General features: G+C 37.5%; 1 protein-coding gene across 1 annotated transcript; it reads left to right on the plus strand.

Annotated features, from left to right (window-relative positions):
* The first annotated feature begins 79,240 nt into the window (after positions 1–79,240).
* On the plus strand, positions 79,241–785,807 carry PCDH9 (protocadherin 9). The gene is made up of 3 exons (XM_075727636.1): positions 79,241–82,276; positions 532,693–532,894; positions 785,434–785,807. Exons 1-3 carry the CDS (start codon positions 79,241–79,243, stop codon positions 785,805–785,807), a joined length of 3,612 nt encoding a protein of 1,203 aa, XP_075583751.1.
* Positions 785,808–930,939: the final 145,132 nt, after the last annotated feature.

Consider the following 930,939-nt stretch of genomic DNA (forward strand, 5'->3'; position numbering starts at 1 on the left):
TACTTCTTTGACAGCTAGTGATACTACATGCTGTCTTTTGCTGCTGTCCCGGTTTTGGCTGGGATAGAGTTAATTTTCTTCCTAGCATAGCGCTGTGCTTTGGATTTAGTATGAGAAGAATGCTGATAACACACTGATGTTTTAGTTGTTGCTAGGTAGTGCTTACACTAGTCAAGGACTTTGCAGCTTCCCATGCTCTGCCAGGTGCATAAGAAGCTGGGAGGGGGCACAGCCAGGACAGCTGACCCCAACTGGCCAAAGGGCTATTCCATACCATATGACGTCATGCTCAGTATAGAAACTGGGGTTGGTCAGGGGCAGTGACTGCTGCTCAGGGACTGGCTGAGCATCAGTCAGTGGGTGGTGAGCAATTTCATTGTGCATCACTTGTTTTGTATGTTCTTGTATCATTATTACTATTATTATTATTTTCCCTTCCTTTTCTGTCCTATTAAACTGTTTTTATCTCAACCCATGAATTTTACTCTCCCCCCCCCCCCCCCCCCCCCCCCCCCCCCCGATTCTCTCCCCCACTGCTAATTATCCAGCATAATTTTCCTGGTACTTTAAGAGTATTTACAACTTCCTATTGAATCCCTGTTTCCAGCTACTTTTTTGTTATTTTGGGGTGCTGCATAGCAGTAAAAACATCCAAAATGTTTACATACAGCAAACTTTATGGGTGATTATCTGAAAGGCTGTGTTCCTATCACAAAAGTGCTGATTGCTGCTGTGCTGTACCTTGACTGTACTGTGGCTTGACTCTGAGGGCCACCACTAAGCTGCAGCTGGCACAGCTGGCAGCAGCACACCTGCTAAGCAGAGCAGGCTAATGAGAATATCTCACACCAGCATGCTTTTCTTTGTGGTGGATAATATTTCTCTTCAGCAGAGGAAAAGTCCTTGTCCCTGTCTGCAAAGTCCAAACTCTGTGTGGGTCTGCCACAAGCCTGTTCACTGCTTGCCCTGAAATGACAGCTGCAGTTAGCATGCAGCATTACATAGTGAAACCCTGTATTTATTTATTTGCCTTCCAAAACTTCTTCTTCAATCCTTTGTACACTTTTTAATAGAATTTTAAAATACAGGTGTACAAAACAAAGATAAAACTTTATGTCTCTCACTACTTTACCTTCATATGTACAAAATGTTATGAATATTCCCCTCAGGTAGCAAGTATATAGCTGGTCACCACGGATTATGAAAATGATCAGTAAATATTTGCTCACCTTCATGTGAGGAACAGTAGAATGGTTGAAAATTAGATGATGCCAGGACACTTTTCCATGTCAGTTTTTGATCAGCTCTAAGGAGCCATACATTGGCAAAGTCATACCATGTAAAGTGTCAGCCTTTGAAGAAACTGTGTTTTTACAAAGAACCTGTATATTATGTATGCATATATTTTACAAAACAAACACTTTATTAAATATGTGTTCAATAAAATGTATACATATTTTTCATTTTCTAACAAAAACCTACTGGTAGCATTTTATTCTCACAAGAAAATAGACTATGAACCTCTAAAATTTCAGTTAACAAATGCTTGGGGTGTGACTAGGTGATTAAAAAAAAAAACCCTTTTCCAGTGATTTTTTCATATTAGGACACCCTAGGTATTATCTGTTTACATGTTTTGTGTATGTTCCTTACTGTACATAATGATTTCTTACCATTAGTCCTGCATCTAGACAGTTATCAACTAACAAACCCTCCTCATATTGTGACTGATAATTATCTAGCAGAACAATCTATAATCTTTATGAAAAATGAGACATTAGTACTTATGTGTAGAAACTTTGAATTATAGCTCTAGAAAAAGGGTAAATATAATGACTGTGTAAATAGAACTATCCAACATTTCCTTTTACATGATTCACCCTATTTAAACAGGCTTTCAGTGTTAATTGCCTTATATTTCACTTACAGATTGATCAGGACACTGTTTTCATGAACATTCTGGAATTTTGCCCATATCAGCTTCAGATTTTTGTCTTTCTTTTATACTTTTTCAGCATTAGAAAACTCTGCAGAGACAAAAATGGCCACCTTATTGACAGAAGTCAAAGTTTCATAACCTCCAGACTACATTTTTTTCCCAGATACTCTGTAAAGACGTAGGGGAAAAGTACAGATTTTAGAAGTTCTTATTAACATACATTAGCTAGCAATTATTGAGCTCAGAATGTAATTTTCTAAAGTGATACTCTGAAATAACTTTGATGCCCTTCAACTTCTTAAATTGTTTAAAATCTGTACAAGTGCTATAAAGCTGATTATTAGTTATTCAATAAATTAGATATGTATTTGAAAATAATACTTTTCTTTCCACAACTCTTTGAACTCTAACAGACCTCATTTGAAATTTAAAAAAAAAAAAAAATTTGTCAGGTTTTTACTCTACAAAATAATTTCAGTTTTAGTATTAAAGAAGCTAGAAATCACATGACTTGTAAATAGTTACTCCAAACCTCTATTGAAAGAAAAAAATCTATTTTGTGTACATTGGAGTTCATGGAGTTCTCTGTTGCCTTAGACATTCTTCTCCCTAACCTTTTAAAATATTTAAATACTAATAGTTCTGTATCATGTTTCAGGATATTTCTTGTAAAGATAAGAACCTGGATTGAAGAAAACATAGTTCTTGTATGTTTAGTGTTCCTAAAGTTGTTTTGCACCATTGGGAAAATATTACTGTGGCTGGAATGTAACTGTTACTACACTTGCTTGTATTTAGCAATTTTAAGACCTGCCTTCACCAACATGCAGATTGTGTCTCACTGCATTTGACTAAACAGAAAAATTATCATAGCATTTTGTAAGTGTCGCCTTGAAAAAGTAATGAGCAAAACAGTAATGCAGCAATGATGGTGTAATTTGATAACCAGACATCAAAGACCCAGGCTGGATACAGATTTTTGAAGCTGCTGAGTTAGATCAGTTATTTCAGCTACTTAATCATTTCAGTTGAACTACCCAAGTAGCTAGTTAGAAAAATAATATTTAAATGATGCTTCAATCAAAATATTTACACATTTTTTAATATATGGCACAGAACTGTCATTCCCTGCCAAAGCTCTCTACTAGCATATAAAGTTTATTAGTTTATTGAAACAGCATTAATGGCTGTCTTAAGTGAGGGGCTTGGGAGAACCCCTCTGAACCAATGCATCTTTGCACATACCCAGAGGCGGTCAAGATTTTATGAATTCCTCTGTTCTTCGTTCTCCTCTTTCTCGTTCTGTAGATTGCATCAGAGGAGGCTCAGGCACATAGAGGGAACAAAGTAGCCTTGATCAGGTCCAGCCAGACAGTTAGGGAAGAACTTTAGGGCATGCCTCACATCGCAACAGTACCTCCACATGAGTTCAGTCAGCATAATATAGTGAAAAAAAAAGCAGAGAAAAAGAGTCATAACACAGTGATTCCTATTTCGTCAAAAAGATGAAATTAGGAATGGAAACCTGCCAGCACTTTGAGATTACCCAAAGACTTCCACTAAAGTGAAATATTTGTGGAGATGCTTTCCAAACTAGAAACAAACTTTGATCCTGAAGGCTTTGGTGAAATTCATGACGTTTCATTTGTAACTCAAGTTTCCCACCTCTCTGTAAGACAATCTAAAAGGTTTGTTCATACCTGAAATGGGACTTTTAAAAGGTGTTTATGCTATGGTTAATTGAAGCTAAAAATAAGTATCTATTTCTTTTGTGAACAAGAGTTGGCCTTGCCCTGGGTGAACCAAAGATTATTGAAAATGAAAATGAGTAATTAACAATGTCTTCTCCCTTACCCCATTATAGAAAACCTTGTATTTCCCAAAGAGGAGAGCATAAACTGCATTAAACAAAACAGAGCGTAGCTGCAGTAATTTGAATTGTAGGCTATGGACAATTGAAGCTGGAACTAGTTCTGCTTACATTCATTCTCTAAGTGTGGGATGCAAGCTAAGAAAACAAAAGATTTTAAAGTGCTCCGCCCAGGGTTGCAAGGGAATAATAACAAAGCCACAAGTAAGGCTGTTCAGGATACTGCTTTATAGTACGTGATACAAAAAACGTACATGAAGAGAGAAGCGTAGTGTTTCAAAAGCCGAGGCTGGCACAAGGTATGCAGTTTTCCACAGCTGTTTCAGAGAGGCTGTTTCACTGGGAACACGCCTGTCCCAATGTGGCGGTAACTCCAGATTGCTCCTGCTCGTGAGTTTGAAAGCACGCAGCAAGCATTGTTGAATAGTGATAGTCAGTGGGAGAAAATGAAAATCTAAACGTTATTTTGCTGCATCTTAGCACATTCAGTAGGTGCACATAAAGCGCCTGTGTCTGGGCTTTGTACTGCTTTAACTGCACTCCAGGCTGCTTCCCACTCACCTATGCTCTCTTCAGTGACAAGAGTGCAGCTTTGCTTACCCTGGTGATGACAGTACACATCCCTCCTGCTATGCAAGAGCCTGTTAGCACAGGTACTTAGCAAATGGTGTCAGGAAAAACCTGGGCTGTATGGAAATCAATAACAAAGCTTTTCATTGATTGTAATGAAGCTGGATTTCACCTTGCAAACCAGAATTCTTACACTTTAACTTATTGCATTTCTTTTCATCGGCATTCGGGAGCTGAAAGGATTGATCTCATGACACCTTTTATTTTTAATTTACTTATGATGGAAAATTCTTTAATTAAAAGCCCTTGTTTGGCAAAGAGAGAATTGTGGGAACTTACTTATGAAATGAAATCTCCGTGTTTACTATTCCTATACACCCTAGCTTACTGGAAAAGCAGTTAGGACTTTTCTGAATGTATTAGTATATGTTCAATAAATTTCAAATCAGGCTGAGGACACGCAGCTACAAATACTCTCTTGTTCTTGCTTGCTGTGAACATGTGGAAGGGATATACGGTAAAGGCACAAAATTACAACCACCACTGAAATAGATATCTACCTTTTATTTAGTGTCCTAAATAACGTTTAATGCTTAGTGCCGCAAACACTGCTTCACTCTTGACAATAAAAGTCACAAATGTTCACATTTATTGTTTAATTGATGGTGTTAATTTCAACACACAAAAAAAATTCTATTTAAATGCATTTTAAATAAGTCATCTGATCTGTTTGATAAATAAACAGTAGAATACTACTGGAAAACTAGTATTTAAAGCTGTTTAGAAGCCAATTTGTTTGTTTATTTCTTAGCATATTCTAATATTTTACTGAAGATAAAAGAGGTAATCCTTGATTTAAATATAAATAGAGACTTTGGAAATTAACAGTCAAAAGAAGAGTCCAAATACATTCACTATAGATTATCAAAATAATATGTTTCAAGTAATTTGATTTTTTTACTTTGTTATTATTTTATGCATTCATTAATGTACATATCAATAAATATTCTTACTAAAAGTATAAAAATTCACATTAACATACAGTCTACTCTGAGATCACTGGTTTTGCTCCTCTATTGCTAGTGATAATCCATTATGAAATATTTTATATTCAAAAACGCATTTAAACTTAAGACTGTTCAATTTAAAATATTTGAGCCAGATCTTTTTTAAAATTATTAGATAGAATAATGAAAGGAGCTAGTCTTTATTTTGGGCCTGATCCAAGACCAGTATATTTCCACTGATTCAGTGGCGGGTGCCATCATACACTGGGATGTCTTCTCAACTGATTCTGTTACCTACAATTTCGATACCTGGTTTGAGTTAGCTACTCCAGACTCCCTTCGTAGTCAACAGAAAGAAAAATGAAAATTTTAGGGTGCAAATCATATGACCACAGGTGATGTGATTTCTGCCTAAGGACTCAAACTATAAATTTCTTTGTCCACTGATATTTCAGATGTAGATGTGCAGATTTTAAAGATGAACTCTATTGGGTCAGATGAATCCTAGCCTCAGTACACCTTCCTTTATTCAAGCTATCAAAATGAATAATGTTGTGCAAACGCCATAGGCCTTCATTCCCTCATCAGAAAGGGCAACAGCCTTCACGCCAATGACCCACATGTGAAGGCATCGAGGGATGCAGCATGGCAGTGAATACCTTGCAGTGAATACAGCAAAGTTCCAAAGACAGATAGATTTCTATTTTCTAAAATACTGAAGTGAGGATAGACTCCCAGGTTCTTAGAGCATTGGCTACAGACACATCACGCACTAAAGTGCAGAGCTGTATAACTGCTGCAGAAAGTATGTTGTTTATACAGTGCTTCCCTCTGCTTCAAGGTGCACCAGGACAGAAAGGTCTAGCTCGTAGAGCACCATGGAATGAGTACAGATCCTCAAAGGAGGAGACCCTCATTTGCAAACAGCTTGGCTCATGTTTAAGGTAATTTCTTGCTCACTGCTAGGAAGTCAGTAAAGGGATGAGATTTATTTAGACTTTTCTCTTTTTCTTTTTTTTCTTTTCTTCTTTTTGGGGGGGACCCATAGTACTTAGACCTGGTTGAAAATGAGATTGTCTTCAATGTATTAATAATAAACTAGGAAATTTGGGGGGACAGTAAAAAAAAGACCGACACATATTTCCAGCAAAATAGGTGCAAAGATCTTAAATAGATCTTCTAATCTAACTGAAGATTTTATTTTAGCTTTCCACATTTACAGTAACAGGCACCTTTCACTCAAAGCCTAAGTAATCTTGGACCTTAATAGCTTTTCACTGCAACATGAATCATACTTTCCTTTACTCATCCCCAGCAATGGAAATGTGAATTTGAATTATTGGAATAAGAAAATTATAGGTAATTTATGTTTGTTGTAGTCTTGTTTCTATGATTTTGCGAAAAGGTGGCCATAATTTGTAGCCCTGGTAACAGGGACTGCACATCCATTTGTTAAAGCTGACCCAACAAACCACTTGTCCCTCTGGATTTTAGCTGGATGGGGAAAAAAAGAAAGAAAAGAAGAAAATGAGATTAACTTGTCCTTTGGGAATCTTCTTCTTGTTGTTATTGTTTAATTATTCAAGTAGTATTAGAGAATGAAATATGAAAGGATTTCATTAATAACTGTTTCTGATGGAGCTATTTTTAATTGTCCCAATCTTCAAGGAAAAAAAAAAAAAATTCCTTTAAATAATGTTTCTGGAATATTCAGACAATAACACCAAAAAATCATCGTCTATTTAAGAACACACTTGATTGCACCATATACCTAATATCACCTATTCAGACTGTTGCCTAAGAGCTGGTTAGACATTTACTTATAGTTGTGGCAAATCCAGACCAAAGAGTGAGAGTAACTGCATATGACCTGAAAAAAATCCTACAAAGACCCCAATATTTTGTGAAAGATGTGGATCCTAACTCTCTGTTCACACTGTAGTAAATAGAAATCAAAGTTCTTTACTTCTAGCATCTTGTCCTTGATTAGCATCAGTTTACAGCTGAAACATTGGTCTGTTAATTTAAATTGATTTGATGTGATGGAGCAGACTGTGTTCTAAATGCTTTTTCCTAAATCACACTCAATTAAATAAAAAGCTTGCTATGTGTTGACGTGATATCAATGCCCACATGCTGTAGGTTTGTCTGTATTATATAAATGCTTCTTTTTAAAAACAAAATGTCAATCCCTGTACTTGTCTATGATGTCCTTTGAATACCACTGTAGAAAACATATCTATGCCCTGAAATATCCCTATTCTAATGACCACATTCCATTATCCACCTTTTTTCAACCATGTTGTTCTGTCTGTGAATCTAGTGTACCTTTTACCCATTACCTCCCTGCATACATCCAATTTCTCAGCCATTTTGCACAGTGGTGAATGTCATCCTTAAGGTCCATTTACCACGTATTTCTTCCGCTCTTAAATAAAACATTCAGTTACCTAAGCAACTGTCACACCACTGAATTTTGCTAGCCAGAAGAAAATGCATGCACCTATGCACAACACCCTACACTTTTTTTTTTTTTTAAATATGTAAACAAAAAAAACCAGCCCCCCTCTACTGATACACAGATTTGCCAAGACTATTTATTGTCATAGAATCATAGAATGCTTTGGGTTGGAAGGGACCTTGAGAGATCATCGAGCCCAATCACTCTCTGTGTCAGGTCTGGATTGAATCACTGGATCCCATACGTTTCTACATTTCCTAATGTAGAAGCCTAGTTAACGGCTGATCATAAATTCCAGAAAACTTTCTTGGACAAACTTCTTAGTCCAAAATCAAGTTAGATCCTCGTTATGTGAAGGAACACCATATGGAGCTGCTGCTAACACTGCAAAACCTGTGTTTCAGCCTCCTTGAGACACAGCTGTCTACAAAAATTTGACTTGGAAATTTTTTACAAAAATTTCTGTGCTGTGGTGTAGTCCGATTTCACGATGGCAACATTCAGGGACAATGCACAGGAAAAGGAAAAAACCCTGGCTCGGCTATGCAATTTCTCAAATATGCACACACACTTCCATATTTAAAAAATAAAGCACGAATCTATCTAAAACTAAACATCCCAGAAAGCATTTACCATTCCTGTTCCTTTAGCAACAGAGTGGATTCGGGATTGAGGTTATGCCTTCGAGTCAAACAACCCTCTGGCCTTGTTGAACTGCTCACCTGGCTACTGAAGAAGAAACTTCCCTGTTTACACAGAGAACTTTCCCCTTTTAAAACAGCCTGTGACTCCTTTTAACCCCCTGCGCTTATGCTGCAAATTTTCCAGCTCTGACATGAACATGTACCCTTTCAGCTTCTGGGCAGAGAGTTGTTCAAAGTCAATGGCCCTGCTGCTAGCAAGCCCATTGATCCACTGGTGTAGAGCCATTAAGTGTTGATGGCCCTTGATTGCTCTATCAAAGCTTCCCAGCTATAGTCTCTTCACTATGTGTCAACCTCCTGTTTTAAAATGAATGCTCTAAGCTGCACTTAATGTTACCTTCAAAACGAAGTGTAAAACACAACGGGGTATTCACAAAACACAAATGGGAATTATACATTGACAGCAACGTAACCCCAAACCCTCACCACTTTTCTTGCGAATTGAAAGAATGTCAATTACTCTTTTTGTCAATTAAAAGACTTTAAAATCTAACAAAGAAAAAGTGAAGAGCAGAGTTTGAAAGACTACTGCAAGTGTGAGAATGGAACAGAGAAGTGCATCTCTGAGCAAATGGATGGATAATAGTGCTCTGACTTCATAGCAAAAAGGACAATCTGTTACTAAGGCTGAGCTAAATGAAGGGCTATAAGAATCTTAAGTATTGTCAATCATGTGACCGAACTATCCGAAGGAGTCGAATTTTATATAAGACTTTTTAATGAGCTCAGCTCGACTCACTCTTTGGCACAATGCATATGATTACTGATAATTTGCACACTAAATCGATGAGTAAATTCTCATAATAAATTATTGATTTATTTCATCCCATTTCACCCAGTCAGGCATATAATTACTCACAGTTCTGCAAAAACACGGACTTGTTAAAATCCAAATGTGTATGTAATCACCAGTGCTTCTCAGATTAGTTTTAATCTGTTAACTAATAACATGCAGATTGATATTCCAACTCAAACAACCCTCTCTTCATTGAAAGTACAAATGTATATCAAAACAGCAAATGGATTTTATATTTTATCCTTTAAATAGATGCCAGATGCTCAGCTGGTGTCACCTGGTATAGCTCTATTAAAGGCAATGTCAATTTATACCAGCTGGTCCATGTGACTACATGTCTAGGTGAAAGTGAAATTTTGTTATTTGTATACAGAGTTCTTTGTTCCACTTACTTGATTCTTCTTTAATGATAGAAAATTAGAGTCAGCTGCATATGTTGTTTTGGTCTAAAAATAAAATGTACAGCCTAATGTTGCATTTGTATTTGTCAAAAGAGCTACATTTCCAAACAATACCCAGAAAGGGACAGTTATTCCCCCATGAGAAGGAGGAGCAGTTTTCAACTGAGATAAAAAGGCAAGTGAAAAGAAAAGAAAAGAAAAGAAAAAAAAATGGTTGTGGGGGAGAGCACAGGAAACTCTAGAAGGACTAAAACTCAAGACTGGAAAAATTCATGCAAAAAGAATTTCAGTAATGAGCAATTGCAGTTACAATGAGCTGCAATCTCGGATGTTTCCATACACTATTTTTTTTCCTCTGTGTTTTCAAGAATGATATGAATATATACAATAGACCAGTCTATCCCAGTCTTATATATGAGTTTTGGTAGGCAGCTTCTTGTTACTGCTTTGCAGTTGTTGTTTTCAAGCTGCTTTTATGTCTCATTTTGATATGCAAATAACAGAAGCTCAAATGTTAAATCACCTACCAAATAATATGACAATCTTATTTCATTCTACCTTTCAAAACATTCTTTTCTGGTTTTGCTTTTTTAAAAGAAAAAAAAGCTCTTCCATTCAGATGAGAAATAGAGCTCCAAACTAGGCTATGTAAACTAATGGGATGATTCTGAGATTAAACCAAGTCAAGAATTTAAACACTTTTTTTTTTTTTAAATAATATTTTGATAAACAGGAAGGTTTTCACAAAGACATAATTATAAAGAGAAAATATATATATATACACACAACCAAGTGATCTACACAGTGTAAGATTGCACTGAGACCAAGCCTTCCTTGGAGTCTAAAAGAGCTAAGTCTCCTCAGTAGAATTTTTCTTTCCCTTGCTTTTAAGATACTATTTACATATATATGCAGAGATTTATGATAATGCATTTGCAAGTGTTGTGGCCAGCCAGGAAGAGTAAAGTAAATGCATCTGTTACCTACTCATACGAAGAAATGCCATAGGAGTGAATGCCTGATAAGCAGAGAATCCCTATACCACAGTGTGAGAAACTACCCCTGAAATAAAGACTGAGTGCAAGCAAAAAAGCTTTTACAGCACAAGTATTAGCTGAAGTTGTGCTGCTGGGAGAAACTCTTGAAAAACACTCTCAATATCATTCTCAATGAATAGTTCCACTAATGGAGGTAACAGAAGTCACCAAGAACTTGTGGCACAGTCATAGGCCAACGTGCCTGTGACTGTAACTATTCCATATATATTTTTATTTTTCCTGTGACTATATATATATTCCACCCCAGAAATTCCACAACAGTATATGCCAAAAAAGAATGTTCTCACAGCTGTTTTATATTGCCCTTTCTTTTTGAAATGAGCACTGGACAACACATTCTGCCCAAAAGAACTTCCGTTTGAGTAACTACGCAACAGAGGCAGACTAGTTATCAATTATGTCACAATTTGCCAGTAATCAGCACCGATGACATCAAGGTTTTCTTCTTGTCCTTGAGTAGTTCACATACCACAGCATGCTAATAACTGGCAAATACTAAGGGCTTTCCTTTATAAATAGGTAAATAACTGCAGTGGCTCAAAGAAAGTCAGAGGCAATATTAAATAGGAAATAATTAGGCACAGTAAAGCAATATTTACATAAATATATCAAAACAAGCAAGGTCCAGCCACTTCTGAAAAGGATCCTGGGACGTACTTGAAAGCACTCCAGCAAAACAGCTGTCTGGACAGAAAAGGAAGACTAATACTTTATTCAGTTAAAATTAGCAGATGAACTTCAGGGGGCAGAAAGCAATTATTTGATTTGGAATTTGGCTCAGCCACACCCCTGTTATGTGACAGTAGCATAGATCTTCTGTGGCCACAAACAGGCAAACTTAGTCTTATGATTCACAGAGCTGTACTGGGATTACGATATCTGCTTATAATTTTTGTAGGTACTTTATAGACTATCCCAATGCTGAAATTGCAAAGCAACTTGAAGATCAGTACATTAAAATTTTATGAAAGTGGATCAAAAAGATTATTTTAAAAGTTCTTCTGGGAAATGTTTATTTGTACATTCAACATTACAATATAAATTACTGTAAGTGAGTTAAAGATTCTAAACAAAGAGCATACAAAATGCTCAAAAATAATTCATTTTCCTATATCATCACCTGTTCAAGAGGCATCTCTCCCTTGAGTTTAAGCATAGTTGACAACTAGTGAAATATTGCATAACAGAAGCCCACTTGTGTTCTGCCAAAAATAATTACTGACTTCAACTGAGCTTGCCACATTTAGATCACCAGTGTCCAGAGTAGAAACTGGACCTCAGATATCATAAAATTTCTTAGAATTATTTAAAAAAAATAGTACTTTTTGGCAATTGCAACTCAGAAGATTTGCAGACTTTCCAGCGGAGGAACTAAAAAAGAAAAAACTGCCGCTGGACCACAACTCTGACAGCTACATACAAGATGTTTTTCTGTTACTGTGTTATTATGTCTACTATGCATTGGACAATATAATGTAGTCCATTGTGCCTGTAGCTTTCCTCAGCTTGAAGTTTATAATGTTCTCTGTGGTACTCATTATACAGCCAGCAGCCACTAACAGTTGCTGAACATGTTTTTGAAGTTCCGTATTTGAGATTTTCTTGCTCTCTGACAGACATTGAAAATGCTGTCTGTGGAGTCAGCTCATTTAGTTAGAAGAAGATGTAGATACGCCTAGTGGTACATATGTAGGTTTTCTTGAGGTTTTCTTAGAAACAGTGTATCTTTATGTCAGAAGAAACTATATGAACTTCTCAGCTGGAGGGACAGCATGGATCAAGCTTGGGGGATAATGAAGTGTTGGCAGAAGAGAGGCAGCGAGATTTGTTTTACAGAGAGTTTGTTTTACAAAGTTTAACTGGGGGAAGTATCTAACCCGACATTGTGAAGTTTTGAAATGGGAGCATGTAATTAGGAAAATGATTCTATGATTCTATGACTCTATGAAATGTAATTAGACCTGTCTGATGTGAAAACTGGATGAGTCACCATTTTCTGTAAGCAAATAATTAGTGCACATGTATTTCAAATATAAAGCCTAAGGAGTGCATATACTGCCTGCAATATACATTAATGACTATAATCTTCTAAATGGGTGTCCAGATATTACTGGGGGAGTAAATAAAACTAACAGGGAGTTGTCATTTTTCACAGCATTCTAGTTAGGGAGTGCAAATGTGGTATGATGACTGAGGAGCTGTCACTCATGGGAGTGTTTTTTTTTAAATGTTATACTGTACTAGGATGCTTTTATTTTCTACTGCTTCACTGGAGTGAGGTGAAAAATGATATATAGCTTTGAGGGATGGAGCCTATTTGTAACTGAGTGTACAAACGTTAAGGAAATCAGAATAAAAATAAAACACTTAATGATGTATTTGTATGAGAACAGTTAGGCCTGCACAGCAATATTTTTGCTAGCATTTATAGGTCAACATTAATGATATGTCCTCTGCTCCAGAATTAAGTTCTCTGCTGTGGGAATATATGCTCCTCTGTGATAATGTTTTTTTATTCCTTGAGTATAGATTGTGTTCTTTCTTCAATGCAAAGTAAATGGCTTTTGTCACTATAAATATTATATGCCTGCTTTAAGACATGCATAATAATGAGTGAGTTTTCTAACTGTGTATATATTTTTAAAGAGGTATATAATAAAAAGAACGATCACTAATCATGTCTCCAGATGCAGAAATCAAGATAAGGGTAATTCATTTTCTAGCTCCCGCTTTTTTGTAAAATATTGTGTTTCTTTCTTAAGCTCTTTTATATGCTTCAGAAAACTTAGAATAGGTTTATTGGTAGAATTGTGCCTTTTAAGTTATGAACAGCAACATTTACTCTGAAGATTCCACATTCGTATGAACTATGCTATATGTATACTTTTGATGTAACTGCATGGGATTGAGTTTTCAGCTATACATCCTATTTATATAGAAATATTTGTAAATGTATTGAGAGAGAAATTCTGAATCTCTAAAAGCAAATAGATGACAAAATAAATGACCTACAAGTACCAGCCACTGAGTTGGTAATCAAATCTATGTCTTGAAAGAGAACCACAGGATTGCATATTAAATATTATTTTCTTTGCTCCCAGAGAGAATATGACTTTCCTGTGCAAAACATTCAGACTGTAGTTTGTGTCCTGTGCTCTCAGCCCTTCAAATTGTTTAAGACTTTAAAATTTAATCAAGGGATTTCTTAATAGAGGCGAAGGAAGAGTAACGTCAGAAATACATTTGACAAAAGGGTAACAAATTTCTACTTAATTATTTACAATGGCCCTATACTGCTACTTAGAGACACAAAGTAGTCAGACTCCTGAGCATCAGATTCAACAGTCTGGAAGGACAAGGGCATCAATTCGTCCTCACATCATGCAAACAGTTTTCAAGATTGCATCTTGTTGATCTTGATGAAATTACAAGTCTAGGATCTGATGCAGCATGCCAGTAATTTATGATCACAGGTCACTCCAAGCTGAATGTTTTCAGGGCACATCAAGCCTACTTGTCATTTGCATGCAATTCATTTTATAACCTAAGAGATGTTTTTCATCAGGCCACTGGGCAGACATTTGCAGTTCTGGAAGGCCTGCATTTGAAAAAAAATGACCTCTTTTCATCCATCACAACATTAAAACAAACATCAATGCAAAATGTAATATTAAAGCAATTAACCTATTATCTTCAGGTCAGGTGTTTGTTATTTTGCCATTTACAGAATGACAAACTCTCCCACTTGGCTGCTGATGTTTGGACTGGGCCAGCTGTCTGTTCTTTCTAAATGCTGTTTCAGTTGATTACATGACTATGAAGTGCCCTTCTTCCTGCCATTTGGGATTACTCCTAGATAACTCTATAGCTGAACAATTTTCCCTATATTGCCTATTCAAGGTAAAAAAAAAAAAAAAAGCAGATTCTACAGCTATTATGTTATATTGTTCTCACTCTGCAACCTTTTGGACAGGTTTTATTTTCCAGAGGAATCTATCTCACTCCTAATGTACTACGTGGAAAAAAAATTAAGTTCTTTGATATCGTTATTTCTAATGTCATACCACTCACAGGTATCACAGGGTTCCTATAAGAATAATAATGACTTAGAAAAGGAAAGCAACATTTCTCAAGACATTTCAAAATTAAAGGCTAAATGATAGAAGTATGCCAAGCTCCATATAGACTTCACAGAGGAAGTTTAAATATTGCAATAATTCTGATTATGGGGGGTGGAGAGGAGTTTGCAACAGGAATAGAATTTATTTGCACTAGCTTAGGCATCTTCAGTCTATGTCAGTGCTAATCATCCTAGGTTCCTTTGCAAACAGCTCCAAAAGGGAATTCATCCCACCCAATGACAGGCATCTAAGACAAATCAGAAGAAAAGCCTCCTGAGGGTTCCCATTTCTGTCTAATGACTATGGGGGGCGATAGGATGATTCACACAGACTTAGATATAGAATTGATAGTTCTCTGATATTATGTGGGATAAATCCTACATCAGGCATATTTCTACTCTAGATGCAGACTAACAAGTGGGTCAAATCATTGCTGTGGCATACTTAGTGCACAGGTTCTGTATATCATAATGCGCTCTAGTTAGCTACCATGCTGCAGATGTCTTGCTTCTAGTCTAGGGAATAACAATAGGAACTGTTTACATGGTTCACATAAAAGCATTCTAACACAAGTAAGAAAGGATTATGCCTGTACTGCCCTCACAGTAGTTTAAAACAGACTAGGTTCGAAGTGTCTAACTTGAAACTGTCTCTACTAATGATACCCACAACCGGCGAACTGTTGCAGACTATCTTGCGTCCTTGATCCATTTAGAGACTACACTATACCAGCCCAGTACAGTTTCGACCTTAGTAGTCAATCTGGAGATCAAACCCAAGTCAGGTACATCAATAGCAAATTTATTTGAATCACTGTTGTGACTGCACTAGCGTATTTAGAGTCTCTGATCTCACTCTCCCCGAGACCTTGAAACAGAATAGTCCAAAAGTGCATGTGAAAACATGTTTACTGAACAATCTGAGTAAAGTTGCAACCTGATCCTGTTCAGACCCATTTATATACACTTTCATGCAGTTTCTTTGGGTAATTGAATGTGGTGTGTAGCTTGGACTGTAAAGTAAGTGATATGGATGTAGCATTTTAAAATCAGCTCTCTTTTTCCTTCTTTGCTGGTATAACATGTTCTACATTGCACAACCTGTTGCCCTTATGCTTTGTCTGTTTTACCTCATCAGCTTTCATGTTTCAGCTACTACAATTAGACAAATCTCTGTCTCTCTCCACTTTTTGCTATTCCACTTAATAAGGCAAACAGCTCAACCAAACTTTGTCACATCATCCTGTCATCAACTCAAACACAACAGAAGAAAAAAAATCACTTCACCTTCTGTAGCGCTACCGAAACTGTCATACAGACTTATAACCCAGGTCATATAATTTCCTCCAGCACATTTTCTGCAACGTTCATGGGAGAGGGAGGTGCAAAGAGCATCCAAGGGTGTACTGTCATCTATAGGAGGAATCTGAATTAGTCTTTCAAAAGCGCAAGGTTTATTCCTAGTTCATACATTTTCTGAGTGAAAGACCAAGTATGCTTGGACAAAGAAGTTACTCCTAACCTCCAACAAATGCAAATAGATATTACAAGAAAAATAAAACATTTTCTCTGTGTTCTGTTTTCCTAAAATATATGCCTATCAAGCTCTGAGCAACAGTACCAATTAAACTAACCATAAAAGCTTGACATTTAATGTTGAAACAGATAATAAGGGAACACAAGTGAAACCTTTCAGGGGAGTGAGGAAACTGAAGGTGAGTCATAGCACCTGGAAACATCCGTTGATTCTGTATGAGACTTAAAGGACAGATTACATGCAGATTATAAAAATACAATTTTATAATGGATACAGCAACTTAGGTGCTGCAGTGCCATACATCTGTTTTATAGACTGCTGAATAATTTAGTAATGAATTTTAAAATTAGAATACGTTATGAAGGGCTATTAATATTGCATGAAGCATTGTTGAATTACATGGTATCGAAATTACATCTGTTATAGGGTGTTTCTTCCAGTAATGGTCAACTATGTTTATACATAGTCACTGTTTTTCTTAATTGTAAGTATTTTAGTGATGTTCTGGAGAGTGAAATCAACAGATGTTACATAGTATATAGCTCTTCCAGATGGCAAACACTCCTGCTTTAATAGCTTAAATCAGCCATTTTTTTTATCATCAATACCTAAACCATCACTACAAAACTCTGGGTTTTTTTCTTGCAACTATTAAGTTGGAAAAAACTTGTCATAAATTTTTCAGTGTGCCTTCAGAAAAATGACAAACACTGAAGCCTTAATCCTGTAAATTTCTCCTTGATTATGGTACACATCTAACTTTCTCTGAGGTTCCCCGGGGAAAGGTTTGGAAAGTGTGAAAACTACTGCTGTTGAAGAGAAATAGGCCCTATTTCTTTCTGTATCTGACCAAGTGTCACCATCTTTAGCTTTTAAGCTGCCATGCTTCTATGTTCTCATCAGATAAAAACACAAGGCTTTCTGAAACAGTGAGTGGAGAATAAAACTTCATCTTTATTGTTAGAATATAGAAGAAGGATGTCTTATACAGTAAATTACTTCCTACTAATATGATACACACTATTATCCTATAAGGATGATATCGGCCGGTCTTTATTGCTACTACTTATATTGATTAAAAAATCTTTTCTCATGTTCTTTTAGTGAATGCCATCTTCATAATATGACATAATTACTGAAACTATTTCAAGATGCTGATAGACTCTTTAATTAGCATTTTGAAAGTAATAAAAGTGATTGCATCTGACCCTTTTGGTTCAGAAAGGCACAACCCTTGGCACAGCACTGTTGCAAGCAGCCACCACTAACTACTTTCCTTATTGAAGCCTAATTACAGAGATTTAAGTATCTGCCTTCCCAAATACAAACCTATATTCATTTTGCTGCAATATTACTATCAATCTCAGCACAGCTGTGAAATATAACAACCCAGCTTGCTGTACTAATGAAGCAAAGAGCTTTACATTTAAAAAAATGGTAAAAATTACATTCCAGCACAGATTTTTTTGGTTGCTATTAAGGTAACTTCTGTGTTTAGCCACCAGGTAACTACTTGGACCACCTCCTGCTTCTCCAAAGCTCACTGAATCAAATTGACTTTGCAGGCTTCCAGCGAGGTACTTAGCATGGATGCACACTGTTTTTTTCTCCCACTCCTGCCTCAAAACACAAGGTCATATCTCCACTCTTCCATCCCTTGATGGGTACTCTCCAGCTGAAATCTGTTATGCAGCCATCTGTTTATTAACTACCAGCATTCTGCAAAATGCATCTGTAAAAGAATCTAGATTTTTTTAGAGATACCAACTAGCACTTCAGAAAAACAATTTCCATTTGCTGCACCCCAGTCTTGACAGTGAATTCCCTCTACCTTCTGCCTATTTTGACCTTCCTTATTGAGCAAACATTGATCTTTTCTTTTGTGCTTCTTGAGTGAATAGTGAATGTTCCTCTGTTTCATGTATTTTTGTCTGCGCTCCAAAGTTCTTGCTGATACAATTATTCTGGTAATGTATCCAAGACTTTCTAAAAGCTGTTTTCTTTCTCCTGTCTGTGACTGAGTGCATACTGAGTATAAATCATTAAAGAATTGCAGTGCTAACAGAGGTCCAAATTTTGGAAGCTGAACTGCCATCTTTAGGGTATTGCAAAGGTTCTTCACTGATATAAGAAGGGTAGAAGGAAAAAACAGAACCACTTTTCTTTCTTTGTGATACTAAAATTTCTGAGATAGAATTTGTCTCCATTATTGAAATTGTAAGAGCTCCTTAGTCCACTTGTTCTTGGTCTTATATATATGTGTGTGTATAAATATATACTCACGCAGAGAATAGGTGATTGCAGGCAACAAACACAGAGTACGTGTTCAGAGTTCAAATTCCTTGGCAGGTTCCTTCAGGTGTTACTGCCTGTCATTCTGCAGTTTGCAGTATGTTGTTTCACAGGTGCTGCTCAGTTACTGTCTTTGTCTGGAAATAGATATACACTATACATTTTGGCAGCGCAACAAGTTGGAAGAAGAAAGATGGTGGTCTTTTAGAGGGAAGTAGTGGAAACTCTCCAGGCTTGATTCTGGTGCAGACATGAGTTTTAGCAGTAATTTACAAGACTGTCCGTAAAAAACAGATGAAGAATAGAAATGTATTAGCACTGCTACCCAGTATATTATGCCTTTTTGTTTATTTTTTTAAAACATATCATTAAGAGTGACTGCATCCTACTACAACCTGAAAGTCTCAGATTTTAAGCCAGTGAGAGGGGGACTAATTTAAAAGATGTATTATTAATATTATAACCAGGTGTCTGGCTGATAGAGAGAAATAGACATCTGTTATATGACAGGTGTTTAAGATCAGCAGTATTGCTAACTTCAGGGGTCAGACCATAAAAATAGCTGACTGTGGAAGAGTTAAATAGACAATGAGCTACAGTGAATACACTATGAGCCATATTTATAGCTAACACAGCAAATTAATTACCATGGCAGGTAAATTACTGACAATCCCATGTCTTACATAAGTGTGTCAGGGTGTAGGTAAATTATCTGAATCGGCTATTGAGCTATTCTATGAGTCATTCTAGTTAAGCCCTGCTGAAGGAGACAGAAGGTGGATGGTGCATGCTACAGATACTGACAAAACCCATTCTTACATCCTTCCTTATTTCAGGACCCTTGTAGCTAATCCACAATTCAGTGACATCCTGAGTGTGAATACTTCCTATACTGCCGCTTAAATTATCATGTAGTCACGTAAACATATCATATAGCTATGTATCATATAGATTAAACAATAATAATTAAATTGCATTAAAAGCACCACAATATGATCAAGAATTCAACATTTTTGCAACCCATACCAACATTCAGTGGTTCTAAATTGTAAGCCTCAGGAACAAAATAAGATTTTCACACCGACTATTCACATAGCCAAGGCCTGACATTCTCAAAGGCACCACTTGAGGACAGGATTCTATGTAGTACAGAATATAACTGAAATAAAATATATGAGAGCACCAGGGAGAAATAAAGATGTCTTAAAATGTCTCTAGGCACAGATATTTTTTATATGCAAAGAATACAGTACAGCTCTATTGAACACTGCCTAAAATGGCCTTAATTTTAACTCTTTTATGTTGAATTCTAAATGGAAAAGACATTAGTAGAGTGTGTACTGTTGTTTATTTAGTACAGGTCCATAGCCTTCATTATATTTCAAAGCATTATTTGCTGCTTTCTAGATTTGAATTAGTCTTTCAATCTTCCTCCAACAGAAATCTACCAGCTGTGACCATCAGTAATTCCTCTTTTTTGTCATAACAAAACATGTAGTGCCATATCCAGAGATAAATGAGTCTGGTGGGTTCAGAGATGGGAGTCAGCAAAATTAAAGAAGGAATGAATTACCTAAGAGCAGAACAACGAGGCTGAGAACAGACCCACGCTGAGAATGTCACGGCATGGAGAGATGTACAATGTAATCAGCATAACAAAAATAAATGCTGTACTTCCAGCTGAAGAGACTCCAGAATTTCCATCCAGACAATATAAATGAAAACTGTTTCTTCTTAAAATTTCTGGACTTTTTGTATTTTCTGACAAGTTAAAGTACCAGTTATTATTAAAATTATCTCACATTTTAGCAGGCAGTTCATTCTTTTTGTTTCCATTAACCACAATAGCTATGTGTTTTGTATCCCTATAAGAGATATCCAGTTAAAAAAAATAAATGTGCTATATTTAAGAGAAAACATATTTTACACATCTGTCTGTCACCACTTCAAATTCAATGCAGCTTCGGAGATATTGTATGTATGGACAGAACTTACCTCAAAAATTATTTCCATGACATAAAGCTCTATAGTGACTTACACTAACTGGGAATCTACTCTGTTTTCTAATGGAAGGATCCCTCTTGGCACTGAAGAGAACAGAAGGATCTGCAACCTTATAGACAGAAAGTTGATGTGTCAATGCCATTGAAGGGGAGAAAATAAGATGAAAAAACTCATGAGTCGAGATAAAGATGGAGACCCCTTACCAAATACCACCACAGGCAAAACAGACTTGACTTGAGGAAAATTAATTTAATTTATTGCCAACTAAAATAGAACTGGCTGGTGACAAAGACAGACAAAAAAAAAATTAAAGGAACACCTTCCCCTTTTTCCCAGGCTCAGCTTCACTCCTTCATTCCTGATGTGAGGATAAACCCGCTCTGGTGTGGCCTTCACCGCAGGCTGCAGGGGGGTCGCTGCTCCAGTGCCTCGAGTACCTCTTCCCCTCCTTCTTCTCTCACCTTGGTGTCTGCAGGGCTGTTTCTCTCATATTTTTTCCTCACTCTTCCCTGCCACACAGTATTTTTTGCCCTTTCTTAAACGTTTTTTCCCCGAGATGCCGCCATCTTGGCTGCTGGGCTGGGCCGTGCCCCGCGGGGGTCGGTTGGAGCCGGCTGGAACCGGCTGTGTCCGGCCCGGGGCAGCGCCGGCCGCTCCTCACAGGGGCCGCCCCGCAGCCCCCGCTGCCGCCGCCTGGTACACAGACATAGGCTGCAAACAGGAAAAAAGGATTGGCACAATCTGAACTCTACCAGATGCCTATCAGCGACCCTTTGTCGTTATATATACACGCACAAAAAAATGTAGCACTGCTAAAGGAGACAAAGCAATTGGGTTAGTTCATAACCGGGCTTCGGCAAACTAGTGCTTGGTACCTCAGCGCAGTTAGGGCCTCAGAGAGAAACAGCCTTTCAAAATGGCGCTTGCCTGAACGTGTGTCAAAAGTTGCCTTCAGCCTCTGCCTGACGCTGACTCTGCAGCGCAGCGCGCACATCTCGCCCGCAAGGAAAGGGAGGGCAGAGCAAAACCTCTCACGGGGCCTCTGAACCAAAAGTTGTTTCTCAGTAAGGATGTGATCCCGCCTCTGCCAGTTTTGTAGCTCTACAGGACAGGTATCTACACCTTAGCTGAACACATTTGTCACCCTTTACAGTCAATGAGAGAAACAGGCACTCTTCAAGGCACGATTCATCTTACTGTTGAATAGACCCACTGGTTGGTATTACTGTGAAAAACATGCTCTACTTACCCGTAGCTGATTTGGATTTAGCCTAAAACAAAAGCAAGTACAGAAATATAAACCAGAAAATTAATGAAATCCAAGAAACGCGAAATCTGTACTACTGTGTTATAGGAAGAGTGTAGTGCCTGAATAAAACTGAGTAAATAGCTAACTGAAAGTCTCATTTTCCTCAGTTGTTCACAAGCTACAAGCAGTACATTGAACCCACGAGAAATGTTCAGCTACAACAGAGAGACCATCACAGTCACCACTGTGTAGATTAAACAGTAAATCACTTGGCCTCCATCATATGCAACCCAGAAGTTCCTAAACTTCCACAGGCTGTACCCTTCCTCAGTTCCATTTGTCTTTAAAATAAGGAAGAATAAACAGACAAAGAAAGAAAGAAAGAAAAAAAATTGCACTAAAAACATACTAAACATTCAATTGAAAACTGAGAAAAAAGCAGTGTGTCCATAGGTCAGTAACACTGAAAGACACTGTGAGAAAGAGATGCTTTGACACACCACCCATGCTCCTCACCTCGTTCAGTGGGACAGTAGATTTCTGCTGGTCTAATCCAGCAGCAAACAGCAATTCCCGTTACAAGATAGAGCTGTCCTGGACACTGCCTTGAGGCGTGGAGTCAACACTCCTATTTCTTCCTATTCACGCCTCACCTGACTTGGGAGGACTAGGCACAGTGAATAACATTTATCCCAGCTAGTTTTAGGTACCTGACTGAGCACCGTTCCCATCAGCATCTCACACAGTCAGTGGAGATCTGAATCCCCTATGGCAGCTCTGTCGCAATTTAGCCACTTAGGTTAGGTGTCTAAATTTAAGTTAAATTAATGAAGGCCCGATTACTTGCATAAAAATGGTCTCCCAAGGCCAAACTTCAGGCATAAAGGTGTAGGAGGGAAGCTATTTACTCCCATGGGCAAAGTTTTTGTCCAAGATATTCAGATGTGTTACAAAACAAATGTGCATGCGTGTGTATAAATACGGAGCTGGCCCAGCTAAGAAAAGGTGGTGCCTTAGCTGAAAGCTGAAAAATAACTGGTTTTATAGGTGAATTAAGGACAGATTCTTATCGTATTTTGTCATGTGTTATATAATTGAAAACACAGACTAACTCAGCTGGCTTTAGTAAACACAGCCCCCAAAGTACTTGGCTTTCATAGATTTTCAACACAAATGTGGGCAACGTTTAGTTAGTCAACATAATAGTGTTTTTTCTTTATATACAATAAGTGGCAATATCAGCATAGTGATAAACACAGACCTGTCTTGGCTAGTATTTTTGCCCCCCATTTCTGAATACTCTGTCAGGCAGTCTGTCTAAAGCTTTCTGATTTTCTGAAATAGACTGTATTATGGACCTGTGGTAGTCATTCCATGGCTAAGGTTGTAAGTACCTTCCATTATAAGCTCAATTAGGCCCTTCGATCTAATTTTAACATCTGACTGTTCTATTAGAAATTTCTCTTGTGTGGTGTTCTGAAAGAAGATTATTTTTTTTTCCCCTAGAAAGTTTGAGGGTAATTGGACAAGGCATTTTTGAGATTTGAGAGGCTGTAAAATCAGTGGTAATTTGCATTTGTTACATTATCCTAATGTATTTCAGAACAGCATATCCCCAAAACAGCATGTTGTAGAAATGGCAAATGTGGTTTATTCTCCTGTCTTCACTGAGGAGTGAGAAGTTTATGAGCTTTACAGGACTAGACAGAACTACCAGGGCTAGGGAAGAAGCAAAGCTTAAAAGGTTCTCAGGAGCTGGGCTGCTGTCAGGGCTTTTGTTTAGCAGGTACTCAGCAAAAGCAGGCTTTTGGAGTACCTTTCTGCCTAAGAATACTTTAAAAGAAGAATTAGGAATAAATAGAAATACTAGATTAAGTTTTCTCTTACTAAAAATAACCAAATACCCTTAAAAATCATTGACACTAATTTTCAGATATGTCCCTCCATTAGTTTAGAAAAAAAAACTTTATTAGAACATTCTGCAAGAAATAAGAAATTTGAAAGCCAGGAAACTGTAGTATTCTAGAGGAAGAGTAATAAAACCTAAAAATCTGAAACTTTAACATTCCAATGTAAAGTACCAACACCTCACTTATTTCTTTCTCCTGCTCCTGTTCACCATCATGTAGCTTTCAGGTATAGCTCAAATACCGTGCATTGACCTGGACTTTTAGTTCACAATCATCTACTAAGTAATAACACAAGTGAAAAAAACATAATTTTAAAATATTGGTGCTATAAAGTACTAAATTCTCTGTAAAGTGCTTAGAATACATATATAATGAATTACATAGGCTTATGTTTATTATCACACGTAACTGATATACATTCTAATGTAAATCTCATTCTTTCATTTTTCACACTTTACTTTGAGGAAGCTAAGAAACATAGATTTAGAGAAAATGCCATATTATAAGCCTGTAAGCTGGGCAACAAAACACAGCCATTACGAGTTGAAGACCAAAATCGCCCTCCAACTTGCATACAGATCAAAGGTTACAATATTATACACACTATTCTTCATATTAATATTTTATATACCTTACAGTAGGTTTTAATGTACTGTATTTCATATACTTTTCAGTATTATTTATAGAACATATAACTGTGTCACAGAACAGAGACTGATTATTAATCCAGCTAGTATGGAAGGCATGGAAAAGAAATTATTTCACCTGACTTCAGTCACCTAAAATTTAGTCACCATGTACAAAGTAGTTGTCCCAAACTCTATTTATCCCATGGAAAAAGAGAACACCTCCAGAAGGTAATTCATCTCCAGTGAAGATTCAAAGATGCGGTTCAGTTGCCTCAAAATAAGAATTCTGCTGTTTCAAGTGTTCTAGAATACCTGAGACATCAAGATGGGGTTAGCAAACATGACAACAAGAGACCTCTTTGGAGAGTCCTTTGGAGCTGTTGCTGAAAGTGACACAAGGCATACCAAGATATTTAAAATGTCACTAGATTAAATGATTTGGGAACTGAATTCCACCTAGCTGTCAAGCTTAAACTAAATACACAACTTCCTTGGTGACTTATATTAGGTAAGAGTATTGCCACCCACAGTCACAGACATAAACATAAGCCTAATGGGTGGGTTTGCTAGTCATGTGATGACTTTTTTTTTAAAATTGCATTAACTGGAGAACAGTTAGTACAGGTCTGCCAATCTGTGTTGCAGCTGCAGTACAGTTACACTGTCACAGAGAAATAATAAAGGTATAATGACTGACTTTTACACCAAGCAAGCAAGCACAGACAGTTATCTGAGTCGTTAGCTTGTGAAAATATCACTGTTGAGCAAAATAATTAACCACGTTCTAAAAACACGTTTTTCAGTCTCATCAACTTTAAGTATATGCTTAAACTCGGCAATTGCCAAGCTTTTTCTGAATGAGAGCTTAAAAGATGAAGGATAAACACAAGAGGGAGAAAAAGAGATCACTGGAAAAAAATTGAAGAAAGCTAAAAATATTTTCTTCTCTCTGGAGTAATACATTTTCTTGGAAATACATAATGATCTAACTGCAGTGATGCTCCTCTTACAATGAAAATTTATTCTTAAATGATTTAGCAATGGCAGTGTATGATGAATAAATTATACATGAAGATTAAGTAAGGCAGCATTAGAGTGTCAATTGCAACTTTTTTTTTAAAAAGAATTAAGTCAAGGATACTTTAATGAGGGTTCTAACATTTGAAAAAGCCATGAACAATCTAATAGCTCTAATGCATGAATCCAGTTTTAGACAGATAATTTTGCATTTCTCCCCTGTATTTATAGTTATGTTCTAACCAGAACTGATATTATTTTACACATCATATGGTAGGACTCCTTAAAAGAATTTAAGATGTTATTTTTCTTGTGAAGATACAAATCTTGAGGCCTAGAGAGGCTCCTGTAATTGCAGATTTTTGGAAAGTCTGAGGTGCTTTGGGAAAATTCTACCAACCTACTCTTCTTCTTCCTGTGCAAACGATGCCATATCAATATTTGAATATAGTTATAAGTGTCTACACTCAATGGACTACTGGAGCAATCAGTACTAACCAGCTGATTTAGTCTACAAGTTCCTTGTACCATGAAAGAACTTTGTGCAGAGATTTGATGTCATGTTTACAATTATGCTTCTAATTCAATAAACCATTCAACTCCTGTAGCTTAGTCATTTAAACACCAAGTGAGTGATATGTAAGCTTCCTCGGTAACCAGCTGACGGCAATCATATTTTCAGTTAAGGGTATGCCCTTGCATACAAGTGTGAAAAATAGAAAAAAAAATGCTTCTGTGCTTTTTAATGGTTTCCTAAATCAATATGGCATATTTCGTTCCATAGTATCACTCATCTTTCTTCAAACAATTCTAATTACTATCTCCTAACAAAAGACTAACAAAGAGAACCCATGTCAGATCAATTTTTAATGACAGATCTTTTTAATGATTGCTATCCACAGCACACAGATTTTATTTGTTAAGCTGACACAGAAAATTAGCTCTACTTTTCCTTTAAAATCCTCTCCAGCAAACAAATCAACTGGCACTGAATATCAGATAGGAGGACAGTAAAGATAGCCCAGGAAACTGGAATTCTTTAAAATAGCATATATTTGATAGACACTAAAAAGATTATTAAATCTCTCTCCTTTTGCTATTTGGCATGAGAAGCCTAATACATTACATTTTAGTCTACTTTTTTTTTTTTTTTTTTTTTTTTGTCTGTACATTAAATGAAACTGAAGAAATGCAGGGCAGACAACTCTTCATTCAGAGAACTAATAATCTCACGAAGGCATAAGCCCTGCCTCAAATGAGCTATTGTTTTTCACTTTGCTTACACATCTGGGAGGCATTAAGCAATTTTTCCTATGAAGGGGACTTCTTTCCCTATCCAAAAGAAGCACTTTCATTGTATAGCGTCTAAATAATAAGCCACTTTAAGAAAAGTGTAAGCTGAAGAGCTTGTGTAATGGAAGTGCTACCTGTGGGCTGTATGTGGGTAAAAGCCCATGGTGAAAATTTTGCCTCTCAAATTTCTTCTGACTGCAGGAATCTTGGACATGGATAGAGATTCTGCTTTCTTTCTGAAGTACTGTATGGTTGAGAGTTTTGATCTTTTACCATAAATCTTCACTTTGTAACAGGATGCTAGAAAGTGCTGTGTGGTCTGTGATATACAAGGTCATACAAAGTAGATATTCTGTAGACCCTGTACAGGACACTTACGTGCAATTCATAGGGCTTGAACTGGGTTATTTCCAGGTCTTTTTCCATCCTATGACCCTGCTACATGACCTCCAGATGATAGCATGTAAGATCAGTTCTAAAGGTTATACATTTCATGTCTAATACCCAGAAAATAGCTTTGTCCAAGTTTTCAGTCCTATCATTGCACCTGCACCATGCTTCTGAAGAAAACTGTAAATTCAAAGGGTTGAAGCTTTGATGAAGTGCTTGAACTAGAGCTGAATTTGAGGAGAGAATCTGGCACTGATACTGATGAATGGGAAACTCCTTGTCTGAAGAAGGACGAGGAGATAGCTGGCTACCGGTGCTGATTAAAAAGCATTTTTACAATCATGACACAGAACTGTGCTGCTCTACATTTCGTTGCTGAAGTCTGAACATGCACATGGTTAAATAAAAAATAACATTCCAGTGATTGTCAGACTAAGCTCCTGAGAGGACACTTCTCATACTCTTTAAATACAGGGCAAACCTTCTCAGCAGCACACATTTCCACTTACAGTTTTCAGAAGACATTATGTCTTACAGAAATTACAAATGAAATTTGTTTCTAGTTTGCTGTCTCCTGATACAGTTTAGTCTCAGAAATTATAATTGAGCCACATATAGCAGAGAGTGGGTGAAAAGGAAGTGCCACAGCAACAATACAAAGGCTACCTGATACATGATACCTTTCTCTCTGTCAAGGCATTTCTCATGAAATACTGACTGGTACCTTAAGGAAATTAGTGTGAATTATAGTCATGGGGAGCAGAGGGAAAGAAAGACGTTACACTTGTCTTTCTTGCTTTAAAGGTTATTTCTCATTTTTCATTTAATCTCCTTAATGAGATACCTGTTGTTACCCTAGACATACTTGCCTACTTCAACAGGTGACAGACTGAACCCCAGACTTCAAATATTAGAACATAATAGCTAGTTACAGATTTTTTTATAAGAATCATAAAGAAAAAAACCCATCTACAAGTGTTCAGAGAATTCAGAATGTTCAGGAATGACCCATTCCTGAGTTTTAAATGTTAATTTTATACAGCTGATTTTCAAAATAAAAGCATATATGATCCAACATAAAGCATTACATGCATATTAAATAGCTTTACCAGTGAATACATAAGGATGTTAAGAAGTCAGTCCATTTACAGTTTATGGGCTGTGTTTCATATTCAGTGCTAGAACATAGTGCTTGTACTAAGTGTCAGGTTGCAAACACCACTTTGAACCTGGGCCCTGGGCCTTGTACATCTTTTCTGCTGACTTTCAGCTCAGCATTGAGCTAAATCCCACAGGTGGTGTTATGAGAAATCCTTGCTTTTATCACAGAGCAGACAACAAGAGTCATTAAACTTTGATGACTTAAATGGGATAACGTTCAACAAAGAGATGCATGCAACCCAGAATATTTTTCTTTTAAGTTTGAGTGTGAGAGATATCATTACTGATTACCCTGTAAAGGCTTCGGTAACTTGTCTGAGAATTATCTGAAAAAGTCAGTTGACAATTATAATAGAACAGTTTGCTGAGACTCTTCTCTCCAGGATGCGTGCACTCCATAATAAACCTCATAGTCCTTGTCCACCAGTTATCCATAGAGGGGGACCTGATGAAGAGCACAGGAGCATTCTCTAGCTATCAACTCAACTTTCATCCACAACAATCGATGCACCTGTGATACAAGGGCATGCAGGTCTCTTTCTGTTATGTACATGAGGATTTCTCCTGAGTTAGTCAGGTCACATACAGTCTTGTATGACTGGAGTGAGAGAGACTGAAAAGAGAAAGTCAGCTGCAGAAATGCAAAGATATTTCATGGCCTGGAGGAAATACTGTATGCCAGAAGAAACGTGAAGAAGGGTCTTTAGCTCTTTTACAAGCTTTTTCCCAAAACCTAAGGATGTTCACTGGTCATGATAAAACTGAGACAGAGAAGCGTGTGCAGGTATTTATTGTTTTACGTGATCTGGTATTCCATTAGCAAAGCATGACATATTTATATGTGTCTCTGAAGACTGACCGTAAACCCAGAATGTACTCTTACGTTTTTGTGGGAAAAGGTGTTTAAATGACAGCAGAGGCTGAGCAGGAGCAATGACACAAAGCAATGTTGCATCCTGCTTATGAGAAGCAGCAACAGAGAGAGAGAGACCTGTGCCCTGAAAGGATGCCAGAGGTTCTATCTACACTGCTGAAGGCACCCGTCCCAGGGAGTGCTCCCTGCTGCAGACCAAGAGTAGAGGATAGTGCTCCACACTGCTGAGCACTAGGTCACTAAAGCAGACTGGCTATGCCCACAATACATAGAAATCAGTGCTGGATCTTTTCTGAGACTCATGGTCTGAGGCAAGGTGTAATGATCTTTTTTTTTTTTTTTTTCCTTTCTCCCCAGAACAAAGTGAATAATGTGAGGGCTCTGCTGAGGCTCACCAAAACGATCTTTTCACAGCACGAAAGTGAGGCCATGTATTACATGCCCAGGGGTGTGTAGTTAGGGCATGTATGAGGTCAGGATAATTATTGAAGGGAAGAAACAAACCTGCTTCATTCTTGTCTACCACACCTTTTAAAAAAATTTTCTGGATATGTTTGGAGGTTAGCTGCTTGATGCATTGTGAGCTTCAGCATGAATTACCATTCATGCAATCTGGAGCCACAGGGGACCTGCACACCGGAGGGAATTTGGAACTGAAACTGATTAACACCAGAGATGTACTCACAGCAGGCAGTGAGGAAACATATTCAAGCTAAGAGAAGTTTAGGAGTACATATTCCCCTGTGTATCTGGGGAAAATGTACCTGGGATAGGTAATAGCTAATTATCCATTCAACATGTATCCTTTTCTTTTTAATTCAGTCTTACTTAATACTAAGTGATCTTTCTTCCATGGTGATGTGAGGCAAAGTTTAATCCCACCAGAGCAGGTACCGAGCTTTAGAGGGGAATAGGAATTCAAGGAAATAGTGATTATTATCACTTATAATGTTTTATACCAATGTACAAGAGCTTTCTGGATTTTTTTTTAACCTTGTAAAGTTTCATGCCATAGTAACTACACTTTCTCTCCCTGTCTTGCCACCATATATTCAAACCTACTCTCTCCATCCATCCATTAAGCATTTAGGTAGAAGATGACCTTCACAATTAAAAAGTCTTTTGCTCTTTTTTTTAAATGAATTACAGCCTTTACATATTAGTGCTAAATAGAGATAGCCTCTCTTCACTGACAGTGCCCTGAGCAATACAAAATTCCTGTTTGTCAGTAGACATCCCTGCTATGTCAATGCTTATCACTAAAATGAGAAAATAATAATAAAAAACCTTCTTTTTTAAGGATGACACACTCCTCTGGCACTGTAGTCTCTGTTGGCACCATATGATCAGATCAAAATAAGAGTGACTTGGGGGAGTGTGGCAGAGCAAATGATTCACAGTGAATAATTTAATAACATTTAGCCTCTTTTCCGTGTGTCAAGTGCCCACAAGTAGATTAATACTTTCTCAAATATATTCATTACCTGCAACTATTCACCACATATTTTCTCTCAATACAATGGATCTTGAATTGTTCATTTGAACTGTTTATTCAAATGCAATATTATTTTTCTTGACATACAAATTTTGTTCAATGAATGGATAAATGCAAATGAAGTCAGGTATCTGGTGGAAATATCTTAGATTAAAAATTCATAATTTACTCTCTCAAATATTTGCTATGTGAGCAGTAAACATATTTCTAGCAGCACGTTTTCACTAGAATGCCTGAAAAAATTGTGAGTACAACTAGAAGACATTTAATAGCTATATTGAATTTGTTAAGGTAGTCTCCTAGAATGGGAAACCAAATCAACAAAAAAGATTAACCCAGTTCCTCCCACCCCCAAAAAACCCATCATAAAACAAAATCAAGCCAATATTAAAAGAAACAGGTCTGGTATTAATTTCTTTCTTAAACCAGTTTCTTCTGGGTAGTCTTTAAAGTTTTGGGATAAGTTCTGATGTCTCTTTGTTTTTCCTCTCCTTCTCTAAAGCATTCAGATATACACTGAGCAACATTATCTGTGAAAAGTTATCTATAGCAGCACAGCGGTCAGCCTCACCGCTTGGCCAGGAGTCCTTGGAACAGTAGTTTTAGAATTGTAATCTGCCTTTTTTTTACTAGCAAATGTGACAGCCCTTTGGCAGACCTCTCATAAACTCTCCCAACTCTCATTTCCAAGTGCTTTACTACATGTTGCATATTCTTTCTCTAAAAGCTAGTTCAGCAGGAATGATCAAAACAGATATTAAAGCCGTTTACCTGTTCTGTGCTCCTTGCAATATTTCATGATGGTAACGAGGCTCTCCAGAGAAGACTATTGAGATGTTACAGTGTTTACTAGTACCTACTGCTTTTCAATCCCATTACTCTTTTGCAGCATGCTGCATTGATCATTCATTTGTATTGCACATGGACTCATTCAAGCATACACAAGGTTGAATTCCTCCAGCTGTTACTATTGTGCTTGACCATAAAGGAGAAATAGTTCATGCATGACCCCCCTTTTTGTAACTCTGATACCTGTGGCATTATTTTTCTTTATCATCTGTAAAGAGGACCCAAAATTTGTTTTACCCAAAATGCCAGATTCACTGTAAAGCTAGATATGGATTTCTGCAACTGATGGACACAAGGTTAGTAAAAGGGCGAGGGGTTGAGATAGGTCATTCATTGACAGCCATTGTACAGACAGAAGGCACCTACTGCTGCTGCCACCTGATATGCTGACAAAGGCTCTAACTGTTGCTCAGTTTCCTTTTTGTAGCTATATTCACAACTTTTAAGTTGCTGAGACTTGGTTCCCCTTTCCTTTCATGCCTTTTATTTTATCCTTATCACTTCAATATCTTTTCTTGAGAGATTTGCAGGCAGGTTATCACTGCAGCAGAAGTCTCAGCATCTTTTAGTTCATACCATACCCATACATACTCTCCAAAATTGGAAATGCCTGGTTTTAGACCAGCAGAACAGGTCTGGTAGTGGTAACCAGGATCAGCCAAGAGTCCAGATCCCCAGACAAGTCTGTAGGGATGGGGAACATCCAAGGTCAGGCTGGGAAGTCATCCGCAAGCCAGGGTCAGGATCAGGTCTGGAGACAGCAAGCAGGGTCAGACATAGCTCAGCAATTTCTGGGCAGGTCTACAGTGATGAAGCAGACTGAGATCAAGCCAGAAAGTCAAGTCTGCAGTATGCTGTATTTACCCTTGTTTCACTAAACCTTTTGTTCATTTGAGATTTACTCAAATTACAATCATCAGCACCTATACTGATCAAGTGGGGAATCCAAACACATAGTTGGACCTGATAAATCATCTCTTTTTTTCTTACCATATACCTAGCCATACCCTGTGGTAGCTACAATGAGAAAGAAAAGTGTGAACTTTCTCTAGAACCCATCTTTTTCATAACATATTCTTAATCACAAGGCAAACACTGCAGGTCCATTTCCCTGCTAGCAGCATGGTACTGCATTTCCTTTGGGTCTGTGTTTTGCCTGATTCATAGCCATATTCTGTACTCTTTTCCCTAAATATCTTCAGTATTATCCTGTTGAATACCTATTCTGAAGCAAGGTCCCATCTTCAACTAACCATAGTGAGGTGATATTACTCTGCTTCTAATGCTGTCCCCAAAGTCATTCTCTATTGCTGTTACTGTGTTTTATAAACAACAGATGCTCTGTACCCCTTGTCCATCTTAAACAATTGCTTGTTTAGATGTAGCATCAGAAAAGGCCACCTTGGCAACAAACAAACATAGAATCCCCCATTCCAAAGTCTGGACTATAGGTCATGCTTTTCCTGTGCTAACTGCTCTGGGTGGAGATGTGAAGATGATTCCAGCTCTTCTGTCTTTTCTCTGGGTTTAAAGAAATAGAGTTCCCAGAACACTTGTAATTCTGGCAAAAGAATTCATTTAATGAATTTTGCTCCAACTAAACACAGTCATACATGTGGTCAGTGGGTAAGACTCATACCCATACCAATGCAAAAGAACAGTAGAAAGCAAAGTACAACCTTTTACTACTGAGCTAACTTTCCTCCTTTCATTCATGCCAGAATTGTTTTGGCCATGAACTGAAAAAAAAGGAAAAATCCTCCTGCATAAGAATAGCTAGTTTTCATCTTTCACCAGAGAAATTCAAGAGGCTGTATTTGGTAATTATAGGTCAAACTTTAAAAAGGCGTGTGAAGATACATCAAATCCTCTTACGTCTAGTCTTACTGACTTGTCCTTAGGTTCTGCTGGTACTGTGGATATCAGTACTATTTTAATTATTAATTTTTCCCAGGCTTTATGTTCAATGCTTTCTTTTCTCAGTGGAAATCTTAAAATATAGTTGTACATTTTTGTCTTAAAATCTATGTTCCAGTTATGTACTTTTCAGCACATAGTTTACAGACACTTGCAAATTCAGGAAAGCTAGCTAAGGGAAGAAAGCTGTATTGTCAGAGAGTTTAATTATGAAAGTATGCAAGGGGCTGAAAATCATAAAAAACTACTCTCATTTTATTCCTTCAGTTATATCTATTATACCTGAACAAAAATTAGTTCAGAGAGTCCCATGGCCTGTGTTAAGTCTGACAAGATGATTAAGATGATCTTTTCTGGCCTTAGAATTTATGAACCTATGAAATGACTTATACGTGATATGTTGAAAAGTTATGCCAGTTTAAGCCTTGTGCCAACAAACTGAGTTTATTTTACATAAGAGTATCTTTTTGTACAGATACACCTTTTGTACAGATACAGTTGTGAATTTCCTTTAAAGTGGACAGGAGGAAGCTGATTTGCATGAGTTTGCGCACCAAGGATCCTGAAGACAATACAGGTCAAATAGGCTCCCAACTTACTTTTAACTTACATCTTCTTCTTGCGTCCTGCATAATGATTGCACCAATTTACAGTCCTTTATACATCAGCAGAATGAAAGCAAGTAAAAAAGATTCCAAGTGAGTTTAATGGGCAGTGCTCTAATTTAGACGACCTTATGAATAATTTTTGGACTTTCCCCATAGAAATTAATGGTGTGGAATGTCCATTAATTCACCTATTCCATCCCCTACAGTACAATAAATCTACCCTGGCCTTATGTGGGTCTACCTTAGATGAGAAAGTAATGAGAAGCTGTCTTAGAAAGCACCTGTTTGGCCAATGATTTGGGAGAAATTTCTGACCACGTAGGAGGGGAAATATATAACAGATCGATTTAGACATATGACTCAGAAGTAATTTGCCATTCAGGAATAAAATATACGTAGCAATAGAAACCCTTCTAATCTGTCTAATTTTGCTATACCATTCATAACAGAGATTGCACAGAAAATTCAGCCATTTCCACCCATTTCTAATTTTCTAACAACCAGGTGCCACAGTGATTTAATTTACAGAATATTACTAAGATCTTTTTACTTTTACAGTATTTTAGAACATGTTACTTTATAAAGCAAGATATGGCCACTGTGATGATCTGTCCTCTGAAATGTGGATACGAGGAAGAGACTGCATTGTACTAGGTACTCCACCATTGCTGAATGTGGAGTACAGTCCCAATTCAGTATTGCCCTGTTTGTATATGCAATATTGACATCAGTTCTTTTGGTTCAAGTATCTTAATAGGAGTTTACATACAGCTGATGAACCCTTTAATAACTGAACTTATTTTTCCCCAGTCATGTAGCCCTGGAATAGAATTTCTTATCTTCCAGTTTATTCAGTGTGACCACATGTTTGGACATACTAAAACACAAGCTTGTTTGCTTGTTTCTAGTTTAGAAGCATCCATATAACTTTCTAGTAACATATCATTCTTTCCATTATTTAATATTTCCAGTCTTTATTAGTCATATTTTATTCCATTATTGTAACAGTAATGTGAAATAGATGGGTGCAAAAATCCAAGACCTTATCTACACATAAGGTGGCCAAGGGCAGATCTCTGTTCCCCAAGCCAAGTTTTATGGGCTGACTAATGCCAAGATTGTTTAAATCTAGCCCTTTGTACAGCACATTGGCTACATTCACAGTCTGACCCCAAGGCATAACCACCATAGGGCTTCATCATGTGTAGTGGCTACTTGGGAAGAGAAATGCCACAACTCTGAATGTCCCCCGCTTCCTCCTTCTTCCCTCAGCTTTATATGCTGAGCATGACATCATATGGTATGGGATATCCCTTTGGTCAGTTGTGCTCAACTGTCCCAGCTGTGCCCCCTCCCAGCTTCTTGTGCAGCCCCAGCCTACTCGCTGGTGGGGTGGGGTGAGAAACAGAAAAGGCCTTGACTCTGTGTAAGCACTGCTCAGCAATAGCTAAAACATCCCCATGTTATCAACACTGTTTTGGTCACAAATCCAAAACACAGCACCATAATTGAGGAAAATTAACTCCATTGCAGCCAAAACCAGTACAATTACCCTTTCTAATCTCTTAACTAAAAGACCCCATGTGCTAACAAGACAAATACTTCAAAAAATCCCTAAACAAATTACGTAACACTCTTACCTTTATCAACTGAACATCCAGAATCACCAAATGCAGGTTAACAGGCCAGTTTGGCAGACTATAAACTCTAAATCTATGTTGAATGGTGTTAATGACATCACTGTATTTAGAGTTGGGTGGTGGGGTTTTTTTTTGTTTGGTTGGGTGGGTTTTTTTAAAAAATATTTGCATCCCATATTAGCAGTTCAGCAATTATTTTTCTCAGGATAAATGTCAGGCCAGCAGACCTATAGTTTTGTAGATCATTATGGCTTTTAAACATTGGCACTGTGTCTTTGAAGTACTACCATGAATAACTAAAACTAAGCTACAACTGTCAAATATAAAATCACAGTTTATTTATGATGTCTTATTTTTGCCAACATTTTATTTTGTATCTTTGTTTACTTCATCTAAAATTCCACCTTATTTATTCATTTATCACTTAGCAGAATTCTTGTTTACTTTTGTTTCTGTGTGTAAAGAAAAATTATAAAAAATGTGCTGATGCTCCTGTTCATACTTTCATTGATCTCTTTGCCAAATGCTCAGGTTAAACCACTCACCAGATTTGAGCACAAATTTCCCTTAGTTTGGGCTGTCAGTGCCAACAAGTGATTTCTCTGAGTTCCCCTGAAACAAGAGGTGTGGTCCAATTCACAAAATAAACTGGGCATTTACTTAAATTCTTGAAAGTTGCAGAGACTTAAGACACAGATGTTTTTGATCTTTTCTTCTTTTCTTTAATTGTACATAGCAGCTTTTGGTTTTATATACTTTAGCTATTACACCAGCTCAAAAGTTTTGTTGAGCATTTTTTTGTCTCATGGTGTATAGAGTAGATTGTCAGTGTAGCCCTTCTGGACTAAAGAAACATTGCACTGTTGCTTGAGAAGGGCAACAGCCTAGTCAACAGCCATACCCAGCTTGGTAGTCACCACTGTCCTTCCAAACATATTAGTAATTACTGGGCACTGTACTTTAATAATATATGGTGAAAAAGAAGCAAAATCTACATTAGTTATGGTACATCGTCCAAGAAAAATACTTCTATTTGCTGTGTAAGTAGCCTGGCACCTTCTTTTCAAAGAATATCTATTAAGATCAAGATTATCATTACATATATTTTAACTGTGGCATCATCAGCAACTGTATCCATATGTTACTTCTAATTCCAGTCTACAGCTACTGCTTTTTAGCAAGGAGATTTAAAAAACATTGACAATGTCTTTCAATGCTAAAAATTTACTGGAAGCTTTTAAAACTGTCAGGTTCTTTGCAGCAAATGAAGTGTACTGCTTAGAGAAAAGCAAACAAAGCTAAACATGTACTTGATATTGATTCAGTCTACACAACAGATGGCAACATGGATGCAAATAAAGTGCTTGTCCTTTTATTATTGTTAGTTAATATTTACATCACTGGAATGCCCAGAGGCCTCCGTCAGGAGCAGAGGCCCATTATGCTAGACACTACACAAATATGCACCGGAACATTTTGTTCCCGTATCATCTTTCTCCTGCTGCACACTAAACTCATTGATGACTCATTTGTATTGCCCAGAGAGTCGTTCAAGCATACAGAGGGTTGATTTCCTCCAGCTGCTCTGAAAAGTTTATAACCTAAGCAGCAAAGGAAGGAAGGAAGGAAGGAAGGGAAGAAAGCAAGCTTCTGAAATGTAAAATTTCACTTTGAAGGTTTTGCCTTGCATTTCTTATAGCACAGATGTGTTAGAATACCCCTTCACTGTCTTGTTTCTCAGGTTCCCTTCTTAGTTTCCCACTGCTCCACTGTTCCACTCATTTTCTTAATCCTGGCTCTTTCCCTTTGCTGCATTCTCCTTGCTTTTTCTCCACTGCTTTCATGGCCTATGCTTTTACCAGAACATCACCCCACATCCTCCAAGTCTGGTAAGACACTAGATGCTATATAGGAGTTACAAAGCATACAATATTCATTGGCCAACAAAGACATCTGTAAAAATTAAATAAAATAGTGCATTCAATTTTCAAATTCAAAATGTTCCACTGTTTTCATCCAGAATGTGATGTATTTTAATTATGACAATTAATGTGTTGCTGTATTATGTATAATCAGTTCTACAATGCAACTGAGTATTGTATATAATCAGTTCTCCACAGTGAAGCCTCTTTGGGAGTAAGTTTTTGTCTAAGGACTGTTTCTACCAGGTAGCAGGAGCAAGCCCCTCCAAATTAATCCTTGCCCTCAGCAGGTGCATCGTTCTGTCTCTCACAATTAAATCCTAGGGGAGTTTGAAATGAGATTTCAATCAGCTGCTCTCTGATCCTGTGAATGGGTCTCAACTACATTGGTATACAAAGTTTTTTCTCTTCTCTTTTGCTGCTTTCTCACCTCTTAGAAAGAAAAATTGAAAGACTTTTTTTAGAAGTCTCCTAAGTGTTTTGATGCTTAGGATTGAAACAGGAATTCACTATTCAGCTCATTTCAAATATGGTAGAAATCCAACTACCTAAAAAGAAGAACAGTTTTTATGATTTTAAAATTCAAGAGATGGAAAAATCAGGGTTTGTATGGAAATTTTGTTGCGGCATAAACTAGAAAGTACTGTAGTATTAGCCTTACAAAAACAAAAAAACCCAACCCCCCCAAAAAAACCCCGAAACAAACCCAAAACTTAAATGTAAAAGAAATTATTCCTTTGCAAAATAAAAACATTCAATTAGTATTAAAGAAATATTATCAATGTCATTATGGTATCTTATAAGAAAATTATATAAACATGGAAAAAATTTAAGAGAAGTATTGCTTAGACTTAGTACTACAACTCTGTACTACCCATAGTAACGAAGGGTTCCTGATAAAATTTAAAAGAACAAAATCCTTTATATTTGCAGTCAGTCATCATTAGGGTTCAGAGTTAATACCCATACTGCTACCTTATACCTCTTCAAAAATGTCACAGATAGTGATTTGTGCATACAGTGTCACACAGCATTTATTTGACGAAATGTTAAATAGCATTAATGTTAAATAATGTTATTGCTAGTAGTATCTTTCTTCAGTAACACTTGGGGCTAAAAGAAATATATCTGCAGAGACTGCTGACCGGTACAGCTTACTCTAAACTTACACTTCAAGAATCACTAAAACCAGATGGTAAGTATATTCACACTAAGTTTCTTTGGGAACTATTGGCTAACATCAGGGAGCACTGAGGTCCACTAACAGTCATTACTGAAGTATTGACTCATATTTTTGTAGAGAAGAAAAAAACTTGTTAATAATATCAAAATAAAAGGATAACGGATTATGTATAATCTTCATGCAGCTACTCCTATGCAAGACTGGTAATACTGTCCCAGTTACTATTACTGTGCTGCACTATTACAGGAAATGAGAAGCACTGCAATATTCCCACAAAGAAAACAAGATTATGCTGTTCCATACAGATACCTCCCTTTTACTGATACTACCTTTTGTCAGGGGCTGTTTCTTGTAAAATAGTTCTGGTAGGATTATGTAGTTAGCAGTATTTGCTGTAAATCAAACAGAAACACTAGGTCAAGGTCTCACCTGGAAAACTGGGGAAAAATTATATTAACTGCCTATGTTTGATAAGTAATAATTCCTGATTCTTTAGTAATAATTCTGGCTTTAAAAAGAACAGGTAATAGTGAATGCAAAAATTAACCTAGAAGTTAAGATAATGGGAGGGGAAGGTTGATCCATAATGGACTGGCAAATAATAGAACAATGTTATTTGTGAAAGCTCCCACCTCAGGATGTTTTGACAACAGATACTGTCTCATGATCATGAAAAGCTGTTGTTATTCAACCATTATCCATCAACTATCCCTTCTTGCATCTCCCGCAGCTTATTGTCCAGTAGGGAACTGGAATTGTTTAGCCTAGAGAAGAGGAGGCTGAGGGGAGACCTTATTGCTCTCTACAACTACCTGAAAGGAGGTTGTAGTGAGGTGGGTGTTGGTCTCTTCTCCCACGTAGTTAGCGATAGGACGAGAGGAAATGGGCTCAAGCTGTGCCAGGGGAGGTTTAGGTTGGAAATTAGGAAAAATTTCTTTACGGAAAGGGTAGTCAAGCATTGGAAGAGGCTGCCCAGAGAGGTGGTGGAGTCACCATCGCTGGAAGTGTTAAAAATTGGGTAGATGTGGCGCTTCGGGACATGGTTTAGTCTAGTCTACCCTTGATTGGCTTAGAGTAGACTTGGTAGTGTAGGTTAATGGTTGGACTGGATGATCTTAAAGGTCTTTTCCAACCTAAATGATTCTATGATTCTATGATTGATAATCCACATTTTGGACAAGACCACCTCTTGTCCTTCTGACACATGCAGTTCCAGAGGATCAAGCAAAATGATTGCTCTCTATTTGGCAAGGTTGCCTACAGACAGTTTTCTGGCTTCAAATGAAGCACTCCCAGCTTATCTGAATATTGCCTTATAATACTGCCATCTTACTCAGGTCTAAAGCCATTACTATAATATCGAGTGGGAGACTGTAAATAGACACGCATGAGCCATGCATGCTCCTAACTAATGAGATGAACATTTTCCATTCCTTCTGGAATAAAGCTTTGGATCAAATCCTATCAACTAGCTCTAGTGGTATCAGTTACATGACTAGATTCTATTGCCCAGCTCTTTGATTTATCTTCCAGTTTGATGCAAGAAACAGTTCTGGAATTCATTTCCAAACCTTGATTTTTGTAATTAAATGCGAATGTAGTGGCCTGAATCTGCACCAAAAATGCCTTAGAACATGCACTGTGAGCTGTACATGTTCTCCATAAGTCCCTAACATTTGGGACATTTTGGTAGCACAATATGAGTGTTACAGCAATCACAAGTCTACAGTCAGGAGCTTGTTATCTATTTCAGAGCAGTAATCTGAACTCTGTTCAGCTGGCATTTTTGGCAGTGGCACACATCTAATCAGAAGTTCTTGCTCCCCAGCTCATGCCAACTATGGTAATGGCATAACCCCTCACTGACAGCCTTGATGACCTTCCTTTATAAGCAGTCCAATTGCACAAGGTAAAAAACAGGAATGACAAGAACAATGTGTAAGGTCACAAATTCAGATACTAGCAGTAAATCATAGGCTTCAAATGCCAATAAAGCTAGAAATAATGAATGCCACTGATAGCAGCTTTCAATATGAAAAAGTTATTTTTAATGTTTTTTAAAACAACACAAGTATGGCTTTAAAAGTCATACAAGCTTATTCTGGTGATGCAGATAGTAGCAGCCTCTGCAGCAAGGAGGTCAGATTCTATTCTGGTTTATGTCAAGGACTCAAAATAATATTCCAGGTTGACATTGGGGACAAGGAAGGAAGAATCTGACCCTTAAAAGCTTGTATTAAAGACAGGACAACAAGTTTCTTGTCAAAGACACTTGGTTTCAATTTGTGTGTAGTTTAGCCTATATTCTTATCATAGTTCCGGAGGGTAGACATAAAAATATCACTCTTATGAACCCCAATATGACTTACTTGAGCTTTATTACAAACCATGTGTAATGGGTTTTTTTCAGTATGGAAAAAATCACCCAAATAGATTTCTGATGTATCTATTCTGTATTGGGCTTGATCCCTATCACTGCTCTGTTTTTTTATTGACACAATTCAACCATAAACTGATGAGTCACTCTTACTTTAGCCTAGCATATATGAAAGAAGAAAGGTTCAAACAGTATGAAAAAGCTAATGTAAGGCAGACTTATGTTGCTAGTACGGGTTAGAGGAATTTTCTTAACTTCTTTTTGCCAAAAAAAATTTAATGTTTTGCTGCTGAAAAGAAGAAGACAGGCTATAGATTGTTTTCTGTTACAGTACTTTATGAGCCATATAATTTGCTATGTGTCACATATGTCAAATAATGCTTATTAATAAAGTTAATCTTGAGCTATTGGCTAATTCATCTGAAAATTCCTTAGCACCCACACATGATATAACCTTTTTGTACATGTGAGTCATTCACTTAAACTAAGGAAATGTTTGTGGCAGTGTAAGACATTAATTAGTTATCAGTCTAAGAAGATTCCAGGAATGAATGTTCAAACTCCTTGTATTTTAACAGATGGCAAAGAGATTAAGTCAAATAATTGACCTTCGTATGACAAAAAAATGTCATAGAGGAGAACAAGTCCTTAGTGTATCTGTTAAACACAGAGAAAGAGCATGCAAAAGCAAGCAAAAATCTAATCAGCAAAAAGGGACACAGTTATTTCTACACAGAAATATATTATACATTGGATGTCATTCAGGGTACTTGTAGCCTTCAGTCTATGATTCACATTGCTTGGGCAGCATGTGCCAGTGCCACAGCAAATCCATTCCTTAGTTTATAATCTGAAATAAAACAAATTTTAAATTATGATCATAGTTTACTAACCCATATTAAATAATATGATGCAGTGACTCTGCATTGCCTTCCATTTTGGGAACTGGCTTGTCCTTGGTTAAATAATGCCCTTGTAAAATTGCAAGGCAATAATAAACTGTTTTCCTCTTAACTAAACAGAGATAGCCCTGTGATGTGAAATTACTGAAAAGATGTGATTTGGGGAAATTACAGTTCCTTGCTTAGTATGTATTGTGCATGCCCTACAGCCTTCCCTAACCAGTAGCTCCCAATTTCATTTAAATTGTAATGATTTCCTTTAAGGACAATTACGTTGCCTAAGAGCAATGCATGCATAATAATGCTGCTTTGGCATGGTTCAGTATAGGACGAGAGTAATAACTGTTTATTAATATGATAATTAACTGTTAATGTTTAGCAACCTAATTATATCTGTTAAATAACTTAGATTTTTGAGCCAAATTCTAGCAAAAAGAATTCTATTAAAAATAATAAAAAACTATGAATATTATAGTAAAGGCACAGTTACAGTTTAAAGTGCTAGACTTTGACTTTACTTACATGAAACAGATTCTGGATTTCTGCATACTGTGAACAAAAGTGGCTGTAAGGCCTTCCTTGTTCTAATAAGAAATGGCTCAATGTTAGAATTTGGGGCCTATTTCAGGAAATGCACCAATGAACTATGAATACCATAAAATACGAAGAAATGAATAAAACTATGTGTACTCTATAGAGTTATTAGAAAGAGTGTAGAAGGAGAAAAACTCTTTCAGCAAAAGTTGCACAAGTTTCACCAATGGTGATCTTATTAAAATGTATTAGTATGTTTCCCTTCTTTGGTCTAGCAACAAGAACATCCTTGATAGTGAATAAACACATGGACAAATATAGCCCTGGCAAGGTCTTGGCTAGGAGCAATAAAATTTCAATGCCGTATCTCAAAAAGGTGGACTAATTAGTGATAGTCTGAAAGAGAAAAATAAGAATGATCAAATGCCTAAACGGTATAAAAAAACTGAGGAGGAACATGACAGTCTTCAAGTCAGAAGTCAAGTAGAACTAAGGAAGAATTGAACTTAGTAGAGTTAGTGAACTGAACATGAAGAATCATCTTTAACTGAAGAAAGAAATGTTGAGGTGAGGCATTAGAATGTATTTCTAATTATAAACATAGCAAACCCATGCAATAGTTTTTCTGGGAAGACTGTAAAGTCTCCATTTTTGCAGGCCTTGAAGCTTGTTAAGCAGCTGTCAGGAATTACACAGGCTGAGCTGAGTCTGAAGCAACAGGATGGCTCAGTCAACTCCTGGAGACTCTCCCAGCCCTGGGACTCTTTGGTAGTCTTTTCTCCAAATCAGCATAATAAGACTGACTATTATTTCAAATATTCAGAATTTTAAGTAGTGGCCTATGAATGGATGGTTTGCTTTAATTTGGCCAATTGTTCTCTGAAGTACTATCACTGAACTTAAGATATCTGTGCCATTTGATTCTCTCTTTTACTATTCTCTGGACCTACAACCTGTGCAGCAAAGGCTGCATTTTCACCTCTGTGGCTGCTAACTTTTTATGGTGTTCTCATTTCTTGACCATATAATGCTTAAAAACATTGTGATTGCAATTTCCATTATCCCTGCTCTATAGACCTTGGAACAAAAGCTCAGGAAATAACTCACCTCGGAATATCTAGAAGCACAGATAAGAATGAATCTAGATATGCCAAAGACAATGCCAGATCATTGGACTGTTCTTTAGGTAACCCTTTCTGAAGCATTTGTTTAAGAAAGGAAACATTTGTTCTGAAACATTTGTTTAAGAAGTGGAAATTTTCCACCTTACTTTATTTCCTACAGCATCTTCTTTTGTACCATAATTTTGATGACTATTATTTTTCACGTTTGGTCTCACGCTAAGCCTCAGTCCAGAATTTTATATCATAATAAAGTATTTTTGAAACCTTGACAACCCCTAATAAAACCCAGTAAGAATCTTCAGGGTTTTCCTTCCCCCAGCACTTTCCTCTGCTCATCACTATTAAATTAAATAAAAATATAATATAGAATAATTCTACGCAATCCTTTTGATCTCCTTTGGATAGCTCTGAAACTGGTTTTATAACCTACCTCCTATCAGCTTCATTATCATCGTCTATAATTCCATTCTTCAGGATAAAGAATACAACTGGATTCAGCATCTCAAGTAAGTTTTCCCTGTCATCCAAATATGTCATTGAAGGTTTTAATAATCAGCAACAAGAATTTAAATTTAATTTTGTTCCAGAATTAAGACCAACCGTCATTTGCAGACTACAGTGTCATATTAGCCAATGTCACTTAGTTGGCAGACAGATGCTTATTGAACTAGTACTCTTTTTCCCTAGGAATTCATTGGCATGCCAAGGTCAACATACAAGGGGTATGTTGAAGAAGATTAAAGATGATAGGTAATACAGGGATTGATTCAGAATCCACTGTAGTGATCCAGAAGTTTTATATTAGCTCACTAGACACTAGATTGGATTTTAAAATATAGACATTACAAATGCCAAAAATTAAAATATATCTTAATAATGGTAATTTGTATCACAAAGACAATGGTAGGAGAACTGACTGACACAAAGTGTACTCTCAGATGTCTTATTAGCTCTACTCTAGAGAGTTTCATTTGTAAGAATTGAAGGAAGCAAAAAAAGGAACACTGAAATTTGTGATCTTTCATCACAACTGGAATAAATCAACTCTAAAATAAAAGGGCATAACACTAGCACTCTGCATTCTCCACATTGAGGAACCTCATCTATCTCTTAGAAGAGAAATGGATTCTTGGCAAACTGAGCTGGCTGACAGTGTTCTGACTTGTTTGAGCCAGCTATTTCAGGGTGATTCATTAAGATCTATTAACACAAAATTTAAGATCCCTGACTTTTCACTTTTTATTTCAGAATTAGAAATTCTGCTGCAGCAAGGTCAATTAAACCCTGTATTATTACCAAGCTGATAAAGTAAAAGAGACTTTTATTTTCCTTTAACTCATTTATGGATGGTGCAGGCAGATTATACTGAGTTCTAGAACTGTACTGCAATAAGAATTGGGAGAGTCAGGAATCACTGGACTTATGTCCATAGCTCTATGAAACATACATATACACAAATACATATATACATTAAATAATTATGATTAGCATGAATCACAGTATGATTTGCATGTTTACCCCCTTCAGGGGAATTGTACTTGTATCCCTTCAGTTCTCTGTGATGCAAAGAGAGAAAGAAGATTACAGTTGTTTAGAGGAATCGAAAGCACGCACTTAGAAATGCAGTGCTGGTTAGTGCCTACACAATATGATGACCTGTTGGTCTCACCTCATCCCAGATACAGGCACCTGGCCCTAACAGAGTGGCTCACAGATTCTGACTTAAGCATCCTCACAGACTGTTTTGCAATGATTAGAGACAGCCTGAGAAAGATGATCTGCAGAACCATTCTGCATTTGTTGAGGAGTTGTGTAAAGCTAGTGAATAGAAAGCACTCCATACATATTTCTGGATGCAGACCTTCCTTGTCAGAGACAATATGCCTCTATCAATCTAGGATCAGAGGCTAGGCCCATTCCTGAAAGCCTGGAGGCCTAACTGAGCAGGCTTATATTCATTAAAGAGTAGATGTCAGTGGTGGTCTCCATATACTCTACCCTAGCAGTTAAGTGCAGCCCCCCGAGCAGTGAGGGACCTCTGTCAAGTTTGCAACTCACCCTGAGGAAATTCACATCCGCGTTTTAGTCTGGGTGAATACAACATTTGGCTTTCAAGTGTAGCTGGATGACTGTATGAAAAGGAACGCAAGACTTGCGGTGGCAGGTGGAGAACAGGAGAGAAGGATAACTCAGCAGTCCTGTTTTGAGAGCCCGCTGCTTGGATGTGGAGGAAATTTGGTTCTGGACATTGTCAGTCTGCTTCTGATTTTCTAATCCAGTTCCATGCAGGGTAAAAATACATAAACATTGCATGGCATTAGGATTCAAGTGCAAGTCTCTTTTTATCAGCAGCATGTCCCATCCACTCATCTGCAAAGCCCAGTGTCCTAAATTCTCTTCATCTGGTCCCAGGAATCTCACTTGTCCTTTTGCACATTGATGCAGGTGCAGCAGTGGGAAACACCCATGACAAGTCAAGCTGCCACAGCTTTTCTCTCACCTCAAAATTAGAGAAGCCTCTCAGGAGGAAGGTGTGGGTTTAAATACTAAGCAGAGAAAAAAACTGGCACTAGGTTTCTCATTTCCTCCTTAAACTGCAAGTTGTTTGAACTGGGAGCTACCTGGCTGGGTACTGCTGAAGGGACACCTTTCTTCTGGCCCTGCATTTTAGTGGAAGTGTCCGCAGCTGCTACTCTCCAGAGAAGGCCCATACCCTGGCTGTGCTTCAGGAATGCTGTGAGCATGGCTGTGGGGCTGGGCTCGCCCGAGGTGCCTGCCCATCTGCCACCAGCCCAGGTCACGATGGAGCACAGGTGAGTGCTGGTCACCTCATTCCCCAGAGGTCAGTTCTGGGCACATGTGGGCACCTATGAAACTTTACAACTCAAAATTATGGCCTCAAACTAGAGGAAACAAGTGATGAATTGTGTGCTTTTGGGATACATTTCCACATATGGGGGTGGTTTTTTTGGTGTTTATTCTTCCTGGTTTGCACCACATCAGTAGTTTCTTAATCTCTAGGCATAAAAAAAAAAAACCAAAAATCCAAACGGATAAAAAATGGCTCTCCCATCCTTCAGTCTCATTCTACCCAGTGGCCTAACATTCTTCCTAGCAAAAATAGGAAAAGATTTGTGTGTATTATCCACAGATTACTGGTCATGTAATTTTTTGTAACTTGTCTGTAAAGCACCAGTGGAGCAATATAAATAACAAGGAGAAAGTAAACATGAAAATCACTCTGGTTGATATAATTCTCTCCACATTGTTTTGTATCATTGAAAATCTTTTCTTGTTTCTCAGCATTTTTTTTTCCTAAAAATTAAAGTAGAGAAAGGTTGGGCTGTCATATGTCAGCCTCTCCAACAGACTCTTGCTCACTTTCATTTAGTGAATGACATTGGACCTCACAAGTGATCTCAGACCATATTCTCTCTTAGTGTCACTTTATTGTTATTTATTGTGTCGCTAGAGCCTGTACACAGCAATTTGTTGAGTATGAAAGGCAAGGCTGCTTGGCACTCCTCAGTTTAGCGAAACAAAATAATATCGTATTCATAAATTAATACTAAAACACAAAAAATATACGTAAGTCCTAGTGTAAAAAGGAGAAATAAAATCATTGCTTTATTTATTTATTTTTTTTAATAATATATTTTCAGTTTTTCTGTCCTGGCAGAGTTTTCTTAGCACACATATAAATATAGACATGATTAAAATTGTTGATGACTAAAAAAGTGTAGGAATAAAGGTGTTGTGAAGGAGAAGACTGTAAGGTGACCTGAAGAGCCTAGGCAATTGGTTGTGGAAAAGGTATACAAAAGTAAAAGCAAAGCTATCTGGAAATGGAAGGTAAAATTAATTAAAGGCTTACAAAGCAATATCCTTGTGAGAGATAAGAAAAGAAAACATTTTTTTAATAAATATATTTATATAACTACATGAGCTCCATGTAAACAACAAAAATTAGTACTATGCTAATGTTCTCATCCATTTCAGGCTGTTGAAGGATTTTAGAACAATAAAAGCAATATGTTCCTCAAATTTAGGAAGAAGAAATATAACAACCCAGACAGAATAAGGAGAAGCACATAGCACTGGAAAAAAAAAAAAAAAAAAAAAAAAAAAGCCTTCATAGAGGAAGTATTTCCAGTCTGCAAAATGACAGAACAGACTGTAAAAAATGTAAAAATCAGTTTATAAATAAAAGTATTCATGATGATGTGTAGTTATATTCAAAATCTTGAGATGTTAACAAAATGTTCTCAGTATCTCGTTAATTTTCTACCATCGTTGTAAATTAGTTCTAAGCTCTTTTTTAAAAAAATGATATCATAGGTAACAGTGTGTAGAATAATTGTCCCTACACAGCTGAAACTGACTTTATCATCAATCAGTGTCACATTTGAGCCATAAATATTTGTACGATGTCATAGCTGGTAAATGATGTCACAGCAACACATCAGCATTATGCAACACTGAAGAGCTGAGGGTCACCAAACAGTTTTGAGACATTACATTTACAATTTTTTGGCCAACTGGAGCCATTTTATACTATTTTCTCCTCCTGATCCACACATGAATAATAGAGAAATATATTTGGTACCTGCACGTGAGTTAATCACACTCCTTAGTCTTGCTTTAAAATCAGTGGAGAAAACCAGAAACTTTGGGACCATTGTTCATCTCATTTAAGGTGTCTAAAATAGGTCAGAAGTATTGCACCTTGGAAGGCCTTTTTTTCTGTCTTTTGATTAGCAAAGGAGCATACAAAGGCTACATCAGATGTAGATGTCTCCACTGTAGATTTCTAAAGTTAAGTGAGATGAATCCCACTAATACATTTTAAATCTTTATTTTTCTATATAAGATCCTGGTTAGATGTGTCCAAAAGTACAGGTAATGCTCCTGTGAGCAGCAGTGCTCACTCTGCTTGCTTCATCAAATCTCCCAAGATTCTGCCATAGCAGCATATAATATTCCAAATATATGTACACTGAACTGTCTTTAACATTTTGGGTCTCAGTCAAAACACTATTGTCTTCATGGTAATATTTTCTGAAGGGAATTAATTATTCATATCCTCAGAAAATGTTATGATAAGGAAGAAAAGCTTATGTCACCTAACTTCAGACATCTAAAAGTTACAGATATAAGACTGAGACAGTCACCCCAAGTTCCCTTGATAGTCACTGGAAAGAAACTGGCACCTCCAAAGAGCAATCCATCTGACCTATCCTAGATACCAATCTTAGGATGAGATGAATCATTCCCTTGAGGTGCCCATTTCTCTTTGTTGACTATAAAGAAAGAATAGTGTGAGTTAGGCAGAGAAATTTATATTTTTTAAGCCTAAACTAGGGCATATTAATCTTACCCTAGGAGGAAAAACGTTAGGCTACTTTGTATGGAAAGCTCATAAGAATAAAACAGGGGCCAAATTGAACTCTGTTCAGAATGGCAACAGCACGGAATTTGGTGAATTTATTAACATATAATAGGCTGAATATATACTCAGAATAATTGGACACTCAAGAAAACTCAGGAAGGCTGTAAACAAGAAGGGCTTTCTGATCAAACACAGACAGAAAGTATCTGTCCCAAAGCAGCCACATATTTAATATTTAATGCTAAGAATAATTTTAGTTCAGACTTAAAAAAAAAAAGATAGACTAAATTTACCTGCACTTTTAGAGCAATAAATTAACCCTTCTGATACTGGCATAACAGAAAAGATTAAAGTCAACACTCTCCCTATATGTAGGAGATTTTCAGTAAAGAGGCACAGGCTTAAAGGCCAATGCGGAACCTGACCTACAGTTTGGAATGTTTGGAAGCTAGTCAGGGTTGTATAGAGGCAAATGGTGGTTTGGAAGAAACCAAGTGGAATATAAGAGGAATAACAATTTCTTGCTTAATTCATTTACAAGAACTAACCTATATCAATTAAATGTATGTTTAAAACTTGTAGTTGAAATTGTTCCTAAAATATGGAAAATTGCTTGTAAAGTAGGGAAATTTATTTTGTCCTATCCTGAGTTTCCAATGCTCTAACATGCCAAATTGGGAATGAAATGATTTAAAGCTTTTTGCCAGTGTTTTGTGGTTGGGGTTTTTTGGTAATATTAGCTTAAAATTTAAACATCACACCTTCATACAAAGTGCAAACAAAAAAAAGCATTCTAAACCTTTTTTTTTAACCATAAAAGGAAATAAAAACCTCCTTATGTGATAATATCTAAAAATCTATAATAAAGGATAATGTATGGAGGAAAAAGAAGGAATTTTCCTTATATTCTTCAGCTAGGAATTGCATAGGTAAGTATTTTCATAAATGTGTGTGACTTTCTGTAGAGCAAACATGTAGAATAGTTGTCCTGAAGTCAGTAGGAACATTTCCAAAAAATTGGATAGGGTCAGGCTTTCAAATGGTTCTGGGTGTATTACCCAGGCTATTGCACTATAGGTGCTCTCTTCCCTCACTCATTCTATTCATTATACTGACTCTTCTTTGCACAATGCAAATAGCATATCTGATATTTTACTGAAAAGAGACTGGACTTGCATTGGGCAGGTGTGGGGCATCGGGCAGGAAAGAAAGGACACAGGCATGAGCACTAGGGAGTGGGAGAGCATCAAGGTAAAGACAAAGACAGACCAGGCTGTGCCAAATAACACCAACTGAAGTACAAGACTAGTATCATGACTACCTCAACATCTCAAGATCTTCAATATCATTTGGTTTTAAAGTACATTTGACTACGTTTAGAATCATGATATAAATGCAGTATCAACAACATATAATGAAAAAAGATTTTTTTTTTAGTCTGTTTGATTTTACAAACACATTTCGCTGGTGAGAAGTTAATACTCAAGTTCTTGGAAATCTCATTAAATCATCTTTTTTAAACTGTATTAGATAGGAACGACATCTACACAATTTTCCCCCAGCAAAGTCAAGTTATCTAAAAATTTGTTTTTAAACCCTGGTGAACATAACTATGCTTGCAGAATGTTACCCAGAGTACACGGACTGATGTATTGACAAAGAACAGAAGGAAAAGACTTTATCAAAACCTTGACTATATAGACTAAAGGAAAGACAGCATTATACTATGAATCTGTGTTTGAGAGCACCACAGGGACACTGGACCTATGTACGATATGAAAGACATGATGCAGATTCTATTTCTTTACTCTGGAGTTTATCAAAAGTTATATCAATGCTAACTAAATGAGACTAGGAGTAAAATTTTCCATAGCGATAATCTTGTTTCATAATGGTTCTTTTTAAGTGTTCACAGGGGAGACTACAAGGAGCACGCCAGGTCAGATAAGCCACAAGTCGGATACAGTATAGTGATTTCAATGGTGCAATAAGGAAGACAGACATATGATCCAAAAGGTAGGAACTGAGTATAGAATTCCCCCAGTCCAGACTGGTGGAGGAGCTGAACAGAGTAAGATGGAGAAACCTGAAAGGAAAGAAGATAAAGGATATATTTGGAAAACACATCAACAGTAGATAGCTTAGCATTTAACTTTCAACATAGCACAGATAGAGGCAAGTTCAGTCAGGAATATTTACCTAACTAAAAACATGCACTTGTATGTAAAATGTGCTTTTTTTCTTACACCAGACTTAATAAAAGAGTTCAAAACCAACATAACATTTCCATTTTACAGATATCATGGCTTTCGTGAATCTTTCTTTTACTTTTTACATACACACTGTATTCAACAGAATGTTCCATGGTCTTTCATACTGGATAAGCACACAAAGGTTATAGTCTCAGACTCTGCACCTGGCTGAACTACTCGGCAGAAATGCAGCTGGACTGTGGAAACCAGTTCTGTTAAATTCAGCAGGTGTCCCCCAAAGTAGCTAGGAACTACTTACTTCACTCAGACCAGTTTATTTAATTTCATCCTTCCCGTGCACCACTGATTCCAACAGGCCTCACAAACAACCTCCTATAATGGAGAATACTTAATGAGAAAATGAAGCCAATGTTCTGGATTAATGCCTTCCAAAGTCACAGGCTGTTAAGTAGGTGCCCAGAACAATTTTCAGACACGTTCTCTAATCATCAAAAGGTCCTTAGTATCTAAGCAATGACCTCAAGCATGATTTTATTAATGCTTATCATTAATTTATTGCTACTGCATTCAGATTTTGAACAGAAAGTTGCTGCCAATCAGCCTTAAAATAAGATCAAAAATCTTACTACTTGTATGAATGTCAGTTAAACTGCTTAGAATATTTGACGACAGGTTTTGACTATGAAATTAGAAAAACATTGGATGATGATGTACTAGTAAGCACAGGACACAATGATAATGACAGTATTCGTTACCATAAATGCTACGGTATACTATCAAACACAAAAATTCAGGACGAGAGCTTAAGAAGGAAAGATTTAATGTACATTCTTTTCTTAAATAATGTACTTTCTTAGATGTTATACACGATTCTTACGATCACTGTAGAGGAAGTTATTCTGTAAAGGAATTTGAATACGTAGGAGCTGGTGGTTAAAGCCTTGCTGACACTGGAGAAAATTTGAACATGAGGATCGCGTGGAAAAAGAGTAAGGAGAATTGGGTATGAAGGTTAGAGCAGAAAATTGGGGGCAATTAGTCTGGAACACTGCAGAGAGGCCATTGTTCCTGGCTAGGATGTTTGCTGAGACTGCAAATCACATATTTATTTATTTCTGCTGAACTAGCCTTCTAAGTAATAAAGTGCTGCAAGGGCACAGACCAAGAACAGTAACATAATTCATTCGAAATTAAGTCACAGCAGCCAGCTTATAGATAAATGGATAAAGAGCTACATATTCTCCTGGCATAAATTAGGTGTAACGTCATCGGAGTCAATGGAATTGTGTCATTTTACATCAGGAGAGAATCTGTTCTACAACACAAGCAATAGTTTTGGCAGTTATGTCCTATTTGCAGTAACACCAAAGCTGCAGAAAAATCCCATTTGCAGCTTCTTGTTGATCTGTCTAGTAGTTCTGTCTAACGGCTGGAAGGGTCCCCCAAGAATTAAAAAAAAAGAACTCAATTTCCCTGCTGGTGACATCCAAAGACAAAGGTATGGAATGAAATTCTGACACTATTTACACCTGGAAGTTTCACTGAGCTCAACAGCACCATTTTATGACACATAAATTTGGTACATTGTTTCCTATAGCTCTTTGCCATTTAAATGCCTGAATATTTGTGTAGTATTAAATACAACATCTGCATAAATGTAGATTCTTTGACACCTTCAGCACTGACATTTCCTCCATATAGAGCTTGATCAATAATGGAATGAGCTAGGACAACTTGTCCAGACTGAATATTTAAACAGTTTTACTCCTTAATGAAATTTCCATATTTTTTTTTTCCTTTAGGCATTTAGAAATTATGTTGCAATTTACAGCAATGATAATTCTTTATTTCACAAATTGCAGAATTTTACAGGGATCCCAAAACACTTCAAAAATTAATTGAAATATTTGTCTCTGCAGAGGCATTGCGATTATTTCCTGCTCATATTTTGTTATGTATTTGTTTCTTTCTTGTTATCATTTTTTTGTTGGTTTTCATTCTGATATTTTTCAGGTGAACAAAGAAACTAAATCTCTTTGAGAAGACAGATGGATCTAAGAGCAGCATAAGTCTTACTAAGAATACGCCTTTTATTCTAAAATATTTCTATTTTTTTAATTCATGTTTCTGACAGCTCATGGAATCCAATAGGAAAACAGAAATGGCTTTTGCCAAAAGGGAAAGCTTTCTTCCAGAAGATATTAGTCATTTCCTAAATATTGCTACATATCTCTTCATGGTCTTTCAACAAGCTACCTGGACTTCTGAGAGTCTCGTACACTTTTTAAATTTCTTCTTTGGTCTGCTTAAAAGCAGATAAAATAGGAAGAGAATAAGAAATTGTTATTTGCAGTGCTGCTTGGATCACAGTCAGCTACTTACAGCTATGACAAGCACCTTTTCATCTTTTCAGTAAACAAGAAGTCTTAAACTGAGGCTGTCCATGCCCTGATGTGTAACGTTAATGACTGGACAACAGCTTACACTGGTGGCTTGTGGAATCTGGAAATTTTAAGAAAAACTGTTGCCTGCAGTGCTGAAGAATTCACAACAAATTTAGACTGTATGCTAATGGCTATGGCTATGTGATCTGCCATAAACATATTTTGGTGCTTCAAGTACTGTGACTGTGTTACTGTCATACTAGGCTATACATCTAGAAAGGGACTTGCACACTGAGCACCGCCGTTATGGCTTTGCTACATTGCTCAGAAACCTTGCTGGACTGCCACCTACATCTATAGGCAACTGAAGACCCTTTATTCCCTGTCCAGTGATCTCCATAATAGAGGTCCTGATGCTACCACACTGCTTTGTGCCTATGGCCTGGTAAGGCTGTTAAATGGCTGGTCTCACCAGGGACTTCCAGTATGGTCAACTCTCTTATATGTTTGAACAGTATCACACAAAATGCTTTTATCCAGTGTCTTAGCAGTCTCCTAGGACAGAGACTCTGAGAACATAATCCTCACCTTTAACCTTGGCTTCCTTTGAGATGAGTTCTCTGTTACTATATTGAGGGTGGCTGGGACTTTCCTGTAGGCTTTCTTGTTGTTCAGTTTTTATTTGTCAGGTTTTGGGTAGCAGTGTGTAAAAGAGGTGTCTCAGGCTCTTGTGTAAAAGAATTCTTGTGTCAGAAATAATTACATCTTCTTGAGGAAGAGGTTGAGGTCCTACCCTCTCTATCCTCAGTATTTTTCAAAGAGCTTGACTATTTCATGTGAATCCCTGTTCAGCTTGCAAGCTTCTGTGACGCTTCACTTTCCCCATGCATTGAAAAAGGAGAAAATATAGTTTGTCTGCAGAGCTCTCCAAAGTTAGGTATTGCACTACTTAAATTCTTCTCTGGATCCCTATCAATCTCCCTCATGACCTGGGAAAGAAGGAAATCCTGCTGCATTTGTATCCAGCACAGCATCAGAATTCAACATATTACTATACTATAATTGCAGCTAGGTACCTAGAGATGCAGATTCAAGGTATCCATTTCTGATGGCCTCACATCCACATGGGGAGGTAACTGAAATGTCGTAGCTGTGCAGAATATGCTTCCTCTTTATCGGTGACCAATACACAGTATTTGTAAATATTAAAACATTTTATTTCCAGTCCTTCTCTAGGTAATAATGGTTTTCAAAGTATTAGATTAAATTCACCCTGTTGAAATGTGATAAAACCCATGGAGTTTCACCAGGAATGTATTTAACTTGGTAACAACAGCAACAACAACTTTTATCTATGTTTTGATCGTATCAAAGAATCCAAACTCGGTTATAAACAAAGGAATGAGTTCAGATACTAATGAAATGCGATCACCCATAGGTGAAACGCAGCAGATTTCCTCTTTTTTTTAAAAAAAAAAAACATAGCTGTTCAGCACTGTTAGTGGAAAAGAATCTCTGAGATGAGAGAAATTGTCTGCAACTGATTTTTTTTTTTACACTCCCCTGAACACAGCTAAACACGTTAAGTTTCAGGGTGAACTACAGCCACAGTTTTAGAAAAGAGGAAGGCTAAATTAGGCCCTTGACACATAAACAAATGTATGAGAAAAATGACTTACAAAACCACTGATCACTGTCACAGCTAGGCTGAGAGCTGCTTGATGAGCCACTTATTTGGGTAGGGCCATGAGGCTGTTATTAACAGAGGTATATGCAAGAAAAGAAAAGGCAGTCTCCCAATGATAGGGTTAAGACGTCAATAAAGCACATGTTTACAGCAGTAACATTAAGCAGTTAACTGTGATTCACGGTTTTAAAAGCAGAAGTCATTTAGCTTGCTAATTACAATAACAGCTGCAAAATTGAAGAATTCTTCAACTATTTATGAGGTATGAAGACAAAGCGTGGAGACAAAGCATTAGAACATTTGAGATCTGGGCATTAAAGGTTTCTTATTAAAACAGTCTCATCTGAGTCCAGCAGAGTCCCACCAAAGGGACTTTAGAAACATCCTCAGCCTTTCCTGCTCAGTCCCTGTCTTGCCTTATAGTTTTAGGTGCTGCTGGTCCTTCGGCTGATTGTTTTAGCACACTGGCCAGGTGTTTGGCGTGTGAGAGGCCTCAAGTGGATATTGTGAATTGAATTCTTATATGCCTGCAGAAAGTTTGATTCAATGAAATAGCAAATCCTTTCACAGGATGACCAGGCCACAAACCACAGATGTCTAAAACAATTCATGTGAGTTGTGGCTTCTGACTCCCTCTTTTCTGCGGATACCGCGACCATGAGAAAGTGGGCTGTGACCTATGCGACAGTTCCTGGTGGTCCATACCCAGGTCTATTTCCTCCTACTTTCTCTTCTGAAATTCACTGTTTCTATTCCATTTCCTCTACAGATGTGAATCTGTTTTCAATCAGAATATATTATACTATATAACCTAGCTGATAAACAGCTGGCTCTGCAGTGGGATATATACATCTGGTCACGCCCCTACAAATATGCCAGGGATGCTCTGCTTGTCAGATCATGTTTATGCTTAACAGAACTTTAAAAATTTCCCTGTATCTTTTGGCAGCAAGGGGGTTAGTTTTCTTTCTGAGGAAACTATAAAAGGGCCATTACTCTGTTTTTTGAGGCACATCTAGATAGAAAAATCTAGGAAAGTTACCCTCTGCATCAGGAAGTAACAGTTAAATACACAGTGAAGGAACTTGAAGATGCTTTTACATAAAGCTGATCTGAGTCTATCTCACAGGATTACAAGTTACATTATAAAGCAGTGCAGGGAAATGAAAGCCAAAGCACAATATCCATCAAAGTAGTGTAGCAAAGTATATAAACAGCCCTTTGATAGCTATCAGGCATTGCATGACACTGCAACAGCACTGGCACTAAATACAATAAAATCCTGTAGTGGTCATCCACTGTCATAGGCTGGGCACTCTCATACTAAGTGGTACTGTACATGCTATGCTATCCTTAGGGGAATACAGTTAAATTCCTCTCTAGAGCCTTGTTCTTCTTATTTCCCCTATGAAAAAGATTTCCAGGGGGAAGCACATGACAGAAGCCGCTCCTACAACTGTCTGGACAATACCTAGGAGTTGCTTTTCTATGGAGTAAGTAAGGGAAAGGAAAGAGGTAGCTGGCAGATGCTCCCTCTGTGCCTGGGCAAGAGCACCTGGAAATCAGGTTTCACTCCATACATCGCCTGTTGCCTATCTGCCATCTTAGCATGTTTTTCTTAACAGCGATTAACTCTTGTTCCTCAAGAATAAAGACTGTAATGAAATCCACCATAGGAAACAGTCCTTGTTTAAATAGTTGTTAAACATTTTGGGTAGGAAAGGCCCCTCTGTTGGACTGCTTTTTCTGTCCTCTGTCCATCTCCTTTTTGCCCACCTGCCAGCCTATCTACATGAATAAAATCCACATTAAATACGCAATGGTTAGAAGAGATGTAGTGGAGAACTTGCCACTAAATAATGTCATTTAGCTAATTAAGTTAGACTGCTAATAAAGCTAATGATAGAAACAATAGTTTTGGCAACAAGAGACGGGAACTGTGGAGGAGAATGTGATTGCTGCTTGGATCATATTCACCTTTTAAAGTGCCATTTTGACGTTCATAAAGCAAGCAGTACTTGGTGGAAAAAGAGAGTGCTTTCAGAGCTGCATAGATCAGTAATAACTACAGAATCAGGGAATAAAAAAGGCTGTTTAAGATTCTGGGTGTCTCTCATGCCAAACTCTATGTTCTCCAGAGAGTTCAGAAGCTCGCAGCCAGCATCTTCTGGAAACGTGTCACCTTCAGTTGCTATTGATCAGTAGCTACCTACTGTTGTGCTGGAGATTCAGCTCACCAGCAACAAAGTATTGTCAGCACCAAGGGTGTTGCACAGCAGTGCACAGAGCTTTTTGATGACTAAAATAAAGAAAGAGATATCTTTGAATAAGGTCAGAAATTACTCAGTGATAACATGTTTTCATGTTATCTGTGAAAGCATCACCATGGCTCAGTTGACAGAGGTGAGAGACTTCTCCAAAACACTGAGAAACAATCACATAGGATATCTTGGGGTTTTTAATACTGAAGAAAAGAGCTTCTTTCTCTTGTTTTTATCTTCATTTTTATTGAACTGAACATGCACTATTTTACTTAAGTATTATGTAATAATACTTTGTGAAAAGCGATTTATTTTTAATGTATCAGCAAAATATTTCCAAAAGGTTGTCTTTTTAAAGTACAAAAAAAAATGTGTATAATAATTTCTGTAAAAAAATGAAAATTGTCTGAGATAACTATACGTTAAAAAAGTTAAACCTGTGCAAAAAAGAACTAAAGTTATGACAAATGGGATGCACACAAGTCACCAAAGTACATACACGCACATCAATTCAGTTTACAGTCTAGTCAACCTATGGACTTTCTGCCTAACTCCTTTCCTGGAAACCTGTGGGCTCTAAGACTTTGCAGTATGTTCCCTCTTTAACTCCAGGTCCAAAACTTGGCTACAAGAAACTGGTATTTTTTGGTATACTCAGTGGAGGGAAAAGCCTGTGCAGGTTGCAGGACGGAAGCTGATTAAGGTAGCTGAGCAGTGCTAGCTGAAGCCTGTTCGAAATACCTTGCTCACCATTTCAGAAGCTGCACCTGCCACCTATCTGTTCTTCTCTGCAGCCTCTGAGATCATGGCAAGGATCTATTCAATCCTCTGGCAAGCAGCAGAAACGTCTTTTTTGAGACCATCACCTATCGTACTCAAGCGGATGAAATCCTTCATGCTTTGAGTAATCATCTGACTTGTTTCCTTGAGGAATCCCTTAGAAACCCACACATCTCCACAAAAAGAGTGGTAAAGAGGGGGCTGTAGAAAAAAAATGTTGAAGTCAGGAGAGAAGACACCATTACTAGATATACACAGTAAGATGATGCATAGCTCCTTTATCTCAGGCCAGAATTGCAATGGAATAGATGATCTTAGCGATCTATTGTGGACTTTTCAGAAGACCGTATCACCACGGACCTGATTCTCTTTTGTCTAAGTGTCTGCAGTTATTTCCCATGAGGTTTCCTCCAACATTTACAAAAATCACATTCAAATGAGAATAATGTTAGCATAGTCATTATCTAACTGGTTATACTTAACTCTGGGAGGGGCAAAGTTACTGAAAGTCAGTATTTTTCTTTCCTATCAGACTCACTTTTGTGACCAGCAACTGACTGACTTCCTTTTGCTTTTACAAGGGTATTCGCCCTTTTATTCATGTTTCTAAATTTCCAACAGCAATTAGGAATTGTTGGATAAAATTTATGTCAGTGCCAGGCTATTAGTGTATAATAAGTAAAGGTGTTTGTGCTTGAGAGAATACATCTGTGGGAAACCAGGGAATGAGGGGTAAGGTTCTTAAAGTCTAAGGCCTAGTCTTAAACATATGCTGTATATTTACTGTAATGGGAGAAACGCTGAGTTATTTACAAAATCTGGAAAGTTCTGCAGCCTGATATTACAGGAGGAACACTGATTTATTTACAAAACCTGGAAAGTTCTGCAGCCTGCTATTACAGGAGGCAATGTTCAGCAGGCTTAATAAAAAGATGTGCCCTTCGGACTGCTCTCAGTTTGTCCTATCATGTCTTTTTCCATCTTCTGCCTTATAACATTTTCTATGCCTTGTAAACCGATAGGAATTCATTCCTCAATGGTCATACACAGAGGTTAATAAGCTCCCAGCAGCAGCTGACTTGGCACTAGGGAAGAAATACTCTCCCCTCCATCCAGTTCAGAAATGTTACCTTCACATCCCCTTCCCTGTTTTGGGAAACCGTACTGACACTACTAAGTCTTTTTCCACCTCAGTTCTTCTGGATGTAGACTGGCGATGCAGTTAAGTTTTTCCTCTTGTCCTGTAGCTGAGAGGCTATTTGTTGTGCAAATTGCTGGCCAGCGTGATGTGACACTGAGTCAGCCAGAGCCATGAGGTAGGTGTACCGACATTATTCCTTACGTCAAACCACAAAATAGGGCTTTGACTGTTAAAAATAATGGTTCATTAGGTCACAGGGTAGGACAAGGTAACTATTACAATAGAGAAAAATAAGATTTTGTGGGGGAAGCAGCTTAAACCATTTGAAAACAAATCTCTCCCCTATCCACTGTGTCCGTCCTTCCTTCTGACCTTGTTCTGCATCCAGCAGTTTTCACCGTGGATTGCAGCAGACTCCCTCTGTCTCAGAAAGTTTCCGTCACCTCTGTGTCTGTGCTCCCTGCTTTCTCGCTGGCTTGCACGCCAGCTGCAGGCTCCCTGCCTGCTCCACCCTGCACTTGCCTAAGGTTTTCCAGCAAAGCCTCCAAGTTCGCTCTCAGAGAAACCACCACCTCCCTCTCCCTTCAGAAGCTGCAAAATGCAGGACAAAACCCAGCAGCAGCTTTTGACCTTGCTGTCCGGCGCAGCCTTTCAACAAAACACACCGCACAGAAACTGTGAACAAACAAATAACTCAGGCTGTTTAACGTGTCATAGTGACAGGGTGGTGAATGGTAGGAAAGGCTAAAAGAATTTTAAGAGATGATTGGAGGACAAGCAACTAATCCTATGTGTATTTCTCCCACATTTCTTACATCGTAAAATGTCATTCACTTGTGTAGCCAGGAAGCAGAGAACTTGCTTGTTTAAGAAGAACAGATCAGGAAGGTAGTGAGGATTTTTATTACTCAGAAGGATTCCTTCTAAGGTGATAAAAGAACATAGTTATCTATACTGGCACAAACAGCAAGGTGTCTCTGCCTTGTAATATTAGAGCCAAAATATGACACTTTCTGTGCCTTAAATTCCATTTTTTTTAATCCTTGGAAGACGTGTATGAATTCCACTATAAAATAAACAGAGTTTTGCACTGAGTGTTGAGAATCTTAGAGGTTAAAAATATTCTCTACCTCCTGCCTCCTCCGTGCCCTGCCATCTCTATATATTTTCATACATATGCAAGTTTATGCTGTAAAATGTTCCTAGCAAGAGTTTGCTGTTAAAAATGCTATGCATTATACCTGATAAAATGCTGAGATAAAATGGAATTACAAAAAGCTGTGAAATACACCTCGGACAGCGTACGATGCTGTGCTAGGAAATGCACCTCGCAGGAAACGACGAAACCTGTAACCTAAAGCATGGCACCAATCAATCTATGAGGAAAACTAATATACATGATGTCTGGGTTTCGTGTACTCAGTGAGCATATTCACATGATAAGGCTTTTTATCATTTGAATGTGCTGCACCAGAAGGGAAAGGATAACAAGTGCACTGTCACCAATTTGGAATGAGGTCTGTAGCAGTCTGCTGGAAAGGAAGCGGACTATAAATGGGAGAAAGGGAGATGTCTAAGTAAGCAAGGCTTTCTAAAAAAAAAAAAAAAACACCTGGAAGAATGAAGACAATTGCTGTAGGTTTTTTTGCTACAGATTTTTTCAGTTATAATCCTCAAAAGATTTGGAGACAGAAATTAATGTAAATGTTGAAATGTCCTCAGTTTACCTTCTTTTATTTTCTTACTCCTTGCAATTTAATACAATAATATGAGCAATATTGAAGGATTTTTTTCCACCTTTTCCATTCTTCCAGACCCTCAGTTCCTTAAACAGTCATGAAAGTACCAAAAGAAATATTAAGCCCTGTACTCTTCTAGTCTGCCACTCTTCCAACACTCAATTTCTTAAAGTTACAGGATTCCTGCTTTCACCATTCTGAGGCTTTCATAGGTGCAAGTTTACTTATATAAAAATAAACCCTAACAGAACTATTATGCAGTGCATTGAACCAAATGGCAAAAATAGGGTAGGAAGAGAAAGGATGAGTAAGGGGGAAAACCAAACCAAAACAAAACGAACTTTTTCCACATTAGCTGCTGTTAAAAATACAGGTATATATGTCATTTTTCCTCCTGTCTTTTCTTCTAGTTTGATCTTTGCATCACTGAAAAACCCTGCAATATACCATTTATTTATGTTTTTGGCTTTGCACAACTGATTCTCTGCTTTTCAGTAAGCTCTACTCATAACATGTAAATATCTGTGGCAAAGACCATCCCTCTGGAGTGATACAGGATGCATTGCTAAGCAACATTTTTTGAGTTTGCTTTGGTTTTGTTCTTTTGTTCTCTCTTGGAGTTCTTGTTGTTGTTTGCTTTCTTACCTTATGAACACACAGGGAAGTTCCATGAGGGCCTCTGTCTGAAAATAATATGCACGCAGCTAGGTAAAGACTTCAGATTTTAGACAGCCCATGCAGAAGATCATGACATTTATTAAATAACTTTGAATCTGATGTTCAGAAGCAGAATCCCACTGGAATATGGGAACACAAATCAGAAGTATTTCCACTCTAGATTACTGTAACTCTCTGGGTGCATGGGTCTGCTGCAGGGTCAACTCCACAGCGGAAAATGATGAACTTTTCCACTTTTTTTCCTTCCTCTGTACTTTGGGTTTTTTTGTAAAAAGAAATCTGAGCACATAGACTAGATGGGAGCCACAGAGTACTCCAGCAAGTTCCCTTAACTAGGTGATCAGAGGTGAGGACTTGAAGACATGCTGGAGTATGCAGTCTTTGACCAACTGTTGACATAGCGTCAGTTTGTCTGTCTCATATAACTAAAGGCAGAACACACATACAACAGAGCTCCTCATATCATTCAAAAGCAAGAATAAGTCTGAAAGTCTGAATGTGTATCTCTGTACTTAAAATGTTTGAAAATTGTTAATGGAGATACGTGCTCTAAAATTGCCAACCCAAACAGCAGAAATGCAAGCACCCTTATGCTCATAGATTTGTGGCTGTGCAAAGTGTTCCCAGTACAGAAGACTCTGCAAAAGCTAAAAACACAAAGTCAAACTTTTTGGTGTTTTCCAAGAAAGAAAGAAAGAAAGAGAGAAAGAAAGAGACAAAGAAAGAAAGAAAGAAAGAGAGAAAGAGAGAAAGAAAGAGAGAAAGAAAGAAAGAAAGAAACAAAGAAAGAAATAAAGAAAGAAAGAAAAGGAAGGAAGAAAGTTAAAAAAAAGGTACAATCTGCTTCTGAAGCTGCCATTTGAGAATATGAAGCTTTTCAGCTCCTTGAATCATAACATGTCTTCCTGCCTTGCTCTTCTATTGAGACCTGCATTTTTGTTGATGCCAGTACTAGGTATGACACAGCAGTAGTTTCAAATGGGTTTACAACTGACCAGTAGCAGTCAGAAATGGTAAGTTTTCAGATATTTATGACAAAATGCATCTCTACAGACAAGGAAATCTTATATTGGTAAGATACTGGCAGCTCCGAGGCAACTTTGACATAAATTTTCAGCAAACATATCCCTGCCATTGCTGGCTGTGCTATCCTATCAATTCAGTGTGATTATCTAGTCCAATACCAGGAATCCACATTTAATAGATGGTTCCAGCAGCAATCCTCTGACACCATCAGCTAAAGCTTGTTCTCGCTATCTTCTTTACCCTCATCTTTATTGCTGTCTGCAAGAGAGCTTCCCAGTTCCATAAACTGGTATGTAAGGGCAGGTATTTGCTTCATAAACTCCTGCTGTTTCTCAACTGTTGGTGCAATGGAGGATTTTCAATACGGCATGTAATTAACTATTACTGAGCGAGTAAAAACAGGAGGGAGAAGTGTTTGTTGTTGAAGTGCAGCAGAGAAAATTGTGATTTGTCAGGGTTGTTCCTTCCTACAGTTTTTAAATTGCACCATGTCTCTCCCAAAAATGAATTCATGAAAGACTATGGTATTTTTACCAGTGATCTCTGCTTGTAGAAGTGGAAATGCCTGGCTGCCCTCCAGAAAAATAAACTCTCTAGGAACAGAAACAATCCCTCAACATTGCATATAACAGGGCAGCAGTGCAGATGATTATAGGACACTTAGGCATGGTGATAATTCATGGACATCCCTACCCATTTTGATACAAATATTTATTTGTAATGAGCTAACAAAACTCACTTTGTGCAAAAGTTACTTTTTGGGAAGTAGTTACACCAAGAATTTTACTTTGAGGTTTCATACTTGGGGCAATTGTATTTGTGTGATCTTTTTTGTGTGATCCACTGAGCACAGAAAACATTTTTGCAAGCACTGAAACTATTTGGTGGGGACAGTCTGAGACACTCTGGCAGTGCCTTTAACACTGAACTATATTGTCCTCTAAGGACACCGGAGGTCAAGGCAGTAGGCCACTGAGAGCTTGACGATTGTACAACTTCACTGTGATACTGTCAAATATCAGCATGTATTAAATGTAAATATTCATATCGAACTAGAAATTAAGCTTGAACGTATGGTTGTATAACAACCAATCAAAAATCTTGTTTTAATTGTACCGAACTTACATAGATGCTGCTCTCTTTCTCTTTTTGTTTCCTAATTTATATCGTCTCTCTTGGTGTTGCCTTTTGTTTCTGCTTCATTCTTGGCCTTCCTGACTATAGCTCGCTCTTGTCAGAATACTCCCACGTCTTTTGCTACCTAGTGCTTCCTAAATGTCTATCATCTCTACAGCTAAATTGCATAAAGCATTACTTAGCTACCAAAAAAACCCCAAACCCAACCCTACTGTGAGGGATCGTATTTTCCTATTTGGTGCTCCTATGGACTGTTTTCATTTCCCCAGCTATCTTGAGATAGGAAGGCCAGCTGTTTGCTTTTTTCACTTCTTTCATTAGAGTTCACACTTTACCTCCAGATACCCTGCTACAGCAACTGTCTTCCTACAGCAAAACCCTCTGGAGATGTAGAAACATTAGTGTTCATGTTAGAAGTACTAATGTGCAGAAACTTATCCTGTGTTGCGTATGCTGCCTCTCGAGTTCTGCACAGGGAGTAGTCAGTCTCACAGTGCTCTTCCATCTAAAAATAAAAGAGAGTGGATGAAATAAGAAAGGTTCTGTGCAACAGTGGGAACACGTTTGTTTTCTCCTTATAAACGCGTTTACCAGGCAAATACCCAACTCTAGCAGAGTTCTGCCTGACGAAGCACGTGTCCCTGCGGGGCTGTCTCTTCAGGACACCGTGCACTTCTACCGTCCTCTGCTCCTTCGTCCCTCTTAACTGGGTATGCAGTCAGCTCTGCGGTCTCTTCCTTACCTGAGAAAGCACAGTCTTTTGATTACACAAATTGGTTTGAAATAGCATTTTCTATTATTTTACTATTCTATTATGTTACTACTGTTACTCAATCACAAAGAGGATTATGGTCCTATCATCCTTGTGGCCAAACTTTATGAGAGAGTCACTAGAATAGGAAAAGCATCATCTGACTGGCATCCTCTTTCCTTTAGCTTCATTCCTGCAAGTGTTTGCAACTTTTCTCGTCAGGCAATAATGCACCGGATGCAGTAGCGTTTTTAATTACTTCAGTCACCATTCTAATACTACCATTACTTCCATAATATGTGCCCATATAAATGTAAGCTTATTGTTGAATGCAAGTGATGTCAACCTTCAGAATGGATGGTCAGTTTAATTATAACAGAATTATAAAAGGAAAATTGCTTTTTAGCCAGTATTACCCTGTAGAAGATTTTATCTGTAACTACTTAACTTGACAGCTTTACTGAAACATTGTTATAATTAAATTCCTGTATCATGTAACTGTCTTGTTTGATTTTATTTCATATTACAGTTTTTAATTCATTTAATTAACATTATAGCCTCATTAAGCAATGGTATGTTTTTAATGCAGCTCATTTGTAAAACAGATATTAAGTTACATCCTAATGGACCCATTGCACTCAAGTTCTATACTGATTGCACTCTCGCTTGACCCATGACTGAAATTAGACACAGCCTTAGATATTTAAATTCTTGCAAAATAATATGAAACTGTGACAAGCAGGAGTGGGATACCACATGAAATGTATAAGTCCTTCTTTGGCAAAGCAGGGATAGCAGAGAGTTGCAGGATGTGAAGAAGTTTGTGGCCTACACAGAAGAAAATGCAGCTTCAGTTAAAGCAAACAATAACACTTTTTGTAGCAATTTGATACTTAACATATAGTTTTTTTGGTTGGTTGGTTAGCATTTTTTTTCTTTTTTTTAAAAAAAGAAGTCTGATAAAGATTTTAGCCCAGAAAACGGCAGAACTGAATTATAAAGAAAGGGGGACTCATCCCCTGTTGATGAAAAGAGTGTTTTTTAATTGTTGCCACTTGCTGCATCTACAGTTGGAAATAGAAACCTCTTAGTAATGTCAAGTTGTCAGTGTAAGGTAACATTCAAAACGTGCCTCTCTTTTAAGTCCTTTCAAAGACATCATTTCCTACCACAGGTCCCATACTATTGTTTGATGAGTTAACAATTATTATTTGCTGGTTTTAGTTAGGTTTTAAAAATATTTTTTATAAATTTCGTAGTGCAATTTGAATTACATTACATTAAGCACAAATACCTAAAGGCAATTATTTAAATATGCACTGGTCAAAACTATATCATATTAAAAATTATTCCTTTATTTTCTATTATGGCAATTTTATATAATAGTTTGTCACCTTAATTGAACTAAACCAAAGATTCACAGTAATAGTGGATGTTAGCTTAATTTCTTTAAATGCCTGTGATTAAATTAACAGCCTTGAGGCATCCGAGTATTTTGTTGTGACGGTGTATTAGGCATTCTGGTGTCCCGAAAGCAGACTGTATTCAATAATACTTTTTTTTTTTTTAAATAAAGGATAATTACTATGGCAACTGTCTAGCATGATGCTTTCACTTTGCTTGTCAAAATCTTTGTAAAAGAGATGTTGTAGATGACATGCAGTACCTAAAAATATCCTCTAGATGACACTGTTTACTGCATTTAGAAGATGTGCAGGCGTTTATGAGAAATAGCTGTAAATTGAACGAAATACATTTGACAAGTATTGTTTGAGCCTAAGCCTGTTCTCTTGACGTCAGTGGCCAAGATTTCAGCAGTTTCAGTGAAAACAAGAAGAGCTTCTATATTTATCTATAAAACTAAACAAAAATCTTGTACTTTTCTTCCACAGAAAGGACCACTCTTTAAAATATAATTAAAATAGTTTTCATTGCATCCTGAGCTATAGAATCTACCATAGGAATGCTTCCTAATTACTGAAACTCCTTCTTACATACACACACATACTTAATTATTCTGGATGGCTTTGTTTAAAAATGACACTGTATAAATATTAATCTTTTTTTTCCAACTATTCTTTGTTCCATGATCTACATTCATTGTAGCACAGTGAATTTGAGTTCATTAGATCAGTTACTGCTATTTAGATGTAAATGTCTTCAAGGAGGATTAATTACTCTCTAATTCTGATTTTTTTTTTTAAGTCAGGATAATGAAGATATTCTCTGACATTTCTCTGATAAAAAAAAAAAAAACAACAGAAACTCCCCTTGTGCCTCCGTATAAGACAGTTCACAGTAGATATAATTTTGGAAAGTGTCTGGGTAATTTTTATGGGACTTGAGCTAGTAAATTAGGTTAAGTTGAGCTCCAGGAAGCCATTTAGTGGCTGAAATATCCATGCTCAAGTTGTCTGTCCCCCACAGCAGCACTTTGGTTGCCTCTAGAACACATGGCAAGAGTGAAAAATTCCAGAGTGCTCTCCTTCAAAAATGAATGAGAGGCCACTCTTTACTTGAAACCAGTCAGAGAAGCAGGAACTGCGACTACCATGGTGATTTATCCACAAGCACATGTAAAGCATGTAGCAGCACACGTTGCAGCAATATTTTGAACAACTTTTCAGTTTGCACGTCCCTACAGATTCTCTTAAAGAATGAGAGTGCCCTGTTTAGGAAACTGAAGGTAACTTAGTAGGAATGTTTTCAAATTACCTGTTACAGACCTCTTAGAAGTGGTAAATGAACCACCAAGAGCGTTTGAATCACAGGCTGGAAATTCCTGACAGTTCTCCAAGGAAGCGGGAGAACCAAGGATTTTCTTCCTTCTGTCTTGTGTGATTCGAGCACGCACCACCCTTCCGTTAGCAGAGTATCTTAACCTGCAACTTGTTGGTTACTCATGGATGGCCAGCCTTCTGACACTACACGGGATTTTCTTCAATGGCTGTTTCATGCAAGGGACATACACAGTTCACGGAGTAGGGAATGTAAGCCAAGAAACTCCCTCCAGTCTTATCCACTATGTTTGGGAGTCAGCACGCGCCCACGCACACACAGACAAAAAAACCCCTGTCCCAGCAGGACTTTGACCATATTATCAAAGTGAACAACATCATCAGGAGACACAGTTAAGATGTTCTTCCAGAAATTAGGAGTTGTGATTTTGAGTCTATAAAGACAAAAACTGAGTAAGTGCCTTCTGGGCTAAAGGAATATTAAAACCATTTAAACACAAATTTCATGGTTGTGCTTAAAAATAAGGTAACACAAAACACTATGTTTTACACAAAGCTTGATTTTGTAGGCATGCACTGTTTTATCCAGTAAGAAGAGGAAAAGCATCACATTTGTAGATCGTGATAGAGCTTGAGATATGCATTGCTCAGACAGGCCAAGACTAAGAAGCTTTTGAACAGCCACAGAAGTACAAGTTCAGCTTCTCAGAAATTTTAACTATGTAAATTGAAGCAAGCTGTGGAGAAACTTCCTCCAATTTAATGACATTTAAGGTCAGGCTTTCAGGACTGCATTACGAGGCAGATGCCTGTATTCTGTTCCTATCTTACTTTAGACAACTCAGATCTTTTTAGATCTGTGTTTTGAAGCTTTTTTTTTTTTTAACCATGTATCTTCTCAGTGGTCTTATGGTATTATTCACATCAGAACAAGCAGTATCAGTGTTAATGAGAACAGAGTTTGTGACAGTATAATTTAAATCAGAGCTGCCTTAGACTATGTGGGAACACTGACATAATAATTTGTAATGCTAACTTCATACAATTAAAGAAAGAATTATGAAAATGAGCCTCATGTCTGTATTTTGTGGGGACAAACTGGGTTTTCAACATTACTTCCTCTTAATACTTACTAAGACATGGCAGCCTCTGATCTTGAAGTGAGTTCCAAGTATCTTAAAGCCCATGTTCAGGCAGAGCATATTTCAGATTCAAGACCAATTTACTTTTTTCCCCCATTTTTAGGAAAACTGAAACATATGAGCTTCTGAAAGAGAACCAAATAGGTTCAACTTTTACAGCCCAATTGGAAGCTTACATGCATTTAATAAAAAAAAAAAAAAAAAAAAAAGAGAGAGAGAGAAATTACTGTTCAGCCATAGATGTGTCACTGCCAAAGAATGCCAAAATGGCAAAAGCTTTGGCTTTTACATTATGACATTTTAGATTAAATGTTTCCAAGTGACAGATGGGGCTAGCTGAGGAATACCTGGGGAGTTGTTCCATAGAGAAAGTATAGGGCACTGACCCATCACAGGCCAAAGTGGAGATAACAAACACTTTTATGAACAGAATTCAGATCTTCACTCCTGTTCAAAGACTTAGATTCCAGCCCAAATACTTAATGGGGAAGAAAAATTGAAGGCTTACAACTCCACTGGTTCTCTCATAGTAGCATAGGTATGTGTACAAAGATTCTTGCTATACCATCTGTAAAAAACATGTATCTCTAGGGCTAGCAGAGACAGTCTCTTCATTCACTTAAATGAAATCATGTTAATAAGAATGTCAGTTTCCAGATTAAAAGAATTCTTATTTCTGTCAATAATGAACAGCATATTATTGTACTGAATATAACTTGCTACTCTCATCATATATCCTGAAGTCCTCTGGCACTCACGTTGTAAGAAAAAAATCCTCTTCGGTAAGATTCCCTGCATTTCTCATTTGAGAATCAGCTGAACAGTAATGTAAGCCAAGCAATACCTGAAGTTCACCTTTGAAATTACTGGTGTCCAGTACATGAAGTTTACTAAATTGCGCAGTTGTTTTGGGGAATTGACAGCAGTGCAGCAGTGGGAAAAAAAAGGCTTTGTAATTACTACTCCTCACTGGTATGATAATAGCATAAAGGCAGGGTGGATCTGGTTTTACAGTGACTGACATACTTTGTAATGCCTGAAAGTAAAAGACCTCCCAGTTACAGAAATGAGATACTTACCATTTTTGTATTACGCCTTCATGTGTCTTCTCCTAGCATCACATTCATTTCACCTGAGCTTTCAGTTCAAGCAGATCTGTAGGTTTCTTTTTTTGTTGCACAAATGTATTGTCTTCAGTGACAAACAGTTGCATAGATACATACTAGATAGAAAAAGAATGCCTAAACAAGGGTCTGAATAAACTTGAGTTACTGTTTTCCAAAATGTTGTATCTTGGAAACGCGTATCCTCTCCTTATTGCAGGCCTGAGGTTTGCAAGCATGGATATAAGCTAATGAGCCAGAAGGCCTTCAGTCTATCCAAGCTTTAAAAAGATAAAGGGGAAAGACAGAGATATGAAAGGGAATGTAAGCACTGATCCCTGTAAATACATCTGAAAATAACAACATTCTGGCATATGTCTGAACAAACTTTGCCAGGAAAAAAAACTATGATGCTTCCAAGTGATTCCTAGTATTGCTTTTTTCCTGATTCTAAGGTGTTCTCCCCGGGAGGGAGGATTTTCCTTGCTCACACAACCTGAGTCTGCCCAAGCCCAGACGCCGGGCAGAGGGGGACCAGTGCTCTGTTAGGCTTTGCTGTGGACCGCCGCGGCACCCTCCTGCCCCTGTTAGGACTAAAAGCAATCTAATCTACCTGTCTAGACAAGGCTTTGCTCTGGTCTGATCCCTTTCTTTGGTGTTGCTTGTGACATCCCGAAATTTGACAAGGAAAGCAATTATTGATCAGTCTGAGGTGTGTTTTGCTGTGATAATTGTCTAAGCATGACTGAGTGATGCCCCTATAGATAGGTGCTTACTTATTTCCTGAGGCATGTCGTCCTCAGAGCGACAGAAACGTTGATAAGGAAGAGGACAAAATGACTAACTTTGATGGAGTTTGTGTTGAAACATCTGCTGCTTGTCAACATGGGAGGCAGAAGCAGTGATTTATTAGTAGTAAAAAAGGAAAACAAATGAAACTCTGTCTTATTCTTCCCCTGAACTATTTTCTGACTATGAACACCCAGTAAGTTCCCATGAAGAGAAAGTACTACCCCATTATCTCTGTATTTTTACTTTGCTTACATTACAACTTACCACATACATGACAACACATTATTTACTTTAAGACTTTGAGTAACTTCTGCCTATTAAGGAACCTGGCCGATAAGTCACTGAATGGAACAGTGAAAATCTATGGAGAAATCAAATTGTAGATCTAGGGTCTTTCAGATTTTTTTTCTCTTGTCCAGAATCTAAATATTTGTAGGATACTGAACAGAATGTAAATGAATACGAAGATATTTGGTGACATTTCCTATTCCCTGAATGCATACAGACCTGTAATTTCCCCCCATTGTTTTAATGAGCGTAATTTCATTTGGATTAATCCTTTCTTTTGGGCTCAGCTCTGCATGGGCACTCTGCAGAATTCTGGCTTCCACATCAAGAGGAGCTTTGAGTCGGTGTACTGCCTCCCACAGAAGGAAGACACACACCTTCTCTTTTTCATCTCTCAAGCCCTGAAGAACAAAGGTTCTTTGAGAGTCACAGCCATTGCACTGGGGCACAGGAAAGGGATGCGGTTCAGGAATCAGCACTCTTCCCTTCAGTGCATATGCATGGTAAATAGATGGGCATAATCCACTCAATGAAAGAGTGTAGCTGTTGCAATATTTCTACCATCATACTGCAAAACATACCACCCCCAAAACACAAAACGTCGAAACCTTAGATCCCTTGTTTTAACTGGAATGTTAAGAAAAGCAAAAACGTTGGAAATAAGAAGCGATCATAACAGCACAATGCTTTTAAACAGAAATTAGTCATCTGTCCTCCTTTCTGTCTGTAATTTAAAGAATGAAGCTATGTCTATGTCAAACGAGTATTTTTTTTCCCAGCGGACATAGAGTTTAATCAAGCTTCACTAGCTTAGTAACCTTTTGTAAATGGTGAGGCATGACTGACATCAGAGTAGGACTGAGAAAACAGAAGATATTTAGGTTCAAATCTGCATGTAAAGATGTCAATCTCACTAATGCAAGTTAGTGTGAGTATATATATTGATTTAAATTGAGCATTTCCTATTTCCTGTGCAAGCAAGGAGCAGGTCAGAAGTTGAAAACAGAAAAATAAAGTACGCCTGAAGGAGGTCTCGTTCCATGCTTTGGGTCTCATTCTGATCCTCAACACCGCATCAGCATAACTCCATCAATCAGATTTAGATTACCGTTTTGATGAAAATCAAAATGCTTTAGTAAAGCTTTCTTCAGATATTGTTTTGTCTGAAAACCTTTAGACTCCCTTTCTTTTCTGTCTTTTTCCTTCTCCCATTTTTAAACAATAAAGCATCAATAAGACATCAGGTTATTTGCAGGTCTTGGAATATTTTCACCTTACACAAAAGCACACTGGTTGGAATCTGCTTCTGTATTCTGATTCATCAGCTACTTCCATCGTAATAAATAACATGAGGGTAGCAAAGAATAAAACATTTTTTTTCTTTTTGTGCCACATGCAATTACATCTCTTTTAAGTGGTCCAATAATTGCATTTTAAACGGCACTTGTTTATTATTCTCTTTTTGCCATATCCAAATTGATTTTTATTGTTTTACTAAATAGTTACTAAAACCTTGGGGGGGGGGGGGAACCCAACACTTTCAAGAAAACAATTCAAGTCTGTATGTTAATCTGTACCTTTAAATAAACAGCAATAATTAATGGGAGTTTGGCACCTTGCTGTATTGTACAGTGACAGGGATTAAACACTGGCACTGCAAAATGCCAGTTTTCAGCTTGTGCATTTGTACACCCTTCAGAGCCACGAACTGACATTTGCAATCTTTGTCAGTCAAAAAAAATGGCAAATTCAGTTAAATTTAGTTCTGCCATTCAAATGAAATCAAGGTCGTCACCTGCCCCTTTTGTGATTTGATTATCCAGGGACTGAGTTTATTCTCCTGAAGAAAAACATATTAAAAGGGCCCAATTCTGCAACTATTGCCCCATCTCAGCAACTTGATTGGCTTAAATTATTCATCATTAACTGACTTAGCTATTGCTGTTTAAGAGTACAGATTAATATATAGTCCTGAAGTGTTTGCTTAAGTGTTTTTCCTTGCCTAGAGCTCTCACAACCAGTCTGAAAAAGTTAAATACATTTTGAAATTATAAAAAAGAGTATATTAAATAAATACAGTTTATAATTCAATTACCTGGCTTTTTGAAATGCTGTTGTTATGTATGGTTTACATTACACAAAATATTTTTATTGACTTCATTTGAACTATTCATGTAAATAAAGACTCCAGGTTCAATCCCTACACCCATGAAGAGGAGAAAACTCTGAAGCAAGCTCCTGAAATCCAAACCGTTAGGTATATAAAGTCTGGACAAAAGCAGCATGCTTGTGAGCAGAAACATGCTTGTAAGGATATGCAGAAGACAGGGGCTCCGCAATCCTCTCCGTATGCTGTTCCCACCTTTGCGGCGTTCTGCTCTCTCATCTTCAGACTCCCTGAAGTTTTGGGGGTTAGGAGCACAGCAGATGATAAGCATCACTTTTTGGCCCAGCACCTCTTGTTAAGAACCGGATTTCCTGAGGTTACCGTGAGACCGAATTGTGGCAGAAGCCCGAGTCAAGGACAGAGCAATGCCAGCGCTATTTTGAGCAGAGCAAATGTCTGCCCCGTGGAGGCGGACTACTTCATGGATTAAACACTATCAGTAACAGGAGGGGTCCTCACTTCTTAGCTGCCACGCTGAACCCCAAACCTCTTCTCTTTCCAGGGACAACAACATCAGGAACACCCTGAAAGATCTCGGCAGAACCGGCAGTTTGGCCTGGAATATTTCCTACTGGAGATAGGATTGAGGCTGTATTTGCTAATGATTTAAGCAGTATTTAAGAAACAAGGCCTCCAGGGATAATATTAAGGATTGCTAAATAGCTAGCACATAACCCGCTATTTGAACGCACAAGTGAGTATTTATAACACATTTCTTTGCTACGCTGGACTGAAGGGGACATGCTATAGGTGCACCATAGGTCAGGTTCCAGTGTGGCGGTGCGATGGCATGAAGTAAAAGAGCTCCTTCATTAGCATATGAATCAGCTCTCCATAGAAAGTGGTAGAACTGCAGGAGAGGAAAAGCCATTTTGCTTTAATAATAACAGCCTGTAAGAGGCAATCCCACGTACAAAATGATCAAGTGACCAGAGCCAGTTCAGTGAAGAATGATAACATTTTATGCTCGACACTTCAAGATTAAAGTCTTTAGTTAGTTAAGCATAATGCGAATCACTTTCATGTATAATGTATTGTGTGAGCCTGTAGCCAGTATGACACAATGTAAGCAATTCCATTTAGTGCAATTTGACTATAGCTAGTACAGAATAATTGGAGTCAGTTTCTAGCATGCTAGAATTTGAGTCAAATATGATATGGAAAAGAATTTGATACATAACAGTATGTAGGCAAAGATAACAAGCAATGATGTGGATGAATAGTTAATATGCTATAACACAGAAGTCATTTTAATAGGTTATGATGCGATTAGGAGTCCAGTGTTCTTATATGCGGACAAAAGCCTAATACATCACAGTAAAGAAAGAAGACTATTAAGGAACAGTATAAATAATAGTACATAGCTGCATTTGAGGAGAGCATAACATGAAATACTGTAGTTTTCTCAAATATAAGAGCACGCGAGTAAACATTTACTGGAGGATAAAACATGTCTACTCAAGTGAACATGGGAAATGTTTCAAAGCAGTTCCTCACATTTCAGAGGCTGCATAATGCTACACTGGGTGATTCCGACTCCTGCGCACGAACTCAGCCCTTTCTATTCATTTTCTCCCATTATTAGAAGCAGTTGTGACAGTTCTAGCCCCTTTGGTACTCTGGGCTTCAATTTTACAATCTGTTGTGCAAACACTACAGTCTGAAGACCTGCCTTTTCCATGAGGTTAATAATGTATGATTAGTTAAAGAACTACAGCATTTTAAAGTGAGCACGTAAACATTAACATGACAGAACCCATCTTCGGCTTTCTAATATAACTTCAGAAAACAGCAAAAATATTCTGTTACTGTGACTTGTGACTGTGTTGGGTTTAATTCCAGCAGCCACTAGTTCATTGAAATTTGACTTTTTTTTTGTCTTCCTAACTTTTCATGAGGTTAACCCTGTGTACATGAGAAGAGCTCATTTACGAGCATGTGCTAATCAGTTCTGACTACAAGTTAAAGTCATCCCTGAGCAAACAGAAAACTATTCAGCTTAGCAATAAAGTTAAATAATTATTACCAGGCTATGTGATGTGACTACAATGTGACATTGAAATGACTATGGTGTGATTAGAATAAGAATGTTATACGTCTGTGATGTTACTAGAATGAGGCTATAAAACGTCTGTGATGCCATACTGCTGTGATATGAGTAGTGTCAGGAAAAATGTGTGCATTATTAACGCATACATAAACACGCCGTATTTCAGAAGCAGACTGCATTACACAGAATGCTAGTAGTTCTAATTATCTTCTTTATTAATGGCTGTTCTGCTTTGTATTTTAAAAGACGAAAGAACTGCGTACTTAATTCATTCACAGAATTCTTTTTCTAAGTGGTCTGGCAATAAGGGTGCTCCTTCATGTGACTTGCTTGACTTTCAATGCTAGCCATCCTTCCTGTATTACATAATGAACATTTTTCTTAAACTATTATTAGATTCAGTTCCGTTTGCTACCATTACTTGATGTCATCAAAACCAGGATCAATTTTTTTCTGTGTGTGTCTGTAACCGGAGTCTTTTGGACACAAATACACAGCACAGCAAAACTAACTGTTTAACCTTACACATCACGGGACTGCAAGATGTGCAATGTTCACATACACGATGTCTGCATCTGTATGACTAGCAAGGATATGTACATTTATCAGTACGTACCGATACAAAACCCAGCCATGCAAATTACTGACCTCTGACAGATACAAGCGGTTTCCACCGTTAGTTAACGGTGCACACACATATGGGAGTCTAAAGGTAGGAGCCTGCATCTGAAAATGTAAAATCTTCAAGGTAGGAACTCGGATCTTCAGCTGGCCAACGCTATCTACTGAAAATGTAGAAATTATCTAGATACGGTACAGCGTACAGAAAAAGTCAAATGCTGATGTTATCTTTGGTTTTTGTATGCATATGTATTTGAAAGGCTTAACCAGAAACAGCAGCCAGCGCGGCCACGTACCCAGGCGTACTACATTGGATAGGTACTGTGTCATACCGCTTGCAAGTTCAAGCTGAGAAAAGCTAGCAATAAAAGCACAGTCAAATGAAGGTTCATTCACGCTTCAGAAAATGTTGAAAAAGGCACTACATATAATGCACTATATATAATCCACTATAATCATCTTCTTGTCAGACTTTTGAGGTCACTCCTATCGTAATACATTGGCATTTTATTACACTGTCTTCCAGGCATGTGACGCTTCTTTGTGGCTAGCTGGGTAATTTACCTGTGTCATTTCCAGGGGAGGCGAAATGATTGCTTTGATTATTTATCAAACCACAGAGAGGACTGGCTTCCAGTCCAGCGTTTCAGCAGGCAAAAACCCAAAGCAGCGGAGCAGCTCCCTCCTTCCTTCGGCAAGCACCGCGGCCGACCCTTCGGGAAGGGGAAGGAGAAAGGTGTGCAGGCGCAAATGGGAGCCGAGACGGGGCTGGAGTCAGAGCAGCCTGAATTATAGATGAAAAGGCATGTATTAAAGATCGAGCCGGAGGAGGGCCGGGGCAGGGTGTTTGCTGGGGCGCTGCGCGGCGGCGGGCGGGGGCAAGGGGGACCGAGCGCCATCTGACGCGCCCCCCCGCCCAAATTTAAAAAAAAAAAAAAAAAAAAATCAAAACCCCCACCAACAGCCCAAACGCACATCAAATCCTTAATTTTTCCCGGTTACCCTGGGGCTACGCGCAAGCCCGAGGAGCCTCTCCGCCCTCCTCCGCGCCTCCCGGGCGCCCGCCCGCCGGGTCGCCGCGCCCCCCGCTCCGCGCCCCCGTCCCCGCTGCCCCCGCGGCGGCTCGGCGCCCCCCGCCGGGCCCTTGCGCAGGGCGCGGAGCCTCCGCGCCGCCCCCGCCGGCCCGCGGAGCGACGTGCCCGGCCGCCAATGCGGGGCCGCGCTCCGCCATCCGCCGCCCCCGCCGGCGCCGGCCAATGCGGTGCGGCGGGGGGGGGCTTAGCGCCGCTCGCACCCTCCCTCTGGGCTCGCCGAGAGTTATATCAAGAATTTCGGCTCAGAGAGAGAGACGGAGCGGGCGTGTGTGAGGGAGAGAGGCTGCGAGGGAGGAGGGAAAGAAGCGCCGTCGCTTCCTCCCGTCACTAAAGCAATAACCTATTAGGATTTTTTTTTTTTTTTTAAATTTTAATTTTTTTTTTTTGGTGGGCAACTATCACCCCAGAGATAAAGAGAGAAGCACCGCCAGAGCAACTCTTGTCATTTCCACTAAGAAGTTGCAGACTTCATGTAGCTGTCTCTGCTCTGCTGAGAGAGGGAGGGATGGAAATCGCGTGCGGTGCAGAGCAGAAAATACCCCCGGTCTAAAGGAGCGCACCGGCTTTTTGCTTGCTGTTTGTTTGGGTTGTTGCGTGCGCGTTAAACACCCGAAGGATCGCCGCTTAATAGAAATGAAAGGCGGAGAGGATGACTAACGACAGAACTGTGAATTTCTTCCCTGGAGTTGCTAATTTGCCAGCCCGAAGCAACACATATCTCGAGGAGGAAGCCTTCGGCTGCTGCTGATTTCTTCAAAACTGGTGGTTTACCAGATGCATTGTGCTGTATCTGCCGGAATAGATCATTGCTTAGCTGCAGCAGATCGTCAAAGGTAGACAACCAACGTAAGTGCAAAGTTACCCATACACTGTGATGCATTTCATTTAAAGGGGGGGGGGGGGGGGGGGGGGGGGAAGCCAACAGGCAGCATATTTATCTAGGGAAAGAATCAGTGTTTGGGATTCAGTTGATGTTGGTGGCAAAGGCTCACCTACTCGCTGTCTCTGCATCCCTACCTGCATCACTCTGCTGGAAGTAATCACGGGCATCAGCTACCGTGCAGCTTAATGCAGATAAGATGAGTGCTTAGGGTCTGCCTGGTTCCGCCAAACTGTAGGTGCTGGCAGCCTTGCAGCCGGATAATTCGCGGTTAGCAGAGCATGCAAACAGAAGTCTGTCTGTCGCTTTCTTTTTTTTTTTTTTTTTTTTTATTTTTTTTCACCTGCATTATTAGTCTGCAGTATTTATGTCTGGCAGCTGCTAATAACATCCTGAAGGGAGATCAGTGTCAATGGGGCTGCACCTTTTTTCCTTCTCTCGTCATGAGAAAATACATTTGCTCCCCCCACCCCCCCCCCCCCCAATCTGTAAACATGCTGGCTGCTCCTAAGTTGCATTTGGAATCTCCAGCCTCCTGATCTGTATTGTGTTTAAAGCCAAGCAAATAAAGTTTAAGGTTATTAAACAGAAGGAGAAGTATCCAACATCTGGAGAGGAAACATTGAGCTGAGAGTGTAAGAAACTGTAAGTCCTGTTATTGTCTCATCAGTTAATAGGGATGTGAAGTAGCCGGTGACGACTGCTGCAGCAGCAGCATGTCCGGGTGGTTATTTCCCAGTACGATAGCTATAGAGGGGGATGCAAGGCACAAGGAGCAGAGAAAAATCCGGTTTGCAAGAGCTAAAAAATATGTATGGAAGCAAACAACAAATTACATTTGGCAGCTGACATAGCAGTTAGAATCCAGAAGTAGTGCGGGAAAATTTTTTACTTGCACCAAATCACTGGGCGGAGGAGGGTAGAGGGGGAATGCACGTTACGGATTACACAGCGTACCAAGAAATTATTCAGAAAGTACGTGTCGAAACTGTAGCTACCCTTAATCCTGCAAGTAGTTATTTCCATTCTCGCTGTGTGCAAATGCAGCCAACGGGATATTGGTACATTTGTCCGGAAGGATTGCTTGTAAAAGGGAGCAGTAGGAGAATGTACTGCTGCAAGTGTGCATTGCAAAAACAAGTACTAGTTGGAGATTGTGGATTTGTCATGCCTAAAAAACCAATAATGTTGTTTGTGTGGTTGTGTTGACAGTGCTGTCTCCAAATAAGAAATGAGATGTAATGCATCCTGCAGTCCATGCACGCCTCCTCTTGCAAATCGCGCATCATCCCTCTCTGGAAACCTTTAAGTCCTAAAATCTGGGAAAAGAGAACAAAAACATTATCATGGACCTGAGGGATTTTTACCTGTTGGCCGCTTTGATTGCCTGTTTAAGACTGGATTCTGCTATAGCTCAAGAACTTATTTACACTATTAGAGAAGAGCTGCCTGAAAACGTACCCATTGGGAACATACCAAAGGACCTGAACATTTCTCACATCAATGCTGCCACGGGGACCAGTGCCAGCCTTGTCTACAGACTGGTGTCTAAAGCAGGGGATGCCCCTCTGGTCAAAGTGTCCAGTACCACTGGGGAGATCTTTACGACGTCTAACAGAATAGACAGAGAAAAACTCTGTGCTGGAGCTTCCTATGCAGAAGAAAACGAGTGTTTCTTTGAACTTGAAGTGGTGATTCTACCCAATGACTTTTTTAGGCTGATCAAAATAAAAATCATTGTGAAGGATACTAATGACAATGCACCTATGTTTCCATCCCCTGTCATCAATATCTCCATCCCAGAAAACACTCTGATCAACAGTCGCTTTCCAATCCCATCAGCGACGGATCCCGACACAGGTTTCAACGGGGTGCAGCACTACGAATTGTTAAATGGGCAGAGTGTCTTTGGACTGGATATTGTAGAAACTCCGGAAGGAGAGAAGTGGCCTCAGCTGATCGTCCAGCAGAACTTGGACAGAGAGCAAAAGGACACCTACGTGATGAAAATCAAAGTGGAGGATGGAGGTACCCCCCAGAAATCTAGCACAGCCATCCTGCAAGTCACAGTAAGTGATGTCAATGATAACAGGCCAGTGTTTAAAGAGAGTCAAGTAGAGGTTCATATACCGGAGAATGCCCCTGTAGGCACTTCTGTAATTCAGCTTCATGCTACAGATGCAGATATAGGAAGCAATGCAGAAATCAGATACATTTTTGGTGCCCAAGTTGCCCCTGCAACCAAAAGGTTTTTTGCTTTAAACAACACCACGGGGCTGATTACAGTTCAGAGATCCTTAGATCGAGAAGAGACTGCTATTCACAAAGTGACAGTGCTGGCTAGTGATGGTAGCTCTACACCGGCTCGGGCAACCGTTACCATCAATGTCACTGACGTGAATGATAACCCTCCTAACATAGACCTCAGGTACATAATAAGTCCCATCAATGGCACAGTGTACTTATCTGAGAAAGATCCCATCAATACAAAGATTGCCCTAATTACGGTTTCAGATAAGGATACTGATGTGAACGGCAAAGTGATCTGTTTCATTGAGAGAGAGGTCCCCTTCCACTTGAAGGCGGTTTACGACAACCAGTATTTGCTAGAGACCTCTTCCTTGTTGGACTATGAGGGCACCAAAGAATTCAGCTTTAAAATCGTCGCTTCTGATTCGGGCAAGCCCAGTTTGAACCAGACTGCCCTGGTAAGAGTTAAACTGGAGGATGAAAATGACAACCCTCCGATTTTCAGCCAGCCTGTAATTGAGCTGTCAGTTTCTGAAAACAACCGGCGTGGTCTATACTTAACAACTATTAGTGCCACAGATGAAGACAGTGGGAAAAATGCAGACATTGTTTATCAGCTTGGCCCTAATGCCTCCTTTTTTGATCTGGATCGAAAGACAGGAGTTTTGACAGCCTCGAGAGTTTTTGACAGAGAAGAGCAGGAACGTTTCATTTTCACTGTTACAGCCCGAGACAATGGCACCCCTCCTTTGCAGAGTCAAGCAGCTGTAATTGTTACTGTGTTGGACGAAAATGACAACAGCCCCAAATTTACTCATAATCACTTCCAGTTTTTTGTATCGGAGAACTTACCAAAGTATAGCACGGTGGGGGTGATCACGGTGACCGATGCGGATGCCGGGGAAAATAAAGCGGTGACCCTTTCCATCCTGAATGACAATGAAAACTTTGTGCTGGATCCGTACTCTGGAGTTATAAAGTCCAACGTTTCTTTCGATCGAGAACAGCAGAGCTCCTACACCTTTGATGTTAAGGCAGTGGATGGAGGGCAACCTCCTCGCTCTTCCACAGCGAAAGTAACCATAAACGTCATGGATGTTAACGATAACAGCCCCGTTGTCATCTACCCACCTTCCAATACGTCTTTTAAGCTAGTGCCGCTCTCAGCAATTCCAGGATCGGTGGTAGCTGAAGTCTTTGCTGTGGATATAGACACTGGAATGAATGCCGAGCTTAAGTACACAATTGTAAGCGGAAATAACAAGGGTTTGTTTCGGATTGATCCCGTGACAGGTAATATCACTCTGGAAGAAAAACCAACTCCTAATGATGTGGGGCTGCATCGCCTGGTTGTCAACATAAGCGATTTGGGTTATCCCAAATCCCTGCATACTCTTGTGCTTGTGTTTTTGTATGTAAATGATACTGCTGGAAATGCCTCTTATATTTATGACTTGATACGCAGGACTATGGAAACACCTTTGGACCGGAACATAGGGGACAGTAGCCAACCCTACCAAAACGAGGACTATCTCACGATCATGATCGCTATTGTGGCAGGTGCCATGGTTGTCATAGTGGTGATATTTGTCACGGTTCTCGTTCGCTGTCGACATGCATCCAGATTCAAAGCTGCCCAGAGGAGCAAGCAAGGTGCTGAGTGGATGTCTCCCAATCAGGAGAACAAGCAAAACAAGAAAAAGAAAAGGAAGAAAAGGAAATCTCCGAAGAGCTCTCTTTTGAACTTTGTGACCATTGAGGAGTCCAAACCTGATGATGCAGTTCATGAACCTATCAACGGGACAATAAGCCTTCCAGCGGAGCTGGAGGAGCAAAGTATAGGAAGATTTGATTGGGGCACAGCACCACCAACAACCTTTAAGCCTAACAGTCCTGATCTTGCCAAGCATTACAAATCTGCCTCTCCACAGTCTGCTTTTCATCTCAAACCTGACACTCCAGTTTCAATGAAAAAGCACCACGTGATTCAGGAACTCCCGTTGGACAACACCTTTGTTGGTGGTTGTGACACCCTTTCCAAACGCTCTTCCACTAGTTCAGATCACTTCAGTGCCTCAGAGTGCAGTTCCCAAGGAGGCTTCAAGACAAAGGGCCCCTTACACACCAGACAGGTAAACGAGCACTTTTACTGGTCTATAAGTACTGCATACAAGTGCCCGATCAACCAGTATTAAAAGTGCCACTATGTTGTGGGTTTTTTTGTTTCAGTCTAATTTAATTTAGTTATATTACGGGGGGAACAAAAAAAAAAACAAAACAAAAAAAACCCAAACCAAAACCAAAAAAAACTTGACCCCTTTATCATTTACCTGGGGCCTAACCATGCATTTGAGAAATGCCTCTGATACTTTGGGTTCTGAAGTACACTGATTGTTAAAGGACTGTTATGCATCCGTGCATGTGCACGTACATATGCATAAACAAAACTGAAAGAAAAAAGTTTTTTTTTTTCTCCCCAGTATTTGACTGTCCAAATGTAAAAGTTATTGAAGAAGAAAAACTGTTTCCTTATATGCCAAATTTCAGTCAGAAAATTTGACTGTTTTAAGATTGAAGGGATATGTACATTCAGTTTCAAATTTTGAAGTGAGTCGGCTTGAGTTTCTTCTATAGTTCCAGCTGATTTGAAATCTTGTTAAGTTAGTGTCACTGAAGGGGTTAATTTTTTTCCCTAACAAAGACGGCTGAATTTCCAAGCTACTTCATCTGTGAAGCACGTGGTTTGTTGGTAGGATATAACTAAGCCATACGGAAGTCTTCCTCTGAGTTCAAAATTATTTTGTTGTAATAGATTAAAGTTGGTATCGCATAGACAGTGTGTTGCATATTTTAAAGAAATGGCCAAAGCATACTTTTGAAAGGAATGCGTTCTCTGAATACACGTGAATTATGCAGGAAAAAAAGTCAGCCTATTGTAAATATTTTCTCATCTTAGTAATGCATAAGTGATCTGTCATAACTCATTTTAAACTGTGAAATATGCCATATGAAGAGGGATTAGGAGGCTGAGAAACTCATATTTCAACCAAATCCAGCATTAGTTTTTCTTAGGTCTAATAATTCCTTGCTAATAAAGATTTAAATGCGGCGCTGTCTAATTTATTTTATTGGTGCTTGTCTGTTGCCACTAAATTAGCACGTCCGTGTAGCCTGTAGATGGCACTGGGGTACCACGTCGCTCACGCTGGCCCGGTGCCAGCCCTGCAGTAGCTAGGAAAAGGGGGGGCGAGGTGGGGGGGCGGGGGGTAAGGACCAAGCTGATATTACAGCCAAAGAACCTTTTATTTAATGATAGTCGCACCGGAGCGGTCAGTAGTTAAGTTCGCGTGTTTGCCAGGCAGCTTCCGTAGCGCTTCGCTTTCGCTCCGCCGGCTTCGTAGGTGTTAGGAGTCGCGCTCGTATCCCTGCTGGTGCTGTACCCTCCAAGTTAGGGTGATTTGTCTGCATTTCTGACAGATATGAATCTTGGAGAACCGAGTGAGACACATTTAGGCTTGTCTTTGCAAAAAGATTTTGACAGTAGCCAAGTTTAGGATAAAGTCATCCTCTTGCTGTTGCATTAGCCTTATCTGAGATGAATGTGACGTTCCCAGAACTGTGTCTTGACTTTGGGTGTCTGTAAGGTGTCACGCTAACAAGATGCTAAGAATAAAACAAGCACTTTTGAGGCAGTTCTGCTAAAGTAACTGCTCTAAAACAACTTGTACTTACGACGAGACACTGAAAACATCACAGAAGGTTGTCACAAAACCTTAACCTTTCTAAGGACTTTAAAGAAGGGTATGCTCCCGGAGCTGTTGTCAGGCTGTTACACAGCACCATATACATACTGTCAACGTAAATTAAAAAAAAAGAACCAATTTAAAAAAAAAAACCAACAAATTTATAGAAGAGCTCTGAATAATCTGCGGTTACTCTGCTGAAGTTTTCTCCCCACTTTTAGTTACAAAATGTAACACCCTCAACCCACACATTCCTTTTCGGTTCTGAGATGTTGTTAATTTAGCTTAAATTAGCTTTCCAAACTCCATTAGGAAACTGAGACTTAATTCCCCCACAGCATTTAGAGGCAGTTAAGACCCAAAAAATTATTTACCTGACAGAATGTATAAGCTCTGCACAGTGAAATTGAATATGAGGAAAAAAATAGACCCCTCCAAACAAAAACTACTGGCAGTATTTTCAGAGTTACCCATCTTCATTACATTAAATGTACTGGTTTCAGTTTAATAATAATATCAGTCATTATACCTGTATATGGACCTGATTCAAATTCCACTAAAGTCTTACTGGATCCTTTTTGAAGTCAGCAGATACTCGTATCATATGATTTGGATTGCTCCCTGCAAAAGCTGTAATATTAGATGTAGCTGAAAATATAACTCTTTCTTAGGTAGACAGTTATCTAAACTGAGCTTGTGTGTTTTTATTCTGTGGGGAAGGAGACAGTGTCTTTTTTTTCTCCCCAATGATGAGTGTTACAGGACGTAACCCTTTTATGCCCCCTTGTCACTTTTGGCTGGAGGAGTATAGCCAGCAATGGTAGTAACCATTAGCAGCCTTCCTGTTGTTCTGCCTGTAATTCCTGAAATCAGGATGCGTTTTAGCTAATATTCATTGGCACAGGAGTTAAATACACTTTCATAGGTCTTTTTTTAGATTTGTGATGAGTATGGCCCTTAAGCAAAGTATTCAGACTTGAAAAGCTTACTGAATAGTAGTGTGTACTAATGCCACAGTATCTGAAAAACTTTTTTAAAAATTCCTTTAGGAAGAGATACTTAGTTCTGTGCCACTGTACCGTCTTCTTGAGGTTTAACATAATTAATTTTGCTGTATCTAATGGTAGAAGTTGTATTAAGTTACCTATATATTCGTCAAGTTTTCTTTATGTGGTTTGCAAAGGGTGCGGGAATTGTTGTGGAGGATGTTAAGATAGGGAAAGAAGAAATATAGGATTAGTATATACCTAAGAAATATCAGCATCCTCCATTTTTACTTACAGTTTCTTTCAGTCCAAGGTAAATACGCATGCAATGTATCTTGGAGATACATTAATATTAATAGAGAGCTGAGACTGAAGTCCACACTTGGACTTCATTCAAGCAAAATCCCATTACTCTTAATGGGAGCTTGGCCCTAGAAATCTGTTAGAACTGAGTCCTAAGTCAGAAAGGTTTTAATGTTCAAAAATAGATTGTTCAGTACAAATTTCTTAGTATTTTTTTGCTGGGCAATTTCTGTGCAATCGTCAGTAAATTTAGTGGAAGTTCTGTGGTTAAATCTTCACGTGTCACTTTGAATTGCACAGGCTGATGTTTCAGAAGTACCCAGTATAAAAACCAAAGCCTTCTTCAAGTGCCTATCTTGCAGTAAACCTGGTGGATGCTCTGAAAAGAGCATTTTTGAATACTTGAACTTGGGATTGTTATAAATGCTAATTCACATAATTAGGAGTATGGAAAGGATGTTGCACACCACCAGCTTATATAGCTAAGCTTCCAAAATCAGTGTTATGACTCATAAAGAATACTGAAATCTATGCAGGCTTCTCAATCAGTGTTCTTTTCAGTATTTGATTGAACTTTAAAATGCACTTCAAATTAGTAAGTCACTACACCAAACAGCTACATAGAAATACAGTAGAAGACGACATGTTGTATTCTTCTGTGTGAAAGGCCTCTTATAAAAAGCAAATAAACAGACAAAAAACTCCTACTCAGTGTCATTAGATTAACAATAGATTAAATAATAAAAGAAATTAGGGCCAATTTACCATGGTTATCCCAGTTTTAAATGATAGCAACTTCATTTAATCAGATTTGAAGTACAGCGGTGACAAATAACACAGGTTTAAAAATATGTATCAGTATGGGTTTTGAGCAAAACCTTCAGTCTTCATTCCTGATCAAATAGCATTTAGGCATGTGCTTATTTTTCATTTAAAGTGGTGGGACTGAAGCAGATCCTTAAAGTCCAAACGACTTCAGATGTTGTCTTCAAGAAAGACAGCCGTAAGCACACTCTAAGCACTTTTCTGAATCAAGATGATAATTTATAAATTTTGGAAATGTGCACAGTTCTAGTAAATTCAGGAAAGCTAAATATATTTTAACACTGTCCTTTTATTTCTGTGCTCCGATGGCAGAAATTAAGGATTTGGGGCTTGAATGACACATTAAACGCATTCCATACTAAGGTGTATTTTTAATCATATAGTCAATAACATAAGCTCTATGGAGCTTGCTTTACTCCTTTTTCAGTCAATGGACTTTTTGCCTGATCAAGGAATGAGTAGCCAGGCTCCCGCTGATCAATGCACATCACTTAAGCTTTCTGTGGCAAATGTAATTGATGCTATCTTACTCTGGATTGTTTAAATTTGTAACTTCAGGGTTTATGTAAGAGAAAAGAAAAGCTGAAAACATTAATGACCTTTAATTTGATATGCTGAGAGTGGCAATTTCAAGGTGCATAAGTTGATGGAAATCTGCATTGGAACAGCAGTGCAGAGTCTACGTCACCTGCAAATATTAAAATTCTGTAACCATAGCATTACATAATTCTGTGCGCGGTATTATTTTTAGTGGCCTTGTTTTACCGCTCAGTATAAAAACAATACAACTCCATTGTTTCTTTTTTATGCTTAATTTCTTTTATGTGTTATCATGGATATTAGTCTTGGGTGAGGACTACTCACCTGGAAAAAAGTCTGCATGTAAAATTCAATTGTTTTTTAGTTCATATATTTATATATCTATATCTATACTAAAATATTAGAAATGGTTAAAATGTACAGTGTATTTTTTCTATCCTTGTATAACTGAAAATAGGTTAACGGATTTTGCTCAACTGTCTAAAGAAATTCATCTTTGAGCTGAGACCAAGCATGGAAAATTTCAGCTGAAAAGAAGAATTTTTCAGAAAGTTAAGAGCATGTGAAAACTGGGGGTTATAATGGAAATCTGAACATAACCTTAAGCTATAATACCATTTTCAATAGTGACAGTAGAAATGCTAAACTAGAGTAGGGAGCATTTTGTGTATACAGATACAGACAGTAAAAGCTTAGCAAGCTTCATTTCTCTTTAAACCTTTCCCATGCAAAAGATTTTTATCAGCATCACTGAGGTCTCATCTGTCCTGAATGTGCAAAGCCAAAGTTTCACAAACGCTAATAAATGTGTGCCACACACTGGACTGAGAACCGGATCCTGAGAGTTTAATGCTATGGGAATTTTGTGATAATGTTCTTTTGTATATAGGAACAAGGAGGGATCTTTTTAGTTTCCATTTCAGATTTTCACTTCCAAAGTATCTATTCTTCTAGCACAGCAAAACCATATCGGCCACACTTTATTGACAGCAATTTTATTGTAGCTAGAGGCTTACAGTAAGCTGTTTATTGCTGTTCCCTAACTCGGTTGACAGCAATTGGGGAATTAATTTTCTTGCCCCTGATGTGCTTTCTTGGGTATAAACAACAGATGTTAAAGATATGAAAACTGTGACCCAGTTTACATTCAGCAACTCTTTACGGGCACAGTCTACCTGTCTGAAGTGCAGGTTTCAAGTCCTAAGTAAGACTGCTTCATCAGTTCTAGGATTCTTATTTTTGCAGTAGAACTGTTCATCTATACGTATTATACACAAGGGCAGATACATAATACCTAATGGACCAATCCTCAGCTAGGCAAATTCAGTTCAAGAACAGCTGAGTCCAAGTTTCCTTTATTTCAGGAGTTGCTGTATCTTCTTACTTTAGCATTTAATTGCACCAACATACAGGATATAACTGACAAAATGGACATACCATGTTCTGAAAGATCTAACAGGGATTACAGGTGATACCTGAATTTTTGGTATCACTTCTCCCACATGGTGGTCTGTAAAATCTATACTCAGAAGTTTCCTCAGTTGCTACTCAAGTACAGCCATCTCACATACAATCTGTAATGCCCATGCCTTTGCTGAAGGAAAAAGAAACGCTCACAAAATCATATATTATTTTCTTCTTCTTTTTTACTGCTTTGACTTTCCAGCCGGTGGTGGAATGTATGTAAAATGATTTACCCCAGTAGGCTGACATGGGCATTTAATCAGTTAATTTCTAGTTTACATGAGATAACATTCCATTGAGTGGAAAAAGATTTCCCTGGCTCTAGATAAGAAATGAATGGATGCTATCATATTTTACTGAAGTACGGAGGGAGGGGGGCATCTTTTGTTCATTTCCACTGGTGTCTTTTAGCAAGACATTTGCAACATAAGAAGCATCTTCCCTAACTGAGTTTTTAAGTACTTGTCTAGACGCAAAATGCAAATCATCTTCACTGCTCCTTTGTAATTAAAATATCGTATAAAAGAGTTCCTTCTAATATAGTTGCAATAATTTTGTTGTAATGGATTGTGTTCTAGTGAGCTATAAACTCTCTCTGGAAACAGAAGTAGCCGTTACTGACAGAAGACACCTTAAATGTATTACTGCACTATTACCTTGGTCGAGCGATTATGAAAACTACAAATAAATAAATAAATGAAATTGTTTTGTATAGCAACATTGTTGTAGCCATACAAAACCATGTGTAGATTGTTCCTAGGCTCTAAGGATTCAGGGAAGCATTGGGACCACTATAGTTTTGATGTTAAATTCATATTGATCTTACTAAAAATACCTGGAATTTCAAATCTTGGAAGGATTTGGCCTGTGTTCCCAATTTAGTTTTCAGTTTTCTGAGTACCATGAATTATGTGTGATAATACAGAGGGAGGTGGTTAAAAATCTGATTTGTGTCCAAATTGTACCAGTCTCAAAAGTTGCCCATTCTTTGTTTCTTCTCATTGTTTATTTTGTAGCTGGTGAGTTGTGGGGGAGATTTGTTTTAAAGTCTTGGCATGGGTTGTCCTGCATCTTCTGTTGCACAGAGGGAAGAGTGAGTAATTCAGCATTTGTCAGGATTTGTTGGTGTGTAGTGTCTTTAGCTTCCTATGAGCTGATGTTGTAGTTTTGCCATTTATTTTGTGAAATGCCACACTGAATTTTTTGTGCACAAATATTAATATTATTACGTGAAAGTTGTTCTGGAATATGCACACTTCTTGCTACAAGAGGAATATAAGGAGCTCTTTCTTAGAGTAACAGTTCAACATTTGAAGCTAAATCCAAACTGTGGTAAATCTGCTGATTTACACCATTTGCAGCTTTTCCTGATGTTAACTTCTTTATAAAATCAATACGATGATGTTGAGATAATATTTCCAAAATCTAAAAAACATGTAAAATTAATTGGGAGTCAAGTGAATTAAAAATAATTTTATTTTGAGCTGAATTTGATAAAATGTGGAGGATCAGCTGTCAGATTTTTCTTCCTTCCTTTGTTTCCTCCCCCACGTTTGCAGAAACAAGATCTAGGTAGCATTTTAAAATAGCAACCTCTCCTCACTCCGAAAAATTAAATTGGATATTCTCACTGGCTGATAGCTGAAAGAGGATAGCTATTGATATTGATTTGTAAAACACTTAGTAGCCTCAAACTGGTATTCGTCCATTCTCCCTCATTCCTTCCAGCCAAATTAAGTGTTAGATACAACTACTTTTATTTGTAACTTTGCAGGCTATTCTGAGTAACCCCTAGGCTTTCATGTGTTACTAGTAAGAAAATTCTGTGATTGGTTTTCTTAATTGTTATAAATTGTTAAATATCTGCCTGTACAATATTTTCGATTGAATGAGCTACTTTAGCCTATGCCTTATATGGTCATATAGCCTTTAAAACACCAAAAAAGTAAGATGAAGACCATGTGTTCAGTTGTGAATGGTATTTGCCATTCTTACAGCCTCTTGTTGATTGGTGGCTAGCAGTAATATCTCTTAAATAGCTAAACCTGATAGATGGAAATTTCTGTCTCATAATCTGTGCTCCTTCAAAACACAAAAGGTTATGGAGGCAATTGTGTTTCTGAGGTAAAGGCGTCTGTAGGATACATATGTTTCTATATATGACCTATATATCAGGTTATCATAGGGAGTGATCACTCAGAATCCGTAAAAGAAATGAAGGATTTGCTACTGAACTTCATGGTGGAATACTTTCACGACAGGTTAATGTGAGTCTCTTATCTTCTCCTACCAGTATTTTTTGGAAGAAAGTTTTAACAAAAGTTTGGTTTTAAAGGAAAGGGGTCCAGGTGCTCCAGAAAAGGGTGCAGACTCATGAATTTTGATTTAAGAGAACACATCCTTCCTGTATAGAATAAGATGCAGAGCCTGAAAGAGAGTGATATTTAACCCCTGGTTTTAGTAGCTTTCCATTCAGTGGGATAGGTTTTGGGAATACCGTTGTTACGCCAGTCCCTCTCCTTGCAGCATGTAATGAATATATCTGAACATTAGTGTTGCTTCAGATGCCCAACTTCTGATTGTGGGTCTAGCCTAATTTCTGTAAATGATGTTCGCAAAAAGTATAATTTGTATAATTTTCAACAGTACACTTAGCTGGTAGCGCCTGTGCACACAGTACCTGATTTTGCTTAACTTCTAATTGTATGTCAGATCTAATCTGCTTCACTGCGTTCATGATTTACTCCACCCTAAAGAAAATATGCTGGTTTAAACTAGTTGCCGAAGCTCATGGATACAGTTGGGTGAGATGCATCCCACACCAGAGAAGAGTACGATCCAGTGTGATCCCTACTCTTCACTTCACCAGGGAAGAGCATGATCCAGTCCGGTTTTCTCACTGAAGTCGAGAGAAAGGTTTTAAGGGTATATATTTCTTTAAGAAAAGGTATTATTTGCATAGTGTCTACACACACAAAAATGTATAATGTGCACAGATGCCTTTGGGAAAGTCTTCTTTAGATTATCGCTTGAATTCAAAGGCTCCTGAAGCAACAGAAAGACTCTTACTGACTTTTTATTAAATTGTTACCTGGCCATTGCTACAGCTGTCTATTTTAGAAAGACAGTGCAATGACACACCAGTTATTTTGTTTTGGTGTTGTGCCAAGTATTTCTGTTTTTCCTCAGCGTTGCATGTTCCTTGATACCTCATGCTGTGAATGTGAGTAGAGAAAAAGAAAGTTGTAAACTTCTGATCTCTACCCTCGGTCTTACCTGGCCATTGGCATTATAGTGTAAAAATGCTTCTTTTACCTCTCTGGTTTAGGTATGTGTCTGGAGCAGTATGAATTTTCAGTCACTTGTCAGATTGTTTCACTTTTACTATTTCAGAGATACAGGTCAAAATACCAGTGAAGTGCTAGTGTTACCAGTAAGAGAATTTGAAATTGCCTTCAGTTTGTGACAACAGTACCCTGAAACATAGATCACGGTGAAGTCTGTGGCATCCGGAGCAGCAGGAGGTAGACTATGCACCAATAGCAAAGCCCTAGTCATCTCTCACATTTTTAACAACTGCCAGATAAATAAAAAAAGAAATGAAATCTGCATGTGTCTGAGGACAGTAAACCTTGCCAGTTGAAATTTAATCTCTCCCCTGTACAGGAGATGGACTCTCCTGTTTGAGATTTCATCAGTTTCATTTCAGAAAGCTGTTACATCTGTCAAACATTTCAGTTTGAAACGAACGCCTGATTTTTTTTGCCTTTGTATGCTACAAGAGCACCAGGTTGTCAATCAGCAGAAATACAAAATGAGACAAGATAGGTGATCCCGCTACTGTGATTGGCATTTTATTTTTATTTTACAACCCCTTTTTTCTTCCTCAAACTGCAATGACTTAATGGCAGTGCTGGTCTATACTGTGGAAACAGATGAGAAACATGGATATAGTGAAGGGAAGCCACCCTTGGTTCACCCCAGTCCTGTTGGTCTCGACTGCTGATGGCCATCCTTTTGAGGGTACTGGTACAGTCCCAAGTGGGCAATGAAGCTGGAGGTGAACATTGCTATGAATTTTGTGAATGTCCGTCTTGTGTGAGTGAGATGAAAATATACTGTATGAATGAGATTTAAATGCACTTACTTTTGTTTTTCTTCATTTTTGCTATAGAATTAATACATTGCAACAAACCTTATGCAGTCCATAATATTTAACTGGTAGAGCAGGACCACTTCTGGGTGGGCTGTGTAGGCTTTCAAAGTGCCTCCAGGCAAAGGGGTGGTCCAGAACCTTCAGCAAGTAATTTGAATCTCATAACATTTTGGGGTTTTAATCTGCTTCCCTGATTACTAATCAGAACTTTTGTTTCTTAATGTGATTTTTCAAATTCTGGACTAAGATGTTGTCAAAATGGTAGGTGCTTTTCAAGAGATTTGAGAAACTGATGCACTTCTGTGGTTCTGTCATATCTATTGATAGCATCCCTGCTGAACATCCCTGGATTTCACTGTTACTCAGTGTTGCTCAAATCTAGGCTTTGGCCTTCTTCTGTGCTTTAGCAGTTGATTAAGAAATATTCTAATCCGTCACAGAGTACCAAGAAGCTAATGGCTTGCAGAGTATTTTAGCCTCCAAGCTTCCACTATAAATGATATGAAAAATAGTGTAATTTGGCTGATGCTTAAATACATCTTTTTCTTTTATGAATATTGCCACTGTCCTTTCTTGTTTCTCTTTTTAATCTCCTCTTCCATTCTCTGAGCACACTTATTTTCATAAAAAATATGTATGCACATATTAGAAATCTGAGATTGCCCCTCAGATGAATAGTATCACAGTAGAGAAGTGGCACCTTTTATGCACGATCTGTTGTAGCACACCCAACTCGTAAGCACACATTGCTGTAGGTGAGGCCTTTTAATGAACCAGTTTGCTTCATTAAGGTTCAAAGATTTGAAGCATTTGGAAGCATATCTGGATAGAAGCATAGTATGGGAAGTAAAACACTTTCCAAACTAGATAGATACTTGCTTTGACTTGTTCCAGTCAAATTAGGATGAATTATAGTTAAATACAAATCTGAGAAGAAAATCCATTCCTGCAATATGTATCACACATTTTCCCTCCGTAGCTCAGTGGCATGCTACATTTGGATTGCAAAACTGAGCTAAAGGTTTGGCAAAGGAGAAGCTAGGGGCCTAACTTCATAACCATGGATTTGCAGAGGTGTTAGCTGGGACAGCTCTTTCTGGTTATAACTGTAACTGAGGGAGCAGATGTATCTGGCCCTAAGTTGCATGTGAAAATCCAAAGTACATTTAATTTAGTGGACTTGTAAGTACTAAAAGCAGGTATAGAATGAACAGAGATGTCTTGTTTTGTGGTGTTATGCACCTGCATTTTAATACTGACCAAATCTGATTCACTTGTAATTGATATTACATAGGCATCCTAGATGTGCATTACGGAAGAGTGAAACTAGTTTCGTATGGTATAATGGCTTGTATGAATCATTTTCCTTCAGAGGAGTTAACATCTGCATTATAGACATACAGAACCAAAATGCGCTGTATCCATCTTCACCTACAGCTGCTGGAGTATTGTGCAATACTGTAGTACCAGCTAGCCCGCTGGATTTCACCAGCTACTTTTGTAGCCATCCTATACCTGTCACAGTTAAAACAAGCAGACAAAATAATTCTTTAATATATGTTTTGCTTGCTTGCTTTTTTTTTTTTTATAAGATTGTTCATACTTTTCTCACAGATGGCATAATGCATTCACAATTTGTAATAGGTGTGGTATCTCACGGAGACTTGTGATAGAAAATTGATTCTGAAAACAACAGCAAAAAATGTAAATCACAAAGCAGAACACTGGAGATTGCAACTCAGTAACTGGATAGTGCTTCTTGAATTCAGCAATTTGAAAGGGAGATTCGCATGAGAGATGAAAATATTTATGTGTCTTTACATTTCAAAATGGTTAAAAGCTCAGTGTGTGTGTCTGGACTTGTAGGAAAACTTAGTCTTTTAATAAGAAAGCTGGCAGTGCTGCTGTGATATACCGAATGTCAGTGATCCTTGAGTCTGCTGGTTTAAAGCAGCATGCTGAGCACTTTTCAGCAGAGCGGTTTCATGCAATGCCTACTAAGACGCTTTATAGATGGTGCAGATCAGCTCCAGACAAAGTGCTTCTTGTTGCCATTTATGATTTTTATCTGTCATAAATATGTCACAGAAGTAATTCCTGATTTCAGAACTTTCATTCTTTGGATCAGTGGTGACCACATTAAAAAACATTCTGCATTCACTATCTCACACTTGGTATTTTTTAACATTTTCATGTCCTAGTGCTAAATAGAAGCCTAGCTTGCATTCAGTATTGTTGAAGCTCATTTCAGGAAGCCTCTAGCTACTGAAGAGTGTTATATCCTACTTCTTGCTGTCCTCAGTAAAGATAGCTGGGGGTCAGGAGAGCCCTCTGCACTGTGTGCTGCTGCTTGCTGCTGCCCATGACATTTGGAGTCTGATAGGGATGGTGTGATACCACCTTCAATTAAAAGCCATAGGCAACAAGCACATAACAAAGAGGAGCCTTAAGACTGCTTAACATTATGGCATTGCCTCGACGAGAATAAAACCAGCATGAGAATAAATTGGCTATGTTAGCTTAATTGTGATCTTCACCTAAGCGCTGCCCGTGAGACCTTAGACCTAGCAGAAAACCCTAGCTGAAATATCGAGGGGATTTTCTTGCGATTGCTTAAATTTATCATATTTCCGTTAGAAAACACTGACATGGTTCTATTCCAGTTTTAAAGCCTTAAGCTTTTGCTGCCTGTTTTGGGTGTTCATTACTTTTACATGTATACAGTTACACAGCTAATGAGAAACCCGCAAAACCTGCATCTCACTGCATGTAACATCGCTCTGCAACTATTTACCACCTCATTAGTTTTTTCAATAGCAAAGATAAGTTAGCATTCTGTCATGAAATTTGAACTGCCACCACATCCAGCTGAAGCTTATAAGCCACGGCGTAATAACTTTCACGAAGTGCATTAACTCTTGCACCAGAAGATGCAATCTTGTAAACACGAAAAATTCATATGACTTTTTATAACTGTGAAGCCAATTTGTGCGACATCTTCTCCTGTAAATTTTGCTGCTCTCAGAAGTCTTTTAAAATACAAAGGGAGAAATTTAGGTTTTGTGTTATTCTGCACAACTCAGTTGACTGAGACAGACTTGATCTCGTTTACATTTGGACTGTGCTGTACACTCATTACTCTTTAAACATGGTGTGCCTTTTTCTCGTTTTTGTTAAGGCTTTATCTTCACTGAAAAAAAAGGTGTATTTTACCTCAAGATTGCTATTGTGAGGTATCTGTCTAAATGTAAAATCTTTGTGGAGACAAGAAGCAGGTATTTCACACCTTGATGTAGCTGGTCGAGGTCAGCCCTGAACAATACACGTGGGGCTGATCTCAACTGCCTACGTGAACTAGGTGAAACGTGCCTAGGTGAAACTACAATACCTTATCATTAGTAGGATTTTATGCTGCATTACCTACTTCAGTATAAAATCATGTAACACTGTCTTGCAATGTGAAGGTGCCTTTGAGGATACGAATTACATGTGTACTTATTCTAGGTCCTTTACACTTCTGAAGTGATGCAAAGTGGATGTCTACCTTACTGCCTGTCAAAACCATATGGTTTAGTCCTGTGGCTGAAGTAAAGTCCTTGTTGGACTTTCACATTTATCCCCGGTGATACTAGCAGCAACACTCCTAAAACTTCCTGACAGGCTTGCATTACCATCTGGTATAATTCCAACGCATTTTCACACCTTCTGCAACGTTGGTACTACCGTTGTGCAAACTATGCAGGATTGCGTCAATGATTGCAGCTGCATGCAATGGTTATAACTTAGTCATCCCCCCGAAGTGGAGTCATACGAAGTAACAAAATCAAACATTAATTTAACACAGGCCATTAAGTTGTGATGGTGATGGTATAGATGTGCCTGTATTCAATTCTTACTTCAGTAAAACACAATGCTTTACCGGAAGCACGGTCAGAATAAAACGTTTCATCCACGGTCTGCTCCATCTTGACAATAAATGAGTAGAATAGGAACAAATGCCAGTTCCTTTGCAAGCGAGGGAAGCAGTCCTGAGCATGAGTTGCCTTCTCCAATTTTTTTGTGCTGTAGTTTGAATCTGCCTGCTCCTACGAATACAATTCTCAGTGTATGTCTCCCACTCTTGTTAAAGCATCTCCTGAAATTGTCCATAGGTTTGGATTGCTGTCAACTGAAGGGTTACCATTCCTTTAAAACCACCTTTAAGGTTTGCTGTTTATTTTAGGTAAGCAATGTGGATAAACAGTTGTTTTATACCTCTTAAAATGTTCCTTTTCTGTTGTCTCCTCTCTTCATTTTTGGTCTAAACTCAATGACTTTTTTTTGTACTTTTTATTCCTGAACTTTCTAGGTAATTTGCTTGCCTCGTATCTTGCACAGATGCTCCACGCATCTAAGGATCCTCTCCTTTTCAATATACTTTTTTTTTTTCTTCTTCCCCCCCCCGCCCCAAACTTACCTACAAGACCACGTATTTGGTTCACAGTCAGTACTTACTCAGTGGGAGACATTTCCCATTCACATGTGATTTCTGCTGGCTGCTGCTTCCAATTACACCATATGCTGGAAAGCCGAGCTGTTGAAGTATTGGAGTCAATGTTGTAATCAAACTAGTTAAGAAGGTAGCAGTGTGTCTCAGAAAGGGTTCTGGACATTGTCTGATTTCTGCCGTAAGCAAAATACTGACAAGTCCTGCTTTGTTTTGCTGCTTTTTCAGGTGGCAAAAAGCTAGACATACATTCATTATATTGTAAAATCACAACCTTCGAGATCTTGCTGAATCTGCCCTACAGCTATTTATCACATGATTGCAGGGAATGAAAATAATATTTTTCCTTCTACTAGGAATATGTTGCTAACCTTGAGGCAAGATAGTGCATGATTTTATGTGTGCCTAGTCTTGCTGTTATATATAGACTGTTTTGAGATGAATCAGTGTTATCATTTCCCAGAATTTAGCACTAGTGTTTTAGCAGAGCCAAGGAGATTTCATATACTTAGGCTCTTGGCTGCGACAGTGACCAGGGATCCCAAGTCTGAGTCACATTTACACTAATGCCATTTTGTAGTCATGGAAAAAGGCCAAGAAAGTGCTAATATCATTTACTCCCAAGTTAAGGTTCTTTTTTTGTTGAGGTTAGAGCTGCATGTAGTAATCTCTGTGTAAAGGCTATCTGAGCCCAATTCTGACTTCACATCCATTAATTTTATATTTGTGAAATTACAGCTATTTCACTGATGATTTTGCTTGTAATCAAGAGCTGAATCTGTCTCCTCATGTCTGTGTGATAATCCCTCTTTCTTCCTCCCACAACCAACAGTCTGCAGGAGACTCAGAGATCTCTAAGACTCTTTTTTTCTTTCCTGCGGCACCCATCCTTCTCTTGCAGCTTCTTAAGTAATCTCCGGTTTTTAATATGAAGCATTAATTCACTTCAAATAGCAAGAATTAGAGAAACTGGGGCTCAGTCCCTCTCCACAATTATGAGTTTAAGCATCAAGTTGCCTATCTGATGCTTTTATAAACGTAGCTCTACTGTAGCTGTGTACTTAATATGTAGCTCTGACTTCTTGGTTTCGTTTGTTCACAGGGTGACCTGCAGTGAGTAGTTTTCAGCACATTGAAATGATTGCTGATACTACATGGACACTTTCTGTCATGGCCCACTTAATGCATATAGACAGCATTTTTTAGGTGTTGTCTAAAGATAAACATTTCCAGAATGCAATTTCCAAGCTACATAAATTGAGTTTCAGTTTTTAATATTTGTGATACTTTTAACTTCTTAAGAACATCAGGAAAGCATGAAATTTATAGAAAAAAAATTGAGGAGTATACTGATGAAAACAGTTGAATATGCAAATCAGGCTACATCCACTGTTTTAAGGAATAAAGTACTTCTGAGTGTAGAGTTGTTAGGATCATCTGTGCTCTTAACAGGAAATTGTACAGTAATAAAATAGATATTATTTTCTAAGCACAGGGGACCAAAAAAAATCACATTTTTAGTCCATGGATCGGTGGTATTTTAAGGTAGTTTAACACAATGGTGAGATGCATTATACTTAACCCAAACCCACTGGAGCTTCAGATTATGCTGTTCCAACTTGCTGTGTGAATTTCTTAGGGGATTCCTAGTTGATTAAAGTTTGATAAAAACAAACATCAGAAAGGGAGAAGTTTGGTTTTACTCCCTTCTGGATTCGGCTAGCTGTCCCAAAATACAGGTATGAAAGCAGCAGTCCACTTTTGCAGACTTAGCTGAGGCAAAAATATTGTGATAAATTCTGCAGAACATACTTGGGCAAAATGCCCATTTGTTTTATTGAGAATTTTGCCTGATTAAGACCTCTTTTCCCCTTATCTCTGAGTTTCTTGGACAAGCTGTGTTGACTCTGATCCAGTAAAGTAGAGGAAGCTTCTTAATCTGGCACATTAAATAGAAGCTCAGCTGGGAAAGGAATACAGTATTTTGTCTTTGCATTTCAATTGAGTTGAAAGTTCTTATTTTAAGATTAGGCTGTGAGAATCATCTCCAAGCAGTGTAACATCATTTACAAAGTCAGGTGATAGACGCTTGGACGGAATACAAGTGTATGATGGGACACATCTTCCCTGTTAATAAAACCAATAATAAATAAATGCAACGTTTAGACTTCCTTATTCAGTTCTTTCAAGCAACTCCTTTCTGACTTGCAGCACTCCTGCTGTTTCGAGTCGTGGACCTTTTTTTTAACACAGACAGCGTATTATGCTAATCTGCATGCTGGGCAAAAGCCCAGCTGGGAGTAGCTGAAAGCCTAAAAGAAGTTTCACTTTTGACCACATCCCTGGTTTGAACCAAGACTGCTAATGTAGAAAGGCTTGCTACCTCTAGAGGTGTGGAGACGGTCTTGCACCTCTTCCTTAAAACCCTGGCATCCTTTTTTCCTCTCAGTTTGCTTCCTTTTCTCCGAGGAAATTACTCATACTTTTACCAGTGTAATAACCAAAAGAGTTGCACTTTTTATTTCAAAAACAAACGAGCATTTTTTTTTTCCTCTTGTACTCAGACTTCGTTCTCTGCCAAAAATCTGAAAAGAAATCAACAACTGTTCTGTAACTCTTCAAGCAATTACCATCGAATATACTCACTATGGTTCAAAATGCAATAAATACAAAAAGCTTCAGCAAGAAAAATCTAGCACAAATCATAAACAACTGATGCGTGTTGTAACATACATATTTTTAATGTTAATACGTATAAATTATGAAATATAAGTACATTGTCAGTAATCCCATGAATGATTTAGTGTATCGTCTTACCACATGGTGGTGAATGAGGTGAGGCTTCATGTACGCAGAATGCTTCTAACCTAATTAATGTTCTAGGAATATTGAAAATACTCAGTTTAATATACAGAAGTATTTGTTAAGAAGCTTACCAAAACAATATGGTGGGCTTAGACTAAGACCATACCAGAAGGTCCATCCTTCAGTTCTCTGAATCATAAGAAGAAACAGATTGTGTCAAATGGAAAGTGAGAAATAATGTAATCTAACCAATCTGCACTTTGGCAGAGTCGTCGTAGGCTGGCTGAGGTTTCTTGCCTGTTCTCAGTTAATGTAGGTATTTGACACAACACTGCTGAGCTGACCATTTTAATTGTGAATATGTTTTCCTGGAAAGCAAAAGTCTTGGTAGTCGCAGAGGAGTCGTCATCGATGGACTCGTCACACAGTGCTCCTCAGGGTCAACCAGCAGGGTCAACCAGTTGGTTGCATCAGTACTTGCACCAACCCTCATCTGGGAACTGCAGTATTTAAGAGAGCCCAGGAAAAAATAGCTACTTGCTTCCTTCACAGTTTTTATTGCTTCCCCCGAAGCCTTCTGTCCATGATTCTTGTTGGTCTTTGAAGTCCACACAGGTTTTTTTTTTCTGGGCTTGGGAACTGTCACTTTTTAGACATCTACTGATGAAAGTTTTGTGACTCCTGCTCTTTTTGCTGAGGTTGCAGACTTAGTTTTTACATCTCTTTAAGGTGCTTTGGCTTCTCTTCCTATTGTCTAACCAAAGGTAGCAAGAGTATTCTTACCGTTTTCCTCTCTCTTGCCCTGACTGCAGGCTTACTGTTTTTCACCTTTGCCGTATTTCACAGGAGAATGAGCAAATACTCCCACGGAGTAACCATTATTTGTTATAAAGTGAATCATACATCTGTTGCATGTTACTGGCTTGTGCTGTTTTAGCAACAGTGAGTATTAACTATGTAGGCTTAATTAGCATATTTGGTTTTGGAATCTTAAAACTATAAAGCTTTCCTGTTTCCTAAAACAATTCATTTAGTTCTACATAAATGAGAGCTATTTCAAACAGAACAGGCAAAAATACTTACATGGGATATAATGTTGCATAGCTCCTCAATTTTTTTTTTTTTAAAGACAAGTTTGTTTATATAATTTGTATAAATTTTAAAGTGTTTTACAAACCAGGAATATCATTGCTGCTGTTTCAGTGAAGGGTAGACTGAGGTATAGAGAAACAATATCTTAAAGGTGACACTTATTTTCAAAGCCAAGACTAGAACGTGGATTAAAGACTACATACATTAGATGCAGTAGCCCTTATGTAGAATAGTTATTGAACTAGATACAAAGCTTTGATGTTTTCATGGAGGAAAATGTAACAGTTTTATAAAGCTGAGAATGCCAGCACAACATCAGCGGTTATTTGCACAGCATTGTCAGGGACAAATATTCTGGAGACAATTCAGTGAATCAGAGCTGTTTGATTAATCAAATCAAGTCTCTGTTGTAGCAATGCAAAGAGGTTATGTCTGCTGGCAATCTGATTTGAAATCAAATGTTTATGGATTAATGAATACAAGACAATTGCTTCTAAGCCTCTTTTCAAGCAAAATCTTAGGTCTTTAGAAATGTGGATAAGTAGGGAATGATTAGCCAGGTCTGACAGCACAAGTGAGATTTTATCCCCTCAAACATACACTCTTTACAATTAAAGAAAATCCAAGCAATTAAAAGAAGCCAAAATAAAGAAAAGAACAAAATTTACAAGTTGTGTTTGTTATTTTATTAACATATGGTAATGTAAGCAAATTGTAATTGTAGTTACATTACATTCTAATTGAACAATAAACTTAACAGAGCTATGTCATTTCATATCAACTGAGGATCTATCTCAAAATCTGCTTTTTAAAAAGCAGTCCAGGCCCCATCTTCAAATGACCCTTGCACTTTAATGTATTGAAAAAAATCATTCTTTATTTCTTAGCAGTTGTTGTTCGTTACATTATCTTTAAAAACTGTGAACGATGTGCATATTATAAAGGGAAATGTGTAATCCATTTGAGTATAAAAGAAAGTTCTTCTGCTTTTGTAGGAATTGACTCAGAAATAATTCAGGTACAATTTTGTGTTCCCTTTGGTCTCTTTCTTCTCTGAGAAGGCTCTGCTTTGGTTTGATACTAAATTAGTTATATCTAAATGCTACCTTCTTTTCTGCCCCCACTGAGCTTAACAGTTAATTTTCCAGGCTAGAATAAAGAAATCCTTGCTTTCATTTTTTTATCCCATCCCTATGGTGCAGTAGACCAATAAGAAGCATATAGTTCTTACCGAGTTAAGAGAATAGGAGTACTTCTCTGAAGAAAATTGGCTGGCTTTCACTCACTACGTAAAAAATCATCAATTAAAATTGGAAACAGCTGGAAATGAATATCTTCCCCTTGTCGAAGGTGACTATTAAACTGTTCCCTGATTTGACTTTCCCTTTATGTGTTTTAAGATGGTCATCATCATTTTGCAATGGCTCTCGTATTTGCTAAGGTAACAGCAATAGCATTACCTGCTTGGGCTTGTTTTTGGAAAACTGACTACGCGTAGCATTTGAACTACAAGTAGCTGCACTGGCTTCTGTGCACAAGGTAGCTGAATCCGAAGTTCATAGAGGGATGCAATTTTTATGAGAACAGTTTAGGGTTAGCAAAAAAGTTCCATTAAAATCTGTGGGAATTTTACAATTGATAATAAGTGCTTTTAAAAAGCCTGCCCTTTTGCCTCATGTTAGACTCATGAGAATCACAGAACTAAATCCTAAGGGTGTTGTCTGCTACTTCACCTGAAGGCTAATCTAAGTTGGAGGTTAGAATATTTTAAATGGAAACATTAATGATGACAGTAGTTAATCTGAAAAAAAATTAGCAAGACAGCCATACTGTCTTAACACTATAACAGGTAGGTGCTGTTTTGTGCAAGGAGAAACTCTCCATGAAATGGCTACTTTGATGAAGTTTCATACTACATTGTCATCTCAAAGTTGTGATTCTTTTAGTATGGAATAGTGACTGTACCTCACATTTTTTATCTCCTTACTTTAGTTCTATTAATTTTATTTTTTTAGCTTTTAGTTATTTTAGCTATATTAGTTTAGTTAGGCATAAAAATAAACCAAGCAACAAGAATATGATATCAGTCATCATGTCACCTTGTCACTATGCATGTGTACAGATATATACATGAGCACATATGTACAGGATTATATATACTTATTGAAGTATACTGAGGATTCTACCTAAAGAAAAGACACGATGCTGGCCAAAGGTACATAATTCATGTTGCCTAAAGAACATGCACTGGTATATAGTTAATAGATAACGAGTCATAGGAAGGAAGTTCAAAGTAATTTTCAACACTTTCAGAAAGACCAACATTACTTCTGACTAACCCAAAACTGCTTTACATTTTCAAGTTGAGAAGTGAACCGAGTCCTCAGGTAGTGCTCGTTGTTTATGAAAACACTTGAGGATCTCATTTAATAACATTTGAAGATTTATTTTACAGGGTAAAAGCAGATGCCAGACACTCCAATGGACCGTCCGAAGATCTAGTGCAATTGCAGTCCTAATCAATGTGAAGCTTATCCCTCAGAGACCTATAGCATATATACATCAGAGGTGAATATATGCTGTAGGAATGCCTCTAGACAAAAGCACTGATTAAAGGCAGAAGGGGTGAAGAGTTTGTAACTGCTAGGCTCCTTAGCAGGCAGTTCCCTGACTGTATCCCTGCTGCTTACAGTGTAAATGAGAATTAAAACAACTAGGGGTGTCATTAAGGCATCAGCTAGCATGTGAAGGGAGAGAGTTTCTAAGTGGAAGAGATCTCGAGGTACCTCCACACGAATATTTCTTATTCCGTTTGGGTTTACTTGCATTTTAGTGTTTGTTTCTTGATGGGAAAGTCTTCAGGATTGGGACCACATGAATCTCTGCTCGTGTAGGAGCTGGGCAGATAATTCTCTTCAAACTTTCAGTCAGGGAAACACCGTGCTGGTACCGAGAGTGAGCTGTCAGGTACCACGACTTCCATGTATAGGGGTGTAGCACTATTGCACTGTGTGTGGTTATGTCACCGAATACAGACCTTAGTACAACTAATAAGGAAACAAGCTTTTCTGTAAAGGCTTCACTACATAATCAATCACAAATCCTGGCTAGGAGCTTGTAGTTGTTACTGTTCCCTGTCAGTAGTGTTAAACCAAGGTTTACAGGCTTAAATTAATCAAGCTGATGAAAGGCCGGTTTTTTGTTTGTTTGTTTGTTTGTTTGTTTGTGTTTTCCTAAAAAACAGATGAATTTGACTTCTGTCTATATGGCAAAAAAAGATAGGGATACACATTGATTTGGGATAGAAACCCTATGGCTTTGTGCGTGTGCGTGTGTGTGCAAGTGTGTATGAGAGAGAGAGAAGATCCAGACAGATTACTTTGCAGTGTAAAAATGTTGAACTAAAAAGAGAAACGCTGGTGTTTATAGAGAATCTCGTATTTAATGAGAGCAGCCGTGGAAAGGAATGCTCCCAGTAATCTCTCTTTAACAGACTCAAGTGGAAGAAAGCCAAGTTGTTCAGTTGCACAATAGGTTGCAATCATGTGGGAGAGTTCTCAGTTGGGAGTTGAAAACTGAAAACCTGACATGCATAAGTGAATGAAGCTACCCTACGTGATGTGTTGATTTAAGATTTCCACCCCCCCCTCCTTAAAAATACAGCTGGGCTTCCGCTTTTGTCTGGGTACTGAAGAGGCGACACTTTGCGAGACACAAAATTATTTTAAAATTGACATTTTGGATGTTGGTGGTAATTTGTCCTGACGTTATGGCTATTGGTTGCGATTGTGACAGGGGGGCTTGATCCAAGCGGGGGCTGTAAGAGCCAAATTTAATAGACGACCATTGTAATTTTCTGCCTTGCGGACAGCAGAGACTTTCCAATGTTCCTTCACCACAACAATCCGGGATTACTAAATAACAAGTCCACAGGATTGGGGGAGGATTGAACGGATTAATGGAGTATGACAAAATTGCACCTGAGGGGGAAAATCTGTAGCAGTTTTTTGTATGGTGATGTGGTAGATCAGGCAAATTGGCAATTGTTACTGATCTTTACACATGCGTGTCTTTATTTAAAGGGTGTGAAAGTCAAGCGGATGCGACTATGTGGCTAAGGCTGTCATAAAAATCTATGTCATCGATCACAGAAATCACTTAATACTATCGTTTTAAGTATTTTGATGATCAACTATATTAAGCATCAGTGGATTGTAGGCACTGTACTGAATTTTTTTACTCTGCTATAACCTCTTATCCTGCTAAACTAAATCCTAAAAAAGATTAAAAATGTAGGGTTAGTCCAACCCTTCTCTTCAACGATAATTAAGGAATACAGTTCTTGTTTAGGAAGAGCATTTCCAGCTTTAGAACTTAAAAATACGTATATGTATAAATTGGTTTGCAGTCTGCATTCATGTGCTGACCTGATGTTAAATAAACCCCCTCTATCCCTTGATAAATATCCATTTCAAAACAACAATAATAATCTTAGCCCCAAGTTCTTATGTGGTATTAATGTATTTTTAATAAACTGTTCAGCACTATGAAACATCAGAAGTTTGTTATCAGATACTTGGTTTCTTTTCACACTGGTTTAAACCAAGAATTCCACCACTGATGGCAGTGGATTTACATGAAATAGAAACAAGGAGAAGCAAGAAGAGAGCTATTTAGTTTTGTTTTTAAAACTAACTTTTCTTTGGAAAGGTACTTATCTATGAAACATTGTTTATTACCTGTCTAAGAAAAATCTAAACGTGGGAGTATTTTTTTTACTTGAGTGGAAGTTTTACATTTATGTTGTGTTCATGATAGCTGGACTTAGCCTTTAGAGCAAGATACTTTTCCTTTTTCCCCAGTTTGGTATAAACACTTAGTCATTAGGGAAAATAGCAACTGGTGCAAATGGTTAAACTTTTATCTACACAAAAGAGAGAAAACTAAAGAAGAAAAATCACCAACACATTTATAAGTTGCTGTCTGAGGTAATCTCTTACGTATTGTGAGTTGTTTAAGGAAATGCTTCGGCAGCGTTGACTGAAGGTCATGTTGTTATTTAGACTTTTTACTGGTGGAACAGCAAACGATTCATTAATTCCATTAGCCATCCTTTCTGTGCACTGGGAAAAGCAAATGTAATTGTCAACTATTCCTACTGTATACTTAAGCTGTCAAGGTTCCTGGAAGGCTTCAGTTATCCTCTTTGAAGATATCAAAGGAAGGGGTGGGCTATTTTGTGCCTGTGAAACAGAAATAGGGAAAAAATGTGCCACATAATGTAAGCTAAAAGATTTCTTTTTAACCTGAAGTGACACTCTAATACAGAAACACTGGGCAGGTTTCTGACTGGTAAAGCTTCTGGTTACTATTATTATTTTTAAAAAAAGAGGAGTCTTAAAGTACAGCCTGTCAGCGTGCCATTAGTGTTTTCTCTAAACCTGTCTTGTCTCCAGGAGCCATGCCAGGGACTTCTCGTTTCCCTTCCCCTTGGGTTCCCGAGGCAATCCATAGGTCTCACCCTGCTGCTGCGTGTGGTGGGCAGGCAGGCGACTGTAGCACGACTGAAGTTGGTGGGCATGCTGCACTCTTCTTGCATGTATATGAGGCAAAATCAGCATGCGGATTTTTGTAGCTTGTCGCCGAGAAGTTTCTGGTGGGTTAGCGGACAGCAAAAGTGAAAAACATCAGGTGGATCTGCAAAATGATTAGCATTTCTTCCTGCTGTTAACAGGGATGACAGATGACAGCCTAGTCTACCGCATTTAGCATGAAAAAGCAAAGGAGGTCCCAGGATGAGTAGCCTGGCCAGAAGGGGATTGCATCGAAGTTGGAGTGTCTGCCCTCTAAGTGATCACTGCTGTTAGGTAGTGTTTTGCAGAGAGAGAGGGTAAACTTTTTCTCCACGGAAGAGACAGTTACATTGAAAAGACAGTGAGGCTCTTTGGTGCAAGACGCTTCAATTTAACTATGGTGAAGAAGTCCAGGAAAAGTAGGTAAGCAAATCCACAAACCCTATGTGGACTTGTGTGCTCAAAAGCAATAGCGAGCTCTCTTCTGCAGATCTTAAATGGCCCAGACATCCTTGGTGGTAGTTAAAAATCCACTGTCCATTATTACAGATTTTAGCACGTCCCTTTTATTTTAGCAATAATGAATGCAAAGCTTGTCTTGTCCTTTGCAATGCTTTAAGCTGCTCAGATAACACATTGCAGAGTGGTTGGACACAAATCACATAACCCTACTGTGCTCCGTTTGAAAGGAAGGTACAACTTTTAGTTCATTATTGGCTAACTAATTTTCTGGTATGCTTTTCCCACAGTTTTGAGTGACAGTCCTACACCCCCAATACATGGTTTGTTTAATTGTGGTGCCGAAAACTTGACTTACTCTTTAAAGGTGTAATTTTACATCCCGATTGTAAATTAATTAATAGTTTGCTGCTCACTCTTCGATCCTGAAAAAGGAAACACATTTTGCAATACTTCTCAAGACACAACTTTGTCACTGTGTGATGATTTTTCTCTAAAACGTGAAAAACTGTGGAAAAAGAGGTCCATCTGTTGGGAAAGTTTTGCTCTGTATGTGATATAATGTAATGAGTAATCATAAATGTAAAACACTTGATGTGACGATTTCCTATATAAAGATTATGCAGTAGTTAGTAGCCACAGTATACTATATTACTCCTGTTATGTATTTTGGAGGTGGATGCTATGGATTCATCATATGGTTTAACTTGTATAAGTAGTATCAGTCTATCTGAGGGATACTCTTCCCCCAGTTTGAGCATTATGAATTTACAGTGTTGATTTTTTGAATCCTATGAGCCACTACAGAGTGGAAAATATTTAAGGATAGCAGTGTATGTACTTCTATACGTTACTGAGTGTTAAAATAAGCAATCAATTGATTGTTAAAGAAACTAATATATATAATGCATTATACTTATGCAAAGAATAGCTGCAAAAATCAGGTGAAGTGTTTCACTTTTATTGTAGTAATAGGCACCATTGCTATGTATTTATCTATGCATAGTTTAGGAAAGAAGAAGATGCTGTCAATGATTCTGTAATATTTTCTTCATTGTAGTGGCCATTGAGTTGAATAAGAATTCACTGATATGTATAGTAATGAATCTTTAAAACTATCATTTCTAATCGGTGTTGGACAGTGCAAACAAACAGGTCTCCTTTAAAAAATGGACCTTTGTACACTTTGAGTAAAGAACTACCTAAAAAGGATATAAAGTAGTTGTGCTTTCAAAATGTATTAAATTCAATTTTTCCTTTGCTATATTTTGTAAAACATTTTCATTGTAAACCGTATGCCTCTCACACATGTCAAATCAAAACTCTTTATTTTAAAAATATATACCTAATGTAATTGGAAGCTTATTGCACTCTCATGCAATGTATATATTGTGACTTCAGAAAGTCTGTACTGAACTTTGCTTAAACTACTAGTATGTGGATTTCTTTCAAATTTATTTTTAATTAATGATATTGAGGATAAGATCCTTTCTAAATGTACTTTAAAATTCACAATAAAGTTTCAGAAGTTGTTTTGTACAATGTTGAGGCTTTGTGTTGAATTTTCTTCTTGAAATTTTTTTTAAACCGGTACTTTGATTAATTTCCACATTCCTCGAGTGTGTGTAAATCTATGTTCAACATCATCATCATTTAAATCAGGTGTGCCATATCACCAAAATACAGTATCTCCATTTACTTAAAAGCTGTCTTCATTAAATTAGGGATTACTGCTCTGTTGAGCACAGCATCTCCTGGCACTTCTGTCATTTCTGCTGGAGATTCAGTCTGTGTTCATGATACTCTCTGTATTGGACTTGAAGGGTGAGATAAAATGTATACTGTATTTTGTGTATCAGCGCAATCCAGGAGACAATATGGAATGAGTTGGATGACACTGTGGGGTAAACAGAGAGAAAAAACGTGTTTATTTTAGAATATCTAAAAATCTGGTTTATAGCTCCCAATGGAAACAAAAAAGTAAATATACAATATTGGAGAAAGATGCAATGGTAGGGTATAAAGTCAATTCTATTGCAAGCTTTCATTTTTATTCTCTCTGTCTTTTGTTTTTAATGCTATTTTGTTATTAGATGATTCAGTAGTTATCGAGGTAAAAATGTTAGTGGCCTCAATGGGGAATTTGCCTGAGTAAAGAGGTAATTAAGCTCTGTAGCACTTGGAATAACAATTATTCTTCATTTCTGTCCTTCCCCATCTGGAAAGAAAGTGACAATTGTTTTGCTCAGAAATAGAGGTTTCTATTTAGCTCTATGTTTAGCAGTGACTGAAAAGGTTAAGCAAGAGGATGGTATAATTTCTCTTTTGAGGATAAAATAGTCTATTCCCCATGAAATTTACTACTATTTAGCTGTTTACTTAACCAGGAGAGGATTAGGCTTTTAATTTTATGGATGAAATTTTAAAAAACGTTTAGCAGTTTCCCATTGATGTCACTACGAAAACTGCTAGTGGCACAGTTTCAGGTCATTGGTGTACATGTTTGACAACCCCATGTGGCGTACCTGTATTAGCATGAGATTGTAATTTTTCAAGACGCTTTCACTGGCACTGTAGCTCTGCATATCTGAAAACATATATAGCTTGATAGTTCCCATTCAAAAATCCCAGTATAGCTCCTTAACCATGGTTAGCTAGATTTTTGCACATTAAAAATGTAATTCTGATGTCAAGTAAATCTGAGTTGAGCATGAGGAAGAAATCTATATGTCTTTCAAAATCCCCTATTTAACTTGTCTCTTTAAATAGGTAAAACTCTTGTAGAAATTATTTCCCACTGCAAAGCTTCAACTAAGGTCCAAGGCAAAATTAGACCTAATTATCTTAATGGCAGATAATACTCAGCTGAATACTTTACTTATGAAATGCCTTAAATTTAATGGTGCTATTCCTACAGAAAATCAGATCTTTCTTTTCAAGTGACTCCTTCATAAAAGGCTGAAGAATAGTTTTGAGTTGTCTTTGAAAAAGAACCTGAAATTCAGCCTCTAAAGAGAGCCCTCAGATCTCTAAAGAAATAACTAGTTTCACCATGCTCAGCTGTTTTTTTTTCAGTCTTTAATCACATTTATCTCATTAAAGATCTGCTATAGGGTTAACTCAACACTCAATTACGGTGAAGCACTGATACTCCAAATGAGAGAACCATTTTCACTTTTAATTCTGGAAATGGGAATGGATGCTCAAGTATTCTCATGTGAGGAAACACTGATGACCAAAAGGAGGTAGGATCATGTACTTTCTTGCAAATATAGCCAGAGACCAGAAAAAGCACACCAGCATTATTGTACAAACGAGGAAACAAAACACTCGGTGTCATCGGGAATGAAAGTGAGAGCATTATCTGTTGCCTGGTTTGACGCTAGTCATCGCCTGCTCGGCTTGCTGGTATTTGAGGCTCATAATTGGCTCTTGATGTGTGACTTCGTGTCTTTTTGCTGAGGTTCACATCTTCACCTTCTCCATTATGAATCGTTTTATTGCAAGACTACTGCCAAAGTTAAGTGATTAGCCTAATTTAGAACCTGATTGTGTAACCTGGGCTCACGTTAGCTGGCAGCTAAATCTGTGAGGGGGCCCCCTTACTTTCCGTATCGCACTTGGAAGTGTTCACTGATGTGCCAGGGGCTGTGCGGTCCAGTGCTGAATAGGTTGATCCTCCTGTGCAGAATCTCCATTTAGCCAAGGTCGAAGGCCCCTGCGTTCATTTTTAAACAATTTGATCTCAATGACAGAAAAATGATCACTGCTGTCCAAAAGCGGAAGTCCCATCCTGAGTTTCATTTTATGAAATTTCAGAATACAGCAGTATCTTGCTAAAATGGTGGTAAAAACAAATTTGTAGTTGAATGAGTGTATGGTAACTTTCCTCAAGTAGGACAGACTTCTTGTATCGGGGTTTTTTTTAATAGCTACACATGAGACTGATGAGCACCAGTTTCTGTGCCATTTATTCATACTGAATACCATACACCAACATAAACCTTGTCTAGCTTAATAAGAACCAGATTCTGGGGGGGGGGAGAAGAAAAAAAAAAATAAAAAAGAGAGATTGGAGCCAGCTGTAGCAGGTGGTGATGTAGGATGAACTAAAAGCTCTTCACTGATAGCCATTATCAAAGGAAAAAAGAAAAACATAGTTTATTATGAACCCAGTGGAACAATTTAATTTAATTTTTGAACATGGATAAACTCAAAAACAGTACCCTACAGAAAGAGCTCTAAATTATATCTGATTTTCATCTTATGAACGTTACCTTTTTTCAGTTGTTGCAGGTTTTTGTATATCAAGTGATACAATCAATCCATGAAGTTAGATGTTAAAAAGCATTTAACAGTCAGACGTGGGCTGTTATTTCTATATGCATGTGTTTATTTCTATTTTATTTTCTTAATAAAAGAAATTATTTTGCTGATGAAGTCTCAGGAAGTGCTCCAGCATCTTGTCTTTGCAGCTTTCTTGAAGGAAGAGGGAGTTTTCCAACAGCCAGTGTCTAAATACCTGATAAGAACGTGCTTCATAAGAAATGGAGAAAAACATTTTTCCCTTTGAAAAAGGCTTCCCCTAGATTTTTGATGGGGAACAGATTTGCTGGAGGAACTTGTTCAATTTCATTCTTGCATATTCACTTTGCATTTAATACAAAATGTTTTCTTGCTTGCAACATGAAGCAGGATCTTGTCACAGCGCTGCAAAAGGAAAACACATAGTGGGGTTGGCATTCCCTGACAATGTGCTTTCATTAAAACTTTAAAATGTAAATGTATGGAGAAGCGCATGTCATATCCCATCACAGGGCTTCACAGCTATTGCATTCATTGCCACTAGTATGTGGCAGAGTTGTTCGTTCTTTTTATAGCTTGTTTCCCTTGTAAATGTAACTATATACAGAGAGTTATTTTTTGGAGTGAATGTTTTGCCACCCTTAGCTAATCAATAGGAGTCTTAGCTCCAGCTCTGTTAGATCATTAACAGTTTAAATTAGTAACCGATGGTTAACAGATTTTTAACACTGCAATTTTTCTCCCCCCAAGTTCTGCCTCAGACTACTTTGCAGCACTATTTTCAGGTCACTACTCAATGTCTTATCAAAAGGAGTGGGTGGATTAGGATTCAGATACATGAGAAATGTTAAATGGAAATTGCTCAGTACTGCTTTGACTATGACCAGAAATATGTTAATTAAAAACAGGGGAGAACAGAATCCTTTCCTGATTCCAAATGGCTATGACAGTTTGTACAGTTGGGAGGCACGGGTCTTTCTTTAACCAGTAACAAAGCTATTTAGATGGATCAGAAAATACGGTGTAGAAAGATTATACCAGTGAATCCAATTCCAGAAGTGTCACATCATCCCTCCTTTTGATTTTAGTTTCTTATTTTAATGTTAAATACTTGAAACACAATCTATCATTTGGAACATATGTTAATAGCAAAATAACATAAGAGCTCATTTTGCTGTCAGAGGCATTACTTTTTTGGTCTGATAGTACACAGCAATATGCCTGACAATAGCGTTATCAGTGGTTTGGAAAGCTTTTTTTGCTCCAGCTTCTTCAAACTAGCCTTTGCAAAGGCATGTTCAGAGATCACAGAGAGGAGTCTCATTTCACGCCAGAAAAATCATACGTTCCTTAGTAAGAGAGGGTGACCACAGAGGCCGGCTGCAGAACCTATCCCAGGATATTTTTAATTTGCAAACAAGAATGTCACTGCTCTGTCCTTCATGGGAGGTAGCGGTGGAAGGAGCTGGAGTTTTGTGCGCTTCAATGACAGGACTAGGAGATACCAGTTTACAACCAGTACACTAGGTATTTATCTCCATGTGTACTTTTAAACAATGGTTGTAAAACAATTATTTTTGCAACTGATATGCTTCTTTTTATAGAGGTGTCTGATAGGAGACTTATGTCTCTGTGGTGACATACCTGCATGTCACAGGGGTACAATAAGAAAGCTTCAACAGTATTAAGCCTCCATGCTGCTTTGTGATTTTATGCTTTATTTAAAACAGTATTTTGACATGGCTTTTTTGTGGGTTTGTTTTGTTGTTGGTTTTTTTTTTTTTTCTTTTCTTATGCTGGTCCAGTCTTTCCAGGCTTGCAAAAATATTGATTTTTTTAATTTTTTTTTTTTTTTTGCTAATTAATATTCTTTCTTAGATAGTCTCTTGCTGATATAGGTCTTTTTCAGGATGACACAGTATTATCTTGTTGGAGGCAAATGATGACATCACCTAGAGTTATACCTTTAAAAATGGAAATACTATATTACTGTTCTGATCCAAATCACTGTACAAATACCATTGTAAACATCTTTGCTATAGACCATGACAAGAAATTAGGTAGTCTGTCTTTGTAAGTCTGACAAGATTGTCAAGCCACAGTAGAAATAAATGGGAAATCAGCATTATTTAAGGGAAAAAATAATTCATTCTTATATCCAAAAATAGCTGGTTGCCAAAAGCAAATATTTCACTTAAGTAAAGGCTTTGAGCCTCCTTTAAACAGACCTATTTTAAGGATTTTAAGCCTCCTCCCCAAGATTTAAAATAATAACCATTTAAAAAATTTAGAATTACCAATGAAAAGACAAACTTCATTAAGAAGAATCAGTTTTAAAACCCTCTTGAATATTTTCTCTAAAAAACTGGTGACACAAAATGCTGTGTAAGCAGATTAGTTTCTGAGACGTAAATGCTGTCCTCTAGTATTATTAATTGCCTGCTTCTACAATTATCTTGGATTAAATTCATCTGACTGAATGATTTAATCACCTAGTTATAGTTAGTGGAGAGAAATAAACAATTTGGGGGTTTGATTTAGCTCACTTCATCCTAAAGTAGGTGCCCAAAATCAGTCTTGTGAATTTAACCCTAAAGGTTAAATAGCTCATGTGTAGACATGAGCTGTGACATCCCTCTAGGGGTTTAAAGCTAGATGAGGTCAATTTTTTCAGAACTCCTATTTTTTTGAGCATTCTGTCTAAGTATTTACAGCCTCAGTATTTCTCTGTCCAAGGCTGCGAGCTCAATATGTAGAATAAAATACATTACTTGCAACGCGCTTCATTCAGAAATGTGTATTATGGGGACGAATGTTTTCAGTGATGGCAGGCTGAAGCCTTGATCATCATTGTGATTGCAATGCTGTAACAAAAAGCCTAAGTGATCCTAGCATTTCAGTTATTCTTTAACAGTAATGTAAAGTGATATATGTGTTTTTATACCAGTTGACCACATAATGGCAAGTGATTTATATGTTGGTCATTATGTCCTTTGAAGCAGGTGAAGGAGTTAATTCTTAGGACATTTTTAAGATCAAGCCCTCTAACCGCCAACTACTTTGACCTATTTTGTAGTTTAAAAAAAAAGCATTAAAATTAAATTTTATGCTGAGAAGTGGCTCTTTTACCTTTGTCGCCTGCAATCATTGTCTTGCAGCCACCTGTGTCTGACTCGTGTCTAGCTTACTCTATAAATTGGTATTTTTCTAATGGCTAGCCCAGAAAACTCAAATCTGAATGACAGGCTAGAATTCCTTCTTTCTTAGACATCATCACCAATTATATATGAGTCAGGCTAAATTGCTCAATCAGGTTTATGAGAATCTATCTTAGTGTTTTTCTCTTTCTCTGAGGAATTTGTGCCTCTGTAAGGGTTTCCTCACAGATTTCTTTCATTTATTTTTTCTGAATGGGTGGGATTGGCTTCATTATTAGACCCTCGATATTGTGACTGGGATGGAAGAAGGTTTATTGAAATATTTCTGGAATTTTCTTCCAAATTTCACCTTACTGGAACATCCAGAGGGTATGGATTTTTATCTGTGAATCTCAGTGGCAGCGCAGTCCTGTCCAAGCCCCATCTCCATAACACCTTAAGGCACTTAACACCTTAGGTCTAGCTGGGTTTCTTTAGGTGTCAAGGATGCTGGGGACAGGGCTACCTCGGTTGCTCTGTTGCTCTCAGTATTACAGCTTCAAATCCACTGCTTCCATTCTTTTTGTCTCCAGGGTGAAGAAGAGGACTTTAGCTTTCGATGACAGCAACAATAACCATAATGATAAAAAAGTGAAAAAGGGAAGAGAAAAACTATTTCAAGCATAAATTCTGAAAGAGAGATCAACAAGCCTATGGATATGTAATTTCAAAGACCTATAGATTTTCTATAAATGCATTAGCAAAATATTTATTTCACAGTGGGATATGATCAACAGCCTGGAATTTATAAAAGGCTCTGAGCTCTCAATCCATTCTTTTTTTCCAGCTGTTCTGCCTTTGGGAGCAGTGGAGCAGTCTGGAAAAGACTGCAGCAGATGAATCCAGACACTCCTTTAGGAACATAGCAATGAGCAAAATATATCAGCATTTCTCTACTGACAATATGCAGTAGGTGATCTTTTTCAAAACTCTGTTACTCACATAGTATTAAAAAGACATACAAAAGCTTCGTGTGCCCAGGGGGCTTGGGAGTCAGATTATTTCTCTCAGTGAGTTCGCATCCGTAACTTAAGGACTGTATTCTGGATGTTAGCTTTGTTGGTATAATAAAGTCTCATGAAAGAGAAATATATAAAACTAGATCCATTACCATGGAAATAGTGAAAGGTCATTTCCATGGAAACCATGGGAAGCTCTCATACTATAATTTTGAAGAAACCTGTCTTTGAAGCTGCAATGCGTTTATAAAATGAGCCTTGTTTTAAATTAAATTAAATCTATACATGTAAAGTGATAGACATTTTGAAAATTCTAGCTTAGTACAGCAATTTGCTGGAAAGGGAATGAATATGAAAGCCAGATGTGTCATTCATTCGGGCTATGGGGAAGCTGTTTGGTATCTTTTTGTGCCTCGTGTTGTAAATAGCTGAGCTTTTTTACTGAGAACAGTAACCTTTTAGGATTCGGGACTGAGGTTTCTGTTTTCCATGGCTTCCTTTCCTGTCTAAGCCTGGTGCCAGAACTTCAGCCTCAGGAGAATGCTTTCTAGTAAATATATGTATTTGTAACTTGAGAGCTCATTCAGGCACAGTGATGAGACAATTTGCAGGGATCTGCCTTTATGAAGGAATTCTGTAAAATTAGGACAAAGAGCAGGGCTCTGTAGAAATGTCTGTGAAGTCCTGTGCAAGCTAATTTACCCTACTTTTTTGTTCCTTATCATCCATCACCACGATCTTCTTAGATTTTTCTTTAGACAGTCCTGTATGTAGTCCTTTTTAGAGACTTTTGAATAACATTTCATAACAACTAGACAATCAGCCTATAGGTGTTGTAAAAAACATCTGAGTAAGTAATTCTCCAGTGTGATTTTTTTCATAATGAGAGAGAATTTACTGTTTCTATAATGCAGGTGTGGATGGGTAGATGGAAAAAGAAGAACACTAAGAGATATTTAAAGGTGTTTTTCATGATACTGGAACACCCATACACCTGTCTTCAGTGTGGATTTCCAAGCAGATATGAAGTTTGCTTGTGAAATCTTTGAAAGTTTGCTAAAAACTTTAAAAAGTAATTCAGCTTCAGGATCCTTGAGCACTGGAGGGTAAGAATCCTTACTTAAAATAATTTACATAAAATCATAATGAAGGTTGGAGCCAGACTACTTTCTTTTTCTCTTATCTCATCAGAATCACTGAAGCAAAAGTCAAGGCATCTACTTTTACATACCTGCTTTAGATTTGAAACAGCAGTAAGCTTTCAGACATCCTACTCCCCAGGGTTGCCTATGAAGTCAATGGGAAGAGTTAGTGGTATCTCAGGTTAGGCAGACTCTGCACTACGGGTCCTGCCCACAGAAGTATTTAGGAGTCTATGCCCCATTAAAATCATTGGAGTGGAGTCACTTAGATGTCTTCCCGAGTCTGACTATGCAGTTACTTGATTACAGAGGAAGCCCAGTGTTGCAGCCTGGGAGGGCCACCTGAATCACCCTTTATCTTAGAAATAACGGTAGTTATAGGGCTGTGGCTGCACTTTTCTAGAAGAGGCTCTGGATACTGTCCATATGTGCCTTCCTGTCAGGATTTCAAAATGCTTTCCATATGTTAAACCTTTTATCATTCTGTGTTTGAGGAAGCTGAGGATCAAAAGTGTTAAGGCCAGCATTTCTAAGTTTCCACTAATTCGATGAAGGTTTATCAGTACTCATTTTGCAAAAGCTTGGGGCTGGCTTCAGTCTAAGAGTCTAGGAGTCTAGGACATGGAGGTCTTGCTGAAAATAGTATCTGCTGGCATCTGCACATTAACTGAAAATCAATTTAAGTTGTTTATCAGAAGTTTTTTACAATTTACAAGGGGGAAGGAAGAAGTGATGTACTGATCTGATGCATGGGTCACTATGAATAAGGTTTTCCTGGTTTGACTTCCAGACTTTCAAGGTGCAGTTAAACCGAAAGAGATAAATGAAAACATTGTGAGTTTTCTGCATTATTTGTCATGTCAAGGGGACAGCCTTGGTTGGAGTCGTCATACAGTTTGTCACAAACTATAGTGCAGCTCTGCACTTCAGACTTTGAAATTGGAGATTTTTCAATCAAAACATTTGCATTTTTTTGAAGTAATATTCAGTGAGGCAATTGCAATGCAAGGTCTTGCCAAGAACCAGCTGGTGTCATTAAATACTCTAAATGCATAGAACACTGTTACATTTTTTTCTGTCATTGTATGCACATATGTAATTCTCTCCATCTGGGAGAGCAAATACTTGAACTCACTCAGAGCAGGTATTTAATTTATATTAATTTAGTTCAGTAATACTCTCCAGGATATCTCATTTTTTTGTCCAGTCCCAGATTGGCCAGATGAAAAGGTGTGGATGCTGTTATGTAGAAAGTCCACTTTGCTCCTTGATTGACTGAAGGAGGTTGCTAAGCATTGGAACAGTGGGGTTTTTTATCATTCCTCACTGCTGCTAATCCCCTCTGCTGAGCAAAGATACAAATCTTGATAGCAGAAGACTTTTTTGACATGAGACCACCACAATCTCTCTGCTGAGTGACATTTAGGTTGGGATCTTTTAAAAAGTTCTACTCACATCCCATCTTTATTCACTTGTCTTAGTTTCATGTATGATACAGAAGTCTCCTTTCATTTTTTTAACTATTTGAGGTGTCACTACAATCTTATGGCATGAGTCAGAAAGTGTCCTGCTCTACAGATTTTTCTGGAAATAAAACTAAAATACTTTAAGAATTAAGTCAACAGCAAATAAAAATCAGTCTATCTTTCTATCCCATGTATTTTGTCTTAAGTCTCGCTTCTCCAGTCTTCCCTGTGGGGAAGTGATGTACAAAGCTACAATTTTTTTGGCAGGAAAGTTCTGAACTACATTCAACAGAAAGTGCATCTATACTTTTTAATTTATTCATTTTATTTAACATCTACTGTTGGCAAGGAACTCTAGTTATCTAGTATGGGGTTTTTTTCACATTTGGCCAGATCCAGAGCAAAGTCAAGGGAACATTCAGAGAAGTTTCAGTGGGCTTTGGAAGAAACTCATTTCATTTGTATACAGCTAGAAATATCAGAGAGTAGTATTTGTAAGGGTTTCCAATGGCATGAATCAATCCTAAGGCAAGTATTGCCATTACAGAATTTCAGTTCATAGGTGCTGCATATCAAAACCAGCTTTGAAGTCAATTGGAATGGGGGAGATGGGAAGAGACACACTAATGAACATTTGTATAGGATTCCCTTTGTGTCCTCCTGTGAGCCAGCTTTTAAATATGTAGATGAATTTCTTATTTTGTGTAAATTATGACTATTTCTAAATCACAATTTGGCTACTTTCAACCTTCACTGCTCTTCCTCCCCCCCCCCCCCTTTTTTTTTTTTTTCCAGCTAGATTTTTAGAGGACTAAATTTAGTACAGCGATTCACCAGCAATGGTCAGTGGGCCCCCTGACTTTTACCATTTTCACTGGTGTAAAGGTAGTGCTCTAAGCAGCATTCTTCCATATTTTCCAGCCATTAAAATAAGGAATGAAGCAGGAACAGACCCATTCGGTCTAACCTTATGGACCCAGTCCAAATCTTCTGCAGATCTTCTTAGTGACAATACTGATACCGCGATGTACTTTTCACCTTTTGTATTTGGAAGTACTAGATCTGTTCCTTTGTTTATTCATTTTTTAAAGGATATGATTAATAAATGCATAACAATGGGCCTGCATTTCTAAACTAATAATTTTCATCAAAGAAAGTAGGATATGTCATTTGATATCATTATAACTGACAGTCTTTAATTGACATTTTTGAGATTAAAAGAAAAGAAAAATAGTTTTAGATTATTAAAATGGGTCAAATGGTAATTTGGTGTTTTGAGCTCAAGAACAAGAACCATAACAGTATTTCTTTGTATATTTCCTGCTCTTGATGATTTGAAAGTGGGAAATTGGAAAATATAAGTTTGATTTCTTTAGAGGATATTTATCTGCTGAAAGGTCAAACAAAAGGTTATCTTGAGATGACATTTTTGAGTATTATATGAAAAGAGGGATGATAAAGACTGTAGAAAGAGATGCAAGGAGTGAAGAAGCTTTATAAAAAGCATCAAAAGAGAAATTATCCATCATTTCAAATTTTCAGGAGAATATATGCTAAAATGTCAGAAGAATAATATTCATTTTAATTATCAATTTATCAGTAAAAGAGATGAAATACACAATCACCCATTATTGTTATTGTCTGATTTAATATTTTGATTACAGACACTGTTTATATAGACAATGACTTCAAGAGCATCCTGTCACAGCCAGATCCCATGTGCCTTGCTCTCTGCATTTGCAGAACATCTTACAGCACTGGTGCCAATTCTACAGGCAATCACTTTTAGCAAATTAAAGAAAGTTGTGTGTATATGTGTTTCAATATCAAGTCCCCAGTTGAGAAGTAACTCAGGAAACCAGAGACAGATCTTTGAGTATGTCAGGCAGTAAACAAAACTGTAGGAAGATGCAGCTGGCAGAGAATTTTAAACTAAAAGCTGTCCCCAGTCTGTATTGTATCATATGAATGTCAAAAGTGCTATAATTGAAGTGGCGATCAGAGAAGACTGGGTTTGAGACACAGAAGTTTATCGATATTTTTGAGTGGAACGCATAACAAGATTAAAAAAAAAAAGTGATGGTCATGCCAACTGAAATAAAATCTAGCCTCACCCACTCTAATTTAATGTAGTTTATCAACTGGTGGTAAAATCTTTTTCTTATAGTAATAATAAATATACATAGGGTGCATCTAAACATTAACAGGTGTGATAACTGATATGCTATTCACAAAGAGCCAAAGAATCTTGGGCCATTCCCTCCAACTCAAAATGTGACACCGGTCTCCTTGGGGGTATGCTAGAGAAGGGCAGAAGTGGGAGCAACCAACAGTAGAGGCAGCCATTCATCCTGGGCTCATGAAAAGCCTCTGTCAGTGACACAAATTCAAGCTGCCTGGTAAACACTGGGTAGGGAGGGGGCTGAGGTGGAGAAAGGAGCAGGAACTTGTTTCTCATCACCTCCTGTATCCTCCCAGGACATAGGGAAGGATCGAAGCCAAAGTGATTGTTATTAGTGCATGCAGTTACCGACACTATACAGACCAACATTTATCCTTACCCGATTCTCCTCTGATATATTGTACTGTCCAAAGGTCTGACTCAAGTATAAACATGTATGCAAACTAAAAATCTACCAACATTTCAAAGTTACCCGTTAGCAGACAGTCATAGCATTGTCTGTGAAGATACCGTTCTTGCTTGTCTACAACATTAACCACACTGCTAGTGCTAAAGGAAGTGAAGTATAAGACCGTAATATAATCAATAATAATGCAAGATATAAGGCCCACTTCTTCCATCACTGAAAAATCTGCTGAAATTAATAAAACTGTACCAAGGTAAATTTGGCTTTTCTTGTCCTTTCACAATATATAAACATAGGATACACAGTGAGTTGTTACAGGATCCCGAGGATAAAATTGTGCCAAAAATACTTTCAGGTCTTTTATAAATCACTAGCATTGCTGTGCATGAACTATATAGCACAGGATTTCTTTTATTCAATGTTTGGTATAGTTTAATTCTTCCTTTAATAAACAGAGTAAGAACTATTCAGAAGTTTGTTCTGTGGGGTATCCCCTAATCTTAGTCTTTATATCTATTTCCACTTTGAGAGTTTTTTGGAAAGTCTTTTTATCCTTTATATTCTTGTAATAATCCATGTATTTACAAGGTTTTACAGTTATGGCATTAATGGCAAAGTGACTGAGCATGTAGGAAATTAGTAATCCCTATTTTATCTTTATATTACGTATCCTTATGCATAATAAACTTGACCCTTGTAAAATCTGTGTGGGTGTGTGTGCATGTATCTTACAATTTAAGTAAGATAATATATTTGGTGTGGCTTACACTTTCCCTGTTCAGGTAAGTAATTTACCTACCTTTTTGTTTTAGAAAATTTTTACGTAGTTTTGTGTGACTTCCTCCCATAAGGTTCCAACTCATCTCAATGACATTGCAGGTTTTGTTGTGCAGGCATTATCTCGGTCATATAAATACTGAAGACTTTCAAAACACTTTTTTGTTGTTGTTTTTATTTTCAAAATGAAGCAACAACTATCATATTCCCATTGGTAATAATAGAGATTTTGTGAATGATTGCTGTGGGAGCTGGCATACGGGCGTAACACATTTATCTAGATTATCCAAACGGCATTCAGAATCCTCCCAGAGTTTGTTGGATCCATGTGCAATCAGATATAACTAACTACTGGAATCACTAACTTTGTGGAGCATTGAGCTGATAAGTGTACAAAGAGCTAACATAGCTTTGTAAGTAAGCATTAGAATTACTTTGTTGGGGATATTTTACATCCTTCTTGATACTAGTTTTCATTTCCATCACTCCAAGTTGCACGCAAATATTTTAGAGAGATAAGATTGCTGGAAATATGATCAGAAAAATTACTCTGAAAAGCCTCTAAAGTTCTGTACTTGTTCTCATGACTTCCCTGTCAGTGTAGGTAGGAAGTCAAAGATGGCTTTTCTAACTGCCAGCTCTGTGAATACAATATCTGAAAATCCATATTTCTGACTTTCACATTTAGCTTACTAATAAAAATTCTGCAGTTGAGATTTAGATAAATCATTTTGCTGGTAATGCATAAGCTAGAACAGAAATGCAGCTCACTTTTAAATGATGTGTAATTCTAACAGTAGTAAAAACTTGGTATTTGTTGTTAAAAGAGACTTGCATGATTTTTAGAATGGCTGGGCAGATAGATCTTTATGAGGGGGAGGGCAAGAATTAGTCAAACAGTGACTTACCTGAGTTTACTTTCAAGTGCTGAATGTAAAAGACTTGACCTTAAGTCTACTGAAAAGAAGACCATAGAATCATAGAATTGTTTAGGTTGGAAAAGACCTTTAAGATTATCCAGTCCAACCATTAAGCTAACATTACCAAGTCCACGTTAAACCAATTAAATGTCTAATTTCAGCAGGCTTTGAATGTTGGGCTGATTACAGATTATAAAGCATGCACTTCTCGGTTCTTGTAAGTACATTTATGAGAGTTTGTAAAGTTCTGCATGTACAATACGTATCGTGATAATACCCTGCTGAGACCAGAGACTTCAAACCTGTCCTCCGTTGTACTTAGAATCATAGAATCGTTTAGGTTGGAAAAGACCTTTAAGATCATCCAGTCCAACCATTAACCTACACTACCAAGTCCACACTAAACCAGTCAAGGGTAGACTAGACTAAACCATGTCCCAAAGTGCCACATCTACCCGTTTTTTGAACATCTCTAGGGATGGTGACTCCACCACCTCTCTGGGAAGCCTCTTCCAATGCTTGACTACCCTTCCTGTGAAGAAATTTTTCCTAATATCCAACCTAAACCTCCACTGGTGCAGCTTGAGCCCATTTCCTCTCATCCTATCGCTAACTACGTGGGAGAAGAGACCAACACCCACCTCACTACAACCTCCTTATTCTGACTATGCCGATGTGAGGTCCAGTTACCACCTGGTCTTGCCTTTTTCAACTTTAGAAACATCTTCATCATATTTTCAACTTAGTATATTCCAATTTCATTATCCTGTGAGAAAATACTTCTTGAAACCTAAATTTGCTAATTAACGCACAAGTTTTTTTCATGCCCTTAAGGAGAGGGACTTTGAATTGAGTGTACAAGAGAGGTATGAAAGGCAAAAAGTCCTTGTAAATAAACCTTTATGCTTTAAAAATAGTTTGATGGAATCAAACACTTCTTTGAAATAAAGCTCAAATATGCATTTGATACAACGTTTTTTAATGGATAGAGTCCGTGGGTGTCATGAGACATCCCATTTTGCATTTCTTGGCAGTTTATAACAACTGATGCCATGTAAGTCAAATCCGTCAGAGGACACCTTTCTGCAAATTTCTACGCTCCGCCATTGAGAGCTCCCTACGGGCTCTGGAGAGACATGAGGAGAGATGTTTATTATGGGCTTCATTTATTGAAGAAAACAGCTCTCGCATTTAGTGGGAGGATCACAGAGGCGCAGTGAAACTCAGAGAAGTCCCTCAGCTCTAGATTTTAAATCTCCCAAGCTTGCTTGTTCTTTTATTTGTCTGTCATTGTGCACAGAACAGCATGACCACTGTTTGCCTCCCGGGCCACAGCTGCCGGCGGGGGATAAGCGAGAGGCCCAGCGCAGCAGAGGGGAGGGGAGGATGTTTGCAGAGACCCAGCCTGCTTGAAGTTTATGCAGGAGGAACTGCTGTTAGAGATGTATAAAAATGTTAAAACGGAGGGTTACTTGTCATCTAATGGGGAACTTTCTTAACCTCCACCTCGCTTTCTGCCTCGCAGAGCGAGGGATTCTCCACCTCCCTCTGGCTCCGCTGAATTTTCTTTAGCTGAAGCCGAGCTGATCAGGTGGCCGGCCCTGGGGAATCTGGTTAAGTGTTAAAGCAGGACAGGTCTGTTGGCCCAGTGAGCAGCTGATGAGCTTTCTGCTCAGCGTGGGCAGTGGGGGCTCATTGCTGTTCGGTTGCAGTCACGCCCCCCCTTCAGTAGTGTCGCCTCAGAGTTGTTTCTCCATCGGCGTTCAGGCTGCTCTGAAAATGCAAAAAAAAAAAAAAAAAAATGTCCCCGAGCACTTCTGGAGCTCCCCTTCCTTCATGCCCGACGGTTGCTACAGATTTTGCAGCGATTGCTGGCATGCAGCCTTCGGACCGCGCACTTTGGTTTCTTGGGAGTGGCACACCTTCGAATACACATCCCAGGAGGCTGGGTGTCACTCTTCAGGGAGGTATAATTCACTTCTCCTTAGTCACTCAGCAACTGCAGTGGGCTCTTATCATCCCTCCTGGACACCCGACAGTGTAAATAGACAGCAATCTCTTTGCTCCCCTGCAATACCCTGATTATTGCAGTGTCTGCGCAAGGAGGGGAAAACCCTGCGTGTGATCTCATGGACACTTCAACTGCAACTTGGCCTTTTGCTTCTTTGGATTACCAAACATTATGGATTACCAAACATATATTTGTGTTTTTCTCTAATATGCTACTTTATGTAAGCATGTGAACGTTCTACTCAAGAGATTGTATCCCCTGAAAGACAAGAACCATGTTCAGTGGGGTTCATCTCACTTAACTCTAATTGTCTACAACTTAGATATTACACCTGAGCTCCACATATAGTTGTAAAGAAACAAGAAATATGGTGTCACAAGCTATTTGGCATTTTTAACAGCACAAGATGACCTACAATTCCTTATTTTGCTCCATTGACTAAGCATACTAATGCTGTAGCATACTAATATTTCTTGCAGGATCAGATTATTTGGATTTGATATGTTTGCTCAGAGAAGGAGCTGGTTCAGTATAACACATGTATGTCATAACACATTCCCCCAGGGAATGTTAATTGCTTTTATAGAAAAAAAAAAAGTTTAAAGTTTTTTTTAAAAAGGTGTCTGTAATCTAGAGCAGCTATGTTATATAGATACATTTTCCTTTATAGCATGCATGATATTTAAAACTATGCTACTACAGTATTTTTATAACCAAGCACAAGGTTTTCCTCAAATTGAATCACTTTTTTGTGTCTCTGTATTTATTTCTTTCAAGCACATTTGTCTCTTTCATATCTGACTGTGTATTTTATTTGCCCATGTTTTCTTTCTTTCTATTTTATCTGCCAGTCTAATCTGTCTTACCTATTTTAGGCTTTTATATCAGGCTTATCACTACAGTATCTAGGCATTAAATGCTTCAATGCATTTCTGAAGGCTTTCATTTTACTTAAATGCCTTTGAACGCACTTAGGAAGTGTTATTAATTAGAATCAGCAGCCCAGTACAACTTCAGGTACTAATTAGACATTGCCCTTCCATAAATTCTTTATAACTTTCCCACACACAGAACATTATAGCTAACCCAATAATTTGGAGATGGAGAAAACCATTGTATGTGCTTTTGTCAATCTTTACTGCGTACACATTAGATACGACTTGGTTAGATTATGCTTTTTTTGTAGAAAGCAAACATAAATCTTAAAAATAAAGTTCTGTGTTGCCAATTATGTATACTTATGTAAGTTCTACCTGTGGACCCCTTCATGGGGAATTTACTGAAGACAGTGAACTTTGAAAACAGTCATCCAATGACAGTTTAATTTAACATTTTCTTTCCTTTCATGTTTGGTATAGTTTAAAGGATGTGTTTGTTTGTTTGTTTATTTCATCTCATTTACCTCATAGAAATAACTTGTCCAGAATATTTTAAACAACATTGCCTTCTTCAAAACAGCATGACTGTACTTATACAAGCCCTGTACTTTTCAAGCTGAAAACTCAATAATGGAATGGTAAATATAATGTCCAACCTTTTATGTGAGTATGACAAATAGTTTCATGCATCTGGTATTGTATCAGTGTTCCTAGCACAAAGCCCAGTGAGCAAGCATTTAAATACTTTAAACATCTCAGAAAATATCTTACTGTTTATTGAAAGCTCGACTATCACTGGGAACTAACAGAAGCTGTCCTTACTTCACTGGAAAGCAAAACTTCCTTTGCACTGCTACAGCAGTTGGAGCTACAGAGCTTGGATGCACCTTTTGCCGCCCAGGGCCTGTATGAATCATAGAATCATAGAATAGTTTAGGTTGGAAAAGACCTTTAAGATCATCCAGTCCAACCATTAACCTAACACTACCAAGTCCACACTAAACCAATCAAGGGTAGACTAGACTAAACCATGTCCCAAAGTGCCACATCTACCCCTTTTTTGAACACTTCCAGGGATGGTGACTCCACCACCATGAGTTACGGGCAGCGTCATGCTGTTGGGCAAGGCTGCCTTACCCTTGAACTCACCACTCGAGCTACAGCTGCATGTGCATCGTTTCCCCGGAGGTTCAGTGTCAGGGTTGTTACTAGCAAGCCACCAGCTGTAATCGCAACTTTGCTGGCCTTCTCACAAGATAAGGAATAGAAAATGCTTTCTCCTCATAGTTGTTTGGATACAAAAAAGAAGTCAAATATGAGAGACTTCAGTTACATACATAAATGCTTTCCTTGGCATTTTTTTAATGTGGTGGAAGTGCTTGCAGGACACTTCAACAGATCATGTGCACTTAAGAAAATAAATTGACCTAATGTTATAAACTCAGTGGGGAAAAATACAATAGTGCTAAATGTGAGCTGCTTTAAGTCTGATTCCACACTAATGGGTTTGAAGAATAACTCCTCTGTCTTTTCTGCTGTAAATTTTGAACTGCATTTTTTAACTTTGAAATTGTTATGGTGGGAATGAAAATTGAATGTTAGATAGAGTAAATGTGAGGCTATTTATGAGATGAGGCTAAGGTAGATTTGCTTAACTAAAACAATATCTTTTATTTGCACTGCATTAATCTTTACACCAGAACTCTATTTCTGCCTTGCAAATTTCTTTTCTGCATTGTTTCCTTCAAATAATTCTGTGAAAACCTGAGCCAGCTTGCTACATTTGGACAACATTCAGTTTCTTATGACCCATTTTTATGACCTTTTTCTTTCAAATAGGCCCTATACTTCATGTACCTCATAAAGTCAGACAAATGTGAGTATATTCTGTGATTAAAATTGCAGCTAGTATAGTTTAGCCTCTTGACACAAGTTTAAAATGAACAAGTTTTTCAAATTACTTTACTTTCTGTTACTTAAGGTATTGAAAAAGAACTAGTAGATGTGCTCAGTTTATTCTTTTGCATGAATCAACATTACAGTGAGCGATATACCCAGCGTTTAAACTGAAGCAAAAAGATCCTAACAGTAGCACTTATTGGTCTTGAAAATCATAGGAGATTCTTCCCACTATGTTTGCTATGATGAGATCAAGGAAGGAGCTTACAAGACATTTAAACCTTGCTTAGATTTTGGCTAGAAATTCAGCACCAGCATTGTCAAGAATGGACCCACAGTGTTTGCAGACACGAGATCAAATGATGGTCATTGTTAAACCCATTTTTAAAATTGCATCTGTATAATACCTGAAATTAATTTATGAATCTCTAAGGAAAGTGATAGTGTACTTGATGAACACAACTCCAGAGCAACATGCCAGTTCTAAAGATGACTATCTCCAGAAAGGTTTATCTCAGCAGGCTGACTTCTCTACCTGAAAATAAAAGTATCATAGAAAGTTATCGCAGTGATTTATGAAATGTAACAGGAACTGAATCTCAGATCTCAAAAATCTCCACGTAACCTCTGCATGTCTACAGCTATCCCTGAAGTCATGATGCTGAATCCTAAAGAGCTAGGAAAGAAAGCAAGCTTTTGTCAGAAGTAGAGCCTTTGCAGTTCTTCAGGAAGGAAGCTTTTGTTCAGCTCAGAGCAGTGAGTTGCAGCTCAGCAGAACTTTTTGTACTTTTTTTTTGGCTGACATTGGACTGCAGCTTTGATACAGATACCTTTTCAATGGATCTTTGCTGAACAAAATGAAAGGTTGAGACAGGGCAAATATTTTTATGAGGTCCTCAGGGGAAGTAGGATCCCTGGAGCAAAAGAAGTGATGATCATAAATTCACACAGTAATCTGACATTCAGAGTTCACCTGAAATCTGAACTTTAAACTAAAGGACATATAGGTCACATTTAGTACATGAAGTGTCACAACCACAGCATCTCTCTTCTTTCCTCATTACTTCCAGTACAGTGTACCATGTACACAGCAATCTAAGTGAATCATAGCCCCTTGGAGAGTTAGATCCGTATGAAATAGCTGCTCTTCTCTTAAATCATATTAGAATAAGTTCTTCTGCCAGCAGACCACCAACTCTACGCTGTCATTCATACACAGAGACTTATATGAAGGAGTGATCTGGAAGTCTGAACTGGGTATGTATCAGCCACAGTACAACGCACTGTGTGTGCTTCCAGTCATTTGACACCGGAGCATCTGTTACTTCTTCTGATGCTCAGAATACATACTAAAGCACAAAGAAATGCTATTTGTGTCAATGTGTACTTTTAATGTATATTTGTATGTATACATACCTTTCTGATAAAATTCAACATTGTAGCTACACTTTAAGAATTAATGAACTTAGCTATGTGAAATGAAAAAAATCATCACATTATATAACCTGTAAACTTAGAAATACCTGACATTTTCAGAAGAATACAGTTGTAGGCACATTTTAAACATGTGGAAAGTTCTCTTACTTGGCTGAAAAGTGGTGTTGGCTGACGACAGGCATGCAATACAGTTTGGGGCAAATTAATTCTCTGGGGGTGAAAATTATCTGTCTAATTGGTAAGAAAGTTTTCTTTCTTAAAACTGATTCCTTTATTATTCAGTTTAGCAGAGCAAGTCTTTATTGTGCAAATTGCATGCAAGTTGTTTGTTCTGCCCTTTTTTATTCCACAAAGATTTCTCTTGTTTTTTTACCAGAAAAGACGTTTTCTAAAGAAAAAACCAACACCATCAAAAAACCAAGAAAAGTAATTCTCCATTTAATCTGTTCTACCATAGTAGAGTAGTTTCTGTTGAGTTGAACTTTTAGTTCAGGTTGAAAGAGTAAACCTTCTTTAAAACATATAATGTGAAAATAGTTCTACAGCTCGATCCACATCCATCTAAGCATTGCAGGGTTGCTTTCCTTCAAGTGTGGATGGAATTCCTTATATTTTAATGGCAAATATGTTAGAAATATATGGGTTTCATAGAATCATAGAATCACAGAATGCTTTGGGTTGGAAGGGACCTTTAGAGGTCATCCAGCCCAACCCCCCTGCAGTGAGCAGGGACAGCTTTAACCAGATCAGGTTGCTCAGAGCCCCATCCAACCTCACCTTGAATGTTGCCAGGGATGGGGCCACTACCACCTCTCTGGGCAACATGTTCCAGTGCCTCACCACCCTCACGGCAAAAAATATCTTCCTTATATCCAGTCTAAATCTATCCTCCTTTAGTTTAAAACCCCGTGCTTTGTCCAGGGCAAGTGACTTACACAAATCTTTTTTCCAGATGTCTCCTGGGATCCGTAAGTGAGAAGGATGACAGGGCTAAGCATGCTATCTGAAACACAACTTGTTAGCCTCTCCATTCTGACTACTTTGCTTCTGGGCATCGTAGTCCTTGTAAACAGATGTTTACAAACTTTGAGATGAACATGACTGAAAAATATTCCCTTTCTTCTCTGTGTAATAAATACCAGAAATTCCTACTAACAGGATGTTTTCTCTCTCTGTAGGCCTAGCTGACCACTGGTGCAAGAGATGCTTGATTACTTATGCAAAAAGAAACTTTCATCCTCCTTGTTTTTTTCTTTAAAAATTGTTTAAAAGACAGGTTTTTGGTTTGTAATGATAGGAAGAATATACGATATTTTTCAAAGGAGTCTCACTGGAACGCTAAAACTTTCTGATGACAATTGACTTAAAAAACTCCAGCTAGTTCTCTGTTTATCTTGTACAACATATAGAATAAACAGCTTATAGCGTCATTCCTACTGTCATACCTGCGTCCAGCCCACCATCCATATAACTTTGTAGTATGAGAATTTAATGGCCAGAACTCTTGGATGAAAAGCAGTAGCTCTTCCACTTCTGCTGTCTCTCTCAGACATTCTCCAGATAATGTAGTATCTCTTAGTTGACATCATCCTAAAAATGTACCTTGGATGGACTTTTTTTTTTTTTTTTTTTTAAAGTGATAGTTTCCTGTAAAGTCTGCTCCATCCTGGATCCAGTTCAGAACGGAGGAAGGTAATTTATCATTCTGTAGACTGATTTCATAAGATGGCATGGGTTGGCTCCTGCGAAGTCAAAACTACTGCAGTGTCTGCAAATACTAACACCTGGGAGTGATGGCCTTGCAGTTATCTCATGCCTAGTGAATTAGGATTTTTCCATTCTAGAACTCTCCAAAGCACACTCATCTCCCAGTCCTCTCCCCCAAAACCCAAAGACAGTACCCTGCCACCGAGACAATAGCTGTGTTTCTAAAACAGACCCAGTGGCATCATGGCATTGCATCTCAGTGTATAAATGGTCACATCTACTGCTGCGGACCGTCACTGTGAGGTCTCCACTTCCTAAGAGGGAAAGACTGTCCTACAAAATGCCGAGGTTCTCTCTGTTCCCTGTTCAGCCTAGAAAGGAGGGAGCGTGACAGCAACAAAGCTGACTCTCTTAAAGTCTGACGAGATCTGTCATCCTCACTGTTTGGTAAAGGGAAGAGAATACATGGTTGTGTGACTAATGGTGGTTATGAAAGGTCTAAAAGATCCTTCTCCACCAATTTTCCTGCTATCCAGTGGGAATTAGAAATGGTTGCTCGCAGTGCTTTTCCTTATACGGCAGCAAAGCCATCACACATTTTGTTTCCCAACAATTTTGGCTTGTATCAAATGTGAAGCTGGCTCAGAAACAGCTTGTAAAAGAGAGAAAAGTAAGACTCTTAGCTCCAGTAAGTGCCTGAACACTCTTTCTCATTAACTTGGCATGAGTATGATGGTATTTCAACTTCACATTGACATGAACATTTCAATGGCTGGACAGTAAGCTCCCTGATAAAGCCATTGTCTGACTAGGAAACAAGGCTCTTTTACAGGGCAGCCTCTTTATAGCAATTATAGTAAAAATTAACCTTTCAGAAGTTAAGTTTCTGTGTGAGGGGCCAAAACAAGGAGTGAAAGCAAGGATTAATTTCCCAGCAACAATCTAAGCACTTTCTTTTTCAAATGAAAATAAAACTCAGACAGGATTTTATGAGGGGTATTTAGATGCACATGAAAATACCTGTCTTTTAGTTTTCCTAATTAAGCTCTACTTCCAGATATGAACACAAAGAAAGAGTCTTATATGTGGAAACAACCCTTTCCCAAACTTTGGAAAATTCAAAACAAAATAAAGAAGAAACCCACACAGAAAAATAATATTTTTTAGAATATGACAAGCTTGTATTTTTAGGAATAGACTTTGACAAGAGTTGCCTCATTATGCTTGGTATTTTTTGGCATGCAGTTTGAATATAGTACTCTTTCTGAGTACACTGCATAAAAACATAGCTTTGATATGGCTTAGGATGTCTGTTCTGTGGTTCTCTGTGTATTTCTTAGTTTTGCATTAGTTGCCATTGTGTGTTTTTCCAAAACGTACATGCAACTCTTTTCAACTGTCTGTGCTTCCTCCTGTTCTTTGTTTCCTTCCCTTTGGTCATAAGCATTTTATATCAGCCTTCTGAATCTATGTTACTATACTAGAGCAGTGCCATAAAGTGATATCATCTGGAAGTTAAGTAGACGCATTATGTATTGAAATGATTACTAAATCATATATTCCATGTTCAGAAGAATCTGGGGGAATAAAATTTCTGTCATGGCGTGTAACTAATGTGCGAAAGACTTGCCCAGTACTGTCAGACAGTAAGTGATATCCACAGTGAGAGTCCATCATATTTAGTTTATCAGTTTGCAGTCCTTTCAGCTATATTTTTTCATTTAAAGGTTTGTTTTCAGTTGCTGTACATTCATCCACTTATTTAGGTTTTAGTCATCTTCTCTCTGGATGTATGATCTTAAACCATTTATTAATCTGAAGATTAATCTGCTTTTAAAGAGTACTTTTCCCCCTGATTAGCATCAAGAAAGCCTTATTCCTTAGCGTTTTAGATGAATGCAAATTGTTTTGGTTCATATGTGATGGCAAACGAGGACTTCTGCCAGTTCCCTTGATTGTTTTAGAGCAATTCCAGACAGCTAGAAAGTAGTAGCTCCTTAATGCATGTTTAGTATTGTAAATCTCCTATTGAATGTGCATTAATAGCTGTCATCAGAAGTATCATATAAAAATGTTGGTGTCAGCAGTGCTATGCCTAATGGCAGTCTCCTTGTGAGCAGCCTACAGAGAGAGGTGAAAAAGGATAGATGATTGGTTTAGACCCTTGTCCTTTATTTAGAGCAAAAGAGGGGTGAGACTGTCACTTTAAATAATAGTTTTCTACTTCAGGAGATAGTTTGTTGGTTATTCTCTCTTCATGTTATGCCAAAGTTGATTTTTGTGTACTGGAGACAATAAATGTAATGCGTGAGCCTGATATATATTCATAATTTTGCTCTAAGGCTAAAGTGCTTTCCTTGTAAATTCATCTAGCTACAGATATTGTGAGCACCAAAAGCAATTACTTCACCCCATCAGTTTGGTCTAAAAAAGAATACCATTAAACTCCTTGTTCTATATTTATTGTTCTAACAGGGAACAAGAAGAACATTCTGCTGAGACACCAGTGCAAGAACCAAAATTAGGATGCTTTTATTCAATTATATTTGACAAAGCTGGACACCTTTTTTCAATCTGTAATGTAGTAAATTCATGTACCTATCAAAAACAATTCATAGAGCTCTCCAGTGTTAAATTGTGGTAAAAAGTGAAGGCTAGGCAAATTCAGAAAAAGAAGAGTATGCTTTCCATTTGCAAAGGAAGACATGAGACTCAGGAAGGAATGCTAATTTTTCAAGTTGGTGTTTCTATTGTCTGTTTTTTTCACTATATAACACCTAGAAACAAGAAACCATTGACGGGGTTCTATACAGAGATTAAAAAGATGTGTGCCGCCCCCAACACTTACATATAACCCAGAATTAAAATCTGTGTAAAATCAAAGTGACAGTGGAAAACAGAAAAATGAGGAGTTATTTTATGGTAAAGGACAATTATAAGTAAAAATTTAAGAAAGAAGAATGGACTAGCTTTCTAAGTGGGTAGCTCGGAGTCATTTCACCAAGCTTGATGCACATATAGAGAGGTATTTGTTTGAAAGCGAATAGAAGACAGGAGTTGGGCTCATGGGCTCATCAGAGGCAGAGGTCAAACACCCAGTATGGAAGAAAAATTGACAGAAAGGTGGAATGTCAGCTTTCAAAGTTCTTGAACATTAAAAAACCAATAATTTCTATGACAAAGTAAATAATACAGATGAGACAACCTTTAAAAGGAGCATAAAGCAAGGAATATGATGAAATCATCAGACCAAGTCAATTACCTGTTTCATCAGACCAAGTCAATTATCTTTTGCGTAAGTGTAAGTATTTTGTCTGACTGCTAGTGTGTCAACATCACAGTTGTTGAGGCAAGGAGGGACTGTGAAGATCTGAGATGGGGAGAAGCTATATGAATTTTTTGCCTATGTGCTTCGGGAGATACGATGTACTGATGCTGGCCTGGAACTACCCCAATTCATGGAGCTGCCTACATTAATAACATAGCGGTCACTCACTATGCAGTCAATGGACAGAGCCACCTCCAAAGCACCATCCTTCCTAAACCAGGCAGGCAAAGTAGAGGAGATGAATCATGTTTCAAGGATTCCTGTTTTTTTTGCTATACAAGACAGTTTAGTGACTACCCCAACTTATAACATAAACATCTTGTCATAACATTATGCAAGATGAATCTTACCAATAGTTGGATGGTGAATGTAGATTTTTACTCCAGTACTGCCAAAAAGGCTCCACACTATGTTAAAATCTTATTGTGCAGGTGCTGTAAAATACAGCCCTTTATACAAAGTGTCATGTATCTTTCTGTGCATGCATCATGCATCTTGGAGACTTCTGAAACAGGAGTTGTGGGGACCAGAGGCAGAAGCTTTATGAAGTGAATGACAAAGAGCTTTTGAAATGCTTCTAAGTGGGCTGAATTGTGTCCAAAGGTGTTCATAGACCTTGTTTCTTCTCCATTTAATGGTATAAATTTCAGGAACTGTTTTTCTGTTTGGGAATGTAGGTAATGTGAACTGCTGCAAAACAAATTGCATTGAATATATTCGTATACCATATCAGATGAAATGCACAATTAAAATGACAGATTTACCATGAAAAAATGATAGTGAGAAAGAAAATTATTTTTAAAACTAATTTAACTGATTTCTTTTTTAATGAGCACTGCCAGTTTAGAACTGGTGTATACGCACTTAATATCTACAGCTGTCTTTTTTTTAAATGTGCTCTAAACAGTCTGCGAGTGTATATAAGTACTTGTAGCTAAAGAAGAATTTAATACATGTGGAAAGAACATATTTCAAAGTATATACAATGACAAACACCTCTTTTTACACAGATTTTCAGATTTTATTCTTTCCTGCCTCAAGACAAAAAGATTTGCTGAGGAAAATTAGAATTTTCATATTTAATGGTTTTATTTTTTTTTTTTTTTAAATTAAGCTCAGGACAAAGTCATTTCCTATGCAGCACTAGACTTCTGGGTTCACTTACAACTGTGTATGAAAGAGACTGTATCACCTAGATCTGTAACCCAAAAAAGGACTCTCCAGAGGCTGAGCTACTACACGATGGTGAGGAATGGATGCGTCATCTTGGCGGCATCAGAAATGTGGTTAGAAGCTGTGGTTGCCCTTACCACTGTACTATCACAGCATGACAGTTTGAATTTAGCTATTGTCGCTGTCTTCTGTGAAATAGGAAGTTGTTGTCCTTTCCTCTGAGCTGGCAAACATGCTGGATTAAGTGATTTGGCCAAGATGACATAAGAAATTTGTAGCTATAGTAGAAAATGAACACATGCCTCCTTAAGCCTGTTCAGTTACTTATCAAATAAGATCATTTAACACCCCCCCACTCCCCCCTTTTTATTTGTTTTTCATTAGGACAGGTGTCTCAGTAGTGTGCATAGAGAAAAGCTTTGAACTCTGCTGAAGTTGGGGTTATATGTGACATAATTCCTAGAATCCAGTAGCAAAGATATATATTTTATGAAATTATGAAATGTTTCTACTTCGTGTGATACCTGTGAAAAGGAAGTCTTGCCTAACTGCCAAGGAACTGGAAAGAAGAGCATGAAGTACAGGGCCTCCACACTGGAAACCCTTATGGTTAATCTACGAGGGAGCTGACATCTTCATCTTTTTGTCATGGTTTTTGTATTTTGCTTTTTAAAGCTCTCAGCTGTTTTTTTGTGTCAGTTTTAAAAACATGATTTCAAATCCTGGATGGCTTCTCTGTTCCTAACAAAGCTTCCTGCCCAACACCTTACCATGTCAACATGCTCTCTGTCTGAACGCCCATTACAAGGTCTCCTTCACATGGTAGGACGCGTCGCAAATGATCTGTTCCCCCATCTGTCCAATTACGCAAGGGCTTTTTTTTCTCCAAATGCTTTTTGTTTTTTAAGCAAATTCTTGTCAGTGACACAGGATCTGCCTGTGTCAAGGTGAGAATGAGAACTAGATTTGACTCTGGATGTCCATCTGAAGTAGGTAATTTGATGTTTGGCTTCTGTTCATGAGCAGTACTGGCCATCCATTAGTATTCAGGAAATATTTTGGACATTAACCTCTGTTGCTTTAGTTACATCTGTACAAATGAAAATTCCTGTAAAAGCTTCACAGCAAAAACTTATCACTGGTAAATTTGAGACAGAGAAGCTTTCAATTCAGTGCTTCTAATAAATTCAATAACATAAGAAATTAAAAGAAATTAGGTCTTTTCTGTGAAGATGCTGCAGTGCAAATAGGATAGTTACAATGAGCTATTGCAGCCATTGTCAAAAGCCCTTTAAAATAAAATTAGATCTTTTCATTGTTGTACCATTTGCAGTTGGCAAATTGTAACTTTGTTTTATGAGGCCTATTTAATACACAAATTTCACTGGAACTTGAAGGAGTGAAGTAATAGCTGTGATGATTTAAGATTAGAAGAGTTTGGATAAACACAGATGATAGTTGTAAAGGATCTGAATTGTCACCTGAGATTATATAACCTGATTTATCATTTCACTGAAGAATTGCAGATAACAGTTTACAATATATTTTCATCTGTGGTCTTGTCATTGTTTCCCTTAGTAAATTATATTCTACATAACAGAAACAAGAGTTTTATTTTGTCCGGAGGACATGTAAGATTTATGGGAAATAGTTATTTTCTAGGTAGAAGAACTGGTATTATTTGCTCATTCACTTTGAAACAGGGAGGGACAGTTACGATCTTCATGTACTTATTTATATTTAATGCATTTTGTTTCTCCTTCATGTTCTGGAGTTGCTAGAGCAACTGCATTTGTGAAAACTTGCAGTTAATTTAATTTCCATTTGCCAAAGTTAATAAAACCACTCTAAGAAAATTGCTTCTTTGTCAACGTATTCTGATGATTACGGTGACTAGACAGGTCATGTGTTTCAGCTTCTGGAAGCAGAGGGAGGCAAGAAAGGATTCTGGTAGGAAAGTATAGTTTCTGTATAAGTGGTTTTGCCTAAGTATTTTTACATAGATTTCCCAGCCAACTTTGCCAAAATTTGCTGTTGAAATTTAATGGCTTGTTTAACAAAGATTTTCTGTTTCAGTGGTCATGAGTCAGATAGCTGTTTTCTCTGCTCCAAGCAGAAGTTTGTTCGACATTGGGGATCTTTTTTCTGAACACACGATCACAGAGAGTGCCGCAGACAAATGGACGCACAGTCACTCTCCATCCTCCTGCCGTGCAGAGAGCGGCGCAAAGGCAAGGGTGCACCTTATTTTCCTCAGCCACTCAGGCCTGTAGCCTTTTCGTCAAGGGCACTCAAGTACGTCCGGTTTTTATTTTCCGAGGCAGTCTCCCGGTGACTGAAATCTAGGTCGAAACCTTGTGGCTTTCCTCCACGTGCGTTCTTCCTGCTCCTCGGCAGCAGCGCTGTTTGACGGCCGCGCTGCGCGCTCACCGATCGGCTGCCGGGAGGCGCGCGGCACCGACCAGCTTTGGCTGCACGTGAAGGCGTTGTTGCAAACCTTTCTTATGCGAGAGCTCGAGAGTTACTGCGCTTCCTGCTTAAAACCATCGCGTTCCTCCAAGAATGCTGAGGTATTTCAGTAGTGGCCCAGCAGTGTCTCCCAAAAGAGGAAAATAGCTTTCTGGGGTCACAGCAAACGTCCTGCTTCCGGCAGTGGACAGCAGCGAGTGTCGAGGGAATGGCATGGCGGCGGGGAGATCACAGAGGTGACCTCCTGAGGTGCGGGGTTCGTTCTTCCTTGCTGTTCTATTCAAAGCAGCTAGCAGTTAGTCCAGGTAAGAATCGGACTTCCTTCATTTGATGGCAGGGGCAGGGGGAGTTAACGCAAAGTAATGGGAAGTAGGACATGAATCAAGCAGGAGAAATATAGCTTGAGCGTCAGAGAAACTACTTAGTGGTAAACTAAACAGAATCAGGCAGCTTCCCAAGGAGAGATGACGGATTTACATTGTTGTGGCATTTAAAAGTGAGCCGCGCACAGCGCGTGAAATACGTTGAGAGGTATCTCACCATGTCTAGCAGAATGACAGATTAGATGAACACCTCTAGATACAAATGTGTCACTACCCAGAAAAATATTTAAATAATTTCCAGAATAGCTTAAATAAACACAACAGAAACAAGATGCATTAAGTTTTCTTTGAGACTGTAAAAAAGAAAGTTTCAACTTTTTTTCCTGTTCGTCTTGCAGAAATTACCTTCCTTCTGTGAACCATAGTTTTGCATGTATAGCTTAACTTTTATAACACTTGTTCAGTGTTATAAAGGTCATATAACAATCTGTATTCAATTACGTGCTGCAAGACGCATACTTAAAATATATATGCATTTTTAGAGCACTAGATGGCTGGAAATATCTTGCATCATTTTATTTTACAAAACTAAATTAGTAGGTACTGTATTCTAGCTAATGCCAAACAGTATCTTACATCAACTCTAGCTCCATGAGAGTAGCATACTATTCAATTTAAATAAGCATTTCATGACCTGGGCTTTCATTTTGACCAGTTGAATGCATCTGCCTTGTGTTTTTTAATGAATACTTTGTCCAGAATGTCATACACCCTCTAGTGAATTAAATTCTCCATAGTCTGAAGCATTTAATTTTAAATATATTTAATATGCAGCTGCCTGCTAACATACATAGCAAATCTCCATGTGAAGCTATCAAGTAGAAATAAGGTACTTAAAAACTTCGAGACATCACACAATTTTGCCATCGAAGACTGTTTAAAGCTTTAGGCACTTAGGTAACTTAATTTTTATATGAGGGAAGAAAGAGATTCAGGTATTCAGAAGAAGATGAAGTCAGAGCGTGCTGTGCCAGGTGTTTCAGCTGTAGGAAAGCTTAAAGCATGGAAGGAGCAATGTAGCAGCAAAGCAGACCTGCTGAATAATTCATCACTGTCTTAACACACTTCTGCTGCTGTACCCTTATTTAGGAAAGAATATTACATTGTTATTGATTACAGCACTTGCTGACATATTTCATTTGCTGGGAGGGGCGTGTGCACGCTTTGTATTTCCGACACTGACGCCGTCACCAGAGAAACTTGTGTATGAGCTCGAGTAAAATTTAAGAGACTGGATGTTATACGCACACACACGCACACACACACTTAGCATTTATCCCTAACACTCCCAGTTTGGGGAGGGAGAGCTTGCTTCGTGTGTCGGAGGAACAATCTTCCCACAGATCGTGTTTTCGACGTGATGAAAAACATTTCTTCAGGGAGTACAAGCGGCTTTGCCTTTACCATAGCTCCGCTGGGAAAGCAACTCCTCCGTCAGACTGACCTGCGACCGCGCAGCACCGCGGGAGCGCGCGGGAAAGGACCCAGAAGCATCCTCTGCCGTGGCCACAGGCAGCCCCCACTACACAAGCCAGCCCCCAAGGCTGCCCTTCACTTCGGCTGCTGCGGTTGCTGATACAAATAAACTTTTTGCCTGTAGTTGACTAAAGGCCAGCGCAACTTGATGGCTGTTACAGCTAGTATATGTTATTTGAACAATGAAATGGAATCCTGTTCCTTGCATGCTTGAAAACAAATAGAGAGAGAGAGATATGCATGCATATCTATATAGAGAGAATTGAATATCTACATAGAATATAGATAACAATGTATACAAATATAGATATATGCCATTATTTATGCTTTCAGAATTATAGTGGAGCGTTGTGAGATGTTTCATTTTTAGACTTCTGAAACAGCGAAGGATATTTTCCTCAGTGAGGGAGAGGGGAAGGGAAGAAACAAGCCGGAAATATTTTTCTGATTTTTTTTATTGTTGTTGTCTAAGGGAAATCTTTTATAGATGAAAAAGGCGTTGTGACAAAATCTTGATTGTCTAGACAGTATTGAGAAGATCCCAAGTGGCTGTGGTGAGCTTTCTTTCAAATGTTGAGCTTGTAGGGGATCCTGTGCCAAATTCTGAACAGCACTGGAGGCTGGCAGAGAATAAATTGCTTGTGTCCTGGAGAAGACCCTTCCCTTACCTCTCTTTGCATGTCCAAATCCATAAATAGCAAAAAAAGGACTATAAGCAGAACACAAGGGACCCAAATGCTTTACTAAAAGAATAATCAGGTTTCTTTCCCCATTTTGAAAATCAACTTGGTGGAAATAAAATTCATTTTATACCAGGATTAATCCACAGTAAGATACTTATCTGTTGAAGCAAATGGCTGCCCTCTCAATGATTTCAAAAGAGTCAGGGCTCACTCCTAATGGCCAGTTTCCCCAGGTGGCAAACAGTGATTAAATTCATAAATATTTGTTCCATAAATATTTGCTTCTGTTCAGATTTTGGAAGAACCAGTTCACATTTACCGGGTCCAGAAGTTTAGCAGATTACACAATCCCCCAACGCATCAGTCATACATACACAGCATATCCCTGTTGGATGTATGCAAACTGATTTTGCATAGCTTGGATGTTTTTAACTCTCTAAATACTAAATGAGGACTGCTCAGTAGAATATTCAGTAATATGACTAGCATGTGTTACTTGTATGTTTGTTGTTGTTCTCTTTCTCCTCTTTCCTTCTTTTCCAGGAGGAGAATTAGATGGACAGTTAATATTTGGTTTTGTAGACTTCTTATTTTACTGCTTAAAATTGACATGGCAATGGTATCAGTAAAGCAGACAGCAGCAACACTGAAGGAAAGCGGTGTGCTTGGAAGAGAAGATCTTAAATAGATTTCTTGTGGTTTGTGTTTGTAGTGACCCTGTATGGATATTGGATCAATATCTGAATAGAAATTTGTGAATATAATTTTACAAAACCGTTCTTCAAAATGCTTGGCCTTTACTATGGCAAAAATGGATGAATGCTGCCTTTTTAGAAATAGGTGCTTCAAGGCTTTGATGCTTTTGCATCAAAGACATCTCTTGCTTCCGCTATTTAGTTATTGTGATTTACCTAGAAGGAATCCATACATAGATTTAGTCAGTGTTTTGATTCTTGGCAGATTTAGTCAGTGTTTTGATTCTTGGTAACTAGTTAAAATGAAAAGCAATAAATCTCTGAAACTTATCAAGAATGTTAAAAGGTACAACTTAATCGTTATTTATTGTCTAGAGCTTTGGGTATGTCTGATTCATTTTCAAAACAAGTGCCAAAAAAAAGGAATGCAATGTATCTTTTACAAAATGCTCAGCAAAACTCACAATAATATGGTAGTGATTAGAGCAGAGCAATGCTTACAGCAATCATATAGTGCCAGTGATTATACTTCAGATCCACTATAAAAACAAGCTGTTCCTGATGTGCTCCTCAAAAGTAGGACAAAATGTTCTCCATTAGTCTGTTGCTACTTAACATCTTTCTCTACGTCACGTCTTAATTTTTCTCTCATGCCATCTGCAGAAAAACATGTCTCTCAACCTTCTAGATCTTGAGATGGCAATATTCAGAGCAGTAAGAGGAATTAGGCCATGTGAGAAGAGAATCTTGTCGTGGTGGTTTTGTAGAGGCTTTTAAAAATATACAGATAAGGAACAAAGTTGCCAGCACTGATTTTTATCTTCAGTAAAAGTAATTATATCATTATTCACATATAAAGTCAAATATAAATTCACATATAAAATTAAAATATAAATCATATTCTGTGATTTTAATCTATTTTTGCTGCCAAACTATATGAATGTTTACACCTTTAATCTTGGCCTTGGTCATTAAGTTTTAGAGCAATGTAAGAACAGAACGCATTTTGGGGTCAGCTGAATGTATATTTTCTTTCTCTAACAATGAAAATATTCCATAAATAATTACACATGAAAACATACTCGTTGTGAAGCGCAGTCTTATACGTGTATATATCTTGTATTCCACAAAGAGGGCTCCCACTAGGTACAGAGCACTGTGGACCAGTCTGACAATCTGCGTATGCCCCCTTGCCAGCACGTCCTCTGCAGCAGAATGCTGATGAGTTGAGCCGGGACCCAGGTGTCCTGTTGGACTGACACGGAGGCGCTGAGCGTCTCCAGGGCCCTTCTTGTACATTTTCAGCTCCTTTTATAACAGGTGAAAAAAGAGCAGGAGTGTGTTTCTGCTGCGGGGCAGCGCTGGGACCTCTCAGGACTGGCTGGTGATGAACATGGAGCAGGAGCAATGCGGGAAGGACTTGAGTAATACCCCTAAATTCATTGGGCTTTTCAGAAAGAGGAGCACTTGTGACGTAGTGACACGGTGAATGGTGGCATTGTTCTATAACATACCTCGCTTCCTGACATGATAATGCCATCTGTGCCCTAAAGACTAATGCTGCTCAGCTACGCTGAACAACTTGGCTCAAGAAGCTCAAGGTATTATTCTACCTATGAGAAACAGGCTGGTTTGGAAAGATTAGAGGCCTTAGTGGGGCTCAAAAACTGTACTCTGTAATACACTGACAAACTTGAAGCTTCGCAGTGAATTAGAACTGTCATGATTGTAAGGAAGCACCTATGGACAAAGAGGCGTCAGCTGGAAAACTTTGAATGTCTTTGCTGAGTTGAGAGAGGGCAAAAAATAATGGGAGATGCAACTCAGGATCTTACGACAGGCTGAGACGTGGTATGATGTGAAGTTTTGTTGAAGTCAGTGAAAACTGGTGGAACTGAGCATTAAAGGAACATCTCACTCACCACGCGTCCATGTGTCATGTGGCAAATCCCTGAGACTTTTCGCATGTACAGTGTTCTTCTCCTTTGGCTCTTTTTCCTATTTCAAACATGCTCCCTTTCTCTCTCCCATGTGCCTTCAGTTTTTACAGTGAGTTTCTTCTTTTGCTTAACAGTGAATATTTGATTAGCAGCTACTCAAGTACTATCCAACTTCCACTCCAGGTAGCAACATTCTTTTTTCCTTTTTTTTTGCATCTTTCACACTGCCTTTTTATCCCGGGAGTTTTTCTCAACGCTGCATTTTTGCACCTCTCACTGGCATCACCATTTTCTTTTTTCCTATTCCATTTTCCTTTCCATTCTGTATTTCATTCAGTACTGAGAAGGGAGATTGGCAGGTATTTTATGCCAAAAATTAAAGGGTTGGAAACAAAGGGTTTTACAGAAGCGGATAGAATTATTTATTGTTGAAAAAATCTCAGTGATCTTTTAAAATTAATTGAAATACCTTCAGTACTGGAAGCCCAAATATCACAAGGTTGCGAAAGAGCTTAGCCTAAAGCAGACTGATGCCAATAGAAGGATCACAAGTGACTTATAGTCAATTGGTATTAGAGCTGATTGGAATCTGTGACACTTCTGTGAAAAATATGTCCCTCTCTCTGGGATTAACTAGCCTTAATTTATATTTACAGTGTGAATATAGCTGTTGTTGCCATAGGATATGATTGCCTTTCATATTCTGCAATGTAGTATGTCATATACTATACTGTATTATGTAGCATGGTGTTAAAGATTTTTCTGTTTTCCATTTTACAGTTAAGAACTGAGGCATGCACTGCTTCTATGGCTTGCTCAGGGTAACGTGGAATTCTGTTTCAGAGCAAGGACTTGAATTTCAATCTTATGAGTCAGTGCTTTAGCACTCAAACAGTTGCTACTCTCTGACACCTCTCTAGTAATCAAAGACCAAAAAGTGAAGAAGGGTAAAATGCCTATGGTATAGCAATCTTTATGTTGAACAAGAAACAGAGGGAAAGAAATAACCTAAAAAAAAAAAACCAAACCCAACCCCAAACCCCTCTAAAATGTTCTTATTCTATTGAAACTGGGCCACTTGTGCACCCAGGGATTCAAGATTCATGGATTTAGGACAGCAAACACGAAGGTTCTTGGTTGTATATCCTAGTGGCTGAACAACTCCCCAGGGATACAGGAGTCTTAGAGATCTGCTCATTGCACTGTTCAGGCATTTTATATTAGAAAGCTGTTAGGTAAAGAAAAAGAAAGGAAGAATAATGGCAATTAATTCTACCACCCCACCCCCCAATATATGCTCAAGTCAAATTTTAAAGATAAATGTAACATTTATTCTGCATTATTTCTGAGGAAAGTAGACATCTAAGACTGCTTAAATGAGAGGTTGCAGGCATGCTCAGAACAAATACCTAGAACATGGTGTGGTATGCACTCACAGTACAAATAAACCTGATCAATTCCGGCATTTTTCATCCTTTATGCAAATATTTTATTTTACATTTGTTTTAAAGAATGTTATTTGTGCTTGCTGTGCATAAAAGAGGTACAATTATGTGTATCTGAGTGACAGCTCTCTGCAGTTTACCATGTTACTGTGCCTCTGAACTTGATGGATAATGGGTACTGAGAGAAAATGTGGTCGGCAATAATGTTGTCTCTTTAATTAATTTCACATCAGTACAAGTATGCATGGACATGTGTCTTCATGGACATGATTCCCACATAAGAACTGTAGAGCTATAGAGGAAAAATGTTATAGCTTTGAATTCCACTGTCTTATAATAAAGTAGACATGAAAACGGGGAGCCCTAACAAATGTGTGCACCAGCCTTATTTAAGGACTTGGTGCTGTTACAGAAAACAGAGTTTCAAGTTATGAGATGGTATGTTTAGGAAAGCTTTTTGTGAGACACTGGTGTTTTGAGAACAACTATCTGGAAACGTATGTGTCAGGAAGCTGAGACACAAACATATATAAACTTTACTGAGAAGACAGTCCTTTGTTTATTTTCTGATTAAAATACGTGGTAATGGCTTTTGGGGAATTTTTTTTTCTCCTTTCCCCTGTGAATTGTGGCATTGTTGGAATATTTCTACAATAAAATTGAATTGGTTGATTGCTCCTTCCTTTCACTTCCTTTCCCTTCCCTTTCCTTCCGCCACTATTTTGTATGTCCATGTATATCTGTAAGGTGCTTTTTCCTGGTTTATTGTGGTTACTCCTTTAGCAAATTTCAGCAGATATATACCTTTGGCAGTATTCTTGACAAGTTTTATTGCTATACCTCAACCTCTTCCTCCACTTAGGGGTAGAATAATATCAGTCATCTTGCTCTCAAAAATAAATACATTAAATACCATTTCTCATTCTTCCTTTGGCAATATGCGTTTCTCTGTTTTCACTGTGAAAAAACGCTACTTTTTGGAGAATGGCCCTGTTTAGGAAGATTTCATAAAGAATATAGTATCATGAATTTTATAGATTTGGACAAGGGACAGCATCATCTTGAGTGACACAGTAAGGATTTAAGCAATGACTTGAGTAGATGTGCCTATGTTTACATGCATCTGTAATTTTAAAGAGCCACACAGGATGCAAAAAATTGCTCAATGTCTGTTTCAAGACTAGTAAATAGAATCATAGAATCGTTTAGGTTGGAAAAGACCTTTAAGATCATCGAGTCCAACTGTAAACCTAACACTGCCAAGTCCACCACTAAACCATGTCCCTAAGTGCCATGTCTACACGTCTTTTAAATACCTCCAGGGATGGGGACTCAACCACTCCCTGGGCAGCCTGTTCCAATGCTTGACAAACCTTTCAGTGAGGAAATTTTTCTAATATCCAATCTGAACCTCCCCTGGCACAACTTGAGGACATTTCCTCTTGTCCTATCGCTTGTTACTTGGGAAATGAGACTGACACCCACCTCACTACAACCTCCTTTCAGGTAGTTGTAGAGAGCAATAAAATAAAAATAAATAAAATAAAAATAAAAGAAGAGCTAAATCTTGTTCTTTAGCTCTGAGGACAAGCAGTATGTCACAGCTCACATCCATGCAGCTAGACGGTCTTCCCAAAATCAAGGTGACCACAGTCCTGCAGTTTGGGAACTGTCCCCATTCCAAGGTAACCTCTGAACTATGCCATGGTGTTGTCTATGACAGCAATAGTTGCCTTAAAACTGACCAGGACTGTGCCGCTAAACAGACTGGATGTGCCCTGCTCCTGTTCAGTTTATGAAGCTGGATGAACCTTTCATTTTGTATGGTCCAACAACAGTATGAGAAGGCACACTGCATACTGAGAAATGAGCTACATGTATTATTACAGTTTTCTACCACAACAGTATGAGAAGGCACACTGCATACTGAGAAATGAGCTACATGTATTATTACAGTTTTCTACCTGCTACACTGAATCTCCTACTTCCACAGTGGTTGATACTTGGGGATTATAAACCCAGAGGATGATAAACCCCAGGGATTATAATCCCAGGGGATGATGAACCCTTGGGATTAATCATGGATATCCAGAACTCAAAGTCTGTGGATGCTAACTCAACTAGGGACAAGTCCCAAAAGGGACGCTTGGTTACAGGGTAAAACAAGCATGACTGACTCTAGGACATCATGGGCGTTTGAAAAGTTGTTATGAGAAAAAGTGGTCATACCTGAAGAATTAAAGCTAATGTGCTTAATATGCACTGTCTGATCATTCTGCATGTTTTGATAGGTCTAATTACAATAGTCACTGTTAAAAACCAGCTTTTTTTCTTTAGCCACATGTGCATGCAACCTCGGTGCATTAACTTGGTAGGGAGGCTTCAATAAGTGAAAAATAGTGAATAGCAATCAGATAGCTATCTATCTTCTGTATCTACTATTTTAGTTTTGAAAGGGGAAAGTATTATTCAGTTTCAGACATTGAGATATTTTCTCTAATCTAATTGTATTCTTTTGTGGAGTGCTATTTCTTTTTTAGAGGTATCCCCTATTCCTCAGTTTTCCTATCTTATATTATAAAAGACACAGCTATTAGCAACATATATTGCTGAATATCCCTATGTACTCATGGCTGCTTCTAAGATATTAATGTCTATTAAAGTCCTTATTAAAAAAGTTATTTTTTGTGCATAAGTGCACATGCATGTTGATATAGAAACACACCATATATCTTTCTCCTTCCTTCCCTCCTTCCTTCCTGCCTGCTTTTCTTCCTTTCTTCCTTTAGACATAACTGCTTGCAGATTACTGTCCTGTCTTGCCATTCAGGAGGGGCATCAATCATTTTGAAGCTGAAGATATTTTCAGGAAAATGTTCAGGTCTTTTCATATTGAAAGAAGCTTGATTTAATCAGAGATTTGAAAACTTCTTTTACCTGTCCGTGGAGTCTATGAATTTGACTCTCCTTATGTGGTCACTGTAAAACAAAAGCAAAAATATGTATGTTTGTGAAAAAGACATTCCTTCAGTTTTGCTTTTTAATGATAAAGAAGCTTGAATGGCACAGCATGGCTTCAGATACTGGGGATACATAGCTGTGAGAAGTATATTGTTAGTTTTATCACCTCAGAGAGAACCAGGCCTGGAATTCATTATTCCATTTTGGTACTGGAGCAGAAAATTCGAGTGGGGCTGGCCTCTGCGTCTTCTTGGAGCCCCCCGAAAACGCTCAGGACTTCATCTCTGAAGCTAGCTGAGGGATGATACTCTCAGCCCAAAGGAAGCAGAGTGTGTTTATTCCTTTTGTGTATTTGGCGTGCTCGCTTTTCTTCTGAATGTGATTGATAGAGTCAAATGAGGCAGGCTCAGGAGCTCTATAAGCTCTGTGACATGGTGTGGCTCTTAAGTTTATCTAAGATCATATTTACATAAGCACACTTGATTTTATCCAGCAAATATTTTACATTCATATCCTGGTTGAAAAGGCAGAGGGTCTAACTGCTTCTGCAGAGGTGACATGATACTCTGGCTGTATCATAAGTCACCTAACTCAATCCTAATGTGTAATTCCTAGAAATACCTCCATTACATGCCTTTCTTCTTTTCTGACTGAACTCTTCCTGAAGTGAGATACTTTTCCAAACTAGCATGAAGTCCCTCAGAAAAATACTTACAGAACATTTAAAATGAAGTCAAAACAGGAACCTGTGCAACTAAGTAGTGTTTCCCCCACTGCTATTGTACATTATTGCCTTCTTGTTCTGCCCCTGTTGTGTTTCCAGACTAGAAACTCCTGGGGTGAAAAAGCTGGTTTTGTTGTTGCTGTTGCTCTCTGTTAAAAAAAAAAAAAAAAAAAAAAAAAAAAAAAAGTGGCTTATGGTGAGCAATGATAAGTAATAATATCCACTGATTTGGAAAAAAATCCCCGCTGTGATTCCAGATTTGGGCAGACTGGTATTACGCTAGAATGAAATCCTTCCAATCATTTAATTTGTGGGATAACACAAGATTTAATAAAAGTCTTATCCTTACTGCATTGAAGCCAGTTCACACTCTCAGTGAATCCTGTGTGAACAGGATCAGCTTTTACACATGCAATAAGGTACAACACCTACAGTACTTTTTAAAAAAAATATTTACCTCTCTGATAAAAACAAAATTGAATTAATTCTCCTGGTTCTTTTCTGAGACGGTAGTGGCAATAAGTCATGACTGTTACTGAAAGTCTATTTAAAAGCCAATGACTACCAGAGCTTTATTACCTCAGTTATCACAGAATTTCTAGGTTCATAAAGAAGCAAAGGCTACATGCTGCTCTCCTTGAGTCAATGAGAATTTTGCATTGATTTTGAGGGAAGCAAGATGAAGGCCCAAGTGCGATATCATGGATTGTACATCCTGGTTATCAATGATAAATATTGACTTCTTTCATGGCAGGTACTAAAGATTATTTTCCCCATTTTACAAATGACAAAAATCAAAGCTGAGAGGTTAAATGCCTTGTGTTCAGCCACAGGTAAAGAACATGGAAGAAGTAAGAGGCTCAGGGGGCTCTTGACAGTCAACTCTGAACTGAATCTTCCAGAAATTTGGCAGATACAGCAGGCAGCAGATGAGAAAGGAGGCATATACTGACTGAAGGGCCAGGGAAATGCACAGAGATTCTTAGTGGATCAAGTGAAGCATGGGCTAAGAAAAGCCCCCCAAAAATTTCCATGCATTGAAACTCTGGTATATGCTGTTCCTAATGGAGGCGTGGAGGAGCCTCTTCAAAGTCAGGACTTTGAGGGTATGGGACCCCTGCCTGGGGATCCTGATCTCCACGTTCACCACTTGATGAGGTTTGACAAGGTCACGCATTGCTTCACTGGCACAGTGGGAAGTAAAATTGCACTGTGCAGTTACAGAAGCACCAAGTTAGCCTGCCTGTCTGGTATACTGCGTTTAGGGAGCCTGGGACTGATTGAGCTAGATTTCTCTAGATGACGAAGTAAGAGAAGGAGCTGAATGAGCAGGCTAGTGGCCTTTTTAACCTTAGAACATGAACCCTTTTGCACTGATCAGCTTTTCCAGAAGGCCTCTCAATGAAAAAGAAGATTTTGTTAGTATTAAGTGATGTAACCAGCACGATGCACAGCACAAGGAAGAGGATTTTGTTAGCCTTTTGCCTAGAAGAGTTTTGCTGTCTGGAGCTTCTGCAGAAGGGAAAAGAGGAAGAAAATAACAGCTATGGGAGATACAAGTTGCACAGGCTAAATTGATATGTTATGTTTCAGATTTCTGCTTTTCTTTCACGAGGGTTCTAGTTTACTTACAGTAAAAATTATCTATCACATTAAAATAAGGAGTAAGGGTTACTTATACAGAGCTAGAAAGAACATGGTGGTTTTGCCTCATATTCCCTACCACACGTGTAGTATCCCTGTTACCTAGGAGAGGAAGGCATGTATGTTAGGTACAGAAATGAGAAGGAGATGGGAAATGTCTATAATTGGTCCCTAACTGTATGTGAAAAGAAGTGTTTCAAACAAGAAAAATGATCTTGTTAGGCAGTGGTTTTGCATCTTCATTAATAGAGAAAAGGAGAAAGAAACCAACAGAAATTACAATTCTTTTGCAAAAAAAAAGGAGTCTGAATGTACATTCATGACCCATAAAGAAGTGTGATACGCATTTCATATATATATACAGCTGTATCCATGCATAACTATTTATAAATTCTCTGTAACACTGAGAGCTACTGGGCTGCGGAGGACTTATGTTAAAAAGATAGACTTGCATTTAAATGCTGATCTCAACTTTCCACTAGGGACCACTAAAAAGTCTTTCAGTAGAAAAGGCTGGGATCAGCAAAACATGAAATCATTATAGCTGCAGACTTTCTAGACCTGCTTTGTATTAAGCTTTTGAAAGGGACATTTGTTTAAGGATAAGATAGTTTTATCCTGCCTTGAATGCTTAATCTTCTGCTGTGGTAGAACCCCCGTGTTCTCACAGCAAGGACACTGAACAAGGACTGAGGCACATACCTGTCCACCCCCTCCAAACTGACAACTGACACATCGTGCTGCAATCTGACTCTTAAAGAATGCCCACACTAGGAAACCTTGAAGTCTTTGTCTTGATTCCATCATTGTTTACATCATCATTTATCAAAACAGACCTGTCTTAAGATGTAACATTGATTTAACACAGGTGAGGGGGCACCCAGGTGAGAATTTACCTGGGTGAGTGCCTGAGGAGATATGCCACCTTTTTCCTTCTTCACTTACTTTACTACAAGCAAAGTGAAGGTAATAATTCCAGTGTCATGGAGTGAGTAGGACTTTTACAGCTTGTTAGGTTGGTTTTGCATTCCATCATAAATTTGGTTACACAATGATGTCGTCATTTCCCTGTGGCAGCTGAGTGAGGGGCTAGCATGAAGTGACCTGCAGCACCAGGTGACCTGCTATTAAATATCTGAATACGTAGCTCCAGAGAGGAAGGAACATGTGCCTACCCTGGATTCGGTTATAGGCAAAAATAAAGTACCCATGTTTATGGTAGATATTTTTTTATTTGCATGATCTGAAGCGCCACTGAGGAATTACATGGGAACACAAAAGGGATCCCATACCAATGTAATCCTGTGGAAATTTGGATGAAGAATTGTGTATCATCTGGTCTTTACCTGTGAGTTGATTTATCCTCCAGCTGCACTCAGGTCACTGGGATGATTTGCAGACCTGGGTGGTCCCTATAGTCTGCAACCTACAGAAGACAGAGACAATGCTATGAAGAGGCAGTTGGTAAGGTGATTTGCATTAGGATTTGTAGAGATAAAAAACATTCAGAAAAGCTATACCGTGAAAATCAACACTGTTTAGAGTAACCCTTTTTTTCCCCCCCCAGCATGTATTTTTGGAGTTAAAAACGCGTTTGTCCTGACTTCTTGCTGCACATCCCTTTCACCTGGCAAGAGATAACTCCTCGGTTCTTTTCTCACTTCTTCATGATTCTTGAAGTAGCACATTCCAAGGCACTTTTTTTATACATGCCTTCTGCATCTTTTTATTCTACTATTTGCCTTAGGTATTAAGTTCTTTAAACCAGGGATTTTCTCTGGGTAGCTTACCAAATTTACCTATCCAATACTCAAAAAAACTTAAGTAAAAACCATAGCAATCACTGTGACTTCATAAGAAAGCTGATTCTTGCTCCCTTCTTGTTTAGCCTAGAGAAGAGGAGGCTGAGGGGAGACCTAATTGCTCTCTACAATTACCTGAAAGGAGGTTGTAGTGAGGTGGGTGTTGGTCTCTTCTCCCAAGTAGTTAGCGATAGGACGAGAGGAAATGGGCTCAAGCTGCGCCAGGGGAGGTTTAGGCTGGATATTAGGAAAAATTTCTTCACGGAAAGGGTGGTCAAGCATTGGAAGAGGCTTCCCAGAGAGGTGGTGGAGTCCCCATCCCTGGAAGTGTTCAAAAAATGGGTAGATGTGGCACTTCGGGACATAGTTTAGTCTAGTCTACCCTTGATTGGTTTAGAGTGGACTTGGTAGTGTTAGGTTAATGGTTGGACTGGATGATCTTAAAGGTCTATTCCAACCTAAACAATTCTATGATTCTATGATTCTTCTGAAGTAAGAGCAGATGGACTTCTTCTGAAGGAAAAACTGTGAATAAGAATGACAGATACACTAAAGGGGGTGCTAAAAAATGGTTGCATGTATGTGGTAAGCACAGACCTCAAAGAAAGAATCAGTTATCTCCTAATAGCCATACACAAGGTCTTTGCTTTGTTCATTGTCGTGGCTTAGCCCCAGCCAGCAACTAAGCACCATGCAGCCACTCGCTCACTCTCCCTACCCTGATGGGATGGGGGAGAGAATCAGAGGAGTAAGAGTGAGAAACACTCCTGGGTTGAGGTAAGAACAGTTTAATAATTGAAATAAAGTAATATAGTAATGATAATAATAACAATACAATAATGATAATAACAACAATAATATACAAAGCAAGTGATGCACAATGCAATTGCTCACCACTCGCCGACCGATACCCAGACAGTTCCCGAGCAGCGATCGCCGCTCCCCGGCCAACCCCCCCAGTTTCTATACTGAGCATGATGTCACATGGTATGGAATAGCCCTTTGGTCAGTTTGGATCAACTATTCTGGCTGTGCCCCCTCCCAGTTCCTTGTGCACCTGGCAGAGCATGGGGAGCTGAAAAGTCCTTGACTAGCATAAGCAGTACTCAGCAACAACTAAACCATCAGTGTGTTATCAGCATTCTTCTCATCCTAAATCCAAAACACAGCACTGTGCCTGCTACTAGGAAGAAAATTAACTCGTATACAAAACCAGACTAGGAATCCAACATGTTGAGGGGGTCAGAGCTGAACTTAAGTTCAGTTGCTTGTTTAACATCTGCATGTATTAAAAATAGCAGCATAGAATTTGATTGTTTAAGCTACTCATTGATGCATGCCATGTATCTGAGTCTGTAATTTGGCATCTGGGATATAGAAACTGTTCTCACTAGAAGATTTGCTTATAATCCGATGATAAATGGCATAAGAAGTGGCTTTTCCTAGAAATGAAGGGTGGTCAAAGAAATCAGCTTTGAAATCCTTTTTCTCTTCCCCTTTTTACAATAACTATGAGACTGCTGAAGTATTCAAATACCTGATGGATGCTGAACAGGAACGTTGTGACAAGAAGTGCACTGCTTAGTAATCCAAGTGCATAGAGGTAGATCACATCTCCTGAGCTGCTGAAGTTTAGCTATGTGCAGGTGGAATGTCCACATAGTTTGTGCACTAGTGTATAATTAGCCAAGTACTTAAGCTTTCCTTTTATTTTTTATCTTTACCTGTCATAGGTAATGTTCTGTACATAAAAATGACACAAAGTGCTTTCTACAATTCTTTCAGAGTATTTCCATTTATAGAGATGTCAGAGAGCTTTTTTGTTGTAATTCTGAGGAACATGAATGTCTGAGCCTCTGAACTGATTAACATCGCGTGCATGCAAATCTAACACAGAAGAATCTATTTACAGCTTGACTTCACAGCAGATTGCTACCATATTAGCAAACACCTTTAAGTAGTTTGAAAAAGTGATGATTCGTTATTTCCTTTGGGCTGTGTATCTCTCACTTGTATATGGCTGTTTTTTTCTCTCTTTTAATGATCTCCCCATCACCACCACCACCACCAAAAAAATGCAAGAAAAGCCTTTAATAGTTGTTCACCATGCTGATGGGGAGCACAAAATATACACAAAAATCATTTAAAGTGTGGCATGGAAACCAACTGCTTCAGTTTATCTGTGGTTGTCTTCTCTAAGTTTTTACAGATGGCTGGAAGACAACCCATAGAATCTTAATTCAAATTAGAATTTCAATGTGAATATGACTGAGTATGAATAGAGTGTGTAAACAAATACATCAGAATAAATTAGTAAAGAAAACTGTTTTGAAAAGATTTTAAAAACAAATTTCTGTTTAGCTACCTCTGCTATACATGTATTATCAATTTAATGTTGGATCAATTCAATTTCTGCTGTATAGGTAAAAATTTATGTGCATTAATTAGCTTACAGACAACAATAAAAGGAAAGCTGAATGAGCATTGAGACTGTTTTACAATCTCATGCCTAGGAGTGGTTATTTTGGGTCAAGGATATTGTGAAGGAGAGAGCAAGCAAGGACAAACAAGAAAGCTTGCTCATTGCTCCTATGTTATGCCTGTTCTAAATTTGGCTGTTTTCAGGGAATTCAATCCTAGCACGTTCAAAAGCAGTGCTGAATGAACAAAAGCATGTCTGGGAAAAAGGGATCAGATTCTTAGCTGATGTTAGTTATCATGGCTGCACTAACATCAGTTAAGCTACTGGCTGCAAAATAGAATGTTCTAGAAAACACACACGCACATGTACATTATATATACGTATATCTTTATGCTAAGATATTTATATTAATGGAGGGGAAGCGGAAGAGGGAATCAGATAAATGTTTGCATTTATAATAGGCATGGAGAGGAAACCTACTCAAAAGCAACACAAAAATATTTTATGGTTAAATATAGCCTTAGAAATGGGAAAATATAGACTGCTAAATGTTTTGTAATAAATTTGTAACTTAGTAGAAATTTCACAGTGAAATAGGAGGAAGATTATATTTAGGATTCCACTCATAACTTGTGTGAGCTGCTTCCAAGCTGTCCAGAACAATATATTGTGAGGAATTCTTTGGTGTAAGTGTACCTTAGCTAAAACTAACGCCTCTCATTGAAGAGTTTGCTTACTCTTACTGATATAACAATGACACTACAAAGAAAAAGTAAAAAAATGCAAGAAAAATACGTATCATCAAATACATAGCATCATCATCCTTCAGATGATCATCATCCTTCAGATGATGATGATGAGTATTTCCTTATGTACCACCATTACACCACTGACACAGCTGTGGTTTGATGGTTGATATTGAGAGTGCCCAAATGACAAAATAACACGTTTGCAATACCGTAGTGTTATAATGCTGTGAGCATGACATGATGCATGGCTGAAATAAATTTATACAGCAGAAGTGCTGTAAATTTGAAGTTCTAGGACTGATTCCTAGCCTAAGTAAGTTGGAATACATTGCCGTTGCAGTGGTTGGATATTTAACATTGTTTTATTGGTCTGCCATACCATTTAGGAGCCTTAGTCTTGGGGATGGATTCTGTTGCATTAAATGTTATGCAAGCACTGTTAAGGCCACACTGTTAAGGCCACTCCGAAGTACTGTATCCAGTTCCAGGCTCCCCAGTACAAAAGAGGCATGGACATAGAGTCCAGTGAAGGGCCACTAAGATTATGAAGGGACCTGAGCATCTCTCCTATGAGGAAAGGCAGAGAGAGCTGGAACTGTTCATCCTGGAGAAAGGAAGGCTCAGGGGGGATCATACTAATGTGTATAAATACCTGAAGGAAGGGTGCAAAGAGGAGGGAGCCAGGCACTTTCCAGTGGTGCCCAGTGACAGGACCAGAGGCAATGGGCACAAACTGAAACACAGGAGATTCTGTCTGAACATCAGGAAACACTTTTTTAATGTGGGTGTGTCTGAGCACTGGAACAGGTTGCCCAGAGAGGTTGTGGAGTCTCCCTCATTGGAGATATTCAAAAGCCATCTGGACACGGTCCTGGGCAACTGGCTCTAGGTGTCCGTGCTTCAGCAGGGGGGTTGGACCAGATGACCTCTAGAGGTCCCTTCCAACCTCAAACATTCTGTGATTCTGTGAAACAGGGCTGCTAACTGGTGAATTTTTGAAGGTTGAGAGCTTGCTTCATGGTGCCAGACTCCTGCAACAGTATGAAACGTGAGGGCTGTGTTAGGTATCCATCTGAATTTATCTACTAGAAGACTTTTTCAAACTCAAAGAAAATAAATTATTGCCTTATGCTAATGTCAGAATCTTAACCCTTTATGCGCAGTGGAAATTATACTTGTGCAAATAAAAATGTAAAGGATATAGCCGTGCTAGCTAACATGCTAATGCCTCTTATGGTAGAAGAAACAAACAGTGAAAATGAAAGCTAAAATTAGAGACTTCACATAAATGAAAAACATTGCAAGACTGGGGGGAGCCAGCATTTCTATGAAGGTTGTGAAATAGACAGATCTGAAACTGAAGCTAGCCTTTGCTTGAATTTGAACCTTATCATTCCTCTTTAATTAAGAGGTCTATTTCCAGTAGATGCCATTGAGACCATTCTGTGGTAATAAGAAGATAAAACAACATTGTGTCCTAGGAAATATCGGTCATATGTGTGAGATTCCCCACCCCCCCAATACTTTTACCCATGAAGTACCTTAAATTACAAAGTATTAAGAGTAGGATAGAAGGAGCAATCGGAAAGAGAAAAGCTTGTATGAGAGGCTGACATCACAGCTTTTTCAGGTATCTCTTGAAGAGACTGAATATGGAAGGGAAGAGCAGGTGTTCATCTGAAATAAGGTCACCACCGAATAGAATACCAGACAGTTTTACTAAAATCGGGTCTGACTCATTTTGGAACAGTATGAAACATTTTTTTCTCAAAAGGACCAGTCCTCAAAAGGATTTTTCTCCGAAGAGCTGGTTGGTCAGTCTGCTTTTAGAACATCATATGAAGGGACGAGGTGTTGAGAAGTGCTGTCATTAAGCCATTCAAGTTTTCGTTATAAAACCTTTGCTCTTCCTGTTTTCGTGAGAGTAGTGAAGGTTTGCTAGCATGATAAAATGATGCTCAAGTATTTTGTCTTTTCAGTTCTATTACATTCTGTTCTGCCATGCTTTAATCTATTGTATGCCTACAGAGCATTATAAATGTATCAGAATATAGTTTGCAGTTTACCATTGTCAAAATATAATGCAGCTGTGGTTAGTACAATAAATGTTGAAAGCACTAAAACCCAGTAAATAATACTAAATCTTTAACAAAATTACAAATTAAGAATTTCTAGTTGTTTACGTAATGTAACCCTGTGTTTATTGTCGTACATGAGCACGATGCTAAACAATTTTTAACACGAACAGACCTTAATCAACCTTGATCAGAGATTTAACAAAGAAGGATATATTACGCTGCCTTTTAAAAGATAATTTCTTCTCTGTGCCTGTCTGAAAAGTATGGCTATTAATCAGTTAGACATTGTGAGTAACCTAAACATTGAGTTAAGTCAGGGAACAGAGAAAATACACTAGAGTATGGGAGGTAAAGGAGTTTGGACACCTTGTGGTGCAGAAAAAATTTACTAGGAGGGTTTGAGGGTTCCAACTAAGCAAACAAGTTTCCTGTGTGGTCCTCTTTCTGAATTCTTATCACTCATATCTGCTGACGTCCTTTGCCAGCCTCTCACTCTTAATCCTTGCTCTCAGTGAAGTCCTTCAAGATGCTTAGATAAGTTTTCTTGGTTTATTCTAGCCTGGTTAAGCTCAAATAGCTGTTTCTCATGTGGACCTGCCTCCTTATGTAGCTCTTGCGCTCACAGTTTTAATTTTTTAGATTTTTCTTCTCTTTCAGAAGAATTGACTAGCACTTTTTTTAGCAGAGCAGGAGCTAATGGAGCATCTCAAAGCAAGGTAGATGATAGCCTTTTTTTGCTCCATCTTGGCGATATCAGATAATGTGTTAAACAGCTCTAAAAATCTGGCAATGTGGCTGATATCACCTTTACTGAAACTACTTCTAGCTACTCTTGTTTTCTTACTTGTTTCAAAATGGAAGAAGACCTCCTATGAAGAACTTAAAAAAAAACAACCAAAAAACCCACAGCAGAGATGGAAGGGGACCCATGTCTGCATTATTCTGCAAATCCTAATAAAAGTGAAATACTAAGTCCTTTGAAATCTTGAAGAATTTTATGTTGAGACAATTTTTACATTTCAATTTTACATTAATTTACATTTCACCCTCAGTTTTGATGTTTTTAAAAGCATGTAAATTAGCTACGAATACAGTTAGGCTATATCTGTGCATATTTTCAGTTCTGTTGCTGCATGTTCAGTTACTGATAAATTACAGAGGATATCATCCCAAGTATGAAGTCATTTACTTCTGATTAGAAAATGCAGCTGTATGGTTCACACTTAGATAAGATTAATATCTGTATACTGTGCTAGGGAATTTTCTTGCTAGCATGTTTTAGAAACCTGTTGGGTTTATGTTAAAGCCATTCATAAGGTTGATGATGAGATTCCTGACGTTACCCATATATAAGATTAATTTGCATTACAAAATACCAGGGACTGTTCTTACTGAGGATGTCAGTCCATTTCTAGCTACTAAAATACCTAAAATGTTCTGTCTTAATTAAAATTCTTAAACTATTACTACTTTAACTGATAATTAGTAAAATCTTTTATCAGCTCCATTTTCTGTGTGAACCAACAAATGACAAACCAACAGTTCATGACTTGTCTTTTAAAACACAAAAACGGGAAAAGTGGGATGATACAACATTTGACTCTTATTTGCATTTGTCTTTGAGAAGGTAGACTCAGAAGATGAAACTTGTCAAAAATCTTTTTTTCTCTCATGGAATTCACTTAGAGCATAAAAATAATTTAACTTGAAGCAAGGGTAAAATCCTAATCCATTGCAATAAATTATAAGGCTGCTTTGGCTTTAGATGTGACCACTAATTTATCCTGGTTGCCTACAGAAAGGATTTCTGAGAACCATGAATGTAAATGCTTCTAATTCATTTCCATTATGGTGACAACCTTATCTGAAGTAATCTTGTAGTCCATATTATTTTCTTCACATACATATTTTGTATTTTGACATTTCCCTTAAATCTCTTTGTTTTTAGGAGTGGATCTTTGTGGCTTGAGATATTTCCCTAACAATCTCAAGGAGTTTTATTATGAACTGGCTGTGAAATTGCAACTATGATTTAGCTTCTTTAATTATTCTATTTATCTTTGCCTGTGTATTTCAGTCAGTCATGTCCTCGGACTGGATTCTCAGTCAAGTCTGTGGACTTTGGTTTCTCTGTTGGAGCTATGAACAGGAGATGTGGTCTGTTTAGTTAGCAAAAGCAGTCAGCTGTATGCCAAAAGCAGCGTTTATTATTTAGAATTAACAATGTTGGAAATGCAGTGCTTGGTTTTTCAGTACTTATTTTGGTTCTATTTGAAGGCACTGGGCCAAAATCAGGAACAATATGAAAAGCTATAATTCTGTTGATGTTGGTATATTCAATCCTCTAACTCTGAGGCTAAATTGGCCCGTTGCCTATGCGTTTTAACTTTCAGAGGATCTGATCCCAGAGCAATGGACATAGAAAGCATTTGCCTGTCAGTGTTTTTCAATTACTTGAGAATCAGTATGGTATATTCCTCTATAGCTGTAATTATAGTTCTCAAGGGATAGTCAAGACACAGAGCTTTCCTTTCAGACAATGCTTGTTGCCTCAGGGGGGAACAATAAACATGCAGATATTCTTAGACAGCCACTGCCACTCATAATAGCTGTTCCTAGATGTATAGGATCATAATGCCAAGGAATTGTATGGTTTGTTGTAAGGATTTTTTTTTATATAGTTGCCAGCAGCCTCAAACTGCAAACTAGTCCAAAGACTGTATTCATTTACTAAACTTCATCTAAGCTAGTATCAATAGCCCATTGAAATGGTAAAGAGAGTCACATAATAACTTCACAAATATGCATACATAGCACAGTTAATTTCAAAGTTGGTTTTATCTGCCTGGCATTTCTCTTCAGATAAATACTTTTAGATTGGTAGGTCTAAATTGAAGGTGAGAGATGGAGTCTGCTGAGGGTTGCCTTCTCCTGGGTCAGAACTTGCCCATGCACTGGGAAGAGCATAGGCAAAGCCACCCAAATGCTGATGGTACTCCAGTGCCTTTCTACATTCTCCTTGAGGATCAGCCAAATTTGCTCATAATTGACTAGAAGCAAATGCTGGAACATCTTAGCACAAAGAATCATGGGCTCTGTCTGCATCGAATATAGCTGAGCGTGGAAACAAAAGACTCTGCTATTAATGAAATCGCTTTTCTATAGGATGCTCTCATGCAGGCACCGTGGACCTGGATGCTCAGTCTCAGATGCCAGTCCGTCAGCTCACTGGCTAGTGCAGATAAGACCTTGGTGCCAAAATGAGCTGCCCTCTCCCTGGCTACAGGAATCAGAGACAGAAATGGAAATGGTCTGTCATTCCTTGTCATAGGCAACTGCTGTTCAGAAGAGAGAAAAAAGGGTTCTAAAGTGGAGGCAAAAGTGCATTCCTATTATAAATGTCATTTATTTAAATACCAGGATCACTGAAAGGGTATTTTATTCATTTTCTTGCTTTTGAAAAATTAAAAGAATATGTCTGAGCGTTTCACCTCAATGATCGCAGTACAGAAAGCGAGGAAACAGGTCAGCTGTTAGTTGTCGGTTTTCCCATGACATTATACATCGCAGAATGAATCTCTCTGAGATTTACCATTTTTGTTGGTTATTGCTTTCATCCAGTTTTGGAAAATCCATTTTTTAAAAATTAGTCTTAAAACCCCAGAATCCTTAATTCTGTCAGAATGTAAGTAAATTAACAGAGTTCATAATGAAATTGTTATGACTCCTGTTTCTGAAGGTACCTTGAGTACTGTCGCTAAGCCATTCTTTCAGGCAGTACAGTAGCAATTGGTGCAATAGATTCTTTATCCAGTACATTCTGTTTAAGGTCTTAGTTCTTTTAATAAAGATAAGAATCTGAGGGGCTGATCGCTTTAATTGTCTTAGGTGGAAATTACTAAATGGATGACAAAATTTTTCAGAGTTGTGTGTGAGCAAGTTCGGACTCCTTTCACAGGAGTCTACACCTTTTCCATTCACAGAATTCCCACAGAAGCAGTGATCCTAGCAACTTTATCTCCTTAAAAATACTTGAATGGCTCAGTTTTCAGCTTTGCCCTAAGTTTTTACTATGATTAGCCAAGTCTCTGTGTGAGTAGAGTGAAGGAAGAGTGAAAGGTCTCTTGCATCTTTTCTTCGAAGCAGTACAAATTCCTCTTCATGCGACTTTACGCGTATGGCTTTGTGTGCAGGGCAGAAACGGTTTGAGAACAAACGCATGCTGGCAAAGGAAAGAGGGATTGTCTGGAGGCCCCATGTGGCCTACATTTATAAAAATTATGACAAAAATGAGGACAGATGTGAAAAAAGGTGCAGGTATTTTTAGGGCCATATAATTGCTCCACTCCTTCTGTGGGTATCTGTGAATGAAAAGGTGGAGGATTAGGTTTTGAATATTCAGTATTGCAATTCTTCCACTGTACACTCTCATCTGTGGGTTGTCCACTGTTCTTCTGCTGAGACAAAAGAGGAAAGGGAAGGAGAATAAGTTAGAGGTCTGCTGTGAAAAAATAATGAGCATCATGTAGTTCTCCTAAACCAAGATATTTAGTGCTGCATTAAACATACCTGTTTGAAAGATGAACTTCGGAACAGGTGAGGTTATTGTGGTCCACAGCTGAAAGGTAAGGGACATCAAATTAGGGGCTCCGAAAAGAAATATAAATATCTGTCATCAAAGTTCATCTGCCTTGTCTAAGCCCAGACGATAAAATTAACTCAGTTGCCTGTCGGAAACGTAGTGGATGGATTTATGGTTAATAATTCTTAATTTGTGACATATTTTTAACTGCTGAAGACAGGATTTTAGTTAATAACAGCATAATAACTTTGCTTCCCAAGATCTCATCTCCACATCAGGTAAGTCAGTAGAGGATAGGTGTATGTGCTGTGGGAAAGAAACTAGACTTATGTCTTGGTTTCAGCTGGGATAGAGTTAATTTTCTTCCTAGTAGCTGGCATAGTGCTGTGTTTTGGATTTAGTAGGAGAAGAATGTTGATAACACACTGATGGTTTAGTTGTTGCTGAGTACTGCTTATGCTAGTCAAGGACTTTGCAGCTTCCCATGCTCTGCCAGGTGCACAAGAAGCTGGGAGGGGGCACAGCCAAGACAGATTGACCCCAACTGACCAGAGAGATGTTCCATGCCATAGTACATCATGCTCAGGATATAAAGTGGGGGGGGCTGGCCGGGGGGCAGCGATCACTGCTTGGGGACTGGCCGGGTGTCAGTGAGCGGGTGGTGAGCAATTGCATTGTGCATCACTTGTTTTGTATATTCTCTTATCATTATTATTAATATTATTATTTTCTCTTCCTCTGCAGTCCTATTAAACTGCCTTTATCTCAAGCCATGGGTTTTACTTTTTTTTTCTTCTGATTCTCTCCCCCATCCCACTGGGGGAGGAAGGAGGGTGAGTGAGCGGCTGTGTGGAGCTTAGTTGCCGACTGGGGTTAAAGCACGACAGCTTATTACACTCGTTGTTTATGAATTGGTCAGAGTAACCAGATGACCATCTCATGCTCTTCAAATGAAGGAGACTGACAGCTGGTATTTTTATTTAACTGTATGTGCCTGCAAGATTTGGGAGCCTTAGTGATCGTACATAGTTTAAGTCCCACTTCAGAAGTTAAATCCTTAAAATCATTTCACTTCTTTTTTATCAGGGGCAGATGAGTGCTGGCTGACAGTGAAATTGAGAGACAAAGACAGAATTTTCTTAGAGTTACTTTGGAAAGTATTTATGAACTCCCATGGTACTAAAATGCATAGAACTTGCACTAAGTGGATCCTTTATTTTTGAATACCAATTTAAACTATCTGGTAAGAAAAATAAATAAAAAAAATCTTTTCACAACAACAGAATTTTTAAATTTTGGTAGATGTGAGTTTTGATTATGAGGTTCTTCAACTGTTTCTAATAATTTTGAATATTAAAATTAAATCTTGAAATTATATTGTGAACGCATATAACTTAGATAACACCAGAGCTAAAAGTAGTTGGCCAGTCCCTTGGCTTTATACGGAAGTTTGGTTTTGTTGCATTCGTTTGCACCTGTGCTTCATGGATTACTGAATGTTTCAGTGCTGTAAAGCTGTATTTTTTCCCACCTCTCTCTGCTCTAAACTGTGCTCTTGGGCCGGTTTTAGTAAGTGTGCATAACTAAGTACCTTCACTTCAGTACAAATAAACTAAACTGCTGGAGCCTTTCTTCCCCAAGTTGATAGCTGCATAACTGCATGCCTTCTCCTCACATTTATCTGATTGCACATATTGCTCTACCCAGAATATACCTGCTTTATGTGCCTATGTTCTCAAATATATTTTTGTTTTGTCTTCCTGATTCTTAAGCCATATATATTTTTTTCTTTCTCAGAAACCATCTTCCAGAAAGAACTAGTTTCTTTAAGGGTTGCCCCTTTCAAGGTGACCCACTGCAGACAGACTGAGCGACTTTTTAATTTGTCTTTACCTTCCTCGGGCAAAGAAGAGATCACAATTCAGTAGTCTGCTGGCAAGAAGAACACACAGTGACAACCTCAAGCACTCCAGACTTCTCAGAGAGCATTCAGTGTATAAAAATAACCAAGTTCATATTTATTTTGTTTGCCATTTGGTTTTAGAACATTTTGAGTCCACCTGGGTGATATTTTCAAACTCTTCACTGCAACTAGGGAGCTGCATATATATTTTATTTACAAGCCACATGGCCTTCTTCCCTCAAAATTGCTCATGCATTCTTATGACTAAGAGCCAAAAAGCACAAAAGAGGCTACAAAATATATGATAAATCCTGAAAGCTGATCCAAAGCAAATTTGAAATGTGCAATTTCCCTTGGCCTGACTATTCCTTCCCTTTCTTGAGGGGGGAGAATAAAAGACGGGGGCATATTTGCAGTCCGTTACTCAGTCATTTTATTCTCACTTCTGCTCCAGCAAAGGTGAGACAAAGGGCAGTTTATCATAACAAATAATCTGTTGCAGCTTATCATAACAAATGATCTGTTGCTACAACAGGAAGCTTCACTTAGTTCAATCAGGCTCATATACAAAAGAGAAATTGAAGTTCCCCTGTGCAGATACTGTTTATCCTCATTGTACGAGTCTCTTTTTTTCCCTTCTGAGACTTCAGAATTGAGCCTGAAATAAAGTCAAGTGTGAGTGAGGATAGTGTTATATAGAGGACCACAATGTGCTTATTTTAAATGGAAGAAAATTCTAGAAAAATCCTGTTTACTGTCCCATTGCAGGTACAACAGAAGCTGAGAGAGTTGCAGTAATGTTCCTTCTGCCGTTGCAGAATAGGAGCGGGAGGGGGGTGACACTACAGAAAAGCAAAATGTGAAATCTCTTTAGACAGCAGAGACTGTGAAAGCCAGCTTGCGTAACAGGATGGAACTGTACAGACATTTCAAGGTGTGCAGCCCTCTAGTGTTTTAAGATGAAATACTGTGAATAGTGGCACCCGACAGCTTTTCTCCAGCTAAGGGAGCTTTCTGCTGTGCCAAACAACTTTTTGCATTTTCATTATTAGCTGAAGCGTGGCGATGAAGAGACCTGATTTAAGTAAAATACTCACACATCAGCTGCTTGCATGTATGTTACTTATACTGAACAAGTTACAAGTTCCAGCAGCTTTTATAATCAGTGCAGCAGCTCACTGAAGAAGACCATACTTTGTGCAGGCAGATTTTGTCATTTATTCTGTCAGTTCCATAGTTGCCACATATGGTATATCACATAAGATCTCTTTATATTCTGGTGTTTAAGATCTCTTTATATTGTGGTGCTTTGCTATAATCCTGAATTTCATTGAATTTCATTGAAAATAATAGAATTGGGCTCTTTTACTTTCAATATGAATTTGACCCATTGATCTAATTTGGTCCATTCTATTTCATCAGCCACTTCATGTACCAACTTTCTGAGGCAAAATGTTTCCACAGAGATGCCTGCGCGCACATTATGGAAACTTAACACAAAAAAACCCCTCGCCACAAACCCCACACAATACAGAATTTTACCTATGTAAAAAACACAAGATGAAAACAGTAAAACAGTTATGGAGACTGACATAACACATTTTCTTCTTTGCTTCAGAGTGGAAAGGACACATTCTCAGGGCAAAGCCTGTGGCTCTGAATGCAGTATTTAAAGCATTGTATACAGTTAGGGTATTACGTGCTTTAAATAAACCTGAACTGAAAAATAAACAAAAGCGTATTTATAGGTATTAAATTAGAGAATTATAATTTAATGCAAATTTACAAGTAATGAAAAATAAGGGTAATTACCTAAATACACACACAGAGATAATAATCTCCTGTGTTTAAAAAATTTCTTTGGAAGCTTTGGCTTTTGAGTTCCTAATTTTGAAAGTTTTTTTTACTTATAGTAGCAAAGTGGTGCATCCATAGCACTGTGTTAGTCTCATATGACACAGTAACAGGAGATTCTATATATAAGGAGGTATGTATGAAAAAGATTTGATGAACTAATACACTAAGACTGCTTTGTTTCCAACATTTTTTTGTAAATCTGTGGCTGAAAAACATTTTATACATCATATTACTGTGAGCGAAAAAGAGATGCTGAAGGTTCCAGGAAAAGAAAAATAAAGCAGCTTTGGTATTTCTCTTAAGTTGAGTTAAGAAACCAGAACCCTCTCAAGTTCCCGAGTCTGTCTGTGTGTGTTGGCTCTGTGTGGGGGGTGTTTTATTCGTGATGTTGGTAACCTAATGGCAAACATCATAAAAGCTGTACCAAAAAAAAAAAAAAAAAATTGTTGGCAGAGCATATGCAGTCACCCAGAGCAACAGAGGGGATTGTTCTAGGAGAAGTGACAAAGTTTCTCCTGGTATATACTGATTTGTCACTTCCCTTGGGAAATAAATACGTCAATGCATTTGCCGCCTTATGTGTAATAAAATACCCTTCCAGCCAAAGAAACAAACAAATGCTCCCCTCCTCCTTTCCTCTCCAGATAATAAGCAAAACTGAAGTCAAACTCACTTTTCGTCTCCCAGCAATCCCTCAATAAGAAGCAGTGTCCTGTAATTTGATTCAGTCAAAAACTACCCTCCATTCCTTTACTCGGGAATGTAAAATCTCAGCTTACGGGAGAAGGATTTTGAGCGAGGGTGGGTTTTTTGCGTGGGTGCAGTTTATTTTGATTTTACATACAAAGTAATGAAAAATGAGGCACAGCAAATCTGAAGTCAGTGTGTGACCTGCATGTGTGGGTTTGCTCCTCTGCACGGTGCGCGCAGCCCGTGCAACAGGGTGCAGTCAGGTAGCAAACAGGGTGCTCATGGACTACTCACTGCAGGGACTACTCACTGCAGAGAGCGCTCCTCGAGTGTCCAGCAGACACAAATCCAGCTTTATACTCCAATGTGATCCTCTGTAGTGGACGCTACTGTAGAGCCGGGCTGACAGCACCCTTTGCTTGGTCTAGGCCATCTGTCTCTTGGACTTTATTATTCCTGGCATGGAGGAATTTAAGCAAAGATGGTTTGTGACTTTCTCAGTGTTGCCACATTGAGATTCCATCTGTTTTATTCCTGTACAAGAACGCATATTAGTGCTACCCCGATGAATATACGTAGCTGTGAGTTCAGCCTGGTTCTTCAGGTGTGTGCTTTATGGGAAGTGTCCAGCTGTGCTGGAGAGCTTCAGGTTATGTCAGTTAGATCATTTCCATATTGCTCTGTTTAAGAAAACTTTTGGTGGAATTTGGGGCATGCAAGTTAAGTAAAACACAGTTTGTTTCCTTGTTTGGTTGTTTTTGTTTTTTTTTTTTTTTTTAATTTCTTGGGGGGTTTCCAGTCGTTGGCAGTGCTAAAAGAAGTTTGTAATAAAAATTGGTCTCAAAAATTGTATTCTGTATAAAACATTTGTTATGAAGGATCAATCTGAACTTCAAAAGCTTCAAAAGCATTTTTTTAAAGACAATTCTGTATTCTCTTGATCAGAAAAATGTAACTAGCAGCCATTTTGTTGTATGCTTAGATTAAAAAAAAAAAGACTAGAAGGGGAGAGAACTGTTCTGTTTAGTGTCAATCATTTATTCTTCTGTTTCCTTTTTGTTATTCTTTTTTTCTCAGTTACTTCTGTTCCTTTTTGGAAATTTAATTTGTGAAAGTAAAGATTGGGAAAAAATAATTATAAATATCTGTTATATTTGGGAGATAAATTTTGCCTTTCCAGTTATGACTTGTTATTTGACAGTGTCTTAGTTTAGAATGTCGCATCTTGAAAGCTCTACAGTCATTCTAGACCTTTGAAATCTCTTCATGAATACTTAATTCTGCATTTGTTGGAGAAGAGTCTGTGCTGGAGAGATCTGTAGTACTGTTCAATCTGTTGCCACTAGCTCTCAGTGCAGATTGCGCAAGGCTGCAGAATAAATTAGTATTATTTGGAAACGCTGTTTGTCCACTGGAATGTCACCCCTTCAGATCCTCGCATGGAGCATACAAAATAGCAGCAGATGCAGACAGTGATGTATGTTCCAGTGTGGTCCTCCCAATTATCGTCATGAAGCTCTCTCGCCTGCATTGATGCTTTGTGGGAAGAACAGAGAACAGAGCTGGTTCCTGAATGTATGTGTGTGATGGATGGCATTTATTTTCATTTCTTTGTTCCTCTAGGAAGGGAGTGACGGGGTAGGAGGGAGGTAGCTTTAATTTCTTGCGTCCGGGAGATCCCAGAGCAGAAGGTAGAGAGCACGTGGCAGCTAAGCAGGAGCCTGTAGCATGGGCAGAGGGCAGGGAGCTGGCGAGAAGTACAGGGAGCAGATGTGCTGCAGAAGTGTGGAGATGATGGAAAGAAAACTTTTGAGGGATCTAGAGGGTACTGCACAGAGTGTGCTGCAACCCAGATCGAGTCATTTGGTCCGAAACCAAGCCTAGAGAGCAGGAATTGCTTTCAAATATATGATTTGGGGTACACTGAAGGGAACATTGTTTATAATCCTGTTTTATTTCTATTGTTTTACTTAGTTGATTCTGAGTTTTCTCTGTTAAAACATATTTGGTCTAGTGTTAGTTTGAATACAACCTTGCTTTAATGATTAAGAACCTGTTGGAGTTTTTCAGGTACTCCTTCTACTGAAAGGGACTGCCATTTCAATATAAGTAAGGGGAGTGCTTCAAAGGTCTGGCTGCCCTTGGCTCCTGTCACAACAGATTGAATTTTTCAGATCAGAAACGCATATTTATTTTTTTAAACAACCTCCCTGAATTACTTGCTCTAAAAATGGATTCTGTAATCATTGAGCTATCAGGGTTGGGCAGATGTAAATCAAGAATGGTATAACCTCTGCCCTAGATATTTTTTTCCTTCCCCCTCCTTTGGCTTTTAACTATTTAGACTTTTTCCAAAAGGAAAAAAAAAAAAAACCAACCACAAAAACCAACCCAAAACCTAGTTAGCATGCAAGGTATTGCTCTTTATGACTGTTAGAAGTAGTGTCTCGAAGACCCTAATCTGCTTCTGGAACCTGTAAAACTAAGCAGTAAGAAGAAAAAAAAAAGTATTAAATTATTTTCTCTTTTTCATAACTTCCAACAGAATTAACTTGTTTGAGCTACCCATGTATGGCATCCTTAATGTACTGAATGCCATCTTGTTTAGACAAACCAGAACCCATAATAAAACCAATTCAATTAGACAAGACACTTAACCACTTTACCCTTAAGTGTAAATTGATATGTGAACTGAACTAAGCGGAATTTTCCCACTGAGCTCAGTTGTGCTGGAATACAAAAAATGTTACTGGTTTGTGTACGCGTCTTAAAAGTGAGGGGGTTTGACACATGCTTCAGCAATTCTGGCAAACGTTCCCTCTCACCCTCTTTTTTACTTTTGAATTTCCTGAGGGTCCTAATTAATAAAGTTAGTAAGAAAAGCCGTCACAGTCTATTGGCATCCCTAATGGACTTTCGTTAGAAGGGAGGCCAACTTCTTGCCTGTTTCTGATCCTCGGTTTATTGGCTGCAATATCTGGTTTGGATCTGAAACCTTTATTTTCTTTCAAGATTTCCATAATAATAAATTCCTTGCCAGACAGCTCCATTTTCTAAATTTCATACCAAGTTAGCCTCTCTACAATGATGTTCTTTTTTTTAGGGAAAAGTTAGGGGGCTTTGTGGTCACAAATCTTCTCTTGGATCCCAACCAAATATCTAGTTTCTTAGCCAGTACACCTGAGAGACACAGAAACCAATATATTTGCACAAAGTACTGGCTACACATACCTATAAAATAGCAGTTAATCAGCAGAGCTCTACTATAACCTTGGGGCTGGCTCTGTAAGAATGGCTTGTTTAAAACCTCTCAGTGATTAAAAAATAGTAAATACCTAGTTCTTACTTTGGCATTTGTTTGAGTAGATTTAAAAGCTTTTTAGAGGACATAACCTTGACTAACTATGTTTTACAGATGAGAGGAGAAGGACACAGCTCTCAACTTTGCTGAACAAACCAATAGCAAAGTTACAATTAGAAATTCAGACCTCCAGGATGCCTGTCAGGGCCACCTATGCTAGATCCCACTTACAGGCAATAATATAAAACGAAAGTTGTCTCAGTGCCTATTCTGGATGGACTACTACTAATGTCATGTATTTCCAGAGGTTTGTGTCCTTTGACATTTACACACAGGTGCCACGGTTCGTAACAGGTACATAATCTAATACCAGCAACACTAAACCAAATGCAAAGTGGCTAGAAATTAATGGGTTTTATGGCAAAGACACTTGGGTGGCAGACTTTGGCTCTTGTTTTTGCTTCGTTAACCATTGGAAGAGGGAAAAAAACCCAACAGGGAAGAAGGCAGAAAATTGGCAGTAATCGATAAGGATAAAGAGCAATCGCCAGAAATTCTGGAGGAGTGTGAGTAGACCTCTGGAGTGTGAGGGGAGAAGTCCACAGTTTAAGTGGTTGCAGGGAGAGGGGAAGTACATTGGCACTGCAGCATTATTTGGGTAACAAGAGGGAGGAGGACAGAAAGGAGCAGTGACAAGGACACTCTGGTTTAGATGAAACAGAGAAATGAAAAGCTAAGTGCAGCAACTAATATTTTCCTAATAAGGCTACGTGGCATTCCTGACTAACTTTAATGTGAACCAGAGTAGATCCTATGGTCAAGGTTTTCCATGCAAATTTTAAACTAAATCAGTGTTAAATTTAAATTCAGTTTTGATAATTTTTCTGTACAGAGCAAGAAGAATGCACAGCAGGACATTCCCACCCCAAGAGCAGGTGGTGAAGAAGTGACCGCTAGGAGCTGGGACAAGGCAGTGGATTTTAATCTTGTAGTCCGACTGGGCTCTGAATGTGAATCGAACAAGCCAGATTCGGCGTATCGGGTGCAACACAGCACGCAGCCAATTGCTGGCAGCCCGCTGGGCTGCATCTCTCAAGAGGAAGATCAAGCACTCAGCAGTGGAAGGGAGAGATGATTTACTATGGGAGGCTTAAAACTGTTCAATTCAGGCTCCGTTTATCCTCCAGGACCTTTATAAAGACAGGAGACGCAGAAAGTAGGAGAGGAGTGAACAAAGAGAGATGGGAAAGGCAGGATAGCTGAGTCAAAAGTGGACACAAGAGAAAATGACTAGGGCATGAGAGAGGATGAGGTGGAGGAAGGATGGCACAAGAGGAAGGGGACCATCTCGAGCTAGGGGAGAAATGTGGAAGAAGTTTCCTTTTAGAAGTTTTCCACCCAGCAGTATCTAAGGCCCGCAATAAAGATGTCATTATTCGTACTACTTTTAGTAGTGGAACATACGTATTATACACTTATTATATTTATTATTTATATTTATTATTTATTCATATGTAATATAAATAAATACAAATATAAATAAATATATAAATACAAATATTTATTATTATTTATATATTTAGTATTTATGTATTTTATTATTTATCATACACTTATTTATTATTATACACTTATTATTTATTTATTATTATTATACACTTATTTATTATTATACACTTATTTAGTGGTACTAAACCATACATACTTTTAGCATCTGGGCTTGAGCTTGCCTTGCTGCACAGCGTGCATGCAGTGAGTAGGGGCGTGAAGGTGGGTGCCCCTCAGCACCTCATCTCTTCCCAGTGCAGGGTGGTTTGCCCCGGGCTGCAGGCACAGGGTGAGGGGGATGCGGCCAGGGACGGCGCAGGGCTGCGACCCGCACAGGGGCTGGGGCTCAGGGTGGGCTCTGTGCTGGAGCAGCAGCGAGTCGGGGCTCTCGTGGCGGTGGGACACTAGGGCACTTCTCAGAGGTACCATTCAGAAGTGGAAAGGCAGCAGAAATGGCTGCTAGGTGAGTGACACCCTTTCTCCCAGCTCAGGAGCTGTCATATTTTTAACCAACTTCATTATTGTGTTGCTTTCCTCTGGATGGATCTTTCTTTTTTTTTTTTTTTTTCCCCAAATTCTGCTTTTTGAGACAAGGCAAGAACATAGACTATTTAAGGTCACTGTTTTTAAAGGCTTTATTTCCATTATTGTTCTCTCTTTTAGTACTCTGAATTCTTCAGGCCTTAATAATGATATTGTTGGGCTTTTTGACTACTGTTGTACGTGGAACAAATGGTTTTATTGAACTGTCCAAAATACTTTCCACATCTTTTTCTCCGAATAGGTGCACTTAATTTAGAACCCATTTGTACATAGGGACAATTCACATTATTTCATCCAGTGTGTATTGCCTCTTGACTGCACTGAATTTTATCTGTTGAGTTTCTTAAATGCATAACTTTGTTCAGCTTTTCTGAAGTTCTCCCTGGCCGCCTCTAATCTTGAGTAACCTGCGTCACTTTGAATGTGAATTTTAAAGGTTCCATTAATACTTTAAATGGTTTTTAATTTTTTGTTTTGTTTTGGGATTGGCAAAGCAGTATCAGAGGTACATTGAGAATACCTTTGTTCAGCAGAGCTGCAGTAATTGCTTCTGTCTCTTGTAGTTTGAAGAAAGTGAAATAAAGTGAAAATACCCATTCATAACAAGAAAATGTAAAGTCAAATAGGCACAAAGTTTTTAATATTTAATTTTCCACATTATAAAGCAGACTCTTCTTCTCCGCCTTCCCATAAATGCAGAAATGGATAGGATTAATTAAACATTAAACCATTATTCTTCCTAAAAGAAAAGTCCTTGCTGGTCATGTTTGATATAATATACTCCCAAGGTGATCTTTCCCCCATCTGAAGTTTCCCCATCATTGGTTTAACAAATAATTAATAATAAAGAAATAAATATTTTGTTATCATATCGCTCTTTTTACTGGAGAAGAAAGGGGCATTATTTGGTAAATCTTCCTTTAATTAAATAATTGACTGGAGGACTGATTCCATAATGGAAACGTTGTGTGACATTCAGTGCAGGCAGTGGTTTAGAAATGAGACAGTGAGTCTGTGGAAGGAAAAAGGTTTCTAGGTCCTTAGGCTCTAGGGAAGAAGCATATTTACTTTCTAGACTGTTTGCCTTCTAGAAAAGGAGGAGCAGGGAATGAAACCAACAGAATAGGGCCACTAGCATTTTTAGCTAATGACGTGCAGTGTCAAGAAGGTGCTATTTGTATCTGTGAGATATTGCTATGGGCTGACAGAATAAGAAAACAAGAAACATATGAAGTAAACTCAAGAAAGCAAAAAATATGCCATCCAGGAAGAAAATAAACCAGAGAATTCCTTTTTTTTTTTTTTGTATAAAAGTAAGTCATGCTTGCTTAAATTACTTAAGGATTGCATTTTGTAACTATGAGCATATGACATAACTATTGCATTGGCTGTATCCCGTATTCTTTAATTTATCTCTATTACTAGCTTTGTTACTTTGCAGAGTGTGCTTAGGCTAAATGGGTATTCTAGTCTACATTTTAACCATAGTAGCACTGAATAAAAATTATAGTTACTGACATATTTACACACATTAATGGGAAAAAATAAATTGTCTTTATAGACCTACAAAATTAGGGGGTGGGTGCAGTGGTGAAAGAAGGAGATATGTCCATGTACTATATTTCCTGATGTGATACTGGTAAATAACGAATGGTCAGGAACTCTCCAGACTTAGGGAGTCTGGAAACTTTAAGAAACAGTCTGAGCATTTACCTGCTCCCTTTATTGCTCCATGGAAGCTCAGAGGACTTCTACTGATTCTTTAACTCAGACTTTACCTACTCTCTTTTGAGCAATAACTCTACAATTTGTAGCACTTTCTTTTAATCTCCCAATGGTATATTTGCTATCTTAGATCATATGTTAACAGCACAGTGAGTCCCAGAGGAGGAAAAGGGACACCTATCATTACTCAGATGTATAAAACCTTCTCTCAGGTGACATCCACCAGTGTCTTTCTAAAATGAAACCAAAAGAACAGTGGACAAATGATACAAACTTGGGGTGCAAATGTCAGTGGGAGAGGAAGTGGAAAGGAGATAGTGGCCCAATCACTGCTGTGACTACAAGAATTCAATCTAGGGTAGGTTCTTTCTAGTTCCCAACTGCCATAACTTTGATTAACCTTGCAGTGTTTCAGCACAGGGTCATGCTATCCCGTTGACACATTTCTTTTGAGATGTCAGTCACATTTCAATAACTTTCCAGTGTGGGCTTGTAAGTCCTGTCTCTTCATTGACTTTGAATGAGGCAGGTTGCTTATGAATGCAGCTTGAAGTGTCACTCAGATATTCTTGCATTGTGTTATCTTTGATTGACATGTCTGGAGTGGTGGAAAATTCAGGGTATCTAACTGCCCCTGTTTTGACAGTGAGAACCCTCCATTTTTTTTATTTTTATTTTTAATTCCTGAGACTTTCTTGGCCTTCTGATGATAATGAGATTTGGTACTGCTTTTTTCTTTACACTATTAGCAAGCACAAGAGAGTCCTATCCTACAGATGTAGCATCTTAGCATTTCTATCTGGAGTTTAGGTTCTCACAGAATGAAAAGCATAAGCTCCACTAATGGAAGATAATACGTTAATGATAGCAGAGAAAGCACCGGTTCAGGAAAGGGCATAAAAGAAATTCCTATCAGTTTAGCCTTCAAGATAGCTTTTAGTTTATGACTGGCTTGTGTAATTCCTAAGGGTTAGGCCCGAAGCCATTTAAAAAGGGCCAGCAAGAATGAAGGAAAAGCATTTCTAGTTTTTCAATGATTATTATTAGAAACATAGATTGTAGCTGTTTTTGTGGAAGTTTCACTATGTAGTAGAAGGCGGTGTCCCAGAACAGTGATTGTTCCAAGGCTGTGTTATTCAATCAGCTGATTTATAACATATGACTCCAGTTATAATCCAAGAGTTGCTCCATTTATTTTAAACAAAATAAATATTTCTCTGCTGTAGCCACTTGAGGTTTATAATCTTGTTTTCAGGAGTACCCTGGCTCACATAAACAGACTTACCCCCCCTTCCAGTGCTAACAGAAAATGCAGGGTCCCTGGTGGAGGAGGGGAAAATTCTGTAATATAAAATAGTTCCTATCTGTTTCATAGTGTTTCATAAATCTGGGTTCCAGGCAGTGGAGAAAAATGAATAAGAAGCGGTTTTGTTTTTTTCAACCTACTACTGTAGCATTTTTGCTCAGCTGAATGGAAAGAAGTGTATAAAACCATCTAGTGCTGGAAACTAGATGTAAAACAATAGCAAACAAAAAACACTTTAACAAGCATAATCTGTTGTCAGTGAAAGGCAAAGGCATCATTAAATTCACAACAGTGCTTATTTTTCTAATGTAAGTCATGGAGGAAGCAGTCATGCTGAGATGTGAAAAAGGAAGCAAGGGCTGTATCCTGAGCATTGACATGCCAAACTCTTGCATGCGTGTCCATCCATCTCTGAGGATGAACCTTGGCAAGATCTGTAGCCACCCATGTAGTGCACAGGGAGAGTGCCACGTCTGGGGTGGAATCCACAAAATTTACTGCAATGAGGAGAGAGCGATTTAAGCAAGCTAATAGCAGGGAGAAGGGGGTGTCTTATGGATCATCATGTATGGTTTCAGCAGCAGAAATGAAAAATACCCCATCATAGCTCATAGTCTGATGGCTGTGGCACTTTGCTTGGCAGTAGGAGTTGGAATACTCTTGAAAGACAATTGAACTGTACCCTCTCACATGTTACATCAGTGCTTGAACTACTGGATAATTGGGACCAATGGTTCTTCCTGCAGCCAGATTTTATTTTTTAAGTGATACTTACAGTGTCACTCTGTATAGACATCGATCTGCTACAGGTGCTTGAGAGCGCCTGTCAGATCAAGCCCTCAGAAAAAGGAGGCAGAAGAACATCTAACTTATTGATCCTGATGGGGCTTAAGTCTGCTCTGGGTGTGAAACTGTTGAGCTCTGTTGAAACTAAGACTCTTCCCTGGGTCTTCAGAAGTAGGACCTTAAATGTGTGAAAATCTTTACTGTATGAAGCGTGGTGGGTTGATCTTGGCCAGATGCCAGACACCCACCCAGTGGTGCTCTCATTCCCCCTCTTCAGCAGGACAGAGGGAAGATAAGATGAAAAAGCTCATGGGTCAAGGTAAAGACAGGGAGATCGCTTACCAATTACCCTCATGGGCAAAACAGACTTGACTGTGAGAAAATAAATTTGATTTATTGCCAGTTAAGATAGAGTTGGATGGTGAAAAACAGAGACAAATTGAAACAACACCTTCCCCCCACCACTGAGCGGTGCAGGAGGGTGGGGAATGGGGGGTTGGGGTCAGTACATAACAGCTCTTCTCTGCTGCTCCATCCTCGTCACATTTTTCCCCTGCTCCAGTGTGGGTCCATCCCATGGGCTGCAGTCCTTCAGGATAAACTTGCTCTGGCATGGGGTCCTTCACAGGCTGCAGTGTGGATATCTGCTCACATGTGGTCTCCTCCATGGGCTGCAAGGGAATCTCTCCTCTGGTGCCCGGAGCACTTTCTCCCCCTTCTTCTTCTCTCACCTTGGTGTCTGCAGGGCTGTTTCTCTCTTTTTTCCCCTCACTTCTCACTGCCTGTGCAGCGTTTGCCCTTTCTGAAACCCTTTTTCCCTGAGGTGCCCCCCATCTTGGCGGAGGGGCTCAGCCATGCCCTGTAACGAGTCCTCTGGAGCCGGCATGGGGCAGCCCCGGTCCCTCCTCACAGAGGACACCCCTGCAGCCCTCCAGTATCAAAGCCTGGCCATGGATACCCAATACAGCAAGATGCAACACCTGAGAAAGGTAGACGGGTTCACAGATACTGCAGAAACTGGGTTTTCAGGATTGTTATTTTGTCTTAACTACCTATGAAAAATTGTCCAAGTTCTGTCTTGGGAGCAGGAGAATCCAGCCTGAATGTGTAAGAAATACGGAGACACTCTTTTAATTAACTGGCATTTAACTTACCGTAAGGTGTTGGACTAATCATTCAACAATTCTACTCAAAAGTTCCTCTTCCCTTTCTCTCTATATTTTCTCTAATACTTATCACCAAAAGTTTATGAATCTTAATTAATGTTTGCAGAAGCTTTGAGAACTTTGGCAGAACCAGTAAGTTCAAGTTTGTCCAAAAACTAGTGCTTTGATTGAAAATTCCACCTTCTTCTTCTAATACACATTGCAAGCAGATGTTGTGTTTTATTATGTGTCACTTAATGGTACCGAGATTAACCTCAGTGTGCTTTCGTTATGGCTTACACACACAGAAAAGGAAAACCGATCTATGAAAACGTAACAGGTACATACAGACATTAGTCCATCGGCTGGCTTGGAATCATGATTTTTAAATGAAAAGCAGATACATGCATTCACAAGTACCTAGATGCCCTTGCTATTAATTATTTTTTATGATGATTTCATTTCCATGAGTAGTTACATGTGATTCTGGATACTCTGATACCTCTTTAAATGTTTTGGGAAATAATGTTAGCATGTTTTCCTTGCAAGTAGTTTCTTTTAATTTTTATTAATTTATTTTTATATAGCATATGGCACATAATATTAGTGCAAAAAATGTGTATGTATGCATATGTGTATATTTGATGTGTGTAGTATAATATGAGTAATACAATGAAAGCGTTCTTTCAGCAGCAATGTTACGGCCACCGCAGTGATAGGAGCTAATATGCTCAAGAAGAGACGTTTCTAAAACACACTGAACCGCCATGTGATACTGACTTCATTCTTCATTCACCTGTCTTGAAATACAGCAGAGCAATAAGAAAAAGAAGAAAAAAACTCGTATTTCCCAGTGGACAGCCATGAGCAAAAAGACAGAAAGCTGTGACATGACTTCAGATATCACATTGGGGGTCTTTTTCTAACTGCTGAGGTCTGTGTATTATCACAATAAATGTGGAAAGTCTTTTAGTTATCTTTCTGAAAGACGTGTTCAGGCTCAATTTTCTAATGTCACCATCTAATTTGTGCTTTAAAATTCGATGCCTACTGAACTATTTCTCCTGACCTAAGTGCCTGTATTTTTATGCAGTTACTGAAGAGATTTAAGGTGTGTAAGCAGGTAGGATCTCTCTGTAAGCCTGTGAAGGTGCATAACTTCTCTTCATTGCTAAGTTAAGTTGCTCGTAAAAGCAACTTAAGATACTTTAGAAGTTGGATTTGCGAGATACTCATGATGTAGGTGTAAATTAGTTAGGCTGAGAACTAAGGATCACATTTAACTAGCATAGTCAAATATGTAGTGAATACTAAGTAGAGAAAAAATGAAAGGAGGGGCTAGATTTTTGTATTAATCTTTGCATTTTTATTTATTAGCCAGAATTTTCTAGGACTCCAGCTTTTTAGAATCATACAAGATTTAGCTTAGTTCAGGATGAACAGAAGAAAGATGTTATAAGGCATCTGTCTCTGTATCCAGTATCATAGAAGCATAGAATCATTTAGGTTAGAAAAGACCTTTAAGATCATCCAGTCCAACCATTCACCTAACATTACCAAGTCCACCACTAAACCAATTAAGGGCAGAGTAATAATTTCATGTTTCCTGCCTTGGTGGCTGGATTATTTTTTAATGAAAGTAAAAACTAGGAATCATTAAGATTGGAGAGGATCTCTAAGATCATCAGTCCAACCATCAACCCAACACCACCATGCCTACTAAACCATGTCCCAGAGTGCCATGTCTACCCGTTTTTTGAACAGCTCCAGGGATGGTGACTCCACCACCTCTCTGGGCAGCCTGTTCCAATGCTTGGCTACCCTTTCCGTGAAGAAACTTTTCCTAATATCCAATCTAAATCTCCCCTGGCGCTGCTTGCTCTTTGCAGCTCTCTACTTTCTAGCAGTCTGACTGAATCTATCGCATATGTGCTAAGTGTCTGGGTTGAGCCATTCTTATTGGGAGATCATCTTCAAGTCTGGCAGACTTGGTATCATTAGGAAGTCTTCCCTGATATTTTGCCAGCAGGGCTCTACTGAGGCTTGCAGGGTAGTGCTGTAGCTACAGGGCTGCAGGACTGTACCACACACAAGCAGCGGCAAGGTGGTATGCATTTCTGGGATAATGACAACAAATACTTCCGAATTACACTGGAAATGAATGAACAATTTTTTTTTTTTTTTTTTTTTTTTTTAAATTTTTGGTTTAGTGATTCCACCTGACTGTATGCGGATGCTCTTTGACCACTGGCTCTCATTTCTGAGTTGATGACTCTGGAGCATTAGTCTACTTTTCCAACCACCTCTCATTTCTCCTTCTCTTCTGAATGCAGTAATGATGCAGTAGAGAAATGCTACTATTAGGATAAGCTTTTTTTGGTTTAATTCCACTTTATTTCACTGTATAGGTCATGTAACTTGTGCATGAGTATCTGCCTGGGAGAGTGGGAAATACTCTTTGATTCCCATCAAGAAAAATGGCTTCGGCCCAGTTCAGAATATGTGCCCTAACCTGTTAGGTGAAACAGCAACAACTATGTGTGCACAGCGCCAGATTTGTTAGGTGTGATCTAGGAATGCATACTACCAAAACTGATCTTGCAAGCCTCCTTCATGGATTTGGATGCACTAGAGAAGGAGGCACTCCGTCCTGAGAAGGCAAGGGAATGGGTTACATGCCCAGATCAGACATTTGGCTGAGTTACAGAAGCTTCATGGTCACTGCACATCCACTGAGCTTCAATAGCAGACTGGGTGAGTACTCTTAGCCAATGTTAACTGAAGTGTAATTAGACATGGTCCGTTGATGTAGCTCAGCTCATGTGTGGCATGTCTCTATACTAAGCTCACTTGAGAGTGTGAGTAAGCCAACTTAGATAAGCAAAAAATGCTGATTTGAAAAAGAAGGAAGTTTTTTTTTAGGTTAGATGTTTAGAAAAGCTTTTCAGTGGCAAAGATGGTTAAGCAGCAGAACTGTTTTGTAATATTGCTGTCACTGCAGATCTGGAAGACTTAAACATGTTAAACATAGTAAGAATTGTTTTCTTATGAGTAGAGGTGGCTTCCTCTAGGACTGAAAGGCCCACAAGAGAATTTGCTTGCCCTAAGCCATTTAGCAGAAGCTATATGGTAAGCCTATGGTGGGAGAGGGAACCTAATTGTGGTTTCCCAAACCCTGCCCCTTCATTTGAACAGAATCTTTGGTCCACAGCTTTTGTTTGCAATCTTTTAGATATTTTTTCAGTCTGTCTGACAGTGTTCTTATTTCTATCCCATATACACATACTTCTTTCAGACTCCTGACTTCTATTTGTTACTTAGAGGTTTTCCATCCAAATTCTGAGCTAGGATGGTTTTGCTAAGATTGTGGTTGCTGGAAGAACTCTGAGGAGAAGACACAAAATACATTGTTTGAGTTCCTTCATTTAATCTTGAGGGGAAATAAAATTATTTGCCTTTGATATTTAAAAAATGTTCAATATTTTAAGCAGCAACTATCATTCCAGCCCCTGTATGCACATGTGCCTCTGGAGAGAATAGCTGTGAGGAGTACCCTTTTCTGGAAGTCCCAGGGTTGATTCTGGCTGGAGTTTCAGTGCCATAGTCACTCCTGGCTTGATTCCCACCATGCATTTACCCTGGGGCAAATAAAGTTTTAATTTCAATAGCATTTGCTTTTTATTAATTTGACTTCATTGTATATTTTCACTTTAATTTCATTTGGGCTTTCTTTTCCTACAGAAAAGTTGTGTAGAAACTAGAAAATAAATTAAAAAGAATCACTGACACACTAGGAGACACACAGCTCAATAACTCATTAAGGTTTAGAGATGTTTATTACATATATTCTCAATTTTCATTCACAACATGCGAAGTGCAAACTCCATCTCTCTTTTGACTGTGCACTGTTGGTAAAATGGATTACATTTTTTCCTTGCGCAGGATATATTGTGTGTTGAGATCCATGAAAATAAACACAATAAAAATTCCAATGAAATGTTATTGTATAGAATAAGTGGTTGCTTATTATGTTTCAGCTGCATTAATTGTACAAGCTACAGAGTTTAATATTTTTTGAGGAAAAAAATTAGGAACTTGTTTGAATTATTCATGTTTTGAAAATGGTCTGTATGACAGCTATTTTCATAACTCATTTTTACTGCAAGTTTAGCACATACCAAAACTCCCACCAAATTGAGAAATTAGGATAGTTATGATTTTACCTAAAGTATTTTCATGCTTTCTTTTAAAGAAATAGCTTTCTTACTGTTAGTATGCTACACATTGTCATGAATGGGGAACTACAGACCTATGAGATCATATAATGCTTTACTTCAATTTATCGGGCTATGTGATTTTGTCCTTCTTAGCATTAACAGGATAGCTTTCTAATTAAAAGATTTTTAATGTCCCTTTCTCTCCAGTGCAGGGAAAACCTGAGCCTCCATGTAAATGGTAGTTTCATAGTACACAATGAGGAAACTAGTAGCAAAAAGAACAATATTAAACCTGAGACTTTTTCTGGTTTTGGTCTGCAGAAGGAGAGAGCCAGAAACTGAAAGCTGGCTCACACTCCTGTCTTTGTTCTCCCTCCTTGGACCACATGGAAATAATTGGATAAAGGGTCTTGAGCACCTTGGGTGCAAAGAGGGAGTAAGAACTGAGGGGTGGGATTTTTCTTTTCAGGGACCCAAGTTGCCTGATGCATGCAGATTAGCCCAGTTCTTGGTTCATGCTTCACACAGCCTGAATCCAAACACTTAAAGTTAGCAGCTTGAACCCTAATATCCTCCATGGAAGAATGACACTAGATCCATATTTATTCAGCACCTTTTTAGGAATCTCATTTATGCAATCTAAAAGGATACTTTACTTCCAGCTTGCCCCTCCTCTTATTGCGGCAGCAGTTTTTGGCCCTGAGTACAGCCAAATTAATAATTTCTTGATATATGCCAGGTTATATTGCTCTTTCCTGACCAAATAAACTAATTTAAATATGTTGCTTGTACTACACTTGGATGCTGACCCTAGTAAATTGTGGTGACATCCAGAAAATTACTCATTAGAAAGAGGTATTTAGAATAAATGAGCTGTAGATTGAAGCAGCAAATGTGCTATAAATCTCATTTTTTAATGTGTTTGATTTAATTTACAGGCCTGGTTCTGGTCCATCTTCATCTGGATATTGCTTTCTTCTTAAAAGGATTTTGAACAAAATATACACCCACCTAGCAGGATATTTTGAATATGTGCTTACATTTGACTAACCCTTGGGCTTTAAAGTAAAGTAAAAAAAGTATGCTTGCCCTAATAAATGGATTTTTAAAACAAAAGAAAAACACTATTTCTAATGAAAAACTGCTAAACATTAAAAGAAAAAAAAAAAAAAAGAAAATCGTGCCATATGGCAATTATACCAAAAGATTGAATTTATTACCAAATAAAACTGTTGGGTTGTGCATTTCACAGTTTCCTCCATTCACAACCAGTGTGTTTTTAGAGGTTTTCTGTAGGGTTAGTTGCCCAGACTTCTGCAAAAACAAGTTTGTCCTTATTGCAGGAGGTGTTAGGAAATCAAATCCAACTGGAACACCGAATGAAATTACAGGCTGGTTTTGTCCCAGCTGCATGACACATGCCAAGAGCTGATTTTTCAGTGTAGACATTTAAAGAAATGAATACAGAATTCTATTTGTTCTCCTACTGAATGAATTATCCTTATTGTGTTTTTCATACTTCAGTGTGCTATTTAATATTTCAGCACTGTTCGCTTTCACTTCAGTGAAAATGTTTTTATATGTCATGTTTTCTTTTAATAAGTAATCTTTTATCGAAAAAAAGTAACAACCTATGTAAAACCTGAGTTTGATTACTAAATAATGTTTATATGTGATAGACTTACTGTATCAGTGATAGCCAGATGATAGCCATAATGCCTTAGAACCGTTTCAGATGTGACATGTTTCATTGTTGCTGTTGTTTTATTGAATGACATTTTTTCTGAAAAAAAAAGATGGGATTTCAGAGAGATTCAGTCACTGGCATTACAGAAAATTCCTGTGAAATTTTTTCTAATGTTTCCTGGTCTCACAAAGCCTGCTAATGAACACTCACATCCCAACATGATTTTGAATCTTTAAAAATATGTGTTTAATATCTGAACTTTTGTGCCATCAATTTCCTTTAGAATCTACAGATGTAATTAGGTCACATTATGGAAAGTATTTCCCTCCTTCCTCCCCTTCCCACCTACTGCAGCCATTCGTCTATGAAAGTGGACATTTACATTACCACCTCAGATCCGATTTGTACTCTGTAGTTGTGAGGATGAGGTGCAGTTAGCATGCATTTAGCATGCATATTTAGAGGACATGTGTACAGACCTTTCAACGTAGCTTGCATCCAAATTGTAAAATGACCTTTTTATTTTTGTGCAGGCACCTACTGAATTAAACTTTCTTGGTCTGTTCAGCAGTGCTTACTGCATTCAAATTCTGTTGCCAAAAAGAGGGTGAAGGGATAAATTTGAAGACGTGAGATCCCCTCACTTCCACTTGGGCACGCAGTGTGACTCTCACAACTAAGTTGGCAGAGATCCTTGAGACATGAAAGGAAATCCTTCAGCGAGGACAATGGTGTTTTTATTTGGCGGTAGGAAAAGATGCAAGGGAACACAATTAAGCTCCATACTCTTGTGCTGAATGGCTTAATTCAGCTATGTTCGTTCACCGATATTTCACTGCTGTTCCTGTGATTGGCATGGAGAGGAATACAGGAAAACGAGCCCACAGAAGCTCTCTTCACAAGGACAACTTACTTATCTATAACCTGTCAAATTTGCCAACGGCTAGTGTCAGTGTATTAAACTCTTTCTGAACGTACTTGCACAGTTTGTTCATCAGATCGGTTCTGTGAACAGAACTCATCCTTGAATCTCTCCCCTCTCTCAGGCCTCTCCTAATTTTCCATCTTTGGCATTTAATGTCAAGGAAATAGTATAATGTGAATTTGTGAAAAATATTTTCAGCAAGTTCATGCTGATATAGAATTTCCCTGAGAGGCAACATTAATAATGGGTTGGCACAACACATTTGCTGGAGTAGGTTTGATGCCTTGATTGAGTTTCCGTGGTGCGTTTGTTGTTGCTTTGGGGAACGTGCGGATATTGGGTTCAACAGACCATAGAATTTTGAATTAACCTCTCTTTTTCTCTTCATGACTATAATGGCGTCGCAATCTGTTCTTGCTTTGGCCTTTTATTTAAGGGAAGAAGAGAAGCTTTGATTTAAAAAAAAAAAAAAAATCTGCCATTTTTGAGAGCATTGTGAGGAAAAATAAATATACATAAGGAAACATTGATTCATAACAATCTCTGAGGCTACTTTCCCTCAGGAGTTTCCTACACTGATTCTCTATAAAATATTCAGTCTAGCCCTAAAGTGCAAAAGATGAAAAACCATTAGCACTGAGTTCAGATATGGCAGCTCCAGTTACACCCTTTGTTTAGTAGAAGCCTATGAAGATTTTCAAGAGTCTTGTTAAACCCTGTTAGGGGTCTCATTTTAGATAAATTTCTCTTTTCCTGGGAGTTGTAATCAAATAATGTAATTTTACAAAATGAAGACTGAAAAAAAAAAATACAGATTTTTTTTTTTTTTCTTTTTTTAATTCCCTGCTGCTGTGTTCAGAGTATGTTCTGGTTGTCTTTTCAGTGAAGCAATTTGCTTTGAGGGTCTCAAAACACCAGAGTAACAGTCTGATCTTTGCATTATTTCCAAAGCCTAGGAAGTTTCTTGTTTTTTTTTTTTGTTTTGTTTTTGTTTTTGTTTTTGTGTGTGTGTGTGTGTGTGTGTACACACACACACACACACACACACACTGGATGGGGGAGAGGATAGCTGCTAACAGGAGGTAGTAGTTAGAGGCTGTATCTGTACTGCAAGGTGAAAAATGCGCTCAGGGTTAACTTAAGGGAAAGTAAGTATAATACCTACTTATATGGAGATTTGTAAACTGAGGCACAGAGTACGAAATTTGTGTTATTTAAAATGCTGTAACTGGCAAAGTACATAACCTTCTTTCCATATTGTTTTTACTCCTTAGACTGTTGTATTACAAAGAAGGTAGACATTAAATTTACTCTTTATCGTCAATATTTCACCATGTGTTTACTCTTTAAGCCCTGTTTACTTATCAAGACACATGTTCAAGTTATTGGAATTTACTAGCTGCCTCGTTTAGCTCAAACTCACAGTATTATGCTTGTTCCTCTCACAAGGAAATGTTTATATCTAAGCTTTTAATTAAAAATATAGAAAATAGCCTGGGATAACATTATTATTTAAGTTTTTGGTTTTATTTTAAAGAAAACCTGTTATGAAAAGTTTTTCAAGTTTACTAGTTTAACTCTACCTTAACAGCAAGCCATTGGCATATTCCTGAATGTTTTCTGCCTAAGTGCTGGCCGTGGTTACAAAGAATTTATAAAGCCCTTTCATACTTTAGCGATTTGTTTCCCGAGATCTTCATTCAAAGATATGTGGGTTTTAGAGAGCAAGTTAAATTGAGGAAAATTAAATTAACCTTTGGGACAGTCTGTCTGTATTCCAGACTTGCAGTAAATAATTTGGGTGAAATTTATTTGCTCTAGGAATTAGCTGAAATGATGCTGACTGTAGTTTAGCTCTTAAGAAAACGGTGGGTTTACATGCTTTTCTTTTTTTTTCCTGACAGGCCCAAAAGTGGCAGTTTCCTCCCTTTTTTTATAAATCACTACAGCAAGGATAAAAAGGCTTTTCATTGGTTATTGTGTGCACCAGGGTTTTTTCCAAATTCTCTTGTTCTCACTATTTTAGCTCCATTTTTGGTAACAGTGAGGAAAGAAAGAAACAGATAGATATGTCTTTGCGGCAAGACAAGCTTAAAGTAGTGTAAGCATAGGGTGAAGCTGCAGGAATAGGGGGCACTGTTTTTTTATTATCCACTGGCTTAACATTCTTGTTCTTTTTGCTCTTGCCTTTGCCCCTACCAGCTCTACAGGCAAGAGTCAGAACTGGTTGTTGAATGGACCTGATTTTCTGAAGGGTCAGCACCTGTTACTCTAAGTAGGGTACAGAGAACTGAGAATCCCAGCAGTGCTGTAAAAAGATAAGAAACATTTCTTTAATACTGTCTTTTCCACTCTTTTTATCTACTGGGCTCAACTGTAATAGTGACAAAGGAAAATTTTAGCAAAAGTTGTCATGAAGTTGCCAAGCCCACACAACCGCACTTGATTTGGTAATCCAACTTCTTGCGTGACACAAAATGTGGGCAGTTTTGGTATCAGAAGATCACGCTGCTTTTTTACACGCGAATAGAAGGCATTTAGCTTGTCACCATATGGAACAAAAGTAATTACTGAGGATGAAAGGCAAAGCAAGACAATTAGCACGCTTGTTGTTTGTCAAGAAGCAACCTTCTATATCTCAGAATGCTGTAATTCAGGTTTCATGATGAGGGGTTTTGGGAATGCACCAGAAGTAGTGATTTGAAAGATTTATTCATTTATTGCAGTGACAAATGCAATGGAAACCTGTTCAGAGGCTTGCTTTATACTCAATTGCTTCTTGTAACTGATTCATTTATCAGGTATTTGACTAGGAGGCACTCAGTATAACATTATATTGGTGTAGATCAGTGCAGAACAGAATATGTTGAATTTCATAGGCTTGCCTATACAGCAGAGCTGATTATCACTGTCTCTTAAATATCAGGTATTTTCTCGGGTAGCATTTGCCACCTGTTAGACAGAATCTTTCTGTAATAATCTGATGGCATGGTAATTTATTATGATAAATATAAGGAAATTGTAGATCTATAGAAACAGTGTAAAGATTTTGCTCATAATTTCCTGTCTTCGCTCATGTGATTTCAGTCAGGGATACAAGAGGTGCTATCCCTTTTTCTGTGGCAGAATATTGAAAAGTGAACGTGTTTTAGAGCATATTTTCACATGTTCTGTGATCTAGATTCAGCAAGACCAGTTCATCTCCATAGAATAATTCACTTTTACAGTTACATTTTTCCTTCACTCGTTTTCTTCTTCAACAAAGCTTCAGCTCTTAAAATCAAAGAACAAAAGTCTCAACAAAAGTCCCAAGCAGAAGCATTTGTAACTGGCCGCACAGAGAGAATAGGTTGGCAGTCCGGCAGTCCTCATGGTCCATATCAGGTGCTTTGATGCAACACTCGGAGAATGAGGGATGCTGTTTGCTACCAGAGGTTCTTCAGCCCTGAGTGAAAAAATCCTTAATATGAAATGAAACTCTCTTTTATCTGGGTTGCAGTCTATCCCTTTTCCCCTTCTCAGGAAGTGCCCCGGCATTTTCTCCACCCATTGTGGTACATTGCTTCCTCTTCATAGTCAATATATTGGATAGGAAATCTAGGGAGAATGAAAAATCTAGAATCCAGTGTACATCCTTACCTATTTCAGAAGTCTCCACGTCACATTCATAGGACTTATAGTTATTTTTTCTGAAGAACCCTTTCTAATTTTGGTATAATTAATATTCAAGCCATGTGTTTAGACATGACTATGCTATTTCACTCTCTTTCCCTTTTCTTGCCACAAAATTTTTTCTTAAGTGTAAGGTTTGCATGATATTCCCCTGTGAATGTTTCATATATGTACAAATAAGAAGATGGAAAATTACGAAATAGAAATTGACTTTTTTTTGAGCCTTTCTTAGCCAGGAGAACATTTTAATAAATTTTGTCGAGCATGTTCATAAAATATTGTCCGCTAATTGTGAAATGATTGAAATATTCTGAAAATAGATACTATGCACTTAAGTAAAAAAATAAGAATGTGTTGATAATCTTTAATAAAAAACACCAAACTTGATTAAAAAAAAATAAAAAAGATATTTTGTTGTATGCAATTAATGTTCTGAAATGGTGTGCTGTACCATCACGTATCAGTCTGCTTCAAGTCATTTGTATGCCTGCATATGTATATATCTATTACTTAGGCTTTTAGTATAATACTGGAGTTATGATGAGAAAGTGAAGCCAGAGAGGATAGGTTGCACACGCACACAAAAAAAAGTGTTATTTTGTAGTTGGCCTGGGTGATGTAACTGTTGACTTACTAGTTGCCAACAGAGCTACAGTACCTTTTTTGGTTGTCTTGCATGAGAATAACAGCAACTTGGGTTGTGTTTTTGTTTTCCTTTGTATTTCAAAGGCAACAGCCTTAATAAAGATTTGTATGATGACTTTAGCTGAATTTTTCTTCATTTAGTGAAAGCCTTTAAATTTCTTAATAGTATAGTATGCTAATTTGAGTTAATTTTACTGCACTAGATGATACACTGGTTTAGAAATGCATGTAATAGCCCAATTTTGAGTGGAAAAAGACCGTTTCTTGGTTTATTCTTGTAGGCACGTATTGTCTGCTCCGACCTGCTATTCATGTAATAAATCATTTTTAATGCTGGCACAGGTGTCCTTTTGAGTTTAAGTATGCTTTCCATTCATAGTCTGCTATAATTTTTTTTCTGATGTATGGCTCATTATCACATCATTCTGTGTGTGCAAGTATTTTTATAGCATCAGCTTTTGCAGCCGTTTCTAGTTTCATAGCTGAATTTCCTATACTCATTTTTGAGTTTTGTATTCAAACTGTATGCATGAGCTTTAAAATACCATATTCGAATCACTCTTGCAATTTTTCAGTGAAATTTAAATCTGTCTGAACCTGATTTATTCTCCAGTCTGAAAACAAATGGTCTGATCAAGTAATGGTTGAGAAAGTAGCAAAGAATTCCGGAGTTCTCTATAATTTCAGATATAGATAGTTACCTATGGCATTACAGCAGTGAGGGCTTGACTCTGCAGAAATGATTTATAGTAGTTCTTAAACATACAGGTAGTATTTCTGGCAGGCTGTGTGTATAAAGGACTACAGGACTTTCTCTAAAAAAAGCAATTTTTTTTTCTCCAGTTTAAACTGAAAAAAATCAGGAAAAATAATACGGTTGATGATCCAGTCCCTTCCAAAGCAACATCAACTATACCTAGGTCATTCCTGACAGATGTTTGTTTCTTAAAGACACCCAACTGTGGGAACTCCAAAGCTCGCTTAGCAATCTGTTTTAGTGGTTCAGTAACCTTCATTACTGTTAGAAAGGTTTTCAGCATCGTGCTACAATTTAATTTCACTAATTCTTTATCATGGACAAGACATTCCTCTGTAGAGCTACCTTTTATACATTGAAAGATTGCGATCATCTTTATCTTCAGCCTCCTCTTCTTTAGCTTTAACAATCTCAGGTTGTTAAATCTCAGATATTTTCTTTTTGGTCGGACTCATGATAGTTCTCCCTCAAACTTTTTCCTGCTAGTTCGTATCTCTTTGAGCTGCCCAAAACTGGACAGAAGGAATCCTCAGGTTTTCCCCAAACTGGAGAAAAGCAGAGGATTTATCTTTTGTATCCTGCAGGTAGTTTTCAGTTTTACTTATCCAATGATATGTTTCTTGCAACAGAAAGACACTTTCGATTTATTTCCAGATTGGATCTCCAGAGCCTTCCCTGAAAAACCTCTACTCACCTAATTGCTCTGTATCTCACACTTGTATATATTTACCTGCCTTTTAGAATTTTGCATTCTACCTGACCTTCCAACATACTGGCAGGCCCAGTTATGTATCTTCTTTAAATGCAGTAAGCACTCTCTCCATCACATTGTTATTAAAACTTTAAACAGGCCTGCTAGAAAAAAAAAGAGGTAAAAGAAATAAGTTTTTAGCAATAGCTTAGTCATGATTACACTGTACGTACAGTTATCTAATCAGTTTTGCACCCACGCTATATTAGTACCACTTAGACAAGATTTCTTTTTTTCTCTTTTTATATGTTTGAGAATTTTCTGTGAGGAAGGAGCTACATAAATGACCTTGCTTGCAACTCACCTCTCCGCAAGGTCTGTTACTATTTTGTGGAGAGACTTAATTCTGTTGACATGATTTGTTCTTAAAGGATTGACTAATTATTAACTAACTGATTTTGCCTGTTCCTTACCTCCTTTTCATATTTCCAGCTACTTACAAATCACATTGTTCATTTGTTCCAGAACTTTTCTGAGACTGACAGACAGATTTGTTATTCCTAAGCTCCTGCTTCCTTACTTTTTTAAAGATGAATATTGCATTTTCATTTTTTCCATTTTATTGATACTTCGTATGTCCTTCACAGGCTGCTTTTCTGATAGCAACGTGGTTCTGAGGTGGCTTTACCAATTCTCTAAATACCCTAGGAGGAATTTCATCAGGCACATCTGTTCTGAAAACTAATTTACTTAAGTACTCTCTAACCGTTTTGGTCTGTATTTTGAATTGAAATCATTCCTGTGTTGTTTATATTAATTATGCTAGTCACCTCCTCATTGTTGACCTTTTTAATTAAAATGAATGCAAAAAAGACATTAAACGCTTTGGCCTTCACAGTGTCATCTGTCAGTAACTTTTTTTTCTCTATTGGATAACAGAACAACACTTTGCTTTGTCCTCCTCTTAATCAGTTTAAATAGAATCAGTTTGATTAGTGCAGGATGTGGATATTTTAATTATGTTTTATCCTCCTGGTAGGTCAGTTTACATTTCCACAGAAGCGATTTTTTTTTCATTGACCTTCATCTTCATGTTCATGTTCATGCCAAAAGTCAAATTGCTGGTATTCCTGGAAAGTTTTATACAAGTAAATATACATTATTTAAAAAAAAAAAAAAAACAAACAAAACAAAAACAACAAAAAAAACCCCATTCAAGGCAAAATCAGGAAAAGTTGAAGTCCAGAGACTTGATAGTTTTGTTTCCTGAGTGACACATTCAGCTCCTCATTATTCACAGACAATGAAAGTGAACATTTCAGCAATTGGAAATCACTTTGGCATGGTCAGTCAGTCAGAGGATTTGATGGTGTGAACATTCCTGATTCTCCAGTCTACTGCTGAGGACCTTTTATATGCTGGAATGGTTTTTAGCACATCTAGCAGTTTTCAGTCATAACTGTTCTACCATGAGAGATGAGAGATGAGAGATGAAATGTTATGAAACATGATATTAACATGAAAGTGTTAAAAAGAAACAAACAAGAATAAAAATAACATCACAATCTTATCTCTTTCAGAATTAACTTGAACTGGTTCTCCTTCACTTGTTTAAATTTCATAATTTGTTAATATCATCCCTTTAGATTTACTCCTGATATTGTTTTAAAGATTTAAATAGTTAGCAGATACTCTCCCTGGTATCCAGTGATAGGATGTGTGGGAAACTGCATCAGGGGAGGTTTAGATTGGACATTAGGAAGCAGTTTTTTACCAAGAGGGTGGTCAAATACTGGAACAGGCTTCCTAGAGAGGTGGTCAATGCCCCAGGACTATAAGTGTTTAAGAGGCATTTGGACAATGCCCTTAATAACCTGCTTTAACTTTTGGTCAGCCCTGAAGTGGTCAGGCAGTTGGACTAGATGATCATTGTGGGTCCCTTCCAGCTGAGCTACTCTATTCTATTCTGTTCTGTTCTATTCTACTCTACTCTACTCTACTCTACTCTGTTCTTTCCTCTTAGCATAGATACTGGACACGACGAAGGCTTTCTACAATTGAATTAATACAGGTCTTACTAAGCAATACATTACTGCAAATATGTTTCTCTTTCTGACGTTGGCACTCAAGCAGCATGATGTCAGAATGATTTTTACATTAAAATCTCACTAGTAGAATTAAAAATAAACAAAAAATTTAAAATTGGGTTTGGTAATATCTGTGACAACACTTTCCATAACACTTCAGTAGCATCTGTTTGACCTTCTAGAAATAACTCTCCCTTATGGCACAGTAACATCACTACAAGATGGCTGAAGATGGTTTAAAGCAGTTAAGTGGGGACACTTAGGGAATTTTCATGAAGCGAGGTCTTCAAAAATTTCTGTACCACCTGAAGCAAAATGAGGTTTTACCATCGTATGTGCAATTTGCAGGCTGCCTATGAGCTGAAGAATGGGAAAGTTGACAATCACGAGAATATACTCCTGGATCTTTTTGTCTTCAGATGGGACAAGAGTGTTAAACATGACAATATGGACTCTGTAACTATTTATATATTTACTATTAGTCACTGGAAGAGGAGCTTCCTGGCTAGAGGACACTGAGATTTACAGTGCTGAAAATGTATTAAAACTGCCCTGGGGAACTTAAAGGAAGACTCCACAGCTAGAGGAAGAGATTTGTCTTTTGGTGTGTGTACAGGAGGGAAATGACTGTGGAAAAATGTACTTAAGAGTTAACTTGAATCTTTCAAGTTACAATATATGTTCTTCAGGATGAATATATCAAAAGGCTTTTATTGGCTATATAAGTAAGAGCACATAGAGCATTAGATACCCATGCAAAATACTCTGCTATCAGGTCATAGGAGATTTCAGGATGTTTTGTTGTAACTAGACAACTTGGAAGAAAAACTTGCCCTTTTTTATATTACAGGTTGTGAATGATGCCAGGACTGCTAATGTACCATAAGCACTTACAGGCAATTTACTAAAGCTGTGATAACTAAATTTCATGCCAAAAATGTCTAAATTATTTGTGAGATTTTAACAGCCTAAAATGTAGCTACAATATTTTCTAAGGAATAGAAAACATAAGGTTGTGTTTTACAGTGACAGTAAATTTAGTCTAAGAGGGGAAAAAAAAAAATTAATTCAGCAATATTTAGATAGCATACTGTTGTTGCCACCAGGGTGGGGCTTTTTTTAATTTTATTTTGTTGGTTGAATCTCATGAACTGCTTGCTGTTGCTTGGTTAGGTATGTCAGATGCTAACTTGCTGTAGGCAGCACAGCGAGTGAAGCGAGTGAAACGAGTGAAATGCTGTTACAGCCTTGGGCACCTAACATCCATGCTGTTTGTTAGCATCATCAGACAGGTAATTCTGAGTGTAGATGATACTAACTTATCACAGCCCCATGTAACACAAGGATGAAATCAGTCTCCCCAAGCTAATCCTGAAAGAGTTGACAACGTATGCTAGAGCATATACGTTGTAGCTTTCATCATTCTGCTCATCAAACACCATTTTCAATAGTTTACAATTACAGGCAAACAAAGCAAACAAAAAACAACCAACCAATAACAAAATAAACACCAGTTTATTTCACTTTATGGCTTTGTATTTCAGAAAACAGATTGTGATAATCCCTCCGTTGTTGTCATATTTACAACATTCTTTCACCATCTTCCAGAAAATTTATAACCTTTCCACTAAATCTAGGAACTGAGTGGAGGCAACAGTCCCGTCAGCCTGATGATAACTGAAAATAACCTACCCTACCTAAACAAGGTCTCAGATTTCGTTGTTTATTTGGGGCAGTGTGGCATGAGAAGACTTTTCAGAAATCCTCCATTCTTCTTAAACCTTGCTTGTGTCTTTATTAGGCTGTGTTTCATTACCAATAAAACGTTTTTTGCATTTATCTTTTGATTAAACTGCAGGTTTGTGCAAATGCTAAGTAAAGTTTAGCTAATGCTGAAACCTGCTGCAGATAGTGTGCGTTGGGGTCAGTGTAAGTCCTGCAATAGAACTTGATGCTAAAATTACTTGGCAATCAAAATAAAATCTAAGATTTTCAAGGGGTAAGTAACTATCTAGTATGCACCACAGTGTGTGTGTAAACATTGTCCTTTGGCTCAGATACACATTAATTTTAAAAAACAATTTCCCTCCGTAATAATATTATCCTTTTTGTTTTATTGTATCTATTCAGTTTATCAACCTTAAGCTCTAGGTATTATTATTATTAATAATAATTTTGTATGCACAAATATATCGAATGACCTCAAAACCAGATAAAATTTTGAATTTTTCACTTTGAACAAGGAAGTGGTTGATGATAAGATGAAAAAAAAAAAAACAACCAAACCCCACAAAACTCCTATTTGGCTTTACGCATCAATTTGTTCTTGCTAATGCAGTGTCAAGGACAATTGTTATGACCAGATTATTACAAAGAAGATGAAATAAATGCCACCGTTCTTTGGTCTTTTTTGGTCAGGTTAAGAGAGAGGTAGCTTAGTGGTTTAGCAGGGGTCTGGAAATTAGGAATTCATCTAGGCCATAGTATCAGGTCCATAACATTTGTTCAGTATTTTTGAAAAGGACTGAAATGGTTGCATCCTTCTCCACCTACACCCTCAGGTTCTGTTCACCTAACACCCATCCCCACAGCAGTTATGCTAGAATAGAATTTTTTAAATTTAACACAGATTGCTCCCTTTGCTTCTGGAGGCTTTTGCATTTCTTTAGTCTCAGTTCGATTTTGTAACTTTCCAAGGTAATTCTGAGTAAAAAATAGAATAAACCAAACCATATGTACAATTACAGTAGATATTGAAGATGCTATGTGTGGAATTATCAGTGCATAGGTCATTATCTTAAGAAGATTTTATTGTCATGGGCTAGAATTTAGTGAAGTAAACTTCAACACTTTGAGTGGTGAAGCATTAAGACCTGCTGCTCATATTGAGAAATCCTTCCTCTTATCGATTTTATTTCTGTTGGAGAAAAATAGTAATAAAAATGGATTCTAAAATAAATTTAATTTGCAGTTTTTTTCTCTACTGCATAAAAGCATCCATTTTTAACTGTTAAAAAGCTGGTCTTCTCATCCATATTACCAAAACAGAATACTGTGCTGTTAAATTGCTGTAAAATCTCTGGCATAACTGTATTTTTACGGAAGTAAAAAGACAGCTAGCTGAATTGGATATGAAAGAATATTTCTTTCTTTCTGTGTTGATACAGAGGACTCATTAAATCTTATGTCAGGCTTGCAGGCACTGCAGAAGGACAGACATTTCAGAGATCTTCAACCTCTTAGGAACTTTGGAAGTTAATGAGCCATCCTGTAGTTATTATTTTGTGTTTTATCAGGGGTTTGCTCTGGGCTTTTATTTGATTTTCAGATTGTAGTATGATCTCCTGTGTGTGAGTGCTGGATGACATCAGCTCTAGAAATGCTGTGTTTTCCAGTAATGATGGGCTATACCAAAATTTTCTAATGCTATTTCAGTCTTTTTTGAGCCTCCAAGTATCCCAACACCATTCAACATTTCAAACAAGAGTCAATAGAGCTTCATGGAGTTCTTCAGAGACCCAAGGACACTTTGGCCATGGTGAAGTCTGTAGCACTGGGACCTCCAAATATCCCGGTATCTAGCCATAGCATAAATAATGTTTCATCTCCTTCAGAGCCCCCAGGCTACTTTTGGTCCCATGCTTGTCTCAGGAGTGCCCTGTTTGAGGCGTTTTGATGTCAAGGATGAAGGGCAACCAGTTAATATGGGGAGGAGGGCATAGCTGCCTCCACTTCCTCCCCCTTGTGCCTGGCAGCCTTGGAGAGGCCAGCAGGGGAGCACTACTTCAAATCTATGGAAACAAATGGAGAACCGGAAGAAAGGGAAGAAAAAGGCACCAAAAAAAAAAAAAAAAAAAAATTATTATATTACTGAAGGGTCAGAGTTGAATAATTTTTGTGTTGTTTGGGGTCATTCACTGATGCTACTTTCCTGTTTGTTTCTCCCTCTGAGACAGGCTGAGTCAGAAATGCTTAGAAGAAAAAAAAAAAAAAAAAAAGGCTTCTTTTCTACCGAACGTTATAAGGCTATCAGAATATTGTTCTAACAAATCTTCCAGAAAAGAAGTGTATCAGAAGATATTTAAACATCTGGCAAACATGAATCCACCCCCTTTAAGGCTAACTAAGAGCACCACTACAGTCACTGGTGTTACACCATTAGTGTAGCTTGATTTATCCAACCTGTTCATGTAGACCTGTAAAGCACAGCAGTAGCATCACCCTTAGAAATGATGATTTGCCTTGCCCATGGTATGTGTTTGAACTAGCAGGCCTATGTCAGAGGAAACTGAAGTTCATTCCTGGATTAAACCAGGTCCTTTAGACATAACACTTAGAAGTCAGTGGCAATCTTTCCATCTTCTTCTCTGAGCTTTTGATCAGAAACTCAAGGTCGATTTTCTTCAGCTAGAAGCATCCTTTTGGAGAATTTCAAACAAAACTCAAAACTATTCCTCTCTCCTACCCTGCAAAAGTCTGTCCTTTATTCAGAGACTTGTATTCAGGTTTGTCATCTTACTGGTTTTGATTACTTAAATAAAACCAGAAAAACAAAATAACCATGCTTTTTCTGAAAATATATTTATCTCTTGAGGTAAAATGAGTACTGGAGATCATTATCTTTTGAACCTAAGTAAGCAGTTAAAGAATGAGAGTCAGTTAACTGAACATTTTTTTCGTGTGGGGGAGGGGGTTAAGGAGGTGAGGAACTAAGAAGATATTTATTTTATACCAATCAGGCCTTCTCGTGCTGACATGCAGTGTTTTTCCACTCCAGTTGACATGGTTAGACATCCTTTGACACCCTGGGGGATGTAAATCAGAGACTGAGAATTTCAGACCTTTTCCTCTCTGGAGAAATGTACCCAGTATTTTAATGATTATTTATCTTTCCCAACTGTACATTTCTTAGATACATGCAGGTTTAAATACAGATAAATATATATCCCCTCTCAAATCTTCGGAAGACAAAAAGACTTTAATCTGTATGGCTTGTTATCATTTTCCTATACATTTTCCAGAGGTGTACTAGGAACAGCCTGCTGTACAGCTGTTCTGCTCCAGCTGAACAGGTTCGTAGGGAATGAAGAGCTTAGAGCAATTTGTAGGCAACGAAGCAAAAAGACAAATCCACAAAGAATCAGCTGATGTTAGCAGCTTTTAAAGAGACTGAAAGAAAAGGGAAAGAATAGGGAGTCGAATGTAGAACAGCGAGAGAGACCATGATGTTGGAAGAAATCTGAATTACTATTTTTCAAACCCAAGGAGAAGCTACAGTGCTTACCTTATAAGCCATACTTTATCCTTTCTTGCTTTTTACTGCTTGCTGAACAATACCTATGCTTAGAATACGCAGATATTAAGCCAACTCTTTACCTTCGTTGCACAAACGTCTAGGAGCTTGAGACTGGCAGCCAAAGTCTTGTGTTACAGCTTTGTCACTGACACACACCTAGGCCTCCGTCAGGAAAGTGTTTAGGATGTGTCAAATTTTGAGCACGTGGTTAAATCCCACTACTTGCAGTAATACCTTTCTGGAATGAAGCCTGCATGTTAAACTCTGCAAATCAATCTTGCAGTGCCTGTTTTCCTATTTGTAAGCTGGGAATAATAATACCTAGTTTCTATGTATGTTTTGAAGCTTAATTCAGGGCATTTAGACACCACTCTAAGCAAAATTCCTGACATGACAGAATTGTGATTTATTACGATATCTCATTAGCATTAATAGGAATTGTTATGTGTGTGTAGTTCAAAGAGATAAGCATCTAAATTTTCATGGCATTACACAGTATTGAGGATTTTAAAGGGAAGACTGTCAGTATTAATTGTCATTAAATCAATATCACAGTCAAGTTCAGCTCCTTAGCTCACATCAAATCACATGGGGATTACTTCAAGAGATCCTTTAACGCTTCTTTTGTTTTTGCTTTAGTTATTTACTCTCATATAAAGTGAGTGTGAGATATTAACAATCAAAATTATATATCAATATACAGTTTACTTTCCAGACAGGCTTATGAACTAAGGAAAGTGGGGATGTGGTGAGAAAACCTATGAACAAGGTGTAAAAGCAGCTGTGAGAATAACAGATATTTTTATTTAGATGTTTTCAAATAGACATTGTTTAGAAAGAAAATAAACACTTCATGATGTACAGATAATCTGATAAATCATTAAAGAACAAAAAAAACTGCAAGAGGAAGAATGAAGAAAAACACTTAAAAACGTTGTGGCTGCTGCATTTTTTGAAACACACGTTAGTGATTTTGAATTCCCCGTAAGAGTATGTTTGATATTCCTGAGGTATGTAATAGATGTGATGCAGTGTCATGGTGCAGAGGGACCCATTATTATATTTCATTGGTTCTTTTATTACCTGAGGGTGAGCAGAGGCAATAGAACAAGGTGTCAAACTTACTTTTAACCTTTGGTCTTAGAAGAAGCTAGATGAAGGGTTTAAGTGTATTTTAAGTTATTATCCTTAGAATCTTCTCTCTCCCTCTCTGTTTGCAACTGGTGAACATGAATGTTATCCAGTTTGCGGTGTCAGCCCCTTATATTGCATTCCACTTAGACCCGTTGTTTTCACCACAGGTACCTTCGTGCTTTTTCCTCTGCTTTGTGTGACAAGCTATAGGTTGTGTCAGATAACTTCAACATGATTCCTGCTTAAGGTAAAAAAATGTAAAAAAAAAGAGAAATGTTTCAGTTTTGAGTGATGGTAAAAAAGCACAAGACTGGCATATTTTTTTGAAACATACACAGGTCATAGATCAGACAGAGGAGTGTGGCACCCATGCTTAGAAAGAGCAATAGACTGTTCTTAAATACTGGAGGATAAAAACCTAAAGAAAAAGGCAGAATATTCTTCTACTGCAGAAATATTATGGGTGCATGTTAGTATTTGCAATGCTGCTAAAGCTTGTTCCTAACTAAGCTTCAGATATAAACTGTTTGTGGAGGTCAGACAAGGGTAAACCAGGCTAAATTGTGCCTCTGCTCTAGAGAAGGCACATGGACTGTGGGCCAGGAGAACAGAGAAATTAATTTTACTATAAATTTGGAATAGAATCAGAACTACGTATTTTCTCCCACTTCCCTGTCTGCATCCCCTGCCACTCGCAGTCTCCAATCATCAAATAATGTCAAAAGTAATGATGGAGGCTGACGGAGCAGGGACCAGAGTGCTGATCGCCTTCCCTCTCTTCCCTGAGAAATTCGTGTTTCACAGGAACATATTAATGTGAGAATGTTAGTGTCTCTTAAAAAAAATAAAATTAAGACAGAATAATGTGGAAAACATTTGTTTAGCAGCTTTAAAGTTTAAGGAAGCAGCTCCAAAAGTCCACTATTATAAGCCAAGGAGACCTCTTCTGTGTTGGGTAAAAAAAAATAAGATCCTCTTACGACTTTGACATTAGAAAGCATTGAAGATGCTCATAGCACTAAGCAAAGTGATAATAAATATTTTACTACTGCTAACTGCTCAATTTAAATTCATATTCTAGTATTCAGATTAATTATTGTATTTTCCTTGCCTGGCAGTTGTTTTGGAGTGGTGAAGGATGGAAAGTGCTGAACTCTCTCCTCACTGAAGCTGATGTCATTAAGTGTCCTAGCCTTTACCCCATACACATAATTCTGCCTGTACTTTTGTTTGAGTAAAGCCAGCTCAGCAACAAAGACAATTATTTTGAGAGAACTTTTATGTTACAGCCCTTTATTTTACTACTGAGGGTTCTCTGTGTTTAGTGACTCCATCTTGGGAATCCACCTCATTTCTTGGCTGCAATGACCTTTGCGTTTATAATGTTTCATCAGTTTCCAAGCAGTCAGTTGGAGGTGAATGCTGTAGTATTAATATATTTATCATCAGTTCATGTGACCTGAACGTAATTCCTTACCCGCTTTCCCTTTTAAGTTCTGCTGCAATGCATTTTGTTGAAATCTGGGGGAAGTGTTAGGTTCATTGCTTTTCAGACAGATAAGAGGTTTTATGATTTTAGGTTTCTATTGTAAATATATGAGTTTGCACTTTCTATCGCTGTGCACTATTTTTTTCCCAGCTAGTAGTTTGAACACATCTAATATCTGTTGATTATATCATTGTGTCAGTATTTCATCCTTAACACTAATATACTAACACAGTAGTATTCTTCTTTTCTTAATGTTTTTCAACTGTAGATCTGAGTACTTTACAAAGGAGTTCAGTGTTGTTAGCCACAGTTTACGTATTGGGAAAGTGAGGTACAGGAAGGGAAATGACTTGCCCCAAATTAAACTAAGCAAGCTAAGATAGAACAGGGGATAGAGGCCACATTTCCTAAGACTCATGACCCTCTTCTGCTTCCAGAACATTGAGGTTATTATGTTCCCATGCATAAATTAATTCAAATTAAATCTTTATGTTCAAAATACCTCTACTGGAGAATAACCAGCTTTTTAACTTTGTTTTCCATTTGGGTCTGGCTTTTTGCTACTTTAACGGGGTAAAGATGAACTGGAATAAGGCATTTGCTATGCATGACTATCTGAGAGTGTTTCTTGTGTATTGTCTAAATAGCATTTTACAGCACAAAAATGAAAAAGGAGGACATTTTAAAATCACCTGCAAAAACATACACACCTCTTTTGGATGTGGCAGTGCCTCTAAAACATTATTTTAAATAACTAATCCTTTAAAAACAAGACCATTTCATTTAAAAAAAAGCCAGTCAGTTTACCAGTGACATGTAAATGGATTAGTGCAGTGTTGTCTCTGTAATGTATTCTGGTAGTCAAAGTTTAACAAGAAAATACATACCAAAACAAAATCCTTGTTTGAAACAGAATGAGTTTTTGGTAATAATTTACTGAAACTAAATTTAGTTCACTAAAAGCTTATTTATATGGAGACTTTCAGGAAAATTAATCTGTAAAAACGAATTTAAAGTGGATTAGCTAAACCTAATTAAGTCCCTGTATAGATGTTCATTCAGAATAAAAATTGCCTTGATTTGGTTTAACTTAACTCCCTTCCAAATGAATTACGACTACCAGAGATTTAATGTAGTTTAAATAATCTACTTTAAAAATTAAATGCAGAATAATTTTGCTGCATGTCTGTGTATAGACAAGGTCTCTGGGAGAAATATGTCTGACCCTTTCCCAGATGTTAACATAGGTGTAGACATTAACTAAATTTCAAAGGTAGTCCGAAGTCTTGCAAAAGGGATTAAATCACTCTGAATTTGGAAATTATCTTTTAGGAAAGGACAGTATACAGACAAATAAGCTATTCTACAGGTATGAACGTATGATAGGAGAGAAGGAATGAATATCTTCTGATGGTACCTGCTTCCAGTAACTGTGGGGAAAGTCTTGACTTCAGCTTTCAGGCTAAGTTTTGGTGAAGTGAACATGACACCCTCCCCCGAGAAGGAATAAATTGGATAGGTTCACCCTCTATAGGGTGATGGGAAGTTGGAACTTGGCTGGTAATTATAATTATCTGTCGTGTCTTTAGAACATGATAGCTTCTTTTTTCTGGTATTCCTGTCTGGATACATCCTGGTAATAATTCTAAATTACCAATAAAGTATTTATATGGTTCTTTGCGTGTTTTTTAAATGGCTGGCATTTCTTTCAAAATTTCAGAGTATCACTGCATACTGCAGTTTCTGAGTGACAAATGACTTAAACAGACATAAGGCCAGACAGATTCCTAAAGAAAAATAACACCCATTTCTGCCATAGATGTGCTGTGCTTGAATGAACATGGAAGCTTGGAGGAACATAGAGGCATGGTCAAAATGAATTTTGAAAAGACATCTCCCATGAATGAGCTTCTTGGTGTTTAAAAATGAAGTCTCTTATGGTCAGGAGAGACTTACATTGCAAATGACAGTAGCATTTGCGCAGATTATTTCATTGACTCTTTTGGAGCATTGTAGGTAACTTCTTCTTGTCTTAATTTTTCTCTGCCAGTTATGCAAGATGTTGCATGATTCTAATACCTTCCCTTCAGTTGTAGCGGATTATATTTTTTTCACAAGGGACTTAGGAACCAGCATAATTTGGGGCTAAAATGTTTTGATCAGTGGTAGATTATCTCCCCTTACTTAAAGCAACAGAAAGAAGGATGCTTCTGTAAGACCTCAACTTGATACATTTCCCAGAACATTGAGGATGTTATCAGAACCACTGTGAGTTAAAAATATGGGAGGGTGTGTGTGGCGAAACATTGAAACTTGAGAGAAAGACTGATAGTTCTGTGTTTACAATAAGCACACAATGATTCCAGATATAGGTGATTTAATTTTCAAAACATCAGCAGTATTATTGTTTTCTTCAATTGATTTTTACATGGCAGAGTTTAAAAGCTGGGTTTGTTTCTCTTCACTCGCTTAGTAACAAACATCAGTGGAGAGCAAACTTCCAATCACTATAATGAGAAGTGTCACAGAAATGCTCATTTCAACACTACTAACTTTACACACTGATTGTACTATTGGATTTTGAAAGAAGAGGAAGGAAAAACAAAATATGGAATAGTAATAGAACTGAGAACTACCTGGTAATAACCTTCACATTTCACCTTTGTGTGAAATAAACCACAGAACTGTAATGAAAGCTATTGCTGGTGCATAAATGTACTTCTCCACACATATGACTCAACTCTGGAGTAACTGAAAAAAAAATTACAACTGTGAAAAACAAAGTTAAACTGTGCAACTTCAGAACTGCAAACATACACTTGGCCCTTTCAGAAAAGGATCCTCTCTGCTGAGGGTCCCCGACAGTATGAACCAGGAAAATCTGCCTCCTCCCTTGCCCCCAGGTGCAAGTCCCCATCCTCTTCTCTGTCTGACCTCTGTGAGCTGGTGCTGCTTGCCATGTCCACAGAACACAAACCATATGAAACAAAGTAAGTAATTTTATTTTGGCCGAGCGAGCTAAATATGCTTCCTGGGGGGTCAGATGAACACTGGTACCTACAGGCAAGGAGGGGTGGGAAAATGTGCCCTGAGCGAAGGGGGAAAGGGCAAAGGGCAGTTTAAACCACTTTTGAGTACACCTGAACATTGAATTCAGCTACAAATATGACAATGCTTGTTGTCTGTATAGGTACATATTTTTATTGTTCTTACACAATCATGCGATACATCTGAAGTGACATATCTGTTTACTTCACACTCATAACTTTGGAGTTGAAAACACTTCTTCCCTTCTTTTTTGTGTTTTGGTTTTTTTTATTTTTAGTTCAGCATCTATGGTAAATATTGCTTTGTTAATTTTTTTTCTGAAACTTCTGAATTATTAAGCATAAATTAGGCGACTTAAGAGCAGAACATTGTTTATAAAAGTGCACTTGTCAGTGTTGGGGAGGTAAAAAGAAATAATCCTACCATGACAGTATTCCCCCGGGAAGACCTTACCTTCCTGATACCATCCATGTTTCTTGTGGTTCAGAACACTTGTTAAGCTGAAAGGGGGGAAGAGAAGTGCATGACATTTAGACTTGTTGTAACATAAACCATTTCTTATCTCTTCCCTCAGTCCCTCTCCTCTGCCTCCCTTCTGTCTCCATTTATAACTTCACTATCCCTCCGGCCTCCTGGGACCGTAACCTTAGTGTAATCTTTGTTACTTTTGCTTCCCCCTGCATATCTAAGACAAACTGTTTCTTTTTTTTTTTTTTTAAGTCTCAAAAAAATGCACATTTCTCTCAATGTTTGTGCTGCCAGAAGCCCTGTTCCGTCTCTTTTTCAGACTAAATCTTCTGCTACCTCATCTCTCTGCCTCACAATTCCCATAACAGCCAGCCCATGGGGCTAAAATCCCAGGTGACACTACCAATTCTACCTGCTGGTTCTAGGGGTTTTTTTTGTCATAAAGTGGGCATTGTCCCATTGGGTTGTAGAACTGAACTCCTTTATTTCTTTTCTTTTTCCCAAAAGACAACCTGAGAGAGATTTAATTATGCCAGAATGCACTGTTCTTCCAACCTGGATTGGTTTTCAGTAAGTCTGGAAAGCATCTCTATACCATTATCAACTTCTCAAATATTCACCAGCCATTTTACTCACACTTGTTAGCATATGCCATGATTTTCATGTTAATTAGCTATCTGATGGTATAGGTTTTCGCTTTTCAAATTCCCAAGTGAGCCAAAAGTTCTTTGTCAGGGTTTCCCCAGAAGCGTTGCTGTCTTGGAAGAGCAGTCCAACTTGCACTTTACCCTATGTAGATTTACAAAGTAAGAATCCCTGTGCCTAAATCCCACGGGGATCTGATCTGGATAGGTGCTCTGCAAGGGAGCTTAACACACACAGACAGACAGCAGTGAGTTTAGCTGCAAGTAGTCATGACCAGAGCCACTTTCATTCAAAACATGTTTAGAATATAAAGTGGTGCTGTCTTTCTTTTGGAGCATTTGCCCAGGAAGTGACAGACTTGGGAAGACCTGAATGATGCAAAGTTCCTTTATGGGTTTCACCCTAAATTCTGTTGCTTCATTTCTTCAGAAGAATAGGACCAACCGTATTTCCATATTTTGCAGTGTTTTGAGATCTCCTGTTGAAGACAACTGTTTAAAAAGACATATGGATCTTAAAAGAAGCTTTGAAGCGTTCATAGTTTTGCATTAATAATTCTGCATTAATAGTTTTGAGGTTAAAATTAATGCTGTTATAAATGGCACCACTTAGATATGCCTTGTATGTTCCTAACTATGCAATCACCAGGCAAATGCAATAGTTAGATATCTTATGGCAATTCTATGTGGGAGAACAACTAAAAGTATGAAGTTAATGCAGCTCAATTAAGGACCATTAAGCCCTTGTATGAAAACTCTTATTGAGAAGTAGAGTGCTTAAGGGAGGATTAAACTACAAAAAATAAAGGCATTTTAATTCAGAATGAGAGCATCTACATAGAGTTTAATGTGGTTTAATTTCTCTGCATTAACTTCATAGTTTTATTTGATTCATTTTAACCTTCCCAACTGCAGGCAGTCCCAAGTGATACTACTTTTTCACAAAAGTATAACTTTGGAAGCCTTCTCTTTAAAATTTTATGTCCTTCTGTCCCACTCCTTGCAAGTAACCCAAGAAAATGATTGTTTAAAAAAATAAAAAAAAGGAAGAATAGTGATATGCATTCTGTGGTCAGCTGATTATGGCAGCAGACATGACCATCTGAGTGAGAAACTACCATATTAAAAGAAATATATAAGCTAAAAGTAAATTAATATTTTACAAGTAGAGGTTAACAGCTTAAGGGGAATTCAAAAGTTCATGAATGGTGGACACAAGGGGATATCACAGAGAGCAGCAAAAGAAAGAGCAAGATAGTAAAAGGTATCAAATACCTGCCCACTGAAACTGAATGGCTGAGTTCAAACCTGATGATTATGGCTGAAGTAAAAAACACAGATGTTTGTGTGTTTGGCACAGCCCATAGTAAAGGAGCACATGAAGCTGTGCTATGCCAAAGCTGGGATGCATCCTGTTACTCCATGCAACTTATTCCCAAAAGAATATTTCTCTTCTTTATTTCTATGGTGTCTCCTCAAGCTTTACTAACTTTGGAGGGATTCAGTTTGGCTACTTGGTTGTCATTATATCATCCCTTAACCAGAAATACCAACTCTATGCAAAGGAATATATAAAACTGCCAGATAAACCATCCCACATCTTATACCTTATAGTCAATAAAACTTTCTTGTCAGTCATTAACATAGGAATTCTGCAACCTTTTCAGCACTGATAAGGCTGCATCATGGACATGAGCACCAATACTTCTGTTCACGGGAATCAACAGTGTTTGGGTTAGAATTTAAATAATTAGGTTTTGGTCCTATTTTTGGCACTTATGACAGACTGACTAAAATGGCTTCCAAATATTAGATTTCCTTTTTTTTTTTTTTTTTTTTCACCTGGCATTATTTATAAAAGTTTATGGAAATTAACAGAACTGTGTCCATGTCCACTGGCAGGGTAGTTGGTTCCAGTTGCATTCTTCACTGATGTTCATGTTATGCTGATTATAACACTTAAGTAAATGGAAAAACAGCCATAATGATCATAGAATACAGTAAGAAACAGAGGCACCAATATCTCACAAAGAAAGCAAGCAGAGTATTTTCTAATTCTAAGAGTTATCACATCTGTGAAGGACAAAGGTCGTGCTGGTTGTTATTGCTGGTTTTAGATTTTAAAGGACCTTGCTATGATCACTTTAATGTATTAGAATGCTATTGATTTTTTTTAAATAATAGCCTACACAATTAAGAAGATTAGAAAATTTATATCTTCTGTAGTTACTAGAAATGTTTCTTATCATGAAGTATTGATACAGTTGATGCTAAGTAGATTTTTTTTTTTTCAGGTAACGGTCATTATTATTTTTTAAATAATTAGATATTAACAGTAGACAGTAGGGAGTAATATTTGAAAGCAGTGCAGCATTTCAGTTTAGGGTCATATAACTAAATTTCAGTGCAGATTTCACAAAGGTGTCCTGCTACAAGGGGAGAAGCACAACAGTCTTCATAGATACATGCCAAATCTCATGCATTTATTTTATCACGAGTTACAGTGGACTGCCAGTCCTGGGGCTAGTGCTTTTTCTTGTTCACTCGTGCATTTTGTTGTTAGAGTGTGTAGGCTTGCATTCTCCATTTAGAGAAATCAATGCTTCCTTCCCTCCTCCCCTTTTTTCCCACTGCCGACCATTTTTCTTGTCAGTTTGCTTTCCCCATTGCTGGGTGAGCAGCTTATGAGAAATAAACCACCGAGGCACATCAAACCTTATAAGAAGGCCAGGGCAGTAATTCAGTGGCTGAGTTTTTTCAATCCATTCTCTTTCAAGTGGCTGGTTTAGAAACAAACAACAGAAATAAAACCTTACTGTGTCTCTTGTTGATATTTAACAAAACTATAGAAAGACCTTTTGCCTTAATAATGCCAGTGACATGCATTTTGTTTATCTTTCTAATTATTTATTTAGAGTTGACATGAAAATGCTTCCCACTAGATATCACTGACTGCACAAAACCCAGTTGTGTATTGCTTTTGTGAGACTTTCGTTATTATAACATGATTAAAATAGTACATTAATTATGCATCCTGCTATAAAACTGGATACAGCAGAGGAAATAAATACATATTAATAATACATTAGTTATTAATCTGTATACTTGTCATTTGAATAAGTTGCAAACTACCACATCTTTAGTTCATGAAGACCACCACTTGTCTGCTTTTTAAGTCCACTTACATCTCACTACCATGGAAGGACAAGCTTTTGTTAAAGGTTACCTTGTGTTACAAATGAGTAGTCCCAAGATTAAGTAGCCAAAACAAAGCTAAAATTTTGCCTGACTGTGAGATATAGTGGTAGCATAGTAAAGCAAATTGACCACTAGGCTGGGCCACGTGCAATCAACTTTTAATCATTAAAAGTGGTAGAGTTTATGGTCATTACAAGGGAGACACCTTCCAGAAGCAACAAAGAGTGATTCTGACCTTTTATTTGTGAGTTTCCTTGTACCACTGGAAAAAAAACCCTTTTATACTAAAGGGAAGCCAGCTTCAGTTTGCTGAATTGATGAAAAATATTATAGACATGGGTATTTAAAAAACAGTAGATTTGTAAAGAACATCATGTGATTGGATTGCCTTAATGGAAGATTGTAAGGCTGTGTGTGGATAGCTAAAATGTGAGGAAGTTATACTTATTTAGTAGTGACACAAGGGGTTCCTAAACCTTTGTACATCAAGCTGTCATTTAGTTAAAGGACAGAGCCAATAGATTAAGAAGTAAAATTGCAGCCAATTAGCTGCAGCAAACTTTTATTAAAAGAAACCATTCGCTTTCTTTTTGGCTCAAGCTAGAATAAAAATTAGTTTATTTAATGTAAGAGCTGCTTGGCAGGATTTGCACTAGGAAATTAAATGTGCCTGGGACTGTTGATGCCAATGAGGTCAACTGTCATGGAGTGACCCACGTCCATATTATTAAAATTTGCCAGTCTACAAAACAAGGTGAGTACAGGCAAATTGTCTGTGGAGAATGCTGTTAACTCCTAAAGTTTGTCTAAAATATAGTTTGGGAGAGGCCTAGCTGACCAGGAATAAAACGATGTCAGGCAGTATTTGTGTAATTTAGCAGGTGGTTGAGTTTCAGTCCCTTGGTACATTTGCTAGCACTGATTATTTTCCTGGTAGTGGTAGTGTTGTTGAGTGAATGCCCAGAAGACAGAGTTGTCCAAATATATATTTTCATTCAAGATTTTAGTTCCATCATTAAATGGCATCATTACATGGTATATCTATGACTTCTGTATTGCTTAGATTTTTTAGATATATTTTAATTATAGAGCCAATGCATGTGAAGGGGAAGTTAGATACTTCTGCTGAGGCTAAGTTAAAAACAGACATAAAATCCTTAAACTGTTAGCTACGTTATGGTTATGCTTTCACATTGTCTTAATATTGAACAATGACAAATAGAAACCTTCATGGGTATGCAGTTTTAAAAGTTGTTTGATTAGCTTGATTTAAAAGTTGTGTCAGCCAAGACAGGTTAAAATAATTAATATTAATATTAATATTAGTAATAGCAATACTACAACAACAACAACAATAAAAATATGTAGCTCTGACTTGAGATTCGCACCAATAGATCCAGAAGCACATGAACAAGAAAGTAAATATTATTTTATGGACTGTGAAAGTGAGACAGAGTCAAGTGGAGTGTCATGACCAGAATCACCTTTTAGGTCCCAGGTAGTATCAGGAGTAGGATGTAGCTCTCTTGAATCCCACACTAAAGCTCTGTTCACTGTTACAGCACCCGTGGTTTGGCACATAGGTTTAAATTTTTCCCAGATAAATTCTGAAGAAGGTTCTGAGTCATGTAACATGCATAAGCCATCTTTAAGGGTAGTGATTCTAAACAATATGTGAAAGTTTATTAAGCTAAAGTGGCTTTCTCTCTTCCTGTCTCTCCTTTCTTGTATTATCATATCTTCTTAGTTTTCTCTGACAGAAGACAGAGAAGATCACCCAGTCAAGAAAGCTGTCTGCCAAAAGACAGATTCACCTGTCTGTAAACCCTTTCTGATAAATATTTTATACACATTTTTAAAAAATCTGCCAGTGGTAGAAAATAGCAGTCTCTTTTTATGTAATCTTTTCAGTCCGTCATTATCCTTACTCTTGGAAAGTTTTTTTTTTCTTAGTGTCTAACCTACATTTCCTTTGCTTTGTGTCCATAGTGTCCTCTTCACAGCTGGCTCTCTCTTCTTTCCAAATCCATTGCCTTCCCTTTTATAGCAACTGTTGATATATTTGAAAATTGTTAACGATCTTAAGTATGGAAAAACTTGACTCTCAGGCATACCAAAGAGTGGATCTATTTCTTCCTTCACCACTGTTTACAAACCTTTCCGTCACTTTCATTAGAACACTCAGGAAGCATCTTAGCATTTTTCCTTGAAAATGTGATTATCTTCTTCCCTTCTAAAAATGCTCTGTTCATAGTGTAGAGCCCTCTAGTAAGAGAGATGAAAACACATGAATACTGGTGAATACCAGCTCGCAAACAAGAAAAAAGCAAGCTGAAAAAAACAACACATTGATGTTGAAACCATTCAGCTGTTGTACTGTTGAATTTCCTTAATTTTAAAACAATGTTGCACAGTTATATATTCACTGTTTGCTTTGTTTTGTAAAAACCCTGGAGTGATTTCTGTGGGAGGAAATGAAATGATCTGGCTGTTTGCTGAATGCTTTGGCTGCTTTAGGGCACTTCGGTAGAAGTGGTTTTGCATTAGCTGTTTGGATTTTTTTTTTCCCCCTTCTTAATTCTCTTCCTTTCATTTTTTTTTGGAAGGGCAAGTCACAAATAATTATACTCCAAAAACATGGTAGTGTAGCATTTCTATAAGAATCATGTCCTGCTGTTTGCTAAGCTTATATAGCAACAGTGTGTTCATTCAATTAGTTTACTGGGATGCTTTGGCAGTCCTGTATTTTCATAAATGCATGCAAATCCTTCTGTTTAAAGCACTAGGTTTTCTTAACTTCTCCAAATACGCTAATGGTGGTGTAGCTGACAGAGCACAAAATATCAAACAATATCAGAAGAGCTATCCCTTAATTCCCACACAGCTACATAGATGCTTTCCTTGTTTAAACTAACTCTTGTGCTTACTTCGGTAATGTTTATATTTGTAACTAAAGCCCCTCCCAATTTTTCTGTAAGTTGTTGATTATGCTGCACTCATCCATCAAGGTTGGTGAGCAGTAGAGAAAAAAACCCTGACACTCCTAGGGGATTTATTGGTGGGGGAGAGGAAGTTGGAGCCATTTCCCTGGGGCTTTATAACACTCCTTTAATTCCAGGAATCTGTAAATTTCCTTCAATTAGACCATTTCTCTGGAGCTATCACCAAGAACTGCTCTCTATATGTACAGGCATTTTAAGGTGTGGGGAAATGAGCAATGGAAAACGATATATGTCTCAAGCAAACTTGAAACCTCTCTGTAATTCCAAATAGAAAATGTTCCAGTTTTGTCTCAAGACAGCACAACTTTGATAAATCTTTTCAAAATCCACTTTGAGAGGAAGTTCAATGACATTTCTTTAAAATTTGGTCAGATGACTATGCTGAAAGGAAGAGTATGCAAAATAATCTGTAGGGTCTGGGTAGACTAAAAATTCTTTGTGAAGCTAGAGAAAGGTGAACTGGAGTTTGACAGGCTTCCTACTTTATGCACTGGTCTGAATTATATGATACATGTTTTATAATATAGAGCAGCAGCATAAGCTTCAGGAGCTAAGGGTTAGGTGGTGGTCATATATGGGATATGAATTTAAGGAATATGGTTTCCTGAGGATTTGGGGTGGTTCTTGCCTTCCCTCGCTGCCTTTGCAGATGCTAGTTATCTGTCTTTCTCAGTAACATCTGTGGCTTCTAGGCTTTATGTGGCTGGTAGGGTCACAGATATTTTTGGCTGGGCATCATCATCACCTGCACACACAGGCACACACACATGCATACACACTCTCTCTCTCTGCCTAGCAACCATAGAAGAAATGTCCAGTTGGTGTAATGATAAAATAAAAATGCTATACAAGTGAAGCTACTGCTTTGTGGTTTCTTCATACTAATGCTTTGACTGTATGCCAAGGCATTGCAACTCAGGCCCGAGATACAAACGAACTCTGGAGTGAAAAAGGAAGGGGAAAAAAACCCCAGCGTAACACTGAAGTGAACTGAATGTTATTCTGAGAGGTGCTAGCAGCTGAGAAGGGAAACAATAGTGTAATATTCCTCTTTCATTTTCCGTTCTTGCTTGTTATCTTTCATGTTTGCTTGGAACCCATTTTTATGAGTGAGACATGCTCTGATAAAGGAAGCGACGATACATGAAGTAGCACTAGTGACAAAGCACAAAGTGATCATTGCCCTCACTTATCCTCACTGCACTTTCACACCATTAACGGTGTAACTAATAAGACTTACACTTAGGATCTCACCTTTGTGCTTTCTGCAGTAGTGCCATACCTGAAGAGCGATGGCCCCTGCTAAAGTACCACAAAATATTAGGTAATTCTCATAACAGCACTCTAAACAGGCACATCTTATTATTTCCCATTGTGTAGGGAGGTTAAGTGACTTGTTTCAGTTCAAACAAGAAGTCAGTTATTGCGATTGGGAATTCATATAGTTTTTTGGCACTTAGTTTACTTGAAATAACATTAACAAACATGAAAAATAACTGTGCATATTTGGCAATTGAGGCAAATTTCCAGGCTGTGATAAGTAATTTTAGAATTATTTACATAAGCAATTCACTTATCTGTATAAAAGTTTTAATTCTCTTTCTGCTAATATTAAGATTCCTTTTTCTGGTTCCTTCTCTTCATCCCCTTTGGTCTGGTTTTTTTTTTCCTCTCAAAGTTCTTTCATCCCTTTAGCCAGGATCTGCTTCTAAATGCATTGCTTTCAACAAGACTGTCTTTTTGTAGCAGACACCAGTTCCAGTCGGTGGGATTGTAAACAGAAAGTACCCATGACAACTGATTCATCCCCCACCGAGACCACACATCGTACCTAGGAAATGTCTGCACTTAGATAGAGTGGATCCTGTTCCCAGTTCAGGTTTGCAACACAAAGTGCCAGAACAGGTTCCAGGAGAATTTGTTTTGGCGTGAACTTTATTCATAAACTTAATGTATGATGAGGAATGCAGTCTCCATTGACGTTGCTGCCTGCATTCTTGCTATTTAAAGAACAGAGGAGCAAGCTTCAGTCCACAACGTGTGATCATTTCCCCCAATACCTGATTTAATGGGAGTAATTTCTACTTACACCGTGTCTTCCTTTTGAGAAGCTCACACTCTACAAACATAAATTAATTAAGCTTTATACTTCCTCTGTGCAGCGTAGGTAGACTCAGGAATAGAGTGGTTTAACATTATACTAGTGTGCCAGTTGGGAAATAGCAGAAATCTAGTTTTCTTACTTTCCGTGTGCCCTGGGGCAGATTCAATGCATGCCTTAAATGCAAGGACTGAAAAAGACCATGAGGAATGTGGTATTGATAGTGCCACTAGGCTTACAGTTTGAGACAAGGAGCCCTGCTTGGAAGAGCAGGAGTGCATGTGGCAGTGAAGGCTGATTCCTTGTGAAAAGGTGTGTGCTAGAGCCTGCTGAGGTACACAGCCTTTCCAGTGGTCCTTGAAGAGACTGTCTGTCACAGCGGCCTGTGCAGTTCTGCCTTGTTGCCTTCTCTCAACTCAAACCAAGTAAATTAGAGATACATCTTCCTTATAAAGCTTTCCCTAAAATCAAGGTGGTGGCTGTGTGCAGGTATGGATTTCCCGGTGGGGCTGAAAGGGTAAGAGCATTTCCATTTGGCGTCATCTGCTATGGCATATACTACTGAGGTATGTAACAGCCATAAAAGCTCTGGCCAGTCAGACTGGTGCTATGTGTACCCCCTGGTATGGGACAGGGAACAGCCATTTGAGCTTAGGAATCCTGTCTCCCAGTTTTATTGCTATTAAAAATTGTCTAGTAAATACTTTTAATTTTTTTTTTCCCCCTCTTTGAAGCCCTATTTTTTTATGTGCCATAACTTCTGGTTTTGTTTTCCAGAGTAGCAGCTCTGCACTGTATGAATTATTACCTCAGGCACTAGGACACTGTTGCTAAGAAAGAGAAAAGAGAGACTGTAAATGGGTGTGAGAAGGGGTTTCTGCATTTTAAGAGTAATGGCTAGAAGACAATTAAGGCCGAGCTTTTAAATCATAGGCAAATGTATATTGGGCCTGCAAATTGGAAATTTTGCAGTATTTTTAAATGGCTGAATACCTGGTGCAGCATCCATAGCAATTGTTACTTCTCTAAAGCTGCATAACTTACTGCAGTGAAAAAAAGGAATGAAATTTAATCTACCTAAAGAGAATATATCTTGACATTTACCCGTCATTAAGTATACATTCTAATCCCATGCTATCCATACACTTTGGTTTACAAACAAATGACTCAATTAATGTCTCTTAAAGCCTTCTGGGAGGGAGAGTGGAGGACATGCACTGCTTGAGCAATGGTTGCTGAAGGCATTTTGATTACTTAAGCTTGGAATAGGCATAATATCCCAGCGTGGGGGTCCCTATGCCCTGGCAGCTCTTTCTCTTCTCCTTCTGGAAAGTGTTTGCATGCTCCTGCAGTAACTCAGGCTGTTTGCTAATCCCCAGGGGGAGGCTGGGGCAATGCTGCCACCCAAGGAGATACGAGCTCCTCGGGTCACTCAATACCTAGGGAAACATGAGGTGCCCTCCTTCTTCCTTTTGTGCTTGCCCAATAACCCTGTACAAATATCTCTTTCCTCTAGAGCATAAAGGGGCAATGGAAGACTATTTTTTTTTAACAAAAAATGGATAAAATCAAGTTGTTTGATGTTTTTAGCCGTTAAAAGTCATCAGGGATTTAATTCCTGAGACAACCATTGATCCACAGCTGGTGTTTCAGAGCCCTGCAAGCCACTGATTTCTGAACCACAGAAACGGGTTCCAACCCTACCTTCTCTCACTTCTCCCAGGTGAAGCTGATCCTCTGCTTTCATGGGGCTTTTTTATTTTTCTATGTCTGTCAAACAGCAGCGTGCTGTTCATTATTGTTTTCAGAAGTGTCACCTCTCCAGGTGGCCAGTTTGATGGTCCAGTTGGCCAGTTATATGTTGTTAGGCTGTGTCTGTCCTTTTACTACCTTCAGCTAGCAGAAGGAACATCCAAAGATGTGAAACCTCTCTTAAACGCCCTGGTGTGCACCTAGCACAGAGTTATCCAGGATTAGCAGAGTCCCATTAGTCAGCCTGAGTCAGGTTATGTCTAAATTCTGTTTGCCATTCGGGGTCTAGCCAGAACTTCATGACAGACTTAAGGAGGGAAAAAATGGAGTCATTCTACCATCAGAGTCAGTTTACCCCTCCAACATTACCATAAAAGCAGTTTGCTTTGTAGGGGTTCTGCTACAAGCATGTACCAGCTTGTCCTAAATGGAGACCACTGGTCTAAATCAGGGTATGCCAGGTTTTAGTATTAACTATTACTTCTGTCACAGAATGAATCCTCAAGGGAAGTAGAACTCAGAAGGGAAAGAAATACCTTTGAAGTCCTCTATCTGTACATGTGATCACTGGTGAACAACTTGAGTAACACAACAGGAATCTTTCCAGAACCTTTTGCAAACTGTAGTTGTGGTTTTACTAAAACTATTTCTTCACACTTCCAGAGCTTCTTGAGCAAGGGATTCCTTGTAATACACACCAGATTGCTTTTTAGTTTATGCAAATTCACTGGCATAGATTGTTCATGGCTGAAAAGGAAAAAAAGGAATGCCTTTTATTTCCTCAAGTTACTTCTGAGTTCAAGTTGCTACAGTCTGGGCATCTCTGCTCAGTTTTGTTTCCTGTTTTGGTAGGCAATAGTGTTAGGAGGAGATGCTTGCATTTGTCAGAAAGTAAGTTTAGAGTTGTAATTGTGCCATGCTGAGATGGACCGAAGCAGTACAAAACAAAAGAGAGAAAACAGAAAAACAAGAGGTTATGAGGTCAAATTCCCCAACTGGTTTTGTATTAGAAGCAGAAATATGCTTTGCTTTATAATTGTGATTCAGTTCCACCACCCTAGTCCCCACCCCAAAGAAAACCATATTCATTCTGCTGAAATATGGAAAACTGAAAATTCATTTTGATATTGTAAGAGGAAATAAAAAGGACTGAAAGATTAGTAATAGAATTTCAATGTATACATGTAATCCAGGCTTGAACCTGAGGGCAGTCCTTTCAAGGAGTTGAATGACATCTGTGTGTAATTTTATAAATGACTGTTGTAATGCAAGTGGAGAAGCTCTCAAACACATTGTTTTTGTGTTGATTGCTCAGTTCAATTACTGTAAACAAATAATGTAATGCTATAATAGTCACTGAAATAAATCTAGCCTAAAAGGGTTGGAAAAAGGTTGGAAATATCAAAGCCACATTTATCCATAATTCAATGATTTGATGCCAGACTCACCTAAAAATAATAGGCCATCCTTGTATGAGTGTATCAGTAGCAAGGTTACCAATTTCAAGAGCTTAATAACAACTTTCAGCTGGTGGTTAAAATAGATATTTTTTTTCCAGCATAAATGTTCATGAGTTACTGTACACACTGAAACACTTAGCAACAGGTAGAGGTTAAATATATTAATTAGTAGGCTTTTATTTCTATTTACAGACACTCCTATAAAGAACTGGATTTACAAAGAAAAGACAGATGAACTAAACTGTAATTTAAAATAAAGCATATTTTTTTTGCCATTTGAAATAACCAGGTGGTTCTTTAGATAAAAAACCAAGTTCCTCTGGAAAGTCCAATTTCGAGACTTAACATGGTGCTTTAAAATAATTTTTTTTCCCATTCTGCTTTCGCTATGGACTATAGCTGCTTTCTTGTATTAAAAAGGTTTTTTTGCTCAGTAGGAATTTTCATGCCCTTTCACCCCAGGTTTTTCCTAAACCTCTTGTGTAATTTGGTTACTTCATATCCCCAGCTTTTTCAGCAGCAGCAGCCTTCCCTCCTTCCCACAAGCTAGCCCTACCCAGAGCAATGCGCTAAGACTGAGAGGACAGGATGCAGCTGCCTCTAAAAGCCTGTCAATGATGCTTCTTTTTAAGCCACTGAGAACTGCTTGCACAGCTGCACAGTGAGGTGGATTTACACTTCATACTTTTTTTTTCCATATGAGGAATTTCTCAGAAGCTGTATAGAATAATGAGTTAACTGCTGATGCATGAAGGCAAATGAAGACACTGCCTTATGCTTAATGGCATCCTATGGACAGCCCTGTATTTTAGAGCCAGTTTTTCTGGGGTCAGATGCTGGGGTTATCCTTTACAGGGAATTTGAGGAGATTCTTAACTTCAGATGTGACAGTCCTAGAGCAGGAACAAATTTGACTTAGCATTAAATCTACAGCTTGTATCTTATTTCCTTTGAGCACATAATTGCTTCACTCTTGACGGCTCACACAGTACCAGTAGACTGCAGCAAAGCAGTTAATTTTGGGCTCTAATTTATGAGTTATGATGCATTTTAACATCAGTGCAGAACTTTTTTATGCAGAGCAGTAGCTGGTGGCCTTCGTGATGCAGTATGCCCCCCTTTCCCAGCACTCCTCTTTTCCCTGCAGGCTCCATTAGTTACTGGCTTCATCCAGTCTGAGAAAAGCAAAAGGCAAGGCAGCAAGCCTGGCAAGGCTGCAAGCTGATGTTTCTTTGCCTGCTTGCTTCCACTTTCCCTTTTTCTGTTTATTAAAGTTGTAGCTGTCATCCACATGGCAGCTGTGCCTGGTTGGAGGAGGGCAGTGAGGGCAGAGGAAGACCCAGGCAGTAACAGCAGCGAGGGTGGATGCTGCTGGATGTTCGTTGCTGTGGTTAAAAATGCCAAGTTAAAAACGCATCCTAACATTGCAAATGAAAACAAGTCATCGTGGCCTTTCTGTAATTTCCAGCTAGGCTGGTTACAAAAGAATCAAACGTACATTTGATGCGACAAAGAACCTCTGTCCAAAGGACAGTCAGGAAGAGCGGGTGTATGGTTCGGTAAGGACTGACCTAATGACTCGGGCATTACCTAACACTGATATATGGGAAGAGATTTGATTTGCCCCTGCCCACATTCCTTCAAAACTGAAGCCAGATCTTCAAAAATGAACTCTCATCTTGGAAAAACAACAAATCATGGGCATATAATTGAGTTTTGCAAGGAATTGCAAACAAAGGATTGTGTTAAATTCTCTTAATTCCACAACATTATTACTGTAAGAGAATCTATTTGGATTTCTGTTTATAAATTTATGTTTAATACATTTATGTTTTTCCATATGCATCACGTTAAATTTTTTGTGATTTGTGTTCTTGTGCTACTGCTTATGACAGAGGAAGTCACCACCTTTAAATGGGATAACGATTTCATTAAAAAATCTCCTATTGAAGAGATCAAACCCTTTGCCTTGTAAACAGGCTGGAGAAAACATTCTCAAAATGATTAAAAGGTCTTTGAAAATGTAATTCTAACAATCAAAAACAAATTAACTACCAGTTAACATGATTATGTGCATTAAAAAGTGAGTATAAAGTGTGAAACCAGCAGCTTCGTAAGATGTAAGTTCATAAAAAGGAGACATCAAAGAAACACACAACTATAAAATGTTAACAAAATATTTGGAAAATTAACTGAAGGTTGTACTGTAGGTGATTAGAATTCATTGAAAATTCTTTAAAAGAGGTGCTCTGACTTGATTTTAATGAACACACTTGCTTTGGTGACTTTAATAAATTGGGATTAGTTGGTAAGAAAACATGAAATGTCAGATGCTCTGACATGATAGAAAATATCACCTTTCAAACACCCAGCGGAATTTCAGAGTAGCTACTAATCTGTTACTTTGCCAGTGCTGGGAAGTGATTCCTGAATTTCCAAATGTCATCAGAGTAGTTTGAGTCATGCCATACGCAAGTGAATTTCTGAATATTCTTATGAGCTTTTCCAAACAACTGAATTAATCTGGCTTTGGCAATTCTCTAAGCCATAGTTTAAATACCCCCACAAACACATCGAGCATTTTGGGCTAAAGGACTTTAATCACTTAAATCACAGATTATGTGAGTATGTTCAGCACTTAGATGGGAATGAAATCCTGAAAACTCTTGATAGCTACCATTGTGTTGAAGTCCTCGAGTGCCAAAATATCTGCTGATAAACCTCCAACACTGCTGCATCAATATATGCATACAGCTGTTCATGTGCTGAAGCTTCTGGCTTCCTATAAGCCCTGCCTTTTGCATGTGGTATTTTCACAGCAAGTATTCTTCCTCCTGGGCCGCCTTCCTGTCAGCTTTCTCGGGATAAGAAGGTAGACTAAGCCTCTACTCACCTGTCCAGAGACCCTGTCAACACTTCAGGACATGGTATGCGTGCTGGCATGGAGAGGGAGAAGTAGGAAGCAGAGATGACATTCCCCATTCCTTAGTTTTGCTTAAGAATTAAAGACATGACATGACTCCTACTCGTTTTGGAGCGCTTGCCTCCAGAAGGGGGAGGAATGTGCTAGGAGGCACTACAACCTGACGTTAGGAGACGTACTATCTGAGAGGTGGGATTTACGCATCCCCTTCTCGTCTCCTTCCTTCTGATTACTTTCTGCATCTCCTTGTTCGGGCTGCTGGCTTTCGCAAAGCGATTCTCAAGCACTTAAAGTGCACGGAGAACCTGACAACGTAACATAGATCTACCCAGTGCCGCAACTGGGTGCTAGACAGATATGTCACCACTGAGTATGCAAAAGCTTAGTCCTTCTTTCTTTTATCCTGAGCTAATTAGCACTATGATTAGAAGAGCGGCTGCGGGCCATGACTTGCACTGCTGTTACCAGTGGTGGAGTTAGACCAAAGTAACAAGAGAAAGTATGTCCTTCACCATTAAGTCTCCTGTGAAAAAGGCAGCTCTTACTGGCAGGTGATAAAAAAACAGTGTCCCTTTTCATGGAACAGCATTGCGTGTTGTTCTGGCAATGTTAGATCAGATGGTGAACCTGCTGAGAAAGCACTGAACGGGATTTGTTGGGACAGCTGCCTTATACAACTACCCAGGTATAAAAGAAATGGTTAAAGCTTTCAAGTTTGGTACACAGGATTCCCAGAAGCAGAAAGCACTAGGAAAAAGGCTGAAGTTTCATATACAGCAATATTACTTTTGGATTGCTCTTTTTATTAATAAATTAGGTGCTCAACAGGGTGAAGGTTTTTCTTTCAAGGAGTTGGCGTGTACTTTTGTTTGGAACAGATTACAAATGTGCTTTCACAGAGGAAATGTAATCTCATCTTAAATATTTACAGAATGCTAATTTTATGTCTATGCATTGGCAGAAAAACAATAGCGTTAATTAGTCTGAAAAATTTTCTAACAGAAACGTGTTCTCTTCCTTTGGCTAGGACTATGTTAGTAAAAAAAAACATTCAGGCCCGTTCTTTGGCCCTCAGATAATGCAACACAGTTTGCATCCATATGGCTGAATTCTCCCCTGTTCTTCAACCCTCCTCCAAAAGAAGATGGCCTGCTTTGTACTGACAGGTGGAAGTTGCTACTGGTTCCTCCTATTTCACATGTAATACTTAGGCACTACCTGGGAGATGCCATTTGGCATGACTAAAGGAGTGAGTATTGATAATTGTGTACCAGTGCTTGACCCCGTGTGTTTTATATTTTAACTATAGAGAGAGCCTGTGGCAGATGCCATGCGACCACCACACAGGGCTACTACTGAAGGAACAGCCAAGTACTTGTGCTGAACACCGAACTTAATTCACTGTTTGCCTACATAGATGTTAGATGAAATAGAGTGTTATACCGTACTTTTAAGTAAAAAGACTCTCCAAGCATTGAGATGGGTTATGCAGGAGGCTGTGAAATGCCTGTTTCTGCAAGTTATAGGCTAGGCAGGTATCTGCTAGGCCTACTTAATCCTGCCTCACATTAGGGAGATGGACAAGCCGGTGTCCTGAGGTTCTATCAGCGGTGGCTTTCTGTAATGCTGTGATGTTATGATGCTTCTTTGCTGCAGTTATGGCATGTATAGAAAAAAATTTGCAAGTCTTTCTTGTACTGAGCAAACAGTTCCTAGGTTTTTTGTGCTCACTGGCGTGGGCTTCCAAAATAGTCAATTTTTTTTTTTTCCCCACCTTAGAAATACTGATGTTACAAGAGATTCCTTTGGGTATTTTGATAGAGACTTGCTCTGTATCTAGAAACTGATCCATAGCCATGGATGCAGATTAATTTTTAAATAGCAAAAAAGAAATTTAGTAATACATGCGCGCATTTTTCTTTGATGGCTTAAGACTGCCCAAAGGAATATTTCCTATTCACATAAAATCCTTAAAAAGATAAAATGGTCAATGGATTCTTTACAAGAAAAAGCCGTATAAACATTTGAGTCCATACGTATTCAATATAACTGTTTCTGATCCATAAATTGAAATCTCTTAATGTTAACCTCTATCTCCTCTTCCTGCTTCCCCCACTCCACACACATACAGGCTTTCACATAGGATTGTCTCAGCATACACAATGCTAGGAATTAAAACAGTGTTGCTCTCCCCTGTAAAATTGTCAGTGTTTTGGGATATGACTAATATGAAATAAGTTACACTTTTTGGTTAACCATCACGATTTATGTTTTCCTGTTTTACAGAAAGATTGCTTGAAAACTCAGTTGTAGATTTCATGAAATTTGGGTCCTTGGAATCCTACGCACCAAAATCTTATCCAAAATCAGCATTAAAAATGAACTTTAATTTTTGTGTTAGTTAAACATCTGACACATTCTATTGTAGTTTTTCTTTTGTGAGCATAAAAAGTTAGAAGCTTCTCAGATGGTGTTTAGTGTTTATAACACATTTGTCTGGGCAGATGTGCTTGTAAAATTACCAAACCATTCAGAGTTATAAACGCAGTTCAAATGAAGCTTGTTTCCTCTGTGTGAAGGAGACTGATTCCTTCCTCTCCAGACTTCCCAGAACACAAACATTATTACTGCAGTTTAATGGATGCCACTGTTGTATGTGGATTGTGACTGCTGGTTCTCCCTGCTTTTTTTTGTTCCTTGGTATGTTTATTTATAGGGGAGTTATGAGACTGTGATTGAAGTTGGAAAAGACGGTCCCCTTGGGCTTGAAAAGTGACTGACCCCAATCAGCAGGGCTTGTTGTCAGTGATGCTGGAATCTCTTCATGAGTGAGTGGAAAGTAGTTTCCTGTCATGTTTAGTTAGGATTGGGGTTTTTTCTTTTCTTTCTTTTTTTTCTCTCCAGCATAGACAATCTTTGTTTTTATGTACAGTGTGATTCCTGTGCTGCCTTAAAGATACAAAGAAAGCCTGTGTTTGAAATAGAGACACTATTACAGCTAAATTTTGGTTCAATGGAGTTGTCACGTAAGAGCTTTCTATGCATCGAGAGATAGATTTCTCCATCAGCGAGTCCTGTCAGGCACCCTTAAAAAGTATAGACTTATGATTGAGTTTCCCATCACAGTCCAGTCTCCTTTATCTTATGCCTCTGCAGTTTGAAACTAACCTTGATTGTGTCTTTGCACCGTATGTTGTACAGGTGATGTGTGAGGCTACACAGGTAGAGGGTAGAGATGTGTCTGATGATGCTGCGGTTGCATGAAGGAGTACAGACCATGTCTTTGAGGAAGGACATTTTCTTCATTCTCCAGTGAAGCAGCTGAAAGGGGAAAAAAAAGAACCTAAACGAAAAACCCCTTCAGTTTTGCACACTGGACAATTAATAAATGTGAGTTGAGCGTTGTGGGTTTGGGTTTTTTTTATTTGCTGAATAAGTTTACAAAAAAATGTACTTTAGTTGAGGGGATTGGATCCATGTTTGACAAGACATTATCACCCCTTTCTGAGAGTGACTTCTAATTTCCTTTTGACATTCCTTCTGTAAAAAATCCATTTTCCTTTGCAATATTTTTCTCAGTATGGTGGCCTGGCATTGACCCTTTACATTCGGCAGAACCAAGCAGATACAGTTCTCAAGTAGCCATTTTATTTCTGGATGTTGCTGGCTATTGTTCCTTTTATTGTTCCAGTGGTGAATGACTTTTAACTCCTGTCATTTTCCCCCTCTAACTTCTGCTTTAGGAGAAAAAAAAAAAAAAAGAAAAGAGAGAAGGAAATTACTGAAGGAGAATGACATTTTTCACACTTACTTTTGATGGTCAGAGAATTTATTAAAGTGCTGTTCTTGACAGGACGGTTTCAATTGCAATTCAAGCCTAGCATCAAATCTGAGTCATAGCCTGGATCTGACTAGGACAAGAGGGGGTTTTGCCTAAAACCTTCTCACAGTTCCAACTATATCAGCTACAATCGCAGTTTCCTGTTTTTGAAGATTGTTGTCACACTTGGTTATTAGGTTAAAGTGCTCCGAGACAAATGGTGCTCTGTCATAGAAGTGCCAAGTGTTATTAATTATTAGTAAAGTATTTAATTAGATACCACCTTGCTGGTAGTGATCATCTGCAAATCCAAAGGGGCGAGTTCTGAGATGACTGGTATGAAAGTGATTTAAAGCTTTTTTCCAGGATTTTGGCCCATTGACACCAGGAATTGTGCTGCCTTATGCAAAAGCCAAAATGCTACAGTATGTCAGAGGATTGCTTTTGTTTCCTACACGTCTTGAAGCAACTGCTTCCCTCTCCCTTTGTTTGCTACCTTTTGACACGCTTGCAGAGAGGAATGATTGAATATCTGATTAACATCACGTAAGAAGCGTTTTTGCCCAGTTTTCTGACGAGATGCCGAACCAGTCCAAATCCCTTGAGTCTTATGCGGAAGGTAATCCCACGATCCAATGTCAGCATAATCCCCCCAAGACAGCTTAAATATTTGTAGTTCTTTCTTAAATCAAGAAATCCCTTGAGGTTTATACCAATCCCAATTTAAAAAAATGACTTGACCTGAAAACCCTGGAGGAATGTTTGAATGAGGTTGTCTTGCCTCTGGCTTCTTGGCCAACTTGCTCTAATAAGATATGAATAAGATATACAAGGTCATAATTTATAATATGATATGAAAATTATGCATCCAGTGAAAGGCTAGGGGGAAAAATAAGGGATGGCAATGGTGGTAGACACAGCATTTATTGTGATTACTAGAAGGGGGCCTTAGTGGGCTGGGATTATTGTACTTTAAGTGAAATTGATTTTGTTCATGATTTGATTTTAATCTAGTTTAGATGAATCAAATTCTACAAGGAGCAGATATTTAATTTAGTACATTAGGATGAAAAGGACATCAGTTCAGAGAAGTTTAATGCATGTGATGTGATAAAAGCAGTATCTGATTATGAGAGGGTTTTTTATAGTAATTCCTTGTTATTTCATTACTTCTTGGATATTTTTTTTCTCTCCACATAATATTTTTATTAAATCCAGCCAAGATTCTAGTCTCCTTAATGATATTTAGGCTGATTGCCTGAGCAAAGATAATAATAACACTAAAAATTGGAGGAGGATAGGGAGGAAGACAGAATTCCAGACTTATCACACTGATTTTTGCTACAGAGCTACTATTGGAACAAACAGAAGATCCTCGCTTGCCTCTGGGGCACTTGCTGCAGGCGAGCTCCTTTGCAGAACGAGTCATAGCTGTCTTGTTACAGACTGCAGTTGTAAACAGAGAGTCTGTAGAAACCAATCTCCTGCAATTTTCCAGTCTGCTGTTTTCTAATCTAGGGGAGCTGGAATGCTTTGCAATTTGGAAGAAGTTGGTTGCTGTTGAAGAGAGGTCTCCTACACTTTAGCAGTCAGGACGAGATGGATCTGTTTTCTTAGGTTAACACCAGAGTTGGGAAAAGTCATCCATGCTGAGAACGCAAACAAAGTTCAGCTGATGTGTGTGTGTGTAAACAGAGGTTTCTTTTTCTTATAGGATAAATTATGTGAAAATATTCCTATTTCTTTCTTCCCTGACATCTGATTACTAGTGGCCTCTTGTTGGAAGAAGGAAATACTGTTGATTCACTGGCTTCCTTGCACCTTTTCAGCATTGTTCTTTGGGTTGTTATAGATAAATCAGAGAACTAGTTTCCTCACTGAGGAATGTTTTCTGTTTGGATGTTTAATGAACAAGCCTTTTATATGCTTAAGGAAAAGATTTGTTGTGATGGAAGGGACTTTCTATTACCATCTACATTCACAAAGATCGGCCTGGGTCATGGTGATCTGCATGGCAAAATAATAAAAAGGAATAGTGAAAGAGAATTCTTACATCATAGATGCAGGGCAGGAGTTGGCAGAAAAGCATCTTAATACATCAGTGTGGGAATGCTTGATTGTATGTCATCTTGCTGTGCTTGCTTGTGTTAAAACAAATTATGAGTGCTTTTGCCCTCTTTGTAAAAAAATATAATTAAGATTTTTCATTTGCTGAAATGCTTTTCAGCAAAAGGCAAAAAAAGAAGGAGGGGAGGGAGAAAAAAAAAAAAGTGGCTGTATGGGTCTGACAGCCTGTGTCCAGAGGATGGGACCTTCCATTTCAATGCTTAAATCTAATCATGTGTCTCAGGCAAAACTACATCCCCCTTCAACTCCCCCTTCTGTATAACAAGTTGTTCCAATTTAAAACCAATTTAGTTAAACTGGGACACTGGTGGATAATTGTCAGATGCCTCCTATTTGGAGGCAGAATTCTCTCTAGAGAAATCTCTGGAGACAGGTTTACATTGACGTAAATGAAATTAAGATTTTAAAAGAGTGCACACTATCTGTAGAGAATGCATTGGGTTTCCCCCTTATTATACTGTTCTAAAGGTAATATCTATCACCTATTGCCCTGGTCCAAGAGCTGTGGTCATTGTGGTTCTCCATCAGAGGCTGAGAGCCACCGTAGGAGCCATTTGAAGGACACATTGAGAATGTGGTCTGGCATGACAGAGAGACACTGTTTCCCTTTCTGGTTTGGAGGCTTGGCTCCTTTTTGGAATATCCAGTAAATAACACTCCCTGAGAGCCTGATGAATCATCAAAAGTAGATGTTTTATTTTTTAGTATCTTATACAGCCACTGTGCCAACAATTAGATGTATTGTTTCTTTCTGTCTTTAAATACTTGTGTGTTGTAGGCAACAACTGCAATTTTAGCTTGTTGTTTTTAAGTATAATGCCTTTATTCATCTACATTGGGTTTTTTTTCTGTCATTAACTAATTGGCGTTGGCAAATAAGGCTGTATTGTTTTGGATCACATGAAGTTCACTTGAGGTTTGAATGAAGCAGTGTTAGACATGGTAATGGATAGAGCGTTGAGTTTGGTCCGTGCCTTATCAATAATCTTGGATTTCTACCACCAGCAACAACTATAGTTTCATTCCGTCTCTTGCTTTTTCCTTGAGATGCTGGAAGTAATGAGAATTTTGTTGTCATTGCTGACTATAAGTCCTGTACTGAGATTGCATCAGTTCATTTAGCAAGAGCTTTTCAGGGACCTACTGGCAGGAATTGATTTCCTTATTTTGGTCCTTCCATTTTGTGGATTCAGCCCAAAAAGCAGTCTTCAGTGAAAGAGATTCTACTCTTACATCTGTTTTAAAAATTACCAGAACATGTTATGCTAGGGATTTTCTTTATATGTAAGTGTATTTTAAATTTGCTGAATGCTTTAAAACATTTTATTTCACATTGTAATGCTAACTAGTATGTCTTTAGGAAGAGAAGAGTAGAAAGGAGCAAAGTAAACATGCAAATCTGGACATTGTGTTGATGAGATAAACTAATCTGGTGTAATTAAAAGCTTGAGTATATTCTTATTTTTATAGTAGCGTATTTCCTAGCTCTTACTAGGCTTTAAACTGCCTGAAACCATGAAAGGCTATATTCAATGTCACAGATGTGTGCGGGAGAATGCAAACGGGTTGACATGTACTTGTCAGTGTCAGCTGAGAAAAGAGCTGGCATGGATTGTTCGGTGGAACAATAAAGGAGGTGGTGTCTCTGGGACAATAGCATTAGCTGGGGGAACAGATGGACTGCTAGCTTGAGAGGTCTAACTAATCCTCTATGAGAACAATGAACAAGAGTTTACGCTTTACTTGGCTAAACTCCACTAAAGTGAAACAGAAATGTGGATGTATCAGGAATCCTGAGTTAGGGCCATCAAGTGCAATATTTTTTCCTGTAAAGGCTGTTTGAAATGTTCCAGAATGAGTGAGTGTATCAGCACAGGGATTCATTACTGTTAAGCAAATCCAGAAAATTTGCCCACATGAGCAAACACTTGTAGGTGAAGTGGTAACATAATTTCTTGAATAAAGAATCTTTCACTAGGAGACTGTCTTCAGTTCCTTATAACTTTGCCAAAATTAAGTTATCTGACATTTTCCTTTGCCAAGATCTGCCTAGGCTAAGATTTTGAAAATGTCTAGAGAACTATGAGATAAAGACAAAATATGTTATTAAAATAAACATTTAAAAACCCCCAAACAATGCTCTTGTAACTGTTTACTAGAGGAAACGTAGTCCCTCTGTGCTTTGGAAAATGAACCTGGAATTAGTAAGAATGTATCTTTTGCTCTTTCTCGGGGAAAACCACCCACATTTAGTCCACTCATAAGCACTGAAAAATACCTCGGTTTGCCCTGGCTCAGTAGCAACATTAGCATTTGGCAGCTAATGCCTGTGATTTGTGTCTGAATTGAGCTTGTTTTATGTCTCAGAAATCACTGGTGTGACCTGACTGCACATGAACCATCCCTAAATAGCTGTATCCATGTATATCAGGATGAGCAGCTCTTTTCTTCCAATATGGTCCTTGCAGAGGGCTCTTGGTCCCAGCGGGGAGATTCTCTTCTGTGTTTTCAGTATTTGTCCACTCGATGTCCAAACAGAACGGACAGTTGCAGTCTGGCTTGGTTGCGGTGAGGTGAGGAACAGGTGTGGAGCAGGACATGGGGGAGTTGGAAGGAAGAGACGCCTCCGTCAGCAGGAGGAAGAGACGGCAGGAGCCACCTGAGAGGCGTAGGGTGGCCCATGGGTGGTGCCGACTGCAGCTGCAGTTAGGCAGGAATGTGAAAACTGGAGATAAGAGCAAAGGTGACAAATGGCATCGGCAAGGTAAACAGGGCTTATGAATCTGGAAGAGCAGTAGCAGAGACAGAACAGGAACAGTCACTGAGGAAAATGTAGGTAGACAGGTTGATGAGTAGCTCGGACTTGGGAAAGAACTATGAAATAGAAGCTCAGAGTTAGAAAATATCTATGAGGGCTAATTGGAAGGCTAGAAGCTTGCTTCTGTAGGATCGCTCTGATTTCAGTGGTGCGAAGGCCAGATCAGCTGCCTGTGCCAGATATGCTAAGTTGCCCTCTTCATTGGCTGGAAAGAGAATTTAGCAGAGAGAGCTTTTTTATGCCTGAAGTTAGCCTGGTGACAAGTGACTTAAATGAAGCTTTCATTTCAGCAAAGGCTTGCTTGCCGCGTGTTTCTTGTTGTCTGCGCAGCAGCCTGCGATGCACCGACTCCGACGTGCAGAATGCCTTGCATTTGCCCCAGCGGCAGAGACCGCTGGGGTATCTGTTCGGAGTCTGTGGGAGGCTGCGCAGTGCCAACTGCTGGAAAATGCAAGACCCTGGAGCTCCGAAGTTTATTTCACACCTCTCTATTTTTGGTTTCAGCAGATGCACAGCAGCTTTCCTTTGTGAAATATGCCCAGCAATGCTACTTCAGACTGCACTGTGGTGGTGTGTGGATAAATCTGTTAATATTTAGAAAGAACTTAAAAGCTATAGTGGGAGAATCAAGCACCCTTGAGGAAGTTAATATTTTGGTATCAAGTCATGATTTGAACAGCATGTTAGAAAGGGTGTATGGTGTATTCGCTGAATAGTGAGGATAAAGTAAGCACAAAATAGCTGCTATTTAACAGGCAATGCCTGATCTGTGCACTCAGTGAGAAGAAATAGCTGACGTCATTTACAGTGTTTATGTACAGAGAGGGGAAAAGAAAACAAAGCAATTGTTATTCTGGCATTCCCCAATTTATGGTTACCTGATTTTGTGGTGTCAACAGTCTGCTGTATTATTTCAGCAGTGCAGCTTTTACTACTGTTCAGGCTAGGCCTACCTACTCAACTTCCTTACTTCAGTAGGCTTTCATAAAAAAAAAAAAAAAACAACCTACCACAAAAATCCATGCTTGCTGGGAAGGGGTTAAATAACACAAGACTTTTTTTCTGTCTACTTTGCTAATCTGGACACCGTGTTAGATTCACAATTGCCTATGAGGTTATCTACCCTGTTAAAGCTCAGAAGAATTTTCACTGATGCTCATTTGTAGTAATACCTGTTGGGGGAAAGAAAGAGCTTGTGCAATTACAACTTCTCTTATAGCCATTGCTTATCTGAGTCTGCCTCTGAGTCAGGAAGCCTTTTCTGGCTTGAGCAGTGCAGTGAAGAATGACTCTGCTGCCAACAGAATGGAAACTCAAAACGAGATTGAGTTTAAATCCACAGCTGGGACTTGAACACTTGGCACCAGGGATCACAAGGTCATTGCAGTAAGACAGGGAACGTTCATGTGTAGTGTGTAAGAAACGCATCGGCTTGCCAGTCTTCACTGCAGATTTTCACTATTGGGTATATGTGTGCTGTACAACAGATGCCCATCTTTTCAACCTGCAAAAAAACCCCAAGTCTGTATGATTTTTTTCTTTTTTATGGTTAGACAAAAATATTTACCTGCAGTAAATATTTATTTATTAGAGTTGTCACTTCCAACACAGTGGAAAATGGATTTTCATATCCTTTTTGACAAATAAAAGATATAAAATGTCCTATGAAATATGATTACATTGCTCAGGATATCAAAACTCACATAACTGAAGGCAATTGTTCTTTCTTTCTTTTTTTTAATTTTTGTAAAACATCATTTGGGATTCATGTATATCTTTTAATGCCTTGCACATTCAAGATTATATGGCCACTAAAGTTGTTAATAATATTAAATTTAGAAAAAACTATAAACAAGGATTGTTTGCAAAGGTAAAGCTATAATAATAGATAGCTGCAGTCTTACGGATTTTCTTTTTGCTGTTTATTCCAGGTTAGGTGTATTACCTTGCATAATACTTGATAAATTCAAATGACCAACAGACAAACTGCTTCTTTTTAAAGAGCCAGTGTGATCTCTGAAACTAGAGGTGCATATTAATCTTACAGCCCATAATCCTGCCTGAAAAATACATAAAATGCATTTTAATAGAATCAGAGGTAGTTGTTTCTTGCTGTGAAGGAAAGGTGAAAGCTTCACTGAGACAGAAAGCAGAAACCAGTCTGGCTTCAAGGACTTGTAAAACTTGGTACTGTACAGGGAAACAGGCATGGGAACAGATTTGAGAATCTGCAGAGGACTGAATTTGCAGGAATGGAGTTTATCGTAAGAATTTATTAATGAGAAAAAACATCTAGTTGACATTATTTATAAGCTCTTTGTAACTTTTGTAATTACTAATGCACTAATCTTCTAGACATTTAACATGTTTTGTCTGTCTTTGGATAAATATGACAAATTTGTCAGAGATTAGATGTATGTATTTTATACAGTATATAAACTACACTTTTAGACATCCAAGTCCTCACAAGAGAGAGCTGTTGAACTAAGCTTTGAAAAGCAGAGCTTGCATGGGATAACCGAAATGCCAGACATAAAGCCATATTAAACCGGGCTTCATCAGTTAAGCCTCACAGAGCTGCATGTGCTGTATAAAAACCAGCAAACCAACCAAATTGTATTCTAACTTTTGCTTTCGAATGACATGATTGATTACTTTTTTATAGTAAATGGGGAATAACTAGGAGCTAATAATGCAAATAATGCACACCAAGGATGGACTAAATGTATGAAGAAAACCATAAGAACTATAAAAGGTAGAGCTGAAACCTCTATTGTTTGATTTAAACAGCCTGTAACACTGGAGACTATTAGAGAAAGTAATCCACATTTGGGAATCTTACGGTTTGAGAAAAAGTTCAGTCTGAACTGGATGAAAAATAAATCCTTTTGCAATTTGCTGAATAAAAAATTAAAAAAAAAAAAAAAAGAAGTTTCAAGAGTGCTGGCACATAGTATTTTGAATTTAAATAGGCTCCCTGCAGTTGCTCAGTGAAGCTGGCACTCTTGACAGACCAGCAACTTCAGTTTAGTGATCAGCTACTTTGGGTTTTAGGATCTGTGGCTCTGATAGGAAATGGGATTCTTGAGGCTGTCCCTGCTTGCAGAATGGGAGATAAATACAGCAAGAATCGGACCTCTCAGCACTTTCAGTCTCCAGGGTCCTTCACAGAGCACCCCTGGCATGACTAACTGCCCTGATGGGAGCCCTTAAAACTCTCTTTTGGATTCATCAGCAGTTCATCTATTGCAGCAAGCATGGACCCAAATATTTTTTGGGGTCAATGAATACACAGTCAGAAGAACTCCTCAGGGAAGCTGAATAGAACTTGCAGTAATAAGGAAAATGTCACTTTTCAGTGACTTCTCTGTCATTTTTCTCTGTTTTACAGTACTGTCTTCTTAACATCTCTTGACAAAGCTTCCAATCTAGTCCAAGACTATTCAAACTTTAATTTACACTGAAACCTTTTTGACTGCCAAATCCAGAGTTTATTCAGTAAAACAAAATTTTTCTGGCCATGATATGTTGTCTCTTCTTCTTCCTTCCTCCCCCCCTCCCCCCCTTCTTTTTTTTCCAGCCTCTTGGCAGGACAGCTTTTCTGGCTGCAACTTTTCATGCTTCTCAAAACGGTGATTAAAGACTCACAACTCAGATACTGATTTACTGCTGAAAGGTCATACTCACCCCCTCCCTTCAATTAAGTGGTTTATCCATTCCTTATCACAAGATGTGATCATGTCTATGTAACAGTTTCCCACCCCACTTAGATCTGTGTTGCATCATTCGCTGACAGCCAAGAACCCTCTAAATAAATAACTCAGTTTAACCTTCATTTTACACAATGTTCCTACAAAACGTGTTTTGTTATTTTAAGGATTGTTCTGTCAAGTGAATAACACCCAACATTTTCATAAGTAAGTATTAAGGCTAGAGATATGGACCTGCATTTACTTGGCACTACATTTACCTTGGCAAAATGAAGATCAGGTTCTTAAAATATGATAGGACAATAACCATTAAGCTCCCACCTCTTAACCTTTCATTCTGGCTTTCCATCTTTATGTATTAACCACAGTGCTTTCTTTCATTCTGATTTATTTTTATTGTACTTTCCCAGCAGGCTTGCAGTAATGATGCTTTCTGTGGCTTCTGTGTGCAAAACACACATGCTTACAGTAATCCAAATTTTGTTTATTCCATTTCAGGGGCAAGCAGATTTGAAGAGAAGTACCATGATGGCTAATTCTCTTCATAGTTTCTCTTACAGCAGGTTGCATACTATCTTCGACCGCTATTGTAGGCAGAAGTATACTATAATGACAAAAGAGTATTGATATATGAAGGAATCCATTAACTGTTTGTGGTTGTGAATTTTCTCACCTATGTTGTGCACGTTTCAATATATATTCTGCTGAAAAAAAACATAGCTCATACAAAACAGTTTCAGATGGTTTCACTCATGCAGAATACTTTTGTCTGCTAAAACTATTGTGCAATTATGCTGCTGACATTTCAGCCACTGAAAGTGGCCTTTCTTTGCTCTAATTAGGCAGCTGAGACTGTCAGCTTTTTCTATGGAGTGAATTTTTTATGAGATTTATGGTGGCTTCTTCTTCAAGAGGAATTAGCTGTGAAAGACACATCTGAGTAGAAAAACTTGCTGCTGTGCAAGCAGCTCAGGTTTTGTGTGAGAGTGTGAGGACTGCTGTTAAAGACATACTGGAACAGGATGGACGGTTGGTGTTGCTCTGCCCAGCCAGTAAAGGCAGGGTAGTTTCACAAAGTCTTCTTCAAAAATTAATTGCATATATCCCAGGCTTGTCCTGTGAGTACAACAGTCAGGGCTACCTTTGGTGACACTGCAGAGACTTTCATGATCGTTGACAGGGTACACTATAGTCTGGAGTTAGTCATTGATTGGAGTAAGCTTCTTTTTGGTGCTTTTCTGAGGTTTGAGGGAAAAGGCTCCTCACAGCCCCCGCCTTCTCCAAAGCAGTGCGCCTGTACACCACATGGCGGGATTTGCTAGCTCTCAGGCTCCTGGGTACTGTGAAGATGCTGGACTGTCTGAAGAAGGAAGGACAGTGTTACACTGCTGAATTCCCCCAAATACCTCGTCTACTATTTTCGCTTTGAGTTAAGTTTTTACAACTCTTGAAAGAACAAAGCCTGGCAAAGTTTTCAATTAAAATAGACAGGAGGGTGCTATACTAGCAGGAGCTGTTATTTTGTTACTGAGGAAAATAAATGCAAAAGTGATGTATATGAAAATCAGAGCTCAGACTGTACAGTGTATGTAGTGCTGCAAGACCTACCATACAAGGTACATCTCTGCTTGTCAGTGAAACTGGATTTTTAGGAGCAGATGAGTTGATATTTAAAACAAGACAACTTGCCAAAGTCATTGCTTTAGTACCTTCCAGTAGATACATTCCCTGTTCAAATCAATAAAATACCCATCCTCAGCTTTCATTAAACATGAGCCAAATGTCACCATCTCCTAGAAGTGTGCTGTAAGATTACAATGTGTAGCTGCCTTCTGCTTATACATGAGTAAGCTTGTGATAAGTTCACTTTAAACCAGATTTTCTTCCTCTTCCTTACTTCCTCACCCTCCTTTCTTTCTTCCCCCTTGCTCATAAGGGTTTAATTTTCATTAGCTCGCCAAAAGCATAATTATACTTGCTGCATATAAATACCCAGTGGAGATCAGAAGAGAAGACAGAGAAAGTCATTTTTAGAATTCTAAAAAAATTGCAAATGTAAACTGAAAGTGCCGACAGGATTGGAAGTGTGTGGGCTGGAGCACTAATTTCCACTAGGGCAGGCTTCATTCAGGGGGAAAATATGGTTAAATTAGACATACTTAGGTAATGAATTACTTGCATATCTCTAATGAGCACTTCAGATTACCTGCTATTAGAACTCTAGTACACCCAACCTAAATTTGGATGGGATACTGCCTACACAACTCTCAATTTCAGAAAAAAAGAGTTACATTTACTTTTTAGTATACGGGCATTTCATTGGACTGTAAGTTGTTGTGTGTCTTAATCAAAAATACTATCAGTTTATGTAGGATTTAACTATACATATACACAGAAAATACAGGTTGGATTATGCGGAGAGTCCTTGTTCTTCGTGTTAAATCGTGATTCACTGAATTCCAGTGAGGCAAATTTAGCAGATTGAAATAGCAACATCCCCAGCAACTTTTAGCAAGCCCTGCTTGCTGATCTGTGTTTCAAAAAGAACAGAGTAGTTCTGTAAGTTAGTACATACTAATTTTAAAGTTGTCAGGGCATTCACTTATCACTTTGTGTAACCTTTGATGGAAGGTATGGACTGTAGGTTGGACAATGAAATCACAGATACACATTTACATTATTTAGAGTTATGATGATAATTTGACACAGGCTGTATGCCTGTTAGCACGGCTTAAAGAAAAAGAAAATGTCTTCAGATCATCAAGGTGAAATTCATATGTTCCGATCAGAAATCCCCTGTAGTCAACAAAAAGACTCCTGTTAATGCAAACAGACTTTATATTAGACTGAAAACCTTCTCCTTCAAAGCTCTTCCCAGCTCTGCAGTCACTTATTTTTACAGATTGCTTTTTCTCTAATTCTCTTTGCTACAAAGTGTCTCTTACTGATCTCTTGTTCTCTATTTTGTCCTAATACCTTTCTCCTTCTGGGCTTTTATTCTGGATCTCACTATTAGCTTTTGTAGACTTCTACTCATGAATTAAATCACTGTCTTTTGTCTTCATTCAAATAACTCTTCAAAACTCATCCCTTTTATGGAGCCTTTAGGGAGAAGCCATTGACTTAAAGAAATCTGAAATGCAAATACTATACTTGGCAAATACACAATATAGTTAATCACTTTCACTGGAAAACTGTGGTTTTCCAGCATAGTTGGGAATACTCTTATTTCCCTTGTGGTTTTTCCATATGCCCTTTTTTTTGCATTCCCCACTAGTTTTTTGTTCATTGTCATTAAAGAACTTCTGCCTTTGGTTTATTATCACTAGCATTTTAAAACTTTTACACAAGGTTCCTGATCTTATTTCCCTATAATGGTGTGGTACACACATGGGGTTAATATATCTGTGTATATAGAAACCCATTAGATCTTATGCTTAAAAATACTTTGCTGATGATGTACGATCACACTCCACTTCTATCAAGCAGTCATATTTTAAAAATACATATACAAATTTATATGAATATCTGACCAAGGTCAGAAGTAAAATACATGTTAACGTTGCAAACACTAATAAATTTTCCTGTAATCTTTTCTGATTTTTGAACATTCATTTTATGTTGCTCCGTGCAAGTATAATGAACCTTTCCATTACCTTCTTCGGATATTGCCAGAGAATTAGAAGAACACTGACAGGTGGATAGGAATGCATTTTAAACCTCTCTGAATATACAAAAGATGAATAAACTAGTTGAAAGTAAAATATTGCTCTAGCCTTTCTGTATGCTTTAAAATGTCTGTCAACCATTCCCTGTCTGTGTCAGGTCATGAGTGACATTTGAACAGCAATTTTGTTCACATGTGGCATAGCTAGGCTGTCTCTGGATTTCTGTTTAAAAAAAAGAACCACCTCTTCCCCCCCCCCAAACCTCCAATCCCCAAACAGTTCCATAATTATGCCATTTCCAAAGCCCTTTGTGTTCCCACTAGAAGCAAATATACAAGTCATTCTTGTGTTATATAGAATCAATATTGTGTCTTATTTGCGATAATTTTGCATACATATACAGATTATTTTGTTAGAATCAAAGACTACTAGCATGCTTTTAATGGTAGAATGTTTCAAATACCATTTGCGTATTATCACCAGAATAATATCATCAAAGCTGTTCAGTTTTTAACAAATCCAGTTAGATGTTAGATGTTGGTTTATACCTGTGATACCATCACAAGAAGGGAAAAACTCTACTAATTTGCACTAAGATCCTTTTCTGCATATAACTCTTAAATGTTAAATAACTTCTTTCTACTGATATTTTGCAACCAAAGTTAAAATTAATACATACAGAAAGCAAATTAAATCTAGAAATATTTTAAATTACAGGCTCAGATTTTCCTCAGCTGAGCTAGAGCTCAGAGTTAAATACAAAAGGGTTATTATGAATCTGCTTACTAATAATTGTGATTATCACAAATGAAAAGAATAATTGTTATATTTACTGTGCACATGGGTCCACACAAAACAGTATGTTATCTCAGGACCCATGTGCAAAGCAAATATAACAGGGTAGTTATTCTAATAAGACTTACTGAACATCTACTCCACCAACTTTCTTTTTTGTCAAATGTGTGAAACCAAACACTTATCTATGAAGAAAATATAATGAGCAGAAAAAGTAGGGCTGCTTGGCATAAGATAATATTAAATGCAAGACACTTGTATGATGTTCTCTTCAAGATCAGAAACTTGTTGGTTATCATTGGGTACATTTCAACAGGAGGTCTGTTTTTTATTTTTGTCTTGAGAGATGTTTCTCTTTACAGTTGACATCAAGCTTTCACATCAAACCTTCACATGTATAAACAAGATCAAAAGTTTTGAAAAACTTTAAATTCCTCAGTCAGCATCTCTTTTTATGAGCTCAGTCATAATGTTACTTTACACAGTGTGGTATGGCTGTTTTCCCTGATTCCTTTTAGTTATTTTTCGTAACCGTGTGCAAGAATTAGTGGTGTTATACCCTGAGAAATGGAACAGCATCAGACAATGGGATAAAAGAACAGTCTGGATCAAAAGGTCTGGATGTAAAGGTATAGCTTTCATGGACTGATAAGGAATAGACAAAATGATTGGGATTGCCATACTCTGTTGCTTTTCCCTTCTCAAACTGCTGGTTTTAAGTCAAAGAACAGTGGATCTTCATGCGTAAACCTGCATCTTGGATAATCTATGCAAAATCAAAGCTAGAGGCAGGGGGATCAGCAGCAGGGGTGCTCCTGGGAGGCAAAGGAAGTGGGCTGTAAGGGATTGACAGGAAAGATACTAAGGAAGGGGAGTCTGTGTTAAATTCTCCTTGCACAATCACACACAGGTACTTTGCAGAACCCTTTGTTTCATTTTGTTTGACTTTTTTTATAGATAACCACAGGATCAGAAAATGAAAAATCAGTAAACCCTTACAAATTATATGATGTTTTCTGGATACCCTATAGTCTCTTCTGTCATCGAAGGGCCAGACTTTTTGCTGGTGTGAGCCAGCATGGTTCCATCAACCTTATGCAGTAACTGGTAGCATTGGCAACCATGAGATACCAGGGATTTACATCAATTAAACCTGGATCTCAGGATGAATTCCTTAGTTTTGTTTTATTTTATTTTGCCTTAATCTGTACAGAGACTGTTTTAAGTACCAATGCATATTTCTTCCCATGACTGTCATATTTGTCTGACCTTAAAAAAGTTAAAGTTGACACCCAGATAGGATTTTCTTAGTGCACAAAGCATTGTGATATGCATGTAGGTGTTGTCTGTTTCTGTTTGACTAACTTGCTGTATAGTTCATCTAACTTCTCTGTATTGAGCTGAAAGCCTTGTATCGGGAACTGTAGCTATCAGTGGAAGTAAATGAGTTGCCACTAGTTACAACACTTTTTTTTTGCCCCTTAAGCAGCAGTAGTCAGGAAGCCTGGGACAGGATAAAAAAAATCAAAATAATTGGATGTAAGAAATCTGAAGGTACAGCTGAGACGTCATTTTTTTTTTTACAGGTAACTGTAGAATTTGAATAATTTAACCTTTAAAATGTTGTTTATTCTGTTGTGATCAAGAGGAAAAAATGTCACTCCTTTCTTTTGCTGATGCCATTTACAGGGTATGATTACAGATGCATGGTGTAGGTGCTTGTGTACAAGGAGCCTTCATCTCAGTGAGGAGCCTTGCTGCGCGAAACAAATCAACCAGAACAATTAAAAAAGGAAAAAAAGAAAATCACGCTCGGATTTACCTAGTGCTGCTCAGGGCATTTACAACTAGATAGGAAAAATCTGGCATAAACTAAGAGGAGCTTTTGGGTTTATCACCAAATCATGAGCATTTCTTTGCTTTGTTCAATAGGTATTTGCGGTCACCCCATCCCTTGTACTCTGGGACTGGTTACTGCCTGGGCACTCTGTGGGACGGTGGCTCCCTGCGGGCTGGGGCTGGCAGCTGGGGGTGTCCCCATGGGGGTGGCAGAGCAGGGCCCCACTGCGCCAGCCAGAAGCAGGGCAGGACAGGGGGGCAGCGGGGGCGGCCCCGGTCCTGGGCATTGGGCACCTGCCTGGGGACTGGCTGAGGCTGCGCTGGGCGTCAGGACAAGGGCTGGACCAGCAGGAGAGCTGCTGATGCAAGTGGTGATGACGGGTGTTAATACCTGCTCTTTACAACGCGTTGTGTTCCGCTTGTGCACCCTTTCCGGTGTGCACAGTGGGGCGCTCCGTTGAAATTGCAGTTGTAGGTGTGCTGTAAAATGGCCTGGTTTACATTTTGCAACCTCCTGAAGTTGGAAAGTCAGTATTCTCTTGCCTTTGCTTGGAGAAATGCAGTTCAGACTATTGTTCTCTGTCACACTGCATATTAGCAGCGCTATGCGCTGCCTGGTACTGGTTATTGTGGAGCTGAGAAGTTCTTTGCTACAAAGAATGAGGATTCATAGTGTCATACCCGTATGTGCTTTGCCGGCACTACTTCACCACTGGTCGGAAGATGCTGGTGCGCTGGCTGTCTTTAATATTCCTATTCTAGGAAAGCCAACAGAAATGTGTTCATGGAAAAATGAGAATAAATCAAGAAACAGATCTCTTACCCACAACTTTGTAGCAGAACCTTGTGTGCTTTAAAACGTGACTGATACAATCCAAAAAATGACCTCACAATGTGTTATCCTTGTGCCCTCCAGAAAAAATGTTGTATTTTCTGGAATGTATTGCTTCATCAGGTCTAGAATATATTCTGTTATATGCAGTGCTACTGCAGATAGTCCACTGAAAATACTTTGCTTGCTTTATGAAGCATGGCCTGTAGCATGCCTTAGGGCACGGCACTTGTGGGGCTCAAGTGATAGCTGAGTTACTGTATGTGCACTGTGTAGTTGCTTATACTTACTTCAACATAAAACAGCACATTTACACATTAGACAAGCACAAAATGGTCCATGTGGAACTACTTTCACTTGAGGCAAAGTGTCCTTGTAGAGGTCTGAAGTGTGAAGTGAATTTTATCATTTTAAATTGTACAAATAAGCAGAAAAGAAAGTTAATTTGTATTTTTTTTTTCCTGTTTCAGGGCAGTCAGGGGGAAGGTTTTCCCTTTTTCTCTTCTTTTTTTTTTTCAATTTTTTTTTGGAGGGGTAGGAGGGCTAAGACAAATTCTCTTTTTCTTAAGGGTACAAGCCAATTTCCAAAGGAATATAAAATATAATAAAGAATGTGGGAGAGTGAGTCTCTCAAAGCTGACTTGACATGTATGATGAGTAAATTTATTTTGTGTTTTATTATATGGTGCTTTTTGTTGAGATGGGTGGTAAGTGAAAAGGAAATAATTGCGTTGTGTTCATGGTCTGGGGTGAAAAAAAGACTATCGGAAATAGTGCTATGCATTTCTCTTTCCCCGGGAAAGCCCTAGCCTTTGGACATACCAGTTGCATATCTGAATATATTCCAGAATGAATCTTACAGGTTGTATCACTTGCATCCTACTTGAAACACAGGAATATGCAGAGGCGTAGTTCAGCGTGGAATTTATCCCTTTACCTTACAGGTTTTCGGGCAGGTTTGCTGTTCCTGGGAGTTTTTAAAAACTTTTTCACAGCTTACAATCTAGTTCTTTCCATTCAAAATCGTATTTTTCCCTGAGGAGCTTTCTGAAAGATTCTCACCAAAACACAGTAAACAATTTTAATTACTTGAATTTAGTGATTCAGGTGGAAGTATCACCAGTGTCCAGTGTCAGATCTGAGAAGACTCTGATTCATGAACAGCAGCAGTGATTCAGACGCCAAAATCTGGTCCTTTGAGTTTGCAACGCACTATGACTTGCAGAGGAGTAAAACTGAAGTCTCTCTGTGGAAGGCATTGGAACTACATCTGAGAACAAAGCCACTATGTCCCAGGCACCATATTACAATAGTATGCTTCAAGTAAAACGCCTGCTGAAACAGCTGAGGATTCCTTTTTTTGCCGGGACTATGCAAGCTTTGGCAGTTGCCTTTTCAAACCTAGAATGTCTGAGTTTCACGGAGAGCTCAGAACCACTTAGCAAGGGGTGGTGTCTACAGCTGCCTGGGCCTCAATAGACAGGGCAATCTGGAAATCAGCCTCTCTAGCATGTAGTTCACTATGTGTTAAGCCGCCGTTTTAATTTACAGTCCATAATATAGTTTCTTTGGCAGGGATTCATAAATCTCCATTTCATCCGTACGGCTGCTGCATGATAATGGAAGTTTCTCTCGTGCTGCCTCTATCTCCACGAAGTCTGCCTCTTAGGACACGCAGAATTCAGCGGTAGGGATATCACTCGATGCCAGTCCTCGCAGACGCCTAGCGTTATTGAAAATGTGCTGGTACCTCACATTGCTATGCTGGTCCATGGTCATTAAAATTTTATCATATAAACCCTGCTGTCTGCACCGAAGAGGAATTGAGAGCCTTGGCAGAGGATGATCACGTATTTTATCAGAACCTTCTGAAAGGGAAAAACCAGCAGGTTCACAGCAAGAAGGAATCAGAATAGCATTCCCTTTAATTTAAATATAATATAATGTCAAAACCCCTGTAATTGACATTTATCTACTGTAGTTCATTTTAACTTTTTCCCCAGAGTGGCTCAGTGTCCCATTGTTTCACAACAGTTCAAACCAGTTGCACATGATATAATTTTCATATGTTTTTCCTGCAAGGCAGATATTCATCAAAGCATGTCACACACAGCTAAAGCAAAAGGCAGCAAGCTACAGATTATAACATTGATTTGTCAGGGGTCAGACTTCAGATTAGTGGGTTTAGAGGCTAGGCCATTTGTGCTTTCTAGCACCGATGCATATAGAAACTGGCAGGCAGATAATTAAGCAGAGTATTCTGCAGGTGAGAGAATGAAGAAGTTTCAATTAAAAAAAAAAAAAAATAGCTAAGCCATTTATTGGCCAAACTCTTTTGGTTTGTTATTAGCAAAGGATCAAATGACAGGAGTTTGACCTGATTATGGTTTTACTGGAATGAGTTTTTATTCTTAATATTTTGCTTGTGTATGTATGGTTTCCTTTTCAGTTACAATTAAAAAGATATTAAAGAAAGAACATTACAACATTAATCCCTTTTTAAATATATAGGAAATATTTAGGAAATGCTTTTTCTGGATTAACTAGAAAATATATGAAAAAGGTGAATTTGAGCTAAGTTTTCCAAAGTGATAACCCCTTCTTTTTTCCTCTATTATCTGAATACGTATCTTGAGATAACTGGTATACAGAAATTACACTTAGCTCCCACTGAAGACAAAGAGAGTCTTTCTGAGTTTCTCACAACCTCTTATATTAGGGTCTAGTTCCCATAGAAGGAGTATTCAAAATATAATGCTTTGAATCCACAGCCTGTTGGCAAACTTCAGATTCACTGGTTTGCCCCTAAAGAGAGTAAAGGTCCATAAGCAAATGTTTCTGGCCCATAACCTTTATTTAGATAAATAAAACATACTTGTTCATTAAGTGAATAAAGATAAAGACAAAACCAGATCTACTGCAGGTAGAAAGTATTTCCATTCTCATATTTCATGCATACACAAACTATTTCAGTGTTAGGTGGACTTCAATGATTAATGAATTCAGGAAAGGCAAACCCCAATTTTCCTGTGGGTAGAAGACGACGACTGGTATCTAGCTGTTCTTGCTTTAAAAGCTAAAAAGGAGACTTTTTTCTGTAAAGCATTAGGACTAGTGCCAAACACTTCAAAGGTACTTAAAAGAAGCACAAGTGTTTTTATTATTTAATGAAATTAAGGAGCAAAAAAAATTGTATTTTCTCATTAAGAAGTAATGTTTATCCCTAGAATTAACAACAATGGGTATTGCATGAATGTTCCTTCTGGATTTCTTCTTACTCTTTAATGTAAGATTTGCTTTAGATCAGATGGCTAACTAGCAAGTTCTTTCCTTACCTTTGTAAGTGTACATATTATCACAGTGATTTTATTTTACTTATGAGTTAAGCACACTTTTTTTTTTTCCCCCAGCTCTTGGCTTATCTTCTCTCTTTTTTTATAGATGAGTGAACCTTTGTTTATTTCTATGTCAGGCTAGCTTTGTCTAAATAGAAGTACTTTGTTAGGTTGGCTTGCCCCAAGTTTTTTATAACTTAAGCAATAATTTACATCAGGGAGGGTCTGGCACTACAGTGAGAAAATGTTGGGAAACTACAGACAAGCAAAGATACGTTGATGTTCAAAAAACTACGCATCCTTTCAGAACAACTTTATGTTCTGAGCTACGGGGGTTTTTTCCTTTCCGAATTTTTTATAAGTGAGCTATTCTACATGTGCAAGAGCTACTCACACTTTTATGATTGGAAGCTCTGGAAAGAGGATGTGAATAGCAAAAGGACTGTGGCACGATCATCTGCAGAAGGAGGAATTGCCTCTTCCAGTGTGAAATTCTCCATAGCTTCACCTTAGTCCACCTTCTCCTTCTACAACCCAGGCCCTCTGAGAAAGGAGGGTGGCAGGTAGACCACAGGGCTTGAAAAGCTTTGGAGGAACCAGTAGGCTTCCACAGGGGCCTGCTTCTGGTATCATTCTTGCAGACCACTGAATTTATTCCTGTGGGTTCAAATGCATTAGAAATAAATGAACAAGGGATTTTGCATGAGAGATTTCTGTTTACATTTCATCTTTTACTGTACTTTGGATGATCTAGCTGTTTACAGGGATAGTAATCATCTAGGTGAGTATTATGAATCACTTGCTGAAAAATAACAGGGTTCTCTTATCTGTTAAAAAAAAAAAATCTGTTATCCTTTCTGAATATGAAGAAACTACAAGAAATTCTACCATATGCCTTCTTTCTATAAAAATCAGCTACATAATGATACTTCTGATCTCTGATTAGTATTTGTTGACAGGGTTGTTATCAAGTGTTTTAAATCTAAAATTCAAAAATATTTTGGCACTGCCAAGGTTACTTTCCAAATATTTAGAACATTATTTTTCTTGCTTGTGCTTGTAGGAATATTTTATATACTCGTAGCTGAAGTCTGCTTCCTTACCAAAAAAGATATGCCCTATTTTTTGAATGCATATAACCTTTTGAAACTTGTAACTCGATGAAATCTATTTGGACTTGTTTTCATGGATCTAGCAAAAGAGAGCTCTGTGATCTCAGTACTCTTTCTTTGCCTTAGTATAAGATTGTAGCTCAAAGCCTTCATAAAGCTCTTCAAAGAAAGTACTAGAAGAATTCCCATTATGAGTATTACCTAAATGACTTGGTTCTAATTTTTTCATTTTCAAAACCAATAAAAAACTATTTCACTGAATTATTTGGTAAAATCAAGTCAACACAAAACATCAGTTAATAAAAGCCCTGAGCCAATCTGATTCAGTTGACAAGCATAATTGTGGTTTCATGCGGTAAAAGTTGCACCAAAGTGTAAGTAAATGAGCACACAGCTTTCCCTACATTCTAGGAAACTTGGCAGCCTTCACTAGGGGCATTTCTACCAGCTATAATCATCATATTATTATTATTTCTTGCATTCCCTTAGCTGTGGGAAACATGATGAGTAAGAGCAGTCTCATAATGTATATTGATCACCCAAGTATTAATCTACTCAAACAATATTTACCACTCGCTTAGCACTTTTCATCTCTTTAAACATGAAAGCACTTTTAAAAGGCTGAGTAGGTCTGTATTTTTCCATTTTACTTATGGAGAAAACGAAGCAGAGCACGGCTAAGTGACTTTTCTGAGTCACGACCTCAGAAGGGCAAGCGAAGTGACTCGGGCCCTCATGCTCCCAGGGCTGGACGGGGAGACAATCTTGGCTAATTTGTCCAACTGTGGTTGTTCCTGCTATTTCTGTAAAAGCACATTTTTGTGTAAATTCCTCCCTAGATATTTATTCTCTGAAAATAACAGCTTCTTCCATGCTTGCTCTATCTCACAGCTTTTTGGTCTCTACCCATCTTCGTGCCATTTCTAGGCTTAAAAAACGCACGCACACAAATCAGCCATTGAAGATTTCTAGGGCTGAATACGAGGTTTTGTTGTTCATCCTCTTGATCGTGGCATACAGTCAATCTTAGGAAAAGGTGCTTGTAGGGAAGTCCAGTTCAGCACTTCAGCTTTACCAGACGTAGTACTTCATTTTTATCTCTTTCTGCCAGTACGCCAGCAGGAGTTTTCCAGGGGGCTGGGATGATGTTTTGTGAGAGATAAGATAATATAGTGCCCACACACTGATTCCTAAAAAGTGTGCTTTCTAGCATACTATGTTGATAGTACAGCAAATAAACAACAATTGCTACCTCTCTGGCGTACACATCCATAGCTATCGCTAAGGGACACTGCCATCCGAAACCTTTTCTTCCATGCAGTGCAGCACAGCTGGGCATGGGCACTGTGATTTATGGTCCACTGACTGCAGTTCCAGCTAGCCTCCTTTTAACCAAATTTTGCTTTTAAAGCAACCAGTCTCTGCATTGTTCTTTGTCTGAAAAAAAAAAAAATCAACCGAGTTTTCCACCAAATTTGTAAAGTTCCAAATCCTTTTGTTTCAGTGACAAATACTTCTTCCATTGAGCCCTTTTACATGACAGGGTGGAACCATCCCCAGGCTGATTTAAAGGCAAAAGACAGAAATGGGCCACTGCAGGCTTCCTGTAAACAGTTTAGATGAGAACAATGTGCTAACAGTTCCATGCAGTTTTCAGAGGCAGCTGAATTTGCCGGATTGCTGAGTCACTGACAAGCTGTCGCGTGAACGAGACAATAATTTCTTTCAATTAGAAACTCATACAGGCAGGAATATCCTTCAAGTATCATGGAGGTAAAATGGAAATTCAGCTCCATTTCAGTGACAGATTCCTCTGCTGCCATAGAGCAAGTGGCAGATGATGGAACTGTGCATCTACTTACAGACATCAAACTTCTTTCCTTCTTGTCTTTTTCTTCTTCCTTTCAGTACTTCCTAACTATCTTTTCTAAATTCATTTTACTGTTGGCTGACTGTCACCAGTTGCCATAGCAACAACCTTTGGTAGCAGCAAGTCTGGGATGCCCGATGTGAGCATCTTCACATTTGAGCCTTGCCAAGGCTAGCTATTAATCCAGGGTTATATATTGGCTCAACACTGTAAGATTGCTCTATTTTTTCCCCCTTTAGCTGGCTGCCAGTCTGCTTCTCTTGGGTTGGTTACTTCTCTTTCCTCACATATCTACTGGGCAATCTGGTGTTAATGTTCATTCTTTGATCTTTTCTTGTTGGTTATTTCAGAGGACTAGTTAGCTGAAGTATCTGTTAACAAAATAACATACAACACGATTGCATTAAAGAACCTCTGTTTCAGTATGGTTGTTAATGATAAAGAAGGATTTGAGGTAATCTTGGTTTTTGAACAAATTTCATTTGCAAGTTGTTTAAATGCTTTGCGTGGTGTAACAACGGTAATTTTTTTATTAGGGTAAGGGGGAGAGAAATAACTTTAATGTTAGCGTGATTGGAGACAAGCAACTAGTATGGAACAGATGCAAATGATACAGCACCTAATGGCAGCAGTGGAAGGGTATAACACCCTTTAAAATTTTTTAAACCCCCATACCCTTACCATAAACCAACGCCTAATAGCAGTTGAAACCTTGCTGTAAAGCAGAAGTAGCAAAGTGGTTAAGAGTAGTTGGTTGGGAAATGAGAGCTGAAAGAGAAAACTGCAGTGCAGTGATTGGTTTGATTTGCTGAATAAATTGCTATGTTCAGATTCAATTTGTATCAATAGGCAAAGCACTGTACACCTGCAGAGCCTGTCACACTTGGTATCCAAAACTCTGACACAGCTAGTCTTAAACAATCTTTTTACTGTTGTCAATAATTAAAGCCAAAAAACCCAAACCACCCCACCAAAGAAATAACCACTAAACCTACAGTATTTGCGTTTTTATTCCAGACACGTGAAAAAAAGAAAGTAATGTTTCTTTGGGGTATTTCCTTAAAGAAACACAATACTTTTTATAAATATATGGAAAATTGTAGTATATTCAATAGATTATTTTAAAAGTAGCCAAGGGGTAGTGTTCATTCAGTAGAAGGATTTCTCTTTATTAAATGTGAATAAAAAGTAGAAGCATAACGTGCTGTCCCTTAATACAGTGGAAATTGCACTTTGATAATTTACAGCTATGATGTAAAATGGGTAAATGTGAAGGCTTTTACATTTGCACCCAGGCAATTGATGTTTTTCCTTGTCTGCAATCCCTGTAGCTTTTCAAGATTGAGCTGGTTTCTAGGGAGTGCTTCTCCTGGTTTTTGTTTTGTTTTGTTTCATTTTTTTTGTCTCAAACTTCTTTGGTTATGTTTTGCAATAAGCAATTCATCCAAAATCTGAACTCTTAATTTTGTTTTTGTTTTTGTTTTGGGTTTTTTTTTTTTAGTTTGGAAAAATCCCTGCAGGTTTGTTTGGATGTTTGAGTTCAAAGCGCTGTGATGGGAGTTTTCAGGAGAAACAGGACTGAACTCTTATTAATGATTAATGTAGAATAATATTTCTGGAGAAAGAGGAAGGATGAATCTTGAGAGGAGGTATAATGGCTCCAAGGTGTAGAAGCTTGTTTGGACAAATCCTAGTAGATTTTAGGGGAATTCCTCAGGTACTTAGAAAGTTGCAGACCTGACAGGGAGGCCTATCAGCTTAATATTTCCTATTAGGGAATTCTATTTATTTCTAGGAGAATAGAGTGTAAATTAATTATTTGTTTGAGTAAGTAGGGTGAGTCAATGGTGAGTACCTTTTGTCCTGACTCTTTGAGCTGCTACCCTTATGCCTGGTTTTAGTCAGAATCCTGCAGATTCTGTTTCCTATGGTAAGCATGCAACCTTTTACACAGCCCAGCACTAAGTACATACTCTGAAATGTTGCTTATTAATTTCAGTTGATATTTGTAAGTTTGGGGTCAGGCTGTTTTTTTGAAAAAAATGCCTATGTGGCAAATTTCAAACAACATTTTTGGCTGTTGCAACTCAAAAGACCCATGGAAAGTTCTATAAACTCATTTTCACCCTTCCTTAATATTAGTTTAACACTCTAATGTTTAATCAAAGTATTTGATATTTAAATATTAAACATTGCCATTTTCCTCTGGACACTTAAACCAATATTAAAACAGAGTGAACATGAGCATCTTGTTTAGTTATTGTTAATGGTCCAGGCAAATTCCAAGACTGAAATATCAGCAGTTATTACACATCTCAAGGAAATGCAATTCTATTTATTGTTGGTGACAGGTATTTTCACCATGTGAACTTAAAATATTTGGAGCTGCTGTAGCCTTCTTCAGTAGATAATTCCTTTACACTGGAGAGAAGTTCGGTCTCAGGGTGAAAATGATGCTCAGTTTTTGATGACTGACAGAAAGAAGGTCCTCCTAATGTAGATAGGAGTGACAGTCGGTGGTCAGAACTATATTATCATTTTGGAATTTATATCACTGAATCTTCTGGGCTAAATTTTTAAAGACATGTAGTTTTGCCCTGCATCTAGTGTGAGACCTTCACATTGTAGTTTAAGTCTCAAAAATACCCAAAATATTGTGGAAAATTAGTCTTAGAAATTTGTACTTCCATGTAAAACTGTATATTTTAAAGGCTAGATGTAACTACTTGGATTTACTGGTTCTTCTGCATTTGTGGGGGGAGGAAAAAAACAAACAAACAAAAAAGCAAACAAAACAAGAAAAAACAGGGGAAAAAAAAAAATCCAGAAGGCAGTCCAAAAAAAAATAAAGGGGGTGGTTGGGTAGGGAAAAGACCTTTCACAGTGCATCTGACCAGTCTGGTAAACCTGGTTAAATTAAGTTCTTTAACCTTGATCTCTAACTTTGTTCACAGACCTAGTTAAATTGGTGGGTAGGCTGGCTCACCATACTTCCTTCAGGCTATACAGAAGGAACAATTAAACACTCTTTTATGTAGTCACTGCTGGAAACAGTAGAAGCTGTGCCACAGTGTTTGGCTACATAGCAGAACTTGTACCTACCCACCTGAAGAAATAAAAGGTATTTCTGAAATAGGAGTTCAGAGGCCAGTGGATTTATTGGCTGCAGCTGTGAAGGTGAGTGGCTAAAAGCAGAAGTAGTCATGGCCATTCAGCTGTGAAGATGCCAAGAAAAAAAAAAAAAAGCTCTTTCTGTGTTCTAGAGATTTTTTTTTTTTTGCTGATAATGGTTATTTCTGAGCATGAAAGCTGTATTTTGTTTCCAGTTTTTAGACAAAGTCAGGTGTCCTGACATTTACTGTAAGTAAACAGGATTGTGTGAAGGAAATTTTTTGATGACTGCTTTGTTTCTCCTAACAGAAACAGCAAGCAAGTTCTCCAGTAATGGCAAAACATTCAAGATAAAATAGGCACGACAGCATTAATTATTGCAGTATATTAAAAACTAGATGGATTGTTGTACTTGTGTCATGCCTCAAAAGCATAATCTTTCCTTACATAATTTTTACTACATCATTTTGCTAGAAATGCCATGGATATGCAGCACTTGCTATACACAGAGAGGTTTGCCTGAGTTCCTGTTAAATCTCTGTTCATTTATAGAAATCTTTAAGGCACTCTAGCCGAAAGGGATTTGGTCCTGTGGTGCCAGAGTGCGCTGCCAGCTTTTATTGTTTTACTACACCTATGTTCTTGGTGGACGGGCTGTTCCCTGTCTTCCTCTAATTTTAGGGAACTTTGCTCCTTTCTACTGTGTTGTTAATGAAAGTGAGGAATGTCTTCCTACACATCTTTATTGACTGTCAAGCTTTTGAGTGGAATTTTGATTTCTTGTTGCTTTTAGAACAAGCAGACAAGAAGCATTGACTTATTGAACAAAAGAGATCAGACTTGGATGATGATGCAAATGATGATTCAGAAGAGGTTTTTAAATGAAATGCCAATAAATATGATCACAGGTTATACCTACTCAGCTATTTCTTGATCCGTTGGCACAGCTCTGGATGTGTTTGCTACCCAAAGTCATTAAGCAATTTGTTTGTGATGAAGACAGTTAAACTGTAAAAGCCAAATGCCCGAAACAAAATTATTATGCTAGTCATGCAAATATTCGTCAGTATACAGAGACAGACAGCTTCCTGAAGCTGTGGCTTCTTGATAGGTAGGTGAAGACCCACAAGTCAGGAAGAAATTGAGAGGATATTCAAGGATCTTTCTGTTTTTCTTGGTTGTAAGGGAAAGGATAAATAACGAATAACAGCAAAACAAGTCTAGCAGTAAGAGGCGAGCAGCTTTTTCTGCCATGTGATGAACATTTGCTTCATTCATGCATCATAAGTCTGCAGCTTGTTGTCAGTGTTTTCCTTAGTCTTCCAGTACGGAGCCCTGGAGCATACCCACACTACTTGTTCTTGGAAGTATATTGAAATAATGACTGTGTTTCAGGCTGAGGTGAATGGAAAAGGGAGGGACTTCTAATCTGTAGTGACTAGATAAGTACTGTTCATGAGCTTGCATTTACTTGCTCTTTGCAAAGATTTTTTTTTTTTTTCCCCCACGGTGTTACCCTGCATGTGCTGTTTTTTACTTTAAACCAGATAGAGCCATTTACATGACAGGGAGTTTAAGAGGAACAACTCTTGAGGCCTGATTCGCTGCTGGCTTTCTTTAACACAGAGTAATACTAAAATGCTAACAGATCAAAATGGTAGTATTTACATCACCGAAGTGTAAAAAATAGATGCAAACCAATAATTTATTAGGAGTTTGCTCGTTAACGCCCCTGAACAATAAAAGCTGCGTCAGTGCTTGCAGAGCGCTGGGATGTGTGATGCTTCAGGGAGTTTACCAAAGGAATAATGTGTCAGCATGCCTGGCAGGTGAATTCATGAACCTTCTGAGGTGGATAGCTTACACCTGTGAGAGGGATGTGTTTGCTTTCTCCCATTTTTTGGATTTGGGAATGGTTGCAGCTGTTAGCCTTCCTCGAAATTCTTCCCCCCTTAGACAGCTAGTATTATTACTGTGCAAAACTCCAGTTGCACTTTCTTTGTCACAGGCATTTTGAGAGGGAGTCACCTGGTAATTCTCATTGACTTGCCCGAGAACTCATTTGCAACACAGAGTCATTTTAGGTGCTTGACAATGATTTGGCTGGTTATTATTTTGTTTCAATCAGATCACATATTGCATGTCACAGCAAATTGAAAAGATTTCATAAACACCTGTTCCAAATTGTGGTTTTATGAGTCAAATTTAGATCTAAAATATTTTTAAACATGTTTTTTTGTTATCTGTTGTTATTTGGTTTTCTTCTTGTTGTTTCTTAATGGGACTTTTTTTTTTTTTTAATTTGCTTTGTTGGGATCTTTCTCAATTCCTATTAAATGCATAGGATTTAAATACAAATTGAGAAATAGAGATGAGCTACTTGTTTATGAATGTTAGGGATCTTAGGTGATGGCCACCTGATTTTTTTTTTTAATGTTACATTATTTTTATTTTGTTTTACTCTATTATCTTCAATTGCCAGGTAACATTATTTGCAATGTTAACTGATGAAGGCAGTGGGTCCCACTAGTGGCAATTACCTGCAACTTGTGCCCAGTTTGCATTCTAATCCGTTACTAGCCAAGTGATGCTTTAGGTTCATTTATATAAAAATGTCATTGTATTTTAAAATTTGTAGTCCACCAAGATATGCTACTTTAGAGAACGTATAGATTTACAAAATCTTATGCTTTAAAAATAAAGGAAGAAGTTTTCCAAGTTTCTTTTCAAGCAACTCTTTGCAGAATGAAAGCAAGCTACTTACACATCAAGAAAGTGGCGTATGATAGACATCAAGAAAAACCTGGAACATTTCTCTTTTTCTTCATCAGATAATTTGAAAATGTCAAATAAGGCTATGTTGTTCTTTTTATTTTAACTAGAAAATTCTCAGCAATACGTAAGTAGCAGGAAGAATATATTCATGGATTGTTACGTTATAGTCACAGTTTCTCTCATTTCCCAAAATGCACAGCTGCCTGTGCCATTTTAAGATGCAGAAGTTACTGCATTTATGTTTTAAGGATCAATGGCAGCTGTTGATCTGAGTCATTAATGAGATTTTGACTGCATGTGCATTTAAACCTTGTATATTCTGCAAGAGACAGAGTATGCTTGGAAAATGAGATTTGTGTCATGGTAGTAATAAAGAGTTTTACATGCTCAAGCTGAGAGGATTCACGAGAGTGAATCCTCTGTTCTACCCTGTGGAAGGTTACACAGTGCAAACTTTCTCTTAAATGAGAAGGGGCAGAGGGAGAACTCTTGCTGCTATTTCAAATAGAGCCCTTTGGTCTATGAGCACATAGAAAATGGCCCCTAGGTGAAGGTACCTGTCACTTCTATGTTGAGAAGAAAGTAGTAGGAAAGTCTCTTCAAAGTGAAATGTGATTTTGTAGCTCACTCATTTATTAAAATGCTATCTATTACTTCCTTTGAGGGCAGCGGAGTACCTTGAGAATGACAGATTGAGTGCATATAGTGTCACCTGGGGGATGTTTAATATAAGGTCATAGGTATTTGGGTATAGTTAAACTGCTCTTAAAAATGGCAAATAATGACCTCACCAAACAACATCCAAATTGCAATTCTGTTCCATAAAATCTCTCCTTATAACTAAGTGTTCTTTCTATTATTATTTTTTTAAGGTTGTAAGTATCAGTGGGTTTCTGTATCAGTAATAACTTGCTTACAGGTTAGTAGAGAAAAATAGAAATATTTTTCAAGCTGCAGAGTGAATTTCTAACAGGGTTTGCCTTCTTGCACACTGCCTTCTATGATGTATGTATTTCATTAGCCTTTCTATCCTTTCACTCAGAGACTTGTTCTGTCTACTTCAGATCCTTGGAAGATTGCTCTGGTTAATTTCTCCTTACCAATAGTCTAAATTAAATTCCCAATATAACAAAAAGACAGAATTTTCCAAATTAGAAGTTGGTGAATCTGCAAAAACCAAGAGTGAACCATGATGAAGTTTTCTTATAGAAGTGCTATAATGTTGTATTTAGTCCTATTGGACAAGGAGTAGTTATAGGCACCTCACTGGGTCCTTAGTAAAGCTGTATCTTTTTCAGGCAATTGCTAATTATAGTCTAAACAGGGTAACTACTGTTGCAAAGGCTAAAGTATTGCCCATTAGGACATGTGACGAGTAGCTTGGGAGAGCTATAGGAGGATGATGACATGTAATGGTTTGCAGAAAGTTGGGGCCAACATACTATTTCAAATATCTCACTTTCGTAAAGACTAAATCTGTAAATTGCCCAAGACATTAGCTAGAGAAGTAGCGCGCAACAAAGTAACAAACCAACTAAATACTAGCTTTCTTTCAGACACTATACACCTGCTACTGATTTCTGGTAAGGCAAAGAGTCACAATCACAACCACTGCTTTAGAAAAAATGTAGTAAAATATCTGAAGTCATGAATAATAGTTGCTTTATAGGTTATCCATTATTTGGAGTTAATTGTGTCGGAATTTGATTGGCATGGACAGTTTAGGAACAGATACCACTTCTAATTTGGCCAGAGAAATTAAGGACAATGAGAGATAATGTTAAGGTTGACAAGAACAATAACAGCTTTTTGTTATCTCTCTCAAAAATTATTCAATGCTGAATAAAATTATTTCTTCATCCCATTTGTCCTATACATATCTTCAGTTTGGCCAAATGCCTGCTTTCAGTTCTTCAGCATCATCGTCTCATTTACAGTGGAGAGTTTATCCTTTGACTTTTCACATACTATGTTGCAATTGCAGCCTGTGTTAGTGCTAAATCTTGCCACTTGGGCTTTGCGGAACTTAACTAGTGAGAATTAAATAATTTCAGACAAGTAACTACAATTGTAGAGGATTCATTCCCTTGGAGAATTTATGACTATTTGATTGTGAGTGTCAGCTCTTTATGAGCTTGGGTAGAGAACAAAATATCCATAGCCCAAATGTACCTTACCTCATCATCCAGATGTTGAAAAACTCATTGTAACATGCTTAGGACTTTCCCCGTCTCTACTCCTTCGTCCCATGCCAGGAGTTGCTCTGGGAAGTTACAGAAGCCTCATGTGATAATGGTGTCCGCTTCCATCTTCTGGTGAGATAACTCTTTGCTTCCTACTTTGAGACTTTTTGGAAGAAACGAGTGAGCTAAAAAACCTGTTCTTGTGTCTGAACACTGACAGTTTTGGAGATTAGGAGAAGCAAAATGAAGCATATTCAAGAGACAGCTCTGGTTTCCACGAACTACAAGCCCAATGGATTTCATAAACTAAGGAAAAGAATGATCCAGAATGTCTGTCTCTGCAGTGGTTTGACAAAGTCTTATCACCCTAGAAATTGCTTTGCTTTTTCATAATTCCTCTTACTAGCAATGATAATATCAGGGTAAACAATCAAAGAAACAAAAATTCCGTGTAGCAATTGTCCACTGCAAAGCATGAGATGACCACTCTATAATGCCTCTTATAAACTTAGAACTTGGAAAACTGACTTTCCTGGTTAAATAACTACTGTCTAAGAGCAAAATCATGATTTCAGACCTCATCCTACAAACACCGTACACATGTAAGTAGTGAATATCATGGGATTAATTATATGGATAAGGGTTGCACATCTGGGCCCTTGGACACTTTGGAGTCCTGAGTAGAGGCTGATTTTGAGATGTGAGTTGTTTTGTGGAAACCGTTACAAACATGATATTAGCTGCATTTTAGTTTGGGAAAATTTTAATGTTTGTTGCATATCAGACAGTAGATGTGGATAAAGGAAAAAGTAACAGATCACATTCTATGCAGTAATACCCAGAGTTAAGTGTATGCTGGGACAGTAGCAGCAGAGAATTTGTTATTATCTTTGTTATTGCTGGACCCTATGGTTTATTTTAGGATTAAAAAAAAGAAGGCATATATGCATAAAGCATATATTTATATTAAATATGTTACATTTATAAGTGTACTTAAGTATTAGTTATGTTTAAACTTACATTAAGTATGGTTAAGCTTTTCCAACTGCTTAACCATTTGCATGGAAATGTGGCTTATGTTCTGATGAAAACTACAAAATAAAAAAAAGCTGTCCTTTACCATTGGTGTCTTCCAATCACACCATTCCTGATTGAAATCTCTGAGAAAAAGGAGCTTTTCAGCCTTAGGAAAACTAATTCGGAACCATTAAGCACAGTTCAATCTCCTGTACTTTGGGGGGGGGGTGGAAATCACTTTTGGATTGAGGATAAAGCACACTGTATGCCAAATCCCAACTAATGTGTAGAGAAAGCTACGAGCAAATGAGAGAGTTCTGCATAGAATCGAATACAACTGTGTATATTATATAGATAAAGTTGTAATAGACTGGAGAGCATAAAAACTCAGCAGACCTTTTTTTCAGTACACTCAAGACCATCCCTATGTTTCACTTTTGGTACTGAACCCTGACTTGTAATTGGGTAAGTGACGTTTCCAGGTTTGGAACGTTCACTTTTTAGAAGTGCTGAGTGGGGTCTTGTAACATTCTGCACATTCACTTTTTTTTATCATTTAAAATAGGCGTGAATTCTCTTTTCTGTTTTGAAAAGACATTTGCCATAATGGAAGCAGATGTGATATACTCTCATTGGTACTTCTTCCAAAACTCATTTTCAAGTACACAGTGACACCAAACAAAACACTGTGCCCTTTCTTCAGCTGAGACGCTAAAATCTGTCCCATCCATATTTCATTCCATGCACATTTCTACCTAATCTAATTGGTTCTGAACTTCTAACATGAGAAGATTGTTTTAATGGTAAGAGGAGTGTATTTATTTGTACATACCAAGCACAGTGTATAACAAAATAACACATACCAAATATGAGGTACAGGAAAAAAAGCACAATATGTGGTTTAGATTGAATATGCAAAACAAGAAGATAGCATGCATTTGTGTAACATGAATGAGGTAATATTATGGGAAACCTGATTTTGCATAACTGTAATGAAATATTTTATCTTTTATTTTAATAGTTGGCTGACATTTATGCTTCTTTGTTAAGAAATGGAAAGTAAATTAGTTGGAATAGTTTTCAGTAATTGTGTAGATTTTTCATTTGAAAATAGTATTTGACTTCAGGCCATGCTTTTTAACAGATGACAGAATTTAGAACAGAGGACTTGACTTGAAAAGGTAGGCTAGCAGATTTGAAAAGGTAGCATGGGCATCTAGGTGAAGACTTTTTGTTGCAAGTGATCATTTAGCTAAATCTGCTCTTCCTGATAAGATATTCTGCTACTTCTCTCACAATATGAAATATCGCAAAAGAAGCTAACTTAAAACTAAGTGGTTGTTAGTAAAAATAAAATGGCCAAAATATAGCTGGAAATATGGTATTTATGCACCATTAGGGTATACTTTTTGCATTCAGATAGTATTTAATAAGAAAAAATACAATACACTCTTTTCCCAGTAGGTGGCTTTCAAATTAAAGCTATTTCATTATTTCATGATTGTGGAATTATTATCAATGAGAATTAAGACTTAATAAAAATTTAAAAGGTGAAGAGCAATACACATACCAATTATTTTGAGCTCATGTTTGTAAATACTTATAGGCTGGAAACACCTCTCATATTCCTGTGGCACCAGCAGTATTCATACTTTTTATTATCCATGTTATATAAGATCCATTTATTCTAGGGTTCTAAAATTAAATTCCTTGTTGTTGCTAACCAACTCCTCCTCTTTTGCTATTGAACATTGTACTACAGTAGCATATTTATGCCAGAGTGTGTTCAGTGCATGTCCTGTGGACTGGATTCAGCCTAAAACCAGTCTTGCAGACTAACTGTAAACCCTCAGACATATCTAAACCATATGGTGAGTGCAATGTGGACGTCTCAAAAGACAGCACTGACACAAATATGTAATGCACATAGTACTTTGTACCTTTGTGCAGGATATACCAGCTCAAGATGGTAAAAATAGAACATAAACTTTTTATACTAATTTAATATTTTTTGCCGGAAAAAAGGAGAAAATAATCATAGGACCATGTCTGATTAGTGAGGCATGCATCTGGAAGTTGAGAAAAACGAACAGTACCAAAGCAGAGGCAATTCATAGAATCATAGAACAGCCCAGGTTGGTAGGTACCTCAAAAGATCATCTGGTCCAACCTTTTATGGGAAAGGAAGGGAGTCTCGATGAGATTGTCTAGCATCCTGTCCAGTTGCATCCTGAAAATCTCCAGTGATGGAGGTTGTTGGGGAAGGAGAGAAGACAAAGCACACCACATCTTCCTTTGTAGTAGCTAGTCACATCTCAGAGAAGATGGGCAGCCCCAGTTGAGCTCAAGTATTATCCCTGGGTCAGGTATCTTCACAGTATCTCTGCAGTGTCCATTTGTTGCGCACTGTCTGAATTCAGCTTCTCTTCAAGGCAGTTACATCCCTCCAGCATTTTGTTCACCCAGCCAGCCCTACAAATGCAGCTGTTCTATGTGCCCCCACCCCAAAATCTTCACTTACTTTCTAGCTACCCTCAAACCCCTACAGAACTTACCAGGTTTTGTGCTGGGTAAGTGTCAGATGAAAGCAACAGCAGCAGGTAATTGAACCTCTATAAAGATACCAGTATGGTTTATCTCCCTGTTATCTAGTCTGATGCCTTCTGTTGAATGAGACGTGGTAAGTCGGTTGAATCTGAATCTTTAAAAATTGTAGGTGGTTTTAATGCTATATAATTAAATTGGCTTTTAGTATAATACCATTAATAATAAATAGACTACTACCATTTTCCTCCAAAACCTCTAACAGATACTTACAATACTTAAAGGTTTTCTCCCCCCCACCGGCTTTGAGAATGTAATGAAATTAATAACAGTGGAAGGAAGAATTATTTGAGAAGGCTGTTCAAAATCAATGATCCTGCTTCTACCAAGTATCTTTCACACTCTCTTTTTTATTCAGTTTTCAGTTAACAGATCTGATTTGAGGAAAAGCTCTTTTATGCTTATGCCTATCATTATTTACTTGCACTGAAAGTCTTCATATAGGAAAGAACGAGGGAAAGAAAAGCTAATGAATTAGAAAAGAAATAGTTTAAGAACAAAAGGAGGAAGAATACCTTATCTCTCTGAGCAGGAAGACAGGCAGACAGGAGAAAAAATATTGTAAGGAAACTGTGGAGAATAGGAAGCACAAGAAGCAAAGTGTCTCTTGTTTGGAGACATTGCATATGTCTTCCAGCTGCAGGATGTGAAACAAGATGTCAATAGCATAGCTGGAGGTTAAGGTAGGGCTTGAAGACAATTGGAACACATGGAATCAATTGTATAGCTGTCACAGCAAAAATGTATTTTGTTCTGCATCTAGAAATTTCACAGTTGCTCCAAACATATGTGCAGTGCTATATAGGTTATGGCAGTGGTTATACTAACTGACAACAGGTGACAAATCCCGTCACCTAACTGGAATGGAGTGGAATACAATAGAGCATAGGACAATTACTCTGCAAAAGGGAAGACCAAAGTCCTAATATTAGGATCTCATGGGAGATGCTAAGATACTAGGGTAGTGCTAGGATTATAGTAAATGGATCAGAATAGTGATTCATTATTACACAGTCTTCCTTCAAGACTGCCCAGATGTCTCAAGAGAAAATGCAAACAAAAGAAGCAAAGCAAAGAACAAAGTAATCAAATAGCCAGAGATGGGAAAAGCCACTTCCAGGGAACTTTTCTTCAAATTCTTTTTAAAAGTATTGTCTTTTGAATCATGAAACATGGCACATAACCTCTCTTTCAAAACTTTTTAACAGTTAGGCTGCGTAAGATTCCCAAGAATATCAAGAGTTGTAAGTGCTGAGTCCTTCTTTGAATCTTGGTAAGGTCTTGACATAAGTGACATCCTGTGGCATTGAGTTCCATAATCTAATTATGTGCTGCATTAAAAAGTATGTCCTTTTATCAGATTTGGAGCTGCTGCTTTTCACTTTCACTTAGTGTCCTTTTGTTCTTGAATGATGAGATGCAGGACTACAGAAGCTCCTGATCTATTTTCTCTTTGCCACTTACCATTTTTATACTTTCATCATATCCCTCCTTATTCATCTTTTTTTCTAAGGTTAACAATTCCAATTTTTTTCAGTCTTTTCATATGAAGGCTTCTCTATATGCCTAATTATCACAATCACTCTTCTCTGAATACCTTCTAATTCAGTAATATCTTTTTTGTGATGGGGTGACCAGTACTTCACACTATTCCAGAGGAGGGAAAATTATTGATTCATATAATGACATTATATTTTCTTTCTTATTCCCTAGCTCATTTCTTATGCATCTTAACATTTTACTTGCTTTTTTGACTGCAGCTGCACATTGAGCAGGGCTCTTCATTGAGCTGTCTGCAGTGAGGCCCAGGTGTTTTTCCTAAGTTGGCGCTCTTAATTGAGATCTCTGGTAAAGCGAATGATTTGTTACTGGTGGTTTTGTATTGGTTTGGTTTGGTTTTTTACCAATATGCATTACTTTGCATTTAAATAAATGTTTTTCACCTCTTTTAAGATGGCCCATCCATCTAGCTTGGTCAGTTACCTCTGAAGTTTCCTGTCTTCTTCAGACTTGGTTAACAGAATTTTTTTGTGTTATCTGCAAATTTTGCCACATTGCTATTCACTCATTTTTTTCACATTAATTAAAATATTTTGAACACCTGGTCCTCGTATGGTGCCCTGAAGCACCCTGCTGTTAACTTTTTGCTATAATGAAAATTGACAATATATATGAATTTTTTTATCTTTGAGAAAAGTTTTTCTTCATTTTGCATCCTATCCCAAAATGACTTAGTCTCTGACTGAGATGAAGACTGAGTTAGTCTCTTCAGAGGAGCATTGTTCTTGCCACATTTATTAAGTGACTCTAACAAGGTTAAGGGCCAGATACCTTCACAATTAAAGCTAAATGTTTGAGAGGCAACTATGCTCTTTGTGACCACAAGTATGGAAATTAAGGACAGAGGATGGAAAAGTAGTTAATTCATTCAGTATGTTTGGCAGACACATTCAAAATTAAGATGGAAGCAAGCTTTTAACATAGCAGTTCTTAAGACTGTCTTGGTGATAATCCTAGAAAACAGGAATATAATCAGTCTAGACCAGCAGAGGTATAAGAGTCTACTTCCTACACCCAAGACTTTGTGTGAAAATAAGGAAAAAAAGGAAACTAGTGGTAAGGTCTAGGCAGCTGTTAATTTTCCATACTTTCATTCAAAATCTGATATGAAGCAAGATATTTTAAGATTTGGAATCCCCATAGTTCTTGTGGAAAAGGGGAAAGGCAAACCTATTTTGAGGCTTTGTATGTCCTGACATCCCCTAGGCCTGCTTATTTCCTGGTATCTCTCTCTCTTTCTCTCAAGTGTTCCCCATCCTCTCCCTGAGAGAGTCTATGTCTGCTTCATCAACCCTGACTGCCTACAGTATGCAACAGACTCCACCACCTTTCCTCACGAAGAAGATTGCTTGCACAGAGGAAGGCTCCTCAGACTGCTTGGGACACCTTGCACAGATGCATGCCACTGCCTTGAATTCAGAACGGACACTAAAAGAGATCCTGAACATTTTGGTGGAAATGTCATCAGCCACCTGCAACTCAGATCCTACCTGTTTGGTAAAAGAACTATAAGGACCACTAGAACTTCTCATGATATTGCCAAAGTTTTATCTGAAGGAAATACAGTGTTTTCCATACCATTGTCCACCCAACCCTAAACCAAACTATTTTGGGTGGAATGGGGGTTGACAACAGGTATCAAGTCTCTCTTTTCTGAGCAAGCCTATTAAAATGCTAGTAAACTCTCTACAACTAGTACCGGAGCCTAATAACATTTGAGGGCAGAACATGGAATGTAATTTATGGCTACCTGTGGACCAATTATGCATACAGATACACACAAACACACACATACACACATATATATGTGTGTGTGTGTATATGAGTATATATAGTATATATATTCTTTTTCCTAGAGCTATTTTGATATAGTCAAGTATAGGATGCTGAATTATAAGAGAGTAACAGTAAAACTTGCCATCATGACCTTTTTTTCGTGCACAGCAACACAAAAATTATCAGTATAATATAGCACAATCAAAAATAAAGAGTTTCTTATTTGAAGGAAGAATAGGAAGAAAACTTGGTGCTCTTCTCTTAATTTTGGAAGGTTCTAAAACACCATAGTGCTGTGCAGCATAAGGAAGTGACAGGGATAGAACATAAATTGTACAGTCACACCTATTGATGAACATAATGTTATATTAATGATGCTTTTGTATCAAATATAAGAGCAGAAACTGTATTGTGTGTCATTTAATTAATCTAGAAGAAAAAAAAGGTATACCAAAAATATGAGCTCACTGCAGTGAATAATTCAAAGCTGAATGCTTTTCACAGTGTATTTGCAAAATAAGCAGCAACCTAATAAAAAGTTATGTAAGCCTTTACAGTTTGCCAGCCAAACCTAAGAAAATGACTTCATGTTAAGTGATTGAAGGCTGAGTTTTGCAGAAACAATGCATATGGAAAACAGTGAGAATACTGTGCCTGCTGCTGGCTTCATACTGAAAATATCCATGCTTTGCATTTTCTGTGGGTTAATAATAGCTCTTGAAATGTGTGTGTATTCAGATAGTATTAAAAGATAAATATATGCCTTTTAATGCTGCATTGCCATTTGAGAGAATGTCCAGAATACTTTTCAACATTTCTAGGAGGCTGTCACTCATTAAAGCCTGTAGCCCACTATTTTTCATGTAAACCCACATGATAAAATGTATCAATAAATAAGCATTAAAACGCTGTCTGAAATAAATCTGTATCCTGATAATATTCCAGTGCAGAATCGGCAGATTTTTTCACAGGACTTTTTTTTTTCTTTTTCTCTAGAATCTATATAAAAATTAATGTGAACAAAGAAAAGTTTTATCAGTGCTTTTCAGGCAGGCTTCTTGGTTCTCTCTTTTTCTTAAAAGGCTGTGCATCCACCTGTGTATGATATCAGAACCCATGAGAGATGCTGCATTTTTCAAATTAAATGTTTTAATACCTTTCCTCCCTCCATCTTGTTAGTCCCTGGTAATTACTTCTTCTTGGGGAGTAGTATCAATGGTTATAATTTTAATGTACAAGATAATAAGCGAAGCATTGCAGCGGGAATAACATGTGAAGGATTATATTGGCTAGCATACCTGTTTGTTTGGATGGTCCCGTTTCATATCCTCAAATCTGTGCAAAGAAACCCATCAGCTTCAGGTCATGGGAGTTTCTGTAACTATCAGGAGCATGCTTGGGTGGCGTTTTTAGTACCTCTGCATTTCAAGTTCATGTAAACCCTAAAATTATTATGATTTTTTTTTTTTTTTCTTTAGGCTAAGCAAACTAATAGAATTATGAGGCACAAAAGGCAACCATTCTGAATTTTAGCTCCGCCCCCCCCCCCACCCCCCCCCCGATATTCACAGCTATAAAAAAGTTTCTGTGTAAGATCCTTACTCAGCTATCCTACACTTAATCAAGAACTGGGCCAATGTCTTATTGCTGCCCCTACTGGGGATTTTCCAGGTATATACAATCATAGAGACACAAACATATGTAATTGTTCTATTCAGTTCTTACAAATTCACTTAAAGGTAAAAATTGTATTAGTAAAAATCAATAGGAATTTTGTTTTCTACTTGAGTCAAACTCAGATTTCATCGAAATGTGACAAAGATATAGTTGAAAAGATGTTTTTTACGAAGACTCTCAAATCACTTGTGATTTCACTTTTTTTTTTGTGTGATGGCACTCTATTTTTCAAAGACATTGATTTTTTACTGACACTTTTAATTATACTTGTCTATGTAAGACAAACTGTGATCCTCAAACCATCCAGTCAAAACTCTCAGAGCAGAATTATATATGGTTCCCAGAAGGAAACAGCTGAAAACACTAAAGCTAGATGGACAGATACATTAATTATTACATTAACTTCAAATATTTTTTTTCTATACCGATTCCACTTTGAGAAATGGAGAATCTATCAAATCAAGTATTTGACAGGTAGTGTACAAAATACCATGCCATTTATCTGTTAGTGTCATGGTTTAACCCCAGCCGGCAACTAAGCACCATACAGCCTCTCGCTCACTCTCCCCCGGTGGGATAGGGGTAATTGATCGGAAGAGTAAAAGTGAGAAAACTTGTGGGTTGAGATAAAGACAGTTTAATAGGTAAAGCAAAAGCCACACACACAAGCAAAGCAAACCAAGGAATTGATTCACTCCTTCCCATTGGCAGGCAGGTGCTCAGCCATCTCCAGGAAAGCAGGGCTCCATCATGCATAACGGTTACTTGGGAAGACAAACGTCATCACTCCAAACGTATCCCACCCTTCCTTGTTCTTCCCCCAGCTTTATATGCTGAGCATGACATCATATGGTACAGAATATCCCTTTGGTCAGTTGGGGTCAGCTGTCCCAGCTGTGTCCCCTCCCAGCTTCTTGTGCACCCCCAGCCTACTCGCTGGTGGGGTGGGGTGAGAAGCAGAAAAGGCCTTGACCCTGTGTAAGCACTGCTCAGCAGCAACTAAAACATCCCTGTGTTATCGACACTGTTTTCAGCATAACTCCAAAACATAGACCCATACTAGCTACTATGAAGAAAATTAACTCTACCCCAGCCAAAACCAGCACAGTTAGAGAAGAAAATACTCTCCTAGCTGAATCTTACTAAAAGAAACTCCTATGTCTTCATACCAACAAATACAGATTTCACAAGATACTTAGGTCTTGCCTATGCACAAGATGTGCATATCCTGTTCATCCATATTAAGGATTATTTTAAATATAGAATCATAGGATCGTTTAGGTTGGAAAAGACCTTTAAGATCATCCAGTCCAACCATTAACCTAACACTACCAAGTCCACACTAAACCAATCAAGGGTAGGCTAGACTAAACCATGTCCCAAAGTGCCACATCTATCCGTTTTCTGAACACCTCCAGGGATGGTGACTCCACCACCTCTCTGGGCAGCCTGTTCCAATGCTTGACCACCCTTTCTGTAAAGAAATTTTTCCTAATTTCCAACCTAAACCTCCCCTGGCGCAGCTTAAGCCCATTTCCTCTCATCCTATCGCTAACTACTTGGGAGAAGAGCCCAACACCCACCTCACTACAACCTCCTTTCAGGGAGTTGTAGAGAGCAATAAGGTCTCCCCTCAGCCTCCTCTTCTCCAGACTAAACACCCCCAGTTCCCTCAGCCGCTCCTCACAAGGCCTGTGCTCCAGACCCTTCACCAGCCTTGTTGCCCTTCTCTGAACACGCTCCAGCACCTCAATGTCTTTCTTGTAGTGAGGGGCCCAAAACTGGACACAGTATTCCAGGTGCGGCCTCACCAGCGCTCAGTACAGGGGAACAATCACCCTGCTCCTGCTGGCCACACTATTCCTGATACATTAGTGTATTCCTGATATATTAGTGTATCGTTAGCAACATGTGAACATCAGCAGGTGTGAATGTTGTGCATCCATAGAGTGGATTGCCTTTTGAAAACATAACTGTAAGAGTGCTTCCTTTGGATTTTCCTAATTGATATGGAAACCAGGGCTGAATCAGTAGAAATATTGAATCGTTTCCTATAAAAATTAAATATACTATTGCAAAATCTTGTGATATATTCCCAAGCACTTACTGACCATTCATTTTAAAAGCATATCAAACAACAGCATCATTATAATTCAAGATGTTGTAGTCTGAAGATTTAAATGTATTAATCTTTGTAGTTTTGTGAAAAGGATACTGCCCTATGAATAATATCTTTATTTTAAAGGCGAGTCTTTAGTGTGTAACTTAATAGAAGTTAACTGCCTTGTCATTTAATGGCAATGATAACTGTCATAGCTTCACTCTCTAATTTGTTTTTCATTGTTCACCTGTTTTTTGTTTAATTTCAGATCTCACTGATTTTGAACAGTGAAATCAGATTGACCTTTAACTTTTAGGTTCCATTTCATATTCCATTGAGCAGGTACAACACAGTGCCACTCATGCAATAGTAAGTTCGGGCTACAGGAGGGGGGAAAAAAAAGAACAACCCAAAATAGCAAAGTAATAAAGTTTGTACCATCTTTTCTCTTAAAATGTAAAAATATATCAATTCAAATTAACTTCTTTTTATAACTTCAAAAGTATGTGTATATTCAAGGTACTGGAATTTTTTGTCCCAGACTTATTTTAGGAAAGCAATTTAAAGATTTAGAGTACAGCCAGAAGTGTTGAAAATAGTGTCAATGTTACATCATAGCTTGCTATTGTACAGTATATTTGTTCTCACCAAAAGAAAAAAAAAAAAAGCCATAGTACTTAATTTACAAAGGAGACGACTGATAAACATTTTAGTTCTGTGCCTAACTGTAAAAGAAGAATTTTAACGAAGCAGTAGTTAGTTTGCATGCAAACATCTCTGAACTGCCTTGTAAGTTTTAGCCAAATGTTTGAAAGTTGTCCATAAGATTAACTGAGAAATGTGAGGTTTAAAATAGCATATGTTATATAAGTTCTTCCCACCTCCCAGTAATTGGTAAATCCAAGTAAGTAGCCCTATCATGACTGTCAGTCTGTATGTCTTTATACAGATTCAATTTAGAATACTTCTTGTACTTAAAATCTGCTTTGGACAGATCTTGCATCTTTCCATATCCTTGTGGTTCTCCCTAGATGGTCAATTCCTAGTAATTACTGTGGTAGAAAGCAAATCTGATTAGGAAGGAAAAACAAAGTTGTATTGAGTAAAACTAATTCCACTCATTTTAATTAAACTTTCGATAAACAGGAATTAATAGTAATTGCTAGATGTACATTTTGTTGTAAATTTAAAGAACTGTGGATAGAAATGCCTTATTTCTTTCAAAATCATTTTTTGTATGCCTATGTCAGGTAAACATTTTCCTGTACACTTAAAATAGATTTGTGGTCTTTATATTATATTGCCTATGAGATCTCCAACATGTCTCCTATTAATGGAACTCCAAGATAAAGCTTAATGTTATAATATAATCCCATAGATTTTTCCCTACCATTAGTACACAGAATGCTGCTTTCTTATGCTGTGGACAGTCCATATTCAACTATACATTGTTTTCATCTTGCTTTTATAAGTTTTGTCTAAATTACATGCATTCATTTTGCAACAGACAGAAAAAAATATTTTCTTCTTTTTCTGTCTCTCATCACTTTATCACATTTAACATTCTTTAACTAAATAAATTGATAGTGGATACATATGTTGATCAAGCCTTTTCTTCTGGCTTGGTTGAAGGGGAAGCTTTCAGAAGCTGATCTTGAATACCTGGCTTGTATCTCTCAGTATGTTGAGTTAGGACGATAATTTATGGCTGACATAATTAGTTGTGATATGTGGAAACATATAGTTTTAACATTAAATCTGGATACAAAAGGAAGCTAGTAAATTCTTAGATCACTTAATTTGTGTGAGAGAGATGAAAAACTAAAAAAAAATCATCGATGTACCAGGAAATCATTCAGACATTTATAGTATAAGCTTTTCTGTGTCCCAAGAGATCAAAAGAAAAGTATGCTAGTGGTGCACTTACCTGCTTCTCATCTTGAGACTCACCAAAGCAGTTGTCAGTGGAAGATCTGTGTTGAGCCAATCAGGAATCCAGTGTTAAGCAAAATGTATGATCTTTGTCCCCTTGTAACAGTTGTGTTTAGCACAACACAAAATGTGTTGCTCTAATCATTGCTCTAATTGGCACCTTTGTTGACAGTCTCAGAAGAAAGGTCAAGACGTGGTTAGGCATGGGACTGAAGTACTGTCTTACCCACTGCCGCAGCCTGCTTGGCTAAATGCTGCAATTTATTGAGCAGCCATGTGCTTTTTAAATTATACTAATGTTTTAGCAAATTCCATGGGTGGTAAATACTATATGCATTTAATCTTTTTATTTTCTTTTTTTCTTTTATGCTTTCCTACAGATAGTGTGCTTACTCTGTTAAATCTAGGTGAGAGAAAATGAAAGTGAGGTGCTAAGCTAGTGAAAAAATATCTGCAACCCAAACACTTCATAAATTCGCTTACTGTTGACAGGCAGTGTTTTATACAGTGGAATATTAACACCACCTAGGCCAAGTTACTTTGACTATTTGAAGAAAGAACATATTAGAACACCTAAGTTTAAAAATTACTATTCCATATATAGTCATATTCTATGAGGTAGGCACTCCTAGAGGGTGATTCAGAGCCCTAAATTAGTTGACTAAAGTTAGACAGTGTGAATACCTCCCACAGTAGCAATATGTTGCAGAGGGACAGAAAGGAGACAAGTGAAGGGAGAAAGGGAGGAACAGAGTGATAAGGACTATAAATGAAGTAAGTTTATAGTGAACTTTGGAAACTGTTAGAAATGAGTAGAAGTTTTTTGACAAAAGGGAGATCAGTTTGCTTGGTATAGCGCATACTCCAAATTGAGTAGCATCTTCATAGGTAACCGTAACAATAGTGTAGGTATGACACCTTCAACTGAATATCTGTACATACATTTATTATATCTGTATTGCAATTGTTGCTGGAGTCCCCAGTCAATACTGGAGGACTGAAGTGCCTATATAAATAATTTCTGCTTCAAAGAGCTTACAAGAAAAATACCATTCTTAGGAGAAGAATAGGAAGGCAAAGGAGGGAAAGAAGAACAAAATTACCTGCCCAAAGTCGCCAAGGGTAATAATTCTTTCTTACTATAACATGGACTATAATCTATAATCCCCACAATTTCCATGTGTGAAAGCATTTATAATACACACAACTCTGGGGAATTCATTTGTTTAAAAAATACTTGCCTTTAGTAAAAGAGCAAGTATTTATACTCACAAGTAATGGTACAACAGTAAACGGTCGCATTTATGTTCGTAAGGGTTAGGTAGAGCTCCTGAAAATGTAGTCCTTTCACACTATTTATGGCTCTTCTGTTTTTGATTAAAATAATTCATTTGGGTTGTAGGCACCTCTTTAAAGAGAAATCAAGAATTCTGCATTCATCTGTCTGTAAATTTATTAGCTCATTAGTCACTGTACAAGTGGATGGCAAATCTCAATTTTTCATCCTCAAAACCAAAGGTTACTAAAGGACAAACATCCTACATGTCACAGACTTCCGATTTTTTAATTTGTATTTAACATCCATTTAGAAGTCTTTTGGGCATTTAATGGGATTGCCAAGGAGCTTTCTAGTCATGCATGGACATACATGCAAATACATACTAATGCTTTGTATCTATCCATTTACCTATCTACCTATCCGTTACCTTATGTTGTGTAGGACAAAAACATTTGACATGTAATCATCTATTGAGATCCATATATCTCTGAGAAATTTTCTGTTAAGTGCTGTCATTATTGTGCACATTCTAAAAAAGTATTATGGTTTGGGGAGAAATGGGAAGCAAATTCTTCTGTTAAAATTGGTAGAGCCATTATTTCACTTGCTGTTCTCTTTGATGGACTTTCACTTTGCTGACTCAGTATAAATTGGCTCTGTTGATGATAAAGTTTTGAAAATTCATATCCTTAGTTTTGGTAAAGCTAATATGTGAGTCATAGGTTGTAGATTCAGGGTTTCGCATTTGTAAGTACTGATAGTACAGGCAGCCTGATATCAATCTGTATCTAGTGGCTACTTTTACAGAAGTACACAGTATTGCAGTAGAGCAATACATTCTTGACAGTACGTGGATTTCCTAAATTGTGTCATATTTTAGATTTGGGTTTAGATTTGGCCTGGGCCAGCTGTTGTAGACATAATGGTACTGTGTATAGAATCATAGAATCATAGAATGCTTTGGGTTGGAAGGGACCCTTAGAGATCATAGAATCATAGAATCACAGAATGCCCTGGGTTGGAAGGGACCTTTAGAGATCATCCAGCCCAACCCCCCTGCAGTAAGCAGGGACATCTCCAACTAGACCAGGCTGCTCAAAGCCCCATCCAACCTGACCTTGAATGTTGCCAGGGATGGGGCCTCCACTGCCTCTCTGGACAACCCCTTCCAGTGCTTCACCACCCTCATTGTAAAAAAAATCTTGCTTATATCCAGTCTAAATCTATTCTCTTTTAGTTTAAAACCATTACTCCTTGTCCTGTCACAACAGACATTGATAAAAAGATTGTCCCCATCCTTCCTGTAGGCCCCCTTTAAGTACCAAAAGGCCGCAATAAGGTCTTCTCGCAGCCTTCTCTTCTCCAGGCTGAACAACCCCAACTCCATCAGCCTGGCCTCATAGGAGAGGTGCTCCAGCCCTCGGATCATTTTGGTGGCCCTCCTCTGGACCCGCTCCACCAGGTCTATGTCATTCTTGTGCTGAGGGCCCCAGAGCTGGACGCAGTACTCCAGGTGAGGTCTCACCAGAGCAGAGTAGAGGGGTAGAATCACCTCCGTTGACCTGCTGGCTATGCTTCTTTTGATGTAGCCCAGGATGCAGTTGGCTTTCTGGGCTGCAAGCGCACTTTGTTAACTCATGTCCAGCTTTTCATCCACCAGTACCCCCAAGTCCTTCTCCGCAGGGCTGCTCTCAATCCCTTCATCCACCAGCCTGTATTGATGTTGGGGGTTGCCCTGACCCAGGTGCAGGACCTTGCACTTGGCCTTGTTGAACCTCATGAGGTTCACAGAGGATCAACTCTCCAGCTGGAGAGTGGCTTGGCAACTACATCAGCCAGTTCCCTCAGGACTCTGGGATGCTTCTCATCAGGTCCCATAGACTTATGTATTTTCAGGTTCCTCAGGTGGTCTCGAACCTGATCTTCCCTTACAGTGGGAGGTGCTTTACCCCCCTGCTCCCCATATTGCTGTTCATTGACTCAGGAGGGGCGAGGAGAGAGGTTGCTGGTGAAGACTGAGGCAAAAATGTTGTTCGGTACCTCAGCCTTCTCCTCGTCTGTTGATACTAGGTGAGCATTCTTGTTCAGCGGGGGGTACACTTTCTTTAACCTCCCTTTTCTGGTTGACATACTTGTAGAAGCCCTTCTTGTTATTCTTGACATCCCTTGCCAAATTCAGTTCCAGCTGCGCCTTGGCCTTCCTGACCTCCTCCCTACACAACTGGGCCGTTTCCCTGTATTCCCCCAGGACACCTGTCCCTGCTTCCACTGCCTGTGCAGTTCCCTCTTACTCTTTAGTTTGACCAGCAGGTCTCGACTCAGCCATGCTGGTCTCTTCCCTCCCTTGCCTGATTTCTTGCACTTGGGGACTGAGAGCTCTTGTGCTCTATGGAAGGTGTCCTTAAAGATCTGCCAACTCTGTTCCGTTCCCCTGTCCCTGAGGACCGTCTCCCAGGGGGTCCTTCTGCCTATCTCCTTGAAGAGCTGGAAGTTTGCTTTTCTAAAATTTAGGGTCCTGACTGTACTCCTTGCTTTTCCCATGTCCCTCAGGAGTGTGAACTCCACCAATGCGTGATCACTGCAGCCCAAGCTGCCTCCAGTCTTGACACCACCGATGAGCTCAGTTGCATTGGTGACCATCAGATCCAGTATCGCGTCCCCTTGGGTAGGTGTGTCTATTACCTGGCTTAGGAAGTTGTCATCTATGCATTCCAGGAATCTCCTGGATTGCCTACAGCTCGCTGTGTTACTTTTCCAGCAAATGTCGGGCTGGTTGAAGTCCCCCAGGAGGATGAGAGTCTGCAAGCGCGAAGCCTCCCAGAGCTGGAAGAAGAAGGCTTCGTCAGCAGGCTCCCCTTGATCAGGCGGCCTGTAGTAGACACCAACCACAAGGTTCCCTTTGTTGCCTCTGTCTCTGACTCTTACCCATAATATATATCTGTTACATAACATATATATTATGTTGTGGATGAAATTGAGCATCCTATGCCAGTTATTATAAGTCTATTTGATCTTACTGGACAGAAGGCTTCAGTGGGATACCTGTTTACTAGCAGAGAAGTGCGAATTTCACCTTGCATTCTTTTATTTGGTAACAGGCAAGATAAATATTTAGGCAAGTTATCTTCTGCCTGAAAATATTGAAATAAATTTATATGGCCATTTATCCTATTCAACAAGGATATGTGATCTTTTGGTAGACTACAGAAAAGGCACAGGCTGTATTTGATATCTGATGGCTATAGTTTTCGTTGGACAGGCTCATAAATTCTGCCTCTTAATAGAAAGAAAGTGAACTAACACATGTAATGTCACATATTTAGCAATGTGAGCTTTATAACTACTGAATATCGAGATTTTTACAGTTCTAGAAAAAGTGCTAAATGTTAAAGCACTAGAAAAAGGTTAAGATTTACTTATTATTGTAACCATCACTGTATAGTCCTTCCCCTGCCTAACTTCCCGTATGTTTTTGTCATTTTAATAGAGAGAATATTCTGATATAGTGGATTGACAGTGTATCCTTGGGTAACAAATGCTGCAATCAGCCACTATTTTCTTTGTTCTGGAGTAAAGAGATAATCCCTTTCATTCCACCACTACCAAATTTCTCTTCATTCTAGAGCAGAAGCTAGACGCTATGAATATATCTGTAGCACTGGACATATCAGCCCTGCAGATGTCCAAGTCAGGGAGCATGTTCCCAACAGGATGCAAATTTTGTATTCTGGCAACAGAAGGACATCTGCCATATCCCTCTTGTCAGTGTCCTGATAATCCTGGAAAGGAAATCAGGGCACATGGCCTGGGCAGAAGATGGAGTCATGTTCCAAGAGGGTAAGTTTAGATGCAGCTGGAACATTTTGAGCTACTTATGCTGTGCTTGATTTTCTCCTCTCTTATAACATGTGTACTAAACATATTTATTTGCTTGCTTATGTACACATTTACTCTTGCTTAAAAGTGTCAACATTTTTATATACCTGATTTACAAAGCAGTGTACCTCAAAAATGCAGTCAAAATGCAGCAGTTTCTTAGGAAGTACTAAAGTAACTGGTTTCGGTTAGTAGCTGCAACTGTGTCTAAAAGATGTTCTGCTGAAAGAACTTCCTTTAAAACTGAGTCTATGTTCCTTCCCACCACCAAAGAAAGGTGATTCGGTAATAAAGTATAAAGAAGAAAACCCCTTGTGAAATGAAAGTAGCCATTGTAAAAAAAAAAAAAAAAAAGAAAAAAACACATTAAAAACTGGTTGTGGTTTAACCCCGGCAGGCAGCTCAGTGCCACACGGCCACTTGCTCACTCCCCCACAGTGGGATGGGGAAGTGAATAGGAAGGGTTAAACTGCAAAAACTCGTGGGTTGAGATAAAGGCAGTTTAACAGGTAAAGCAAAAGCCACCCACGAAAGCAAAACAAAGTAAGGAATTCATTCAGTACTTCCCTTCAGCAGGCAGATGTTTAGCCATCTCCAGGAAAACAGGGCTCCATCACACGTAATGGTGATTTGGGAAGAGAAATACCATAACTCCAAGTGTCCCCCCCTTCCTGCTTCTTCCCCCAGCTTATATTGCTGAGCACAATGTCATATGGTATGGAATATCCCTTTGGTCAGTTGGGGTCAGCTGTCCCAGCTGTGTCCCCTCCCAACTTCTTGTGCACCCCCAGCCTACTCGCTGGTGGGGTGGTGTGAGAAGCAGAAAAGGCCTTGACTCTGTGTAAGCACTGCTCAGCAGTAACTAAAACATCTGGGTGTTATCAATGCTGTTTTGGTCACAACTCCAAAACATAGCCCCATACTAGCTACTATGAAGAAAATTAACTCTATCCCAGCCAAAACCAGTACAAAACTAAACTTCAAGATATTATTAATCTCATTTATTTGTTGAACCCTATGTATTCCTCATATAAATATATACTGCATCATAGTTTCAAAACCGGCTGTGTTCTTGGATCTAGTGCTGTACACTTCAGGAAAGCCCACTAATGTCTAGGTTATTATCCTTACAGAAGGAAAGAGGAAAAAGACATTTTTGTTTCATACCTTTTCCTTCACATTTTGAATATAAAGATAAAATTTCTGTGTAAATATGCAGTTTCTGTTATAAACTGTGACTACTCATCTGAGGTTATAATGTATTTCCTTGGGTCAGATAAAGACAGATAGCATTAAATATAGTGTAGCTCAGCTTTGGGTTTTTGTCATCTTTAGTGCCAGCAAGTTCATCTCACTGCTTATGTTTCCATGTGACCCTATGTCTATGTGAAGTCACATTTCATTTTTTGATGAATAAAGTCCTAATTTCCTCTCACATCAGCTGCAGGACTCATAAGTGGGGTGGCAAGTGTCATGTAGTTAGAGCAAGAATATCGTGTATTTAGAACTCATAAGCAAAATCGTGCACTTTGTTTTGTTATTAACTTTCCTTTATATTGTTTATATGCTGGGACTTTGCTTCCTGACTTTCTGGAAAAATGCCAGGCTCAGAGGAAGTTTCGGGGTCCTCTTCCTTTTTGCCTTCTCGTGCAAATGCTCTTGTGCATTCAGCAGGACGATGCCAGCTGCATGAATTCAAGAAACACAGACTGCAGGAGAAGACATTTTTAGCGTAACTCGCTTCTCTCTGTGGTTTTGCGTGTTGCTTATTGGAACCCGTTTTTCTGATGCTGGCTAACAGTGTAACACGTAGCAATGTGAGTTGGATAGCTATTGAACACCAACATTTTAGAGTTCTGGGAAAAAAGCATGCTAAATTTTTTTTGTGTTCAACAGTGGGGGGGAAGGGGACTTTCCTGGCAGTTTTAACAGCCATTTACAATCATTTAGTTTAGCGTCTGTGGAAATATATAGTACAGCTCAATTATGCTGTGAAAACCTTGCATTGTTTGAGTGGTAGTGTTGAGCTGTCCTGCCTTATGTAAGCCAAATGTTTCCAAAATGGAGCCGCTTGCAGAAATCTTAGGATGTCTTTGGAGGGATGTGCCAGGGCAGGGGCATATTGGTTTTGACTAAGGAACTTGTAACCATTTTTCCTAGCCAAATTGTGTATTACTAATGACAACAGTTCTACAGGGAAACCCAAGTGAACGTACTGTAGATAACTGCAGAGGAGGGAGAGAATATATCATCTCCCTGCCTTTTGTTTTCAAAGTCTAGCCTTAGAAAATTAAAGGACAGGAGAAAAATAAATTATTAATAGTGCTCATGAAATTTTAAACATACAAACGTATTCTGAAATGTAGTAGCAGGAGGGTGATAAACCCACACCCTTTCTACTTTTTTTCAGTAGTGGACACGTTCGTGCAACAGCACTCAAGCACAGCTTCTTACTGCAGGTGCTTTTCCCATTTTGGGAGTTCACTGCCCTTGTTTTGTTAGCCTCAGCATTTTGAAAGTGTTGGCTCACCCGCAGTGCTTGCAAATATATCACTGTCCATGCTGCCTTTGCTATTTGTATTTACTGGTGTCTTATGCTTCAGGGTTTCTGATGCCCTTGAGAAGCTGTGACCATTATTTTACATGTGAAAGAGTGCCAATTCATTTATTAAGACAGAGTCTATGAGGCCTGGATAAATTTATTCTATCTAACATTTAATAAAACATTAAATTAAAAATGTGACTTATGTTGTGACATACTCAGCATTAGCTTTCCAAGGTTTATATTTGAACGTTGTAGGGCCCCACTCTCCAGAAGGTAACATGCTATCAATCTAGCTCTGAGTGACAAGGCCGCTGATGTTTTCCTGTGGTGGTTGTTTAATAATTAATTTTTTATTGATGGTGTGTTCAATAAATAGATTGCAACATTTAAGACCAGTTTAATATGTTTATAGGTTCCTTATAAATTCCAATAATGATAATAGTTATTAAGAGAATAATGAATTTACGCTCAAAGATCTCAAGATCAAGCAAGCAAATTAAATCTGGCCTACGCCTAAGCTGTGGCTGCTGGGGTGGGGTTTTTTTGTTTGTTTTGGGTTTTTTTTACTATAAAATGTACCCTGTGTGGATAAGCCTATCTGGTGATTTGTTGAATTTCTTAGCGTTTCACTTGTCATATTAATTTAAATCTTTAATCTGAGGACGTGGCAGGCATATGAAGTGGTGCATTAAATCAATATTATGTTGCAGACGATGTCTCTGAAGAGGTTGCCATTGTGTAGGAGAATGCAATAATAGGAATAATAAAAAGAAATTGCATTTTGATCTTTCCACATACGTTATTACAATGCTGTTCACCCATTTTGAAAAACATACAGCTCTGCTTGTAAAGGCAATCCCTTGCACAGTGCTCTGTCACATATTCAAAATGCAAAGTAAAAAAAAAAAAAAAAAAGAGTCCAGATGGGGAAGTCTTGTCAGTTACTATTAGGATTCGAGAGCATCAGCCCTGCGAAGAGGGAGTCTGTTGCTTAACAGGCGTTTGCTTGGCATTTAAAATAGATGGTTGTTGGTCTCATTAGAGTTCCTGATAGTCAGAGATAACCTCATTAAGAAAGTTAATAAAGGAGGAAGGTACATTTGGTTTATCTATTTGCTTTATGTCTCATCCAGGGCCTGATTTTCCACTTCTTTTCAAACTTTTCTATGTAATCAGTTGAACTGGGGTGATTCTGTTGTTTCACAGCCATCTCCACAGCTCTTTATTATTGCACACACAGTACACTAGAAAGGGATTCAAAGCACTGTTATTCACTCCTGGCTCTGAAGCTGTCTTACTGAGCATCCATTCACTTCATTATCCATTTTCTACATCTGTAAAATACGAATCGAGCCAATGACCTCTGTTAGATGTTTGGATTAAAAATGCTGGATAGGAGCATATTATGTGAGATGCAAAACAGTGGGAAAATGGGGCATTCGTTTTTCCAGAACTTTAAGATCTGACTTAAGAACTTTTTTTACCAGTTCTTTTTTTAAAGGAAGTCTGCTTAGACAGGACCTTGCCAAAAATCTGTGATATAACCTGAAAAGCAAGGGAGAAAAAAAAACCAAAACCAAAACCAAAAACCCCACAACAACCACATCTATTATTATCTAGATTCTAAAGAAATCAACCTTAGGAAAGACTACATATCTAAACCAACCCCTGGCACCCAATGCTTCATGTGACACATCAAGGCATTTCTTCAGCCTTCCCTGTTCTTGCCATAGACCAAGGCTACCACCTCTCAAGCTGGCAGACAAGGAAAAGACAGTGAGGTAGGAAGTAATCATTGCCTCGGCAGCAGTTAGCTGTGGCTGCTGCTCTAGTTTATCTGCTGAACAACTTTTAAAGAGATCATAGTCTGGGTACCCATATGTAGGTGGAGAAAAGAAGAAGAGGGCTTGGGAAATGTAGCTATTATTGCAGATAAAAAGATATGCAGCTGGAAAATTATGTTGGACTACTAAAGAGTAGGAATAGGGTGGGAGGATATTGTAGCAAAATGTAAGAGAAAAACTCGGGCATAAGATGATAAAAAGAGGTGAAGAGGTGGTAAAGCTCCATTGCTATAAAAAAGTTAATTATTTAGCCATGGTTAGTGGGGAGTCCATGTATTTAGAACACAGGTACTACTTGTCATTATCTGGTGCTAGCCTGTTTCTGATTTTGGCTGTAGCTGATTAATACTATCAGTGGTGATGTCTAGCCTGAGAAAAGTAGACATTTCACTACTGTAAGCTGATCAGGTGCTGCAAACTGGATTTGCCATGCTGCAACCCACCAGTGCCACCTGCCATTATTGCAGTATTTGCCACTTTCAAATTTGGACACACAGGTACTGCTTATCCTGTGGTAAGAGATCATTGCTGACCCATTTCTGCATACAGCAGTTGCCAGCTAGGTGGCTGGCAGTGACCTTTTTCTCCCAGTGGTGAACAGTCATCCCTGAGAAGCGATTGGCACTGACCAGTGAATGCAAATTGCACTTACTGCATAGCAGCTCACTGGGTATATTCTGTGTGGGCTCTTATTTTGGGGCAAGGAGCTGCAGAAAGCAGTTAGTGCTTCCTGCCAGCTATAGGTCCCTAATCAGCTTCTGCAGTGACTTTGTGATTCACAGTGAGCGATGAGCAGTGATAGTTTACTAGTGGAGTATGTAGCGACTTCAGCTAAGAAGCATGGGGCTGAGGAGACAGGAAATGTAGTAGGAAAATGGGATTATTGCAGCTAGAAGGGAATCAGGTAGCAATATCTTTTTTTGTAAGACTGAAGATGTAACAAACAAGCTAGTTAAGATTTGAAATAGGAGAAGAAAGGAGGCAGGAAGAGGGATTACAGTGTGGAAATCTTAGGCTGAAATTTTAAGTGGCTCACCCATTCATTTGCCTCGTGAACTCTCATTTAGGCTAACAAATGTCTTGATATAGCTGTGACTGAAATCCACTTGATATTTATGCTCTGAAGACCCATGTAATTTCAATGAAGTCATTCCTGAAACACAGTGGGAGATTCAAACTCAATGCGTGTGTGTATACAGAACAGTCACTAAATCCCAAGAAATGCTATTTTCTGAAGGATGGAAGGAGTGATCGTGGGTGGCTTGACTGATGATAAGCATTCGGAATAGACATGATAACAAGATTTCTCCTTGATGTACAATAAGTGCATAGAAAGAATAGCAACAGCAAGCTTATAAAGTTGGAAGTATTTAGGGGAAAATCAGAACATTTAGAAATTATTCTTTCTCCCAGGAACTGTAGGAAAAATTATTAAAAGTAGTACCTTGCTGATGGCTCCATATAGGCAAATGGGAGAGCACAGTAATTTGTTTAGTATTTCTTTTTTGCCTTCAGTTTATGAGGTTAGCATAACACTGCAGTGATGCAGAATTATATGTGCAAATGTTTGCATGAATTGCTGTCCCTTTAAAATTTATCCTGATCCTGCAGAAGGCAGGCAGGCATTTATTACAGTATTCCTTATTATTGAAGATAAGATAATTTTACTTGATGAGTAAGATATCCTTTTGTAGCCCAAAATAAATTTTGAAGAGGGGATGACTAAGAAGTTGTATTTCCTTACCTGTTAGAACTGGGATGAAATAATTCTTAAGAAATCAGCAAGGTGTGAGTTTTATTTAAATTGTATACTCGGTTGATTTCCATTCCCTAGGTATGTAATTCATATGTACAATTAAAATTAGCTCAATTACAGTATGGTCACCTTTAATTCTCCTACTCTTAGAGTTAGTTATTTTGGTGAATCTGGGAGTGACAAATCCCATTCCTTGCACTCTACCCAACACTTAGGTCTGTGCGGGAAAACTTTGCTGCTACCAAGTGAGTCCTTCTTTAGCCTATCCAAAGCACATTTTTTTCTTTCCCTTAGCGCTCTCAGCCTGATATAATTGTAACCTTCTCCAAGTCGATGTTAATATTCATTCATTTAGGATATGGAATCTTATGTCCCTCCTTAAATATCTCCTATGGTTGGCCATGCTATTTAAAAGCCTGGGCTTGTTAATAAAAGTATGGTATGTGAGGTCTCAGTTCATTCTATTTTAAGTTTATGAAAAATACTATTTCAGATCTACAGTATTGTAACATTTGAAAAATGCTGACTTGTTAAAGATAACCATTGCATGTTTCTGCAGAGAATGCTCTGAGGACATTTGCTTTTAGAAAAACATCAGATTTTAGGCAGAAGATATGGTTCTTCTAACTCCATCTAAATTATTTCTTCCATGTTAGTGATACTTTTAAAGGACTCTGGAGGTATTTAAATGCCCACATAATAGATTTGATGTGGGTTATTGGTGCCTCACTTTAAGCTTGGGATCAACACAACACTTGATTTTTCAAAAATAAATTTACAAATAAAATGTAGCAGTCAGTTAGGTTTTCAGTCACTGACTGGATTCCTTGATTTTCGGGCCGTGCCATGGAGGGTCAGAGTGGTATTCCCTCAGGGTCTTTTTTTAACAGTAGACAGCATCAGAAGGAAATTAAGGGAACTACGGAAAGCTCCAAAAGGGAAATGTAGCAACATTTCCACAGGACCTGTTTCTATCCCACATTTCTAGCAACAGGGTTATGCACTGAAATATGAGAGTTTATTTTCTTACAGAAAAGAATGTATACTGGCCAGCGTAGCAGTTGATGGTGGTGTTATCCATATAAATATCTAAACCTCCTTTGAATCCTGCTGGGCTCTTAGCTTCAGTGGTGTCTTGAAGGAATATGATAAAACATGCTTCTGGACATGAACTTTCTCTTCCCTTGGGAATGAGGTACTCATTATTATGAGAAGGTATTCACCATGGTCTTCTGGCTCTGACAGACCTGATCAAATACCTTCCTACCAGAAGTAGCCAGCCTCTTATTCCCTGGGATTGGAAAAATATGCTTCTCCCTCTCCACTCTATTAATAGTGTTTAGATACTAATGGATTGGTCTTGCAAAATTGAATTCATACCTGCTGACAGCTACCAGCTCAGGCTTGATTCAGTCAGCCATATAGATCATTTATGGACCATGGACAGATTCAGGGCAACACTTCTGCAAAAATAAGTAAGAAAGTATGGTATGAACTCTGTATAAATCCACATCAGGCTTATAACAGGTGGGTTAAAGTAAAAGTAATTTAGAAAAAAGATGGGTGTGCATTGCAGGAATATGCAGATTAATGAAGTAATAAGGAGAGAGGGCCAGATCCTCAGGGCATTGTAAATCACCATCACTTAGCTGAAGTAACTGAAGCTGTGCTGATTTACAACACCTACAGAATTGATCCAGTGGCAAATCCTTAGTGATAATGTTGGTGTTTTCTCCTGGTAACTGAGCTGCAAGCATCAGGGATGACAGTTGGTTCGTGGGGCAAGTTTAAAATTGAATATAGAGAAAAGACAACATGCATATTTACAGCATGTGGGGAACTTAAGGCTGGAGAAGACCTTCTGGAGTTTCTGTGTTCAGTTCCTTTTTACTGCTGCAAGCAATGACATCTTATCATCCCATTCAATTTTTTTCTTAGAAAGGAAGTGGTTAGTCAAGGGAGAATGGTATTTTAAGCACAGCTTTACTCTGAAAAACAGACTGAATGGAACTTTTATCACATGCTGCCCTCTGGTTTCTTTTATGATCACTTCTGCATCTTTCATTTGAAGAAAGAAAATTGCATATTAAAAGTGGGGTTTTTTTTTTTGTTTGTTTGGGGTTTTTTTTTTATTCTTTGCTGTTGTGGTTTTGTGGGGGTTTTTTGGTTGGGTTTTGTTGTTTTTTTCTCCTCCTCCCCAATGCTATTGTTAACCCTGTAAAGCTGGGGAACTTGTGGAAGAACTAAGTGGATGGTCTTCTAGTTCATTCATCTTTCAGGATGTTAATAACGTTCGCTTTTCAGAGCAAATTTTTGTAAAGGCTGCGGGACCTATATATACTGCTTATGTAGCTAGAACTGGTAGCATCGAGGAACAGGATATGGATGCACTACAGCTAGTAAATTGGCTTGGTGCTGCATTGTACTGCAACATGGAGCTGCACTTAACTTACCATCTGAAGTATCTGGGAATGTCCAGCACACCCCAGTCTGCTGTGCTGTGTCTACTGAGAGAGGAATTTTGTCTGCCAAAACTTTAGTGCTGGCAGCAATATACAAAGCCAGAAGGACAACAGTTTGGCTTACAAGTAGCATGCTGAGTCTGCAAGGACCAGATAGATTGAAAGACTGTCTGTTGACTTGTAAATTCAGAAAATTTGATAGTGAATCCTGTGGCATACTGAAAATGCAAAAGTGTTCGATGCTGTTTATGAATGTAATTTACAGATTAGGATTACACTTTAGGTGAACATCAGCTTTTTATGCAGAAGTTCCACATTAACTGAAAATTTTTGGTTAGTAATGAAGTGTAACTTCAGCTCCAAAAATATTTGAAATTGTATGTTGCTGCTTTTAACTAGAGATTTTTACTTGCTTCAAACAGTTACTAGAGGAGTGCATATGTGACGATGTTGTGTGTGTGTGTGTGAGATGTGAGAGAAGGAGAGAAAGGAGGGCTGTTTTAATCTTCCAAAATGCAGTTCCTGATAACTGATAGAGATGGATAAGCATTTGGTGTTCATTCCCTAAGCTCAATCTGTTTTATTTGAATTTATCAAAGTTTCCCTATCTTCAGAGATGAATGAAAATGAACATTTTGCTGAGAAATGTTTTATGATATTTCTAGATTTTTTTTTTTTCCTCCTGGCTAGCTTTGAGAGCCTCTGGGGTCTCTTTTTCTGATGTTTATCAAATTTTGTTAAGGTACCATCAAACCTTTGCAAGGCAACATATACAGGAATTGACTGTTATGAGAGACTAATAAAAGTTATCAAGCTTCTTGTCTTTCCAGAACCCTGTGTTTTTATTTTCCTGATCAAATACAGCATATTGTGAATGAGAGCTGCTTTATTTATTCAACCAAATTGTTTTGAAACAACAACAATAACAAAAATTTTCTGTGAGGTGTTTTGCTGGAAAACTATATTTACTCCTTCTAGGAAAACATTGAGTCTCCTGCAGAGGAATAGTTGTTAGCTGTTTGAAGTTTGGAGCTAAAGTGTACTGACATTAAAACCAGAATCCCTATGGTAAACAGGTCAAAATATCTTCATATTTAACTGGTGAGTTTTGGGTGGGTTTTTTTCTGGGGGGGAGGTTTGGTTTGGTTTGGTTTGGTTTGGTTTTAATACCAGGTCATGAAGAAGTTCATAGCAGTAACTGGTGAATCAAGAGTTTGAGACAGGACACTGTCACATGCAGGTATAACATAAATTCAGACAATATTTTAAGTATCTGTAGTAGTGCACATGTTCACTGGCTCCATACTCCTGAGGAGGGTACACCAGAGCAGATAAACTCATCTAAGTATTTAGGAAAGAGGCAGTGTGAAGGAGCTTCAGAGGGATATGGGCTATTTTTATAAAGCCCTACTTCCATTATCAGGTAGTTGCATTCATTAGTAGAAAAAAAATTCGTTGGGGAATGAATTGCATAGTTTCTTAAAGAGCTCACACATATAGAATCATAGAATTGTTTAGGTTGGAAGACCTTTAAGATCATCCAGTCCAACCATCAACCCAACACCACCATGCCTACTAAACTGTGTCCCGAATTGCCACGTCTACACAAAAATACAATATATGAAAATACAATTTGGATAATGAAATCTAAATTTTGGAATAAGTTTGCTAGTTATAGTGTTTAACTAATGGAAAATGCTATATGATAAATCAGCAGCAACAGCAACACCCAACAGTTATTTTAGGATATCACCCAATAAAGGGCATGTTTTTGACTTGTACTATACAATTAAAGTGGTTAATTGAACTGAATTGACTACACCCAGGAAAGTGAGATTAAATTGGTAAACTTGACTATTACATAGATATTTTAATATAGTTGTTATTATAGACTGAAACTCCCTTTTCTTAATACGTTGCAGTAATGTGAAGTTGTCCTGGTCTGCAGCGTGATGTACAAACTGTCTTCAATTCCCCTGGCTAGTACCCAGCACTGAGAGTCTGTGTGTGGATGTATTTCTGTCTGTGGTTTATACTGTACAAGACAACAGCTGAAATGGGTCTGCTGTACTTTGTGTATGGTACAGAGTTTTCATACCGTAGATACCAACAATTCATTTGGAACAGCACAATTCGCATATGTATGGAAAGTCTTAGACGCTTGGTCCAATTGCTTTGTGATTATGTGATTATCTTGATTAAAAAAATATTTAATTAGGCAGCACAAAACTGGTGCTACAAATGCACTTAAGGACGTCTGAGAAAAACAGGCAAACAAGTCAAAACTCCCAAAGAATTAAATTAGGCTAACAAAAAAAAAAAAAAAAATTTCATTGACTCCACAACTTAATAGAATGTAATCTTGTAGATCCATGAATTTAATATCATATTTAGTGGGAGATTTAGAACAAGTTATATGATGGAGTCACTATAGGATGTATATCATATATCACTATAGGTGATGTAAAAAGCACTGTAAAGAAAAATAAAAATCTGGAAGAGTCCTTACACAGACTAAGTTTCCATTTAAAGGTCCTTAGAATATTTCTATTTTGTTTATTTGTTGCAATTCATCATAGTATGTTCCTTTAAAAAGACAGCAACTGGCTACTTGAGAAAAAGACTTGTTTTGCATTGATCTGGCCTCTGCACTTTGGCTCAGGTGAGTATCTGTGAAGAGAAAGTGTTTACCCCTTTGCTGGGAGCAGCTGGACATTGTGTAGGAGGAGAGAGGGAAGAGGAAAGTGAAGACAAACGATGGGACTTGTCACGCAGTAGAGAGCTGGAGTTTGCTGGGCAGAGCAGGGAACAGAGGTGCAGTCAAGCTGTAGCAGGGATGGAGGGAAAGGTTGCTCTGGGTTTTTTTCTGTTTGTCTTCTTCCCTAAGGGACAGTCACTTCTACGGAGTTTTTTGCAATATGGCAAGCTACTGAAAGATAGCTGATCGGAGAGGAAAGCATGAGGAAAAGACACAGCAGGCAGGAGAGAGATTTGTTTAACATGTTTTCTTATTTCTGTTAAAATCTGAGCTTTTTCCATGTTAATGTATCTGGTTTTCCATCTTATTTTCTAATATAGCTTGCTCTAGAGAAAAAAAAAAAAAAGGGAAAAAGAGAGAAAAGCCTTTTTCTGCATTGCTCATAGAGCTCACCTGAAGGAAAAGGAGCAGCCAAGCTTACTTCCACGCTGTTGCTGAGTGAAGTCTAGTCATAGTAAAAAAAAAAAAAAAAGAAAATAACTTGTTAGAGATGCTATGCAAAAAATTCCAGATGGCGAAGCCTTAGGAACTTTTAGCCTGATTACAAGCAGTATGGATAACTGACTCTGATAGTTAGTTACCAAGACACCAGCCATCCCATCTGGTGACTTTCTTTCTTCCTTACCATCAAATGGGTTTGTTGTAGGCATAGGTGGAGAATGGGGCCAGACTTACTGCCAGTGCCAGTGTTTTGGAGGATTGCATATTTCCCCCAGGGAACTGACCACTGAAGGATTTTTTTCTTTCATAAATAGATTTGCACCTGACACTTCGGGATGGTGGGTTGGGATGGTGTCAGGGTATTAGCTAGGCATTTATCCTCAAAAATCCAAACCCTGTGTTAGCCAGTTTGGTGCTAGGTACGGTGCATGAGTTAATCAGGAGCAACCAGCCATGTCTGACAACAACAATAACAAGCATGATAACTTGGAAGGTGTTTTCAGCATGTGGCATTCAGGTTTTTTGACAGCATGCATGCAACAGTTTTAACGGAACTTATAATGTCATGCACTTTGGGAACAGTGACTGTATAGTCACTCAATAAGGGAATATTTAGAGTAATGACAGCTACAGGTGAGTTACTGGGTCCAAAAGTACTTCTAAAGAAACCTTAACATATTGCAGTGTACGGGTAGATGAATATTCTAAGAATAGGACTGTAGAGTCAGCATGCATGTGGATGTCTGTCTTTCTCCCTTTCCATAAATGCTGGATTTAGGGAAATTTTCTCAGAGTTATTCTCTCGCTGGAACTGACCTTTTTAAGGTTGAAACAGAACAGAAAATACCAAATTCTTTCTGCCTCCCTGTGCACTCCAGTGAGTTCATAAGGGCAGGCTACTCTTTGAGAGGTATTTGAAGTAGCAGGTTTATTTACTTTATGAATTTACATGATTTCTAAAGCACTAAGTTAAGAGTGGATTTTATGTATTTTATTGCAAAAGTAATTATATCTTCATTTAGATATAGACTGGCAATTAATAGGAATAAAAATGCAGGGTGATTTTGTATAATTTGCAGCTAGACAATTCAGGAGTTGGGTAGGCGATAATAACATGTTCTCCAGTTTTTGTGCATAGTGTATTAAGTCCAGAATGGGTTTGTGGCTTAAAGCCTTTTCCAGCCATCTACGAACAGCAATTTTCATTTGCTATGATTAGGACTGAGTTTGATATGAGGTCAGCAGCTGATTCACTAAGTTGCTTGACCTCCTTTCAGCGTCTTATTTCGATACTGAATCCCATCCTTTTTATCTTTTGCACCATCAGCTGAGTTCACATCTCTTTGTTATGCTTCGAGGTTTTTCTACCACTTTGTGGGGTTTTTTTTGTTCAACAGTACTCCCTTTTATATATACACGTCTATAAATACATGTGTCTATTTACAAATATCAAGTTACTTCTCTTGTGACATAATACTTTGTATATTAACTGACATTTTGTCTCTGGAGGGTAAAGATAGTGCTTCCCATGGAAGAGCCAAGCTCAGGCCACACAGATGTCTCCTATGGTGTGCGTATACCTATGTTAAATTGTGTGATGCTTACAAGGGATCCAGGACCTTTCTTGCAATCTCTGTGCAGCCTCAACTCTATAACAGAATTGTGACACACCTGAAATTTATGTTTTACAGAGAATTTGTCAGATTGACTTTCTATTTGAATTCCCAACTGGATAGGTAAGACAGAACATTTTAATTTTTTTCTGGAATTTATATTTTCAAAATATTTTTGGAAGATTAGAATGAAATGTTTATAAGGTTGACAGCATCAGGGCAATCTGGCATGACATTATTTTACGATACTTTATCAGTCAGCCTAAATTTCGTACTTTTTTGTTTTCCTGGAGGTCATAACATTTTTCACCATAGCTACATGTGAATAAGCATTTCAGGCCTTGTTCTTCCAGTTCACTTTTATTATAGTTCGTGATGCTTGGAAGTCTGACATTGTGCATATATGGATTTCATTTTTGGATATTTGAAGTCTTGGTTGTCTGGGCAGTTTTTTTCTCTGTAAAATCAGTCTTACTGAAGTCAATAGGACTACTTGTGTGAAGATAACAGTTGTGTTCTTTTTCTTTTTTATTACATATATCTATTATATTATTAATTAATATAATTTAAGTTATTGAACCTGGTAATTCTTTTGGTTAGTTCACAACAAAGGCACATTGGGCTAAATGAAAAGTTGTAAAACTTTCAAGTAGTCAATAAACCAATTAATGTATTGAAAGTATATACTATTAAGGCAGCAGTGCAGTAATACTGATCATACAGCACAGTCTTTAAGGTTTAATCTGGAAGAGGAATAAGATATTACTGTTCTTTTTTATTTCTGCTGCTAATTTAAAAAAAAATTATGTGAGAGTAGTGGAAGGGAAGAGCAAGTTTCTTCAAATTTTTCTTTTCTAATAAATCACTTTTGAATAGGTCCTAGCTTAAAAAAAAACAACAACAAATATAAACAATGAAAATAGTGTAATTTAAAAAATTGCTCCAGCTTCTTAAAACACAATTTGTTTAGGAAATTAAATGCCTATTATAATATTCTGAGTGCTATCAATGGAATTAAGTGAGGTTTTTATTTTCAGTAAATGACAAGCTGTGTAGCAGACTATGCCACACCCTGCAGTTTCTCTCCCCCTCCATTTTAAGATTAAGAGCCTCAAGTATCATTAACAATCAAGGCAGGCTTTCCTACAGGAACAGTATCATTACAAATAAGTAGCTTAACACTCTGTGCACGTTAATGCACAGAACAAATCCTAGCACCGATTTGCTAGCACTGAAACCCATTAGAACACTGGCCCCAAAAGGGGCAAATCATTGAAAATGCACTAATTATCAGTCAGGCTCTTCGGAAAGATTTTGGGTCAATGCCAGGCATTATTAAGATTTTCAGTAAGTTTAGACTGAAGTTTTCTGTTCGGTTCTCTGAAAGAAACTTGTAGGTAGAGAATTTTGTTTTATGCATGTGTAAACTGAAACCTAATGGACTTACGGAATTTTTTGTGTTAAAAAGAAAATCCGTATTTAGTGAGTTCCAGTGTACTACTGGGATAGGAAGTGCTAGTACAGTGTGCCATCTCTGCAACCTATATTCAGCTTGCACTTGGGTCTTGAACCTGGCCCAGGTTATATCACCAATGTTACTTGTCTGTCCTTTGTCAGGAAGATGAAAAGCAGTCAGCATAAAATAATAAATGAGTGAATGTTTACGTCGATGTCATGGCTGGTGCACTGCAGACTGTCTGGGGCGGGGAGCTTGTCTGTGAAAAATGGACAATGTGTGAATTTATGGCTCTATCAGGTCATTTTCATGGCTAAGGGAATGGGTATAGTGGTTATCGACCAGCAGAGAATTTATATCTAGGATTGACTATTGTTGTTCAGTACAATGGATTGTTTCTCACACATCTCATAAATAATGTGCAGCTTTTCATTCAAACTGATGAGTATACCAAAAAGTTGTACTTTCTGCTTTCCCTCTGCATGGTGTTAAAACAGTGATGACATCTTGCCACTTTCTTCTGCTGCTTTTACATCTATGAGGCTTCAGAGAGAAAAGAAGATAATCAGCTATGGAAGTGCCTACTTGTTTATTTTTTTTAAGCAGTCAGAAGCCATCTGTTACAGGATGTGTACCAACACTGTCTCTTGTCCCCGGCTGAGTCGGTGGGACTGGGTTCTCCACACTTTGGCCTCTCAGGATGAAAATGTTCCAGGAAGGTGGTAGAAACTGAAGTTTCTGCTAAGTAAGTGGGATGTTCATTGGCTTCAGTGAAACTTAACTCATTGTTACAGTGCTGGATAGCCTGGCAGGGTCTTTAAACCACATATTCCTTCAAATAAGCAGAGAAAAATCACCCTGTAGCTGTTTAGTCATGTATGGATTGATAAAAGCAACCACTCATGGTCAGGTAAGATTGTGCTGCCTAACTTAAAGAATCCATAATTTACTCTTTTGGCGAGAGGACTGTAGTCCTCCTTTCCTGTTCCTTTCAGCTGTGTTCATGACAGAAGGTGAGAGTGGGAGGAGAGAGGGGATGCTTCAAATAGTCGTGGAAATTCAGTGTAGGTTTTTCCAGCCTACATTCTTGAGTTGTGAGCAGCTTCCGCACAGGTAGTGGCAGAAAATGTTGACTGCAAAACTTGGGGCTTTCAGGGATTATCAGGGAAATCAGATGTCAGTGTTAAGTATCTGGAGCTTCTTCTGGTGTGACTGTCCCCGTGTCCTCTTCAGAGCCAAGGTAGTATGCACTCCTTTTCTCTGCTAACCGGGTCAGCTCCCAGGTCTGCCTGTCCACTTAGTGCTTGTCTAGCAACTGCGTACTGTGGCGGGCCACCTCTGTGGTGATTCTGCAGCTTAAGTAGACATTCCCAATTAGCTTGACGTGAGCCAGCTTTGCTTTTGCCAGCAATGTAGCCACAGGCAGTACGTGGGAGCTATTTGCTGAAGTGCTTACTCAGCATCTGCTAGATGGGGCAGTCCTTAATGGACTGATATAATGGATACACTATTATGTAAAAATGTGAGCAGTAGCAACTGTGGTATAGTTTACACCAGGGTGGTAATATGTCTCCTGGGGATTTGCACCTCAAAACGCACTGAGCACTGTGCAGGGTTTGCGGGGGCGGGGGGGGGTTGGGGCTTTGTTACGTTTTGTTTTTCCATTCAGCTTCATTCTCCCTCAGAATAAAGACATACCCATTCTTAAGATGTAAAGCTGTATCCTATTGTGTTCCTCTCAGGAACCTCTACAGTTCCTCTACTGATTTCTAATGCTTTACCTGTGCTATTGTACCAATGAAAAGTACTGCATGGATTTATGTTAGAAGACATTCTTCTTCACAGTAAATTTGATTTAAAAAGGCCTGAAGTGGATAAGCAAATAGTTTTTTTTTCCCAGTGCTTTATTTTAATTTAATTTAGTAGTCTTCAGGTGTGTTTTAACTGCTGTATTAATGGAATTTTTTTTCTACATCTTTGTGAAGGCAGTTTGTTGTTGCAGTTGCAGTAGATCACCAATCAACATTAAAATGTTTTGCCTGGGTTTTGAACTCTTAATTTTGGTGTTAAAGAATATTTGAATTTGCTTTGGTTCGAATTATCACTTCTTGCTGTTTGAGGAAAATACAGTTAAAGGCTGAAGGAAGATCTTTTTTGCTTAATAAAGGGAGAACAGTGTGTTCGATAAGTGTGTCTTTATTCTCAGAGTCTCAGAAGTTAATTCATTAAAAGGGAAACTAAACTAGTGATTCAGTGATAAAGCAGCATCCTTCCATGTGGAAGATTTAAGTTCAAATTTACAGATTTTTCTTCATGTTTTGGAGTAGCTGTTATTAAGCAGACATTCTATAATTTCTTAACCGTTTTCCCCTTGTCATACACTGACTTCCTGTAACCAAAAATGGGTACAGAACCTCAATTCAAAGGATGAAACCTATCCAGGAGTTCCTGCACCAAGCATCTGCTGTTCTATGACAAGGGATCATGCTAATAGAAATGTTGCAGAAGTGCAGGATGAACTATTTTGAATGCAGGTCCAATGTTAGCTGTGTGAGACATTTTTATGTGTGGATTTGGGGTTTGTTTTTATTGTATTTTTCACTTGAAAAGAGAACTTAACTGTAGCTGAACCATAATACTTTACCAGGCTTTGCTTGCCATAACCTGCTAGACATGATTCCCTCAGGAACAGCAAACTGCCCTCAGATGCTTCTGAACAGCCAAGATTTCTTTTCCCTGACTTATGGATTTGATCCCAGTCGACAGGGATCCCAGAGTGCAACTGATACTCTCGCCCTTGATCCATCTGGAAGCAAATCCTGCTGCTTGTATTGGGTTTGCGTGGCAAGGGTTTGGTAGTGGCAGGGCTACAGGGGTGGCTTCTGTGAGAAGCTGCTAGAAGCTTCCCCTGTGTCTGATAGAGCCAATGCCAGATGGCTCCAGGACAGACCCGCCGCTGGCCAAGGCCAAGCCAATCAACGACAGTGGTAGAACCTCTGTGATAGCATATTTCAGAAGGGGAAAAAAACCCCAAACCCCACAGGGACACACACTGCAGCTGGAGTGAGGAGTGAGAATACGTGAGAGGAATGACTCTGCAGACACCAAGGTCAGTGAAGAAGGAGGGGGAGGAGGTACTCCAGGCACCGGAGCAGAGATTCCCCTGCAGCCTGTGATGAAGACCATGGTGAGGCAGGCTGTGCCCCTGCAGCCCATGGAGGTCCATGGTGGAGCAGATATCCACCTGCAGCCCATGGAAGACCCCACGCCAGAGCAGGTGGATGCACCCAAAGGAGGCTGTGACCCTGTGGGAAGCCCACGCTGGAGCAGGCTCCTGGCAGGACCTGTGGCCCCGTGGAGAGAGAGGAGCCCACGCTGGAGCAGGTTTGCTGGCAGGACTTGTGAGTCCATGGGGGACCCATGCTGGAGCAGTCTGCTCCTGAAGGACTGCACCCCGTGGAAGGGACCCACGCTGGAGCAGTTCATGAAGAACTGTAGCCCGTGGGAAGGACCCATGTTGGAGAAGTTTGTGGAGGACTGTCTGCCATGGGAGGGACCCGACGCTGGAGCAGGGGAAGAGTGTGAGGAGTCCTCTCCTGAGGAGGAAGGAGCAGCAGAGACAACGTGTGATGAACTGACTGCAACCCCCATTCCCCATCCCCCTGTGCTGCTCGGGGGGAGGAAGTAGAGAAAATTGGGAGTGAAGTTGAGCCCGGGAAGAAGGGAGGGGTGGGGGGAAGGTGTTTTAAGATTTAGTTTTTATTTCTCATTATCCTACTCTGATTTGACTGGTAATAAATTAAACTGATTTTCTCCAAGTTGAGTCTTTTTTGTCTGTGACGGTAATTGCTGAGTGATCTCCCAGTCCTTATCTCGACCCACGAGCTTTTTCATTCTTTTTTCTCTCCCGTGTCCAGTTGAGAAGGGGAGTGACAGAGCAGCTTTGGTGGGCACTTGGCATCCAGCCAGGGTGAACCCACCACACCGCTATGCAGCTGGTGGGCTTAAGTCAATGTATACACATAGAAAGGTTCAAATAGAAGTCACCACTGACCTTGTTTGCTCATTTTAGCTTGATCTTTTGTTAGCCATTATGAAACTGAGATGAAATGCGCGGTAGTGCTGAAAACAAAAGGCCTGTCATGGACAACCAAGGGGATGTGTGTCCAGTGGTGAGGATCAGCAGAAGAGTTAAATATGCCTCAAGCTCCCGTATATTTGAGTGACAAAGAGGCCTTACCATCCTTTATGAGTCTCATCCTTTATGAACTGGTATACTTTTGCCCAGTATAGTACTTCCTTGCTGTATCACCAACGCCAGCGTAAGTTTTGTGTTTAATCCCCCGGATTCTATCCGTGTGTCTAAAATGCATCCTATAAGCTCTGTGAGAGCTTACATCCAGTATTTCGAATAAGCAAGCAGGATTTCCTGAATAGCACTTCATTTGTAAGAATGTCCATGCATGTTTCTGTGGTCAAAATTGTGTTGATAGCATACAAATTTCTGAAGAGAAGAAAGATTAAGTGTTCAGGATTTATAAAGAAAAATGATTCTTCTTTCTCATGATATTTACTTGTGGGTTGTTTATTTGTTTTGTTTGTTTCCCAATAGAACAGGTTGTGTATTTAGAGAAGGCTGTAAATATGCATATTTTTAATGGTGTAATAGATCTGACGTTGTGCAACTCAAAAATGATACGCTGATAAAACACTGGGCTGAGATCTGGTGTTCAGCCTCTAACTTCTTTAAAGATTTTGAATAACCGTTGGTAACTCACTTATCTCTGTAATTAATTTCACATCTGCAAAGTAAAAGACATTCTTACTCTTTCTCTTCCTTATATATTTCAGTATTAAGATTTATGAGAGAAAGATTTTTTTTTTTTAAGCATGTTTCTATTGAACAAATTGAACCAGCTGTATCTTATCTGGGTTTTTCAGATAATCCTCTAATTTAGTCAAATGAGAATATTAAAAATAAGAATTAGTCCTTTTTTACTGTTGTGAAACAGAAAGGAGAAATATAGTCTTTTTAAGTATAATACAAATAGGAATAATTATTATGGTTTTGTTTTTTTTTTAAATAGAGAGCTTTATTCTTGCATCAGAATGAGGACAAATCTTACTTTCTTTTTTTACTTACTATCTTTTTCCAAAGTTAAAAACACTTTTCTGTTTGTATCCTATTGATCCGTTTGGGTTTTACACATAAAAGGATAGTGCTTGCTAAGATTAATGTGTATTTGCATTATATAGAACAACATATACATTTTTAATGCTTTGCATTCAAATTCTAGCTTAGACAATTTTTATAGCTCTCCTTACTATGAAACTCATGTGCCATTTCATCCAGTGAGTGATTCAATCTCTAAAGGCTGGTGAAGAAAATAAACATCTAACAGCACAATCAACAACAATGTTATACCTTTCAGAGGAGCAGTATTGTCCTTAAATCTCAAGTTTGTCTTCACAGGACTTGATATAAAATAGTGCATTGTATTTCAGTCTCAGTGCATGTTGTTACTAAAGTGAGTATTCAGGGAACTTAGTAATGAGGAAGAGAAAAGCAAAGTTCTGGTATGTTGTCCCAAAACCTAGCAAGTAAGTCCCTAAATAATCAAATATTGGGGTAAGTTCTGGAAATAACTAATGATCTCTAAAATGAAGGTTCTGCCACAGCTATGTAACGTGGACACTTGCAGGGTTTGACAGTATGTGGGAAGGCATTTTTAAAATTGCAGTTTTGTAGCAAGACACCTACCTTTTACCATAAAAATGTATTTTCTTTACCTATTTATGTACAAAAACCACTTCAGCTTCCAGCATAGCCTGCAAATAAACATTTTATTTCCAACGTACATTTACTTTTGCCTTTGAATATGCAGTGTGTCTGAACACAAGTGCTGTCAGTGACTTTAACCATTGGAAGTACCCAAAAGCGGGATTTAGATTATTATATAATTTCTGGATATTAGTCTGAGAACCAAGTAAAAATGCCAGAACTAAACTTTCTAAGATCTTTCATCCTATTTGACAATAGTGTATATATATCCTTCAATTTCTAAATCTTGATGCATGAAAAACTGGCGTTTGATAATCTTGTATGCCAAGCACCTATTCTGTATGCTCAGTGATCAACATTATTACTGCTGTGTCTGCAATAATGATTATTAATGCTACAATTATTTTGAAATAAACATTATAGAATCAAATAGTTCAATTGGAAGGGACCCACAACAATCATCTATTACAAATGCCTGTTGGACTTAGCTCGCTGATATAACTCAGGCTGATGCTGAGAGAACTGGATAAATACGTAAAATAGGTAAAATCTTTATTACAAAGTAAATATTCATAAAATGATAGAGATCATACATATACAGATAGTATTTGCAAGTGTTAAATTTCATACTAAGTCAAAATTCAGGACATCTCCAGTAGCTACCTGTTGGCAAGGCCAAATTGCACAAACAACTTCAAGCTAATTGGAAAAGGGGAACAAATCTGACAGCAAACTGTTTACCTTGCACAGAGCACTTAGTTACTCAGCTAAAGGCAGTGAAATACTTTTTGGTGCATGCTGATATAACGATTCCCTAAAGTTAGACAGGGGTTTGAAACCTAGAGCTAGATTTGTCATTTTGAATTTTTGGTGAGTTTTAATTGCATAAATGCCAGCTTCTCAAAATTCCTATTTGCTATAGAAGATCAATCCTCATCTTGTATTAGAGTAACTATTTCGATTTTCATGCGTGTTGCAGCCTTCCAAATCATTGGTGCAGTGAAAGCAACTTTCGTCTTCTCTCTCCTCTCTCTCCCTCTTTTAAAAAATATTTTTTTTTTGTCTTTGTTACCATGCACATGTTGAGAGTTGCTGCTTTCACCTACAGGAATTTCTGTGATTCTTGGTGCTGCAATACACAGCCAGCCAGCTTAATTTAAAAGACCAGAGGAGGTGTTTTGGAAGGTTTTCTACTTAAATTGATTAAGGGGTATTCAGACAATTCCTTCTGCTCGCACTTCTGTGGAACGCTGACATCTTAAACCATTGAAGCTGTTACTAAAGTGCTTGTGACTATACCTTTGCAATGCAAAAAGCTTAAAATATAAGAAAACAAATAATCACGTGAGTCTTTTTTAAGGTATTGTTGCAATTTGTAAAGATTATTTTAATTTCCCTTTTACTGATTTTATATTACTTTATTGGATAAGTTTTTGCTTGTAACTGATTTTAGGGTCTACTTCAGTGGTATATATTTTTAATGTAAAAAAAGAATCACTAAAATTTCAAATTTGGAAAATCTACATTTCATATGATGATATTTGAATAGTTGCTACTAAAATATGGGGTTTGGTTTTTTTCTTTTGTCTTCTGGAAAAGACAGAAAAGAAAGGCTAGCTTTGGAGTCAGCTAAATCTTATTGTGAACGTTTTTTTTATGGTGAGTAAAAATAGAAGGAGTATCTTAGTAATTTTTCTTGTTCTGTTTGGGCAAACATTTTGGAATGGAATAAGAGATTTAAGGAGCTGCTTAGAAAACAAGTATCAATGTAGTCAACAGATTTTACAGCAAACTGTTTGCTTGTAGAGCCTTTCACGACCATACGCCAAGACAGTACGGATAGTCAGCATCTAGCCTGACTAGCAGCTTGCCTGGAGTAAATCATCTGAGTCTTTTTTCAACCATTTTTCTTAGCGATGTTTATGGAATTTTTTGTTGTGCAGGTAGAGACATAGCATGTCTTCGTTGCTTTAAGGGAAGCTGAAGGCAGTTATGTTGAATTAGATTTGGGAAAAACAATTGTATATGAGTCCAGTATCACCTACAGCCAAAGTCAGAGTCCTTTTAACTTTCAAGTTCTCTCTTTTATAGTAACTGCTATGTATTTAAGCACTGTCTTTTATCTCTGGCAATGTTTGAGATAGCATAACATTGTATCAAAAGCAAGTGGGGAAATTTTGGAATGTGCCTCCAAGTTCTGGTCCGACAAGTGCATAAGTGAGTATCTGTCCACAGTACGGACAACTGGAGAACGGAGTTGTGGGCATGGAGGAGAGATGGGTTGGTGTATACTGAGAAGCTATACAAGCGTAGAAGTTATAGTCCCTGGTCCCTAGCCAAGATGAGAAGTGACATTGCTTTATAACTGTACAGTTGCACTTTTTGTTTTGTGTTACTTTTCAATCTGTTTTGAGAATTAACTCGACAAATATTTCAGTGATGTGATTTTTTTCCAGCATCAGTGATCTCCCACACATGGCCAACCTTAAAATAGCTATTATGTTGGTTTGATGGACAGGAACATGATAGGAAAACTTAGGTTAGCTTGGAATTTGCAATTAAATAGTACGAGAGCTAACTTTAAGGCCAGTGACATTAACCCGATGCTGTATTAGGAGTGACTTCAAAGAATATGTGACATCTTATTTCAAATCATTTCCTCAGTGTTCAAGAAGATCATCTTCTCTGTGTTTGCATATGTTGAGTAAAATTTGAGTCCCCAGAGAGTTTGTCATTATTCATTCTCATGGAAACTATTGAAACTGCTGTTCCTCTTCAAATTGGGCACAATCTCTTGCACAATTTAGTAGTGCTCTGTTTTCATTGCTATGTTTTTGTTTACTGATACACTTTTATTCATGTTCTTCAGCTACACTATAAATGATGGATTTCAGAAAGTTTTTGAAAAATGAAAACTTAAAACTGTTCTTTGGAGGATTAAGTAATGGTTCTGTCCCTGAGTCCTCTCTACCATGCATAGTCTGAGATTTATTTTTGAAATGCAGCACTTGAAAGTGTTGCTGTGGGGCTTATACCATGCTGCCTGTTCCTCCTCCCTCCGTGGGAAGTCCTGGTTAGGCCTCGGGCATCTCTCACACATGCACCAAATTATCATTCAGAACAAGAACACAATGAGTTGCTATTGCTCAGAGTGCTAACTTACATTTTAGCATCCTTCAGTTGGAGGTGCTTTAATTCCCACTAACTTGGTGGGCATTTTTGGTAGAATCATAGAAATTAGCATTCGTAAAAGCCTACCGGTTTGTGTAGCATTAGCCTCTGCTATAACAGGAATTTTCTGGACAGATTTGAAATAGTGAGAACTCAAAATCATGCAGCTTTTGCCTTTCACCTCACTAGACCATGGCTTTTTGTGTGGGAAATCTGGGTCATTTTTTTTTAACCTGTTTCTTTGCTTTTGTCGATTCTTATGTTTAGCCTTCAGACAGCTGTTGTTAGGTAACTGAACTTTTTCTTGGGGTTTTAAGCCCTTATTTAGAGGTTGATATTGCAAAGCAACATATTAACAAGAGCTGAAAACATTATTAAATATCGGAACTCTTAGAACAGTCGTGAGATACAATTTTCCTGACTTCAGGGGAACTTATGCATGTGTATGTTAGTACATAAAAAAGTTTTATTTAAAACAAATTTGTGCTTTCACAATATATTAAGTAATATGTAAAGCTATCAGCTGTTAGTGGGTATTTTAAAGTTGTCATATATTTTGAATTTTCTAGTGCTGATGAAATGAGATAATTGATGAGGCAATTTGTGGTACAGCATAAATATGTAGCATTCATCAGATAAAAATAGTTGCTGAGGAATTATACCATATTTAGTAGCATTAACTTTTTTGCCCTTTATATAATGGCATAAAAATGCTTCTGGAATGAAAATGAGTCTTTCCTTGAAATATATCCTCCATTAATATCGCCTGTAATTTCTATTATGTATCACCAATTATATCTTGGCACTTTGCCTATCATAGTGGATATGCTGTTACAGTTGCAAAACCATTTCATCTAGAAGACCTGATGGCCTGGAACAGTGCATTACGTTTACAGCAGAGAGAGAGAATTTAGGGAGAAATGAAATTTTCCAGAAACTCTTGCTAATGGAGGTTGGATGCCTACCAGAAATGATGTTAAGAAGATCTGAGGTACGAGAGAGACAGCGAGAGAGACCTTCTGCTCAGTTGCCATTCAAGCTGTAACCTGCTATGACAGTTGTCAACATTGCCCTTTCTGATTTCTCCCAGTTGTATTCCATTTATTATAAGCACTTCAAAGAGATGCCTGCTGGGGAATCCAGAGGAGAGTCACTGCAGGAGTCTGGCTAACAGATTTAGTCAAAAGTATCCTTGCCCCCTGCTATGAGCAATAATTTAATGAGCACTTCATGACAATAATATCAAAATAGGCATGCCCCTTGCTTTCAGTGGAGGGAACAGGTGAGAAGAGCGGGCTTCCAAAATGCATCCTGTGTTTTTGCAGCTGGGATCTGGGCTCCTATCTTTTCGCCTTCTTACCGTGAGCAGAGAGCAGAAGTAAGTTAAAAGCTTGACCTGTTATACAGGATGCATAATGTTTGAAAGCAGACAAATGCTGTAAGGTTTTCTTACTAGCTCCCCAAAGATCTGGGTTTTTTTCCTCTTTGAAAATGAGAGAGATGTGAGAAAGACTGTATCTAAGCAGTTTTGTGTAATTTTGAAGGGAAGATGCACATTACTAAAGCAGTAAGCAAAGGGGAATGTACAAATCTCAAAACTGTTTTGTGGAATGTCAGGTAAAAATGAGTGGAGGAAACCAATACAAAGCCTGCAGAGTGTGGGAGAGACCTTTATTTAAAGTTACTAGTTCTACTTATGGGATAGTTGAGTGGCTTACTCCTGGTTTAGAAAGAGGATCCTTGTGCCCTCTACCAGTACAACCTCTTGCAACTCTATTTTGCCAGAGTGGAAAAAAATACATAGCCAAAGAGTCATGAAACATTCTTTAGAAAAAAACAATTTCCTGTCTGAGAGCAGCTGAGCATGACTGTCTGTGGTACTTGTTTGGGGGAGCAAGGTTGGCCCTTCATTTAAAAAGACACTTTTGAAAAGTACATTTTAACCTCAGTTGAAGCAGTGGTGCTTCATGATGCAGTAATTTTCCAGATATTGTGCAGTAGTTGTTCAATGGTATGTCCTCCAAACTCAGGTAAAACAACTAAACGACTACTGAAACAAATGCACAAAATGCACATGTGCACAGCAGAATCATCCACTGGAGTACCAAGGAAATAGCATTACCTGGTGAAGGGTTATGTAGTTTTGCAAAGAGAAGGTATTTGCATGAAGAACTCTTTATTTACACATCTAATTCTAGTTATCTGTTAAAATATAGACACATGTTAATACCTGGCACACGTTTCACAGGCACAGACTTGATTATTTAACTTTTGAGCCACAAAATTATCCTCATATTAATGTCCTATATATTCGTTATAGATCAGTGCCTGTCTTTTAGATTATTCACTAGAGTTTACAAAATCTGTTGTTCTATGATCCTAATTTAGTTTCTTTTCAAAGAGAAGCTGTAGGAAGCCATCACCAGTACACTAATATGGGGCAAGCTGTTACTAATATCAAATCAGAACTCATTAAACCACAATGTTGGAGATACCAGTCCATTATTAAAGTCAGGTTATGCCAGTGCATTTCTGTCAATGAAGAAGGTGAATAGTTCACTCAGGATTACTAGTGTAGTTGCTCATAATTAGCCTACAGAATGTTGAATGTCAGTTCGTTACATCTTTAGACTATTTATGCCCCGGGGGCTTGAAAATTCCGTTTCATATAATGGACCTTCCCATTATATCCTGCCTTGTTTGTTTTCTGTTTTTTTGTTTTTTGTTTTTTTTCTTTTTCTTCCAGTGCAGAAGGAAATCTCTTCTTTAGTTACTTACCAAAAGGCCTCTTTTTATGCAAAACAGCATTATTGAAATGAACTTGATCAATCTCATTTTCTCACTTTTTCTGGGTCCTGCTATGACTTTTCATCTTCACAGAGAACAGACAGCTTGCTCTGTAGCTTGTAGGAGTGTGGATATCACTGAGGTCTAGATAACATTAATGTGACTGGGAGTTAATTTGCTTGTCTACGTGCTCTGCATTGTGGGGTGCATCTTTAGGTTTAACAGTTGCGCTGGAAAAGCAGTCTGCCTTCGGAGCTGGGTAGTATGAATAAGAGGAGATAAGAGGATTCACAGCCAGAGTAATTTCTAACTGATGCTGTTAAACCTTGATTTAGGATATTTCTGCACAGCTTGGCCCATGCTCACAAAATGAAACTGGTGGACTGTGCTGAGATCATAGGCAGTGATTAAACATTTATAGTTAACCGTAGTATACTATGGTATTGCTGCTGCCCAGAGGCAAAGCATTGTAATGCAGATTCAGTATAGCTGCTGCAAGAACTCTAAAACAAAAGGGGACATGGAGTCTTTTCTGCAGTACTGACTCCTAGCTGTTCTCAAAACTACGTGCATTTCTCTTCTATTCTTCTGTATTTTGGTAGGGGGTCAGGGGGAAAAGTGCGTGCTTCAAAAACTGCAGCTTCCATTTTTTGTCCATCCTTCGCATCTGTCCTCTGCTTGAAGTTTACTCTTGTGTACGTTAGGTTACTCTGCTTTTGTAAACTGGTTTACGCAATTAAATGCTGTAACCCTAGTGCAAATATGTAGCTGTGCTGGTGGTCATGGCTCAGTTGCAAGACAGATAGATTAATTACAATGTCTGCTTGTAGAGGGCCACCATTTGTTAAATGGGTGTAGACATTTTGATTTTAAATGCATGTCTGTCATATCTGTGATCCCTTGTATATATGACAATCATGTTTAAAACAGCAGGGGTCTTGTTTGGTTTTAGGTGATTATAAGAAATGATTTCTTGACTGCGAGCAGAAGCTGATATTATTCAAGAGTTCTGTGTTTTGCTTTGTTTGTATTTATTTGCATACCGGAGACTACTCTCTGCATAATAAGACCACTTTTAGTTTAAGTTCTTGTATGCCTGATTGCACATGCATTGCAATGTGGTAGGTTTTTTATGCTATGCTGAGATCCAGTTCAGCTTTCTGTCTCGCAAAGTGTTGACTTGTAAATGTTCACTGTATCTGAAGAAAATAGTAGGGTCATAGCAACATGCTTTTGATGCTAAGTGTCATAATTGTTATGCTGTGAATTTCCTGATACTGGCAGGTTGGTGGAAGAAGGGGAGAGAGAGGGACTTAAAGGACATAGATAATCATGTCTTTGTTGGGCACACGTAGCAGTTCAGATAAACAAGTGCTAGTTTACTGCAACAAATGGCATTGAGGAAAGAAAAATGGTTGTCTGCTAAATTCCCTTAGAGGAGCAGATTCTAAGATGAGTTTCTGTGGGACATACAGAAAATACTTAAACCTGGTTTAGTCTGCATTTACTGCTACTACATTGGAATTACACTTTTAAAATCACTTGTAAGCATGTATGCGATGTTCTTAGACAGGAATTTTACGATGAAATTATATGACCTGTGATAGGATTAGCTACTGCCACACTTGGCCCTAATAATTAGTGTGAGTTAAAAAGAAGTACCTGCTGGGAAGGCACCTACTGGAGGGGTAATTATGCATTGGTAAATTCTTAATTCACATGCAGATGAATATAAGCATGTCTGAAAACTGAGACTGACCTTTTCTCTGAAAAGGATTGGGTTTTTCAGCTGGTTTCTTTGAGGAGAACATGGTCCGATTGGCCTCTGTATCAGATAAATGGCACCATCTCATAAAAGAAGTGCTGCTGCTGTCCTTACCAGTATTTGTATATTCTATGGAATTTAGCTGCCCTAAGAATTCCTTGAGTAGCACCATGTTTCACAAGCACTTGACTCACGTTAGCATTTGAAAAAGGGAAGTAGTACGCAGTTGTTTGCCAAAAAAAAGCAATTAAAGTCAACATATTGTTTTAATGCAGCGTTTTGAAAACAGGGATGACCTTTGAAAGTTGTATTGTCTTTTTGTTAGCTTATGACAGAATCTATACAAGCCTGATTTGTCACAGTGCAGCGTCATCTGTTGAGGAGAATTGTGGAACCACTTGCTGTTGCTTATCTTCCTCTTTTTCATCTTTCTTGTTTCTTTCTGCTTTTGTGTTTACTCTTTCGTTCAACATAAAGACATCTTAAGCTTTACCTGCTGGGAGGAAAAGCAAAGAAGAGGTGCAAAACCACATCTATATGAACATCAGTATGTCAGAAAAACAGACGTTTGTATCAGAGGAGGATTAATGCCTCTTTTCTAGGGCCTGGGGAAAAGGAAAAGGAGAGATGGAGCAACTGCAATACGTAGAAAATGAAATGAGGGCCTTTACTGATAATGCTATTACAAAGGGCAGGTGTGGCTTAAGGGTTAGGGTAGGGGACTGGGAATTAGGTCTCCTGGAGACATATGAGTTTCTTCAACTGACTTATCCTTGACCTTAGGTAACTTTTTTTGTGGCTCGATTTGCTTGCCTATATAGTAATATGGGTTTTTTTTTTGTTTTGTGTGGATGTGGAAGTCATTGATTGTTTGCAAAATGCTTTGAAATTCTCAGATGGAGCCAAGTGACTCTTACTGGAGGCAGCTGGCAACGTTTTTATACTTGTGTTCTGCTGAGAAATGGCAAAGGACAGGTAAAAAGTAACGCCTTTCAGACCTGACTTTCACTGCCTTGCAATGTGTGTAATTGTTTACCGTGGTGTAAAGTGAGTGTAAAAATGCTGCTGAACTAGAAGAAAACAGCATTTTATGCTCATTTTATCCAGGTACAGATCACTACACAATGATCAAGACAGTAGCAAATCAGGCTTTTGTGCTAGATATAGGATACCCATGCTGGACAGGGTATGCTGCTATGCTCACAAATTCCCCTGAGAAATCCTCTTTCTCCTTGAAGAAGACTTTTCTTGTGGGAAGTTTGTAAGCAATCAGACAACTTTTCTCTTTCTGTACAGTCTGCCTCAGTGATGGCTTGAGACCTCGTCTTGAAGGTGGAGCAGGGGAATATGGCATAACTTTTGAGCTAATTGTGCCTGAATTAGCATTGGTTGTGAATCTAATTTATTGACTCCTCCGAGGTGTCGGCTGTACCTGGTGGAGATAAGGGCTAGATTAGGGTCTGTGCACTGTCTTGCACTGAACAATAAACCCATGCTTTCCATTGCTGCAGAGCTCAAGATCATTTTTTCTAGGTGAAAACACTCTGAAAGTGGGGCCTGACAGAAGAGGCAGTGCTTTCATGCATCCCCTTCATTGCGTACCACATTGCATAATGATGTGGTATTAAACTAATTGCACTCTTGTCAGCTAGAATCCTTAAATCAGCTTGGACTCCATGTAACATGGCTGCAGACAGGCCTAGAGAGCCGGAAGGCTACAGAGTTAGCAGAGTCTAGAAAGTAAACCAGTTTTCCCAAATATTAGTCCCACATGGGTTTTTTTGGTTGGGTTTTCTTTTTTTTTGGTTGTTTTGTTGTTTGGGAGGGGACTTGGTTGTTTTTGTTTTGTTTGGCTTTTTTTTTTTCTGATTATAACATATTGTTAAATGCATCACAAATCACTATATGCAGTGATTTTTGTCTATAAACTGTGAAGAGATGGCTTCAGATATGTGGAAAATAGCCTATGACATGAAGTTTTAACTCTTCAGTAACATTATCAAAAGAATCTGTGACTTTAAAAATTAAGATGGGCTAATTATCTGCTGGAGGGTAGGATGGCCCTGCAGAGGGACCTGGACAGGCTGGATCGACGGGCTGAGGCCAACTGTATGAGGTTCAACAAGGCTAAGTGCCAGGTCCTGCACTTGGGTCACAACAACCCCATGCAACGCTACAGGCTTGGGGAAGAGTGGCTGGAAAGGTGCCTGGCCGAAAAGTACCTGGGGGTGCTGGTCGACAGCCGGCTGAACATGAGCCAGCAGTGTGCCCAGGTGGCCAAGAAGGCCAACAGCATCCTGCCTTGTATCAGGAATAGTGTGGCCAGCAGGAGCAGGGAGGTGATTGTCCCCCTGTACTTGGCACTTCTGAGGCTGCACCTGGAATCCTGTGTCCAGTTTTGGGCCCCTCACTACAAGACAGACATGGAGGTGCTGGAGCATGTCCAGAGAAGGGCAACAAAGCTGGTGAAGGGTCTGGAGCACAGGTCTTATGAGGAGTGGCTGAGGGAACTGGGGTGGTTTAGACTGTAGAAGAGGAGGCTGAGGGGAGACCTTATCGCTCTCTACAACTCCCTGAAAGGAGGTTGTAGTGAGGTGGGTGTTGGTCTCTTCTCCCACATAGTTAGTGATAGGACAAGAGGAAATGGGCTCAAGCTGCACCAGGGGAGGTTTAGATTGGATATTAGGAGAAATTTCTTCACAGAAAGGGTAGCCAAGCATTGGAACAGGCTGCCCAGAGAGGTGGTGGAGTCACCATCCCTGGAGGTGTTCAAAAAACAGGTAGACATGGCACTTTGTGACATGGTTTAGTAGGCATGGTGGTGTTGGGTTGATGATTGGACTGATGATCTTAGAGGTCCTTTCCAATCTTAATGGTTCCTTGTTTTTACTGTCATTAAAAAATAATCCATCCACCAAGGCAGGTAACATGAAATTATTACTCTATCCTTAATTGGTTTAGTGGTGGACTTGGTAGTGTAGGTTAATGGTTGGACTGGATGATCTTAAAGGTCTTTTCCAACCGAAATGACTCTATGATTCTGTGATTCTATGATGATTTTTATGATTCTATAATTCCCATTAAGTTCCTTTAGTATAAGAGGTTGTTAAAGACAAACTGTGTCTCAACGTGAAGTTGTAGTCCATTCTTCAGGGAATGCAAATTTCAAAAGCTTGCCAGGTATATTTCAACTCAATAGTCAATATTTAGAGCAGATGTCTATTCTATAATTGATTGATTTTTTTTTTTTTTTTTAATGACAAATAGTAGAACTGTGTTGGGAGAAAGACAGGTGATGGACACTGTTGATCAAAGCACTGATATTTACATACGTCTTCTCTGTAAAGGATCCTTTGAAGTTAGTCTCCTTGCTAATTCATTCACTCCTTTCCTTAGAAGGCAGCTTTGAAAGTGGCAGTGTTTAATTTGTGAGTGAACAATATTTTTTTTGGTTATGACTGGGTCTCAAACATGATGGGATCCCAGCCCTGGATGTCAGATTTCTTTGGCCGATAGCTGACTCTGGTTGACTGCTTTCTGCTGTGATTCTGTGAACCATATCAGTATCGATCAGAATAAAACTGCTTTCATGTCTGTGATCTCTGACTGTGCTGTAGAATAACTTTTATTTTAGCCAAATTTTGCTTGGGTGGTTTGCCGAAAAAGTTTTTCTGTTTTTTTGAAATCTTCCTTTTGTATGATGTCTGGCAATATAGCCTATCAGTTAGGCTATGGGCATAAATGGGCAGTCTTAGTTTTATCAAGCTCTCTTAGGTAGTGTAGTAAGAAATTCACCTTTTCCTCAGGAGTAGTCAGTGTTCAGTTGTCCATACTCTGTAAGGATGTTTGGGAAAAATCCTGTTGAAAGAAAGAGGTTGCACTTGCAGGCATGTTTTTTAGTGTCTTTGGAGAGCTACCTGTGCCAAAATGACCTGTAGCGAATGTTGGCATGGAGAGAAAGGAAAACAGGTTTGCTATAGAGCGCAAATCCCCACAGTGCAATGCTTAGAGGGGTACAATGCAATGTTTAAGATGTTTCATGGATCACCTCACTCTCTGGGATAGCAGGTTAACCAGTGAAAGTCAGAGTCAGATTTTGAGGTGATCAGTGAAGCTTTCTGCCTGTGTATGAGAGGAGAGTGTGGCTTCATATTTTCACTTACCTGTGCACTAGTATTACTACCTGGGTTGGAAATGCACGGTTCTTTAGTGGCAGACAGAGAGATGGCAAGTTTAAATAGGGATGTGAGGTTTGATTATGAAAATGTGCTCCTGAGGAAATTGAAAATTGCAATAGTGAGAAGTCCTCAGATGGCAAATGGTTGTCAGTAGCTACAGGGTTGTTTAGAAATCACCTGTGCCATGTTTAATGAATCTCTCTGAGCTCTCTGGCTGAGAAAATCAGACCTAAAAAAAGAGAATTACTCAAAATAAGAAGCAGAAGAGACAGGGCAAACCTACTCTAGTTGTTCAGATAAAGCTTTGTGACTAATTTATTTCTTTTCTTCAACAGCTGTAAAGGAACAGTTTGGGAATCTACTGGACGAATTAAGATGCATGTGTGTACACATTCAGTCTGTATTCTAATGGTGTATGGTTAGCTGTATTATATTGATATATAAGCAAATTCTTTTTCTTTGATTTCTTTTTCTTTTTAAGAAAGTCTAACACATATGACCCAAATGAGTTTTACTTGTTTATTTTAAAAAAATAAGAAATTGAAAAGATACATATTTAAAACAAGCAGCATGTCTATATAAAAATATAACCAACTTAAAAGAAGAAATGGGGTCAGTTATTTAAAGGTGAGATGATCTAGAAATACATACAGGACTTGCTCTTAAAATAGCAAAGCTAAACAAAACATTGTCCTTACTCAAGCATCGGCAATCTCTAAACAAATTGTAATTTTCTCTTGGTTCCCTATCAAAATGCATAGTTCTTTTCTAAGCAGTGTGCTATGTGGTTTACAGCTCACAGGTAATAGCAGCAACCTTGCTGTAGAGCAGAAATCTGATTTTTGCAGCCCTAAGGAAAGCAAATGGCAACTATAGACAGCAGTAAAACAAGCGAGGGTGGTCATTTTTTCCAACAAGGATGACATTTTAACATTATACTGACAAAAGTACACTTTCATATAATACTAATGCTGGAAGGTTTTTTTGGCCCATAGGTGGAAGTTGATTATAAATTAATGTCAGCCAAACTATTTCAGGTGATCATTAACATCTCCATGACAAAGTATGTATTAGTGTAACTGTACTGTATATACGCTGGATTTTTTTCAAAAGCTTCTTTGGCTTTGAAGAAGTGTAATGGTCTGTGCATGCTGCTAGTGGAGAATCTTATCCTTAGGTATGCAGTTCATTTAACAAGAAGTGATGTAGTCAGTTATGTACGTGGTGTGACATACGTATGTATCCTTTTTATATATGGAGTCCTCTAATGAGACATACAACATTTCACCATTTTATTCTGTTCTGCTTTAAAAGTGATTGTGAGGGGATCTTGCCTTCCCGTGTTTCTTCACTATTTATTTTATTGTTTTCTTCTAAGCGTAGTAAGCTAGGAGATGCATACTGCGTATCATGCTACGTTTTCAGTTGTCATTTTGAGATGATCTCCAGACAGTAAGGTCAGACAAAAAGTATATGCCAAATGGGCCAGACAGAAAGAAGCTGGTCAAATGAATTAAAAATAGAATAAATAGATAAATATTCCAGACTTGTAAAGCAATTGGCTTTAATCTTTCAAACTTCCTTATTGCTTTTCTTCTCCTCACATACAGAGTTCCTTTTGAACTAGCAGGTGTAATGCACAGTATAAGAACTTTTCATTAAGGCATTGTTAAGATTTATTCCTAAATCTCAAAAATATCACTATATTCATAACTTTATTATCTTGGACACTAAAGATGATTTTTCATCAGATTTTGTCTCTGAAATATATCTACATAGTTTTGTATTCAATGAGCATCTCAAATATTTTTTGAATTTTAGCAAAAACCAGTATTTCACTTGTGCTTTGCATCTCTTGAGTAAAAGATGTGCTCAAACATTTCTTAATTAGTTAATCTGAAAATCTCACACTTTTTCAGTGAGGAATAAGTGTTCCTATCTAAACATTTCAGCTACCTTATAAGGAATAGCTATTTCTGTCTAAACGTTTCAGCTGCCTCATGCTAGGAAAATGTGTTGTACGTAAACAAACAAAAAAAAGATTTTTCTCTAACTCTGCATATCTAGGAAGCATGCATAGCAAACAGTGTTTACATGAAACTTAAATTTGAAATATAGCCACCCACCTATATATCTTTTCCTTGTTTGTTTTTTTTTTTTTTTTTTTTTCTCTGTGGCTATGATACCAAAGCAGCTTCAGCTGTTACTGAATTTACAGAATTACAGAAGCTGATAGCTGTCACTCAAGCCTCACTGTGAGTGCCACCTTATATGGTAGTGTGAGAGTTTTACTGCACAAAGAGCATCCCTGGTCATTCTCCCATGTTATATATCTGAACATGTTGACAGAATGTCTGCCCAAGGAGTTAAATTGAGTATCTGGATTCTGAAAGTATACAGTGATCAGCATCCCATCAGAGAAAATAGCCTAATCATGATATTTTCATATGGTCTGCATAAATGAAGCATCCACAGCAGTATAAAGTCACAATCTGCAGTAGCTAAGGGTTAAACACATATCCAGATGAGAAGGTTAACCCAGAATGCTCTTTTTGCAAGTAGTCTCCTGCCTCTGATCCTCCACAGTCTGCTCCCTCTACTGCAATGACACCTTTTGCTATGATTGATTTTTTTTTTTTAATAAGTGCTGGTTGTAAGGAAAATTGTATATTTTTAAGATAAGGTGTTCATAAACTGTAAAATACTGCATAGTTCAAGCAGGGGTGATTTTTCTGGGTGGGTTTTTTTTTCCCCTTTAAATATACATGAACTTATTTCTCAGAGGATAAATTAAATTCTCTACTATGGAAGTGCAGAAGAAAACATGAGATATATGTTGTTTACAACCCTTACAAGTGTGTTGCCTCTATCTTGACAAAGAGCAACTTTCTTTAAAAAAGAGGATGCTGTTCCTACTCCTTTCTTTACTAAATTCCGGTTTGACATGTTTGTTCTCCCTTCTGGATCAGAGTTAGATTTTACATAAAATGAAACAGATTTATATTTATAGGTTAAATGAAGATAGACCAATCTGGAGTTTCAACTTTTAAGACTAGTCAGGATGAATATCGAGCAGAACCTGCTTCTCTTGTATTCTAGCAGTGCTACAAAAGAGAGAAACAATTCATTTTGAAACTGAAGCACTAAAGTATCTTTAGAACTTTAGTAGAATCTTTAAAGATTTGTATTTTATTTGATTTGACAAAGGTAGAAGACTGCTTTGCTTGCAAGGTTATGTCAGCTTCTGTTTTCTCTTACAGAGTGGAAACCAAAGTGTTTAAAAACCACCAGTTGCCGGAGTTTATTGGTTTTTTATGAACAATAAGATCTATAGCACTGAACAGTGGAATGAAATTCTCTCTCCTGCCTTAAATGTAGGACACTAAGACTCTATGCTGTAAATCTTAGACCAACAGCATTCAAACATACTGTTATAAACTGACTCATATAGTCATTAGATGATGAGTCTACCATAAGATTTATTATGACAGAGGAGTATGGCAGAAGTCCTAAACTGCTCAGTTTCCTTAGGTGAGTGGAGGATGCATTTCAAGCAGGCTCTCATCTCCCCACCAAATAATGGCATTTATTTTGGATTCTGCTGATACAATAATTCATTCCTTTGTCATTATAATGTAGTCACTTCTACAGATAATAATTTTACCTGAAGAGGTTAGCATTCAGGTAACTTTCCTGATTTCTTAAATTTTTTTAGAGATGGATGTTCCACTATGGAATAAAATGTGAAGAGAATTGAGAAGTGTTTGCTTGTTTTTAATGGAATCCACCATTTCGTGCAAAATCCATCCATCATGCTATTCCAGAGTTATGTAAGCATGAGTGCCCAGCATGTGGTCTGGGGACTTCCTGGAGTGTAGTAAAAATTATTTTCTCTCTGATCATGCTTGCCTCAGTTTGACCTTTGATGTTTCAGCAAGTTTCTGAAATCTTAGAAACCTAGTCTGAGGAAGAAGGAAAAGAGAAAAAAATATTTAGTAAGATAGGAGATAGAGAAGCCACAGGAAATAGAACTAATAAAACTTATTAAGTATTTTAATAGGAATATTTTAATTGTTATACACTCACTCTTTTACAGGCTTTCCTGTAAGCAGCTCTAGATGTGTAAAAACTTGGGAATGTGTGTTCATTAACTTGCTCGTGTTCATAATGGGACACAGATGCAGTTTCTCAGAGACAAGTCATGAAGGTTTGAATGCTTTTCCACTGTGGCTGGTAACAGAAACTCCAGCGAGGTAGAAGACAGGAGTTATGACTGTTGCTATCTAACTACCACAAATGCACCAGTACGACAAGGCGCTTACACTTGAAATATATACTTGTATTTCTTCTTGATCGATTTATCTCTTCTTTACAGCGCAATCACTTTTTAAACTTTTCTCAGTTATTAACTTGATTCATTAACTACTTTAAGTACATTTCACAACACTGCTTTGAAGATAGAGATGTTTTAGTTGCCCGTGGAAGTCAGAAGCTGAGGAAGTACTGAATGTTAAATATTGAATGTAGTGTTGTTCTGGCATGCTGGAGAGAGAAATCTTACTCTTGTCTTCCTCATGAAAGGTTAGTAATCTACAATTAGTACATTAGTAATCTACCGCATTTTTGTCACCTCCTACCTTTTAAGTAAGGTCAGAACTGGTCTGTGTGGGGATATAATTTATTCAGTGGAAGGTTCATGTATGAGTAATGTGAACCTTAGAAACGGAAGTTTAAATGGAACAGTTTAAAAACAGGAATATGTATTAAGCTAATAGCCCAGTCTAGCAGACAGAGTTGTTTTGTGAATTGGGGCTGGTGCTTTCAGATGGATTGTTAATTCATTTTTAGCAGGTAACGGCCCATTCAGTATTGTGGATAAAGTTCACAAAATGAACCTTGCACTGCCCAAGTTCCTTTTAAAGTGACAGTTGGTATTTCATTTACGGTGATTTAAAAACAAACAAACAAAAATTTAAAAAAGCAACCCTCCCAACTTTTTTCCTTGTCTGGAATCCTGTTCCTGATGTAAGAATCCAGATAATTAAAGGTGATAGTCAATATTCATACAAACAGTTTCACAGGGGAAAGACTAGTATGAATACTTGGGAAAAGAGGAGTCGTCCAAGCAACAGTGCATAAAAAAGCCATAAATTCTATGAAGGAAAAGTGACAAACGCTTTTATATTGCTGTGCTACCTCATCTGTTACTCTCCACCCTTTTTAGGGCAGGATGTCGGAACAATTTGTTCCTAGAAATTTATGGTTAGTAGATTGAGATGCTTCAAGATAAAGATAGATTCTTTTTGGAACAGATATACTTAAAACTTAAACCAAAGTCTTGTAATCAAATTCACATAGATAGGAGCGGGAGGAAATATCTTTTGAAGAGTTTTTTTTCAGATAGTGGAATGGGGTCACTGTTTATAAAAAAAAAAAAAAAAAATCAGGATTGTTAACCTGTTCCTTAAAGAAAACCGCATGCTTTTGTTCAGGAGCTGCAAACAGTCACCTCGATTCCTTGCAGAGCACAAAGTTAAGTATGTGACTGAGCTATTGCTGGGGTAGCATCTTAGCTCCAACTGCTTCTGGAGATGAACTGTATGTTCTTATGAATTTTTATCTAAAATATCTTTTTCCCTCTTTAGCTGTTAGCTGCTTTCCAAGAAATTCATCTGCTTTTTTATCAGACTGAAAGCTTGTGAGGCTTCATTTTGTGTTAACCAGTAAGATCTCTTACACAAACAAACAATTTTTTTATTGCAGTAAATTCTATGAAAATAATTATTTTCTTTCTGGAAGGGGTAACAGCATCTTCTGTATCATCTCTGTATGTTAGTTTCAATGAAGAAACTGTTATGCATTAGAAATTCATGACTCCAAGACTTTTCCACTTTTTTCTGCTGAAGATAATTAGAATTCATGTAACCAGACCTACTGTGAAAACAGTGTAAAGTCTGAATAACACAAATCTGCTTTTACAATAACAACAACATTGTTGCATGTATAAAAACTGAGGTATTCATTTTAGTATTAAAAAGCAGAAAATAACCACCAGGTATTAATGTTCCCAAAGGGCTGTCAGTCATGGTTTCTAATAAAGCAAATGACTGTGTGTATAAACCCATACTTTCCTTTTGCACATTAGGCAGTGAATGGGAAGTGTTCGCTTGGAAGGATTTCTTGCTCAGCAGTTCACATGGTAAACAGAGGTAAAGATTTGATTAAACAGCTTAAGACAATGTTTCCTAAAGCTAGTAACTTCCTTAGCTCTTCTGCATGGTTTTCTGGAAGGCTATGCATTATAGTTGCAAAAAGATTGCTTCTGACAGCAACGTTCTTCATATTAGAGTATTGTCAAAACAAGTATATACATAAGGACAAGAAACAGCTGAAATACATCGCTTGCTGAACATATTGCTGGGCATGCTCAATCTGGCTATGCAACTCCATAGCAAAGCTCAAGGCAGTTACACAACAGATGTAGTGACTTTGGGCAGTGAATCTATACTGTTGCAATTTATTTTTTTTAATAACTTTTATTGAGGCTTGAAATATGTTGTTCATACTTTGAGTAAGAAGGAGAAATTCATCTTCTTCACATGGATTCACATTCAACTTCTGTATTTTGACCAACATTATTGCTCATATGTTATTGTACGTACTAAGTGATGGTGGAAGGTATAAAATAAAAAAAAGCTAACCTGTCTTACATTCAATTTCTGATTTGATTTCATAACTTGCCCTTGTAGTTATTGAGTCACATATTTACAGCATGGCTGCTTGAGGAGTTGCATACATTATCATGCTGATTAGACAACAAAGAGACAGGACTGAGTTAGCATAATTGTCATACCATCCAGGTATTTATTCTTCCTTACTGAAGTGAGGATGGAAATCTGTTTTTCATCAATAATAGAAGAGGGAGTTTTTTCAGATCTCTCTGAAACATTTCTGACTGTTCGCACTCAACTGGGAATCTGGACCTTGTGTACCCTCATTCTCTTTGTCTCACAAAACTTGACCTTGTCACTTGAGTGTGTTGTCTTTAACTTCTGCTCCAGGAAAAACATCTTAACATTTTTATAGTCAGGTTTAATAGCCAGCAGAGAGATAAAATTCTAAGACTAACTCATCTTGACAGAAACTTTTGAACATTCGCTAGACATGTTTGGATTAAGAGGCCAGTTCTTTTCTCTCTAGGAGGGTAATAATAATTAACAACTTATGTAAACATGAAATGGCCTTTGGGACTGTAGGCTTGTGCAGTGTCTCCTATCCCAATTTAAAAGATGTCTAGTTTGGAAATACTTTATTTTGCACCTGAGAAAGCCTAAGAAGCGTGGATTCTTATCAGAGGCACATGTGTGAACATTAAGTGTTTGGACCTCTGAATGCCCAAAACAGTCTTCAAATCTGTGCCTTGGTCTTTTTGTGACCTAGTTTACAGGTCTGTAGTATTAGTAACAGTAACAACTCTGTGTTATTTTGAAGCATAGTTAAGGGACAGATTCTCTGAGGGAGGCAGAGAAAGTATAGATTACTCATTACTAGACAGGATCTGTGTGCGCTACTTAACATGTAAAGAAACAACCTGTGTTATTCCTTGGATCTGACTGACTTTGGAACTGCAACAGCAAAACCAGACACCCTGCCTTAAGTGATGCTTGGCATCACCCTACCTCTCCAGTGCAGGCCTTTCTTTATTGCTGGCCCCCATTCCCATTTCCCTTCTCACCTCCATTATATCCAGGTGAAAATAGTTGAGCCACCTGGTGCAGCATATCTGCAGGAATCAATTTTCATTTCCCACCAGCACGCGAGCATCCACTCGCAAGGTGAGTCAGTGGAAGCTGGCTGCTCCTCTGTTAGAAGCAGTGCATGAATTACAAAGCATTACTGCTGCGTTGTGGAGTGGGGGAAGGGGGATCGTATAAGTGTAAAAACGTCTGGTTTACAAGCGGTGTTCCTGTAGTTAGCAAAAAGTCACACCGGAGTGCAAAAGAGGGATTTGTATCACTGACTTTCCAGCCTGTGGAGTGCATTGTGCTTTACTCTGTAGGAATGGAAGGTATGGCACAGCCACCTGTCAGCAGCCTGCTACTCCACGCAAGAGTAGCTGGTAGAGTCAGTATTCATCTGTGAAAACATCTGTGTAATTAAGCTGAATGCCGAAGAATATGAGAGTGCAGATGATAGTAGAAAGCTTCAAATATACCCTTAGATAGATAGAGAGATTTGATTATCACATGGTTTTCCCAGGCTTGGCTACGTAACTCAATAGGCATTGATCAATTGATAGGTGTGTATGCCAAATGCATTAAGAACTGTTATACTGAAGTTAGGATGGAAAAAGAAAGAAGTAGTCTCTTTAACAGCTACTTTCTTGTAAAACCACATCATCCTCACCTTCTGTTCAAATGGGAGTTACATGGCTTTTTACTATCTGTTCCCAGCTGCAATTAAAAAAAAAAAAAAAGTATATGATTTGTGGTATAAAATAAGGATTTAGTTAAAATAATCCTGTTTCTTCTTACAAATAAAAGTGTATTCTAATTGCATTAATAACTTGTAGGTGGTGCATACTTTCATTATATCAGTATTAGATGAAGTATTGGTATGGTGTGCATAGGATAAGAACACCAATGTGTATGATGTGTGATTGCAAAATGTTGTTTTTTGCAGAATGTAATTTTCTATAAAATGCCTACAGATGTTTTAAAACCAAACATGATTCTCAGAACACATGCTTTTCTGAAGATTAAAAGTGCATACAGCTGTTGGGGCTTGTTTGAGGGTTTTTTTCCTTTTAAATCACATTTTTATTTTTAAGGGATTGTGAAAGTCTTACATTAAGGATTAAATTGTGCCTTAATATTAACTGAGAGTTTTTGTTTTCTTTTTTTAAAAAAGGAAAACCCGATTTTCTCTAAAATCATGAATTCTAACTTTCTCTTACAATGTTTCAGATTCAGCTGGGAAGCTAGTGAATATGAGCAGCTGTGAGATAAGTTTTGTGCTAGTCTGAAGTTTTGTTGGGAACTTTCAATAGGAACCCATTTAGGAGAAAGGCTACATGATTATTCATTTATTGCCTTTTTTCTATCATATTGCAATGATACTATTCATGTCACAAAATTCAATTTCTACTATTTACATTTTAACCTCTGAATGTAGTCAATTTTGCTATTGAAGAACGAACTGCGTAGTGTTCCAGTAGCTCGTCTGCTAACAGAGTCGCTTGGTTTTGATGAATGGACTCAGTCTAAAGGATTCTCTACTATGATGTGTGATACCTCAAACAAATAGAAGTATGATTTTCATCAACACATTGGAAGGAATCATTTATATTGTCACATATGAATGACTTATTCTGAATGTTGTGTTTCCTCTGTCATACTGAGCTGCTCTTTTAAAGTGTGCAGGGAGAACTTACTGGATAAAAACTGTTGTTCAGCTGAATAATGATATTCCCAAATATTTAAAGGAAATCAATCCGGTGTGACTTTGTGATTTGTTGTGTTTGGGTTTTTTGTTTTTTTTTTTTAATAGAAATGACATTTCAGTTTTTACCAGCATTCTAAGCAGTGTTGAAAACTAAGAACAGTGGCCAGTCTTTTAAGGTTAAATGTTAAATCAGTATTAAAACTTAGATACTTTGACATGAACAATAGGCAAAAACCTGTGGTTTCTAGCTTAAATATCTGAACATCACTCAGAAATGTTTATTAATTAGCAATGTTGAGGATTAAGGTTTTTTGGTTGTTTTTTTTTTTTTCTTTATAAAGACTTAACTTGACCTAGGAAGTGCATTTGCAATGTAAAAATGCTTGTGTCTGTATTTTTTTTGTCAGTGGAAGAAAAGCATAATGTATGCACACAGTATTTCTTGTGCAATTAATTAATTTCCTATTCTTTGTGTGGGGTAGAATTTCTTAAAAACACACACACACACTCGTCTGATTTGCCTCTCATTTTAATATTTGCATAAAGATTCTCTAGGCTTTCTGATCTTCTCTTTTACATATTTCATTTTCCTCTGATTCTGAGAAGGCATTGTATTGAAGGAGTCAACTGGTACAATGCCAGCAATTAATGATAAGCCTTCCCTTGTCATTCTTTCTCTGTATCATTGTAGGCATTTATGAGTAAAGTAAAAGAACATAGTTTATCTGTGCTTTTGAATGCAAAATCTGTCACTTCACCTTTTCTTCCAGGGGGAAGATGTATGTAGTCAAAGGGACAGACCAGAACAACTGATGTCACTAAGAAATGCATAGAAAGCTTGCTTCTTTCTTTTTCTTTCTCATGTTTATTTGTTTTTTCAGGGGGGGATGATGACTTGAACTATAATATTTGCTCACAGTTAGAAAAAGCCTTTATAACACCTTTGTAATATTGTAGTTTTAGTCCACTTACGGAATTTTTTTTGAATGGGACTGTGTGAATGAGCCTTCACAGGCATTTAGGCACTACATACAAGGTATCACAGTAGATTTGGCTTAATAATGCTTCATGCAGGATCATAATGTTTGGACAAGTTGTTAAATGTTTGCTTAAGATCCTGTACAGCAAGGTGGTGTATTTCCTCAATTTCTTCTCCTATAAACATGAAGAAAATTTTTAAGGATTGATCTGATTGATCTTAGTGTGGTGTGTACCTGTTCTGTGCTACACAGAAAAGCTCTGAATGACCCCTGTGCAGAGAAAGGTTTTGAATAATACAATGTTTAGGGCTTTATGTGATGCCGCTTCCCTTGGTCATGTTGTCTTGTACCAGTCTTCAAGGTCCAGATTCAAAATCCAGTGAAGTCAGTAAAAAACTTTCTTCTTGGTTCAGGAGATTTTTTTAATTGGTACGCTCTGATTTTAATGCTGCTTCTAGGGTTAAAATTTAAGCCTCTACACCCAGACGTCAAAAATATCTAGAGAGCCTTTAAGGTGACAAGAGATTTCTTGCATTCTAGCAGCTATCAGAGCTTACAGTTAATTAGCACTGGCTTTCAGATTTTCAGAGAAGAGAAAAAAATAAAATGAAGTACCTGGGCGTGTTATACAGGCTGTGAGACAAAAAGAATATGACAAAAGTATGCCCATAAGAAAATGACACTACTATGTCTTATCTTCTCTGGAAAAAATGACATTGTTTTGCAAAATATATGTTGCAACATACACAGTGGGTAGCTTTCACAGATAACCATCACATGTTCAATATAAACAGAGGACAAGGTGATATTAGTTGATGATTCAGTCTTCACATTGTGACAGTTTGGGATGGCCTTCCAAAATAAAACTCCATGGAGTTACTAGGCTGTAACATTTTTAAATAACTTGTTTCTAAACATATTATAAAAACTAGAGTATTATGAGCCACATTCAGACTGCCTACTATAGACGTCTAAATTTTTATATTTGTTGAATACATATGTAGGGACAGTCATGGATAATAATTTCAGTGACTTGCTTTGTTGAACTTAATATCTGCTAGTGGAAATAATACCTGAGTACCATACTTAGCACTTTCAGTGTATTGTCTTGCCATATAATCCTGTTAGAAAATTAAGTAGGTAGATTTAAAAGATGCCCATACACCATGGTGGTTTTGTGCATTTTTAGAAAAACTTCTGTAGAACTCTATTCTTATCTGTATTAAATTCTGTTGTATTTTTCCACTGGAGCATTGTTTGCCAGTTGGTTACTACCACAGATTTGATAGAACTATCAGTCAGAAACATTGTAAAAAGGGAAAATAAAAAGCAAACAAAGCAACACAGCAGAACTGGCTGTGAACAAAACCTATGGCCTTTTTTGTACTGTGGAAAGGACACCTATCAGAATGCCCTCATTTGTTTGGATGCAACTGAGCTTCAAAAGGGCAAGGCAGGTGTGCCGTTTCCAGGAATGTGAATTTATTACGTGACACAGTTCATAAACCAGTGGCTAAATGTGAGAACAGAATGCATTTGGGGGCCAGCTCAGTGTATCTTTACTTTCTCTGGAAACGAAAATATTTCATAATTTTTTCATACTATTAACCTTCCACACTTGAGACGCTGTGGCATCACAGCAGAGTGGAGAGCCTTCTCTGACACATGTGCCAGGATGCTGTCTGCTTGGCGGGATAGCTCAGCACTTCAAAAACCTGGACAGATGGGATGCCATCTCATGAGAGGTAGCATTCTGCCAGGCTTCAAAGGAGCTAAGAGCTGAAGGTGGGGCACTGTATCCAGTTGACATACCAGTTCTGCTGCTAGCTTGTGTTACAGCAAATGAGAAGATGATGGCACACACACAAAAAAAAAGGCTAGGGTGCAAAGTTATACCCAACAGAGCCTAACTGAAAAAAAAAAAAAAAAAAGAAGATAAGTATGCCTGTTGTGTTCTGTCTCTCACATCTTTATGCTGACACTTTTTAGAGGTAGGAAAAGTCTTTGAATAGACCTTTACTACTTTCATTGTCCTGCTCTCTCTCTCTCTGGTCCTACACTTGCTGGGTGTAAATGTCCAAACCAGTACAGAAATAACATTCTCAATCCTCTGAATATCTGAGAATCTCTTCCATTTGTGTGTTTTTGTTACTATTCCTATTAAAATCCTCATATACTTTCCTGTCCTGTAGCCTTTATTGAAACATGAGCTGTTCTTCCTACACTTAGTTCTTTCTTTCTGTACTATTCACCAGCACAGCTCTTTTTCCTCTTTTTAAAGCATTTGTATAGAAACAAATCAGCTGCATACAAATGGATCTGCAGTGACATACCTTCTGCTTGCAAACAGCATAAGGCAGCCAAATATCTACAAGAGATCAAAGAGTTAGGTTACGTGGGTAAAGGTGTGTGCTGGAGACAGAGCAGCTGCTCCAGAGTCTTTTGAAATTTCATTTACCATCTCCCCCTTCAGCAGCACGGTATCATGGAAGCAGTTTTTCACAGCCATCAGAGACTGCATTCCTTGCCGACCTGTTACCAGATCTCTGCTATAAGACCTCTGGCATATGCTTGTGCTGTCTAATTGCAGTTGAGCACGGTTAGGGCTTCTGCAGGTTAAAGTACTGCATGTGGAGGACTGAGTTTAGCACTTACCAGCTGAAGTCACTGAAAGTGGGTAGCATTCCTGTATGTGGGGAGGGCTCACTCTCCATTTGCTTAGCTAAAAAGCAATCACTTCTTCCCATTGCGTGCTGGTATAATAGTTCTGAGTTGTCCAAAGGAAGTGATATTAAAAAATACCACTGTGTATTTTCAGAAGTTATTTAATTTTCTTGCCCTAGTTGCAATTTGGAAAAAAACCTGGAAGGCTATTTGCTGAGCGACTTGCACCTCCAGCACACTCCAGTGGCCCTACGCTGACGTGGGGCTGTGCGCACAGCTGATTGTGACTGGAAATGAAGATGACTCTTTGTCTCTTCTGTCATGTTGAATTCTAGGACTGGCATTTAAGAAGCCCTTTTGAATGAGTAGCTTCAAATTGATCCAGTTTGTTGAAAAGCTTGAGGCCCACTGAATTGAAAAATAGCATTTGGATTGGAAAAAAATGATAGATTTCAAGTCACTATGCAAGCTTTGTGAGACTGGATTTTGCATTGCAGCAGTCATTTAGAGTGTGCAACTGCTTGTTTCAGCATTCTTTTAATTTAGTGACTTTTCCCCCACTAAACTTAGAACAGAAAAGTATTTCTGAATGTGTGTGTATAGACGTCTCTGTATGCGTATGTACGTATTAGGAACAGCTATATATAAGAAATAATTATTTGAAATACCTCCTAATGTTTAAAAGGGGTTAGAAGCTACTTCAATGTATTTTCTGAGCATGTTGCAGTTGTGAATACCATGTGTAATGTATGGCTTTACGCAGATCTGTAGAAGTTGCAATATGTGGTTGAAACCCATGGTTATAAACCTAAAAGCTGAATTATAAGATTTGTGGATAATCAATTACTGTGGATTAAAAATTTATTAAGACATGATTAATTTATCAGCTATTAATAAATACATGAATTGTTAATGGTGTCATGTGAACACACAATATCATAATTTAATTTCTAAGCTTTAATATTTTTCCTTTCAGGAGATCTTATGACTAGAATCTTGTAGATTTTTTTCTGATAGTAACAGAATGAATCAGCAATTAGCCTTCTGTTTGCAAAAAAACCTTCAAGCTGTGCACTTCAGAATTAGAAGTGGAAGTTTTTTAGTAAGTTTGCATGATGCATTTATTCTCTTTTTTTGAAAACTATCTAGGTATGATGAGGACAGTTAAGGCTTACTGCTTAAACATTGATTTAAAGCCCATATTTCCATGTGTTGTCCATTTCTCTAGAATTTGTTGGTTTTGCTTAGAGGTTAACAAAAGAATTTGGAAAATTCCATTCTTCAAATGTCACAGCACTGATCACAGCCATATGCCTAAACGTTTATTGCCCACCTTCCCTGTCTGTTTGTTCTACCTCCCCAAAAAAGGTTGCCTCGTGGGAGAGCAGTCTCAGGCCACACTGACAGCTTGAACCATGTTAAGGGATTGTAAGAAATTTTCACAGTCCAACCAGTGGGCAGTTTACAGGCTAGTGAACAATTTGACGATGTAGATACATATGTGCCAGAGTTCAAGGCTGTGACCTGCTGCTGTTCAGATTACTAGGACAAACGTTGCCATTGGGACCAGGATTAGCAATTTAATTAGAACACCATGTAAAATTCATACACTATTTCATTTGCTGAACAGGACCTATATCATTATACATCTATTATATCACCGTTAAAAGAAAGGGAAAGTCAAGTAGTATTTATGTAAACAGTATAATTAGAATTCTGTAGTTTTTGGAGTGTCACATCATAATCTTCAGGCTTTATAATTTGCATGAGTTACCTATGTTTAATCACAGTAACACGCTCCCGGGTGAAATGGTCTCATGGAAAACGGTAACAATTTTGCACTGTCATGTATTACAGTTTGACATGGTAAAAAACATAAACTCCTAGAAAGTTTGCAGACATTTAAGTGAAGAGCAAGGGTATCAATCATTACGATAAGTAATGCTAGCAAGAATAATATTGGGGATAAAATTCCCCATTTAAAGGTTTAAACTAATTCCTCTCTATTAAAAATTAGGATGAAAATGTGATGGGAATGAGATGACCTCAAAGGTGCCTAACTGGTACAGTGGGTTTATTCTGCATGATACTGGTAACAGCTGGAAACAAGCTGCTGGATTTCCAGGGTGGGCCAGTAAGTTTTATAGCCTACAGACTGATGTCCTAGGTGACTCTGTTGAATACCAAGGCCATTCAGACTTCCAGCTGCTAATAGCCAGTGAAGTTTTTGTCTGTCCTCAAACAGTACAGTGACACTTCGTCCAGAGTGATGCTTGTACAGAAGGGAGACACATAGTAGGACCATGGGGAAGAAAACAGAAGAGTTGCATCACAGTGGTAGTTTACTTTGGCTGCAGAAGGCATATTCTTACAAAGACTGTAACTGTAGTTGCTTACACTTTTTGCATTTATAGGTGCAATATGCCTGAGAAGCTGATCAAGGCAATGACTTGCAATCTTGTGCTTAGTTTATGGGAAAACTGAGAGTTGACATTTGGTGGCTACACATAAATAGAATAATTTGCTCCTAAGAAAAAGTGTCATTCTTAAAATTTGATATTTTTCTTTTCTAAATGAAAGAAGCCTTTGGCATAAAATTTATTCAGGGTCACATTTCACTCATAACCTGGTTTTTTTTCCTTTTTCAAAACTGTACCTAGTTACACTTTAATATTTGCAGTCTCTCTAGATTGTCAACATCATTGTATAATAACCAACTTATTACAGAAAGCAGCAAATGCCATGCTGCCAATCACTTGTCCATCACACTAACAGGTGCACTGCCATTGTCAGTGTCAGGCTGAATACTGGGGATCAGTTAGACAGGTGGAGTAATTTACTCATCTTGTAGTGGCAGAAGGGGACACCTTATCAAGGAAAAAAGAGAAGTGGCTTCCCTTGGTGCATTTGGTATGTGGCTATATAACTTGGATTTATAGTCTCTGTGTAGAAAGTGATGTGCAGACTAAATTTTACTCTGAAGGGGGGTGGGTGGGAGAAGTTATTTTAGGTATTATGCAAGAATATTTGCTTTTCCTTTGCTTTTCCTTTCTTTTCACCTTATCCACTGTCATTCTGATCCCCGCCCCCCCGCCATCCTGGACCTTTTACTATTGTCAGCTTAACAGACTGCTAGATGCTAAATATCTGAAAGATCTGTCAGTCTATTGGAGTAAAAATAAAAGGACAAACTTCAGTGAGAACTAGCAATTCTGTGCATTAAAATATTTCTCGCTGCCATTTTTTTTTTTTTGGCAGTTTGGAGGAGATGTGGCCAGAGCATGCTTTACCATTTCATCTGAAGGAGAATAAATGTAGGAGTTATTATAGCAATACCAATTCCAGTCTTCACCTGTCCTAATCTCTGTAGCCATGACAGCTGCTGGTTAATACCCAGAATTAGGTTCTGGGGGCAACAGAGAAAGAAGTTGCTTTATTTACCTGTCTTTCTCTGTTACTATCAGTGTGCTGGACAAATTTTCCAGTATCATTTGTGACCTCCTGACTGGAGCTTTAAACAGGAGAGCTAAGCCTGGTGTGTTTGTACTTGTAGCTTCTGACTAAAACTGTCTGTGGTCAGGTACAACCAGTAATTGCCTGGGCCAGCAAAGAGATCTATAACTTATAACAGGAATCGTTGAGTCTTCAAAGTCAGACCGGTAGAGGCAGCCTCAGACTAAACAGCGGGAAGGAAGAATTCATGGTAATGGTTTTAAAACCTCACTTTTATTGTAGTACAGAGAGCAAGTGTCTGGTTGGCAGATGAGATGCACTGGAGGTTAATTCTAATTTATTCACAGAAGCATTGCTAGGAGTACGTGTACCCTCACACCAGAAAATTTGGGGTTTAAACAAACTTTAGCTTGCTGAAGTGTCAATTTTCTTTAGGATACTGCTAATAATAGGCTTGACCTGTGGGTTGACAGGGGGATTTGTGGTGCATTGACTGTTTTGTTTAGCAAATGGCTCCCGTAATCTCCAATTCCATCATCTAGATATGTAGTTCAGCAATTCTTGTAAACAGCAGAGCTGTCCCTTCTTTTCTTCTCTGTCTACCAAAATGTAATGGACAGTGCTAAAACTTCAGACGACCTTGGGCATAGTATCGTATTATACCTAATCTGATGTAATTACAGGCTGCTGCCAACAAGGATGCTCCCAGGCCTTATGCTCTTGTGCTTCCTATTGCTTATCTTGTATCCCCTAAAAGGAAAAAAAAATGTTCTTTTCCACTAATCAGTAAGAACCAACTATCTCCTAGCTGCAGGAGTGCTGGGAGATGAAGGAGACTAGGACTATCTTTTTCAGTAGCAGGCAGCAATTAGGTGGAGGGTGAAACTGCACCTGTGCAGTCCTTTCCTGTTCTGCATGTGACCCTCCTGGATAGGCACCTTATCCTCCCCTCTGTTTAATTTGCTATTATTCCCCATAAAGTGATACAAGCCCATTACCATCATGCGTTAACTCCTATGATGAGATTTTTTGACAGCACTGTAATGTTACTGTGTTTAACGAGTATGATGTTTACTGGTATTAAAAAGCATTACCCCACCTGAACATTCTGTTTACCAGAACAGAATGCAACCCCAAAGCCTGTGATTGTAAAAGAGATTTTTTTTCTTTTTCTTTTTAATTTTTCATGTCATTTATAAAGTTCAGAACCATTGACAAGTTTGAAGTATTTGATCCAGAGCATTTTCTTTTAGGTTACTATTTTGAAATCCAAGTTGCTAAACAAGAAAAACAGGAGAGTATTTTGCATAGATGGAAAAATGAAACAAAAGCCCAACAATGCTGAAAATAGCTCTTTATACTGGACACTTAAAGAAAACATTTTGTTTTCTCTCAAATGTATTTTGTATTTTAAGTTGTCATCCTTGAACCGTATTAGAAAACTGGGCTTAGAAACCACAGATCAAGGTCAGGTCCTGGAAATGAGCCTGAGGCTTTAGCTACAGAAAGCCCCAGGGCTGGGCGCACATATCAGCTGGTCACATTCTGACTTTGCAACTAATGCAAGATCTTCGTATTCCAGGCTTTCCCCTTTCTAACCGCTTTCTTCCTAGAGAAAGGAATTGTGGGTACACACCCTGACCAGATGCTAATCTGTATGATAATTTGGTAAATCAGGCCCCTAAGGCATGCTTAAATGCATGCAGCCACAAAATTTCCATCAGCATAGGGACTTTTGTCTCTGCATCAAGAAAACCAGAAGCCAGGTGATCCCCAGATCCAGGTGGTTTGGACAACAGGACTGCCAATATGGAACTGAAGTTCAGTAGAATGCAAGGCTTAGAAACAGGAGAAACTTGGGTTTTGGTTAAATGCCATTTTGGAAAATACATGTTTTAGCAAATGCCACGGCCTCTTCTTTTTGAGAAAGTATTTGACATCTGTGAACTGAAACACTGAAACACTAAGAACACCCTCTAAAGGTATAGATCAGGAAATACATTTATTACTATTTATTCATAAGAAAATGTTCAACAGCAAAATGACTGCAAATATTTAAATTAGATAAGAAACCACTGCAATGACATAGACTGAAGATTTAGATTTGGAGTCCCCTATACATATTTTTCTCTCTCACTTGAATGGAGATTGCAAAGATAGTTCAGTTATCACAGCTGTATTGACTTTCTTTTCATTTTCAGAGGTACTTTTAAAGGTAAATTATGCTATTCACTGACAATAAGCATGCTAGTGTTCATTGCTGCTTGCAGTTCTCTCTGTAAATGAAAACTGTCTCTAATGCTGGCAGTCCAGCTCTTTGCATGACAGCTAAATTTCCCTTTTCTCTCTCACTCTTATAGTTGAGTTTCTCAAAAAAACCCACACCACACCACCTCTCTTTCAATGTCTTTTAAATATTTCTTCTATTTCTGCTATGTAGTACAATTTAAAAGGAATGTGGTCTTTCACCAGTTCTGATATTATGGTTTCCCACCCAGTGATACAATTTTGTCTGAACTATAACCAATGCTTTCAGATCTGGTGTGTAAAGCTAAGTGTCTGCACCCATAGTGAATTGAATAAAAATTGCCGTTAAATATACCCCATATGGATTCAGGAGCTGAGCCGTTAAGTGTCAGATCTGAAAATGTTGGTCTGTGTGTTCTGTAGCAATGAAGGGGAAAAGGAAAAGGAAAAGGTAACATTAAGGAAAAATAGTGAGGACTTTTTTTTTTTTTCTTTTTTTTTTTATTAGAATACATTTATGATGCTGTCATCAAAGTGTGTATGTGGAAGCATCTCTTTAGAAAAACTGAATTCTTTAACTACATGCTGCTGCTTCAGTAGCAAATCTGCACTGTAAAGTGCTAGGAAGTTCTTCCTTCATCACTGGATTGCTTTTATGTGTTCATAAAAGCTCTAATAATAACTTCATTTTTTGAGCTCTGTACACATTGCAGGATTCAGGTAGTGCTTACCACAGTTCAGAGGAGCTATACAGTGTGATTGTGTTCAGGCACTGTTTTGTGTGTGGTTTTTGTTTTCTTTGTTTGACAGAGCAGTGAATAGAGACACCAAGTTTCAAAGGGTTTCTGGTTTAAAGAGTGAATACCTTTTTCTGCCTGGAAATTTATACTCATAAATCTCGTTGGCATGATAGGGAAAGTAAAACACTTAGGATATGTAACTGTCCTGATGAAGATACACAGATGCCCTAAAAACAATCTGGTGCTTAGAGTACAGAAAGCTGAAATTTTGCTTATATAGCTAAAATTGTTACAAGATTGAAACCCCAGAGGCCAGCTCCAGAGAGGAACTGTGTGCTCAGCTCATGTATGTGTAGTGGTTCATTTTTCAACAAATTTTTCGACAACTTGCCGTTTAAATGTTATCACATAAAGGGGCAGGGGATTTCTCATCTGCTGTTGTTAACTTGAGGCGCCATACTGGCAACTGCATGTAGAAAAGTACTTTTTTCTACCTTTTTTTTTTTTTAAGAGCTCAGCTCCCTGTTCTTAGAGTATATTTTAAAAGAGATGTCTCAGTTGCAGTTTTTTGGGGGAATGCTTGTATTGCTGCCAGCTTACATCTCCCACTGGGAGCCACTGTGGAGCAGGGATTACCTCGAATAGGTTTTAGCAGATTAAACAAGCCACCAAGAAAAGCTTGTCTTTGTTTTTTCTTCCTCTCTCTACAAATAACACGGTAGACAGAAGGGGATGAATTACAGTTTAGTATGTCAACTATAACTAGCCTGTGTCTCAGGAGGCTTTTTCCAACTTTACTAACATATGAGTAAGGTATCATCTGAAAACTCCTAAAGATAATAGCAAATATGTATATGATATCAAACTTGTAGGAACATATAGCTTTTGCTAAGTTTCTGCACTGTTGCTACGGCTACACTGTAATTTTACATTTTTGTTCTCAGTCAAATGTTCTCTTTTATGTGTCCTCTCTGGGACTGAAAGGCATTTAAATTTTGAAGCAGTGTATATTGATACAAACCAGTTACACTAAACAAGATTTTTGTTAAACAACAAATTTTGCTTGTTTTTACACTGATGGAAAGATCTATAGTCTCTCATGGTGTATGACCACAGACCACTGCTGAGTTTCTGTCCGTAAATGTTACTCTGTGTGAATAAAGAAATAGCAGAGCATCTTTGAAATTCTACTTGGAGAGGAAAAGTAAAATTTTATTTGAAAGATAGACCACGTGCAAAAGATTTTATCTTGTTAAATTGTTGCCTCATGTCCTATCTGTATGTAACTGCAGGCATTTTTCCACATCATAATACTACCTTCCCTGTTCTAGCTGATTCCCTGTTAGAATCTCTAATCAGTTGCACATTTGTCTCCAACCAAAACCTCTTCTTCAGTAACTTCAGCCATTAAAGGTGAAGTGGTGCAGCTTGCTTCACTGTGTGATTACATATTAATTATACAATACAAGTTCATATTGTTGAAGACACTTTATAGGATTGCTTGTGTTTTTCCCCTAAGTTGATCAAGGATGGGTGTATCTTTTGTTTCTTCTATGAGCCTGATGAACAAATTACTCAAAAAATAATTCCTAAGCCCTTCAGAAAACAATTGCATGTCATTCAACTAATAAAAATGTTTCCTGTTTCTAAAGAAGTAAAATGTTTAAACTGTATGCTTAAGGTCTAGTTGTAGATTCTCACAAATTCTTTTTCAAGGGAAAAGCGATCACTTAATGCTTTCCAGTCCTGAGTTACTGTAACAAGTGCCCAGCAAACAACATCAGTTCCTCTCAACCTTTGTATTTGTGCACTCCACATATTTTATAAGATCATTCTCTATGCTGTTGTTGGTGATATTTTATACTGTATGTAAGAACAAGTGTAAAGCATGATTGCTAGTATTGGTGAAAAGGAGAAAAACAGTTAATTTTCCCCAAAACATGGCCTAAGCTTCTGAAAAGTTTGCTTTTAAAAAAGTTCCTTCCTATTTTTTGGAAACTAAATTAACCTCTACAGCAGTACAATTTATTGTGGATGAACGATAATGGGATTAATGTTCATACACAGAAAGCATGACACTGTAAATCATGTCATTCTTGAAATGCAGTTCCAGTCAAAAAGGTAACTATGTGAAAATGAATGCACGGAGTTCCATATTTATTCTTTCTCAATGATTTCCCTATTACATGTGTTTAGCTTGCAAGTCAAAAAAATCATTTTTCTAACTGCCAGCTGTTCAAACTGAACTTGAGATCTTAAATCTGTCTCTCATCTCCTACCCACAGAATAGAGTTTACATATTGAACCTTAGATGCCAGTGAGGCAGAATAAGACCTGACTCATTCTTCCATGTGGTAGCTGGAGTGACATTACAAGTGCATTACAGTGCAACTAATTATGAAAACTTTGCTAGATGGGGAAACAGGTGCAACTCTGTAAATCGAAGCTGTTATGTGGACTGGAAATATGTCATTTTTACATCTTGCATTTTGTCTGTGCATACCAAAGCAAGTTAAAGCAAATGCAGGTATCACTATCTTTCCTTTATATGGAGAGAAAATACAGCTGAGAGGTTGGAAGCTGGGTTATCCAAAGCCACAAAGTCTTTTCATAGTCTAATGTGTATCACTTGAAGCCTGATTTGCTTATCTCTATGGCTAGCAATAATAAAATATTTTAACTTCCTGAGTAGTTGCCTTACAAGATAGTGCAGCTGTAAATTGAAGGGTTATCAAATGGTACTTTCTTGTCTGGGAAGTGTATCTTTAAACACATTTTTACATGCGCTGGGGTCTTTTCTATCACTTTGCCTTTCCATTCCTTGTTAGTTTTCCCCCAAAACAGAAACCATGAACATCTCGATCTCTTTCACCTCTCTCCCCTAGAGAAGCCAAAGCCTCCAGGTCTAGGTATGACCGGCATCATGGAACTGTGTCATCTTAACCAGCTGGTACGGTGTCCATCATGTTTGTAAGCTCCTTTTCTCCCTGTCACCTATCTTTTTTTTTTTTCATGTAGCAAATTGGGCCAGTATTTGATTCAGTAAAACATAAAGATTTAAACCAAAACTTTCAGTCCACACTCTTGCTAAATATTTTGCTTGGCAGAAGCTTCATTACACAATAAATGAGTCTTTTGGAAACAGCCAACTGCTTCATATAAAACGAGCTCCTGTTCCTTTATTGCTTTTGGGGAAGAACAATGAAAATTCACTGTTACTGGCCACATCAACCTGAATGAAAGCCAAATAGGAAAATTGAAAATGATTGTCAAGTTCATCATATCTAATACAATAGAGGCAAATTAGAGTTATCTGCAGCAGCAGAAGTACCAGCAGATTGCATTATAAATCATCATATCATTGACAGTCAATTACATTCAAAACTTTTCAAGCATGAGGCAGCGGCAGTGTTTATCTACTAACAAACTTATTCAAGCCAGAAAACACAGTGTGGGTGCATGAGGAGAATTTCTTTGGGGTCTGAAGGGTTTGCATTAAAAAACAGAATTTCAGCAAAAACATATTCCATGAAGGATAGAAAGGATGAAGCCTGGTTTGTTGCAAAATTATATCTTTAAACCTATTCTGCCTTTCTTCTTCCACATTTGCTTGTTGTCTGGGAGAGCCCTCCAGTAATGCCAACTTCTCTCCACTCTTCTCTGCTTCATTACCACTTCTGCTTTCACAATATTTCTAGCTCCCTTCTGAGTTCCCAGAATTTGCCCCCTTCCCTTATTCTTCTGTTTGTTTGTTTGCCTGTTTTCAATTTTAAGTACATTTTTAGTTTGTCTCCTTCAGGAATGAAAAGCTTTCTGTAAGTTATTAAAAGTAAGTAAACTTGCATTTTGGGGAATCAGTGACTCACATAATGGATAGTGTGGTTTTAATTAAATAAATTCTAATCAAATAGATTGTATAAAAAAATAATATAAATTGAGAGAAAAGTCTTGACAATATTCTACCAGTCATTTTATTGTACAAGCTCTGAGAATTGGACTGAAGCCTCAGAATTAAATGCAATTCTTTCTCTACTGGAACTTACAATGGTTGTACTTTCTGGCTGTTCCCGTGGGCACCAGGAAGAGCATGGAGCAGGAGCAAAAATTTCAGGCCCTGAGAGGAAGGTTTGTGATTTTCCTGTAGTGCAAAAGAAAGGGAGAGTGCTCCATATGATGGTCCATTCACTTTTTCAATAAGCGTAGAAAGCCCTGAAGCAGTAAAGGAGTGTAATGCAGGGTTAGTATTGATCTTATATCCACATGCCTGCATGGAGTGGGAGAGATTGTTGGGTTTTGGGGAGAAGGTGTTAAGTTTATGTTTATTTTTTTCTAATCAAATCTGGGTAAATCTCCAGAGAGTCTCTTTTAGGATCAGGTGTCTTCATATTTTCAGAATGGCTTGAGAAAACTATCATGCAATAGAGAAATGAATTGCTCTAACATTAAATTGGGTAAGAGTTAAGGTTGTGAGCTGTGCTGCTGTTTTGCAGAATAAATGATTGATTTTTAATAAGAAATAAGAGACTTGAGGTCTGTGGTCTTCCTCCTGCAGGAGCTCTCCTTTGTGCTCTGAGTGCCACTGTCTCCATCCCATCCCAGTCAGCTGACTCCAATCACACTGCGTAGAGACATGCCCGTGATTCGTTCTCAATTCCAGTCCTAAACCACCAAGTAATTTTTTTCATTAGCCACCTAGCCCTTGGTGTATCTGAGATGAGAGGAGCATGAAGGTGAAGAGCCAGCTTGTTACTGTTGCCACACATCTCTGTTGAATTTTAGTTGAATTTTGCCACACCTGAGAAATGATCTGTGGGTCTGTCTAAAATTAAGTAGCCAGGTGAAGTGTTAAACTTAGCACTTCTTGGATAGTTAAAAGGAAAATAGAGGTAACTGCAGAAGGTGGTTCAGATATTAGGTGGGTTAAATCATGCTGAGAATCTAGAACAAAATCTGAGTTAATGTAGGTACCATAGTTAGTTGCCTGAAGATAGGTAGGATGAGCCTATTAAGGCTACAATCAGAATGAACACAAACAGAAATTGTTACACTGGCATTATTTTAAAGCGCTAATAAATTAGCTGAACTGGTAGAAAGGAAAGGCTTGTGCATAATGGTGAAATAATATGTGTGCAATTTGACATATCTGGAAACAATAAAAAAGTCTCTTAGCTAAAGTCTGTATCAGGGAAGTAAGGAATAAAAATGTGGATACTCTGGGTGGAATTCAGATGCCTGGACATAGTTGTTCCATGCAGTTTGGGATGTCCTGGCATACCCCAAGTATGCTGCTCTTCTAGAAGGGTGTGGTTGACCTAATAGTCCTATGTTCTATCTACCCTATGAGACAGCAGATACGTTGTAATCTGTCATGTGAGGGAGTGCCTGCGTCATTTTAAATGGCATTAGACATCTCTGTTTAGATAACTGAATCTCATCCAGTCTTTGGACCGTTGTCACATTATGAAATGCCAGCTACAAAATGCCAGAAAAAAATTATGCAGTCAGTGCAGTTGTTTGCTTTTGTTTTAGTAGATGTTTCATTGAGTCTGGGCTGAAACTTGGATTTCTGTGGTTAGCTGAAGTTTAGCATATTTTCAAAGATTTTCGGTTTTACTAAGTCCTTCATACAGTTCTGACTGTAAATCATATCTTTACTTATCCATCTCCTCTGCCTCTTTGAGCTTTTTATGAAGCACTCTTGCACCCACTACTGAAATAGTGAATACTAAATTTAGTATGTAAGTAGTTTTGTAGAGGATTATGTTCCATATCCTTACCATATTAAGAAACTGTGGTGTTTAGCTTGCTTGTTTGCTTTTAAAGCTTCTTGACAGCTGGGGCATGACAAAAAAGCTTTTCTGTATGCTTGTTCTGAAATTTTTTGGACTTACATTATCCAGTAGCCATAAATAAGCCCTATTGACCCAGGTTATTTTACATTTGCTTTCACATATTCCACATGGTTAGTTCTGTTGTGTGCCTTATTCCAAAGGAATAGGTCAGCGTTAGTAACTCTGTGGGTAATATTCTGAGAATGAGTTAAGCCAGAAGGACTTGATTTTGTTTACAAACATATATTTCAGTAACCATCATGAATAAAATACTAGATCTCAAATTATGGTTTTGATTACTTGAAGGTGAAAGTTATTACCATTGTGTTATCATAAATACAAAAGCAAACTTGTGATAGGAACATTAGTTAAGATCCAGAGTAGTGATTTGATCTCAATAGCATAAAAGACTATTCAAATCACAGTTTGTGTTTTTTTTCTTTTAAATCCATTATTCAACTTCATTAATCTTTTGGGACAGTTTTTCAGTGGTTTTCTTCTTAGCTATGCTCATAAAAAATAAATAATATCTTCATTTTTTCATCTATACTGAGCTACATGATCCTGCTAGTATTGACTGAAATTAGTAGGATACCTATCTTGCTTAATGCTGTGCATGATCCTTTTTTTTAAATACTGGAATTGGTTTTGGAAACCCAATTTTCTGCTTACTAGCTTTAAATGTTTGGTTTGATGTAGTGTTCTGAGCAGCCATGGACAAAGCTTTTACAAAGCAGTTCTGACATGTTAAGTAGTATTTAGATTGTAGGAACTCATTTGATACGTTGTTCTTGCTCTCTTATTGAAGTGTATGTATTACCAACTAATACTGGGGATTATGTTCGAACTCTTGAACATATCAAACCCTCAAAACTGTCCCATTTCATATTAATGCATTTCTGAATTTCAGCCTCATCATAAATCACATGTAAAGTGATGCCATCTTTGTGGGTTTATTTTGGATTTCTTAGTGGATTGGGGTCATGGTGGGGTGGGGACAACTGTCTGTCTATATTTTTAACCGCTTCCCTGTGGGAAACATCTTATCTGTAAAAAGTCCAATTAGAAGCTACGGAAATGCATATGTTCTCAGAATTCTGAAGTGTATAGACAACATGCATAATTTATGTAACACATTTGGGATTTGCACTTTCTTTCTATTATTTCATAGGAAGGAAAATGATGGATTGTCAAATCATGCTACATGTTTTAATTTTTGATAGAAAGAGCGAATATGTTTATACAAGGTCAGTCAACTCCTGTAAGAAAGGTTATTAATGTGAGAAATTATTTGCTAAGGTAAACCACCTCTGTTAGACAGCAAAATTCATCACCTTAGTCTTGTTTAGGCATGTACAAAATACACAGTAAATGTTAAAAATTCAAGGGAATTAATGTTGTAGCCAAAATATTTTCAGGCTATCCTAACAGTAACGCTAGGGATCAATGAGAACTGGTTTTGATGATGTCAACACAAATGGTTTCTCTGACGCGATCCAAGGTTTAGGTTGCTGAATGTCAGCTACAGCATGCTGACACGTGGTTGAGTGTGCAGTGACCCCACAGAATGTGTTTACCCTCCTCCTGTTTGCAAAGGAGTAAGACCAGGCTTGCAGGTAGTTATTGTGAGGTAACTAACAAGATGTAAATTGTGGCAAAGTTAAATTGCACCTTACCAGATAAATTACATACCTTCTACTAATACAAGATTTATTTTATACTTAACATTATTTTGCTGTTTTTCTTTAAATAAGTTTGCCTTTCATGTTGTGGCTGCATTTTAAAACACTTCATGATTTATCTGGCATCCAAGTCAATCTTCTGGAGTCCCACTATATTAGTATTTATCTTGTTCCATATATCTATTCTCTTTAAGGAAAATAATGTTGGGTATTTTTTTCAGTTGCTAGCAAGTATTAAAAACTGTGTTTCCCAGGACTCCTGAATTCAAACTGCAAGTGAAGCTTCTTCAAGATGGTGATCACAGAGCAGAATGCTAACTGTGTCTGCTTATCAAACGTTTTTCCCTCTAGATAATACAGTAGGAGAGTATTCATGAACTTTTACTTTTATTCAGGAATTTATTTTTTAAGGTCCTTTTTTAGGTAGCCATACTTCAGCATGTACCCCATCATACCATGATATATGATGGGGTACATGCTGAAGTACCTCATGTACATGAAATACCTCAGCAGAGGTACTTCAGAGCTTTCTCTGAATCTTACATTTTGAGAACTCATGGAGGTTGAGGGAGTCCTTGGGGATTAGAAGAATGTAAATATATTACTGGGCTTCAAAATAATAATAAAAAAAGATAACCAGGGTGTCGTAGCCAGTCTGACCTGAATCCTTGGAAATAATCTAGAGCAAGCTATTAATATCTGCAAGAAGTGAATTTAACTCTAAAATGGCAACAGATCTGTAGAAATCTGTAGATGTAACACACCTGTAGATGTAACGCACCTTGAGTTTAGTACACTCTTTCATCCTGTCCTGCGTGACATTCCTGTAGGCAAACTTGGACTACGTTTAATCATTGATTATACATCATGTGATGTATAAGAATCAGTCAGTTACTGTTAGTCTCCCTTCAAATTATGAAGGCATGTCAACAGAGTCCTACATTCATCTGTCCAGAACAGAGTGTTCTTTTCAGTGTTTTCATTAATAATTTTGATGATAGACTAATGTATGCTTCTAAAACTTGCAGATAAAATCAAGGTCTTAACAAAGTTCACATGTGTGAACTTGGGGAGGCTCGTTGGGGTTTGGCATTCAAAATTTTGGAAAACACCTTTAAAGTGACAAGTTGATATTCATTCAAGTTTTGTGGGAAATGTTACACTCAGAAAGGAGAAATTAAATTCACCAAGCTGAAAATATCTCAGGTAATAGTCGGTCACAAATGAAACATGAATTAACAATGTGATCCTGTAAAATATATGAACAGGATTACTGTGTGCAAGATGTGGAAAATAATTATTCAAGTCAGTGCTTCTGAGGCCATATCTAGTATGTTGTTTAGTTTTGGTCATCATGGTTTAAGGAAGAGTTGAACAAGCTAGAGAAAGTCCAAAAGAGGAGTAAGAATGATGAGGGGTTTTGAAGACATGACCTATGAAGAAATGTTGATAGAATTTTTTTTTATTTAATCTAGACAAAAGAAGACTCAGAGAAAATATGAGGTCTCTGTTATGCAAAAATTTGTTGCAAACAGGACAATGATCAATTGTTTTTCTTGGCCACCGAATGAAAGAGAAGAATAAATTGGGTTAATCTACAAATTAAGGTTAGGGTAAAAGATGTAAAAGCTTATCAGGCAGTAAACCACTGGAATAGATTACCTGCAGGTATTTTCTTTCCTGGAGTTTTCCTCAAGTTTGCCAAACATCTGACAAATGAGTCAAGTATAATTGCTTTTCTTCGTTTTATGTAGTTGAAGTAGGTGTTCTATGAGATCTCATTTCCCATTCAGTAATATGAACCCACAAATTTTTTGTTTATTGTACCAGGTTTCCTTTGCATTTTTCTGCCTCAGTTTCTTAGCCTTAAAATACAATAATAATTTTTCTACATTTGGTAGTCGTGGTAGGAGTATATGTACGTGAAATATTGAGATTGCGTGGATACTGTGACAATGGAAGCTGTATACATTTACACTGTAGGGTGATAGACAGCTACTCTATGAAGTCATTGTGAAAATGAAATCTTTTTGTCTTGAATTCTTGCTGTCTATTTCTGGGAGATCGGAAGATACAGTGGCTTCACAGAGCTGTAAAGGAAGTATCTAATCTCAGTTGTGCCTCTTGGGACCCCTTGGACAATTTTTGGAGAAGTGTTATCTGCATATCTCCAATCAACGCTTTGGCAAGTATGGGAAAAGTTCCCAGCTGCCAGTTTTGACAGCCACAATTCTGGCAGCTGTTAGTCTTGAAAGGGAAAGAGGGAAAAAGTAAAAAGTAATAGCAATGGTATTTTTGTAGCGCTTGGGTGACATTTAATATTACCTGCTGAAAATAATAAAAATAAAAAGGTACGAATGAGAAGGAAAGAAAAGGGTTCCAACTCATGGAGCAGATAATAGTAATTTAGTATTTTAAAGCAACTCCATGACTATTTCATCTCTGAACAGTTCCACTTTCAGCTTTTTAAATTGAGAGTGGAAATAAGAAATTACAGGCTGAAGGAATGGGGTTAAAAATAAATCCTCAAGCAGGACAGCAAACTGCAACTTATTGGGGAAAAGTAGTTTAGCTAATGTCAGTTTTCTGTTGTAATTTTCAAAAGAAAAGGTCTGGTACTGCTATGTATTTCTCAAAAGGGAGGTTTCTTTAATATAAAGGTAAAAATACATAATAATGATTATATAGAATAAATAATTTTTTAGGTGTTTGAAGACAAAGAGACAAAACTTTATGAAAGGGAGTGATGCTGTTTTATATATTTTATTTGTACTTGCAATATTTTGATTGTACTTCTCAACAATAAAACAGACTAACTTCCATTAACTGTGTGCTAATTTTAAGGAGAGATCACAATGTGGCTTGGCACTGGTTGCTGGTCAATTTAGTGGGATTTGTATTGTCATTCACTAGGAGACTACAGTCTTCTGAATGCAAAACTGATGTTATAAGAAATTTTGCTTGAGTAAGAACCACATAATTTGACCTGGAGGTCACATTAGATTTTCTCTTGTATTGAAGTATCATGAATAGTATTAATCTGCATTTGTCTTTTGTTTTCTGCTATATGTTATCATGATGCATTGCCATTACAATAACAAATAGCCTGTCAACATATTTACTGGACCGCAACCCTCTTGGGGTAATCACTGAATTTTCATCAAGACTGCAATGATTAGTGTTTCTGATTATGATAATCAAATAACTAATTAGCTATCATGTTTCAGAAAAGACATAAAATTAAAAATGTTTTCAGAATACGTTAAGACTGAAGTTTTTAGCTACTTCCACTTCATCCCCACCCCCACCCCCTCCCCCCGCCAGAAAGCTTAGAGCATGTAGGAAGAAATGGAAGTTGCTAATCTTTATTAAAAAAGAAGCTGAGTTGTTTCTCACTCTGTCCTGCTATGTAAAGACCTGTAGTTATGTTCCTTCTCTGTATTTTTGAGCAGATCTGATTAAAGAATATGGTGAAATTACTACTGGACTGCGTAACACAAGATAACACATTTTGTTTCTGGGGTTTGTATGTTTCTTTTCCCTTCCCTTTATATTTTGTGCCTTTTTTTTGTGAATTTTCAGAAGTGTTAAAGTCTGATTAGATGTCGGTGTAGATGCAGAGAGAGATCTCATCTTCACAGATTGCCTCACAGCAGTGCTGCATTGTGGTGCTGAGATGGTGTTCTTCTCACCTTTATGTGTATTTTCTTTTTTTGTATTTGTACGTGATGAAAGCTTATGGTGTTGTTTCATTCAGGTTTCCTGCCTTCAGAAGTGAGTGTCTGACTGGAATCTCTGGTTTGGTGGTTTTTTTTGTTTTTTTTTTTTTCCTGTTTTGTTTTGTTTAATGGTAATGACAGAGAAAGAAGGCAACACAAGGAACGCTGAAGTTTGTTAAAAGATTCATTACATGCAGTTCCAGTTCCTTGCTCATTCCCAGAACTATTGTTGGATCCAGATACTTGTAATTGTGTTGTTTTCCATGCTGTCCTTCATCTGTGCTCATTTTAAATGTCACAGAGAGAGGTGGTGACATTATGCTAATTTGTAATGGATTCCAGTGTTACATTGCCCCATTTCTTTGACCTCAGCAAAGAGCACTTGCTGAGAAGAACAGAGGATGATTACCTCCCCTCTGAGCATGAACTAGCTGCTATGGCTACATGACCTTGGATTTAAAGAATAAACTCTAAAATTGCTGTGCAGAGGTTGTACAGGTTTTACGCCTAAAACAAAGAAAGGATTTCAAAGAGAATTTTTTTTCCCCTCTGTGGCTGAGTTTATAGATTCTTCCTCATACAATCTCTCTCTCATTCAGAAAGTCCCCCGTCTAAGCCTGTGAGATCAGTTTTCAGTGAATGTGAAATGCGGTTCACATATATTTAGGATATGCTCTTTAAGAGGTATCAAGCTTTTATAGGAGAATTAGGTGAAAGACTAAGTATTGCAGTTTATTATGAGTTCGTGGCTGGAGTTAGACTGTACCTGTATCAAGACGAGGATCTTGCCTGAAAGATTGCTATGGTTTGATCCTCCTGCAGCCTAAATGCAGAAATTATTGAGCTTCCAACTACAAAAAGACTCTCAAAGCAGCCCCTGAAACTATATCAATTCTATACTGCTAGAATATAAAAAAATGGTGGCAGGATCAAAGGCATAGTTCAGCCATTACTGCTCCTTTTAAAAGAGAACTGAACAGGGTCATGTGGGAGGACCCTATGAATGGTGGAATTGAAGGAAGATTTCAATCTCCCTTTGAAAACACACTGGCATTAATATGATTTTGAAGAGCATGAATAAGAAACTCTACAGTCAAAGCACTGCTGCAGGAGCAGGTTTTTGGCCTTTTTTATGTCAGTTACAATTACACTGGAGCTCCAAATAAGAGGTGAGTAAAGCCTGAGGACATGATTCTGCATTCATTCCTCACCCAAAACTCCCCCTCACGCTCGGTGGGAGCATAAGGGGGAGTTTTGTGTTATGCGACACTACTTCAGTACTTGATTTTGGTTCACAGTGAAAGGTAAATCCATTGTACAACTTCCTTATTTCTCCTGAATCAAACAAATCAAAACCAAAGAGAAAAACTCCGTAAGAAGATTGTAATTCCTTTTGGGAAAAATAATCTGGTTTCCTCCAGGTGTGTTCTGGTACTTTGATTTTAAAAGATTAGGTGCTTCACACTTGGTGAAAGTCAGAGGCTATTGAGCTCTGTCCAAGGAATAACTGATATTTTCATGTAATACCTTTGATTTTGGGTCTTGACACTAACTATTGTATCTTCTCTTGATGGTTATCAGATTGTTAATGGTACTGAACTAAAATCTCTAAGACTATCAACAACTTTATGGATTTGATTTTTTTCTGTGAGCAGAATAGGAACAGTAAAATTGTGTCCTGAACAAATGCAGAATGAATGTCAATTGTAGGTTACTGTAGCATTTTTCCCTCCATCTTAAAGATAGATTTTATTTGGTCTTGAAGGAACAGACCTTAGCTTTGGTACCCCTTTGGGCTTCATAGATTTTAAAATTTCAGAGCAAGCAAGACTGTTTTGTGGATTGAAAATGAGGGAGAAGCCAGTGATCTTAGTAAAAAAACCCAAGCTTTTCAGTCATACTGTCTTCCTGTCATCATATTTAGTATCTTTTCCCCCTTAAAGCTTGCTTGTAATTGTTCTGCAAAGGTGGCAGAGAAGCTTAAGACAATATAGAAAGATGATTTTAATGTTCATTATATTGTTGTTATATTATAGCCCAGGTTCATGAATCAACTTATTTCAAAATGTCATCTTTATCCTGATCTTATCACAATCACTGTCCTAAGGTCCAAATAAAGAATACGTTCTCTATGTAAAATCTAAAATGAACACTCGTGTGGACGTGTACACGTATTTGTGCAGGCAATGAACGGGGCAGGGGGGTTGTGTGGTCAGAATGTCCCTAATTTTAAGACCCCAATACATTATTAAAATCTTCTAAAATAAATTGTATTTCTGTTAGCTTTCTAGTCCCATAAATTTCTATACATATTTGAAGTAAAATCTTAATTTGAACTGTTTGCTTACATGTCCAAGCACATCTTTAACAGCTGCTGAAATGCACCTGCTTTTGGGTCGATTGTGACAGGTGCTTGGAAAGGTATCTTCCATTAAAATTGTATTACAGTCTTGATAAGGAGAGGTAAATTTGAACCCTGAGCTAAAATACAGCTAGTTTCCATATTTAGGCAGGCAATCACTTATTTTAATCAGATACCAGTATTACAGTGTTGTACTTCACCTGTTTCAGAAATAAATTTCTGTTGAAATATACTGCACAGGAGGTTGGGGTTTTTTTTAGCACTGCAGTGAGGTCATATTTCATATTAAATATGTAAAAGGAGTTAATTCTGTGGTGTAAAGATAAATTTGTAAAATTGTACAATACGAATAGTATGTTCGCTATACTCACAACGCTTCAGTTCTTTAGTAGAGTCAGTCTACTTAGGAGCAAATGGAATTAATTCCTTTAGCTATTAATGAAAATATCTGATGTATTCATCCTAGTGCAGTCTTTGGACTGCATTTTGGCATTCGTATTCATCTGGTTGTAAAGTTACAAAAGCCTACATTTCTTGTCTCAATTTATTTAAAGCATAATGTTAAGGAAATCACAGTGGCCTGTAATGCAGATCTGTAGAGCCAGTCCAGCATGTTATCCTACTGCAATTTGAAACCTTTAATTGCATTTTTCCTTCTATGAAATAAATTTTTGGCGAGACAATAACTGTATATGAGGAAGTATCAAGGCAGATCCCATTATTGTTCCAAGTATGTTTTGATGAGAATTTTTTTTTAAATGCATACCCATGCCAACTTGGTCAAAATAGGGGTATAAAATTAAAATATAATGGTTATGAGCCATTTAAACCTGAGAAACAGGTGCAGAACATCTGAAAATTGTGATCCATACCAAAGTGTTTCTGCATTCCTTCTGCTTTGTGAGTAAGGACTTGAACTTGCATCTGGTTTGGATATAGTAAGATGGAGAGATGGACAGTAATTGAATGTGAATGATCTTTGCAGTTGGACTTTGAAATACAAGATTGGCTTTCCTAAGTGCAAGGTTTTGCTTACCATTCTCCAATCACTTGTTTCTCTGCATTTTTTTCCTTGGCATACTTAATGCTTTGTTGGATTTCAGCTGAACTAGTCTGGCTTGTATATTACAGATCATTTACTAGGAACCTGCTGGGTTACTTTCAAAAAGGGTGCTGTTCTTCAGTCTTAATTAAATCACCAACAATTCCATTGTAATCGTACATTTAGCATGTTATTTGCAAACCTTTGCTGGATTATTTTCAATGGGTAACTGAAATAGTGGCTTATTTTGTATTTCTCCAGTATGATGGCTGTTACATGTGCAACAAATACACTGTTAAACTTGAGTCAGTTCTAATTTAAGTATTATCGAGTAATACTAGTTTATTTTTTCTCTTTTCTTATTCACTTTTAAAACAAGACATTCAAAAATAGATCTGGTTTAAGAATAATTTTCTCTGATATTTTTAGGTGCGTTTAATTATGAACATATGCCACGGAGCTGAGCGTTCTAAACGTATTCTAATTGGAATATGAAATGCAGTGGAAAAAACGTTATCAGTATGTGGTATCTTTTTGTCTCAATTCAGTTTTACTATCACAGTTTCAGAGTTAAAGGAATGGAATTATTTTCATCATGACATATATCCCTGGCTGGGTCCTCGTCCACTGCTGGTTGTTGCTTTCCACTTTGAACGCTGTCCCTCTTCCCAGGGGCCTGGGAGCCCTTGCTGGTGAAGACTGGGGCAAAGCAAGCATTGAGTACCTCAGCCTTGCTTGTGTCGCTGTCTTGTGCTGCTGCCGCTAAAATGCCTGCACTCTTCGGTAACAGTCCCGCATTTTCCTTGTTCACCCTTTCGCTGTCAGCATCGTAGTAGAAATCCGTGTTGCCCTTGATGTCTGTTGCAAGTGTCAGCTTTAGGTGGGCTTTTGCTCTCCTAACTCCAGCCCTTTGTGCCCTGGAAGTGTTTCTAAATTGCTCCTTTTATAACTTGTCCCTGCTTCCATCTCTTGTAAATTGCCTTTTTTACATCAGAGCAATACACTATTGTACAGCTGTATAAAGATGTGCAATATTTCATAATACAAGTTTATGATAACAGTTGTATTTATTTGGGATGGGATTCTGCTGGTAAAGTTGCTTCAGTCCTAAAGGAAAAAATGAACTTTGACTGACATTTGGTTGTTTGGCTTCACTTCACTTTGGTGCTAAATGCTTTCAAATCCTTTTCCAAACAGATACACTACTTACCTTTAAAGCCCTGTTTTGATCTCTAATTTTGAAGAAATTTCACACTTTGTTTTATAAGGAACTTGGAGTATGGTCCTTACCTATTCCCTCCACTCCATGTTCTTTAAACTGTGTTTCCTCACCAAAGGCAGTGAAGTAATACGTTTCCTGCAGGGCTTTTAAATTTAGAGCATGGGGTTCTTAATGAGGGAGTAGAAATTGGTGGTACTTGAAGCAAATAAATAAATAAAACATAGTTTAATGAGGAATATCTGGTGTAGCTGAGAGAGTGCTAACTCAGTCCTGACGTCTGTTGGTATTTTAATGCATCCTGCAGCATAAATATGACTCCTGCCTCCTTAATTATAGCGAACACATTTTATAATGGTTCTATTGATCTTTTGTGAACAATGTTGGTCTTGTAGGAAGGGTAGGTGGAGCAACTAAATAACAGCATACGCTGCTATTGCTTTCCAGCAGGGTAGTGGCACTGAAGTGCTTCTTAAACAAAAATATTCAATTATTTGTGTAATTGATGTAGCATATATTTTCAATATTCTAAAAAGTAAGTGAATATCGTTCTCAATTTCATGGCTTGGACTGTTATCAGCTTCTGTCATTCACAGGAAATTACATCCTAAAATCTCAATAGATAACATGTAGCTGCTGTGAAAGCTAGTGAGATGAGGTAATGCTATGTAGGCAGTACAGACTGTCCCTGATTGAATACAGATTGAATACAGCATTTGGAAGAACTTATGCCAATCACTGAAAATAGTTATTACATAATTAAAATGAAAGAAATGCCTTCCTGGATTGAATGACTTTTTTTTTTTTTTTTATGAGGAAACTAATTAGTGATCTTAAAATAACAATATTTCAAAGTTGGATAAACCCTTGCAGAAAAGTGGTAACAAGGATCATAAAGTACAATCAAATTCAAGTTATTCTACTTTTCTTTCAATCACTATCAGCACCCTTTTTCCCCACAAGTGCTTAGTTCTGGTGCTGACAAGGAAACCTCTGAACTTGGTTAGAGAAACTGTTCTTTGTATTAAGCTATTTTTAATTACTGATTAGATATAATAGCTAATCCTGAGATACAAAACATAGAGCTCTGTATTTTTTTCCTGGTTTTGCAGTGGTTTTGAATCTAATATTTTCTTATTTAAGTAGAATTTGGAAACACAAGCTGACTGCATTAACTGTGTCAAATATCTCATTCCAAGAGATGGAAAAAAATCCTTCTGACGTTACTCACAAGGGGTGGTTTTGCATAATTCAATGGAATTGGAAAGAGTATTTGATAATAAGAATAAAGGTCAGAAGCATGGGAGGAAAAAATGTCTTCCTTTTGCAAACAAAAAGCATAAGTACATTATGTGCCAAATATCATGCATCATTGGATGGGGGAATGAATTGTGTGGGATCTGACAAGTTCCCAGCACTATCTAATGGTATTTTAACAACCTATGTTTTATTGTGACTTTTCAGAAATACTGTTTGTTACAATTTAGCAGATCCTTCAGACAAATTGCATGCTTTTCAGGAAAATAGGCAGTCATAACAGGCAAGCGTACTTGCTTGTACAATTGAGGCCTCTGAATTCATTCTGTCTCTCTCACAAGATAGAAAAGCAGCAGCATTTCAAAAGAAAACATCTAGAGTTTTACAATACTGCTGTAAAAGTACGCTGTTTGCTGGTGAGAAAGTAGAACTTAAAGGTCCTCTTCAGTGACCTTTAATGCAAAGCAGTACCCTACTGAAGTTGGTAAATCATTTTTGAGCATATTTATCATTATGGAGTATTCTTAGCTTATGTATCCATCATTAAATATCCCCTATCACAAGAAAAAATGCTGCAAAACCCATAAAGACTTCTAACAAGTAGGTAGACTGGATCAAGATACTATTTTAGGAAAAGTTCTGTCTGGGTCTGGCAAGGACTCATTCATTCTGAATGAGTAAGGATTTTTATGGTGTCCTTTCTTTCGGTCTCCCAAGTCCTTGTTGCAGTTGTTAGCTGAGAATAAGAATTGCTTGTAAATTTGTCACAAACTAGCGGGGAGGATATAAGTCCTCACTCTGTTCTCTTTAATGCTGAGTCACACTTCTGTTGCGTGCTGGGCTCTGAACTGCCAATAATTTGGCCCACCGGAGGGTCAAAACTGCAGCTTTCATCTTGGCCTTGTGTCCTGCCTGTTGTGACAGCCCATGACCCAGCTACGTATTATCTCTCACCTTTTTGAGATTCATATTATTTGCAGGTTTAAAGACTGCTGCCATCTGAATAGGGGTCAGTAACTGATGTAAATAGGTCATGGTATGTAGATAACCTTTGGATAGGGAACGAGGCCTTGGCTTTCCAGCAACATAGAAATAGGAAGGAACAGAATATGTGAGATGCTTGGGTTTATGTATTCACTTATTCTCCTGGGATTTGGGCAGTCATGTTTTGTATTAGCTTAAGAATTGTAACATATAGCAATGTGTATGGTAAATAACTAATCTAGTTGGACTGTTTTAAGGGCACATCATTTCTTAGACAGCTGGCAGTGAAGACGTTGTATATACTCAGTGTATAGTAATGTAGGACTAGGCAGAACTCAGAGATACATAGTCTGGAGCTGAGTTTCCCTTGTAAAATTGTAGGACTTTCTGGCTTACAGATATTTTCAGTGATTTCTGTGGCTTGCTTTGTCTGGAGCATTTGATGTTATTTTTTCTGGACTGTAGCTCGTTATTGGTAATCACCTTGAGCTGAGTAGCTGACTAGTTTTTCACAATCATTTGGCAGTCAATTTTGGTGCAACTCAGCCTAGCAAAGTTGACAGTATTCTCACAACTGTGCACGAAATCCCTATGTGATAATTTCTCATTTGCAGAAGACTGGAAAAAGACATGAAGTATGTTTCTAGGGAGTCTTCATGTTTGTGTCACTGACTTTCTCCTTGATCACTTAGAGGGTTCTCTTTTATGTTGCTGTTTTCTCATTAAGTTTGTTACCATTTTCAACCATCTGTTTTTTGTGGGGTTTTTGGTGTTTTTTTTTTTTTTTTAATGATGTCTTCTATACACTATTAATTTATTAATACCGGTTATATAAAACTAAACAAGGGAAAAGTATTTTACATTAATGCCATGAGGTAAAATGGTCCTAAAAATACGCTGCAGAAATACTGCTTTTCAGTCAAGCAGTTCAAAGTACTGATTAAACTTGGCAACTCTTATTAGATTCCGTAGTCAGAAATTTCTTGCAGAGGTAGCTTAGTGCTTTTCTATTTTATTTCTATTTTATTCATTTTTTGTTTTTTGCTTTTCTATTTAGCTCAGTAATCTAATTTCCAGAATTCTCTAACAAACAACCACTGAGCATGCCCAAGTCAGCTCCACATTACATGATCTACAATGCATCGCGGGCACATTGGGCTCATGGTACCTGTCGTTGGAGGGATAGGATAGTCTTCATTTACACAATAAGTTGAAATGTTTACTTAGAGTATGCAGTTTCTGGGCACGTGCAACATAGGTCTTTCATAAGACCTACCAACATTAGCAGATTTGCTAGTAGTATCAAACTCAGGCATCTCATGAAATATTGTCATTACTTCTTTTTGGTGTTCTCATCTCATTTGATTGAAGACTTATCCTTGAATTCTTAGTGCTTCCCAACTCTCAGTCAGAGCTTGCTTACTTAACACAGGATGGAGGTATCTCCATTTAGCTTTTTTTTCTTATGAGGGATAATACGTATGGAATGGGTTACTTAATCTGTAAGGGTGACACAGCCAGGTCATTCTTATCTATTATTTCCACAGCTTTAAAATTGTTGTGACAAACCTCTAAGTTTCAAATTTAACGTGGCAATAATGTAAGTGTAAAACACCATCGTCCAACTATGAGGAGAATCTGTTTCAGCAGGTATGGAATTTCAGAAGATACCTAGATATGGATGAATTTAAATTCTCATTTTTTCACTTCCTTTAACTGAGTAGTTCAACCTTAGTTTATCATTTTGCATGATATTATTTTTTATGCTCATAACTGTGTCTTACCATGAAAGATTTTTTGTTTGTTTCTTTTATGCAGCTCTTTCGGTCCACAAAAGACATTCAGACATGAAAGGCTGGAAACCTGCAGATGTAAAATTCCAGCACCAACCTGAAAGCTGGAATATGTCTTCTGAATCCCCTGGACTAACTTGAGCTGCTAGAGTTCATCCACCCATACATGTCCAAAAATAGTTTATCTCTGGGACTAGGATTCTCTAGGAATGCTTAACTGGGCACTATACAGACTATACAGATCTTCATGGTGATCTCAGCAATGGCAGCAAAGGAGTAGGATGAAAAATGCATTACTTCAGAGTGGTCTGAGTGGAGAAGCTCCTAGAGCATAGATTAATTTGGGGATTGGGCTTGTCTGTTATCCTTGCAGTTATAGGAGTATGAGGGGCACAAACTAGAGATAGACTAGCCTTTTTTCTTTTCTCCCCCGTGTTGGAGAATGAATAAACAAACAGCCCAAACACTCTTAGTGTTATCTCAGGTTGATCTTATGCTGCAGTCCAACAATATGGTTGTAGCATATATATGCATGCCTGATCAAGTAGCTACCAATTTAGCTATGGCAATGTTGTGTTCAGTGCGGGCTGAAATATTCTCACCTCTCATCCTTTGGGAGCCTGGGTAGACTGGTGCTGAGTGTCCTCAGCTCATTCCACTACCATCATTCCCCAAGCTGCTTAGGTTATATTAGGGGTCCGATTGCAGTCGCACCTGGGACTTCAGCGCAGGCATATGCTCAGAAACAGTGGGAATATAAATTGTTAAATTTGGAAGAGAAATGTGTTTAAACTTCTGGTAAGGAAAGTATAGATTTCTGTTTCAGTGTTGGGTTTAGTTTTGGTTTTTGTTGGGTGGGGTTTTTTTGTTGTTGGGTTATTTTCCTTTTTTTTTTTTTTCCCCCTAGAACAAACAAAACAGGAAGGAGGTAGTTGAATGTTTTTTTGGCTCATCCAGTTGTGTTTATAAGACTATGATCTGTATTTCTCTGGATTCCTTTATCCCTACAGACCCCTTTGGGTATCCAAAGGTGCATTTGTCTAAGACAGGAAGGGAGAAATTTAGGAAGTTAAAATAAAATATCAATAATTGAAAAGAAACACAAAAGTGTTCCTTTTGTGTGTGTTTTGTGTTTGATTAGTATAAGTGACTGTGTTAAATGCTCAGTGGTTTACAATTTCAAGAAAAAATTAAAATCTCTGTTTCTGTGTACTCACAAACCTGAAGCGCTTTCTATGAAATACAGATCATGAGGCATACGTGCCCATGCACTCACTTCCTCTGAAAATTTAGAAAATTCCTCTTCCCCTCAAAAGTTAGTCTTTTGCATTTTCTCACTTTTGTACAGCGTGACATTAGTGCAGTTCTCTTAACCCCCATTTTTATTACATTACTAAATGTTCTTCTCAGCAAACCTTGTTTGGCAACAGCTTTTACTGCATGCTCAAATAAAAATCTGTATGGAACAGCACACAAACACTGTAATATCAAAAAGTGTGAATTAGGATCCTTCAAACTGAGTTTGCTGCCTTGCCATTCATGGAAATGTACACAGAGACCCTATTTTAATCAATGACAGTGTTTGCTTCTCTTACGTACTTGTTTGTACAGTGAATAAAGGATAAAAAATGGATTTCTAAGGGAATCTGTCTTACCTGTAATAGAAAGTAAGGTTTTGTAATAATGAGCAGTAAAAATACATATTTCATTTTTCATTTTCTTTCCAACTCAAAGTTATACAGGTCTTCTATTTAATATACTTTTTGATCTTTTCTTGAGAAATAAAACTGTTACAGGATATTTGCCGTTTGCTGGTATGGTGTCTAGGCAATAATAATTACAGATTAAACATTTCACTTTTTTTAATACTGAGTTTCTCATTACTTTGCAGTCGGGTATGTATCATTAAACACCAGGCCTCAGAATAAAGTGTGAATGGTTATTATTGTTGTTTTATTTTAAAGTAATTACTTCCACGAAGGGTTTTCTTTTTTATTTTTTTAAAGAAAGCATTGCATTGATCTTATGTTTTGTAAAAACTTTTAAGAAATGAATTTTGTAATAAAAAGAAACTTTAATTATTACTTATCTCAACCAGATAAACAAGCAGTCCACTGATCATGATTAATTATCACCTGTCTGAGTTAAGAATTCCTTTTGAATTCCATCTCCTTGAATTGCTATTCAGAAACATGACTTAGAGATTTTCTCTGAAAAAAAAAAAAAAATCACCCTATCAGTATTGCCAGTGAAGTAAATGACTGTGTCTAAATTGGTATACGTGGGATACTTCCAGCCGGGGTGAACATTTTGCCATATCTCATTTCTCTCAAAGGACGGGACCTCGATAGCTGCACATGTGGTTTTCTGGGAGACCAGCACAAATTTTACTCAGTCTCAACACAGACAGTGAATCTTTCTGTGAGTGAGGATTTCTTCTGTGGTTGAAGGTGACTGTATCAATTCCTTACAACTGGAAGAAATAGGAGACACAATTCAGAAGAAAGGAAACCAGAGTATTATAAACAGAGAGGGAACTCTATGTAAGGTTAAGAACATATGTAAGTGTTTGTCATAATGGGGCATAATCAGGCAAGTCAAACAAAGTGTGGAGACCATAAAATTAAAAATCCAACATCAAAAGGGTTCAGAATTCATCTTGTGAACTCCAGAAGTGCTTTAAATCTTTTTGTAATGTCAGGTGGTCTGCTCTTTATCTAAGAATGTATTTTTAATTAGGGGTCACATCACTGCAGTAACTGGATGAATCACAAGCATTAGAAAATAGAAATCCTTGCAGATTTATAGAATAATGCTTATTTTCAGGAAGCTTAATGGTACATGAAAGCAGGAAGAAAATTAATGTAGCTCATTTTACATCTGGGAACAAATGGAATTTGAGTGCAATGTAGAACTGGCTGGAAAATGGAGAAAAAAATACTATTCCATTCCCCTCACACCCTTCAAGTGGGATTCTTTTTTTTTCTTTAATGGGTGTTTCTAAAGCTTCTCTTTCTTCCCCTGTTCCCTTCACAGAGGACATTATATATTTATTCTTTCTCATTCCTCTTTTTGTCAAAACAATTGCATTTTTGGTTTTCCAGTAATTGTCTCTTGGTTCAGCCTGTGTCCTCTGACAGTTGCCACAACAATCGGTGTATTTTCAGACGTTTCAAATACACGGTTGTGGTGCTCCTTCCATAGCTGCTACCTCATTCTGCTGAATTTAAAAATGGAACTTTAGAAATACAATGAGTAAAGGTTTTACTTTTTCCCTTCACAACAAGTTTTTTTCACTGAAGGTAAGAATGAATGGGTGAAAATTTATGTTAACTAGAAGAATTTAATTAATCACAGTATCCATCTTTTTTGATTAATCAATTAGCATTCATAAGAATGGTCCTACTGCACCTTGGCCAAGAGTTGACCTAGCCTATTATGTGGCCTTCAATAATAGGAAAAAATCACCCCTAGAAGATCAGGACAAAGATACTGTGTATGTATCACCTATTTTTGTTTGTGTGGGGATTTTTGTTTCACTGTTTGTTTTTTAACCTTTGTAACCCATGGTTTGAGTGCCTGCTGGATCAGGGACTCTGTTTTGCCTTTGTATTCTGTGGATCTTGATGGACTTCCATTCTGCAGTTATATGTGGAAAAAGACTTCTTTTGTTTTTTTCTGTGCATTTAGACATACCAGATCTTATTTTACATTTCACTGAATTCAGCTGACAGCTGAAGTAAGGTAGTTGTTGTTTCTGTAGTTTTGAATTGTTAATTTTCATCTGGGAGGTAAAATGCATGCACTTCATTTGTTTTCTGAGGTACTTTTATGAAGTAACAACTGTGCAGTGTGTATAACTGATCACATAGTAAGGTTTTTGACAAAGCTTTTAAATTAGGCTGTTTGATAACTGTTTCAAAATAGAAGACAAAATATAGAATAATTTTATATTGTCCATTTTAGGCAAACATTTTGAACTCAAAGAGTGAAAACAACCATTCGGTAAAGTACTCCACTTTTCCCGAACACTGTGATTTTAATTAAAATCCCACTGGAAGTCACTTTAGGCTGTGTTTCAATGCAAGTAGCTGTTCCCTGTCACTGTCTTTGATGCTTCAGCTGAAGTAGTTTTACCAAGTCATCCGGTGCGCAGTGTATGAGTGTCTCTGATAAGACTTCTTCCTTGTAGGGATGAAATCCAAAAATCAATGTCAGATGGAAATCAAAGTTCTCAAAGTTTGAAGGACTGATGGAAAGAGATTTTAATGAGTGCGGATTTCAAGCTTTACCTTCATAAATTTGGCAGAAAGGGCAAGCATGAAATTCCTGGGTGCAGATGTCTGGGAGAGATGTTTGAAAATAAGGAGGTTAAAAAAAGTTTAAATGAAAATCAGGAGTAACATTTTGATGGAAAGAAAGAAATATTTTTTCCATATTTTACCTGGAAATGTAACTCAGATTTTGAGGAAATTAAGTATATGCCTGTACCTTTGTGAAACTGGATGATAACCACATTCCAATTACCTCTCAGTAATAAGAAGCATAAAACTTAATTGCTTCTATTCAAGTAGCTATTTCTTCTAATTTAAAATAAATAAAAAATCCCACCACCCAGAAACAGGGTTACTGAAGATACCGCCAAGCTGACTGATTAACGTAGAAGACCCAAACAAGGGATAATATTTCTGGGAGATGAGGGAATTTAGCCTACTTTTAAAATTATTATTATTATTATTTATTTCAGCATAGCATCTCGCAAAATATTCTGTAAGCTAAGGTTAATTTTGTCAGTGATCAATTATATAATTTGATATATATATATATATCAAATAAAACCATTTTAATTGGTAGTACTGCTGCATCCATATTTTTTAATATAAACCCCAATTTTTCCTAATAGTTCTATTCCAATTTTTTTCCTGTTCAACCCAGTCAAGTTTTTCTTTGCTGAAATTGTGTGCTTGTGCCATACATTGGATGTTGGCACTTAAGAAGCTAATTTTAAACTATGATGGGCAAATCATTCAAGTGAAAATAAAGGTAGTTGCTTTTTATTCATGTAGCAGTATCACGTAACAGTGCTTTTCATGTAACAGTGAGTAATAAAAACAAAGGAGAGAAGGAAATTGGAAGCTTATTCATCACTACAGTTGGATTCCATGGCTACTAATTCTAAACCTGAGATCTGGCTTTTTTAAGTGTTTACTCTGAAATAAAAATGCAATTAAGAAACAAATGGGAGAAAATAGTTTTAAAAAATACTGCAATGAGAAAACCTTTTTGGAGCAGGTTATATGCTTTACTGAAGTAGGACCTTGGTCCTTTTGCTATTCTGTTTGTTTTGGTTTTTTTTTTTTTTTAATAGATATTCCATTGAAAACGCATAGCCTTATGATATTTTTCAGAGGTCTGGGATAAAGACGTCCCTTTCTTACATAAACCTGGGCAACAGCCATGCCTGTGTTTTGTGAAGTACAAAGACTTCACAGGTAGGGAGAGTTTGAAAGAACTCTACGTGCCACAGGCATAGTCTTTTCCCAGGTGTGATTTGAGAGAAGAGCCACTTTGTACTCAGCTGCATGAAGCTAAAACTGGCAATGGAGAATCTCCATCCTTGGAGATTCCCAAAACTTGACTAGACAAAGCCCTGAGCAACCTGGCCTTGCTTTGAAGTTAGCCTCTCCTTTGAGCAGTTAGACTAGATGATTTCCCGAGTTCCCTTCCAACTTAAATTATTTTACACTTCTACACTGCACTATATTTTAAATTTGGCATAATGGCTGTGCTCAGACTGCGTCTTCCTGATGTGACAGCACCATAACCACACTAATGGCAATAACTAAATATTGTGCTTTAGCTCTGACAGCTCAGATGACTAAAAACCATTGAAATTAAATATGGCAGCTCCCCACGGGCATCCCAGAACCTTTTGCTCTATAGTGACCTAATCAGAGATTTACTTTCCTTTCTTGTTCCCTTCTATGTTTTCATCTTCTTGAAAAAATGCTCGTGCAGTCCAAAGGTTGTCATTTTGACTGGAGTTTGGCTTCAGCTAATTACATGTGCTTGTAGGGCTCAGTGTATACATAGTAAGCTTTGCTCTGGAAGGAAAAAAATCACAAGAAATTGTATGTTCTTAGTTGTTATTTATTAGAAGTAAGATTTTTTTGGGAGACGATTACTTTTAGAGGATAGTTTCCAAAACTTGCAATCTCAAATACAATGCCAGTTACTGGTGTATTAGCCTCTATTTCTACAAAAAAAAAAAAAAAAAAAAAAAATTAGTCTATCTCGCCTTTGCATTTTATGTCTTGTTTTGCTGTCATAATTGTGAGTTGTTAGTAGAGGAGCTAACTGGAAGAGACAAAACATATGCATAGAAAGAGCTTTAGTAGGTATGAAACACTTCTTACCAAGCACTGACAGAGCCTGACCCTCCACTTTCTCTCTACTATGCATACTCCACCACTTTTCCTTAGCCATAAAAAGAGGCTTTGCCAGTCCCCCTAAATGAGGAGCCAAACGTGACAGCTCAGCTGATGGCGTTGACATTGGCAGCAGATTTGACGGATGGCACCAAACCTTGCTGTGGCCTATTTCCTACTAATCAGCTGTTGGAAGGAACTCTGTGTGCCACAGGCACAGTCTTATCAGAAAAGGACATCTTTGCTGTTCACCCTGACAGCTGTGATGCAGCTGTTCATGGAGCGAATTGAGCATGGAGGGGGAAGGTGGGAGGCGGAGGAGGAGGATTTAGAACAAGTGACAGCTCCGGTGTCTTGCACTGAAGCCATCCTGAGCTATAATAAACAACTGGAATGGAGAAGAGAGAAAATGGGAATCGGAATTTATAAAACGGGAACATAGGTTGGGCATGAAACAAGAGGAGGGAACAGGACTGTCCCATGAGGGCTCTGTAAGGCTACTGGAACTGTATGCTCTTGTGATTAATGCAGGCTGAGGGATTTAGTGTTCGTGATTTTCTATAGGTTGTGCACATGTCCGTGGATATTAACGGCGATGCGTGCCAGGAAGTCCCACAACTGAGCAAGATGTGGAGCAGCGTGCGCCTGAATAATTTATTGAGGTGCCATAGATCTGATGGCTTTGGAGACAGGCTGAGGGAAGGAGTTTAAAAAGAAAGAAAAAAAGAAAAGGAAAAAGTGCTTGCTACTTGCTCTGACTGATTATGGGTGGGGAACGAGAGAGTTTGAGAAAGTGCTCCTGCTGCTTTTCAAAGCACATACTCTTGCTGATGCAGAAACCCTAAGTGGTAAAATACATTGTTATAACTTTCTTATTCAAGTTGTAATGTGTATTCTATTGACACTTTTAAAGACAGATGTCTAACATAGTTGAATGTTAACTAGATGGTACAGAAGTAAAGGTGTGGAGTTGAGGATGTGGAAAATTCAGTTGAACCAGTGATGTTTTCACTGGTATATTTTTGTTAGTTCCCATTAATTTTTATTTTCTAGTGGTTTGGTTTTTAAAGCAGAGAGTGAGACCAGACTTTGGACCTTTTGTGATGATAAACTATCAGTTTTAAACTTACTAAAAATTTTATAATGTAACTAGGGAGGGGCAATAGAATGCAAAATCCCACAAATAATTTTTAAGATTAAAGTCAGTTTGCAATTTTTCAAAAAGTTGATCTCATTTAGAAGATGAAAAACCAGTTTAGATTAAATAAGTGAAATAAGGATGACAGCAACTTGCCCTTCCCCAGAACTCAGACTAAACACTTTTTTAATGCTGAGTGTAAAAAAAAAAAAAAGTTATTACAATATTAATTGATTTTCCTCTGTGTTTTCTAGAAGCAGAAAAATTAAGACAAATATTTTGCTTGCAATTTATCTGTGCTAGGCAAAGGTAAGGAGTCTTAGATTGCCTGGGAAAGCATGCTTGTAAAAAGCTTCCGGAATAATTTTACAACTGAGTGGATTAGTTTGTGATAGCACTGAGATTTGGGATGTTCCTGCAAACTAATTCTTTTTAAGGTTTTTCTCTTTTTATTGCTGATTACCTATGGGTTTTATTACATGAAACTTCTCTATTCTCTACTGGCATATAGACAAAATAGCTAACAGTATGCTGCAGTCAGTAGCCAAAAATGTCCCAAAGCAGATGTTTCTATTGTTATAGCAAAGAAACCACACATATGCTTATACACATCACCAATGCTTTGTTTTTACATTTACTACCATGCTTGCTAACACGTCTTATCCTGCACTGAAGAAATCATCTTGAGTTGCCCCAAAAAAATAACATACAGGCTTAGAATATATATCAAAGGTGATTTTCCTTATTTATGTGTATATAAAAAAACCCAAAACAAAACACTCAGAAAAGATGAACTTATACTCCAGGGACTTTCTCAATCAAAAAATACAGATCCATGCTCTACTTTATAGCAGGACTGCTCCTGTAATTTTTATTTGTGTGTCTATAATGTATCCTGTACTATATTTACAGAGACATGCAATGCCTTATGGTGACATTTTGTTTATTTTCATTCCTGACTTGCGAGGTAATCCTAATTATTGTACTGAAAACTTTAGATGTTATTCATAAATATTCAATGTGCCCACATAACCTGAGGTTTATCTTCCAGATTTTATACAAGTCTAATGACAAATGTGAAATAAATTTTAGTGAAAGTGATTTTTCTCAGTAAAAAAAAGTAGTTCAAGTGTTCAATCTGAACGGTTTCTCCATTATTTCTAACCTTTTGTTATGTTGTTTAATTTTTAAAAAATTCAGCACACCATTTGCAAATGAGTGGCTGTTTATATTTCTCCTGCCAGTACTTTTCAAAATTGTACAAGATTAGTGTTTTTGAGTGTTTAGGTTTTGACATCTGTTCTGTTTAACTGACTCAGCTTAATAATTTTAATAGTAAATCTTATATCAATACTTGTTTGTAACTGATTTAAGTGTTCATTGTGCAACTTGAGATTTGGAAAATGCTTACTTTTATGTATTTTCCATCTTTAGTAGTAAGAAAGCTTAAGAGGTTTGCATGTACTATCATACTACTACTATTCCTGTGTTCTGGATTGTGTTAGTTTGCCATTGCACAGAAAATTGGTATTTTCATAAACAGGATTTTTTTGTAACTTTGTATTACTGGTCTAGTTCACTAAAAGTGTACTAATTTTTCATCTAATTATTTTTGCAATAGCTATATTTTTGTCAGTAGGAAAATTGTTCTGTATTCATCTATTTTTCAGTTGGTGTTATTATGCAATTTTGTGTGGCTTGTGCATGGATGGCCACAGCTGAACCTTTGCGCACTATGCTGTATTAACAACATAAAATTAGGCTTACTGTTCTTAATGGGTAATTCTTGTACAGGAGATGCTGATATCTTTCACATCTATTTAGGTTATGCAGAAGCCAAGACAACATTGTTAGGTTCTTAAGAGGTATACCTTCACGTACCCTGCCAATGTTTTTGGTATTGAACAAACTTAGAAGCTGGGGTTGTTAACTAACTTTAAAAAAAACCAAGCTAGCCTTAAAGTTTAGGCAGAGTTGTGCCCAGAAGATGGATGCAACTTGCCAGTCACGAAGAGATGAATTAGAAAGGCCTTTAAGGGTTAATGTGTTGAATGGTCCTCCTGCCTGAGAGTATGAGCAGGGTGGCAGAAAGAGGAGGGTGGGAATTTTTAACCTTGTTATACTGTGTAAGTGACAAATCAGCGAGGTGAAAGAATGACTGTTTCTTTCATTCTGTTTGCACCACCAATATCTGTTGCTTTTTTACTGCTGATATGACTGAAGGGCAGCAGCAGAACACCCCTCTAGATACTGACTATTAGACATACTTATGAAGAACAAATACATCAGTAAGAAATCTGATTTTTTATTTAGCATTTCTATGGTAGTGAATTTTAGTTTGATCTGGGATCTTTTTATTGGAGATACTGTGATAATGCACAAGCCACTGATGCCTACTGCAGTCATAATCTTTCAGATTTCTTCTCTCTCTGAAATTAAAATGGTGCCTCTGGATGCTGCAGATACAATCTGTTTGATGGCATGTCTATGTGTTTATGAGTTTCTAAGAGATGAACAGGAAGGAGTTGTTCACAGAAGCACAGCTTTTCATCTAATATATCAGATATAGCCAGTGTCCATTTCAAAATCATAAGTATATGTATTTTCAATATAGCTAATAGGTATATATTAGGAATGTAGCTACCAGAAGCATTAAAATGCTTTTTTTTTTCTGAATAATGTTGTAAGTAGTAATAAGCCATCGGGGGAAGTTTCCTGTCTTTTTTTCAGGAAGGTAGTTTCCATGTTTGGTTCCTCCTCATTTATTTTCCTTTGTTTTCCTTGCACTCTGTCTCACTTTCTTTCACATGTTCCTCTGCACTATTCCTGTCACACCTTGTCCTGGTTTCAGCTGGGATAGAGTTAATTTTCTTCCTAGCAGCAGGCACAGTGCTGTGTTTTGGATTTAGGATGAGAATAATGTTGATAACACGCTGATGTTTTAGTTGTTGCTAAGTACTGCTTATGCCAGTCAAGGACTTTTCAGCTTCCCATGCTCTGCCAGGTGCACAAGAAGCTGGGAGGGGGCACAGCCAGAATAGTTGATCCAAACTGACCAAAGGGCTATTCCATACCATATGACATCATGCTCAGTATAGAAACTGGGGGGGGGTTGGCCGGGGAGCAGCGATCGCGGCTCGGGAGCTGTCTGGGTATCGGTCGGTGGGTAGTGAGCAATTGCATTGTGCATCACTTGCTTTGTATGTTGTTATTATTATTATCATTATTATATTGTTATTATTATCATTATTATTTTACTTTATTTCAATTATTAAACTGTTCTTACCTCAACCCAGGAGTGTTTCTCACTCTTACTCCTCCGATTCTCTCCCCCATCCCATCGGGGTAGGGGGAGTGAGCGAGCGGCTGCGTGGTGCTGAGTTGCTGGCTGGGGCTAAACCACGACACCCCTGTTGCGCGCAATGTTGCACTCTCTTTCTCACATGCACACTCTCTCACGCTTTCTCAAGCACACTGTCTCTTCCATGTGCTTTCTTGCGTGTGTTCTTACTCAGTGTCTTGCTTGCTCATTCTTGCACACTCACTTTCTTGCTCACTTGCTTTCTCTTGCTTTCTTCTCATTCTCTCGCACGTGCTCTTTCTTGTGCTCTCTTGCTCTCTTTCTCTTGTGCAGTCTTTCTCTAACTCCCTTTCTCAGTCATGCTCTTGCACTCTCATTCTCTTTCTTGCTCCTGTGTGCTGCATGTCTCTGTCTCTCTCTGTCTCTTTTGTTCTCCCATTCCTCTCAAACTTACTGTATCTCCCCCACCCCCCCCGGGAAAATATGTCCTTCTTGTTACCCAGCAAGTGGTCAGGGATTAGTGATGCAAGATAGTTTGATCACCAGGGATAATATTGCTTTATGAACCTTCTTAACTGGATTCACGAGCGAGATTCTTTTTTTCCTTTAAGGTGTCCCTCCTTCTTCCTTCCACCCCCTCCCCTGCTTCAATCACATCATTGCTTGGAGGCAAGAGAGTATGGGGAGAGGGCAGAGAAGCTCATTTAGCAGCCCTGGTAGACATAGGCATCACAGCACCAATCAATCAACACACATGCTTTCCCACTGAGGCTCCCCTGTGACCTTGAGGAGTGTGACAAATGACTTAGAGGACGGAACAGACAGAAGGTTTGTTGTAAACCAAAAAATTATGTTCTTCTGGTTGATGAAGAAAAATAAAAATGAAGAGTGAGAGTAGATGTATATTTGGTTTGAACGAGACTCAATAAATTCTGTAACTACCTTTCGCTGTACTGGCTGTGGTTAGCGGAGTTTACTGTCATGGTAATCAAGACTTCTTCAGTAAACCTCACTGCCGTGTTTACAGTATTTTTTTGTGCGGTACTGCAGTACTTTATGGCTCTAAGCCCTCAACAGTGGCCTGAGGTTATAGTGGTTATTGATAAAGATTCCAGAGGCAACATATCTCATCAAATTCATGTTGAGGGAAAATAATCAGCAGAGTGAATCACTTAACCTGGATTGACTTGACTCATTCTGAAATCTGCAGCACGTTAACTCAGTCATGAGAAGATTATTATTAATCATAAATGTTTGATACATTAATAAGTGCAGCAACTTACAGTCTGGCTGTAGATACACTTCAGTGGATTTTTTAAAATTATTTTTATATACATTATATATTTTTTATTTTTCATAGAGTAGTTGGAGTCAGCAATCTTTATGTATCTCTTATGTATCTATGTATCTAGTGCACTATGGGAGAAGGGGTGCGTTTTCTTGTACCCATCAATGTGTGTCTAGTCTTAGCAGAAATCTATGTCTGTTAGGAGAAATATATCTTTTGCCACTTTATTAATTCTTTGTGTTTCCTTCAGAATGCAGATTGGCATTTTCATTACTGATTCCTACCCATTCCATTTTTCTCTAGTTCCTCTGATCCTTATCAACATGACTATCTGCATTCATCCTGTGTTAAGTCCCTAGTAACAGCAATCACTATTACATATTTCAGCCAGCCAAACCACTGATACTCCTGGTTCTATACTTAGATTCCTCTTCTTTGTAGCTCAATAAAAATAGTAGTGACCTTCTTGTTGACATATAGACTGCCAAATAGGCATCAGAGGTTAGTAATTCTTGTTCTCCACAATTGTCATTGCATTCAAATCCATACAGGTCATGAAACCTAATTTCTAATCTCATTGCCAGAATTTAGAAAATTATTTCCATTCCAACTTTCTTTCTTGTTCTGGGAAAAAGAGGTCTATTGTAAACAAATTTGGAGACTATATTTTTTCTAATAACAGGTTACACTTTGCAGTGCAGGAAAAGGTGTTTTGGTTCATTAAGCTCCGTAGCAATGCTAGTAAACCAAAGGCTAAATGAAAGGAGGTGTCATGTGTTTGGGGAAGCAGGCAATAAAGTGTCATCATCCTTCTAATGATATTGAAGCTGGTTAGATTTACTGGTAAAATGCCCAGATCTCCCTTGTAGCAGCCATAATCTGGTATATGTCTGATGGTTTAGAGTGCCAGAATTGCAAATCAGAAAAAAAAAAAACCCAACCAAACATTACCTTGTGGAGAGCTGAAATACTTTAGAGAAATATAATCCAGTTTAAGAAGAAGTGAATGACAATCACTATAAGGTTCTAGAAAATGACAGGAGAAGGCAGTCTGTTACCGTTTCAAAAGATTTGTGTTAAATTTATCAACAAGGGATGTGCTGTCAGAAGGCAGCAGATACATATCAGGAAAAAAATCAGAAAGTTGATTATTCCTGGGGCTTTTAATGAGGTCAGTAACCCAGTCCTGTAGAACAATTAATTTCTTCAGCACCTTGCGGAATGTAATTCTGTTTCGAAAGTGTTAGGCTCTTCTCCGTCAACAGATTTAGCTGCATATTTCATTCAGATAAAGCCAAATTGGCACTGTGTAACTTTGCTGCCCACTCATCCCCTCATTTGCTCTAATGAGGGCCTTCAGAGTGGGCCTGACAATGGAAAATGACAGACAAGTGGGATTATAGATTAGTCTGAGGTTAAAAAAAAAGAAAAAAAGTAAAAGATGGTATAGGTTGTAAGCCATTAAATATGAATTTACTAGATGCTATGCTCTATTAATATGAGTAACTATTCAGAAGTGTAGCAAGCAAGACTTTGTAACCAACAGATGGTTTGAATTCAAGATATTTTACCTGACAATACCAGAAAGCTATTAAATGGTTTTCAAGAGGTTCAGCTTTTCTAAGGAAACTGGGTTTTTTTACACTGGATATCATGTTGAAATGTTGTCCACTTGGAATTAATTTATTTTAGTTGGATCAAGTCTGTGTCTACCAAAAGTAGTTAACTTAAAAAAACCTGTTGAAAGCATCTTCAAGGACAGGGAATCATTAGTATCTGGGTATTTCTATTAGTTTGGGAACACAAGTCATGTAGCTTTGTGTCTCAAAGAGATAAGGAAAATAGAACAGAGACTTGAACCCGGGTCATTAAAGCCCTAAGATAACACTTTAATCACTGTACCATCCATCTTTTGGAAGAAGATTATTAATGCAACTATTTTCATCTTCTGCTTTTAAAAGTCAGTTTTCTCATAAAATAGCAATACACCTCAGTGGAGAGTTTCTGCAGCTGCTGCCTGGATTTAATACAAATTAAATAATAGGTTCTTTGTGTTATCAATGCCAAAAGCTTTCAGACTGACTTCTGGTTTTGTTTATCCCAAAAAAGAAAGGTTAGCACATTTGAGAATAGAACACATATCTCTTTATAAAATTTGTCTTTATATGGCAGAAATATGGATCCATTTGGCTCATTCAATTTACTGTTGAAGGCATGAAATACTGGAGGCCAAATTCTGAGACAACTATATAGTCTATTTAATGGAAGCACACAGTTTTGTAGGGTGAATACAAGGTCTGAATTTAGCTTTAAAACTAACAGTAACTCTAGGAAGTGTTAAGTATGCTTTTAATGCAAAAATAAACACCATTTTATTTTGGGGGGGAATAAAATAAAAGTTTTAAGGGGAGACCACAGTAAAACTGGAGCTTAACAGACTAATCCTGTTCTTAATGCTGTTGAACAAAACTGTATGCATGTCAGTTTACACAGATAAACTTTGCTGTAGCAAGATTTAGTTCGTAGGAACATTATGAATCATAGTGATGTAATGTTAGAAGGTGGTATTTTAGGTATAGCCTAATTTTGTCAGTTATGCTTCTCCATAGATTTATAACTGTGGAAAACCTGCTATATGTGGCAATATAAAACCAAAGCAAACAAAAACGTTCTTGTTTTGTGGTATCAGAAATCAGATCGTAGGTCTTTCTTTTTTTCCCCCAGTGAAGAGGTCCAGTGACAATGGATCTTGGTTGGTGTTTCGTAACCTTTAAATGATTATTAAGCTAGAATCACTATGGCTGGGTAAGGGTAAATGAGTAAATAAGGAGGAACTGAGGAAGAAGCAGCCAATATATTACTCAGTCAATGATGACATTGATTCTGAATAGAATTTCTTAAAATAGGTGCTCAGAAGTCATGAGGCGATAGCTGGGGTTAAGGGAAGGATGTACTGGAGTCACTGCCAGTAAGTTTAAATTTAAGATATTGGTTATCCTTTTAGTAACAGATAAAAAACATAGTTTGGTGGTTTTTTTTTTTTTTTAAAAAAAAGGAAGAATCCCATAAAGGTTTGTCATCTGTATGTTTCTGAGTCCAGCCTTTAAGAAAGAAAAGGAAAAGAAAACCTTTTGAACTGTAATGAAATTAATTTTATTTTTCAGGCACTGGGCCCATGCCATTTCATTTCATTACCAGGATACACTGAGCGGGCTGGAATCAGCAAGAACTACGGGCAATGCAAGCTGATGATAAGCATTTCATCATGGCCCTAAACATATTAAATTTTTAGCTATAAATTTTATCAACAGCATCTACATGGCTGGATAGCATTTCTCCCCCTTCTTTCTTCATCACTTCCCCACCCCATTCTCTTTTGCTCTGCAAATACAACTTGTACTTGACTGTTCTGAAAATTAATTTTAAAAAATCAGTAAGTAAATATACATCTACAGTTTAGCTAGTCCAGTAATTATCATTCAGGCTATCTTCTGTACTTACTGAAACTAGGAAAACAAAGTTACAGCATGAGCAAGGGTAACAACAGACAAACCTCATTAGCTTTTGTGACAGTCTCCAGAAGTTTTCCTTCTAAAACTAGTAGCATATCCCAGGGGAATATTTTTCAGTTGCAGACCTCATTTCCATGACATTTGGTCTTTATAGAATACTGACAGAGAAATAAAAGGTATAAATCTAAAAGAAAAGGTTGTAGGTTTGATATTTCTAATAACATTGTCAATAAATTTGCACCAATTTCAGATGTCTGTAATGGTTAAAAGGCCAAAACTGGAAGTGTACTGGAGTCTACAATGACATTTTTAATTAAAAGCTCCTGAGGATCAGGACCAGGAGAAAACTTAATCCTTTGCGTTATCAGGTGATATCCCAGTAATCAATGACAGACAAAAAGGGAGCACAGAGCTGTGAAACAGAGGGAACAGGTGATCATTTTGGAAAAGGGCTGGTCTTTCTGAGCAGTACGCTGGGTAACTGTAGTAGCATCTTTAATGATGAGAGAAAGAAAGGTGCATATCTGAGAACTCTCAAGGCATAACAACCCTGGGGCTGGTTAGAGGCTAATTAGTTTCCGAAGCGAAGACTCTAGAGCAGCTGAGGGAAGGCCTAATTGTGTTAATAATGAATTCTGTTCTTACATAGTGCTATAGTACAGTTCATCATTGGAAATGTGATTTTAAACAAATATGTTCTTTAAGTTTTGCCTGATAGTTAATCCTGTCTGAGTGATCTGCTGGGGAAGAAGACCACACTCACAGATATGTTGACTGCTAAAGCCAGCATGTCCAATATCCTGATGTGACTTGGGAAAACCTAAGAACTCATACATTGCTTCTCCACTAAGCTGTATAAGCTTGTTTTGAAGCTTGTAGTGCAAGAATCTAGGGGGCAAGAAACATGTAGTGATGATAATTATACAAGCAACTTACTGGTCATGTAGCCCTACAGGGAGTTAGTAGGGAGAATGCTTCAAGATCCTAAAGAAGTTTCTAACAAGTGTATACAGCTTCTCCTTTTTCTCATCCTTTGTAAGGAAATTCATCCTGTTGCTGTATCTGGTGTTTCTGGTTTTTATTCTTACTGTTGAAAATAAAATGTGTTTGCCTGTGAGGGAGTAAGGCCTGATAAGCACTGATGATTGGAAAATCAGTAGGCATACCTGGATTCTGTTTGAAAAAAATTTTTTTAGAAAAACTAATTGTTATGTGAGGCCTGGAAATACAGCTAGGACAGGCTTTTCTGATGGCACCTGCACCATATTAATGTCATCATTGCTTACACTCAAGAGTGAAAAACATGCATTGCTAAAGGAAAAATTACAGAAAAGTGCTTCTGTCTGAATAGTTATGCAGACTATTCATCTTTTTCTTTAAATAACATTTTTAGTATTATTTTGACCTCAGGTTTTATTATATAGTATAGCTTTTTGACTAGATTTTTTTGGTACAGATCATCCTGTGCATATTGCAAAGCCTGGTGTAGGTGATATTTCTACAGGTTTATTTGGGAAGACTTCAGGAAATAGCAGTTGCCATTGAAATTAAGTGGAACAAATTATTCTTGTAAGAAAGTAGGGAACCTAGCTAACTTCTAATATGGTTTTCATCACTGCAGTATCTGAGAGTTTCATACAAGAAAAGACAGCAATAAAGGTTTATCTCCTTCTTCCTTTCCTGCTGGGAAAAATGCAGCAATGGCTCTATGGACATCTGGCACAACATATAATAAATGATTAGAACAATGTCTATGCACTGAATTTATCAGACATTGGACCAGGTCCTATGTGGCTACATCACATTTGTCTCTATGCAAGAAGTTTAGCATGTAAAAGGCTACTGTAAATGGGGCAGGAATAATCTGTTCTCTGTGGTGTGTCCGTGCTCCATGTCCATGCTGCTTTAACTGCAGCACTGAAAACCCAGGTTAAAACTTTCTTCCTATAATAGTAGTAAAGCATCATCATCTGAAAATAGATTACCCGGAGAGACAGAAGACTTGTCATCAATGGGGGTTTATTAAGGGCAGAGTCAATGAATATCAGTTAAGAAAACCATTGACAGAGTTTGTTGTGTCCTAGAGTAGGAAACAAGGGAAAGATATCCTGCAATTCGTTCTAGCCTTTTAATTTCAGGACTCAAAGCAAACACTAACGGTGTTTCTTTCTTTAGATATGCGGTTAGAATTTCAGTTATAGGCATTTGTATACTTCTGCAAACAGCAGTCTCACTGATTTCTAACTCCTTCTCAACTGTATGGCAAATTCAAAGCTTATTCTTTTTTTTTTTTTCTTCCTGCTAGCTATTCAATCAATCAATTCAAGAGTAGTAACCATCAGGTTGCTCAGAAATACTACCCCTCCGCATCCTAGCTCACTAACAGATTTCAGCTTCATGGCCAAACCACCTCAAAAGAAGGAGCAGTAAAGTTTTCTGTTTCTTTCATAGAAATGTTTTGGTTTTTCCTTTCACCTATGGCATATTAATTAATACTTGAGCTGTATCTTTTGCCTACTCTATCAAGCATCAACAAGGAAAAATTCCTTCCAGTAGAACCCAAGACAAGAATGATTTATGAAAAAGTAGGTGAAAGTTTCAGGCAAATAGAAGGTGACTAAATTTAGAGAGTGGCAAGGGCAAAATGAAAAATTGTGTAACCCTATCTAATAATTTATTTGTTAGTCTTGCTTCAGAGCCAGATAAGATCTTTATTCCATATGTCCGTTGATTTTACTGGAATTATTTTCAATTAAAGTACAGATGAAGACTTGTGCGTTCACCATCTTGTGTTGAACTTTTGACATATATAAAGCTACTCGTAGAAATATAGAAAAAACAAAAAATAAGTACTGTTTTTTAAATGAGAACATTCTTAAGAAACTGAAAACAATTATTTGGTTCAAGAATATTTAAGCAAATAAACTTTACACGAGAAAATCGTTTCACATTCTAAGATGTGAAACCCTAAGTTTGCCTTAGACTAACATGATCTTTATTATTCATTCAACCTCTTCCTAAACTCTCCTGCCCTCATTTCTTTCTTTTTGTTTTATTAATATACTGGCCTAGCATTCATTTCTCCTTTCTGTTATTTCTGTAACTTTCACAAAGGCCAATTGAATCTGTTGCGTGACAGCATTATGCAACAGTTTAGTAGTTTCACAATTCCTACAAATATTGCAAGTCTATTGCTGTCATAACTGATGGTCTTCTGTGTGACTTTCAGAGAGCAACAGCCTTTTATAGGCAGCTGTGCTAGTTGTCCCATTCTCAACTCTTCAAGTGAGCACAGTGGAAGAATTCTTTCTGGTATGCCAAAACTCCCTGATAAATCATCTCATGCCCATCATGGATTGTACACCTCCTGATGTTGTGCAATCCAAAGAATCTTTTCAATTTCCACATGCCTCTGCTGTGCCTTTGGTGTCAGAACTTGTTGGGTTTTATTTGCACTGAACGGTCTTCAAACCAAGGCATCTAAATGTATTTGCAATTGCATGAATTTCTTACAATTATCTTACGTTTCCTTCTGTTTTCTTAGCAACATCTTTTGTTCTGCGTTACTGATGTTACCATTCTCATAAGTATACATTTTTAAATAAACAACTATAATTAGATTTTTGAGGACAATTTCAGTTTCCCCTATTTGTATTGCTTTGTAGTGATATCATTTTCCATATGCTGTCTTTAAATATTTAAAGCTACCTGGCAAATATCATTGCTAATTTGTCCTTCTGCTCATTGCTACTCTCATCAATGTAATTTGATGAGTTATAAAGAAGTATTATTTCATGGAACGATACAACGTTAGACAAATTAAGCTATTTTGCTACTCCCCAATGCTGGTTTTGTTCACTTCCAATAAAAGCGCTTTGAGTTGTGAAAAAGAAATATGAAGTTATGGAAACAAAGTACAATGGGTGGTAGCAAACCAAATCATCATCTTGCAGGCTGTCAACCATCCATGTTTTATCTGAAAATTTGGAAAATGTTGGCCTCTCTCTCTCTCTGCAAAACTCATTTCTAGATTAAACTAACTATTTTTAGGTCATAAGTCCCGAACAGTTGTTGTCAGTCTTCATCGATTTATTAATAATTTTGCTCCCCTTCTGCACCCCCTTGCCTTCAGTCTCCCCTACCCAAAAAATCCTGTGGAGATGCAAATTATGGTATATAAACTACAAGCCTCTTGTCAGTATGGTTATGTGGTATTTTCAGTTACCATCTATCTATCCTTATGCATCCATGGCCTGGAGTTTCTAAAATAGCAGTGCAAAATACTGGTAGTGTTAGATGGTGGGAGCGGCCATATAGACACAACAAATGTGTTCCTTGGCCCTGGAACATGACTCAAAATATGGCTACCATCCGTCACACAGCATTGATTGAAGATCAGTATCTATTTCTACCCTTTCTAAAAAATCACCTTGTAAAAAATTGTAGTAAGAATATAATATTTAAATGTATAGTATAGTAATAATAATACACTAGTCTTGATATTACCTGCTGCAATCTCTTGAGTTTTTCAATATCCCTCCCGATGCATTCTCAACAATACTGAGTAAAGTGGGATAGTAACTTGTAGCTACAGTGCTCCTAATGTATGCAGCTTGCCTTATTTGCAATGAGATACACATTCCACCTGACATCAGCCATAAACTTCAGACCCGTTTTAGCAAGGCTGTTATTCAGCCAACCACTTTCCAGTCCGCATGGTGTTATTTCTTAGAGCTTCACATTTTTCCCTGTTGAGTCTCATAAGTTTTCTGTTGGTCCAGTCCTCAAGTTTATCCAGGTTCTTCTGGATCGAGTCTCTTCCATTTGTTGTGTCAAGCACTTGCTCAGCTTCAAACTTGTTGAGGGTGTAGTCTGTGTCACAGTCCAGTCTGTAAATTAAGCTATTGAACAATATGGGACCCCATATCAACCACTGGGGTACTCTGCTTGTTACCTTCTGTTAGCCAGATGTCCAGCCTTTGGCTTCATGGCAATGCAACCAACTTTCATCCCACCTAACAATCCTTTTCTGTAGCCCATACCTCTTCAGCCTTCCTATGAAGAAAATGTGGGATGTAACATCTACCGTCTTACTAAAGTCAAGATAGGCTACATCCATTGCTCTTTGCAGACAGTCATGTCATCATAGGTATCAGGTTGGTCAAGCATGACTTACTATTGGTAAATCCATGTTGCACATTCCCGATTACTTTCTTGTCCTCGTGTACTTGAAAAAGGATTCCAGAGAGACATAGCCCATGATATTTCTATAGTCAGGGACCCATCTGAGGCTCGTATCATTATTCTCTGGGTCATTTTTCCTGCCTTTTCAAGGATGAATGTAATGATAGCCTTCTTATAGCCATCAGGGACCTCAACTAATTGCCATGCAAGTTATAGACAGTGGACTACAGTCACATCAGCCAGCCCTTACAGCATTCTCAGGAGAATCCTGTCAGGTCTTATGGATTTGGATACATCCAACTTGTCAATATTGTCCATAAGCTTTTGTAAGTTTTTATTTTGGTGTGAGTAATACGTCATTTCTTGCCCATTAATTATGTCACAACTTTGCTTTCTTTTGGATTTTTCATGCATTTAGGTAACTTGATCTTAGCAATCTATTTTTCAAAATAAAATGGTTATCTTGAATGATATTTTGGCTAATGTTCTGGATTCAGGAAACTGGCTTTACAACATAGTTTTGCATGTAAAAATCATGTAATTCATGTGATTTCTTCATGCATAGATTCTCCTTCTGTTATACTACTTTTCTTTCTTTCCCTTCCCTCCCCGCCTTGCCTCCCCGCCAAGTCTGCTGTCTGTTGTCACCCTGCTTGTAGCATTGGAACTTCAGTCTAGTCTGAGACCTTGAGGTTCTGCAGTAACCCAAACACTGTTAATAGATCAAATGGCTTGGACTATTAGGTCATTGTTCTCAAATCATATATACTTCCTGAAAACTCAATTTTTATACTCTCCTATTTTTTTCTTATTATTTTCTGAGTCAGTCAAATGACAGGCAGAGTTGGTTAGTCCGAAGTAGTCTGCAGTGTACTCTTTCCCCTACCCCATTACAATCAATAATTTGCTAGCACACATATGCCACAAATTACGTCTTTTGCCTCACAGATATGCAAACATATGGCAGTACATTTAAAAAATACACTTCTAATTCTGAACATTTCTCAGAAAAATCTGATTTAAGACACTTTCACATCTAAACTTTGAGATCTTTCAATGATGTTGCCCAAAGTGTAGATTACCAAGCATTGCATTATTATACATAAAATTTGATTAACACAGTTGTAGTTTCTGGTAAGGTGTCTCTTTTCATTGGCTTTGCAAAGTTTGTTATGGTTTGCAATGAGGAATTTTGTAAATGCTCTCAAACCTGGGGTTTTTTTTGCCTCTCACTTTTCTGTTGAACTACAGACATCTGCATTTATAGTTAGAGGGAAATAAAAGGACTTCTACCGTAAGGACTTTTACCATCTCATCTATGGTAGGTGCTTGCTTCTCTTTAACTGACAATATAGACAGATTACAGGACTCCTCTGGTTGCAAATGGCCCACAATATAGGTATGGCCAGAAACCAGATGAATACCATCCATACACATTTAATTAAATGGTCACAGATGTTAATATCTTCTTAAATTCTTTTTGTCAGTTGTTAAAGTTCAATAAACCAGTGTGCACAGATCAAACTCAAGGTGCTGATTTTGGATTAGATGCTACTCACTCTAGGTTGCTGTTCTCACTGCTAGCAAAATACAGTCGATTGATTTGCAAGGTAGTAAGAGTTCATGTGTATGGCATAGGTGCAATAAGCAAATTTCCAAGATGTCTGAAGAGACAGAACATAGTATGAAGGGAAACTAAAAACTGAAAAATAGGTTAAGTTTTCTGGGACAAGAAGGGAATTTATATACTGGGGGCACTGGAAAGGTTAGAACCCAAAACTATTAGAAGAAATTTAGTGCATAATACTATCAATAAAAAAAATCACCCTGAAAATCTCATAGTTTCATCCTTTCTTTGCCACACCCCCCCAGCCCCAATATCCTTTATAGGAACCCTTGCCAGTCATGGCAAAACTTTCATTCTGGCCAACGCTTGGGACATTTTCAGTGTATTTCAGCATTGCTGGCATCTTTCCTAAAAGTGAAAACTGACACTTTTATAACAAGACAAAAATAAAAGAGGAAAAAAGTGTCCTATTCACCCACTTCTGTGTGGAGGTTTCACATTTGTGGTTTTAATGCAATTAATAAAAGACTAAATGCATTTGTATTCTCTGAACAGTTCGGGAATACTTTCATATTTTCTCAGTGTAGCAGTGTGAAATGGTGCAGGATGCCAACGGATAATAGTTCTGGGAAAGATATCTTTCATGCTAGGACAGTTCTTATGGGTTTTGTTTTAGATGATGGATTGCAAGTTCTCAGTCATTTGCAAGCCACAGGCTTTACATGTGTTCTCTACATTATCAAATTTCTCACTCGGTTTGAAAACCACAGCGTTTTAATTTAAAGGAGTGCTAGACTTTCTTGCCATATCAATGTGGGAAGGTTGTTAGACCTTCCCATTTTAGAAAAATTAACAAATACTGTACAAATGTTTTTACCTTAGTAACCAATGGGGCTGAAAGGTAAGTTGGCACACGTTCAAGTGCAAAATATCAAACAGTGAACCCTGTGCTACAAGGAACTGTTTTTAAATTCACTGACTTGGAAGAGATTGAATATCTGAGGGCTTAGTAATGTCTAACAATGCTGTCAGTCTCCCTAGAACTGCCATAGAATATACTTTCCTCTTCGAGGCTAGTTTCAGTGTACGACAGAGATTACTGGATCTGTTTCAGTAAGAGAAGGGATCAGAGCAAGGGAATTGGGCATTTGTACAGCAGAAGCTCTAAGATCAGATCGGTGCAGCTCGTCAAGTGGTGGAGTTTAATTTAGCTCAGATCTCACACAGTAGAACAAACCTCAGTAAGGAGTGAATGCTTTAGGGCCTTAACACTGTGAAATGTCTTAAGATAAGCAGTATGTCGGATTTAAAAATAAAATAGGGGCTCTATTTATATCCAAAATGCCTTTTCCAGTGGTTGAAAATACTGCCTTTTCCGGTGGTTGGAAAGTTACTTTTAGAATGTCAACGTATACATAGTTTACACAATGTTTAGGCATAACTGCTGATGTACGAGTTTTGTAGGTAATGAATTTAACTTCACAGGCTGCTCCTGATGTTCTGGCTCCCCTCTTCTAATCCCTGTTCTGAGGACCTACCTTTGACATGTTATCTTCACAGCTGCTTTTGAAAACGCCAAAAACTTATTTTAGTTGAGCTAATCGGTGCAGATTTCTAGAAACATGAAAACATTCTTTAAATGCATTATTTTTCAGATACATTTATTGTTTTGAGTATACATTAATGTTTCTAGGGTATATTCAATGTTTGTCATTATGGCATTTTTGAAAACAACAGCTTAATAAGTATGTGTAGATAATGAGGCTGACACTGAATTAGGGAGAATGGTTAACAATGAGATCGAAACACATCTGGAAAAGTATCAGTTTTTGCATCTTCACCTTAAAAGATCCCTAGTATTGTACAATCTGAGCTTTTCATTAAAAAAAAAAAAAGAAAAAGATTTAAAAGAAAGGTCTAAATCAGAAGTTTTGAATGCTGTTCAGGTGCAAGTTTTAAAAGACTTACAGAAGTGTACTTACCCTGAAGGTTCAGTTGTAAAATTGTTTTGTTGCAAATTACTCTTTCTGGAAAGAAAGACCACAGTATGTCTCCAAGTCCAGGCACGTCTTTGAAGAAGTGGTTACTGTTACTGTTCAGTAAATATTCAAGGCAAACAGTTCAAATCTTCAGTGTTTCAGTTAAGTAAATTTTCTACAAGTACAGTTCCAATAATTGTCAGGGGTGGACCACTGACAGGAAAAATTATTGCCTTTTATTCATGAAGGTTCTTTGCCACGTTTTGTTTGAATCAGGATTAGTATTAAATGGTGAGATATATTTTCATTTTATTTTTTATGATTTCTCTCTCATTAATGTGAAGTTAGAAGTCATCTGGCAGACCTGAAGAGCAAGCAGTTATAGTTTACTATGAGCACTTTGTTTTGGCTCTCTTTCCTTCTTTAAATGCAATATAGGTACCTTTAATGGGCTATATTGTGGTAGACGTCTGATGAACCTTTTCTCTAATAGGTCCCAAGGGAACAGCAGAGTGACTACTTTGTCAGGTGCTCCTGACCAAATCCTCTGGTTCTGTGGCTATTTGTTCTTTTAAAGAACATGTTTTCCTAAGTTTTAAAAAGTCAAGATCCTGCTCAGTGTGCCCCATGTGGAATGATAGCCTAGCTTGCAATACCATAAATCATCAGATCATTTTTCCAGATAGTGAAAAAATACTGGTGTTAGCTGGCTGTATAATAAAGCTAGTTCTAATGGGAATTCATGTTCATCTCATGCTCTTCCAGTTCAGAAGAAGAATACAGAATGATATACAGCTCCTGTCATATAATATTCTAGCTTTCTCTTTGATCTCTCAGCATCAGTTTTGACCACACCACTGCCAAAAAGGCAAGTCGTGCTCTTTTCCCTGCCTCCAGCTGTCTGTTCCTGCCACCTCTCTTGTGTCACCACTAGTGATTGTTCAGCTGTTCTGGGAAAAATAATAATTTGGGGAGGCAGGTCTAGTTTTTAGTCTGTTCAAGGAACTGACATAGCTGGTGAGCTACGTGATTTAAGTATTGACATAGCAAAGGATGTGCCCAGCAAAAGAGAAGAAAGTGAGGGCTGTCTTTCTGATGGCAGCACAGTCTGAGATCACATAAACCTCGATGAAAGTTTACAGAGTGAAAAAATTCTCTTAAAAAAGCTTTGGCCAAGGTTTGTGAATGTTTGCTAAACTCTGGAGTTTAGCAAATGGCAACTGCTTAATTTCATTGGTATCTGCCACTGCACCCTGCTCTGTTACTTACATTTTTTATTTTAGTGATAGCTGAAGATTTCTACTAAACAAGTGAATTAGGTAGTCAGGTTTGGTTTTCTTTATATTTACCAATCTATGCTGATGCAATCTTCAATTCATATCTGTGTAGGAGTTTTCAGGAGAAAACTAAGTAAGATTTTGCTTTTAGTTCTGAAAGTGCTGAAGCTCAATTTTTCTGGTGAAGTCAACAGAAGGAAGAATGGAAATTCTTTCTACTGCTCTTGACACCGCCTGGTGGTACAGTCTGTTTTCAGAGGAGTCTGGTTGTCATGGGAGACACAGTGGGAAATGTAGTGTTTTGAGCTAAAGACATTCTGTAGCATCTTTCTGTTGAACTCTGTAATAGTGAGAATATCAGTGCATGGACAGAATACTAAATTAATATGTTGCTACTATTTGTATCAGCTGGACTTCTTAAAATTGTGGTTTGTTTGGGTTTTTTTCCTGTTACTAGATGCTTAAAGAGTAGTACTGGGTAGTCCAAAATATGTGAAGTCTGAGTCACTAAGTAGTAGCCATTATTAAAGACAGAATTAGAAACAGAGACATCAAAAACACACCCTAAAGCCTCACACTTGCCTTCATAGGCCAGGTCAGCTTTAGCTTCTTTCTTTCTACTTGTGTGATCACTTTTATCAGTTGTTGAAGAAATTATCCTGAATAAATATGAAATATTGAGAAATGTTGTAGGTTTCTAAATAGCTATCAGACTTACTTTCAAATAATCAGAAGCTGGGAGAAAACTTGAGGGATGCTTGCTTATTTCATGTTTTCCTAGGGCCAGCATGAATTGTTTGTTGTCAGTTTTGGTTTCCGTCTGTTTTCTGAAATAAAGTAAGTTATGAAATAAAGTCTGTTCTTTTTTTCTCTGGAAGAATGACCAATGCTGCATAATATATGCACACAAGAAACTGCACATTTATTTTAGACCTGTGAAGGAATAAATCCACTGTAGATCCAGATTACTGAGTGTTCTTGAGTTTGTGCTGCAGTCATTTCACAAAAGTTGTCAAGATGGTTGGAGGCAGGATACTGAGCCAGGCAGGTCCTTGCCCTGAACCAGTATGGCTGTACCTGTGAAGGCCATCGGATCCAACAACTCACTGTCTGTCACGGGGCACATTCAAATATTTATGGCTGTTCGGGTTTTTGGTTTTTTGGTTTCGGGGTTTGGGTTTTTTTTTTTTTTTTCACCCTTCTAGTTGGGGTTACTGTCTGTCAGGCAGATATGTGATGAGATGGGGTTGTTTTAGTTGTGTCACCCAGTTTACGTCCCTTGACCTGGAAGTTAGACAGTTCTCCTAATTTCTGCAATTCTGAAAAAGTCTGACTATGTCTGTTGTAATTAGGATCTTAGTACTTCCTATAGATTATGTAATTTAATTCTGAAGTAGTAAATAAGTGATGTTGGCTTGAAAACCACACTAGAGAATTTTAAAGGTGAGAAGATCTTCCTCTTTAACACCTAATCTTCATGGAGGATTTTAAAGTCTCAGGCAGCTTAATGTGGATCTTTAGCTCAAATTTAAAGTCTTTTGCTTTCACCTATTGAGGTTTTCCTCCAGTCCCTAATCAAATGGAGGCCAGGAATTTGATTTCTTTCTCCTACTTATCCAAATACAAATAAATAATACATGTATACAAAAGACAGAGAACATAGGATGACCTGCTTTATATAATACTTCAAATAAAAGCTCTGTGGGGAAAAAAGATTTGTGTTACACTTGGTGATTAGAACTTGTTTGGGGAGTAAAACCATTACTTGAATGATCCATATAATTCATTTCAAGAACTTTGTGCAATGCTACTGCAGCAAATGCTGTTTAGTAAAACATACTAGACAAAATTTATGCAATCAAAAAAGTTATTCTATACATTTCCCTTCCCTGTTTTCCTAAATTCAGAATTTAGAAGATTCTGTGTAATTAAACATAGGAGCTGTAACTCGAACACTAACTGCAATCTACCTTTGCAAAATCTGGCATAAGTAATTATCATGGTAAAATTGATTCTAAATGCATTGGTTCACTGATATTTTCTTAAGATAATAGTGCATTTTATGAAAATAATGAAAAAGGTTTTTTTGGATTTCAAAGTTAATAAAAACTTCAAATATGTTGCTGTGTTATCAGCTGCTATATTACATCAGAGGATTATGTACCGCATCAGAGAATATTGGGTCTGCAATAGGACACTAAGTATCAATGTAATATGAAACCTGCACATTTTTTATTTTAGTGATAGCTGAAGATTTCTACTAGAACAAGTGAATTAGGTAGTCAGGTTTGGTTTTCTTTATATTTACCAATTGCACAAACTGATACTTTTAAAAGTTGTTAATATAATAGACTAATCAAGTGCATGCTTTTTATATTTTGTCAGTACCTTAATGATGAGACTCATCTTGGCTGCTTAAACTGAGACTGAGTCACAGAACTGTATCATCCCGGTCAGTCCTAGTTCAATCTGATTGTCTTAGGCAAAGGGAGGGAAAGGAGGAGTCATATCTTGTTTCTCTGTATTTTCATGCCAGCTGGCATAGAAATGAAAGCTCTGATAGAACTCTCATTTTCACAGTCTAAGCAATCCTTAGATGGTGGGGACCTTGAAGGATTTTTTCCTCTTCTCTAAGTGGAATACCTCACTACAGGAAGGATAGCTTTATGATGACCCTGAATTCAATGATTAAAATTGTTGCTTATTTTAGCATAGTATTATTAATTGTTAAACATCAGCCACTTGAATTGTAAAGATGTTAAATTAGATCAAAATGGGGCAAGCAGCAGTAAAATTTCAACTCAGACCCAGAAGTAGATGACTGGTGCATCTATGTAAGGGCAAGAGAGCGTTATCTGAGGATCAAGGGAACGATTCTGTTTAGGGTGGCTCACCCATTTTTTTCATTTTCTTGGTTTCCCAAGCAAGATGTAAAATTTAAAAGTCAGAAGTGGTTAGTTTTGTTATTCAAGGTTATGATTTCAGTAAAATGATTGTGAAGATATTGATGAGTGTCATGTAACATGAAATTTCCTTCAGAGAAACTGTAAGAATACCTGTGAATGTAAATTTCCACCAATAATAGCCATAGTTAAAATTGCATGTGCTTTAAAAACAAACAAACAAACAAACAAAAAAAAACAGAAACCACCACAACAACAGTAACTACCCAACACCCCCCAAAAATCCCTCAAACTCACACTTCCATTATATCTTTGCTTGCAGTAACCTGTCCTGGTTTAAGCCCAGCTGGCAACTAAGCACCACACAGCTGCTCATTCACCCTCTGCTCCCCGCCCGGTGGGATGGGGGAGGGAATCGGAAGGGCAAGAGTAAGAAAACTCGTGGGTTGAGATAAGAACAGTTTCATAACTGAAATAAAATAAAATAAAAATCAATAATAATACTAAAATGGTGAAAAGGAAAACAACAAGAGGAACAAACCCCAGGAAAAACAAGTGATGCAACCATGCACCAACCAGCTCCAAGCCAGTCCCAAGTGGTGATCGCTGCTCCCTGGCCAACCCCTCCCAGTTTCTATACTGAGCATGACGTCATATGGTATGGAATAGCCCTTTGGTCAGTTTGGATCAACTGTCTTGGCTGTGCCCCCTCCCAGCTTCTTGTGCACCTGGCAGGGCATGGGAAGCTGAAAAGTCCTTGACTAGTGTAAGCAGTACTCAGCAATAACTAAAACATCAGTGTGTTATCAGCATTATTCTCATGCTAAATCCAAAACACAGCACTATGCCAGATACTAGGAAGAAAATTAACTCTATCCCAGTTGAAACCAGGACATAACCAAACTGTAAAAATTTGGACTGAAATATTCCATGTAAGATACTGACTACAGACATAAAAACTTTTAAAGAACACTGAGTTAAAATCGTTCCAGTGTTTCTAAAAAAATGAGATTAGAGAAAAATCTGGTTTCCATCTCTATATAATTAATTTAACTTCACAAAACAGCTTTTTCTCTGACCTCATATGCATCATATCACAATGTTAAGGATACCTGTTGGCATTCTCAATGTCTTATTAGGCTAATAGTTCTGTACAAAATGGCAGGTGAATCAAATCAGCCAACTGTCCGATGGTATGGAAAATATCTTTGAATAATGATGATAAGATTCCTCTTGCTGAACTTTTTGACAGCAAAATGATAGACACTGAAGTTCAAACACCTACGCTAGGCTCCATATGTAGTAAAAGAAGTGGCACTTCCAGAGGACAGATCAGCATAATGCAAGTTGGAAAACTGGGTTACAGACTGCGTTTGTACCTTTGCCAATAATGTAGCATTTGACTGTAGGGAGCTGGGCACCCTCAAATTATGGTAGGATAAGCAGCAAAAATACATTAAGTTCATTTGGGGTTTGATTTTGGTGTTTTTTTTTTTCTTGGGGGGGGGTGTGTGTGCTCTTTTTTTAATGGTTTCAGGAAGGTGATTAGTTTAGAACACCATCCAAATTCTGGTAGACTTCAGAGACTTTGGATCAGACCTAAGATGTCTGCCCAACATATCTGTTAATCTACTCTGTTTTCATTCCAACAGTCCCCGTTGAAATACTGTCAAAATGAGGTTTTTCTCTGTTCAAAGGGTTCCCCCTTTGAAAATGAAAAGCATTCGCTGCACTGCTAGGCATCTTTTAAAGAAGAAATACATCTGATGCCGTGGTACCTACAACCCTATCCCAGCCAGCAGTAAATACAGACTATTGAACATATGCTTTCCTGGCTAGCAGTCAGACTTGAGCAGAGATTCTTTTATGCATACACTCCCTTTTGAGCTATTGCAATAGCGACAACATGTTTTCTAAAGAAAATCTGTGTATGAGAAAATTGCTTAGACATGCATAATCTTTTTTCAAGAAGCTGTCAAGGATTTGTATTGACGCTTGATGGTATGTTATTAACATGCTTACAAAACTAATTTAAAGGCAGTAGAGCAGGGCTGTTTATACTATTTGTGGTAATATTACCATTACTAATTACATTATATTGTAATACTCACTGATACAAATCAACTGCTGGCAATGTCAGGATTAGTGTGGGCTGGTATAACAAGCCAAGATTTTAGACCTTTGAGTTCAGTTTGGCATTATCTTGTTGGAAAATGGTTTTTATCTTGTTCTTTAACATGAGTAGAACATGCTTGCTATCCAAATTACTGCAAAGACAGCATTTATTTATGGACTTCTGTTTTCACGTTAAGCTTCACTTTTGTAGAATTAGAAAAATTTTAAAGAGATTGAAGACTATATTGTTTATTTAAAAAGGTAGTCATATTTATGAAGAAGCACAATAGGGAAGGTATAATTTCTTTTTTTCTTAATATGGTGATAATGGATGACACTGGGATCAATACAGATTAGTTAAGATATCTTAGGGCATGAATCAGCCTTTGACGGATTAGGCATGCATCTGTGTTAATTATATTACTAAGTATGTAATGGGTTAAACATCAGCGCAACCCCTTCCTCTCCTTCTAATATTAACATCTATGTAAGAACTGGGATAAAATTTGTGAAATTCAGACAGAAGAGAAAATAAGATTAGACTTACTAGAAACAAGGTGTATGAATAATTGAATAGGAGTGTCTCTAACAATGTAGGTTCTTTATGTAAATCTTGACAAAATACTTTTTTCGGTTTGTGAAAGGGAAAAGTTACTAACAGTGGGCTCAGTCAATCATAGCCTAGGCATTGTAATCAACGTAACTTCTGAAGATTCTTTCAAGCTTTGCTTTGTTTCTTTGATATCCTGACGGTCTTCATTAGGATTACTCTAACACTATTCTTTATAGTGAGAAAAATAAACTGATCACAATAAACTCCTTATGATTTTCTGACTATTGTTAGAAGTTTACACTTATTTTCTTTGAATGGCAACAATAATTAACTGTACCCTTCCTCCTCAACCAGAACGCTCCTGCTCCCTTCATAGTTTGTTCACTTCATAACAGAGAATTGCCATGCTACTTGTGTAAATCATTACCAGAAAATCTCAGTATATATGTTTATCCCAGCATAGATTCGAGCTTACAGAATTCACAGGTTTGGAGTCAAAGCATTAAATTGGGAAAAAATAAGTACATTGAATCGTAATGCCAATTTCAAAGCTGAATCGCATCTACCTTTGGGATTTTAGTAAAATGTAGCTTTGCAAGACTAAGAGTCTTCCCACCAGACTAGAGTCCACTTCTGAGGCGTAAAGGATTGTCCTTTGTGACATAATATGCTGCCTCTGAGAGAAAGAGAAAATGAAGAGAGATTTTATTGCTTTTGAAGAGAGATTTTATTTCACTTCTTTTCTCCTTTTTTTTTTTTTTAGCACACTGTCACTTAGCATTTAGAAATATCTGAGGATTGCAAAAGTGTGTTCTTTTGTCTTTTTCCCATTGAATATAGTTTGCTAACTTAGTGCTGCAGCTACTGAAACAGTCTGTCCCCTGGATGTTGCTGTGTTTTCATATAATTGACTCTTCTGTAGTTTTACCTGAAGAGAGTTTCCCAGTCATGAGAGGTGGTATATAGATCTTTATCATCCACTTTTGTCACAGCGTATCCACAGAATAGGTGCAGTGCAATGAACAGCAGTTTAAAGAGCCAGTCACTGTTGGCCAGGTAGTGGTTTGAATCTTTGACCTTTTTGACCTTATGGTTACCAATAAGTAGTTCCCTTGTGGTTTTTCATAGATAAATCACATCTACTTTGAGCTAAATTGAAACCACCAATTTATTTCCTGTAGGAGTAATCCACAAAAGCCTAAGTAGCAGTTGTCTGTTTCTCAAGAACCACACATTATTCTTTGTCTTATATGACCCTTTCTTTCCTTTGCCTTTGGGATTAGGATGGAAGACTTCACAGATAGTAATTTTAGGCAACACTGAAGAAGCAAAAAAACACATTAATTTGATATTTGCGGGATGATTATATAATCTTTTGTGGCTGAAGCCAGTTATAAACTGTCATCATTAACAGTCAGTCCAGATCCATTTCAGCCATAAAGAATTGCACTGTACTAGAAATACCAAGAGGTTTTTGGTTAATAATTGGATTACGTTGTCCTTATGTGTGGATTGCATCTAGATGTCTGTGGTTCAAAATAAGCAAAATCTTCTGCTGAAATTATATATCCAGTTCCTTACATGTGGTAAAGTTTTATACCTGTCAAATGGTCTCACATCAAGATATCCATGTTAATCAGACATTACGTAGACAATAAATAGATGAGAGCAATGAATTGAGTGTAGAATATGAAAAGTGAACTTACTGTTATGTTTACACTGTCTTTGCAGTGTTAATTCCTCTTTACATCTCATTTTAAGAGTTATTAGACAAGTACCAGAGACTTATTTAACAAAGGACTCTGGGACAAAGGCAGTGAATATTGGCCAATTATATCATAGAATCACAGAATCATAGACTGCTTTGGGTTGGAAGGCACCTTTAGAGGCCATCTAGCCCAACCCCCCTGCAGTGAGCAGGGACAGCTTTAACCAGATCAGGTTGCTCAGAGCCCCAGCCAACCTGACCTTGAATGTTGCCAGGGATGGGGCCTCCACCACCTCTCTGGGCAACCCCTTCCAGTGCTTGACCACCCTCATTGTAAAAAATTTCTTCCTTATGTCCAGTCTAAATCTATTCTTCTTTAGTTTAAATCCGTTATTCCTTGTCCTGTCACAACAGGCCTTGCTAAAAAAGATTCTCCCCATCTTTCCTGTAGGCCCCCTTTAAGTACCAAAAGGCTGCAATAAGGTCTCCTCGCAGCCTTCTCTTCTCCAGGCTGAACAATCCCAACTCTCTCAGCCTGGCCTCATAGCAGAGGTGCTCCAGCCCTCGGATCATTTTGGTGGCCCTCTTCTGGACCCGCTCCAGCAGGTCCATGTCCTTCTTGTGCTGAGGGCCTCAGAGCTGGATGCAGTACTCCAGGTGAGGTCTCACCAGAGCAGAGCAGAGGGGCAGAATCACCTCCCTTGACCTGCTGGCCACGCTTCTTTTGATGCAGCCCAGGATACGGTTGGCTTTCTGGGCTGCAAGTGCACATTGCCGGTTCATGTCCAGGTTTTCATCTACCAGTACCCCCAAGTCCTTCTCCGCAGGGCTGCTCTCAATCCCTTCATCCCCCAGCCTGTATTGATATCGGGGTTTGCCCCGTCCCAGGTGCAGGACCTTGCACTTGGCCTTGTTGAACCTCATGAGGTTCACAGAGGCGACCTCTCCAGCTTGTCCAGGTCCCTCTGGATGACATCTCATCCTTCTGGTGTGTCAACCGCACCACTCAGCTTGGTGTCATCTGCAAACTTGTGAGGGTGCACTCGATCCCACTGTCACAGGCAATGGTGACTAAGAGACGTGACTCTAACAGTACAATTTTGATAGCATGGAGTATTATGTTGCAAGTACAGGGGTTGCATGGGGGAATGCACATGCTTTGGGAATTGAAATTCAATTATGAAGTCTCTTTTTGCTTTCTTCTGATGGGGTAGAATTTCTCTGTGATCTCCAAGACTTTTCTCTTACTAGATTTTCTGTGTTCTGTATTTACTGCTAACACCAGTACAAGTAGATTCTAGAGCAGGTTTTAAAAAGAAAAAAAAAAAAAAAAAGCAGAGAAAAATGTACTTGGTTTCTTTATCTAACAAAATGTTCATTTGTCTTTCTAAAAACGTACTTAATTTCTCACATAGGAAAATAATTGCATGTCTTGTGAACCTTTCAGTTCTAACACTGACATTATATTCTTAGTTTAATTCTTTTTAATAAATTGCCACTTGTCTTTTAAGGTTTTACTTCATGCTTTAGAAAATGACTGTGCCTGTGTGGGTTTTTTGGTTGGTTTTGTTTTTGAAAACAGGCAGAATTGCTTATCTCTGTAACTAATGTAGTTGCTCCTTTTACTTTCTGGTGTTTTTTTTCCTCTTCCATGATGAGCAACCAACACCAGTATGTATTACTTATTTAATATTTTTCTGTGTGTTTTCAAGTCCTGTAAATTACAGCATTTAAAAATAAAGGCAAGCTGTAGGCAAAAGAATACCAAAGTCAATTTAAACTGTGCCAGCTGGCAAAGAAGAGAACCCAGTGAGCTGGCAAGGATTTACCTGGTGCTGCTTCTTCAACTGAGTGTTTATCGTGGAGGTATTTTGTGTGTGTGTGTATTAATGTGTCAAAGTGCAAATCAGCCCATCGTCCTAATTTCTCCTTCTTTCTGTCATCTGCTGGATCTTTTATTTCTTCACTGTAATTAAAAGATCAGTAGTTCATTATGCTTGAATTCTTCATAAATGAAGGCAATGTTACAGAATCTTCACAGATAGTACAGCATCTTCACAGGAAGGTATAACCTTATGTAAGAACCCATGCAGAACTGTATCATTTCTAGCTGTATGCCGGTGCAGTACAGCCTCTCACAGGCTCTCTAAATGAACAATTAAATGCTGTGCTCTCCTGTCAGTTCTCTCATATATACACTACTGTGCTGTTGAAGTGTAAAAATGAACAAAGGAAATTATCCTTGCTAAGGCCTATTAATGATCACCCATAAACAAGTCTTATAGTTTTTCTTAGGACACTGTTGTTAGTACTACCTGATTTGACAGGTTACGGTGTATTTTATTTTTATTTCTGTGCAAGAGCCTCCTATACTATTTCAGTGGGAGAAAACTGAGAATTATGGTGGGGTAATGACGCTACTGTATTACAGACAAAAAGACAATAAATTCTTTTGAATACTGAAATTTCTTGCTAGGTTTTGGTGTGTTGTTTTGTTCTTTTTTTAAAAACTATGTAAGAATTGTCATTTTCCTGAAATGAGTGACCAACAGTCTGCAAATTGAAGTGATCTATTGAGGCATACAAATAAGGATTTTTTTTTTTTTTTTTTCCTTTTAGGCACTGAAATGTCAGACATACATTGCAGGTTGTGTGAGGCTAGATGGGAGAAATGAGCATTGAACCTCAGTCCCTTAACTCCTTATTTGCTGGAAGTGAGAGATGAGGCTATTCAGAGGCCCCTATAGCCCATTTGTTTCAGAGAGGTTTGCCTGATTAGAAAGTTTAGGTACACACATTTCAGTTCTGGAATTCAGACAGGTTAACTTCCACAGGCACTGTGTAAAAATATCTGTACAAACTGTTTGAAGAGGCCAAAATTAAGTGTTTGGTGCCCAGGTAACCAAGCTTCCTCACAATCAGGGTTTTACTTGTGAAACAGGTAAACTTTTGAGGACAACAAAGTACAGTAGGCTTTCTTCCTCAGACAAGGTTATGATTTCTGGTGTCTGTATTTTTTAATATATGATCCTAGCAGAAAAGAAGAGGAAAAAACTAAGAGGTTTGATTAATGGAAGAAGCTTAGAAAGAGCTAAGTTTGAGGACTGATCTCAGAGCTCTTACGCTGGAAAAAACGTCCCATTAATTTTAGTGGGAGTTTTGACTGCACAAGGACTTTCAAGATCAAGCACTTTCTTGTTCATTAAAGGATAGACGGTAATTAGAAATAAAGCACAGAAAAGATTTTATATAGTATTGCTTTTGTCAGCTGAAAAAATCCATATTATTGTAGGAGTTTTAGGCTAATCTTCTCTCTCCCTTTCTTGCATAAAATGATGACACAGTAGGTTGTTTTCATTACTCTTAGAGGTCTGTGGTTCTATCTGTTCATTTTATTGGAAAAAAGCAATTGGCAAGTTTTTTCTGTGTTATCTTCCTTGCTGTTGGATTGCAATCTCATCTACGATGCTGACTTTGTCATTTCCCTCCTCCATCCAAACTTTTTAGCTCAAGATATGCGTACAACATTTTTTGTTTGTAAATGTTGGATGATAAATGAAATAAAAAGCCAGTGTGCATTTGGTTGAAGGATTTTGCTGATGTCAGCTCATGAAATAGAGGAACAGTTGGAAAGAAAAAGAGAAAACTACTAAGTCTTACAGAAACAAATATTTCATATTTTATGATACCTTAAATTATGTTGATTTTTGAACACCTTGTAGGGAAGAAGCTATATATACTTAAGAGCTTTTGAATCCAGCCCTGAATTTGAAATGTATGGCTGTCATGAGCCATTTCAGGAATAATGAATTTAGGTCATCAACTGATGGGAGTACTTTCTACACTGACCTCAGGGACACGGGACTCATCTCCAGTTAGAACTTCAAACCATTCTTTATAATATTTAAAAATACGTTTCATGTTACTATTTCCATACAGCTACTTTTTTTCTTCTCCACCCCTCCCTTCTTTTCTAGCTGTAATTTATTTCAGTGAAGAGTGTGGTCCAATTTTAATTCTGGTTGGAGTTGCCACTGGTTGTAAGACTGAGAGCAGGAGCCACTTTCTTTACAGCTTTCTACCATGTGCTGGTGGGCACAGGGAAGCTGTAGAAGGATGGGGAGCCAGAGAAGCTGTTGTGAAGCTGTTGCTTCCTTGGTTCTCTTTGCTGGCCCTGCAATATATAATCATCTTATCCATTCCCAAAAGCAAGGAAAAGTGAGAGAGACATATTTCACTTTGGATGTAGCACTAGTCTGCTTTTTGAGAAAGTAGCTATGTAGAAAAAAGGCATCCTATTTAATGATGCCATGCATTTGTCTCTTCAATCTACAATTGTTATATGAATGAGAATTTATTCCTGCTCATTCCTGTTTTATTTTGCTGGTCTTCCTAAGCTTTCAACTAGCAAAGGGGATGGGGGAAGCATTCATTATTTGTTGTTATTGAAATTTCTCTTGTGATTCCTTTCCAATTATTTTCAGAAAACAATACTTATTATTTCTACAAAAGTGACTTATTTCTGTAAAGGTGACTTTCTAACAAGTAAGAAGGCATTTGCTGGTACGGCACACAGTCTGGCTTCAGAAACTCATCACTTTATCAAAGTGGATAAAACTGTGCAATATACATTCTAAAAAGAGTGCTTGATCCACAGGGACTCCCTCTCTGCTTTTTTACCAGTTTAATTCTGTTGCCTTCAGGTGAATTGCACTTCGTTTGTACTCATGTAAATGAGGGAAACAATCAAATGTAAAATATCAGAGGAGGTACATGCAGATTTTAAACTGAGGCATTCTCAGTGGCTTTTACCTTTCTGTTAGGCTATACTTATTATTTTCCACGGATTTTGTAAGTGCCTTTTGATTCAGGGTGTAAGACCAAATAGCATTTCTTCTCGTGTAAAACATTTTGGGTTTGTTTTTTTTTCAAATGAAATTTTAGATGATAAAGAAGGGAATACCTGAAGTTAGTTGGAAATGTGACTTCAGATATCAGAGGAGAATATTTTTAGTAGATAAAAATACTTAAGATGACTTTCTGCTTTCAAGGGGATTTCTTGAAAAAGCTTTCAGAACTGTGATATAATTCTCCAAGAACACAGAACTTGTGTGAGATATCTGAGGTACCTGTTGGGAGTACTTTGGAAGAGACATGTGTTTTCCATTGTGAGTAAAAGTACTTTTTGATGTAAAGTTTTCTGAGGATTTTGCTCACTATATGATGGTAAAGGAACAGATAAACCATTCTGTACAGAATACTAATGTCCTTTCTGAATATGGTGCACAGAATGTTTGTTTGCAATTTGGGCATATTACTCTACAGAGAATGGATTTGAAATTGTTCGACTTTACAGAAACATTACTCTTAATGTAATGTTCTCTCTCTGGGAAGCTTTCTTTTCTCAAATAAAATAGAACGGTATAAAGGCCTGGTGCTGGGCTGATACCTGGGTTTCTGACTGCCTTTCCAAATGCATATATTGTTCTGGCTTAGGCTGTTCAGATTTATTGTGGTACTATTCTGCTGTCGGGTTGAATAATCAATCCAGTTCCTGTAGGAATATGCGGTTTGAAGGTTCTGCAAACTTGGTAGCCTACTGAACTTTCCCTCCACAGTTCTCTTACAGTCACATACACACAGAGTCCTTATGACTTAAGAACTCAGAGACATGATATTTTGGGGTGTCTGAGTATTATACTAAGGAGAGAACCTGAAGTACATAGCGCTATTTATATTCAGCATTTAGTAACAGAGCATGAACATCCATTAATGCTCCCACATTAAACACAGCTTTAATTGCAGTTTTAAAGATCTGCTGGTTTTGCTTTTTAGAGTCTCAGGGTTGATTAATAATAACTTAATAAAATTCTTAATAGTGCATTAAATTAAAAAAAAAAAGTTTCTTCTTATGAGACAGTGATTTCAGTTGGTAGTTCACTAAACAGAACAATAAAAACCCATCTGAAAATCTGTCGCCTGGCTGCAGCAAAATATTGTACAATCAGACTTCAGAAACCAGACTGACGTTTGATGTAGCATTTTAAATGTTACCACACATATGTTTGGTAACACTAGGCTATGGCCTCTGAAGTTTGTGAACCCTCATAAAAGTTATTTATTTATCTTCAGTAGAAATTTGCTCACATTTTGCTTTCTATATTACCAATATTGGGCCACTGGGGAGGTGGGTGATCTTAAGAACTGTAGTAAGAATGACACATCTTTTTTATTTAAATATTATTGCTTTTTAGGCACTGAATTTTGGAGATATGCCGAAGTACTTGTGGGAGATTTGGGTACCTGACAAACCATGGGTGGTAAGATATCAGATCCACTGAAATAAATATTTAATCTTATGATAGGTATTTTGGGCCCTGCTGTCATTGAATTCAATGGGCAAAACTCCTGCAGGGCTCGTAAGTGCATTACTGCAAATTTATGCAAGTGTGTTTCCATTCTTTTCAATATTGCCACACTGGTGTAAAGTTGAAGTAATGCCTGTAGTGAACTAGAACTGTGAGGTAGCATCTAAGCGGGAGAAGAGAGCATTGCTCAGCTGAAGGTTAAAATAAGACCTTTTCTCTTATCTTCACTCAGACAAACAAGCAGTTAGCTATTGCCCATCAGAACAATTCATGGTTCACAGCTGGCCCGACTGAACAGTACCTTTCTCCAGGCATCCTCTTGTTAGTCTTGTTTAACACTTGCTCTGGACTCCAGCCCAGTAAGGCAAGGAAAATAACAATCTCCTTTTGAGCACCAAGTGAACTTCTCAGAAAATGAGTCTGGCAGATGCTGTCCGTCCTCCACTTTCAGAGGCAGTAATCAGAGAAGAACCAGGGTTCAATGCTTTGGTTTCTAAAGATCTGCACTAAGGAGGATCCATAGCCTATTTAGATACGTAGTTTCTTCTCTGTACAGAACTCCAGTCTAGTCCATTGTTTCCATGCTGGGGTTTCTTGTGTGAAATAAAGGATTGTAGTATCTGTCCACTATCTGTGCTTTTTAAAGAGAGTGACTCTAAAATTAATGCCAGAAAAATCCATGTAGAAGTTCAGAACTTCCAATTGTTTTAAAGGTTAAGAATAATAAATGCAATTTAAATTTAGTTGCATCTTATGATACATTTAATTATGTTTGTTCAACTATTGAAACTACAAGATTACAGTAAAAAGTTGTTTCCTTTATAATATAGGCCTCTTTCCCCAAAACTAAGTACTCTGTGACACTTGCTTTAAGCTACATCTGAAGAAGAAAATTTCCTGGAAACCAGAGTTTCCAGTATCAGACATTAAATTTCAAACAATATTTTCTAACTAGCTACCGGGTATTTGACTTTTTAGCCTCAATAGTAGGCTATTTTAGCCTCAATATAGGCATTTCAGAGATAAGGGAATTGCTTTCTTATTTTAGTGTGAAATATTCTGAATAAACTTTGTTGAATCTCAGTGTACTATAAAACTGATATAGATACTTAAATCTAGATATCTATCTTATCTATCTCCTTTCTAATGATAGAGAATGCTGTGGTTACATATTAATTCAGTAACACAAGAATTTTGAAGGAAATTTTGAATGAAAAAAGCCGTCATACACAGTTATGACAAAGTAATTTAAAGTGAACACAAAGATAAGCGGGATTCACGTCTGGACTAGATGGTCATTGTAAGTCCCTTCCAACTGAAATATCCTATCCTATCCTATCCTATCCTATCCTATCCTATCCTATCCTATCCTATCCTATCCTATCCTATCCTATCTTATCCAGCTCCAGATACTAGAAATCTAGGTGCCTGTAGCTATATATAAATTCTTATTAAGGCAATGGAGAACGGTTAGACCACACTGAGGGAGACTGAGGCAGTGAAGTACCATATGAGACTAAACATGCACTTAAGCTCTTAGGTCAGTTTTGGGATGTCTTTTTTCGTATCAATACTAGAGTGCAATATTTTAGCCGAAGCTGCCACTTGTAATATTTTAATTCATTGGATATTAATTAGTTCTGATGTACTGTTTTATTTAAAGGTCTAAAACCAATATATATGCAATGCATCATGGTCAAGTCCACTTTTTTGAGGGAAAGTACATTATTCTATACATTACATTGTAAAAGCTGGTCTTTCAAGAGTTACAGGTGTTAGGAAATCTTTTTCACAGAAGTTGGATGTTAATTACTAGAAAGTAAGTTCTAAAGTAACTAAACAGGAAGAGAGTTCTAAGCTTTTAACCTAATTTCTGGAAGATTTTATGGAACTCTCGCAGCTTTGCCTGAGAATTGTTGCTCTTTGTCAGACAAATACTTTCAGCTAGGTTCAATACTTCAAGAGAGTTAAACAAATGGGTAAACTATTTCCCATGCCTGTTCTAGGTTTTTAAAAAATGTGAAAATTTATTCTCTTTTCTATACCAGCTCATACTGGGCATGGAAAACTTTGGGCTTTTTTTTCTAGCTGACAACAGCAACCTGGCTAATCAGTTTAATTAAAGCTTCTTTTCCACCCATGTGAATGTTAGGCTTTGAAAAAATCCTCCAACCCTTTGCTTATGGAAAGCTTTTTAAGTATTTTAATTTATTTTTATCATTTTAATATTGATAGATCTTCACAGTCTGAGCAATAACTAAGTAATGTTGATGGTCTGTAGAGTGAATGAAGACTGCTCATTTTGTGATGCATTATTGAGTATGAATAAAGATGTATTGTATTCTTGCTTTTTAAAAAACAGTTGAATTACCTGCGAGTATTTTGCTTATCTAAATAGCAATTACACAGTCTCTTTCTAAAGGATTCTTGGCAAAGCAAATCTCCATTAACATTGTATGTAATAGAATTTAAAAAACCCTCTTAAAAAAAGTTTCAGACCTAATGGATTTTCTATTTCTTGAGGTTAAATTTTAGTAATTGACTTTAATGTTGGTGGTAGCTGGACCTAAAGGTTAGACGTAGAAGTTCTTAAGTAAGTATCTGATGTACCTGATTAAGTAGCAGTTCAGACAGCATGATTTTGGGGGGGAACTGGGCTGCAGCGGGATGGGGACAAGAATGGAAACAAAAAACTTGGTGATGAATAATCTAAAATGTATTTAACATGTGGGAGGGATGGTAGTGCGTGGATTGCAATTTGTCTTTTAAGAAAACTATTCTACAGTACACACGCACACACGCATGCACGCACACACACATAGGCACCAGTCAAAGCTACATTTCCTCCAGAAAATTGGAGGAAAAAAATTTCCTCTGCTGTTCAGAGCAGCATGCAGGGGTACAGAACGCTCACTCCAACAGGGCAACATGTCTGGGTCCTGGCTGTCAGCCAGACCCCTGTGTGCACCGTGCAGGCTCAGCCTTCTATGTGATGCTGGATGCCCATGGATGTGTCCACTCATGAGGAGTTATTGTCTTAACTGTTTATTGCTCTATAAATCATGTTGTTGGCGTAAGCCACTACAGGCCAAGCTAGTGAGCCATGTGGCCTCACTAGTCATGTAGCCTCAGGCCAATCTCATTGATACCATCCATATGTAAGGCCAACTAGCAGTTGTCACTGAGGTTTCTATCACTCTTGGGTGATTTGGGTCTCCCAACCCAAATGTGTTACAGAAGTGTGAAGTCAGCAACATTATATGATGGAGTTCAGCTAGCGCCGCTTTGCTTTCTATCTCATACCAGGTTAATTTTGTTATTTGCAGATGGGCGGATGTAGTCATGGTCCCATTTGTCTGAGCAATGCTTTTGGGTAGACTCTAGCTTGTGGTGTGTGATCAGAATGATCCCTTCTAGGAATATAATGATACTTTGGTATTGATAACATTAACAGCTGTTCCTTTGGGGTGGAAAGAGTCCCTCCCACCCAACACATGAACAAACAAATCTGGGAGTTTGCATGTATTAAGAGGGAGAAGAACTGCATGGAATAATCAAAAGCAGGAGGCAGATTTGTGAAAGACATATTAGGAGCATGAGGCTTATGACTGAGCTTGTTCTAAAGTAACAGAATCTTTCTTCGAGACAGGAAAGAGACACAAATCTGTAGGAAATGGGCTAAGGTTAAAGGAAAGAATCTGAGACTAATCATATATCTTATTCGAGTATGTTCATATAAATGACTTGGTTTCCAAACAGCCGATCATGCAGGGATACTTTTTTTCCTGTAAAAAGAGTAAAAAAAAAAAGACGTAGCTTTTTCTCTGCTGTTCAAGCTAGATAATAAAAATTGCTTGAGTCAGAATTCTGAGAAGAGAAATGCTCTGTACATTTTTTTTTTTGAGTCTGCATATACAGATATTGTTACTATTTTTGTGAAGTTTTCACAATTTGTTTTTTGTTCTGATCATAAATCTCTGGGCCTATTAGCTGGTAAAAGACAACTCTTAACTTGGATGTAATACAGGGATGTTGGACAAACGCTGGTCTTTGTAATTAGATTTTATTATGACTTTGTTTCTAAAAGTAAGCTACTTTTTTCTTTAGAACTGTCATTAAAATTACTTGTGAAACAGCTCTTTCAAATGAATCAAAATAGATGCTGATCAATGAGGTACTCCTGTCTCAAATGTGGTTGCAGTTAAACTGAGCAATTTCAGGTTTGTATAAAAATAAATGTTTACATATATATCTTGACTTCATTTTTCTCCCTAATTAGTAGCATGCAATGTACCATTCTGATTTTTGATTCACCCTCTTGGTGCCGGCACCTCCCCTTAGGGATCCCAGCTGTTTTCCTCTCCTGCTGTAATTGAAATCAAACTTGTTCCAGCCTGTAATTGATAGTGAATCTAACCATCTAATGTTTTCTATGAGACAGATGCACAGCAGAAGCACATGAAACAGCATATGGAAAACCAAGTGCCCTACTGGGCTGAAGATAGATCCATACTTGTTTTGTTATACAATATTCCAATACTATCAACTAGTTCACCTACATTTTAGTAAGTTGAGAGTGTGATATGTGTAGAAAATCTGGAGTATATGTGATGTATTAATTGAAATAGTTAGGCCAAGTCTCTCTGTCCTCATGAAGAACTGTGCCTCCAGGCTGCACTTATTTGTTATCTTCTTTGCCTAGTCTTTTCTCTTGCGATGTTAAAGAAAAGTATTCTCGTGTCTGTCTGAGCATTGTTATGACAGGTCTAATGGTTCATATGGGAATGTAAATCTGGGCGTTCTCTCTCACCCTTGTTTTGGCATCTAGTGCAAATCATAATCTTGTATAAAGAGTGCATCTTTTTGTCTCTGGGTGAAGACATTTGCTAGGAATCTGCCATTGGAAACAGGATGCTGCTGTCTGTCAGTACTTCAATATATTCCTGGTTTTCTTTCTCTTTTAAACTAAAAATGCTTCCATTCTTAGTGAATAAAACAATAAGACATTCCTTTATCCTATAGCTCTCTCTCTCTCTGTATATAGCATATAAAAGAGTGTCAGTCATGAATTTTTATATTTAAGTAATATTTTAATATTTTAAAACAAGTGGGTTTTGGTGGTTTTTCTCTCTCTGTTGGGGATCTACTCTAGTTCCTACATGAGAAAGTTTATATAGTTTTAATAGAATTCTGCTACCTTTAGCTTCTCCTCATGATACAATATACAGTAATTAAACGTAGAACTAAAGAGAAGTTGTAGGTTGATAATAACTTTTTTTGGCTGCTCGATTTCTTGAGATATTTTTGAAGCATATTTTCTTAGTAGAAATGAAGTAATAGTCCCCTGTGTGGATTTCCTAATACCTGGTTTTGAAAGGATCCTCATGTGTTCCTTCCAGTGCTACTGATAACGAGATGTTATCAGCACATCTGAGTCAGGCAGACTACAGCTTTGAGTGATTGCATCTGTAACTAAGACTGAAGACCTAGTTTAAGTCAAAAATTGCACTTATTCTCTACTGTTCCTGACTCTAAGTATGGTTGCCCTGTGTAAAGTTCAGCATGATTTCTCCTGGGGTAGCAAAGTTCCTTGAGGTATTTCTAAATAAATATTAGCTTTCTGGTGAATACTTATAAAGAGATTTGGAGGAAAGCTAGTTATTCTGTAACTCCTCAGATTATACCTGGTTTCTCAGGGATCTGAGGAAAAATAGAGGTGAAATTAACTTCTTTACGCTGTTCACAATCACAGGAGAGATTGTTCTCATTAAATATTTATCCATCATGGAGGAAGAAAAGAATTGAGTAATCAAACAGTTGGTGTTAATTTAAATGTCATAACGACAATTAGAAAAAACATCCTTGCAATCAGATTTTATTGTGGTTTCCCAATCTGTGTTCTGAAAATATCCTTCACTCAAGGAGTTCCACACTGCAGGAAGAGAGTACAATATGGGTTTGACTCAAGTTTCCTAACCTTTTCCTCTTTCTCAAAATTCCTTGAACTTTCTGTAACTCAGTGATCGCCTTATAAGATATACTAGGTTAATTTGGGGTTGTCAGTTTTCCTGCAAATAGATTTGCATCCAACTTGATCACTTCCTGTCTGAAGCCACTAGCTGTACTTTCTGTGTGACCTTAATGAAACCAAAACAAGTGACAGCAGAGGGAGAAGTTGGTGCATTTTTTGATTGGTTGTGGTTGTTGTTTGGGTTTTTTTTTAACATCTATTTGTTTGCATGTTTGTTTTTGTGGAGCTGAAGCTTATATACAAAGTAGTGCAGTTTTTTTATGTTATTACAACATCAACTCATTTCATACTGTCTCAGATTATTTATCTGATAATAACAGCATCATCAAAACACTTTAAGTAGTTAAAAATAGTTCTAATATTAAAATGTGTAATGTTTAAACAGATTAGCTTTTATGTATGATTAACTTTTCTGTGTATTACACAGAAAAAATGATTTATTATCCATTGAAATATTATATAAAAATGAAAATACTAAATATATTAAGGCTAGGCATGTGATTATTCTTAATAGTCTTGCTATATGCATGGAGTACTGTTCTATTATCATGGAGTAATCTAAGTTGGAGGGGACCTTCAGATGTCATTTAATACAATGTCCTACCCAAAGAGGGATAATTTAGATCAGGTTGTTCAGGGCTTTGCCCAATCAAGTTTTTTAATATCTCCAAGGCTATCTCCCAGGATTGCCACAGCCTCACTGGGCAGCCTGTTTGAGGGTTTGATCATCCTTTTGAAAATTTTTTCCTTTATATCAAATCAGAATTTTCCTTCTTGCAACTTGTCTCTGTTGCTTCTCATCCTGTCACTGTGCAAAAAGAGTCTGGTTCCATATTCTCCAGGCCCCCCCATAAGTGGCTAAAATGGCAATAGCTTTTGCATCTTAAGGGTGACCACATGCAGCTCTCACAGGCCTTCTTTATTCTCTTCACCCTCCTGACCAACTTGGTGACCCTTTGTTGGGTTTACTCCAGTGTTTTTCCTGTACTGGAGAGCTCAAAACTGGACACATCATTGCACATGCTGTTCCATACATGCTGAAGAGAAACGAAGAATTGCCTCCCTGAGCTTTCTGGCTACATTTTTACTGATGTAGTTTGTCCTTTGTTTGACACACTGCTGATTCATGCTGAAATGATTGTCCACCAGGACCAACAGGTCTTTTGCTGCAAAGCTGTTTTCCATCCAGCTGGTCCCCAGCCTGCATTGTTGGATGGGGTTATTCCCTCCAGGGGCAGGACTCCACGTTTGCCATTGCTGCACTTGTTGAGGTACCTGTTGCCCATTTATCCAGCCTGTCGAGCTCCCTCTGAATCGGAGCCCAGCCTTTTGGCATGCAGAGCACTTGCCCCGAGCTTGGTGTCATCTGCACGCTTGCAGAGGATGCACTCTGCCTCATGATCCAGGTAATTAGTCAAGACATCAGATGCAAAGGCAGCGTTGGCCCCATTGTCCACCCCTATTAACCAGCTGCCCATTAGACTGTGCACCTCTGATCACAACCCTTTGAACCAGGCAGTCCAAGCAATTTTCCAGCCACCTGGTAGTCCATCCATCCAAACCATATTTCATCAAGTTGTTAATATAGACAAAAAAAAAGAGTTGCTAACATCAAGGTACCCTTTGTTTCACCAAGGCAGCCATTTCATCACAGAAGCCAATCAAGCACAATTTTCCATTGGTAAACGCACGTAGGCTGTTTCAAGTCTCCTCCTCCTTTATGTGCCTGGATGTGGCTTCCAGGAGGATTTTTTGAGTAGTGAGGCTAGGCTGACTGGTCTGCAGTTCCCCTGATGATCCTCCTCCTTCTCTTCAAAAATGGGCAATTTTTCCAGTCATCAGGAACCTCCCCAATCACCCAGGCCTTTGTAAGACTATAGACAGTGGCCTTGCAATTACTTTGTCTAGCTTCCTCAGCACTGTTGGAGGCATCCCATTTTGTCCTATCTCCAATTTACTTAATTGTTTTCGACCTTGATCTTCTACTGAGCTGCCTGGCCGAAAAGGACCTGGGGGTGTTGGTAGACAGCCGGCTGAACATGAGCCAGCAGTGTGCCCAGGTGGCTAAGGCGGCCAACAGCATCCTGGCTTGTGTCAGGAATAGTGTGGCCAGCAGGAGCAGGGAGGTGATTGTTCCCCTGTACTCGGCGCCGGTGAGGCCGCACCTGGAATGCTGTGTCCAGTTTTGGGCCCCTCACTACAAGAAAGACATTGAGGTGCTGGAGCATGTTCAGAGAAGGGCAACAAAGCTGGTGAAGGGTCTGGAGCACAGGCCTTCTGAGGAGGTGCTGAGGGAACTGGGGTTGTTTAGCCTGGAGAAGAGGAGGCTGAGGGGAGACCTTATCGCTCTCTACAACTCCCTGAAAGGAGGTTGTAGTGAGGTGGGTGTTGGGCTCTTCTCCCACATAGTTAGTGATAGGACGAGAGGAAATGGGCTCAAGCTGTGCCAGGGGAGGTTTAGATTGGATATTAGGAAAAATTTCTTCACAGAAAGGGTAGTCAAGCATTGGAAGAGGCTGCCCAGAGAGGTGGTGGAGTCACCATCCCTGGAAGTGTTCAAAAAACGGGTAGATGTGGCACTTGGGACATGGTTTAGTCTAGTCTACCCTTGATTGGTTTAGTGTGGACTTGGTAGTGTAGGTTAATGGTTGGACTGGATGATCTTAAGGGTCTTTTCCAACCTAAATGATTCTATGATTCTATGATTCTAATTCTTCAGTCTCCTAGATCCTGGCACAGGCTCAGAGGACCTGAGAGGCTTGAGGCAGTCCTTAGCAATAGAAACTGAGGCAAAGAAGGCATCTAATACCTTAGCTTTATCTGTGTCCTTTGACGCTAAGTTCCCTACTCCTTTTGAGTAGCGGCCCCACATTTTCCTTTGTCTTCCTTTTGCTTATAGTATAACTTACTTTTTTACGCTTCACAGTCCTCACTAGTATCAACTCCAAGAGCGTATTGGCTTTTGTAATTCAGCTGAGCTCAGTCAGGATTTCCCCATTATACACGCTGACCTTATACTGTGCTTGTAAGAGTTCCTGGGCATCACACTGGTCTTTTCCTGTGCTTTGAGGAAGTTGTCATTGATGATCAATCAGCTCTCCTGAGCTCCTTTACCCTCCAGGGCAGTCTCCCATTAGCCCCCACCAAGCGGATCCCTGAACAAGTTTAAATCTGCTTTTCTAAATCTGCTTTTCTAAAATCTAGGTTTGTAATTTTTTTCTTTTTTTTTTGAATAATAAGTCCAACTGAGTGTGTCCCTGGCCAGTTTGTCAGCCACCTGTACACCTGTATCAATCAAACAGTTCTTGATGCTTACCAGAAATCTCTTGAAATTTTTGTGCTCCACCATTGTGCCTTTTCAGAAGATGTTGAGGTGGTTCGTATCTCCCCTGAGAACCACCCTTGTGATTGTGAGGCCTCCCCCAGTTTTCTAAAGGAGGCTTCATTTCCTCTTCTTGATCAATTAGTCTTTATCAGACACTCATCACTGCACCGACCCTGATCTTGACCAGCTCTGGACTGGTTGGTCACCTGCTCCAGTGCAAAGCTCCATGAGTTCAAACTGCCCTTTTCCATGGAGTGCAACCTCTCCTCCTCACCTGTGCTGAGGAACCCGTAAGGGGTCCCTGCAATTTGTTTTCCACTCTGCATGTGTTTGTGTACGGGCACGTAAGGCGAGCACCCCCAGCTGCTCTGTGTTCGCAGGGGATGTTCCTCATGTGTCATGCTTTCTCTTGAGCGCTTTCTCGCTTTCTCCTATCCCTCCTCTAAGTCTCAGATCTTCTGTCCACCATCTCCAGGTGTTTAAAGCCCCTTTCACTAGATTAGCAAGCCTCTCTGCAAGGCTGGGTCTTGCCCCACTTTATTAAATATACCATGACATAGAAATATTTTGATATATATGTTTAACATATACATAAAAAATAGCTATGAATATATTTAGTGTCTGCCCATGCTTAAATACGGTATGCAAGTCTATAAAGAGAGCAGACACTTTGTAAATATTGTTATGCATTTGTGCACAGCAAGAGAATGTAAAAAACTTCTTAAAGTACTGAATCTTTTTCTTTGGGATTATTGTCTTCAGCTTTTTATCTCCTACATGCTTTATTGGCATTCTTATCTTTCAGTCTGATTTTTCAAATGGTACAATGTGGTTTTGGTTTAGTTTTTTTGAACATCATTGAAGTGTGAAAGAGAAAGCAGTCATACATATGCTTGGCCAATTTGATGTTGATGGCTTATTCTTTGTAAAGAAGGTGTTGAAATATTTTGGAAAGGCTGGTACTGTATAGGGATTCAAAACACAGGAGTTAAAGAGATAAAACTTCCATGTTCTTTTCTTCTCGAATGATAACCATACATAAAATAAATCTAAAAAATCATCATCATATAGTATTATAAAAGCATTTGAACTGTAGTACTGAATTGTACTGTCAAAAAACCCCATTTTTTAAATAGTCCCACAGATTTATTTTTTTATTTATTGTGTTTAAAAGCTGTTTTTCTTTGGGGGAAAAAAAATCATTTTCATGTATTTGAATATTTTAAGGAAGATATATCTATTATTTAATGTTGCTAAGATGCCAATCTTTTTTGGGAAGGAGGATGCCACAGAGGTTATCCAAGTGGTTTTGTTTGATAGTATATTCATATGAGAAGTCTCTTGGACATTCCTGTTTGTATACCATTGTTTATGCTATTTTCTTTTCTTAAACCAGTAATTGTCACTGTAGGTGGGAGGGGTGAGGAAGTATGCATGAGAACAGTTCTTCACAAGTTTTCTTTTAATAGGGACAGGACAGATGAAGAAATTTACTTCCCATACTGAAGGAAATGCTTTCAGTTGCATTTTCCCTTGGAGGAGGAGATAATTAAAAAGAATGTTATGTTCCATGATTCAAAAGTTTTATGATCTAGTGTTAAATGCAAAGGTGGAGCAGGATAAAAAAAGGCTACAAGTGTGATTCACAATAATATCAATTTTACTCTGGTTTGGGGGGTGTGCATTTCCTTTGTTTGAAGATTATAGTGTAAAAAAAGAAGACTTTTTTTTCTGTTGATATTTACCTGAGATGCTGTTTATTAGGTATCCTGTTTTATATGCTTCTAAATGGGTATTTGACTGTATTAGAGAGCATGCAGCATACTTTTTATTATCTTAAATGTTTGCAGACCCCATGTTTAGACAACTGAATGAAGTCTTAGTACTTCATTGCCTGTAACTGGAGCTTAAACACCTATATTGTGGATGCCTAACTTTGGGTGTCTGAGCCTAGAGTTGAAACACAGCCTTCAAGTCCATCCTGTTTGGTTTTTTTTTGTTTTGGTATGGTTTATTTTTTTGTTTGTCTGGGTCTTTTTTGTTGTTGTTTTTTCAAAATCTTATCCAGTGAATTTGTTAAAGAAACTTGAGAAAACTCTGCATACAGAGATTGAAGTGGTGTATGGATGCCTAACATTTTTGTGCCATGTGACATCAGATTATGTCCTCAGCAAGATCTGTAAAAAAACAACTCACATGGTTGTCACTGAAGGCAGAATTTGATAAGCTTTCAAATGCAGAAATTGAATAAGGACATGAAATGTCAGTATAGGCTAGCAAGAGTGTCTTGTGGGGATAAACAGAAGTGATACATAAAATGTAATTCAGCACCATCTTTGTCAATGACTCAAGAAGCATAGATAAGGATACCTTTATCCTGATTAAAGTCAGCAGACATTTGCCATTGACCTTCATAATGCTTCTGGATTTTACCCACTCTATTTGACTGAACTGGAAGTTGGCCAAGTATGTGCCAGTGATTCCTCTCATCTGTAGAAATTTAGTCTATTCTGGGTAAAAGCTTTGTTACTATTCCCTTTGTCAGGGCGAGATAGGCAGACATTACTTAATAGCTTTAAAAAGTTTTCTTCATTTGTGATGATTCACCTGATTTGAGCAGAGCAGGATTAAACATTTGTAGCAAATTTAGTAGCCTCTGAGGATTCAAAATATGAGTGAGAAAGAGGCTTCAATTTTTTGCATGCATGATGTATCAGATTAATTGTTTCTGGTTTAGGATTAATGGGGCTTCGTGGATGGGGATAGAGTGGATAAGCAGTCAGTGATCTTTGTAGGAAAGGAATGGAAAGTATTTTATTCTGAAATGTTTCAACTGTACTGATTCTTTTAAATCAATTTTCTAGGTTTAATACAGTGCTGGTTTGAACTGTCATATTTCTTACATATTGCAGCACTGTAAACTCTCACTGCCTGGGCCTTCCTTTGGAAGACTGCGTATATACGCTTGGGTACCTCAATGTAGCAATCAGGAAATATCACAAAGTGAAATAGCTGTTTCTGCATGTTCTTCAGCATGCCAATGTACTGCAGATCACAGGGATTTATTACAAGAGGGGTTTTTTTTAGGTTTTTTTTTCTTTTGTTTTCTTTTCTTCTCCAGATAATGTCCACTGTGCTTTTTTTTCATTATACCATTCCATTGCCAGAAACAGTAAATCCATTAATAACTACCCTTCACTCACCAAATACTTCCTTAACATAGAGTAAAATAAATCATTACATTTTGCTTCATACTCTTTCTGTTTCCCCTCCTCCCAACAACCAACCTGACCACTACCAACTTTTGTTATGTTCAAAACCAGAGGCTTTACGAAGATGAAAGCTGCCAAGCGTATTTGCTAGCAATTCATTTGTACACTTTTCAATTTACAGAACCGGCCCTCAGTCTCAGTTTTTAATTTGGTGCTTTAGATGAAATCCTATTTGGGGAAATCAATGAGAGGTTAACCAAAGCCTAGGCAGCAGCAGTGGTTAGAAGTCAACAGCTTTGATTGCATGCCAAACTGACATCTAGGTTCAGTTTTTCTGTTTTACTTATTCCTCATTCTCCAGCCTTATGCCATATCACATGACATTATTCTATCAAGCTTTGATACTGGGAGGGTAGAATTAGTATGCTTAACAGAGCATGGCTTGTTTCCTTATACTATAATTTTACAAAGTTGGAAATATCAAATGAAAAAAATATATACAGCAGAAATAGATATTTAACATGGAATTTCTGACAAGGTTCCAGCTGCTATGCCTGTTGCTCTGACACCCTTCACTGCCACTGATTTAAATCAGGCTGGTGATTAAATCATATCATTTGTGGAAGGTAAAAGGCCAAAGATGAATTTATACAACACAAAATGATAGATACAAAAAAATACATTATTCATACTCACTGCATACAAAATTAATGTGGGCCAGTTCATATTTTCCACAAAAATTCTTTACCTTTTTTGTGTTAAAAAAAAAAAAAAGTTCTTGATGAATTAATATGGCAGTTAAACTGAATGTTAACAATGCAATTGAGAAGTTAATGTAACATGATGTAAATTTCCCTCTCCCATCTTAATAATGTGAATGAAGGAAAAAACCCATAAAACAAATCAAGACAGTTCTCAGCTGTAATGCTACCTACATGTAGCCACGTGTATATGTTATTATTATATATACTATTACTCATGTAAAAGCTGGTATGCAGAGATCAGTTAAGAAAGTGAGCAAAGCATCACAGGAAGTCACCAACAGTCCTGATAACAGCATCCAGATTTTCTGTGAGCCTTATAGTTTCCATATCCATTTTACCATCAAAATCCACCCTCTGGATGACCATGGTCCCAACAACCAGGCACAGTAAAAAAATGTATAACAGAATAGCTTTTGACAGTAGTAGAGTGACAAAAAACAAAGACTAGAGGGACAAAAATTAGAGACCTTGCAGCTGAGAGAAGGTGGTAGTGATGGGTGCCTGCTTGTAGCAAAGATCCTTCACTACTTGCATGAAGGCCCCTGACAGATGTGCTGCACAATAGTCATTGCAGCCATGGGTTATGAAATGTTGCTTTGTATTGAAGGCAAACACCTTTTGACAACACTGTTCAATTACAGGTACGACTAACATAGAAGGCTCTTTTGGGGAACCTCTTATGTCATGCTTTTATTTTATTCCAGTTGTCTGAATCTTTTCTGCTGGAAGTAGGTCTGAAAGAAGAGTAGGTGTTTGATCTTGCTCTGATTAAAGTCAATGCAAAATTGGTTTTGAGTTTAATGGCACGAGTTCAGTCTATAGAGAGAAACAATGTAAGCCCTTCCAGCATGTTTAGAATATTTCCAATGTGAAATGGGAACTCAGAAAGTGAAAGCTTACAGTTTTTTACCTAAACTTCCTTTTTGCTGGGCATTCATTAAGCAACTGAAGATTGCTTTGACATGCTATTATTCACTGTAAGTTTGGAGTTTAATGGAATGAAAAGCCAGTAGCAGTAAATTAGATCATCTTTCTGTATTTCTTACTGTACTTTAAATACTACCTCAATATTAATCCCAGGACATAAGGCCATAGTGTGGTTTTCAAATGGTGGCTTATAAACTGCTAGTGATCCACTGTTTCAAAAAAAATATGCAAAAGATAATTAAGAAAACCCTAAGAGGTTAAGTTCATTATATTAATATTGAAATTATTCATTGTTGTCTGCGATTACAGCTGGCCATGTCTTTTCCATACTCTTGTCAAAGGAGGTAACAACTGAAATTAAGTACAGTATCAGCAAGAAGTGTTTCTTTGGTTTTTGAGGTTGGGGTTTGGGTTTTTTCCATGAACATAAAAAAATCTCCAATTGACCTATGGGATTTCTTCCCTAAATTTCCTTTGGGGTGTCTTCTTCAGCTAGCTGGGGTAATTTCTTTTTTTAAAATTACCTAATAATTTTAACTTATGTTCTGCCATTTTTTATTTTTTTATGACAACAGAATGTACATTCATGTGAGCAGTGAACTTTTTATATTTATCAAAGTAATAAGTGCTTGGCATGAGAATTTGGCTTTTATCTAAGGTTGGAAGTACAACTAAAAATTGGAAAGGCTATAGAAAAAGTGAGAGAGCAAATTCTGAGATGTAGATTAGTGTTTAAAGAGGTTAGCATCTAAGAAGTAGAAGGCAATTCAAAGAAAAAACAAAACAAATTATGTTATAGCTTCAATGCTGGAGAGTCTGTAAGTACCTAAGGTTTTTCAGGTAAAGTTTATATACGTAAAAAACTGCTAGTGTGGATGCACAGAGGCAACACCCAAATTGGCTGAACTAAATATTTTGTTGCCAGACCTATGAATTCCAAATATGTTTAGGCACAAAGTGGTCACTCCTGTGAATGATTCCTCTGAGAGGACATATCATCCAGCAAGTGGATTTTAGGAATGCACAGCATGTGTTGACGGGCCTGAGTACAGTGTGAAGCACCAGCCATCACTATTTTTGCTTGGAGATGGACAAAAGCAGAGATGACCTGCATTACAGGACTCCAGCACAGTGGTGTGCAGCATTCTGTTGGGACAGAGTAGAGCACTCTCCAGGAAGGAGCGTGTCATGACCTGTCACGTAATGATCACAGTGCACATCCTTTTACTTTGCATGTGCAGAATTAAAGTTTTGAACCTATTGTATTCATTCAGTGAAATTGTATTGGGCAATGAATCTGGCATCGCAGACACAGTGATTAGACACTTTCCTTGAAGTTAGTGCTGTTTCAGTATGGCAGGGAACCCAAGATTTGTGGTGTAGGAAAAGAGAGAACACTCAAACAAAAGGAATCATGGCTTAGTAGCATATTTTCAGTCATTCTGGCACATGCGTGCTCTTCATTTTCTGGGTTAAGTTCCAATACTGTTATTTGCCCAAAATTTTTTAATGCAAATGCAGTTTTAAAAGAAAGGTATAGAATCCAGGGCATTCACCTCCTATATTAAAAAAAAAAAAAAAAAAAAAAAAAGGACTTTGTTTTTGTGAACAAATGCATAGAACTAAAAGGAGAAGTGAATTAAGCTTTAAATTGTAGTCTCACAGAGATGTTTAGCTAAAGATTGCAGGTATGATCAACTCCAGGAGAAAAAGATGCATCTATTGGGTGTTTCATATTGATCAGCATAGCTCTTCTCCTCCATGACTAGCACTATCTGCCTGTCCCAGCACACAGTTACAAATTCCATTCCAAGCAGCTCAATATATTACAGAATTTAGGTGTGCAGCTTCTTCATGAAGTCTGCCTTGAGAGTAGGTACCTAGACACCTAATGTCCTTTACTGGTCTTTACAGAGATCTATGGCATATTTAGAAACAAATTTCTCATTTGTCAGGTTACAAATCTCTTTTGTAATGCTACTTAAAGATGCAGAAACATGGCATTAGGAAGCTTTTGAACAAAACAAAACAAAAAGATGAGAGAGGAACACATGTATTGGTTTTGTATTATTAAAGAGCCTAAAATCTCTGCAATGAACATAGTCCCCTCCAAGCATTTAATTTTTATGTAATAAGTAATACCGATTTTGAAATAAATTTGACAAGTTGAAATAAAGAACTAATCTTTCTAAAGATTGTTTTACACTTTATTGCAGTGACTAGATTGAAACTTATGACTGATTGAAAATTAAAAAGTACATGATCCTGCCCCAAATCTTTATACTAATACTGCAGCATTCAGAGGGCCTGAAGTCACTGTCTTCAGATTATGTGCAACTTCCATTAGGTCAATGGCAATTTTTCACATCTTGTGTAATGACACTTAGGGTGCACAGCTTCAATTCTGCATATATTTTTTTATATTGTGTTATCATGTGATACTTCATGATTCATTCCCTTGGAACCAGCTGCTTCCTTATTCTATTTATACAGGTCATGCTGTGTAATCTGCAAAGATTCTGTTGTCTTTGCTTCTGTGAGGAAAATATAAATTAGCTTATTGTGAAACCAAAATACAGCTCAGCACCCCACATAAGATGCAGTCTGAATTGCAAACATTAACACTGTTAGGTTTACAAACACTGGCAGGATATGTCAAAAGATGGTCTGCTGCCTGGGCTCCCTGAAACAAGTTATCGAACCCCAGAATGGTAGCATGAAATCCATGGAAGCTTTACCATGATTTTTGTAAAATGTCAAATTATGCCTGAAGAAAGATGGACAGCTGTAACTCATAAGCACTGTAGGAACAGATGAATTGCAAGGTCAAATTTCATTCTGGAGTACAGCGCTAAGACTGATTTTTATTTCATTTTTAACTCCACCTGAAGATTAAAAAATAATGAAATTATGTTTTCAAGCTTATGCGTGAGTGCCCACAGAGTGGAAGAGCCTTCTCAGAAGTCTCTCTTTTTTTCTCATGATTTGTACGTATAGATTTTCTGTGGCTATGTCAATGAAGATGACTTAGGAGAGTAAAACTTCTGGGAACAGTGAACATCTGTAATTTTGAAGGAAAGGAATTCATGACCAATTTTCATGCAAGTTTTCATGTGCAAAATTTAAACTCATACATCAGTTGTACCAAATAAATTTACAACAGCTCTATCAACCTGCGCTCTCTTGAAAAACAAAATGTGTAAAGATTATATGAGCTGCATAGGGGGTGTCACAGCAAAAAAATACATTATATTTAATCCCTTGATATGAGGGTAGGTAATGAACTAAGTAATCACCATCTGATACTTCTGGAAGCTTAGATTAAATGAGCTGACCTCCTCTTAGGTCCCAGAAAATGAGATATTCTTACTGCCCTTTTGTTTGGTTTTTGGCAACCTCTGCCAGGCCAAATGAATAAAGCCAGGGACTCAAATATTCCTTCATCCTTCAGATCCCATTTCAGGAATGCTGAATCTGATGCTTGATCCATCTGTTTGGGGATTGGCACAGGATCTAGATAAGGAGTTAGATTCAAGGACAGCTTTTCAATTCACTTGATCTATAAGCTTATCTTGAACCAAAAGCAATCGGAGGAATTGCTTTGCAGTTGGGAAATGTCTGAGCATGGAAGGAGATTGCTTGTCATTTCAGGTTTTATATAGTTCTGTGGGGCTAATTTCTAATCCACTACCTTTTGGAAATTAAGGATGGGCTTCCTCTTTCCTACCTTTGTCTACCTAAAAGGCATTTGTATATTCTAAGCTAGTTATCACAGGCTTGCTCTATAGTAGGTGCAAATTTTCAGAGAATATTTATTTTCTTCTTCAATAAGTTCTCAAAGATAACTTAAGTGAGGTGCTCCAGGAGTGTACTCATTTCCAGCACAAAGTCCAGCTTTCGAATGTCTAAGATCAGCTGAATCTCAGTCTGAAAAATGAACTCAAAACCATAAACAGCAAAGTCAGTGTAGCTGATTTTAATCCAGAGTTGCTGTCTTTGTTGCTAACAAGTGAGAGCTAGGTATGGAAGTACCAGAAAAACAGAACCATGTCAAATACTAGCCTCTAAGCTTATTTTAAAAATAAAACAAACATATGGTTTGGCAAGATGTACTCTTAAAGATTATATGATAGAATTTCTGGTGTCATGGATGTTATTTATTGAAGTTTCTAATTTGTCAATCATAGAATCATAGAGTGCTTTGGGTTGGAAGGGATCTTTAAAAGTCATCTAGTCCAACCCCCCTGAAATGAGTAGGGACATCTTCAACTAGATCAGGTTGCTCAAAGCCCCATCCAACCTGACCTTGAATACTTCCAGGGATGGGGCATCTACCACCTCTCTGGGCAACCTATTCCAGTGTTTCACCACACTCAGTGTAAAAAAAAGTTTTCCTTATATCTAGTCTCAATCTACCCTCTTTTAGTATAAAACCATTACCCCTTGTCCTATTGCAACAGACCTTGCTAAAAAGATTGTCCGCATGTTTCCTGTAGGCCCCCTTTAAGTACCAAAAGGCCGCAATAAGGTCTCCTTGCAGCCTTCTCTTCTCCAGGCTGAACAACCCCAACTCTCTCAGCCTGGCCTCATAGGAGAGGTGTTCCAGCCCTCAGATCATTTTGGTGGCCCTCTTCTGGACCCGCTCCAGCAGGTCCATGTCCTTCTTGTGCTGAGGGCCCCAGAGCTGGATGCAGTACTCCAGGTGAGGTCTCACCAGAGCAGAGTAGAGGGGCAGAATCACCTCCCTTGACCTGCTGGCCACGCTTCTTTTGATGCAGCCCAGGATACGGTTGGCTTTCTGGGCTGCAAGCGCACATTGCTGGCTCATGTCCAGCTTTTCACCCACCAGTACCCCCAAGTCCTTCTCCACAGGGCTGCTCTCCATCCCTTCATCCCCCAGCCTGTATTGATACCTGGGGTTGCCCCATCCCAGGTGCAGGACCTTGCACTTGGCCTTGTTGAACCTCATGAGGTTCACACAGGCCCATCTCTCCAGCTTGTCCAGGTCCCTTTGGATGACATCTCGTCCTCCTGGTGTGTCATCTGCACCACTCAGCTTGGCGTCATCTGCAAACTTGCTGAGGGTGCACTCAATCCCACTGTCTATGTCATTGATGAAGATGATAAACAACACCGGTCCCAGTATGGACCCCTGAGGGACACCACTTGTCACCAGTCTCCATTTGGACATCGAGCCGTTGACCACTACCCACTAGATGTGACCATCCAACCAATTCCTCATCCACCGAACAGTTCATGCATCAAAACCATATATCCCCAATTTAGAGAGAAGGATGTTGTGTGAGACCATGTCAAAGGCCTTACAGAAGTCCAGATAGATGACATCCGTAGCTCTTCCCTTGTCCACTGATGTAGTCACTCCATCATAGAAGGCCACTAGGATGGTCAGGCAGGACTTGTCCTTGCTGAAGCCATGCTGGCTGTTTTGAATCACCTCCCTGTCCTCCATGTACTTTAGCATAGCTTCTAGAAGGATCATGTTCCATGATCTTCCCAGGCACAGATGTGAGGCTGACAGGTAGGTAGTTCCCAGGGCCCTCCTTTCTACCCTTTTTAAAAATGGGTGCAATGTCTTCCTTCCTCCAGTTACCAGGGACTTCACCTGACTGCCATGACTTTTCAAATATCATGGAGAGTGGCTTGGCAACTACATCAGCCAATTCCCTCAGGACTCTGGGATGCATCTCATCAGGTCCCATAGACTTATGTATGTTCAGGTTCCTCAGGTTGTCACAGACCTGATCTTCCCTTACAGTGGGAGGGATTTTTCTCCTCTAGTCCCTGTCTTGAGGTCCATCCACTCAAGAGGTGTGGGAAGACATGTTGCCAGTGAAGACTGAGGCAAAAATGTTGTGAGTACCTCAACCTTCTTCTCCTCTGTTGTTACCAGTTTGCCAGTCTTGCTCCTCATGGGGATATGCTTTCTTTGACCTTCCTTTTCTGGCTGACATACCTGTAGAAGCCCTTATTATTATTCTTTGTATCCCTTGCTAAATTAAGCTCCACCTGTACCTTGGCCTTCCTGGTCCCATCCCTACAAAACCGACCAATCTCCCTATACTCTTCCCAGAATACCTGGCCCCGCTTACAGTGCTTGTGCATTTCCTTCTTGCCCTTTAGTTTGACCAGCAGGTTGTGACTCACCCATGCCAATCTCTTGCCTTCCTTTCCTGATTTCTTACACCTGGGTATCAAGAGCTCTTGCACTCATGGCTCACTGCTTCTAAAATGTATTCATCCACAGGATTTGTGAAGTCTTCTCCCAGTCTAGATTCTTCAGTATCAGAAAGATATTGATATATTGGATATGTTGAGGAAAGTGGAAAAAAAAAGGGCCTGGCATTAAACTAAACTTCAATATAAAGAAGTATATATAGCTTGTGCTAAATGGATATACAAAATATACCCCCTAAAAAGGCTTTTTTGGACATCTTTGGAAGGTAGAATTATTTAACATTTTAGAAAGAGACGTTTACTCAGTAATTTATACATAGAATGGTTTTTAAATTAATTTAACTGAAAATATCAGTACAATGAGTGTTGATATTTTTAAATTGGCTTATGTAAATGCTGCAGAAAACAACAATGAAAGTATCAGTTCTTCAGATACTAGAAAGATACTAGATTAGACAAAGTTCTCAAGAATGTCTTGTGGGAAATAATGTCCTCTAGAAGAAGATGACCTATATGGCTATATTTATTTGTTTATTATTCTGTGGTGTTCAAAATCCAAAATCTATATCTTATAGTTGAATCTCAGCCAAGAAGTGAAACTGCTGTCAGAACTAAAAACCACATCACATTTCATTCCAGCACAGAATATTAACTGTCCCTTAAATAGCAAGATAGGGTCTTTACTCAGTTCATTTTTGATTGTTCTTTTGATATGATACTTGCTGAAGCACTGTATATTGCATTCTCCAGACATTAAATGTCTGCATAGAAAAAAAAGCAGAATTTCTGTAATTTATTGAATGGCAATTTGTTGAATGTCTCTTGTTTTTTCACATTGGTAAATGTCACCATGTATGTCCTTTTCTTTCAGGTCTGTTGGCCTAAATGTAGCATACATTCACATGTCTGTAAGGCAAATCCATGTCTTACATTGTATCTAAATATTTTTTCTCACTGTAATTTTTGGAGTAATATTTGGACTAAGATTCAGAGAAGTAGTAGCTACACTTCTGAAACTGTTGTCATGGTGTTACTCTTTATATGAGAAAACAAACTTTCTGAAGTTCCAAATAGTTAGCTCTGTGGAGTCTTTATATATTCTGGCTTTTCCGGCTGTGAATCAAGAGCCCCTTAACAAGATTTCTTCTGATCTCCATTACTACATCTGGCAGAAATAAAGAGGTACCTTCTAAGGAATCTAGGACCTAAGCTTTAAAGATCCTCAAAGATTAAAAATAACAACTTAAATTACTCTTCATACTGATCCAGAGTTAAGTGTAGTTTAATCCTTGTAACGACCTCCCCTTAACAAGTGAGTCACAGATTTTGTATCATATGAAAGCTATGAGTATTCTTAAGTGTAGCCTGAGACTGTAGCCATTATAAGAATCTAGTCCAGCTGGACAACAGTATGACTAATTTTTTACTCGAATTAGTGCACAATATTTTGCATGATTTCAGGAAAAAAAAAAACATTTTGTTTAGTAAAAACAAAATTAAATTATTTGGTTTGGTTTTCCTTCAGTTTAGAAGTATTTTTTAAACATATTGACCATGCCTGTAATGTTATTTGAAAGAGTATACCATGGTCAGCTGTCTGGCTCTGACGCTAAGTGTTTCATGTCAACAGCACTTAGGCCTAAAGCCTTCTGTAGATATGCTTGTAGAGAGATTGCTGAAACTCTCTAGAACAGACCCAAAAGGTAATATAGCAAGGTCACGGCTGTAGTATTGGAGGCTAATTTTATTTAGCAAAATGGTTTACCTAGTGATGTAAAATACATTGTTATGCAACATTATAAATGGTTATAAATTCTTGAGTAACAACTATATCGAACTACAGTTCGACAATTAAAAAGTAATTGCAAAATTAATCATAGGTTAAGCCTTTGATAATTTGCATTTGGCAGTTCTTTTTTTTTTGTTTTACCTTGTTGTCTCAGGTATTAATATAGTTCCCATCAGTGGCAGGGAAGAATGCTGAATGGAATGGGAAAACTCACCTGATTAACAAGAGGCTGAGAGGCTGGTGCCATCTGTGGAATTTTGGTTTTTTTGTACATGGGGAGGCTTACATGGCACCAGGCCTGCTGGCAGCAGATGGAGATCAGCTGTCTCTAAAGGGGAAAAGGATTCTCACTTGTGAGTTGGCAGGACTCATCGAGAGGGCTTTAAACTAGGTTCGAAGGGGGAAGGGGATATAACAAAGCTCACTAGAGAGGAACCCGAGGGTGGCATGACAACTTTGGGGGTGAAATCAATAGCCCACCTCAAGTGCATCTACACCAATGCACACAGCATGGGCAACAAACAGAAGGAACTGGAAGCTCTTGTGCAGAAGGACAGCTACGACTTAGTCGCCGTCACAGAAATATGGTGGGATGACTCTCATGACTGGAGTGCTGTACTGGATGGCTATAAGCTCTTCAAAAGGGATAGGCAAGGAAGGAGAGGCGGTGGGGTGGCTCTGTATGTTAGGGAGTGTTTTGATTGTATAGAGCTCAACGACTGTGATGATAATGTCCAGTGCTTATGGGTAAGGATGAGGGAGAAGGCCAACAAGGCAGACGTCCTGCTGGGAGTCTGTTATAGACCACCCAACCAGGATGAAGAGATAGATGAAGCATTCTATAAGCAGCTGGCAGAAGTCTCACTATTGCTAGCCCTTGTTCTTGTGGGGGACTTCAACTTGCTGGACATCTGCTGGAAATACAACACAGCAGAGAGGAAACAGTCTTGGAGGTTCCTGGCGTGTGTGGAAGATAAATTTCTGACGCAGCTGGTAAGCGAGCCTACCAGGGGAGGTGCCTCACTTGATCTGCTGTTTACAAACAGAGAAGGACTGGTGGGAGATGTCATGGTCGGAGGCCGTCTTGGGCTTAGCAGCCGTGATATGACAGAGTTTTCAATTCTTGGTGACGTAAGGAGGAGAGACAGCAAAACTGTTACCATGGACTTCCAGAGGGCAGACTTTGGCTTGTTCAGGACGCTGGTTGGGAAAGTCCCTTGGGAGGCAGTCTTGAAGGGCAAAGGGGTCCAGGAAGGCTGGGCCTTCTTCAAGAAGGAAGTCTTAAGGGCGCAGGAGCGGGCTGTCCCCATGTGCCGTAAGACGGACCGGCGGGGAAGATGACCGGCCTGGCTGAACAAGGAGCTTTTGCGGGGACTCAGGGAAAAAATGGAGAGTCTACCGCCATTGCAAGAAGGGGCAGGCAACTCAGGAAGAGTACAGAGATCTTGTTAGGTCCTGCAGGGAGGAAATCAGAAAAGCAAAAGCCCAGCAAGAACTCAATCTGGCCACTGTTGTAAAAGGTAATAAAAAATGGTTTTATAAGTACATCAACAATAAAATGAGAGCCAAGGAGAATCTCCATCCTTTGCTGGAGGTGGGGGGGAACATTGTCACTGAGGACAAGGAAAAGGCTGAGGTACTTAACGCCTTCTTTGCCTCTGTCTTTAATAGCCAGACCAGTTATCCCCAGGGTACTCAGCCCTCTGAACTGGAAGACAGGGATGGGGACCAGAATGGAGCCCTCATAGTCCAGGAGGAAGCAGTTAATGACCTGCTATGCCACCTGGATGCTCACAAGTCTATGGGGCCAGATGGGATCCACCCGAGAGTACTGAGGGAGCTGGCAGCAGAGCTTGCCAAGCCACTTTCCATCATCTATCAACAGTCCTGGTTAACAGGGGAGGTCCCTGATGACTGGAGGCTTGCCAATGTGACGCCCATCTACAAGAAGGGCCGGAAGGAGGATCTGGGGAACTACAGGCCTGTCAGCCTGACCTCGGTGCCAAGGAAGATTATGCAGGGGTTCATCTTGAGTGCACTCAACAGGCAAGTGCAGGTCAACCAGGGGATCAGGCCCAGCCAACATGGGTTCATGAAAGGCAGACCTGCTTGACCAACCTGATCTCCTTTTATGACCTGGTGACCTGCCTGGTGGATGAGGGAAAGGCTGTGGATGTCACCTACCTGGACTTCAGTAAAGCCTTTGACACCATCTCCCATAGCATTCTCCTAAAGAAGCTGGTGGCTCATGGCTTGGATGGGCGTACTCTTTGCTGGGTAAAAAACTGGCTGGGTGGACTAGCCCAGAGAGTTGTGGTGAATGGAGTTAAATCCAGTTGGTGACTGGTCACAAGCAGTATTCCTCAGGGCTCTGTTTTGGGGCCAGCCTTGTTTAATATCTTTATCAATGATCTGGATGAGGGGATTGAGTCCACCCTCAGTAAGTCTGCAGGTGACATGAAACTGGGTGGGAGTGTCGATCTGCTCAAGGGTAGGAAGGCCCTGCAGAGGGATCTGGATAGGCTGGACCGATGGGCCGAGGCCAACTGTATGAGGTTTAACAAGGCCAAGTGCCAGGTCCTGCACTTGGGTCACAACAACCCCATGCAACGCTACAGGCTTGGGGAAGTGGCTGGAAAGGTGCCTGGCTGAAAAGGACCTGGGGGTGCTGGTTGACAGCCAGCTGAATATGAGCCAGCAGTGTGCCCAGGTGGCCAAGAAGGCCAACAGCATCCTGGCTTGTATCAGGAATAGTGTGGCTACCAGGATCAGGGAGGTGATTGTCCTCCTGTACTTGGTACTGGTGAGGCCGCACCTGGAATACTGTGTCCAGTTTTGGGCCCCTCACTACAAGAAAGACATTGAGGTGCTGGAGCATGTCCAGAGAAGGGCAATGAAGTTGGTGAAGGGTCTGGAGCACAGGCCTTATGAGGAGGTGCTGAGTGAACTGGGGTTGTTTAGCCTGGAGAAGAGGAGGCTGAGGGGAGACCTTATCGCTCTCTACAGCTACCTGAAAGGAGGTTGTAGCAGGGTTGGTGTCGGTCTCTTCTCCCAAGTAACAAATGATAGGACGAGAGGAAATGGGCTCAAGCTGCACCAGGGGAGTTTTAGATTGGATATTAGGAAAAATTTCTTCATGGAAAGGGTAGTCAAGCATTGGAAGAGGCTGCCCAGAGAGGTGGTGGAGTCACCATCCCTGGAAGTGTTCAAAAAATGGGTAGATGTGGCACTTTGTGACATGGTTTAGTGGGCATGTTGGTGTTGGGTTGATGATTGGACTGATGATATTAGAGGTCCTTTCCCACCTTAATGAATCCTAGTTTTTACTTTCATTAAAAAATAATCCAGCCCCCAATCCAGGAAACATGAAATTGCCACTCTACCCTTAATTGGTTTAGTGGTGGACTTGGTAGTGTTAGGTTAATGGTTGGACTGGATGATCTTAAAGGTCTTTCCCAACCTAAATCATTCTATGATTTTATTTACTCCATGTACATTTAATTTCCTTTACTAGTTCAGCCTTCCAGAGGTACTTATGCCTGGCCATTTACTTAGGCAATTAGTCTTCTGCCTTAAGTAAAAAGACTGAATACAGAAACTAGTATTTTTGTTTTATTCCCTTTCAGAGTGTTCTCTCATAATCTGGACCATTCTGTTATACAGAGAACTGTAACTCATTTCCTTGACAATACAGAGAATGTAATTTTTGCAGAAGCTAGAAGTGGGATGACTCCCATGCATAATGTGTTCAGCACCTTATAAGAAAACTTCATTCCAAGCACACTAATTACCAACCAGATCATGTAAATATATTTGCCTGATTCTCTCACTGTAGCTGCAAACTGTAGTACCCTAGCTAAGCAGTTAGTGCTGGCCTAATGCATTGGCAAATGGCATGCTGGTCCTTTTCCAGTAGTTTGCAGGCTCACATGGATACCACCCATTCCCTTCCTCTTTCCCCCACCTTACACCTCCTGTATCTTTTTAGTACCCTTGCATCTCACCAGAGCTCTTGGAAGGTGGTATATTTAAAGAAAGGACAATTTCATGTTCCAGGATATTTTAAAACTGTAGCCAACTATGGCTTAGCTGGCATGCTGAAGTTTGCAAGAGCATCTGTCTATAAAATATTCTGACTCTACTTCTTACTGATCTCTGTTGGAGGCTTTGAGGGGAAGCTTGCAGTTCTTGTTCTACAAACTAAAAAGGAAAGAAAAAAAAAAAACCTTTACAAAAAAATCCTTAAAGTATTTAAAACTTGATAGAAAATATATTTTGCTGGTACCAAAAAAGACAGACAAGGCTACTACTCTATCTTCTCTCTCCTGCTCACCATAATTCATTCTAAGAACTTGTGCCCTCAACAGAAAATTTGGAACAGACTATTTTCAGGATGAAGACTCTGGAAATAAAGACTGTTTAATAACTGAAGTAAGAGTAACACTTTTAGTGTCCAAAAGTGAATTATAAAATCTGAAAGTTGAAGTAATGAGCATCACCAAAAAAAAAAAAAAAAAAAAAAAAGAAAAAGAAAAGTTCAGCTGTGTGGGTGTTAGAGAGATTTTCTTATTAATTAATACTCTTATATAACATTATAGAAAAGTCTATAATTCTAAGAAAGGTCAGATTCCCCATAGTGAATGCTTGGCTATGGCTCAAAGGCTGTATACCATGTACAAAGAAAATATGAGCAAATAATGGGTGTCAGGAAGTTTTGTTATTCTCAGTTTAAAACCATAAAATAATTTTAAATTTAGTCTTTATTTTTAAGAGAATTTACCAGCTATTAAAAAAACCTTTTGGGCATCTCTATCAAATGTAATGACACAATTTTTATGGGCAGAATAGGTTTGGTGCTCTTACATTTCAGCTTATGGTACACCTAAGCTTCATCCACTATTTGCATGAAAAATGTATCATTACATGAAGGTAATTAGCTATCTGTCATTGCCAGATGCTGTTCCCTTTTAAAGATGGTGACATTTCAGCATTGAATTATGACTGGATTTGAATAAGGAGTTACAACAGACCTTCTCTACACTACTGCCTTATCATAAAGCACACTGTACCTAAGTAATTGTAGTTTTCTTCATGGCATTTGCAAGGAATGTTGTTTAGGGTGGAAAACAGGACTCAGAATTTGTGAGGAAACCTGGCATTTTAAAGCTGGCACAAATTAAAGCTGCAGTTATGACTGAAAGTTGGCAGAGGTGGACTATGGAGTAGTTTGCTCCAGCATGTCTATCCCTGCATGACTGGCCAGCAAGCGAAGGAATGAATGCAAAGAAGTAGTAATCAGATCAATAATCTTATCCTTTACTTGGAAGTTTTCAGTGAATAAAACCAAGGAATCATATGAAAAATATCTGATGGTCACTACTTTGGTGAATTCCCATGTTCAAATGCAGGTTGCCTGACCAGGTGGGGTTTTTCATAGGGAAGAGCTTCTGACTTACTCTTTTGCACTTCAATGAAACCCAAGATCTTGTAAGCTTGTTGTATTTTCTGTGTCTATGGAAGCAGAGATCAAAGAAATATTCTCCATCACCTCTGTGCTCCATTTCAAATGTTGATGAGCTATAAAATATCTTTTTGCTTTGGTTGGTCTCCACAGCACTTCGTTATCTGGGTGTTTGCTTCATGTGGCATTAACAATTCCTATAGGCAATGTTCTAAATCCCAGAGACTTTCTTTGAAATAAGATACCCAAAATGCAGGGATCCTGATTTTTTTCTGGATACAAGGGGTGTTTTTTGTTAGTGTTTTTTGGTTTGGTTTTTCTTTTTTTTTTGCTACATGTAACTGAATAAAATGTGGCAGACAGAAGACCGGAATGAGTCAATCTATTGACTTGGCATTTCCAGTTTTCATATATCAAATCCAAAAGATGCTTTGTTCTGCTTATGTTATGTCAACTTATTATGATATGTCTCTCAGTCATCTTCCGACAATTTCCACTGTTGTCATAAAATTTTTAGTGATGTGTAGGGTTGATACAGTAATATTTTCAGAAATAATTAATGGCTTTGATTTTACTTGTTGATTTTTGCTTTTTAAGCCTGTTTCTTTTTTTGAGTGACTGTGTACTATATTTTCACAGGTACACAGATGTAATGGCTCTTTCTGGTTCTCAGAAGCATCAGGCCATATTTATCCTATCTAGCTTTATGTAACTCTTCTTTATGTAACTCTTCTTACAGCGTGTATGAGAGTGAATTGCTATACTAGGCAGAAATGATAATTTACATAAATGACAATGATTAAAAACTAAATTACACTGGGCCCAGAATAATTAAGCATAGCATTTACAGCACAACAGATAAATCAGCAGTCAGTAAAATAGTAAAGGTAATACCTAGAGGGAAAAGTCCTATAAACTGTGAGCAGTTGCCTGCACACTGCATCCTCTCATCTTGTGGTCACTGCTAGATCTTTGGGTTTCTGACCACTGCCTGAACAGCTTTGTTTCTTCATGATGCAGGTGAAATTCAGGCCTTCATCCTGACTCCAGACTGTGTCTTTTTTTAGGCTAGATATTGAATTTGGGAGAGGTTTCCTGCATATCACTGCAGTTCTGAGTTATGGTACCCCAGTAATAGATTTTCGGGTATTGCCAAAAAAGAAGTTAATGCATGAATTTGTTTTTAGCTCTGTCTCTCTTAACACAACAACCACAGAAAGTGTAGTGAGTGCAGTAATACACACTTACAAGACACAGTTTCACCAGATCCGTCACAGGATGTTAAGCAAGTTTATTGTTTGACGTGTCTTTATTAAAATGCAAATTCTGGCATTTTCCCAAGCTGGCAAATCCTTTCCACTCAGCAGTGTGAAGCAATAAAACCCACACAACTGTATTCAGAGAGAATGTAATATTGCCAGGGCAATTTGCTAAAAACAGTAAAAATTTCAAACTTGGATAAAGAAAAATTATCAGAAGATTCTAAAAGGAAAGAAATAAAATCATAATCTGGCTTTCAGTGCTGTCACTCTCCTACCTTTCTTACTTATCAACTAGTATTTTCTTAATATTTTTACTCTTGAGTACTGACCTGCATGTTTTGCAATCATACGTTAGAACAAAATGACTCAAATAGTGTCCTAAACATTTTTGACAACAGCTTATCAGTATAAGCATTCTAGCTCATATATATTTGAATATGATTTACATAAATTGCAGAAATTGCACTGTTACATTGTGAACTAAATGAAGGAAAAAGGGGAAACATTTCAGTAAAAAGGAACTGCTTGACTAATGGAGTGGGCACTAAGGTATTCAGCATACTATGAAAAACACAACTTGAAAGACTTTGCAGTCAAGGTGTGGATTAGTCTGGCCATGAGTGATCTGGGTTTTACTGGACCGGTCCAACGTTTGATTGAAATGTGGGAAACACAGTGCCCTCACAGTTACCCATGGCAAAGGGACAGGAGTTGTTGCAGAGGGAGACGTATGGCAGGAGGTGCAACTTGGCCATCCATCAGCTCTAGGGCTAGGAGAAAGCTGATGACACTGGATGCTCTGCAGACTAAGGAAAATTAAGTTAAGTCATCTTGTTACATGTGCAATGACTTCCTCAGCTCTGGTGTAGTGTACTGAATTACAATCCCTTTGATCAATTAATATCTCTGTTAGCAAAACCTTTTTTTTTTTTTTTTAAATCCAACTGACAGAATTGGTTTAATAACATATAACAAGCAGTTTAATATTCAAAGAAACTTACTATCATTAAATAACTACACAAGTCAGACTGTGACACCACTGTAAAGAGTGATACAAGTTAGAGAACATCTAACAAGTCTCAGAGAAATGAGATTGTATTTAGCATAAATAGAGACACAGGAATAGTTACTGGTCAGAAGGTCTCTATTTCATAGAAGGGGTGAAAAAGATCTAGAGGGAAGTACTTAATGCTTCTTAGCCTGTGTGTGCGGGTGTACAGTGATGCAAATGAAGAGGAAATTAGTCCTCAGTTCTGGGATTATGTGCTATGTTAAGATATAAAGTAGCGCTAATTAATTATAGGTAAGACTGGGCTAAATTGGTTGGTACGCACTGCTGCAATTCATACAGAGAAGTCAAAATATTAGTGTAATGCTAGAATCAACCAAAGCCATTAAAATCTTGTTTAACAACAGAACAGAAACATGAGAGCTCTTTTGTAGGATGCATTCATTACAAGGCATGCTGGATTGTTTAAAAAAGATTATAGACCCACCCTGGCTTTGTTTTGATTTATTTTAGAACCAGACAGTTGTGGGATTTACAGTTGCCAACGTGGGAACTGTTGGACTCTCAGCAAACTGTCCTGAAAATGGAGGCTGAACGGAAGGACTACTTTTTTCTTATTAAGACCAAAAGGATGAAATGAGTAGAGTCTTGGCTGTGTCTCTCTTGGCAAAAAGCCAAACAGGATTCTGAAAGAATTTGGATGACGCATGATAAAAAAGAAGTAATGTTTTAACTAAACATGTAATATGCGAAAAGGATTACCCTATATCTCCAGCGACTGCTTTTACATTTTCACAGCCAGAGAAGACAGACGGAGAAAGAGGCTGATTTAAGGATTTAGATCTTTATTTCATCCAGAACAAATAGGACTTTCGCTTTAGTGGAAGGGCTAAACTTTCATAAGCAACAGCTTAATATTGAGGGTGAAATAAATCACTGCAATTTTAATAATCGGAAGCTGGCAGATGAAAAGAACTGTTGCAGGCTTCTCCTAATAAAGAAAAGAATACCCTAATCATATCCCCATAGAGTCCCACATATTTAACAGACATTAAAAGTCTCAACTCATTAGATTCTTTTAAATTGGGTTGTATGAGTACGAAAGACTATATTTCATGCTCATTCCCACCTTCAGGAAAATATAACACATACCCTTGAATAAATGTGCTGTTAAAACCTTAGAAAGCGGAATAATTCAGCACTAAGCTGGTTTGGTAAAGCAGTCTGATGGCTTGATAATGGAATTTAATTTCCATTTGCAAGACAGTGGTTGTCAATATAGTCTACAAATAAATATATTTTTAAAGCATAAAGTAATCTTTGATGAGGTAGGCTCAATGTTTGAAGATCTCAAATACAAATTATATACAGAAATCTAAGACATTTGTATTGTGAGACAAAGCCAAGTGGTATTAGTGGCAGGTTAATCTTCCTTGCCACGGAAGATTACACTTGGCATACGTAATGACAGGATTTCTATAACCAGAACAAAAAAATATCTGAATACCCACGTGTGTAAAATGTAAAGTCTAATCATCACATGATAAATCTGCAAAACACAGTGACTAATCAGGTATACAAAGTTATTTTGTTAAGAAAAGAAATAAGTTATTGCCTAGAGAATGGGTGAGAGAACCAAAGGAAGACAAAGCCAAGACATTTAATGTCCAATCAGCATTACTGATGTCAGATCCTAAGAAATTTTTAAGATATTTAAAGTAGAAATATAAACCCACTAACTATAATTTCAAGTCTTGCTCTACTTGAAGATAAAACTGAGAGTTCATTCTCTCTCACTTTTATCAAGGCTGCAGACTTCTCATTCCAAGCTGCATGTTTCTAAAATACACGCATCTTTCAAAAGTTGACAGAACAACAGAATTAATCAAGACCGATGTGTCCTCATTTCAGCTAGTTCCTTGTAATCCATCAAAAATATTTCTGTAAAGATTGAATTAGCCTAGAGAGCATTCTAAAAAGTTACAATTGATAATGACTATGTGCTTGAACTCCCAACATTTAAAAAATCATGCATATATATATGTGTGTATATATATAAACCCAAGCGCACATACAATTTTTTTTTTTAAATTCCACTTTTTGGAGACATTATGATACTTCTGGTAATTTTATTAAATCTGTTATAATTTTATTAATCTGTTATATTTTTTAAGGTTATTACAAAGTAGTGGTCCTTCATATTTATTGTTTTATGACACGAACAAAACAAACTTCAGGTTTGAGTGTTGTAGCTCTTTTCTGAACTCCACACCCATGTTCCTTATTTGGTCCCTTAGTTCCAGTTTTCTCTTTACCACCATTTTAGATTTCAACACAAGAAAAGAAGTTGCTCCTTAATATTACAGTTTTAAGGACATACAAAAATAAGATACACGTTCCTGAAGAACCTTGTATTTTTTGCAGAATGTGTTAACTTGAGCACAAGTACTAATCACACTTCTTCTTAACAGCCATATATGCAGTAATTTTATTTTGTTTATATCTATTTTTCAAGTATACTGTACAGAATGATGGCAGTAGGAGATTCCATTATCAGTTTCTGTCATCATTCATGTTTGGAAATCAGGTGTTTTTCTTCTTCCTCCTCTGTAGACATCCAAATAGCTGCTGCCTATTCCTATGACTCCTTTTTCTTTTTTATTTTTTTTCCTTATAATTTTTCCTTCTTAGTTACATTTTTATTCGATTTTACTTTATTTTTATTCTTTTAAATTCCCATTTCCTTTTTCTTTTTACTTTGTTCATCTCAGAGATATTAGGACTTGGGTCATGAATATATCTTCCACAAGAAGAGAAAAAGTTTTATTATTTTCCATTCAACTCATTGCTTTGCATTTATAAGGATATTTGCAGGTATTTTTCATGCCTCCCTTTCTATCAACAAGCAGAAAGTTTGTGGCTTGTTATCATAAAGTATATATTAGTCTCAAGAGAAGTCAGTAGGAAGCATGGAACATTTTAATGTTTTAGTTTGGAACATTTTAGCTGTACAGGAAGGCAATGAGCATTATTATGAAGGTTAAACAAGAATAAAGCCTTAAAAAGAAACCCTCTCTTAATCAGTATTTTTCTAGATGATAAAAAGAAAGCCAAAGAGATGAAATTGACAAATGTAGCATATAATGGTCCTTCTTGGAGCAGTACTACAGGGGCCTCATTAGTAGACATTTTAGTACAATCATTTTTACCCCTGTGGCTGTCACTTCAGACTACTCAGAAAAGGTGGCTGTAGGAGCTAATCACAGCGATGCCTTTCTCAATTTTATTTTCCTTGTAAAAATGAGGCACAAGAGAGCTAGTAAGTTCTAATTGAAATCAGAATTATCATTGCCATGGATGCATGCTGCGTCTGTAGGGTATGTTTGTGCCAGTGGAAAATTTCCTTTTCCCCATAATAAGTTTGGGGGCTTTAGACTTAAATGTAAAGTTGTGTTGAAGTCAGTATTAGCACACATTTTATTCTGCTATTTTGAATAGCATTTCCATCTTGCTGAACAGAAGTACAGTTGTCCACTTATGTCTAACATGACTAACTGGTTGATAAGGGGAGGGGCAGACTTCAAGGAGATGTGCCATTTACATTGCACTTGAAAGTTTAAATGGGCTCTGTCTTGCATGTAATTCCTTTTCCTTTAAAATTCCTCTATTTCTCTTACAAAAATAATTATAAATACCATTTCCTGCTTGCAGTTTAATTGCCACCTTGAGAGACACTGCAAGATCTCCATTGCTCAAAAAATTGTGTAAGACCAAAGTGAAGCATTGTAACAATATTTTAAAGTGGAGGAAAATCTCCGCCTCTAATGGTCCGACATGCAGATACCAGAATAAACAAACAAACAAACAAACAAAAAGATATTCCTGAAATTCCATTTCTCCCACCATTGAGTTTATATCATAGTGATAGAGTAATAATCACTTGCTGTAGCAAGGATTCAGAAATATCTCACCTCTTCTTCTCTTGGAAAATAAGAATTTGTTAGAAAGCAAAACATAGAAAGAAAAAAAAATATTTAGGAAGTTTTGAGCTCCTTTGAAGATGTCTTTTAATGTCTGTTCATGTCCTAGAACTTTCTAGTTTTGGACAACTTTCTGGTTTTGAAGGACTGACACATCTACATCCTAAATGGTAAAAGGAAGAATCCCATCTTACTGTATGAGTAACTGTTGAAATCTGAAAAAGCCTTGAAGAGTTTCTCTCTGAAAGGAGACGATACCACAGAGAAAAAGAGCTGAGTCTCTGTGAAAACTTAGGTTAGATAAATTGAACCTTGCTTTAGTTTTAGTACAGTCTTTTGATAATTGAGAAAATGGAGGCTATATGTCAAATACCTTTCCACCCAACATTTTTTGTATGTGTGTTTAATCCAGTTTTACCTGTCTTCTAATGTCTGAAAATGCTATTTAGAAGTTACAAAGCTTTTATACCATGTTGTTATTCTTTCTGGAATGAATTGTTAAATGTTGCCATAACTAAAAATCTAAAAGTAAACAGAAACCACATGATTTTTCTTTAAGTCTGAGAAACCAGAAAACCTTTCAGTAAGTTAATGAAGTGTGATTTTCAGATATAAGGGTAAAGAACCCACTAAGTCACAGCAGTTAAGTGTCATTGCTATCAAGCAAATGCATACTTAAAAAATGCAAAAACTTAAGAACAGAAATTCTGACAGTATGCCATCAGCATAATGGATACTCACTGTATGTAATTCTTGCTAAGGCTGACAGTTGAAGAGAAAGGGTGAAGCTGTTCATTGATAAAAGTTCCTATCAGAATTGTAACTAAACATAGACTTTTTAGACATCACCTATAACATAGCTACTTTATCCATGATTTCCCCATCCTTGGCCAAGGAAACAAAATTGTGTTATGGAGTAATAACTGGGATAGAGCAGAGGGGTTTTCTGAGTGCTTGTAGTTATCCAGAGTGCTACTGAGGCAACAATAAGCAGGGAGTGTGAAAACAGGCAGCTATAATGGAAACTATTTTTCAACTTTAACTGAAGTTGGTGCTGTCACATACTTTTTGTGATACTGACCTCTGTGGAGGTGAGCATCAGGAGTTATTAACCCAAGAGGTTATACTGACTGAGGTGAAATTAAGGTCAACAGAAGTACAATAAATCTTTGTTTCATGAACGTCAAAGTCCGAGAACAGATATTCTGAATGGTTTTATTTGTCACCACTAGACCTATCTTTTTGGGGGGAGAAACAGTATTGTGGTAATGATTTCCTAATATTTTACAGGTTTTGGGGAGCTGAGAGAAGCAATTATAAAGCTGATGTCTATACGGACAAACACACCTTCCAGAACAACTGCTGTAATTGAGACATAATTGTTTGTGTGTCTAATCTAACTGGACAAAACATCTCAGTTAACTGATGGGAAATCACATAGATTAAATTTATTTATGAATTGTGGACTTCTTCACCAATCTGATGCATAATTTTATAACTGCTATATATTTAGAAGTAGAAACATTCTGTCATAAAAACACTTGTATGAGTGTCTAACTTGAACTATGACTGAAGATCTCTCAAAAAGTATAAAGACAGAACTGTTTACTTAAAAAAACGGTGTAAAGGGCTATGCATGGTGTCAACTGTATATCACTGTATTTTATTAACAGAGCATTAAGAACTGAAAATTCAGTTTTAAGGCATGGGAGAAACAAGAGGAAGTGCTTCTGTCGCTATTAAACTTTGATGATTTTAATAATTTTAAGCAAGATTTAAGTCAGAGATAGAAATAGGAAAAGATACTGTAAGCAAGAGATAAGTTAGTACTTCAGAAGTTAGAAATGGGAGGCAGAAAGAATCCTTGATCTCTTTTCACATCACTATGAGACAAGTAGCGGAAAATGATCCAAAAGGTGTAGGAATAGTCTGTGGGCTGAGGAAGCTGTGGAGGTCATAGAAGGAGCTGGAGTGAAGAAATCAACACAGAAGCCTGCTAATACTGTTTCACTTTTATTGATAGTATGGATGATAATGTCAGTGCTGAACTGACTTTCTAGTCAGTTGTCTGGGTTTTGTGTCTGAAGAACTATATAGCCTTCAGACTAATTTGGTTCATTTATCTGGCTAATCAATTGTCTGGTTCCTTCACTCAGTGCAAGGAAAGTAGCTTCTGTGGTTTTTTCCATTTGAAATCTAAGCCTTGTGTCATGGAACACTCATTATCCTTTCATCCTCTGTTCTTCTATGAAGGTGGACATAGTGAGAGAGGTATTTGAAGCAGTTCTGTACAGATAATACCTTTCCCACTGCCTCCTTCCCCCAAATCTTGTTGTCCATGTGCTATCCTGAAAGCATGAATAATTAAGAAGGCAAATACTGAAACACTGGTGTCGTGGCTTAGCCCCAGCCAGCAACTAAGCGCCACGCAGCCGCTTGCTCACTCCCCCTACCCCAATGGGATGGGGGAGAGAATCGGAGGAGTAAGAGTGAGAAACACTCCTGGGTTGAGATGAGAACAGTTTAATAATTGAAATAAAGTAAAGTAAAATAAAGTAATAATAATAACAATATAATAATAACAACAGTAATAATAATATACAAAGCAAGTGATGCACAATGCAATTGCTCACCACCCGCCGACCGATACCCAGACAGTTCCCGAGCAGCGATCGCTGCTCCCTGGCCACACCCCACCCAGTTTATATACTGAGCATGACGTCATATGGTATGGAATAGCCCTTTGGGCAGTTTGGATCAACTATTCTGGCTGTGCCCCCTCCCAGTTTCTTGTGCCCCTGGCAGAGCATGGGAAGCTGAAAAAGTCCTTGACTAGCATAAGCAGTACTCAGCAACAACTAAACCATCAGTGTGTTATCAGCATTCTTCTCCTACTAAATCCAAAACACAGCACTATGCCTGCTACTAGGAAACCAGGACAACTGGTAAGAATTGATTAAAAAAATATTTTAGAAAATTTTAGAAATTACACCATTTACAGATGTAAATCTTCAAAACCAAAATGTCTTTCTCTTGACTTTCCTTTTAGTTTTTGTATTAAACTGTTCTTCTTTACAGAATAACAGAAAATGCTGAAATGTCATCAGCATTATGTTTCTCTACAGAATTTTTTTACAAAAATTTCATGTTGTCATAAGAAGTTATATTTGCATATAGCAGTGTCATGTTAAAGATATGGGGCACAGATACCATGAGCATTGCATTGGAGGAGCCATAGATTCTTGCCACATTCTTGTTTCCAAGTTGCATTCAGTGTCTCCTTGTGTGCTTGATTTTTGCATGCTTAAATACTTTTGTAAGTAAGTAGGACAGACCTCAATGTGGGCTTACATACAAGATGTTAATGATTTTTTCCCCTCTCATAATAATTTCTCACTATAAGATTGCTCACTGAGCAGTTTGGGAATATTCTTTAACTAGAAGAATAGATATTTCCTTCCTTTCTATTTTCTAGTTTTAAGGCAAATAATGTTCATAAATTATGCTTGTATCACACACCCATGAATATCACGAAGGGCTCTGTAGTTCATAGCAATTCCAATTTGTTTCAGAGACTAAGTAAGTTTCAAGAGTCTTTCTCCAACCTTTGGATAAACAACTTTCTGTTATAAACCACAGTGTGTAATGTGTATTGTTAATGATGCTCTCTTAGCGCTGTCTCTCTCTCTCAAAAAAAGAAAATTCTCAATTGTCAGAATCATATTCAGAGTGAAGGAAGGGAGGGCAGTAAAGGACAAAGAACCAGACTCCACACTACAACTCTATATTCTGTTAATACAGATGTTGTAATTCGTCTTTCAAGTCAATTACCCTGCTGGTGGCTTATGGGGAGAGCACAGACATTAATATTTCCAATAAACCTGATTGTAGTCAGATGAAATTTCAAACAGTTTTCAAGCGGGAAAGGAAATTAGGTCAGGAGAAATAGCCACTACAAATTAATGAGCCCACTGATAGCCTCGGCATTAACATCACTATTTCCATAAACTATTCCGATGATGCAGAATTAAATATCAGACACTATTTCACTGAATAAGGAGAAAATATAATAATTATCTCTATTTTTTTCCCTTTCTTTTAACACACTGAAAAGTTTTCTGCTGGAGCAAGTGGATTATAGATTTTAAAAATCATTAAATGTGGGGGATTTGGCGCAGTTCCTTTTTCTTCCATGCTTTTCTATATGCTAAAGCATTTATTCTGTAGAGAATTAATTGCAGGTCTCTGTGTGATATCAGAGATATCCAGAAAGAAGAGACAACTGGGGGGGGAGAGGAGCTTTAACTATGTACATATAAATCAACCTGTTCTGTAAAATGATCACCTAATAATGATTTTGTTTTAGAATGTAAGAGACATGAAAGAACCATATTCTTCTTCTCTCTCTATTATTGAAAAGCATCTATGTATCTACAAAATATATAATAATATCTGCGTGTGTGTGTGTGTGTATACACACATGCAGTGACTTCAGGATGCCACAAGTGATTGTTCATTCACTGAGAAGTCATCTCAGGCTTAGATATAGAAATGGATCCTAATATTCCCTGTATCTGATGTATATACATATACACACATGTGTACACATATGTAGTAGACTCATACAGGCCAGAACTATAGGCAGTATTATCTTTGCTTTTCATGTCTTGCCAAGGTGATTACCTTAGAATCATTTTGTACAGAAAGCAGATTAAAAACACTACAAAACCATGGAACTTCCTAAACACTACATTGCCCTGTAAGAAAATAAAATGGGTGGAAAAGCTCTGCAAGTTTCACATTGCTCCTTGTTTTACCGTGATGAATCTTTAAGCATTTAGAAAATTTTGTAAAAGTCCTGTGAAAATTTAGAATGTAAACATAACATTGCAACTGAATATAGGCAAATCTCTAGGATAACTAGGAAGTAAAGAGAACAGTGTGATGGGAATGTGATGGGACAAGACTCTAAAATCAGCCAGCTTTAACATTAAAAATGACTCTTGACTGGATTGACTGGATTCATTAACAATACACATTGCCAGTGGTTAGTACTTAATCACTATCAATCATCCATAACAAGCTTATCTTAAATTAGTTGCAAGTGTACAATGCCACTGAAGTGATGCCATTTTAGTTCATACTGATAGCTATAATCCATCAGTCCAGAGAACAATTTGAGAGGGAAAGCCAGAACAGTCTGCCGCCGCCTTTCCTCCCCATCCTTCTCCATAAAAGACCACTGATGTTCTGTGCTCCTCTGCCTCCTCCCCAAAAGAAAATTGAGTGATATCAGCTTCTCTTGACATTTATTTCTGGGATGAGGGCTTGTTCTGCTTTTGCATATTCTGCAGGATTATTCTGGTTCAATCAGACACCCTGCCTGCCTGCTCTGCAGGATTATTTTGTTTTTGCCAGACATCATCCTTGCCTACTCTGCATCCTGAGTTTTATCTTGTGGAGTTTAATACTTACACATTTTTTATGCACCCTGTTTGTGCCCCTATATCACAACCCCATCTGCTCCTTTGCAGTTGAGGCTATTATTTTTATATTAAAGCTGAGTTGCATTGCAAGCTGTTATTAATGTTTTTACAATGTTAAAATATGCTTATATACTGTACCTGGTTATGCTATTTTAGTGTGCTTATGTCTGTGTTCCAAGCAAGTAAATACTAATTTTGTTGCATAGTAGGCATCTAATTAATGCATGCAGCAGGCCTCCTTTCTGCCTACAGTAAAACCAAATCATAGTTTGGAGACAAGAATATTTTAATATAGGTTGAAACTCAGTCCCATACATGCGTCAAATAAAGGTTAAATCCCTAGTAAAGTTCTAATTAAACTCAACTTATATTAAAAAGAAGTGTCCCATTATAACTCGCTCAAGTTCAAATAGGACCTAGGTGTTATACTTAAGAGACACAGACTGAACTGCTCTTACAGAAGAATACACAGATATAAATGTTCTGAAAACTTAGGCAGGTATGGACTTTCTTCATTATGTTTGAGCATGAAGTCTAGATTGCAATTGCTGAGTTTAAAACGGGACACTTTTTCTCTGAGCAACAATTCAAAATCATGAGAGTCTGCCTTAATCACAAATACAAAGTAGTAGGAATTTTGACAATCACAAAGCTATTTGGAACACATCTATGAAGACTGAGTTAACACTTTTTTTTCTGTATTTTTTGCTTAATAACTATTCATCTAAAGGAGTAATCTTCAATTTTCCACATATAATTTACTTGAGAAATTGAAGGAGATATTTGGAAAAAATATTGTCATTGGAAGAAATGGGGAAACTGTTGCTAACAGGAAACACCTTGTGATATCGAAAAATGCTGAATGTCCTGTAGCATTTTGGAAAACCTTACAAAAATTGTGTGCATAAGTTAACTGTGTGAGCTTAGGAGACAACTTTACTTAATATTACTTAAGGCAGATAAGCAGCAGATCCCCTTTGGCTGTTACTGTGTTTGGCTATATTAGCATGTCATATCTGCACACAGATATTCAAGCAGATTTCTTTTTTTTTACAGTTTAGCACTGGGTACATGGAGGCTTTCTTTCTCATTTCCCTTCCCTCCCTTCCTTCCTCTTTCTTCTTCCTTATTCTAGTATGGCAGATATGTAGAGTTATATCTTTTCACTTTTTTATTAGGATAGGGTGGGTAACTTGTCAGGGCTCTCACAGGAACTAAGGTCAAAGTGAGGAGCTAACAGTGCTGTACATCCTGATTCAGAAGAGAAAATTAAATTGTTGGTTTCAAATTATGCAAATTGAAATTTGGAAGTCAGCTGCAAATCAGGTTAGAAAAGCTAAAGGTATTTTAGAAAAGTGTTCAAGGTTTCTCTGAATGTTTTGCATCCAAAGCAGAGCCTGTTCAATATACAATGAATGCTTGAATTGCCAACCACCTCCTGGTTTATAATATTCTGATGCTCATTGTAAGGAAACATACTTTACTTACAGCATAACTTCTGAGGGGCAGCCCAGTCCAAGATACTTACATTCTTAGAGGTGGCTTTTATACCCAACTAAAGTGACAGAAACACTTGGAGAATTTTGGCGCTGTTTTTTTTTTTACTGTCTCAGGCTATAAATCATTAAACATCTTTGAACCTCGGTTTGCAGATATGTAAAATAAAAGCTTAGAATCATAATTATTTTCATTGTTAACACTGAGATGTCCATATGGAAGAGTATTGGAAAATTTTGGAAAACAAGTGTGTCAATCAGGTCTTGGAATCATGTGTTTTTTCATAATATTCCCAAGGTTAATTGGGAAGGAAAAGGATATTGGCCTTCCCAATATGCCAAGTGGCATGGAGAACATGAACGAACTATGTGCTTGACCAGCAAACTACATGAAACTTACAGTTTCATACTGAGTAAACTCAAAAATATTTATAATTATTCTTATAGCACATTTATACCATAGGGAAATATAATATCCTTGTATTATAGAGGTCTGTCACGTGTTGCAGAACTGGCTTCATTGGAGTAAAGACCAAAAATTCTATCATCAACTTCAGTGGAACCAAGAATTCATGAAAGATTATCAGTCCCATGACGTATGTGAAATTTCAAGGAAAAAGAAATTTTTGCTCTGATCAGATGTTTTCTCCTTTTCTTAGACCAACTTACTGGTATCATACGTGTTTTGGGCAAATGTCCATGCTCTGCAAGATATAAAGTGAAAAGTGGAAAGACACAAGAAATAATAATAACAGAATAAGAAACATATAACTTGTGGCATTTTTCTAGCTTTAGTGGCATAGATCTTTAGAAAAGACATATCGTTCTTCTCCAGAAGTAATTCAAATTTTAGGGAGAGCAAAGTTGATTATTCTTACTGTGCCGTGAGTCTACCCATAAAACATATTTTGTCTTGTTACCTAAAAAGTGTTTGCATGAGTAAAAAGTACAGAGGAGGTGAGGACAATATTTTGAACATTGGTGTTAGAAGATGTTTTCCAGCTTCCTTTCACTGGCAATAAATTATTTCAACTAAGTTCAAGATTGTGTATAATTACTTGTGTGAGATGTGGCTTTTTGTGGTAGGTTGTCCTAGGAAAATAGAGTGGTGTCAGGTAGGAAAGCCAGGAGAAATTACTGGAAAATCTTTCCAGTTCAAAGAGCTCACATTTGAGGAATCACGCTCTGTATACTCTGGTTTAGGAAAATAATTTGATATCTGCATTGAAATGCATTTAGAGTTAATCTTTGTCTGGAGCCAGTGGAGTGCTGCGAATGTTGAACGTTCTTTGGCTAAAACACTGAGCACACACCACAGCCATCCCTGCTGTGTTGAAGACCAGCTGAGAAAAAGATACATACTCTGAAGTTAAAATAGTCAGAACAGGTCCCCTACTTGATAACAGCTGAGCGCTGTAGTGAAATACAGCTATTGCAGCGGGATTCTATTGATTTATACTGGACAAAACTGGTGCTTTTATCAAACAGTTTTGTGGCTACTCAGCAGCCTGTGTCAAGCCATAGGCAAAGATTTTCAGGAAGTTCTTGGCATCCAGTGAGACAGAGAAAACTGGTTATTATACCAGGCAAATCGCTCAAATCACTTAACAGCATGCCTGCCTCAGTCAGATGGAAAGCACATTCACATTATTCGGATTATACTGCAAGCCAGCACAGCAGAAAGATTAGGCCTCACAATTTTCCAGGTAGTGTTTAAAATCTGTTCCCCAGCTAAAGGATATAGCTGACAGTTCACACTCCAGAGTCAAGTTAATCTGTAACATTATCCGCCCATTTTGCACTGAGCAGTCCCCAAAGCAGTTTGTAATATGCATATGAACTGAACCATTGTTGTGATCAAATTTTAAATACCCTTGTGAAATGGGAAAAAAGGAAAGACAAAATAAAACCCTGCTGCTCTGGTGCTGAAGATTGACGGCAAAAGGAAAAGTGTTGCTTCATTGAGTGCATGGCTCCGGCTACAGTGGCTGCATTAAGTTGCTGGTGGGACTTCCAGTCCCTCCTCTAATGCATGGCTAATAGCTCAGCATTGACTCTGTAGAGTTGGGAGATGAAGCTTTCATATTTCAGAATATTATGAAATTGCAGTGGTGTGAAATTAGAGCGATAGTTATCGTCAATTTCTTTCGGACATGGATACTTGGTTAATACAGCTCATGAATGTAGTTTTGCCTGCTAGGTGTTTCACAGCAGCTCACCACTGCAGCAGCAACAGTGCAAAGTGGTAGCAATATATATTACATTTTCTGAATTGGATGGCTTTTAAAATTATTTCTTGTGCTGGGGATCACACATGAGTTTGAAAGTCAGAGGAGAAGTGGAGCGCAAGGAAACAATTGCCATTATGGTAAAAGGTAGAAAACAATACATCCTTGTTAGGTCTTCTGCTGGCATGATGCCCTCTCCTAGAGTGGTTGACACCATAATTAATTATACCCATTTGTTTCATAGTAGTGAAATTCACTCCTGACTTTACTGTGTACTCAGAATTGATCCCATTTGTAAAATTATATAATTCACTTTAATAACCTCAACATCATCGGTATGCTATGAGATTAGTAAAAGCTTCTGTACTTTATGACTATCCTGTTAAATTAAAGAGCTCTCTGTTAGTTTAGTCTCTACAATACAGGATAAATAAATAAATAAAAAAAAATCTATGGAATTTGTATAATCGCTACTGATATTTTAGTTCCTTTTTTTCTGACTTCTTAGCTATTTGCTTTTTTTTTTTTTTTTAATCATTGCCTCTGGTATGACTTATTATTGCAAAAAGGAAGTTAAAAAAAAAAAATTTTTTTTTGCTGTCTTTACCTCACATGGGCTTGGCAAAACACAAGTATTTAATCCAAGTTTCCTCACAGAGAAACAGAAAAACCTGAGACATATTTCCCCCCACCTTTCATAAACTATATTTAAAGTATTATTATGAAAAATTACACCTCTGTTATTTGACAGACCATGTTTTAGAAGCATGTTGAAACAATCTTGCAATTCAAGCAAAGAGAACTGATATGACTTCCATAGAACCAATACTTGTTATTCAGTACTGAGATGATTTTACAGCAGTTTCCTTTCTCCCAAGGCTGCATTAGGACATTCAGCTTTTCACCCTGCAAGCTACTTTATAAACATGACATAAACAATTAAAAAAAGCTGATCATTACAGGGAAAAGAATGTGAGTAGTGATGTAGCTTCCACCTACTATGACACAACCTTAGGTTTGGTGATATAAAATACATGATGAAGCCAACAAAAATGTACAGTATGAGTTCGCTTTCAACTGACAAGTTAGAATGGTGTACGATGCAACTAATATGAATTGTGTTTGATTCTAAACCAAATCCATCCACGTGCAGGTTTATAGAGATAAAATTCTAGGATACTACTAAACTTTCATAATCATTAGAAATTAGTATGAAAAAATAGTGTTACCTAGCTGTGCAAAATCAGCAACAGAACCATAAGTTTAGTAACACTGGCAAGTGTCTTAACTGATTTACTCATTTTCTTGTGGAAGGTTTTTTTATGTTAATATTAATGTATTTTATCTTGAAATGTATGTAATTATAAATTCTGACACGAGTGTTATTTGCATAGCAATTGGTCACAAAGAGTAATCCATTAATATTCAATGAAGTGTTAATTTGTGCAGAACCTAGAGTGATTGTAAACTCCATTTTGCCTTTAGATGGAAATTTGTTGCAGTGCAAATATAACTGTATATAATTGTATTAATCCATCCCAAAGAGTATTTGCGGTTGAAACATATAGTGCTCTTTTATTTTTGACCTACAGTGGTGCAATATGAAATAGTTATCATGACAGAGAATGGGTTTTCTTATATTCTTAACATCCTGCTCTACAAATACAGTTAGAGGCAACTGGGTTATTTTATGAATATTTTGTTATCTTTGTTATTTGTTACCTGAGTTATGAATTGAGAAGGATTTTTCCTTCTACTTTCTTAGGAATTTGGGAAAAGGGAGAGGGAGAAGGGCATAAAGAAGTTACTTTTGAGAGTGACATTTTCAAAGCAACATTTGCTCACTCTGATTTTTGGGGGTCTTTATAGGACCTACTGAATATAGAACCTATTTATTTTGGTTTTAAACAGATTGGCTAATTGTTTTGTATGCACCTATACAGCTGAAAATGAATGGAATTGCAGTTGGCAGCTGGGAACATCTACTTATATTAGGCTTGAATTAATGCACTTTCTAAGTGGAAGCAGGCAAGTGAATCCCTGAGCCTTGTGATAATATGGATTTCTTGACTTTTCATAGGTAGGAGTTCAGTGGGAGATAGGCAATGTGAAGGAACAGTAAGCAACATAAATCAAACATGATACCCAAAAGGGTTCTTCTTTGAACAAGCTAATAATGACCTGTATTATATGATTATAAAATGTGCAAAAATAATGCTGAACATGCTGCTTGAAGGTGCATAGAACTTTGCCACTGCAGCTAATATTGACCTTTCTCTCAGACCTTACAATCTTCTTGTGCAATATTGTTTCTGGATTGTCAGGAGAAAACAGAAAATTAAGAGAGTGCAAAAGGTACATATACTGCAGAAATGCCCGTATCACCAAAACCAATTTGGGAGATCAGCAAGTAGGGATAACTGCAGTTCTCAGCAGCTCTTTCTGGAAGATTACTACCTGCTAAGAAGAAGAAAAAAAAAAAAAAGCTTGTATCACTGTAGGAGGACATCATGGAAGTAGGTCAAATGCCCACAGGTGACTGACCAATAAGGATATGTTAATACATGGATCTTCGTCATACACTTTCTTTCTGCTTGTTAGGGGATTGGGTTTTTTTCTTTCTTTCTTTCTTTTTTTTTTTTTTTTTAAGTGTCTTAATAGTGGGCTCCTTACAGCTTGCCAGCCATCTGTCATTTAGCAGAAGGCTTTTGATAGCAGACTACTTGCAGTATGTTGATCCCTGCTTGTTATTCAATCCAAGTGCTCTATTACCTGACCTTTAGTAGTAAAAACTGCATACAGTATTTTCACATGAAAGGCTAACCTAAAGAAGTCTTGTTTGAAAATGATATTTCATGTTAGAGCAGTTAACTGGATTGCCAGACTTGGCAAACTAGGATTATTGGTTTTGAAGCCATAAAGAAATGCAATGATAGGTTCAAAGTTTATTTTTACGATGTGAAGACATCTTGCAAAGGTAATCTAATACATTGAACTGTTACAAAATGTAGTTCCTTGATTGCTTGTATAAATTTCAGCACTCCAATTATGATTAAGAGGAGTAGCTCATTTAGAGAGAACCGATCAAAAGAATGTAGGATTTTTGACAGATTGAACAATGGAAGCAGTGATGGAGTTTGTGTACACTCAGGTGTTTAACAGCCATGAGCTTTTGGTTTCATGTGGTAAAACAAAACAGTAAAATAATTACAGCACAAATACAGATAAAAATCATGTTTTCAGAGCCAAAGTATACAGACTACAATAAGCTTTCACTGTTATCTGGCTTGAAGCTTTTTGATTTTGTATTCGAGATCATAGAACTGCAGTTCTGACCATTATTTTGAACACTCTAAAGTTTAGTGGTTTTTAAACCTAAAATCTCATGTTGATTTAACACATAGGAAAACTTTGATCTTGTCTGATCATATCTCAGCACCAGCTGTTTAGGGGATCTCTTGTACAGATATAACACCCAAATCTCTTTTTCTATCAATAAATGAGATTCCATTTAACATCAGTTAAGCTGTGCCCATTTATTTTGGTAGACTATTTGCTTCACAGGATTTATCAGAGGAACTTCAGTTTTGCATTTCCTTTATCACTCAAGCTAGAGAATCCTCTTTTCTGCCGATTTGAGTTGGATATTACCTGCAAAAGACAGAACTGGTTTTTACAGCTGACCTTTCAAATCTATTCTGATATGTCCAGTTGACAAAAGGCAGTTCTCATAACAATATTCCTTAATTCAAACCTGTCACATTGTACATAACTCCTCCCACACCCCTGAGCACAAACCAACCAACCAGAAAAAGGAGTAAGATGAAACAAGAGGAACTCTATGAAGTGGCACTCCAGAAGTTGTATCATATTAACGCTGTCATCTGTGTAACATGAAGATCTCCTTAATCTTTTCCAGTGCCGTTTGCTTACCTGTAAATTAACTGCATAATATTTTCAAACAAATCTGTGCCCTCACCCTCTTCTCCTTTTCCCAGCCAAAGAGCGTGGCAGATGAACAGTAGGTTTCCCCAGTTTACTTTCCAAATGGGAGACAAGTTTGACTTGGCAATGCTGCCAACAGCTAGGGCAGGCTGAGGGCACAGCCTAACTGACTGTTGCTAATTGAAGGGAGAAGACTAATGGCTACATGTAATATTTCCACTGTAATGAGAGCCCTGCACTGACACTGCTGTGCTGCTCTGTGAGAGACTAAAATGTTTTACAGGGATGGCAAGGCAGTACCACTCTCAACCCCCACCACCCACACAGCCTAAATGTCATAGTGTAGTGAACAAGCTGACTTGGCTGAGGAATTTCAGGCTGCTTCTTTTCCAATTCAAAATGGGAAGAAAATTGGGCCTAGTGGAAAAACACTGGCCAGCTACAACTCAATGCCAGGAGCACTGCTCAACCGACATATAATGACAACCAAAAAAATGTCCCCATGCAGACCATGGTATTACAGAGTCCTAGTGATGCCACATTAACATGATTGCTTCAGTTACTTTTGAAGGTATGCTACATTGGTGACAGAGACAACGTTTCACCAATATATAACTAATACATCAAATTTAGTGTGAAGAGGAAGAGAGGAAGAACCCACCCCAATGGGTTCAGTGTACAAGGGAAAGGCTGGACAGCATCCACCATCCCCCATCGGAGAAATGAACAGGTTTCTTTCAGGAAGCTGAAACAAATCACTGCCAGATAACAGGGGGGAGAGAGCAGAATTATCTCTTTAGACTCTCCAAGAAGTGCTGTTTGATAGCTCCAGTCTACACTCAGTTTTAGTATGAAATAATTTTTCTCAATTGTACAGTATACTCTGGCTTAGAAATTCATTTTGTCAACATGAGCATGTTTACCGTTGCTTTCAAACTCTCTAACTGGCTTGGCAGACAGGCAGCTCAGCTACGGAGAAATGTGGGACAGCAGCTGCATCTGTCTGCCTGCTTTATAAAAGCAAAGGAGGAGACTTCATCTGAAGCTTTATAGCCGCTCAGGGCAGTCTCACTGATCATTGTACACCCTTACACGTCCTATTCTAAGGAAAGTAATGAAGAGGATAATAAGGTGTGAATGGTATATTATGATGCATGAGATAGAAAAAAAGAGGAGGCTGTGTTATTCCAGGTAATTTGGACAAGGTTATACATTTAGATATCTATCAGGAAGGTATTCAGCTAGCAGAAAATTTACCTTTATAATCTGTTCTCATTGTGTTCCTTTAGACCTGAGGACATCAAGCTTTTAACAACCAAAACATTACCATTAGAAAGCTCTTGCTGGGTTTTTAACACAGAAATGTATTTGTAACATTCATTTGGCCCTCCCTGGTTATAGAACTGATGAAGTGCTACTTCCAGGCCAAGGACAAGTCACATGTGACATAAATGCTTCTTAATTAATACCTTAATAGCAGAGAAAGTATAAAACAATGTTTATGTGCCAAAGAATTGTCAAGGTCATATTGTTTCTGGAAGAACATAGGCATCAGATCACACAAGGGTACTTGCTTGATATTATCTCTTCCATTTGGTCCTACTGCAAGACTTGAACCTGTCTCATACTTTAGGATTATATAGGTCCCTAACTGAGGCAAACATTTGAACATGCTTTAAATGCTATTCTTAAAGAAAACTTTTTTCTCTCTGCTACTCCAACTTAAAGGCCACTAGCTTATACATCTTTTCACAGCAGTATTGAAATGTCACACCTACATCAAAATCGTAGCTGCACTGGTACATAAAAGGCATGTAATGTGGTCTGTGTCACTATTTATATATTTATTTATTTTAATGAGAAGTAAGGATTAATAAATGTACTTTCTGGGGAAAAAAAAAAAACAACCTCTTTAAAGTAAACCCCTTTTTGTTCATTAATAGATAAATTAAGCCTGGATTTTCATACTATGTGTATTTATTATTCATCCATTTGCCAAATTATATGATTATCAATTTTATCAATGAAATGTAATTTAGGATTAATGATGATGTTACTTGTAATCTTGAGATGAGAAGCTGCCTGTGGTGTAGGTTTGGACATGGTGCGAGGGCTGGTGTATATATGCATGCAGTTTTCTCTGAGTGTACAACGTGCAGACATTTGTTTGACAATTATTTGCTGCAACACTTTAAATAAGTGGTCGAATCCTATGGACAAAAAATTTTGCATGAGGGATAGTTACTGAATTCATGTAGGATGAGGAGTTCACAGAGTTAAGGTTAAAGGACACATAGAATGAGCTGGAAGTGGTGGGATACCCCTTGCTGTTCTTCAGTGTAGTTCTCAACCTTAATCCATAAAGATTGTTAGAGCCTCTGGAGGGGCTGGGTGATAGTGGTGACTGTTATCCTAAAAAACAGATGGTAAAGTGAGTGACACCTATAAATGTGCAGGCTGTGTCACTTCACTGACAAGATGCTAAGCCCTTCTGGCACCAAAGTAAAAAGACAGGTGTTTTTGACACAAAAAAGTGGTATTGAAACTATGCCTCAAGCTATGTGGAGAATCGGAGCCGATTTTTCAAGTAGAAGTAACTAAAAATCTAAATTGGGGCATACATGTAAAAGCACGACAGCTTCAGACCTTTCCCATCGATAAATTTTTGACGAGTTCTAGTGCCTTTCTCATGACTCTAGAATTAGCCGATTGCCTTCAAATAAAACTTTAATTTTCAAGGCTTGAATAGGTGGTAGCTTTGCTCTGGAAATCTTGTACAGCTCATTTCCAAGTGAATGAAATGGCAAGCAGTATTTTTGGCTTCTGTGATAACACCCTTTAAGTTTGGTGGTAGAATTCTTCAATTACCTTTATGTCTGCCTTAAATACATTATGAAGTTAATCAAGTGTTCACATACTACATATTATATTTGTAATTAACAATGTCAGGTTTAGAGATTCATGTGGCCAACAGGGAAACCACAATGGTGTAAAAAATGATGTAATGAATATACTTACTTTAAAATCCATTATCACTTCAACAGATTACTTTGTTTAAAAAGGTATTAAAGTTAATAGCATTTAATCTATTTGCTTGAATGTAGTGGTATTTTTCAAAACCCAATGAAAATAAAGCTTCAATAATCGAGCACTACTAGATGGTAAAATCTCCAGTGCAATTTTTTTCTCAGAGAAATTAGGTTTCTATCTTTTTTTTCTAATTTCAAATTTAAAACACCTATTTATGTTTATGGATGAAAGGAGGCTGTTAAGGAATAAAAACTGACTCAGGTATTCACTAAAATAAAATCCAGTGGAACCCACTTAAAAAAAAGAGAAAAAGAGAAAAAAAATGCATAAAAAATAAAGGGAAATGTGCCTTCTGTTTGTTGCCATGAAGTGAAATGAATTACCTCCACTAGTTAAAATCTTTCTTTGCATTTGTATGATAAGGCTTTTATGTATTCAGTAGTCTGCTTCTTGTTTTCAACAAGTACAATGTCCATTAGAGTATACTAAAATAATCAGTGCCAGAATATCCTGTTCTATTTCCCTCTTGTCTGTTTCCTTCATTTAGTCAGTGTACTTGTCTTCTTGGCAAATAGTCTCCTTGCACATTTAGGTTTGTTTCGGCTGGAAAAGTTATTATCACAGTTCTGGTGAAAACCGTGTATCCAGCCACTATGTGTTACTGATAGCAGGGACACTTTAGCAATGTATTGTATTATGCTAAGAGAATTAAACAAAATTGTGATTAGAGGGTATAGCTATTTCAGTGGCAGGTGCAGAACAACATATGCAGTGAATGATATCCTGGTGACCATTTGCACATTAAAATAAATCATAAGACAATTTTTTGTATTGTTTCTTGTGTTCTCATCCAATGTCAATATGATAAAAAAGTGACATTTAACACAAAAAACATTTATGGATCCAAAAGAAGACAGCACAGGAGAAAGTATGGCTCCATTGTCTTCTGCTGGGATTACTAACCTAGGAAGGGGAAATCTATTCAAGACTTTTTTTTTTTTTTACTTTTTTTTTTTATTTATTTTTCCATTTGAACAGCATTGGATAAAATCCTTGGGAGTAGGGACTGGAGCCAGGGACTTCCCTCTCCTCAGTCTGTGCTTGTACTGTTAGGCTGCCTCATTTGCTTTACTTTCATCACTAAAAATTCTGCAGTCTTGATTTTACAAGATATTTCTATAGGAAGAGTAAAGAATACTTATATTCTAGCTTGGTGATCAGGACATCCTCCAGGGCTTCAGTATAGCCTAGGAGGACCAGGTTTCCTGTTTCTTGAGTAACAGTCATAACCACATAATTACTGTGCTAGAGCTAGCCATCATAAGCACCTCAATTTCTGATAGCCACGTTTAAAAAAAAAAAAAAGGTTGAATTTTGCTAGGGATGACTGTAATTTACTGCTTCTCATCTACTGAAATTCAAGTGAGTGTGTATTCCAAGAAAAAGTTTTATTTTCACAGCCAGAAGTTTGGATATGGTGAAACTAATCTGCTTTTACTGCCATTACTAATACCAATAAGTCTCTTTCCTGATTTTTTTTTTTTTTACACCTTTTCTTTACTATTTATGCACTTCTGTTACCCACAATAATTTTTTTGTTGTGTGTTTGAGGTACCATGTATTACCCAAGCTCATCACAGAATGTATCTTTTAGTTTGGACTTGTTTGTTTTGTTTGCTTCTTCAAGGGGTGCATAATATATTGATATGTTTGATAAATCACTATCCTTCTTCTAACCCTCAGATAGTTTATTTATTACTAACAGTTCCCCAGCCAATAAGTATAAAAAATGTAGTATTGCTCATGAAAAAGTAATCTCCATTTCATGTCTTATAATTTTTGCTAACAACAACATGGAACAAGAGACTTGTTTCTCAGCCATCATCTCTTGTAAGACTGAGATGTGCATATGGATGTCTTTTGGATTAATGTCAAATTTGAAGTATTCTGTGATGCTAGTTCTTTTTCAGTAGTTGCAGACTTTCATCCATATTATCATTCATGGTATTCCAAGACTAACTAGAGGGAAATTCAGCTTTTCAAAATGTGAGTTTTTAATTTGATCTGAAAGAACACTGGAATTCTTCTTCATCTGTCTTCTGTACTTCATCCAGTTTGGCTTGGCAGACCCAGCTCTCAGTGAATGTACTTGTTACCTGTATGTCAAGACTTCAGGTGAAATCAAGTCCTTCACTCTGTGAAAAGTCACGTTCTCTATAGGACAACCATTTTCTAAGATTTCAACCAAGTGTGTAAGCTTTAGAGTATAAAATTCTCTCTGACATGTATCCTTAATGGATCTGGCAGAGATATGCATAAGCAGCAATCATAAAATCATAAAATATTTTAGGTTGGAAGGGATCTCTGGAGGTCCAAAGCCCAGCTCAAAACAGAAAGCCCAAAACTGGATGCATTCCAGATACAGCCTCAGAAGTGCTGAAAAGAAGGAAAGAATCCTTACCCTCTTCAAGCTGATTACATTTTTGCTAATACAGCCCAGTATATAGTTGGTCTTCCATGTTGCAAGGCCACACTGCTGAGTGTTCATAAATTCGACAAGTTTTCCATTAACTTCCCTCAGCCCTTTTTTAGCCAAGCTGTTTTCCATCCAGCTGGTCCCCAGCCTGCATTGTTGGATGGGGTTATTCCCTCCAGGGGCAGGACTCCACGTTTGCCATTGCTGCACTTGTTGAGGTACCTGTTGCCCATTTATCCAGCCTGTCGAGCTCCCTCTGAATCGGAGCCCAGCTTTCCGGCATGCAGAGCACTCGCCCCCAGCTTGGTGTCATCTGCACGCTTGCAGAGGATGCACTCTGCCTCATGATCCAGGTAATTAGTCAAGACATCAGATGCAAAGGCAGCGTTGGCCCCATTGTCCACCCCTATTAACCAGCTGCCCATTAGACTGTGCACCTCTGATCACAACCCTTGGAACCTGGCAGTCCGAGCAATTTTTTGTAGGCACTTGTCAAAAGCCTTGCTAGCATCACTGTACCCCTTTTTCACCAAGGCAGCCATCTCATCACAGAAGACAATCAAGTTGGTCAAGCACATTTTGCCATTGGTAAATGCATGTAGGCTGCTTCCAGTCTCCTCCATCTACTGTATGTGCCTGGATGTGGCTTCCAGGAGGGTTTTTTGAGTATTGAAGCTAGGCTGACTGGCCTGCAGTTCCTCTAATGATCCTCTTCCTTCTCCTTGAAAATGGGCAGGAGATACGCCTTTTTTTAACCATCAAGAACTCTGTCATGAGTGGATTTCATAAACTTACAAAGGATTCTTGTTTCTTGGAAAGGTGTGTATGTTAAACCTGAAACCACAGTTGACTCCTATGCATGGCATTTTTTTAATTGACTAGTCTTAAAAAAAAAAAAAAAAAAAGCTAATTAATATGTAATTCTCTTTGTCTAGAAAAGAAAAGCGCCCACTTTTGGTCTGAAACTCAGGCTTGAATTATCTTTTTGTGAAATTGGAGAACAGAGGCTTGGATTCCTCTCACATACAGTCATTTAAGCTTCCTCTGTAGTTACGGTAGTGATGCAAGTGGATCTAAGGATACATTCTAACAGCTTAGGTGGTGGTTTACTTCTGGAACTCTGTGTTTTTTCTCCAAAGTCTAGCCACGGAGATTATCTAAGTAGTCTATATTAGGTGACTTAAGTTGTGACATCTAATATTAGACTGAATAAAGATTATGTTTGAAGTGTATTTCATTTGACTGACTTCTGTCCTTCTATATTCTAAAGACATTAAACTGCATTTTCTAATGTTTCTGTAGGAAGAAACAATGCTTCGTTAAGGGTGGGAAGTTTATAGAAGTTATAATTAATATTATTAGTTTTTAAAAGTAATTCCCAGTTACTATAGCAATGGGCAGTCTATAGGGTAATTGATTTTCCTGTCAGAAAAATGCAAGTTTAGGGATGTCTGAGTTGGGCAAAATGTAATTACTCAAAACAAAGTTTGCAAAGGTCACCAGATCTAACACTAATAGTATTTTGTGTATGGGGAAATATTGCGTAAGATTTTAAGCAATCCCCAGTGATCTGGATCTTGTTTTTCTTTCTTATTTGAGAGATGGCACATTGGCATTACACTTCACTGTCTATCACCATTCCTTACCAAGCACATCATCACCTTGAAATTTTCTTGTAAACAAGGAGGTAGATACTGATGAAATATAACATAACCTCCCAGATTGCTGATATTTCCACTGACAGTCTTCCATCCTACTATTTGCTGATCTGTATGGTGTGTAATTTAACATCTGATTCCCTGCGTGGAAAAAATATTTTGTCTTTAAATGTTGTATTTTGAATCTGTTGGTAATAAGACAAATCTACCATTTGTACTCCTTAATGATGAAGTCAAGCATTTTTATAAATTTATTTAATAATTTCATAACTTTACACACTATAAATTATTTACAAATACGTTTATGCTGAAATCAACCTCAGAAACAAATGTTAATTGCATTTCATTAGATTACTCTGTAGAGTAGTATGAAGCCATTACATATGTTGAATAAAATATTAACTTCCATTTATTTGAACAAAAGAATAACACCTATGTCTCAATATTACCTCTTAAGGAATGTAGAGCCTGCCATGTGCGTGGACATTATGTAGGCTTTATCTAGTTCAATATTTCACCAAATAAATTTACTAATTGGTGACATGTAGGTGACATTATTTTGTATCGTTTCTTGTTTATAAAGACAGGAGGGGCCATGTGATAGTCTAACATGCAATTCTTTTTTAGAAAGGCTACAGGGTTTCCTCTTATTGGTTGTTTCTTTAATTTGAATCTGTCTTTTAGCAGAAAATAGTTTTGCTTTAAAAGTATTCAATGACAGTGGATGTCCCAGAACTTTTTTAAATAATGTTTTTTTTTAAATAATTAAAATTATTGTTAAATTAATGTATATGGCTTTTATTCTGAGCATGTTGAATTTTAGTTTTTAGTCATTTAATCTTGCTGTACTTGTGTCTGCCAGACTAAAGAATCTCCTATCAGAGAGATTCTTAATACAACTAAAGGTTATTATTTGGTTTGCTGAGATTCTCACAGGTACAGTTTTGACCCTTGAAACTGTCTTCTATAGTTCTCTGAACTCCCTCACTCTATTACTTTTCTTCCTGAACTAAAGATGAACACCATATTCTAGTAATGGTTGCCCCTGCATGAAATAAAAAAAAAAGCCTGGTGCATTGGTCATATTTTAATATGAAAATCTGCAATAACTATATGAGTCTTTTGAATATAAAGTATGTAAGAACCATGTTAGTCTTCTTGTTTGCTGACTTGTATTTGGAGCTTATGTTCAGCTGATTGTCTGCAACAGCCCTCAAATCCTGTTGGATGTAATTACTTCCCCAGCTGCGTAAACATGGTCAGCAAGGTTTTCTGTTTGTTCATTGCCCTCCACCACTCCCATCCCACATTTATATTTTTTACATCTGGTCATGTTAAAATACATAGTTTGCTTGGTCCCAGATTCCAATGAGATCCAAAATTCATCCTAATCAGTCACTTGTTTTATTTATTCACTTTCCCCTAATACTTATATCATCTGCAAACTTCATCCCTAATTTCTTTGTTTCATCCATTCATGAAAATCTTAAATCACAGTGCCAAGATTTGGGACCTGAAGGATACCAGTAGAAATTAACCTGCTTGACAATGATTCTACGTTTACCTTTACATTTTAACACTTACTAATTAGCCATTTTTATTTATTTATTTAATATGTAAAGACTTGATTTTAGTGTTTAGTTTCACTAGTAAAATGTCTTGGAGAGACAATTTTTTTTATTTTTTAAATAGAAACTGATGTCAATAACTATTATTATTATTTTTGTCATACAGAAATTAGTCTTGTCAAAAAAATTGTATTAGTTTGGCTGCATTTGTTCTTCATGAACCTATGTTATCTTATTTCCTTCCTACTCATGTCTGCCTTATTTTTTGTATCTAAATCCCTACAGATATGTATTACTTTGGTTAGAATCAGGGTGAAGTTGTCTTCTACAACCTTTTATATCTTTTTGCTTTTTTCTATGAAAAAACTCAAACTATTTATGGAATATTTTTGCCTTTGTGTCATCTTTGACTATTCCACCATGCCAGTCATACCATGATTCTTTTTAATTTAGTGTCCACTTCTTAAAGATGTTTTCCCTTCTCTTCTAAGCTGCATTTTAAAATTAGTACTACTGTCTTTCTTGATCATTATATCTTTTGAGATCTAGTAAACATTTTTCCCTTATCTGTATCTGATCCATTTAAAGTTATCTACTGTCTATATGGTGTCACATATGCATGTTCATGTACTATGCTCATCGCAGAACTGAGTCTTTAGCATGGAAGACAAACTAGAGTTTTGGACAATAAACATCTCTTATTCATAGTACTGAAAGATCAGAGATCTTCACAAGAGTGTATTATGAGTAAAATATTCAGCACAAAGTCCTGCATAAAATTACAGTGCAGCTTCCAGTTCATTAGGACAGTCTGTTCCTGATTCACCCATACACAACTGTCCCCAACTCAGTATATATGAAAAGATTGCAGAGGCACTTATGATACCTTGTTTCTTCCTTGAATGGCCCAACACTTATCACATTAAAGATGGAGAAAAGGTTAGTGCTCTTAGCATAAAGATAGCATTGTCTCGGCAGCCCTCCGCTCTTGCAAAGAAGAGCACAGGAATCTGTAATGATAGCAGTTATTCATGACCTCTTTTATTATTGTGTTATTTCCAAAGCACAGTTTAGAACATTTGGCATCATGATAATAAATTGGCATAGTATTCCATGAGGTGATGAATGCTGTAACCTGTCCAGTCAATTATGATAATTCAGTTAACTTTTTTAGGCATAAATCTGTGAGTTTATAATAAAACTGCTCAAAAGCATAATACCATTAAGCATGTACAAAGCTATTTTTCTCCCCTGATATCTGCAGGATTTTTTTTAACTGCTGCTCAGTATGCCACTGAGCACAGACTACTGTTCCATTTGTTCTGCCTTTGGATGGTCAAAAATATTATGTCATGCTTTTACCTGGTTTCAATGAGTATTGTATCAGATATAACAGTTGAGTTAGATACTTGTAAGATTGTGTGTATTCTTAGGGGATAGAAAACAGTTATAGCTAATCTGATATGTGTTCCCTTCTGCAAACTGTTTTACACACACCAAGGACAAAATCTAAGTTCTGAACTAATAAGCCCTTAAGAGATAGAGTCCCTACTAATTATAATTTCCAGTGCTGCTTTTTTATTCCTTTGTAATCTCAGTAACCATTTTAACACCTTGTCAGGCATTCAGAAACTTCCATCTGTGCAGCCTAGTGCATTTGCGAAATAAACCCATCTGTACAGCTGATTAAAAGCTGGATATAGTCCATGTTTGGTCTTTATCCTGAAAGAAACAGTATTGCTGCAGCAGTTGTTGATGTAGGGCCTGAATACAGAGTGGAATGCACAAGGCTAATGGAGCAAAATAGCTTTTAGTGTTTTCATTTGTATTTAATAATTGTTTAAAATAAAATCAGAACAAATTAAGTGTGACAAGCAAGACCAATTAGAAAGGCTGCAGAGTTCAAGTCTGCAGTTAGATGCAGCAAGCAACTCTAGAATTACTGTCATTTCAAGTATGTGTTAAACAGCAAGGTGAATCCAAGTGGATAGCAACTTCATGTACTCTTCTTACTTTTCTACAAACATACTTACATTTATTCTGAGAGTGCATGTGTGTTTTTCATTGGTGTGGTAGGCAGTTTTCCCCTGCATGTTTTTAGAAAGGAAGAAGAACAGATGTACAATTCCTTACCTACAAACTAGGTCAGTAGAATAACTGCATCTGACTACTTGATTTGCATCCATATTTGGTAGTCAGAGGTACCATCTCTCCTATTTCTGTTCATAATCTCACTGCCACTGCTAAAAGTTTTATGGATGCAAAGCTGTACCTTCAAAAGGTTGTAAGGAACATCCCATTTTTAGAAAAACAAAAAGAAACAAAACCCCACCCAGCCAAGTACATTACTAAACATTTCAGATGAGAAGACATGGATAGGGAGTGAATTATCCTCTCATCATTCTCATGGGCATATGGAAAAGAAAAAGGAAGAGAAAGAGAAGGGGAAGGGAGTTTAAAAGACAGAATGAGAATCTTTGTCTGTGGTTCTTTAGTATCCTCAGGACAATTGTTATCACATGTCTTTTTCCTCTAGCATAGAAATGCACACCTACTTTTGGATATGAAGAGAGGTATAACAGAAAGATTTAATTCCACACTGAACTGGATAAAAGTAATATAATGACATAGATACTGATATATGGATCTGTGAGCTAATGTTAATGCAAGCAAATATTCTGCATCAGATAACGCATCACCAATACTAGGTTGCATTTTACTGGTGCAAGGCCAAGGACCTCTTTCCTCAGCATTGCATAAATGTGTCTATGTTGCTGATTATTCCAAAGGTAGTTCATACAGTGCTTGCTCAAGGATATATGTCATGTGTTCGCTTGTGTTGTATGGGCATGCTCATCAATGCTCCCTAAATGACAGGAGGTATAATATAGTGATAAAATAGTATTCATCACTGGATGCTCAATGTATTGCAAGACCCTTTAATCCTATTACACCAAGAAAGAATATCACGTGGTCTCATATATGAAATCACATCTAAACTTCCTGAGCTGAGTTAGGTCTATTGCCCTTTATTCCAACATAAGTATAGGACTCATATCCATTCTAACTGTCTGCAAGGGCTTCCAAAATCTGTAAACTGAGAGAATTTTTCTGAAGTTACACAAGTGCAACTGAAAATGGAACACAACCTTAGGTTTCTAGGTGAGAAATATGGAAGATTTTAGCCAGCTAAAAATGCCAACAATACTGCATAAAATGCCATGACTCATGAACTGGAGCAACACAGTCTTTTATACTGATAAAAAAAGAGATTAATAGATTTTTTTTTGCTTCCTTCAAGGCATTTGCAGTAACCACCACAGAAACAAGACCTTAATTATAACGTAGATGCAGTTGCTAATTATATTTGGTATCAGTGTCATACATTCAAAAAACAAAACAAAAGAAAACCCAAACATCAGAACCCAGAGTAATGCTAGAAAGGAAGGAAAATCCAGATGTTCCAATGAAAGAACAGTATAAGTGGGATTTATTCAGAGAATGAAGATAAAGAATTGTTTAAATATTAAAACTAATCTTCTTAGGTGTTTCGAGGGGTGGAGAAAGGTGGGTTTGGTTTTTTGTTGTTGTTGTTGAAGTTGCAAAGTGAAAACACATTTAATCCTGGGATGGGAAACAGCAGCTATAATTATACACTGCAGAATTGCTGCCCACTGAGTACCGTTTTGTTGAATATGGTTCACTTTTGGTGATAATAACAATACGTCATTTGGTGAATTGTGAATTCCCTCAAGGAATTTATGATACAACCCTGGAGCTGAAGAAATCCCAAGTGCTGGTGTCTGACTTAAACTAGATAAATGCAGCTGCTTCCTATATAGGACAAATGTCACTAAAATATTTTTAAAATACTGTGTTTGGAATTTCAGGTTCAGGTTGTCTAGTTAAATTGGCTTGAATGCACTTTAACTTTTTAAAATTTTTTGTATTTTCCCCCAAGGCCACAGTTTAGTAATGTGTAGGTGAAAAGATGATAGACATGGTTTCTCCCTCCCTTTTCAAACACATTGTTTGGTCTACACAGTGCTGAGCCACCGGCTTCAGGTGTATTATCTTTACCTTCTCCCAGGTGCAGAGGGCAATTCATTTGGGTATAATCTAATCATTACCATTATTTGAGGAGGTTTTCCTTAAAGTCAAGGTACACGACTGGTGACTCATATTCTGGTTCCTTTAATAGACTAATATACAGAAAGCTTTCTCATTCCATGTGGATTGAATGACTTAAAGGTGCTCCAGGGAAGTGCTGTACTGAAGACAACAGAAAGAATTAATTTAAGCAATGTCATATGTAAATCCCTGTTGCCTTTTCACACCAGAATGTTAATTCTAGGGATATGTGACCCCACTGGAGTTTGTGTCAGTCTCAGACAGGATAATATAGAGGTATAGCTCAGCTGAGGGAATAACTTTTAGATTTGAATAATGCTGACTTCAATATGATAGTGACAAATTCACCAGTGGTTTACACTGGTGTAACATAGGATGTCATTTGGGTTATGAATTGTATAATAAAGATAAGAACTTGTCCCAGTGTTTTTGCATGAAAGATAAACAAGGCAGTTTTATATACGATCTAATTTATTCGGTGCAGTGTCAAATCAAGCTGAATGTAAAAAACGTTTTCGGGCATCATGTTTGCAATCAAGTAAATTTAAGGGACTAAAATTTAACATTTATGTTCACCTCCCCCAGTGTATTTCCTGAGCAGACATCTTTTTCAGTCAAACTGTGTGAGCAGCTGATCCAAACTCATTAATGTAACAGTATTTCAACAAAAGTCATGCTGATAGCTATTGGTTCATTAGTGCCTGAATCCAGAAGGAATGTAGAAATAGTTAGAATCAACTGACAATCTTGGCTTCGAACGTGATGCACTTATAGTTTAACAATGTTTTTTGAGATTTTTGTCTGTGTTTTGAGAGGTCAAGATTATATGGTGTTTGATAAGATTGCTAATAGATCTACTTTATTATTGTATGTTTGTTTTTCACACCCAGTTACAAATCAGATGCAATTTATTAATGATGTGTTTATTGTTGTCTTACTAAATCCTGGTGTTATACCAGATTTATCACACTATTTCATTGACTAAAACTGACACCTGTAGTTATGTTAATTAATGTATCACTCCATGGTATAGATCTAATAAGATGAAGCTAGACACCTTTTTGATCTAGAAAAAATAATGAACAAGAAAAGTTGCAAAGTGCACCAGTCCGAAGAGCAAAGTGTGAACATGGTCAGAAGCCAGAAGAATCATTAGAGAACTGGGGGAACCAAGAAATCTGCCAGTCTGTAGGGCATGATGATGGGATGCCATTGGTCTGAACAATTTCTTCTACCCCTGCTTCATCATCATCCTAGATTTTTGTTATTAGGTGGATTAAAATGCAGAAAAGGGAGGATCCTGAGCTGTAGCAGCAGGAGAGAGGAGGTAGGGTAAAATAGACAAGAACCAAGGCACACCTCAAAGAGCAGTGGGTGAAATTCCCTAAGTTACCTGTTAGCTGAGGTAACCATATCAGGCTTTGTTGTGGTTTAACCCAGCAGGCAGCAAAACACCACACAGTCATTTGCTCACACTCGCCCTCCCCAGTGGGATGGGGGAGGGAATTGCGAAAAAAAAAGTAAAATTCTTGGGTTGAGATAAAGACACTTTAATAGGACAGAAAAGGAAGGGATAATAATAGTAATATACAAAATAAGTGATGCACAATGCAATTGCTCACTACCCACTGACCGATACCCAGCCAGTCCCTGAGCGGTGATTGCAGCCTCCCGGCCAACCCCCCCCAGTTTCTATACTGAGCATGACATCATATGGTATGGAATAGCCCTTTGGTCAGTTTGGATCAACTCTTCTGGCTGTGCCCCCTCCCAGCTTCTTGTGCACCTGGCAGAGCATGGGAAGCTGAAAAGTCCTTGACTGGCATAAGCAGTACTTAGCAACAACTAAACCATCAGTGTGTTATCAACATTCTTCTCCTACTAAATCCAAAACACAGCACTGTGCCTGCTACTAGGAAGAAAATTAACTCTATCCCAGCTGAAACCAGGACAGGCTTGTAGGGTGGTTCTTAGTCTTCAAGAAACTCATCATGCCTAAATGGATAACTACAGATTAATTATGCAGGTAGAGCCTGACAGCTGGAGTTTGACAACTTGACAAAGACTGGGACAAAATTAAATGAATGTGAAGCAATTGCAAGAAAGGAATCTTAGACACTTTTTTTTTTTTCCTATTTTAATCAAGAATGACTTGAGACGTCCTGAAAATATTTTAGTAAATTGAACAAATAGCCATGGGCCATATCATGCATATTCAGAGAAACACCTTGTAACATGTTTACGACCCACTGAAATACACATCTCAGAAACATTCTTCAAACTTTTATAGATTAGATTTTTAGGTGTGATTAATTACACTGATAAGTCCCTGGATTCCTGTGGACCACATAACTTGTTTTACACCAAAATTTTATCACAGTATATCCAATCCCATGTACACTCCATGGTATTTTAAAGCATTTACAGAATTTAACCTTCTTATCTGCTGCATATAATCTCAGAAATAAAGATGGTGCCTTAGTATTCAAATAGGTTATTTTACATGCAAATAAAACATGTAATTGAAAAGAAATTTTCTTTATCTTGAATGTTATCATTTAGGAAAGAACATACGGTGCTTTTAGAAAATATGTAATTTCTTTCTTCTGCAGGTGTTTTCCTACCACTAAAGGGGGATTAAAGCAGGAACTCTCACCACCTTTTTTGTTGTATTAGTAAAGCTTGCCTACTGTGCTTTCCAAGTTGTCTAATGGACACACAATTCATCAGCTGGATGCCAAAGTTTCCATGACACTTGTATTATGGTATTAAATTGTTTCTGTTTCAAACAGTTTAACTAAAATTAGTCCTTGGAGCAATTCTAAGAAGCAGTTATTCTTTGCAGCAGTTTGCCAGGTCTTTCGATTCTTCTTTCCTTTTTTCTTTCTTTTTTTTTTTTTTTTTTTAATTTTGCTTTCTCAGGGTAGATTTCTTTTGAAAGACATGGTTTGACTGCAGAAACTATCATGGTATATATATGTGTTAAAATAACAGTTCATTTAAAGTATAATCACAGAAGGTGAAACTGTATTTGAACTACTAATGTACAGAGTAGCTACATGTGGTTTATAGGTCAAAGTATAATAGTGTGAGCATTTTTTGATTGGTACAAATTGTAACCACGGTTGTCAACTTGGCTCCAAGAATCCCACGCACTTGGGAAAAAATAATAATGTGGTTTTTAACGATGCCAAAGTACTTCAGGATATTGCTTCACCAAATATTAATTCTTCTGTGCAAGTTCCACTTTCCTCTTAGTGCTGCCCCCAATTAAAGCTCTAAGCACTTAACCTGTAGTTCTGAAAAAAGCAGTTTATGATGGGTGTAATCTTACTCCCAGAGGTCTAATTATCTCAGTTGGTTCTCAATTAATCCATGAAGTTGTTAGGTCTTCCTTTTAATTAGATCTGTTCTTCTTGAAGAACAGTTTTATTTTTCATATTTCACTTTATTATTTCCTTCACTGGAACCCTGCAGGGTGGGAATTCTACTTTGAAATGTTCTTATTTGTTTGATGGCTGGTTGATGCTTAATGAAGGTGATGTTCTTTACCCACAGCTTGCATTAAAGTTCAGTTTGGAGATTAGAATGCAAGTCCTTTAAGCATGAAAATAAAATGTAAATATGTACCAAGTGAGAGAGTCAACATTTTCTTTGTTCTAAAGCCATTATTTAAAGGTTTTTTTATTTTGTTAAGGGACAATTATCCTTGGTCCAATCTCACAAAATTGAAATTGAGATAATCCTAAACATATTCTGAATTAGCATTTTACTAGGTTTTTGTGGGTATTTTATTTTAATTTAATTAATGCACATATTTAAGAGGATGCATATATGAAGAAATTGTATATAAAGTCATATTTTCCTTCTCACTTTCACCTGTGAAAAATCTTTTTATATAACAGGGATCTGCAGGCAGGAATAGAAGCTTCATTAAGTAGTCACAAAAACATCCAGTAAGTGGAATATTATCTGAAGACTGTTGGGAATTTCACTTACCCCTCCACTCCTGTGTCAGCTCTGCATGATAGAAAGCTATATTGGTTTATCTGGTTTATCTTTCCTCTGTTGTGTCTCAGTGATATTCCTTTGCTGTATTCCTTCAAAATAATCAAGCAGTTTACCCACTGGAACTGTGACTCACTGCTAGGAAAAAAGTGATCATTTGTAGTCTTCTTAACTGTGGAATTTAGCCAGCCAATGAAACTCTGTTTGATATATGTGTTATACAGTTTCCCTGACTGAAATATTTTCTTCCTGTGATGCACAAGTTCTGTTTTCAAACCTGCATCAGTTTGATAACTGTTTATTTTTTATTACTTTTACAGATAGTGAAATAACTGTCCATTCAGAATTTACTATACCATTTAAGGATTACTCAACAATTATTATTCTTTATGCATAAATAGTAAAGTTCATGGATGAAAGCAATATTCAGTAAGACAAGAATGAAAATAATAACCAAAATACAATCATAATTATTGTTCCTAGATTACACTCATCTCCACAAACTTGCATTCTAATGAAATTACGTAAGCTACATAAATGAGAATGAGAAATAATTGTTACAGAGAGAAGAGGCTCTGATATATTTTCTACAGTAATTGGTGGTAGTGTAGTGTAGTAGTCATCATTTTGTGTTTTTAGAAGGAAAAGTATATAAAAATTCTGGGTTCTCTTGTGCCTGGCTGTTAAGACACCTTTTTCTTCTATTAGAAATTAAGAACTCTGAAAATCATGTATAACTCTCTCAGATTTCATTGGATCCCTTTTATACCTCAAACTTTGCAGATACCCTTTGTCAGGTGGTGTCCATATAGAGAAGGTGGTGGTATTTAAGTGACTAAAGAGAACAGCAAGGAAGAGCCAAGAAGTGTACATTGCCCTCTTCCTGACCCCTGAATATTAGTTAAAGAGTGGAAGCCTGAAGGTTTGGTTTTGCTTTTTAGGTTTTGGGTAGGGCTATGCCAAGGTTTTTCTGTACTGGTACCCTTCAACTTTTTTGCTAGAGAACAACATGGGCAGAAAAAACTTGGAATTCACAGTCTAAGAACTTCTCTCACTGGTGTTTTTTTCTTTTTTTTGCAAGGATCAATGTGATGGGATGACAAGAGACACATGTGGCTGGTCTTCTTAAGGGGCAATGTAAAAAAATATTATGAGATTTTCTGTGAATATTCCTTCCCTAAGATGAAATAATTAGAAATGTGCATGTAGGTATGCTGTATCTTTGAAGAAACTTTCTTACTTAAAATAATCATATGGATTTTGTTTTGAAATTTTTCAAATTTCAGTTTGAGTTTCTTCTCTGTTCTCTTACCTTCATGTTCTTGTAACAGCTTGTAATTCTGTGACTTCCATAGAGATGGCAGTTATTCTAGCAATGTCTAGCTAAGTCTGTAAAAGAGAAAGTGACTTTAATACTGGTTTGATCACCATAAAATACTATTTAAAAAAAAAAAAAGTCTACTGGCTGCACTTAGCATAGGTAATTTTCTGCTGGTGTGATGTGCCTTTCCACTCTGTGGAAAAATTGTTTTATTCTTAAAAACAAAACAAACAAACAATCAAATAAACAAAAATGCCAACAACTCCTCCTAAGCCCTGCTCACCTTCCTTATTTTTTTTTTTTTCCTACAAGCAAGGAGTTCAAGTTTGCTGTTTTACTCTTTCCCTGAGTATGTAGACTACATCTGTTATGATCAAGTAGGGTGACACAATAGACCATCTTAGAGTGAAGCAACTGATGCTGAGGTCTTGACATCTATACTCTATGAATTTTTAGGATTTTGCTAGGTCTGGCTCTTGTCTGGTCCTGTGCTGGATGCCTTGCAATTCAGGAGCTCATCTTACTCTTCAGCTGAATTCACCAGAAAGCCAGTTTGTCCAATTCCAAACTGCTCCACACTGTAAACTAAGGCTCAGTGAGTGAACACAAGCTGTATGTTCATTTCTAAAACTCACTCTTGATTCAAACCAAAATGCTCACGTAGGTGAACCCCTAGATACATGCAGGTTTTAACTGATCTGAATATAAAGTGGATTTCTGGTAGTCCAAAAACATTTAGTATGGTTGAACTATTGGTACCACATTGTTGATTTTATTGAAAGCTGTATGTTACCTGATTTTCCTGCTAATGCGTAATTAGTTGCACACTCTGCAACTAAAATAACTTTTTAGTTTCTAAGAGCAATTTAAAAAAAAAAAAAGAAGAAGAAAAAAAAGGTTTATGGCCAGGTGTAACAGTGGCAGGAAATTGAATGTTGTTGTAGCTTCATTTTTAGGAATAAAAGTGTGATATCACACTGCATTGCTGTGAAATTGCATCTAAATGTTTAAGTGGAAATGGTAGTGAAATGCCCCAACATTTTTTCTTGTTGAACTTCACATATTCTGGTGGCTGAACATTTAAATGTGCAACCATACTAACTATTGTAACATCAGGTGTTGTTTTAATTATAGCTAATGTGTGCAACATAGGTGTATGAGTATTCTGCGAAACTCCCCAACTGCCAAACCTAATGTAACATGAGGAGAATGAAGGGAGCAGACAGGCGGTGTTAGAATGGAGATTGCTGATATTGGACCTTGCTCCTGTGGAATCCACAGTCTTTTGACATTATGGGGCGCCTTCCATCCTTTTCATCTACCGTAATCTTAAACTTTCACCACGTTATCATGATCTCAGGTCTTCAGGATAGCAGTGATGCAAATGTATTTTAGCTAGTGCCATTGATGCACAAAGCAGGTGGCACAGGGGATGAAATAGTACCAGCTGCTACACTTTCTGTCTGTCTCCGTTAGAAATAATATCTTTACTGATAGCTATGCAATTGGATATATTGGAAAAAATAGAATTTACTTTGAAAAATCATTGGAGTTTTCTAAGACAAGTGATTGGATTCTGCTCCATACAAACCTAGATGTAAAATTTGCCAGTAGGTGGCATGACCCTGCCCCTCAGTTATCAGTGCTCCCTAAAGTAAATGAAAACAGAAATCAAGTTCAGCCCCAGAGCAGTGATCCATGAAAGTTAAGTACACTTCAGGGACAATGTTATGAAGTTGAGGTTGTGGCTGTTGGCAGGTAGATTAAAAGGGAATGAAGAAAATAGTAATTTTGTGTAACTAGAAGAGTTTATACAAATATTTTTAAAAAACCCAGATATTTTAAAAAAAAACCTATTTTGTAGTATAGGTTATTTCTATTAAGTGTGTGAAATTTTTAGGTTGATTTTTATTAAGATGGGGTTCCTAATTGTGAAGTCTAACCTCTGAAATTGCTCTGACAGACCTTTGTTCATTATGCAGTAATTAGAAAGGCACCATTAGCATCTATCCTGTGAACTTTTCAGTGTAGTTCAGGACACATGGTAGTATAGCCAATTAAAACAAAAACATTTAAGTGGGTAAGAAAACTATTAAAGCCAATTCATTAGACCTGCATATTTTGGGGTCAGTGGTACAGAACATGCACATCAAAGCAGAAAAAGCTTGAGTTGCTAATATGCCCCAAAGCACTGAAGTGAGTAGCATTGCAGATTGTGAATTTGAGAGGTAGGGCAGCCTTAGGGTACTGATTACATTGATGAGGATATGGTAATGACTTAAGCAGCTGTCAAGAGTTACAGAGACCAAAATCCACAAGGATATGTGGTTAAGTAGCAGATGCCTTTAAAACTGTCTGTTTTGTTACTGTTCAGTAACTTACAGCAAAACTTTAATGATGTGACCTCCACACCTTTTTGTACGTAGATTAGGTTTTTTTCAGTTTTCAGGAGCCTGTTTTTTACAGCAGTGGATGAGCTCAGATAGGTCTGATTTTGAGAGCTACCAACACATGTGTCAGATTAGAGAGCAGAAACAGGAGAAGAAGGTGATTTGGAAGAATGCTGAATAGTAAGTTAATTTAATCAACACAGGGCCTTTTCAGTGCCTTATACAAACCTAGCTGAGAGCAGATACCAGTGATCCTTGCAGGTCTCTTTAAGGCCAACACTACACTGGACAAATGCAGCCAGGTTGTTCTAATGTCCGGTCTTATTGCAAATACTTCTGACAATCTGACCAAAGCCTGCAGACTGAGAATCAGCAATAGAAATAGATTGGTCAACAACTTGAAAGAATCTAGTGACTGAAATCATAATTTATTTTCAGAGAAATTTGTTTTCTCTCACAAAAGTTAGCCATCTAAAAGTTAGGTGCTAGGTCAAAATTAGTCGTCCCAAGTCTATCTGTTGTCGGTGTAGAAAAACAAGCATCTCAAGGGAGTGAATGATGCTGCCTGGGGCATCTAATTTCTGATGTTTGAATTATTCTCTGGAGGATCTTTCTCTTTTGTCTATAGAGGTGCACTGGATGAGTAATTTAGATTGGGTGCCTAACTTGTGGAAGGCTAAAATAACAGACAGTGGAAAAGGGGTTAAATAATAATGTGCCTGTGACAAATTATCCAGTTAGTACAACTGTGTAAGTATCTGCCCACATCCTATCCATTTTTCTATATTCATATATTCCAGTACTTGCAAACCACTTCTTAAGTATATACAGTCAACTGTCTTTTTTCCCCATGCTTTGTTTCCTACAGTGTTCCACCAAAAAAACTGAATTGTGCTACTTGGACAGTATTGTCAGTAGCGGGGTGCAAAGTGGCCTCAGGAGAGGTGTGGGGAATCACTGACACCTGACCTCAGTTAAGCTTATATAAAGTGCTGAAAAGGCCTCATACTGATTATAATAATTCTTCAGGGATCACCAGCCTTCCTTCCTTCCTGCAGCTCATATGCAGCCCTTTTAATGAGCAGCTCAGTGATCTTGTCCGCAGCGAGCATAAAAGTGAAGATAGTTGAAAACCAATCAGCAATGTGATTAATCACTGTTAACATAAGAGCAGGGTACTGCTGACTGTTGGTATGCACTGTTTGATTTGAATGTGTTTATCTGGGGAGGTGGAAGTCTCTCTTTAGTCTAACTGAAGCAACCCCACTGCTTCCAACAGCTGCTGAAATCAGGCATGGTTCCTTGCTATTAATTCAATGCAAGAAATCATTATCATTGTGCTGAGGTGCTGGACAGCTGTCATGCTTTCTTGTCTGAATTCTATAAAGTCAAATTAAGATGACTCATATGCTCCCAGGCAACTCAACTCTTACTAGGTAAATGGTTTTGTGCTGGTCAGAGTTCAGTGCTGTCGTTTTACGTTGCAAAATGGTGCAGGAGGTATTCAAACAAGTAAGACTCAAGAGTAAATTAAAAAGTGACTAGTTCTCCTTCATACCACATGTGAATAGCTCTCTAGGCTTATACTCTGTGTGATAAAAATCAAGGATTTGCGTATCATTCTTCCATCTCAAAATTGCCCTGCCCTTTCCCTGCTGTTTTTTTCAGAACATTATTAAGATTTTTTTTCTTGCTTTGGCTCCCCATTGAAGATGATGGATGGTTACTTCCTTTTGCTGTCAGCTAGCCAGTGAATAACCAACTGAGAGTAGGAGAATACAGGACCAAGCCCCCTTCCATTTCACAAAGTCTTAGACTTCTAACTGGGAAGGCAACCATTAAATCTACCCTAACCTATTTACTGTAGGCTGCCGTCCATCACCCTGGTATATGAGCCTTCTAAATGAAATAAATGGCAGTAGAGAGTCCGTAGGTGAACGATAGCACTCTCCTTGTTTGAGATAATTAAAAACCCCACCATGCTTACTAAAAGTTTTTATGGTTTGTGGAATAATTTTCTTTCCCCTCCTCATCCCAGATTATTAAGGTTATCCCAGATTTTCAGTGTTAAGTCCCATTTGTATAGTGAAAGGGTTTCTTTGGACAATAATTTTGTAGAACATTATTTTGTAGAATTCGTAGAACTTTATGAAATAAAGATCCTCAAGCTTCATATTTCTGAGGTCTTCTGAGAACCTCTTTTGTAGCCACCCAGTTTCCAAGTGATATTTTGGACTCATACCTACCATTATATTCTGAGTGTACCTCTTACAAAGAAGGCATTATGATGACATTAATGTGGTTTTGTTTTATTGTATTTTTTTTTCTGTCGTCATGAAACAATGAATTAAAGTAATAGAGTTTTATGATAATTTATGCAAATATTACTTTAGATCAAAGAGGATAGTTCTCTAAATTGTGGACTTTTTATTGCTGTTTTGACATGATTTTGTATAGCTTGGAAGCTTATGCTTTTTTTTTTATGAATAATTAGAAGCTATAAGATAGTTGTAGGTTTTATTATTACTATTATTATTATTATTGTAGTTTTCCTTCTTTAAAATAGATGCTGTTAATTTAAGTTATCATATAGGTGGCATCTGTACTCAGCTGACTAGAGGATATTGCTGATGTGACTGCTTTGCATATTATCAGGCTACATGCAAAGAATTTTTCTGGCTTCTGCTTTTGATAGGATGTAGCAAATGGGAATATTTGGTTTATGCAGATATTTATGTTTTTATTTAACATTTCAATTCATGAATTCTTGAATTCTTGTCTTTAAACTTTCTCTTCATGTGGTGTTAGCAATCTGATCAGTACAGAATCCACAAAATTTTTACTGTTTCAAGTGGATGGTGTCTGTTTAACCAGTTACCTGTAGGCTGACTGAAAGGGGGTTTTTACAATTTTATTTTTCCTCCTCTTTAATAAAGAGTGATAGTGAGAAATCTATGCAGAAAAGTAGGATATAGAAAACATTATATAAATTTAAATATAGTTTTTTACATTCTTAAAAGAGAAAATTAAGAAACCTGGCTATCCTGAATACCATAAACAGCAAAGTGAATATAAATGTTTACCAAAATGTATCTGAAGTGTTATGTATATATGTTTTGCCTCCAATATTTACTTGCCTGCAACACTTATTCATTGCTACTATTTCTTGCATATCCCATGTCCATTTTCTACTGGGTCTATAGCCATTTAAAGTGTTTTGTTTGTTGCTCTGGTAGTTTAAGAACAGTAAGTAATATGAAATGTTAGTGAAGCACTTAGTAACCATAATAGAATACCTGCTTGTACTTTGATTGACAGATCATTATATGAAATAAAAAAGTCTCAATCAATAAATTCCCTGCCATTTGTCTATCATAAGTAAAGACAGATTATTAATGCTTCCAATATTTCTTAGAATACCAGCCAGATGGAGACTAGTAAGTACCTTGTAAACAAAAATAAGACATATAATGGAATGTTGTCCTGTTGGCATGAAAATTTGAGCATGCTCCATTTATGCACTGCTGAAATAATCTGATTCAGAAAATGAAGATCATAAATAGCAAGTATTTTGGGGATTACTGGCAGTTTCCAGAGCATCAGCAACTGATACCAAGAATGGACCATTAAAAGAAAGTTTCTTCATATCGTAAGCAGTCTGTGTCACATGAGATAACAAAGCTTTTTTTCATAAAACTTATCCTGTAATGTGTATATTGTAATTCTGCTTAGAAAAGGCGCTTAATTTAGATAGCTAAGCCAAAATTACATGCCCAGGGTAGCATTTTCATAATTAAGAAGTTAGATTTCATTCCTAAAGATAAACTTGGAGCCTTGGTCTCTTTCTTAATTCTGTCAGAGTGTATGATTGAGTTCACAATCTCAATGAATCTCCCTGTTCCTGATCTTCCTTGAAGAGTCTGCTGACTTGATCATAGTCAAGCCATATTACAGAACAGTATGTGGCACTTTGGACAGCTGATGACCTTTGGCTGAAGAATGAATTGAGTCCTCATCTAAGATTACATAACAAGAATAATGTTTAATGTATGGTGAAAATTAGATTCCCAAATTTGAGTTTAGTTTTCAAATCGTTTAATTTTACCAGCTTTTGAAAATGTGTTTCTTGTGGCTTAACTTTCAAAATTATGCTCAAATAGGAGCTATATCTTTTAAACCAGGTGTTTCATATAATCATTTAAATCTGAATTTAGACACTATTGAAAATGCTTGCTACCTGATCTTGAAAATGTTGTCCTATCTTTTAATTTTATTTTGCAAATTACAGATGATCATCATAGAATCATCGAATGCTTTTGGTTGGAAGGGACCTTTAGAGGTCATCTAGCCCAACCCCCCTGCAGTGAGCAGGGACAGCTTTAACCACATCAGGTTGCTCAGAGCCCCATCCAACCTCACCTGGAATGTTGCCAGGGATGGGGCCTCCACCACCTCTCTGGGCAACCCCTTACAGTGCTTGACCGCCCTCATTGTAAGAAATTTCTTCCTTATATCTAGTCTAAATCTATTCTTCTTTAGTTTAAATCTGTTATTCCTTGTCCTGTCACAACAGGCCTTGCTAAAAAGATTCTCCCCATCTTTCCTGTAGGCCCCCTTTAAGCACTGGAAGGTCGCAATAAGGTCTCCTCGCAGCCTTCTCTTCTCCAGGCTGAACAACCCCAACTCTCTCAGCCTGGCCTCATAGGAGAGGTGCTCCAGCCCTTGGATCATTTTTGTGGCCCTCTTCTGGACCCGCTCCAGCAGGTCCATATCCTTCTTGTGCTGAGGGCCCCAGAGCTGGATGCAGTACTCCAGGTGAGGTCTTAACAGAGCAGAGTAGAGGGGCAGAATCACCTCCCTCGACCTGCTGGCCACGCTGCTTTTGATGCAGCCCAGGATATGGTTGGCTTTCTGGTCAGCAAGTGCACATTGCCGGCTCATGTCCAGCTTTTCATCCACCAGTACCCCCAAGTCCTTCTCGGCAGGGCTGCTGCTCTCAATAAGAATAACTTGTTTCTACTTGAGTATATATCTTCTGAAAGAATCTTATAAACAGTTATTAGAGAAGGATTAGTATTTATTTTTCATTTTTGCTTATTTGTTATCTAGGAAGTCTTTTGAAAGCAGTAACCTTAGTTATATGAGTTTTCCTAATTTTTTTGCGGGGAGTCTTCCTTATGATTTGCGATAGCTATATGGTGACTCCCAAATTACTTGTATGCCTGAAGTCAACCCAACCATTTCTCATGATTTGTATTTAGCTTTGATTTGACAAATATTACCTCTTGACACCTTGAAGTTTTTTAGTAACTCTTTGCATGCTGGAATTTGCAACATGCTTAAGAACTGCAACTATTTAATGATGCTTCATTAATTTCAGTGGAATGCTGGGAGGCATATTTTCAAAATGACATACTGATATCACTGTTCTGGGAATACATCATGTTTTGCAACAATTACAACATCCATAGGGCAATAAATCAGTTAATGATATTCCTCTAGGCCCAGAAAATGAGCTAAATTGCTGCTTCAGAAACAACTTTTCCCAAGCTCATTTGAAAATGAGAAGGGTTGGAAAGGAAACATTAGTATAGGACTAAATTGAAAGGCCAAGTGAGGTAGATATAAGTACAATAGAAGGGCATCATGGGGACTGTAAGCAGGATTCTTACTGTCACAGTATACAGCTAGAGATAATGAGAATGACAAAAATGTGCTGTAAATAACCTATAGCTATGGAGAAAACTGAAATAAGAAAAAAAAAAAAGGTACTTATGTTCTCTGCATTTTAAACAAGATGATGGCTCTGCAGTTTTCTTCCAGCTGTGGGAGCAGGGGAAAAAAAAAAAAAAAGAATAAAACTCTTTAACCAATAATTCTTCTAACTCCTGATGCACCTCTGTACATAATGATATTCTAAGTTTGTATCCATTTAAAGGTTTTGGTCTCTGTGAAATACTGTAATGTTCGGGGGTGGGGGTGGGGAAATCATTGAGTACCAAGGAATACCCCATTCATGAATTATTCCTTGATTATTCATACAAACACACACACATACTTATTATTCACGTATGTGTTAATAATAACACGTAATAACACGTATAATAATAATAATACTAACACGTATGTGTTAATAATTTTATAGGGTTTGTTTGCTATTTTCCCCCCAACTTTCATTTAACTTTGCTTAACGTAAAATGACACAGCAGAATTATCAGGTAGTCAAAAAAAAAGAAAAATAAGTCACTTAAATAGGAAACATTATAACTTCATAACGTTTAGTGTGGGATATGCTATAAAGTATCATAATAATGTGCTACTTGTGAATTGCTGGTCTTTTATTCATTGTGGGATATGTGTGTGCACATATATAGCTATATATATACATATCAGTAGAAGTGAATGGATATATATACACACACACATATATAGCTATCTATCTATATATATATCTCTTCCTCAAATTCATTAAGGCTGCCATCTTCTTCAGAAAGTCATGCATTAAACACATTTGTGCACCCACACACAAATACAGAAAAATTCTAACTTTTTATTAAACCAATGATAGGGAGACTTGTTAAGTAATTTAGTATCTTGAAGGCAAGAAAATTATATATAATATGCAAAAAATATGTCAGGGACCTGCTTCACCTTTTATTGTTATGTAAACAAAGAGTTTTTAAGTTAAAGAAGTTTCATAGTTGTAAAACTGAGATATATGTAGAATTGTCCACTATATTTAAAATACAGGAAAATACTGGGGCATAAGAAACTGCAAATCATATAAATAAAATGCATACTACCAGTGCAGTGGGCTGACTGTGGACATTGGGAAATGTATGTGCAAAAATAATGACAATTTGCTGCAGTTCTGGAGACTGGGTAAACTGCAAACATTTCTTCTAGAATAAGACACAGAAACAGATTTGGGATGAACAACAATGTCAACATTTCATTGTTTAGTTCCACTGAAGGAAACTGTGAACATGACAGAATTTTCAAAGTACCTGTGTTTCAAATTTAGTGCATTTACTGACACAGTGAGAAATCCATTTTGTCTGTAGCTAATTTAACTCTTGGGAAGAACTGATTAATATATTTCAATTTGTCCTTTTCATATGTGAAGATACACCTCCCAGCATTCATAACTAGTCCCTAGAGTTATTCGTCCTTTCGTGGGTATGTCAGAATGCAGTCAAAGGGATGACTCCTGTAGACATACTCAACCAAACTTTCAATTCGTTCACTCAGTACTGGGTGTGATAAGTCCTACATAATCTTGCAAAATACTTGTTTATGCTAGATTCCCTGTTACCACAGTATGTGAGTCTGCTAGACATAATTAGCAAAGTACAGCTGTGCAAACTGCAGTGCATATGCAATCCTATGCATATAGCACATACAAACTCCAATAAAACCTTTAGTTGAAGAATACACATACACATCTCCCCAAAATTGCATGTATGTAATACATGTAAACAGGTATACATTAAAACGATGCCATAAAGCATTACAGATTTTTTTTCTCTTTTCCTATAAATTCTGCCCTTTTCTTCATGTGAAATTGGTTCATAATCTTAAATTAGCCCACCTGGCAAACATTATTGAAATTAAATATATATATAAAAGTACCTGTGCTCCAGGATTCCCTATCAGTTAATCTCAAAAAACATAAAACATTTTCTTGTTTGCATATATTGGAACCTCTTACTGATTGTCACACTTCAGTAATTAAAAGTTACTGCTATACCATACTTAGTCCCTGTAGGTTGTCCTTTGTGTCAATCTGCAATAATAACACAGACTGTGGTACATGTAGAAGTGCATTTCCTTTTTCTAATCTAACCTTGAAGAGATTTTCTGGCTGTTATAGGTTTTCTGTAAAAAGATTGGGTTGACAGAGAATACCTTTGATTTCTGATATTAGATAATTGAAAGGATGAGGCTCAATTGGTGACAATCCAGAGTAGAAAGTTGAAAAGAGTTCACTACAGGCAAGCTATGAGAATGATCAGATGTCTAAAGAAAATATAATCCATGAGGAAAGTTATAAAGAATGGTGGTTTTTCAATCCAGACAGTACCAAACTTGTGTGGGCATAACAAATAAAGACTAAAATCAGCACGGGAGATTTAGATCAGACATTAGGAAATATCTTGTAACAGTAAGGATGCTTAAGCACTAGGTTAGATGTGTGAGGAAGGTTTTAAGAACTTCACCGATGAGTTTTTGAAATTAGGCTGACATCAGCTAGGATAGAAACAAGTGTAGTTGTTTCTATAGAGGGGAAAAGGGATAGAAAATGTGATCTTTTGAACTCTGTAATAGCCTTTTTCTTCCATGATTACATATTCCGAGTCTCCTCAGGATTGCTTTCAGTATTCTGAATTAAGTAAACTATATAGGCATTTCTTTGTTAGAGGGAGAGAAATGTTTTCTTTGCTGTTTTTACAAGAAATAAATTTTCTATAATACATGTATCTATTATCACCTCATGTCATTTGCAAATGGGAGACCAGTCAAAACTGTTACTCTTAAAAATTATTTTGGAGAAGTGTATAAAATAAGTTATGGTTTTCTGTCCTAATGAAATCTGCATTTTTAAAAAATTCCCATAAGCAGGTAGCTGTATTCTACCTTCCATTGTCTTTTCCTTGCTGCTTTAACTTATAGTTTGAAGAAGAGACATGTTTTGATCCGGTTTCTTGTATTTTTATTTTTTCCTCTGGGTACATGATACTGAAGTGTACATGAAAATAAATGTTTGGGCATTTGAAATGATTAGCCTTGAAAACAATTTGAAGATGCAACTGAAATTTTGTTGGTACTTTGAAAAACAAAACATGGAAATAATTATGTTTTGCAGCCGAATTCTGTAGAAATACCTCATGGACAGAGCTGACTTAACAGTGTGGGCAGTTCAGTTGGATCTAACTGTTGAATGATATGATACCTCTAGGACGAGAAACAGGAACCAGCAGCAGGATAGCTGCTTTTCTCTTTCCCATCCTCAAAATGATTCCTAGCCAAAATGCTGTGGGAAGAAGTATTGTTTATATGTAGTGGGTATTAGAACCAGCCTACAGCTGAATCAGAAAGAGTTGATTTAAACAGGAATGCTAGGAGGGAGTTCTTAGGACCTGAGTTGGATATTGAGAGGTTAAAGGGCTAGAAATGGAAGGAAAGACTGTAAATATTGGTTTGACAATGGATTGACAGTGGTCTGCAAGTTACAAATTTTGGAACTAATAACTTACTGATTTTTTAATGGGATTTTATGTTATGCAGACATCCTTTTACTGATGTCTGCATTTTTCCTAGTTAAATAATATTCTGCATTAATGTGGCATGTCTGTTTTGATTTGGTTTTAAGACAGCTGTTCTAGGGATTTAAACCAAGAAGTGAAATTGCTCCTGCGCTGTATGCAAGTTTGTAAGTGACTAGTAAAGAATATAAAGACTTATTTCATTCATTTAATTGACACAGGTATAAAGTTGTACAATTGCAGAGACAGGAAAAAAACCTCAAGCAATCCAAATGTAGCAGATAATTATTTTTCCAGAGAGGTAGATTGTGTCTGAACAGCAAGAAAGTAGATGGAGGAGACTTGTCAAGACACAGAGGGAAAACTGCCCCAAGTGTCTGAGCGATCACAGAAAACAAACTCTCTACAGAAATAATGAGGTTGTGTGAAAGGATGGAGATGCACCTCAGTTGGTGGAAAGATGATAGATAATCAGAAAATATAATTTGGACCAGCTGGTAACTAAGCACCACACAGCCGTTTTCTCACTCCCCCCTGATCGGATAGGGGAGAGAATCAGAAGGGTAAAAGTGAGGAAACTCATGGGTTGAGATAAAGACAGTTTCATAGGTAAAGCAAAAGCTGTGCACACAAGCAAAGCAAAACAAGGAATTCAGTCACTACTTCCCATCGGCAGGCAGGTGCTCAGCCATCTCCAGGGAAGCAAGGCTCCATCATATGTAATGGTTACTTGGGAAGACAAACACCATCACTCCAAACTTCCCCCCCCTTTCTTCTCCTTCCCCCAGCTTTATATGCTGAGCATGAAGTCATATGGTATGGAATATCCCTTTGGTCAGTTGGGGTCAGCTGTCCCAGCTGTGTCCCCTCCCAACTTCTTGTGCACCCCCAGCCTACTCGCTGGTGGGGTGGGGTGAGAAGCAGAAAAGGCCTTGACTCTGTGTAAGCACTGCTCAGCAATAACTGAAACATCTCTGTATTATCCACACTGTTTTCAGCACAACTCCAAAACATAGCCCCATACAGGCTACTATGAAGAAAATTAACTCTATCCCAGCCAAAACCAGCACAACTGATTTTAAGGAGTTCTGTTTTAACTTAAGCCTTTCTTCCTTACAAATGAGTAAGACTGATTCCTCTAATGCTTTTATAGTGTGCAAAGTTTTAACCTCCGAATTTAATAATCTTGCAGCTTATGTAGATTAAACTGTATTTCTCCATCTCACAGAAAGATTGGCCTATTAATAGTGTCCTTTTCAACATATGGTATTATATTCTGTCAGTACTTAAACAGGACATGGTTCTTTTTTTATCCTGAATCCCACTTGTACTTCTAAACTGATGATGCAGAGTTATCAGCATTAATTTTGTTACAGAAATCTTGCCAGATCTTTCTCATTGCCTAATGATTATCTGTGTTGTAGCTTGTTCTATCAGTTTCCCAGAATTCAGTGTTCTTTTAACCTTATTGAGTGATTTATTTTTGCACTCAGCAGGCTCTGAATATTCATTTTTATATTGCAGAATTGGATTTTTACATGCATCCGTTTTTGCCATTTTTAAAGGAGTAGAAAATGTGCAACCTCTTTTAAACTGTTTGTGGTCTTTTTGCAGAAATCCTCTACATCCTCTCTGATTCTATCATAGGAAAGATGGAAAGTGTCTCTAACCAACTTGCAATCCATGATTTTTACATTTACCTGGCTTCTATAAATAAAAATATAAAAATAAGAATTTATAAAATAAAAACACAAACAAAAATAAATCTTCCTTCTCTCTTGAGCTAATGGTATCTTTACAACATCAAGGAAATTATGCTTCCTTAGAAACACTCATCCCATTTCTGCATCATCCCCACCTCGCTAGTATTGACAGTCAGGCCAATAAAGCATTAAGTTAAAGGCCTATGGTTAACTCTTGTATAATTCTGTTGAACGTTTATATAAGATGTGTAAGCATGTTGATGGAAAGAATCATATAGCCTTGACAAGCAAATGCTAATAAATTAATATTGAGGTAATTAAGGCATATATGGTAGTGCCTGTCCTATATGTCATGGGATAAAGACTGAATACAAATTAATTCATTTACTAGTCTATAGGGAAATAGAAGAGCCTAGGTATGATTTTTCCTTTTTTTTAATCTGTAAATGGGATCAAAAAACTTTTCTGCAGATGATCAAGAACTCAGGCAGAGGACTTCTTAAAATATTTGAGATAATAGGAGAAAAGAATCTTAGGATCTTCCATTATTTTTAAAGAAACAAATTGATGAGATCAAATAAAAGTTCAGTGTTGGCAGAATTTGAGTACTTGGTAACAGAACATTAAGAGTTTTGCTGGGAAAAGAAAACCCATAAAAGAAGCCTGAAATTGTAAGAGATGATATGATAATGTCATTTCTTATAATTCATTTGCCAGATATAATTTTCTTCATGTTTTTCCATCAAGAGAGGTGCTGTCCAGAGCAGGAAGACTAACTGAAGTAAACTTTTAACATTCTTATTCTGTTATAGACATTTAATGCAGTTATGAATAGCTAACATTAATCAACCTTGTGTGCCTAGTAAAAGCTGAGGGAATTAAAACAAAAGTCATGCCTTTGATACAGTATTGTTATGACAAGTTCACCAATACAAGGTTAGCAGTAGTTTTACCACGCTGCAGTGTTCACCTTTCTACTGACTAATCTTTATGCAAGGTCATAAGCATTGTGGTTTCTGATATGTGTGACACTCACAAGTGTAAATAGTGTGGGGTTTTTGGAGGTAAGACAGTCTTGACCTGTGCTTTTGGAAAGTAAAAAACATAGAAAAACTCAAAGGTGTGATTTTTGCAATTTGTTTTACAAACTATGACCCTGTGATTAAAATCTCTGTGGAACTTGCTCTAGTTTCTTCTTGAAGATGGGAAGTAATCTTGCTCCATCAAAATAGTCGAACATATTATTCACAATGGAGGTAATATATGAATTCATGATTACAGGAATCAACAGTCTTTATAATAAATGCATCATTAGTATTTGGCACTTGCAGATATTAAAAAAATCCTCCAAAACTCTTAGTCCCAAATCAGATGAAGGCAAAGGAAGAACCACAGTGATTTTAGTGAGCTTCTCTTGCACCCTTAATACACCACATTACAAACTGAAACCCTATTCTGTTGCATTTTAAAGCAGTTCACTATCTTTCCTATGCCATGCTGGAAAATGTTTTTGTTCCTTAAAAGCTAAAGATATTAACTAAGCCATTTTTGTTCTTTACAGCAGTGCACTCAAAAATTGTAAGTGTGGTTTCTCATCTGTATCAAAAATATTAGAGATTTTTTCTTACATGCCCACTGGGCTCTTGGACACAAACTATCAGAATTATAAAAGTCTACTAAAGAACATAGACAAGCACAAAACAAAAAAGAAAACCAGTAATACATATGAACATCAAAATCTTTGGTGATTCAGGCTGCAAAGAAGTCTTGAAATAAAATTAACTTTTACTTCTTTAAGACTCCAATGCATCTAACACAATTACAGTATCTTACTCTCTTCAGTTGTGGAGATGAGCAAATTATAATCTTGGTGATGTGAGGAATTGATTCATATTAATCAACAAAGTACTTTCATCAAGGGTGCTTTGTGGTAGGGATTATGTATTTTTGTACAGAAAACAAGCATTTTTTTAAACTTTTACATAGCAGCCATTTTTCCTGACTTTACCTTTGCTCTGCTTTCACTATGTCTTCTATTTTACAACTTTAGGCACATTCCAGATAAATTTAATATAACTCAGGAAGCATGAGGAAAACACAGTAACAGAGATATTTTCTCACAATTTTCTCACTCGAGACTGAATGTTAATCTCCTTATTTTTTTAGAATTAACCCACATACAGTATTCTGTATGTATATCCTTCTCAGCCTCCAACTGTCAGTACAACTGTGAGATTCAAGGCTTTTCCATCCTAAAGTATACCTTAAAATAGCTTGACTGTTTGATATAGATGATGGCAAAATAAACAAAATTGAGTCCTGGAAATGCATGAAAGTTGGCATGAAACTATCAGCTGTTGACAGATCAGGATTAGGTGGCTGTCTTTTAAAAGGGATTTGTTCTTCTCATCACACCTATTTCCAGTTTTCAGGTTATATACCTGGTAGATTACATTTCTGAGTTGTTCTGATGTTTCAAAAGTGTGGAAAATAAAATCTCTACTGCATATTTCATACACTTTATTGTTGTCTTTTACCAGCTTGTAATTCAGAAAATTTTCTGTTTATGGAAAAGAGTTAACTACCTCTTTTATTTTATTCTCTGGTTGCTTTTTTCGTTTGTCTGGGTATTTAGCTGAATGTTGTCTGTTGGCTTTGGCTCGTCTGTGGAATCTAAAAAAAAAAAAAAAAATCAAAATTGTGTTTAGAACTGTTACTTCTGTAAAGCAATTGTAGAATTAAAAATAACCATAAACAATTATCGTAAGCCTGGGGAATACTAGAAAGTTTTCATCTCTTGTATTTGATATAAGTGAATTGTGTAAGCCTCTTATATGTTATGTAATTTAAACAGATACTCGGTTTTAAACATGCTGATTTCCTTTCGTGGACTAGCGAGCTTCCACATCCTTTTAGAGTCAAAGATGTATGGAAAAGAGAAATATATAATTTTAAAAGCTGAGAAGAAATACATTATTGAGGACATACCAAGAGATAGAAATTAACTTACTCCAGAGGTAAAGAAAAAACAACTGAATAATGTGGAGGCCTCTATTTCTAGATATTGGAGAAGGACTTCCACGAAAATTTTAGGAGAATACACTACCTTGGACTGAAAATATCTTAAAAGAGAGTAGGTGGTTTGAGAAAGAGTGACAAATAGTGTTTTAAGGACAGTTTGATTTTTTTAAAAAACTAAACAATTATTAAAATTCCCTGATTAAGGAGTGCATAAAAAGCTTCTCTTCTATTGTATTTTATCCCTTGCATCTTCATCATAATGCCATTTAAAGCCTCATTATGCTTTTAAAGTGAAAAACTTTGTCTTAAGATGTATGAGCATGACAGAATGATGCTGTACAATTTTCCTTTGAAGTTCTGAAAAAATTCTTCTCATCACATTGTGTGACATTTTCTTAATGAGAAGATGTTGGTGGAGTGGAAGCTCAATGATTTTCTGTGTGAGTGGCAAGCATTTCCTTTGAGTTAAAAAGACTGTGAAAGCAAACTGCAGTGTTCATATTGATCTATACACTATCTATAGCTGTTTTTATTACGTTTGCTTATTTTGCCATAATTTATTTATGACTAAATTACTTGGTGGAGTCTCAGGAAGACCTAAAAAGGATTTTCTGGTTATTAAAAAAAACAAACCAAACCAAACCAAAACAAACAAAAAACAAACACAAAACTCAACCCCAAAACTTATTTTAATTGTTAAAAGCTTTAATAGAATAAGAGGAAATCAAAGGGGTAAAAAGAGCAGCTATGACAAATATAATATGTAAAAGACCTGCCTTAGCATAACACACAGTTAACAATCAGTTTACTTAGGAACAGATTATAAAATTGCATGTTGTTCAAATGAAGTCTTACCGCCGCTAAATTATTTAGACTTCAGTTTGAAAAGTAAATAAATGCTAAGGGCCTCATACTTTTTTTTTTCTTCTGAAAAGACAAACATAATTTCTTGTTATCAAAAGCTCTGTATCATTTATGAACTAGATTTCAGCCTAATTTGTTTTAAATTAAATTACTTAATATATTTTATATAGAATTTGGAGACCCATGGAGGAAAATAAGTAATCAGTTATTCATTCTTTCATTGGAAAAATGCAGTTTTATATTAAAAAAGAAAAATTAGAAAATCATTCTGGACTAAACGTTTCCCATTCACCTTTGTGGTAACTCTCCTGAAGACAGCGTAAAGCTGTAGATCCTGGAGATAGAGTGTATCATGATGGGCAGATGTTGACATTAGCGCTTGCCACAGCATTGGGCCCTTCATGAACAAATACCAATTCCCTCTTCTGCAAAACCACCCTATAGTCAAATGTGTAGAAGTGCTCTTTCTGAGCAGCCTTGCCGTGAGGTTCTGGTGCTTGCCAGCCTCCGTTTGTTTGATTACCATCTGACTCTTCTTTGCTCTGTGAAGTTAGGCACACCTGTGCAAAGCAGCTGAAGTAGTCCCAAGAGCAGATCTTCTGCTCACCCAAATTGTCACAATGCTATTGACTTCACCGGAGCTATGATAACAGTTGCTGCCTTATTTGACTGCTGTCTTATTTGAGTGGATAATCAAATTTAGCAGTGATTTACATTGTCTTTGCAGGAGTGTAAATGATTACTCAAGGTAAAACACCACAGAGGATGAAGTCTCACTTCTTGAGAAAGCTACATTAAAGAGATACGCTTTTTTGATACACATGGTGGAATTTAATACATAAACAAATGTCCTTTCAGTGTACATGCTTTCTAATTAGGGTTTTTCAGAGTTACTGTTTTATAAACAACTTTTTTCGTGGTCACACATGAAGAAGATCTGCAGCAAATGGATAATTTTCACAGTGCAGTATCTTTTCCAAAATACCTACTTTTTCCCTCATTACATGAGGCTTCAATTTGTATTAATTAAAGCTACTTCCTGGGTGGTCAAAGTGACAAGGTGAAAATTTTGTTAGGATATTTTACACTATAGCTAAACACCCTGGTGTTTTATTGCTAATTTTTGCATTTTCACTGCAGTTCCTCATTGCTTTGGTGGACTGTGAAATTATTGTTTACTCTTATGAAACGAAGTAATATACTGTTGTCTGTTAAATGGGAGATCTTTGTTCTGAGTTCTGATTTCAAAGTTCAGTGTTTATGCTGTTTACATTTTAAAATAGTCTTATTTCTACTCTGCAACAACAAAAAAAATGAATAGATGTCATCCTATCACCACTTATGCCACTCTGGTTGAAGTGCATTCCCTCCGGTGTTAACCTGGTTGACGTAATGAATGAGTCTAACCCGTGGTCTACGAGTGTAGCCATTAACTAGTAGATCCCCTCTAAAGGTCCAAATGAAACAAAAAAAATAGAAGTCCGATAAGGTAAACTACAAAGTAGCTTGTTTTAGAGTTCACACCGCTGCCTGCAGGCTAACAATTTTCTACAAAGATTGGCTTTTAAAATCCTAGTAAACATTCCAAAACCTGCGTTGGTGCTTAGTCTGTGTTTTTTCCTTTGGAGGGCTGTGGAACTAGTTTTGTGATGTGGTTTAAATCAAAAGTTATTAAAGATAAACGGGACATTGTAAAAGGAAAGCAAAGAAAACAAAAGCAAAGAAGAAAGAAACCTAACCAACCCTATACATTACAAAGGTGACCTTGCTTTAGCTTCCCTCTAGCAAAGAGGAGATATTATTTCTCTAGAAACTGGTTGTCTGTGATTAGCCTGGGTAGGAATTACCTCACCCAACTCAGTTGTCTAAGAATTGTTGTCAAATTGTTAGCTGGACGTCTAGCTCCTCCTATGGTCAGTGGAAAGAAATTGACACCAAGCGATTAATACCTTTCAAAAACAGGTGTCTGAGAGTGGTGGGAATTGTCTGGAAGAAGTCTTTGGACTGGGTAAAAAGGGAGCCTGTATACATAGATGAGACTTAGATGACTCCTTTTAGATGGGTAAGGCTGAAATGCTTTCTTGGCAATTAACTTTAATACCTCCCTTGCTGCATATACAGTATCTCATACTTAAGATACTTATCAAGTAGTTGGTATTAGAACTCAGTATTATTTCACAGTTGGGTTACAGGACAAATTCCCAAAAGTATTTAAGAATACCTAATGGAGGGGACATCAAGTATTTTTCCTGTCTTTCCTAAAGTATCTCTAAGGAGTTTGCCACCTTATCTCATATTCAGAATTTCAAAGGAAATTTTGCTTTCTCCTTCCTTATCAATGTGTGTGGGTTGTGTTTTGGGGGGGCTTGGGTTATTTTTTGTTTGGGTGTTTTTTGTTGTTTTGTTTTATCTGTATCTAGTCATTTTCTTGGAAATCATATGCTTATATTGGGAATATCTATTTTCTGATTCACTTGGTCACAGAAGTATTCAGACCTTTCACATCAGTTTTCCCTATTAGAAAGTAAAAGTAATGGATTTGAGTATCTTTGCCACATAGATCTTTGACTATTGCCATGATAAAAGTATTTACCACTGTAGAAAGCATTCATAGTTTTTGCTAAGGAAAACTTGAAAAAACCACAGGTTTGAAGGTGAAGGAAAGCTTGAGACACAAACGTCATAGAGGTAATATGCTGTTACATACTAATTGTTGATTAAGAGCAATATAAGTTTATGTTACATTTTGTTTGTGGTGTTAGGCTACCTGTTACAGTTGGTAAAAAGAAACAGCTTTTGGATACACGGGCCTCTTGATCCTATTATGTACAGTACCAACGCAGCTATTTGTGAAAACAATTAACTCAAACTACAATACTTAAACCTTCTAGAATTAATTTTGTGTTCAATTACCTGTGCTCATACAGCTTTAGGTGTCTTTCATTGTTAAAAATAAAACAAATAAGCAAATTTTACAGATGTAATTCATTCTCCAAAAGTGGGACTTATAACAAAGTTAAAGACACTGCCATGGGGGTAAGCCGTATCTTGTTTTACAATAATTGCTAGTGTCATATGAGTGATACACCTATGGTTAATTTCATTGCTGTGGTGGGGTAGCCTTGGCTAGGGCACAAACTCCCACACAGCCACTCAGTCACTATTCCTTCTCTGTGGGACAGGGGGAGAAAATCATCTGAGAAAGCTGGTAGGTTGAGATAAATACAGGGAGGTTGCTTACCAGTTACTGGCTTGGGAAAGATTTAGTTTCTTGATAATTAAAGTAGATTTGGTTAGTGAGAAACAAAAGCAAGTATTAAAACACCTTTCCTCTTCCTTTACCCATGCCCATGTTCACTCTTGGCTCCTCTACCTTTCCCCACCACCACGCCCCAAGGCAGCACAGGAGGAATGGAAGGTTGTGGTCAGTCCCTAACAGCTCCTCTCTGCTGCTCCTTCCTCCTCACACTCTTCCTCTCCTCCAGCGTTGGTCCTTCTCATGGGCTGTAGTTCCTTTAGGATAAACCTGTTCTAGCATGGGCTTTTCCACTAGCTGCAGGGGAAGGCTGCGAGGAGACCTTATTGAGGCCTTCCGGTACTTAAAGGGGGCCTACAGGAAAGATGGGGAGAATCTTTTTAATAAGGCCTGTTGTGACAGGACAAGGAATAATGGATTTAAACTAAAGAAGAATAGATTTAGACTAGACATTAGAAAGAAGTTTTTTACAATGAGGGTGGTGAAGCACTGGAAGGGGTTTCCCAGAGAGGTGGTAGAGGCCCCATCCCTGGCAACATTCAAGGTCAGGTTGGATGGGGCTCTGAGCAACCTGATCTGGTTAAAGCTGTCCCTGCTCACTGCAGGGGGGTTGGGCTAGATGACCTCTAAAGGTCCCTTCCAACCAAAAGCATTCGATGATTCTATGAATCTCTGCTCCAGTGCCTGGAGGATCGCCTCCCCCTCCTTCTTCTCTCACCTTGGTGTTCATAGGGCTGTTTTTCACACTCCCCCTGCTCTCTTGTCCAGTGTTTTGTCCTTTCTTAAATGTTTTCCCCAAGGTACCACCAGCTTGGCCGATGGGCTCAGCTGTGCCCTGTGGTGGAGCCCTTTGGAGGCAACTGGAACTGGCTGTTTCTGGCATGAGGAAGCCCTCTGCTACCAAAACCTTGCCATTTACACCCAGTACACCAGTCCATAGAAAAAACAATACAATGCATAACGACCTTAAGTATTGAGAACATTCTGAGTGAACATTTCCATGAGATTCCCTTGGAGTAACAAGTGGACCCTTCCTGGCATGAACAAAGATTTGAGAATGAGGTTGAAGCCAAGGCAGTATATGTTTCCCAGTGCACTTGCAGTATGAATTTAGAGTTTAGTCCTGTTGAATTCTCAGGCTAAGAAGTTATTGTTTCATCAAAAGGATGTGAATTTAGGAGGGAGAGAAGACTGTAAAGTATTTTCAGGTTTTGCAGTCATTTGTGGGGTTTTTTTTCTGTTTTAGATAGTTATCTCTATGTATGCAAAGAATGAAAGTCTCTGATCCCAGTAATTTTTCACTCCATTGCTAGAAGAAATGTTGAAGTAATTGCAGTTTTAGTAATAGTCAATGAGTATTTGTAATTGCAAGTTCTGTGACTACTACATAGAACCATATATTAACCAATATATAGAACAACATCCATATTTGCCTGATCATATTTTTAAGAAATTATAGAGTCCCTCAGTCTCATTTAATGACTCTGTAAAAATAGCTGTAATGAACATATTTCCCTACCCCCCCCCCCAAAAAAAAAAGAAAAAAATAAGAACAGTAGTAATATAATTGTAAAAATGGCGAAGTGGTGTAATTTACATTTGTCAATGTGACTGGGATTTGACAATTAATTGTAGCCCTCTTAACTGTAACCTATTACAGAAAGAACTGTTCAATTTGCACAATTCATGAGATTGTGTTACTGTATTGCAGGGTAATATTTTTTCTTTTCTTTACACTTCGAGTTATAAAAGGGTTGTTTGTGAATCTGTCAGTCAAAGAAGAAGCCACTCTCTGTTATTCATCTCAAAGACAAAATAAAAGAAATCTCCTTGCCCTTGCCTGTCCCTCTGAAAGCAAGGCTAGCCTAATCATGTATATTTAAGGTAGGTGACTCGTGTGCAGTTGACATTTATAATGGTACATCTTAAAAGCGTAAGTCTTTTCCAAACTGACTTGGTCAAGATTGTGATGAAGGCAGTAACAGGATTAGACCTGGTATTAACATCATTAGTAATAACATATTAGAAAGGTTTAATTGTTGATGGTATAGGAAACCTTTGTCTAAATCTTAAAATATCTGCATGTTGCAAGACTATGTCATCAAGGTAGTGACCAAACATAGTCCTTGTAAAGTATAAATTGTATTTAAATGCAGATTATTGTCCAAGTTTTGTGGAGTGTTTTTTTTCTTCACTGTTTGTGCAAGTTATTTCAGATGGACAGCCAGATGAATTGAAAAAACGATAGAGTGAGACATGGAAAACAATCAAGGTATTTTCCCTTTCCTAGCTAAACTTTCTAAAATCATGCTTGATCTTCAGAAACAAAATGAAAAGTGTTCTCTTCCATTAATATTGAGAAAACATTTCCCTTGGTATACAAGAAGTAGCAATAGATTTAAATAACATTGTGCATAGAAGAATTCTCTGTGGGAAGCTTTTATTTCTTCTTGCAAGTAGCTAGTATATTATCTCCTGAATAAGTATAATGGCTAAGTAAGTAATCCTTACACATGCACAGCATTTTAAGAGGGTATGCGCTAGTCCACTCGCAGAACAGAAAAAGGACACTTGGGGCCCAGATTCATGTCACTTAATATGAGGCACTTAACTGAGGCAGCTGAAACACAAACACAGGTGCTCCAGGTTTGAGCAGTCGGAGTGTGTCTGAGATCTGAACTGACTTACCGGGATACCTACCTGTCGTTACTGACTACCCAGGAAGCCTAGGAGGACCAACCTGTGTATTTTTAAAGGCTCACCTTAGATGTTTTCTATTCCGGTGGCTTTTGGCTTTTGCTAACAATGATAGGAATAGGATGAACTATGATTTTTCTTTTCCCCTAACCATCTGATATTGCCAACATAACAACAAAAGTAACAATAACTGTGTTTGAGTTATCTCAGAGAAGTGAGCCCGAGAGCTGCGTCTCTAAAACCACTTTAGCTAAAGGTCAGGGTTCGTTAGTGTGGAGTCAACAGCACTCTGATAAACCTCTTAGTTTAAACTAAATGACAGAATAAGACCTTGTAGGACACTAGTGAGCATTACAATAAAACATGATTCATTGCATTTATAAAAATAAAACCAACAGACTCTGGAAAATGCTTGCATTTGTTATATTACAAGTAGAGTTTTATTCCCATTTCTGCTTGCAGTCTCATATGCAACATTTCTGTTGCTTAAATTGTATAATTAAAGAGCATTAGATTTCATTGCTTAGGATCAAAATATGAGACCTGGGTGGATAAAGGTAAGGAAATGCATAGCTCACAATAGCCTGCAAAAGAGTGGTAGGTTTGGAGAGGGGGAAGAGACAGTGCGTGGTACATTTTCTCAGTTCTGTAGGAATGCACGACTGACTTGCCAAGTGCAGGCTGTTTGGCAGATCTGCTCCAGCAATGATTTAAAGCAAGAAAGGAACTAACCTCAGGAAGAACAAAGCAAATGTTCTCTACACTGAAAAAGGTATTAATTTCAGCTAAGGGTGAGCAGAGGCCAACTTTTTTTCTAATCTGCATGCTAGCTTTTTTTCTGGACAGTTATTGGGATCTGAATCCCAGATCAAAAATAACATTTAGGCTGAAACCAGCCAGCATTTACTCTAGCTGATCAGCATGATAACATTTTCTTGAATTACTTTACTAATAATCTAAAAGCACAGCAATCACTTTTGGAGGATGAACATGCCATAGGAATGAATAACAAGTAAATGCTGAGAAATAAGAAGGACCAGACCAGTCTGAAGTTAAAATTGGTTCTGGATTTCCAGTTAGGACAGCTCAAGTTTTATTCCTGCTTTAATACTTCAGAACTATAATTGGTTAAACAATAAAATTCCAATTCATAAGTGAGGGGTTTTTTTACCATGGCTCCTGTTTTCTAACCCATGAAGGAGAATATAACGAAAAAAATAGTTGTTTCTTGAGCTGGAAAGCAGTCATGAAAAGTGGGAGCTAAGATACAGGTATAAAGATAAAATAAAGCCGTTGCTTTGGTAGTTTGGATCAAATCTCACACATATCTAGCTGTTCACAAGCAAAGGTTAAGTGCCTATTCCAACTCCTGAAATAATCAATAACAAGAAATATTGCAGTCAACTTTCTGTAATAACTTCGGACATTTCAAACCAGAAGCACACATAAGAGAACTCTAAAAATTTTTGTTTACGTTGCAAGTAGAATTATAGTATTTTGATGAAAAATTTATTATGTTTTTGATTATTTGTGTGTCCAGGTTTCCATAATTGCTGACAGTAGAAGGGACTTGTATGCTTCATTTGAATGGTACATTAATTTGAAATAACATTTTAAGTATCATAATATTATGTTTGGATTATTAATTAAGGCCTCTGGATGCCTTTTCTCTTGAAAACCCAAAGGAGCTTAAAATTTCCCCATGAATCTTATTTAGCATTTAGGGGACTCCCACAAATCCTTATTGTAGTTTTATGGTTGATCTCATTTGAGTTCTTTCACCAGGTATGCTGTATTGAGGACTTCAGATTCCTGTCTCATTTACATACTTAGTCTCACATTTTTACTCTTTGGTTAAACAAACTTTTAGAGCTGAAAGTATGTGAAGGCCTACTTCCTCTCTAGAAGATAACAGCATACCAAATGTTGTCTGGCTTCCCTATTTTAATGTATAATAACCCAAACTGGTACACAGTAGAACTGTAATTCAAGACTCAGTCTGATTTTTTTTTTTTTTTTTTTTTTTTCTTTAAGAACTGTATAGATGTCCTGGTTTCAGCTGGGATAGGGTCAATTTTCTTCCTAGGAGCTGGCATAGTGCTGTGTTTTGGATTTAGTAGGAGAAGAATGCTGATAACACACCGATGTTTTAGTTGTTGCTGAGTACTGCTTATGCTAGTCAAGAACTTTTTCAGCTTCCCATGCTCTGCCAGGTGCACAAGAAACTGGGAGGGGGCACAGCCAGAATAGTTGACCCAAACTGACCAAAGGGCTATTCCATACCATATGACGTCATGCTCAGTATAGAAACTGGGAGGGAATTGGCTGGGGGGCAGTGATCGCTGCTCAGGGACTGGCTGGGCATCAGTCAGTGGATGGTGAGCAATTGCATTGTACATCACTTATTTTATATATTCTTTTATCATTATTATTAGTATTAGTATTTTCCCTTCCTTTTCTGTCCTATTAAGCTGTCTTTATCTCAACACACGAATTTTACTTTTGTTTTTCTTTTTTTTTTTTCCCCCGATTCTCTTCCCCATCCCACCAGGGAGGCAGGGGAGTGAGTAAATGGCTGTGTGGTGTTTATCAGCCTGCTGGGTTAAACCACAATAGAACAGTATAAGAGTTAAGGACAGAGAAGGTCTGGTGACTCAGCTTGAGGGGTGAGGAGCATTAAAGTGATAGTATAAGATAAGTATTTTTGTGCTGAGTTCCTTCAAAGATGAGAATTAGCTGTGCTTTCAATTGTTTTTCATTTTCTTGCTGTTATAGTGGAACTGTAATTGCTTTCTGTGTGTCCAGAACTTTATCCTCTCTTATGCAGCAACATTGCCTTGCACATATAAAGGTGATGTACCTACTAATATAAAAAGAAATGTAAACACACCCCAAAAGTCTTTTTAGTACTTCCAATAAGTAGAGCTAAATGGTATATGCCATTCTTTGTATATATTTATATATTTTACAAATATATTTATATATTTTATAAATACACAAAAAGTAATTCTTTGTATACCTCTGTATATCTCACAGCAACAGCAATTGGCAATCAACCATTATTTTTGTACAGTAAGACTGTCCTTAGAAGTTACGCTGTTCTTAAAACTGGATGGTGTAAGTGACCACTCCAGTGACTAAAATAAGTTCATTTTAATTGGATCACCTAAAATCAATGACTCACTGTAGCACTCTGTGAATTTGGAGATACTTTTTTTTTTTTTAAAGTGTTTTATGAAGTTCTATTCTCTGAAAATGACATCCAAAACACCTTTTCCTCTGATGTCGAGACATTTCACTTTCATGGGTATATGCGAGTATATGTGTGTGCATGTGTACATTCATATTTTTAGACATCTGTATTTATAGTTTTGTGTATCAATTGATTTTTAAGTCAGTCAGCGGGAAAAAACAGAGACTCCATAAGCACCATTTGTAGAACATTCAAACCCAGCTTGGTATGTGTATTGGGCTTGCATGGCAAGGTTTTGTAGTGGGAGGGCTACAGGGGTGGCTTCTGTGAGAAGCTGCTAGAAGCTTCCCCTATGTCTGATAGATCCAGTGCCAGCTGGCTCCAAGACAGACCTGCTGCTGGCCAAGGCTGAGCCAATCAGCGATGGTGGTAGCGCCTCTGTGATAGCATATTTAAGAAGGCGGGAAAAAAAACCAACCCGGCACAGACAGCAGCTGGAGTGAGAAGTGAGAATAAATGAGAGGAATGACTGTGCAGACACCCAGGTTGGTGAAGAAAGAGGGGGAGGAGGTGCTCCAGGCACCGGAGCAGAGATTCCCCTTGGTGAAAACCATGGTGAGGCAGGCTGTGCCCCTGCAGCCCATGGAGGTCCATGGTGGAGCAGATATCCACCTGCAGCCTGGGGAGGACTCCATGCCAGAGCAGGTGGATGTGCCCGAAGGAGGCTGTGACCCTGTGGGAAGCCCACACTGGAGCAGGCTCCTGGCAGGACCTGTGGAGCCATGGAGAGAGAGGGGAGCCCACGATGGAGCAGTCTGTTCCGTGAAGGATAGCCTCTCGTGGAAGAGACCCACACTGGAGCAGTTCATGGAGGAGTGTCTCCCATGGGTGGGACCCCACGCTAGAGCAAGAGAAGAGTGTGAGGAGTCCTCCCCTGAGAAGGAAGGAGTGGCAGAGATGATGTGTGATGAACTGACTGTAACCCCCATTCCTCATCCCTCTGTGCTTCTTGCAGGGAAGAGATAGAGGAAATTGGGAGTGAAGTTGAGCCCAGGAAGAAGGGAGTGGTGGGGGGAAGGTTTTTTATTTCTCATTATCCTACTCTGATTTGACTGGTAATGAATTAAACTGATTTTCCCCAAGTTGAGTCTGTTTTGCCTGTGACAGTAATTGCTGAGTGATCTCTCCCTGTTCTTATCTTGCCCCACGAGCTTTTCGTTATCTTTTGTCTCCCATGTCCAGTTGAGAAGGGGAGTGATAGAGCAGCTTTGGTGGGCACTTGGCATCTGGCCAGGGTCAACCCCCCACAGTATGTTTTCTTAAAAATGAAACTCCTTTGGTTAACTGGTTAATTTGGGCACTCTGAAAGTGCCCCTGTTTAACAAGTATGGGCTTTTTTAAAAATTATTTTTCTCTTGTGTGTTTAATACTGGATAGTGTGTGGCCAATCAGAGTGATCTGACATTTAAAAATGGAGAAAACTAAGTGTATCGCTCACACCACCTCCTGCTGCCACTTATTGCATATGTTCTGATGCTTTGCAGTTAAGTTCCTACACTAATCTTGCAAGGTTGTTCCAGAAACAAATTGATGACAGTGATTAATTTCTTGATGTTATTGTTCTTCAATAGTATTTACCTATTATTTCTGCTTACTACAGCATGTTGTGTTTCTATTATCATTTCTCTACTCCTTTCCTTTAGTGGTTTTAAATTCTATATAAGCTATATGCACATCTCTTACTGGCATGTTTGTTGCTGTTCTCTGAACTTCCTTTCAAGAAAAGGATGATGAACAAATAACTGAGCTACAGTTGCAATAAGCTACAATAGAAAAGAGAATATTTTCTTCTTATTCCATGGTGCTTTTATTACGGGAGTCTAAGCTTGCATTGCAAAACACATAGCCAGTTTACCTGCGTTGGAAAGTATATTTCAACATCAGTGCTAATAAAGTTTTTAGCTTCCATTAAATATCAATCTTTAGAATTATTTTACTCCAGCTGTGGTTATCAAATGGAACTTGTTGTTGTCCATAGTCTTAACTTTCTTTATAATAATTTAATCTTCTGTTACGATAAGGTCATCTGTGATTTTTGTTACCTATTTAAAAGGATAGTACTAAATGTTATAAATCCTTGCCCTGTTCTGAACAGAGGATATATCTAGCTATTATTACTCAAAGTTGTCCTTTTCTTGGGCTATACTTTTGTTGTTAACTCATATGACACCAAAACATATTTATCTTCCAAATTTAATTGTTTTCATGTGTTTCCTCATAGGACTTTTTCTGTCCCACCTTCTGGTTTCTTCTCTCTGGTTAGGCATTCTAGCAGCTCTCACACCTTAGGAAGTATTAATAAAGGCCACCTGCCACTGTGACTCATTTAAAATGTCTCTGCACAGCCTAAGATGAGAGATAATAAATATGTCCAGGCCATGGGGGATCAGAAAGGAGCCATGAGACAGTATTGGTCAGCATGATGGGCAGTGGTCTCAGCATGACAGCAACCTAACCTTATGCTCCATTATTCCTCTGTGTAAATGCTCAGCAAATGTCATAATCCTGTACGTATGCTGTAAGCAGTTTGTGGCAGGTACCACATGCTGCTGTAGGTCTGCACATAACCACCACAGTGTTAGCTTTTAACAACTAATTTTTTATACCCCCCAAAACATTTCTGAACAATTCCAAAGACTTTTCTACCAAAAAAATCTCAACACTTCTTTTGTATATATTCAGTAAAAAGTTAGATGTGGTTTTTTTCTTGGAGGAGAATGGATATGCCTCTCCCTCCTGTAGTTCTGGAATATGAATTCATTCAGTCATACTTCTAGCTCTAAGCATCCCTAGCTAAATCAGTTACTTAAACTACTATTCCTTCTATATGTTCAGTAGTAACTTTTTCTCTTTGATGATAGTACTTGTTACCCCTTAAATATACAAATTTTATTTGTTTTAATCTAGCATGTAGTTGAAGAGGATACAAACAAGCAGTGGATATAGCTTTGTAATACCTTTATGTAGTGAAGGGCATAACAAAGGCACTTGTCTCTGCAGATGGAGAACATGTGTCTGTTTCACACTGAGAGCATAATTTTGTACATGGCAAAGAATGCATTCTTGTCATGTTGTCTCATGTTTTTTTTTTTCTTTTCAGAATTTTTTTTTTAAGTTGAAACAAGGTCAGACATTCTTCAGAGACAAGCTAATGCAGTGAATCTGCTTTTGTTATGTATCCAAAAATAAAATAAAAAAAAAAACCCAGAACCATTGTTCAAAAAAACAACCTCAAACCCCAAAAACACCATAATGAGGAAACACTACTGAGAAAAACTGAATACTGCTGTACAAGAAAAAAAAAAAAAAATTAATGAAATACACTAAATAATATGGAACATTTTCCTAATTCTTAGATTTCACTTTCTAGCTGATTTGCTGGGGGTCTGATATATGCCTTCTATTTATTGTAGTATGTTTCATCTGAAGTATTGAAAAGTTCATTTGCAAGTGCTCTTGACATTAGAAACAAATTTGGAGAATAAAATTAAGCAACATGATATCTTAATCAACCCTGAATTTACAAAATGTAGGCCACACAGCAAAGTCACTGCTATTAAAAGGAGTAGTTCTTAAATTCAGAACACTTCCTATTTCCCCATATCAACCTCCAGAGAACAAGGATTCAAAAAAGGGCATCAAATTCAGTCTCAGTTGCACTGTGGAATAACATGGATCATCATTTTTTTTTTGTGCAATGCGAACATTACATTTCTGTAGAAATTCTGCCAACTTTGCTTAGATGAAACACTGAATTGGCAATAGCTGCAAATTAAGTAGTGTGGTATGATAGAGGGAGTGAAGGCTTGTCTGGAAGAGCAAAAGACATATACTAGTAAGACTGCTCATATAGTAGATAAAAATCTTCTTCTCCCCAGTTTGAGCACTAGGAATGTTATTAGTCTTAAAGGCATTATCTGTCCTTTGTAATGTCTGTCTGACTGTAAAGCAGATGCTGGTTTTATTCTACTTTTCTCAGGCAATCATTTTCTACTTTCTATACTTCTTTCTTTAGGATGTCACTCATCATTTGGAAATGATCAGAAACATTCCTTGCTGCCAACCCAACCCAGCCTAACACTTTTAGAACATTCCTCTGTGCCTCTGGAGAGCTAGCACATAATCTGGGTTATTCAACTATACTGATTCATGGACCGAGTGCAGGTGTTCCTTCATTTGGCCCATTTCTTTTCTTACCAATGAATGACAAGATGGTGTTTACCCGTTGGGAAAAATGGCTTTGTCAAGTGGCCATATAAGACATTTCATGTTAAATGTTATTTAACATCTTAGGCATTTTTTGTTTCTAGCCCGTGCTAAAAGGAGCATGTTATCAGAAAGACATTTTGTGGTATTTTCCTACTTCATTAAATATTGGTTAGGAAAGGAAAGGAAGATAGTGGGGATTTTGTTTGTTTGCAGCTTCAGCTTGTCAGGGAAGTACAGGGTAAGTGGCGTGTAGTAAGGGTCTCATGTAGCGGAAAAAGGTGGAAGAAAAAGATCCCAAAGCTATTTCATATGCTAAGTTAAGTACTTGTGACTGAGATGCAGTTAAAGAGCAATTGTATCATTCGCAACCAGAACTTCTTAGAAGGTTTTTGTCACCAATCCATTGCTTCAGAATAAGCCTTCTTTTCCTGAAACGGTATATAAGTTGTCAAATGCTATAATCAACCAGCTCATCCAGGCTTATGGCAAAATTAAAAATCCCTGAGGATTTTCTTATGGCTAAAATATTCTGTCTCACTTTTGATCACATCCCAGAATGTGCTGTGACCTCTTATGTTGTGACAAGACTGCTTCTGCTTTGTCATCTTGTGGAATTATAATCGACTTCTCAACCCAGCCATCACAAATTTAGTTGGGGGGCAAGTTTCAGTCTACAAGCTTAGTTTCACTGAAGCATGTGGAGTCCTGCATGGTCTCACTAGAGCAGGCAGATGCCAGACTTTTAGCTGTAAGGCAGAGTTTTCTGTATTCAGGAGATTGCATCCTTCCCACTTGGGTGTGGTGCCCAGCGCATAATTCTAGAATTAGTTCGTTATCCCGAGGGTATTTGTAATTTTAACGCACATTTTTCCATACCATCCTCCTATGTATGCACATACACTTTGATACATACAAAATGTGTGTATATTAAGTTCATGTGCATGTATCGACTCACCTATATAAACTGTCACATAAGAACTGTTTAGTCTTTTCTTTCTCATCTTCTGGTTTCATTGCCAATTGAAGTGTCTTAAGAATATTACATTTACAAAAATAATCAAATAAAGTTTAAGACAGTTTAAATATTTGTCAATTAAAAGAAATACTTCCACTGTATTTTCTTTCTATGAACATTAATCTCTGATTTTCTGTATGTGCACTGTTTGACTCTCTTGCTATGCCAAATAAACACCTCTCAAAAAAGACAAGGAGAACACAATTTGAAAAGGGCAAGGCACGTAGGCTGAGCAAAGCCAATGTCAAAATACTAAACACCTGCTCTTGTGACACATCCAGTATGATGAGACTACATTTTCTTTTGTGCTTACTATTAGTGTGATCCTCAGAGATGTCCATTATATAGTCTTTACAGAAACCTGCCTCAGACTTGTTTTGGCTAGGTATTTGTATTTGGGTGAAGATTAATTCCTCCCCACAGATGAGCACAGAGAGCAACTGAGAAAACTGTCTATAGATAGCAACTTCTGTTTCTCTGACAGATCTTGATGGTTGCTCATCCCTGGGTAATTGTAGTGTTTCATGAAGAGCCTGTTAATCCCTATAGGTTGTGTAAAGCGATTCCCTGTGGATGATCTAAATGAAGCAATTAAGGTGGCTTTATTATTGCTGTTTAGTAACTGGACCCATAGTCTTCCTGTTGTATTCTCAGATTGAAACAAATGCTGCCTAAGGAGAGTGACGGGTATTTCTTCTTTATAAGTGTGGAGAGAATTTAGTAGTATCAAAGCTAAGCTGATAATCAGGTGGGTGAGTCAGGGGTTAATTTGCAATTAGAAGGTCTTCAAATTTATTAGCTGCTTTTCCCTTAATTAAATTTCTGTTGAAGGTCAGTTTTTGCCTTGATGGCCTCTTTATTTTAACTGTTAAAAACAATGGGTCTGATAAAAGGTTTTAGTGAAACCCAGAAGAGAGTACAGGGAAAACTTAAGGGAGCATATTAGCATGTAAAAGTGAGGGATTCATCTCCAAGGTGACAAATTTCATAAAGTCCTGTGGCTTCAACAAAAGTCAGTGATAACGAGGTCCATGCCAGTTAGGCAAGTAATGCACTGGGGCTGTAGCGCTGCGGTACTGCCCGTAGCCTGCTGCCTCAGAGGGACTGCTGACATAAAACTCTGGGCACCTTGGTGCCGCTTGCTCCTTTTAAGCTCTACCATTACTGTTTTGTTATGTTAACTACCAGGCATATTGAGTGCGTATCTGAAGGTCTGCTTTTTATCTAGTAAAAATATGTCTGTGATAACACACAGTTCTTGTCTTAATATTTTGTGTTTCCCTCTTTTCTATGGAGGTGAGCTCTGAGCTATAATATGTAAATGCAGTTAGCAGACCCTTTCTGTTGGCTGCTTTAAGCTTACCAGCCTTTAGCTAACATAATTTTAGCAGATTATAGTATTTCTCAGATTGCCACACCCTTTTAAATTAGGTTGGCTCTCCACGAAAATCGTAAATGAGACATTAATAACATGTCAGTAAGAGTCAGTAGGAATAAGAGTGTCTAACATACCTTTCTCAGTCCTTTTGTCACCATCAGAAGCTTAGGCTGTCACATAAAACTTTTGGGAGGATTATATCTAATACCTAATATCTATAATACCTCGTTAAATGCAGTCTTCAGCCTAATAGATCCAGAATGTTTTAGGTTGTTGAACTATTATGAAGGCCTTGCAATTTTTGGCAGGCTCTAATGCACTCTTGTCACTCTTTTTAATCTCAAATTGCTACTGAAAACAGTCTATTAATAGTTTGTTGAACTAACTGCAGAGCCACTTGGCCTGTGAATAACCGAGAACTGCTGTTCAAAGCATGACCCCAAAAGAAGACACATCTGTATTGAGGGTCATGTTTTCCAGGGTCTGTATTTCTGCAGGGACACGTTTTTGATTAGAAAACTGAAAAAAAGCAGTACAAAAGCTTTTGCTGTGTAGAACAAGTTCTGTTTTTTTCAATTAGACTGAGCCTTGCACAGTATTAGATAGGACTTCTTTTTTTTTCTAGCTTAATTGAAAGAAACTGTCAACATCTTATATGCAGTTAGTTACATAAATGTAAATCACGAATAGCTGGGCTACTGTCAGAGAAGTTATTCTATATTAACAGTTTGCAGTCAAGAGACAGAATTTGGCCTCTAACTGGATTTCTTTTCACTCTCAAAGACCTTCAAGCTACAAGGGAAATTGCTAGTCTGAAACAATTAAAATGGACAGATCTCATTAATGTTTTTAGTCAACTTTTGTAACATCAGTCCCCTCTTGATTTATCTGGGAACAAAAGAAGATACTGAATCAGGATTGTCAGAAAGATCTGCAACTTTCTCTTTTAAGCTGTGAGAATACAGAGAGTTGATTTCTTTTCTTAAATCTCTGTCTGAACCTCCTTGGAATTGCAGTTAGGGACAAAATCAGGGCAAAAAAACCTTTCACTGTAAACCACTCCTGCTCCTGTTGCTCTCTGAAACTGCAGGTGCGAAAGGAGGGGAACAGCAAAATGCCCATAGCGGTACTATTTTGGGAAATATAAGACTTTGGAAACCAGCCTGGCTGTAGCTGCTCCCGAAAGAGGTCTTGCGTGCACATCGGAGTGTGTGTGATGGATGTCAGGCTTCACCTACCAGCAGTTTTCACTACCCTCACTCTTCATGGTGGCAGCAAGCCAGAGCTGTTTTCCTTCTGGCTTTCTCTTACAGATTTGCCCCTGTCCCTGTTGCAGGGTGAGCAAAATATATGTCTGTCATACTAAGGGCAGTAAAAATTAAATTTCACCTGAAATCCTGGAAAGTGTTGGGATTGCTCTGGTTAGATGCCAATGTTCAGCTACTGTGGTGCTGGGTCCATGTGAAGTCCTGGCAATAGTTGGGGATCTTCTCCTATGTTTTGCATATGTTGCATAAACTGCTCTCAGGCAGTACGCAAAGGAGCACAAAAAGTGCAATAAAGATCAGCACTGCAGATAAGAGCTTTGCAGCAGCACCGAGGAAGGGATTTGTACCTTAATTATATTTTTTAACATTCCAAAGGGATTTTGACTCCTCTTGGCATGCTTAGATTCTTATCTGCCAGCCATCCAGAAAGGAGAGGAATATGCTCCTCTAGGATACAACGAGTTGTGGTTGCTGTTTTCTTTGTAATCCTTTATGTTCGAGTTGTTTTGATTTAAATTATTTTAACTTATTTCTTTAAGAAATAAACTTGAAATACTGTTTTCCCTGATAATTCAGCTAAGGGTTCTAACAAAAGGCAAAACTTTTTTATGCGGATCACTTTGCACTTTCTGCGTATCATCTTATGAAAACACAAGCTCAGCATAACTTGCAAACTTGCATTCATTTGAAGTATTCACTAAAACATGAATGTTCTCTGTGTGTACATATATACATACACATATATGTACAAATTTGTTTGTATATCTTTGGAAGCTTACAGAAAAATAGCATTAGAAAAGGTCTGGTTTTCTTGACCGTTGTGTTTGTCACATACAATTTAAGACTTCGGTTCTGTCTTACTGAAATACAGCTGTGCGCTATAGTGAAGGTTATAGCCCACTAGAAAAATTAAGACAATTATTTGATATATTCTTTTTATGCAAAAATCAGCAACATGTTTATACATCAGTCTGTCAATAACAAAGCTATTTTTTCCATTAAATTCATCGGAGAAAAAAACCCCAAAACATTATTTTCAACAAGAAAGCTATGAACAAATTACTAAAAAATGAAAAATATACACTAAATTTTTAAAAACATAATTTTAAATGCTGTGTAATATTATATGATACAGATAGTGTCTTCTAAAAATGTAGAATGTCCATTGCAAAACTCAATTTTTTAGAAAAAAGATAACTTTCTCTTCCATCCAAACTCCCCTACATTACCCGCACTTTGAACAGTGAAGAAATAGTAAAATAACTAACTCACGCTGTCAAATCTGCTATGACTTAATGTAATTAAAACAGTGTGCTCTGATAAATCTTATAAATAGTATAAAAGCAATTCTGTATGTGTTACTCTTATAGGTAAAGCAATGCAGAGCATTTGTAATGGAGTTGGAATGGAGAAACTTCGTCGTCTTTTCTGTGTAGTTCTAAAAACTTGATCTAATATAGTCAAATCCGTTGTTTTACAGTGTTGAATCTGTGTTGTCCTAGCCACACACTGTTCATCCAGGTTTCAGACTGGCGTCAGTTTTCAATTCAATTTTTCCGGTCCTATTGAATGACTGTAGACAGGTTCTGTGTGCTGTTAATACCTTTCATGTGCTGTGCACATTTCAGCAGTAGATGCATTGTTTCTTCTGTTTTTGTGTTTGGCATTTACAGTTTGCAAGGCAATCAGAATTTCTGAATTAAAAAACAAAACAAAACTAAACTAAACAGTGTAGAATGTGAAGGTATAATATTGCAAAAGAAACAGAAGTGGGATGAAAGATTGTTTTGAAAATGATCATTGAACAATGGGGTTCAGACACAGCAGATTGTGTGAGATTTTGACTGCAAAGTTCAAGTTTTATGCATCCTGTGTGCAAATCAACTTTCAAAAAAGTTGTGAATTTATGAAAAGATTGCAGAAACTCTGACACTCTTACGCTGTTCTGTTCTTACTTTCTTACTAAGTTTCCTTACCTGAATTTAGGCATCCAAATATGAGCCAAGTGACCCAATCCATGTAAAGAAGTAGGTGCCTACTAAACATAATTCATCTCGTTTTAAGATTAGTCAGATAGATTGCATGAATCATGCTCTGGACGTACCTGCAAAAGAAGACAAGCTGGCTAGCTTGCATTGAAACATAACTTCTAGACATGCAAAGTGAGATGAATTGTATCAAAGTGCTAAGAGAATGTAGGTAAATACAAAATATGTATGAAATTTACAATTTAAAAACTTAGTAGTTATTGAGTGGTCTTTATTGGTCTTTGTTGGTCACATTGAGTATCCTGAATTTTAAGGCTGTTTGAAAGAACCAGTATGATGTACAGCTGAAAACCCAAAATCACTGGAAAGGTTATTTAATTGACTATACCTTAGAAGTCCTCTGTGCCACATGCTGTGTTCCCACTTCTCAAGACTGCTGCTCTCATACTAGGCCAGTAATTCTCTACATCATCATGTTAGAGTCGCAAATGTCTCATTCCATGTAGGATAATTCTTGTTACTGCTATCTATGCAAAAATATGGTTCTACCATACAAAGACACACAAAAGTAATACAGATTAACCATAGCCACCTAGCCAATTAGAGAAATTGCTGTCACAACTCAAACAAGTAAAATAAATCTGCAGATCCAGGAAAGCTGAGACAGAGCACACCTGACAAGCCTCAGTTTAGAGGCCTTGCAGATTTAGTACAAAGCTTATGCTTGTTACTATCAGTGACAATACTGTATTACCTCTACACAGTTACAACGTCTGAATGGGAGTGATTAAATGAAATTATGGTAAATAGGGGAAAATAATGACTAATGTGTATTTGACTGTGAAAGAAGAAAGAGTCATCCCATTCATTTTGTTGCTTTACACAAATATCTGCTTACTGCATTCCACCTCTTGCAGCATAGATTATTATTATTTTTATATTTTCTTATATGTTACTTATATATATTTTTATGTGATTTTTGACATATGTACAACAGCCACAAGAGTTGCCTGTAACAAAGGCTCCTAAGCTTTTGGTATTACAAAGCATCGACTATGGTGCAACTGTTTTACCAAGGAAAATGGAATTGCTTATTTTTGGCCGTTAAATCAGATTATGCTCTTGCAATGTGAAAGGCCGTACAAGAAAAATTTGTCTGTTTAAAAACTTCACCATTAATGTTGCTATTCTGTTACTGGTTTCCTTTTTAAAAGTCACAGTAATCGCATTGGACGTGGCTCTTTTCTCACACAATCATAATAATAATATTGATTTCAGTGGAAATATCCTTCATTTGCCCAGTGTGAGCAGAGAATCAGATTAATTCACCAAAATTATTTTCTTGCCATGTTACAGGAACTTATTATTTTTCCCTATAAGACATTATAATGATAATTTTAGTATGGAATAAGTTAAAATAATCTTAATCCAGTTGGGCAAATTGAGTCAGCCTGCTGCTGTGTTATATAGGCCGTCTGTTCTGCCAACTTATTTTTTATGAGATTCTTAGAAATAGTTGCTTTTTATGCCAGTGACTTAGGGTAGGATTGTCTGTAATTATGTTCTTAGTAACATTGCAAGTATAAAGAAGGAAGGAGGGAAAAAAAAAAGACATAGGTCTTTTATGGGACCTCTTGTAGGCTTCTGTCTCATTATGTTAACAATCTGCCTAGAGAATGGTGTCAGATTTAGAGAGCAGACGAGATTGATTTACTTTTCAGGCCCTTCTACCCAGCCTAATTATTGCGTTACAAATGACGATTCTTTCACCCCTCTGAAGGAGCACTTTGATTAGTGTCTGCAATGCAGGTGCCAGGGCTTAATACGGTAAGTGCATGTCAACTAGTTTCTTTCATCGCATAGTCAAACTGTATAAAACAGCCATCGCACAGTAGGAGCTGATACATGGTTTTACCATAGCTTATATGAGCTTAAAATTGTTAGGATTAGGACAGCTACAAAATTTGCCATCTTGTTTTGTTCAATGGTTTCTTTTGTTATTCTAGTAAACACAAGAATGATGGGTAGATGTGAAATGGAAATAAAATTAGGGTCAATAGGTAGTTTACCATCACAGACTTTTATTTAAAATTCAGAACAGGTTTCTTCCTTCACCCTGCCCCCAAGACAAGATTGAATGGTTCTCACAAATTAAAGTATAGTTTCAACATTACAGGCTCTCTTCTTTGCTCATGTACTTAGTGACTTGACTTATTGAAATGGTTTTATTATTAAACAATAGTAGAGTGATGTTCTTTTTAGTTGGTTAAAGATTCATTTATAAATAGTGGGCTTTTTAGCAGTTGACAATGACTAGGTAAATACAGCCTTGGATAAGTAAATAGAAACACAGGATTTTATAGGTAGCACTAATTACTTTAAAAATTAAGAATTGACATTTATGCCAAATTCAACAGGATTCATATCAGACACTAGACTTCCCATCAACGTCCTATTGCAAGTTTCTCACTTGTTTGATATGTTACCTCATTTGCTAGAGAAACAGTTGTAATTTTTTTTTTCTCACTTTCCACACACTAAAGCAGAAAAACGTAGAGGATAGCCAGTGTAAGATTCTTTCCTAAATAATTTCGCATAAGCCAGTATTAAAAAAAAAGGGAGGGGGGCATTGGGGAAGTTGTAGGAATACTGCTATTCTGAGTGGTACACAAAAGTGAGGCTCTTGAGATCACTGAAGATAGTGTGATGTTTCTCAAGCACATCTGCGATTGAGTTCTTCACTCAGAGAACACCAGCTTCTTCCTCAGCTACCTCATTCCCCTTGGATCCTTATTATGAACTCTGTCAATTCTTATCCCACATTTAACCAGCACTGCATGTTAATAGGTATCATTTACACCTCAAATGACTTTTCCATGTTCAATTTGATACATGTTCCTTTCAAATTATGTCTGAATATATGCTGAATTATGCAAAAATTTTTGGGTCTGCTTCTTAGCTACTTGGCGTGCAATGTATTTAGTGTAATTATCATGAAGCTACATCAGTAATCATTGCAATATTCATTACTTATACAACAAATATATCCAATGTCCAGTAATAATGCTTAATAATAATTTCTGGTTTATCTTAGATTATTAGATGGTTTTGAATTTGTTTTCTAATTATGGATCATCATACGGAATGTACCTGGCAAAAATAATATTTGTATTATATTAACACAATTCTTCTAATTTTAATAACATAAATGGAAAATACAGAGACAAATGTCAGAAGTTAAATTAAAAATATACAACCTGTTGCCTAAGATCTCACACAATACACCTGTATATTGTTGGCAGTCCAGTAATTGAATTTAATGTACCCAAATAAAAAATTTATGTTTTCCCAATTAAAACAATAAGATTACATTTTCACATCTGAACTCACTGTAGTCACCTGTGTTAAACACAATACAGTCTCAATATAGAGTCATGTATAGACTTGTTAAAACCAGATGTTAGTGATGAGTAGGAATATAAGAACTTAGAAGTGAGAGCAGACATTTATACAAAAATACTCCTGTCTACCGTATTTTAAAATGAGACTACCCTGATCATATCTTATTTGACTACAGTAATATTGAGTCCAGACTTTTCATTCAACTTCCATGTAAATCTATTAAAAATTTAATTGCATTTTGTCCAATATCTAGATCTCATCAAACTGCATTTTTTAAACCTGTAGTATAGCTGTTCACCCTTCCGTAAGATTTCTCCTTTAGCCTGTGAAGTTATTTACAATACTGTTGAGGATTAATTTTGTGGGTTTTCTTCTGTTGTGGTTTTTTTTTTGGGTTTGTTTTTTTTTTTTTTTTCCCATGTACAGTTTTACTGTACAGAAGTTTTTATAAGCCATGGAATCCTGACTTCATCCACTTCAGTTTTTCCATTGTTTTCCCCTGCATCAAGACCATTATCAAATAATGAGGCAACTTTCTTATGGAACTTCTTTTCTAAGAGCTTTTCCCCTTTGTCTCTAAATTTGAAACATTTTACTAGTTATCTTTGACCTCATATCTTAATCCACTTTTACTCACCATGCTCTTCTGGGCTGTGACATTCCATTTCACCCAGACATGTAGCACAACCTCTTTGCACGATTAAATGGACAGCGCTGAACCTTAATCCTCAATCACTAGAAACCAGAGTATGTTGAATTATTTAGTTGGGATCTTCTGTAAGAACTTTGCATGTTGTTGTAAGACTTAACAACCGTAAAAATAATTATATTATCACTGTAGTTATTTTTCTATTTATACAGTATCTTATTGGTTTAAATTGCCCCACAACTAGATAATGCTATGTCTTTAACTCTCAACCTGTGCCTGTGCACTGTATAAAAATAGAATTCCAGAAGTGCCAGGTGAATTTATGTCTCTATATTGCTATTAAAAGAGATCCAGAGACTGATCATGGCCCAGAGGCTGAGTCAACATTTGAATTGTGTAAGGGTATCCCCCTCTCTACAGCAGATTTCTCTTGAAGATCCAATGAGTTTGGATTTTTCAAAAATAAAACACTAAATGGTGCCTGTTCTGAATGCTCCTTGTAAAATTCTGCAAGGCAAGTGCAAGGTACTTTGCAGATTTTTGGGGTTCTCTTTCAGTTTTGTTTTGTTCCAGACCTACTTGTAACTTCCCTTTTTTTGTCCTGGATAAAAGTTATGGAATGCAACATAGTGTTATAAAATGCTCCCTCTATGTTATATGCCTTTCATAAAGGAATTCAAAACTTTTATGAGCATGAAGGAATTAAATCTTGTGCCAACATATTAGAGGCTTTTAATGTAGTTTGGACGCTGGAAACTGAAGCAAATCAATGTGGTCTGAACACCAAAGAGTTAAAGGGCTATTTAAATGCTAATGGTATATGGAGGTAAATTTTTTTTATTTGGTTTAAACACAAGACAGCAAACAAGCAAACAAGCAGAAACAAGAATATAGTTTAGGGTAAATGCAAAAGAGCCAGGAATAAAAGATTACTATGTGTGCTATTGGACATTAACTCTCCTAAATTTCTCTAGTAAAACAGTATCTGTAACCTTATTCTTTTGCTACTTTTTTCTATACTGACTCACTAGGTCATATGCAGTCTATAATGTAGATAATTTTAGCTTTTGGGATGGCGTTTATGCTCAGTGTTTGGAGAATGTGTATCATATACTTGAGTATAATTTAGAAAACAATCATAAAGGGGCAGTGCCACTCTGGCATATGCATCTTGCAGCAGAGTGAGTTTGAAATTTGGTTTCATAAGTTTTAATGAAGCAGTAGTCAGGAATTTTAATAGACCACACTTTCTCACGTATACTGAAGAAACCGTACAGTAACTGGGAATGGAATTGGACTGTATATTTTCAGCATTTTAACTAACTAAATAAGAAAATCCAGCTTAATCTCCAGACTTGTGAATTTTAATTCAAACCTTTGATTGAGATTAGGCAATTACTTATTTTTTGCACTTATCTGCTCAAATTAAAGTCTGAGGAGTTTCAAAGCTGTAGCAACGCATTATCATGCCTGCAACACTAATTACAATGTAGCTTTTTTCAATAGCATGAGAACAGGAGGATCATCTGTGTCATCATTCTTGCTTTATGCATAATTATGACCCAGTGCTTTAATTTGAATTGTCCAAAGGAAGGTTGAATTAACTTTTTTGCTAGTAAATATAGCAGCTAGGATTCTGTTAGCTCCCTGCAGAGATCTCCAGGCAATATTTATCAGAAATTTCAAGTGCAAAATAAACTGTTGTGCTACGCATATCAGTCTGCAGAGTGATATGTGTACAGCTGTAATAAGTGGCAATATACAGTTAAACAGTGTGAATTTGATCCTGTTACACCTCTCCTATCAATAATGCTTGAACATTTCAGGTGTTCTGGTGCACAAACATTTACTTCATAAACACAATTTTGGCGGGAGTGTGGAGCGCCTAATTTTTTCCCACTGTAGAAACCAACTACGTTTTGTAAAGTTCTTTTCAAAAAGGAGTTAATGCTGGTAACAGAAACATCAATGCTAATGTGCTTTTATGTTCTTATCTTAAGGATATCATGAAGGTTGGGCAAGGAGTCTTGCTCTGGCTTTCTAAGGTTAGGAGGTTTGAAATCATACTCTTTCATTTGTGCAGGGACACTTAAAAGTAATAACAACAGCAACCACAACAATAACAATATTATTATTAATAATAATAATAATAATGGAGCAGCGCAGCTGTAAAAGGGATCTGAGGCTCTGTAGCGCTCAGTGCCAGCCCAGCTCATATCCAGGGAGCTGAACTGTTTTGTCAACAGCTCCATCTGCAGCCCATGGGCAGCTGAATGCCGCGCGCTGCCATCCTGGGATGTGCTTGCTGAACACAGTTGTCTGTCAAAATTAGATTTGAAAGGCAACACCTTAAAACACCTTTTTGTGGTTGAAATTTTGGCACTGTCAGGTTTTATGTGATTTCTGAGAGTATAGCCGTAGGCTCTGTCAACGGAAACTCACTGGGAAAGAAGCAGAGAGGGAGCAAAAGGAGAAACGAGCTATCACTGTTGCTGAAGGCCTGCAATCAAGCATAAGAAACTCTCCAGTCAGAAAATTAACCTGAACCTTTGATTTTTTTTTTTTTTTTTTTTTTGTTCCTTTCCTTTCTGTGAATATGCTTTTATGTGCAAAGGCCACTTCTAAGCTTTGGCCACTTGCTACCATCTCCCTTGTGATGGGAGAGTGAGAGCAGTGTAACTCATTCTGCCAGAGCTGTGATTTTAGTTGTTTGAATAACTTGTATGCCCAGCAGTGGCAAAGTCAGGAGGGTTTCCTTCAGGGTGTGGGGCAGAAGTTAACATTGCTGTGGTCTATTTTTAGCCAGGGTCTGTAGTTTGGCAACACTAGAGGGCTGTAGAAGTCTTTTCTAGTCACCTACAGGTGACAGGTTTTTTGGTGTGGTTTTGTTTGGTCTGGTTTTTTTTTGGTTTTTTTTTTTTTTCTGGGGCAGAAAGTGGTGGTGCTAATGGAAGTGCTTGTGCAGGGCAGGAGGTATAAATGCACATCCTAAACCACTTTCAAACTAAGCATAGTTTTAAATGACTTTAAAGTATCAGAATGCAAGGAGTTTATTTATGACTGCAATTATATCTTTATATGTCCTGACTTTTAATAATGTAGTAATTGTCATTACTTTATAGAATCATTCAGAATAACATTTGTCTCTTCTCTACTTTACTTCATACTTTAACTAACAGCAAGTGAGTGTGGGCTTGTGGTTTGGTTCGGGTTTTTGTTTTTTTTTTGGGGGGTGGGGGGGAGTGGGTTAGGTTCACTTTCATACACAGAACTATTTCTCATGCTCCCGTCTCTGTATATATACTGTTAAAATGCTGTATGTTATCTTCAGAACACCTTCAGATATCTTTTTTGACCTATTGGTGCTCTTGACAAATTAAAATGCCATTCACGATGGACAGGAACATTAGTCAGTAGGCAACAGTCGCTCCCTGGCCACAGAAAACAGTACACACAAAACCTTCCCTTCCCCTTTTCACTTTTCATGACAGCAATCCTACCTACATGTCTGTATAGATGGATGGGGTTTTGGTATATTCTAAAGATTAACAAATTTAGATCACTTCAGATAGGTGTAGAAGAGAATTCTGCAGTGAAAGAGCACTCATATACCTTGTCATTAGTTCCCTATCTTTCACTCGAAGGTGCTTCAGTGCTGTCAGTAATCTTAACACATGGGGAGTGAGTCAGTCTCTCAAAAAAGCAAGCTTCAAGTCATTTTGGGCTTTATAGGTCAAAAGTAGCACTTCAAACTCCACTTGAAAAACAACAGGCAGCCAGAGCAGATTTGGAGAGCAGATGTCAAATGCTCATAAAGGGATACAAAGCATATCACGCAGAATGGCACCTTCCTGTACCAGATTATTTCCAGGTTGATTTAAGGTGCAACCCAATGTAGAGCTCATATCAGTAGCCACATCAGCTACTTGATAAAGACATGTTTGCAAATGCTAAATTATGATAGCATATCATAATGCGGAAATATTATTATGCATTAAAAGAAGAGAATAGTTTATCCTCATCATTTTGTGTGTTATAAGGGCATGTACGATTGCATTCAGAAGGCAGCAATACAGCTCAGTATACTTCAATTTCACCTAAAAAGAAGCTACTTCTATCCAGAACCCTGCTTACTTGGCGCTGTTATTCCCATTGTCTCTTTGGGAAGGCGACAAGGATTGTAATATAATTCCTTGGAGATCTCAAATAAGATTGAAGGAAGTCAGAAGCAGAAAAAGTCATTCCTGCATATTCTTCTAATCTTAAAGACTCCTGCAAGTCTTTGCAGAGTTGTAAGTTTATGTCTATTATAAATAAAACTATTTTTTTCTGGGAAAAATTCCCCTTGCTTTCAAAGATATAGAACTAAAAAATAAATATTCCATTTCAAACATTAGATTTTTAAGATCTCTTAATAATGTGCTATATGAACAGTATTAATTAGTATATTCACATTCTGCTCTCTAGATCAACTCTTCGTTTTAGATGCAAATTTATTTTTTTCCCTTTGTATCACCTTATTGTTGCAATAGATTTCATTTAATTTTATACATCCATGGCATTTTTGGAAACTACTACAGTATGCTTGATATGCTTAGATGGTTCAGGACGTATGAATTACGGAAAATTTTCATAATACCTTTCATAAGAGGCCCTAGTATGTTTTATAAACTCAATCAACACATGCTTGTATTATTTGTGAGGCCATTTTACACCATGATGAAAGTCGGATATCTATCAAGTAGAGAGTGGCAGCTTTTACCAATGTGTATTGACATGACATGACAGTTTAAAATAGGAAATAAAGAATGCAGCATCCAGTCTGCACTATTTCTGGTATCTCTTACTATGGTCAGCTTGTTAACAATGTTGTTTTTTTTTTTTTCTATTGTGGATTATAATCAAAGGGATTTTGTTTCAAACTAGCATAGAATAGCAAAGATTTTGCTCGTGTTTTCAACTGTCAAAATACGGTGCTAGCAGGGTTTGTTATCAGCTATTGCTGCCAGGTATTCATTACAAGAGAGGAAAACAATAGGTACTCAATCTGGGCAAAGGGGGGAAAAAAACCTTGCAAAGCTGGAAACATAAATCAGAGTTAACACTTTCCCAACAATTCTTTGTATTTTCTTCCTTTTATGAAAATACTGCAAAACTGAACAAGCAAAGTGGGATGTGCTTTTTCTAAACTGTCCAGAAAAGGATAAGTTAAACAAGTATAACAGATTTCTGCTGTCACTTCAACTAAAAGGAAATTTTGGGTCAATGTAGTTCAGCTTTGTAAACTATTACATATTTTATTCTGATATGATGGTGCATACAGTATCAGTAACGTTTATAGGGAAGTTGGAAATCCACTAATCATCTGATTAAGGAGCATCAGGGCTTACTTAATTATAATATTTTGCTTGGCATCAATCAGGGTTTAATATCCTGTGCACTGGCCATTCTGGATGATTTTGTTGAGCTCTTTCTAACATTAGAGCATTACTGATGTGTCCTTGGACAAGTGAAGGTAAAAAGAAATTTTGTGATACCAGTTATTTAATTTCTTTTATTGATTTATCTGACTATATAGCAGGTTTTCCGGCATCAAGTGTGAATAGCATGAGCAAACAGCTTCATTTTTGATTATACAAATAAAGTGAGAGCTAAACTTTTGAACGTGAAGAAAATGAACCAAGAGGGCTTTTGTGCTGCATGAGGGAAACTGGTTCTTGTTTCTCTGTTGCTTTTTATGTTGAGGAATTAAATTATAAACTCAGTAATGATACAGATTTCTGGTGCCACATAATTTGCTAAGTGGTTGGTAATAAAGAAATAAATGGCTAATTCTGGTAAGACTTGGTAAACTGTGAGCACAGTAAAATCCTGAGAAGATGGACCATATTACAGATGGGAAACTACTTCTTCAGGAAAGCAGTCACTTTCACAAAGTGAAAACTTTGTGGAGAGAAATACTGGATAAACAATGGAATGTGAGCTCACAAAAGTGAAAGGTTTTTAGAGATGTGGCTATGCAAATATTGAGTAAGACTCAACAGATTAGATAGCCCCAGCTCTTGACATTAGTATGACTGTTTCATGAATATTGTGTCCCATTCTGGTGCCATCAGTTAGAAAAACAAAACACTAAATGTCAAAGAAGCACAAAGAAATGTTTGAAAGGACTGGAACACGTGCTTTGCAATGAAAAGCTGAGCTTAGTCTAAAAAAAAATGTGGTCTTAGTAGACATTTGATTAGAAGCTATAAATACCTACATGGAGAACAAAAATTTGTTAATGCCAGTCTATTAAGTCTGTAGGCAGGAAAATGTTGAATTGAAATGGCTAAAAGCAGAACATAGACCAAACCAAACTAAAAATAAGCTGGGTATTTTAACTAATCCTGGAAACTACTTTCTGATGCAATTGGATAGATTTTCTGTCACTGGAAATAAAAATGTGACCTTTATTAATTTTCTTCTTTTGAAGATATAGTCTAAATCAAACTTAAATATTGAATTTGAAGCAGAAATAATTAAAGTGTAGTATATATAATATACAGGAAGTCAAATAACCACAATAGTATTTCCTGTCCTTAGAAGTGCATTAACCTAAAATAGAAAGCATGCACACTTTCTGTTTCTTTTAATTTCCTTTCTATATCCTAACTGTTAAACTATGTGCCAATTTGTTGTCTACTCCTGCAAATGCTGTGTGTAGAGAGCTTCCATTTAAGTCAATAAGGTTAGAGGATATTAGGGTCATACCCTTAATATAAAATACAATTTATTTGGATATTGGCTATCTTCCAGTTGATACCATAACAAATTCTACTTACCTGAAAGCATACGGATTTTTTTTCTTCCACTCAAGAATGTATAGTATTGCACAATTGACCAAGTGTATTGTGGGACAAGTTCATCTTTCTATAGAGGATTAAGTATTACCCTTCCCCAGAGGCAGAATGCCAGATTGATTTGATGGACCAGTTTACCATAGCAAATTGCATCTTCCAGAAGCACTTTCGACCAAGAGTTACTGTCTGTAGTGCACCATCTGCTAAAAGTCTGATATCTCTAAATTTAGATGATCGGTGCAGTCAATTTGGATAGTAAATTATTCATTTAAACATTGTAGTGGACACTTCACCACGTGAAAGCCTGCTTCTCCTTCTGAAATTTTAGCTAAGTAGGAGAGAAAACTGGTGGATAAAAGCAAATACATTTTTCACTACTTTGAACCCATACAGTTACTTACATCCATAGAAGACTATGTACCAGTAGAATCGCAATTACAATGTGAATACACTAATTTGACACTCAGCACAATAAGTTAAGTAATGAAGAATGAACTCAGGCACTGCAAACTAATAGCACTGTGATTACATTACTTTGGGATGACAGTTTATAGGATGCAACATCACACCGTGCATATATCTAAACTGTTTTATCCTGAGAACGAGGGAAAGCAACGCAGAATGTGCAGCTGCAATTTTTTTTGCTTTTTCTTCCCTGTTACCTATTTGTCCTCGTATCTCATGGGGTATTGTGTAACTCCTTTGAGAACAATGACTGGCGACAAGCCTGACTTGCTGGTTAAGCTGTGTAAATTGACAGTGTGTCTGGGCTACACTGATGCTAGGCCAATAGTTTGTGACTGCCCAGTGGGCCAAAAAATACAAATTGGAAGTGTCTCATAGGCTTGCCATCAAAACTGAAGTTTTCTTGATTGTGGGATTTGCAGACAGCCCGCTCCTGTACTGCAACATGTCTTAAACCCAGATTTAAATGACAGCTGCAGATTGAGCTAAGGAAGTAAGCAGTTCTCACAGGTATGGTTTTTTCCTATCATATGGTTTCTAAGTAGCCTATGCACCAACACATTAGAGAATACCAGGAGTAGCGAGTTGGGTGTTTTGTTATGTTTTGTTTCTTTTATGCTCCCTCTTGAGAGCCCTTGAGGCAGGATGGCCTGCACCCTCACTTGTTCGGTGCTTCTGTCCCAGCATTTCAGGGTTTGACTTTTCCAGCTCTCTCCGACAGGCTTTGCTGGTACTGTGGACCCATACATGCTGCCTATCAGCAGCGTCAAAACCTTTGTAAGCCTCATGACCAAGTACAGGTGGCATTTCTAAGTAATGTTGAAAGGTAGAGTTAAAACACATGTAGTACCTTAGGAAATTTCAGTGCTCTTTCAGATAGAATTCCTGGTGGAGAGTTAAGGAAGTACCTCAGAGCTGGCGCTATTTTTCAGTATCATCCACAGGAACCAGTGGACGGTTTGTTACTCAGGCATATGCAGGAAAGCAGGACAGGCAGCACTTTTAGTTAGTGATAGATAGTAGCTGAATATCATGTAATGTATAGCACTCCAGGCTTGACCGCTCGTTCAACAGTCTTCCATTATAATTTGTTAATTTTTTAATTCTTGCTGTTAATGAGCATGTTACCCGTATGGTAGAATAATACAGTGTTAGTGTGGTGTCCTGGCGCTGAGCTCTCTCTGTTGCTGGAGATAGATTTTCCTGAGAGAATTTTCAAATCAGGAACAGTGATAGTTTTAAACTAAAACTGTCCTAGTGAATGGTTTTGTTTGAAGTGACGTGGTGAACGCACTGAAATATCCGTCACCGATTTGGATATATGTGTCACTGATAGATAGTTAGTGCAATTTTTCCAAAGGTGTTAAATAAAAATTTAAAGATAATGTAGATAGAGCTCAAGTAATCATAAAAGCAGAAGTCAGAATTCTGTAATGTTTAATTTATGTGGGTGCTTTTCTGTTTTCTTTCCTTCCAGATTAACGGTGAAAATAACGATGAAAAATATTGGTCCCATAAGAATTTTCCTTATTTAGAATAAAAATGAAAATAACTGTAATGTGTGGCTTGTTGGGGGGGGGCGGTGGTGTTTTTTTTTTTAAAGTAACTACAGACTGCATGTACATAATTATGAAGCACTAATTACTTAAAGGTCACGGAAAGAGTTTCCAATTTTTTTTAATATCCCATGGTTTCTTTTTTATAAAGCATAGTAATTAAATTCTCTATCAACAATTTCATGTGGTGTCATTTAACTGCCTTATTCTAAATGGAAATATGTAGAATTTATGCTGGTATAGGACTTCTTATTCTGCCATTTGCTATTTTTGCTGATTGACACATGTCTGGAAGACTCCTTAAGAAACAATATAATTAGTCTATTTGCATTGCCTGGAATTAGGTGACCTTTGGTTTGGGCAGTAATTAGAGTATCCCTGCTGTACACTGTTACTTGCTGGTAGTCACTAACCAGGCAGAAAAGCAGTCCAAGCGGCTCATTTAGAGCTACAAAGGCTTTTCAAATGTCATTAAAATGAACAAGAAATTATAATTAATAGTGTGGCATCACTTTACGGATGTGTCCCACAGATAAAATGTGGCCAGAAGCAGTTATTTACCTAGGGGAAAAAAAAAAAAAAAGGCAAAACCCCCACAACTTAAAATAAATCAGCAATTTCTTGGACACAACTTTTGTAGCCTCTAATTCCAAAATTCTGCAGTGCTGCAGCACCTGAGAGCAAGTGCATGTTCTGAGTGTTTTCTTCTCAGGAAGCGTGTATGTAGTCATACATACTGAGCCTAGTTTTTACCAAAAGTGTTTATAATTGGTTCTCTAAGGCTACTGAAAAATTGATGTAGCTGTGAATATTATTTATATAATCCAAAGACACATCTTTTCTATAATGCTTCAATGTCATTAATTATTTTTTCATAGAAGATATTAAAAGGCAATGTGGTAAATTTTCGAATAATATTTTTTACGCTATTCACAGAGACTTAGAAAAATCACTAAGAACCAAATTCCCAGGTACTTGCATGCTTGATCATATATGGATGATATCTTCCTGCATGAATCCATTCCTGCAATAAGATAAATCTGGATTCCCATCACAACAAATTGAAGGTGCATGCTTTCATTTCTAGCAGTTAATTGAGGCACCCAAGTTGATAGCCTAGATTAAATAGACTCCTAGTTTAGGTCTCACTTCTGTGCTTCAAGTTGCATGGTAGAATGAATCAAAATTGTAAGGTACCCATAGTAAATGACTCGCCAGAACTGAATTTTACACAGAATATCAGGACTGTGTTGAAGATTTATGAGTAAGTAATGACTGCATTGCATCACCTGGTTAAAATAATTGATCTATGCATTTTTGTGACTGGCTTGTAGCACCGTCATGTTAGAATACAAATGAGATATCTTCACAGGACAGTATTAAAACCCAGAAATTACCATACTCCACTAATTTCCATGGTATGCTCTCCTTTCGTTGATCACAACAGATGTGAGTTAAAGTTCTATAAATTCAGGAATGCCGAATACCAACAAAGAGGGTTTTTTTCAGAGGATAATTGGAACCTTTTTCTTGGAGGTTTGCAAACATAGATCCTCAAATATTTTTGTGAGATAAGTATGCATTATCTATTTTTTATACACGTCAGAAGAGTTATTCTCTTAGCTGTGCACTGTATGTATACTATAGCTTTGCATGCAATTTTATGTCACCGTTTTCATAAATAAGCACCAGATGTTGAGAATGTAATTTAAATTCAAATTAATGTTAACATAATGTAGAATTATATACATTTGAATTAAGTGACTTTTGAATCTGAAGTAGCAGACATGTTTTTCACTGCTGGCACCACTGCTTCAAATCCTCAACCAGCAAGTGGTTTGGAAAGGTGAGCAAGGTGATTTTTCTTCTTGGGAAAAAGATTTGTTCTACATTAAACGCCTAAGTCGCACACCTTAGAAGAGTCATCTTTCTGTGGTCAGAGGAGGTAAAATAGATGCGCTGTTCCCTAGAGATGCCTATTTCTCTCTCTAACTACTTTTGCCTCTGAATAAAAACTTAAGGGTAAGTTATCCAGGATGTCTAATTTCAACTTAAACATCTGATTCTTAGATTTCAAGACTGAAATACATTGATCACACCATTCTCTAAACTTCGACAGCTGTGTCTGAGTATCATCAAAGAGCTCAACTCCAAGAAAAGTCAACTTCAGTACCTTACATTGCAGTTCTGTAGTCGACCCTTCCTCCCCTCCCACCCCAAGTTCCCTGAAAGAAGGCTAGACACCCGCGTTACCATGCTACCCTCGTCTTTCAGTTGTTTGGTGTTTTTCTTCCTTTTAGTCAAGAGGCCAGTTTATTAGAAGTACACGTACAGGTGTTCCACATTCGCTTATCTGAAGGAGTTAAAACTTTACAGTGTCACAGCTAGATTTCTGAGCACTCAGAGAACTGAATCAGTTTTGACAGTAGACAGGTGGTCACAGAAATTAATAAATTCATTTAGAAAATTCAGGATTTGCTATTAAAAACAGAAGACTGACAACTTGCAAACTTTTTTTTCTGAGGCTTGAAAAAAATCTTATTCTTGGCATTTCACAGTCTTTTGAAACACTGGTTCAGTGAGATGTCAAACTTGTAACTTTCAATACAAAATGGTTATTTTCACTTTTTATTCTGTATTAGTAAATTTGATTTTTTTAAAAATACCCATCACAGAAACAATCCAGTGTCAACAGAATCAATAACAAAATCAATAAAATTACGTCATGTGGATGCACACCTAGAACACTGTTGGCAGAGGGCTAGCCTTTAATAGATTCAACTGTCTGAAAAATTAGGAACCTTACAATTATCTGATGAGGTAGAAAGATATAGGCTGCTTAATTTCACCAATTTTAGATATATTTGTATCTAAATACAAATAGATAATAAACTTTGTTTATTTTTATTATTAATTTTTGACAATGTATATCAGTTACATTGAACTAGGTTTAGAAAATTAGCCAAGATTGGGTCCTTAATTTTAGTAACTGTTGTTAGCTGAGATGCATGCTGCTCCAAAAGTTTCACACTGTTTAGCTGCCAGTGGTAAAATGTGTGACATTTTGTCTCTCATTCAAAGTATAAGAATGGAAAGCAGCCCCTACACAATGTGATTCATCCGAGGGACAGTGACATTTGGTTATAGCATTTCATTAGTTCCACTAAATATTCATCAAGCTTTATAACAAACCAACAAGAAATCTGAAATTCTTAAAGGATTCTTAACTAGGGACTGCTCTGAATGATCTTCTCTGACCAGACTTGGACAAAAAGCCACTATTTGGCTGAAAAAAACCCAAACCAAACCACAGATTTTTCTTTCATTTTAGTAACTTGATAATACCTCTCAAGTTTATTTTAGGAACTTTCGCTATCCAGCCACACCATTTTAGTTCATAAGTTGCCAAACATGATGATGATGTTTCATTTTTATAGTAGGAAATTATGTAGTGCAGAAGTGAGGGGCAGGGAGTACAGCTTTAGACTAATTGAATGACATGTCATGTTACTTTCCTTCATGAACAAATTTTTGTGTTTGCCATTTCAAGTTTACTGAATCCCTCTTTTAGTGAGCTGCTGGGTGAAGATAAACACTGTTGATTTGCCTACTAAAGCAAAGTTATTAAAAAAATATTCAACAGAAAATATTTGGCTAGCTGTGCGTTAAAATAATACAGACTGGTACTCTTTTCTATGTATATTATTATTTCGGCAGTGTTCCATGGATCTGTGGAAAAATGAAAAGAAATACCCCTCTCCCCCCGCTGCCTTTTTTACAGAATTCAAAACTGTAATTTCAGTACCTTCCCTGGATAGTGAGACACAAATATAGTTCTTGGTGAATATTTTGTGTAATATAAAATCTTTACGTGCATTTCCAGTGTGGTCTATCTATCTACCTACCCATCCACATGTTTACAAAGACATGTAAATACACAGACCTGCTGTGCAGACACAGATACATTGGCTGTGAAACTGTGAAGTATTTTGTCAAGTGTATTTTTAGACCAGATTTTTATCTGCAGTTGTAAATGAAAGCTAACTAGAATTAGGAAAAAAAAAATATTTATTTTAAATATAGTGAGACATCAACTTTAATACATTCCATGTACGGTTAAGAAGGATTTGAAGAATACTCTTGTTTTTTTGTTTGGTAAACCTGTTAGGATAACAAGTGTAGAGTAGGGGTTGGTTGAGCATAGGAAGTGTTTGCATTTCATGTGCACAGCATTTACTATTTATGCAAATTTAAAATTGTCTGGGATAACTCACATAGAATTAACATTCAGTATTTTCAAATTCATAAAGGGCAAAAAATACTTTTCATCACTTTCAGTTTGGACTGTTTCTAATGTATTTATCTAATCAACAACTTAAAATATAACCTTCTTATTTATAAAGTAGGAGGTGAAATTTTCTCTAATTATAGCCCTAGAAAGGTTCTGAAAGTTAAACCTACTAGAAAACTACACAAAGAACTATCAATAGAGAATGGCCTTTTCAATTTCTTTATATTTCAGAATTGTTACAGGAGAAAGACTAACAGAATATGCTTGTATATAGAAGTCCCAGAGGTACAACAAAGATAGTTGTAGAAAATGTTCACAAAATTGGGATTTTTCCATGCAACATTTTCCCCCAAAAAGGATGAAAAAAAATTTCTGGCTTTAATGATATTCAGAATGACTCTAAATTCATTCTCCTTTAACCACTTAAAAAAGACAATAATTAAATTTGTTGCAAAAGCTTTTTGAAAATTAGTTTCAAAAGTAACTTGAGACAGTGGGAAATGTAAAGAAAAGACTTTATGTTATACCATGAATTTTCTACTACTCTAGAAATACTGACAGACGCATTTATGAGAGTATTTTTAGCTCAGAAGGATTTGTAAATTATAAACCTGTGAAATTAGGAATTTATAAAAGAAATACTTACTGACCCTTATCTACAAAGGTATCTAAAACCTTTATTAAATTCACCGTTAGCATTATAGGCGCTGGAACTATTGAGAAGAAGATTATGACTATAGTTTGGCTCAGGATTAGATTCTGAAGTGATTTACTATAATTATCTGAAAAGTCTTGCAACCCTGCCCCCCCTGCAAAACAAAACAAGTAGTCAATATCAAACTTGATATTATTCTCAGATTTTAGTATCTTTATTTCTAATAACAATAAATAGTGGAATTTGCTCTAGCTATAACATGGAAGTATGTGAGCTATCCATTCTATTTTTATACATAAATATTGTAATTAGAGTAAGCCATATTAATTTGTATTATTTATAACAAACAATTCCAAGCTGTTGGCTATTGTTTTAATCTGCATTAGTTTTAATTACCTGAAAAAGGAAATGGGGTAGAGTAGTTAATCTGCAAACATTTTCCCCTTTTGTATTTCTCATTTCTCTACCAAGAAAGAAACAGAATACTTAGAAGCTCTTTGGAAGTTATTAAAACAAAGTGTCACCATCGGCCTAAGATGTTAAAATAGAAAGTTGTCACTGACATTTTATCTATGCAAAAAGATTTCTAATCTGAAGATGTGGAGGTAAAACTGACAGATAAATGGTAAATAGAAGTACAGTATAAAGGTGTCACTTCTCTTTGGCATCTCCAGCTGCTTTCCTCCTCAGCCTTATTCAAATTTATTGCTGATTTTTTTCAAGGCTATAAAATCCTGGAGTGTAACACAACCTCACATAATGCTTCCCTCAACTTTTATAGCAGAGGTATGATTTACTATTGCAATAAAACTCTGCTATCAAGTATTTTCTAACTGCTTTTATCTCTTCTGTTGATGAATAAAATGTAAAATGAAATTCCCATCTGAATATATAATTGAAGACAAAGTTACTTATTGCAAACTACTTTGGGAAGCAAAATGGATTTAGGTGTGTTAGTTTAACACTGATACAAAAACATCTCACAAGGTATAATTCTTATCTTTGATACCCAGGAGCCTCAGAATTTAAGCAGACTGGTAAAACCCACAAGAATTTGACTCTGTAATTGCAGAGGCATACAGTAATTTCAGTGTTTGACTTCTGCATCAAACTATTGAATCATTACTGCTGTTTTCATAATAGAGTTAAAATCTGAACAAAAAGTAATATTGTCCAAGCTGTTTCTATATATTCCAGTTATGCTTCACTTTTTTGATTAAGAATTAAATTTCTAAATGCTAGAATTCTGAATTCTTTGCAAAGAAAAAAGGGATAAAACATTTTACTCATATGAAATATTGTCATGCACCAACGAGCAAAATAGATTTTATACCTGCTCACTTTTCCCTTCATTCATTACTCATTAGCTTTGCAATACTTTTCGCAGCAATGGTGCACGCAGATAAGAATAGAAGTATGAAATGAAGAAAGAAAAAAAAAAAAGTAAAGAACAATACTGCCTATTTCCTCCAGATGTGAGTGTTTTGCCTGCCACATCGTAGAAGCTTTGGCATCCATTAAACATGCTGCCCCCTGTAGCTTAAGAGGAAGTTTGGCTGATATTAAATTCAATGAGTGTTTTTCACGGGCCTGTATGGTGGAGTTGCAGTTTAGCGTAAAGAACAGCTTGCAGTCTAAAATGTGTGGCATGCAGAAACTGTCAGGTGCACAGTGTGGACACAGAGAACAGAGTATGTTCGAACTTCCCTGTGCAGGGATTTCTGCACGGAGCTAACCTGGGCATGAATGGAGGTGGTAGCATACCCTGCTGAGCTGACTTTTGTGCTTTTATTGCAGTGCTCCTACCACACTTACATACTGTTTCTCTGCTGGTTTCTCTTATCAGATGAACAGTGGGAAGACTTACTATTTGCCACCAATTCTTTCTCCTGTTTGCTGCCCTGTCAGCTTTATTTGAAAGAATTTTTGGAGCAGTAGAAGAAATGTTATAAGGCGGCTGCCATTTATAAGAAGCAGTTTTTATTAGAGCTTTTTGAAGGCCTTTTTTTTTATTTTTTTGTGAACTATCTCAAGCTTTTGAAATATGTCGTCTTTCTGAATTGGGACCAAAACTGAAAATTCGTATGAAGGGATTTAAAAAAAAAATAATAATTTCAGATTAATTGCTTTTATTTAAATTCTATTTTATACTGTAATACACAGAATAATATAAATAGAAAATAGATCAGGATGACATTTCATGGCTGCCTGTGACAGCAATGGTTTTGGATGTGCTAACCTAGTAGATCTCTTTCAATTCTATGAATAGTAATTTCAGAAGAAAGGATTAAAGACAGTTGACATCGTCAGCTTTTTGCTTCTTTGAAACAGAATTTCAGCAAAATTACAACACTCTGTGAGCTGTTTCACGGTTCCAGTAGAAAATGCTTCCCACATTTTCTTTTTCTCCAAATTTCTTTCTATGATTCTATGATTCTATGAAAATATTCTACATGTTTAATACATGCTTTAAAAAGTTACTTGTAGAAGTAATTATACTGCCATTTTCTAAGTACCATGTATGCAGAACAGTACTTTCAGTTTGTGCCACCTTTTTTCTTCAGCATGAATTACTAGAAGGTGAAATTGTGCTGCTAACCTTGAATTGCTCTTATCATAACTCAGTAATCCTATAACAATCCTCTACCTGCATTTTTCTTCCCCTTCCTGTGGAGTTTTAATTTAGACAGAATGAATGGACCGTCTCATTTTTGGTGGCAGTTATTAGTGAACTGCAACATTAGCAGACAGAAGAAGGCAGGGTGCAGAAGCAGAAGACTGCATTTACTGCCTCGTGGCCTCATGGAAGCTAGCAGAGGATTTGAATTAAGAAACAGAATAGCAAACAGCAATGCTATGCTAAAGGACTGTGCTACTCAGGCTTTTCCTAACTAAGCATTACTTAACGAAAGACAAGAGGTTTATATAAGTACTTACATAAGTCTATCTCATGAACAGTGTAATAATAAGCTTTTAGAAAAGAAATTTTAATTTCAGCTATTTTCAGAAATTAGAACCTGGGGCAAACAAAGGGGAAGAGGCTTGTCTCAAGTCAGCAACCAGAGCAGGGTATAAAATTCATGTTTCACAATTCTTAGCCACTGCAGCAAATGCCTTCTTAACACCAAAGAAGGTGTATATAAATCACTTATCTCACTTAATCAATTGTCTGCCATTGCAGAGGAGTTTGGATTGGTAGCATCTGTTTTTCTCATTTTCTGTCTGCCTTTGGCAAAAAGCTTAGTCTTCTGAGAACTGAAGTGCTAACTAAAGTCTTTGGGCTTAATTTAAGAGCTTGTGGGTGAAGCTTAATGGTTTATGATATATGGGAGGTCAGAGCAGATGATCTAATAGTCCCCTCTCACCTTAAACCATATGAAACTATGTAGACTCCTGAAATATGATAAAGCTAGTACCAATGCCACAGATCATGGTGATAAATGCTGAACTAAACCTTCTGCTTGGCTGCAGTCTGAGAACAAGACTGACTATGAGCATCCTAGTGCTGGGAAGAGACTCAGCCTGCTGCTGCATGCCAGAGAAGAGCAGCAGCAAAGGAGTCTGAAATAGCTGCACCTAACGTTATAACCAGCATGTTTTATAAAAAAAGAAAACTGTTGGAAAGTAAACTTCATACTTCAAAGAAATATGCTAAACAGTACATTTGAGAGTGTGGCTCACCTAAAAGCAAAGCTCACAGGTTTTGGTCTCAGGAATGAGAACTGTTATATACAGAGGACATTAATTCTTTTTCAGAGTCTTTTGGGTTTGGTTTAGCTACATGCGCTCTGAACAGGTTCTCTTGAAAAAGGTTATTACTGAGTCTCAAGTAAGGGACTGAGTCCTTTATGGACACTGAGTTAAGGAATTTCTGGAAGCCAGAATGTAAGCGGGTTTGCAAAAGGGTCTGAACCTGTTTCCATGTTATCCTGCACCCCATACATACCAGTGAAAAATGCTGCTTGAGAAAAGGGTTGCATGTCCTTGATGACAGGTTGAACAGTACCTTTCAGTCACAGCAGGCTGGAAGTGGAGGCTCCATTGAAGTTTGCTGAAAAACTACTGTGGACTGGAAGCTAATTAGAAAATGCTTCAGAGGTGGGATAATTTTGCTTGTGCAGAAATATGCCTGTTTTCTGTATGCATATTCCAGACAGGAAAACAACTGCTACTCTCAGACGTATAGAGGCAAAATAAAGATAACTGAAAACCAGATCCAGCTCCTGAGATATGTACAGAGGCACCAGCATTGCATTTCACTCCAGCTTTTGTCATCCTTTTCTTGATGCCCTCTCCTTCACTGAGCAGCATGCCTGCTTTTGCTATTGCTTTGAACATTTACTCAGCAGGTAGGTCTTGTGATGTGGGACACTGCATTGCTGGCTCTGCTGCCCTTGTGCAGTGACAAGAAGGGCCTAATATCTTATGAAGATCAACAGACATCCATTTAAGGAAGAAGAATTTTGTGGATAAGCTTTATTCTTTTCTTCTGTTTTTAACTCAAATTCTTATATGCTGTCATTAAAAAATAGGTAGGGATAATGCAGTTAGATGATCTTTGTGATAGTAGTCTGAATGGAAATGAATGGAGCAGGACTGCATTTTATACAGTGTAAGGAAGAGATGCTGCTGTAATCAAGGTATGAGATAAAAAGATGGATAGGGATTTTAGTTGTGCAGACATAGCTGAGAAATATCTTTTTAAATCTGTCAAAGAGAAAGACTCCTTAAACTTTAAGCAGTGTCTGGATGTAAAGACCTAGAGAAAGGAATCTAGAGAGAAACATTACTTAAAATATCGTTATTTTAATTGACACAATATAAATAAGGAAAGCAATTGGAAAACTGCAAAATAACAAGCGACTAGCAAATTCATTTCCCCATAGGTCAGTTCCTACATGCAAACACAAATTCTAAATCCATAGAATTCTTCACATGGAGATTATAACTTTCTTAAGAACTAGAGATTAAAAAAGAATACTGTCCTTGCCAAAATAAAATTGTTTAAGGAAAAAAAATCCAATATACATTTATGTTATGAAACACAAGTAAATATCTTTCAGGAACACAAAACTTTCCCTGAACACCCATATTGACTAAGAGACTGTAAATCTCTCAGTCTCGGAAAAAAACTAAAAATATAAAAGCAGCTCCATGGAATAAATTCTCAACTGGCAAAAATGGGATTGTGATATTCTATAGAATGTTGTTCTTCATCTTGCTCAGAGTTTGTGCCTAACCAGATCTTTAGACTGTTGTTGTTCAGCTTCCTTCTTTCCAGTCTCAGTGTAGATGAAGACCTGTGTCATAAGTGATCTCATTGCGACTCTGCAGGTCTGTTAAAATCTGGTTGGAGGTGCTAATGCCCCTTCTGGCTATATTAGAAATGGATAATTGAAACAGAAAAATGAAATTGGCTTGTATGGTACAAACCCATTCTCCTTATAATCATACGGTTCTGTCACAAATATTTTATTAAAAGAATGACATTACTGCGAAAGGTGGGGGACCTGGGGGTCTTTGGGTTTGGGTTTTTTTTTTTTTTTTGGTTGGGGGCTTTTTCCCAGGCAATTCAGCATTATTCATATTTATCAGTACGCAAAAAGAAAAAAAAGAAGTCTACTTAAAAATGCACATAAAAATCAAAGAAGACTAAACCACATTTTCACCTACACATTAAAACTAAATGTTGACTTACATAAATAGAAGTGCACCAGAGTGCAGATAGAGAAATCCTATGCTTTTATGGAGAGAAATCTTATCCGGCTAAAGAGAATGGAGTATCATTGAAGGACACACTAAAGCGCTTTTTGCTTTTTTAGCTTTACTGAATATTAATCAGGGGTTTTAAGTGTTTCCCTAGCAATGTCACACTAACTAAGAGAACCACATCCCCCCTTAATCAAACACCATCAATAAAATAAGTCAGTCTTGCCGTCATTTTGCAGAAGTTACTCAGCCTGGCACACTACCTCTTAGATTGCAGGAAGAGTGATTTCCCTGTCAGCTCTTTCTGTGATGAGAGGTTTTTTTCTCACTCTTTGTATTTAGCAGGCATCAGGCTACAAAATCACTTCTCAGTTATGTAGTTGGGATTCACTTCTTAGGTCAGCTTTATGTTGCCTAAGTGTGTCTTCACTGAAGAAGTTTTGGGGGGTGTGTGTGGCTTTTATATCCAATCCTATGTTATATTTGTAAGATTTAAAACTCACTGAGGCATTCTGTAAGTGTAAATCAGTTGTCATACAGATCTCTGGATTTTTCTGAAGAATTCTCTCTCGCTTCCCCATAAACATGTTAGGTTTCCTTCTTATGATTGCTGACTACAAGGAAATAGTTAACCCAAAGTGAAGATACTAATTTCCAGCTATAGAGGTAGAGTCTGAATCACAGAGTATAACTTCTTTATACGCAGAAACTTGTATTCTGTGTGAAGATGCATATATTTGCAATCACAGGTTACACAAGTAACTTATTACTAGGTTTTGGCTGAAATAACACATGTTGGTAACTGAGCGTTTTGAGGTGATGGTGGGTTTAGGCACATAAAATTTAGCTTTCACTCAGAGGAACACAACAAAAACTTAAGTAGACTTATTTCTGGGTATGACACAGAATCTAATGACCTTGTGTTGATAACAAAAGACAACCCACTTTTTATATAGATGGTGTTGTATTTGTTCAGTGCCTCCCATATTATTAATCGAGAGGTGGAGATGGAGTCTGACAGGGGACAGATGAAGTCGTTCTGGAGTTGTCCTGTTTCTTTCTTGCTGGGATGAGATACTGGGTAGCAGAGAGCAATTGCTCACCCTCCATGAAAGTCCTCTGGCACATGGATCGACTTAATTGACTTTCCTGCTTAATACCTGAGGCGATGTAGTGAGTTGATAGAACAGGTGGTATCTCTTAACAGATGGATACTGCATGCTATCTGTCTTTAAAGAACTGAAGTGATGATTTTGATTTGCTTATCTAGTATCTTGCTGTAACTGGGTTTTGAATGAGGTCATCTTAATTATGAGTCATTTCACAGCTGAGTGACTTTATTCTACTATTAGTAAGAGTGATACTAGTCCTCTTTAGTCACATGTATATCTGTTACTGCCAGCAAGTGTCCTTTCTTTCTTCCGCCCCAATAGTTAAGGTCTTTCTTTCTAGCTGCTATTTGTTTCAGCACAGTAAACATCAGAATAAAACAGCCTCGGCTTACTATGTGTGGGGGAGGGGGCAGAGGGGAGAGTAGGAGCTCTCTGTGTGTATAGGTGAATTTTGGCTTTATCCACATGCAAGTAACATATTCTTCTCAATGCTGGATGTTGGGAATTCAGTGTCAATTGGTTGATACCTTAATTTCTCCAGTCTAAAGAGGGCATGGAATAGGATATAGGGCAAATAATTCTGCTCTCTGTTGTAAGATTAGAAGTTTGTGAAAGGTGGGTATGCTTTTACAGTTTACCATAAAATTAAATTGCATTTACTGGTGGGTAAAAAATGTTGCGAACTAATTTCACCAGTTCATTTCAGACCTTTTCATTTAAACTGACAGAAGCAAATTATGGTGCTATAGCTCATTCATCCATGATTTCACGCTCCTGCACCCTAGGAAACAAGAGGCAAATCTCAATGGGTTTCTCCATGGTAAAACATTTTTAATTAGTAAATAATTCTGAAGCTGCACATTCAAAACAAATCCGCACTAAGCAAGCCATATTGTCACTTCCAATCACAGCACTTTAAGATTTCTCAATGACTGCGTGCACAGGTTCACTTCTCACAGCAGCTTTCTCTCCAAAGGGAGGAGAGAGTCAGTCCTGAACACTGTTGTTGTTTCTTGCCAGTTAGACTAGCATACAAATCGAGCCAAGTATGCCTTTGTGGAAGCATTTCAGTCTGCAATCCATGAGGCTTATAAATAGAAATTAAACAGTGAGTGCTGAAAAAAAGTGAGGGAATGTCAAACAAATATGCATTTGGTTTAATGGAAGTATGGTCAAAAATAGTGTTTTCCGGTGGTGGCTTTAACAAGCAGAGTAAAAAACAGAAACTGGAATGTCTTTTATAATGCCAGTTTGTATTTAATTCATAAAGAAGAGACGCAATTAAAACTCCTGGGCTAGGGTAAAGAGGATATAAATAAAACAAACAGGAAAAAACTGAACCACATTTCCAAAAGATTTAAAAAGACTTGGCAAAGATGATTGAAAAAGGTTTTATAGAAAGCATAGATTTTGTTTCCAATTACTTTGATGTTCTTCCCCCTAGTAGGACTATATGTCATACTTGTGTGGATGTCTTAGCAAGATGTCCTCTCTCCATACCTGTTTGCAAGTTGCCATGGTATGTCCACTAAGAACAAAGTATATTTAATCATTTTAATGTTGCAGAATCTAGCACCCAGAAGCCAGTATTAATGTTGCTACAGGAAACTCAATTCAGCTCCCCTGTGTGTAGGAATTACAATACAGTTTTAATTACCTAATCATATATCAATCATTATTTCCAGAGAATCTTGATCCTATTCAGTGCACAAAATATTCAGTCTGAGTTAATGAGCTAACCTCAGTATTTGTCTTCCTCCTTGTTGTTCACTATACGTTGATGTTCTTCATTGCGGTGTTCATATCCTGTTTTGAAGACAGAGCTATTAGTTTTCTCACAGAATTTGCTATGACATTTATCACTACTGTATCTGAATGCTTTGCAAATATTAACACATTTATTCTTCGGTGCAGAATCAAAAGGATATTAGTACCCTTTGCGGCTTTGAAGAAGGGGACCATAAGCCACTGTTGCATGCATGATCTCAACTCTCAGACCCTAAATTAATCATTCGGGAAATAAAGAACAGAAACTAAAGGTGAAATTACCTGACTTCAGTAACATTTCATCTTACTTAGAGGAGGTCATGTAAACATTGGTTTTAGTCAATGGAAAGTAAGTGGCACTGACAGAAAGTGATTCATCCCATCTTAAGGATGATGTCTTAAACATGGCATCCTTGGCAAATGCCCATTTCTCTCCACTGACTTCAAAAGTAACCTATTCTTTTCACCCTAATTGGTAATTTGTAGAAAGTGTAACAACTTCCTTAGTAAGTAGCATATACATATTTTGTATGGTGAAGGCAATGACAGAATCTAATTCAGAGTGGGATTCATCATATAGCTTTTCCAGGGGACATTTTTTCATCCTTTAACCAACATCTTTTAATACCTAGATTTGAAACAAGTGATCCATTTCTGATCACTATAATACTATCCACTACTAAATTTTGGTTCATTCTCAGGAGAGTTTTGTGCTACTGCAATCAAAGAGTGTTTTCTCTTAGACAGTTTCTTTTCTCCGTGGATTTTTCCTTGTCTCTTCTATCCATTTCCTAGTCCTAACTGTGCAGGCCAGCTGGAGGCTTTTCTCCCAGTTCCTTGTAACATCTGCCTCCTTTCACCACCTTCCTCTTCTCCCACTGGTAAATAAGAATTGATATCTATTCTTATTTTGACCTTGGCTTGTCTTAAAGCCTTGGTCATATCTACTGTCTTTGTGCTGCCTTTCATTTCATTCTTCTTTCCTACCTACAAGTATCAGACTGCTTCCCTGACTCCAGTCCTCCTCCTTCTGTCCAGTTTCAGTCATCTCTTCTGTTATGTTTCTATTTCTAGACTTGGCTTCCCTGTCACTTCCCTAGTCACAGTGCACATGCCTTTGCATCCTCTGCAGAGATCTAGCTCATGTCCACATGACAGTCTAACCATTGCTTCTTACATCTTGCTCCAAAAGACAAAATAAAGTGTTGTTTCTCCATAAATGACTGTATTCTGGAACAATGTAATGCATTAAAAATGACATTTGGGCTTTTTTCCTGGATTTTTACTGTTAAAAAGAGACAAATCAAGAAATTAAAAAAAAACCAACCAAACAAAAAAAACCACCTGACATTTAAAGACATTATCAAGTCTGGTTGAAAAAGTAGCTGCCTTGCTAACTCATCTCCCTGAATCACATGTGCTGCAATTTATAGGAATAAAGCAGTCCTATAGTGTTTACTTTCTTCAGTCTTCCATCCATTTGCTGCAGAGCAAAATTAACCTCCTTCTCGTCAGTCTCCTACTGCTCAGAGAGTTTTGAATAGAAGCAGGAAAATATGACAAAAGACTCTTGTCAGTTTTAACTCTTCTGTAGCCTGTCAAATCTTTGGGTTACAGCAGTGGCACTCCAGCTGTATGTCTGCTGATTTAGAAAGCAAGCACCTCATTGCCTTCATTCAGTTTATAGTTTTGAGACTTTCTTTTCAAAATTTTTTAAAAAGCTTAGATTCTGCAGAACCTGATAAGGGCCTGGAAGGAGTGAATAAATTCACTAATAACTCAGAGCAAATTTCCAGACTGACATTAATTTGATTCACCCATATAAGTGGACTGGAATTAAGTATTACATTGCATTTCGATATCCTGATATTTCTTTATGATGAATATCTCACAGAGTGTAATGAAATTAATGCAAGTACTAGAAACATCACAAGAAAGTGATCCTACTGAGTGTTCAACTGAATGAACATAGATAGGCAAATGGGCTCTTTTAACATTTGAGTGTGTCTCAGAGGAATTGTGTAGGTGAGTATTGGCACTGAAGAAGCTAAAGCAGTAGCCACTTTCAAAATATGCTTCTAAGATTTTTAAAAGATTTTTTCTGCCTATACACAGTTACGGTTTGTATTATTGACATCACTTGGAAGACTGCATACAATGATGCTTCATGTAAGTATCAGATAGAATCCTCATCTTGAAATCCTCTATTGCCTGTAGCTTTCTTGTCACTTCAAAACAAAATGACAAGTGAAGGAAGATCTTTACCCTGTCAGGCTTCACTAATGTATTGCAGCTCCTGTAGTGTTCTCCTAAAGTGTCAGAATGCTGTGCTGAATGGAGGCACCATTCAAAAATATCAGCTAGTTCACTACCCCCCACACCTATCCTTTACTTGAAAGCATTTTAGAAATAAGCTGTTGTGTTGGAATTGCTTTGTCCAAGTCCTTTACAGACAACAATTGCAAAGAAATCAAACTGCCCTCTCTCTCCTTGGCCTGGAAAGACCTGAATATTCTAGCTGTCTCTGCAGCCAACTCCACTGGAATTTGAAGAATTACTTCAAAGTTTGATTGTTGGTATCCCAACCCCTGTTAAACTCTGGACAATGCTTGGGGAATTAGTTTCAGAGCAATATTTAGGGTCTAAAGGAACATGTCTGTTTAATCTGGCAAAAGCCATCTCAGCAGTATTATTAAGCCACTGGGGGAATTTACAAATGCTGGTTTCTTTGTTCTTCTTCTTTCTGGCATCTATCCTGAATTGCTCCCAGATCAGAGAGATGTGAAAGTCCCTTATGGTTAAGGGTCTCTTTGTGAGAGTGTGTGGGTCGCCCTGTGCCAGACCACTGCCTTTCATTTCTGTAAACCCCTTCACCTCCAGATGGCAGACAGTAGAGTGACTGAATGATAGCTGTTAGAAGGAAGGTGAGAGAGACAAAGCTGTCATTGGAGTATTGGCAGATTCACAAATATGTGACTATTCTTCCATACTTATCCCAAGGGCACACAGTGGTCATTGAACTGGGTATTGCTTTGCATAATCGCTGCCATTTAAGCACTGGAAGAGAGAAAAACTTCTAGGCATCTCAGGTCATCTGCCTTAGTTAGAAGCTATCCTTGCCATTTTGCTCTGCTCATACCCAAGCTGCTGCAACTTGCTGTTTTCAAGTATTGGTAAACAATTTGAGAATAGATGATGCTATTGATTAAAGCAAATAGGGCAATGATTAAAGCTTCTGATATCCTACCACTTCTGTACTCAGCCAACTCTAAAAGAATTTGAAGTGACGCTGTTGGATCCGTGTCTTTTGATGTGGACATCTGTATACTGTGACTCTCTATCTAAGTTAATTAATACAAAACCAAAAAAAGAACAGCAAGGGTTTAGAACAATGTTTAGATTACTTTTAACATAACATATTAGTCTGGTTCTAAATCATCACTGCCTGCTTTGCCTTACAAATAGCAAAGCATGGAAGCTGACATATTAGTAATTTCTTCAGCAAAGTGTGCTTAAAAGATAGGAAACCTGTTTCTGGAATTTACAGGGAAATTGTTGCTAGGCAGAAGGATTAGGATTTTGCAAAATATTTTTGTTTTAGAAATGCCTGGGTTTCAGCTCAGTCTTGTTTCTTGTCAATCTTTTAAAAAGTGTTATTTGTACAAGTGAAAATCTGTGAAATATCTGTGAAATAATCTGTGAAAATCTGTGAAATAAACCTTCCAAACCCCTTGCATTACTATTATCTAGGTGGGGTATTTTTCCAAGATGAAAGGTGCTTACTGGTTCCTAAGTGAGATTCTTTCCTGATTTTCATTAACAAGGCTCACAACCTTACTATCAATATGACTTTCTTTTCTAGAAATTTTGGAGAGTTTGGTCAAGATCCTGATGCAGAACTGCTCTGTAAGGTTATATAAACTATGAATTTTGTATAGAAGTGTGCCAAAATCACCGAACTTAGGTACATAGATGACTTAGTTGAAGATACTGTTAAGAAAAAGAACCCAACAACCCACAAACCTTGAAGATGGTATGCAAACACATAAACCTAATCAAATTTTCCTTGAGGGCAATCCTGAAAGGAGTTTACTATTGTAGTACTGTATGTGAACCAGGGAGGGGTATTTTCACTTGAAAAGTGATGTAAGCATACTATTTTAATTTAGATTATATCCTTGCAAGTGGACACTCTTGTCTTTTTGACATAATTGTGATTCTACAGACATGTGTGTGTGTAGCAATAGTCTTCATCAACACGTAACTTAGAAGCGCACCCAGTTCTATGCTCTATAAGCACTTTTAACATCAGGACTCTCTTAAATCACAGAGAACAGGTTTATTAGAGAAAGGAAAAAAAATATATTTTTAATAAATAAAAAGAAAAATGGATCTGTTCTTTTCTCCAAAACAAAGCATAAATGCGGAGAATAGTAAGTGTTCTAATTGTAATTCCAGAAACCTCTCGTGGTATTTCTTATTTATTTATTTAGCAAAATGCATGTGAAAATTTCAACTCCCCAATCTAATTAATTCTGCTCACTAAGACTCTGACTGACAAGTCATCTCTAGGCTGAGCTTTTGTGGTTTTGCTGTTCATATTTCTTAATTATTTTGGTCAAAAAACCTCTCTCTATGCTCATTTGCTTCAATTAATTTCACTCAGTTATGACTGGATCCCAAGCAAAAGTCTTTTAAGAAGAATTTGCCATTAGTTCCTGGTTCTTTTACCCTCTAAACTCTTTCACTGGTTTTGCCAACATGTCTGCTTTTTTGGCACACCTGCTTTTGCTGCCTAGATTGTGTTAGTTCTTCTCTCAGAATCAATCGTGAGCAGCTTGCAACCAAATGCCTGATTAAAAAGTTAGCAGACCTTGAGTGCAATTACTTCAGCTCTATGGCATTCACGCATTAAATCCAGTGTTAATTATTTCCCATTTTTGTAACGATCCTTATAATAGGATAAAACCAGAAGAGATCATTTCTTGAAGTTAAAACAGCAGAAAATAAAGACATTTACTCCGATTAATCATCTCAATATCAAATTAAACACAAACACAAGTAAACTTCAAGGGTCTTTGTGCTAGATACCGGTGAAAATTGTCATTGGTACTGTTTGAAGTATTTATTCTGGAGGCTGGCACAACCCACACATTTGTGATATCTGAGTTTAGACGGAAAGCAGGATTGAGTAAAGCAGTTTCTGCTGGTTTGGAGGAGTTTCACACCATTATTTCTATAAGTAATATATGGGTATTATCATAGCTAAATGTATGTATCATGTAGTATGTATAAATATTCATAATTTTCCAGAAATGAATAGTTCTATGGTTTCATTTGGACTACTCATGTATGGTACCATATTGCTTTAGTAATGATTTTTGTATATCAGAAGAAATCTTAGTTAAAAATATCTTTAAAGTGGCAATAAAGGATAGCCTGACAATACAGTGAGCTGAGTGGTATCACAGACTAATGACCTCTTCTAAGATTAAAACAACTTCTGTAATTATTGGAAAACTTACATTTAGGTATTTTCACAACCATTTAATATAACTGTTTCTGCAGAATATCCTATTCTCGCAATTACTTGATAATGGCTCTTCCTATGTTTATTTTCCCAAAGATGCCCTAGCTGTTTGCAGGTAGATGACTACTGGATTTTATGAGGAAATGTTTAAAGTGGGAAGGAGTAAATGTAATTTGTATTTGTTATTGTTTTAAAAATCAAAGCAGAAAAATGAATATCTTAAAGTAAAATTCATCATCATAAAAGTGAAATTAGGATAATAAAGAAAAGAGTAATAGGTTATGAGAAGAAGCAAAGGAAGATCTTCTGGGTTTTTGGGGTTTTTTTTTAGAAGGAAAATATATCCTTAGAAACAACCAGAAAGCATAATGATTTAGATCCATCAAGCAGGACACATAGCTAACCATAGTATACATATGGAGCTGTTACTGCTACCTTTGTTATTTCCCCATGGCTCTCTTGTTGTCTTTACTTCATCCAGTCTTCAATCAGATTGTAAATTTTGTGAGGAAACAGCATTCTTTCCTATGTTATTTGAGTATTACCTCTGACAGTGCCAGTCTTCTATTTTTTTCCATCCTTCCCCTGATCAGTGTTAAGCCTTTTACAATCAAGTAAATGGAAATTATAGATATATTTCTTCTACCTCAAATTATAAAATAATAAAATATTTATTCTTTGGATAGCATTTGCCACCTGAGCATCTCAAATTCATTTGCAAATATCATGTTAGCTTTTATAAGCATTATGCCTAGCTGAAAAAAGGCAATGATCTTTCCCACTATCAGTAAGCAAAAATGTTGAGTGTTTCACATCACTGGCAGCTGACAGCAGCTGGCCACTGTCACGAGGTTCTCAGTACCTGGAAGATAGACCCCAGGTACCTGATTCTGGGTCTAATGGGAAACTTTCTATTGATTACAGTGACTTACATTTTATTACGCATGAAATCTGTCACAGAGTCAGTCTTCTAACTCCGTGTCCTTTACTTTAACCACATGATCACCCTCCATCCCCTGGGTGAGAATAACTACTTATATCCTCTCACATGTTGGCTTCTCTGTCATTTTCAGTTTAGCTTAGAAACTCAGTATCATGAATTCTTTAGGATGCTACTTGTCTGACCTGGCCCCTGATTTTAATTGTTACGATTCAGGCTAGCATTCCAGATGGTCCCTTCTACAACGGCTGCACAAACTGGACCTGGTTGGTGTTTTGCCATTTCTAAGGAAAGTGCCAGCTGTTAGTCATTTTGCTTGCTACTGAATATCATTCAAGATGATACTAGTAGGCAAAGTCCTAAAGGATATTTGGCATTATTGCTCTGGTGAGTATCTGTAGCCAGTGTTATTGAATAAGCAGTTTCATCTATGCCTTACAGACATCTTCTGGAACAACAAAAAAAAAAATAATAAAGAGATGAAAGACAAAAAAATCAAGAAATTAGAGCACATCTGTCTTTCTTTTCCTTCCATCTGTCAACCCAAGGCATGTACCATATCAATTTTTTCTTAGTGTGGGAAACATTTGGCTTCCTCATTATGAAGTTAACTATGTACAGTTTGATGTTGGATTATTTTTGTTACTTTTACTGTTGTTATTAGGACTGCGATTCAAAATACATTATCTGTAGGGCTTCTGGTTGCAATTCTAGAGATTTTGAAAATTGTGCATTTTCCTAAGAAATAATGATAAATAACCTCACCTCTATGGAGCAAAGCCTATACCCTCTGGTCTTTTTCAAAGTGCATGCAAGGCATTTCTCTAATCTGTTGTATATATATGTTTTAGGCTCTTGTTTGCATTAGATGCAGGATGAATTATTTAATCATTTTGATTGTATTCCTCTCAGTAAGACTAGTTACAATAAATATTATCTATGAATATTCTCATGGAAAAAGATAATTTTGTGATAAGCACTTATCCAAATGTGGTCTTACCTGCTTTTATCCCCAGTTCCAGGATATGTTTCAGAGAAACACCCGATACTAAAAACACTGATCTAACTAGCCTACCTGCTGTTTTTCTCCAGTACATTTTTACAGCTGCTGTCACTCTGCCTTGGTGCAATGTGTGTGCTGTTTTAAGGAGCAAAGGGAATACATCTGTGCCAAGTGGGACTTCTATGGCTGTTCTATAACCTGCATATACATGAGGACTGGTATGGCCAAATGTGATGCATGCCTGAGACTTCAGTAGTTTGGCCATTCTGTCTTTGCATAATGGAGCTATTAATGGAATAATTACCTGTAGGTGAAATCAGCAATCCTTACTGCAGTGCAAGGCCTCCATTTCCTTCTGAAGAATAACTGCAGAATTTGGCTTTTAATGAAACATGCCTGTCATTTCATACTGAAATATCGATCTCACTTTGACTGCAGCATAATTTTTGACTAGGATTTTTTGGCCATTGTGTAATTCAGAAGTTGAGGGCATGCTTCATATATAGTTCATTAATTACAGATAAGAATTTGATCTTCATGTAGAAAGCAGAGAGATTAGCTATTAAAAGAATATATATTTAATTGATTCTAAAAAGTTCAAGCACAGGAATCTGCACACACACAAAACACTGACACACAAAACACTTAATGTCAAACCAAAGTGATTATTTAATATACTTAAAGCTTGTTTAAGAAGCTATAATCAGATTTAAATTTTTATATCCAAAGAACGCTTATTAGCACACACTGGAAAAGAAAATCCAACACTACAAGGCAAAAAAGTAGATTATGTATGATGAGTGTCTTCAGTACAAAAGAAAATATCTGTGTGTGGTGTAATTTAGATTTAAAAAGTTAGTAAAGTCAGAAACATTCGGAACATTGACTGTTAGATGACAAGAAAAACTTGGGATTTTGTTAGCTTTAGAGCTCGTGAAGATGCTGCTAGACCAATCCTAATCCCATTGATCTCTGTGAGAAACTTTCCAGTGACTTTACTAAGTTCTAGGTTAAGACCATGTTTATTCCTTCTAGAAATTAAATTCAAAGTTCTGTGAACAAGTATTAAAGTCTCAGTTTCAGAGAATTTTCTCAGTCTTGAAGTTGTTTTTCCAGCTATTTTCACTGCTTTTTTATATTACTAGTAACTGTAATGTAACAATGACATCTTCCTTTGCTCATTCTCTAAAAAATAGTTTCCATTTTCAGATTCTTGCTGAAGTAGGCGTGGTTATCTGCCGTTTTTGACTAGCTGTCACCCTACTTTCAGTTCCTATCTCAGACTTCCGTATCTGTAATCTGTCAACAATAAAGATCAAACCAGGAGGTTTGGATGCATTCTTTACATGCCTTGTCAACATGTGAAGACTGAGATAAGGTGGCTTCCACAGGGACTGAGCTCTGTGATGTATTCTATAGTGTGATAACACCTTAAATCTCAAAGTACCACCATGCATTTTCTTCCACCTGTCATAGTAGTATATATAATAAAGGATCTGGATCTACTACTATGTGAGAAATTGATATTAAAACAATAATGCAACTCAGTTCAGTTTGCCCATAAATAAATATAATTTATTTAATAATTGTTCTAATGCTGAATTCTCACTCAGAAATGTGTCTGGTCTGTTCTGTAGATAGCTAGTAATGTAACGTAGAACACGTCATGACATAACAGCAATACTCGTAAACCATTGTTTTAGGTCTAGATAAAACCTCTTTGGTCTTCTTTTTTTAATACTCTCTCAAAGACAAAGACACACAGGGCATGTGCATATACCTTTACAATATTTTTTGAAGTGCAGTTTCACTCCTTTGTGCCTCTGTGATCTTCATGCTTTTATTTAAATTAATGTTGTTGCATAAAATAAAATGTGAAACAGAAGGTTTGTGCTTGTCAGTTTACCTAATGAAAAGCTAACATTTGTAAAATACATATAAATTACCCTTGAAATGTTTGTAAATGTTGGGCTCAGAAGTCAGCGGTCTTTGGCTATCTGTATTAATAGACATGGTCATGTGCTCTAGGTGGAAAGTGCACAAATAAGTCCATCAGTTTTAAACATTGGGATCAAAGGTGATGACATCCAGCAAATTCTGTGAAATGAGAAACTTTCTAGTATGTAAATTTGAAAAAAATATGCACCAATCACTAAATGGTTTATGTCCAAAGTAACCGTCCAATGTCCTGCTTTCGCCAGTTTTGTAGACAGATAATGGAGAAGTCACAGGCCAAGATCATATGAAGGTCTGTACTTTTGAATATGTGACTTAGTGAATCTATTCCAGGAGAAGCTAAGCAGAAGTAGATGCTTATTAGCATCAGCTGATGTAACTTCAAGGACTTCTGCAAAGTTATTCTTTTAGACCGCTGAAAGAAAAAATTTCACCAGTGTGAGTTCACTTTACTAACATTAAACTCAGCTGGCACAAATTAGGTTAGATCACCAACACCAAAATACAAACATGGACTATCAAACTTTTTTTTTTTGCCTATTCCAAGGGGACCCATGGCATTGGCAGCATTTTCTAAAACTATCCGGATAGTCAGAGTTCTTGTTTTCCCTGTAACTTTTAATGTGTCAAGAGCATGCCATATGTAACTTGCGGAAAATACTAAAAATTGGATGAAGTCTAATAATAATAGTGATTCTTGTCAGCTCTCATTTGACTTCTACTTGAGGCCAGCATAAAATACATTTCTAACTAGTTACACTCACAGTAAGATACCTGTGAGTGTATCTGCTGCTGTGATAGTACAGTAGTACCGCTGTTTTCTCTGTGTAGCTGATTTCCATGAAAAAAGGCCTTATTTTTCTCTCTTTCTTTTTCATCTTGTTTATTAATAAATGAGGTGTTAACTTTCTTACTGGCTAAGCTGCTGAAGCATATTTTATGGTTTTTTTTCTAGAAATCTCTGTGTGGAAACACCTTAATAATGCTTATTCTTCATTTTGCATCTTATTTGGGAATATAATTGCATGTAGCAGAGATTTGTCCCAATAGTCAACATGGCACAGGAATGAAACACCCATTATCAAAACAAAAAAGCCCATTCAACCACTGAAAGTCCTAACATTCTCTGTGGATTTAGTTTTCCAAACTTTGACATCATAAGATATTACTAGACAGGTGTACATACGTGTTACATGTGGTGGAAGAAGAATTTGTAGTCACTATTTGTTGTAATATGTATTGTTCTCTGAAGAATCCTAAGTGAAAAGCTGGGATTTTATTTATTTTTTTATGTTCTGAAGCATGCGTTTGCATATGCAAAATGAAAACTCCAAAGCTTTGGGAGATCAATATAGGAAAAAGTAAAATAAAATTCAGAAATCTGCTCTTAGGAAAGCAGTTCTTAAAGGACAACCTGCCCCAAGTAACAAAATACAGTTTTCTTATGGTGCAAATACATTATTGTCTAGTTCCTTTTCTGGTAGAGATGCAGATACGTTTTAACATGGGTGTTTTAATTAACTTATTGTGTGTGCAATCGATTGGGATAATAATATTAGTTTCAAAATTAAAATATTATAGAAATTGCATCTTTCCCAGGATGCACCAGCTTAACCGTATTATCCTTGACAATCATGTCCACTTTCAGCTTTTCCAATGTGGATCCATTTATCTAATGTGACAGCTATAGTGTCCATTGTGTTAATAGATGTACAGCTGCTTTCTAGAATCATAGCATGTAAAAGGTCTTATCCTCAAAGGGCAATGCTGCTGCTGTTTCTGCTTTCTGTGCTTGCAGGAGAAGACATGACTGATGACTTAGAATTAATTGTAACCCAGTAAGCTGTCAGTGACAGATACCCATTACACACACTAGTACTAGTTCAGGAGGCAACGTTCTAATGTACTATTCCCCCTACAGCATCCCTAAATTGCGAGCCTCCTTCCTTGCCCTCCTCCCGCCCCCATGCTAATACAGGATATCCTTTGAATCTTTATGAGAAGTCAGGTTTTTTTCTGCATATATTAATCCTTGCTTTATTGAGGAGAAATATTATCTTCTTAATTGCAATTCCTCAAACACACATAAATAAAAGTGAAGACCCACATCATGATGTCACTATGAGTGGTTGTTTTAGAGTGTGATTGTTTAAAGGGCCTCAAATTTTATTTTTTTCTTTTTCTTTTTTTCTTTTAAAATAGTGTTAATATGACTGCCTTTAAAGCCCTATGATACAAAACTTCCTAGTTGACAGCAGGTCATTTGCTTCTAAATCTGTGGATTTTGAAGTATGTTTTTCTTCCTCTTACATACACAATTAAAATGAAAGTATTCTAATCCTGAGGTCAGTTATAATATAGAGTGAGGGCTGCATTGTCCCAGACAAAAGATTGCTACCTTTACACAAGAGCTGTGGGCTGCTTGATTTCCAAGGTTATATGCCATACTAAAGAATGCTAATGGAGCAGAATACTAAAGGGTTTTTTATCACATCTTTCTTTTTCCTGAAGATCACTGGAAAGTTTTCTGCTTCCTGGTACTGCATAACTCCGCATATCTGCTGTAGTGACTGACTGTGATGAAAGCATAAATACACAGCACTTTTATAACACAGTAATTATCAGCTTCAACAATAAGATGCAGTATCAAGAATGACTATTGACGTGATACCACATGTATCCATTTACTCAATACAATTAATAAACCTTAGTTGATGGAATGCTTCTGTAACTAATTAAATACTATAAACATAATTTATGTTAATATTATGAATATAATTGCAAATATAGCAGTCAATATTTTAATTATTTTATGTCATTCATAGAAGACAGTAATAGGGTACTTTTCATAAGCAGCCTCCAGATAATGTATGTTCCTCAGATGGGAAATATTCACAATTGTTTTTTCTCACATTTAAAAATGTAATTTATAGTTAAAATAAAGTCCCAGAAGCTTTATTACTCTGTTCATATTACCGAAGCCAGGTGAGTTTCACAGAATGTAAATCAGGGCAAATTTATTATTATAATTAAACTTGTAAAATTTCATCAACAGCTGTTTCTGTGTTTTAGTAGTTCATATACTTTATTGATCAACACATGCTTTTACTAATGTAAAACTTCTGAGAGTGTAAAGAAGTTGTGCTGGTTATTGCTATAATTGGTACAGTGCTCCTGCAATGCTTCTTCAACTGAGTGCACTTGTAATGTGCATTATCTGTCTTGCTAGGAGGAGCTCATCACCAAAATCAAACTAAACAAATAAATTGAAGATCACTGAAGTCTTTAAATTACTAAAGATCACATAAAATATAATTCTATTACAACTAAATTCTATGTATGTGAGTTTCTTTGCATGCTGTAATACAAACAAGCTCTTTTTATAAAATGTTCCAGAGCAACAGATAAAGCAGTTCACAGTCAGTGCAGTACCTTTTTGTCAGTGAGATCTGTTTCATGAGGTTCTTGTATCCTAAAAACTTCATGGCAGCTAAAATTTCAAGTGATGAATATCTAAAGTTGGGTGTCTAAATAGATATGAACATAATGCAAGATCTGCCTTCTTACTGCTAGGTTAACTTTGGTCTTTTAAATTTGAAAATTCTGAATTTCATGTCTCTCTTCTGTCAAGGAGTATAACGACAGAGTTGTCAAAGGGATTAATCTCTCTTAAGTCTTCTAATACATGTCCTAAGTTTACCTAGTCACCTGTAGTCAATGACTGAGTACAGGCATCTCAAAAAGGCATTTTACTGTTATTTTACAGTCATATATTTTTAGGATGGCATGAATGTTCACAAGAGCTGCCTCTCTTTCTGCATTAAGTATAAATGTGTTTAGAAAACTATCCTAGATGCAACACTAATTTTTAATAGGTATCTACTAAATTATTACATTTTTAATGAATCCTTTCTCAGGGTTATTTTCCACAGAGTTTCTGGTAAGAAACATGTAATAAATACAGCGAACTTTGGTTTACTAACGTCTAGCCATTTGGATGAATAATGTTTCTGAACATTAGCTTAGTTGTCTACTGGTAGCACACCTGGCTATTTTATGTTTTACTGTGTATAGCAGTTTCCATCTCTACCCCCCACTTGCCTTTCCATGCATCTGAGATTAATTTGCATAATTGTAGGCTTAGAACTGATTTCTTAAGTCTCAGACAATTAATTCAGGAGGATGGGGGCTAAGACTGAAAATCTTGAAAATTTATTAGTATTTTACCAGACTCCCAAGTTGAACAAGGTAATACTCTGATTTAGACTAGATTAAATGGTAACATGCAGCTTTCCTGTTAGGTCAAATTTACCTTGCAGTCAAGATGATCGTAGATAGATAACTGCTTATTAGGAAAAGGAGTATTTGCCTTCTAAGTGGGTATTAAGAAGGAAAAACACTCTTGCCACATTAAAAGGTGCACTGTGCATCCAGTGTAGGAATTTAAGAGAAAAATGAGGATTATCTTATGAAAAAAGAAGGGTTTAAACTATAGTTTGTTAAAACTACATTTTATAGCTTGGTGGTGCCCAGCACATCTTTTCTCTTCCCCTCTGAAGCTATTAGTCTAGTTTTTGTGGCTTGACTTCTTCTATGTACAGGCTTGATCTCATAAAAAAAATTATATCCATGTTTTAGTACACGAACCAGGAGTCTTTGTTTTGATCCTGAGAGGAACAAACTTTATCAAACAGACATCTTCCACAGAGGACATCCAGTGAAGCATAGTTTTTTCTTGTGTCTTTACAACATTTTCTTAATTTTGGGCACAAACAATATCTTCTTCATCATCATCATTTCATAGGCTTTTTAGAGTATTTGTCTACTGTTTACACTAATATGTTTTTTCTCTGAATTCTTTATTCATGAGCAGGATTTAAGTTTCAGTAAAGCATGCCATGTATAAATTATTCTGTTTATTTTCCGTAAAGGTAAATTGTTTTTTCAAGTTTCTCTTTTCAGCCTCCATATCAACAATCTTTCCATAAGGAAGATACTCCCAGAATGTTTTCTTTGTCTTTGTTTTTCCCTCATACTATTCCTTTGTCATCTTAACACAAAGTATGGCATAATAGTTCAGAAAGGGAAGGGAAAGAATTTTTGTTGATGCAAAATCTCCATATCTGAAATAAAACGGCAATTGAAGATGTGGCATGCTTGAATATATATTCTGATGTGCAAACATATGTCCCATTCTGTAAAGCTTAATTTGACTTGCTGTGATTCAGATGTTTTGGTGTCTTCTGCCTGTCTGGAAAATCAAAGACAGAAATCAAGGCTCTTAACTTACAACTATATTGAGTGGAGAGGAGGGCATTTTGTTTAAAGTACCTGATTTGTAAACTCAGAAGCCAGCTCACCTGCTTAAAATTCAGCAGGTTTTATTTGCAGCAACCCAGTGTAGAAATGTTTTTTTAATTATAGCTTGGTTTATAACAATGGATAGGATCTGTAGCCAAATCTGTCCCTGTGAGTCATTCAGCAATGGAATAACAGTATAATTATTTCTTGGATCCCTGATTAGCAAAAACAATACAATAGTTGTACAAAGCTTGAAAGTCTGGTTTTCAGAATGAAACAATCTCATCATGCAGAAGCTCCTCTTAATGCTGATTTCTGTAACTTGTTATTTGATTCAAGCACATAATTAGAAGTAAAATGCATTTTACTAGCTAGTAGACAGTGGAAAGCACTGACCAGTTTTGAAAACTAGTGTTTATACTTCCTACATTAAAGTTCTGTTTCCAACACAGCTCGTAAGTCATCTGCCATAGGACATTTCAAACACTCGATATCAGATGACATCTTTCCTCTGGTTCAGACTTTCAGCGCTCAGGTCAACAAAATAACTTACAGTATTTACAGCCCACTTTCTGCCAGTGTATGAGGGTTTCTGGGAAAATAAGGCAGCAGCAAAAAGTTTAGTCTCACAAGCAATGTCCAAACCTCACTGGTATTGGCCAACCTTTTCTAGAAATCCATGCTGAGGTGCAATTCCTACCAATTCTTTTGCTTAATAAGGATTTCAGGATTGTATCTTTAATGCTCTATGCCACTTTCCAAAGCAATAGAATTGTGTGGAATGAAACTACAAATTCTTGTATCAGAATATGTTTAATACATCTAGGGTTGTCAGAAATAAACTACTTCAGTACAACATTATGTTTTCACACTGGAAAATTATGAAACTGCTCCAGCTATTTCTAAATTTTCTTCTATTTTCGATTAGAATTCACAGAATCATAGAATCACAGACTGATTGAGATTGGAAGGGACCTCTGGAGGCCATCTAGTCCAACACCCCTGATCAAGCAGGGACACTTAGGGCCAGAATGCCTAGGACCATGTCCAGACAGCTTTTAAATATCTCCAAGGAGGGAGACTCCACCACCTCTCTGGACCACTTGTGCCAGTGCTCAGTCACCCTCCCGGTAAAAGAAGTCTTTCCTGATGTTCAGAACCTCCTGTGTTTCAGTTTGTGCCCATTATTACCTGTCCTGTCACTGGACACCACTGAATTCCTCGTATCAAGACAACAGAAGTGAGAAAAACAGGACAGAAGCATAGGAGGAAGGGAAAATGATAAGCTGCAACTAAAATATATTTTTTAAATGCTTTCAGTATCTCCAAATAAAATATTGTCATGAAGAAAAATGCAATATGCTATGTAAAGCACAGGTTCTACTTTTCTGTGCTTGATCAATAAGATTAGAAATATCCCCATCTTCTACCATCCATTCCTCCCCTCCACCCAAGACATCTTGTTGATATTTTTATTGGCATTTTCAAGTACCACAGTTATTACTTATATCCAGTAATTACACAAATTACAGTAGTTAGAAAGTACTAGGTATGTATCTGGTTTTGTTGTAGCAGGAAAGAAGCAGCTAGACCAGTTTCATGTGTGGTTGATTTGACATAATTTTGGTTGTTACTGTGATTAAAAGAAGTATCGGCTGGCTGACCACCTGGTCTGAAAACAGAAAAAAAAAATGTGTTCCTATTATGCTTGAACTGTCCTTTTATCAGCACCAGTTTTCTAACCTTTATTGCCATCTAAGATACAGAATTAATTCTTCCCTGTATCTCTTGTGGGAGTGAAGTCATGATTCACCTGGATGAGCTTTAGAGAATTTGCTGCAATAGCTGATTATAAGAAGAATGATTCCATGTAATGTATACCAGTTGTTTTCCTGATTTTTAAACTCAGCCCAGGTTCAAAAACCTATTGAGTCAAATTGTTCTGAATTATATTTTGAAATTACTTTGACACAGGTTAAACAGGTTAAAATCCTATTGTTTTGACTGCATTTTCCTTTCAGTTTTGGGTTTCACATAACAATGATGTGATATTTCTTGATTAAAAATAAAGACTGGATGTTTTTCAAGACCTGAAAAACCCCGATATTTCACTCCCCCACCCCCAATGATGGTTTCTGATTGAATATGTCACAGATTTTAGATTTGAATTTTGGCCAAGTGTTGTGGACCTGAACCACAACCCTACCTCATGCTGTATATAATCGTGCATATGTTGTAACATAATTAAAATTGTAATTACATGTTATCATTAGTCCCAGTGTTGTACCAACTATAAACCTCATTACTCAGAATAACTTGATTCTGTCTTGGGTAAAAAGAATTCAAAGCTGCATTTGGTTGCACAAGGGAGTAGATAAATACAGACATAGTCTGAGCATGTTATAGGATTTTTTTCTGAAAGAAGAGTCCCTGATACTATTGTGGAGTGTAGAAATTCAATGTATGAATGAGGGGGTCAGCCTGTGTGCCAGGCGCCGGCTGCTGGGGCCGAGTGTCTGTACCTTCCCAAAACTGTGTGCGTGGGGGGTGTGCGTGTAGATTTGCTGGCCAACTCCAAGCTGGACCAGCCAGGGAGTGGGAGGCCCTGGGTCCAGGCAGGGGTATCAGGCAGGTGGAAGGTCCATGCTGGTATTTGGGGGGACCCACAAGAGAAGTGTGCCCATAGGATGAGTGCTGTGTGTTTTCAGCAAGCACCCAGCTGGACCAGCTGTCAAGCTGGGGACCCATGGGGCAGGGAAAAGGAGCTGGGATCCAGGCAGGGATGCCAGGCAGGCAGAGGGGCCATGTTGGTGCTCGGAAGACCCGCAAATGTGCGTGCACTTGTGAACCTGGAGAGTGTGCTGTGTGTGCTGCACCAGTGACCTTCTGCCTCTGCCAGCCCAAGAGGAGGAGGGGACGTGGCTGGCTGTGCCTGTGTCTGCTGCGAGTCCTGAATGTGGGTGCTGCTGGGGACAGCACCTTGTCTGTGCCCGTCTGTGTAGCCACAGCCATGGTCGTGTCAGTATCCTCTGTGTGTGCGTCCATGTGTGCGTGCCTGGGATACACGCTCAGTCTGGGTACTGCCGCAGCGTTGCTAGTGCACAGGAGAAAGCGGCAGATGCATGCCTCAGCCTGGGCAGAGACCCTGGGTCCCCAGGCGCTGGGCTGGGCTCTGGCAGCCAGGCAGGAGGGTCCTGGACCAGGGCAGCTGGAGGAGGCAGCGGACGCTCGCACCGGGGCACCCTTGCTGAGGCGTCAAAAAGCACAGGGCGAGAGCGGGCAGCCCAGCCCCCCGCCTCGAGCGGGGAAGGGCGGGAAAGGGCAGGCTGCTGACGTGGGGCAGCTCTGACGCAGCGTGCGCAGGGCCAGGAGTGATGGCGGCCAAACCCCACCTATAAAAGCAGCCCCAGGGAGCGCGAGCGACCAGGAGTGACAGCGAACAGGGCGGTGAACAGGGCGTGGCGCGGCAGTTTGTGCGGTCAGGGCGCGCGGGGAAGGCTGAGTGCCCCCGCTCCTAGCTCCAGAGGAAACTCAGGCAGTGGTCATCGCCCTCCCAGGAGAACACCTGGCAGCCATGGTCACCACCTGCCCGAAAGCCTCCGCCAGAAGGAACATGGTGACCCAGACGGAGCTTCTGCACAGAGACGCAGCCGTCCAGGTCGCCGGCTGCGGGGAGTGCCTGAGCCTGTCGCTCGTACCGCAGGGCAGCGGAGACGGCAAATGTCTTCGCTGTGAGCAGGGAGATGATCTGCTCAGCTGGGTGGCAGAGCTGAAGGAGGAGGTGGGAAGGCTGAGGAGTGTCAGGGAGTGCGAGAGGGAGACAGACTGGTGGGGCCGCACCCGACCGTCCCTGGGGCCAGGGCAGCAGGCGGAGGCCCCACAAGGAGCGGAGGATCCCCTGCCCTCTTGCCGGCAAGCAGAAGGAGGGGATCCAAGAGATGGGGGGGAATGGAAACAGGTCCCTGCCCGGGGAGGCAGGCGAATCCCCTCCCGGCCTCCCTCACCTTCCCAGCTGCCCCTACACAACAGATACGGGGCTCTGGGAGCTGAGGGCCAGGCAAGCGGGGAGGGAGGTGAAGGCGAAGGTCCAGCCAGGGGGTGCCGAGGGCCAGTCAGTCACCCCCACGGATTACGGCTGCCCCTGTTAAGAAAAAAAGGAGGGTAACTGTGGTGGGTGATTCCCTCCTGCGGGGAACTGAGGGCCCGATCTGCCGCCCGGACCCATCCCACAGGGAAGTCTGCTGCCTCCCTGGGGCCCGGGTTAGGGACATTACAAGGAAACTCCCAGACCTCGTGAGGCCCTCCCATTATTACCTGTTGCTGGTTGTACAGGTGGGCAGTGATGAGATTACAGAGAGAAGTCCTAAAGCAATGAAGAGGGACTTCAGGGCACTGGGGCGATTGGTCGCAGGATCGGGAGCGCAGGTAGTGTTTTCCTCAATCCCGTCAGTGGCAGCTAAGAGTGCTGAAAGTAATGGGAAAACTCACCTGATTAACAGGTGGCTCAGAGGCTGGTGCCATCAGTGGAATTTTGGGTTTTTCAATCATGGGGATGTTTACACGGCACCAGGCCTGCTGGCGGCTGATGGAGATCAGCTGTCTCCAAAGGGGAAAAGGATTCTTGCCCATGAGTTAGCGGGACTCATTGAGAGGGCTTTAAACTAGGTCTGAAGAGGGAAGGGGATATAAATGGGCCCACTAGTGAGGAGCCCAGGGGCAGCATGGCAACATTGGGGGTGAAATCGATAGCCTGGCTCAAGTGCCTCTACACCAATGCACGTAGCATGGGCAACAAACAGGCGGAGCTGGAAGCCCTTGTGCAGCAGGATGGCTATGACATAGTCGCCATCACAGAAACGTGGTGGGACAACTCTCATGACTGGAGTGCTGCACTGGAGGGCTATAAGCTCTTCAGAAGGGACAGGCAGGGAAGGAGAAGCAGTGGGGTGGCTCTGTATGTTAGGGAGTGTTTTGACTGCATAGAGCTCGACAGTGGTGATGACAAGGTAGAGTGCTTATGGGTAAGGATGAGGGGGAAGGCCAGCAAGGCGGATGTCCTGTTGGGATTCTGCTATAGACCACCCAACCAGGATGAAGAGATAGATGAAGCGTTCTATAAGCAGCTGGCAGAAGTCTCGCAATCGCTAGCCCTTGTTCTCGTGGGGGACTTCAACTTGCTGGACATCTGCTGGAAATACAACACAGCAGAGAGGCAACAGTCTCGGAAGTTCCTAGAGCGTGTGGAGGATAACTTTCTGATGCAGCTGGTAAGTGAGCCTACCAGGGGAGGTGCCTCGCTTGACCTGCTGTTTACTAACAGAGAAGGGCTTGTGGGAGATGTCGTAGTCGGAGGCCGTCTTGGGCTTAGCGACCAAGATATGATAAGAGTTCTCGATTCTGGGCGATGTAAAGAGGAGGGGCAGCAAAACTGTTACCATGGACTTCCGGAGGACAGACTTTGGCCTGTTCAGGATGCTGGTTGGGAAAGTCCCTTGGGAGACAGTCCTGAAGGGCAAAGGGGTCCAGGAAGACTTGGCCTTCTACAAGAAGGAAGTCTTAAGGGCGCAGGAGCGGGCTGTCCCCATGTGTCGTAAGACCAACCGGTGGGGAAAACAACTGGACTGGCTGAATAGGGAGCTTTTGTGGGGACTCAGGGAAAAAAGGAGAGTCTACCGCCTTTGGAAGAAGGGGCAGGCAACTCAGGAGGAGTACAGGGATCTTGTTAGGTCCTGCAGGGAGGAAATCAGAAAAGCAAAAGCCCAGCAAGAAGTTAATCTGGCCACTGTTGTAAAAGATAATAAAAAATGCTTTTATAAGTACATCAGCAATAAAATGAGAGCCAAGGAGGATCTCCATCCTTTGCTGGATGTGGGGGGGAACATTGTTACTGAGGGCAAGCAAAAGGCTGAGGTACTTAACGCCTTTTTCTGCCTCTGTGTTTAACAGCCAGACCAGTCATCCCCAGGGTACTCAGGCCCCTGAGCTAGAAGATAGGGACGGGGAGCAGAATGGAGCCCTCATAGTCCAGGAGGAAGCAGTTAATGACCTGCTATGCCACCTGGACATTCACAAGTCTATGGGGCCAGATGGGATCCACCCAAGAGTACTGAGGGAGCTGGCGGAGGAGCTTGCCAAGGCACTTTCCATCATCTATCAGCAGTCCTGGTTAACAGGGGAGGTCCCTGATGATTGGAGCCTTGCCAATGTGACGCCCATCTACAAGAAAGGCCGGAAGGAGGACCCGGGAAACTACAGGGCTGTCAGCCTGACCTCGGTGCTGGGAAAGATTATGGAGAGGTTCATCTTGAGTGAACTCAACAGGCAAGTGCAGGTCAACCAGGGGATCAGGCCCAGCCAGCATGGGTTCACAAAAGGCAGGTCCTACTTGACCAACCTGATCTCCTTCTATGACCTGGTGACCCTCCTGGTAGATGATGGAAAAGCTGTGGATGTCATTTACCTGGACTTTAGCAAAGCTTTTGACACCGTCTCCCATAATATTCTCCTTGGGAAGCTGGCAGCTCACGGCTCAGACAGGCGTAGTCTTCGCTGGGTAAAAAACTGGTTGGGTGGCCAAGCCCAGAGAGTTGTGGTAAATGGAGTTAAGTCCAGTTGGCAGCTGGTCATGAGTGGTGTTCCCCAGGGCTCTGTTTTGGGGCCAGCCAAATATGTTTAATATCTTTATCGATGATCTGGATGAGGGGATTGAGTGCACCCTCAGTAAATTTGCAGATGACACCAGACTGGGTGGGAGTGTCAATCTGCTGGAGGGTAGGATGGCCCTGCAGAGGGACCTGGACAGGCTGGACCGATGGGCCGAGGCCAACTGTATGAGGTTCAACAAGGCCAAGTGCTGGGTCCTGCACTTTGGTCACAACAACCCCCTGCAACGCTACAGGCTTGGGGAAGAGTGGCTGGAAAGCTGCCTGGCCAAAAAGGACCTGGGGGTGTTGGTAGACAGCCGGCTGAACATGAGGCAGCAGTGTGCCCAGGTGGCCAAGAAGGCCAACAGCATCCTCGCTTGTATCAGGAATAGTGTGGCCAGCACGAGCAGGGAGGTGATTGTCCCCCTGTACTCAGCACTGGTGAGGCCGCACATGGAATACTGTGTCCAGTTTTGGGCCCCTCAATACAAGAAAGACATGGAGGTGCTGGAGGGTGTCCAGAGAAGGGCAACAAAGCTGGTGAAGGGTCTGGAGCACAGGTCTTATGAGGAGCGGCTGAGGGAACTGGGGTTGTTTAGCCTGGAGAAGAGGAGGCTGAGGGGAGACCTTATTGCTCTTTACAACTCCCTGAAAGGAGGTTGTAGTGAGGTGGGTGTTGGTCTCTTCTCCCAAGTAGTTAGCAATAGGACGAGAGGAAATGGGCTCAAGCTGCGCCAGGGGAGGTTTAGGTTGGATATTAGGAAAAATTTCTTGATGGAAAGGGTAGTCAAGCATTGGAACAGGCTGCCCAGAGAGGTGGTGGAGTCCCCATCCCTGGAAGTGTTCAAAAAAGGGGTAGATGTGGCACTTCGGGACATGGTTTAGTCTAGTCTACCCTTAATTGGTTTCGTGTGGACTTGGTAATGTTAAGTTAATGGTTGGACTGGATGATCTTAAAGGTCTTTTCCAACCTAAACAATTCTATGATTCTGTGATTCTATCACATCACTTAACACCCTCATAAGCTACCAGTAGGTTGAGTGACAGTCTTCCCTTGCAATTAATGATATGCCTAATCTTAAGCATTTGCTTTGAGTCTCTCTTTGTAGAAGGCTTTTTCCCCTCATTGTTTTTATGGCACAGCTTAGTCTAAAGTTTTTTGATGGACTGCATGCTGTCCGTTCATCGTCTCTGGAACTGGATCACTGTTTATGTGACCTTTAGATTTTTTTATAATCCTTTATGATTTGTGGGGTCCTCAGTGAGGGTCTCTGAAAGCCAAGCCAATATATTTTTTTCTTATTTTTTAAAGTATGGATTTAAAAATTTATAGCACTATCAGCTAAGGAGTTGCCAGTATTAGTGTTAGGCCTGTGCCAGTTTACTGGCTAACTGGTCACCTGTCAGTATAGAATCAGAGCAGATTTTGGCTAGTATGATGAGCTTGTGTTACCCAAGATCATTATTTTTACTATGTAACTCAGGAAACTAGACATTTTTGTAATTACATATTTTTCTGTTTATTTAGGTGGTTAATTAATTACAAGGGTTTAATTATTTTGCAGAATCTTAAATTGAAATTTCCTCACTTACTTTAAGGATTTATTTTCTCAGTCATTCATATTTTCTCATAGAGTCTTTTAGTTTAAAAAAATTAAAGTAATCTCCTTTTCCTGTGCCTCTTACTGATTTTACTAGTGACATCAATTTTTACTTTGGAAAAACAAATCTTTACATTTGGGTTACTGAAAATAAATGCAGGAAGAGAAGATTTTAAGTTGTGTAGTTAGCTACATTTCTATTTTGTTCATATTGAAGGGAAAGAGCCTGCTAGTGATTCCAAAAATATTGTTCAGGGTGGCAATTCTAGAATGAAAGAGTTGTAAGAACAAGTGACAAAGTGTGAGGTAAAAGTTTGCTTAGTGATAGTATATAGTTAGGTCCTCTGTTGATGTAAATGAATACAACCCAATGACTCAGAGGGTCTATTTGGTTTTGCTACAGCTGGATTCTAATCCTAAAGCTAGAAAAGGAACTTAAAAGCAAAATGCTAATTGTAAAATCACAGCCAAGAGCAAATAGTATTACATTTATTTCTATACTGAATTACACAGTAATCCAAAATTGACTTAATCAACTATCTGTGTCTGCCCAAGGGAGATGAATAAAAAGAAACCTGGTAGAGGATATTGATCATCATGTAAAATGGTAGCAATTACCATTAACAAATAGTTTTTAATAAGCAAATGTACAGTTAGTACTATTAACTTGAGGTTTTCCTCATTTAAAAAAAAATGTGAAAAAAAGAGAGTCAGGGCAAAAAAGGAGAGTCACGGCCTGATGCTTTTTCCATTAACTTCAGGAAAACATGCTTGCATTTGGGATAGGTACAGGACACCTGGTTTTAGCTACTTAAAAATTGGTAACTAGTGGCAGATACCTGTTGTAGTATCTTCCTGATGTTCCTTTCTCTACTGACTCTGTAGAAATCTTGGATGATTAGCTTAGATATGACCCATAACTTTCAGATGGCTAATATTAATAAGAAAGTAACCACTAAACTGAACAGTTATTAAGCTTAAGGCAAACTTTGTGAATCTCTTCTTTATTGTAAACCAATCTAGCTAACCAGATCACTTGGGCTCCCTGCTGCTGAAACTCATTTTTGTGGAAAGATGTGCTTAACTTAATTTAACCACTCTCTTGAGATGCTCTTGAACTAGTTGTTTCTGATGCTTCAAAGATGCAGTATTTTGATCCATGAAGACCCGTAATATTCCTTTCATGAATCCCAGAGTCATGGTTGCTAAACAATTCACAGCAGTGCTATCAGCTCTGGAGCTCATGGGGAATCACTGTATCATTCTCTGGCCACAATTCACAAAGTCACGTTGTTTCTCCAGATGAGAGAGGTTCAAAATCAATAATGGTTAACTAAACCAAGTGTACGCTGCAGGTTTTTTTTTTTCTTTTGAGATGATTATGGGGTTTTTTTTAAGAAGTTCAGGAAAATTTGTAATTCTGGCTCTCATTCACTGTGTTGTTTTGAGCAATGTATGTGCTGTTTATTTTTATTTCTCTTACCAGAGTGATAATTGCTTATTCTGTCACTGCATTCTGTGATTCTTTGCTGACCACTGTGATTTCACAGATATGTTATCAATCCTAAATATCTATATTAGTTAGATAATTGATACCAGTTAAATATCCTTATAGTTATGTATTTATATATGCTTCTATTGCTGGAAGATGACAACCATTTTTACTGGTTTGTTTAACTTGGTGGACTTTTTTTCCAGTATGAACAGTGACAATACAGGTTTTAACCACAGAAGTATATACTTATGTCATTTGTTTTTCATAACATAGTTTGCAATGGTTTCTGCTTCTCAGAGAGAGTTTTTATAGATCATGCCTTTAAAATTATGAGAAATATACCTAACAGTCTACTGATCACTTTCTTATGAGAAGCTTACTTCACAGATGAGCATGTGCAGACCTTTGAAATTTGGCTCTCCTGCCTGCCATCTTCCCTGGGTTGCTCTAACACCAAGCAAAACCAAAAAAGAAAACCAAAAAGTGAACACAATAATAACAATTGCCTGATAAGCATTGCCAGGAATCTATTTGTATGTCAAAAGGTTAAAAAAAAAAAAAAAAAAAAAAAAAAAAGAGTCAGGAGAACAGAAAAGAAGAGCACTAATCAGCGTGTCCTGTGCTCTTCTTTGTAGTCCCAGCGCCGTGTTACATTTCACCTGCCTGATGGCTCCCAGGAAAGCTGCAGTGACAGTGGTCTGGGAGACCACGAGCCGGTGGGTGGTGGAACCCTGATCTCACACCCTCTCCCTCTGGTTCAGCCGCAGGACGAATTCTACGACCAGGCTTCACCGGACAAGAGGACTGAAGCTGATGGCAACTCTGACCCCAACTCTGGTGAGTCACTGTCAGTGCTCTGCTTATCTGAGTTGCTTCGGTAACTCGGCTACTTTCTTTTTCATCCCTTTGGGTTTTGCAAAGGTAGAGATGTTTTTAAGTATGTGCATGAATATTCAGTCATGATAGCTCATAACACTTGGTAGGAAATAATGTAGTTTGCCTGAAGTGCCCCATGTAACTTGACTGTAGAAACAAAAATATATCCAGTGACAAAAAAAAGATCCAGACAAATTGCACAGTAAGAGAACATCTGGGAAGAAGGAAGTCCTACAAGGTAGCAAGCTTTTCTAGATGTTTGTGGTGCTGTTGCTATTTAGCTTTGGACTTTGTTTTAGGAAAGTCGTTCTAGATACACATTTAACGAGCAAGAACATGGGCGTTGCACTAATCTGTTAGGCTAACCTAGAAAACAGTGAATCAGTGAAACACCAAAAAATTGTAAAGAATCTAAATTTCTGTAACAAACACAACTGCAATTCCCCCTTCTAACAGCAAGAACCACAGAGTTTCTTTGTTAGGCTGGAATGGCATGATGTTCTGCTTTTTTGAACTGTCAGATATGCATTTTTGTACAAATATGAAGAATGTGCAGTTTGTCTGGTTTGGGAATTTCTTCCTTCCTTCTTTCCTTCTCTATAATAGATTTACATTATTGCAATGTTTCTGACAGTCAATCCTAAAAAATGAAGCAAGGTCTTAACCAATACTGTGACTAGTATTTTGGCACTGGAATGTGGAGAATTGGACATACTGAAAACCGGGAGGGAGGAGTAACACTGCCCTTAAGCCTCTTGTTTTCTGTCTAGAATGTGGAGATAAAGGTTAAAAGTCTTATCTGTGCCCTTGGAAGGTAATTGAACTTGAGTTCTCTTGCATCCCAGGAGTGTGGAAATAAGAATTAGTTTCTCCCTCTGGCATTTCTCCCTTTTGTGTAGATAAATAATTGTCACTAGGCCCGTATAAACCGGGAGAGGTGTCCCTGGGATCTGATGCGCAATATTAAGGTCCATGTTCTCATTTGGGCAAAGCGGGATCTGAATTATGACATTTAAATCATGGTAGATGAGAATGCAGACTGTGGAATATTGACCTTAGAAGCACTTTTCTCATACTTTTTGTGGGAGGACGGAGAGGGTGTGTTGGGTGAGACTCTATAAAGAAACAATTTGAAATGCTTTACTGATTCAGAGTTGTGTTCTGCTTTCCTTTTCTCTTTTCCCTTTTTCCTCTTCTTTTTATTCTTGATATGACACCTGCACTTTATTTTCTTTGCCAAAACAGAAATATTGTTGGAACTATGATCTTAAACCCTAAATCTGTCAAAATACAAAGAACTATAAAAGAATAGCAACTACAAATGGATTGACTCTGGAGCAAGAATGTATGTCTGCTTAAGCAAGTGAGGAGCTTAAGTGGAATTATCCTGTTAATTCTCTGACCACATATGAGATGTGTGAAAGATTTAACAAGATCAGAGAGGAGTTTTAAGTCAGCATTGTGTGTTGGCACTCTCACATTGGCTTCACTGACTCTGAATTGCACATCTGTTCAAAATGTAACATAAAAATTCTCCAGGAGAGTTAGGAAAAATGTGCTTAGTAAACTTTATACCAAGTTATTAAAAATGTGGGTTTAGAAATTTTATATCAAGCACATTGTGCAAACCTAGTATATTAATCATGATGATCTATTAATCTCTAATACAGAGACTAATAGAAGATTAGTCAGAGTTAGTAAGTTTTCTTAAAAGCTATATGAAAAGTTTTAATACGTCTGTGGTTACACCTGTTTAGCCTTGGAGATGCTAAATTCATGGCAAATCTATGAAAATCTAACCATCAGGCTGTACTGATGATTAGTGAAGTATTGAAGTATAGCTTTTCCACCTTTTATCAGACTGAATTAGGAGAGGCATTGAAGTAGTGCATTCCATATCTCATCAAATCTCACAAACTAAGAAGGGAATGATATGGTCATTACTGTGACAGAAATCATTCTAGGAAAACCCAGGGCAGGAAGGGAGTGATGCTACCCATTAGATGGATTTGACTTTTATATCTTATTCAGTATTAAGTTATTGCCTAGGCATTGTGTCAAAAATTATTTTGCTACTGGAGGCACAAGTTTTTGGATGAGATGTGAAATGGAGTTTAAAGCAGTTTATGGTTATTGAAGATCCTGTAGCAATTTTCAGAAGAGAAAGATGTTATCTAGTGATCGGCCAAAATTACTTTGTGGGTATTTACATATGTTCAAGGCTAAAATAACTGATGTAGTATCATTTCAACATTGTATTCTTTGATACTTCTAAACTGAATTTCTAGTTCTATTGCAGTGAAATGTTAAATAGTTGTTGTATTTAACAGTAGAGGTAGTTTCATTTCAGTGGCTGTTGAAGGGATTGCTGTTTATGAAAATACTTGGAGCATGCTGACGTAAAAGATACAGCTATAAAGTAAGGAAAAAGTCTTAGTGGATAGTAGTGGTACATGTACTGTTGCCAGTTTTGGATGATAAATGTTGCAGAACGGTATCTTATTTTTATTTTAAATATTTCAACTGAAGAAAAAGAGAGGTGCTTGTGGGAATATTTTCTAATGATCTCCAAGAATAAAATCTGCAGAAATAAGACAGATTTATTCCACTGTATTTTTATGAAAGTTCATTCTAAGTAAAGGTTTGCTTCAGCTCATGGGAATATGATGTTAATCTTGATAGTGAAGTCCTTGCCTCATGGTGAGAGCAATTTTGGTTAATGGCTTTAATGCTTAGTGAATTGTGTGGTTTATTATTGTACACTGTAAAGTTGTGCAAATAAAAATGCAGTCATTGTTTCTCAATATTAGTATGTTGCTACTTTAATTATATTTGAAAAGTGACCAAGGCCCAGGTCTTCAAAACCTGAAATAAGAAAAGAAAAAGAACTAAAAGTCTTGATAACATATCACACAAAAGTATGAGAAACCTTGCCGCCATATTTTCTTGCAACCATTAGCTCTACAGAGACACAAGAGCTACAATTACATGTTTTAATAAAAGAAACATACACCGTGAGAGTACATTCATCTAGCTAATCTTAAAACAGCAATCTCTCTCATTGGGGGAAACTGAAATTAAGAGAGAAGCCAAACACTAGCATTGTCAGTCACACACTGTCATTGTGGTTATGAGGTAAAGGCAACAAGATAGAAATATGAAGTAAAAAGTAAAATTTATAAGAACTTTAATAGTGATGTGTATAGTTCAAGTTTGGTTTGTGTCACTCAAACCTGTCCTCTTTCTACAGTTTTTATTTTAACTCGAGGCTTTCATTCAGTTCGCTAAGATATCTTTTCCATTTCACCATTGTTAATTGAGCAGTATTAATTGATTGTCAGAGGACTATGATGCTAACCTGCCAGTTGCAACTTCCCTATATTTCACCTATGTCTCATTTGCACCCTAATATGCTTTATAAGAATTCTTCCATCAGTGAGCAACAATTCATTTTTAAAAACAACATAGTGCTGCAGAGTGACACCGGCACTGTGGTTTTGTTAATGTATTATTAAATGATAATAACAACAAGTAATTCAAATTTACAACAGGAAGTCTCATTAGTCAAGAGTCATGGTTATGATGACTTAATTTTGCATACAATATTGATTTGTAAGGCAAGCCTTGTGTATGTTATGACATTTTATTGCATTTAAATGCAGCAATTAACAACCTTAGCCTTGCCTTGCTGACGACGACTTTGCCAGAAGCATGGGCCAAAAGGAAAGGAAAACAGTATGACATTACTTGGCTACATTGTTTGTCACCATGATGACAAACAAAAGAGAAAGATCGTAAATACTATAGTGTGGAGAGTCTGTAAAAACACCCAGCAAAACAAAACAAGGCACATGCCAAAAAGGTGATTTTATAATTTCTTGGAAATTAATGGTTTTGAGTAATCTGAACTGTGCTTTGGTGTGTGGAATACTGACCTCACATGTTCTCCAAGTTAACACTATCTTTTGCATTTGGAGGGTGTGTATGTTACACAACCTATAAAAACTAAAGGAAGGTTTTCCAAAGATCAATCAGCTGATTAAAGTTCTTTACTTTTAGTATATCAGGTAGGGATTTAGAAAACATAAAGTTTCTTTAGGATCTAAAAAAAAAAAAGTCACTGTAAAATTTTATTTACTGGTATGACATTATAGCCTCTCTTATCACCAAAAATCCTACTTTTTAATGGCTTTAAATGTGCATATCACAAAGTGCACTTTTAACACAAACATCTTCTTTATCATCAGTTACATTAAAAGTGTACAGCTGTCTGATGTATTTTAATGTGGCTTATTTTTTCAGTAATCAGTCAACAGAACTATGGTTTTGTTTGCCAGCAGTCAGGTGCAGAATGTTATTTTTCATTATATGTGTGGTTTTCATTGGCATAAAAAACCCACCTATCTTATTAGAGAAGAATTCTTTTTGCACTGTGGTTTAGTAAAGGTTGTCAGGGACTTAAATTTAGATTGGAATTGTTAACGTATCTAAGCATTTCACGCAGCAGAGCTGTGCGATGGAACTGTATGAAGGAAAAAAGTGCCTCCTAGTGTAAAGAAGGGGAAAAATGCACTTTCATGAAAATGCTTGATAAATCACATTTTGATAGCTGCAAGCTGCGGATGTGATTCATTTTTCTTCAAAGAGATAAAGAGGAATAGCATATATTTAGTAGAGTGTTAGAACTGCTTTGGGGAGAAAGCCTACTATACACTGAGGATGAATCTATGCAATAATTCCAATGGTTTAAAACCACACAGAAATATAATATTTATGTTTCCTGATATATGTTTATGAAGCTAAGTAAATGCTTGCCTAATTTCTACACCTCATTAATAAGTAGTATCGATATATGTTTCATAACACAAAGTAATAGCTTTATAAAAACAGGGAGCTGTAGATTGTAACAAAAACACTGTTTTGAAGGTCATCCTTTACTTAGTAAAAACTAAGTAGAATATTATTTTGTGTCCTAAGTTATTAATTACAAATTCCAAAGCAATTCCATATTCTTGGAAGTAATGTTATAATGCTGTCAACCAATAATAACTGCTTGTGGATGGCTTTTTTATTTCCAGCACATTAAAAATTGTATGGCTAAATGTGGCTGATCAATACCTGAGTTCCCTCATTTTAATAAACCTAATACTCCAGTAGTTTAGTCAAGTGATGTCAGGGGTATTAAATCATACTATAATTCCAGTAATAAGTAGGAATATCTCTGTGGCAGTGGTTTAATTATGATTAAAGTTCAGAGTAATGGCAAGACTGTCTTGTATTACACTTGGTCATATGATAGGGTCCCATGTCGAGAAGCTAAGCCTTTCATGCAAAGAGCTTTGGTTTTACAGTGTCACTATCATTACACCCAGTAGGTGATGATGGTTTAACCTTGCGGGCATACCCTCTGCTTAATCCTGCCTTTCATTTTCCTGCCTCAAAAGTTTCTTGTCATACTTGGTTATATTGGAGTCCATAGCTGAACATCCTAAGGTGCGGGAAGAAATGTTACTCTGTTAATGCTTAGCTCTGAAGAAATCACTGTCCATAGTTATTCTTGTGTTTTCATAATATGAGACTCTATGTGAACTAAAATAGGAACATTTGCCTTTGAGTCATTTCCTCCATTTCATTAAACACAAGTTCATACCTCACACAGAATCTAACACTGTCACATTTAGCTACAGGCAAGTAGGAGTAAGAAAAACTGGAGTCAAGTTGGTGAATTAGCCTACTGAAGAGCTATAAAAGAGTCTGAAATCTGAATTCAATCTTAGCCCATGCACTTCTTTCTTTAAAAAGATAAATAAAATCTGAGAGGCATTAAGAGGTATTGCTATCTGTTTACATCTCTTTGCTACCTCATTACAGTGAGGATTTTAAAATTGTCTTGGTTTAGAAAAGCCACTGCACTACATCTGTTCCTGTTCTACTCTCTTTTCCCCCATACACCAAAGCTAATTGGAATGTAAATCAGGATGGCATAGCCACTGAATGGGCAGTGAGAGGGGAACTTGTCCCATCATTTCTGTAAGATGAACACCTAATGTTTCTGAACTTTCTAGGTGCTCCTGCCATCCAAGATGAGAAATTGCAGGTCCTCAGCAGTGAGCTGAAAAGGCCAGATGGGGCGTGGGGACTATTCAGACTTGTAAGAAAAATTTAGAAGGGTTAGAGGATTAAAGGAAGGGGAAGGTTGCACATCAGGTGAAAGCTCGTGCCTGTGACTGCCATCGCTGCTAATACCTAGGACAGTTTAAAACCACAGATGCTTTTGCCAGTGATGCAGATGAAAACAAAAGACTGATTTAAGGAATTGCTGAGTTTTCTCCTATCAGTAAGAGTTATCTTCTCACAAGGCTTTTCTTCTCATCACAGTAAGCCCAAATCTACTGCAGAGATTCACAGATTTTTTTTAAGTTTTAAAGCATTATCATTATCTAGTCAAATCTCTGTCATAGCGCAGTGCATAGAATTTCACACAGGATTTCTTAAATCAAGCCTGTATTTCGGAATAGTCCAGTGATTTATTTCCATTGATACTTGTATTGGGTTTACATGGCAAGGCTGGGGGGGTGGGTGCGGAGCAGAGCTGCAGGGTGTGTTTCTATGAGAAGAGACCAGCGGCTGCCCCCATGTTAGACAGAGCTAGTTCCCACTAGCTCCAAAACAGACCCAATGCTGCCCAAAGCTGCACAGCAGCTGGGAGAGAGGAGTAAGAAAAATGTGACAGAAACAACTCTGCAGACCCCAAGGTCAGTGAAGAAGGAGGGAGAGAGGGTGCTCCAGGTGCCAGAGCAGAGATTCCCCTGCAACCTGTGGAGAAGAGCATGGTGTCCTTGCAGCCCATGGACGACCCCCCACTGGAGCAGCTAGATGTGCCCTCAAGGAAGCTGCAGCCCGTGAAGAGCCCACCCAGGAGCAGGTTCCTGGCAGGAGCTGCAGCACACGGGGAACCCACGCTGGAGCAGTCTGTTCCTGAAGGTCTGCACCCCGTGCAAAGGACCCATGCTGGAACAGTTAGTGAAGGACTGTATCCCTTGCAAGGGACCCTACGTTGGAGCAGGGGAACAGTGCGATGAGGAAGGAGTGGCAAAGACAAAGTATTATCAACTGACTGCAGTTCGCATTCCTTGTCTCCCTGCACCACTCGGCAGGGAACGGGGGGTGGGGAGGAGGAATCAGAAGAGTACAAAATGAAGGAGTAATGTTGGGGGGGGGAAGGTGTTTTTAATTTTGTTTTTTTTGTTTCACAGTAACTGGTGAGTGATCTCCCTGTTGTGATCTTTTTCGTCTTATTTTCTTCCCTTGTCTTGCTGAGGAGGGGGGGAGAGATCATAGAATCATAGCATACTTTGGGTTGGAAGGGACCTTTAGAGGTCATCTAGCCCAACCCCCCTGCAGATAGAGCAGCTTAGTGGGCACCTGGTAGTCAGACAAGGTTAACCCACCAGAGTGTTAAAGTAGTTACAGTATTGCCAGTCTGAAAGCATTTATCTTCAGTGTCTAGCTCTTGTCTGTGAGACTGTACCACCCTTTGTCAACAGGAAGTCTTTAACTTCCAGAAGTGTACAAATATTTAAGGCCCAAGGTACTATTTTGACTGGTACAGCCTCCTGTGTAATACAGGTCAGAAATCTTAGCCGATAATTTATACAAAAGTATGTATCATCTGCTTGTATTGCATGTGTTTCAGGATGATTCCTTAATCTAATGGTCTTCACTGTCAGAGGAAACAGTATTCTGATGCTTACTGACTTCGACTGAATCAACTTTTCACCTTTTATTTGATAAACTGGATATTTGGTGTCCATAGTTTAGACTTGGTGCTCAAGTCATCTTGGATTTGTAATAAATTGGTTAGTTCTTCATAGTATTTTGAATGTTGCAATACTTTGTTCTTGAGCACTTTTCTTTTTTCTTTGTTTTTTGCATATTGGTTCCGTATCTGGCCAGGACACAAAAGAACAGTGAATCATTCAGTCCTTTCTAACACTTTTACAGCTAAATGACAGAGTCAACAGTTTCAAGTTAAATAGTCACAATAAGAAAAATAAAACATAACTCTTCTAAAACACAGACTTTTTCAAAATCAGTTTCTCTTTTTATCATTCATTGTTTTGACCTAAGTGGGTACTTTCCCATGCCTCAAGAGCATGCTGTTTAACAGTACTTTTTAGCAGTAGAACAGCAACAGGTTTTTTTATTCTTTAGAGACTTTCCATGGGAATTAAAAGTAAAAAGCACAACTGAATACATATATCTTTAATCACGGTTAAATATATTAGAAGGGCTTTATTAGCATTCTAGGTGCTCTATCAGATAACTATATTGGAGACAATGCACCTTTTAACAGTGTGATAATGACAGCAATACTTGTTTGAGATTTTTGAGGTTGCCTTTTCTGAAATTCAATGAAAGTTATTATTGCCAGCTATGGCTCTTTGTTACATTGATACTAAGATTCATTTTCTGGTGCTTCAGAATCTGTTTCTAATGGAGTCTTAGCGGTGCCACTCCTATTCACAATGGCAAACACTTACTTGTTTAAAAGAAAGATTATAGTTGTGAGAATAAAGGTGTCAAGTTTAGCATGGAATTGTTAATTTCAACGTTCAAGTTGTTGCAAATTGTAAGTGAAATTAGAATTGCTGATGGCTCCAATGAGAGGAATAACTCCATGCAGGAGGAATAACCCCATTGCACCAGCACAGACTTGGGCCTGACCAACTAAAAAGCAGCTCTGCAGTAAAAGAACTGGGGGTCCTGGTGGACAACAGACTGACCATGAGCCAGAAATGCACCCTTGAAGAAAAGAAAACAACCTCCTGGATTGCATTAAGGAGAGTGTTGCTAGTAGGTTGATGGAGATGATCCTTCTCCTCTGCTCAGCACTGGTGAGACACATTTGAAGTGCCAAATCCAGTGCAGGGTTCCCCAATACAGAAAGGAAATGGAAATATGTAGTGAGTCCAGCAAAGGGCCACAAAGATGATTAAGGTATTAGAGCATCTGTTATATGAGGAGATGCTGAAGGAACTGGGACTGTTCATCCCAGAGAAGAAAAGACTTAGGGAGGATCTTATTAATGTGTGCAAATACCTGATGGGGGGAAGAAGAGTAGAGATACAGCTAGACTCTTCTCAGTGGTATACCAAATGGAAGAAGAAGGGGCAACAAACTGAAATACAAAGAAATTCTGTTTAAACATAACAAAAAACCCCACCCATGCTTTCTTACTGTCAGGGTAATAGAACTGTGCACCAGGTTTCCCAGAGAGATTGTGGACTCTACATGCTTGGACATTTTGAAAATTGAACTGGAGATGGCTCTAGTTGGGCCTGATTTGAGCAGGGAGGTTGGACTAAACAGTGTCTAGAGGTTCCTTCCAACCTCAACCATTCTGTGATTCTGCAACCTTATGAACTAGTTCAATTCATTTTGTATAGACTATGCAATAGAGATGTGAAGAAAGAAGCAAAGAAAAATCTGTGTTCTCTAAGGTAAATGAATTATAATCTTGTAAGTTTATGGTAGGCTATCTTGTGTAGTACTATACACAGTATGTAAACCAAAATAAACATAAATATGTACAATCCAAGCTACTGGTTTCTAATTCAGTTGCCTAAATGTAACAATGTAGTGCCATTTGTGATCCCATAGGGCATGCAACACATGCACATCCAGCATATATGCCCCAGGATCTATTTTCTGTGGGAAACCAGGCAGGGTAATGAAAAGATATGGCAAATTACACCAAAAGCAACTATAAGGCATCTATACTGAGACTCAGAATCTACACTAGTTTGCCTAAACGCTCTTTACATAGAAAGAGATAAACCATAGTAGGCTTCATAAGAACATAATAAAGGAATAAGACCAATGGTTTGTCTAGCCCTGTACTTTGTGTATGCCGTGGAGGAAGGTAGATATGGAAAGCACTTTAGCTCTTAAAGTAGATATCTGAAATTGGTCAAGTAAATTCCATAGAAAAGAGTCTATACCCCACCAGAGGTTATGAATGAAGGCCGTAGTAAGTAGCCAAGAGGTACGTTTGTTAGTTCCAGACGTTAATGATGGAACTCAGCTCCATATTACAGAATCCTGAATTTGGATGGTTACACATAGAGATCTAAAACTTTAGCTAAGTGTCTGTGCTCCCTTCTTAATTTGCTGAGCACTAGATCTTTCATTTCACCTTAAAGCAGGTACCTAAAAGCAGGTACCTAAAAGCAGGTTGGCTAAATTTCACTCTAGAGTCCATTTACTATATTTCTACTGAGCGTAATAGGAGCTCAAACACCAAACTAACATATAGATATTTGGGATGGAATTTAGCTCCAGAGTGTAGATGTATAGGGCTCAAATAATTTGTTATGCATAGGCATCTGGTGCTACTTGAAATACTCTAAGGTTACCTACCTCTTGTTAACTGCACACCCTTCTTTCACATTCGACATCCACATGCAAATATTGTACCTACCCTGGGATATTTCTAAACTGGCATTGCATGCTAATGGTTAGGCAGAAGTGATGTTTAGGTTCAGTTTCATTCAAAAAGAAGATAGCAGATTTAGGTGACTACCGCTATGAGTGCAGGTGTTATATATGTAACCTCTCTATGTATCTATAACTCATTTAAATGTGAGTTAAATAGTCTAAGCTCCCACTGTAGTCAGCAGAGACATAGTCAATATCATAAATGAGTTACAACCCATAACTCAATACATAAATAACCCATTCAGTTACCAAACGTGTGTCTACTTTAATGTGAGAGGCATAGTTTTTCAGACTACATTGACTAGATTGCCATTGTGCATAGGGGAAGCTTAGACACCTAAATTTAGTTGATTCCAACAAATCCAACCTTTTGTGTGAGGTGAATCCCAACTGTTCTTGTTGCTAAGGGAATACTCTTATCTTTTGGGAGATTTAAGAGTCTTTCTTACCTACCTGCACATAACATTTTTCAAAAGAAAAAGGCATTTTTTAATTTCCTGCCTCATTTTTACAGTACCAATTGAATACAAATACCAATTTGCATACCTTCCTCTTCCTTTTTTTTTTTTTTTTTATATAACTAAAGTTAAAGCATCCTACCTTTTAAAGCATAGTTCTAAAGAAAGATTTCTAAGAATGTTTTTGTTCTTTAATCAGTTTTCCTTCCTCCAAACAACCACCAAATATTGTCTGGTAAGTAGTATAAGTCTCATGCCATTTTTAAAAATAGCATGTCTTGAAGTGAAGATTTTGCATTTTGGCTGTCTCTTTAAGAATGTCCATATGGGACATTCATGGAATCCAGTCACAGGATATTGAGTTCCTTCCTTAAAGCAAATAGCTTGATAAGCTTTTGCTTTCCAAGAAGGAGGCCTAGTCCTTTGGTAGAAAAAGTGTGTCATCTTCAGAAATACCTTTATATATCACTGTCTTCAGATTTGACCTAGTCTTGTCCAGAGACTAGGTGTTCATTTTGTTTATTTTGCCTATTTTATGGATTTGTCTTTTTGTTTTTCTTTTATTTTGTGTTTGCTTCTTTGTTGTAAATCTAAGGAGAAATCCATGCATATGAAGGGAGGTTCCCTGAACAGGATCTGAAGGTTATCTGTTATAGGGGTAATGAATATTCTCTTTTCTTTCAAATATTTGCCTTCCCAAGGAATGCTTTATGTTTCTGTGCATAAACTTGATCTGTTTCTCTTAAACAAGAGGAGAAGGGGGAGGAAAGATGAACTAAATATATTGAAAACAAATAAGAAATTATATTTACAGTCTAAAACAATTAAGTAAACCTTCTAGAAATAGGAATAACAGTTGAATCTTTTCTTAGTCTACTGATCCAGGAAAATACATGTTAAAAGAAGATAAGTAGGGCAAATTAAAATAATAATAGAATGCTTATTTTGTTCACCATACACAGCATGTTACATTTGTTTATTCTTTGGTGCCAAGGTGAAGGCATGCCTTCAAGAGAGAAGTCATCTAGATGTGGTAACATCATAAGCGACCAAACTTAGGACATATTTACCTTTGGCACGGAAATAGAAATATATAGTAAATATTTACCAAAGCCTGAAACCTTGGTATTTTCCATCTGCAATCAATTAAATAGATAAATAAAGAAATAAAAAATACTCAGCTCTTCAGGAAGGTTAGAAAATTTTGCAGTTTTAGCAAAAATTTTTTCAATATAAAAGTCATGCTACATCACCATAAAATTTTTTTTAAAAAAAAGTTATTCTTTGTTTAGTAACATCTGGTCATCTTTGGGAGAAAGTAGAAAAAAATATTTTCTTGCATATACCTATATCTTATTTTTATACCTTAATCAGTGTGGTTATAGCAACATCAGCAAGTAATATACAGCACAGTAGGAACAGGTCTGAGTGTGAAGCAGCTGGTGCTAAGGACACAACATTTACTTTGTACACTTAACGTGGCATTTACTCTGGACTTGTGTGGTCCCATGGACTGAATGCCCATTTGTTACTGGCGAATAATTCTAGTTTCACTTCATCCAAAAAGAATCCCATTCTTGTGCTCCAAAAGGGCTTCACAAGACAAACCCAAGTGTGTCAAGCGGGGATGACAAGGAGATTTGTGTCATAAGTACACTCCTGAAAGTTAATGTAGGCATACTCTTTGATAACATATATTTCTTTCTCCATGAGCCAACTCACCTATCATTTTAAAGAAATTTACATTACTGAACTATGGTCCAAATACTGCATGCTTAAATATTCCCAGCATATTTATGGTGGTTTTAAAGTTCTTCACCCTGAAAAACCCACAAAAATGTCATTTTCAAGATAAAACTTCAAATTAAATTCTATGTGCCTACCATTTAGGAGAAGGATTCTTTTTGCTTTCTTGGTGATATGCCCAATTACTCTTTTAGATTAGATCTGTGTTGTCTTCAAGATCTAAAGAAAGTGTTTAAGTTCATTGAAAAAGATTGAATAACTTCTTTTTTTTTACTTTATCCTTACTGAACAGTACTGAAGTATTTCATTGCATAGCTGCATTTATGGAAAAATGTCATGAAGATAGCTATTGAAGACATAGTTTTATATTAAATAAAAGCATGTTATAAATGATTCGTCCATCTAAAAAAATGGAAAAAAATGAAAACCTTCTCAACTTGATAATCATTGCATATTTTTTAATCCAAAAAACTCCTGGTGTGCATGTTTATCACTTTACATGTGCTTCATTTTTTGCTTATGTAAAATATATATATCACTGACATTACAGTGTGATGGAATAATTGACCAGTTTTGATGTTTAGCTTTTACTGAATATTAACAAATCTTTTTCTGTTAAAGAGCAGTGGTCAACTACTGAATTTAAGGGAAAGCAATTTATTAGTCAAAACATATAAGTTGTTGCAATTTAAAATGTACTTAAAACATGCAAGCACATATTTCAATATTGCCAAAGACTTATACTGTAACACAGCAAAGGCAGACGAAATACATTTTATTTTTAGTAGAGAAGCCAATAAAATCTGGGTGTTTTGGAGTTTTCTTTTTTCTTGGTTTGTTTGTTTTTTTTTTTTTAAGTATATTAGTTTTGCAAAAATGTAACAAAAGAGGCTGGTTTTAATTGGTAGTGTTATTGCGAAGCCCTTGAAACCCAGCCACTTCCTAGTTGTTGTGTGAATGTGATCTGGCAAGCACTGCATAGTCATTAACTAATGGATTGTAGCTGCAGTCTTTCAATAAAAATGTGTAGGTGGTTAGTAGTACTGTAGTGTTACCAGCAATTTTAAAGTCATTTGTAGGTTAGCTTGTGAAATTAAAAGGGTAATAAAAAATTTCCCTGCACTGCTGCCTTTTTTCAGCTGATTTAACTGCAGATTCCTTGGATCATTCACAAGAGGAACCAAATGACTCAAAATAATCTTCCACACCACAGTGGATTAGTTGTTTGGATGATAGCTTCACAGTTTATATATTTCTTTTCATGAGAAATTAAAGGAATAGTGTGAGGTAATTGTTTTGTGCCATTACTTCAGGTCTGTTTTTTTTTTTTAATAGTATACATACATGTCCTTTATTATTGGTTCATTATAAATGGAAATCATATATTTTCAGTTGTAAATAGACAGTTAATAATTTAAATTTCTATTTGCATGAGCAACTACACTGTTTGGGGACATATTAATGATACTTTTTGCGGAACAGTGAAAATATCTAACATATGTTACAGATGAATATAGGTCACTATGCCAGCTGTAACAGATAAATAGATGCATATCTATGCATACTGACATGCATAGATATAACACATTCAGCTAGGGTACAGAGAAGTTCGGCTAATCTCAATTTTAGCTAATGATACTGACCTTTGGCTACCCAACTTCCCTTCAGAATTTAAAGAGACAGCATGACTGATCTTAAAGATGAACATAGTTAAAAATAACCTGATGCATCAGTGGTTATGCTCTGTTGATACTGTGTGCAGTCTAATCAGACTCTAAGGGTCACATTTTCAAGAAATTCTAGCTAGGAACCTACGCTCACAAGCTCTATTTCTGAATATATGGGCTGCTGTGTTAGGCATATGGTGCCTGTCCAGTTCACGTCTGGGATACCTAACAAAAATAGTCTCTTTAACCCTAATTATGCATTATGCACACTTAAGCCTCCTAGCCTATAATATGAGTCATGTCTCTCAATAGATGAAAATACTTTAGTATTACAAATATGTATTAATAGTCACTTTCTATCCTGAAAGACAGCATTTTTCAGCTACTCTCTGTATAAATGATGGAAGAAGAGGTCATGTCAAAAGAGGAGAATAGGATGAAAAAGACAACTTTAGAGACACGTGTGAGTTTATCCATGTTATTTTGCAAGCAATGACAACATTATTATGAAAGAGTTATAGTTTGAAAGAAGTCTGGTTACACAAAAAATAATGAAGAATCCTAGAATGGCCAAATAGTAAGTTGCTTTGCATGCGTTGTTCACTTTTGGGCTTAAGGGCGATCAGCTGGTTCCACAAAAACATACACGAATAAATTAAAAAAAAAATCTTCATAAAAGTACAATAACGGTTAAAGAAACATTTAAGAAATAACAATTTGATCTTTTGGAATATATCTGTATTGGGTTTGCATGGCAAGGTTTTGGTAGCAGGGGAGGCTACAGGGGTGGCCTCTGTGAGAAGCTGCTAGAAGCTTCCCCTGTGTCTGATAGATCCAGTGCCAGCCGGCTCCAGGACAGACCCACCACTGGCCAAGGCCGAGCCAGTCAGCAATGGTGGTAGCACCTCTGTGATAGCATGTTTCAGAAGGGGAAAAAAAAAAAAATCCAGCCTGGGCACGAACTGCAGCTGGAGTGAGGAGTGAGAATGTGAGAGGAACGACTCTGCAGACACCAAGGTCAGTGGAGAAGGAGGGGGAGGAGGTGCTCCAGGCATTGGAGCAGAGATTCCCCCGCAGCCCGTGGTGAAGACCATGGTGAGGCAGGCTGTGCCCCTGCAGCCCGTGGAGGTCCATGGTGGAGCAGATATCCACCTGCAGCCTGGGGAGGACCCCATGCCAGAGCAGGTGGGTGTGCCCCAAGGAGGCTGTGACTCTGTGGGAAGCCCTCACTGGAGCAGGCTCCTGGCAGGACCTGTGGACCCATGGAGAGAGAGGAGCCCACGCTGGAGCAGGTTTTCTGGCAGGACTTGTGACCCCGTCGGGGACCCACGCTGGAGCAGTCTGCTCCTGAAGGACTGCACCCTGTGGAAGGGACCCACGCTGGAGCAGTTCATGAAGAACTGTAGCCTGTGGGAAGGACCCATGTTGGAGAAGTTTGTGGAGGACTGTCTCCTGTGGGAGGGACCCCATGCTGGAGCAGGGGAAGAGTGTGAGGAGTCCTCCCCTGAGGAGGAAGGAGCAGCAGAGACAACGTGTGATGAACTGACCGCAACCCCCATTCCCCATCCCCCTGTGCCGCTCGGGGGGAGGAAGTAGAGAAAATTGGGAGTGAAGTTGAGCCCGGGAAGAAGGGAGGGGTGCGGGGAAGGTGTTTTAAGATTTGGGTTTATTTCTCATTACCCTACTCTGTTTTGACTGGTAATGAATGAAACTGATTTTCCCCAAGTCGAGTCTGTTTTGCCCGTGATGGTAATTGCTGAGTGATCTCTCCCTGTCCTTATCTCAACCCACGAGCTTTTTGTTATCTTTTGTCTCCCCTGTCCAGTTGAGAAGGGGAGTGATAGAGCGGCTTTGGTGGGCACCTGGCATCCAGCCAGGGTCAACCCACGACAATATCTTAGTACAAAAGAGACTTGTGGGCCACAGTCTTTCATTTTTGGAGGAATATTTTCTGTGACCTTTTAGAAATCTCTCTCTCTCTCTTGCTTGCCTGTTTGACTAAAAGTATATTCTGTTCTGTGTAATTTAGTTCAATTGCTGTGGGTCTTCACATACTCAAAGAATAAATCCTAGTAGCACTGGAGCTTGATGTCTGTCTATATCTCATGTCTTTCATTTAGAAATCAATATGTTTGGTTTGGTGATAAGATAGAGTATTTATATAGTATTTTTCAATGGGGCAGGTCCAGACATGACTGTTGATATTTCCTACTCTGTTGCACAAATTCAGGGAAAAAAAATGAGAGCTATTGGACTGGTGTTACTGGAAAGGCAGAGAAAGGAATGGCTTGGAAGGTGTTAGGTAAACTGCCAGCTGGATAGATAATGCACAACAGCGTAGGCATAGTATATAAAAAATGGAGTGCTGGGGAACTGACATTGGTATAGGCAATACTTCCACGTACACTGAAACATTTTAGAACAGCTCTGTACTGCTCAAAAGTCAGAAAGCTCTTTTATTTATGGCTCAAAAATGTCCATGAATCATTCTGTCAACTGAACAAACTTGAAGGGAAGAATGCTTGTCCTCAGAAGACTGTGAAATTCCAGAGCAAACTGGAAAACAACACAAATTGAGAAAGCAAGCGCTTAGTTGGGGGAAAAGATGAATGTCATACTGCTTAATTCAGCCTCCCTCCTTTTTGGTCTTGTCAAATGTTTGCCTATCACAAGATGCCAGCCTACTCAATGTCATGTTCTGCTACAAGGTATATGGCATCTCATAAATCTGGCAGTTCACTGACAGCAGTATTCTACTTTTCTACCCTGGCTGCCCATTAAAATCTGTATAATTAGATTGAAGCTCTGAGATCTGAGGAGCATGTCTAGACTAACCAATGGTGTTAAACTGTCATGGTGCCAGATGTAATCTTTAAGAGCAGATAGCACTGACCTCCAAAATGTATTGAGGAAATATTTCCATATTGCACATCTCTGCTAACACTAACAGTAATATAAGAACAGGTTTTGTTTTTCTTTTCTTTTCTTTTTTATTTGTATGTGGTATTACTTCCTCAAATGTGTATAATTTCTATACATTCTGAAATTAAAGTATAAGTCATATGCAGATGAGTGTTTAATGTGGCAGGCATACAGGGTGGTATATTCAGTCTTAGGAAAATATGGTAAAGGTGACAAAATAGTGGGTTTTTTCTAAATAAATTTGACATATATTACTTGTTAACCCAGATTAAATAATTGGATCACTTAATTTATTTTACTGGATGAAAAAAATCAAATCTTTTTTCCACTGGAACAGATAAGTGACTATAAACTTGGGTATAGTGTCTACCTAAGTAATTAACAGTGGTTTTGTTTTGATAGAGTTTATTCCACAGCTTTGATCATTTGAATCAGCCAGTCACAATCAAAAAGGGTGAATTGATATAGCTAATTGTACGTATCCAGATGATACTTCAGTAAAGTCCCAGTTTAAAATAGCTGCGATGACTACTTAAAAAAAGAAAATGAAAATAAATAATTGAAAATAATCTTGAGCTTCTTTCTGTAGTTGAGGATCAGCTTTGCTGATAATCTGCCTTCTGAAAGTTTTGTCAGAGAATGCCATTGATCTGTGTATTAAAGGGCCAAACTGCAAGCAACTTGAAAATAGTGCTTTCTACTGTAATAATTTGTTGTGCTCCATAATAGAAACTGGACATTTTTAAAGGAGAGAAAAGCAATGATTTTCATTGTTGGGGTTTTGTTTGTTTGTTTGTTTTTTCAAGGTGCTGCCTTTTCAGGCAAGACATCTGAGGAAAGTTGTCCTTTGTTATCATTGTAAGCACATTTATTTGATGATCAGGAATAAAAAGTTAATTAGCATAGAGGTCGAAACTTCCAGCCATGTGTGTACAGACGTACATGGATTTTCCTCCTTATCTAACATACGGTTTTAGGAAGCACCAGAATGATCAGCTATTTATGAAGCACTTTGGATATTTCTAGATCTGTTTTGCATAGTAGGTTCTTTGATACACTGTACTAATCAAATAATTTCTATTCAGCCATACAAAGTGTAATAAAGCACAAGTACGTTATCTATTGCTATCTCCTGTTTGCTCAAATCTTTTCGTATGTCTCTTACCAAACTTTATCACTTAATGCCCTTTCAACTCTTCCCAAATAACACTTTTAATTCATAAGGGTAAAGAAGACCTACCAGTTTCGTCTTCATTAGCATGTCATGTAGTAAACAAAATTGGCATGCAAGAATTTCTCTGTGTTAAGATTAATTCAATCATTAGACTAACGTTTGCTGCACTACCAATACCCATTTCAACCTACTGAATTTATTATCTAATATCTGTGGGCACTGATTAGCAGTTTTGCTCATTATCACTCTGAACCTGCTACATAAATCATGGCCTTAAATTGTTTGTGTGATTGTTCCCTGAACTTTTTTTAACCTTTCTGGCTTAAGTGTTTCAACTAGATTTTAAAAAGATAAATATTTAATTTTTCATGTTTAATCTTGACTGTAAATCACAACAATATAATGAAAAATTCTCGCCAGCTACATAGAAAGAGTTTCTGTCTCGTTACTCAGCCTGGGTCTATGCTATGAAACAAGTGTGTACATTTTTATTTTGCTAAATATTCTTATATTTTGCAAACTCATTCACTTAATATTTTTTACACTTGCCCCCCTTTTTTTTTTAAATATATGGGATGTGGTTTCCAGGACTATGCAGAGAAGTATGTGTTGTAGATGCCCAGGTGCTGTCAGTGGGGGCTGCAGGGCAGTCTCCATCAGGAGGGGCTGGCTGCCCCATGCTGCACTCAGCAGGTTCCAGCCTGCTCCAACCGACCCCCCCGCAGGGCATGGCTGAGCCCCTCAGCCAAGACGGTGGCTCTTTGAGGAAAATGTACTTAATGTGCTTAAGAAAGGGTAAAAAAATGTTGCCTGGCAGTGAGAAGTGAGGAAAAATGTGAAATAACCTTGCAGACGCTGAGGTGAGAGAAGAAGGAGGGAAAGAGGTGCTCCAGGCACCTGAGCAGAGACTCCCCTACAGTCCGTGGTGAAGACCACACCAGAGCAGGTTTATGAGGAACAAAAGAGTGAAGTTGAACCTGGAAAAAAGCAGGGGGAGGTGAGGCGAAGGTGCTGTGTTTTTTTTTTTTTTCCTTTGTTTCTCACCACCCATCTCTATTCTAATTGGCAAGAAATTAAGTTAATTTTCCCCAAGTCAAGCCTGTTTTGCCCATGGTGGTAATTGTTGAGCAGTCTCCTCATCTTTATCTCAACCCACGAGCGTTTCTATCTTATTTTCTCTTCTGTCCTGTTGAAGATGGGGAGTGAGAGAGTGGCTGGGTGAGCATCTGGCAGCCTACCAATGTCAACCTACCACAAGTGGTAGTTTAAACTAGTTGCCTAGGAAAATAGCCTCAGAGTTTAGAGAAAAATATTATTCAATAAATACTCATCCTTACTAGTGAAGATCCCAGTTAAAATGTTATGACCAGTTTTTAATCTATCCTATATTCTTTTAATTTCTAGCTTTCCACTGTTTTGGTTTCTATTTCATCTTCCTGAGGATGCTCTAGTCTATCTACTCCATACTTGCATGTAAGAGAAATTTGTCGGATGCTAACTCTGTGACATTACCATAGAGAGACAGTGGAAGAATTTTGGCAGAAGATGTCATAACTCTTCTTAATTATAAATAATGAAATTTTGAGAAACTAATGTTTTGAATTTATATATATTTGCATTTCAGAAAAGGATCTTCTCATGTCACTGAGGCAACTCTGATAAGTACAAAATTTCAGAATATGACCTATGCTGAAAGAAATAGTGTTCGCCCCCTGCCTCCACCCGAGGTTTTGTTCAAGACTTTGCTTCCTCAACAAAATCTTTCCATGCAGAACAGCAAGCTTTCTCCTAAAAGAGCTGTATTATTCTGCAGAATATTCTACAGAAGTGTTTCTCATCTAGGAAGGAAAGTGCCTTAGTGACATACGAGAATATTATTTGAGTCATAAAGCCAAAGATAGTAAGCCATGTCTCACCTGTATTAGGGTCAGCGGGGAGAGGTAGCAGCAAGAAATGAGAATCTATTAAGCACAGATTGGTTTCCTGTTTTCTTACATGAAGAAGCTATAGACAGTCGAAGTCAGTCTATCATTTCAGCTCCTTACAAGGGCTGTAACCATACCATTCAAATAAAATACCTCCATAGTATAAGATTTTGCTTTCCATATGAGTAAAAGGGCACCTGGGAAGAAAAACCATACCATTTGCCAATCCGCCTTGTGCAACAGAAGCTCTTACAGGTTCCATATGACCTGTGCTGTGCTATCACTCACCTCATTTACACTGCTTTCCAGAGATTTTGAAGACTGGTTTACACAGTGATAGAGTATAACAACGATGTTTTGCAATATTCATATTAATTTTTAAAGGATATTTTTCCTTTCAGTTCTTACAAAACAACAGCTATAAATAAAAATGGAAGTCCTGCATTACTATCATAAAACAAAATTAAGATATGGATGCCAAAAGCCATATCATACCAAAACATGTAGCAGTGCTACTTTTTGGATTGGCATCTAGCTTTATGTTAAACACATTACTGTAAGAATCTCACTTTCATGCTTCAACAGAACAAAAAATGTTGGGTTTTCATACTTGTGGGTTTTTTTCTGGAAATGGAGAAGGAGACATTGCAGATGCTTTGTGCTGTATTCTCTTTCCCTCCTTCCCCTCTCAACTATGACACATTGCCATTCTGAATGGCTTATCCAGAAACTATGAAAATGAATTCTGAATATTAAATAATGCATATCTAAACCTGAAAAATGCACTTTTGAAAACTCAAGGGTTAGAGTCTTTCAATTCACATTGTACAAAACTTTTTTAATACAACAATACCATTATCATTTATTTCCAGGTGAGTATATTCTTATTGCATGCCTGTATCTGGAAAAGCATTCAGATCTTTATTTTTTTTCCTAAAATTACTGCCCTGACATACAACTGTGAGCAGCTTAAAAGGAAAACCTGTAAACAGCTGTCACAGAATACGTTGATGTTTCACAAGGCTTTGCTTGCAATCATTTTTTTCAAAGTACTGTAAAAGACTCTGCTTATGTTTCCATTATAGAGAGCCTCATTCTCTGCTAAATAGTGTGTGGATCTTTTGTCCCTGGTGCTTTATTATTTTGTCCTTTGGATCTATTTTTCGCTTGGTTGAATAGTCAACTATTTAACATGAGTTCAGATAACCTTTGAAAATGGCTTTTCCTGATGTTTGCTATGCAAGACCTGTTCTCCAAATGCAAGCAACAGCACTCTTGAGAGGATTTTTGGTTTATTTTATTTTGGTTTTCTGTGATTTTTTTCTCCCTTTCTTTTACCTAATCTGACTACAAGGCATATTTAGGAGTGTAAGCCCACAACTGCTTACATCACTTCCACCTTCTGTCTGTGCAACTGGAAATCCAGATGTACAATACAGTGAGCAGAATAAAAACATGAAAAAAACTCAGAGAGTAAGAGGTAAATGGAGCAGTCTGGTCAGGGTGTCCTGTTTCACGGTGTGAGGAGAGAGCCTTGACTCATTATGTTATAGTACATCCTATGGGTCAGTGTCTCACTGTTACACAGAATCCCTTGGGCCCTAGTTACCCATTGACCAGGAGGATCCTTTAAGCATATGTATATGATACTGAACTCTGTGTCATTGCTTTTAGTAATATTATAGTTTAGCTAACTTGGAAGATGTTTTCTGTATCTCCACCAAAATCTTCAGAGGTAAATTCCTAAATGCTACACTTACAGAAGGATTTTGCTTAGTTGTTTGAGCTTTCTAGGTAGCTTATGAACTCTCAAGATACCTCCCTTCCCATCACCTGAACCAATTCCTGTGTTGCATAATTCCTTATGATATAATGAAGTCACTAAAAGCAATATTACAACTGTCATAAATGCAGTCAAAATTCTAATTTGCTCTTGCCATCAGGATTCGGCAAACGTGTTGCCTGGTTAATATGGCAATTCTGGTTTTACACAGGGTGTTTCTGTAGCCAAGGAGAGTTCTTCCATGCCATGTTAACTTCTGATGGAAGAATGAGTCTATCTTTTGATCTTCATGGTTTTCCTCAAATGGGATGAATTCTGAGACATCCAGCACGAATAGTATCTGACTCCCAGCAAACAGTTAAAATTGGATTATAGTTTATCTAGACCTGATACATGACTATGACCACATAGGTCCCTAATTAGAATTGTTTAGCCTGTTGGGCTTTACATGAAGTTCAATATTCATTTCAGTCAAAACACTATTAAAATAAAACAGAACTTAGAAGTCAGTAATTTGAAAATCATGATTCTTGAAACTAAGCTTTCTAAACCATTCAGTTTATTGCTTCATCTGTTCGAAATTTAGCTACAAAAGAGGGGCACTGGATTTTTAGTTAGTTCAGGCAAATAAAATGTTTTCATGTGCTATTCCTTCTTTACAGAATTTTGCAAAGTACAGTGTTGTCTGCATTGAGACCAAAAACATGCTAACCACTGAAGATGGATGACAGTGTCAGCTGAATTGTGGTGCATGAAAAGAAAAGTGCTTCTTTAACCACTCACAAGCATTATATAGAAACATAGCTCATGGTGCTAAGAAATAGCATGCTTGCCTTTGTCGTAAGTGCTGATGTTCAAAACAAGAGTCCTGAAGATGAGAAATATACTGTATCTGTGACTACATGTTATGTGAGATTTCTGCATTTAGGATATATTGAGGAGAATGTGCTATGTGTTTTATTTGGTTCTTATTTTAAGTTTGTTCTTTTTTTTTTCCCCCAACAATGTGTGTGTGTGTATGTATGCATTCCTGAGGTTCTCCCCTTTGAGTGTAAAATAAAATAAAAAGTAATAACACTGAAAAGCCGATGGGCAAAAATTGATTCATAAATGAGAAGGTGGCATTCATCTCGGCGCTCTTATTGGAAACCTAAATCTCAGTAAATTTGTAGCCTAAGGATACAATGGGCTTAAAGGATTTCTGTCTCTGAAGAAAAATTAGAACGCCTTTGAGGTAAGGTAAATGGAAAAGGTTGTTTGGGCAAACGTGGAGCTCTAGCACTATTAAATGTTAAGCACCATCAGGGGGTATCTCAGTCATTAACAAGAGTGGCATGTTGAAAATTGTTTCAAGCAGAGGAAGAGTTATGGATGGGCATGTGGAGGTGGCACAATGCCACAGGGAAATTATGTCAAGGAAAAAGAAGATTTTTTTAAAACTTATTGTGGGGAAAAAAAGTACTGAAATAGCGTCCCTTCTTTACGTACTTTAGAATCTTTTCCCCAAAATAAACCTATGTTGTCTTTTCAGTGAAGCAAATCTGGGACACTAAATTTGAAGTCCATTTTAATACCTTGTTCATACTAGTCTGCCTTGATCTTTGGCATATTTTGTGTTCACTTGCAGTGTAAATGTAAGTATCAGCCTAATCCAAACATAAGCATGTTCACTTCAAATCCAAGCAGTTAGCAGTCTTGACTGACTTGGAAGTGTTTTATGGACCTTGTGTGTTAGTTTTGTATATGATTAAAAAGGATCTCAGGGGTTCTGTAGGGAGCCAGTAAGTTAAGCTATCTGGTGTGCGAATAATGTGTTGCTGTCTAGGGAAGGAAAGATTTAGGAGCCAAGCTAGAATCCCTGTTTCAAGCCAACAGAGCTTGAGAATTGAGCAGACATGAAGTGTTATATCTCTAGGCAGTAGTTACCAGCTTTCTTATTACTCTAGCACATTGTCCTGGTTCTGGCTGGGACAGAGTTAATTTTCCTCCTAGTAGCTGGTATAGTGCTGTGTTTTGGATTTAGCATGAGAATAATGTGATAACACACTGATGGTTTAGTTGTTGCTAAGTACTGCTTACACTAGTCAAGGACTTTTTCAGCTTCCTGTGCTCTGCCAGGCGCACAAGAAACTGGGAGGGAGCACAGCCAGGAGGGCTGACCCAAACTGACCAAAGGGCTATTCCATACCATATGACGTCATGCTCAGTATATAAACTGGGGGGGGGGGGGGGGGGGGGGGGTTGGCCAGGGGGCAGTGATCGCTGCTTGGGAACTGGCTGGGCATCAGTCAGTGGGTGGGAAGTGGTTGCATCACTTGGTTTTCCTGGGTTTTGTTCCGCTCTCTCTTTTTTGTTGTTTTCATTACAATTTATTTTTTTTTCTTAATTATTTTATTTCAGTTATTAAACTGTTCTTATCTCAACCCACAAATTTTCTTACTTTTGCCCTTCCGATTCCCTCCCCCTCCCACTGGGAAGTGGAGAGTGAGCATGTGGCTGTGTGGTGCTTGGTTTCCGACTGGGATTAAACCACGACATACATCCTCCTGGGTGCTCTGCAAAATGGACTTGAGATTAGAAGCTCTGCAAGAAGCTATCTGTGCTCTCACAGTTGCAAATATGTTGTTAGGATGACAGCAGTTATGTGGAAAATGGGTATTATGGTAGTCTTTGGCATCAAGAATATTTTGCCTTACCAGTTTGCCTTAAGGTATTGCTTAGAGAGAATAACAGGTAGTGTGGCCTGTGTCGTAATCCTATTTGAGAGTAAATAGTGAGAAATGCCATTTTAAGTTTATCTTCTAATATATAGTGTACAATAAATTGTACTGTAGGACAATAAATTGTACTGTGGGAGGACCTTAACATTTTGCTCATAGAGCGATCATCAGTTTAATATAGAAATACTCTTCCATATCTTCACTACTTCCTTTTGTATCATTTGTTATCACATAATATCCTTGCAGCTACTTGCATTGGGTTTATGGGGAAAGGTTTGCTAGTGGGGGTGCTGCAGGGGTGGCTTCTGTGAGAAGATGCCAGAGGCTGCCCCCATGTGGGGCAACGCCAGTTCCAGCTGGCTGCAGGAGGGATCTGCCGCTGGCTAAAGCTGAGCCTGTTGGTGACATTGGTAGCGCTTCTCTGATAACATTTAAGAAAGGGTGAAAAACGCTGCACAACAGCACCTGGGAGGGAGAAGTGAGAAAAATGTGAGAGAAACAACTCTGCAGACACCAAGGTCAGTGAAGAAGGAGGGGAGGAGGTGCTCCAGGCACCAGAGCAGGTTCCCCCGCAGCCCATGGTGAAGACCATGGTGAGGCAGGCTGTGCCCCTGCAGCCCGTGGAGGTCCACGGTGGAGCAGTTATCCACCTGCAGCCTGGGGAGGACCCCACGCCGGAGCAGGTGGATGTGCCCTGAAGGAAGCTGCAGCCTGCGGAGAGCCCTCACTGGAGCAGGCTCCTGGTGGGACCTGTGACCCTGTGGGGGATCTGCGCTGGAGCAGGTCTGCTCCTGAAGGACTGCACCCTGTGTAAAGGAGCCATGCTGGAGCTGTCTGTGGAGGTCTGTATCCCGTGGGTGGGACCCCATGCTGGAGCAGGGGAAGAGTGTGAGGAGGAAGGAGCGGCAGAGACAAAGTGTGATGAACTGACTGCAACCCCCATTCCCCATCTTCCTGCACTGCCTGGGGGGAGTAGGTAGAGAAGTCTGGAGTGAAGCTGAGCCTGGGAAGAAGAGAGGGGTGGGGGGAAAGTGTTTGTAGATTTGTTCTTATTTCTCATTAGCCTACTCTCTTTAACTGGCAGTAAATTAAATTAATTTCCCCAAGTCGAGTCTGTTTTGCCTGTGACGGTAACTAGTAAGTAATCTCCCTGTCCTTATCTTGGCCCATGAGCTTTTAGTTGTTTTTTCCCCCCCCATCCTATTGAGGAGGGGGAGTGGCTTGGTGGTCACCTGGTGGCCAGCCAAGGTCAACCCACCACACTACTAAAGTCAAAGCTTGATTATTTATAGGAGAGTTGACAACGTGTGACCTTTCAGTTTCCTTTGAGTTGTCATTAACAGCTGTGCAGCCTGCAGATCACAAGGTCTTATTTATCTTGCTGTTACTGTACACTGGGATTTTAACTGTTTTTTCATTGTTCTTACTTTGGACCCTATTAAAAATTCAGTTGTGGTCCCTTTTATAATATTCTGGGGTATGTTTGATCCCTTTAAAATGATCCATGGGCCAGAACATTTCATCAGTCCACTTAGCTTTTGTCTACCCTTCTCCATTACTTTTGATCTAAAGCCGAATCTAACGCTCTAAAAACATCTATAATCTAAAGATTTGAAGTTCTTCCTATGTTTTTTTGTCTTTGGTCCACTTGTACAAATGACAGTTACTTTAGACCAGATTATGCATACGGTTTTAGGTACAGATTCCAAGATTGCCATTTACTTTGTGAATACTTTTGTATGTATATATAGACCAGGGATTGTGTCTCATCGCTTTTTCTATAATGCTAACACCATTTGGCAAAAGTAGAGATATTAATAGAAACAAAATCACACTGATACGCCAACTGAAGTATGAGCTATCATAAAGCACTGATGCAGTAATTCCAAGTCTGCCAGACACTTACTGGTGTCAACAGTAGAAACATTAGTCCTGAGAGAGTTTATGGGTAAAGGGGCAAAAGTGTTGGACTGTGACCCAGTTTATCACACATTATCAGTTTTCTCAGATGAAATGCAGCTACATATATCTTGATACCTTCTCTACTAAATAAACACCTTATTATTGATAATTGTTATTTAGAGATTTAATTAATGTAATTTTAATTGCCAACTAAGACTGTAGGACTGAATATAAGTTCATGTTGATAAATGCTAATAAATGAATGAAAAGAAATGACCATTATATTGAATCTATATTGCTACGTCAATTATATCATGGTCTTTTAATTGTATTAAGGAAGAAAAGAATCCACTTATTCGGTATACAAGTAGGAAGGAAACCCTTATTAACAACAGTATTTTTAAATGTTGCACATGTTCAGAATACATAAACACCTTGGCAGAGTAGTATGTGAAAGGTTAGTATGACTTGCAGTGTAGTGGCAAGATGCTGGGTGGGTACATGGGACTTCATTTACTCATTTTAAATCTATCATTGTTCAGAAGAAATTCAATTTCAAGGAATGAACACATTCTCAGAAATTGATAACATAGCAAATATATATAATCATGCATACAGAAAACTAATGTGGTACTTTACTGGATTTGCTAAGCTCTTTTTTGGTGACAAAGTCGCTCTGCAATTCTTAACCAGCTTGTTCAGGGTATTTAATGTCTTTAAAAATTAAAACCCATTATTCCTATTTCATATTTAATACAATCCTTAGAGTTCAGAGACTAAAAAGCTGTGGAAGAAAAAGATCAGTTTCAGACTAAGATGTTACTCCACTAATCTTGCAGAAAGAGATCCAGGTGATGTGAACTTTTATACAGTTTGCACTTAAACATCCACTTGGCAGGAGGAATTAAAGATAAAGAATGTGTGTAAAGCCCTGAAGTGTTGGATTCATTCCTTAACTAGAAGTTTTAGGGTACAGATTTAATGCATAGCTTCTGAAAATGTTAAATATCATACATATTAAGGCTACTTAATTCAGATTTAACAGTAGGAGTTTTGGAGGCTTGCCATGTACAAAGTAAAGTGAGAGAGGTAAGCACTCCCCCGGTGTTAAGAGGAGCCATCACTCAAAATCATTTCTGCCTGATTTAAAATCATAGATTTGCACACTGAAATCCTATGGAAGATTTGTGCTTCAGTCAAAAGTTTAGATTAAACCCAGAATAAATTGTCCCGATTACAGCATTTATGTACCACCACGAGAGACTTTTGATTTGTGTTTTCAGAGTTTGAATAAAAATGCCTGGTAAAGCCAATTGAGGCCATTGCTCCTTATGGGATTTTGTTAAACTGTGATTATTGAATATAAAGAATAGCAATATCAAGATGTTATTAATAATAACACAATATCTGTTTCTTCCAAGGAAGTGTGATATTGATTGATAATGAATAGCTGTAAAGCAAACTTTAAATTACAGTATTTATTATGAATGTGGCTTACAATTAGTTATTTAAGGGATACATTTTGTCCTCATTTACAGTATTGAAGACCTGTGGAGTTGGACATGCTCATTAATAGTAAAATGAAACTCTCAATTTAAACATTTCACATTATTCATATTTTGAATAAAGTTGTTATTCTTGTCAACAGAGTTTAAAGCATAGATTATGTTTACAGGAATTAGATACCACATCTTTTTGAACAGTTACACTGAGGTCAATTTTTAGGCATTTGATTTAGGAATAAATTAACAAACTTAAAGGAGAATTTAGGCACCTATATTTGATGGGAGGAAACATGATTATGCCATTTACAGTCCAGTTTTCATAGGATTTGATATAGACACTAAATGGAGTGGTGTTCCACAGTTCTGTTACTTTCTCCTATGTTGTATATCATAACTTCTTTTATGTGGCTAACCATTAGTTAACACAGCTGATGCCATCCTGAGGAGTTAGGAAACAGCTGAGGCATATGCCTGATCCCAAGAAGCTGAAAATTTACAAGATTAGTTTCCACGATCTGTATGTAGCTCATACTACCAAAGAACAATATTCAAGAAGTCCGTATGCTGAGGAAAGAGATGTCTAAGATCAGGTATTAGAAATGGTCAGAAGAAAGATTTTGTACATCACTAGAATTAATCGTCCATTTGTGATTCAGATTAAATTCCTAGAGTGATTCTGTGATTCACAATTAAAAATTGAGTTCTAAGATTAAATTTAAATAGCTTCTGTGGACCTGAGTACGTAGATGAGGCATTAATAATGCTGAGGAAAGAAAATAAGGAATATTTGCTTTTACATAATAGCCTGTTAAATGGAGCATCACCCAAGACAGTGGGAGATTGCATGGAGGATTGCTTTGGGGAAGGAATGCAAAATTCATAGGGTCAGAGAGACAAGTATTGAAAGATTCCCCTGAAAGAAGTGGGATACTGGAGTCTTGTCCTACCACAGGAAAACTGCCTCTGCGTTCTGTAGCCTTAGAAGGACCACTGGATACATTATAACTGTAAAGATATAATGTATGAAGAAAAGCTTTAAGAAAAGTACGAGCCTATGCTTGTCCTGCTCCTGGAGTATTTTCCCGGGTTAACATTTTTCACTACATGTGGAAATCTGGAAAACAAAGTAAAGAATAATGAAAAGAACTGGCCATATATAGTAGAGAACAAATGCTTTCCACCAAGTAATAAGTGGGGAGAACTGGTGCAATCTTCCCTGAGTGCAGAGAAGATGCAGCAATTGTAGAAAAAGGGGTTTTTTTGTAGTGTACCTTCTTGGAACATAGATTGGACAACCCACTGATAGCCATTTCACATTTTTATGACATATGGATGATAAAGCCTAGTTATTAGTCTTGGTCTGAATTCAGCCTGTAGACAGGTTTGGTGCACTAGGGAGAGTGATAAAGCAAAAATGGTAGGAAGTAGTCAGTAGAAAGAAGAAGCCAAAAGTCTAGTTAATGATTAGGATAGGCCACAGAATCCACAGGTATATCAGTGAATACATGTGCACCAATCCAAAGAAACACAGCAAGACCTCAGTGCAATGCCAAATAATTTCAGAATTCAACTAATCAGAAGAAGCTGGACTAACAGGTAGGTAGTAATGCCTTAGAACCTACATGAACTGCCTATGAATAGGAATTAAGCACAAAATAGCACAAATCAAGGATGCACACTGAAGATGCAGGGTTCAGAATCAAGAATGAGAACTAAGAACTCAACAGGCAGAAAATTACAAGGCAGTCAACAGTTTTCAAGATATGCTTATGTAGTTCTTACTTGGAGGCATCCAACTGGTCATGAGGCATAGCAGGCATGAGTGAAATAGAGTTTGTGTCCTATATATATAGTACCCAGGTACTGCCTGGAGAATGACTGCCCCCTCTAGCCTCCTGCCCACAGGCAGGCAACGATTTGTTAGGTGGTCACCCATTAAACAGTTTGGATAAACTGAATTGAAATGTTTTCTGGGCTGCTTCAACTATTTCAGTTCCAACCACACCAAAATCCTCTGTGGGCTTCACTACACTGAAGAGGAACAGTGAGGATGAAAGAAACTGTGGACCTTCACTATTCCCTTTGTGAATATATGTTCTAGGATAAAATAAAGTTTTGCGGTCAGTGTAGAAACCTGCCAAGGAGGTCAGAAGTCATACAACACTCTCGTTTTGCTATTTATAGTTGGGGAGAAGAGGAAAGGGTTTACTCATCAAACTACAATCTCATTAAGGAACAATTTGATAAAAATTCCATGTGGGAAACCTTAAGGTTTTCATTCATCCACTTGATTTTGCATACTTTCCCTTGGGAAAGGTCAGAATTATTATGCCATCACCTTTTAATTAAATTGAATCCCTAAAGCTTATTAATTTAATATGCAATCATATAATCTTCTTTTGATTATTTCCCCCTGAAACTGACACCTTACTGGGCATCAGCAAAGGTTGCTGAACTTCATACATCTAAGTTTATAAAGAGTCAACACTTTCACTCTGTAAATATTTTTCTTTTTTTTTTTAACCCAGTACGTCACAGACTACTATACAACTCAAGTGGAACACCCAATCTTAGTAAAATATGAAAGCAATCTCCTGTTGCTAGAATAGGCTGCTTCTATTTCAGTTGCTATGGAGCTTTACAAGTAATCAAAATGCAGACATGAGCTGTGATACACCACACCTCACATGTTCCATTGATAGAGACTACAGACCCCAAGTCTGTAAAATATGTATACAGGGATGTTATATAACCATATAAGGCAAATCCTAACCTTCAAGCACGATCTAAACTCAACCTTAAAGAAAGTGGTTGCATTGAATTTTCATACTATGGGCAATATACTTTTATGCTTGTAAAGTAAATTTAATAAGAGTTCAGTAAAACCAATTGCAACAGTGCTTACAGTGTTTGTTAGTAAGATTTAGTTGCAGAAGTTCTAATATTGCAGAACAACTGATGCAAGCATACATAATGATTTGCTTTTATGTTTTTCATGCGATGAGATGCAAATTTCCCGTTACTTCAGTGCTTCCTCATGTTCTTTATGTAACAGCAAGTTTCTACTGAAGTTTCCTCTTTTTCTCAGAAAGTTAATGATTTTTGTTGCACTTTGTGAATACTTAGGTAGGTATATATTTTTCTATTTGCCTTCCTTTTGTTTAATCGGTTGTATTTGATATTTTTCCTTGACTTTTTGCTTAGAAATTTAAGTCAAAAGATTGGTAGCAGGTTTTTTTCTGAAGCATGTAAATGCTAGATATAACATAGTTATATTTATTGATATTTATTATTAATATATAGATATTTATTACTTCTGATAGACATGTTCTTGAAATTGAACCAAAAATATGGGCAAAGACTAAACAGAATATGAACACAGGGAGGATATGCATCATTTTAAATCTAAAAATTTGCTCCTAAGGAGTAGTTTTACAGTATGTCAAGATGGAATCATTTAGTTATTCCTGAACATGTGCAATATATTGTTAAATGTAAATCACATTTCAGTTTTGCCACCTTATATGAGCTCATAAGAAAACAAAAAGTTTGAATGATTCCTTTCTTCACTATATGTTATTCATAAATTCCACTTTATCAACTACTGAATGATTTAAAAACACTGGCTAGTAATTTAGCAGTAGTAATTGTTCAGTAAATTAGATCTTTCTCTAAGGTTTTGGGAAGGATTTAGAAACATAATCAAAACTATTTATGAAGGGGAAAACCTAAACAAAGAAAAATAATTAAGAAGCAAAAAGAGATATTTTGTAGTAATGAAAATGTTTTTCATTGAACTTTTTCCTAATAAAGCATATCTTTTGTTTTGTTTTGTTTAGTTTGTATGTAGCAACTCTTTGTGACATCCATGCTACATTTGCCTTGCATTTTTTATTTCTATAGCGCCTTGGCTCCAAGTATTTAATGCCACTCAAGAAAGGAAGATTGAAAAGGAGTTAGGTTGTGGCAAAATCATTGATGTCCCTTTAGGTTTCCCCTATGAGAATGCTCACATAATAACCCAAATCCCCTTGATTTAAGTCTCACAGTTTAACTTGTCAATATGTAATTATGATTGCAAACCAAAACAGATTACTTCTCAGTTTTAGTGTGGTTACAGCCATGCAGAATGGAGCAGAAATACCCAAGGCTGGCAAAAGGGATTGTCCCATTAGCAATTTTTTATATAATAACCCATGGGGTCTGGTACTATACTTGTGTATAACAGTTCAACAATCTGAAACAAGAAAACTTTTTAGATCCCCTAATTAGTCTAAAAGAACTTGAACTTTAATTTTCATTACCACTAATAAATTTACAAAGCAATGTAATATTTTTTACATACTTATTGTTTGTTTATCTTTAACAGTTGTTGGAAATATCTTCCCAGGCAGACTGGCTAAATCACTCTCTACAGATGATGTTTTTGTTACATCAAAGCATTTTCTGTTACAGATTGTAACTGATTTTTTTTTTAACAATGTTATGATGGCTTAGCATTCTTATGCATTATGAGTAGCAGTGCAACTTCCCTCACGTAGTAAAGGTAATCAGTTAAGATAACACCTCTTCTATTAATATATTTTCAGCAGCTCCGCAAAAAAACATGGAAAAAGTTCATACTTTCTCAATTCTTATTTCTCTAGCAGCTGTTCATCCTCACCTCCCGTTTGGCAACTGGAGCTTTTTAATCCCAGCAAAGAGAAGTTACTTCTTAAAATGATGATACCTAGTGAAGTTGTTAAGGGTTCCTGTTTACTGTACTTTGATGATTACATGATTCTGTGGGCCTTCAATTAAACCAGTATATTTTAAAAAACAGTAACCACAGCAGTGAAAGGCAACTACACATGCACTTTTTTCTATGCAATAGCTATCAACGTAATTACTGTAGGTTCATTTTAATCCAGCTGGGGAGCCTGGTGGCTCAAGTGTGATCATCAGTGGGACTATATTCCCTCTTCCAGTCTCTTCCAACTGAACCAAAGCTTTTAATGCTGAGGAATCCAAGAGCTACTGATAGGAGGATAATTCCCACTGTTGACCACTGCCTAACTTGAATACCAATGGCAAGTATCAGTCATACACTTCAAAAATCAAGAATGTATGTCATTAAAATTACCTTCAAAGAAGATAGTTTATATTTGTGTCATTGGCATCGCTGAGATTGACTCATGAGTGGTTGTCTTCAGGCAAATTGACAAGCAGTAGCTTCAGTTAGCAAACAGCTGGTTAGCAGAATATGCTCAAGGAAAGTTTATCAGAGGGGTAGACTGTAAAGGGAATTGTGTCAGGCATATCCAAGTCTGTTTTGACCAACCTTCATTAAAAACAAGCAAACCATCACCACCTTAGCTCCATAAATGCACATGAATAACTCAAATGGTTGCTGTTTTCATTTCCACATTTTAGTTTACCTGAAAGCTTCACAGTTTTTACTACCCTACAAATTCCTGTGATACTCAAATGAGTAGAGGACAATTTCAGGCCTGCTGCCACTGATATTAAACAGTAATAACATATCTGTCCACTAAAACATGCATTAAATAACAGAGGTGAAAATCTTCTGTGCTACATTTTAATGGAATAAATCTTTATGAAGGCCAAAAAATTATATGGTGAATACTGCCTTTTAAATAACTACTTTTATTTATGGACTAGATTAGTTTTATATATAAGTAGAGAAATTGGAACCAGAACCAAAGATTTTTCTAGTAGCTTTCTACTAATTAGAGAATTATGCAAGCAATTCAGTTTAACTGTATATTACTGTCTTCTTTGCTTGAATGGAAATGATTTCTATTTATTGATACTCTGTAAGCACTTATTTTTTTAAATCTCATACTGTGTTTATGTTGTTGCATTTTTCCCTCTGCATTCTACTCACTAGTTTTCATTTATACAAATATAATTATGTATGCACCAAAGCCAGAATGATTTGGACAGTGAAGGAAACAGGAAGGAAAATATGCTTTTTAAAATACAGATCTCATAATAGGTTGGTAAATGTGATTTTTTTAAGCAAATGCTTAAGTTTAATAGACAAATTACAGTAAACACCATATTGTGTTTCATTGCCTTGGTAATAGCTTTATTCCTGCAGCATATCAAAACATGTAATCCAGTTACTTGGTAGCTATGAAATTTGCTAGGAACTGCATGATAGTAAATCTTGAGGTCTAAATTGTAAGTTCACTTTAATAAAATGCACTCTACCTCCTTCCCAAGTACTTTAAAAATGCATTTATGCTTATCCCTTATACATTCTTTTAAGTTCCCTACCTCCACTTTCCTTGCTTTTTGAAAGAGGTGGTTTACTCTAATATATTAAGAATGGTTTGGGGTTTTTTTTTGGTTTTGGGTTGGGTTTGGGTTTTTTTTTTGATTAGGAGAAAACAGCCCCATTAAGGGTTTATTCCCTCAACTGTCATCAGCTCTACTGTTTGGTTGTTGTTATAGTCTTTAATCAAACTGACTGCACCTTGACAATGACCTCAAATACAACATTAATAATAATAATTTTTGAAATCTGATATTACATTGAATAGGACCATATTTCATGAAAATTCATATTATTTTCAGGAGATGATACAAAGGAAATTTTCAGAATCTGGGAAGAATATGTTACTTAAATGGAGTTTTCATCTGCAATTCTCAATCTTTTCAAAGAGGGAACAAGTATCTCTATTAAAATAACTGTGATCACATTACAGATATTTACTTAAAAAGTTTTATAACCTTTTCTTAAGAAATAAACTCATAAGAAATACAAATTTCAATGGAATTCTGGCTTTAAATATGGTTTCAGGAAATACTCTTGAAAGCTTATGTTATATTTCATTGGATTGGATTCCTTTAAGGTTCTTAATTTTTGACCAGAAAGCATTCAGACTTTTCTTGTATGACTAGTGCTCTGTAAACCATTTACTGCTTATACTTCCATCATCCTCTGAGTGCTTACCTTCTCAGGACTTTTATATTGTCTTACTAGCGATCTCCACCAGTATCACCCCTCCCAAAATGACCACTTTCTGAAGTTTGTATCACACTTTGTGTTTTCAGATCATTCCTCATACTGTCTTCTCTCTAAAGTAATATAATTGGTAATGTAATTGCAACACAAATGCATTTTGACTAAGTCACTGAGTTTTGAGTGTCCCATAATCATTATCAGTGTACCCGAATAGTAGTTTAGATCTTTCTGTTCTTAAGGTATGGTAAAAATGCAAAGGATTTATGCATAATTGGTAAAATAAGTCTTAATAAGCTCTGACTTAATCCCATCTTTTACTTTTTGTACAGTTCCTGTCTTGGGGCACCGTTAGATATTAAATGCCTACTTTGTTTAAGAAATCTAGTAATGTGCACTGCAGTTAATTTATTTGGGAACAATTACTAACAGGGACTTCGACGAGAGCATTACTACTCCTGTCCTTTTGCTGGGGGCACACAAAGGGAATGTGAGTGACAGCGTACTTAGTGGTGGTGAGAGGTTTCAGTCTGTGCTCAGAAGTGGCCCCCCTCAAAACCCAGAGGGGGCAGAACAGGCAAAGAGAAACACAACTGCCAAGTAATTGGCCCTGTCAGTGTGTATGTAGTGGAAATGCCTTATGAGAGCTGCCTCAGTGAAGGTAATTTTAGAGTAATATGCAAAGTATTATAAAGTTATATATAACTAATTAGTGCTTTTGCTGGCACTGTATTTGGGGTTTTTTTTGGAAGAAAGCCTTGTACTTTTGAAATTAAATGTTTGATTTTATGTAGCTGTTCTGCGTACCTGGAATTGCCTTTTCTGTTTTCTGTAAGACATCTAGAAGTCAGGTGTTTGAACCAGCCAGAGATTTGATACCTCTGAGAATACAGAAATCTAGATAGTCTGTTGGAAAAACATATAAGTTTATTTTGCTTTCAATATTATAATTGACGTGGAACTTTTAAATTAGATAATAAGAGTTGCTTTTCTACTTCCTTCAGGTGTTTTTGGTACCATTATCTTATTGACTGATTTCTCTGTAATCCCTAACACAAAATTAAAATTGACCTGTAAACTAAAACAAATATTAAGCACTCAATTCACCCCTCACTAACAGCATTTTTTTCTCCCCTTCCTTTATTAGAATACAGAAATTCCTTCGTAAGTACTTCAGTGAAATTATAAAATTCTTTAACATTAGACTGTAAAGATAGGTTAGTTTATAACGTGGTATCTCCATAGGTAACCCCTACCCTAATATAAAACTCTGTGGGGTGGGGAGAGACAGAGAGACCTGTTGATTTGCAGCACTGAAATAGGATTCTACTTCTATAGTAGCTGCAATATGTAAAAATCATAAATTACAGCAGTACCATCTCTGCTGCGCGCCCATAACTTCTATTATGTACAGCTTGAATTCTCTTAGAAATCTTCTCCCCATATGAATACTGTAACCCATGATCAAAATGCCATGTAGTCTTCTCACAGAGAACTTAGGTTGTCTTAAATCTCTCATTTTAAGAGCAGCTTTAAACTGTTGCTTCATTCTTTTAAATCTGTTTGGTGTTTGGTTTTGTTTTGGTTTTTTTTCCTTCTTTTACTTCTTTCATTTTTTTCAACACTATTTTGGAAGCAAGGATTCCAGAGCTAAATACAGCTTTCCAGTAGTGCACTCCCTGCTTATACCTATGCTGGCCCTATTTAAGCACTCCCTGATTAACCTCTGTGTATCCATTGGTATTGTGTAAAAAAGCAAGAATGAGAGAAACATCTAAGGAAGAAAAAAAGATTGTTTAACATTCTTCTCTTTCTCTAAGAAATTTGATGAAATAGGATAATACTTTGGCTAAAGATAGAATCATAGTATCATAGAATCGTTTAGGTTGGAAAAGGCCTTTAAGATCATCCAGTCCAACCATTAACCCACACTACCAAGTCCACACTACACCAATCAAGGGTAGACTAGATTAAACCATGTCCCAAAGTGCCACATCTACCCGCTTTTTGAACACTTCCAGGGATGGTGACTCCACCACCTCTCTGGGCAGCCTGTTCCAATGCTTGACCACCCTTTCCATAAAGAAATTGTTCCTAATATCCAACCTAAACCTCCCCTGGCGCAGCTTGAGCCCATTTCCTCTCATCCTATCACTAACTACATGGGAGAAGAGACCAACACCCACCTCACTACAACCTCCTTTCAGGCAGTTGTAGAGAGCGATAAGGTCTCCCCTCAGCCTCCTCTTCTCCAGGCTAAACAACCCCAGTTCCCTCAGCCGCTCCTCATAAGACCTGTGCTCCAGACCCTTCACCAGCCTTGTTGCCCTTCTCTGAACACGCTCCAGCACGTGAACATGCAGTTCTTTAATTTTTATTTTAGTCACAATTAAAACAAACAAACATAAAAAAACCTTCCTGCCCGCTGCCTTTTTTATCAGAGTAGAACTGTAGTTTTGAAATTCTAATAAATAGTGTCAAAATTGAGTCTATTATAATTTTAAATATTTATTTTAATTTATTTTCCATAACTAAGTAAAAGGAATAGGGATTTTTTTCAATACATACTAGGTGTTTGTTGGTAGATGGCATACTCTATATGTAGGAAAATATATAAAATTATGGTCACTTGCATTTTAGCAAATATTAGCTTTTAGAACAGTGATTGATTCAAACTTATTGAAATTTCTGTCAGATCCAAGGCAGAACACCATTAGTCAATAAAATTTGTTGTTGTTGTTCAGATAATTAACTTATGAAATATTAGTCCATGCAACAATAGAATAAATGCTTGAGTAAAATCAAACTTTTGTATAATCTCTGAGAAGTATCATTATGTAATAATACATATAATGACTTTCATGATTTAAAATGATAGACTAAATTATAAGGATATGATTGCTTAATGAAATCCAGATGGAAGCTTTTTTTTTTTCATTGGGATTTTCTCTCATTCCCTCTGCTATGCCACCAAGCCATTCTAGCAATTTTAATTTACAAAAGATGTTCAAAGTAGTATGGTGAGCTTAATTCAGTAAACCACCTAAAAAGACCTAATTTAATCCAGAGGAAAAGGTCTTTCAATATTTTATGTTTTGTTTAGTCTTCAGTTCAGAAAAAAATTGAGCATTTAAATCTTATGTAAAATATTATTAAAAACTATGTGCAGATTCCAAATACTCATTTTTTTAGTGTAAAATCCTACCAGATTTTTATGTTTTGGTGCGTCTTTTGTTCCCTCTCAGCCTCTCAGTTTCTGATACAGACAGAAGTGTAATGATATGCTGAACAGAGCAGGTATTAGATCTGGCAAGGGCTTTCACTGAGTTGCCTGTGATTTGTATCCAGTTATCCCTCAGCCACAAGATATGGATTAAGAACTTTTCCTATGAAAAATAATCCTTGGTTTCTTTCTCCCCTCTCTACTCAGCACTTCTCAGTACTCTTTTAAATTTAAAAAAAAAAAAAAAAATGCAGGTAGGCATAAAATTCCTATTCTAAATATCCACCAGTATTCTGATATCAGTGGTTAAAAAGGGAGGTATTGATACGTTAGTTAGTAGATAGTAGTGTCAACCTAGTAATTGAAGTGCATGCCACGGTGAAAGAAGTTACAGTGCTTAGTCATCACATCAACTGTACAGAATCGTACAGTTTCTGTACAGAAAGGAAACCTCAGGTGGTGGCCTGTCTTACTATTAGAGTCAAAGGAAGGACATAAAGACAAACTGGTCATATTTGTTGATCCCCCCCCCCCCCCCCCCCCAGTACTTTTGTATTCCCAACTATAGGAATACCTTATGTTTTTAAATATATAGCATCATTTCTTTGCATGGCATCAGAATTAAGACTGTATTTTAGTAAAACAATGGACAACTATAATCATGAAAGCAAAACCAAATGGTGTTGTGTAGTTTGGTTAGGAGTTTTTTACTTTTTCTTTTTAAGATGTTATGTTTTATGTTATTGTGTCGGGTTGCAGTGGATTGAGCAAGTAATGAAAGAAGGTCACATCCTCTGCTACCATTATTATTTTCAGTGTTTCAAAAAGCCATTAAAATTCTGAGTCCTTTGTTCTGCCTTCCTTCTGTACTACTTAGAAAAAGCAATGGAAAAATTAAAATATTAAGAAAAAAAAATCCTTAGAAAGTTTTATTAAAAACTTCCAGCAAGATTCACCTCCTTTTTGTCATCAGTCCCTAATTCTCTTTTTTGGCAAAGCATTCCCATCAAGCAAGTACAGATTATATTCCTTCCACTGTAAAAAAACTCATGCTCCTTAAGAAAACTTTTCTAGAACACCTGAAACAAAGTTTCACATGGCTTTGAAACATACTTCATTACAACAGCTTGTAGCCCCCAATGAGTCAGAGGATACAGCAAACAATAGTAATAATGCGAGCCTGTTGTGTGTTATGAAAGCCAGAAAAGATTAATGATGAAAACAGTGTTTCAAGCTTATGCAGAGAACAGCGGCAGCTCCAGAGGGCCATGTCTTCTTAGAACCTCTGTTCCTTTGCTTCCGGTTAAACTGGGTTGAGAAAACTATTTCAGATAGTTCCATATGGTGTACTGAGAGTGAAGGAATACTGCACTGTATTCGGAGTAATTACATAGTCCTGTATGATTATAGACAGCTTCACTTTCTAAAATGACCACTTAAATGATACATTAGCTTAGGTAGCTTAAACAAAGCAATATAAAGCCAATTACTTATATGTATTGATAAATCCATTGCAGAAGAGTATTCAACAGCATTGGTTATTTTTTTTCTCTCTCTCAGTCCTATTAGAATTGTCATTTTTGTGAAGTGTTACAGGAGCAGCTGCTCTACTTTGATATTAAAGACTCATTACTTTTTTCTTCTATTGAATTAAACTGTTTTGTGTTCTGCTTTATTCCTATTTGATGGTATATTGTACTGAATTAATATATACAAAGCTCTGCTGGTCTATAACAGTTAAACATTCCATGCATGTTTACAGATAGAGAGAGAGAGAGAGATAGACAGACAGACATATGTAAAACATTAGTGGAATCTTGCCTTTACTTCAGGAGAATGTAGATTTCCACTACCACAAAGGTGGTGAGAATGTATAGCAACAATAAGGCTATCAAATAGGTATTTTCCTAATACTTTTAATTTCCAATACTCATACTTTTATTTTACCTTTAATAATTTACCTTTAAATTAATTACTTGGAAATTACTTGAGCGCTAGTATTTAAGGTCTTTGATTTATTTGAATAGTTCACTAATTCTACTGTTACGGAAAAAAGGAAAAAATCTTGACCAATCTACTTGGATGTTTGGTCTGAAAACTTACGTCTAGTATGAAGCTGAACAAAAAAAAAAAAAAAAAAGAAGTATTTACTTATTTACTTACATTAGTAATTACTTAGAGTACTATCATAAAAATATGTGGATGTACAAGGGCATGGTGCACAAAAAGTTATTTTGGGGTGTGAGGGTTTTTTTCCCCCAGTTTTGGTAATGAAAAGTTTTATCTATGTAAATTCTCTCCTGACCTGCATGCAAAATGAAAATGTTTTTAATGACATAACTTGGCAGTAAAAAAAAATGTTCCTGTACCTGTTTTAACTCGTTTGAGCTGAATGCAGTTCAAAAAAGTAATTAATGAGAAAAAATAGACTCTTTTTTATGAGTTTCATTAGGGTTTTTTGCTTATTCTACCAAAATTTCTGTGGGAAGACCCTTGTGACTGAAACAGTGCAAGAAACAGGAGGGTAGGAGCCTTTCCCACTTCTCTCATTGGAAGGATTAGTATGATAGCAGCGTACAAAGTTTGGTTTGTTTATTTAAATGAATAATTTTAAAATGTGGCCTTAAACTGATGGACTGGACTAATTTTTTGGATGACTGTATGTTCATCCAGCATTTGGATGTAGAAGTACTTTTGTTACAGGAATAATTTCGTTGTAGTGGATGGAGCATTTTCTTCATCCATGTGAAAAATATATCCTCCATTTATTTCAGGATAAGGCACTCAAGGGGTTAACTAAACCTCGTTTCTATGGTGAGAAAAATAATTGGTATTGATTAGCAGTTGGTGCAACATTGCTAGAAGGGTTATTAAAGCCCTAAAGTACAGTACAAAATGATACTGAAAGCATCATGTACTCCCTAGACTGTCCTATACTAACCATTTCTGTGTTTGAGATGTCCTCCTGACTTTGCTTATGATTCTCAGGAGCTTTGTTATACTTAGTGATTTCAAATTCTAAAGAACATTTAATTAGTTAAATGGGGGCTAGGGTGAAGGGGAATTACCGAGATGTAGAGGCTGCTGTCTTTGTCCTCAAACAAAACTTGAGAGCTATTTCATTAAGAAAGAAATCATTAAAGAATTGGATCTTATAGCCATCTCTTTTATGCAGCTTCACCATATGTGATAACGAAGTGACAGCAAGGGACTGGAAAGTAGATGTTTCTTTCTTTCCTTGTGCAGCTATTTTATATTCTTAGTCAATGTATCCTCACAGTGAGCCAATAATACACTGGGCTTCGCATAAATGATATCCCAGCTAATCTACTCATATTTGTCACTTATATTTTAAGAAAATTGCTTGTCAAGAAATTCTTTAAAAATGATGCTAAATATAGAAGTAGCTCAAGGAAAACCTGGTAAAATTAGAACAGAAGTTGCATATCATGAGTTTAAATCTCTTTTCACTTAGATTGATACTAATCCATTTTTTCTGTATATCAAACTGAATATACTCATCATGACAGTTTCTGACTGTTTCAACAAAAAAAAAAAAATGTAGTTCAGTAAAAATGTCACACACAGTTAACTGCTTTAGGGCCTTATTTAGACACTTGGTAGTGACTTAGAACAGTGTGGTTGGACTCTGTCTTGTGCCTGGGTCTGACCCAAGAGATGCTTCTCCTGCACTGCCAGGTGCTGGTGACAGGTCGAGGAGCAGTGGAGGGGAAACTGGGGGGAGTCTGAGGGTGACATTGCATGGTCCATAGAGAGGTCCCAAAAGTTGGTTCCAATCCCTGTGGTTTCTACACTTGGATTACCTTATTTTATAAAATTTGCAAATTCATTGGAAGGTGCAATGGTATTTTTTTAATTCAAGTTCTCTGGTAGTAAGCCATTGTAATCTTCTAGTAGTACAATTGTTCCAACCTCAGTAAATTGTTTCCAGGACTTGGCACAACCAGCTGGACTCCTAGCAGAAATTGAACAAGCAAAGAAATGCTGTGGCAAAGATCCACATTTTTCTTCTGCTATTTCTCCTTAACTTCAGTGTACTGTCACCCAGTCTGCATGAAGTGGTCGGGAATAGAAAAATCTGGTGCAACATCTAGATTTTTACAAGTAGATATAAACATAGTAGTAGAATGTGTACCCATGCTATTTATGTCCATGTATGTACATTGTTCCTATTAGTAAAAATAGTATATTTTTCTCACTAGTATAAAACTGCGTATCTATTGTTCATTATTAGTGTTAATAAAAAAATCTTAAATCTTAATTTTGTTGTAAGAAAATAAAGTGGATCTATCATAACAGCATTTTTGCTTAACCTAAATGAATTCTCATTCTGATTAAAACTTGTAAATGTACTATTTAGGAGACACAAGGTAGAACGAATGTTACTGCATAAAGCAGTACATCAGAGAATAGCTAAGTAATATAATTCCTTCTTGCCAGATATGTTGGGAGGAACTTGACTCTCTATAGTAACACACTAGCAGACTACCTAGATTAACTAGTCCACCTGCCCAAAAATTTTAATGGGGTAAAAATTTGAAATAGCCAATCTACAACAAAAAGCTGTATTATCTTGAATTAAATTCTTCCAAGTTAGCCTTCCATAAGTGAGAGGAAATGAAACATCAGCTGTCCATCATGAAACAGACAGCTTCACAAACACAGAACGCCAAGTGTGTTGGTGGTTTTGTGGGGCCACACTTGAGTTTTAAGTTACTATATAAAGGTAATGCTTATTTGCAAAAACTTACTCCAAAATAATACTGTCATTTCTGATTTGATAGGTGAGGCAGTGCTTATCCTGTCCTTTGAAGCTATTACTATTGACTGTTTAATGTTTCTTTTTACAAACGTGCTTTTACCTGGTGACACGCTGCAGTATTTTCTTTATCATGACGGTATTATCCTTCCATTTTAGGGTAGAACATGCGACAACATATGCTATGATTGCTAGATATTCACAGTCCATTGGGACTAATGTATGAATAATGCACATAGGAATCTTCTGAAAATATTGTTTTACTTCTATTTTCTCCTTCCCCCTCTCTTCAACTCTGCTACTTAATATTCATTTATTGCAACTTAATTTTCCAGGTATTCCCAGAGTTCCCCCCATTTTAAAAATAGACCCAAATATTGTACTTTACAGATGATCTAAACTTCTATTTAGTGATGAAAGAAACTGCTGTAAAATGTTGAAAGAACTTAGTAATAACTTGAACAACAGAGTTGCCCGCTTCACATTATATGGTGACAAATTACACTAAGTACTGAGGCTAAGTACTTCGAAAACATCTGTTAAACAAAGACACAGGTAATGATAAACTAATGAAATGCTTTTGTGGATGACTGTCATCCAGCTTTACCTAAGAACAGACAAGCTGTCAAATCAAGCTAGTCATTGTTAGGAGTTAAGAAAGAAAGCAAGCAGTTCATTTGAATCTGTTCCAAGTAAAATAATACCTTTTCTACCAATTATTTGATCTGTAAACAGAAATGCATCAATCCTGGATTCACATCTTGCCATGAAAATAGTCCTATAAAATTTCTTGAGAAAACTGCAGTCCCGGTGTTGGACAGTTCACACTGAACCTTTACTGTTATCTTTGGTAAAAGAAGAATCCGCCGTACTAGTGTATTTACGAACCTTCTCATGTGTGCCCATTCCTTAGTGAATGATAGTTTTCAGGCCTGTAGTTCCTGTGGTCTCTTTGGAGTAATGTGAAGAGCAGCAGTTTATTTTGCCTTACATAAAGAATTTAAAAGTCTACAAATACATGCAAATATTTATGGCTGTTCTGGTCAATACGATTATTAGGATATTATACTGCCTAAAACTTAACTGATAGCAAGGGTATACATAGTCTCCTTAGAAAAGGATGTAAGTTACTGTCACGTCAATGCGTGTGTCCTATGGGGAATGCCTTTGACCATTTAAATGTGAGAGGGTTAGGTGCACAACATAAAAGCAGGAGGAAACACTGAAAATAAGCTTTCCATCTTCTTTGGACTGAGAATTGCCCTACAAGCAGAAAAATCCTAAACTGTGTCCCTTCACCATAGCCAGGAAAAGCTACCAAAGGTAAAGGTGTATCCTTTCATTGTGATGGTATCTAATAGATCCTGGAAATCAAAATTCCCCTTAGCACCTTGTTAAACTGTAGAAACTGCACAGTAAGTCACAGGTCTTTTTGATACGCTTTTGAGTTTCCCTGCAAAACTTGCAGGTTACCTGAGTGTGTTTAAAGAGCTGTACTTAACAGAAATTAATAGACAGGGCAGCCGTGAGATACGTGGTGGTGCAGAAACATGTTAAAAGTTTCAAAGAGAAGCTGTTCTTTAGTCCATCCTGTGGGCACAGTGTTCTTTCTAACCCATCAGTCTTCAGTACCTTCACTCAGGCTACTGCATCTTATTGATTTGCATGAAATAAAGGAATTTATGACATTTTTCCTTTGGAGCTTCTTTACACTTTTCCTTCTTATAAAGTGGACTGCCCAAATCCAGCTTCTTAACAGTAGTAAAAATACCATAATGAAATGGAATCCAAATGAACTGTATTTACTACAGCTGATCAGAGAGTTTTGCAAGACTTATTATTTCATTTAAAAGTAGAAAAATAATAATAGAAAAAATACATATTTTTCCTTTTTGTGTCACTTCTTGTCTTCATCCATCAGTAACTTTTCTTGGGATCCTTAGCTTTCTGCATTCCTTTTCTCAACTGTCTCTGATTTTAGTGAGAGTTCTTTGGCACTTAAATGTAAGGGTAGAAATATGTCTTTTCAATGATTGAGTTTAGTTAGTTAGAACAATGTAGCCTGCTCACTAAGGAGCTGAAATCTAAATTTGAAGGCTTGTACCTGTATTCTATTATGAATTTACTACTAACCTCCTCCATGGTCTTGGATATGTAATTTTTTCACTCTAGGCTTATATTTGTCCTCAACCTTTGTGCCTGACTTTTCCAGTTCAAATGTAAATCAATTTTGTCAGGAGCCTTTTCTTACTTCTTGGCTGCCCAACACCTGGTTTCACTAGAACCTTAATGCTACAATAATAAGAATAATAAACCAAAGCAAATATGAACTCATTGCAATTAGCTTTATCTTCTAGTCTTTAAGTTTGTGTTGGAAGAGAGAAGATTATGTCTAGTAAAACTCTACTGTTGCTCAGGAATAAGTTGGATTACTGTGTGCTCTTTAGCTTGACCGCTCAAATGACTAAGCCCACAACTGTAATGGGGATATTCTTTATACACATCAAATCTTTCTATGGTGAATTCTTTTTTTCTTTGTAACTTATGACTTCTGAAAGATGTGAAATGATGTAATCAAATAGGTAGAAAGAGAGATAGGGAAAAATTGTGATAAGCATGAAATCCAATGTAAGATGTAATTTTCCACCAATTTGGTGTCTGCCTTCAAAAGATATAGTTGGGTAAAGGTTGGGGTTGAAAATAATTAGTTTTGTTGTCTGTGTTTGCAGGGTGAATTTGGACACAAACTGAACAAATGATGTTCCTTATAAGACTGTATTAAAGCAATTTCTAGAAGAAAATTGTGGAAAAGCAAAACTTTTTGCTATTGGTGCACAGGGCTCAGGAGTTTAGAGTTTAAAATATTAATGATTTTTGCATTAGTCTTAACTGTAGGAGATTAAGTCCTTTTGACTGAGAAATGAAATGGCAAATTGTGCCTTCTTAAACCATATACTAATCAGATTTGTATAGGTTTCTGTAATTTTAGTTGAGTTTTATTATTTTTTCCCCTAAGATCTGTAAGCCAGCTCTTAATCATTGTAAGACATTTGTGGAAAAATTGTGCAAGTCATTACCAATCCTTTTTATTGTTTCTTTTAATGGAGAAACTGATCTTGTGTAGTCTCTGGCTAGTGTCACAGTGAACATAGTAAAATAAATAAGAAAACAGTGATATTGCCAGGACAGGGAAGGGGGAATTTATATCCTTTAAGTAATGCAAACAAAGCAATGCAAAGACCCATTTTTTTAAAAAAAGGAAAGCAAATTCCTCTCGGTTAATTTTCATAATTTCAGAAGCATATGCAGGACCTTTTTGACCCTTGTCCTTATTCTTCTATCTGAAAAGCCACATTTTCATGTTAAAGAGATGAGTCTTAAATTAAAGACAGCCTCCAAATATTGCTGGTCTGCCTCCTGCTGCTGCCCAAGAAAGGTAGACGTGAGGCACCACATGTGGTAGAGAAAATTCTGCATTATGGCTAGATTGGAGGAGCAGCAGTGACAGGGACAGCACCAGGACACTGAGTATTACTATTGCTATTTTACTGTTTTATGTTTGTCTCTTCTGATGTTTGTCTAGTGCTGAAAGAAGATAGGGACAATTGAAGTGACGTGCCCTATCACCTCATATATGCTATGGTGGTTCTCTCTGTGCGCTATGGACCCAATCACTCCCTGGGTAGCATAACACATAATTTCCATTGATTTTGGTTGGAGTTGAACAGAGGCAAGTAAGGGCAACATTTGGTCATTTGGCTGCCGTTATTCTGTGCTTGAAGATTGCAAAGGCAAATAAAGGTCTGTGTGATTCCCTTCCTTCTGAGTAAACTACTGTGTGAAAAAGAGTAAAAAACCAGAAACTTGCTGCAATGTCATTATGGGTTTGAAGCCCCAGCTTGTGTCACTGTAAAAAGAAGGGGAACATAAGCCAAGTTTTTGAAAATGTCAAGAATTATCTCTGCTTTGTCAGATTTGAGAGTGGCGTCATGGGGCTTAATTAGACATCGTGTAATAGAAAATGCAGGGGTGTTAGTAGTGAGTGTCTTTCACAGAGATATAAACATTCATGCTGCTACATTATGCGACATCTTTCCAGTGAGCTTGTGAATGACCTAAAATATAAAGAAAGACTATTCTGCTATGAAATGTCAGTCTGATGCTCAGGTATAATTATTCCCTAGTTGTTTCTAAAAGTTTTTTTCTAAATCTACTAAAGGAATCAACCACAGTGATTAAGATTTTTCAATATAAAACCTTGGAATTCTTTAACTGATGTTTTGTTGTGGAAAAACTTAAAAAATCCACTGTGTAAGTCTAAAAATATTATTTTCCTTTTTTTTTTTTTTCCTTTGAGAGGCTTTTAATTTGAGGACATTGAAGGTATTGTATTCACACAGTTCAGCTGTGGTTTTCTGAAAGTGTATGTGCATGAACCTCATAAAAAGCCCTGATACAATGAGACAAAACTTTTGCAGTCACTTGAGTTTTGGGTTTATCTTTGAAGAAACTTAGCTTTAGGCCCATGTCATCTATGAAAATTATAAGAAATAACAAACTTAAAAATCAATAAGTCCAAGATAAACCCTGGTACAATTTTTTTCCCCATTTCAGATTGTTTTTTTTTTTTTCCTATCCAACTTACTACAGCTTTAGATAATACCAGAAGACTGAATTTTAAATAATTCCAGAGGGGACATGCGGAGCTAATCATACAGGATTATTTGGCTGTTAATGGAAGGTAATAATGGATGAACCTTTGCAAAATAACACCTAAGATTCATGGTTGTAATAATATACTTTCCCTACTGTGGCACTTGAATGGATACTAAATTGTGATAGAAATTTAGGACAGATTGTGATAAGATGCATAATAAGAGAGCTGTTTATCTTTTTGCAATAATCATAGAAATAATAATTAATAAAATAAGAAGTTTCCACTCCAGAGGTGGGATTGCGTTGATGTCAAACTGCTATGTGAAAGAAGCAGCCTCTTTCACAGTACTTGAAAATCTATATCCCTTTCAGTTGCATTGGTTCACAGAAAGGTTCCTCTGTATATCAGCAATTACTATTTTCCTTCAGAAATTTCAAGTATTCTTTGTTCAGTTTTTGAGATGTTATTTTTGAGATTACGTTGCTCAAACCTAAGATTACACTTTTTATTTAACAGGTTGCTGTAATATAAACATCTTGTATCCTCCCTGATACAAAGGGACTAGAACAGTTTTTACATAGGGTAGTGTTCTGAAGATTGATCAGACAATGAGAAAATATCTTCCCCTGGACGCATATATTTGCATACTGCTTCACTTCACTTGATGTATGGAAATATAAATGATAGAAAAATATAGAAACTTATAATGATGGACACCATAGTAGATCAATGGAGAAAGTCATGACTGTTATAACATCTACTTCTGGGTTAAAAAACCAAAACAAATCCTTCTAAAAATCTCAAAACCTACAGTTTATATCTGTTTTTATTAACTTTGAGCTACCCAACAATTAATGCAGTCATGCATTAGTCATGCAAATATTCTTGCTAATTACCACCCTGCCCCATTTTGCCATTACTGAAATGGAAAGATAGATATTCCATATATATATATGTGTGTGTGTGTGTGTGTGTCTGTATACATTTTAGTGTATACATAGTCCACATTTTGGGGTTTTTTTCAGCTTTATAGTGGAAAACTTTCAAAACTTTTCTACTGCTACATCAAATATATGCAGCTGGGATCTTCTAAAAGAGAATGAAATCATGGTCTTCTGAATGTTCAGCAATTAGGTCTCCTATAGATACTTTTATCAATATGTATATTAAGATACAGTATTCCATACTGTGTCTGTTGTGAAAGATACATTTATTGTGAGTAAGTGATACTTTTATTGATATTTTCATTACCTTAAGTTCAGTGTTGCAGTCAATCCCATGACACGTTATATTGTGGAAACCATTCCAAATTTTTAAGGAAAAATAAAATCTAGGAACAATCTACCAAGGTATGTACTGAAATTATATTTTATTAATATATAATATTAATACATTATACATATTTTCATCTCTTTTTTTCCCTGATTCTTGTAGTACCCATGTTATTACAATATCAAAATACCTTGCTGTAGTTGAAGAGCATCATAGGTATAAGAATATAATTAAGTAGTTCCTGTTATTGGAATACTTTCTTAAATAATTTTGATCTGTTTAAGTCTTTCCATCACTCCCCTTTCTGTCTGTGAAATTTCTAAGGTAGAATTAGGGACTTCATTTCTGTGGCTGATTGAAAACTTGAGTATGCAGGGCTCACCATGATGCAAGAGACATATATCTTTTTTTTTCCCATCTCTTATCTGAAGCCCAAACCTAACACAGTAAATCAAAAGATAATAAATAAATAATTTTACAAAAAACACCAAGTGCTTATGTTCTCTAATGTACAAGCAGAATTGCTCTATCAACCCCTGTGAAATTTACTTGCAAGCTTTATCTTTTGTTGCTGAAGATGGTATTTAGCTCTTAAAAATGAATAGGAATAGTACTTCAAGGGGGAAAAAAAAACCCGAACCAGAAAGAGTGTTCTATACCAGAATAAGAGAGAGAGAGAAAAGCGTTATCAGAGTCTTCCTATTCCTAACTGCTACCAACACATTTTGTGGATTCTAAAATGCTAAAAATGGGACACAAATCCAAACAAGGTAAAAAGCAAGAGCTGTAGTTGTATCCATTCAAAGCAGTTGAACATAGGTTTTATCTGGTTTTATTTCCTATTTTATAATTACAGAGGTATGCTTTAGCCTAGCTGGATTTTCTCTGTGAGGAAAATGGAGAAAACACCATCACTGCAACATGCACAAGTTTTCCTTTTGCTGGCTCATTAGAGGGAATGTCTGCCTAGTGATCCCATCTCTAATTGTTTACACCTTTTAAACTTCTGGTGCATGTGAAGAAATCCCTAGCCTTTACATTAGAGATGAATTATGCTCTTTAAAATAAAACCTGCCAGCTTAGGGTTTGCTTCTGCATGGGTTAAAAAAGCAACAACAAACCAAACCAAACCAAAAAAACCCACACAGACAAGAAAAACAGAACAAAACAAAACAAAACAAAACAAACCCAAACAAACCTGAGACATCTTTAACAAACAATTTCATAACAACTGCCTTTTTCCCAATTTTGCAAATAATGTGTTACATTGTAACCTGTCACATTAGATTATATCCATCATGTAGCACTATAGCACCTGATTTGACATAATTGGATGTGAAAGCAAGTATTAGATATGAAGAGAAGAAAAGGGGTTTATAAATGTAGAGGATGCATTTGTGTGTTTGTGTAGCCTCACTTATCTTACTATTAATGCATAAAAGCCACATTTTGCTTACATTAACGGTTTGACTTCAACCCGCTATACCAACGACATTTTGAGTGCAGAATAAAGCTGTGTCCTTAGCTCATCCTGCCACACTACAACACATTACTGTCTCTGTTATGTAATGTCAGTCATTCTTTCAAAGACTTGTCTGTTGACATTTGAGTGATTTAAAGGTACTTTAATTCTGGAGAAAAAAAAAAAAAAGGCTTTTTCTTTCCCACTTTATTTCATCTAGGCTACTCTTGTGTGTGTATTTATGAACAGGGTGTTTTTTCAGCCCTAAACAAAGCTTGTGAGTGTTAGAAGTAACTTTCATTTATTTTCCTTCTCCATCATTTGTTAAAAGTAATAATAGACTACCAGAATAATTTGTGTTCAAAGGAATCTCTGGATGTCATCTAGCCTAGCGTCTTCAAAACAGGGCTAATTTCAGAGTTATGTCTGGTAGCATGACCTTTTACTTTTTAATGTCTAAGTATTGTATTGCCATAGTTGGTGACTATTATACAGATCATGTAAGAGCATCCATTTTTTTCACTCTATACAGGGATCTCTTATTTCTTCTCACTTAGGGGTTTGTATCTGTGTTTTATGCATCATAAGCAAGTTGTTATGCCTAAGAAAATAATATATTAATAATATGGAGTAATAAAAAAAAGTAGACATGAAAATAGCATACTGTGTTGTCAAAAAGGAATGTTTTGCTTTATGTGTAATAAGGGAAAAATGCCATAGAATCATAGAATCATAGAATCATCTAGGTTGGAAAAGACCTTTAAGATCATCCAGTCCAACCATTAACCTACACTACCAAGCCCACTCTAGACTAATCAAGGGTAGACCAGACTAAACCATATCCCGAAGTGCCACATCTACCCGTTTTTTAAACGCCTCCAGGGATGGTGACTCCACCACCTCTCTGGGCAGCCTGTTCCAATGCCTGACCACCCTTTCCGTAAAGAAATTTTTCCTAATTTCCAGTCTAAACCTCCCCTGGCGCAGCTTAAGCCCATTTCCTCTCGTCCTATCGCTAGCTACTTGGGAGAAGAGACCAACACCCACTGACAGTGGGTCAAATTGCAAATTGAACTGATTTTGGTCTTGTTCCTTAGATTCTGTTATTTAGAACCTCTTGAGAACAATTTTCAGTCTTAGGTAAGACTGAAGGAAAGTGCTTCAGAAAGTTAGCCAAATGCTGTCTTCCCTTAATAAGGAAGACATACAGCTTTTATTTTAGCAGTGCAGGACATAGTGTCCTGCTTTACTTAAAACTCAATCTGCATGGCCAAGTAGCTTCAGCATCTTTCTGTTTTAGTATTTATTCCTACTGTTCTCTAAGAAACATTACTTATATTTCCACCTACAGGAGGATGCGTATCTGCATTACAGAAATATGGGTTGGAAGAAACCTCGGGAGGTTGTGCAGTTCAGCCTCCCTAAGGAAGTCAAGAAGCTGGACTCTTGAATAGTGACTATATCAGGTTACCTGTGGTTTTCTATAGCTGTCTTGAAAATCTCCAAAGATGGAGATTTCACAACTTCTCTGTGTGAGCTGATCCAGTGCTGTACAAAAGTTTTTCCTAATACCAAATGTAAACCTCCTAAGTCACATCTTCTAGCGGTTGCTCCTTGTTTTACAGTTTACCACTGCCAAGAGTTTGACAGTTATGGTCATAGATGTCTTTCAAGTAGTTGTAGGCTTATCCTCCTCTTAGCCTCCTCTTAACAGATTGAACAAACCCAGCTCTCCCAATTTCCTCTGGCAGGCAGGTACCTCACTACCTTGGTTGTCTTCCACTCAGTACTTTCCAGTTTTCCAGCATCTTTCTTGAACTGAGACACAAAACTGGACACATATTCCACGTACAGGCTCATCGGGATTGAGTTGAAGAAGATAATAATTTACCTCTATCTGCTGACCACAGTTAGTCTTATGTAGCCTTATATGTGGTATACCTCACTTACAATGACAGCACACAGTTCAATCCTACTTAACTTGCCATTCACTGTAATACCCAGGTCATTTTTGGTTGGTCTGGTACTCAGTCACCCGATTCCCAGTCTGTATAAGTGCACGGGTTTATTCTATCCTAGGTACATAATTCTGCACTTTTCTTTGCTGAACTTCATGAGATTTTTTGTTAGCCAAATCCTCAGCCTTGCAGTCAGTCATGTCAGAACACTCTTTTAATATCCTCACGTGAATCCCATCCGGTCTCATGTATTAGGTCTACATTTGTGAGCTCTAGGATATATATATATATATATAAAATCTGAGAAAGAATGTAAACACAAAGTACAGGTTTCAGAGTGTGAGGAAAATAGCTGTGTTTCTCATCAACAGGCAATAGCTTTTCACTATATCCTTGCCCTCATATCCTCTTGTGAGCTACCATCTCTAATTTCATGCTTTGATCCTCATCTGGTACTCATGAATAAAACAGGTCCAGGCAATACTAGTTTCATATATGAACCACAAGGAAAGTTGCATTCTTCATGGATAATGCAAATCCAAAAACTGACTGAAGCATATAAGTAGCTCTTGTTGTTCATTCAGGGTTTTTTTTCCCCCCTTTTTTCCTTTTTTTTTTTTTTTTTCTTCTTTCATAGAATCATAGAATGCTTTGGGTTGGAAGGGACCTTTAGAGGTCATCTAGCCTAGTGATCATGGTCATCTAGCCCATCTAGCAGTGAGCAGGGACAGCTTTAACCAGATCAGGTTGCTCAGAGCCCCATCCAACCTGACCTTGAATGTTGCCAGGGATGGGGCCTCCACTGCCTCTCTGGGCAACCTGTTCCAGTGCTTCACCACCCTCATGGTAAAAAATGTCTTCCTTATATCCAGTCTAATCTATCCTCCTTTAGTTTAAAACCATTACTTCTTGTCCTGCCACAACAGGCCTTGCTAAAAAGATTCTCCCCATCCTTCCTGTAGGCCCCCTTTAAGTATTGGAAGGTTGCAATAAGGTCTCCTCGCAGCCTTCTCTTCTCCAGGCTGAACAACCACGAAATTTAACAAATTCTAATGGAAAAAATATATACACTTTTCACTTACTGCCTGATAACTTTAGTGATCTAGAAGAATGTGTCAGTGTTTCTACAATTTGATGTACAATTCATTTCCCCATTCCCTCATGCCATTCCCTTAGGAAAAGCATTATGCAAAATGAGAAAATAGAAAGGAGAAAACTTTTTTCCCTGAAAACTCAGTCATACAAACTGTTTATAGCACTTCATTAAACTAGCTGCTGAATATAAAAGGCTTACTCTAAGCTTTAACATACTGTCTTCCTTGACATGGAAAATTGACTCTTTCTATTGTTTATGTTCAGGAATGTATTCAAGATAAGCTACCAGTACAAACACACAGGGAACTGAGTGTTGAGTAAATAACTAAATGCACCACCTAAAAAACACTGCTTTTTTTCCTGTCTGTTTACTGCCTAAAATGGAGACCATTTCCAGTATCACGATGTTGTGACATTATCCTCGGACTATGCATTTTTGCTAATGAGAATTGTGATGGTCATTTCTGAATGGTTCTATTTTGACTTTACATGTTTTTCTATGTTTCTCACATGGTGAAAATGAAAAAAGAAACCATTATTGTTTTGAGAAAAAACAGAGCATTAACAATTGTTTGAAAGACTTTCAACACTGAACTTCTTTGAAAATATGGGTTTATAACTGAAGGAATGTTCTGATGACCCAGCAATAGTCCATTCTCACTAAATTTGCTTCATTTTTTAATGCTGCTAATATCCTGATAGCACAGCAATACTTATTGCTCTGAAAGGTTATTAAAAGAAGTAGTTATACATAGTGAAGTGAAATATTGTCACAGCTCAAATATTAGATAAAACAGGATGCAAAGAAAAAGTTATTTTTTTCTCATGGGAAAACCAGCAATGAGGCTGAGTTCAGGTTCTGTATTTGGCCTTCTACTTTCCACCTTTGTTTTAAATATCTGTATTAATAGCCTGAAAATACAGCATAATGAGGCAGATATATTTGCAGATGTAACATCAAAGAGATATTTGTTTGGGATCAGAGAAATCATGGGGGTTTTTTAGATATCCAAGGGAGCTGAAACAAATGGTAAATGAAAATTAATACAGTACATTCAAATTGTAGGAAAAATAGCTATAGTTGAATTTAATCATATAATTTATAGTCTTTTAAATTGGATATACCAACTTAAAAAAAGTAATAAATGTATATGTATAATGCATAATGTTACAGAATTCATGGAGCATTTCATCTTAACATACAGACGTAGTAAAAAACAAAGCAAGTTTTAGCGTATAAGAACAGGGATAGAAAAGAATAGAAAAGATATCATAATGCTTTAAATACCTCTTCTAGAACACTATGTAATACTGACCATCCTGTATCTTAAAGGATATCACAGAACAAAAAGAGATTCAATAGTAAGTAATGCAATCATGAAGATTGTGGAAAAATTCTGTTGAAAGAAACTGAAACTACTGCAAAAGAAAATGAGTAAATGAAGAACATTATAATAGTTTTTCTGATTTATGTGATAAATCACGTATTTCCACATGGCAAATTCTACAAGAAAAAGAGGACAATAAATTGAAATTACATGTTGTGCAATACAGAAATGCTTATAAGTTTACTATTGTTTTTCATGCAGATGTAAATGGATTATAGAGCTCATTAAGACAGGACATGGTTTAGATCAAATATTGGGTAGGTTTTTAAAAAAGGAAATAATGATGTTGGCAGCACATTTAACTTTTTGTAACAAATTGTAAACCATTGTTTTGAAATTAGTATTTCAATTTTAAGGTTGAAGTATTCTCTGTCTTTTAGATCTAATAACCCTAGATCTGACTGTTGTAGGTTTCTTACATCTTCCTCTGTCAGAGACAAGATATTGAACTAAAGAGGTCTTGGATCCATTCCAGAGTATCAGTTCTCTCTTTGTGCTCAGTACACCATGTGTTTATAGTAAAGCTGTATTAATATGGAATTAAATGAGGGTTCCCTGTAGTGAGGCACAGTCCTTATTTCAGAAATTCAGAAGGGAAAAATATATGGGAATGAAGCCAAGGAGGTTATTGATGAAGGTAAATAGGTGATAGAGGAAATTATGTAGATGGTAGGTATACAGAATTTATCAGTATAAGCTTAGGCAGAGGAACAGTATGGGAGATTCAACTTTGATTTAACTTGATCTGGTCTTCAGTTAAATACCTAATAACTAAGTAAGACACTTTCAGCTTTGAATCCTATTTGCTTCCTTCCACACAGAGAAGAGAGGGTACTAAGTCAGAGGCTCTGTTTGTGGCAAATTTAGGTACAAAGCTAATTCCTGGCCCCAAATTCACTTTGTTATACATGTCACAAGTATTTGCCATTGCACAAAAAATTAGCTTGTTTGAACTTTTTTCCTAGTGTAAGTAGTTTTGCCCAAGTCAGTCTCCAAGGTCGTGTTTTTCAGTGGGTAGAATTTGTCATCCCTGAATAGTTCATCTATCTGATATATCTGATAGACCTCTGTGCAATTGCTACATTTTCAGAAGATACTGTCTTGGCAACTTTACAGTTCAGATTGTTCCAGGCCTTTTTTTTTTCAGAGTCTGGCACAAACTCACAGTCTGCAAAACTTTCATAAACATTCTAATCAACCAATCTAATTGCACTGCTAATAGCTGCCATTGAATTTGGTGTCCTCTGAATTTTAATTTTCAGATGTATTCTGTTGTAAGCCTTCTGGTCACTATCAAGGTAAACAATTAAGAGCTAATCTGCCTGTTGCTCTGCCATCAGTGAGTGCTGAAGAGACACTAGCTTCATAACAAGAGAATGGCTTCATCCTTCATGCACGGTTAAGAACTTGCAGCTGACTTGGCTGCGTTTGGGGCTCAATGGATAAAAGAGTCCATTAAATCATTAACTGTTAAGAGTCCATTAAATTGTTAACTTTCTTTCCGGATATAAGTTTTTTAATAACATGATTACAGGGATCAATGGCCAAGAACATCTGTCCTATTGTTGCTGTACCAATACCAAAACAAATCTATGATGAAAGTTGTTGGATAAAGTCTTCCATTCTCTTAGCAGCCCTGATACCAAAAAAGGCATTCCCTTTTTTCTAGGACCTTTTGATCCATCTCCAAATATTTCAATATAAAGAAAGTTTCCATAGGCAAAATATCTGTCCTTTCCAAAGTGCTCATACAGGCATCCTTGCCATCTCTGACAGAAACTTTCTAGGCCTGAAAGTAACAAAAAAAGTTACTGAATTACAATTTGTTCCATTATTTCAAAAAATACTAGTTCTGTGACAGTACGGCTATCATCTTCTCCCTGTTCTTCATGTCCCTTAGCTTCATCCTTCAGCAAATCCTGAATGCAACTGTTAGATGAACTGGGATTCCTAGTGTCCTTAAAGATTCTAAACTAGTATCAACCAGGCTACCTAGTAGCTTACCAGTATATCTGACTAATATGTGCACCAGATATGCTGCAAATTTATTCTAATGTTAATTCTGTGAATTTCATAAAGTCTGATTTAAGCCTTAGCTGTCTTCATTTTATTCTGGGCCACAGTGACCTTAGTTCTCTTCCCTAGTATTTTCTGTGCCTTAAGAGCGCTCTTAATTCACAGGAAAATTTCTGTCCTGGTTTTACCAGTTTTTGCCTTGAGAAAGTCTGTTCATTTTTTGAGGCACTGAAAAGGGAACCCTCCTTCACCCATGTTTTTTCTGAAGTTTTGATTATTTTTTCAAGTCTGTCAAGAACAGGGTAACTTTCTTTTCATTCCAGTATGGAAGATAGAGGATCTGAAAAGAAAAAGAATCTCCTGTTCCCCTAGCTATACTTGCATCATAAACCTTTTTCCCCCAGTCCTTTCCTTCTTACAGGTGCTCTATTTAATTATTATTTATTTGAATAATTACCTCTCTAATTGAAACAGGAGGGAAAAATACATTGTATTGAGATTCAGTCATACTTCTGATTTATTTGACCGTTAGGCAAAGTTTAGGAAGAGGTAGGACAATTAAATAAACTATTAGTTTTTATGGTTTCAAAAGGAAGAAAAGATAGGCTTTTAAAGCAGAATGCAAACACTAAATTAAAAAAAAATGCATAAGAAAATGTTTTCTATTAGAAAGTATGTGAAGGTCTTGGTCATATCTCTATTATGGAAATATTTATTGCAGTTTCAATAAAAACTGATTTAAATTATTTTTAACATAATCAGTCCTTTTATGTTGTGACTGAATATATTGTGTTAAAAACCAGTAAACAGAACACAAAGACTTGAAATACCCTGACGTGGCCAGTACAATACACAATGCCGAGTGAGAGCTGAGTGTTGACTTAGTGTTATCAATGTAACTAATATAACAGGCAGCACCAAACAGTCAAGTGTGAAAGATGATTTTTCTGTTCGACGTGCAAATACTACCATCAAATTATGAGCTCACACATCCCACCAATTTCAGTAGAACTTCTAATGCCGATTTTGGAGAGGTAAATAAGATTGTAGCATTATGTTCTTATATAAAATCCACTCTGGTTTTATCCAGTATCTTATTGTTGAGATTGGGAAAGTTTTCTGGTAAGAAGTTAAATAGCTGAGCCTGTTACTTAATAAATGGTGCAAAATAATCCAGTGTGCCAGACATCTATAATCAAAGACTCATTAAGCCAAATGAATTAAATAAAAACAGTAAGCCAAATAATTAAGATGAAAGTCATGACCTGTAATGACCCCAGGTCCTGTCTATGACACAGAATTAATCTTTAATCATGCCTAATGGCTGCTTGCATATTTAATGCCTCCTACAGTTACTATCCTCCCCAAAGGGAATCCTTGGTTTCTTTCCTTCTTTCAGTAGTTCCTTTGGGAATATGTGTTAATTGCTCTTACAGAAAAACAAAAGTAGTTCAAGTTTTCAGAGCTTTTCCTTTTCTCTTTTTTTTCCCTTGATGACTGTCAGCAGTGTAAGTGTACATAAGCTCTTAGGTGTGTCCTCAGTGGCATCACATGTAAGACTAACCTCGAGAGTTACTCAGAGAACTTTAAACTTTAGGTGTTGCATAAGAAATACCTAAGAACTAATTTGTTCTTCACATTGTTCAGACAGCATAAGTTGCATTTAATTTGGGTAAATGGAAGTGACAGTTTGATACATGGTTCAGGTCAAATTTAATTTCTTGCTGAAATGACTAAGCTGGCAAAACTGGCACAACCATATCAAATGTGCTATACTAATCTACCAGATGTTTTTCAATAATACTAGGGGATTTAGAAATTTTGTTGCCCGTCTTGTTGTTTTCTCCTGCCCTGAGCAGGAGGAGCTTGATTATCAGGTTTTGTATTCTTTCTTACATTTATTCTGTTCTTTGATTCTATTTTGGTTTAGGAGGGAAGGTGTTTCTCTTAGAGTTGGAGATCCCTTTGAGGGAGAATGTGCCCTGTCAGATTTTCATAGGCTTTCACAATTCCAATGAAGTTTCTAAGCTCATAGAACACTTCCTCTTCACTGCTGCAGAGAAAGATAAGTACCATGAACTTAGTTTAACTAGACTGCAGCCTTTCCAGGGTAACATACGTTTAAAGAAACTGTGATAAAGTTGTCCTTTCCTGCAATCAGTTCCACCTTTTGAAGGCTTCTGTCTTCATGAAAGAAGTGCCAGGGAGCTAGCAAAAAGAGGTTATCTTCTTGTAAAAGACAAACCTTTTTTAAAGAAGGATCTTCTATTCTACTTCCAGTTATCAGTTATTGCTAAGCACCCATTCAGCCATGGCAACATGATAATCTATTAGACTTACTAAATCCATGACTGCCAAAAAGAAAGAGACTGCCATGGGGAACAGAAAAGAACTATACCACACAGCTCAAAAAAACCCGGCAAAATATGAGATGGTACCTTAAACACCCCAAAATTTTTGTCTTCTGTATATCCACGTCAGGGAGGAGTTTTTCCTCCTGTTGTATTATCATCTCTTTAATGATGGGAGAATATATATAAGTTTCTGTGACCAATAACCTTGCTCTGCATACTCCTGTTTATGTGATTTGCCATTCAGCTGTTTCTCTTCAGTTCAGCCTCTAAAGGAGCTATGAGATTTCCTTTGTCTGCTGTTTAAAATAGGTAAGCATACTTTTTACATAAGATTTTGTTTTTTCCTTCCAAGTCTGATGGAGAAAAGGCACTTTAACAATAAGTAAATTTCATTATCATCCTAATTCAGTAAATCATTTAAGCATGTGCTTAGTCTTCCGTATCTTGTGGACTTCACATATCAGATATTCAGCTAGTGTAAATTACCATAATTGCACTCACAACTGAAACCACTCTGATTTACACTGGCTTTAGAATTGGCTTAGCCTCTGTATCAAGAGCTGCAGGTGGTTACTGAAGAGACTTGAATTTATTACTTATTATAAAGTGTCAGAGTCCAATACTCTCTGATCAAGTTCTTTTAGATATTCCACGCATGGATGGTGTAATGTTTAATATCAAATTTACTTATTTGAAGACAAATGATGTTACACGGGATTTCTGATTTAGTAAAGAGATACAAAATATACCGAAAACACAATACAAATGTAAGATATGCTTAGCAAAATACAGCAATTGCAATATACAGTTCAATCACAATACCAATGTGATTCCCATTACCAGTCTCTGTAATATGCTCAGTGAAGTGAGGTTTACATCCTGTGTGAGATAATTTTTCATTTTTTCCTGTATTTTCAAATTTTCCTATACCTTCAGATATAAGAAGGTGTAACATTTGCACCATTTGAACCTGCGAATCCAGCAACTTCATGTTTTTTCTCTGTTTACTTATTCTCTCAAGTCATGATATTAATGGTCATAGATGATTTGAATCTAGAAAGGAAGGAAAAGTCAAATTTAGACGGAAACATGGGGCTATGTCTTACCCCATTACAGAAATCCTGAATAAGCATAGCAGCAGCACAGAATTAAACACAACTAAGCATTATGAAGCTAAACCAGAACAGATTGAAAGATCTGCACATCTGTATCTATACAAAAAGAAAAAGACATTCAAAGTCCCCCATATCATTGCTTTAGAGTGCTTATTGTTTTATTTGAGTGACTTTCAGTCCTTTTCCTCTCAGGCAATGTAGATAAAATACTGATTGCATGAACACGCACCTGATATGTATGAGGAAAGTCAAAGCATTCAGAAATCCAGTGATTGCACTGTTACTTTACCTTTCAGGGTGAACTCCTGAATTCATCCTATATAAATATTTTCCTACATCTGGCCTGGAAGATACCCTTCCAAAAGACAAGTAATGTTTACATGGTAATGGTGAGTTACAGTTACAACACATGTGGGACCCAGTGCAAGTCCTTACTGTGACCCTGTCATCCAGGGATTACTCACCTGCACAGATGTGAAAATCAAGTCTCCTTTCAAGGTTGACTTTGCCTAAATTCAGGTGCAAGCCACTTGATATTGTTTTTAAGTCTGGAAGGGTGAAACTTGCTGCTCTCGGACCTCTTGCTTTGGATGTGCAGCTACTTGCAAACAATGACCAAGTCGCATGCTCATTTTTCTCCTAGATGACCTCTGAGCTGGGTCCTGGGTTTTCTTGATATTTACGGAAGTGTGCATGCCTCGTTGAGTTTTTTATCATCTCAACCGGTGTCAAGTTCACTGCAAAGTTTAAAATATTTCCTCTGCTTATGGCACTGAGTAGAGAGCAGTTATTTATGTTGATTTCCAAATACTTGTTGAGGTGCCGAGTGGGCTGGCAACTCCCTGGGGCCAGGAGCAGTGGGGGGTCCCCATGGGGTCTGTCAGGGCAGGGCCTGGCGGGCAGGGCCTGTCCCACCTCCCAGCCAGGGGCAGGGCAGCTGGGGGGGACTGGGGCAGCCCCGGGCATTGGGCACCTCACTGGGGACAGGCTGAGGCCAGGCTGTGGACCCATGGGTGGGCCCAGGTCAGCGGGGCCCGTGGCCGGGCAGGGCAGGGCTGTGAGGAGCTGGAGAGCGGCCCTGCTGCGGTCTCGCTGGGACAAGGGCTGACGACCCCGGGGGGCTGACATGGGGTCCCGGGTCTGGACAGGGACAGTGAGACCTGTAAGTGTCCTCAGGGCCTTGGCAATCCTTTTCTAAGCCACTGCTTTCTAAGGCTCCTAAATTTTAAGTACAGCTTGAATGGTTAATTCCCAGGTGCATTAGTTTTTATTTGTTCTATTAAAACACATTTTGTTCAATGGGGCCTTTGAGCTCAGTGATCCGCATCGTTCTGTAAAAGTAACATGTCCTTAGTATTTATTAGTCTATCAATCTTTGTGTCATCTGTAAACTTCACTAGTAAATATGCTAAATTATCCAGTAAAGTACTGGTAAAAAGTACAGGAATCGTGTTGGATTTACAAACCCTCTTTGCAGGACCACAGCAGGACTTGAGTCAGTAGGCCAGCACTGGCAACAAGGGAAGTAAGGGAAGAAAAGAAAACCCTTCTCCTTCCTTTTGTGTTTCAAGTAAGATATTGTGTTGTGCTCACAGTAAGAGGAGTCGTTTGGCCACTGATTCCTCTGTCGCTCTTCTCAGGTTTTGGGACATTTAAGGACAGATGGACCATTGTGTCAAATGGAGGCTGAAAGCAAGCTGCCTAGTAGTTGTAGTGCAGAGTGGTGACAATGTGTGGCTGTGTTTTGAAGCAATGCATCAATACCGGTGAGCTTGTGGGAATGATAAAGTGATGATGATGAGGAGGAAGCACTGTCAAGGAGGTCACTCTGTGAAGTTACTGCTCTGGGTGACTCTGTCTGCAAGCTCAAATTGTGGTATGCTTTAACAATTCTGTATAATGATCTAGGAGAATTTTTTTTTCATTATTACCTAGGAAGTTTTATTATGTTTTGTGAACTCCTCTGTCAGATGCCTAGCACCTGCTCACTGCAAGTCACTCTGTTTCCAGCACTTTGTAAAACCTGTAGGGGTTTTGAAGGATGATAGGCTTTCTTATTGCAGTTTTTTAAAGCTATTAAAGCTTCTTTAAACTACTGGCCTTATTTGATAAGAAGTCCTGCTGTCACATGTTTTTGCTTTTTCTAAATCAAATAGAATACACAGAGATGAGCTGTGCTTGGGGACTGAAAGAACAAACAGTTCATCTTGTGATCTGAAATGTCTGCTATGAAAATATCAGCATCTTCAAGACACAATAAAGTGCTAGCAGTGGTGGAACATTAAAATGTATGTGAGTTTATGTAACTGTTTGCCTCTGTCTTTTCCTATTCTCTCTCTTTGAAGGTAGATAGGAAAGTAAGCACACAAGAGTGAGTTAAATTAATGAAAAGCATGAGTAAAACGTTTGCATTGTCTACTCGTGTCATTAGGATGGAAAGCTTTATTTAAGTGCACCTTTGTCTCTTACCTAGACAAGTAGGGTAAGTCTAATGAGTGTGAGCAACCATTACTTGTATCCATATAAAGCCTATCTGCGCCTTCTGTCAGGCAGAAAAATAATGATAAAAAGGAAAGAAGATTAGCCTTTGACAGTGACAATTCTCTGTAAAAGACTTAGCAGTCATTGATGGTGTTTAATGTATAACTGTACTGGATAACATTTACCTTTACGATGAAACTGCATAAAGAAACAGAAGCATTGGCTTAGCGGGTTTTAGCTGTGGTTGGACGTTATATGCTACACAAATCCCAGCAGAGCCTGCTGTTGGAAGACTTCATTGTTATTCAGTTTGTTAACACGACAATGATCAAAGATATCCAGGCTAAACCACTCATTTATTCTAATTAAAAGAACTGTTCTGATCTGTTATAGGTTTTATCCTTACGGTGTGTATATCTAGCAAAAGAGTAATTGGTAACCTTAAAATGTTACAGAGAAAGGCATAGTGCATTCTGTCTCCAGAGGCACTAAGATTTGATGCAGAAGGACCAGAGTTTTTAAGAGCAGTCCATTTTTGCTTTATCTCACTTGTAATAATGGCATTGGTCATTAACTGAGAGGTGGGCTCCTGGCAGTCGACCAGGTAGCTCGGCATTTTATTTTGTATTACAGTTGAAAATACGACAACAAGAACTGGGACTAAGCAGGCTGATTTATACCTACTTTAAGCTTTCTTTTGTTTCAGAAAAACATGCAAAGGCAGTCTTCATGTGGTAGTCCAATTGATTTATTCAAATCAGAAACAACTTTGTGCTATATTGATTCTTGCTACATTTTATTTGCTGTGTGTCATGTCCTGCAAATTATTTGTATTTAATTTAAATTACCTGACCTTTTAGAATTGCAAAATAATTAAGTGTCTTTCTTACAGTGAGAGGTGGGCTGGCACTGAACTGATCAGCTTGCTCAGCAGTTTGAACATCATCAAAATATTCAACCAATTGCTTAAAAATAAAGGACTGATGAGTGTGCATATTCTTTTCCATTTTATACCAGCTCTTACACCACTTTCGTCTCAGAACCAACCTCAGGAGCTGTAATTAGGTTTGAGAATGATAAGTGATACTGTCTGCCTTCTTTAGGAACCTAATTTAAGTTGTATGATTAAAGTTATGTGTTGTTAAGAGTCCCAGTCTTAAATCTTTGCCTTTGGTTAGGCAAGACTACCGATTTATCTGCTGCATCCAAATGACAATTATCGGACAGGACAAAGGACAAGTTAGGGTGGGGATTCTTTGAGTGGGGAAGTAGGAACTGAAACTACCACCACCATTGTGAACATATTCTAGTTTAGTTTTCTCATGTCCATTCAGCAGCAACCAGCAGACCAAGTGTCCTCTGAGACTCAATGTGATTCTCTCTGTCTTGGAGAGAAAGCAGCACTAGTATAGTATTCATGATCAGTTAACAATGCTGGTTCACACCTGAGACCTGCGTCCCACCTAGGTGGATGCATGCATTACTTAGGAAGTGCAGCTGGGTATCAGGCTCAGCTGGGAAACTATACTTTTAGCTGCCACCTCCAATGTATGAAGCGAAGCAGGAATACTCATATAGTCAGGTGCTGGTCTCAGCTGTGAAGCAGCAATTACAAGCTGAGATAGCTACAAGCAGATTTTCAACTGCTGCTGCCTGTAACCTGCCATTCTGTCTACTTGACGTATTGGAACTCAGGAGGCTTTCCTTTATGTCTGGGAAACCCAGTGAGTATCGAGAGGTGAAATCCACAGTCTGGAATTACAGATTTAAAAGTATGTTCAGTTGGTGAATTAGGGCACAGACTTGAGACAAATACTAAGCTGTAGCCTATTTCCTGTCCTTGGCTGCATCTGAGAACCAGACACGAATAATAGTCAGAATAGCTACAGCTGTCTAAGATGCAAGTATCACAGTGACTGAATTTGAAGTCTGGTTTGTTTTATTGCCCTTTGTTAATGCAATTTTTTTTTTTTTTTGTTAACAAAGAATTAATAAATTTTTCTCCTTTCTTCAGGAGGGAAATGCTGGTTGACATATTACTATGCTGGGATTGTGTGTCTTTCCACACAATGAATTGTCTAAATTCTAAACTACATTTTCACATTTATAAAATCAAGGTCAAAGCAGCTGCTTGCTGTATTTGTCGTAATGAGGTTTGTAGGAAAAAGGTATGTCTAACAGTCTTAACAGTGTAAACTTCCCCTTTATTTCTGAAATCCCTTTTATTTTTTCATACATCCATTCCCTGCCCCCCAACCCCACATGGTTTTATAGTCATCTTAAGTAAATATTGGTTTTATTCTTAAGAACAAAGTATAAATAATAATTTCTGCTTTTATTAGATATATGAAGTGCCACTGAGGACAACTTGAGCACAGTCCAGCTATATAGAACTCGGATTTACTTCAGTGAAGTCTTATGACAGAGATAAGCTGAGTTCCTTGGTTTTAGCCAATTGTGTGAAACAAGGAAGATTTCCTTTGTGACAGACTATTGTTCCTCAAACTTCATCTCTCTGTCCATATTTCCTGCATAGAACATAGCTGTGAAATAGTATTTATATTACATTTCCTCCTGTGGTGGCTTAACCCTGTCTTGTAGTTCTGTCATAACAGGTGGTGGGGGTAAAAAAAAAAAAAAACACACCAAAAAAACCAAATAAGCATACAAACACAAGAAAAGCCTCAAGACCTGGAAATAAACCAGAATAAAAATATAGCAGTGTTATTTATTTCTACAGTATACTGTGATAAAACAAACAGACTAAGAATGAATGATGGGTATAGAAACAATATATTAAGTAAGGACAGGAACACTTTAAAAGCACTACTTTTTTCTGTCAGAAACAAATCAGGCTTACCTTTTCCTGACTTTTTCATCTTGTTTCCTTTTCTACTCTCCCTCCCTTACCACTTAAGCTTCTCACCCCATCAGTTAGGCCAACAGCTGAATCAGCCGTTGATGGAGATAAGCATTAAGTGAAAGAATGAAACCTAGCAGTGAGCAGGAGCTCAGTGGCTGGGCATAGAGATCTAAGTAGATAGAAATAGAGTAGCAATCTTTTAAAATGATAATGAGAGATGAAGTGTTTATAAGTCATGAAATGATAATTGGGAGATGCTTATGGTTTTACAGCTCCCATTTGCAGCTTGGTGTTCAGCTTTCTACTTGGAACATATTATGCCAGAGCATCTTGGAACTGTCCAGCCTGAGGTCCTTCCTTAGCAGTTTTTCTATATTGTTTTACACTGTTAGTCTTAACACATAAAATTAGCCACCCAGCTGTCAAAGAGAAAGGAATGAAGTAGTCACAAAAGAGGATTAGCACTGTCTCCTTTGCATCACTGACTTGCCAGTTCTGAATCACGACTCTAGAGATGCCTCCTACTTCCATTAAGCATATGGGGAACTTAAGATCCTATTTTATTTTCTAACTAATAAGAACTGTGGACCAATATAAATAAATTAGCAAAGGGCATAGTGTTCATACTGTGTACATTTCAGAGTTTTTCTTTTGGACTGGTTTTATTTTCATATGTTAGATTAAATGCCTGTCAGCGGCTACAATGCATTAGAAATACGTGTACAGTAGTAAGTGGAGTGGCCCAGTAGGAGCAGATGTATAGAGTGAAAGAGGTGCTGTTGAGGACCCTGAGTCCTTACTGAATATGTTTTGGGGTGTGTATGTGTACTCTTGAGAGTAGTGCTGGTTTGATCCTGAGGACTGAGTACCCATTACAATTAACGGTGGCCACTAGAGTGTCTTTTGTGTCTTAATTTCAGCCAAGAAAAACTCTGTTTGTGTGCTCCAGGAATTCTCTGTGCTGTGAGTCAAAGAGCAGTAAATGGGAAGTTCAAGAGATTTCCTTCAAAAGTGCACTCCTGATCAAAATGAAAATGCTAGTGTAGATGTGCCCTACTTAAAACACCTAATTAGGCTATGTGAATAGATACTTAATAGTTAAATCTTAACTCGTATTCAAAAGTACTTAACTTAATAAATAGTCCTATTAAAATCAATAACGAGACTGCTTCGCAGTGAAGTGCTACCCAGTATGAGTAAGAATATTAAAATCTATCTTAAAGTAGTAATAATTTTCAGGATCCATAACTGATGGACTCATATGCAGACCGGAATTAATATATGAGCTTTTGTCATACTGAAAAAGAGAAATCTAACTTGTTGCAGTGTGTGCTTTATGGCTTTTATTCATAGATTTTCTGGACTGTAATTGTTTACTTTCCCACAGTTAATACAAACTTTAGAAAAATCAGTCATCCCAGTATTAAATATTCATGGAAGTGGCTGGTTACTGACAGCAGTTAATATAGTAGTGATTAAAGAGCACTTTGAAGGTATGTTCTCCAAAGCAGAATGTTTAGGACATTTAAGCTTAAAGGAAATGACCAATGGCAAAGAAAAGATTTGTCTTATAAGATTTCTAAAGTCACTAGTCAATGCCAAGCAAGGTTGACAAGAATAATAATATATAATTCCTTTTTAAAAAAGTAACCCCAAAACTCAGGTGTTTAATTATTGATCCAAGTAATATTTTCCTTTCACACTCATCTGGGGGTTAAAAGCCATTAGTTAAAGCATCTGACAGAAACTCTTCCTAAAGGATTAATGAAATAGACTCTTCAGCAGTTTGCAAAAAAGGATTTTTACACTAGCAGATTAAAGAAAACAGACATGTAAAGCATACTGATTCACTTAGAAAGAATAATAATTACACTTAGGTTTCTTCCTTTCCTCCTTTCCCTGTACACCACTTCTGAGTGATAAGTGGTACATTAGTCTAATCCAAATGGTAATTAATGTTCCATGTGAAAGCAAAATCATTTTCAGGCCAAGTCTGCCACCTTTATTCATATTTTATTACTTTACCACCCAGTATGTGTGTTTATATAAATAAGATTGAGTAATAAGGAAAGGAAAGATATCATAATTACGGACCTGATTATCACTGTCTTTCTCTCCTTGTGACTATTTAGATGTTTTATGTGTACACAGATATTTCACAGTGTTCAATATATTTATGTTTACGAAGCATGTATAAGGTATGCAGGTTCTGTTATGGCCATCTTAGAAATCTGTACCTTTTCCTCCATTCTGTAAAGTCAGCATAGAAGTTGAAAAGAATTAGATACCTTAAATACTTTTTGAAAACCTAATCTGTTACCTGTCTGTATTTCTTGAAGCCTAACACCTTTAAAAATTGAATCCAAAGTGACTTTGCCAAGATATTACTGGAAGAGAAAGGACTTTAATGCAGACCCTAGGTTTATGCCCCAGCCCTTGGATCACTTCTTTACAGTATTTTTTTCAGTCTTTCTGCGGTCACAATTCTTATAAATGTCAGTAGGAGCAAAATTACTAATATTGGAGTTATGAGCCAAGAGGAGGGAAAAGCCTACTTAGATAAATTTTGTTTTGCACTCTTGCAAGCTGTTTTTCAATAATCTGCTTTATGGTCCTCTACACCCTATTGAATTGTGGGATAAAAAAGCACAGCTGACATAATTTACCACTGAGCACCTAAAGGCAGACTCTCATTTTGAGAGTGGTGAAGTAGGAAGACAAAATTAAATTGGTTTATTTTAAGCCTCAGGAGCTGTAATGCTGGCCTATGCCAGTTTACCTAAACAAGTATTTTCTGTGTTTTGTGTTGAATCAAAAAGCATACATTGGAATTCCTATCTATTGTAAAATTAAATAGACATTTTCACTTGAGTGTACACCAGGAGTGAAATTATGGCCCCATTCAATCTGATGAAACTTTTTGCAATTGACTTCAGTGGGACTAGGACTTCACCCCAGGAGTGTACTTTCAGGCTAGCTAACATCTTTTTTAATGTACCCCCTACATAGCCTATTAAATATTCTTGTCATTACAGAATACAGAAAAGCCCATTTTCCAATTTGTCACGCTCTGACGAGCACTGTTTCATAGAGCTCCCCTCAACCCCTGTTGTTTCCTACTTACTAGTTAGAGCATGAAAAAGCCAGTGGGTCAGAGGTTGCTTTCTCAGTCATCACGTATACCTTATAGCAGCTAACAGGGTATGAAGGCTTCCTAATGGGCAACCTGAATTTAGTTAGAGGCTTTTGACATACCTGGTCCATCTATTATTTGAAGATTTTTATTATAGGCATGGTTTGGTAAAAAAACATGATTTGAAACAGCTGGCCTATGGAAGTCATAGGGAGAGAAAGCACCATGGAAAAGAACAGAAAAAAAAACTTCTGAGCATCTCTTATGCAACCACAAAAGAAAGAGAAATGATGCTGGGTGTTAACGACTATATCTTTTGGCACTCCTTACAAAAAAGCCATTTTTAAATTTGTGGTGCATTTCAATAACTCTGAAAACAGATTACCTTGGTACATTCGTAGAAGCACCCTAGAGTCCGTGAGTACCGATGTGTGCTGCCATCTCTGTGGCTATTGCTGTTCCACAACACTGCCTACAGCTAAATGGAGTGCAGAGGTGAAGGAAAGACACATAAAACCAGTTATTTTCCCCCAACAATGTTTACTAAGGGATACAGGAGGGCTGAACTTCATCACAATTAAATATAAGAAGGTAAAATACGACAACTGAAATAACACTGAAACTGACTGCCGGTTTTCCTTGTGAAGAATCTAAATTGCTGAGAGTTCAAAGTAATTTACTTTGGATTTGATGGAAAAACTTAGAAGCCACACCTAGTGTAATTATTTTAGTGAGCATTTATCTTCTACTCAGATATTTATATTTAGGACATGTTTCTATTTCTTTGTGTAAATAGAATGAAAATAAAAATCTTAATGATAAATTTGGGGTTGCCAAAAATCTGAATTAACTACTTGTTTACTTAATTGTAACTGAGAAAATATATGGTCCTCTGTTCTTATAATGTTCTTATCATACAAAATATATCAAGAACCTTATAAATTAACAAAATAATGATGGATACAGTCTCATGAGGACATAATTATTTGCTTCATTTTTATGGACACATTCAGAAACCTAATCCCATGTGATCAAATCCCAGGAATTAGATTAAGCTCTCTAGTTATCTTTTCAAATATTTTAATGATCGGCATAGATTTTCAGCTGTTAAAAAATGTGTAGGTCATAGTTTGAAGGAAGATAAATAGAAAACAATCATGATTTTAGATCTCAGAACTTCTACTGTATTTTAATAATTATTTTAAAAGACTGTTTTTGTTACTTGCTTTTTAGAACACTGCATTAATCATATACTTTCAACACAGTATTTTCCTCAAAATCACCCACAATATACTGCTCCAAATTTTCTCTGATACAAATATGTGCAGGACTGCACTTTATTTTACTGCTTGTGTAGATTAAAAGCTCTGCTTAGGATTTATCTTCAAAGCATTCTCCAAACAAAGCACTCTCCTAACTATATTCAAGTGTGCAATCATTTTTAGAGCCTGAAGTGATTCTTGCTTAATTTGGGAAGGTTTAGGGACTTTTTATGTATAATAGAGCTGGTTAATATAAAGCATGAGTATGGGCCTGATCCAACAACAGGATAAAAAAACCCCTCTATGCCCTGCATATCTAATGCACTCGACAGTTTTCAAGCTGATTTACTCAACATATTGTATCGTTGCTATGGTTACTCTACATTATGCTGCCTCACACATGGCCAATATATATGTAAAGATAAAGACCACTACATCCTTACGTCAGAGGATTTCATACAGTTTATCTTTTGGGATGTTCTAATTCATTGCTTGCAAACTTATTAATGTATATGTACAGTATTCATGAAGAAAATGAAACAAAGCCCTTTCTTTCCTTTATTTGTATTCAAGAAACACCAGAAACCTCAAAAGCTATTTCAACCCCATTGTGTGAGGGGCTATAAAAACATATAGTAAGTCTTTAAAAAAAAAAAAAAACAAACAGCTAAAAAGAAAAAAAAAAAAAGGATTGGAGAAGAAAAGTGTTTATATCCCCCTTTTACAGCCAGGAGTAAGGTTGGAGGACTGGGTCATTCAGTCAAATATCTTGTTAAAAATACGTTATCTTATTCCTGTTCACTTTTGTTCCCAATTACAGCTAACAGAAAAGTGGGCTAGTGAACTGGGTGTGTAATTGGGTGTATGTTTGTTCAGGATTTTTAAAATTTATTTTCATTCTAGACTCCTACCCAGTAGACTCTCTGTTACACCTAATTTTATAGTACAAATCAACCATGTATCTGTTTATGTTTTGCCTTTAAAAATCAAAATAAGAACAAAACCTTTCAGAATGTCTGGGAACGAGCTCTTAATAAGGCTCAGTCTGACCACTTTTCAAGAACATCGTTTTAGTAACTTCAGTCCCTTTTGTTTTCATTATTTAACACATTTTAGATAAATGCAAATGATGAGATAAATTAAGGATAACATCACAGTGATTCTCTATCCAAAGGGCAGTAGTTGGCTACTTGAACTGAAATACTTTGTTGGCAATGATAAAGGGTCAGTCTTTGCCTGTATTGGTCTGTTTAATGTCTGTGTAGCTAATTAACTGGTTTTATCATAATTTAAAAGAAACAAGACTAATTCTATTGCGGTTATTAAAGTGAAAGAGAACTGGCCATGATGAATATATGGATGGGTGACTATCTTACAGTACTGAAAGCCAGATGGGACCAGAAAGGCACAGGGCAATATTTGTAAGCAATGCAAAGCTATGCTTTTGCACTGAAAGCTAAAAAAGGGATTTGCCTCTCCAGTAGGCAGTCATCCGTCACCTTTTATACAGAATTTTTTATACATATCCACATTGAGAAAAGTTAATGTGAGTGTACAGAATTGGGTAGGAAAGAGAATGTAGCTCTCCTGTTCTTTGGATATGCAAATTATTCCGGCACATAGCTGTAGATTTAAAAGGACTTTGGGTCATTCACAAAGACTTCCACTTACCCTTCAGCACTACAGAAACAAATGTGCAATCAGAGCTTAGACAGGTCTTAGTTGCACCACCTTCTGTAGTAGTTATCATTTGTTTAAATCAAATAAAATTATTTTCTTTACAACCTACAGAGCCTAGTTTTATGCATTCTTTGGTTTACTAGTACATTTACTCTCAGATTTTCAGTATGGTTAACTAACTGGTAGAAGTATTAGTTAAAGGGATAAAACTAGCAAAGGAATCAGTTTAAAAATCAGCAATCTCAGAGGGGTTTGGATATCAGCCTACTTAAAAGCATCTTTAATGTGTATTCTTGAGAGATTTTTACTGGTGGCTTAAACTGCAGCCAATCAATTTCTCATTCTCACAGCATTTCTTGTACACCTTAAATGCACAAAAGGGAAGAGCAAGTATTTTCCATCCATCCCTGGCTCTTTTCAAAGCTAGATTACCTGTGTACCTTTAAAACCTCTGCAATCATTACAATGAAGAAATGGCAAGTAATGAGGCCTGTGAACCATCAAGACTAGGATACTGAGCGTTTCCAGGGAAAAGTGCAACTCCCAGTCTGAGAAATTAGAATATGCTCGGACACCTAGAAATATTTTTAGTAGGCTGTGGAACAATAACTGCAAAAGAATAACTGAATATTCTTATAAAGATTATAGTTACTTTCTGTTTAATCAGAATGGTTCCTCTACCCTATTTCCTATATTGCATTGCCATCTATCTCTCTAATACGCACATTCAAAGAATGCAAAGCAAACAGGGTGACTAGATCTTCAGTCATGCCAAATGAGGGTTTTTTTCCCATCTTTACTGGTATATTATGGGAAAAGAGATGTCACTTGTCATTGTCTTGTTTTCCCAGGGGTAAAATGACTGTGTTAACAAAGCGCTAGAGATTTATGGATGAGAAGATCAGTGAGAGCCATTATTGTTAAAAATTTACATTCTTGTAGTATCTTTGTTGCAAGGTGAAATTTAAAGATATCACTGTTTTAAGGATAGGGTGATAGCCTCATACATGTAGCACTTAAAATGTGTTTATGATTTTTATCCTTTTCATGATGTTCCTGGAAAATATTTAGCACTGTACATGGACTAAATTGTATGGGTTAAATGTAACCAAAGCTAACATTATTATTACAATGTGCAAGTCTGCAGGCCAAAATCTAGCACAATTTCTCCTAAAAGTAGGATTCAGGAGAGAAATCATTTAACAAATATTTATAGTTTTTCCTCATATCCAGGTGTACAGGAATATGTTAAGGAAGAGCAACTAATGATTGCTGTTCTAACATTAGGAATTAGTTTCAGTTGTATAAATATGCTGTATGACCTAATCCACCCCAAATACCATATGCTACTGTGAATATGTCATTAAAACCTCTTTCAGGATCTGAGTGTTAGCATACAATTGTCATCAACCTCCTGTCTCAAACCCCCTAAGGTTAATTGTCATCAACACCCGTAAGGTTAGATACCCTTATACATCTAAGTGACCATGCCAGTATCTCTGGCTATAACTATATATATTACAAGGGGAGGAGAGGGCTTCACTTCACCAACTTGGGTGCCCATTACTTCTGACCACATTGTGTTCTGTAGCACAGCTGTGGCAAAGTCTCAAAGCACCCGCACAATACCTAGGAATTACTGTGTAGTCTGGACTATTCTGTGCTTGGCTGCGATCATGCTTGGTCAACACAACTACAGGAACACATTAACATGTTGAGAATATTTAGGAGCTTGGGCTATGCACATATCTGAACATACCCTTGAGAGTTTCTAATGTGAATAAGTGGTAAATCTAGCCTTGAAAGTTGGCATGTATGCTCATTAAACTATTGGCAGGCACCATATGTCTTAGTTCCCCTTCCATGATGCTGTACGTTAAAGAAAGTAATTCAATACTTAGAATTGCAACAAAAATCATAGATAGGCTTTTCATATTACTTCACCTAAAACTGTGGGTAAAAAACTTTCTGGTTTATTTGCTTTGTCTAAAAAGTGATGTGGTCCAGACAAAGCATCTGCACTAGGCAAGGACAAGCAGTGAGAGGAAGCAAAAGTGATAACCAAGGACATTCTGTCTATTATGATATTATACTGAACTGTCAGGAAAAATTAAATCAAAAGGTTGTCTAATCTCAGAGGAGAATCATACAGAGCTTTAGCTAACGTACATGCTATTCTGCCTTATTTTTACTTTTAATCAACTCCCTCTTTTTTCTGTGCTCTCAATTTTCAGTGTTATTCAGGACTGACAAATGGGCAAACATGATACAGATACCATTTCAAGGATGCAAGGCAGACTAAAATCTGTTCAGAAGGGGATATTAGGCATCACAGTTTGCTCAGCATTGGTTTTACTGCCACATGAGATAGAGAAGATATATATATATCATAACTGAACTATTGTCACAGTACAAATATTAGTGAGGGAATGTACAAAATGCTAGTGTGACTTTTAAAAAGCTGCCTTAATCCAGTAAAAAGTACAAAAGGTACTTTGGAGAGTGTTAGGCACACAGATGTTATTACAATAAAATATACCTAATAGATATAAACGAGTACTATCAAACATTGTTTTGGATCTTCAGAAAGTCAAAATTTCAGAAAGAGTAATGTCTGCCTAAGAAAGTGATCTACAGTGAAGCTTTTGAAGTTTGAGTAGCATGAGCAAAGGTGCCCTCTTCCAAGTCAGGAAATTTTAAATGGATGTTGCAAGATGAAAGGCATGGTATTTGAAATTGTATACGGCTACTTTCTGAGTTTTATGTGACCCTACTGTGTCTTAAATAACATTGCTATATCTTCCCACTGGAACCATCCTCATTCTGTATTCTCGGTAATGTTGCAGTATTATTATGTACTTTGCTGATGTCCGATTGCAAACAACCATTGCTAATCGGCTTACTCCAGCTTCCATATATAACTTTTAAAGAGCTTATGAAGGTAACCCATTGAGATTAAGGAGGGATAAGGCCCGTTGTTTTCAGGTACCTGACAGGGAGATGGAAATGAACCCAGCTTCCCATACAGTGAAGGCAAAAGTAGAGCAGCTTTCTATCAGTAATTCTCATTTATCTTTAGTGTGTCAGATTCAGCAGTTTATCATCAAACTCGCTGCCTTATCACTGCCTAGTCTTGTATCAGGAATACATGAAGAATTGAGTTGCAAGAAGTTCAGAGGTTGAATATTTGGTTCTGAATATGTAGTAGTATGGGGTTTTTTCCATAGTGATTTAAGGTTGTCCTTTATGAGGTTTAAAGGAAACTATTAGCATAGTAATAAGTAGAAAACAAATGTGAATTTAAAGAGAAAATTAATGTTTCCTTTAGAGACTGTGTGGAATCACTGAAGGTGAGTGAAGAGAAAACAAAAACCTCTTCTAAAAATCAGACTTTCCACCCTGATTTTACAAATACTTCAAAAGAAAAAGTGATTATTAATGTGTTTCAGAAAGCATGCTTAATTCTTTCCACCCAGTGTAAACTCATTCTGATTACAGTGCAAGAAAAACAGCACTGAGATCATACAATTTCACTGCATAAAACATGCAACATGTTTTTTGGGGTTATTACTGAGAAAAGAAAAAATGTATGTCAAATTAAAAAAAAAAGTAATATAACAAAAATTATACTGAAATAACACTTGGTACAATTTAGGACATACACACATTTCTGAAAACAGACAAATTTCTTAGTTCCTTCATCTTATTCCTATGTGTGCATTTTCTCTGCAAAAGGGTAGTATTTAAGAAACTAGTATGTTTACTGCCCTCATTTGCATTTCTGTAGTGGCAAGATATTTTGCCAGAAGAATGTTTTAAATATGTAAATATAAAAATATATTTAGGATTTAATATGACATTCCTGGGCTTTGACCATGTATATATACATAATTGTGTAGAAGTCCATCTTCATATAATTAAGAGGAAATACTGGTTCTCAGAAATTTTAAATTGGAATATTTGGGGATAAAAAAAGGCCTATTTTGTACAACATTCAAATTTTCATTTTTCTGAACATCTTCAGGTTTTCAGCAGAAATCAGAAATAAAAACATTTCTCTCCCCCCAGATTGTCTTTAAGTGGCACTAATATATTGCCATTGACTCCCTGTGTGTTTCTGTGTTTCAGGCTTGTATACACATAATCAGGCTAACTGAAATGCCTGATTATGTCAGCCCAAAGTTCAGAGCAAACTCATTTACCACCTTCTTTTGAGTGTCCTTCTCCTGTCTAACCAATCAACAGCAGAGTAAAACATTTTTTTCCTCCAACCCATGAGGTATATGAATGCATCAAAGTAGGTTACTCCTGTCTTTCCTACCCTCTCAAGTTTGAGGTACAGACAGTGGCATTCAGGTGCTCTGAAATGATGACAGAAATTTGGGCTTGGAAAGCTAAACAACTAAAATTGGAGGTGTTTTGAAAAAGTAGTCATTAAAAAGAGGTAAGAGTAATATAAAAATTCTCCTTTCTAGCATACACACACACATATATAGTATAGTGTCCACTGAATGTGCCCATCTATCTGTTCATCTTGTCGTACTGATTGGTGCAAACTTTCCAAGTTTAGCGTCTTTGCTGCAACAACTGTAATCCTATCTGTATCATCTATCGTATCTGTGACATATGCCACTGCTCTTTTACTATATTAAAAAGAAAAGAAACTGTTTGCTTTAAATCAGCAAGTACATTAGACTAACAAAGTTAAACTTTTTGAAGAGGACTTAAGGAAACACAGATAGCAGGAATGAAGTTTTAATTTCTGAGTATCACCAACTCATCCCTGCATGTTGATTAAACCTAAGGAGACAACAAGACGTGGCTGCATGAAAGTAATGTTTTGATGTCTGATTGTTTCTAAGATATCATGAAAGGAAGATTATTTTTCCTCTGTGGATTTTTTTTTGTCATGTAAATAATTGCCTTCCTCTTTATCTGATCAAATCCAATTACTTCAGATCCTCCAATGCCCAAGAGCTTTTTGCTTTTTGTTTTTGAATATTTCTCTGTATTAAAACAGAACTCTTGGGAAAATGTCTCCCGTTTTCTACTTTTTGAAAGTCTTGAAGTTCCTCTGTTGAACTAACATCTTTAATCCAAACCTTTTGAGTCTAAATGTGTTTTATTTCAGGTAGCTAAAGAAACTGTAGGTCAGAGATTTCAGTTCCCTTTCTTCTCTCTCATGATATTATCTCCCCTGATGTAACTAGGCTTGTAGCCCCTGCTGAGAAGTCTAACCAATAAAGAGAAGCACGGGCATCCAAATTTGATTTCCAAGTCACTGCATTTTTTTTAAATGTCATATTTTTAAAGAACTAACTGAAAAGTTTTTTATTTTGAGCTTTTTCTCCCCACCCCCCCAAAAAAAAAAGATAAAACCCCAACTTTATCAGATGATCAGCTGTATCCTGCTGATGGTGTCTTGAATTGCGGGCAAGACCTCAGCACTGCCCTGTAGCTATATGAGATGAAGGTAACCTAGGAAATAAGTGAAAATGTGTGTCTTACACTAAATGTATGAGACTTGGCGGGTTCTATAACTATTCAGGCTAAAATTTTCCATGCTGGCTAGTCACCTCCAGACAAGAAGTTGAAAAATTCCGCCAAAATGGTTCAGCTGTTTCCAGCAGCTAGGCTGGAGAAAAATGTGTTGTTTTTCAAAGCTAAATTGCAAGTGACCTTGAAATTTGGCAGACGAGTGACATTTGTGTCATGGATGCTTCTTTTGCTATCCTATGACAATCCAAGCAAATTTAGCCAAGTTGAAAAAGCACATATGTTCAGTAGATACTTAGCAGAACTTCACTACTGTTACCTCTAAAAAAGTCACTGAGCATGTTTTGGTCTCTTACAGCTCCTAGTACTGTCCAGATGATGAGATGTAATGCTCAAATATGACAGAAATACTTAATTCAGGTCAGAGCTGCAAGGGTGAAACTAATCACACCTGATGTGATCTGCTTTGAGCAAAGGCTGGCTAGGAACTCAAATGGGAGCAAGGGAATAGGTCTCTCTTTCACTTGCTTTCTCCCTGTCCCAGTCATTCTCTCCTCTCTCTACACAACGTGACTGAGAAAGCTGGCTAGCTCAGGTGCACGGCGTCTAAGCAGACAGAGAGAGATACTTTGGTGTCGTGCTTTAACCCCAGTTGGCAACTAAACACCACACAGCCGCTCACTCACCCTCTCGCCTCCCCCGGTGGGATGGGGAGAGAATTGGAAAAAAAAAAAAAGGAAAACCTATGGGTTGAGATAAAGGCAGTTTAATAGGACAGCAGAGGAAGAGAATATACAAAACAAATCATGCACAATGCAATTGCTCACCACCCACTGAACGATGCCCAGACAGTTCCCGAGCAGCAATCACTGCCCCTCAGCCAACCCCCCCCAGTTTATATACTGAGCATGACGTCATATGGTATGGAATAGCCCTTTGGTCAGTTTGGATCAACTCTTCTGGCTGTGCCCCCTCCCAGTTTCTTGTGCACCTGGCAGGGCATGGGAAGCTGCAAAGTCCTTGACTAGCATAAGCAGTACTCAGCAACAACTAAAAACATCAGCGTGTTATCAACATTCTCTAACTAAATCCAAAACACAGCACTATGTCAGCTACCAGGAAGAAAATTAACTCTATCCCAGCCAAAACCAGGACATTTGGTAACAGGAGTTTGGAGAGAGTTTGGCTGGATAAGGAGCAATCGAGAGGGCAGCTGGGGAAAGAGGCAGTGAGTGAACTGAATTAATTTGAAGGAGGAATTATGGGACTCAAAAGTACACAGTTGCAGAGCAGGTGGAAAGCAAGGAGGGTATAAAAGAGAGAAGGTTACCTTAAATAACATGTAATAATGATATCTGACATAAGAAGCTGCAGCCCAGTGACATTTTTCTCCAGAGCCTGGTTGGTTTTGGTACAATGTTTCCTCATAATCGCTCCTGTTGTTGCTGTAAAGCTAAACCGCATAGCTAGAATTTTCCGTTCCCCTTAAGCAGGGTTTGGTTTGTCTGAAGAAATGGTGCACTTCAATCCCTCTCAGTCTGTCAGTATTTGAGGAGTTATTAACTTAGTTTCCTTTTTCTCTGCCTTTTGAAATCTGACATGGATTTGTCCTACATCTCCCAGAGGCTTCCATGTGCAATTAGCCATTGGATTCACTGAGTAATTACTTCATTTTTCATGTAAAATGTGCTTGATTTATTGTATACTTGGGAGGGGATGGCAGAGAGAGGTCAACAACAGTTAAAGGAGATTAGCAGAGAGATTCTCCGCTGCTGTGGTAGCAATCAATCCCCGGGGAAGCTGCCTGCGCGGGAGCAGTACCACTCAAGCCTTGGCAGTGGTGCACCGTTTGACTTTGCCACTCCTCTGCGGAATTAATATGAGTGACTGCCAGGCAGATTTAATCCCTACCTAGCTATAGGAGCCAGCAGATTGTGGAAATGATGGAGGTGTTTAAAGAGCGTGCTTGGAAAAAAGCAGATATTCTTTTCTCAATGGGAGTTGTGAGCTGGTTTAGAAGCTATCTGCCAAGCAGAGTAGTTACAGTGTACTTGGGCAAAAATGTGGAGTGTCATCTCTTTTCAGACAGATATTATTTGCACTCATTGTTCTGGGTTAATGGCTTTTTAAATAGTGGTTTCAAAACAGTTATGCTAGAACAATGATATGGAATAATGAGACTTTTTTTTTCTGAAAAGCAAAAAGCATGGAGGGACTTCTTAGCAAGAGGCATAAGCTGCTGAAGATATGTATGTGGTAGATTAAATTCTGATAAATCCTATAATGAAAATAATTAATTAAAAATCTCTCAAAAAAATTCGGTTGTTATGGAACACCCCATATTTACTGTCCTTTTATATCAAATATATCAGTGTTGATAATCATTATTCCTTTGTTTTTGTCATTAGTTGTTTTATTTTAAAATCCTTCTAAAATCCAGATTTTTAAAATTGAATTTTGGAGATTACAGGAGAATTATAAGGAGAACTAAATGTCACTTTTGAAGATGAAGGTATTTAACCATAGGCACAATTTATCAACAAGCATAATGCATTAACCACTCCTTAAAATCTGTGAAAGGTTATTGGAATTTTTTTAATTAAAAAATAGTAAGTATTTTTACATACAGAAGTAAGTATGAAAAACAGATTGGTAGGTAAATCTCTACTGCTTTTGTATCTGAGATCACATAAGTGATCAAGATAGTGCTATTTAGTTTTAAAATTAATATATTTGGATGATCCTTATCTACTAAGCTTGTGCTGTCAAGTCTGTCTCAGTATTTCTTTTATGAGAAACTAGTCAGTAATATTAGATTATGATGGTGGATGCTTATGAGCTTTCTGAAGATCATGAAGATAATTTGTTACCTGACTTTAATTTTGTCCTACTTTGGAACATACTTAATTTTTTACTTTAATTCTACCAAATTTATAATTCTAATCAATGTCAGTGTATAAAGAGGTCATCGCACTGAGGAGGATTTTTGCTGTTACATGATATTTGTGATACACAAAAGGCTCAGTGTGTACATATAAACTCAGTATTCCACAAAAAAATCAAGGGAAGCATTCAGAAATAAGAAATATGTATATACCAATTATAAAGATCCAGTAAGATAGTGTGATGTTAAAACAGAGAACAGTTTAACACACTTCCAGTATTTAGCAAGCTTATAGTCCTGTTTGCCTTAAACAAAGGGCAATTTACTGTCCAAGGACCATCCCCCCTCCCCTCCCTGAGAAATAACCAGTAATTGCAGTGGTTTTCTACCATTTGTATAAGTAAAGAGGATGACCAACTAAATCTCTCACTAACATTGACTTACAGTACTTTGGGAGTGATTACAACGTGTACAGGATTCATAGAATTACACAACAGAAGTTTTAAGTAATCATATGTCTTCTGAAAGTTCGCCAGTACTGTGAAGCAATTTTGTCAGAAAAGCTTTCTTGAGGATTAGTGAGTGTCAGTGCTGGCATGCAGACATGAAGCAGTCCTGTCTTGGACTGAATAAATCCTATTCATATCTACAGTCAAATAGGTGTATCTAGCATTTTCAGTGTATAAGTTTATATTCTATATCCTTTTTTTTTTTGTTGTTGTTGTTTTCCTTTAGTAATATTGTACACTATGTTTTCATTGAAGGATTTTGTTTTTATAATTGCCTGTGTTTATATAATTTTATTTTAAAAAAGTCACAAAGTTAAAGCTCCTTTGTTCTTCTTCCCTTTATTCTAACTCCAAACTTAAAAAACAAAAAAAGAATAAAAGACCCCCAAAACCAGATTCCATAAATTTCTGTGACATAAAACACATAGCGTATAAGATTGCTAAGTGATGTCAGTAAGGTTCTATCAGTATAATTTCTGATGTGCTTATGGGGTTTGAATGTCTGATTTATGTGCAGCAAATCCAGAGAAGCGATTAAAGTGCAAATGTACCCTTTTCTTCTAATCTTGGAACTTTTAAATTTTTCCTGTGCAGTAGAACAGGAAGATAAAAACTGAATTCCTGTATTAGTAGTGAAAAACAGCAGAATGTCTTCCAACTCTGAATTGTGAATTATATGTGTAGAACAGCTTGTTTGGGTATTGCCATTGTAAGATTTGAAAAATGTCCATCGGGAAAAAAAAATAATGTTGTCTCTCAAAATAATTTTAAAAATCAGCACTGATCAATAGTTGTGACTGTGTGGTATCAAAGTTATGGTTACTGCAGTTTTCCATGTGGTTATAGTGGACACAATCTGTGGTATCATCCTAGCAACGTTTAGCAAATGCTGATTTTTTGCATGCATTCCCTTTCATTCAGGAAACATAAGTTATGTGCTTGACTCACATGGGGAGATGAGAGAAAGGAAAAACAATTCCAAAATTCAAATTGTAGTGATTATTGTGGACCTAATCTTTTTGTCAGCTTTAAGTCATCTTTGTTGGAGGTGCTCTGTCTTCAAAACCACCTTTAAACTTAGCCAGGATGTCTTAAAATTTATGCCAATTTTTGGCTGGTCTTTTGAGTTTGCCCAGTTTGATCTGGTAATACAGAAATCATCTAGATGTCCACACTGTCTGTTTTATAAGAAAAGACTGAATAGTGTTTTGGCAGCTGATATAAAATACTGATAATAAATGTGTATGTCAGAGACAGTGCTGGACATTTGTAATTAATATACAGGTTTTCTATTAGGCCAGTTTTAAACTATGTTTTTCTAAGGTTGCCTAAGCAATTCAATAGCTGGTAAGATAAACTTAGCTTTAACTACTTAGTGTTTTCTTGCAGCATTTTTCAGAAATCAGAACTTAATCAAATTAATCCCATCTCTAGGGGAAAAAAAAAAAATCTCTTATCCATAAAGCAATTAAGAAACAGAGAAACAAACAAAACCCAACCAAACAAAAAACCCTCTCATTACTTTAGAGGTTAGTTGTCTTCCATATTTAATATTTCCTCAATTATGTTGTTTGTTTTTATTTCCCCTTTACTGCCACTGGACTTAAGTGCCATTTAGGAGGAAAGTGAGATACAGAGTATATTTGTTTTCTGTCCTTTGTGATGCTTGGTCGGCTTTGTGATGGGTGACTGGCTATCCAGTATTCTTAGTGCACATTGGAGAGACATCAAAGAACACCTAATGATATTGATTGTGAGGGTGTAGTCATGTCAGAGTCCTGATCTTAATGGAGCTGTATTCCTTTATGAGGAAAGTTGTGGAGCTACATTATTACTACAGTACCTGAAAATGGGGTAGCCAGCCAAATGTCTTCTAATTCATCTTTATTCCATCACCAATACAGTGTTTGCTGTAGGATGATTAAGAGATGAATGTAAGATTTCCCTTTCCTTCGTGTTTTCTCAGGTTTTCTTCTCTAGAGTTGAATAGTATTTTCTCAATGATTATTATGTTCAGAACTTGTGTTTCTATTATCATGGAACTATTTGCGATTTCAGAAAGCATTTAATGATTATCTTGAGCTGAAAAGGGTGTCATGACTTCTTTTACACAAAGCTTCAGGGGCTAAACCTTTCAACAAGAAATGGAGAGCAAGATCCATTCTGTGTCTGAGGAGATTTAAATGACTATTTTTCATTTTTCAGTACAGGTCCCTAAATATTAGAATCAAGGGATTTTTGATTTGGATTTCACTCGGTATATCCTGCTGCAGACATTCTGCTCAATATAGGAAGCTCTTAAAATTCTTATAGGACCTAAGAGTGAAAATGTTGCCATTGCCTGATGATTAGAGCATCCATTCAGCAGATAAACAGCTTTCTGTTTCTCTTCCAGTTAATTTTTAATTGTTTACATAGATCAGATTGACAGGACCTGCCAAAAATGTTTCTGGCATATCCTTCTGTGAAAAAGAAGGAAAAAAGGTCATATCCTTCCAGGCAAACAAAAGACAAACCTGTGTTCTTGTAAGACTGGGCTGTTTGTAGCCCTGTTCCTCCTTCTCTTCTGTCAATTTTGAAAATTCTGTGACTTACCCCTTAATTTACTCTGTTTTCCTTAAAAGTTTCTAATATAAACATTTAATTTTACAAATATTTTAAGATTTTATGTCAAAGAATATGAAATGTATTGTGTGTTTCAGTAACACAGGCATACATTGGTTTAGCCTAGGGGTTTTTTTGTTTGTTTGTTTCTTTCTTTTGTTCTCTACATATTCTATTCTGACTTTTATCATCCTGTGTAAAATATTATCATATCTACAATTACTAGAATATACTATGTCTTGATTTACACTTTTTCAAGGTAAGAATTTTGCCAGATATTGTCAGGGTTGATTAATCATTTTCAGCATATATTTAGAAGATTAATCTGTGTAATACTTTTTGTGTAGATTGTTTTTGATTTCCTAAATTTAGCTTTTTGCACTTTTTTCTCAACTGATGTCAAATTGATTAGACACTAATGCCCTGGTATGTCCCTAGACTGTTTTTATCCAAGAAACAGAGGTAGGATAGTCACTTTACAGCCCTCAGAGACTTCCAGATGAAATGAGTTAACATGTGAAAAAGCTACTAAAATGTCCCTACTTTCTATCTACTCAGCTCAGTCATAAGAACTATTCACCTTTGATTAACCTTTCTGTTAACTATATATTTTCAAATTCTGTGTAAGATCTCATGAGAAATGAAGTCCAAATTTCAGCTAATGTTCACAAAGTATTTAATTTTCAGGTAAATAACCTGATTTTCAACAATCAGACCATAAACTTTAGAAAAAAATAAGTTCATGGGCCATGCTAACAAATAGAAATTCAGGGTAGCTGTGTATTAGATATAACTAGTTGAACCCATGGATGTGAAATGCATTCACTAAAATATGATTCAGCATTGGCTGAATGGTGTTACCTTTCAAAGGAAAGTGAATGTAGGCTCTGAGCAAGCTTCTCAGCAGTGTGGGCAAATTGAACTTTTTCTCCTCTGGGTAAACTGACATATAATTTATTTGGTCCCTACTGCAGGTGACACTGGAATTACATTTTGAAGGTGGTCTCCTAGTCTGTTGGGATAAAGTCTGCTCCAACCAATGCATTTAACCAGCTCTTTTACATTTCTGCATAAATTCCTCCTTTAGTGTTTTATTACCAACTACTTCTTTTTTTATGCTCACCACTTATTTTATCCTTCCCCTTTTGCCATGTGTTTCTTTTTAGGCTAGGGCTATTCTGATATACTTTGAAAGGCATTGTTCATCTTATTCTCTCTTGTCTCTCTTTTTCTTCTCTCTCTCTCTCTTTTTTTGACCTGTCTCTCTAGCTGTTCCATAAAATTTTGTAATATTATGCCTTATGCCTCATGTCTTCAAATTAATCTTTTCTGACACGTTCTTCTAATCTCTTCTTAGTTCACTTGTTTGCTCAGTCTGTCTGTCTCCTTTCCTTTAGCAGTATTCCTGGTTCTTTTTTTGTTGTTGCACGTTTCATCTGTGCCTCCTCCGGGTACCTGTGGCTGATCTGCCCTTCAGAGCTGACCATTTGCAGACAGATGCAATGAATGGGACAGAGGGTTGGCAAGGAAGCACCGAGTAAAGAAGTGCAGCACTTGCTGTTCTTGTGGAAACTGCAGTGGGACAGCTAGGTAGATAGATAAGTAAGCGAATGAATGTGTCAAGCTTTCAATCACAATATATGACAGAAACAGACTGTATTTCTGAAAACTCCCTGTAATGCTGGGACCAGTCTTACAAAATAGTATATTCTTGACACACTTGGATAGCCAATCACCCAAAGTAAGTAAGCATTAACAAATAATGAAAACCAAAATCAAAACTGTAATCTAATGTGTGTGAGAAAAGGGCATATTTGATTTTAAAGGAAATTAATAACCATTGTACAACATTGTTACTTATTAAACTCTGAAGCTCTGTCACAGACAGTTCAACTCTTTTTTCATTTTCCATTACTTTCCATTTATTTGAATATAACACAATAATTTCTCTAAAACGATGGTGATAAAATAATGTGAACATGAGCTTTTCAAAATCAAGAACTTGTGATTGTCTCCCTATTTATGACTCATATTTCTCGTTTACATAACTAAATAGTGATGGATAAATAAATTGCTAACATTACCAGTACTAAACATTTCATGTGGTGAGCTATATGAAAATACCCCAAATTGCTCACCTTCATGAAGATCTGTGGTAGTCTTCCAGTATGTGGTGTTTTTGGAGAAAGTACTCAAAAACTGTAACACAGGGACTTTTATTTTCTACTTGTGCAGCATTTATGTACTGAAACTAGACATGTACAGAAAACTATACATGAAACTAGAGGTGGAAAGGATGCTGGCACATGCAAAATCAAGGTATCAGGATGCTGCCTCTTGGCTTATCTTTGGTGATTGCTGCAGACAAGTCCTATCTCGCCTTTTTTTCTGCAATCACATATCTGGAAATAGGTGAATTTGGTACAGAAACTCTTAAGCTGGCGTGTCTTGGATCTAGAAGAACCAAAAGTATTTTTGCACAGCTCTGTGCCTAACTGCTAACTCCTTACAAGAAAATGAACACAGACATAAAATTTCTGTATCCTAACTCTGCTGATAGGATGGTCACAGATGTAGTACTCCAGCTCAGAGGTCCATTACCCAATGTGGGTGAGCAATGTATGTCCCAGGTTCATCTGATTATATCAGGTTTATCAAAAATTTCCAGTAATGATGGATATTCTAATGAGGTTATTTAGCTAGTAACACCTAAGCAAAAGTCTCAGATTTTGATTAATTTCACTGAGATTTCATCTCTTTAGCTTGACTTTAAGAATAATTGCGTTTTAGATTAATATAAGTATGTAATAACTGTATGTATGTTTAAAAAAAATCAATGTCAGTAGATTTTACATGAGTATATAGAAAGTATCAGGAAAAGTTAATCATATAATAATGGTTTTCCTAAATAGGAAAAAGGCAGAGTTTTGAAGGCTACTGTATTTTGTATAATATTAAGCACGTCATCAATATTAAATATATTAAATCAATTCATGTATTTTTTGCCAACACAGAAGTGCTTCCTCTTATCTGTTTCACAAAGCTCAAGAGTGTGCTTTCAGATATCAGCTGAAGTCCACAATAGGTATCATATTTTATCTCACCACCATCCCCTGGCTGACCTGTAATGGCTGTATTGTAATACAGTCGTGGTATGTTGTAATTTTCACAGGTGGGTTTTTTCATTGAATAGAATGCCTTTTGTTGGAAGTTTCTTTAGATATACTACTTTAAAAAACCAACCAACCAAACTGCTCCATTTTACTGTCAATTTTTTAATGCAAAAAAAGGTACAAAAATGGTAAGTGATGTAATGCTGCTTTTTTTTTTTTTCTTTCATTTAGTTATTTTAAAAAATTTGTAAACTAAATGCGTCTCTTCTGTTTGAGATATACTGGAAAGTGAGAAGGAAAAATCCAGTTCTGAATGTCAGAATGGCACATAACGTAACTGCTATTCAGTATCAAAATGGCTGGTATCGCTGTGATAAATTTTTTTCTGAATCTTATCAAACCACATTACATTCTTAATCCTATCTACTCTGTAATTCATTGTACCTTTAATTAATCTCAACATGTTTAGAAACTTAGCAGATTTAAACTCAGCAAAATTATATTCTGTGTTTTTGCTCTTTACACAAAACAAAGAATAAGTAAAAACCACAATTTGGTGGTACACATAATTTATTCCTCATTGTAGACACATACATGCACAATAAGCTGTGCATGGACAAAATAAGGCAAATTCACACTGGGAGGAGGAAATTACACAGCAAATTAACATGTTCTTAAAGTTTTCTTACAGGTTAACTTTTGCATCTCTGGTCTCTTTGGCAGTCTCTGAGGTGTCTTTTAATTCCTGCTTCATGATTTTAGGCTGGAATTAAGGGAGGAGAAAGGGAAAGAGAGGGCAGTTGGGAAATTAGAACAGAAATATGTAAGAAATAGATTTCTGTTAGTTCTGCCATCTATCCAAAAGCGGTCATGTTTAGAATAGATTCTTATCCTACAACACCTTTACTTAGTCTAATCTAAAAACTACTTTGGTGCTTACAATATGTAACTACTGTTGCATGCTTGTACACCTAACTTTATCAGTAACATGCTCTGTATCAGTTCTGTACTTAGAAATTGAACTGATACAGAGGTAGAGGTGCAGAGTTACAGAGGCTGTGTAGACACAAATAAGTTGTTATTTACTGAGCTGCTGAAAAGCCCTCAATGACACTTCTTCACATTGTTCACTATACTGTTTGTTTCCTACTACCCAAATGCTTTGTCAATAGTTAAAAACTGAACTCAATATGAAAGTGGCGTGTCAGAACAGTTGTGAGTTTCACAGATCTAATACTTCTGTTCCAGTTTCAAAATAGGATTGTACAGTTTCTAGAAATGACTGACAGGAAACTTCTGTTTATAGCCTGGTGCAGAAGCAGCAAACCTCATCATGGTCCATTTCCTTTCAAATTGTTCAGGAAAATAAAAGCTGAAAAATGCGAAGGAAATGCTAAAGAAGCAATTTTTCACTCTACTAATAATGTTCTACACACACAAAGCCAAATGCTGCATTTTATGTCTGTGAGTGTAACTCAAATTCAGACTTGTAAAGGGTATGAGGGAAAAAGATTTAAACATAGGTCTTGGTTTAATTTAGAACTGATTGCTCATTAATCTTTGGAATAGTTACCCAAGCTGTCTTCCAACTGCAGGGGAGGCAATTGGCTGCTAGCATCAAACCCTGCTGTGCAGTATTCATTTCTTCTTTGGTACAATATTTAGCCTTTTGTTCAATGTTTACATACAGAAAATTATTGAGAAAAAATTGCTTAATGAGCTAGTATAGTTGGATCAAAGGAGTTAGACATTCAGTGTCTGCAAGTGGGTAGCCGGTGTGAACCCACTTGAGTTGTTAGATGTAAAGCATAATTATTTCACACTTTTGATTTGGTGAGGCAGAAACCTCTGACTCCATGGAAACAGAGGAACTGCTTGAGTTGCTGATTCAAAACCAGGGATAAGATGTGCAAAGACTAGATTTAATTGTGAATTATTACTTTGTGCCTTCTATGAACCACAAGAATTCGATTTTTGTCTTCTGCGGGATAAAGAAGCAACACTTTGTAGCTATGGACTGAAAGATTCTTTGGGATGGTAAAGCCTGTTTTAGCTTTTGGCTTTTCCTGGTGGCTATATCAGCTGGCAATGTGGTATTGATGAACTCTGATGTGTCCTTTCCACTAAGCAGGAAAAGAATTGGCAAGAGTGATTTCCAATCAGAACACATTGTATGTTTGCCTGAGCAGGTGGGAACCTTTCTTTTGGCTTGTTTAAAAAAGGCAGGCTATTTGGTGACCCATATAATTCTTTCTGCATTGACTGAGATTCTTTAGTTTGAGTGACAAAGGCTGAGTTCTTTGAAGGTCACATAAAGTGTTGAATAGTGTAATGTTGGTCACATTAGAAACCAGACCACGAACTATCCTTCTGAGAGCAGAGCTGCTAACTGACCAATTCCACTGGTGACCTTGGTTCAATATCACTTTTTTTAGTTTAAAAGTATCACGGAACAGCCCAAATTCATTAGCCTTTACCTTCTGACTTGGCACAGAAATAAAATACAACAGAAAAATAGTATTATAATGTGTGTTGAATGACAAAAATTCTGGTTTTAGATGGGTATCTCAGATGAAAGAATAGTTCTGAACAATGCAAAAATGTCAATATAAAACTGTTGTTAGTGAATTGTCAATCAGAATGGTATTTATTTTTGAGAAATAAATGCATTTAAATGTTAGCATTATTATGATTAGAAAGCAGCATACTAGTAAAGCCTAAATAAAGAATATATATGAATTTCAAGACTGCTGGCCTCCAAGTAATTTCAAGGAGCCTGAGGACAAGGACTTTTCACGTTATGTTCCTTTTTATATCCCTATTCTGGCAGCAAAGGACAAATTGAGTAATGGGAAACTCATGCCAGTCAAAAACATTTTATTTAGTGTAATCCCTTGTCAGGCTAATGTAAAAGCATGTATCTTATTTTAATGGGACTGCCACTGATCTGTCAAATAAAGAGAGTAAGTTGTGCAGCTTAAACATGTTAGTCTTTCTGTCTTGAAAAGACACCCAAATGTGAGCTATGGCTGCTGTCTACAGCCATATAACCAAAACATCTGACAGTGGTCAGAGAAATTAAAACAGATGTTCTACCATGTAATCAAGTCAGAAATAAAAGTTTTACTTGTTGTGAGCCCTATTATTGTAGAGTAAAAAATTTTAAAGGAAGAAATATTCCATAAGGGTATAAACCAGAATAATTGTAAGAGTTACTTTCAACATATATATGGAATTTTAGTTACTATTACATCAGCATAGATCTATGAATTCTCTAGAGAGATATTACATTGCATTAGTTGTCTGTCTATCCCACTTGACATATGACACACCTTTTTGAGAAATAAATAACAAATTTGGGTTTCACTGGTGAAATGTTTAATCAATTTTTTCCTGCCAATTCTGCAAATTTAAAAAATTTCCCTTTAAAAATAATCATGGGACATTCTCTTCTTTGCTGATAATAGTGATAACAAAATTGTACGTATGTATGAAACATAGCTTCCGCACCACAGTCATGGAATGTTTTTTGTATATTTATATATATTTACAGTCATTGTATATAGTAAAATATGTATAGTCTCATATGGTATGAAATACAGCTGTTTTCAATGGAAAAGTTGAAATTTCTGTAATCGTTATATTAGTGAAAGCCAAAAGCTTCTGTCTGAAAGCTTGTTCCCATTGTAACGCATTTTCTGTGGGAAATACATTAGAATGTTTAATCTGGTGTGGGGGTATCATGTTGCAGTCTCTTCCCTCAGTGTTGGCTTTGAAGGAAAGTGAGAAGCTTACGCGTAAGAAGCAAATCTGACTGCTTCGGCCCATTTGTTAAGACAGGGTGTCTCGCAAGCTAGCTGTTGAGCACCTTATCGATGGCACAAACAGACAATCTCTTCTCTCATCTGTCTCATTCCAAATAGTGTCCTATTATCTTTGAGCCTTATTATGCTCCTACCATGTTTAGCTTCTTATAATTTAATTCTTCTAGTCCTAATGGCTAGCACCAATTTAGAAAATAAAATATTGAGATATCTGTTTTTCCTTCTAAATCTTTGCCGGCACACCAGCCAGATCCTTTTCTCTATGTCGTGGTTTAAACCCAGCCAGCAACTAAGCACACACAGCCACTTGCTCATTCCGCCTACCCAAGTGGGATGGGGGAGAGAATCGGAGGAGTAAGAGTGAGAAAACTCCTGGGTTGAGATAAGAACAGTTTAATAATTGAAATAAAGTAAAATAGTAATGATAATAACAACAATAAATAATGATGATGATAATAATAATAATAATATACGAAGCAAGTGATGCACAATGCAATTGCTCACCACCTGCCGACCAATACCCAGACAGTTCCTGAGCAGCAATCGCTGCTCCCCGGCCAACCCCCCCCAGTTTCTATACTGAGCATGACGTCATATGGTATGGAATAGCCCTTTGGTCAGTTTGGATCAACTGTTCTGGCTGTGCTCCCTCCCAGTTTCTTGTGCACTTGGCAGAGCATGGGGAGCTGAAAAGTCCTTGACTAGCATAAGCAGTACTCAGCAACAACTAAACCATCAGTGTGTTATCAACATTCTTCTCCTACTAAATCCAAAAGACAGCACTATGCCTGCTGCTAGGAAGAAAATTAACTCTATTCCAGCCGAAACCAGGACACACTACTATTCCTAAAGCATTACTATTTTATGCTTTTACCCATGGCTGTCAGGGTAAATGCATAAAGCCATGCTTGCAGGTATTATAAATACATCTGAAAACAAGCTAAGCCCTTATTTTAAAGTACTGTAACTTTACCAGCCCAGAGGTATAATGGCAATAATGGGATAGCCTTTAGAGATCACATATTTGGGTGCTTCTCTTGTTCTGTGATCATTGAGAAGTGACACGATACCTTCACCCAGTGAATTATTTCAATTTGCAGGTGTGTCCACATGATCTTAGTTAAATATGAGAACTCTTGTGCAAAGACCTATTTTAAATTAAAACATGAATTATTTTCATGGTTTTGGACATTCCCAAACTAGTAGTATGGGATCCTTTTTTTTTTTTTTTTTTTTTTTTTAAATAAATCATTGATTGTTTTCCTGACCAGACATAAAAAGGGGCATCCCAGATAGGATGGAAACAAAGGACATCTGTCAAAAGTATTTTTGAAGATAAGATTAGAACAATTAACAGGGAAAAGCTGGTGGGTCAAAGGCTTCAATGTGGTGATTCAACTGCATGAAGTCTCCCTGTGCTAAGGAGACAAAGTAATAACTTTAACCTATTAAATAGTTAGGCATGCTTTTTAAAAATTTTACTGGGCTGTTGCAGATCAGAAGTGAATTTTTGAGTGTGATGTTCTTGACTATCTCATGTCCCAAGCAGCCACTCTATAGAGTTACTGTCATGACTGTTTCTCACCACAGCTTGACAACCTCATTTCATCCTTCATTTTTATAATCAGTGCTTCAACTCCCATTGCTTGGCTTCTGACTGTGCTTCTTCATGTGCCTGATTGAGCCAGTGACCCCTGGTCTTCAAAAGTGTTGCTGCTTAGATGGGATATTTCATTGTTTATCTCACTTGAAAGAATGACTCTCAGTGTTAACAAAGTCTGTGTTGACTGGAGATCGGTGTCAAGCATCATTTCAGTGTTATGATTACAGGGAGGACCATTCTACCACTCTTCTCCGTGGACAGCATTTCTCTGCTGTACTCAACATTACAATATTTCTACAAATAATCAATATATCAAATATGGAAGCAACATTTTAATCTAAACCACCAATCTTATTCTAACTTGGATTAATATCCAAATATTGATGAGTAGAAATAGGTGAAACTGTAGAACCAGTCACAATAAAGGTATTCGTCAGGTATCACAAAAGACCCGGCATGCAAGTAATGCTATTATTCTCTCTTAGTAGATGGATTAAGCCAAGGAACATTTCATAGAACATGCAATCAACAATAGTAATGACTAATCATGAAGAAGTGGCAAATGGAATATGGCCTCTGGTTATTAACTAAACAGCACAGGCTGTTTAGTTTCTGTTTTCTCATTAATATCTTAAGCAATAAAATGTAGAATAGCAGCTGAACCTACCACTTTGGGAATTATCAATAGTTTTAATCATAGCAGATAAAGAAGTCCCTCAGCTTTGCCTCAGGGTCCATTACTTTCCTAAGAAGGACAAAGCTGCTAATATAAATGCCTCTGTCTCAGGTCTTCCTACTTAATTGTAACCACTATGTACCATATGTATTCTACTGTCTCCAGCTAGGCGTTATTAATACAGAAGCTCCGCATGTATTATCCATTGAATTGCACTTCTTCAGGGAAATAGAAATTAAATTATTACATACTTCCTTAGGTTAGTAATAAATGAGAAAGAGAAAAGAGAAGTAATCTTTGTTGATACACTAATTCCTTTTAAAACAGGGGGATTCAAATCGCATTAGGTTGACATGTAAAGAATTCTCATAATATTAAAAAGATATTTTCTCAGCCTTAGCAAGGATCAGTTAATTTCTTTTAATACCATCCTGTTTTGCCAGATATTATATTCAGTTTAGAAACAGAACATTCAGCTAGCCCCACAGAATACAGGAATAAAAAATCATAAATTATATAATCCACCAGATACCCCTGATTAACCAGGAAATCTTAAAAAAAAAAAAAAAATGGAGTGCAAAAAGGAACATTAAGTGTCTTTTACTCCAAGCACAGAATTCTGGGTTTGAATTGGTGCTGGCGTTTTGGCACACAAAAAGCTTTCAAGACAAAAAAGTTGTCTTGTGAGGTTAGATGTCTGTCTTCTCAGTTAGTATTGGAAAGTGATGGACTGTATCTTTGCCTGCAACTTGCATTTTAAATGTCTATATTTCATTTTAAGAAGGAGTCAACTGTATTGGTTCTTAACTATAAGGCTTTTTAACATGAAATGCTGAAGTATTTATTACCAGCCTGTGTAATAGATCAATTAATTTGCACAGAACTTTGGAGGACTTGCTTAGAGTCAGATTGTACTTTGTATTGTGAATTTTAAGGAGTATGTGCTCATACTAATCCAAAGGATGACTCTCCCACAATTCATAAAATTATGACCTGCACAGAAGCACCCATTCAGATGCAGGGCTGACTAGATACTCAATAAATTTGCAGTGCTTATGCTTTTGGAAGGTCTTTCCTTTAAAAAAATTACTCAAAATGAGTTAAATCTGCTGCAAATGTGCAGCATTATATGTGCTCTACAGTAATTAACACGTCAATGAGTATACATATATACAATGTATTATTTGTACATATTTTATATACATTCTATGTACTTATATATACATATATATATACATGCATACAAACTCATCTATTTTATGCAATTGACAGGTAGATAAAAATACATTCTTCTTGTGAGTTAACCTGGTAGGGAAGAGTGGGCCCCTGTGAACCTCATGAAGTTTACCAAGGTCAAGTGCAAGGTCCTGCACCTGGCTTGGGGCATTCTGCAATATCAATACAGACTCGGGGATGAATGAACTGAGAGCAGCCCTGTGGAGAAGGACTTGGGGATACTGGTGGATGAAAAATTGGACATGAGCTGGCAATGTGCAGTTGCAGCCCAGAAAGCCAATCGCATTCTGGGCTGCATAAACTGGCAACATGGCCAGCAGGTCAAGGGAGGTGATTCTCCCCCTCTACTCTGCTCTCATGAGGCCCCACCTGGAGCATCCAGCACTGGGGTCCCCCGTACAAGAAAGACATGGACCTGTTAGAGTGGGTCCAGAGGAAAGCCATGGAAAGGCCTAATCAAGGGGCTGGAAAACCTGCAAAGAAAACCTGAGACAGATGGGTTTGTTCAGCCTGGTGAAGAGAAAGCTCCAGGAAGACCCTATTGCAGTGTGGTGGGTTGACCTTGGCTGTCCTCCAGTTGTTCACCAAGGCACTCCCCTCCTCAACGGGACAGTTGGAGAAAATAGGATGAAAAACTTGTGGGTTGAGATAAAGGCAGTTTAACAAAGAACAGCAAAGGCTGCATGCAGAAGTAAAGAAAATAAAAAATATTTGTTCTCTTGTTCCCATCAGCAGGTGATGTCCAACCACTTCCTGGGAAGTAGGGCCTTAGTAAATGTAGCAGTTGCTTCAGAAGACAAACACCTTAATAATGAATGCCTGCCCTTCTATTCCCCCTGCCGTCCCCACCTTCTTCTCCTTTCTGTTAGGTTTTATTGCTGAGTACATCATACAGTATGCAATATCCCTTTGGTCAGCTTGGGAAACTGTGTCCCCTCCCAGCCTCTTGTCAGCCCCAAGCCTACTGGCCTTGGCTAGGGGTAAGGTTGGAGAGGCAGCCTTGGTGCTGTGTGAGCACTTCTCAGCAGTAGCCAAAACATTATTGTGTTATCAACACCCTTACAGCTACAAATATAAAGCACAGCATTATGAGGGCTTCTAGGGGAAATGTTAACTCTGTCCCAGCCAGACCCAATACATGCGGCCTTTAAGTATATGAAAAAGGCTTATAAGAAAGGTGGTGAAAGACTTTTTACCAAGGCCTGTAGTGACAGAACAAGGGGAACAGGTTTTAAACTGAAAGAGGGTTGGTTTAGATTGAACATGAGGAAGAAATTTTTATGATGAGAGTGGTGAGACACTGGAACAGGTTGCACAGAGAAGTTGTGGATTTTTTTTTTTCTGGAATTTTCCCTCTCTTCATCTTAGTAGTTTTGTGCTAATTATATTGCTTCACTCAATGGCAAGAAAAAGATGTTAATTTGTGATATCACAGGATGGTGAGTTCTGCTCCTTTCAAGATAGCATCCAACAGTTGGTATTTCTCATTGCAATGACTATATCTGTTCTCTCATAGAGGGTGGTTTCCATTTCAGTCAATGTGATCCCAGTTCATATACGCATTATTTCAGAAAGCATACTTTGACCAAATTGGATCTGTTCTTGCAGTTTTGCTCTCTGTACAGTGTCTGAGTCTAATCTTAAAGATGCATCTCAGCCAGCAGTGCAGACACATCCAGAGTCTGTATCTTCTCTAAGAGTGAAACTGAACAAATGATCATGATCCATGCCCTATTAACATAGAAACTTTTCTAATTTTAGTAAATCAATAGCAAGGCATGACCCAGGTTTTGTTTACAGAACAGTACAGGCTCAATTAACAAAGACAGATATTACTGCTGTCCTGTAACGCTTCTTTAAACCTGTCTTATTTGAGGGATACTTCTCTTTCAGTTCTACACATAGAAACTTGTAAAGGCTTGAGTGTTTTTTCCTTCTTTTTTTCCTTCTTATACATCTTTGTGCTTCTGATTTTTCTTCCCCTCCCCCCCCCCCCCCCACTGGGAGAAAATTAATTGTTTCATGAGGGAGTAGGTTAGATCCTTGCAAAAACTTAAAAATGGAATTCCGCAAGTCGTTGTTCTGTCCAACCATGTGAGTGTAAAAGTACAGAAGTACAATGGAGCATCAGGTCCAGAACGTTAAGGCTGAAATATCTGCTTCTTATTAGCAGAGATTTAATGTCATACTCAACTTTTTTTCATATTTTAGGCTTGAAAGAAGAGCAATGAATTTATTTTTTGCTATTGTTTTTTCCAAATTACAGTAACTTCTAAAATGCAAAGTAATATGTTGTAACTTGATTGAAATAAAAACATGTAATTCCATTAATAGAGGGCTCCTGGTTTGCTTAAGGATATGCAGTAGCAAAAGCCACTTAGGCAATTACAAATTGTTATTTACTGGATACAAGCAGTAGAGAAAGTCTCTTGTAGCACCAAGTTCTTAAAATTAAATCTACAGTTTATTAAATTAAGTCCGCATATGATTAGATACTTTTATTTCATTATGAAGCTGTGAGAGAAACTTCTTCTTTGAACTTTGTGGGAGGGGTGCTAGAAATCCTGACTTCTACAATTTCAAGGACAAAACAAAGCATAATCTTTTCATTTTCAGGATATTTTTAAGCTAAAGAGGGTCACATCATTTCTATGCTGACATCCTTCCTATTGTTTTCATTAAAGAAAGAAGAATGAGAGTCTGAGAAATCTTGAGCTGCACCTGATAAGAAATTTTTAAAAGATGACCCCAACCTGTGGAGGATGATATATGAAATCATGGTTTTCATTATCAGACTTAGTGCTGACTCTGTTGGTTTTGATTGATATACCTGGAGCTTATAGGCTTCTTTTTTTTTTTTTTTTTTCTAAAGCAATGAGCAAGGGCATTGGAATTTTACTGGAGAACAAAGTTATGTAAAAGACATCCAGGTACAGGAACAGGTTATCACCGAAAACAAAAGGGCTACAGAGAAAAAATATTCATGCTTTTTAAATTACTATGTAAACTCTAAATTTTAAACAAAACTTTAGGGAGACCAATATTGAAAAAAAGAACAATTTATTTTTCATACACAATGACTGAATGTAAGATATTTGATTCCCATCTACATATCTGCCACTGCAAGCAAAAAGATAATAAAAAACTCCCTTAAAATCCCAGAAAAAAAAATCCCAAATGCATAAAATGCAAGAAAATATAGTATAGTATTTATATTTACTCATATTGGTATAAGTGTGGTGCCTAAACTGACAATATTGTGCATATCTCTTCTACTGGGGTTACAAAATTCTATGACTGCTGTTTAAGATACTGAAGATGTCTAAACTGAGTTGACAGCAAAATATGTCCTACATTAAGCTGTAGTTTAAATTTCATAGGCAGTTAACCCATCCCGCTATCAATGTCCAGGCAAATGACAGTGTAATTTGTCTCTCATTTTCAAAAGTCTAATTTGTCAGAGTAATATTTCTCTGTTAAAAAAAAAAAAAGGAAAAAAAAAAGATCCTGTAGTTTTAGCTTGTGCCAAATTCAGACTAGAGAGGGAGAAGGTTACTTTAGAGAGCTAAGAGAACAAAATGATTAATGTATTTTTACAAAATGGAATTAATATTTGAGAGTAAAAATATTTATGGAAAACGTGATAGGAACATGTACCATAGTAGTATTTCCTGTAGTCAACAGTATAGTCCTGTTTGCTGGTAGTTCTTGTGCAAGTTAAATTATGGAGGAACATAACACTCTAAAAGAAAGATGATACTGTGACTCACCTATCAGGGTCCAAAATATATTATTAATATTTTGTTGTCTTGTGATACTTAGATTCACAAGTGCTGATATATATGACACCTATTACTAAGCATCATAGCAGCTGAGGTGAAGAACCTTATATTAGAGTTTTCATCCTCATCTACTTGCTGTAAAAATATCCACTTTACTGCAGAACCTGTTGGAAATGAGCAATGAGGACAATTAAGCCAGATGCAGAATGAAACTACTACTACAGCCAGCACATGTTATCATGCATCAATTGCACTGCAGTAACAGACAACAAACTTTAAACTTATGGATTTACCTGCATTTGCTGTGGGCTAAGAACATGCAGATGGTTACTTACCACGCAGATGTGTTGACTTGCCTGTGTTTGTAAAACCTCCTTTCCTTGATCTTATGCCTTAGTCCCAAGCCCTATTGCACCAGTAAGAGTTAAGGTGCATATACCCACCTGAAAAAGAAAAGAAGGGGATAAGGGAGATGTGGAAAGATGAAGAATGGAAAAGAGGTTCTTCTGATGAGTGGGTTCTAAATCTCTTATTTACTTATACCCATTTGTGCCTATGTCTGAATATCATGTGCATAGTGGCTTTTAGACACCAAGCCAGTACTAATTCTGTAGTTAACATATGCTGTGCAATGATAGCTTCATGCTGTAAGTTGAAAGCTAATAAACCACAATCTGAGCTACTGAATTTTGGGAAAATACTGTAGACATCAGTTGCATTCTACATGTGCATACAGTGTCACTTGTATTACAGTAAATTTCAATATGAATACAAGATTCATAGTGTATTTTTAGTATGTGCAAAATTTTATACTTTTGAGAGGTTCAAGTTTCATCAAATTGGTATGTGGAAATTGCTGCTCTGAAATATCACTGCTAATAATTAGACTATTGTATAAATTGTTTTGTGCAACTGTCTCTTCCTAGCATAGATTCTAAATAGTGCCCATAATTGCAGTGCTAAGCATAGTAGAAAATAGTCATTATACAGTAGTGATATGAGTGAGGAATTGGTGATCTTGAAGAAACTGAAGATATGTTCTTGACACCTCAATTAAACATCAGTTATCTTTTAGATCACTAGAATAATGAAATGAACCATTCTTCTAGTGCTTTTTTTGTTTTTTAATTGCTGCAGTTGTTTGCGACAATTTCTTAAAAATAAACAGACATACATTCAGCTTTGTATTTTTATTCAGGTTTTTTTGTATGCACGAGTTTTCAAAAGGCAGACTAAGTACACAGTCCAGGAAACTTATTTCAATAAGTTTTTGGATTTTTTTCTGGTGTGTTTTTTTGTTGAAGCAAGCTATACTGAACTGTATTCAATATTGGGTAGTACAAGTTTCAACTTTATTGTAAACTGTAGTCTGGTAGATAAATAAAAGGTTTGGGGACCATAATAAGGTAGCTTGCTTGATGGTTGGCTACTAATATGAAATTGTCTCCGGATTGGAAAATCTATTCTATTCCTTTTAATGTAATTGAGTAAGTAATTTTGCTAATTTTTAAACAAAATCTCTCAAACAATGTTCCTTCTAATACCAAAGTCACAATCCATAGATTTGTAATCTCATAACGGTTTGTATGCAGGAGTTTAGACAGATCTGTGTATAATACATCTTCTTTCTGCTACAGAACAATTTGCTCAGGCAAAATATGTTTTATTAGCAGGGTTTAGGGAATTTGGCTGGTTCATTAATCCCCATCTATTGCTTTTTGCATGAAGCTGACTCTTGCTTATGTTTTCATTAGGCATGATCATTCCACCATATTCCAAGGAAGGGGAAGCCTCTTCTGATTCAAATCACAGCTCTCTCCAGTCCTAGTAGAAAAATGAGTTTTTAGAGATATATCAGGTATCTTTTTTTTTTAAGTTCTTATGTGAATTCATACATTATTTATTGTAATACTAGAAGCATTATAAAAAATAATACATAAAACCAAACAGACCTTGTTTAGGACAGTCAATATGATTCTGAACTGAGCAATTGGTGCATGGCTTCTGTGAGTTCTCATGTAACTCTTCGCACAGATGAGTCCCAGCCACTTCATACATACTTTGTTCTACCCTTTTGTAAAAGCCATAATACTAATTTCAATAGCTTAACTTATTTGGGTGGTGTTTTTTCTTAAGGTAAAAGAGAGACATTTTTGTACAAAGGAGAGTGCACTACTTTTTCATTAGTTTCCTATTTGGTATTTCAGAAAATTACATTATAAATCTGACTCAGCTGGAAATCTATACTTTTTTGTCACATTTATAACATTGGAGAAAAAATATGTTGTATTAGAATAAATGTTTTATACACCCTGGAATAGGTTGATCTACAATAATTTACACTTCTTAAATTCAGCTGTTATCCATGGAACAAGACATACTAAACCTTATTTGTACTAAGTGAAAGGACATAAGCACCACGACAGTGTGACCCTTCCTATCTGTTAGATGACTATTTAAAACACCTCTGTATTGTTCTCTGATTCTCTGCATTGATCGTAAAGGATGCTAGCACCACTACTGCACATTTAAACATGTAACTTTTAAGAGTTTACAGATAAGTGAGACGATTCTTTCTTTATGTCCTAAATTAACATTTTAAAATAATAAAACTGCTGTAACATATCTGAGAAATCAGACAATCCATATGTTCATTAATTTCATTTTCAATTTACAGATTTGCAAAATGGCATGTATTAATTTTCCTTCATAGAAAAAAAGTATTTCTCAATTTAATCTGACCATGAAGTATACCAAGAGACAAAACAGAACCATCCAAAAAGATATAATAATGTTTTTATCAAGGGTGATAGATTTTTTTCTTTTTTTACATGATCTGGTTTAACTTAATTGCAAAAACAACAACAACAACAACAACAACAACAACAAAAGAGTTCTTGATACAAACCTCAAAGAAAAATGATCCCTTCTTTTTCCTATTTTTTGTAAAGGAACTTGCTGGGCCCTTCAAAATTTATGTTAGGGTTGTTGTAGATATGACAAAGATGTGTTAAGTATGTAAAACATTGATAAATTGTGTCTTTATAATACCTGGGTACACAGCTTGCTTCACCACTGGCTTTGAACATAGTATCTTCTCTGGGGCTTCTAAAGGATTGGAAATAGAAGATGATTCCATAAATCTGAGAAAGTGTGTCCATTATGAAAGACTATTTATGAAATTCAGAAACCCTGAATCACCTTATGTTTTATGAAATTCTAATCCTTTTGTAACTTTTTTTTTTTCCTTGTTGCAAGATAAAGCATGGTCCTGTGCTGATCATCTCTGAATCAACTGGAAAGAAATTATAAGTAGACGCATGATAAACAAGTAATCTTTCTTCCAAGTACCTATCTTCAGATACTTTATGCTTAGCACTAAAATGAGAGAATTAATTTGTCTGGCATGTGAAATGGGCATTTAATAGCTAGACGTTGTTGCTTTTATTATCTCACCTTGGAGATGAATAATCTGTTGGGATTTCAGGTACACGCAGAGTACAAGAGAATGTACTAAAGATTTAGGGAAAAAGCCTTAGCCATTACTCAGGGACAATTCATGATGCCAGGGGATAAAAAATTCAGTCACACTACTGATACTTGTATCCTCTTCAACTCTTTTCTCTTTCTTTTAAGTAGGATTTTTGATCCATGAGGAACCATGAACAATTTCTTTGTTCTTGTTATGAATATAAATTAATGGAAAAAAAAGTGTCTCTAATGACAGATAAGTTTTAGTATTGCATTCTCTGCATTGACAGAATTGATTAAAATTTCTTTCCCAGAATTCATCCCTGGAAGATTATAGTTTTTGGATATAATTTGGGTAAACATAATTAAACAATAATTAAATATTTCTAGCTGGGCTGTTCATCAAAAAGAAGCAGAGATAAAACATGTGTTTTCTGCAATTAGTAGTTTGAGTTCATCCTTTCATAATTTGGTTCTGACACCTGCTTAGGCAGAAGCCAAGTTTAATCTAGAAGTAATTTTCCTACACAGTACTTTGCACTGGGAAGAAAAGCATGAGGCCAGGACCTTCCTTCATATAGATGAGAAGCCTAGGAAGACAAATACTGTTACGTCATACAAGGAAGGTAAGCATGAATGTCATAGCTTTAAACACCAGCCTGTCTGGCATTTTAAAATCTTAGAAAAGCAGAACTCGTATGTATGATAGATCAAAGACAAAGCAGATCATTAATTTAATAGAAGCTGGAAATTTCTGTAAAAATAGGAAGGTAATCTAGAAGAAAAGTCTTGCTGATTATGCTGTCTTACTGGGTTGAAATTCTACCTGCAAATTGAATGCTATGTAATCATACTGGGTCCTTCATTAAAAAATGAAGTAAAATTTCTTTATACAGGACAAGTTGACCCAAAAGGCTCCTAGACTAGTTTTCAGTGCTTGTCATAGCCTTCTTGATTGAACAAGAGAAACTGAAAATCCACACTTTAATATTAGGAGAAATGTCTCACTGCTTAAGTCAGAAGTCCCAAACCAAGGGTCAGAATTTGTACTTTAATCATGCTTTTGGCTGATGTGTTCTTGACTTTTGTTTTTTAATTCAAAGTTGGGATTTTACCCTAGAGATGAGGGGGCCAGTACTCACCGAAGGCAACAACTATTCATTATAGCCAGTGGTTCTCATTTAAATCCAGTACCAGCCTGAGCCTTGAATATGTCATATATTTTCCTGATTTTCAAAAAAAGTTTCCACTTCCACTGTCTTTTTACTAGCAATTATTTTATATCCCGCCTCAACCTTTACACCTTATCTATTGTAAAGCAAGGAGGAACCCCATAAAGTATGTTCAGAAGTATCTTTAACATACAACACAAAGTTATCTTACACAGAGAGAAAGAAATGTTGTGCTAATAAATTTTAAAGGGGGAAGCCCTTCTACACATAGAAAGTTGGATATCTGAGATGATTGTAATATTTAGAAAAATATGTGAATGTATAAACATGTGCATTTTTATTTGCTTTTGTGTCTCATAGTTTTTTTATTTTTCTGATTTCACAATTTTATAAAATGCGTATTTTATTAGTATTTTGACTACTTCATGATGACAGTAATGAAAAGAGGGAAGATATTAAATATTACCTATTGTCTCAGTGTCCTGTGAGAGCAGTCCTTGGGGGACAGCCATGAACTGAGCATTTTCCCAAATCCCTCTGCCTCCCCTTTGTTCTGCTGCCCAGATAGGGTTGGTCTGAGGCTGTCTGGAACTTTGTAGCTTATACATCTCTTGATAGCTTTGCCCGTGTTGGCACCTGCAGTATCTGGCTCACTCTTTCTCTGTGTGAATATATATGGCTTTGAGACACTCCCAAAATGTAATGTATTTATATCTAATAAAATTTACTCTGAGTAGAATTTAGTAATATGACATTAAAAACTACAAAATCCTATGCTAGATTCCCAGTGTTAGAGCAAGCATATTAAGAATAAAACAAGAAATCTCTAAATAAAATCAAGCACTGTTAATGAACCAAATTTCAAGTCTGTGAGCCATTCAATAATTTGGCTGCAACTACACGAAAAAGAATTTCCCTCATGAGGAAGAATCCTTTACTTCTTTGTCCTGGATCAGTGCATTTTCTCACTTCTTGTATTCAGAGGAAATGTTGTCTAGGGGGGAATTTAACATTTTTTCTTTATTTACTCAGACATTTTTGGTTCCAGAGTGGGTAAACCCTGAAGTGAATCTATAAATGGGAAGTTGAGTTAAGTTGCAAGACGTTACATCTGTGTGAGCATTTAACTGGATTTTAGTTATTACTGTAATCGCTTATTCGCAAAAGTAATTCACCTTAATTTCAAAGGCTGCTACCCGCGGAAATGCTCACCACTGCAAGGAAGTTCAGATGGTCCAAACTTAATCTTTTCCACAATTTATTGTCATTTTATCTGAACAGCAGATAGGGGATCAGTCTGGATGTTTAGTTTGCTAGAAGTGATCCATGTTACAGAAGGCATTTAGCTAGCCAAAACAATAAAAAGCATGCTGCAAAACAAGGAAAAGAATATCTGTGTACAAAAGTTCCAGATAAATGATTATTTGACTGTCCAGCCCTGATAAATAGACATCCTGAATTTTTGAAACTGAAAAAAAATCTTCTACTACTTAAGTACATTTTGCCTTGAGGAACTTCAGTCAGTTTGAAGCTGAAATGCAGTCCAGGAATGAATATTTAATTTCACTTTCCTTGTAAGTGAAGTTGAATCACTTCTACAAGTCTGTGGGTGACAGTTTCAAATTTCAGCTCAGGCAGGCAATCATCAGAGAATAACATTACAGCAGGGCAAAAAGTTGGTGACTCAGTAATGACATTTTAATATTACAGAGCAGTAGTAAAGAGATCTGCAGTCCCTTGTGAAAGCTTCTGTTGACTTATTAATCAATATCATCATAACAAGCAGCATATGTAAAATCGTAGAAAGAGCCAGTGCCTGAGGATAATGGAGAAATGCATTCCTCACATTTTCCTGGGTTTGCAGTTTATGGTTTTTCTTTATAAATGATTCAGAACAGTACTATTTCAACCTGCAGCCCAGATATGAGCCTCGAAGGCCCTGTGATCCACCCCTGGGACTTTTACACTTGCGGTCAGAATTAGGGTCAGATCAGAACATGGCTGACCACAATATTGTTGCAATTAGTAGAGTGGAACCTGCTAACACTGGTCTTCACCACTATCTTCATAGGCTGAAACCTGTCGCAAATGCAGGTTTGTGCATCCTACTGATTATGTTAGTTTATCGTGAATGAGTGACATTACACAGTTTGATTTAGTAGCAGTTTAGAAGTTACTTGTGGCAAATCACAGGATTTGATTGTGATATTATAATAGCACTCAGTCATCAGTGATTAACAAAGTGATTAGGCAAAATTGATCAAAACAGTGACTTAGTTACAGGTTCAAAGATGGCAAGGTTCTCTCTATTACTACATGGAAGTGCATAAAGGGAAATTAAGTTACACTGAGTTGGAATGATTCATAGAGAGATCGTGGGTGCAGAGGATAAGGATGACCCTCCTGTTGAGTCACGAGATTCAAAATAGACCCCCTTGCTTTCTAAGCTCCTTTTCAGAGAGGAGTCTAGGTGCGGCTAGGTCCAATCTTAGTCTCAGACTTGGTCAACGGTTTATAGGAATAAAGATAATGCAGCAGCATAAGACTCACTTTGTAATGAAATCTTACATCGACAGACTACTTAAACTAATTCACACATGCAGACACACAGAGACGAATGCGCATATATATAAATATATATATATATATATATAAAGGTATACCTGTTAAAAATTCCCCTCGAGTTCAGTGACATATTCATGTTGAGTTTCTCAACAGGTGAGGGTTGAGCCTCAAGGAGTGAAGGGTTTCAGCCCAGGCTCCACCATTGGTCTTCGGTGATGGACCTCTGATTTTAGCAAACTTTGAGAGTTTGCTGGCTCTGAGAGGCATCTTGCTCAGAGGGAGATGCTGGTGCAGGCCACTGCAGTCCAGAGAGCTCAAAGAGCCTCACTTAGGACCACTGTTTATAGGATTGTGAGTTGATTGGCTTTAGTCATCAGTAAATTTCCATTTGAGCCACAATTTGGGTTGGTAATTGCTGGAATTCCAGTAACAATGATACCACTCTATTTCAAGGCTGTCAGGGGTAGCTGTTTGTTCTCGCTCCCCTCCTTAGCAATAATAAGGAGTTTCTGATAAGGACAGGACCACACTTCAGCCACGTAGGAGTTTCTGGTACAATTAAGGGGTGCTTAACTGACCAACTCACTACACAAAGGCCACAGTCTGGAATTCCTGAAATCATAAAGCGGTTGAAGAGAGAGGATAAAAAAAAGGGGGAGGGAGGGCAGGAGGGTGCACCACCAAAAACCCTCATTAACCATGTCTGCATCCAAGATCCAGAAAAGGGTTTGGTTCAAAGGAAAGGGACCTGTAATTCCGGGCAAAAAAGAGAAATGACAATGAATTAAATGGAGTTGAAGCAGAGTGAGAACGTAACCTTAATTTTAAAACCTTGCATGGGCTTGCAATATTTCATTGTGAGGTAACATAAATAAACGACAAAACTAAGTCCTGATGGTGCAGTATCCAGTATCATGGCATAAATCTGACACTGGCAAGGTGTTATGGCAAAATAATTATATGACCTCTTAGTTATTCAGTTGCAATGTTGCACTGTGTCCTGAACAATCACAAAAGTGCATAAATAATTTTTATTTGTGTTTAATAAAATAACAATGAGCTGTGAGCTGTTAAAAATATTTCTGTCTAAAACAATGAAAACTCAATAAATTATATTTTAAAATTGATTTAGAAATTCCTCTTTGAAAATTTTCAGATTAGAATCTCACTTATTGCCTGCTTAGCTCCATTTGGTTTTGCAAACAGTATCTTGTCTGTATACAGATAATTGCATATAGGTAAGGGTGTGTGTGTGTGTGTGTGTTGTGGGAGTAAACTTATCTGCAATTTTCTTTAATATTTTCCAGAGGATAGCTTGTCTGCTTTTCCTGTAATAAGATGAGCAGCTTTACCATCTGCATTTCAGCAATTAGTAGGAGGAATGAAAAAGAGGACTAAAGACCAGAAAGTAAAAAAGGACAAATTAGTATTTAAAATAGTGAGCTTCATACTAATAGATTTGTTCATATTAGTTTGCTTCCTAGTCATATGTGATAGAAAAAATAGTAAATACTAGGCTTATATACATGGGAGAGGGAGCATCATCCCTCTTTCACTACTTTGAAGGGTAATAAAATGTGCTAGTTTTTTTCTAATTGATTCGAGTAGATTGATTCCTGTAGCTCACTGAGATCAGTTGATCTCCTCATACATTCCAAACCCAAATATTAAGTGCTTTGCTGGATATGGCCCTTATCACTTAGCAGAGTCTTCATAGTCATAAAAACAGAACTTTGAAATCAGCAGTCGGGTCTTAATAAAAAAAAACCACCTTAACAAACTTCCCCCTAGTAATTGTCGTTGTGATTTTAAACCAGTTTTTGAATCATTTTTTGTTTTAATATAGATCTATGAAATACTCAGTTAGAGAAGACTTCTAATGTATGCAGTAAAAGAGTGTTTGCTGGCTCACTCAATGATAAGGTTGCTTCCTAATTAACATACCAGATGTAGATGACTGTCAATACAATAGATCTTGCATGCTTCACAATAAGGGAAAATGCACGTTACTGGAAAGGGAAACGGAGCAGAAATGAAATACTAGTGTTAATTTTAATACATTTTAACAAACTTAGGGAACAGCAGTCTTCAGTATACAACATCCTCTTTTGATTTTAAAAGAGGCTTCAACATAGCATTAGTTTTAACTCTAGCATAGAGGTGAATACCTAAGTAAATCTAGGGAGGCTTTTAAATATTATCATTGATGTGACTTATAATTCCCTTTGGTATTTCTTACTAAATCCTGCTGGTCAATTTTTTACTTCAAAAAGTCAAGTTTCCTCTTAATAAGTGTATTGATATCATGCTCTATGTTACCTCTCTGAAGGGTAAGTGCCTAAATAAAGAAAACAAAATGGAATACTATTTTTTCCAAAGGGGTGAAGGAAGGCAGAGGCTTCTTGACATAGTAATAATTAAACAGTCAGAAAAGAGTGAATACTATTTGCACTGAAGTAAACATATCAAAATATTGGTAATATATCCTTTAAGTATGTACTGCAGGGATATTGGTAAAATATGATTTTAGAATGAAGTAATAAAGCACATAATTATTTAGACTTTTGATCTTCAGTATGCTTCTACACATTTTCTTCTACTGAGGCATAACTAAGAGGAGCTTCAAACAATATTCTGTACCTTCAGAAACCTTGTTGCTATGAGGAAATTTGTGTAAATATTAACATTTATTGGGACTATGCTGTTGCAACTGGAAATTCATCATTCAAGTCTCCTTTGCCTTCAGATCAAAAAGTATATGCTATTAGACTTTTTATTTTTTGTTTCTTTCTTTTGTTTTACTTTGCCACCTTATTTATTTTTATTTTCGAGTCAGGTATATGTAACTTTTGCACACACTATGTAAGTGTCCTTAACAATGTAGAAATCTGTTGCCATTTCCTCATTATATGTCTTGTTGGATTGCTTGAAAATGGCTTTTTAAGCTTCTGTCATGAAGTATTTGGGAATCAAATCCAAGTTGTGTGCATGTCAGATAAACCTCCACCATTTCGGAGGCTGTGGGTTTGTAGGTGACAGGTGAACTCCTGCATACAATTTTTTTACCTTAATGTTTATGATAGTCTGTCCTCTTAAGGTTTTTAGCTTTTACTGATAGAAAGTTGTTGTGCCTCAATGAATACAGTCCATTTATGTTGGATTAGGAACTGCAATATCTGAACATATTTCAAAAACAAATTAATAATGCAGATATCATCCAGATATTGATCCTTATCCCATTAAAACTCTTGATGTAATTCTCACTGTTTTCAGTTGAGGAATACTAACGATAATTCTTGTTTTGATCCATATTTTTGCACAAGAAAGGATGGATCAGTAAGAAACAAGCAAATCTTTTAGACACCTTGCCCCCCCCCGCCCCGAAAAAAAAAAAAAGAGTGAGCTTATGCAAATGGGACTATTGCCAGAAAAGTGTTTAATTCATAGCTAGTCTCTTTAATTGAATTTCATTTTTCTACCCAAGGGAAGTACATGGGGTAGCTACATATTGCATGTTTGCATTATATCAACATAGAATCATAGAATTATTTAGGTTGGAAAAGACCTTTAAGATCATCAGGTCCAACTGTTAACCTAACACTGCCAAGTCCACCACTAAACCATGTCCCTAAGTGCCACATCTACACGTCTTTTAAATACCTCCAGGGATGGGGACTCAACCACTTCCCTGAGCAGCCTGTTCCAATGCTTGGCAACCCTTTCCATGAAGAAATTTTTCCAAATATCCAATCTAAACCTCTCCTGGCACAACTTGACTCCATTTCCTCTTGCCCTATCACTTGTTATTTGGCAGAAGAGACAGACACCCACCTTACTACAACCTCCTTCCAGGTAGCTGTAGAGTACGATAAGGTCTCCCCTCAGCCTCCTCTTCTCCAGGCTAAGCAACCCCAGTTCCGTCAGCCGCTTCTCATAAGACTTGTACTCTAGACACTTCACCAGCTTTGTTGCTCTTTTTATATATATATATATATATATATATATGTATATACACACACACATATGTGTCTCTTTCACCTATAACTAGCCGTTTTGTTCTTCCACCAAATCCCCAAGTACACCCAGGATTATCCTTAATATTTTCTCTAATCTGGAAGATACTACTATTAAGTAGTATTTTACAAAAAGACCTTAATGTAAAAATGATGTTACCCGGTGTTCCTCGTAGTGCAGAAGTCTATCATAGAATCATAGAATCATAGAATCATCTAGGTTGGAAAAGACCTTTAAGATCATCCAGTCCAACCATTAACCTACACTACCAAGCCCACTCTAGACTAATCAAGGGTAGGCCAGACTAAACCATATCCCGAAGTGCCACATCTACCCGTTTTTTAAACGCCTCCAGGGATGGTGACTCCACCACCTCTCTGGGCAGCCTCTTCCAATGCCTGACCACCCTTTCCGTAAAGAAATTTTTCCTAATTTCCAGTCTAAACCTCCCCTGGCGCAGCTTAAGCCCATTTCCTCTTGTCCTATCGCTAGCTACTTGGGAGAAGAGCCCAACAGCCACCTCACTACAACCTCCTTTCAGGGAGTTGTAGAGAGCGATAAGGTCTCCCCTCAGCCTCCTCTTTTCCAGGCTAAACAACCCCAGTTCCCTCAGCCGCTCCTCATAAGACTTGTTCTCCAGACCCTTCACCAGCTTCGTTGCCCGCCTCTGAACACACTCCAGCACCTCAATGTCTTTCCTGTAGTGAGGGGCCCAAAACTGGACACAGTATTCCATGTGCGGCCTCACCAGCGCCGAGTACAGGCGGACAATCACCTCCCTGCTCCTGCTGGCCACAGCATTCCTGATACAAGCATACATTCCTGATACATATTCTATAACATGGAATATGACTCTCAGTATCCAAGATATGTCTTAAACCATACTAAATTTTATTTTTATTTTTTTTAAGCAAGGAATGTGCATTTCCTCACTAAAACTGGAAGCAAGAAAAATCATTACCACATTATACTAAATAGTTAATATTCTTAATTTGCATGCATCTGTTATCATGAAACTGAGTTAAATTAAAAATTATAGGAAACACATAATGATCTGAAAGCTTAAGTAATTATTCTGGAGAATTTTATGTTGCTTTCAGAAGAAGATTCTCAGTCCAGTATTAATTTAACAACTTTAGCTATAGTCTGATAGCAGTAACAATATAGAACATATGCAACATTCAGTAGATTTACATTTTTCAAATGGAATGTCACTTATTTCTTGTCAAAATGAGAAAATTGTGTATCTGCCCTGCAAAGCTGTGGATTATGTCTGTAAGACAGCTATAAACAAATTCATAACAGCCTCTATCCCAATTTTGGTTGATTTAAAGGCAGTTCTGGAGTGCAAAGTAACTGGTCTGCTCCTGTAGTTGCCTTGAGGTTTTGCATTTCTGTAAGTGCCCAGACCTACTAAGAGCCCCACAGCAAGCATTACTGTGTCTGTAGTAACGATGTTTTGCTTTACGGCTGGCAGTCATGTTGGGAAAAGCAAAGGAAATGAAAATCTGTTGTGCACTATGGGGAGGTGAACAGTTCGTTTCCATAATCTCTTGACCTCCCAATCTCATCTCGTGTTTTCAGCCTTTTCAGAGCAATTTATGTTTTCCAGGCATTTGCATAGCTGCTCTCCTGCAAAGCCACTATCCCTCGTTTCTGATCTGGATGTGTTCTGCTAGTTTGAGCACTAAACATTTTAAAATTTACTAATTCTGACAAGCAACTGGTGATATTATGATGGAAAGTATATTTTTAAAGCTATTAAGTACTTACGGCATGTATTTCCTATATTTCACTTATCATTTGACAGGAGAGTAATTGCAAAATGAACATTCAGATTGGCTTGAGGACACCATAAGCTAAAACAGCTGTGGGTGGGAAGAAAGACAGGCTTGGTGGTACACGCTTTGTAGTATGTCAAAATAATAAATAAATAAAGTTTGCCATGCTGACAGAATGCACAAGGTAGCAATGGTACTTTCTTGTTAAATATTCCTGCCTGACCTTTTATAACACTTGCCATATGACAGGTTAATTCCTGATACCTGGGTAAGTGAAATCACCTTTTGGAGTATCAGTTGGAATATGTGCTATTCATTGACTGTTGAGTAGGCCGCATAGCAGCTCTATCCCACCCTATATCCTTTAATTAATTTTCTAAAATTGGTGTTTATTAGATGACTTATGCTTAAATTTAAACATAAGCTTAAGTATTTTGTTAGATCTTCATCACAAATATTTATCAATTATATTTTATTATAGTATATAATAGAAATTTCACAAATATTTATGAATAGTATTTGCTGTAAGCCTTCATTTAATAACAGTTTGTGAATACATATGTTTTTTACATGGCCAGCTTTATTTTCAGAAAACTTGGTTAAGAGTGTTAGACTGTACAAAGGAAAGAAAATTGTAGACAGTCCCTTGAGTTGCCCAGAAAAGAAGACTCAGAAACCTCTATAAGCAGTCAATCCCAAGCTTCTTTTTAGCTTGAATATTAGGTTTTGCAGAAAATATTTCTTAAATCAAATATTTTGAAATGACTATAGCGCAAAGTATTGGTGTATGACTTATGTATCTCTTACCTAAATGTAAATTTTGTTATTTTGCCAGTTTTAGTGTCAAATGTAAACTCAGAAAATATTGTTTCTTTTAATTTTGGGTCTGAATAGTTCAGCTCCTTTTAATGAGGTGGGCTATTTGCCTCATTAATGTAATTGCATTTCTCTTCTGCATTATTATCTTCAGCACTAGGCTATTTTCCAGCAACAATTGTTATACAAGTCACACTAATTTGTACGTTTTCACTGCCCTAATATTCCACTGAGATACTACTTTAATTAAAACATGACCTTATTATTCATAACTAAATGTGAAGCATAACCTTTTATCCTCAAGGAGTGTCAACAAAGGTTGCATCTTAGTTCTGCATCAGATCAATGACTGTCATGCAGGATGAAGCTCCTATCGCCTGTGAATGGCACCCGATGGTAATTTATAACATTACCTGCCAACTCATCTATCTTTAGAGACACACTGCAGTCATTCTCAACCTGCCTTAGATGCTTTCATTTAGCACTGCCTAACCATCACTCCCCAATGATAGTCAGGAGACAATTCATAAAATCAGAGTGAATTACCATGTTTATGTGTGTCTGAGTATGAAAGGCAGTAAGCAAGTCTCCGAAGGCTGAAATAAGTTTGTATACGCTGTACCATCAATTTATTTTGTTATTGTACCCAGAGGGGAACCACTTTTGTTTTAAAAGGTGAGCAGTTCTGCTTCAGAGTTAGGGGACTGTGAAGCAAAACTGAATGGTCAGATATATCTCAGAGGAAGAGTGAATGGAACACCCTGCAATAAAAATATCTAGCCTCAGGTCAGCATAAAAATTCATTACCGTGGCAACTGAATATGCTGTAAGAAAAATAACTAATGAAATAACCAAATGAACTGTATACTGTCATATATGATTGTTAAGTAAGGATTTTTTTTCCCTAACAATAGAGACTTTTCCAAGAGTTAAAGCTATGGACTGAAAACCCTTAACTTGTCCATAAAGGATATCACTGTCCGCATCACTGTACATGGTCTGTTCAACAGCTAGTTCCAACAGGCAAAACAGCTTTATGCAAAGCATCCTTGTGCATTGACCCACATGAAGTTCTTTGGGCTCCTGTTCTCCACTCAACCTCGGCATTTGATGGGTCCTGTTGGGGTGGAAGGAATAAGGACGATGGAAGAGGAAAGGCTACACAGGAAAATGTAGAAGCTGTTTTAAGAGTGTTGCTGGATTCAGATGACCACTGTGATTTTGTCCTTGTTGGAGTTGGACATCTTTACAGGGAATTATTTTGTTTTACTTTTATGTCACAGCCAAGCTAAAAACAAAAGTACCCTTCTCGAGCTAATACTGTTAAAAAAGGTCATTTAATGAAATAATTTTGTTTGCTTGTTTTGCTCATTGTTTAGTACCAATTGATTACTCTCACAAAATTTAATAGGACTAGTTCTAATCAAAAGGTCAACTGACAATTACTGTTACTCTCTGGTAGTGTTTAACTCAGATGGTAGAACACATGCAGCTATGGAGCCAAACATTTCAGTAACTTGCAGCAGTAAAGGTATTCTAAATTTTTTTTGAGTACTCACCATTTCTGTGAGGATCATCTAGAACTAGATGATATTTTGCTTTTTTGTAGCAAAATGAAACAATATTACAGAAACTTCAGATGTATAAATTTGTAAGGGAATAAAGTTTTAATATTGGAGGAGTCAGTATTATTAGATGGCTCAGTAAATGGCATGTTGTAGAATATATAAACCATCTTTAAATTGACTGAAACTACAGAAAGAATATGTACTAATAAAAAAATCTGATTTTCTACTACAAATTAAATTAGTTTTCATAAAAATCCATGAATTTTAAAATCAAGTTTCAAAGACCCAGTGAAAGAAACATTACATTCCAAATAATTTAAAAAAAAAAAAAAGTTACTATTTCTGTCCATCTCAGAAAATGGAAAACATTCTAATTCAAAGCAGTAATTCACATCACAATATGCATTACACCAGCTATGCAAGGAGCTATTTCAAAATCTCCCAAAGTATTGCTCTTTTGCCCTTCTGCCTCTAATTTTTGCAAAGATCGGTCACTGGCACTTCATTTCTTACACAGCCTCCCACTATTGTAAAGCATGCAATCGTATTAGTATAACATCACTCCCTTACAAAAACAAAACAAAACAAAACCAAAACAAAACAAAATCCTTACGTGGGTATACATCGATAAAAAGGAGAAATGGTGTACTCTAATAATTAGTATTTTGATTGTACAGCTTAGTAATGCTTTGTTGAGTTCCTTATGCAGAAGTTAAAAAAAAAAAAAAACCCACAACCCAGGTTAATTCTGCTGTGAGGATGACCTATGGATTAGTGTTATGCCCCATAACACTGAACTTTGTCATTGCCTTTGCTTAGTTTTCTTTTAATCTTCAAAACATAACTTACCTGGAATGTTTCACATTCCTTTTATTGAATCTGTTTCATACTAGTTTGCCAGTTAAGAAGGAAAGCATTTTTTCTTCCTTCAAGGCAGAGAGTTTTCTAAATCTTAACAGTATGTCATTTTGAGAATGTACTTCAGAGCAGAAAAAAAAAATAGTAATAAAGCATGTTCATGTCCTAAGAGCTGGCTTTAAAAGTGCTATGCCAAGTTCCATAGATGTTTTTTAGTGAACTCATGAATTTTACTTAATTTCTAAATGAAAAATACATATATAATTCCTGGCTTTATGGCCTTTAATGATCAGTTTGAGGTTTAATTTTGGCGGTGAAGATGTCATATCCTAACATTAACCTAGGGTTCCATTCTTGACTAGAGTCTTTGAGAATGCTGCAGTAAAATAGTCAGGAAGAATAATAAATAGCTGCTAAAGAAAGTTTAGCCTCCAGTCCATCAGGATTTACAGGTCCTTTTCAGCAGAGCTGCTACCAAGCCAGTCCATCTGTACCAGCACAGGAGGTTCTGCCTTTGCAGATGTAGGTCTATGACTTCGTAGTTTTTTTAAATTCCCTGACATTCCTGGAAGCCCATTCTTCCAGCCTGTAGAAATCCTTCTGAATGATAGTCATGTCTTCCTACATATTGATTACACCCCTCAGTCTGGTGTCATCCACAAACTTGATGAGAATGTAGTTCTTGTTTGGACTTACTGTTGTTTACCTGTGACAGATTGTAATTAAGCCATAATCATTTGTGCAAAAAAGCAACCTTTATAGGGGGTGTGTGTGTATGTTTGTCTGTATTTTAGAATGGCTTGGTTGTTTGAGGTAACTGTAACAAGCATAGAATATTTAGGATGCAACGTTTATTTTACTACATTTTTTTTTTCTCGATAATTTTTAGAAATTGTAAGGATCATGAGACTTCCAACATACACCATTCAAGTTGAAGTCACACATTGTAATGCAGCTTTTCCACTTACACAGCAGAAATTAGTGATTTACAGGTCAGCCATCCTTTTCCCTAGACTAAAATGTTGGTCTATTACAGACACCAACTAGCACCTTACCTAAGCTTTTTGTTTGCTTGTTTGTTAGAGCATGAATCTATGAACACGTAAAATGGTTTTCTTCTGAGTTACCAGAGAACTCAGGAGCAGATAATACCCCTTTTTTGATATAAAGTACCTTTGTTCTTTTTTGCTCACTAGATCTTGCCTAAATATAGTATATCAGTGATTTTAACATTCTACTCATGCAAACCTTCCCACCAGGTCTCAGTAATAGTGGCTAGATCATAAAAGAGCAATTCCAATTCCAATTTTTCTTTTTTATTACCCAGGCTTCTAAAGCATTCATACATAGGCAACTAAAGCATTTCTGTTCAAGCTTCTTGGTGCCTTGATTAATTGTATTCTTGACGTCTTGATTTTGTGCTAAATGAATACTCATTAGTTTCTTCTTGGTAGTTGTTAGTTCAGTGTCCTTTCACTGTCTGAGTCAGCTGACTCTCCACAAGTTCCATGAATTCAGAAGGCACTTGTACTAAGATGGACCGTCACCAATAAATTCTTGCACAATCACTAGAGAAGCATAAATAATCTTGGGTTTATGCTGTGGATAACATTTATTTTAGTAATGTAAGTCAGGCATCTGGTCTAAGCTGCTCTATAGGCTTTCTATAGTCAGTGGAGAAAGGTATCTCCATTCTCCAAATTTAGAGGCACTCTTAAGACAGAATGAGTAATCACCTGGAATCTCTCTGCTGGTTTAGCCTGGATAAAACCTTGTTACCTGGAATACCATCTCTCGTGTTCAGGGGTAGGTCTTATTTAATGATTAGGTGAGTGATTTTCTGGAAATGGTTATTTCTTTCCATTCACTAGACATTCCAGCACATTGCTGACATTCCTAAGTGAAGACAGTTGAATCCCACCCAAAGAAAAAAAAAAAAACAAACAAAATCCATCCTATTATCTCTCTGTTAATGCAGGTTACTCTTTCTAGCTTCAGTAATGAGTCCCTGAAAAAAATATTTTTCTTTTTTTCCCCAACTCATTAAGTTCTTTCTGTTTGTGAGCAGCCATGGTTATCCTGCAAGACTACCCAGGCATCTGTTTTCTGTTGTTTTCTGTTCCTTCCCACAAAATAGGATTTATTTGCTATAGGAGGACCTTCTCCACATGTGGAATTTTCCCTGGACCTCTAAACCTGTGCTTCTCTTGTCTTGTTCATTCTTATCTCCCCCCGTCATCTAGAATGTTTCCATATCTTCTGACCTGTAGGGTTAAGTTGGCACACCATTCCTCTTGTTTCCACTCTTTGTTCAGTATAAAGTGGGTATAATTCTTAAATAAGATTATCAAACTCTCCTCCTCTGTGGTGTTCTTTTTTTATTAGAAGATTCACACTAACCGTAACCTCTGCAAACCACTCAGCTTTATTTTGCAACATGGCCACCTGTTTGTACAAAGAAAGGTCCTTTTGATTTCAGAAAAGAATTAAAATAGAGTATCAAAACCTCTTGTAGGTCATATCCTCTGTTTCAGTGCTGCCTGGTGCTGTATGAAGCAAATGACCATACCTAGAAAATATATCTTCCTCTCTTAGACACTTTATTTGCCTGTTCTTAATAGAAAGTGTTCTGCATCTCAGATTTCATAGGTGTCATTTCTGTAACCACTTACCAGCTTCAAATCTTAAATAAGATCGTGCACCAGGGTTACTCTGATTTTACATTTAAATCACTTTTTTTTTTTTTTTTCTAGTATCTACTGCTTTGTAACATTTCTTCCAGCCTTTGGGGAGCAGGGAGAGGGGGGCATGTACTGTGATTAAATTAAAACTTATGATGTAATTAAAGAATTGGTTATTGCAGTCTAGTGTCATAGTAAGGAAAAATACCTGGCACTCCATTTCAATGGCTACACTGGTTGACTTCATTGTGTCTATGTTAAAAATTGTTTGTGGAAAAAAATGTTAGTTTTTAAATGCCCTGGAACAAGATATTTAAAATAGATTCTCCTGCTCTGCACTAGTTCTAAGTCAGCTGACAGCATACTGAGAAGAAATTGCATTGAGTCAGCACCCACTATGGGCCTTTGTAACACTTTGTTTTCAAGTAAATGGTTGGAGTCTCCTGAAATAAAGAATTTATGAAGAAAGAAAACCTAATAACCTGTTTTGCAAGGACTGAAATTCAATCTTGTAAGTTCATTCTGTGACTCAGTTTCCCCATCCATAAACTGAAGATATAATTATATGTCCATTTAAAACTTATTGAATTATGTTGCTATGGGAGAGCCAAGCATTATTGTCATCCCTATTACTGTTACATTTATAGATTGTAATCTGCATACTGACTCATGGTATGAAAGCAATTACTTTACACATTGTCCCATGACTGAAAGCACAGTATAGTATTAAAGGCAAACATGTACAATTACAGATTGCCAGCATACCAAAAAAAAAAAAAAAAAGAAAAAAAAAGAAAAAACCCAACCCACCAAACCCTAGAAAAGTCCTTTGTTGTGGATAATATATGACTCAAAGTTTGCTTTTCTCCTGATAGCTCAATGCTGGAGCTTTACTAGTCTCCAGAGGAAATGAAGATCTGCATTTAAATAAAGACATTAATAACTAGAGCTAGGTTTTATTTTGCAAGGATGGTTAGTGTTGTAAGGTATTTTGTATAGGAGAGCATGTGAAGTGAATACCGATCAGCATTCCAAAATATTCTGAGGAGTTCATCTTTTGTCATTTATCACATCTTGTACACTAAATTATAGCTTATATTGTAGGGAATCTAATAAATGCATTATTCAGGAGTTGGTAGTGGAATTCTGTTAAATCAATTCAAGTTTAACTTTAGTGTGTATTGCTAGGACTGTTCATACACTAAAAGGCAGCATATGTTTGTTAAGGTTTGCCACCATTACATAAGAGAAACAGAAAAAAAAAAAAGAAAAAAAAGAAGAAAAGAAACACCCAGAAAAACAATTTTATTGGTGGAAGCAGGCAGTTGTGTAATTTGCTCTTGGAATAAATGTTTAATGTGAAATGAGACTAACAGTCTTCTGAAGATTAAGTAAAGGTTAGGTTAAGGAGACTTTTGGGCATTATGCAAACAAGAATTTAGTGTGAGGGACAAGCAAGAAGGTTTGCAGTGATACAGGGCTATAGGGTGGTGAGCAGTGGTCAGATCCCTGTACCATACTTCCATGATTATCTTTTTTAGTGGGAAATCCTCAAGAAGTGTGACATCTTTCTGAGTGTTAATGGGATGCACTAAATTATAATTTCCAACTTTACATCTGATCACTTTACTTAATAGTGCAGGACATTGGGCTGCACTTTGGCCCCATTGCAAGTTACAAAGTAAAGAACCAAAGTCCTCTTTGCTGTCAGCTAAATCTTGTTTCATACTTCATCGTTGACATTTTTGAAATTCCTGTGCCTTTATACCCTTCTGTAACTGTAAGTCTTTTTTTTTTTTTTTTAATAGTACTTTGAAATCATCATTTTTTAAGGTGGCCATGAAAGATGTCATTTCTGGTTTTAGACTGCATAACTCTGCTCTGTCCAACAAAAAGTACTGCTAGGGATTTAATTCTCAACAAGACACAGTCAGCATATTCTCTCCTAATTTTGCTTACAAATACTATTTCTATCTGTGTGAACTGGGAAACTGAGAACTGGGAATGATCCAAAACCAAATTGTTTATGTTCTGTCAACTTACTATGCCTTTTTATTTCTCATTGTTTAAACTATATAAATCTTTTCAAAGCTTTGCTGTTTAAGATTGATTTCTCAAGGCAGTGTCCAGCAGTGCAAGTACACTGAGGCGATCATGCTTCGTGCTGTGTTTAATCTGCTTTAGCACGTACCAAAATGTGGCTGTGTGAAATAGTTGACTCGGCTCCTCATGAATTCCCCTGGCTCTGGCTGGGCTGGCTTGGAGGTCAGCAAGGGTCCTTTTTTTTAGTGGGTGGAGATGCTCTTACTGATGTTTTCACCCTCCAACAGTGGTTGCTGCCTGTCAGGTGAAAGATTAAGCAGGTGATGATGGTCTTTGCCCCTAAGTTTCCTCTTCCAGCTGCAGAGGCCGGTGCAGGAGCAGGTGGCTCCCTGCCTTCTCAGCACCACTTCTCCTTGTTTCAAGTGAGAGTTGGCTAAGAGGAAGGGAATGGTGCAAATTTTCCTGTATTTTGATTTCAAATCCCATGTGCAGTACCAGAAATATCTGGAAAAGACTGTGAAAAAATATAGTATTTTAATACTGAACGCAGGGTTTAGATCATAACATAGGAAATAAATTATATAAGAAACCTGTATTTTAAACAAAGTAATAAAATTTCTGAGGAACCCCATCCATCACGACCTTGCTTAATAGGTATTTTTCCATAGAAGTAGGAATGGAGATACCCGTAAGCTAAGACAGATACTAATACAGTTTAGTAGACTAGTATATTTAGACCAGTATATCTGGTTTCAGGTGAGTTTAACTTATATACCATTCGTGTTTCTCAGGCAAATACTACTCCAACACATATTAATTGCAGTCATGATCAATTCCTGGGCTTGCATACGTCAGTAAGTGCAGAATCAGGCCCCGTCTTTGGCCTGGCCTTGTCCTGGTAGAGACAGCTCTAGTGGAAGCTAACTTTAGATAGTAATTCTTTTTTTTATTCTCTAACATTTTGCCACTATTAGAATTGTGACAAAAAATGGATTAAAGAATATTGTCACTTTAGTGGTTGAAGTGGTAGCTAAAGTAGATTAACACTCATTCACGCATGAGGGGGAAGAACGGCTGGATGTATTTGAAGCTTTGTCTTTTTTAAGTTATGATGCCTCTCTTCTCTAGTGAACCTGTAAGTAAAAGAGTACCATGCCCCAGCAACCTCTGATGTGTAATATTCATAAATAAAATGACACACAAAAAAAGATCTTTGTCGTATTTTCACCTTATATTATTATGCTCTCAATAGTTGTTTCTGCAGTACTTTTATTGTGAGAAAACATAATGTGCTTTTGTCAAAGCACAATGTTTCTTTGTGCTGAAAACAGGTATATTGCTGTCCTCATTAAAACAAATTAAATTGTCAACCATGACTATATATCTAATTATTTAATTTGCTGGTTTTTTTCTAAGGAGATGTGGTGAATGGAAATTATTTAGTAGTCTGACTGAAATGTTGCATTCCAGGCTTTCAGTATTCGATATACACTGATCTATGCCCATGTAAAGACAGTATTTTCTTGGCTTTATTGTTCTTTCTGTTATAGCAAGGACTCTTGGGGTCAGACCCTTTGCCTGCATAAATCAACAGAGCTCAGCTCACTCTCAGGCACCAACTTAATTTCATTAGGCATTTCTCTTATAAATACTGCTGGTTAAAATATGTTTATAAAATGCGTTGAAAATATTTGAATATTTTCTCAACAGAGTAAAAGTAGCCTAACTTTTTCCATTGAAAGACCAAACCCCCCTGCCACTGCCTTATTTTGTAACTGAAAATGATGAACAACCAGCAGTAAGAAAGCAAAGTTAAGGAGGGAGTGGGGGACAAAAAACAAGAAAAAATGAGAATTAATGGGAAAATGTTCAATGGAGGAAATATTCTGAAATGCAAATACTGAATATCTTGTGAGCAAAGAGGAAATAAAGATATACCATTTCTGTAATGACAAACTACATCGGGGCAAGAGTTTATCAGCTGAGATCTGGCTCAGTGTACTTACTGACAAGCCTTATGTTTTGTTTTCTAGTATACAACTAGAGCTGTAAGAACTGATTGTTCAAGAAAAAGGGGTTTTTTTGTTAGAAAACACAAGTTCAGCAAAATCATATTTTGTTCAGAAACTTGTCAGCTCCAGTGAAGATTGTCTCAAAAAATATTTCCCACATCCATCGATCATTTTCGGAAAAGAGGGAGGACATACCTGCTCTGTAGCATTCAGTAACTGGCATTCACGGGGATATTGATAAAAGTTCATGGCCCTGCCTTGCCTCATTAGCGTAAGAGACTTGAGCATAGGCCTCCTGGGGATGCACGGCTCCATTCCCCGCTGGCCCCTTCTCAACACTTTGTCGTACTGGAGTGGACATAGTGTTCTCCCTGTTCTCGGGAAACTTTGAAAGGCCTTTGTTTGTTCAACTGTGGTATGAGAAAGCTTATGAAAACTTACAAAGTACACCTTGATGAGAAAATGATTTCCTGGGCAGCTGTACTTGTGGTGAAGTCTCGTTTACTGCCACGGTTAACGGTATGTCCCTATCTCAGATTGGAGCTTGCTCTCAGTAAGTGATCAATATGCCTCAGATTCTTAGAAAAGAAGTTTAGAGTTTTGGCTCTAATATGAAAAATATTTATTTCCCTCTTGTTACTTCGTGTAATTTTGTGATCTGCTAAATGCAAATTGCTCCTCATTACATTATTTTGGTAGCTTGTTTTCTCCTCTTCGTCCACATGTTTATTTATAAACAGATTGCTATATATGATAGCAATTACAGTGTCAGTAAGAATAATAATCCAGCAAAGCAAAGCCAATAATCATTGTGAAGAAGTATATAGGAAGGGCTAAATTAATACCAGAAAATCGTAGTCATGATACAGTGAAAAAATACCCACTTAGGATACTGTGCTTATGACAAAGTCTTTCAAGCGTTAATAACAACATGCTCACAGCAAGAATATTTGATAGTTGAAGGAAAGGAGTACTAAATACCTATTATTATAGCAATGCATATTATTAATGAACATAATAAAATATGTGAATTAGTAATGCAAAGGATAATAGCATATGAGGAAAACTTAATGCTAATAGTCTTGCAGGGGAGGAGGTGGAAGCCCCATTGCTTGAGTTATTTAAAACAGGAGAAAATGCAACATTTTAAAGAAACAGCCTGTTCTGCAGGTTTTTGCACTAGACCAAATGCTACACTGCTCTTGCAAAATCAGACAGAAGTGGATAGTGAATTTAGCATATGATGATGGCAGTGTGAGCCAGGTGCTGAGTGCATAGCATCACATAGCTAAGCTGATTTTTTGAGAATATCCTCAATGAGTCCCAAACGTACTGAGATGCAGAAGATTTTTTTAAATTTTAGTTTGTCAGTGCTAATGACCAGACAGTGAAAAAAGACAAGCTTTCCCAGTGACTGTACGCATGTCAATTCTGAACTACCCTTAAAGTGCTTCTTTTGCTCCAGTGACTGTACGGAGAAGACAGAGCAACTGAAATGCATTTCTTTAAAATTATCTGAGTGCTTTATGTATCCAGCATAGTTTGGAATTTGGAAGCAGTTTCAGGCCCTTATAAATCTTCGTTATTTGACAAAGGATGAAAGGGACAGTACCTATGGAGACATATGTACTATGCTTCTGTTGCTGTGTGGGAATAACACAGGAAAGAAAATTGGTCATCAGATTGTATGGGCTTCCAACACACATTTTCTCTCCTTTTGTGTGATAATATATTTGATGCTGTTTCCTAGGGAAAAGTGGTACAGAATACTAATTTTTCACAGGTTCTCAGGGAGTATAATGAATAGCATTAGATGGGGCTTGCATACTCAAATATATGCTTACTTTGTAATATAGTCAATTTGTATTAAATTACTAGTTTTCAAAACAATTTTGTTTCAGCTTGAACTGACATTTTCAGAGTCAAGGTAATTTAAATTTACCAACTTGACTGCACTTCTTAATTCAAGTGCGCGTTTGAAAAGATTGAAAAAGCTGTTACAATAGCTTAACTCTAGCTCAACAATTTGAAAGCCAAGAGTAATGGGGAGTTGAAGTCATTCCTTTCTCAGCACAGCCTGCTAAAATAATCTAAGGATTAAATCTAGTATTTTGGAGGTACACCAAAAAAACCAGAACTGATAATTTTGCTGCCCATCCAATTCTTCAGTGCGACAACTGGACTTCTAGGCTCTTCCAGTAAAACATAAGTAAGCTCCTAGTGCATCCACAGGAAAACTGTGGGAAGGTTTTTTTTTTTTGTTTGGTTGTTTGGGTTTTTTTACTTTAATCAGGAGGAAGACTGAAAAACAGAAGAAAAAAGCCCAAACCTTTTTCTTACACCCATATTTTTCCAGACTGTCCTGATCACATCCAAATGGGATTTTTGTAAGGAAGCTGAGAAAACAAAAACCTATATTTAAAATTGCTGTAACTCTGGTTTGCAGCATCATTAGATGTCTACAGGTTTCTAGATGTTAAAAAAAAATCTAGAAATGGGTTTGATAGAATACTAGACTCAGGGAAAATCTATCAGGATCCTTTTTGCAGGCTGTACTTGCATTCTCTGATCTGTTAGGCAGTGTTCTCAATCTATAGTACAGAGGGAAATTCCTGTCTTTAATATAGCTCACACTCACTGAATATTGATAAAGTAAAGTGGGAAGAAAGAGAAGGAACATAATATGTTGTTGCAGATTCTTCTTACAGAGTCTCATTGCCCATGGATCTGCCAAGGTAGGGGACTATAGCTTTAGGACTGATGCTAATCCATTCTCATTATCTTTCTCTTCACTTTCAAGTCTTGTAAAGCATACATATATTAATTATGTATTTTCTGTTTTTTAAAATTAAAATTTAAAATATATATTATTTATTTTCTGATTTAAAAAAATAAAACACTATTGTTGTTTTTCCAAAGTTACTGCTTGATGATTTTAAAAGTTGACTTCAACCCAAATAAAGGTGAGGTGTACTGATAAATGAGCTGTGTGTGACTTCATAGTGAATTATTCATTGGTATACATGAAGTAAGACGTCCTTACTACTTTTCAGAATTCTGGCTCTTGCATCAAGATCAAAGCAAACATAATTGGAATGATGCTAACAATGCTATAAAATATAGAAAACTGAGATGGAGAGCCCACTCCCTTCAGGTTGTAGCAGAACAAATCTTGAAAAATAAGTGCTTTCACAGCTACCTAAAAAACAAATATAGGAAGCTCTATGGAATATTTTGACAGTCTGTTTATCAGAAATTCAGTGTGTCTGGGAGGAATTCAGGAAATCTATTTACATTCCTGCTAACTTTAACACATTAAAGATTTGCAATATATAAACATATGTGTGGTGAAAAGAAGCTGTGCAGTTTAATAGTGTTTCTCTTTCTTTTACCCTACAGTTATGTATTTTCTATCCATCACAAAAAAATGGAGAATTAATTTGGAGTTATTCTGGTCTGAAATACCTGTTTTTTGTGGACTTCTATCCTTCTGCTTGAGAATCTCAGAAGCATTAATGAATTTACTTATCAAATCTTCACGAGAAGTGTTATTGATTTTTCAGCAGATATCACCTGTAGCATGAAAAGATTTGAGTCCATATTTGTCTTTGGTGTAAATTGCAAGAAAACCTATGAAGTTTGCCCAAAGAAATTTCTAGACTTACCAGAAACATGGACCCAGATATTTAATCTCTCTCACTAAGGAGAGATCTGTCTCTCTTTGGCTATTTCACAGTTGAGATGCAATGCAAGAGTGAATCCCATTTCATGGGTTAGGCTACACACTCTAGTCATGTCCTGACTTTATTCTGGGATGAATTCTGAGCTATTTGTTCTCACTCCTTAATGAGTAGACTTGGTTTTCTAGGTTAAAAGAAACTGTGTTGCTCTTCTGCATGTTCCCTGAGAGGAATGATTGGGAAACCAGGTGTATAGACCAGTGTTGAAGAGCAGCTGTCATGTAGATTATAAAATCTGCATATCCTTCTTGATTTCTGTGATGATTTTTTTTTTCTTGTTGTTGATAGAAGGTAAGCTGAGAAACATACCATTGTCAAACTTGATCTATGTAGGAAAAGACACCAAAATGTTTCATGGTATCTTTTGCTTTGATATTGTCACTGATTTAAGATTAACTGCATTTGTGTGCCATCTGGAGACAGAAATCTCTCTGCAAATCTGTCAGAAGGCAGCAATACCTTTGGGAAGTAAGTTAGGGTTAGAGCAAAATTAATGAGTCAGAGACTATGCTCTTGCAAGTCTCTGGACACTAAATCTTTCCTGAGGTGCACATCAGAGGACAAAATTTGACCCTTAGCAACAAATCTGAATAAACATAAAGGATGTGAGAGTGTTCAGTTATTTTCTTCTCATAATATAGCTGGGTTTGTTTAAATTAAAAACACGAAGAATAAAAATACATTCCTAAATATTTAGGGTTTTTGTTAGGACTTCTTACTTAAAAAATAAATCGTCTCCACTTTTGTGAAAGGGACTTTGAGTTTGACCTACTACAGTGGTCTCAGTTAACACTAAGTATGCTGCTGGGTCTCAGAACTTATGTTATCATTCGAGATTTTCTGTGTCTGTCTTCTGTGACTTGCTTCCACTGTAACATAGGGACAGTCAGTGTTTCCTTGGTGTTTTAAAAAGACAGAAATCCTATTTTGTTTGCACAGTAAAAGAGCAGTGAAAACTTGCAAGCAGAAACATGTCTTTCAGTTAAAAATTCATTTGTTCACTGAAAACTGTTACTTTTTAAATATTTACAGTACTTCCCTGAAATACTTTCTTATATGATTCAATCCTATGTCTCCCTCGTCTCTGTGGTTTAGATCTTCCTTGGTCCTAATAGGGCAGTATGAACATCTTTTTTGCCTCTTGCCTTACTTTTATGCATCTCTAACATACTTCTAGTGTAAATTTATGCCTGGGTTTATCCATCTGATTTAATGCAACTACTTGAAGCACTGAAATTAGGGCCACAATTACCTATTTTTTCCTTTATGAAGAAATAGGCATTTCCAGAAGAAATTTATCCTCTGGAAGGTGTCTCTTTCTTTTCATAGAGGTCTACAGGAACTTACCATGTTTTCAGTAATTACCTGAAGTTAAGCTGGCTAAACTGAGCCTTCATCCCTATGCAAAGTGACTGTGGATGGGCAGATTTGGAGATTTAGTTTGAAAAGAGAAGTAGCAATGCAAGTTTCTGCACAGTGCCTATCCAGCGTGCAACAATCCTGAGGCCACAGCTATGCATGAGGCCGTGACTATGCATGGCTAAGCACCGAATGCTTGCTCATTCAGTGCTTGACACTACTGCTCAGGCTGCCAAGAAATGTCACGATTCTTCTGGATGTTTTATAAGAAAGACAGGCTTAGCCACAAGGAAGTTAACTAAGACAACTCCATTTCAAGATGAGAGAAAAAGAAAGCATCAAAGAATTAACTTCAGTCCGATGAATAGTGGACTATTGCTAAGCCAATGCAAATGTCAACTTCTGCACCAGAACTATTTAATTTGAATGTGTGCATTCAATCAGTTTAGTGTTATTCTGTGTTTTGTCAAATGACTGAGAAAATCTTATGTAAATGGGTTGGTGAAGAATGAGTGTGGGAAGTTATGAACAGACAGTGATTTGGGAAGCAGCACTGAGATTTTAAGTCCAGGAAAAAAAAGAAAAAAAAAAAAAGTTGTTATTTCGTCTGGTTTTATTCATAACAAAACTTGTGGGAGTTCTTTGAACGGACCTTTAAGAAGAGTAGCCAAGGATTGTCCATCTTTTAAGAAAAAATGTTGAATATTAATTTTGTTTAAAAAGTTCAATAATGAAGTACAATTATCAACAAAAGTCTGGTTTTAGTTAATACCCTTGCTGCTTAAAAAGCTGTATAAAATATCATGCCTTATTTCTAATTCTGATTTGTCTTTATTGTTGTTTCTAACTTCAAGGAGTCCTTCTGTCCAACAGCAAAGAACAAATAATGTGTTTTGATAACAAAGGCTAAAAAGAAAAAAAAGAAAAAAAAAAATCCTTCAGAATGGAATGGAAACATGAAAGAGAGAGCCTGGAGCACAATCAACATGAATACAAAGTGTCAGTAAAGTTGTACTTTTCATCAGATTAAAAAGTATAGATATCAAGGTATTTATGTACACCTCATTAATGAGGCAGAGCTGGAACATTGCCCCTCTTCCAATTTCACAGAATTTAAGTATCAGCAAAATGAACCCTGGAGAATAGCTGTGTTAACTTTGTAACCAGTCTTCCATGTCTTTGTATATAGTTAGATTTTATTTCAAAACCTCTCAATTTTACAAACATTAGAAAAATCACCCAGGAAAGCCTCCAGGTAGTCCCCCCTTAACTGTTGTAGACAACTCATTCTGCCCTTGCTTTTGAACAGAACCCTTCCCAAAACAATCCCCTTACAACTTAGCAGCACAGCATTCTGTTTTATGCTAGCCTATCAATAAGCTAACATGTATCAAAACTGCAGAATGCCTGTTCACACTTGTGATCACAAAATATGTCTATCGCGTTCAAATTTTCCTAAGATGTTATGTAAAACTGTATGTGTGCTTCAAAATTTCCCCGATCTGAACTGATATGTATCAAATCACTGCAGCAGGCATGTTAAAACCTTACCTTGGGCCACTACAGTTTACTGAGTAGATTTCATCCTGCCTAATTATTACTAGGACTGTAATTCCACAGAATCAAGAATTTTTGGAGCTCTTCTAGGTGACCATTTGAATAAACAGTTGTAGTGTTTATTTCTTTTTTCCTTAATATGTTTTGCACAAAGCTTTTTTTATCCACATTTACCCATGTTGGTGGATAATTCACTTTAGGTAACATGGAAAATACAGAAAATTCACCTTATCACATAGGATTTCTTTCATATTCTTTTTCTGGGGATATATAGTAGGAAAATGTGTTGAAGTGATAGCCTATTTTATTAACAAAAATAGGTACCACAGAAATAAATTAATTTTATTCTTTTTCATCTAAACATGGCATAAGGCTGTTCCTCCTTATAAAGGCTGGAAAGCTGACCTCAGTCTTTCAGATCTGTGGTCTGTCACATGTGACTTTTTTAGGGACTTCACTCCTAAATGAAATTGCAAGGATTTTATTCATTGCAGTAAACCACAAACCCATTGTTGTGGACAGTTAAGTGTTTTGTAAGTAATGATAACTTCTGAAGTTTTTTTTTTTTTAAATGAGTGTAAGCTCTATAATTGGCAGACTTAAAGTACAACTTACCATTGTGCAGCTGTAAAATGACTGCAGTGAATTCTGTCTCTCAATTATGTATTACTAGCTTCTGTTTACAGAATGTTTTTAATCTACATCTACTAAGATGGCAGGAAAATAAAGTGAATGTGACTTTTTTGTTTAATTTTGCTTATTTCTTGGTTCTGCTCAGAATTAATAATTATTACCAAGGGAAGGGAGGGAAAAAATCCTTCTTTTTCTTAACTACCTTTTCCATTTTATAGGTTTAATAACCTTTCTAGTTAATCAGAGAAAGGTGAGTGCCTTCATTACATTATGACTGTGCAGCTAGTACTTTTTTTTTTTTTTTTAATATTTAGTTGCTTTTACCAATTTTAGTACACATAATAAATATACAGGTATACATGTGCATTCCAGCACCACACTGAAACATGGAAATACACTGTGGGAAATATTAATAATTATAAGGCTAGCTCTGTGAAGAGACAGTGGCTCACTTAAAGAATCCTTGTTCCCCAAGTATCTAGTTATCCTTTGTAAGTTTGGTACATTACCTATGCCCCAGAAGGAAGAAGAAGTAGTTTTTAAAGAATGTGATTCACAAGCACTTTAAATATATTTTTATTTATTTATTTATTAGCTTATTGTGCCCTTGGCATTTTCTACTGAGTAGCTTGAGTGCACAGATTTACTTGGGGAAAGAAGAGAGAGGAGCAATAAACCTGGTGAATTTAGACTGCTATTTAGCTTGGGCTTGCATTGAGCACTGAGAGGAGTGTCCTTTAAACCTCACCTTTTCAAGAATGTTGTCACTCTCACTGGATTCATAGGTGAACATATCCTGGAAACAGAGATTCAAGCCAATCTCTTCACACAAAATACAGAATAACAAGGTTCTGCACATTTTTGTCTAACAGTTCACTGATTAAAGAACCATTCACCATATAAGGAAATTTTCTTTAGATCCTTTTAGTGCTTGATGAAACTTGAATGCATGTTTCCTACAAGACTGCATCAAGTACTAGGCTATAGATATATTCTGAATAAAGACTATCTCAATCTTTTCTTCTTTCTCTGCTGTACTGGTATGATGTATTTAAATATTGGAATGGAAAAAAAAGATGAGGCAGGATCTTATTTCAGAAACTGAAGAGGCTGAAGACTTCTCCACAAAGATGATATATATGGTTTGCAATCTTTTTCTCTTTTTCTCCTGAAAATGGATCACTGCACAGATAGAAATGTAGAAGAACTAGGAAGATGGCAAAACTGAAAAACATATGATTCCAGTCCCAGCTCCCAGGACTGGCTTTCTGAAGTCAACGATTTTTGTATAAAACACATAAACACTCCTGGAGGCTGTGACAAGAATTTTAAAATAAACACCCTGGACAGGCCAGCAGATTCTCTCAAGCTCTTTATCCTGCCTGTGATGAGAGACGGCCACTTGAAATCGGAATTTCACCTTCCCCTGCAGGACCATAGCAAACTTCTTTTCTCCCTTTTGGTGCTTTCATGATTCCTTAAGGCCTAGTCATACAAGAGGCGCTTATAGCAGGCCTCACCCCTTTTTTTATGGCTTTCCTCTGCAATTGACAAAAAGGTTTTGTTAACATTCTTTGTGGAAATGGCTTTAATTGTTGTTCGTGCTGAATGTGGTAGATATCTCTAAATCTACTGAAAGAGAAGCCATGCAAGAGGCATAAGTACAATATGATCTTCGATCTGCTTTCAGATTGGAAGAAGCAATTTTTCCCATGATGGTGAATTAACATGCATGATGACCAGGCTTCTGCATGTCTCGTGGGACACCCACTGCCAATGCCTGGAGTTACATTTGAAATTTAGTGTTCTGATGGATTTGGCCTCAACAGTTGCATTGGGGCGCCCTACACAATTCCTATTGCCATTGCTGTCATCCTTAGACAGGCTTTGAGCACAGATTTCCATGATTTCGAAGTGGAAGGCAGGCATGAATCAACAGGAGATATTCCCTGGCAGGGACTCCTACTTCTGCACATGAACTAATTTTGATATACAGGCAGTTACAGGGTCTGAAGTGGAGGCGTTGATGTAAGGTAGGTGCTTCCAGGATTTGACAACAGAAGGCATTTTCAAAATCCTGTCTTCAGCTCCAAAGTAGGAGATCAGCATCTCTTCCCTGAGTCTTATTTTGGATCTAGCTTATTATTCTTTTATAGCTGATGGAACTTTTCTCGTTTACACCAGCTGAAGATTTGCATTAAATATGCACATAGTTTGGACCATTACATGCTTTCACAATAAATGTTCACCTAAGCATAGCATTTATTTAGCACACTATGGCTCATAGAAAAATATGGGTCCCGGCATTAATTACTTACTATTGAACAGCTGTAATAATTGCCTTCTAACTGTGAGTGTAACTGAGTGAAAGTGATGGCTGTACCTCTCTAGCTACTGTGTTATTTTGGGTTGAACTTGATTAGTAAAACAGATCCTAATGCAAGAACTGTGCATTTACAGGTTGCTCCCACATGCCTTGAGGGCTACCACTCAAGCAAACAGAATATTGACGTTGGTAACACTGACAACAGAACAAGTTTTAAATGGGTTGAAAATGATGACATGAGAATAGGAGCTTCCAGGAGGGGTATGTTGTGGTTGGAGTGCAGAGAGAAAAATAGGGTTGAAGAAACTGGAGATGCTGGCTTTCCTTTCTAAGTCAGCAGCGCTTCAGAAAACAAATGTCCTCTGGGAATTCCTCATTCTGAACCTTGGCTTAACTATCAGCATTGAAATTCTCTCTTTCCTGAACTTTTTTTCCTAACTCTGCCTGCCATCATCTCTTATAGTCACTACATTAGAAGGGTACTCTTGCCAATCAGTCTGTATTTGAAAACTATAGATTACTCCCCTGTATGGTTTCCTTGGGTTAAAATCACTTCAGGCAGCTAAAGCCTTTCAGGTATTATTAGAATCATAGAAGCATAGAATCGTTTAGGTTGGAAAAGACCTTTAAGAACATCCAGTCCAACCACTAACCTAACATTACCAAGTCTACCGCTAAACCAATTAAGGGTAAAGTAATAATTTCATGTTTCCTGGCTTGGTGGCTGCATTATTTTTTAATGAAAGTAAAAACTAGGAATCGTTAAGGTTGGAAAGGGTCTCTAAGATCATCAGTCCAACCATCAACCCAACACCACCATGCCTACTAAACCATGTCCCAGAATGCCACATTTACCCATTTTTTGAACACCTGCAGGGATGGTGACTCCACCACCTCTCTGGGCAGCCTCTTCCAATGCTTCATCACTCTTTCCATGAAGAAATTTTTCCTAATATCCAATCTAAACCTCCCCTGGTGCAGCTTGAGCCCATTTCTTCTCATCCTATCGCTAACTACTTGGGAGAAGAGACCAACATCCACCTCACTACAACCTTCTTGCAGATAGTTGTAGAGAGTGATAAGGTCTCCCCTCAGACTCCTCTTCTCCAGGCTAAACAACCCCAGTTCACTCAGCACCTCCTCATAAGACCTGTGCTCCAGACCCTTCACCAGCCTTGTTGCCCTTCTCTGAACACGCTCCAGCACCTCAATGCCCTTCTTGTAGTGAGGGGCCCAAAACTGGACACAGTATTCCATGTGCGGCCTCACCAGCGCCGAGTACAGGGGGACAATCACCTCCCTGCTCCTGCTGGCCACACTATTCCTGATCCAAGCCAGGATGCTGTTGGCCTTCTTGGCCACCTGGGCACACTGCTGGCTCACGTTCAGCTGGCTGTCTACTAACACCCCCAGGTCCTTTTTGGCCAGGCAGCTTTCCAGCCACTCTTCCCCAAGCCTGTAACATTGCATGGGGTTGTTGTGACCCAAGTGCAGGACCCGGCACTTAGCCTTGTTGAACCTCACACAGTTGGCTTCAGCCTAGTGATCCAGCCTGTCCAGATCCCTCTGTAGAGACATCTACCGTCAGGCAGATCGACACTCCCACCCAATTTGGTGTCATCTGAAAACTTTCTGAGGGTGCACTCGATCCCCTCTTTCACACCATAAAGAAAGCTATTAAACAGAACTGGCCCCAGTACAGAGCCCTGGGGAACACTACTTCTGACCAGCCACCAACTGGATTGTACTCCATTCACCACAACTCTTCGGGCCCGACCATCCAGGCAGTTTTTAACCCAGCGAAGTGTATACCTGTCCAAGCCATGAGTAGCCAGTTTCTCCAGGGGAATGCTGTGGGAAATAGTGTCAAAGGCTTTACTGAAGTCTAGGTAGACAACATCCACAACCTTTCTCTCATCCACTAAGCAGACCACCTTGTCATAGAAGGAGATCAGGTTAGTCAAGCAGGACCTGCCTTTCATGAACCCATGCTGACTGGGCCTGATCACCTGGTTGTTCTGTACGTGCCACATGATTGCACTCAAGATGATCTGCTCCATAACCTTCCCTGTCACCAAAGTCAGACTGACAGGCCTGTAGTTCCCAGGATCCTCCTTCTGGCCCTTTTTGTAGATGGGCATCATGTTTGCTAACTTACAGTCAACTGGGACCTGGCCGGTTAGCCAGGACTGCTGATAAAAGATTGAAAGTGGCTTGGTGAGCACTTCCACCAGCTCCCTCAGTACACTCTCAGGTGGATCACATCTGGCTCCATAGACTTGTGTGTGTCTAAGTGGTGTAGCTGTTTGCTAACCATTTCCCCTTGGATTATGGGAGCTTCATTCTGCTCTCTGTCCCTGTCTTCTAGCTCAGGGGCCTGGGTAACCCAGAGAACAACTGTTCTTACCATTAAAGACTGAGGCAAAGGTGGCATTAAGTACCTCAGCCTTTTCCTCATCCTTTCTTGCTATTTTTCCCCCTGCATCCAATAAAGGATGGAGATTGTCCTTAGCCATCCTTTTGTTGTAAAAGATTTATAGAAACATTTTTTACTTTTACAGTAGTAGCCAGATTAAGTTCTAGTTGGGCTTTGGCCCTTCTAATTTTCTCCCTGCATAGCCTCATGACATCTTTGTAGACCTCCTGGGTTGCTTGCTTCTTCTTCCAGAGGTTATAAACTCTGTTTTTTTCCTGACTTCCAGCCAAAGCTCTCTGTTCAGACAGGCCAGTCGTCTCCCCCACTGGCTCATCTTTTGGCACATGGGGATGGCCTGCTCCTGTGCCTTGAAGATTTCCTTCTTGAAGAATGTCCATCCTTCCTGGACTCTGTTTCCCTTCAGGACTGCCTCCCAAGGGACTCTGCCAACCAGGCTCCTCCTAAACAGGCCAAAATGTGCCCTCCAGAAGTCCAAGGCAGCAGTTCTGCTGACCCCCCTCCTTACTTCTCCAAGAATTGAAAACTCTTATAATTTCATGATTGCTATACCCAAGCTGGCCTCCAACCATCACATCACTCACAAGTCCTTCTCTGTTCACAAAGAACAGGTCCAGCAGGGTGCCTTCCCTAGTTGTCTCACTTACCAGCTGTGTCAGGAAGTTATCTTGCACACACTCCAGGAACATCCTAGACTGTTTCCTCTCTGTTGTATGGTATTTCCAGCAGACATCGGGTAAGTTGAAGTCCCCCATGAGAACAATGACTTGCGATTGTCAGACTTCTCCCAGCTGCTAATAGAATTTTTCTTCTGCCTCTTCATCCTGGTTGAGTGGTCTATAACACACTCATACCATGATATCTGCCTTGTTGGCCTTCCCCCTGATTCTTACCCATAAACACTCAACCCTATCGTCACCATCAGTAAGTTCTAGACAGTCAAAACTCTCCCTAATGTACAGAGCTACCCCACTGCCTCTGCTTCCTTGCCTATCCCTTCTGAAGAGTTTATAGCCATCCATTGCAGCACTCCAGTTATGCGAGTCATCCCATCATGTTTCTGTGATGGCAACTATATCATAGTTTCCCTGCTGCACAATGGCTTAGCCAGCTCCTCCTGTTTGCTGCCCATGCTGCATGCATTGGTGTAGATGCACTTCAGTTGGGCTATTGATCCTGCCACCTTTTTGTGGGGAGAAGCTCTAATTCCTACGTGACCACTCTCAGGCACTTCCATGGTTTCTGATGCATCTATAACTCTTGTGTCTTTGCTGCTGCATGGATCTCCATCCCCTACCTCCACTGAGACGGCAGACCAGAGGACCTCGCTAGCACACTGCTCCTCAAAACACTGGCATGCTGCCCCCAGGCTTATCCCTAGTGAGCCTTGTTTTATCCTAGAAGCATTCAAGGTCAGGCTGGACAGGGCTCTGAGCAGCCTGATCTAGTTAAAGCTGTCCCTGCTCACTGCAGGGGAGTTGGGCTAGATGACCTCTGAAGGTCCCTTCCAACCCAAAGCATTCTATGATTCTATGATCCCTTTCCCCTTTCAAATCTAGTTTAAAGCTCTTTCAATCAGCCGTGCTAACTTCTGTGCAAATATCCTTTCCCCACTTTGAGACAAGCGTACCCTGTCTGTCACCGGCAGGCCTGGTGTCATGTAGACTGACCCATGATAAAAAAACCCAAAATTCTGCTGGTGACACGAGGCTCTGAGCTGGCTCCGAGTATTGATCTGCTGGCTCTTCCTGTGTCTTCCCTCATCATTCCCTGCAACTCCAAGGACAGAGGAGAACACTACTTGTGCTCCTGATCCCTTAACCAGTGATCCCAAGGCCCTGAAGTCTCTTTTGATTGCCCTTGGACTTCTTGTTGCAACTTCATTGCTGCCTACCTGAAAAATCAATAGTGGATAGTAGTCTGAGGGCTGTACCAGGGTAGGAAGATTTCTCTTCACACCTTTAACCTGGGCCCCAGGGAGGCAGCAGACTTCCCTAAGTAGATCTGGTCTGTATATTCAGCCTTCTGTTCCCTTCAGAAAGGAGTCTCCTATGACAATGTCTTCAAGTCATACAGTATACTATTAATTATTTTATTTGCCTTTTCATCCATTCCTCTCTGCTCTTGCGGACTTGCTGACATCTGTACTTAGTGGCATGACACACAGCCTTCCCTGGAGCAGAGCCCTTTGAGCATGTGCATTATTGTGTTGCTCAGCTGGATGCAATCTATTGCTCTAGGTCAGCCCATCCGTCTAGCAGCCACTTAAATAAGACTGATTCACTTCTACTCAGGACGCAGCAGGACCCCAAATTTGTGCTGGCAGCATTGTCAGTACTAAGCAGAGAAAGCTGTCCAACAAAAAGTTTGAAGATCAGGATGCTTTCCTGCTACTCCTTACTGTCAGCTACAGTAATTGAGGGGTATTGCTAAATATTTCCCTGCATTAGTCTAAAAATGTCAGGGTTTTGACAATAGATGTTACAAGTCATTGTCTGAAGCAAAGACTATTCAGATTATTGTTGGTAGTTTGGAGATACTGAACCAAGCATGATTTACATAAGAGAGTATATACTAAGAGAGTTCTTTAAGTTGATCTAAGAAATGCAGTCCTAGTATGTATAAGCCATGCCACTGTTATGGGGAGGGCACATTGGCTGTTCATCTGCTGTGCAAAATGGAGTCGTGCTTCTGGCAAGTCACAGTTTGCTCAGTGCAAATGGTCTTCAGATAATGTTCCAGAGTGAATCAAAGTTTTGTCATATTTTTTCTGTTGATGCAGTTTTATTGTGTTGAAGTGGCTTTTCAATTCAAATGAGATAAGTACTTACTTCTCTCTTACCTCCTGTTCAGCAGAAGGGTGGAAAGAAGCAAAGTAAAATGGTAACCAATCCACAGAAATTGAGAGTAAGTTTTCTATTGCAATTTATAAACAAAGAAATCAGAGTTCATCTAAAATGAATAATCTTATTTTTATGCTTACGTCTCTCAGAGGCATGAAAGCAGGGTAATAAGTAATGATGTTCCCTTTCTGTGATATTATAGCTTAATTATCTTGTTACCGCTTAGTAATGCCATGGATAACATTTGAATGAGTCATCAAATCTGTTTCAGTTTCCATGTGGTAATCTATAGGAAGAGAGCTAGTAATGTTGCAAGAACAAGTTAAAACCTGATTATGTGCCTGCATGTCCTGGTTTTGGCTAGGATAGAGTTAATTTTCTTCCTAGTAGCAGGCATAGTGCTGTGTTTTGGATTTAGTAGGAGAATGTTCATAACTGATGTTTTAGTTGTTGCTGAGTACTGCTTGTGCTAGTCAAGGACTTTTCAGCTTCCCATGCTCTGCCAGGCGCACAAGAAACTGGGAGGGGGCACAGCCAGAATAGTTGATCCAAACTGACCAAAGGGCTATTCCATACCATATGACGTCATGCTCAGTATATAAACTGCGGGGGGGTTGGCCGGGGAGCAGCGATGGCTGCTCGGGAACTGTCTGGGAATTGGTCAGCGGGTAGTGAGCAATTGCATTGTGCATCACTTGCTTTGTATAGTATTATTACTTTTATTATTATTATATTGTTGTTATTATCATTACTATTTTACTTTATTTCAATTATTAAACTGTTCTTCTCTCAACCCAGGAGTGTTTCTCACTCTTACTCCTCTGATTCTCTCCCCCATCCCATCGGGGTTGGGGGAGTGAGCGAGCGGCTGTGTGGTGCTTAGTTGCTGGCTGAGGCTAAACCACAAGACCGCCACATCAGTTTTTGGTAAAGTCTCATCAGAATGGTAGGAAGATGTAGTGCCTATTCTGTACTGTCTGCATTTCAGTGATGGGATCATAGAATCATAGAATCATAGAATCATCTAGGTTGGAAAAGACCTTTAAGATCATCCAGTCCAACCATTAACCTACACTACCAAGCCCACTCTAGACTAATCAAGGGTAGACCAGACTAAACCATATCCCGAAGTGCCACATCTACCCGTTTTTTAAACGCCTCCAGGGATGGTGACTCCACCACCTGTCTGGGCAGCCTCTTCCAATGCCTGACCACCCTTTCCGTAAAGAAATTTTTTCCTAATTTCCAGTCTAAACCTCCCCTGGCGCAGCTTAAGCCCATTTCCTCTTGTCCTATCGCTAGCTACTTGGGAGAAGAGACCAACACCCACCTCACTACAACCTCCTTTCAGGTAGTTGTAGAGAGCGATAAGGTCTCCCCTCAGCCTCCTCTTTTCCAGGCTAAACAACCCCAGTTCCCTCAGCAGCTCCTCATAAGACTTGTTCTCCAGACCCTTCACCAGCTTCGTTGCCCGCCTCTGAACACGCTCCAGCACCTCAATGTCTTTCTTGTAGTGAGGGGCCCAAAACTGGACACAGCATTCCAGGTGCGGCCTCACCAGCGCCGAGTACAGGCGGACAATCACCTCCCTGCTCCTGCTGGCCACACTATTCCTGATCCAAGCCAGGATGCTGTTGGCCTTCTTGGCCACCTGGGCACACTGCTGGCTCATGTTCAGCCGGCTATCTACTAACACCCCCAGGTCCTTTTTGGCCAGGCAGCTTTCCAGCCACTCTTCCCCAAGCCTGTAGCGTTGCATGGGGTTGTTGTGACCGAAGTGCAGGACCCGGCACTTGGCCTTGTTGAACCTCATACAGTTGGCCACGGCCCATCGATCCAGCCTGTCCAGGTCCCTCTGCAGGGCCATCCTACCCTCGAGCAGATCGACACTCCCACCCAATTTGGTGTCGTCTGCAAAGTTACTGAGGGTGCACTCGATCCCCTCATCCAGATCATTGATAAAGATATTGAACAAGACTGGCCCCAAAACAGAGCCCTGGGGAACACCGCTCGTGACCGGCCGCCAACTGGAGCCGGCTCATTGTCAGGACCAGGGCAAAAAAGACTCTCCATAGTCTCAGTATTTCTTCAACAACATACTTCCATTGAGGATGGTGGATATTCTGGAATTCCTGTATCTTCCTCTGTGCCATAAAGAAACATCGCACAACAGTGTTAAGAAGCCAAACATCACAAACCAGTCGGAAATTTGTTAGAAAATATATACTCTAACAGTTGTATTAAATTAAAAGAAAATGGAAAAGCTCCAAGTTTATGCTGAGTACTCTGTTGTCTCCCAACAAAACTGTATTTTAAAATGGGTAAATGCCATAAAACTGAATTTTCAACTTCCTGTATCTCTGGCAGATGACCAGAAAATAATTTTTGTCATAAGCATGCAAGCTTCTGAATCTTTCACTGAACTTCACCAAGGGCAAATAACATCTATCAAAGTATTTTCATGCTTCCATAGCTGTGCAACTAAACAGAACTCTTTTACAATATTAGCCCATGCAAACCAAAATTATCAATATTCTGTAAGTAGAAGGAAAAAGATATTATTGGTCTCCATGTTTGAGTGAATCCATGTGTGAGGAGGTGTTGCAAAAGCATTTGATTTTCTGACTCAAGTCTGTGTTTTCTTTCAGTAAATCAATTGCTTCACCAATCAATACAATAATCAGAAATTTCAGAATGATCAATTTCTTTTCATATGCTTGGCTATTTAATTTAGGTTTATAACTTCTTTATCAACAGGAGAATAGAGTTTGCAAACACTTTAATTTTCCTTAACAGTTATTGCTTCCTCTTGATCCTGCAGTCCTTACTGAAGCTAAACACCCATTCTCACTAAAATAAGGGTTACAGACCCCTCTGTCCTTGCTAACAATTTTATCCAGTGAAAAGGACTGGTTGCACAATGCAAAACCTCTAAACTATGGCTAAGAAACCTTGAATTATCTTAATTCTGCCACTGACTATTATGAGACTTAGAACAACTTATTTAACTACTTTTTCCATTTATCTTTCCATTCTTTGACTCTTTTGTGTATGTAGGTAATAATAGCCAATGGCTTGTCTCCTCACAAGTTTCCAAAAAAATCTTGGATACCTGGTCTCAGTCAAGAACTCTGGAGACATACTATCATACAAAGAAATAATAAATCAAATCTACAGGAGGCTTGATAAATAACAAGAGTTTATTTTTATGAGCATCAAATAAATTAGACTTGCAGTCCTCTTGGAGAAATCTGCATCAAAACAAGAGTCTTTTGCCTGTTAGCTGATTATCTTTAATTTCTTCTCAGTCTTCTTTTTTATTATTTTTCTGCTTAACAAATATAGTTTTTTATCCACTCACTCCCACCTGCAGTCAGACAGAGATTGAGGAAAAGTTCTTTACCGCTGCACTTAACTATCCTTCCAGCAGCACGTATTCTTTAAGACCTGTGTTTACTGACAACACAGTAAGCAAATGCTGTGGAGGTTAAGCAGAGAAGTTAAACAAAAAGTAATCCTCCTACATATTCTTCCAAGGACGCTGCCAGCAGATTACCAGAACAGGAGGATGGGAGTCTGACATTCAGCGAGTAAGTGTTCTCCGGTTCAGTCAAACTGAAAGATACACAGAAAATATCCTTCCCCCCTCCCCCCCCCCCCCCGCTTCACAAGTATACCCATGCTTTTTATTGGCATTTTGCATATGGTAGTTACTTCTCTCTAACAAACAATGTTTATGATTTGTTATGTCTGTGGAGGACAACTATTGATTGAGGTGTATTAAGGCATAGTATATTTACTTCTGATGCTAATCTGAGGGAAAAAATGCATTCTGTTACATAAATCATAGAATCGTTCAGGTTGGAAAAGACCTTTAAGATCACCCAGTCCAACCATTAACCTACACTACCAAGTCCACTCTAAACCAGTCAAGGGTAGACTAGACTAAACCATGTCCCAAAGTGCCACATCTACCCGTTTTTTGAACACCTCCAGGGATGGTGACTCCACCACCTCTCTGGGCAGCCTCTTCCAATGCTTGACTACCCTTTCCATGAAGAAATTTTTCCTAATTTCCATCCTAAACCTCCCCTGGCGCAGCTTGAGCCCATTTCCTCTTGTCCTATCGCTAGCTACTTGGGAGAAGAGACCAACACCCACCTCACTACAACCTCCTTTCAGGGAGTTGTAGAGAGCGATAAGGTCTCCCCTCAGACTCCTCTTCTCCAGGCTAAACAACCCCAGTTCACTCAGCACCTCCTCATAAGGCCTGTGCTCCAGACCCTTCACCAGCCTTGTTGCCCTTCTCTGGACATGCTCCAGCACCTCAATGTCTTTCTTGTAGTGATGGGCCCAAAACTGGACACAGTATTCCATGTGCGGCCTCACCAGCGCCGAGTACAGGGGGACAATCACCTCCCTGCTCCTGCTGGCCACACTATTCCTGATACAAGCCAGGATGCTGTTGGCCTTCTTGGCCACCTGGGCACGCTGCTGGCTCATGTTCAGCCGGCTGTCAACCAGCACCCCCAGGTCCTTTTTGGCCATGCAGCTTTCCAGCCACTCTTCCCCAAGCCTGTAGCGTTGCAGGGGGCTGTTGTGACCCAAGTGCAGGACCCAGCACTTGGCCTTGTTGAACCTCATACAGTTGGCCTCGGCCCATCGGTCCAGCCTGTCCAGGTCCCTCTGCAGGGCCATCCTACCCTCGAGCAGATCAATGCTCCCACCCAACTTGGTGTCATCTGCAAACTTACTGAGGGTGCACTCAATCCCCACATCCAGATCATCGATAAAGATATTGAACAAGACTGGCCCTAAAACAGAGCCCTGGGGAACACCGCTCATGACTGGCTGCCAACCGGATTTAACTCCATTCACCACCACTCTCTGGGCTTGGCCACCCAACCAGTTTTTTACCCAGCGAAGACTACGCCCGTCCAAACCATGAGCTGTCAGCTTCCCAAGGAGAATGTTATAGGAGATGGTGTCAAAAGCTTTGCTAAAGTCCAGGTAAATGACATCCACAGCCTTTCCTTCATCCACCAGGCGGGTCACCAGGTCATAGAAGGAGATCAGGTTGGTCAAACAGGACCTGCCTTTCATGAACCCATGCTGGCTGGGCCTGATCCCCTGGTTGACCTGCACTTGCCTGTTGAGTTCACTCAAGATGAACCTCTCCATAATCTTTCCTGGCACTGAGGTCAGGCTGACAGGCCTGTAGTTCCCCGGGTCCTCCTTCCAACCCTTGTTGTAGATGGGCGTCACATTGGCATGATCCTGAAATACAGATCATAGGATTAATAAGCCAGATGACCAATGCATTATTGATTCTTTCATTCTCCAAATTCTTTAGCAGAATAAAGCACTATTTCATAGTAATGTCATGGTACGATGGTTCAGTTACAGGACCTCTTAATTTAGTACAATAGGACAGAATATACTTTGAGGAAAACGAACATCTTGTGTTTGTAGTTTGGCCTTAACTTGTTAAAATGCTTAGTTCTAAATTGCTTTCATAAAAATAAAAGACTCTGTGTAAAAGACAGAAGAAGAAGAATTATAAAGGAAGAAATGTATATTGTTATCCATTTCATTACTAGTATTTATGGTGAATATTTGAAGCAAGGTATCTGCTACCTTGAGGACACTTATGTAAAGTGCCTGTGTAAAAAAGACTTATTAGAATACTTAGTCCTTATTAGTATACTTAGCTCTGCTAAGCACTGCATTGCAAAACAATAGGACCTTCAACTAAAGTTATTCATAATAACCAACAGTCAGAGACAGAATACTTTGTCTGTTTCTAGGAAATTAATAAACAGGCTGTTGTTAACCAAGGAAGAGGTAATTATTTCAACAAGTGGGGAAATTGTAGCACTCTGCCACTGAATCTCAAAGGAATAAATCCAGATGCATAAGTAAAAGTTCTTCATTTTTAAGTCTGCTGTAGCAACATATGAAAACTCATTAACAGAGGGGAAGGAAAAAGGAGACCGAATACCTTAACAGTTACTTCTTTTCTAAATACTTCTTTTCTTACAAATGATTATGAAGGCATGCATTGATGCATTTTGAATCTCTTTTCCTAGCACTAATTACTTGCATCTTTAATTACTAACCAAATCAGCCCAGTGCTTACATATGAAATTTAAGTCAAACCCTTTTAGAAAAGTATAACTTTCAAATGTTTGCATTTATTTTAAAATATTAGTAAATTATTACTTTTTCAAAGAAAAGGGTTTTAGTATTAACTTCGTGATGAATCTCTGTGTAAGTGGTAATTAAGATACCATGTAAGTGGTAAGGAATTATCTTCATTTTCACATCTATTAGAATGAATTTGCTCTGACTATCTCTAATATTACTGACTCTCATTGTGGAGTAGATATTTGTCTTTCTTTAGGCAAAGCCCACACAAGTGAACTGTGAGAGAGGAGGATATAGAAAATAAATTAATCATCATATATATTTTTTAAAAATTAAAATTATCTCATCCTTGATTCAAACAATTACCTTAGCATTATTCAATAAACCTTTCCTCACTGGCAGTACTATTACATTGAACAGGGTTTTCAGCTAGACAACACATTTTTCTCTAATGCTGTTTTGTATCATCACCATATCATCTCATGCAAGAGTGGGTAATGGAAATTAATATTGTAGTGATACCCAGTGACACTAATTGGACTAGCTTACTTCACTGTTATTGAGGAAAGAGGATTGTCTAAAGTTTGTTTAGAGGACCTGCAGGAGAAACAAATACAATGCACGGTGTATGCATTTGTCTGAACTACTAATAATTTACTTGGCTTTGCAGAACATTATTAAAATACTTAAGTATATGGTGCATAAAATTACATTTTGTATAAATTGAAGAGAAACAAAAAGAACCAAAGGAGTAACGAGAAAGACTTAAAAGTGGAGGTGTGGGAAGATGAGTAGATGATCATAACATGAGGAAAAAAAATCCATATCAGCTTGAGTGACGCACACTTAAAAGTAGCTTTGCTCATTGTAATAGCTGTCTTGAAAATGCTTGCCAATTTACAGAAGATTTACTAGTTATATTTAAATTTGTCTTTTCCATTTGTCATAGTCAAGAATTAAATAATCTTCCCTGCATACAGCTAAAGGGATTACTTAATAAGATACTAGATAGACCATTTTATTTGCTACTGATTTTATCATCAGCTAAATCATGCCTGCAGATAACCCAGCTGAATTATAGTTTGTGTAAAGTAAACATGTCTCCAGTCAGTGATATCCATACGGTCATGTAAGTGGCCTTCTGGGACTTGAAATGGCTCTTAAGGTAATATACTTCTTTTAAATGTACATGTACATACTGTGTATTTGAGTTTAGTCTCAAGCTGTTAATAGGATCTTTTATTAGTTCATAGTCTTTGCAGAAAAAAAGCTATTATGCATTTGTTTTAAGACAGGTGCTGGGAATACTTGTGTGTGTAATGGCATATAGTATTATTTTTTCATAAGGTGTGAGTGAAATAGCTCCAGGTTTTCTTACCCAGAGGCCTTTTCTCAAGGTACGGGAACTGTTTCATTCCTCGCTGAGATTATAGTAATGTTAATGGGGAATGAGATATCCCTCACCTCCCATCTTCCCCAAAAAGTGGTAGGTTTTTGAATTTGGTTCCTTTCAGCAAATATTTGGAAGAAAGGCTGTAGGCTGGGTCTCAGAATTCCAGAGGCTCACAGGAGCCAAGCTGTGTCTATTTCCAAGTCACACAATTTTTTGTTCTGTTTTTTTGGGTTGCTTCCCCCTACTCCCCCTAGATTTTGTTTACTTTTAATGACTTTGTGACTCTACCAACATTTTCCTGTAGTAACTGAGCTTTGTAAAAGCTAGGCTTTTATTTTGGTCTGAGTTTATGCTTGAACTAAAGAGGATGAGAGATTGTGCACATATCCACTCCAGTGCACAGCCCCTAGGAAACTTGCATAAAAGTGAAGATACTGGAACTTGGAGTAAATAAAAAAATCAGAAAACCAGATTAACCTCCCGTGACTGTTAAGCCTCAGGGAACTAGGTCACAAAGAGGCAGAGCTATTGTCATTGAAGTAATGGTGTTACATACTGTAAATATAGACCAATGGGACCGTAAAAATGGCTGCCCATTGCAAATACCCCCTGTACTGCAATTGTGAAGAGGTTAGATGTAGACTTGCCTTTCGATCTGATTGTGTGACTATATGTACAGCATAATTGGAGATGATCAAATTTAGCACAAAAGATGATTCATAGTTCACAGTTCATGCATTTTGGAGTTTTTATGTGTGAAACAGAAAGCTGCTGCTTTCTAAATGTTAAATATACGAGCAAGGGCTAAGTGCACTGTTACAGTATGCATTTCTGGTAGTAGCTGGAAACATCTGCTTTGTGTCTCTTGGAATAAGAATGCCAGAGCTGGTCTTGCACTAGTGCTCAGACTGTCACACTGTATAGAGCTAAAAGATGATGTCCTGGCAGGAAGGATGATAGACACCAAAAACATCACGTGTGCATTATCTTTTGAACTTACTGATTTCCTGTCAATGAACTCACACTTCACGGATTTGGAACTGCTTTTAGAATGAGTTCACATGCTTATCAGAGTTGACAAAGGACAGGGGAATGAAAAATAATTCCCTGCTGTTTCCTTGATTTGCTTTCCTATCCCTTGCGTTAAGATTTCATGGGATCAATGTGGAAATAGGGCTTTCTTTGAGACTACAAACAAATTAACAAACCACTGAAAGAATGAAAACTAATGCTTTCAGTAAAGTACTTGATTTCTTTTAAAGAAATAATTATGTAAGTTATTTTTAATACCAGTTAGTTTTAACGTTACTTAAGCTCAGTAATTCTGCAGAAAATACATTCCTAACTTGCTAACCTATCAAGCATATCTTGTTGAATTATTGACTATTACTTGCTGCAAATATGTTTGAGCCTTACATGAACATTGCAGGTTCATCATATCACCACATGCTCAGCATCTGGGGTGGGGCAGATTCACTACTTCTAATTATTCCTCAAACCTTTTCCATTCTGGGCCAATTTTTTATAATTCAGTATAACAATTTCTTTTCTTAGCTTAATCACTGGATATAGGAATCTTCTACATTTTACCAATAAAGCCTTAGGAGAGCACATTTAAGAATAGCATGATATTATCTGTATTTACAGTGTGAGTTTTGTCTTTCGAAGAGCAAAGGATTAGGTGGGAAAATAAAATATTTTTAAGTCTTCTTGAAGTACTGATCCTAAGAACGGCCTTCTAATGATCGTATAGCTTTACTTGAGTGTGGGTATTTTTACTCCAGTAAAATAAAAGCAGGATGCACTGTACCATTCTTATTTTGCAGCAGTTCAGGTAAGTAGTGAATCAAGCTCTTCTTAGCACATAAAAAAATGTTTTCTTCACTCCTGCAATTAGTGTTAAGAGAAAGTCATATCATCTATTCTGGACAGCTATCTCAAAATGAAAGAATTGTCCTCTGGAAATACCCCACTGGATACAGAGTGAGTCTGAGAGTGTACTGAATAGTAGATACACAGCTTTTAGGTGGATAAAGCTAAGGGAGATGCATCTCACTTTTGTTTTTCTCTCACAAAAAGTCACAGCAACCATGGTATAAACAAACTTGCCTCTTCTTTATGGTATGCTCACAAACATCATATTTGACATGCTCAGCTGATAAGTGGTAACTCATTAAGCCAAAGTTTTTTAGTTACCTCTTCATTTTTTCCCTTCTCTTTCCTTCCCTACACTTCCCTCCCTTCCTGAAAAAAGGTTGCTGTGCCTCTCACCCCTGCCTGATATTTTCCCTATTTAAAACAAAACAAAACAAAACAAAAAAACAACAAAACCCATTAGCCAGAAGCTGCCTCTGCAGTGAATTCAGTGGTGTCCATGTATCAGACATGCCTATCGGATAAGGTCCCTTAGGGATCTCAGGTGCAGGTCCATTTCTGACTTTCAAATGGGCTTCAGGTGTGAAACAGATACTGAAATGCTCAGATTAAGTAAAGTAGCCTCTAGCATAGCCCCTGGATCTGAGTAACAGCAGAACTTAGAGCAGCTATAAGCTTTCCTAGCAAAGCCTGTCAGTACCTGGATATTAATCAGATTTCTACGTTTCTCCTGTTTAAGGTACATTCTATTTCCACCAGACTTTATGCAGTAACTATTTGTTTGGTCTACCTTTGCCTAAATTTTCTATCTTTGAAATATGGATTTTAATGTTTCATTACTGACGAAGATATTGCAAGGCTAAAACTATTAAATAGTCTAAAGCAATCTGGGTCTATGGTGACAGAAGTCAGCTATTTCTTAGCTTGTAATACCTGGTTAAAAGAAACCATTTATATTTTACTCTGATGTATTTGTCTTAGCTGCATGAAAGGAATAGAAAAGCCTGCATGTGACCCTCAGATACTGTGTCTGAGTGGCATAACTGAAGGATACTTATATGAGGGCTGGAGTTTTTGCAGCAACAATTACAAATAAAACATTTTCATTGATTTACTACTTTTCCAATAATAAAAATGTTATCTATTGAATTTTGGGGTGGAGTGAAGGCCAGTTCTTCATAAACTACTTTGCAATTTATGCTGTTATTTTGTAAACACAATGCTCTTGTTCATATTTGTAAGCTAGTGGTTTTGGGAAAGACTGGAGTGATAATCTATGCTCAAATACTTTTGCACTGATCTTGTCTGCTGGGCATAGGAATGTGTGTTCCTATGAGTTTATATTTAGAACATAAAGAGCTAGCCTTCAGGAGGTCTGAAAAAGAGAAGTTATATTCAGTATTAGCATGCATAAGTGAAATACAATTATGTATCTAGCGCTATATTACTAAGACCAAAAGAGTACAAATCACAACATGATGGAGATGCTGTTCATTAAAGAAAGAGAAAGAAGTGAAGGGATAAGGAAAGAAGATGCACCTGGCTGGGACAGAGTTAATTTTCTTTACAGTGGCTCATATGGTGCTGTGTTTTAGACTGTAGACCAAAACAATACTGATAAGACACTTATGTTCTAGCTTTACTAGCATCAAGGTCTTCTCTGTTTCTCACTGTGACCCCCCTAGTGTAAAGACTAGAGGTTGCCCAATAGGTTGGGAGCTGACACAACCGTGCAGATGACCGGAACTAACCAGAGATACTCCATACCACACAGCATCATGCTTAGTAATAAAAGGGAAAAGAGGAGGTTTTAGGAAGGTTATCCATCTTTTGCTTGGGAACTTGCTGGGCATCTGTCTACCCTTGGGAGGTGGTGAATGATTACCCTTGCATCACTCGTTTTGTTCTGTTTTCATCTCTCTTCTTCCACTTATCCTTCACTTACTATTTTTTTTTTTTTTTAATCTAGACACCTAAGTTTTCTTGCTTTTATTCTTCCTTTCCTCTTCCCCCATCCCACTTGGGGGGTGGGAGGGAAGTGAGCAAGCATCTGTGTGGTGCTTAGCTGGCCACCAGGGTTTATCAACAACAGAAGGGAATGGGAAAGGGAAGGGAAAAATTAATGCTGATTTCTGATGCTCATTATGCTAGGGTATATGGATTATTCATTTGTAGCATATTAATTAAATTGTGAGTGAAAAAAATGAAAAAGGGCAGTGAATTACACTGGTTGTTAGCAGGTACTTCAAGATTACAATTTCAAGGAAGAAAAAAAGTCTGGTTTTGAGAAAGCATAGCTTTGTACTCTGAGTTATACAGAACTATGTTAATCTTGAAACTGTAACTGTTCCATTGTGTAAAGGATTGAATTATGAAACTGCTTTTACAGTCCTTACTATTTTCAGGTTCTTTTGACTACTTAATAACACCACAAAGCAGTTATCATTTTTGAAATTATTGAGCTCCATGGCTATCCATGTAGTTGCTCTTAGAAAAGCAGATCATATTCCTATTCAAATACCTGCTGCCCCTTTTTATATGTAAACTAAACTTAGGAGGTTTCACTGAGAGGAACAGAAGTTCTTGTAATTTATCCCTAATATACAAACAGACATTTCTTTTTGAACTGCATTAAAAAGATTGTCTTCAGAGTTTAATTTCTTTATATTAGGCTCCTGTCCTCTGACAGGAAACTGGATAAATGATAGAAACTGAAGATAGGCTTGTATGATAGACGAAACAAGAAGTGTGACCTTCAGTGGCAGCCTGCAAGACAAGATTTTTAAACTATTTTTCTTTAAACAATATTACTTTACTGTACTTCTAGATGAAATCTGTTAGCTTATTTGCAATGGACAACTAGTTTGAAACAAAAGCAAATAGGAACTAATCCTTTCTAATACATTGCTGCCTCCACAAATAGCCCTTGCTAGTATCTATCTACTGCTTCCTTAAATAACTCTATCTTTTTTCATAGTCCTATTTCCAGACATTGATTTCCCTTTGGCTACCATACTCCATTGGTTGTCTTGGTCAAGTTTATTTTTCTTCAGTCCCATTTATGCCTCTTTAACCAATTTCTTTAAAGTGCCCTTATGTCGTGGTTTAGCCCCAGCCAGCAGCTAGGCACCACGCAGCCGCTCGCTCACTCCCCCAACCCCAATGGGACGGGGGAGAGAATCGGAGGAGTAAGAGTGAGAAACACTCCTGGGTTGAGAGAAGAACAGTTTAATAATTAAAATAAAGTAAAATAGTAATGATAATAACAACAATATAATAATGATAATAACAATAATATACAAAGCAAGTGATGCACAATGCAATTGCTCACCACCCGCCAACCAATACCCAGACAGTTCCCAAGCAGCGATCGCTGCTCCCCAGCCAACCCCCCGCAGTTTATATACTGAGCATGACGTCATATGGTATGGAATAGCCCTTTGGTCAGTTTGGATCAACTATTGTGGCTGTGCCCCCTCCCAGCTTCTTGTGCACCTGGCAGAGCATGGGAAGCTGAAAAGTCCTTGACTAGCATAAGCAGTACTTAGCAACAACTAAACCATCAGAATGTTATCAACATTCTTCTCCTACTAAATCCAAAACACAGCACTATGTCAGCTACTAGGAAGAAAATTAACTCTATCCCAGCCAAAACCAGGACACCTTATCTGAACTAAATATGAATTTGTCTATATTGCTGAGAGACAGCATATATAAATTTTCCTTTTTTATTTAACTTTAAGGTTTTTAAATGGTCTGTATAACTCTTTCCCCTTAACCCACAGACAGACCTGACTAGGATTTTTTCTTGCAGTATTACTTCTCCTATATGTTGTAAACAACAAAAGCCTTCATGGCATTCTATGCCTTCAGAATCAAGAAAGTACTTTATCAGTGCAAGCTATACTCACAGGAAGCAGAACCTTATTGTCTGGAAAGGACCACTGGGGGTTCTGTGTCTGACCCCTGCTCAGGGGAGGTCCAGTTAGAGAGAGTTGCTTAGGGACATGTCCAGTTGCATTTTTAAGCTGCGCCAGGGGAGTTTTAGGTTGGAAATTAGGAAAAATTTCTTTACGGAAAGGGTGGTCAAGAATTGGAACAAGCTGCCCAGACAGGTGGTGGAGTCACCATCCCTGGAAGTATTCAAGAAATGGGTAGATGTGACACTTTGGGACATGGTTTAGTCTAGTCTACCCTTGATTGGCTTAGAGTAGACTTAGTAGTGTAGGTGAATGGTTGGACTGGATGATCTTAAAGGTCTTTTCCAACCTAAACGATTCTATGATTCTATGATTTTAAATGTCCTGATGTCCCTATGGAGACCCCACAGTCCGTCTGAGTAATGTCCTCCAGTGTTTGCCTGCTCTTGTGGTAAAAAAAACTTACATCCGTTCAGAACCTCCCATTCTTCAATTTGTGTCCATTGCCTCCAGACCAGTCACCATGTACCTCCAAGAAGACTGGCTCCATCTTCTCTGTGCCCTCCCACAAGGTATGTGAAGACAGCAATGAAGCGTCCCCTGAGCCTTCTCCTCTTAAGGCTGGAAAGACCTCACAGCCTCTCCTTGCACACCATGTGCTCCGTCCCCCTCAACAAATTGATGACCTTTGCTGGACCCACTCAATGCACCAGTGTCTTCCTTGTGCTGCGGAGCCCAAAATTGGGCACAGCACTTGAAATGTAGTCTCACAACTGCCAACCAGAGGATTGCTTTCCTGGATTTGCTAACTACACTCCTGCTAATGCATCCTAGGTTGCAGTTGTCTCTCTTTGCTGCAAGGGTACACTCCTGACTCACGTTCAATCCTTCAGATACTTTTCTGTCAAGCTGCTTTCTATCCAGCCAGCGCACAGCCTATAGTATTGCATGGGGTTATTCCTTCCCAGATGCAGCATTTTACACTTTGCTGAACTTCATGATGTTGCTGTCAGCCCATTCCCCACACCTGTCCAGGTCCCTCTGAATAGCAGCCCTGCCCTCAAGCATATCATCGGTTCCTCCCAATTTTGTATCATCTGCAAATATGCTGAGTATCCTCTCCCCCATCCTCCAGGTTGTTAATAAAGTCATTGAACAGTATTTGCCCCAATAATATTGCCACTTGGCTTTTTTACTGCTGATCACCACTCTGTAAGACCAACTAGTCCAGCCAATTTTTCTCTCACCATATTGTTAACTTATATTTTTAAGTTATCCAGTCCATAGCTCATGTATTTGGCTATAAGAATACTATCAGAGACTGTGTCAGATGCCTCACTAAAGTCAAAGTATGCCACATCCACCATTCTCCCCTAATGCACACAGCCAGTTCTCTCATCATAGAAGGCAGTCAGGTTGGTCAGGCACAATTTGCCCATAAGGGGAACTCAGTGATTACCATGTTTCCTGTCATGATGCAAATGGCTGGTCTGAGACTGGCTTTTTTGTAGGCTAAATTGTGGAAAGGAGTGTTCTTCTGTGCAAAGAGCAGAGGGGTGAAAGAGGTATTTGGTTCCAGATATCTTCTGGGTGAGCATCATGACGCAGAAGGATCACTTGTCAGTTTTCAGTCCATTTAGGTATGATACAGGTCACGATAAAGGCTTACATTAATTTGAGTCTCCTGTTCCCACTCAAGGATCTTCAGTAGAGATTAGTCAACCCTATGAATAGGTGCCTCTACTCTAAACCAGGCGATGTACTTTGCCTTTTTTCCGCCCAGTTACACATCTTGTCATATTTATCTCACCTAACTTTACCTTGTTACCTAGATTACCTCTTTAGAGTAGGCTTTTCTAGGTTATGGTTCTATTAATTTATTACAAACAGCTACCTGGTAGTGAAATCAGATCATGCTCTAAAATACTAGTTCTTACTGAGTGTAAAGAACTCTGTCTTAGATGTAGATTTAGTCAGATAAATCTCACGTACAAACATTTCTTTTGAATTTCCCCAAGATATTTCTATTAAAATTCAGTTCTATTAAGTGGATAGCAGAAAGTATAAATCTAGATTTTCCTCACTTCTAAAATATTCCAGTCCAGAGGTCCTTGAAGATTTTGTATAGCTTATAGTACATTGTGTCTCACACTAATAAATATATGATTGAGTTTCCTTCTGGTACTATTAGCTGTGTTTTATTTGCAACATCTGAACAATCTGTTTCCTTTTGCTGCTGCTAGCCATTGTTTAGGTATTTTGGAAACATGTCACTTTTTTAAGGGATCCAATTTTGCCTGAGTCAAAAATAATGGAGTTTTGCTATTGCCTTTGATAAATGCAGAATCAGGTCTTCAGTCTTCTTACTCTAATGTGATTCTAATTATTTTGCACTGTTGTCCTTCTTCTGTGCTTTCCCTTGCAACATTAAACTTAATTTCTTAATTACCCAACATTTGCAAATTATGAGGCAAATCTGGAACTCATTTTATTTCCTTTGCTGCTTGCTCTGTGTCCTCCCTCTTAAAAAATGGAGTGATAAGAGTATGACTATTTTTTGCTAAACTTTGTGTCCTTTATTAAAGTCTGCTGTATAGTGGTCCCCTTATAGTCTTGTCAGTTTACCTTGGACAAATTACTTTACTCTAGCTTTGCCCTGATTCAGAAAGATACTTAGGGTTACAACTATCTGCAGTTCTGTTAGGAATAATAGTGAATTTAATGAAACTGCTCATGATGAAGGTTAGGGTTGTCTGTAATTACTATTTGGTAGTAGGGGCTGCTTTTAGAATAATCTATTACAAGCATAAAAGCATCTGTGAAATACTGTAAATACTGGAATAGCCATGTACCTAAAGCAAAAATGGCACATCTAAAAAAGTAAGCCATGAACAATGAAAGTCATTTAAATGCAGAATTCCATCCTTTGCATGTATTTCTTGAAATATTGCTGAGCACCACATTTCCACTGAGGAGGGGACTGCTGTCAATCTGAGATTAGCTACAAAGAATATTTTTGAAAGAGTATTCAAAGTCAGATATTGAAAAAGCCAACCAAACAAACTGTTTTCTGCAAGAAGTCAATTTTTTTTATAGGTTTTCTCCATGTCTGCTTTATTCATGGTGTTCTTCTTGATACTGTCAACAATAATGTCAGTTGTAATGCAGATATCTGTCCAACAGGAAGTGAACTGAGACCATAGGATCAATTTTCATAAGCAATTGGATAGCCATCAGTCAGTAATGATGTTTCATTTGGACATATTAATGAACTGGATCTCATACAAACTAATGGTCTGTCAGAAGTTGAAAGGTCGTAGCCCTTTTACCAGTCTTTATACCCATTAGTACTCTGAAATGTTTTATTTCATTTTCCTTCTGTTTTTTTCTCTCAACTTATTATTTTTTTGTAGTATTCCTTTTTAACTGTCTTCTAAGCCTCGTCCTAAAGCTTTATTTTTCACATGATATTTTTTATTCCATGTTTATATTGTATCAGGCACATTTAGGTCCTCAAATTTGACTGGATCTCTTGGGCATTAAACTAATAAAACTAATAGTAAATAACAACTTAATCTCCAGGCAAAATTAGACCTGAAAATGGAAGTAGCAATGCTTGCTTCTCCACAATCATCAGAATGATTCTTTAACTGCTCATAGCCTCTGGATGCACCATCCTGGAGGTTCAGATCTCAGATTACATTTGGAAGATTTCCAGGTTTGGAGTCTTGTCTCTGCAGCAGGAGTTCCTCGATGCTCCAAGAATCCTTACTGTAACAGCAATGCTGAAGAGCATGATTTAAGCCAAGGATTTTGGGCATCTTCTTCCAAGAACAGAGAGCAATGAGGATCTGGCAGCCCTGCAGCCATGAGTCTGGGACTTGAGGAATCCTGTTGCAGGGTCTTCCGCCTGCCAGCATCTGCCTACAGCCCTGTAGCTCAAACTCTGCCCTTCACCTGGTATTTCCTGGCTGCAGAGCATGTTCATGGTGTGCACTCACTGATCATTTATACTCCATAAACCAGAATAATGTTTACACTTCCCATAGTATTTTTAGGAAACTGACTTCTGACTATATTCTGGCCTGCTCCATTACCTCTGGTATGAATTTTACTAGTCGTAAACTTTATATAATATCAAATTTGAAAAATTATAGATTTGCAACATTTTGATGCTTTTCTTTTGTCCTTTCTTGCTAACTTCTACAGTAATTACTAGAAGAAAAAAGTTGCATTATTATGCAATATTTTGTTGTTTCCTGTTATTGACCACATGCCTTACTGTGAGGGTCATAGTTTCAAAGATGAGTCTCTGATTTTGGGTATGTACAGCTATAGTTGTTCATGTAACAAAAATGCTTGCAGTCAGATGTGTACACAAGGCTTATAGGCTGAAAATTCAAGTTTGAGCCAAAGCTGCCAAATTTGTCATCTTAGAGTCTCATCAAATATGCATTCTTTGTCTCCATTCAACCTTATCCCATGTCTTTCTCATGTGCAAAATTAACTCCATGCAATGTGCTCTTGGTTATTCTCTTCTCCCTTCTCTCACCCCTAAGTCTATCTAGAGCTTCCAGAAATACTTACTGTAAATGTACCACCATCCTCTGAATTAAGCTGTGCTGTGGTAAATGTAGGCATATATAGTAATTTCCAGCTCCCTTCTTTTCAAGTTTAATTCATATTCTAAACATGCGTCAATCAACTCTTGAATTTGCCACTAAAATAAGGATTAAGTATTCATTTGGCATGCTTATTATACGCTGGCTACTGCTATGCTAGGGAAACCAGCTGGACTGTGGAATAAAAATCTCATATTGGATTTTCCCAAGGACCTTTTCTTTAAAGAAACAAACAGAAATAATCAGGAAAAAAATAATAATAGCAATACAAATGTTTATAGCATGAGTTGGAAAACATGCTTGTCCTTGCTGCTGGAATCACTTACCCTCACATTTAAACCTACTGGTTTTGGAGATACATGATTTATTTTGGCATGAAGTTCCTAAGACCTGCAGCAGTGTGAGTTGCTCGCATTAGCACATGAAACTGGCTAAAGGTCTCAGTGTTATACAGCAGATGTGTCTTAACTGTAGTTCATTGTATTTCATTCCTTTTATAGAAATCTTCTAATTCACAACACTCTTACCTGAAAAAAACAACCAGCCAACCAAAAAAGGCCACCCCAAAACACTCTCAAAAGACCCAGCTGTTAGAAGAGGGCACTGCAATTTCTTTCCTTGTGGAAGCTTTCCAATAGTTAAAGCTCATTTTTTGTATGCCTCTGAGCTACAGTATGTAAGTCAGTCCTACTAAGATATAATTAGAAGTGTAGGATAATTCTAATGCTGTTTTACAACTGATGAAATCTGCTTCAGCTCTGTCTACCACCTGATTACCATGGAAACCATTGCTGCCCAACAGAGTAATTCTGATCAAAAGGAATTATTGTTAAACTTCCCAGTGTAGAGTGGCTAGAGGTTTGCACAGTTTATGTTAAAGTTTCTGGTACAGGCGGAAAGGTTCAGTAAGGGTAAATACTAATACTTAATGTGTTAGAGAGCAAGAGCGTTTACTTATGAGACAAGTACAACTGGCTGTCCAAAAATCAGATATTAGCAGATTGCAATATCAGCTGTGCACCATCCAGGAATTGGACATAAATAAAGGTAGTTTTCTGGATGGTGGGGAGCTACAGAAAAAGCTGACATGAGAAAATTAACTGTCTGTTTCAAGAACAGTCAAATACTAGTTTAAAACCTGGTGCTGGAAGGAAAAAATAGTAAGAATGTTGTACACAGGTTAGCACTTAGGTAAATAGCTATTTTTGCTGAAACACACTCAGAAAATATGTTTTTGTTTTTCTTTTACTTTAAATATGTTTGATATACAGAGACAATAGCAATGGTTTGTAATAAGCATTGAAATCTAAATATTTTACAGAGGTTTGAGAGGAGGTCATAGAACATTATATCAAACTTCTGCTTTTAGAACAAACAGCATTTCTTGTTTATAGTAAGAATGTCAAGGCAGAAGAGAGGCCACCATTTTCCAGGAATTCCATATCTCTTGAAACAGGTGCAAACTGAGCAGCATTTGCTGTTTCTAGATTTGAGAAGTTTCTCAGTTCACAAATTGATGTTTATACCAGACACCAATGTCACCAAAAACATGACACTTGTACATTAAACCTGTGCAATTCCAATTTCCCCACGGTTCATATTCCAGAAGGGCTAAAAAGAAAGGATCCAAAAAGTCAGCAAACATTACAAAGCTGGAGTGAGGGAACATTGAGTAAGGGAACTGTATGGAAAATAGTTGTAATAATTTTGTTCTGCTTTATGCAGAACAAAAAGGTATTTTTACCTTTTTATCAGTACATAACTGTTATTTTACCTCTTTTCTCTCTCCTTTAATGGGGGAAAGACAATTAGGCACTTAGTTCCCAGTGAACTCAGTTACAATGAAATACATAGATATTTAGCAATTAGTTGTCTCAGTCAAGCTATTCTTCCAGGCTGTTTCTGTAGACAATGAAGATAGGTACCTTCAGACAGTGATTTAGCTCCCTTTCAAAATGGTGTAATTAACCTACATTTCAAAGTGGATTTTTATTTCCTGTAACTATAAAGGCAACATGGTTGATAGGTTCAACTTGCTTTTAGAATACTAACCTAGGTGAATGAATCTTGCACTTGAGGAACTTCACAAATGACTGAGTGACTTGGTGGTTGACCACTTGTCTTTGTCTGATATTGTCTCGATGACTTTTTAAAAAGTACAGGCCACACTGGTTTAAGTATTTGACTGCTTATAGTTTTCTACATAGAACAGATTGGAAGATTAATATCAGGCTGGGATGGAAAGCTGTTGGGAATAACAGGGAATGGATCATTGTTAGTATAGCAACATACTAAAGCCATACTAACAGGAGGGTTGTTTTGGGGTTTGCTTTTTGCCTTTTTTGTGTGTGTGTGTGTGACTGGGTTAATATTGACTATATAAACACAGTTATTTTCCTGGTTTTCATAAAAATAAAAAATGAAGATTTTGCCTAGTCTAATGATTTGGAAGATGAGAGGAAGTACTGATAGGTTGGAAGCCAAAAACATGGAGGGACTCTGGAACTCATAGTTGTACTTTATAATATCAGACTCTCAGTCTCCCAATGGGAAATAAACCAGGACTTCTTTCTTACTGTCTTCACCCTTGGTGACCAATTAAGAGTCTTTTTGGTTCCAGCTGAAGATTTGGCAGGTCTACTGTTTTGGCCACAATGTGGTGAGGAGTGTAATGAAATTTAAAGTTAAATTAGAGTTCAGCACCTGTGGCTGGCTTGGCTCTGTGTTCACATTTGACACTAAGCCAAGGCAGAGCCAGAGTGAGAATGTTCTAATGTGTTTCTTGGCAGTCAAAGTCACCTTAAATATCAGGTAATACATTTATCTTTTCTCATTTATATAGTTAGCTCCAATGCTTTGACTTCCATCTTGCTCAAAGAGACAAACTAGGACCTTGGCATGTTTTTATTACTACAGGTTTGGCTGCAGGAGTTATGCAGATTGAAGAGAAATTTACTTTCTAAATGGCAAAGATGAACCCATAGCAGTTATTGAACTTTATTGTGAGGCACAGTGTTGTTGTTTTCTTAAAATCTTTTTTGATGTCCTATTTGAATGGGAAATGATTTTTCTATTCTGTGAAGTCTTCAAGATTTTTTAAGTTTTGTGGTCTGTATTTAATAAAACTGAGATTTTTCAAACTCCTCAAGAAGAAAGTGAGACCTGTTTCCCCAGAGTAACCATTTTCATGAGGGCTATTATACTTTCAGAGATAGGGAAATACCTCTTTTTCAAAATTGCCATGAATGAGGCCAAGCAGATGCTCAGAGCTGGCTCTCTAGAGTAAGTAAATTAAATCCATTTGTTGACTCTTTTGGGTTGGGTTTCTCTCAGTCTCATTGTGGTTGTCCCTCTTTGAACATTTTATTAAATAGACACTGGAACAGGATCTTAAATGTAGTTATTCTTTTCAGGAGGGAGTACTCTAAATCCTTCATTTTATATAAATCAATATGCCAAAAAAATGAAGTAGGTACACTTAGAGAGCAAAAAGGGATGGTATTTATCTTACAGGCAACATCTAGGTCTGAGCTACCTATCTAGACTCTGATTACAGGCTAGAGAAGAAAAAGGCAGTTCTAGATGTAATTTGTCTTATCCTAAAGCAGATATCTAAGAGATCAAATAAATTTCATGCTAACAGCATCTGTTTCTCTCCATTGATTATAAAGGAAACTAGACTGATTAGCTCTGTTGCCTACATTGCAATTTTGTTTAAAGTAGATAAGATTAATTGTACCCATGTTGTCTCTATGGTCTAATGTTTTGACTATTCATCTGGAAACAGATGGGGAGACTCAGCCCCCTTGAAAAGACTGTAATGGGACCACAAAATGATGCTGATACTTTACAGGGAGATTGGATTAGCAGTAGAAAATGACTGGGGTAGGCAAGTATACTAACTTGAGCAAGGTGTGGTACTGAAGGAAAGTATTTAGACTACACATTTAGGAAAACACAGTACCTTTAATTTTCTCTTAGTGAAATACACATAATTCTTGAAAAAGTTTCTAAAGATAAAACTATGCCATTTTATTACTTACTTTCTTAACTGTTACTCTTATTTTCTTATCAAATTTATATATATACAAAGCCTATTAAACATAGTTAAATTTTTGTTCTTTGCATACCTCTATTGCTTTCAATTTTAAAGATGATTACATTACAGAAATTGTATGTGAGTAGTAATAGATTTATACAATACTGTCATTTGACAGTATCAAAATAAACCACTGATATTAGTGGAATACATGCATATAAGTATTTATGAATGTATATATTCAACCACACACTACATAGCTAAATGTATACTTATGCAGGCATAGGTATATGTATGCATATCTGTTATCTTTCCTTCTTATAAATGGGACCTATGGTACTAGTCAAGACAAATGTTCTCATATCACAGTAGAAAGATTACAGGTCACATGCTTATTTTTCATGATTATATAATTTTCATCTTCAACTCAATGTATTTTTAAATGGGGGTTGTTTTTTGGTTGTTTATTTGAGGTTTTGGTGAGGGATTTTATATTCTGGTTTTTAATCCATTGATTTCCATGTTACTGCTAGGAAATAATATATAGTATCTGTTGCATCTCCTACTTCAAGGCATTTCTTAGGAAAATAAATGGTAAACCCCAAATTAACAAACCCTATCTAACTGGAGGAAACAAAGGCACTATAAACTTATTTAAATAGGAAATCTGGGCACTATAATGTAAGTCATGCCTAAAATGTGTGTTGAGGCACAGCTCTGCTTTCATTCGTATGCAAATATTATGTATTTGAAAGGGAAGGAATCATAGGTGGTTTATTACCTATTAAGATTTATCTGTCCTATTATAGCTACAGTCCAGAGACTGGAATGCTACAGAGATCTATTAACACAGCTGACTAAAAAAAGAAATAAATTTAGAACCAAAACTTAGATAATGGGTCACTGCCACGGTTTTCAAGACTGTAGTTTGATTTGCAACACTGTACCTCTATTACAGCTCCTGCTGAAAAAATACTGCAGTGAAATTTTGCCTCTAGAAAAAAGAAGTGCAATTCTTGCTATTCAGGAGTAGAGAGCTGAGACCAGATTGTGCTTTAGAAAATCATAGCAGTCGTTTTTTCTACCCTTGTTCCAAAAGGAATGTAAACTATGCCGGTTGTGGATAATGGATTCATTACTTCTTTCTGCACTAACTCAGTTGTACCAGCCATTTCAGGGTGACAGCTGAGTAAAAACCCTGACTGTGTCTCCATCCACTCATTCCCACCTCTCCCAAATTTTCAGAAAGAGTTGAAGCCCATAGAAATAGCTCTTACAAATGCCTTTGGCTTCATTGTACACTTTTCTGGCCTGTATGCTAACACAGGTAATAGCAGATAGCAGTCTTGTCTGTAGATTCAAAAGATGAATACAGTTCATTCCATGAATTCAGTCACAGGCAGAGGGGTACCTGTGCTGAGCTTATGCCTAGCTAAATAAATTTGATGTACATGCTGAGTGCAATAGGCATTCCACAGACAATTTTTCTGCGGACACATGCGATCCCCTGTGAAATTTGTGTTGACTAAGGAAATGCACCTTATGAAGCACCAAGAATTTACTGATTGTTTAATCAATATTTGAACTATGTAGTCAAAATAAAACCAAAGTTATTATTAGTTAAATTACAGTGCTACTAACACCTATAGACAGTTTTATTAACATACCGCTAACTCCCAGTAATAAAACTGAGCACTGATGCATACAAACTTTCTCATATCCATCTGCTTTTGCTGATGTTGTGGTCACCCTCCCAGTGTTCTGCTGGAACCTGAGGTGAACAGCACCGCTTTCGCTCAAGGAGAGTGGGAGGCCATTCGCATTGTGCACCATTTGCATTACAGAATGACATAATACGTCCTCATACGCAGTTACGAGAACTCCCTCTTTGGCAATTTCCCCTCAGCTTTCTTAATGAGTAGAGATGTGTTTGTGTGAGGAAATTTAGCAGCTTCTATCTTTTACAAAATGTTGTTTCATTTTAAATTTGTGTTAATTCAACTTGGAATATTTTTCTTATCCAAATGAATAAACCACAGCTGTAAAGCCATGTTTATATCCTTTGTCAATGATTGTATCAGCTCCAGCATATTTGTTAAGATATTATGCTAGCAAGGTAGTCAGTTATCAGAGAGCAGCCAGCTGGAAATACAGGAAAAGGACTGAGGACGTCATCACCCCTTGATGCAATAGTCATACATCAATGGACATACTCCAGGAATCTGAGTTATTACAGTAGCTACACTGTGAACAGAGGATGCTAAGACTGCCTTTTGTTTGATTGTTGTAAGAAATGTACTCATCTGTCATCATATTAATGATATGAGGGAAATATCGCTAGTAGAAAAGCTTTCTGTGATCTAGTGTAATAAAATATAAGCCTGTATACTTAGGAAGTTACTTAAACAGTGAGACTTTTATATCATGTCTTTGGCCTGCCTTTTGTCTTAATGATTTCATTTGAACTAATATGATCTGAAAGTTTCTTGACAGTATATGATCTGAGAGCTTTACTGTGCTAGTGAAAAAGGAAGAAGCTAATCTCATGAAAGTTGTTAATAAGTCTTAAAGTATTATCAACGTTTTAACATATTATTCACTTTTGTATGCTATTAGGGAGAGGGGAGTTGGCTAATATGATAAGAAGCCAATTAATATGATACAGAAGCAAGTATATGATAAGACCTTTGTTCAGAATATTGCTGGTTTAATAAAACCTCCAGCACAGTCATTTAATACCTTGTTCATTGCAACTGTGATAGTTTTTTTTAGTGTCCACCATAGATGAACATAGGGATTTGTTTGTTGCTGTTTATACAGCTTGTAGCATTATAAGCAATGAGGTAACAATTTGGAAAACATTAGATTACCTCTTTCTCTGAGAACATTTCAATTTCCATCCCACTGCTAAAACTCATGGGTAAGTAACACTTTTTAATTGTATTTGAAACATTCAGCTGAAATGTTATTCCTTCCATCATTTTTTGTGTGACCATTTGGCATATTACAAATATCATCCCCCTAAAGTACAAATATTTTACAATTTATCCTGGAGTGAAAGAAGGGTCTGATTGCATGCTTCTTTCATGAACCTCATGATAAACTTGTTTTTGAGAGATATGGAGCTCAAGTGGTTCAAATAATATGCATATTTATAGACACTGAGTATGCTTCAGTAAACACATGAGCTTGAACACATTCTTTAAATACAAATCTGAAAAAATCTTATGTACTACTAGGTGTTCTTATATTCATGTTCAGCAGTCTATACCTTGCCAAATAGTTTATCAATAAATAAGAACAAAAATAATCAAATGTTTCTTTTTTTATTGATTCTATTGTCCTATGCAGTGTGGTGTTTCAGTGTTTTCTAAGTACATCATTAATACTCCTACTAGAGTTTAACAGTGGTGAAATTTAAAAGGTTAGGTTGATGGATTTTCCTTTATTTTTTAGTCTCTCTCATGTTCTGCTGCTTAACATTTTATTATACATAATGGCTAATTTCTCCTTACTATAGATATTTGTTTCCTCATATATTGTTAAGCCATATTAGAGTTCTGTATTTTAAAACATGCAATAAATCCTACTTTGAAGCAATGTTGAAACTATTTTGACAGACATTTGCCATTTTTGACTGTGATTTATCTGGGATCTCCAAAAGTTTGTCATGTTGTGTCACCGTAAAACTATAGTATGTAAGACAATATATATTTCCATTTTTGATTTTTTCCCAAAAAGTCAAGTCTGTTAAAGGCTGCATTAAAAAAAAAAAAAAAAAAAAAAAAAAAGTGGAATATTTAAACAAAGAGATAGTTAAAGAGGAATACAACAAAAAAAGAGGAAACAAGCAGTGCAGAGCAGGTGAAAAAGGAAGCGTGATGCTATCTCATAACACAGACAAGACATTAAAAAGGAATGAACAGTGGAAAGTTGAAAGCTAATGAAAGAAAATGAAAATTGCTCTTTCCATACAGAAAGTGCATTTTGTTTAATTTCTTTCTGATCATAAGTTTGGCACCCTGTGCTGGAAGAGAGGACAACTAGCAGATGCTGCCTTCTAAGGCATGTTCAAATATGTTCTCAGCTTGAATTCAGAAGACACAGATGACTTGATTTTAAAACTGGGGGGAAAAGATGCAGCAAGATTTAAAATCTGGGTGACAGCAGTTAAGGGAAGCTAATCATATTTTTAGTTAACAATTTTTTGAATTGGTTGCCAAAAGGAAGTTGTTAAACACTCATTTTCTTTTTCAAAGCAAAGAATTAAAGCCTCCACCAATGTGTTTCTTTTCTTACATCCCCTCTCCCCACAAATAAGATGAAGCAGCCCTTTCTGAAATAGATGCTGAGCTCAAGGAGCCTTGAGATTGAAGTATTGCTATGTGTATTTTAGTTCTATTTTAACTACACTACCTTAAATATTTTCTTTTAAATTGTTCTTTTGTGATTTTGCATTTTCAGTTCACTAGGTTCTATTCTAAACATCACTGAGCTTGTAATTGTTTGAGGCACAAATAATAAAAGCTAATTTGTTGACATTCCCTGGAACACCAAGGAATCCAGCCGAGACTTAATGGATTTCTCTATCTCCTCCTTAAGAGGCAGTTTCTAGTTTAATTCCTTCTCTGGCAAAGTATGTTTCACTGATGCATAAATTCGGGGATCTAAAGGTTATGAATATAGCTCTTTGCTGTCCTATTTATTCATCCAGGGTCATGAAGGCTCAGCCTGAGATACTGATCTCTTTTTTTTAATCTTTAAGACAAAAATAGAGAATACAGTAAACAGAATGAATTATTTTCTCTCTGTAAATGACAAACACTATTAAAAATTTGATAGGTACTATGAGTGGGACCTATCAAATAATCAAAATACCTGACTATTTTCATGTTAAATCTGCAAAATGTGAAAAGCTAATCTAAATGGACTTCTTCCTCTGGATCGTCCAAATAATTGTGTTTTTCTGAACTTGCTGTCTTCTATATTCTTTTTTAAAAAATTTCCTTGATAAATGCATACATTATTTAGCTCACAAGCTGCTTAATAGTATTATTCAACAACATAATTACTAGCTCTGATTGCTATAATGATATTTCTCCTGGATCGGCTCAAAGTCATTTACTTATTTTAGTTGCTGCATTTCATAATGCTCTAAAATTCTAAGCATGAAGTGGATTTTTTAAAAAATATATATAATGTGTCTAGTTGGGCCTGATGTAACTCTAAGAGAAAATTGTAAGAGAAAATGATAATGTCTTAGTGACTGATCTTTAAATGCTTTCAATCACTGACACTGTAACTATCACTGATTCTGTGATTCCTAGGAAATTTGTGAGTTTTGTAGTAAATTTAAAAATTATTATTTTTACCCATCGTTAATGTTCCTTTGTCATGTCTTCATGTAAAAAGTGACAGTCAAGAACATTCTGGATAGAAATGAGGAATTTGGGGTTTGTAAGGGAACAAGGTTAATTTTATCTTTCTTAAATATACAATGACAAAGAGCAGGAGTGCTGAAATCAAGCAGGGAGTGGGGAAGTTTCATACAATTCTCCATCCCATGTTGCTGCTGTCAGCTGAACTCAGGAAAAAACTTTGAGGGGCAAACCCCAAGATTACAATTCCTAGGAAATAAAAACCCCTAAATGTATGTATACATACAGGAAAAACACTAAGTACTTTAAATTTGGTGCCCATATCTGAGACAGGTGTGAAAGCTCTCATTATAGTCAGTGGAGATCTAGCCACAGTAAGTAAGCATCTAAGTCTTGATTTAGCTGCTCACACAAAGGTGCATGATATTACATATGACAGAAACCTACACCGGTCATTCATGCAAGACAGATAACTCTACCAGCTTTGATGGAAACTTTCTTGATGAATTTCACTAAAACAAATTTTTTTTAAAATCATATTTTGCTAGTTTATTCATTGCTTAATACTCTTCTGCTTAGCAATAATCAATTTCCACACTGGCATAAAGCCCTTGGCTTTTACTCCCCTAATTTATCCTCTTGGGAGCCACATAAGTGCCCTGCAAAGCTAAAAGTTCATTTCATCCTTCTTTAATTGCGTGTTCATTTCATGTAACTTTTACATGAACATCATTGAAAAGCAAGATAATTTGACCTATGCTTTTATAATTAAATAACTACAAATGAAAAAAAAAAAAACCACCACTGAAATTCACCTTATATTAATGAATTAAGCTTTTAAGTGATGATTATACATTTAACCTGCCATTCAGAAATATGTTAATTATAGGTTAGCTCTTTAATTTAGTTGATAATCTGCTGATTTTTATTTAAGAAATGTATTAATTAAAATATATAGTGCTTTATCTTTATTTCTGTGTGACAGCTATCAACCTAAGTTGATAATTTATGCAGTACAACATCAGAAAACACTCACAATATCATTCTGTATGTAGTTTAGAGCCATCATAAAGGGAGGCTAGCAGGCATGATTGCTAAGATTAAAATATTAAACTGCAGTTCTTGCAGTGATTTATTAATCTGTAAAAACTTAACCTATAAATTTATTCTTGCTACAGTTGATCTGTGTCTACAGGGTTTTTCTTTGCCTCCACACCTCCCAGCACCCCACAAAAAGGACTGAACTAGTATTTGAATTCGGTTGTTTTAAAATCTGAAGGTAGATGGAAAATTTGTAAAATATAGCCTTGAAACCCCTGTTTAAAATGGAAGCTGTGCTGACGTTGAAGGGAAATACCCAATAATATGTTCTGCTTTAAATTAATTTACCTGTTATTAACTTCTCATATTATGTGTATGTATTGAGCCTGGCTAGAATAGAGTTAATTTTCTTTATAATGTCTCTTATGGTGCTGTGTTTTAGAGTTCTGACAAAAGCAATACTGATAAGACACTAATATTCTAGCTTTTGCAGAATAGCATTTGCAGGGCATCAAGGCCACCTCTGCTTCCCATTCTGCTCCCCAGTGAATAGATTGGGGGCTGCACAATAGGTTGGGAGTTGACACAACCATGAAGATAACCTGAACTAACCAAAGAGATACTCAATGCCATATAATGCCATGCTCAGCAATAAAAGGGAAAAGAGGGGGGTTTAGGAGGGTTAGCCATTTTTTTGCTCGTGAATTGTCTTGGCATAGGTCTGTCTGCCCTTGGGAGGTGATGAGTGATTGCCTTTGCATCATTTGTTTTGTTTTGTTTACTTGTCTTCTCTTTTCTTCAACTTATTAAATAATTCCTTCTATAATCTTCTTTCACTTTTTTTTTTTGTGTTGACTCCAAGTTTTCTTTCTTTTATTCTTTTCCTCTTCCCCCATCCCACTAGGGGTGGGATAGGGGGAAGTCAGCAAGTGGGTGTGTAGTGCTCAACTTCCCACCAGAGTTAACCCACAAGAGTACAAGCCTTTTTTTTTATCTGACAAAATAACTCATAGCTGTATGTTCACATCTAGTTGGATCACCATGATTAAAAGGAGAGAAAGATTACAATATTTATTAATTCCTTTATGATTTTTACACAGTTAATGGAAAAAAAAAAATCTGTCCAACTCATCTTGTGATCAGGTTTTTAAAGAACATTTGAAACACTTCTTTGATTCAATTATGGAAAATGGATTATTGACTACACTGAATTATGTAGATTTGCTCTAATCATTGTAAGCACTCCTGAAGCCAAACATGAGAGATGTGTGTGAGGGACAAATCATGCTAACTTTGTGATTGACTTTTAAGTGGAATCAAGGGGAATAGTAATTATGAAATACTTGGAGTGAGGTTCCTTACTAAGCTGGCAATAGAAATCACACACCTAGCCAATACTCCAAAGTCTTGGCTGTTCGAAGACTCCATGAACTTTGGTCTTCTTGTTCCTGGTTCTCATATCCCCCTGTATCTATTTAATTAGTCCTTCTCTCCCTTCTCTTCTAAGCCTCTTCATGCTTCCTTCCTACTCAAACTGTACATTTAATTTTGCAACAGTGCTCTACCATTTTCCCATCACTGCAACAAATTATTTGTTGCAATTTATCAAAAGATATTTTTTCAGGTTTGAATCTTTCATATGTTTAATATGGTACAGATGCAGTAGCCACAGCATGTCCCTTGAACTATTAAGTTCATGTGAAAACTGATGGACTAGAGACCCTATTGACTAGTGTCCTTGTGTACTGTAATTTCTTTGGTGTACATCTGTCCAAATTGCTGAATGCTGCAAATAACATTTTCAGTACTGCTTTTCTCCAACTGTAGTTGGAGCTGTGTGTGTATTGGAGTAAATACCAGGCAACACAAAGCAGATAAGAGATGACAGAAGCAAATTTGAGCTCTTTATACTAAAAGCAAAAAGCATGTTTTAGAATGTCTACTGTATGCAACAGTGTTTTTCTTCTGGGAGCTGTACCTGAAAAAAAAAAACCCCACATGCTAAATTAATCACTAACTAGAATCACCACTCCTAATTCACTTTCTAAGTACACCTTCATTTTAAGGTAAACCCCCCATGGAATGGAAACAAAAAGTAAAGTTACTTTTTAATAGCATTCTTAATTTCACAGAACTATCAGTCTAAAGTCACAAGTTTACCATATCCAGCATACATTACTTATTTTCAGTATCTAGGTGCCATATGGTTTTGTTAACACTTATTTTGATTAAAAAATGCATTTAGGAAAACAGATTGTAAAAAATCCTTCATATGACACAAGGTTAATGTTTTATGCCTGTAATGAAGGACCTGGATCATATAAAAACACAAACATCGAATCTGATGCAAGATTAAGGAGTAGAACACTTGTTTGCAACCTCTACACAAAGAGTGTAAAGAAGAAAATGAGTTTTGCTGTAGTAAACAATATGATTACTGGAGCATAAGGTTTGGGGATAATTATTTCCCAGGTCCTCCTAAATGACCTTGTTGTTGAGAAGTGATAATATAATATTTGAGAGGAGTAAAAATTGGTTTTTGCTATATTCTAGACACTGCACAGTGAGAAAAGTAGTAAGGAAAATATTGCTTTGAAGACAGTGTAGCTCCACGTGTTTAGTAGAAAGAAAGCAAACCTCATTTATCATCTTTGCAAAAAATCCCCAAACATGGTCTTCTTCAATGATCCTAGCTAGACCAGTTGTATTGCAATATTGTACAGTTGGTTATTAGCTGCTGGTATCAAACTTTGTCTCTCTGGAGCCTGTAAACAAGCTTTGCTCTCATACTAACACAACACAGTTACAATGCAGGCAGCTGTGTTACCTTTACTTTTATGTGATAGTGGCTTGGCATATGGACATGTTCATTTGATCCCCATTCCATGTAATTTCCTATCAATGTGACCAAGAAAGTGCACCTGAAATTACACTTTCTTTCTGCAAAAAGGCACGGTAATTAAATGCTGGTTAGATCTGTTTAATAGGTTATCAGATATAATAGACTTATTTGTTACTAGAAGCATAAATTCATAGCATTACGCAATTTGTTTTTTGTTTATTTAATCCTATCTTTTTAATATGTGTACTTGTGGGAAATAATGTCCATGAAATTTAGTGTAATCCTGATCTTGCTAGTGTCAAAGGAATTTTGTGATTATCTTCTTTAAAATAAGAAATTCACAGAAGATACTCAGGACTTGTGTGGATTCAGATTTCCCTGTTCTTTATTTAATTTAATAAATTATTGCTTAAATAGTGGCTCATCTACAAATTTTTATTCGTGAATGAAGAAAAAGGCTTCCTTCTTACTGGTTGTTCCTTAACACTTCATACTTCTATGGTCATTCCTTGCCACATCTCTCAAAAGTATTTGAAAAAATGAAAATGAAATTTTGCCAAAGACAGTAAGAAAAGAAGAAAAGACATAAGAAAAAAGGCATGCTCCAAAAAGTTACTTTTAAATAATGAGATTTGTGGTTAACATCAATCTAGCTAGTGTTGAAAAATATTTCAACTCTTATGCATAAAAAGTTAGTGTAAAATTAGTCTCAGCAGTATCTAAATGAGATCCTAAAAATATAACAGTTAATTCTTGAGACGTTCAAAGCATAAACAGCTGGACATTGAAATTAATAGTGTGTCTCCCATCTTTGGTCTTTTTTAGACCTGCATTACAATGAAAATGTGAAACCCAGGGGCAAGTGAACTGTATGTAGGATATTATTTGTGCAATAATAATGCTAAAAACCATCAGACTGGACAGCTACTCAGCCCCTTGCAGAACCATGTCACATCATTCCAACTAAAGATTTATGTAGCCTTCGCTGTAGCATCTGCAATGACAGTGCCTTGACCAAATGCCCTTAAGGAGCTTATTTCTGCAACCAATTGATCTTAAAGTTAAGACTTTTTTCTTATTTACTGCCACCATTTTTCTGTTCTTTGCTTTTGGCCAATGCCCTCTGTCTTTACCATTTTCCAGACTAAATAAATCCCTTCTTTCTTTTATATATTATTACCCTGAAGGTATATAAAGAGACTCATCATATCCCTAGAGTTTCCAGTTTGGTAGATGACACTAGATCATTTAGTCTACCTTCATATGGTTTATTTTCTGGTTATTGTGTTTAATTTTTGTTATCGATCCTTGCATTCCTTTAGTTTGTTCTGTGCAACTCATTATCTGTGAGAAACAGCATTGCAGATACTGGGCAACAGCATTGCAGATACTGGGCAACAGACTCATGGTCAGAACATGCAGCTTCCCTGCCTAAAGCAGAGTAGTAAAAGTGCTTCTCTTAATGTTGAATGCGGTAGATGTCCTTGGGGTACTGGTATCATACGAGACCGATCCATGGGGTATGCCACGTAGTGCAGTACCTAATGAAGGGAGAGGCACAAAGCCAAGTAACACTTAAGACTTCGTTTAAAATTCGGGAATTGTTTTGTGAGCTTTGTCGTGGTCTACACTGAGGGATGAAACTTATCCCATAGATGACACACAGCTACTGAGGAACAGCGAGGGAAAGATCTACTTGGGATGCTGGTACTACAAAATGGCGATCAGTTTTTGTTTGCAGATTCAGACTGGTGTCAGACATTTGCAGTCTATAAGCTTCCATCTTCTTTTTAATTCTGTTGTTGATACTCTTCCATTACAACTAACTAGGCATACCAATTATACGCATACCCTCGTGGAAAGGCTGGGTAATAATTTCTGCCTCGGCTGCTTCCGAGGGTATAAATTTGGGTCTCTTTGCAACATGTTGCATTTTAGCATTCCTTCAGTGATGAGACTTTCGCTGCTCCTAAAAGCGTATGGGCCTGGAGAAACCAGGCGTGATATACTTCATGCCCCCCTCAGCTGATAGCTTTATAGATGCCTTGAGGATGAGATAGATAAGTTTACACTGTCTTTCTCTGTGTATATATGTGTTTATAGACATACTCTTCTCACGTACCATTGGAATATAGACAGTGGTGAAATTACCTCCTACATGTCTTACAAATCTCTGCTGCAGTGCAATAAAGTAGACCTTCTTTTTTATGTGCTTTTTTTGTTTGGTTTTCTTTGTTTTCTCTAAGTGTGCAGCTGACCTGTTGATTACAATGATGTTGAGTACAAGTGTGAATATTTACATCTAAACAGAAAATAATCTCCAGAACTTCAAGGGAGATTTAAGACACTCATGACAGTATTACAAAGAGAGCAGGTAGCAGAAATCTGGTATCAGCTGCCACACTTTCTAGTGCTGCTTTCACCTTGGATTCATTTTTAGCAGTTGGCTGCACCTACACACACTGCAAGGGGCTGGTCCCATGCCAAGTGGTGCAGAATGGCTCATGTGCAGAGCATCACTCAGGGCTACCCCCTCCTAGACCAGACTCACTTGCGTCCATGCTACATAGCACATGGTCCTGGCTCTCTGTAATGCCTATATCACCCTAACACAAAGCAACCATTTCTTGCATGCTTTCTTTAATCAGGGTGTCTGAAATACTATGAAGGGTATGCTGCAGTCCTCAGCATGAGAATTTTAAAGCACAAAAGAGGGTGTGAGGGTGGCCTGAGGGCAGGCAGGAATGCTTGCAGGTACATAACCTGCGGGAAACATGTTAGAGGACGGTGTAGGGCAACGGAAGCAAATCTGGTGTAGCTGTGTCTGTACAAATAATCCCCGGAGCAAGCTGTCCTCAGAACTGTACACAGGTTTTCTTTTAGAAACAATTAATTTGTTTCCTCTAGAAAGTTATAAATGAACTGAGATTTGTGTAGTAATGGAAATTAGGGAATAAGGACCTGGAAGTCAACTGGGTAAAAAAGTTATTTGGCTTACATAAAGGTATTTGTTGTGTATGGTTTAAGATGTTAGTTCTTCACTCCTTATCGCTCATAAAATTGTATTCCATATTTTTTTCATTTGTAGATTGGGTTGCAGAATATGATCTCACATGTATCAAACTGGTTTACGTTGCATGTAAGGCAACAATGCATTTTACCCAGGGTATCTATGAGCAGTGGTATTTAATGATCAGACAGTCTTGTTCAAATGAAATATCCATTACTTTAACAGCAGATACAAATATCCAAGGAAAAATAATATTTTAAACAAAAAAATTATCTATGTGTGGGTGTGCCTCCCTGAACATTTATCACCCTTTATAGCAACTCAGGCAATTTAAGATATGCTTCTTCCTATCCAGTGTCAGCCTGGTTCTTCTGAAGAATGTCTGTTCTCTACAGAAAAACCATGGATCATTAATCCCACCATAGTATTGTATCCCACAATTGTATTTGTATATATTTTGCAGACCATTCCTGTGCAGATTTAAAATCAGTTTGGGAAGCTGGTATTAGGAAGAATTAATTAAGCTGATAATTTCAGCATTGTCCCTTAGCAAATCTTTAGCTGTTTGTTTACATATGGTTATCTTGAATCATTCGTTTACCTCCTACTTGTAATCTAATTAACACAGCTGAACTCTAGTGTGACTGTTTAAATGTTATGAAGATCTGTATACATTATTTCTTAATTGTGTTTTATTGCCTGCCAAAAGGAATATATGTTGAGATTGCAGGGTTCTCGTTGAGATTGGCTGTGGAGAAAGTATCTTAAATATGTATTTTCTGTTTCACTGTAAGTATCATACAAGGGCAAAGTGAATCTTCTTTGAATATTTCTGTGTTTATTTGCACAGTAAATACTCATCTCTCCTGCCTAGTGTCTAAAGAAACTCTCTGTAACAAAAAGTGTTAGGCATGATAAAAAAGTGAAAATAAAAAAAGCAAAAGATGACCACAGTCATTCCTATGGGAAACAATTTTTCAAGCTCCGTGGGTTCTTCTGGTTCATCAGACATCCGAGGTAAAGGGGCAAGGTCCTGCATCAGTTGTTCTGTCCAGTATCACTGCAGTACTTTATGTCAAAAGAAAACTTAATGGATGAACGCAGTGTCAGGCTGACTTCCAACTTGAGACTAATAGAACAGTGCTGCACCTTCTCGTATGGCTGTATATTGAAATATGTGTTGAAAATTTGATCTAATGATCAGTTGACTTTTTTATGTCTTTCAAGGCTTTGCTTTGCATCTAGCCATTATGAATTTCATTCCCTGCCTCATTGCCCAGTAGTACACACACACATTTTACAAACACATCAATGTAAGTTCAATCATAGTCTGTGAATTCGGTATAAATTTAGGATTATGTAGAGATACATTCCTCAACAGAAAAAGGAGCAGTCAGTGATATCATTTGAAGGCTTGCTTAGACAACAGAGAAAGAACATGGCCTGGGATTTAATACATTACCTATCTTATTTTTAATATTTATAATGAATATGTTTATTCATGGAAAATTATTGAAAAACTAAAATATTTTAAGAGTTGTACCAAATTCGAGGAAAACATTGGAAAGGTTGAAGAGGAAAATATTAAGTTCAACATAGCCCAGTTAACAATATGTTGTTCTGAGAACTGAATTACTAGGTTTTATTTTTCTTCTTCTACACTCTTCTTTTCCATTCTTTTTCTTCTCACTGAGAGCCGTCTTTTCTTCTTCCTCATAGCTACTTCTTGCTTTTACTTTCTGCTAGCTACACAAGCCAAAAGTAATGCCCACTTTAAAGTTTTATATATTGGCTTCAAGATCAATGGATCCAATAAATTACTGAGTATTATGGATCTCCTCTCTTTGACTTATTGCTTAAGGCCATCTTCAGACACAAAGAGAAAGGTTTTGCTTCCTAACTGGAAACATTCTGTTAAAACCGTAAAGAGTAGAAAGATGATAAGTAATTCTAAGCCTTTTAAGTAAACGGCAAAACTTTCAGTTGGCGTCAGCAAAGACCAGGTTTACCCTTCCTTCTTTGTGAGGTTTGAACAAAGCATGAAAATAACAAGCTACAGGAAACAGGCCAGGTCTGCCTCCTTGGTTGTGTTTGTCACCCATATGTTCCCAAAGACCAGTTGGGAAATTGTGACTATAACTGCTACACTTCTTAGCTGTAAAAAGTCTGTAGTGGAAATACTGATTCAGCAATGCTTTAACATTTGTGAGTATCTCTTTCTCTCTCACTGACTTGGAATTTTTATAGGTTCTTCATTGTGACTTGGAATTTGAGCAGATGTGCAGAAGCACGAGCACATCATTACTGAGTTCTGAGGGATTTTTCACATCAGTGCATTCTAAGCTGCTTAACTAGATGGCTTTTTTCCCTTAAAAAAAAAAAAAAAGAGAGAGAAGAACAGGAAGTGTAAGCATAGGAAGTCTGTCATATCTGTACTCATATATCTATGCTTTCAGCCTGTAAAACTGGAGTTTTACATGTGCTTTCAAGGGAATTGTAGAGGTTCTACACCCAAGAGATAAGACGATACTGTAAGATAAATAAAACAAGGCGAAAGTCACCTCTGGACTAAGTATTCCATGAACTCAGGAGAGTTACATCTGTCCTTATCACAAGGTTTAAACACCAAAGGAAATTATAATTACAGAACTGTAAATATACATAGTACTTTAGTCACAAATAGTAAGTCAAGGTTACCTTCTCCAGTCAATTTTTAATGTATCGAGAGACCTAGTTATAAAAGTGCCTGTTTCCCCTTCAGCTGACTAAAGGCAGCACAAAAATATCCACTTCCACTGTTCATTCCTTGTCCTAACCTCCTTCACAATCAACTCAGCTTAGTGGAAGGAGGAATTCTTTAAAAGGTTTCAAACATTTGCAAGATAAAGGGTGACATTTACAAGATAAAGGTATATGCACTACATTTGTATATTTAGAATTATCTCTATTTTTACATGCTTTAGTTTGCTTAATTTCAAAATTAATTAAATCATTAATTTAAACATAGACAAGAATACAAGTCTACTCTCATTGAAGTCAAAGCAAACCTTGCTGAGATTTCTACATGAACAGTTCTGAACCAATCTGTCTGTGAATTTAACTTTCTAAGGCCATTTTCTAAAATAATATGTAGTATCTTCTGGGGTGTTAATGTGGGCTGGTATCATTTTGCTTTGCATGGTTGTTTCTTAACGTTGATTAATTTTGAATAGAAATTAAGATATTTACTGTCATGTCATATATTATTTATTATGCCACACAGAATTTGATTGAATAATGAAGAAATTATGTGATACTAATGATAAGCAAACCTTTCTGAATGAAGTAAGACTGAACTAAAACCTTTAATAACATTGTCATGTGGAATTAACTGTTTTGCAGCTTAAATACTGGACTTCCCCCCCCCCCCCCCCCCCCTTACTATTATTCATGTTGATGTACTTCTTTATTTCATAATATCACCTGTGAGGTGAATCAGATTTACCAAAATCATGTACTATATACTTTATCATGCAGTATATACTTTACAGTATATATAGCATACACAGAAATTTCTGACTTGATCAGAAAATAACTGTGCAAATCTTCCAAGAATGCATTTTCATTAGTTATCTGCTTATTTTATGGAAAGCTGAAACACATTTCACCGTGCCTTGAGAGTCATAGAATTTTACTTTAAGAATGTTAGGATCTTAAAGTTCAGAGAAAATCTTGCTGGCTGTATTTGAGAAGTGCAACAGCCATAGCAACTGCATTGGGACCGAAAAAACTATAGATTAGTTGTATAGAGGCTATAAAAATAGAATGTAAAATCTATTTGCCTATAATATATTCAATAAAGCCAATAAGTTAAAAGCGTATTTTAAAGTGGTATAGACTAAAATGCCAAAACAGGATGCCAATTTATAAAATGTGTTCAATGGTGTGTCAAGTTTATAAACATGTGTGCAGAGATTTTCAGTGATTAACAGTGGCATATTCACTAATCTTTTCTTGGCTATTTCAGGTGTATATTCTTTGTATGTAGCTATCTAAAAGTACATACCACTATTGTAATCTGTCTGAAAATGTAGTGTTGAGAGCCCAAATTTTCCATTAGACATACCTGAGCAACTCCCTTGAAGTCGATAAGAGTTAAGTGTGAAAACATTTGAGGGCTGATCGAGCCTAAAGGCTCTTCCTTGAAATTCTCAAAGAAATTTAAGGTTAAAGTAATTCAACTCAATGAGGTTTCAATAGTCTATGAAAACAATGATGTGATGCTAGGCTTAACAATTCTTTTTACTTTATCAGAAGCCCTATAGTCAGTATCTGATAATGTTTGTAAAGGTTAAATGGAATTTTGACTATTCACCCCTCGTACTGCAAGTGTTAGCCAGCTGTATGTTTAAAACATGGCTTTGTGGGAGTTAGTTACCTCTTCTAGCAATTATAGGATAAATATGAAAATCTAATCCCGTGTGTCCTGAAATACATGTCTTTGTGCATACGGTGACTACTGCAGGAGAGAAGTTACTGTATGTTTTTTGTTTTATATGAAATCACTGTGATTGGGACAAAGGATGGGAATACATCTATTTTTACTCCTCCTGTTTTCCACAAAAGTGCTTACTGCAGTTGTCCTTCACTTACACCCCCTCATCACACCCACAACACACTCCTTGTATAATGCTTTATTGTTTAATCATTCATTTAACAAAGGTTTTAAGGCATGAAGTTTAATTTATCAATTGTGTAGGATTCTCCTCCTCCTCCTTTCTTCTTTAAAGTTTGGTACTTCTTGTGCAGTGATGTGAAGGTAAAAACTGAAGTGTTGTTTTATGTATTTCCTTAGGCTCTTCTTTTACATCAAAGAAACATAATCCTTTAAAATGCTCTACAGTGGAATACTGTTATCTCTTTTCCTGTGGAAGCAAGCCAAGTTGTGGTGCATAATGATTAATTTCAGTTTCATTGCTCTTAGAAGTATCTAAATAACTGTATTCAGATCAACATGAAATAAAATATGTGAAGTAGGTAAAAAATAGAAGGATATACAATCTAAACATCTGAAAAATCAAAATCTTGTGTATGTATATGCTCTGAATTTCTTGGAGATTTTTGCTTGCTGAGTTTTGGGGTTTTTTTAGGTTGCAGGGAAAAAACAGTGTGGCAATACATGGGACTGAGGGTAAAAATTGCTGGTCTTGAAGTTTTTCATAGGTTTCCAGCAAAAGTAAGAAGAGCAGGTTTGTTAGAAAAGCGTACAGAACAAAAACTGTTTAAAATTTCCTACAGCATTTCATGAACTTTGTGCTGGTGCTCTTACTTTCAATTTATCATCTAAACATATATTTTTTTCTCATAGTTACCTGTTGAGAAAAAAGATCACAGTAGTTCACTTAACAGCTTTGTAAGGGTGTTTTTTCTTTCCGCAGACTATCAACACCTCACTGTATTGTGCAGCATTTCAAACATAAATTTTGTCTTCCTCTGCTGTTGTTACATTTCTTCTCACACATTCACACTTGCTTGCTCTCTCAGGCTCTCAGTTCTCCAGGATTCAGAAGCATCTTACCTAAGTTTAGGCATTTAACTATGCCAACCTTAATTTGCCTATGGAGATACGGGGCTATGCCAGGCCCTTTCCACTGCTTGGGAAGGGTAACCAAAGGCCTCCTAATTTATTTGTATGAAATAAGGACTTAAAATTAAGTAGTGATCCATGTTCTGTTGCCCCAAGTTTTTTGAATTTCTAGTCCCTTTTTAATTTTTTTTTTACTTTACCTCTGATTTATGTAGTAAATGTAGTAAGTCATAAATAGAGTACTTTTACTAATGCTGCTGAACAACTGGATTCTCTATCACATGTCCAACATATGTTGCTTACATGTGACAAGTGCTGCAGCATGGTTCATACCTGCATTATTTGGGACTGTGTTCCTTTGGAGCTGACTGGCTGTGCCTACTACACACAGCGCTGGGCTGTGGGTTTTCTTAGAGCCCCAGCTGATACTCCTCTATGAGGCATTAGTACCACTTCAGAACATTTCGAACTGGTGTGAAGGCTGTGTTGCAAACCATCAAAGCAACATTTTTATAGCATGAAATAGAGGATGCGTGTTGTGTTTCAGGTGTGGGCAGATGAGGCCCTAAAGAATGCCAAGGCTTTTTTAGGCTACCAGTGTTAGCCTGCTGGGAGAGTGCTGACAGAGAGCGGCACAGGATGAAGGGATCCAAAGCTGCTATGGTTACATCCATGCTGAATTTTAGGGTCGTCTCTGACATGAGCTGCCCTGTGAGCTGCGCTGGGGTTGTGTCCTGGCAAGACCTGTTAAGAATGCTGCAAGTGCTTCTGCAGTCGTGACGGCTAGCACTCCAGCTTGCTCCCGGTCTCATTTATTTAGCAGTACAGATATAATCTGTGTTTATTTCTTATCTGTGTATTCCTATAGCACTACTGAACAGTTGCATCACTATTCTTAAAGCAGATCCAATCTTTGGCATTTAACTGACTTTTTTCCTACATTCTATACAAAGATATATCTCTCTATATATACACACAAACCCAGATAAAACTGTGTTTTCAGTGCTTTCAGATATCTTTCGGTGAACTGAAAAAATAGCCTCATACTTAGCATTTAGAACTATATCAGCAGTTCTTTGCTGTAGTTACTTTTTTTTTTTCTTTTCATTTAACATTTCTCCCACCAATTCCAGAAACTTTTGAAGTATTTGCCTAACCCTGGAAAACCTGTTTGTATTGTTTTCTGACTTTGTTCATCAGGTTTTATAAACCATAAAGCAGATACTTTATAAAACATAAAACAAACTGCAATACTGGGTTTATCTTGGCGAAAAGAGCCTTAATGCTCTGACAATTTTTCCTTTATAAGCAATGTCCCTATTGCACTGTGGGTGCCAAAAGCATCACATGCTTCTTTTTCTTAATCTCTTTAGTAGGCCCTAAATTTTAGTTGTGATTTATAGCTTCTCAGTAACTAGTTTCTAGTTTCAGACTCAGCAGTATCACGGTCCTCAAGTTGCTGACCTGCTCAGCAAGCAGTTTAGGAGAAAATTGTGGCACCTGGCTGGTTTCCAAGTGTGCCTGAACCTCCATTATTCTGTAACTCCAGGGTTCAATTATTTCAAACCAAAGCAACTTATCCAAAAAACTGAAATAATAATTAAAAAGAGACAAAAGAATGATCAAGTGAATTTGAAAAAAAAAACCCACCTAGTGAATTAAGTACATTGACCAGTATTTGGGGTACTGTCTAATAGGTCATCAATGTGGTATTTATGACTTCTATCTTTGTATTGTGTCATCCATGTCAAAGCTGACTCAAAGGAAAATGCAACGTGAAGATTCTTTTTTTGAAAAGCTGACTGTGCCATTCAAGGTTTTGACCATTTTTTTTTTAGTATTAATATAATTTAGAAATAAAGCTGTGATTTTCAAATAGGAGCTTACAACACTATTACAGGGAGAACAAAAACTAAAGAAAAATGTCTTTTTTCATTACTGCTTTTTGATATCCTTCCCCTGATCAGGGGCTAAAGTTGAAATCTAAAACTGATTGCCCAGATATGCTGAGTTAAGACTCTTTTCTCTTGAAAGAGAGGGTATGTGTAAAAGTGCCAGTTCTTCATTGTTTATCTACTTTAGTACTTCATTTTTTAACATCTCTACCCAGCTAGCTTTAGGAAAAACCCTGTGCAAGATATTACACTGCACATGACTTCATAAAAGATGTAAGAACTGAGAAGTCAGAAACATATGACAGCTTTGTCCAAAGTGTTGAGCAATCTCAAACAGACTCCTTTTTAATGCCATAAAAATGTTAGGTAGGTTCAGTGTTCAGAGCTGACTTCTTTTGTGGTAGAACTTCACTGTTGCACAAGATCTGGAATGAGTTTCTTCTGAACTGAAGGTGTCTACCTCCAGTTACTCTCTGCATTGTCAGTGGAGATAAATAGGCACTTTGAAGGAACAATTCATGTAACTTGGTTTAGATATTCCCTTCAGTACGAGACGAATCATATCCAGGAATTTTCTGTTTCTCTGAAATGACTATAAAGGAGCCTAACTTGTCTTCAGATACAGACACCTCTGTAACATAGATATGTGAAATTATTTGACAGAAATCCTGCCCTTTCAGTCTGCTAAAGCCTCAAATTTATCAATGAAAATTATGTTTAATCTGGCAGCAACACTGGTATGGATTTAGCATTCAGATGTCATTAAAAATCTCTGCAGAGTAACTGAAAGTGCCAAAAAATAATCTGCATTTTCAACCTTACTTTAAAGATTTGTGCCTGTAGTTTACTTATTTGATAGTAACCAGCCCATGATCAGTATTTACTGTCAACAGTTGCAGCAACCTCAGAGAAACTATTTTTTACTATGAAATTTACAAATCCTAGTCACCTCATATCAGGAAACATTAAACAGGTTTTCCTTTGGGGGGTCTTTCCCCTCTAAAAGCTACAGAGGCATACATTGCCTGCTTCTTGCGCTCTAGTTATTATTTACTGCAATACATCATCTTTCCCATAAGTGAATAAGCTGGACCAGTCTTGCCATTAAGGGGCACACTCAGCTTCTGTTTTCTTCTTTCTAGTTTCTCAATATTTTTATCTTTTTTTTTTTTTTTAAAAAAAAAAACCCCGCCCTTTCAATCAATTAGTTTCTCTCCATTACCCAAAGGAAAAGTAAATACATTCAAAGACTAGTCATGCCAAACCATATGCATAATTTAGGGGTCTTCAGTGAACTTGCACCCCAGGAATCAGAGGCCACCAGAGCTGATAGGATCTGTAAGACTCAAAAGCTGGTTCATGAACTACCCTTTTGTATGGAGAAAAATTGCTACTTAAGGATCCATTCCTTGCAACTTTATTTGTCTTTACCTCTGTATTTCCTAGCTGACGCTATACTTGAAAGCATTTTTTTAATTGGGGTTGTTTGTTTGTTTGGGGGTTTTGGGTTTTTTTCTTAAGGGCATAAGGAAATATTGCTTACTGTCCTGCAAAATAGTAATTGGAAATGTTAGCATACAAACTGCAGTAGATGGTCAGCAGGTTCAGATAAGTAAATTTCTGCTCTGATAGAGGATAAATGCAAGCACTTTAAACTTCTGTTTTATTTTTAAATATCAATGCGAATCTTGTTAGAGATTCAACCAAAACTGTTTGCCTGCAACTAGTCAAGCTAAATCTTTCATATAAGAGATCAGCTATGACTGCAGGGAGCTTACTTGATTACTTTGGAACCAGGCACAATGAAAATAAACATTTTTTTCTATGAAATCAGTAAGTTATAATCAAATGGTTAAGGTTATGATGTGTGGCAAAGTCCTGAATTATGTTTTCCCTAGATTGGGATCACATGTGAGGCAGCAGCAGATTTCTCCATGGCTGTTTGCATTAGATGAACGTTGCTCGAGGGCATGGCAGTGGAATTGGCTTCCATCGCTTACACAGTTATATAATGTACTTGGAATGGAAAAAGGATGCTTCTCTGTTCGAGAATCCAGAAAGCTGTGTCCCTTACTGAACCCAGTGTTTAATATGCAAGGGAGAGCCTGGAGAGGGGGAAGGCAGGGAGAGAGCGAGCTGTAACATAGTGCTCTTACATAGCTTCATAGCAGTCTGGGTGTTTGTTGATCTGCTGGGTTTTTTTCCTTGTCCTATGCTGTGCCTGAGCATACTAATTGCTTCTTTTCCTTCTTCCTTGTTAGTTCTGTAAGTGCTTCAAACACTGTACTGTGCATAATGCCTTACACTGAAGGTGAAAGTGTGAAGGTCAGCTGGTAGGATGACATCTCTTTAGCAGAAAGGTTTTACCCTCTAGTATTCTTTACACATGGTCTTTTCAGTTATAGCTGTACTGCGTATTTCATTTTTAACTTGAATGGATGGTCTGTTTCTGAGGGACATGGTTTCTCTTTTTTTCCTTTGTTGGGTGGTCTTTTTTTCTAACTGGTGTGTGTAGGTCATGTGAATTGTGGCCAGAAGTTTTCCTCGGAAGACTTGGCTTGAATTTGTTTGAATGAGGGGCCCAGCACTGTTCTGGAAGAATGCCTTTATGAAAGGCCCATTGTTGAAATTTTGGAACAGTGAAGAATATATTAGTGCAGTCCTGAGATATAACGTGACTGTAAAAATGATAGTATGGCCCTATGTATTTGTGTTTCCGTTACTCTTTCTCAGATAGACAAAATTATCAATCAGAAAAAAAACCCAAAACTTTTCCAAATGCCAGGTTGACAAAATCAGCCTAGAATTGGACAGCTAAGCTAACGTGTGTTTTCTGATGATACATACTTTGTGCTTGCAACCTAATTAAAATCTTTGTTGCTGCTTGAATTTGGAAAGAAATCGTGCTCATTTTCTTGTATGTGAGCAGTGAGAGTAGCAAACTTACTTTTCTACAGAAAATCTGAGTGTGGGAAATAGAAACAGTAGTCATTATTAAGATCCAGATTTACCCTTGTCATTGGTGTGACCTTCTATCTGCTTAGAGTCAATGTTCCTAGTGTGCCTTGTAAAAGAATTGTAATTCACGAGACACACATAAAACCTGACGACTATTAGGTATTGAAGAAAATGAAGCATTTGCACTTATTATTCCGATCTATTAGCTGTCAATGATATACAGGTGTCTTGAATAGATACAGGTACATTTTATAATAGTAGTTATAAATAGTACCTATAAATGATCTGCCTATAAATCACCTGCTGTACCACAGCTGCACCAAAACAGCATCATCTTGAGGATACAAAATCATGAAGGTTTTGAAAGTGAATACAAATAATGTACTTTGCAAAGCCAATTTGTACTTTGTTTTTTATAATTTGTTTTGTTGATAGGATATTAATGCTGGCAAGTCTGAGATACATTGTCTTTCTCTTACTGTAAGTTTTGGTGTTCTAATGCTTTAAGCGCATTTTGTATGATTAAATACAAACATGATATTGATTTAAAGTGTTAGGAATGAAGCATTTTAGTGTAGGTGAATTTAATATATTACATTTTTCACAGCATGTCAGCATTAATAGGAGCTCCAGTATATAACAACATGAACAGTGACATCTGTGCACTATCCATTAAGAATATTTAATAAATCAAAAATCCAAGTCAATCAACAACAATATTGCAAATAATTATAACTTTCAAATACTTAAATTAGGAGAATGAATATTAATGGTTAAATCAAATTACATTGGCACTTATAGTTTACCAGTACAAAGCACAACAAAAAAATCTGCAGTCATTTATAAAGATTTAAAATACAGGAATTCTTTTTAACCTCAAAATAAAGTTTTGGCATACTTAGTATGAAGTAGCTGGACTGCTGAGTAACTATTATAGCTCTATTTGCCCTGAATTTTCTGTTCACAGTTTTGATCTTCAGAGCTAAAATCGCTTCTCAGATGGTGCAGTTTTCCCATATGTAGTAAGCAAGAATACAATTATTTATTGCATATGTCTGTCTCTAAACAGCTACTAATTAGGTATTAGAAACAGGCTGTCACAGAGAACATCCTTTATTTGGTTTCTAGTTTTGCAGTATCTTAGTTATCTACTTCTGTTTTCACCTATCCATCCATGTGTTTACCTTTTCCCCGCCTTTGCCTGCAACATTTGGACTTATAATATGGCTTGGTTTGGCAACAGCTGGCCTATACAGCAAAGTATTCTGACCAGGTGTGTAATCATAAATATTTACACTTTCCTTTAGGCAGAAATACTTGTGTGTTAAAATTACACAAAGGCTATTTACTGATTTTATGTTAGCATAATAATAATGAATTGTTTCATAAAGCATATGCACTGTAGTTTTATACCAATGTATATCCCTCTGTACATCCATCTGGCATTAATTAGTAATAGGTAAATTACTGTAATTTTAGCACAAAAGATATAAATGTGACAGCTATGGACTGCATAGTATTACCGTATCCACTTACCTGTCACCACAGATTTCACACACAGTGCTATACTAGAAGTAAGAAACTTTATCTTTACTGATACTCAGTTTTGTTAGTATAGATCTAATATTTGTTTTGATTTTTATATATATATATATATATAAAATCTTAGATGTACCTACGTATGAATTGGCCAAAGATCATTCTTAGTAGAGATGTATATATATAAGGATATAGGTATAGATATGGATACGGATACACACACATACACCTACACACACATATGCACAAAGCAATGTATATATACAGTAACTCTAAGAATAATCCTCATATCATCCTAGAAACAGATTTTTTTTTTTTCCAAAAAAGCCTCTATTGTTAAAAAAAGCCAACATACCAACAGTAAGTGAAAAGGATATGTTAAAAAAATCAAAGGAGTGAGAATTGGGGCAGAGGGAGATGAAATGAGTTGCCAGTGATTACAGAGGAAGTCTTTGGCAATCGGGAAACTGCACTCGGATCTCTGCAGTTTCAGTAAGCACCTTAACCACACATTTTCTGTATTAATTTCCTTCCCATGTAAAAAGAGTTCACCAAAATTAATTAAGTTCAGTATGCTGTAAATGGGAAACAAATAGATGGAATTTCCACTTAATTGAATTAGATTAAATCATGAGATGTGAGGGGTTTTTTTTTTTTTTTGGAAGCGTATTCATTTACTCTTCAGCAGAAAAAAAAAAAAATTCCAAACCACGCAGCGTATACAAATTTGAAAATGTCCCTCGTCCTGGAATAGCAAACGTGTGTTTGTCAGTAACACACAGACTAGCACTGATGGGCAGTACAGGTTGCCCACTGAGATCACAATGAGTCAGGAGACTGTTTGCTTTCAAGCAGAGATGCAGATCCAAGACAATGACTGTACATGCAAGAGGAAAGTGATGATTTGTCTAAATAAGGCCTTTATTTAGCCAGCTGGTGACAGCTGGCACCGGCTGCAGGGGGGGGCACGGACTGGATCATCAGGCAGCTCTGCCTCAGGTCACAGGGGAACATGGACTCACCTGAACTGTCAGAGGACAAAAAGCTATGCCAAGTGGAAGCAGAGAGGGATCTTGAAATGAAGTTATAACTTAGGCCACCTTTTCTGTAATAATAGGCTGGATTTGCATGTCAGAAAATACAAACAAAACTGCATGTTCACTTTCTAATATGACTCTGCCTTTCTGTAGGGTTCAACCATTTAATTAATGTTGAAGGTGCTGCAAATAAAATTTGTGGCTGAGACCAACTGATGGCAAATTATTATTCTAAAGAACATTTATTCTTGCTCTTTAACTCTTAAGCACGTGCTTAAACCTCAAGCTTTAACTCTTAAGCACGTGCACCCGTTTCCCGTCTGGCAGAACACTAAATCACTCGAGAATATACAAAAACCATTTCCTTCTTTGAGTTACAGACTTGTCTTTACTATTCTCTTATCAGTCGTTCTGTTTCTGAGTGGGTATTGAGTGGGTAGCGTCAGGGTGACAAGGATCTGTAAAATTTTGAGGAACCAGTACAGGGTTTTTTGTATGAGATGGGTAGAACTTTTGGCTAACAAGGAGCTTAGCTGACCAGTTGACAAGTTGGCTGGTCAACCGAAAAATATTTCTATTCATATTGAAACAGAATGAGGAATCTGTGTGGTTCATAGAAATGAAATGTGCTTTGTTGACACTTTAGAGTGGATATACTTGACATCATTTATGAAATGTTAACAATAAATATACATTTACACAAATGGATTATCGCATCACAGAATGCCAAAAGACAATATGTATATGACTTTTCAGATGGGTAATGATTAAAATAAATAAACCTACAAAGTGCAAAGAATAAAAGATACTTCACTCAAATATTCGGAAATACTAGGCTTAAGTTTTTCAAGCAATTTGAATTTGATCCTTCTGTGTGGCTGAGGTACCTTTTTAAGGCAAAATTTGGTACCTGTGGAGCAAAAAATAAGTCAAGTGTTTTGGGGGGGAAACATTCAAAGCATCCAAACCAAAAAGAATCTCACATTTGTTTCCGCACCAGGTTGTTTTTTTTCTAATTTTTTATTGTAACTTTTTTTTTATATTATTGAAAGAATCAAGGTCTCATCTGATGTCAAATGTCTTTGAATCCTCCTAGACATTTACCTGTAACTAGAATATGATTTGCATAGATGGATCCGATCCTTGGTTAGGCAGGAAAGCCTTTCGTATAACTCAAGACTGATATAAAAATCATCTTTACATTCCTCCAGACTTTAGTTGTTCAGATTCCATGCTGCTTTTTGACAGATATCTTCTCTTGCTTCAGTGCTGTAGTTTTAACATGGCTTTGGTGATTCAGTTCAATTATCATTTTTCCGACTTTATCAATCAGTCTGTTTTTATAATCTTTCAAGTCCTGTTTGAGTTCTAACCTTGTTTTGGAAATATATTATAATTTTGTTTCAACATTGTTGCTTCAAAGCCATTTTTTTGGGTTGAGTCTCTCATAAAACCATCAGAGTTTTTTTTTTGTTTGGAGTGGTTTGGGGTTTTTTTTGTTTGTTTATTTGTGTTTTTTTCAGAATAATACAATGTGACACCCTTTAAAGTAAATACCAGAAGCACAATATAATGTGTTTTGTTATAGTTTGCAAATGGCTCATTTAAAGCTTATTTACAAACAGTTAGAATCATAGAATCATCTAGGTTGGAAAAGACCTTTAAGATCATCCAGTCCAACCATTAACCTACACTACCAAGCCCACTCTAGACTAATCAAGGGTAGACCAGACTAAACCATATCCCAAAGTGCCACATCTACCCGTTTTTTAAACGCCTCCAGGGATGGTGACTCCACCACCTCTCTGGGCAGCCTGTTCCAATGCCTGACCACCCTTTCCGTAAAGAAATTTCTCCTAATTTCCAGCCTAAACCTCCCCTGGCGCAGCTTAAGCCCATTTCCTCTTGTCCTATCGCTAGCTACTTGGGAGAAGAGACCAACACCCACCTCACTACAACCTCCTTTCAGGTAGTTGTAGAGAGCGATAAGGTCTCCCCTCAGCCTCCTCTTTTCCAGGCTAAACAACCCCAGTTCCCTCAGCCGCTCCTCATAAGGCCTGTGCTCCAGACCCTTCACCAGCTTCGTTGCCCGCCTCTGAACACGCTCCAGCACCTCAATGTCTTTCTTGTAGTGAGGGGCCCAAAACTGGACACAGTATTCCAGGTGCGGCCTCACCAGCGCCGAGTACAGGGGGACAATCACCTCCCTGCTCCTGCTGGCCACAGCATTCCTGATACAAGCCAGGATGCTGTTGGCCTTCTTGGCCACCTGGGCACGCTGCTGGCTCATGTTCAGCCGGCTATCTACTAACACCCCCAGGTCCTTTTCGGCCAGGCAGCTTTCCAGCCACTCCTCCCCAAGCCTGTAGCGTTGCATGGGGTTGTTGTGACCGAAGTGCAGGACCCGGCACTTGGCCTTGTTGAACCTCATACAGTTGGCCACGGCCCATCGATCCAGTCTGTCCAGGTCCCTCTGCAGGGCCATCCTACCCTCGAGCAGATCGACACTCCCACCCAATTTGGTGTCGCCTGCAAACTTACTGAGGGTGCACTCGATCCCCTCATCCAGATCATTGATAAAGATATTGAACAAGACTGGCCCTAAAACAGAGCCCTGGGGAACACCGCTCGTGACCGGCCGCCAACTGGACTTAACACCATTTATCACTACTCTCTGGGCTCGGCCACCCAACCAGTTCTTTACCCAGCGAAGAGTATGCCTGTCTAAGCCGTGAGCTGCCAGCTTCCCGAGGAGGATATTATGCGAGACGGTGTCAAAAGCTTTGCTAAAGTCGAGGTAGATGACATCCACAGCCTTTCCATCATCTACCAGGCGGGTCACCAGGTCATAGAAGGAGATCAGGTTGGTCAAGCAGGACCTGCCTTTTGTGAACCCATGCTGGCTGGGCCTGATCCCCTGGTTGACCTGTACTTGCCTGTGGAGTTCGCTCAAGATGAACCTCTCCATAATCTTCCCCGGCACCGAGGTCAGGCTGACAGGCCTGTAGTTCCCCGGGTCCTCCTTCCGGCCCTTCTTGTAGATGGGCGTCACATTGGCAAGCCTCCAGTCATCAGGGACCTCCCCTGTTAACCAGGACTGTTGATAGATGATGGAAAGTGGCTTGGCAAGCTCCTCTGCCAGCTCCCTCAGTACTCTCGGGTGGATCCCATCCGGCCCCATAGACTTGTGAGTGTCCAGGTGCCATAGCAGGTCATTAACTGCTTCCTCCTGGACTATGAGGGCTCCATTCTGGTCCCTATCCCTATCCTCTTGCTCAAGGGCCTGAGTACCCTGGGGATGACCGGTCTGGCTGTTGAACACAGAGGCAAAGAAGGCGTTAAGTACTTCAGCCTTTTCCTTGTCCTCGGTGACAATGTTCCCCCCCACATCGAGCAAAGAATGGAGATCCTCCTTGGCTCTCCTTTTATTGCTGATGTACTTATAAAAGCATTTTTTATTGTCTTTTACCGCACTGGCCAGATTGAGTTCTAGCTGGGCTTTTGCCTTTCTAATTTCCTCCCTGCAGGACCTAACAAGATCCCTGTACTCCTCCTGAGCTGCCCGCCCCTTCTGCCAAAGGCGGTAGACTCTCCTTTTTTCCCTGAGTCCCCGCAAAAGCTCCCTATTCAGCCAGGCCGGTCGATTTCCCCTCCGGTTGGTCTTACGACACACGGGGACAGCCCGCTCCTGCGCCCTTAAGACTTCCTTCTTGAAGAGGGCCCAGCCTTCCTGGACCCCTTTGCCCTTCAGGACCGCCTCCCAAGGGACTTTCCCAACCAGGGTCCTGAAGAGGGCAAAGTCTGCCCTCCGGAAGTCCATGGTAATAGTTTTGGTGCCCCTCCGCTTAGCATCACCCAAAATTGAGAACTTTATCATGTCGTGGTCGCTAAGCCCGAGACGGCCTCCGACCTCGACATTTCCCACAAGCCCTTCTCTGTTGGTAAACAGCAGGTCAAGCGGGGCACCTCCCCTGGTAGGCTCGCTTACCAGCTGCATTAGAAAGTTATCCCCCACATGCTCTAGGAACTTCCAAGACTGCTGCCTCTCTGCTGTGTTGTATTTCCAGCAGATGTCTGGCAAGTTGAAGTCCCCCACGAGAACAAGGGCTAGCGATTGCGACACTTCTGCCAGCCACTTATAGAATGCCTCATCTACCTCCACCTCCTGGTTGGGTGGTCTATAGCAGACTCCCAACAGGACATCCGCCTTTCCAGCCTTCCCCCTCATCCTTACCCATAAGCATTCCACCTTGTCATCACCACTGTCAAGCTCTATGCAATCGAAACACTCCCTAACATACAGAGCCACCCCACCGCCTTTCCTACCCTGCCTATCCCTTCTGAAGAGCTTATAGCCCTCCAGTGCAGCACTCCAGTCATGAGAGTCGTCCCACCACGTTTCCGTGATGGCGACTATGTCATAGCCATCCTGCTGCACAAGGGCCTCCAGCTCCTCCTGTTTGTTGCCCATGCTACGTGCATTGCTGTACATGCACTTAAGCTGGGCTGTCGATTTTGCCCCCAATGTTGCCATGCCGCCCCTGGGCTCCTTACTAGCGGGCCTGTTTATATCCCCTTCCCCCTTCAAACCTAGTTTAAAGCCCTCTCAATGAGTCCCGCCAACTCTTGGGCGAGAATCCTTTTCCCCCTTGGAGACAGCCGATCTCCATCAGCCGCCAGCAGGCCCGGTGCCGTGTAGACCTCCCTGTGATCGAAGAACCCAAAATTCCAGCGATGGCACCAGCCTCTGAGCCACCTGTTAATCAGGTGAGTTTTCCCATTCCTTTCAGTGTTCCTTGCTACCACTGACGGGATAGAGGAAAACACAACCTGTGCTCCCGATCCTGCGACCAATCGCCCCAGTGCCCCGAAGTCCCTCTTCATTGGCCTAGGACTTCTCTCTGTAATCTCATCACTGCCCACCTGTATAACCAGCAGTGGGTAATAATTGGAGGGCCTCACGAGGTCGGGCAGTTTCCTCGTAATGTCCCTAACCCGGGCCCCAGGGAGGCAGCAGACTTCCCTGTGGGATGGGTCCGGGCGGCAGATCGGGCCCTCAGTTCCCCGCAGGAGGGAATCACCCACCACAATCACCCTCCTTTTTTTCTTAACAGGGGCAGTCGTAATCCGTGGGGGTGACTGACTGGCCCTCGGCACCCCCTGGCTGGACCTTCGCCTTCACCTCCCTCCCCGCTTGCCTGGCCCTCAACCTCCAGAGCCCCGTATCTGTTGTGTAGGGGCAGCTGGGGAGGTGAGGGAGGCCGGGAGGGGATTCGCCTGCCTCCCCGGGCAGGGACCTGTTTCCATTCCCCCCCGTCTCCTGGATCCCCTCCTTCTGCTTGCCGGCAAGAGGGCAGGGGATCCTCCGCTCCTTGTGGGGCCTCCGCCTGCTGCCCTGGCCCCAGGGACGGTCGGGTGCGGCTCCACCAGTCTGTCTCCCTCTCACACTCCCTGATGCTCCTCAGCCTTTCCACCTCCTCCTTCAGCTCTGCCACCAGGCTGAGCAGATCATCCACCTGCTCACACCGCAGACATTTGCCGTCCCCGCTGCCGTCTGGCACAAGCGACAGGCCCAGGCACTCCCTGCAGCCAGTGACCTGGACGGCCGCGTGTCTGTGCGGGAGCTCCGTCTGGGTCGCCGCATTCCTTTTGGCGGCGGCTTTCGGGCGGGTGGTGACCATGGCTGCCAGGTGTTCTCCTGGGAGGACGGTGACCACTGCCTGGGTTCCCCTTTGGAACTTGGAGGGGGGGACACTCAGCCTTTCCTGCGCGCCCTGACTGCGCGAACAGGACGCGCAAACTGACGTGCCACGCCCTGTTTGCCCGTCCTGGTCGCCGCGCTCCTGGTCGCTCGCGCTCCCTGGGGGCTGCTTTTATAGGTGGGGGGGGTTTGCCCGCCGTCACTCCTGGCCCCGCCCACGCCGCGTCAGAGCTGCCGCACGTCAGCAGCTCGCCCTTTCCCGCTCTTTCCCGCTCTGGGAGGGGGGCTGGGCTGCCCGCTCCTGCCCTTCGCGCTTGGTGTTTGCCGCCTCAGCAAGGGTGCCCCGGCACGAGCGTCCGCTCCGGAGCCCTTCGCCTCGGTGACTGCGAATGTCATATGAATGTTCTTTGCATCCATATCATGTATTCAGTGCATTAATAGATGTGTCATTTTTGCCTCTACAAAAAATTACAAATGTGTTATTTTGTCAGATAAATGTTTCTATTGTACCCTCTAAACTGAATGGGCTTTGTCTAGTGTCTAGCTTTAGTGCTGAAAGAACTTATTTTTTGTTAGTGTTGGTTTCATTGAAATTTTAATTAACTTTTTTCATCAATGTTATTATGAATTAATGAATTCTTACTACTTTCTCTAAAACAAAACAATATAAATATAAAACAACTCGATCAATTCACATGTTTAAATGATCAGGCAAGTAGAAAATATCTGTTCTATGCAGACATATAGATTTCATTATTTAAATACTTAAATAATAAATATTTGTGTATGGTTATTTAATAAGTAATTTTAAAAATACTTAATAAGCAATACATTACTATTAGTTTTTCATTCTAGATACTTGCTTAGTCTTCATCACCACGTTATCTAATCACCTAATTTAGCTCTAATTTGTTTCCCACATATGGTTTCACCAGGGCAAATGAAATTAATCATATTTATTTACTGTTATAATTTACAGTTTTAATTCCCTCCTACTGAGCCCGTGTTATACATACATCATGACAGTGAATTAGTGATTTTCTGGGCTGTTGTTTTACCTGCTTCTTTACCTGCTTCTGAGCACAGGAGTCAAATTGTACAAAATTTCAAATCTAAAAAAAATCATTTATTTTTATTATTATTATTTTTTACTCTGTTCGTCTGAATCTACCTATAAGATTACCCAAAAGAAGGCATTTTCCTGTCATTTCCAATCCTATTTGTCCATATGTCACAGTGGCATTACCTTTAGGGCATCTGTAAGCAACAATTTTATATGAATTCTCCATATTTTTATTTTACCAGAAACTCTGTCCAGTCAGCTACCACAGGCTATGCTTACAGAATTTTTTTTAGCACTCATACATAATCCTGGTCAGTGAGCTCCTGGCAAAAAATGGAAATCCCATGAACCTAATGGAAATAGAGGCACCAGAGCATACTTTGGTGGTTGTATGTCCTCACATGCATAACCAGTGTTCTTTGCTTCCTTGGATGCCCCAAGTCAAAATAATCCAGTATAGTGAGGAAGAGGACAAAGAGATAGGAATGTTATGACAGAAAGTAAAATACTGTGCTTAAAAGAGGATCTGTTGAATATAAATATGACTTGTATCTAGAAAGCTTACGAGGCTCACTAGTTCCTAGCTAATACAACAAATATGTTTTCTGAATGTCCAGAGTAGCTGTGTGCTCTCACAAACAATTATGCAAATACCATGGGACTTGAAGCAAGAATATTTGTATGCATGCTGGTATCTTGTCGGCAAGACCAGACTCTTAAAATGCATTTCTACACAGTATATGATGAATTATTCTGCAGATTAATTCTGGTTTTTACAGGTTGCTGCAGGCCACTCATGAAGTCATGAGCATGGTCATTCAAATACTGAACACTTATAAATTCTGGCATCAAAGAATACACATAAACTTCTTGCCATGCAACACTAACTTGAAACACTCAAGCTGAATATTAATGTCTGTGCCAGGTGTTGTGAAATAAGTTGGTTGTTCTTATGAAAGCAATGAAACACATGACAGTAACTGACAATTCTTGTTGACACTGATGTGCTTGAAACATTTACTTTGTTCACATAACAAAAGAGAGATGACAGCAATTTCTGGATCCAGGAAAATTATTAAAATAAGCCACAGTGGTAGTTTAAAGAGATCACACATGTGGTCAAAATTGTAGGCTCATATTGTGGAAGATGATGAAGTTTTAAACCGATCATATCTCCTTCCTTTGGTGCACTTAGATCTTAAAAATGCTTGATTTTTTTTTTTTTTTTAATTTTAGATGTTATAAATATATGCTCTTCAGTGCTAAAACACTAAGTGCTATGTTTAGCCCAGAGTGATTCTTTATGAGTAATAACGCCCTGACAAGAATGGAAGTGCTGGCAAACCCTTGATTAAAATGTGAGGATCATGGCTGTTACACAGGGCTTTTAAGTAGGAGTCCCTCTGCGTCTGACTGTGATTTGTTAAGGTGTCTTGTGCCCGGGGAAGAAAGGGGGTCTGTGAATTTAAAAAAGACATGCTCCATATAAGTGCAGCAAGTCAAGATACAATTTGAAGCATATTTATCAAAGACTTTATTAGTAGGCTTGGATTTAGGCTTGATCTGTAAATTAATTGTGAATGAAGTTTTCTTTTAGCGTGGATAAAATGTTTTGTCCTCCGGTGTGGAGTGCAGTTGCAATTTCAAATCTGTCTTTAACAAACATTTTCATCTCATTATTTCTAGCCACCTTTTGAGTAGTCACATATTTTCTACAGAGCAAGGAATACTTGCACAGTACAAATAGAGATGGAAGCAAACAAATAGGCCATCCAGAAAGCACCTGGGCTGCTCTCCCAGCAGGATCTCAGTAACAGTATTTGAATTCAGTGATTGAAGCAGTGAGATCTCCTAGCAAAGAACTCATATGCACTTAGTGACTCCCTTTTAAAAATCCATCTGTAATAAATTATTTCATGGCATTCCTTTAATTATTTATGATACCAAATGGTCATTCAACATTCTGACTCATGGCTTGATCGACTTAGATAAGCACAGCTATGCACTGCATGGCTTAGTCTGGCTTAAAATGCCATACAAATTGCAAGCATAGGCCAAAACTGATTAGCTGGTTTAAAATCTAAGCTTAAGACTGTAGCATTGAAAGTATGCCTATATTTTATATGTATATAAAAGTAGCTACACTGTGTTCAGGGGGAGTTTGTTTTAAATAAATACATAAATATTGTTTATACTCTTTTAAAGTTTTTTGTTTGTTTACTCATTATCTTTAAACATGCTTACATGATTAAAATTCTGTACTATGATTAAAACATAAACTAATACATTCATGATAAACTCAATACTGTTAGCATAACCAGTGAGGTTGCATTTCAGATATTTATCTCCCTCTTGGGTATTAAGCTATGGAGAGCTACCAGGACAGTCTTCTGCAGTAGTTAATAAACCCTCCAGTAAATTATGGTCTGTCTTGAAGAAATTGTGCATTCAGAATGGAAATGGACTTGCTAGCAAAATTGGAGTGTATCCTTCGATAAGCAGCTTTGAGGTGAAGAAACCCTTTTTTTTATGTAGAAAACTAGCTAGCATTATTAGAGTCTTCAGATATGACACTGACAATTGAGATGAGCATCTGGTAGCATTTGATAATGGTCTACCACTGGAAATAAGGTAATATATTTCTTCATAATGGTTCACTGTCAACAGTGCTCATTTATGAGTGAAACAAGATGACCATTTATTTTCCCAGTTGGGCAATATTGCAGATTTGTGTTCTGTTCCTTTTGGTTAAGATCTGAAATGGCTATTAAAGATATATCATTGCAAACTAAGTGCATTGCTTTCAAATACTCTGTGACAATTCCTAGATGTAATTATGTTTTAATGTCAAGCACTTTGCAGATATATTCATGTAGGAATATATCTGAAGGTGCAGAATCTAGCTCTTTCCTCCTTACTACAAATACATGCTTTCTGCATTCAGAGGGTAAAAGCATAAATTTTTTGTTGTATGCTGGAGGAAAGCTGTGAATTGTGTTATTTTAACAATGTAAAAATCAGCTTAAAGCTCATTCATAGGCAATTAAAACCGCGCCTTTGTTTCTGCCACCTCTGAAGTAGAAAATGCTCTAGGACCTGGATTCACCGCCAAAGGTATCTAAGGGAATGTTGCTGAACTATGCACATTTAGGAAGTACTCTTAACTATGAATCAAATGTTATTTTTTTGTTTCATTTTTAGCAGTAGTGGTGTGTTTATGAGTGCAGCAGAAATTCACAACTGTTTGGGCGAACATCTAATGTTGATTTAAGTCAGGATCTCCTGCCTCTAGGTTTCTTGTATAACCAAGAGAGAAAGCAGGCACGCTTCTACACTGCAGGAATGGCTGGGTTAGCTCTCAGCCTCCTTGTGTAGTCATAAGATTATGACAGCTTTGTTAAAAGCTTTCTCCTCTTGTCTCATTTCTAGTGTGTCGAGAGAAGCAGCTAGGTAATTCCAGTTCTTTGTAAGAACATCTGTGCTGAAGTGCCAGCTAGGACCAAGAAAGTATGTCAAGAAAGACTAGCAAGTAGCAACCGTTCGTCATTGCAGCAGTCTGGATTTGATGATTTAGAAGATCTCTTGTACTGCGCTTTTCCTAGCTAAGATACTGCGCAAAAGTCTGGGGACTTTATATGAGCGCTGAGAGTGTAACGTACTTTGCTGAACAAAGTAATAGTGCATGCTACTCATGCTTTTTCAGTTAAAAAAATCTTTTTCTTTTTTTAAGCATGTGAGTGTGTACGTGGGGAGGGTGAAGGACAGTAAGCTTGTTCATGATAAATGAGTTGCTGCAGCAAAAGGCATTGTATTGCTTACTATGTCTACTTGTCGTTAACGAGAAATACAGTTGTAACAGCATTTCAGTTTCTGCATTACATGCATTTAAGTGCCTGTCCACTAAGGACGCCTGCTTCCGCTGATTCAAGACAGGAAAGTTGGCATATTATTCCCCAGTGCTCTAAACTCGATGTTGGCTTCTATTAAATGCTGCCAGACAGGCAGAACAATGTTTGAAACAAGACTGTTTGAACTAAAATGTAATTGCACTAATTTAAAGTCTTATTACAATGAAATCTGACTTCCTCCATGTAATTTGACTTGTAGAAATCTCTCAAAAAACGTTACCTTTTGCTACAGGCTGTAAATTTAAATTCTGCACTAGGTAAGCATAATGAGAGAAGAAAGTTCTGATATAGCTGGTGATCATATCAGCTCTGGCTTGATTAATTATTTCCACACAATCAATCAGCACCTTATTTAGATAACTGGAGGCACTCACTAGTTAATTTGTGAGAGTAGAACAATGAGGGCAAGCATTTATATGGTCAGTCAATATTCCAATTAGTGTTAGAAAGTCAAATGCGCGTTTGAAAATAGCTAGTAGAAGAAAAGGGACGGAAATAATATAGTGGCTTCTCTGTTCTTAGATGTATTCCTTTCTATGATTACACTGCAGTGACTCCACTCACCCTCCCCGAAAGCAGTTGCCTAATCTTTCCAGTTATCTACTTCATTAAAAAAACTATAAAATTTTCTGTGTACTTTTAAAACTAATTAAAGTAAATATCAATGTTGCATTCACATAACAACCCTGAAATTTGCAGCTGTATATGTGTTCACTCAGTTTCTACCTTAACAGGATTTACTTTCACCTGCAAGACAGACACTAGTTATAGGAAGTAAAATCTAGGAGTAAAAATGGTGCACTTTAAAACCTCAAAACGTTGCAAAGCATGAGTTATAGAAAGGATCAGTGAATGCTCCATGTACTGCCTGGTGCAAGGATTAATTTGCCTGAAATATACGATGGCCAAATCAGTAGACTAACTTCTGCATTCAGAATAAACTCCCTGGCCACAAAGTCAGATATAGGGGGATAAACTGGCAGAGGTTTAGGAGGAACATTGTCCAAAATTACATTGCTGTCATTCCCCATAGCTTCTAAGCACTGGCAAATGTCTGTACAAGAGAAAAAGAGAAATAATCATTTTATATAACATCATATTTCTCCACCTTCTGCTTGAGAAAGGAAAGAAGCCAAATTCACAATCTGACATTTCAGCTAAACCATTTTTATCAGCATCAGACTGATTTTGACAGAATCTTCTATGTGGGAAAAGAAGTTTAGAAAATTAACAAACTTTTTTCAGGATTTCTTTTAAGTTTTGAAATATTTAAACATGTCTAATAATAATTTATTATTGTTGTTATTTTTGTTTAATTTTCTATATAATCTAATATAATTTGAACCAATTTACTCTGGTATGAAATCATCTATGAAGAAACATTATTATATTTTTATTAGATATTAAGTAAGGCAAGGCTTGGAAAAAGAATTTTTGTTTTTGTGACTGATGGAAGAAAAAGGCAATCTTTTTGCACACGCATTTCTTAGGTGACAATGATAGCATTACTATTCTTAGATTTTGACATAATATAATAGTAACTTACTCTATTTATTTTATATTTGGTATCACTTTTTATCTTTAAAATCTTAATATCTCCATAACATCAAACAGAGGTTAATTTAGATGAGATGTATCACAGAAATCGCCATCACAATTGCAATTCACAAGTACTTTGGCATAAATAAAAACACAAGGATCATATGAGGAAGAAAAAAAAAAAAGAAAAAGAAAGATTGGGTTGCCTCAAAAGCCCTCAATTAATCAATTCAAAATGAAGCTGAGGAGTGTCATTTTTAGACCATTGAATTGTCTTCCATAGCAATGACTTTTGCTACAGTGTGTGTTCCTGGTATTGCCAACCTTTGAGAGAGAACAATGATTCACTTTAACATAAAGAAAATTATTTATCTTAAAGTGTACATGTAAACATGTAAACAAAAAATATTTGCATACTGCAGTACTGTGAAGACTAAGTTGGTTTATTACTTGTTCAGTACTGGTGTCCAGTAGAAGTTTTCTGAGTTTTTTGGCAGACTTTTGAATCATTTGCTAAATAAAATTTTCAGCAAGCCACACATTGTTGATCTAAGAGGTCATCTAGTTTAAAAATCCTTACTCTTGTGTGACATTATTGGGTAAAAGTTAGGTTGGTAGTAGGTGGGAGTTAATGAGAGGTTTTTATCAAAGCTGTGATTATTCTAGATTGCAAATGCAATAAATGTGGCGTGGAAGAGCTATTCAGCTCACGTGTTAAACCAAATCAGGATCAAAATGGTTTATGAATTTTTGAATTATGTGTCATTAATGGGCTACTTGGTGAACAACACATTTGAGATCAATATCAGCAATACATGAGATGAAGCATAATACTGGAGACCTACAAAGTGTGAGTGTACCCTATACATTTCTAACTGCCCTTCAGTAATCCCAGGAAGCTCTAAGTGCACACACGCAACCACACGGTCATGTGCACACCCCACCTTGTCCATGACAAGTCTAGTCTACCCTTGATTAGTCTAGCCTACCCTTGATTGGCTTAGACTAGACTTGGTTCTGTAGGTTAATGGTTGGACTGGATGATCTTAAAGGTCTTTTCCAACCTAAATGATTCTATGATTCTATGACTGCAGGTTCCCCTCTTGATACACACCTCCCGGTGGGATTGCAGGTGTGCTGGCTTTATGTGTGACCCATAGCCATGCTGCTCCCTACAACCTTCTGCTGGTGCAAAAGGCCCATTCAGCTCATACAGGTCCTCTGAGGTGTGGGTCCCAGCATGTGGTACCCTGCAGTGTCACCTCTCTAGCTGGAGTGCAGCTGGCTATAACGTCACACATGGAGGAGACTCCTCTAGGCTCAGAAGGAGGTGGGGATAGTGGTGGGGTGACTTCTGGCAGTGTCATGTTGGTGTTGGACTGCTGCTCTGTTACCACTTTTCCATTCCATGGTGTCCCCTGTCACAAAATGCCTTGCTGCTTTATTCTTCTGGTTAAATTGATTCCTTTTCTCGAAAGTTCCTTTGCAATTCTCTGATTACTGTTTAATCTGATTGATGGTAATTTCACCCAAAGCTTGTCATTGATAATTTCTTCTTTAGGGGTCTCTGGTTTGGAGTAACATTGTATCAGAACGGATAGTTTAGGATATTCCATTGACACACTGTTAAAACTCACTTTCCTATCCGTTGTTATCTGTTGTTAGCCTGGGCGTGTTAACAAGAAGATTCCTCCATAACAACTAATCTAACAAGGGTTAAGGAGAAGGGATTCCAAGAAAAGTCAAGGAATCTCAGGGAATCTGTTAATACCTGGATTTAGACACATACCCTAAGACTGAGTACCTTTGGTCTATTAGCATGGCTACACCTTGCTTGAGAATGAAGTAGATGAAGTAGAATTTGGTTAAGCTTCCTCTGACAAAGCAAGAATTTATTTACAAGATAAAAAATTGTTGAAGGGGTATGGAAGGCCAGAATAAGAAAAGGTGGTTGTATCTTTTACTGTGTCTCATCTGTGCCCTCTCCAGATTGATTCTCTTCCAACAGCTCCTGCAGAAACTGTTGAAGTGCTAATGTATGCCCTTTACACATGGCTGTAGGCCAAGCCGTAAGATTTTGTTATAATTCTCCTTTCCTACACCTCTTACCATATTGAATTTGTCCTTGGAATGGACGGCATCATTAGGAGTGAGATTTAATTATAGCCACTTAGAGACAACTTAAGAACTGTGGTTTAATTTACTGCAATTTTAAAGTGGAAGCTAGATAGTAGTTTGGAACTTCAGCAGTTTTAAAACATTGACACGTAAGACACTTAGTCAAAGGTTTGTGTAGCACAAATTCATTCTCAAGGAGAAGTGAAAGGAGTAAGGACTCTTGGACTGAATTTTTTTTTTTTTTTTTTTTTTTTAAAAACACCAATAGCTATACCTAAGAGTAATCTGACCAAATCTTTTCAGTAGACTTGATTTTTATATCTGACCTACTGGTATCTTGTTTAACTAGTCATTTTGACTGGGATTAATCTTAATTAGCTTTAGACATCTACAGTATACACATCTGCATCAGAGATGGTTGCCCTTTATATTTAAGAGAAAGATGTCCATTTTAGGGCATAATTCATTTGACCTATTCTAGATGGCTTCTTTAGGTAGAAATGAATCATATGCTAGATAAACCTATTTTTCATTCATTATAAAAGGTACATAGTGTGATTAGCTCAGATGTAGATATTTAGTTTTGTTATAATTAATTCCATTCCAGATATTTTATAAACCATAAAGCATTTGCTTGTATTTAAAATACATGTCTATGGGGGTTTTGATAGATTTATTTTTTTTATATCTCACAGTATCCAATTGAATCTTATTACTTTAGTGTCTGTAATTCTGGGCTCTCTTTTCCAGTCTTTATACATGTGAATTTGAAAATATCCATCATCTGTCATACTACTGAAAATGCTGTTAGTTTATGCCAATTATATATCCAGATTGAAATAGATTATTTCAGAGTGGTTATTGTTAAAGGTTTGTTGTTGGTTTTGTTATTGTTGTTCTTTGTGTAAGGAGATCCTACTGGGCAGTCAGGTATCTCCAGGGATTTTGCTTACTTTTTCAGTAAATTGAATGAATTACAAGTTCTCCATTTACCCTTATATACCAAGAACAGGGCAACGTAACAAAACACAATGTACTTGTATCTTAATACAGAGTAAGATTTCCAGACTGGTATTGGGTGAGTATCTGTTTCTCCATTTAAAATCAGTGAATAATCACATCCTTAGCAGTTTTAGGAACACTGTCACTATAACTGGATAATTTCCAACTCTAAAATACTCAGCACAGAGAAAGAAAAAAAGAAAATAAAATCCCTGTGGCTTGGAAATGAAGAGTTGATTTTGCTCTGGCATACACCATGCCTTCTTTAGGTAAGATCTGGCTGGTAAATGTGTTTCATTTTGTCATATTTCACATTATTTTCTCATTCAGTCATTTATTTCTACATATAAGAAATATGTTTCTATTTAGGAGAAATATATTTTTACAGCTGACCTTGCATTAGGTTGTTGGTTTCTCTAAGTGAATGGTATTGACGGTTTTGGTACTGGTACAAATTTTGTTTCCAGTTTCCCCTAGTAGCAGGCTAGCACAGAAATGTCCTTCCTGGCCTTCATCAAGGCTAAAAGCTTCTATGTGAACATGTCAGAGAGGAAAGAAGGTAGGATCACATCCTAAGGACAATGAAGAAAATGTTATAATGCGGATTATGGAGGTTTTCCACTTTGTTTATTTGTTTCAGTGTGTTTTGTATAACAGTACACTGCACTATCTCATGTTACAAGGCTAGACTTAGCCTAGAATGAATAAAGTGGAGGAATATGGACCTTTTTTCATGCTTTGCCTCAGATCAGCGGTGAGCCTGGTGCAGATCTGAAGGACAGGAAAACACATTTCATGGTTTTACGCAGCATTTTACCTTCTCTATAGTTTCCTGCAACTTGAACAACACTACTTGCTAGAGCTGTGCAAGGGCTAACATCAGAAGTTCAGAGAAAAGAGAGTTTTGTGCTATGAACATACGCTAACTTTGTAGCTGGGGAGACAGGAACTCATGGGAACAAAATTTCCTTAGTCGTCTTCAGCCTCCTGTGGCTGCCCCTGCCCTGCTTAGCATAATGGTGACATATAATATTACTAGTCAGAATATTATATAGCTTAATTAATGTTGCTGGCTCCTTCAAAAAATGTATAATTTTTAGTTTTCAGTGATCTACTCTTGATATTTGGCTGGTGATATGGATTAGAGAACCTTTGCAAATGTTCTTTAATGATACCTACAAGAAAGTAATAACTTGATACCTAATGTTGTGATGAAAATAAATAGTCCCTAACAAAACATTTTGTTATAATCGTTCAGTCTTCATTTTGGGCACCTCCGTATGGAAGTACTTGATAACCATCTTTCAACAACAACATTAACTATGGAACAATGCTTTATTCTAAGACATACTGAAGAAAAACACCATTTCCCTTACTATTGAATGTATTTTTTTTTCTCTTGCATATACAGTTCCACAGCTCTCACAATTATCAGTGCTCTCACTTATTTTCAGCTTTGACTTAGTATTAACTGGTGCATATTATCAATTTTAATGCATTTCAACACACCTTTGTTTTCTGAACTTCTGTTCATAACTCTTTATGTATATAATTGAAATTAATTTAAATCTCAGCCTTAGCAGAAATTATATTTAATGGGCTTCTACAATCTGCCTGAGTCTGTCTACACAAGAAAAATATTTTTTCCATTTGATATACGAATGGACTAAGTAAATTCAACAAGTTTTAAAGAAATCAAAAAAGCTGGCATTTTATGTTAAAACTTTAGACTGTTTTTAACAAGATTTCTGAAGCATGCAAGCGCACAATCCAGTATTTTTTAACTACATGATATTCCTCAGACAATTACACCATTTTCTTTTTTTGCCAAACTTTGCCGTTCCTGCAGAATCTACAAATCTTTAGAAGTCCCCCCATCTCTCTCTCTCCCCCCCGCAGAAAAAAGTAACTGAATCAGGATGTAATAATTTTATTTCCTGAAAGCAAGACTTGAAGTCAGTTAATTGAGCATGATTGTGTCTTTACAATTCTTTTTCATTTTTATTCTGCTTTGCCCTGGGGTGTTTTTAGGTAAAAGTTACGTTTATAACCAAATTAATTGTCATTGGTTCCTTGTTGTCAGATAATCTTTCAGTGATGCCAGAAACCTGAGCATGTGCACGATCAAATTTCTCCAATTTAGAAGCTGTATCATAAAAAGTTTTTTTAGTACATGCTAAAATACTTGAAAGTAGTATTTAGTTGCTGACAAAGTCTTTTTGTCACCTGCAAAGAACTTAAAAATTACAACTGAGCAGCCAGCCTCTCTTTACAAGAGTAACTTTTCATAGCTAGAAAATTTGCAAACTTTCTTCTAAGCATAAGTTACAAAGAAAACTGGGATGATACCTTAACATCCCTGTGTATTGACATCTGACACAGTGAAATGTCTCCTCTTATTCTTAAACTAATTATGTAGATGAGAATAAGTTGTTTACTATTTTCATTACACAACCCTAAAGATGGCATTATGACTTGGATGTAGTCATGATCACTGAGTGAAGTACATTTATGCATTTTCAAGTGCTCTTAGTTCTCAACGTGGGATTATTTTTTCGTGCCTCGGATCTCGAGACATGATCACACGGAGCATGGACAGCTGCTGTCCAGCTGCAAGTGGCATCAGACCATGTATGCAGTTCACATGATAAGCAGTTTGTCTGCATGTGTACTAGTGAGACTAGCTTTACTAAGTAAACAGTGTAGTTATCTCTGCATATTTGACAGTGAAAATTGAAATTTTTTCACCATGAAGAGAGTCACGCACAGAAATAGGCTACCTGGGAGGTCTCTGCAGTCCCCATCCCTAGAAGTTCTTCTGACTGGGTAAACTCTGAGCAATCTTGACTAATCTGATAGCTGATGCTGCTTTGAACACAAGGGTGGACTACACATCTCCTGCGGTCAGTCCCAACTTGAACTCTTTGACTGCTCTATTCTTATTTGGAGCAGATTGCTGTGCCCAGGACCCGCTTTATACCATGACTTAAATGTCCAGGGAAGGTCTAGTTAGTAACAAGCAAAACAAATTTTATCTGCTGGTATTAAAAGATCTGATCAAAAGGAGATATTTGCCAGCTCAAGTACTTTGTCAGTGGGGGAACATCCAGGAGTGCCTCTGTAGCTCTGGAAGTCATTGTGTTCATCCTCATGCCCTCATTTCACTGCTTTCCAGCTAGCAGCTGCAGAATTGAGGGGGAAGCCTCAGGTAATACAATCACTTTGATTGAACATGTGCTGTCCCATTTATTTTCTGGAAGTTAAAAGAGGTCATAATGGAATTTCTGCATGTCCTATAGTACAGCAACAAGAGGACAATTTGGCTAAGGACTGGTTACTTTTCTTTATTCTGTAAACAGAAAGAAAGGTTACTTTCACAATTTTTAGGTAAAATAAATATGATATTTTATTTTTCAAAGAGAAGGATTAAATATTTATAAGGAAGTAGGTTTAGATTGTTTTGGGGGAAGTGAAAAAGAGGAATGGGAATTTCCAGATTTTGACCCATTTTTCTGGAGTTAAGAAGGCAAACCAATTTTTTTTTTTTTATTAAATCTTCTGCTTATAATGACTTTCCAGAACTAATCAAGTTGCTTTTTTTTTTTTTTTTTAAGCTAGTGGTTTTATTATTTATATAAGGCCTCCTGATAGTATTGATAGTATTTCACAATGTTGAGTGTGTTACTTTTATCGGATTCTTGTTCTTGATTTTTCATCAACTTGGAAGTTTCCTTATAAATAAAAAAAGTGTTTGCAGTTGGATTATACTCTAGTAATACTTTTTATTTGGAGCATTAATTCTCTCCTGAATAGAAGTCTAAGAGTCTTTTTTAATCATTCAATAACATTTGTACTTAATATATTTTAGTTCTGACATGTCTGAGAAGCCTATAGGCGAGCCTGTAAACCTCAGACATGTTGGTATATTTGCTGTTTGGTAATACTGCTGTCAGTGTTTCACTTTATACCTTAAAGTAATTGCCTCTGAAGTTAGAGGGCTTTTTTTGTTTGTTTCTAAAAATGTACAGCTTCGGGTATCTTGAATTCAGAAATTGTTGATGTAAATGCATATTTTCAAAATTAAAGTTGATTATTTTAATGATATAATCAATATAATAAATAATAAATTAGTTATATTATTTTAAATACAATATCTTTTTCTCTGTATAATTTCATAAACCTGGAAAGGTCTATTTTGTGCATTTGATATTAGTAGAGGCTTCGGGTACCTTTTTCCGGATTGTATTCTGTAGAGAGCTATTGCTTCATAAGAACTGAAATCTGTTCAATGCTTCCCTGAGAGATCTGTCTTTTATATTAAGGCTTTATATTGTCATTCATAAACATGTCATTGAAATACCTTCCACATAACTTGACTATCAATAGCAAATCACTAGCGACAACATAGGCTATATTCATACTAAATAAAAGAGCTCCAAGGAACGTTTCCAGCCACTAGAACCAAATTGTCTACATTGTTAAATTGTTAGATTTGTCCCTCGCATGGTTTTGGCCCAGGCCATTGTCCTGGTTTCAGCTGGGATAGAGTTGGGAGGGGGCACAGCCAGAATAGTTGATCCAAACTGACCAAAGGGCTATTCCATACCATATGACATCATGCTCAGTATATAAACTGGGGGGATTTGGCCGGGGAGCAGCGATCGCTGCTCGGGAACTGTCTGGGTATCGGTCAGCAGGTGGTGAGCAATTGCATTGTGCATCACTTGCTTTGTATATTATTATTATTATTATTATTATTGTTGTTGTTGTTGTTGTTGTTGTTGTTGTTGTTGTTGTTGTTGTTGTTGTTGTTGTTGTTACTATTATTATTGTTACTATTATCATTACTACTTTACTTTATTTCAATTATTAAACTGTTCTTATGTCACCCCAGGAGTGTTTCTCACTCTTACTCCTCCGATTCTCTCCCCCATCCCATCGGGGCAGGGGGAGTGAGCGAGCGGCTGCATGGTGCTTAGTTGCTGGCTGGGGCTAAACCACGACAGCCATATAAGACACTTCCAAGAAGCTCCTGGGCACAGTGCGGTAGTCCAGAGCAGACCAGAGACCATCCCCAGTAGGCAGTTCTGATGTGCCTTGTCCTGACCTGACTGTTCTGGAGAGCAAAAGAGTTAATAGCAGCAGCACAAGCTTTCCCACGCTGGTGATCTCAGTGCCAGAGAACACTCCCAGGATATTTATTATAGTCTTAGAGGCTTGTTCTGCCGTCTTTTCTGTATCAAAAATGTCCAGGTGAAGACTTCTATTCCTTTATTCTTGTTTGTTTGTAATATCATTTTCTCATTATTTTGGAGGTCTTTTGGGGTTTCGGTCATTTATTTTCACCCTTTTGAGCTACTTGTACATAGCAGGGTCAGATAGATGGATCTATCGATCTGTTATTGACAAAGTATTCTGCTGGAAGGTCTTTACCAAAACTGGATATTTTGCACAGCATATGCTAGTTTTCTGCTTTTCCTCAATCTCTTCTGGATCAATGTTTTTCTAAATATAAACCAGTCAACTTTTCCTCACCATTGTAAATTCCATCTTGAGCTTCGTGGATCCTTTTGTTCTAGGAATATTACTGTATTTCACGTGAAAAGGATTTGATCCAGTCATCACTACGTAAATTTACATCCTTAATCGGGTAGTAGGAGACTGGCACAAGAGTGAAATGTTGATGTATAACGGTTGTATAACCATGTGGTAAACAGTGTCAGTAAAGTGCATGCACAGCAGGAGTTTATGTTTTATTTTAATACCACACTATAAAGTGCATAAATGCCAGAGAATGTGGTTCATTCTTAATGTGCAAGTTCTGTTTTCTTTTGCTCTCTTATTGATTTGAATATATTTAGAGTAACTGCAGCAGAACATGGATACTTGAGTTGCAGCAAAGTTATTATGTAAAGGAAAAACAGAGGTTGCACACTGATAAGATCTTAAAGTTGGATATGATTATATTGTTTCTTGATGCCAGAAATAAGAGAGAAAAGAAGCATAGTATACTTACATCTGAACTCTATGAGCTAACAACTGTTATATGAATCAGAAATGGATTATTCCTTTACTGAAGGATCTGAAAAGCCTTTATAAAATATTATTATATTGCCAAAGTGTTGAATGACAATAATTCCAATATTTCATGTTTAAATCCATTTTCATTTAAACACACAGTTTTGTGCTCTACTTTCTCCTTGGGGCTTTTCAGCAAAGTTATTTCCATAATCATTCCTATAAAGAGGAGTTAAAAATGTAGCCCAGAAACACATTTAGAATGAGTATTTCTATTTCTGTGTAATTCAGCTTTCTTGGGAAGTATATTTTTAATATCTAACCACTTTTGCTTATATAGAGAGAAAGAATATAACATCATTTACAGTTTTGTTCCCAGAAAGGTCCATTTTCAGTCTCCCTCCAGCAGCAATTACTCATAGAACTATTAATATTGCTTTGAAACAACTTCTGAAGCACTTGCAAGTATCTGGAGAAAGAGAGTGTTTCATATGATTTAACTCTTCTGAAAAACTGTGAGGTCCTGTTGCTACCAATTACTCTATTTTTTGCTGTAAATTGGCCATGTATATGTAAAACTCGAGGAATGTAATACTGGATTAATGCAGATTATTTTTCCAGATTTTTTTCCTAGGTTTTGAGAAAAATAACTGATTCTTTACAAAGAATTATTAATAGATTCCTAATAATCTCTTAATTCCATGCATTGACTTTAGGACAACATTAGGTACAGTTTTCAGATACTGGTTTCTAAATCTTGTTCTGAAATGTGGCTTATTGGAAGTTTGCTCTGTCATCTCATTACAACTTATCAGTACAAAGTAACTACTACTTCTCAGACCTCTGAGGGGTCTACCACTTTTTCACTAAGTGACTGCTTTTGTTAGCTGGTTTTTAAACAGTGTATGGTCTGTGATGGTCTGTTATAACTATTTGCATGCTGATTACACTGCACTCATTGACATGTGTAAGAGACTATCATAAAAAGTAGACACATACTTATAAATTTCCACATTTAACCTACAGCCCTTCAGAAGCCTAGTCATGTTTACCGTCTTTTTCAGACATCTGCAGCCTTAGGTATACTCTGGGAGAAGTTGTGTGGTTTTTTTTTTCCTTCCATGTGATATGCATACTGTTGTCTTCTGGTTTTATTTGACTTTTTTAATGCAGTTCAGTAGAAAAAATACATACTAAGCAGCGGAGAACACATGTGGTTATTGTGTGATATTTTAAAGAACCACTTCCATGAACATTCAAAAGACATCATTGGAAATAGAAATGCTCAGAGGTCGTCTTATAATGAGCATTCAGACACACATGGTTTCTGTCCAAAAGTGATGTCTAATGTAAGACCAGATAAAATGATAGGTTGAATGTTATGAGCAAGGGCATAGTGAGGAAGGATCATCATGCCAGAGCAAACAACACACGATGGATGTTACTCGCAGTGACTAGGACTTCACTGGAAGTGCTTACATATGACAGAAAAAAGCAAAACATAAGAATGCACCCAGAATAGCCAGCAGCAATAACTGATTCAGAGACAAGTTAGGAGAACAGTTCAATGGGGAATTCTTCAAAATATCTGCTACTAAATCCAGTGCTATGCTGTCACTGATCTTATATAACAATAGATGTTACAGTTTATCTACCATGGTAGGTAGTTGTATATTGCATGAACTTGCCAGTAATATGTTGCAGATAGATTTTTACCTAATTTTTCTTTTTAAAGTTGTGCAAAAAGTTCTGACCAGTTTCAGACAGGTTTTATCATTATTTAATAGTGTTTTGAATTTTAAGTTCTTGTGAATCAGCTAGTGTTGAAAAGTGATTTTATAAATACTCAAAAACCTAAGCAGTGGAAATCAGTGTATCCAAAATTTTGTAAAAAATGCCTGCTGGACTCAAAGGTATGGATTATTTCTAGCTAAATGTTGATATGTTGCAAATGTTTTGTACAGCTTCAGTGACATTCTCCAGCAGGGGAAAATGGAAGTTCCTTTCCATTCTTTTCTAGTGGTGTTTTAAGCATCAGAGATAAGCTCTCTAACTTTAAGTGAAATTCCAGTGCTAAAGCAGATTAACTACTGGAGGACAGCTTCTTCATTAGGTCACATATTTTTAGTGTTCTATGTAGTGTGCTATTCGTTGCCAGAGGAGGAGAAATGGGAAAGAGAGCAAAAGGGTGAAAATAATTAGGAGATGCAGATTAGAAAGCAGTACAGTTAGGAATATATGTGGTGATGAATGTATTACAGTATTATAGATGGATTAGTATCAGTGTTAACTTTTTTTGAGGAGACCTTTGGTATGCAGTGAAACGAATTAGTATGGTTGGTACTTCCCTGATTTCTAAGAGTAAAAGTATTTGGTGATGGTTAAAAAAATTCTGTCCTCACTCTGTTAGCCTTACTAGATCTTATGAATTTAAGAAGGATTCCTTCTCCAAGCATGGTTCAGTTTGTCTATAGAGAAACTTCCAAATTTGTGCGCTTCATTTCCTATTGTGTTTGAGCACACATGTGGGTGTGAGTAGGCAGGATAGTAGCCAAGGTTCACCTTTCTACCAGAAAGCTGAACACATAGTATATTTCAGACTTTTGCCTACCAGAATTTGCCAATAATATATTGCAGAGAGATAGTTGCCTCATTTGATAACTAAGAATTTTTTATTTAAACAGCTTATTAGGCTAAAAGCTAACAATTAACTGAATTCAAAACTAAACTAATTAAGACTACTTTAATCTCTGTGATGCTTTAGGCCATATCTCTATTGTGTGTAGGAAGAATTTAAAAATAATCCTGTAAAACCTTGCTTTCCATTACAAAAGTTTTGGGTTTTGTGGAAAACCAATGGGTGTTGATGATCCGTTCATTGCAAGGAGAAGATGATGTGCATAGAAGTAAAACACAATGGAGGTAATTCGTGAATACTGACAATAAATTACACTAGTTCTAAAGGATATCTTTGAGCAAACTGGAAATATCACAAGCCTTTCTTTAAATATTGATGTTCATCTCTCACTTATTTCATACTAGGTTTTTCCTATATTTGAAGTTAGGAAGAGCTATTTTTTGTTAAATACTCCAGATGAACTCTTCTGGATTAGCTGGTTTTCTTACCTTGTTTCTGCTTTAACAAAATTCTTCTGTTAAAATAGGAAAATGTCTGATCTGAAGCCTTTTCCCATAATTCATCTGGACAATCATAGCAAATGGGTGTGAACCAAATGATCTAGTTCAGTGTTCTGCCCTAATTCAGTAAAGTTGTTCTGGTTTTGATTTCCAGAATAGTTTATTTCAGAATTTACTTTATTTGCAGATAAGGCCTGAGGTGAGAAAACATTTCCTTTAAAACATAAGATTTAGAATTTAGGTAAAATATAAGGAAAACAAAAAAAATCTGAGTTTTAAACCAATCCATTCCTACAGGCACTGTGAGTGTTTTATGAGATTCTAATGAATAGTTGCTCCTTCCTTACAAAAACATTTATAGAAATAAATTTTTAAGTAGCAATTCTTGCAAAAGAATACTGAGAAAGTGTGTTCTCATTTAATCAGGGAATGAGGAGAAAGAACAAACATTTTTAGAGAAGGAAAATTAAGTTTGTGGTTAGCTTATTTTCAGTGAAGCTTCTTAGTGGATTAGAAGTTGTCTACAGGTAGGATTGTCTATGTAATTAGGCTTAGATTCATCCTATTACTTGGTACCTTGTCAGGTGCCTCACTGGAAGTTTATTAACTGTTAGCTAGCTGTTTTGTAAGAGAAGATAGGACGTACCTGCAGAGAATGATTCAGATTTTAGGTATGCAGAACTACCTAAAGATGTGCTCACTTTTGACTGTACTTGCTCTTAGATGCGTCATTTGCCAGAACTGTTGGTGTTATGAGTCTAGTCGCCAGATTCTGGACAGGAGAACAATATAAATTTTTGTAGTAACAATATCCATTTCTTCAAGTAAATTAGATTTCTGAGCTGTTTTGATACTGAAAAGCATTTCTAGACAGAGCAGGTTTTGCTGAGATGTTTTAATCTGCCTTCCTGCAAATATATTCCATGTACCTCGTTGAGCCCTAGTTCTAACTGCCTAAATTAATCAACTAAATGACTGCCTACAATGGACAAATTTCCAAAACTGTTAGTTTTTCTAAGGTCCTTAATGTACAACAATGTAAGATTCATCTCATCTAACCCTGGCCACGTAAATGTTTGTCACAAAGTTTAACCTAGTCAGGATCATTCTATCATCAGAAGAAAGAAAAATGCATCTTCAAGGGAAGATTGATGCTGCCTGTCTCTGGAAATAATTTTGGAAAGGAAGGAACCGCCATTTGAAGGTAACAGTTTTCAGTGGCTATCCACTAGCTGATGTCACTGTTACACACATAAGGTTAGGTGAGATGAATCCCATTGATATCTAAAATTCTGAATTGCTGTACTCTTATGCTGTTAGTCATACCCTCTTGTAGTAATTCACACAGAGTGGCTTGTGACAATAATATTCATGTTTGGCAGTTTAATGCTGCATACAATATTCTTTCCAAATATCTTTTTTTTTTTTTTTTTGCATTTGTTTTTATTTTTAATTTAGGGTTGTAAATATGTTTTCTGACATTCAGCCTGATCATCTTTTCCACATTTTTCAAAAGTGCTTTCTAGAAAGTGTGCCCACAATTTATCTTCTGAATTGCTCCGTTCATTCAGAAAGCCAGTACTATGTAAAAGTCTAAATTTTAATCAAGTTTATTTTTATTTTTACTTTTACCATTAAAATTTATGTCTGGTTCTTTCTGGTTTTTCATTAAGTATTTCTTCCTCTTTGTCTTTGTTTTTGGTTTCCAATATTTGCACGTGTATATAGACTTACTGATTTAGTTTATTTTAGTCATTCAGTAAAAACTTTGATGTCTGGTTTTCCTCTAATTTAAAAAAAAAGTTTTAATCTTTGTCTTATTTTCACATTTCCATTTTTTTTTCTTAAGAAAAATGGTTCAGCCTTGCAGCTAACCTGGGATTCTGTTGGTGTGTATTCAATTTCCTTCTTCACATAGATTTCCAGTGTCACTTTAGGCAAATCATTTGTATCTTGGCAGTTCATTTCCTTCTACTGTGCAGAGAATAAATCCATTAGCCTTCTGCAGATCTCATACACAACTCCAGTATGAGCCAGAGAGTCTTAGGGTCTTCTGCTGTTCTCAATATCAGCCCCAAAAATACTGGTCATGATTGGCTCGTCATGTCTTGCTAAAGTTTCTTTCCTGCCTTTGCTGTGCTCAAAGCCACTGAGCATTCCTTTCATAATCTTCACCTCTTTTGTGTTGTTTCAAGCTGACTAATTTTTTTAGATCCCTGAGAGATGGGAGGCTGCAAAATTTTAGGATTTTTTTTCAAGAAAGTAGACAATAGTTTTGCTAGGTTTGTTCTTTCCTGAGAGCCATTATGAAACCACAGTGTAGTCAGGGTCTTCAGCATGGCAACAGAAGTGGGAGAATCATTTTATTCCTGCTTATACTAACTGATGAATAAAATCAGCCAGGAATCTGGAAACAGGAAAACACTTACTTGGGAATGTCTGGGACATGCACGCAAGCATAGGGAAAGCCTCTTCCTAACCATGAACATTTGAGAAATGTGGTTGTTATAGCAAAATTTTTACACCTGAATATGCCATAAATTCTGCTTAAGTAGTGCTGTTTTCTATTCTGCTTTTTAGGCATCGAGCTACCAATACTGTTTCAATGCTACTCTTTCATTTCTAGTGTTCTTTCAATTTCACCACTTGCAGGTACGTAGCAAAGGCCTCCTTTCAGAGAAGCATCTCTATTCAATATAGAGCTTTAATTACATGATTACATTTTAAAGCTTGTGTTTAAGTTTCACAGAAGTCAATGGCTCTTAAAGCACATGCTTGAAGATAAGCATGTGTTGAAGTGCTTCTCTGAATGGAGATAGATTTAAATACATGCTTAAGTCCTTTCCTGACTCAGGGACCAAATTATATCCAGGGCTAAACTCAGGTATCTCTAGTGAGATCAATCTAGAATACACAGCTTTTATTTTTATTTTATTCTTTATATCTTAGCTGCTTTTTCCTCTAGTGTTTCCCATTTGATATTTTGATATTATTTATGCTCTTTTAAAATTAAGACTGTACAAGTTTGCAATCTTTTTTTTGTGAAATTAATCACACTTTGCTGAATTTATGTATCTCAGCTTGTCATCTCACTCTCTGATTTCTCATAACACTGTCACGTCTTTCATTCCTACCCCACACAGTGTATCCAAGATGTGCTAATGGAAACCACTCTGGAGCTTCGTATCTTATTACAAAATAAATCAGTCAGGTAACTGTTATCTATATGCCTTAAAGTGTGTTTGGATATAGAAATAGGTAGAGAGAGGAATGAAGATATGGAAAAAAGGAGCATTCTTTGGTAGTATGTTTTAGTTGAAACTTGTGTTGGATGTTTTAAAGAAATGGTTTAGTCTAGTCTACCCTTGATTGGTTTAGTGTGGACTTGGTAGTGTGGGTTAATGGTTGGGCTGGATGATCTTAATGGTCTTTTCCAACCTAAACGATTCTATGATTCTATGAAAACAAGAAAGAAGGTTTGAGGGTCTAGATGTGAAGAAATTCTCATTTATTCTAGATGAAACATGGACTAACTTCACTGGTATCCAGAGGAACACTACTTTAACGTGTGCACAGCTAAGGCTAGCATTAGAGTCAAAACATTTTAGAATGCTGTATGTGTTACACTTATTAAAAGTAATGTATCACATTGTCTCCTTCTGTCCAAATCCTCTATGCTTAACTCTGCTCCCACCAATCCAAGTTATTCACAAAACAGGCACTCTGCTAATGGTATCTTTTTAAAAATCTTGTTGCTGGCCAGTATTTTGTAAGTTTCTGACAGGAATGACTTGTATATATGTCCACTCTATAGAATCACACAGTCAAAATCATGTTGGAAAAAAGCTTTTGGGGTTTTGCTTATTTTTCTGCTGTAAGTGAAGTTACTAATCTGTTTAGAAAGTACCTTTGAAAACTCACAGCTTAGTGCTTCACATGAGACTTTTCACTCATATTCAGTGCCTCTGGCTTACAAGCAAGTGTCATATGGTTACAATTAAAAGGATGTCACAAAAACTTCATTGTAAGTAGGGTAACATATGCTCTTAAGGGGTTTGTTGCGGTTTCCAGTGCTTTGAGTCTTGCTGGGGTTGGGAGTCGCATCTTTCATAGCTAGTCATCCTTCCTGCTTTAGATATGTCAGCTGACAGGGTGCCAGTTAAACATCTTCTGGAAATGTTGACAAGTATCTGAAGGGAGAAAGCCAACTGCTCCAAATAAACAAAGATGACTGAGGAATAGGAGTGGCGAGTTTTGCTCCAGAGGTGGTACATCTATCAATTAAGCAGACCATGGGTGGCATTTGAGAAATGTTTCTTGTTGATGGATAGGAGTGGGAAGGATTTTCAGTAATTCTACGTTCTGCTGTGGGAACAGCGACAGCTTTGCCAAACATGAGCCAGAAATAGGGACAGTGAGTAATTAAAAAACAAACAAACAGCACTGATAGCACAGAGATGAGAGAAATATAAGGAGATGTGTGACATTCCTGCTTATCACAGAAGGCTAAAGCTGCACAAATTTGGTCATGTTACAAGAACAAACTGAATTAGTAAGGCAGACTCATCCTGCATGCCTACACTCTTAAAATGCATAGCTGCAAAATTAGTTGGATGTGTTTACAAAGAAATGCCTTGCAGAGCTATTTTCTCATTATGAATTTGTTAGAACAGGGGCAGGCATTTGACTCAAGTTCTCAATTCACTTTGGCACATGTACAATCAAATTTTCCTAGATTTCAGCATAATCTTTACATCTACTATGCAAAGAGAGCAGGGAAATCAATCTGCAAATTGCACGTTCGAAGGCTATAACAACATATTGCCATTTGGTCTTCCTTCATGCAATTTTTTTCCCTGACAGAGATTTTTTTTTTCCCCCTTTCCTTTTAATCCTTTATTTGGCAATTGTGCTTTCTTTCCCATACGGCTTACTTCTCAGTGTACACTAGTAATTCAGCTCCGGCTGTCAGCAAATTTAGCAATTTAATGCGTTGGGCAGAAAGTAGCTATTCTTAATTATTTTCCCATCTAACCCAGATATATTATTTCAGTTATGAACATTAGGGTAAAAAAATCCTGCTGCATATAAGATCCTACTTCAGTCTGTTGTATGACTGAACTCATCATTACTTCCATAAAAGCCTTAAACATATTCCCTTTACCATCTGTGTTAAAGTTCTTACAAGGAGGGAGGTGCTAAGATTCCAGCTGATGTTCATATCAACCAGTATTTTAGCTTTGCTGCAAAAATTTTATTTGGTTACTTGGCAGCAATGAAGATAATTTACTAGGTTAAGTTTATGACAATAGTATCTCCACTTGTAGTAAAATAAAATAAAAATAAAATAAAAATCTCTAGCAATTTATAGCAATGGGAAGAAAATATTTTTCTGAAATTAATAATCTTTTTTCCCAGTGAATTCTGCTTTTCTACAGGGGGAAATCTGTTTAGAATGGCAAAGTTTAGTAATGTATCTGCTTTACTGTCTGTCTTAAAGGTGACAGGGATCATAAAGTTGAAAGTTTTAAATATGCAACTAGTACCAAAGGTATTTAGAATTTGAGTGATGTGCTTTTTTTTTTCTTTTTTCCTGAATCTAGCTGAAAATTTTACAAATTTATTTTGTCCTGTTAATTGTTATCAGTTAAGTTGTTTGATTATGCTCTGCCTAAACCACACTCATTTTTTATGAAGTTAAGTTATCCTTGCAATATCATATGCTTCTATAGCTGCACTAATCCAGTTTAAAAAAACAAACAAACAAACAAACCCAGAAAAGAAAAAAAAAAAACCACCACTCGCCGCAAAATGACACCCCCACGGACCCATTTAGATTAGGAGAACAAAACATATGTCTGAGAAAGTGTTAGACACAGAAAGTTAAGAAACTGGCCATATGGATGTGGTTTTTAGAAACAACATTGATATTCATTAACAAAAGTATTTTTTCTAATGGGGTGATTTTAAAAATGGTAAGACCAGAATTATTCCTGTACAATATACTTCAATTTATGTGAAGAAAGACTGGTTTGAATTATATACATTTGCTCTTCAGATGCAAAATTTGGAACAAATGGAAGACTCTGGGAGTGAAATTATGAGATTAGTACACAACCCTTCACATCAGTTGAGAAACTCATTGTGACAGTGCAGTTCCTGTCTGCTTAACACATAGTGGTGGTGCTTTTGTGTAGAAAGTTGCATTGATTCAGTAAAAACACACAGTGGGGGTATGTTATTATGTAGATTATCTCATCAGTTAGCCAATATAGGAATATAGAAGATCTTGAGTATTTGAGAAAGAAGAGTGGTAGTCCCATTTGAAAGAATTGCCTTCAGCTTGCTCTCAAAGACTCTCTGATCAGAGACTGTATCAAAGAATTGGCTTACCTTTTGGGTGTGTTACAAGTAAAGATTTTTCCATTGCAAGCAAAAAAACCCCAATTTTGACAGGGGTGGGATAATTATTTGAAGTGTCAGGATCAAGCTGGCTGACAATATAAATAAACCAAATATGTTTGTATGGTAGTAATTAGAGAGCATGATAACAGATTCTACAATTTATATTAATCACTTTTACCTTGGATTCTTCTAATATAAATTCAAGTACATGAGTTAAGGCTGTTTTCAGTGTATTTTCAAATCACCCAAGATTGTTAGTTTGAAATGCGTGTTTTAAATTTATGGAAGATTGGATTTCTCCTCATTCCTTTGTGGTACAGATTTGTGAGTTCTCCATGTGGGAACTGCTACTTTAAAAAATAATGTCAAAAACATGCTCTGTCAAGTACAATGACAATGCACCTGTCTTTGTGATCAACATTTGCTCAACATAAAGAGATCTGCAAGATCTACTGTATGGCAGTCATGAAGGTGATAACCCCTTATAAGCATTGCATCTTGAGATTAATAAACACTCTCCTGGTTTCAGCATCTGGAGTGCGAGTTCCATTTTGCATAGGATGACCTTGATTGAAGCACTGAAACAGAAGTGTGTGTTACTGAATTTGTAACTTGCCATTAATACCAGCTACAAGGAAATAACTTGCCTCGTTATTTTCTGCTTTCTTACTTTATCAATATTACTTTACAGCTTTATTTTTCCAGGAGATATACAAAAGAGCATCTTTACCTCTGGTGTTCTCAATGCTGTTTCTTTTAAGATAATAAAAGGAAAACTCTCTGAAAGATGCCCTCATACAATCCTTTTTGTTCTAGGGCCAAATTCAATAGCTGCTGATGTCAGCTGAAAGATTCATATTGAATTCATTGAGAGTCTAACCTTTATTAACCTTTATCCAATGTGAGATACCACAGGTAACCTATTGCAATAGACAGCCAGCAAAAGGTAGTGTACTCATAACTTCTTATTATTGTACATATTGTGTTTCTGAGTTTGCTTCCACACTGGGTCTTCTGGATGTTTCCTTCTGAACGCAATTCATCTTCATCAGTTCTGTACTGAGAGCAGAGAACCTACTCACCAATTTTATAGCCAGCAATATTTTTATTGTTGTTCAGAAAAGACTCCTAAGGGTGTGACTATTTTATTTTTTAGGGACATACTGTGTGTTTTCACTATTATGAATGATGACTTTGCTATACAAGTGGAAAAATAGTAACTGTCATATATTTTTATGGATTGCCCAAGTATTTTGATTTATTGTAGTAATGCCTTTCAAACTGTCCTGGAGAAGGACAAGGGTGATATCCATTCTATGTGTACAGTGCTTCTTAGTTGCTATTCATAAAATCTTTAGAGTAGATATAATAGATGCATGGTCCTCCAAAACTGGCTGACCTACAGACAACAACATTAAGGAAATAATAAGCTGTGAGCAGCAACTTATTTTTACTTTTTCTGAGGCAATAAACAACATTAGAAATCCTATGAGGCAACTTGTTGCCTAAAAGCCAAAGCTGGCGGAGCTTTAGAATTTGCATCCTGAAGGTATAAAAATAATATTCTGCAGAGCCAAAATCAACCCTGGTTTAGATCACGATGGAGTTACATACACACACACACACACACACACACACACACACACACAAGGCATTCTAAATGCAATAATGATGAGCAAAAGAACAGTATGAGATTGAACAGGTTGCCCAGAGAGGTGGTAGGTGCCCCATCCCTGGAAATATCAGAGGTCAGGCTGGGCGGAGTTCTGAGCAACCTGATCAAGTTGAAGGTGTCCCTGCTCATTGCAGGAGCAGTTGGACTAGATGACCTTTAAAGGTCCCTACCAACCCAAACTGTTCTATAACTCCATGATTCTGTTGGGATACAGAGCCTGACTATTTCTCAGTCAAGTTTTTCTTCAACTAGTTTGTACCAGTGAGTGCCTTCTGATTCATAACATGACTTAGAGATTCCCATCTGTTGAAGTATTCCACATGGTAAGTTTAATGAAATAGCTAAGTAGCACACTTCAGAACCTAGTCACATAATAAAGCCACATAGTTGTGGATTTTGAGACCATCTGTATTGTGAATATAGCAACAAGTCATTCACATCATTTACCATACAATAACAGTCAGGGAGCTATTTTAGGAGCAATGGTCCTTACATTGCAGACATCTAGCAAGAAACTACAAAATACAATTTATTTTCTTCAGTGCTTCACAAAGATTAACTTTATCCTTGGGTGGCTAATAACCCTAGGCTCCCCTAATAGTCCATGGAAAGAAATAACCTCTCTCAGTTGATTCTGAGCAGAAACCTAACTTGAAGGACGTGGACCATTTGGAAAGAGTACAGAAGACATCAAGAACAGATTTCAAAACAATGATCTGCTTGTAAAGATTCTAGAAATTAAACTTATCATGAAGGGGAGATGACAGGGGGATATGAGCATTCTAAAATACATAACAGACTGCTGCAAAGTCTGTTGTCCATATAGACAGTGAATAAGACAAAGCAATAATGCAGCAAGGAAAATTTATATTGAACAATGAGAAATACAGATAGGAAAGCATGCTGAAAGAATTTCTCTGAGTAGATTACAAAGTCTTTGTCATTGGTGGGCTGTAAAAGCAGTTGGGACAGATGTCTGTCAGGAGTGCCATAAATATAACTGATTCTACCTGCAGAAAGGAGTAGACTAGATGACCTTTGGAGGTTTCTTAAAGTGATTTTATGGCTTTCTTAAGAAGGGGCCTATTTTATGTGATGGGTTAGAGAGATAAGTCTCTTTAAATGAACTTTAACTTTTGTAACCATTCCTTGTTTAGTGTGAAAGAATATCCACTGAAATGTTGTCAGGATGCTGTGTTCTGGCCCATAAGAGATCATCAGCCCATGGATTCTATGCTTGAATTCTTGTCTATGAACAGCACTTCATACATAATGAACTTGATACTATATCATCTTCTTACAATACGCATACGTATTAAAGCATTTGATGTTATTACCTTCAGTATTGTCTAGCTCTCTTCTCCTGAGAGATTTGATTCCACAGTGATTCTATTTTTACTATGGTAATTCAGTTTACTAATAAAGTATTCTGAACAGTGAGTCAAGTTTTATACTGAAATTTCATTCTAATACTTAAAGCTTTGTCAGTCATCTCTTCATTCACTACTCCTACTGAAAAAGTACAGGATTCAATATCTTTTCAATGCAATGAATTTATTGTTGTCATTGATATACATATGTAGTAGATAACATATAGGATTTATTTCTCTCTTCATTTTTACCAATAAAGTAGAAAATAATTCTTATGAACTAAGATCACTTACTGCAGACTTGTAACACAGTACTATTTGTCTCCATGTGTTTGCTTATAAAAAATTTTGTGGTTTTGGTTCTACAGGATATATTAGTATGTATACCTTTTAGGTGCAAACTATAATAAATATTAAAAAAGTGAGAGATTAAGATTTCAAAAGTCATGTAGCTATTTTCACATTTTAAATTGATATAAATAGCATTATTTTCTTTAATGAGCATTTTTTTGAAATTAAAGTTCTTTAGTAATTCCCCCAACTTGAAATTCTGAAGAAGTGTTTAAAATTGAGATCTTACATTGTCATTTCTTAATGTTCAAATTAAGCCTATAATTTTTGGAAGCAATTTAAACATTTAATTGTGATGTATACATAAGATTGAATTTTTGGGTTTAATCAGACTTTTAATAATGACAACACCAAGTGTATTGCTGATTAACAATTTTTCAGTAGGAACAAACCCAATGAATTTTTGTCCAACACTACTTTCTATCCTTTTGTTATGATGTTTATTAAACTCTCCCAGGCATTTTAATTTATGTATTTTACCAAAGTTTATCTGGTTTAAGAAAAAAAAAAAAAAAGCACCAAAAGTCTTGCCAAATGTGTTGTACTAGATAAGTATTAGAGAAGTACTAAAATGGTCACATACTTGCCCTCTAGTTGTGGATCTGACCCTACAATCACATACTCAAGTTATTAATATTGCATTTAAAGGAAAGCTCATGAATTGACTAAAAGTACACAAATGTGAATGCAACTGTAGGCATTTTAAATTATGTTAGCTTCCTACAATAATAGTTTAAGATCATCCTAATCTTGTTTCATTATACTTTAAGTCATACTTGGCAAAACTATGTATAAGTGTTAAGCAGCATGACTTCCTCTTGCTTTTTCTTTTCTTTTCTTTCTATAAATAATGAAGAGACGTTAATCTTCCCCCTCCGCACCCTCAACCCCCAAATAGTGCAATAGGCGCAATATAAAGAGCCTGCACATCCTCCAGCTCAGCTGAGGTGTTCTTCTGCTGTTGGAAGCACACAACAGTTATACATCATATAGCAGCTGAATAAAAATCCCATGGCTTGGATAATTACGTGGTAAAGCCATTTACTAGAAAATCTGCTATATTTTCTTAATAGTATTAGGCAGCCCAGCAAATGAGAATGGTAAATTGTCATGCAAAACATTAGCAAGTTGCATAATGTCCAATAGCACAAAGGACATAAATCAGCAATAGTATGGGCAAGAGAATATAGAAATCCATAACATTGTATGAGGGAACTGCAGAACACCTTCATTGTCATTCTGTTCAGCATTTCTCTTTGTTTTGTTCTGTGGGTGTACTTTGCTAAGAAAAGTTAGATGATCTGAATTCAGGCCACCATATGTAAATCAGTAGAATGTTGCAGAGACTTATATTTTTTAAAAATCTGTAGTCTGTTGAAAAATGTCCTGTAAACACACTATTTCTGGGCATTTTCTACAGGAGAAGAGTGGTACCAGTTCTTTAGGGTTACATGTTCATGTGATTGGAAGCATTTTTTTCTTAAAAGTCCAGAAAGATGGGAATATACATGAGCATATAATTTTTTATTAACAAATAAATAAATGCCTAGTACTTGTGATCTGAGGAAGAAACCTGGAAATGAAAAATTATCTTAAGAACTGAAAGAAAGCAAAAGGCATATCTAACCAATCAAATATGATTTTTTTTCTTTTTTTCTTTTTTTTTTTTTTTTGTAAGCTAGCATGAATTTTGATGCTGGACTGAGGATTTTAAATGTTTGAGATTGGCAGTGCTTCATGCGTGTAGTCTTCTTGGGAGAAATTTTCTTTCAGCTAGTACATGAACCATGAAATTGCTGAAATCAAATGGAGTTTCAGGATTGTACATAGAGCACAGGCAGTTTTTCTTTGTTTACAGCAGTGGATAAAACAATGTGCCTGATGAGCTAAGCCAGGGGGAAACATTTCTGCAGAGATATGTTGGGTTTTTTTTCTCTTGGATTGAATCAGTGAACCAAATTCTCTGCTGCTATAAATTGTTGCAGATTACGTTTTTGCTAAAGGATTGCTAGTGTGCAGTCTGTGCATCTTCCATTTACTTTCCTGTGCTTACTGTCCTATAATTCTAGCCAGGGTTCTCAGAATTAAGTTTACCACTGCTATATCTGATTCCCTTGACAAAGCCAATTTTGGATCACTGAGGACTTCAGAATTGGCATTGGACTACACAGTGTAGCAAAGGAAGAAAATTTCTTTTGCTTGCATTCCTCCAAAGGAAATAATTAAAAGGGGGAAAAAAAAAGTGGTTGCAATTGCTTTGGGACAGAATTAAGTATCTAATGGAAAAGCTAAGTTGTTGTCATTGGCAGAAGGATATGGACAGTCTTTCTGAAGAATTAACTGATATTAAACTATGTCTCTAGCAGTAATAATTACATCTTTTAAATTATGATCTTCCTAATCTAAATAAAAAATAACAATCCACAGTAGGTGCTGTAATACTAATGATAATCATGTAAAAATTGTAATTATTAGAATTTTTTTTTCTTAAGATGCTTTATCTGTTGTGGAAATTCAATCTAATTAAATCTTTGCAGGTTAGAAGGTATTTTTTTAAACAACTTTCTTAAATGACTGTGGTAGTTCAAGCAATAATAACTATCAAGGTCATACTTTTCACTTTCTGTTGTCCATCGCATCCTACCGAAAGAGTCAGTTGTTTAAAGACTCTAATCATTCAGAGGAAAGGCAATAAGCAATGTACATAGAACACATGATAAGGGGATTTTTCTTTGGGGGAATTTGCAGAAGACAATTGCCATTTTTTTTTTTCTTTTTATTCTTTCTTTAAAAAAAAAAAAAAAGAACTCACTGGAATTTGCATGGCAGTCAGGAAATGTTTTGTTGAGTGTAGGGAGATATCCCCTTAGAAAGTAAAAGGAGTCCATTAGATTTGGGAAACTAGTACCATAGATTCAGAAGACCCAAAAGGAAGTAGTCCCTTAAACTAGAGTACATTCACTTATATGTTCATTAACAATATAGATAATTATCAAGGATTTGCACATGTGCTAAATTTTATTTTACACATAATAAGTAGTTTCACTGAGTTAAAAAAATGTGTTTAATTCCAATTGCAAGTCTTTTCAGAGCCAGCTTCTAGCTGCAAGGCCTACAGTATAATCTCAGGTGCCTATACATGAATGAATGTTACATGGTGGAGAAAAAGAACATGATTTTTGTGGTTGACTTTCCTTTAAAGGAAAAAAATAAACCAAAGCAGGTGTTTGACAGGTGCTCAGTGATTTGGAACATTCAAAGTGGTCCCACAACAGAATTTTTGGGCTGAGCACAGGTGAGATGATGCACCATAAATATAACCTAATTTTACACCTATGGAGTTTATTGCATGCGTCTCATATCAGATTTAGCTGGAGTACCTACTCGTTTGGCTTTCTACTTGATATCCTGTTTCTTGAAAATTATTCTTTATTGTCATACTTAACGTTGCCAAAATGCAATATCCCACTGCCATTGTCTTGGTCTTGACGCCAGCATGGTTAGAGGGTAACAGAGAGAGTAGGACTTCAGCAGAATTTTCCATGTATGATGCTGCTCAGTGTCACTTGCTGTAAAACTGCTGTGAAACCTCTAACATAAGACATAAGTTCTGGTGGCATGCAAAGTTTGTTGATTCTGGTTTCCTTTTCCTTTTTCTTTCCCGTGAAGACAAGCAGGAGAAAAGTGGTAAATAATAAAAGTGACTCAAGTTTTACACTCAGTTCAAATTATACCTCAGAATCTTGTGAAAAGAGGTATTTGGAAGAATAGATCTAATCCTTTATGGGCAAAACTTCCAAACCAAGTATTTTCTATCCAAGGATCAAATATTTTAGTTTACAGATATGGGCTGGTACATCAAAAGATCTGCAATGCAGATTCCTTATTCTCCTTTCTGTAGTTTGAACTTCCTAGCTGGATTTGCATCTGCAGGATCCTTTCTTCCCTTTTAGAAATGGCAGACAGTTACATCATGAAAACTTCTATTTTCCATTGGGAAAAAAACCCCATATCTTTATGGAAAATTTTCAATTAGACCTAGCATATCTGTTATAAAATTTATACTTTGTTCATGCTAGCTCAAGTAATTGGTATTTCACTTCTATTTGACCTATAGAAAAGTCTGGCACAAATACATAGTCAGGTAGGATGTGTATGCCATAGGAACAGATGATATTAAAGGGCACCAGCATACGTAGGAAGCTGTGATAGTTTCTATTTTATATTGAGCTTAAAGTAAATTTTAAAAGTATTGTTTAAAGGGATTTTCTGTGGTGGTTTATGTAGTCCCATAAAAAGTATCAGTGCCTTGTTTAATAAAAACAGGATATAGCTTTTCTTAGTCTTCTTTTCCTATGGGTTGGGAAAAAAAAACCCAAAATAAAACAAAGAAGTAAAACATCATCAGGCAAATTATAACAGATTACATTAGTGACGCAGGCAAAACTCTCAAATGTGAAAGTCAGATGCACTGCTGGATTCTAGTAAGTGACTTTTCTATTTAGCTAGTTGTTTCTCTTCACAATATTCAGCTACCTAGTGACTGATTTGTGCCAGATGGCATTTCTCCAAATATGTGATATTTCCATGTTTCTGTTCACAGCTTTCTGGAGACAGACAGATAAAAATACACCAGCATATCATTCTACCTGTGGATAGATGAGAATGCATATGAGACTGAGACTAATTTAATAGCAGCCTGAAAATGCAGTAGAAAGGAAGAGTTTATTAATGATTTTAGGGTAAATGAAATTGGTATTAGAAAGCTAGAGAAAAGCTAAGACAACATGTTAAATGTGTTTGAAAATGGAAAATGTGCAAACCAGAAGGATGGATCTATACCAAATATAATAAATCACTGTATTGTAAAAGCATAAAATAAATAATACTGTTAACTTCCCTCATTATCAGTGTTCATAGCAGCTTATAGTGAACTTTAAATAACTATTGCCTTACAGTCACCTGCCTGAAGTAAAAAAAGACACTAGATGACTGTCAAGTTGACAGAGCTCTCTTGCTTATTTTGAATAGGAGAACCCAGAAGTTTGCTGTAGTATACATTTAGTCCCCTCCCAGTTTGGAGCTTCAAAAATAGGTCGCCTACACAGAACCACAGAAAAGGAAAGAAATCAACGTTTCCCATCTCATTCTCTGTGCTGAAGACTCCCATTCAGGAACTTGATGTAGGGCATATCTGACCACTATGAGACTTCATCAAAGGGACTTTGTGCTCAGAGAGAAAGAATCTTACAAGAAAAAAGCTTGGAGGTCATCTCCTTACAAACTGGGAAGGAGTATTTTCATTCCTTTTTTAGTGGTTCTAAAATAGGAGCCACATGTTGGTGATAATACAAGGTTTCTGAAAAGAAAGATGAAAGATCTTAACTACTTTGCAGACAAGATGTCCCAGAAGAGTGTATAAGAAAAATTATTTATAAAAAATTTGCCTTTTATGTGAATTTGGCCAAGAATAAAAAGATTAGAAAAAAGATGAAAGTAAATGTGGCTTTTATTGCAAACAGTTTTGCATCTGAGTGATTTTTGTAACACTTAATATTTCTGTTTTCCAATCTGTGAAAGCTACTCCTTCTCACTGAAGATTTTGTAGTAGCAAAAGAACAAAGAACAAAAGAGCAATGCATAACATACTTAACCTGTAGTTGATATCTTGGACTTTTGTGTATATTCAAAGAATAGGACTAGATTGTAGCAGAGCATTACCATGTTCAAGACACAGAAAGGTATTAATTAAAAGAACCTTACTCTTGTTCTTTATACCATCTTAGACTCCCTCTCCACTGTCCATGGAGGAAGCCTGAAATTAGCTTTTGTTAGTATTCCCCAATTGCCAAAATATAGTTATCTGGTATTTTTTAGAAAAGTTTGCGGGATTGTCAAACCCTGCTGTTTAAAAGCTGTAGAAGTTAGACCATTAGTGGATTTTGAAAAATATGTTTTCCTCTTTATTTTTCTGTCTCCAAGGTTTTGTAGCAGTATTGATCTTCAAGTCAATGTGTCGTTATGTTGTTCTGTGAGTCCACTCATATCCTGTTGCTATGTAAGTGCAGCCACTGAAAAAAACCTGTATTTTTAAGGAAATAATACTTGGATTACAAGCAAAATCAAAAGAAGGAAAAGCAACAAAAGGAATTTCACTTGAATCAACGATCAATAATATTTGACCTTATCCAGTGTTTAATTGGTTTGTTCTTCAAGTCTTTAAAATGGTGGATTATTTACCCTGGTCAGTGGAGCTGTTTTACAGAAACTATGTACCTTTGTATTGATCAGGGCTGTGTGCTTGGTCATGATTACACTGTAAATGAATAGTTCAATTGGAAAAATTTACTTGAGCACTGTTACCTTTTAATAAGTCACCACATGTTCACAGAGTGGTGAAAATCTTCAGTTCTGTTCCAGAACTGAAAGACACCGAAGCCATAATATTATGAGACAATTTATAAGGTAGTGTTATTAAACTGGAAAGATTAAAGTTGAAGTAGAAAGGACGGGCAAGCTGTGAAGTTTGATGGAGTTCAACAAAGAGCTGTCAATATTTTTGCTTACTTTTGTTTTTCTCTTTAAATTTATTTCACTGTCGCTATATGGAAGGATACATGTGTTGAAATACATGCACATCCATGCATATGTGTGTACCTACACAAGTTTGGATGTGTCTTGTAGGTAGAATTATGATCAAGCAATTGCATTTATATATCTCCTTGTGTTTTATGTGGTCTTCAGTAAAGAAGGAATATTTATTTTTTCCTTTCTTCTTCTTCTTCTTCTAGTTCTAGTTCTTATTCTAGTTTTAATTTTACCCTTGCTAAAATTTAGGACTTCAGTTAAAGGTGGATGAATACCAGCTACTGACAGTAGACATTTAGCAGTTAGAGATGCTTTGCCCAAAAGAACTAAGATGCTTCTTACCTATAATTTTGTTCATTTTCTTTATTGCATTAAATTTAAGTATATTTCTTCAGCTTCTGTGAAATATAATAATTTAAGTTAAAAGCTCTTTAGATTCTTCTCTTAAGTCAATGTTACCTTCAGAGTATGTCTTTTTATTGCTGTCATTAACAGGAATTCCTCTACTTACTAAACTTCCAGCTTCAGCAGGATTCCAGTAACATCACAGCCAAGTATAGAAATCCTAAAAAGAACTCATTATCTAAATTGCGTGTCCTTGTATTATTATACAAATCGTTCAGCAAAACATTTCTGTTATCATTAAATAGCCAGTTGGCTCTTGTGTGCTGGTATGCAACCACGATGACTTCAGCTGAGGAGATATTTAGTGTTGCAGTGCATAAAATAAACACGTAACTGTTGACATGACGTATTTAGGACAAAAGAGGCATACATAGAGTATTTAAAAGAAAAATCACATGCTGAATATTTCTGGTTTAGAGACACTGTACAATTTGTTCATATAAATCCTTTGCAGAGTTTATTTTTCAGTTATGAATTCAGAGCATACCCTACAGCACATTCTCATGCAGGAGTGACTAATTGAGGGAATTCTTTCTATTATTTATAGACTTTACATTAGCTTAAAATTCCTCATATTTCACAGTTTCTCTAGGATGGAGGAACAGAACTGCTTCTACTACTACTTCTCAGCCTGTGTAACACTGGTTTTGTCTGAATAAAATGTTCTTCTGAGCTGAGAGAGCAAGCTACATCTTTTAATGGAATTATTTTTCACCGGAAACATGGCGGGACAGCAATTACAGCAAAGAATGGGTATAATGGAGTATGGATTGCAAAACATGTAAGACAAGAGTAGAGGAAGCTTTAAAGACAGCTGATTACTGGAGACTGTTTTGTAGGCTGCAGATTCATCCCATAATTAGTGTTCACTGTGCGACTGAGTAGTTTTATCCAGAAAAATTCTGTTGTCTTAAGTGAAAAATTATTTACAAAAAAGAGCCTAATTATCTGTGTATGTGCGTATAAAGGAAGCCAATAAGAGTTTTATATGTCGATTTTTTTCCACTGGAAAGAGAGCGTGTTTTAACAGTGAAATCTGAGTATTTGAACAGTGAAAAAAATTATTTTCTTCATGTAAGTAAAAAGAATAGCAATTGTTTGTCCTACAAGTGTCGTTTTCTTTACCAGACGTACCTTTTTGGTTTGGAGGACATTTTTCTTCTGGGTGACCTTTCAAACAATCATCTGTAAGCAGACAAGTGTAATGAATCATCTTCTGGTTTCACTTTTCAGTTCCACTAGGTATTTGTGACAGGGTAGTTCATTACAGTCTTTTCTTTTGGAAGTGGCCTCAAACTTTTCTTCTAATAAAAGGCATTTTTTTTCCCCTCTTTTAAAAGAAAAAAAAAATCAAGTGTTTCTGGAAAAGTCTTCACAAAACAGTGAGTTGTAAGCAGTGATTCCAAGCACTGGATAAAATGTGACACAGGCCAGGATATTATTTGTGGCAGTAACATTTGATATAGGAAATTTACAGTTATATTGGTTTTCAAATACACTCAAAAATCTCAGCAGGGATAACGGGAAGTTCTTTCCTTTAGTCGAAGCTTATTTTTATTAACTGAACACGTTTAATGGTTTGTTCATATATATAATTCCAGTCAACCAAAATTACATTTCTTTTTTTATTAGCAGAAAATTACACAAATTACAACAAAGTCTTTGATGTATTTTATTGGTTCTGCTACACAGACTTCTTATACAACAAATATGCCTGGGACAGTGTCAAGGCAATAAGACCAACTGGATAGCCTGCATCTATGTAAGCCAGCACATTCAGTCTCCAGAGTAGCATGGCTGCCCTGTGCTCTTCCCACCTGCTGTGCCTTGGAGAGGTTGCTCCAGGGTAAAACCATCCCAGGCACAATCTCACTCAGGCACTGGGGTTTTTTCATTTACTGACTGTAAGCCACTGAAATAACTGAGAGTTTACCTTTAGTGGGTTTGCCTTCTCAGCTGTTTGACTGGGTTACCTAAAATAAAAGGGAAAAAATAATCCCAAATCTAAAATAATCTCTGTTAGAGAAATATATCTAGATAGACATGAAATTACACGTTTGCAATCCTATCCATTTCTCTCATATAAAGAATATCATCAAATGGTTCATAAAGGCTAATTTATTGAAGATTTTGTATAACAAAGTGCATGCATGTCGGTGAAGTAGAAAGCAAACTACCATTTGAAACTATTCCCCCCTAGTCAACATTGTGAATAAAAAAAAAAAAAAAACAAAGCTAGACTTTATTTTCATAATAACTCAGATCTAGAATGTAAACCCCCAAAAAGATTCTATAAAATTAATTTAAAATAAATCTGATTATAATTTATATTTTTTCATAAATTTATTTTGAATGAACCCCCAATTATGCAGAATCCCACCTGCATTATTGGAGGCTAGCCTCTAAAAAGTAATAAAATTAATTTTTATTCTAATTTATATTAGAGTCTTATGTTCCTTCCAGTTTATTTAGAAACACTTTATTTCATATTTGTTGCTCTGCATAACTTTTTTAATTCTGTGATTTGATTTGATTTCCTTTCCTGTGCTTAGCATGTTCACTAAGGAGCAGGAGGAATACTTTACTTTGTGTCCAGTTTATCTCAAAATTCACAATTATTAAACAAAAATTTGTTTCTTTTTTTTTACTTTTTAAACCTGTAAATGTTGTTTTATAGTTGATATTCTGATATTGTTTTGAGTTGTGAAATAGTTTTAGCAGCATTTGCAAGACTATGTATGCTTACCACGTAATTAAAAATCTGCATCAGAATTTTGAATTTTTTTCCTTTATAATGGATTAATATCTTTAAGAAGTTATCTTTCAACACCATTCCTTCTCATTTAATATTTGTCATCTGATTTCTTTTTTGGAATATCATGTATGCTAAGAGGTGAAGGTATAGCAGAGGATATTAAACATGAAAATTTCGGCATGAAAATATGTGAAAACCTGAATACACTCCAATGATTAGTTTTAAATTTTTTTCTGAAATATCTTGCCTAGTAAATGTTTCACTTGTTATATTTATTACTGGACTTTGCATTCAAAAAAGCCATGGCATTAAGCAAGAAAAATGTTGGTAAAAGATGTTAATTGCCAACTAAAGCCAGGGATTCTGATATTATTTACACCATTAAACTTGAAATTGTGTTAGTGAAGCACTTATGAGTTTGAGTTCAATATCAGGTTTTGGCTGGGAATAGGCAGTAACTCAGATAAGTATCTGGGAGCGTTTTCATTTAAAACACTTTTTCTCAGATGCTTCAAGGGGGACAAACAAAAAAGGGGGCCAGTTGCTGCTTTCTTCAGACAGCAGAAAGCAGGGAAAGTGCCATTCTCACTCTTTATTCATTATTTAACCTTTATTATTTCTTAATTGCATTTTCAAATGTTTCCAAATGCAATTGATGAACAGAATACTAAGATAGGTATCATCAGTTACTCTGAAAAGTATGAGTATTTCAAACCTTTTATAGATTGCCAGGAGTATAGCCTTCCATGTGTCTGTTTTACATATCCAGTTTGGCCTTAGAGAATCTAAAGGAGCACCTCACAGGTCTTTTTGATTAATGTTTATAGTATGTGGATGTGTTGCATTTTTTCTCTTCTTCTTTGTACCCCAAAAACTCATCTGGATAAAAGAGGACTTCTGTAAACTTACTTAGGGACAGTGGAAATTCTCCAAGGAAACCTTGTGATTCAAAAATATTCTGTCTACATGAGCTATATAAACCTGATCCTCATGACTACACTACCAATAATTCAAATCATATCTTATATAAACTGGCATTGGGTCATAGCAGAAGATACAGCTGTTATTGCTGTGCAGTGATGGATGGATTTATATAATAATGTCAAAAACTGATATTGATTCATGAAGGTTCTACTACTTTCAAAATAAGCAACCTTCACCTTGCCTTCAAAATTTGGGGGAGGAAGGAACAGTTTCACTTTCTTGGTCTAGATAGATATTTCAAACGCTCATTCCCTGATACTTGTTATACTCACAAACTATTTGTGCTAGCTGTTTGCATGATTTACAGCAGAAGGGATTCAGTCTACATGAGAAATCATTGTCTGGAATAAATAGTACAGTGGCAGTATGCACAGCATAGAAGATAACCTGAGATGAGCAGCAACCAAGCGGGTGTGATGGGAGTTAAGTTACATATGCTTTACTTATAACTGTTTTACATTTCTTTGTGATGTGTAGGTGACATGATGCATACTGTGCATCTTAAACATTTGCATTTCTGTTCCAGATTCAAGGAGGGAGAAATACTGTGTTCTTTATTAATTGGATATCTTTGGCTCGAGCTTTTAAGTGTGACAAATGGAGATGTGTCAAACTGCCTGACAGTAATTCGGGCTGTCAGTGAACCACAGTGCAGCCAGTCTGCAGAAAATTTCTAGTCTTCTTGGGTCTGTCACATCTCTTTCACACTACCTATTTACCATCTGAATAGAGAGCCAGCACTCTATGACATAAATAAATGTATTCATCTTTAATATGAGGGTGTTTCTGTGAAGGACTTGTGTTACATTGTGCCACACATCATAAACCAACCTGAGCTTCTGCAGTGACACAAACTGGAGACAGGTCTCCTCAAGCAAGCAATGATTGAAGTGCTGCTGGAAGCCAAAGAACGTAATTAATAAGCAGGCAACTTTGAGGTTGCCACGTAATTTTCTCATGTTGGAATGGTGTTTGTGTTAGATTAGCTCATTCTCTCCAGGACACCTGAAAGTATATTTGCGATAGAACAAACAACCTACCCCTGTGGATGCAACAGCAGAAGGCTTTGTTGCTTTATGAGTCTCGTCCAAAGCAGCCTTATGCTCCTTAGTTTACAGGAAATCCAGGGTAAACCTTTTATTTACAAATAGGGAACACTTGCCAGAACAGAATAAAAAAGCAGCTGATTAATCAGCATGCAGCTTTCATCTTGAAGGGCCTAGCTGCCTGGACCTTTTTAACATTTGGAAGATTAGCCTTGGTGAGAGAAATGTTGTGTGGAAATGCCTTTGATAGCTCTGTGATTAAGTCTATTATGCTTTGGAAAGGGGATAGTACTGGGTTTGAACAAGTCTGCATGATAGAACAGAGAATGTTCATGGCTGGGGAAAAAAATTACCTTGTTATAGTACTGTACTGCTGCCCTTTGAAGCAAAATGAGAGGAAAGCTTGCTCTGGTACTTCAGCTGATAAAATCTGCTTTCTGGAACATGACCAAGTCTCAACATATATCATCTATGAGAAATAAGGCAGAGAAAGGATTGTGTTCCTAAATAGGCTTGGAATATCTTGGCAACTGCTAAGAAAACACAAATAAGGAAGAATGCCCTGCTAGTTCAACCCTTAAATTATGCAGCTGTTCATTACCAGAATTATATATCTCATGCTGCCCTTTGGAAGGAAGGCATGGTGCACAGAGCTGGAACAATTACTGAATTATAGTACAATAAGAAAGACCTCCTAAAGTGTCACATGCATGTAGAGGAAGATAAGAAAGGCCAGCTTAAGTTCTTGGCATTTTAAAGAAGGCAATCAAGAAACCCTTTGAATTCTTTGATTTTCTTTCCCTGCAGTTCATCTACATTTTTATGCAAGTCTGACAAAGCATCCCATTCATGTGTCAGCACTCTTGTCTCTGGATGCATTAGTGTTTATTACAGGCTGAATTTGCAGATGCTACCATTTGAAAACAGTAATAGAGCCAGTTGTGTGGCCTTAATATTTATATAATTACTAATGATTTCATGCTTCCCTCCCCAGTACTTCTGAAATAAAACCATCTACATTAGCATGGTCAAGCATAACAGTGCTCAATACAATCCTGTAAGCCTAAATTGTTTTGCTATAACAGTCTTTGAATTTAATTCTGAAATAAAATATGTTGTGTTAATCAGCTTACCGTTAATGAATGATTTGAGTGACATATTTGGCACGTTTTTACACATTTAGCTATGATCTGATTTTTTTTTTAATATTAATCACACATGAAATGTATACTCTGAAGAGTGTGCTGGAGTGTCTTGAATCTTTTGCATTTGCTGATTTAAAAATACTACGTTGTATTTTTCATGTCCCAAAAGCTTATCCAGGACTACAGTCTGGAAATTAGCCTAATAAAATATTTTTTGTGTTCCTTATAGTTTTGTTTTCAGATACTGTTTGTCTTCATGTGTTTGGATTGTACTAAGAATATCTATAGTCATACCCATTCTTTTAATGAAGCAAAAGTCATAGAATACTTCTAGTTAAGATACTACTCATCCAGAAATAAAGCCTGTTGATAAATTAAGTACTGCACTCTCCTGGTATGTTTAGTTCTATAGTGTTCAATATGGTTGTGTGATAAACACTTCCTGATTACCTGAAGAAAGATAACTTAAAAATACAACAGAACCCCTCTTTTATTTCATTCATTGGGAACAGGAGATTTCAGTTATTTCTATGCTTTAGAATTTAAGAAAAGAATTAATAGAAGTTGGTAGACTAGTAGAGCATTTAAGGATATGTGTTTTGTTGATCATCTGCTGTTTTTTATTATATTATTTTGTCCAGAGTTTTGAAGGTGATGGGTTCAGTAAATTCCCTGTAAATCAGAGTCAAATTGTAAGTAATAATTCTGTAAAAATTTATAAAGAAATTAAGGAAGATGAATATTTTAGAACCTGTCCCTCTGTTGCGTAAATATTATGTGACCTAAGAAAAAGTAAAAGCAAAGCAAAAACCTTTTGATTGTAGAGATGAAAAAAAGAATGATATGCTTCTTAGAGGATCCAGCTAACAGGGTCCGTTTTTCCAGAGTTTGGGAATGACGTGTGAACACAAAGGGAGCTCTGGCAGGATTACAGAGCAGCTATGCCTAAGAAACAGCATCCCTATTATCAGAGCTGAAAGACACTTTCATTGCTTTTATCTCAGATGCTCTGTAACTATGTTCACAGAGTAGCTTTACCAGAACTTCTAAGGATCGTGTGTGAGGGTTCTTGTGTCTTTTGTCTTATATTCCATTCATTTTGCTCTGCTGTAAACTAGTCATTAAAAGCTTGTAACACTGCTAATATCAATAAAATCTCTGTTGTGTAGACTGGGCAGAAGTCACTTTTCCTTTTGCAGCTTTCTCAGTGACCCAAGAATAGGACGCCCGAGAGGGGAAATAATTAACAAAGTCATTAATGATTGTCGCTAGCTACTTGAACAAGCACCTAATCACTGCTCAAGTAGTAAAGTGCTTACATTACAAGGGAAGGTGTAACTTGCCTTTAGAGCAATGACAGCTCAAAAGTCTTTTTTTTTAAATCTTCAAGACATCTGTCCGTCTTGTACTCAGTTTCCAAAACTTAAGCAGACATAAATCAGAAGCAAAGAAAGTGATATGAAAATCCACCATCAAGAGAGTAACTCTAGTTCTCTCTTTGTTAAAACCACACTCTGGTGGAGGATCCCCTGTGGGGAGATCATGTGCAGGCTTCTGGTCTCAGGACCACACGCTCATGATGCAAGTTACACATGGACACTGCTGCGCCTGCACAGCTCCTGTTCTGACTGGCGCTGGGTTGCGAGTGGGCTTGCCGTTTATTATTTGCTCATATTATTTGTTTGTGGTCAGCAGATAAGGTCAACAGAAGGGAAACTTCAGGGCAAGCAAGGGAGTTTTGAAGATTTTGTGGAGAATGAGAAAGTTCCTGAGAGGAAGCAAGAGGTGAAGGTTTATGGGTTGAATGAAGGAGAACAGAGGCTCCTTAGTCCCCTGATAAATGTGCAAATAGCATCGGCATTATTTTAAAAGTAGAGACTACATGTTATTAAGAACTTGCCAGTACAGATTTAAATGATATTTGCAGTTGTAAATGAAAGCCATTAGTAGGACAGTCTCTTCAATTGCTTGCTGAAAATTAAAATGTGAAAGCTTGCCGTTGAACTGATAGTTTTCAAAGTCACTCTGATGGAAGCTCCTTCTTAAAAACTATATATTTATTCATGTTTCTAACCATGTGTTTTAGCTGGTTTAGAAATATGTTTTTTCTCATGGAAATTTTGTTTTTAGATAAGAGAATTGCCAAACTGGAGTAAGGTAGTTCTGAATGTCTTTCAATTGGTAATGTTGTTACCTTTCAAGATTCAGAGCTCTGGTTTTGATCTTTCAGGATATGGTTTCAATAATGTGATTAGACATGTCAATATTTGAGCTTCATCTCCCAAATTTCTCTGTCTCTTTAATCTATAAGATTTCTTTACTTGCTATATTTTATTTAGGGTGATAATTTATTATAACAAGCAAAATGCTGTGTAAATGCTTTGAAAGACAATCTTTCTATTAAAATACAATGGCTCATTAAGTCATCAGTTTTTATTTCTTGTCCTGGCGGTTGTCTGGTTAGCCATAATGTATGTTGCAAATGTATAGTTACAAATAATCTGACCTCCTTTCATTGTTTTTTATATGGCTAAGATAGGTTGAATAGTATTGGCTTATCCTTATGGGTCTCTTACAGAGGCAGATACTGGGAGGACACCTAACTTTAGTGGTGATATAACAGTTGATATAGCTGGGGATCTGATTTATGACTTCTGTGAGTTGTTCTGCCCTGAGAAGTTAAAAAAAAAAAAAAAAGGTTTACATTCATTTTGTGATTCTTTGTTCCTATGGAATTTGAACAGACCTTTTTTCTATGAGATGAATCTCAACTCTTCATATCTTTTGAGGATGAATTTCAGGCACTATGGGAGAACAAAAGAAAGCATTTCTAGGTAGGATGAGTGCTTTCAGCCCAGACACAGAAAACATGACACGCCCCCCACAGGTCTGGCTTGCTAGAGGGGTTGCCAGTCTGTCATCTCTAGCACAGTTATCTCAATACTTCTTTTGAGTGACATAAGAAGACTCAAATTCAGGCCTGTGAGCTGCAGATAACTTTTCCTGAGATCAGAGAGAGAAAAGAATGTCTTTTTTGGCTTTAAACATTGGACTGTAAATATAGTGCTGTTGTTATTATTCACAAGTACTTCTTTGTACCTATACCTTTGTACTCTCCAAATTCTATCATCAGCCATTAGCTCTAGACAACCTAACAGGAGATTTTTTTTTTTATTTGCAGCAACTTTGAATGCTTACCTTCTCTTTATGGCTGCTGCTGCTGTTAAAATATTTATATCCTTGATTTTAAATAAATAAGGCCTCTATGTTTCTCTAAATCAATGTGGTTAAAAAAACCTTTCTCCCAGGGAATTCTCGACGAATGCCAATTTAGCCTTACAATAAAAAGGCACTTTCATGCTGGAGATTCGTAAGCTCTGGCTGAAATATGAGGATGATTCTTACAGTGGTTCTAGGGTAAATTAGGAGTAATTCTGCTGAAGTCAGCTGGTATTGGTGTAAATGAGATCAAAATCAGCCTTTGCATATATGAAACAAACACATATCTTATCACAAGAGTCACAATATAACACTAGAAATGTGTTGCAATGAATTTTTCACTAAAGATTTGAATGCTTGCAAACATTTCCCTGATAGCTGTCTTAAAAGAGGACAAAGAAAAGTTAAAAGGATGTATCATGTATCAGTGGGCAATGAACACAAAGGATTCTTTTGTTGTTGCAGCAATTGTTTACTTGAATCATGAGACAAATGGAACAGCTCGTGACAAAAATGTAGAACATATCCTGTGTGAATTCTCTTATTCAGGAGGGAGGGATACCCCCTCTTTCAGAAACATCACTGTTATTGTTATGATTAACCACAGCATGCTTTACACAAACCCCATCCTTCAATGGCACTTTGCTTCAGGGAGATATGAAGTGGCCCTCTCTGAAAAGAAATCGGTTTGCAAGTTTTACTGTCTATTCTTGGTTTCCCCATTTAACGGTCCAGAAGAAGTTTAAGTACTTATAGGGCATCCATTGCCATGGTATTAGAGAGCCACGTAATCCACATCCCACTGCATTGCCCTGTAAGGCACGGAAATTCTATTATCCTCATTTTATAGGTGAGCAGTAAAAACATGGAGGAACTAAATGACATAGCTAAGGTCACACACATTGTCTTTGATTCAGTAGATATTTTGAAAGATCTGTCTTCTGTTGCTTCAGCTGGAGAAGCTAAGGATCCCACCTATACATCTGATCTAGGCACTCTAGGTAATTTAGTAGTCAGCAGGGAGAAGTAGGCACTTTCAGGGCACAATTCATCTCATCGTAAAGTAAAACCTAAAGGAGTCCAGATGAATCACACTGTAAAAGAGCCTGTTTAAAGAAACTAGATGATTAGCTGAAAGGTATTCTTCAATTACAAATGCCAGTATTTCATCAGCTCATTCCCACTTCTAGTACCTTCTTTAATTAGATGAGATGTTTCCAAAGTACATGAATGCTGGACACCATTCATACTGTAAAATCCCGCCTTCCTGCTAAAAATCCCTACCCTTAATGCTGCATATTCTCTCTGTAAGAAATTATAAGTCCTTTTATCTATTTTGTATTAGAAACAGTACATTCTGACTATAGTGTCTTAATACTTTATTACAGTGTAAAATAATATTGTACATCAGCTGCCATGACTGTAGTCAACGAAATGTAAAAGTATAAACTTCCACTAATATGGACAGAAAAATAAGTTTACTGTTTTTCTTGTGGAATTTTTGCCAATATAAGAATCTAAATATTATGAAGGGGTCCAGTAGTCTGTTATTGTAGACACCATGTCATCAGATTTATTCTCATGACAACACTATCCCTTAATTTACAAAGTAATTTTACATCTCTGTTTGTTTACCCCTTCTCTTCACTTTTTTCTCTCTCTGGTTTCATTCTCCTAAATGAAACAAGCTAAAATCTCCTAGTCTTCCCTAACAAAAAAAAAAAGACTACTGTCTTTTTTTCTGTCTCTAGTTCTTTTGATAAGATAACTTGGTCTTTATAGATGGTACTTCCCAGTTTTGTGTCAGGAGCAGATTGTATCAGCCCTTCGCATATATTTACATTAAGGCCATTACTGAAAATATTATTCAGATTAGTTCTGATATTGAATTGTGTGGAACCTCTCACCAGCCCCATACTTCCCCTTTCAGCACTATGTATTCACTCCTTGAATCAACCTATAGGTTCTATTAGCATATATTCTAGCTAAACTAAAATAATTTCCTATATGGCACTTCATCACATGCTTTACTGAAGTCCAGAGAGAGATGAGATTTACTCAATTTCCTTTGCTTCTAAAAATGAAGTAATTCACTATGGTAATCTTACATTATCTACCATTCTTAAAATTGATGTGGCAGAGCTTCCCATTTTTCAATTGTCACAGAGTTATATTTTCCTTTTTAATTCTGTTTAATTCCTTCAGATCAATTCTCATAGATTTGTGGTAACTTGTGCTCACTTTTCTCTCCTCTAAGATTGGCTGTATTTTTATGACATCCCAGTCAGGTAGCACTCATCTCAAACTTCACATATTTATAAAATTGGTTGGTGTTGAATTTGGATTTTTCTTCTGATTAATTGTACCTGTTTGTCTGTAGTAAATGCCTCCCCAGTAAACAGCAGGTACCAGACATCAAGGATGGACAGGGAACCTTAGGTGATATGCAACAGAGTTAGCATGAAGTTTAAAGTATTCCCAGTTGGTTCTGTGACTGCTGCAGGCCATGCTGAGGTGGGCATTTGTGCAGACAAGTGTTGCAGTCTTACTCAATCAGCCTCATCAACAAGGAGATCTTACTACCTCCATCTTTTCACTGTAGAATAGTAGGACTCTGGAGGTTTACTTAGTAAACTAACACAGACCCAGAGAATACACTGTCAATGCATAACTATTAGGACAAAGAGTGTTTTTAATGTTACTGCCTTCTGGAAAAAGAGCATATCCCGTGGAAGGGATATGCAAACCAGCAGTGAGCAAATTACCAGGATGTTTGTGTCATTCCCATGTTCTTTGACAACGCAGTTCTAGCAACTGACAGAGCGTAAAGTTCCTTTGAAAGTCAGACTACTGAGAAGTTGCAAAGTGATTACCTGAGACTGTGAAATAGATTAATTAAGAAAGAAAAAAAATGCAGCGCTTAATAAAAAGTTTCATATTCAGGGTGTCTGCCAGGTGTTTTCTGCTTTCAGTGCTATTTTTCTCCCGACAGCAGGGAACAACATTTTCCATTTTAATCAGTAATACTGCTAGCACTTAATGCCCAAATGTGGGACCAAATGCAACTTACGATGTAATCAATCTTTTCAAACTTTTTTGAAGGGTTTGTCATCTCACCTTGCGCTCAACAAGGCCATTATCGTTAGTGGAATTTTCAGTTGTTGGCTGTTTTTCAGTTTTGTTGTCCTGGCTCACTGTCCTATAGCTACAGCTTTCGTCCCTTAATACTGCAAAAATCCATACTGCTATGGTGACAGAGATCTGCAATACTGTGAAAGTGAATGCTGTCCCTGGTATTTCTATGAAATTCCATTCTATTTTTGTGTCACAATGCAGAAAAAATTTTCTGTAGAGATATTGTCCTGAAACTCTTCAGCATGTGTTTTGAGACCATCTGAAAGCCTTGCTAGAGTGGGGGGGGCTCTGTTCTGTCCAGATGGAGTCTACTCACAAGTAACAGAGCTCAGGAAAAATTAATTACTTCAATGGGCTTCATTTTGTAAATAAAAAAGTCAGTAGTTTGATATAGCAATTAGTTTAAAATAAATAATTAATTGAGTAAAGGAAGGTTTCCTAATCTGTATGTGCACATTAAGAGATCAAAGTGATGCAGTGTTATGGCAAATCCAAGGGTGGGACATAGCTTCAGAATCAAATGTTGAATTGAGCTATCTATAATGAAGGTGTGTACATAAGTTAGGTGCCTTAAATTCTTCTTATGGTTAATGGAGATCTATTCACAACAGTCAATATAATATAGAGAGCTGTTCAGATTCACTTCTGTACATTTGGTTTGGTGAATTACTATATTGTATTGACTGGACCAATAGGATTGACAGGAGATTAAAAGGAGAAATTAGAAAATGCATGTATCTATGGTTCCCATGTAGATATATGCATTGTAGACATCTAAATATTGTATCTCAATCTGAATCTCAGTCCTATACTTGGCTCCTCTGTAACACTTCATCACTTTGATCTTTTAAGTTGCAAATATACAAGATGAAACCTTCTTTTTGCATAATCAGTCCAAATGACTGTCTCCAGAGCTGAACCCCAGGGTGGAATAAGTCTTACCTTACTTATGACTCTGTATTTAAGTAACCTTAAGTGTTACACCTAAATGAAGTACAGAAGGGAGCACCTCACTCATTTTAAGTGAAATCTTGTAACTAAATTCAGTGATATAAATGTCTAAGAGAAGGGCTTATCATCCAGGCATCTGAGAAGATGGTGGGAGTTAATAGTTTTTTGGAGAAAAAAACAGGAATACTGATGAGACCTGAGTTGAAAACATGTCAGAAAGAGAATAAGCAGAACTCTATATAGACAACTTGGAAAAAGTAGGGTCTTCAGCTGGAGAACTTGTAAAGGGAGAATTGGTGTGGTGTACAGGGAAGCTAAATGCTAAAGGAATGACTTGTAGTTCACAAAGGAATTGATCTGTTTTTTTCAGTGCATGCCTTCCTAAATCAGGCTTGAAGGTAGAATTCATTTAGTGTTCTACAGAGACAAAAGACCCAGTGTTACACTCAACGAAGTCAGTAGCAGAACTCCAACCTATTTTGAAGAAGAGGTGTGTGTCCAATGAATGTGTGGAGAAACAGCTGCCTATGTCTGTTATCCCACCGAATAACTTGGGCTGGAATACTTCTGTTTGTCTACCAATAAAGTATGCTGGCATCTCAGATAGGTCATTGTGCTCTTAGGTGTTTGACATTGTTTCTAAATGACTTGCTGCCTCTGAAGTTACCATTTAATAAATTAACTCACTTGATACAAAGGTATCTTTGATATAAAGATATTAAGAAGATACATCTTCTTAAATGTGACTGTTAATTGCCTCATAACTACAATTTTATAATAGTTCCTCTTCTAAAGCTGAATTTTTGGCACAAAGCCATGCATTACTGGCTGGGGTTTGCAGGGGAAGACTGGCTGTCCTAACCAGTCAGTGATCCTTTTCAGCATTCTTCAGCTCAAATCAGTCATTGAACCCAAGTGCAGGACAAAGTTATTAGCAGAAAAATAATTCTTAGGTGTTTTGACAAGGCATTCTATAAACAGTAATTAACATCTACTCTGTAGTTCCTGTCAGGGAGGTGAAATGGTAGAAATGTTAAGTGAACTTAATCCAGCAACTGGAATTGTTAATTTACTTTTCATATTTTGGTAAATCAGCTTTTTTTTTTTTTTTTTTTTTTTTAATGCAAGAAGAAAAATATGTAATTTCAGGTTGTTAATCTGAGTTGCTTCTTAGTTTTTCAATTCCACAAGTTCAGTAAGCACAAAGTTGTTCATACTGCCCATTATTTTCAGAAGCTTGAATATGATAAACCTATAACATACCTCATTAAGTATGTTTCCATAATTATATTATGCATTGATTATTTAATTTTTTTCTTTTTATTATTGTTAGAAGATGGAAAATAAAAACAGTAAATTCAAATATATGAAATTACTGTTTACCTTTATGTCTCAAACTGGAGAAAAAAAAAAAAAAATCCAGTGAACTGCCAAGTATTCACAAATCTCATGTTATAGGACTTGTCAGATTCTCCTATGATTTTGCAAGGAATATGAATTTCTAGCCACATTTTATAACAATTAAATGAATTCTAAGGACATAAGCAGGTCTCAGATCTTGTCTTTTGGCATTATACAAAACTAATGGTTTAAGGAAAGCAAAACAATTTTTCTTGGTATGCTCCTGCCCAAACACATGAATCAAATTTCCCAAACTTTCAGTGATTTTTTTTTGATTACTTGAGAAATCAAGCTGTGTACAATCGTAAAGGAGAATGTAAAGAGCCGGTTACATATGTAAGCGTTCATGATCTGTGCTCATAGGAACAATTCTTCCTTCAGCAACTCTCTCAATCCATTTTAATCCATTTAAAAATCAATAATATTTGTTAATCTTTGTTTTCATAGAAAAGTTCAGGCACCTGAAGATGCCATCCAAGATATTTGTCTAAATGTGTTAGTGGAGACCTACCATATGTGCACTTCGTGCACTAATTTCATACAGTCTTTTTTACTGTGTACTTAGATTTGGATGTAACTTGAAGTGGTCTACATTCTTGCTTCTCTTGCATGAGTAAATATAATACAGTAAAAAACAAGTGTAAGAGGTGTGGAAGGCTTGGTTTGGTGAGTTTTTTCATTAAATAGAAAGAAGACAAAAGAAACTTTTCAGCCTTCTTTAAATGTGGATTTACTATTCATGTGAAATATGGTTTGATTTCCTCTTTAGAATCATAAGAATTTTTTTCTTCAGTCTTCCAGGTAAGATTTGAAAGCCTGGAAGTATAGTTTTTGCCAAGGATTACAATAGGACTGTGTGACTAGCCAAAATAATTTGGAAAATAGTGTATACAGACATTGCTTCCGTATTAATTTTCAGTATATTGAATGTAATGACTAAATGCAGCACAAATTAATTTTCAAGCATGGTTTAATAAAACCCAAGTGTTTTGACTCAGGAACATTTGTTTAATGGAAGTTTTACTGTAAACTATATAAGCTCATTAAGAGACTTATGGATATCTTCTGAAAAAATGTTGTAAATGAACATAGTTTTTAAGAGAATGAAGGAACTGTAGCATGGGTGTAGCTCAGACATAACGAAGGAAAGCACTTTCTAGTATTCTTTGTGTAATATGCCTGCAGTTCTGACAACTCAACTGGCACTGAACTGAATTTTACTAAATTAACTAAATGAGATGCTGTTACACAAGCAGAATTAGGAAATGGTTCTTTCATTTCTGGATTAGCTTAATGACATCTCTGACATCTGTGTCCCGTGAAATTTATCAAGTATACATTTTGCACAGCATGAAAGACAAAATCAACAATATAATCAAGTTTACTAGGCACCTAACTGAAGCAATTTCTTCTGTTGCATACTTCAGTTATGCAGATTCATGGAGCTTAAGTTAGGAGAATGGGCTCCCAGATTTAGGTCCTAATTCTGCAAAGAGAAATGTACTTCAAAAGGTCTCTTCAGCTAAGCTACTTATTTACATAATAGCACTTACACATAAGGCATCTGTCACAAATTTTCAACAAGTTCAGTTTAACCTAAATTTTATTTTGGTCTGAATTGTACTGAAGGAAAATAGGAAAACACAAAAGTTATAACAAACATACATTAGTAATAAGGCTTCGTAAAAAAAGATACATTTCAACTTGAATTTAATCTTTGTTTAGACAGATTTAATTAACCTAATTACAGAAAGAATTTCGTATTTCTGTGCAAAGATATTCTTAATTATATTTCTTAATTAACATTGCATTTTTAAACACCATAGTATATGTCTGCACTTTCATTTTGCTCTTAGATGAATTGCTGTCTGGAGTATAAGTTTCGTAGCCTTTTGATATTGTTTGGGTTTGGGTTTGGTTTGGTTTTTTTTTTTTTTCATTAATTCCTTGAAGCAGGCAATTGATTTTTCCTCTTTTTTATTTAAAAATCATGGGAAAAATGTTTACTTTGGTAGTTGACACTGTACAGAGGTTAATCTAGTGCTAAGAAAATAATACTTAGGAAATAGGGCTGAATGTTTAAAAATACAACTAAGTGATAGAATTTGAAATGAAGCTACACTGATTGTTCCTGGTGGCAGCTTTGTGTTATAAATTTGCTAAAGGTCACAAAGTTAATAACTTGGAACTATTTTTCCCAAGATTAAACCCCAGACTTGTTACTTTTGGAGAGAAACAAACTGACAACCCCAGCCAGGAGTGCCTCATAAAACTTATGTGGTTTGTTTGATTTGAGAAAAAGTGAAACTTACAAGAATTCAGAAATATACTGAAATCTGGGACCAAATTCCTGGAAGTCTGGAAAGGTTGTGGGACAGCAAAGTTGTATGCTTATGGTAAAATAACATTTTCCATAAGAGTTAGTTTTAATGAAGAATGCTGCTATTTGGGATTAAATAAAAAGGTCATTCTTTTGTGGTCCCTATCCTGGTTTCCTCTTCGCACATTTCTGTGGTGGATAATAACAGCAGTAAGCTTATGTTTAGGAGACTCTGTAGTTCCCCAGTCTTCTCCATCAAATTCTGTTGGACACTCAACCTATTGCTATTTCTAGAACTTGCTTGAAAGAACAGTCTTATGCAACTTTAAAACATGTGGTGTCTTTTTAAAGAAAAAGTTACATTTTATTAGAACACATTTCAAGATTACAGGAAAATTGGCAATACTTGGGGCTTACAAGAGAACTGGAGAAATTTGGGGACAATTACTGAATGACTCATCAAAGAAGATTAATATAAACTAACAAAACTGGTAAAAATTAATAGATGGTTTGGGTTTCATTAATCCTATGTATGGGCTGAGAATAACCTGGAGATAACTAGAGTAAATAAAGCCATATGCGTCTCTGAATATAAAGTTTTTCCCTAATTTAAAACTCAAATAGATTTGTGGTGCAGTAAACTTACAAAAATACCTTTCTTAATCTGGCCCATAAATTTAATATTTTTCTCCTTTTCACAGTTTTATGTTTTCCAGGCTTTTAGTTGTATGATCTGTCCTACTTTTAAGACTTCAGGAAATCTCAAGAATCACAGTCTTCTCTCTCTTATAAATAGCAGCATTTCCACCTATTTTAAAGTGTGGAGAACTAGAATAATTTTGAAGTATTAATTTTCTGAAACATAACTTGACTATAGAAGGCTCCCTCCAGTAAGTCTCTTCAAGGTTTTACAGAATCTTCCTTCCTGATTATGCTTGAGAAGTACTGCCATTTGAGTATTTTGGGTAGTGTAGCTGTCTACTGGTTTATTCGCTGGCTGCTGGAACCATTTTACTTATAATGGAAAAACTTTATTCAACTGCATTTTCAAGAGATCAGAGTGAATTAATCTAACATCTTCTGGAATGGCAACAAAGATCTAGACTCATCACATCCATTTTAAATACATAGAGCTAGATGTAATTACCATCCATGGATTCCCTTTTTATCAATGGACAGAAACTTACACCTCCAGAAAGTGAGTCAGGTCTTCAGAGAGCTGAATCACTTCATGCAAATGCTTCTCTCTCCATTGGTAACAGAAGGAGGTTAGGATGACTGCATACCCAACATGAACACAGCAATTAAGTTGTTCATGTTGTGAGTGATTCTATTCACTTCAATAAGCACCACTCCATTCCTTTCTCTTTTTAAATGAAGATAAAGGACTTGGATAGATAGAAAATATGTATAAAAGTAAAAATATAGAAAATATATGTGATATATATACAAATAAAACACATTATGTGTATATTTGTACAGATAGCACTGTTCATCATATGCATGTATATGATGATGAATTGTGCTTTTATTCAGTTTTGGATTAGTAAAGCCAATATCGTTACTTCAATAAAATCACAAGGTATCATGCCTGCCCTCAAGGCATGATCCATATTTAGCACAAGTCAGAAGATCAGGCTTTTACTGTAAGTTAGAGAGTGATCAGTAAAAACAACTCTAATTGACTTATTTTAAAAATCATAAAAATCAAATGAAATTCAATTTGACTGGTTTTATTTTTTATGCTGTACATGAGTTAATGATTGGGCATATAGCATAGAAAGTTTACAAAACCGTACAGTGTTGAAGTAAATATTGTTCAGCTCAGTTTCACAGCATTCTGCAAGTCATTTTGAATAATACCTTTTTTTTGCATTGAATCCTAACTTTTCTCACATGCAATTTGTAGGAATCACTCGCCAAAATTTGATTTTATGATAAGCAGTTCACAGAATCTTCCAAATTGAGACTTAAGTTGTTTTTGACTGACAGCAGGTTCATGTTTGGGGCATATTAATAGATCAGAAAATGAGACCATGTCAAAAGTGGTGCTATCTCACCGGGTTGCCTGTAAATCAATTCAATGAAATATTTTGATCAAGTACCATAAATATTTAGGTGTGAAAGAAAAAAAGATAGTAAATTATTGTGACCATGGGATGTTTTAAAAATATTTTACTATAACCATCCATCATCACCTTTTGGGAATAAAGGCTTTTTTAGGCAGTAAAATGAAGAGCTACATAACAAAAAAAGATTCATGCTGAAAATTAATATTATTCCAAATACTTGAACACTGACTGTTCTATGGTGTCATTAAGTGATCCAATCAAATTTAGAAGGTTCATTTGGATCCTCTGTGGAATTTTGATTTGCTAGATTGTCCTGCTAAAACTAAATCTATGGCAGGAAAAAATGCTAAATTTTGAGGAAATAAGATTAGATGAGACAGCATTCTTTACTGGAGTAGCTTCAGTGGATGAGAAGATGGATGAGTTCCATGCTATGCTGAAGATGGGTGCAAATTTATAAAGATATGCTGTCTGCTCTTTGTGTGCCATAAAGTCTGTCTAAATAACAATATCCTCTCAGGGAGAGAATCTGCTGTTCTGACTGCCCATGTATTATTGTATTTGGACTATCTCCACTTGCAAATGTTGACTTTTCATCTGTGACCAAAGAATGAAATCTGTATGAGAGATGTGTGAAACATTTAATCTTTATTTATTTGTTAACAAAAGGGGGTTTTGCCAAATCCTGTTTGCACTTCTTTTCTCCTGCTGTCCCTGGAAGGTAACTGTCTGCATCCACAATATGACACTTAAGCTGAGAATACAAATTGAAGTCATTTGTGGGGTTTTGTTTGTTTGTTTGTTTAATGACAGAATGCGTTAAGCCAGAATAACAATCCCAGATATTATTTTTATCTTCTGTATTTCTAAAGGGTATGCCACAACTGGCTACATTTGTCAGTCAAAGTTTATACAGAATACAGTTTTATGTTAATATTTGCTGATACATAGATTTTTAAGACCAGAAAGAACCGCTAGATTATCTAGTGAACCTACATTTTTTTATGACAAGGTATAAAGTTTCACCCAGTTAAATTCTGAAAAAAAAAAAAAAAAAAAAGGTGGCATAGAGAGCTGAACATAGGCAATGTGCAATCCGTGATAAGTAATAGAGCTGGGTTTTATGACCAGTGAAGAGCACTGAATCATCCAGGTTTGAGCTGTTCAGTGGGCAGCTCAGCACCTCTCCAGATCATGACTGCTTTGGAACACCTTCCTACGCCTTTGATTGCATGGACCATGCCCTTGTGACAGCAAAGAGTGTTGTAACTTGCCTGTAGAATGATGGCAAGTCTTAACATTAGTCAGTTCATCTATCTATTAGACAACACTAAGCAAACTTTACCCCTAGTATCTCACAAGTGCAGCAGTTGCATAAGGTATATTCAGTAGAGATTAGGAAACGGGCGGCTTGCTATCTTCTATGGACAACTAAGGGCTAGAATTGGGTTAAATCTCTGACTTTTCAAGCAACCAAGAGGAACTACCACTAGGTTATAAAAATGTATTTCTTGCTCTGAGATGTCACTAAGAGTTAAGCCCCAAATAAATTCAGTATTAAATAATTTCTGTTATAAAAACCCAAGAACTAAACCAGAAATGTAATAGCATGCAGCTGAACTAATTTCAAGGGTATGTTTAGATGGCAAGGGCAGAGAGATGTAAATGTGGCCTGCTTATAGACTGAAATTTCCATTTCCAAACAAGCTGGTTTGGAAGACGTTATGGGGTTATTAACAACTCTAAATTACTAAACTCTGCTGAAAATCCTTACGTGCTTTCTCTAAGTGTATTTGCTTAGGCATACCAACATGCAAACTTAAACTTGTGGCCCCTGCTCTGCATCTAGCTGGACAGTAGATAAGGCAGCCTATTTGTTCACATCTGCAGAAATAGGCCACAAAATTCCTTCCAAGGAATGTGTAGGTAAGTAGGTCTAGGAAACCAAAGGCTTTATTCTCAAAAACATTGTAAAATGAATTCCATTTCTTGGAAGGTGTCAAATTTTGGAAGGGGTCTTGCCTTGGAAAATGCAAGGAACTAAAATTTTGTCTAGGCTGCCAGTGCTTCAAAGTATGGATTCTATGATACATGACTATTTCCTGAACATGCATACATGGAAATGCATACATGTATGCCAATGCAGAAAAAGTAATTGGAAATGGGCACAGAAAGTTAGGCCAGCTAAAAATAACATATTGACAACAGAGCCATTACTGATGGAGGTATAGCTTGTAAATGGTAATGGTATTAAATTTCTGGGGAGGACAGCAGAAAACAAACAACCAAGCAGTCTAAGTAACAATTGCTTTCATTGTAGCTTTTGCACTGGAGCAGCTATAGGTGAAAGGAACTCAAGACAAGTGTCCTGGTTTTGGCTGGGATAGAGTTAATTTTCTTCCTAGTAGCAGGCATAGTGCTGTGTTTTGGATTTAATAGGAGAAGAATGCTGATAACACACTGATGGTTTAGTTGTTGCTGAGTTCTGCTTATGCTAGTCAAGGACTTTTCAGCTTCCCATGCTCTGCCAGGCGCACAAGAAACTGGGAGGGGGCACAGCCAGAAGAGTTGATCCAAACTGACCAAAGGGCTATTCCATACCATATGGCGTCATGCTCAGTATAAAAATTGGGGGCGGGGGGTTGGCTGGGGAGCAGCAATTGCTGCTCGGGAACTGTCTGGGTATTGGTCGGCGGGTGGTGAGTGGTTGCATCACTTGGGTATTTTTCCCCTGGGTTTGGTTTCTCTCTCTCATTGCTCTCCTTTTCATTATATTTTTTATTACTATTGTTATTATTATTATTTTATTTCAATTATTAAACTGTTCTTATCTCAATCCATGAGTTTTCTTACTTTTGCCCTTCCGATTCTCTCTCCATCCCACCGGGGCTGGGCCAGGGGGAGAAGGGTGAGTGAGCGGCTGTGTGGTGCTTGGTTACTGACGGGGGCTAACCCACGACAACCAGAAATACAGAATACTTTCTAATAATGATGAGGATGTTAACAGACACCTTTTCTACAGTAGGTTAGCAATTTCAGCATTCCCTAGGTGTGTAAGAAATCATAGTATAGTCTCGTTCTCTGCAGGAGGGATTACAGAACTGTTTCTTATCAGAAGAGCTCTTGTTACCAAGATCGATGTTGATTCTTGGACGTCTGTAGGAGAGAAGAGCCAGGATCTATCAGGAAGAAAAGGGAACTGGAGCTGAACCTTCCAGAAATATTCTAACCACAAGTGGCCTCTGCACAATGTTTGAAAGGCAGATGCCCTTTCTGTAACCAGCCTATGGGTATAAACTGGAGGCAGGGGGCAGGAGGGAGGGAACAGCCTGCTGCACTGCTGTATTGTTCAAAGTTACAACCTGTTGTCGTATGTTAAAATGCCAATCACATTGAGATATTCAAGGTATAAAGGGAAGGGAACACTTACATTCTTATTCTGAAAAGATTTAGGCATGAAGCAATCTCGGTCATCAGAAAACTGAGACAATTCTGTGTAGAAGCAGAATTTCAAGTAGCTGTATAAACTTGCATTTCAACATTTGGCTGCCCAAGGAATCAAAGAAGTCACACATGATTTTTGAAATTATAGTTTGGATCTTAGACATTGACATTTCTGTGGAACCTGTCTGGATCACTTAAGTACTTCACAGAATTGTGTAGAAAATCTTATTCTGTGAGGCTTTCCTGTCTTTTCAGAAAATACTTTAGTTGCTGAATTTCTGTATTCTGGGCAGTACCTCCCACACATCCTTACCCGCCACCCTCTCCGGCTTCCTGTCCCTCCTGTTGTGCTAATTACGGATTCTGGCAGCTTATCTCGGTTAAGTAATGCAGATATATGTTAACCTTACAGTATGATTTAGTTCAGTAGTGATGAAAAAGAGTCTTGGGCCAAGACAGGGAATAGGAACTAGTAGGGGTTTCTTGATCTGTACCTGAGTACAGAGGATGCAACTCCAGGAAAGGGAGAGAGAAGCAGCAGGTTACAAGGTGGTGGTGGTAAGTCTACCAAAAATGGTAGCAGCAATGGTAGGAAGCCAGGGACCTTGGAACAAGGTGATTTGGGGACAGAATGTGATCTTATCAACACTGACTGTGCCAGGTAGCATGACCATGCAACAAACCACTAAAAATATATTTTTAGTAGTCACTGAAGAATCTTGCTGTTAATTAATAATACCAAAAAAACACATTCAGCACAGCATGTAAGTGGCTTTGTAGTCTTGAATTATTTTTTTTAACAGACTAGAAATAAAGAACAGTCTTTCTCTTTTATTTGGCTGATATTTAAGAGAAAAAAGTCAAAAGTATCTTTTTCATTATAAACTGTTTTCCAGTTTATATACATATTATATACAGTAGTAGCAAAACCTCTATGAAATGTAATAATGTCATTTTGATTCCAATATATGTGGGGAATGCTGTAAAACCATGTGGTCTCAGAAAAGGTCATAGTGAAGTAGTCCATGAAAGCTTAACAAAGCTTTCTGTATGTGAGGTTAAATAAAACTGAAAATGTTGTTGCTGTTGTTTTCTTTTCTTTTTTTTCTTAAGATGAAATATGAAAAGTTAAATAAATATGATTGTCTGAAACACAGCTATGGCCATGTTCAAATCCACTACACTTGATGTTCGTGCCCTCAGGCAAAGAGTACCCATTCATTTTTTTTGAGGACAAGAAGTCTCACTGGGTGGAACTTATCTTGTGGTCTTGACTGTTTCAGGATGGAAGAATGAATTTTCTGGCTTTAAGCAAGAGAGTTTTAAAGAAGCAGGTTGACAAGCAGCTGGTCAACACTCCAGAAGCCAGTTGCTAATTGCAGCAGTAAGTTAATCAATGAAATAGCAGTTTAGCTTCTGGGTATAATAAAAAGAGATAAAAGACCACACAGAAATTCCAGTGTTAACGTATGACCGGCTCTTGAGTGGCATACATTATTTTCCTTCTTACACCTGTCTGCTTTTGAGAAGGCAAGTCATGCATCTGCTTGACAGCTATTAACAGAATAAAATAACAACAAAAAAGCATTTTTGGGTAAGATCTGATATAAATATTTACAAAGACAATTTAAGGGAGTGTTTGTTATGCACTTTTGTGTTTGCTTTCAAAACATTTAACTCCAGAGACAGATGGCTTGTACAGTTTTATCAGCACTTGTGTCATTATATATTCAAGCAGCCAAGACTGATAACCAGCCTCATGTATTACGGATTGTTCAGAGAACAAATACTTTGAAAAAAACCCTCACATATCAATAAAGTACTTCAGTGTGGAAAAACTTGACACAGAAATTTCAGTGACATTTTTATGAAGAGAAAGGAAACAAATTAATGCAATTATAAAATTAAAGCAGCAGGAACAGGTTTTTAAGTGGTGTCATTGTATGTGGTAATGAAACAACTTTAGAAAATTGGGTGAAAGCTATTGTTCAGCAGTGGTGGTGGAGAAAGATAATTACCATTAAGTCAACATTATGCTTTCTCCATACAAAGCAGTCAACTCTTCAGTGCAAGCTACCCCCAGAAGATCTCCCTCCCATCATACTGCTCATGATCATTTCACTTTATGCTATGAATAGCAACCTGAATAATGAGTTTTAGAAAAAAATAAAAAGTCTATGCTTGAGAATATAATTATATAAAACAGATGTTCAAAAAAGCCATATTGTTGAAAGACTTTTTTTTTAGGTGAGATCCTTTTTTTCCAGAATTTGTTTTTCATCTTTTTCCTGTATCTCACAGTAAGACATTAATAGAGTCCCTTAAATCATGATCATCACCATGGTTTGCAATAATATTTACAAAAACATTATGCTTATATCTAAGGGCCTTAACTAGAGATCAGGTGTGACAGGCACTGTGTGCATTATTAATTAAGCTGCCTTTCTCCTGAATCAGTAAGCATGATCATTCCTTGTAGTAGCTCAACAGTAAAATATATTATTTTAACAATCTGCGATTCTAAAAAAAAAAAAAAAACCAAAAAAACCTTGTGGATTCCTTTTTTCTCTTGTGATGGCTTAAATCAAAACTGATTCATATTATAATTGTTAAATATGTATTAGATGAAGTCTTGCAAGGCATTTTGTAAACTTAAACCTCACAATATTTTAATAAGGCAAGTAAATCTTCCTTGTATTTTACAGGTTGGAAAGCGTAAGTCAGAGTGCTTCAAAATATGCCTACTCACTTGAGTAGGACTCTGAACCTGTTCTTAATTCTGGACATGTTGTAAAACTGCGTACACATCTACATATGCCTGTACGTAAAAATCTATGAACAAAATGCATGTCATAGAATGCATGTCATAGAATCATAGAATCGTTTAGGTTGGAAAAGACGTTTAAGGTCATCCAGTCCAACCATTAACCTACATTACCAAGTCCACTCTTAACCAATCAAGAGTAGACTAGACTAAACCATGTCCCAAAGTGCCACATCTACCCGTTTTTTGAACACCTCCAGGGATGGTGACTCCACCACCTCTCTGGGCAGCCTGTTCCAATGCTTGACTACCCTTTCCATGAAGAAATTTTTCCTAATATCCAATCTAAACTTCCCCTGGCGCAGCTTGAGCCCATTTCCTCTTGAAGTAAATCTTCCAAAGAGTTTGACATGTACCAATAGGGCCACGTGCATATTTAGTCCTAAGTAAAACTAGCTTATTACTCCTTTAAATTTTAAATGGAAATAAATATCTTATCTCTTGAAATTTATTCAACTGAACAGGAAAACTAACTTATCTCCTTCAGAACTATAGTACTTTTATTCCACTGTAGATTGGAAACAGAGTACCTGCACTGTATTTCCTGAAATGTGTCATTCTGTGGTGAAGGGTTTTCTTTGTGTTTTGAAAGTTTTGATCTCTGCCAAACCTCTCCTCCTTGGTCAGCAAGATAGTATTGTACTGTGAGAGTACGCAGGCTGAAAATATTTCTGCCCCTTCTCACTGTCTTCCTCTGAAAATGGGCAAAAACTCATTAAAATTAAATTTCTGTTCTGAGAAAAAAAAATAAAATCATCTTTTAACCTATAGATTAATTTTTTGAAATGTTAACTACATACTGTGAGTACTTCCTTTACTTATTATTGCTTTTTTTTGTACTAAGTACCTGCCTCAGTTTGATTATGACTTCATACTAGAGGATACAAAGAAGATCTTTATAGAAAAAAGAATCTCTGCCTTCCAGGGAATTATCAGAGTTCTCATTTTAGAATCAAGGTTCTTGGTTCTCATTGAAATCTCTGCTAAGCTCCTACTTTACAGTTGCTTTTCTTTTTTTTCCTAATGGATTTGGCTTAATTATTTCATCTGGTATTGACCTAAATGGGAAGTAGCATCGATTCTACACATTTTTCATGTTGCAATTGTCAGCAATAGGACACTTTCTTATACAGGGAATGCAGAAGCAACTTTTATTATGGTTTATTATATCCTGTCACATCAACAACATACTGGATATTCTCCAGATACCCAAAAAGAGGAGCTTCTCAGAGATAAGAAGATTAACTGATTACATTGTAACATGTAGAAATATACCTGATTGCATTTTCTATATGTGTGTGTAGAAGCAGTGGGTTGATAATCTGTGGAATTTACCACCAGAAGTTGTTATGTGCCAGTTAAAAAAAAAAACAAAACCAAACCCCAAACAAACAAACAAACAAAAAACAACTGGGAAAGAATACAAATTTCCATAAAATTAATTGGGATAATTTCAGTATTCAGAAAAAGATCTGTTGCTAAGGGTAATTTATTGTATATGCAAGAAGTACAAGATAATGAAATACTCTTTGGCATCATAACGCAGAAATCTTTGTTAGAATGTCCTCACTTACCATTTTTATCTCAATTATATTATTATAAAGATACACTTTTTTTTGCTGAGACACTACTGACATTTTTCTTCTGATTAGTATTGCTTTTTAAGATGCTTCATAACTTCACTATTCATGTCTACCTGCTAAGGTTCTTTCTCAAAAATCAATCCATAATTTCCTTCCTGTCACTCGGCTATTTAATCAAGGAAAAATGTCTCCTTAACTCTTTGAATGTCTACAGCAGTAGCCAGTTGATTTACTCTGAGGTCAAGAAAAGTAATCTCAAAATTCTTGCTCAAAATTACAATACAGTTGGCAAAGAATCATGACAAAGCATATCTCAGGTATTGAGAAATATCTAACAAAGACACACAAAGTAATTTCTCTGCCTTTTTTCCTGCCTTGCCCTTCCCCATACATCCAGTATGATCACATAAGCAAATTCAGCCATTTAGAAATGCAGTTAAGACTGAGAGGAATTTAGTGCTGTTGAAAACATTGGTGACCTGTCTGCTTGATTGCAAGATGCCTGCAGCTGGCCAGCTGTGTCCTCAGTAGTGTGTGAAAAATTATGTGGATATATAATAGGCATAGTATTTCAGCAGACTTAATTTCTGTCTCCTGTGGTCTCATATTCCTGACTTACAAAGAATTATGAGAATAGTTCTTTATCAAGTGCAAGGTTTACATGAGCTTTCTTTTTTTTTTATTTACCCCTTTGTTTTTATGGTTGCATAGCAGCTATCTGAGATGTGTTTAATGGTCAGAAGAATTACAGTTTTTATTCTCTTTCCTGTTGCATGTTTTGAAAAGTTTCATGGTTGCATATTAAATCCAGAAGTTTAACTTCTGTCTTACTTCTTGGGAGTGTGCATCAGAGTTTTATGCACAGGGTAGATGTCTAGAACTACACACCAACCCAAGTTTGTAAAATAGTAGGCACTAGAATAATCTTGCATACAGAGCATTCCTTTGGGCAAACCCATTTTTGGATGGTATAAATGTTTCTCAGTTTAAAGTAGGCTGTTAGCTCACCAAGGCTCTGCAGCAGTAAAGTGAGTTGAAAGCAAAATAGAATGCATCCAAACTGTAGGCCTTTACAAGCAGCTTCAATTCTTACTCAGAATCTGCAAGGGTACATTTACTTCCTCTGACATTTTCACCTACCTAGCTCTATTTTCTTAGCGTGACTGAAAAAGGGAATTATGTTTCTTCATATGAGGAGCTAAGACTGATAATTTAGGGCTAATTGAACTGTATTTCCACTTTTGGAAACTATGTAGGTATCATATACAGACAGTATATGCCCTACAAAGCAACTACTCTAACAGAATGAAAATGTATCTAGGATTTACCAGCAGAATATTTTGTTGCAGAATCATTGTTAATTTTCTCATGAGGTACATGTATATATTTAATGCCAGCTATCATGATCTAATATTATGTCTTTTTTCTTCTCTCTCCCTCTTTCTTCTTTATGTTTTTCTTCTGCAGATGGGCCTCTTGGGCCACGAGGATTAGCTGAAGCTACAGAGATGTGTACTCAAGAATGCCTGGTTTTGGGTCACTCAGACAACTGTTGGATGCCTCCCAGCTTGGGCCCATACCAACAGCCAAAGTCTCCTCTCTCCACCTTTGCACCTCAGAAAGAATGGGTTAAGAAAGACAAACTAGTTAATGGACACACATTGACCAGGACCTGGAAAGAAGATAGCAACAGAAACCAGTTCAGTGACCGAAAGCAGTATGGTTCCAGTGAGGGCCATTTCAACACTGGCAACCACATGACTGACATTCCTCTGGCCAACTTGAAGTCTTATAAACAGGCCTCAGGAGCTGTTGAGAGTCCAAAGGAGCACCAGCTATAAGAAATGGTTACTTTGGACCAATGACTTTAGCCTACTTAGACTTGCTAATACTGTGTGTGTGTCAGAGCTTTATGTACTGGGTAGACCTCTAGAACTATGCTTCACCTAGCAGAGATATGCATATCTTTATGTTAGCACCGTGGAAGGTATGATGTCCTGCAACATGAAAGAGTGTTTCTACTAGTTGTGTGGTTTTGTTAAATACACATGATTAAAACCTGCAGAGATCTCTCCAGTTTGCAAATATCCTTTTGTTTGTTTGTTTGTTTTTTGACCCTGGACTGCTGCTATGAACAACAGAAGATGCATTTGGAGAGTGAGAGAGCGAGAAAGTTCAGTGGATTGCAATGATTGAAAAGCATATCCAGTTAGAAAATTGTGCTTTTGTTGTCATTGATCTATGCTGGGACCGTTATACTTGAGATCATATTGCAAACAAAACAGCTGAAACTGTAAACATTAAACCTATTGTGCTATTAACAATGTTAGTGGACACTTATAAGTCGACCGGTGTTCAAATATTTGTAAATAGAAACAATTATTACTTACAATTTTTGTGTACTTATAACGTTCACTTGAAAAGATACTGTAGCATATTTCTGTGTTTCACAGTTGCTTTTTACTTTCTTTCATTTGCTTCCTGTTGTTTTGCTTTTATTTTCAGTGATGGTGTTTCTGTGTTAGTAGTCTGTCTGACACACAATGTTCCAAGGAAATCAAAACACCTGTGTTAAAAGTGAAAAAAGGAGTGACGGGGTGGGAGTGGAGGTTGGTTGTAGAAAGAAAAAAAAAAAGATTTTTCTTTCTGTGTAGTAGCAAATGATGCCAGCATTCAGGTAGAATTTCTTCTTTTTCTTTTTTCTTTTCTTTTCTTTTTTTCTTTTCTTTTCTTTTCTTTTCTTTTCTTTTCTTTTCTTTTCTTTTCTTTTCTTTTCTTTTCTTTTCTTTTCTTTTCTTTTCTTTTCTTTTCTAATGAAAGGACTCATGTAAGGGCTTAAAAATTTAGCTTTTTTTTTTTTTTAAACTTCCATTATGTTTCATAAAACAGGAAAAGTGCAAAACAAAAGAAGAATATTTAAATTTGTGGTGGTGGATGAGAGGGAAAGCTGTTCATTTAGAATCCTTGATCAAATTAGCTGCAATCTGTCATTTAATGACTGGTAGCTGACGTTGATCGCACCTGGAGTATATGGAGGAAATTCTACGGGAGCAAAATACAATAATCATGCTTTTCCAATTGGGCAGGTGTGTGTCTATACCTAAGACAGTTTGTATTGCTGAAACAGCAGCATTTGTGTTGATCTTCATCTGCGTTAATGTTGTAGTAACACAAGTGTTTTTAGACCATAGCCACAGAATATTTAATGTGTTGTGCCTTCATGATGTAACAGAGCATTCTCCTGGTAGGCTAGTTGGGGGAACTAAAGGGTTAAATCTCTAATTATTGCTGTTTAACTGTTTGTTATCATAGTTGGTCAATGCCTGGCAGGTACCAGTATCATGTCACCTCAGTCAAACCAGCAGAGTGACTCCTAATGTTAATAAGATCTAAGTTGCACGCAAAGCAAATCCAAATCCAAACATTTTTAGATGGTTTTTGTTAAGGCATGACAGATGATTTACACAAATAAATAGCATGCAAAAAAAAAAAAAAGTCCTTACAGAAAAAAGCAAAAGTTACTTATACCACAGTGAAACATCAGTCTTAACGTAACAAATTTAGCTAATCTGAAGGTGATTTTATTCGTACCAAAAACACAAGCTTCTTTTTTTCTTCTTTATTCTTTTGTATATAGCAGTTCACTTTTTTTACTTTTTCCCACCCCCCTCCACAGTAAAAAAGGCATAAAAATGGGTTAGGGGTGCATTGCTTATTACAGTACTTATGTCAGTTTGTGAGGGGTGTTTGATGACTTTGACAGAATAAATATCTAACCAGTTATCCTTGTTACTGCTTTGCCAGATCAACGTTATTTAGTTATTAAGCTCTTGCAATAAATGTTCTGAATTCTGATTGTGTTGTGTTAGTTCTTGGGCAGATGCCTAAGGGACTTTATTCTTGTTAATTTCTCTTTCTTTCTGTTGTTGCTAGTTGGTTTGTTTCTTTGTTTCATTCTGACTTTCCAACTATTTTACTAAGCATATAATGGTCCATTTGATTCATATAGATATGTATAAGAATGGAATATGCAACAAGTGATAAATCCTAAGGGCCATATTCTGTCACACTTATGGTAAGTAGGAACTTATTCAAAAAGTGAGTTATTTGAATTGGCTACAGTGTTACTTACCCAGCACAAAGGTGACAGAATCTAGCCCAGATTTCTTAGGCATACTTAAGCACATGTAATAAGCATCCTTGCATGAGTCTTTGTAACAGTATAATGGTAGCGTATAGAAAAGTCAGCACTTACCACACCTCAGTCTTTCTTTTGAGTAGAATAAAGTCATATCAAATTATGGTAAATACTTTCTTATAAGGAAAATTTGTGTGGTTATATAACCACTTTTGTTGCAGCACAGTAAAAAAAAAGAAAAAAAAAAAAAAGAAAAAGAAAAAGCCCAGCAGCCTTGAAAAAGATATATCAATAAAAGTAACCTATTTTTTAACATGCTGAGTTTTAAAGCAGAGGTGCCCTGAGTTCTATATTAAAACCAGAAATACAATAATTCTTTGAAAACCCAAATAGCGCCAACTATTTTAAATTATAAGTGCCTTTTTAAACAGAATATATTCAAAAAAATTTCTATCAAGGACAAAAAGCAAATGATGTGGCTATTGCTACAGAAAGAGAACTGTATTCTATTCCAACCTTCAATACTTTGTGCTGCCATCAACCTGTGCAGGAAGAGCACAAAAAAGTATGATTTAAATTTCTGGCAGGTGAAACTTTTCTCATCTCATTTTCTCAAATTTTCTTTTGTGTTATTTTAGATTCCTAAGGCCTTATCCAACTTTTAAATAGTTATTTAAAAAAAAAAAAAAAAAAAAAGACAGGAAATAAAGAGAGAAAGGGAAAGGGAAAGAAAGAGAGAGAGAGAAAACAGAGAAGAAGGAAGGAAGGAAGGAAGGAAGGAAGGAAGGAAGGAAGGAAGGAAGGAAGGAAGGAAGGAAGGAAGGAAGGAAAGAAGGAAATGTCTGCAGCACTGAGAACTGTATTTTAATCACATTTAAGCAGAAGGAATGTTTTCCAGAGGTTTCCATGGAATCTGGATTTGGCCCTAAACATGTATTCAGTAAGTGCCCATTCATTCAGAACCATTTGGTTTGCTCAATCAGTAATAAGAATACTGCTGTGTAAAACTCACAGATTAAGGAAAATAAAAATAAATAAATAAATAAATGAAGCTGAACAGGAATTCAGTGATATGTCAGATGAGAAGCTTTAAAAAAACCTGAAAAATCCTACTGCGCAGAATGAGAAGGCAGCTGACTATTGATGACTGTTGAAGTTTACTAGCTTTGAGGCTAAATATTGCTTAAAATTATTGAAGTTTACTAGCTTTGAGGCTAAATTTTGCTTAAAATTATTGGTAACCTGGCATGATATGGATGCCTTTCTGATGCCAGCTCTAGCTTTTTTCCTTCAGCTAGGAAGATTGGATGCCCTTTATTTATTTATTTATTAATGTACGCATTTGAAGGACTGCTAAAAAGATAAACCAAAGGTTTCTTCAATAGTTCTTTATTTTTACTGTCACTGACCAAAGCTTTTTCCAAATAGAAAATGAAAAGCATGCATAGATATAGTTATTTAGTCCCACTTAATCCTACGTTGTGCCAGCTCTTACTAAAGATAAAGCAGTCAGGTCCCCTTTCCCAAGGAACTGTCTCAAGGCAAATACATGGAGCAGAATTAAGGAGGATGCAGAAATATGCATCAATTTTAACAAATAGGTAGGAAGAAGATGATATTCATATTACTTGCTTAATGTGATTATTACCTTTTATCAAGCTATTAACAGGAATCGTGATCAGAAAGAATCTTAAGGACTTGAGCATGGAGTAGACTAAAGTCTAATGGAGAAACTCAGGAAGCTCTGGATATAGAAATGGCATAAAAACTGGAGGTGCATATCTGTGTGAGAGGAGGGATAAAGACTGATGTAGCTGACATGAGAAAACAAAGAAATAGAGAAAAGAGGGTAACAACAGCAATCAGAAGTTTGACCTCGGGGTGTTTTGAACAAAGGGACGCACTAGTAGCTTTAACCAAAAAAAGGACACGGTGAGAATCACAGGACATGGCAATAGGTGATGTCATGGGATCCATGGGACCCGTGACATGACAAAAAGCATAGGGGTAGGGTCTAATAGCCGTAGGGAATAACATCTGATACCTCGAAATAAGTTACAAAAGTATTCCTACTGGCATGAGAGCACAACAGTGATGTTGTATCCAGTTCAGGCAGAAGAACAAGTAGTCTGTGATGACTGATTTCCCGTGACCACAAAATATTTACCTGATTCAGCTGACAAAACTTTGTTATGGCATGTATCCTTGCCATAAAGTAAAATAAGCAGTGAGAGTTCTTTACGGCACATGTGCTCACATGTGCCAATTCAGACAGCGAAAGCAACTGAGTACTCACGGCATTATCTCTGAATACTCAGTTCTTTCCTCTTTAATATACTTCTTCAGCAGAACTGTGTTCCAAAATCTCAACTTTATTTAATTTATATGCTTGCAGTCCTTGCTGCTGTGATGAAAACTTCAAAATGCAAACCAATTCTAGAGCAGAGAAAGGCATTTTAGTATACAGAAAACATGATAAAATATAACCCAGAAAACATGATACAATATCACCCAGAGGTGTGAATCATCTCAGTATATCATGGACACTTAAGCTGTAATTCAATTAATATTAGTTTTATTAACTTTCACTGCTGATCACCTTAGTGGCCACATCCATCAGATATAATTACCCCATAATCCAAAACCACCTTTGACTTTTCCTCTTGTTCCAAAAAAGCTCTCATTGGGAGATGCTTCCTTGCAAAATTATGAGATATCCTTTCTCACACATTGCTTGGGCTGATTGATTTTTTTCCAGTTGAGCTTCTCTGAACTATAAGACCTTATGTAACACAGCTGCTTATATTATAAACTGCTTTTCTTGTGAGAGCCTGTTTTATACTTTGTTTTCAATCAGTTGAGCATAGTAAGATCATGACATAGGGGGCCAGATTCTGATTCTTCAGGTTTTATTGAACCTCTTACGAAGCAAAATATCAGGACCTGTCCCATAATTAGTAACAGAAATAGCAAGTCCTTTAGTATGCAGTGGACTAACAAATGGTTGAGAAGCAAATTTGTAATTTCCAAGTTTCTAAAACACAATATAGTTTATATATAAACTGATATTAATAAATGCAGAATTATAATTTTTTTTAAAAAAAAAATTGATATAGACGTATCACTTCATTGGACACCAATAGAACATATGTGCTGATATGTATCCTCATCCTGCCAAATACTGTGCAGCTCTTGCGAGACTCTGAGTGTGCTTAATTTCTTTAGAACACAGCAGTAAGCATCCTCCAGTAGGAGAAGCTCAGCATTTCACAGGACTGGGTCCACAATGAGAATATCACAGACATGCATGTCATAGGCTAAGTTTTGAAGCAAGAATGCTTTCTCTAACTGCAGCTTCTCATGACTCTAACTACAGCTTTAAGTTTATACTGCTACCTAATTGTACAACAGAAAAAGTATGCTTTTAACTACCAGAAAGGATCTCAAATTCTCACTATATATTATGAAAAGAAAGAACTAAAAGAAAGTAATGATGTCCCTCATTTTCAAAAATATGTTGGTTTTGGGTTTTGTTTTTTTTTTTCTTTCCACAGCCATTCTTAAATCCACCTGTTGTGCCTAGGTACTGCAACACATTCTAATATTGCATGGCATGTAAATAGATACCTTAACTACTCATAATTATATGGTTATATACACATATATATATATAGATTATATATATATACTTAAATATTATCAATCACATAATTACTCAGTATTATTTAATGGAATTTTGGGACTATGGATTTTGTTGTTTGATGTACTTTAAACTGTATGAAGCAGCATATTCTTAAGACTACCCTCACCAATGCTTTTAATTATTTATTCATTAAATAAAGTGCTTTCTTTTGCTTGTTATAATCCTGTTTGTACAACCATGTGATAATGTTAAAATGGGTAAGTACTGTACGGGAATTATAACTGTTTCTTTTCTTGTCTAAATATATACCTATAACAATATTTATTAGTGATCTGAGTTTTAAGAATGTGTCTTTTTATGTGTTTACTGTTTCCTTGCACATGGTCCAAATTTAGAGGAAAGCTGAGATAATATTTCTTCATGTAGGTCTGAATGCCCCAATGGCTTTTAAATGTCTTTTTGCCTTTATTCACAAGTGAAATGAGGATGAGATCTGTACTTTAAATCAGCCATAAATAAATGCATAATACAATAATTAGGGTTTGCTTGCAGTAGCTGTCATAAGCGAACCTACATTCCTCATTTCTGAGGTAAAGATATATTAAGCCTCAGATGGGAGAGGGAGAGACTCTGCAGTCAGAGGACAATATTTGAAACAGCTAATTTAGCAGAAGATGAGTCAAAAATCTTGTACCCTAAAGAGTGTTTTTTTCGTGTTTCACAGTCAGCTTCCATCTTTGTTTTGTAGAGAGGATCAACTAGAATATGTGCCTCTTTGAGGAGCTGAAACATTTGTTGTTGATAAAACTGGGAACTGCTTTTGGTAACCCTTAGTTTTATCAAAGTCAATGGGAATTTTCTTCATTATTTCAAAAAGCCAGTATTTCACCAGCATTAAATGTGTGTTTTTTCAAAGGAAACTCATCTTCTGCACTCTTTTCACTCACTGCCGTATTCCATAGAAAGATTCTTCCCTTCCCTTCCCTTCCCTTCCCTTCCCTTCCCTTCCCTTCCCTTCCCTTCCCTTCCCTTCCCTTCCCTTCCCTTCCCTTCCCTTCCCTTCCCTTCCCTTCCCTTCCCTTCCCTTCCCTTCCCTTCCCTTCCCTTCCCTTCCCTTCCCTTCCCTTCCCTTCCCTTCCCTTCCCTTCCCTTCCCTTCCCTTCCCTTCCCTTCCCTTCCCTTCCCTTCCCTTCCCTTCCCTTCCCTTCCCTTCCCTTCCCTTCCCTTCCCTTCCCTTCCCTTCCCATCCCTTCCCTTCCCTTCCCTTCCCTTCCCTTCCCTTCCCTTCCCTTCCCTTCCCTTCCCTTCCCTGTTCCCCCACCTCATTGTCTTGGATGTTTTCTGGAGAGGTAAGTGCTGCAGTGCTGTGAAACGGTAGACTGAGCTTGAGACAGTTGAGGGTTCCTAGTTCCTACCCAAACTGGACAGTTCTTTTAAGTCCCTTGGTTACTTTTTTAGGGAATGCCAGATGGGCATTATTTCCACCAGCCATTTCCTATGGCTCCCTCCTACAATTTGCTTTTTCTTGCATTGCTTGAGAACCCACCTGTACTCCTCAAAGATTTCAACATTAAGCTGAATCTGTTGCTATGTTATATTTACCTGTACCATTTCCTTCCTAGAATATAGAGAGGCATTTTTTTTCTATTTCTTTTCAGGTAGGGAACTGAAAATGGGATCTGTGTGGTCCTGCAGCTATGCAGGCATTTTTGATATCTTGTCACAGAGCTTCTAATAGCAAAGGAGACCATTGACTTCATTGTTTTCACAATGGAGAACAGGAGAGAGAGTGAAGCAGAAAGATTGGAAAGGGAGGGGATAGCAGAAGACTGTATGTGTTAAATATGTGTTAAGGAAGAAGTTAACTACAGCAGCAATGAAAATAGTAAGTTTAAATGTGATGAGGAAGATTAATAAAGGCCCTTAAAAATGTGTCCTAAGTCTTCATATCTCTGTAACACCGTACGAAATGGCGCTGCTATCAGAATAGGTCTGTGTACACACAGCACAGTTAACATCATTTTCTTGTGAAAAAGGGGTACTTAGAATTACGGCAAGACTGTACCATTCTTCTGCTGAATTTCTTCCATTTGGTATTTGCATTCTTTCTAAGAAATGCTAGATTTTTTTTCAGACATTGCTCTTCTGCCTGCCACATGTATATAGAGACCAGAAACAAGACTACACTATTTCAGTAACTGAGCACTGAGTTTGACTAATGAATTTCTAATATCAAATGCTTATAAAATCATGAGCTACTGATAATTTACAAATAATGCATACGCCTAAATGAGTAAGAAATTATCTGTTGCCAATTTACAAAGAGGAAAAAACCCCAAGATAGTACACAAAGGATTACACTCCTGATAAACAATTCAGACACTTTTACCTCCCGCCCCCCTGCAAAAGGGCACAGATGATAAAGATACATGTTTAATGCCATAAAGTGATCGGTGGATTTTTTTTCATGTGTGACATTCTGCAGAAAGCTCTGGGTTGTGAGGATGATTGTGTTTTCATCTGATATTTAAATTAATTCAATGTGAGATTAAAGACCTTCAGTCACATAAAACCAAAAATCCAGTATCACATTAATAGCAAAATTATTTACTTTTTTCTATAGGAAGTCACTATTTAATCATTATGTAACAAGCATTATATCCTTCTTAGTACTGGGTAAGGAGATTCTTTAAGGAGAGTGTTCTTCAAGTTTATATATATTACTCTGTATTTTTTATAATGCAGGTTCATAGTTTGTTTTCTTTTGGGGGAGAGAAAGTTTGAATTCTGTTTTCAATGTTTGTACTTTTGATTATATTTTTTTTTAGAATTTTTTTCAGGAGTATTATTTACCACAGGGAATGGCATAAGCCTGTGCTTTTACTGCAAGATCTTGTACTCCTAGGACACTTAAGCTGTCTTCAATAGGAAGTTGCTTCTACATTATTGATAAAGATCATGCATTATTACTGTCCACCATGTGGTGTTAAGCACCCAAGAGAAAAACGAAAAAGAAAAGGAAGCAGCCACATAAAGTTAATTGTTTTATTCACACAAAAAAACCTGTGCTGTGTTATGAAAGCAAAATTTACAATGGTCTATTCATTCAGCCAGAACTACCTACTTACTGACTGATTCAGCAGCACATTGTTTCCTTCTTCAGGAACCACACTGAATAAAGTCAGGGATAGTTATGCATCATGGTGGGTCTAAACCTCATTCTGAAAACAATTTGAAACATGAGGAGCCTCTCGATATATGGATTTGGGGGGAAGACAATCTTAGGTAGGTCTCTGGCTCCTTAGTTTTAGCTGCATAGTGGAGCAACTTTTTAAAATAAACTCAAGTTCTCTAAATTGTAAACAGCTATGCTTGAAGATCTCCAGAAAGAAACCTTTTATTTCCAAGTGTAGACACACTAGCTCTCTGCTTTATGGAGAATCAGAGTGCAGAATGTATTCCAACCTTTGCAGCTGACAGCTGTTTCTGGATACTTTACCATGTCAAAGTACCCATCACTAATATTGAAAACATGAAAACCTATAAAGCAGAACAACAGTGAAAAACAGATTGAAACTAATATGTGTACCCTCTAGTTAAAAAAGCACAACTCACACCACCACCCACCACCACCCCCCCCCCCCCCCCCCCCCAAACCCACAGAAACAAACAAACTTTGTGGAAGGATGAGGGAAACATTTGTTCAAGATTTTTAGATTTTTTTTTTTTTCTTGGTAAAACATGTAGCTGCAGGGAAGTATATTGCTAATATTGTTTTCTTTGGATGCCCTACTATGTATGGTTCAATTACCATGCTAAAGGCTAAAGTCAGTAGACTTACAAGCAATAATCCTACACAAATATGCATTCAGTTAATAAATGGTTCTTGTATGGGAAGTACAGAGAAATTGAGTTTCTCTGCATTTTTAGAATATCAAATGCATGATTACTGTTTGTAATAAGCTTGCAGTCACAGACTCTGTAATTCTTTAGTCCTGAACAATTGCATAATTACTAATTCAACTACATTAACACTGGGGAGTAGACATGGATGATTTCAAAAGGGATACTACTGATTTAATGAGGTCTCAGTCTGTACATTTCCAAAATTACAGAAATTCTGTTTAACCCCCGTTGATACTTTTGGGTATTTGAACCAATAAATCAACCAACTGCTAACCGAAAGAGCATTAAAAAATGAAAACAAACAGAAGTGAGAATGAAATTGCATTTTTCACAATATGCAGCTACAAAAATATTATTTCCTGACTAGTTTCCAACAGTCTGGCTGGCTTTACTACGGACTGGTTGCTGCTCAATCTATTGAATACCTAAAGCTGCCATTTGTGACAGCGTTTTTGTATTTTGAATGTTTACGCCATTGTGATTATTCTAGAATAAACATGACAATAGGCCATGGACACAGAGGAGCTATTCTGAATTCATTGCCCTTCTCTTATATTTGCCACCTCATTTTTTTGTGTGATAGGCTGCAGCTGATCGGATCCTCAGGTTGTGGAACTGGTATTTTGCCAGAAGTAAATAGTTGGCAGTTCTGTCTAGAGAGGAATTTGTACAATTTTGTGAAACTGCACCTTTTTTCTTGAAGGTGTCTTTATTCTGCAAAGGTCCCTGTATTAAAAACTCTCTTTGATTTCAGTGGGAGACAGATTAGCTCAAGCAGCAGTTTTCCTGACAGCGGTCATTACACCAAATAAGGATGAAAAGATATGTCAATTAGAGACATCGTAAAATCCTTAAACTCATATGCCCCCAAGTAATCCTGCTGTGTAACCGACAATTACTTTACATAGAGGAGTAAAGGGGAACAATGATCTTTACATAGAAAGATTCAAACTGCCTAAATTATAGCATGTAGTTGCAGATCTACCACACAACACCCAACTGTACATCAGCACTAACTCTTCCTACTGGCACTAAAATTAATGGTTGACCTCCATCAGTTTTAATGGTTTGTTAGTGTTTGCAGAGTAGGGTCTGCACATGTTCATAACTTCCTCACACATCTCTATCCAATAAGCTACTCATGGATTTAGACAAATGTTGGCTTCATTAATATGTTCACTGCCTAAAATCTATAAAATTCTTACCCTCAAAACAGAACATCAGAGCCTGAATTGCAAGTGAATGGGGACATCATCATCTCTTCCTAAGTGGAGAATGGTGAGAGCTAAATCACAACATTTGCCTTCCAGCCAACAGACATTCTGAAGATCAGGCTGAGCACTATGAATTAAGAGTGTCCTGAACTTGCTTTTTAACCCTGTCTAGGAACAAGCATAGGTAATACGGGAGGCAAGAACTACCTACAACTTTCTTTAGCATTACCTAGAGGTGTTATGTTACATTAGTCCCCAAATGGTAAGCCTACAAGAGGCTATTTGTTACATGAGTTCCTACTGCAGGGGGCTGTAGTGTAGGTGGCAATGTGTCACATATGGGAGGACCTCCCCTGACTTCTAGCCCATCCTTGAACATCAACACAGCTGTGCCAAAAGGACCTCTCTGCATTGTCACTACTGAGAGACCTCTCAGCACCTCCACTGCTACTACTGGGGGCAACTGACCCCTTTAGACATCTTGGGAGAGCCCTATAATCACTATCAAAAAGCTAGGATAAGCATAGGAGTGCAGACTGATGTGTCTTCTTCAAGCCAGAGCACTCTACTTCTATGAGAAGTGCATATACTGCCACTGGAGAATGAAAACAAAATAGTAAAAGGTTTAACTGAGAGACCTCCTCAGACATGAAATGTATTTGTGTACCATCTTTAATTTCTGCTGGGGTGTAAAATAAGTACATTTTTCTTTTGATATGATCTGCCTGCTTGTTCCCTGTCTTATTCTAGTAGCATTTCAGCCTTCTGGCTGCAAGAAATGGATGTCAATGTTCTTGTGTTGTCTCTCCCTGTTGCTACCTGTCTTTTCTCTACTGCAAAATCTCCTAAGATATCCAGGGTGAATGACACATTTTAGCAAATCATAAGCCTCCTAATCCTGCATGACCTCCTTCTCTCTGAGTCTTTGTAACATTGGTAGAAAGAACACCCCTTTTCCTCCTTTAGACATTCAGGCAACCCAGATTGTCCATGAATTCAAAGTTTTGCACAACAAAGTATGTCCCAAAGATGGATGATGTTGACTTGCTGCAAGTCTTGCTGTAGATTACCTTTACATCAGTGCAGGCAGTACCTCTGTATTTTGAGGGGAGAACCCTGCTTTTCAAGGGTGTCACAGAGTGTATACTTGTAGATAATTATGCATAGCAGCTGCTTTCACTAAGCATGAGGGTTTTTGAAAGGAGCAAGAAGCCAAGGACAGGATGGGATGAGTGTGGCTGTCTGTAAAAAAAGGGAAAGAGAAAAGGGAAAGAGAAAAGAAAGATGTTATACTTGATGTTTGTGCTTGCTGTAGCCAAGACCAGGATGCACGTCTTCTGGGGGAATGTCTCTCTATGATGTCTGAAACTATCATGTGTGACACAGGAGATGATGTACTAGACCTTGTAAATGTTGATGCAGATGTTATTACCCTTCCTCCCCAAAAAGGGGTGGGGGGTGGGGGAGGGAAGCAGGGAAACAACTGCAATGAAGGAGGAATATGCAGTCCAGTTTTGGGCTGTCAGACTCATGTAGCAGGTGGACTGCTGTGTATATGCTGTAAGTGAAGCTCTCCCCCAGAACTCTGGGAGGTTGCTTGGTGACCCAGCAATGCAGCCTTGCTGGAAGGAGCTAGAATTATTATGGTAGTGCTAATTCAGATATTAGGATAGGCATGCATGGTTGCAGACCGAGTAACAACAGAACCTGGGTATCTCTTCAAAGACTTTATTTTAAAGAGTCTTGATTGGTACTCACAGTCCAGGCAAAACAGAAGTAGTGGGTATGTAGCCAGTGAGAGCATATTATGAATACATATAGAAGTTGGATATTAATTGTAATATATGTGAGAAAGCTGAATTGCAGATATTGATGTTTTCCAAATCTCAATGTCTAGTTGCAGATGCGTTCTAACTCCAGATTTTTTTTTTTTTTTTTTACTGTGTTCATGTGAATGTGGGGAAGAAGCAGTTGTAGCTCTGATGAGTACTAGGACATCTACAACCCTGAAGGAAGTCTGCTTTTAGTGAGATTAGCCACACCTATTGTGACCATTATTTTGAAAGAAAAATGAAATGAAGTTTTTCTTAGAATTTTTTTTTTTTTATTTTGTCATGGGACAAATGGTTTCCCTATATGTTTACCAACCTCTGATAATTAATTTCACAATGAGAATTTCAAAGCCAAAAAGTAAAGATAAAAAAAAAAATAAATAAAAACCATAGTGAAAAGAGGCAATATATACATTCCTGTACTGGCTAATTTGAGTTGAATATTATTAAAATGCCATAGAAATATTTTATTTTACTTATTCAAGACCTTTATTGGAAATCCAGAATGCAATTGAGGGCATACATAAACATATAATTTAGTTCCAGGAATTCAGAGATATTGAAAGTCTGACCTCAAAAATACTGAAGTTAATTAAGCCTTTTCTATCATCACTTAGAAACCAAAATAATTTTGTGAACTAATTCATTAGTTTGACTATTTAAAGATAAAATTTGAAAAGAGTTTTATTAATTAAATTGAGGCTTTGAAATTGGTATCTAAATATTTAACTTCTGTTGTTTCAACTGCAATTAATGCAGACACTTAAGACTGAGTCTCTCATCAACTTAAGTGTGAGACAATGCCTGCTAGGTGGTTTTCACAAAAAAAAAATCCCTTTTCTGACATTTACTATATTATTTTTGTTACTTTGTCCTTCAGGAATGAAGAGAATACCTCTCATGGCATTGTCCTGAAATATTGTAAATGGTGGAAAAGAAAGAAAAAAAACCCATCAAACAAAACTGCAAACCAAACACAGTGCATTACTGGGATGTCTTTTTCCTACAGGTTTCATGTGTAGTCCTAAGGGTTGCTGTTGATTTTTTTTTTTTTTAAATGTCTCCTTTCTTTACTATGGATGCAATACTTCTGCTCAGATGTGCAGGATCACGACCATCAGAAATGCCTGAGTTGCCAAGTTCAGATTTGCATTCTGCCTCCATAGGGAAACCAGATTCAGCCATATTAGTCTCCTCCACCTGCTCTCTGTAAGGAAACCAAACACAGAGGTTAGCAGGGAACAATAATGACCTCTTAACTGGAGACCTCTGTCCTTGACAATGGGTTAGCAAGACCATACATGCTTCTGATAGTAAGTTTAGATTCAACTGAGTCTCTTCAACCTGAACTGTGGTGTACTAATCTTGTGGTGCCCGTCTGCTGTGTTAGCAGTTTTTATTACTTGAAGTTGTATTTCAGGATATCCTTGAAGGCGTTCATCTGCCTGTCCTGGCTGTATGCTATTTCTTCAAGTCCACAGCACACTAGCTGCTGCAGGGTGCTGGTGTCTTCTATCCTAAATGTGTGACCAGCCCGGTGCAGCTGTTCTATGATGAACATGGCTACAGTTCCTGGAACATAGCTCTGCCCTGAAACTTTTTTATTTCAAATTTTATCCTGCCATCTGATGCACAATATGGTCCACAGATGGTGCAGATGACATTTGTCTAGGAGTCATATATGTCATCACTAGTTCATGTCTTCAAACCATTCAGCAAATTGGATAACAGTGCTGCTTTATGGACTCTTGATGTGATCTACCATTTAACACGGAGCTGCTATTTGACCTCAGAGTAGCCTGCATCCTGAACCCCATGGTGCAGTACAAAAAGTTGTATTTTTTCTTGGACTTTTTAGAAGAAAAAGAAAATAGTAGAAGAATGAGGGGAAGGGAATATTATTGTTTTCTTCTAAAGGTTTGTTTGGGATTTTTTTAGTCTGGTTTCCATTGTTTAAAATAGGAAGTATTCCACTTACCTACTTTGCATATCTATTAAGAGTCAGTACTTAACAGGTACAGTGCACTTGTGTTTCTTATTTATTGTTATAAACTGATAAGTGCCTCATGTAAGGGCCAGACTTTGATCACAGCAGGCAGCAGGGAGTTTAATGTCTTATGAATTTGAATGTATAGATAAACAAGTAGGCTGATGCTGACAGAGGACATCTGCTTATATGTAGCAAATGCTAGATATAACTAAGGTTATAAAGCTTATCTCTCATGTTCATAGTGTTCAAAAATTTTAAAACAAACAAACAAAAAATGCACCACATCTGCTAACTTATCAGATGTCCCATCCTCGCTTTGTCTATGGAGAAAACTTATAAGGGGAATGTTCCATTTCAATGGCTGCCTTCCCTCCATTCCCTTGCCTTCAAGGAAGGGGCAACCTAGTCAAAGCTCAAGATTGTGTGGGGTTAGGCTTCAAAACCTTTATTTCATTGTCACTGTCTGGCTTTAAGCTTACAGATGTGGTAAGCCCTCTACCAGCCAGATGGATGAAGATCAGTTACTCCTGTAGTGAAACTCAGTTCGACAGTGAGCTTTTTTGTGGACCCACCATCCTGAAAAGAAAGGGAGAAAAAAAGTCTGAAAACTCTGTCCCTGCCTTTCTATAGCCTGCTGGAATGAAAGGTTAATTATTATTGATGGATGATGGAATTTCTCCTTTATCTATTTTTATGGAAGAGAGTAAAAGAGAGCTCCCAATTTCAAATTATGCTATACTAATTCATTACTGGTATAGAGGGTACCCTTTTCCTTCAGGTCTATTACAAACTATACAGTGTTAGGCTTTTAAATTTCTCATATGGAAAATTTCTTCTGGGTAGCTGCGTTGTCTTCTTCTGGTTTATGTGGTTTGGGTTTGGTTTTTTTTTTTTTTCCTGGTTATAATCTATATGACTGTGGATGGTCAGAGCTGACTATGCTTTAGGTGATGGCACTGTTAAATCACATATTGCTTCCATAGTACTTCTTCTTTTGCAATATTTTCTATTCCATTTTAAGATTTCTTTCTTTAAAAAAAAAAAAAAAATCTAAATTACAAACTGAACATATGTTTCAGTGAGCTTCCAGGTATTTAGCTTCAGTGACTACAGTTAATTTAGAACCCAGAAACATATATGAGTAATTTGACACAAATTATTCCTTATGAATATTGTTTTGCCTATAACATACTTTACTGAATCTCCTCTTCACTTGTCTAAATTTATTAGATCCCAATGAACTTCTTGTCTTTTGTACTCTTCTCTGAGGATGTAAGCATGCAACACAATGTATTTTATTGAATTAACAAGTATATGGTCAATTAGGTTTCTCCTGTTTTTCATCCTTGCCTAGTTCCTTTGAAAGGTAATATATCGCTTCCAGTTCTTTCCTTGAATATGACTGTACCATAGTCTTAACAGTCTGCATGCGTTCCTCAGATGTGGGCATCAGATTGTTTACTATCTTGTCTAGACTAGTAAATGTTAGTGCTAATAATGCCCAGTATAAGCCTATTTCCAGTCTAACAATGGATCATTTTTTCCCCCTCTGAGGTTTTATCTCCTAAACAGCACGTTATCCACAATACCCTTTAATCCTCATCCTAATCACGTCTCCTTAAAGGCTTCATAGAAAGTTCACAAAATGGTGTCATGAAACCCTGAAGGAAGTATATGTACTAGTTTGTCTTTATTATTTTGTTGGCATGGCTAGAAACATTTGATTCACTTTGTACTGTCTGCAAAATTTTAAGTGACTTCACAGAAGAAGAAACAAAGCATTTCCTAAAAAATAAAATAAATCATTAACTGCTTACTCCAGCAGAGACCACATTGACTTTCAGTCTTTTTCTCCTTTTGTGGCTATACGAACAAAACTAAGTTCTATCCTCTGTATTCTACTCTCCATTAAATATTGCTGTTATACAGTGGTGAGTGTGTTTCTCATAAGTAATGAATAAAAGTGTTTGTAAATAACATTTCCTTCCCTTTCCCATCCATCCTCCTAGGACCAACACCAGCAGTGAGTGAAAGGAGTTCCAAATACCAATATTTCAAATGAATTGAAACCTTTCCTCTAAGTATGCAACAATTCTGTTTTTCTCCCTAAGGATTTATTAATTTCAAATTTCTCTGTATATACTCATTTGTTTCTACTTTTAAAATCCTCAAAGGATGTGCCATAAATTTACAGCACAAATAGAATGTGCTGCAGGGGAACTGCACTGTTAACTGCAGAATATCACAAGTCACCTACATACATTTAACAAATACATTTCTGATGTTTGATCTGTGTCAAGAAAAAGCCAGGGCTTAATTTTTTAATGGCATGTCTGTGTAGACATAAGCAAAGGTCTAGCTGATACTGCTTTGGGGTATTATGACCGAATTCTTTAAGTGCTATTTTCTAAGCTTCTGTTTTAGAGCAAGGGTTAAGTTTTTAGAGTTAAAATACAGCATAGCTGTTCAAAAATCACAGTCGCTGTAGTACTACTAACTCAGATATGTCACAAATTCCTATTAGTTTGTTTCTAGTTGTCGTGTTAATATTACAGTAATCTTCATATAGATGGATTATGCATATTTTTCAAATAGTACAAACTTTAGATACCAAGTTCAATAGTTTTTTCTGCTCCAGAAACCAAGAAAAATTGTGCCTTTGGAAAATGAAACAGTTGTTTCATGAGGAAGGCAGATAATGAAGCCTAATTCTTCACAGACTTGCATCTGGTTTTCCCTAGGCCTTCTTCCTATACCCCCTGTGACAGATGTAAGAAGCAAAAGATAGCACATCTGGTCCTAAACTTGTGCTGATTGACTATGCAATGGACTTGATGGATCAGCCAGTTTTACACTAAATGAAGAGAGGTTCCTTGCTTTGGAGAGGGGAGGAGCACCTCCAATTTAAATAAGTTGAAATTATGTTTACTTACAGTTGAATATTTAATATCTTTTACATATCTCAGCAGACTTGAGTGGATTGGAGATGGGCTTTTTTTTTGACATTAAGATTTTCAGAGGAGGCAGATACTCTATGCATTTAAACAACTCTCAAGGCTCAGACAATTCAAATGAGAAAAATTTCAAATGTCTCATTGAGTCACTTTTCCCAATTCTTTCATTGCCTGAAGAATATAACAACCCTGACTCATCTGAGTGTCATTTTTTAAGGCAGTTTTTAAATATGTGATGATAGTCATGTTTGCAGACTCTTGTCCTGCTGGGGGACTTCAACCACCCCGACATTTGCTGGAAAAGCAACACGGCAAGCTGTAGGCAATCCAGGAGATTCCTGGAATGCATAGATGACAACTTCCTAAGCCAGGTAATAGACACCCCTACCCAAGGGGACGCGATACTGGATCTGATGGTCACCAATGCAAGTGAGCTCATCGGTGATGTCAAGACTGGAGGCAGCTTGGGCTGCAGTGATCACGCATTGGTGGAGTTCACGCTCCTGAGGGACATGGGAAAAGCGAGGAGTACAGTCAGGACCCTAAATTTTAGGAAAGCAAACTTCCAGCTCTTCAAGGAGTTAGTCAGAAGGACCCCCTGGGAGATGGTCCTCAGGGACAGGGGAACGGAATAGAGTTGGCAGATCTTTAAGGACACCTTCCATAGAGCACAAGAGCTCTCAGTCCCCAAGTGTAAAAAATCAGGCAAGGATGGGAAGAGACCAGCATGGCTGAGTCGAGACCTGCTGGTCAAACTAAAGAGTAAGAGGGAACTGCACAGGCAGTGGAAGCAGGGACAGGTGTCCTGGGAAGAGTACAGGGAAAGGGCCCGGTTGTGTAGGGAGGAGGTCAGGAAGGCCAAGGCGAGGATGGACCTGAATTTCGCAAGGGATGTAAAGAATAACAAGAAAGGCTTCTACAGGTATATCAACCAGAAAAGGAAGGTTAAAGAAAGCGTACCCCTCTTGATGAACAAGAAAGGCGAACTTGTATCAACGGACGAGGAGAAGGCTGAGATACTCAACAACTTCTTTGCCTCGGTCTTCACCGGCAACTTCTCTCCTCACCCCTCCCAAATTGATGGACCAAAAGATGGGGACCAGGGGGGTAAAAACCCTCCTACTGTAAGGGAAGATCAGGTTCAAGACCACCTAAAGAACCTCAATGTACACAAGTCTATGGGACCTGATGAGATGCATCCCAGAGCCCTGAGGGAACTGGCTGATGTAGTTGCCAAGCCACTCTCCATGATATTTGAAAAGTCATGGCAGTCCGGTGAAGTCCCTGCTGACTGGAAGAAGGGGAATGTTGTGCCCATTTTTAAAAAGGGAAAAAAGGAGGACCCTGGGAACTATCGACCTGTCAGCCTCACCTCTGTGCCTGGGAAGATGGAGCAGATCCTCCTAGAAGCTATGCTCAAGCACATGGAGGACAGGGAGGTGATTTGAGACAGCCAGCACGGCTTCAGCAAGGGCAAGTCCTGCCTGACCAACCTAGTGGCTTTTTATGAAGGAGTGACTGCATGAGTGGACAAGGGAAAAGTAATGGATGTCATCTACTTGAATTTCTGTAAAGCCTTCGACACAGTCCCCCACAACATCCTTCTCTTTAAATTGGAGAGATATGGATTTGGTGGGTGGACTGTTCGATGGATAAGGAATTGGCTGGATGGTCGCATCCAGAGGGTCGTGGTCAATGGCTCGATATCCACATGGAGACTGGTGACAAGTGGTGTCCCTCAGGGGTCCATACTGGGACCAGTGCTATTTAATATCTTCATCAATGACATAGACAGTGGGATCGAGTGCACCCTCAGCAAGTTTGCAGATGACACCAAGCTGAGTGGTGCAGTTGACACACCAGGAGGATAAGATGTCATCCAGAGGGACCTGGACAAGCTGGAGAGGTGGGCCTGTGTGAACCTCATGAGGTTCAACAAGGCCAACTGCAAGGTCCTGCACCTGGGACGGGGCAAGGTTGGGGGATGAAGGGATTGAGAGCAGCCCTGTGGAGAAGGACTTGGGTGTACTGGTGGATGAAAAGCTGGACATGAGCCAACAATGTGCACCTGCAGCCCAGAAAGCCAACCGTATCCTGGGCTGCATCAAAAGCAGCGTGGCCAGCAGGTCGAGGGAGGTGATTCTGCCCCTCTACTGTGCTCTGGTGAGACCTCACCTGGAGTACTGCATCCAGCTCTGGAGCCCTCAGCACAAGAAGGACATGGACCTGCTGGAGCGGGTCCAGAAGAAGGCCACCAAAATGATCCGAGGGCTGGAGGACCTCTCCTATGAGGCCAGGCTGAGAGAGTTGGGATTGTTCAGCCTAGAGAAGAGAAGGCTGCGAGGAGACCTCATTGCGGCCTTTTGGTACTTAAAGGGGGCCTACAGGAAAGATGGGGAGAATCTTTTTAGCAAGGCCTGTTGTGACAGGACAAGGAATAATGGATTTAAACTAAAGAAGAATAGATTTAGACTAGGCATTAGAAAGAAGTTTTTTACAATGAGGGTGTTGAAGCACTGGAAGGGGTTTCCCAGAGAGGTGGTAGAGGCCCCATCCCTGGCAACATTCAAGGTCAGGTTGGACGGGGCTCTGAGCAACCTGATCTGGTTAAAGCTGTCCCTGCTCACTGCAGGGGGGTTGGGCTAGATGACCTCTAAAGGTCCCTTCCAACCCAAAGCATTCTATGATTCTATGATTCTATGATTCTATGATTACTGTCCTTGCATGGTGTTTCTAGATGTTTAGTGATGTGGTTTGTGTCCTGTTGGGTAAGAGTGCTGCATGGTTATGTTTATTGACAATTCAGGTAATCTTATAAAGCTTTTTTTCCCCCGTTTGCTGAATATTTTGCAGTAACTGCAGGTTTCTCTAGGGCTTTTGCCGTGGTAGTTTGTTAATCATCTTTTTGGGTGAGCATTTCCAAATGACTTCTTGTTTATTTTGCCATGGTAGGTTTTCTTGGGTGTGGGTTTTGTTTTGCGTTCTTTTTCCCTCCAGGTAGTGGATAAGTTTTTTAACATTTTCACTTCTGAAAAGCCTTTTGCTCTGATTTTAACCTTCTGCTTTTGTGGAGAGAAGCAGATTCACAGAAACAAAAATTGTGTAACTGAAAAGTTAAACACCAGTTTATTTTTGCTATCATGTAAACTCATTTTTTATTGTTTTTGAAAGCAAAAATGTAGGAAAGTTCTATTACTTTTATAAATAAGGGGCAAGTTTTTATTAGGGCAACTATTACTTGCTCTGACTGATAGGAAATGCATAATGCCTATAGATTTTTAATGTAAAAAGGGTGCAATTTAGGAAATGCTATTGCTGAAATAAACTATTCACAGATTGAAGGAAGGTATGAAATATTTTATTTCCTGTATAGGCCATGTTGCTACAATGGTGGGAAGGTGTTGATACTTATCCTTATCTCTACTGGCTGTTTCAACAAGGTAAAGGGATTTTCCTGGGCCAGTTCTGCCAGATGGTATATTCCAGAGACACACCCCTAAAGCACTCCAGACAATCCAACCACCCCTGAATTATGAAAGTGCATAATGAAGGGTTCTCTTTCAGGCACACATTTCATCCTCCATTCTGTCTTTTCCTCTTCGGCAGGAATGGATTTAAAACTAAATCATATGTTCAGTCTTACATTGCTGAAAGAGATGGAGGCCAGGAGAACGCCTTGTTGAACAGATCGAATGCTTTTTTCTCATTTTGCTGTTCGTCTTATGTATACATACAGACCAATATGAGATGTTCAAGCATGAAAAGAGCTACATATTCTAACTTTTCATGTTCTTTCTTGGGTGAGACTGAGACCTTGCTTCCAGATACAGAAACACCGCATTCATTTGACATTCTACAGCCATGTCATAAAATGTTGCAGCAGTCCTATGAGCCAGGATCTAAAAATTCCTCTGCTGAGAAAGGAAAGGAAAGTAGAGTTGTTGGGCAATAAATTCAAAGTGCTCAGCCATTTAGGAGTACTGCTGAGACTGTCTCAACAATATTAGCTCCCTGTTAGTCTTGCAGCCACTGTCTTCTACAGAAGTTACAGTGAAAGCTGAAGACCAAGAAAAGCATGAGCTGCAGTGGAAAGAGATTTCTGTCTCCTTCACTGGGATATAAAACCAGCTCTCCATTATGTTTTTGTTCCATTTCTCACACAGACAAATATTCGTATTCATATTTTGACAAGTGACAACAGAACTGCATATGCATGGTTTTACACGGTAACTATATCTGATGAAGTTGCCTATCGGCATGACTTGATCATTAAACTTTCTTCAGTACCTTTGTTTTATATAGCTCCTAAAATATGATATAGCTCAGTTGCCTTAGGTTTGGGGGACTTTTTTTCCCCAATGTGCTATTTTCTGGGAATGGAAAATACTTTTTCCTAGGGCTGATTAGAAAGTATTGTTAGTAAACAATGTTTGTGACCTAAACTGACACTCCCAGCAGGAAGTCATTGGGATAGAATAACTGTCTCAGTGGGACATATGGTCTGGGGGGCAAACAGCAGTGCTATATCACACTGAAGTAACTTAATGAGACTGTAGAGCGAATCAGGAAATCTGATAATTTTTCCCCCCTTCTGATATTTCTTGTAAAGGTTCTGTGACAAAAAGTTGTGACCTAGCAGTGTAGAACGGGGAGTTTAGAATAACTCTTTTTTTTTTTTTTTTTTTAATAGGAAACTGCCTTAATTTCATATGAAGAAGCACTATGGTTTTCATTGTTAGGCTGAAAGCAGTGTCAGCATTTCTACGTTGCAGTAACCCTGACCATAACTTTGTTGGGAAAAGAAATTGTAAGAATGCTTGCAATGGCAATCATGCAGAGAGACTCTGCAGGCAAACTTCTGGACTTACTCCAGTCATTACACATTTGGAAAGAGCTTCACACAAAGGTATTTTGTGCATGAATAGTCCAGAGGAATAGGTTTCTGGACCAACTGGTGTGTAGCTAATTTTAAAAAGTCAGTTTACCATAACAATTATTTTATGGGCTGTAGAGCAGATCTCATTAAAGTGGGGAGAGAATCATAAATTAAAGGAGAACCAAACACATTAATATGTCTAATACTGCCTCTTCTTAACAGGAAAATTACAAATGGTAATGAGGACACCATTCATCTTTGTGGGGGATGGTGGTAAATACAGTAAAAATAGAAAAGCGTTATATTCTTCAAGCACAATTTTCTGATGTTATTTCTTCTGTACTTTTTTGTTGATGATACTACATAGCAGCTTTTTTATATTCAGGGACAATGAGCATTGCAATCCTAATTATTTTGTTAGGTTTTTTTCTTATTATCACATTACTTTCTCCTTTTTAGAAATGCTTGTGTATAAGTTAACCATAGTTTTGCCTCTGATGTAACTTGGAGCATTTAATTCTCATTACACTCCTTTCTCTCATCTATCATATATTTTTGTTGGTTTTTTCATTTTCCTGTAAGTCTGAAAACATTTCAGCTCATCTAGTTGTGTATAGCAAGTACACATGTCTATATGTTGGTACACTCACAAGCTATTTAAACTAATTGGATAAAAAGGCAATAAAAAACCCAAACCAACAGATATACTTTTTTCCTATGACTCAGGATGCATACTTCTCTTCAGGAATCTCATAAAGTGGGTCCAGTGTCTAGAAACACTACAATGACATGTAAAAATTTGGGGTTCAGTCTAATAACACAGTAAATCACTGTATGGAATACTGAAGATCACCTGTATCTGCTTCAGTGTCATCAATAACTGAATCATTACGCTTTAGTTTTACATCCTTATTTCCAGATATAATATATTTCTATAGATTTGTCTATATTTACAGTGCTGATTATTTAAAATATTAGAAAATTGACTTTTCTCTTTGTTTTCAGGTGCTAAATTCATTCATTTAATATTTATTTTTTTTAAAAAGTGCATTTTTTGTATACCAATTGCATATAAAAGCTGGAGATCTTTTTCTGGTCCTTTGATATTCAACTTTTATTCTTCCAACTTCAACAGTAAGTATTAAAGAACAACAATAGTAGTCAGTGGGAGTTTTCTCATTGACTTCAATGAAATCATACCTAGATCTGAGCTGAGTACATTTGAAAATCTCACCCACTATTAAGCAATTCTGAAAAACACCACAGGGGTGCCTACAAATCATTTGCCATCCAGAAGGGACAAAATTCTTCTCAAGCTTTTTTAATAATGGTTATAATAGCTACTGCTTTCATACTGCTTTTATTAGTCAGTCTTGGATCTCTGTGCAGAGGTGGTCGATTTCATACTTCCCACTTTATAGGTAGAGAGATGGAGGTAGAGTGAGGGAAGTGACTTGTTCACCTCAGCATTTGTGCAGGTTTTCAATACTGATCCATGGCCCAAGGTGATTTAGCAGAAGAGTGCTGCTTAAACAAAAAATTACTGTTTGGGGAAATAAGCATATGAATCGAGAAACATACATGAAGTGAAGTAAAATGAAGTAAAATGATATCTTGGACTGGTGTAAGTTAAGTGGGTACTGTGATTATAATAAAACTACTTACAGTCCCATGCTCCTACATTCAGACTGGACCCTCCGTAATGAAGGGCTCCTCCAGTCTGCCCTAGCTTCTGTAGGACCTTGCACCAGTGACTGAGGTGAGTATGAGTATACTTCACAGAGTATGAGTGTACTTCACAGAGTAGTGATAAACAGAACAATAGTCCTTAAGCAGATCCAGGCTTTGTCTGGCTTTCCCTTGGGCACATATGTTTTTGGTGTGCTTTGGGTTTGCTCATGTCTAAGGAGTAGAAAAAAATCAAAATCAAACAACAAAATGCTGTTTAAGTTTATGTGAAGTAGCACTATAATTTTCATTGTTAGGTTGAGAGCAGTGTTGGCTTTTCTATACTGCAGTGATCCTGAACATAACTTTGCCAAGAAAGGAAACTGTAAACCTACACTTTTGTCAAGAAAGGAAACTGTAAACCTACAGTTTTGATGCTTTTTTTTTTTTTTTTTTTTGGTGGTCTTTCACATCTTCAGTGTATTTCTATCTCCAGCTGTAGGTGCTAGTGTGTTAGCCTGGGTGTGTAAAAGTATTATAGTATCTGGTACAAACTCTGGCAATGAAAATAAGAATAAAATAAAGACTGGGCCTGAACTCCAAACACCCACATTTAGGTTTCTGTGTGTCTGTTATATGCAGACTAAGTGTCACAACTTTCATTATTGCCAATGGAGCCTAGAAAGTCTAGAAAGTCTTGAGTCCTAATTTGAGACTTCCAAAGGTAAGCAGGAAGGCTGCATGCATCTGCATGTATGACACAGGACCTATAGGAACCCTGCACTACTCTAAAATGTCAGATAGATGCTAAACAAAGTATTCTTACAACTCAAATGACAACGAATAGAAATATGTGGGCAGTGACCATGTCCACTTATAATTTCAATATATAGAGGTATAAATACCCGCATTAAGGTTTCTTAATTAAAAATGGAAGTTTATCTCTTATAGCAGATCTATTACATGAGTCTGCAGAAACCAGAGTGATGGAGAAGGTCAAGTAGTATTCCATATTTAAGTTTTCTAACATATTTAAGCACTTCTAACCTAACCATTTTACCTGAAAAGAATTCAGACCAGCATTCATATAGCCATAGAATCATAGAATCATAGAATCATAGAATGCTTTGGGTTGGAAGGGACCTTGAGAGATCATCGAGCCCAACCCCCCTGCAGTAAGCAGGGATTGAACCTGAGCCAATGAGCTAACAGACAGAGTTCAATTCAATTTATGAGATCAGCAACTAATGTCATGTTAGTTGCCCTACACAGGCTAATTTGACTTCCAGGGCCTTTCCAAAGGGTATGATTCTCTTGTAGATGCTATGCTATATTTTTTATCCCTGTGGGGATATCTCAGGTAACTTAGAGTATTTCAAGAAAACAGTAGTTGTCTTCTGTGTTTAGGCAACTGAATTAAGCCCTTAATGTTCTAGCTGTGAGGAAAAATAAATAATTTTGATGCCTGAGTTTCTGGAGAAATGATGCTAGAAGTAGCAGAAAAGAGAAGGTAGCATGTAACAACAAGCATAAGCATATGCTTATCTAGACTCTTACTAGGAAATTTTATGAAAACAATTAAAAAAAAAAATGCACAGAGGATGAGGTTATTAACCAGAAGAAAAGTGACTGACCAAAAGACAAAGTGCAAAATTCAACAAGTCAATTAGTTAATCATTAGTAAGTGCAATCCCATTTAAACCTTATATATGCCAGAACATTTTTAAGGAAATAGAGACAAGAACATGCATAAAAGAACACTTGGAATGAGAAGAATACTTTGAAGTAGAATGAATTTAGTCTTTTTGTATTTGTATAGCATAGACACACAAATATGAGCTAACTACTTCGATCATACTTTACTGTCAATGGAGAGAAATACACAATTTCACAGAGCCAGTAAGCCAGCCTTGTTTAGACATCTGTATTAAGAAGAGACGAATCTTGCAGAACTGTTTCTCTCCACTGAGTAAACTGACAACTTTCCTCTTCTTACTTTCATAAGGAAAAGCAGGTCTCAGACAATGCTGTCATTTGATATCCTTCATCCTGTAGAGCTTTCATTTGTACGGTCCTGTAAAAACTATCTCTGTTTTATCTATTTTATATGTAGGAGAGAGTCATTGAAAAATTCATGGCACTGTAAGTTTAATTGACATGAGCATCCTGAGCATTCCCAGACACATATCTTCTTAGATGTGGCTGCATCAGTGACAATATATGTAAGAATCTGAATAAGTTTCAGCCCAATGATCATCAAACCGAGCAAAGCATAAACAATAACAATAGGAAGAATAGGATGTTCATTTTGGCTTCTAATAAAAAAAAAGATACTGCCTGGTGAAGTCAAGGAAGGGAGAAGAGAGGTCTACTTCAGATACTTGCAACTTTTCTCTGTTATCGTCTTGGACTAGTATAAAAACAATCATTGACATTACATAATAAGAAGAGACAACGTGTCTCAAACAAAACATACATGTGGCACTGTTCAGAAAGGCACAGACCATGAAAATTATTATATGTATCTTCATTGGGGCATCGACACTACAGTAATAAACCAGTAAAGACTGTTTAGCTAATACATAGTAGGGAGCAAGGTAAAGTTATGCTTTAGTGTTAGCTCACAGGGGTCAAAAAGGGGAGGAATGGATTCTGTTTCCAACTCCCTCATTGCCTAGGTATGTTATTAGTAGACTGTGGTTTCATTAACATAAATAGGCCCATGAGAATTTGACCCTTAGACTCATTATCCTTAAGAACCTATTCTGAGACTGACTTAACATTTAAATACTCTGATATCTTAACAAGAAAAGATGATAAATCTCGTTCATGTTTTTTTTGGGTTTTGTGGGTTTTTTTGGTTTGTTTTTTTTTTTTTTTACTAGAAAGCTGATGATCAAAAGAAGAAGCTATAAAAAAGAAAAGACTACATGGTCTGGAAGCTAAATGAAAAGACATAGCAGTTTCCAGTGATAGCAAAAAAATCAATAATAGGATACTAGCTGTCTTGTGTAGTTGGCTTGTGTATTTGGGCAAGATATCTGGAAAAGAAAATTAATTTGAACTGAAGCTAGACAAATCACATATGTAGCTTAAAAATCTATAAGAGAAACAAGAAAGAAAATTAAAAAAATGCAACAATGCTGAATTAGTCTCTGCTTTCTCCTGATCACTTTTTAAAAAAGTCGTAGCTTATTTTGTTGTAGTGCTGGATACACAAAGTACATTTGCCATGTCAAAACTACACACTTTCTTCCTTCAGCATTATTTCTTAAGTCAAATTGCTCTGAATAAATGTTAGCACATGTTCAAAGTCAAAAAGTGTCCAAACATTATATATTTTTTCCTGTAAAGAAGAGAAAAGCTTATAATCCATACAGCAAAGGGTGAACTGGTTACACGTCTTACTGTAGCATGCCTCTTTATTTAAACTGCAAGAAGCAAATGAAGCTGAACTTCCTTCCTCAATGTTGATTGTGTTTGCTGACCTCTGCTAGGGCCAGAAGTACTGCTGTGTGATGCTGTCACTTCCTTCACAGTTGTAACTTGGCACTGTGGTTATTATCCCTTCAGCAGGGAACCCTTGAATCGGTGGAAGATCAGAAGGCACTGCCTGCACCTAATGTATTTATAAACTGACATATGTTACTATGATTCTGAATCTTGACTGTCCAGGGCAATAGTATGAAAAATAACAGGGCTTATACATGCCTACATATATATATATATATATATATGTTTCTTTTTTTTTTTTTTTTTTTTAACAGACCACTATATTAAGTCAATCCTTTTCATTCTTTTCTTCTTTGTTCAAAATCTTGTTCATACTGGATTTAAATACTGAATTTAAATATTACAACACATGGAATGAAGTAAGTATTTCTGGCAATCCTAACCACTTCATATGCAATAAAATTGACAATTCCTATATAAAAATGATGTTTTTGTTCATTAGAGTTTGCTTACCTTACTTTCAAAGAGCATTTTGATTTTGTTGTGAGATAAATTAGTGTTAAGGATCCAAATATAACTCTGCTGTTGGTCAGGCTCCTTGAAATGTATCTACACTCTATTTATAGATGTCCATTTGTAACTACTGATTATTAAGACAAATTTATTAAGACATTCGCTTTTAGTCTTTGTACTAGTATTCATCACTGATCTATTTTTTTTTTTTTATTTAGTAGTAATCTGAAAGCACAGTTCAAAACAAGAACTGAGGTATTTACACTGTGAAATGTTTGCATAACTTTGAAAGGATTTTATCTGTTCTCAGTGCCATGAATACTTCTCAGTAAGTCAGACTATTATTTAAAACCTAAATTATTCTCAACCAAATAGATTCCTGTGTAAAGAAGTACAATTGAGCTTCATCAGGTTATTTTATAGTCCTCAGCAGGGTGGAGTTTTTAGAGTACGTGAAACAATCATATTGAGGTTATCAGAGGGTAAAAGGTAGGCATGGTGGACATAAGAAAACACACATAAAGGAAGGCCTGATTTGAGTGCACCAAAACCAAAGTTATTAATTTGATATCCCAAGATACTGAAAGAGTCTTAATTGAAAGAAATTTTTTACCACTACAGAAACATTAAAATGTTCCATTAGCTAAGTCCAGAGAATGCCCAGAGAGAATATTGACATTTAACAGCCTCAAAACACTTTAGGTAGAAATTTTTACATGAAGCTGAAAACAGCTTTCATATTTCAAGAAGATACCATTCCTTTCTCTCTTATAACTTCAGGTGTGATCAGAGGAGTTTGCCCTTCAAGAGGGCAAATAGCTATCAGAATTGTCTACAAAAAAAACCCAAATCAAACAAAAAAACAACAAAAAATCCCCAAAGACAAAACAAAACACCCTCATGTATTATCTGTTATCAGAGTTTAAATCCACAGCAGAAAAAAAAAAGATATTGACTTGATATCCAACAAAGGTTCAGCCATTTTCTGAACTCATGTAGTCAACTTAATTGGAGCTTAGTCTTATTGCAAATTAATGCAAACTCAAACTTCCCTTCATTCATGAAAATAATCCTTCACTTAATCTACATGTAGTGTGGGCTTATAGTTGAGTCTAGGCTATTAATAAACTGACAAAGCGCAAGATACTTGTGAACATTCATGTCTAACTTAGGAACTGTGAGCTACACTAAAACCTCTCCCATGCTTATTTTTGGTGTGTTCCTATTTCAGTACTTCATATATTCATATTCATATAAAAACATAATTATACATACACACATATAATTAATATATTCATTTCAGTATTCATATATTGCTCATCATATATATCACACAACCTGAATAAAGCATAAATGGTACAGGAAAAAATTCACCCACCACAACTGAAGACAAACATAGCATGGTAAATCCGCCAATAGATTTGATATTACTGCATGTGATGCTTGAAGATCCTCATTTAAATTATTGTCTCAGTCTTGTTCTGATTTGCACTAACTTTCTTATGGAGTAAATCTGTTGTCTACAGTGATTCTAGACTCTTAAAATGGTGTAAATAAAAAGAAAATTTGACCCTTAAAATATTTACTGCATTTTTTTTTTGTTGTTACTTTAGTGTAGTTCTATTCTTTGCAGTCTGCTAAGGCACAAAATACATAGGAAAGGACAATGTATTACATTTTTACTTGTCTGTCACATTTCAGAATGTAATGTTTAAATATACAAACAAATGAAACAGATTCTGAACTGGCATTTAGTAAGACCACAGTATTCACAGTATTCAGTTTCTTTTTTTGGCATCTCATGTTATGTTTGCCCAATTAATTTAAAATATAACCTTTGCTACTACCATTGTATATCATAATATAAAATATCTTCTGCAACACTTTAAATGGGATAGAAATTACTTTTATTAACAATATTTGTTTGCACCTGTAAAAGACGGTGCAGGGGCAAAACTGCAAGACTAAAGCTTCCATAGTATTTTTTTCTTATGTGTCAGAAATCCCAAGAAACTGCAATTACTTGTTAGATGTGATTTAATGACATTATGGTAGTGAGCAACAGTATATCACTGTACTGTTGTGTTATTAACACTTTCCTCATTGAAAGTTTTCTAACGAGTCCAGAAGAAATTAATAAATTATGTATGAGTTTATATGCTTTCAATTTTACATCAAACCACATTGGCTGAAATATTACAGTAACCAGCAAGGTAACCACCTATTTTCACTTTTGCTTGGAAAAAATGAAGGCTTGTTAAAAATATATACTGTACTTTAAATTGTAGAATTACTTTTTCCACAGCATTACTGTTTCTGAATCCAAACTGCCAAAGATCAGCTCTGACTAGGAACCTCTTTGAGCTGTCTGAATTTTTTTGTTTGTTTGTTTCTCATTTATAAATAGAAAAGGATGTGGAAAAATGCATTTCTATTCAAATGAATCCACTTCTACATAATAAAACAAATGCTGCAATGTGATCCCGTTCAGGCAAATGGCTCAGGAAAGCAACTGCAAGCTTTTTCTTACTTCACTGCTATGCTTTATTGCTGAAGTAAAACACTTCAGGGAGGTATTAAATATGCATGCTACTCTTTTTTCTAATTTTAGTGTGAGAATTACCCTCAGAACTGTGTTTATACAGTATGCAGAATGTAGCAGATCTGTGGCAGGGGTAAGAAACCCGTGAGGAGGTATCAAAGTTTATGCATCTTACTTCAAATTAAATCTCTGCATCAGCAGGGTGTTTTCCTCTTATCTTTTATAGAGGCAAGGAGATGGGTTGAGAAATGTATTAGGTGCCTTGTGCTTCATTGTCATTTTTATCCTTTACTTTCTAAAACTGAAGAGACACATTAAAACTGTTCATGATAAGCTCTAAAATGTTATTTGCTATCATTTGTTTTTACAGTTCTGTGAGATATTTTGCTTTTTCTAGTTGTCCTGACTTGGAATAATTTTAACTATCTGCATCAACAAAAAAAATTATGCTTTACATAGCCTCCTTTTGAGAGTTGTTAAGGTTTTATTTTAGAACTAGAAGGATCAATCTGAACTCCATTTATGCAAAAACTATGTTTCACTAGCACTTTATACTTTTTGTGGGGTTCATTTACAACAGTCATTGCCCAAATTCCTTTTCCAAACGATCTATTGACTATTTACTTCTTTATGCAAAATTGGAAGTAATAGAATCTTGGAAAAAAAATCTAAAAATGGCACTTAATCAATGACTTTATTCAGGGTGGCATATAAGTACCTGCTTCAACCTGATTACCTAATTTGAGTCCCATCAAAGTCAGTGGGAGGTAAGCACCTACTTAAAGTTAAACAGGTATTAATATGCCTAGAAACAATGACTACAAATACATATTTGGAAATATGTACATGGAAAGTTGCGAGGCAGAAAAGAACCTGGGGGTGTTGGTCAACAGCCGGCTGAACATGAGCCAGCAGTGTGCCCAGGTGGCCCAGAAGGCCAACAGCATCCTGGCTGGCATCAGAAATATTGTGACCAGCAGGACTAAGGAAGTGATCATCCCCCTATACTCGCCACTGGTGAGGCCGCACCTCAAATACTGTGTTTAGTTTTGTGCCCCTCACTACAAGACAGACATGGAGGTGCTGGAGCATGTCCAGAGAAGGGCAACAAAGCTGGTGAAGGGTCTAGAAGACAAGTCTTATGAGAAGCTACTGAGGGAACTGGGGTTGTTTAGCCTGGAGAAGAGGAGGTTGAGGGGAGACCTTATCGTACTCTACAGCTACCTGGAAGAAGGTTGTAGCAAGGTGAAGTTGGTCTCTTCTCCCAAGTAACAAGCAATAGGACAAGAGGAAATGGTGTCAGGTTGTGCCAGGGGAGGTTTAGATTGGATATTAGGAAGAATTTCTTCACAGAAAGGGTAGTCAAGCATTCTAACAGGCTGCCCAAGGAAGTGGTTGAGTCTCCGTCCCTATAGGGGATATTTAAAAGACATGTAGTTTTGGTGCTTAGGGACATGGTTTAGTGGTAGACTTGGCAGTGCTAGGTTAATGGTTGGAGCTGGTGATCTTAAAGGTCTTTTCTAACCTAAACAAGTATATGATTTTACGATTCTATATTTGGAGGAACATAACATTAATTTGCACATCTGATGGCACTGCAGGACTGTTATGCTGGTTTTGGCTAGGTAGAGTTAATTTTCTTCACAGTAGTTTGTATGGGGCTATGTTTTGGATTTGTGCTGGTGTTGTGTTAAGAGGTTAGAGTAATTTGGCAGATGCCCAGTTCGTCATTTTAAGTCCGGTCGTGTTCAGTGTACTGAACTATCACGATTACAGATGCACAAATAACGCAAGGCACCTTCTGTCTGGTTGCGTTCCATGAATTACCACGGCCACACTCAAAGTGTCTGGTTGCGTTCAATGAGAACTAACATGGCTAGATTAATGAATAGTGTAGTTTATTAAAGCAACAGATACACAGGTTCTTTTGGATTACCAGTGATAAATTCACTGTCTGCAAAGCACGTGCAAATATGAAAAGTATGAATAACACAGCCTGGCTACAAATGAATTAAAAAATATAAACTGACTCTATATAGAGGTTTCTACATTTCCTGGGGAGGCATTGGTATAATCAGGTGTTCGAATCTTACCCAAAGGTGTCCCGATGTGGGAGAAGAGAAGCTCAGCCTGTTGACTGATCACAGAAGTCAGTGGTATGCGATGGTATCCTTCCTAACATTCTCTCTCTCTTAAGTTATTTTATACTACCTTTTTTACCTTTCAGGTGGAGCTTGAGTGACTCTAGTCATACATACCTTTGTTATGATTGGCATAAAGTTTTCTCGCTTCATTTTTAAAGGTATAGACTAGGAAAATTCAAAGTGCAAGCTCAATGAGGGGTGGTCGCAACTTAGAGGCGAGTAGCTTTTGGGATGGAGGTGTGTTTTGGTATTATAATACTATTATAATGAGCAATGTTTACCAAAAGGACAGCATTTTTTTAGCAAGGCCTGTTGTGATAGGACAAGGAATAATGGATTTAAATGAAAAAATAATAGATTTAGACTGGACATAAGAAAGAATTTTTTTACAATGAGGGTGGTGAAGCACTGGAACAGGTTTCCCAGAGAGGTGGTAGAGGCCCCATCCCTGGCAACATTCAAGGTCAGGTTGGATGGGGCTCTGAGCAACCTGATCTGGTTAAAGCTGTCCCTGCTTATTGCAGGGGGGTTGGGCTAGGTGACCTCTAAAGGCCCCTTCCAACCCAAAGCATTCTATGATTCTATGACTCTATGATTTTGTCAAAATCATGACAGACTGTTGGCCCAGGGTAGCAAATATGCAGCTTATCGCTTCTGCAGTACCTTCAAGTTCCCATATCATCACAGAGCCTGGCCATGGTGTCTCCACACCGCTCCACCCTCCAGACAGTTCCTCTGGTGTTGCTGACATCTAAGGTTGGAGGCCTAAGGAACGTTCTGTGGAATGGATTCCTTGCATGCCAGCTGCACTCCACCCCGGAAGCTTCTTCAATGCTGTACCTTTTTTAAAAATGTGAATATAAGTTTAATTCCTCAGTCACCTCCAGCAATTATTCCACAGCTGGAAACAGTGTTGATAACACAGGGAGTGATGTTTTCTTTATGGCTGAGCAGTGCTGACACAGAGTCAAGGCCTTTTCTGCTTCTCACCCCACCCCACCAATGAGTGGGCTGGGGATTCACAAGAAGTTGGGAGTGAACACAGCTGGGACAGCTGACCCCAGCTGCCCAAAGGGATATTCCATACCATATGATGTCATGCTCAGCATATAAAGCTGGGGGAAGAAGAAGGAAGGGGGGGATATTCAGATATGGCATTTGTCTTCCCGAGTAACTGTTATGTGTGATGGCGCCCTGTTTTCCTGGAGATGGCTGAACACCTGCCTGCTGATAGGAAGTATTGAATGAATTCCTTATTTTTCTTTGCCTGTGCACGCAGCTTTTGTTTTCTGATTAAACTGTCTTTATCTGAACCCACGAGCTTTCTCACCGTTACCCTTCTTGTTCTCTCCGCCCTCCCACCCGCGGAGAGAGCGAGCTGCTGTGTGGTGCTTAGTTGCCAGCTGGGATTAAACCACGACAACTGTGTCCAATTGAGAGTCAGTGAACTTGCAACATAGCCCCAATAGCTTATTAAGTACACCTAACTAGGTTGTAGGATACTAATGATGGAGCTTTTATTTCTAGTCATGGATAATAATGAGAAAATAGAGATTTTGTTACTCAGTTAAATGCTCTGAATTGTTAGGTTTTTTGTGATAATACAACAAGAGATACCTGCGTGACTCGCAGAGTGAATCTGAGTGCCTTATTTGGGATGAAGTTTCTGCTAACATCTGTGTACATAAAAGCTAAATGATGAAATACCTAGTGGTCTTCTCTCTTGAAGACCTGATCTAAATTCCATTAAAACCACTGGAAAACTTCACACTGACTTCAGTCACCATAGGAGTCTGCTTTTACAGCTTTCACTCAGGCAATGCTCCCAGGGGAGTCAATGTGAGTTGTACATGCCCAAGACCTAGATAAAAAGAAAGTCACTTGGGCAACACACTTCTTAGTGTAATTGAATGTATTTCCTATTTGGTACATTAACATACAGTCTTTCATAGGGCGAGATTACACATAGATGTCTTTTATCCAAACTGACAGCAAATCTGTTTGAAAAAAAGAGTTCTGTTCCATTATGTCTCTTCATAGTGTTGTGTACAACCATGTGAAGCTGGAGTATGTCAGATAGACACAGTATGAAACAGCTTAGTCAAATATGGCAGACTCATACAACTGCATTAGTAATACAAATACAACATATTTTTAGCATATCTGTCATTACAAATTCACTGCTGGACACAGCACCCCCCTTGTCTTGCATCTTCTGGAGTATCTGGTTAGTCTCTACCCCTGCTGTTCTCGATTATCTACCAGGTTCTGTCTCTCTGTAATTCTGTTTAGTCTCTTCTGCTGGGATTCCCAGACTTTGGCAACAATTCCAGAACTGTCTTTATCAATCCATCATCTTTTCTTTTGGTGACACGCTTGTACATTGCCATTGCTGCTCTGGATCTTCCCATATATGATTTCACATTACTGTCCAATCCATTGATTTTGCCCCTTAAATATTAACATAATTCTTATTAATAATTTATTTCATTCTTTGTAGAGCGACTTATATTTTGATTTTTTTCTTTTTCATTTGTGGAAAAAACCCAACTAGATTGTGTATTATTAACTAGGAAATTATTGTATCAGTCTTATAAACGTTCTTCCTGATGGGTAAATGCACTGCTGTGCATATAGTCAACACAAGACTATGCACTATTTAGATCCCACTTACAGTTTCAAAGAGGTGTTTAGTAAGGGTCTTACACTTTTTACCAGAAGAATGAGATCTGCATTCAAATCCCTGTCAGGTAAAAGAGGATATATTTTCCAAATCCTGGGTGAATGCTCTAGCTATAGTGTTAATGGCTAGCATGATGTAATATGTTCATTTTGGTTTAATTTTTTTGTCTTATGTGTCTGGGTTTTTTGCTTGTTTTGGGCTTCAGGTGTATTCCATGAATTCTATCTGCATTTGAACACTAGAACTGGTTGAAAAAAAGCAATTGCTTCAATGAAAATTGTCACTAACTTTTCACAAATGTGAGCATTTTTGCTGAATGACTGAAAACACTTCTATTTCACTATAGAAATGAGAGTCAAGTAATCTGGTTTCATAACCAGTAATTGGAAGAGTGGAACTCTGATAATTTGGGACTGACAGTGGTCTACAAACCCTTCCTTATCCATATAATTGAATTCAATCTGGCCTAGAGCTGTGCTAAGTCAAAGTTCTTATTGTATAAGAACTAGTCAGTGGTAGATACAGTTTCAGCCAAAATGAAAATAAAATGCTCACAATAAACAAGAAAAAACATACTAATTGTCACTAGTTGGCATTACTGATTGATGGGCTTAAACAGAGAAAAAAGGTCATCAAGTGTGGATTTTATTCTCCACACCTTTGAAAAGTATATAACCAAACAAAGCACAGCCATCAGCATAGTTTGTTTAGCACTAGTTATACACCCATTGTAAAAAAGGCATTTTCTATGTTAAAGTGAATAATGCGTAGGTTTGTGAGATTAAATGGCATAGAATACTGGTCACAAGATATGTCCTTACATCACAATACTGTTAAAAGGGAACAAAGAATTCTTTTTTATGCTATTTGTTAAATATACATAGAATTTATAAATTATACAGATATAAAAATATAAAAATGTATTCAAGTATATATACTACATATGTGTTTTATATACATTTATATATGGTATATATGTTTAGAAATTTGTATATATTTGTATGCACACATGTGTGTGTGATTCCAATAGCAAAAGCAGCTACTAGGCTCCTGGTTTTAGCCTGATACTTGCAAAAATAGTTTATTAGTTTGGAAATAGGTTTCTTGGTGTGTAAGTATGAGGGCGACATGTAGGAAAAAATCCCTGATTTTGAGAACTTTTGAAATATGCAAATTATTGATAGATAATTAGAAAACTGAAGCCAGTAGGTACAGATAAGCTCCACTTCTAGTCTGCAAGAATATGTATATACATATAAATATTTTCCATTAGGAATCAAACAAATGTAAAGCCTTATTTTTCCTTTCTGAAAGGGACTTGAAATTCTGGAGGTGTGAGATGCCCTCTTATGGAATTAAAAGATGGGACAGTAGCTAAGCTATTCATAACATTTGAATTATATGCAGGGGTGACAAAAGAGAGTGATCTAATAAGGTCCTTTTCATAAATGGATCAATCACCTTTATTTTCAATGAGAGATGAGGTCCCCAAGAATCTCAGAAGTTGAAGTACTACTATAGCAGTATTCATGTAATTTCTAGTGATTTTCTCCCTTTTCTTGTGTTTTTTTGATTACTAACTTTTTAAATCTATGGCTTCATCTTTTTGAAACTACTTGGAGTTTACAGCTGAGGTCCTCCCTCAACGTGTATAGGTTACAGGTGTTAGAAGACATCAAGTCTGATTTATCTGCTTCTCTTCAGGAGTTGCTGCACTTAACTCTAAGATGTATCCCCATTTTGTAGGCAACTGCAAATTTTTCAGGAGCTAATGTAACCTTCTTAATATGTCTGCTTGACCAATGTCTCATTGTGAAGTGTTTATTCATTGATTCAAAACCTGTCTCACACAGCTACTTTAAATATATAATGATAAAATTCAAGTCTGCATTCAGTCCTGGCCATCTCTTTACCAGAAATACATTGATGAATTGAAAAGAATGAAGTAACAGAAGTGATTAGGGAATTAAGATTATTTCATTTAAGATAAACAGAGATTAAAAGAATGTAAGTATTCATAGATTTGCTAAGAGACAGCAAAAGGATCTCCATGATAAACCTCTGGCTATTGCTCAAAGATGCACATATCAAAGATAGAAATGGAAAAGACAGCAGAAAAATGCATATGTACTAGGAAAACAATACAATGAAATTAAAGTAGTCAAAATTGGTGTGAGGGTCAGAAATTTCCGAGCCTGAGATTGGGTGTATTAGACTATAATTGTGGTGGGAAAGAGCTGTATCAGTGGGATTATTTAAGTCAAACTGGACAAAGCATAATACAAGGGATAACTCTGTGTAGACAAGGAAGGAAAAAATGACTATTTAAAAAGAAAGCACTTCTCTTGATTTCATGACACAGATACTAGACATGGAGGAAGAATGAAGTCAAAAGTATATGTTAAGGCTGAATCAAGTAAGAAATATAGGTTGCTTGAATTGTCTTGAGATTACAAATAAAAGGACAAGATTGTTCATGTCATGGAGTTCAGTCAACAAAAATCCCTATTAATTGGAATTTAGTTACATATAACCCTCTTTAGTACCAGGCAGCATCTCAGTCTGCCTACTTTCTAGGACTGCTTTACCCTGAAATCCTTTACTTACTACTTTTCTTAGCTTGAATGCTCACTTGCCAATGACAGTTAATTTGTCATACCTGCTCAGAAGTGCCTGTTTTGAGGGAACAGGTACTTCTCTTCAGGCTGGAACTCAGATGTGACTCATATGCATGTTCTAAGTCTACTGAGAAACTCCAAAACATAAATGTAATTTGCCACTGTCAAGTTTGTGTATAAACATCATGTCTCATTCGATAGCTGTGATGTAGCTTAAACATGAAGTAGGAATTTGTAAGCTTGTTTTTTTGACCCTGTCAGATGGAAAGGCTTTGAACTTGCATCTCCTAGGACACTGCTGTGACAACGAATCTGTGGAGTATCCTCAGTAGGAGATCTTACATTTTTTGAGGCTACATCACTGTGCAGTTACGGATGAGAGTGTAATGGAGTTAGAAGAAATGCAAACTAACCTTACACAACAGTTAGGGCTCACATGTAGGGATGGGACTGTTGTGGAGACATTACAAAAACCATGGTAGGCTCAGATGCTATTTTCAACTTTTGTTTTGTTTTGATTTTTCTATTAGAAAGAAAAATCCCTACTTGATGAAGTCTTATCCTCTGAAGGTAAAAAGAAACACTGAGACACGTAGGTGAACATGGTGTGTATGCCTAGCATTTCTTACCAGTTCTTATGCAGAAATTAGAATCTGCATCTTCACTGCCTCTGTAGGGAATTTGGTCACTACTTTTCTTGCAGGCACCTTAAATTTTGCTATAATAGTGTTTAAATTTCTACCTAAATTAGAAGGTCTGTGTTCTACCTACAGCAGTATTTCATTAACTGAGGTAAGTAAACATGGACATATATTGATTTAGTAAATAGGTAATCATTTGCCTGAACTGAAAGTGTACTAATACATGATGTATATTGACATGTATTGACGAGTATCAATACATAATCTACAAAGAAAACTGGGAAAATGGCCACATCTGGCTCATATTGTAGTATGTTACTGATAGAATATAACATATAAAATTTGGTTGTATTCAGTCAAAGTATTCAGTCAAAGAGCAAATAAATTCACCTCTCTGAAATAAGGAAGAAGAGTTTTGCCTGTGTTAAAAAAGCAAATAATGGTACCCTACAAATGAAAAGAGGACAATAAAAACAATGGAATAACTGATGTAGTAGAGAAAGATAATAGGAAAATAGAAAGTATCTTATTTGGCCTCAATCTTTTTGATGAGCTTAGACAGAGGTTTGGAGATTTTTTTTTAATTAATTATTCTTTCCTGAAATTTGTGAAAAGAATTTTTTTTATAATTTTTTTAGATCCTTTCATTAAATCTAGTCATCTATTTGTAATCTCATTTTTATCCTTCTTAGTCAGTAAAGATTATGATAACAATTGGCTCAGCTGTGATAACATATTGGCTTCAATAGTTAAGGCAAATACCAGTACAGCATATGTGTTTAAAGGGAAGACACATTCTATCTAGAACACGTTTGGAAATAGCCATAAGTATACACAGAAGGGTCTAGTCTTTGGGAAAAGGGGCAGTCATAATTTTTATCGCTGGGAGATAACAAAATCCCTTGGTCCATTTAAGAACTGGTTTGGGCAGAGAATTAGCTCATTCTATTCAGCCTTTGGCCTATTTTATGTCTTTTCATGAAGTTCAAAGACTGTAAGCCTGGAATCTGTAGGAGCACTTGGTTGCATGTTGAATGCCAGCACTTTCCTACCATCATTTTTACTCCTGAAGTCTTTCAGATGCACTGAATACTGTCTTCTGGGATTTTCCATAACTACTTCTAGCAAACAGCTTCCTTTCCAACACCACTTTTATTTCCTGTTTTGCAATGGAAAAGATTAAACTAAACAAGCAAATACATTAACAGAAAACTGATTTGATTCTGGCCAATCTAACCATATGAGAAAAGTTCCTCTGTAGCTTACTGCTGTGTATCAGTATGACCATTCCTTCAGCCTTGCTAAACAGAGTGTCTGCATGGGCTGTTTCTGATTCCTCAAGATTTAGTCATCTCTGGTACCACCAGTGACCTGGCTCATAAGTTCATCTGCTCACCTCAGTCTGTGGGTTTTTTAGTTCTCTGTATTGGGTTTACATGGCAAGGTTTTAGTAGCAGGGTGGTAGGCTACAAGGCAGGTTTCTATGAGAAGACACCAGAAGCTGTTTCCATGTCCGACAGGTGGACCTGGTGCTGGCCAATGCTGAGCCAATCAGTGATGTTGGTAGTACCTCTGTGATAAAATATTTAAGAAAGGGTAAAAACCACTGCACAACAGTGAGTTGTGCAGTACACAACAAGAGTGAGAAAATGTGAGCGAAAGCCGTGTAGACACCAAGGTCAGTGGAGAAGGAGGGGCAGGAGGTGCTCCAGGTGCCAGAGTAGAGCATGCCCATGTAGAAGACCATGGTGAAGCAGGTTGTACCCCTGCAGCCCATGAAGGATCATGGTGAAGCAGATATCGACACTGCAGTCTGAAGAGCACCCTATGCCAGAGCAGCTTTATGTGCCCTATAGAAAGCTGCAGCTCGTGAAGAGCCCACACTGGACCAGGCTCCTGGCAGAAACTGTAGCCTGTGGAGAGGAGCCCATGCTGGAGCAGATTTTCTGGTAGGACCTGTGACCCTGTCGGGGACCCATGCGGGAGCAGTCTGTTCCTGAAGGACTGTACCTTATGGAAAGAACACACACTGGAGCAGTTCATGAAGAACTGCAGCCTATGGGAAGGACCCACATTGGAGAAGGTCATGAAGGACTGTCTCCCGCGTGTGGGACCCCATGCTGGAGCAGGGGAAGAGCATGACGAATAAGGAGCAGCCTAGTTGCTGTGTTGCTCAGGAGGAGGAGGTAGAAGAACTGAGAGTTAAGCTGAGCCTGGGAAAAAGAGCGGGGTGTGGGGAGGGTGTTTTTAAATTTGTTCTAATTTGTCATTATCTTATTCTGTTTAACAGGCAATAAATTTAATTAATTTTCCCAAGTCGACTCCGTTTTACCCATGATGGTAATTGGTAAGTAATCTCCCTGTCCTTATCCCTACCCATCAGCTTTTTATCATATTTTCTCTCTCTGTCCTGTTGAAGGAGGGAAGTGATAGAGTAGTTTGGTTGGCATGTGGTGTCCAGTCAAGGTCAACCTACCACACTCTCTCATAAAGTGGCAGTCAGGAAAAGGGTCAGTATTGTCTTACCTAGGGTCAAACATGTCCACCAGTCCCAGTTGTTTGGAGGTTAGCAAACGTGACGCCCATCTGCAAGAATGGCCAGTGGGAGAATAGGGGGAACTACAGGCCCATCAGTCTGCCCTTGGTGCCGGGGAAGCTTATGGAGCAGATCATCTTGAGTGCCAGCACATGGCACATACAGGACAACCAAGTGACCAGGTCAAGTCAGCATGGGTTTATGAAAGTGTCGTGGTTTAGCCCCAGCCAGCAGCTAAGCACCACGCAGCCGCTTGCTCACTCCCCCTACCCCAATGGGATGGGGGAGAGAATCGGAGGAGTCAGAGTGAGAAACACTCCTGGGTTGAGATAAGAACAGTTTAATAATTGAAATAAAGTCAAATAGTAATGATAATAATAATATAATAATGATAATAACAATAATAATATACAAAGCAAGTGATGCACAATGCAATTGCTCACTACCCACCGACCGATACTCAGACAGTTCCCGAGCAGCGATCACTGGTCCCCAGCCAACCCCCCCCAGTTTATATACTGAGCATGATGTCATATGGTATGGAATAACCCTTTGGTCAGTTTGGATCAACTCTTCTGGCTGTGCCCCCTCCCAGTTTCTTGTGTACCTGGCAGAGCATGGGAAGCTGAAAAGTCCTTGACTAGCATAAGCAGTACTCAGCAACAACTAAAAACATCAGCGTGTTATCAACATTCTCCAACTAAATCCAAAACACAGCACTATGCCTGCTACTAGGAAGCAAATTAACTCTATCCCAGCCGAAACCAAGACAGAAAGGCACGTCCTGGACGAGTATACTCTTCACTGGGTTAAAAACTGGCTGGATGGCCAGGCCCAAGGGGTTGTGGTGAATGGAATTCAGTCCAGTTGGTGGCTGGTCAGAAGTACTGTTCCCCGGGGCTCTGTACTGGGGCCAGTTCTGTTTAATAGCTTTCTCTATGGTGTGAAAGAGGGGATCGAGTGCACCCTCAGAAAGTCTGCAGATGACACCAAGTTGGGTGAGAGTGTTGATCTGCCTGACGGTAGATATCTTTACAGAGGGATCTGGACAGGCTGGATCAGTAGGCTGACACCAATTGTATGAGGTTCAACCAGGCTAAGTGTCAGGTCCTGCACTTGGTTCTCCTGCATTTGGGTCACAACAACCCCATGCAACGCTACAGACTTGGGGAAGAGTGGCTGGAAAGCTGCCTGACAGAAAAGAACCTGGGGGTGTTGGTTGAGAGTTGGCTGAATGTGAGCCAGCAGTGTGCCCAGCAGGCCAGGAAGGCCAACAGCATCCTGGCTGGTATCAGAGATAGTGTGGCCAGCAGGAGCAGGCAGGTGATTGCCCCCCTGTACTCGGCACTGGTGGGGCCACACCTCAAATACTGTTTTCAGTTTTGGGCCCCTCACTACAAGAAAGACATTGAGGTGCTGGAGCATGTCCAAAGAAGGGCAACAAAGCTGGTGAAGGGTCTAGAAGATGAGTCTTATGAGGAGGTGCTGAGGGAACTAGGGTTGTTTATCCTGGAGAAGAGGAGTCTGAGGGGAGACGTTATTGCGCTCTACAACTACCTGCAAGGAGGTTGTAGTGAGGTGGGTGTTGGTCTCTTCTCCCAACTAGTTAGCGATAGGACAAGAGGCAATGGCCTCAGGTTGTGCCAGGGGAGGTTTATACTGGGTATTAGGAAACATCTTTTCACTGGAAGGGTTGTAGGGTTGTTTCACTGGAGCATTGTAGAAAGCTGCCCAATGAAGTGGTTGAGTCCCTATCCCTGTAGGTATTTAAAAGATGTGTCAATGTGGTGCTTATGGCCATGGCTTAATGGTGGACTTGGCAGTGCTAGGTTAATAGTTGGAGTTGATGATCTTAAAGGTCTTTTCCAACCTACACAATTCTATGATCCTATGATTCTAACAGAAGACAGAGCCTAGAATCAAAGACTTACAGGAGGGTCAATATGTGTACAGAGGAAGTGGAATGAAAAGGATAGGTGGTGAATTCTTCTTGTATGGCTTTTCTACAAAATGAAACTTGGTTGTAACTGTATCTATTTTAAATGCTTGCAATGTCAGATCACTTAGAAATAAGTCCTTTCCAAGTACTAACTCTGAAACATGGACTCCTGAATACCACTCTTACTAGAAGTCCTTTCTCTTCAAGAAAACTAAAAATTTTTGTTTCTGTATTATTTAAGTAATTTCACAGTATGAAGCTGTATGAAACATAGTATTAATCACATATATTCCAAGTAGAAATGATGAATGCAGAAAAAAAATTCACAGTAATATAGCTTTCTGTTTATTCTTTGTTCTTTAAGGTATATTGTAGCCTCAACTCTGTAGTTCACAGAACATCAATCCTCTGAACTGGAGAATATCTTGTTCTTGAATTCTTCGTCATATATCTGCTGTATTAGATAAAGTATCAGAAGCTTCTCAGCTTCTCTAACCTGTTTTGGAAAACAGATACAAGTTTTTTGAAGTAAGAATGACAGAAATAAATGGAATTATGTTCTTCTCAATGGTGAATTTTAATTGATTACTTGAGAAATGAAAAGTTGAACAACACTTTTGAAAAAAATTCTCATTTCAGCTTCCTACATCTATATTTAGATCCTTTTAATTTAGCACTCAGCACCTGGTTGCTACTACTGCTTCACAAAGGCTTGTACAAAATTTGGAAGGTCATCCCAGTGACACAGTTTTGACTGGCCCCAAGCTGCTGATTATTTTGTAGGCTCCATATTATTCTCTCTTGTTTTCAAGAAAGCCATGTGTGCCTGCAAATGATGTGTAATGTTTGTTGTTTCTGGATGAATGCACTTAATTATCTCTAAAAATAATTTAATCAACAGATGTCTCCTCCTCCTTCCTTTGTACTAATCATTCTCCGCACTTGCAAAACTTTTTTTTCTGAGACCTTGTGTTCCCTTTCTTCTTATCTCTGAAGGTTTTCTCCTCCAGGGCAAAGCTTTCTCAAAACCAAAAATGTGTAGCTGCTTAAAGCACACCATAAAAGCTTTGCAAACTTTCTCTGGTGCATGTTTGATTACATTCATGACATCTGTCCAGACAGCTTAAAAGAAAAAGAAGATAAGATGAAAAAAAAAAGAAAAAAAGCACATAATTTTAGTAATTGCTGAAGTATGTTGTAACAAATAATGCTTCAAAATACCCTACAGTACTATTAGCACTAAATTATGGGGAAGAGATCAAAAATGTTCAGGGTTCACAAATCAGGATGTGTACAAAGGGGAAGTTACCCTGGTAAGATTAACACCACAATTAATAGAGGTTACATTTTCTGGTAAATCTTAATGAATACATGGGTAAAAAAATTGGAATCATATTTCAAAGTGGAAAGAGAAATAGAAAGTTCTGCCTTCACAAAATGACTGTTAATATTGTGGAATCAACTTCATATTTTTTATACAATCATAACTTTTTAAACACTGATATTGCAATATTTTAATCTATTGGTATTATAGTACCTGTGAAAGGAATAGAAGTACTTAATAATGAAAAATAGGTGTATTTTGTTTATATGGTGTGAAACAAAACATTGCCAGCTAAAAAAAATTCTGCTTTTGTTCTTCAGATAAGCACGAGGCTCTGATATGACCACTTAGGTCATAAGAAATCCAGGAAAATAGTTACCTAGAATTGCTTAAAAGGATATAATTGTCCAATCTGAGAGAATTTTTTTCATGCTTTTGGCCAAATATAAAGCAGAAATGATGGTCAAGTCTGAAAGGCAAAGCAATGACAGAGTTTTCAAAAATATATTTCTTTTTAGAATCTGTTTATTCACAGAAACGCCCCATAGGCTTGTTGACATAGGACAGTTTCTTAAAGAAATACAAAAATAATGTTGCAGAAATAGCAGTCTTTGACAGAAAATCCTAACAAGTTTTTTTCAGCCCCATGACCAAGAAAATTGGTGTGCATTTTTTTTAATAGTATGTCATTTATCCATTTCTATAAATTCATATAACAATCATATCCACTAATCTCAATGAGAATTTCAGACAGCTTGTTATCATAATATATGTAGGCTTATTTTTCCTGGATGCTGCATCCTAGTATATACTACAGCAGAGAACATTTTTCCACACCTATTAATTTTAATATTAGTACTACTTATCACTGTATTATTGTTACCCATGGTGGCGAAAAACATTTGCCAGGGATCAAGACTTTGTTGGTTTTCACATCGTACAAACACATATCGAGACAACTGTCCTTTGTCTTCAGAGCTGATATTTTGAATACAGAATAGGTGGATATAATGTTTGTTGCAAGGTATGTACTTCATATCATAAAATACAAGTATTAATAGCTCCATCTGAGTTAGTGTCCCATTGTAGTCAATGAAGAGAAATAGGTACTCTTAAAGTGCAGACCTAATTTAGAAATATAAACCAAGTAAAAGATATTGAAGCATATGCATGGCTATTTCCCTTCATTAAATACAAAAGGAATCCAAGGATATCACCTCAGACAGAGACTTCTGCAGGGTAGACAGTGTAACTTACATGAAATAAACCAAAGTTGTGGAAAGAATAAAGCTATTCTAAGGACATTGCGGATGTTTCTACAATCAAAAGACCTAATGACGGAAGGAAAAAACTATCATCATTTAGCATTACGTGACTTAAATATTTTAATATTTTATATAATGGTTTTGGTATAAAATATCTGTATCTAAATAGTAAATTTAGACCCGCACTACACTGTATAATTTTGCTAGGACAGCCATTTTGGAGCAAAATGTCTGAGCTGTTAAAACCAGACATTTTCATAGAATCATAGAATTGCTTAGGTTGGGAAAGACCTTTAAGATCATCCAGTCCAACCATTCACCTAACACTACCAAGTCCACCACTAAACCAATTAAGGGTAGAATAGTAATTTCATGTTTCCTGGCTTGGTGGCTGGATTATTTTTTAATGAAAGTAAAAACTAGGAACCATTAAGGTTGGAAAGGATGTCTAGGATCATCCAGTCCAACCACCAACCCAACACCACCATGCCCACTAAGCCATGTCTCAAAGTGCCACGTTTACCCGTTTTTTGAACACCTCCAGGGATGGTGACTCCACCACCTCTCTGGGCAGCCTCTTCCAATGCTTGACAACCCTTTCCATGAAGAAATTCTTCCTAATATCCAACCTAAACCTCCCCTGACACAGCTTGAGCCCATTTCCTCTCGTCCTATTGCTTGTTACTTGGGAGAAGAGACCAACACCCACCTCAATACAACCTCCTTTCAGGGAGCTGTAGAGAGCAATAAGGTCTCCCCTCAGACTCCTCTTCTCCAGGCTAAACAACGCCAGTTCCCTCAGCCGCTCCTCATAAGGCCTGTGCTCCACACCCTTCACCAGCTTTGTTGACCTTCTCTGGACACCCTCCAGCACCTCAATGTCCTTCTTGTAGTGAGGGGCCCAAAACTGGACACAGTATTCCAGGTGCGGCCTCACCAGCGCCGAGTACAGGGGGACAATCACCTCCCTGCTCCTGCTGGCCACACTATTCCTGATACAAGCCAGGATGCTGTCGGCCTTCTTGGCCACCTGGGCACACTGCTGGCTCATGTTCAACCACCTGTCTACCAACACCCCCAGGTCCTTTTTGGCCATGCAGCTTTCCAGCCACTCTTCCCCAAGCCTGTAGTGTTCCATGGGGTTGTTGTGACCCAAGTGCGGGACCTGGCACTTGGCCTTGTTGAACCTCATACAGTTGGCCTCAGCCCATTGGTCCAGCCTGTCCAGGTCCCTCTGCAGGGCCATCCTACCCTCCGGCAGATCGACACTCCCACCCAGTTTGGTGACATCTGCAAACTTACTGAGGGCACACTCAATCTCCTCATCCAGGTTGTTGATAAAGATATTAAACAAGGCTGGCCCCAAAACAGAGCCCCAGGGAACACCACTTGTGACCGGCTGCCAGCTGGACTTAACTCCATTCACCACAACTCTCTGGGCTCAGCCACCCAACCAGTTTTTCACCCAGTGAAGATTACGCCCATCCAAGCCATGAGCTGCCAGCTTCCCAAGGAGAATATTATGGGAGATGGTGTCAAAGGCTTTGCTGAAGTCCAGGTAGATGACGTCCACAGCCTTTCCTTCATCCACCAGGCGGGTCACCAGGTCATAAAAGGAGATCAGGTTGGTCAAGGAGGACCTGCCTTTCATGAACCCATGTTGGCTGGGCCAGATCCTCTGGTTGACCTGCACTTGCCTGTTGAGTGCACTCAATATGAACTGCTCCATAATCTTCCCCGGTATTGAGGTGAGGCTGACAGGCCTGTAGTTCCCCAGGTCCTCCTTCCGGCCCTTCTTGTAGATGGGTGTCACATTGGCAAGCCTCCAGTCATCAGGGACCTCCCCTGTTAACCAGGACTGCTGATAGATGATGGAAAGTGGCTTGGTGAGCTCCTCCGCCAGCTCCCTCTGCTGTCGAGTGGATCCCATCCGTCCCCATAGACTTGTGAGCATCCAGGTGGCATAGAAGGTCATTAATATCGCATGGGAAAATTGTATGAATTTCCTAACAGAAAAAAGTCCTTTTTTTGCATACAGTTTCTGTACACACGAGTTTGATGATACAGCTATGGTTGTATTGGTATTATGGCAATAGACAGGCTGTAGATTATTCAAGCCTCTCAGGGAAACAATTGCAGAAATCATTAAGGAAATCTAATTTGTATGGGCCCCAAGTTCCCTAACATGGTCCCCCCTTTAAGAGTCAGTTTGAAATGTAGTCTAGTGCTAGTTAACATTAAATATGAATGTTACACTTTAAGGAATAAAGGCTACTATCAAAGAATGGATGCAACATATTTATTATATATTGAGACATCAGTGTGATATGGTGATCTTCAAGACATACAAAAAATAGATTTCAATGATTAACTTTTTGTCTGGTAACATGCTTGGTAACAAAAATGTTACCTGAGACAAAGTTTAAATTATTCTGTAGTAATAGGACTATTGTACATTTACCTCACTATTGTGACATTGGACAAATGACATGTGTTTATACAAGGTTTTTAACCTTTTTTGTAGATCCATTACATGTAGGAAACTCTACTTACTGAACTACAGAGCAGTTATCTTTAACTACTAAAGACTGAGAGCATTAGGGTTAGATTCTTGTCATCACCCATCAGATTTTCACCATCTGAATCTTATGTTTACAGCAATCTCATCTAATCTTTTTCCACAGTCAACAGAAATAATGGCATCTTTACACAGTGCAGATCATCAGGATGGGAAAAAAGGTAAGATCTATACAGAGGAGAAAGTAGTCACTTTCTCATAGTTAGTTTCCTAAGCACTACTTTTTGTAGTGCTCTTAGCAGTTTCTCACAATGTGGGGAAGGTTTGGGGCCCTCCTCAACAGCTTTACCTTGAAGCTGATTGCAGGTCTTGTTCCTTAGGTACTTGTCCTAAACATAAGGTCACTAGCAATCTTGAGAAAACATTTCTGTCTCTTCTGTTGAGGTTGAAGCACCCGCTGAATGAAATTGGGGACAAAACTGAGCAAAGAAGAGTTTAACTCTTTGGTTTGCTAATGAAAATATGATTATGGAAGGAAAAGAACCTGGGATCAGATCATTGCACAATGGCTTGCTTATGATTTTTGCATCAGTCACCAACATGTATAAATATGACTCTCTGGTCAATGTGAAAACTGGAGTGTCTTTTGAATTATGAATACCTTTTCTGGGTCTAATATTTTTATCACTAAACTCAGCCTTATGACAGAAAGAACAAACTGTGTTTTAATTTAAGAGGCGTTTGGACCAGTATGTATTTTTTTTGGTCATAGTGTCCTTAGGGAAAGAAGTACTAGTGCCAGAACCCAGTCAGATTTCATTAGCTCCTGATGGGGAGCCAAAGAGTTTATGACCTTTGGAAGAAGGAGCAGGGAACTCAGGAGGACTACAAGGATGTTGTGAGACTATGCAGTGAGAAAATCAGAAGGGCCAAAGCCCAACTAGAACTTAATCTGGCTACTGCTGTAAAATACAATGAAAAATGTTTCTATAAATCCATCAGCAACAAAAAGATGGCTAAGGAGAATCTCTATCCTTTATCGGATGCAGGGGAAACTTAGTGACACAGGATGAGGAAAAGGCTGAGGTAGTTAATGCTGCCTTTGCCTCAGTCTTTAACGGTAAGCCCAGTTATACTCCAGGCACCCAGGCCCTTGAGCTGGAAGACAGGGAAGGGGAGCAGAATGAAGCCCCCAAAATCCAAAGGAAAATGGTTAGCGACCTGCTACACCACTTAGACAAACACAAGTGTATGAGGCCAGATGGGACCTACCCAAGGGTACAGAGGGAGCTGGTGGAAGTGCTCACCAAGACACTTTCAATCTTTTATCAGTAGTCCTGCCTATCTGGGGAGGTCCCAGTTGATTGGAGGTTAGCAAATGTGACGCCCATCTGCAAGAATGGCCAGAAAGAGAATCAGGGGAACTACAGGCCCATCAGTCTGCCCTTGGTGCCGGGGAAGCTTATGGAGCAGATCATCCTGAGTGCCAGCACATGGCACATAAAGAAAAATGGGTATACTCTTCACTGGGTTAAAAACTGGCTGGATGGCTGGGCCCAAAGAGTTGTGGTGAATGGAGTTAAATCCAGTTGGTGGCTGATCAGAAGTAGTGTTCCCCAGGGCTCTGTACTGGGGCCAGTTCTGTTTGATATATTTCTCAATGATGCGAACAAGGGGATCGAGTGCACTTCAGAAAGTCTGCAGATGACACCAAGTTGGGTGAGAGTGTTGATCTGCCTGATGGTAGATATCTCTACAGAGGGATCTGGACAGGCTGGATCAGTAGGCTGATGTCAGTTGTATGAGGTCCAGCAAGGCCACATGTCAGTCAGGACCTGCACTTGGGTCACAACAACCCCATGCAACGCTACAGACTTGGGGAAGAGTGGCTGGAAAGCTGCCTGACAGAAAAGAACCTGGGGGTGTTGGTTGAGAGTTGGCTGAATGTGAGCCAGCAGTGTGCCCAGCAGGCCAGGAAGGCCAACAGCATCCTGGCTGGTATCAGAGATAGTGTGGCCAGCAGGAGCAGGGAAGTGATTGCCCCCCTGTACTCGGCACTGGTGAGGCCGCACCTCAAATACTGTTTTCAGTTTTGGGCCCATCACTACAAGAAAGACATTGAGGTGCTGGAGCGTGTCCAGAGAAAGGCAACAAAGCTGGTGAAGGGTCTAGAAGATGAGTCTTATGAGGAGGTGCTGAGGGAACTAGGGTTGTTTAGTCTGGAGAAAAGGAGTCTGAGGGGAGACCTTATCGCTCTCTACAACTACCTGCAAGGAGGTTGTAGTGAGGTGGGTGTTGGTCTCTTCTCCCAAGTAACAAGCAATAGGACAAGAGGAAATGGCCTCAGGTTGTGCCAGGGGAGGTTTAGATTGGATATTAGGAAAAATTTCTTCACTGGAAATGTTGTTGAGCATTGTAGCAGGCTGCCCAATGAAGTGGTTGAGTCCCCATCCCTGTACGTATTTAAAAGATGTGTCAATGTGGTGCTTATGGCCATGGCTTAATGGTGGACTTGGCAGTGTTAGGTTAATGGTTGGAGTTGATGATCTTAAAGGTCTTTTCCAACCTAAATGATTCTATGTTTCTACATTGTTAAGAGAAGATGGGAGCTGCCACCTCCTCCAGCTGTCTCTGCCCAGGACCCTCTTGCCCGGCTGCTGGAATCCAGGCTGGTGCATGGGGACTAAGGGTCTCTGCCCAGGCTGAAGGACATGGCTGCCACTTTCCCTGTTGCCTAGTGAAGCTGCTGCAGTACCAAGACTGAGTGTGTATCCCAGACACACTCACGGACACACAGACACACACAGGGGACATGGACACGGCCACAGCTGTGACCACACAGATGGCCACAGAGAAGGCGCTGCCTCCAGCAGCACCCACATTCAGGACTCACACCAGACACAGGCACAGCCAGCCACGTCCCCTCCTCCTCTTGGGCTGTCAGAGGCAGAAGGTCACTGGTGCAGCACACACGGCACACTCTCCAGGTTCATAAGCACACGTACATTCACAGATGCCCTCAGCACCAGCACGGCCTCTCTGCCCATCTGGCACACCTGCCAGCATCCTGACCCCCCTTACCCTCCCCACAGGCCCCCAACTCACCCTCAGGTCCAGCTTGGAGTGTTCTAGCAAATCCACACGCACACCCTATGCACACCTGGCTTGGGGAAGGTACAGACACTCGTCCCTAGCAGCTGGCACGTGGCACATAGGCTGAGACCCACAGCCCTGCTCCAGCTCTGAACCCCTCACTCACCCTGGTCCTCCCCTAGTAGCTGTTTTTCGGGACACACACCATTCCTGTCCCAGTAGCTGGTGGTTAAAGACCCCACTGGCTCCGGCAGCTGACACCACAGGTCTGAATCCAGCAGCTGGCACCCAGTCCCCTCACACTGGTCACCCCAGTAGCTGGCACTGAGTCCTTGCAGTACTGGCACACATGGGATAGAGGATGAGATTACACAGAGAGGTCGTTAAGAAAGGATTTAATAAAACAGGACAGACTGCTGTGATCAGGTGCAGGGGTCAACAGACAAGTGTACTGATGGGCCCCATTTTGCACCCAACCAGCCCTTTTTATACCTCTGTCTGTCTGTTCCTGCTTTGTTCCTCCCTTATTGCTCTCCCTTGTACCAGCTGGCACAGTCTCACTGATCCGCACACCCCTACCCTTGATATCCTGTACCCTCAGGTTTACAACCTTATCAGCTGCAAAGTCTTGGTTTACTTATAGTTTCTTGATAGCCTATCAGTTACTGTGACTAGCTAGGTTTGTTTCTTGTCTTTGTCTCCTTTACGTTTGTTTGCCAGGTTTGTGTCTCTGAACACTTTGTTTATGGCTTCCCCATTTTCCCTAGCAAAACATTTGATAATATTCTTCATCAGAAAATCTTAATGAAATAAACATTTTCACAATCTCACATACCCTTATCAATTAATGTGACTGACCAGGTTTGGTTCTCCTACAGCCCCTCCTATCACTTGTCAGTGTGTTTTGTGCTCTGTTATGTTCTTGTTTATGGTTTCCTACTTTACTTATTATCCCTTTTTGTATTGAAAAAGTTGTTGCCTAGACACTCTTAAAGGAGCAGACACTCCTTTCACATATATTTACCAATGTAAGTATTTTTCAGAGGAATATAACAGGGGCTTGCTATACAGATAGTTGTGTGAGGCTATCTTATGTTTATAAGAAGCTGATAGCCAGAAACTGAGGGGATGCTTATTTAGAAACAGAAGAAAAAAAAAAAGACAGAGAGGCTTGTAGGAAAGATACAGAGAGACTTTTTACCAAGGCCTGTAGTGACAGAACAAGGGGCAATGGTTTTAAACTGAAGAGGTAGGTTTAGGTTGGATATAAGGAAGAATTTTTTTACAATGAGGGTGGTGAGACACTGGAACAGGTTGCCCAGAGAAGTTGTGGATGCCCCGTCATTGAAAGTGTTCAAGATCAGCTTAGATGGGGCTTTGGGCAACTTGATCTAGTGAACACTGTCCCTGCTTATGTCAGTGTGGTTGGGCTAGATGATCTCTAAAGGACCCTTCCAACCCAAACCATTCTGTGATTCTGTGATTCTATGAGTCTGGTATTCCAATGAACAATAACGTGTAAAGAACCAGCAAATACATGAAGAGACTCTAGACTAGAAATTTTAGGTTGACTTTTCAAATAATTTATTTAATTATATATGAAGAGGTATGAACTGCACAAAATTAGTTCTGAAGGTAACAACATCTAGTTTAAACTCTACTTTGAAGCCTTTTATTGATACCTATGCTGTTAGCAGTTGTGGGTTTACAGTGCTAGGAATGCCATGTTCTTTGTTCATCCTTGTTTCCAATACCCACAAATTTTCTCATATAATTATAATAGCATTCCATTTTTATGGAATTTAAGTAATCTCTCAATGCTAGCTTTAGCCTTCCTTTGCTAGGGCTCTGCCACTTTTGATTCCCCTAGCACTGTGGTCTGTTCACATTATCTAAGGACAGCAATTGTGAAAATGTCTTTTATATCTTAGTTCACATTCACTTCATACTTGCTTTGCGAAGGTACAAATAATTACACTTGCTGAAATCTGATGGAGAATCAAGCCCAACTGGTTTCATTTACACCTACATGATGCAAGTGAATATACCACACAGAGTGCAAGGCAATTGAATAGAACAGAAAATACTGGTTTAGCTTTTATAGAATGCATAAAAAAGTACTTTCTTCTCTATTTTCCTGCCTTTTGTAGCTGTACATATCAAGAGGAGTGGAAGAAGAAATTTTATCCTGGGTTTTCTGTGTTATTAAAGTATGGGGAAAAAAGAAATATAATCTCCTATGGCAGGCATATGAGATATCAACAGAAGTGAAGTAGGTCTAATTCTGCTTCAGATTGTGTACTGCCTTGAAAAAACTTTGGTCCTTATCCTGACTCTTTTGTGCTCATTTTTGGAACAAAAAGCACTATCCCCAGTCGTGCAATAGAAACAATTTCTTCCAAGGTCCTTAGCCAGTAGTGTTCCAGAAACAAGACGAACTACAAAGCAATTCTCCCAACACATTTGTCAGAACAATGTGATACATGCCCAAGTGCAATAGTAGCAACAAAGCACTGATGATATTTCTAAAGCCCCACTTAATTAAATTGTTGTTCATGCAGTAAATACAGCATCAGACTCCCAGGCCTGTCCTACTGTGTTGAGGGACATTAGAGGTACATAGCAGACATTGGAAACAGGGACATGCTTCAGGCATAATGAAGAAACCTGGGGAAAAAAAAATCCAAATAAATGAGGAAATAAAAGGAACCCATGGCAGATAATGCAGTAAAATGCAGTAAAATATATTGGATCAAAAGCTATTTTTATTTCTTTTTATGTAAATGAAAAATCTAAGGAAATTTTCTGCACTAGAATGAGTGGATTGAGGATTCTATATCAAGAAAAATACAGTAGCAATAATGAATAAATAAGAATGTAAATGAAACTAAACTATACTAAACTAAACTAAAACTTTCATTTCCCGTGATAAGGAAAAATTGGTCTGTAGCTGCAAACAACTAGTGTAATTAGGAAGGACTGAATAGCTTTACTGTCTTGGCTATTATCAAAGTAGGTTATTTCTCTGTTCTGATGGACCTACTCAAAGGGAAAAGGTATTCCAGATGTTGTATTTACTGCCCTTTTAAACCTCTAAATCATAAATCCAGATATATGAGAGAAATGGGAAAAAGTTAATTTGTTTATGATATTAGCACTTAATAATTTGTTGTGTGAATTGTGGTGCAAAATAACACTTAATGGAAGTACTAATGAGAATTTTACTTAAATCTATATTGCTCTTTGAAGGACTAAGAATAGTTTATTGGGACAAAATGTCCATTGTATTTGCAAATATATTTCTCAGTTTCCAGGCTTATCTAAGTATAAAAGCTGTAGCGGTTCTTTCTGCAACACTTTCAGCAGGTTACAGGTATGTCTCGCTGTTTCATGACAGTGATCCTATGGACTGACACATTAATGCTCATGTCATTTAGGTAGAAAATCCAGCATAGGTATGCCTGTCTATGCCTGCATCCACTCGATTTCATAGGTAGGGAGGCTGTGGAAGAATATCTGCCATTAATTTGGCCTTCTTCCTCTCTATTCTTCTGAAAGAAATGAGAATCAGAACCACTGACTGTAGAAGTCAGATATTTTTTTATATGTGGTGCCTGATAGTTTAAAGCATTTGATTGCATGGAAACATACCACTTAATAATTCTGTGATCTGTGACTTGTGTTTTTCATCCTGCATTGTGATGGAAGTGGTTTGTGATCAAAGAACAGCATAAATTTGTCACTTATTGAGTAATATTTTAGATATTCTACATTCCAGTTTGCAATCTAGTATTTCTAATGGCAGATTTATTTTTTTTTTTTAATATCTGGTTATAGTTTTAGCCATAAGCATAGTCTGTCCTTTGCTTGAAATCACGTCAGCCTATTTCCTCCACTGATAGCATTAAAATGTGAATTGAAACCTTTCCAGAAAATGGGATTGTGCAGCGCTGAGAAAGGCCTGAAGAGTCACTGTACATAGAAGGAAACTACCTAGTGTTCCACTTACCAGCCCTGTATAAGCGTGATGGCTATTGTTTGCTTTAAGTTGCTTCTACAAGTTCCAGGTCTTTATTGTGGATTGTCCATGGATGAAGATGCATGGGGGGGTGGGGAGGGAAGGGGAGGAGAAGAAAAAAAAAGCAAAGAAAAGCTGTATCAATATGGATGGAAACAACAACAACAGCAACAAAAGCCCTGCTAAAGAACTGCTGATAGTCAGTCCCTCTGGAAGTGCAGCCCATTTAGTAATTGCTACTAGGGATTGATAGCGCAACTGGATGGATATAGAAATGTGGAAAACAAAAGATGTGGTTGAAAAAGGTGGCATCAACAGAAGGATGAGAAGTGAAAGGAAGAAAAGTAAACAGAAGATAAAGAAACTAATGTGGCTTTTTTTTTTTTTTTTCCTGTTTGTTTTTGGTTTTCCCAGACAGTATAACAGCTTGGTCAATGTAAATACAGTTAAATATGTACCTGATATTTTCCTAATGTTATTTTTAATCTATACAGGTTTTTCTCCCACCCCGCTTTTTTTTTCTTTTTTTTATTTCTTTTCTTCTTTCTTTTTCCTTTTTTGTCCCCTCAGAAATGCTGTATTTTTACAAATTAATTTTTGAGATAATGTCTCTATTCTGACATATAGAAAAAATTGCCACGTACAGTGTTTCAGGAAATAAAGAGTATACTGTATTGATAAAGCACTGAATGGAATCTTGTATTTTAAAATTATTTTGTTTTGTAGTATTGCTTTAACAAATAGATCCATGAGCCCTGTAACTAACCAAAAGAAGTACCCTATGCAACTGGAGCACTGATCAAAGAATTTTCCCAGACGGATAAATTTATAATGTTAAATTCCAAGTCTTGCAACCAAAGTACAACAAACATTTACCAGCTTTGGGTAATAATACTCTTAAATTTGTTGTACAAGAGAGCTAAGTTTTATTTTTTCTACCCTTTTTCTCTGGTGTTATGCTCACACCTCCAGTGTCCCTCCGAGTCTTAAGGTTGACAGAGCCCCACTTCTTCAAGTGGAGGTTTGGTAGGTGTCCCAATGAGTAGTGGCACCAAGACTTATAGCTGTGAGATCACTTCTGGTGGCAGTGGAGGGTGTGTGTTGGGGGATCACTGGCTCCTCAGTGCTGCGGTCTGCTTGTTGCCATCTTTACTTTTTTTCTAAGCACTGTCTGCCCCCTACTCATGGTATCCCAGATGAAGCTTGAAAGTTATGTAGCAGCATCCCCCAGGCTTTGGCTGACACAAAATGCTACTGTGTGTACAGTGCACTGACTACCTGCCAGATAAAACAAGCACAGAAACCCTGACACCCAGCACAGTCACATAAATACATTTATGGCCTTCTGCTGATTATGGTGAACATCATATTTACTCAGATACAATCAGGTCTCTTTCCCATCTTCCTTCCTTCCTTCCTTCCTTCCTTCCTTCCTTCCTTCCTTCCTTCCTTCCTTCCTTCCTTCCTTCCTTCCTTCCTTCCTTCCTTCCTTCCTTCCTTCCTTCCTTCCTTCCTTCCTTCTTCCCCTCCCCTCCCTCTCCCTCTTCTTCCTCTCTTCAACTTTCTCTTCCTCCATCTTCCCTTTCGCCTCCCCCTCCCCCTTGTCCTTCTCTCTCCCTCCTCTTCTGTCTCCTCATCCCATGATGATTCTCAGTGATTGAGGAGGAACGTATCTCACCGTGCAGCCTTTCCATAAGTTGTCATTATGGAGAACACTTCCAGTTTCTCCTCTCTCCTGAAAAACTTTTTTTCCTAATTATCTTTGAAACCCCTACTACTCTGTCAAAGAAGTATTAAAACAGACTTCTGGGTTCAGACTTCACTGAAGAGGGACACACAGACAGTTGGACGTATAGCACATCTGTACACAAATTACACAAGCTTCATTATGGTTTGATAAGTATAAATATCCTAGAGATCCATCTGAAGAAGAAAATTAGATTTTCTGATACAGTAGACTTTAGTAAATTAAGGAAACAATTAAATTAAGGAAACTTAAGGAAATACTTATATATTTACAGCTTGTACAGTTCTGATATTGAGCTGTTAAACTATTAAATTTCATGAAAAAAATTTACATTTGAAAGTTTAAATTTTGAAAGTTTACCTTCAAATTAAAGTATCTATTAAGGGATATAAGTGTTTTTATGTTTTTATTTATTTGTATGTGCACTACATCTCACCATAAAGACTTATTGTGGAAAGACATTATCTGGGAAATAGTATCATCCTAAATATATCAGTCTTTGTAATATCTTTAACAATACTGATATATGAAATCATAACAAATAGCATTTCTAAGCACAACACCATCTTTTATAACCACTTTCTTTTACGTGCTACTTTTTGGCTATTTGCATTATTTTTTACAACATTTATCTGTCTTATGCTTTCTATTATCAATTTAATCTTGCAACATTGAATTCTTAGGCCACTACTTTCTGAGGAACTGTGGTGACTTTTCATCTGATGTATCATATAGTAACTCCAGATAAAAGAGTAATGTTACACTTACTCTTCTTTATAGCTCCTATCTTCTGTAGAAAGTCTGGAACTGCTTCATGGAGATCTCTGCAGGATTATTTCAGTTTTCCCTTTGAAGAATTTCAAAGACATTTTCCTTCAAATAGGAAATTCCTATATTTCTGTGACATTTTCACCATGTGAGGAATGTACCACAGTCACACATGACAGAGGACACTATAATATGCTTACACATGAAATGCTATATTCCTGCTATTGAGGTTAATCCTTTGGTATTTTCCAGCAGCTCTTGAATTATTTGACTGAAGGTCTCATTCATGTTTCTTTTTACCCAGTGCTTCCAAATAAATCTTCAAGTTCTGCATTTTTAGATATGGAAAATAAAAATCAATGTTTTTCATTTGTGCCAGATTTCTGTTCAGTAATTCAGTTTATAACTACTTTTCTCCAAATATTTAGAATAAAAAAATAAATAAATTAATACCTGACTAGTCAAATTGTCAAGATCAAGCTTTCATCAAATTGAACCTACTTTCTTTAGCAAGCTTTTGAAACACGTAACTGATTAAATCACTGGAAGTTTCAAGTACGTTTACAAATGAAATTGCATCCTGGTAAATAACATATTTCCATTTCCAATAAAAGGCAATAGTGTTTGTACTGACTTGAAAGTCCTCAAGCTGCCCAGAACTCTTCTGATCTAGTCCTGGCTGAGCTAGTTTTGGCTTGTTATAAAAATTCCCTAGTAGTAAGGGAATCCCTGGCTTCCTTCCCCTTAGCAGTACAGACATAGTCTATCAGACAGGCTACAAAGAGTTCAGAGAAATCTGTCTAATATGCAGGGAAGATAGTATCTGAACCTCATGGTAGGCTATGGATGGTGAGGGGAGCAAGCCAAGATTTTGTTCAGCTCAGAATTGAAAAAGAGAGACATTCTGACTTGTTAGATAAGAAGGATGGTAAGGGAGAAGTATCTTAAAGGGTAATGGGATGAAATAGGCTGGAGTAAGGACAGAAGCAATACACAAGTGGATATTCTTTCTGTAAGAGGAAAAAGAGTTCATTCAAGACATGAAATAGGACCCCAGATTTGTTAGTCCTATAAATTTTCTTATAACAGGCAAACAGTAGGATGATAAACCTAATATAAAAAGATTGATTTTTTCAAGGGTAGGGTTTGTTTTTTGATAACTGTATAAAATGATGAAGTGGGATACTGAAGTGGCATGTGATGGACTTGTTCATGTACAATTTCAGTAACGGTGATATGAAACTTGATCAAGTCAGCTTGGAAATAAGTGCATATAACTCTAATATGTAGAACATGCTTTCCTGAAAATTTTTCAGCTTCTTGGCGATGGGAGTACTCAAACAACTGCAAAGCAACCATGCTAGGACACATACAACATCTGATAACCACTAGTTCAACAATTTCTTTGTTAGAAGAATACAGAAATAAAGATGGAGCTGACAGAAGGGTGAAGCAGAAGCTGAGATTTGTATATGATTCTGATAAAAACCTACTTTAGAGTTAAAAGTTTTTACATTATAGAGAAGTTCATTAATTAAGCAAGACAGCACCTTTAAATTTCAACTTTATTTAATTTTAAAATATGATGCTGCATTTGTCAGAAGACCAAACTGATATAACAGACCAACCATACAGACAGGAGCAATTGCAGGACTTCATATTTCTCAGGATAACAACAGTAAAGGCAGCTTTATTGCTTACTGTATGGGGCAACTACAGCAGTAGATACTAAGAGAAAACAGGTGGAATGGAAAAGGTATTTCATAACATGACAATTTAAAAGTTAATTCTCCATGTAAGCTAGTTATCTAGATTCCTGTTATATTCTGTGGTGCAAACTGTACCCTTAAAAACAATTTTTTGGTAACAGATTTATCATCCTACTGGCTTAATACTTCCTGATGTGAGGGGGAAAAAAAAAAAAAAAGTGAAAAAAGGAATAACTAACCTCAGATGAAACACTGTCTGGAGGTGCTTATTTCTGTCCAACAAGTGCAGAGGGAGTCTGGATGACAGCCTTTAACCACAGAACTAACTTTGGTGCAGATAACTTTTTTTACATGAATTCTACCTATGCTTGTACACTGAAAAGATTATATCATTCTGAGTAATCACATATTCTGGAAGAGAATTAGTCTAAACAGAACAACAGGATGAATGCTGGCAGAGGAGCAGATGACTCCTTCACGTCACAGATAAATTAAAGGTTGATTTCACCACCAATTTCTTGGAATACAGTGGAGTTTCATATGTTAGAGGTTCATTCACCACATCAGATCTTTCACTGAGGCTGATGTGGAGAAAAACACATCAGTTGGCTTGTTTTTTGGGGGGTGGTACATACAGATACTTCAAAAATTTCCAACTACTGGAAACTTACAGTGATTTGTCTTTACATAGGTTGAAGAAAAGAATGATAGACTCATGAGAGTTATCTGCTGCCAACTTATTCCAGATTCAATCACAATGTGAAACTAAAAAAGAAAAAGAGAAGCTTAATCGGACCTGGCTGGAACCATAGGATGATAGAATCGTTTAGGTTGGAAAAGACCTTTAAAATCATTGAGTCCAACCATTAACCTAACACTGCCAAGTCCACCATTAAGCCATGGCCATAAGCACCACATTGACACGTCTTTTAAATACCTACAGGGATGGGGACTCAACCACTCCCTTGGGCAGCCTGCTACAATGCTCGACAACATTTTCTGTGATGAAATTTTTCCTAATATCCAGTCTAAACCTCCCCTGGCACAACCTGAGGCCATTGCCTCTTGTCCTATCGCTAACTAGTTGGGAGAAGAGACCAACACCCACCTCACTACAACCTCCTTGCAGGTAGTTGTAGAGCGCAATAACATCTCCCCTCAGACTCCTCTTCTCCAGGATAAACAACCCCAGTTCCCTCAGCACCTCCTCATAAGACTCATCTTCTAGACCCTTCACCAGCTTTGTTGCCCTTCTCTGGACATGCTCCAGCACCTCAATGTCTTTCTTGTAGTGGGGGGCCCAAAACTGGACACAGTATTCCAGGTGCGGCCTCACCAGTACCGAGTACAGGGGGACAATCACCTCCCTGCTCCTGCTGGCCACACTATCTCTGATACCAGCCAGGATGCTGTTGGCCTTCCTGGCCTGCTGGGCACACTGCTGGCTCACATTCAGCCAACTCTCAACCAACACCCCCAGGTTCTTTTCTGTCAGGCAGCTTTCCAGCCACTCTTCCCCAAGCCTGTAGGGTTGCATGGGGTTGTTGTGACCCAAGTGCAGGACCTGACACTTAGCCTTGCTGGACCTCATACAATTGGCCTTGGCCTGCTGATATAGCCTGTCCAGATCCCTCTGTAGAGATATCTGCCGTCAGGCAGATCAACACTCCCACCCAACTTGGTGTCATCTGCAAACTTTCTGAGGGTGCACTCAATCCCCTCATCCACATCATTGAGAAATATATTAAACAGAACTGGAATGGAATGGAATTTTCATTATTACAGCCTGCATGATGCTGTGTTTTGGATTTGTGATTAGAACAGTGTTGGTAACACACCAGTATTTTGGCTGATGCTGAACAATGCTCACACAACCTCAATTTTTTTTTATTTTTACACTTTGCCCCATCAGTGAGTAGGCTGCCTGTCAATGGGTTGTAGTGAATAAATTGCCTCTTTGCTCTGCTTGCATTATCAGCTTTTGCCTCACCTGTTAAACTGTCTCTGTCTCTATCCATGAGGCTTCATTCCTTACACTTTCTCCCCATCCTGCAGGAGAAGGGAGTGACCAAGCAGCTGTGTGGGTGCTTAGCTGCTGGAAGGGGTCGACCCACCATGGATGTAGATATAAAAAAGGATAGAATAAAACAGATTAAACATTTATTTCACATGAGGCTTTTTCACTTCCATGATGGTTTTCATAAGCATATGCTTGTTTTATTTTTGATGGTATTGTAGTCATGCTAGCTTTCAGTATGTTTTGTAAATAAGAACCTGTCTTTAGTTCAAACTAAGTGGGGCATTGACTGTACCAGCAGAAGACAGCACTGTAAAACTAACAGGGGAGAGAAGAGATAGATGAGAAGTATGTGCAGTACAAGGTAGCAAAGAAGAACAAATACTTTGTAATATAGACTCTTCTATATCAGACAAGGTAGAACAGTCCACCCTGTCAATAAATCCTAAGGGAGAAGCAAGTAAGAGATGTTACCTGAAAACAACTGCTAAAAACCTGAGAGGAAAATATGTCACCAGTTTTCTCCTACAACATTTTAAAACAGATTTTTGAAGCAGAGTTTTATAGTGAGTGAAGGAATGAAGTTTTAGTAGTTAAAAAATTCCTAAGATTTTTTTGATACACTCTTTAGGTACACTAGTTTGTTCCAATCACTTTCATGGACACATTATGCCAAATAAGTCAAGTTGCAGCTTAGTACTTTGTCATTGTTTTACCATGATTGATCACAAAATACAACTTCTTTCATATTTTCCCTCCTTTTCCTTTAGCTATATATTTATCTTAATGTTATTTCAGAGAAACATTAACAATAAAATTAAAGTAATAAAAGTAATAAAACCAATTGTGAAAAAAAGAAACTGTAAAATGTGCATGTGTTCAGTCATTGAACCAGGACAACAGTGTTGTCTAGACACTTGTTCATGTGTTCTTTCATTCTACTCAGAATTTGCAGCTCCATCTGGTTAGGTTAGTTTTCAGATGTTAAATGACTGAGGAAGTTCTCACAGGAAAAGTTACTTTTTTTGCAGTCTTTGCATCTTTGAAATTTCAGTTGCAGATATTCTTCTCTAAACTTCCTTCCAAAACATGTACCAGTATGTGTATATAGAATGTAGTAGTATTACTTTCACACACACATCCTTTCTTTGTAACAAAAAGACATGGAAGGCACCCACTGATTTTTTACCATCTACTGCAGTCTCTGCAGACATTCTTTCCATTTTCTGGAAAAGCACATCTCTGGTGCAATGGAGGAATGCCAGTTCTGTAGCTGGGACACAGCAATTTTTAGGAGCCCTAGTTTTTTCCTTGAATCAGATTTTCTTTTTTCCTTTGACTTAGAAGATGAATATAGGTTTCTGAAAACATAAGCTATAATCTGACTCACTTCTTCCCATTACTCATTATTAACCTTAAACGTTAAAAGATGCCATGATATGAGAACACAAAGCTTTTCTATTGTTTCAGCTCTATTCAGCTAAATACAAGAATCTTATAAAGTTCAGTACACTGAACAACTCGGTGTTCTTTAAGTATTTATTAAGACTAAGACCCCAATTTTTATTCAAGAGATTTTATTACTGAAAAATATTACTGATGATCTACTCTAGATAAGAACTAACAAAACAGATTTAAAAGACTCTTCAGATATCCAATCTTCGCAGAATTATATGTCATCTAAAGTACATGGAGGCCATTCTTCACAATCCATTTCCTGAATTCTTTTTCTCTATCTCAGTGTCTGTTGCAGAGTGTCATGGAAATCTTCATTTTACAGTTTTAAATATCTTATCTATTTTCTAGATATCATTTGAAAAAGAATTCCTGTTGTCCAGGAAAGCCAGAAGAAGCCATTTTGAAGTAGTGTGTCAATTATCAGAGTGCTGACAGCAGCATGCAAAATAGTATAGTGAAAAAAACTTTCACTTTCACCTGTTCCTTAAGATGGTCAGCAAGAAGTCATTAATGGAACATTCCACATTAGGCTGTAAAAATGCTGCTCCAATAGAATATGTTGAAATTTTAATAGGACTTTCATTTAAAAAGAAGAGAAAAATATGCTTGAAAGATTAATAGTATAAGCTCTTATTTTATTCAATGTTACCATGCTATATGGCAAGGTTTATGTGACATACACAGTTACAAACTGTGTGTGCTTTAATAAGGAGAGTATGCTATTATAGTTTTGCTGAAGGGATGGAAATATATTTCATGGATATGGCCAAAATACCATAGCCAGATGGTGCATGCTTCACTACAGTCAGTGTCATTACTAAACGCTTATTTAAAAGCTGTGGAAATTTTAAACAAATGTAGTTACAGCACATAAACAAGCTGAAGTCAGCCATGTCAAAAGATGGGTCAGTAAGATGATGTTAGGATCCAGGTTTTGTTTAAATGAAAGCTTGGATTCAAGGTCAGATCAAGGACAGACTTTAGATGTTCCAAGGTTTTTGGAAACTGCTGTCACAACACCTTAACCGCAGTATCTAGAAACTTAAAAAGAATTTCTCTTGTCCCCAAGCTATCAACATCCTGGACTAAAATTTTATTATTATGGATATTGGCACTCTGATTTTTACCTTTGTGAAAACAGAAGCTGAAGAGAGACTCCAGTCAGCTTTGGACGTAATCCCAGATCATAAATCTATGAAGGAGTATCAGCTAAAGAAATCAAACTATAATTTTATTTTGTATGTTTCAAGTATTGTTCTTGAAATTTTTATTCCAGTTATCTCTTTTAGTATGAAGCTATCCAGTTCAACAGTGGAGTAGAACTAACCCTTTTATATCTGACTTACAAGTTGTTAGGGGTTTTAATGTATTTTCCTCAAAAACTACAACTCTAAAAAGAAAATATTTTGTGATCTCAATTTAAAGAAAGTTTTTTACTTGTTCTTAAAACACTGTTATGACCTCTCAGATATGGAATAATTTATCTGATGTATCCATATATGACTAGGACTGATCAAAATACTGGAAATATAAATTTGAAGATATATATGTGTTTAAACTACAGCTATGTTAGCTTGCTCAAATGAAATATTGATATAACTAATCAATGCACTGCAATAAAAATATCTGTGCCACAGAAACTGCAGAAATGTGTTTTAAAGCAGTAAGTTTATTAGTAGGGTATGTAGAAATACAGTAATTTTCTTTTAATCTAAGGCTGGTTACCACAGTGCTGCGCAATTTCTTCCAGGATTCTTAGTAGGAACTGATGATTCTCTTTCTAACATTGATCTATTACATAAATAGACAAAAAGCTTCAAAGATTTTCAATTAGTGAGATGGGCACTTCAAGAAGCCATTCAAAAGTCTTTGCAAGTACAGCCTCTAATAAGAACTTTCCATGTTTAGATATGATTTCTAACCACAATCTCCAAGGCAAACTTCTGAAAACTACACTGTGGACCAAACACAAGTTACGGGGTTCAAATCAAGAGTAACTGCATGAAATCTTATATCATACAGAAGGTTAGACAAGATAGTATAATGACCCTTTCTGGGCTGATAACCAATAAATCTGTGAACTTTCTCTGAGGTTTGAATTTCACTCCCCATTACAAACTTACACTCTGGAAAGCACTGGAAAAGCACTGATAGCAGAAAACAATATATGTCTTCCTAATTTTTAAGAAAACCTTTAGAACAATCTTTTCGTTACTTGACAGTTAAAAATATTCTTATGTTTCTAGCTAAATGATTCTAGGCTTTTTAAGGAAAATTACTCTTTTTTGTTTGTTTGGTTGTTTTTTTTCCTCCAAAGAGTATCTTATATGCATTCTCAAAAATAGGTTGGCAGTCTTTGCAAGTGCATAAGAATCTAAGTTCTTTAATGATGCTGGAATTTGTAGTGTGATCTTTGAGAGAAGAAAATTAACAGTAGAATATAATGAATTTATGTAGTAATTATTCTGTATGCTTTGACAGACTGGCTTGGGTGAACAGACTGGGATTCAACTTGGGTAATAATAGCAGATAGTTATATAGTTAGCACTTTAGTTACTCAGATCCCATAATTCAGTTAGCAAAAGTCAATAATACATAGGAATTATACATGGGAGCTATAAAGTTCAAATGTGTTTGTTATAAACTTCTGTGATTTTGATGCAGTTGGTGGGTGTTTCAGATTGGTAGCGTATTGTGTTCTTTGTTATTTACACTTCCTTATATCCAAGTTGCCAGCCATATGAGAACAGGAGAACAATCTGCCTGTGAAAATGCACTATGCAGATAACTCTGCTATGTACCTACTTAAATGTAATGGCCATTGATTTCCTATATGAGAATCTCTGGGGGTTTTTGTAATACATGTAAGGTGGCATGTCAATTCTGTAGTTATTTAAAGCCCTATGCCAAAACTACAGACCGTCCTGAATAGACTGTTGGCTCAATACCTTATCAAAATTGTACTTAAAGCAGGAAAATTTAACTGATTGGGACCTTATTTGTACAACACCAGGAGTCCAAGACAAGCAGAAAGTCCTTCTTAATGATAACTGTTCTCTGTTAACATATTCAGCAAAACCGATAAACCAACACTTCAGTGCTTACAGATATAAAAAACCTGAGTGCTATGAGGATTACCTTTTTTTTTTCCTTTCTTTAGTTATAAAACAAGTTGAGCTTCAAGGAGAAATTTCTCATCTTTCCAAAACACGTGCTATCCATTAAATAAAAAAACGTGTGTACGGGGAAGGACTAGAGCAATCTTAATGGAAGAAATAGCTTTTAGACTGAGTCCAAATGGGGAAAAAATCTCAAATTATTGAATGATATAGTGAGCCAATAATCCTGTTTATAAACATATTTGTCTACAATTTAGACAGGTAACGCTGTAAAACCAAATACATCTGAGCGTCTTAATACAATCTATATGTCACACTACAAGACACTGAACTTCTAAGAGTGAGTCACAGACCTACTTTTTTGCTTTTTTTCTCTTAGGAAACTAGTTTATTGCAGTCTGGAAGCAAGTATGGTTTATTTTCAAGATTTTTCTTATTACATTTTGCTGTTGACGTAATGGAGATGTGAAAACTAACATAGAGATGCTGTGGATTGCTGCAAAGCCTGTCCTTACTTCTCTGGGGGGAAAAAATGGTCCTTAGCCACTTTCAACAATCCTTTTGTTCTCCAAATTGGGTATTATGATAACTACTTAAATCAGTGATGCCATCTGTCTCATCATTCTGAAATTCTTATGACTTGCAATTTAAAAATAGTTTACTAGAGAAATATTTTTAAAATCAAATGTGTTTTATTAAAAAGCTAAATATTCCTGATTATGTCTCTAGCTATTTAAAATTACAAGACTTTGATTTTGTACTCCTTCAAATTAATGGAAAATTCATTTCTGAAGCATACTTTATTTGCATTCTGCTACTGCCATACAAGTATGTGGCAGAGGTACAACGCACAAGGCAAACCTTTGTACAGGTTTGTTTTCAAAGAGGTGGTTTTGGTTTCAAGTCACACTGAAAGTGTTGATCACCACAGATCTCCATATTGAGAATGTTAGGAATGCAGTCTTGCCCTCAAATCTATAGTTATCTGGCTAGATTTTTCTTTTGTCATCAGAATTTCCAGTCACACTGGTAGAAGAGGTAGGTGCAAGGAAACAAAGTCATAATTCATAACCCTTAGCTTAGCTTTTCTTGAGTCAATGGCAATGTGGTGGATGCCTGAGGCACTACCTTTTGGCAGTGATTCCTATTGAACTGCCTAGCATGGAAGCATACCTGGAAGACAGAAGCCTCCATTCATTCTGCATAGAGATGGTTTCTAGTGAAGATTCCTAAATCAGGGGCCACACTTGCCCATTCCAGACAGCCTATGAATTCCTAAGCATCAAGACAATTACAGTCTGGAGATTTAAAAGATTAAACTAACAAACTTATTACAAAGCAATAAAAATGAAAAGTAGATAGCATGTGGGGGATAAATAGAAAAAGATATGGCAGAAAGCTTGGTGTTACCAGAGTATTTTGTACATAACAGATATGTATAAGTGCCAGAAAATGTTTTATGATATGTAGCTTCATTTCTGGTTACAGAGCAGCAATTCTCTTCCCAAAACTCTCTCACTATTTTGCACATCAGCTGTATTCTTGTAATTGAAACTCCATCTTGGCAATTTATGGCATATTTCTATCACCATCCTGTACATATACCCATCTTAGCCTTCTGTGCCACTAGAGTCAATATCTCAAATGCATAATATATGAATGCATTTTAAGATGAATACTACAGATTTGGATGACTTTGGCGAATTAAATGTAATAGGCATTGACATGATCCATATTAACAGTTCCTTTGGAGCAGTTTTTTTGTAAAATGTCAATGTGGGTTAAGAATAATGTGTTTTGTACATGGAACCTACTGAAATCAATGCTACATTACCAGAATAGTGCATGCATAATACGATTAATTATGAAAAATTATGTAAATTCACAACAGCTATTTTATTAATATTAAAATTAATCTGCACACATTTTCATCAGACTATGCAACACATTCTAAGGTTAAGCCACAAAGCTATTTACATGCCTGTGTTCACTCTTTGGTTGATACTGAAATCCTTAATGGCACCACTGAGCTGCTGTATGGACTGGTCAGTATCTAAAACCTTGATTACCAAGTTGCTATCTACCATACCCATATTTGTGACTGTCACATGTCAGGCATGCTCCCTGGCTTTAATCAAATCATTGCCATCAGACACTGGAGTAATTAGTGATTCAAATTACACCAGCTCCCAATCCATATAGCTTAAATTGAGAAACATCCTCCTACCATTTGGATAGTCTCTTCAAAAAAATATTGAAATTCTAGGTGATGCGTACATAGTTTAGACTGATTCCAGTTATAAGCTCCCACATGCAAAACTTTAGAGTGCTGGACCATTACTGTTTTAAGATTAAAGTCATCCTTATCTCAAGGCATGTTAAAAGAAATGAAAATATTTATTACAAAATCCAAAACATATGATGTACAGCCAAGTGATAGATGTGATAGAATTAATTTTAATATATACATAATTTTCTTAAAGTAAGATCCAATTCCAAACCTTTCTCTTCCCTTCTCTGTACACAACAGATGGATTGTGGATGCTTACCCAAACCCATTATGCTAATTTCCCTGGGTTACAATTACAGACTTTTGGTAAATTAGGCTTCTTTCTGTGCTGCATCCCTCTCTTGAGGTTCTATTGAAATCTTCTTCTCTATAAAAATTTTCTTTTACTTATTTACTACCTTTGATATCACTTCAGGTTGTGTAGTGTCCTAACCACTTCAGAAATTCTAAAAGCCCATTGGTAGACTAACTGTCATATCTTAAACTTGAATCAACTATTAGGAAATCATTATCCATTGAAAGATAAAATCTTTCCTGTCTGGAGAAGTAGTGAGCTACTGTCATTGTGAAAGCCTCTCTGTATACAGAATCCTGTGGGATCATGTGAATTGACAAGCATACTTGAATTAAATGTGGAAATGGAGTTAATGCATACTACTGATGCTAACTCCTGACCAAGTCCAGAGAAAAAAGGTATGCTTATGCTTCAAAATAAAAGAGAGTCAAGGACCAATCCCTGTCTCAGAGCTCATGTGGAAAGGACTGGTTTTCATCAATAATGCCTAGAGGATATTGTCACAGAACTGACAAACTGGATGCATTAGCACGTATGTCATTCAGCTTGGGTCTCCTTTGGATCCCAAAAGAAGCCCACACATCCATAACAAACTATTTTGTGCATGGTTTTTTTCATGTAAAGTATTTATAATAATGTGAGGATATGGTTGCAGTTCAAGAGAGTGGTATTTTTATGGTATGAAACTGAAATTATATGCTGCATGCAAAATCTACTGAGACAGTTTTGGAAGATTGTGTTGCACTAAGGGAGACAAACCCCATTCCAATGATAGTCCCCTTTGAAAATGGTCCCTTGCAGTTGATATCTCCTGGTCAGGGCTTTAGCCATGTTTCTGGGAGTGCTTGTTCACAGGAGTACAATTGTGCACAGCAATTAAGCTAACACTGGCTGAGTACTGCAGATCATCAGTGCTTGAACTTCCACCATGACTTTCTCAAAAGTATGGATGTAGCCAATAACAGTAGATTATTTTTGTTTTATAATGAGTTTGCAGACACCAAGTGTTGAGGTATATCATAACTTCACCATACATTTTTAAGTAGTAGTGCCCCACCTATTTTAGCAGATGAACATGACTCCTTATGCAGTAACATCTTCAAAACAAATTTATGTCAGATGCAGTTACCATGCAATACAGCTAGACAAGTTGTTTTTCAGTATTGACTATCTTTAGGAATATGTGAGTGTTTAAACATTTCACTCTAAAGAGAGTCATTTACTGTGAAAAGTGTTCAGCCTCAGTTGGATGTGTTAGCCATTAAGCACTCCACTGAGTACTCTGTAATAAATGTCTCTCACTGACTTTTATTTGAAGTATGGCACATTAAAAACATAATTAAATTTCAACTGAGTAGATCTTCTGTGTTTCTGGGTTGTCTTTTTCCCCTTTTAGGTTAGTGTCATAGACACTTAACTGTAAAACAAAAGTGGGAATTAGTCCATGTAACCCAGTCTGCGTTGGGACATATGTGTCTAGGTCTGCCTAGCCTTGTAGTCATCTGAAGGGCATCTAACCTACATTAAGAAAGGTTACATATAGACTGTGTCATCCTCTGGTGGCCAAGCCTTAATATGTCTGTAATTAAAAGAGGTAAGCAGCTGACTAAGATGTCCTGGATTTCACTTTGCAGGTTTACAAAATGCATATATCTCTAGATTAGCTTTACTGAAAGCTTAGACACTTACTTTAGGTGGCCTGGATTGCCTGTCTGCCAAATTAGGTGCACTAGCTTTCACTCTCAATATCTTGACTCTAATGCTGCCTTCTCTTTGGAATCAAAATCTAAAAGTGATCATGCTTACTTTCTGCAAAATGAACATGAACTGACCCTTAGTACTGAATTTAAATGTTCTAACCTTATTCACAATCATCTTTAAATAATAAAATGGTACAAAAAAGCAATTAACATAAATTAAAACATAAATTTTAAACAGACATCTCTTAAAAAAAATTCTAATCAGACACCTAGTGACTCAAGATCTAATCCTGCTGCTATTGAAGTCAGGTCATATATTATTTTAATTTCTTCTTGCTAGCTTGCTAGTTTCTAGTTCTTATAATAGCATATATCACTGAAGCATCTAAGTGTCACTGAGGAAATAGTCACTGCTCTAACAACTGGCCAGTGATCCAATTTTTTCTCTACTTCTCTTAAGGCAGTCAAAGCTAGGAATATATTTTTATTTATTGTGTTTTAAACCACATCTTATCTCTTTCTTTTTCTCATCTTCTCTTTTAACTCCTCTTCCATTCCTCAGTGCCATCTTCAGTGATATTTGTAAAAGTTTATATTTTAATTGAAAGGGTGTTAAATTTAGGCTTATTTTAGTCTGGCCAGATAAAACTTTGGTCCTGTTGTTGAGAAAGCGCTGTACCACAATTTTTTTAACTTCCTCACTATTGTCAGGCTGACAGCTCCTACAGAAAACTGTAATTGCTGTAAATGCAAGTCATCATTATGAGAATGGACACAGTCTATGAGATATCTCAGGCATTAGAGATCAACAGAGATTAATTTTGAAGGTGGCTGATACGAGATGACTGTTTCAGGAGTCATCACACTAAGCAGTGTTCTGGAAGGAAAGGGTGGTGACTCTTTTTTAATATATATATAAATAAGGAGATGCCTACATTCTGAAGTTGCTTAATTTTTTATTGTTATGGTGCTGATACCACAAAGCCAAATATTAACAAGATTCCAGGAGAATGCCAAAATGTGATGATCTATCACTATTGTGATGGGATGGAAGGGTATCTTTTATTAGCCACTACTGAAAGGAATTATTAATTCTCAGTAAAGACTCATCTGGCAGTCTTGTGTGAAAATAAATAGGAAAAGAAAGAAAACAGGTAGCTCACTTGAAATCCACAGCTTTAAGACATTTTATTAACAAATGAAATACGATGTAACTGGTGGAAGATAACACCAGAGGCATATACGAAAAAAACTGCAAAGGATAAGAGAAAAATACAAACAAAGAAAGCTTTCAGGTTAGTTCAAGGAGACTAAAACAAATAGGCTGCTCAACCACCACAAATAAATACATTTTGTATGTACTAATTAAGATCAGTGACACCTTGAGTCTCCTGTTTATGTACATTACACTACCCACAGTACAATTTAGATTCTCACAGCTGTTACCAAAAGTCAGTCTTAGTCCATTACTTTAATTAATCTGTGCTCATTATCAGGATGGCAGTCTTTCTGTGAACAGAAAGTCAAAGGATATGTATTGTTAGTGATGGTTTTAGAGCAATTTGCAGGAAACTGAGACATTAAATATTTTCTACCCCTGGTAAAGTTCTTTGATCTGCAACAATAACAATGACATCTCTAAATACAACCTTGAAATAAATACCTGTGGGCTTGCAAATCTGGTGCATAACAGAAAATGTCATTCACGCTAACCAGCTGCTTTCTCATTTCTTAATAAATTAAGAGGTGTTACCTAGAACATATGGTTTTATGATGATCTAAATATTCTTCCAAGATTATGAAAAAATACCTCTTGTTAGAACAGAAATATGTAATTACAGAAACCTATTAAAAAAAAGTGGGAAAAAAGACAGCTACACAGGTGTGGTTTGAAATCAGTGCGTTCTGTTGAAGAAAGCCTGCACAACCTACTTGATACAGGGTCTGCAGTTGTCTCTCTCTCCCTTTCTCTCCCTCTTCCTCTCTCTATGTATATTGTATAGCTATATAAGATATACTACATGAAAATATATGTTGTGTTTAACTCTATATTCTTATCGTGAAAATATGTACTTTACTGTTATTCTATCAAAAAGTTATGTACATAAGTGAAAATGACATTAAATCTGAATTAAAAGTAAAAATGGAAGATATAACCACGGGGAAACTTGTAGTAGGAATATTTAGTAATCATAAACACATATATTAAAACTCCTGAAAATTAATTGTAGGTGTTGCACTTTTAAAAAAAAAAAAAAAAAAAAAATCTGTGAACCTGTGGATATCTTCCACTGAAGTAACAAATGATGACTTAAGAAAGGACAACAAAAAGCAAAGAAAAAAGGAGGGCAAAAAGAACTGCAAAACTCCAAGATGACATGATGTAGCAGGTATGTTTTGCCATATTTTGTTGTTAAACAGGCAAGCAAACAAACAAAGCCCTCTTCAGCTCATTTATTTCCTGTCAACAGAACAATGAATACAAGCTTTAAGAAGTATTAATTTTCTTCCCAAATATATCAATAGTATGTACCTGTCACCCCTCTGTCTAAAGTATTTCTAATTGTTTCTCTCAGTAATCACATGATGAGAGTTTAAAAATGGAGTAGAATATGATTAGAATCTGGCCTGTTTAAAGTCTCAAATTGTTATGATGGAAAGGCTTAATGCCACTTTCTATAGGATTCATTCTTGGATTGGATTAAGTGATATGTTGAATGTCTTGGTATATTTAATACATCTTTTGATCTGGAAGGATGGGTATTGAAATTGTAACAAAGCCAGTTAATAATAATCTTCAAAAGGAGTTAGCAAAGTGTATTACTGGGTAATACTGTGAAAACAAAGCTAAAGTGGATACATAACAAGTAATAAATATTTTTAAGAATGGGAACTACTGATATATATTAATCTGTTCTATACTAATAATAACTGTATTAGGTATCATTATGAAATGTTTATAAACCCTCAGAAAAGAGGGGAGCTAAAGAAATATTAATTAAAAATAATACTGCTATTAAGAATTATCCTGTAAAGATGCCATCTTCAGAATGTCACATACCTGGGGAAAAAAAAAAAAAAAAAAAAAGGAGAATAACTGAGTTATGGAAAGGTTTCCATAAAAGATAAAAACCAAAAAATTACAGCAAAGGCTGTTAGCATTGAATTCTGGTGGTGGACACATCAGGTTGTGTGCCCACTATCAGGTCATTAAAGTGACTAGATTTTAAATTGCTACCCAACATTTGAAGTCTCCAGTATTCATCACATTTTCAAAGTAACTTGGATTAATAGTATGTAGTTTAAAGAGTCATGCATAATTCAAATGCTCTTGCTGACTTGGTCACTGCTCAGATCACAGATTTAATGCTTTTTTAAGCTGAGGACATAAATAGCGGTGCATCCCAGTAAATATGATTTTGCCATTAGTAGCAGAAGGCCGTAGACTTTGCACTAACCTGACTGCAGGGTCTCAGCACTTGTCTGAGCTTGTCCTGGCCTGGCTGGTTTTAGCTCATCAGTACAGCCAGCAGACTTCAGAGAGCAATTAATCTCACCCTAAAGTAGACATTTGTATTTGACCAGCCGATTCGTGGTTGTTTTAATTATATTATTACGGATTTCCCCCATGTACTGTAGATGTGTCCCACTGCTCCTTTTCTGATTTGGCAGTCTGCCTGTGCCAATTGTCCTTTTGACAGTGTAACATAGCCGGTGTTGGGAGGCAGAGACCATCTAAATCCTTCCTAGGCAGACCCTGATGTTTCTTGATAAAGGGACAGAGAGAATTTGTAGGTGGCACAAACTTAGTCTGAGCTCAATCTACCTAAAAAGACAATACAGTCAGACATAAAGTCAGGTCTGGCAAATCTTCTCAAGTTTTAGACTGTTAGGATTTGTCAATTCAGAGAAATGGAGATATGATCAGAGGGAATAAGAACACTTGCCTGAGCATAGAGCTTTAATATGTTTTTAAAATATCTTTGAGGTATGCTGTATTTTTCCTATTTAACCTGCATCTTTCCACACAGTTTTATTCTCTACAAGTGTTTATATTCTGAAAAACATAAAAGAATAATTTATAGTATTTCATGTCTATAAGTTCATTACACAAAAATGGAGTAAAAAAGGAAAAAACAGAAGAATCTAAAATGACTCAAAAAGAAGCATAAAAATAAGAACTGATATATTTTTTAAGTGGATACAAATTTCATATTCATATATTTGGAAAGTTATAAATAGGTTTCACATGTACCAGGCACAGTACCAGATATTCAGATATTGTTGTGCTTGTTAACATTGCCTATTTGATAAAAAATAGTCTTGAGCTTACTAAAAATGAAGAACCAGACATTAATACTGAAGCCAGTTATACACATGTACCTTATTATTCATAAAATTCATACAATTAGTGAACTTAACTTTAAACAGTTAAGATATACACCTATGGAATAAATCCATTAAACATTTGCAAAGGCATCATTTTAGTGAATAAGAAGGGTCTCCAGACACATAAATCTATGGGTCAGATCCTATAATTTGTCATAGCTCTGCTGAAGTCAGTGGAATAATATTTTCACAGAATGAAAATGCATTTCTAAACATTTTTATTCTCTGCCAGCATATTCATTGTTTGTTGTCTCAATCTTATCTACAGTTTTCTATTTTATTTCTAATTATGTAGAATTGTTGTGTGTGTGGTCTGAATTTTGGTTAACTATTTGCCATACAATACCTTCCAACAACAGCTGTTTTTAAATCTATGCAATGAGTTTTAGCTATGTGATTCCCATTAAAGTCAATGGGAAATGCACTACTAAAGTCCTTGTTTACCACTTTTTGAAAATTTATGAGCAAGAAATTAAATTAAAAAGCTCAGTGGCTACAAAAAGAGTCTGTTTGTTGTTAAACTTGCTTAGTATTCAGTGGCTCAGCTTGCTGAGCTGCAACCTGTGTGCTTCACTGGACACTGTAGTTTCATAACTGGCACTGCTGATTACCTCTAAAACCATCATGCACCAATTCATGAGGCCCGGGATAATACAGAATGGGCCTTGATATGCACAGTTGTTTTCAAATTAGGAAGAAAATTCCAAGAAAAAGAAGGATACATCGTTAAAAACACCTTTGGGGGGAACAAAAATAAAAGGCAAAAGAAAAGAAAAGATCTGTTCATATTCTGGGCATTCCTTTTAATCTCCAGTCATAAAAAAGTCTGAAGGTACTTTGCAGCATGCCATGTATTTTTGTTTACTTGTCTGGAATCCAAGGAATGAGAAATCTATAATAATGAGAAATTTAAAAAATCACAAATACACAGTCTGTCTTTTTTTTTTTTTTCTTGAAGGATATAATCACTAAAAGAAACAGCATACTTGTAGTGAACACCACCTGAAAGCACTGCTTGGCAAAGAAAGTACTCAACAAAGGATGTTTTCCATTTTATAAGACATGAGGACAAAAGAATGCAAAGCCTGAAGCCATTACAAGAGTCAAGTTAAAAGCATTAGAGTACAAAACACTCATACATTATTAAGTAACTCAGCTGTGGCATCTGAGTACTTCTTAATTCTCCTTTCCACTGAAATAAAAAATTTATTTGTTAATCATTAAATGGGACAATAATTCCAAACAAAAAAGAGAAAAAAATCAAACATTTGTGAACACAGGAAGTTTTGAGATAATAAAATCTCAGATAATCACCAAATATTTTGCTATTTTGGAGTCATCTCTAGGGTATACTAGTACTTCAGGGGTCTAACGTGTATACCACATGCTTAGGGTATTAATTTTGGTATAGTATGTAAAGGTGTTTGGGGGTTGCATATGTAAGGAAGAAGTGTGAGGAGACAGAAGGGAGAAGGCAGGCGTGTGCGATTGCCTGCACATTTACAGCATGAGGGAGAGATATTGGAGTGTCTTAGACATTATGACTTCTTTACTTTGAGACATTACCATATACACTCTTCATGATTTACATTTATCTCGTGGGTTGTAGTAAATAACTTTTTTGGCCACCTGTCTATTTGGCACTTGTGAGCAATGACAACACTTCTGTTTGGGGGTTAAAAGACAGACTGCGCCAGCTGAGTCAGTTTTTCTCCATCATCACTTGGCCCAACATCAAGTGTCTTGCTGCTTCATTGACACCACCCTTATTCTGCTAGTTTGCATTTTTAGTTAGGCAATTTTGTTGATGCATGAGTGTTGGTTTACTTAATAATGTTGGCTAAGATGAACATTGGAACCTTATTCATTTTGACAAGATAGCCCTGGGTCCACAGTAGTGTCAGGGCCCTGAGGGCACTCACAGGCCTCACTGTCCCTGCCCACACCTTCAGGGCTCCCCCAACCTGTCCATGGCCCAGGAACCCATTTCAGTTCCCTGGGGCCATCAGCCTCTTCCCCAGTGACACCGCCGCAGGGCAGGTCTCCTGCCGGGTCATGGGCACCACTGATCCAGGCCCACCCGTGGGTCCATGTTCCAGCCCACCCTCAGCCTGTCCCTGGCCCCAGGGAGGTGCCTGATGCCAGGGGCTGGGGCTGCCTCTGGTGCCCCTGGATGCCCAGTTCCTGGTGCCCCAGCTCACAGGGAACAGCTGGTTGGTGCAGTGTCCCTGCAATAGTCATGTTGAAATTGCCCAGGTTCATGTATGGATTATACTGGGATACTATCCAGAAATGAACTACCCACTGTTTTGGCATATTTCATTTAATTTAAGAACATAGCCCTGCATGAATCATCCTCTGGGTGCACCTATGTTTCTGTAGAATAGCAAGGCTCTTAGTCAAAGTGGGTCAGTTATTAAGAAGTAGTCAGAAAATTATTTTTCTCTGATTCTTTGAAACCCTTATGGACAGGGAAACTGTGCTAAATATACCTAGGACTTATATTATTAGATGGGATCCCAGTATCTGTATTTCACACACAAACCCCCTTACAGAACACCTATAACTCCTCAGGTGCTGAAGTGCATCAGGGTGAACAAAAATTGTCAAGGAATGAAGTGAAAGTCAAGAGGAGTTTACAATGGCACATATTTCCAGTAATAAATCTCTCTCTCTTGCTGGCTTCCCCTGCAAGTCTTCAAGCTTGCAAGCAGTTCCAAGTAAAAGTCACATGTCGCATGGCGACAAGAACTCAACAGAGTGAAATCCTAATAATTGCCATTGGTTTGGCTTCATTTGCTGCATGCTCAGTAGTACCAATCATAGAATCACAGAATCATACAATGCTTTGGGTTGGAAAGGACCATTAGAGATCACCTAGCCCAACCCCCCTGCAGTGAGCAGGGACAGCTTTAACTACATCACGTTGCTCAGAGCCCCGTCCAACCTGACCTTGAATGTTGCCAGGGATGGGGCCTCCACTACCTCTCTGGCAACCCGTTCAACAGTGCCTCACCACCCTCATTGTAAAAAATGTCTTCCTTATAACCAGTCTAAATCTATCCTCCTTTAGTTTAAAACTTGCATCTGGGCAGCAAGCACACATTGTTGGCTCATGTCCAGCTTTTCATCCACCAGTACACCCAAGTCCTTCTCGGCTGGGCTGCTCTCAATCTCTTCATCCCCCAGCCTGTACTGATACCGGGGGTTGCGGCAACCCAGGTGCAGGTCCTTGCACTTGGCCTTGTTGACCCTCATGAGGTTCACACAGGCCCACCTCTCCAGCTTGTCCAGGTCCCTTTGGATGATATCTCTTCCCTGGCATGTCAACCACACCACTCGGCTTGGTGTAATTTGCAAGCTTGCTGAGGGTGCACTCAATCCCACTGTCTATGTCATTGATGAAGATATTAAACAGCACTGGTCCCAGTATGGACCCCTGAGGGACATCACTTGTCACCAGTATCCATGTGGACATCGAGCCATTTACTACCCTCTGAATGCAACCATCCAACCAATTCCTTACCCACCCAACAGTCCACCCATCAAATCCATATCTCTCCAATATAGAGAGAAGGATATTGTGGGGGACCATGTTGAAAGCTTTACAGATAGAAGTCCAGATAGATGACATCCATTGCTTTTCCCTTGTCCACTCATGCAGTCACTCCTTCATAGAAAGCCACTAGGTTGGTCAGGCAGGACTTGCCCTTGCTGAAGCCGTGCTGGCTGTCTCAAATCACCTCCCTGTCCTCCATGTGCTTGAGCATAGCTTCTAGGAGGGTCTGTTCCATGATCTTCCCAGGCACAGAGGTGAGGCTGACAGGTCGGTAGTTCCCAGGGTCCTCCTTTCTTCCTTTTTTAAAAATGAGTGTAATGTTTCCCTTCTTCCAGTCAGCAGGGACTTCACCAGACTGCCATGACTTTTCAAATATCATGGGGAATGGCTTGGCAACTACATCAGCCAATTCCCTCAGGACTCTGGGATGCATCTCATCAGGTCCCATAGACTTGTGTATGTTCAGGTTCCTCAGGTGGTCACAAACCTGATCTTCTCTTATAGTGGGAGCCCATTTACCCCCCTGGTTCCCATCTTTTGGTCCATCGATTTGGGAGGGGTGAGGAGAGAGGCTGCCGGTGAAGACCGAGACAAAGAAGTTGTTGAGTACCTCAGCCTTCTCCTCATCTGTTGATACAAGGTCACCATTCTTGTTCATCAGGGCAGGTACGCTTTCTTTAACCTTCCTTTTCTGGTTGACATATTTGTAGAAGCCCTTCTTGTTATTCTTTGCATCCCTTGCCAAATTCAGCCTCAGCTGTGCCTTGACCTTCCTGACCCCATCCCTACACAACCAGGCAGTGTCCCTGTATTCCCCCCAGGACACCTGTCCCTGCTTCCACTGCCTGTGCAGTTCCCTCTTACTCTTTAGTTTGACCAGCAGGTCTCGACTCAGCCATGCTGGTCTCTTCTCTTCCTTGCCTGATTTCTTACACCTGGGGACTGATAGCTCTTGTGCTCTATGGAAGGTGTCCTTAAAGATCTGCCAGCTCTGCTCCATTCCCCTCTCCCTGAGGACCATTTCTCAGGGGGTCTTTCTGCCTAACTCCTTGAATAGCTGGAAGTTTGCTTTCCTAATGTTTAGGGTCCTGACTACACTCCTTGCCTCTCCCATACCTCTCAGGAGTGTGAACTCTAGCAATGCATGATTACTGCAGCCCAGGCTGCCTCCAATCTTGATGTCAGTGATGAGCTAGCTCACTTGCATTGGTGACCATCAAGTCCAGTATTGCATCCCCTCGGGTAGGGGTGTCTATTACCTGGTTTAAGAAGTTATCCTCAATGCATTCTAGGAGTCTCCTAGATTGTCTACAGCTCGCCGCTGTGTTACTTTTCGAGCAGATCCCGGGGTGGTTGAAGTCCCCCAGTAGGACGAGAGTCTGGAAGTGCAAAGCCTCCTGGAGCTTCTGTGGAAACTTCTTTGAACACAAATACATTCCTGTTATTTGCTAGTTCAGAAGAAAATGAGGGGGAGTATTCGACCTTTTTGTTCTGTGCGTAAAATGTGCAGTGATTCAGGGGGTGCTGTGCAATGTAGATACTGTGCAGCACATGGTGAAGGCACATATTTCTGTACTTTAAGCACCTCACATAAAACAGACAATAAAAGGGCATCATCTATATCTATGAGATAATGTGAATAAACTCAATAGGCAGCACTTAGTAAAAATATATCCTTGGAAATATAATGCAATATCCTAAGGTAATTGCATAAATATGAGTCACCTAATACAATTATAACTTTATAACATGCCGTTTCAGAGGCAAAAAATCTTCATGCATGATTAAATAACAAACTTTGTCTGAGCATACTAAGGATTTTTAAAATTGCATCACTCCTTTTATTTCAGTTTCTTCTTCAGATACAAGATGAGCTTTACATAGCCTTATCTTCAGATTTTAATTTTCTAGGTAGTGTTAGCATTTTCTCTCAAAGAAGAGATGAAACAGAACTGAGACCACTAATGCATAAAAATCTCTTACCATCTTCTTCAAAGACAAGGGACAATACACTTTTAGGTTTAGTGATGTAGCTTTCACCAACATAATTCCTCATTATTTGTGACATTTTGTCCATTATAGCATGAGATTCCTCGGAAGATAGAAATAATCATCCAGAAGTAGAGTCTAGCTAATTATCTATTGCCTGAGAAATTGAGTTGGTATAATGGATGAAACATCAGTTACAGCAATTGGTGGTGTCTGCTGACAGAAGAAATGAATCTTTGAAATTACTGTACCAGAAATCTCAGAAATCTTCTCAGTCTTCCTTACCTAGCCTTCTCTAGCTGGGAAGAAAACATGTTTGCAACAGAAAATTTTATATGTATAGAAAAATTAAATGCCTAAAAAGTAATTGTAGAACATTACATAAATATTAGTTCTGTAGAATGTACAAGCTATTGCCTTATCTCTTATGGTTTTCATAGAGCAATTAGTGATTCTCTAAGAGCTTAGGAGGTACTATACGGAAGGAACTTATGTTTTTACAAGTTTCACTTTAGCCCATTTTTTAAACATACAATATTAAAAACAGAGTTTTGTTTGTGTGTTTTAAATACACAAAATACTTTAATTGCATATTAGAGTTAACAAAAGGGCAACATAATACAAAAGCTTCAACACCTAAGCATGACTGCTTAGCAAATTTTTCAGTCCCAGGGCAGCTAAAAAGTTGTTAGTTAAAATTAACAAGTAACTAGCAGGGAAATTTAGATACTTGGGATTCTACAAAGGGGACTTTTGACAATTGTACTGGGGACTTCTAGGACATCTGGAAAGAAAACAAGAAGGACAAGCAAGAAGGTCTGGAAAGTGAAGGAACAGATGAAAAGAAACCAGGTACACGGAAGTCAGAAATGGACAATGAATATAACAGAATCAGATAGGGGCAAAATGCCAGAGTCAGGGCATTCATGTGAAAAGATAAAAGATAAGATAAGACATTTCTTAAAAACTGATTTTGATTAAATTTGAGAAATAAGACCTGAGGAGAAAGGGAGACGTCTTACATTAAATGTGAATAGACTCTACTGTAAGAAATTTGGGCCTGAGTTCTGCCTCGGTGAGACAGTGAGAAATATATACAATATATAGTCAGGATATGGCCCTTTTTCTCTACCATTTTAAGGTGCTTGAAAATAGAGAGAGGTCAGAATAAAAGAAGATAGCTGGAGGATTATAGGAATAGTCTCTTTTCTCTACAGTCTGTTCTAACTTTCATTAATCCATTTTGAGCTGTGCTTCATTTGCTCTACCTGGAAAGGTTACAAGCTGGCATTCTCATAGGAAACTGAAGTCTGTTTTCAGAGATGGAAAGGAAAGGGAAATGAGTGCTTAGGTACTAATCAAAGGTATAGAAATGGCTGTAGTTTTCTGATGGAACGGTGTCAAAGAATATTTGAACTGAATCAGTTTTTGGTGCGCCTATCATGGTGGAGGTCAAAACTGGCTACCAATTTTTATCAAAAGACTACTTTTTAACTTAAAATTTTTCTAACACTGGCTTTTGTGTTTGCAAGTATTATTACCCACACAGGGAAAAAAAAAACCCAACTCCTCTGTAAAATAAAGGTATTGCACATGAAACTCCTTTTTGTTTTGAAAGTGTTCAAGCGATCTGTATTTGTGAGCTTCTGTGGGTTTAGACCTCTGCTCAATTCACAAGTTGGAGAGTACTCTCATGAGGAACTGTCTCCTTTTCCCTAAAACAAAGGGCATCATTAATTGTAAGACATACATTCTGAACAGTGAGTGATAGCATGAAGATTCAGCACACTGGCAACCAAATACCAGTGTCTCAAAGAAATAAAAATATGTATTTGAATCTAATCTAAAAGCTAAAGATTTTCCTAGAAAATTCAGACCAACATGATTTCTTAAATTTGTTATAGAGGCGATATTGTTTAGGGAAAAGCAGCTATATCCCATATAATCACCTAATACTCTTTAGAATGTTCTCTTATGGCAGAAAGTTTCCCAAGAAAGATCATTTTTGTTCAGGTTTTATTGTACTCTTACAAGTTAGGAAAAATAGAAGCACATGAAGAAATGAATTGACATCTTCAGAAAATAAGATAGCTTATACATAGGAGTATTAAAGAAATAATAAGACAGGTACACTATACAATGAACCTCCAAGGACAAGAAAAAGAAACGAAAATGAAAACTTGTATGAAGAGATAAGGAGGGCAAGTTAGGTTAACAAGATTGTGCTTATGGATGATTTGATTTCAACCTGTTTCAACCTCCCTGGTATTAATTGGGAAATCTCTGAGGCATGCTGTAGAATGGAGACAAAATTGAAAGATTTAGGATTTAGTAAATGATTGCTTTCCTGAACCACTGTGTTAACAGCCCAACATGGAATAGTTTTTGCCTAATCTAGATTGAATTTTAGCCAGTGACTAAGGCAACAGTGGTAAATTATTGATACCATAGAAGACAATAAAGTCAAATGTCCACAGTCCACACTACACTTATTTTGCTGCATTTTTAAAATAGGGTTACTGTATACAGAAATAGGAGGTACACAAAGAAATTGGAAATATAGAATAAGAAAACAATGGTAAAGAATAGTGTAAATAGTGCAAGTGAGGAGCAGTAGGTGTTATTACCAAAGACACAGTAAATTATAATACAATATGGGTTGCTTGATAATATTTTGAAACAAACAAAATATTATTGTGACAGTCTAATCTACCTATAAGTCACTGATTTAAAAAGGCTGTGACATATATACAATTCTAAGATGTATTTGATGTATATGAAGTCTTAAATGGTGTAGACAATGTCATCACTAGTTACTGTTTTCAGTCTACCATGCATAATAGTACAAGGAGGCATAAATGGATAAGAACGGAAGTGAGACTGGACTGTTTTTATCTAAAAACATGACTGGACCTGTTGTGTCCCTTACACAGGTCTATAGCAGTATACAAATCCCCCTCTCACAATATAAGTATCACAGCCTACACACCTAATACAATATCATTAACTGCCACATAGTATTTTTTTTTAAAAAAAAGTCCTTACTCTGAAGCTTTAGAACTGTTTTATGATCTTGCTGAAAAGTAGTAAGATAAAAGACTACAGAATCTTTAAAATCTTTACTGAGTCATGTTGACTGAAGAAAGTAGAAGTCTGCAAATTAATGAACATTGATGGAAAGAAAGGCAATTGTCTCTTAGGAAACAAGTGCCCACTGATTTTTTTCTTTACATTTGCTACAAGATGTACAAATGTTTTATTATTCAAGAGACACAACTCCTTGCTGTTGCCCAAATTAATGACTTATTTGAGATACAATTTTATACATAAAGATTTGTTGGTTTGTAGTAGGGCATTCAGAGTCATGAGATCTCTGGAGTCCTTTTCCTGATTGATGTTTCACTCTGCATGTCTTCCAAAAGCTGGGTTAAAATATTTTTTAAGATTGAAAAGAGAAAGGGATAGCTTTGAACAATGACTAATATTTACAAAGAGATTTTTATTACAATAACTGAACCCTGCTATTGGTATTGGAAAACAGCAATACATTTCATGCAGGTGTGAGACGATTTGGGGGGTTGGGGGGGAAGTTTTTTCATCATAGCTACAACTGGCCTGAAAAAATGAATCCATAATTCTGATATACACAAATAGCTTTCCAAGAGAACGATGGTCATACAGTCGAAGTGCTCTGATCTTTAAGATCCTTGGATTCAGTTCATGGTAGACACTGCTTAAATAATTTAATGGTTCTATGTTTTATTTCTCTAACTGCAAACTGAGATAATATTGTTTTGCTATACTTTACATATTTTGTACAAGTTAGGTTCAATCCCTGCTTACTGCAGGGGGGTTGGGCTCGATGATCTCTCAAGGTCCCTTCCAACCCAAAGCATTCTATGATTCTATGATTCAAGTTCTTCTGATTGAGATATTTTTCATAACTGTATCCATAGTTGTAACAAAGTGAGAGTCTGAATTTGGTAAGTGTCTCTGAATGTTACTTTATCTAAAAATAACACAAAACATTTATTTTAGAAAGTCAGGTATCTAAAACATCATCCTAAATGCTTACTTTGATATGTTAGATAATTAATACTTAATATAATACACTGAAATAGTCAATAGAGCAGAGATTGGAACTTATTGTTAAGTAGCAGCAAGAGAAGGATGGATGCTCTGTGAAGAGAAACAGGAGGTGAGGGCAGTCTCAGTGCAGGAAGAAGTAGTCACCTTACTGATGAGGATGTAGTCCCAAAGTAACTGAGATGGTTTATCACTAAATTTAAGGTTACAAGTTTCCTGAAACTTAAGGTTACAATATGGAAAACTGTGTTGGATTTAATGATTTAGAAAACAGTTCAAGTAAGTAAGCAAAAAGGATTTGGCACCTAGATAGAATTAAACAAAATAGGGTCATCATTTTGGCACTCCTGCTTGTACAGGAACTTTTACTGCCTAGAGCTCCAATAGACTCTTGCAGAATTTATAATACCAAATTATTTTTTATCTCTCACTGGTGTACCTATCTTAATACTAGAACACGTGAACAGTGAAGATCTTCAGGAGTAGTAGTACTACTGCAGCAGCAGTAGTAGTAGTAATAATAACAGCAGCAACAACAACAACAACAACTGCCTGAGACACTTTCACTGTCAAAGACAGCATATTGTTCTAGACAGACCAACAAAAGACACCTAGATTTAGGTACAGTGAGGTCTTTCATCTGTTTCACATCCCAAGGGAGAATCCTAACCAAAAGATTAAGGCAATGTTCCAAAGTATCTAGACTTAAGGAAGAAAAAGCCTACTTTTCTTGTAAATCCTACTAATACCTTTGAACTCTGGTCTGTTCTTATTCTGGTGAATACAAATTATTCAGCCTTAAAAGAAATGTCAAAACTAGACTGAGTCAACCCAATCTCTAACTGATTGGAAATGTATTTGTGCTGACAATGCCTTTGAAACTTATGAAAAGGAATTCATCTTTTAAATAGCATGTAGGACCTGCTATTTCTAGGTAATAAATTTTAAAAAGGATTGACCATCAATATAGAAAGTGTTTTTTGTATTGCTGTCTTGTCCTACTAGGTAGACATTTGCTTAATCTGTATGAGATGGTAACAACAAAATTGCTGACACTTTAAAAAAAATAATTGATCCCATGTATCAGTTATCAAATGGTTTATAGAAGGTTACCTTTTACTATAAAACAATACAGAAACAAATGTTGATGATGCAGTCTGACATGATTTGCTTTAAAACATTGTTTTCAAACATGTTTGTTTTTTCTGTTCTACTAACTGGAAAAAAAGTAGGAAATACAATCAGGTAGCAGAAGACATTTTTCCTAGTAACACAAGTATTACACCTACATTTCTTATTCTTGTAACTTCAAGGAATGCTACTTTCCATCTCTTTCCTTATACCTCTGAATATTTACATTCTATTAAATTATGCAAATTTTTAAAATTAATGTCATACATTTTGTTAACTTATTTTGATAGGAAAACTATGTGATATTCAATGATTTTATCTTTATAAGACACATTTATTTTCCCTGTATATATGTGGATTTTAAAAAAAAATCTTAAAAAGAGAGAAATTAGTCTAATGATTCATAATACTTTTGTTGCTGCATTGAATAAGTGTTAAAATATGTGAGACAAAAAAATTTCTGAATCACTGCTTCTCATATAGTGTGGCAATTAACATTTGTGATACACAAACAAATGCTTATGTCTGTGTTAAATGTAATGAAATTATCTGTTGTTATTATTCATTAATGTTCTAACAGTTTTCCCCTAAGAGATATTTAGTAAACTAAGGAGCATACATTTGTGCAAATTATATTCTCCCTTAAGATTTTGTAAGAAGATCATGAGAATCAGCAATTATATGGTACTTCTTTAGCTTAAACATTTAGATTAATCACAGAAAGGTTTTGTGTATAACCCTATTGCCAAGAACACGCTTTAATGTGACAGGTTTATCCTCATTTAGGTTTTTCTAAACAGTCGTCTTTGTACTATTATGCATGTTTTGGTTTAGTACAAAGATAGTGTATTCTCTTTACAGATATACTAATCTAAAAGATATTCTGTTGAGTATACTGCATTTAGTGAATAATTAATTTGATAAAACAATTTTTTTCTGATTGGTTTCTTTTGTATGCACAGCCTAGCTTTTGATGATCAAGATGACAAGGTAGTACAATATCATCATGCAAACACTGTAACCAACAGGTAAGCCCTATGCTGCACATTGAAGAAATGTATCGTTTGTAGTTTTATCTTATTCTTTGTAGATGTCAGCTAAACCCTGTTTAATATCTTTCCTCACAAATAATTTGCATGTTTGAATGGTTCCATGCCTTTAGGTTGAGAGAGAGAAAAAAAAGTCTAACTAAAAATTCCAGTGTTCTGTACTTTTATTTGACATTATCAAAATGTACCACAGAAGCAATATGTCATGTTATGTCATAATAGAAAATGACAAGCTGTGTACAAACACATGAACAGCAAATCTTTTATCTGGTATTAGTGAAATAAGTAGCAAAGGTATAAATGTCTTCATTTACAAAGGGACTATATACTGTAACTAAAGACATGTGAAACTTTTTAAAAAGAATCTTTTAAATGACTACATGCTCACAAAGTAACATGGCAGATTCCGAATGGGAGTGCTCTTTGCAATAAAATAAATGATATCACTATTTCAGCAGTTGGTTTTTTCAGTGATAATTGTAGATTCCTTCATGTTGACGGAGCATTCTGACTTGACTAGGTGGCATGAAGAAAAGGGGTGTGTCTGGAGCACAGAGGAGAGCTTTCCAGTGGCAGGGTGTACTTTACCAAATAGTAGATCACTATGAGAATATACTTACAGCTGCACGTTGATCACTGCTGAATTCTCAAGAGAAGACTGAGAGTTGTGAATAAGCTTTTCCAGCTGTCCTCTGAAGACAGATGTGCTCTGTAGCAATTGATGCAATGTAGAGAAAGAAATGAAACATTACAGTACAGAAAACTGTGGGCTATGACCTGCAAGGATTGCAGTAACATACGTATCACACAGAAATGAAGATCACTCCCCAGGATAAGACAGTACAAGAACTCAGATATTGGTGATCTTCATCCAGGTGAATATACAAAGAAAACATACCCTGTTTGAACACTGATTTATTTGGACTATAGTAGTATAAAGTAGAGGAAAAAGGCAAAGAAATAGACATTATGGAGAATTATATTTTAACTGTTAATTTTGTATATGCGTGGTCATATTATGTTGCTCTTGGTAATAAAAGCAATCAGGATACTTGTTGCTTCAACATATCTCTGTGAGATGTCTAAGCTTTAGCTCATTGTATTAGCTGCAGTTATAAACAATGCAGACATATAATAGCTGTCAGAGCATAAGTTACCTAAGCTAGAGCATAAGTTACCTAAGCTACCTCCAGTACTTATCTTAAGGTACAATGATAAATTATTTTGTGGATGTTTCTTTTTTTTTTCCCCTCTGATTATGAAGAGAGCTTAACTCGGGCCAGATAATTCCTCCACCATGACACTTCTCTGATGACAGCATGAATCACCCTCCTGAGTTCTTGTTTTCCTCTGTCCACTAGAGGAAGGATGTTTGATAATTATTTCATATGTATTAAAGGGGAGGATGTAGTCCTTGGCTCTCAACTGTTGCTGAGTTCTGAGTATATTAGATGATATAGTGATTATCTTTTACTTTTTTATTATTTTTTTCCTGTTAACAGAATAAAAAATGCTGAGAAAAGAAACTACTGTTTCTCTTCTAAGGCGGCACCCAACTGCATTTCTAATGTTTGAGATTTATACTGAGGTTTTACCCAAAAAAATTAATTTGGAAACTAATAAAGTGCAACTATGTGCATAAAAGTAACCTTACCTCCCATACTGGTTTTGTTTCGGGTGGAGTTAATTTTTTTCATAGTAGCTTGTATGGGGCTATGTTTTGGATCTGGGATGAACACAGGGTTGATAAACACATGGATGTTTTAGCTATTGCTGAGCAGTGCTTACTGAGTGTACAGGACTTTCCTAATTCTCACACTACCCTGCCAGTGGGTAGGCTGGGAGTGAGCAAAAAGCTGTGAGGGATCACAACTGGGACAGCTCACCCCAAGTGATATCCCATACCATTGATGTTGTGCTCAGCAATAAAAGCTGGGGGAAGAAGGAGGAATGGGGGACGTTCGGAGTTAGGATGTTTGTCTTCCAAAGTAACCGTCACACATGATGGAGCCCTGCTTTCCTGGAGGTGGCTGGACACCTGCCTGCTGATGGGAGGTAGTGAATTAATTCCTTATTTTGCTCTGCTTGCATGTGCAGCTTTGCATCACTTATTAAACCTTATTAAATCTTTACCTTGACCCATGAGGTTTTTTGGTTTTGCCCTTCCAATCCCACTGCAGGGAACCTAGTCAGTGGCTGTGTGAGGCTTAGCTGCCTACAAGGGTTAAACCACAACCACCCCTAAAATCTTATGAATAACATATTTTCCAATGATTTGTGTGGTGGGGGTCATTTTAAAGGCTAGCTTACCTGTCGCAAATGCATTTGCACCTCCAAGCATATTTAGTATTATTTTATTATTATCTGCATACACTGTAGGGATAAACTGACTTAAGCATTCTATGAAAATATTCATCTCTTTTTACAGAATTACTAGGCTGGCAACAGAACCCCTTGTCAGAAAAAAAAAATAGTGTCTGATTAAACTCCATCTCTAACCTTGCATTCCTCTTTAGAAAGCTACATATTCTTTACAGGAATTTATCCCAGTCCTTTAGATGTGCACAGAAGCACATGTGCATGCATGCATGCACACACACACATATACAAATCACAGCTCTATAAAATGAATTTTTGAGACAATTTGGAAGTTTTATTGGAACAGCTGAACTATTTGCTTACCAAGGAAATTTTCCACAGAGAGTTACAAATCTGTTGCTGAAGTATCAATTCCATTAACAACATAAAGCAGTCAGTGAAGAAAAAAATATAGTAGTCACTTGAAATTCTGTACAAATGAATGATCACTGTGATCAGATATGTCCAAAGGTCAATGTGAGTTCTGCAACAATATTCTAAGACTTTGAGACAGCTTGATCAAGCATCTCATCTAAAACACTCCATCTGGGCCAATTAGCTTCACTTTAGGTGCTGGCTTGGCTTCTTTTCATCGGTGGTTTTGCACTGCTGCAATATTATTTGTTTGTTTGTTTGTTTGTTTTCATGGAGCCGCAGGTATTCAACACATTAACTAAAGAGACAACTGTATGACCTATATGAGCTTCCTCTCTGCAGATAGTGTGTCAGTTGTATTGTGTGTCTGAGAGGAAAAGTTTGAATAAGAGTTACAGCATTTATGGCAGCATGGTAGCACTGTTTACTAAATGCAAATTTTACACTGAAACACAATGGAAAGAAAACTTGGATGACAAATACCATATGTTGACAATTTCTGCACCTATATAAGGTATCCAAAGTTATCCACAGAAAGAAGTGTCTGCAAATCCTTTTAAAGCTATGAACAAATAGAAAATTAAGGTGGTGGTTGTTTGTTTGTTTGGTTGGTTTTTCCTAGAAGTGTTATTTCTGGCCTGAGCAGAAACTAGAAGAGCTGAAAATCTCATGAAAACATTTTCATAAGATTAATATTGTAGATCAAAGAGCCAAATTTATAGCTTTTTAAATTTTGTTAAGAATGATAATTCAAGTAAATTTTGCATATTAAATTCTGTTTTTCTGATTGTCTTCAGAAATTCCTAATTATAAATACTGATATTAAATTTGTTTTCTGACAGTGTTAATTTACTGTTATGTTCCTGTCAGAAGAAGACACCGATACAGTCTTTTAGAGCATGGTGGTTTTTTAGCCTTTTCATTTTCTACGCTACTATTCTTCAATAAACATTTTAGCCTGTGCAGGCAGATGGAGCCATATGGGTAGACCTCAATCTTAAACTGACAGAGTGGCATTACTTCAAATGCTATGTGAGCTTAGGGCTGAAGTTGTAAACAAGAACAGTTTTCTGTGTTGCATGCTAGTATACTGTAATTTGAATTGATATCAGGTGATGTTCTCAATTTGGCAGTAAACAAAAGTTACATAGTGTGGCAGTAAAACTAATTTCTTACTGTGCTTTGAGGACCTAAACTATAACATAAAAGAGTTAGGATCATTTCCTCCCCAGGCTTTCATAGAATCATAGAATCATAGAATCGTTTAGGTTGGAAAAGACCTTTAAGATCACCCAGTCCAACCATTAACCTACACTACCAAGTCCACACTAAACCAGTCAAGGGTAGACTAGACTACACCATGTCCCAAAGTGCCACGTCTACCCGTTTTTTGAACACCTCCAGGGATTGTGACTCCACCACCTCTCTGGGCAGCCTCTTCCAATGCTTGACCACCCTTTCCGTAAAGAAATTTTTCCTAATATCCAACCTAAACCTCCCCTGGCACAACTTGACTCCATTTCCCCTTGTCCTATCACTAACTACATGGGAGAAGAGACCAACACCCACCTCACTACAACCTCCTTTCAGGGAGTTGTAGAGAGCAATAAGGTCTCCCCTCAGCCTCCTCTTCTCCAGGCTAAACAACCCCAGTTCCCTCAGCCGCTCCTCATAAGGCCTGTGCTCCAGACCCTTCAACAGCTTCGTTGCCCTTCTCTGGACACCCTCCAGCACCTCAATGTCTTTCTTGTACTGAGGGTCCCAAAACTGGACACAGTATTCCAGGTGCTGTACTCACCAGCGCCGAGTACAGGGGGACAATCACCTCCCTGCTCCTGCTGGCCACAGTATTCCTGATACAAGCCAGGATGCTGTTGGCCTTCTTGGACACATGGGCACACTGCTGCCTCATGTTCAGCCGGCTGTCAACCAACACCCCCAGGTCCTTTTTGGCCAGGCAGCTTTCCAGCCACTCTTCCCCAAGCCTGTAGCGTTGCATGGGGTTGTTGTGACCCAAGTGCAGGACCCCTCATACAGTTGGCCTCGGCCCATCGATCCAGCCCGTCCAAGTCCCTCTTTGCTGATGCACTCGTATTTCTCACTTGTGCATGCTCAGTACATATTGCTAAATACTCCTTTTCTAAACATCCATTCTATATCCCTGATATCAGTTTAGGTTTAATACCACCTGCTAACACCAAAAGGAAGCTTTAAGGCAAACAATGCCAAACTTTAACAAAGTCTTTTACACTGTAACTTCCAATTTATAATTCAAGCTACAGTAAGCTTTAAATAAGTTATCCTCTGCTCTGTATTTGAAGTTTTCGTATTATGGAATTAAGGTGGATACTGCTTGCATATTGTGCATTCAAGCATAATTAAAAAAAAAAATTGACTCTTAAATAGAACATTTGTTAAATTGAGGGTGGTGGTGGAGTTAGATGTCCAAGGCTGAAAACTACTAACTAAAGTTAATAACTATTCAAAATGTAATCAACACTTTGGATTTGTCATGAAACCAGGATGAAACCATTCCTGAAACCAGGATGAAATTATTTCTTTGTTAGAAGTCTCTATCGCAAATTAAGAGGAAGTGTATTATCCCCTAGGGGTCAAGTCATTTGCCTGTAGCACTAGCAGAAGTATTCAAGTCATATTGAAGGTGTATAACCAAGAATCCTATTATCATCATCAGTAGTGGAGGATCACACCCTTGTGTATTATGGATAAAGACTGAAATAATACACAAACTTAAGATCTGGATGAATCTAAATAAAAAAACTGTCTGACTTTCAGTAAATTGTTTAAAGGTCTTTTCTAAATGTGTTTAATGCATCATACTTTTTTTTTTTTATTATGTCTCGTGTTAGGTCCCTCTTTCTGATGACTTAGATGGCTTATCACATAAGTTTACAGAATTGTCAGAATATCAGAATAAAGTAAAAATCCTCTTGTAGCAGAGAGAAGAGAACTTGCAGCTGGACAGATTTGGTCTTCAAATTACCTATCATTTGTACCAGAAATATACTGGCATTACTAAGTGCCTAAACAGCAATGTATTTATTTCATTCAGTGTTTCACTTATAAACAATGTTATTCTGTGTGATTGTTTTCAGTCAGGATTTTTAGTGGATCCTACATAGATTTATAAGGGAGAATAGTCTTCTGTATGTCTCACTGTCTTTTCCATCTGCTGCCTGGTCCTTTAGAATGTAAATCAAAAGAGCAGATGTGTAATTTGGGAATGTCACTAGCAGCACTAAATACTGAGTATGTTTTGTTTTGGCACAGTTTATGTAGAAACCTACAGTTTTCCTGGCCTCTGCTTCTCATTTGCCAATTATATGGTTTCCCCTTGTGCAAACATCTTATTATGTGCATGCTGTTTAAAGTAGACCAAATGGCAGATTCTGGAAATAAAATTTATAGAAAGCAAAATTTCCTAAGTGAGTATATTAATATAACCTGCAAAGAGAGAATGGAGAAAAAAAGCCACACCCTTTAAGCTGCTTTCTCTGCTTGACACTCAAGTCAAGAAGAGCTAATGAAAACTGCTGCAGCAAGCAGGGACACTGCTTCCATCTTCTGCTGTTGACTTTTATAGAAGAAGGTGAAAAAAGCGTTTGAAACAAAAAGACCTTTTAAAAAAATAATTGCTTTCTGTGAGAAATGAGAAATTTTCTCTGCTCCAAACATAGCAGGTTTTTGGAAGAGGAGGAGCTTGAATTACAGCACTCCCAAGGTATGAGAATATGTCACTCCAGGATTGTAAGCAATACAGAACAGAGGTGAAAATTTAAGACAGGAAACATTTAAGTGGGAGATACAAAGAACAAATAAATGTGTAAAACTGGTTGGATGGCTGGATGTCAGTAAACAAAATCACAAGACTTGTATCAGTTTTGGTAATTGTGTGACAATTACTATGTAAAAGACTGAGATTCTTAGGGAAAAGCTGGTGTTAACATAGAGCTTTCATATTTTTTCATCTCTTCAAGTACTGCAGATACATATTTTTTCCTTAGTATAGTTGCAGTTTAAATTTACCTTAAATATGATACCAACTATTTCTCTGTGTGTGTGTGTGTCTTGCTAGCACTTTTCCAGACTTCTTAATTTCTTCCGGGTAATTTACACTAGTTCTATTTTGAGAACTTACAAATACTTGTTCCTAAAATCTGAAACAATTAACCTAGAAAGGTTTGAAAGAATAGGAAAGTGAGATGGTACTTTAAGGAAACAGAAAATGGGGGAGAGGAAGATTAACGTGATATAAATTGAGATAGACAGAAACTTCTTATTTTCATTCTTTACAAATTTATGCAAACTATTTAAATTCATGTTATTAGTTATGAGTTAATCATATCCTAAAAGCTAAATCAAATATCAACACTCATTCTTACTGTCAATAATTCCACTGAACGTAGATTCTGTAGATGCTTTGCCAAGTAGCTTTTGTGTAGACAAGTCTTAAAATAATAAAGTATGATTTGCGAAGCCTCAGAGATCTTCCGAGTCTACTAAATGCACAAAATATGAATTTTGTTTGCCAAGCCTTAGCAAGCTTTATGATTAATTTCCTGGTAAGGGTAAATAAATTTCTACCATCACCTCTTTGAGAGTGCATACAGAAAGCAGGTGGAGAAGTAGTTGGGAGTCTGAGGTGGAGATAGGAATGATGGCACAGTAGAGGTGTTGAAATGTTCAAAGGGAATGCAGCTGGATAAAAGTATCAGCTGGACCTCAGTGCTTAGGGTGGATAAGGGAATGTGAAGAAGATCCAGAAGTGAAGGGAGCAAAAGGAGAGGCTCAGCTTGGACAACAGAGGCAGAGATTACTTGAGAACTCTATAAAACCTGAGACTTAATTAAAAGGAAAAGAAGGAATTGAAAAGGAGAGGCATTTCAGTTGCCATGTTTGGCTAAGGTGGAAACACTATTGCTTGCTGCAGATGCCTGTTGAATAGTAGAGCTCCAGTGTTGAACTAATTTGGAAACCTGTGTCTATCACTTCTTTACCATCTACTATTATCAAGACATCAGGCAGATGGGGTACAAATTAACTGGAATCTTCATTACATGCTCTGCTTCCTGTTTGTATCATCAGCCATTTCGCCATTGAGCTTCTTTTCTTAGTGTCATTTTTCTTTCCCTACTCAATGGTATTTACTTGCAAAATGACATTTACTTATAAAGTGACACTCTTTTTCACCCTCAAGTGACATTTCTGTGGTACACTGTGCAAATGTTTGGCAAAGATTTACTGGATCGATTAGAAGAAACAAAGGAAAAACATACAACAGATGTTGATTTTCTTGTTGCTGTGACTATTGTTTTGAAAGACTGACAGAGAATTTTCAGGTTTTCCTGTCTTCTTGGCAGCAATATTAAAAAGCTTGCCCAACTGCAACACAGATACTTTCACCTTCATTAAACTGGCTCTGCAGACTCCTGATGAGGGAGGCTGCATGTCATCTTTCACGAGATGAGCTGTTCTGAAAACAAGAAAACGATTACAGGGCAGTCATGCATCAATCATGGAATAGGATGTACTACCTTGCACACATAAAACTGACCTTACGAAAGCCTTTTCTCTATCATCATAGTGGTCAAAGAACCCTTTCCCCAGTCATTTCCTTTACTTAACTATTGCATTAATTTTTAAGAAAAATTAGATTTTTAGGGAAATCCTGGGCCTGGTGGAATATTCTTTTTAAAGTATCAATTTTCCATTCCTCTGGTAATGAAAATTTTCTGAAGAAGTGGATACATGAATGAAGAAATGTGATTATTACATCAGGTGACCTTCAGGAACTGTTTGCCATGTGTTCTTTTAGATTTGTGTATTTTCCAGTTCATTGCAGAAACAGGAAAGACTTAATCTGTTCTTGGCAAAAACTCAGTCATTAAAGACATTTGGCTGAATCTTTAGTTCACTAAATTTGGAACCACTAGATCATAATCTTTAAGCTCAATTTTAAAGAAAACAAAGTCAAAAAGTACCAAGTTTCCATGTTGGCTTGATGATTTTTAATGAAATTAAAAAGTCAAGGGAATAAAAGATGTCTGGATGTTTATGATAAACAATGGAAACACTCATTCAAAATGAGAGGTTCCATTAATTGTCTAACTATAGTCATCTAGAGACATTTTATATGCCTGAGAATGTCTGGGACATCTGCACAAGATTTGCAATACACAGCACAGGTCCTTGTGGGATACCCAAAGGCTTCTAGAGTAGAAATTGGAGGCCAAAAGGAATACTCTAAGGTATCTCAAACTAAACTCTTTAAGTCCAAGCTGCTTGATTTCCTTTTTGAATAGGAATTTTTTTTTTTTTTTTTTTTTTTTTGGTAAGATGAAATTCATTGCCTAGTGTTCTGCATCAGACCAAATATGGAATAATTTTCACACTTGCATTGAAAGTTCCCCTCCCCTCCCCTGCCCCAGTTTTCCCAGTTTCTTCTTTGTAATGAAGATTTTCTCATCAGATCTTTTATGTATTCCACAATCACTGCTTAGGTAAAAAACTGCTCCTCAGAAAAGATAAGCTAATGAGATGCTAAACAGCATGGGAAGACTTAAATTAGCCATGTCCCAGACTCACCCCACACAAATATATTCAGTTAGTGCCTTACTTCAGAGGTCAACTGATCCACAGTTTTGAGTCTACCCATAATTTAGTTCGGGACTCTCTAGTGTCTCATGTGACATAGAAGTGAGTGTCATGGCAGTGCTCAGCCTAAAAACACCCAGCTAAAGATATCCAGAGAGTAAAAATCACTATCTAAGCTCTGCCTTGTCTGTTGAAAGGAAATCAGTCCTCACTTACCTTAAAAGGAGCTTTCAGTAAACATAATTCTTAGTTCAGTGCTTACATAGATGGAATGAATCTAACTTTTAATGTACTTCTCAGAGCACTGCTCTCATACACCATTAAGTAGAGGCTCCATTCAACAAGTACGCTGTTGCATGTGACTTGTTTCATTTTCCTAATTATAATCAGGTATGGCCCTTCTATCAGACATAATGGTAATTTAATTGGAGAAAATACAGCCTTTCAGACATGAGACCAAGAAGAGCTGACTAACTATTACTGAGGTGTGGTCATCCACCAGCAGATGGATGGATGGATGGATGGATGACCACACTGGGGGTCTGGAGTAAACCTTAAATGAGAGCACGAGTGATGAGAACAGACATACTCACTCATTTAAAGATGCTGATATAAATTCTGAAATAATTTCCAAGTGTTTTCCCCAGCTCACCAGTATCATGTCAGTTTGGTTTGAGCTGAGTTTCAGACAGATTTCTCTCATTCATAGACTGTTATTCCTATTACCGGGTCTTTATGAAATATATGCCTCCTTATGCAACTTTATGTAATACATGTAATATAGTAAATTCTTTAATAATCTCATTCTTGTCACATGGTTTAGTTAAATTTCCTGTATGTCTTAAATTCTGGTTATGGGTATGTGATTTTTTTTTTTCCTTTATGCGCTTGGATGTATGCTTTCAGTTTGAATATCATCAAGTCCTTTCTTGTCATAATGTCAGGAAGGCTCTAGAAGTGTCCTTTTTAATGACAGAAAAGTAAATAAAAGGATGAAATTACAAATAAGACCAATGCTCTGAACTGCTGCCATTCTGTGAGTATGATTCTACCTGAATTATTTTTATGTTGGATATGAATTCATGCAATATAAAGCAGAAGTGAACAAATAATTTATTTTATATTATGAAAATGTTAGATTTTGAAATTAAACACAGCAGGCTGGACAACGCTGAAAAGATTTTAAAACGAATTGCTGCCCACACAATAACACACATTCACTTTCCTATCAGCATGAAACAAATTACAGTTTATGTAATTTTTACCCTACGTAGTATATATATTTTAAAATATTTTTATAGTATATAAATACACAGATTTTCCCTGCTCATTTAACTTAAATTAATGGTATGAATATTTTTAATATGTAAGGCTACATGTAGACTATATCTATCAGATAGATTTCCTCTGAGGAGCTATGTGCATTATTATGATATTATTTTATTTAATTATTTCTACCTTTAAGAAATATTCTGTAAGGGTTTAATCTTTCACTAACATTGAATTCCCCAAATGTGTTTTATGTACAATCACAGAATCATAGAATCATAGAATCGTTTAGGTTGGAAAACACCTTTAAGATCATCCAGTCCAACCATTAACCTACACTACCAAGTCTACTCTAAGCCAATCAAGGGTAGACTAGACTAAACCATGTCCCGAAGTGCCACGTCTACCCGTTTTTTGAACACCTCCAGGGATGGGGACTCCACCACCTCTCTGGGCAGCCTGTTCCAATGCTTGACTAACCCTCCCGTGAAGAAATTTTTCCTAATTTCCAATCTAAACCTCCCCTGGCACAGCTTGAGCCCATTTCCTCTCATCCTATCGCTAACTATGTGGGAGAAGAGACCAACACCCACCTCACTACAACCTCCTTTCAGGGAGTTGTAGAGAGCGATAAGGTCTCCCCTCAGCCTCCTCTTCTCCAGGCTAAACAACCCCAGTTCCCTCAGCTGCTCCTCATAAGGCCTGTGCTCCAGACCCTTCAACAGCTTTCTTGCCCTTCTCTGGACACCCTCCAGCACCTCAATGTCTTTCTTGTATTGAGGGTCCCAAAACCGGACACAGTATTCTAGGTGCTGTACTCACCAGCGCCGAGTACAGGGGGGCAATCACCTCCCTGCTCCTGCTGGCCACACTATTCCTGATCCAAGCCAGGATGCTGTTGGCCTTCTTGGCCACCTGGGCACACTGCTGGCTCATGTTCAGCCGGCTGTCTACCAGCACCCCCAGGTCCTTTTCCACAAGGCAGCTTTCCAGCCCCTCTTCCCCAAGCCTGTAGCGTTGCATGGGGTTGTTGTGACCCAAGTGCAGGACCCGGCACTTGGCCTTGTTAAACCTCATACAGTTGGCCTCAGCCCATCGGTCCAGCCTGTCCAGGTCCCTCTGCAGGGCCATCCTACCCTCCAGCAGATCGACACTCCCACCTAACTTGGTGTCATCTGCAAACTTACTGAGGGTGCACTCAATCCCCTCATCCAGATCATCGATAAAGATATTAAACAAGGCTGGCCCCAAAACAGAGCCCTGGGGAACACCACTCGTGACCGGCCGCCAGCTGGACTTAACTCCATTCACCACCACTCTCTGGGCTCGGCCACCCAACCAGTTTTTTACCCAGCCAAGACTACGCCCGTCCAAGGCATGAGCTGTCAGCTTCCCAAGGAGAATATTATGGGAGACTGTGTGAAAAGCTTTGCTAAAGTCCAGGTAAATTACAAGGTTATTACGAGTAGTAATAATCTCTATATTATCTTTCAGGAAACAAGTTGAGTTAAAATTAAATTGCATTGCATTTGAAATCTATTCATGGTGATAAAAATGTGTGATATTAAAGGTTATATTAAATATTAAAGGGTGGTGGTTACAGATAATAATGAAATACAGAAATAGTACACCATAGGTTCTGATAAAGCAGGAAATAGGAGGGTAATCTAAAGCAAATAAAACAAAACTGCCCAGAAGTGGAAACTCTCAATTCCCCAGTCCTTGGAGGAAAAAAAAAACCTCAACCAATCCTTGTGTAGCTAAAATTCAAAGATATACTAAGGGGGAGAGGAAGAAAAATAATGAAAATTGTGAAAATGTTTTTGCGATATGAAAAAATGGAAGAACCTAATCAAGGTCTAAAGTACAAATTCCTGTTAACGTAAGACAAGAAAAGAAGTGTTAGTGAAATTTGTATTGTGTAGGCAGGTGGTAAGGACATAATAGCTGTTAATGCAGTGAATCTTATTTCATTTTATGTTTTGTACCAAGGTCTTATACAGGGATAAACCTACTCAGATTTAATATCCTTATATGGTGGCATATTTGATCACATGAAGCTTCATATATGTATAACACAGAACTCTGAGGGTGCAATTAATCAATTTAGTTGTGCTATGAGAGTTGCAGTCCATTCCTTTCTTTTTTTTTTTTTTTTTTTTTTTTTAAATCAGTTTCATCTCAATTCTCTAAGCACTCTTCAGGGCTGCTATCAGTGAATGTTAAAGTACTAGAATTAACTGCAGTCTGTTAACAGGTGTTTATTTAGTTATGCCTTGGAGTGAAATATTTCTCCTGAGACTAGAGTTTGAAGGAACTCATTTGCTAGATAATTTTCTACAAGGGTGTATATTTTATTTTATTTCATTTTATTAATCTAATAGAAACTAGATCTACGTTCTAATGACCTTGAGTTAGACAACACTCAGACAAAGACAGAGACAGAGATAACAATACTGCTTATATAATACATTGTCAACCATAGACAACCATTGCCAAACAATTTCTGGTCAGTGTTCAAGTCATGTGATTAAATTCTGGCCTTTTCCGTTAGACAGAGATTGATTTAGCAAACACTGCACTTATATTTTTCTAATTTAACTCCAAGCTCACCCTTTGCTTCTGTGAACTGGAAGGGACTGCCTTGCTTCATCTGTTTTTTAATCCTTTCAAACTGATACGTGAGAATCCCTTAGGCACTCAGGTAATTGGTGGGGATACAGGGAGAATTCATAATAAACAAATGTCTTTGAAGGTCTTGAGGGAAGACAAAAGAAAAGAGGAAGGAATAAAAGTCAGATGAGACATCACCTCGGTGGAAAATTGTTACATATATGAATCATTGGAAAGTATGTAACTGGATCATTTACCAAAGGTACAGGATATTCTAGAGCTTTCTGAAGCCCACATGAAAATATTTTTCCTTTTATGCAATGTACAAGCAAGGTTCTTTAAAATGTTGTGATACACCAAAGTTGCTTTTCCATGTCAGATAATGAATAACCAGTTCTCACTCAGAGTTTCCTTGGAATTCCCTTTGCAGACTTCTACTTTTTTTCTTTTTCTTTCTCTTTTTTTGGGTTTTTTTTTTGTTTGTTTGTTTTTTGTTTGTTTGTTTTTTGTTTGTTTGTTTTCTCTCAATCATTACCTATTTTCTCTTTATTGCAGTTTGGTTCTGGATCCCAGCACACTCCAGCTAAGCCCAATGGCCCAGATTCTTGAAGGATTTAGAAACAAGGTAAGAAAAAATACTTGACATAAGTATTGCAACTGTTAAAGATTAGGTGTCTATTTGTAGAAGGGAACTAGGTGGAAGGTTATTTTGGAAAATCTGGACACCATCACTTCTCATTTTGGCAGCATTTTTGAAAGAACAAATTCCAAGTAGTGTACTTCTCATGGCTCCCTGTTCTGGATGCATGGTAACATAATTACAAGATCAGATTTTTGAATTTGTGCTTAAATTGGTACATGCTAGATCTTATATGAATGCATACCACTAGGACAGTATTTTAGGATAATTTAGACGGCCCAAAACTGTATTTATAAACCTAAATTCAGAACTGCAATCTATAAATGCTACCTAAACTTCACAGACACCTGATATGCCCTAGGTGACTGAGGACTTTCCCTGCAGGCTTAAATTTGAACTACCGAGCATGCTTAGCATAGCCTTCAATTTCTTCAACCAAAGACTGTTCAGTTGAAAAACCCCAACACATAATCATGCAAAACTCTCTTTATTCAGACAGCTAAGATGAATCTTACCTTACTGAACCCATTTCAGTCTGTCTCTGTATAACTGCTGAACTTTGCACAAACACTTAGTGGCTAGGTCACTCTTTCAGAAAGGACCCCAGAGTTTTAGGCCTTCTCCTTTTAGAAGTTTGGATGCTCAAACTTTGAACAACTTTGGTTGCTCAAAGACCCATCCAGCCTGACCTTGAACAGTTCCAGGGATGAGACATCCACAATTTCTCTGGGCAACCTGTTCTAATGCATCACCACCCTTATTGTAAATAACCTCTTCCTTATGTCCAATTGAAATCTACCCTCTTTTGGCTTAAAACCATTGTCCCTTGTTCTATCACTACAGGCCTGGGTAAAAATGATGATAGAAAATGTGACTCTGGAGCTTTCCCTCTTCCACTCAGCCATAAAGGAAAAAATATAAATGAATATTTTCCTATCTGCTTAAATTATTTTTTTTTAAGTTTTACCTTTTGTATCCAGTGCTTCTCCAGTGTACAACAAAGACAGAAAGTAATGACAAAGACCAACAGAACTGGAATACCAGGGTCTATTCTGCAGTGCTGTCTTCATTCAGAACAGTCTCCAGTCATGGAAATTCTCTCTGTTTAATATGGTGAGTCTGACTTAGATTATAGATCAATACCAAATAGTTTGATTCAGAGCACACTTCAATACACAAAACTTTACTGTAATTTCTGATGATTATATATGTCAGATATTACTATTACATGTACTTTGACTATAGTGTTATCTTTTTTCTCATATATATGCAGACAAATCACAGAGTTACACCAACACATTCCCTTTTCTTCCTAATCTTATAATTACTATTATTATAATTACTTATTATAATTTTCTTCTGTTATTATCATAATCATTTGTTCTGGTATTATCATAATACCTGGAAATCTATGTTATATGGTAAGACTCCCAGTTGTATCTGTGCTGAATAACATAGGAAAAAAGAAAAGTTTATAACTCAAAGGACTTGGACATTAGTGCAAAAGCAGTAATTCAGGTGCCAATTTAAATGCTTTAGTGTATCTAAAACTTCAACACAGAACTGGAAATAGGGCATGAGCCTATGAAAAACCATTCCAGATCAGCAGCTGAGGGCCACACCAGCCCTATAACATTGAAAATGGCATTAGACACATATTGCTGGATCACTGCCAATGTGAAACAGCTGTACGTGTCCTATACAGTATCTCTGTATTGAAGTACTAAAATATAAAGAGGATCAATGAGGGCTTCCCCTGATTAGAGATGGTGCTACTCAGACGATGTTAAGAGTATGTGAGGAACAATTTAACTAATCTGCTTCCATTTTAATGAAGCATCTTTGGTAAGAATAGAAAATTTAAGACTCCCAAAACAAGGCTCCTTTGGAATGGAGTGGAATGATAAAGAACACCAGCATTCAGACCCTACAGTGATACAGTAGCAATAACATTTTATCTCCAAGAATTGTGAGTTGCAAAGTGTCTTTTATCTGAGACTGGATGGAAAGTGTATCTATGTCTATTCTCTACTCATTTAAATTACAGACATTTCTCAGCCTTGCCTACTCTGTAACACTGGTTTTGACCTATGTATCTTTTTCTTTTCCTCAAGTGTGTGATATTGCATCCATACTGGTCAGGCCAGATAATTAATGGGTATTTTTTACTGCAACTTCAAAAAGCAGCTTTAAAAGGAAGCCCCAAAGTATGCAAGATCTGAATGCAGTCTAGAGACAGACCTTCCCAGACCTTGCAGAATTACTGGAGTTTGCCAAGGGTTATCATACAGAAAGAATAATTATTGAATGGATTTAGTCTTTAAAAACCATACAGAATTTCGTTTCATATTTGCTGTGAACCTGACACCAAAATTTCTATCACACATATTACAGACATTCACAGAAACTAGGTAGTTTATATATACACAAAGGCATAAGACAAATAAAATAAAGTTAGCAACCCTTGATAAACAAGTTATAAACAGAAATAAGAGTTAAATTTGCAAGTACTAATTTGACTGTACTGATCTTGCCATTTTTTATTTTATTTAGTGGGGTTAAAAACCACTGATAAGTCTGGGTGAGCCATTCTGGATCTGAAAAATGCCCAAGCTAACATTTCTGAAGGATAATAAACTTCTTTAAAATAAATTTAATTTGAGTTTTTTAAAGACTATCTTCATCCCTAGGCCTGCCTGTCATATGGTAGGCACCTTCAATCGCATATATACGTCTGAAACTGGTTTTCAGTTTTAATGTACTTGTTCATGATTTTTGCAAACTATGTTTAAACCATTTTATGGGGAGAATATAAAAAAAACCCAGACTCCCAGCATGCATTACAACTACACCCATGCATATCCAGAATGACACTGGAGTGAACCACTGCTCACCTTGCCTTCATTTCCAACAAAAGCAATTTTGGGTTCGATGTTACACGTGCTACACACTAGTTGCAGGTCTCCCCTGCTCAACACCAGCAGATTGAAGGGACACTCACCATCTACTAAAGGGACTAGTTGACCAAGGAACACCCAGTGAGCCCACCAGTCAGTGCTTATAAGGAGCTGAGAAAGGCTGCCCTCACACTGAGGGTGAATATCTACTGCAGCTTATCATGAGACCCTCAAGAAGATGCAGAATAACACTACACCAACTATACTTATCACCTATTACAAATAAGCAAAGCTTATTTTTGATTGCCTTGTTTCTTTGTGTTGTTAGGTCAAGGCCTTCTTTCTTCTGTTTTCTTCTCCATTCTTCTGTCTTCAATTTTTATCCTTAACAGGCTGTTAGTTATCACACAAAACCAATTTCGCTTGTCCAGTCAGGGGTCTTGTCACGCCTGCCTCAGTATTGATCCTTATTTCTCCTGTCTTATGGTTTTGACATCTGTCACCTCACCTGCTCTTTCTTCCTACTTTTTTGTGATCTTTGAACTGGCCTAGTTTGGTCTATATTAACACTGTGTTAGACTGAATACAAATCACACTGAATTATTCCAGGGACAGCTATTCTTCCCAGAACTTTCTTTGGCCTCTTTCCAACCAGTTATTTTGGTGTCTACACAAAGGCAAACCAGAAGACACAGTGGGAACCAGTCAGTCTCCCAGTGCAGAGAACAGTGAGAATGAGATTGTAGGAGTTGTAAGAGAGTGTCTGCATGATATTTTGGCCTTCTCTTCAAGAAACAAGTGATTGGATTACTGGGCAGGAAGGTGGCCCATGAAAAAGCCTTCTGTTGTGAAGTGGTCAGTGAAACTGAAAGGAGGTAAAATATTGAAATAAACTATATATTCCAACAATTTCCCACCTAGACTGGGATACCGCTTCAGATTCACAAATGTAGGTATCTATAGTGCAGGGGCCTTTATACAAGGTATGTGTCTAAGCTCCCATTAGAGTCAGCCAATACAGCCAACCAAGCTTAAAGAGCAATTTCATCTGAATGCAGACACCAGAGTTTCCATTCAGTTGCTTTAATTTAATTGTCTACCATAATTTGAGAAATCCTAGGGTATTTTTGTATGTTTTTAGTTGCTGGTTCAGAAGCCTAGAGCTCTGTTGCATGTCCTATGTCAAATACAATAACCCTGTATGCCTATTTGGCTACCCTAGCATGTATCAAAAGGCACTCCATGCCCATGGTTAGGCATCTGAATTAATCTATATGTCTAAATACTTTATATAGTTTAAATTTAATGTAGTTAAATTACAAAAGCCAGAGACAGGAGTCTGTGCAACTGTCATTACTTGAGTAAAATCGGTACAGAGAATCACTAGTCTGACCAGCGATCCTTTTGGTTAGCTAAGATTAACTAAATTCAAAAGGGGTTTATCACTGAGATTACTTAGTTGAGTACACAAAACTATAAAAATACTTCAACAGACTAAAGTACTTGATAAAGCACAATGGCCCATAGTCAACATGATTACATACACACCTAGCATACGCTTAACCATTTTACTGTTTGAAGAGCAAACAGAACCTTGCAAGAGACCTAACTACTTTCAAGTAAGTTGCCTCCCATCTAAGAGTAAAAATCACTGTGTCTCTGGCACAGCTGTGACTGTTTATACTAAAACAACCATATATTTAGAAACAGAAGAGGACTGGTCAGAATAAGAGATATTTGGAAGAAAAAAATATCATTAGCAAATTTCTGTTTTAAGGGTTTTTTGTGGTTTTGTTTTGTTTTTTAAATTTTATGAGAATGTTAGAATAGGGGTTACCCCTGTCATGAAAAGGGGACATGTGTTTTAAAATTCACACGTTTTTCACTAAATGCATTATAAACAATTGAATAGGCCAAGCTTTTTCATCTTTGAAAAACATTTTAGATGTCCATAGTCAACTGTAGGCTGCTTCTGCAAAGGCAGATACAACCAGTTAACAGATGATAAACTACCTCTCTCTGACAAATGTTGCTGAGACATAAAATCTTTCTTTATCATTCACTCTTACAGTTTGAATAGGATTCTAGATGTAGCTAAGGGTTAAAGCTAACTCTGGGTCATAAATGATGTATATTATGAGATTATATGCATTTTTTGTTTCTGTTTTGGTTCATGTCTCTCTCCTTTGCCACAGTTTAAGTTTGACCACAGTGCTTTATAACATTTCGCTTCCCCCCCCCCCCCCTTTTTTTTTTTTCTTTAACTTCCTTCATTTCTAAATAATGTAAAGATCCTGGCATGTACCATCTTTGACAAGTCAGAACGATTATTTTTAGAGTACTGTCAAGTTAGATAAGCTTTCCATCCTGTGTTAAAGCCTGAGTTGGAGTGTTTAATTCTAACACAACCTTCCAGATTTTGACAGCATGACACTAGAAATCTACTGATACACAGAGGAAGTACATCTGGAAATTGAATGATTCATTGAACTTTTGGAATATGCCTCCCTCTGCAAGTTTCAGACATTATTAACATATCGCATGTTAAATGATAATACAAGGTTTCATAGCATTAGAACTTTTCCAGGCACAAGAAATACATATTTTTTATATATATGTGTATATACATACATATATATTTATATGTAGGTAAGCAGACACATACCACTGTGTAAACATTGAAGTTATGTGCATTCCCTATAATAAAATTATTATTTCAAACAGGTTGCAGAAAGTGTTTTTATCATAATTTTTTTGTTTTGTTTGTTCTTTCTTAAATAATAAATAATATAAATAGTAATAATAATAATTATTATTATTTCATTAGTGATTTTCTGTTTCTGTTAATAATGGAGTTTTATTTTATATACTTTTGTTTTCTTTTAGTAAGTTTGTCAGATGTTGAAGGTCAGTTTTATTATGGTATAGACATAGAAATGCAAGTGGCATAACACTGAACCTACAGAGATGATTTGACCACAAACCTATGGAAATTCATAGAATCATAGAACGCTTTGGGTTGGAAGGGACATTTAGAGGTCATCTAGCCCAATCCTCCTGCAGTGAGCAGGGACAGCTTTAACTACATCACGTTGCTCAGAGCCCCACCCAACCTGACCATGAATGTTGCCAGGGATGGGGCCTCTACCACCTCTCTGGGAAACCCCTTCCAGTGCTTCACCACCTTCATCGTAAAAAACTTCTTTCTCATGTCTAGTCTAAATCTATTCTTCCTTAGTTTAAATCCTTTATTCCTTGTCCTGTCACAACAGGCCTTGCTAAAAAGATTCTCCCCATCTTTCCTGTAGGCCCCCTTTAAGTACCAAAAGGCCGCAATAAGGTCTCCTTGCAGCCTTCTCTTCTCCAGGCTGAACAATCCCAACTCTTTCAGCCTAGCCTCGTAGGAGAGGTGTTCCAGCCCTCGGATCATTTTGGTGGCCTTCTTCTGGACCCGCTCCAGCAGGTCCATGTCCTTCTTGTGCTGAGGGCCCCAGAGATGGACGCAGTGCTCCAGGTGAGGTCTTGCCAAAGCAGAATAGAGGGGCAGAATCACCTCCCTCGACCTGCTGGCCACGCTTCTTTTGATGCAGCCCAGGGTACGGTTGGCTTTCTGGGCTGCAAGCGCACATTGCCGGCTCATGTCCAGCTTTTCATCCACCAGTACACCCAAGTCCTTCTCCACAGGGCTGCTCTCAATCCTTTCATCCCCCAGCCTGTACTGATACCGGGGGTTGCCCCGTCCCAGGTGCAGGACCTTGCACTTGGCCTTCTTGAACCTCATGAGGTTCACACAGGCCCACCTCTCCAGCTTGTCCAGGTCCCTTTGGATGACATCTCGTCCTCCTGGTATATGAACCGCACCACTCAGCTCGGTGTCATCTGCAAACTTGCTGAGGGTGCACTCAATCTCACTGTCTATGTCATTGATGAAGATGTTAACACTGGTCCCAGTATGAACCCCTGAGGGACATCACTTGTCACCAGTATCCATGTGGACATTGAGCCATTGCCCACCACCCTCTGGATCAACCATCCAACCAGTTCCTTATCCACCCAACAGTCCGCCCATCAAATCCATATCTCTCCAATATAGAGAGAAGGATATTGTGGGGGACCATGTTGAAAGCTTTACAGATAGAAGTCCAGATAGATGACATCCATTGCTTTTCCATTGTCCACTGATGCAGTCACTCCTTCATAGAAAGCCACCAGGTTGGTCAGGCAGGACTGACCCTTGCTGAAGCCGTGCTGGTTGTCTTGAATCACCTCCCTGTCCTCCATGTGCTTGAGCATATCTTCTTTGGAATTCATGGGAAAACTAGTGATTTCCTTAACTTCACAGTTATGAATGACTGAAAACAGGTGACTGCGTCACAATAATTTTTGTAATAGTTTCCAGTATTTTAGGATCTAAATAATAAATGAATACACACACACAAAAAATTGAAACAACAGATGAAAAGTTATTGAGATTTAGAAAAGTGATTTGGAGCAAAAAACTGAAGATAATCAATTTCCTCAAGCCCTAAGACAGGCTGATTGCACTCCGTTAGTACCTAACATGAAAAAAATATTTCTAAGATATACATTTTTCAATGTAATAAGGGAAAGGTTTCTAGGTTTCAATGAGTAGGAAGTAAATTAGATAGATTTACAATAGACTGAAAAGGAAATTTTTTAATAGTTATGTTTTTTAATCAACAGAACAATCTAGATGTATAGGATTTTGTCTCATGTGAATTCTTTAACCCCAAAAACCAGTTTTTCACTGAAAATTCTCTGTTTTATTGTGAAGCTATGAACTTGATGGAGGAATTTTCAGATGAAATTCCAGTGGGCTTGGTTTTACAAGATGACAGACTGGATTAAGATAGTGATCCCTTCCAGTCAGAAAATCTATAAATGAGTACACACCCAAATAACTTCTATAATCTAACAGTTCTCAATTTGTGGCCCTTTTTGGATTTTTTTTCCCCTTCTTTTTTCTGAATTTCTCCTTGGGAAAGGAAAGTGGCATTAACTTTCTACTTTGCTGATGCCTCAGCAAGTACTCTCTGGCATGTCACAGCCAGGGATTGAATCATATGAAAAGCAAACTTAGGAGAAAAGTAAGTGGAGATACAGAGCAAACCAGCTAGAGCTTTCTAGATTTCTTAGAGTGCAGTGAAAAGCTAAACAGGAAAGTTCCTTTATTTTGTGTTCAATTGTAGATTTCTGTGAAGCAAGAGAACAAACTAAAAAAGTATTTAGGAAAAAAAAAAAAGTAGGGTTTTTTTCCAGTTGATTTTACCTAGCTGTCTTGTGACAAAATAGATTGGGATGGGTTTTGTAGCTTGATACAATGATGAATGTATATGATAACATGGAAAGAACAAAATTCAACTGCACTGCTTATTCCTATTGTAATTTTTTATGCTTAAACCATTTAAAAATAAATCCTCCCTTCCATCTTCCATACCCACCTACTCTTGTACCTGTCTCAAACTTTAAAAATTCCTAATTTCTTGATGGGCAGTTAGATATCCCTTGGCAAACTTCCATCTAGTGGTGTACAATGGAGAATTCTGTAGAGCTCTGGTTTATAACTTTAATCAATTTTTGTGTCAGACAGATGTTTCAATTAATGTGATTACATTTATATAGGTAGAGGTGCCCTGTCTAGGAATAGGGGACAGAATTTCTCACATTAAATGAGTTTGAAATTCCAGAAGGTATGCTTTATGTCTCAAACTGAAATGATTTTTTTGCAGTCTATAATTTCTTGCAGCTAAGGACTGCTTTATAAATGTTGTTGGTAAAATGCAAGGCTAGGTCTAGTAGTTATTTTGCAAGTGAAGCATTTCTGCTGGTGGATATCCAGATACAAGAGCAGAGAATCACACTTACATCTAAAACATTGTAAATATTTTCTTCCTATGTCACCCAGCTTGTCCTGATCTTTCTAATTTTCAGCCCAGTATATGTTATGTTATTGTACTTTACATGCTACAAACCTTCTACTAAACTGGAGGAAAAAAACTTATGTGTGATCTAAAAAAAAATCCACATATTTTCTTGTTCTCCTCTTACAGAATATTAATGGTGGTTATTTAAAAATATTTAAAAGAAATTCAGCATGACTAATATTGCAAACTACAACATTTATTACATGGAAATTGTCCTAGTATTTAGATAGATATTATTCATTAAAATTACTGTCTATTATTTACACTGCTGACTAATAAATAGAGCAAATGAGTATGTCTTCTAGTAAATATCAATGGCTTGACCTAATAAAGGATGTGAGGATTCTGGAAATTGGTTTCTGAAGAATCTAACTTTATTCTGGAGTGGAATGAACATCTGATTTAGGTGCTTAGACATCTATGCAGAATGACAGCACAGCCACGTACCTCAAAATGGGATGTGGAAAACAACATTCAAGAAAGAAAAGACAGCAGCAGAGGTGTATCTCTTCCTAAGTTGTTGCCAACAGGACTCCCACTTGGAATTGAAAATCTAGAATCAATAATCTGGAATCCTCTCTCACCCCCCCCCCCCACCTCAGTAACCAAAAAACAACCTGCCTCCCCCAAAAAACCCAAATCCCACAATAAAAAAAAAATCCCACCCTACCCCCAACTTTTCTATTACAGTGTGGATAAGAATTTGTAGTTTTGATTGCTACTCAAAGGTCTGTTGGTGAATTTTTTTGTGAAAGTAGACCCAAAGGCAATTTTCTCTCTCTGAGAGAGAATATACCCTATATTAAATTCTGCTTCCTTGGAAAATGTCCTAACTTGTGACTATAACAGGCATTGAAATAATCACCTTTTGGTCCAGTCTTGCTCTGCAATTTGTAGGTTCCGAATTATATAAGGCTTTGCTCTATTCACACTCATAAGAGTAAAACTGTCTGAGATATATACAGATGTGCTGCTTTAACAATGAGGAAAGCATCAGTAATAAAAGGAAAGTACTAATATAGGTAGGTGACTTTGAACTAAAGGGAAAGATGTTTAGGAACTAAAAAGTTTAGTCTGTGATGTCTAAATTCTGCCAAATTCCCACTCCAAGGACTGTGCTTGCTTGTTGCATCTAATGTATATTATGTTTCACTTGTTATGGATATCATTGTCTCTTTGTTTCTGGGAACTGGAGATTAGATTTGAAGAAAGAAACTATTACTTGTCAATACAGCAGTAAGCCCAGGTGGTCAAGAAGGCCAACAGCATCCTGGCTTGTATCAGAAATAGTCCAGTAGGAGTAGGGAAGTGATAGTCCCCCTGTACTCAGCACTGGTGAGGCTACACCTCAAATATTGTGTTGAGTTTGGGCCCCTCAGCATAAGAAAGACATTGAGTTGCTGGAGCATGTTCAGAGAAGGACAACAAAGCTGGTGAAGGGTCTGGAGCACAGGCCTTATGAGGAGCGGCTGAGGGAACTGGGGTTGTTTAGCCTGGAGAAGAGGAGTCTGAGAGGAGACCTTATCGCTCTCTACAACTACCTGAAAGGAGGTTGTAGTGAGGTGGGTGTCAGTCTCTCTTCCCAAGTAACAAGCAATAGGACAAGAGGAAATGGCCTCAGGTTGTGCCAGGGGAGGTTTAAATTGGATATTAGGAAAAATTTCTTCATGGAAATGGTTGTCAAGCATTGGAACAGGCTGCCCAGAGAGGTGGTGGAGTTCCCTTCCCTGTAGGTATTTAAAAGACGTGTAGCTGTGGTGCGTAGGGACGTGGTTTAGTGGTGGACTTGGCAGTGCTAGGTTAACAGTTGGAGTTGGTGATCTTAAAGGTCTTTTCCAACCTAAATGATTCTATGATTCTAATAGAAATAATAAAGACAATAAAATATATATTTTAAAGTTCAGCATTTTAGAAACTAATTGCATCTCTTTAGGGTATCACTAACCACAGTTAATTACCATTGCAGAATGTAGAATGCCATTTTGCTGCCTGTATAATGAAAGTTTAGACTCCTTCTTGAATTTTCTTTGTTCTCTGTAACCATGATTTGGTATTTATAATATTTTAAGATAACATACTCTTTTCATGTTGCTTAAATTTTTAAGGGGAAAGCCCTTAGATCTCAATATTGTAATTTTGAGACTGCAGTTTCTAATGAGAGTTTTTTAGTTCGACCTTTATAAGCATTTCTTGTTCATTAGTTCATCTGTGACTTTCAAACATTCTGGATAGAGATATTGAGATTATACCATTTCTACTTTTAGAATGTCTGTTTTATGTACTTTGCTCACTTCTCTAAATGGAGTTGAGGAGACCAAGAAGGAATTGGCATCAGTAGAGTATTTACTGTTCTTATCAGATACCTTCTCCTGCACCATGCAATAACTGTTTTAAAAGGACTATTTTTCTAATTTCTCTCTGTGTCTCTCTCATATCCTGCATCTGGGTATGATTTCATGAGGATCTTGTCAGAGAAGGGGATTAGAAAGGATGGATAAACTGAAATAAAGGGCAACAATGACCTTTCAGTAGTGATTGTGACATAGATCTGGATTTAATCAGACATTAATAAGACTGGGCTGCAGGAAGTTGTGCAGGTTATTTCAACTCACGCTCACCAATGGCTATTGCATTAGCTGTGAACACTAATTAGGTTAAGCAAATACTAGAAAGAGTAAGACAAAAATGTGATTAGAATGGCTGTGGATGGCTTCCCATAAAAAAAGTCAGATGAAAAACTTTTAAAGCAAATAAATGCTAACCCTTACCTAGGAAACCAGAGGTCTGGAAACAGAAGAAAAATTATTCTGGAAATTATATTCCCCCCTTTCTTTTCATCTAGGAGAGGTGTGAGCGTGAATTCATATACATTGTAGCATGCCAATATAGCATACACTCTTTACCATTCACCTTAGAGAAATAAGATGTCCATTTAGCTGATATTTGGTAAAGTCACTCACATCAAAGATGTGAGGTAGGCTAGATATGTTGAAAAAAACCGTTGAACTAAAGTGACATTTGAAGAGCAAGACTTACATTCCTTCATCGACTACAATGGCCAAAAGTCTGAGAGTATCAACAGTCATATCCAAGGGAATATAAATACCCGTTTTCAGACAAATATCTATACATGTAACAAAGATCAGTAGAGTACCCTGCTGCTCTTATCTTTGTAATTTATTAAACAGAAATGGCATGAACTATGTGTTCAATGTGAGAAACACAAACATTCTGATAAGAGATTACTTCTACTGGTCTGGTCACAGAGTAAAATTTATGCCTTAAAAAAATCAACTTTTGGCACTAGATACATACGTATTGCCTCCAATACCACAAATATCAGTAAGCAAGCTTTGACAATGCAAGTATGAATTGCTAATTCCAATAATTGTTATATATGATTTGACCTCAGATACTGAAGAAATAAGAGTAATTAATTCCTCAATTCCAGATTGTCGAAAGTTAAGAAATACAATGACTGGTGCCTGTAACACCTCTTCTAGATCTGAGTGTTGTCTTGTTCCAAGAAACATAACTTAGAAAAAAAATGGCTGCATCTTTTTTATCTTCAGTAATGAGGGAAGAGTTCATTGCATTTATTGACTGAAAGTTCTTCAAGAACCTCAGTTATTTATGTAATCTGGGATGAGTCAGAAGCGTATCAATTTTGTTACTTAATAATTTAAATTATTAAAGATACATTGTATCCTTGATCAAGCAGAAACAGTAGTGTTGAAAGGCTGAAGATCCATTCTGTTAGTACTAGGCAGCTCCTATAAGGTGTTTGAGAAGTAACTTTATCTTTCAAATTTGAAAAGCTGCCATCTGGAGCTGCATTCCCACTTTTTGCTGAGTAGCACTCTCTTGGCTGAGAAGCAAAGTCATATGTTCTTCTTGGGATAGCTTATTTATGTACTCTTGAACATCCCTTCACCGAGTAATTTTCAGTGCTAGTCAATCTTCCAAGAACAGAGATTTGCAGAGGCAAATCTCCACAGAGATTGGAAGGCTTTTCATATGGAATGGTCTGGGTATATCACCTCTGCATAGCCAGTTAATCCACCATCTTTTCTTTTTCAGAGGTTTTTGGTTGGTATTTCATATATACTGATAGGAAAAATAAACTGAATGAGACTGCAGCCATAGTCCCTTGTGGAAACTGGTATAATACAGTGAGATTTGAGATAGACCGCACCTGCAACACTAGCAGTTGAGGCCTTCTAGTTGTCCATGCATGTGACATGGCTGAAATACCTACTTTAAAAAAGTATGGTTTTGCAGAGGCATCATACTGGTAAAACACTTATTTTCAGGCCAGTGGATGAAACAGTATATGAATAGCAAATCTTAAAAGAACAGCTTGGCAGCTCTCACTAGCTTTCACTGTTAAAGGCAGTCCAAGACAAAGCACCAAAATTTTCTTAATCTCAGAGGGTGTTGGGGCTTGATAGGCCATAAGTGTTTTTCATCTTATTTTTCTTGAATCAGGACATACTCCTTTTCGTGGCATACAATTGAGTCTGGAAATAAGAAAATCATTGCTGTAGTCCTGGCGTTAGTAAGGTTGCATACATCTGGCAGTATGGGGTAGTAGATATTTTAGAAGCAAAACAGAATGTTTACTATGTTTGTGCCAGAAAAGATGTTTAGCCCACAGCTATTTCATGGCAGTATTAGTGTCCAAGATCTGGGAGTAATGGAATAGATCCTGCTTGCTTGGGGAATTTTGTTGTTATTTTTGCATGGAAAATATCAGCAGAAAGAAAGTCTTAAAAGTTCTTCTATTAGAATATTCACGGCATTTCAGGAATGACACAAAGCATAATGATTTACTATACATTACTGAGGATAAACCCCTTTAAACTTACTTTCAACCTCCACCTCTTTTTCACTTGGCCTCTTTCTCACTAAGTAGCAGAGATGCAGTGGAATCCAGTAGAGCACAAGCTCAACTGATATCTATCTCAATTGATTAACTGTCTAGCAGATTTGATTTTCAGAACAGATACCCAAGGGAGCTTCAATTCATTAGCGGTCATCCACATGCGATTAGAAACTGTGGGAGGCCTAACCCCCTCTTTTAATTGATCCAATTTCATATTCCTTGTGGTCATTAAGTGTGTTAATGGTAACTTAGCACCTGCATTAAGAAACCAACTTAACAACATCCTATAAATGACTTTAAGTCAGCAGGTGCCAAATTTACAGGAAAAAAATGACATGATTGCTGCTGTAATGTTACTGCAGGAGGGATATGAAGTAATAAAATGTTGCAATTGTTTAATCCATCACAATCAAGCAGTCATCATTTGATGATAACATGATTGTTATATTATTACTATCCTTTGTTACTGATTGCCCCTTCTTCACTCAAGGGTATCATTCCTGTTTTATGTTAATAACTACGCTTTCATTTATACTGCTTTGTAAGGAAGTAAGGCTTCCCAGTTTCTTCACTATAATGAGATTGCAGATAGGAGGCTGTATTAGTTATAGGTTGGGCCAGAAAGGCTCACAATTTTTTTATTCTTGTGCTGTGTATATACAGACATTTTGCTTGAGAAATCTTTCTGTAAATCATACAAAAGGAAGCTCTCACTCTAATAATATGATATTCCTAATGTTTTCTGATTCCAACAGCATTGGTAGTACTTTAAAAATAAATTCTGAATATTAGACAATAAAGATTTTTGGAGGGATTATACTTAAATTTTCATTGTTACATTATTTTTAATGAGGGGTGTAAGAGTAAAACTTTCATTTAGAAAGGTTGTCCAAAATTTTCTCCTTTCTTCCCCCAAAATACATGTGCAGATGACTGCTACTTAAATTTCAGGGCATGGCTAAGTTCCACAAATACAAATTCTTAATATTGTACCTCTTCACATGCCAAAAGCTGCCCCATTCTGAGCAGCCATATGCCTAAACCCTGTTGGTTTCCAGAAACTAACTGAAGAAATGTCTATGCTCCCTAAAGGATTCAATCTGTGAAGCATTTTGAGACTGGTGCATTTAGCATGCACTTATTGGATTAGATTGTCATACAAAATGGAGTTACTCTAGGCTTTGGTACTGTACAACAGAGTAATTGGCAATAATTTCCCCTAATATCTGAGGAATGAAAGAGAGTTTTGAGAGAGAAGGGGAAACGGGTAAGTTTTAAGCTATTATACTGGGTACCCTATACAGTTAAAAGACAGCAGGAAATACCAGGAAGAGAACTATTCCTTGGAATTGGTTAGCATTTAAAAAAAAATAACTAGGAGAATGTAGAAGATATAGGTAAGGAGAAGAAAAGAATAGACAAGGTGAGAAGGAAAGAGAAGGGCTGAGGGTGGATGGCTAGCAGGACAACAGAGAAACATCACTCAGAAAATGGCTGAAGATTCTAATGTTTCTAATGTTACGGAAAATCAGCCTCATTGGCTTCTGGGCATCACCATAATATACAAATAAAGTAAGTACAAACTTTAAATGTTTTTCATAAAAGAAAAGAAGTGATGATTTGAAACAAAGATGTACAAACATGGAAAGATATTTCTCCTTTCTAATAACAAGTTATTAAAATTTTAAAAATTGCACACTGCACATATGTTGTGCCACTGACAAACTGCTAGACCCTAGATATACCCTAGATGGTTCCTTGAAACACCAGAACATACAGGGTCAAAGAGGAACCATCATAATGTACTGAGGGGTATTATAGAAACAGGAAGACAAGCTGTTTGGTTTAAGCTGGCAGGCAGCTGAACACCATGCAGCCATTGGCTCACTCTCCGCCTCCCCAGTGGGATGGGGGAGAGAATCAGAAAAAAAAAAAGTAAAATTAGTGGGTTGAGATAAAGACAGTTGAATAGGACAGAAAAGGAAGGGGAAATAATAACAATAACAATAACAATAACAATAACAATAATAATAATAATAATAATAATATTATAATACAAGGCAAATGATGCACAATGCAATTGCTCACCACCCACCAACAGATACCCAGACAGTTCTCAAGCAGTGATTGCTCCCCCTGGCCAACTCCCCACAACTTATATACTGAACATGATGTCATATGGTATGGAATAGCCCTTTGGTCAGTTTGGATCAGCTATTCTGGCTGTGCCCCCTCCCAGTTTCTTGTGCACCTGATAAAGCATGGGAAGCTGAAAAGTGCTTGACTAGTGTAAGCACTACTTAGCAACAACTAAAACATCAGTGTGTTATCAATGTTATTCTCAAAATAAATCCAAAACACAGCACTATGCCAGCTATTAGGAAGAAAATTAACTCTATTCCAGCTGAAAACAGGACAGATGTTCTTCAATTATGTAGCTAAAGGAAAATGTTTTGGAGCCAACTGTAAAATCCCACTGTAAAGAAATTCCAAATGTTTTGTATTTTTATGCTTTCTGACAAAAGTCCAAGAAATTGCAACCATAACTCTAGAGAAAACCACAAGCAGCAATCTGAGGGGAATAATACGGTCATGAACTTCAATAATAGTGATTAGGTCAGAAGGTGGGCCTTTGGCTTCAGCTTAGTAATGGGAAAGGAAAGAGAATGATACAAGTGTAGGCCTAAAATCATTCATAACACTTTAAAACAATGGCTAAGCAAAACTCCCCCAAATGTCTTTTTTGATTCATGGTCTTTTTTTCTGATTTTCTTTGTGCAAACTCACACAGGCTATAGTGGTAGAAATAATTAATAATTATCCTGCCTTAACCTTTAGGAAAACTTAAATCTGTTGAAACTTTACATTAGTATTTCCCTGCTTGTCTCTCTATTTCTTGATGAATTTCCCATGGGGAAAAAAATAATTATTAACTGACTAATGAATACCTGGGTCATAAATATAAATTATGAAGATTCTGTAGACAACTATTAGGTACAAAGTGAATCATTTAATTCTTCATTAACTTCTTAGCGTAAATATTCTATTATCTTGCCAAGTGTTGGTTTTATTAGTAAATTTAATTTAATGCTTATACTTCTAATAAAATATCAGAACAGATATAAAAAACAGTTACATAAATAAAAGCCTGTGTAAATAATTTTCACAGAATTCCACTCAAAATCTCAGTTAGTATAAACCAATTTTCCTCTAATGAAGTCAGTGATTAAATGCCAGTTTATAGTAGTTGAGGGCTTGGTTCTTGACATCATAGAAGCTGTACTTGTATTGGGATCCTATCTGACACTGCATCACTCAGTCGCCAAGGCGAGTAGCTCAGGGACCAGCAGGATCAGCAGCGAAGCACTCTAGTGTGGTGCACAGGGGGGGTTCCCAAACCAGGGGAGCCTCAAGGGGAGCCAAGAGAGCCACCAAGAGCCTGCAGCTCACATGACAGCAGCTGACAAGACCTGGGTGGGGCCAGGAGCAACGGCAGCCAAGCCTCCCTCCAAGTATAAAAGAAGCCTTTAGGGAGTACTAGCGACCAGGAGAGCCATGAAAAAAGGGCTGGCAAACAGGGCATGGACCATCAACAAGGGTGTGGTGCAGCAGTTTGTGAGGCACTTTGCGTGGAAGGGAATGCAGGAAGGGTGCTGAAGCTCTTCCAGCTCGACCAGGGAGAAATTATATCCACCCAGCTGAAAGCCATGGTCTCTCTGAGCTCTGCACCCACCATGACTGGTGCAGCTCCCCAGACAGCACTGGTGCAAACATCCTGCCATCCAGGTGTCAGGCTGCAGGGTGTGCCCTAATCTTATGCCAGTATCAGAGGGCAGCAGTGAGCACACCTGTGGGAGGTGCACCCTGCTAGAGGAACTCCTCTGCTTAGCAGAAGAACTCCGGGAGGAGTTGAGTAGGTTGAGGAATATCAGGGAGTGCAAGAAAGAGATAGACTACTGGAATCGCACCCTACCTTCCCTAAGACAGGCCCAACAGGCAGACAGGACACATGATGTGGAGGATTCCCTATCCTCTCTCCACCTGGCTGAACACAGTGACTTAAAGGATAGGGGGCAATGGTGAAAAGTTCCTGCCTGGTGCAGCAGGTGCATCTTCTCTGTGACTACTGCACCTTCCCAGGTGCCCTTGCATAACAGGTATGAGGCTGTGCAAGTAGAACCAAACAATGACGAGGTTGAAGGTTCATCTAGCTTGGAGGTGTCACCGAGGCTAAGTCAGGTTATGCCCTGTATCAAAACCACTTCCATAGAGAAAAAAAGATGGGTCATTGTCATAGGAGACCCTTCTGAGGAGAACAGAAGGCCCAATATGCAGACCAGACCCACTTCTTGGGGAATTCTGCTGCCTCCCTGGGGCCTGGGTTAATGATGTGAAGAGAAAGCTTCCTACCCTGGTACGGTCCTCAGATCATTATCCATTATTGATTTTTCAGGTAGGCAGCGATGAATTTGCAACAAATAGTCCAAGGGCAATCAAGAACGACTTCAGGGCTTTGGGACATCTGGTTAAGGGATCAGGAGCACAAGCAGTGTTCTCCTCTTCTCTACCCTTGTTGTTGCAGGTAATGATGAGGGAAGACACAGGAAGAGCCAGCAGAACAATACCTGGCTCTGAGCCTGGTGTCACCAGCAGAATTTCAGTTTTTTTAATCATGGGTCAGTCTACATGACACCAGGCCTGCTGGCAACAGATGGGGTATGCCTGTCTTAAAGTGGGGAAAGTCTCTTTCCCAAGTAACAAGTGATAGGACAAGAGGAAATGGCCTCAGGCTGCACCAGGGGAGGTTTAGATCGGATATTAGGAAAAATTTCTTCTTGGAAAGGGTTGTCAAGCATTGGAACAGGCTGCCCAAAGAAGTGGCTGGGCTGGATCCCCATCCCTGTTAGGTATTTAAAAGACATGTAGATCTGGTGCTTAGGGACATGGTTTAGTGGTGGACTTGGCAGTGCTAGGTTAACGGTTGGAATTGATGATCTTAAAGGTCTTTTCCAACCTAAACGATTCTATGATTTGCAAATTGCTACAAGCCTGCTGCATTGATATCCTACTGTGAACGATTCAGACTGGGAGATTTTTTTTTCAGTGCAAAATGGGAAATGTAGTCTACGCTGAGAGAGCTTAGAAATGCACAACTTTAATTAGAGCTATACAATGGATGAATAATTAAGAATATATAGTAACTTCAGCTGATGTAGAAAAACATATTCTGCTGACTTTTTTTTCCTTTCAGAAAGTGTTGTTTTATTTTAAGGAATGGAAAATCCTTGATGCATGAAAATTGATGGATGAAGATAACTGTCTTACTTTATACTGTACTGTATGTTGTCCTGGTTTCAGCTGTGATAGGGTTAATTTTCAAAGAATCATAGAATCATAGAATCGTTTAGGTTGGAAAAGACCTTTAAGATCATCCAGTCCAACCATTAACCCACACTACCAAGTCTACTCTAAGCCAATCAAGGGTAGACTAGACTAAACCATGTCCCGAAGTGCCACATCTACCTGTTTTTTGAACACTTCCAGGGATGGCGACTCCACCACCTTTTCTTCCTAGTAGCAGGCACAGTGCTGTGTTTTGGATTCATCATGAGAATAATGCTGATAACACTGACGTTTTAGTTGTTGCTAAGTACTGCTTATGCTAGTCAAGGACTTTTTCAGCTTCCCATGCTCTGCCAGGCGCACAAGAAGTTGGGAGTGGGCACAGCTAAGACAGTTGATCCAAACTGACTGAAAGGGTATTCCATACCATATGACAACATGCTCAGTATATAAACTGGGGAGAATTGTCCAGGGAGCAGCGATTGCTGCTTGGGGACAGTCTGGGCATCAGTCAGCGGGTGGTAAGCCATTGCATTGCTCATCACTTGTTTGGTACATTCTTTTATCATTATTATTATTATTATTATTACTTTCTATTCATCTGCTGTCCTATTAAACTGCCTTTATCTCAACCCATGGGTTTTACTTTTTATTTTGATTCTCTCCCCCAACCCACCAGGGTGGGCAGGGATGGTGAGTGAGCGGCTGTGTAGTGCTTAGCTGCTGACTGGGGTTGAACCGTGACATATAACATAACATAAAACAAATAAGTTTTAATTGGTTACCATTTAAATATCTGCATGCTCAATATCTTATTAGAGTACTATGTTGATGTGCAGTGGAAAAAGCAGCAAACTGTCTTTATCTGCTCACAGGACTTTGAATCAGCTGAAATGCTCCTCAGGAAAGAGAAAACTGCTCTGGAGCTCAGGGTAGGGCAGGCAGTGAATGGGAAATATGACATATGCATATGTGCATTTGTTAGCACATATGAAGACATTGAAATTCAGGTGTTTGAATCTTCTACTGCATCCTACCCCTATAATTCTTTGGCAAAAGTTTGTCCTCAGCAAAGCAGCTTGCTTGACTGGTTTCTAGTCTCAGACGGGATTTTGAAATCAGGTGGACTCCAATTCCCCTGAAGGACTCATTCTAACAGGCCTTTTAAGAACAAGCCTGTCAGGAAGACTGAGCCCTTCACAACATGCAGCTGTACCTTTTCCTTTCAGAGTGTTCCAAAAAGTGTTGCTCGCTTTTTATGTGCTTACCAGTTTGAATCCTCACAGCAATTCTCAGAGCAACTACATCTATACTATTCTGCATAACAATATTTTGTCTTTGTACAACTTAATTTGTTTGGTTGAAGTCATTTAGAGCAGAATCATGTCTTATACGCACACTTCAGGAATGAGACAGTGTTTTTTTCTGTTTGGAGAAGGTGATTATTCTTAATAACTAAGCATAAATACATGATGTATTGTGATTACTATGTATGTATATGCTTTAATGATGACAATACTTTGGATGATTACATGATGTTGGGGGATTGTGGGTTTTAAGTTACATTTATGATTATTTGTCTTCTTTATGAACACCGTAATTAAATCTTGGATCTAGAGATATAACTTTATGTATCTGCTAGGCATGTAATTTTTGTCTTCATTTGCCAAATAGTTAAGATTTAAGTAGTTTTATGACACAGTGCTCCTTTATCTGTAGGTTAAAGGCTTATATATTTCTTTTTTTATGTTCATTTTTCCTTCATTCTGTCTCTTTATACTCAAAGGGAAGAAACAGGAACCAAGTGCTTTGAATTCTGCTTGAGTTAACTTGCTTTGTTAAAACCTTCATACTTAGGCAGTGTTTGTAGCAATGAACAAAGGTTTAAAAATTGCTTATGTTCTTATAGAAGCAGATCCACTATGGGTAAATGTTGGGTGGGAGCTCAGCAGGATTCTGGGCCAACAGAGCAAAGCAGGGTCAGCTACGGGGCAGATCAGGTTCCTCAGGACTTTAGGCAGTTGGGTCTTGAAAATCCCTGCAGTCTGTCTGCTTTTCTTATGAAAATTTTTTCTTTCTAGCAAATCTTAGGTTTAGCTTATGCCCATTGCATTTCACATTGTGCTTATATGATGTATTGGTGTGTGTATGTTTGGAGCTGTTTTCTTTTAAGTAATTTCACACATTTCTCTCAAAGTACTGTCAAACAGACAATTGACTTAGCAGATCTGAAAGGTAGCACCAGTTTCCTGATCAGGGCACAAAGCAGTAAGGGATTTCTTATGCTGGCTCTGTCAAAAACAAAGCTGTATTCTTCTAATAAATGTAGGAGCACACAGATATATATCTCAGAGTGCCTTTACACTGGTCATTCCTAATGGCTGCCTTTAGATATCATTTTACTGTTTTCATCCCCCCATAATTTTTCATGAAAATTCTAGAGACTTCTTTTAAAAAAAATATATTTTTTTTAACCTATTTTTATAAAGGGTTTTGCATCCTCAGGCTATGTAGTTCTTGTTGTCCTACTCTCTTACCTGTTAGGAATTTAATACTAGGAGTACAGGAGACTCTTTTCTTCAAGCTTTTACATTCACAGTGGAATACACAGATTGGAAAACATAAACTACAAATAAGCATCACTGCCCTGAAAGTTAAAATGAAATTCTAGTTTTCACAGTCCCTCCAGACTTGCTATGCCAAAGCTGAGACTTTGCTAAGGTTCTTGTTACACCAAGTAACTTCCACTTCTGCAGATGTAGTTGTGCAAAGTCACTTGATTGTGCTGTGTCCGATAGTGTTCTGCTTACCTGAGAGTTTTGTCATTTTTTTTCTTTTTTTTTTCCTTTTTTCTTTCCATGTATTTCCACATTTTCTGTATAAAAGTACTTACAATTTACTGAGTCTTCTAATTGAAGTGAAAAGCACTTGTTTGCACTTAAAAATAGCTTTCACTGAATCTGTCATGTACTGGTAATAGAAGAACCATCTTTCAGTTATTAGTGCTGCAGAATAAACCTATGATAAACCTATGGTTAATACCTTATTTACACAAACTGAGGACTTTTGTACCCATGTTTGGTGACCTTGAAGCTGCATTGTGTTCAGTGCCCTTTTTATAACCTTAATTACCAGGGAATACAGAGCTTTAAAGAAAGACTAACATTTCACTTCAACATCCACAATAATCTATTATAAAGCCAGCTAAGCCAGTCCCCAAATACAGAGAAATGTTATTACATGCTCAGCTAGTTGTCAAGGGGCCATGAGTCGGTGGCTTACAGTTATCAAAAATAACAAGGTTGTTGAGAATTTCCTCCAACAAAGCCAGCCAGCTTATGAAGGGATTAAGCTCTCTTTGATTAGAACAACTGGAACACATCCTACCCTTTTAATTAGCATTCCCTTTCACTTGGCTTAGGCTAGTAATTTAACACTCTTACTAGCCAATGCAAGAAAAGACTTGCATTTTTTGCCTACTCATAAGTATTATAGCAGCAGTATATTAGTGTGCACTAGCTAAAATGTGAACAATCTTAGAGATCATGTTCAAAATCCTATGAAAATCCCAAGGGCATAATGTCAATAGGCACAGTGTAATAATATATGAATGCAATGTGTGACAGGAGGCTCTGTGAGCCTTTAGGCACAGTATATTGCCCTGAGGTCACAATCTTTTTACCTTCTATCCTAGACAACCAAAAAGGTTTTATTTCAGGTTTATTGATATTTGAGAGGTTTACATTTTAATTTCTAACTTCATGCAAGTCAGCCATAGCGACCTCTACTTGCATTGGTGAAGAAATGAGTGAAATATATGTTCAAAAAATGAAGTGTTGGTATGAAGACAGTTTGGTGTGGAAACATCATTCTTGCCATGTTGAAGAGAAAGAGAAGAGGGTATTTCATTGGAACACAAGTACTAGTACCTTGAATTAGGAATGCCTGCCCTCACTCTGCTCTGTTCTCCTTCTCCCTGCCCTGATACCTCAGTGTTGATTAGTATTTGATAAAGATTAAGGAAACTACAGATGACCAATGTGCTCTCCTGACTGCAGTTATTTATGCAAAAGTCCGAGTGTTATACTGAATAATTAAGTGAAATGTTTGTCAGTGTTTTGCAAGTTACCTTCTTTCTCTGGTATGCTTCATTGACCTGGATTTAAAATAAACCCTACTGTATGTTGCTCCTCATTGTCTCAGATCAACTGCTTAAATGTGTACTTGAGAGTGTCCTCCTGCTTTCCCTTATGTCTTATCCTTCCCTCCTTTCTTCTGTCCTTCATTCTATACAATATTAAGTGAAAAAAAATCGGTTTTGTTCAGCACAAACAGTGGTGACAGTGAGCTAAATCTGCCTCGTGTTTCAAGAGCAGCTGCTCATCTCCTACTCTCCACCCACCAGACATTACCCCACCCTCAGATCTGCCCTGCTATCTGCTTGTGTAATCACTCCCTAACTCCGTTAAATCATAACTATCTGTGTTAGAGAAGTTTTAATTTTTAAAGAGTTTGAGCTAACTAAGATCCTGAAATAAAACATTCTGTGTTACATAAATTTATTAATTTGAATTATTTTGAAAATTGGTAATCAAATTCAATAACATATTCAAGTTTTATTTTCTGTATTTCTTATTCCTAAAAGTAAAAGAGTAGCATAGGATCTGATTTATTATATAATCTTCTGCTAGAGCACTAAAAAACTAATTTGAAAATATAGAATTTTTTTTTTAAATAAAATATCTGAAACATTTGATTTCTGCAGCTCAACAAGAATTAGATTTAATGTATTGCCTCCTAAAGCTATTATTGTGTCTCCTGTCACCTCTTTGCTGTCCTGCAGTGGAAGATTGAACCAGAAAATACAGCTCATATTTTTGCAGGTATTTAGACCTTTATTTTCAGTTCATGCCAGGATTTTTGGCTCACTAGAAATGCATAAGGAAGCTCAGTTACCACTCCTCTCAAATTTTGTAAGTTGGCACTGTTTTCTAAGGGCAACAGAGCTGATTATTTGATGTCTTATAGCAGTATTATTAGATTTAAGAAAGAATGCTGGGAATTACATAGAGTAGCCTGGGTTTTGTCCATTGGCCTTTTACTTTAAATGCTTCATCTCTTCTTGGGTTATTAGGCTGCCTACAGGCAGGAAGCAGTATAAATTAGTGTAAAAATCAGTAGCTGAAACCGTTCTTCTCTTAACACAGCTCTTGCCCGTTTCCACAGTCTGCATTTTTGTGTGACCCAATCCATTCTGCCTGACAGAAACATTCAAAGGATATAGTTGAAATTCAGTTTTCAGACCTCTACAACATCCAAAACCATTTTATAAGCTAAATTGTGCATGCTTAAAAAGTCTACATTCTAACACAGACACCCAATCCATTTTCAGGGATAGCATTTGGGGGGGTGGGGGGGCGGGAAATTCAATATGGAGAATAGTTCTGCAGATAAAACAAGTAAAATTTTTTGCCCTTGAGAATGAATGAACTTCAGAGAGCAGATTAATTTGTTTTTTGATTTAAGAAGAATTTCTGCTTTCATGAAAGAAACAATTTTGTTTCAGATTGACTGTCAAAAATAAGGTCCCGTACAATGATGTATGAAATACCACCACAATGATTTTTCTTCTTGATGTATATTTTTAAAAGATGACGGGCATGTTTTGGTTTGGGCATAGTAATTTAAGTCACGTACATCATTGTAGTCTTTTTGTAACTTGACTTCCTGTTTCTTGTTTTCCAGTGTTAGGGTTTTTTTTTTTTTTTAATGTATCTTAGAATGTCAAAATCATTTGAAAACCACGTAATTTCAGAAAGACATTTTCAAAATTAAGATTTCTTAAAGGACAAGATAAATGAAATTAAGTGAAGGAATTTCTTTTTTCTTTTTATACAGGCTGTTAAGACATTTAATGTTCTATGAAATAATATTTTTTATATTGTGGTTCTCTAATGTATTAATAACATAGAATTAAACTAATTCAATGGAAGATATAAGGTGGCCATCTTGTTTCAAGAATATTAGTATAGGAACAAGATGGATATGTTGTAGTGTTAAAGATAAAGATAATAATAGATTTCCATTTGGAAACTGGAAAAGAGGCAAACAAACAATACTCATGGATATATCCAGAATATGAGGAAAGATGAAAAGGACAAGATATGACTGTGTTTTCTGCAGTTTGTTAGCTCTTTTATACAACTGAATTGTGCACAGAGAAATACTGTGAAAAATATTGTTTGATTTCTTGTTTATGTGTGCCATGAACACCTAATAAAGAATTAACTACACAAAAAGGAAGGGTATAGTTGTCATTTGCTGGTATGACTAGAATATTTCATCTGTAAATCTACAAACATCAGATTTTTTTTTTAAAAAAAAAAGGTAGAGAAACATCCAATTGCTAGGATACTTTGCTTGTGTCCCACACACCCACATGCACATAAACAGACATAGTGTGTGCACAGACACACATACATTTGTGTATGTTTATAAAGATACACACACACATATATATACTGGGGAGAAAAATATAAGGAGACTTTTTGCTACAGGTGGAAAAATTTGTATATCTTGCCAGATACTTACTTGTGCTCAGCTGTTCCCAAACGATTGTTCATTTGCCTCATTGATGCAAACAATGCAATTTCAGGACAAACTAATAAAAGTTTTTGTGTTTATATTAACAATCCATAGCTGAACTTCAACAGCAAGAGAAGAGAAAATATCAACTATTAGTTTGTGCTGATGTAATTCTGTATTCCAGGTTGCCTTTCTCTTGCCTCTGAAGGGGAAATTTTTAAGAACATACTTCTTTTTTCTAAAAACTATTTGGAAATCTAAAGTCTGGGGTTTTTTTTCAGATGTGAATCTATACTTTTCTTTAGTTTTAAAGGAGGCCAGACTTTGGTTTTTCAATGAAGCTGATTAGAGATAAGCTTCAGCTCTAAGGTAAACAAACACTACAAAACCCTGGGGTGTGTGCATATGATGGAAATGAAGGGATACGAAAGAAAAAGGCTGGCATTAGAGTCATGTCTGAAGACTGCTAAATAAAGGAGAAAGGAAAGGAGACATTTAAAGTCAAAACAATATACCTCTCCTTAAGCTCAAATATATAACACAAATTCTTTGTTAGTGCAGTTCATAACATATGATTAGATGTTTGATGTACTTATTGATGTACTAATTTATTGTGAATCACATGTACAATAAATAATGCTAATTAAATTATGCTTGATCAAATTAATTTGATCTGGGAAGGAGGGAACTGAAATTACTTTCTTGGGAAAGCTATAAAAGCTCTGCAGAATGAACATAAAACTTTTTTATTTAGGTAGAATGGAGGAGGCTCTCATATCAGAAAAAGTTCAAAGTGAAGTTTATCACAAAAGATGATTCCTTCTACTTGTTTTAGAAAGTACTGGTATTGCTAAAGGGTATGAAAAAGACATGAATATTTAAAAGGAATACAGCATTACAAAATACTTCTGAAATAACTTTAGTTTATAATAATATAGATGCAAACTGGGAAATGCATACTACAATAATGAGACCATTTAAGGGCCTGGCAAGATGTTGAGTATTTCAGCTACGGTTAGCTTTGTATGAATATTCAAAGATGCACAAATATGTTTGGATTACATTACAAAGTGACTTTTATTAGCCAGTCTCCAAAAAATGCTTTCTTCATGAAAATACAAATACAATTGTTTCATTAAATTTTCCTCTCTTATATGACACTTAACATGCTGGTATTCCATAGGTGCTGAGATGAGCTATTGTATCTATCAAATTCTAAATTGTAACCTGCATAGTTAGTGTGGCTCAGCATGCAGATGAATTAAAAAAAAAAAAAAAGCTAAGACAAGGAAAGACTATTTTTAAGTACCTAGAAAATGCCATCTGAGCATAGCAGCAGAATTTTCATGATACTTGTTCACCAAAAATTTTATAGATCTTATTTTTGCAAACTGCAGATGGTTCAGAAAAAAATAATTAATTCTGCTGTAGTTAAGATAAATTCAAATTAAATCATATAATGATTACATTATTCTTCCTGTTACTCATTTTTAGTGATAAATTGTGCAGAAAGCAGTATAAACATAGTAGACTGGTAGACGCCTTGAGTTGATTTTGTCAGAAAAAGAACACTTTGCAAACAAATCTCATGCAAACTATTTTTTGAAAGCTCAAATACATATTGATAGAATTTATTCTACTTGCGTAAAACACTCCTGCTAGCTATAAATTTGGTAAGAATCAGAACAGTCCAGATGCTACTTAAGGAAATATTTCTCTGGTACTTATAGCCTGGCAGAAGAAAGAGATAACTGCAAAGCTCACAAGAGAGCTGATATTCTGTCTAATCATAGGCATTCACAGGTCATGTCCATGGTTTCTGAGATGTGCCACAGCGTGCCTCTGGATAATAATCATCTAGATTAACAATCTTGGGTGCTCTAGCTCCATTTAGCCTCAGTATACCTTGCAACCTTGAAAAAACCAAACGTATATGGGGTGCAGAGGAGTCTAGTGTGCTGGATAACTCCTCCCATTGAGGAATGAGAGTAGGGAAAGAGAAAGAGAAGCTGGGAAGCATTTTTGACTCCCCAAATCTGGATGTAGTGAGGGGGGCAAACTGACATTTAATTTTAGGCCTACAATTTAACCTATGGCACAGTTGATAACAGTACATATGACTCCAAATTGAGCAGTTTGGTATCACATTGAATATATGTTGAATTCTTATTAAATATACATTTTGTCTGCAAGTGACTGCAGAACTACATTGTACAGAGCTGGAAAATTTGGCCCAGCAGGCAAATATTTGGGATAAGACTCTTTTATTACATATCTGTACTTTTCAGCACTTATCTAAACTGAAAATTTTCCATATATTGTTACTTGTTATATTATTCAGAAACCAATTTTTTTAATTACTATTTTTCTGAGACAAACTTATTTGTGGAAACAGCTGCAGCACTGTATTCATAATTGCAAGTCACGTAGTATGTAGGAATAGTGCACACGATAATACAATATATGAAACAAGGTAAAATTACAGCTTTTAAGGTTCTCTTTACTAGAATTAGTTATCCCGCAGAATCAGTTCTCTGCTAACTGGCTAGTGAAGGGAAAACACATCCTACTGATATGCTGACAGACATCTTTCTGCAAAAGATTAAGTATTAGAATCGAAATAGGTTGCAAACAAATTTGGTGTCTTATAGCTTTGAAGGGATAAGATCTAGGTCCATCCTAGCAAAAGAAGAATGGCATGGTTCTTTGGCACTGAGGCCAAATAACATGGCAATAATTTTATCCATACAGCTATAATCTCTTCCACTGCAAAATAGGTTGGCTCTATTGAAATAGATAGGAACAAACATCTTAGCAATAGTGCTTTCTTGTGCTAAGTCGCAGGAATACCTGAGTTTTTTACAAGGAAGCACTGCTTGACCTAGACCAAAGCTATGCTAAGAAATGAATAGTTTAGACTTGTTCCCTGGCCAGCTCAGCATTTTAAGTAAAGGCATAGCTGACTGGTCTCTAATCCACACACATGTATACTGTACAGTGAAAGAAACAGGCAGGACTTCTATAAAAACCTGCATACTAACTTCCATCTGTATCTTTGCTATTAAAAAAAACCCCAACAACAAAACCCAACAAAACAACAAACAAAAGAATCCCAAATAAACACACCCTCCCCCCAAAACAACCCAAGCAAACAAAAAACCTGCTGCTTGCCCAGTGTTTTTCTTTTCCTGAGTGGGCTTGTCTCTCTGATCAGTATGGACAACTAAACGGGTTAGTATGAGTTTATTTATTTCTTCAATGAAATACTATTTCCCAAAATATTTGCATCCTAATCTTAACATTTCTGTTTTCTTTTCCTCTCTCTTAAAAAGCTTACTTGATCTTTTGTGACTTTGGGAAGAGAACAATTGGAGTTTTCAGTGTTTCAGTCTTTTGTGGAGTTCTATGAAAATCCTAACATTAAGCAAGAGTTATATTGATCTGCTGGTAAAATGCACTCCACATGAAGTCCACATTGGTTCTCTTCTTCTCCCAGGACAGCAGTGGTGGGAAGATGTGAGGCAGGATGATTGGCTCTCAGTGAATATCTGTTTTACCAGATCATGGACGATCAGTGTTACCTGAAATAGCTCTGGTATTTTCAAGAAGCATTTTCATTCTTCAGATGTCAGAAGTATGATTAATAAATATAGGGCCTCCTTTATTTCTGGCAGCTTTTCAGCATCAGAAGGCTGATTCCTTCCTCAGCTAAGTGTCAAATGCATGTCTCATTTAGTTTTAGTTATTTAGCTTCATATACCTAAACATACTACTAAAATGGAAGAAAAAAAAAAAATTCAAAAGGGCTACCCTCAAGGACTTCTGAAACCTGTAGCTGTTTCAAATTTTCCATATTTCTTTAATATTTCTGAGATATTTTAATAATAAAAAAGGAAACTGCTATTTTTAAAGCAGCAAAATTAAAGTTACTGAAAACAGGTTTTTGTATGTGGTTGCATATTCCAAATTAGTGTATGTCTCTCTAAGATCATTCTTTCATAAGTTTAAGAAAACTGAGAAGCATAATTATACAAAGGTATTGGCAGTAATATTTCTTTAATGTTTCTTTTTGCTCTCCAAATGAAATGGTATACATTTAAAATGTGTTGGGATTATGCTTCATGCCACTCTAAAGAACTTCATTTTCCAAGTAACCTGGTTGTACTAATCAATGATTAAATCTCTGGGTTGGAGACAGAAGACGAAATGTTGATTGTAGGAAAAGGAAAAAAAGAAAAATAAAAGAGGCTTTTTACTTCTGGATAGAGCCAGGTACACTGGCTTCATTGTGCCATTGACATTCACTGTGACATCACATTCATTGTGCCATTTTGGGCAATTCTTGAGAAATGACATGATAAAGGAAATACTCCAAAGAATGGGAGTAAAGCTGCAAGTTCAGTACATGTGTAAAAATCAGATTAGCTGGTAGATGGATTTAGGGAATCCTTCATATGCATGAGCCACAGGTTTCATTCCCTGAGTGAAGCTGTGGGGGAAAAAAAAATCAAAGAAGGAAGCATCCAGCTATTTAATAACTTTGCTTCTCTGATCTGCCTCCTACTAGGAATAACTTCCTCATATGCCAAACACTTGTCTTGTTTAAATCTTTTTAAAACTTTTTTTCCCCCCAAGAAGATCCCTTCCTTTATGGCACCAGGGGAGGTTTAGGTTGGAAATTAGGAAAAATTTCTTCTTGGAAAGGGTTGTCAAACATTGGAACAGGCTGCCCAGAGAGGTGGTGGAGTCACCATCCCTGGAAGTGTTCAAAAAACGGGTAGATGTGGCACTTTGGGACATGGTTCAGTCTAGTCTACCCTTGACTGGTTTAGAGTAGACTTGGTAGTGTAGGTTAATGGTTGGACTGGATGATCTTAAAGGTCTTTTCCAACCTAAATGATTCTATGATTCTATGATTCTATGACTTCTTTCCAAGCATGCATAACAGATTTGAAATGAACACCACCCTGGTGTATAGTTCTTTTTGCATTCAATTTGCTGAAGATTAACATAGATTGGGCTCCATTTGCCAGGGCCTGAGGGCACTCACAGGCTTCACAGTCCCTTTCCAGCTCCCCTGGGGCTCCCCTAACCCTGCCCATGCACCAAGACCCCATGTCAGCCCCCTTGGGGACATTTTTTTAAATTTTAGAAGGTTTGTGAATGTGAATGTGGCATGCAATGAATGTACATTCAATAAAGAAAAAATGGCTTCTTTGCAGACTTAGAGAGGGAAAATCCCATTCACTTAAGCTAAATTTAGGAGGACAGTACCTCTTTCTAGGAACCATCAAAGGCATATCACCTTTTCCCACTAATTTCTAAAAACCTTCACACTTATTTTAGAATGACTGGGAACCTAAAGTTTAGATAGATTGGATGCATGATAAAGCTTCACAGCAGTTTAATGGTAAAAAGTGGCATGCTTTGAATGGTGTAGAATAACTGGACAGAAGAGAAAGTCCTGATAGAACATGATATGATAGGACATCTCAGATAGCTATTGATGCGTAGGTTCAGATATCTGAAATTCAGAACTGAATTTCATCATGTCTATGACTCATCTCACATCCTTGTGCCAGCTGCCCAAGGGACGTGGCATTTCCTTTGTATATCTTCTGTGTATCGCCAAAGGATTTGGGAAACTGAATCATTTATACTGAATCACACCATTTATATTTACAAATCATAGAAAGTTATCTAAATCTGCATGGAACAGAAGATGATTTTAATTATGATAAGTCAGTATGCAGTATGTAGGCTCCAGTTAAATCCCCAATCCATTCAGAAAATAAGGACTCTTTCTCAGGTATTTAGGAAAGACAGAAATTTAATTGAAGAACTGCTGTAACTGCTATGTTTAACAGTTTTTAAAAACTGTCAGGTCTGTGCTGGTTTTGACCGGGATAGGGTTAATTTTCTTCATAGTAGCTAGTATGGGGCTATGTTTTGGAGTTGGGCTGGAAACAGTGTTGATAACACAGGGGTGTTTTCTTTATGGCTGAGTGTCGTGGTTTAACCCCAGCCAGCAACTAAGCACCACGCAGCTGCTTGCTCAATCCCCCTGCCCCCTGGTGGGATGGGGGAGAGAATTGGAGGAGTAACAGTGAGAAACACTCCTGGGTTGAGATAAGAACAGTTTAATAATTGAAACAAAATAATGTACAATAGTAATAGTAATAATAACAATATAATAATAACAACAATAATAATATACAAAGCAAGTGATGCACAATGCAATTGCTCACCACCCGCCGACCAATACCCAGACAGCTCCCAAGCAGCGATCGCCGCTCCCCGGCCAACCCCTCCCAGTTTATATACAGAGCATGACGTCATATGGTATGGAATAGCCCTTTGGTCAGTTTGGATCAACTATTCTGGCTGTGCCCCCTCCCAGCTTCTTGTGCACCTGGCAGAGCATGGGAAGCTGAAAAGTCCTTGACTAGCATAAGCAGTACTTAGCAACAACTAAAAACATCAGTGTGTTATCAGCATTCTTCTCATCCTAAATCCAAAATGCAGCACTATGCCTGCTACTAGGAAGAAAATTAACTCTATCCCAGCTGAAACCAGGACACTGAGCAGTGCTGACACAGCGTCAAGGCCTTTTCTGCTTCTCACACCACCTCATCAGTGAGTAGGCTGGGGGTGCACAAGAAGCTGGGAGGTGACACAGCTGGGATAGCTGACCCCAACTGACTAAAGGGATATTCCACAACATATGACACCATGCTCAGCAGTAAAAAAGCTGGAGAAAGAAGAAGGAAAGGGGGGACATTTGGAGTGATGTTGTTTTTCTTCCCAAGTAACCATTACACGTGATGGAGCTCTGCTTTTCCTGGAGATGGCTGAACATCTGCCTGCCAATGAGAAGTAGTGAATGAATTCCATGCTTTGCTTTGCTTGTGTGCACAGCTTTTGCTTTACCTATTAAACTGTCTTTATCTCAACCCACAAGTTTTCTCACTTTTACCTTTCTGATTCTCTCCCCCATCCCGCCAGGGGGGAATGAGCAAGCGGCTATGTGGTTCTTAGTTGCCTTCTGGGGTGAAATCATGACAGGTCTCAAAAAGGTTCTGTGGTACTAGAAGGTTGGCCATATCTGACCATAAACTTCAGCAAAATGCACTGAATGAAAGGAACCAGTTGACTATACACACGGTATTTTCACTGCTAAGAAAAATAAACAAAACTTGAAGAAATACTTCAGTTAATCCTGAATAAAGAAATGCTTTGGTTCCACAAAAATACATGCTTCTTTATTTGTTGTATAAAAATATTCCATTGATGAGTTTGCTGTCTGGAATTTTTGTTGAAATATCATGTTCTGAGCAAGTATTAGAGAATATGCCTAGACAGTGAAGTGTGAACTCATAAATGTGAGCAATTGTACTTAAAGCTATTTCTTATACTTAAAGCTATTTCTTATTCTCCTAAACTATGTTCATGCTTTGAGCACTGTTAGCTAATGTTACCATTCATAATAAAATACTCATATCACTTACTGCACTAGTCTTCCTGCCTTAATAATTACTTGCTCCACAGATCAAACATCAAATTCTAATGACATGGTTACAGCAAATGTGAATGTTAAGGTATTCAGGCTCTAGTACTTCAAATAGGAAAGTGAATTTCAGAGTCAGTAGGGCCAATACCTAACCAATGTTTTCTTCTAATTTAAACTATGAGAACTTCAGGTTAAGAACTTCAATGGACATTGTCCACCATAGCTGAAAATTGAACAGGGATTCAAAAATCCCACCAAAGATTAGTTTTAACTGTATGGGTTGACAGCAACTGCATTAGTGCTAGTAAAAACTCTGCGTCACAGATCATAAAGCATTGCTATATGCACCCATCTTGATGATGTTGCACTACCCTGTGTCTCTGAACAATATTGGGCTGAAGTTCCACAATATTAAGAACTTCCATAATTTTGTTTTTAAACATCCTATTTCTCTCACAACATCTTACAGAGGAAAAGCTTAGACTGAGTCATCTTAGATGCCCTCCAGCATTTGTTTCCAGTGACTCAGCCAAAAAGCACTGTTGTTTTTTCTCTTAGTGTCCTTAAATAAAGAATTTGTACAGTGCATAGGAATCTAACATCTTTCCTCCTATATGACTTATTATAGAATCATAGAATTGTTTAGGTTGAAAAAGACCTTTAAGATCATCAGTCCAACCATCAACCCAACACCACCATGCCCACTAAACCATGTCACAAAGTGCCACGTCTACTCGTTTTTGAACACCTCCAGGGATGGTGACTCCACCACCTCTCTGGCTGACCTCTTCTTTCTGTGAAGAATTTTTTCCTAATAATCCAATCTAAATGTCCCCTGGTGCACCTTGAGCCCATTTCCTCTCATCCTATCGCTAACTATGTGGGAGAAGAGACCAACAGCCACTTCACTACAACCTCCTTTCAGGGAGTTGTAGAGAGCAGTTAAGGTCTCCCTCCCCTCAGCCTCCTCTTCTCCAGACTAAACAACCCCAGTTTCCTCAGCAGCTCCTCATAACACTTGTTCTCCAGACCCTTCACCAGCTTTGTTGCCCGCCTCTGAACATGCTCCAGCACCTCAATGTCCTTCTTGTAGTGAGGGGCCCAAAACTGGACACAGTATTCCAGGTGTGGCCTCACCAGCACCGAGTACAGGGGGACAATCACTTCCCTGTTCCTGCTGGGCACATGACATCTCCCATGAGTCCTCTGTTTGTAAACAGCAGGTCAAGTGAGGTACCACCCCTTGTCATCTCACTTACCAGCTGTGTCAGGAAGTTATCTTCCACAGACTCCAGAAACCTCCTAGACTGTTTCCTGTCTGCTGTGTTGTATTCTCAGCAGATGTCCAGCAAATTGAAGTCCCCAACGAGAACAAGGGCTAACAATAGTGAGAATTCTGCCAGACGCTTATAGAATGCTTCATTTATCTCTTCACCCTGGTTGGGTGTTCTATAACAGACTCCCAGCAGGACGTCTGCCTTGTTGGCCTTCCCCCTCATCCTTACCCATAAGCACTCTACCTTGTCATCACTACTGTCGAGCTCTATACAATCAAAACACTCCCTAACATATAGAGCCACCCCACTGCTTCTCCTTCCCTGCCTGTCCCTTCTGAAGAGCTTATAGTCATCCAGTGCAGCACTCCAGTCATGAGAGTTGTCCCACCACGTTTCTGTGATGGCGACTATGTCATAGCCATCCTGCTGCACAAAGGCTTCCAGTTCTTCCTGTTTGCTGTCCATGCTGCATGCATTGGTGTAGATGCACTTGAGCTGGGCTACCAATTTCACCCCAAACATTGGCATGCCACCCTTAGGCTCCTTTCTAGTGAGCCTGTTTATATCCCCTTCCCCCTTCGAACCTAGTTTAAAGCCTTCTCGATGAGTCCCGCCAACTCATGAGTGAGAATCCTTTTCCCCTTTGGAGACAGCTGAACTCCATCTGCCCACCAGCAGGCCTGGTGCTGTGTAAATTTCCCTATGATCAAAAAAAACAAAATTCCACTGACAGCACCAGGCTCTGAGCCACTTGTTAACCAGCTGGGCTTTCCTGTTCCTTTTGGTATTCTTCCCTGCCACTGATGGGACAGAGGAAAACACTACCTGTGCTCCCAATCCTTCACCCAACATCCTAGTGCCCTGAAGTCCCTTTTGATCGCTGTAGCACTTCTCTCCGCAACCTCATCAGTGCCAACCTGCATAACCAACAGTGGGTAATAATCAGAGGGCCCGTACCAGATCAGGGAGTTTCTTAGTGAGGTTTCTAACCCGGGTCCCATGGAGGCTGCAGACTTCCTTGTGTGATGGGTCTGGACAGCATATTCGGCCGTCTGTTCCCCACAGCAGAGAATCGCCTACGACAGTTACCCTCCTTTTTTTCTTAACAGGGGCAGTCATAATGCATGGGGCTGACTGACTCACCCTAGGCAACACCCTGGATGGACCTTCACCTACATCCTCATTTGCCTGGCCTTCAAGTTCCAGAGCCCCATATCTGTTGTGTAAGGGCAACTGGGAAGGTGAGGGAGGCTGGGTGATTTAGCCCCAGTTCCAGTGTTTAGCCCCAGTTCCAATGTTTGACCACCCTCTTGGTAAAGAAATGCTTCCTAATGTCCAGTGTAAATATCCCCTGATGCAGCTTTGAACCATTCCCACGTGTCCTATCAGTGGATACCAGGGAGAAGAGATCAGTACATCCCTCTCTACTTCCCCTCCTCGGGAAGCTGTAGAGAGCAATGAGTTCGCCCCTCAGCCTCTTTTTCTCCAAACTAGAAAATCCCAAAGTCCCCAGCCACTCTTCATAGGACATTTCTTCTAGCCCTTTCACTGGCTTTGCTGCCCTCCTCTGGACTCATTCAAGGACCTTCACATCCTTCTTAAATTGTGAGGCCCAGAACTACACACAGCATTCATGCTGAGGCCACACCAATGCTGAATACAGTGGGATAATCACCTCTTTTGACTGGCTGGTTATGCTATGTTTGATGCACCCCAAGATGCGGTTTTCCCTGCTATCAACCAGTACCCCCAGTTCTCTTTCATCAGGACTGCTCTCCAGCCACTGCTCCCCCAATTTATATTTGTGCCTGGTATTACTCTGTCCTAGGTGCAGAATTTGGCATTTTGACTTGTTAAATTTCATCCTATTAATCATAGCCTAATGCTCCAATCTATCTAGAACCCTCTGCAAGGCTTCCTGTCCCTCAAAAAAGTCAACAGCACCTCCCAGTTTGGTATCATCAGCAAACCTGTTAATGGTGCATTCAAGTCCTGCATCCAGATCGTTGATAAATATATTGAACAGAACTGGTCCTAGAATTGAACTTTGAAGAACACTGCTGGTGACTGGTCTCCAGCCATATGTAGCCCCATTCACTACAACACTTTGAGCACTGCCCTTCAGCCAATTCTTCACCCAGTGCACCGTAAACCCACTCATCCCACAGTTGGACAACTTGTCGAGAATGATGCTGTGAGGGACAGTATCAAAAGCCTTACTAAAGTCCAGAAAAACTACATCCACCACCTTCTCTTCATCCACTAGGTGGGTGACCTTATCATAGAAGGATATCAAATTAGTTAAGCAGGACTTTCGCTTCATTAATGCATGTTGGCTATGCCTGATGATTGCATTATTCTTTAAATGCTTTTCAAAATGAAAAAAGAAAAAAAAAAAGGACAAAACTCAGTCCTCCTCTCCTTCTTTCATGTTTTCCCATGAACAATATACTGGTTTTGAGATAGGATGTTCTCTCTGTAAATAAATAATTAAAAAGCTGTGCTGACTGCCTTACCTGTTTCTAAGCTACCTATCAGAAGAAGGGAAAGGTGAATTTGATCAATTTTCTTCCACCAGCATCACGTAAAGGAATGACGGTTCACACTTTGAAAATTCCTTTGTGGGATTGGGTTTACATCATGGGATTCAAGAATTATAGAATAATTTAATAATTTCAGTTGTGAGGGGCCTGTGAAGGTCATCTGATTTAAATTTCTTCTTAGCTAGATATGACTTAGAAGTCAGAGCATGTGCATCGAGATCTTGTCCAGCTGAGTTTTGGGTATCTCTGAGAATGGAGATTCCTCAGCAATTCTGGGCAACCTGTTCCAGACTTTGACAGCTCTCATTATGAAAAACTTTTTCCTATCTAACTTATTGCAACTTTGTTCAGTGATTCTTCTCCTTCTGCTGTATAGCTCTGAAGACTGTGATTCTGTTTTCCCCATAAATGCTTTTCAAGCAACTGAAGACACCACTTGGATCCCCTCTAGCCTTCTTTTCTATCCTTTTATGTTGTGCTTCAGGCCCCTAATTGTGATAGTGTCTCTCCGTTGGATTCACTACTCTACATGCATTCTCACAAGTGCCAAATAGAGAAAAATGATCACTTCTGTTGACTTACTGGCTAGACTTTTACTAACACATGCCAGTTTGTTGTTGGTCTTCTTTGCTACAACAGCATACTTTCCTCGTGTTCAAATTACTGTCCAGCAGGATGGTGTAAAGTTGTTTTCTAGCAAGACAGTGCCCAGCTTGTATTGTTTCATCGAGTTATTCCATCCCAGGTACAGGACTTTGCATTTGTCTTTCTTGAACTTCATATGGTTTCTGTTCACAGTATCTTCAACATTTTGAGGTCCATTTGATTAGCAGCCTTAGTCTCCAGGTTATCAACAGATCTCCTCAGTTTGGTGTCATCTGTGTAATCAGATGGGACTGGGTTTTTTTGCCTAAATATAGATATCTACTGGCATTTGAGCCATCCTGGAGTAGTCAAGATATCCTAGTGGGCTAACAGATATGACACAAGACCTTCAGAAGGTATGTACCTTTTGGTACAAATAAAAGTGGACAAGAATGAGTTCCCTGTGCCACCCAGACACTTATGTGTAAACACCTGAACTGAGCAACTATAGTAAAGTAGTCTGCTTGCACGTGTTAACATGTGAGCTGTTTATGCTGTCGTTATAATCTGTGGGGATCTGGAATTTTGTTAACTTGCCACATACAGGTGTTTAATGTCAGGTGAGATCTTTAATCATGTCCAAGGTGTCTGTGTGGGGCTAGCAGATATAACAAAAGACCTGCATGGGAGACCTGTGTAGTCCTGTACTGGCACTTGAGGTCTAACAGGACATGACAAAGCTTTTCAAATGGATTGTGTGCCTATTTTGGAAAAATGAATCAAGTCTCTATTAAAGTGGAGCTGAGGAAATCTAAGGAATTATTCAGTTCAGCCTTTAGGAGACACGTAAATGTAGTCAGCTCAACAGCTTTCTAGCCTCTATAGGCTTTATTCAATTGCTTAAATATAGGCTCCTGGTGCCATTTGAGATATGCTAGGATATCAAAGACATCCACACAGAAGTGACAGATGGTACGTGAAGCAGTCCTATATCTTCCTGGAGTGGCAGCTGGAGGATTCGCAAATGGCATGAGATAAACACATTTAAGCAAATTGTTCGAGTCTCAGTGACTGTATGGACCATAAATTTAATCAGTTGACTTAAATGTAGGCACCTACTGCAATTTCACTTGCCCTAGAGTATACAAGCCATCTCACAGGTATGGTGCTTAGGCCACAGTGCTTTCAAGAGATCTGTATAGTTCTGAAACAGAAACTGAAGAACAGACAAAAAACATCCAACACCAAAAATGACACTGATATTCTGTGTGTAAGCAGCTGAACTAAATCCTGCCTAATGTGTGTGAATCTCATTTCTACCACCATATAAGATGATAAAGTATACAGGAAAGAAAATGGAGGAGGAAAAAAGACTAATTAGAAACAGAATGACCCAAGTGAACACAATATTGATGTGGTTTTTACTAATAAATATGTAATTATGCACTGTGAGCCGTAGGTAACAGAATAAATTGTGCTTTACATTTAGCACTGTAAGGCAAGAAAAATAGAAAGAGAAAATAATGCTTATCAATCAACCTATTTAAAAATCTACAATATTTAAGCAACTACGTTTTCATTTTTCATATAAAACTTCAGAGCAATAAGAAACAATTTTTGCACACAGTTTACTATGCACAATAATGGTAAAACCGCCAAGACTTTCTGAAATGATACCTCTAACAGAGATACCAGGTGTGGTTTACAAGAGCGTAAATCTTCCATCTGCTACATATACTACTGTCTCTGCCTTCACATTTCTGCTAAGGATGATCCCAAATTCTTTATGAGAACAACTAAAATGATGGGTTGGGTACACTGGGAGAAGAAAAAAATTTTCTCTTTACATATAAATGCTGTTGAAAGTTCATAAATTGAATGTGTGTGCCTTCAAGGGGTCACTGTTAGAAATCTAGAAACATAGTAAAAGGAGGTATAAAAAAATCTAGTTCTGAATTTATACATTATATTAATGAGTATTGTAATGCTGCCACTGATAACTCACCTGTGATTAAGTTTGCAACACTTTTATAATATTATTAAATAAATAATGATATTCTAAAATAACTGTATATCCATCCATAACCACAGAATAATTCAGGTTATTAGCAGAGCTGAAATTAAATTTAGTCACCTACCAGCAACATTCCAGAGAACTTGGCCTCTGTCTATCACTTAATTCAAGGTTTGTTGCCACTTTTCTCTTTTTATCTGTGTAGTACTTATTGGTTTCAATTGTACCTTTGCCTAATTCTAGAACTTTTCCCCACTTCAGTTTTCTCATGTATGTGGAAAAAAGAATTTGTATTACTGACTTTAAAAAATCATCACTTTCTGTTCTTATGTATTTCCTTCTTGAAAGTGTATCTTCAGATTTATTGCCATCTCATCAGAGCTGGGAATAATCTTGATTGCAGCTGCAGGTCGTAATACAATAATTTGATATTCAAACAACATATATAGATCAGAACTTTAATTTATACTCTGGCTAGCTGGCTGGATTTTTTTACCATCATTTTTTCCATCTAATGCATAAATTCTTATTTTGGAATTTTCATAATCCATGTCCATCAAGCTCATTGCTTTGTTATAGTTGTTGCCTTCCAGTTTACTAACAGTGAAATAGTGTCCTATTTCCTTGCTTAGGAATGAAGATGAAGTAGCTTTGACTTGCAAATGCATTTTTTTAATAGGAAAGAGAACAATAAGAATTTTATCTAGGAAAAAAGATCAGGTTTTCAGGTACCGTGTTTAAATAATACATCAAAAATACAATGGAGGCGATGGGTGACATAAAAAAGAACCATGACGGTTCATTAATCTTGTAGGTATATCACACAATAAAGGAATGACAAAATATTCAATAATTCTGAATGAAAAGATAATATTAAATGTAAGTTTTATTTTTTGAAGAAGGTGTATTTAGACAGAGTTGAACAGCAGAAGGAAGTACAGCTTAGCTTGTTGCTTCTAAATATATATACACACATATATGTGTGTGTGTGTGTCTGTATACCTCTGACGTGTTCCTGAATTAACATCTCTGAGGCTGTTTGCAGGAGGTAAACTTTAAAGATGTATGTAGGGGTAGGTTTTATTTTAATTGACTGTTCAGAGAATTGAGTGAAGGTCAAAGTTAAGAGCTAATGAAATTCTGAGACTTTTTTTTTCAGAGGACAACTTTTCAGAGCATTATTCCTATATTTTCTAGCAAATATTGTGGTCTGTGAATTATAGTTTGTACTGAAAATTATCATTGTGTAAGCTTACATTAAGTAATTTTTAGGGATCTGGACATCTTCTGTATCACAGATTTCTTATATTACACAAGTATGTAGTTCAGAGAGCTGGCATAGTCTCTCTAGCATCTGATGTACTTATCACTCCCAGCCCAGTATTTTAACTTGTATGACTTGGTTTTCAGGGATGTTTCTTGTAGCATTTTTTCCCCCCATTTCCTTTGCCTCAAGCAGAACAACCTATTTTTTTTCTAAATTTGTTCAGGGCTCAAATATATTTTACAAGGTAGTATCCTGTTTTACTTTATTTTGGCTTGTTCTGTTAGCTGCCTATTCAACTAAAGGGAATTTGTGTTTCTGCCTACAAGCTGTTAATTTGTCCTACGTTAATCCTATCATTTTCCCTGTAGAACATTATACCATAACTTGGTGTATAAAGTCTCAGTAACCTGTAAACATGAGCGCAGCTTAGCAATCAAACTTAAGAATATCATTGGTCTTTTGATGATTTAAAATCTGAGGAGTCTAATCCATTGAAGTCCAGCTACTACAACACAAGCACTCACAAAAGGTCTAGTTGGCATATAAAAAACCATGCATGCATTAATATCACATCTAATTTTAGCATAAAGTGCAATACAGATATCCATGAGAAATAAATCTCCAGTTCAAAGAAAACAAAATATATTTATGATATCAGACTTCTTTCTCAGTATAAATTAATCTGAAATTCTTGAGCAAAAATTCAGTTGGAAGGACAATTCAGTCTGTCTCCCTAGAATATTGGATAAATAGTTAACATTTCAAGGCACAGTAAAATGGCAACTAGTCTGGAAGATAATATTGCAAACTTTATAAGTCCTCTGCTTTTCAGAGTTTTTCATAAATTCTTTAGTTTTGAGCCTTTGTATATTTCTTCTGTGAATATCTCCTAAACAGTTTATTGTCATCAAGAAATATTAATGCTGTGTTTTCATGTTGCCTGTCTATGGGGCAATCTCTCTGAAAGAAGAATGAGTAACTTCTTAGGAGTACTGAATATTCATTGAAGCATATGTTAACTGAAGTCAATAGGGCGTTCATTAGTATGCTGGAAAAACAGCGAGATGATTTCACAATCCTCTGGTTTAGATAAGTAGGTCCTCTACACTTTGTACAGAAGCATATACACATCTGCATAAGTCATGATTTACTTTTGCTTAATTTCAGATAATTCTATTCATACTTATAAATAGTAAATAAAACTGGCTGCGATTGTAATTGAAAAACAGGTGTTTCAATAACTATAATTTCAGCATGTCAGTGATGACCTGCAATAATAACAATGTGTTTCCAAACTCCTGTTTAACAGGACACTGTGACAGATTTGTCCAAGAATGTAGGACCCTTCCTTTGTTATCTAGGAAAATGTCATGTTTTGCTTGCAAACTCAGAGTAATAAACTGATATATGAGTTCAGAAACTGCATTTTCAAACCATCATATTTTAGTATGAGCTACTGACAAGCTGGAATATGAGAAATATGAAAAAGTCTATCACCAAAAAGTGAATCCAAAGGACCTTTAAAAGTAACCTTAAACTGAGTAACTGATTGTAAGCTTATGATATTGGACTGCTCCCAGCTATCTCCTAAAAGACTTCTGTAGGCTTCAAATACATTTCATAACTGTCTAAGTAAAGCCGGCTAACCCAATTTTTGCAGTATCAGACTTGCCAAGGCACCCAGATGATCTTTGCAATCATATGGATTTATGATCCAAGAAAAGTAGAAATTCCATGGGGGGAAAATAATAAGAGAGAAGCACTGAAAGAAATACCAGTTTCACACAGAAAATAGGAATCAGTTTGTGATAAGTACTTTCAGTTCAGATATGTTCATACTTTCAGAACTATTTCTTTTATAGCGAGCATCTTATTAGGCCTCCTAAAATAGTTATAAAGTAGATGCTGTTTTCCCATATAGATGACAAGCTCAGCCTAATGGGAGAATAGAGTTCATTTTTACTCCTGGGATTTTACTGACTTAAGGATATTGTGGCAGTTTGCTTCAGTTCACCATGCAGTGTAAATTCACTGGCTAAGCACCAGATCAAAGAACTACAGTACAGTTCAAAGTGCTACGAGCTACAATCTGACCTCCAGAGGCATGAAAGGAAAAGGAAGGGAAAGGCAAAAAAATAAGGTATGGTACAAATTGCTTAAGGTTATAGCACAGTGGCAAAGCCCATTGGTATAAGGAAAAAAGCAAACAACAAAGCCACACTATAACTCTCCAGTAGTAGCTTTATCTTCATTCCTATGGGGAAAAAATATTTTTAAAAAATAAAAAAAATTGATCCAAGTATTTTATAAAGCAGTAACAGTGGTATTGGAGAGACCAGGTCATGAAACAACATAAACTATTGGCTAGAACACTTTCCTGGAAGATGGGACTATTTGGTATAAATATCTTCTCTGAAACTGCAAAACCATGGATATGAACTTCAGAAAACCCAAGAAAAAATCTTGGCAGGTGACTGCCCTGACAACCAAGCTACAGAATACTTTTGAATCAGTGATGAAGTTTGTCCTTTTTCTGCTGTGTGCATTTTAAGACAGCAAATGGTATTTTTCACATATAACTTTAACAGTCTAAAGTTAAAATATTTATTTTACACTAGTTGTATTGGTACATTCTCTAAGACAGTGAGCCAACTGACATCTTGTAGTTTTTTATGGTCTGATGAAAACTTCTCTTCCTCTGTGGTATTACCTGTGGTGCGCTGACCTTGGCTGGACGTCAGGTACCACCAAGCCACTCTATCACTCCCCTCCTCAGCAGGATGGGCAGGGAGAAAATGAGATGGAAAAAACCTTATGGGTCAAGATAAAGGCAGTTTAATAAAGAAGCAAAACAAAGGACACATGCAGAAGCAAAAAGAAAAAGATTTTATTCTCTTCTTCCCATCAGCAGACGATGTTCAGCCACTTCCCAGGAAACAGGTCTTCAGTACGTGTAGCAGTTGCTCTGGAAGACAAATGTAGTTAACAAATGCCCTTTCTTCCTCCTCCTCTCTCTTAGCTTTTATTGCTGAGCTGACATCATATCGTATGGAATATCCATTTGGTCAATTTGGGTCAGCTTCCCTAGCTATGTCCCCTCCCAAGATCTTGCCCACCCCCAAGCCAAAGCTAATGGTGAGGGAGGGGGAAATTTTGGAGAGACAGCCTTGATGTTGCGTGAGCACTGCTCAACAGTAGCCAATACACTGGTGTGTTATCAACACCTTTCTAGCTACCAATACAAAGCACAGCACTATGAAGACTGCTGTGAGGAAGATTAACCCCCTCTCAGCCATACTATGTTATTGTAGTACTTTAGCTATATGAGCAACTTGGAGTCCAACTATGATTCCACTGGCTGCCAGTATGGAATCTCCTAATGGAATTATTACACCCATTGGTGCATGCTGGAGTCTAGCATGCTCTAAATCCCAGTAT

This window comes from Pelecanus crispus, chromosome 1 (assembly GCF_030463565.1).
Source record: "Pelecanus crispus isolate bPelCri1 chromosome 1, bPelCri1.pri, whole genome shotgun sequence".
Lineage (NCBI taxonomy): Eukaryota > Metazoa > Chordata > Aves > Pelecaniformes > Pelecanidae > Pelecanus > Pelecanus crispus.

Excerpts from the sequence above, each read along its gene's own strand:
- PCDH9 (XM_075727636.1), top strand. The coding sequence starts at position 79,241 with ATGGACCTGAGGGATTTTTACCTGTTGGCCGCTTTGATTGCCTGTTTA. Across the intron at positions 82,277-532,692 it reads GCCCCTTACACACCAGACAG|TCCCAGCGCCGTGTTACATT; the intron begins GTAAACGAGCAC and ends TCTTCTTTGTAG. Across the intron at positions 532,895-785,433 it reads CAACTCTGACCCCAACTCTG|ATGGGCCTCTTGGGCCACGA; the intron begins GTGAGTCACTGT and ends TTTCTTCTGCAG.